The 1,153,433-nt window shown below is 41.0% G+C and overlaps 5 protein-coding genes and 2 long non-coding RNA genes across 10 annotated transcripts in view; 4 read left to right on the top strand and 3 right to left on the bottom strand.

Moving 5' to 3' along the window:
- Window positions 1–28,466: 28,466 nt before the first annotated feature.
- LOC134530125 (uncharacterized) lies at window positions 28,467–54,616 on the bottom strand. Its single transcript, XM_063364737.1, has 5 exons — window positions 54,371–54,616; window positions 39,192–39,312; window positions 33,346–33,531; window positions 30,513–30,629; window positions 28,467–30,016 (listed from the first exon to the last, which is right to left on the bottom strand). The coding sequence occupies exons 2-5, from the start codon at window positions 39,303–39,305 to the stop codon at window positions 29,936–29,938; spliced, it is 498 nt and encodes a 165-aa protein (XP_063220807.1). The 5' UTR covers window positions 39,306–39,312; window positions 54,371–54,616; the 3' UTR covers window positions 28,467–29,935.
- A 15,414-nt stretch (window positions 54,617–70,030) lies between these two features.
- Window positions 70,031–79,773, top strand: LOC134530128 (uncharacterized). Its single transcript, XR_010074777.1, has 2 exons — window positions 70,031–70,171; window positions 78,159–79,773. It is a non-coding gene; the product is annotated as an uncharacterized LOC134530128 (long non-coding RNA).
- Window positions 78,508–352,539, bottom strand: LOC134530127 (regulator of G-protein signaling 7). 3 transcript variants are annotated; one of them, XM_063364739.1, is made up of 16 exons: window positions 352,197–352,539; window positions 250,966–251,120; window positions 155,825–155,921; window positions 129,489–129,539; window positions 123,010–123,119; window positions 119,178–119,294; window positions 117,219–117,290; window positions 115,682–115,864; window positions 113,342–113,517; window positions 111,363–111,436; window positions 109,952–110,081; window positions 108,391–108,612; window positions 101,878–102,114; window positions 97,532–97,582; window positions 90,615–91,028; window positions 78,508–85,395 (listed from the first exon to the last, which is right to left on the bottom strand). In XM_063364739.1, the coding sequence occupies exons 2-16, from the start codon at window positions 251,011–251,013 to the stop codon at window positions 85,335–85,337; spliced, it is 2,043 nt and encodes a 680-aa protein (XP_063220809.1). In that variant the 5' UTR covers window positions 251,014–251,120; window positions 352,197–352,539; the 3' UTR covers window positions 78,508–85,334. The 3 variants fall into 3 exon arrangements, with proteins under 3 accessions (XP_063220809.1, XP_063220810.1, XP_063220811.1); XM_063364741.1 differs by lacking the exon at window positions 352,197–352,539 and having other exon boundaries at window positions 85,305–85,395; window positions 90,568–91,028; window positions 250,966–251,789; XM_063364740.1 differs by lacking the exons at window positions 97,532–97,582; window positions 352,197–352,539 and having other exon boundaries at window positions 250,966–251,786.
- An 83,675-nt stretch (window positions 352,540–436,214) lies between these two features.
- LOC134531386 (uncharacterized) lies at window positions 436,215–921,951 on the top strand. The gene is made up of 6 exons (XM_063367088.1): window positions 436,215–436,456; window positions 729,404–729,609; window positions 893,381–893,516; window positions 893,598–893,731; window positions 919,296–919,536; window positions 920,071–921,951. The coding sequence occupies exons 1-6, from the start codon at window positions 436,396–436,398 to the stop codon at window positions 920,151–920,153; spliced, it is 861 nt and encodes a 286-aa protein (XP_063223158.1). The 5' UTR covers window positions 436,215–436,395; the 3' UTR covers window positions 920,154–921,951.
- On the top strand, window positions 555,695–560,109 carry LOC134530129 (uncharacterized). The gene is made up of 2 exons (XR_010074778.1): window positions 555,695–556,092; window positions 558,335–560,109. It is a non-coding gene; the product is annotated as an uncharacterized LOC134530129 (long non-coding RNA).
- Window positions 921,952–1,103,138: 181,187 nt separating the features above from the next.
- On the bottom strand, window positions 1,103,139–1,108,481 carry LOC134530130 (aspartate and serine-rich protein-like). Its single transcript, XM_063364742.1, has 2 exons — window positions 1,108,434–1,108,481; window positions 1,103,139–1,104,424 (listed from the first exon to the last, which is right to left on the bottom strand). The coding sequence occupies exon 2, from the start codon at window positions 1,103,819–1,103,821 to the stop codon at window positions 1,103,345–1,103,347; it is 477 nt and encodes a 158-aa protein (XP_063220812.1). The 5' UTR covers window positions 1,103,822–1,104,424; window positions 1,108,434–1,108,481; the 3' UTR covers window positions 1,103,139–1,103,344.
- Window positions 1,108,482–1,152,970: 44,489 nt separating this feature from the next.
- Window positions 1,152,971–1,153,433, top strand: part of LOC134530131 (protein HID1) — a 41,482-nt gene continuing 41,019 nt past the window's right edge. The window contains exon 1 of one of the 2 annotated variants that reach the window (XM_063364743.1): window positions 1,152,971–1,153,433. This exon is cut by the window's right edge and continues 376 nt beyond it. The gene's annotated coding sequence lies outside the window, so the exon portion shown is untranslated. The other variant, XM_063364744.1, reaches the window with a different exon arrangement.

Genomic DNA, 1,153,433 nt, shown 5'->3' on the forward strand with positions numbered 1-1,153,433 from the left:
GCGACAAAAATACGAACCCAACAATTATGCTAAAAAGATAATATGCACAACGCAACAAGAGCGACTCGCGGGTGAAACCAAGGCGATGTGACAAAACCGATATTCTGGACACCACAACAACACAAACGAATATAGTAAATAGGTTTCCTAAGATAACAGTTGCGGCTTTTCGGTAACTTATATCTTATCTCGTCCTCAGGCACAAACAGACTGATGGTTGTTAGCCCATTTTTCCCGTCTGTGCTGTTATAAAATTTGGACAAATTCTTTCGATGTAGTTTTTCTGTGCTGTTTATGGGTTTTTTTTGACGTAACGTCTAATAAATTGATGAACGCCGGCTGCATGCACAAAAAAGTGTCCCGTTACGCACATTGTCCCGTTACGCTGTGTCCCGTTACGCTCATTGTACGCTTGCGCCGCATCTATCTCTCTTCCACTCGATTGGCCTATGAATCTACTATTATATTAAATAGGTTAAGGCGGGCTTTTCAAAAGTAGCTTTTAAATTTACTACTTTAACTAAACTATCATTTCATCAATGTTTTTTTATGACGTTGTCACGTTAAACTATCATCCGTAAACCGACTTTACAGACAACCATTATTTACATGCTGATTTTAAATTGTTTTCTGTGTGTTTGCATGTTCATCTTCTTTCGTTTATTCATTTATTTTGTCCGTTATTGAGGTTTCTTGTTACATACAGTGTGACCGGCAATGGCGTGCGTCCAAAATAAAAATCTTGAATCAGCTTTGAGTACTATCATATAAGGTTTAGCAGCAACACATACTAAATAGTATCATGCCCCTGAATGCTCGTTAGAAGTTTTACATCATAATTAATATCTCTGATAACGTTGAAGGCTTCCATGAGCTTCATGGGACAGTGTAAACAGGTGAAGTACATTCACGTGAACCTTCAACTGCGTGTAACACTATCCTAAAAATACTGAATAAATTATGCTGAATAAAAGGTTTTCAAAGAGGTAATCTAACAATTATAGCCAAGGATGGATGCAAAGGTTGAATTAGCAAGAATGAATTTACATACATGTCGTTTAATCCTGGGCAAAAGCCTCACGTAAAACATTCTTTCACATACAAGAGTAATACTGGGTTTTTAATAATACTGATAGCAAGAAAAATTAGCGGTACAAATGCTACGGCAAAATACGTGAACACATATCCATGTTTTCTTTAGGATTAAATGCTTGATTGAATACATAATATTAACTTGATAAATACTTGAAAGAAATTTTACAATTAAGTATTAACGCTTACACACAAGGATAATGAACACTAACATGCCTCATTAGAGAATACAAAAACGTCAAATGAACATGCAGGCGACCGCGGCCTAAGCTACACTAGGCGGTATAAGCTTACTGTAAAGCATGATAAGGCATGATATAAAAGGAAAATTTACAAATTAATACATTAAATTCATTACGAAAAAACAAGTCCTAACGAAGACTGTAGACCAGACGGGGAGAGACGTCAAACAAACTATGCATGGTATTAATACAAAAACGATCAAGGAAAACAATAAATGCCAAATTGAATTTAGACGGTGACGGCCGAAATGGAATTTATAATACAGCTATTACCAAGTACCGTTTACATTACTGTAAGGGTCACCACCTTACAACACTTACGTGCATTCTCCCCGCTGTCACACACTCTCTCTAAAGCAAGTATCAGACTACATGCTTAATTCACGACCAGCACCGACTGACTGCTAACGAACAAGAAGAGCCTTCATGGCATTACACCTAGTTTTAATTAAGCAAGAGGGCGCCACGCGCATGCGCGGACACCTCACGAGGGGAAGACAAAACACAGCACTGGACGCAGAGAGGGGGGGGGAAGGTAGGAAGGGAAGGAGCGCCGAAGTCCGCCGCGCGGCGCGAAGTTCAAGTGACGCGCACCGACCACTTCAACTCCCCCACCCTTGACGAACGCAACCGCGAGCCTCGCCAACCAAGTCACAAGGACACGAGGAACTGCAGGTCCGGTCACAACACTCTTGAAGTAACTCAAATGTCAAGTCAACACAATTCTATGTGTGTACAAATACAAACAATGTTTCTAAATAACAATTTCTTGATATCTAACTGATGATTTCTTGAAGTAAGTTCAACACATTTCTCTGTGTATACGAATACAAACAATGTTTCTAACTAGCAATTTATTGAAGTGAGTTCATGACTGGCATACGCGTAACATAAGTTTATTTACAAACTAGTCAGTTTTTCTTAGATTTTCTTCTTGTAGTCACACAAAACTCGAAGTTGACCTTATTTTTAACACTGCCAATTTTATTTTAAACCTTGCACATTGCAAATGACAATCCGTGGCAAATTTGGGCAACATTTTCCGTCAAGAATTTAATTTTTTTCGCAAAGACAGAATTGTGTAGTCCGTGACTCAGTCTTTCTTATTCCACTCCCCCCCCCCCCCCCCGAGTCCACCCTCTGTGCCAGGCAGGGCCCCCACATGGCCGGTGTACCGTTGCTATAGCAACGGGGCCCATGGGTCTAGGGGGCCTACGAAGGAAAGAAAAAAAACTTGAAACAAAAAAGTAGACAATTTAAAATAAATCATAGAAAACAATTAAACAGTAAGGCCTAAATTTAGTTACCGATGAAATATTACACCAGAGTAATATTATTCGGAATATACTGTGCGTACAGAACGTGTCTGAATCTACAACTGTGAGTTACAAAACCACCACCAATTGACGTGACACCATGTTGACAGTGCAGAACACTTACACTCATTTATTTGCCATTATTCAAAATAAATTTACGTTGACAATCGAAACACTGACTTAAAACTAGTTTTAATGTGTTTTAAAAATAATTGTGAAAAGGTTAAAAAAAAATAACTAAAATAATGTACATAAAGGAGAAAAAACATTTTTTATCTCTGTTAGAAAAAGGGGGTGGGGGGCATCATGACTTCTAGCAACGGGGCCCACAGAATGATGTGCCAGGGACAACTAGCAGACCTCGTGCGAACTTGAGCGAGCTAACTGCAGTTACAGAACGCCCCCTCCTCTTCAACAACCGCACGCAGATCGAAGGTTGCTGGAAAACGAGAGAGAGAGAGAAAAAATAATATAGATACATGTTGTTTTTTAAAGATGTGGAGAGCCAATGTATGGAGAGCACAGAAACCGTCCGCTGACTTGACGAGATATTAAGAGACGCCCAACCTCATCTTCCCCCGTAATTCTCTCTCTCGCTCTCTCGCTCTCTCTTTCTCTCTTGTTATTATCTCTTCCCGGAGCCACAGGCCAGCTCTTTGGCTGCTTGTGGACGCCTGTGGCTCCGATACCTTTCATCAGAGGTCCAATCTCGATCGGTAAATAGAACCCTGTGGATGCTGAGAGGAAAAACGTGTTTTTTGTGGATATTGAAATTCAATCGAGCAGGGGTTGGAATTGTTCTGTTGTTTGTGCCCGCCCTCTCATTTCATCATTACCACTTCATGTGTGTTTATGTGTGTATATATATATATATAATATATATATATATAATTTCTTTCTTTATCATCGCCCACCCAAAACAATTATGTCACTACTAAAAGAATAGTCATATTTGAGTTACACCATAACTAGAGATACGGAAATTTCGCGCATTCATTTAGTTGCAAGTTAGAATGCATACTTTCACACTCTGGCACTGTGTTCAAGATTTAAATGAAGTTATTTGGACACACACCTCTACGACCGTGAGCCAAGCTAGGAGAGAAGTAAGCGAATAAGGCAGTTTGTCAATTAACAAGGACAAGTATGTTTTCGCTAAAAAAAAATCAACCAATGGGGAAGAAAACATGGGTTGAGCACACCTATGACTTAGAATTCTATCCTGAGGCCATTCGAATCCGTGAAATTTCCGGGTCTATAACCATAACACAAAGTGGTTCATTACCACGTGAAAAATAAAATTAGATTATATGTACAGCTACCCAAGCAGCTTCCATTGTTGGCGGGATGCGGTGAGAGGCACGAACAATGTCACAGGCCAAGGAGAGATGTTGTTCAAGCACTCCGTCGCGGCATAGCAAGCCACCTTCAAACCCTGCGTGAAAGGTGTGAGGACATTTTTGAATGATGCTCTAAAGTCAATTGAACTCGGTTGAACATCCAACCTGAATTTGCGTTTCAATCTGGAAATAACTTGATGTAAGCTGTGTTTTCGTACCATGTGCGTCTCTGCCTGAGGACGGGAGCAGATAGCAGTTCCCGAAACGTCGCTTGTTTCTGTTTTGGTAAACTATTGTGTTTGTTTCGTCTTTTCGTTTTGTCGTGTTTTTGTCTCGTTTCAACTGTTGTGCTGAATTTTTTTTGGGTTCAATATTTTTGTGCTGTCATCATTTGTGGTTTTTTTTTCGTTCTGTTAGTCCATTTTTCTTCTTTTTTTTTTTTTGTTTGTTGACCATATTCCTGTTATGGAATATTATGTTGTGTTTATATCCTGTTTACAACAGCAATTTTTTGCTTAATTTGTGTTTTTGTATTTTGTGTTTTTTGTAGTTTGCTTCTACAGACATTCATGTGCTTAGAAATGGCGTATGTCCAAAAGCTTACATCAAGTCATGCACTCCCATTGCACAAATATTTCAAATATGAAATCGTATGGCCACTATCTTCGAGGGCATTGAATATGAATTCACTTACGACAGGTAGAAAGGTAGGATTTTTGAAAACTCGCCATCGAGTTTTGTCTGTCGGCAAGACGGTGTTAGGTGCATAATTTCCCTCGGACTGACGTGTTCCTCTGCGACAGTGGGGTCTGGACCCGGACACTGACCTTCACACGAACTGGCAGCCACGTCCCTGCCTGCTCGCGTCTCGGCGCCTCTGTTCGACGCGCGTGATGAAGGCGACAAAAGGACGCCCGGCCAGTCACGTAATTAGCGCACAATACAGCTCTCTTTTATCTACACTCCCTCTCTCTACCTCTGTTGCGTACCTGCCGCATGAAGCCTCGGCCTTTCCACGTCTGGCCTCGCTGTTTCCCGGTCTCCTGTCTGCTGTTCTACTGATCGCTAACGAGGATATCGCACGCCAGGATGATTCGAGCACTGCTTATTATCTAGCAGTGACTCCAATTCTTTCTTTTCAGCAATAATTAAAAGCTATGAAAGCGAGTTAAATTTGAGAAAAAACGCATGTTTATAGTTTACAGGTCTGTACCTTATATAACGTTGCATTAATTGGCAATTATATGGCACTGTGTATACGCCGCTGTAGTTTAGAAATAACTCAGGAGACCCTTGGAAACTGTTTTGTTCTTGCGTTCGTATTCTTCTCTGCGATGATGAAAGAAAAGGTACAGAGTAGGGACGGACAGGTCTGAGAGTCGCAGAGGCAATGGAAAATGTAGCCCGGGGGCGGGGACCTATTATTTTCCTCACTTTGAGGGCCTTTCTTGTATCGGAATTATTTTTTCCGCCTGAGCGGGTAACGAGGGTAGCGCAGCGACTCGCGAATGTATTATATACATCTTCCTCCCGAAGTCTTCGACTGGCTCCTGGAAGCTGCCTGGAGCCTGCAGATGTGCGAGCAGGCTGGCGAATGACTGGGAAGTCACCGGAGTACAGGCAGAGGGACAGGGCGTGAGTTCCGTGGCCGTCTCTCATTGGTCCTTCCTGACGAGAGCTGGGCTCCGCCCACTCCACTCGGTCCTCGCTGTCCCGTAGAGGCGACCCAGGGCGACCCAGGGCGACCCAGGGCGACCCAGGCCCCCAGCGCCACGCACGTGGCTGACTCAGCTCCCTCACCGCACTGTCGCTTCCTCGGGGCGTGGCTGTTGTCTGCTCACCGGGGAGCATACGTGGCTGTATTATCTTTGAAAGATTTGTGCAATGGAAGCGCATGACTTGATGTAAGCTTTTGGACATACCCCATTGCTAAGCACATGTATGTCTGTAGAGGAAAACTACAAAAAAAACCAAAAGACAAAAGCAGAAATTAAGCAAAAAATTGCTGTTTTCAACAGGATATAAACACCACATAATAATCCATAACAGAAATATGGTCAACAAAGAAAGAAAAACAAAGAAAAATGGACTAACAGAGCGATAAAACCCTCACAAATAATGACATCAAAGAAATATTGAACCCAGAAAAAATTCAGCACAACAGTTGAAACGTTTTGTCATGTTTTTGTTTCATTTAAAATTCGTCAATATATAGAGTTGCCTTGAATTTTAAACGCACCATCGTTTGATGCGTTTGTCATGTCTAATTTTCGTTTGTTTGTGCCGCATGCGTTCCTATACCATTCATCCGATTGCGATGAAATTTTGGTGATTTGTTATGCGCATGCCCATGAAGGTTACTGAGGCGGTATAACTATTTTTCAATAGTTTGAGCACGAATCGTGTCAAAAATGTGTTTATATCATTTTATATAGCGGCACTTCGTCTGTTTTAGTTGTGTAAGTGCGCACGCATGACGCAATTTATTTAAATATAAATGAGAGACAGAGATAGAGTGATATATATTGTTACGATTTCCCTGCGGGTTCGTAAAGGATAGCCCAATTAATAGATTTTATTTCACACACACAGTTTTATTTATTACCACTACTTGTCACTTACAATTAATCTTCTAAGATGGCAGATAATTAATTACACTAAAAAAGGTCAATTCCCCAGTCACTCGTTTCACACACCTCGCTGGGCCGCACTTCCGGCGCAACTCTCGCCGCAGCACCCCTCGTGGGTCTCCGCCGCGGGACTCCGTCGCCGCACTCCGCCGCCGCCGTCGCAGCTCCCTTCGCCGAGATCCCACACGACGACTCGCCCGCAACTTCACTCGGGACTCCGCCGCGCCCGCGACTCTATCGCCCGGAAACTCCCGACTGCCGACTCCACTTACTCACTCACTCCCTGCCCTGGAACCTTCGTCCAAGGACTTCGCCACTCTGCCGCACCCGCGGCACTATCGCCCGGAAACTCCGCCGCGGGAGAACTCCCCACTCAGACTCTCTGCCCTGGAACCTTCGTCCAAGGACTTCGCCACTCTGCCGCACCCGCGGCACTATCGCCCGGAAACTCCGCAGCGGGAGAACTCCCTACTCAGACTCTGACTGACTCGAAGGTCGGCCCAACCACTTTATATAGCCCTTGGGTTCCCGTCCAGAACAATCGGGCATGTCTCCGAGATATCTCGCGACCTTCGCCGTCGAAATGCCCAGAAACGCGTCGTGAGTCCTCGAAGGACGCGGCGGCTGCTCAAAGAACGCCGATAAACTCAACAAGCATCGGGTTCCCACAAAACACACCGATAAACATGTCTGAGTCCCTCCATTCCGCAGTGCGGCCTCCCTTAAGTAACTCGATCTGAGGCAGGTGCGCGCCGCGACAGTCAGGATGTCGCGAGATAGTATGGCACGAGATACCAGGGAGAGGATGCGGGTGGAAGGGGGCGCAGACAGGCCGAACGAGCGCGGCGACGCCAAGCACTGCAGCCAAGCGCGATCGTAACATTGCCCCCTCCTTAAACCTGTTCGTCCCGAACAGGTAATGCATCTTCTCCTGGAGGTCCCCATGCTACTCGAAGTTTAGGCCTCCTGCCTTTTCTCCATCGCGGGCTGTACAGTCTCACCAGGTAACCCTCTCTCGCAGTAGATGTTGCTTCTCTCGTCACCCAGTGACACTTCTGCGTTGCTGATGACCAATGTCGTTCAGTCAGCTGCCCGAGACGGGCCGACCGTTGCCTTGGACGGACCCGATTCTCTTGAGAGCATTGCTCGTTGCCTCCCAATGGTTTGCTTGTTTCTTCCCTTTTTCTCTCTGTTTGTTCTCTCGTAGCTACTTGTTCACAAAGCATTTCTTCCCAGCTCTTCTTCGTCTCTTCTTGGTTCCTCATTCCCTCTTTGTTCTTATGAATATCGTCTGGACTGCTTTCAGTTACTCCTTGCACCATCTTCTTCACTCTTTGTGTTCTCATTTTCTCTTCTCGGTCTTTATTCCCCTGTTCTTGGTCCTTCTTCACCTCTTCTTGGTCTTCCTGTGTTTCTTCTTGGTCTTCCTTCGTTTCTTCTTTGCACTTCTCTATCTCTTCTTGACTCATGTACATCTCTTCTCGGCTTTTCTTCAGCTCTTTTGTGAATTTTTCCCTCTCTCTTTGGTTTATCTTCATTTCTTCTTGTTCAATATTCTTTACTTTGTAACTCATCTTCACTACTTCTATGCTTTTCTTCAGCTCTTCTTTCATCTTCATGTCCTGGCTGTTCTCCTCTCCTTGGCTAATGTCCTCTTCGCAGTGTTCTTCGCTGTTCTCTTCACTGTTCTCTTGGCAGGTCTCCTCTTCGCTGGTCTTCTCTTCGCTAGTCTTCTCTTCGCTAGTCTTCTCTTTGTGGTTCTTCTCTTCACTGTTATTCTCTTCACTGTTCTCTTCTTGGCTGGTCTTCATTTCTCTGTTCTTCTCTTCGCCGTGCTTCTCCTGACCGGTCTTCTGTTCGCCGTTCTTCTCTTCGCTGTTTTTCTCTTGGCTGTTCTTCCCTTCTATGCTTAACTTCACTTCGGTCTTCATTTCATTCCTCATTTCTTCTTGGCCATGCTTCAGTTCTTCCTGACCCTTCTTCATTTCCTCTAGGCTATTATTTGACCCGCTCTTCTTTTCTTCATGGTGGTTCTTACTCTCCTTCCTTCCACTCTTCATTTCTTCCGTAAATTTCTTTATACTGGTTACCATTTCTTCCTTAAAGTTCTTTGTACTAGATACCATTTCTTCCTTAAAGTTCTTCATACTAGCTAACATTTCTTCCTGACCCTTATTTATACTGGCTAACATTTCTTCCTGACCCTTCTTCATACTGGCTAACATTTCTTCCTGACCCTTCTTCATCTCGTCCAGCCTATTCTCCATTTTCTCCTGGCTACTCTTCATCTCGTCCAGCCTATTCTCCATTTTCTCCTGGCCATTCTTCATTTCTTCCCTGTTACTCTTCATTTCATTCTTCATTTCTTCCCTGTTACTCTTCATTTCATTCTTCATTTATTCCTGGCCACTCTTCAGTTCGGCCAAGAATGCCAGGACATTCTTAAGCTCATCGGCAGCCATCTTTCTTGTCTACAAGCCTAAATATTTTTTTTTCTAATACTGTTATTAATTTTAAATGACCTAGCCGAACCTTCTAATTTAACTAACAATAACTCTATTACATTCAAAACTAACACTGACTACAGTATACTCAAACTAACTGTAGAAAATTTCAAATTCACTGAAGTTCTAAACACTAACTATATTCTCGTAAACTAAATTCTATCCTTAACTTTTAATCTAATACTGTAACTGAATCCTAAATCTATTAATTAGGGCTATCCCACTTCTGACACCAAAATGTTACGATTTCCCTGCGGGTTCGTAAAGGATAGCCCAATTAATAGATTTTATTTCACACACACAGTTTTATTTATTACCACTACTTGTCACTTACAATTAATCTTCTAAGATGGCAGATAATTAATTACACTAAAAAAGGTCAATTCCCCAGTCACTCGTTTCACACACTTCGCTGGACCGCACTTCCGGCGCAACTCTCGCCGCAGCACCCCTCGTGGGTCTCCGCCGCGGGACTCCGTCGCCGCACTCCGCCGCCGCCGTCACACCCTTCGCCGAGATCCCACACGACGACTCGCTCGCAACTTCACTCGGGACTCCGCCGCGCCCGCGACTCTATCGCCCGGAAACTCCCGACTGCCGACTCCACTTACTCACTCACTCCCTGCCCTGGAACCTTCGTCCAAGGACTTCGCCACTCTGCCGCACCCGCGGCACTATCGCCCGGAAACTCCGCCGCGGGAGAACTCCCCACTCAGACTCTCTGCCCTGGAACCTTCGTCCAAGGACTTCGCCACTCTGCCGCACCCGCGGCACTATCGCCCGGAAACTCCGCAGCGGGAGAACTCCCTACTCAGACTCTGACTGACTCGAAGGTCGGCCCAACCACTTTATATAGCCCTTGGGTTCCCGTCCAGAACAATCGGGCATGTCTCCGAGATATCTCGCGACCTTCGCCGTCGAAATGCCCAGAAACGCGTCGTGAGTCCTCGAAGGACGCGGCGGCTGCTCAAAGAACGCCGATAAACTCAACAAGCATCGGGTTCCCACAAAACACACCGATAAACATGTCTGAGTCCCTCCATTCCGCAGTGCGGCCTCCCTTAAGTAACTCGATCTGAGGCAGGTGCGCGCCGCGACAGTCAGGATGTCGCGAGATAGTATGACACGAGATACCAGGGAGAGGATGCAGGTGGAAGGGGGCGCAGACAGGCCGAACGAGCGCGGCGACGCCAAGCACTGCAGCCAAGCGCGATCGTAACAATATATATAGTGTATATATAGAGTGAGATAGAGACGGAGAGATAAGTTGAGATAGAACGAGGTAGAGAGAATGAAATGGGTTAGATAAAGAGATATACCTATAGATGTATAGAGCTATATAGAGACTTATATATAGAATATATAGAGATAGTGGGAAGTATATATGTAGATATAAAGAGATGAATAGAGATAGAGAGATACATATATGTAGATAGAGATAAATATATATAGAGAGATGGATATATGATTTGTATATGTGGAACTACTTCAAACATATTACAAAACAAAACTGAATGCATTGCAATGCAGGCCGAGCATTAGTTATATAATGGAATCTTTTCAATATTAGTAATCTCTTATTTTTCAGCTTTTTTCTATATTGCTTTATAAAGTCTAAATTACATACAGACCAGGTAAATAACTATAAACTGGCAGAACAACGTCTGTCGGGATCTGAAAGTGATATAAATTAATTTTCACACTTGACATTCAAATTAAGAAGACAATTACTAACTACACCTGATTTCGAAAAAGGTCCTCTTCACCCTGTGTTCAGCCCGGGCAACGCCGGGTATTGCAGCTAGTACTTTATATTGGTTAGGTAAAGAGTTAAAAAAATTTGCCAGAGACACAAAGGGACCTTTCTGAACAACAGATATTGACACTATTGCAGGCAGTTCTGAGGCGGTTCATTGTCTCGAGCAGGACGTGGCCTGCTTCGTCTCTAATGACCTCGCTGTCGAAGAGACTTAAAAAACAAATTACATTATAAAATGCCATTGTATCAGCTTTTTTTATAGAGATATTCCCTACTGAAAAATATTGTACTACGTGGATATAGCGCTTTTTTACGAAATCAATATCCATCATGATCGTTTGTTAAAATTAAGTTTTTAAAACATTTAAAAATCAGTGATAAAGTGATAATGTATATGTTTGTAAAATATTTCATAAAAGTTGATACTTTGCCAATAAAACCAATTCCAAAGACATATATTTTATATATAGTTCCTCAGAGTCTAACTTTTTTGCAGTGAAATAATGACTATTATTTTTCCAAGTACTTCTTTCTGGGAACTGTGCTACACATTGTGAATATGCGCTAATTATTTTTTTTTTCATCTTTTCATTCATTCAGGTCTTGACAGCTCTTCGAGGCACTAACAATCCTTCCATAAATTAAAAAGTTTGATACTTTCCGTGAATGTAACTGCCGGAGAATTCTAAACCAATCTTCTTTGTGACTGTAATCTACTATTCTCAACTTCATAAAACGACATCAAGACAATGTCTCGCAAAATTAATGATTCCGCTGTAAGGGCTGTCTAATTATAATTAATCTCTTGAGGCAGGTTCATTGAATGAAAGGCTCTATCATTCTAAAGCAATCTTAAGACGTATGCATTGTTCGGTTTTCTTTCTTTTTTTTTCACTTAGTTTAGTATTGATCAATTTCCACAGTATTTTTTCAGCGTTGCTTTTAAGATAAAGTATGAATGATCAATAACGTTTTCTTATTTAAGTTTGAATATATACGTATACAATAAATTTATTTTCAATTGATGAGAAAAAACTGTATAAACTTAAAAACTAAGAAAAGTTTGTGCCATATTACACAGTTTAATCACCAGAATTGTTTCGGTTTGTATATCGCTTCTTAATCTACGATGCCTGCAATAATTGAGAAATATTAAAGAATGTTGTGCTACGTATGTACTTTTAGGAGTTATTTTATTTACAGCTGGTCCACTTAGAATTTAATACAAAATATTTCTGATCTCTAAAGCACACGCAAACAAATAATAGTGCTACGGTATGTTGGAATAATAAATATTAAAATTGTTATTATTGCAAATATATCTCATTATCTGGCTAGACTTCAGAATACAGTAGGCATTCGATGATAGGTCATAAGTAGGGACTGGAAAAATTCGCGGTTTCAATGACCACTAGGATAGATTCCACGATTCTCTATGTACTCGGGCAACTATCACCTGGTCATTTTCTACCGACTCGGGACACCTGTTTACTGCGATTCTTATGATTCGATACTTCTTTTGTTGAGTGTTTGCCATTGGCTCAGAGTCCTTCAGGTAGATTGCGGTCCAATCACTGACGCAGCATTAAGCTAAACGAGTTTGGATTCCAGCCTGTCTCGAGAGGAATCCGCGAATTTTTCCGGTCTCGAGTCATAAGATCATTGTTTTGATGTGACCAAGTAAAAAAGACTAGCTCAAAGACCTAACAAATCTGCAGTCCTTCAAAGAACACGTAATCGCAAAGACAACACGCCTGTGTGGTGGAACGTCTTATGTAGAAAAACTCGGTCACAACGTGTTTTGGATCCTACCAGATTATTGAAAGTCCAGTCTCTTAAGCATGTCTTTATTTCTGGTGACACACACCGAAGTAAATTGTCATTCTACCACCAGATCAAGTTACAGTTTAAATAGAAATTAAGCTAAATTGCGCATAGCCACACAATAAATAGATTTTTTTTAATAATCCTAAAAATATAACTATTTGCCTACATGGTATGATAAATCCGTCAAACGAATATGATAGATTTCTCATTAATGTAATTTTAATTTTAATACAAAAGAATAAATACAGAGGGTTCGTGTGTAATATATGTTTTAACTAGTCATGCCCATACATTAGTAAAGCAAATTATTTCTTTAAGTGCAACCAGTTTCTCTGGTACAACATGTCTGTTTTGATACACCGCTAAACCTACGTACGTCCCTAATTGACCCTTGCTGTATTTACTTAGAGCATTTCGGTATTAATTACCTGGCTAATGAAGCGGATTACTGGTCATTACCACGCGGCCGGAACAGTTGGCAAATGTTTGCTGCAAGCACATGCAGCTGAGCGCTGCGGGCTGCGAAGGACGAGTGACATTGCACCACGCAGTTCAACAAGGCTCTCGTCCAGTAGCCCCACTATCCTGGTGTCGCCAGCACTGATCACAGCTCGTCATGTCGTCCAACACTGGCTCTCGTCCAGTAGCCCCACTATCCTGGTGTCACCACCACTGATAACTGCTCGTCATGTCGTCCAACACTGGCTCTCGTCCAGTAGCCCCACTATCCTGGTGTCACCACCACTGATAACTGCTCGTCATGTCGTCCAACACTGGCTCTCGTCCAGTAGCCCCACTATCCTGGTGTCGCCAGCACTGATCACAGCTCGTCATGTCGTCCAACACTGGCTCTCGTCCAGTAGCCCCACTATCCTGGTGTCACCACCACTGATAACTGCTCGTCATGTCGTCCAACACTGGCTCTCGTCCAGTAGCCCCACTAGCCTGGTGTCACCACCACTGATAACTGCTCGTCATGTCGTCCAACACTGGCTCTCGTCCAGTAGCCCCACTATCCTGGTGTCACCACCACTGATAACTGCTCGTCATGTCGTCCAACACTGGCTCTCGTCCAGTAGCCCCACTATCCTGGTGTCGCCAGCACTGATCACAGCTCGTCATGTCGTCCAACACTGGCTCTCGTCCAGTAGCCCCACTATCCTGGTGTCACCACCACTGATAACTGCTCGTCATGTCGTCCAACACTGGCTCTCGTCCAGTAGCCCCACTATCCTGGTGTCACCACCACTGATAACTGCTCGTCATGTCGTCCAACACTGGCTCTCGTCCAGTAGCCCCACTATCCTGGTGTCACCACCACTGATAACTGCTCGTCATGTCGTTCAACACTGGCTCTCGTCCAGTAGCCCCACTATCCTGGTGTCGCCAGCACTGATCACAGCTCGTCATGTCGTCCAACACTGGCTCTCGTCCAGTAGCCCCACTATCCTGGTGTCACCACCACTGATAACTGCTCGTCATGTCGTCCAACACTGGCTCTCGTCCAGTAGCCCTACTATCCTGGTGTCGACAGCATTGATAACTGCTCGTCATGTGGCCCAACACTGCCTCTCGTCCAGTAGAAACACACAAATTAGAAACATATAACTTAGAAATACACAACTTAGAAATACACAACTTAGAATCACACAACTTAAAAATATGTAATTTAGACACACATAACTTAGAAACACGTAATTTAGAAACACAACCAAGATTTACATAAGTTAGGAATACACGACTTAAAAACACACAAGATAAAATTACATAACTTAGAATCACGTTAACTTAGAAACACGTAATTTAAATACACACAACTTAGAATCACGTTAACTTAGAAACACGTAATTTAAATACACACAACTTAGAATCACATAACTTAGAAATACACAACTTAGAAACACACAATATATAATCACATAAGTTAGAAAAACAAACTAGAATCATATAACTTAGAAACACATAACTTATAAAAACGTAACTTAGAAATACGCAATTTAGAAACACACAACTTAGAAACATATAACTTAAAACACACAACTTAGAATAACATAACTTATATATACACAACTTAGAAACACACAAGATAGAATCACATAACTTAGAAACACACAAGATAGAAACAAATAACTTAGAAACACGTAATTTAGAAACATACAACTTATAAACATATAACTTAGAAACACCAACTTAGAAACTCACAACTTTGAAACACACAACATATAACTGTCTAAGATATGCCTTTTTAAGTTGTGTGTTCTAAGTTATGTGTGTATCCTTGGCTGCTCACACGGCGGGAGCCAGCAAGGGGAAGGGGCCGACCAATGAGCTCGCTCTCCTGTTGCCGTGGAGGGAGGTAGGTATTCCTGTGGCCTGCGCGGCTGCTGCTTCAAAGGCAAGCGGCGCTCCCGTCGACAGAAGCCCGTGTCTGCTGAGATGTGGGGGTGGATTCTTCATGCATCCATGTTCCTACACCTCATCGCCAAACCACCATCAGTCCAGCCAGATAGGGACTACGATGCGCTAACGATTCGCATGTACCAGCATCAGAATGTCATTCACATTCAGAGCTAAATGATAAGTAATTTTTAATCATGTGACTTGTGAACAAACTGTAATTGCACTTTCTTAAAATGATTGTTTTGACTCGGAACAACATTGTAATGTTGACAAAAAAAATTAACAATTTTTTTTAGATAAAGTTGTGAATCATTTAATGTCACGCCGTCAGGTTGGTGCCTTGAATTTTTAAATCGCGCTCGTCTAAAGATCGTCGTGTTTTGTGTATGCCTGTTTCTCGTGTATTTAAAGTAATAATAGGATGCATAACTATATTAATAATGTGTGGCGCCTAAATGTAAAGAAACCGCGAGACCTCGGTATACGTTTGTGTTTAAATATCAACATTTACGTTAACTTTTGTGTGCGCATGCGTGTTTGAATGTGTCAGTTCTTTCGTGAAGGCAGTAGTTAATAGTACATTCTTTTTTTGCGTATTTGCTGTATTTATAGCTACCACTTTCAATAAAACCAATTAGTGTGTCTTGCATTAGATGGGTATTATGTAAATTAATATCGTGATTTTACGAGCCAACAATGGTTAGGTATCGTGAAAAAAACTAGGTTAACCTAACATTATTTTAGGTCCTCAACGATCACACCTTCCGTCTGTAATAAATTCTTATTAGAATTATCAATTTTAATGTTATTAATATCAGGACACGAAAATACAAATTCAACATTATTTTATTAAAGTGGATTAATGTTTTAAAGGGACCTAGATCCCGAACCCGAAGAATTCGGTTACAACCTAGATCCTGACATCGTTTAGGCCAAACATGATTTTTGTTTTGTTTTAAGCTGTATGGTTGGTGGTGTCAGAACCGCTAGTGACTGTTTCAGATGAAAAAAAATTTAAGCAGTCATGAGGACTGCTGACAGAAGAAAAAACATTTTCGCAATTTTGACGAAAAAATATTATCACACAACAAATTTGTTTTATCACGTTATTAAAATAACTCCTAAATTACTATAAAATTCGTATTGCAGTAATTGTAGGTATTTAAAAAAAACGAATAATGATGTTCTTAATTTTTAGGTTATATTGCTACAGAAACTTCGTTTTCTTCGTTATTCAAACTATATATCTATATGAGAATATTAATATTTTTTATACTAACTTTTTACTGCACAGTAATCGTACACTTAAGATTTTAAAAGCCCAATAAGTTATACTAATAGGAACAGATGTAGTGTTATCGATAACACGTGACGTGAACCATGTCGATGACGACTTACATGAATTTACTCCCTATCGAAACCTTCCCAAAGACGTTTTCACTTGAAAAAAAAAATTGGTTGTCTGTAAAGTCGGTTTACGGACGATAGTTTAACGTGACAACGTCATAACAAAACATTGATGAAATGATTGCATACTTTTATGAATAAAATTGAATCATTTTTAATGAATTATCACTATTTTGTATGGATTCAAAGAAGGAGTGAATTGAAATCTACAATTTAATTGATAAATTTACTTTTATTTGCACTCATTAATTCAAATATGTTTATTACTTTAACGAAGAGATTATTTTAACTATAGGCCTAACTTTTATACATGTTTGCTATTTAACTTCTTCCAATCTGTGTTATTCTGTTAAGGATAGGACGATTATAGGGAAAAGTAGGAAACGAATGGGAGTGTTTCAAGTTTAATGTGCCTCGAAAAAGTCAAATCGATGGTTGTTCCAATCGAGTGGAAGAGAGATAGATGCGGCGCAAGCGTACAATGAGCGTAACGGGACACAGCGTAACGGGAAAATGTGCGAAACATGACACTTTTTCGTACGTGCAGCGGGCGTTCATCGATTTATTAGACGTCGTCACGTAAGAAAAGGAATGATGTTCAACCTGGGAGTGAAACCTCTGTTATCGAGTGCTGCTTGGTGCGAGGAGACACAGAGGAGTGAGGAGGCCAGAGACATGTCCCATCTCCCAGCACTCGGCAGCAACGCCGCGTCTGCCGCGCGCTCTCAGCTGATTCCATTACCGGATTAAGTGTCGTCTCGGCGCGTAGTCACGTGACGTCGGATGCAGGGAGTTTCAATACTGCGTCCACGAGTCAGATTCGAGCGCACAGGGTAGGATGATGCACACAATGGCTTCCCGTTGCCTCCCGCGGTTAGTCCCACTGTTCGCAAATCTTGCGATAAATAGGGACCGGAAAAATTCGCTTGTTCAATGACCTCCAGGATGAACTCCACAGTGTGTAAGGGGAGGGTCCAGGTTAGGGAAGGACCTAAATATGTCTCAGGCCGAAGTCTATACACTCTACCATGCGGGTTTTTAACCATGCAGGACAAGGGCGCGTGCATCATGTGCTAATTGGGGTTTATTGGCCAGCCATGGCTGCAATTGGCGCCATGGCTGACGCCCCATTGAAAGTCTAGCCTAAAAGCTAACTAATGTGACCCAGGTAAAACCCTGGGCCGGGTCATGCGGGGATCAAATATCATGCATTAAGCAAGCAGGTAACTACTGGACAAGAGGGAAGAGGGTCCAGGTAAGAAGATTTGGGCGGGGCTGAAAAATCAACCATGCAGAGGTTGGGTACTTGGGCCTTGCGGCCCGCATTGTTATTGTTGGGCACTCCTGTGTTAAACAATTGCGTGAAACATTGTTGTGACGCTAGTAGGTTGCGGACGGTGCAGAGAACTGGTTGCCTTGAGCGGCTCAGGTTGAACCCCGCCATGCTGCAGGGATAGGCGGGACCCGCCTGCGCCTGACGCCACCCGACTTGCTGGCATCCAGCAAGGGAGTGTTTGGGCAGAGGGCAACACAACGGGGTTTGAGCTTATTTTGAAGTCAGTAGTAATTTTCTTAGTTACTGTTTATTTATGAAATGGTGTTAACTCTCTTCCGCTGTCTCCCTCTGACACCACAGGACCGCCTGACAGGTAATTTGCAATAAAACGTGGCGGGCGGCGGAGAAGTCGGAAGTCATAAAACAGCATCGACGCGACCGGGCGCCATATTTCACGTCACCGACGCTCGATAGCACTGCCCTCCCGTCTCGCTGCAGCAGGACATAGCGAGACTGCACTCTGTGCCTCTGTTCCGCTCTGCGCTGCCGCAGGTCGTGTCGAGGTCTCACAGTCGCCAACTGCCAGCAGTTCCCTGCATTCAGTCACTGCGTCGAAATATTTAGTATCGACATTTAACGTCCATAGTTCACTACCAACTAATGCATGTTTTTGTACTGTATTCGTCCGCTAATTTTTGAAGTGATAACGTATTATAAATCGATGAACGCCGGCTGCTCGCACGAAAAAAGCATGACTCATTGTCACGTTCCGCCTGAGCCGAGCGTGCAACAAGAACCGGCCGACCATCGTGCGAGAAAATCTTCTATAATATCAAACAGGTTTAAGGCGGGCTTTTTAACTAATTGTCCGTGATTCTTATCTAAACAAATTATTTAAATTAAATTTGCAAAAACTGTAAATAATATTTGAAAATTAAAAAAAAAAGTATGCAATTTTTCATCAATGTTTTCTTATATTTTCACGTAAAATTATCGTCCGTAAATTGACTTAACAGACAAACCCTCCTTTTTACCATATACTGTCTTACTCGCTCGGTTTTCACTTGTTAAATGGCTAGTTTTGATTGACGCATAATAAGCAATCTTTCCCACAGCCAACAGTTTGCAAATAGCACACCTATAATTATTCCCATCCAGCCGCCGCCTTGCGTCTGTCTCCCTAATGAATGGACATCCGAGTCCAGCTATTCTAGAACACTCCTTTATTTGGCCGTCTGGACGGGAGACGCGGACGCCGGCATCGCTGACGGCGCCAGGAGTTATTTCAGACCCGCCTCCTGCCCGCGAGTCCTGCAGCCGGCGACAGGTCCTCTCTGCAGGACATCCCGAGCTCGACCACTCCGCGTAACGAGATGCCGTTCCGAGCCCCGGGCAACCAATCACAGTCCTTCTTCGGCCCCGGCATTCCCGTCCCACTGCCGAAGGAAAACCCGCCACTCCACTCTTTAACATTCGCCGGGATTCCTTCAAGGGAAGCCTAAGATGTACATCAAGTTCTGTCCATGCCCGAACACGCCCGAATATTCACCTTCGGCCAACCTCGGGTTCATTTATATATATTTATATTTCTCTGTTTATTTCAATGTAGCTATACTAACCTAACTAACCATCCATAGTGTTTTAATGTAGATAACCTAACCGACCACTTTTCATATTTGAATTCATTTTTCCTGCGCAAAAATAAAACAAATCCCGAGGTTGGCCGAAGGTGAATATTCGGGCGTGTTTCGGGCAGGAACAGAACTTGATGTACATCTTAGGCTTCCTCTTCCTTTAACTGCAGACGTCACCCCAGATAAACGAGCGAGGCGGCGAGGCTCCAGACATCCCTGTACATCCGTCCCGCTTCAAGGTTTCCGTGGTTCCCAGGCGAATGCTGGGCCGCATGGCTACCGTGAACCCAGGGCCGGCGCGTCCATACAGGCGAACTAGGCAACCGCCTAGGGCGCCAAGTAGCTGGGGGCGGCGCAGCACGACACACTACAGCTGATATAATATGTTTAACGATTATTGAAACTAGATGAAAATGGATTTTTGTAACAGTTTGAAATGTTTATATTGATATATAAGTAATTATTTAAAGTCCACGGTGATCTGTTTATGATTTGTAATAAGTAAAAAAAACACAAGCCTGCTTACATTTGATTGTAGACAAAATCTTAGGCTTACGTGATGTATTTTGAGACAAGGAAAATTTTGTTTGGGGTTTCCAGCCGGGGGGGGGGGGGGGGAGGGGGCATTACGGTTTTTCGTCTAGGGCGCCAATTCACCTTGCACCGACCCTGCGTGAACCTTACGGTGCCTGATGTGTTGGAGACTCCAAGAGACACCTGGGGCGCTGGGAAAATTTGACGAATACATATATATATATATATATATATATATATATAATGTTCTTTATATTCTTCATTCAATCATAGAACAATGCGACCTTTTCGAACGTATCACATAAAAAATGAGCTATCAAAACGGTGTACTGATAATTGTAATGATATTTTGAAAGATTTAGACCCTTTCAAAAGGGCAAAAATCTCAATGAAAGACATTTTGAATTCTTAATTTTCTTGCAGTTAAGATAATTTCTGATGTAAATAATGTAAGTATTATTGTTATTTCATTGATAATGAATTAATTTAAAATTGACAAATTTAGTTATTATATTTTTTTAAGTGTCTTTTGTCATGTGTTTATGTTTGTGTTGTCCCATTTTATTGTTATTATTGTGTTTTGTGTATGTTATTGTTATTTTTGGTAATATTTGTTAAGTGCCCACCTGTTAAAGGCTGTGACTGTTGGTAGGCACACAAATAATTATAATAAATAAAATAAATAAAACAATGTTTCTAAGCCAAACTGGAACTTAAATTTCAACAACGGTTTTGCTAATTTATCTTAAGTAATATGGATATTTGATATACTTACTAAAATTTGGAATAAATTACGTTAATGTTGTATAGTGAATAGGTGTTTACAATTGAATGACAAAACATTTTGCACACAGGGCCGTCGAGAGAAATATGGGGCTTGGGATCATTGGGATCAAATAATTTTGTCGCGGCCCTCACTATTACTTATTAATACACCATTCTTCAAAAAGCCTCACTATTTAGGACAACACTAAGTGATTTTTAACAGCTTTTTAAGATAAACTTTTTAAGTTTTCTAAATAAAACATAATTTTCATCCGTTTATACCTTTTCAAATAATATGATAAATGTATACATATATATAAATATATTTTTTCAAACTTTAACAATTTATGTAATACTAGCTGCCCGACCCGGCTTCGCACGGCTATACTAATGGAAAAAAATTAAGCCACATCTCCCATTTACAGTAATGGTAAATAAAAAAAAATTAGTGAAAATTTATTACAATGCTGTATAATGTACCGGAGAGAAAATGAATAGCACCGATTGTTTCCCGACTCGTGCACGCAACGTACAACTGATGCACCCGTACTTCGCTACGGCAGTCTACAGGCAGATCACTCTTGCGCCGCTCATTATACATGCCCCTCCTTGTGGGTACGCCACTGCCGCGCGATGCCCGTTGCCATGGAGACGCAGAAGGCATGAACAATGCAAAATCCTGTTCTCATGCAGACAAAGTACCCACTGTTGCCTGGTTTTAACCACCCATGGGATCTAATTTTCGGAAAATGTCATCCTGCGTAACATAAGGTACATTACTGTGAAGTTTCAAGTCTGTAAAATATATATACTTGAAAAAAAGGGCAATTTTTGATATTTAAAGTACCCGCCAAAATTTCAACGGTGATGAGGATTGCACTAACAATGAAATAGTAGTTGCCATAGAGACGAATGAAGCATCAACAAAGCAACAGCCTTTGCCATGGTGATTTCCTACCAAAAACTGGAAATTTTGATATATTACGCCCCCGAAACTCCCCTTGGGATCGGATTTCCGCAGAATCCGTTCTTAGTGAGCATCTACATCACAAAATGAGTAAATATGCTAAATTTCAAGTCAATCGGGTGTATAGTTTTAGAGATCTCGTGATGAGTGAGTCAGTGAGTGGTATTTTATCCCCTTGGGGGTAGAATTAATCAAAATCCTTTCTTAGCGGATGCCTACGTCATAACATCTACCTGCATGCCAAATTTCATCCCGATCCGTCCAGTGGTTTGGGCTGTGCGTTGATAGATCACTATGTCAGTCAGTCACCTTTGAGTTTTATATATTTAGACTGACCACTTGAAATATAACATAGGCCCTACTTAATACAGAATAGATTAAAATCCAATAATTATTTTCAATTAGTTTTTCATGCTTTCATTTTAGCGAATGTTTCAATACATAGTAGAACAAAAATTCAATGTCAGCGCAAGGCTTGACTGAATGTTCCTAGATCAGTAAGAATTCGTCGAACCATCGTTGACATGAAGCAATTATTTTTCCTGTTAAGCACACTGAAATATCTTTCTGCTTGAGTGACATAAACAGGACATACGCAGAATATGTGCATGCATACACACATTTAAATAAATAGATAAATTTTGAAAAGTGCCACATATCGATGATCTTAAGAAATCTACTCTCATACATCTCCAAACAAAATTAGACTAAATGTAATGTCTCACGTAACAAATATTTTTTAAGCTACCCTTTTATTATCTGCATTTTCAGTGATGAACACCCCAATTTATTGTGAGAGATTTTGGATCTTTGTAGTTACAGGTCATTTAATTAATATTCCAAGCAAACTGGAGACAACTCTCTTCTTCGAAACTAAAATACGACCAATCAAAATGCAGATTCAACTTGCAAGCATAATTTATATGTACAAAATTATCAATAAGCTGACACATGGCAATACTTCTTTTTTAAAAAACAATGCTATCCATAGTCATGACACAAGGCTAGCTGGAAATATCCACCTAGATGCTTTTAGCACAGCTAAATATGGATCTGATAGTGTCACAGTCAACATAACCAAACTCTACAATAACTTGCCAAAAAAATATAAAAGACATGAAACCTGAACATTTGTTTGTTAAATGGCTAAAAATATATCTGTGGGAGGGATATTGTAAATGTTAAAAGTGCAGTTATACAGTTACTAATTGATCTCATTTACATACAGACCAAAAGCATCACCAAAATTATGTATGAGAACTATATTAAGTGTTGAATGTGTAATTGATGTTTGTATTAAATAATTATTTTTTTTAAGTATAATGAATAATAAATGTTAAATTAACTATTTTATTTGTGCCAGATCTTATTGTTAAATGTATGATAAATATTGTAACGTTAAATGTACAGCTGTAATGCTATTACCAGTGAAACTTGTATATCTGTATGCATTGTGTTCTGAAAAAATGATGTGTCATATTATGCCAAGGTGACGTGTATAGTTCCAAAACAGAGATATGCTCTCCGGAACATAGAAAAATAATAAACAAAAAAAGTGGTTTAACAAAAAAATACTCACTCGTATATAAATAGATTATGCTTTGCCAACTGCATACGTGCGCTGTGCCCACTGAAATGAAACACACAAAAACTAAATGAACAGGGTAAACAAAATTTAGGAGCGTAAATAAACCTGAGTTACTGGCTGCAACAGAAGCTGCCCTGCTCATTATATAACATCTCCCTCGAACAACCACCTGTCGTGGCCAGCAGATTGTTCATTCAATGCTTGCAGTTGCATTACTGCACTGCTACCAGTTGCATTACTGCACGGCCAGCATTTTAAAGATCGCTCGGATTTTATGTCTTTTTCACCTAGTGTTTCCCATTTTCTAGTCGGTTACATTTCACATCACACATTTGGTATTCCTGTTAAAAGCACATTGACATTCGATAATCTGGCACGGCCCCGAACGTGCTGGATTCAAGAACTTTCACTGTATCAGCCTGTTCAGTAATGAATTCATTTGTGAATGAATCATTAATTTCCATCCATTGTAGTACAGTAAGTCCATAAAAGAATGTTCCAGTTATAAAATTTAAGAGTGTCAACTGTAAGAGTTGTTGTGTGTTGGTTCAAAGTCACAATTACAGAGTAACACAAATAGTTTGATATATGTATACGCATGCGCAAATACTGCTTTGTTGTTTTCTCGCTTGAAGCCTGTAAGAATGGCTCTTTCCCCGATTAATAGAGGGTAAACTTGTAAACTTTATTTGGAAACATTCCATTGGAATATCTTTGTACAAAAGTGGTTGAACGTCGAAGTCCCTGACTGTTGGATTGGTCGTAATGGTTGAGAAAGAGCTCTTTTTCGCTGGCCTACACGTTCACCTGACATAACACCATGCAAATTGATCCCTTGGGCCTTTATAAAAATCGTGAATATGTTCCGCCACTACCTAATGGTTTGACAGAGTTGAAACACAGAATTGAAGAGGCTAGTCCTTCTATTACTCCGGACATGCACATATTGAACATTTGCAAAAAAAAAAAAAAAACTAGGTTAGTTTACCTTCAATTTGATGTATGACTTGTTATAAGTAGTCTAAATTATACTGTTATAATATACCATTAAAACTCGGACATATCTTAATGGAAACCCTGATTTAGAAGCTATCTTAGATATCGAATTTTTCATCCCATATGAATTTTTTACCATTTGAACATTAAAAATTTGATAAAATAATTTATGGAAATTAAATGAAGCCATAGCCAGAGCTGGAAGAGTCCTAAAATATGAGGCTGATTACAAGTACTTAATATTTTTATTAAAATGTAATTAATTATAACTTTTGGAAAAAATATCTTGGTTATAATTCTAATAACATTTTTTTTTAAATCATGCCAGTTACTAAAGGAAATAATATTTTGAAAAACTAATTTGTGTTCGAGTTTTTATATACACAATAAAAAGTTTGTTTACTATTTTACTATTTTATTTTCACTCCATGAAACTGCTGTAAATGTTAAGTTAACTCATTTTTATCATCAATCCTTTTTGAACTAAAAAATAAATAACACTATAAATAAGATGAAATGCATCTTGAGTCACTTAATTTTTTTTTTCATTTATTCTGAATATTAGCTGCATTTAAGAAGCTCTGTTACTGAAGGAATTTCCATTTAGTAAAAATATTTCCTTTCCAGTACTAAGAAGTATTTTCACTTGCGTGCCGATGGAATTCCACAACTGAATTTGATGATTACTTTTTGATAACTGGGAAATTATGTGTTTTGAGATAGCTGCACCAGTCTGTCTAGAATAGTCTCATGTCAAATACCAATCATTAATTTCACCATGATATTTTGGTGAGTGTAGTCCTCCTGAGAATCCTAAGTATTAGTCAGGTACATAAATTTAATTAATAATTCAATATGGCAATACCCCCTTTATCAATACTTTCTTTTCTATGAGCATTCTGTCACCATATTTTGTTCCCAATTTTACGCATGTAAGTTAAAAAAAAATGAAACCGAGAAGAAACATTTTGCTTTTCAAACAAAATATTGTAGAGCTCACATAAAATTATCTTATAGTGAAAGTGAATTCATTTAAAATCATAATAATAAAGATTGTTGCACAACCAAAATATATGTACATATGTTGAAACAACATCAGAAAAAAAGTAACAATTAACAAATGCAATAAATAATTTTTAAAATTTATTTGAAGATTTCAAATAACTAAAATTTTCAAAATTGCAACGATTACTTGTATAATGACAGGAAAGTAATTAGTGCCAGAAAATGCATTTTGTAATTAATTAGCCAATATGATAATAGGTAACGTAATATTTAATATTGTAGTATATATTCTATATTTAGTTTTCTGTTTTATATTTATTAGCATTGTTTAAGTACCCACTTCTTTTTATTTGTTTCTAATGCTAAAGTATTCCCTTAGGACATGTGTCCAGAAATTTCTTTCACTGTTTTTTTTTTTTTTTTTTTTTTTCACATTTCTGCCTTTTAAAAAGTATGGACATAATACAAAATTTTTATTGTTTCTTTTCTCATAGCATTAAAATACTTTCAATATATTAAGGAAATTAAAAACTTTTTTTCAGTGGAAAGCCATTTATTTTTAATCATAAACTTTTAATAACTTAAAGCTGATGTGGAGTAAAGATCACAATCAACATATGCTTTTCAGATTTCAAAAATTCATAGAAATAATTACAAATATAGTATTTTAATATTAAGTTCCTGGATGGTATTGAATCACATGTCAACACATGTCAACACCCTTTAAAAATTCTGTGAACACACTAACCTAGATGATAATGAAAAACATAATAAATTGCACATTACAAAATTAAAAAATGACACTTATCAAAAATTAAAATACTTAGTGAAAACCAAATAAATGTTCAGAGACTAACATTGACAGTCACTAACAAACTACTATACTTCATTGAACCTAATTCTTCCTGCATACGACTATACTATTAATGTTATTTTTGGTATTTATCAACACATATAAACACTATTTTAGGCAAACTTTTTTAAAGCATGAAAATATTATACATTTATATATACAACCTTCATTATAGGTAAATTATGTAATCTATATTATAGTTTATAAAAAAGTTTAAATTAAAAGTGAATAACATGGAACAATCAAAATTTTCAAAGGCACAAGTTATATACTACAAAAGCATGTTAGAGTTATATGGACACATTCCACATTATGGTTATAATAAGTTTCGAGCTTTTAGGCAAGATAATCATTACGTTGTCATAAACATCGAACATGCATCCACTTAAACCAAGTTCCTACATGTACACTTAGGCCAAATATCTACAGTGCGCAAGAAATGCAAGATGCAAAAAGTTCAATGACGACATTTTCAAATACGGTACATAAAGAACACAAGATGCAAAAACTTAACACAAGCATTCGTCAACTTTCAACTTCTAACATTTCCAGCTTGCGTTTCCGCCTTCCATATTTGGAGCCAAATGTTTCGAAAACTTTTAAAGACTCGGAAGTCATGTGCATGGAAGGCTACCATGTTCTTATTATGTACTAGGTAAATATGCCACTTTTTTATTATTATACTATCGCACAGTGAAAGGAAATAAAACTTTTAAATTAAAATGTCAATTTCATGTGTTTCCATGACAAACATGAATAATCAAAAGAAACCCAGGACAGCAATTTTTCTGCTGTTATACAATGTCATGTTGTAGGGTTGGCGTTGTCTTTCAACTTGCGTGCTTTATAAACGATAGTGGTTTTGTCGAGAGTTCCGTTGCTGCATCATTGCATTACTTGAGTAATTTATCCTCCCGGCCTTTGTCTTCTCAACTGATACATTGTTTTACTGAAAATGGCTAGTTACCTTCTACGACAATGTTTTTTAAACTATATGAAATATCCATTAACCATACAGATTGGTTATGATATAAAATAACATCATAAAAATAACTTTTCACGGGTTACACTGTTGATCCGAGTATAAACTAACTGTGGTTATTACGAAAATAGCTGAGACAAAGAAACATTTTTATATAGGTTAGACTATTAATGTTTAAACAGTTTTATAATTTTTTTTTGTAGGCAATAAGATAAGGCAACATTCAACACTAACATATGAGTAGCAAAATTTTAACATAATATATATTTATCTATGTAACATTTAAATATGTAAATTAAATTAAACCCTTTCCTTTGCTTGAGGGATAAAAATATTACCCAACTGCCCACTGATAACAGGAGCCTTACCAGTAGAATACAATACAAAATATTAGCCATCTATTTGTTGCTACCACTTTTTAAATAATAGTTTTGAACTGGCTTTATATATCACGTTATATACATAGCAAGTCTTAATTTTGTAAATATAAAAAATTTCTAACAGCTTCAAGTTAAATTGATTCTCAAACTAAAGCTTTATGGCAGGCAATTAATAGGGATTTCTAAAAAATAATTATTGATTTATGTGTTAAGTACCTTGATTTTCAGTCTTAAAAATATTGTTGAAATGAACTGAAGAAACTGCTTCCATCATAATTTTATGCGTGTGTGTGTGTATACATATACACACACACACAATATATATACAATTCATAAAAATGGCTCAAATATTCAGTGTGACAAAGATGAGAGCAGTGACTTAAACATAGGGTTCTCAATATTAAGGGGGACTGCTACATCCAGGACATTTTGTTTTTACACTAAAACCATTAAACTTGTAGAGTTGTATATTTTTCGAATTGCTCACCTTTCCCAAAATGAAAATATATATTGCATATATTTTTGCAAAATTATCCTGCTAAAGTTACATTTAATATTTTTTTTTTTGGAGTACTAATAAAGAAAATTAAATGCTTACGGAAATGAATTTTTTTTTTTTTTTTTTTTTTAAAGGAAATTCCACAGGCTACTACATGATATCACTTAAATTTCTTTACGAAAAGTTTATTTTATATTAGCTGCCTTTTAAAAACTCGCAAAATGTGACTATTTCGGCAGCTAAGCAAAAAATATATATATATTTCTGAAGGCAATTGAAACCATACCATAAAGTAGCCTGTGCCCTTGCCTTTAAAAATAAAACCTTTCAGCTCTGCAGAATATTTTAAATCTCCTTTTCGGTACTGCACAAATATGTTTTAAAAATGTAACTTTGGCAGTTAATTACACAAATGAATAAAATACCTTTTTCCCTCTTCATTCTGTGAAAGTTAAACCACTCAAACAGTGTAAAATTTTATCCGTGTTTACTGTAAAATAATGACAGACCTCCAACATACACCCGTGAGACAATCACATCTGTGTTACAATAGTCATGATAAAACTGTACAGCGAATAATGATTACAGAGACAAGTGTGTCAGCTAAACCACACAGAAGCTATTTTTTTTTACTTTTGAGGCCCAACATCTAAGATGTCAACACTCATGACTCTTTGCCTTGACCAATCAGCATGCACGAACATGTTACATGCAGAACGTTGAACCTGATATTTTCGTGCAAACACTTAATACGATACAACTTGAATATTTATTATGCATTAGTAACATTTGATAACTGGAAAAGCTTTTGTGTCACTTACGAAATTATGCTGTCTTTGTGCATGATTTTCACATTCATTGCAATTTCAACATGAACATTAAAAAATCTTTAAAAGATACATTTTTATCTTATTTTCATGTTTTGTCTTTGTACGAAATGTCTATGGCACAAAATTTTCAAACCAGCTGTTACAAATCTGGGAAATATCTTTGTTTTGTCATACTTAAGCTTTAATTTTACTAATTGTTAGCAGTATAGGAAAAACCAATGTTTTGCCTACGTACACATATCACTGAAGCATGTATGTATTGATGAGATTCTCATTAGCCAAAGCTAACTTTACTTCTATAATAACTTTTATTTTCTTTCCAAATGGATAAGTTATAATTAATTTCTCTCATACACTCAAATACATTATTTATGCTCTTGTAGTCACTTCATTAATATAAGCATTAAAAATTAGCACACTGGTTCAACTAAAATCAGAAGAGTTCACAAAGCTCTAAATAAAGGTGACAAAAAAATTGAACTGATGAAAAAAGAAAACACTAAATTCTCAAAAGGGATGAACAGACTTTCAACCTGTGAGCTGCTAAATTCAATCATTTGTATCTGCTCAGACTTAACTAAACATCTTACTCAGAATACTTAATTAACCTTAGAGAATTGTTAACAAATTAAAGGTTCTGATTTTTCAGCTTGTGGGGAAAAAAAGTGTTATAAATTTAATTTTTTTTATAAGATCTAAAAGGATATATGTAGCGTACCATCCAAAATGAGATGAAATTTTCTAACATATTTCTTTAGTAGTAAATCTCATCAAAATATTGTGTTAAAAATTTTGTAACCAATCATTATTCCTTGTACCTAACTCTGCAACAGGATTTTTCACACATCCCATAATTTCTAATGACATTAGAAATTTTTAAAAACATGATTTACCTACTGGTAAAAAGGCTGTTATAAAAAATTACAAAAAAATATTCCAATTTCAAAATACATTAATCTGAAATAGTTCCTATGAAATACATATTTTATAAAAATATTGTAAAATCATAAATTCATTTTAGGAAGAAAATGCAAACACACAACAGTAGCTGCGAATTTCCTGGCAGCATCAAAAGGTTTGTTTATTTCAAATGCCACTCTGTCGAGTCTTCAGATACCGATCCCTCTGTAGCTTCGGAAAGCAAGAATTGTACTGAACAGGTACAAACCTGAGTTTACCAGGCCGATAATCTGTGGGAAGGAAAAAACACAATTCAAGGCATTAACAAAGCTTTCATTTTCCCATCACAAACATAAAATGCCTGAAGTACGTTAAACACTACACGATTTTGACACTTATATATGAATTTAAAAGGACAAGAACAATAATAGAAAAATATTTTCCACTGCGTAACATCAAGAACGCTATATACAGTATTAAAAATGCTTATGGCAAAAGTTGTTGAAGTTCAATTTTTTTTAGCTTTCGATAAGCACCTACAAACAACTATAAAAATATCATAAACCTAATACAAATTTATTATTGAATATTAGGTGTAAATTAACTTTAGTAAATAAACAGTGTAGCTTAGAGTAAGTGCTGTATTAACACCAAAAATTAAAAAAAAAATCAAATCTAAAATTTTGACACAAAATTTTAATACAACTAGAAATATAATAAGAACTGTACAGCAATTGTCTAATTTAACTAGGACAAAAAACTGAGTTTATAATACTGTGAACTTACCGATGCAGCTAGTATTGGCTCGTAAATATATGAGCGTTTGTAATCTGCAACTTTGATCAGGAGTGTAAGCGATGCAGCCAGTAGCAATGCAAAGCCCAGAAGGTGGTAGATAACTTCCTGTGAAACATAAAATACCGATAAATATTGCCATACTTCAACTGACTCTATCAACACAACCAAAAGCAATTTTCCATGGCTGTTGAAAATTTTGTTATATGTATATATTAAAAATGAGTTCCATAAATATCTTATTTCACATTATATGAGTGTTTCTGCATTGTGGAAGATTTTCAGCTTTTATGTAATTTGTGCAATATTTTTTGCTAGCTTAATTAGTACTACATGTACAATTTTCAACCTTAAATGCATGTGATTGATACACATTATAAAAATTACCTAGAGTAACTTCTGGGTTCTGCATTTATTACACTAAAGGTGAACTAATCCACCTTTCTAGAAATTTTTTGTACTAAATACATTGCATTATGACAATAACGACACTGTTGATTAAATTTGATTCATTGTATAACTATATTTTAACAAAGTTATCACAGAACATTTCACATAATAAACATAAAAATCATGGAAGGTTAAAATCTTTTTTTTGTATTGTATCAAAGAGAATAATTATAATTAAATCATTAGGAAGTAATATAACCATCAAGAAAAAAAGGATAAAAACGGTTTATTTTACATATCAAGAAAATTGGAATGCAAAACTTTACTTTGAAATTAAATGTTTTTATTTTTTTATTATTAACTACAGCCAGGAGCGCAAATCTGAAGGATCCGCAAAGTGGGCCAGCGGAAATTTCCCGGTAAAGAGGGGGGGGGGGATGAGAGTTTTGGATATGAGGTTAATGACACGTCATCTCTGGTCTGGATACGGTGCTTGTATGTGGTATAATGCCCATATTTTGGCCTAAATGCATGCAATAAGCAGAAAACTTTCAAATATACAGAAAGTTTTCTACACAACAGTTTTGACATCAAACCCGTTTCACAGTCACGCTTTTGCAAGTGCAGGCAGCCCTGGAACGGGCTACTTGATTCCAGTAAGAGTAGAAGGTTAGGGGGACATAGCCGCTCACCAGGTAAATGTAATTGATGTCTTTGGCCATTGTTTTAGTTCAACAGTAATGTTTCTTTTGAAAACAAAAATTTGCAAAAATGTAAGTTTTACTAACTGAATACCCATATTGACAAGTTTTTACATACCTACCTGATTTTTGGACTTTACTGCATAATACTACATTTTCTCACAAATTTTGCATGTAATTATCAAGTCATGTTTGTTGAAACATGACCCAACAGAACATAGAAATCTATTTTTTTTCGTACTGCACAAGTAATCACAATGCGTCCTTATCCATCGCACAACATAGTACGTGCAAAGTTTCTCTGTCGCGCAATGTGTTAAATTGCAACAACCGCAAGTATAGACCGATTTTACTTAGTCAACCTAATACCACCGTGTTCGTGATAAAATTATCTTTATTTTGATATATATTTCATTAAGAAAACAAATGAGTGTAAAAATATATGGTATCAACTCACCTATTTATACCTTACAACCCTATAGTAAAGACCAGACAAAGATAAGACAACCCAACATTTTTCTTGTTCCTTATGCTTCATACTCTACATTGATATTGATTTATTTTGGTTAGTAAATAAGTGAAAAAGATAAGAAACATTAATTACATTAATTTTTATCAAGGGAAGCCTTGATTTAAATTAATTAAAAATAATCAGGCAACCTATTCACAATACGTTTATTCATACATTATGATTACTAAAAAATATTTTTCCTTTTGTAAATTAGATGAGTGAAGGTTGAGATCTTATACTATCCGAATTGTACTAAACCTTTAGAAAAACCTATTTCAAAAGGATTATGTGGAAACCAAAATGGTGATCCCAACTTCATACATTTAAGCTCAGCAGCTTAAAATAAAACTACATTTTATTTTTATAAAAAAAAATCATTAGAGATACAGGTGTACTATTTTACAAACGAGAATGGCAGCATCACTGTGAAGAACTATCAAATGGCAGGCGCTTTAATCAGGGGCACATAGACACTTGGTTTTCCTGAAGAAAGACAAGAAGGCTTTTTATTTAATCTAATATGTTCTTTTTTTTTTTGACGTGACAACGTCTAATAAATCGATGAAAGCCGGCTGCACGCACGCAAAAGTGTCCCGTTACGCACATTGTCCCGTTTTGCTGTGTTCCGTTACTCTCATTTTATATTGCTCTTTGCTAACTTGAACCTCCTAGCATTGCGACCGAGTCTGTGGCGTAATTCTGTTTTCATGCATTTCAATGTAACATTTCCATTGCTCTTTGCTAACCCGTTCCTCCTAGTATTGCTGCAGAGTCCGTGGCGCAAATATATTATTTCTGACTGCATCTTGGTGTTGGGTAAGCCATTTTCCTTCACATCATCCTTGAAACACTCCCATTTGTATCCTACTTTTCTTATCATGGTCCTATCCTTAACAGAATAACACAGATTGGAAGAAGTTAAATAGCAAACATGTATAAAAGTTATAGATAAAATTATCTCTTCTTTAAAGTAATAAACATATTTGAATTATTTAGTGCAAATAAAAGTAAATTTATCAATTAAATTGTAGATTTCATTTCACTCCTTCTTTGTATCCATAGAAAATATTGATAATTCATTAAAAATGATTCAATTTTATTCATAAAAGTATTCAATCATTTCATCAATGTTTTGTTAAGACGTCACGTTAAACTATCGTCCGTAAACCGACTTTACAGACAACCAATTTTTTTCAGTTAGGTATAAGAAAGACACACTTACAAAGAGTGTCTTTGGTAGTATGGATGCCGAGGATATGGACAGTAAGCTGGAGAGCAGGATGCAGAACGTAGTAATGAGGAAAGTCACGGCCATGAGCAGGAAGAAGATCCGTGGGATGAACACGATGCCGTAGGCGTCCCTGTCCACATAGTAGCCCACGAGGCCAGTGCACACTGCACCCAGAACCTGCAACATCGCCACGCCAACAACTTGTCATCATCCAACCAACCACACTCTCAGTTTTAATACAATACACCACGCTTACCAGGTTTCCAGCCTTTGTGTCAGCCAATGGGATAAGATTAAATGGTTTTATTTATAGGCCGAATTTGTTTTTTAAGACAAGAGACTTCTGTTTATATTTTTTTATGAACTCTGTTAATTCATAAAGATAGCACAATTGTAAACAAATACTTCACACACTTGTTTGGTGACACTTACTTCACCAAAACAAAATCTGACTGATACATATCCACATTTACACTATAATAATTTGTAATAAGCATGTCTTACTACCAGGAACAATAAAAATATAATCAGCATGTATATGTGCATTTGAAAAATGTACCAATGGCAAAAAAATATAAAAATTAATTACTAATAACAGTTGCAATATCAAAAAAATACAAATATTATTTACAACCTGTTTACTACATACATTTCGGTAGGTACTAAATCGATGCTAAATAATTAACATTCACTGAATTTAATTCAGTGTGCCGTAAAGTCACGGTGCACTTTTGAACTTTCGACCGGTCAAAGGAAAGCAAAGTAACAAGATCGATAGAAATGTGAAATCTTCGCCAAATAAACGGTAAACTCTCCAAGTTTGCGTGCCTGTTCAGTGCAGTTCGATGTGACCTCCATTTGTTGCCCTACACACATCGAAAAAATATTCTAGTTCTTCCCACACACTGTTAACAACAAGCTTTCATAACTGCGCCTTGACTTTACGGAAATACTGTACATTAAATTGAATACATGAATTTAAATTTTTTCTAAACATAGGAGAGAGACTATAGATTTGTGGAATATTTGTTGCAATTTGTATTTTCTTATAACACACTCAAATTAGTGTGATAAATATACATACAATTTTTTACAAAGTATTCCGGAGAAGATTCACATAATATCCCATGGGGACGCACCACAACGCCGAAATACACTAACACCGAAAAATGTCATTGCAGGACTGCCACAAAGGTTAGGTTAGGTTAGACTAGGTTAGGTTAGACTAGGTTAGGTTAGACTAGGTTAGGTTAGGCTAGGTTAGGTTAGGTTAGGCTAGGTTAGGCTAGGTTAGGTTAGGTTAGGCTAGGTTAGGCTAGGTTAGGTTAGGTTAGGCTAGGTTAGGTTAGGCTAGGTTAGGTTAGGCTAGGATAGGTTAAGTTAGGTTAGGTTATATTACACTAGGTTAGGTTAGGTTAGGTTAAGTTAGGTAAGGTTAGGTTTGATTGTGGTATTTCGGCGTTAAGGTACATTTAAGAAACACACACAAATTCATTCAGTTGTTATTTCTGCGTTGTGGTACACAGCAGTTTTCTAGCTGTTGGCGTTGTGGTCAATTTTGACATTCGGCGTTATGGTATTTCGGCGTTGTGGTAATGACCCATATCCCATAAATACTATAAAAATACACATACAAATCACCTACATGCTCATTTGTGCCACACATTTCTCCCTGGTGATTAGCAACAGGCTAGCACCAAAAGAGGTGGGAGGGTTAGCTGGAGGTCCAGAAACTCCCCAAAACATGGGTTTATCCTATGTGGGGCTAAGGGGGCAACTGTTCCCCCTTCTGAAGTGGAAAAAATAAATAAAACATGGAGCAAGGTCCTGGATTTACAGAAAATTTAAAACCAATCCAAACTAAAGTTCTAAAAAAAATGTTTAGTTAATAATTTTTAGTTAATAATTTTTTTATCGCTTTTTATTGCTTACTAGTTGTATGGCCCCATGAACCCTCCTCCCCTACGAAAGAAGTTTAAGCTTGAAAAATGTTCCCTTCCCCTTTTAGTCGGCTTCTGAAAAAGGTCTTGAAATATGGCATAGTAACGACTATAGAATAGATCACCATAGAGCCTGCATTATTATTATTATTATTTTGTCATGTATTTTTCATTACAAAAGTGCCGAATGGTGGTTTGTGGTGGGCCGTGGTGGGAAACCCTGGCCACGCCGCAGCTGCCAGGCTCGGGTGTGTGTGTCCCACAATGCACACCGCGTGCGAGTGGGTCAGGGGGGATGCCTCGGTGCCTCGGGCTGAGTGACGTCACCGCAAGTAGGACAAGGTCGTCGGCCGGGCGGAGCTGTGACGTCACGCCCAGGGCCCCTCCGACTGGCGAACACTCTCACGACGGCGTCAGTTGCGGTTTCGCAACATAGAACATTAAATACGCATAGGCGTATATCCCCGGGCGGGGGGGGGGGGGGGGCTGTAATTTAGAAGCCCTTCACTACTAAGGGGGGTTTGTCTGCTTGCACATGTAAAACAGGTTGGGTGTCAAAACTATGTCTCGTGGAAAAACTTCCTGTATATTTTAAAGTTTCCTGCGTATTGCATGCATGTAGGCCGACATATGGGGCAGTGTACAACATATATGGGGCCAGTGTACAACATATATGGGCAGTGTACAACATACAGGCACCAGAGATGACGTGTCCGTTAAACAACCCCACGCGGGCCTCCCTGGAAATTTCCGCGAGGTCCCCTTGTGAATCCTACCGATTCGCGCGCCTGCAAATACCAATCGTTTTGTTTGATTGATTGTCATTATAATTATAAATGGCGTGTCTTGTGCGATATCTCTGCGCATTAAGTAGATCCAATGGAAGCCATAATCAAAAAAAAAAACTAAAGACACTGCTAACAATTTTTTTTACAATTATTGTCTCAACCCCGTAACGTGTTTAGCAATGAAAGCGACAGCAAAGCGTTTAAGTAAGCAAGTAGTTTTGTGCTCGTCGGGGGCTGCTTGTGGCTTGGAACCTGAGGTGACGTCTCGCCGACAGGTGACAGGTGACAGGTGACAGAGGGGAGAGAGCGGCCAGGTGTGGCTGGGGCAGAGGAGTCTGCCTTGTTCGTGGCCAGGCAGGCGGGTCGCCAGTCAACGAACTCCATTGGGGAGAAACTGTAATTGCCGAAACTGAGACATAGATTTTTGAAGTATTTTTGGTCCCGTCCGCTGGATAGTAGCATACACTGTATATTGCTGACATGGCTACATTGATTGTGAGAAGTAATGCTCAAGGTATTATCAGACAAAAAAAAAGTTAAAATTAATTCACACTTTTGGTAGCTACATATTTTGTGGTGTGGCAAATAAGAAATGTTTCCAATTCCTAATCATTTATATATAGCCTAACATGGCTTTTTTATTACAAAACAACATTAAGTGTTCTTCGCACAGTTGAAATAACTTTTTTCTCAGAAATTAGTAAAGTAGATAATTTAACATTAATAACATAAAACTATGAACTGGAAACAATATCCCAAGTTTTTTTTTTGCTAGTAGTTTTGGGCCCACCCAACAGATAGCGACACATGTCGCACGTTTCCACTGTAAGAGTCGCACTTCTGTATCTCCTTCCTTGTTCTGTGCTCGACTCGCTCCAGCACCATCCGCGTAACGCCCGCCGGGCAATGTTCTTGCAGGTGTTGCTGGAGGCCTCTGAAGTCACGTGATTCTCTAACCGACAACACGAACTGTGTTCTTCCACGCGGGGCGCGGCATACGCCACCGAGGTTTCCCTTCCAGGATTAAAAGGAAGAGAAACTAACATCTCAGCTACATACGTTCACTGAGGGATGTGGGCAACAAAAATTTATTTCCTCGCCCTTGAAGACCGACATTTATGATAGTGAAAACACCCGGAATATATTTGGTAAACTAAAATATGCATCAAAAATGGATTTACAAAAAAATGCGTCTCAATGCCGTATACCGAGAGCTTAAAAAGTTGTTACAATAAGTTACATTATGGCACACCAATACGTTTGGCATGTCCAGTAACGTTGGCGAAAGTGACTATAAACTGCTACCAAATGCCGTATGCCGAGAGCTAGGATTGTTACAATAAGTTACATTATGGCACACCAATACGTTTGGCATGTCCACTAATGTTGGCGAAAGTGACTATAAACTCCTACCAAATGCTGTCTCGCGAGGCGGCCCTGGGCCCAGGTGACGTCACCACGACTGTCGGCCGCTCCTCCGGGGCCTTGTGTCTCGTGACACACTTCCCCGCGCTGCTTCAGGCCCCCTGCGTCCAGCACAGCTCCGTCCATTACACGGGAAGCCTAAGATGTACATCAAGTTCTGTCCCTGCCCGAACACGCCCGAATATTCACCTTCGGCCAACCTCGGCTTCATTTATATATATATATTTATATATATTTATTTATTTATATTTCTCTGTTTATTTTAATGTAGCTGTACTAACCTAACTAACCGTCCATAGTGTTTTAAAGTGTTTTAATGTAGCTAACATAACAAACCACTTTTAATATGTGAATTCATTTTTCCTGCGCAGAAATAAAACAAATCCCGAGGTTGGCCGAAGGTGAATATTCGGGCGTTTTCGGGCAGGGACAGAACTTGATGTACATCTTAGGCTTCTCTCGATTATGCGGGACTGAGTTCACTTCATCCCGACACGGACTCGCAACAATCATCTTGGCGTATTGGTGCACTGACCAAAACCTTGATTTAAAAAAAGGGGGGGGGGGGGTTGTCTGTAAAGTCGGTTTACGGACGATAATTTTACGTGATTACGTCATATCAAATTTTTTAAATTAACGCTTTTAAAAAGCCCGCCTTTAACCTGTTTGATATTATAGAAGATTTTCTCGCGGTGGTTGGCCCGTTCTTGCACGCTCGGCTCAAGCGGAACGTGACAATGAGTCATACTTTTTCGTGCGTGCTGCCGGCGTTCATCAATTTATAAGACGTTATCACGTCAAAAAAAACTTGAAAATTCTCTTGTATCTCCGACACGAAGGTTTTGTCATGTGTTTAAAACGGAACGAATAACTTGGAATTCCGCAACCAGAGTATGTATTTTCCTAAGAAGATGTAGATACATGTAACTTCGAAGAACTTTACTTTAAAAACTTCCTGCGTTATCTGTGATTTATAACAGTGTAGGTAACCACTTGGGAACGCAACAAGTAATGCGGCGTGTGTAATTCCACGGAAGCACAATCACTTTGCGGGTTAGGTAACCGACTGCAGCTGGGGAGTCATCCCGTATGGCTGTACACTTCTCGTTGTGTTACAGGCTGGCCCGGTCCCCTGAATAAAAAGCGGGTCGTTACCACAACGCCGAAATACCATAACGCCGAGTGCCAAATTGACCGCAACGCCGACAGCTAGAAAGTTGCTGTGTACCACACCGCCGAAATACAGTAACGCCGAAAAATGTTGTTGCGTGGTTGGGTGGGGGGGGGGGGGGGGCACAGGAGCAAAATGAAAAACAACTGAATGAATTTGTGTGTGTTTCTTAAATGTATCTTAACACCGAAATACCAAAACCTAACCTAACCTAGCCTAGGCTAGCCTAACGTAGACTAACCTAACCTTACCTTACCTAACCTAACCTTTGTGGCAGTCTTGCAATGACATTTTTCGGCGTTAATGTATTTCGGCGTTGTGGTAATTCGGCGTTGTGGTAATTCGGCGTTGTGGTACACAACAGTTTTCTAGCTGTCGGCGTTGTAGTCAATTTGGCATTCGGCGTTATTGTACGTTCGGCATTGTGGTATTTCAGCGTTGTGGTGCGAGCCCCAAATAAAAGGCTGGAATGCGCGCAGATCATGGAGCGGCGGAGGCGCGTAGTGAACTCACGGTCTGGAAGAACTTGAGGATTCCGCCCAAGCTGGACATGTAGCCGGTGTTGAGGAAGACGGCCGTGCCGCTCGACGTGGTGGTTGTCCTGGTGATCACGACGGAGTGAGACATGGCGGCTCTGGAACAAGTCACACCCAGGTAACACGACACTACCTGTCACCAGGGCCGGTGCAAGGAAAATTGGCGCCCTAGGCGAAAAAAACTATATGCACCCCCCCCCCCCCCCGGACACCCCAAAAAATTTCCCTCCCTCAAAATACATCACGTAAGCCTAAGATTTTGTCAACAATCAAATGTAAGCAGGCTTGTGTTTTTTTTTTTTTTTACATTTTTACTAATTACAAATCATAAACAGGCCACCGTTGACTAAATAATTACTTATATCAATATAAACATTCCAAACTGTTACAAAAATCCATTTTCATCTACTTTCAATAATCGTTAAACATATTATATGAGCTGTTATGTGTCATGCTGCGCCGCCCCCAGCTACTAGGCGCCCTAGGCGGTTGCCAAGGCACCGTGCGTGCCACTCTGGCGGCAAACGGTGTAACTAACTGCGGGACGGCAGGAATTGAGTAACTGCGCATCGCTAGTGTGTCACTTCTAAACAGTTCAAAACGACTAGCAATATGAATGTATTTAAAAAGCGGAAAGGTAACACAAATTGCTGTGTGGTTGGGTGTAGTAATGCGTACAGAAACACATAATCTGATGATATAGTGTTTTATTCATTTCCAAAGCGGAAAACTGAAGAACAACGACGAAAGTTGTGGGTTCAAGCGGTACGCAGACTAAAGTAAGTAGGTGTACACTGCTTATAAACTATTATATGCCAAAGTTAAACAATATGTAGGCATATAATGCTATAAAAGCAGTTAATTTCTGCACAAAGTATGCTAAAATTATGTTAAATATCACGGTAATCACATGGTTTATTTACATTTTTTTATGCCTAGCATCTGTAGCTGCGACAGTAAATGTAAGCTCTGTGAAACACATTTGAAAATATTATTCCGAGTTTTGCATGAAAGTGGTCAAATTTATGTGCTTTGAACATTTTTTTTTTCTAAATAAATAAACATTTATATAACATAAAACAACAAAATAATGTTTGCTTTTACAGTTTTATATTTTTTGCATACGATTCGTGAACTTGCGGAGGTTTTAAGAAAAATATTCGCCAGCACTACTCTATCATTTTACTTTTATTTTAGTACATTTACTAATTTGTTATTTATATAGAGGCTATTAGTGTATTATTTGGTAAAAGTTACATTTTTATTTCAGTGTTGATAATTCACCTTGGGAACCAACACACCTCAAGAATATGCAGTGTTCACTTTATTGGAAACAAAAGGTCAGGACACCCTAACAATCCTGCATACGTCCCCAGTTTATTTACAAAAAAAAACTATAAAAAGACAACTGCCTCATCACACGCTTCCGAGAGGTATGAAAGATCCGCGAAAAGGTTAAAAAACAGTAGCTATGTATATATTATAGATTATGAATGTTCAACGAGTGCTGCTATTAAGAAACATGAAGTTGCAATACAGACGGATGTAAATGAAACAATTGTCTGCGATTTTGTTTTTTCTTGTACAATTGATTGGGGTGAATCGTCAACTCAAGCTTCTATTCCATTGCAAGTCTGCCTTAATTCGTATAAGACACGTTATGACAAGAGCTCAGGAACTTTCGTATCATATGTCCTTTGATAATGGCCTATGGCTTCAGATTCCATGTCTTTTTCGTATTTCACATTTCTAGCGGCTACACCAACTAGAATTTTGTTAGACTCTACCAAAAAAGTATTGGCTAACGAGTCAAAACTTTCTCTTCTTACTTTTATGCGATGAGCCTTGTTGCTCGCCGAGATGCGGAGTTTTCTTTCAGTGAACCATTCTGAACATTCTGCCTGCTTCCGTGTCGCTACAGAAATATTGAGTGCCTTCTCATTACTAACACTCGCATAGTTTTCGTAGAATGACTGTTCGCCCTCATTCAATGGTCTAAACGCTGACTTTGTTGTCAAACTATTACACTGATTTTGTAGGATTTCTTTAGTTATATTTTTACACTCATCTAGCACTACTGAGCTTTCCACTGATTATAACAAATAATTAATTACACTTTTACAGTCACGTTCCTCTTCTGTTCTGTTTTCTGCTTGTAACATTTGATACTACAGAGGACAAGCGATATTAACAAGAGTATCCAATTCTAAAGAAGCGGCTACAGAATATTTTAGTTCTTTTTTAGGAAATATTTCACTTATTCGCTTTCCCTTTGAATACTTTTCTTTCGCAGCCCTAGTGGAACATGGTTTTCCCCATGTTTGTGGAATGTCAGTCTTCGAAGTAATTTGTTCATTTTTAACATAGTAAATAACTGCAGCAATGTGTTTACAGTCGCATCCAAGTCCTGCCGGGCATGGGCAGTTTCTGTTTATAATATTTCTTCCGCCTTCAACCTACGAAAACAAATGAACGGTTAAATAAACATTAACATTTAAACAATAGGCACTGAAGTATAAACGTAAGGAAATAAAATACTTCAAGAATGACAAGGTACGGTGGCAGATTAACAGACGTTTGCCGAATCACTTCTGCTTTTAATAGAGAAACGTCACCTCTCTTTATTTCCTTTACATTATTCACATGGCCACTGATACAAATATTTTTCCCTTTCGATAATTTATTCTCACCGAGGTTACTATTTTTAATCGGTAGGAAACCACATGTAGTTTCTATATCACACATGATTACCAACTGATTGTCAGCGCGCTGCGTGTCTCGGAGAGAGGCAGGCAGGTCACGCGCGGCAGTCCCTCAAGTTGTTTCGAAAAGAAACACTACGCAGCGCCACCAGTACGATTTTCAGACCCGTGCACGGTGCCTTGGACGCGCCGGCCCTGCCTCTCACATCCTGGTCTGCTCCACAGTAAGGTCTCTGGACAGTGAAACAAGACCCGGGAATACTCGACCGTGGTCTATGGAAGGTAACCAGCCCCAGCATCGCAAGGAGTGATACAGAGAAACAAAAAAGACAAAAGCGAAATCACGTTTGCCATACCGGTATTCTAGCCAAAGTCCTTTTCGGAACGCGAAACCGGCGCCAGGTAAGTTCCACTCGAAATCAACCACCCTCTACGATAACACTGTGCTAAAGGCGACCGAACGCCAGAGATCTAAACTAAGCGAAGCCAAATTTTTAATTTTATGCATCGCACCATAAAGATGCCTTCATTTAAAAGTGTTTTTACTCAGCTCAAAAGTAATATGACACGTTCATCACTTAAACAGTATATGTTACAACAACCCTTCCAAAAGACATCGGCCAAAAACTGCAAGTTGTCTCTAAAATAAATATAATACATTGGGAATTTCCTGTTAGTCTGATTACGTGTATAAAGTTTTTACAATGCGTCAGTTCTCGGGAATCTTTACACGATATTTCTATTCGTCGAGTTAGAGGGGGGAAGGGGGTGGATTCCCGTCCATCCAAGCTCTTCGCAGAAAGGGGGCTAGGCTACCCCATCTGTTCTCAGAAACCACCCCTGCGGAAAAGCTGGCGTTATGCGACACAGAATTCGGAGATGTCCTAGTTCTTGGAAACTACAGATTTACGAGCATGTATTTACTACTGTGTAGATGATATTAGCGTTCCTGCATTGCGCTGGAAGGTTTGGTGTTGGACGGCTTGCAGACCAGCCCAGTTTTAAAACACGCATGGACGAAATGGAACTCGAACCCAAGCCATCTACTCGGAAATAAAAGAGAATGAACCAATAGGGTTAAAGAAATCACGACCATGATGCATCTAGCAGTAAGTATGCAAACCGAACGAATTAACGTCTTGATGCAGTTAAAAGGCTAGCAATCTCCGATTCAAGAGATTCTGTGTTCGAGTCCCGCGTAAAATCGGGTGGCTTTTTTTTAATGCTAGTAAGATCAGCAGCCGAACGAATTAACGTCTTGATGCAGTTAAAAGGCTAGCAATCTCCGATTCAAGAGATTCTGTGTTCGAGTCCCGCGTAAAATCGGGTGGCTTTTTTTTAATGCTAGTAAGATCAGCAGCCGAACGAATTAACGTCTTGATGCAGTTAAAAGGCTAGCAATCTCCGATTCAAGAGATTCTGTGTTCGAGTCCCGCGTAAAATCGGGTGGCTTTTTTTTAAATGCTAGTAAGATCAGCAGCTTGCTAGCACTTGGTAGCTGTGTTTACACGTTCGGTTTGACTACTAGGCTGAACTGAAAACTGATATTTGTGTGCGATTGGACGGTGATTAATTCTGACACGCAGTGGGAACATCTGGTCACAGAGTAGTCAAAATACATCGAGGCCAACCTGACTTCTAGTAGAAAAGAGTAGATCTGCTGACCACTCCTCGAGTAAGTAGACAGCTGTGAAGGCTATCCGAAACAGCAGAGATCTACAGACCAAGCCTTCAGGAGAAAATTTATACGAATACTTAAGTTTTAAAACAGCCTCGAATGTTACCACGCTGTCAAACACTCGTGTCTCTTCGCTACATATGTACCACGGCAAAAAAAAAAAATTCTACACACATGGAGGGACTAGTTGCGTGTCTAAAAACTGTAGAATAGTCTGGGTTTCGTGACTGGTTGAGTTTCTTTCAGGTATGCGTCTACTGTCGGCTTATGAAACACATTAACTCTGTGCGGAAGCAATCACGTCTTTGTCCATTACTTTGCATATTATCGGTCTTTAATAAGGAGTTTTTAATGATTCTTAGTTCAATCTAAAACTTTTATGGCCCTTACTCAAAGATACATTAAGGGCTTTTTGAGGATATTAAGGAGACTTACGAATCCTGTACATGACGGTCTTTAAAATTAATAAAAAACTTTTTTCTTCCCCTGCAAGGGCAATCGCTGGGAAAGGTGGTGCTGTTTTTGCGCGACTGGTGGATGTACGGTGCTGGGTGGTGCTGGATGGTGCTCGCTGTGCTCGCGAGGCGTCGCGCCTCGCTGCTGAAGGAGTGGTCGGACATCCGCTGCAGCGTCGCCACTTCCTGTCCCCACCCCGCACCACCAACACCGACAATCTGCATCGCCTCACCTCCAGGGTGTGCCAGAAGATAACGGCGGAACGCACGAAGTCTTGTTATTCCATTACAAAGCACGAGAACGGAAACGGAAACATAAAAATTAAATTTCTTGGATATCGGATCACGTGATCCCGTTTTCCCCGCCCAATCACATCGCCCCGTCCGCTGACCAAGCGCGGCTCCAGAGGAAGGGCGCAGGGGGCGATAGCCCCTTCCGAGCCCAAGTTTTACTTATTTCTTTGTCGGGAATATTAATGATAACTTAAATACTTTCGTTAGTGTGCTAAACACTTCTTTCAATCAAAATTTGTGCGAAAATACTAAATTTCAGTATTTGAGACCATATATTTGGTGAGTATCCCCTCTGGCAATGTCATGATTACTAACTGCATCCTCCTGTGTGTGAGAGCCCTGCCAGAGAGGTCTTCCTGGAGCCGCCATTGCCGCTGACAGCTGGAGACGTTGGGATGGAGTTGATCCAGTCGTTCCGGCGGTCCTCTTCGGGCCGGGTGCATGTCGGGGTGTCGGGGTGTCGGGGGAGCTGAAATGCTGCCCCTTGGAAGGGCAGCCCATCAGGATATCTTTAACAGTGGTGTTTTTGAAGGGTTGTCTGAATTGTTCCCCTTGGAAGGGCAGCCCATCAGGATTTTTCTGACAGTAGTATTTTTGAAAGGTTGTCTGAATTGTTGCCCCTTGGATGTGCAGCCCTTCAGGATTTTTCTGACAGTGGTTAGGTTAGGACAGGACAGGTCAGGTCAGGTCAGGTCAGGTCAGGTCAGGTTAGGTTATGTTAGGTTAGGATAGGTTAGGTCACTTTACAAACTAACCACTGTCAGAAAAATCCTGATGGGCTGCCCATCCAAGGGGCAGCATTTCAGTCGCCCCGGGATGACGGGGTGTCGCCCGATGTGCTAGCTCGCTCACGCCTCGGTGTCGCCGACCGAGCGGTGGGTCACGTCACGTTACAAGTGAGACTTCTTCGCGCGCAGAGCCGTGCGAGCTAGCAGGGGCGTAGCCAGGGGGGGTTTAGGGGGTTCAACCCCCCCCCCCCCCTTAGCACCAAATCTTTAATTAATTTCTTATTCGTCACTCAAACAAATTTCATATTAAAATTAATAAAAATTTTACCATTACAATATTTAAATTTAAGAACCGAAAACTGCTAAAATAGCACTATTTTACACCTTAAAATCCAAATCTTCCCGGGGGAGGACCCCCGGACCCCCCGCTTTAATACGGGGGGGGGGGGGCCATGCTTCTTAACACCCCCCATACACAAATCCTGGCTACGCCACTGCGAGCGAGCATGTATGCGAATGTGCAACGGTGCACGCACGCCATCGAGCGCCCCACTCCTGAACGCCCTCCTTCCCGAGTATAGAAGTAAACAGAGATTTCACTCCCACATTACACGTGATTTTTTTTCTCTCTTAAATAGGTCACTAATGATTCCGACACTACCAACCACACATCATAAGACAAGAAATTTAGTTATTTTCCAAAAGATATGATCTACGTATTTTAATAATTTCTTGGGTTCAGGATCTAGGTCTCTTCTACACATTTATACGTTTTAATAAAAACACATTTCCATCATATGTTATCTAATTTGTATTTACGTGTCTTGATACTCATAAAATATAGTTAATGATTTTCATAAGATTTTATTAGTGTCTAAAGAGTGTGTTTGTTGATGGTCTTAAAAATGTTAGGTTAATCCAGATGTTTCACAATCATGACCTTCTTTGGCTCATAAAATCGCTGTATTAATTCACACAAATGGCCTTATAATGCAACACACACAAATTGGCTTTACTATTAATTATTTTTAATACATCAGACAGGCACGTGCAATAAAAAAATCACGATCTTTGAAGAGTGCAATATGAAAAAAGCAAGGACTCCAACCTAACGGTGTAAGCTTGTTGTTTCGCACCCTTTATTTAAAAACACATGTAATGATTTCCTCAAAGACTAGGATGTTGTTAAAGAGTCAAAATAATCATATTATGAAGAACAAAAAAAGATTTTTTTTTTAAATTGGTTGTCTGTAAAGTCGGTTTACGGACGATAGTTTAACGTGACAACGTTATAAAAAAACATTGATGAAATGATTGCATAGTTTTATGAATAAAATTGAATCATTTTTATTGAATTATCACTATTTTGTATGGATACAAAGAAGGAGTGAAATGAAATCTACAATTTAATTGATAAATTTACTTGTATTTGAAATAATTAATTCAAATGTGTTTATTACTTAAACGAACAGAATTTTTTAACTTTAACTTTTATAAATTTTGCTATTTAACCTATTCCAATCTGTGTTATTCTGTTAAGGATAGGACGATGATAGGAAAAGCAGGAAACGAATGGGAGTGTTTCAAGTTTAATGTGCCTCGAAAAAAGGTCAAATCGATGGTTGTTCCAATCGAGTGGAAGAGAGATAGATGCGGCGCAAGCGTACAATGAGCGTAACGGGACAATGTGCGTTACGGGACACTTTTTCGTGCGCGCAGCCGGCGTTCATCGATTTATTAGACGTTGTCACGTCAAAAATGATTTGTAACGGAGCTGTGAATGCGGATGACACAGAGACGGTGGTTGGTGCAGACCCGGGAGACTGTCCGGCCGCCCACGACACACGACACAGGGCCGCCGCGGTGAGGAAAGGCGAGAAGTCACCCGGCTATATTTGGCGCGTGTTGTAACGGCGGCTCTGACATCACGGAGCGCGCCTCAGCACTCGGCCTCTGCCACTCTCGTTTACAAGTTTACCAGCAGATGTCACTTTCCCACTGGCTCAACGCTTTAAAAGTGTCTTGGAAACGATTAAGAGTTCCCGGGGCTGTTCACAAACCTTTCCTGGCCCTAGACACTAATCATGGAGGTCACGTGAACATCGACTGACAAATATTTCACTGAGCAGATAAATACTATTCAGATACAAGTACAGTCAGGACCAAAAAACATCTTCCACCCTTGCAATAAAATCAAGTGGGAGACTGAACATGCTACTTTCACTATACACATTTGCGACCCTGAATGAAAATGGTCCTTGCAAAGCATACAACGTACAGTTACGGAAGGGCTTTACGGCGCAGAGGCTGTGCATGCTATTGTCAGATATGACCAACCTGCCAAGACTGATGGCCTATTACAAAAAATATATATATAGCGTTATCTTGCATGATGATTTTACTATAGACAAAAATCATCCAGCCTCGAATTTTACCTGGTTTTACACTATTTTGGTTTGCGATACGGCATACAAGCAACTGATCAGTGCACATTTAAGAGACCAGACTAGCCAGGGTTGTATTCGTGTTAGCGAAGCGGGATCACAAGTTCGACGCTCGCTGGTGCTTCCAGCAAGGTGTCGCCTCTAAGCGCAAGGTTCTTTTAACTAGCACGAAGACTTCTCGACACGCATTGGACAATTTTCATATCTGAGAGGTGACCATAACATTATCTGGCGTGGAAATGAAGATAAAGATGTGATGCAAGTTCTTGAGTGCTCTCAAGAATCTGTAACGGGCGTTTCACGCATAAAAATAATTTTTATAACACGCGTTTTAGCCATTTTCACTCTACTAAAAATAGTTTAAAAACAAATTACGGAAACAGGCCTTGTAATCCACCCTCGACGCATTCTTGATGCTTCTGATAAACATGTATGACTATGTAATGTTGAACAGATTGCGTGGAGAAGAGTCTAGCGACAGCAATGCTACCTTCCTGCAACTGCCGCACCGCTTACGCTCGTTCCGGGGCCGGCTGCCGCACCGCTCAGGCTCGTTCCGGGGCCGGCGGCACGATCATATATCTCATCTGAAACTTCTAATCAGCTAATGTGGCCTCGTGGCTGAGCGCTCAGCGGCGCTATCAACTAAACGTAAGGTTGACGGTTCGAATCCCGGCAGGAACAAACTTTTTTTTTACTTGTAAAAATAAATACGATCACGTAACATTTCAAAAGTAATAAATATATTTGAATAATGAATGCAAATAAAAGTATATTTATTAATTAAATTGTAATTTTTAGGTAAGGACATGATAACTAATGGTCAATTAGGTTAGGTTAGCTACATTATAAATATTTTAAAACTTTGTGGACGGTTGATTTGGTTAGGATAGCTACATTAAAGATACTGTGAAATCATGTAAACTGTTTCCTAGCGCTGGATAGCTACATATTAAAAAGTTATTTGCTAAGCAACCATAAAATGATTTTACAGTAATTTTAATGTAGCTATACTTACCTAATATAACCAACCATCCACTAAACAGTCTATGTGGCATTTTTATACTGGAGAGAAAAAACGCGCGCTTAAAAATAAAAAAACATCCAGGGGGTAGGCGCTCCCGATCGGCTAACTTCGGAAAGGATCGGCATTTGCGGCCAGTTGCAGGAAGGTAGCATTGCTGTCGCTAGACTCTTGTATTGCGTGGTTTCTTCTGCAGGGGCGTAGCCGGGAAGGGGGGGGGGTGGTTTGTAGGGGTTCTAACCCCCCACCCTTAACCCCATTTTTTTTCTTATCTGAAAGCCGGTTAGCTAAAAACCTGGGTGTCTTACTGCTATCACCGGCCACTGCACTGGAGGGGAAGAGTAAGCGAGCCCTACCGATTCTCCTTCCCTTCCCCTACCCCTGTCGCGAGCAGAAGCTATAAGGTTGTGACGCCGTGACGGGTCCCAAGCTTTCAAATATCTTACACCTACTGTATTTAACCAGCGCGGTAATTATAAGCAGGTGGTGACTGGGTAATTCTTCAAGCTAAAGCTAATTGTTTCCGGGAATAGGCCAGTTCTGCCGAAACCCAACCATTTTTATTCCTTTTTTTTATATTGTCGAGCTTCGAGCATGATTTATGATTTTGAGTGGACGTGGACAAGGCACTTGGATTGATTAAAATATCTTTAATTAATTTCTTACTTCATCACTCAAACAATTTTTTATTAAAAATTTAATAATATTTTTACCATCACAATATTTAAAGTTAAGTACCGAAAACTGCTCAAAAAACACTAATTTACATTTAAAAAACCAAATTTTTTCGGGGGAACAACCCCCCCCCCCCCACACACTTTAAATGGGGAGGGGGACCATGCTTCTTAACCCCCACCCCCCAAATAAACAAATCCTGGCTACGCTACTGTTCTTCTGAAGCTATGCACATTGCGTAAGTGGTCGAGTATTGGCGGCCATCTCGTATACACCAAATTAAACGTATCATTTACAATTCTAAACTGCAAGACTGCGGTATCTTGTTTGTGGGGTAGGGAAGTGGGTTGGCCGCAGCTGACCACAGCGCATGCGTTCAAAGTTAGTACGAGGAGAAGTAGTGGTGATGGATCTCACAACGATGTTTAACTCGAATCAATGACGAACCTCTGTGCTAGAGTGAGACGCTCTCTTCGCTACTGAACACTTCCCTCGCTACTGGCCACTGCTTTCGATACTGGCCACTGCCCTAGATACTGGTCACGGCACTCGCTACTGGTCACTGCCCCTCGCTACTGGCCACTGCCCTAGATACTGGGCTCGCCACTGGAAGCGCGGCTAGTCGGGTTTATTTTGGGGTGCCCGCCTCCACGCCGCCTGTATTGCACTGCGGGCTGAGCGAAAGAAGCTCCCACAAGAAACTGCTGAAAGTTACCACAACGCCCGGCCGCGGCGCTTGCCACGTCGTCACGTGACCTACCTGTGACTACCCGTGTTGCTTTATCAGCTTCTGCTGACGGAACCCAACTAGCGACGAACTACTAGGCATGCTGGCATATAGCAATGTGTCTGTCACTGTAAAACTGATTCACATTTCTGTGAAATTTGGCTTCGAATAGAAACTAAGAAACACTATGCTTATCATTTTTGTGTGTCATCGTCTAATTAAAGTTAAAGGTATATTTTAGAAGTGTTTTTTTTTTTTTTAGATTTAAAACAAATCATAGTGGCGGGTAAATTATCATATCCACTATTCAAATAGTGTTAACAACGAGAAGTTTGTACGCCAGATTACTGTATTGTGCATAGTAGTAACCAGGTAGTAGGACCGTACGCTGATATGCTACTCTCTCATGAGCTCCTCAAGATGGTCAGCGCTCCTCTAAAAGTCTCGCCACTGCGGAAGGAACATTCCCGCAAATGATAAATTGACACGGTTGGGAATAGAACCCGAGACAATTTTTCCTACCAACCAATATTTTTGACGGCTTATAAACCGGTGGGACGAAGACGAAATAATATTAATGATCTTTATTGAGAATTCTCCACTGCTAGACCTGCCCAATTTATTTCACTTTCCAGCAACCTGAGCTAACGTGTTCCACCCAGGCTGCTACTAGGGGACGTGGTGCAGCTGTAGTAAGACATTGGACTTTCTTTAGAGGAAACTTGCGTTCGAACCACCGCCTGTCCTCTCCCACGGTTTAGCTATTACTGAAGGCACATTTCCTTAATACCCTATCACACTGTAGAATTATTGTCTCTTATCACATTGCGATATAATTGTATATAACGTTTAGTTATATTTATATGTATATACAATATATTTTGTGATCTAGATGGATATATATACAATACTAGCTGCCCGACCCGGCTTCGCACGGTTGTATTAATGGGGGAAAATGAGACCAAATATCTTATTTACAGTTATAATAAATGAAATAAAATTAATTAATTTTGACAAAAACTTAATACAACAATACACGCAACGTTGTTATGGAGACGAAGTACCCACTGTTTCCCGGGCTTAAACGCCAATCAACATTGATAAACAGTTTACTATTAATTATAAATTATTAAGACCATTAATCGAAATAAAAACTATCCTATCTCTCAAGTTGGAAAAAATTACACATAAATGCCAATTTTCATCGAAATCGGTTGATTTGGTGAAGAGTTCACTGGAAACAAACATCAGGACACTGGATTTATATATATTAAGATATATAATGTGGGGGGGGGGGGGTAATTTTGGACATAAAAATGGCTTCCAATTTTCTCCATTAGATAAAGTTGGACTTCCCCTCGCAAATGTGCTTTAAATAATGTTAACACAATCAAAGTTTATTTTTTTACCTGAGCTACTTCAAACTTTTCAATTTTAATCTAATTCAAAATTAAATAATGATCATATGTGCTGGACGGAATTTTTAAGCTTGTTATGCTTTAATACTCGTTACATAGTAACATAAATATTCAGAGATTTTTAAAAGTTATACACACATATTTTGCTTTTACATATAAAATTATTTCGCATACGAATTTCACGTTAGCCTTATTTAAATTAGTTCACCTTTAGAACCTTTTAAATCAGTGGCTGTTTTCACAGACGTTTGAAGGTACGAAAAATTATAAATATATTGTGTTATAAAGAAGTGCTGGAAACCTTCATCTGTCATATCCCAGCATTAAGATAAAGCAGGCCTGGTGGAACACCAACGTCTCTAAAAAAAAAAGGTCCAGTGGTACGCAGTTTGCTAAAAAGTTGGTAACCCCTGCGTCCAGTGTGTTTGGCTGTGGGCGTGGCCTGGTACAGCGCTGTGTTGGAGGTCAGCGACCCGCGCAGGTCGATGCACGTCTGCCTCTTCGCACCCCCCCCCCCCCCCCCCCCTTTTTCCCATTCACGCCCTCCAGCTTCTTCCGCTTCCTTCCGACTGGCCTTTCTTCTTTCTTTTCCCAGTGTGTGCAACCTACCCACTGAAGCAAGTTACATTATAGTCAACATAACGAACTATCATGTTCCAAAAAATATAGTGTTCACCAACTTTTGATGCTACCCCCTAAGCGCAAGGCAGTCTTCAGATCGTGATTAGGCCAACTATGAAGTTTCAGCGGTCACCATCATGAAGATGAAGGTGCAGTGCAAGTCCCTAAGACTGCTTTCAAGAATCTGCACCGGATGTCTCATGCCTGATAGCTATTCTGAATACACACGTTTTAGCCATTGCCATTCTCCCAAAAAACACAGTTTGAAAATTAAATACGGACGCAGAACTACTCATCCGCACTTAGCGTATTCTTAAAAATGATTTTCGTGAGCAAACACTACTCGGATAACTTGGGCAGTTTCCAAATCATGCGTGGTTACTTCGGAAGCTATCCATGCCGCATGTATGCACTTGAAGAGGGGGTTGTCTGTAAAGTCGGTTTACGGACGATAATTTTACGGGATAACGTCATGATAAAAACATTGATGGAAAAATTGCATACTTTTTAATTTTCAAATATTATTTACAGTTTTTTTTGCAAATTTAATTTAAATAATTTGTTTAAATATAATCACAAACAATTAGTTATAGATAGAAATAAACTGAAATCAAATCAATGTCAATAAATTGTTAATTTTAAATGACGAAATTGGACAAATATATCAAATTTTTTAAATTGCTGCTTTTAAAAAGCTCGCCTTAACCTGTTTGATGTTATAGAAGATTTTCTCGCACGGTGGTTGATAGAAGATTTTCTCGCACGGTGGTTGGCCGGTTCTTGCACGCTCGGCTCAGGCGGAACGTGACAATGAATCGTGCTTTTTCGTGCGTGCAGCCGGCGTTCGTCGACTTATAAGACGTTAATACGTCAAAAGCGAGCAAGGTTGCTCGAGGCTAATAAAAAAACGTGCCAAACATTTTATTAGAAAAATAAAAAAAAATTACAAATTAAATATAAAATCATTAGAAATGTTTAAAAATAGGTTAGGTATAGCTGCTGGCTGTTGAGGCAAATGTGCTTCACCGGGTTAAAGTTTTTTTCACTTGCGGAAATTGTCCTTCCTGGGTTCTGAACCGCCTATGAGTTGTTCTTTCACCACCACGCGACAGAAGGCAGTGGCTAACCGTCGCCTTATCACCCAGATGCGACCGCGGCGTTATCTGGGCCACTGCGCTCGGCAATTAGCATCACGCACTATCGTCGTCATTCAATACGTGGCGTAGGCCTAATTGTGAATTTTAACGTAATACGCCGTTGGTAATATTTTTACGAAGCTACTTTTTGAAATCTGATAGCATTTTAATGTATAACATAATGAAAACTATCCACAATCTACTAGCTACTTAACAATATAATCATAATTTATCAAAGATAAATTTATTTTACTATAGTTAACTGTCAAAATTCTATGGGGGAAAAATTACTATACGACAGTGATAAAATCAGCTATTACATTTTAATTACAATTTAATGGCTGACTTTCAACACCGTACTGATACAAATTTGGTGTTGTAACTTGAACCCACTATTAAAGTAGTACTCAAAACTTGATAGATATTGTTACTGGAAATTATTTTACTAAGAAGCACATATATTACTTTAATAGATAGGAATGTTGTAAATTGTTGTCGCACTCTGGTGATAAGTAATTACTTCTTGACCGTTGACCGCGGGGCCTGAAGCCTGAATACACCATAGAGCCCTTTTGTGATGCACGGATTGTAGACGGTGAGCTTGTGATTAATGAATAGTAATAGTTCCTTATTGCATATCCTGTTGTATTTTATATATGATACTAAAATAAAGGAATATTTTTTGTATTTTTATGCAAATAATAATAACCAAAATATTTTTGATTTTGAAAATATGTATTATAAAACTCTGATATAAACTGAATACGAAATAAGGAACAATTAACCACATAAGAGTATAAAATGAAGCAGGTACCCAGGTGTAACTGTGCTCCCTCCAGGACAAATGTAATTTGCACCAATAAACGTGAAAAAGTAGAGTTGATTTTTTTTTGGCAGAAACCACTAAATTAGATTTTATCCTATATTTACATTGCTTGTGATCTTCCTGCAGCTAAAATAGGCCTTACATCAACACCATTCTTCATAGTTAACAAAAAAAAATTAGTAAGTAAAAGCAACCTGTTCCAGTATTTACTCCTAAAATTATACACCATCTCCACGACGTCATACCCGAAACTAGTCTGACATTCAATACAAAATTCATTATCATTACACTTTAAATGAACTTTCTAAAGTAAAGAATATAAAATACGATTTTTAAAAATACCGCTAAGAATATAATTAACATAACATGTACCTAACATTCATGAAGCTGGAAAAAAATATATATTATTGTTTATTACGCGTACTTACATAGAACAAGAAGGTTTACTTCACGATTTGAAACGTTATTAATAGTAAATCACAATAGTCGTACGCTGGTACAATATAGTACCTACTAACGTTAAGTAACCACAATCGCGATACAACTGCTTTAACTCTCAACAGGCAGCTCTTCTTGTAAGGTGTGCACTGTGTTCCACTTAACTTGACTCACCACGCGTGTTCTATTGTTAAACAAAAGTGTTTGCGTCATACGCCACACCCTCTTTCTATTTACATTAATCTTAGGAAGCCTTCTGTTTAAATAAACATCAACAACAATTGAAATGATATAATAATAACATATAACTCACATAGTCCTTAAAATTACCTGTAATATAAATAACAAGCTTAGTAACAATTACATTGATATAAGCAAATAGTAACATTCTTAAAATTAACAATTAAATTTTCTTAAACGTACAGAAAAGATAAACACAGCAAGCCATAGTTTTTTTAATATTTTATAGAGATAACCAGTATTTCTCTGATTCATGCTTGATAAATTGAATTCAAAATAACAAAAAAAGAATAATTTATTTTGTTTTCCGGGGTATAAAACCAAAACATTAAGATTTAAGTTCTTTAAACTATTGTTTTATATACAAAACAAAAACTGGATCAATGTATTGGAATAAAAATCAACATTTAAAGCTATATTATAAACTTTAGGACTTCATATATTTAATTTAAAACATTAATCATGCTTAACATTATCCTATTTTAATAATAGAATATATATTATTTACGGCAAAACAACTTTTGAATTCAATGTGGCATCTATTAGTTTCATTGTTAACATTTAATTTAAAATAAATTTTACAAAAATTGATTTATTTTTAAATGCAACAAAAATATTAATCACACCAACCACCGGTGCTCCCTCTGGTCATACAGGCCGTTAAGCTTCATCGGTGCCTCAGCCAGTGCGCATGCGATGAACACACCTGTTTTGTAGTTTAGTGTAATATTGTACATCAAGTAGAACGGCACCGGGGCCGTGATATCGATAGCCACCCACGTGGCTAGTGTGACCTAATGATCCCCCCCCCCCCTTCTTTAAACACAGGAGAAGTTAATGACATGTGTATCCTTCAGCTGTCATAGGTTTCAGACGGTAATATGCTTTTTATTAATTTTACTTATTTGTAAACATTTTATAATATAATGTCCTTACTTGATGTAGGCTTTTGGACATATGCCATTGCTTATTGTATTGACGCCGACCGTCAATGCTCCTCTATGTCGCATAGACCGCTATGCCTCATCAACGTCTCGCAAAAGCGTGTGCACCGAACACGCCTGTGCGCGCAGCAAAGTGTAGTGCATGCGACGAGGCGAACGCCATGCAACGAGTGCTGCGCCGGCGGAAGGATCCGGCCAGGTGTGGCATATCCTTCCGCCGCACTACAACAAATTATTTTAATTGTATTTTTCCACAGGGTTTTATTGAACATTATTTTTCATTAATTAATAATTCAGTCCTGTCAAAATTATGTCTCAATGTGCGTTTTGTCCCGAACCTGGCCGGTTCAGTTTCCCGCGAAATTCACACGTTTCCACGGGAGGGCTGGCGGGGGAGGGGGGTCGCGCGCAGCGACACAGGCAGTGTCCTTCGAGAGCTCAACCAGGCCGGCAGCCTGCGCGCAACGCGGAACCTTCAACCTTTGCTTTCACCGACATGTAGTTTTCAATAGTGTAATATCTTTTCAACCTTTTACGTACAGTTCCGCGGTCGGCCTAAATTTACCATGAGGTATTTAACTTAATTAAATCAGTGCTCCAAGATGAGTGTTCTACGTCATATGTAAGTACTGTGGGGAGTTTACGTGAAATTACATCGGCGCTTCACGCCCCAACTTAGCCTACAGGCTACTTAGTTTTGGGCCGCACGGGGCAGCCAGCAAGCGACGTGTGCCTTCGAACATAATAACGATTCAGTCCCTGGGACACATCTAGACATCACGTAGAGTCGCCGGAGACACTGGCCTACGTGTCACTAGCCCAGTTTATTAAGTGTTAGGTAATAGTGAAGTGTATTGTTTGTCAAGATATCGCGCGCCATGTCAAAGTGTATTTTTGTAACTACTGCATTACGTGTACAAGTCCGCCCCTCACGCACATTAAAATCGTCGGCCGCCACTGAGGAAGTGAGCTGCGCGTGTGACTAGTCACGTCGGGCAAACCGTTACGGCCAAAATGGGCAGCACCATGTATTGGGCTGTGCTGTATTAAATTCACCAACTAAACTTTGTGTTATTCTTCAGGCGTCCCGAGTGGCCATAACAGCTCGGGGGGGCCCTACTGCGTTAACCCCTACCTCTAGCCACAAGGCCGAACCTTCCCTGAGATCACAAACCCGAGCAAAAATCATGTCTAAATAGTCAGAGAAAAAATTAACTTTCAAATTTTTTTCCAAATTTTTCAAATTTTTTGTGCTTCAAATTAGTGTACCAGTAAGGGCTCGCGTAGGAATAAAGGAATCGCGCGGAAATGGACGCGATGCGCAGACAGCCAAAGGAGCGGGCACCTGGCGATAGGCGCGCGTCGAGTTATGTGCCAGGCGCGCATCAAGTTACGCGCCAGGCGCGATAACGGCTGTGGGAGCGGAAGTCCGCGCACCTCACACAGGGATCGGGTGGTGCAGCTGCGCAGCTGCTACGTGCCGAACATGAGCATGAACATGAGTCGTGACGAAACGGCGAGCAAGCATAGTGGAGCAACGTCACAAGTCACCATGGGTCACTAGAAATGAACGACTTCCAGGAGGCCTACGAGGCATGGGCAAGCGAGGGCTACCCATGTCCAGGGGACAACTGGGAGTACGAAGACCAGGACGAATGGAAGGAGGACGACACCGCAGCGGACACCGAGGGGCCGGACGTAATCCGGACACCGCTACGACAGCACATAACGAAGCCCGCATCGCCCCTGCCACACGCGGCCAACCACCATGCCACGGTTACAGCCATGATGCCGCCCGCATCACTGACAACCCACACGTCCATACTCAACAGGACGCCGCCTCCGACGCCGCCCCCGGCATATGGGGTGGAGACGACATCACCGCAGATGGAAGAGGTCACTCCCGTCCAGCCACTGTGGTACAATTGGCACGCGGAGACCGGTTGGACACGTCAGGCCGACGCAGACACGCCGCCCCCTCTGCCTCCGACGCCGCCCCTGCCATATGGGGTGGTGACGACATCACCGCAGATGAAGGATGCCACACCCGTCCAGCCACTGTGGTACAATTGGCACGCGGAGACCGGGTGGACACATCAGGCCGACTCAAACACGCCACCTCCGGCACCACCGACGCCGCCCCCAGCCGCTGAGAAAGCGACTGGCGCGGCCTTGCACACCGACACAGCCACAGGGAGATGCAGCCTGGCAGGCAGCCAGGTCGCCGATCACACGCAGCGACACTGCGGATCCACCACGCCACCTCCGGCACCACCGACCCCGCCCCCAGCCGCTGAGAAAGCAACTGGCGCGGCCGTGCACACCGACACAGCCACAGGGAGATGCAGCCTGGCAGGCAGCCAGGTCGCCGATCACACAGAGCGTCACTGCGGATCCACCACGCCACCTCCGGCACCACCGACGCCGCCCCCAGCAGCTGAGAAAGCGACTGGCGCGGCCTTGCACACCGACACAGCCACAGGGAGATGCAGCCTGGCAGGCAGCCAGGTCGCCGATCACACGCAGCGTCACTGCGGATCCACCACACCACCTTCGGCACCACCGACGACGCCGCCTTCAGCCACTGGGAGAGTGAATGGCACGGCCGCACGTCTCAAAGCCGCCACATCGCGACCCAGTCCGGGAGACAACCAGGTTGCCGACAACTTGCCACAATGCACAGAGGGCGTGTCACCTCCGCCCGCCACGCACGTCAAAGTGGGCGTGTCACCTCAGCCCGCCGCGCACGTCACAGAGGTCATGTTACTTCTGCCCGCCGCGAACGTCAAAGTGGGCGTGTAACCTCCGCCCGCCACGCACGTCAAAGTGGGCGTGTCACCTCCGCCCGCCGCGCACGTCACAGGGGGCGTGTCACCTCCGCCCGTCGCGCACGTCAAAGTGGGCGTGTCTCCTCCGCATGCCGCGCACGACACAGGGGGCTTTTCATTTCTGCCTGCTGCGCACATCAAAGTGGGCATGTCACCTCCGCCCGTCGTGCACGTCACAGGGGGCGTGTCACTTCCGCCCGCTGCGCCGTCAAAGTGGGCGTGTCTGCTCCGCCCGCCGCGCACGTCACTGAGGGCGCGCCGCCGCCACGCACGAAACTGTGGGCGCGCCACCTGCGCATTCCATGCACGCCACTGAAGATGCCACGCCGCCTCCGCACGTCAAGCGCGCCGCTGAAGGCGCTGTGCCGCTGTCGCCAGCCACGCGCACCAAGATGGGAGATCTGCCGCCTGCCGCTGAAGGCGCCGTGCCGCCGTCGCCTGCCACGCACGCCACCATGGGAGCGCCACCGCCTGCCGCTGAAGGCGCCGCGACGCCGCCGCCGCCCACCTCGCCCGCCGATGACACTTACCCACAGGTACCCGACGCCGCCCCATGGACAGCCGCCCCGGGTGTATCAGGTCAGTGTGCCGGCATATCTTAAAGTGTGTGTGTGTGTAGTGAGGCGTTGATGCACATAGCGGTCTCAGAGAAGGGGGGGCATTTGACGCCGACTGCCAATGCTCCTCTATGTCGCATAGACCGCTATGCCTCATCAACGTCTCGCAAAAGCGTGTGCACCGAACGCGCCCGTGTGTGTGTAGTGCGTGCGACGAGGCGAACGCCATGCAATGAGTGCTGCGCCGGCGGAAGGATCCGGCCGGGTGTGGCATATCCTTCCGCCGCACTACAACAAATTATTTTAATTGTATTTTTCCACAGGGTTTTATTAAATATTATTTTTCATTAATTAATAATTCAGTCCTGTCAAAATTATGTCTCACTGTGCGTTTTGTCCCGAACCTGGCCGGTTCAGTTTCCCGCGAAATTCACACGTTTCCGCAGGAGGGCTGGCAGGGGAGGGGGGTCGCGCGCGGCGACACAGGCAGTGTCCTTCGAGAGCTCAACCAGGCCGGCAGCCTGCGCGCAACGAGGAACCTTCAACCTTTGCTTTCACCGACATGTAGTTTTCAATAGTGTAATATCTTTTCAACCTTTTACGTACAGTTCCGCGGTCGGCCTAAATTTACCATGAGGTATTTAACTTAATTAAATCAGTGCTCCAAGATGAGTGTTCTATGTCATACGTAAGTACTGTGGGGAGATTATGTGAATTTACGTCGGCGCTTCACGCCCCAACTTAGCCTACAGGCTACTTAGTTTTGGCCTACACGGGGCAGCCAGCAGGTGACGCGTGCCATCGAACATTGACGCCGTCCCCGTTGCCTAAACTGAATTTACGTAAATTTAAGCTGGTAGGTTAATTTTGAATCTCAAGGGGGGGGTTCCTGGCCTCGTGGCAGTAGGCAGGGATGCGGCGACAAAGGACTCCCCGGGCTGTTATGGCCTCCCAGGACGCCTTACTAATGAAACACACGAGTTCTTTTGGTGATTTATTACGTAGCACACTCTACAGGTCACACGTTCACGTGACTGGCCGCTTCACCGTCGACCTAAGCTCCGCGCACCTGAACCTGCTAGGGTCTCTGCGAGAGTACACGGACGTGGCGTGACGTGTGTGGACGATCGGTCCCGCAAATTAATTAAGGCAATACATGACACTAGATTACTGTGGTTAGTCCGCACAGGAGAATGATTTACTTATTAAAACACGTTACACTGAATTACTGCGATTAGTCCCGCACAGGAGGATATGCATGCGCGGATAGTCCGCGGGGTGGCTGGGCCACGTTAAGCTGGGCACGGACACGGTGGAATTTGGAACGATATCACACACGTGGCCGTGGCACGTCCCAGGTGAATACTCGTCCGAAAGTTCTGGTCGCGTTCGGCGCAGTGCCGCCATGCGTGGGCAAAGAACTATGTCCCGTGGTGGGACGTTAAAGCGTGAGGCGCAGGTGCCACGACAGGTCACCTAATTGCTTATGTAAACTATAAAAATCCCTGATGGGATACACATATTATTAAAAGACCGCGCGTGGTTGCTAACGGCCGATTTGGGCCGACCGGGGAGCTGATATAAAACGTTTGGACTATATTTACCTATTGCAGTTATATGGTGTTGGCGCGAAAATTGAAGGCTCCCCGTGCGTGGGCTGCCGGCCCGGGCGAGTGCTGGATGGCGACTGACTAACCTCCCTGGCCGCCGGGGCCAGGGAGGGGGGAAATTCCGCGGGAAAACTGCGGAGCGCGGGAAGGTGACTTCGGCCAGTTTTGTGAATTATACCCTTTTAACATATGATCATTTAATTAACATTAATTATTGAATGGTTTAGATTTCTTAGTTTTTGTTTATATTATAAAATGCCTGAGAAACAATACCCTTGCGCAGTGCCACACCCGGCCGGGCGCTTTGCACACGTAGGAGGCCGTGACTGACGTCACGCCGTTCGGGGCACTGCACTATGTTGCGCGCGCGGGCGCGTTCGGGGCACTGCACTATGTTGCGCGCGCGGGCGCGTTCGGGGCGCGGCACTTATCAGGTGTTGAGGACACATAACGGCCTGTGCTCTCAGAGGGAGCACTGACGGCGGCGTCAAATGCCCCCCCCCCTCGACGAGGCCGTTCTGTGCCTCAACACCTTACACACACACTTAAAGATACGCCGGCACACTGACCTGGTAGACCCGTAGCGGCTGTCCATGGGGCGGCGTCAGGTACCTGTGCGTCAGCGTCAGCTGCGGCCGAGGTGGGCAGCGGCGGCGTGGCGGCGCCTTCGGCGGCAGGCGGCGGCACGTTTGAGGTGGCGCCCTCAGCGGCAGGCGGCGGCGCGCCCAAGGTGGCGCGCGTGGTGGCGCCCTCAGCGGCAGGCGGCGGCGCGCCTAAGGTGGCGCGCGTGGTGGCGCCCTCAGCGGCAGGCCGCGGCGCGCCCAAGGTGGCGCGCGTGGTGGCGCCCTCAGCGGCAGGCGGCGGCGCGCCCAAGGTGGCACGCGTGGTGGCGCCCTCAGCGGCAGCGGCACGTTTGAGGTGGCGCCCTCAGCGGCAGGCGGCGGCGCGTCCAAGGTGGCGCGCGTGGTGGCGCCTTCAGCGGCAGGCGGCGGCGCGCCCAAGGTGGCGCGCATGGTGGCGCCCTCAGCGGCAGGCGGCGGCGCGCCCAAGGTGGCGCGCGTGGTGGCGCCCTCAGCGGCGGCGGCGGCAGGCGGTAGCGCGCCCAAGGTGGCGCGCGTGGTGGCGCCCTCCGCGGCAGGCGGCGGCGCGCCCAAGGTGGCGCCCTCAGCGGCAGGCGGCGGCGCGTCCAAGGTGGCGTGCGTGGTGGCGCCCTCAGCAGCAGGCGGCAGCACGCCCAAGGTGGCGCGCGTGGTGGCGCCCTCCGCGGCAGGCGGCAGCGCGCCCAAGGTGGCGCACATGGTGGCGCCCTCCGCGGCAAGCGACGGTATGGCGCCTTCTGCGGCGCGAGTGGGAGCACGGCCGGTTTGCATCGCGCCCACCCCCCGTGAGCCTTCACGGCAGTTGGGGGCGGCGTCGGCGGCGGCGGCATCGTCGTGGCTGTCAAGTCCGCCTCGGTGCCTGGTGGCACGGCGTCGACAACCCGGTGGTCTGCCAGACTAGGTCGAAATGTGGCGCTTTTGAGACGAGCGGCCGCGCCATGTGCTTTCTCGGTGGCTGGGGGCGGCGTCGTCTGTGGTACCGGAGGTGGTGTTCGGGATCCGCAGTGGCGCTGCGTGTGATCCGCCACCTGGTGATCTGGACTAGGTCGCGATGTGGTGGATTCGCGACGCGCGGCCGCGCCAGCCACGCTCTCGGTGGCTGGGGGCGGCGTCGTCGGTGGTGCCGGAGGTGGTGTTCGGGATCCGCAGTGGTGCTGCGTGTGATCCGCCACCTGGTGATCCGGCCGGCGGTGTCGCAAAGTGGCCATTTTGAGGCTTGCGGCCGCGCCAGCTGCGCTCTCAGTGGCTGGGGGCGGCGTCGTCGGTGGTACCGGAGGTGGTGTTCGGGATCCGCAGTGGCGCTGCGTGTGATCCGCCACCTGGTGATCCGGCCGACGTTGTCGCGAAGTGGCCGTCTTGTGGCTTGCGGCCGCGCCAGCTGCGCTCTCAGTGGCTGGGGGCGGCGTCGTCGGTGGTGCCGGAGGTGGTGTTCGGGATCCGCAGTGGTGCTGCGTGTGATCCGCCACCTGGTGATCCGGCCGACGTTGTCGCGAAGTGACCGTCTTGAGGCTTGAGGCCGCGCCAGCTGCGCTCTCAGTGGCTGGGGGCGGCGTCGTCGGTGGTACCGGAGGTGGTGTTCGGGATCCGCAGTGGCGCTGCGTGTGATCTGCCACCTGGTGATCTGGACTAGGTCGCGATGTGGTGAATTCGCGACGCGCGGCCGCGCCAGCCGCGCTCTCGGTGGCTGGGGGCGGCGTCGTTGGTGGTGCCGGAGGTGGTGTTCGGGATCCGCAGTGGCGCTGCGTGTGATCCGCCACCTGGTGATCCGGCCGACGTTGTCGCGAAGTGGCCGTCTTGAGGCTTGCGGCCGCGCCAGCTGCGCTCTCAGTGGCTGGGGGCGGCGTCGTCGGTGGTGCCGGAGGTGGTGTTCGGGATCCGCAGTGGTGCTGCGTGTGATCCGCCACCTGGTGATCCGGCCGACGTTGTCGCGAAGTTGCCGTCTTGAGGCTTGCGGCCACGCCAGCTGCGCTCTCAGTGGCTGGGGGCGGCGTCGTCGGTGGTGCCGGAGGTGGTGTTCGGGATCCGCAGTGGTGCTGCGTGTGATCCGCTACCTGGTGATCCGGCCGACTGGGTCGCGAAGTGGCCGTTTTGAGGCTTGCGTCCGCGCCAGTTGCTTCTTCAGTGGCTGGGGGCGGCGTCGTCGGTGGTGCCGGAGGTGGTGTTCGGGATCCGCAGTGGCGCTGCGTGTGATCCGCCACCTGGTAATCCGGCCGACTGAGTCGCAAAGTGGCCGTTCTGATTGGCCCAATTGCCACCTGGGCGGCAACAGGGGGCGGCGTCGGAGGCGGCGCGTCCGCGTCGTCCTGACGTGTCCACCCGATCCCCGCGTGCCAATTGTACCACAGGGGCTGGATGGGCGTGCCTTCCTCTACCTGTGGTGATGTCGTCTCCGCCCCATATGGCGGGGGCGGCGTCGGCGTCGGGGGCGGCGACGGCGTCGGGGGCGGCGACGAGGTGCGGACGGGTGTTTCGGTTGTTCTTAAAGTGGGCGGCATCTTGGCCGCGACAGCGGTGTGGTGGCTGGCCGTGTGTGGAAGCGGCGATGCGTGCTGTGTCATGTGGTACAATAGTGGCGGCATCCAGTCTACTTCCGGCCCCTCAGAGTACTCTGCGGTGATGTCATCCTCCAACTCGTACTGTTCCTCGTACTCCCAGTTGTACCCTGGGCATGGGTAGCCCTCGCTTGCCCATGCCTCGTAGGCCTCCTGGAAGTCGTTCATCTTCAGAGACTCGTGGTGACTTATGACCTTGTTGCTCCACTGTGCTTGGCTCGCGGCTGTCCTACGTCACCCCTCACAGCTGACCTAGGGGTGGAGCGTGGTGTGGAGGGGTGGTGAGCGGAGCGATGCGCGGGCTGAGGGGTGGTATCGGGCGTAGGAGGGAAGGGGTGGTGAGTGGAGTGACGTGCGGGCTGAGGGGTGGTCTCAGGCGGAGGAGGGGAGGGGTACTGAGCGGGCAGGAATGCGGGGGCGGGGTTGTCCGGCTGGCACGGCGCCGCTCCGTCGCGCGGTGTTGCCACGCTGCGCGCTGTTGCACTGTCCCTACTCGAGCCCTTTGTCCACTAAATTCTCAGTTTCGTTTTCTTGGCTTGATTGTCGAAAGAGTTTGGTGATGTTCTAGCCACACTAGTTGGGCACCATTTTGACGCCGTCCCCGTTGCCTAAACTGAATTTACGTAAATTTAAGCTGGTAGGTTAATTTTGAATCTCAAGGGGGGGTTCCTGGCCTCGTGGCAGTAGGCAGGGATGCGGCGACAAAGGACTCCCCGGGCTGTTATGGCCTCCCAGGACGCCTTACTAATGAAACACACGAGTTCTTTTGGTGATTTATTACGTAGCACACTCTACAGGTCACACGTTCACGTGACTGGCCGCTTCACCGTCGACCTAAGCTCCGCGCACCTGAACCTGCTAGGGTCTCTGCGAGAGTACACGGACGTGGCGTGACGTGTGTGGACGATCGGTCCCGCAAATTAATTAAGGCAATACATGACACTAGATTACTGTGGTTAGTCCGCACAGGAGAATGATTTACTTATTAAAACACGTTACACTGAATTACTGCGATTAGTCCCGCACAGGAGGATATGCATGCGCGGATAGTCCGCGGGGTGGCTGGGCCACGTTAAGCTGGGCACGGACACGGTGGAATCTGGAGCGATATCACACACGTGGCCGTGGCACGTCCCAGGTGAATACTCGTCCGAAAGTTCTGGTCGCGTTCGGCGCAGTGCCGCCCTGCGTGGGCAAAGAACTATGTCCCGTGGTGGGACGTTAAAGCGTGAGGCGCAGGTGCCAAGACAGGTCACCTAATTGCTTACGTAAACTATAAAAATCCCTGATGGGATACACATATTATTAAAAGACCGCGCGTGGTTGCTAACGGCCGATTTGGGCCGAATGGGAAGCTGATATAAAACGTTTGGACTATATTTACCTATTGCAGTTATATGGTGTTGGCGCGAAAATTGAAGGCTTCCCGTGCGTGGGCTGCCGGCCCGGGCGAGTGCTGGATGGCGACTGACTAACCTCCCTGGCCGCCGGGGCCAGGGAGGGGGGAAATTCCGCGGGAAAACTGCGGAGCGCGGGAAGGTGATTTCGGCCAGTTTTGTGAATTATACCCTTTTAACATATGATCATTTAATTAACATTAATTATTGAATGGTTTAGATTTCTTAGTTTTTGTTTATATTATAAAATGCCTGAGAAACAATACCCTTGCGCAGTGCCACACCCGGCCGGGCGCTTTGCACACGTAGGAGGCCGTGACTGACGTCACGCCGTTCGGGGCACTGCACTACGTTGCGCGCGCGGGCGCGTAGGGGGCGCGGCACTTATCAGGTGTTGAGGACACATAACGGCCTGTGCTCTCAGAGGGAGCACTGTGGGCGGCGTCAACATAATAACGATTCAGTCCCTGGGACACATCTAGACATCACGTAGAGTCGCCGGAGACACGGGCCTACGTGTCGCTAGCCCAGTTTATTAAGGGTTAGGTAATAGTGAAGTGTATTGTTCGTTAAGATATTGTGCGCCATGTCAGAGTGTATTTTTGTAACTATCGCATCACGTGAACATTCCGCCCCTCACGCGCATTAAAATCGTGAGCTGCCACTGAGGAAGTGAGCTGCACGTGTGACTAGTCGCGTCGGGCAAACCGTTACGGCCAGAACGGGCAGCACCATGTATTGGGCTGTGCTGTATTAAATTCACCAACTAAACTTTGTGTTATTCTTCAGGCGTCCCGAGTGGCCATAACAGCTCGGGGGGCCCTACTGCGTTAACCCCTACCTCTATCCTCAAGGCCGAATCTTCCCTGAGATCACGAACCCGAGCAAAAATCATGTCTAAATAGTCAGAAGTAGCGGGGACGGCGTCAGTATGTCCAAAAGCCTACATCAAGTCATGCACTCCCATTGCACAAATCTTTCAAAGATAATATAATTTCCTTAATTTTTAGAACTTTTAAAATTAAAAACACTAGTGTTCAACTTGCGCCTATGTCGCAAATCTCAGCTTGAGTCGTTCCTGCTCTTGATGTGCTCATGCTAGAAACGCGGCCTCGGTGGCCCGGAGCTGTCGAGGCCGCAGGAGTTCATCCAGCGCAAGGACCAGATACCTCCACGCACTAAGGGCTCCTCACCATCTTGTCATCACTGAGCTTAGAGTAAATAGAGTAAGTCACTTGAATCCTTTTCCATCGGTCGCATGGCTGGTCCCCATTCGACGTGGTTTAAAGAATCCGTAACTCAAATAAACTTACTTTCATTCCACATGCCACAATCATGAGTTTTCGCATTTTATCTTTGTTGTCGAAGGGTCATGCTGTGTGAATCTCGGGTAGCCGTGGACTCTTTGCCCACACTGGGCTGTCTTCGGACTAAAGATGCAGCCTTCTAAACTTCAATCACTCACCAACGATTCAGTGTTCATGGGATTGTGCATAGGGTCATGTATTGTCATTGTGGGATATGTACATGGTGTGCCCTCTGCGCCCATGTGCAATCCTGAGAAAGGGTTTTTCTTTCTTTTTCTCCACCTCAAATTGTAACCTCAGTTATCATGTAAATTTGTACCTGTGTGTAATATGTGTAACTTAGTCTGTGTTTCACGTTTCGCGCCTTAGGAAGCTAGAACTGCACAGAGCACGAGATGTGCTGCTTTCCTTGGTATGTGTCGAGTGCCTACTCATGGCAGTTTGCAAGTTGAGGCTCCAGTTCACGTACTGTTTTCTGGTAGCTGATTGAGAACTTTCTGCATGTAAGTTATTCTCAAGCAAATCGGAATGTGTCCAGGCACAGTAACACCACAAGTTGTGTCCTGTAATAGCACCTTGTACAAGGACTGCTTGTGTCGCATTAATACAACATAAAAATCAATACCAATTTCATTCATAATAGTCGTCACTACACCTTTCGTCACAAAGCCTGAATCCAACCTAGAGAGCTCTCCGGGCATCAACTAACATCATCTACAACCACGGGGTATCCGGTCTGGTGTCAAGTATATTAACATTAAATCAACATTTGGCCATTCTTTTTAACAAACAACACACACACACACACACACACACACACACACAAACATATATATATATATATATATATATATATATATATATATATATATATAACATATTATTTGTTTTTCTATCTAAAATGTAAGACAACTTGAAAGTCCTTTATTTCGATGGCCTCGACCAAAATTCATGCAAAGTGGGAGTAGACGCAAGGTTTTTTTTGAGTCCCTAAAGAAATACTCCAACCCCCCCTTTGTAATGACTTTTACTTCCTTTCTGAGGGTGTCTATAAGGTCGAAAATATTGGGGTGCCAATTCGTATTGCGACCCTGTGCTAACTCATTGAGTGACGAGAATCTTGTTGCTCCAAGGGCATTGCCGTCCGCCGCGGTCTCGTGTTCGAGGTCGGGCGCAAGTCCTAGCGGGGTAGCTGGCTTTCTTAGAGATTTCTTTTCCGAGGGGGGGCGCCAGGTTAGCTCGGTGTCTAACCGTGTGATGGTCGTGGGTTCGTTGCCCCAGCGTGGCCCGCTAGAACCGTCGGCGGTGATGGAATTTGTTTCCTGATTAGGTTAGGTTGTTTAGGTTAATTTACATACACTGTAATGGTTGTTCTAGGGGTCGCATGTCGCGCACGGGAGGTGCGGGGTGGACGTTTTATTGCTCACGATTTACACTGGTTCATTACATTGGGCGCGAGTTCTACTCGGTGGTACATGACTGCCAGTGAGGCGTCGGAACACGTAGAAGTTTTGGTTACACTATTATTACAATTACACTTGACAAAACGGCACCCTGTGGTGCTCTTACGTACACGATTACGCAGTAAGTGCTGTTATGGCCACTCGGGACGCCTGAAGAATAACACAAAGTTTAGTTGGTGAATTTAATACAGCACAGCCCAATACATTGTGCTGCCCGTTTTGGCCGTAACGGTTTGCCCGACGCGACTAGTCACACGCGCAGCTCACTTCCTCAGTGGCGGCTCACGATTTTAGTGCGTGTGAGGGGCGGACTTGTACACGTGATACGATAGTTACAAAAATACACTTTGACATGGCGCACGATATCTTGACGAACCATACACTTCACTATTACCTAACACTTAATATACTGGGCTAGCGACACGTAGGCCCGTGTCTCCGGCGACTCTATGTGATGTCTAGATGTGTCCCAGAGACTGAATCGTTTATTTGTTTGGCGGCACAATGCCGTAAAACGGTGATACATAAACCCTAACGTGACAGATAACACATGGACGAGCAACTATTTCACTAATACATTACACTTAATAAACTGGGCTAGCGGCACGTAGTTCAGTGTCTCCGGCGACTCTACGTGATGTCTAGATGTGCCCCAGGGACTGAATCGTTATTATGTTCGAAGGCACGCGTCACCTGCTGGCTGCCCCGTGCGGGCCAAAAGTAAGTAGCCTGTAGGCTAAGTTGGGGCGTGAAGCGCCGACGTAATTTCACGTAAACTCCCCACAGTACTTACATATGACGTAGAACACTCATCTTGGAGCACTGATTTAATTAAGTTAAATACCTCATGGTAAATTTAGGCCGACCGCGGAACTGTACGTAAAAGGTTGAAAAGATATTACACTATTGAAAACTACATGTCGGTGAAAGCAAAGGTTGAAGGTTCCGCGTTGCGCGCAGGCTGCCGGCCTGGTTGAGCTCTCGAAGGACACTGCCTGTGTCGCCGCGCGCGACCCCCCTCCCCCGCCATCCCTCCAGCGGAAATGTGTGAATTTCGCGGGAAACTGAACCGGCCAGGTTCGGGACAAAACGCACAGTGAGACATAATTTTGACAGGACTGAATTATTAATTAATGAAAAATAATGTTTAATAAAAACCTGTGGAAAATACAATTAAAAAAATTTGGTGTAGTGCGGCGGGAGGATATGCCACACCCGGCCGGATCCTTCCGCCGGCGCAGCACTCATTGCATGGCGTTCGCCTCGTCGCACGCACTACCGTTTGCTGCGCGCACGGGCGCGTTCGGTGCACACGCTTTTGCGAGACGTTGATGAGGCATAGCGGTCTATGGTACAGAGGAGCATTGGCGGTCGGAGTCACACCGTTAAATGACCGGGTAAGCACGGGGATTTAACTTAACAATGAAAATAGGTTTGTGCTGTATGACTATATTTACCAGAAGTACCGTTCTGTGTGGACAAAGAATGACGGCTCCCCGTGGAACGCACGTCCGCCCCGGTCCGCGAGTCGCTCGGTACTGCCGTTTGCCCTTGGCACGAGGGAAGGTCTCAGCGTTCTCTCGCGTCTAAGTTGCAAAAGTTCCGTAATTCGGAAATTATTTTAATAATAAGAAGCTAAGAGCAGCTCTAAATTCACATATTAATTATTAATAATTAACCTGATTGGCCGATACTCTTTAATAATTATGGTTAACAAATTCATGTAAATTAATTTTAAATATTAAGAGTCACACCAGAGACTGTTTGTCACTTGCTGACTGCTCCAGTGGCTAGTCACACATGCTATATGATTAAGTTGTACCTAATGAAGAGTTGTGGTTAATGTGATATTTTACTATCCTTGCCAACCTCCCTGGCGTAGTCGGATGCACAACGGCTTAAGGTGCGAGTGGTTTTGGGTTCGAGTTTCGGGTAAGGAATGGGTGTTAAATTACGTACTGTACGCGTAGCAACGAACAGTCTTTCCTCAAAACAATATTTAATTTCTGTAATTATGTGTGTTTTAGATTTTTATTCAAGTATCACATCCATGAACATTTATCTATTATTCTTTGGACTCTGAAGTTTGTTTATTTTTGTTCATGTTGGCTATATGTGAATTTAATTTTCTTTCTGTATGCCTCTATGCTCGTTGCTTTCTGTGTACAATATTTACAAATAGTTTGTTTTTAACGTTAATGTGGTGGCAGGTATTTACATAATTTTTATATTTAAAATTAGTCAGTTTACAACATAATGATTATGTTTTAACGTATTTTTCATCGTTATACTGAGTATCCTTTATTACTATTAATTACTGCCATATTGTAATAAGTTTGTTGATTTAGGCTCAATGAATGTTTAAATTTTGTAACAATTAAATAGATGCATTTTGTATTAGTGCAGACTGCAGGGACGCGACGCCAAAAAAAAGTAAGTCTTCGTGGAGCCATTGATTAAGTATGGCATGATCTAGGCTTGATGCCTACTTAAAAAGTCTTTAACGTCAGGAGATGGCCTAATATCAAGATTTGTACTTGAGGATAATCCGGTGACGTTTGGCTACGAATGGAAAGATAAATCATACTAATCATGTTTGATATTGGCTTGAAATACCTGAATAATTCCGAGCATCGTAGCAAGTTTTGGATCTATTTCGGATATTTATTTGACAAAGCCTTGAAAATTAGTTTTTGGTGACTTAATTTGGTTGTAAGGTGTCCCAAGTTATTAAGCCAATGACTTACGTTACGCGTGGAATTTTTGGTTAATATTTACTTGGGCGGTATTTCCGAAAAAAAATGTTAAAAATCCGAAAATACCTTTATTATATGCTCTTCAACTTCCTCTTTTCATTAAAAGCGGCGGAGATTAGAAATTCCAAATACTTTAGGAGATATCGAATTTTTAAATTTCAGCACAAAACCAGCGCATTCCTGTGGCGTGCGTGCACTATTGTTTCTTGTTTACGTACGAGTATTTTTTTTATTGGATAATGATGTCACGTGATTGTTCGTGATAGGCCAGAATTCAAATTAACTAATACGTGATCATTTAGTTCAATTATTGTTTAAAACGGTGTTTAATTACCGCCTCCAACTTAGGTGAGTTTTTAACGTTTCTAATTTTAAAGTCTTATTTGTTATTTTGATATTGTTGCGCAAGTAATAAGTAACAAAAAAATTTACGTCAGTTGTTACTGTACATCCTTTGTTACGGGTTTGTTAGGTAAGGTCAGTTACATTATAAATAATTTAAAACTAAGGAATAATTAAAATTAATTCACATTATTTTTAATATCACCTTAGTTTGAAAGTATTTATAATGTAACTGACCTGACTTAATCGACCATTTTAGTTTACTGTTCACCCTTTGTCCGGGTTTGTTTGGTCAGGTCAGTTACATTATAAATATTTTAAAACTAAACAGCCATTAAAATTAATTCACAAAATAATTTTTAATGTCGGCTTAGTTTGAAAGTATTAATAATGTAACTGACCTGACCTAATCAACCATTTTATTAATTACGCATTCACGATTCACGTATTCACGTCTCACGAACACACGGCAAAATAACAAAAATGCCGCTCGAATGGTTCCACAGGTCTTGTATTGCAAAATTAAAAAATTCGATATCTCCTAAAGTATTTGGAATTTCTTATCTCCGCCGCTTTTAATGAAAAGAGGAAGTTGAAGAGCATATCATAAAGGTATTTTCGGATTTTTAACATTTTTTTTTGCAAATACCGCTCAACTACATATGATGAAATTTAAAAATTTGATATCTCCTAACGTATTTGGAATTTCTTACCTCCGCCACTTTTAATGAAAAGAGGAAGTTGAAGAGCATAAAATAAAGGTATTTTCGGATTTTTAACATTTTTTTTCGGAAATACCGCCCAAGTAAATATTTACCGAATTTTTTTGTTTGAAGTTCACCATATTATTATTGGCACAGACTAAACTGATATGTTAAAATCTACATAAGTAAGTATACTTTGTCGACAAACCCAGAGGTTAGGGATGAGAATCTCAGTGTGACCGACTGAAGCTAGTTTTAGTAAATATAAACATGTTAGATGGTTTTCGTACAAACTGACGTGTACCATGAAAGTTTTGCAGTCATGATTATATTCAATCATAAAAACATTAATCACAGTCAATTTTAAAACTGACACTCCTATAGCTAGGTTAAAGGTTATTTTTATTACAAGGAACTGTTTGAGTAAGGTTTGTTTCAACATAATTGAGTAATGTGAATTGGTGTATTTTTCACGTATACATCATTTTCAACCATTGTTTTATGTACATGATGGTATTATGAATGATTTAATCTAATGGTTTTGTTTATGTGTTATGTTGATTGAAGTATTTTGTTGCATGTTAATTCAATTTAACGACACTATTAAAATTCTTTTATGTTGAATATTTTGGGTGATTTGCATGTAATAAGTGTTGAAACAATATGACCGTGCAATTACATAGGTACCTGTTTGTATATACTTATATTTGTTCAAATTAATTTTGATTTCATGAATAATATTAGGAACATGGCGCCCGTTTTTTTCTCTCTCAGTTCTGGCTACAAATATTAGAAATGTATCACACTCAGATCACATAAATTCACACTCTACACTTTGTAAGTAAACGTAATTGATTTATCGAGGTGGTAGCAGTTGTGGATCACATTGTGTAGGCGTACAGTACGGATATTTGATTGATATGATAATAATTAACAAAAAAAATGGCTTCGACTAAGAAAAGGCATCTAGTGTTGATTGTGGGCGGAAGCCGAAAACCATTCAACCAATTAAAAAAAAAAATTTCCAAAGTAGATAAATGAACTGTGTGCATTGTTTTGACATACCTATAAAACAATTTTGCAAAAGTGTAGTAATTACTAAATATATTTATTGTTTATGTCATGTAATCATTTTAATTCAAAACTTTACAGTTATGGCTTTAGCAGTAGCTGATCCATTTGGTTTAAAATTTTATAGATTCATATTTTAAAGTAAATGGAGGCATCACTGTAAACATAAGTACTGATGGATGTGTTGGTTGACAGTTTAGCTGAACAGTTTAGTTTCTCAAGAGCCGAAAATTTTTTTTCAAGTATCTTCATCATTCAACAGTAGTTGTCTGTAAGTATAAACATGAAAATCCTTTTTAAATACTTAAAATGTACACCAGGATGGTGCATTCGAAGTATCTAATAATAGCTTTGTAAAAATAATTGTGTTGGGATATTGCAGATAAATGAACATAATCATTGCTTGTATGCAGGCCCGGACTGGCTCCTTCTGGGGCCCTCGGCCAGAAACTGAAAGGGGCCCCCTACCCGGGGGGGGGGGGGGGGGGAGCAGGGGCGTTCCCTCCGGAAAATGTTTAGAAATTATGCGCCTGGAAACAGCATTTCATTCTATTTTAAGGCTTTAAACGTAAATGAATTTTGATAAAAATTTTTGAACAAAATATATATTTTTAAGTAAGTAGGTAATTGTATTGTTTCCACTGATTAATTAAAACAAAACTTCATATGCCTTTATAAAACAGAAATTGGTGAAACTTACAATAAGTTATTAAAATAAAAATATAATAGGATTAGAAAATTATCAACAAGGAAACCAAGCCGAATTTTACTACTGTATACTGTATTATATGCAAGCTAAATTAATAATTATTTATAAACTACATACAGATTTATATAGATCCCAGATTGTGTGAGATCAAAAAGAACAGAAAAAGCACATGACTAACATTGACAACATCGTTTCTTTTCGAAGCAGTTGACACCTATAGGCTTTTCTGGTGATTTTTTTCCCCTGATGCTGACTCAAAATCGTCATCTTGATCTTCACTGTCTGTGTATTTTTCACCCACAATTGTTTTTTTTTTTTTTTTTTTTTTTTTTTTCAATTTTATCTTCCTGTATGAAATTGCTGTACTGAGCTGCAAACTGTTTCAATTCTATCAGTACCCTGCTTATGTCAACTTTACACAGTTTAGAGATGCTTGAAAGGGCTTCTGCAGGAAATTCATCAAGCTTCAAGGTAAATATGTAGTTTAGCGGTATTTGCGAAATTTTTTTTTTAAATATCCGAAAATAATTTTATTATATGCTCTTTAACTTCCTCTTTTCATTAAACCCGGTGGAGATAAGAAATTCCAAATACTTTAGGAGATATCACAGTTCTTATTTTGCAATACAAGACCTGTGCAATAATTTGACCGCCGAAATTTTTTATTTTGCCTTGTGTTCGTGAATGCCTAATTAATTAAAATGGTCGATTAGGTCAGGTAACTTAAGTTACATTATAAATACTTTCAAACTAAGCGGACATTAAAAATAATGTGAATTAATTTTAATGGTTGTTTAGTTTTAAAGTATTTATAATGTAACTGACCTGCCCAAACAAACCGGGACAAAGGATGAACAGTAGGAACTCACGTAATTTATTCTTTATTTATTACTTGCGCAACAATATCCAAATAACAAATAAAACATTAAAATTTGAAAAGTTAAAAACTCACCTAAGTTAGAGACGCGTACAATTCCTTTGCCATTAGTAGAAAATGATGTAGTCATTCACCTATGTCACGAAAAAAAAAAAAATAATACCTGTAAACAAGAAACAAGGCTGAACGCCGCATGAATGCACGTAGGTATTGTAATGAAAATTAAAAAATTCGATATCTCCTAAAGTATTTGGAATTTCTTATCTCCGTCGGGTTTAATGAAAAGAGGAAGTTAAAGAGCATAGAATAAAAGTATTTTCGGAATTTTTTTTTTTTTAACAAATATCGCCCAACTATGAAAATTAAAAAAATCAATATCTCCTAAAGTATTTTGAATTTCTTATCTGCGCCAGGTTTAATGAAAAGAGAAAGTTAAAGAGCATATAATAGAAGTATTTTTGGATTTTTAACATTTTTTTTTCCGCAAATACAGCTAAACTACATATTTACCAGCTTCAAAATACCAAGTATTAAATTTCTTTGGATCCAACCAGGAAAAGTCTTGTAAAATTTCTTTGTTCGGGAAAAATCTCTCTTCGATACTTATCCTAGCACAGTCTAAAACAGTGAAAAAAATCAGTCTGTAGCTTTGAGTAGTTGCGAGTTCAGAAGCTTCGTCTTTAGATTTTTCCCCAGGCATCATATTCTTCTTTGACGTTCTTTTATTGTTAAAGTCTAACTGAATTGCAATGTCAACTTCGTTATGTTTAACTTTACATTGAGAGCACTGGCATATGTTTTTGTTTTTGAGTACAAAGCTTCAAAGTGTACATCATTTCTTTTATTTTTCACTTGCTGGAGTAGTGTTTGAACCAGGTCCCAAGCGATAGAGTAGTCAATATTTTTACTTTGCAAGTACTTGGAAACAGGGGAAGTAACTAAAAATAAATCAAGCAATACAAAATACATGAATGGGTTCTCAAATTTAGACCAATGACTTATCAAATTCCTTGCTGTGAATTTTGATTTACAGTCAAAACTTCCAACTGATATTTTTTGTAAAACCGACATAAAAATAAATAATTTTGCAGTATTGGAATTTTCTTCACAATTCAAACACTCTTCATCAACAATTGATGAAAGAACTTTGTGTTTGCTCCACCATCGCCTCGCTCCTATTTTTTGTAACCTATACATATTGTCATGTTCAGTGTGTTTTTTCTTTGTTTCGTCTTCCCACACTGCCATTCTTTTGTGCGACAAATTTAGAAAAACTGCTCTCTCTTCAACCAAACCAAATAAGTTTTCTGCTTGCAGTATTTTAACAGTCGTATCAGCAACAACTACTAAGTTTAGCACATGTGCCATACAATGTGTACATAAGATCTCCATTGTCCTTGAGATTGGCTTGCAGGCCGTTGGAGCATCCTTTCATGTTACTAGCTCCATCAAAAGAACAAGCAATAATATTTGATGTAGCTATGCCACATTTTGCTGGAGTAGATTTCACAAGTTCATACAAAGTAAGCCCACTTGAATCATCAACTACTGTCATATCTAAAAGTTTTTCATATATTTTTCCTTGCATTACATAGGGAACGCATATAGCCAACTGATCCATTACAGCAACATCATGTGCACTATCTACCATGACGCTGTAATTTATGCTATTTTGAAGCTCGTTCAAAATAATTTTACGACCTATTGAGCTTATTACTTTGATCAACTTGTTGATAAATATTTTCAATAAAAATGTCAGTAAAGAACCTTGTCCAATGGACGTAGGCCTTTGAGTGTTCTTTCCTGTGGCTATTCTCTTCTTTATTATTTTCTTTTGAAGATTTTTGCTTTCTTCAATACACACCATAATTGGCCACCAACATCATAAGTTCCAGAAAATTTCCATGGTTTTCCACAGAGCCAACCGTATACACTCCTGCTTTATCACCTCTATAGGCGATTCTTTGCCTTCCAATAAATAAAACAATGTCAATCAAACGTTGCAAAGCCAGTCTCCTGGTCTGAACTTCTTTTTCTCGCTTTTTTGTTTGGTTTGGTAGCTAAAAGAGTTGAGATGTCAAAACCTTTTTGGCTTTCAAAAGCTGCTGTCACCGCGAGTTCGTGGTAATGAGAGTCTTCATGAATCTCAATAGCATACCTGCCAACCTTTCCGATTTTTCCGGAAGTCTTCCGAATTATAACTGCTCTTTACGATTTTCCGAAATTGTCTGAATTCTTCCTATTTTTGTAATTAAAATAGCTTCGCGGTAAAAAAAAGTCGGTGTCTTCCAAATCGATTCAACATTCATGTCGATCGATGTATCGCATGTTGTGCTCATGACTATTGATTGTTTTTTTCTCTCCATTACACAGTTCTACAGAGAGTACGTCGTCGCTTGTTTGACGGTTATTTAAGATATGTGATTTTGATTTATAATTTACGAGCTGCTATTACGTATTAAAATTTTAATTTCAAATACATTTAAACTGGCAAAATACGTTGTGGTCAACGAGTGCAACGTGAAACAACTGTTTACGAATTTGTTTACTTTGTTACGGGCTATTGCCGTTGCCTCGTTTAGGCGTTTGTGACAGGTTATGAAGCACAAACTTTCTGCATTATGTTTTCAAAGATGAGTACGAAAAAACAATATTATTACCAGACATTCCGTGATACATATAGTGCAGAGTTTCCATGCATTTTAAATTCTGACAAAGGGGAAAGGTTTGGATTTTGTAAGATATGCAGATGCGACATCAACATATCGCATGGTGGTAAAAGTGACATCAGCGTGCACATCAAACGTGCGAAGCATTTATCCAACGTAAAATGCCAAGAAGATAATCACAAACTTTCAAGGTTCTTTGTTAAATCTGGGGGTGCAGATCTAGACATTACGCGATCTGAGTGTTTATTTACTTCGTTTTTGATAGAGCATAACATTCCTCTAGCGGCCGCAGATCATGCAGGTGCGCTTGTCAAAAAAATGTTCCCAGACTCGGAAATTGCCAAGAAATATGGATGTGGGCGTACCAAAACTTCTGCTATTATGAAAGAGATGGCTTCGGATGCAAAATCCGGAGTAGAGCAGTACTTAAAAAGTTGGCTGTTTTCAGTCGCAACTGATGGTAGCAACGATACTAGTTTTCTAGCAAAATTCTTATCGGAAGCCAAGATATATTCTGTGAGTTGTATTCTTGTGTGAAATATTGTGCTGATCTTCAAGTATCACAGTCAAAATGTAACACACAAATATTTTTTAATGTAGCTATAGCTTATTTGATAGTGGGTGATTTGTGTAATTTAGTTGTATTTTAGCAGTACAAGTCTGCATTGTAGCCATATATGTAATTTTTTTTGTCGAAATTGGTAATTTTATTTGTGTTTAATAATCTTCCTAATTCAGATTTTCATAGGTTGGCAGGTATGCAATAGCTTTGTAAACATGTTTGGGAGAAACGTTGTGACCAATAATAAAGGTAGAATCTCTATGATCTTTACCTCCAAACGCCATGCAACAAGAGCAGTACACTTTGTTAAGCTGAACTGAGTATGATAACCATTTTCTGTGAACTTTATCACCATTTGGCAGAAGTCGATAATGCAGCTTTGAAGGCTCAAATGGCAATTTAGTTCCTTTTCCTTCTTTCGCTTGAATTGGGTTTTTCTGAGTTACACTGGTTTTCTCCCAAATAATTGAGTTAATTATTACTTGTGTTACAAGTTTTTATCTACTACCACCTGCCCTTTGTTTATCCTTCATCAAAATGTCATTCTTGCACACCATGTATCTATTTGTTTTTTCTTACAACGTTAACTAGGTACTGAATAGAAATTCCTCATTTCAAGTGGAACCAGTGGACTCAATACTATAATGGACCTGTACATCCAACCATACATCATGTAATTATTACAGTGTTCAAACTGTACCACTAAAAACAAAAAAAAAAGTATTCTATTGCTTGCCTAAACAAAATTCCCACGAATGTATATTGCTACAATTGGCACATGTAAACAAGAACATTGCTAGTCTGACTCTGAAATGAAAATTGACGTGATTAGATGCATCCTCTTAATGACTGAAAAGTGAATGAACACAACTTGTGATATCTAGTAGGAAATGTCTTGTGACAGAAAGGAGCAAAAAATTTTTATACTTCACATTGCATATCAGTTTTGAACATATTTATTTGCTTGAGCATTACAATCTCTACCCTTGACAGTCTGCATTGTAAAAAGTTTAATTTTATTTTCTTTGAAACAATAAATACAGCAAAAGCAACATATAAACTGAATTTAAGAAAACACTAATTGGTGTATCAGTATTTAAAAAAAAAATTTCTAGTTCTTCACATTGAAATAACATTTAAAAATTATTTTATTTCACTGGAGGGATGATATAGCTTGGCTTTTTTTTTAACACGTTGAATAATGCAAGATAACATTTTAATTTTAACATATAGGTATTCATACAACAAAGTCCAACAATTTCAAGTGTTTCATACTGTTAAGATTTTAATTACTTAAAATTTATGAACGTTAAATTTATCGGGAAGTATGTCATAACATCACTCAAAAACATTAAATGCTCGTTCATTTGGCCGCTAACTCTTATTACAATCTAGAATACAAATATTAATTGAATGTAGGACACTTTTTAGTTATCACCTACACATGAAAAACACCAATACTGAAGGAGATATGGAAACTAAACTTAATTAAGACCTGTTAGTATTACTGGATTTCTATTTTTTTTAAAAAGTGAACACAGAAGCACCTGTCATACTATTAAATAGTATGACTTACCGTAAGGTTAAATAGTTGGTTAATACTGATGTAGATCTAAATTGTATTTTTTATTTATTTTATTCTGCTATGCTGTTTCGTGTAACATATCCTCACATGAGTTAATCTCATGTCCCTAAACCCTTTGTTTGAAACACTTAATAAAGGAAAAAAATATTTTGTCTTTAGGAAACACACTTAAACAATATTTAAGTCATGACATTTAAATGCCAGCATTTTTACACATTTAAGGTGAAAACAGAAAAATTATTTCATTTAAATTTTTTATCTCCTAGGCAGCTTGTCTGTTAAGGCTGGAAACATTAGACTAGATTTTTCTGAGTACAATCGTTGAAACAATTTGGTGTTTTTATATATATGCAAGTTGCATGTTTAGGTATATATGGAAGGTCACTTAAAGATGTGCTTAAAAAAACATCAAAAAATCTTAAGTATATAAAATGAGAGTTATTTGAAAGACAAGGTTACTTAACAAGCCCACACACAGTTATTTGATTATTTAAACTTCCACATTGTCACAAGCAATTTTTTTTTCTCCACATTTTAATGATGGCTAGAAGAGTAAGTCAAAATAAGAAATGTACAAAAAAAGTCATGGTAGTTGAAAGTAGAAGCAAAAAATGATAAAAATAAGAGCATTTAGAAAAAAAAAATATGTGTACTCTTCACTTTGTTGGTGTTCCCTTGTTGATAAAACAGATATTGAGTCTGGTCAGAAGCCAACCTACATAGAGAATTATCAAATATGAATTAGTTTTATGCATGAATTTACAAAAATTAAAATACAAATTTTTGATAGTTTCTAAGTACCATAGAGCATCTTGACACCTTTTCAAGTACAACCTCTCTTTAATCTTCAAGTGAATTGATATTATAATTCATGTGTTCTCATGTTGCAAATAAACTTATAATTAGAGACATGCAAAATTCGCGGATTCATTCCGCGATAGGCTAGCATCAAAACAACTATACCTTCGTACCGCTTCTGCGATTGGCCCACATTTTATCCAGGGAACTGTGAGCCAATGGGAAACACTGAACCAAGAAAGTGCCGAATTACGGACAGCCTAGTTGAGACGTCACACGCGTCAGTAGCCAATGAACAGGTGTCATTTCCGCGAGTATATAAAGGACTGTGGAGTCTATCCTAGAGGTCGATGAATCCGCGAATTTTGCAGGTCTCTACTTATAATATGTAACTCGGACACAAAATGTAATGTAGAATTCTTTAAAATAATGCAGAGCGTGATAAAAATACGCAAATTTTGTTTTCACCTACATTTCTGGACACAAAATCACATGTAGTATCTATTCCCGCCATTAGAATTCAACTGTTGAAGCAGTTAACGTTTACTGTTGAATCATTCATGTGCAGACTGAAATTTTAAACCCTATAATGAAACTGTTCTGATAAAAGCCAATAAAACTGGAAAAAAATACTAAACTCCCAGCTTTGGAACTAATTTTCGACAAGGAATGTTGTTGAAATTATACCCATCTTGTTAATATTTGTTAAACAGTTAATACTTTAACATTTCCCGTAGTCGACTTCAGATGGCAGCACCATGGTTGTTACAGATTTACGTTCCTTGACTTGTCGCATTCACGAAATTACTGCCACCAATTGCAGTATACTGAAAGTTAAGATGTTACACTTAAAAAAAAACCTGTAGGTAGAGAGTGACAGCAATATTGATGGTAACACATTTATAAAGTGAACTTCCATGCATATATTTACCAATCACACATCAAATCACTTGAATGGGCTGCCCGAAACAGTGCAAATACAGTGTTTCACAGTTTTGAGATGTATAATTTTAAAATTTTGTAAAGTATATGCTGAATTAAAAAAAAAAACAATCTACTAATAAAAGTATGCTGGTACCTCTGTTTTGTAATTTTAAGTACCTAATATATAATATAAACAATGATTTTACGATTTTATGCAGATTCTTAAAGCAACAAATTAAATTTACAAAAAAAATAATCATTTAGTTTTGAAAAAGCAGTTTGGTATTACTTTTTTCAGTGTTTCCAGGTTTTTGTACCTGTGGTAACTGTATAGTCATACAGTGGCTTTCATTCAACTGCAAAACTGCTTCCTGAATAATTGGTTAAGATAAATTATTACAAACAGATTAGCTCCCTCACTGATCTATTTACCATTAGGCAAATTTTCTTATTTAATAGCTCACTTGAGAGTCAGTCATCTTTTTTTTTCCTTATGCAATAATATAAATTTTTCCTACTTTTTGTTTCGGGTGTTTTATACATGGCATAGCTTTTTCCATTCTCAATAATGTATGGTAATAATAATAAAAATTAATAATAAGACTGCCATTCAAATAACTAGCAGTATGTATGGTAAAGCATATTAAATAAACATTTCTATGCAAAAGATCTGCAAAAATTCACTTACAAAATCACTTAAAAAATAATTTGCTTTGTATGTAGTGAGCTGATAAAAAAAAACAATTCATTGTATATTCGAAACATGTTTTCACAAACTTCAGTTTAAGCACTAGCCACAAAATACTCGCTAGTAATGAAACAACACAGAAAGATTCAAAAATAGGTCCAAGCCATATCTGCACTCATGCAAAGTTCATAAAACACTGGACAAATTTTATTTTAATTTAATATCAATGGTATAGAACCTCTCAACTGTTTTTTTTTTTTTTTTAAATATTTTCAGTGTTAACATTAGGCAACCATGGATTTAACATGATTTCAACAAACACATATATTATTTTATTCTAACTAATCCATACACAATATGGAATTAATCATAGTAATTCTTATGTAGCAGCTAACAATATTTATAATATTAACATGAATGTTAAATACTAGCAAAACAAATATTGTTCTCTTTTTTTTTTTGACAATTTACAACTGTTTTTCAATAGACAGTAAACAATTTTTTCTAAGTATATACACAGAATTACTTTGTCTTACAAATAAAAAGTTTTCATACACACTGTAAGAAATGTTTTTTATTCATCGTGTACCATAATTTCTCTCTCTGAAAGTTCAAAATTTTGTGCCAACCATTTTAAAATTCACAGCACTGGATTTTTGGAAACCATTTTACCTCTTCTTGGTGTGTATGCTTGTACATAATTCTTTTATAACTACAGAGTTGATTGTGCATTGTTCTTGCATAACCTACGTGCATTGTGTCACAGCAACGATTTGGCACTAGTGTTCGTATCACAAGTCTGAACAAAATCACATTTCCCTTGAACGTGCAAGGCCTTACAAACACGCATTTATACATAAAAACATAACATATGTATAATACCAGGACAATGCAAGTTATTAAAGTTATTGTAAAATAATTTATGTAAAATACTTATGCTGGATTTTGTCTTTACTAATAAAAATAAATGCTTCTAATGCTGACTTCAATAACAAACTATTTTTTTCCAGAAATGTAGTACGTACTCTATTAGATATACATGTAATAGTTATTTCATGAAATGAAATGTTAGTGATGCCCGGTCTATGTCTAACAGTGCTCATGGCTGCCAATACACAAACACAACAAGTCTTCCATCTCAAACGGTGGTGCACTTTCTCTCGCTGAAAGCAGCTCACGCCCTACCTAGTAATTACATTAAAAACATTTAAAAACACTCGCATGCAAGAGTATGTAGGTTAAACAGTTAAGTGAATAGCTGGTGACAGCAAAAATACAATATCTATACGTCATATAGTACTAACATTGTGGATTCTTGGAGTTGATGACGAACAGTAAATTACTTCCATTTGTTTAATGTACACACAAATATATATGACACGTACACATTTATATTTTAATATTGACCACATCAAATTACAATAAAGTATGTATGTCATCTTTGCTACCTATTCTTACTAATTTTTTAACTTCCAAATAATTATATTGCATTCTCTTAGCAATAAACTGCCTTTTGTGGATAGACTAAAAATGGTTGATTGGTTCTCTAGTAGATGTGTTTTCTGTTACAGTTAATTTGTCAAATTCTTTTTTTTAGTTGATGATAAATTCATGCAGACTTTTGTAAAATAACAAATGGCAGATGCAGTGACTTGGTAAAAAAAAGTAAACTCTATTTGATTGATTGGGGAAAAAATCTGTTTGTCAATGTTACAATCACATGTATTATTCTTTTTAATTGTTCTCTACCAACTAATTATAAAACTACAATTATTTATACTTTTAGTTATTATATATAATAATGAGTTAATTATTTATCTACATCTATTCTATGCCTATCATTTTTAAGTATTTATTTTAACAGCGTAGTAAAGTATTAAAAATTAAACTAGTAAAATTTATAGGCATACCTCAAATTATCAATGAATGTATTATATATATATGTATCTACTATGTATATGTGTATATATTCATACACATGTGTGTATTTTTGTAACAGATATTAAAGGTGCTGTAAATCAGTATACACAGGTATATATTATGCAGAACGATGTTTACAAGTATTGTTTTATATATACTAAATGAACAGTGTTGTGCAAAAAAATCAGTGAGGACACATACACAGTCGATTATAATAATGTAAGTGAAGTGTGGAAAAGTGGTTAGACTTCTCCGTTGTAAGGGCATGCAAGTTACAGTGTGAGTGAAACGACAAGTATAAGCACTAATGTAAGCACGTGACAAAACGACGCTGCGTGCGCGAAGCAGCGAAACTGCACCACCGCTTGCCCGCGGGGGACGGGACCCGAGTCCTACAGCTGCCTGGGTCGTGCTATCCGTGCGGCGTACGTCACAGGGGCTCAGTTTGTGAACGCTCGCGCAGTGATAGGTGAAGCGGTACGACTCGGGTCTCAGATGGTCCTGTGCTCTTCCCCAACCCCCTCTCTCCCCCCCCCCCCCCTCACTATTATAACTGAACCACTTTATGGCAGCAGCTTGCGAAATATGCTTCACTTCTTTACTGTGGGAACATCAGTTGAAATAAATAACGCAATTGTTGATTCCGGACGAACGTTTTCGGTGACTTCGTGAACGGTATGTAGATGAAAGACATTCGCAGTTTGTTCCAGCTGTGAGTCAACAGTATGAACAGCTCTGCCCCTCTTGAATATTCACGCAACAACTTGACAGACAATTAGCATTCTCACTCAAGCAGTCGTTAAAACTAATTACTTTGGGCTGGTATACTATTCTCAAAAAATTTGTAATTCTGTAGAGCCGAAATAAGTTTTTTTTTATCGGTGTAATTAGGCCACGTGATTGTTAATGTTTTGCTACGTATTTGATTTTTTCCATGAGCTGGTGCTTAGTAGTGCACAGTTTTTGTTTACTGTGTCATCTACGTTTCGTTCGCGTCAAACAGGGACGGCATGGAGCATGGGGAGCATACCGTCTGGACTACATGAAGGACAGGTGAAGATAACTGAGGTGCTGGCAGAACGTAGGTGAATTAGAGTTGGGAAGGAAGGAAAGCAGTTTTAAAGTATTTTCAGCCAGCTACCCACTGTAGAGATCCTATCCCGAGACAAAGTTGATGCAGGAATATCAAAAGACAGAGGTTGTTGGTTGAAGTATGATGAAAACCTCAAGCTGTACGTAAATACTGGTGTCTCACATTCCAGTTTTACACTATTTACTAATTCTTGTTGAAATTTTAATAGTAACAAAAATGTAAATCAGTATAACAAGATTTTCTGCGTGCTTATTTTCTACTGTTAACAATATTTTAATTCAATGTTCCAAGGTGAAACATATTTCAAACTGCAAATTCATATATATCTCCTCCAAACTTATCAGGCTATTTTTAATGAATTTTTCAATCAGGTATGCATTACAAAAATCATTAAAATCATAATTTTACTTTGGCTACTTTAATAGTTGCTTTATGTAAACAAGCAAAAGTAGTAGGCCTATACAAATGCAGACACAATAGTATTTAATGAACAGTCATAAAAATTATATAAACAAAATTAACTATCTCTAACATACATGGCAATGTAGGAACACCATAGGCCCACTTGTAACTCGTACATGACTAGAACCTGATTCACACACTGACAGTTGCAAACTAAGACTCGCACACATTCATATTTCCTAATGCACTTTGTGCATACTTAAACTTTCTTCGTTTTCGTGTTCTCGTCGTCAGTACCGCACTGACTTGAAGATGGCGGCTGTTTCCAAAGATCCAGGGTGTTGCAGCGGGAGCTAGCTATAGGTAGCCCAGGGTCGCGTAAGTTTTAACAAACGGTGCATCCACCTTACAGCTTTCCCTGCCAAGAAACATTTAGCACATGAAAAAATTACTTCATTATTGCACCAAAACATTTTTATAATATTCAATTGCTTATAATTGTAAAAAACAAATCTACTGTTGATAATATATGATTAAGTAATGTACATTATTGGAGTTTAGTATTGGTGATTCTTCTTTAATTAAAAACTTTTGGAATTTTAATACAAAATCATATCAGTATTTGAGCTTAAAAAAATTTATTTTTATAAATTATTAAACTTAAAAGTATCATTATTTTTATGTTTCTAACAGTTTTGGAAGTAATTAGATTTTTGATCAATATGAATATAATGAAAGATGGTCTTCTGTATCTATACGTACTACATATTTGACTCAATTACAATTACAGTAGTAGGGTAGGTGATATTGTGAAAAACATAACATTAATTTTTGATTTTGATAAGAAATTTTGCTAATGAAAGTCATGAAGACGGTAACATTTGACTAGTATGTGCGAGTGCTAAAAGAGAATTCACTTAAGTACATTTATAAAATGATTTTACTTGTTAGAATTAAAAACAATTCTTCTTAGAATGCAAGCTTCCAAATATTTCATTATCACTTCCAATTTTTGAAGTTATACTTTTTTAGGTGTGTTATGAAAAAATGATGTGAGTGAAATTTTTGTGATGTGTGCGCACCATGCAACATTTTCATAGGATGAAAAAAAAAATCTACATACAAATAAAAATTATGTATGTGTTTCAAATCTCATACTTAGTGATAAAAATGGTGTCTATATATAAACTTTTTCATGTGTATTTTCAAGTGTATTTATATACGTGAAGTTATGTTCCCATATGTTTAATTTACTTGTATTATAAGTGAAAACACTATTATTTAATAAATAGTTACAATTAATAAATTAGAATGAATAAACATTCAACATATTTACTGATTTTCATTATTAATTAAAATAAACATTATTTTTTTAAATTAAATTAATTTTATATGCATGTTAAATTAATACTGAATACTGAGTACATATTTATTATTTTTATTTTGATTAAATTTATACTTTACAACTGTATTTATATCACTCCAGTCCTTTTATTTTGTACCTATTAATTATTTACATGCAAAAGTGAATTTTTTCCTATGCTGAGTAGCCTTCTAAAATATGTAGATAAGTATATGCACCCATTATTTTTTTTAATGTTAAATAGAGTAATTATAAATAATATACTTTTATTGCCACACACATGGAAATGGCATTACTTTGAATTTAACTTAACTAAACATGTGTTTTTTTTATATTTCACAGTATAAAGGACTTGTCACAGTTGTGTGAACAATTTCGTAATTAAAAAAAAAAATCATATTTCATACGTTTTTGAATGATTCTTGCAATGAGAAAAATTGATTTATAACATTTTTAAGGACATACCCCATTGCACCAGCAATAGCGTATGTTCATAAAAATGTTTAATATCCTATTTCATTTTCACTAAAATCCAGAAACTATTTTTATTTTCAATGTTTTTAAAGGCTAGTAATATTTGCTCAACGCTAATGGTGAATGATAATAACTACATATGCATGCTTGAAAGATGACATTTTTGATAACTGGAATGAATATGAAAAGTTTATTATAAAATACGATAAATAAGATAGTGATAGATATGTTTAAGGAAACAACTGAGGCATGTGTAATCATCTTAAACCTAATTTATTTTATTTTTTGAAGTTATACTTCTTTAGGTGTGTTATGAAAAAATGTTAGTGAGTTTTTATGATTCACGTGCAACATGCAATGAAATTTTTAAAGGACGAAAAAGTCTACATACAAAAAAGAAGTTACAAGACAAAAAAATGATATATGCGCTTTTAAATCTTCTACTTTAGTGATTAATATTGGATACTTGTCAGTTACATTAAAAACATTTATTTATTGTGAATATTAGTGATATTAATTGTGTTTATTAACTTTTCAGTTTTATTTATACATGTTAAGTTTTGTTCCCAAATGTCTTATTTATTGGCATTATAAATTATTAAATTAGGATAAACATTCAGTGCATATATTTATTACCATTATTAATTAAAATTATTTCATTTATTTTACTAAAATAAATAATTAAATTGATACATTGAGTATTTATTTATTTTTTAATTTGATTGAATTTATACTTAATCACTCCAAGTTGTTTTATTATTGTATTTTTATTAATTTAGTGTATGCAAAATTAAAGTTAGTGCTTTTTTTATACTAAGTACGTATGACTTCTAATGCGCGTACATAAGTACATAAACCCTTTTTTTTTTAAATTTAATTTTATATTTAGATTTAAACCAGCAATTAGGCTTCCACACAGTGGCAAGGAGACTTCCCCCTACTTCACTATTCCACACCTTTAAGCTTTCTCCATATGCCCTTTGCCCCTTTCACTTCCAATACCCTCCCCTCAAGCCCTTTCAACTCACGTCCGGTCATGTCCTGTCCTGTCACGTCCTGTCCTGTCCTGTCCGGTCACGTCCTGTCCTCGCCTTCTCGCTTCCTTTATTGTACCTTGTTTGGCTCCCGCTCCTCCGTCACCAAGTATTGGTCTCGTACCGCAGCCACATTGTGTGCATTGAAACTGACTAGTCTTCGTTGAGTTTGCTGGATACGGGAATAGTGGAAGCTCGGCAAACTCTCGTATTGAACTTTCACTGTTTTCCACACCCTCTGCATCTTCCACTTGTTGCAGTTGTGTTTTGGTTCAACGCAACGTTTTTCTTTCCCTCCCGATTTTTGTCACCCCTGAAGGCAGACGAACCTAAGCCTTGAAGGTTGCCCAACTCCTCGGCAAGCTTGTGCAGTCACGTGACCAAGACGGGAGTGGGTGTGACCACGTGACAGATCACGTCTCTTGAAAATAGTTCAGGCATGTATTCTTCCGCCCGCCTGCGGCATTGCTCTGGAAAGGCGGAGAGGCCCGGGCTGGACAGTATTACACAGCCCGTCTTGGGCGAACTACAGGCAGAGAAACAGACCAGCAGAGAGAGTGAGCGATGCCACTGTGCCACAGCCCTGTTCGTCGTCTGAAGCTACGTCATGCTGCCTGAAGAAAATGGACTAGCCTCTGCACCGGGTAAGAAGTTGAACACTTACAATCTTCACTTCAGACTTAGCCCGATCGAGGAGGACGAAGTAGTGCCAGCCATAAGGAACTTAGTGCAGCGGTGGAGCAAGCTAAACCTGGTAGCCCAGTGGTGAAGCTAACTCGCCCAACGAGTTGGAACTTGCAGAGCGAGCTGAACACAAAACTCGCTCATAGAAAGTGGGTAACATTAGATGCATAAAATAGCACCTGATGTTTGAAAAGTCTCGCCGGCGACATAACAGAATTTTTAGTCACCGGGTGAGTGAAGAAGCGAGCGAGTAAGGTTAGGTGCATGAAGGGCCTACGTAAATGCGTAAACGAGGTTTGTGGCGGAGCGGACACAGGCAGGCAGGCAGGCTGAGGGTGAATTACTCGAACACGAGTACAAACCATTGGCGATGACTTGTGGATGTTACCCTGACATAACGACGTTGGACCAAGACGTGGTTAGGAATGAGTGTAGTTTCGGACATGTCGTCGATGAGTTCAGGGAGATGTTGCTGGGCCTAAGTGTCCCGAGTCATCATTCTGTCTTAATCCAGTGGTTCCTGCTTCCCGTCAGCGCCATCGAAGTCCGAGTCGAGTGCTGCAGCAGTTGGGAGAGTGTCACTCGACGAGCGCAAGGAGGAGGGGGGACGACTCGCCGCGGGGCTCTGGACTGGACGACATCTGCCGGAGTATGAAGCGAGTGTGTTCCTCGATAACGCCCTGCTTTGCAAGAGGATTTTAATCATCTCTAATATAAAAGAGTAGCTGGATGTTGAGATTGTCTTTTCAGTATTAGTATGTTGTTTATAAATTGTAGTTTGTATTACGAGACGTCGCACGTAAGAGTGACGTAAGGCGGTAATTCCTGTCCCATGTTTAATTTTATTGGTTGCATAGTTAAATTGTTTTGCAGAGTTCTTTAACATTTTTTTAATGTGTAATTGTTTTAGTTACTGAAGTTACTGTACGAATATTGTAGTGTTTATTGTTTTGCGTTCAAGTCTTATGAAGAGTATTGATATTCTTAAAGATATTAAAGTCTATTGTAGTGGAGCAATTTGCAGTACAGTGTTTCAAGTCAATACACATTTTCATGCAGCCATAATATTTTCATGTTTTGCATATTGATCTTTGGTGGCACCAATAATATGTCAAAGTTTTATTAGGATTGTCAAAGTTGTTTCCTTTTTGTAAATTGATGTTGATGAGTAATTTGTTATTTTCTATTCTATGTTTATTGTTGTGTTATGAAAACATGTTGTCGATTGATCGTTTCTTGTGAATTTAGGATGTTCCAATTCTTTGTGAATAAACGTGGTTCTCACAACACAGTTTTTGTGTTCACTCATTTTCAATCCCTTGTCATCCTTCCAACACAGTCACAGTCTCTTCTCCTTCTGTGTAACATATTTCCCCACTTTCCCCAGCCCCCTACCCCTTGCCACTTCAAAATGTTTCGCCAGCCTTTCCACTTAAAACTATGTATAAATTTTCCAGAAGTAACTCCTTGGTAACTACTACAATAGGTAGTGTTTATTTGAAATCTATCTGACATGCATGATGGGTGTCCTGGTTGGTCAAGTCGGGTTCGGGGAATTCTGAAAAGTACATTGCATTTAAAAACTTTTCAATATTTTAAAATAAAGTAGTTTTTTTTAAAAAAATAAGTTTGATCGACCCTCAAAAAAAAATTTAAAAATATAGTTAATGAATGCAACAAATGAAAGGATTAAATTTTGATGTCCTAAAAATTATTTTTAGAATTTAAAACATTGTTTTAATGACATGGTACATTACAGCTAATCAAGGTGATATTAGAATAATCCCTGTCAGCAACTGCAGCAGACCTAAACCTTATCTCTTTTACACCTGTTGTCACTCTCAATATTTCTGTGCAACTCCTTGAATGATGAAAACAATTAGCAGGAATTGAAAAGTGATCTAATTAGCTGGAATACACCAAATCAATGTTCGTGGAATCATGCGCATGCACAAAGAGAGTTTTTGTGACAGTAGAAGAAAAGAAAGTAAATAAACATAACGAGTAAATAAACAAACTGTGCATTGACCCTAACCATCCGGGCGGCAAGAGCTGAGGAACACCGATCGACGGTGTACTCACTCGTCCTCCCAGGGACACACGTCGCTGCTCTTGTGGCCCGGGGGGTCGGCCCCCCAGGCGCCGGGGGAGGGCTCCTCCTCCGTCCTGGTCTGGCGCAGGGGCCCCGGGGCGAGCGACCACTTGCGGCCCGCCCCGCGCCCGGGGGCGTCCCCCGCCGGCGGCACGCACGACGCCGTCGAGTACTTCCTGACGGTCTGCATGCGCGCCACCACCCTCTCTTCGGAGGGGGCCTCCACGGACGCCTTGCGCAGCTGGTCGGACACGCCCGCCACCGCGGCGCTCGCGTCGCACTGCGAGCCCCCGGAGTTCCTGCGCGAGGGGCCCGCCCCGGGCTCGCCGCCGGCGTCCCAGGGACACACGTCGTCCTTCCTCTCCGCCGGCGGCTCCTCCTGCGAGACGTTCCTCACCGGCTCCCTGCGACACGGGCACCGACACACACCGTCATCGCGATTCCGGAACTACTTCACGTGATAGTCATCGGTAGAGACCGGAAAAATTTGCGGATCCATTTCACGATATGTCTAGAATCCAAGCAACTGTACGTTTATATTGCTTCTGTGATTGGCTTACAGTTTATCTGAAGGACTTTTAGCCGACGGGAAAACCTTCAACCGAAAATGTACGTATCGGATAGCAAGCGTCCCGGTTGACAAGTGTCACGAGTCAATAGCCGATGAGCAAGTGGCATTTGCCCTGAGTGTGTAGAGGGTTGTGGAGTCCGTCCTAGAGGTCGTCGAAAGCGCGAATTTTTTTCCAGCCTCTAGTAATCAGTAACTTCATATTCACCACAACAGAAGTTTTGCAATGTCTATGCGCACACTTGCTAAACCAGTGAATAATTTAGCAGTAATCAATGAATAATTTCCATTTTTCGAGTATAACAATTTCTATTGCTTCTGGAAACTGGTAAAACACATGCAATGTACCTATTGCAAAACCATCACAAAGTCACTTACAAATGCACACTTCCAACAATTTTTAAAATTGTAGCATGATTATCATTTAAATAGTGCAGTTTTAGGCTACATATTTTACTCATTTAATCATAATGTTTTAAATAAACTAAAAAAAACCAGATGTGTTTCCTTATCAATCATTAAATCACTTCAATACACTGTACACCTCCATTTAATCCCTACTGTTCCTTAGAAAAGTGTGTTGCAAAGGATAGATTCATAATGAGCAAGAATACAGAAAATATACAAAAAAAAAGATAGAAACCTCACATGCAAAGAATTATTAATAATAAAATATGATGCTTCAAAACAATTTTATAAAGATTAATTATTAAAAAATTACTGAGTCAAGGGAGGTTCAAGTAAAGTTCACCTCTCGGCTGAGAGGAAAGTACTTGACATTTTACAGAGCCCAGTAAGATGTAAAGAGAGAAAAGGTTTGCTGCAACTTCACCATTAAAATTTAGGCCATTGAGTGTACATACACCAGTAATGGTTTGCTGCTACGCGGCGTTTAATGGTTATCTGTGCGGTAACCTACTGAAGGCATTTGTGCACTGTCAGTGGTTCTTTCGCAAGATTTCAGCAGAGTTAGGAAGATTTAAATTTGTCGTACTTATTTTTTTTTGCTACTGAGAAAAGGCCTGAATCTTATGGACTTTACTATTCACAGACCCAAATCAGGTTGTTTAGATTTTTTAATGACTTTAGGCAATATTTAAGTTCATTGAGTATTGTGCTTTTTGTAGTGATAGGCGACTGCAGTCGTAAGATATTAGTTTGGGGAATTTCTAGAAATGTCTGATAAAGTTACGAGACGACTGGGAAAATGTGATACCCTGGCAAGCAGTTGTAGTTTTATGGTTTTCGATCTGAATAAGAATTTTGTTGATTTAACTTGTAGATTTTGGTTGCCAGTGGCAATATTTGTTTGGTCTTTTTTAGTAAAAAAAAGTTTATGATGCAAACTGCAAGCTCATGAGAGACGGCTAGGAATTGGCAGTTGATGTGGTTTAGCAACTGCATTACTCCTAGCTGTGGGGGGGGGGGGGGTGAGTTTGTTGCGCCTCCGAGCAAGTAGGGGGAGGGGTTGCATCATGACGAAAGCCATCATTTCAAAGCAATATTCTACTCTTCCACTTCTAGATTTTTTGACATAAGACAATTTAAATTTAAACCTTATTTGTTTGTGGGGGGGGGGGGGGGGTGCCTTTTGCACCCGGGCATGGACACGGTTGGTTCCCAGACCTCTATGTGCTGTCTGGAAGCACACTTATATGGGCCTTCCTAGATGAATACGGCGTTAGACGTAACGAACTGGAATTATCATGATAGTGTGCTGTTCTACAGGTATCCTGCACATGTAAGACTTGACGTCAGCCGGGGCTTCGCCCCACGAGCCTGATCATCCTCCGTTCCCTTTCCCAACACCTTCCCTACCCGGCATTTGTGTCGTAACGTACGTAGCCGTGTGCGATTCAAACTGCGCGCCACAAACTACAGCAAGAGGGCGCTTAGATGCAGTGCGCCGCACCCCTAAGTATGCTAATGAATATTGTAACCCTTTTTCTTTCATTATTTTGCCCCAGTGTCTTGTTGCAGTTTAATCATGTGTTTCTTCAATTTAAATGTTACATTAATTATAAAACTATAGACGTTGCCCGGGCGGACCCGAATAGGCACGGACTTGGACGAGGGTAGAAATGTTTTATAATAATTCTCAATAACTACGTAAACATTAATGTATTTTAAATTGCCAGTAATTTTTATATATTTATTAATGTAATCTATTATTTACTTAACTTTCGCCGGGGCACGGAATCGCAGAATGTTGTAACGGTAATTGTGTTCGGCGCGAAGGGCGCCATGTTGCCACCTGCAAACCATGATCTCATCCCAGTCTCCTTCTACAGCCGGCCGAGAGCGGACGTCTCTGTCGACACCCCGAGGACATCACCGTTGAGTCACTGAGTAATAATTCCATAGTTTAATTTATTCGAATCTCTTTCTTTCATCCTCGGGGCCTCTCTCGGTCGGAGAGACTGTTTAAATATTTAATATTAACTCCTCGGAGTTTTTAGTATCATCATCGTAATACGTAACGACTTGGGGCGGTCACGTGCGTGGTTCGCCTCTTCACCTAAGCCGATTCGTGCCTCGGGCGTTTTCTCAGTTGTACCAGTGAAGGAACGTGTACGGAAATAAATCGTGAGTAAAATAAACCAATTAACTGTGTTACGTGTCTTTGTGTTCGGGGGACCACGTGGGACCCCAACCTGGTCGGCGGCGTGTGGGACGCCCTGAGAACCCACTGCGTATTAGAAGCGTGCCCGACGCTGAGAGCGGGCTTAGGTAGGGTCGAGAGCGGCGCATTTAATATCTAGAGGGCCAAATATCTCGCCGCACACGGGCCACGTAACGCCCTGGGATAGAGTCTCTCGCCGGGTCCACGTGCCCACTCACGTGGTGGCGCCCACTATTTAGTACCGACAATTTCTCCATAACACCGAACGCCCTCAGACTTGAAACGTGCTCACCAAGGAAATGTCGTCGGGAATGTACACTGGAAGTCGGACGACGTCTGTTCCTCAAAGTCTAGCCGCTGATGTTTTATCAAGAACCCACACGAACTCCCTAATTTTGTTATAGTCCCAACAGACCTATGCTAATCGCAGTAGCCCATTATCTTCCGGGCTCCCGCGTGCTGCAATCGGTGTGGAACCTCTCCACATGCACACAGAAGTCACTTCCATGTCCGCCGACAATGGACCAATGGACTATTTTCTCCCAAGCAGGCCTACCTTCGAACCTTCTCACCTTCCAACGCTACGAGGAACAGCATAGAGGACACACCTATACACCTATGTAACTACTATCCTATCTGGAAGGAGGAAATTTTGTGTTAAATACGGTAATGATGCTGGCAATAAAATTCATAAATAATAAAATATCTAACATAAGGAATGAAATTAAAGATCAACAGAAATTAAGCATTTACAGAACCAGATTACATACAATAATAAATAGAGATTAAGTTATTGAAAAATAAAATAAATAATATAATGAAAATACACTTAATACTGTGAATTTTTCCAGAACTCACAGACTTGTTATAATGTGGCTTATACCTCTAAATTAGTTAGAATACATACCTACATGTTATTTTCCAACCCTGAGTCGTGTACATTTATGCCAATAATACTTTTCTAATCAAACTGTAGAAGACACAGCACTTATCACAGCTTCATAGACAGTTCAGACTACATATTTCCCCAAAAAGTGGTTTCATATTAAAGAACCTGTAAAATTTTTATTTAACTATTATTTGAATCATTAAGTATGGATTCCTACAAGAGTTTTTTAAATACTGGTACTGAGTAAATAAATTAAGTTTTTTTTTAGTTTAATTTAATTTTTGAATTACAAGCCATATATTTACACCTTTTGAGTAAACATTTAAAAGTGGCTGGAATACTAAAACCTTACATATTTCTTGAAACCGCTTGCATATCTGTGCGTTGGTTAGTTTTCACATGTATGATTCATTTTGTAAAAGTATATCAGTTCCTAAGCTTCATGTGTTCATGTGTTCATGTGTTCTCCAGTTTATTCACACATGCAGGTTACCATCACTGACATGTACATGATCAAAGGAAAGAGAAGTTTAAAATTCTTCCACCATGCAATGCACAGAAAAGAGTTGCATAAATCTGTTGAAAAGCTAGAGAAACAAAGGAACGGTTTGTCAAAATGCAGAAATACTCTGCTACATCATCCTGCTTACAACACCCGCCACACAGTAGCTGTCAACATGGCAATGGCTGGGGGTACAAACATCACGTTTGGCCGTAACAGACGATGTCTTAGGGCCTTGCAAGTCCTACCTTTACAAGATCATAAATAAAAAAATACTTATTTGAGAAATTTGTTTCTTAAATACTATGTGGTTCATCATACTCATCACCACTGTCAGATGTTTCCCTTTCAGAAACATTACCATTGTTTAAACTATGTTTCTTTCATAGCATTACAATGGACTGCAAAACATATCGTTTAAGTACACAAACAAGCCTTGCAACTCCTACACATGCACGTTGATAACTGTGTGTCTGGGCACCACCAGTGTGGTCACTGGGCACACAGACCCTTTAGAGACTCCATGACGTCGCTTGTGTGGGGCTGAGGCTCCAAATGGCCTACTTTTATCCTCCTCAAACCTTATCGACCTGGGCAGCTGTGAGACATTCTCCAGGCGTCCCACAAGTCTCGACTCCTCTGTAGGCATACACGTGGTCGAGCGAACAGAGTAATCAGAATTCTCGGTGATATAGTTGATTCACGTACGCATATACACGATGACAGCAACTACAATAACTTTACGTAATAATACTGTAAAATATGCCAACGGCAATCCAACCGGCTTAAGTGAGGGCCAGGTCTAGAATTTAAGCCTCATATATTTATTTCTAACGTCCACGAATGAAAAATTAAGTGAAGCAGTCTACCACCCGGAGTAGGCCTCGAAGATAAAATAAAAGGTTTAAATATTAATTTACGACAGCAGATGCTACTGGATCAGATAATGCTAACGTAAATGTCCTCTAGGTGCCATGGCTGTGGTCGAGAGAGATGGAGCAATGGTCAGTGTGTCATGGCGACAGGAAGCCTCGGAACTACCGTCGGATCACGAACCAGTTCTTGAGAGAACTAACAACGATGCAAAAAACCCTTCCAGCTCTTAATATTAAGTCACATGTAAATATTCTGCATTATTTACGTATTTACCATTTTTAGTTCAAATCCGAAAGAGGGTGCGTTCCGAAGGGGTTGCGCATGGCGCTGCTCCGTCCTCACATCTAAAGGGAAATATACACACTTGGGCGGTTGAAATGAAAAATGGTAAAATGGCAATTATTTAATTACGTAGTTAGGCATTAAGGGTACATGGCACAGGTTCTGTTGCTGTGACGTGTAGATAGAGCCGTGGGGTTCGGAGGCGAGGAGAGGGACGTCGCCATGGACAATGTCAGCACAGACCAAACAACTTGTGAGTTCGGCTCCACAGTTGGTGGGAAGGGTGTCGCTCAGATCGGACTGGCATAACCAAACAGTAGGCAGATTCCCGTGGGGCAAAAAATAGTGCAGATTCTGAACTGTCCGGTTTCACATCAACTGTTCTAATATCATTTATCATCATACAGACACCAACATGAGTATATCTATACACATATCGTTCGTTAAGTAGGTACTAAAAGGTCAACATTTTTTCAATAGGTCTAGCACTCAAGGAGTCTTTTTCAAGGCCGTGCCCCACTGATAAGTATTTCCTTCCCCTACTTCCCCTCCCACCCCGCTTACCACTCATGCTCCTCGCTCATGCTGATGGCTCGAAAGGCGTTTGGGCTACACTATAAAACTTTCATACCCCTTCAGAAAAAAAAGTAATTTTGTCAAATGGATACAAACTTAAGTTACACACTATTTAGTTTGCTCACCACTCTTAAATAGTACAAATGGTGGTCATTTACAAAAATTACTGCTTCATATACCATAACTATAACTCTTCATGAAAAATAGTCTTAGTTTTGCTAGTTTCACTGTATGAGATATGTTTACACACTTACTACTTGGTAGCTGGATTTTAAATGCCAATATATTAATTAATTAATGTTAAAAATAAAAGTTAATCAAAACTTATGACTTAACTCGTTCCTACATTCGCAAAAGTTGAGTATCCAACATTTATCGTGACTCAGGCAAACTGTACAGTCTAACAAACACCAACATGACGCAGTTACAAACAGACAGCAAAACACAGAGGAAAAGAGCTCAACAGTTACAAACAACACAGAGGAACCGACAAAGAGAGAACCAGAGGAAAGAGAGAAAAAAAAGGCTGCAAAACAAGTCATGATAAAAATGCAAGAAACGAGCGACACCAATTTTTGAGTACACACTTACTGACTAGGCCATAGCACGGACGCAGGCTCAGAATCGCACGCGAGGTCCCCCCTAAAAAAATGGACGAAAATGCCACACTACATTCCTGGTAACAGCATCACAGACCATGTTACACTCAGCACGGAGACAAGGACATGTCACACACTGCATCATCAACTGGCAGTTGCTGTTGAAAACTTAAGTCTCATTTGAGGTAGCCATGCTAAGCACAAAACAATAACACATGCCGGAAACTAAAAAGTTAGTGAAACTCAGCACACGTTAAACACGCATGACATTGCCAGGGAAAGCTGCTGCCATACGATGATCGCAAACAGAAGCGGAGGGCACTCAATTAGGAATGTACATACAAACCGTAAAAATATACAGTTCCATAAAGTTATTGAGCATTCTGGTTTTCTACTCAGTTGCATTTCTTTCTAAATTAAAATTCCTACACAACCTACTACAAACACTACATTGAAACACACAAATTCCACTGTCTAAACTTCTAATGCACTATATGAATTCAACTACAGTTAATCATCTAGCAACTCTGATTATATATAAAAAAAAAAACAGGCAGTTACTGGTTATGTAACAACCTAAGTACCTAAGGTTACATGTTTCTTTCCTTTGGCAGATATAAAAGAATGCAGGTGGAAACCAAAATTTTATTACTTACATTCATGCGTGTAGGTACTTCATAACAGGAGAAATATTATTTTAAAGTCTAAATGTTCTTATTGAGTAAATTGTTTTGAGTCTATACCTGTACAAATTATTAGACCTTTTGTAAAGAAAATATAATTTTATTCTACAGGTTCCCATGTTCTGAGAAACATGATATCATGCAGATACTGCCATTGTGTACACGGAAGCAGGAGGCAATTACAGGGGGACTTAATATGGGAAGAAAATTTGCCAGGTTGTTTGGCTTCACTGTCGCTAGCATGTCGTTGGTGAGCAAACAATACCACCTGACATTTTTAACAAAATTTACTTTTTGGTCCCAATGGATTCTAGCTGATGTTTTTCATCCACCGATACAATTTTTATGGTAAAAATCATAGAGATAGCACCACCATTGCACAAAACTGGAATCGTCTAAAAACACAAAGCAGACCTGCTAACTGCAGTAAGCCCCTTGCTTTGTAGTAAAAAAAAAGTATAAAAAATGTTTTAAATTAAAAACAGCATTATATTAAATACATACTATACATTCTTGAAAATAAGCAGTTTATTTTCTTAACCACCTGTAAAATTATTGAAATGTTAATTAGGTGGTATTGTTTGCTAAGCGACGATATGCTCCATTTGGACTCTTCCCTTAGCTTTGAAGGTAGTTGTTGGTGCCAGATTGGCCTAACTGGAGGTACTCGCAAACATTCACAGAACCATACACGTAGTGTAATGTATCGCACAACTCTCGAATCACTCGATAAACTGTGCCACAGAGAAATTAGATGTATGTATTGCAGAGTCCCGCAGGCTTGCTTCTCCCAGCCTGTGTTAATACACATGTTATTTTAACATGTAAAATTACCGAGGATTATTTCCCCGGCCGCGGAGGCCTCGGTCGCCGCCAGAATTTTCTGGCTCCCCGCTCAATATATTAGAGTAAACCCAATTCCTAAAGAATTAAAAATTATCGGATTTTAGGTGTTGTATGTACACCACAAACATGCAATTAAATTTATAATTTACAACCAAAAACACTATTAACAGTTAGTAGTGATTGTTATATATGACAAATATACATTTACACACAACGTTTTATTTATTTTTCAGTTATTGAAAGCCCAGATTGCAGTGAATAACTTATGTTCAAATTTTCATTTTGTAAGTAGATATTTTAACAAAAAAATTATGTAGCTCTTTCCAGGATAAAGAAACCAAAATAATTGTTTTTATTGTTAACTTATACAAACATAGGCTTACACAGTATTATTTATTTGTATTTATGTATTTAATAATTTCTTTTTATGTTTCAGAAATATTTTATAGAATTTTTAAAATATTCAAGCATTTTCATTCAATATAATACAAATAAAATGAGATAAATGTTAATCTAGAAAATTTCCCACTGAAAGTTTAGATTATAAATCATTTTATGATCATCAAGTATATATTGCATGAGATATCTTATGCAGTGCATTAAATTATAAAATTTGAATATATTAATATTTTACTTTATGATAATCCTTGACTTACAAAATAGTTATGTTTTCAAATCACTTTCCTTGTACCTAAGTTTGTACAGAACCAAATTATTACATACATACTTGAAACAGTAAACATGAAGAAAATAAAGAAAATATTACTATTAACGAGGCAATTATATGTACGTATATATTTATTCTAAAACAGTAATAGTCGAACATTAAAATGATAGCTCATAACTCATAAGTGTAGATATAAGAAATTATAAAAAAATGAATGCAATCATGACCACAATTTTGCAAAAAAAAATGTTGGTCCTGACAAGAATAAACTCTGTTTAAAAGAATATTTAATATTGTTTGGTAGTGAAAGGTTAATTTTTTAATAGGCACCTGTGTTCTTAATAAAATTATGCACATGACATGCAAATTTGAATAAAGATTATTGTCAAAATAAGCAAAATATTGTGTTACAGCATCACAACTTATGACTAATGGTCTTTATAGAGCAAACAATATAAGACTTTAAGGCGGAATTAGAATAACCTGTCGCCTCTGTTCGTCTGTCACTTTTCCATCCCTCAAAGCCAAGAGTTATTTCCATCATGACTTCATCCATCCGTAAAAATATTTTCCCAAAAAAAATGCTACCAACAATCAGTGTTTTTCTCTCAGAAAATTATTTTGATGTTGTTTACTATGTATGTCATTTTTTTTATAACGTATTGTATTAGCATATCTTCGGAAAAATTGAGAGTCGTGATTGAACTGTTTGGAAATGAGTTTTAAGAACTGCAATGTTTTATAAAAAAACATCTGAACGACCAAATACAAAAACCACAGGCCTGTATTCTTGTTACAATTGACTTTCGCAGCTAATCCATCAAAATTAAAAACATAAGACATGAAATTTTCTGTGCTGACTACGTTTTTAATTTTTTGACATCGCCTGATTTTGGCTTATTTTAACTGTGCTTGTGATTATATTTCTTGCCTTTTATCGAGGTTTATGACATACAATGTAATCAGCAATGGTGATTTCTAAAACTACTATTCCCTATCGTAAGAACCATTAAAAAAACATTGGTTTACATGGAACCGAACGATAAAGACAATTGTGCTTGTTTTCCGTGTGTTTGCATATTTATTTTTCTTGCCTGTTTCTGTGGTTTCTTATGACATACAGTGTAATCAGCAATATTGTATGTCCGAAACTAAATATTTGAACTTAAAGCATGTTATTACTTTATTTATTTGTACTATTTTTATAACAATCTTTGGAGCTCTCTCATGGTTAATGTTTTAAGATAAAATAAAAATTTTGTTTCAGAAAATAATGTTCTGCAAAAATCAAGTACAAAAATTACAGTTGCACTAAAATCTAACTCTTTTTTTAAGAACTAACTACTTGAGGCAGTTTACAGAATTAAGAGTTCAGGCTATTGCAGCCAATTCCTAATGAACTATCTTTGCCTTGAACCCTGAAGATGCCTGCTGCCACTTTGACGCGGTTCCATCTAGAAAGGCAGAACTCCCAGAAGTTTGGGCGAGAGTCAAAAGAAAGGCGACCAGCAGGGTGTACACAAGGAAAAAAAAAAATTTTTCGTACCAACTTAGGCGAGAAAAAAAGTACTAGATTTGAAAAAAAAAAGTACTAAATTATTATTTGTTATGGTTTTTAACAATTTCGGAAGTTGTTATGACATTGCAATGCTCTAACTTAAAATATCACACCACACACAGATACATTCCATAGTTTTTAAAAAATAATCACGCTTAATAATAAAACATATAGGAGTTACTGTAATATCAGGGGCGTAGCCGGGGGGGGGGGGGGGGGTGTTTAGGGCACCAAAATTTTTAATTAATTTCTTATTCATCACTCAAACAAATTTCATATCAAAATTAATAAAATTTTTACCATTACAATATTTAAATTGAAGTACCGAAAACTGCTAAAATACCACTATTTTACACCTTAAAATCCAAATTTTCCCGGGGGAGGACCCCCGGACCCCACGCTTTATTACGGGGGGGGGGGGGGGGGGGCATGCTTCTTAACACCCCCCATACGCAAATCCTGGCTATGCCACTGTGTAGTATAATTACATTAAAGAAAAAAAAATGGTACTATATCCGAGCGTAAGTGTACTAGATCTGGTAGGAAAGTACTAACTGCCCCGAGGACAGCGCCGGGGCCCTCACCTGTAGGGGATGTCGCTGAGGTTGGACTGGCTGTGCGAGTGGGGCACCTTGCCGCCGGGGGCCGGCGCCCCGGACGCCACCAGCTCGTGCACGGAGCCCGACAGGCTGCGGTCGCTGCCACGCCGCCGCCCCATCGTCCCCCCCCCACCGCCCGGGCCCTGCTGCAGCGCCAGGCCGCCCGGGCTGGGCGCGGTCGTCGTCGACTTCTTCTTGGCCGGCCCGCCGAAGTTGAAGAACCTGGCCCGGTCGGAACAACGCGTCTCAACGACACGGACTTCGACTCCGAGCCGCAGGCGGGCCTTTCGGTGTTCATCGATGACGCGCAGGGACACCTGTATTTTGTGTCGAGGTATTTCACAAAACACACTGTAGCTTTTTCTGAGAGTCACGGCTAGAGACCTGAAAAATTCGCGGATTCATTTCGTGAAATGCTAAAATTCAAATAATTGTACCTTGGTGCTGCTTCTGCCATTGGTTCACTGTTAATATGGATGACTGAGGGCCAATAAGAGACCCTCAATTGTAGAAGTGTCGAATCACAGGCCGCCCAGTCGAGACGTCTCACAAGTCAGCAGCCAATGAACAGTTGGCATTTGCCCGAGTGTGTAGAGGATTGTGGAGTCTATCCTGGAGGTCACAGAACCAGCGACTTTTTCCGGTCTCTAGTCATGGCAAATCGTGAGGGTGCAGCAGTACGGTGACCACATTCTCATTGGCCCCGTCAAGAGCGGGACGACACCTCTCCACGACCTCAGCCGATAACCACAGGAGAAAAGCTACAGTGTTTTGTGAAATACCTTGACACGAAATGTATTCGCGAAATACAGGTGTCCCTAGTGATGTGTTAACATCTAACCTTAATAACAAGCGAGTTCATGTGTTCTCATGTCGCAAATAAACGTATACTAATATGCATTTACTTGCATCATTTCGTTCCTTGCTTGGTTCATAAACCCAGCCATAAAAAAAACTACATGACAACGCATCTCCCTGTTCAATGAATATTACCTTTTCAAGTACCTACTTTCTCCACCCGTCATTAGAATTTGCTGCCTGATTAGTAAACTTTGATTGCCACCAACAACGTACGTGTAGATGGAGGCACAAAACAGAAATGGCTCCGATAAAAGCTAAAAAGACTTGAAAATCCAACTATACCCCTGCTTTGGACCTGATTTTCAACATAGAATTTTATTAAAATTCTTTGCATCCTATTAAAATTCTCTAAACAGTTAATACTATAAAGTTTCCATACATTTTAAATGAATATCAACTATAACAAGGTATTAAAGGATAGTTGTTCTATTATAAAATTTAGTTTTTTAATACCTATGTGAATTCATGGTTGTTCATCTTCTAATAAACATTGAAGTGGTCGGTGCGCTGTGATTGAACTTCGCGCCGCGCGGCGGGCTTTGGCACTCCTTCCCTTCCTCCTTTCCCCCCCTCCCTGCATCTAGTGCTGTTCTTGACTTCCCCTCTTGAGGTGTCCGCGCATGCGCGTGGCGCCCTCTGTTTTACTTAAAACTGCGTGTATTGCCTTGAAGGCTCTTCTTGTTCGTTAGCACTCAGGTAGATTGGTCGTGATAACCAGTCGGTGCTGGTATCGCACTGATTTAAGCATGTAGGTCAGATAGTTGATTGTAGAGAGAATGTGACAGCGGGGAGACTGCACGTAAGTGTTTGTAAGGTGGTGACCCTTACAGTCATGTAATTGGTAACTGGCAATAGCCTAACTCTAAATTGTTTATTCGGCCGTCACCTTCTAAATTCCATTTGGCATTTTTACCCTATTCGTATTTTTTGATTAATTGCTCTCTTTGCTACGTGTAGTCTGTCTGACATTTCTCCCCGTCATGTCTTCACTCTTCATTAGGACTTGTCTTTCGCTTTTACGTAATGTATGTAATGTGTTAATTTGTTACATTTGGTGGGTTTTCTTTTGATGTCATGCTTTAAAGTAAGTTTTATACTGCCTAGTGTAGGTTAGGCCACGGTCGCCTGCATGTCCATTTACGGGTTTTGTATTGTCTAATGAGGCATTAGTCTGTGCTAACGACATTCTTGGTCGCTGTGTGTTAACGTTAATTTAACTATAAAGTATTCTTTATTATCCAGTACTATCCAATACTATCTGTCTAAAGTAAATACTAAAGTTTTGTAACATAAAAATACGTTCACGTATTTTGACGTGACATTTGTACTAGCTTTTCTTGCTAATTAATCAGTATTAATTTATATGTGAAAGAATGGTGTAATTGTATGAGGATTTACATGAGGCTTTTGCCCATGATTAAACGAAATGAGTTAATTTAAATACTTGCTAATTTAACCTTTGCATCTATCCTTGGCTTAATTAATTGGAATACCCTTTTGAACACTGTTTACTCAGCTCATATTAATTTATTAAATTTTAAGGATTGTGTTACACGCGGTTGAAGGTTCTCGTGAAAGTACTTCACCTGTTGACACTTTCCTATGAAGCTCATGGAAGCCTTCAACATAAATAATTTAATTTAATTTTAAGTAAAAATAAATTATATAGGCCTACTTAGTATGAAATAATCACTCCAATGGACTGAGCTATGTATTTAATATTATTGTGATAATATAAACAAAGGATAAAATGTATTCATGTATATTTGCTTAAAGCACAATTTGTATAATCCAGTAATCTGTTATTAAATAAATGTTTTTCCAGAGACGAGTTTTTAACCTCATCAAAAATTACACCTTGAGATTTTTAAATGCTCATTTAACCACTGCGCTATCGGGACAATTGGGGTTTGGGACGGAGACTATGTATTGTAATATTATTATATTATAATTTATTGATGTATTATAATTGATAATTATCAACAATGTATTGCCAGTTTTCTTACTTATTTATAACTTGGGGTTACTTTTTTCTATGACTTTTTTTGTTATCAAATATATTCCAGAGTAGTTTCACTATCATTAAGTTTCATTTGGCACACAATACATTTGGTATGAACCCTAATTTTTACGAAAGTGACTATACACGAGTTTATGTTGCGACGCTGATTCATCATATTGCCATCCTGGGCAGTAAGCGTGGGCGAGGCCAGAAACCGAAGTTTCTACAACTCCTAAGTGCATACTAGTTCCGGTGCACCCCACACTGGTGAAGAATCATTTGAAATCGACGGCGGGGGTGCGTGTCTTGTGGGATAGGTTTGGCACACGGGCCTGTGTGTGCGCTGGTAAGGTTGTGTAATGCTATAAAAGTTACGTGTATATGTTGCGACACGTGGGTCCGCCATCTTTATGGCACATATCCGTTCCTCAAATCTGTTCCATTTTCACGAAATTACTCCTGCCAAATGTTGTATACCAAGAGTTAAAATGCTTACACATCAAAAAAATGGTTTAGCCATAACATTGAATGGTTTAACTTGTTTCTTGTCAACAGAAGTGTTAGAAAGTGTGTGTGTGTGTGTGCGCGCGTGTGATTGCAGATACACCTGCACACAATCATGTGTGTCCCTGTTTACATCTGTTGATTTTGACAGCTGTACCTTAAAAATTGTAATTCAAATTTGGGCCAGTGCACAAAAATCCAATAATCTGACTAAGCCATCTTTAGTCTATGGTGAAGTTGCATCACATTATATTAACATGGCACCTAGTTATTGGTCGCACATTATGTGTGTTTCATTCCTGAAATTTTTTTGAAAGTGGGAAACCATGTACAGTAAAACCTCTATCCGGCCCTTGTTGATCCGTATCTCCGGATAATCCGGATCAGAAAGAGTTGTATAGAGAGCACTAAGTTATGTAGGTTGCTGGGCTCATTTTCATCTTCCTCTTTGTGCGATGATTCGTCGCCCGCCCAAAAAATTAGACCCGAGAGAGAAAGAAGAACGAAAGAATAAGACAGAGAGTGTGCATATGCTTGTTTCAGATAATAGATATATGTATCCTATACAGTTAGCTGTGGATGCCTTGAATTTTTATATTTGCTTGCAGCACGCTCGCGTTCCTCCTTGTTCAACCAGCAGCGTAGAAAGCGCTGTTGAGACAGTTCTTTCAGTTCCTGCATAGATAGCGCTAGCTGTTACGAATGTCATATTTCGTTCACAGATTTGGCGTGTTCCAAATGGCAGAATTGTTTGAAGAAAAACTAACACGCACAGTTTTTTTCTTTATGGTGTGAGTATTTCAAAGGTAAGCAATATTAATTGTTAGTTAATCATTATTGAGTGATCAATAATTATTTATATCTATCCTGAGCAGTTATTTTTTAGTGTGTAATATATTTGTTAACCCATGTGTATTTAGAAAATTGTCTTCTTTCTCTCTTTCTATCTGCCATTTTACCACTTACGAAATACTTACGAGTCAAGGCTTGAACTGCCATTGAAGTTTCACCTCTATCACATGTATCAAGTAACATGTGCTTTTTGACGTGACAAAGTCTAATAAATCGATGGACGCCGGCTGCACGCACGAAAAAGTGTCCCGTAACGCACATTGTCCCGTTACGCTGTGTCCCGTTACGCTCATTGTATGCTTGCGCCGCATCTATCTCTCTTCCACTCGATTGGAACAACCATCGATTTGACTTTTTCGAGGCACATTAAACTTGAAACACTCCCATTCGTTTCCTACTTTTCCTATCATCGTCCTATCCTTAACAGAATAACACAGATTGGAAGAAGTTAAATAGCAAACATGTATGAAAGTTATAGTTCAAATAATCTCTTTGTTAAAGGGTAAATATGTAGTTTAGTGGTATTTGCGAAAATAAATGTTAAAAAACCGAAAATACTTTTATTATATGCTCATTCAATTCCTCTTTTCATTAAACCCGGCGGAGATAAGAAATTCCAAATACTTTAGGAGATATCGAATTTTTCAATTCTCATCAGAATACCTGTGCGTTCATGTGGCATTAAACTTTGTTTCTTGTTTAAATGTATGAATTTTTTTTTTTCGCGACGTAGGTGAACGACTACATCATTTTCTATTAATGGCAATGGAATTGTACCCGCCTCTAACTTAAGTGAGTTTTTAATGTTTCAAATTTTAATGTTTTATTTGTTATTTGGATATTGTTACGAAGGTAATAATAAAAAAAATTACGTGAGTTCCTACTGTTCATCCTTTGTCCCCGTTTGTTTGGTCAGGTCAGTTATATTATAAATACTTTAAAACTAAACAACCATTAAAATTAATTCACAATTATTTTTAATGTCCGCTTAGTTTGAAAGTATTTATAATGTAGCTGACCTGACCTAATCAACCATTTTAATTAATTAGGCATTCACAAACACACGGCAAAATAAAAAAAATGGTGGCAGTCGAATGATAAACACAGGTCTTGTATTGCAAAATAAGAAAGGCGATATCTCCTAAAGTATTTGGAATTTCTTATCTCCGCCGGGTTTAATGAAAAGAGGAAGTGAAAGAGCATAGAATAAAAGTATTTTCGTATTTTTAACATTATTTTCCAGAAATACCACTAAACTACATATTTACCTGTTGAAGTAATTTTATCAATTAAATTGTAGATTTCATTTCACTCCTTCTTTGTATCTATACAAAATAGTGATGATTCAATAAAAATGATTCAAATTTTATTCACAAAAGTATGCAATAATTTCATCAATGTTTTGTTAATGACGTCACGTTGAACTATCGTCCAAAAAAAACCGACTTTACGGACAACCAATTTTTTTTTTTTATATTTTAATTTCTAATTTATCCTGTAATGTTTAGAATGCCTTTTGGCCCAATCTCTGTTATCAGTGCAAGTGCTCCAGTGGCGTAGCTTAAGTGACTGGCGCCCCTGGCCAGACTTGGAAACGGCGCCCCCTCGCAGATTAAAACAGAAAGGGGGGGGGGGGGGGGTTCAGTAACCGCGAAACCGTCGTGGTGGCGGCCACTTCCCCTGCTCGGGTGCCCCTGGATATAACCCATATGTTGCGCACAATGCATTTAGTCCAATCGTAGTAATGTGAGCACTTTTTAATTCGATCTTCGTGTAAAATCAAAATCAGGTCCGATACCGAGGAGAGATACTATAATAATAGTGAATATAATCACTATTAGGTACTTATGTTGGTGTACACGTGCGAAATATTCTTAATACTGCTGCGGCATTGAAGTGTAACATTCAGGTTTCTCCTGATGTTTAAATTAATGATTTTGTGTGGATATAGAGCACCAGCAGATATGTTAACTGTGTTTTATTATAATTTTGTTCTCTGAAAATAGTTTTTATAAAATATAAATTATATATTGCAACCAACAATAATTAAACATATTTAGGAAAGGAAAAATGCCTAAAAACCACCTTTTTTTACACCTTCAAACCCCAAATTTTCCCGGATACCCCGCTTTTTTTTTTTTTTTCCAGGGATGGATATTCCTCAACAACTAAATCAATTGCAGTCCACCCCCCCCCCCCCAAAAAAAAATACATATCCTTGCGACACCCGTGCAAGCGGCAACAGGGCTAGGGAGCGACATGGGGCGGGCGGCACGCACCTCTTCTTGGGCAGCGGCTGCACGCCGGCGGCCAGCAGGCACTTGTAGTGCTCGGAGCGCACGAAGCGCGGGTAGCAGTCCTTCTTCAGCAGCAGCGCGTACACGTGCTCGGCCGCCGGGTCGAAGGTGAAGCGCGACGGCGCGCGCAGCTCCTGGTGCACGCGCTCCATGGTCTTGCCGTCAATGTTGATCTCGCACGGCGCGCCCGGCGCCAGGAACTCGCTGCAACACCCCGGACCGGACCCCAGTTTAGTTATGGGCCCTCTCCGCTAGATAGCAGTTTCCATAATATACTGCTGACGTAACTACATCAAATTTATCAGGAGAAGTAATGTATAAGCTATTGTCAGGCAAACAAACCAGTGAAAATTCACTCTATTATAGTTAGCCACTAATTTTGCAGTGTGTAGTACAATGAGTTTTTTGCACCTCCTACTCCTTTATTTATTACATGACGGTTTATTACAAAACAGCATTAAGTATTTTCGCATTGATTAAAATAGTTTTGCGCCGTCAAGGAAATAACTTAATATAACCAAAAAAAAAAAAAAAAAAAAAAACTTTGTATGAGAACATCTATTCCGAATTTTTATTTGCTGGTAGTTATGGGCCCGCCCAACAGATAGCGACACATGTCGCGTGAAACATGGTTTCAGTTTCCACTGTAAGAGTCGCACTTCTATATCTCCCTCCTTGTTCTGTGGGGCAGACACACCTCGCACTGACGCTGACTGCCGCGGATCGCTCGGCCGGGCAATCAGCAAAGGAGGAAGGAGTTTTGCACGGTCCCATGGAGCACACCGTCAGGACACACAATTGTAACGCTACAGGGACATTACTGTTGCATTTCTGAAATGCATATGAAACTCAGTGTGCTGTATAGGGTTACGTGCAGGGAAAGGCCAAAGTTAAAATATTATTGTGGTTTAAAAACAATCTACACAAACTTAATGCTTCCCTTGACTACACACAAAGGAGACGACCCGCCGATAACTCGACTAGAATGCTCTAATCTCTTCTTTGAGCATTTTTTTATGGAAACGGTAGCTGAGAAGTCCTTAAGACCAAGGGATATGTGGTATGCATTGGTTACTGATAGCCGGCTGAATTCCACAAACCTGAATAGCCAAAGAGTTGTACTATATTCAACGAATGCTACCATTGCAAATGGAACTGTAACTAAGATTTTGTTTAAATGAAAATACTGTAAACATAAGAAAATTAATTTGCTTTCAATTTTTATTTTTTTGCTAAAAATCCTTCTGTATAAAAGCTAAATAAACCATTAACCAGTGACACAACAAATAAATATTTTCTTTTTGAAGTACGGTACACACAGTACTGTTTGACCAAACATTAAAGGTAAGATTAAAGTTACACTGATATGCACATTATATTTTCGAAGAAATGAGACTATCCGTCAATATTGAAATAGGGATCCACACCACTGAGGTACTGAATCAGTGCTCAATAAATCGTGATCCACGCCAAAGGCTTTGACACTTGTCTTTCAAGCACGATCTCAAACTGGCTGAGAAGCGCGACCGCTGGGTTTGCTCACTCAAAGATCTCCTTGACTTTGCGCTGTATCTGGGACTGCGCGCTGCGCCGGAGGTCTGTGACGGCGAGCCAGAAGCGGATGTTCTCGTGGCTGTACTCCTTGCGCAGGTACGTCGTGAACTCCTGCAAGCCTGCAAGCACGTCACAACCGTGGTCACAGAGGCGTCTTCCAACCAACCAACATGCAGGGCCGTGGTTGGACTTTGTGAAGAAAGAGGGAAGCCTAAGATGTACATCAAGTTCTGTCCCTGCCCGAACACGCCCGAATATTCACCTTCGGCCAATCTCGGGTTTATTAATATATATATATATTTATATTTCTCTGTTTATTTTAATGTAGCTATACTAACCTAACTAACCGTCCATAGTGTTTTAAAGTGTTTTAATGTAGCTAACCTAACCAACCACATTTAATATTTGAATTCATTTTTCCTGTGCAAAAATAGAACAAATCCCGAGGTTGGCCGAAGGTGAATATTCGGGCGTGTTCGGGCAGGGACAGAACTTGATGCACATCTTAGGCTTCTCGAAGGAAGAGGCCTGTTTTGGCAACCATATCAATTTGTATGAGTAAGTTTTCTTCATAATTGATTTTTTTTAAAGAAAATTGACTGTAACACTGAAATCCTGGGGAATAGTGGACTTTCAGAACTCCAGCGTTTACACACAGAAATTCAAGCAATGATGTTGGTGGCTTGAGAAAAGAAAACTGAACCTTTTATATTTTGGTTTCTATTGATTGTTTTAATACTTGTTCACAGGTTAATGATTTGAAAAATTCATTTAAAATGTCATACATACATATTATAAAAAGACAAGAGACACTCATGTCAAGTTTGTATGAAAGAAATGCTTGTATATCACGTATACAAACCGGAATTAAATATAGACTACTAGGAAAAGCAACCCTTGACGATTTTGTGTGTGTGAGGCATGTTGGGCTGAGATGGAGGATAAACATTATTGTAGCACTCTAAGGATTAAAAAAAAATCCTTCCGAAACAATATCTTTGTAATCTTATGTAGCTAAGTTGCTATATTCGCTTTTCTTTAAATCCTGGAAGGGGAGGGGTCCAGACCCCACGGCCCCCCCCCCCCCCCGCCATAGCTACGTCCTGCAACATGTCAACCCCACTAAGACACTCCACGCCCTAATCTCCATCGAGGCCTTTCTGCAATCTCTCCAGTGGACAATACATGTGGCCATGGGAGTTCACTTAGAGCTGCCACATTATATACACATATGCAGTCTGTTATAAGCAAGTCCCTGATCAGCTTATTCATTATGTGGGCTGGCTGAAGATGTCTATTCCTACTAGGGCAGTCAGCTCCCATGCCAAAAGAAGGAAAAAAAAAAGACAGGTGTGGGCCTTATGGACATTTCCCACTGTCCCATGAACTGGAAAGCTCACCTGTGGGGTCGGATACCAGCTCCTCCATAGACAAGGCCCACCTCCTTACGCGTTTCTCAGTCGGCACTTCAACTCTGGAATAACATACAGAGAAAGGTTCACCATGCATTACGTTCAAACAAATAAACCAAATTCTCGTCATCTGTCTCTTTACTTCTGTATTACAATTGTTTGGACTCACATTTGTAAGTACCTGGCACACTGTAAATTAAACCAGTTGTTACTTTCGCATGGATTAGCTCCATCCTTTGGTACTCAAGGCTTGAATGCCATACATGATAATTATTTCATATTTAATATGTAGTCTTGAGACATGTACACTCAATATATCATATTTATATATATTTCATATTTAAATTTATGTGACTGTCTCTTATTGGGCTAGTTTTGCAGAATCATTTACCTAGTTGTGTAAATTGTAAATTAATGTGCTATTTCAATAATTGTTGTACTAGAGTTGATTCCTGTATAAGATATTCTTTGGGCGTCACTATGCACTTTATGTAAATTATTGTTATCGCTGCAAATGGAAATTTACATAATATTATTCATAATGGTTTTTGCATGAATCTTCATTATTTATGTTTTATAGGATATTTGATATTCGTTTGTGCAATTTATTTTAACAAAATATTGCTAAAGATATTATCCATAGGTACATGCTAGTTATGGTTCCATGTTAAATAGCTGTTTCCCTTTTCTTGTTTAATATAATTAAGCTAATGAGTATTGCACTAAGGTATCTTTATCGTAATACTCGTTATTGCCATTTGTTTTTATCTTTATCAGCACAATAGTCGTGTTGACCATTGTTTAATGTTTGCTCTTGTGGTGTTATTTACATGCATTATTTACAAAGAATAAAATGTAAGAGTACATTTGAGCCACATGGGCACACACTCTTAAAGTTATTCTAGTTGGTTGGTTGTAACATATATTTGGTGAGTGAAGGTTGGCGCACAGATATGGCATGGACAAGAAAGATGGCTGGATATATACATGATAAATAGAGACTGGAAAAATTCGCGCTTTCGATGATCTCTAGGATAGACTCCACAACCCTCTACATACTCAGGCAAATGCCACTTGCTCATTGGCTATTGACTCGTGACACTTGTCAACTGGGACGCTTGCGATTCGATACTTTTTTGGTTGAAGGTTTCCCATTAGCTAAAAGTCCTTCAGAGAAACTGTAAGCCAATCACAGAAGCAATATAAATGTACAGTTGTTTGGATTCTAGTATATCGCGAAATGAATCCGTGAATTTTTCCGGTCTCTAATGATAAACATCAAATGAAGCACTGGTAGTTGTCATTGGCCTTGCCATGTGGGTTGGCACCTTTATACACTTGAGACTTAGGGCGACCTCCGAAAAAGCCCAGCGTAAGTTATCTAGTGAAAAAAAAAAGAGTGTTCTTTTCCCACTTAAAGCAGGATCAAAGTAGAGGGAACTAGGCTGTTACTGCAGGAGTCAGCGACTCCACCAGACGGAGAGTCTCGTGGGGGGGAAAGGAGCTGGAACAGAATGTGTCGGTGGAGCAACAGGACAGTGGCGGATCCAGAGGTTCACCTCGGAGGGGGCACTCTAGGATTTCAGAATAGCCAGAAAAAAAATGTCTTAAAATTACTAAATTGGTATTTAATCTTCTCACACTACACATAACATCCAACCACCAGATTTTATGATTCTACAAGAAATTCATTTATTATATTAAAATATTTTATTGGTTTCAAAAACAATAATTTTTGTCGGCAATATTAATGTAGCAGACAACTGGTTTTTCGGGGGGGGGGGGGGGGAGGGGGGGCACTTGCCCCTGATGCCCCTCCTTGGATCCGCCACTGAAACAGGAGTACCTCGAGAAAACAAACCAGCTAACGGCACCACCCATAAAGATCCTCATATTTCGCGAGAGATCTCGGTTGAACTGAGCCGGGAGCAAAGCCTGAAACCGACGCGCGGGTGTGATGGTCTCACAGGGGGCTGTTGATCTGCCAGTATATGGGGTCCTCGCCGAACCACGGGTTGGTGGGGTGCACCGGCGTGAGGAAGGGGTCGTACTCTGCGTACGTCTCGCAGTGCTGCACCAGGTTGTCGAGCGCCTGCGACACCTTCACCCTGGTCCGCACCAGGCAGCTGCGCAAGAAGTCCACCTGCCGCAACATGCCGAGCACACTCGCAGTCATCTGCAACTGCATCTGCATCTGCTACTTTCCTAGTCTTCAGTTTTGAACCCAACTAAGGAACCCCAAAATATGATTATCACACCACTTTTTTTTAAACATTTTTTTTATGAAATTTTTTTGAGCTTACTACACTCGTAATCTTTTTTTAATATGATACATTTTAGGACAAACCACTATAAAAAACTTCTAACTTCATGCTGGCAGGCTGATTCAGAGGTGGCTTGTACATTAAGCTAAACCTTTAGTTACATTTAAAATGCTTTACGAATTCACGACTCACGTGAGCTTCAAAACCAAAAAACTTTATGCTTAAAAGGTGGCTGGGAACTTTTCAGTGAGATGTTTAAATCTATAGTTAGGTATTTGTTTATTTCTTACTGGCTGAGGTACAAAAAACAACAAATGCAACGGAGGTATCGTGTTGAATTTGTAGGAATAGACCCCAAATAATATTGATATAAGGAACATCACTACCAAGTTTCAAGTCTGTAGGACATACACGTGAAAAATGGGATATTTTGATTTTAAAGTTCCATTGATTGCACAATCACGGTGCGTCAAGGCTACGCATCAGCAGAACCGGGACGCCGATCTTCAGATTCATTTTGTGGGAAGGCAGGTAACCCCTTGGCAAGACGTGACGGACTCACCAAATTATAGTGCGTTACATATTCAAGGCTATCTATTGATGAAATTCTTAACTAAACCATTATTTGCGCCTTTAATTCGCTAGCAGCCATGAGCTTCACTAAGCGGATGGTATTCGCCAAGGAGAAGACCTTACTATATGACCGTGTGGTGGTCATAGAGAAATGATACAACCTGACTGTTTCTATGACCTACTTCCTATGACATCCTATTATAAAACTGAACTGACTCCTTTTTTCCTCACTTAGGAATAGAATTTAATAAATAGAAGTAATACATGTTATTCTCCGGCCCATAAACTATCTAAATGTAAATATCGTGTCGATCCGTTGCTCTGTTGCTGTGTGAAAGACGAACATATGAACACACTTTCGCATTTATAATATTATCATATGACTTGGGAATAAAATTTCTTTCGTTGCGTTGTTGCTGACTGGTGGCGGAGTGAATGATCAGAGTGGCCACTCCCACCAGGGGCGCTTGCGTCCCTGGTCGTGAAATCCAGGCATGGACAAAACATGAAGCGGACCACGAGTCCAAGTTCCCAACCCCCCCCCCCCCTTCCCACCGCGTGGTACATTCTTCGCTACTCTGTCCAACCCTTCACCCAGACCATCCTCTTGTATCCTGTATGCTCCTGCACTTAATGCATGCAAATTTGAACCCTAATGACAGTGCCCAGGGTTTTCCCTTTGTCTAATTAATTTTTATTTACTGGATTCAACTTATCTAGTTGTTATAGTCTAGAGTTAAGAGTGAGGGGAGTTGGTCATGTAATCAATCACTGCCATGGCTGTACAATCCCCTCCTAGTACATGATGCAAGCGATCCTTTCCCTGCATGACCAGGCGTAACTATGTTCCTCCTCTAACCCGGACACTTCCAATTGCACTTAGTTCTAGTTAGGTTACGAAAGGAATATTTGTGGCACTTGTGTAGAGAGTAGGGAAGCCTTCTTTTCACAGACGAGGGAGCCAAACTCCCGATCGTGCATCTTCGGGTTATTTTTTTGTTCATTGTAATAGGTTAGGTTAGCTACATTATAAATACTCCAAACAATGTGGACGATTGATTTGGTTGGGATAGCTACATCAAAGATGCTGTGAAATCATGTAAACGGTTTCCTAGCCCTGGATAGCCACATATTAAAAAAGTTATTTGCTAAGCAACCATAAATTGATTTTACAGTATTTTTTAACGTAGCTATACTTACCTTATATAACCAACCATCCACGATGTTTTAAAGTATTTATAATGTAGCTAACCTCTCCTAATCGACCGCAAAATGTAATGCCACACCGGTTTATACAATGAGATAAAGCGAGCGTGAACTTGGGGTAACTTGGGGTGTGGCTCTCTCGCCTGTGGAATGAAGGATTCCCTAAAGAGTAGAAGGAAGGGGCTGGGTGGAAGTGTGTGAGCGGGAAGGGGCTGGGTGGAAGTGTGTGAGCGGGAAGGGGCTGGGTGGAAGAGTGTGAGGTACCTCGCGCTTCAGGTCCTCGGCGGACCTCTTGCGGCAGCGCGCGGCGCGGGCCCGGCTGGGCACGGGGGCCGGCTCCAGGCAGTTGAGCAGCCCCGGGGGAGGCCGGTACACCCGCCAGTAGGCGCGCTCCTGGCTGTCGCTCACGATCTTGTCGCCCTTCTTGCGCTCCTTCACCAGCCGCACCTGACGTCACGTCAAGAAATGTCCCCCTTACGTCCATGTTGTTACCGGAACACTAGGCACCAGGGGCGTAGGAACCGGGGGGGACAGGGGGGACGTGTCCCCCTGAACTTTTTGGGTGGAGGCGACTGTCCCCCCCCCCCCTCAACTTTCTAGACCGTGATATATTTATTTTATAATATTATTCTGCCCAACTTTATTTGTAATTTCTACACTCTCAAATTTAACTTAAGGAAACAATAATAATTTTAAGATCAATGTATCCAATGGTTAGATACAAAAACTGCTTAAAAAGCGCTGTTTTGCACTTTTAAAATCAAAATTTTCCGGTGGAGGACCCCCGGACCCCCCGTCTTAGTAAGAGGGGAATCGGTTTACATGACATCAAAATCATTATTTGTCCCCCCCCCCCAACTTTATGAACACAGCTACGCCAATGCTAGGCACGCGGCTCGTTCTGCCTCGGAGGAAGTCGTCCCTGGCGGAGACAGTGGATAGCGCATTCATCGTCCCCGTTGTCGAACAATAGCGACGTTAAGGGGCCTCGCCCACCCGGACACACACGCGGTGTGCAGAGCTTCAGAAATAAAACCACGCGATTTGAAAACTGTTCAACATATCCCAGTTGGCTTCTGTTTACGAAAAACATTCAAGAATACGGTGAGGGTGGGTGGGTAGATTCCGTTTCCGTATTTCGCTTTGAAACTGTATTTTTTGTAGCGGTGGAAATGGTTAAAACGCGTAATTTTTTACGTGACAACGTCTAATAAATAGATGAACGCCGACTGCACGCATGAAAAAGTGTCCCGTAACGCAAATTGCGTTTCGCTGTGTCCCGTTACGCTCATTGTACGCTTGCGCCGCATCTATCTCTCTTCCACTCGATTGGAACAACCATCGATTTGACTTTTTCGAGGCACATTAAACTTGAAACACTCCCATTCGTTTTATTTCCTACTTTTCCTATCATCGTCCTATCCTTAACAGAATAACACAGATTGGAAGAAGTTAAATAGCAAACATGTATAAAAGGTATAGTTAAAATAATCTCTTCGTTAAAGTAATAAACATATTTGAATTAATGAGTGCAAATAAAAATAAACTTATCAATTAAATTGTAGATATCATTTCACTCCTTCTTTGTATCCATACAAATGATAAAAATTATTCAATTATATCCATAAAGGTATGCAATCATTTCAGCAATGTTTTATGACGTCACGTTAAACTATCGTCCGTAAACCGACTTCACAGACAACCAATTTTTTTTATCTTCACCCCCCTCTTCAGGAACCGGACCCTATGCTCCAACTGGCCAAGTGCCTGCGTGCAGCGCGACCACGTGACAGAGTCTCACCTGCTCCTCAGCCTGCATGGTGATGAAGTCCCACTTGTTCTGGAGGTTCTTCCTCAGGCTGTTCAGCGACTCCTGCGCAAACAACAACAACAACAACAACAACAACAATCAAAATACTGAAAACATGTTTCAATTCTGCACCTTCCTCCAAAACGAACCGTACAGGGAAATCCTGGGTTTATATTTTTGACGTGATAACGTCTTATAAATCGATGAACGCCGGCTGCACGCACGAAAAAGCACGACTCACTGTTACTTTCCGCCTGAGCCGAGCGTGCAAGAACCGGTCAACCACCGTGCGAAAAAAATCTTCTATACTATCAAACAGGTTAATGCGGGCTTTTTTAAAGCAGCCATTTAAAAAAAAAAGTTGATTTATTTGTCCAATTTCGTCATTTCAAATTAACAATTTATTGACATTGGTTTGATTTCAGTTTATTTCTATAACTAATTGTTCGTGATCATATTTAAACAAATTATTTAAATTAAATCTGCAAAAAAACCTGTAAATAATATTTGAAAATTAAAAATGATTAAATTTTTCATCAATGTTTTCTTATGACGTTATCACGTAAAATTATCGTCCGTAAAACGACTTTACAGACAACCCCCCCTCCCCTTTTTTTCCCCTCAAAGTTGTATGTTCAACACACACACGTTATCATATTTCCCTTCTTTCCATCGAAACAAAGCCGCAGGTTGTTCAAGGGAACTCAGAGAAGCTGACTGGACGTGTGTGCTGCAGAAGGTGCCATCCCCCCCCCCCCCACCAGGGTGTTCACAGTTAGTACTTTCCTACTAGATCTAGTAATTTAGTGGTCTAGTACATTTACGCTCAGATCTAGTACTTTTTTCTTTAATATAATAATAATGTTACAGTAACTCCAATATGTTTTATTATTAAAGGTAATTATTTTAAAAAAAAACTATGGAATGTATGTGTGTGTGGTGTGATATTTAAGTTAGAGCAATGCAATGTCACGATAACTTCCTAAAGTTGTTAAAACCATATCAAATTATAATTTAGCCTACTTTTTTTTTCAAATCTAGTAATTTTTTTCCCGCCTAAATTGGTACGAAATATTTTTTCCTTGTGGACACCCTGCCCCCCTCCATCCCCCCCCCCAGAGGCTGCCCTGGGACAAGCCCGCAGCACTCAGAGCCTCTCTCAGGAAGGGCCAAGGGTGCTCAGAAAATAATACTTAAGTCTGACCCGATTTTAAATCACGCTTTTGAACATTCCCGCAATGAGCTTACATATAAATTCATTTCGACGAAAAAGTGGGGTGGGGGGGGGGATAGAACCACTTAGCTCGTTGTTTGCTTTCCTTTCAGGATATCGGAAAAAGGGGGGGGGGGGGTGATAAATCCCACCTCCATCACCCCCTCCCTCTTTTTTTTTTTTGCGTACGCCATTGATCCCTGATAATAAATCAAACGAGAAGTAGGCCTAAGTCTTCGCTTTTCGAAAGTGTTCCAGGTCATTAAAACTCGTATTCATCACGTTGGCACATGTGGTACAGAAACATGATGCAAGTTTAGGTAACAAGAATTAATGGCTGCAATTTGTATGCTCGAGGAAATGTATTGTGTCTATGTGAAACTAAAACTGACAGACATCATTCCTGAAAAAGTTAAATTTGTGGTACAGAAACATGATGCAAGTTTAGGTAACAAGGATTAATGGCTGCAATTTGTATTCTCGGGGAAATGTATTGTGTCTGAGAAAAACTAAAACTGACAGACATCAATTCTGAAAAAGTTAGCACTTGTATTACACAAACATAATGCAAGTTTAGGTAACAAGAATTAATGGCAGCAATTTGTATTCTCGAGGAAATGTATTGTGTCCATGTGAAACTAAAACTGACAGACAGCATTGCTGGAAAAGTCGCTGCGACTCGCGACTCGCGACTCGCGACAGCGACACAGCCGCGGGGGCGAGACGGCGACACCCACCAGTTCGTAGTCCTCCAGGCCGTGGCGCTGCTTGTTGCGTAGCGTCCTCTTGGACAGGTAGATGGCGTAGTCCACGTTGTCGGGGTGGCGGTTCTGCCAGGGCCAATAGTAGGGCGTCTGCGACACACAAGAGTCACGCAGTCACGCAGTCGCTCAGGCTCGACACAACAGGAGTCCAGAGTAACTGCGTCATGACGGAGGTTAGCAGGACCCCGTACGCGTTGCTTTCCGCTCCACTCGGGCCGGGCTTATGAAGTACGCAAGGAATGCAACTACGACACACGCAACCGACGTAAGTAAACACGCAAGAAGCAACAAGTCACAATCCCTATAACTAGGGACTGGAAAAATTCGCGGGTTCAATGACCTCTAGGATGAACTTTATAGTACTACGTACACTCGGTCAAATGTCACCCTCTCATTGACTGCTGTCTTGTGATGGTGTCCCAACGTAGCGGCCTGTGATGCGATTCAGCTACGGTTGAGTGTTTCTCACTTGCCCAGAGTCATTCAGGTGAGTTGCGAGCCAATAGCAGAGGCAGCACTGAGGTATAACTGTATGAATTTTAGGCTGTCGTGAAATGAATCCGCGAATTTTTCCGGTCTCTACCTATAACATAACTTAAAATCGTAAAAACAGTAGAAAACAAGTTTCTACCCCGTTCATATTTTGATAGTTCATATTAATTATGAAAATTAAATTTTTTTGTCAATAATTCGATTTCTAAAGTGTTATTATCTTGCACTGCGTGAAAGTCAAACAAGTATAAACATAAAATAACATCGTGGGCTTTCATGCGCCTAACTTCTGCGCCTTAAAAAAAGTGTTCGGAACACTTATCTTCGAATATGGCCGTCGTAAGCTCATGTCACAACGCAATAAAGTTGTAAGTTTAACAATACTAGCGTTGCGTTACTAAGCCTTGCGATGATTATAAAACATTATGTATTATGTGGTTTCTGAACATTTTGCGTCTTGTGTTCTTGCATACTTTATAAACGAGGCCTTAAACTAACTTCCGACACGATCACAACCTAAACGTTGTTAAAACTGTTGAAGGTTGAGCCTTAATTTACGGAAACATTGTAGTATTAGGTTTCTGAAACATTCTGTTCTTGTGAAATATAATTGTCAGCCGACAACATTTTTCCAGGTAATGTTTTTTATTCAATAAGAATCTGTCAACGTTAGATTATATTTCATTGCAGAATAGTGAAAAAAAAAAAAAAAACTATATTACTTGCAAATATTTTACATGAAGTGTAAAATATGTACCTATTGGGCTATTACAAAACATTTTTAGTCTATCTAGGCTAAATTATTAATATTTTTATGGAATGAAAATCATTACAAGAAATTAAGTAGTAATAATTTTTACATATATGTGTTGCGCAATTCAGTAGTTAACTAATCAGTGGTATTTTTTTAATTTATCGTGATAATAGGTTTATTTACATCACTATTGTGCCAGATAATCAAATGTTCTAGTTCCTCTAAGTCATTCATCACAATACAATAATTGCAAAGTTAACAGCTAGTCACATTTCGAAACACAAAATGTTTGATCATGTATCAGCGTCCTTCACGCTTAGATTGTAACATTTACTCCTCAAGAGCGTCGAAATAAGGGTCGAAATTAATTTTTTTTAAATTTTAAAAGTAAAGACATTGATCAGGGTTTTAAAACTAAAACGTGTCTAGGGTGTCCGCGACTACAGATATTCTAAGGTCAAAGGTAAAAAAAAAAAAAAAAAAAAAAACATTTATTGCAAATATCTTGTTTCCTATGAGTTTTATGCTATTTGTATTTATCATAAATATTGTAGAAGATTCAATTCTCTAAAACTTTTGTTTAAATATTTTTTTTTTATATCTTGAACCATTTTCGAGATAGGGGGCAGAGCGCGCTCAGTGTTTAACTATGTAGTTTATCGTTCGAGGTCAACCTCCAGTCTCGATTAAAAACACGCCGTATAACCCCTAAAATAGAATCGAATAGCATGTATAAGCAATGTTAAGTGAATAATGATGTTACAAAACGATTGGCAGAGGTTTGTAAACAGACTGAAATAAATGGTGCTGCAGAGAACTACGTCCCACCATCTAGGATTTTTCCAAAAATTGTTCACATAATTCTAATTTATCCCGATTTTTGACATGGCAAAGCATAAATAACATCTCCTAGATCTTCTACCCCAGGTTTGCAAACACATTTATACCTAAAACAAGCTCTTGTCTGTAAGCGCAGCGAGGAAATAACTTATTTTTTAACGAGGGCAACTACAACTGTAATAGTAATCACACCAGTTCAACAAGTGTTGGCTTCAACAAGTAGCCAAAGTTGAGTCCCATGCAATGTCATACCAGAAAAATTAGCTTAAAAATTATAAGTCTTCGATACCGCTTGCAGCGTATTGTAACACACACATTTCGATTACTACTTTAATCATAGAACGATTTTTTTTCTTGTGAGAAAGGTGAATATCTAATTGTGTTTAGATAGTTTTCTCAGACAGTTCTGTAACCCTCCACAACAGATTTTATTGGCAGACCATACATTTACCTGTGTGATGGCTCCAACCTTAAACAAGGGTAAGTTTTACTATTCAACTATATATATATTTGACATGTTAGTGACCAATGTTTACTTTCACTATGGTGCACGTGTTATTGTTGGTAATTTATCCGAGTGTAACTGTTTAATATCCATATAATAAGTATTTTTTGTGCAAAATATGTGAATTACTGCAAGCGGTATCGAAATATATTGAACTGCAAAATGGAGGATCCTAATATCTTTTAATGAAAAACCAAACAGAATCAATAGAGAAGAAAGGGGGGTGGGAACGTGCCGGCCCCAGGGCGGACGAAGAGACTCGCCTGGAAGCGGTAGAGGGGAGGGATAGGGGTGGGATGCACGACGGGGTGGGAACGAGCTGGCCCCAGGGCGGACGAAGAGACTCGCCTGGAAGCGGTAGAGGGGAGGGATAGGGGTGGGATGCACGGCGGGGTGGGAACGTGCCGGCCCCAGGGCGGACGAAGAGACTCGCCTGGAAGCGGTAGAGGGGAGGGATAGGGGTGGGATGCACGGCGGGGTGGGATGCACGGCGGGGTGGGAACGTGCCGGCCCCAGGGCGGACGAAGAGACTCGCCTGGAAGCGGTAGAGGGGAGGGATAGGGGTGGGATGCACGGCGGGGTGGGAACGTGCCGGCCCCAGGGCGGACGAAGAGACTCGCCTGGAAGCGGTAGAGGGGAGGGATAGGGGTGGGATGCACGGCGGGGTGGGAACGAGCTGGCCCCAGGGCGGACGAAGAGACTCGCCTGGAAGCGGTAGAGGGGAGGGATAGGGGTGGGATGCACGGCGGGGTGGGAACGTGCCGGCCCCAGGGCGGACGAAGAGACTCGCCTGGAAGCGGTAGAGGGGAGGGATAGGGGTGGGATGCACGGCGGGGTGGGAACGTGCCGGCCCCAGGGCGGACGAAGAGACTCGCCTGGAAGCGGTAGAGGGGAGGGATAGGGGTGGGATGCACGGCGGGGTGGGAACGTGCCGGCCCCAGGGCGGACGAAGAGACTCGCCTGGAAGCGGCAGAGGGGAGGGATAGGGGTGGGATGCACGGCGGGGTGGGAACGTGCCGGCCCCAGGGCGGACGAAGAGACTCGCCTGGAAGCGGTAGAGGGGAGGAATAGGGGTGGGATGCACGGCGGGGTGGGAACGTGCCGGCCCCAGGGCGGACGAAGAGACTCGCCTGGAAGCGTAGAGGGGAGGGATAGGGGTGGGATGCACGGCGGGGTGGGAACGAGCTGGCCCCAGGGCGGACGGCGAGACTCGCCTGGAAGCGGTAGAGGGAGCCATCGTCCTTGACGACCAGGTTCTTGGAGTCGCTGACGGGGAAGAAGTAGCCGTACTGGCATAGCTGGTTGGCGATGTGGACCGCCTCGACTGCGAAAAAAACAAGACATGTTTTTTTTTTTTTTTAAATTTTCCTTCTAATAAATCATGTTTTTATTGTTTTCTATCCATGTTATATAAACATAATCTAACAAATGTAATTTTTGGCAAAAGAGATTAGAGTGCTGGCATGTAAATATGTATTGTACCATAACCATGTAAAGTGTACTTTATGCAAATAAAAACTATAGAATTGAGCGAGCGCAGAGACCGCTCTGGAAACAGTCATAAAACGGGAGGACAAGTTTCACAAGGTTCGCGCTCCTTGGTATTCATTCAGTCAGGGATCGTCAGCAGACGGCATGCTCTGACGTAATCCCCATAACCATATCGTTCCACCCATGACATGGTAGAAACGGTTCTTGACCACGTTTGATGATGGTTAGTAAGTGTGAATTTTAACCTCCGTCGTTAAAAAACAATCATTTAAAACTGTTTCCACAATGCAAACACTACACTTCACCCGATATTTGGGACGTCTAACCAACATGGCGCGACAATTAACTGAAGGAAAAAAACAGCTTCACACACTTGACACTTACCATGTTATCATGCAGATGTGGCCACTCCTGTTGGCATTCAGAGCAGCACAGTCACACATGGTTATTGAACTCCACTATTTTGAAATCAACATAATGTCAGCAGTTATTTATATCTTAAGTATTCATCCCATTATTGGACTAACATGGCACAAATAAAATATTTTAGTTTATTTTTTTTTTTCCCCAATGGGTGAGTCGGTGAGTTTCCCCAACATTCTCATCCCCACATTCTCATTATCTAATAACAGATGTAGACGAGACGTTAAGCACATTATTCATTTATTCATTCATTCATTCATAATTTTACTAAAGCCTGTTAAATAAAAATTGCTTTTACAGAGTTATAGTGGAATATCACGAACAGTTCAGGAATTGTAAGGGTAAAGGGTGATTTTGACCCTTATCGGCATAGGAATCATTATATACGTGGTGATAGTTTCTTTATGGGTTTTAGCAAACCTCCTATCCTCAATATATGCAATAAACTCTCAAACAACAAATTAGAAATAATTTTAACTTTAAACAATATTTAAGTACTATGGATTTTTTGCACCGACTAATAAACTAATATAGTTTAAAAATTAATTAAAGAGTAATACAACGTACCAAAATATTTTAATGTTTCAAAATATATTAATATTATTATTTGCTAAGACTTTAATTACGTGATAATTCTCGCATTTGGCAAGTGGCTCACCTGGCTAGCACTATATTTGTGTGCGTCACTCGAAGCAATAAGTTCCACCTTACATATCGTACCCTGCACCCAATCGACCTTACGACTTAACGACGCGAGGACAAGAAACTCGTTTATCGTCGGAATTTCAAGCGGCGACTAGGAAATTGTTATAATGATAAAGAATGCGACTGGAAACCATGTCTAAAAAGATTATTTCTTAAATGTAATTTACACTTCTCTGATAGGTTAATAGATGATAGTTTCGCATCGCCTCTCACACACATCCCTTACCATTGGATTGCAGGTGCATTTAAATGGACATCTAATATCTATTTCCAATGCCTGTGTGCTTTGTTGCCAGAAATAAGCCATCCTGCGCAAAAGTTTCGAACACTACTTTGTAATGAAATGAAAGATTTTTTTACACGAATCTGCAACATTGAATTTTTTAAAGTAAAATTTGAAATGATAATTTCGGAAACATTTTCTTTTTGCATTTCATCAAGAGCATCATATGATATCTACTGATTTTTGGTTTCTAAGGAGACTAAATTAAAAACGCTTCAATTTTTTTTGTTAACATTTTTTTTACTACCACTTAGTATTTAAAAGTTTGGCTTTTTTCAGCAAAGCACATAATTTTATAGAAAAAAATGGTTATTAACAGTGAGTGACAACTATAAAGAGTTTATCCTCTCAAGTAATAATTTTTGTTTAGCATTAAATTATTATTTTTCTGTTAGAATGATTACATCTGCAATAATACCTACTGTCAATACATACAAGGGATCTTGCAAAAATGAACAAATAGTAAAACTAAAAATAGGTATATATTTAAACTTATTATAAATAAGGATGGCATACAAAACAAGACATTTAATTTTAACACGCTCGGTTGTATCAATCTGGCAACAGTGCACTGCAATCGAAGCATGAGACCGACTATAGGCATATCCTTCAGGTAGCGTCCACACACAGGGACGTAACTAGGCTAGTTTCCACCCGGGGCAAGAACTTATATTGACGCCCTTTATTTTTCTTCGCAAAACTAACAAACCAACAATACCTCACGTTGCCACCACATATTACTTCCAAAAATTCCACCTATTTCTGATTCAACATTATTGGAAAATTAAATTGATTTATTTATTTTCAGTCACTTCATTTCTGATGCATCAATACAAACAATTCAGTTCTCTGCAGTTCAAACAATTTTTATTTTTGACGTGACAACTTCTAATAAATCGATGAATGCCGGCTGAACGCACGAAAAAGTGTCCCGTTACGCACATTGTTCCGTTACGCTGCATACCGTCACGCTCATTGTTCCGTTACGCTGCATACCGTCACGCTCATTGTTCCGTTACGCTGTGTTCCGTTACGCTGTGTTCCGTTACGCTGTGTTCCGTTACGCTGTCGGTGAGTGCAGTAATAATATGTTACAATTGACTAAAAAGTTATGGTCATTCATATAATTGATGATAGATATTTGATTAGAGTTTATTTATATGAAAACTTGTTCATAATTATATTTATACTTTATAGCTAAACGCCAGTTTTTAAAATTAATTACAAGTCATCTACACGAGAACTGTTTCGTCGACTGTTTATAAAGTGAAGTGTAAAATTAATGTGATTTTCATTGCTTATTACCACAACAATTTCGGCCATAAAGGTTAATTATGCTTGCATTTTAAAAATCTGATTACGAGTATAATTTCAAGTATTTATTCTTTTATTATTAAAATAAAAATGGTTCAATTTTATTCATAAAAGTATGCAATCATTTCATCAATGTTTTGTTATGACGTTGTCACGTTAAACTATCGTCCGTAAACCGACTCTACAGACAACCAAAGTTTTTTAAATTTTTTTTTTTGTGTTCTAGCTCTACGATATTCAAGTGAACACGTACTGTGAAAGTGACTGCCAGGTTAGCGCTAGCTCTGGTTACGTCACGTGCGTGCACCGCGAGGCGCATGCGCAGAGGGACTGCCTTGGCTCGTCGCGTCGGGTCGGCGTGACTCCACAGATTCATGCCAGGGAGGGGGAGGCGGCAAGATAAACGAACCGAGAGAGGGGGGAGCACTTCATTAAAGAGAACGAACACTCTTCGGAATTGGATTTTTAATGCGCTCACGGCAAAAAAAAAAGAGAGAGACAAAAAAAAAACGCTGTAACACTGGAATGTCAAGAGCATCGCCCGATGTTCCCTGATTTAGGAACCCGGACAGCAATGGCGACGCACAAACACACACACACAACACACACACATACAGGGTGAGTCTTAATTCGACCTGAAAACTCGGGCTGCAGGACCATCGCGATAAAAAAAAAAAGTTGGAATCACTCAGTACGACTTTATGGATAGAGACTGGAAAAATTCGCGCTTTCGATGACCTCTAGGATAGACTCCACAACCCTCTACATACTCAGACAAATGCCACTTGCTCATTGGCTATTGACTCGTGACACCTGTCAACTGGGACGCTTGCGATTCGATAATTTTTTGGTTGAAGGTTTCCCATTGGCTCAAAGTCCTTCAAATAAACTGTAAGCCAAATCACAGAAGCATTACAAAGGTACAGTTGTTTGGATTCTAGCATATCGTTAAATGAATCAGCTAATTTTTCGGTCTCTACTTATGGTCCAAAGTGCTTCCCAACGCCTTTGAAATTGGGGCTGAAGAACAATTTTATTGAAAACTATTTGTACCAGGCCACGCGTTACTGTGGCTCGATATCGTTAAATGAAAAAAAAAAGAGAAAGCACACACACACACATATATGTATTTGTAATTTGTATGAAGTAGGTACACATATACAACACATATCTCTCTCTCTCTCTCTCTCTCTCTCTCTCTCTATATATATATATATATATATATATATATATATATATCCCACTCTATTAGTCCCTCTATAAATTTCACTATATTTCGCTATATATAAAAATCTCTTTATGTGTTGCTATCACTCTATATCTCTATTTATATATCTCTATCCATATTGCTCTATCTCTCTCTATTCATCTTTCTGAGTATCTATGCTTCTATCTATATCTCAATCCATCTCCATATTTATATATATCTACATTTCTCTCTATATCAATATATATATACACACACCTCGCTGTCTCTATATCTCTCTATATCTGCATATTTCCCTCTCTCTATCTCTCTACACCTAACTCTTTAATTCTGTCTATCTATGTCTCTATCTTCCTATCTATATCTTTACAAAACAGAAGACGGACACACATTTACATTGAACAAACATATTTTCGCCTATCTTGATTTTCATCTATAAGTATTTTTATCTGTCACAGGCGTGACATAGGTATGAAAAACCACGCGCGTATTCGAATGCAACGTTGTATCAAAATTTTGAAGCAATTGGTGAATGGATTTCGGAGATGAGCTATTTGTGCAAACGAACGTTTACATTTTTTTATTTATACAGGTTTATAATAGGGAAAGTATTAACTACTAAACATTAAGCGTCTGGTCAATATTTGATTGAATGATGTTCCTACAACTACCGCGAATTTTTATTGCTTTAGCAAAATTATTTCATTGACATAATTGCGGGTAACACCTTTATTTTCCACATATTTTTGTGGCGTGTTGCTACCTACAATTAATACAATGGGATTGTTTGGCTACAGCGGCAAATCAAGGTGGTATTTGAACTTCGTTTAGTTAAACATAATGCAGACGCTCAGTGAACCATCTTAAAAAAAATTGGTTGTCTGTTAAAGTCGGTTTACGGACGATAGTTTAACGTGACAACGTCATAAAAAACATTGATGAAATGATTGCATACTTTTATGAATAAAATTGAATCATTTTTATTGAATTATCACTATTTTCTATGTATACAAAGAAGAACTGAAATGAAATCTACAATTTAATTGATAAATTTACTTTTATTTGCACTCATTAATTCAAATATGTTTATTACTTTAACGAAGAGATTATTTTAACTTTAACTTTTATACATGTTTGCTATTTAACTTCTTCCAATCTGTGTTATTATTTTAAGGATAGGACGATGATAGTAAAAGTAGGAAACGAATGGAGTGTTTCAAGTTTAATGTGCCTCGGAAAGAAATCGATGGTTGTTCCAATCGAGTGGAAGAGAGATAGATGCGGCGCAAGCGTACAATGAGCGTAACGGGACACCGCGTAACGGGGAAATGTGCGTTACGGGACACTTTGTCGTGCATGCAGCCGGCGTTCATCGATTTCTTAGACGTTGTCACGTCAAAACTTGTTTTTTATCTACGTTAAAGTTGTTGTGGCCAAACTTAAAAAAATTTATTCCAGCCTTGCGAATCACTTCATACCATTGGTCGTGTAGATGTTCTCAGCATATTTTGTCGTGATAAACCTGCGGATGACGTGTTTCGGTCGAATCCAGACTCACTCTGTATATGATATAAGAGAAGTGTCTAGAGAGTTCACCATCCCTCGTCAAGAGCAGCGTTTTTTACAAACACAAGTGTTGACATTGTTTTACATTTCGTTAATACATTGCAACTTAAATAAACCTATTGTGTACAGGAATATTTAGAATTTCTTTTTCGATTAAGGGAAGGCGTAAATTTATTTTCTGCAACAACCCATACGGGTTTCCCATTTCCCTCGGAAATAGCCAAACCTACTGAGACGAAAATTACCTTGTATGTCATTCTAGGTCATATAAACTGAAAAATTATAAATTCGAGTAAATTACGTTACGTATTCAAAATTTAACTTTGTTCACTTTTTACTACAGTAGAAATAATTATATATATATATCAGTGAGATATATTTAAATAAAAAAACAACTTACTGACAAAATAAATTCATTATTTTTTTTTTTAATTTTTGAAAGATGAATATTTAAAATTTCTTCTAGGTGTAAGCTTACGTTTCAAGGGAATCATATACTAAACTGTTACGTTCTGGTCCTACCGTATTAGACGTGCATTGACAAGTAAATCAGAACTTTGATATTATTGTACCCACAAGGTTCCTATAACTACACAGGATAATTTTAACATTTTCGGCAATTCACACCTGTTTAAGGTGTACATACATGCAAGTTGCAAAAAATATTGTTGCAAAAACGAAGTGTGAAGTTGTTGAAATCTTACCAGATTCTTCAATGTCAAGACGCTCCATAAGCCACTCGATAAGATCACAACCTGAAACAAATAAAATTGACAGTTATATTCGAGTTATATCCAGAAGCCATTCAGCCAAACTTTCGTGAAGGCTGCGTGACATTAGCCTACTTGTTTTAGAGTCATTGAAGAGGAGGGGCACTAAGGGTGACACTGGCTAGAGCATTTATTACCGAATCACCTCTACGTGCTCGGCACTGAATTACCACGCACGCGAAGCGCAACTGTAGGGTTTAAGATGTTATGGCGCAATAACAACATGACTATGCGCTGCAATACCTATACAATTAAAAAAGAAACATACATCCAAATCTCTACACAAAAACATCAAAACAGCGATTTATACAGTTTTACGGTAAAAAATAAATACACTTAAGAAACAAACATTCAAAACTAAAACAATATAGCCACGGAAAATGTAGCGAAAGCTATCCGATGACCTAAGATAAGCCTAGGGATCAAAAAGAGGTAAAACGGAAATAACCCTAAATTCACTTGAACTATGTTGAATTTTATTTTACCAATAATATTTTAAGAAGTTTGTTCAGAAAATTTTATAAAGAATATGTTTGTTAAATATTATTTTTGCTTCGCTGGTTTTTTTCTTGGCACACTATTAATAAGAGAGGAAAAAATAAATATTTTAATATCTCACATTTTAAAACGTTTACTACATAAAAGCTGCAATTGCCATATTATACTGTGTGCACAAGTATTACTGAACAAATAAAGGAGATGTGTAACCAAATACGCCTGTCCGTCACTGTGGATTAATGATTATGTTTGTTCATACAGAACATTCGACCAAGACAGAGGCAGAACGTTACATTAAAATAGCTGAAAAACTGACTGCTGCCAGAAAGTAGATTAAAATGCACGCAAAGAAAATATTATGTGTTGTTTCCATTTCACTGAAATTCTAACTATAAATTAATTTAGAATTCAAAGAATTCAATCATAATGAGAATGATTTTCATAATTAAAACAAGGTTTAAATGCATTTTTAAAACGAAGCTTTAAAAAGTAAAATATATTGTCGTGCACCGCTCAGAACAGGTAAACATATTTTGCAACATAACTGTTTCCACTGAAACTCTGCTCTTTGTCCGTCTGCAATCATATTTGGTTCATTTCAACCAGGGGTGTCCACATCTGCATGCTTACATTGATGGTAAGTGTGTGAAGCTGTCACCCCCCCCCCCCCCCTTCCTAACTTTTTATTTAAGGTTGCGCCATATTGGATAGACGCCCAAAACACTGGCTGAAGTGTAGCGTTTGCACTGAGAGAGCAGTTTCAAATGACTGTTTTTAACGACGGAGAATATAATTCATACTTACTAATCATCTTAATCAGACCGTGGTTAAGCGCCACTTCCGCAATGTTTAGAGCGGAACAAGAGAAGGTTAAAAAGTGAGTTAAACAACGTTAAAGCTTTCCGTCTCCTGATAATTAGAGACCTGCAAAATTCGCGGATTCATTCGGTGATAGGCAAGAATTCAAACACATATACCTCTTAGATAATTTTGCTATTGGCTTACTGTTCATATGGACGAATCTCAACCAGTTATAAACCCTCAACCAAAGAAGGATCGAATCACAGACAAACCAGCTGAGACGACTTACAAGTCGGCAGCCAATGAACTTGCGTTATTTGCCCGAGTGTACAGGGGTATGTGCAGTCTATCCTGAAGGTCATCGAAACCGCGAATTTTGCAGGTCTCTACTGATAATACGCAACTCCATGATTATAAACTCAGTCTGACAACACAGTGTAAATGTAATTGCGCGTGTGATGTATTTTTGTGTTAGGAAATCAGTATTTTAACTTTTTTTTTGGTTGAAGTTATTCCAGAATTATTCTCAAAATTTGCTTGGAGAGACTTATTCCCCAAAATGAAGTGTTTCACCGAAGGCGGCTGCTACAGCCTCTTAGTGCTACTACAGTAGCATGAGGCGCTCAATTGACGATATCTGTGCCAAAGGCTTTGTTGTGGTTCGAGGCAGGTGTTAAAATTGCAACTAGCCTAGGGGCTATTTTCATTCTAACTACAGATACCATAAATTTAGAGACAGGAAAAATTCGCGGATTCATTTCACGATATGCTAGAATCCAAACAACTGTTCATTTATATTGCTTATGTGATTGGCTTACAGTTTATCTGAAGGACTTTTAGCCAATGGGAAACCTTCAACCAAAAAAGTATCGAATCGCAAGCGTCCCAGTTGACAAGTATCACGAGTCAATAGCCAATAATGAGCAAGTGGCATTTACCTGAGTATGTAGAGGGTTGTGGAGTCTATCCTAGAGGTCATCGAAAGCGCGAATTTTTCCAGTCCCTACATATATTCAATATTTGCTCACGAGGTGATGGATACATTAGGTCGACTCGTGTCCCGGGAAAAACGCGGGCACTGGAGTGGACCAAGTTGCACCGCGGGGCAGTTAAGAGTAGAGATAGATAGAGAGAGAGAGAGAGAGAGAGTGAGTGGAAGGGGGTAAGGGGGGGGGGGGGTTAGTTGGGTGATGAAATAGCACGCCATTCACCAAGGTGACCCCAAATTGTTTGCAGATGGGAAACATGCACACGTGGGTTTTATCTGGTTACTCCCGTTTCTCACATTCGTCAATGCTATTTTCGAACGTGCATTTGTTTTTATTTTTTTAACAATCGTTTGCGTGATTCTGCGCGTATGTTTTCCGTGAAAATAGAAAATAAGAGTATCGAGTTGTCATTAAATAATTGTTTTTTCGAAAGGCAACGTACCTACGTGATTTAAAGATTATTTGAACACCGTGTATTGGGATACTGCACCATCATTTACCACAGTGATATTTTGGGCAGATGAATTTAAACGTGGCCGTGCCAGCTTGGGTGACGACGAATATCTGCGACTCCAAAAACAGCAAAGGGCAATGAGCTCCAGAAAAAAGGTAAAGACTGTTACTTTGGCCGGGAAAGTGATTGTGATTGTGTTTTATAGGACAGACATGGAGGTGTCTTAACTATCTTGAATAAGGCAAAACACGACAGAGGCATACTACGCGTCATAACTTGACAAGCTGATGGCAGAAATTGCAGAAAATGGCCATATTTTTCAGAAACAAAATAAATTGTTTCAAGACAATGCACCAGCTCGCACCTCAGCGGTTGCCACGACGAAAATCTACGAATTGCAATTTGAACTGTTTTACCGTCCTCTTGAACAGATCTAGACCCCAATATACTTTTTCCCCTAGGTTAATATTTTTGCGCTCGGAGGACAGAGAAATGAGGAGGACATCACTTTCGTTAACAACTACTTTGCAGAGACTCACGCAAACTATTGTTAAAAACACAACTGCTCGTCCAAAATGGCTGAAATTTCAATGAGTACATTCTAAAGCGTGCGCAAACACATTCCCCAATTTTGGTTGACGAGTGCCGCCATCTTCGGGCTGAGATCGTAAACGTTTCGGACAACCCTCGTGGTCACGGGTCAGGGATGAGGGGGATTTTCGGGATGGGCATGAATAAGAAACTAAGGCACGGTTGCCAGAACTTTTCAGCCAACCGTCAACGAACAACAGATAGTGCGCGTGAATAATGAAGACGAATGACCGGCGCATGAATAAATCCGCGGGGCTCGGTAATGATGAGGGATCACCTGGCTGCCTGGCGGCGCGTTAGCAGCGGCAAGTCAAACAACTCCGACGACAGCGCCACTCGGGGCGGTAAATCACGAGGGTGCTCAGGGTCGGCAGCAGTTGGTTGAGAGCGAGGGGAGAAAGAAGGGGGCGGGAGGTTGCCGTACAGACGGAGAAAGGCGGCTGGAACGAGAAAGGCAAATACTTCCCCCCCAGACAGAATGTTTTTTAAAAGCCCCCGGGATCCCCGGCCAATTTATTCCCGCTGGCCCCGGCCATCCGAGCCCGGAGAGAGACCGAGTGTAAGCGATGCGAGGGGCTTAGATGGAAGACGCTCTCTGATTGGCTGTTACTACAGGCGCGTGACTTTTCGTTCGCTCTAGGTTCTCGGCAGCTCCAACATCTACAGGACGGCAAACATGTTGGAGTAAATGTTAGAAGTATTTCTTTAAAGTAGTATTTATTAGTGAGACATTTTCCCGCAATAAGAGATGATTTCTAGACACGGAATGCAGGTGTATATATTGGTGGGATTTTTAAAGGATGACAGCAGAAATCTTAAACCATAGACAACCAAGTAAAGAGCTAAATGAAGAGCCAGAAACCACTTGACGCATCCAACACTGAAAACCACTTGGCATCTTGCAGCTGTGCTGGTGACTCTTCCACAGACGGCAACTGTAGCCTCTATCTGAGTATAAATCTATTCAACTGACTGAAGTCGACACAAATACTTACCGAACCAAAGGATGACAGAAGAAATCTTAAATCATAGACAACCAAGTCAAGAGCTAAATTTGTTTCCTTCATTAGCCAAAGAATGAATGAGGGCTGAAGCTTGGATATATACAGATCTGCGACATTTCCTCTTTAGGTAATTCAAACTGCGGCGGTAATAACCAATATTGTACAATACACAACGAGACCACACCGCAAATTACAAAAGCATTGCGCGAAGCTTTTGTGTTATTCCTGACCAAAATGGCCAAACTGCCAGCAATATGGCGCAACGCAATATGCCAATGAGTTTCCATGGATATAATAGCCAGGTGGTAAACCAAAATAACGCAGTTGTAAAGTAGCCAGTCAGACGGAAGGGTGTCTCAACAGGAACGCTTAGCTAATTAATGACCTATTATTACATGCCATTTCGCTTATGTCGGGTGATTTATCATGTAACCATACTCTATAGTCCAATACACGTTATAGTATTCGCCAAATGTTCATTGGTGGCCGCTTCTTTTAAAACGATAATCATCCAGTTAGATCTGATTATAATCACACAAAACACTCGCCGTTAAATTCGAGACCTGAAAAACAAGTAGCCTAATGCTAAAATGCTAGTAAAATGCCGATTTCAACATTTATTTCTGATAATCGAACCTTTAAATGACTAAATTTGTGTTTCAAAAACAAACGTATCAGAATTCATTTATCAGTCAGTAAATTGCAACCCACACACTTGTTCTTAGAGTAGGTAATATCCCTATGTAGCATGTTGACAAGACTTTAAGATACATCATTAAAATTCCCAGTTTTTAAAACAGGTTGGCGATTTCTACATTTTCTTAACAAAGAATATGAAAATATTTGTATTATTAACAGTCAAAGATATATTTAACAAAATAATTCGAAGAAAGGAGTGGAAGTTTGTTTGAAGTAAAAAAAATTCAAACTAAATTTTTTGTTAAAATTTTGGTAAATGTATTTGTTCTGAATATAAATGTTGTACTTAGGAAAATATTTATTTTTTATCAGAAAAACCTTCTTAGCCGAAATTTGTTCTCAAAGCAGAACAAAAAAACCTTTCATATTGTAAAAAATAACTATTTTGGAGAGAAGGAACACATACTTTTGACAGAAAAATTAAGAATTTAACACCTTTTGGGCATCGACATGTTTGGTCGGGCATGCCTAGGCGGAGCGCACGAGTGTTCGAATGTCGCCTATTTTGGAGGAAAATTAAATATATTTAAAAATAATTTAATATACCTTTTTTAGGCCTCTATGCATTAACCACAGACTAAATATCGATACATAGCCACTCTTATTATGCGCCTTAATTCAACATCAGCTGATGTAAGCAAAGCCACTAGCGTTTTTTCACAAATAGTACTCAAATAAAAATAAAGTGCTTTTCGTTAGAAATATCAAATTTAAATTAGTAATATGAAGTAGAGCATAGTTCTCAACTAACATAAAAAAAGGATAATCACTTGATGCATTGAAACGTAGACAAAAAAATTGCTATAATAATTTATAACCTGGATAACGCACCAACTGTATCTGTTATGAGCACGGTCATACTAATTAACAATTGTGGAAAAAAATTTAAGGTATTAGTAAATGTTAGTCATTTACCAAGCACCCAAAATATTTTTAAAAATTAGTAATCTGGGAAAAAGATTTAAAAAAATTAGATGAAATGAGGAATAATATTATATTTTATACGACACTCCCATTCAACACAATGTCAACAATGGGCTGAACCACTACTAGCGCTGTTAGTTCGCAGGCCGCCGCGAGCTCCACTAAGTGGACGAGATACTCCAAGGACAGGATAGGAAGCTGCCAGACATTCTCTATGACCGTGGTCATGAAACACGTTTGCTACAGCAGTGTTGGCAAATAAGCCGTCTAGTGTTGTTTGAGCGCGCAGTCTATATCGCTTAATCCATGTCATAAACAAACGTACACGTCTCCAGAAGACGTTATGAAAACATAATTAAATTTAACAATACTGCGGGTTTGAACGAGTGACGTAAGCACATATGTACTTATATTTTATCTTTTGAAGTTATACATCTTTAGGCTCATTATGGAAAACGATGTGTGTGATTTGACGAAGCGCGCGCACAGTGCAACGAAATTTTCACAGGATTGAAAAAAAAAAAAACGCTACTTACAAATAAGAATTATATAGGCTAAGTGCTTTTTAAATCTTATATTTTAGCGATTAATATCAAATACTGGTCGATATAATTTGAAACGTTTAATAAGTGAAGTTATGTTTCCGTACGGATAATTTATTTGCCTTATAAATAAATATATTATTAATAAATAATTTCAATTCAATAATTAATTTTATACACGTGTTTATATAAATATTGAATACTTCGTATTTACTAAAAATAATTTTTATTCGATTAAATTTCTATTTTTCAAACCATATTTAAAAAGTCACTCAAGTCCTTTTATTATTTTATTTCTGTCAATTATTTGCATGCAAAAATAAAGTAATTTTTTTTTAAATGACGCCAAGTAAGTATACTTCTAACGCGCGTCTATAATGTACACGCATCCATGTTTTATTTATTTTTGACGTGACGTCTAATAAATCGAAGAACGACGGCTTCACGCACGAAAAAGTGTCCCATTACGCACATTGTCCCGTTACGCTGTGTCCCGTTACGCTCATTGTACGCTTGCACCGCTTCTATCTCTCTTCCACTCGATTGGAACAACCATCGATTTGACTTTTTCGAGGCACATTAAACTTGAAACACTCCCATTCGTTTCCTACTTTTCCTATCATCGTCCTATCCTTAACAGAATAACACAGATTGGAAGAAGTTAAATAGCAAACATGTATAAAAAGTTATAGTTAAAATAATCTCTTCGTTAAAGTAATAAACATATTTGAATTAATGAGTGCAAATAAAAGTAAATTTATCAATTAAATTGTAGGTTTCATTTCACTCCTTCTTTGTATCCATACAAAATAGTGATAGTAATTCAAAAAAATGATTCAATTTTATTCATAAAAGTATGCAATCATTTCATCAGTGTTTAGTTATGACGTTGCCACGTTAAACTATCGTCCGTAAACCGACTTTACAGACAACCAATTTTTTTATGTTTAATCCTCGCTCTGCGCGATTGTCAGCCCCGTGTCGCCGACGTCTTCGTCACGTCTCGGCCGGAGCCCGACCCACGCAGAAGCGCCAGGAAATGAGTTCTGGATTGACCCCTGGTGGGCCGTGGGAGGAAATTCACTTCCACGAACCTTGTTCCCCCGGCATTTTCACGTCCCCGGCTAGACGGCCGACTGCCAGCCAACCCACACTTGCCACCTCCTGCCAGATGCGACCTTTGACCTCCCACTCCTTCCATTCCCCCTTCCCCCCACCCATCCAACAGCAGCAGCGCCGTTCCACAAGATTGTACGGTCGTTCGCGCGCGCGGTTGAATTCGACGTCGTTTCGTGCTCCAGAACTCCCGCGTTCCTCCTACTCGTGATTTCCGAGCGCACGATCCATCCGCCGAAAGCGCGAAACACGGGTAACTTCTGGAATAAACCTCCCCCCCCCCCCTCCCCTAAAAAAAAGGCTGAGCCAGTAATTCATTACACGCCAGTGATGTGTGAACACCTAATCTCGGTAACGAGCAAATTCGTGGGTTCTCAAGTTGCAAATAAACTTATAATATGACACGAAATCGCCAAAATTAAAATGAACTTGTAACTGCAACAAAACGTTTATACTTGTTGCATTAAATATTTTGGAATATTCTATAAAAATACTTTAGGACGTGTTAAATGTTTTAACTTTCTGTGGTTTTACCATTAAATATTCAAATTATGCAAACACGAAATTTGACGTAGAATTCTTTGTAATACCGAGCGGGATAAATAAACAAAAAGGGTTTTATTTTAGGGGGAAAAAAATTTTCCCCAATTTAAAACCTATCTATAATTCTGTTTGATAAGATGGTACTATTGATTTCTCAGGGCTAGTCGAACAACAGGCGTATCGATCGCGTCGCATGCGAATACCTCAACGTTGAATAGGTGATGTTTTCCCCTAGACCGGAATTATTACCGCCTACGTTTTTGAGATTATACTTGATGGTTGAATTTTAGTTTACACCATAAATGCAATGAAATAAGCGGAAATTTGACAGATTGAAAGTCCATTGCGCATGCGTGCAGAAACTGCTATAGCCATGAGGCGAAGTCGCCAAGATGGCGGACCAACGTGTGGCAAAATGCACCTGTAAATATTAACTTTCGCGAACGTCGGCGGATGTACTAAGCGTATTGAGTAGTATAGGATAGCCGGTCCGGCGCCAGGGTTTAAGGAGTGGAGCCGGCCGCCATCTCGAACTCAAAAATTCCTCAAATTCGTTAAAAATGACTCAAAATTACTCAAAAATTCCCGTTTTGAGGAAAAATTTCTCGTTTTCTTCTTCAAAAATTCGAAAATTAGGATTTTGAAAAACCTCAAAATACTTTAGCCTTAGAAAGAACACACATTCCTAAAAGTGGCTTAAAAGTCCTTAAAGCTAGCCGCTCTAAGCCGCTGACGTCATATCCACTTTTCGTTACGACTGGCATATTGGATTCTATTAATGTTGCATGTTTCGTTACGGCAGCAATCTTTAAAATCTGTAATTTCAATGCTAGAAATTGCGAAAAAATTCCAAAAAATATTTTAAAAACTGCCTACTTCAAATGTTTAGTTATTTAAACGATTTCGGTCGTCGGTTTGATTTCCGGCGAGAGTAAACCAGTAATTTATTAATTTATTTAAAAAATTCTCAATAAAAGTAATAAAAACTTCTTACACCACACCCGACATTTTGAATTGTCACCACTTTAGCAATTATCGTTACGGACGCCATCTTGAAAATATTTATTTATTATCCGATTTTAATGAAAAAAGGTTTAAAATTAATCAAAAAATAACTTATTAGAATACTGATTGATTAGATCGATTCCCATCCTTGGTTCGAAACAGGTAAGAGCAAAAAATAAAAATCATCAGATCCTTCCTCCATGGAGGCCACATACAGACTGACCTCCGTCCACCAGTACCAAGGTATATATCGTCAGCTGGTATGACATCATGTCCGCCATCTTGTCTTCATCCGCTGGAAACCACCATCTTGATTTCAGCTACTAAGAGTGTGCCACCATCATGTTAGTGTAATTTTTACACGCTAGATTACAGTAATCAATTATTATTACTATGGCGCCCGCCATGTTTAAATTTGGACACCATCTTGAAAGTGTGCAATTATTTAGCTAGGGATTCGGGAAAAAATACAAAATTCATCAAATAAATTGGCAATAAATATACTGATTGATTCGATCGATTCCCGTCCTTGGTTCGATCCCTGGGCGATGCAAAACATCTTAATTTTATGTAAAAAAATATCAATTTCAATAAATAAAGTTCAAAGTCCTAAAAGAAGCATAATTTCCAAATCTACCATCAACCTATAAGCCATTACGACCACCATCTTGGATATTTGTATATATTGACCGAGGAATTCGGGAAAGATTCCAAAATTCACCGAAAAAATAATAATTAATTTATTTACATATTGAATCGATGTATTCCTGTAGTCGGGTTGCTTCTTGACCAGTGACAAGTGTAAATAAATATTAAATAAATTTTATATTTTTGTTTCCATTACCTTTCGCGGAGTTTATCAATCATTCACTCTACGAAAAACAAATCAAGACAATATACGACAATGTTCGACGAATTAAATACATTGACGATAAGCCTAACATGATAGTCCAGTTTTTTATACTTAGAATAACCTTTAAAATGTTCATGTACAAAACCATCCATACATATACACCAAGCGTCTTCGAACCGCGAGACCGGGTCATGAACAATGTCAGACATATAGACCACGAACACACAGTACACAAAGGAAACGGAATGAACACACAGTACACACAGGAAACGGAATGAACACCAGCCAGTCAGTGTGGAAGAAAACGCGTCCTGAGTGGCAGACGGCCGCCAATCACAGGGAAGAAACTGCTGGCGCCGGCATAGCATGTTGCAGTCTAGTGGACGTTCAGATTTTATTTACCTATTTATTTATTTTGCGAAAGATGCCTGCCCCTATGTACACACGCTTCAATGTTAGCCTTCACACAGCCAAATGAAACGGTTACGTTTACATTGAAATGTTGTTCATTTCTTGTTGGGAATGGTTCTAGGATATTTTTTTTTTAATTTCAAGGAGTCATAACTTCCTAGAGACTGGAAAAAATTAGCGCTTTCAATGATTTCTAGGATAGTCTCCACACTCCCCTTATTAAGCAGGCAAATGCCACCTGCTCATTGGCTATCGACTGTTGACACCTGTCGACTGGGATGCTTGCGAACCAAGACTATTTTTTTTGGTTGAAGGTTTTTTTTATTGGTGAAGTTCTTCAGACAAACTGTGGGCCAATCACAGAAGCAATCTCAAGGTACATTTATTTGGGGTCTAGCTTACTCGCGAAATGAGTACGCGAGTTTTTCTCGGTCTTTATTACTTGCTGCAAGAGATCGGAAAAATTCACAGATTCATTCCGCGATAGGCTAAATTTCAAATACACGTAACTGTGGGATAGTTCCGCTATTGGCCCGCGGTTTATCTGGAGGACTCTAGGGGCCAATGAGAGACGCCCAGCCAAAGAAGCATCGAATCACGAGGAACCCAGTTGAAACGCCTCACAAGTCAGCAGCCAATGAACAAGTGACAGTATGCATGGAGAGACCTGTAAAATTCGCGATTTCAAATCCCTAAAGGATAGACTCCATGATCCTCTATGCACTCGTGCAAATTACCTCTGCTGATTGGTTACCGACTCGTAACACCTGTTGACTGGAATGATCGTGATTCGCTAATTCTTCTGTTAAAGATTTTTCATTGGCCCAGAGTCCTTCAGATAAACTGTGGCCCAATCACTGAAGCAAAATAATGTCAAAATTATTTGGACTCTATCCTATTTCGAAATGAATCCGCGAATTTTACAGGTCTCTATGCATAGGATAATTGAGTTTGTCTTAGAAAACGCGAATTTTTCAGGTCTCTATTACTTGGTACTGGTTCGTGCAGAAAGTGCGTGCAGAATCGCTGCGTGCGTGACTCTGCTTCGCGCAGCTGTTGAAGCCCACCAGAGTCTCGTCCCAGGACGGAGTGGAAGAACCCATATCCCCTCCTGAGGGACAATCTCCTTCTCCCTTTGCCCTCCCCTCCGCTGTTGCCGGTTCACTAACGTACAACATGGCGTCACGAGTTGCGAGCCGGGGCTGATTCGATTTGAGAAACTGCGGAGACATGGTTATCTCCCCTCGTCCAGGCTCCCAGACCCCCCCCCCCCCCATACACACAACAGACCAGCCCGTCCTCGTCTTCCAAGCCTCCAGTATCTTCCCCTGTTCCTTGCCTGGACGTGGTGGAAGGATAATTCTCCCCTCCTTTAAGGGGCTTCACCACAGCGCGCTTGGATCGCGTTGCAGCGTGTTCTATATCAGTTTCTAAAGATATGCTTCTTTAGGTGCGTTATGGGGGTGCCTCCCATTTCAGGTTATGATTTTATATTTCTTTTAATCACTGATCAACTTTAAGACTTTTTCAATTGTTTAACGTTCACGAATTGAAAAATATATACATCACATACTATTTGCACAATTAGCTGCCAAAGTTACGTTTGTAACGTTTTTGGGTTGTACAAATAAGGAGAATTTAATTTATTGCAGAACTGAAACTGGCTACTTCAAAAAATAGTTTGAATTTCTTTCAGAAAATATTAATTGATTTTACCTGGCATTTCAAAATTCTCTAATTTGTTACGATTTTGACAGCCAAGAAACATGAAATGTTTTTTTGTGATAGTAATGCAAACCATATTATGAAGTAGCAATTAAACCTAAAAAGTTTAAGTTCTGCAACAAATCAAATTCTCCTTATTTGTACAACCCAAAAATGTTAAAAATGTAACTTTGGTAGCTAATTATGCAAAAAGTGTGTGATGTATATATTTTTCAATTCGTGAAAGTTAAAAAATTGAAATAGTCTAAAAGTTGATCAGTGAATAATAGAAATATAAAATCATGACCTGAAATGGGAGGCACCCCCTTAAGAAAGAAAAATGATGAGAGTGAATTTTTACCATGCAACGATATTTTCGCAGGATGAAAAAAAAGTTCTACATACAAATATAATTTATATATGTGTTTTTAAATCTTATACTTTTGTTATTGATACTAAACACTGTTCCATATTATAACAGAAATATTTATTGCGAATAGTTGTGATGGAAATTAGAGTTTTATTAAAGTTTTCCAAAGTGAATTTTAAGTACATTTATATAAGTGAGGTTATGTTCCGGAATGTATTGTTTATTTGCATTATATATTAATAATTAAATATGAAATTAAAATTTATCTCGATTATTTTACTAACCTATAAATATATTTTATACAAAGTTTATATTAATATTGAATACATAGTAATAATTGTATTTTTTTAAATTTTGATTTAATTTATACTAACCAAAGGTATTTATAATATCACTGCAGTTTTTAATTATTTTATTTCTAATAACTACTTGCATGCAAAATTAAAATTAGTTTTTATAACGCCAAGTAAGTATAACTTCTGACGCGCGTGCATAAGTACCCGCACCTAATTTTTATCTTCTTCAGTGTTAGTAATACACGTGTTTGTAAACTGTATATACAATTATTAGAGACCAGAAAAATTCGTTGATTCATTAAACGATATGCTAGAATCCAAACAACTCTACATTTATATTGCTTCTGTGATTGGCTTACAGTTCATCTGAAGGAATTTTAGCCAATGGGAAACCTTCAACCAAAAAGGTATCGAATCGCAAGCGTCCCAGTTGACAAGTGTCACGAGTCATTAGCCAATGAGCAAGTGGCATTTTTCTGAGTATGTAGAGGGTTGTGGAGTCTATCCTAGAGGTCATCGAAAGCGCGAATTTTTCCAGTCTATAGTAATAAGTCTTCAATACTTCGTAACAGCAGCAATACATATGCCTATATAAAGGTTACCAGATCCTTCTGAAATCAGCAGGGACGCCTTCACCAGCACGTGTTTCCCAAAGCCGACCACTCCGGAGACTCCAAGCCAGACAACAAACAGCCTTAACCCCGACCGCCTGCTGCAGTCGTAAACGCGAGAAGACGGCAGGTCGAATACACATGAGCCAGGAACTCCATTCACCCGTGCCGCGCGTTCCAAACCTTCTCGATCTCGTCTTGAGCCCCCCCCCCCCCCCCCCCTGCTACGAGCGAACGGATTCTGTCGCTGCGGAAACCTTTTAGAGATCGTATTTAGGTTCGGACTCGCGCTCCGGATCCGGGTCGGAGCGAAGACTGTCTTCTCCGTGCCGATGCGGGCCACGTCTTCCAGAGAAATCCCGAGAAGAATCCGAGAGAAGTCTCCGCCAATCTTCTCCCGATAATCCAACACTGCACCTATTAGAGACTGGAAAAATTCGCGCTTTCGATGACCTCTAGAATGGACTCCACACCCCTCTACATACTCAGGCAAATGCCACTTGCTCATTGGCTATTGACTCGTGACACTTGTCAACTGGGACGCTTGCGATTCGATACTTTTTTGGTTGAAGGTTTCCCATTGGCTAAAAGTCCTTCAGATAAATTGTAAGCCAATCACAGAAGCAATATAAATGTGCAGTTGTTAGGATTCTAGCATATCGCGAAATGAATCCGCGAATTTTCCTGGTCTCTAGCACTTATGAAATGACGTTCAAACAGCTTTAACTAGGGGCAGGCATTTTTCGCGAAAAAATTTCGAAACTTGTTGAAAATTCAAAACATTGTAGTATCATCCGTGTTTCTTTCAATTACGTATCTACTGTCACCACACCAATAACAGTAGTTCAGTGCGTACGAAAACGCGTCCCGAGTGGCTCGGTGAAATATGGCAACGGCTTCTTTCTCAGACAGCCGCCAATCACAATGAAGAAACCGCTGGTGCGTGTATACCATGATGCAGTCTAATGGGTAGTATGATCTTTTCGCGAAAAATGCCTGCCCCTAGCTTTAACTGTTGAGCTGATGGTCAAGCGGAATTATTCGGGGCCAGGTTAAAATTCAAAGTCTTCCACGTACTCTTTACACATCTGCATTTTGATTTTCTGCTTTTCTTTACGCAATAAACTGTTTTTTTTCTGAGTTCTTTGCAGTGGGGAAGATTGATTCAAGATGTTATTTTGAACATACGCCAACGCTAATTACACTGTATGTTATAATAAACCTCAATAACGAAAAAAAAAAAAATAATACGAACGTACAAAAAATATGAACATGCAAACACACAGAAAACAAACCAAACATCAGACGAAGTAAAAAAAAAAAAAGAGTTGTCTGTAAAGTCGGTTTACGGACGATAATTTTACGTGATAACTTCATAAGAAAACATTGATGAAAAATTGCATACCTCCTTTTTTATTTTCGAATATTATTTACAGTTTTTGCAAATTTAATTTAAATAATTTGTTTTATTATAATCATGAACATTTAGTTAAAAAGCCCCCCTTAACCTGTTTGATATTATAGAAGATTTTCTCGTAAGGTGGTTGGCCGGTTCTTGCACGCTCGGCTCAGGCGGAACGTGACGAGTCATGCTTTTTGTGCGTGCAGCTGGCGTTCATCGATTTATAAGACGTTATCACGTCAAAAAAAATTAAAAAGTACATAAACGGCAAAGAAAATTCCATGGAAGGAATAAATCAAAAAATTATAACAGCACAGACAGACACACAGATCTTACAACGAGGAGAAAGTAGCAACAAGGATAATAAATAAAGACAAAAAATACCTTGGACAAAACAGTTACAAACAGACAAACCCAATGATGATACTAATAAGATAATGTGGACAACAGCACAACAAAAACAGTGACACAGAGATGCACAGGCGAAAACCAGCGATGTGACAAAACAAATATTCTGGACACCAGGACGACGACCGCACACAGACGAACACAGCAGGGCTTTCTAAGACAACAGTTGGGACGATTCGAAAAACTTCGATCTGTTTCCGTCATGATAGAGGACACTGGTAAACAGTTGGTATACATGGTTTTTGTCCGTTATTAAAGTTTCTTGTGACATACAGTGTACCCAGCATAGGGGTATGTTCAAAATAAAATCTTGAATCAAAATGTTTTTTTTTATGTTAGGCTGAGCGGGATCCGTCTACTTCTCACCGGACTGAGCGTAGATAGACCCCACCCCCTGGATCCGTCTACTTCTCACCGGACTGAGCGTAGATATACCCCACACGCTTGATCCGTCTACTTCTCACCGGACTGAGCGTAGATATACCCCTCACGCTTGATCCGTCTACTTCTCATCGGACTGAGCGTAGATAAACCCCACACGCTTGATCCGTCTACTTCTCACCGGACTGAGCGTAGATATACCCCACACGCTTGATCCGTCTACTTCTCATCGGACTGAGCGTAGATATACCCCACACGCTTGATCCGTCTACTTCTCACCGGACTGAGCGTAGATATACCCCTCACGCTTGATCCGTCTACTTCTCATCGGACTGAGCGTAGATATACCCCACACGCTGGATCCGTCTACTTCTCACCGGACTGAGCGTAGATATACCCCACACGCTTGATCCGTCTACTTCTCACCGGACTGAGCGTAGATATACCCCTCACGCTTTATCCGTCTACTTCTCATCGGACTGAGCGTAGATATACCCCACACGCTGGATCCGTCTACTTCTCACCGGACTGAGCGTAGATATACCCCACACACTGGATCCGTCTACTTCTCACCGGACTGAGCGTAGATATACCCCACACGCTTGATCCGTCTACTTCTCATCGGACTGAGCGTAGATATACCCCACACGCTGGATACGTCTACTTCTCACCGGACTGAGCGTAGATATACCCCACACGCTTGATCCGTCTACTTCTCATCGGACTGAGCGTAGATATACCCCACACGCTTGATCCGTCTACTTCTCACCGGACTGAGCGTAGATATACCCCTCACGCTTGATCCGTCTACTTCTCACCGGACTGAGCGTAGATATACCCCACACGCTTGATCCGTCTACTTCTCACCGGACTGAGCGTAGATATACCCCTCACGCTTGATCCGTCTACTTCTCATCGGACTGAGCGTAGATATACCCCACACGCTGGATCCGTCTACTTCTCACCGGACTGAGCGTAGATATACCCCACACGCTTGATCCGTCTACTTCTCACCGGACTGAGCGTAGATATACCCCTCACGCTTTATCCGTCTACTTCTCATCGGACTGAGCGTAGATATACCCCACACGCTGGATCCGTTTACTTCTCACCGTACTGAGCGTAGATATACCCCACACGCTGGATCCGTCTACTTCTCACCGGACTGAGCGTAGATATACCCCACACGCTTGATCCGTCTACTTCTCACCGGACTGAGCGTAGATATACCCCACACGCTTGATCCGTCTACGTCTCATCGGACTGAGCGTAGATATACCCCACACGCTTGATCCGTCTACTTCTCACCGGACTGAGCGTAGATATACCCCTCACGCTTGATCCGTCTACTTCTCATCGGACTGAGCGTAGATATACCCCACACGCTGGATCCGTCTACTTCTCACCGGACTGAGCGTAGATATACCCCACACGCTTGATCCGTCTACTTCTCACCGGACTGAGCGTAGATATACCCCTCACGCTTTATCCGTCTACTTCTCATCGGACTGAGCGTAGATATACCCCACACGCTGGATCCGTCTACTTCTCACCGGACTGAGCGTAGATATACCCCACACGCTGGATCCGTCTACTTCTCATCGGACTGAGCGTAGATATACCCCACACGCTGGATCCGTCTACTTCTCACCGGACTGAGCGTAGATATACCTCACACGCTGGATCCGTCTACTTCTCACCAGACTGAGCGTAGATATACCCCACACGCTTGATCCGTCTACTTCTCATCGGACTGAGCGTAGATATACCCCTCACGCTTGATCCGTCTACTTCTCACCGGACTGAGCGTAGATATACCCCTCACGCTTGATCCGTCTACTTCTCACCGGACTGAGCGTAGATATACCCCACACGCTTGATCCGTCTACTTCTCACCGGACTGAGCGTAGATATACCCCTCACGCTTGATCCGTCTACTTCTCATCGGACTGAGCGTAGATATACCCCACACGCTGGATCCGTCTACTTCTCACCGGACTGAGCGTAGATATACCCCACACGCTTGATCCGTCTACTTCTCACCGGACTGAGCGTAGATATACCCCTCACGCTTTATCCGTCTACTTCTCATCGGACTGAGCGTAGATATACCCCACACGCTGGATCCGTCTACTTCTCACCGGACTGAGCGTAGATATACCCCGCACGCTGGATCCGTCTACTTCTCACCGGACTGAGCGTAGATATACCCCACACGCTTGATCCGTCTACTTCTCATCGGACTGAGCGTAGATATACCCCACACGCTGGATACGTCTACTTCTCACCGGACTGAGCGTAGATATACCCCACACGCTTGATCCGTCTACTTCTCACCGGACTGAGCGTAGATATACCCCACACGCTTGATCCGTCTACTTCTCACTGGACTGAGCGTAGATATACCCCACACGCTTGATCCGTTTACTTCTCACCGGACTGAGCGTAGATATACCCCACACGCTTGATCCGTCTACATCTCATCGGACTGAGCGTAGATATACCCCACACGCTTGATCCGTCTACTTCTCACCGGACTGAGCGTAGATATACCCCACACGCTTTATCCGTCTACTTCTCACCGGACTGAGCGTAGATATACCCACACGCTTGATCCGTCTACTTCTCACCGGACTGAGCGTAGATATACCCCACACGCTTGATCCGTCTACTTCTCACCGGACTGAGCGTAGATATACCCCACACGCTGGATCCGTCTACTTCTCACCGGACTGAGCGTAGATATACCCCACACGCTTGATCCGTCTACTTCTCATCGGACTGAGCGTAGATATACCCCACACGCTGGATCCGTCTACTTCTCACCGGACTGAGCGTAGATATACCCCACACGCTGGATCCGTCTACTTCTCACCGGACTGAGCGTAGATATACCCCACATGCTTGATCCGTCTACTTCTCACCGGACTGAGCGTAGATATACCCCACACGCTGGATCCGTCTACTTCTCACCGGACTGAGCGTACATATACCCCACACGCTGGATCCGTCTACTTCTCACCGGACTGAGCGTAGATATACCCCACACGCTGGATCCGTCTACTTCTCACCGGACTGAGCGTAGATATACCCCACACGCTTGATCCGTCTACTTCTCACCGGACTGAGCGTAGATATACCCCACACGCTGGATCCGTCTACTTCTCACCGGACTGAGCGTAGATATACCCCACACGCTTGATCTATCTACTTCTCACCGGACTGAGCGTAGATATACCCCACACGCTGGATCCGTCTACTTCTCACCGGACTGAGCGTAGATATACCCCACATGCTTGATCCGTCTACTTCTCACCGGACTGAGCGTAGATATATCCCACACGCTTGATCCGTCTACTTCTCACCGGACTGAGCGTAGATATACCCCACACGCTGGATCCGTCTACTTCTCACCGGACTGAGCGTACATATACCCCACACGCTGGATCCGTCTACTTCTCACCGGACTGAGCGTAGATATACCCCACACGCTTGATCCGTCTACTTCTCACCGGACTGAGCGTAGATATACCCCACACGCTGGATCCGTCTACTTCTCACCGGACTGAGCGTAGATATACCCCACACGCTTGATCCGTCTACTTCTCATCGGACTGAGCGTAGATATACCCCACACGCTGGATCCGTCTACTTCTCACCGGACTGAGCGTAGATATACCCTACACGCTTAATCCGTCTACTTCTCACCGGACTGAGCGTAGATATACCCCACATGCTGGATCCGTCTACTTATTACCGGACTGATCATATATATATACACCACACCATATATCCGTTTAATTATCACCGGTATGAGCGTAGATAGACCCCACACTCAGGATCCGTCTACTTATTACCGGACTGAGCGTATATATATATACACCACACCATAGATCCGTCTAATTATCACCGGTATGAGCGTAGATAGACCCCACACTCTGGATCCGTCTACTTATTACCGGACTGAGCGAAGATAGACCCCACATCCTGGATCCGTCTACTTCTCACCGGACTGAACGCAAATAGACCCCACCCCCTGTATCGGCCGTGTACACACACGATCTTCATGCACGATGTATGTACACAAGACAGCATGTAAGCGTTAGTGATGAACGAACTTTAATTCTCATTATATTAAAGCGACAATGCAAATGTTGAACGAGTGCAGAAAGTAAAGTAGAGTCAACTCGATGAGACGGTTCGCCGTTCCGGTAGCAAGCGGCCCGAGATGCTCAATCTTGCTCGGCGACCGGAGACACGCTAATTAACGTCCCCCTCAGACCCTCCCTCCCCCAACCCGTCTTCGCTAGAGCAGAAACTGTATTCTTTGGTCGGCTCTTCACCGCTTCCTGAGCGCGCCATAAAAAAAAAAAACTATCAACTCTTTGGACAAGTCGTCGTCGCCTGTGGCCGTGGGCGTGGAAGGGCAGAGGGGAAGGGGAGACACATCGGAGCCACGCTTTCAGCCACGCTCGCTAGACGTCGCGTCGGCAGCTTCCCAGTCGCCAGATGAACGTCAGCTTTACTTCCACTCGCAGACACAGAGAGCGGGGGGACAAAGTCCACATTTTCCCTCCTTTCACAGCTCGCCTTTCGAATTCTCACTCTTGAGCTGACAAACTCCAACTCTATGTTTGAAATGAACAGAACAGTAAAAAAAAAAAAAAAAAAAAAAAAACCTATTTTTTTTTTTTGCTGGAATATGAAGTTTATTTTTACTGCACTGTAGAAAATATTTGTAATTTTTACAAGGAAGATAATTGGGAAACACCAAACCCACAAAGAGTTCGCCGCCAGATGAGGTTCTGAGGGGCAGGCCAGTGTTCCGACTAACTGAACGCTCACCACCGTCGTTGATTACACTTGGTTGCAGGGTAAATAACTTCTCAAGCACTTTCAATTAAGCACTTTTTTTGATGAAGTAGCTTTGGCTTCTAGGTTATAGCCGTGTCCTTGGCGGATAATTGGCTTTACACAATTGCAATGTTACCTGGGGAATAATATGACTTCACACGACTGCCGTGTAGACACGCAGAAGTGCCAAGGGAGGGGTGAAGGGGCATACAGGAGGGAGTGGAGGGGGGGGGGGGAGGGCATGGGAGGCTCACGTCACGTCGTGGAGGATGAGCGCGGGTCCGCACGCAGATGAGTTTATTTCAGTCTCGCCAGAGAGAGAGAGAGAGAGAGAGAGAGAGAGAGAGAGAAGAGAGGGGGCGGTTATATCCGCGGCAGGTGCTCGGGTGTCGGGCCGTTTAATCACGGCGCGCTCAAAGCGTCCCTCACCATCCGTCAACAACTCCGCTTTGATCCTGCCCCCCCCCCCCTTGCAGGAGGTAATCACGCTCGGACTCGCGGGTGGGAGGAAGGGTGAGTTGGGAGGGGGATAGGCCCGTAAGGCGAGAATCCCTCGTTCTCGCCAGCACGTCTCAGCAGCACCACGCCCTGAGGCTGTACCGTGCTCGAGACAAGGTGCCGCACCCCTACAGATGCTCGGGAAAACATTAGGTCTTTGACTCGTAGATATTGTCACATAATAATAATCATCAAAACGAACACAGTAGAATTCTTGATGTAACATGCATTAGAGAATATATCGTTAATTTTATATATAAAAATTGGTTGTCTGTAAAATCGGTTTACGGACGATAGTTTAACGTGAAAACGTCATAACAAAACATTGATGAAATGATTGCATGCTTTTATGAATAAAATTGAATCATTTTAATTGAATTATCACTATTTTGTACGGATACAAAGATGGAGTGAAATGAAATCTACAATTTAATTGATACATTTTCTTTTATTTGCACTCATTAATTCAAATATGTTTATTACTTTAAGGGGCCCGCCTCGTCAGGGGTGTATGTGTGTTAGTGAGTCAGGATGATAAGCGCGACGCTCGATGGTATTTCTAGCGCGGTATCGCCTCTAAGCTCAAGGCTCTGAACTGGCGCGCAGTCTTCTCATCGTCAATTGATAACTGTGAAATTTGTGCGGTGACCGTATTTTTATATTACAGGGAAATGAAGATAAAGGTGTAATGCAAGTCCATTAAGTGCTTTCAAGAATCTGTACCACTTGTTTTACACCTAAAAAGTACTCTGAAAACATGCGTTTCAGCCATTTTAACTCCTCTAGAAATGCAGTTTAAAAACATGATCCAAATTAAAAGTACTTTTCGGGCCTCAGCGAACTCTTAAATGCTTTTCGTAAACATACCCCACTCGGATATCTTGAGTAGTTTTGAAATCGCGTTGTTTTTCCTGAAGCTCTACGCACCGTGTGTGACCAGGTAGGCGGGCCCCTTAACGAAGAGATTATTTCAACTGTAACTTTTATACATGTTTACTATTTAACTTCTTCCAATATGTGTTATTCTGTTAAGGATAGGACGATGATAGGAAAAGTAGGAAACGAATGGGAGTGATCCAAGTTTAATGTGCCTCGAAAAAGTCAAACCGATGGTTGTTCCAATAGAGTGGAAGAGAGATAGATGCGGCGCAAGCGTACAATGAGCGTAACGGGACACAGCGTAACGGGGCAATGTGTGTTACGGGACACTTTTTTGTGCGTGCAGCCGGCGTTCATCGATTTAATAGACGTCACGTCAAAAAATCCGTATGTCGAAGTCTGAATGTCCCTTGGCAGCACCTGCCAAAATATTGACACGCTGTTTTGAACAAAGCATTTTACTATTCTTTGCGTGCAAAGTTATCCAACAGAAGAGTTGACGTATTGTTCGTGGGCCTGCTCACTGGACGGGGCCAGGCTGGCAGAGAGGTCACATCACTGCCTGCCGCCGGGCAGTGACCTACCTTGTCAAGGGTGTGTCTGCGCTGGTGAGGCGAGACTGGCTGGTGGTTCATGCGCGGTGTCGCCTCTGGACTGGCGCGCAGTCTTCAGCGGTGACCGTAACATTATAAGCCCGAGAAATGAAGATAAAGGTGTAATGCAAGTTCCTAAAGTGCTTTCAATAACCGGCACCGGTTGTTACTCTTAAAACACGCCTTTTAGACATTTTTACAATTTAGAAATACAGTTGTAATGGGGTGAAGTGCATCACCCCTAACTCATTTAACGTGACTGGTTGCCGTAACGGCATTATTCTGCTTAGCGACTTTGAAGCCTCGGAGGTAGACTTACCGGCATAGCAGATGAAGCCTGAGGTATAGGCCACACGTCGCACGGCACTAAAAGAAGTGACGCTACGTAAAAAAAAAAAAAAAAACCATCCGGTACCAAAAAGTGACGTCATAGTAACGTCATAATGACATCATAGGAAGTCGGTCGTCTTTGAGGGTCGATTATCCAAACATTCTAGATTATTTTTGACGTGACAACGTCTAATAAATCGATGAACGCCAGCTGCACGCACGAATATGTGTCCCGTTACGCACACTTTTCCGTTACGCTGTGTCCCGTTACGCGCATTGTCCCGTTACGCGGTGTCCCGTTACTCTGTCGGCGAGTGCAGTAATAATAGGTTATGTTACAATTGACTAAAAATTATGGTGATTCGTATAATTGATGATTTATATTTAATTACATTTTAATTATATGAAAACTTGTTCATAATTATATTTAAACTTTATGGCTAAACGCCAGTTTTTAAAATTAATTACAAGTCATCTACACGTGAACTGTTACGTCGACTGTTTATAAAGTGAAGTGAAAAGTTTATGTGGTTTTTCATTGCTTATTGTAAAAACAATTTCGGCAATAAAGGTTAATTATTCTTGCATTTTAAAAATTTGATTACTAGTATAATTTCAAGTATTTATTCTTTTATTATTAAAATAAATATGATTCAATTTTATTCATAAAAGTATGCAATCATTTCATCAATGTTTTGTTATGACGTTGTCACGTTAAATTATCGTCCGTGAACTGACTTTACAGAACAACCAATTTTTTTTTATGTTTCGCAGAACTCGGGCGAGAAAGAGGCCTCTACTGAGAGTCCTAGTGCACTCCGCCCCGAGGAGAAGTCAGGAGACCCTCTTCGGGAGAACTTCGTCCCGTCCCGGAGCTCCGACTCTTCAAGGACGTCATGCTGTCCGTCGTTGCCGCCACGTAAAATTTGTTATGACAGCCGGAAACTAAGTCAAAATTGAAGTAGCTTGGCTTCTGGGTTGTAGCCGCGTCCTTGGCGAATAATTCTCCGACGTTTCGGTCGACTTTGCAGTCGCCATCATCAGGGAGGAGTTACCTACCAGTAAGTAACTGCTCCCTGATGACGGCGACTGCAATGTCGACCGAAACGTCAGTGAAATATTCACCAAGGTCGCGGCTTCAACCCAGAAGCCAAGCTACTTGAGACAATGGCCGTGAAAGCCTGCGAACATTATTAAGTCAAAATTGGACTTAGAGTTTGTACAAGCAAGTGCAGTTGGTGATAGAATATTTTCAGGTGATAGCCCAGCAGCCCCAGGTGGAAAAATATTTGAAGTCCAGGATGGACTTCAAATTTCAACGAGTCGCAGTTGGACTTGTGAATTTTCGAAAAAGCAACCACGTTGGGAATTCACAAAAATGGGCGGATGGCATGTCTGGTCGTTGAGCTGGTTGGTGGTCGGTGTGTAGACTTTTGAGGCCCGGCACGAGAAGGCTACGTTCAGTTACGTATCTTACGTAAGCGGAGTTACGGTTACGGTTTTAAAAAAAATAATACGCTATGCTGGAATCAATTGGAAATGACATTTTTTTTTGGTGGATTTCTAAAATAAATTTTGTGTTTACAATTGCATACGGAGATACGTATTTACGGGACGAGCGAGAGGAACAAGTGTAACGTACTCCGTGATAACCGGCGTAACCACGTGCCCACCGTTAATGTACGGTAAACCCAAGTGGCATCGTTTCTGGATGAGCTTCACTGCATTCACAATACATGGCAATTTAACTGAAAATAAACGCGCCGGCAGAAGATTTAAAACGCACAACACAGTCTCACTCAAAGCGCGACCATTGTTTCGCTGACATATTAAAGAATGATAAACTTGAAAGTAATTTATTTTCACTTATTGTTATGACGAAAGTTCACTAAGCTCAGAAAAAAAAATGTTTTGAAACAGCATCTCTTTCTCTCTTATATATGGCTCTGCATGAAGAAATCTCGCTATTCTCGGTGTGAGTTTCCAATGGCTTTCTCCCCATCTGTCAGTGTCCTGACCTCGCACGCACTCCACACTTACTACCCGTTACGGCATTGTTCCGTAAAAGGCAATCTCGGCGCTTTCTTTCTCTCTCTCTCTTTCTCTCTTTCTCTGCTGCTGCTTGTTCCGCTGCAGACAAAAGGAGGCCTTCATATCTCAGTGTTTGCCTCACAAGTTCCGCTTCTCTCTGCCCAAAACATTCCGCGGCAAATATCCGCTCACTTGGCAGCTTCGGCGCTCGGCGTCTCATTTTCCAGCTTCATCTCTAAAACTGTACTGCATGAAATTAAATATATTTTGAGCATTTATATAGGCTATATAATCATTATTAGCTTCTACTTTGAAATGTAAGAAGATAAATTAGGCAACCTGGAATATTCGCCAAATTTCTTTCATAACTAAGTATGATTGCAGGCATGGTATGTAATGCATTTGTCTAGAGACTTGAATGCATCTGTCTTACGTTTGAATACACTCGTCCAGAGACTTGAATGTATTCATGCTTTCGTTCAGAAAATTTGGATTTATTCAGCCAGAGATTTAATCTACTCTCCCAGAGACATCAACGCATTCAGCTATATACCCGAAGGTTTTTATCTATGGGATTGAATGCACTTATCCAATACCTGAATGCACTCATCCAAAAACTTAAATGGACTCGTCCAGAGACTTGATTGCCAGGGGGGTGGGGGTACGGAAGCCCACCCCACCTGGAATTAAGAAACCCCTTACTGTGCTTTAAAAATTGTAACTGTGAAACAGGTTTGATAAACATAAATTTTCAAAAATGTGTTTTATGGACAATTTTCAGTATGTTTTAAATGCTTTCTGCATATTGCATGCCATATAGACCAGAATACGGGCAGTGTACAACACACCCAGAGATGAACTGTGTCGGTTAAAACACACGCGCAGAACTGCCAGGGCCTCCTTGAGAATACTAAATCATACGTCGCCATTCCGGTTGTTTTGTTTATTGATCACAGTTGCCAAACCTATGGCGAGTTATCGTACAACGCGATAGTATTAAACGAGATTCACACGTCCACACGTCTGTTAATCAAGCAAAGAGACAAGATTTTTGTTGCTCGTACCAGGTTTCTTGCTACTTTGTACGAGAAATAGATCTGTCACGATTGGCAACGCTTGTATTCCACCATTTTTGTCATCAACTTATTGACCGCTGGCTCTACCAAACATTGTGTCGCCGTAAACAAAGGTGTTTTGTAAATACACAACTAAACAGTGACAATCAGGCCTAGGCATTTTTTACAATTACGTTCGTTATAGTACTATTGGTATAATATGCTTGCGTTATGTAAATGAGAATCCTACAGATTGGCGCTCCTAACTGCAGGTCACGGAAGGAACAATGCAGGATTCCTGGACACGCGGTTCCAACTCAGAGATATGGCGCCGAGCCAGCAGAACTGCAGGAGTACACAGAGGCGAGGTTCCAAGAGCAACGCAAACCGGGCCGCCCTGCTACCGCTGTCCAGGAACAAGCACTCACCCATGAAGGCGGAAGGAATGGAAGTGAGAAACAGCTTCTGGCTTCGAACTGGAACGCCGGTTTCCGGATCCTGCATCTCCCGTACCAGCCCCTCCATCTGCAACACGCCAGACCGCTTCGCTCAGACACATTCCAGGACGCTTCATCACTTTCCTTTGTGATCTCACTAACACAGTACACAAACAGATGCATGATGTCCGTAAAAATAATATCCCAGTTTCAATGGTATGCATTATAACAGTTTTATATAAACTATTACTAGAGACCGGAAAAATTCACGGATTCATTTCAAGATATGCTAGAATCCAAACAACTGTACATTTATATTGCTTCTGTGATTGGCTTACAGTTTATCTGAAGGACTTTTAGCCAACGGGGAACTTTCAACCAAAGAAGTATCGAATCGCAAGCGTCCCAATTGACAAGTGTCACGAGTCAATAGCCAATGAGCAAGTGGCATTTGCCTGAGTATGTAGAGGGTTGTGGAGTCTATCCTAGAGGTCATCGAAAGCGCGAATTTTTCCAGTCTCTAACTATTACCAACAAATCATACAAACAATGAAAGTAAACTAACCTAGTTTTTCTTACAATGGTTCTATATGTGCACCTTTAGTTACACGGCTCATATCCAACCTCAAGTCCAATTCTTCCCACACTTTGGTTAACAAGTCCGTTGTGTCTCAACTATAGCAAATCATTAGGTAGCGATGGAATGTAGACAGGATCTTTTATAAAGCCCCAAAAATCGCATGGTGTTATGTCAGGTGAACGTGGAGGACAGCGAAAAAAAAAACTCTGTCGTATCGACCATTACGACCAATCCAACGGTCAGGGATTCAACCACTGTCGCACAAAGAGATTCCAATGGGGATAAGCTCTATCCTGTTGCCAAATAAAGTTTACAGGTTCACCCTCCACTAATTAGGCTCAGGAGTCGCCATTTTACGTAGGTGGCGCTGAAAGCGAGAAAACAACAAAGCAGTACTCGCGTATGCGCTCACTAATACTATTTGATTTACTCTAATCATCAATTGTGACCTTGAACCAAAACTCTACAACTTTATAATTTGTACATTATTTTATGGACATACTGTAGATGGAGGTTTTATTTAATGGTTTTATACAGCAGACAAGGTAAACGCTGGCCTAGAATACACACTGCAGATTTGTTAATGTGAAGCTCAGTCGATACAGAATTGAAAATCTGTTAGAACCGTACAAATTGAGTTTGAGAAGTCATACAGTGCCTGAATGTAACTGAATTTAACAGATTCTGCATTAAGTCGCACGGCCTCAAAAAAAGCCTACCTGGACACACATACGATGCGCAGAGATTCAGGAAAAAACAACGCGATTTCAAAAGTACTCGAAATATCCGGGTGGGGTCTGCTTACGAAAAGCATTTGAGAGTTCGCTGAGGGCCGAAAAGTACTTTCGATTTAGAATTAAGTTTTAGAACTGTATTTTTAGAAGAATCAAATTGGCTATAACGCGTGTTTTCAGAGTAATTTTTAGACGTAAAAAACCGGTACAGATTCTTGGAAGCACTTAAGGGACTTGCATTACAACTTTATCTTGATTTCTTCACCATATAAAATAACGGACACCGCTCAAATTTCACAGTTGTCATGTGCACTGGGAGAAGACTGCGCGCCAGTCCAGAGACGACACCGCGCTAGAAGCACCAGCCAGTCCCGCCTCGCTGACGCACATACACCCCTGACGAGGCGGGCTCCCAACTTGTGAGTGAAACTGTCAGCTGCTGTCACTCCACCGACTCGCACGACTGACTGTTGTGTGCATGCAGCTACCCACGAGCAGCCGGCCCGAGAGCTGCCACGCAGACAGGGGCGGTGCTGACTCTGGAAGCCTTCTCTTCACAGACGAGAGAGCCAAACGCCCGATCGTGCATCTTCAGGTTTTTTTTTGTTCATTGTAAAAGGTTAGGTTAGCTACGTTATAAATACTTTAAAACATTGTGGACGGTTGATTTGGTTAGGATAGCTACATTAAAGATACTGTGAAATCATGTAAACGGTTTCCTAGCCCTGGATAGCTACATATTAAAAAGTTATTTGCTAAGCAACCATAAAATGATTTTACAGTATTTTTAATGTAGCTATTCCTACCTAATATAACCAACCATGCACAATGTTTTGAAGCATTTATAATGTAGCTAACCTATCCTAATCGACAGCTAAATTTAATGCCACGCCGGTTTATACAATGTGATAGAACAGGGGGGAAAAAAGCGAGCATGAACTTCGGGGACTCTCGTCTGTGAAATGAAGGCTTCCCTGCTGACTCGGCCGTCGCCCATCCCACCTGGTGCGCGAGGGGGGGGGGGGGGTTTAGTGGCCGGCGGTCCAGCTCCCATCAGTCACCGCGCGCTCCGATCACACAAAGGCGTGCCGGTGATGGATTAGCCCGGCCATCTCTCCCTCTCATTCTCTCTCCATCTACTTCGCTTCTCGCGGAGAGGGGGAAAAAAACTTAATATCTGCACACACCCTCCCACCCCCGCCGCTGATCCCATCTCATCTTTCCAGGGCGTAAACAGCCGCGTAAACAGCCGCAAATGGAGCGAAGACCACTCACCGGAGTCTGTGGACACGGGGCAAGTTAAGGCCCCACACAACATTTTTTTTGCACTCGTTCAAAGATCCCAGTCTAAAAGCCAGAGCACCTCTGAAGTAAAAAAAAAAAAGTTATAAACTGTGTAACATGTAAACTCCAAAAAATTTCCGGCCAATATAGGCCGTTTTGGGTAGGCCTACTTTACTTTTTTTTGTGTTAATGAAACTTAAAGAAAAACAAATCCAAATGTATGGTGCCCAACAAATGTTATAGACGTGAATATTAAAACGTTTGTGATGGAACATTAATTTCGTGCGATCTTTACAGTTCGCTGGTACCCATCCCGATTCACACTGACGAATATTGTTCATGAGGTCAGGTGCAGACGGTACAGTCTTGCCTGTCGGACCTCAAAAGTTCAAGTTTTCGTCAGCTCTGGTGAGACACGACGGCTCCACGCGACTGCACATACGCCGAATGTCAAAATTGGCCACAACGCCGATAGCTCCACAACGCCGAAATACCATAACGCCGAATGTCGAAATTGACCACAACGCCGACAGCTAGAAAACTGCTGTGTACCACAACGCCTAAATAACAACTGAATGCATTTGTGTGTGTTTCTTAAATGTACCTTAACGCCGAAATACCACAATCAAACCTAACCTAACCTAACCTAGCGTAATATAACCTAACCTAACTTAACCTAGCCTATCCTAGCCTAGCCTAGCCTAACCTAACCTAGTCTAGCTTAACCTAACCTTTGTGGCAGTCCTGAAATGACATTTTTCGGCGTTAGTGTATTTCGGCGTTGCGGTAATTCGGCGTTGTGGTACACAGCAGTTTTCTAGCTGTCGGCGTTGTGGTCAATTTGGCATTTCGGCGTTGTGGTATTTCTGCATTGTGGTGCGTCCCCGAACCGACCCAAAGCCATATTCGCAACTGCGACATCAGCTCCGATAAATCATGTATAGATAACCGCCGGGGAGATGAGATGAGAATGGAATATATCACGTGAGAGACGGGGGTGGTTGGGAGGGGGGGGGAGGAGATCGCCGCCGGCTAATGGCGACGTCCGCCACGTTCCCCACGTGACAGTAATGTGGGCTTCGACCCCGCCAGGAAATTAACTCGTATCACCTTGACGGGAGATGAGTGAGCTGACCCACCAACTATGGCAGTCCTTCAACTGGGCTGGGGATATACCATACGTCTATTATCTTTGAAATATTTGTGCAATGGGAGGGCATGACTTGGTGTAGGCTTTTGGACATACGCCATTGCTAAGAACGTTTTCTGTAGAAGAAAACTAAAAAATACCCAAAAGACAAAAACACAAATTAAGCAAAAAATTGCTGTTGTCAACAGGATATAAACACCACATAATATTCTATAACATGAATATGGTCAACAAAAAAAGAAAAACAAAGAAAAATGGACTAAGAGAACGAAATAAAAAAAAACCAAAAATTATGACAGCACAAAAATATTGAACCCCAAAATAAAATCAGCACAACAGTTGAAACGAGACAAAAACACGACAAAACGAAAAGACGAAACAAACACAATAGTTTTCCAAAACAGAAGAGAACGGGTAAAAAAAACAAAAAAAAAACGTGTTTATATCCTGTTGACAACAGCAATTTCTCGCTTAATTTGTGTTTTTGTCTTTTGGGTATTTTTTAGTTTTCTTCTACAGAAAAAGTGCTTAGCAATGGCGTATGTCCAAAAGCCTACATGAAGTCATATCATACGTCTGTTGTTTGTGGGGAAATACGCTTGTTTGTTGGATTTGGACATTCTGTATCAGTGTTAATTTCTGGTTTTCAGAACCGGGAAATCCCGGTTCCGAAAGCACAGGGAATTCCCGGTTCTTCTTATATAGTAAAAGAATCGGTATTTTAAAATGGATTCCCGGTTCTTTCGGTACATTCGGGACTCGACATCGACAGTATAAAAAAATTGCTTTTACTGCGCGCTAAGGTTACTTTCAATCTGTACTCTCCTGTGGCGTGGCCCTTAGCGACAGACAGGGCGAGGGAGTGAGTGATGTGCGCTATTTTATCAGGTTGTCGAGTTAATATTTTGAAATAACAATCATTTTTATTTTCAGTTTGCCATGCAACGATGTCATGTTGTCGTAAGTTAATAATTGTGTGTTTGTGCGTGCGTTAAAACTAATATTTGTTAAAAAAATTTTAAAGTTAAAGATCTAGTGTAAGACTGAGAATAAAGTCATTTGTTTTTGTTCACATTAGTAAATACGTTTTGCAATAACAAATCGTAAAGCAATTTATTGCTTATCTTTTTTTTTAAATTTTGGTCACTAAAACTTGTTTAATCGATCAAACCTTAGCTATTACTACTTTTAATGACCGACTGCTGCACCATTAATAAAAAAAAAAACTAAACTAGTGCAGAAAGTACCATGAATTCTCGGGTACGTTGAAGACTGGTACCGAAATTCCCGGTTCTGAAAATCGGTTCCGGTTCCGAATACCTTAATAATTACCGATTGTGGTCGAGGGAAAGTGTTTTTCGCACTCCACCAGGCCACGATAACGGCGGCATGGCGGCAGTACTTACTATTATCTTTGAAATGTTTGTGCAATGCGGGACTGCATGACTTGATGTAAGCTTTTGGACATACACCATTGCTAAGCACATGTATGTCTGTAGAAGAAAACTAAAAAATACCCACAAAACAAAAACACAAATTAAGCAAAAAATTTCTGTTGTCAACAGTATATAAACACCACATAATATTCCATAACAGGAATATGGTCAACAAACAAAGAAAAATGGACTAACAGAACGAAAAACCTCCACAAATGACAGCAGGGTTCGGTATTTTTGTGCTGTCATCATTAGTGTTTTTTTTTTCATTCTGTTAGTCCATTTTTCATTGTTTTTCTTTGTTTGTTGACCATATTCCTGTTGTGGAGTATTGTGTGGTGTTTATATCCTGACATCAATTTTTTGTTTAATTTGTGTTTTTGTCATTTGTGTTTTTTGTTGTTTTCTTCTACAGACATACATGTGCTTAGCAATGGCGTATGTCCAAAAGCTTACATCAAGGCAGTTCTTACAGCTGAACGAGCTGTAGTCGCGAGAGAGCAGCTACGGAATGATGACGTCAAACTGCCATCACTGTAGGATTTCCCGGGGAGGGACAAGTGAGCAGAATCTGCAACCCGGAGGTTTTGCGCGTGGTGTTAGCCTCACTATACAGTCTCTAGGCCTATGTGCAAGCAATAAGCGGATAGTCAACAAGTTTTTTTTTTTCGAAACATAGGTTTGGCGTAGTTATTACGTTCATCATCTCCCTCATACAGCTACGATTGCTTCCACAGTCAAGTGCATCATAATTTCAGACCACTTCTAGACCAGCCTATCCCCTCGTTCTTCATCGTTGTGTTCGTTGTTTGTTGTCTGTCCGCATTTCCCCTTCTTATTGAAACTGCATCTTCATTGTTAGCCCACTGTGTTCGTTTGTGCTGTTATTTCTTCATGTTTAAATTTCTTCCACGGAATTGTTTTGCTGTCTGATATGTGTTCGTCTGTGCTGTCATCGCTGTGTTGTCCATAATACCTGTTTAGGTTCACTTTTGGTCCCATCTGATCAACATCAGCTGATTTAGTCTTGTTCCCTGTGGCTTTATGTTTTCATTTTTGACGTGATAACGTCTTATAAATCGATGAACGCCGGCTGCACGCACGATAAAGCATGACTCATTGTCACGTTGCGCCTGAGCCGAGCGTGCAAGCGAGAGAGCGCGGAACAAGCGATAGAGAGGCACGATCGGCTTGTGACGCATCTATCTCTCTTCCACTCCATCGGCTGATGCGTTTGAGTAGAAGAGAGACAGCGGCAGCACACAACCTACACGTGAACTGTTTTGTCAACTGTTTATAAAGTGAAGTGAAATGTTTTCTTATGACGTTATCACGTAAAATTATCGTCCGTAAACCGACTTTACAGACAACCCCTTTTTTTTGTATTTTTTAATTTTTTCCATGACAAACAGTGCAAAAATGCAATCGCATATGTAAAAAAAAAACATTGACTCAAATTTCTTCATTGAACGAATCATTTAAAGAACAACCCCCTCCCCCAGTACACTATGTCAAAAGAAATAACAAGCGACCATGTTTTGATATATACATAAATGGAAATATTTTTATGAAATACATAAAGGTTTATTACTTTGTAAACCATGTTTTAGAAGTTTTAGTATACTAATAGTAACGTAGGTGGTACCGCAACACTGTAGGGATATTACACGCCTGCTCTGCTGTTCTCAGCTCGCTGTTCACAGCGTGTGGCCTCAGTATAACGGGAGGATGGGCAAGAGATATACTTAAATCGGCTGAAATAACTGCAATAGCATTCAGAACTGGAGATATATCTTAAAGCCCTTGCCAGGCGTTAAAAAAAAGAGAAACATTTTCTTCCCGACGGCTAAAGGATGTAACCTACAAGTGATATTTCCGTTTCGAAATTTTTGACAGAAGTATCTTGGTTTTCAAAAAAATAGTTAAAAAGAGTTGACAGCTTGTCATCTGCTTTAACAGTGTTACGTGTAGCAGATGAAGGTAAAATGACAACCAGCAGTTTATTCAAGAGCAAAAAACAACAACAAAACATGATTTTACTTTTCTTTATTCCACATCGGGTTGAAGGCAACAGTTACACATCAAACAAAACCACGACAAAATATGTTTTTTTTTTTTACCTTTGCTTCAGAGAAAGAAACTTTTGTTGAGTAGAGGGGAAATAGCTGTAGACCTAGGTAAAATATGTTATCCAACCTGTAAATCAACCCATAATTTTTTAATCACTGGATAAAATTAATTGTAGCACCGCTTCACGGTAAAAGAAAGGGAATGGGGAGGAAATATGGACCACTAATTGGCTTGGCTGAGGTAATAATGACGCATAGTTTCAGGATTCGTTGCAATCCCGCTGCCTGTAGATAGTCCGGTCAAATTAGACCAAAAAATATGGGCGAGGTTACAAAAATTCGCACCCAGCTGAAAATTGGTAGTATTGTTGAAAACACTATTATAAATGAAACTAGCTAAACCCGGCCACGCTTTGCTGTGGCACAGTTTAATATTAATTCATTGTTTAATTTAATATTTTACTGTGCATGGCTGTGGAATGTAATAGAAGAAATAAAAATGTGTTTAGCTTAAATATTTTTATTGTAAAGCTAATGGAAGGACTACATTCCTTGTTTTCCCATTTTTTGCATAAACATATAGATCAGATGGTTTACCGACTCTGGAGCACCCGACATATAACTGTCCATGAGAGAAGCATTCATTTTCTAAATTCAAACCGCACACTTGCAAAGATTGTCCTTGTGCTTTATTGATGGTCATAGCGAACGCAAGGCGTATTGGAAATTGAAGTCGTTTGAACTCGAACGCCATATCTGTCGGAATAAGTGGCATTCGTGGAAGTAATACGTCTTCACCTTTATGAAGTCCAATCAAAATTGTTGCTTCAATAAGATTATCCATTAATTTTTTAACTACTAATCGTGTACCATTACATAATTTAGGCTGACAGATATTTCGAAGCAATATAATTGGCACACCAATTTTCAAATTCAAAATATGTGGTGGTAATATGGAACATCGAGTGAATTGAGAAATTCCGTTGGAAAGTTCACTGCTTCATTTTGGTGCACTACTGAATCAATAGATTTGTATGTCATTGTTTCACCTTCGATTCTGTTTATAATACTATTGTTCATATCGTGTACGTCAACATTTTTAGCCGCTAGAATGGCTCTTTCGCTCAACCATGCATGATTTTTGAATTTTGTTTCGATGTTTTGGAATACCTTGTCTACTAATTCCTCTTTTGAATCTACGATGTTGCATAAATCAGATGATAAGCTGATTTTTCCTGTTTCTGGATTTGTAGGTACAGTGCCATTACCAACTTCAATTAATTGTCTTGAAAATATGACTGCTGTTGGATCGTTCTGAAGTTTAACTCGCATATTCGTGGTTAAATGCATTTTTTTACTGTGCTCCAAAAATTTGAATATTTTTTAATTTAAACGTATTTTTATCAATAGAGTCGAAAGAATATACTTTCAAATTAAATAAAGGTTTTTATTCTTTCTTGAAATATATATATATATATATATACATATTTGTGTAAATTATAGTCGAGTAGCCTGATGTGCTTGAACTTCGACAATATGGTACAACATCGTCGAGCGAGGTCACAACTAAGTTGGGTGACCATGATATTTAGTTATAGAAACTTTTTTTTCCGACTTTTCCGGTGGATTTTCCCAAACTTTTATTTCATATAAACACTCTTCTGTTAAGATGCAATGTTCTGTAAAAATTTCAATCCAAACCATCGTATACTTTCCGAGTTTTGCGGCCAAATACATACGGAAGCTAAATTTTTATATATATAGATGTGAAAAGTCCTCATCGATCCGACACCTGGGAAAAAAAATTACTCGCGGTCAAAAGTCACAAGAACGGGGTTTTCGCAATTTTCAGCAAAATGGTAAGTTTTATCATAAAATTAGCCCAGACAAAAATTGTAGATCAAATAATTTTCTATAAAAATTGTCAAAATACTCATTTTTCCTAAGAGCCACCGTTTTTTTTTTTTTTTTAGATATAACGATTAAAAAGTTGAAGAGTTGTAATCGTCATAATATTATTACGATTTACCGGGTTCGTAAAGGATAGCCCAATTAAAGATTGTATTACACTACACAAATTTATTGATGGCCACTACTTATGTCACTTACAATTAATCTTCTAAAATGGCAAATAATTAATTACACTTAAAGAAAGGTTTATTACTCAGTCACTCGTTCCACACACCTCGCTGGGCCGCACCTCCGGCGCAACTCTCGCCGCAGCACCCCTCGTGGTCCTCCGTCGCAGGACTCAGTCGCCGCACTCCGCCACCGCCGTCGCACTTCCCCTTCGCCGAGATCCCACTCGACGCCTCGCTCGGAACTCCGCCGCGCCCGCGACACTATCGCCCGGAACTGAACTATTTGCCCTGGAACCTTCGTCCAGGGACTTCGCCGCTCTATCGCCCGGAAACTCCGCCGCGGGAAAACTCACCGACTCCACTGAACTCCTGCCCTGGAACCTTCGTCCAAGGACTTCGCCACTCTGCCGTACCCGCGGCACTATCGCCCCGGAAACTCCGCCGCGGTAAAGCTCCCGCCTGAACTCTCTCTGAACTCCACCCGGAGGCCGGCGTCCCGGGCATATATATCGGCCCAGGCGCCTTCTCGAATCCACCAGCGCGGCTTAGGCCAGTCGCGTCATTCCGCGCCGACCCGACGGCAGAAATCTCTCGCAACACGTGTCGGCGGCTCGCGTAACTCCGCAGCTGTCAGGTTTCGGATGTAAAACTAACAGCGTCGCGCGGGGAGCTGAGGAATGGAGGAAGGGGAAGCGGCGACCCAGATGCGCGCGGAACGTCTCATGTTGCGGCGACCACATGATGTCAGCCAGCTGTGCACCTGCACGTGTCGCGGCCTTGCTAACGTTCGTAACAATATGTATAAGTACAACACGTATATACATCACTGAAGCTGCAATACAAGTAAAAATATCGTTCTATCGGTCAGTGTAACTTACACATATAAAATATTATAAATTCGAGAATTTGGGGTAAAAAGAAACACAGCCTCTCATTTAATACGCCAGTGTAGCCTTGAGCAACATCTGTCTCCCATTCAATTGTCTGCGTGACTAGGGTCACAGCAGGGAAGTGCGGGCTCGTGTTGTTCGCAGGGTGAGAGGGGGGCCAGCAGGGGAGGGGGGAGGGTAATGGAAGGGAGAAGGGGCAAGCCAGAAAAGTACCGAGGAGAAGGTGGAAATTAAAACGGGGGCGGGCGGAGGCTGGAAAACAGTAGCGATTGGATAGCGGCTGTAGCCCCGCGGGTATTATTTCGCCCACAATCCCGAGGGGCGACCGTATATTTACCCCTCCCCCCCATACTCCCCCTCCAGTTCTCTCAGCCTAGCGATCTCTCCTCTGCCGCACCCATCTTGCTGATTGCCAGAGAGAACTTCTTCGTTTGCCCTCCTCGAAGGATGCAGGGCGGAGGGGGGAGGACCCCAGCTGCAGTGACTGCTAACAGGCTGCAGAGAGAGAGAGAGAGAGAGAGAGAGAGAGAGAGAGAGAGAGAGAGAGAGAGAGAGAGAGAGAGAGAGAGTGTGGATGAGAATGGCTCAAGGCAAAGCCACAGTACAATTAGCGATGCAGCAACATTGTCTGAGGAAACACTTTCACACGGAAAGTAATTTTGCAAATTCCAGCATCACCACTATACACACACACACACACACACACACACACACACATATATATATTTATTTATATATATATATTTCGACTTGCATAGTTCTCGGCTCATTTATACTCAGATAAACATTTTTTTTTCCTTTTCAGGTGCACCCACAACCAGGACTCCAGTGCGACAGCTATCAAGTATAGTGATTAAGAATGTAAAAAGAAAACCTTTCGGCGTGGCTTATGGTTGTAGGTAGACTTCTGTACCTTCTTTAGATACATGTAGAACCTTCTGCAAACTTTATGCACTGGCGAAGCATCCTGGAACATTTTTAAAGCTTCCAGAACATTCCAAAAACATTCTGTAAAATTCTGTAAAATGTTATAAACTTTATGTACAAGGCATCTAATATGTGTTCTCGAATATTCTAAAAGTTTCAATCAAACACTTTCGCAATTTCCATGCAGCCGAAATGTTGTGAATGGTTTCTTTTCAAATCATCCAGAATTTTTGTAGAAATTCTATAATACTCTCAAAGAGAAAAACATTGGCCCGACACAGGTGCTGTGCTACTAGTGAAAACATTCGTGAAAATAATAATATAGCGATCTACTCCCTAAGCTAAGCATTTAGAACACTTACTCGCCCCTTGTGCTAAGTGCTGCAGCAATAAGAAAAGTTTCAAACAAAAGAGTTAAAGATAAAATTGAACATTTACAACATATTTAAACGGGATCAATTTTGTTTCCACTAACGTTTTAGGTAACTTTATAATTTTTGCAATAACGGATTAAATATTTCTCGAATTGTTCAAAAAGAGCGTACAACATTTAAGAAACTTGTTCGGATGATTATTTCACTCAAAATGTTTTACGATAAAGTTTCAGGGAAAAGCGACTCAATTTCTTGTTAGTTACAGCGAAGAACTTATTATCTTTACAACGTTTATAAATTAAGCGAAAGCCAAAAAAAAAATAGTGAAGTTTTTTTTTAAATTAATTATGACTGAGATGTGAACAATGTTCCGCATTTGAAAAATTAACTCACTCAGTTCTGCATTCGAGATTGATAAGGAAATGAGTTTTCAAGACCATCGAGCATGGAGTTAGCACCCCAACATGGAAGAAGGGGTGGGAGTTTATGGTGAGGGGTGGGAAAACTGGGCACCCGAGGCACTGAGAGATCGTTTCCCGTGTTATGCGGAATTTTGTTTTTTACTTGTTCCAGTCAAGGCATTTTATTTATACTTTTATTAAGGTCAGATTGAAATTACTCTTATTCAGAGTCAAATACTAGTTATATTTACTTGATTCACTTTTTTTTAGTTTATCCTGCTATGATATTATATGCTAAACATTGATGTTATAAAAACCAGACGTAGGATACGAAGTATATCTCTAACAAAAAAATACTTCATTACAGCATATACATATGACGGTACTAACCCACCTAAAAAATACTCGGGCATCTACATGCAAAGACAACTGCTTTCTTTCTTGGCTGTTCCTATGTTTTAAAATGAATACACCATGAGTAATTACTATATTTAGTTAAAATAAATAGTAACTGATAGATACCCGGATATTACGCGGATTATTTTAATTCCACGGGAGATTGAAAACATTGATACCGAAAAATTTCTGCAATGAATGTGTCATAATCATTTCGATATTCCCACTCAAAAGAAGGGGATGTTATACCTGTACAATAATAAATCAACCAATAAGTATGCATATGCAGGAGTAGCATAAACACAAAACTGTGAATTGAGGTCTGACACCAGATGAACCCGCGAAATTTCCGTGTCTCTTGTGATTGTTGATTTTCAAATCATCTGACCTCCAACAGAACTATTCGTTTGCACCTGGAATTTTGATCCTGCCTAAACAGTTTTCGGTTTCCACACATCGTCGATGCGGCTAGATAGCGGTTTCGAAACAGAAAGTGTCACTTTTTTGACGTGACGTCTAATAAATAGATGAACGCCGGCTGCACGCACGAAAGTGTCCCGTTACGCATATTGTTCCGTTACGATGTGTCCCGTTACGCTCATTGTTCCGTTACGCTGTGTCCCGTTACGCACATTGTTCCATTACGCTATCGGCGAGTGCAGTACAATTGACTAAAAAATTATGGTGATTCATATAATTGATGATAGATATTTGATTACAGTTTATTTATATGAAAACTTGTTCATAATTACATTTAAACTTTATAGCTAAACGCCAGTTTTTAAAATTAATTACAAGTCATCTACACGTGAACAGTTTCGTCGACTGTTTATAAAGTGAAGTGAAAAGTTAATGTAGTTTTCATTACTTATTACAACAACAATTTCTGCAATAAAGGTCAATTATTCATGCATTTTAAAAATCTGATTACTAGTATAATTTCAAGTATTTATTATTTTATTATTAAAACAAAAATGATTAAATTTTATTCATAAAAGTATGCAATCATTTCATCAATGTTTAGTTATGACGTTGTCACGTTAAACTATCGTCCGTAAACCGACTTTACAGACAACCAATTTTTTCTTTTTACAATTGAAGCTTCAGTGTTGTTGTTATTTTGCTTTGGAAAAAAATACACAAGCTACCTGGTGTATTCCGGTTTCAACCACGAACGCGGAATCTGCATCATTGTCGCTCCCTCGAGGCTGTCAGACTAATTAAGCTCTCCTGTTGTGTCGGCGCCCGTCGTCGCACTGACTACTGACATCCAGGACCCACCCTCCCCCCACCCCCCTCAGCTCCACTGACTACTTGGCTGTCGAGGGCAACCTCTTTCTTTGTTGTTCCGTAGCCACGAGTCACCGGCGTTTCGCGTCTCCTACCCGGACACACATACGGTGCGCAGAGCTTCAGGAAAAACAACCCGATTTCAAAACATCTCAAGATATCTGAGTGAGGTCTGCTTACGAAAAGCATTTAAGATTTCCCTGAGGGTCGAAAAGTACTTTTGATTTTGGATTAAGTTTTTAAACCGTATTTTTAGAAGAGTTAAAATGGCTAAAACGCATGTTTTCAGAGTAATTTTTAGGCGTAAAACAATCGTTACAGATTCTTGAAAGCACTTAAGGGACTTGCAATACACCTTTATCTTCATTTCTCGGCCATATAATGTTACGGTTACCGCTCAAATTCCACAGTTATCATGTGACGACGAGAAGACTGCGCGCCAGTTCACACCCTTGCTCTTAGAGTCCATACCGCGATAGAAGCACCAGCGAGCGTCGCACTTATCATCCTGACTCACTAACACACATACACCCCCGACGAGGCGGGCCGCTTAAGCGCCCCATACACTAGCGGGCATGCTTGGCGCATGGCCGCTACCACACACTGCACGAGCATGCTCGTCTCTTTCTCTATAAAGACAGTCGGTTGTACTTGCACAATGGCTGCAAGCAGTATTGCACTTTTTGGAAGGATTATTTTGTTTGGAGTTTTCCATTTTTCGCAGTTCACGACGAAAGCTTGCTCGTAAATTGTAATTTTTTTTTTCTTCACAAAGTCGACGTCGGCGTCTGGAAACATTTCTCTGGCTTTTTTCACTAGCTGTTCGTAGCACTCTTGTCTGATATGCCTATTGACATGTTCCTTACTCCTTATAACCCACACTGGTCGAAGAGTGCGATATAAATTTATGAACTCCTCCCCAAAAAAAAAACTTTATTGTCATTTAAAAGACATGATGATGCGACAGCAGACAGCACACTCGCTGTGGGCTCGAGGTGAGCATGTTGGGACCTGCCACACACTGGCGGATATGCTCGGTCCGGGGCCCGGCTCGGAGCATGCTCGGTCTGACAAGAGGCCGGACCAGCCAATATGCTCGGCGAGCATATCCGCTCCGCTAGTGTATGGGGCGCTTAGAGGTCGTGTTCCCCGCCGAGCGGCATGACATCAGTAGATACCTGAAAAATTCGCGGATTTATTTCGTGATAGGCTAGAATTCAAAAACGTTTGCCTTTTTACTGCATCAGTGATTGGGCCACAGTTTATCTGAAGTAATCTGGACCAATGAAAAATCTTTAACAAAATAAGTATCGAATCACGAGCATCCCAAACAGGTGTCACGAGCCAGCAGCCAGTGAGCAAATGTAATTTTCCCGCGTGCATAGAGGATCATGGAGTATATTATACAGGTCATTGATATCGCGAATTTTTCCGGTCTCTAGACATCAGTTGCCGTGCCACGTCTTCCCACGTGTCGCTGACACACACACATACACAGCATTTGTAACCCAAGCTGAAGAATTGGGACGTATGACCACGACATTTAGTTCCAAGTACTGCGAGGTACTGAAGAGACGCTCCAGTGTTACCGAGGATAAGTAGCTGGTGCTTCTAGCGTGGTGTCTCCTCTGGACTGGGCCGCAGTCTTCTCGTCGTGCACAGGAGCGGTGACCGTAACATTACACGGCTAAGAAATGAAGATAAAGGTGTAATGCAAGTCCCTTAAGTGCTTTCAAGAATCTGAACCGGTTGTCCTGTGCCTAAAAATTAGTCTGTAAACACGCCTTTTACCCATTTTAGATCTTCTAAAAAATACAATTTTAAAACTCAATCGTGGAACAAAACTACTTAGGACGCCCTCAACAAATTCTTAAATGCTTTTCGTAAACAGAGCCCACTCGGATATCTTGAGTAGTATCCACATCGCGTGGTTTTTTTTATTTTCCTGGAGCTCTGCGCACCGTGTGTGTTCCCGGGTAGGCGGGGCCCTTAAGGGGCCCGCCTCGTCAGGGGTGTACGTGTGTTAGTGAGGCGGGATGATAAGTGCGACGCTCGATGGTGCTTCTAGCGCGGTGTCGCCTCTAAGCGCAAGGCTCTGAACTGGCGCGCATTCGTCTCGTCGTCACAGGATAACTGTGAAATTTGAGTGGTGACCGTAACATTATATTGCGGAGAAATGAAGATAAAAGTGTAATGCAAGTCCCTTAATTGCTTTCAAGAATCTGTACCGGTTGTTTTACATCTAAAATTTACTCCGAAAACATGCGTTTTAGCCATTTTAACTATTATAAAAATACAGTTTAAGAACTTAATCCGAAATCAAAAGTACTTTTCGGCCCTCAGAGAACTCTTAAATGATTTTCATAAGCAGACCGCTACCGGATATCTTGAGTAGTTTTGAAATCGCGTTGTTTTTCCTGAAGCTCTGCGCACCGTGTGTGTGCCCGGGTGGGCAAGACTGTTGTTCATATTTAGGTTTGTTTACGAAGGCTCCATGGTTACGTTTAGTGCATGGTCCGGCTGGCGAGGGGATTTGTTGCCGCCGCAACTTCACCACGACCCTCCCGGCCTCTTGTCAGTCGGCGGAGGGGTGATTAGGTTAGGTTAGCTACATTACAAATACTTTAAGACATTGTGGACGGTTGATTTGGTTAGGATAGCTACATTAAAGATACTGTGAAATCATGTAAACGGTTTCCTAGCCCTGGATAGCTACATATTAAAAAGTTATTTGCTAATCAACCGTAAAATGATTTTACAGTATTTTTTAATGTAGCTATACTTACCTAATATAACCAACCATCCACAATGTTTTAAAGTATTTATAATGTAGCTAACCTATCTTAATCGACCGCAAAATTTAATGCCACACCGGTTCATACAATGAGATAGAACCCCGGGGAGAGGGGGGGGGGAAGCGAGCATGAACTTGGGGGAACTTGTGGTGTGGCTCTCTCGTCTGTGAAATGAAGTCTTCCCGACGAAGTGGCAGTAAAACTGCTCCGGAGGTCCGGTGGAGAAGAGAGGAGGACATGGGCGTCACGTGATGGAGACACGCGTCGCTTCCACTCCTGGTCGCCAGAGCGCGCCTAACGAGATCTCTCTGTTTGCTCTCTCTTCCATCCCCACCACCCACCACCGGGGCCCTCAGAGCGAGGGAGGGGGGTAATGCATTTAGCTTCTTCTTCTTTTTAAAACTGCCTTGGAGATTCCGCGAGACAGACAAGTAACCAACACTGAACTGTTAATCTTTAAAAGCGGTCCTGGAAGCAAAAATTCCACGCTGGTAAAAACACCGCCAGCTATATATAGGGAACGGAAAAATTCGCGGATTCAATAACCTCCAGGATGAACTCCATAGTTCTACGTACGCTCGGTCAAATGTCACCCACTCATTGGCTGCTGTCTTGTGAGACGTCCCAACGTAGCAGCCTGTGATTCGTATAAAGCTTTGGTTGGGTGTTTCTCATTGGCCCAGAGTCATCCAGGTGAGTTGTGAGCCAATAGCAGAGGCAGAACTGAGGTATAACTATTTATATTTTAGCCTATCGCGAAATGAATTCGCGATTTTTTTCGGTCTCTATCTATATATCATTACGATGTTATTCCAGCTTTAATAAATTCCTTAAATTTTCGTGATAATGTTCATCTTTGTTAATGTACTTGTAATTTTTTATATGCTTCTTTAGATGCGCTTCAGGAATTTTTTTTTTTAAGTTTTCCTTTTTAAAAATATTGCCCAATTAATGTGAGTAGAGAAGAAAAATGTTTTTAAAATTTGTAGGCACCATCAAAAGCGTATAAACCAATGAAGCATCTATACGAATAACAGAAATTGAAAACAAAATAGTTTGTTTATTAGATAACCACTTGTATTACTTGTTTATAACTAAAGGTAATCATGTGCGAGTCAAGAGCGTTGTAAAAAAAATAATCGAAGGCCGCACGATTAAGAAGCTAGAGTATTATTGAAATCTCTGTACGAAAAAATACAATTTTTATACTCTGTCACCGATTTTATAATATGATGCGTCATCGTATCGTCTATGGCAATATGGTTGCTAGGTTTTCTGTTGTTCTCTAGGTCAGTGCCAATTTTTTTGGTAAATTTCAAAGAAATACTACCTATTGAAACTGTCACCATTTTGAGACTTTCGGAATATCTTTGTATAGTTTTTCGGTTCATGGTCCATAGACCCCAAAACCACAGTCAACTCAAAAATTTATATACATATATGAATTATTCCATCAGTATCATTTGAGTTATTTTAATGGTTTCAAAAAACAATCCCTATTTTTTTTTTACATTTTAGAATAAATACACAGCACGCATTCTATGCTAAACTGTTTTCAATTAAATGTGTGTGTATGGCCTTTGTAGTTTATTTCTTTATTTTAGGATATCTTTCGTAAATAAGTAAAAAAAAAAAATATTCTTCCCCTTAAATCTATAAACTTGGGATTTTCAGAGTTTTGGAAAAAACGAATTTATTTATCTATTTATTTATGGTATCTTGAAGTAAAGTGTATTTACGTCAAGGTCTATATACAGTTGTTTGTTAACAATTGTACAACACAAGGTTTCGTGCTTTTTATTCATGTTGAGATTGAAATACAAATTGTCCTCCAAGGTTCAGAAAACCATCCAATAAAAACTTATTGAACTGATGAAACCACATACCTAATTCACAGGCCGAAATACAAAATTAAAGACGCAAAATAATTACGGAAACTATATCTGTAAGATGTTTCTGAATTCCATGATAAACTACAATATATATTTTTTTTAAATAATACCTCGCGTGTGAAGTAGGTCATGAAAGAGTACAGACCACCTAATACAGCCATGTGTGCGTAGTTAGGCTCCCCCCCCCTTCACAAATTACGCAAATTATATATTTTATAAATAGGATCGTTTGATTATCATTTGATCATATTATGTTAGCATTCAATCCAATAAATTTAATTGGATACAGCTTGTCCAAAATTAGTGCAAAAGTAGCACAACTAACCCCCCCCCCCCACGTTTTAAGATGAAAAACGTTAATATTGGATAGGATACAGTGTCATTTGATCAAGTTATATCAATCAAAAGTAGGTACAATTTGATCAGTCATGGTTTCATAAATATATACGTAGATTAAAAAAAATATATATACCTAAATGCGAAGATAGCACCCCCTCCCCAACAAAAAAATCTCAATATTACACATGTTAATATGGGGTATGGAAGTGTGTCATTTGATATGGTTTCATAAATATATATCGAATTTTAAAAAAAATGCAAATGCGGAGTTACAGAGCCAGGAGAGGGAGCGTGGGCGGAGAGTTGCGGCTCGGAGTGTACGAGCCAGGCTCGTGGATTTATTGCCCCGGGCGAGCCTGGCTCTGTGACCGCGGCGTACCCGGCGCTCACAAAGCTCCTTTCGGGGACAACAGATGAAATATTCACGACGGCAGCCCGTGGACAAGACCAGCAGCGAACTGATTCCCCCCTCCTCCCTTAACCCCTGCGGGCAACCAGTGATCCCGAGTGCAAACAGCTTGCTGCAACCCCGCGATTATAATATCGCAGCGATGTAGTATCGATTAGCTCGACTCCAGCGCTGCGGAGCGCTGCACACACGAGGCGACGACGACGTAAGCTATGTATCCGAATACACAAGGGTTGAGTCCACATCCCTTAGCAAATACAGCCACAAATGCAACCCCAAACTAATGGATGGATAGTTTCCGAAGGCTTTTACTGCTAACACCACCTGTTGACAGTTTGTCGCACTAATGTTCACGCAGCCATTTTGATTCATGATATATACCTACGAATATTCAGCAAAACGTAAATAACAACACATCTAAAATATTTAATATAGCGTGACTGTTATGAATGTCAGCGATTGAAATAAATTTTTTGTTATGAATCTAAATATACTAAAAATACTTATAATGAGAATTAAATACCTCTGAAAGTTTCAGTTAGCTTCTCGGTAATTCTTATTAATAGAGACTGGAAAAATTCGCTCTTTCAATGGCCTCTAGGATAGACTCCACAACCCTCTACATACTCAGGCAAATGCCACTTGCTCATTGGCTATTGACTCGTGACACTTGCCAACTGGGACGCTTGCGATTCGATACTTTTTTTGGTTGAAGGTTTCCCATTGGCTAAAAGTCCTTCAGATAAACTGTAAGCCAATCACAGAAGCAATATAAATGTACAGTTGTTTGGATTCTAGCATATCGTGAAATGAATCCGCGAATTTTTCCAGTCTCTACTTATTAAGGTTTTTTATTTGTCTCTATTTGAGTTATCACGTTTGCTTGTAACGTTTTAAACAAATATTATGCCAAAAAGCTAAAGTAATAGTACGTATAGACAAACAAAATTAAACACGATTCCGAAGCTAATGGATGCAGGGACGCATCAGTATATGCGAGTGTCGCATCACTAGGAACCTCGGATGCAGGTGCATCCTTAGTGAGGATTCGGAAACAACGCCAAATTCGCCGCTCCACTACGATGCCTTTTTAGTGCTAGTATTCGGATGCAGCTAACTGAGATTACATCTTAGGACATTTTTTGCATTGTGATTGTGATTATGTATAAACAGAAAAGTAATGCAACAAATTAAAAAAATGCTAGCACTTTGTGTTTTTTTGACATTGTTCTACAAACAATTTTATTTTCAAAGTTTACCAACAATGATAGGATATAGATTTTTGAGATAGCACCATCAAAAAGTATAATCATGAAAATGTAGCTCAAGGTGAACGATTAACTTAAGTTAATATTAAACACCAACGAACACAACATAACTACCGATTGGTCTGGAACGTAGTGCGAATGGCTATTGACTAAATTTAATCAACTGATTTTCATGTTAGTCGCGAATAACTATAGGTAGGTACTATCGATTTAGTCGATAATTTTTTATCCGTTGGTGCCCATCACTAGTTTCAACCTTGGACAAGTGTAAGCGTAAACTGAAAGTTGTATTCTGGGCATGAGGTCAAAAGAACAGTCGAATTCTGGCGATTATTAGCCATGAGCGTTTGTTTAGAATAAGTACCACAATAGTCACAATTTCTTGATAAAACTATTAAATTTAAAGTGAGAATTTCAAGCGGAACATTTAGACATAAGCTAATATTGAAACATCGAACTCGAACTGAATTGATTCACGGACGTACTAAGTGTTAAGCCAGAATTACAATAACCCGTCACGTCCGTCCGTCAGCCGTCCGTCCGTCACCCATCCGTCCGTCACTCATCCGTCCGACCGTCAGCCATCCGTCCGTAACCCGTCCGTCCGTTACCCGTCCGTCCGTCAGCCGTCCGTCACTCATCCGTCCGACCGTCAGCCATCCGTCCGTAATCCGTCCGTCCGTCACCCATCCGTCCGACCGTCAGCCATCCGTCCGTAACCCGTCCGTCCGTAACCCGTCCGTCCGTCAGCCGTCCGTCCGTCAGCCATCCGTCCGTAACCCGTCCGAACGTCAACCATCCGATGGTCACCCATCCGTCGAGCAATTATCAACGGTCCGCTAGTCCGTTATAATATTTCTCCATTTCAATGCTGATAACTGTTGAGAAAACTAATAAAATATGTGAAATAATTCTCTTGTGTAATTATATTAGTTAAACATTCATATAAACTTAGCACTTAAATCTAATTAAATTCAATTTTTTTCCACTTTCGTATTAATTTTCACATTTCCAGAGTTATCATGCGTAATTAATAAATACACTCCTGTGACTCAGACCATTTATATTAAAAAAAACTTTTAAAGCCGCCGCCAAACAATTAAACTTTAATATCTTCTAATATAATAATATTTTAAAAGCAAACACCTAGCTGACATCTAGAGGTTATAATTCCACCCGTCCGTCCATCCGTCCGTCGGAAGTATGAAGTTACCAAGCTTTTGACTGTCGGGAGGTTGAACAATTTTTCAGGCCGTCTTATTGGGTGCAGGTCACGTGACAGACGAAGAAGCTGGTGTCCACGACTGGCCAGGCGCGTGCGCTATGACGTCACGTGTCTGCGCAGTCCGGGCCCCCGGAGGCTAGTGTGGAGTCAGGGCGAGGTTACAACTAACAAGGGCAGGGTCCGAGACGGGCATCACCGATGTGTAGAGACCGGAAAAATTCGCAAATTCATTTCACGATATGCTAGAATCCAAACAACTGTACATTTATATTGCTTCTGTGATTGGCTTACAGTTTATCTGAAGGACTTTTAGCCAATGGGAAACCTTCAACCAAAACAGTATCGAATCGCAAGTGTCCCAATTGACAAGTGTCACGAGTCAATAGCCAATGAGCAAGTGGCATTGGCCTTAGTATGTAGAGGGTTGTGGAGTCTATCCTAGAGGTAATCGAAAGCGCGAATCTTTCCAGTCTCTACAGGTAGGTAGGTGCCCCTTTCAACGTCCTGAAATATCTCGCATGAGAGGGCCCTAGAAAGCGAGAAAAATCTCTTTAAGGATTTCAAAGTAAAGTTTGACAGAATTTTTTTAACTTTTTGTAAAGTAAAAAAATTATTAATGACAAAATTTTAAGTAATATCGACAAAAACTAGAGACAGGAAAAATTCGCGGGTTCAATGAACTTCAGGATAAGACTCCAATATCCTCTACACACTCGGGCAAATGTAACTATACATTGGCTGCTGGCTTGTGAGTCGTCTCGACTGAGTGGCCTGTGATTCGACACTTCTATGAGTGAGGGACTGTAATTGGCCCTCAGTCCTCCAGATTAACAGTGAACCAATGGCAAAAGCCGCACTAAGGTATAATTATTTGCATTTTAGCATAACACGAAATGAACCCGGGAATTTTTCAGGTCTCTAACAATAACGCATAAATACTTTTTTTAATTTCCAGGGAGCTCAATACAATTATTTCAGAAAGCTCTTTACATAATTGACTATATCATACCTGCTAATTTCAGTTTCTATAGTTATTGTAGAAGCAATCAAGTGGTTACTCATTACTAGAGACCGGAAAAATTCGCGGATTCATTTCGTGATAGGCTGAAATTCAAACATGTGTATAATTCTGCTGGTTCTGCTATTGGCTCGCGGTTTAACTGGAGCTCTCTGGGCCAATGAGAGACTATCGACCAAAGAAGCGTCGAATCACAAGCTACCCAGTGGAGACGACTCACAATTTAGTACCCAATGAACACGCGTGTTTACTTGAGAAGTGCAGAGGATAATGGAGGCTATCCTAGAGGTCATTGAATCCGCGAATTTTTCCGGTCCCTACTCATTACTAGAGACTGGAAAAATTCGCGCTTTCGATGACCTCTAGGATAGACTCCACGGCCCTCTACATACTCAGGCAAATGCCACTTGCTCATTGGCTATTGACTCGTGACACTTGTCAACTGGGACGCTTGCGATTCGATACTATTTTGGTTGAATGTTTCCGATTGGCTAAAAGTCCTTCAGATAAACTGTAAGACAACCACAGACGCAATATAAATGTAGAGTTGTTTGGATTCTAGCATATCGTGAAATGAATCCGCGAATTTTTCCGGTCTCTACTCATTACCGTACAAAATATTCACGTTTAAAAAACGAATAATATCAAATAATAATTTGTATGTTTATTATACTAATTTATTATTAAATTCAGATGTTTAATTACGTCGAAAACATTTCAACTGTATTTGATGATGAGTATTAACGCTCTCTATGAACTTAATGCAAGCTTTTGGACATACAGCATTGCTAAGCTCATGTATGCCTGTAGAAAAAAACTAAAAAAAAAAAAAACCTAAAAAAGAAAAACACAAATTAAGCAAAAAAATTGTTGCTGTGAACAGGATATAAACACCACATAATATTCCATAACAGGAATATGGTCAACAAACAAAGAAAAACAAAGAAAAATGGACTAACCAAACGAAAAAAAACCTCTACAGACATACATGTGCTTAGCAACGGCGTATGTCCAAAAGCTTACATCAAGTCATGCACTCCCATTGCACAAATCTTTCAAAGAAAGCTCGCTATGAACTCGGAAGGCAGCTAGCACGCCGGGCTGTCGGAGTTGCCGCGCGCGCCGACGGAGCGCCACCGGTTGCACGGCTCGGGGGCTGACGAGGACTCCCCCAGGGCAGAGGGCGGTAATGAAGACGAGACGACGAGGAGATTAATGGAAAAGTTAGCGACGCCGAAGAAACAACCTCGCGAGCGACACCGTGGGCGTCGGCGAGAAGCACCCTCCCTGGAGGAGGGAGGGAGGGAGGGAGGGAGGGAGGGAGGGAGGGAGGGAGGTCGCCAAACAATGCACTCCAGCCCGTTTAATTAATTACCGCCCGTGTCCCGGCGACCACGCCGCCTCGCGTCTGCCCCCTCCCCCCCCAGCGGCGCGGAGTCCTCGCCTGCGTCTTTCCTTCCGGCACGGACTGTACAAGCATGGCCGACAACCAGCCAGCCTCGTCAGGGGTGTATGTGTAGAGACTGGAAAAATTCGCGATTTCGATGACCTCTAGGATAGACTCCACAATCCCCTACACACTCGGGCAAATGCAAACTGCTCATTGGCTATTGACTCGTGACACCCGTCCACTGGGACGCTTGCGATTCGATACTTTTTTGGTTGAAGGTTTTTTATTGGCTCAAAGTCCTTCAGATAAATTGTGAGTCAATCACAGAAGAAACATAAATATACAGTTGTTTGGATTCTAGCATATAATGAAATGAACCCGCGAATTTTTCCGGTCTCTAGCCATTACCGCGGCACCGATCTGAGGTACCGCGTGACACGTTCTGGTGCGTAGAGGCAGCAGGTGGCAACTCGAACAGCTCGACATGCACCTAAGTAGTGTTTCAAATCGACCTGATAGATAGCGCTACTGTAGCTAGCAAGTTACTTGGTAAACTCATAGAGAACGTTAACACTTATAAATAAATAAACTTGACCTGTTCATGATGTAATTAAATGTATGAATTTAATGATAACAATAAATTATTATTTAATATTATTGGTTTTTAAATGTGCTTCTTTTACGGTAATGTTTTATCACTTGATAGCTCCTATAATAACTAAAGAAAATAAAACTTGCAGGTATAATATAGTCCATTATGTAAAGAAGAAAAAAACTGTTTCAGCTTTCTGAAACTGCATCGAGCATCATGACAATAAATAAAAGTATTGAGGTGTTTATTATTACTCTAGTATGGGAGATCGATCATCTCGTATAGTAGAGTACAGACTGATATTTTTTTTTGCTCGAGCCTCCACTCGAATTAAAAAAAAGTCGACAATCGATTTTTTCCATACATTGTATCGTCTCGCACTTTCAATTACGTTACTTCATTTGTAGATTCATAGATGGCAGTGTAGTCGGTGGTTGCATGCGGGCACAGAAAAAGAAATTTGAGTTTCTAGTCTTTCCGATATATGGTCGTAGCGTAGATGTACCATTATGTGCTGCGATAAAAACACACTTTGATGTACATCAGTTATGAGGGAATAGGGACTTAATATTATTTCATGAAGTGTTACCTATAACTCGCCGACAGCGAGGTCATAGAGACATAGGTTCACATAGACACCTGCAGGAGAAGGCGTCTCCTTGGCTTACCGGAGGCAGCGCATGGAAAGTAAATAACACAGCTTTAGATCTTAGCCGTTTATTTGTTTCATTACCTTTCATCCTAGAAAAAAGAGATATTTATTTTGACACGACAACGTCTAATAAATCTATGAACGCCAGCTGCACGCACGAAAAAGTGTCCCGTAACGCTCATTGTCCCGTAACGCTCATTGACCCGTTACGCTCATTGTACGCTTGCGCCGCATCTATCTCTCTTCCACTCGATTGGAACAACCATCGATTTGACTTTTTCGAGGCACATTCAACTTGAAACACTCCCATTCGTTTTCTACTTTTCCTATCATCGTCCTATCCTTAACAGAATAACACAGATTAGAAGAAGTTAAATAGCAAACATGAATAAAAGTTATAGTTAAATAATCTCTTCGTTAAAGTAATAAACATATTTGAATTAATGAGTTAAATAAAAGTAAATTTATCAATTAAATTGTGTATTTCATTTCACTCCTTCTTTGTATCCATACTACAAAATAGTGATAATTCAATAAAAATGATTAAATTTTATTCATAAAAGTATGCAATCATTTCATTAATGTTTTGTTATCACGTTGTCACGTTAAACTATCGTCCGCAAATCGACTTTACAGACAACCAAATTTTTATTTAATAGGCATTAGTGAAATTTAACTTAAAACCTGTTAAAACTGCTGCAATGAGTACTATCAACTATAAAACAATTATACTTTTCCCCCCTGTAAAATACTACTGATTTGCTGTGGTTTAACAGTATTATATTATAGACTGCGATGCGCCTTCATTCTAAACTATCTCCACGTACCTTTTTCCCTAATGCATCAAAATCAGCTAGTGTAACTAGACTAATTACGTTATGGAGAGTCAGTAACTCATGAAATCCAGCGATATTATCTAACGCTAGGCCGGGCAATTTGTAGGAGGCTATCGGGCAAATAGGATCTCCTCCATGGGAACACACGTTGTGACACATATCTCACCGGTTTTACAACAGCGCGCGTATTCAGGCCGTACTCTGTGGATCACATGTTAAAGGATCGGATCAGTCCGGCTAGAAGTATTACCAACACAAGTTGTAAATTACAATGCTCTCTTTGTCTCTCTCTCTCTCCTCTTGTCCCAACTCCTCCCCCCCTTCTTTTTTATTTTATCTCAAACCACGAATTATTCCACTCCTCTGATGAATGCTATAAACGCGTAAGCAAACATGGAAGTTCTAACACGAATTTTTTTAAAATTAAACCTCCCTCCTATCTCTATCAGAAATGCGTCGGTTTTTTCCACCCATGAACCAATACTGGCAATACTGTTTTCAACTCGTACTTAGTTTCATTACCTGGCTGCCTTATGGGAATCACAACGCAGAAGTTCACAAAGTAATAATATTATTTAGTGAAATAAATATGCTAGTTCGCAAATAATAGCTATGAAAAACCAAGGAATTAAATCAGTGTCCGTCATATTAAAAATAGTAACTCAATTTTACAATAATTTTTTTAAATTGGAATTTTACTGGCGAAAAAATGTTAAATTATAACTGCGGAATACAACATTTCTTAGGTTCAATGACTTTTAATATAAAACCCACAATCGTCTACATACTTGGGAAATAGTCACCTTTAAGTTGGCTACCGAGTTATGAGATTTCTTGAATGGTTTGCCTGTGATTTTGTAATCTTTAATTTGACCCAAGGACAAATATTCTCACCATGCCCCGGCCTCATGGACAGACAAAAAGCATTGTTATTGCACATAGCTCGAAGGCAGTGGCTTTTTTTTGCCCGTAGCTGGAAAAAAAGTGTTTTTTTTTTATATTTTGCTTTTGTATGATTTTGTTTTTGATTTTGTATGATGTATTAATTTTCCGACTCATTTCGTTTAATGTGAATTTATTTCATTTCCATTGGTATCGTTTAAGATTATTTCGGTTATTTCACATTAATATGTTCAAGTAGATAACATTTCCACATGTTTCAGTCCTTTCCAATGATTTATTTCCTTACAATTCATGCATTTAATCATTGAAATTCGTTTCTATTAAAGTTCACTTATTTCGTTATAAATGGGTTCTTTTGATGCATTTTGATCCTTTTCTACTGCATTTTACTTATTTAAGTACATTTTGGTACAAATCATTTTATTTCTATTTCTATACCTCCCCCCCCCCCTCTGCACCCCTTGCGTCTTCATGCCTCGGCGCCGTTATCTATCGCTGAGCGGCCTTGGGAATTCCGCGGGCCGCCGCGCGGAGTGGCGTGAGCCAGCGACGCTATTCCCGACGCTTCGAGCGTCGGGTCGGCCCGGGACGAGGCGACTCGTCACAGCTGCTCTCGTCGGTTCGAGAAGGGCGCCACAGACTACATAAGCAGAGACGCCGGCCTTTGCGGCAGTTTGTGGCGCAGGAGTCCCGCGCCGGAGTTCCTTGGCAGACTCTGACTTGAGAATAAACATTTTTAAGTGCGAGCAATAGGCGATTAAGCCGTTTTAAGTAAGATTATTTACTAGCGATGCTAATATTAGTAATAATTAAAACTGTGATAAAACCTAATTGGGCTATCCCCTACGAATCCAGTTCTCCCCACATTATTAAATCGTAACGATATACCTACTTGCAAAATTTCATATCCATACGACAATTAGAAGTAAGTAAAAATATACTTCCAAGATTTGATTACATAGTTACAAATGAAGCTAATGAAAGCGTGTTAAAAACATTTGGAAATATATAATTGAAAAAGGTTTATAAACACAATTTATATCACTATAAATTCACAATAAATAAACGTTTTTAGTTATATGGACAAATTTTCAATATCAACCACTAAATTATATTATTTAAAAGCTCATATGTAATTATTATTCGTGTAACCTTTTTCCAACTTGTCAATTTTATTTGCATGTGCGCGCGCATCGTAAGAATTCATCATCATCATCATCATCATTTTTTTCCCATATCGCGGCTTAAGAGGTACGACTTCAAAAATGTAATTTCCCAAAAAATAATCTTTCATTTAAATATTGATCATAAATTATTTAAGTGATGCATTGCGGGTAATCACAGATTATGATATTTATTTTTAATAGGAATACCTAATGCTCGGTTTGAAAATACGCGAACAAGACTTGGGCGCTAGGCTCGGGCCGGCGGAAGGGAAGGCGTCGCGAAGGCCAGCGAGGGCTGCAGGGCTGAGCGAGACGCGCGCATGCGCGGGAGACCGCCGCGGCTCCGCGCGCAGCACGCCTGGTCCGGCGCCACCAGCTGTATTGATCCCGCGCCGGCTCCTGGCCGGAGAGGGGCGAGAGGGGAGGGGAGCTTGGATCAGGGGAGGGGAGCGCAGAGCAGAGGAGGGGAGCGTGATGATGGGGAGGGGAGCGCTGAGCAGGGGAGGGGAGCGTGTTGATGAGGAGGGGAGCGCAGAGCAGAGGAGGGGAGCGTGTTGATGAGGAGGGGAGCGCAGAGCAGGGGAGGGGAGCGTGATGAAGGGGAGGGGAACGTTGAGCAGGGAAGGGGAACGTTGAGCAGGGGTGGGTATAACTAGGTAGTAAAGGGAAGCGCACACTGAGAAAAAGGTTTGTTTGAATCAAACAAATGTTAGTTCGTATATGGCGAAACAAATATTTACTCGGTGGAACAAAATATTTTGTTAGCTTAACCAAACTCGGTAAGAAACAAAAATTATTTGTTACACCTAACCAAATATACATTTGAGTTGACAACATCTTCTTGTTGGGTCGACAGAATCTTTCCTACTACAAAATATTTGTTTGAATTAACAAAATATATTTATTTCGCCACATACAAACACATATTTTGTTGAGGCAAACAAACATGAGAAGGGGAGCGTGTGACGATGGAGGGGAGGGCATGACTGTGAAGGGGAGCGCGTAGCAGAGGAGGGGAACGCGTAGCAGAAAAAGGGGAGGGGAAGCGCATAGCTGGGGAGGGGAGCGTGTACCAAGGGAGGGGGTAACGGTGGATGGGAAGGAAGGGGCGGGAGGACGCAGCGGGGACAAACAGTTCTTGAAACTCGGTAATCATCGTAGCGGCGTCTCGCTGCAGGTGGTCACTCGGGAGATGGGATCACACCAGGGGCATTGTGGTCGCCCGCTGAGAGTCACAGCGGCACAGACACACACAGACAGACACGGGCAAACAACACAACACCTCCTTGCCTTCGTAGTCCAGGAAACCAACATCGGAAAGAGGCACAAACCTGGAAACAAATTTTATCGAAAGCTGATTTTCTTGTAGAATGTTAGATTCGACTATGCTTACTAACATACCAAAAGTTTACCACTGCACACCGAAAACATTCAGTAAAGTCCTTCATAACAGCCACCCATTAAAATGTTTCCCAAAAACGCAGTTTCTACCGTAGACTCTCGAACAAGGCCGTCAAAATAATACAAAAACGTTATTCCACAAAACTATGAATATATATATATATATATATATATATATATATATATATATATATATATATATTTCAATGTTAAATACTCAAAGATGAATTAAAAACCGACAAAAGTATTGATGATAATTTTAAAAACCATTCCTGAAAATAAAATTATGATTTACATGTAAATGAAGGACCCAACGGGAAAATCGTCTTCGTAAAAGTTTTTGCCTATTCCTTAGGCTTTAAGGTGGTATAGTTATAAAGAGTCCAGTGCAATAATTAGTTGAATCGCTAGAATAGCGTGATGTGCCTTACTCGTAACCTTGATGGCAATGTTCAAAAGTTACTGAATTAATTTTGTTTAGGAAATGCTGTAAATATGTTAAGTTTATTCGATTTAGTATATTTGAGATAAATTAACGCACGTGAGATTGTATTTTAGCCACTTTTCTATTGTGAAGGATTATTAATACGGGTCAACAAAATTTCCATGAACTTATTTTTTTATAACTTGTCAATAGATTCTACTACTGTGAAAAAATTCCGCTTTGGAAACAATTTTTTGGAGGTTGAAACCTTCGGTTTCTGGGCTATCTCTCTTTGCAGAATAGTTACAAAAATATGTTTGACGGAGAAGCCACACAGCAGTATATTCTGAGTCAAGCAACTTGTCTCAAATGTAACAGTTCGAAAATGTATATATTATATTTATGCAATTGGCGTTCTGTCAACAATGTTAGGGAAATTTTATTTTTTAAATTTTATTTTGACTTTTGTTTGGCGCGATTAAGGCGTGTACGCATTCTCTTACACTGAACCACGAGGCATAAACAACGTAGGGGAGGACGGGGCAAGTTGGCGATGTTAAGAGTTCACCATTTTTTATAATTTTAATTTTGGAAATACGATTTCCTTCTTTCCAGACACTATTAGAATAGTCTTTTGTCGTGGTGTAACTACATGAAAAAAATCTATATTTCTATATCATCTCAAAAATTCTGCCCTTTTAAAAATATAATGCAAATGTGCCATCTTGCCCCGTTACCGGGGCAAGATGACTTTGACTACGGGGTAAGATGACATTTTTGACACAAGTTTAAACATATTTATTCTTAGAATGCAAACTACTGTAAACTAACTAATTTAACATTGTTACATGCGTTTTTACATATAAGGCATGTTATTAAAGGCTTGGTTTGTTGAAAATTACAATTAATAGTTAACTTACATAACTAATTCAGAGTTGGTGTTTTATAAACAATAATCGCACACAAATTTTCCTCCTTCAAAGTTCGAGCAGTCCTCGTGCCACCATGTGTGGCATTTGCAACACTCGATCCAGTCTTCTGATGGAGGATTGACATAAATCTCATCACACACTGGACACTGCACTTCGGATATTTGAGCTGAAGTCATGCCTGTCGAAAGTTGGAGCTTCTTGGATTTTTCTCGAGAATCGAGCTTCAGTTTCTTAGTAACAGTTCCTTTTTTGGCTTCTCTAGACTCTTGTCTTTGTTGCTTCAAACGTTCTTGTTCTATCCTCTGAGCTCTCCTCTGAACCAGAATCGCTTTCATGGGTGAGCTTGTGATGACACTTGCATTTTGCTTATGAGATTATAAAGCTCAGAAAATCAAACAAAAGTTATAAAAGAGTTGTATGTGGATACCACAAAAACCGTATAAAGCACTTGGGGCAAGATGACGAGTCGTCATCTTGCCCCAGTCAACTTGCCCCGATCAGCAATGTTATTAGTATTGGATTTTTTCGCTAGGAAAAAAAAATAAAAGGTTAACAATATATAGTGGTTAAGAAAAGTATATAGTCTAAGGTAATAATGTGTGGCATTGAATATCCAAATATCTTACCTGTTTGTCCATGAGATATTACTTCGAAGTTCTTGAAAATTACAATACGTCAGACCAAATGTACGAACATCATCTAACAAACAACTAAATGGTGGCAGCGGCTTCACTGTGCGATTCTTTAGTGCCCACCAGTGTGGAGCGCTAGTAGTGTCTGTTAGGTGGTGCTATCTAGTGCCATGACGTGGAAATAAGTCATTCGTCATCTTGCCCCGCTCGTCAACTTGCCCCGTCCTCCCCTATAATAATTTATATTTAGGAATCAAAAATAAAAATACATATAAAATAATTGCAAATTAAAACAATTACTGAGGAATCATCTACCAATTTTAACATATAAGTTTAGTACTAACATAAATCATTTTTAAATAATTTTGTAAATTTTAAATGTTAAAATATAATAAAAAACTAACCTAAAACATTAAATATGGTTTTAAATAGAAACATATTAAAATATAATTAAATTATTTTTAAGATGCTGTCATTCTCTCACAAACTCACAAAAACGTTAATTCAGTATCCTCTTGGTTACGTGTCTGTGACTTTAGAGAAACAATTTTTTTTAATAAGTGGTTTTATTAAATACCTTGGTAGACCGACGGTATCTAGCATGCTGGTAGATGTTGTTCCCGAGGCTAGATGCAGTGACTGAAGAGTTTCCACATTATATTGGTTTAATGCACGGGTGTTTAAAGTTCACGGTTTGATTTTGATCGGATCTCAACACTGAAACGCTTACTAATTTCGTCTGAGAACTGTAACATTTGAAACAAAATACATAACAAGGATAAATACATTAAATTAATCAGAATATTAGTAACAAAACTTTTAGTATAAATAGAATTTCACATATAACTTCACTGCTTCAATGTAAAGATCGTTTTAAAAACCAGCTATTACAAAAATGTACTAAAAAGTAACAAAATTACCGTAACATATATAAATTCTTGCAATTTTTTTTCTCGAGCGATCGGCTAAATTTTGAGTACTTCGGAATTTTTGGGTGTGGCTGTGATCCCTGTGAAATTAAGGCTTCCGAAACATAAATATGACAAAATTTTAGACAAATTAACTAAGTAATAAACTTGGTTGGAACCCAGGACTACATGTTATTTTTATTTTAAAAATGAAAATATAAATAAGTAATTTTTATAACACATTTTTACAATTTTTTCCGATTGGACATAATTAAAAATGGAGGATTCGGTTTTTTATAAAAGTTCTATTAAAATTAAATTAAGGACATTTTATTATAAAAATTTAAAAAAATGCTTGGTTGTGTTTATAATAATAACGGATCTGTAAGGTGCCGGTCAAAATTCAAAATGGCGGACTCTGTGGGTATCAAATAACTTTATTGTCATCAGAACTGAACAAGTATGTAAAAATTCAGCGCTCTAGTTCAAGCGGAAGTAGTTTGAATTTAACTTGCAAGATTTGAACCAAACAGACATACAAAAAAAAAACACGTGGAATTAAATGAAAGCTTGTAAAAATATACGTAACCACAGCGAAACGGAGTTACGACTTGGTGTGCTGACCCCACCTATTGTTCGTCTGATAACCTGCCATGACAGATCCATCTGGCCGTGAATCTACCAATGACGAACGAGCAGGTGAACGCGGGGTGGACTGGGGGCGTCAGTTCCAACAGAACATCCAATCAACAACCTGAACCCCGGATTCTTCGTCGCTGCAGTAGAACACGAGGATTGTTTATCAAACACAGTGCGTTGGTCCATGTGATAACTGCCAGCTGAGGTCCCCTAAGATGCGAGATTTATTAGCGGTCCTGCGATGCAAATTCTGCTCAACAATCACTAAATGAATTCACTTATAACTACAATTATTGGATTTCGCTAACTTCACAGTGATAACTAGAGACCGGAAAAATTCGCGTATTCATTTCACGATATGCTAGAACCCAAACAACTGCAAATTTGTATTGCTTCTGTGATTGGCTTACAGTTTATCTGAAGGACTTTTAGCCAATGGGAAACCTTCAACCAAAAAAGTATCGAATCGCAAGCGTCCCAATTGAGAAGTGTCACGAGTCAATAGCCAATGAGCAAGTGGCATTTGCCTGAGTATGTAGAGGGTTGTGGAGTCCATCCTAGAGGTCATCGAAAGCGCGAATTTTTCCAGTCTCTAGTGATAACTATTGATTTGCAATGCATTTCAAAACCCTGAGCACTTTGTCTTTCTTGCAGTAGAAAATAGTTTCGCTTATTGATACGACTCCAATTTAACAGTAGATATATTTGAGAACCAAAATGGAGAATTAGAATGTTTGTTGCATTTCGAAGCAACCGAGCTTTTGGATGAAAGGTCACGAACACGGGAGGTAAGACAAATCACAATTCTTCACAAGATTTTCAACATTTAGACGAAGATTGCAATTAGATTAGTTTTACTGTCAGTTTGAATAGCTTGAAAAAAAAAATAGGGCGTAGAAGAAGTGAAACTTCGTAATGTGGAAATGAAAATAGGAAGGGGTGGAAATTGATTTTTAGTTAAATCATATTGTAGAAAATCAAACTAAAAAAAGAAGTAAATGAAAAAATGAATATTATAAATTAAAATAGAACAATAAAATAGAACATAAAGTACGTATTTTAGCTAATTTCACGACGCTCACACTGTTTACTTCACTGCATAGCAAGAATACCACGCGCATGTGCTTGGAATATTGGACGCTACTCGTTGCTAACGCTCGCGCTGGCCTGTAACAAGTATACTACGCGCATGCGTTCGAGTGCCACGCATTCACTCTCGCTCTGTCTCTTTCTATTCCCCCTCCCCAGGAGCGTTAAACGTTTAACGCAACAGTGCTTTCATACCCCCTCCATGGTAGCTTAAACGTTTAACGCAACCTTGTTGGAAGTCGCATTAGAAGTTTCACTTCAAAAATTTATAAGTGAATAAATCGAGTAAGATTCGTGTTCAAGGTTCAAAGAAACCAAACGAAAACATAACACAAGGAATAGTTAAAAGGACTACATGATACACAGATAGGTATGAAGGCTACAGAGTATCAACTTTAGACATTAAATTCATATTTCAAAACTGCAGGCTTTAGAACGCAATATATGTTTTATTTTTTCTCGGAATATGGCTATCACTTGGAGCCAAAAACAATAATGATATGACTCAAACCATCCAGCATTATCTCATTCTACTGAGGTATAGATTTTCACAGATTGCTTGATCATCTCGGCGATAATTAATTTACTAAATCGCCTTTTGGGGATTTAGAGTTTGGTTGCGTAGGAGGTGTGAATTCGGAGTAAAACTTTGACACGCAGTTTAATATTAAATATGTATTATTTATCTTAATTTATAAATAAAATAAAATTTTCACCTTATTCTAAAACGCTTAGAGAAGGGAAATCAAAGGTGATCTTACGAAGCCATGCGGAGATATGTTGTGTCCGTGCACTCTCCAATGAATCCCAGTCGTTAGTTGGTTAGCTGGTTGAATAAGGTCGATGAAGGACGTGTTATAACACGTTTTACGCGCTCGAAGTGCGGATACATAGGTATTAAAAGTGATAAATAGAGACCGGAAAAATTCGCGGATTCATTTCATGATATGCTAGAATCCAAAAAACTGTACATTTATATTGCTTCTGTGATTGGCTTACAGTTTATCTGAAGGACTTATAGCCAATGGGAAACCTTCAACCAAAAAAAGGATCGAATCGGAAGCGTTCCAGTTGACTAGTGTCACGAGTCAATAGCCAATGAGCAAGTGGCATTTGCCTGAGTATGTAGAGGGTTGTGGAGTCTATCCTAGAGGTCATCGAAAGCGCGAATTTTTCCAGTCTCTAGTTATAAATGAAGCGAGGAACCTCTGAACCTGTGGCGCAGACACCCGTCCCTTTGGAGGAATAACGAAGCCGCTAACGAACACAGTCGTCACTTGATAAACGAGTTACGCCACTGCGGTGTTGGGGGGGAGGGTAGAGCAGGGGTGGCAGAGGGGGACAAACAGACTCGCGAGCTGCGAGCTAATGATTCCTCGTCACGTGGAGGAAGTCGTTCGTCACGGGAAATGAAACGGGCGCCCCGGAGAGGCAGGCCACGTGACCCGAGGAGCCGTTAAGGCACGAGGCGCGGCACGTAACACCCAGCCCGGCGTATAGCCCCGTGAAACAGTCTGCTCGGACCCAGCCCGGCGTAGAGCCCCGTGACTCTTGTGTCTGCTAGGACCCAACTCTGTGTAGAGCGCCCGCCACTCAGAGTCTGCTCGTACCCAGCCCAGCGTAGAGCCCCGTGACTCTTGTGTCTGCTCGGACCCAGCCCGGCGTAGAGCCCCGTGACTCTTGTGTCTGCTCGGACCCAGCCCGGCGTAGAGCCCCGTGACTCTTGTGTCTGCTCGGACCCAGCCCGGCGTAGAGCCCCGTGACTCAGGTGTCTGCTCGGACCCAGCCCGGCGTAGAGCCCCGTGACTCTTGTGTCTGCGCTGACCCAGCCCGGCGTAGAGCCCCGTGACTTGTGTCTGCGCTGACCCAGCCCGGCGTAGAGCCCCGTGACTCTTGTGTCTGCTCGTACCCAGCCCGGCGTAGAGCCCCATGACTCTTGTGTCTGCTCGGACCCAGCCCGGCGTAGAGCCCCGTGACTCTTGTGTCTGCTCGGACCCAGCCCGGCGTAGAGCCCCGTGACTCTTGTGTCTGCTCGGACCCAGCCCGGCGTAGAGCCCCGTGACTCTTGTGTCTGCTCGGACCCAGCCCGGCGTAGAGCCCCGTGACTCTTGTGTCTGCTCGTACCCAGCCCGGCGTAGAACCCCGTGACTCAAGAGTCTGTGCTGACCCAGCTCTGTGTAAAGCGCTCGCCACTCAGAGTCTGCTCGTACCCAGCCCGGCGTAGAACCCCGTGACTCAGAGTCTGCGCTGACCCAGCTCTGTGTAGAGCGCTCGCCACTCAGAGTCTGCTCGTACCCAGCCCGGCGTAGAACCCCGTGACTCAGAGTCTGCGCTGACCCAGCTCTGTGTAGAGCGCTCGCCACTCAGAGTGTGCTCGTACCCAGCCCGGCGTAGAACCCCGTGACTCAGAGTCTGCGCTGACCCAGCTCTGCGTAGAGCGCCCGCCACTCAGAGTCTGCTCGTACCCAGCCCGGCGTAGAACCCCGTGACTCAGAGTCTGCGCTGACCCAGCTCTGTGTAGAGCGCTCGCCACTCAGAGTCTGCTCGTACCCAGCCCGGCGTAGAACCCCGTGACTCAGAGTCTGCGCTGACCCAGCTCTGCGTAGAGCGCCCGCCACTCAGAGTCTACTCGTACCCAGCCCGGCGTAGAACCCCGTGACTCAGAGTCTGCGCTGACCCAGCACTGTGTAGAGCACCCGCCACTCAGAGTCTGCTCGTACCCAGCCCGGCGTAGAACCCCGTGACTCAGAGTCTGCGCTGACCCAGCTTTGCGTAGAGCACCCGCCACTCAGAGTTTGCTCGTACCCAGCCCGGCGTAGAACCCCGTGACTCAGAATCTGCGCTGACCCAGCTCTGCGTAGAGCGCCCGCCACTCAGTCTGCTCGTACCCAGCCCGGCGTAGAACCCCGTGACTCAGAGTCTGTGCTGACCCAGCTCTGTGTAGAACGCCCGCCACTCAGAGTCTGCTCGTACCCAGCCCGGCGTAGAACCCCGTGACTCAGAGTCTGCGCTGACTCAGCTCTGCGTAGAGCCCCGTGACTAGTCTGCTCGGACCCAGCCCGGCGTAGAACCCCGTGACTCAGAGTCTGCGCTGACCCAGCTCTGCGTAGAGACCCGTGACTCAGTCTGCTCGGAACCAGCCCGGCGTAGAACTCCGTGACTCAGAGTCTGCGCTGACTCAGCTCTGCGTAGAGCCCCGTGACTAGTCTGCTCGGACCCAGCCCGGCGTAGAACCCCGTGACTCAGAGTCTGCGCTGACCCAGCTCTGCGTAGAGACCCGTGACTCAGTCTGCTCGGAACCAGCCCGGCGTAGAACTCCGTGACTCAGAGTCTGCGCTGACCTAGCTCTGTGTAGAGCGCCCGCCACTCAGTCTGCTCGGAACCAGCCCGGCGTAGAACTCCGTGACTCAGAGTCTGCGCTGACCCAGCTCTGCGTAGAGCCCCGTGACTCAGTCTGCTCGGAACCAGCCCGGCGTAGAACTCCGTGACTCAGAGTCTGCGCTGACCCAGCTCTGTGTAGAGCGCCCGCCACTCAGAGTATGCTCGTACCCAGCCCGGCGTAGAACTCCGTGACTCAGAGTCTGCGCTGACCCAGCTCTGTGTAGAGCGCCCGCCACTCAGAGTCTGCTCGTACCCAGCCCGGCGTAGAACCCCGTGACTCAGAGTCTGCGCTGACCCAGCTCTGTGTAGAGCGCCCGCCACTCAGAGTATGCTCGTACCCAGCCCGGCGTAGAACTCCGTGACTCAGAGTCTGCGCTGACCCAGCTCTGCGTAGAGCCCCGTGACTCAGTCTGCTCGGAACCAGCCCGGCGTAGAACTCCGTGACTCAGAGTCTGCGCTGACCCAGCTCTGTGTAGAGCGCCCGCCACTCAGAGTATGCTCGTACCCAGCCCGGCGTAGAACTCCGTGACTCAGAGTCTGCGCTGACCCAGCTCTGTGTAGAGCGCCCGCCACTCAGAGTCTGCTCGTACCCAGCCCGGCGTAGAACCCCGTGACTCAGAGTCTGCGCTGACCCAGCTCTGTGTAGAGCGCCCGCCACTCAGAGTATGCTCGTACCCAGCCCGGCGTAGAACTCCGTGACTCAGAGTCTGCGCTGACCCAGCTCTGTGTAGAGCGCCCGCCACTCAGAGTCTGCTCGTACCCAGCCTGGCGTAGAACCCCGTGACTCAGTCTGCTCGGACGCAGCCCTGTGTAGAGCAAATGGGACTATGTTTATTAATTTAACGAACAGATTATTTTAACTATAACTTTTATACAAAGAAGGAGTGAAATGAAATCTACGATTTAATTGATAAATTTACATTTAATTGCACTCATTAACTCAAATATGTTTATTATTTTAACTATAACTTTTATACATGTTTGCTATTTAACTTCTTCCAATCTGTGTTATTCTGTTAAGGATAGGACGATGATAGGAAAAGTAAGAAACAAATGGGAGTGTTTCAAGTTTAATGTGCCTCGAAAAAGTCAAATCGATGGTTGTTCCAATCGAGTGGAAGAGAGATAGATGCGGCGCAAGCGTACAATGAGCGTAACGGGTCAATGAGCGTTACGGGACAATGAGCGTTACGGGACACTTTTTCGTGCGTGCAGCCGGCGTTCATAGATTTATTAGACGTTGTCACGTCAAAATTGTATGATTATTATAGTGGACCGCCTCGGTCACCAAATGCTAGCCGGGGCAGCGCGCGACGGGGCAGCGTTGCACGCGCCGCGCGATCTCATTAATATTGATTAGTGGCCTTTAGCGCCGCGCGCCCCGCCGGCCAATGAGCGCCGCCCACGTTAGCGCCGCGTGTGTGTGGGCGCCTGCCACCTCGGGCGTCCACTCCACAGCGCCGCTGCACAGGGCAGCGAGACAAGCGCCGACCCTGACGTCAGTTCCTCACACTACTACCACCAAGGGGGGTGGTAGCGGCGATAGCCCCCCCGAGTAGGGTTACCAGACACTGATAACAAAAAAGGAGGACATTCACCTCGCAAAAGGAGGACATTTCACTAAAAAGGAGGACAATATATATATATTTTTTAAAGCCATGAATTAATTAACATGGAGTACGATATTTTACAATGTTTTGGCATTTAATACAGTTTCAGTATAAAGAATCAAACAAACTACGCATATACAGCATAATTAATAACACGTGCTTCTGCATGTGCTGCTACCTGTCAAGCTGTCATAGAACTACTTACTAGTGGGGTGACTGTGCGGACAGCGCATTAGCGCGCACCGCGCGCTTTACTCAGAGTGTAACTGCAGGAATTATTTCACTTTATAAAAAAGCCGGACATTTTGGAGCATTAAGGAAAATCCGGCCGGACGCAAAAAAAAATACATAAAAAGGAGGACATTTCCTCCTTTTGCCGGACGTCTGGTAACCCTACTCCCGAGACCAATTTTATTGATTATTGTATATTTATGTTTACTTAAATATTTAATTTCACGTGTTAAACATTTATCTCATCAAAAGTTGCATGGAGCTACTAAGGTTCTGTATTTGAAACCTGTAATTTGTAAATAATATTCCAAGGCCAATATCTGACCACATTTAATTTTTTGCAACTACGACCTTTCTTTGTGCGATAGCCCCTCCCGAAAAGTCATCCTGAAGCCGCCGTTGACTACCACACGTGTGCCAACCCGCACTTGCAGGTATGCGGCAAGTTCCCGGTCAACGTCGCTAACGACGGGAAGAGGATTTGCTAGCGGAAAACCAGAAGAAAAATTATTTACAATTTCTTTTTCCCTGAAAGTGATTATCAAGGGAGTTGCACTCTCTTAAAAAACAAAAATTTAAAAAACATTTTATAATCAATATCTGAAAACTCTTGCAACTAACCCATGCATCGATTACTAACATCATTCCCATTTTCCCCACGTGTTTTTATTCAACACAAAGCAATTTTACATGGAATAAACTATTTTAAAAAGCAAAAACTTCGTATTTTTGGAACACTTTTAGGTAACTCCTTTTTTCCAAAATAAATACATTAGTGTTAAAATCCTAATATGTTATTTGCTTGACAAATAGTAAAACATTACATGCAATAATCTAGGTTGGTGGTCCGTGGGGAAAAAACATACATTCACAAAACAAAAAATATTGAAATATGAAATTATATATATGTAAAATGAATTTATTGAATATTACAAACTATTTACATAAGTATATTTCACCCGCTATTTACTTCAACAGTTTAAGGGTCTCGTCTAGTCAGGCGTGTATATGTGTTAGTGAGGAGAGATCATAAGTGCGACGCTCGTTGGTGCTTCTAGCGCGGTATCGCCTCTAAGCGCAACACTCTGGACTGGACCGCAGTCTTCTCGTCATGCGTAAGGAAACCATGATATTTCAGAGGAAGCTATGGCGGAGAAATTAATGTAAGGTGAAAATGGAAGTCCATTGAGCGCTTTCAAGAAATGTATCGTATTTTTCATGCTTAAAAATTCTTCAAAAAATACAGATAAATAGAGACCGGAAAAATTCGCGGATTAATTTTGTAGCGATTTGAAATGCGCGCGTCATCGCGGGCCTCCGGCACTCCGCTCCCCTCAACCTTCTCCCTCCTTTCCCCCCCCCTCATAGTGTTTGTTCAATTTGTACTCGTTTCCCCCACCCTTTCAATATGCGCATGCGCGCGCTGCGGCGCGAGTTTATAAAATATGCGGCAGACATGATGAGGGCCTTCTTCTACTGGTAGCCTTTGTGAGGCCCCCACCTATTACAATTTCACGATATGCTAGAATCCAAACACCTGTACATTTATATTGCTTCTGTGATTGGCTTACAGTTTATCTGAAGGACTTTTAGCCAATGGGAAACCTTCAACCAAAAAAGTATCGAATCGCAAGCGCCCCAGTTGACAAGTGTCACGAGTCAATAGCCAATGAGCAAGTGGCATTTGCTTAAGTATGTAGAGGGTTGTGGAGTCTTTCCTAGAGGTCATCGAAAGCGCGAATCTTTCCAGTCTCTACAGATAAAATACGAAATCGCGTTTACTTTTGTGAACTCGACCACGAGCGTCAGTAAAGGCGTGGCATAGAGACCAACTGACTGAATGAGGCCCAGGTATCGCTCACATGTGTGAAGCGGCTTGTATCTGGTGAGAGAAGTCCTGGGTCCCCGCCCGGACACACACACGGTGTAAGTCTACAGAGCTCCAGAAAAAACCACACAACAACTCAAGATATTCGAGTGGTGTATGTTTATTGAGCGCGGATCAGTCGTTCTGTTCCCGTACCTATGTAGTTTTAAAACTGTATTTAGAGCATGAAAATAGCTAAAACACGTGTTTAATGAGCAACTATTAGACACTTAAAAGCCCAGTACACATCCTTAAAACCACTCAAGGGACTTGCATTACAACTTTATTTTAATTTTCACACCATAAAATGTCATAGTTGTTCTAGGCGCGCCACGTCAGAGTCTTGAACATAGAGGAGATACCGCGCTACGAGTACCAGCGAGCAACGCACTCCTGACAACTGGAAATCACGTAGCCCAAGGCGGGTGAAGTTAGATGATGGAGCAGTCCACGACACAGGACCTCATAGCAGAGGCGCTGCTGCAGACACCACAGTGACGTATAGACGCGAGGACCTCATAGCAGAGGCCATGCTGCAGAAACCACAGTGACGACTTGACGCGAGGACCTCATAGCAGAGGCGCTGCTGCACACACCACAGTGACGACTTGACGCGAGGACCTCATAGCAGAGGCGCTGCTGCTGACACCACAGTGACAACTTGACGCGAGGACCTCATAGCAGAGGCGCTGCTGCAGACACCACAGTGACGACTTGACGCGAGGACCTCATAGCAGAGGCGCTGCTGCAGACACCACAGTGACGACTTGACGCGAGGACCTCATAGCAGAGCCATGCTGCAGACACAACAGTGACAACTTGACGCGAGGACCTCATAGCAGAAAGCGCTGCTGCAGACACCACAGTGACGACGACGCGAGGACCTCATAGCAGAGGCGCTGCTGCAGACACCACAGTGTCGATTAGACGCAAGGACCTCATAGCAGAGGCGCTGCTGCAGACACCACAGTGACGACGACGCGAGGACCTCATAGCAGAGGCGCTGCTGCAGACACCACAGTGACGACTAGACGCAAGGACCTCATAGCAGAGGCTCTGCTGCTGACACCACAGTGACGACTTGACGCGAGGACCTCATAGCAGAGGCGCTGCTGCAGACACCACAGTAACGACTTGACGCGAGGACCTCATAGCAGCGGCGCTGCTGAAGACACCACAGTGACTACTTGACGCGAGGACCTCATAGCAGAGGTGCTGCTGCAGACACCACAGTGACGACTAGACGCGAGGACCTCATAGCAGTGGCGCTGCTGCAGATACCACAGTGACGACTAGATGGGAGGACCTCATAGCAGAGGCGCTGCTGCAGACACCACAGTTACGACTAGATACGAGGACCTCATAGCAGAGGCCATGCTGCAGACACCACAGTGACGACTTGACACGAGGACCTCATAGCAGAGGCGCTGCTGCACACACCACAGTGACGACTCGACGCGAGGACCTCATAGCAGAGGCGCTGCTGCAGACACCACAGTGACGACTAGACGCGAGGACCTCATAGCAGTGGCGCTGCTGCAGATACCACAGTGACGACTAGATGCGAGGACCTCATAGCAGAGGCGCTGCTGCAGACACCACAGTTACGACTAGATACGAGGACCTCATAGCAGAGGCCATGCTGCAGACACCACAGTGACAACTTGACGCGAGGACCTCATAGCAGAGGCGCTGCTGCACACACCACAGTGACGACTCGACGCGAGGACCCCATAGCAGAGGCGCTGCTGCAGACACCACAGTGACGACTCGACGCGAGGACCTCATAGCAGAGGCGCTGCTGCAGACACCACAGTGACGACTAGACGCGAGGACCTCATAGCAGTGGCGCTGCTGCAGATACCACAGTGACGACTAGATGCGAGGACCTCATAGCAGAGGCGCTGCTGCAGACACCACAGTTACGACTAGATACGAGGACCTCATAGCAGAGGCCATGCTGCAGACACCACAGTGACGACTAGATGCGAGGACCTCATAGCAGAGGCGCTGCTGCAGACACCACAGTGACGACTTGACGCGAGGACCTCATGGCAGAGGCGCTGCTGCACACACCACAGTGACGACTTGACGCGAGGACCTCATAGCAGAGGCGCTGCTGCAGACACCACAGTGACGACTAGATGCGAGGTCCTCATAGCAGAGGCGCTGCTGCAGACACCACAGTGACGCCTTGAAGCGAGGACCTCATAGCAGAGGCGCTGCTGTACACACCACAGTGACGACTAGATGCGAGGACCTCATAGCAGAGGCGCTGCTGCTGACACCACAGTGACAACTTGACGCGAGGACCTCATAGCAGAGGCCATGCTGCAGACACCACAGTGACGACTTGACGCGAGGACCTCATAGCAGAGGCCATGCTGTAGACACCACAGTGACGACTTGACGCGAGGACTTCATAGCATAGGCGCTGCTGCAGACACCACAGTGACGACTTGACGCGAGGACCTCATAGCAGAGGCACTGCTGCAGACACCACAGTTACGACTAGATACGAGGACCTCATAGCAGAGGCCATGCTGCAGACACCACAGTGACAACTTGACGCGAGGACCTCATAGCAGAGGCGCTGCTGCAGACACCACAGTTACGACTAGATACGAGGACCTCATAGCAGAGGCCATGCTGCAGACACCACAGTGACGACTAGATGCGAGGACCTCATAGCAGAGGCGCTGCTGCAGACACCACAGTGACGACTTGACGCGAGGACCTCATGGCAGAGGCGCTGCTGCACACACCACAGTGACGACTTGACGCGAGGACCTCATAGCAGAGGCGCTGCTGCAGACACCACAGTGACGACTAGATGGGAGGACCTCATAGCAGAGGCGCTGCTGCAGACACCACAGTTACGACTAGATACGAGGACCTCATAGCAGAGGCCATGCTGCAGACACCACAGTGACGACTTGACGCGAGGACCTCATAGCAGAGGCGCTGCTGCACACACCACAGTGACGACTCGACGCGAGGACCTCATAGCAGAGGCGCTGCTGCAGACACCACAGTGACGACTAGACGCGAGGACCTCATAGCAGTGGCGCTGCTGCAGATACCACAGTGACGACTAGATGCGAGGACCTCATAGCAGAGGCCATGCTGCAGACACCACAGTGACGACTTGACGCGAGGACCTCATAGCAGAGGCCATGCTGCAGACACCACAGTGACAACTTGACGCGAGGACCTCATAGCAGAGGCGCTGCTGCACACACCACAGTGACGACTCGACGCGAGGACCCCATAGCAGAGGCGCTGCTGCAGACACCACAGTGACGACTCGACGCGAGGACCTCATAGCAGAGGCGCTGCTGCAGACACCACAGTGACGACTAGACGCGAGGACCTCATAGCAGTGGCGCTGCTGCAGATACCACAGTGACGACTAGATGCGAGGACCTCATAGCAGAGGCGCTGCTGCAGACACCACAGTTACGACTAGATACGAGGACCTCATAGCAGAGGCCATGCTGCAGACACCACAGTGACGACTAGATGCGAGGACCTCATAGCAGAGGCGCTGCTGCAGACACCACAGTGACGACTTGACGCGAGGACCTCATGGCAGAGGCGCTGCTGCACACACCACAGTGACGACTTGACGCGAGGACCTCATAGCAGAGGCGCTGCTGCAGACACCACAGTGACGACTAGATGCGAGGTCCTCATAGCAGAGGCGCTGCTGCAGACACCACAGTGACGCCTTGAAGCGAGGACCTCATAGCAGAGGCGCTGCTGTACACACCACAGTGACGACTAGATGCGAGGACCTCATAGCAGAGGCGCTGCTGCTGACACCACAGTGACAACTTGACGCGAGGACCTCATAGCAGAGGCCATGCTGCAGACACCACAGTGACGACTTGACGCGAGGACCTCATAGCAGAGGCCATGCTGTAGACACCACAGTGACGACTTGACGCGAGGACTTCATAGCATAGGCGCTGCTGCAGACACCACAGTGACGACTTGACGCGAGGACCTCATAGCAGAGGCACTGCTGCAGACACCACAGTTACGACTAGATACGAGGACCTCATAGCAGAGGCCATGCTGCAGACACCACAGTGACGACTAGACGCGAGGACCTCATAGCAGTGGCGCTGCTGCAGATACCACAGTGACGACTAGATGCGAGGACCTCATAGCAGAGGCGCTGCTGCAGACACCACAGTTACGACTAGATACGAGGACCCCATAGCAGAGGCCATGCTGCAGACACCACAGTGACGACTTGACGCGAGGACCTCATAGCAGAGGCGCTGCTGCACACACCACAGTGACGACTCGACGCGAGGACCTCATAGCAGAGGCGCTGCTGCAGACACCACAGTGACGACTCGACGCGAAGACCTCATAGCAGAGGCGCTGCTGCAGACACCACAGTGACGACTAGACGCGAGGACCTCATAGCAGTGGCGCTGCTGCAGATACCACAGTGACGACTAGATGCGAGGACCTCATAGCAGAGGCGCTGCTGCAGACACCACAGTTACGACTAGATACGAGGACCTCATAGCAGAGGCCATGCTGCAGACACCACAGTGACGACTTGACGCGAGGACCTCATAGCAGAGGCGCTGCTGCAGACACCACAGTGACGAATTGACGCGAGGACCTCATAGCAGAGGCGCTGCTGTACACACCACAGTGACGACTTGACGCGAGGACCTCATAGCAGAGGCGCTGCTGCAGACACCACAGTGACGACTAGATGCGAGGTCCTCATAGCAGAGGCGCTGCTGCAGACACCACAGTGACGCCTTGAAGCGAGGACCTCATAGCAGAGGCGCTGCTGCACACACCACAGTGACGACTAGACGCGAGGACCTCATAGCAGACGCGCTGCTGCAGACACCACAGTGACGACTAGATGCGAGGTCCTCATAGCAGAGGCGCTGCTGCAGACACCACAGTGACGCCTTGAAGCGAGGACCTCATAGCAGAGGCGCTGCTGCACACACCACAGTGACGACTAGACGCGAGGACCTCATAGCAGAGGCGCTGCTGCTGACACCACAGTGACAACTTGACGCGAGGACCTCATAGCAGAGGCCATGCTGCAGACACCACAGTGATGACTTGACGCGAGGACCTCATAGCAGAGGCCATGCTGCAGACACCACAGTGACGACTTGACGCGAGGACTTCATAGCATAGGCGCTGCTGCAGACACCACATTGACGACTTGACGCGAGGACCTCATAGCAGAGGCGCTGCTGCAGACACCACAGTGACGACTAGACGCGAGGTATAGATCTCGTCCTTGCTAATTTTATACTTCTGCCTAATTTTTCTTCGATGTTTCTGATGCACCACCAACCTAAACTATTGTGTGTGGTGCGTGTAGCGTGCTTGTAAGCCTGATTGCAAAATTTGGCTTTTGACATTTATACAAATTCCTTGAAAACCGTTACTAGTGTGTTCCCACGGCATGAGCGTATCCCCGAGGGGGGGAAGGGTGATAGTTGGGGGAGGGGAGGTATTGTGCTGAAATTAAGAAGTCTCTTACTGAGAGGGGCCTGTTTGCACTTGCTAAAACGTGACTGTGTGAAAAACGGGTTTGATGTAATAATGTCTTTTGGAAAACATTCTGTGAATTTTAAAGTTATCTGATCACTTGCACGCATTTAAGCCAACATGTGGGCAGTACACAGCAACGGGCACCGCATTCAGAGACGACTTGCGAACTCTCGGCCCGCCAACAGATTTCCGCTCCTGTCCCGCGGGACCTGTTTTTGTTAATTAATTTTAAACGAACTGAACAAATCAATTTCCTTAAAAACCTATTACAGCGTAGAGTTAAAAGATAAATGCAAGAAAGAGAGAAAAATAAACATGGCGCCAAAACACCGTTTTATGGTGAGGTTGGTCTCTGTATAATGCGACGTTCACGCAGTTTGTTCCCAGAGTGCAAAGACAAGTTCCTTGCAGCCAGAGACAGGGCGAGTGCCGCTTCAACGGCCTGCCCGTCAGCCACAGAGACTGCCTTCCGTCAAGGAACAAGTGCGCACAGTTCAGTGCCCTGCGCATACGGGCGACATGGCGCTCTGGTCAGCGTGCCGACGTCGGCCTTATTGCTACCTTACGCCTCGCCACTAAAGAGAAAATTACCTGCTCCGCATTCACTGGCTAGAAACCGAAGTGTTCCGCCGACTCGTATTTTTTGACGGCCATCATTTTGTTTGCATCTTTCATTATTAAAAAAAATTTCAATTCGTCAAGGCAAACCACATTATTTCATCGAACGCACGGAATTGATATTGTTTAACTAGACAGTGCTAGTATTCCTTATTTCCATGAAATCAACGATTAAAAGTTATAATATTAACCCAAGTCACTTCTAGAAGTGTGTGATTTAAGAATTTAATACCCAAATACCTACGGATTTTTTTTTAAAAAATAAGTTATTGAGAAAAAATAGTTTAAAATGATATTATTCTCTCCCTTAAAAAAATTGTTTGTACCGAACCAGAAGGGCCGTGGCAAACTTATTACAAGGAGGCTTTATGTTTTAAAAGGCTCTACGCTGATAAAAAAAAAAAGTACAGTGGAAATTTTTTTTGGCACGTTTTATCAACGGCGCTCGTCGGCCATAAGGCTGAAGCCACGTGTACACACAAGCAAAGTGCGGCCATCAATGGATTATGTGCTGAAGCTTGGCGTCGTCTTCTTTACGACGTCATTTTGAACATATCGACCAAATCGAAGCTCTTTCGTGACGAGACGTCACAGGTTTATCACAGCCTCCCACCCCTTCCTTACCCCTTCCACATAGTTATCAGCGACACGTTCCCAGCACGCGCACTTTGCTTCACGTGACACCACACGTCTCAGCCTTATCGGCCACGTCCGTGTAAACTCGCTCCGCGGATCGGCGCCCGACAATCTCCGTCAGGCATGCCATTTTTACGGTACGCGTACCTGAAATCAGTCTGGCGTACCATGTGCCGTGGTGCGGTCAGCGTGGAAGGCAGAACACAATTTAAAAATACAAATTTAAAAATAATTGGTTGTCTGTAAAGTCGGTTTACGGACTATAGTTTAACGTGACAACGTCATAACAAAACATTGATGAAATGATAGCATACTTTATGAATAAAATTGAACCATTTTTATTTTAATAATAAAAGAATAAATACTTGAAATTATACTAGTAATCAGATTTTTAAAATGCAAGAATAATTAACCTTTGTTGCCGAAATTGTTGTTGTAATACGCAATGAAAACCACGTTAACTTTTCACTTCACTTTATAAACAGTCGAGTGGAAGAGAGATAGATGCGGCGCAAGCGTACAATGAGCGTAACGGGACACAGCGTAACAGAACAATGTGCGAAACGGGACACAGTGTAACGTAACAATGTGCGTAACGGGACACTTTTTCGTGCGTGCAGCCGGCGTTCATCGATTTATCAGACGTTGTCACGTCAATAAATAACTTATTTATAAATGTTGATATTTCATATCCAATGGTTAAAATTTGTTTTACGCAAAGAAATGTCACGAACAATTTCAAATTTATTGAAATTGTTTCCGAGACAGCTATAAATTTTAAAATAAATTTACCATTATTAAAATTTGTGAATCTTTCGTTAATGTTATTGATTTTGTTCACAAAAAAAAAACTCATGTGATGGTTTTTTAAATGACGTGCAATCCTGTGAACATAACATATTTCAACGTTTCGTATATATTCGCTATGATTTTATCGTCACACAGCATTAAAATGAATACGTATTTCCTTACATGCCATGGAATATTCCCTTACCTTGGTCATGTATTTTCCTTGCCAATTTTTCTTACTGTAAGAGATAACTGCACTTGATATGTGAATTGCATGTGAATTTCTGAGGTTATTTTTTTTACTGTGTTCTTGGTATGCTTTCCTTTGATGTAAGAGTAACTTGACCTGTTTTTTTAAAGCGCTGATAATCCTCAACCGCCCAACAGTTCATGAACATAAATAAATCAAGAAAAGGCTGCACGTCGTCGGAAAAATCCTTATTCGCGCTGAAAGGGTTGTAAAGTCGCGAGCAATCGCAACTGCTGGTTGTGCTCGCTATCAGTATCTGGTATCAGCACACGACAGGTTTACGAACTGTTCGACGCGAAAACCTTATCTCAAAGCCCTTACCCCTCTTGCTTTTGCAAACACGCAATGTTCCGCTAGTCCACCATTATGGCCTTCGGTATAAAGTCCTTTCTGAAAACAATATAATATAGCAATCATTCATGTAAATACATGTCTCGGATATCTTAACTTATACAATCCTAGATAATGTCAAACAGTAATATGGCAAAAATAAATTCTTAACAAAATAAACTTCTTCGCGGAAATAGTTTGAGGTCAGGATGAATTTCAAGCATTGATACGGTTGCGTTGCTTTGGAAAATACCATATTTTTTTAACACCGGGTTGAACTCTAAATAAATAATAGCTGTTTATTTCACAACCTGAGTTGACAGTGTTCTTATGAGTGTAAACCCACTATAAACACAAAGTTACAGCAATCTGGTACCCTTACGTGTAGAGAATGGGTACATGGCCGTCAAAATCCACTATAGTTGTATTCAGATTCCTTATCATGAGAATTTGCAAAGTTCAAACGATGAACATTTTATTAAATAAAAATAATGCCTTCAACTCTCCCAAAATAGTCACAGATAGGTATTAATATTAGCAAATTAAAAACCGAGTAATTTTGCTTATGTTTACGTTAGTGTAAAGGCGGCCTTGTTTCTAAATTTTAATTTTCTATTAATTTTTAAGTGCATACTACCATTAATAAAAAATTGTAACCTTTGTCCTGAATAGTGAAAACAGGTCAGAGGAACAAGAGGGCAAAGGGCCTGGCAGAGTAAGAATGCTGAAACTTTAAGTGCAACTTAACAATTTATTTATTGAACATAAAGGGCTTGATAATACACACACTGTGATGATATGAGATTATAATATTCAAAACATAAATTAAATTATTTTAACATATCTCGTACAAGCCAGCTCGGCCTACAGGAGTCTGAACAAAATAACTAGCATAAATAATAGTCTTAAATTAAGAGCACATTGGCTTTAATACACTGAAGGTGTATGGCTATCACAGTTGAAGTCATTTGCAAAGGTTACACAGATAGCCACTTAATTTGCTTTGCTTATATACACTGTCAAAAATGCGTAGCTACAAATTTGCTTGTGACAAGCAAACAACTCGTTATTGTGAGTTAGTTATAATGTTTACTTTACAATAAAAATATATACCTAGGCGTAGTGTGTTGACTTATAAGAAAGCTCGTGAAACCAAACAAATAAGCCCAATAGGCATAACGTTAAAATAAGAGTACAATAAAATAGTTAAAAAAAACCTACAATTTACAAATCCTCTTTTAGGGTCTTATGTTTACAAGCGTGGCTTATGAAATGCAATACTGAGCGTCATAACGAATAAATCTAAAATTATTCAACAACAAAGGTACCAAACATCACTTAAAAATGGTTAAAGTCAGTTGCACACAATGACAATAATCTTTAAAGACACGTTTCAAAGTTTGATTAATTCATGTATGTGTTAATGCGGAGTGACTGGCACGGAGATCACTGCATGCTTGTGCTGCGTTCTTACTCGCCTTGCGAGTGGGTTGGCTCGCTCGACTCGTGATGCGACGACGGTGTGTCGGACACCAGCCGGCGCGGATGTCTTCCAGTCTGGACTCGTCACGGCAACTCGCCGAGCGGACAGCGAGCAGTCCTTCAGTTGTCCGTCTCGTGGGCTCGCGTTGCCGCTTCGAGGCACGCCTCAACACAGTGCAATTATGGCTGATCAAAATTTTATGGCACACAAGACCCAAGACAATCTTCAAAAATCAACGACTCGTTCAGACGAGACTGCACACGCAATTTATCGACATACGACTGCAGCAGTTGGACGTCGTAACAAACACGTGTCCAGAAGTCGTTAGCAGGCTGAGTCCTTCATTAATGGTGTTGTAAGTATGTCCACATCAACACACTGTCAGCTTCCAAAATCAAAGTCCACATCAAACTTTAACAGTTGCCCTCGCTCAAACACAGCCACACTGTTGCCGCACACCGCACACTATTGTATGCCTTTCAAGTCGCGACGGTTATCAATGACCACTCGTAACGGACGACTCTGGAAATTCTAGTCCCAATCGCTGCTGACAACCACTTCAACATCTGACTGCTCGTCTCTCACTCAGGGCTTAACCGAGACCAAGTCCGTTCAGTGACGACGACTGGCAGACAGCAGCGGGCAGATTGACTGTGTAGCAGTTGGGCAGGTCCCTTTTTTTTCCTAACCTAACTAAAAGTAAGTGTATTTGGGAGGAGTCCGGGTTAGGGGAGGGACCTAGGTGCGTCTCAGGCCGAAGCCTATACGCATAGTCATGCTGGGATTACCATTGCAGGGAGAGGGTGGTATGCATCGCGTGCTAGGAGGGGATTGGCCAGCCGTGGCAGCGATTGATGCCATGACTATCTCCCCTTACTCATAAATAGAGACTGGAAAAATTCGCATTTCGATGACCTCTAGGATAGACTCCACAACCCTCTACATACTCAGGAAAATGCCACTTGCTCATTGGCTATTGACTCGTGACACTTGTCAACTGGGACGCTTGCGATTCGATACTTTTTTGGTTGAAGGTTTCCCATTGGCTAAAAGTCCTTCAGATAAACTGTAAGCCAATTACAGAAGCAATATAAATGTACAGTTGTTTGGATTCTAGCATATCGTGAAATGAATCCGCGAATTTTTCCAGTCTCTACTCATAAATCTAGACTATAACTAGATATAGGTTGGGCCCAAGTAGAACCTGCATAGACACACAAAAAGAAACCCTGGGCACTGTCATGCGGGGTGCAAATTTGCATGCATCAAGTGCAGGAGAATACAAGAGACAGAGGATGGTCTGAATGAAGAGTTGGACGGAGTAGAAAAGAGTCTACCATGCGGGGGGCTGGGCACTTGGGGACAGGTATCCCTCGGGCGTAGCTGAGACGTCACCACATGTTCGGAGCGAAGACTATCTCCAGTCCCCCACATGGGTATACACTTCCAGAGCCTCAGCCGGTAACAGTGGAAAGCTCTAGAGGCACTGCACAGGAAGCCGCGGACCCGAGTCTAGCCGAAGCTGCCCGAGCAGCTACCGACCTGCTCTTGGCGCTACGTCCATGCGGAGCGCTGCGTCCGGAAGGAGTCTTCACTGCGCAGGCGCAAAGTCAAGCTCCGTGTACGCGGACATAGCCTCAGTAACAAAATATTCCACTGGAAGGCTGTAACTCTCTGATTACGTATTCAGAAACATGAGCTGGTTGTTGGCTGACAGTGCATCGTCGCGACGCAGGGAAGACCAGGAACCACAGCATCTTTCATCTCAATAACTAGAGACCGGAAAAATTCGCGGATTCATTCCACGAAATGATAGAAACCAAACAACTGTACATTTATATTGCTTCTGTGATTGGCTTACAGTTCATCTGAAGGACTTTTAGCCAATGGGAAACCTTCAACCAAAAAAGTATCGAATCGCAAGCGTCCCAGTTGACAAGTGTCACAAGTCAATAGCCAATGAGCAAGTGGCATTTGCCTGAGTGGAGTCTATTCTAGAGGTCAACGAAAGCGCGAATTTTTCCAGTCTCTATCAATAACTAGTTGACTCGGCGCGGCTCGTCGCCAAGACAGTCAACTGGAGAGAACAAACAGTTCGAGTGAACTACTGGAAAGGTAAAAGTTTCCTCTGGCTTATTACCGAGGTCTCTCCTCCACAACCCCGGCGGGGGACGTCAAGGAGAGGGAAGTAAGTAATTCGGCCGACCACAAAGTTGGCGCTGGCGCGGGGGGCTCGGAGTTCCGAGAACTGTTTCATCTTCTCTCTCGCGCGCGGCGGGCCACTGCTGCCAACTGCGCGGCTGCCTTCCTCCAGGACCGGCACGAGGCCGGCTTGCGAGGACGGCCTCTCATTGGCCACAGGCGACCTGTCGCTCTGTCCCTCCTGGAGCGGGACCCGATGCCAGTTCGCGATTAATGCGTGCCTCCCATTTCAGGTCATGATTTTATATCTACATTAATCACTGATCAACTTTTGGACTTTTTCAATTGTTTAACTTTCACGAAATTAATATATATATATATATACAGCGCATAGTTTTTGTATAATTAGCTGCTAAAGTTACATTTTTAACGTTTTTGGGTTGTACAAATAAGGAGAATTTAATTAATTGCAGAACTGAAACCTTTTAGGTTTAACTGCAATGCCACTGGATACTTCATGACTTCTATCACAAAAACTCATTTCATGTTTCTTGGCTGTCAAAATCATAACAAATTTGAGAATTTTGAAATGCCAGGTGAAATTAATTAATATTTTCTGAAAGAAATTAAAATAATTTCTTGCAGTAGCCAGTAGCATTGCAGTTAAACCTAAAAAGTTTCAGTTCTGCAATAAATTAAATCCAAAAACGTTAAAAATGTAACTTTGGCAGCTGATTATGCAAAACGTATGTGCTTTATATATTTTTCACTTCGTGAAAGTTAAACAATTGAAAAAGTGTACAAGTTTATCTGTAATTAAAGTAAATATAGAATCTGGACCTGAAATGGGAGGCACGCCCTTAACTAACTTAATTTAATTACAATAAGTGTTGTTAATGTGCGCTCAACGCCGTCTTATTTTCCACAGTTCCAAGCACACGCGCTGACTGGCGACCAAATTAAGTCGCTCCCCGCCAGGGCGCACGCGCCACTGGTACCAACACAGACGCGACAAGGTCCAAGCATGGTTGCAACTTCCTGCCCCGAACCAGATCTTCTTCCTGAACCATTCTTCTGTCCTGTACTGAACCTGCCTGCTCGCATGAATGTGCCCGGGGTTTCCCTGGGCCCAACGTATATAGTTAGAGACTGGAAAAATTCGCGCTTTCGATGACCTCTAGGATAGACTCCACAACCCTCTACATACTCAGGCAAATGCCACTTGCTCATTGGCTATTGACTTGTGACACTTGTCAACTGGGACGCTTGCGATTCGATACTTTTTTGGTTGAAGGTTTCCCATTGGCTAAAGGTTCTTCAGATAAACTGTAAGCCAATCACAGAAGCAATATAAATCTACAGTTGTTTTGATTTTAGCATATCAAGAAATGAATCCGCCTATTTTCCGGTCCCTAGTTATAGTTAGAGACCCGGAAAATTCGCGGGTTGATTTCGTGTTATGCTAAAATTTAAATAATTATACCTTAGTGCTGCTTCTGTCATTGGTTCACTGTTAATCTGGAGGACTGAGGGCCAATTAGAGACCCTCACTCATAGAAGTGTCGAATCACAGGCCACCCAGTCTAGACGACTCACAAGTCATCATCCAATGAACAGTTGGCATTTGCCCGAGTGTGTAGAGGATATTGGAGTTTATCCTGGAGGTCATTGAACCCGCGAATTTTCCGGGTCTCTAGTTATAGTCTATATCTAAGATAGGCGAGTTAGTCATGGCATCGATTGCTGCCATGTCTGGCCAATCCCCGATCAAAGCTCACGATGAATGCTACCCTTTCTGCACGGCTGAAACCCAGCATGATTAGGCTGGAAGGTCTGGGACGCACCTAGAGTCTTCCCTAACCCAGACTCCTCTAAAGAAAATAGTTATGTTAGGGAAATAAAAAAAAGCCCCAGCGCTTCCAGGCCCCGCCAAGGCCCTGACAGGTTGGAGCTGAAGTCTGCCATCGCCCTGCGTGCGTCCCCCAGTCACGAGCCACGAACACCAACCATCGAATATCTGACAGGTGTTTGTTTTAAAAAATAATATTCAATTCATTATGGACAACTTTCTTGTCGGGACCGCCCTTTTCAAATGTAAAAAACGAAACAAAAACTTGGCCACTGTTTAAAAACATACGAAAAACTTACGAGACAATAATTTTTAAAATTTAGTAAGCCATACGAAAAACTAGTTTACCAAGTGACATTCGAAAATAAGGAATAAGGCGTCATAAAGTTTTCAAAACTGATTATTGGTTGAGGAGCTGTAAAGTGTTTAACTTAATGCTTTCTAAAAAAATAATTCAGAAGCAAAAATATTTTTTTTTTAGGTCACCTATTTAAAATTAATATAGTAAAAAGTGGCTTTTCATGAGCTAGCATTAGCAAATTTTGATGTACCTAGGATTTTAATGTCTCAATTTTAGGTTGTCTTGTCACAGTGTATGCCTAAACGAGGCCTGTGTTGACGGGAGAGACCATGCGTGACACATCACAGGTGGCAACTGGAGACCTCAGGTAACTTTGCCCAGCCGTCTGCACTCTGAACCTCCCAGCTGTGACCAATGTGACTCGGTCTTCGGTGCGACACGAGTGTGGAATTTACAGTTGGATCCAGCGTGTACAGGCAAGTAGGGCCACAAGGCCAGGCTGCATCCTTGGACTAAGCGCATACTCCCCTTTCATGCAACTGGCGAGCGTAGACATTTCGTAACAGGTCGTGGGAGATCTGTTACAAAGAGCATTAGATAGAGACCTGAAAAATTCGCGGGTTCATTTCGTGTTATGCTAAAATTCAAATAATTATACTTTAGTGCTGCTTCTGTCATTGGTTCACTGTTAATCTGGAGTAATGAGGGCCAATTAGAGATACTCACCCATAGAAGTGTCGAATCACAGGCCATCCAGTTGAGATGACTCACAAGTCAGCAGCCAATGAACAGTTGGCATTTGCCCGAGTGTGTAGAGGAATTTGGAGTCTATCCAGGAGGTCATAGAACTCGCAAATTTTTCCGGTCTCTAGCAATAGGGGCACAATTGGACATCTGTATAAAAAAAAGACTTTGCGAGACAAGTGATAGTGTTTTTTACCTGTTTTAAATAACAGTCAGTATCAGGATAAATATATATTACATTTATATAATTTTACAAAATTTGTATGTTTGCAGTATATAAATTGGCATAGTGCACAGTTTTTTTTTTAGTCGCAGGATGACGCAGGGCAAACAAAGGACAAAGGACGAAAGGAAAAGGATAAACCCACAGACTTGTCCTGATTGTAGAAGCGAGTGCAAATAAAAAGGAGTTTAAGGGGGAGGGGGGAAACTCTAACTACCCGAAGGGGACTTCTCAAGCTTTATTAAAGTTGGAGCACGGTAAAAGTTTCTTCCCTCCAAGATCAGAAGTGCATGATTAACTTTCTGGCTACCAGCGAGCCGCAGGCCACCAAGTGTCTCAGTGCTGGCAGTCACAGTCACAGTCGCCAGTGAACATGAGGCGGCAACACAAACCTGCTGATTGTCTAGTGTGGTGTGGCTCTGTACCTGTGTTCAACTCTTTTGTATAGAAAGTGTAATTACGTACAGTGAGATTCGATCAAATGCAAAGTATTCACAAAAAAATTCCAGTTTAAATACACTTGATGTATGCTTTTGGACATACGCCATTGCTAAGCACATGTATGTCTGTAGATAGCAGTTCCCGAAACGTCGCTTGTTTCTGTTTTAGAAAACTATTGTGTTTGTTTCTTCTTTTCGTTTCGTCGTGTTTTTGTCTCGTTTCAACTGTTGTGCTGAATTTTTTTTGGGGTTCAATATTTTTGTGCTGTCATTATTTGTGGTTTTTTGTTCGTTCGGTTAGTCCATTTTTCTTTGTTTTTCTTTGTTTGTTGACCATATTCCTGTTATGGAATATTATGTGGTGTTTATATCCTGCTGACAACAGCAATTGTTTCCATAATTTGTGTTTTTGTCTTTTGTGTTTTTGTAGTTTTCTTCTACAGACATACATGTGCTTAGCAATGGCGTATGTCCAAAAGCATACATCAAGTCATGCACTCCCATTGCGATTAATCTTTCAAAGATAATAGTTTAAATACAGTTTAATTTAGACTATTTACAACAAATCATACACCAAATTGAAGGTGAACTAACCTAGTTTTTCCTTTGAAATGTTCCTTGTGTACACCTTTAGTTGTACGCCACACATCCCCAGATACGAGAAATATGGGTACTTGTCTTCCCACTGAAATGAAAAGTTGACTCATTGATGAACACCACACGATAAAGAAAGGTATCGTTCTGTATTGCACTCTCGAACATCCTCTTGTAATGATGTTAATTAACTTGTGTGCAGTTTAATTCGGTGCATTTGTTTCGTGCCACGATGCTATTCAGCATTTTGTATAGTTTGATTTCACGCATGTATTTAACGTTTCTATTGAACATATCTTGTTTGTGATTATTACTTTGTCTATGCTTTGGTTTACCTGTTATGGAATTTTCAAGTGGCATTATTGTGTATACTTCATATATATGTATTACGCACACTGTCACACCCTTTGGCGTTTGAGATCGCACGTCAATTGAACTTTTATGTCAACATTCTTGACATAAAACAAAGCATAGCCATGATCAAGGTTTTATTCTATGGTAACATAGTGTCCCGACTACGCCTTGTAATCGTGTTTCTTAAATAGAAAGGTGTTATACGTTGAAAGTAGTTCATAAACTTTATTGCAAAGTTCGGAAATTTTTAAGGCCAAAGCAGACCTCCCAGTTTCGTGATCTGCGTTTCTTAACTTAAAAAAATCACTAGAGATTCGTTCTGCTCATCTTATACATTCCTTCGACACGCGGCTGAAATACGCTATTTTTAATCGAGCTGCTATTCTAGAGACTGGAAAAATTCGCGCTTTCGATGACCTCTAGGATAGACTCCACAACCCTCTACATACTCAGGCAAATACCACTTGCTCATTGGCTATTGACTCGTGATACCTGTCAACTGGGACGCTTGCGATTCGATACTTTTTTGGTTGAAGGTTTCCCATTGGCTAAAAGTCCTTCAGATAAACTGTAAGCCAATCACAGAAGCAATATAAATGTACAGATGTTTGGATTCTAGCTTATCGTGAAAAGAATCCGCGAAATTTTCCGGTCTCTAAATATAGTTTATGCATTAAAAATAAAAATAAATATAGCGATCTAAATTATTTACTTATATTCCCTACAGTTATTTCGTAGTGTTACAAAAAAGGTGCTTTTTTTCTCTCCAAAGAACTACTTGTAACAAAAAACGCCCTAAACGTGCAAGAAAACTTCAATAACTGCAAACAGTTGTAACACTTTCACCTTGAGAGTCAACGTACGTAACGTTCACGAATTTCACATTTACTCGCCGAAGGCTGCCAAACTTTCGAAATAAAAACAAAGTTTGTAGTGTTCTTCAGGAAGACGAATAAGTTAAGCTTTCTCCTACAGAATCATAAGTTTTGTTCCTAAAACAATGTTAACAGCTAACGAAAAGCAAGCATCAACCATGAAATCTAAAACAACATGACCTCTGTGGGTTTTATGACAATGGAAACTTGGGCTCCCAGATATCGTTATCAAGAGTTAGAAAAAAAAACTTATTTTAAACATTTTTCAGCAGGTTTTGTTTTAAATGCAAGGACGAATCAAATGAATGCTTTTGCTACGACCGAGTCATCGATCTAACTTATCATGTTTATTTGGCTGGCGCTGTTCAATATAAAAGGAGGTGTGGCTGTGTCATGGACACGGCCGTGTGTTGTACGTCAATACGTGTACGTAACAGGTTATATTTATTGTACAAAATATAAAATACGCTAATTTTTATTTTAACACAAAATAAATATTCACTGTAACTAAGCTGACGATTGAAACTCCAATGAATGTCGTAGCGTCTCTGAGTCAAAAGTTATACTAAATGGAAATCTCGAAACGCAGCGAAATGACCTCAAAATGGCGGCGCTTCCCCCTCCGCCGCGCGCGATGCATCACAGTCCTCGCTTAGCGTAACGAATTATTTGATCCTTTAGCTGTGCAGTGGTGTAATTAAATTCTGGATGGAGATGATAGATATGTAGTTCCGACACCAAACTGTATCCCACGATTTTTGACGTCACAACGTCTAATAAAGCGATGAACCTGGCTGCACGCACGAAAAAGAGTCCCGTTACGCACATGTTTCCGTTACGCTGTGTCCCGTTACGCTCATTGTACGCTTGCGCCAAATCTATCTCTCTTCCACTCGACTGTTTATAAAGTGAAGTAAAAAGTTAATGTGGTTTTCATTGCTTATTACAACAACAATTTCGGCAATAAAAGTTAATTATTCTTGCATTTTAAAAATCTGATTACTAGTATAAATTCAAGTATTTATTATTTTATTATTAAAATAAAAATGATTCAATTTTATTCATACAAGTATGCAATCATTTCATCAGTGTTTTGTTATGACGTTGTCACGTTAAACTATCGTCCGTAAACCGACTTTACAGACAACCAATTTTTTTTTATCATTCGGTTTTTTTTAATTGCCTCCCACTGTGGAAGCAATTCTAAAGACGTATTCACGTCAAAAACTGTTCCAGGACCAAAATAAACGTTGGTTCCGTTGCATCTATGGCGTCTTGAAGAAACCAGAGCAGACCGTGGACGGGGCTGGCGTGTTTATTGGCGGAGCGCGCGCCACACAGCCACACAGCCACACTCGTGGCCGGAAGCCGCGCTGTTTCCCTGCGTGCGCGCCACATGTGGCTGCTTCGGGATTAGCTTGGGACGTTCCGTCATCCTCTGCCTCCCCCCTCCCACCACTACACCCCATCACCACACTCGCCCGATATTACTTCCTCGCCTCCCTTCCAGCCGGCGACGACCTTTCAACACATCCACGCATCGCTCGAATTACAACGATACCGATGTTCACCACATATCAACCTATTACGTAATATACAAACTTTTACCTATGCTTTACTTATTATAAAATTATTATTTATGTGTACGTTGTATCGATTTCTTGATAAATCTAAGATAATGTAAAGGAATTGCCTATCACAAGGGGCATGCCGATTTCGCGAAAAGATTTCGAGACTAGATGGAAGTTAAAACACTGTAGCATCGTCTGTGTTTCGTGATCGGGTGAGTTTCTGCCAGGTACATGTGGATTGTAATAACACCAATCACAGTGAATCAGTGCGGAAGCAAACGAGTCCTGAGTGGCCCGGTCAAATAAGGACACGACGGCTCTCACAGACGGACGCCAATCACAAGGAAGAAACCTTGTTGCAGTCTAATAAGCATTCAAATCTTTTCGTGGAAAATGCCTGCCCTTAACTATCACAAATTTATCTCTCTTTAGCAATGGTAAATACAACTAATTTGTCTTTTTTTTTATTTTTCAATAATACTTTCTCTAAATGTTTCAATAGCTTTTTCCCTCCAACATTTATTTTTAATTTTTCAGTAATTTTATAAGGATTGTTACTGTTTTAGACTTCTGAAGATGTTAAGCGAAAAAGAAGCCAAATAATTTTTTTCTGCCAATTTTATTTACAAATTATTTTAATAAAACAGTTTATTTTTACTTAAATAAAATTAATTGATTGAAATTCGATATTATCGGAAAAATATCTACAGCAAAATATATCGGCATGATAACTTCGATATTTCCGATATATCTAGATATCGTTGCCATCGTAGCGTCAACAGACTATCCTCGCTATACAACATACGCCGAGGACAATTGAGCAACGGAACATATACGAAGTAGGTTTACGAGATGCAAGTTAACAACAGGAATTTTGAAAACCATTTTTCACCACAGTTCTGTGACTTCTTGTTGTTTCTGCATTAGCAGTGAACGTGTACAAACTACTGGCTCTTACAGCCCAGATATTTATAGTGTACTTAACATGTTTGTTATCACTAAAAGTAACAATTTTAATAAGGAAGGGGATTTTTTTAAGTGGCGAAAGAATGGTCTGTATGTTTACACATTTTTTAAAGTCAACTGTCGTGATTTTGTATCTGTAGAAACCGGAAAAATTCGCGGATTCCTTTCGAGACAGGCTGGAATCCAAACTCGTTTAGCTTAATGCTGCGACAGTGATTGGACCGCAATTTACCTGAAGGACTCTGAGCCAATGGCAAACACTCAACAAATGAAGTATCGAATCATAAGAATCGCAGTAAACAGGTGTCCCGAGTCGGTAGCCAATGACCAGGTGATAGTTGCCCGAGTACATAGAGAATCGTGGAGTCTATCCTAGTGGTCATTGAAACCGCGAATTTTTCCAGTCCCTATGTATCTGTAAACGCCTTTCGTAAAACGGAATTAGTTATTGCGTGCCAGAAGTTACAGGCATGAACGTGTTTGTTAGTGTTGAACTACCATAACGTAAGCAAGATTGGGAAGCTATTTTTAAGACCGGCTGCGCAAAATTATAAATTACTTGCTGAAGAACCCGTCGTTTCCCGGGCTAAACACATCATAATAAAAAGAAACATCGCTACCGAGTTTAAAGTCTGTAGGACATACACTTGAAAAAACGGGAAATTTTGATTTTAAAGTCCCTTTTGATTGCAGAGTCTCGGTGCATCAAAGACACGCACCAGCAAAATTCGGTACGCCAATCTTCAGCTTCATTTTGTGGGAAGGGCAGTGGTCCTTGCATCAAACAGCTCACCGAAACAACACTCACTACCGCGGTCCTGCTGCTTGTTTACTTTAACAACGCGCGAAACGATCTCGAACACTACAGTCACCAAGCAGTGTTGCCAAATAAATATTGAGAAATTCCTCCAAAAAGTTACAATTCCCAATAAAATTAAACTCCACCATATTCAGTTAAGATATCAAGAAGTGTTGGCAACTTCATAGTGAAATTCCTTGAAAAAGGCACAGGTAAATAAATATATCATTATGTCATTAATGATACGAAACATTTTTCCGGTATATCCTTTGACTGATGAACTAGTGTTGGTATGAATAAACAGAATTCAATTTTTCCTGCAAAATTCAGCTCTTGAATTCGCCCTTGTGACTCATTGTCAGTGCTCATGAAAATGACTCATGCCGGGATGTAGGAGCGAACCAGACCCTCGCTACATGAGCGCGAAGCCTTAGCAATCATGAGCCCAACCATCTCTATTGTTTGAGAGTAAATAAACCAGTTTGGTGCTCCGCAAATTTAGTTTAGTGAATTACAGAAGCTGGATAGTTTTTACCTAAGTACAAATTCTTCACATAATATTCAAAACCTTGTTCTCAGAGCGAAAAATTAGCAAGTTAGCTGCCCTTCGTCTAAACTTCTAAGTACTCTTAGAACCCACATCACATTTCCATGGAATAATAAAATCTCTGGTTTCAATAACAACTTTCAATAATATCATTCGACTGGAATGTAATGTTAGGTTACTGGCCAGTAGCTCGTTGCTTCAAGCTCAGGGCGTAAACAACACGTCAAAACACTTTAGTCCAATCATAACAGCTGCGAAGCGGGCGAACCGATGATTCTGCAGTGGTTTACCAAAGCCTTCCGCAGTACAAAAATGGGAAATCAAGTCGGGCACAAGATTTAAAGAAATGGCCGGATGTAGTTACGTGATCAAAACAGACCACGCGGGGTTAATTTGACACGACACACAATGAGTTGTTGAAGATGCACTTATTTGAAAATATTCACGTGTGTCTTGTAGCAATATTTGCGGTGCCGAAACAAATAACAGCAGTGCGTTTCGTTATACCTTTTTATACGTGCGCTATGGAGATTTTCAGGAATTTTATTTGAAGCTGCTACGCCTATAACCGCGTAAATCTGGGAGTATAATTCAAAACCTTCTGTTCCTCGGACGACCTACATGCGAAACCCATTGTTTTCTGCGTTACGTTCTGCCTCGTTCCCACGTTTCACTTCTTTCAGCCCACGTGGCCATTATATTTGTGTTGTAAATAACGCCGCAGCATCCGTGTTACAGTTGCCTGTTTATTAATGTGTGGGGGGAGGGGGGAAGTAGGAATATTTAAAGCTTTTTTAATCTTTGTTTCCACGTGTCCACATACAGTTTGAATTGACAATCTGTGGTTCGGACCCATACATAGAGACTGGAAAAATTCGTGCTTTCGATGACCTCTAGGATAGACTCCACAACCCTCTACATACTCAGGCAAATGCCACTTGCTCATTGGCTATTGACTCGTGACACTTGTCAACTGGGACGCTTGCGATTCGATACTTTTTTGGTTGAAGGTTTCCCATTGGCTAAAAGTCCTTCAGATAAACTGTAAGCCAATCACAGAAGCAATATAAATGTACAGATGTTTGGATTCTAGCATATCGTGAAATGAATCCGCTAATTTTTCCGCTCTCTACCCATACATGTATACTGACGAAGATAGGGCCGAGTATTGTATTTCTCACACAGCCGCAAGCCACTCATCGGTTTACGGATTAGCCGATGGAACTTCCGGAATTATTTCACGCATGACGCGCGCGTCTGTTTTTCAAACGATACTCCAAAAAATACACGCCTTTATTCACAATCAACTTAGAGACCTGCAAAATTCGCGGTTTCGATGGCCTTCAGGATAGACTGCACATACCCCTGTACAATCGGGCAAATAACGCAAGTTCATTGGCTGCCGACTTGTAAGCCGTCTCAGCTGGTTTGTCTGTGATTCGATCCTTCTTTGGTTGAGGGTTTATAACTGGTTGAGATTTGTCCAGATGAACAGTAAGCTAATAGCAAAAGTATATGTGTTTGAATTATAGCCTATCACCGTATGAATCCGCGAATTTTGCAGGTCTCTACTAATGGTCAACTGCAAAGTTGTGTTTTGACTTTGACGCACTTACGTATTTCAATGCCCTACTGACGGGGTACGAAGCAACTAACTGCGGACGTACAATATGTTGTGATGTTGTATAACCTGGACAGCAACCAACTGCGTTCGCCAGAATACAAGTTTTGGCCAATAAGGTCGGAGTGAGACGAGAATCCTAAGATGTACATCAAGGTCTGTCCTTGCCCGAACACGCCCGAATATTCACCTTCGGCCAACCTCGGGATTTGTTTTATTTTTGCGCAGGAAAAATGAATTCAAATATTAAAAGTGGTCGGTTAGGTTAGCTACATTAAAACACTTTAAAACACTATGGACGGTTAGTTATGTTAGTACAGCTACATTAAAATAAACAGAGAAATATAAATATATATAAATGAACCCGAGGTTGGCCGAAGGTGAATATTCGGGCGTGTTCGGGCAGGGACAGAACTTGATGTACATCTTAGGCTTCCCGGAGTGAGACAGCCATAACGTCTCCTCTCCGCGCGGGAGTCCAGATCAATGCGGGAGATCGCAGAACATGATGTTTGCATCTCATACCTGTGCAAAGAAGGGCTGGAAGTGGCCTGCTTATTAAGAATCGTGTAGGCACTAACGAAAAAGAAGAAAAAAAAAGGGGGGAGAATTATCAGAGGAGCTGCAGGAACGGAATTTTAATGAAAAGCGAACGTAGCAGCACTTTAGACCTGGTGGCAGAAAAGAAGATCGCAGAAAGTCCGAACCTTAATTAGTTTTTTCGGCAAAGAGTTTCTGAAAGGGTTTTGATTAATTATTAAACTTTAAAGTTATATATATTTTTTAAAAAAATGTTTTCAAAGCAAAATGTTTGCCAAAGCGTTTGCGTTTATTGAAAATTTTCGCTCTTGTAACTGAAATGAAATTATCAATATTTTTTGTTATCTCGTGTTTGGCTCTATTACAGTATTTTAGGCAAACAGACAGCCACATGGACAAACGTGCACCTTGCGATCAAGTGGCCTGCATAATATTTCATGTCAGAGCAGCAATATTAATATGCTTTGTACATGCGCCTGAATACTAATTAGTTAAGTCATTAATATTCCTGCTAAGTTCGGGCCCCTGCCCCAGAAAAAAATATGTAAACAGGCTTTCACTCTGCATGCGAAAACTATAAAAAATATTGCAAAATAAGAGAAATTTCACTGAAAAATCGTTTAAAGTGCTTGGAAGTGATGCATAATGGAGCAGTTTTAACCATTTTATGTAAAATATTACCTACTAACAGTTTCATATTAAGAGGTATGTTTTTTTTCTTTCGATTATGTAACTATATCCCAGGGTATCATATGTACAAAAAAATTCAAAGAGACATTTTCGTCAAGACAGAACAGTAAAAAAAAGTACTTTTTTCGAAAGGTTTTTAAAATAATTCCAATATCTGTATAGCCAAAACAATAGGGGGGGGGGGGGAATATGAATTACTACGAGGAAATGACCAGTAAAGTTATTGCCAAATTTGACACAGTCTTATGCGTATCAGTTCGGAACGAGTCACAAAACGTGAGATGAAAAATGACGCGATGTTCCACTACTCCGGACATGAAAAGCAATCACTGTAATGGGGACAATACGGGAAACTGGCAAGAAATACGCGGGGCAAGTGATGCCAGCGAACCTGGCGGCGTGGAGTGTACATACGTTTTTAAGACTAGTTTACAGTCGTGGCACCTAGCGTCGTGGAGTGGAAAATAGCTTGGAAGCAATGCAGTAAATTGCCTCGCGCTTCGTCAATGCTAATTGGCCAGAGCCTCCCATATTGTACAATTACGACGGATGCTTCTAGCTGAATGTCGACACGCGACCAGCAGTTGGTTTCTTCGCTTGGACTGGAGTAGGAGGGGGGGGGGAGAGAACATGTCGCTCTGATGTTTTCATGTTATGTACCGCCCGCCCATCGAGTTAACTGCAAAACCGATAACAACGGACGCGTAACTTCACAATTTCACAAAGGGCACAGGTTGGTTGGTGCAAATTATAATTTCACTCGTGGGTTAACAATGAAAGTTCCGTGGGTCGGTGAAATAAGTAGTTTCCAGGCAAAAGAAACCACACATGGCGTCATCCTGCCTCCACGTGCTCGCTATGGCGTTAAAAGATGAGTAGGAATGAATAAGAAGTTTTCGATGACGATTGAGGAAGGAAATAACAAAATATAACAGCGCGAATTTCCCAGTATTTTGACGTGACAACGACTAATAAATCGATGAATGCCGGCTGCACGCGAAAAAAAAGTCCCGTTACGCACATTTCTCCGTTACGCTGTGTCCCGTTACGCTCATTGTACGCTTGCGCATCGATTTGATTTTTTTCGAGGCACATTAAACTTGAAGCACTCCCATTCGTTTCCTTCTTTTCCTATCATCGTCCTATCCTTAACAGAATAACACAGATTGGAAGAAGTTAAATGGCAAACATGTATAAAAGTTATAGTTAAAATAATCTCTTCGTTAAAGTAATAAACATATTTGAATAAATGAGTGCAAATAAAAGTAAATTTATTAATTAAATTGTAGATTTCATTTCACTCCTTCTTTGTATCCATACAAAATAGTGATAATTCAATAAAAATGATTCAATTTTATTCATAAAAGTATGGAATCATTTCATCAATGTTTTGTTATGACGTTGTCACGTTAAACTATCGTCCGTAAACCGACTTTACAGACAACCATTTTTTTTTATGTTTATCGATCGAGAATGAAAAAAAAAAGATATTCCACGCACGGAACCCGAAGTAGTCCTTACAGCTTTCTCCGCCGAAGAACAGCGTGGGACCATTTTTTTTATTACGCGCAGACACGTGTTTACGAGGCACTGGAGGGCTATGTCCGGGAGGACGCGGGAGTGGAGCGCTAAGCTGGGATCCAATCACAATTTGAAAGCCCGGATTATTTGAACAGACGTGTATAATCACTAGAGACCTGCAAAATTCCCGGATTCATTCGGTGATAGGCTCGAATTCAAACACATATACCTCTGCTATTTTGCCATTGGCTTACTGTTCATCTGGACGAATCTCAACCAGTTATAAACCCTCAACCAAAGAAGGATTGAATCACAGACAAATCACCTGAGACGAATTACAAGTCGGCAACCAAACAACTTGCTTTATTTTCCCGAGTGTACAGGGGTAAGTGCAGTCTATCCTGAAGGCCATCGAAACCGCGAATTTTGCAGGTCTCTAATAATCACATAGGAATCCAAAGCGAATGTGCCATTTTATTTTTGCTGATAGACACTCGGCGACGGTGACTTAAATGCACGGTAGCGTGGACCACGAGCAGTCTGTATATTTGTAGTCCTGCCAGCGAAGAAAACATACTGCAGTTAATGAACGTCCAAGCTGAGTTTCGGTGTTCGTCATTGGAGAACTTGATGGCTATGCGTGTAAGCGGTATGATTGAACTTGGGTTAGATCAAATTAGGCTGGCAATTTTTAAAGTTTAATTAATATGTAAGAAACATTTGTTATAAGTAAAGTTTTAAGAGTTCATCGTAAACGTCAGCACATCACCCTGTGCAAGACATTCCCGTGTAAGGAGTGAAAAGTTTGGAAGAGGGGAATTGAAGAAAAGGGATGGAGGATTAGGTTGGTTACGCAGCTGGAATGCGAAGCTAAGTGAAATCAGGAGCACCCCGGAAAACGCACTCCCAAAAGAGGTAGAAATCCCATTAATAATCCACCGGAACTGGAATCACAGTGTTCCTATCGTGATATTCTATAGCAGGAACACGCTATACGCAGTAACCAGTGTTTTCACATGGTTTGCAAAAAGTGTTCAAATAACCACGAGAAACTTGCAGCCATATAAACTCTAACAATTGCGTGGCATAACCACCTTAAATAACTCTTGTCATCTTGATTTCAGATTGTTCTGTCACCGCGTTTATTACCATGGTATTTCACAAGGGGGGGGGGGGAATTTAGTACCGAGCGTACGCCATCGTTACAAAAACAGACAGCGAGTAGCAAATGAACAGTCTCGGTTGGTGGTCGCTTTGTAAATTCATAGCGTTTTTCGTTCAGGCGGCAGACATCACGCTTGTAAGGGAGCATAATAACTTTTAAAATACAGGCGGTTTAATATATACACATTTGCGTTTCATTTATTCTCACAACAATGCCCAAGTCACGGATTCGAATGAAAAAATGACGAACAAAAACAAGCATGACTTGACGTTTTTGGTTCCGTGGTTATTTACATCCACTGGAAGCTGGTGCGTATCATCCTATTTTTTTTTATTAATTGTTGCGCGCAGCGGAGGCAGAGACAGCGAACTCAACAACGACTAATAAATAACAAGGGTACGGGTTATTAATTTCACTCCACTCATTACGACACCCGCTTTGAAGAATAAATCTCGTCAGAATAACGAGCGAGAACTGGAACGATGGGCAGCGCAAAAAACAGGGCGGCGGTGTGAGCGACGAGAAGGCTCTTTGTTCGCGCCAGTGAAGCGAGGCTTCAGTCATCACACCGGGCGAGCTACTGATAGAGAAAGGCTCTGTGCGATCGCTAGTTAGCTACTGGCAGAAAAAGGCTCTGTGAGATCGCTAGCAAACTACTGTCAGAGCAAGGCACTTTGTGATCGCTAGCGAGCTACTGGCAGAGCAAGGCACTATGCGATCGCTAGCGAGCTACTGGCAGAGTAAGGCACTTTGTGATCGCTAAAGAGCTACTGGTAGGGAAAGACACTATGCGATCGCTAGCGAGCTACTGGTAGAGAAAGGAACTATGCGATCGCTAGCGAGCTACTGGTAGAGAAAGGCACTTTGTGATCGCTAAAGAGCTACTGGTAGGGAAAGACACTATGCGATCGCTAGCGAGCTACTGGCAGAGCAAGGCACTATGCGATCGCTAGCGAGCTACTGGCAGAGCAAGGCACTTTGTGATCGCTAAAGAGCTACTGGTAGGGAAAGACACTATGCGATCGCTAGCGAGCTACTGGCAGAGCAAGGCACTATGCGATCGCTAGCGAGCTACTGGCAGAGCAAGGCACTTTGTGATCGCTAAAGAGCTACTGGTAGGGAAAGACACTATGCGATCGCTAGCGAGCTACTGGTAGAGAAAGGAACTATGCGATCGCTAGCGAGCTACTGGTAGAGAAAGGCACTTTGTGATCGCTAAAGAGCTACTGGTAGGGAAAGACACTATGCGATCGCTAGCGAGCTACTGGTAGAGAAAGGAACTATGCGATCGCTAGCGAGCTACTGGCAGAGCAAGGCACTTTGTGATCGCTAAAGAGCTACTGGTAGGGAAAGACACTATGCGATCGCTAGCGAGCTACTGGCAGAGCAAGGCACTATGCGATCGCTAGCGAGCTACTGGCAGAGCAAGGCACTTTGTGATCGCTAAAGAGCTACTGGTAGGGAAAGACACTATGCGATCGCTAGCGAGCTACTGGTAGAGAAAGGAACTATGCGATCGCTAGCGAGCTACTAGCAGAGCAAGGCTCTATGCGATCGCTAGTGAGCTACTGGCAGAGCAAGGCACTTTGTGATCGCTAGCGAGCTACTGGTAGGGAAAGACACTATGCGATCGCTAGCGAGCTACTGACAGAGCAAGATACTATGCGATCGCTAGCGAGCCACTGGCAGAGAAAGGTAATATGCGATCGCTAGCGAGCTACTGACAGAACAAGGCACTATGCGATCGCTAGCGAGCTACTGGTAGAGAAAGGCACTATGCGATCGCTAGCGAGCTACTGGCACAGCAAGGCACTATGCGAGCGCGCGCGCTGCACTACTCTGCGAGAGCTCATTTCAGTTTTATTTTCCTATACTCACTTCTTCTGACGTACCTAATAAAAGAGCCACAAACACAGATACTACCAAGAAAGACACGGAAAGCACCAGGATGTTATATTTCACTAGCCGGAGCAAACTGAGTGGTGAGATAAAGACAGCGTTATCGTGTTGAGAAAGACTGGTAGATTATAATAAAGTGTATTTAAGGAGGACTAAGACTTAAGCATGGTGGCATCGGTATGTCTTTAAATTGGTTCCTGAACTACTATCCCAACACTCAAACACGCACCCCATCTTGAAACAGAAAGTTGGGGTTACATCTGCATTCACAACGCGAGAATGTGTTGGAGAAACGCTATTTACTCATTTGGTAACCCGCTAAATCCCAATTGGGAGCTGATTTCGGAAAACCTCGTTCTCAGTTCATGGCTATGTAATATGAGGAATATCACTGCCGAGTTTCAAGTCCGTAGGACATATACTTGAAGAATGATAAATTTTGTTAACTCTTTGAAGGGTGCGGGTCACCTCAACTAACCACCAATATGATACTGTTTTATGGGTGGTGGTTACTGTAGCTAACCACAAAAATAAAGTCGTTATGTGGGCGGTGGTTACTTCCTCTAACCACATTATTTTCGTGTGCTCCCTTTTACGGGTCGCGGCGATTCTCTCTAACCACACGTTGTAGTTGTCCTGCGACCCAACAGATGGCAGGAACAGTACCGCGCCACATTTATATGTCCTGTTTATTACTCGAGCCACCACTTTACTCAGACTCGCCATTGTTTCTTGCGTTGCTACGTATTATAGTGCTTTTTACTAGGAATTTTACTATTATATGTGTGGTAAGTGTTTGCTTTTATATTTAATGTGTTTATATAAATGTTTTAATAGTATTTGGGCACTTACAAATGTTCGTTTCTATTCCAGACAGCGTATTTGCATGTGGTTAGTGCTGCTAACCACTGCCCTCCCAGAACTTCAGCATAAATAACAGATCTAATATGCCTCGGCAAAAAGGTTTATCGGAGGATGAAATTTACCGTTTACTGTTTGAAGAAATACCTTCAGAAGAAAATAGTGTCATAGACTCCGATGACAGTTCATCTGATCCTACTTACATAAATAAGAATTTGAACAAAGAAAAAGTTTTCAACACAGTGTCAAGCAGCAGTGAATCTGAACAAAGTGACAGTGATGTGCCAAATGTTTCTAAAGTACTCTCTCGTACAGCTTCATCCAGCTTCGCAGTTACATGGACCCAAGATACTCGTGTTCTTCCAGTGCCTCCCTTCACAAAAGAAAGTGGTGTAGCAGCAAGAATAAAGAACAAAGCAAATATCAAGCCATTGGACCTCTTTTGTGAGTATTTTGATGAAACGCTTATCAACCATATTGTATTTCAGACAAACCTTTATGCTACCCAAACAGGAAAACAATTTGTCCCTACTGATGCATGTGAAATCAGGACATTTATTGGGATAAATTTATACATGGGCATAACCAAAAAACCAAGCTATAGAGACTATTGGAGTTCTGAACCTGACCTCGGTGAGAATTACATTTCTAAACTAATGACTGTGAAAAGATTTAGCTTCCTTTTGAGCCATCTGCATCTAAATGACAACACCGTAGCTCCAGACAGAAATAGTGTAAGCTATGACAAATTATACAAGCTTCGGCCTTTGCTGGATCATCTTTCGAAAAAATTTTTTGAATGTTACCAACCTCACCAGAAACTGGCAGTTGATGAGTCGATGGTAAAGTTCAAGGGGCGGTCGTCCCTCAAGCAGTATATGCGAGATAAGCCTATAAAACGGGGCTATAAGTCATGGATGTTGTGCGATGAGTCATCCTACAATTTGAAGTTTGACATTTACACAGGAAAGACATTAGGGGCAACAGAAGTAGGGTTAGGTGCAAAAGTTGTTCAAAATTTGTTAAGTGGTCTCGAAGGTTGTCATCACATTGTTTTCATGGACAATTATTTTTCTTCTTATGATCTGTTCAGCAACCTGAAGTCAAAAAGTGAAATATATGCGTGTGGAACAATAAACCCTAGAAGAAAACACCTACCTGCACTGAAGGATGAGAAACAACTTGAAAGGGGTGAATTTGATTGTCGTGTTAGTGAAGATGGAGTGGCTGTGTACAGATGGAAGGACAACAAGGCAGTGAACTTGATTTCAACATGCCATGATCCACTGGATGTTTCTTCTGTCAACCGCAAAATGAAAGATGGAACTGTAACAACCATCAAGTGCCCTCAGGTTTTGAAAGACTACAACTCACACATGAATTTTGTCGATAACTTTGATAGACTCAAATCAGATTATGCGATCAACAGGAAAAGTAAGAAGTGGTGGATGAGGTTGTTTTTTCATTTCATCGACTGTTGTGTTACGAACGCATTTATAATGCACAAGGAACTTCCTGTAGAACAATTTACAAACAAAGATTTTCGTCGGGAGGTTTACAAAGGGTTGCTAGCTCCAAGAATAGTTGCTGTGATAGCATCCACTCCATCTGGAAGCAAAGGAATGTCTCCAGTCGCAATCAAGACACATAAACCATTTGTAGACAAGAGTATTCGCCATGAAAGCAGCGGGCACCAACCGGTTCATTCAACATCAAGGAGATGTGCAGTCTGCAGTTCTAGGAAGAAACCAGTTCGTACTGTGTGGATGTGCACTGTATGTAAAGTGCCCCTATGCCTTAGAGCAGGAAAGGAATGTTTTAGAAGTTATCACAGTAAATAGCTTAACTGTTATGGAAGGATAAAGTTACTTGGAAAAGTGTTGGTTATAAACAAAACATTACTGTACTGTTTGTTACATTTGATTGCCTAGTGGGGCTGTGGTTAGTTGTCTAACCACTTTTCATGATCATAGATTATGATTGTTTACAAGTTATTTTAAGAATGTTTCACAGTAGTATACATAAAAAGTAATAAATATTTAAATATAAGTCAGTTGAAATTAATTCGTGAATTTTTTTTTCTCTGCCCCTGTCAGGTATTTTTTTGCTCGCCATTTCCGCCCTTCACAGGTATTTTTTCGATCAAAATTTCTGCCCTTCAAAGAGTTAACGCCCCCGCAACCCCCTTTTGGAGTTGATTTTCGTAAAATACTTTCTTAAAGGATGACTACGTAGCAAAAGTAAATTACGTGCCATAGTTAAGTCTGTAGGTCTTATAGTTCCTGAGAATTCGCGATGAGTGTGTCATTTAGTAATATTACGCTTCATACAAAATTTACTACCCCTTTTTGAGCCTTTCGGGATGGAATTGGTAAAAAAAAAAAAATACCTCCTTAATGAAACCCTTTGGTACACAAGAAATACATCCTCCAAATTTCAAGTCTTTTGGTCCACCGGTTTAAGCTGTTCTTTGTCTGTCATTCAGTGTTAAGAAGTTTATCAGGTAGATATTCTCTGGACGGTCGTAGGACAGACACCACTCCAAAAGAAGAGCAGTCGATCTGTTCGCTCGATCGTTCGTGGGAGGAGGAGGGGCAGTGTTTACCCAGCAGCCTGCCCTTCCACCCGTGATCCAGACATCCTCTCCCCGTGATCCAGACATCCCCCACCTGTGTCCAGCAGCACAATGCTACCTGCCACGCCCCCCACACGGTGCAGATCAGCCGCGAGGTGCGAATACCTCCCGCATGCCTCACGTCTCCAGTGTACACTCCAGTTCCTGACCACCCGGTATTTTTACCTCTGCCCCCGTCGCGCCCCTCCCCGCCCCGCACGTATTTTTACCTCAGAGGCAGACGTGCCGCGCTCCGGAGTATGACCCCCGGGGATGCCAAGGGCGACCCTGGCTGGCGCACCGGGTGCCGCGTCGCCCTTACGCACAGTACAGTGACCGGTCGAGCAGTCCCAGCACCGACGAAGACTTCTCCGGGGGGGGGGGGGGATAAACGGGAAATTCAAATCCAGTAGTCAGCGGTCGATTGAAGTGATTGTAGTGCCACTACGTTGTTTTCTCGACTAGTTTGCAATATACAACCCAAAGATTTTTTCTATTAAAATAAGTTATTATATTTATTTAATTAATTCTTCCATATATCTGTCCGGTTGTTTTATCTAGTGGGTGATGGGTCAAAAGCCATCGCAATGCCTATTCACAAATTATTCATAAAAACATAGCTAAAAAGTAACTAGAGTAATTTTATTTTAAATAAGTTTGTGGTCTTAATTTTTTTTAGGCACTGTATTAAGAGGCAGGCTCATTAATGGATGTATGTATATTAGTGAGGCAGGATGATAAGCACAACGCACGCTGGTGTTTCTAGCGCGATGGCGCTTCTGAACTGGCGCGCAGACTTCTCGTCGCGCATAAGACAACAACTGTGAGATCAAAAACAATAATATTAAATGGCGGAGAAACGAAGTTAATGTTAGGGCTTTCAAGAATGTTAACGGGGTATTCCAAAACTAAATATTATTCTGGAAAATAAAAATAAAAAAGCTATTTTCAATATTATAAAAATGCTACTTAAAAACGATATATAAAAACACAACGACACATCTCCCTCGGCGTATACTAAAATGCGTTTGGTAAACTGCCTTCTCATTGATATCTGGAGCGGTTTTCAAATCGCGTTGTTTTCCCTGAAGCTCTGCACGGTATGTGTGTTTGCTGGTGAGCATGTGTGTGTGTTGGGGAGTGTTGGTGAATGTATGTGCGTGTGTGTGTGTGTGTGTAACCGAGTGGGTTGGGCCCAAGAGAGCGAGTAGCGCGCACGTGTCCGCTCGCTGTTTCCCCTCGCCGACTTGAGAAGCAGCCCTGTTTGCCAAGCAACAATATTTGCCGCACCGCTCTGCAGCAGCTATTTCCGTCGCGGCGCTAACAAGATCACACGACTCCATGGCGGCAGTTCCTCCTGTCGCTACTCCCACAGCTTGAGACGACCTGCTGCGAGGAAGAGGTCGTGAGTACGACACCAGTGACACGTCAGCATGTCTGCGTGTTTGTAGTGTCTCATTCTCTGCGGTGTCTGGGACTCTGCGGTGTCTGGGACTCTGCGGTGTCTGGGACTCTGCGGTGTCTGGGACTCTGCGGTGTCTGGGACTCTGCGGTGTCTGGGACTCTGCGGTGCCTGGGACTATGCGGTGTCTGGGACTCTGCGGTGTCTGGGACTATGCGGTGTCTGGGACTCTGCGGTGTCTGGGACTCTGCGGTGTCTGGGACTCTGCGGTGTCTGGGACTCTGCGGTGTCTGGGACTCTGCGGTGCCTGGGACTATGCGGTGTCTGGGACTCTGCGGTGTCTGGGACTATGCGGTGTCTGGGACTCTGCGGTGTCTGGGACTCTGCGGTGTCTGGGACTCTGCGGTGTCTGGGACTCTGCGGTGTCTGGGACTCTGCGGTGTCTGGGACTCTGCGGTGCCTGGGACTATGCGGTGTCTGGGACTCTGCGGTGTCTGGGACTATGCGGTGTCTGGGACTATGCGGTGTCTGGGACTATGCGGTGTCTGGGACTCTGCGGTGTCTGGGACTCTGCGGTGCCTGGGACTCTGCGGTGTCTGGGACTCTGCGGTGTCTGGGACTCTGCGGTGTCTGGGACTCTGCGGTGTTTGGGACTATGCGGTGTCTGGGTCTCAGCGGTGTCTGGGACTCTGCGGTGTCTGGGACTTTGCTGCGTCTGGGACTTTGCTGCGTCTGGTTATGGCATCCACCTTCTGGAAACACACTTAGCAATATAATAATAAATGTACGCAAATTTTACAATAAACACACCCATAAAGAACTCTATAATTATTGAATTTATCCTGTAGAAGCCTTTTGAAGTGAAAAAGGCGAATAAAAAAGTGTTTCGAAAAAATTTGCAACGCCAAGAGCGTTAGTGTAAGCGTAAAGTACAAAGAGTGTGGCGTAACTCCGCATATATTTTTCGCCCTGTTTGTTCCACTTGCACTTCTATGGCGTCACTAATCAATAGGATGTGACAACGCTTTTTGGTCAGGATGTTGACTGCTGTTTATTTCCTAGCTGGGAATTTCTTCATCTTTCTTACGTCAATCCAGACGTTAATTAGTCAGTTGATGTCTTGAAGAGCCCATTCTCACTTAGCCGAACAGAAAAGTTACACGCACAAAGGACAACTAAACACAAGCGTGGTATATAAGACCATGTTCATTATGCTTTCTCGTTAATAAAGGAACACAATTTTTATAAAGTATTTATTTGATGCAAATACATTTAACCCATAGTCAATTAACATAGCCCAGTAGATAAAGGATTGATTCAATTGATATTTAAGTAATTTTCTTTGAACTATTGTCCTCACTTTTATCATTTCCGTGGCGGGCCAGCAGAATTTTGTCTGCGGGCCGGATTTGTCCCGCGGGTCGCCTATTGATTAAGCCTGCTACATGATTGCACTCACTCACGCTCAAAAACTCAATGGAAATCATATAAATGAGTCTCTAAAGTCCACCCCACTCGATGGCCATTTTCTGCTATACCTTTTATTATACCCATAGGCATACAAGTGGGCACAGAGGTTTGCACAGGAGAAGATAAAAAATAATTCGTAACTCCATACACACGATACCTAGAATACTAACAGAAAATAAGTCAACATGCAATTGTCGACAAAAGAAAGCATATCGGGGTGGGTTAAAAACACGATACTGTCCATTTAACCAATTACAGTAAAAATACGAAAATTGCTGCTGTTCTTGTTTTCAAAAATTATGTAACATGGTGAATGATCTTGTAATAGTTTATATTCCATACTTTACTTAAAAAAATATAACAAAGTAAACCGACTTTACAGACAACCAATTTTTTTTTTAAAGAAAACAGGACAATTTATTGTCATGGATTCAATGGAAAATTTCTTATACAATCTGCAGGATAATGCGGTCCATTTAACGTTAAGGAATGTTACCCCATGTCACGGAGTAACTTCCGTAGCGGTAGTCCGGAGTAGCCACGTCTACGTAGACTCGCGCGGCGCAACTCACGCTCACGGTGCCGTCTCTACTCTCACGAGCTCGTTCGTCGCATGATCCGCCTGGTGACTTCTCACCCGCCAGTGACGGCTGCAGTGACAGTGATCAGGCCGAGGCAGTGAAACATTCCGCTTGCAAGTGACAGCTGTGATGGATTTCGCTACGAAAATTACACCATTTATTTTTTTTCCAGCGGATCTGCGCTGACAATTTATACATTAAAAAAAATTTTTTTTTTTTGGTTCAATAAATAGTAAGCTGAGTATTCAAAATAAATAAAGGCAATCTGTTGTTACATGGCTATTGACGTAATAAATTCTTTAAATCAATGAGAAAACAAGTCTGCAGTCCAAAATAAAAATTTTCAACGTCCCGACATATAAATGTCGAAAACACGTTTTTTTTTTTGGTTGCCAGTTTTATCAGTTGCCAATTTTGTGTTTTCCTTTTACGCGCGCGATCGGTAGTTCTGGCCCCTACCACATCGGCCCCCAGCGAGCCACGGCGTCTCTGGGGAATGGACCAACGACATTCTTCAATCCTGCTTCATCTCCCCCTCCCCCAACCCCCCTCCAACCAGGGAGGTGAAGCTCTCACTCGTTCTCGCGGGGGAGTTTTCCGTTCTCAGGAATGGGCAGAGTCCCTTGCGCGGGGCTACTTGTTTACCCTCTCCAGCTTCCAGCAGCCTAGCGGAGCCCCCCCCCCCCCCAAGGGGGCTGCGGCCCCAGGCCGGGTCGGGCCCGGATCGATGCGCGCCCCACGGGGGCAGGCTAGTGTGTCACCGCGAACAGTTCCTCCATCTTGAGACACCTCCCGCCCGTAACTGCCGAGACTGGAACCCAGTGTTCTGAAGTAGTTTTGGGCCCACCCGCCAGATGGTAGCATTCACAATATAATAACTAACATAGCTATATCGACTGTGAGAAGTAATCCATAAGTAGAGACCTGGAAATTTCGCGGATTCGTCTGGCCTCAGAGAAGAATCCAAAGTCATAGATATGCTCAACACATGTTTTCTTTCCCATTGGCTGATATCTTTGTAAATTGTAACTACCTGATTTATCTTACTTATCTCCTAGTTGGGCATTGTTTGCTCACGGTCGTAGAGGGGCGTGTCCAGATAACTGCGGTTCAATCATGAACACCATGCGAGAGAGTGAGGTTTGAATTCTAACTTGTGGCTAAATCAATACGCGAAATTTCCGTGTCACTATCCATAAGCTATTATCACTCAAAACAAACCAGTAAATAATATATCACTACATTTTGATAGCTACATAATCTTGTGGTGTGGCATACCATAAATTTTGCAACTCCTACTAATTCATACAGAACATGCTTTTTTTTTGTTATTACAAAACAGTATTTAGTGGTTATCGCGCAGCTTAAATCTCTGTTACTGAGCAATTAGTCGTTAAGTAGTTAAATTAACATTATAAACCTAACACTTTCGGGAGGAACCTCCCGTCCGAATTTTTTTTTAGTAGTTTTGGGCCCAACCGATACAAAACGTCACATGTCGCGCAAAACATTGCTTCAGTTTCCACTGTAGGAGTTGCCTTTCTATATCTCCCTCCTTGTTCTGTGCTGGTATCTCTATATGGTTTCCGTCGACCGTGTCGTTAGTTTCGTTTTCAACCACAGAGCCGTTTGAGCGCTAGTTTTGAGACTTTTTTTTAGAGACTCTTTCGAGTAGAAGAAAATGTTTATTTACCATGTGCGAGTGCATGGTCCATAGGTTATATTTTTAATTGTTGCACCTGAACTATTAGTTAAGAATTACAAATATAAAATGTAGCTAACTTAACCTAACTTACATATTGACACTTATTTATTATATTTTAAATTTAGCTAACCAATATTTCACAAATTATAAAGTTTTTCTAATGTAGGTAACCTAACCAACCATTCACACAATTTTAAAGTTCATGTAATGCAGGTAACCTAAACAAACATTTAAAAAAATTTAAGTAGTTTAAATTTGACTAACATAACCAACCGTTTACGGTAGTATACATATTTTTAATGTTGCTAACTAACATAGTCACCAATCTTCATGATTTTTAATGTTTTTAAAGTACTTTACCTAATATAGCCACATTAAAAATGGTCATTTACTTGTAAACTGCTTGATTATCACAGAACCTTCTTGAATAATGATTAGAAAGTATGCGAGGACGTAAAATCAATTATAAGAAATGTTTAATATATTTTTATGAGAAAAAACTTTCCTTCAGAATTATCAATGCTTTAAGGATTTTATGTTTGTTTCGAACACTGAACAGCAATAACTATTTTAGTTTTTTTGGAGCAGCATTCAACTAAACACAGATATTTATATAATAATTATTTTTAAACTTTGCCTGAAACATTTATATTAAATTTGAGCTATCAATATTATTATAACGTTACAAAGCCAGTTTCAAAATGTAAAATCATTATGTTAGTATTTAGTATACTTACTTGTGTTGATACAGATTACGATATGAAATTTACACTTGTTACATTATTTTGGTATTACATGTATCACTAATCAATTATTTCCAGAACATCAAAAATTTTGATTTGGAACATATGCTCATATTGAACTGCATTTTGATAAAATGATTAAATTGGATAAATTGTAGGATTTTTAAGTAACTACCCCGTAAAATCTTATAAAACCTTTAAGATGTCAACATTTCTAAACGTTTAAACTTTCGTAAGTTTTTTTTTTCGGAATAAAGAATTATGTAACGAATTAGGCATTATATTTTTCACCTGAAGAGTTTTTAATCCATTAGTTCTTCTTATAAGCTGCCCTCGAAACGGCTGCTAATGTTATGACTTTAATAGTTGATTATGCAGAAATTCATAACGCATGTAGACCTCATATATTTTAATTTCGTGGAAACAGTGTCATCTCAAAAGTCCAAGATCAAAAAACAATCTTCCCAAAATAAATGTCAGAACGAGCTGATGGTTTCTTCGCTGAAGCACGTGTGCGGAGGGTTTAGGTTCGCGAGGTTGGTCGCCTGGAAGGCGCGGGTCTGCCCTATCGACCACGGCGGGGGTGGCGGGGCATCTCCCAGGACACAGCCCCCCGTCGCACCCGCGTCGAGACACCTGGTGGGTCACAACCTCCCCCCCCCCCCCCCTGCCGCTCCTGGGGTTCACAGTCCCGAAGATCCGCGATTTCCCGGTATTCATGATGCAGTAAAACAACCGGGAATGTAAAAATCAATCCCCGTTCCCCCCCCCCCGGTACTTTAGGGACTCAACATCGACGTAAAACTCTTGAAAAACCATTAACCCCGCTTGGCCGTAGCCTTACCAGAGTATCTAAATAAAATAAATAAATAAATGTTGTGATTAATTTTTTTTTTTTTAACTTTTAACTTTTAACTTCAGGGCTAGGAAATCCCTTTTGTGAGGTCCCTTTGGGAGTGGTAACCTGAAGGGAATACCATCCTCAAGAGGAAGAGATAATTAGCCTGGAATATTTAAAATGGTGATTACCAGAAGGCTACCTACCACCCGGCGACTTAGCCGTCTCAAGCACAAATTCTGTACACTTCTATTATTAGATACGTTATGTGTAGAGACCGGAAAAATTCGCGGGTTCATTTCATTTCATGATATGCTAGAATCCAAACAAATGTATCTTCATATTGCTTCTGTGATTGACTAACAATTTATCTGAAGGACTTTGAGCCAATGAAAAACCTTTAACCAAAAAAAAAAAAGTATGGAATCGCAATCGTCCCAGTTGACAAGTGTCACGAGTCAGTAGCCAATGAGTAGGTGGCATTTGCCTGAGTATATAGGGGATTGTGGAGTCTATCCTAGAGGTCATCGAAATCGCGAATTTTTCCAGTCTCTAGTTATGTGGATGGTACAGAATATATAATACAATAAAAACATTAACCTCATTTAAAATATTGAAAAACCCTTCCGTACGAAAAATTCGTAAGCTTTAAACATTAAGATTTTAAAACATTTAAAAAAAAATAATATCACACCTTGTTTGAAATAGCAAAACAAATAAAATATCGTTCGTATCGCGCGCTAAGGTTACTTCTACTTGGTGTTCTCTGGCGAGGCGATCATGAGGGCGTATCTGTCGCCAGGCGGTGTGCGGACTGCTGTGAACCTGTGGTGGTCCAGGCAATCCTTTAAACAACGATACTGTTTCTTTGAGGTTTGTCATTAACACAATAAATGTTATTTTAAGTTAATAGTTATGTAGAATTTTTCGTGCGTTAAAACTATAATTTGTTCAAATCTTTTTTTTTCAAAGTTAAAGATGAAGATTATGGCTGCGAATAAAGTTCTGTTTTTTTTTCACGTTAATAGATATTTTTTTTTATGCAATAAAAAAATTGTAACTCAAATATTTATATTTTTACTTTCGGTCACTAAAAACTTGTTTAATCGTTCAAAACTATTACTATCTCAATCACCGACTGCTGCACCATTAATTATAATAATAAGAAAAACCTACCTAGTATCGAAAGTACCAGGAATATTAAGGTTCCGTTTAAGACTGGTAGCGAATTTCCCGGTTCCGAATACCCTAGCACGGCCTGTATGACGCAACTGGCACCTGGACAGCCAGACCTGGGTCGGCAGGAGTGCGAGTGCAGCGTGTTACCACTGCGCCGTCTCGCTGCAGGACCTCGCCTCCTCAGGGGCAGCTTCATGGGGCAGGGCGCCATGCGCGAGCGCCGCAAGTTACAACAAGGAAATACAACCAGAACGATAACTTCCTCACTTGTCACAACAACGAAATACAACCAGAACGATAACTTCCTCACTTGTTACAACAACGAAATACAACCAGAACGATAACTTCCTCACTTGTTACAACAACGAAATACAACCAGAACGATAACTTCCTCACTTGTCACAACAACGAAATACAACCAGAACGATAACTTCCTCAATGTCACAACAACAAAATACAACCAGAACGATGACTTCCTCACTTGTCACAACAACGAAATACAACCAGAACGATGACTTCCTCACTTGTCACAACAACGAAATACAACCAGAACGATAACTTCCTCACTTGTCACAACAACGAAATACAACCAGAACGATAACTTCCTCACTTGTTACAACAACGAAATACAACCAGAACGATAACTTCCTCACTTGTTACAACAACGAAATACAACCAGAACGATAACTTCCTCACTTGTCACAACAACGAAATACAACCAGAACGATAACTTCCTCACTTGTTACAACAAGGAAATACAACCAGAACGATAACTTCCTCACTTGTCACAACAACGAAATACAACCAGAACGATAACTTCCTCACTTGATACAACAAGAAAATACAACCAGAACGATAACTTCCTCACTTGTTACAACAAGGAAATACAACCAGAACGATAACTTCCTCACTTGTCACAACAACGAAATACAACCAGAACGATAACTTCCTCACTTGTTACAACAACGAAATACAATCAGAACGATAATTTTCTCACTTGTTACAACAACGAAATACAACCAGAACGATAATTTCCTCACTTGTTACAACAACGAAATACAACCAGAACGATAACTTCCTCACTTGTTACAACAACGAAATACAACCAGAACGATAACTTCCTCACTTGTTACAACAAGGAAATACAACCAGAACGATAACTTCCTCACTTGTCACAACAACGAAATACAACCAGAACGATAACTTCCTCACTTGTTACAACAACGAAATACAACCAGAACGATAACTTCCTCACTTGTTACAACAAGGAAATACAACCAGAACGATAACTTCCTCACTTGTTACAACAACGAAATACAACCAGAACGATAACTTCCTCACTTGTTACAACAAGGAAATACAACCAGAACGATAACTTCCTGAATTAACAAAAAAATGTGTACGTAAAGTCCACGCGCGACAGAAGTGAAACTTATAGCTTATTATATTATTAGGTGTAGGAAACATAATTCTCTTTGGCTGAGGTAGCAGATAAAAAAAATATGCAAGAGCACGTGCACTAAATTATGCTATTTCGCAAGTAGGCGCGTGACAAAGTATGCATGTGCTAAAGTATGCGAGTGTGCAAGTGTGTAAATGTACAAGTGCGCAACAATGCAAGGGTGCAAGTATGCAAGTGAGTAAGTATGCAAGTGTGCAAGTATTCAAGTGTACAAGTGTGTGTTGAGTTATTTCTACCTTTCCACTGCCGTCGCCTCCCCTGCATGTTCCCGCACCACGGTACCTAACTATTCCCCTCGTGTCATTAGAATTTTCGTCACGCTGTAAAATTGTAGCCCCTTCAGCAAAGAAGTTTTCACTTCTAAAGCTTCGTCGCGACTTACACTCCATGCGCACAAAATACATCTTCACCCGTCTGCTACACACGACATTGTGTTTGTTTTTTTTCCGGCAGATAAAGAATCTTCAATATAAAACGGGAAAACACAAAATATTACACACCATGTACCGAAAGACTCAATTTCACCATCTCAGACGATCGGCATACAAATTCCAGCTGCCTTGCACAAGAACAAGGAAGCACTAAGGGCCACACTACCATTCACGGCAGGTGCCCAGTCGACTCTACGTGGGAGACGAGCAGTCTTATAGTTTAACTGCGTGCAACTATCCTCTATATAGTTCTGCTCATCACTCGCCATTGACTCTGTCACGCCAAAGAGATATGTGTACATTGGAGGCAAGCGTATCTTTAAGCACAAAAATTAGCCTACTCCATAGAGATGCGTATAACATTTAAAATGGAAGTGTAACAATAGAGTAACGTTTGAATAAGATCTACATAAGTGGAACACGCCTTAGTTATTAAATTAGAGTATTTGTAATATTCATAATTTTTCTGAAACGGCCCCTTAGGCGCCTTATGAATAACTTTTTTTTTTATAATTACTAGAAAGTTTAGCTCTAAATGAAAACGGTGAAAATTGTTCCCGTTTTGGAAATCCAAGTTTGCGTCTTTGAAAATCTTTGGATGATATTTTTAACTTTGTACTTAAAATTACATTTATAAAATCTTTGTTATATTTTTTAAAATATGCTTATATGTTTAAAGTTTATAATTTTATAAAAAAAAACCGTTGACAGTTTGGTCTCTTATGCATATAATATATGTATGACCGAAATATTTTTTTAAAGATTTGCTTATTTGTAGTTCATTACTTTTGAATTTATATATTATATTTTTCTTTTGGGTCTCTTCATATCTTGCTACTAAAATGATAGGTAAATTGCACAGATGCACTTTATACATACATGTATATATAAATTAATTATTTTTATTACACAATATTAAAAGAAACAGAATTTTAATAAAAAATTGGTGTATATTAAATCAAAGTTTTGTTATATTCATCATTATTCACAAGCCCCTTAGGAGCCTTACAACCTCCTAGTGAGTCTATAAGCGGCGATCTTATAGTTTTGAAAAGTGTGTAACAAATTTCAGTTCGCCCATGGTTGCTTCCAAGATTTATTCAATTGGTACCATTCATAAGTAGTAGCCACATATATATTAAACTGTTTATAGTGAGAAAATTGCGTTTGAATTTCAGAAATTTATTTATCCTTCATTGTTTCACCACACATCCATGTTTAATTATATTATCAACATATTTTCTTCAACAAAATAAAGAAGAAAAGTTCAATAAAGCTTATTTTAATCAGCGTCGTACATACCAGTGTTGATTTTTCATTTAAATAAAAACGACTTAATAAAGCAAAGACCTAATTCATATTTTATTTTTGAACAAAGATAAATTTAAAAAATTGAACCATTTATCTTTTACAGCTACCAAGCAACTGAGATTTATATCCATACCACAAAATTTCTGTCAGGTATAATGACAAATGTAGAGAATAGCACACCGAAATAAATGAAGAAGCATGCGTATTGACGGTTTAAACAACGTACAAAATTTAGTGACGATCAATTTCTCGGTTTCATCTCTATTGTTAGAGACTGGAAAAATTCGCGTTTTCGATTACCTCTAGGATATACTCCACAACCCTCTACATATTCAGGCAAATGCCACTTGCTCATTGGCTATTGACTCGTGACACTTGTCAACTGGGACGCTTGCACTTCGATACTATTTTGGTTGAAGGTTTCCCATTGGCTAAAAGTCCTTCATATAAACTGTAAGCCAACCACAGACGCAATATAAATGTAGAGTTGTTTGGATTCTAGCATATCGTGAAATGAATCCGCGAATTTTTCCGGTATCTATCTATTGTGAATGCAGATGTACCCGGCATGTAGGTGTAAATAATCAGTAACTAGTATCATAAATTAAAAATAATTAGTGCTATGAAACTTTACACAGGCCTAAATAGAAGCAGCAGTTTTCAAGTGGGCACCCACTCATTGATAGAGGCCACTTTACAACATGCAGTCCAAAGTTGAAGATGGTCCAACTTCGTCGACAGCTGGACTATCAACGGTTATTACATTATGGCTAGAGTAAGTATGGGCTTAAACACGAAATGGAAAATATGAAATAAATAAATATCTGTTTCACCAATTGAAATGATAAGGAAGAAAATAAACAGATATTGAGGTACCAATTTTTCCGTTTAAAATAAAGTATATCTTTTGACGTGACATCTAATAAATCGATGAACGCCGGCTGCACGCACGAAAGTGTCCCGTTACACACTCGATAAAAACAACCATCGATTTCACAGATTGGAAGAAGTTAAATAGCAAACATGTATAAAAGTTATAGTTAAAATAATCTCTTCGTTAAAGTAATAAACATATTTGAATTAATGAGTGCAAATAAAAGTAAATTTATCAATTCAATTGTAGATTTCATTTCACTCCTTTGTATCCATACAAAATAGCGATAATTCGATAAAAATTATTAATTTTTATTCATAAAATTATGCAATCATTTCATCAATGTCTTGTTATGACGTTGTCACGTTAAACTATCGTCCATAAACCGACTTTACATACAACCAATTTTTTTTAATTTATGTTACAGACGCATGGTGCAACAACCAATGAAAGAAGAGTAGGAAGCCATTTTGGTGGGACTAGAGAACTGTTTACACTTATCATTCATATTGCGGCAAGAAAATGTCGAGATGTTTCAATGTTCAGGTGTAATTTCTTATTTAAAAATTAATTAATACTATAGCTTATAAGTCACCAGAAAAAAAATTTTAATAAAAAAATGTGTCGTGATAGAATTGTTAACTAAAAGATTTACATATAATCCTGATTTATTTATGTGTTGAAAAATGTGCTCACAAATTGCTGGTTATGTGTAACGTGTTCATGATTTTGTTATTAATTCATATAGTTACTTACTTACACTATTTAAGATACTTCGCGAAATTTCATTGGTTGAAATCAACAGCAAGATTTCAGTTGAGAACCGATTTTTTTTCCTGCTGTGTTGCACGAGCGTGCATTCGGCTAACGCGGTCATGTGAGTTGGCGCGTCTGTAATGCTAAACTCCATTTCTTAAAAGGTTTCCAGGAGTCTATACCTGCGAGGAGTACGGGCGTGCTCCAACTCCGCGGAGCACGCGGGTCGCTGGTGCTCCAGAAGCGCCGCGGCGGAACTAATCTCCCGCAGGAGGTCGTTAAACAGGCAGTCGCTGGCAGACACTGCTTGAACTTGGAACGCGCTCGCCTCCGCCGGTGGAGACGCCATTACCGAGTTTCGCCCTAACGAGTGTTCCGCTGGAGAAGTTGGCGAGTAGATAGGCAGACCTCCACTCGGACCCGCACCGTAAGACTTCCTGGGCGGTGTCATATATATTTTTTTGAATACGGCCCACTAAATGGATAAAATTTGATTTAAAAAAATTGGTTGTCTGTAAAGTCGGTTTACGGACGATAGTTTAACGTGGCAACGGCATAACAAAACATTGATGAAATGATTGCATACTTTTATGAATAAAATTGAATCATTTTTATTGAATTATCACTATTTTATATGGATACAAAGAAGGAGTGAAATGAAATCTACAATATAACTGATAAATTTACTTTTATTTGCACTCATTAATTCAAATATGTTTATTACTTTAACGAACAGATTATTTTAACTATAACTTTTATACATGTTTGCTATTTAACTTCTTCCAATCTGTGTTATTCTGTTAAGGATAGGACGATGATCGGAAAAGTAGGAAACGAGTGGGAGTGTTTCAAGTTTATGGTGTCTCGAAAAAGTCAAATTGATGGTTGTTCCAATCGAGTGGAAGAGAGATAGATGCGGCGCAAGCGTACAATGAGCATAACGGGACACAGCGTAACGGGACACTTTTTCGTGCGTGCAGCTGGCGTTCATCGATTTATTAGACGTTGTCACGTCAAAAAACTGATTTTGTTCCGTCAAACACGAATTAAGTTAAGCCGATCACGAATTTTTTGTTGCGGCAAAATAATTTGCTTTCAAACAAAATGTTAGTTTGTAAAAAAAATTATAATTTTGATGGTACTTAAAAAAAACATTTGTTGAAATTTCAAACATTATATCACTGTTGCATCGCTGAGGATAATTAATAAAAACAATAAAATCAACTCTGAGTTTTCACGACGAGTTATCGTCATTTAGGGATCGTCCTGTCTGCTATTCCTTACATAAATATAATAAAAAATTATACTATCAAACAAAGTTCTTGTTATACAAATAATTTTAAGAAGCATAAAAAAACATACATTTGTATAACAACACAAATTTTTACTCGCAAAAATGTGATGAAATGTTTACCTGTTTTTCGAGCACACGTGGAAGAGGCTCTTCAGGCCAACACGAAAGGCCCCGAATAGCCATCCCCAGTATGTCAGGTCGGCCAACAGAAAACGCCAGACTCCAGTTTTAGAGACATCGTGGCAGCTCGGCGAGACATGCGAAATCAATATTTGACTGTGTTTTTTTTTTACTTTGCTCATAAATAATCACCACCTCTTCAATTTACGACAGTTAACAAATAATAAAAAATAAGTGTTTCTAGAGCGTTGCAGGAATTAAAATCCGAGACAAAAACTCTGAGAAAAAGTGAGTAAAGTGAGATGGAGAAAACTTCCAAAATTTAAAAAACAATTAAAATTATAACTTCACCGTGACTGTTCTACAAAACATATTGATGAAACTTTATTTAATTTGTATATTTACCCACGAATCACTAGAAGGGTCTTACCACAGTAACATGTGTAGCTTGTAAGCAATTATCCGGTTCGAAAATCTCTTCGCATATTTGTATGAAGATTAAAAAAAATTATGGCTGTGCTTATTTTTCTCTTCTCAAGTTTACCCGCAGACTCGGCAGAGTTGCAAGTAAAACTAGTTACGTATAGCGCTTTACTGGTGACGTTAAGTGTGTACATTAGAGCCAACAGACAAAGCGCATATCGAACTTTCATTTGTGATTTACATAACACTATGAACACGTTGATTCTGTGTGTTGCTGTAAATGAGCAACCCTCCCTCCCCCCTCTTCAGGAAAATATAACAAAAGCGATTTCCAGTCTACGTGCAGTTGTGATTGCCTGGTGCTATGCAACTTGCCGTACACGCACGTACAGACGACTGCGTTAGCCGAATGCACGCTCGTGCAACACAGCAGGAGAAAAATCGGTTCACAACTGAAATCTTGCTGTCGATTTCAACCAATGAAATTTCGCGAAGTATCTTAAATAGTGTTAGTAAGTAACTATGTGTATTAATGTTAAAATCATGAACACATTACACATAACCAGCAATTTGTGAGCACAGTTTTCAACACATAAATAAATCAGGATTATATTTAAATATTTTAGCTAACCATTCTATCACGACACATTTATTTTATTTAAATATTTTTCTGGTGACTTATAAGCAATAGTATTATTTAATTTTTAAAAAAGAAATTACACCTGAACATTGTAACATCTCGACATTTTCTTGCCGCAATATGAATAATAAGTGTAAACAGTTCTCTAGTCCCTCTAGGAGTTGCTGCACCATCTCAGGCGAGATTACTTGCCCGGTTATATCGTCACTGGGATTTTACGTTTGTTTGCCCACAAATTATATGGTTTATGGTTTGAGTAAAGCATCGCCATTTTTGTTTCTGTTTGCCTTTGATCATCCCGCAGCCATAGTGTTGACCCCAGAGGTCACGCTATTCAGAGTATCACGTGACGAGTGAAACGAACTGCAATGTCTCCTTCAGTTTCGGGAAATACTTAACGTTTTTGACGTGACAACGTCTAATAAATCGGTGAACGCCGGCTGCACGCACGAAAAAGGGTCCCGTTACGCACAAGGTTCCTTTGCGCTGTGTCCCGTTACGCTCATTGTAAGCTTGCGCCGCATCTATCTCTCTTCCACTCGGTTGGCCTATGCGTCCGAGGAGAAGAAAGACAGCGGCAGCACACAACTTACATCTACACGTGAACTGTTTCGTCGACTGTTTATAAAGTGAAGTGAAAAGTTAATGTGGTTTTCATTGCTTATTACAACAACAATTTCGGCAATAAAGGTTTATTATTCTTGCATTTTAAAAATCTGATTACTATTATAATTTCAAGTATTTATTACTTTATGAATAAAACAAAAATGATTCAATTTTATTCATAAAAGTATGCAATTATTTCATCAATGTTTTGTTATGACGTTGTCACGTTAAACTATCGTCCGTAAACCGACTTTACAGACAACCATTTTCTGATAGAAGATTCATCTCCTAAATGTTTACATCCCACTACTACTTTGGAAGCTCGGACGCTTAACGAATTCTCTGAGCACGGATGACCGACGCAGAAGCCTGAATTGAAATTGATTCCCACACCTTGCTCGGAGGTCGGTCAGAGCGATGAGTAGTGGCGTGGCTAGAGACTCACTGAGGCAAGGCGTAAAAACATATCTACTGACTGCGCTCCATCCTGTCATCTCTGCAGTAATCGGTCAATATCTAGTTCAACCATAGCAGTAGGCCTATATAATAGTTCCACCGGTTACTGGTTCTGGTCCTGGTTCGTGGTGTGTGGTGCCGAACGACCTGTGAAGTCACGGGGGCCATCTTGAACGATGATGTCACCATTGCACACTTTTAGTTAGTCGCCATCCTGATTATGACATCATGGCGGCCATCTTTGATGGCCCTGACCTTTGACCTAAGTCATCCTCTTAATTTCGCCATTTTGAAATCGAGCACCCCACTCCCCGAATGGTGCAATTTTCGTTACAGTCGCCATCTTGCATTCTGATGCCACGTCCGCCATCTTGGATCTGAGATTACAGTCGCTATTTTTCGATTCTGACTGCAAGTCCACCATCTTGATGTCTTCTGGAGGTCGCCATCTTGTATCTGTGTGCGATCGAAGTAATCAATATTTTAATAAGCAATTTTTAAAGATTTTTGGGATACTTCCCTCAATTCTAGTTCAACAATTACAGAATTTCAAAATGGCGGCCAAGACAAGCTACAAGATGGTGGGTTTACTGAAAATAAATAATTCCTTCGCTGTAGCGCGTAAAAATCAAACAAATATGGCGGAGGCACCCTATGGCAGATGGCGTGTGTACTGCGTGGCACTAGCGCTCCTTGTATCTATTTCTGAAAACAAGATTACGGCAGCGCTGTCTAGCAGACGATGTGTGTTAACTGCCGCTCCTTGTATCGAGTATTTAAAATAAAATATGGCGGTTCAGCTCGAACAGCTCGATGCTATTATTCCTTCAAATTAAAAAAGATATAATTCCGAATATGTGTGTAATTTTTTTATACATACCTTATTTATTTCTCGGTCTGATAAATGTTTCGATGGCCGTGCGGACAAAGGAGTATGTTTCCAGCCCAGGATAAATAGCAGATTTAATGTTAGTAATTTGTTTTCACGGAAATTTCAATGTGACTGACAAAACCAGGCATAGGTTATGTACATTAGTCAAAATTACAGTGATATTAATATAAGCAAATGAAAAAATTTCATAGTCACATAAGAGTTACATTAGTAAAACTCTTGTACTTTTTTGCGATTCCTCCATTCTGGCCACAAATTATTAACGCGCCATAAAGTACTCGAATCCAAATTACAAATTAAAGACTAGTAAAATAAAAATAAAAAAACCTTATGTAGTCTAGTTAATATGCCTGCGAAATTTCCGAACCTCTATTCATTCGCGACTCTGTGATTTCTGAGACGGAGTTTGTTTGCTAATTGCTAAGACCGAGAAACAGTTTTAACTCGAGCGTCTGTCCACCACACCAACACAAATTATTCTTTTGAATAGCGCAGAAAATTTTTCAAACACAAAAAAAAAATTAACTCTTACGAACGACTTCAGTCAAAAGCACAAAAAACTGTCACGCCACTGAAGTTCAAAAGCTAAGTTAGATATATACTAACTGAAGTTTGATGCTGAGTTTAATTTATCCCGAGAATGCTGAAGTTTGGGTTTCCGTAATGAAATTCGCGAAATTTTCAGTGGAGTGCAGTACCGTTAAAATTGCTGTGCGCGCCAATTTCTATCCACCCTTCCCCCCTTCTCCATCCACGGCATTTCCGCGGACCGGTGCCCTCGAACAGTGCGCACTAATACTCAAACTTAATTACAGATTCCTGGAGAGAGAGTGAACGGGGGGGGGGGGAGGGGAGGGAGGAAGAGCACGTTCCATAAACTTTGCTCATCTAATTACTACATCCGCCTGGCGGAGGAATCTTGGACCGATGACTGACTTCCGCTACCTTCCCGCGCGATATGAGTGGTGAGTGGCGAGTGGCTGGCAGCCAGTAGTAGCCCGGAGGAGAAACCCTGTAGAAGCTTTCATAATGTAACATTGTCACAGCTGTATTGATCGTGAGAAGTATTGCATCGGCTATTATCAGACGAACAAACCAGAGGAAATTAATTCACTTTATTTTCACTGTGTTTTCGTACAATGTGCGTCTCTGCCTGAGGACGGGAGCAGATAGCAGTTCCCGAAACGTCGCTTGTTTTCTGTTTAAGAAAACTATTGTGTTTGTTTCGTCTTTTCGGTTTGTCGTGTTTTTGTCTCGTTTCAAATGTTGAGCTGAATTTGTTTGGGTTCAATAATTTTGTGTTGTCATCAATTGTGGTTTTTTTTTTTTCGTTCTCTTCTGTTTTTTGGAAAACTATTGTGTTTGTTTCGTCTTTTAGTTTTGCTGTGTTTTTTGTCACGATTAAAATATTGTGCTGAATTTTTAATTTTGGGTTCAATATTTTTGTGCTGGTATCATTTGTGGGTTTTTTTTTTCGTTCTCTTAGTCCATTTTCTTTGTTTTTCTTTGTTTGTTGACGATATTCCTGTTATGGAATATTATGTGGTGTTTATATCCTGTTGACAACAGCAATTTTTTGCTCAATTAGTGTTTTTTCTTTTGTGTTATTGTAGTTTTCTTCTACAGACATACAAGAGCTATAGCAATGGCGTATGTCCAAAAGCTTAAATCAAGTCATTCACTCCCATTGCACAAATCTTTCAAAGATAATATCTTTGGTTGTTGTTACACTCATGTACACACATTACCGCATTCGTAACCATAAACGTACCCACATAATTTATTCTTAATTTTTTTGGTGATAAATATTGTGCGTAGCCAATTTCAGTGCTCTAAGAAAAACATCACATTCTATTTCACGTACTATAGTTGACTTCTTCGCTCAGTGCATTTATTTGTTGGTTCGTGAACTGAATTTTTATTTTATTTTTAATAAGCTACGTTAGCAAAATTTGGCAAATAAATTGGATGGTAAATGGATGGTTTTCATGGAACGATGTCAGCATAGTATCCATAAAAAAAATTCCGTTTCGTATTAAGATTTGGATGTGTAAGAGTTTAAATCATGTTATACCGTTATTTAGGCGTTCGGTTGTTGGTCTGGATTGAGGCTTGCACCCTGGGGGTGGGGTCAGATCAGGGTTGATGAGGGGGGGGGGGTTGTAAGGAGCGAGATAAGTTATTGACGGAACAGTCAGGCTCACAAACCCCCTTCCCATGGTTCCACGTAGGGGGGGGGGGGGGGAACGCCGCATTACAGCACCTCGACCGCTCATTCATCAAAGAAACCCCCCTTCCCATTGGCTGTCGCACGCTCGAGGGCTCATGTTTGCCGGACGCCCCACTGACTCCTAGCCCGGGGGCGGCGGCTGGGGGCGGTCACCCCGCCCCCGACACGGCCCCCAACTCGCAGCGGCGGCTGAGGGCGGCGTCCAGTCATTTCAGCCTGCTGCCTCCACAATTTTATGCGCGGACACATGGAAGGACATGGAGATATTTAACAATTGACTAAGGCTTTATTCTGGCCGCTGGCACGGCGGTACGAACAGAACGGATAAGCTATTTCCGGTAAAGGCCCTCTGAATGATATTTATACTATTTCAGGAAACATGGATCAACAAAGACCAAAATCCCTTCCATGGCTCACCTCAATAGGGGTGTGTTCGGGTGGTATAACAAGCAAAGTAGTGCTCCCTAGTACACCCTAACGGGTTCAGTCCTAGGTGGTGGTGGTGGTAAGGCCAAGCCGGGTTTTGCCCGGAAATAACCTGACTCCACAATCACGTGACGTCAACTCTGAACATAATTATAATGCTACATCCAGCATTTCAACACCGGTCTATAGTAAAAATATCCCTGAATATCCCCTGACTTTGTTCTACGGATGTTGCAGTCTAATATAAGCAGTGATTGCATATTTTCTTGTGTAGCAAATGTTTTGTCATTAAATAAACACTGTTTTTATATGTTATTTGTCAAAATTCAGGCAAAACTCGTTATTAAAAATTTTTCCCTGGCTAATTGCGCCGTGGTCTTTTACTACATGTTCATTTCTTGGGTCCCCCCGGCAGGGTAACACATTCAAAATATATTCTTTGAACTCAGTTTTAAACATTTGTTCGTAGAGATGTGTTAATTAGCGAGTAACCACGAACTCAAAAGGGCGGTTAGAAGTCGGAACTGTGGCGCGCTCAGAGCAAGTAGCTAAGCCCTCTCAAGCCAATAAACCAAGTCCTGCCGCAGTTTGGGATCAAGTCTGCGAGTCTCTCCACACAACACAACCCACACCTCAGTCAGACTACTTGATGTACCTCTGCTAAAAACCATGTTGCAAGGGAAATTTTGTATGTAACCCATCAAACCGTTCAAACATACTTCATAATCCGTTGCTACGATCCAAACCCCAAAATAAAAGTGTTTTTTTTTTATAAAACAAAATTTCTGTAAGGCGGTTTAAATAATCATATATTACAGTCCAATTTAACAGCTTAATTATGGTAAACATATTTACCATAAACAATTTAGGAACCTGATATCGTAAAATTTGTAGGGTATATTTATGTTAGCTGAAATTCAAGTGTAAAACTTTTCTTTCTTGAAACGTCGTGTGAAACTATTTAGGTTCAGTGAGTCGAACACCTAATATAACAAATAAAATCACTTAATAGAATACAAATTAAATTATTTCTACCTATATGTAATAAAATCAATAAAATGAAGTAAAATTACATGAAAAAGCATAAATAAACCATTTATAACGAAATAAATGTATTATATAGAAACGATTTACAAGGATTAAATGCATGAATTGTAACGAAATAAATCAAAGGAAAAGACTGAAACGTGTGGAAATGTTATCTACTTGAACATATTAATGTGAAATAACCGATATAATCTTAAACAATACAAATGGAAATGAAATAAATCCACATATACCGAAATCAGTCGGAAACCTAATATAACAAATAAAACCACTTAATGCAATACAAATTGAATTATTTGTAGGTACTGGAAAAATTCGCGGGTTCAATGACCTCCAGGATGAACTCAATAGTTCTACGTACGCTTGGTCAAATGCCACCCACTCATTGGCTGCTGTCTTGTGAGACGTCCCAAAGTAGCAGCCTGTGATTCGTATAAAGCTTTGGTTGGGTGTTTCTCATTGGCCCGGAGTCCTCCAGGTGAGTTGTGAGCCAATAGCAGAGGCAGCACTAAGGTATAACTATTTGTATTATAGCCTATCACGAAATGAATTCGCGAATTTTTCCGGTCTCTAATTATTTGTATTATTGTTAGAGACCGGAAAAATTCGCGGATTCATTTCACGATATACTAGAATCCAAACAACTGTACATTTATATTGCTTCTGTGATTGGCTTACAGTTTATCTGAAGGACTTTTAGCCAATGGGAAACCTTCAACCAAAAAAGCATCGAAACGCAAGCGTCCCAGTTGACAAGTGTCACGAGACAATAGTCAATGAGCAAGTGGCATTTGCCTGAGTATGAAGAGGGTTGTGGAGTCTATCCTAGATGTCATCGAAAGCGCGAATTTTTCCAGTCTCTAATATTATATTTATTTAAAATTTGTAGGGTATATTTATGTTAGCTTAAATTCAAGTGTAAAACTTTCCTTTGTTGAAACGTCGTGTAAAACTATCTAGGTTCAGTTTTCGAGAGCATGTTCCAGACTTGGGAGAGTGTTGAGAGTGTTGAGTGTGTTGAGTGTGTTGAGTGTGTTGTCTCGGCGAGGGAGTGTCGACTGACCTTGTCAAAGGCGAGAGGCCTGAGGCCGCGCTCCCTGTCGGAGTCCATGGCGGCCGTGGTGGCGCAGGGGGGCTGGCGAGGGGGCGAACCAGCCCTAGCCGAGCTCCATGGGGCTCTGGCCCCGCCCCATCACCGCAGTCAGCCGCACGAGGTCGCTGCAACACACGCCTGCAGTCACGACACGGCGCGAGGCTACCAGCCACCGTGCGAGGCTACACGAGGGGGCTGGCGAGGGGGCGAACCAGCCCTAGCCGAGCTCCATGGGGCTCTGGCCCCGCCCCATCACCGCAGTCAGCCGCACGAGGTCGCTGCAACACACGCCTGCAGTCACGACACGGCGCGAGGCTACCAGCCACCGTGCGAGGCTACACGAGGGGGCTGGCGAGGGGGCGAACCAGCCCTAGCCGAGCTCCATGGGGCTCTGGCCCCGCCCCATCACCGCAGTCAGCCGCACGAGGTCGCTGCAACACACGCCTGCAGTCACGACACGGCGCGAGGCTACCAGCCACCGTGCGAGGCTACACGAGGGGGCTGGCGAGGGGGCGAACCAGCCCTAGCCGAGCTCCATGGGGCTCTGGCCCCGCCCCATCACCGCAGTCAGCCGCACGAGGTCGCTGCAACACACGCCTGCAGTCACGACACGGCGCGAGGCTACCAGCCACCGTGCGAGGCTACACGAGGGGGCTGGCGAGGGGGCGAACCAGCCCTAGCCGAGCTCCATGGGGCTCTGGCCCCGCCCCATCACCGCAGTCAGCCGCACGAGGTCGCTGCAACACACGCCTGCAGTCACGACACGGCGCGAGGCTACCAGCCACCGTGCGAGGCTACACGAGGGGGCTGGCGAGGGGGCGAACCAGCCCTAGCCGAGCTCCATGGGGCTCTGGCCCCGCCCCATCACCGCAGTCAGCCGCACGAGGTCGCTGCAACACACGCCTGCAGTCACGACGTGGCGGGAGGCTACCAGCCACCGTGCGAGGCTACACGGGGGGGGGGGGGGGGGCTGGCGAGGGGGCGAACCAGCCCTAGCCGAGCTCCATGGGGCTCTGGCCCCGCCCCATCACCGCAGTCAGCCGCACGAGGTCGCTGCAACACACGCCTGCAGTCACGACGTGGCGCGAGGCTACCAGCCACCATGCGAGGCTACACGGGGGGGGGGGGGGGCTGGCGAGGGGGCGAACCAGCCCTAGCCGAGCTCCATGGGGCTCTGGCCCCGCCCCATCACCGCAGTCAGCCGCACGAGGTCGCTGCAACACACGCCTGCAGTCACGACACGGCGCGAGGCTACCAGCCACCGTGCGAGGCTACACGAGGGGGCTGGCGAGGGGGCGAACCAGCCCTAGCCGAGCTCCATGGGGCTCTGGCCCCGCCCCATCACCGCAGTCAGCCGCACGAGGTCGCTGCAACACACGCCTGCAGTCACGACACGGCGCGAGGCTACCAGCCACCGTGCGAGGCTACCCTCGTTATAATGCTCCAGCCGCATCGGCTCTTCCACGAGCCACATGAGGAAACAACAAACTGTTTGAAGGGGAAAAAAAAGAACATGTTACAATTCTGAAAATAATCAGGAAAAAAACCTGAAAATTCTAGAACATATTTCTTATCCTCTCCATGGAATGAGGAGAAAGGTTCTTCTTGTTCACTTTATATATATATGGCCTATATATATGTGCGTACATCACATCTGTGACAACTGAGTATATAACAATAATAAACGAATGTTTACTTCTCTATAATAAACATAATACATAAACATGTGGAAAAAATAAGAATTAATCATGTCCTTAAAAAAACATTTTTTATGAAGGTTAATTTAAGTGATATAATTAGTGCAGACATTAAATAAACCACACACTGTTCTGAAACATTGGGAATTATTAAGACCTATGGGGGATAACGTTTTTTTTGTTTTGCAGTATAACACTGTTCGATGTTTTCGGTGTTAAAAACACTTATCTTAGAACAGGTCACAAATTAAAGGATTATTTTGTCTCAAAGCTTTCCAAAAGTTATAATGTTATTAAAAACTATTTGACGACTGAATGCTTGGTAACAGAAATTTAAACACTAAAAGGAACACTTAATATTGTTTGGTAATAAAAAAAAATCTTCTATAGAAATTAGTAGAAGACGCAAAATTTCTGGTATGCCACACCATAAAATATGTAGCTACCAGAATAATGCGAATTAATTTTCTCTGGTATGTTTGCCTGATAATAGTGTTACGTTGTGGCAGTGTAGATAAATAAGATTAAGTTCATCAATACTACCATAAACATTACACACTGCTGTAACAGTGGATCTTTTAGTTTAACGAGGACATGAGAAATGAACAGAAACAAGGTGTGATTCCGTCTGAATATAATTACTCTATATTTATTTAAATGATGAAACTTATAACAGTTGAATGAGAGACAAATATATAAGAGTTATTAAAATGGGAAGAGCTAGCCTAAGCTCGGCTCTGAGAAGTAGTAACAACTCGTCCAGAGCTGTTGTGTGCAAATTTAGTAATGCAGGTAAATAATGTTACAGGCCCCGGATGTGACTGCAAGCGGGAGAAATATCATCCGGGCTGCTAATGTCGTCTTAGACTTGTAAACGATCAGATTGGCCCCTGAGAAAAGGTGCCACGGGCCACTGCCGCAAAGTTTAACTAAGTAGAGTACACCAGCCTAACAAAGTGTAAACCACCCAATTGTAAGCAAATTATATGGAAAATAAAATTTCCAAAAACAACTTACAATTATAATAAAAATTAAAAAAAACGTGCCGAAATACCTAATTTCCGGCACAATAGCTTATGCATTACTTTTCACAATCGATTGTAGCTATGTTAGTAATATGTTATGGAAGCTAACATATAGCCGGTGGGCCATTACTTTTTTTAAAAAAAAAAATAGGTCCTCAGTCTCGGCATTTACTGGGTCTCATAGAGGCTAGAAGATATTACAGGTCCGGGAGATGTTGTTTTCTCCCGTGTTTCAGGACTGGGTTCTGTGATTCTGCTTGTTCTCTACTCTGCGGAAGACCAGGGCACGCCTTTGCGAGATCATCTTCGCGAAGTGGGTTTAGTTCAGCCAGGCCGCTGCCCAACGGCACAAACCAACCCGATGATGCGAATAATTAAAAAAAATATATTACTAAGGTCTCATAAACAGATGTGGTTATATCATGTGACACTGTCACCACAATGTAGGGGAATAGTGTCCACAGTCAGTAGAATACTAAAGATTTTGCATTGTAATTTCGTACCAAAAACCAAATAAACTCACATGCTCAAGAATGTAAGAGCTTATCATAAATTTAATTTAATAGCTAATAAAAAAAGTAATGAGTCTCAGAAACTAGTCAAAACAATTTCTTTCCGTAACTTTTAGCGTCTTCTTGATCTCTAGAAGAGCAGGAAAATGAAGCTAAGATGGTTTCTTGGCAAAGACTTTTAACATCAAAAAAGCTTTTTTTTTCTTTTTCATTTTTGTATTTTCGCACACTTCTCTCGTGAATGTTAAACTTTGAGGTCATAAATACACTAAGTATATTGAAGAAACAACCACTTCTCCCTACAAAAAGCTATTGCGGCATGTTCCATGGTCTAAGATAAAACTTTAAACTCCATTCTTTATTCTAAACATGAACTTTATCTGGAGCCAATTTGCTAGCGTTGCAATTTCTGTGTTTCACCATGTACTACGTAATGAAATATGATCGTCTTGTAGTAAGTAACTTGTTACTTGTAACACGTTCTATCTCTCTCTTTTGTGTAACAAAACTCCAAAAATCTGTTTCAAATAATTTTTTAAATTGTCTGGTAAACATTTCTCAACGTTTTCATAAGGAATTACATTTTATAGGTTCAAAATACGTTTGTAGCTTATAACGAAACTTAGTATGACTGCTCAAATATAATAAATAATTTCTTATTCCAGCAAACATTTAAGTAGCGGACGGGATTGAAATCATAATTGGTAGCGCTGAAATGTAAGTATATGTTATTGCTGACTGCCGTTGAAATTAGTACTTCTCGATGCCAAACGGCGTGTAGTCCGCTAAGAGGTAGTAATTTCTAATGCATTATATTTTACTGCCATGATAAGATTATTACTTCAATTTCTGACATTGCAAATATACGATTATAGTTTATTCGTTTTTCTTTTGGCAACGGGCCCTAATGTTATCTAATCAAATCATATTGTTACTGCAATCATAATTTTTAGTTGCTAACATTATTTAACGTAAAAGCTGCACTAGGGCTGTGTTCCGTCACTTGCACCAAGGCACGAACAGTGCACACTTGCGCAGATCATTCCGTTACTCCGTGCGTGCGGGCGCGTTTTTGTCCAGAAATGAAAACGTTTATTCTAAAAAATTGGTTGTCTGTACAGGCGGTTTACAGACGATAATTTAACGTGACAACGTCGTAACAAAACATTGATGAAATGATTGGATATTTTATGAATAAAATTGAATCATTTTTATTGAATTATCACTATTTTGTATGGATACAAATAAGGAGTGAAATGAAATCTGCAATTTAATTGATAAATTTACTTTTATATGCACTCATTAATTCAAATACGTTTATTACTTTAACGAAGAGATTATTTTAATTATAACTTTTGTATATGTGTGCTATTTAACTTCTTCCAGTCTGTGTTATTCTGTTAAGGATAGGAAGATGATAGGAAAAGTAGGAAACGAATGGGAGTGTTTCAAGTTTAATGTGCCTCGAAAAAGTCAAATCGATGGTTGTTCCAATCGAGTGGAAGAGAGATAGATGCGGCGCAAGCGTACAATGAGCGTAAAGGGACAATGTGCGTAACGGAACAATTTTTCGTGCGTGCAGCCGGCGTTCATCGATTTATTAGACCTTGTCACGTCAAAAATAATTTAGTTGAATGTTAAACATCATCTCAGGAGTCACCTGTAAGTTGACTTGCTCCTCCGTGTTAACACGTCACACACTTAAACTCTTATCAAGTATATATCTCGCTATCTATTAAGGCGTTAACCTTAACCCCACGCTGTTTCCGCACGTCAAAACACGGCTTCGCTCGTGCCTCGAAATGAAGATTGGGAGTCCTTGGGTTGGATTCCCCGCGCGTGCGCAATATCCACATCAACTTTTAAAACCTCCAAGCCAGGTTTCAGTAACCTGAATATTTTTTTTATCGTGTAAGCAAATTCTTACTAAGCCAGGTTAAGAGGTTCACCGATAGACGAAAGAAAAAGTGTGTGCAGAGATTAAGCGGTTAATGTTTTTTTTTCACGAGAAAAAAAAATCTTTTGATTTCCGCCAACGCCTTAAAATGTTTTCATTTATCCCCACATGACGTACTTAAGATAAAAGGTTAAATAAACATTGATTATGGGAAGAAAAAAATGTCTAAAATAGGTAATTCAGGAATTGCGATGCAGGAGCGTGATATGCTTTCCAGAAACTGTAACCGTGCCTAGGTTTAAACAGACAGTTTTGTGAAGCACCGCGGTGTGCCGTGAAGGGGCGGGGAGTCGTGTGGTGGGCTCGAGTCTGCAGGCAGGTCACGTGAGGAGTCAGCCCAGGAGGAGTCAGGCCAGAGCGCGGGTAGCCACGCCGCGGACAATGAGAGGTGCTGCTCGCGAGAGGCCCGCACAGAAAGTCACCCCCCCCCCACCCCCCCGTCGCGGCACTCATGAATAGTGTTGGGACAAGGAGGGGATATATCATTCCCACTAACAAAAGGGAAGAATTTGAAAGCAAACAGTGGGCAAAGAGGTTCAACCCTCCCTCTCACCCCCTTTTTTCCCAAATCCGAAATTAAATTCTACGCTCTTGAGCATACAGAACAAACAAGAAAAACGTGACTTTTTAACATTATTTATATCTATATATTAATGGTATCTTGATTCCCATCTTCGTTTATTACCACGAGTTCAGTTTTTTTCATACATTCCTGAAAGTTTTAGCGATTTTTAACTCTTCTAAAACCACAGTTTATAAAAATAAAATTCCGAAACAAAACTACTCATCCGCCCTCAGACTATATACTTTAATACTTTTCGTAAAAACAAACACCAGTTGGATCTGTTGAGCAGCTTCCAAATAGCGTGGTTATTGCTGAAGCTCTGCACACCCTATGTTCCCCAGGCGGGCTAGGCGTTACTAGTTTCAGCTGGGAATGTCAGCAATGATAGTCAACCTTCCGCACACTTCCTTCGGATCTGTACCTGACACACCACAGATCGGAAAGTCATTTCAACAAGCGAAGTTGTATTAACTGTAGATTCTGCTAAGAAGTTGTCGGTGGGTTCAACGGTTTATCTTACGCCGGAGAAGTAGATCATCTGTGTTCCAAACTATGGTCGGCAAATATGCGCCCTTTTAGGGTAGATTGGGAGTCGGCTTGAAGATGAATTTTTTTAACATTCCAGAACAAGTAATATTGAGACAAAGATGTCAAGGGATTACTCCCTCTTGTTTTATCGGGAAGGTGTTAGAGCTTCAACCATGACCAGAGGCAGGGCAACCCAGCATAGTCATCACCTCACTCAGCCAACCAGACAGTCGGCTGTGTGCTTAGCCCTTTTAGACCTTGTCAGCACTGCCGGCGCTAGGAGAAGTAGATCAGATTATTCCCGACCTTACGGCCGGCATTCTCAAGATCCCCTTCCACACATATGCGCCCCTATAGTGCGTTCTGTTAGTCTTTTGATAGTTCATATTCGGATACCAGCATGAAATTTTGACAGGACTATCTTGGGCATAGTCTTATTTAAAAACAATCGAGACACAACTCGCGTATCCCCCCAGAGGGGAAAGAGGGGTGAAAATGTCAATGAAAAAAGAGTTTTTTTTATTATTGATCAAAAATAGTACTTTTTATCAAAAAATATTTCAAGTAAAAAATATGCATCATAAAATTTTCATTAACAAAGGTCTCTAAGAGTTTTTTCATTTAACGAGTCGTTAGGCAACAAAATTGAACTTTAAAATGCTAAGAACATTAAAATACTACAAAAAGTACGATACTGTAAATACTGTAGCTCATAAATAAAAGGTATGGCATTTGAAAGTGAGGAAAAATGTTTTTAGATCTTTGTTACTAGTTATAACATTAAAAATAAATTAAAATGTATTATTTATTTCCAATAATAACTGTGAATCAACATTAATATGTTCAGAATATGGAGATTAATGATGAACTGAAATATATGTAGCAATTCATTGAAAGCAAATTTACACTAATTAGTTTTCATAAATTTTAAGAGTCAATAAAATATATTTTAATTTCATTCCCTACCTACTTCACTTGTGAAATAGGTACTTACTTGGGGATGAATAAGTTATAAAACTTATGTCATTCATATATGAGGTATTGACACATTGTTCACAGATCAACTGATCCTACTTGCAATTAATTACTCATTTAGCAAATATTTTGTTCACATTTATGTTTGATCAGAGCATGGAGTCAGAGTTATATTTTAAATCGCGGATCTTCCACTTCATAAAAGCTGGTTTAAGTTGCACATTGTCCGTCGCAGGCACATAATGAAGTACAGGGAAGACAGTTTTTCTCACAATTGAAGTTCCTTGAGCACATAGTTTTGCAGTGGCAACAATCAACTGAGAATCTTCTTTTGAAACTTCTGGAATAGTGGTCCAAATTGGTTCATATCCCGAAGAGGATTTCCTTTTCCATCCAAAAAAATGTAATTTCGGGAACTTTCAATTGACGTTAAAGGCATTGATTCCAAATCACCGCCTGCAGCATCGCACGCTTCACATGTAGCCGTAAAGCGTCTTCTGTCGGTGGGATATTCTCGATCGATCGGGTTTTTTTTTTGTGAACAAAATCCTGCGGCATTCATTTACACTTTTTGCGGTGATAGTCGTGTCGTACAGAAGAATTGTGAACCATGCGATCATGTTGAAATCTTGTTCATGAATTTCTATAGAGATTGACAAGCGATTGAAGACTGGTGTAATATTTGGCACTCTTTTCTAAATATTCCAGGCCCTCTGTTTTCCAATCCCATAAAAATCCGAGACCATGTCGCACCCTGAGAGTGCGTGAAAGAATGGTAAAGCTGCTCTGATATCATTTGGAATATTTTCTAAGAACACACTTAATGAGAAATATGTTTTGTTCTTACCAAAGGTTTTGCAAACCCATTGATTTTAACTCCGACAAGGCAGCTGCTGCAATAACTACCACATCCGAATCCACTGTACCACTGTAACAAGAGCAACATTCTTATGGCCAGCCTCAACAATTTTTTCACATGTAATAGAAGTCTACTGTCAGCCTCCTCATGATTGCATGGTGCAACACCTTCACTGTTGAATGTTACGTTGCCAGAGCTCGTAACTTGATATTCGTCACTGCATACTAGAAGTTTTTTTTTACCTATTTCACATGTTGTTATCGCTGTAGCAAGAAGATGAATCAGTTGTTTTTTGTTATCATTAAGAAGAAATTTGTTGAATGTCTTCGGAAAAGGTGTACTGGGCTTCACAATAACTTTTTGTCCACTACCTCGTTTTGATCTTGTCTCGGATTTAAGGCTGCCTTCTATGTATCGATCAAAGATTATGTCAAGTCTTTCTACATGCTGGAGGCGATCACAGCTGGAAGGAAAACCTTATGCGTGAAGTCGACGAAAGTCTTTGATGAAGAAGGATGGAGCCAATGCACAAAGGCGGCACCATCTACAATACTAGCAGTACAATGTGCCAAGCATACAAAATTAGTTCTTTTAGTCTAGTCCTGTTGATATGATAGCCTTCTATTCCAAGCTATGCCATCTCTTCTTCCATAAGTTTTGTGATGGTGGCCAACTTTATCACTGGTGATGCGTTACTGTTTAATTGTAATTCTTCAATGTTTTGGACAATATGAGCTAGGGCAGAACCATATACCAAACCACTCTCGTCTTCCTCTCCCGCTTCCTTTCATCCTTCGTTGCGTTCCTTTGCACGAGCACGATTTCTGAAGCTTGCATAACATTTTTTGTGATATTTTGCCTCTAAAGCAATAAAGTCTGGGGATGTAAATTTCTTCAAAACTTTATTGTCTTCAAGTTCAAGTGCCAAAAACCTTACTGTTGGTCCGATGTCCAGTGTTTGTGCTGATACAAGTGTTTCTTTCTCACTTCCATCACAAAACAAACAGCTGCTACGTATATCCACAGAGTTTGCTTCTGACCTCTTCACACGTTTCGAAATAGACTCACTGGAGCCTTGATTGGATTCTTTTTTTTTGCACTTTACTCGATTAAGCTTTTGTTTATCAAACTTGTTTCTGCAAACCTTTTGAAATTTGGCGCCATGTGAAATAAATGTTTCGGCTATACCACTTCCTTCATCAAATTGGGAGAAAAGAACCCACTTCGGTAGAGCGCCGAGAGTCATGAATCCCTCCAGATCTTCAGCTAACGACATTAATCCATTTTCTGATGCATTCACTAGTTTTTGATCACTGACCTGTTGACACATGATGCATCTATCCCATTCAACAGCAGGAGGTATGGTCGTTAAGTCCTCTACCAAACTATGTTTCCGTTTGGATGTCATCATGTTCCAGTTCAGTTTTCAAACAAACCTGTAGACAAACATCAGGGCCGGTGCAAGGTAAATTGGCGCCCTAGGCGAAAAACCTTAATTCCCCCCCCCCCCCACACACACAGGACACCCCAAAAATGTTTTCCTTGCCTCAAAATACATCACGTAAGCCTAAGATTTTGTCAACAATCAAATGTAAGCAGGCTTGTGTTTTTTTTTTTTACTTATTACAAATCATAAACAGGTCACCGTGGACTTTAAATAATTACTTATATAAATATAAACATTCCAAACCGTTACAAAAATCCATTTTCATCTAGTTTCAATAATCGTTAAACATATTATATCAGCTGTTATGAAGTGCTGCGCCGCCTCCAGCTACTTGGCGCCCTAGGCGGTTGCCTAGTTCGCCTATATGGACGCACCGGCCCTGACAAATATAAGTATACTATTTAATGTTCACATCCTCACACATAATCAATAAAAACACAAAGTAGCACAGTAACGTATATTTCACATATTTATCTCCCTTCTGCACAGGAAAACATTATTTTATTATTTCAACAGCAAAAAAAAATAAGTTACCCAGCAGTAAAAATAAAATTATTTTCTATGCCATAACCCCCCCCCCCAACCCCCAGGCTGCTCTGGGGGCAACTATGAGTTGTGTCTCGATGATTTTTACACAAAGGCATGTTAAAGACAACCTGTGCCAAATTTCATGTTGGTATCCAAATATGAACCATCCTTCACAAATAGAAGACTAACAGAATGCACTACTATCAGGGTATAGGGTGGGAGTGACATTCCAGTTCGTTTTGGATGAATTCCAGAGCTTATTATTTAAAACGGAACTGTTAGCGATCGCTCCCTGTTGTTTGATCGGGAAGGTGTTGGAGCTTCGGCAATGACCAGAGGCAGGGGCAATACCATCCCAGCATAGTCACCGCCTCAGCCCCGTACCTCGCTCAGCTGACCAGAAAGTTGGCTGTGTCCTGAGCCCTGAGACTTTATCAGCACTGCTGGCGCCTACCCTCTAAGACATTATCAGCACTGCTGGCGCCTACCCCCTAAGACTTTATCAGCACTGCTGGCGCCTACCCCCTAAGACTTTATCAGCACTGCTGGCGCCTACCCTCTAAGACATTATCAGCACTGCTGGCGCCTACCCCCTAAGACTTTATCAGCACTGCTGGCGCCTATCCCCTAAGACTTTATCAGCACTGCTGGCGCCTACCCCCTAAGACTTTATCAGCACTGCTGGCGCCTACCCCCTAAGACTTTATCAGCACTGCTGGCGCCTACCCTCTAAGACATTATCAGCACTGCTGGCGCCTACCCCCTAAGACTTTATCAGCACTGCTGGCGCCTATCCCCTAATACTTTATCAGCACTGCTGGCGCCTACCACCTAAGACTTTATCATCACTGCTGGCGCCTACCCCGATCTACCAACTATCACACTGGGACCCCTCAACCCGCGGTGGAGCAGTAGATCAGTGAACGCCCTGAGGGCACGCACTGGTCGGGGGTCGCCCTATACCCGGCCGCGGGCTCGCCAATACCGAGTCGTCGAGACGAGTTAACGGGCGCAGCTGGACGTAAAACCCGGCGGACCGTAAACAAGCGCGCGGCGGAGTGGGCGAGGGAGACTATGTCGCGCGCGCATCAATCACGCGACTTGCCGCGGGCCATCAATAACCCTCCCCCCCTTCCCCCCCCCCAACGGCGGACAGCCGCGCGATGGTAGAACACCCTCCCTCCTGGAGGAACTATCGCTCCGCCCACATTCGCTCCGACTGGACGAGAAGTATATTTCCCAAGTCGCTCCATCGGGTCTGCAACATGCTTCAACTGAGGTGGCATCGTCTCCCGTCACGACAATGCCTATACACAGGTTCCGGTTCATTTCCGTTCTTCTAGAAAAAATTTTCTCCAAATATTTAAAGGTACGGTTGAACTGTAAGCAAAAAATTGGTTGTCTGTAAAGTCGGTTTACGGACGAAAGTTTAACGTGACGTCATAACAAAACATATATGAAGTAATTGCATACTTTAATGAATAAAATTGAATAATTATTATTTTAATAATAAAAGTATAAATACTTGAAATTATACTAGTAATCAGATTTTTAAAATGCAAGAATAATTAACCTTTATTGCCGAAATTGTTGTTGTAATAAGCAATGGCAACCACATTAACTTTTCGTTTAAATATAATTATGAACATGTTTTCATATACATAAACTGTAATCAAATATCTAACATAACATATTATTACTGCACTCGCCGACAGATGCTACTTTTTTAATAATAAAAGAATAAATACAGCGTAACAGGACAATGTGCATAACGGGACATAGTGTAACAGAACCGTGTGCGTAACGGGACACTTTTTCGTGCGTGCAGCCGGCGTTAATCGATTTATTAGACGTTGTCGCGTCAAAAAAAGAACCGTTTTTAGCAAATGATAATATGTCATTAATATTCGAAAATGAAGTCAAACCTGCTGTGGTAACTTAAAAAAAAATGTTTTTAACAAGTCCAAACCCTGTGATATAATTGCTCACGAACTTAAACATCGCTCGGAGGACACTTCGCGTTGATTGTTTCAGAAGAGAGAGAGAGTTTATCAACGTGAAAAAAAAAGTTTTGTATTTAGAATCGTTGCATTGTAGTTTGTGGACTGCAACGCAGAACCAATTTCACATGATTTGCTCTCGCACAAACTGTAGCTAACTGGAAAAATCTCAGTATTTGATTTGAAACGCTTGTATTTCTCAGTCTTCCAAATTCCTACCTATCTCAAACTTGGTCATTTCCTTGTATTTTTCCAAAGTGGAAAGTTACTCTTTATACTTCAGACTAATTAACCCCACTAATAATTCTATATTATAAATGCGAAAGTGTGTTTGTCCGTTTTTCCTTCTTTCACGCAGCAACAGAGCAAGGGATTGGCATGAGTTTTTGTATGTAGATAGTTTATGGGCCGGATAGTGACACGGAATACGTATAATTATGAAAATTCATCCCTAAGGGAGTAAAAAAAGGTAAATTAAGTTTTATAATATAAAGTCATATGACGTAGGTCATAGACACACCAACAGTGAGTTTGCTTATTTTCTATATGTCCACCGCACGGTCATATAGACAGGTCTGGCAACAACATACTTTCATTCTCCATGCTCTTAGTGAAGCTCGCGGCGGCCTGCGGACTAACGGCGCTAGTAGTAGATGTTCCCTTCGTTAACATTGTGTTAAATGGGAATTTTCGTACAAAAGTGGGAATATTTATTAAAACACTCCTTCGTTTTAAACGCCGCGCCGGGTGAAGTTAAGTTTTTTTTTAAAATTTATATAGGAGCTTTGTATAGGTTTAATGCATAGCAATAGCTTGTAACTTTGCGCAATTGCTAGTTAAAAGTTGGTGTGTTGAGTATGCGTGCCTCAAACAAACTGGGATCTCCCGTATATAACGCTGATCGAAGCAGAAAAAAAAGTCTCCTTCTAACAACTGATAGTATGACCTTAAAAAATTATTTAATAACAGCTTTTTTATTTAATTAACAAATAATAACCAATAAAACCATAAAGTCATGCTCATTTAAGAAAAACCCGTTTCGTAAAAATTTTCTTTAAAAAATATTGGTTGTCTGTAAAGTCGGTTTACGGACGATAGTTTAACGTGACGTCATAACAAAACATTGATGAAATGATTGCATACTTTTATGATTAGAATTGAATCATTTTTATTGAATTATCACTATTTTTTATGAGTACAAAGGAGTGAAATGAAATGTACATTTTAATTGATAAATTTACTTTAATTTGCACTCATTAATTCAAATATGTTTATTACTTTAACGAAGAGATTATTTTAACTATAACTTTTATACATGTTTGCTATTTAACTTCTTCCAATATGTGTTATTCTGTTGAGGATATGACGATGATAGGAAAAGTAGGAAACGAATGGGAGTGTTTCAAGTTTAATGTGCCTCGAAAAAGTCAAATCGATGGTTGTTCTAATCGAGTGGAAGAGAGATAGATGCGGCGCAAGCGTACAATGAGCGTAACGAGGCAATGTGCGTCACGGAACACTTTTTCGTGCGTGCAGCCGGCGTTCATTGATTTATTAGACGTTGTCACGTCAAAATACGAATTTTTAAAACATACTTTTTTTCGAGGTTGTGAGGTGGGTAGGGTCAAAGCTCCCCGATTTTCCAGAACATGAAAAATTCTATGTACTTTAATTTTGAGATACTCCTGAGGCATTCGGGCAACGTCAGTCCCTTTCAGGGTTGCTTGAGGGGGGGGGGGGGAGGAAGACAAAGCATCCAATTTTTTTTTGGAACAAGTATAATTTGATAAACTCTCGAGGCACTAGGGCGCCACAAGGGTCTTGGCCGTTGAGGGGCAGACCGTTCTCAAAAGCCTGTACCAGGGGAAAATTACACCTTGGAAAAGGGGGGGGGGTAACCCCCTCCCCGACGCCCTAATTGGAGGGGAGGGTTCCACAGAGATTTAAAACAATCAACCCCCGGGAGGAGATCCAATTACACAAGAAACTTCCGTTCTTCATTAATGAGTATGACGCTTGCTAGTTCACTGTCGTTCGAGATGCTGTGATTTCACTCACCGAGAATATGCTGGCTACAAACTTCCGAGCTGATATCTGTGCGACGCAGCGCGCGTAATGAAACGGCAGACGACGTGGCAACATCGCAGCTCAGGGGGGTTGCCCGCGTAAACACATCCTCGGCCGGGTTACATTATCAACAGACGCGGCGGTAAACTGCGCCTGTTTGTTGCTCCGAGGGGAGCCGGACTCTACAGCGCGTCCCACCCACCCTGAGTTCCCTTGGACTCTTGCTATCAAGAGGCAGGCGCGGCGGTAAACTGCGCCTGTTTGTTGCTCCGAGGGGAGCCGGACTCTACAGCGCGTCCCACCCACCCTGAGCTCCCTTGGACTCTTGCTATCAAGAGGCAGGCGCGGCGGTAAACTGCGCCTGTTTGTTGCTCCGAGGGGAGCCGGACTCTACAGCGCGTCCCACCCACCCTGAGTTCCCTTGGACTCTTGCTATCAAGAGGCAGGCGCGGCGGTAAACTGCGCCTGTTTGTTGCTCCGAGGGGAGCCGGACTCTACAGCGCGTCCCACCCACCCTGAGCTCCCTTGGACTCTTGCTATCAAGAGGCAGGCGCGGCGGTAAACTGCGCCTGTTTGTTGCTCCGAGGGGAGCCGGACTCTACAGCGCGTCCCACCCACCCTGAGCTCCCTTGGACTCTTGCTATCAAGAGGCAGGCGCGGCGGTAAACTGCGCCTGTTTGTTGCTCCGAGGGGAGCCGGACTCTACAGCGCGTCCCACTCACCCTGAGCTCCCTTGGACTCTTGCTATCAAGAGGCAGGCGCGGCGGTAAACTGAGCCTGTTTGTTGCTCCGAGGGGAGCCGGACTCTACAGCGCGTCCCACTCACCCTGAGCTCCCTTGGACTCTTGCTATCAAGAGGCAGGCGCGGCGGTAAACTGCGCCTGTTTGTTGCTCCGAGGGGAGCCGGACTCTACAGCGCGTCCCACCCACCCTGAGCTCCCTTGGACTCTTGCTATCAAGAGGCAGGCGCGGCGGTAAACTGCGCCTGTTTGTTGCTCCGAGGGGAGCCGGACTCTACAGCGCGTCCCACCCACCCTGAGTTCCCTTGGACTCTTGCTATCAAGAGGCAGGCGCGGCGGTAAACTGCGCCTGTTTGTTGCTCCGAGGGGAGCCGGACTCTACAGCGCGTCCCACCCACCCTGAGCTCCCTTGGACTCTTGCTATCAAGAGGCAGGCGCGGCGGTAAACTGCGCCTGTTTGTTGCTCCGAGGGGAGCCGGACTCTACAGCGCGTCCCACCCACCCTGAGTTCCCTTGGACTCTTGCTATCAAGAGGCAGGCGCGGCGGTAAACTGCGCCTGTTTGTTGCTCCGAGGGGAGCCGGACTCTACAGCGCGTCCCACCCACCCTGAGCTCCCTTGGACTCTTGCTATCAAGAGGCAGGCGCGGCGGTAAACTGCGCCTGTTTGTTGCTCCGAGGGGAGCCGGACTCTACAGCGCGTCCCACCCACCCTGAGCTCCCTTGGACTCTTGCTATCAAGAGGCAGGCGCGGCGGTAAACTGCGCCTGTTTGTTGCTCCGAGGGGAGCCGGACTCTACAGCGCGTCCCACTCACCCTGAGCTCCCTTGGACTCTTGCTATCAAGAGGCAGGCGCGGCGGTAAACTGCGCCTGTTTGTTGCTCCGAGGGGAGCCGGACTCTACAGCGCGTCCCACTCACCCTGAGCTCCCTTGGACTCTTGCTATCAAGAGGCAGGCGCGGCGGTAAACTGCGCCTGTTTGTTGCTCCGAGGGGAGCCGGACTCTACAGCGCGTCCCACCCACCCTGAGCTCCCTTGGACTCTTGCTATCAAGAGGCAGGCGCGGCGGTAAACTGCGCCTGTTTGTTGCTCCGAGGGGAGCCGGACTCTACAGCGCGTCCCACTCACCCTGAGCTCCCTTGGACTCTTGCTATCAAGAGGCAGGCGCGGCGGTAAACTGCGCCTGTTTGTTGCTCCGAGGGGAGCCGGACTCTACAGCGCGTCCCACTCACCCTGAGCTCCCTTGGACTCTTGCTATCAAGAGGCAGGCGCGGCGGTAAACTGCGCCTGTTTGTTGCTCCGAGGGGAGCCGGACTCTACAGCGCGTCCCACCCACCCTGAGCTCCCTTGGACTCTTGCTATCAAGAGGCAGGCGCGGCGGTAAACTGCGCCTGTTTGTTGCTCCGAGGGGAGCCGGACTCTACAGCGCGTCCCACTCACCCTGAGCTCCCTTGGACTCTTGCTATCAAGAGGCAGGCGCGGCGGTAAACTGCGCCTGTTTGTTGCTCCGAGGGGAGCCGGACTCTACAGCGCGTCCCACCCACCCTGAGCTCCCTTGGACTCTTGCTATCAAGAGTCAGGGGCGGCGGAACCAGGCCAGAACCCCTCACAAGGAATAATTGACAGGCAGTACGCTAGGAATACGGTTAGGTAGGGGCAGCATATTGAACACCTAAAACCCTTATTTTTGTTTCTTGGAATACAAGTGGGGAGTGAGGGAATAGACGGGTGCGGAGCAAGTGAGCGACTAGGAAGGCTGTGCCTCCGGGAATGTGGGCAAGTGTTCATCTCGCGCTCCGACAACACATCTCTCACCCCTCCCTCCTGTCCCGGAGGCGGAGACAATCGGCACTTGCGTCACGTGGAATCGATCCGGCCACTGGCGGGAAGCTGTTGGCGCTGGTAGAGCGGGGAGAGAGCGCATCGAACACAAAATGGAATCGTCCTTAAAGGGCCCCGCCCTGCTAGGGCTGTGCCCGTGAGGACCAGGTGAAGTGCAAGGACCAACCTCCCACGGAGTACCGTACGTGCCTTATGACGCGTGTATACGTAAAATAAGTTTTATCCTTGGAATTTTAAAATTATACTATTTTATTATATGAAAAAAAAAGATTGTATTGTAATCCTAGTCTATCCTTCATATATTTCTACCCTTCTGCAATGAAAATGGAACTGAAGCATATGTCATTTATTTTGGGTTTATGATCGTATAAAAGTTTCATGCTTTTCGCAGCGGAAGATTGACAAGGCATTTCGCCATAATAGTCAGTTAAGATTGGCCGTAAAAGTAATTTAAATTTGCACGCGAAACCTACCAAAAACCTTAAAATGACTGAACATAAGACAACTGCACAATCAGAACTACGTGTTTTTCAGTTATAAATAAACTAACACGTAAATGGAGATACAAAAAGAATTTTGAACATTGAGGACTTTAATCGTTGATCAACTTAGCAGTCACTTCCTCGCTTGGTTTAGTGAAGTTTAATAATTATGTTCCTAAGAATTAATATCATAATTAAGAACGTTAATGTAAATAATGAGTTAGATTTGTGTGTTTGAAAAGCATAAAACTTGTTTACTATTCGTTCTTTAAGGAACTGCAGATATCCTTATTGTTCTAATATATTTCGTTAATGTGCCTCAATGTTCTGCCTTTAGCATTAAAGTATGGTTTATTGTCGCTTTATGTATTTTGTTGTAAATTCACGTTATTTGAATAGAAAGTGTAACCCGACGCATTGCCGCGGGCTTTCTGTATTAGTTGAGTAGCCCCAAGCGCAGTGTTTTGTTAAGGCGCTTTCACTTAAGTAAGGGCTGTCCTAATCATTTTTGTATTTTCTGTTCACAGAGTCTTTCCAGCTGTGTAACAAGTGAAAGCTATGGAAACAAATGTGATTTGTTTATATCTTGAAGTTAATATTTGTTTGTGATGAAGGGTATGTGTATTTTAAGAATAAAAAAGTTCATATCTAACACTTAGCACACCTCTGTCTACCATATCACCCTTTGTTCATCTTGCGTTTGACACGAGAGGTTACAGTATAAGAACAAGAGAACATTGTTGTTTTAAAACCCTATTGTGAATTTTTTAGTGTTTGATTTAGTAGTAAATAAACACGACTCAATCAGCAAAGTTTTTGTGTTCTTTCAGTTTTTAACCTCTTGTTGTTCTTCTCAGAGGGCAAAAGAGTTATTAAAATTGGCTCAGAAACATACCCAACGCATAAAATGAAGTACGGCTAGGTTTATTTTACGATGTATAATCGCAGTTCTTTAGGATAACTTACACTTACAAGCTTGTTTCAACTGATGTTTTCGAGCCCTCCTTCTAATGAGTAGGGACACCTGGTTTTTGGCGAATACATTTCGTGTCAGGTATTTCACAAAATAATGTAACTTTTCTCCTGTGGTTATTGGCTGAGGTCGGTGAGAGGTGTCGTCCCGCTCTTGACGGGGCCAATGAGAATGTGATCACCGTACTGCTGCACCCTCACAATTTGCCAAGACTATTAGAAAACGCTACAGTGTTTTGTGAAATACCTTGACATGAAATGAAATCGCGAAATACATGTGTCCCTACTAATGAGATGACTTTTGCAACCACGCCAAACCCTCGCCATGTGCAGGGAAGGCAAGCTGTGGTACATTCCGGTGCAATTCTTCAACCTGCGAAGCCAAACTCTCCTTGGGAAGTCGCGGTCGTGTTTCAAAACTACGCCCGAGCGCCATCAAAGCTCCGGGAAAACTGCGCCGGATTGCAGGTGAGACACGTCATATATTTCCGCGCTAGAAGCATCGCGGAACTCGACTGAGGAAGAAGAGTAGAGGTAGGCATTTTTCGCGAATAGATCTGAACGCTTATTAGACTGCAAAGAGGTATACCCGCACCAGCGGTTCCTTATTTGTGATTGGAGGCAGTCTGTGAGAGAGTCGTTGCCTTATTTATTTGGGCCACTCACGACGCATTTCCTTCCGCACCTAATAACTGTTATTAGTAGAAACCGGAAAAATTCGCGGATTAATTTCACGATATGCTAAATTCCGAACAACTGTACATTTATATTGATTCTGTGATTGGCTTACAGTTTACCTGAAGGACTTTTAGCCAATGCGAAACCTTCAAACCAAAAAAGTATCTAATCGCAAGCGTCCCAGTTGACAAGTGTCACAAGTCAATAGCCAATGAGCAAGTGGCATTTTCCTGAGTATGTAGAGGGTTGTGGAGTCTATCATAGAGGTCATCGAAAGCGCGAATTTTTCCAGTCTCTAGTTATTAGTGATGTAAAATCGACATGGACCTGAAAGAAACTCACCCAATCACGAACACAAGACGATGCTACAGTGTTTTAACTTTCAGCTAGTCTCGGAATCTTATCGCGAAATATGCTTGCCCCTGAAGAAGAGTCTTGAGAAAGTAGTCCCCAGTTGAATGTTCGTGTGGAGACAGGGCCGGCGGCACGGCCGTGTGAGAACCACAGCCGCGCACGGGAAACACGCGCGCAGAGCGAAAAAATTACCACCGTCTCCGTTTTGTAACCGCTGCGAGAGAGATGGAAAATAAATTTGCTGCGGAATTTCCGCTTGGTTTCGACGGTCGATGGGTGACGACCGAAGGGGGAAACGGAGTAACTAAAAAAAAAATTGGTTGTCTGTAAAGTCGGTTTACGGACGATAGTTTAACGTGACAACGTCATAACAAAACATTGATGAAATGATTGCATACTTTTATGAATAAAATTGAATCATTTTATTGAATTATCACTATTTTGTATGGATACAAAAAATGAGTGAAATTAAATCTACAATTTAATTGATAAATTTACTTTTATTTGCACTCATTAATTCAAATATGTTTATTCAACGAAATGATTATTTTAATTATAACTTTTATACATGTTTACTATTTAACTTCTTCCAATCTGTGTTATTCTGTCAAGGATAGGCCGATGATAGGAAATGTAGGAAACGAATGGGAGTGTTTCAAGTTTAATGTGCCTCTAAAAAGTCAAATCGATGGTTGTTGCAATCGAGTGGAAGAGAGATAGATGCGGCGCAAGCGTACAATGAGCGTAACGGGACAATGTGCGTAACGGGACAATTAGTCATCCTTTTTCGTGCGTGCAGCCGGCGTTCACCGATTTATTAGATGTTGTCACATCAAAAAGAAAGAAAAAAGGAAATGGAGAAAGGGTGGTTGTTTAAGGAAAGAGGAATCATTCAAATCACTCATCTCCAGGGCACGTACATCCTCCGTGTTCGGTGGACCATTGTTCGGTCCAGAGGCGGGCTCACAGGAGTCTCGGCTGTTCATCAGCCCGCGCGGCGCGATCGGACGGAATGGCAACACTGTTCGGTCGGTTCTTCAACCAGAACCACTTTAACTACACCGTTACAGACTACAGTAGAGTTTTACAGACTTTTCAACTAAGAACTTAGCTCAAATAAACGAAGAGGTTTTCGTAATTTCAAATAACTGATTCTTCATAGATACCACAACGTTTTTCATAACTAGAGACCGGAAAAATTCGCGGATTTATTTCGTGATAGGCTGAAATTCAAACATGTGTACAGTTCTGCTGGTTCTGCTATTGGCTCGCAGTTTAAGTGGATCTCTGTGGGCCAGTGAGAGACCATCGACCAAAGAATCATCGAATCACAAACTACCCAGTGGAGACGCCTCACAAGTTAGCACCCAATGAACACGCGTGTTTGCTTGAGAAATTCAGAGGATAATGGAGGCTATCCTAGAGGTCATTGAATCCGCGAATTTTTCAGGTCTCTATTCATAACTGATTCTTAGGGACCGGAAAAATTCGCGGATTCAATTACCTGTGGGATAGCCTCCATTATCCTCTGCATTACTCAAGTAAACACGCGTGTTCATTGGGTACTAAATTGTGAGGCGTCTCCATTGGGTAGCTTGTGATTCGACGCTTCTTTGGTCGATAGTCTCTCATTGGCCCAGAGAGCTCCAGTTAAACTGCGAGCCAATAGCAGAACCAGCAGAATTGTACACCTGTTTGAATTTCAGCCTATCACGAAATGAATCCGCGAATTTTTCCGGTCTCTACTGTTTCTTCATGGATACCACAACGTATATCGACTTCCGAGTAGAAGGATGTTAACTTGACCAGTTTTTTTAAAATCTTTTGTTAATACACCAAGAATATTCTTTTGGATTCATGCCCAAAATAAGTTAATTCAAAACATTATCTGCCCAGTCATGTGTTCACATGAAAAGACGCAATGTGGCAGAAGCCAATAAACAGTGGCACATTCCTGATTGCTAGGGGCAGGGAATTATCGCGAAAAAAATCTGAACTTCAGTAAGGTTTCTTCCGTGTTATTGTTTGCCGTCTGAGAGAGAAACCGATGTCTTATTTGACCGAGCAACTCATAACGCGTTCACTTCCGCAATGAATTAATGTGATTGTTGATCATAACAGTAGACGTGTACCTGGAAGAAAACTCACCCAATCACGAAATACGGACTATGCTACACTGTTTTAAATTTTCAGCTAGTTTAGAAATCTTTTCCGCGAAAAAATGCATGGCCCTACTAATAATAACATAAAAGAAAGTGGAGTCAACCCTGATGCTGAAAAAAACCACGCGTTAATTTCCAGGCCTTTAAACTGAAAAACAATATTAATCTGTTATGAAAGAAAATGTCTAAGTAATTAAAGACGGATGGTGTGTTTCGGTTCCATCTCTCCTCCGTGACGGCGGGTAGCGACTGGGCCGACTCGCTCTCGTGGGCCGGAGGGGCGAGCTACTGGAAGGCGGTAGCGAACTGCAGTCAAAAGCAGCGGTTCCCCTGACGTCACCCCGCTTTGTTCTCGGAGTAGAGACCGGAAAAACTCGCGGATTCATTTCACGATATGCTAGAATCCAAAAAACTTTACATTTATATTGCTTCTGTGATTGGCTTACAGTTAATCTGAAGGACTTTTAGCCAATGGAAATTCTTCAACCAAAAAAAAGTATCGAATCGCAAGCGTCCCAGTTGACAAGTGTCACGAGTCAATAGCCAATGAGCAAGTGGCATTTGCCTGAGTATGTAGAGGGTTGTGGAGTCTATCCTAGAGGTCATCGAAAGCGCGAATTTTTCCAGTCTCTAATGATGGTAAATCTATTGCTTATATTGAAAATTTAAAAAAAAAATACAGTTTTTTTAATTTTTCGTCAATGTGTCTGTTTGTCTATTTGTTCGAGTATCAATCGAATACTACTTACTGGGCGGATTTTGATGAAAGATTTTTATTAAAAAGTTCTTTAACTTTTTAAAAACTAGGTTATATATACATATATATATAAAAAATTCACCCGCAAGGGTGGTAAAAATAGTTTAATATGGTTTTACGATAATAAATTGTATCACAGACGACGTCGGGTTCATCTGTTTGACATAGCCAAGTTAGGCTTGTTCTCTGTGGGTTTATACGATCTTTTTTATTTCTTAATTAATTTTCTTTTTTTTTCCTTTGACGAACAGTGCAAACTGCAATTTCGTATGTCCAAGAAATTGTATTAAATCGGAATTGCCCATTGCATGAGTCATTTGTAGGGGCATGCAGATTTCGCGAAAAGATTTCGAGACTAGCTGAAAGTTAAAACACTGTAGCATCGTCTGTGTTTCGTGATTGGGTGAGTTTCTCCCAGATACATATCGATTGTAACAACACCAATCACTAGAGACCGGAAAAATTTGCGGAATCATTTCTCGATATGCTAGAATCCAAACTATACATTTATATTGCTTCTATGATTGGCTTACAGTTTATCTGAAGGACTTTTAGCCAATGGGAAACATTCAACCAAAAAACTATCGAATCACAAGCGTCCCAGTTGACAAGTGTCACGAGTTAATAGCCAATGAGCAAGTGGCATTTTACCTGAGTATGTAGAGGGTTGTGGAGTCTATCCTAGAGGAAATCGAAAGCGCGATTTTTTCCAGTCTCTACCAATCACAGTAATTCAGTGCGAAAGTAAACGCGTCCTGAGTGGCTCGGTCAAATAAGGCAATGACTTCTCTCGCAGACGGCCGCCAATCACAAGGAAGAAACCACAGGTTCGGGTGTACCTTGTTTCAGTCTATTAAGCATTCAGATCTTTTTGCGAAAAACGCCTGTCCCTAATCATTTGAAGAACAAATACATTTCCATTGGAGTCACAGTAGCGCTAAGACATGAATCGAGTTACAATGTTTCAACCACGGACTAAAATTTCAGTTCACCTGTAAGCCAAAAACTGAAAAATCATCAAAGGTTACAAGAAAGAAGGTAATTTTAGTTTCACATGTATACCATTAGTGTCTCCTGAAAACGAGAAGGGAATACAATTTTAACTCTTTTCTGAGACACATAAAGTGATAACAAAAACTTTACTAAACTACACTGGTTTTACGTCCTTAGAGCATGACTAGGGGCAGGCATTTTTCGCGAAAATATCTGAACACTTGTTAGACTGCAACAAGGTATACCCGCACCTGTGGTTTCTTCCTTGTGATTGGCGGCCGTCTGCGAGAGAAGTCGCTGCCATGCTTGGCCGAGCCACTCAGGACGCGTTTGCTTCCGCAATGAATCACTGTGATTGGTGTTGTTACAATAGATATGTACCTGGGAGTAACTCACCCAATCACGAAACACAGACGGTGGTACAGTGTTTTAACTTTCATCTAATCTCGAAATCTTTTCGCGAAATCTGCATGCCCCTAAGCATGACTTGTGTTACAGTTTACAATCAGGGAGATACGTAGCATGAAAAGTTACAATAATTTGTAAGCATTAATTCGAAGGCCTTTTTGCAAACGTGACTCAGATCGAATACGCTCCAAAACTAACAACTTTATAAAAGATATTCTTCACGTGGAGTCCAAGACACATGTGAAACTTCTTGATTTTTAGGTATAGATAGAAATAAATTATTTTAATGTTCGATCAAACTATCCACATAAAAATAAATGATAATTATAAACTCAATTGCACAAATCAATAACTCTTTTCCTAGCGAATAAATACAATGTAGATTATTTAAATCAATTAAATAAAATATGGTAGCGTTAATTGTCAGTCGTTACGAAAACTGAGTAGACAAACACAAGCAGCGTTACGAGAATTCAGTAGCAACACTGCTACGTCAATCCTACCTCCCCCCTGCCGTATCCCCTTCCGGCCGTTACAACTAGGATATAGCATGCTACGCTACGTACCTAATCCAACCCCCACCCCCTCCCAAACTCATTTACACTCTTCCCTTTCCACAACTAGCGCACGCGTTGGGGTGGCATCGCCGCTAACACACTCTCCTCCACTACCTGTTCCCCCACCACGCACCTAACTGTTTCCCTCATGCGGTCGGAATTTTCGTAACGCTTGAAAATTGTAGGTCCCTCATAAAAGAAGTTTCACTTAAAAAAATACAATTGGTTACTGTTACATGAAAAATAAAACATAGTTATTTCTAGGTTAAGAATATTCAACTATAAATAACGTACAGTTACACAAAAAATAGTAAGCTAACAGCTGAACGCTCCCCCGTGCGGTAGATTAAAACCTTAATCAAGTACAAGGTCAGTACAAAAAAAAAGCCTACATATAGCTAGGGACCGGAAAAATTCGCCGGTTCAATGACCTCCAGGATGATCTCCATAGTTCTACGTACGCTCGGTCAAATGTCACCCACCCATTGGCTGCTGTCTTGTGAGACGTCCCAACGTAGCAGCCTGTGATTCGTATAAAGCTTTGGTTGGGTGTTTCTCATTGGCCCAAAGTCCTCCATGTGAGTTGTGAGCCAATAGCAGAGGCAGCACTGAGGTATAACTATTTATATTTTAGCCTATCGCGAAATGAATTCGCGAATTTTTCCGGTCTCTACATATAGCTTACAATCTAGAATACTGCAGTCAGTACGCAACACGCAAGCAGTTAAGCTGGGTCAAGCGCGTGTGCTTACATTTGACGTAATGCAGACGTCAATCTTTGAAATCAAGACAATTCTGAAGCTGTACACAATAACTCGAGACCAAAAAATTCGCGGGTTCATTTCATGATATGCTAGAATACAAACTACTGTATCTTTATATTGCTTCTGTGATTGACTCACAATTTATCTGAAGGACTTTGAGCCAATGAAAAACCTTCAACCAAAAAAAAAAATTATCGAATCGCAAGCGTCCCAGTTGACAAGTATCACGAGTCAGTTGCCAATGAGCAGGTGGCATTTGCCCGAGTGTGTAGGGGATTGTGGAGTCTATCCTAGAGGTCATCTAAATCGCGAATTTTTCCAGTCTCTAGAAATAACGTCTCTTATCAAATAACCAGCAGTCAGTTACAAAACTTTACAATACAATGACATATCTCCAGGCGAGCACAGGAATGAGTAGATGGACTTCCAGAGAAGAAAGGCCAAGTTAAGTAAACGACTTTAACCGAAAAGAAGAAGATAAACCAGACGGAAGCTCAAACGAAAGTGAACTAAGCCAGACAACAATGCTGACAATGAAAAGGGCGGGTGAGAAGGCTGCCGAGACATCGCGCGCCTAACAAGGCAAGAAGAGCGAGGCCAGTGTGTCCTCGTGTATTACAGCTAACTGCACGTACACTGCGCATCCTGCCCGGCGACCCGAACACAAAGGGGGAGGGCCATGGGGGAAAACAGCCCGCCGTGACATTGTGTAAAATGTGTTCTGGTTAGACACCGGAAAATTTCGCGGATTCATTTCACAATATGCTAGAATCCAAACAACTGTACATTTATATTGCTTCTGTGATTGGTTTACAGTTTATCTGAAAGACGTTTAGCCAATGGGAAATCTTCAACCAAAAAAGTATCGAATCGCAAGCGTCCCAGTTGACAAGTGTCACGAGTCAATAGCCAATGAGCAAGTGGCATTTGCCAGAGTATGTAGAGGGTTGTGGAGTCTATCCTAGAGGTCATCGAAAGCGTGAATTTTTCCAGTCTCTAGTTCTGGTTTTGACTGCCCCTCTCCTTTTTCCAGGATAGGTCATTCGCCCCAATTTTTTTTGGACAATCAGAAAACTGAAGTATACGTTGATTTTGAGGTGCTCCCGAGGTCTTCGGACACCATCGGGCTGGGTCTCGGGTGGAAAGGGAGAAGTGGGGCATATGCCCCCGAAATTCTCGGGACTCTGAAAATTGATTTTGTAGGTTATTTCGATGAGAATTACGAAGCCAGACGTCGGTGTGTCGACGCCCCTCCCGTGGCGACCAGGCGCAAGTCGCAGCGGTCACTATTTGAAAGGATTCGATACGATTTGCTAATGTCTGCACGATAATTTATCACGTTGCTAGCTCAGTATGAGCATTCAATGGTATGAGGTGCTCTCAAGAGCTGCAGACGCTACCTGGAGACTGTAGTAGTGACTACTGACTACCGAGTACTGAGTCCTTAGTCCTTAGTCCTTAGTCCTTAGACGGCTGAGTCTTAAATGAACCAGTCAGAGAGTGTCTGTTGCATTACAGGAACTCTTTGTGATTTGAACGAAAGTACGAGCGTCCTGAAGACTGCCTCGATCCAAAAAAATATATATATATTCTCGCCGATAAGTCATCGTCTCCGGCCACTGTCTTTAATGTTCCACGATACAGAAACAACGTCGCAGTTTGAAAATCTCTCGGCTCAGTTCGGTGCCTGGTGCGTAGGGGCGAAGATGCGTGTGAAGCGGAAGCCAGTGTCGCCCTTATGTAGATACGAGGAGCAGCTTGTGTACCGCGGCTCACCGAGACCGCAGCGCAGTGACGTAAACATCCCGCCTGCTTCCCCCCCCCCTCTTCCTCACAACACCCGTCAACAACAACACGCTCCTCGACTGTTTCGTTAGCGATCCTAGGGAAGAGACGTGAAGCCATACTGCTTTCTGGGCGACTGAAATGCTGCCTCTTGGAAGGGCAGCCCTTCAGGATTTTTCTGACAGTAGTGTTTTTGAAAGGTTGTCTGAATGGTTGCCCCTTGGATGGACAGCCCTTCAGGATTTTTCTGACAGTGGTTAGTTTGTTAAGTGACCTAACCTAACCTAACCTAAATTAACCTAACCTAAACTAACCACTGTCAGAAAAATCCTGAAGGGCTGCCCATCCAAGGGGCAACAGTTCAGACAACGTTTCAAAAACACTACTGTCAGAAAAATCCTGAAGGGCTGCCCTTCTAAGGGGCAACAATTCAGCTCCCCCCTACTTTCAAATGTTAAAAGGCATAACCATTTTTTATCATACGTCATCTAGAACTAAGGTTAAATTTCATTTCCAAAAAAAGTAAATTTAAATACTAAAATCAAATGACTTCACAGGGTTACAGGGCCAATTTTTTTAAAATAAAATAATAAATAATTTATAAAACTTAATAAAAGTATTAAAAACAAAATGGCAACCTCTGATTATAAATATTACTATATTATACCTTGTCCGGGCGGATTCTCACGACGAACCTACTACTAGTTTTCTGTAAACTGCAAAGTTTAGTGTTTTCTCAATTAATAACAAACAATGCAGCGTCGTTGTAACAAAAAAGAATTACTTGACAGTCAAAATAATGCTGGTTTATTTTACCTGTTTATACCGTACCAACTTCAGAGATTTCACACCACAGGGACTGTAAGAAACTCTTGGCTCGGACTTTTTCCTCTGAAGCAATGCTGCGGATGTAGCCAGCGGTGATGCGGTAAGGTTGGCAACTGGTACTAGTTGCCTTTTAAACAAGGCACATACGAACTTTGAGCCTAGTGTGTGCCTTCGTAGTGAAGCTACACTATAACAAAAAGCTCTAGACATCAGGTAACCTCACCACTTGGTTTCATTTTAAAAAAAAAGGTCTAACAGGTTTGTTGTTTATCATGAACAGAGCCGTGATTATTTCATGAATTATTTTACTGCCCACAAACTTCATGGATACGTCTTGTGTGGTCGACAGAGCAGAACGACAAGCTCAAGAAATCAAGGCAACATTTTAAAACTCAGGTATTTAACTCATTGTAGAGACCTGCAAAATTCGCGGATTCATTTCGTGATATGGTACAATTCAAATAATAAATTATACATTAGCGCTGCTTCTGCTATTGGTTCACTGCTGATCTGGAGTAATGAGGGCCAATTAGAGACCCTCACTCAAATAAGTGTCGAATCACAGGCACTCGGTCGAGACGACTCACAAGTCAGCAGCCAATGAACAGGTGGCATTTGCCCGAGTGTGTAGAGTGTAGTAGAGTCTATCCTGGAGGTCATTGAATCCGCGAATTTTGCAGGTCTCTAAAGTCATTGTATTTCCCACTCGCGAATAGTTGAGGTGCATCGCACGCGTGTGATAAGCGAGAACGGACTTATTAACTTATTTCTTGGACAAGTGGGTACGTCCACCGCGTTTGACGTAAAATAAAGCGCGTAATTACCTAGGTATCTGCTGTGTTCAGCATTAAGGACGAGGACGCATTGGCCACGCCAGCGACGGCCGACCTTATCACACTAAAAAGTCTCGCCGGGCGGAAGTTTCGTCGCGCCGGCCAGCCCAGGCGGGACGAGCTGTCATCATCGATCCCAGGAGTTGATAGTCGCGGAGAACTAGCTCACGCGACATTTCGAGTAGTTCCCAGAGTTCCGTGCGGCTCGCGTAGCGCGACTAGGGAGGTGCTCTCGAGAGTTGCAGGCGCTACCCGGAGGACTGTAGTAGTGACTACTGACTACCGAGCACTGAGTCCTCAGTCCTCAGTCCTCAGTCCTTAGTCCCTAGTCCTTAGGACATTGAAAACCTTTCTGTGACTTGTTCAATAACTATTCAATTTATACATGGAGTGTAAAATAAATTTGTGTCGTCCCATAGCAAGCATAAAACCATAGATATAAGTACTGCGGTAACAGTTACTAAACTCAAAATATTGTTTACGTCAAACTTAGTTGTAAATAGGTTTGGCTGCTAACACACCCAGCTATGTTAAAATGCCACTAAAATTTCACATTATTTTAAATTTATTGTAATTTAATTAAATCGTTAACCTCTTATTCGTTTCATACCACCAACTGACACGCACGTCGTATATAACGTAGTACGGATGCGATAAATATTGTCCGAAGTGTGTGTTTATACTCAAAGATTACGGTACTGAGTCCTCAGTCCTTAGTCCTTAGTCCTTGGGACTGTGGGTTTTATAAACTACCCAAGAAACACCAGACGCAACGCAACGCAAGCAGCAATTAACTTTCAAACTTCTTGCGTTTCGACTTGCGTTTCCGCCTTGTGCATTTATTTATTTTGTTTATTTATACACGAACAAAATTCAGCGCGTGGCCGGTTTGCAAATTTTTTTTTCGTGTTTTTTTTACATTTTACAAAACGTAAAATATCAGGTTAAGACTAAATATTAAACCACGCTTTTGAAAACCATTAAAGAAACTTTATAGCTAACACTATACAAAAAAATATATCTATTTACGTTAGTAAAAAATTGGTTGTCTGTAAAGTCGGTTTACGGACGATAGTTTAACGTGACAACGTCATAACAAAACATTAATGAAATGATTGCATACTTTTATGAATAAAATTGAATAGTTTTTATTTTAATAATAAAAGAATAAATTCTTGAAATTATACTAGTAATCAGATTTTTAAAATGCAAGAATAATTAACCTTTATTGCCGAAATTGTTGTTGTAATAATCAATGAAAACCACATTAACTTTTCTCTTCACTTTATACAGTCGACGAAACAGTTCACGTGTAGATGACGTAATTTTTTTTAAAAACTGGCGTTTAGCTATAAAGTTTAAATATAATTATGAACAAGTTTTCATATAAATAAACTGTAATCAAAATCTATCATCAATTATATGAATCACCATAATTTTTTAGTCAATTATAACATAACCTATTATTACTGCACTCGCCGACAGCAAACGGGACACAGCGTAACGGAACAATAAGCGTAACGGGACACAGTGTAACGGAACAATGTGCGCAACGGGACACTTTTTCGTGCGTGCAGCCGGCGTTCGTCGATTTATTAGACGTTGTCTTGTCAAAAAAAAAATTAGTTTTAAAACAAATATCTGCTACATTTCCTGGGCTCAGGAAAGGAGGAAAGTATCGGCCACCCAACCAATGAAACTCTTCTTCAGAGTTGCATAACCTCAGAGTACGCTCGCGGAAGAAAAAAAAAATGATTTGAATTTCCATGTCGAAATTTGAATAGAATTGATAAACGTGTACGTATATGTGTCCGACCTCAGGCTGCGATGTTCTGCGTTTCCGCCAGGGCTGCTCCGGGAGAACAGGAAAATGATTATCGCGTGGGTTATGGAACACCTGGAGTTTGGAAGCTTTCAATGTAAACACTGCGCACCGGAGCCCAAGAGAGCTAGAACCGCGTGGGGAGGGGGCAGAGCGGACGATTGAGGAATAGGAGGAGGAGGAAGGGGGAAAACTCGATTTAGCGAGGGAGACTTCGCAGGAGCAGGGACTGAGATAAGAGGAGAGGCCTCCAGGCAAAAAAGCAAAGAACATAATTGGGGACGATAGAGGCAAGGGCGGTGGTGTAAAATGCATTACGAATGAAAATTTTCATTCCGGTGGAAAATGTATTCCGTCCCTCAACCATCCCCGCCCCTCCCCCCCACAGGTGGTGTCCGAGGGCTGAGAAGGAGCCGGGTACAAATTGAGTAAGGAAAAAAGGAAAGGGGTTTTTGGGTGAACGTGCCCTGGAAAGTCTTAGCGTTGAGAGAACCACTTTGTCGGATGTGGTTCAAGGGAATTTGTGCAAGACTACTACTTACCGAATGGATTCCGTGCGACGAAGGCATATGGCTTTGAGAAGACGTGTATGCTTAAGTCCAAAGATGTTGAGTTGCTTTGGTAACGAGTTTCTCGCAGAATGCAACACGACGAAGCAAAACCCCAACAAAACTTTCATGCAGGTACATACGATGGACGTGAAAGATTAGGGGGAGGCGGAAACTCTTCCGTATAAATAATCGGCGTGTTCTTGGCAGCTGTTCTGACGTTGGAGACCTGTATAGTACTTTATTATACACATGGTGATGGGGAATTCTCTTTATTTATTTTTTTAACTGGCTGTACGGGACAACTAACCGAGTACAAAATTCTTCTGCTCATGGGATACAAATGATTTTCCTCGACACTCGCAGAAGACATCATGGGCGTGATCGCTGTGGCAAGGGTTGGATTTTCCGAGTCAATCACCATCTTGAAGATGCCGTCGCTACAATTGGGACCACATACTGGGGAATGACTACTTACCTTCAGGCGGGACTTATGATTTTTGCAATGCGGAATATTTGATTTAAAACAATTTCATGGACATATACTGTATGTCACAGAGAAATCTCCGGAACGGACAACGAAGATGAACACAAAAACACACGGAAAAGAAGTCAAAATCAGCTTTGTCACACGTAAAATGCCAAGAAGGCACAGAGAATTCCGTGAAAGGAATTTAGTCAGAAACACGTTACAGCACAGACGATCACAATGGACTGACGAAGAGACCGTAGCAACAAAAACAGTAAACACAGACAAACAACAACTTTAGACAACACAATGATAAACAGACGAACCCAATCATAACATGATACTTAATGAGATGATCTGAACAATACAAGGTTACTTCATTGAAGACCTCCGGAGTGAAAAGTGAGAACCAACATACTTGTGAACTCTGGCCTCAATATTGAGAAATATTGAGAACGAAATTATTTATCCAAGTTTTATTTTGTTAGTTGTATTTTTACACATCCTAAGATAAATTCCTAAAATGGTAGTTTTATTATTTTGTGGGTTCTCACAATTTAAACCCGAGGTCTTCAATTATTTGTTAATTGACTGCAAACTTTAAGATAAGACTTTTTTCGTGAATGACCTGAAAGTGATAAGACATTCTGTGTTGCTGTTGTTTTGTTAGAAATTCCACCACCTCAGCGCGCGTGAAAAAACAAGTGTTGCGCAACTGAAGCAGTCACAAAACAAATAAGTGTTCGGAGAGATTGTCGGCCGGGTCTGTCTGCAGCTGCGGAGTAGGACAAGAAATTGTCACGCTACCTCATTGCACTCCCAGCTCGGCATGTCTTGACGGGGTTATGTCAATCGCCATAATTTTCAAGTGAACAACTTGTATTGCTGTAACACAGTGACGTCAAGCTGTTAAAAAAAATTTTCCTCGCGTAACAAACATCCATATATATCCACTGCAAAAAAACTGCTTATATTTTACGATAATTTGTTATATGATATAAAAAAAATACTGTAGTTTACAAATTTGAGATGAACCTGAAGATAAATAATTAGTTTGTCGTTTTGCATGTGTATGGAACAACTATCTGGCAGTGAAAAAAAAAAATCATGTTTTTGACTGTTCTTCAAAGTTCTTTCTCGGACTGTTGAACAACTTTCACTGAGCAGAAGCTGGGCTAGAGACGGACTGGTCCCTGCGTTAATTGGCGTCCGAGCGGCTTCCTGCCGATAACGACTAGCGCTCTTACACTCGAGCGCCGATCTAATTGGCTGGACGACGCGACGGTTGCCGGTGGAGAGGGGGAGCTGAATTGTTGCCCCTTGGAAGGGCAGCCCTTTAGGATTTTTCTGACAGTGGTTAGTTTAGGTTAGGTTAGGTTAGGTTAGGTCACTTTACAAACTAACCACTGTCAGAAAAATCCTGAAGGGCTGCCCAGCCAAGGGGCAACAATTCAGACAACCTTTCAAAAACACTACTGTCAGAAAAATCCTGAAGGGCTGCCCTTCCAAGGGGCAGCATTTCAGTCGCCCCGGTGGAGAAGTGGGCGGGTCGGACCACGGGACGAGCTTGTGAGCCAATGAGACGCGAACGACCGCCTGCTCTGTTGGCAGAGAAGTTCCGAGACACCGTGACGTCACGAGACACAGCCCGCGTGGGAAATAACAGACCCGCGGGCGGGTCACAGACACTCGCGCAGACGCGCGGTAATTCTCAGCGCTCCACCGAAACGCAGACCGTGTTTGGTGAACAAAAATCAACTTGCGGTTTGTGTTACGTTAAGATCCGCGGATCTTGCGAGCCACGGTCAAATTCAGTGACGTCAGAGGCGAACAACCACTGAATGTTTAATGTGTGCGTTAAATAAACTACATATTTTTTTTTGTTTCACTGATGTATAAATGCTTATTTCAGAATTTAATTTTTGTTTCAAGCATTGAAAACCTTTCTGCCATTTGTTCAATAATTATTCAATTTATACATGGAGTGTAAAATAAATTTGTGTCATCCCATAGCAAGCATAAAACCATAGATATAAGTACTGCGGCAACAGTTACTTAACTCAAATATTGTTTACGTTAAACTTCGTTGTAATTAGGTTTGGCTCCTAACACACCCAGCTATGTTAAAAGAAAATCGTGACACTAGAATTTCACATCATTTTAATAGAGGAAAAGGTGTAAAAACAGGCACAGGTGTAAATATGGACACCCCTCAAGAAGAGAATATGGGAGGTGCTGCAGACTGGCGGCCAGTAATGTAAACAGTGGCCATTGTTGCTATATGATAGCAGCAATCAGTTGGAATCTTTCTTTCAAGAAGTGTGGAAACAGTTTCAGTTAATGTGTGAATTGGTGTTTGTTTCGGCCTGCAAACCTTTGGCAGGTATGTGAAATCGTTTTATTTTCATGTACTTTGTGTTAGTTTAAAATAATTTCACAGTGGTATTCGGTAACCAGAGATCCTAAGCTACCTTTAGAAGCACCCGTCTAGTCGAGCATGCTTTTAGGTTATGTGAGGTACAGGCCATCTTTCTCTGGTGATGATGGTGTAAATATGGGCACCCTTCACTGGTGTAAATACGGGCCTCCATTTAAAAGGGGCCCATATTTACACCATGTTTTCTCTTAAATTTTATCTTAAACAATTATAAGGACATTTAAAGTTCTCCTACCTCAAAGCATATGTAAGTTTTATTTTATAATATATTGAGTAATGTGCAGCATTTAACATTATATACCTACATTATCTTATTCACTTAGTAAGAGCTAAAAAAAATAATAATGTGAGGGCATTGTAGCAGTTTTTCCCCATTGAAATATGCTAGTAATTATTTTCTGGTTATTGCAGAATGCCAAGGACTAAGAAGCGTTATGAATGCCAGAACAAGAGGAATCAGTGGGATAAATCTCAGATGGTACATGCTATCACAGCTGTAAAAGCTAAGGAGGTTTCTGTGAAAAGTGCCGCAAGAAGATTCGGAGTACCACGTAGTACTCTGCAGAGATTTCTTAAACTTGATAAAAGCCCCGAGCAAGTGGTTCAAGAATCAAGGCTTGGAAGGAAACCATTTTTTAATGCAGAGCTCGAAAAACAGTTAGTTTCTTACCTCCTTGTGATGGAGGAAAATTTTTTTGGGTGCACTTTGACAGACCTGAGAAGAATGGCATATTTACTTGCCCAGAGAAATGGCTTGACAACCCCTTTCAAAAATGGAGAGGCAGGACGAGCATGGGCTGACCGTTTTCTTGAGAGACACAAGGATCAGCTATCAATTCGCAAACCCTGTGGAACATCCTATGCTCAAGCTTTGGGTTTCAATAAAGAGGATGTAGCTGCTTTCTTTGATCTCTTGGCAGATACTTTTAACAAACACTCATTCCCAGCAGATCGAGTGTATAACATGGATGAGACGGGACTGTCCATTGTCCAGAGCAGAATTCCTAAAGTTATTGGGATGAAAGGGAAGAAACAAATTGCAGCTCTAACATCCGCAGAAAGAGGGGCTACAATTACAATTATCGCAAGCTTGAGCGCTTTGGGTCATTATGTCCCACCAATGATAATTTTCCCTAGAACAAATATGACCCATGCTCTGATGAGAGGCTGTCCCGATGGTGCAGTTGGTAGAGCCCATCCTTCTGGATGGGTTCAAAACAATTTGTTCACAGAATAGTTCACTCACTTCATTGAAAAAAACATGCCCTACTGAACAAAGGCCTGTTTTACTCATCTTGGATGGTCATTATAGCCATGTTCGTAATCCAGATGTAATTGACTTGGCAAGGCAGAACCATGTGACCATCATCTCGCTTCCTCCTCATTCCACCCACAAATTACAGCCCCTAGATAAAACTTTTATGGGGCCTCTGAAGTTGTACTACAGCGAGGCAGTGAGAGTATGGTTGCAACAGAGTGGGCGTCCTCTCACACCCTATGATGTTATGGAGGTTTTTGGCAAAGCCTATTTTCGTGCCCAAACGGCTGAGATAGCAATAAATGGGTTCAGAGTAACTGGAATATACCCTTTGAATCGCTATATCTTCAATGACGCTGACTTTATAGGTGCTGAGTTGGTAGCAGGAAAAACTTGCTCCATAGTGGCAAATAATGTTTCTGAATCATGTGCTCCTCAACTTGCTTTCTGTGCACCATCAACATCATCTGCCTCTCCTTCAAGCTTTCCTGATATACAAGCACATCAGGCTCCTTCTATGCCAGTTGATGAGGCTCTTGAAACACCAAAATGTTCTACAGGAACTTCAAATGCAGTTTCACCATTTAACATATCTCCTGTCCCCAACATTAAGAGGAGAACCACCACTCGGGGGCGCAAAGCAGCAAGGGCCACCCTCATCACTGGATAACCATACAAGATGCAGTTGACCAAATCGCTTGACGAAAGTGCTCACAAGAAGAGGTCGTTGAGTTTTCCCGGGGCAAGAGACCAGCCAGGAGGTAGGGGTAAAAGACAAAAGGCCTTCAGAAAAAGAAAATTTAACCCACGAAAAGCTACATTTCATCATCGGACTCATCAGACTCTAGCGACCCTCCCCTTGTCGACAGTGATGAATTGAATATAAATGATGGGGATACACCAGACTCGAGCGATGCAACTTGCATCTTTTGAGATATGAAGTTCTCTGAAGACACTCGTGGAGAAGTGTGGGTTAAATGTGTTATGTGCCAGATGTGGGCACACTTAGATTGTGCCGGGGCTGAAAGAGACATTTATGTTTGCGATTTCTGTAAATAATTTTTAGTGTAATTTTCTGTGTACCATTTTGAATTATTTATCCATTTTTAAAAAGGTTTTAAAATAATTTTTTTGGAGAGGGCCCATATTTACACCCCATTTTTCCAGAGGCCTTTTTTAAAGCTTTCTGTATATCTTTGTTTTGGAATTGAAATAATATATATTATTAATAGTTTTGCCACCTATAATGTAGTAAATATGTAATAGTAGTTAATGAAAGTCAATAATCTAGAATATTTTTAAAATAAATTAACTTTAAGACAATAAATAAATTTGGTGCCCATATTTACACCTTTTCCTCTACTTATTGTAGTTTCGTTACATCGTTAACATCTTATTCGTTTCATACCACCAACTGAACGCACGTTGTATATAACGTAGTACCGATGCGATAAATATTGTGCCAAATGTGTGTTCATACTCAAAGATTACGGTACATACCGTCACAACGTCAGCAATAGTACGAGTTTAATGTAAAATGTGTTCGTAATGATGCAGCTGCTTCCTGCAGTAATATCCTCCACATTTGTTGCTTACCGTGACTTGCATCGCAGAAGGTGTGATCGTCATCATGACTACCCCGCAGGTATGTCTGGCGCAGGCGTATCAGAGTTGTATGGAAGTACCTAGAATAATTAGGACTAACTATGTAAATGTCTTGTTATTTACTTAAATAAAACTCGCGTGTTTGCTGTTGCCGCCGGCCTCGGTCGTCAAGTGGCGGGCAAAGCCTCGTAGGACAGTTCAAATAAGTTTGACGATCGTCTTCAGAGCTTGGGTCTCAACGTATAACCGCTAACCGCTGGTGGTTTACTTCGCACAAATCTGACTTTTTATTATATTAAATCATGTTTCCATTCGTTTCGTTACTGGGTGAAAGAAGTTCATTCCGCACTGAGCCAATTAGAAAAAAAAATGTTGCGTTATATAAATTCGATGAATGTTACGAAGAAAAAATACTGTAACAGGAAGAATAATTTATTTTAATTATAACAGTGGAAAACTTTACAGTGTTTGAAAGAACTACATTTGAGAGAAATAATCCCATAGTGGTCAGAGATCTTGGTGGATCCTGTGATGCAGGAGCACTTGAGGGGCAGCGTAACTGTCCTTCAGTCTGATTGGCCTCTCCATGGCCTGGAGGATCTCACACTGACCAGGTTTGCCAACTGGCAAGTTTGTCCCCGGACGCTATGATCGCTCCCACTGTTACCTGCGGCTCGCTCACACCGCTACCCGCGGCTCTCTCACGCAGCTACCCGCGGTTCTCTCGCACAGCTACCCGTGGCTCTCTCACGCAGCTACCCGCGTCTTTCTCACACAACTACCCGCGGCTCTCTCACACAGCTACCCGCGGCTCTCTCACACAGCTACCCGTGGCTCACTCACACAGCTACCCGCGGCTCGCTCACACAGTTACCCGAGGCTCTCTCACGCAGCTACCCGCGGTTCTCTCGCACAGCTACCCGTGGCTCTCTCACGCAGCTACCCGCGTCTTTCTCACACAACTACCCGCGGCTCTCTCACACAGCTACCCGCGGCTCTCTCACACAGCTACCCGCGGCTCTCTCACACAGCTACCCGTGGCTCTCTCACGCAGCTACCCGCGTCTTTCTCACACAACTACCCGCGGCTCTCTCACACAGCTACCCGCGGCTCTCTCACACAGCTACCCGTGGCTCACTCACACAGATACCCGCGGCTCGCTCACACAGCTACCCGAGGAGTAGTATATAATAGCCGGAACTAGATCTGGCGCCGGCGCGTGGTGCCGGTGCCGGTGTCCGCCATCTTGGATTGTGACGTCACGGCGGCCATCTTGGATGGATGTGACCTTTACCTTTGACCTTGACCTTGAATTTGATCCTCAAAATCCGCCAAAATTGGGCAAAATTTGCCCAAAATTCCTCAAAAATCGCCAAAATTTCCATTTCTGTGGAAAAAAGTTCCGCCAAAAAATTTCAAAAAATTCCACAAATTAAAAATTTCTCTTTTCGAGGGAAAAATTTCCCGTTTCGAGGGAAAAATTCCCGTTTTTAGTCCTTAAAAATCCCAGCGGCTGAAAATTCCTAAAACTGGCTTAAGCATCCTTAACTCAAGCCTCAGTTAAGCCATTTCTAGGAATAAGGATACCATGACCGCCATCTTGGATTATGTCGCCACCGTTGCAATTTCCGTTACGCCCGCCATCTTTAAAATCTTCATTTACTATCCGATTTTAATGAATTTTTTTTTTTAAAATTTATAAAAAAATTCAATTAATAAAATTTTAATAAAAAATATTTAAAAAACATACGTTAACGACACGGAGCTCGGAGTCCTCGGTTCGAACCCGGCGAGGGCGAAAAAAAAATAAAAATGACGACAGATCCTTCCACCACGGAAGTCACCTACAGACTAACCTACCACCACCAATAACAAGGTCAACTAGTATGATGTCATGTCCGCCATCTTCTCTTCGTCTGCTGGTAGCCATCATCATCTTGTTATCGTCGGGGAGAGTGCGCTGACGCCATGTTAGTTTAATTCTTATCCGCTAGAGTGCAGTAATCATTTATTATTGCTGTGTCACCCGCCATCTTGTCATTTGGCCGCCATCTTGAAAATCCATAATTATTTAGCTAGAAATTCGGGAAAAATTCCAAAATTCATTAAATAAATCACTCATTAATTTACAGATTGATTCGATCAGTTTCAGTCCTTGGTTCGATACCCGATCGATGCAATAATGTTTAATTTGATGTAAAAAAATAATAATTTCATTATTCCATGTTCAACATTCTTAAAGAGACATTAAAACCTTTACTGTCATCATCATCCTATAAGCCACCAACACCAACATATTGGTAATTCATAATTTTAATGCTAGAGATTCGGGAAAAAGTTCAGATATCATTAAATAAATTTCCAATCAATGTACTGATTAATTAGATCAACTTAGGTCCTTGGTACGATTCTGGACGATGAAAAAAATATCAATTTAACATAATAGTAACAGGTTCGAGGAATTAAACACCACAAGTTCTTTCACAAACATAATATTTATTACATAATTTCTATTCTACTACAGGATCACTTACGAAAGCCAGCAAATTTACAATCATTTAGTTCCGCAGCGGTGTGAAATGACTAATTCTTAGCTCCAATCGGTTTATACTAGACAGAGTCCAGCCAGAACCTTTACAGACATAGTCCACCTCTTCTTGACAGAGTTTCTGGATACCGTTTTTAACAGTTTGCTTCACATCGTTAGAACTGTAAATTACTGCAGCCGATGTCTTGAATGCACACTTCTTCACTTTGTCATCGAACGGATATGGCTTTCCATATATACAGTCCAACCACAAGTTATATTTCAAAGGTCCGTTTGTTGCTACATCATCAGTAAGCTGATTGATTATCTTCTGTCTGATATCGTCAAGAAAATTACAAATGTCCTTCGACTCACCGAACGTATTTAGATAATAGTAGTCTTTCAACGTTCCACGAAATGCAGACTGCGCCAAGTAGAAGCCATTATCGTTCACTTGTAATGCTCCGAACACAGTCTTAGGTTTAGTTCCATGTTCAGACGTCATAACAATCGGTTGCTGGGTATCTGTTCTTTTGGTTGTACGCTTTCGTGTCTCCAATCTAAAGCGAGGAGTCGAAATGTCGGCAGGTAGTTCAACAGTAGGAGCACAGACTCCACCTTTACATTTTTTCGCATGATGTCGCAAACTGTCAATTCGAGTAAACCATTTAAGGCACTCATCACATCGAAACTTCATGCGAGAAGGATTCTTCGTACATTTGCTCCGCTCATGTCTTCGTGCATCATGGGAAAATGCGAACGACGTATCACAGTAGCTGCAAGGATACCGTGGTGATGAAGACGATCCTTTCAGACCCGATCCAGATACAGACGTTGCAACAGTAGTACCATTTCCAGGCATTCTCTTATGCACATCGATGCATCGTTGTTGCGACGAAACCTTTACTTTCTGCCACACAGCAGGACCTTCGCATGCCTTCATGTGCGTTTTCATATTATCTTTTCTGGCAAACTGCTTATGACATTTCTCACAAACAAACATTTTACGATATAGGTTCTTGGCACATTCGCTCCTCTCGTGTCGTCGAGCATTGCTGCTGTTTGAGAAAATCTTGTCACAGTAACAACACCGATGTTCGTTAGTTGTTGTCGATTCGGCATCCATTGAAGCCTCCATCGAGGGCGAAACGAAGTTCGTCGAGTTTTCCTGCACAGCCAGCACTACCGGCATTAAAGTCTCTTCTGCTGGTGGTATCGCGTCTGATGAAGTCTCCTCCAGTGTTGTCGCCGTGGTTGTCAACGGAATCTGCTCCTTCTCCGTCGTAGCTGTCGTCAAGGTTCCCGTAGTCGACGGTACAACCTCCATCGAGTTCGACGTTAAAAACGGTAAAGATGCCATCGAGGTCTCAAGAACAGATAATTGACACGACTTATGCACCAGAAGAAACAAACTAGACGATCCTTACACCGCCGACGTCAGTAACAAACTGAGCGATCTACTGTCTAGGACTCGCTTATATACATGCACCGTATGGAATAATACGCTAGTCAAATCAAGAACCATGTACATTAATACTAGAGTCAAATCTACAAAATTAAAAAAGAGGATCATTTGATCGAAAAAAAAATTCGATCTCTCCAATATACGCCAGGCTCCAAGAGCTACAATTCACGTCATCAGATCCATCTACATTTTGCTCCTATGCTTCAATTGGCCATTAGCTGCAAGTGCTCCAACAGCTCCATCAGCTCCAACACATAATGTACGCAATGTACGCGCAATACATACAATTTACACGCAATAAATGTAATGATTACACAGTACACACAGGAAACGGAACGTACACACAGTACACACACACAGGAAACGGAAACGTACACACAGTACACACACAGGAAACTGAACGTACACACAGTACACACAGGAAACAGAACGTACACACAGTACACACAGGAAACGAAATGTACACACAGTACACACAGGAAACGGAACGTACACACAATTTACGCAAAGTACACGCAATGTACGCAATGTACGCAATGTACACAATATATATGCAATGTACACACAATGACTACGCTTCGTTCGCGCAGGACAAGCATTTAATGAAAACGAAGCACGTTTGGACGGAAATTCTATAAAACGAAAGCTCATTTAACGAAAAGGAGACACATTCTCTCGTTCATTCAACTTGGTAGGATACGATCGTCAATGATAAGGTAGGATATAATCTCTCCAACAGTCTATGAATCCAACAGTTTATATTTCCATTAGCCATCGACTCCAACAGTCATTGGCTCCAACAGTCATTGGCTCCAACAGCCATTGCCTCCAACAGTCATTGGCTCCAACGGCCTTTTGGTTCATCAGCTCCAATGATATTTGGTTAGAATGCTACGACTCTAAGAGACTATGAGACTACAATTCTACGAGTGTACAAGACTCCTCCAACAGATTCTGCTAGCTTGTGAACTTCTCATTGTTGAACAAAGATAGAGTTCTAGTACAAGCCAGAATTTTATGTATTTTTTTATTTTATTTTTTTTAATTTTTTATTACTATTTTTTCCTGAAATTTTATGATATCAAAGAAAACTTGCGGCGGTTTTCTCCGTGTACTCCTGATTATTCTTGTCAATATTTTGTTGGTTTTCTCCGTGTGCTGCTGATTATTCTTGCTAATTTTATGATGGTTTTCTCCGTGTCCTCCTGATTATTCCTGACTAGACATCTGATGGTTTTCTCCGAGTGCTTCTGGTTACTGATGAGGAATTGATCTCTGCATGAAGAATTTTTTACTTAATGAGTCATGTCATTTTTTATTCAAGGTTGCATTTAATTATTGAAATTCTGCCAATAAATCAGCACTTGTAAATTTTTATCAGGTGGAAATTTAAAAAAAATATATCATTATTCAGTCAAATAATCTCTGAGAAATCTAAGAAGCACTAACAGGATGGACGAACTTCCTTCTCCTTGGTGTCTAGCGAAGCCTTCCTTCTTTTGCGATCGTTAGTGAGCATCCCGCATCCCACATAAAATAACTAATTAATATTCACCTGCAAGCAACACGTGGCTACATCTGTTGATGACAGCCAGAACTACTTGCATCAATTTGCTTTGCATTAGATAACCTAACTCTCACCACTGAGTGGTGCTATTGTAATCAGTTAGAGTCATGTAGTCTCGTAGCCATGTAGCCTCGTGTCCTGGAAGCTTCGTAGTCCTGTAGCCTCGCAGTCTCGTAACCCTGTGTTCTGGAAGCTTCGTAAACATGATGCATTGGAACCTCGTAGACCTGTAGCTACGTAACAAAGTATCCATGGAATCATATAACATAATGCTGTTGGAGCAGTGGGAGCAAAAGAGAAAATGCCGACGAAGACAGATGCGATAATTGGAGGCCGTTTGGAGCATTTGGAGCCATTTGGAGCTGTGTTAAGCATTTGGAGACATTTGGAGCTGTCAAGCATTTGGAGGTCGTTTGGAGAATTTGGAGCCATTTGGAGCTGATGAAGCTAAGAAGTAGTCAAGTACTCGTGTACACTTGTAGTCCTGTATTCTCGCAGTCTCGTAAACGTATGTTCTAGAAGCTTCGTATCTCTGTAGCCTCGCAGTCTCGTAAGCTTGAATACCCGTAGTCACGTAGTCTCGTTACCTCATGGCTCGTAGTCGCGTAGTCATGATGGCTTGGAGCCTCGTATACTTGTAGCTACGTAGCCAAGTAGCCTCGTTGACTTGTAGCTATGTAAACAAGCAGTCATGTAATCTTATAACATAATGCTGCTGAAGTAGTTGGAGCTTTGTACACTTGAAGGTAGTTGGAGGAGTCTTGTACACTCGTAGAATTGTAGTCTCATAGTCTCTTAGAGTCGTAGCATTCTAACCAAATATCATTGGAGCTGATGAACCAAAAGGCCGTTGGAGCCAATGACTGTTGGAGGCAATGGCTGTTGGAGCCAATGACTGTTGGAGCCAATGACTGTTGGAGTCGATGGCTAATGGAAATATAAACTGTTGGATTCATAGACTGTTGGAGAGATTATATCCTACCTTATCATTGACGATCGTATCCTACCAAGTTGAATGAACGAGAGAATGTGTCTCCTTTTCGTTAAATGAGCTTTCGTTTTATAGAATTTCCGTCCAAACGTGCTTCGTTTTCATTAAATGCTTGTCCTGCGCGAACGAAGCGTAGTCATTGTGTGTACATTGCATATATATTGTGTACATTGCGTACATTGCGTACATTGCGTGTACTTTGCGTAAATTGTGTGTACGTTCCGTTTCCTGTGTGTACTGTGTGTACATTTCGTTTCCTGTGTGTACTGTGTGTACGTTCTGTTTCCTGTGTGTACTGTGTGTACGTTCAGTTTCCTGTGTGTGTACTGTGTGTACGTTTCCGTTTCCTGTGTGTGTGTACTGTGTGTACGTTCCGTTTCCTGTGTGTACTGTGTAATCATTACATTTATTGCGTGTAAATTGTATGTATTGCGCGTACATTGCGTACATTATGTGTTGGAGCTGATGGAGCTGTTGGAGCACTTGCAGCTAATGGCCAATTGAAGCATAGGAGCAAAATGTAGATGGATCTGATGACGTGAATTGTAGCTCTTGGAGCCTGGCGTATATTGGAGAGATCGAATTTTTTTTTCGATCAAATGATCCTCTTTTTTAATTTTGTAGATTTGACTCTAGTATTAATGTACATGGTTCTTGATTTGACTAGCGTATTATTCCATACGGTGCATGTATATAAGCGAGTCCTAGACAGTAGATCGCTCAGTTTGTTACTGACGTCGGCGGTGTAAGGATCGTCTAGTTTGTTTCTTCTGGTGCATAAGTCGTGTCAATTATCTGTTCTTGAGACCTCGATGGCATCTTTACCGTTTTAACGTCGAACTCGATGGAGGTTGTACCGTCGACTACGGGAACCTTGACGACAGCTACGACGGAGAAGGAGCAGATTCCGTTGACAACCACGGCGACAACACTGGAGGAGACTTCATCAGACGCGATACCACCAGCAGAAGAGACTTTAATGCCGGTAGTGCTGGCTGTGCAGGAAAACTCGACGAACTTCGTTTCGCCCTCGATGGAGGCTTCAATGGATGCCGAATCGACAACAACTAACGAACATCGGTGTTGTTACTGTGACAAGATTTTCTCAAACAGCAGCAATGCTCGACGACACGAGAGGAGCGAATGTGCCAAGAACCTATATCGTAAAATGTTTGTTTGTGAGAAATGTCATAAGCAGTTTGCCAGAAAAGATAATATGAAAACGCACATGAAGGCATGCGAAGGTCCTGCTGTGTGGCAGAAAGTAAAGGTTTCGGCGCAACAACGATGCATCGATGTGCATAAGAGAATGCCTGGAAATGGTACTACTGTTGCAACGTCTGTATCTGGATCGGGTCTGAAAGGATCGTCTTCATCACCACGGTATCCTTGCAGCTACTGTGATACGTCGTTCGCATTTTCCCATGATGCACGAAGACATGAGCGGAGCAAATGTACGAAGAATCCTTCTCGCATGAAGTTTCGATGTGATGAGTGCCTTAAATGGTTTACTCGAATTGACAGTTTGCGACATCATGCGAAAAAATGTAAAGGTGGAGTCTGTGCTCCTACTGTTGAACTACCTGCCGACATTTCGACTCCTCGCTTTAGATTGGAGACACGAAAGCGTACAACCAAAAGAACAGATGCCCAGCAACCGATTGTTATGACGTCTGAACATGGAACTAAACCTAAGACTGTGTTCGGAGCATTACAAGTGAACGATAATGGCTTCTACTTGGCGCAGTCTGCATTTCGTGGAACGTTGAAAGACTACTATTATCTAAATACGTTCGGTGAGTCGAAGGACATTTGTAATTTTCTTGACGATATCAGACAGAAGATAATCAATCAGCTTACTGATGATGTAGCAACAAACGGACCTTTGAAATATAACTTGTGGTTGGACTGTATATATGGAAAGCCATATCCGTTCGATGACAAAGTGAAGAAGTGTGCATTCAAGACATCGGCTGCAGTAATTTACAGTTCTAACGATGTGAAGCAAACTGTTAAAAACGGTATCCAGAAACTCTGTCAAGAAGAGGTGGACTATGTCTGTAAAGGTTCTGGCTGGACTCTGTCTAGTATAAACCGATTGGAGCTAAGAATTAGTCATTTCACACCGCTGCGGAACTAAATGATTGTAAATTTGCTGGCTTTCGTAAGTGATCCTGTAGTAGAATAGAAATTATGTAATAAATATTATGTTTGTGAAAGAACTTGTGGTGTTTAATTCCTCGAACCTGTTACTATTATGTTAAATTGATATTTTTTTCATCGTCCAGAATCGTACCAAGGACCTAAGTTGATCTAATTAATCAGTACATTGATTGGAAATTTATTTAATGATATCTGAACTTTTTCCCGAATCTCTAGCATTAAAATTATGAATTACCAATATGTTGGTGTTGGTGGCTTATAGGATGATGATGACAGTAAAGGTTTTAATGTCTCTTTAAGAATGTTGAACATGGAATAATGAAATTATTATTTTTTTACATCAAATTAAACATTATTGCATCGATCGGGTATCGAACCAAGGACTGAAACTGATCGAATCAATCTGTAAATTAATGAGTGATTTATTTAATGAATTTTGGAATTTTTCCCGAATTTCTAGCTAAATAATTATGGATTTTCAAGATGGCGGCCTAATGACAAGATGGCGGGTGACACAGCAATAATAAATGATTACTGCACTCTAGCGGATAAGAATTAAACTAACATGGCGTCAGCGCACTCTCGCCGACGATAACAAGATGATGATGGCTACCAGCAGACGAAGACAAGATGGCGGACATGACATCATACTAGTTGACCTTGTTATTGGTGGTGGTAGGATAGTCTGTAGGTGACTTCCGTGGTGGAAGGATCTGTCGTCATTTTTATTTTTTTTTCGCCCTCGCCGGGTTCGAACCGAGGACTCCGAGCTCCGTGTCGTTAACGTATGTTTTTTAAATATTTTTTATTAAAATTTTATTAATTGAATTTTTTTTATAAATTTTAAAAATAAATTCATTAAAATCGGATAGTAAATGAAGATTTTAAAGATGGCGGGCGTAACGGAAATTGCAACGGTGGCGACATAATCCAAGATGGCGGTCATGGTATCCTTATTCCTAGAAATGGCTTAACTGAGGCTTGAGTTAAGGATGCTTAAGCCAGTTTTAGGAATTTTCAGCCGCTGGGATTTTTAAGGACTAAAAACGGGAATTTTTCCCTCGAAACGGGAAATTTTTCCCTCGAAAAGAGAAATTTTTAATTTGTGGAATTTTTTGAAATTTTTTGGCGGAACTTTTTTCCACAGAAATGGAAATTTTGGCGATTTTTGAGGAATTTTGGGCAAATTTTGCCCAATTTTGGCGGATTTTGAGGATCAAATTCAAGGTCAAGGTCAAAGGTCAAGGTCACATCCATCCAAGATGGCCGCCGTGACGTCACAATCCAAGATGGCGGACACCGGCACCGGCACCACGCGCCGGCGCCAGATCTAGTTCCGGCTATTATATACTACTCCGAGGCTCTCTCACGCAGCTACCCGTGGTTCTCTCGCACAGCTACCCGTGGCTCTCTCACGCAGCTACCCGCGTCTTTCTCACACAACTACCCGCGGCTTTCTCACACAGCTACCCGCGGCTCTCTCACACAACTACCCGCGGTTCTCTCGCACAGCTACCCGCGGCTCTCTCACACAGCTACCCGTGGCTCGCTCACACAGCTACCCACGGCTCTCTCACTCAGCTACCCGCCGGGCGCTTCTTTGTTCGCCCGCGGACGGTGCTGCGGCGACTTGGACGACTCACGGTCGATGAGTTTACATCAAGTTCTGAACGCGCCGAAGAAGCTGCTTCAGAACACGCAAAAAACTTTCTTCCAAAGCATTTCTGCATGGAAGATTTGTTTGGGAGTTTCTTGTTCAGAGTTAAATGTACTGTGAAATAACATTTCCTTTCCTAGAAGGTATTAGGAGCTCATAATGGCTGTTCACGATGCCACTCTTTGCAGTCCGAACTTCAACTTTCAAATCGTAACCAATGTAATCGAAAGCTTACATCAATGAAGACTCTGCTGCCACATACATTAGGTGTAAAAACATATAATTGTTTTACAGTGTTAGTGTAACCGGATGTTTATGTTCGTTTGTGTTATTTTAACTATGTTGATGTCTGTAGCTTAAATTTTTATTGTGTTGCCCAGTTTCTCGTTATTTTTTTTTGAGCCGTAGAAGGCAACGAAAAACGTCCATTTGAAAATGTGTCATACATTTAGATTGAAAATGCCTAGGGACACCTGCATTACGAGATTTCATTTCATGTCAAGGTATTTCACAAAACACTGTAGCTTTTTCTAAGATTCATGGCAAATTGTGAGGGTGCAGCAGTATGGTGACCAAATTCTCATTGGCCCCGTCAAGAGCGGGACGACACCTCTCACCGACCTCAGCTAATAACCACAGGAGAAAAGCTACAGTATTTTGTGAAATACCTTGACACGAAATGTATTCGCGAAATACAGGTGTCCCTAAAAATGCCATCAAACGCTTTAATACCGAATAATTTTCAATTAAGTCAGGAGGCTACATTTTGAACAGCCACTTAGCAACTGGATCTGTCCGCATTACGTTATGTACATGTAAATGTGTGTATTCCAACCTAGTATCTGAAAATAGGACGACTTCATTTGGTCTATAGGTTGTAGTAATTACGTCTAAGACAAGTAACATTTTTTACACATAGAAAAAGATCCTTTGAATTGTTCTTTCAATGGGAAAGACTGATTTAAATGTTTTTATCAGAAAAACGCTATTGTTGGTTCACACTGAATGCAATAAAGAAAACCTGAAGAACTGACGGAGAAATCTGAAATATATAGACACACAGAATACAAGCCGACGTCAAATGGTAAATGTATAGTTAGCAAAGATAATTCCGTGAAAGGAATAACAATATTATAGCAGAGTGGACTGACAGCAACGAGACATTTGCGACAAAAACTTTAATTAAATAGAAACAAAAATCAACCTTAGACAACACAGCAAACAAAACAGAGGTACCATCGAGGATACTAAACACATATTCTAGCAACAGAACGACTTCAGCACAGACTATCACAAAGTAGGCTTCCTTAAGGGCCCACCTCGTCAGATGTGTACGTGTGTTAGTGAGACGGGATGATAAACGCGACGCTCGCTGGTATTTCTAGCACGGTGTAGCCTCTAAGTGCAAGGCTCTGAACTGGCGCGCAGTCTTCTCGTCGTCACAGGTTAACTCTGAAATTTGAGCGGTGACCGTAACATTATATGGCCAGGAAATGAAGACAAAGGTCTGGTTGTTTTACGCCTAAAAATTACTCTGAAAAACGTGCGTTTTAGGCGTTTTAACTCTTCTAAAAATACAGTTCAAAAACTTAATCCGAAATCAAAAGTATTTTTCGGACCTCAGCGAACTCTTAAATGCTTTTCGTAAGCAGGCCCCATTCGGATATCTTGAGTAGTTTTGAAATCGCATTGTTTTTCCTGAAGCTCTGCACACCGTGTGTGTGTCCGGGTAGGCAGGGGGCCTTAAGGGCTGAAACTACTCAAGATATCCGAGTGGGGTCCGCTTACGAAAAGCATTTAAGAGTTCGCTGAGGGCCGAAAAGTACTTTTGATTTTGGGTAAAGTTTTTAAACAGTATTTTTAGAAGAGTCAAAATGGCTAAACCGCATGTTTTCAGAGTAAATTTTTGGCGTAAAACGACTGGTATAGATTCTTGAAAGCACTTAAGGTACTTGCATTTCACCTGTATCATCATTTATCCGCCATATAATGTTACTGTCACCGCTCAAATTTCACAGTTATCCTGTGACGACGAGAAGACTGCGCGCCAGTTAAAAGCCTTGCGCTTAGAGGCGACACAGCGCTAGAAGCACCGGCGAGTGACGCTCTTATCATCCCGCCTCACTAACACACATACACCCCTGACCTTAAGACGAAACAGTTGCGACGTTTCTGGAACTGAGATCTGTCCTCGTGATCGGGCACAGACAGACACAGCGCAAGTCTACGTTGCGAGCAGAGGACAGGCATTCAAGCACGCGTGTTCAGCAGGAGCAATACACTGCGGACGTAGTTACTGAGAGAAGATCGGAAGTTCTGTGGCGTATGGAAAAGCGGGGGTGAGGGTGGGGCATCAGCCACAGCCACAGCCAGGGAGGCTGTCATGGCGGTAACGAGCCACAATTACATTGCTTCGCCTCCTCGTCCAAGCGTAGGCCTAATCACCTACGCTCAAAAACCGTCCACCCCACTCTGCCCCCCCCCCCCTTTTTTTTTTTTTTCATAAATCCCTAATGAGTGGGGACTGACAGTTAATTTTAATCTGATTTCCATCACACACAAGGATTTCTGAGAAAAAAAAAGAACTAAAACCATTTTTTTTCCTCCCCCCTTCCCCCCGGTTATAATTTTGTGGAAACGAACTGCGTGGATTTCGCTTCGACAGGGGATAACAAGCCATGACGAAAAACCGTACTCGTTCATTTCGGGAAATGTTTGTACCCTTCGGGCAGGGAGTCATTTGTTTATACATGTCCACTGCTTCATCACATAATTTTAAATCTTTATAAGTTTAGCATTAGATAGATTTAAAAAAACTGCCTTTTTATAATAGGCCTATAATATTTTATACTTTAGGTAACTCATGTGTTTCTTATAAGCTTTTTTTTTTGTATTTTCATATTTGTACAATGTTAATTTAGTTTTTATTTAAATGTATTTGTGACACTTTTTGGTATGTCTAGGCTATAATATTTATCAGGTTTACTTTGCATGTACCTAGTTAGTAAATATGTATGTGGTTAAATGTAAGACAAGGCAGTACGCTTTAACTTCGCCACTTAAAATAGGCAAAAAATAAATAATTAATTTTTCCTAATGTCTTTGATGAACACAATGCGATCATCATTGGCACCATTGACCTCTTTATGAAAATGGTTTGTCCGGAAAATTCAATGCTTTAGTAAACTGTCAGCTAGACATGGCAGTACTCTTTGCACATCAAGTGCGGGCTTATGTATATCTGTAGTTTCACCCTAGTGGTACCCTCTTTTATATGCAGAAGCATACACCACGACTCAATCTTTATTTTCTTGAAGTCTGCCATAAAACTGTTACGGGAACATTGCTGCTTCCTATCAGTAAACCACGCAGATTTCGCTGAATCATTAGATTCCAGACTAAACTCCAAGTTTATGTGCTAGTCGAGCATCTTGCGTGTTTGAGAGAAGTCCATCGATAGATAGAGACCGGAAAAATTCGCGGATTCATTTCACGATATGCTAGAATCCAAACAACTGTACATTTATATTGCTTCTGTGATTGGCTTACCGTTTATCTGAAGGACTTTTAGCCAATGGGAAACCTTCAACCAAAAAAGTATAGAATCGCAAGCGTCCCAGTTGACAAGTGTTACGAGTCAATAGCCAATGAGCAAGTGGCATTTGCCTGAGTATGTAGAGGGTTGTTGAGTCTATCCTAGAGGTCATCGAAAGCGCGAATTTTCCCAGTCTCTATATTATATATATATATATATATATATATATATATATAGGCTTGGCATCCTTTTAAAGAATTCTACGTTCAGTTTGGTATCCAAGTTCCGTATTTTAAGTTTATTTGCAAAATGAGAACAAGTGAATTTTTTTTCTCATTACCGAGATTAGATATTTACACATCACTGGAGAGTAGGTACTTAATGACTTTGTTCACTTTCTTTTTTGCTATGATTATTGTCAAAAGTTACATTCAACTGTCATAAATGTACTCCAGTCACTACGCTAGGCTAATGACCGATACCAAGGTCAATACGTACTGGGTCGTACGTGCTCGCGTTACATTAGTCTTCGCAGTTTGTTACTGGCCCAAGGTCAGCGGCCCGTGAGGAATCCTCCAAATTCTGCCCGTGATCAGGAACCTCCATAAATCCAAAACTTGAAGAAAAACTAGACTGAGTACCACCATACATTTGAACTGCGTTCTCGCTGTATCACGAGAATATCACACACGCCCTGGAGAAAGATGAACGAATGACGACATTACGGAATGCCGGACGGAAGGTCAAATGTACCAACAGCCAATGGTCAACAGACAGTGGCCGGGGAAATTCGCAGAATCATTTTGTGATGTGCTAACATTCAAGTACATATATTTTCACGATGCTTCTGCCATTGGTTCACTTTAAATCTTGAAAACTCTGGGCCAACTAAAAACCCTCAAGCAAACAAGCATCGAATCACAAGTTACCCAGCTGAGCTGTTTCACACGACAGCAGGAGGACAGGGGATCTTGGTGGACTGCTCGGAGGACAGGGGATCTTGGTGGACTGCTCGGAGGACAGAGGATGGTGGAGGACTGCTCGGAGGACAGAGGATGGTGAAGGACTGCTCGGAGGACAGGGGATCTTGGTAGACTGCTCGGAGGACAGAGGATGGTGGAGGACTGCTCGGAGGACAGAGGGTGGTGGAGGACTGTTCGGAGGACAGAGGATGGTGAAGGACTGCTCGGAGGACAGAGGATGGTGGAGGACTGCTCGGAGGACAGAGGATGGTGGAGGACTGCTCGGAGTACAGAGGATGGTGGAGGACTGCTCGGAGGACAGAGGATGGTGGAGGACTGCTCGGAGGACAGAGGATGGTGGAGGACTGCTCGGAGGACAGAGGATGGTGAAGGACTGCTCGGAGGACAGAGGATGGTGGAGGACTGCTCGGAGGACAGAGGATGGTGGAGGACTGCTCGGAGTACAGAGGATGGTGAAGGACTGCTCGGAGGACAGAGGATGGTGGAGGACTGCTCGGAGGACAGAGGATGGTGGAGGACTGCTCGGAGGACAGAGGATGGTGAAGGACTGCTCGGAGGACAGAGGATGGTGGAGGACTGCTCGGAGGACAGAGGATAGTGGAGGACTGCTCGGAGGACAGAGGATGGTGGAGGACTGCTGGGAGTACAGAGGATGGTGGAGGACTGCTCGGAGGACAGAGGATGGTGAAGGACTGCTCGGAGGACAGAGGATGGTGAAGGACTGCTCGGAGGACAGAGGATGGTGAAGGACTGCTCGGAGGACAGAGGATGGTGGAGGACTGCTCGGAGGACAGAGGATGGTGGAGGACTGCTCGGAGTACAGAGGATGGTGGAGGACTGCTCGGAGGACAGAGGATGGTGGAGGACTGCTCGGAGGACAGAGGATGGTGAAGGACTGCTCGGAGGACAGAGGATGGTGGAGGACTGCTCGGAGTACAGAGGATAGTGAAGGACTGCTCGGAGTACAGAGGATGGTGGAGGACTGTTCGGAGGACAGAGGATGGTGGAGGACTGCTCGGAGGACAGAGGATGGTGGAGGACTGTTCGGAGGACAGAGGATGGTGAAGGACTGTTCGGAGGACAGAGGATGGTGGAGGACTGCTCGGAGGACAGAGGATGGTGAAGGACTGCTCGGAGGACAGAGGATGGTGAAGGACTGCTCGGAGGACAGAGGATGGTGAAGGACTGCTCGGAGGACAGAGGATGGTGGAGGACTGCTCGGAGGACAGAGGATGGTGGAGGACTGCTCGGAGTACAGAGGATGGTGGAGGACTGCTCGGAGGACAGAGGATGGTGGAGGACTGCTCGGAGGACAGAGGATGGTGAAGGACTGCTCGGAGGACAGAGGATGGTGGAGGACTGCTCGGAGTACAGAGGATAGTGAAGGACTGCTCGGAGTACAGAGGATGGTGGAGGACTGTTCGGAGGACAGAGGATGGTGGAGGACTGCTCGGAGGACAGAGGATGGTGGAGGACTGTTCGGAGGACAGAGGATGGTGAAGGACTGTTCGGAGGACAGAGGATGGTGGAGGACTGCTCGGAGGACAGAGGATGGTGGAGGACTGTTCGGAGGACAGAGGATGGTAAAGGACTGCTCGGTTAACAGAGGATGGTGGAGGACTGCTCGGAGGACAGAGGATGGTGGAGGACTGTTCGGAGGACAGAGGATGGCGAAGGACTGCTCGGAGGATAAAGGATGGTGAAGGACTACTAGGAGGACAGAGGATGGTAAAGGACTGCTCGGAGGACATAGGATGGTGGACGACTGCTCGGAGGACAGAGGATGGTGGAGGACTGCTCGGAGGACAGAGGATGGTGGAGGACTGCTCGGAGGACAGAGGATGGTGAAGGGCTGCTCGGAGGACAGAGGATGGTGAAGGACTGCTCGGAGGACAGAGGATGGTGGAGGACTGCTCGGAGGACAGAGGATGGTGGAGGACTGCTCGGAGTACAGAGGATGGTGGAGGACTGCTCGGAGGACAGAGGATGGTGGAGGACTGCTCGGAGGACAGAGGATGGTGAAGGACTGCTCGGAGGACAGAGGATGGTGGAGGACTGCTCGGAGTACAGAGGATGGTGAAGGACTGCTCGGAGTACAGAGGATGGTGGAGGACTGTTCGGAGGACAGAGGATGGTGGAGGACTGCTCGGAGGACAGAGGATGGTGGAGGACTGTTCGGAGGACAGAGGATGGTGAAGGACTGTTCGGAGGACAGAGGATGGTGGAGGACTGCTCGGAGGACAGAGGATGGTGGAGGACTGCTCGGAGGACAGAGGATGGTGGAGGACTGTTCGGAGGACAGAGGATGGTGGAGGACTGCTCGGAGGACAGAGGATGGTGGAGGACTGTTCGGAGGACAGAGGATGGTGAAGGACTGTTCGGAGGACAGAGGATGGTGGAGGACTGCTCGGAGGACAGAGGATGGTGGAGGACTGCTCGGAGTACAGAGGATGGTGAAGGACTGCTCGGAGTACAGAGGATGGTAGAGGACTGTTCGGAGGACAGAGGATGGTGGAGGACTGCTCGGAGGACAGAGGATGGTGGAGGACTGTTCGGAGGACAGAGGATGGTGAAGGACTGTTCGGAGGACAGAGGATGGTGGAGGACTGCTCGGAGGACAGAGGATGGTGGAGGACTGCTCGGAGTACAGAGGATGGTGAAGGACTGCTCGGAGTACAGAGGATGGTGGAGGACTGTTCGGAGGACAGAGGATGGTGGAGGACTGCTCGGAGGACAGAGGATGGTGGAGGACTGTTCGGAGGACAGAGGATGGTGAAGGACTGTTCGGAGGACAGAGGATGGTGGAGGACTGCTCGGAGGACAGAGGATGGTGAAGGACTGCTCGGAGGACAGAGGATGGTGGAGGACTGCTCGGAGGACAGAGGATGGTGGAGGACTGCTCGGAGGACAGAGGATGGTGGAGGACTGCTCGGAGTACAGAGGATGGTGGAGGACTGCTCGGAGGACAGAGGATGGTGAAGGACTGCTCGGAGGACAGAGGATGGTGAAGGACTGCTCGGAGGACAGAGGATGGTGAAGGACTGCTCGGAGGACAGAGGATGGTGGAGGACTGCTCGGAGGACAGAGGATGGTGGAGGACTGCTCGGAGTACAGAGGATGGTGGAGGACTGCTCGGAGGACAGAGGATGGTGGAGGACTGCTCGGAGGACAGAGGATGGTGAAGGACTGCTCGGAGGACAGAGGATGGTGGAGGACTGCTCGGAGTACAGAGGATGGTGAAGGACTGCTCGGAGTACAGAGGATGGTGGAGGACTGTTCGGAGGACAGAGGATGGTGGAGGACTGCTCGGAGGACAGAGAATGGTGGAGGACTGTTCGGAGGACAGAGGATGGTGAAGGACTGTTCGGAGGACAGAGGATGGTGGAGGACTGCTCGGAGGACAGAGGATGGTGGAGGACTGTTCGGAGGACAGAGGATGGTAAAGGACTGCTCGGTTAACAGAGGATGGTGGAGGACTGCTCGGAGGACAGAGGATGGTGGTGGACTGTTCGGAGGACAGAGGATGGTGAAGGACTGCTCGGAGGATAAAGGATGGTGAAGGACTACTAGGAGGACAGAGGATGGTAAAGGACTGCTCGGAGGACATAGGATGGTGGACGACTGCTCGGAGGACTAAGGATGGTGGAGGACTGCTCGGAGGACAGAGGATGGTGGAGGACTGCTCGGAGGACAGAGGATGGTGAAGGACTGCTCGGAGGACAGAGGATGGTGAAGGACTGCTCGGAGGACAGAGGATGGTGGAGGACTGCTCGGAGGACAGAGGATGGTGGAGGACTGCTCGGAGTACAGAGGATGGTGGAGGACTGCTCGGAGGACAGAGGATGGTGGAGGACTGCTCGGAGGACAGAGGATGGTGAAGGACTGCTCGGAGGACAGAGGATGGTGGAGGACTGCTCGGAGTACAGAGGATGGTGAAGGACTGCTCGGAGTACAGAGGATGGTGGAGGACTGTTCGGAGGACAGAGGATGGTGGAGGACTGCTCGGAGGACAGAGGATGGTGGAGGACTGTTCGGAGGACAGAGGATGGTGAAGGACTGTTCGGAGGACAGAGGATGGTGGAGGACTGCTCGGAGGACAGAGGATGGTGGAGGACTGTTCGGAGGACAGAGGATGGTGAAGGACTGCTCGGAGGATAAAGGATGGTGAAGGACTACTAGGAGGACAGAGGATGGTAAAGGACTGCTCGGAGGACATAGGATGGTGGACGACTGCTCGGAGGACAGAGGATGGCGGAGGACTGCTCGGAGGACAGAGGATGGTGGAGGACTCCTCGGAGAACATAGGATGGTAGGACTGCTCGGACTACAGGGGATGGTGGAGGTCTGCTCGGAGGGTGGATGGCGGAGGACTGCTCGGAGGACAGAGGATGGTGGAGGACTGTTCGGAGGACAGAGGATGGTGGAGGACTGCTCGGAGGACAGAGGATGGTGGAGGACTGTTCGGAGGACAGAGGATGGTGAAGGACTGCTCGGAGGATAAAGGATGGTGAAGGACTACTAGGAGGACAGAGGATGGTAAAGGACTGCTCGGAGGACATAGGATGGTAAAGGACTGCTCGGAGGACATAGGATGGTGGACGACTGCTCGGAGGACAGAGGATGGCGGAGGACTGCTCGGAGGACAGAGGATGGTGGAGGACTCCTCGGAGAACATAGGATGGTAGGACTGCTCGGACTACAGGGGATGGTGGAGGAGTGCTCGGAGGGTGGATGGTGGAGGACTGTTCGGAGCCAGAGAGCGCTCGGCGTAACCTGGGCTGTGTGCGCAGCCGGGCCCGACACGGCGCCACACAAATATTTGTCCGCAAACATACCTTCGAGGCGAGGCGAGGCCCGCTCAGGAGTCGCTCCAAGCTCAGCCTGCCGCGCGCCACAGCCACGCTCCTGTGGAGCTCATGGCTAGACGCTCATTCATTTGGTTGTTAATTTGATTGCAAACCTCGCACCCTTGCATCGTGCTCGCAATTGTACCGCAGTAGGGGCACGTAGATTGCGCGAAAATATTCCGAGACTAGCTGCAAGTTAAAACACTGAACCATATTCTGTGTTTCGTGAATCGGTGAGTTTCCACTAGATACATGTCGATTGTTACAAAACCAATCACAGTGATTCAGTGCGGAAGCAAAACGCGTCCTGAATGGCTCAGTCAAACAAGGCAACGTCTTCTCTCGCAGACGGACGCCAATAACAAGGAAGAAACCACAGGTGCGGGTATACCTTGTTGCAGTCTAATAGGCATTCAGATGTTTTCGCGAAATAAAAATTCGCCTGCCCCTATACCGCAGTTATTCGGACACGCCCCTCTAGGACCGTGAGCGAACAATGCCCAGCTAAGAGAGAATTGAGAGAATTAGGTAGTGCCAGTTAACAAGGATAAAAATGTTATTGTTAATAAATCAATCAATGGGAAAGAAAACATGTGCTGAGCACACCTTGTAAATTTGAATTCTACTCTACGAATCCACAAAATTTCCGTGACTAATCTCAAATCATTACTAGATAATTCGCGGATTCATTTCGCGATACGCTAGAATCCAAACAAATGTACCGTTAGACTGCTTCCGTGATCGGGATCTGAAGAACATTTCAAATACACGCTGTTACTTAATGTGTTTTTTTTTTATTTGGGAGTTTAAAATACTGGTTTGTTCAGATTTCTGTACTATATTTAAGTGTATCATATATAATATAGCGTTAATTTTTGTACATTTACAGAGAATATTTTCGGAATTAATTTCTAAAAAAAATTTTTAAATTGAACTTTTTTTTATTTGTATGTTCTATATTATAATATTCAAGTCTATAACTAAGCCATTGGATTCACGCACATTATAAATGGTTGAAAATGACGGAATGTTTTTATTTTGTGAGGTGGTCCGAAGGTTAAAAGTAAAACTTTTATTTTAAAGAAAATATTCAATAATATAAAGGTAGGCCTAAAAATATACATTTTATACCATTTCTCTGTAAAATAGTATTCATCTAATTTAACAGCGATTACAAAAAAGGCCTACGTACTAGAATACTATTCAGAGTAAAATATAAAAGTTGTCGAGACTTCGTTTTAGTAATAATTGAGAATATCCGTAAAAAATATATAATACCACAAATACAAACTCCCCTAATGCGAAAACCATTTTGCCCAAAGAGTGCAACAGCAACGGAGATACATTAGTGGGAATAGTTTTCTGTTCTGCATAGGTTAAAAAACATTTGTTTGTATGAATCATAAAAAAGTAATAGATATGAAAGGTTTTATATTGACTTTCAATGTTTTACAAGAAGTATGCTTATGTTGTTTCCTTTTCTAAATTATGCAGTAGCTGTGATCAAACGACAAATTTCTATTATGTATGGGCCGTTGCCCAACAATACCCTACTGGACGGTATTTTCGCAATTAGTTTATAAATATTTTCCTGTTAAAATGTACTACTTATCAATAGGGGCAGGCATTATTCGCGAAAAAAAAACCTGAACCCCTATTAGATTACAATAAGGTATACCCGCACCACCGGTTTATTCCTTGTGATTGGCTGCCGTCTGCGAGAGAAGTCGTTCCCTTATTTGAACGAGCCACTCAAGACGCGATTGCTTCTGCGCTTAATGTACTGTGATTGGTGTTGTGACAGTCGACACGTACCTGAAAGAAACTCACCCAATCACGAAACACAGACGACTCTACAGTGTTTTAACTGTCATCTAGTCTGGGAATCTTTTCGCGAAATATGCATGGCCCTACTTATCAATAACTAGAGTCTGAAAAAAAAATTCGCGCTTTCGATGACCTCTAGGATAGAATCCACAACCCTCTACATACTCAGGCAAATGCCACTTGCTCATTGGCTATTGACTCGCGACTCTTGTCAACTGGGACGCTTGCGATTTGATACTTTTTTGGTTGAAGGTTTCCCATTGGCTAAAAGTCCTTCAGATAAACTGTAAGCCAATCACAGAAGCAATATAAATGTACAGTTGTTTGAATTCTAGCATATCGTGAAATCCATCCGCGAATTTTTCCGATCTCTATCAATAAGCAATAACATACACCAAATATCTAAAGTAAAAGAATTGTTCTGGGAATGACATGGAACGTAAAGGTACGCCAAAATTTTACCAGAGAACATTATTTTCTGTCACAACTCCAGAGTGACAGTCGAGACACTCTGGACGTCACGCCAGCTGTCATGTCAGGCAACAGCCGGGTGACGGGAGAAGCAAAGTTCGAACAGTAGGGTCCTGTCTTAATGGCTCTTCAAAGTTTAGATTGACGGGAGGAGGGCCTCTGTCTTCCCCCCTCCCCACCCCTACCCCGGTAAAACAATCTCAACCCCCCCCCCCCTCCTCTTCGGAACTGCGGGGCCTTGACTCGGCAGGAAACTGTAGCAGTAGATAATTTATTCCATTTCTTTTTTTTTAGTGGCACAAAGAAGACGGTTTTTTTTTTTTTTTTTTTTTTTTACCTCAGTTAAGCAACCTGACAACTCCAAGCCTATTTTCGCGTCTGAGGAACAGGGGCAAAGGGAATGATAAAGGCGACTCTCGCACGCGCTCTAGCTGTCTCGTCGTCTCTACGCACAAGACATTCTACCTTGTGGGAAGCCCGCTGGCACGTCGGGAGTGGAATGAGTAAGTGTTTAAACGTCCCGTCGACATAGAGGTCATAATAGACAAATGAAGGATGATACGATGAGATGGAGAAACAGTGTAATGCGTAGAGACCTGCAAAATTCGCGGATTCATTTCGTGATATGCTACAATTCAAATAATTATACCTTAGCGCTGCTTCTGCTATTGGCTCACAACTCACCTGGAGGACTCTGGGCCAATGAGAAACACCCAACCAAAGCTTTATACGAATCACAGGCTCCTACGTTGGGACGTCTCACAAGACAGCAGCCAATGGGTGGGTGACATTTGACCGAGCGTACGTAGAACTATGAAGTTCATCCTGGAGGTCATTGAACCCGCGAATTTTTCCGGTTCCTAGTCATCACTTGTGACTGAGCGGTCTTTAATTTTGGCACGTGATGTTCTGGGGTGTACAATATCCACGTGGCTCGAGTTCGAGAGGTGATGGCTATAGACCGGAAAAAATTCGCGGATACATTTCGCGATATGCTAGGACCCAAACATATGTGCCTTTAGTTGCTTCTGTGTTTGGCTCACAGTTTATCTGAAGGACATTGAGCCAATGAAAAACCTTGAACCAAAAAAAGTCTCGGATCGCAAGCATCCTCGTGGACAGTTCTCACGAGTCGAATACCAATGAGCAGTTGGCAATTTGCCTGCTTATATAGGGGATTGTGGAGTCCATCGGTCGGTGAAAGTGAGAATTTTTTCTGTCTGTAGTGATTTTGATGAGTAGAGGCAGGCATTTTTCGCGAAAAGATCTGAACGCCTATTAGACTGCAACAAGGTATACCCGCACATGTGGTTTCTTCCTTGTGATTGGCGGCCGTCTGCGAGAGAAATCGTAGCCTTATTTGACCGAGCCACTTAGGACGCGTTTGCTTCCGCACTGAATCACTTTAATTGGTGTTGTTACAATCGATATGTACCTGGGAGAAACTCACCCAATCACGAAACACAGACGATGCTACAGTGTTTTAACTATCAGCTAGTCTTGAAATCTTTTCGCGAAATATGCATGCCCCTGCTGATGAGTAGAGACCTGCAAAATTCGCGGATTCATTGACATCTAAGATAGACTCCACAGTTCTTTGATACTCGCGGAAATGACACCTGTTCATTGGCTACTGACGCGTGAGACGTCTCAACTAGGCTGTCCGTAATTCGAACTTTCTTGGTTTAGTGTTTCCCATTGGCTCACAGTTCCCCGGATAAAATGTGGGCCAATCGCAGAAGCGGTACGAAGGTATAGTTGTTTTGATGCTAGCCTATCGCGAAATGAATCTTCGAATTTTGCATGTCTCTACTGATGAGTGATGACTAGAGACCCGGATTCGCGGGTTCATTTCGTGTTATGCTAAAATTCAAATAATTATACCTTAGTGCTGCTTCTGTCATTGGTTCACTGTTAATCTGGAGGACTGAGGGCCAATTAGAGACCCTCACTCATAGAAGTGTCGAATCACACGCCACCCAGTCGAGACGACTCACAAGCCAATGAACAGTTGGCATTTGCCCGAGTGTGTAGAGGGTATTGGAGTCTATCCTAGAGGTCGTTGAACCCGCGAATTTTCCGGGTCTCTAGTGATGACTAGAGACCTGCAAAATTCGCGGTTTCGATGGCCTTCAGGATAGACTGCACATACCCTTGTACACTCGGGCAAATAACGCAAGTTCATTGGCTGCCGACTTGTAAGTCGTCTCAGCTGGTTTGTCTGTGATTCGATCCTTCTTTGGTTGAAGGTTTATAACTGGTTGAGATTCGTCCATATTGTCGCGGTCTGAAAATTTCATTACTTTTTTTTCTTAAATTTATTTTACTTTTGTATCTCGTTAGGTTTACTTGTTGGTGTACGTGCGCGTTTCCAGGCTCGGCCGGTTGATTTCGACACGCGGGTAGTGATATATAGGTTTCTGCGACATTAGTTTACAGGCACCGCGGGCTTTTGCGAGGCTGCGTGGTTAGCTAATTCTCGCGGGTCGCTGGCCAGGGCCCGCTGAGAGGTTGCAACACGCCGTTCCAGAAAAACCCGCTGCGCTACGCTAGTCTCTTGTTTGTCGTTCTGTTTGTTCTGCCACGCGAGGCTTTTGTGTACTCGTTTCGAGGACTCTGTCCTGATTAGTGTTGCCATCTTGCGTCCGAGTTTGGAAACGTAGACTGAAAAAAAAAACAATCGAGCAGCGCAAGAGGGAGAGGGGGAAACTCGCTCGCGCCTGCGCAGAAGGAACAGCCGACTTCGCTTGTTTTCATTTTTCCTTGTGGGAAGGGGGGACAGCCAGTTTCCCCGGTGGCTAAGTTTTCCCGGTGTTCGTTTTTTTTTTTTTTTGTTTGGGGTTGCCTAGTTTTGTAGTTAAAACCCCCTTCCAGGGAGGGGCCGAGGCTTTTTGCCTGGGGACCTCTCTGGAAGCCGGGTCCACGTCGGTTTGAAACAACTTTTCTCCGTCTCCAGTCAGAGGGTAAGTGATTGGCAGTGATGGATAGGGAGACTAAGCTTCGGGCTGGACGATCTTCGTCCTGTACTTAATCTTTTAAGAAATAATGTAGTATTATTCCATCCCTATTATTTATTATTTTTTTGTTTTGGGAAAAATCGACGTCTGGTTATAAGCATGTATGTAGTGGTAACTGGGAAGTATACTGTTCCTCAGCGGAGCTGCGGCGACGAGAGAACGGCCATGTTGTAGTGATAATTGTTTGCCGGCTGACTTCACTTTAATGTGCATTTAATGTATTTATTTATTCCTTAATCTCTTTGTTAAATTATTTATTATTGTTTTGTTAAATTATTTGTCATTAATTTATCTGTTAAATATTTATTTAATTATTTTTTTTATCCTAGTGAATAAAATCTGTGCTTGAATGGATTAATAATGTTTCTTTTCAGTACATAAATTATACCCTACAATTCCTGTATAGGGAGAAGACTTGGTCTCGAGTACCATGCCTACCAACGAGCTACAGTACCACCACCCCCCCCCCCCCCAAATGCTATAGGTTATTTATTGTGTTGAGTATAGGTGTACGCGGGACGTCTGACGGAGTCCCGTCACAATATGAACAGTTAGCCAATAGCAAAATTATCTAAGAGGTATATGTGTTTGAATTCTAGCCTATCACCGAATGAATCCGCATTTTGCAGGTCTCTAGTGATGACGTACAATACAAGCAGACGCCAATTGACTGTTTAGCATCTCTCGTGTGTATACAGGACTTTGGAGTCTAGCGTGACAGTAAAATTACCACGACGCTATCTGTCAAATGTTTTATAGCGGAACGTTTTGCGTTATGATAGTCTGGAAAATAGTACCAATAATTTAATTAATCCTCACTGTAACGGTTCGATGAAGGCAGCACTGAGGTATAACTATTTATATTTTAGTCTATCGCGAAATGAATTCGCGAATTATTCTGGTCTCTAGCGATGACGAAACGTGCGGATGTTTGCACGGTGGGTTTGAGGCGAGCATCGCAGCCCGGACTGCGGCACGAGGATGACACCTGGAGGTCCCCGCGAAGGACGGGTGTCTGGTGACACAGGAAGTACCGCGACGGCACGCGAGGCACTTGTCACTCGGAGCACGTCCAGCCCACCACAGCCAGGGTGTCCACAAGGGAAAAAATATATTTCGTACCAACTTAGGCGAGAAAAAAAGTACTAGATTTGAAAAAAAAAAGTACTAAATTATAATTTTTTTATGGTTTTAACAATTTAGGAAGTTATTATGGCATTCCAATGCTTCAACTTAAATATCACACCACACACACATAAATTCCATTGTTTTTTGACGTGACAACGTTTAATAAATCGATGAACGCTGGCTGCACGCACGAAAAATTGTCCCACTAAGGATGTCCCACTACGGATGTCCCACTACGTCCTGTTTACGCATGCGTGGCATCTCTCTGGTATGTTGCGGACGGTACAGAGAACTCGGCCGGCACGTGGCTTGGGGCAGACGACAACATAGCGGGGTTCGAGGTTATTGTTGTGCACCGCGCCATGGGAGTATATTCGCAAGGAAATGGCTTTCTTACAAGTACGTATTATTTTAATTACTAGTGTAAATCAGTATATTTAAACAGTGTTGTATGAGTATTGTTTTAGCTGTATAACTAAATATTTATTGCTGGTATGATACTTTTCACGCTTTAGTTTGACATTGGTAATTATTTGTCATGAGTTATTATTTGATCAACTAAATCACACACTTTATTATAGTTATGAGCCCACGAGCGTGTAAATATTTCGAGTCCAACAAAGAATATGCTAATTAAAAGAAATTCAAACAAATATCGTGCGTGGAATAATATTAATTTATAACATCTGAAACAATCGTTTCCAATATGGCCTCGTGGCTGTGCGGTGAGCGTCGTTGACTTGTAAAAATAAATACGACGCGCCCGACACTTCAAAAGTAATAAATATATTTGAATTAAAGAATGCAAATAAAAGTAAATTTATTAATTTAATTGTATCCATACAAAATAGTGATAATTCAATAAAAATTATTAAATTTTATTCATAAAAGTATGCAGAGGTAGATTTTATCATAAAAAAGATAGAAAAATTAAAAAAAAATCTTCCTTAAAGAATATAATATTTTTAATGCCTAAATGGTTTGGTTGCAAAAACCTATTACGGCTCAGTCTCAGGCCGAATATGATATTTCCTTTTCTTCTGGATCAATAATTTCATCAATGTTTTGTTATGACGTTTTCAAGTTGAACTATCGTCCGTAAACCGACTTCACAGACAACCAATTTTTTTTCTAAAATAATTACGCTTGATAATAAAACATATTGGAGTTACTGTAGTATTATTATATTAAAGAAAAAAGTAGTAGATCTGAGCGTAAATGTACTATACCACTAAGAAAACTGATGAAAGTACTAGATCTAGTAGGAAAGTACTGACTGTGGACACCCTGACCACAGCCCGAGTGCTGGCCCAGAGTTCTATCTCGCGAGGTACTGTGCGCCTCCCGGCTCCTCCGCCCTCGGAGCTGCAGAGCCGCTGGGCGCACTGTACGTGCGGGCGCACCATCAACACGAACTCTTCGCCACTAAACATAACATCTGTTACCACGAAAGTAAAGTTTGAAGGTATCAACATCCACGAGATGTGACATACAATCGATGAACATATTACAGCTCTACCATTTATGTTGCTGCCTTTTTTGAGTTTTTATTTATACTTTATTTGTAGAGTCCGGAAAAATTCGCAGATTCATTTAACGATATGCTATAATCCAAACAACTGTACATTTATAATGCTTCTGAGATTGGCTTACAGTTTATCTGAATGACTTTTAGCCAATGGGAAACCTTCAACCAAAAAAGTATCGAATCGCAAGCGTCCCAGTTATCCTAGAGGTCATTGAATCGCGAATTTTTCCGGTCTCTATTTATCTGTAGGTCTAGTATTAACATGACTAATAGCGTTGCACGGAAAGACACCAGTGCATTGCTGTAAAAATGTACAACATTCAATGTGCTATGGCAAGATTTTTTTATAGCTATTTGTAAATTAGGTTAATATAATGATAGTATATGCGAAGAATGAACTTCAAATTAAAACAAAAAAAAACGAACTCTTAAATTTCTTTTGACAGACTACGAACTACGCCGAATTACGAATTTCGAGTTTTTTTTGTTTCCCTTGTGAACATGACAAACAGCACGTGGGAGGATGGAGAATGTTATCGATATGGACCTAAACAATTTTTGCGAGTTTTGGATGATACGCCAAGAAAATTCTCGAGCGTTCATGCTCAAAGCGAGTGAAGTCAGAGGTCTACATGTAAAATACAAATACCTCTATCCGGATGACTTCCAGTACTTTTCGAAAAATTTCGGTGAAAAGTTTTAAGTGTGCATATACATTTTTTGTGCAGTTTTCTTTTCTGCGAAAGAATGCACTTTTGGAGGTGAAGTCGCGTCCACACGTCTCAGTGCCGTTCGCCAGAAGCCACGACTTGGAGAAGTGCGCTTCTCCGCTGGGCCGAGCTATCCTGCGAGGGTGCTAAATCTCCCCTGTCCTCGCCAGGCGGAAATATTTATCTTCCACCTCCGACCTCGGTCCTTTTATCTCCTCACTTGACCCACCTACCGCAGGTTCTCTCTTCCCTCTGGTGGGTGGAGCTGGGAGGGGGTGGGGAGGGGGGGGGCCTGCCTGCCACACGATGACCTGGCTACAAGAGGCCCACGGGCTAGCAGGACAGCTGCGCAGAACTCTGTGCGCAGTGCTAGGCCAGGGGTGGCCACGCCTGCATGATCACGTGGTGAGTGTGTGAGGCCTTTTTCCCCCTTCCTGTTGGTTAGACGTCCAAAACATTAGCTGAAGCTTATTGTTCGCATTGTGGAGACAGTTTTAAATAACTTTTTTTTTGTTGATAAAAGTGACCGTTTTAACGACGGAGATAATAATTCGAACTTACTAACCATCATCAGACGTTATCAAGCACCCATTTCTACAATGTTTTGGGCGGATCAAAAATGCGATGGTGATGTTAGAAAATAGACTTCATCCACGTCACAACAAGCCGTCTCCTGACCTTTTCTTAACTCCGTGGTTAAGGCACATCATCCTGAGCTCTTGTTCACACGCTGAAACAAGTCCAGGCAACTGTCTCGATGGTGCCTTACAACCGGCCGCGGTAGGTTCCTGACGTTCTGTCAACGAGAGTTATCAAGGAGGGCGATTTCTCACATGTCGGCTGTATTCACCTTCGCTTACACCACTGCCGAGGTGACATCACTTGAAGCATACTCTGAGGGTTCCCTAGCCCGATGCGGAGTAGACGTGGTGAGCGACGACACAGCTCCGGTACTAGCCTGGACAGCTGGCAGAGGTTGGGTAGGCCTCCACCGGACCACGGGTTCACTGGGTGTTTTGAGGGGTCCCAGTTTGATGTGGGAGATCGGGGAAGGCGCCAGCAGTGCTGATAGTCTTAGGGCACAGGACACAGCCAACTGTCTGGTCAGCTGAGTGAGGTACGGGGCTGAGGCGGTGACTATGCTGGGTTGGTGGTCCCAGCCGCTGGTCATTGCCGAAGCTCTAATACCTAGAGACAGGAAAAATTCGCGGATTCATTTCACGATATGCTAGAATCCAAACAACTGTACATTTATATTGCTTCTGTGATTGGCTTACAGTTAATCTGGACTTTTAGCCAATGGGAAACCTTCACCCAAAAAAGTATCGAATCGCAAGCGTCCCAGATGACAAATGTCACGAGTCAATAGCCAATGAGCAAGTGGCATTTGCCTGAGTATGTAGAGGGTTGTGGAGTCTATCCTAGAGGTCATCGAATGCGCGATTTTTTCCGGTCTCTTCTAATACCCTCCCGATCAACAAAAGGGAGTGATTCCAAACAGCTCTGTTTTAAATAAGCTCTGGAATGTATAAACGAACTGGCAGTTTCTCCCACCCTACCCTTATAGGGCGCATATGTGGGAGAGGAATGTGAGAATGCCGGCCATAGGTCGGAATAATCTGCCAAAGGTAACACACATTGGCTCAGTTTAGGTTTGTGCGCGCATATGTGTGTCAGATGAGCGCAGGTCGGATTATTAGAGCATAAAAAAAATAGACTTGAAGATCATGTGCATCTTCTTAAACCAAAGTGCCCTTGTCGACCCTGACTGAGTTATTAACAAACAGAAGTAAGTAAGTAGTTTATTGACACAGAAAATATACATAAAACTCACTTATTCTGAAAATATTCAGGAAAATTTAATAAAAAAACGCTATTTTCTAGAGAATGATTCTTATTCTATCCATGGGATGAGGAGGAAGGTTCTTGTTCACTTTACATATGTGTGTACATCACATCTGTGACAACTGAGTACATAACAACAATAGACGAATGTTCACATCGTGAACATAAACATAATACATAAACATGATAAAAATAAAAATAATTATGTCCCTTAGAAAAACCTTATTTATGGAAAAAATTAAAAAAAAGAGAAGAAAAAAGTAGACTTGTCCCAGGCCTCTGTCAGGGACTATGAACTGATCACCTTGATTAGGTGGGATGTATGGGTTTGGGGAAGGGGGGGAAGGGGGTTCACTCACGTAAGGTAATTTTCATGTTACATAAACAACCAGGCCGTACCTTAGTCTCTGACCTGCTTTCTACATGTGTATTAACACTATTCAAGCATCATATCTCATTGCACACGATTCGCAACACACAATATAAACACGGTACTTAAGTTCTCGTACCAAATAACACCTTATGATGGTCACAGATAAAATCACGATGTTATTAACCAATGTTGGTAAATGCTATCTATGGGCGCTTGCGGGTACTATTTCTCTCCGTAGATGCAGAGAAGCTATGGTTGGGGCACACTTGGACACGAGAAGTGTGTTTCAAATGCATTGCAGCACTGGCCGAGTTCAACATGGTGGACGTGACGAAGTGGTCATCCAATCACTAGAGACAGGAAAAATTCGCGGGTTCATTTCATGATATAATAGAATCCAAACAACTGTATCCTTATAATGCTTCTGTGATTCACTCACAATTTATCTGAAGGACTTTGAGCAAATGAAAAACCTTCAACCAAAAGAAAATTATCGAATCGCAAGCGTCCCAGTTGACAGGTGTCACGAGTCAGTAGTCAATGAGCAGGTGGCATTTGCCCGAGTGTGTAGGGAATTGTGGAGTCTATCCTAGAGGTCATCGAAATTGGGATTTTTTCCAGTCTCTACCAAATCAATATAGACCTGGAAATTTCGCGGATTCATCTGGCCTCAGGATAGAATCCAAAGTCATAGGTGTGCTCAACACATGTTTTCTTTCCCATTGGTTGATATCTTTGTAAATTGTAACTACCTGATTTATCTTACTTATCTCCTAGCTGGGCATTGTTTGCTCACGGTCGTAGAGGGGCGTCTCCAAATAACTTCGGTCCAATCATGAACACCATGCGAGAGAGTGAGGTTTGAATTATAACTTGTGGCTAAATGAATACGCGAAATTTCCGTGTCTATAACAAATCAGCTAGAGACTTGTAAAATTCGCAGATTCATTTCGCGATAGGATAGAGTCCAAATACTTTTGACATTATTTTGCTTCAGTGATTGGGCCACAGTTTATCTGAAGGACTCTGGGCCAGTGAAAAATCTTTAACAGAAGAATTAGCGAATCACGATCATTACAGTCAACAGGTGTTACGAGTCGGTAACCAATCAGCAGATGTAATTTGCACGAGTGCGTAGAGGATCATGGAGTCTATCCATTAGGGATTTGAAATCGCGAATTTTACAGGTCTCTACAAATCACAAAAGACCGGAAAAATTCGCGGGTTCAATGACCTGTAGGATGAACTCCATAGTTCTACGTACACTCGGTCAAATGTCACCCACTCATTGGCTGCTGTGTTTTGAGACATTACAACGTAGCGGCCGGTGATTCGATAAAGCTATGGTTGGGTGTTTCTCATTGGCCCAGAGTTATCCAGGTGAATTTTGAGCCAATAGCTGAGGCAGCACTGAGGTATAACTATTTGTACTTAAGCCTATCGCAAAATGAATTAGCGAATTTTTCCGGTCTCTACGGAAATCACACGTGAGCCGCCAAAAACGGCGTGACTTCGCTATCGACTAGAGACCGGAAAAATTCGCGGATTCATTCGGCGGTAGGCTAGAAGTCAAATACATATACCTTCTAGCTGATTTTGCTATTGGCTTACTGTTCATCTGTACGAATCTCAACCAATTATAAACCCTCAACGAAAGAAGGATCGAATCACAGACAAACCAGCTGAGACGACTCACAAGTCAGCAGCCAATGAACTGGCGTTATTTTCCCGAGTGTACAGTGGACTGTGCAGTCTATCCTGAAGGCTATTGAAACCGCGAATTTTTCCGGTCCCTACTATCGACCAACCGACTAGCTCTCTGGAACGACGAGAGACGGCGTTCATGCGAGTGGAAGTCCCCGCGTGGAGTTGTAACGGTCGCCGGACGCAGAATGCTGGTTCTGACGGGGGTCGGACGGGGACAGGTGGAAGGGGGCTAGCTACCGTGGCGGCCCACAATGGGGCATCCAGCCGGGATCAAGTGGACCGCGAGGTGGATGGAGGGGGGGAGGTCTTTTGTGCGGCCCGGCGGGATGATAACGACGCGACGGCGCACTCCTTTCACGGCTGGGTCCTCGAGGAGCAACTCTGGGAGGTCAGAGGTCAGCCCCTTGACCCGCGCGGCCCGTCATCGCAGCCCGAGGGCGAGAGAGACACCGTCTCCACTCTCTTCTGAACACACGCGCCTCAACTGCACGAGGAACGTTCGTTAATAGAGACCGGAAAAATTAGCGGATTCCTTTCGAGACAGGCTAGAATCCAAACTCGTTTAGCTTATTGCTGCGTCAGTGATTGGATCGCAATTCGCCTGAAGGACTCTGAGCCAATAGCAGACACTCAACAAAAGAAGTATCGAATCATAAGAATCGCAGTAAACAGGTGTCCCGAGTCGGTAGCCAATGTCCAGGTGATAGTTGCCCGAGTACGTAGAGAATCGTGGAATCTCTACTATGTAGTGGTCATTGAAACCGCGAATTTTTCCAATCCTTATTCGTTACAAATTATCCAGGGATCCTCGTGAATTTTACGGCTGTCTTCTTAAATTCACGAACAATGAGTATTTGTGTGAAACATGAATAAAAAAAAAAAAAATTGGTTGTCTGTAAAGTCGGTTTACGGACGATAGTTATTTTAACGTGACAACTTCATAACAAAACATTGATGAAATGATTGCATATTTTTATGAATAAAATTGAATAATTTTTATTGAATTATCACTATTTTGTACGGATACAAAGAAGGAGTGAAATGAAATCTACAATTTAATTGATAAATTTACTTTTATTTGCACTCATTAATTATTCAAATATGTTTATTACTTTAACGAAGAGATTATTTTAACTATAACTTTTATACACGTATGCTATTTAACTTCTTCCAATCTGTGTTATTCTGTTAAAGATAGGACGATGATAGGAAAAGTAGGAAACGAATGGGAGTGTTTCAAGTTTAGCGTGCCTCGAAAAAGTCAAATCGATGGTTGTTCCAATCGAGTGGAAGAAAGATAGATGCAGCGCAAGCGTACATAGAGTGTAAGGGGACACAGTGTAACGGGAAAATGTGCGTAACGGGACAATGAGTCATCCTTTTTCGTGCGTGCAGCCGGCGTTTATCGATTTATTAGACGTTGTCACGTCAAAAAAATAATAACATTTTCAATAACAATATTCTGATAAAAATAAATGATACTTATAAAGTTTATTGCACAAATTAATAAACTCTTTACACACGAATAAATAAATTTTACATACTTTAAATTAAATAAAAGAAATTTGATATCGTCAATCATTTAACCTTTACGAAAAAACTACGGAGTCGACAAACACAAGCAGCGTTACGAGAATTCAGTAGCATTGCTGCTGCGTCATTTCTACTTCACCTATGCCGTCTCTCCTTCCGGTGTTTACAACTAGTATATAGCTCCGTTATTTACCTAACACCCCCCCCCCCCGCACCATATTCCACGGCTAGTGCATGCGTTAGAGAGGCGTCGCCACTGACGCACTCTCCACCTCTAACAGTTCCCCCACCACGCACCTAACTGTTCCCCTCATGCGGTCGGAATGTTCGTAACGCTCGAAAACTGAAGTCACTTCAGGAAAGAAGTTTCACTTCAAAACCGTTTAAACCATACAAATGGCACAAACACAAATACCCAAAATAACCCTTCAATCATAAATGGTTGAAAGACGACAGAAATATTAATTAAATAAAAAATAAAGACAATAGCAGCGACGCATAATGACAATGACAACCACTAACATAAACACTAGAAAACACACAAAGGACAATATTAAAACAAAATAAATTTATTAAAGCTGGTGTTGCAATAGGCAAAACAAACAGATAAGCTAATAAGTATTTCTAACTAAGTTAAAACATATTTACGTATATGAAAATAGCATTAATAATTTAATACTTATGCATTAACAAGACTTTTTTTTAACCTTCTTACTTGTTAGCGGAAAGAAACTATGCATGCGACCAAGTGCGTGGCAGTAGACGGAAAAACTTTCAAAAAATATTTTGTAAGCTTGTTAAACGCAACTGTGAAGCCAACTGCAAACAAGATGGTCTGATAATACATCACTTCATTTACCACCTCTTAGAGGGTTATAATTGTTTTCGTAATTAATCTAATCTTTCGAAGTACTCGTAAATATTGGAAATAGGACCCACATTTATGTGGCGTATTTGGTCCAAAAACACGTAAGTAATAAGCCCTGCAAGTGGTCGTAACCCCTTGTGACCCATTCTGTAAAACAGAATAACTATATAGCAAATTAAATATAAAAAAAATTGGTACGTGACATTTGTGCGCGCGTTAGAAGTTATATTTATTTGGCGTAATAAAAAGCTAACATTAATTTTGCATGAAAATAATTATTGTAAATAAAATAATACAAGGACTGGAGTGATTTGAATACGGTTGGTAAAGTACAATTTCAGTCAAGTTTAAAGTTTAAATTCATACTCAGTATTCAATATTAATATCAACATTTCGTATAAACTTAATGATTTCATTTAGTAAAATAATCGAGATTAATTTTATTGAATACGTAATGAAAAACCAATTAATACGCTGAATGTTTATTCTAATTTTTTATTTTAATTATTTATTAAATAATAATTTATAATTTAATAATGTGGGAACCTCACTTGTATAAATAAACTTGACACTACACTTAAAATTTTATTAACACATTTTATATCACTAATATTCACAACAAATAATTTTTTTTTAATATATCGATCAGAATTCAATATCAATCACTAAATCAAACGTTTTAAAAGCGCACACACACATATAGATATATAATTTGTATTTGTACGTAGCCTTTATTTCATCCTGTGAAAATTTCGTTGCAAGGTTGCGCGCACATCGTAAAAATTCAATCTCATCATTAATTTTTTCGACAATGATTTGAACGGTACCATCTCGTTAGCCGAAATATGTATTAATTCATCAATATGATCGCCAGGTGGTGTTAAGTAAAAGTATTCGGATTTAGCGCAGTAGTGTTACATGACTTTATGTAAGCATTTGGACATACGCCATTGCTAAGCACATGTATGTCTGTAGAAGAAAATTACAAAAAAACACAAATTAAGCAAAAAATTGCTGTTTTCAACAGGATATAAACACCACATAATATTCCATAACAGGAATATGGCCAACAAACAAAGAAAAACAAAGAAAAATGGACTAACAGAACGGAAAAAAACACCACAAATGATGACTGCACAAAAATATTGAACCCAAAAAAAATTCAGCACAACAGTTGAAACGAGACAAAAACACGACAAAACGAAAAGACGAAACAAACACAATATTTTTCTAAAACAGAAACAAGCGACGTTTCGGGAACTGCTATCTGCTCCCGTCCTCAGGCAGAGACGCAAATGGTACGAAAACACAGGTGCGACTGAGTAGGGGCTGGAAAAAACATGTAACATGGCTACACAAAGGCGAGGGAGGTACGTTAACTTGTTCACATATGTGCACATAATTTGCGTTCTGTCCGTCGTGTTATCTATTGGATGGGAAAGTTGCCACAGGCCAATCAGGGAGCGAGTTAGGCCTGCCACGGGGAAATACCACTTAACTGAAGGGAATCCCTGGTTCCAACATTTCAAAGCAGCGAGACGCGTTCTGGCTCGGGGAATTGGAAGGTAATAATTTTTTTTTTTACAGTTTTCGCAATAACGGACTGCGTGCCGAACGTGATTAAGGCCGGCGCGGGAACGACCAATAAAAATGGCCAATATTCCCGCGAAACAAAGCCACACGAATATGCCTCCTCTCGAGGGAAATGACTATAACTTTTCGTGCAACATTCTTCGACTTTTATTTTCTCCTGAATGCACTTTTTCCCACGCAGTTTTGCGAGTCAGACACGACAGCCAGCAGTTAAAAAAAATTTCTAATAAATATCGGAACCAATTACTAGACACCTGAAAAATTCGCGGATTCATTTTGCGATAGGCTGGAATCAAAATACGTGTGCCTTTTTACTGCATTTGTGATTGGGCCACAGTTTTTCTGAATGACACTCGGTCAATGATAAACCTTCAAGAAAAAAAGTATCGAATCACTAGCGTCCCAGTTAACAGGTATCACGTGAGTAGTATACAATAGCCTGTCCTGAAACAGGCCTCAGGCGGTGGTGCCGGTGCCGGTGTCCGCCATCTTGGATTCTGACGTCACGACGGCCATCTTGGATGGTTGTGACCTTGACCTTTGACCTTGACCTTGAATTTGATCCTCAAAAATCGCCAAAATCCGCCAAAATTGGGCAAAATTTGCCCAAAATTCCTCAAAAATCGCCAAAATTTCCATTTCTGTGGAAAAAAGTTCCGCCAAAAAATCTCAAAAAATTCCACAAATTAAAAATTTCTCATTTCGAGGGAAAAATTTCCCGTTTCGAGGGAAAATTTCCCGATTTAGTCCTTAAAAATCCCAACGGCTAGAAATGTCCTGATAGAGGCTTAAGCATCCTTAACTCAAGCCTCAGTTAAGCCTCTATCAGGATGTGACCTTGACCTTTGACCTTGACCCCGACGGCCATCTTGGATCCACCATCTTGGATGACGTCATTTCGTTTTCTCGAACATTCCGGCATTGTGTTATCGGCCATTTTGAATTATGAAGTCACCGTTGCAATTTCCGTTACGGCCGCCATCTTTAAATTTATTATCCGATTTTAATGAAAAAAATTTAAAAATTATAAAAAAATTAAATAATAAAATTTTAATAAAAAATATTTAAAAAACAAACATTTACAACACGGAGCTCGGAGTCCTCGGTTCAAACCCGACGAGTGCAAAAAAAAATAAAAATGGCGACCGATCCTTCCCCCGCGGTGGCTGCAGGCATACTGGCTCCCACCACTTTTTTTCAAAGCATATATATATCGTCAGGTAGTATGACGTCATGTCCGCCATCTTGTCCTCGTCTGCTGGAAGCCATCATCAGTGTATCGTCGGCTAGAGTGCGCCGATGACATGTTAGTTTAATTCGTATCCGCTAGAGTGCAGTTATAATTTATTATTGCTGTGACACCCGCCATCTTGTCATTTGGCCGCCATCTTGAAAATCCGTAATTATTTAGCTAGAAATTCGGGAAAACTTTCAAAATTCATTAAATAAATCACTTATTAATTTACATATTGATTCGATCGATTCCCGTCCTCGGTTCGATCTTGGATGATGCAAAAAAAATTAAATATAACATCAATTTAACATAATAGTAACAGGTTCGAGGAATTAAACACTGCAAGTTCTTTTACAAACATAATATTTATTACATAATTTCTATTCTACTACAGGATCATTTGAGAAAGCCAGCAATCTTATAATCATTTAGTTCCGCAGCGGTGTGAAATGACTAATTCTTAGCTCCAATCGGTTTATACTAGACAGAGTCCAGCCAGAACCTTTACAGACATAGTCCACCTCTTCTTGACAGAGTTTCTGGATACCGTTTTTAACAGTTTGCTTCACATCGTTAGAACTGTAAATTACTGCAGCCGATGTCTTGAATGCACACTTCTTCACTTTGTCATCGAACGGATATGGCTTTCCATATATACAGTCCAACCACAAGTTATATTTCAAAGGTCCGTTTGTTGCTACATCATCAGTAAGCTGATTGATTATGTCCTCTCTGATATCATCAAGAAAATTACAAATGTCTTTCGACTCACCTAACGTATTTAAATAATAATAGTCCTTCAATGTTCCACGAAATGCAGACTGCGCCAAGTAGAAGCCATTATCGTTCACTTGTAATGCTCCGAACACAGTCTTAGGTTTATTTTCCTGTTCAGACGTCATACCAATCGGTTGCTGCACATCGGTTTTCTTGCTTGTACGCTCACGAGCCTTCAACCTAAACCGAGGAGTCGAAATTTCTGCAGGTAGTTCAGCAGTAGGCACACGGACTTCACCTTTACAGTTTTTCGCATGTCGTCGCAAATTATCAATTCGAGTAAACCATTCATGACACTCATCACATCGAAACTTCATGCGAGATGGATTCTTCGTGCATTTGCTCCGCTCATGTCTTCGTGCATCATGGGAAAATGCGAACGACGTATCACAGTAGCTGCAAGGATACCGTGGTAATGAACACGATCCTTTCAGACCCGATCCAGATACTGACGTTGCCGCAGTAGTACCATTTCCAGGCATTCTCTTATGCACATCGATGCGTCGTTGTTGCGCCGAAACCTTTACTTTCTGCCGCACAGCAGGACCTTTGCATGCCTTCATGTGCGTTTTCATATTATCTTTTCTGGCAAACTGCTTATGACATTTCTCACAAACAAACATTTTACGATATAGGTTCTTGACACATTCGCTCCTCTCGTGTCGCCGAGCATTGCTGCTGTTTGAGAAAATCTTGTCGCAATAACAGCACCGATGTTCGCTAGTTGTCAAATCAGCATCCATTGAAGTCTCCATCGAGGTCGTATCGTCGATCGTCGTGGTTTCCTGCACATCCAGCTCAGTAGTCATTAAGCTATCTTCTGCTGGTGGTATCACATCTGTTGAAATCTCCTCCAGTGTTGACATCGACGTTGTCAACGGAATCTGCTCCTTCTCCGTCGTAGCTGTCGTCAAGGTTCCCGTAGACGATGGTACAACCTCCATCGAGTTCGTCGTTAAAGTCGGTAAAGATGCCATCGAGTTCGCAAGAACAGGTAATTACATGATTAATGCACCAGAAGAAACAAACTAGGTGATCCTTACACCGACGACGTCAGTAACAAACTGAGCGTCCTGTTGTCTAGGACTCGCTTATATACATGCACCGTATGGAATAAAACGCTAGTCAAATCAAGAACCATTTACAATAATACTAGAGTCAAAACAACATTAAAATAGAAGGACCATCAACGAAAAGGCAGCACATTTGGAAGCACCGACAACGAAACGGCAGCACATTTGGAAGCACCGACAACGAAAAGACAGCACATTTGGAAGCACCGACAACGAAAAGGCAGCACATTTGGAAGCACCGAAAACGAAACGGCAGCACATTTGGAAGCACCGACAACGAAAAGGCAGCACATTTGGAAGCACCGACAACGAAAAGGCAGCACATTTGGAAGCACCGACAACGAAAAGGCAGCACATTTGGAAGCACCGACAACGAAATGGCAGCACATTTGGAAGCACCGACAACGAAAAGGCAGCACATTTGGAAGCACCGACAACGAAACGGCAGCACATTTGGAAGCACCGACAACGAAAAGGCAGCACATTTGGAAGCACCGACAACGAAACGGCAGCACATTTGGAAGCACCGACAACGAAACGGCAGCACATTTGGAAGCACCGACAACGAAACGGCAGCACATTTGGAAGCACCGACAACGAAACGGCAGCACATTTGGAAGCACCGACAACGAAACGGCAGCACATTTGGAAGCACCGACAACGAAACGGCAGCACATTTGGAAGCACCGACAACGAAAAGGCAGCACATTTGGAAGCACCGACAACGAAAAGGCAGCACATTTGGAAGCACCGACAACGAAAAGGCAGCACATTTGGAAGCACCGACAACGAAAAGGCAGCACATTTGGAAGCACCGACAACGAAACGGCAGCACATTTGGAAGCACCGGCAACGAAAAGGCAGCACATTTGGAAGCACCGACAACGAAAAGGCAGCGCATTTGGAAGCACCGACAACGAAAAGGCAGCACCATCATCAAAAAGGCCGCACATTTGTCATTGGCTCCAATATTCATTGGCTCCATTATTCATTGATTCCATCAGTCTATTGATTCCATCAGTCTAGTGACTCCATCTGACATTGGCTCCTACAGTCATTGGCTCCTACAGTCATTGGCTCCAACAACTGTCTTTTGTCTCACCAACTCCAAATATATATATATTTGGCTAGAATTCTACGAGTCTAAGAGACTATGAGACCACATGGCTACGAGTCTAAAATGATCTAGCTGGTTACGAGTTATACATGGCTTGCGAGGCTACAGAGCTACGAAGTTTCTAGTACACAGGTTTACATGACTGCGAGGATACAGGACTACAAGTCTGCAAGAGTACTTGACTACGAAGGTACTCGTCTACATGACTCCAGTTACCGCATCTGTCTTCGACGGAATTTTCTCTTTTGCTCCAACTGCTCCATCAGCATTATGTTATAAGATTACAAGGCCTCTTGCTTACGTAGCTTCAAGTCTACAAGCCTCCAATGCATCATGACTGCGAGACTACGATCAATGAGGTTACGAGTCTACGCGATTGCGAGTCTTCTAGGTTACATGATCGCGAGGCTATAGGACTACGAAGCTTCTAGAACGCATGGTTACGAGACTGCGAGGCTACAATTCTACGAGGTCCCAAGACATCCAGGCTACGCGACTACGAGCCATGAGGTTACGAGACTACGTGACTACGAATCTTCAAGTTTACGAGACTGCGAGGCTACAGAGCTACGAAGCCTCTAGTACACAGGTTTACGTGACTGCGAGGATACAGGACTACGCGACTTCGAGCCATAAGGTTACGAGATTACGTGACTACGAATCTTCATGTTTACGAGACTGCGAGGCTACAGAGCTACGAAGCCTCTAGAAAACGAGTTTACGTGACTGCGTGGATACAGGAATACAAGTCTGCATGAGTTCTTGACTACGAAGCTACTCGTCTACAAGGCTCCAATTGACACATCTGTCTTCGATGGAATTTTCTCTTTTGCTACATCTACACCATCAGCATTATGTTATAAGATTACAAAGCTACTTGCTTACGTAGCTTCAAGTCTACGAGGCTCCAATACATCATGACTACGAGACTACGAGCCATGAGGTTACGAGACTATGCGATTGCAAGTCTTCAAGGTTACGTCATCGTGAGGCTATAGGACTACGAAGCTTCCAGAACGCATGGTTACGAGAATGCATGACTAATTGGCCGCATGGCTACGAAACTTTATGTCTCTAACTGACTACAATAGCACTATTCAGTGGTGAGAGTTAATTTATTTCATGCAAAGGTACTTGCTGCAAGCAGTTCCACTTTTCAACATCAGATGACGTCACGTTTTGCTTGCAGGTAAAATAATATTTATTTATTTTATGCGGGATGCGGGTTGTTCACTATCGATCGCATAAGAAGAATGGCATCGATAGTCTTCAAGGAGAAGGAAGTTCGTCCTTCCTGCTAGTGCTTCTCATATTTCTCACGGTCCGCCATCTTGGATTGCGACGTCACGGCTGCCATCTTAGATGGGTGTGACTTTGACCTTTGACCGAAACCGCAGGAATGATCGCAAGCACACGGATTAACCATCAAAATATATATAAGAATTATCAGGAGCACACGGAGAAAACCATCATAATATTGGCAAGAATAATCAGGAGCACACGGAGAAAAACGACACATGTTTTCTTTGATATCATAAAATTACAGAAAAAAAATATTTAGAAATAAAAAAAATTAATAAAAAAATTTAAAATAAAAACAAAAAATACATAAATAGATTCTGCTAGCTTGTAAACTTATCATTGCTGAGCAAAGATAGAGTTCTAGTACAAGCCAGAATTTTATGTATTTTTTGTTTTTATTTTAAATTTTTTTATTAATTTTTTTTATTTCTAAATATTTTTTTTCTGTAATTTTATGATATCAAAGAAAACATGTGTCGTTTTTCTCCGTGTGCTCCTGATTTATCTTGCCAATATTATGATGGTTTTCTCCGTGTGCTCCTGATAATTCTTATATATATTTTGATGGTTAATCCGTGTGCTTGCGATCATTCCTGCGGTTTCGGTCAAAGGTCAAAGTCACACCCATCTAAGATGGCAGCCGTGACGTCGCAATCCAAGATGGCGGACCGTGAGAAATCTGAGAAGCACTAGCAGGAAGGACGAACTTCCTTCTCCTTGAAGACTATCGATGCCATTCTTCTTATGCGATCGATAGTGAACAACCCGCATCCCGCATAAAATAAATATTATTTTACCTGCAAGCAAAACGTGACGTCATCTGATGTTGAAAAGTGGAACTGCTTGCAGCAAGTACCTTTACATGAAATAAATTAACTCTCACCACTGAATAGTGCTATTGTAGTCAGTTAGAGACATAAAGTTTCGTAGCCATGCGGCCAATTAGTCATGCATTCTCGTAACCATGCGTTCTGGAAGCTTCGTAGTCCTATAGCCTCACGATGACGTAACCTTGAAGACTTGCAATCGCATAGTCTCGTAACCTCATGGCTCGTAGTCTCGTAGTCATGATGTATTGGAGCCTCGTAGACTTGAAGCTACGTAAGCAAGTAGCTTTGTAATCTTATAACATAATGCTGATGGTGTAGATGTAGCAAAAGAGAAAATTCCATCGAAGACAGATGTGTCAATTGGAGCCTTGTAGACGAGTAGCTTCGTAGTCAAGAACTCATGCAGACTTGTATTCCTGTATCCACGCAGTCACGTAAACTCGTTTTCTAGAGGCTTCGTAGCTCTGTAGCCTCGCAGTCTCGTAAACATGAAGATTCGTAGTCACATAATCTCGTAACCTTATGGCTCGAAGTCGCGTAGTCCTGTATCCTCGCAGTCACGTAAACCTGTGTACTAGAGGCTTCGTAGCTCTGTAGCCTCGCAGTCTCGTAAACTTGAAGATTCGTAGTCACGTAGTCTCGTAACCTCATGGCTCGTAGTCGCGTAGCCTGGATGTCTTGGGACCTCGTAGAATTGTAGCCTCGCAGTCTCGTAACCATGCGTTCTAGAAGCTTCGTAGTCCTATAGCCTCGCGATCATGTAACCTAGAAGACTCGCAATCGCGTAGACTCGTAACCTCATTGATCGTAGTCTCGCAGTCATGATGCATTGGAGGCTTGTAGACTTGAAGCTACGTAAGCAAGAGGCCTTGTAATCTTATAACATAATGCTGATGGAGCAGTTGGAGCAAAAGAGAAAATTCCGTCGAAGACAGATGCGGTAACTGGAGTCATGTAGACGAGTACCTTCGTAGTCAAGTACTCTTGCAGACTTGTAGTCCTGTATCCTCGCAGTCATGTAAACCTGTGTACTAGAAACTTCGTAGCTCTGTAGCCTCGCAAGCCATGTATAACTCGTAACCAGCTAGATCATTTTAGACTCGTAGCCATGTGGTCTCATAGTCTCTTAGACTCGTAGAATTCTAGCCAAATATATATATATTTGGAGTTGGTGAGACAAAAGACAGTTGTTGGAGCCAATGACTGTAGGAGCCAATGACTGTAGGAGCCAATGTCAGATGGAGTCACTAGACTGATGGAATCAATAGACTGATGGAATCAATGAATAATGGAGCCAATGAATATTGGAGCCAATGACAAATGTGCGGCCTTTTTGATGATGGTGCTGCCTTTTCGTTGTCGGTGCTTCCAAATGCGCTGCCTTTTCGTTGTCGGTGCTTCCAAATGTGCTGCCTTTTCGTTGCCGGTGCTTCCAAATGTGCTGCCGTTTCGTTGTCGGTGCTTCCAAATGTTCTGCCTTTTCGTTGTCGGTGCTTCCAAATGTGCTGCCTTTTCGTTGTCGGTGCTTCCAAATGTGCTGCCTTTTCGTTGTCGGTGCTTCCAAATGTGCTGCCTTTTCGTTGTCGGTGCTTCCAAATGTGCTGCCGTTTCGTTGTCGGTGCTTCCAAATGTGCTGCCGTTTCGTTGTCGGTGCTTCCAAATGTGCTGCCGTTTCGTTGTCGGTGCTTCCAAATGTGCTGCCGTTTCGTTGTCGGTGCTTCCAAATGTGCTGCCGTTTCGTTGTCGGTGCTTCCAAATGTGCTGCCGTTTCGTTGTCGGTGCTTCCAAATGTGCTGCCTTTTCGTTGTCGGTGCTTCCAAATGTGCTGCCGTTTCGTTGTCGGTGCTTCCAAATGTGCTGCCTTTTCGTTGTCGGTGCTTCCAAATGTGCTGCCATTTCGTTGTCGGTGCTTCCAAATGTGCTGCCTTTTCGTTGTCGGTGCTTCCAAATGTGCTGCCTTTTCGTTGTCGGTGCTTCCAAATGTGCTGCCTTTTCGTTGTCGGTGCTTCCAAATGTGCTGCCGTTTCGTTTTCGGTGCTTCCAAATGTGCTGCCTTTTCGTTGTCGGTGCTTCCAAATGTGCTGTCTTTTCGTTGTCGGTGCTTCCAAATGTGCTGCCGTTTCGTTGTCGGTGCTTCCAAATGTGCTGCCTTTTCGTTGATGGTCCTTCTATTTTAATGTTGTTTTGACTCTAGTATTATTGTAAATGGTTCTTGATTTGACTAGCGTTTTATTCCATACGGTGCATGTATATAAGCGAGTCCTAGACAACAGGACGCTCAGTTTGTTACTGACGTCGTCGGTGTAAGGATCACCTAGTTTGTTTCTTCTGGTGCATTAATCATGGAATTACCTGTTCTTGCGAACTCGATGGCATCTTTACCGACTTTAACGACGAACTCGATGGAGGTTGTACCATCGTCTACGGGAACCTTGACGACAGCTACGACGGAGAAGGAGCAGATTCCGTTGACAACGTCGATGTCAACACTGGAGGAGATTTCAACAGATGTGATACCACCAGCAGAAGATAGCTTAATGACTACTGAGCTGGATGTGCAGGAAACCACGACGATCGACGATACGACCTCGATGGAGACTTCAATGGATGCTGATTTGACAACTAGCGAACATCGGTGCTGTTATTGCGACAAGATTTTCTCAAACAGCAGCAATGCTCGGCGACACGAGAGGAGCGAATGTGTCAAGAACCTATATCGTAAAATGTTTGTTTGTGAGAAATGTCATAAGCAGTTTGCCAGAAAAGATAATATGAAAACGCACATGAAGGCATGCAAAGGTCCTGCTGTGCGGCAGAAAGTAAAGGTTTCGGCGCAACAACGACGCATCGATGTGCATAAGAGAATGCCTGGAAATGGTACTACTGCGGCAACGTCAGTATCTGGATCGGGTCTGAAAGGATCGTGTTCATTACCACGGTATCCTTGCAGCTACTGTGATACGTCGTTCGCATTTTCCCATGATGCACGAAGACATGAGCGGAGCAAATGCACGAAGAATCCATCTCGCATGAAGTTTCGATGTGATGAGTGTCATGAATGGTTTACTCGAATTGATAATTTGCGACGACATGCGAAAAACTGTAAAGGTGAAGTCCGTGTGCCTACTGCTGAACTACCTGCAGAAATTTCGACTCCTCGGTTTAGGTTGAAGGCTCGTGAGCGTACAAGCAAGAAAACCGATGTGCAGCAACCGATTGGTATGACGTCTGAACAGGAAAATAAACCTAAGACTGTGTTCGGAGCATTACAAGTGAACGATAATGGCTTCTACTTGGCGCAGTCTGCATTTCGTGGAACATTGAAGGACTATTATTATTTAAATACGTTAGGTGAGTCGAAAGACATTTGTAATTTTCTTGATGATATCAGAGAGGACATAATCAATCAGCTTACTGATGATGTAGCAACAAACGGACCTTTGAAATATAACTTGTGGTTGGACTGTATATATGGAAAGCCATATCCGTTCGATGACAAAGTGAAGAAGTGTGCATTCAAGACATCGGCTGCAGTAATTTACAGTTCTAACGATGTGAAGCAAACTGTTAAAAACGGTATCCAGAAACTCTGTCAAGAAGAGGTGGACTATGTCTGTAAAGGTTCTGGCTGGACTCTGTCTAGTATAAACCGATTGGAGCTAAGAATTAGTCATTTCACACCGCTGCGGAACTAAATGATTATAAGATTGCTGGCTTTCTCAAATGATCCTGTAGTAGAATAGAAATTATGTAATAAATATTATGTTTGTAAAAGAACTTGCAGTGTTTAATTCCTCGAACCTGTTACTATTATGTTAAATTGATGTTATATTTAATTTTTTTTGCATCATCCAAGATCGAACCGAGGACGGGAATCGATCGAATCAATATGTAAATTAATAAGTGATTTATTTAATGAATTTTGAAAGTTTTCCCGAATTTCTAGCTAAATAATTACGGATTTTCAAGATGGCGGCCAAATGACAAGATGGCGGGTGTCACAGCAATAATAAATTATAACTGCACTCTAGCGGATACGAATTAAACTAACATGTCATCGGCGCACTCTAGCCGACGATACACTGATGATGGCTTCCAGCAGACGAGGACAAGATGGCGGACATGACGTCATACTACCTGACGATATATATATGCTTTGAAAAAAAGTGGTGGGAGCCAGTATGCCTGCAGCCACCGCGGGGGAAGGATCGGTCGCCATTTTTATTTTTTTTTGCACTCGTCGGGTTTGAACCGAGGACTCCGAGCTCCGTGTTGTAAATGTTTGTTTTTTAAATATTTTTTATTAAAATTTTATTATTTAATTTTTTTATAATTTTTAAATTTTTTTCATTAAAATCGGATAATAAATTTAAAGATGGCGGCCGTAACGGAAATTGCAACGGTGACTTCATAATTCAAAATGGCCGATAACACAATGCCGGAATGTTCGAGAAAACGAAATGACGTCATCCAAGATGGTGGATCCAAGATGGCCGTCGGGGTCAAGGTCAAAGGTCAAGGTCACATCCTGATAGAGGCTTAACTGAGGCTTGAGTTAAGGATGCTTAAGCCTCTATCAGGACATTTCTAGCCGTTGGGATTTTTAAGGACTAAATCGGGAAATTTTCCCTCGAAACGGGAAATTTTTCCCTCGAAATGAGAAATTTTTAATTTGTGGAATTTTTTGAGATTTTTTGGCGGAACTTTTTTCCACAGAAATGGAAATTTTGGCGATTTTTGAGGAATTTTGGGCAAATTTTGCCCAATTTTGGCGGATTTTGGCGATTTTTGAGGATCAAATTCAAGGTCAAGGTCAAAGGTCAAGGTCACAACCATCCAAGATGGCCGTCGTGACGTCAGAATCCAAGATGGCGGACACCGGCACCGGCACCACCGCCTGAGGCCTGTTTCAGGACCGGCTATTGTATACTACTCACGTGTCAGTAGCCAATGAGCAGATGTAATTTTCCCGAGTGCATAGAGGATCATGGAGTATTTTCTACAGGTAATTGAAATCGCGAAATTTTCCGGTCTCTACCAATTACAACTTACTAATTAGTTGTTAAGGCGCCTAAGGATCCCGTTCAAAAAGAATATGAATATAACTTAACACTTTAATGTAAAAACTCGAAATAATTATTAGAAATTAAATTCATTTTAATATTGAGCAAATGAATTTTTTATATTTATATGAAAATATAAACAAATATTTGATAAAAAAAATGTTTTGTTCCTTTGAAAAACTACATTGCGTGGTAATTGTCCCCGGTCATTCAATAATCATATTTGCTTTGGATTTGATTCAATATACACCAGGATGGCAACCATATTGGCAGTGCGATTCCTATGAAGGTGCTTAATTGAATAGATTTCACAACATTAGCACGCTACGATTCAAATGTTTTAATAAATATTCACGATCAATTTAATCCCATCATTAGCGCTGGAAAATTGACAAAACTGTGATTGATAGATTTATATTTGCAAGGGGAGGCCAATAACTTGAACTATATTAAACATATATACATTGCCACGACTAGCTGCTTTGCCACTGAAGAATTCTTAAACGCTATGCCACCATGACTTGATGTAAGCTTTTGGACATACGCCATTGCTAAGCACATGTATGTCTGTAGAAGAAAACTACAAAAAACACAAATGACAAAAACACAAATAATGCAAAAAATTGCTGTTGTCAGGATATAAACACCACACAATACTCCACAACAGGAATATGGTCAACAAAACAAAGAAAAAACAAATAAAAAATGGACTAACAGAACGAAAAAAAACCAACAAATGATGACAGCACAAAAATATTGAAAAAAAATTAACACAACAGTTGAAACGAGACAAAAACACATCAAAACGAAAAGACGAAACAAATACAATAGTTATCCAAAAAACAGAAGAGAACGAAAAAAAAAACCCACAAATGATGACAGCACAAAAATATTGAGCCCAAAAAAAATTCAGCACAACAGTCAAAACGAGACAAAAACACGAAAAAACTAAAAGACGAAACAAACACAACAGTTTTCTAAAACAGAAACAAGCGACTTTTCGGGAACTGCTATCTGCTCCCGTCCTCAGGCAGAGACGCACATGGTACGAAAACACAGGTGCGACTGAATGCAACTTGCTATGCCGCCATGCATAAATTATCTTTGCGCCACGGACTCGGCAGCAATGCTAGGAGGAACAGGTTAGCAAAGAGAAATAAAAATGTTACACTGTAAGCGCATGAAAACAGAATTTTTTACACTGCTACAGAGTCAGTGGGTGATTGAGTCAGTGAGTCAATGATGAGCGTACTTTTATAGTTATATAATTTTTCACTGCACATTGTAATGCTTTTGCGCCAAGATATCATTCGTGGCCATCAAATACATGTATTTATCATTAAAAAAATTAATCATTACTTTTGGCGCTAACATTTTTAATGTATGGGTAGATAGCCTTGCCCTATCACACCCCTATTTCTATCCCAGAGTAACTTCTCCGGGTGGCGCTAGATGCTAGATGGTAGATGGATAGATGGTAGATAGGGTGAGCTTGCAACCAAGTCGCGGTGTTACAGCTACGGCATGTAGGTAATTATGTACACCACGCGAACCAAGTCACGAGGCAACCCTAATAGTTAAGTCTTTCATGTAATTAATCTGTATAGACCGGAAAAATTCGCGGATTCATTTCGTGATAGGCTGAAATTCAAACCTGTGTACAATTCTGCTGGTTCTGCTATTGGCTCGCAGTTTAACTGGAGCTCTCTGTGCCAATTAGAGACTATCGACCAAAGAAGCGTCGAATCACAAGCTACCCAGTGGAAACGCCTCACAATTTAGTACCCAATGAACACGTGTGTTTACTTAAGAAATGCAGAGGATAATGGAGGCTATCCTAGAGGTCATTGAATCCGCGAATGTTTCCGGTCCCTATTAATCTGGTTACCATTAGGTAGAGACCTGAAAAATTCGCGGGTCCATTTCGTGATATGCTAAAATTCAAATAATTATACAGTTTAGCTGCTTCTGTTAATTGGTTCACTGTTAATATGTAGGACTCTTGGCCAATTAGAGACCATTAATTAAAGAAGTATCCATTCACAATTTACCCACTTGAGACGCCTCAAAATTCATCACCCAATGTAAAGGCACCGTTTGCCCAAATAGGCAGATTATCGTGGAGTCTATCTTGAAGGTAATTGAACTCGCGAATTTTTCAGGTCCCTGCCATTAGGCTGCTAATACTCCATTTAAAACTTCTACCTTAATATATTGCCAACCTTAAAAAAAAATAATTTATATTAATATGATTACATAAAAGTTATGCTTGAAATAGATCCGTTTACTAACACCAAAGATTACTAGAGACTGGAAAAATTCGCGCTTTCGATGACCTCTAGGATAGACACCACAACCCTCTACATACTCAGGAAAATGCCACTTACTCATTGGCTATTGACTCGTGACACTTGTCAACTGGGACGCTTGCGATTCGATACTTTTTTTAGTTGAAGGTTTCCCATTGGCTAAAAGTCCTTCAGATAAACTGTAAGCCACTCACAGAAGCAATATAAATGTACAGTAGTTTGGATTCTAGCATATCGTGGAATGAATCCGCGAATTTTTCCGGTCTCTAAAGATTACACGAAGGAATTAAAAAATATAAAAACGAGTCATACAAACTATTGCAGCTCAAACAGTAATAATATAAAGTGACTCGCTTCTTTTCAATAAAAAAATAATGATGCAGGGCAGGGGTGTGTGACCCCTATCCATCGCTCAGGGGCATTCCTCAGAACTTCGAGCCCTGCCATTTATTTCAAGTTTGTGCTGCCATTTTTGATCCCTCTCAGAACACGAAAGAGGTACAATGTTTGAAAACTATTCCAAATTCGTTGAAAATATATCTTCAAAATTGTACCTACATTTATCTACAGTTAGAGTACTTTAACGGATATAAATATTCTTGAACACTCCTCTTCAAAATATCTATAATATTTTATATTATAAACCAATTTAAATTATTGTTGAAAAAAATAAATATCGATGTACCTAAAATCTTTAAATAACGGATCTTTTAATCCACTATCAGTAAACTATGGTGTAACTTTAGTTCACTGTGAATTATATCAAGGCTTGGAGACGGAAAATAAAAACCCAAACGTAATATACTACATGCTGCTGAAATAGTTTAAGGTATTTTTTAAGGTTTCTCAAGAAAGTAACGCGATTAATGAAAGGTCTCTGCCTATAAATGTTTTTTTTTTTCTTTAAATGTATGTTCAGTGATATTAAATTTCATAAAAATGTTGTACTCTGGAATGAGTTTATCTGGGTTGAAGCTGCGATAAAAAAGCGTTTCATACTTAGAAGATAATGTCTACTTTAAATCGGTACCAGTAGCCACAGAGATTTATTTTTATTACTAATATTAAAAAATTGCATAACTTGTTAATAGTATTTAACATTCAAATTTTCACTTTCGCGCAAAAAATACATTTTTTTTACGTGTAATTTAAGCCACGTGAAAAGTCTATAGTATTAAAAATGTTTGGCGTAAACATTAAATAATAATAATCTAAAAAGTAAAACTTGCCGTTAAATAAAGGTAATTTATAAATCTCATTATTTATCCGGACTGGACATAATTATGAGGTACATATTACCGTTCTCTCATCGTTAAATATATAGCCTATGCAAACAATTGTTTTTTTAAAGTTTTTGTGAAATCTTATTCCTCAAAACATTTTACTAAAAAAAATCTTTTTTCCAGATTGAAATTTCTCCCATTACCTGTCTTTTCTTTTTTCTTTTTTTTCCAATCCACCCATTAACAGTAGGGAAAGGTGTGTATTACTGTGCGTCCTTCCCATTGCTTGCTTATGACCCTTTCCCTTTCCGATCTCATTATTTTCACAGACCGGTGGAATCTGACAAGATGGAAAGGCTGGAATACGGGCAAAAAACCAAGCTAGAAAATGTTAACGACAATCCTTACCCCTGCCTGAGAGTGCCCGTACATTTAAAAGCCTGGTTTTATTTGCTTGTGTGTGTGTATATGTATATATATATATATATATATATATATATATATATATATAGGGGCATGCAGATTTTGCGAAAAGATTTTGAGTAGATGCAAATTAAAACAATATAGCATCATCCGTGTTTCGTGATTAGGTGGGTTTTCCCTATGTACATATCGATTTTACAACACCAATCACAGTAATTCAGTGAGGAAGTAGACGCGTCCTGAGTGGCTCGGTCAAACAAGGCAACGACTTCTCTCGCAGACGGCCACCCATCACAAGGAAGAAACCACAGGTGCGGGTTTACCTTGTTGCATTCTAATAAGTAGAGACCGGAAAAATTCGCGGATTCATTTCACGACAGCCTGAAATTCAAATAGTTATACCTCAGTGCAGCCTCTGCTATTGGCTCACAACTCAACCTGGACGACTCTGGGCCGGTGAGAAACACTCAACCGAAGCTGTATCGAATCACAGGCCGCTACGTTGGGACACCTCCACAAGACAGCAGCCAATGAGAGGGTGACATTTGACCGAGTGTACGTAGAACTATAAAATTCATCCTAGAGGTCATTGAACCCGCGAATTTTTCCTGTCCCTACTAATAAGTGTTCATATCTTTTCACGAAAAATGCCTGTTCCTATATGTATATATATATATATATATATATATATATATTCCATGTGCGATTCCCAGCACTTCTTCAATAAAAAATTTAGATTTTTTATCGGTCAACATTTTAAGATACTTTCAGGTCTAAAACAAAACAATTTTTAAGTGTCGTTGCTATAGAATTTTCAAAGAAACTGTGGTTGGGGGGGGGGGGGGGGGAATCAGAACTGGCTTTTGTAAGAAACCGTCCTAACGTCAGCCGGAGGAAGGTGGATTGAAATCTTGGAAGATTAATACTTGTGGACCGAAATTCAAACCCTGATTGCTTTACCAGTTCTGTTACTTCGTTTCGTCCAAAAATATTTAATAAGACACAACACAAAACTATATATATATATATATATATATATATATATACATACATACATACATACATATAACACTCTCCGCGCTTCGTCTCGGCGATATGCGCATTTAACGGCGCGAGCAGAAAATCGAGTCGAATATTCGATATTTTCCTGCTCGAACGATAACGAAAGGCTCTTCACTGGTAAGAATACAAATTGTATCATACAATCAAACGTAATCGCTTTCGCCGATGGAATACAAGTTTAATTACATTAGATATAAAATTTTTTTATAAATTTGGAATCTTACACCGTGGCGTTCTTAGATTTAATTTAATCATAGAAACAAATTATCTGTTTATTTAAAGGCTTCTTAATGTCTCCGACTTTAATTCCAGCACGTTTACTTCATTAATATAAGCTTGCAATCAGGAAAAAAAACCCGGACACTGACCGCAATCACAGGGACTTAGAAAGAAAGAAAAACAACCGACAAAGCTAAATGGTCAAATTTCTGGAGCATGGTTTCGGTAATCTTTGTGGCATACTGTTTTTTCGCATCCCTCCCGACCGATCTCTATCCGCTCTTTATTCATTAGAGGCGCCACGCATTAACTGGGTCCGCCTTGTCCCGCCATTAGCGACGCATCTACCGTTGAGCGGCCGTCGCCAGCTGTTTCACGTGACTAATTGAAGCAGCGCTAGCAGGCGTCGTAGAGCGCATGCACACATCAAACACCAAGCTTAGCTTATAATTAACTAGTTAATGAGCTGTTGTCCAATTACATCGTACTACGGTTTAAGTAAACAATAACTTTCATTATTATATAATGCTATCATCCATTAAATTAAAACATTATAAAAAATAATGAAAATTTTACCACATTTTTATTTATAAACATAATTCATTAATTTAAATTTAAAGATAGTTTAAGAAAATTATACTTTTAATTAAAAGTAAACAAAAAAAAATTGGTTGTCTGTAAAGTCGGTTTACGGACGATAGTTTAACGTGACGTCATATCAAAACATTGCTGAAATGATTGCATACTTTATGAATAAAATTGAATAATATTTATTTTAATAATGAAAGAATTAATACTTGAAAATATAATAGTAATCAGATTTTTAAAATGCAAGAATAATTAAACTTATTGCTGAAATTATTGTTGTAATAAGCAATGAAAACCACATTAACTTTTCACTTCACTTTATAAACAGTCGAGTGGAAGAGAGATAGATGCGGCGCAAGCGTACAATGAGCGTAACGGGACACAGCGTAACGGAACAATGTGCGAAACGGGACACAGCGTAACAGAACAATGTGCGTAACGGGACTCTTTTTCGTGCGTGCAGCCGGAGTTCATCGATTTATTAGACGTTGTCACGTCAAAAAAAAATTGTTGTGCACACGCTAGAACTAACATATCGAGTGCAGTGGCGCAGTGTTAAACACTGAGCACCCATCCGTACGATGAAGAGAGTTGTTAAAACCCATGTCCAGCCATACCGATGTCAGTTCTCCTCGGTGTTTCCTGAATCTCTCAGAGCAACTGCTGTGACGGTTATTTACGATGTGTGGATTGCTTCCCTCTTTCCTTGCGTTTGGGTTAGTCTTACGTGCCGCCTGTGTGGCTTCTGCGTGGACGATAGGTCAAAACTATGCCCTACACACAGTACCAAAATTGTTATGTAAGCAGTATACAAACTATAGTATTTAATGTAAAACGGCAGTAAGATATTACTCATGAAACTAACATTTCACGTAGTGTAAATAACTAAATTATAAATTAAAAAAAAAACATTTATTCCCTGTTTTACTTAGTATCGCAATAAAAACCACATTTAATCATTTTACAATCTCGATTATCAATAAAAAGGTATCTTCTTTAAAATTAAATATTGTTGACATACGTTAGGTATTGTTGAAAAAATAACAATTTTAAATTATTTATTATATTAGGTGGTAACCCAAATCGCTGCTGTACATCAGTGCTTTAATATTTGTAAACTATTTTTAATGCTTTTTAAGTTTATACTTAACCAAAATCATCTTAAAAATCATGGTGTTATGTTTTTATAAATATTTTATATATACTAGATTCTACTAAGATTAAATAGTATATAAAGGATTATGATATGAACAGCTAAGTTCTTGGTAATGAAAACACTTTCATTCATTTGTTTTGGTTGCTAGTCGCTGCCCAGAACGAGTTTTTTTTCTACTGGTTTGGACTTGATATCCCTGAATGGTTTTACTCCCGTCGAACACCCATGTGCTGCGGGTTGTCAAACCTCCAGGCAAGTTATCGCCTCTGCTGAAGCAGTGGAGTGGTGGGGGTGTCAAGCGACTCTATCTCCCCTCCTTTCATCACCGCACAAGTCTGAAGCTCTATCCACTCCTGAGTGCAGGCCCGATGTACCAGCTTGCGACAAGAGTACTACATTAAAAAAATTGGTTGTCTGTAAAGTCGGTTTACGGACGATAGTTTAACGTGACGTCATAACAAAACATTGATGAAATGATTGCATACTTTCATGAATAAAATTGAATCATTTTTATTGAATTATCACTATTTCGTATGGATACAAAAAAGGAGTGAAATTAAATCTACAAATAATTGATAAATTTACTTTTATTTGCACTCAATTCAAATATGCTTATTAGGTTAACGAAGAGATTATTTTAACTATAACTTTTATACATGTTTTCTATTTAACTTCTTCCAATCTGTGTTATTCTGTTAAGGATAGGACGATTATAGGAAAAATAGGAAACGAATGGGAAAGTTTCAAGTTTAATATGCCTCGAAAAAGTCAAATCGATGGTTGTTCCAATCGAGTGGAAGAGAGATAGATGCGGCGCAAGCGTACAATGAGCGTAACGGGACACCGCGTAACGGGACACTTTTTGTGCGTGCAGTCGGCGTTCATCGATTTATTAGACGGTCACGTCAAAAATTAACTAATATAAACATATTTGAATGTTTATTTTAATGTTTATTTATATATTCTAATTTACAGGCGTACAACTAACTTTCCCCTTCTTAACTCAGTTTAGGCTGGCTGGCAGCCTGGCGGGAAACAACGAACATGGCCCCCAAAACAACCAGTGCCACCAAATGGAAATGCGGACAGCAATGTCCAAGTTCCCGACCACCGCATGTTAGACTCTTTTTTTGCTCTGTCCAACTCTTCTTCCAGATCCGTCCATCTGTTTCCCGTAACCAACCTGCACGCACAATGCGTGACTGTTTTCTATTCGCACGAAAGAGTCCATTGTTTTCCCTGGGTCATATTCAGGTTTTACCTGGGCCCAACTTATCTAGTTTTAGTCAAGGATAGTCAGTGAGGTGAGTTAGTCATGGCGCCGATCGCAGCCATGGCTGGCCAATCCCCCTTCTAGAACATAATGCATGCTACCTCTCCTGCATGGTTAACAACCTGCATGATTAGAGCCTTATATAGGCTTCTGCCTGTGGCGCACTTAGAGTCTATCCCTAACCCAGACCCCTCCCGCACACTGATAGCTTTAAGTTAGGTTAGGAAAACAAAATCAGAACAAAAAGAGTGCGAGAGGAGGGTGAGCTTAATTGCTGTCCCTTGGAAGGGCAGCCCTTAAGGATTTTTCTGACAGTGGTTAGTTTAGGTTAGGTTAGGTTAGGTTAGGTTAGATTAGGTCACTTTACAAAATAACCACTGTCAGAAAAATCCTGAAGGGCTGCCCATCCAAAGGGCAACAATTAAGACAACCTTTCAAAAACACTACTGTCAGAAAAATCCTGATGGGCTTCCCTTCCAAGGGCAAGATTTCAGGATTATTTAAACACTTAAATAAACATGTTTTCATAAATTGGATGGGCTGCCCTTCCAGTCGCTGTACAAACAAACCATTGCCAGGAAAATCCTGAAGGGCTGCCCTTCCAAGGGGCAGCATTTCAGTCGCCCCCGGGAGGAAGGAGCAGGGAGCACAATTCCACGATTATCGTCCTGCCGCCGCCTATCCAGACCGCCAGAAGCGCCACTATGCCCGAGCAAGCATCGAACATCGAGAGTGTACTTAACCTCTGGGACTAATAATCTCAACTTACATGTTCCTTTGGGAATCGGACTTAACTCATTCGTCGAGGAGCTTACCAGAGAGCAGTGCTGCGGAGAGAGACTTAGCGAAGAAGACAATCGTCGTGCGATTTGATGCGTCAACTCGTGGACCGAATTGGGGTCTCGTCGGGCGAGTTTCATGTGAAAAAAGGCGCTCTAACTGTTTTCGGGACCTTGTGGAAGGTAGAAATTAGCACCCGAGGTCTGAAAATACTAGTCGTTGATGTGTCGCATTTTTTTTCTCGCTGAGCGAGAACGAGATAGCGATCAGAAACCCTGAAGGAAATACTCGTGGCTTGTATGTGTGTGAATGCGGTGGTTGGTCTTCACGGCAGTGTAATGATATACCTGACTCTGACTTTCTTCCCAGACAGTGACTTCTAGCCCCGAGGCAACTATTATTGACTTTGTGTACGAGTGTTGAGGGTGTAAAACGGAACGGTTGTTTTCAAGCCCGCTGGTTTAAGTGTGACAGGGGAGGACAGTGAGAACATGGACGAAGAGAATTGTCGCCTGTTCTTTGCGTCGCTGTATCGCAGTCGTCGCGGAAACTTGTTCATGTTTGGAAGCGCTCCATCGAGGTCTGGCTCGACAGCAGGTGAAGCAGGAGTGTGCTGTTGGGGCAGGAGAGTGCTGTTGGGGCAGCAGAGTGCTGTTGGGGCCGGAGACTGCTGTTGGGCCAGAAGAGTGCTGTTGGGGCAGAAGAGTGCTGTTGGGGCAGGAGAGTGCATTTAGGGCAGAGGAGCACTGTTGGGGCAGGAGTGTACTGTTGTGGCAGAAGAGAGCTGTTGGGGCAGGAGAGCACTCTTGCGACAGGAGAGTGCTGTGAGGGGCAGGAGAGTGCTGTTGGGGCAGGAGAGAGCTGTTGGGGCAGGGGAGTGCTGTTGGTGAAGGAGAGTGCTGTGGGGACAGGAGAGAGCTGTGGGGGCAGGAAAGTGCTGTTGGGGCAGGTGAGTGCTGTTGGGGCAGGAAAGCACTGTTGGGACAGGAGAGTACTGTTGGGGCAGGAGAGTACTATTGGGGCAGGAGACAGCTGTTGAGGCAGGAGAGTGCTGTTGGCGCAATAGAGTGCTGTTGGGGCAGGATAGTGCTGTTGGGGTAGGAGAGTGCTGTAGGGTAGGAGAGAGATTTTGGGGCAGGAGAGTGCTATTGTGGCAGGAGAGTGCTGTTGTGGCAGGAGAGTGCTATTTGAGGCAGGAGAGTGCCGTGGGTGCAGGAGAGTGCTGTTGGGGCAGGAGAGTGCTGTTGGGGCAGGAGAGCACTGTTGGGGCAGGAGAGTGCTGTTGGGGCAGGAAAGTGCTGTTGGGGCAGGAGAGTGCTGTTGGGGCAGGAGAGTGCTGTTGGGGCAGGAGAGCAGTTGGGGCAGGAGAGCACTGTTGGGGCAGGAGAGCACTGTTGGGACAGGAGAGGGCTGTTGTGGCAGGAGAGTGCTGTGGGGGCAGGAGAGTGCTGTGGGGGCAGGAGAGTGCTGTGGGGGCAGGAGAGTGCTGTGGGGGCAGGAGAGTGCTGTGGGGGAAGTAAGTGCTGTTTGGGGCAGGAGAGTGCTGTTGGGGCAGGAGAGTGTTGTTGGGGCAGGAGAGTTCTGTGGGAGCAGGAGAGTGTTGTTGGGGCAGCAGAGTGCTGTGGGGGCAGGAAAGTGCTGTTGGGGCAGGAGAGTGCTGTTGGGGCAGGAGAGTGCTGTGGGGGCAGGAGAGTGCGGTGGGGGCAGGATAGGGCTGTTGAAGCAGGAAAGTGCTGTTGGGGCAGGAGAGTGCTGTGGGGGCAGGAGAGTGCTGTGGGGGCAGGAGAGTGCGGTGGGGGCAGGATAGGGCTGTTGAAGCAGGAAAGTGCTGTTGGGGCAGGAGAGTGCTGTGGGGGCAGGAGAGGGCTGTTGTGGCAGGAGAGTGCTGTTTGGGGTAGGAGAGTGCTGTGGGGGCAGGAGAGTGCTGTGGGGGCAGGAGAGTGCTGTGGGGGCAGGAGAGTGCTGTTTGGGGCAGGAGAGTGCTGTGGGGGCAGGAGAGTGCTGTGGGGGCAGGAGAGTGCTGTGGGGGCAGGAGAGTGCTGTGGGGGCAGGAGAGTGCTGTTTGGGGCAGGAGAGTGCTGTGGGGGCAGGATAGGGCTGTTGAAGCAGGAAAGTGCTGTTGGGGCAGGAGAGTGCTGTGGGGGCAGGAGAGTGCTGTTTGGGGTAGGAGAGTGCTGTGGGGGCAGGAGAGTGCTGTGGGGGCAGGAGAGTGCTGTGGGGGCAGGAGAGCACTGTTGGGGCAGGAGAGTGCTGTTGGGGCAGGAAAGTGCTGTTGGAGCAGGAAAGTGCTGTTGGGGCAGGAGAGTGCTGTTGGGGCAGGAGAGCAGTTGGGGCAGGAGAGCACTGTTGGGGCAGGAGAGCACTGTTGGGACAGGAGAGGGCTGTTGTGGCAGGAGAGTGCTGTGGGGGCAGGAGAGTGCTGTGGGGGCAGGAGAGTGCTGTGGGGGCAGGAGAGTGCTGTGGTGGAAGTAAGTGCTGTTTGGGGCAGGAGAGTGCTGTTGGGGCAGGAGAGTGTTGTTGGGGCAGGAGAGTTCTGTGGGAGCAGGAGAGTGTTGTTGGGGCAGCAGAGTGCTGTGGGGGCAGGAAAGTGCTGTTGGGGCAGGAGAGTGCTGTTGGGGCAGGAGAGTGCTGTGGGGGCAGGAGAGTGCGGTGGGGGCAGGATAGGGCTGTTGAAGCAGGAAAGTGCTGTTGGGGCAGGAGAGTGCTGTGGGGGCAGGAGAGTGCTGTGGGGGCAGGAGAGTGCGGTGGGGGCAGGATAGGGCTGTTGAAGCAGGAAAGTGCTGTTGGGGCAGGAGAGTGCTGTGGGGGCAGGAGAGGGCTGTTGTGGCAGGAGAGTGCTGTTTAGGGTAGGAGAGTGCTGTGGGGGCAGGAGAGTGCTGTGGGGGCAGGAGAGTGCTGTGGGGGCAGGAGAGTGCTGTTTGGGGCAGGAGAGTGCTGTGGGGGCAGGAGAGTGCTGTGGGGGCAGGAGAGTGCTGTGGGGGCAGGAGAGTGCTGTGGGGGCAGGAGAGTGCTGTTTGGGGCAGGAGAGTGCTGTGGGGGCAGGATAGGGCTGTTGAAGCAGGAAAGTGCTGTTGGGGCAGGAGAGTGCTGTGGGGGCAGGAGAGTGCTGTTTGGGGTAGGAGAGTGCTGTGGGGGCAGGAGAGTGCTGTGGGGGCAGGAGAGTGCTGTGGGGGCAGGAGAGTGCTGTTTGGGGCAGGAGAGTGCTGTTGGGGCAGGAGACTGCTGTTGGGGCAGGAGAGCACTGTTGGGGCAGGAGAGCACTGTTGGGACAGGAAAGTGCTGTTGGGGCAGGAGAGTGCTGTTGGGGCAGGAAAGTGCTGTTGGGGCAGGAGAGTGCTGTTGGGGCAGGAGAGTGCTGTTGGGGCAGGAGAGTGCTGTTGGGGCAGGAGAGCAGTTGGGGCAGGAGAGCACTGTTGGGGCAGGAGAGCACTGTTGGGGCAGGAGAGGGCTGTTGTGGCAGGAGAGTGCTGTGGGGGCAGGAGAGTGCTGTGGGGGCAGGAGAGTGCTGTGGGGGCAGGAGAGTGCTGTGGGGGCAGGAGAGTGCTGTGGGGGAAGTAAGTGCTGTTTGGGGCAGGAGAGTGCTGTTGGGGCAGGAGAGTGCTGTTGGGGCAGGAGAGTTCTGTGGGAGCAGGAGAGTGTTGTTGGGGCAGCAGAGTGCTGTTGGGGCAGGAGAGTGCTGTTGGGGCAGGAGAGTGCTGTGGGGGCAGGAGAGTGCGGTGGGGGCAGGATAGGGCTGTTGAAGCAGGAAAGTGCTGTTGGGGCAGGAGAGTGCTGTTGGGGCAGGAGAGTGCTGTTGGGGCAGGAGAGTTCTGTGGGAGCAGGAGAGTGTTGTTGGGGCAGCAGAGTGCTGTGGGGGCAGGAAAGTGCTGTTGGGGCAGGAGAGTGCTGTTGGGGCAGGAGAGTGCTGTGGGGGCAGGAGAGTGCGGTGGGGGCAGGATAGGGCTGTTGAAGCAGGAAAGTGCTGTTGGGGCAGGAGAGTGCTGTGGGGGCAGGAGAGTGCTGTTTGGGGTAGGAGAGTGCTGTGGGGGCAGGAGAGTGCTGTGGGGGCAGGAGAGTGCTGTGGGGGCAGGAGAGTGCTGTTTGGGGCAGGAGAGTGCTGTTGGGGCAGGAGACTGCTGTTGGGGCAGGAGAGCACTGTTGGGGCAGGAGAGCACTGTTGGGACAGGAAAGTGCTGTTGGGGCAGGAGAGTGCTGTTGGGGCAGGAAAGTGCTGTTGGGGCAGGAGAGTGCTGTTGGGGCAGGAGAGTGCTGTTGGGGCAGGAGAGTGCTGTTGGGGCAGGAGAGCAGTTGGGGCAGGAGAGCACTGTTGGGGCAGGAGAGCACTGTTGGGGCAGGAGAGGGCTGTTGTGGCAGGAGAGTGCTGTGGGGGCAGGAGAGTGCTGTGGGGGCAGGAGAGTGCTGTGGGGGCAGGAGAGTGCTGTGGGGGCAGGAGAGTGCTGTGGGGGAAGTAAGTGCTGTTTGGGGCAGGAGAGTGCTGTTGGGGCAGGAGAGTGCTGTTGGGGCAGGAGAGTTCTGTGGGAGCAGGAGAGTGTTGTTGGGGCAGCAGAGTGCTGTTGGGGCAGGAGAGTGCTGTTGGGGCAGGAGAGTGCTGTGGGGGCAGGAGAGTGCGGTGGGGGCAGGATAGGGCTGTTGAAGCAGGAAAGTGCTGTTGGGGCAGGAGAGTGCTGTTGGGGCAGGAGAGTGCTGTTGGGGCAGGAGACTGCTGTTGGGGCAGGAGAGCACTGTTGGGGCAGGAGAGCACTGTTGGGACAGGAGAGTGCTGTGGGGGCAGGAGAGTGCTGTTTGGGGCAGGAGAGTGCTGTGGGTGCAGGAGAGTTTTGTTGGGGCAGAATAGTGCTTTTGGGGCAGGAGAGTGCTGTTGGGGCAGGAGAGCGCTGTTGGGGCATGAGAATGTATAAATATAACATCTATAGTAATAATAAAACAAATCGAGTCAAAAAGTCTCTACATTGGATTAAATAATAATAATAACCATTTTAAATTATTAACTACATTATTTAGAACACAATTCTTTTTTTTTAAATTATGTCTGTTTTCATTTGTCTGTTTGTTCGAAAATCAACTGAAAACTACCTGACGGATTATGATGAACTTTTTTATTAGAAATATGTTTGGCTAACTTAAAAACTAGGCTATAGTCTATATATTTACAGAAGTTTGCCCATAAAAAGGTGAAAAATATGTATGTTTGAAGATTAATAATTATATACCTCCATATTTAATTAACCCTTTCATTCCCTTTGATACCATATGGCAACACAAATTTTAAACCTCTCTTGTGAATGCAAATATAAATATAAATATAAAGGAAATTCTGTTTTTCAATGGTTGCCATATGGCCACATCCTCAAAATGTATATAAATTTTATTAAAATTATTTTTTAAATATAATTGTTATTCTAGATAATTATTCAACCGTATTTTACCTAAGAATATTTTTTTATATTCAATAATTTGGGAATGAAAGGGTTAAGGGTATTAAATTATTTTGGGTATAAATAATAACAGTACGAAAACTACCAACCCCAATTATTATATTTTGTGAAATTTAACTCTAAGAGGTGAAAAATAGGTAAGTATGCTTAAAATATTAATAATTATATTTCCAAATTTAACTAAGCATAATAAATAAATTTGAGTACTAGTTATAAAAGTACGAAAACTACCTACAATTTATATTTTTAGCTAAATTCAACCCTTCAGGGCTGAAAAAAAATTAAGGTTTGCTTATAAGCTAAATAATTATATTTTCTATTTTAATTAAGCGTAATATAATAAATTGTATTAGGTAACTATAAATAAAATAAGAAAAATAGCAATAACAATTTTTATATTTTCCCGAATTTAACATATAAGCTGTGAAACAGGGGTAAGTATTTCTTTAAGAATAATTATATCTCTGAACTTAATAAAGATAATAAATTATATTGGGTACCTACAATAATCACACAAAAATTACCAACCACAATTTTTATTTTTTTTCAAATACAACCCTTCATGGGTGAAAAAGATTAATATGGTCCTGAGATTAATAATTTTATATCCGAAGAAAATTAATCATAATACTTTTTTTGGTACCAAAAATAAATATAAGAAAACTTCCAACCACAATGTTACCATTTTGTGAAATTCAACCCCTAAGGAGAAAAATGGGTCAACGGGGATTTAAAGGTAATTAAATATATATCCAAAGCCAATTAAGCATAACAAAATATACAAGCAAAATATACACGCAAAAACTAACAATCACAATTGTACCATTTCGTGAAATTCGAGCCATAAGGGGAGGAAAAAGGATGAATATGGTTTTAAGATTAATCAATTTTACTTCAAATTTCATCAATAATAATAATATGAAAATTAATAAAATTACGAAAACTAAGAACTAAAAATTGTTTCACTTTACGAAATGGAACCCTTCAGAGTTTAAAAAGGGTATGTATGATTTATATATGTAGGTATATATACGAATTAAATTAAGCATAATAAAGTTTTGGGTACCAACAATAATCGTACGATTGGCCAATATTCATCCAGATTAACAATGAATCAATAGAAGAAGAAGCATAAAACTATAATTATTTGAACTTCATATTACAAAAAGAATTAGCGATTTTTTCCGGTCTCTCAAGATAAGTTGTTGCAAAAATGTTTTGGGCCATGACAATCAATTAAACACTTCAACCTCCTCTTCGTACTGTTTTCGATATGAAACAAAAAGTTTAACAGTGCTCAGAGCTTCGTTTTCATTGATTCATCGCCAGCAAAGGTACAAATAGAGACCTGCTAATTTGCCGTTATAGTTGGGCAACAGAATAGACTGTAAACTGGCTTACATTTTTGACTCATAATTAGAGACAGGAAAAATTCGCGGATTCATTTCACGATATGCTAGAATCCAAACAACTGTACATTTATATTGTTTCTGTGATTGGCTTACAGTTTATCTGAAGGACTTTTAGCCAATGGGAAACCTTCAACCAAAAATGAATCGCATCGCAAGCGTCCCAGTTGACCAGTGTCACGAGTCAATAGCCAATGAAATGAGCAAGTGGTATTTGCTTGAGTATGTAGAGGGTTGTAGAGTCTATCCTAGAGGTCATCGAAAACGCGAATTTTTCCAGTCTCTATCCATTTTATAATTATTTATGAGTAAATTTTAAACATAATTTTAAATATAATTAAGAGAAAATATATGTTCACAATTAAATTTCTAGGAATAGTAGACTGTTAGATCTCCAATGTTTACTCATAGAGATTTAATAAACCGTAATGATTTTGCTTGAGGAAAAAAAAATTAAAAATTATAACTTGTTTTTCATTTAATTAATTTTAATACTTTGTTTTAAATAAATTTTTTGATGATTTCGTTGAAACCATTCACAGATACATATTCGTGTGTATTAATGTTGTTAAAAACACGAAACACAACATGTCAAGTTTGCATGAAAGACATGCTTACACATGTGCGAACCGGCGTTAAATATAGACTACTCGGAAACGTAATTCCTGTGGCTTGTGTGTGTGTGTGTGAGGCATGACAGGGCAACAATGGGGGAGGAAATACATTATTGCAGCTAAGTTACTATGATTATATCTTGTTCCGTCTTCCGTCCCCCCCCCTCCTTTATTATTAGGGACCGGAAAAATTCGCGGATTCATTGCACGATATGCTAGAATCCAAACAACTGTACATTTATATTGATTCTGTGATTGACTTACTGTTTATCTGAAGGACTTTTAGTCAATGGGAAATCTTCAACCAAAAAAGTATCGAATCGCAAGCGTCCCAGTTTGACAAGTGTCACGAGTCAACAGCCAATGAGCAAGTGGTATTTGCCTGAGTATGTAGAGGGTTGTGGAGACTATCCTGGAGGTCATCGAAAGCGCGAATATTTCCCGTCTCTAGCTATTATGAAACCCTGGGAGGGAGGGGTTCCGGACAGAGCTACATACGTCGCAGGGATGCTGGAAGCTGGACTCACCGGACATGTCTTGGTGCAGTTTCATCCGAGACGGGCCCGGCTCAGACCATGCACCGCCGATCTTCGCGCGCGCCACGGAACACCAGCGGAGGACTTGGTAGTTCACCCCGCGGGCCTGGGGCAGACTGGGTGCACACGAGCGTCGCTGCCTGGTCGTCGCTCCCCTGTCAGACCTGCGGCGAGACGCGATCCTCTCCAATACGGCGGGTCCGCGAAACGTAAATAAAAATAAACAAAATTTAAAAAAAAAAAATCCCTGCCGTGCGTTTCCTCAACGCACTCTGAACCCACGCCGCGCGTACGTACGTACAGCCGCTCGCCCTGAGACTGGCGCGACTCGACTACCCCGCCGCGCGGCGTTGCCACATCTTCGATCGTCGCTTGTTCTCCCTCCTCCTCCCCTCCCCCTCTCCTAAAGGTGCAGCGCTCCCCTCGCTCGGCTGGCGCACGAAGAGAGGCGGAACCGCCCGACCGCAGGCCGCATCCGCTGCGTGACGTCACCGCAGCCGCTTCCCGACTCCAAGCGGCGTGCTCTCAGGGAGGATGACATTATTGTTTATGCGTATATTCAGTTATCAACGAACTATACGTGGAGGCATGTACGGGTCGTTACCACAACGCCGAAATAACAACTGAACGAATGTGTGTGTGTTTCTTAAATGTACCTAGTCTAACCTAACCTAGTCTAACCTAACCTTTGTCGCAGTCCTGCAATGACATTTTTCGGCGTAGTGTATTTCGGCGTTGTGGTAATTTGGCGTTGTGGTACACAGCAGTTTTCTAGCTGTCGGCGTTGTGGTCAATTTGGCAATTAGGCGTTGTGGTCAATTTGACAATTCGGCGTTGTGGTATTTCGGCGTAGTGGTGCGTCCCCGGCATATGTACTTTACGCAAATAAAAGATTTTGAGACTAGCGAGTTTCGTAACTGGGTGAGTTTCCGTCAGGTTCATGTTCACTGTTGGAACAACAATCACAGTCATTCAGTACGTACGCAAACACGTCCTCACTAGCTCGATCAAACACACGGCGATGGCTTGTCTTGCAGACGGCCGCCTACTGCAAGGAAGAAACCGCTTGCGAAGGCATACATTATTGCAGTCTAATGTGCGTTCAGATATCACTATCGAAAAATGCCTGCCCCTAGCGCATACGTAACAGCCTTCGCCCAGCGGTTTGGCCCAGAGTTGTCTTTAGAGCAATATGTCTGCCTAAAATATGAATTCGCTCATCACTGATTCACCGACGGATTCTGTAACGCAGTATAAATTCTGTTTTCATCCGTTTACAATGTAAAATTGTCATTGCTCTTTGCTAACCGATTCCTAGAGACTGGAAAAATTCGGGCTTTCGATGACCTCTAGGATGGACTCCACAACCCTCTACATACTCAGGCAAATGCCACTTGCTCATTGGCTATTGACTCGTGACACTTGTCAACTGGGACACTTGCGATTCGATACTTTTTTGGTTGAAGGTTTCCCATTGGCTAAAAGTCCTTCAGATAAACTGTAAGCCAATCACAGAAACAAATTAAATGTACAGGCGTTTGGATTCTAGCATATCGTGAAATGAATCCGCGAATTTTTTCAGTCTCTACCGATTCCTCCTAGCATTGCAGCCGAGTCCGTGGAGCAAAAATTATATGCATGGGGGCATAGTCATATTGTGACGAGGCCGATAAGCAGCGAGCGACGGCTTCGTTTGCCGAGTTTTGGCTACGCGTATCTGTTTGGTATAATTCAAGTTGTTGGCCTCAACTTGCAAATATGAATCTACAAGCCAATGTTTTGCCAATTTTCAAGCGCTATTGATAGGATTAAATTGATCGCGAATAGATGTTAAGGCACGTTTGAATTGTAGCATGCTGATGTTGTTGTAAAATCTATTCAATAAAGCACCTTCATGCCAATATGATTGTCATCCTGGTGTTTTTTGAATCGAATTCACAGCAATGAAGATTATTGAATGACCTGAGACAATTAATACGCAACGTAGTTTTTTAAAGTTATTCACTAAAAAAAAACTATTTTTTTTTCAATTTTTATATATAATTTCATATCAATATATCAGGAAAATTTTCATTTGCACATAATCAACAGGAATTGAATTTTTAATAAATATTTCGTGTATAAATTCAAGGTTTGTTATATTTGTCATTTTTCAACAAGCGCCTTAGGTACCTTACTACTAACTAGTACACTATGTTAAAGAACTTTTAATGATCAGTGGAAATGTATGATATTGTTACAATTTAAAGTGCGGGAAAACTGTGTTCCTAAGGGATAGCCCAATTCGGTTTATTACAATTTTATTAATTACTAATGTTTACATTAATAAAAAATAATTGCACTTTAAAAAGTCCGATCACAAATCACTTGCACTTAAAAATGTTTATTCTGAAGTCGCCCAAGGTCTGTCAAGTTCCACAGTTTGGAACCCTCACTGGAGCTAGGTTCGACAGTGGTTCGCCCCTCACCTCGCGCCTGTCCACACACGCAGTCTCTCACCCTCTTCGCCGATGTCACACTTCTCGTCGTTCGCAGAACTCTCGGAACTCCGGGACTGTCGCGGATCTCCCCCAGAGGCCGGCGTCACTTCTTAAGTACCTGTGGTGCCATTCTCGAACCAACGAGAGCAGCTGTGACGAGTCGCGTCATCCCGGGCCGACCCGACGCCCGAACCATCGAGAATAGCATCCCTTGTTCACGCTACTCCGCGCGGCGGCCCGCGGAATTCCCCAAGACCGCTCAGCGATAGGTAACAGCGCCGAGGCAGGACGTTGCGCGGTGAGCGGAAGGGTGAGGGAGGTAGCGACGACCCTTGTAATCCGGCCAGGCATGCGTGGTATGCCTTAAGTCAATGGATGGGGCTTGACGTCAGTGGTCGTGCGGGGCCGCCAGCCAGCTTCCAAACCTGCCATCGCGTTCTGGTCTCTCGCATTCGTAACAAGTATTTTATCTCTAGACACTGCGCTGGAGAGCAGGCAACATAGTTGGCCGTGGGAAAAGCATGATGTGCTCAAGCGAATCCCCACCACTTTCAAAGTTTGCCACGTGACATATTTATAGAGTCACGATTTCTTCGGGGATTCATTAGGTGGCAAAGTAGACTTGAAGCATGTATACAGGTTGCTGATTGGACCACAGAGCTCTGACCACGCCTTGGACGACCCTGAGCCAGTTATAAACGTCGAGTTGAAAGGGCTTATTTACCCAATCAAGGGCACAGCACCTAAGGATGTAAACGTGTCATGGATCAATAATCACTCTTAAAAGACTTCATTATACATAGACAATCCTGGAGCGACCAATACAAGACCGATACAATTTCATTATTTATTTCTCGCTATTTTGAACGCTTTTTATTTTCAGTTCTTTGTTACTGTGTTTCCCGGGTGAGAATGAAGCAGGCGCAAAGGGCTCACCTGTCCACCTGTAGCGTTTGATTATTCAAACACTTGTACACACAAAGGTTTAACCAACTAAATAAAGAAAGATTGATGTTTCCCGCATAAGAAAATGAGGAAGATTTGCGGGAGGGGGGATGAGAGAGAATAAAGGGAAATTAAAAATCCGCGTAAGTGGGGGGGGGGGGAATTAAAACATTACTAACATCCCAATAATTTTTTATGACAAATATTTTGGTTCACAAAATTTCTAAAACTATAAAATTTCTAGGTGTACCTATGTGTTGATTTTGTAGGCATGAAAGTAAAGTTTATGCACAATTTGGGTTTATCTAATATAGTTTGACCACCTGGATGTCTACCCTGCAGAACTATTGATGTACTGACAACACTAGAAACAGTGACAACATTTGTAACACTACCAACACTGGCAACAATGCCATCTCTAGCAAATCTACCATTTAGGTATTGCAATTTGGGCAGCTCTGGAAACAATGAAAATTTTGTTAGCACTGCCAAACTGGCAATACTGCCAACTATTGTAATACTGTCAACACTGGCAACAATGACGTCATTGGTAACACTTCCGACACTGGCAACACTGCTAATTATTGCATTACTGTCAACACAGGCAACAATGGCCACATAATTAACACAGACGTCACTCGTGACAATGCCAATTTATAACACTGTAACATTGGCAACACACCCAAAACTGTTAATAATGCCGACTATTGCAATACTATCAACAATGGCAACAATGACAACATTGGCAACACTGAAAATAAAGCAATAAAATCAACACTGACGACGACATAATTGGTAACAATGTAAACACTGCAAAACAGGTCAAAACTACCCTCAGTGACAACTCTGCCAACTATTGAAATACATACAATACTGGCCTCAATGTCAACATTAGTAAAACTGCCAACACTTTCAACACTGCCTACAATTGTATTACTGACAACTCTGGCTACAATGACAACATTTTTAACAATGCTAATAATGACAACAATGACAAAATTTGTAACACTGTCAACACTGTTGACACTGCCTAAAATTACAATATTGTCAGTACTAGCAACAAATACAACTTTGGTAACACTGCCAACATTCACAACACAAGCAACACTGCTAACTATTACAACAATGTCAGCTATGGTAACACTAACAACACTAGCAAACCTACCAACATTGGCAACACTCCAAACTATTTCAATACTGTCAAAACCGGCAAAACTGATAACAATTATAACAATGGAAACATTGCCAATACTTCAACATGGCCAACTATTGTAATACTGCCTACACTTGCCAAATGACAGCAATTTTAATACATTTAAAATGAACAACACTACCAACTAATTAAATCCTATTGACACTGGCAACAAAGACAACATTGGTAACTTTTCCAACACTGGCAACACTGCCAACAACCAAAATACTGTAAACACTAGCAACATTGACAGTATTGGTACAGTGCCGAAACGATCAAAACTGTCAACACTGGCAACACTGCCAACTATTGCAATACTATAACACTGGCAACAATGACAACATTGGTAACACTGCCAACAATGGAACATTGCCACCAATTGTTTTCTGCTAACACTGGCAACAATAATAATGGTAACACTGCCAACACCAGCAACACCGCCAACTATTGCAATATATAACACTGGCAACCATGACATAATTGGTAACATTACTAACACTGCCAACACTGTCAAGACTGCCAACTTTTTCAATACACTGTCAACACTTGCAACAACCACATCCGTATTACTGCCAACACTGTCAACTCTGTAACACTGCCAACTATGGCAATACTGTCAACACTAGCAACCGGCCGATTTCAGTTTTATTTTCCCTGGTTTTTTATTGCTCTTAAAAATCTCTGCAGTTATAGGAAAAATAATTCCATAAATCGTTTTTAGCACGAATCATTTAAAACGCATATCAATACCTATTTAAAATCATAATATGGTATTACAAAAACTTTCCAATATATATTTTTTTTTGGCTCCTATAACAACATGATATTACTAAAATATGATCGTAAAGATTTATGAATGTAACCAAAGAATAATTTATCAGAAAAAAAAACATCGCTTTTTTAAAATTAAAGTCACGATTTGCTAACAACGATGTTTGACAGAAATCTTTTTCAAAATTTCTAGGAGAGGGCCTGGAGTCTATTTCATCCTCCCAGCCCCATTTCCCCCCCCCCCCCCCTGAGGTTAGGCCCCTCTTCAAATTATTATGTCCCCGTAAAAGTAAAAGTAACAGGGGCCCGCAAAGCACGAAGACGAACACAATAAAACTTAAATATCAGACAGCACAAGTTTTTCGAGGAAAGAACGTAGTCATGCAAAAATATAATAATAATAATAATAATAATAATAATAATAACAACAACAGCACATGCAAGCACAGTTAGCCAACAACAACAAAAAAAATAGCAAATGCAGGCAGACCACAAATCACGGACAGCGCAGCAAATTATACAGTGCACTATGTTCGTCGGTGTTGCCTGTTATATTGTACTTTATAATGCCTGTTTAAGTTCATCGTTGATGTTTAACTGTTCGCTAAACTACGATAACGTACGTCCAAGTAACTGTATTAGATAAAAAAAATTGGTTGTCTGTAAAGTTGGTTTACGGACGATAGTTTAACGTGACGTCATAACAAAACATTGATGAAATGATTGCATACTTTAATGAAAAAAATTGAATCATTTTTATTGAATTATCACTATTTTGTATGAATACAAAGAAGTAGTGAAATGAAATCTACAATTTAACTGATAAATTTACTTTCATTTGCACTCATTAATTAAAATATGTTTATTACTTTAACGAAGAGATTATTTTAACTATAACTTTTATACATGTTTGCTATTTAACTTCTTCCAATCTGTGATATTCTGTTAAGGATAGGACGGTGATAGGAAAATTAGGAAACGAATGGGAGTGTTTGAAGTTTAATATGCCTCGAAAAAGTAAAATCGATGGTTGTTCCAATCGAGTGGAAGAGAGATAAGTAGATGCGGCGCAAGCGTACAATGAGCGTAACAGGACACAGCGTAACGGGACAATGTGCGTAACGGGACACTTTTTCGTACGTTCAGCCGGCGTTCATCGATTTATTAGACGTTGTCACGTCAAAATACCCCACTGAACCATTCGAAGAACTGACGAAGTGACGAGGTCGGTTTAGGTGCCGAGGGTATTTCATAAAATGAACCTGACATTTGACTGAACCTGAACCTAGCAGACCGTCGTCTCTGGAAACAAAGCCCTTATTAAAAACCACCCGCTATGGGGAATCCCCCGTCGTTCATCAACGAAGACGTTAAACCTACACATTGCTTTCAAATATCATTTCTGCAACAGAATGCGAACCTATGAATTAGTTGTATTTAGATACACTGAAATTTTCTCCCCAGAACAGAATAAAATACCATTAACTTGAATTGCACAACTGCAACTTTCTCACCCATCATCTCTTTTTCTCGTATCATTTTTTTTTTGACGTGACAACGTCTAATAAATCGATGAACGCCGGCTGCACGCACGAAAATGTGTCCCGTTACGCACATTTCCCCGTTACGCTGTGTCCAGTTACGCTCATTGTACGCTTGCGCCACATCTATCTCTCTTCCACTCGATTTAAACAACCATTGATTTGACTTTTTCGAGGCACATTAAACTTGAAACACTCGCATTCGTTTCCTACTTTTTCTATCATCGTCCTATCTTTAAAGAATAACACAGATTGGAAGAAGTTAATTAGCAAACATGTATAAAAGTTAAGTTAATATAATCTCTTCGTTAAAGTAATAAACATATTTGAATTAATGAGTGCAATTAAAAGTAAATTTATCAATTAAATTGGTGATTTCATTTTACTCCTTCTTTGTATCCATACAAAATAGTGATAATTCAATAAAAATTATTCAATTTTATTCATAAAAGTATGCAATCATTTGATAAATGTTTTGTTATGACGTTATCACGTTTTACTATCGTCCGTAAACCAACTTTACAGACAACCAATTTTTTTTGTGAAGTGATATTTCCTTGCAGCCAGCAGGGTCAGCTGAGGCGATTCGTTAAGACTCGTGTAACGCTACGAGCATTACGGTTAGAACAGCGATCAGGAAGAGAGTGGTGTAATTGCAGTGCCCTTTGGCGCAATGCTTGTCCCACTAGCAACTCTTTGGCTAGTGTGTGTGTGCTAGTGGCGGATACGTCAATTGCACATTACACACATTATTATGTTATTATAAAATTCCCTTAACCATCCTTCAAATGAAATCTTCATTTTAAATGACGTCACCTTGAATTTGGTCAATAAATAAATATAACTTACTTACTAATAACCGGCATGCTTTGCAATGCATCGTTCAATTATTATTTTATTTTAAATTCGTTTCAAGTAGGCAAACATAGACAAACATCACTATATTCCTCTCTCTCTCTCTAATCATATCTTTATCCATCTCTCTATCTCAATATCTATCTATAAATATCTATATCTGCATATATATATATCAATATCAATATCAATATAAATGTCACTTTCTACCCCTCTCTCTCTTTCTCTCTCTACATTCCCCACTATCTCTGTCCTCTATATACGTTTATCTCTGGCCTTCTATATATTTCTCTGTATATCCATATCTACCTTTCTATATATTTCTCTATGTTTTTCTTTATCTTTATATCTTATATTCAACACCTACTATCTCTATCTCTCCCTCCGAAAAATCAATTCTTCATGTTTTATTACGCCATTAAGTGTTTTTATTGTGTAGATACTTATTTCTTGCTTGAATAATTTAGTCTTTCTTTAAAACACTCTCATGCACCTAATTCATTATTAAATATATTTTTTAAATTCTGTACTGATGTACTAAAGCTAACGAGTAGATACTGTGCCTCGGTGAAGTGAAGCAACTCGCTTGAACCACTTGTGAGATAACTGGAGATATCTGAAGGTCAGGGGAAGCCATCTTTTCACAGACGAGAGATCCAAACGTCCGATCGTGCATCTTCTGTTGTTTTTTTTGTTTTGTTCATGGTAAAAGGTTAGGTTAGCTACATTATAAATACTTTAAAACATTGTGGACGGTTGATTTGGTTATTATAGCTACATTAAAGATACTTTTAAATCATGTAAATGGTTTCCTAGCCCTGGATAGCTACATATTAAAAAGTTATTTGCTAAGCAACCATAAAATTATTTTACAGTATTGTTAATGTAGCTATACTTACCTGATATAACCAACCATCCACAGTGTTTTAAAGTATTTATAATGTAGCTAACCTATCCTAATCGACTGCAAAATGTAATGCCACACCGGTTTATACAATGAGATAGAACGGAAGAAAAAATAGCGAGCATGAACTTGGGGGAACTTCGGGTGTGGCTATCTCGTCTGCGAGATGAAGGCTTCCCGAAGGTCAGCACTGCCACCGGGGCTACTTGCCGAGCTCGACTGTGGTGACGTCACGAAGGGGGTCAGGGGGCAGGAAAGGGGGCGCTCACCCCTCTCTTATTCGGAATTTCACCCCTCTCCCCCTCCTCGTGGAAGACCGTTATTGATCGACCAATGGGGGACCGCGAGGGGCCTAGCGCTTCCCCCGGGGACCCGTGGGAGACGTAACGCCACCGCCCGTTGGTTGGTTGAGCGGACGCTTGGGAAGGGGGGGGGGGGGTTAAATAGGAATAAATTAAATCCTCCAGTGTTTTAATCGTCCTGTTTACGGCGCGCTCTGATTCGCGGATCTCGGAGCCGGGATGCGGATAATTCCAGAGCGAGTGTCTCCCAGAGACACGCGAGACAGGGTTTGGTTGCGTCGAGGTGTAATTGTTTTTCATGACGCAACTCAAAATTGACCCATTTTTGTTGGAGACATTGAGCGCTCTGGTTGTCCTTCCTCAGCAGTTACAATCAGCAATGGCGCCGTGGGCTGGCTGGCAGCCCGGCGGGAAACGACTAAAGTCGCCCCCGAAACAACCAGTACCACCCAAACCAATGTCCGAGCCCCCAACCCCCCCCCCCCCCCCCGTATGGTAGACTCTTTTCCACTCTGTCCAACTCTTCTTCCAGATCCATCCTTCTGTTTTCCCGTAAGCCTCCTGCTTGATATTAATGCATCCCGTATGTCAGAGCCCAGGGTTTTCCCTGTGTCTATGCAGGTTTTACCTGGGCTCAACTTATCTGGTTTTAGTCTAGAATAGTCAGTGAGGGGAGTTAGTCATGGCGCCAATCGCTGCCATGGCTGGCCAATCCCCCTCCTAGCACACGATGCATGCTACCCCTCCTGCATGATTAGAGCGTATGGGCTTCGACCTGAGACGCACTTAGTCTCCCTCCCTAACACGGAACACTCCCCAACACACTTAGTTTTAATTTAGGTTAGGAAAAAATAATTGGCGCCGACTACAGGGCTTGTTCCCACCCGTTGGTCGCATGGTGTTGCAGAAGTCTTCATGAGCAGAGGCAATTCCATTCGATAAATGCGAAAAAAAAAAAAAAAAATTCCAGTGAAATTGAAGTCAATACACCGCCTAGCACGGAAAAGGAAGTCTTACACCACCAAACACCGAAATGGATGTCAATACACTATATATAGAGACCGGAAAAATTCGCGGATTCATTTCACGATATGCTAGAATACAAACAACTGTACATTTATATTGTTTCTGTGATTGGCTTACAGTTTATCTGAAGGACTTTTAGCCAATGGGAAACCTTCAACCAAAAAAAAAGTATCGAATCGCAAGCGTCCCAGTTGACAGGTGTCACGAGTCAGTAGCCAATGAGCAGGTGGCATTTGCCCGAGTATGTAGAGGATTGTGGAGTATATGGTAGAGGTCATCGAAAGCGTGATATTTTCCAGTCTCTATAAATAACATTGGGAAAATAGTGTAGGTAAGAAATAACCATGCAATTATGTAGCACGTAACTGTAAAATTGCGGGGAGAGGGGGAGGTATTACACTATAGTGTAATATCTAGAGATACGGAAATTTCGCACATTCATTTAGTCGCAAGTTAGAATGCAAACCTTCACTCTCTCGTACGGTGTTCGTGATTGGACCGCAGTGATTCGGACACGCCCCTCTACGACCGTGAGCCAACGATGCCCTGCCAGGAGAGAATTGAGAGAATCAGGTAGTGGTAATCAACAAGGCTAAAAAAAAATAAAAAAAAAAAAAGTTTTCGTTAAGAAATAAACGAATGGGAAAGCAAACATGGGTTGGAGGACACGTGTGTTTTTTCAATTCTACCCTGAGGACAGACGTATCCGCGAAATATCCGTGTCTTTAGTAATATCGCAACAAACCAGGCAGCTCGGCTCCCAGAAGCCGCGCACCCAGGGCCGCAACTAGAGTCTCTGGCACCCGGGGCATGAATGGATGCATGCGCCCCCCCCTTTTTTTTTTGCACATACCACACCAATAAAGCGGTTGTCCGGGGGCCCTCCCACGGAAAAATGGTGCTATTTAAGCATTTTCCATACCTACATGTAAAAGTTTCTGTGCTACTGTAACTTCCATGCAAAAATTTTTTACCAGTTATCAGTTGTAGTAGGAATTACAATGCAAGCGATTTCGGCGCCCCCGCAGCTTTGCGCCCGGGGCGTATGCCCCGCTTGCACCCCCCTAGTTTCGGCCCTGCACGCACCCCGAGGTACAATAGCCCAGCGCTCCGCCCCGACCGACATAGTAGCTGTGTCCCGCGGTAGCTACTGTCTTCGAGGAGATGGGGCGTGTTGTACAAGCGGCCCGGTGTTGTGAATAATGCACAACGTGACCCACATCCCCTTCCTTTATTCTCCCGCCCCGGCCGACCAGCCCTGCACTCCACTTGCCTGCTTCCGCGGGGGCAGGTCCGACACGTTCTCAAGGGAAGCCTTCTTTTCACAGTCGAGAGAGCCACGCCCGAAGTTCCCCCAAGTTCATGCTCGCTTTTTTTTTCCGTACCACAACAGGTGTATTTATTTGGGATGTAGCTTACTCATACGTCATACGCCATTCTATCGCATTGTATAAACCGGTGTGGCATTAAATTTTGCGGTCGATTAGGATAGGTTAGCTACATTATAAATAACTACTTTAAAACATTGTGGATGGTTGGTTATATTAGGTAAGTATAACTACATTAAAAATACTATAAAATCATTTTAAGGTTGCCTCGAAAATAACTTTTTAATATGTAGCTATCCAGCGCTATGAAACCGTTTACATGATTTCACAGTACATTTAATGTAGCTATCCTTACCATATCAACCGTCCACAATGTTTATAAGTATTTATAATGTAGCTAACCTAACCTAATTGACCATTAGTTATCAAAAGTTGTCCAAAATAAACATTTTCGGACACACGGCAAACGAAAAATATGGCGGCGTACAAATAAATACCGTTGCCTTGTTTATGGTCATTCCTTTTATAAACACCGCCATATTTATTTACAATGAACAAAAAAAAAACCGAAGATGCACGATCGGATGTTTGTCTCTCTCGTCTGTGAAAAGAAGGCTTCCCGTTATTTACACAATTCCCCCCCCCCCCCCCCCCGTGCCCGAGGTTCCGCCCTCGCTGGCCGCACAGGCGTGAAGGGCCCGTCTAGTGAGGGGCGGCACTGGCTAGTGCTTCTAGCGCGGCTTGACGCTCTCCAGGCGCGCATAGCACAGCCACGGCGTCCGGGACATTAGCAGCGGAGAAATGGAGATGAAGGTGTATCGCAAGGTCCTTGGGAGCTTCCAGAGTTTCACGTCCAAACATTATCCTGAAAACATGCTTTGTAGCCTTTTTCACTCTTCCAAAAATACAGATTGAAAAAAAAAAAAATTTGGTTTTCTGCAAAGTCGGTTTACGGACGATAGTTTAACGTGACAACGCCATAACAAAACATTGATGAAATGATTGCATACTTTTATGAATAAAATTGAATCATTTTTATTTTAATAATATAAGAATAAATACTTGAAATTACACTAGTAATCAGATGTTTAAAATACAAGAATAATTAACCTTTATTGCCGAAATTGTTGTTGTAATAAGTAATGAAAACCACATTAACGTTTCACTTCATTTTATAACCAGTCGACGAAACAGTTCACGTGTAGATGTAAGTTGCGTGCTGCCGCTGTCTTTATTCTCTTAGGACGCCTAGGCCAGGATGCGGCGCAAGCGTACAATGAACGTAACGGAACACAGCGTAACAGAACAATTAACGTAACGGGACACTTTTTCGTGCGTGCAGCCGGCGTTCATCGATTTATAAGACGTTATCACGTCAAAAAAAATCAAAAAATCAACCCTCCCACTATTGCTTCGTTTCATTCGCCCTCTATCTCTCTCGCACACATTGTGGCAATAACTAGCATTTTAAAACATGGTTTAGTGTACGCATAATCTATCTATACTATTATAAAACTGCAATTTGTCTGGAATTTCACAAAATTGAATAATTGTGCTTAATGGTTTTTTTATGTTTATTATTGGTACACAACATAATTTATAACGCTTAATCAAATTTGGAGATATAATCATATTTCTTGAAAAATATTTCCCCTTTTTTTATTCCTTAGGTGTTGAATTCACAAAATATAAAAATTGTGTTTTTTTTTTGTATTCGTATGTTTATAATTGGTATAAATTATCTTTTATTACACTTATTTAATTCGGTGATATAATTATTCATCTTTAAAATATTCTGACCCCTTTACACACCTAAGGGGTTGGTTCATTTTAGTACTTTAATTTTTTATTGGATGGTGTTGTATGTTAATTATTAACACCGAATATATTTTCTTTAGCTTGATTGGTTTCTTAGACATAATTAATTATTTTAAAGTCATTTTACACCTTTAACAGCCTCTTAGTAGTGTATTTCTGTATTGACATATAGCCTAGATTTTAAGATAGCCAAAGGTTTTTCTGATACAAAAAAAGGTTCATGAAATACCGTCAAATAGTTTTCGATAACAAACAGAAAAAAAAAAAGAAAAAAAACTTCATTTTTGGGTTCTCGATGATGTAAATAGCCATTTCCAATAGTTTTCCCATAATTTCATCCAATGTACAGACTTTCAGCCCCGAACAGTTTTATTATAGTATATCTTTGTTTTCCTGTCTGGTTTAAAACAGCCAGTCACCTAAGCTACAGTCACCAGGTTTTTCCGTCACTGGGCGCTCGTTCAGCGCTCGCTCGCCAACACGCAAAGACTGCAACTGAAATTACTCTGTGAAGTTTAATTACTAGCGGAATTGAAACTGTGATGCACTGCAAATGATGTGGTGTGCGGTCGAAGCCTGAAACTAATTGCGGGGTCCTGCCACTGTTGTGGGGGGAGGGGGGGGGGTTAGCCTGAGCTAACCGGCAACAATGAATTAAGGAAAAAGTAGGTGGCAGAGGGGCAGGTGATACTAAGTCACTTTCCAAAAAGCTACATTTATTATGGAAACGGGAGCAGGCACAAACACTTAACTTATTAATAGAGACCTGCAAAATTCGCGAATTCATTCGGTGATAGGCTAGAAGTCAAACACGTATACCTCACTGAAAGAAATTTTTGTATATTTTACAAGGAAAATCCTTGGAAACCCTGTTGCCAAGGATATTACTTGTAAAACTGCAAGGCAAAGCTTTGTAAAATGTGCGATTTTGCAAGGCTCTGCCTTGTAGTTTTGCAAGAAATATCCTTGGCAACAGGGTTTCCAAGAATTTCCCTTGTAAAAGTACAAAAAATTTTTTAGAGTGCTCTTAGATAATTTTGCTATTGGCTTACTGTTCATCTGGTCGAATCTCAACCAGTTATAAACCCTCAACCAAAGAAGGATCGAATCACAGACGAACCAGCTGAGACGACTTACAAGTCGGCAGCCAATGAACTTGCGTTATTTGCCCGAGTGTACAGGGGTATGAGCAGTCTATCCTGAAGGCCATCGAAACCGCGAAATTTGCAGGTCTCTAGTTATTAATTACTGACTCCTACAAGATACTATCGAGTCTCTATTACTTGAACTAGCACGTCACTGTTCATTGTCCTCATGAGGTATCAATACTTTCGCAGTAATTCCCTGTATACGATTTATTAATGTCACTGGTTTTCTTGTTGAAACCTGAACGGGGTTCCATCGAACACCGTCCCAGTTCATTAAGCGCGCGTATATGTAGTTTTAGACGTCAAAACTCAACGGTGGACACGGGCCGATTCTGCCCCTCAGACTTTCCAGTACTTGCCTTTTTTAATCGCAGCCGTCGGAGTCCGTGGTAAAAAGGATACACTGAAAAATTTTTTTGTATATTTTACAAGTAAAATCCTTGGAAACTCTGTTGCCAAGGATATTACTTGTAAAACTACAAGGCAGAGCTTTGTACCATGTGCGATTTTGCAAGGCTCTGCCTTGTAGTTTCGCAAGAAATATCCTTGGCAACAGGGTTTCTAAGAATTTTCCTTGTGAAAGTACAAAATTTTTTTTTAGAGTGTACCACTCGTGTGCTGGCTGTAGAGACCGACGGAAACGGGCTCTACCACCAACTGTAGCGACCGCTGGGCCACTCGACCTGGCAGAAGACTCAGGCGTGTAGTCCGGCTGTAAGCTCGCGAGCCGGCGCGCGCGCGGGCTAATACCCCCGGCAGCCGAGTTACGTCCTCTGACGTACTGCGGCACCACTTACACTAGGCGAGGCCGCACGAGGCGCGGACTTCCCGGTCGTACGGGAAGCCTACGGTTCACGCCGAGTATTCGACACGCCCGAACATTGCCGAATACTTGCCTTCGGGTGTCTTCGGAATTCTTTTGTTTAGGTGAAAAAACGTCTGTTTTAAATGCCGGACATAAACAAATGAAGGTACGAAGTTTCATAACAATAATACAAATTAAGCCATTAAAACCAAGACTAATATTTGAGTAAATATACGAACATTCATATCTTATACATTCGTCTTGCAATGTCATCAAATTAAAATGCGATATAATTAACTTAAGATTTATTTGTTGTTTGGATATTGTTGCGCAAGTAATAAGTAAAAAAAAAAATTACGTGAGTTCCTACTGTTCATCCTTTGTCCCGGTTTGTTAGGTCAGGTCAGTTACATTATAAATACTTTAAAACTAAACAACCATTAAAAATAATTCATATTATTTTTAATGTCCGCTTAGTTTTAAAGTATTTAAAATGTAACTGACCTGACCTAATCGACAATTTTAATTAATTAGGCATTCACGAACACACGGCAAAATAAAAAAGGCGTTTTTTCACCTAAACAAAAGAATTCCGAAGTAACCCGAAGGAACGTATTCGGTAATCGTCGGGCATGTCGATTACTCGGCGTGAATCGTAGGCTTCTCCCGGTGTACACCCCGCAACACACTATTATGAATGGGCTTGTCGCTTTGGGCAGACCTGTGTAACGTGTGGCGTGGTTCTTTAAACAGCCATCATGTTTTCAATGAAGTCTCACTGGCCTTTGGATCTGTGGAAATTTTGGAGACACTAACGAGAACCTATTTAAACACAGCTATAGGGAATTTATAATATCATTACTCACTGACTGAATCTGTAACGCTGTATGAATTCTGTTTTCATGCGCTTACAATGTAACATTTTCGTTGCTCTTTGCTAACCTGTTCCTCCTAGCATTGCAGCACAGTCCGTGGCGCAAAGATAGTATTAATTGGGGCATAGCGTCATATTTTGACGAGGCCGATAGTTTCAGCATTTTTCAGTTGCAAAGTAGCGAGCCGTGGCCGCGTATATATGTTTAATATAATTCTAATTGTTGGCCTCCCCTTGCAAATATAAATCTAACAATCACAGTTTTTTCAATTTTCCAGCGCTAATGATAGGATGAAATTGATCGCAAATAGATGTCAAGGCACGTTTGAATTGTAGCTTGCGAATGTTGTCAACTCTATTCAATTAAATACCTTCATACGAATCGCTCTGCCAATATGGTTGCCATCCTGGTGTATATTGAATCAAATCCACAGCAAAGATGATGATTACACAGGCCAACAATAGTTTTGTTGCCAGGGTATTTGGAAGAGATTTCATATGAATTTGGTGCACTGAATTCAAACATGGCATTAGTTTTTGCCTAGAAGGTCCAATTTCTAAGCTATAATGTTTTAGGGAAATGTATGTTTTACGTATGGTTAATTACATGAATCCATCTAGTAATTAAACATGTAATTCTTATCATAAATTACACAAATATTATTATATTATACAAATGTAATTATATTATAAGAATATTATTAGTTTATAATATTATTATATTTACAAAGATAGTACCAAGTCATCAATGAAACCAATTAGTCACTCAACACTTTGGAAGCTTCTTTTTCGTGAACTTTTTGAATATATCTTGGAACAGGCCCTTTTTAAACTCCATCAATAATCTGCCATCATGTGCACAGTGCGCAGTGGAGGAAAGATGATTTTCTCTCGTACAACTAAGGGTTCGTTAATAACTTTTTTTTCTCTAACGACCATGTCTTCTCTCTTATGACACTCTTGTCTAACACAGTGGTGTGTTCTGTCTCCTCTATCCCAGAGGCACAAGATACAAGGATATTTGGTGTGGCCACTTTGCTGTCCGAGGAGAAAGTTTACCATTTTTATGTTCACTCAAATCACCCATTGATGTTCGCGATACATTATCTTCTCCAAGACCAAAGCTATGGTGCTATTTGTTTCTTTCATTGTCGTTGAGTGAGAAATTGGCATTTAACCATATTTCCCCCCCCCCCCCCATTGTGTAGAAGAACACATTTCAAGCTTCGCTTTAAGCTATCAATAAATAGGAGCCAATAATATGGAAATTATTCAGGAAGACTAATTATTTTCAGGAGTCCTCTAATATCGTGACAAAATACAAGAATTTCTTCTTGAGAGAAGAAAATTTTGTATTTTGTCACGATATTTGTTGCTGTACGGTAAAAAAAATTTTGGTTCCTTGTTCCAGTAATTTTTTTTTCCTTCAACCTGAAAGCCAGTAATACAGAAGCTTCTTGTGACAGGTTAAGATCTCTGACATGGTCATTTAAGTCATCCTGGTTGCAATGTTGAGGAATTGTTGACATCCCCACATAATCACTGTCACCTTCATTATATCAGAAGGGTGGTTATAGGGACAAAACTCGTCCTCAGAAAGCTCTGGAAGCTAGTGAAATGCTGGAATCGGTACTTCCTCTGAGTGAGGGACCAGGCATCTTGCAGAGACTAAATCAGGATAAGTCCACTTTCTACGGTTGTTTCGATTGTTTCCAGTAATATTTACTAGACAGAAATAACAGTCATCGATGTGGTTTTTGGGTGCTCTCCAAACTAACGGTACGCAGAATTTCAAACTTTTTCTTTTCACGCGAGTCCACTGGCGTAAATGTTCTGTACACGTTTTACAAACTTGATGCGGTGCCCAGGATTTATTCTGATCACTGAGCTTAACACCAAAGTATCCACGATAACCTATCTTTACAAGGTCACTAACAGTTTTTCTGTTATCTTTTAATGTGTATTCTCCGCATATGTAGAAAAACACATAAGAATGATGTACACAACTTCTTCTACTGGAACTCATTTTTTATCAACTTCGATATATCCTACACGGTTAAAACTCACAGAATGACCTCAAATTTAGTTGAAGCGTTGCAATTAAGGATGTGATTCCCATCCTAGGGTATCCCAGTGATGAAGTGGGGATTCCCATCCTAGGGTATCCCAGTGATGAAGTGGGGATTCCCATCCTAGGTATCCCAGTGATGAAGTGGGGATTCCCATCCTAGGGTATCCCAGTGATGAAGTGGGGATTCCCATCCTAGGGTATCCCAGTGACGAAGTGGGGATTCCCATCCTAGGGTATCCCAGTGATGAAGTGGGGATTCCCATCCTAGGGTATCCCAGTGATGAAGTGGGGATTCCCATCCTAGGGTATCCCAGTGATGAAGCGGGGATTCCCGTCCTAGGGTATCCCAGTGACGAAGTGGGGATTCCCGTCCTAGGGTATCCCAGTGACGAAGTGGGGATTCCCATCCTAGGGTATCCCAGTGACGAAGTGGGGATTCCCATCCTAGGGTATCCCAGTGACGAAGTGGGGATTCCCATCCTAGGGTATCCCAGTGACGAAGTGGGGATTCCCATCCTAGGGTATCCCAGTGACGAAGTGGGGATTCCCATCCTAGGGTATCCCAGTGACGAAGTGGGGATTCCCATCCTAGGGTATCCCAGTGATGAAGTGGGGATTCCCATCCTAGGGTATCCCAGTGACGAAGTGGGGATTCCCATCCTAGGGTATCCCAGTGATGAAGTGGGGATTCCCATCCTAGGGTATCCCAGTGACGAAGTGGGGATTCCCATCCTAGGGTATCCCAGTGATGAAGTGGGGATTCCCATCCTAGGGTATCCCAGTGATGAAGTGGGGATTCCCATCCTAGGGTATCCCAGTGACGAAGTGGGGATTCCCATCCTAGGGTATCCCAGTGATGAAGTGGGGATTCCCATCCTAGGGTATCCCAGTGACGAAGTGGGGATTCCCATCCTAGGGTATCCCAGTGATGAAGTGGGGATTCCCATCCTAGGGTATCCCAGTGACGAAGTGGGGATTCCCATCCTAGGGTATCCCAGTGACGAAGTGGGGATTCCCATCCTAGGGTATCCCAGTGATGAAGTGGGGATTCCCATCCTAGGGTATCCCAGTGACGAAGTGGGGATTCCCATCCTAGGGTATCCCAGTGATGAAGTGGGGATTCCCATCCTAGGGTATCCCAGTGACGAAGTGGGGATTCCCATCCTAGGGTATCCCAGTGATGAAGTGGGGATTCCCATCCTAGGGTATCCCAGTGATGAAGTGGGGATTCCCATCCTAGGGTATCCCAGTGACGAAGTGGGGATTCCCATCCTAGGGTATCCCAGTGATGAAGTGGGGATTCCCATCCTAGGGTATCCCAGTGACGAAGTGGGGATTCCCATCCTAGGGTATCCCAGTGACGAAGTGGGGATTCCCATCCTAGGGTATCCCAGTGACGAAGTGGGGATTCCCATCCTAGGGTATCCCAGTGACGAAGTGGGGATTCCCATCCTAGGGTATCCCAGTGACGAAGTGGGGATTCCCATCCTAGGGTATCCCAGTGACGAAGTGGGGATTCCCATCCTAGGGTATCCCAGTGACGAAGTGGGGATTCCCATCCTAGGGTATCCCAGTGATGAAGTGGGGTTTCCCATCCTAGGGTACCCCAGTGATGAAGTGGGGATTCCCATCCTAGGGTATCCCAGTGATGAAGTGGGGATTCCCATGCCGGGGTATCCCAGTGACGAAGTGGCTTGAGTCAAGCAAGTGGTTTTACTTCATTTTTCACACGTATATAAAAAAGTAAAGCTGAATATAAAAAAAACTAATTTCATATTTAGATACAGCGCCCCAAATATAGCTCAAATCAGTTCCACAACCCTAGGCACCAAAAATATTTTGTTGCTTGTTGGCCTGTGTTATTGAATGACCAGAGACAATTGACATGCAATACAATTTTTGGAGAAATTCTTCATAAAAAACAATTTTTTATCAATATATATTTTTTATCATTGTATATAGGCTACCTATATATCGGAAATAATTTTTATTTGCACAATATTAAAATAAATCGAAGCTTAAATAATTATTTCGTGTGCAGTAATTAAATTGAAGTGTTTGTTATATTTATCACTTTCCAACGGTTTGCCTTAGGCGCCTTACAACTAACTAGTAAACTTATAATTAGCGCAGAGCTATTACGTTGTGTGCTCAGAAGTTCGGTTCAATGAAACACAGCAGAGCCGTCATCACATGAGTGTAGACGTAGTAAGAAAAAGAAAAGGAGGGGGGGGGGGGGGGAGGTGCTCCTGGAATTAAGCAGCCCCTCACTGAAGGGGGTCTTTCTTGCGCTGGCAAAGCGTGACTATGAAAAGGGGTTCATAGACGTGAACATAAGAATTATGTTTTATGCAAACTTTCTGTATAATATTATAGTTTTATCTTTGAAAGATTTGTGCAATGGGAGTGCATGACTTGATGTAAGTTTTTGGACATACGACAGTCGCACCTGTGTTTTCGTACCATGTGCGTCTCTGCCTGAGGACGGGAGCAGATAGCAGTTCCCGAAACGTCGCTGTTTCTGTTTTGGAATAACTATTGTGTTTGTTTCGTCTTTTCGTTTTGTCGGGTTTTTGTCTCGTTTTAACTGTTGTGCTGAATTTTTTTGGGTTTAATATTTTTGTGCTGTCATCATTTGTGGGGGTTTTTATCTTTCTATTATGTTTTGGAAAACTATTGTGTTTGTTTCGTCTTTTCGTTTTGTCGTGTTTTTGTCTTGTTTCAACCGTTGAGCTGAATTTTTTGGGTTCAATATTTTTTGTGTCATCATTTGTGGTTCTTTTTTCGTTCTGTTAGTACATATTTCTTTGTTTGTTGACCATATTCCTGTTACGGAATATTTTGTGGTGTTTATATCCTGTTGACAATAGAAATTTTTTGCTTAATTTGTGTTTTTTGTCTTTTGGGCAATTTTATTATTTTTATTTTATTTTTTTTTTCTACAGAAAAAGTGCTTAGCAATGACGTATGTCCAAAAACTTACATCAAGTCAATATTATAGTTATTCTGCTGGTTGCATGCATTCAGGCCAAAGCACCCTAACCATAGATGACTTGTGTCGGTTAACCCCGCGCGAGAAACCCCCTGAGAACCGCACAGCTTGCGCCACACCCTATACACTGGGTGGGTAACGCTAGGACCAGACCCACATCTCTCAAGTAAATGAAACGAAGGCATTCGCAATGACAAGTATAAAAAGAAAAAAAATTACAAAGTCCTTTTTACCATTTTATTTGATCCCATAAAATTAGTAAATACGGTTTTATATTTAAAAACAATATGTATGTCCAAAGTTATTGGATTTGAATAATAGATACACATAAGCAAACCAATACTGTTTAACCCTCTGGCGCGGGTGTATGTTCTGTATTTTAAGTCAACTGGTTAGCTATCTGATAGCAAAACAAATTATAGCTATTTTAAGGTTAATATGCTATAAACGTGATTAATATCTACAAAAGAAATTGCTAGGAAAAAACTGTAAAAATACAATAAAGCAGAAAATATTGCTTAAAAAACAAACACGATACCAATACATTTATAAGGAATCAACGTTAAATTTTTAAAAATAAAAGTTGTTTTGGTGTGGTAATTGGGAAAAGAAAATGGTGCCTATGGGGGGGGGGGGGGAGGGGTTAGGGTCCGTTCTTTTGACTTCAAGTATTTACGTGGCTAAGATATCACATCCTATATCTCATTTCTTAACGCCATAGTTTTACCATTTGTCTGACCTGTAGTAGGTTTTTTGATTTTTTTTTAGAGATAATTTCTTATTATTGAATCTACATTAAAACTGAAGGTTCAACACATTCAGAATAAATTACAAGCATAAACAGTGACATAATGATTTTTTAGAGATGGTTTTAAAAAAAAATTTTTTTTTATTCTATATTGTGGTTATGATACTGCGAGTATCAATTGTTTTCATTACGACATCGAGTGCATCAGTTGGTTTGAAACGGAAATCGAAGCCGTCAATTACTGGTATATCAGCTAGTTCTTAAAAAAAAATATGGAAAAATAATATATATATATATATATATATATAATGTTACAAGTGCTTGTATATATATATATATTTAATTTTAGATTTACCAGATTAGGTTAACATTACTACTTTAGTTATTTGATCTTTTTAACATACCTACTAACGTGAAAATATGTCCTAGCTACATTTTTATTTCTTCATATATCACTGTTATAACATATATTTGCGTTTGCCATTGTAATATTTATGGTTTTTAGTTTATAATAATTAAAAATTATTCGGCGTGTTGAAATTATGTACTCATGTATTTTTTTTATTAATTATGTATTTTCATTTTTAACGGTTGCACATATTAATGTCCTGAATGTTTCAGTCTGGTGCGAACTATTAAACAGTTAATTAAAAAAAAAAAAAAAAATATAAGAGATTAACGATTTTCGTAATTTCGAAATTATTCCAGAGTTCACTGGTAGCACAAGCGTCTGTAAATACCTGATAGATGGCAGCACACATCTATCGATTGTCGCTTTATGGTTCTGTTATAACTCAATAGATGGCAGCACAAGTATTAGTGATTAGAAGCACTTCTTTTACATTATATAATTAAATGTTACAGTATTATTTAGTTATTTAAACATGTTTATGAAAGCCAATAATAAAACGGAACTATAAAAATAAAACAAAAGTAGTGAAAATTAGTTATTTATATGAGAGTCTCTTATTTATGTAAATGTTTTCCTCAGAAGACGTACTTGAAATAAATTTGTTAACATTTCTTATGTAAGTTGCAATTTTTTTTTATTGCAGTGAAATTACAATTAAAAACGGTATTTCTGTGAGATTTATAATTTATGAAAGTATTTTTTTTCCAGCCAATTGGCATAACATTTGTTTTTAATAATTTTATAAACTTAAATATATATATATATATATATATATATATATATATATATATATATATATATATATATATAATTTTTTTTTGCGAAATTGGTTTTAAATTTTAATTTCAAAATTCAGTATAACTGCAAACATTTATTATCTTAAGAAATATAAAACAAAATTTTTACAATTTTTATCACATCTAAGGATAGAATAACATTTATTTAAGAAGGACTTAACTTCGGGCACTCTTTGGACTAAATATTTGATATAATTTAATCTTTCGCAACTCTTCACAAGCTATAAGTAATATTGTTAGCCCGTTACTAAAAATAATAATAAAGGAAATTAATTAAAAATTATATCATTCAAAAATATATCTATATTGGTCTTGATGATGTTCCTATTTCTGTAATAAAATCATGTGCAGAACACATTAAAAAGCCCCTTGTCTATATATTTAATAAATGTTTAGAAAATGGCATATTTCCTGATAGGCTCAAAATAGCGAAAATTATTCCACTACATAAAAAGGGTGATACTACCTGCATTAATAATTATAGACCAATTGCTTTATTACCAAATTTTTCAAAAATTCTTGAAAAGATTATATTTAAACGGTTGCTTTCATTCTTAAATTGTTATAATATAATTACCAGTAATCAGTATGGTTTTGTTAAAGGCAAGTCAACGGAACAAGCATTGTTCACTCTACTCAATAGTATTTATTCTCATTTAGATAATAAAGTCTTGACAGCTTGCATACTTGTAGATTTAACCAAAGCATTTGATTGTGTAAGCCATGATATTTTATTAGAAAAATTAAGTAAATATGGTATAAGAGGTGTTGCAAACAATATTATAAAATCTTACTTATCAAATCGTTCACAAATTACTAGTATTAATGTGACTTATAATAATATTACCACTACTTCTAGGTCAAAAATTTTGAAAATTGGTATTGGTGTTCCCCAAGGTTCAATTCTCGGTCCACTTTTGTTTTTGCTTTTTATTAATGATTTACCTTTGTTTCTAGATTATGGCCAGACTATCATGTTTGCAGATGATACCTCCATTATAGTAACATGCCAGACTTTACAGGAACTACAAAAAAGAATTTCCATAACCCTCAACCAAATGCAAACTTGGTTTACTGATAATAGACTGATTCTAAATATTCAAAAATCTTCTATTATATATTTTAACTCTCAAATAAATAGATTAAATAATATTGAAGTGACTATTGGCAATAATATTCTTAATACTGTAAAAACAGCAAAATTACTGGGACTGAATCTTGATGAGAATCTAAATTGGACTAATCATATATCTTTTCTGTGTCGTAGACTTAGTTCTCTTTGTTTTGCCATAAAAACTATTAATACTTTAACTTCACATAAAGCAGTAATGGCTATGTATTATGCAAACATATATTCAATAATGAGATATGGTGTTATTTTTTGGGGAAATTCCTTAAATTGGCTAAAGATATTTAAGCTTCAAAAACGGGTTATTAGAATTATTTATAATCTTAGTAAGACAGATTCTTGTAGGCCTATTTTCCTGAATAACAAACTCTTAACATTTCCAGCCATTTATATATATTCGGTTGTCATTTATGTAATTCAAAATATTAAGTATGTAAAGAATAATGAAATACATAATCACTTTACCAGATCCATTTATAAGAATCATATTCCTTTTCATTCAACAAAAAAATACGAATTGAACCCTTTTTACATGGGCCTTAAACTAATAAATGTTCTACCGATATCCCTGTTAAATACAGCATCCCAATCACATACCATATTTAAACGACATCTCAAAGATTACCTACTACGAATAGCTCCATACTCTGTTAATGAATTCCTCAGTGCATCTACATAAATTGCTGCATTGTTTTTTTATTTTTTTTATTATCATTTTTTATTGTATCATATATTATTGTGTTATAATGTATTTTTTTTATATTGTTTTGTTAGTGTATTATGATGTTGTATTTTATTTATAATGTTATTGACAAAACCTGGACATGTGTACTGTCAAATATAGGACGCTAATAAATGAAATGAAAAAATGAAATTTAATTACATTATTAATAATAGCTGCTTACAAATAAAACATTAAATTATCACTTAACGCTGGTTCAAGAAAAACAAATAATACACTGGTTTGAATTCTTGCAGTGAAGTATTAAGATCATTTTGAATTTTTTTTACTATCCACTATAAAAATTGTATTATACTATTTCCTAGTCAAAGTCTTACAAACCCTTAAAAAGACAAACATGAAAATCCAATTTTGGTACAAAGCGTTTGAATACTTCTATGTTCAATCACGAACGTATTTTTTGTGAAAGAAACGCCGTCCCATTTACTACCTCCCCTAAATCATGTACCTTTACGATTTACTGTTATATATGTTGTCCTTATACAAATTATTTTCGTGTTGATGACATTGGTTTTGGAAAAAGTGAAAAAAAAAAAAAAAAAAAAATCGCTGTTGCGTCTTCGTTCATCGGAAGCCGGCACTGAGGAAAATCCCAAGAAAATATTGAATAGCGGCAATAAATAAACCCTGTGTGTCTACACAAAATACATGGGACTGAACTCTCCCTGAATCAAATGCAGTTTGTAATTTTATACGACCCTTCATGGGCACAATATAACGATGATTGTAGATGCAGAAAATTTTTTAAATTCTTTAATTCGCCTTCTTTCTTAATATCAAATGCTTCAAAGTTCAAACATCCTCCTTTACCAAACACTTGACTTCAATAATCTCTAAAAACCTGATGTGTGCGTGTGGTGCAAATAAGAAATACTTTCATGTGTAACTACATGCACATATTTTTAATATAAATTTGAAGCTATAAAGCGATTCATTATGAGGATTATTATCTACACATTCCAGTTGGCTGTGTATTTCATACATGTCAGTAAAAAAATACAATCCAAAATGGCAAAGGCCCATATAACAAATTTCCTTCTGAAGTAAGCAATTATACAATTTAATAAGGTCAGTTAATATTAAAATATGTAGATAAATTTAGTAGTAATTATTTAATTTTCTCCTAGTTGAAAGATTTATCAAGCAATTTTCTGTAAGTCATAAGGTTATGCTGTTACTCTGTTATATACCAAAGTAGTCTAGTTAGGCATTTTACCTCTGTTATTTGTCGATAAAATCCAAGTCACTATGCTTAACGAGTGAGTATAGCCTTTTCCCTCCTTTTTGCTCAGAATGCCACACACATTAACACAACATTAATTCTTCCTTTAAATGTATTCTATAACGTGCCAGCAGTCAAAAACTCTTTTTTAAGAGATATATTATAATTTCATAACCAAATTTACTGCTACGTGTAATTGAATTAACTTAAATAAATTACCTAACACAAAAGGTATTTACATTTATTCATTGCTCTCATTGAACTAGGGGAACCTGGCCTATAATGACATACTAGGATAAAATGACACAGTGGCTGTTTCATGAAAACAAAATGTATGACAGTTTTTCTAAGGGCGTGTAATTTCTACAGAGCTGGTATAATTTTGGCTACAAAAATGGTGGTTAGCTGTGCTGCATAGTTTTTCAGTGAGATGTGAATCATTTAAAAGTAAGTCCAGAAATATTTGTGTGTCCTTTTTTTCATTCCGAATTAATGTTAAATAATATTTAGTCATAAGAAATAATAATGTTCCATGATGCTGTGTGAAATGTGCACTTTCTTTGTGTGGTTTCAAACTTAGGTTAAAATGGCTGCTTTGTTCCCAAAAAATTAACTTTGTTGCAGTGTAGCAATGTGGGTAAAATGACATATCGGCATGCAGGGCAAAATGACACAGTATGTCATTTTACACACAGTATGTCATTTTATGCTAGGTTGAAATTTTAAAAATAATTCACTCGCTTAAAAAACATTTCCATTAATGGCATAATTAATTTTTCACCAATTAATTATTTAGCCTCTAAAACAAGAAACAAATTTTATTTGTTTATGTCACAGCACAAAAAAAAATTATTACAGAAATACATGCCAAAGCACACTGACAAGAACATTTATAACTCCAAGCATAATTATAGCAACTAGATACACTAGTTTTTGAACGTAGGGCAGTCCAACTTGTGCGCCATTATTGTAAATGCTAGCGATGCTGCCACACCTGCTTGCCTGATAAAGTAATATTTAGTGAGGGTGTCCACATATATATATAATATATATATGCTTTTTCTACTTTGACCTTATGTTTCAGGGCAGTATGGTTGGTAAATACACACGCAAAACAGATCGACAGTCATGGGATGATATTCAAATGCAGCATGCCATTGATGCTGTCAACAAAAATGAAATGGGATGGCTTAAAGCAGCCAAAAACTTCGGTGTTCCACAAGCTACCCTGCGACGAAGAGCAGCAGAAAAGAATAAACAAGTTTCGGGTACTCAGAAGGGATTGGGCCATTACAAGTCAACATTTACATTTGAAATGGAACGAGAACTTTAAGGCGTATTAAGTTGCTAGAGACCAGACTTTTTGGGTTAACCTGCAATGAAGTGAGAAAATTGGCCTTCCAACTAGCAGAGAGGAATGGCATCGCACATAGGTTCAGTTCAAAGGATGAAATGGCCGGATGGGACTGGCTAAGAGGCTTCAGGAAGAGGCATCCAGACATAGCATTAAGACGTCCTGAAGCTACGTCAGCAGCTCGTGCTCAGGACTTCAATAAACCACAGATTGCCAATTTCTCAAAACTTTTGATCATGTCAAAATGAACACAACATTCATCCTACCAGAATATGGAATTTTGATGAGTCTGGACTGTCAACAGTGCAGAAACCTCAAAAAGACTTTGCTACTAAAGGAAGAAAACAAGTTGGAGCAGTCACGCGTGCTGAACGAGGACAGCATGTAACATGTGTAGTTTGTATTTGTTCTTCTGGCAATTACATTCCTCCAGCTTTGATATTTGATCGGAAGAATTGGAAAGAAGAACTGCTTGATGGTGCACCCACTGGCACTCTGGGAATAGCTCAGGAATCAGGTTGGATGACTGGTGAAGTATTTCTTAAGTGGATGCAAGCTTTTACAAATTCCAGCCTTCAAAACAAAATTCTACTTTTGGTAGACGGACATTCAAGCCATAAGAACATTGAAGTTTTACAATTTGCAAAGGATCATGGAATAGTTATGCTTTGCTTTCCTCCTCATTGCACCCACCGTCTTCAACCTCTAGATGTTTCTTTCTATGGTCCTCTGAAAACATATTATGATCAAGCAGTTGCAAAGTGGTTGAAGTGCCATCCAGGAAGGGTGGTTTCCCAATATCAGGTAGCTCGTTTGTTTTCTGAAGCTTATGGAAAAGCTGCAACGAACCACAATGCGCTCTCAGGATTTGCAAACACAGGAATCTGGCCAATTGATCCTGATATATTTCCAGATTTTCTTTTTGGCCCTGCTGAAACTACAGATGAGCCAAAAAGAATAAATGAAACAAATGACAGTGAAAAGTCTTTTAAAAATCCACTTGATCCTGCTTCACAAAGGCCTATAGAAGAACCAGCAATGGACAATGCTTCAAAAACTCATGGAGAAGAACCCTTGGCTATTCCATCAAATTCGTTCGGATCATGCCAAGGAAAACTGCAGACAGGCCTATATATAACGCCAAGTGATATTTCCCCAGTGCCCTCTGGACCACGATCCAAGTCGAAGAAAAGACACCATGAAGGGACTCAAGTGTTAACAAGCACCCCTAACATTGACGAAATGAAGAATAAGTTGGCAGAAAAGAAAGCAGTTGAAATACGATGCTCTGCAATACATGCCAAGAAGAATATTTCTTTTCAAGTCACTCAAGAAGATTCTGACATTGAAATAGATAACGACGATGAAGATACTCCATGCTTATATTGTAACGATTTGTATAGCCGCTCGAAGCCAGGAGAAACATGGTTAAAGCATTCAACGTGTAATATGTGGGCTCATAACGAATGTGCTGGTCTTTCCAAAACTGCAAAGCAATTAATTTGTGATGTGTGTAAGCCTTAAACTAGTGTGTCATTTTAGCCACACATACTAGGGTAAAATGACATATCGTACTTTTTCTTCATGTGACTTTAATTTTATGATGCGAGTTAAATTAAAATAGTTTAATGAGTACAAGTGATGTGTAATATGTTTGTCTGTCATAGAACACAGCCCGCATTATTCTAAGAAATATATATTTTTAATTATTGGGCATTTAAAAAGTAGTATGTCATTTTAGGCCAGGTTCCCCTAATTGAAATTAATACATTGGAATAAACATGGAATCATCAAGAAAAAAATTACGGGCAGTAAAAAAACTGGGCTGATAGGCAAAAAGTACATTCTTATGATGAATCTGAACCACTCTGTTTACCCGACTATAAATATATGCCTGAAGTAAACTTTATCTCTTGTTCTATAACCTGATAAGTATTTCTTTAATTGCCAGATAAATTTAACAAGAATATTTTGGGTTTCAATATAACATTTTTGATCGTTTACTTTAAACAACATCTTTTGTAAGCGCTATTGTTTTTACAAAACTGCATTAAAGAAAATATTACTGCGTGAAAATATTTTAACGTAATATAGACACGTAGTTCGAATTTTCTTAGCTGTGTGTAGATTCTTACGAACACATATTAAGAAAAGGGGTTAGTGCTCGTACAACAGGCATGAGGAAACATAAAACATGCTTTATTAATTCCGGGCGTTGTTCGTGCTGCAAGTTCAAGCTAAGTTCTTTTCGTCAGTTAAGTGTTGAATTAAGTGAAGTAGGCATATCGTGTAAAAATAAATAAGGTTTTTACTTCTGTTTCCAGGTGTAAATCATACAAAATTATAAATAATATTAAAGCCTATAATTATAAACCAAACCTAGCACCACATAATGCAACACAACCAATATTTCTGAATATTTAACCCTGTAACAATGAAATGCATTATTGGTTTTATTTTATGCAATGTGTATATATGTGTCAGTACTTTATTTTAAAAACGTTTGACTCCACAGACATTTTTAACACTCTTATAATAAGAATCTCCTTAGTAGAGTTATATCTACTAAATACGATAAGCAAATATACCACTCAAACTAAAGACTGGATCATCTCCTTGTTTTCACCTGTGCTACAAACCAGAAATGTTTGCACTTTATTTCGTTGAAGAATACATCGCCGAACAATTAACTTTTGAAATGGAAATTTTTGTTGGTTTGGTTTTATTTTTGTGACAAGGAGGGAAATTTAATATTGGAATGTAATAGGAAGCACTTAATTTTACTTATGCAAGGAAATTGTTCGTTACATTTTTTTTTAGGAAATGTGATGGATTCCAGGGTATTTTATCAGCGATTACCGAAAACTTATCCACATTTTGGACCACTTCCGTCTCCGTTCCCATGTTTAATAACATATAATTCTGTGACATATAATTGCTACACAGGCACTAACCTCAAATATATTTATAACATACATTTTCTGTCCAATTAGATCACAATACGAGCGCATAATTTACCATGCACAGAATACAAGGAAAAACCACAATGCTTTTAAACTAACAGAAAAATTCGGATTACAGATACATATTAATTTAAAATACAAATCTTTTTAAGACATGTACACAAACAGAATTCTTCTTTTTTGTTGCACAAATCGATGTAAACAAACTTGTTTTTAACATAGACGCGCATTTAAGTCTTACGTATATTTTTAACTGGATGAATTACATAAATATCATAATAACATAAATTTGGTTATTTTTCTATCTTTTTCTTTCAAAACAATAAATAACTTACCTATTTGACGCCGTAATTAATGGGAAATACTTGCCTGCTGGAAGACATTCAGACCTCAATCACCCAAAGTGGAAAACAGGATTAACCATTTTCCAGAAAACATCTCGTAGGTAATTAAGAAAGTGTAGTTCTGTCGGAGAGAGGCTTGTTGTCTTTAGAATGTCGCTTATAATTGCCACCGTAAGTTTAGAGGTAAGAATGTCTGAGCTAGTCGTGGTGACCAACAGCACCCCCAAAGACATCACACCTCTAGTACTACCTTTCCTGCACGACACAGAAACTCAGGGAGACGCATTCAGGATACTTCTAAACGTGCGAACCTCCCAGAGCAGGCAAAGTTACTGCAGCTGAAGAGACGGCAAGTGAGTGTCGCGGGCGCATCTGCAGCGACCTCCCGTGAACCGGTGCTGGTTCAGAAGGAGTCGCGGTGGGGTGAGTGGAAGTTCGGTCGAGTTGCCGGCGCGAGGAGCTCGATTACACAGGCATTATTCACCATGGGGAGCGGAGTTCGTGCCAGGGCTGTTTAGGCTGCGCAAACACAATTAGGCGTCGGTGGGAGGAGCGAAAAGGGGATGAAGTTTGCCAGGTCGGGGCCGGGAGTTGGGAGCAATATGACTAGTGCTGAGTGCGGGGGCGTCTATCGATCAGCCGGCGCGGAACTGTTGCGATCAGCGGTGAGGGGGTGCGGGGTGCCACGGTGAGACGGCCAGGACTGTCTGTCACTCCTGTGGATAACCACGAACACATTTGCAGATGAATGGTAGTCAAAACAACCAGTGAGTTTAAAATTAAATCCTACCTATTCTTGAACGTATTTAACCAAGTATTTTCTATAAGCGATTTTACGCTAAATTTATCTTCTCTTTCCCTCATGGAACTCAGTTGAAATATTGGTACGAAATTTGGATGCAGACGTTCAAAGTAACTTCAGAAATCCTTGAAACCAGAAGGATTAAGAAAAAATAGCTCAACCAAACATATTCATGGTATTTTGAAGGGAAAAAAAAACAACTAATTGTGTGCATTATATAAAACCTATCTGGTTTGTAGCACAGGTGAGAACAAGGAGATGATCCAGTCTTTAGTTTGAGGGTTATATTTGCTTTTCGTTCTTAGTATAACTCTACTAAGTGTAAGGTAGAGATTTTAAAGGTGTTGAAATGTAGGTTCAGTCAAAAGTTTTTAAAATAAAATAAAAGCAACAAATGAGTGTTAACAAAATAAGTCCAAGGTGACAAGGTGTCTTAATGCCCGCTGCTCTTCGTGGAATGACCCTCTTCTCATCCGTGCATGCTCATATATGGTATTAACTATAATGTAGAGACCGGAAAAATTCGCGGATCATTTCACGATATGCTAGAATCCAAACAACTCTACAGTTATATTGCTTCTGTGATTGGCTTACAGTTTATCTGAAGGACCTTTAGCCAATGGGAAACCTTCAACCAAAAAAGTATCGAATCGCAAGCGTCCCAGTTGACAAGTGTCACGAGTCAATAGCCAATGAGCAAGTGGCATTTGCCTGAGTATGTAGAGGGTTGTGGAGTCTATCCTAGAGATAATCGAAAGCGCGAATTTTTCCAGTCTCTAACTATATGTAATTTTATAGTGATGGAAAATAAAAATATGTTTCAAAAAATTTGCGAATTACTTTCCCAAACAATTGTTAGTAAAAAAGCAAATACAGTAGCGTGTACTTGGATGACATTTGTGCACTGCAGACTCCACACAGCAAGGCAGCTCGTAAACATGAGCGGGTCTCCGGTCGTGATCGCTGTGACGTCATACTCATGAGGCGAGGCCTGAGTCAGGTTCCATGAGCACAGAGTCTGTGTGAAGGTGGTTCGGAACCCAATGGATTCTTCCGTTTTCTCCAGACCCTGTGATTGCATGGGGAGCTTACAAACAAACAAGTGTTCCAAGCTAGTGCTGGTAGCGGTTAAACAAGAGCGAATCCAACTGATGGGGTTATACTTCATTTGCGCACCAGCTCTTTACGCGTTGCTTTCGGCAATGTTCTTTGAATAAAGTTTACGTCACAAACATTTTTCTCTCCACATGACTTTTTTATGACGTGACAACGTCTAATAAATCGATGAACGCCGCCTGGACGCACAAAAATGTGTCCCGTAACGCACATTGTCCCGTTACGATGTGTCCCGTTACGCTCATTGTACGCTTCCGCCGCATCTGTCTCTCTTCCACTCGATTGGAACAACCATCGATTTGACTATTTCGAGGCACATTAAACTTGAAACACTCCCATTCGTTTCCTACTTTTCCTATCATCGTCCTATCCTTAACAGAATAACACAGATGGGAAGAAGTTAAATAGCAAACATGTATAAAAGTTATAGTTAAAAAAGTGCAAATAAAAGTAAATTTATCAGTTAAAGTGTAAATTTCATTTCACTCCTTCTTTGTATCAATACATAATAGTGATAATTCAATAAAAATGATTCAATTTTATCCATAAAAGTATGCAATATTTTCATCAATGTTTTGTTATGACGTTAAACTATCGTCCGTAAACCGACTTTACAGGCAACCAATTATTTTTCTTATTTTTGAATTGAAATTACTTTGCTAAGAGGGGCCAACAATTTTCGAGCGTTACGAAAATTCCGATCGCGCGAGGGGAATAGTTAGTAACGTGGTGGGGGAACCGGAAGAGAAGGAGACGGCAGTGAAGACGTAGAAATGATGCAACATAACTTGCACACTTTCATGCATACTTGTGCAATAGCATGATTTAGCTCACGCACACTTGCATATATATATTTTATTCGCGACCTCAGCCAAAGAAAGTTATGTTTCCTATACGGTTCCCCAAATATATTTTGCTAACATCGTTAACGGGACAGCAAAATGAAATCCTCCTGCGAGTACAATATAACTCCAGTCTCATTTACTTGGAATCATGATCTCGACGGAGTCGCGTTGAGAACAGGGGAGACGGCAGCCAATGCCGGCAAGGTCTGTTATCGCGGGACAAAAGATGTCCGCATCGCACGTAACGGATGCCGTGCCCATTGTCTTGTCACGAGAGCGATCTGCGCCTTCCTGGAAGCCACGACGGGAAGACAAAGGAAAAATGGTGGCCGGCCAGATATTTTTTTAAAAACTAGGAATAAGATCAGAAAGAGGATTAAAAAAAAAAAAAAGAGGCCAGGAAACTGGAATCCAGAACTAAATGAAATTTCCGAAAACAAAAAAAATCAAGGCAGTGAAAAAAACGTATAAGTAGATTAAAACCGTGGGGAGAGCTCGGTGCTAGAACAGAAGGGTTGGTGGAACGGAGAGATAGGCCAGGGAGAGGGGGAGGGAGACGTGAATTATTAAGCGGAGCGAAGCGGCTGGTCGGGCGAGACCTCCGAGCTGAGGCCAGGCGGGCAGAGCATGTGCGTCATCAGCAGCCTCGCGCCGAGTGCGAAGCGTGGCGGACGTTGCTGGCCGGGGACCCGCACTCCACTTAGAAACACGCGGCTTACAACTGTCATGAGATAGAACGATCATAACTTAGAAACAAACTACTTATAACCGCCTAAAAATTAAAAACACGTAACTTAGAAACATCACAACTTATAAACACTTAAACTATCTATATCAAAACTTAGAAACACACAGCTTGTAACAGTCATATCATAAAAACACGTAACTAAGAAACACACAACGCCGAACTACATAACTGAGAGACATTACTACTTATAAACACTTAAACTATCTATATCACAACTTAGAAACACATAACGCCGAACCACACAGCTTGTAACAGTCATATCTTAAAAAAAACGTAACTAAGAAACACACAACGCCGAACTTCATAACTGAGAGACATTACTACTTATAAACACTTAAACTATCTATATCACAACATAGAAACACATAACGCCGAACCGCAGAGCTTGTAACAGTCATATCATAAAAACACGTAACTAAGAAACACACAACGCTGAACTACATAATGAGAGACATTACTACTTATAAAGACTTAAACTATCTATATCACAACTTAGAAACACATAACGCCGAACCACACAGCTTGTAACAGTCATATCTTAAAAAAACGTAACTAAGAAACACACAACGCCGAACTTCATAACTGAGAGACATTACTACTTATAAACACTTAAACTATCTATATCACAACTTAGAAACACATAACGCCGAACCACACAGCTTGTAACAGTCATATCTTAAAAACACGTAACTAAGAAACACACAACGCCGAACTACATAACTGAGAGACATTACTACTTATAAACACTTAAACTATCTATATCACAACATAGAAACACATAACGCCGAACCGCAGAGCTTGTAACAGTCATATCTTAAAAACACGTAACTAAGAAACACACAACGCCGAACTACATAACTGAGAGACATTACTACTTATAAACACTTAAACTATCTATATCACAACTTAGAAACACATAACGCCGAACCACACAGATTGTAACAGTCATATTTTAAAAACACGTAACTAAGAAACACACAACGCCGAACTACATAACTGAGAAACATTACTACATATAAACACTTAAAATAACTTAGAACGACTTAGAAGCACACAAATTAGTATCCTCATAAGTTAGAAACTCACGACTTAGTATCCTCATAACTTAGAAACACACAACTTATAACAGGAATAACTTAGTAATGTCTACCTGGAGTGTTTCTGAGTCTCGACAGCGCCCAGGTGGCCGAGGCGGCTGTGACGTCACCAGTCGAGGGCCAGTAGTCCCCGGCACGTCTCCGCTCCACGCAGAGCCCAGGCTGCTCCACAACAACTGCAGATAAGTAATTAACACATGAATCAAGCCCAGGCTAGCTATTGTTGAAAAAAAGTTGGTTGTCTGTAAAGTCGGTTTACGGACGATAGTTTAACGCGATAACGTCATAGCAAAACATTGATGAAATGATTGCATACTTTTATGAATAAAATTGAATCATTTTTATTGAATTATCACTATTTTGTATGGATACAAAGAAGGAGTGAAATGAAATCTACAATTTAATTGATAAATTTACTTTTATTTGCACTCATTAATTCAAATATGTGTATTACTTTAACTAAGAGATTATTTTAACTATAACTTTTATACATGTTTGCTATTTAACTTCTTCCAATCTGTGAAATCGATGGTTGTTTTTATCGAGTGGAGGAGAGATAGATTCGGCGCAAGCGTACAATGAGCGTAGCGGGACACATCTTAACGGGACAATGTGCGTTACGGGACACTTTTTCCTGCGTGCAGCCGGCGTTCATCGATTTATTAGACGTCACGTCAAAAAAAAATGCTCTTACGTCTCGTGAGCATAACAGAGAAGCTGACTCCAGCTAGTCGTATAGGTTTTGTAATTTTTTTTGCAATGTTACTCTGAGCACTCATATTGAGAGGGTCTTCCAGTAAGTACCGCGAAAGCTCCCGATAAACATCTTCAATATAGTAATCGCTTGAAAATAAATGTATTATTAGTTTGAAATGTGATATTAAAATTTGACCTCTACATTACTATTTGAGTGAACCCACACAAACACCACGGCAGTATCGAAAATCTGTAGATAACTAAACCTTCCTTGGGCAGTAATTAAACCCTTTGTAAGGCATCTTTGCTATTTTTCGTAACTATTATAAATATGGAGGCATTCTAAAAAAAAAGTAACTAATTGAAGAGATAAATTCAGCAAATTCATTAAATGTTTTGATCCGAAATGGTAGAGTTTTTGAATTCATCACGTGCCGTGTCGTCCAGAGTTGTCTGCCTGTTGCCATTTATTTTCTTTGTTGTCGCCTACATTTTGTTACTCGTTCACTTGTTTTTCGTGATCGTGTTTCGTATGATCTTACCGAATTCACTCTTTTTTTGACGTGACAATGTCTAATAAATCGATGAACGCTGGCTGCACGCACGAAAAAGTGTCCCGTTACGCACATTGTCCCGTTACGCTGTGTCCCGTTACGCTCATTGTACGCTTGCACTGCATCTATCTCTCTTCCACTCGATTGGAACAACCATCGATTTTACTTTTTCGAGGCACATTAAATTTGAAACACTCCCATTCGTTTCCTACTTTTATTATCGTCCTATCCTTAACAGAATAACACAGATTGTAAGAAGTTAAATATCAAACATGTACAACAGTTATAGTTAAAATAATCTCTTCGTTAAAGTAATAAACATATTTGAATTAATGAGTGCAAATAAAAGTAAATTTATCAATTAAATTGTATATTTCATTTCACTCCTTCTTTGTATCCATACAAAATAGTGATAATTCAATAAAAATGATTCAATTTTATTCATAAAAGTATGCAATCATTTCATCAATGTTTTGTTATGACTTTGTCACGTTAAAATATCGTCCGTAAACCGACTTTACAGACAACCAATTTTTCGTAAAACTTGCGAAAAAGTCTCTGATTTTTTATGTGAAGGTTCTTTCTTGTAGTTTAAATTGCTGAGAAATCAGTTCGGATCGCGCTGCAATCTCTCACCGCTATTGGTGGCCATCTATTGGGCCTTGCTTCGTTGTTGCACACATTCCTATCGCCAGATACAAAACCAACCACGCGTTTAAGTAAAGCAGAGACAGTCTATCTTAATAATGTTGGAAATAAATAAAAATGTTCAAGAAGAGGAAATTTATGTAAGTTAGAAAGAGTGGTGGGTTTTCCTTCGGCAGTGGGACGGGAATTCTGGGCCCGAGGAAAGACTGTGATTGGATGGCCGCGGCTCGGAACGGCATCTCGTTACGCGGAGTGGTCGAGCTCGGGATGTCCTGCAGAGAGGACCTGTCGCCGGCTGCAGGACTCGCGGGCAGGAGGCGGGTCTGAAATAACTCCTGGCGCCGTCAGCGAGGCCGGCGTCCGCGTCTGCCGTCCAGACGGCCAAATAAAGGAGTGTTAGCGTCAGAGAGCTGGAAGCAGCTAACTATTCATCAAGCGGACGGCAGCCAGGCGGTGGGAACGGAGCAGAGGTGGACTATTTGCGGAATCGGGTGTCAGTAAAGACCTTCCAACCCTGAGGCGTATAGAATAAAACTCTTAACTAGAGACCGGAAAAATTCGTGAATTCATTTCGCGTTAGGCTTAAATATAAATAGTTATACCTCAGTGCTGCCACTGCTATTGGCTCACAACTTACCTGGAGGACTTTGGGCCAATGAGAAACACCCAACCAAAGCTTTATACGAATCACAGGCTGATACGTTGGGACGTCTCACAAGACAGCAGCCAATGGGTGGGTGACATTTGACCGAGTGTACGTAGAACTATGGAGGTCATCCTGGAGGTCATCGAACCCGCGAATTTTTCCGGTCCCTACTCATAACCAAAGTTTTAACCATCGTTTAAGTTTATGTATTAGGTACTTACGTATTAACGCCACCGCAGCAGAAGTTGCGCTAATGCGCCAATAGATGTTTTTGTTTATCTGTAAAATACTTTTAATGGTTTCTTAGGAATCACAACATGGTGTAGCAACTGAGTACTTCCGAAGTTCACCGAAGGTTACCGAACTCAGTAGCACATGTTACTGGATAAGTAGGCCTACGTTCATGAAAGATGTCCATGTTGTCTTTCATCTTTCATAGGCTTATGTGAAGGAGAAATTAAAGAATAACAAAGCTATATTAGAAACCCTTAAAAGTGTGGATGGTTGATTAGGTTAGTATAGCAACCATAGAAATACTCTTAAATTGTGGGAACGGGTGGTTAGGTCAGGATAGCTATATCGGAAATTGGTAATTCCTAAGCAACTATTAAAAATATTTTAAAATATTTTTAATGTAGCTGTACTAACCTAACTGTCCACAAGGTTTAACAGTGTTTAGGTGTAGATTGGCGGCACTTAAAAACCGCTAAATCTGTAGCTGTGGTAGCGTTAATACGTAAGTACCATGTATTATTACCATGTGTTTATTCATATGTTTTACTAATATCTTATAGCATAACACTAAAGGTTTAAAAAATATATCTGAGTTTTTTGTATTCGTGTTTAGCAAACAAAGCCATTTTCGGGCATATACAGCGTTTGCATTATTGAGTACAAAATATTTTCAAGATTATCTTAAATGAAAGTGTAACTATAAACTCAACAAACAACTAATTTATTTTAAACATCATTCACCAATCAGCTTTCACTACACAAACAAGTAATTATTCTATATTTTTTTTAAAACTGGTTTAAATAAATGAGCTTTATTAATCCTGCAAGGATATTTTTCATTTTGTTTGTAAACAAGTTTGTATGAAAACTTACAAACAAAGGTTCTTACGAAATTACATTTTTGAATAGTATAATTTTGAAACTCGACCTTTGTAGTTACAAAAATACATCCAACAATTTCAAAGTATAGTATATGTTTCTTCGAACCAGGTTGATCGTAGTTCTTTTTAATTGCATCTAACACATGACTATCCTGATTAATGTGGATATCATTATTGACTAATTATAACTACACTTGTATTGTTACCACTGGGTTGGTAACGGCGTCACCCATTGGTTGTTCTTGGATAGAGTCATAGCTAGTAACGAAAGAGTTATATTAAATTTATGCAAGAATTTATTTAGTAAAGAAGAGTTTTTGTTAGTCTCGAACCCCATAGCCTCCCATGCCACCTTATTACTTAATTTTGTTTGTTTCTGGATCCTACACCCACACAACAGGGAAGGGCGAAGTTTTGGATTGTGTTTATATTTTTTTGTCTTCCCTGTAACAGTGGAGTGTGGAAGGTTTTTTTGTAGATTCCCGGTAGTTTTGCGTGAGGTCAAGCTGTAGGCCGGGGTTGCAGTATTTCTTCAATTAGATACATATTCAGAAACGTAAATACTCATTAAGGAGAACAATGTTGTTCGGATTGCCATCAAATAAAAGGTAAAGTGTCTATGTGCGATGTTACTCGACGAATGTTAGCGGAAAGCATGGCCAGTTTTGTTGTTGAAGTTATCAGTATCTAGATTAGGTTAACATACCAACCAATCCAGCAAATTTTCTTTTCAATTTTCCCAAAACTGAAACTTACTGTGCGTATTATACTTCACGCGTATTCCATCTATTTGCTTGTTGTAGCGCTTCTTGCCATCTCAATTTTCCTAGAACAACAAGTTAACAAACGTTGCTAACTTAAAAGCAAGTCGAATAAGTGTATCTGTTCTCTTATCAAGATTGTTGCTGGGCCGAAATGGCTCGAGCTGTCAGTTCTGTAGTTATGTAAAAGGTGCTGGGTCGGGAAAATTCTCTTCTCGGGTCCGGGGCTAACGTGTTGTGTAGACCCTTCCCATTCGCACTGCGGAAGGCAGCGGTAAACCACCGCATAACCACCTTTACACGAACTCCCAAGGTGCACCGTGGCTCCCACCTCACCGGGGTGTCACCTGAAGTCACCTTGCTCGCAGACGAGAATCAAGCAATCATCAGCATCATCATCATCATCACGACCGTCAATTGGGGAGAAAACAGCCAAAAGCATAGCCTCAAAGGGAAACCTTCACTCCCATTAGTTCCAGCCAGACCAGAGCAGCAGAGCTGAAACAGTGCCGGACATCTGAATTCAACTCAGAAATGTTCCCTTTTCCCCAGGGGAGACGTCTGGAGTGGTCTGTGCTCGGTAACGCAGAAGAACAGCGACGAGACAGCAGGTGCTTGGCAGAGAGTTCTGCCAGCGAGACAACACGACCCGAGTCTGCCAGCCCACGCCATGCGACATGCACGGGTGCTTTGACATGCCAGTATCATTCCCAGCTCCTCACACCACACGGCAGTAATAGAGCACGATAATAAGACGCTTTGCACCTAATGCTAAAGAGGCAGAAGTGGCAGACTTCTAAAAACAGACCCTGTGTCCTGAGAGGTGACATGCAGTCAGGGCGTACAGAGGAGCCATGGTGGTATGCACAATTAGGGAAAATTAGGAATACCCCGAGAAATCACTAACGACAACTCAACATTTCAGATAAACAATAAATTGCACAGGGAGTTGATCCGGGACACTCTGGAAGGGTAGACAAGCAGGGTGATCACTCCAACGTTTCTCTTGTCTTGACGTCTTGCGTTCGCATAAGCTACGCGATACTGTGACAATTTTAAGTACAGCGATGTCTTTATGCTTGCTCAAGAAGCCCTCAGACGAAGCACGCTGTCCTGGTTGGACATCAGATTAAACCCTGCAGTTTAAATAGCAGATTTTCGTCATTTGATTAATAGTTTCACGTTATAGTAGCAAAAGGCTAGGATCATAACTTAAAGGCAATAATTATGGATTCAGTGGAAAATTCTCGCGTAAATCTTTGCACTTGACTAAACTAAAGAAGTGTCTGCAATTTTCCGAAAAAACTCTTGAGTTCTTTGTATTTTCGAAACCAGGTTCACCAATTAAAATAAGTGATTGAAAAAGTGAATATAAAAGTAGCCCGAATGAAGTGGTGATACCTTCAGGTGGATTTATTTCGCGAGAGAGATACATAGACACAAACATAGTAAAAAAGCAAAATTATTTACCGTAGAGGTTTCAGCTGCTATCCTAAGGAAAGATTGATGATTATGCTTCAATCAAAACTAGCCATTTAACATTAGGTGAAAACTGAGCAAGTAAGACTGCATACGGTAAAAATTAGTGGACGAATACAGTACAAAACATGCATTAGTTGGTAGTAAACTATGGACGTTAAATGTCGATGCTAAATATTTGGCCGCTACGAGTGAGTGAATGCAGGGAACTGCTGGCAGTTGGCTGTGTGTCTGCGTCTGCACGGAGACCTCGACACGACTTGCTGCAGCGCAGAGCGGAACAGAGGCGCAGAGTGCAGTCTCGCTACGTCCTGCTGCAGTGAGACGGGAGGGCAGTGCTATCGAGCGTCGGTGACGTGAAATATGGCGCCCGGTCGCGTCGATGCTGTTTTATGACTTCCGACTTCTCCACCGCGCGCCACGTTTTATTGCAAATTACCTGTCAGGTGGGAGACGTCGGACTGTCTACACGGCGGCGGGAGTGGACCTGACCTATCTGGGAGTGCCGTTGCAGGTCAGGCACCCGGGCCTAAAAAAGGGCTGTAAACTGCTCGACAGGGAGCACCCTTTGTGCAGTAGTCGGGGGAGGTACCAAGGTAGCCCCGAGGTCCCTCCAGCCTGGGCGCTGTGGCTTCCACTTCTAGCTGGGGCTGACGGCGATCGTCGCCCGATGAGTTTAGGCGCATCCGGGCCTTAACCGGCTGTAAATCCGTCGGGCCGAGGTACGGCGGGTCGGAGGGTAATCCGAGGAGACGAGGACACCCTGTTCTCAACTCTGAATGGTGACGGTTTGGTCTAGCTACCGGCGAACAGTCTGCCGAGACGACGCCAAGTTGGTAGTAGTACGGGAAGAATCCATCATGTTTGAATGGAGTCCCGCTGAGGTTTCCTCTAAGCCCCAGGATTCTTGCTGGGTAGGACTCGTACTTGGTAGTGGTGCCCCGTGTGCTTTAGGGGCAAGCACGAGGGTTCCCTAGCCCTGAGACATGCTGGCGCAGTGAGCGACGGAAACAGCTCCGGTTACCGGCCTGGATAGCCGGGAGAGGTTGGGTAGGCCTCAACCGGACCGCGGGTTCGCTGGGTGATTTGAGGGGTCCCAGCGTGAGGCAGGCGCCAGAAGTGATGACAACTCCGGCCTGTGGGGTAGGGGGCCGATGGTGGTACACATGCTGGGATGGGTAGCCTCAGCCCCTGTGTATAGCTAAAGCTCTATCGCCCTTCCTGGTTGCGTATGCGGCGTGATCCGCATCCACGCCCATGGGGGCCCCAGGGCGGTAGGGCCACGGCTAAGAGCGCTGGGTCAGAAAAGAAAAGGGGGGGAAACCCCTTGACCGGCATAATCATAATCATGTCTACACGGGCGTCTGGCTGTCCTGTGGTGTCAGAGAGAGACAGTGGAAGAGAGTTAACACCATTTTATAAATAAACAGTAACTTAGAAAATTATTACTCACTTCAAAATAAGCTCAAACCCCGTTGTGTTGCCCTCTGCCCAAACACTCCCTTGCTGGATGCCAGCAAGTCGGGTGGCGTCAGGCGCAGGCGGGTCCCGCCTATCCCTGCAGCATGGCGGGGTTCAACCTGAGCCGCTCAAGGCAACCAGTTCTCTGCACCGTCCGCAACCTACTAGCGTCACAAAAATGTTTCACGTAATTGTTTAATTAATATTTGGCTTTAAAATTTCACTCCCATCGCGCCCAAAAGAGGTTTCACTTCAAAAATCATAGCGGTGTTAATTAAATGACGAGGTATATTGAGCGTTAAACGAACTGGCGACGGTGCAGGGAAATCCAAACTGCAATAACCGTCGCGCTCCGCCAGGAAGCTCTGCTGCAGCTGCTCGGAGAAACAGTCCGGCACAGGCGGAGATTCGGGTGGGGAGAGAGAGAGAGAGAGAGAGAGAATGGAGAGGCAGCGAGAGAGGGAAAGAAGCGTGGCGCGCGCAGACAGTTATCGGACGATTAATGTCCCCCCGCACTGAGCGCAAAATGAATTCCTGAATAAATTACACCGCTGGAAGACAGAGAGTCTGCTGTGTACACGGCTACCCTCCAGGGACCACGTGCTCTCTCTCTCTCTCTCTCTCTCTCTCTCTCTCTCTCTCTCTCAGCCCGGCCCGTTTAACTGCGGCTCTCGGGCAGCGCAGCTGGGCCGCCTGAATGGCCCTCGACTGCAAAAAGCTGCACAAATGAAATAAAAAGTTCGTCTTGTGGCTGAGATTAAAAAAGTTTGATAAAGTTGAAAAAAATTTGATAAACAAAACATGGATTATTCACGAATTAACTCTCTAGAGTTAAACGCACAGTTGAGAGCAATCCACCCAAATTTGAATGAAATGTCTCAGTAGGTGATATAACTAGAGACCAGAAAAATTCGCGGATTCCTTTCGAGACAGGTTGGAATCCAAACTCGTTTAGCTTAATGCTGCGTCAGTGATTGGACCGCAATTTACCCGAAGGACTCTGAGCCAATGGCAAACACTCAACAAAATAAGTATCGAATCATAAGAATCGCAGTAAACAGGTGTCCCGAGTCGGTAGCCAATGACCAGGTGATAGTTGCCCGAGTACATAGAGAATCGTGGAGTCTATCCTAGTGGTCATTGAAACCGCGAATTTTTCCAGTCCCTAGTTATAACTACTGGCAGTTTTTTTTAACTGTGATGTTGCCCATAGAGAAAATAGCGACATCACGCCTGAAAATCATTTCTTTTGACACGTTTGGTTCTGTTAATTGTGAAACTGGAAGTTGACTATCAGCCAAATATCTGGACAAAGTGGACTTCCAATAATTAAGAATCAGGTACAGTGTTTTATTTTTAGAAGTAATACATATCGTGAAAGTTAAGATAAATCTCCCATGGTGTTGGTCAATTAACTTGGTTAAGTCAAAGTTACGTAACACGTGTCTTAACGTAGGCTATCTGCTGTGTACACTTGTGAGTTGGACGCAGGCGCACAACCATTAGCGGCTGATGAGCTGGTAGCTCTGAAAACACCTGCAGATATGTTCACAGCGGCAAGATAATGGATAAATTAATATCAATTTTTAAAATAGAATATACAATGCAAAAGAAAATTAGTATCTATGCATATTTAACCGATGATGAAGTAAAACCAAATATATTATAAGATTTTTCCCCATCCCCCATATTATTATTAATACTAACAAAATAAAGTTAGTTGAAACCAAAATTATTTCTTTTCCTGTTACACACAATCGTCAATTTATTCTGGTTTTCAGTTTAATTTAGGCCTGAAATAACGTCTTCGCAGCATTTCACGGCCGTTGTCTGAAGTAGCTTGGCATCTGGATTGTAGTCGTGTCCTTGGAAAATATCTTTACCGACGTTTCGGTCGACATTGCAGTCGCTATCATTAGGGAGCAGTTACCTACTGTAGGTAACTGCTCCCTGGGGAAGGTGACTGCAATGTCGACCGAAACGTCGGTGAATTATTCGCCAAGTTCGACATTTCAGTCGCCATCATCAGGGAGGTAAAAACTCCCTGATGAGGGCGACTGCAATGTCGACCGAAACGTCGGTGAAGATATTCGTCAAGGACACGGCTACAATCCAGAAGCCAAGCTGCTACTTCTTCTGGAATAACGTGATCAAGTGATTCTGATTAGCTCATGTATTTTTTGACGTGACAACGCCTAATAAATCGATTAACGCCGACTGCACGCACGAAAAAGTGTCCCGTTACGCACATTGTCCCGTTACGATGTGTCCCGTTACGCTCATTGTACGTTTGTGCCGCATCTATCTCTCTTCCACTCGATTGCAACAACCATCGATTTGATTTTTTCGAGGCACATTAAACTTAAAACACTCCCATTCGTTTCCTACTTTTCCTATCATCGTCCTATCCTTAACAAAATAACACAGACTGGAAGAAGTTAAATAGCAAACATGTATAAAAGTTATAGTTAATAAAATAATATGTTCGTTAAAGTAATAAAGTTATTTGAATTAATGAGTGCAAATAAAAGTAAATTTATCAATTAAATTGTAGATTTCATTTCACTCCTTCTTTGTATCCATACAAAATAGTGATAATTCAAATAAAAATTATTCAATTTTATTCATAAAAGTATTCCATCATTTCATCAATGTTTTGTTATGACGTTGTCACGTTAAACTATCGTCCGCAAACTGACTTTACAGGCAACCAATTTTTTTTAAACGCCTGTTCCTCCCACCGACGACAGCACGACCGAGGGGACTAGGGGTCGGCTTGTCCCGCGCGGAGTCCTGGGTCGCGGCGGCCCCTGCTATCCCCGGGACCTGCCCCCAGCGCCGACGGGGCCTCGGCCAGCTCTCCTGGGGCACCGCCCCCCGCCTCCAGGGATCTTCCACCCCCGCGCCGTCACTGGAGGCGGAGAGATAACTCTTCAAAGGCCCGGGCGCAAGTAGGGTCAGGGTAGAAATTCTGATATTTGGTTTAAAACAAATAAAAAAACTCCACTCCCACTCTGGCCTTTCTGCGGGTTCGCGCGTGGGCGGTCTGGCGCGGTGTCTGCAGACAGACAGGAGCGCCGCTTGCCTTTGAAGCAGCAGCCGCGCAGGCCACAGGAATACCTACCTCCCTCCACGGCAACAGGAGAGCGAGCTCATTGGTCGGCCCCTTCCCCTTGCAGGCAGACAGAAACCAGATGGCTGCTGTGATGTCATAGTTCAAGACGGCGGCCTCCAGCAGACGAAAAACCAGATTGCGGACGTGTCGTCACACCAGCTGCAATAAAACATGCGTTAATATAAGTGTTGTGGAGGTCAGTCTGACAGTAGCCACCGTGAAGGAAGGCTCCATAACCGCTTTTTGCTCTCACCAGGTTCGAACCGAGAACTCTGACCGCCATGACATAAGGGCGTTTTTTTTATTAAAATTTTGTTAAAATTGTATTTAAATAAATTTTTATAAATTTTAATTATTTTTTTCCAATGTTCTAGCTTAATAATACGGATTTTAAATATGGCGGAATGTGTTTATTAAAATGTTTATCAAATAATTTTTTTATTAATTTTAATATTTTTCCCAATTTTTTTCGACAGCAATTACAGATTTTCAAGATGGCGGCCGTAACAAAACTGCAAAGATGACGCCACAATCCAAAATAATGGCCATGGCATCCTAATGGTCGAGGTGAAATGTGCTGAGAGATTTACGGAGGCTTGGAGATGAGAATTTAAGCCTCTTTGAGGAATTTTCGTTCTTTTAAAGGCAAAAATATTTTAATGTTTTTAAATTCCAACTTTTTGTATTTTTTAAAAAATTTTCTTAGAAAATAGAATTTTTCCATTTTCAATTTTTTAGAATGTTTGGCGGAAATTTTCTCCCTAAAATCAGGAAAAATTGGCGATTTTTTTTGGCAAATTTCGAGATATTTAGTAAATTTTGGCCAGGTAAAGGTCAAATGTTAAGGTAAAGGTCATCCAAGATTGCCGCTGTGACGTCACAATCCAAGATGGCGGACACCACCACCGACACCACACACCTACCACTGCCGCAGGACCAGCTATTATATGCTAAAAATAGTAACGGATTGGCTAGTATACCTAGTAAAGGAGTTATGCGTTTTTTTCTCCTTAAACCATGGTTTATTCTTCATATGTATCTAATACAACTTATATATAAAATACATGTGTTAAAATACTTTTATATTTTTATTTTGTTTGTTAATATATTTTTCTTTTTGTACATAAATATCTTACATATTAAGCAGATACAAATATCTAATATATACTAAATAATTTTATTAAATTGCATTCTTATACACTCCTTTAGATGTTTTTTTTTGTCTAGTGCATACAGAAATAGTTTTATTCGTACACGCTTTCTTATGAAAAATTAACTGAAGCATGTGCGTCCCATAAAAAGTGAAATATATATAATTTTTGAGATGATGGTTTTGGGCCATGAAACGAAGAACTATAGTAGAAATTTTCCGGAAGGCCTACCATGGTAACGGCTACAATTGGAAATATATGTACTTAAAATATATTTATATGAAGTTTCTCATAGAAAAACCTGAATAACTGATAAGAATTTGAACTTTTGATATTGGTTTAATTGAATTAAATCTTTCGCTGTTCATACTAGAACACACTCAGCACTTATTGAGTCGGGCTGCTACTTTTTCATTTTGCCTTCTTTTTTAAGGTTACCTACACTAGAAATATCCGAGGTTAGCTTCTCGTAGAATACAATGTTTTCAGTATGTAACGTTATTAACACCAATTTAGGGACAATGACCAAAATTATTAGTCTGTGATGCGTACGTATGCTCTTGAGTAAGCAACATCTACATAAAGGTGCTTCTACATACGAAAAATTCTATTAAAAAAATTGGTTTTGTACGCTACATATTTTAGTAAGTCTCGAAATGTTTTATACTTCAAAAATGTATATGTCACATGAATAAAAACTAGTTTTTTTCACCTCTTAAGTAGGTCACAAGCAGCCAGTTAAAAATCCTAAAACAGTAATGAAAAATTGTTTAATCAAATTTGTTTTGTTTAGTTAATCTATTACAATAACGTAGTATATCCTTGTCACTTTTTGTTTACTGTGACGGAAGAGTACTCTGAAATTGCGTAAGTTAAAAATCCCTCTACAAATCCCTTATGCTTTTGCTTAATTTAGTACCATCATAAGAAACAATTAAATTATTGAGTTACATCCGATAAAAAAGATCAAAATGATATTCAAACAAGTTGAACTGTTTGCCACCACGCAGTACCAAAAAAACTTCTCGGGAGTTGGAACAGTTGAATTGAGGTCTGGCCGGGCACAATGTGAGAGGAATGTTGTTACATGCAGGAGAAATATTAACCCAAAGGGCGCCACTGCTACGCCAGGCAAATTGTGGTGCAATGCTTGATAAACATTCATCACAATAAAATCATTAATTCGTAATTTTCCATTTTGAAACTTTTCAGTGCGCGAAAACACCAATGAAATAAACGTAATTAACTGGACACTTAGGGGCTGTTTCCCTCTCGAGTAGATTCGCAGTCACGACAAGAGAAACAACTGAACCATTCCTCTCGTTCTGTTTTTTTCAACCCTCCTGAGTTGACCGCCGAATGTTCACCCGTGTTTTATACGTGCATACAAATGTTAGCGCAGCGATGGTGCTGACCCCCCCCCCCCCCCCACCGCCCATGCGGTGTTCGGTCGCTACAACGGTCAACAAATGCAAATTTTCGCGAAACAAACATGAAAAGAGGAGAAATAGATTCAGTGAGGTTCGATGCGACGTGGTTAATAATATGGCGTGTACTAAATGCATTTATGTAAATGTGGCTGATTAACCTAATTGTCCTCTCGGCGCAACAAAGAAAATAACACACAGTTTGGAGTTATTAAATTTTAATTGCCTTAACCACCCGCCTTTACATCCTGTAGCTTCGGTAAAAAAGCTTCATTGCCGCGTTCTGAATGTTTTATCACAAAAAAACAAAACACAGCTAACCTTTTGAATATTAAACTTCAGAGAAACTCTCATGTTTTCGCAGCTATTGCAACAAAAAAAAATTAAAGGTTTTGTTGTAATGGCGATACGCTTTATAAGTTTGTATCTGACAATATATTTCCCTACAAGCTGAAAAACACGTTTTAAGTAGACACTGTGATATATTGTTGTTGTGTTTACAACTAGTACAAGAAAACAATTATAATTTTTACCTATAAGAAATGAAGATGATGCTAACATTAGCAATTTTTAACACTAAGTACTTTTAGATTTTAACTTTTACTTTAATTAAATTAGTAAAGGCTTAAAACGATGAACTAAGAAAATCTGTGAATAAGGGACAAGAACTTCACTCATATTTCATGTTCTTGCTATAGAAATAAACATAAATAAAAAAAATTATATTTTGAAAGTTTTTATGTGATAAATATTTTACACTAATTCTATACAGGACTAATTTTAAAAACAAGGTTTTTGGTCCATATGTCTTATCTACAACAAAAGTTTTGAAAACTTGTTTCATACCAAATTGTTTTCTAACCGATTAAGTATAATTCAAGAAAATAAGAACAATATTTAAAAATAAATAAAATTAATTACTTTTATTAACCCTTTAAATCACACTTTGTCATTTCATAAGATACCATTTTTATTTTACTGAAATTTTTTTTAATAAGTTTAGTAAAAATTTTAGTTAATATATAACACATATTAATATATAGTTTTTTGTATTCAATATTACATATAAATCAACAAAAAAATTTTTAATGGCCATAAACAATAATTTTGACTAAAATTTAGGCTACACCATGATCCACACATTCAAAGTTTAATTAACCAGTGTGTCATTAAGGAATAAATTGTCCGATTCAGTTGACGAATATACTGAAAGGGTTAAATACGTGAGAGTCACATATACATACTATTTTCAGAAGTTTTCTTAATATTGTGATATAATCCGGTGTTAATATTTCCACTTTATCTAAGGAGCCACGTTCAAGGGAAGGATTCAAAAAGAAGGCCAGGATTTGTCGGATTGTGTGAAGTTGAACAGCCATGCTGGTTCACCGAGCCTCGCTGGGCGGGGTTGTTGGCAGAGCGGCGGTCTGCTCCGGAGGGACTCCTGTCAGGGGGCGGATCAGCCGTCCAGAGACCCCCGTCCGACGGCCGAGACACGCACGGCGCCGTGCGACTCCCGTGTGTTGCGACACCGCAACAACACTTCCGCACCCAGGCTGCAACGTGTCCGACTGGTTCACTTTACTTTTATGACAGGCACCGGCTCGGTACGGTCTACGAACTTCCAATCTTTAAACATTTCCTCTTTCAATCTTATTTATAACATAAGATAATAACATAAGATTAATTAGTATATTACACAACTTATTATTAATATATAAAATGGATGCAGAAAAATAAATCAAAGAGATAAGAAAGTCTCCAGTGCATCTTCGAAAGTAAACTATTTGCAAACCTTTTCAACGGTTTGACTCCACGAATGGCTGCAGAAAAATAAATCAAAGAGATAAGCAAATCTCCAGTGCATCTTCAAAAGTAAACTATTTGTAAAACCTTTTCAACGGTTTGACTCCACGATCCAGCTCTGCAAGCTTGTAAAAGAACACTGGACCGCATGCGGCCAACAAGTGTGTCTCTGCCTCGTGGCTGCGTCATCGCCGCTGATATCTGCGAGCGGACACGGCCCGCCGGCGATTGCCAGACACACGGGTGCGTTTTTCCAAACCCTAGGTTGACTCGCGCGCTGGAATTGGTCGCGGCACTGACCTACTGCTGCTAACTGCTCCCTGATGATGGCGACTGCAATTTCGACCGAAACGTCGGTGAATTATTCGCCAAGGACACGGCTATAACCCAGAAGCCAAGCTACTTCAGACAATGGCCGTGAAAGCCTGCGAACGTTATACAGTGAATTTATTTTCATTAGTTTGTTTGCTTGATAAAAGCTTATGTATTAGTTCTCACAATCAATGTAGCTATATTAGCAATATATTATGAAAGCTGCTATATAGCGGGCGGGCCAAAACTAGGTCTCAGTCTCGGTAATTAGAGTTTCTCCCCCGTGGTCTGGATCCTTAACTTCCTCTTTAATATATGGGCCCACGTCGCTCCATCGATCACAGAATATTAGCAAACCTCTTCAATCATGCTGGCTCCAAGACATTAATTAATTAATATGACTCATGCTGGAGGTAGGAATCTAAAAACAGATATTTCTGTCGATACAATTTATCGAGATTTCTTGGCCGTCATTACCTTCAAAGAATGTTCTGGCATTTAAGGGGGGGGGGGGACCTTTTGAAGAATCGTGAAAGAAAAAAAAATCAACAGTAATCCTACAGGAAAAATCAATAGTAGCTTATGAAAAAGTTGGTTGTCTGTAAAGTCGGTTTACGGACGATAGTTTAACGTATTAACGTCATAAAAAAACATTGATGAAATGATTGCATACTTTTATGAATAAAATTGAATCATTTTTATTGAATAATCACTATTTTTTTATGGATACAAAGAAGGAGTGCAATGAAGTCTACAATTTAATTCCGAAATTTACTTTTATTTGCACTCATTAATTCAAATATGTTTATTACTTTAACGAACAGATTATTATAACTATAACTTTTATACATGTTTGCTATTTAACTTCTTCCAATCTGTGTTCTTCTGTTAAGGATAGGACGATGATAGGAAAAGTAGGAAACGAATGGGAGTGTTTCAAGTTTAATGTGCCTCTAAAAAGTCAAATCGATGGTTGTTCCAATCGAGTGGAAGAGAGATAGAAGCGGTGCAAGCGTACAATGAGCGTAACGGGAAAATGTGCGGAACGGGACACTTCTTAGTGCGTGCAGCCGGCGTTCATCGATGTATTAGACGTTGTCACGTCAAAAAAAAAAAAACATTTTCATTACTTTACTTAATATATTTGATAATAATCTATGTATAATTGTGTATTTGCCGAATGAATGAGTGTCAGCAAGCGAGGTCACCAAGCAGGATGACTCGGTTAGAATAACGGCGTGGCCGCCTCGATGTCATCAGCACGGCTCGAGTAATCGATAGTCACGTCCAAGGTCACGCGGTCAGACTTCCATAGTGTCTGCTTTGGGTTAGTTGTTTGTTGGATTTAGTCTGCCACCATCATGCTGAGAAAGGCCGAGAGGTGATCTGTAACACAAACAAACGGTCCAAGCACACTCGGGCTCACATGTAGTTTATAGTGTTCGTGGTGAAAAGTGTTTAATGACTTGGTATAGAGTATAAGTAGCCACGCCACTCCTCAGAATCCTACACGATGACATTGCGGCTCAATTACAAAAATGGATGCAAACGCATGGGAGATTTGAGAAAACTCAAAAGGCTAAATTAAAGTACGAAACTTATTGGTCGCCAACAATCATTGCCAAGAAGATACCTTGCAAGTGGACGGTAAGAACTGCAGTGGACCACGTGTCACTTTTCTGGAGAATGTACAAAAAAAAAAGCGTTATTTCGTGCATCAGAGCTAAGCTCAGAGTGGAATCTGCAGTAGTAAATCGTCAAGAGTATTTTAAACTTGGTGGTACGGAATTTTTATTTCGTCCCACTCCAGGCCATTCGTTGGACCGTTTACTTTTGACGTGAATACGTCTTTAAAATTGCTTCCATAGTGGGAGGCAATTCAAAAAACGAATGATAACCTAATCGGCGCATATCGTTTGGTGTTGCAGCTACATATCTATCATCTCCATCCAAAAATTAATTACACCACTGGATAGCTAAAGAATCAAAGAATTTGTTACGCTAAGTGAGAACTGTGACGGATCGCGCGCGGTGGAGCGGAAATCGCCGCCATTTTGAGGTCATTTTGTTGCGTTTCGAGATTTCCATTTAGTATAACTTTTGATTTGGAGAAGCTACGACGTTAATTTGAGTTTCAATCGTCATCTCTCGTCAAAATATATCAGTTGCATATATATATATAAAACATTAGTGTAAAATAGTTACAGTGAATATATATGGTGTAAAAAAAATCAAAAATATATAAAATCAGCCTATATACGTCAAAATAGGCATATCCAAACACAGAGATCGTATACGGTTGAAATGAGCTTCCTAAAAGCAATCGAATGATACCAATAAAACACCATATGACCGAGTGAAGCAGTGCCGGGAACGTAAAAGAATGATCGCGTCCGAGCGGGTCAACGAGTGTGCCAGTACATCTGCAGCTGGGGCGGTTGAAATCATGCAAGTGGATGATGAAATCGCTTTTATATATCGACGCCGGACTGTGTAGGCATCGATTGTGTACGACATTAGATTATAAAGACACACTGGGCAGCAGCTAGTGTATGTTTCACTACGACGTTTGTCAACAATCCATTCGGACATAAGTGTGATGTGTGTAATCGTTAGAGACCGGAAAAATTCGCGGATTCATTTCACGAAATGCTAGAATCCAAACAACTGTATATTTATATTGCTTCTGTTATTGGCTTACAGTTTATCTGAAGGACTTTTAGCCAATGGGAAACCTTTAACCAAAAAAGTATCGAATCGCAAGCGTCCCAGTTGACAGGTGTCACGAGTCAATAGCCAATGAGCAAGTGGCATTTGCCTGAGTGTGTAGAGGGTTGTGGAGTCTATCCTAGAGGTCATCGAAAGCGCGAATTTTTCCAGTCTCTAGAATCGTCTATGGTGTCTGCGCTCCTTGAAGCGAACAAAAGAAAAACACTGACCTGTTACGTACACGTATTCACGTACAACACACGGCTACACCCCATTATTTTTCTTGTAGTTGTAGGATACGGAGGCCGGAAGGTGCGGGTTCGAGTCCCGCCATCGTCTTCGTAGGTGAAGGCAACCTCCTTGAGCGTGAATCAGATTTGGATCTGGAAAACTTGAAGGTTGCAGTACATCTTGACGCTAGGAATGATCGGTCGTAACTACATAAATTAAACCCACAAACGATAGCGCAAGTGTTTGGTGGAATATTTCCGCTCGTAGATATCTGGATCCTACAGTGGATGACGTTTGTATTTATTCGATCGTCCTGTTTGGAAACATCAAGCACCATTAACAGAACCTTGTTCTTGAAACTGTCGGGACTCAGTATTAGCCACTTTCCTCAACCATGGCAAGCTTGCTGAAACTTTGCATACATTTTATATGCGATAAGAAATATTCTTTTTAAAAATTCCATGTTCATGTTGACAAACGGGTAGCTATCGAATTTTAATTTTTTTTTTACATTATATATTTGGCAGTTATAGAACACCGAGTGGTTCATTCCTACATTGAGCTGTCTTCCAGTCTGAAGCCCAACAATGATGTAACTTGGTTTTATTTTCGCAGCGAAACTGGACTTGACTATCCAGATAACACGTTGGCTTTAAGGCGGTAAAACCAGAATACGTTTCCAGGCTCAAATGATTGGAATGGTATATTTTGATTTGTTCGACCGCGCTCACTTAGACGTGGGGCAGTATTCACTCTATCGACTGTTGCGTTGGAGAGACATCCTGTGGATTTTTTGCAGCAGCGCTTGTTGGCTGGAAACAGTACGAGCTCTTGATGCAAATTGATAATTATATACTTGTAGTTTTCAGCATGGACAGAGAAACACAAACTTCGCAATTTTACTTTTGCATAAACAGGTAGCGTGTATTTATCCTCGAGGCCCCAGTCTCTTTGCAGAAAACAGTTCGTTCGACGTGAGAGGTAATTTTCCTTAGCGGATGCTCTCGCCTGGTCTACCTCGACGCCATTGAGTACATATATGTAACGCGCATGAGTAGGTTAAGAATACCGTTGCAGGATAATTCCGTCGTAGTCGGGTGGCCTTAATCTGCCTGTCAGATGTGTTTTCATGCTCTGTCTATCTTTAACATTTGGACAGAACTCGTATCGCAAGATGAGGACAAACTTGTGAAAAACTTGACAATGGTGACTATGGTGAGCTGGAATCCAAACAGTCGCCGGGCCGACGAGACCTCGGGCTCTCGAAGTAGCAGCGCGAGTTGCCGTCCTGGGGCGACGCAGGTCGCAAGGCAGCGAGGAGTGAGTGATGTGGACATCGATGGACCGAGGGTGGGCTTTTGTCGGCAGGAGAGCAAACATGGCATTCACCGAAGACGTCGACGGAGCTCGTAACTAACCCCTTCCTGCCTGCCTACATTGTAGAGACGAACGTTGGGAAACGGGCGATGACACAACGTCGACGGCATTCGGGAGGAAATACATAAATATAATACAACCCCAGGTCCTTGCACTGCCTTGTTATCCACCGAGGCGGAAACAATTATTAAGATCCAAAAGAAATTCTCGATGTAAGGAGACAAAAGGAATATGCCACTTGCTACAATTCAACTATCGCTCGCTCTTCCAAGAACACAGCTCTGTCTCGTCCGTAAAAAAAAAATAGACGCGAAGATGACAACAAAAAGATTTTCATGGAGTGACTTCCGAAAACTTACGGCGTGTGCACTTATTGTCATAATTGCCAATTAATGTGATGTTATACGATATATATATATATAAGGATGAAAACGTAACTGTTCCGACATTTTCTTTTTCCCCGGTCCTTTTTGCCGACGACACGAATGAATTGGAGACACTGCTAGATAATAAGCAGTGCTCGAATCAGCCTGGCGTGCGATATCCTTGTTAGCGAGCAGTCGAACAGACAGGAGACCGGGAAACAGCGAGGGCAGACGTGGAAAGGCCAAGAGCTTCATGCGGCAGGTACGCAACAGAGGTAGAGAGAGGGAGTGTAGATAAAAGAGAGCTGTATTGTGCGCCAATTACGTGACTGGCCGGGCGTCCTTTTGTCGCCTTCATCACGCGCGTGGAACAGAGGCGCCGAGACGCGAGCAGGCAGGGACGTGGCTGCCAGTTTGTGTGAAGGTCAGTGTCCGGGTCCAGACCTCACTGTCGCAGAGGAACACGTCAGTCCGAGGGAAATGATGCACCGACACCGTCTTGCCGACAGACAAACTCGGCGGTGAGTATCAAGAATTCTACCTTCTACCTGTCTTATTCAATGCCTTCGAAGATACTTGTCATCCTGTTTCGGTCGCTGAACAATAAAAAAAAATTGGTTGTCTGTAAAGTCGGTTTACGGACGATAGTTTAACGTGACAACGTCATAACAAAAATTTATGAAATGATTGCATACTTTTATGAATGAAATCGAATCATTTTTATTGAATTATCACTATTTTGTATGGATACAAAGAAGGAGTGAAATTAAATCTACAATTTAATTGATAAATTTACTTTTATTTGCACTCATTAATTCAAATATGTTTATACTTTAACGAAGAGATTATTTTAACTATAACTTTTATACATGTTTGCTATTTAACTTCTTCCAATCTGTGTTATTCTGTTAAGGATAGGACGATGATAGGAAAAGTAGGAAACGAATGGGAGTGTTTCAAGTTTAATGTGCCTCGAAAAAGTCAAATCGATGGTTGTTCCAATCGAGTGGAAGAGAGATAGATGCGGCGCAAGCGTACAATGAGCGTAACGGGACACTTTTTCGTGCGTGCAGCCGGCGTTCATCGATTTATTAGACGTTGTCACGTCAAAAATATTTCTAGAATAAAACGTAAATTCTGGTTTAATGTTCAACCGAGTTTAATTGACTTTAGAGCATCATTCAAAGATGTCCTCACACCTTTGACACAGGGTTTGAAGGTGTCTTAGGTATGCTGCGATGGAGTGCTGAACCATAGTTCTCCTTGGCCTGTGACATGGTCCGCCCCACTGTCGCTGAGGAACACATTATTTCAAGTATTTAATACGGTCGCTTGTTCATGCGGTTACAAAGGTTCTCGCTTCAGTGATGAGATTTCTGGATTTGATTCCAAACACCCCTGCCTGATTTAAATATAAGAGATCGAGTTGTTGAGAAACTGGTCTGAGACCGCTGTCATACTGAAAGTCCTGCCGTCTTCAGCTCTGGAAAAACCATGCGAAGTGAGTTATTACCCTTTGCATTTACAGAAAATCGCACGAGTTAAGGCATCTGTTAAACATTGGCATCGCATTAAAAACAGGACAATCTTTGCGAGGGGTAGGACAGTCTGTGCCATGGGTAGAACAGTCTGTGCGAGGTAGAGTATAGTCTATGCCAGAGGTAGGACGGTCTGAGCGAGAAGAAGGCTAGTCTGTGCGAGAAGTAGGCTAGTCTGTACAAGGTGTAGGACAGTCTGTGCGAGAAGTAGACTAGTCTGTACAAGATGAAGGACAGTCTGGGCGAGAAGTAGGCTAGTCTGTACAAGGTGTAGGACAGTCTGTGCGAGAAGTAGGCTAGTCTGTACAAAGTGAGGGGCAGTCTGTGCGAGAAGTAGGCTAGTCTGTACAAGGGGTAGGACAGTCTGTGCGAGAAGTAGGCTAGTCTGTACAAGGGGTAGGACAGTCTGTGCGAGAAGTAGGCTAGTCTGTACAAGATGTAGACAGTATGTGCGAGAAGTAGGATAGTCTGTACAAGGTGTAGGACAGTCTGTGCGAGAAGTAGGCTAGTCTGTACAAGGTGTAGAACAGTCTGTGCGAGATGTAGGCTTGTCTGTACAAGTTGTAGGGCAGTCTGTGCGAGAAGTAGGCTAGTCTGTACAAGGTGTAGGGCAGTCTGTGTGAAGGTTAGAACATTCTGTGCGATATTTATGATGATCTTGTCAGGAGTGGGAAGAGAGTATCTACACTTCAGCCGCGAGGCTATTGCATCGGGCTGGATGTCACCCTGGCAGAGAGTTGTGTAATACAGAACAAGGGAACCTCTGGCTGGACACGGAGAAAGTTTCGGCGAAAATTTTGTCTATAATTTTTTTTAGCAATTCAGAGAAAAATATTTAGGCCAATTTGCGCAGTGATTTCTAGTTCTACATACCCACAAAAAATGATAGCTTTAATAATACAACTATTCAGAGTAAACGTCTGCATATTGGATGCAATTATAAAAAGATTCTACAAGCTACGATTATTTTACGCCGAACTTGTGTTCGCCACATTGAGCCTTCGGCTGTCTTCGCCCATCGTCGACGTTAGTGTCGTGTTCCCACCCCCTCCCCTCTCCACATCCCGCTTACCCCTCCTATCCACTCCAGTTTCTGGTGACCCTCCCTCCTTCCCCTTCTTAGGAACTATTTTCTTTGCATGCGGACTTATATCCCGCTCAAGTTATATAGTAAGCTCGTGACCACATACCTCTCCCATGACTAAATGCATTTAGGACTCAAATGTATTGTTTTAATGTTTTTCTGATGTATGTTTGTCTGTTTGTTCCTATACCACTAATAAAATACCGAAAGGATTAATTTGATAACATTTTTATAAGTAATCATTAGGCATTCTCATACACTAAACTATTGCGTCCGTTCGTAAGGTCACGATAGTGTTATGGACTTTGAATGAAGTAACAGGGATTGATTTTAGATGTTAGAACTGCTGCTCGCTACGAGATGATGACACTAATGTCGAACACAGTGGTGTTTCCGCCGGGGAGAACATACCACTGCACCGGTGCCAGACTACCAAGCCCCAGCCTACAACTAGCTGGATTATACACCATCGACCACGATACTACACCTGCGATAGCTAGAGACTGGAAAAATTCGCGGATTCATTTTATGATATGCTAGAATACAAACAACTGTATCTTTATATTGCTTCTGTGATTTGATTGACTCACAATTTATCTGAAGGACTTTGAGCCAATGAAAAACCTTCAACCAAAAAAGTATCGAATCGCAAGCGTCCCAGTTGACAGGTGTCACGAGTCAGTAGCCAATGAGCAGGTGGCACTTGCCCGAGTGTGTAGGGGATTGTGGAGTCTATCCTAGAGGTCATCGAAATCGCGAATTTTTCCAGTCTCTAGCGATAGCATAAATGATGTTATTAGACGATTTCAATCAATTTCAAGCACATGTTTCGCATGTTAACATCGTGGCGTGTACAACGACCCTCGCAAGAAATATGTTTTAATTTTTGGCTGCAGGACACCATTCAAGGCAAAAAATTTTTTTTGAAATGGAGGGACAAGAATAGAATTTGGGACCGATGTTTGAGATATAAATTCGACTTCCGGTAAAATGTTTTCCCTCTCAGCATCCGCAGGGTTCTATTTACCGATCGAGATTGGACCTCTGATGAAAGGTATCGGAGCCACAGGCGTCCACAAGCAGCCAAAGAGCTGGCCTGTGGCTCCGGGAAGAGATAATAAGAGAGAGAGAGAGAGAGAGAGAGAGAGTTGCGGGGAAAGAAGAGGATGGAAGTCTCTTAATATCTCGTTAAGTCAGCGGGTGGCTTCTGTGCTGTTCGTCATCCGGGAAAACCCACACGAACAAAAAAAAAAAATATTTTTTTTTTTCCGGCAGCCTTCGATCTGTTGATGCTGGGAGAAATAGTGGGTGGCGGGAAAGCAATTAGCGGGGTGTTTTCTGCTCGTTCCTTTGTTTACAAGGATCCCTCGTGAAGCACATAGGGGCGAAGAAGTTTACGAGCGAAGGCAGAAAATCAAGCATGCTATTTTCTCTGTTGCGGTGTTCGTAATTAGCTGTTGATTCGGCCAGCGTTCCGCACATACTTTCACGTGCTTCAGGAGAAACTGGTGGGGTAAGATATAAAAATAAATAACAAAGAAATTAAATATTTTGAACTAATAACTAGTTAAAACATTTGAAAAAAAATTGGTTGTCCGTAAAGTCGGTTTGCGGACGATAGTTTAACGTGACAACGTCATAAAAAAACATTGATGAAATGATTGCATACTTTTATAAATAAAATTGAATAATTTTATTGAATTGTCGCTATTTTGTATGGATATAAAGAAGGAGAGAAATGAAATCTACAATTTAATTGATAAATTTACTTTTATTTGCACTCATTTATTCAAATATGTTTATTACTTTAACGAAGAGATTATTTAAATATAACTTTTATACATGTTTGCTTTTTAACTTCTTCCAATCTGTGTTATTCTGTTAAGGATAGGACGATGTTAGGAAAAGTAGGAAACGAATGGGAGTGTTTCAAGTTTAATGTGCCTCGAAAAAGTTAAATCGATGGTTGTTCCAATCGAGTGGAAGAGACATAGATGCGGCGCAAGCGTACAATGAGCGTAACGGGACACAGCGTTACGGGCCAATGTGCGCAACGGGACACTTTTTCGTGCGTGCATCCGGCGTTCATCGATTTATTAGACGTTGTCAAGTCAAAAAAATGCTGTTTTGAAGAAAAAAAATGTGCGTGGAGTGAATACGCAACAGATGTGAAACTTATTGCTTATTATATTATTTCCTACAGGAAATATTATTCTCTTTGGCTGAGATAGCAGAACAAAACAATATATCCAACTATGCGAGCGTTAAATATTATGCTATTGTGAAATCATGCAATTGTGTATGTATGCAAGTGTGCAAGTGTAAAGTATGTAAGTGTGCAAGTATGCAAGTGTGCAAGAATACAAGCGTGCTAGTAGTATATGTAATTGTGCAAGTATTCAGGTATCAAGTGTGGAAGTATGCAAGTGTGCAAAGTATGCTGCGTCATTTTTACCTCTTCCCTGCCATTTCATCTACTGTTTCCCTCACCACGTACCTAACTAATACCCTAAGAAACCACGTATTTTTCAAGAAATTTAATTTAGTTATAACATCTTACGAGTAGTAAGATAAATATTTTTTAATCCGTTTTGTTACAGTAAGCTTTCAATGCCTAATTAATTAACTTTCCTCTTTATTGAAAGATATAATTTTTTTACAAAAATAATTGATTTATTATTTTATTAACAAATACTCATTTATTATTTCATCAAAATTAAAACAATGATTAATATCGATAACAACGTAATAATATTTTTAAAAAGAATGTCAGAATATTCTTTGTTTATTTTTTATGTAAAATAATGTTTTAAGAAATAAATTAAGAATGTTTTTTTAAACTAAAAACCTTTTTAAATATATAAATCTACATTAATTTTGATTTGTAAACTGGCAAAACAATTTGTTCTCATGTGTGTAAAACTGATGTAAACAAAATAAAAAAAAGTGAGAGAGAGAGAGACAGAGAGAGGGAGGGACGCCCACGTGTATCGCCCACACAAATAACGAGATAAAAAGTCCGCCTCCATCCAAATAATTGCACTGATTAACAATAGTTAGAAACCTGATAATACAATTATGGAAACGAGAAAAACACCATGGCAGTAAATTTTTTTTCGCGTGCTGGTGATTAAAACCGCGCTTAACTTTTGTCTGAAAAAAGCTGCAGTATATTTCAGCACCACAGAACGGTAGAAGAAAACGCAGATTAACAACGAAAATGTGCAAATAATGCTGGCTTGGGCAACCGTTCTACACAAGCGAAAAACTAGAAAAAAAAAATTTTTTTTTTGGTGGTAACATAAACCAGGAGGAGCATTATATAAAGTCGAATTTTTATGCTTGAGGTTTTAAAGACTTCTAAACTAATTTACCTCCATCTTAGTCAATACTTTACTCGCCGATCACTGAAGTAGTCGTGGACGGAGCGATGCAGGCTCCTGACAGGTCCTGCAGCCACATCCTGGAGGACTCCTCGTCTGTCCTCCTAGGCTCGCGGCAGTCAGAGATAAGACCCCGAGCCAGAGCCTTGATTGGTCGAGCCGCGCCGCTCCAGAGATAGCAGGACGTGACGTCACCGGGTCGCGGGGGTTGCCGGGAAGAAATCACCCCCAACTGGAGCGAGAGAGATCTCATTGGCGGAGCTGTTGTTCTGTCTCGGGGGGCGGGTCATGGCCGCGGGGAAGTCCGGGTGTGTTCCGACACTCTCGTCCTCCCCCTTCACCACCCCCTCCCTCGCTATCCCCTCCCCTCCCTCGAGACGGTTACAGCGACACCAGCCCGCTCTAGCAGAGAGGGGTTGATCCTGAAATATTCAAATAACATGGAGGTGATCATCCTGCCGAGAGATATCTGGCCACCCACCCTTCTCCTGGTCGCTCCAGTCCGCTTCCTTCTCTGCTCTCACCCTCCCGCCTTATTAACATATCTCCTCATTATACACCCGCAATTTCCAGGAATACATTTTACAAAAAAAATTCTCCGTTTCTTGGCGACCCTTTTACTGCCGAAAACAGAGCAAAAACGTTATGTTTTTTTTAATGTTTTTCTGAGAACCTTTGCTGTCATTTGTGTTGAAAGAATAAAATCTTTACCTAATTTTTAAACAATCATAATTAAATATGTAAGTAGATTTCCTTAATTATATATAAGTAATATGAATCAAATAAAAAAAATAATACGTACCCTACTTCACAAATGTGTTAAAGATGACAAAGAAAAAAATATATATATTTACAGGAATAATACTTAGCACAGTTCTCAAAATATTCACAGAATAGAGGAAAAAAAGAGGCAACTGTATCTTCCAAAAAATAATTTAAAGCTGAAAATTAGGTTTTACATGGGAAAGTTTTGCTCGTACTATCTCTCCCTGGCGTGATTATTAGAGGAGTTCTGCAAGTCTGGTACCCGGCGGTGTTTGGAGAGGAGACATGGCCGACCAATATCGGCTGTTGTTCATTTGGCCGCGGTGAAGTGTCGTTTTGAGAGTGAATTAACTTTAGTAAAGTAAAAATAATCCTCAGCACATCACAAAATAATAATAAAATAATTTCTAGGAAAATAAATTAAAAGTGTTATTTAAAAAAGAACTGTTTTACTGTAAAGTCGGTTTACGGACGATAGTTTAACGTGACGTCATAACAAAACATTGATGAAATGATTGCATACTTTATGAATAAAATTGAATCATTTTTATTTCAATAATAAAAGAATATATACTTGAAATTATACTAGCAATCAGATTTTTAAAATGCAAGATTAATTAACCTTTATTGCCGAAATTGATGTTGTATAAGCAATGAAAAGCACATTAACTTTTCACTTCACTTTATAAACAGTCGAGTGGAAGAGAGATAGATGCGGCGCAAGCGTAGGCCTATAAAGAGCGTAACGGGACATAGCGTAACGGGACACAGCGTAACGGAACAATGTGCGTAACGGGACACATCGTAACGGAACAATGTCCGTAACGGGACACTTTTTCGTGCGTGCAGCCGGCGTTCATCATTTATTAGACGTTGTCACGTCAAAAACTCTATTTGTATTATTAACTTTTGTGATATACATATATACGTGTTACACAAATTAACACACATCCAAATTCTCGCCCAACGATACAGACGTCATATTGTTTGCCTACGTCCCAGGCGTTGACTAATGCCACTCAAAATTTTCACGTGGGTTAAGCCGAAACGGCGGGTCTTAATAGTTCCAAGAATAGCAATTTTATTTTGAAAAGGATAATAAATTTTAAATTAATTTAATAACCCTTTATTTTAAAAGAGAGCTAGAATTATCATTTAAAGTTTGTTAGACGGGTGACATTACCAAAATATATTACTCTTATTCCTGTAATTTTATTTGGATTTGAATTTTTTTAAATATTTTGTGAGAATACCATCACTAAAACTTAGAGGGTGAATGACATTGTATAAATTATTATATTCACATTGTGAATCGAAATAATTGTAAATATTTTGGACGATTTAAAAACAGTCCACGTGTGGTATATATCTATACGTCACTGTATTTTTAACAAAATCACAGACATGAGATCCTTACTTCCTTACTAATATTATAAATGCGAAAGTAACTCTGTCTGTCTGTCTGTTTGTTACCTTTTCCCGGCTGAACGGCTGAACGGATCGTAATGAAATTTGGCAAGGAGATAGATTATATCCTGGGGATGGACATAGGCTATCTTTTGTCTAAAAAAAAATAAATTTTAAACGGGTTAAAAAATATATATTAATTTTATGTAACGTGTGTCATAGATATACAAACTGTTAGTGTCATTCCTCTATGTCTGCCGAGAAATAGCTTTCAAGCCATTACGTTACGTTTTGCTATTGTAAGGAACTAAGTAGAGAGTAAGAAAAAAATAAATATCTTGACATTTTGTAGTGTCGCCATATTTGTTTCAATTTCCAATACCGTTTTTGTATATAAAATTTAAATTGCAGAAAAAAATTATGTTTCATAGACACATAAATAGTGAGTGTGTGTGATTTCTCTATGTCCACGAGGTCTCGCCGCGTCAATTTTCTCCTTGGGGCGAACCCGTCGCAGGACTCCACGCAATATTTTTGCATGCAATTAAAAACTATTTTTTAATGATGCCAAAGAAGTATAACTTCTCATGCGCGTACCTAAGTACACGCAACCATTTTTTAAATGTAATTTCTTCTCATATTTTTTCTCCCTACCTAGGGCACTCATAATTCTTTTAAATTTCACGTGTATGTTTTCAATGTCATTCGAGTTTTACAAATTTTTTTTGTCAAATTGGTCATTATTTATACTTTGTTTCATTTTGGAAACATGCGTCTTTTAGGTATTATGACCAAAAAAAAAATTAGTTTCACTAACATACTTAGGTTTTTATTGTGTGGATAGTTTCAAGTTTAATATTATGTAGGTAGGCCTACATAAATTCTTCAACTTATAAATTTCTTCGAAATTTATTCATAGGTAGGTAGGGCCTACTAATATTTTCTATTTGTCAATATTGTTATTTTTTTTACATTACCTACTTATTTGCAAGGAGTTTGGTTTAGTGTTTATAATTTATCCGCTGAGCATCAAGAGTCTTAGGGCTGCTGAGACGGAAGACCAGAATAATTTATCAATTATGTAATATATTTTTGAAAAATTTGAATTTTACTATTTCAGGAAAGTTGATTTTTTTTATTAATTAGTTTAGTTACGTGTAATTGCCATCTTCCTTTATTTCATATTAAACATTATGTTTGGTTAAATGTGAGATAATTTTATTTATGTATGTTTTAATTTCATTTAATTTCTTATGTATATTCTTACCTACCTACTTCTATTAAATTTCAGGCGGATGTTAATATTGTCATTCCAGTTGTATAATTTTTTTTTAAATTAGTTGTTATTTATACTTTTTGTTTCATTTTGGACTATGTTTCTTTACTTAATTCAAAGATTTGTGGTGTGTACAGGGAGTGATATCTCTATTAATTTCTATACTCCTTTAGATAAGCGGAATATTGCCACCACAGTTTTACAAATAAACAAATCCTACAAAAATGTTTTAAACATTATGACAAATTAAAAATAGTTTCACAAAATTCCTTAGTTTTTTTTGGTGTATATAGTTTGAAGTTTAATATTATGTATGTACGTAAATTCTTAAACATATAGTTATTTATTAATTCATTTAGATAATTATTCATAGGTAGGTAATAAGCTTTCTATTTGTCAATATTGTTATTATTGTAGATAGGAGTACAGTAAATGCCTACATTCTTATATTCCTTTATATCTCTTTCGATTTGGAGTGTTTTCGAGCCATTCGGGGTCCTCAACGTCAACCCCCCCCCAGGTGGTTAAAGCCCCAAAATTTCGAAAGTTTAAAAAATTTGAAAAATCTATCTCTTTCGATTTTAAATGTTTTCGAGCCATTCAGGGTCCTCGAAACCCCGCCCCTCTCTGGGAACAAAGCCCCAAAATTTCGACAATTTCAGGAATTTCAAATATCTATTCTTTCGAGATGGAGTGTTCCAAACCATTCGAGGTCCTGAACATCCACTTTCCGCAAAAGTCAAAGTGAAAGCCCCAAAATTTCGAAATATAAGAATATATATAAATTGGATGTTGGCATGTATGTCGTCGATAAACTCTTACACCGTTTGACCGATCGCCATGAAAGTTGGCACATCGAAGTGTTTTTATCATGGAGAAGGTTTTTATGCTATCCATTTTTTTGTAACTCGCCGATAGATGGCGCTGTAGCGCATCAACTTCTAAACCTTTCAACCGATCGCCATGGGTAAACAGATAACCATAGGTCACAGATAAACAAACAGTAATTATGTGTCATTTCTTAATGTCAACCACACTGGACATATCGCTATCCATTTTGCTGTAACTCGCGGACAATATATCACCCGGTGTTCAGCCCGGGCAAAGACGGGTACTGCAGCTAGTAACAAATAAAATAATGAAATGGTATTTTCCAATTTAAGTTTGAATTTTTTTGATGGTAACAGTATCAACCAAGTATATAAAAACAGCAGATACAATTTTTTTTTTTTTTCAAGTTCATCATCTTACACAACAAATATTTTGTAAAATTAAGAGAGTTTTATTTAATATGATTTTTGATTGAAAACGAATAATTATACATACCAAAGACCAGTTTAAGGATAACATTTCAGAATTTTTTCTTAGAGTAATCATTACAAGCAGGCACTAAATAAACCGAAACACAGCGGAAAATTGTATGTTATCTAAAATAAAACAAAAATTGATGCAATTTCTACTTGATTCAAAACAGCAAAACAAGATCCTGTCATGTTTCCAACTTTGTTGAAACACGTTAAAAATTATCACATTAGTAACATGAAAAAATTAATTTTTGCCCTTTTTTTTGGACTAGGCCCGGTAATGTATCCCAAAGTTAGCAGCTTTTCTGCTTATTAAATGCGTGCCACTCGCTCAACTTTATACCCGCTTCACGGAGGGGGAAAAAATAAGGTAATTATGGCAAACTTTCTAAATTAGGGCTGTAACTTGCTCCGTATTAACGCAAGGAGAGGGTTTGCTTTGGGAGAGCCTCCGAACCCTCCGCTCCCACTTCACCCCTCACCCGGGCCCTGCGGGGTGTCGTCAGGACAGCCACAGCGGACAGCCGACTGCTTGTCCTTGCCGCGAGCTGGCAACACTGTAACCTCTCGTGTCTAGCGCGAGGGGAACAAGGGATGAAGTGGCAACCAGAGGTGTGCAGTGTGTCAGACATTCATTCATCCAGAAACACATACCCTTAATCACTAGAGACTGGAAAAATTCGCGCTTTCGATGACCTCTAGGATAGACTCCACAACCCTCTACATACTCGGGCAAATGCCACTTGCTCATTGGCTATTGACTCGTGACACTTGTCAACTTGGACGCTTGCGATTCGATACTTTTTTTGGTTGAAGGCTTCCCATTGGCTAAAAGTCCTTCAGATAAACTGTAAGTCAATCACAGAAGCAATATAAAGATACAGTTGTTTGGATTCTAGCATATCGTGAAATTAATCCGCGAAATTTTCCGATCTCTATTAATGACATACAAAGATGAAATACAGAATTTGATAACGAAGTACATTTGATTTCAGAGCCTTGGCTCGTAACAGATGTCGAAAGTAACTGCGAACAAACAAACCAAACAAATGATTAGCAGAGCCCTTATTCCAGTGAAACCGCCTTAACAAAAAATCGGGCTTGCGGCTCGTCAACTGCCATGCGACCCTGGCGGGAAAGCGCCGGCTGACACTGTCAAAACAAATTACGTGACAGCAAAAATAAACCATCCTTTACTGCTCCAGCCACAACATTTACACACATTAATGAAATATACTACAAGGTAATCTGCTGTTTCTCTATTTAAGAAAAGAATAGTAAATAGGTTTTCTGACTTGCAAATTCGATAAAGACACAACTATAAAAATTCTAATTGTTTACGCTAAACCACTTAGGACTGCTACTATTCTCAATAACATAGTTATTACACATTACTGAACAGGTAAAATACTGAAAGATAAGTTAAACAGCAATTAATATACTTAATTTTCTAATCTTTTCTTACGTTTCAATTTACGCGTTACTTTATTTATTAGTTCAAAAGGCCGGAGAACCAACCTAATCATTCTCTTCTCGCTGGTGATGACAGTGATTGGTGCTGGCGTGCGGGATCTCTCTGTTCTGTTCACATGAAGAAGCCGCGCCTGCAATCTGCTGTCGCGGACGTCGAAGAGATTAACCACGTCGTGGCATGTGTCACGGAAAAAAAAATATTGTTCATCTTCCCTACCATTCGGCATGCACTTACCTATTACTAGAGACCCGGAAAATTCGCGGGTTCATTTCGTGTTATGCTAAAATTCAAATAATTATACCTTAGTGCTGCTTTTGTCATTGGTTCACTGTTAATCTGGAGGACTGAGGGCCAATTACAGACCCTCACACATAGAAGTGTCGAATCACAGGCCACCCAGTCGAGACGACTCACAAGTCAGCAGCCAATAACACAGTTGGCATTTGCCCGAGTGTGTAGAGGATAATGGAGTCTATCCTGGAGGTCATTGAACCCGCGAATTTTCCGGGTCTCTACCTATTACATACACGTTGTTCATATGTACGGTGAGAACTTTTTTAAGTTTCTAGCGGGTAATTGAAAAACACGTTGTTTGAACAGTTACAGAACAAACAATTAGAGCTCATGAACGCTCTTCGAACACTCTCAGCTGAAAAAATATTCTAGATCTACGAAGATTTTTTTTTTAAATTCTGACCCCGGAATGTGTTTCTATGCGAAATTCTGCATGAATTTTTTTTATATATATTTAAGTTAACTTATTTTTTTATTATTGAATCATTCAATATATTTTGCAAGGAATACAGAAGCATGTAAAGACGTGATATTGACCTACAGACACGCCTGCCATGCTCTGTTCTACCGGGGCCAGTGAGGGGGGGGGGGGGCAGTGCCAGATCCAAGGGGGGGCACCAGGGGCAAGTGCGCCCCCCCCCCCGAAAAACCAGTTGTCTGCTACATTAATACTGCCGACAAAAATAATTGTTTCTGGAACCAATAAAATATTTTAATATAATTAATGAATTTCTTGTAGAATCATAAAATCTGTTGGCTGGATGTAATGTGTGGTGTGAGTAGATTAAATACAAATTTAGTAATTATAAGACATTTATTCTCTGGCTGTTCTGAGATCCTAGAGTGCCCCCTGCGAGGTGAACCTCTGGATCCGCCACAGGGGGAGGGGGGGGGGATGCTGGTCACCAGGGAGCTACCACTGCTGGCCAAGCACCTGGCTGACCTCCGTGAAGCAGGCAACGACTGCTCGCTACCTCAGCGCGGCGGGAACTCCCACCGAACCTTCAGAGTGCGCGACATGCGCAGTCGCGTCCACCGGCAGGTTGGTCGACGCATGTTTCGTCCGCCTGCTGCTGCGCCCCTTTTAACGCGTCGATTAATTGAGACGGAAAAAAAATAAAAGCATTTTCCGCCAGGCGGGCGGAAACTCTCTCCGAAAACCCTTATTTGCATGGCGTGAACTGGTGTGGGTACTGAAGTCGCCCCTGGTTTTGCATATCCCCAGAGGCGGACCACACCTCCCCCCCCTCCTTCACTACTCTCCGGCGCCGACAATCTTCACGAGACACCCGACTGGCGCTTCCTGCCGCACTTCCCTTTCCTGTGGCTCGGCCGCAGCCCTTCATTTTCATATCTGCGGCCGCGAACAACAGGCTGGCAGCAGGGGCTCGGTGCGAGAGCGGCCCAACTGCCCGCTGTCCGCCTGGACATGTGCCGCTCTCAAGCTGTGGTCTCAGCCTCAGATACCTACCAACAAAGTGGGGGTTGTCTGTAAAGTCGGTTTACGAACGATAATTTTAAGTATTAACGTCATAAGAAAACATTGTTGAAAAAATGCATACTTTTTTAATTTTAAAATATTATTTACAGTTTTTGCAAAATTTAATTAAAAATTATTTGTTTAAATACAATCACGAATAATTAGTTATAGAAATAAACTGAAATCAAATCAATGTCAATAAATTGTTAATTTGAAAATACGAAATTGGACAAATAATTTAAAAAAAATTTAAATTTTTGCTTTTAAAAAGCCCACCTTAACCTGTTTTATATTATAGATTTTTCTCGCACGGCGGTTGGCCGTTTCTTGCACGCTTGGCTCAGGCGGAACGTGACAATGAGTCATGCTTTTTCGTGCGTGTAGCCGGCGTTCATTTATTTATAAGACGTTATCACGTCAAAAATAATGTTACCCTATCTTATTCAATAATGAAAAATGACAATGGTATTTGCCTTCAGATTTCTTCGCAGATATTTTCACAATGTGTTCCAAGTTGGTAAGCACCAAAACAACAAATTTTAACCAGAATTATAATCAAACTAAAGAACAACAGTATCCAAAATGCACGCCAATCCCTCTCGAAGACAAAGAATATTCAGCTCAAGTAAATATACATACTGTACAGATGCATTCACGAAGTTTGTGCGACACAGTGAACGCAACAAAAACGTGCCAAGTTTCCTACTAAGGCACAGAAACGATGTTTTGGGAAATGAGAACTTTTCCCGTCTTCAAGCACACGTGCGAACTAATTTTTTGACGTGAAAACGTCTAATAAATCAATGAACGCCGCCTGCACGCACGAAAAAGGATGACTCATTAGTAGTATGTGAATGACGGTCCGGAAACAGGCCTCAGGCGGTGGTGGTGGTGTCGGTGTCCGCCATCTTGGATTGTGACGTCACGGCGGCCATCTTGGATGGTTGTGACCTAGACCTTTGACCTTGACCTTGAATTTGATCCTCAAAATCCGCCAAAATTGGGCAAAATTTGCCCAAAATTCCTCAAAAATCGCCAAAATTTCCATTTCTGTGGAAAAAAGTTCCGCCAAAAAATCTCAAAAAATTCCACAAATTAAAAATTTCTCATTTCGAGGGAAAAATTTCCCGTTTCGAGGGAAAAATTCCCGTTTTTAGTCCTTAAAAATCCCAACGGCTAGAAATGTCCTGATAGAGGCTTAAGCATCCTTAACTCAAGCCTCAGTTAAGCCTCTATCAGGATGTGACCTTGACCTTTGACCTTGACCCCGACGGCCATCTTGGATCCACCATCTTGGATGACATCATTTCGTTTTCTCGAACATTCCGGCATTGTGTTATCCGCCATTTTGAATTATGACGTCACCGTTGCAATTTCCGTTACGGCCGCCATCTTTAACTTTTTTATTCATTATCCGATTTTAACGAATTTTTTTTTTAAATTATAAAAAAATTTAAATAATATAAATTTAATAAAATATTTATAAAAAACAAACATTAACGACACTGAGCTCGGAGTCCTCGGTTAGAACCCGACAGAGGCAAAAAAATTAAAAAATGACGACCGATCCTTCCCCTACGGTGGACGCAGGCATACTGACTCCCTCCACTTTTTTTTCAAAGCATAAATATATCGTCAGGTAGTATGACGTCATGTCCGCCATCTTGTCCTCGTCTGCTGGAAGCCATCATCAGTGTATCGTCGGCGAGAGTGCGCTGACGCCATGTTAGTTTAATTCTTACCCGCTAGAGTGCAGTAATCATTTATTATTGCTGTGACACCCGACATCTTGTCATTTGGCTGCCATCTTGAAAATCCATAATTATTTAGCTAGAAATTCGGGAAAAATTCCAAAATTCATTAAATAAATTTGTAATCTATATACTGATCGATTAGGTCGACTAACGTCCTTGGTACGATCTAGGACGATGCAAAAAAATTAAATATAACATCAATTTAACATAATAGTAACAGGTTCGAGGAATTAAACACCACAAGTTCTTTTACAAACATAATATTTATTACATAATTTCTATTCTACTACAGGATCATTTGCGAAAGCCAGCAATCTTATAATCATTTAGTTCCGCAGCGGTGTGAAATGACTAATTCTTAGCTCCAATCGGTTTATACTAGACAGAGTCCAGCCAGAACCTTTACAGACATAGTCCACCTCTTCTTGACAGAGTTTCTGGATACCGTTTTTAACAGTTTGCTTCACATCGTTAGAACTGTAAATTACTGCAGCCGATGTCTTGAATGCACACTTCTTCACTTTGTCATCGAACGGATATGGCTTTCCATATATACAGTCCAACCACAAGTTATATTTCAAAGGTCCGTTTGTTGCTATATCATCAGTAAGCTGATTGATTATCTTCTGTCTGATATCGTCAAGAAAATTACAAATGTCTTTCGACTCACCTAACGTATTTAAATAATAGTAGTCCTTCAATGTTCCACGAAATGCAGACTGCGCCAAGTAGAAACCATTATCGTTCACTTGTAATGCGCCGAACACAGTCTTAGGTTTATTTTCCTGTTCAGACGTCATACCAATCGGTTGCTGCACATCGGTTTTCTTGCTTGTACGCTCACGAGCCTTCAACCTAAACCGAGGAGTCGAAATTTCTGCAGGTAGTTCAGCAGTAGGCACACGGACTTCACCTTTACAGTTTTTCGCATGTCGACCAAAATTATCAATTCTAGTAAACCATTCATGACACTCATCACATCGAAACTTCATGCGAGATGGATTCTTCGTGCATTTGCTCCGCTCATGTCTTCGTGCATCATGAGCAAATGCGAACGACGTATCACAGTAGCTGCAAGGATACCGTGGTGATGAAGACGAACCTTTCAGACCCGATCCAGATACTGACGTTGCCGCAGTAGTACCATTTCCAGGCATTCTCTTATGCACATCGATGCATCGTTGTTGCGACGAAACCTTTACTTTCTGCCGCACAGCAGGACCTTTGCATGCCTTCATGTGCGTTTTCATATTATCTTTTCTGGCAAACTGCTTATGACATTTCTTACAAACAAACATTTTACGATATAGGTTCTTGACACATTCGCTCCTCTCGTGTCGCCGAGCATTGCTATTGTTTGAGAAAATCTTGTCGCAGTAACAGCACCGATGTTCGTTAGTTGTTGTCGATTCGGCATCCATTGAAGTCTCCATTGATGGCGAACCAGCGTTCGTCGAGTTTCCCTGTGCAGCCAGCACTAGCGGCATTAAAGTCTCTTCTGCTGGCGGTACCACGTCTGTTGATGTCTCCTCCAGTGTTGACATCGACGTTGCCAACGGGATCTGCTCCACCATCGTCGACGCTGACGTCAAGGTTCCCGCAGTCGATGGTACAATCTCCATCGAGTTCGTCGTTAAAGTCGGTAAGCGCAAACGAAAAGGCAGCGCATTTGGAAGCACCGACAACGAAAAGGCAGCACCATCATCAAAAAGGCCGCACATTTGTCATTGACTCCAATATTCATTGGCTCCAATATTCATTGGCTCCATTATTCATTGATTCCATCAGTCTATTGATTCCATCAGTCTAGTGACTCCATCTGTCATTGGCTCCTACAGTCATTGGCTCCTACAGTCATTGGCTCCAACAACTGTCTTTTGTCTCACCAACTCCAAATATATATATTTGGCTAGAATTCTACGAGTCTAAGAGACTATGAGACCACATGGCTACGAGTCTAAAATGATCTAGCTGGTTACGAGTTATACATGGCTTGCGAGGCTACAGAGCTACGAAGTTTCTAGTACACAGGTTTACATGACTGCGAGGATACAGGACTACAAGTCTGCAAGAGTACTTGACTACGAAGGTACTCGTCTACATGACTCCAGTTACCGCATCTGTCTTCGACGGAATTTTCTCTTTTGCTCCAACTGCTCTATCAGCATTATGTTATAAGATTACAAGGCCTCTTGCTTACGTAGCTTCAAGTCTACAAGCCTCCAATGCATCATGACTGCGAGACTACGATCAATGAGGTTACGAGTCTACGCGATTGCGAGTCTTCTAGGTTACGTGATCGCGAGGCTATAGGACTACGAAGCTTCTAGAACGCATGGTTACGAGACTGCGAGGCTACAATTCTACGAGGTCCCAAGACATCCAGGCTACGCGACTACGAGCCATGAGGTTACGAGACTACGTGACTACGAATCTTCAAGTTTACGAGACTGCGAGGCTACAGAGCTACGAAGCCTCTAGTACACAGGTTTACGTGACTGCGAGGATACAGGACTACCAGTCTGCATGAGTACTTGACTACGAAGCTACTCGTCTACAAGGCTACAATTACAGCATCTGTTTTCGTCAGAATTTTCTCTTTTGCTCCAACTGCACCACCAGCATTATGTTATAAGATTACAAGGCCGCTTGCTTACGTAGCTTCAAGTCTACGAGGATACTTGGATACGTAGCTTCAATTCTACGAGGTCCTAAGACTTCATGACTACGCGACTTCGAGCCATAAGGTTACGAGATTACGTGACTACGAATCTTCATGTTTACGAGACTGCGAGGCTACAGAGCTACGAAGCCTCTAGAAAACGAGTTTACGTGACTGCGTGGATACAGGAATACAAGTCTGCATGAGTTCTTGACTACGAAGCTACTCGTCTACAAGGCTCCAATTGACACATCTGTCTTCGATGGAATTTTCTCTTTTGCTACATCTACACCATCAGCATTATGTTATAAGATTACAAAGCTACTTGCTTACGTAGCTTCAAGTCTACGAGGCTCCAATACATCATGACTACGAGACTACGAGCCATGAGGTTACGAGACTATGCGATTGCAAGTCTTCAAGGTTACGTCATCGTGAGGCTATAGGACTACGAAGCTTCCAGAACGCATGGTTACGAGAATGCATGACTAATTGGCCGCATGGCTACGAAACTTTATGTCTCTAACTGACTACAATAGCACTATTCAGTGGTGAGAGTTAATTTATTTCATGCAAAGGTACTTGCTGCAAGCAGTTCCACTTTTCAACATCAGATGACGTCACGTTTTGCTTGCAGGTAAAATAATATTTATTTTATGCGGGATGCGGGTTGTTCACTATCGATCGCATAAGAAGAATGGCATCGATAGTCTTCAAGGAGAAGGAAGTTCGTCCTTCCTGCTAGTGCTTCTCAGATTTCTCACGGTCCGCCATCTTGGATTGCGACGTCACGGCTGCCATCTTAGATGGGTGTGACTTTGACCTTTGACCGAAACCGCAGGAATGATCGCAAGCACACGGATTAACCATCAAAATATATATAAGAATTATCAGGAGCACACGGAGAAAACCATCATAATATTGGCAAGAATAATCAGGAGCACACGGAGAAAAACGACACATGTTTTCTTTGATATCATAAAATTACAGAAAAAAAATATTTAGAAATAAAAAAAATTAATAAAAAAATTTAAAATAAAAACAAAAAATACATAAATAGATTCTGCTAGCTTGTAAACTTATCATTGCTGAGCAAAGATAGAGTTCTAGTACAAGCCAGAATTTTATGTATTTTTTGTTTTTATTTTTAATTTTTTTATTAATTTTTTTTATTTTTAAATTTTTTTTTCTGTAATTTTATGATATCAAAGAAAACATGTGTCGTTTTTCTCCGTTGGTGAGACAAAAGACAGTTGTTGGAGCCAATGACTGTAGGAGCCAATGACTGTAGGAGCCAATGACAGATGGAGTCACTAGACTGATGGAATCAATAGACTGATGGAATCAATGAATAATGGAGCCAATGAATATTGGAGCCAATGAATATTGGAGCCAATGACAAATGTGCGGCCTTTTTGATGATGGTGCTGCCTTTTCGTTGTCGGTGCTTCCAAATGCGCTGCCTTTTCGTTGTCGGTGCTTCCAAATGTGCTGCCTTTTCGTTGCCGGTGCTTCCAAATGTGCTGACGTTTCGTTGTCGGTGCTTCCAAATGTGCTGCCTTTTCGTTGTCGGTGCTTCCAAATGTGCTGCCTTTTCGTTGTCGGTGCTTCCAAATGTGCTGCCTTTTCGTTGTCGGTGCTTCCAAATGTGCTGCCTTTTAGTTGTCGGTGCTTCCAAATGTGCTGCCGTTTCGTTGTCGGTGCTTCCAAATGTGCTGCCTTTTCGTTGTCGGTGCTTCCAAATGTGCTGCCGTTTCGTTGTCGGTGCTTCCAAATGTGCTGCCGTTTCGTTGTCGGTGCTTCCAAATGTGCTGCCGTTTCGTTGTCGGTGCTTCCAAATGTGCTGCCGTTTCGTTGTCGGTGCTTCCAAATGTGCTGCCTTTTCGTTGTCGGTGCTTCCAAATGTGCTGCCGTTTCGTTGTCGGTGCTTCCAAATGTGCTGCCTTTTCGTTGTCGGTGCTTCCAAATGTGCTGCCATTTCGTTGTCGGTGCTTCCAAATGTGCTGCCTTTTCGTTGTCGGTGCTTCCAAATGTGCTGCCTTTTCGTTGTCGGTGCTTCCAAATGTGCTGCCTTTTCGTTGTCGGTGCTTCCAAATGTGCTGTCGTTTTGTTTTCGGTGCTTCCAAATGTGCTGCCTTTTCGTTGTCGGTGCTTCCAAATGTGCTGCCGTTTCGTTGTCGGTGCTTCCAAATGCGCTGCCTTTTCGTTGATGGTCCTTCTATTTTTAATGTTGTTTTGACTCTAGTATTATTGTAAATGGTTCTTGATTTGACTAGCGTATTATTCCATACGGTGCATGTATATAAGCGAGTCCTAGACAGCAGGTCGCTCAGTTTGTTACTGACGTCGTCGGTGTAAGGATCACCTAGTTTGTTTCTTCTGGTGCATTAATCACGTAATTACCTGTTCTTGCGAACTCGATGGCATCTTTACCGACTTTAACGACGAACTCGATGGAGATTGTACCATCGACTGCGGGAACCTTGACGTCAGCGTCGACGATGGTGGAGCAGATCCCGTTGGCAACGTCGATGTCAACACTGGAGGAGACTTCAACAGACGTGGTACCGCCAGCAGAAGAGACTTTAATGCCGCTAGTGCTGGCTGCACAGGGAAACTCGGCGAACGCTGGTTCGCCATCAATGGAGACTTCAATGGATGCCGAATCGACAACAACTAACGAACATCGGTGCTGTTACTGCGACAAGATTTTCTCAAACAATAGCAATGCTCGGCGACACGAGAGGAGCGAATGTGTCAAGAACCTATATCGTAAAATGTTTGTTTGTAAGAAATGTCATAAGCAGTTTGCCAGAAAAGATAATATGAAAACGCACATGAAGGCATGCAAAGGTCCTGCTGTGCGGCAGAAAGTAAAGGTTTCGTCGCAACAACGATGCATCGATGTGCATAAGAGAATGCCTGGAAATGGTACTACTGCGGCAACGTCAGTATCTGGATCGGGTCTGAAAGGTTCGTCTTCATCACCACGGTATCCTTGCAGCTACTGTGATACGTCGTTCGCATTTGCTCATGATGCACGAAGACATGAGCGGAGCAAATGCACGAAGAATCCATCTCGCATGAAGTTTCGATGTGATGAGTGTCATGAATGGTTTACTAGAATTGATAATTTGCGTCGACATGCGAAAAACTGTAAAGGTGAAGTCCGTGTGCCTACTTCTGAACTACCTGCAGAAATTTCGACTCCTCGGTTTAGGTTGAAGGCTCGTGAGCGTACAAGCAAGAAAACCGATGTGCAGCAACCGATTGGTATGACGTCTGAACAGGAAAATAAACCTAAGACTGTGTTCGGCGCATTACAAGTGAACGATAATGGTTTCTACTTGGCGCAGTCTGCATTTCGTGGAACATTGAAGGACTACTATTATTTAAATACGTTAGGTGAGTCGAAAGACATTTGTAATTTTCTTGACGATATCAGACAGAAGATAATCAATCAGCTTACTGATGATGTAGCAACAAACGGACCTTTGAAATATAACTTGTGGTTGGACTGTATATATGGAAAGCCATATCCGTTCGATGACAAAGTGAAGAAGTGTGCATTCAAGACATCGGCTGCAGTAATTTACAGTTCTAACGATGTGAAGCAAACTGTTAAAAACGGTATCCAGAAACTCTGTCAAGAAGAGGTGGACTATGTCTGTAAAGGTTCTGGCTGGACTCTGTCTAGTATAAACCGATTGGAGCTAAGAATTAGTCATTTCACACCGCTGCGGAACTAAATGATTATAAGATTGCTGGCTTTCGCAAATGATCCTGTAGTAGAATAGAAATTATGTAATAAATATTTTGTTTGTAAAAGAACTTGTGGTGTTTAATTCCTCGAACCTGTTACTATTATGTTAAATTGATGTTATATTTAATTTTTTTGCATCGTCCTAGATCGTACCAAGGACGTTAGTCGACCTAATCGATCAGTATATAGATTACAAATTTATTTAATGAATTTTGGAATTTTTCCCGAATTTCTAGCTAAATAATTATGGATTTTCAAGATGGCAGCCAAATGACAAGATGTCGGGTGTCACAGCAATAATAAATGATTACTGCACTCTAGCGGGTAAGAATTAAACTAACATGGCGTCAGCGCACTCTCGCCGACGATACACTGATGATGGCTTCCAGCAGACGAGGACAAGATGGCGGACATGACGTCATACTACCTGACGATATATTTATGCTTTGAAAAAAAAGTGGAGGGAGTCAGTATGCCTGCGTCCACCGTAGGGGAAGGATCGGTCGTCATTTTTTAATTTTTTTGCCTCTGTCGGGTTCTAACCGAGGACTCCGAGCTCAGTGTCGTTAATGTTTGTTTTTTATAAATATTTTATTAAATTTATATTATTTAAATTTTTTTATAATTTAAAAAAAAAATTCGTTAAAATCGGATAATGAATAAAAAAGTTAAAGATGGCGGCCGTAACGGAAATTGCAACGGTGACGTCATAATTCAAAATGGCGGATAACACAATGCCGGAATGTTCGAGAAAACGAAATGATGTCATCCAAGATGGTGGATCCAAGATGGCCGTCGGGGTCAAGGTCAAAGGTCAAGGTCACATCCTGATAGAGGCTTAACTGAGGCTTGAGTTAAGGATGCTTAAGCCTCTATCAGGACATTTCTAGCCGTTGGGATGTTTAAGGACTAAAAACGGGAATTTTTCCCTCGAAACGGGAAATTTTTCCCTTGAAATGAGAAATTTTTAATTTGTGGAATTTTTTGAGATTTTTTGGCGGAACTTTTTTCCACAGAAATGGAAATTTTGGCGATTTTTGAGGAATTTTGGGCAAATTTTGCCCAATTTTGGCGGATTTTGAGGATCAAATTCAAGGTCAAGGTCAAAGGTCAAGGTCACAACCATCCAAGATGGCCGCCGTGACGTCACAATCCAAGATGGCGGACACCGACACCACCACCACCGCCTGAGGCCTGTTTCCGGACCGTCATTCACATACTTCTCTCATTGTCCTGTTACGCACATTGTCCCGTTACGCTCATTGTACTCTTGCGCCGCATTTATATCTCTTCCAATCGATTGGAACAACCATCGATTTGAATTTTTCGAGGCACATTAAACTTGAAACACTCCCATTCGTTTCCTACTTTTCCTATCATCGTCCTATCCTTAACAGAATAACACAGATTGAAAGAAGTTAAATAGCAAACATGTATAAAAGTTATAGTTAAAATAATCTCTTCGTTAAAGTAATAAACATATTTGAATTAATGAGTGGAAATAAAAGTAAAATTATCAATCAAATTGTAGATTTCATTTCACTCCTTCTTTGTATCCATATAAAATAGTGATAATTCGATAAAAATGATTCAATATTATTCATAAAAGTATGCAATCATTTCATCAATGTTTTGTTATGACGTTGCCACGTTAAACTATCGTCCGTAAACCGACTTTACAGACAACCAATTTTTTCTTGTAACTGTGTTTTCTTACGCCACTTCCAGAGTGAGAGTACTTTATTGGTGTTCTCATACAGTTTAGAGTCCGGAACACCAGTACAGGACATTGGCGTGTCTCACTCTGGAAGTGACTCAAGAATACATACTCGGTTACGGAGAGAAAATATTCATACCTGGACTCACCCTGGGAAACGTTCAACTCAATCACCGTAAACATCGTGTTAGTTATTAATACAAGTGTCATTTTAACAACTAAATTTGCATTATTTGTTAATTTATTAAAACTCTTTAATATAGTTAGTGTCATGGTCGTCATTTTAGCAGACCAGAGTGAAGTCCTCCCAATGAATTAATTACTTAAATATTATAGTTAACTCTTTGTTGTTAGAAATTGCACTAGTTAAAATTAAGTACTAATAAACTTGAAATTATGCTAGATATTTAAATACTTAAAAACTTTAGAGAAACAAGGGATGTTATGTTCAAAAAGAAAATTTAATTGAAGAATTTGCTCCAAACCCAATAAAATACCAAATAATGTTAATTAAAAAAAATTCTTACATATGTCGTTATATACAAATGCTAAATTTCATGGACTGTAGCGCCAGCAACCGGCGCTAAAGCGACTCTAGGTTATGGATCATACGTCTTCAAGATCACCTGAGCAAAGGCGAAAGTGCACTGTAGTGCAGGATATTAAAGATGATGATGTACCCAGAACCACCTGGCAAATGCGACCGTGTTCATTAGTGAGTACCGATCATATTGTCGATGGAAGAGAGAGAGAGAGAGAGAGAGAGAGAGAGAGAGAGAGAGAGTGAACTGAATGACAGGAATGGAGGTATATGGGGGTGCTGGTGGAAGGACTCATATTGACGGCTCATAAAGCCTGGCGCATGATGAGTCCCTCGCAGTTTGTCTGCTGGCGACTGATAACTGCGCCTCGCTTGTCGCCAGGACACCCCGGCCCCATTCAACCATTCATTCATTTATACTCGCCGCTTTCTCGCTTCAGTGAACCTCCAACTTCATGGCATCTGACTGAAGACGTAAGGAGGGATTTAAATGTAGTGAAAAAAAAACCCTGGGGGATCAAGGCAAAATTAATATCACTCTCAAAACTTAGCTCATTTCAGTCCAAATCTCAATATAAAATTTTTTTTGGAGCGGTCTTTCAGTGATCTACTGAAGCACAATCACTCTTAACTAATTAATCTGCAGCAATTTCTGCATTTCTTAAGTGGTCGGGCGCGCACCATGCCTGTACAACGAGCTGTGAAGTGGTGTCCATAAGTATCGCTAGCTTACTCTACAACGTTTACATTTAATTATAAACCTGCAAATACATTTCATTGTTTTTTCTCCATATTTATCAAAATCTTAAGAGAAATAATTTCTTGTGTAAACAATTTTTTTGAACGTTTTTATTTTTTAAATTATTTTACACATCTTAAAATACTGGAAAATAATAATACCGAAATAAACCCAATTGGTTTAATATTCACAACCTCTTTTAAATTTAAAAATGTAGGATTTTATAATATGATTGGAAAATTAAAAAAAAAATGTATTTTGAAAACTAAATGTCGTTTCACCATTTTTTTGTGGAAATATTGATGTATCCTCGTTTGCACTATTCACAAAATATTCATGAAATGATAACTAAAAAATAAAAAAAATCCAGGGTAATTTTATATTAGATAAGCGTGGGATATAAACTTTTGTTAGGCACTGTATGCATATAGACTGGGTTTTTTGACACATCGAGTGGTATATAGGGCTCCAGAAGATTACATGGCATAATTGTTTGTCTTACTTTTGAATTGATGTGTATTAAAAACATTTAACTGACAATTGTTACAGAATGCTTTAAAATCAGTAAAATATATTTAGTGTGAACAAGAATATAACAATTGCATCTCAGTTTTAGTTGCTGGAAACAAGTTCACAGTCCAAAAAAGAAAAGTTATGAGAAGTACTATCATGATTTAACCGTAATTATGTATACATGCATCTTAATGAAAATTTGTTTTTCGCTACATAATAATAACATTATCTTATTGTAGGTTTTCCTTGAAATAACCCTGGATGTAAATTTGTAACTTTTGGAACTGAACGTTTTTTTTGTTTTATTTTAAAATGTACTAGCAATTTTTTGGCTGGTCGTGCCTCTATAAATAGAGGCAGAAATGTTGGCATCGCTGGCCTTAAAGGGGAAATTAGGTCCACCACGGAAAATTCTAACAGGTTTTTAACGAGATTATACCCCCGGGGCACAGAGAAGGGAAGTTTCCGAACTCGTGGGCTAATTCGCACGGTTTCCAGCGAGGAGAGAGAACATTCAGACCTCTTTGGAACAGTGCTCTGTTCGTAATACACCGCCTACTCGCTTTATTATGAAATACCTATCAGCCGCTTTTAAAGATATATTTACGCGTTCAACGAATGGTTGGCTTGTAAATATTCCAATAAAACAATTTTATGTGATAAAGTTTAAATTATATGACTAAAATTTTAGTAGTGTGGAATGTATATTGCTTAATATTTGTTGGCCACAGCATAGAATTGAAGCCGAAACACTTAGCTTTCACAGGCGTGTAAATTTGTACGGATAGTTTAAAAATATTTTATTTAAATGCACTAAAAGTTTTCAAAAATGGACTAAAAATAAAATAAGTAATAACAGGCTTAATCGTATCACAAAATTCTTCAAAATAATACTTAGTGGTGAGTACAAAAAATAAAACTCCAACTTTAGGTTTTAGAAAATTATAATAATTATAATTTTAATACAATTCGTCCCGGCGCTCAAAAAAGCAAAATATATACACAAATGGACAAAAATTAGTTCATGATACTATTCATGTAGTAAAATTTGGTGTACCGTATTTCACCTGCACACACAAATAGTGACGAATACTATAAAAATTCAAATTATATAATATAAACGAATCATATTGTAAGCATTAAGCATGCGTACAATATGTTTTCATTATTAATTTGAAAATATTTTTAGTAAAGATTTAATTATAAACATTTAAATTATTATTAATTAAAAAAAGGTAAATGTAGAGAGCAAGCGACCCGTCACTAACAGTAATATTTCATCATAGTTTACAAGTTACATCACTATGAAATTGTCCATACTTTGATGGTATTCCTTTTTATATAAATCTTCATTAACCACACATTCATGAATAAATTGCGCCTTACAAAAGCTTTCTAGGTAGCAGTAGTGACATTATGACTTTCTCTCAGCACAGTTATCTCTCGGTGGGCTAGCCTAATTGAAATAGCATTTTTATAATAATTAAAAGAGGAGTTGAGTTCGAAGCACAGGACAATAAGGGATGATAAAGATCATAGAACAAGGGAGATATGTATAGAAGTAATTTCTAACAGTGGAAACTGAAACCACGTTTTTCTCGACATGTGACGCTACCTGTTAGGTGGGCCTGTAACAACTTGCAAAAAAAAAAAAATATCTTGGACGTGAGGTTTAAATCCAAAGTGTTAGCTTCATAATGATAATTTAACTACTTGACGACTAATTGCTTAGAAGAAGAGATTTAATATGTACATAAATACACTTAATACAGTTTTATATAAAAAATTATTTTCCATATAAATGAATAGACGATCACAATTGAAGAGTAACTCAAACAGTTTTAGATAAGCGTATGCGTGAGGAACGTTTTTGTTGTTTTCTCACTTGCAGCGCTACCTACGCAAAATGGCGACTCCTGAGCTTAAAGCGTTTTTTGTTCTTCAATTTGCCAAGAGTAAATCTGTAAAGTTTGTTAGGCAGCAGGATGGAGTACATCCCCACTGGAATATCTTTGTACGACAGTGGTTGAACATCGAAGTCCTTGACCGTTTTATTGGTCGTATTGGTCGAGAATACAGAATTTTTTTTTCACTGGCCTCCACGTTCACCTGACATAACACCATTCGATTTTTTTTCCTTTGGGGCTTTATAAAAGATCTTATCTAAGGTTTGTTGTGCTTTAAGTTCGTATTTGGATATTTGTACGTATTTGGCAAATCCTCCTATTGGACCGCGTGGATATCGCTTGCTCAGGTACATTTTGCACTGGCGGTAACAAAGTACAACTCGACTTCAATACACATGTAAAATAATATTGATAAAAACCAATTTTTATCATCCTAAATAAATTGGCGATTGCTAGACTGTTAGATAAAAATAGGCCTTAAATGATCAAAATGAGGATACCTAATAATTTTAATTTTATGAAAACATCTACTGCATTTTAAAATAATACCGTTCTTCCTTTACGAATAATCTTTTAAGACTCAATACAAAATCTTTTTTACACCAGTTGAAAGGCCAGTTCAGTTCGTTGTAATATTCTGGACTACAGCAGCGCAGGGAAGTAGCTTTTCCAGGATTCACCGCACATTAAACTTGCATATTCAAAGGGCGACTACTTATAAAAAAAGCTGTTAGTAGCCTGAAGATGGTGCCTACAATGTTCCCGAAACGTAAGTCGTCAGTGACAAACTACGCAAAGAAATAACTGAAGACAATCAGGCTGTGGTGTTTAAATGATTTATATGTATTCAACGCTATAACAATGCTAATCTAGTATGGTGGTGATTTAGTAATTTTGATTTTGTAATTTGTAAGCTTCGAGTAGAAAAAACACAAGTAATAGAAATACAAAAAAAATAATATTGTCAACAAAATCAGGTAAAGTGAGAAAGCGTTAAGTGGAGCAAGGTGTGCGCCCTGCAGTTAAAGGAACAGATTGCGAGTGCTGGTCTGGCGATTGTGTAAGTGTATCTCCGGCGCAACTCCGCCACCCGGCACACTCTCGCGCCGCGCGTGTTGCGTGGCGCGCAGGCGCCAGGGGGCGGAGCAGGAGGAGAGGGGAGGCAGCGGTCCGAGCCAGCCTCCAGTAGCGCCCCGGCCGGTGCAGGCGTCAGTAGCGCCAGTAGTGAGCTGTGCGCGCCGCGAGTAGTGCGCCTCCCAGGAGTAATGGAGAACTGAGACCAGTTGTGAAGTAGTGCCACAGCAGGACTGGCGGTGCTAGTGCCCATGTAGCCGCGCCTGGGCCAGGAAGAGCTCCAGAGGCGCCATGCGGGGTCTGGCCGCGCTGCTGCTCGCTCTGGGCGCGCTGCGTCCCGCCGCCGGCTCCGGTGAGTCCCCGCGCTCCGCCCCCTTGACTTGTCCCCATGTCGCTCCTCGTCCCCATGTCGCTCCTTGTCCCCATGTCGCTCCTTGTCCCCATGTTGCTCCTTGTCCCCATGTCTCTCCTTGTCACCATGTCGCTCCTTGTCCCTGGTCGCTCCTTGTCCCCATGTCACTCCTTGTCCCCATGTCACTCCTTGTCCCCATGTCACTCCTTGTCCCTGGTCGCTCCTTGTCCCCATGTCGCTCCTTGTCCCTGGTCACTCCTTGTCCCCGGTCACTCCTTGTCCCCATGTCGCTCCTTGTCCCCATGTCGCTCCTTGTCCCTGGTCACTCCTTGTCCCCGGTCACTCCTTGTCCCCATGTCGCTCCTTGTCCCCATACCGCTCCTTGTCCCCATGTAGCTCCTTGTCCCCATGTAGCTCCTTGTCCCCATGTCGCTCCTTGTCGCCAGTCGCTTCTTGTCCCCATGTCACTCCTTGTACCCATGTAGCTCCTTGTACCCATGTAGCTCCTTGTACCCATGTCGCTCCTTGTCCCAGTCGCTCCTTGTACCATGTCGCTCCTTGGCCCCATGTCACTCCTTGTCCCCATGTCGCTCCTTGGCCCCATGTATCTCCTTGTCACCGGTTTCTCCTTGTTCCCGGTCTCTCCTTGTCACCGGTCTCTCCTTGTCACCGGTCTCTCCTTGTCCCCATGTCGCTCCTTGTCCCCATACCGCTCCTTGTCCCCATGTAGCTCCTTGTCCCCATGTCGTTCCTTGTCCCCATGTCGCTCCTGGTCACCGGTCACTCCTTGCCCGTCTGCCAACTGTTCCGCCGGGAACAGACACGCATGACCTTGGCGCGTTGTTCTACCGCATCTCCTTAAACCCTGTCCGCAAGATGGTTGTCGATGAGCATGCTTGTAGTTTAGAATTCGTTGTTTCTTCAATTTTGATAGTTGATACTGGATCACTGTATACAATATTTTATTGGATTAGAATACTTAATTGCTAATATAATATATTTTGTCATCATTTGCTTGACATAATTTCGTGATGTGTGTAGAGAACTTTATATGTGTACGTTCACCTGGTTGTGTTATTGAAGCAGTGCTGGCTATCCACGTTATGGAGAGATCTGAGTCGGTGTTAAACTTCTGTCTGGTACACTCCCCGGGGTCCGAAACAAGTTAGCAAGAGAGTGAGCCAGTTACTAGTTGACTAACCACGAGCTGAGCTCGGGGAAGTTAGACGCGGACTGACACGTCATTAAGCTTGCAGGTTTGTGCGCGGGTATCTGGTCACGCCATACCAGAGTTAAAACTGGCACAGCCTCCCGTCAGAGATACCTGCAATCGAGGAAACCTCGTAATGGTGTGTTCGCGAGGCGTGAAGCTAATCACACAGTTAGTTCTCTCTTCATGGAAGCCACACGAGTTCAATCATTGGTCGCTTTTGCTACTAGAAGATTAACAATTATTTTCTTCTTCGCAGTTTACGCGAAATTCTGCCTCCTTTAAGTTCTAAAATTATTGCTGTCCGTGGGAACTTCAGGGATTGCTATAAAATGTAACTGGTTCGAAATGTCGAGCCGCGCATTGTACGTAGTAATTGGCTCTAAAGCCAAGGGAGCTTATCCGACAATAGCCACGACAACTTGTAATCTCAAATGCCCAATAAACTGGAATTTGGCTTTGAATGCAACATTTATCTAAATAAATATTCAAAATTTTAACAAAGCATCGAACAATAGGAGAAGCAACACTTTTTTTTTTTTAAATTCTTTGAAATCATTTTTTTCTATAAAAGTTCGGAACTCACCTGAAATATTTTAAGAACTGATACCTAAATAAAACTGAGTTAAAGTATACTAAATCAGCTTACAGACTTGCTAAATTACTAAAGGTAATATTCGCTCTGAAAAATCAGTTTGAATATATAGTGCTAGCGCAAAATATAAAAATCTATTTGAAATGTAACTTTTTATCAGGGCATAGTGTTACGATACCTAAAAGTAATTTTCATGCTAGGCGTGTGGATGTTTATTTTATAAAAACTGCCTCATTTTACACTTGTAATTATTAATTATTAATGTTAATAATATTAACAACCAGCATAATGCTTTATGAAACATAATTAATATGGCTAAAAATTGTGCTAAAGTACGTACCATGTAGTTAAATTCCACATAACTTATTTCGCAAATGTTTCGAGTGCCCTATAAGTTTGATTAATTTTTCCATCATTCTGGTATACTGCCTGTTCGTATGCATATCTATAAATCATTATAAAACAAATATATTTTGTTCAGGCATGTATAACAACTTATTGGCGAAAAAATATGCACCATCGGAATGAGTTTATAAACGTTTTGTAATTGATTGGGTGAATTTAGAATAAACTAAGCTGTGAATCTTAAACTTGTTGGTAACTAACACATGAATATTTTATAAAGATTAAGAAAACTGACAAAATCGTCACAAAAATTACTAGTTTTAAATAACTTACTAGAAAATAAAGAGGTACTATATGATTGATTACAATTAAAATTTTCCTAAAATTATATTTTTTTTACAGAGACAATACAAAAAATATAATATTTATTTTCGTAGTAGCCGTTACTGAAAATATTGAATAGTGACTCCGTGGTAGTTTATAATCTTGTCATTTAGGAAATATGTTTACAAAAATTATAAAACCAATTTGATTTTCGTATGTGAATATGTTGATTACTAAAATAATACATATAGTTATCGCATGTAATTTTATTTAAAAAGAAAAGTAACACGAAATTTTTATTTTATATAGCTGTTTTAGATTGCTTAAGCATTAAAAAGGATTCATTTCCGTGACGTTAGAAAACCACTCACGGGGCGTTTTCTAAACGAAGCTATGAAAATCTAAGCATATACGATGAAAACTGACAACTTGATTTATGGGCTTTATGTCATGTCAAACAGAATTCAATAGACACGGACTCTTCAAAAAATACAAATCAGGGATGTTAAAGGAAAAAATTGACACTGGTCTTAGGTAATAACTCATCCAAACATGTGCTTGAAGTAGTTTCAGCAAACACTTGAAAACAAAAATTACGATGATTTTACCAGGGTTTTATTGTGAGTTTAATAGCGCTACCTACCTCGGTCATTTGGTTAAACCGTAAGAATTATTTATAAATATCCCTCAATATTTTCCTCTTAGCAAGAGTCAATTCGAATATTGAGAATTGGTGAATCTATATTTTCATTTTCTTTAACGTATAACAACGAAAATGGCAAAGGAAATAAACGAAGAACTTATTTCACTTGTGTGCAAATGAAAATACTACCTTGGCAGAAATGGCTAAGAGAGCTTAAAACGTATTGACAGCCAACCTTTTCTGAGATTTACAGTAAGTATGTGTGATTGCGAGTGTGATTGTGGGTTTTCTTGGTAGCTCATATCTATTATTAATACTTATAAAAAAACCTAAATTTTATTGCGAATAATTTGCAATAAAATTTTGTGACATTCCGTAGCTACGAACATCACCGCCAGCTTTCATCGTAGATTGAAGGTGAATATTTTAACATGGGGATAAGTTATGTTTCAGAATCTAATTTTTAAACGGAGAGCGAATATGGGTAAAAAGTGTATTTTTCAGAAAATTATTTTTGAATGAAACCTCCGCTAATGTTTATTAAAAGTACTCAAGGGACTTGCAATAAACATTTATTATTATTTCTCTGCTATATAATATTATGGTCATCTCTCAAATCTGGCAGTGGCCCTATGCACGATGAAAAGACTGCGTTACGGTCCACAGCCATGCGCTTAGAGGCGATACCACGCTATATGCACCAGCGAGCACCGCCCTTATCATCCCGCATCACTGAAACAAACCAGACATGTCAATTCAAGGTAACACAGATTCTTTAACTACACACATAACAAGATGTCAAGACAAAGGAACCTGTAATTTTGGCTCGCTGACAATTCATCTGGTTTTGCAACATACAGCGATCACCATGACTGATTCGCAGTAGCGCATAGAGACGTTTATTCAATGGCTGACAGCGAAACTTACATAATCGACGAGAATGTAGTCCGCAGAATCGACGCTTATGCAAACACTTTTAAAAGCCATCTCCAATTACATTTATGGTTGAAATTGCTTTAATGTTAACTTAAGATATTACATTGTCAATTTGGATGTTAATTAGAAGAATTGGTTTTATGTCTAAACGTATAATTAAAAAAAATCGTTTTTAAACTATCTGATAAGTTTAATGATTTACAAGTACTTGGTCAGTTACACAGTGGTACCGAACTAGTAACAATTTGCATTCAGTCAAACTAAATCTTTCTATGGTCTGGTTTACCCTTACCACATGCGCATTTATTCCTTATACAATATTTTTTTAATTTTCATTGGAAAATATCATTAAGGTTTGCAGCGAATTTTTAAAATTATAATAATAATTAACATTTTACAGAAAAAAAATATATTTACTCCTGACGTTACACAATACCAAGTTTAAAAAAATTAAATCATAATAAATTTTTGAAATTAATTTAAAATAATTTTAATATTAAAAGAAAACTATTATTAATTTTGTGTTATTTACTTAGACAATAGTTTTGCAAAGAAATATAATTATGTAAGAAACTAGTGTGTTTTGCACATTATAAAAGTTGAGACAGGTTAAGATATTAAAAAGTGTAATCAGGTGGTTGGTTTCATGACTAAACAATTTCCTTAGTGACAAAATTGAATATTAAAATTATTAAAATAAAGTGAAAAAATAAAATACTCAATGATGTATTTCAAAACTGTGTGTATTTAAAACGATAAAAAGAAACCTTGTTTTATAAATTGAAGAAATTAGCTTCTGTATTGGACTTCTTTAAAGCCAAATGTATTTGTGAAGTATATTTTTGAGAGATAATTAAATTTTTAGTGTATTATTTTCAGAATTATAAATAATGAAACATTCATTTCAAAGCTCACATACATTAATAACTAAAACGAAAAAAAATGTCTTCCCTATTGCCAAATAAAATATGTAAGTTTTCATTTATAAAATATTTACCTGTATTTAAAATTATGTAATAGAAGTTTAAAAATGATTCTACCAAATACAATTGTTAAAAAGAAGAGCCAAAATTAAAAATAATTGGGTTCATTCGACAGGATTTTTGTGAATTAGCATGAGCGCTCCTTAAAGTATTAGTATTTAAGTAAGTTTATATATTGTTATAACTTTGTACCTGTACTTTGCTTAAATACTGATTTTTATTTAATTATCTTTTCAATTATTCATGTAACATTGATATAATTTATACTTTTTTTGTTTATACATAATATTGAATTTTAATAAATTGCTCATTGTAACTTTAATCTTTATATAACTAATGTAAAGTTTCTTAGGTTATATTTTATATATTTCTTTCTCAGTTATTATACATTTACAAATGTTTATAATCGTCAAAATACCGCATGTAATTTAAAGTGACTGGATTCACTCACATACAAGCTTTCTTTCGTGAGTGCTAAATTTCCTGGTTAATTAAGTGAATGTAGGTATTGTTAACAAAGTGTAAAAAAATGGGAAATAAATAAATTATTATTATAGTTTTAATTTTAAAAAAGTAACATTCACGTGTAATATTACCTGCACGCTCGCAGGCGCGCTGGAGTGTCGTCCCGTGGTGCGAACTAGTGGTTCTTCCCTGCGGACGAAGCGCGCCGAACATTTCCTTCCCCATGTCACGTGACACACGTCACGGGACATCCGGGGTCGAAACAGCGATCCCTCGCCTCGTGCGACGGGAGCCGCCATTGGTTCATTAGCCGACGTCACAGGGGGGACGGGGTTTATGGCATCGAGGGAGCATTTCGCGAGCGCCGATACAGCCAATTGAATCCGCAGTGTCCCCTAACTCCCGGCCCGGGGCACAGCAGGGGGGGGGGGAAGCACTGGAAGTGGCGTGAAAATGAGCTATGCATGCAAATCCTGTTGTCGCCCGTTGCGTGGAAATTTTTTTTAATTTACCAGCCCCCAGCGGCGTTGCTGTGGCAGACACGGTCATCGCACTAATATTTCACATCGCCTTCGAGTTCACAAGGCCCGGACTCTCTCTCTCACTCACGCCAATTTTATCATCAAACCTTCTTGAAATTACTGACATGTCAGGCGTAAATCTGTATTGCATTGCTTTAAGTTTTTGCCACAAATTTAGTTAACAAGTGTTAATTATTTTTTAACTAATTGCATGTAATTTTTTTTTTAAGTCGCAGATAACTTGTAGTAAATATACGGTCGAAACATTAATTAAGAAACATTTGATGCAAGAGAGTTAACGTGAGTAAATTAACAGTTATAGCCATTAAATAAAAAAAATGACATGAAAATGAAATAACCGACCTGATGTGTGCTTAAGGCCCCTGCTTACCCGGGCACACACGGTGCGCAGAGCTTCAGGAAGAACAACGCCATTTCGAAACTACTCATGAAATCCTAGCGGGCTCTGTTCAAGAAAAAAGCATTTAAGAATTCACTGAGAACCGATTAGTATTTTTAGAAGAGTTAAAATGTTTGAAACAGTATTTTTCAGAGTAATGTTTAAGCACAAAACAACTGATCCAAATTCTCAAAATCATTTTAAGGGCTTGCATCATGCCTTTATCTTCATTTCTCCCCCATTATAGTGTTACTGTCGCCGCTCAAATCTCATAGTTAGCCTGTGCACGACGAGAAGACAGCGCTCCAGTTCAGAGCCTTGCTCTTAGAGGCGACATCACACTAGAAACACCAGCGTGTGTCGCGCTTATCATCTCGCATCACCTACACAGACACTCCTGTTACTAGGCGGGCACCTTAAATCGAGTGAAACTTACAACGATGTCGTCTGCGAATCAGTCGCTGTGAAGAACTGTAGCTTAGCGTAGTCACTTTTACCCTTAACTAGCCACTCGCTTTCCTCCAGAGAGTAAAGTGAACTATGCGTCTACTTGAATCGCTACTGGCATGCTGTCATAAAGTGTTTGTTTTAATGTAGACTACATAGAATTACCCATGTTTCGTTCCAGCTGGTCTTCACGTTAATGTTTGCTTCTGGCGTAGCTGCAGATGATATACTGCTGCGTTTGCGTCGTTGGGAAGGGGGGGGGGGTTAAAGGGGGGGGGGCAGCACTGCTTCCTTTTAAACATTCAGGAGTTGTTCATGTTCCATTTTAAATCTCATTACCTCACTACGGGAAACCGCAATGAAACCGACTTAGAATTCGCGCGGAATGAGATCCACCGCTTAAGACGACGGAAAATTTAATTAACGGGTGTTACACCTAAACAACGTGCAAGATGCTCTGGAAAGAATTTGTCTTCCTTTGAAGCAGTCGCAGTGGGGCATCATGAGAAACAACCGTAAAAGTTTCACTAATTACATTGCAAGCCAACATGTTATAAGTTGGCACAAAGTTTTCTTGTGACTATTGCGCGAAAGTTTGTGATACTTGCTTTTCTATGTTGCACTAATTTATGAGCCTCCCACGCCATGCAGTAACGTAATAAATGCTAAACGCAATAGTGCGTAATAAAAATTATAAATAACAGTTTTAATAACTATGCAGAAGACGCAAGAAAGTGTTGACATTTTGCGTTCCGTTTTGCGTTCGTTATCCAAACTTTTAATCATGTACTCCAAAATCATTTTATATGCCATTCATTTAAGTATTTATAAAGGTTAGTTTAATTAGTTTTTATAACTTTTCCAAACTTTAAGTTACTGAATATATATATTTTTATAAAAAATAAAGAGTTTTTATGAATGATACGTAAATAAAACGAAGTATGTTTGTCCAACAGATCTTGTTAATATATTGTGACCTTCATATAATGTAAAAAAAATGCGGTTTCTATTTGCAGTTGTAAGTACAAACTCTGCCTAAGTTTATTATAAGTATTGTTCTGCGGTATTAAAACAGTTTAAAACTGAAATTGGTTATGCATATTTATAGTTATGTTGTTAAAAACTAAGAATGTTAGTTATTCATATAACTTTAAGTTTGAATAGAACAACAGGCTCTAGCAACCTTTATTTGAAACCAATATCCATCCGGGTGGTGGTTAAGTCCAAATTGCCGCATTCACATATTTCCCCGCCAGATATTGCAGTAGTCACTCTAGAATACATATGGTGTGATTGTCTTGCACAGCATACCAGGTTTATTAGGAAATAATTGAGTTTAGTATTACACTTATAACTCATGAGTATATTATTTTATAGAGTCCTGATTAGCTCGTCATGTAAACTACACACAGTATCAAACATATTTGGCCAAGATTAGAGTGAAATAATTATTGATGAAAGTTTAAAACTCGTCTGTGAAAATATATTTTGTCATTCACATTGAAATTATTTTGTCGTAAATAACATTATAATGTAATTTATCGTGGATATAAAAAACACTGCACTACGTTTCGCATTCTACGATTCTCCTCGCATCTCTCACAGAGCTGTCGATGCCAAGGGAAATTTTAAACGTGAATTTCTTTCGCCTTCTCGGAGTAGCGCGCGTGGCGACAGAGCCAGTCATGCGGTGGCGATCAATGGCGCGCGGAACTGCCGCTATTATGACGAATTAGCGACGTTTTGGCTCGGAACTACCTCCCGTCACGGCATGATGGCGCACAGCAAGCTCGCGTGGCTAGAAGTCGCGTTGCTAGAGTCGCGTGGCTAGAAGTTAGGGCCCAACGTGAAGTAGCTTTGCACAAAGGGCAAAGTGTTCTTGAATATCTATTAAAAATCACCAGTTAAACCCGGTACGGTACCCATTTATTAGATACTAATTAGTTGTAAGTCACCTAAAGATCTCATTGAAAAATAAGGAATATAACAAACACTTTAATATTCACGAAAATTTTATTATAAAATCTAATTTATTTTAGTACTGTACAAATGAAAATTATGTCAGATAATTATGATACGATAAAAATATGTGAGAAAAATATTTTAAATGAAGAACCTGTTTTCAAAGTACATTGCGTGTTAATTGTCAGTGGTCATTCAATAATCTTCCTTGCTGTGGATTCGATTCAATAGTTATACACCAGCATGGCAACCATATTGGCAATGCGATTCCTATGAAGGTGCTCAATTGAATAGAGTTCACGACATTAGCATGCTACAATTCAAATGTGCGCTAACATATATTCGCGATCAATTTAATCCCATCATTAGCGCTGGATAATTGACACAACAGAGGTTGGAATATTCATATTTGCAAGTAGAGGCCAATAACTTGAATTATACTGAACAGATTTACGCGGCGACGGATCGCTACTTTATCACTGAAAAATGCTGAAACTATTGGCCTCGTCAAAACATGACGCTATGCCGCCATACGCCGCGTACTCGGCAGAAATGCTAGGAGGAACAGGTTAGCATAGAGCAATGACAATGTTATACTAGCGCATGAAAACAGAATTCATTCTGCGTTGCCTATTTTTGACGTGACAACGTCTAATAAATCGATGAACGCCGGCTGCACGCACGAAAAAGTGTTCCACTGCGGATGTCCCACTACGGATGTGTCCTGTTTGCTCATTGTACGCATGCGTGGCATCTCTCTTCCACTCGATTTGAGCAACCATCGATTTGACTTTTCAAACATATTTTCATCGTTTTAATTATTATTATTATGTAATTTAACGATCGTCCACCGATTTTCAGCACAATCGGTACGGTTATTTAAAAGTAATGTTAAATATTCAAATACGTTTTGAACCAACAATGGTGTTTTACAGTTACACATAATAATTCAAATTACACCCGGGATCTTCTGCACAATGTTTTAAAAAATATTGTAACACATTATAAATAAGTTTGGTGTATTTGGGATGCGTATTTGTTATCAAATCATGTTATAAAAACGAAATAATATTATTCTCCTACCCTGAAAAAAAGTTTATAAATATTTATATATCATTTGAAACTACTAATTTTAGTATGGCCTCGTGGCAGTGCGGTCAGCGTCTATTCGAATCCTGGCAGGTGCTAAATTTTTTTTGTACTTGAAAAATAAATACGGCGCACGCAACATTTCAATAGTAATAAATATATTTGAATTAATGAATGCAAAAAAGGTAAATTTATTACTTGAATTGTACATTTCATTTCACTCCTTTGTATCCATACAATATAGTGATAATTAAATAAAAATGATTCATATTAAAAAAAAAATTCTTTCTCAAAGAATATAATATTTTTAATGCCTAAATGGTTTGGTTGCAAAAGCCTATTACGGCTCAGTCTCAGGCCGAATATGATATTTCCTTTTCTTCTGGATCAATCATTTCATCAATGTTTTGTTATGACGTAGTCACGTTAAGCTATCATCCGTAAACCGACTTTACAGACAACCAATTTTTTATATTATGATGAATGATTTTATTTAGATCTTATAACTAGGTTTTCCTTTAAATTTATAAAAAATCACAGTAAATATTGATGCAATAGTGAAGTAATATGTCTCTCTAGATAAACACTTGCCCAGATCGGGTTATCTACAGAGAACACAAGGTATGAAACGAAGACCTTTAGAAAATCTGACGCACGAGAATTGAGTTACAGAAGGTTGAAAGTACAAACTTTACTAACAAATACTCACTTAAGGTTTTAAACGATATTTTTCTACAGAAAAATTATATTCTTTAAGCAGTGCAAAAAAATAATTTTCTCGTCATTCCACTTTCAGAAATCCTTGTAAAATTTAGAATTCTTTAAAATAAATATTTAATATTTGTAAAAAATCTAATATATAATCAAAAGTTTGTGAAACCATTTGTATATAAATTTAAAAAAAACAGGCGGGTTTTGATTATATGTAGTGAAAGGTGAAGATATTACTTAATCACTATATAACTTACACAGTAAATGGCCAATCTAAAGAAGTCATTGACATATTATATATTGACGAATATCATAACAACAAAACAATGATTCTGTTTATAAATAATTGTTTATAAGATTCAGATCAATAACAGTAAATAATTTACAAATACTAAATATAAAATTAATAATTTTTGACGTGACAACGTCTAATAAATCTATGAACACCGGCTGCACACACGAAAAAGTGTCCCGTTACGCATATTGTCCCGTTTAGCTGGTCCCGTTACGCTCATTTTATATTGCTCTCTGCTAACCTGAACCTCCTAGCATTGCGACCGAGTCCGTGGCGTAATACTGTTTTCATGAATTTCAATGTAACATTTACATTGTTCTTTGCTAACTCGTTCCTCCTAGCATTGCTGCAGAGTCCGTGGCGCAAATATATTATTTTTGACTGCATCTTGGTGTTGGGTAAGCCATTATCCTTCACATCATCCTTGAAACACTCCCATTAGTTTCCTACTTTTCCTATCATCGTCCTATCCTTAACAGAATAACACAGATTGGAAGAAGTTAAATAGCAAACATGTATAAAAGTTATAGTTAAAATAATCTTTTCGTTAATTTAATAAACATATTTGAATTAATGAGTGCAAATAAAAGTAAATTTATCAATTAAATTGTAGATTTCATTTCACTCCTTCTTTGTATCCATACAAAATAGTGATAATTCAATAAAAATTATTCAATTTTATTCATAAAAGTTGGCAATCATTTCATCAATGTTTTGTTATGACGTTGTCACGTTAAACTATCCCGTAAACCGACTTTACAGACAACCAATTTTATTTAACTGAAACTTAATCTGCTTCTTGAAGCTTTCCGATAATAATCTATGCATAGTTTGCATCATCGAAATATATTTTAATATATTATTAAAACAAAATTATTTGTCCACATTTACATCTCGAAAACTGATGGACACTTTGGTGAAACATGTTTTCATTGTTTTGATGTTATTTAAAACTTGACTCATTATTATCACAAACCTAATAAAAAAAAACATTACCAAGAAATAAATCTACAGGAATAGTGTGTTAAAAAACAACAGAGAAATCAAGTATAAAACTATAACATTTGTTTTAATTTGGATAGAGGAAGAAATGTGATTATGCTTAAAGTTTATAGAGACTTTTGATTTGAATATTTTTAGTGAACTTGCAAAATTAATTTTTTTCGCTTAAATTGTAGATTAATATTACTACGAGTATTGTTTTTATAGTGCTATTGCTACAGAGAAATACTTAACTGATTTTACTCAAACAAATTTATTTTTATTTTTTTACCTACCAACACTTGTAGCTACTACAGCTAGAGTAAAATGTCTTGCTACAGCACTTTGGTTCAATATAGCAAACGTAATTTCTATATAAGGTTACATTTTGAATAAGAAAGTTGACTATGCCAAATCTATACCAAAGTGATTATTAGTAGCTAATGACAATCGCATGATTTAAAACTGCTATGTTTCACATAGAGACATATGAGGTGCTTGAACGGTACACGGTTCTCGTTAGCACTCGGCTTCACCGTCCATGTTGTATTTATTTACTGATTCCAGACTTTTATAAACATAATTATATTTTAAAAAATGTTACCTTAATAGTAAAGTTTTGATTTAGTACAATTTATTGGACATACGCCATTGCAGTTTTGCATTGTTTATCATAAAAAAAAAACATAAATGCAAAATAAGAAACAACAAACAAGCCTAAATCAGCTGATGTCACACAGATAAACCCAACGTTGAACAGAAACAGGTATAATGAACAATACAAGGACGACAGCACAGATGAACACAATCAAACATTCGTCGTTTTGTTTGTTGTCCATAACACCTGTTTAGGTTTACCGTTGGGGTTCATCTGTCCGACATCAGCTGATTTGAGCTTGTTTCCTGTGGGTTTATGTTTTCATTTCATGCCTTATTTTTGAATTTATGATTTTTTTTCTCACAAAAAACAATGGAAAACTGAAATGGCGTATGCCCAAGAAAATTGTCTGAGAATCAAAATTCCCCATCGCATGTATCATGTAGTAGTAAAGTTACATTCATTTCCCATAGATCGAAACACAGAAAATGTATTGCAAGTATTAAGTGATAGCTAGAGACCTGAAAAGTTCGCGGATTCATTTCGTGATAGTCTAGAATCCAAAAACGTTTGCCCTTTTACTGCATCACTGATTGGGCCACAGTTTATCTGAATGATACTCGGCCAATGAAAAACCTTTAACAAAAGAAGTATCGAATCACTAGCGTCCCAGTTAACAGGCGACACGAGTCAGTAGCCAATGAGCGGATGTAATTTTCCCGCGTGCGTAGAGGATCATGGAGTATATCCTACAGGTCATTGAATTCGCGAATTTTTCCGGTCTCTAGTGATAGCAAAAGATAGTAGAAGGAGATGTTCTTATTGCTTATTCGTACCTGAGTGTTTCCGAGCACACGGAGGGATGCTCTGACGAGACAATAACGACATGAGCAGGAGACTGGGAGGGCGAGGCCCCCTGGAGGGGCGTGGGAGGGGGTGGAAGCCCCCTGGGGGTGGGGGAGACGCCCATAGACGCCGCGGGACGCCGCCCCAGGCGTCGGCGCCTACCCCCTCTCCGCAGAGGGGGGCAGGGGGAGCTAATAAGTCTCGCGGAATCGCACCAAGGGCCACGCAAACCCATTGCGATGATTAATGGCGATGTTTTCACTTCCTGCGGTCTCTTCGACGCCGGATTTATACGCCTCCCTTCACGCCTCCCCGACTCCCAACAGGCAAACCCCCACCTCCCTTCTGCTCAACCACCTCGCACCGATAACTAATCATGTTTCAGAGATCCGCGGAGACGCTTCCATGAATGTGGAATGTGATTTACTCTCGGTCGCGCGGGGTGGGGGGAGAAAAAAAACAGTTATTCAAGGAAGGGTTGCAGTTTCAAACAAGGTTTTATTAAAAACCCGTTTTATTATTCAGTGAAAAATGGGGGAGGTTTGCAGGATCAGATATTGGGTGAGTAACTGGCTGTCGTTTCCACCTTTGACGGCTTGGATTTCATTTTGTTTCAAAAAGTGTTCTAATGCACTAAACTGTGTAAGAATAAGACTTTAATTATTTATCATCTGTTTCCTGATTCGTCTGAAATAAATTATCAGTATCAATGGCCCAAACTAAACTGTAGTAAACCTTATATCCGAAATGCTGCAAAACCAATAAATATATATGTAATGGGTGCATATATTTATGTACGCGCATTAGAAGTAATACTTATTTGGTATGATAAAAAACTAACTTAAATTTTGCATGCAAATAATTAATAGAAATAAAATAATAAATGGACTGGAGTGATATTATAAATACGGTCGGTAAAGTATAAATTCAATCAAATTAAAAAAATAGGTAGATACTCAGTACCTATTCAATATGAATATAAACAAGTAAAAAAATTAATTATTTAATTAAATAAAATAATCGAGTCCTATATATGCTGAATGTTTGTTATAGTTTAAATGTTATAATTCACTAAATAATAATGCAATACATTTTTTATTTATTAATGAAAACAAATTATACATATGGAAATACAACCTCACTTATATAAATACTTTTCAAAATAAACTTGAAAAAGTTTATAAACAAAATTTATTTCACTTATATTCACAATAGATATTTAAAAAAATTATGGACCAGTATTCAATATCAATCACTAAAGTATATGATTTAAAAGCACAATACAAACTAATTTTTATTTATGTGTAGTAGCTTTTTTTTTCACCCTGTGAACATTTCTATGCATGGTGCGTATAGGGAAGTATAATCGTCGAACTCCAAGTCGCATATGATCTCGTAGGTGAGGTAACGTGCACTGCAAATTATATTTTGAGGCAAAGACTGAGTAAATAATTTAAAAAAAAATTCATCAAAATTACTGCAGTTTTTCTAGGTATGATTACATATAAACATTTAGTTCATACAGACCAATGATTTTAAAATGAATTAAATGAACAATTTAAATAAACAGAACAAAAATACTAACGGCTTTGCGACGAGTGTGGATAGTTTCTGCCCAACCCCGGTCACGGTGTTCTCGCTAACGGCTCAAGAGAAACGAGAGGCCATACGTCCCATGATTTGCTTCTCACAGAATACTGCATCCACTGGGTGGATGTAGCAGACCGTAAATCAGGGATAGTGCTTTTTTTTAAAAAAAAATCGGAACAGGAGGTGCCGTTGTTGTAATAAACACAAAGGAAAGTTTTTTTTTGTTTGTTTCAGATATGATTTATTTTCGCTGTGTATCATAGAAGCACCCTGACTCTGAAACAGTGAAAAATTGCTCTGGAACGTTGGAATTTCGCTTTAATCCAGTGGGGACCGTTCCTCTCTAACCACCAGACGACTCTTTATTGCGCCATTTCCAGGAAAGTTGCAGTGCATTGGGGAACTTAATGGTGGCGCGCCGCTACTCAAATACACTTCATTAAACACTGCACCTGCAGTCGTGGTCTAGCAGTACCTAGCGTATAGCTGTGATTGTACGATGGGATGAAAAGCTTAGACGTGAGGTTGAGTTTCGGACTGACAAAGCTTACATCATCTTCACATAAGGAAGAACATGCGAGTTTAAGCTTGCTCTGAACCTATAAGCCCATCTAATAAATTTGTGAAACACTGTATTTGTTTTTCTTGCAGACTTTTAAAAATTAGCAATTAAAGCTTAATTATAATACAATTTAATAAAAAATATGCATTTTGTATAGTATTTTTGAAACATTTGTGATGTCGAACTATTTACGATGAGAACTGCGTGGATTGCAAGATTAAAATTTTTCTAATTAAAAGTCTATATGTAACTACTTTATCACATAATTATTGTTTCTTTTTAAAAAATTAATTTTTTCTTTATTTTCAAATCAAAATAATTAACATTTTTTATAATTTTTTTTTTAAATTTAGAAACAGAAGGAAATTTTCATCTTCACCGAATTAAATGTCTGCTGCGCGCCCATAACTTGTACACTTGCATACGGCAACTTTGCCCTGATAGCTTTACGCCCTAGTGGGACGCGTGGTTCAATACAAGACGTGAAGTGTACAAAAGGTTTTAACGAAATGGAAATTCACCTAAGCTTAACTAAAAAAGACCCTGAAGAAAAATTTCCGGAAAGTTACCAGATCAACGCCCCAAGTAATGCATGGAAATTCCATGGGTATAGGCATGTTTACAGTTCGTGTGTGTGCAGCAGACGACCACACATCGGAAAGTCTCCCTCAAGAGCGCTGGTGGTAGAATTTGTCCCGTAGAACAGGCACGTCGACTACCACCTCACTAGAGTAGAAGTAGAGCAGCAGAACAGCGGACACTGGTAGACGACGAACTCAGAGGAACGCTGGACTGCACAAAGCGAAGCCACAAACGCTGGGCCTGATGCATAGCGATTAGCACTTGCAGCTACAGCACACTGCGAGACCCCAGGAGAAGATACCTCCCACGGTGACTGCATACTATGAAGGCAAACACCGCAGAGAGCTTGTAGTGAAATGAACAAGAGACATGCGTGTGATTTTTATAACTTTAGCATTAGATAGATAAAAGAAATTCCTTTTTATAGTATGCCTATAATTAGAGACCGGAAAAATTCGCTGATTCATTTCACGATATGCTAGAATCCAAACAACTGTACATTTATATTGCTTCTGTGATTGGCTTACAGTTTACCTGAAGGACTTTTAGCCAATGGGAAACCTTCAAACCAAAAAAGTATCGAATCGCAGGCGTCCCAGTTGACAAGTGTCACGATTCAATAGTCAATGAGCAAGTGGCATTTGCCTGAGTATGTAGAGGGTTGTGGAGTCTATCCTAGAGGTCATCGAAAGCGCGAATTTTTCCAGTCTCTACCTATAATACGTTATACTTCAAGTAGCTCAGGTGTATCGTATATGCTAATTTTTATTATTATTTTCGTATTCGTATTTATATGTTAATTCAGTCTTTATTTAAATGCATTTGTGACAATTTTTGGTATGTGTCCCTGGTTAGTAAAGATGTATGTGGTTAAGTGCAAGACAAGGCCTTAACTTCGCCACTTAAAATAAGGCAATAAATAAATAAATAAATAAATGACACGCGTGCAGGCGCCTCGAACACTGGCTCGTCCTTGTTACACGGGAACAGACACACACCCCACCCCTGTGCTGCGGCAGGCTGCAGGCTGCAGCAGGCTGCGATGCTCGCCTGCCGAAGTCCATCCGGCTGTGCACACACGGCCTAACCCACCCGCCTTAAAACCGTCGCACAGCCTGAATTCAACATCAATCCAGCAATGGTAGATGATCTTTCCGGCCATTTTGTCTCGTCAGGTCCTAGATTTTTTTTTGACGTGATAACGTCTAATAAATCGATGAACGCCGGCTGCACGCACGAACAAGTGTCCCGTTACGCACATTGTCCCATTACGCACATTGTTACGTTACGCTGTGTCCCGTTACGCTCATTGTACGCTTGCGCTGCATCCATCTCTCTTCCACTCGACTGTTTATAAAGTGAAGTGAAAATTTAATGTGGTTTTCATTGCTTATTACAACAACAATTTCGGCAATAAAGGTTAATTATTCTTGCATTTTAAAAATCTGATTACTAGTATAATTTCAAGTATTTATTCTTTTATTATTAAAATAAAAATGATTCAATTTTATTCATAAAAGTATGCAATCATTTCATCAATGTTTTATTATGACGTTGTCACGTTAAACTATCGTCTGTCAACCGACTTTACATACAACAAATTTTTTTTCACCACAGTGAAGTTTGTGAATACAGTTTCTGTGCGGAAATTCAAACAAGCAGTATGCGTGTGAATATTAAAAATTACATTATTATAAAAATTCGCAACTATTTTGACATTCGAGAAATAAAGATAACTTTTTCCCCCCATTAATTTCCACTTGAAAAAATACAATATTTAAAAACTCATTTTTTTTATTTGCACGTTGGTATGGTTAAAATTCTTTTACATGACAGCGAATGAGTCTCAAGAATAATTTCTAGGATAATGTTTTATAAAATTAAACAACCTAGTATTATTTCATTATCATAAATAGGTTTCAATGCAGGTTCTTTTTCGACGTATAAAGATTAAGAAAACGTTTTATGTAGAGAACTAAACGAATTTTTACAATGACTGCGCGAATGCACTTTAAATCTAAGGTCATTAAGTATATTATTTTATGTAAATTGAAGTGTTATCTGAATGATGTAGTTGGAACACAAGTCTAAAAATGCATTTAATTACCTTAAGAGACCCTTAAGACGAAAATGCAGTTTGAATGCTGTTGTTCGTGGTTTTGGGTGAGTACCCACGGGAACTGAGGGGTGGGGGGAGGGGTAGACACGGAACTTGCGACCATTGTTCACGAACAAGCGCCCGAGCACAGACAAGCTCCAACACAGACACAAGAGAGACAAACAGCTCGCTAGGGACTTGAGTCGCGCCACACGAAGTACCATACTTACAGCCGGGCTGCGCTCTGGTCAGTACAATACCCTGCCATCTTTCACTATTGGAAAGTTTTTATAAATGCACATGTTTTGAAAATTTACGTACTAAAGTACCTATTAATAGAGACTGGAAAAATTCCCGCTTTCGATGACCTCTAGGATAGACTCCACAACCCTCTACACACTCGGGCGAATGCCACTTGCTCATTGGCTATTGACTCGTGACACCTGTCAACTGGGACGCTTGCGATTCGATACTTTTATTGGTCGAAGGTTTTTTTTTTTGGCTAAAGGTCCTTCAGATAAACTGTAAGCCAATCACAGAAGCAATATAAATGTACAGTTGTTTGGATTCTGGCATATCGTGAAATGAATTCGCGAATTTTTCCGGTCTCTAACTATAGGTCATGCACTGACTTCCCACCTCTAAGGAAAGCATACAAATTCAAATATATAGTACAGCAGACTTCCGATAATCCGGCACATTCGGGACTTTGCAGGTGCCGGATTATCGGACGGCATCTCTTGAGTTTGCTGAACGCTAATTTTTTTTAGAGCAAATGAATCTGTAAGATGGTGGTGATTGGCTGCAAATATTGTTTTACAAGAACACAGGGATAAAATTGGTAAATATGTAGAGTCGCGGTATATGCGAAAAAAAATGCTAAAAATCCAAAAATACTTTTATTCTATGCTCTACATGTTCAAAATTAAAAAAATTCCATATCTCCTAAAGTATTTGTAATTTCTTATCTCCGCCGGGTTTATTGAAAAGAGGAAGTGAAAGAGCATAGAATGAAAGTATTTTCGGATTTTTAGCATTTTTTTTTTCGCATATACCGTTACCCCTACATATTTACCATAAAATTTTCAACAAACACAGGCCAAAACAAAATTTTCCTGCCACCGACTACATAGTATGTTGAAGAAGTGAGAAGTGCGCTGGTCATTTCCGAGCGATCCCGAATAGCGCCGAACGCTTCCGACATATCCCGGGCCGCAGTCAGTACATTACTTGCCATTACTTGACGATCGGCCATTCCGCACCGTTGGATGCCGGACTATCGGTAGTCTAACTGTACCGTTTTCAGAATGTTTCTTCACAAGAATTTGGTATCAGCCAAAATAATAACTACTACATTTCAGCTGAAAAAAAAAAAAAACCTGAGCCTGCCTTTCAAACAAAGTTTTAGCTCATGTGGGCGTGCAAACAGCAAGATAGGCAGATAACGGTACTAAATCACACATTCTGGAAATGTTATGAAAAAGTAGTTTTAAATGACTGTCCACAAAAGGAGGTTAAAATTTACATCGGTAGGGTGTTACGTCACACATGACTTCCAATATCATAGTGTACTCCGAACACCTGGTGTCTACCTGGTCCTCATTTATTTATATCTGTGGGTTCTTACGTCATACAGGACTTACAAGATCATAGTGTACTCCAAACACATGGTGTCCACCTCGGTCGTCATTTATTAGAGTCGTGACGAGGCGCTGGCATCTAAGCTGTTGGTCTTCACCTTACGAGTGCGGTACCTGAGCGAACACGGTCAGATGTAGCTCACCTCATGGGTGTACATGTAATGTGCACATGTCACGGCGTGAACTGGCGGTTCGGAAATACACGTGAGCTAGTTTCTCTGAGACACGGAGTATCACACAGACCCACCTGATCAATGCGAGTGGGGAAAAAAAATTGGTTGTCTGTAAAGTCGGTTTACGGACGATAGTTTAACGTGACGTCATAACAAAACATTGATGAAATGATCGCATACTTTTATGAATAAAATTGAATCATTTTTATTGAATTGTCACTATTTTGTATGGATACAAAGAAGGAGTAAAATGAAATATACAATTTAATTGATAAATTTACTTTTATTTGCACTCATTAATTCAAATATGTTTATTACTTTGACGAAGAGATTATATTATCTATAACAATTATACATGTTTGCTATTTAACTTCTTCCAATCTGTGTTATTCTGTTAAGGATAGGACGATGATAGGAAAAGTAGGAAACGAATGGGAGTGTTTCAAGTTTAATGTGCCTCGAAAAAGTCAAATCGATGGTTGTTCCAATCGAGTGGAAGAGAGATAGATGCGGTGCAAGCGTACAATGATCTTAACGAGACACAGCGTAACGGGACAATGTGCGTAACGGGAAAATTTTTCGTGCGTGCCGGCGTTCATCGATTTATTAGACGTTGTCACGTCAAAAAAAAAAAAAAAAACTCCACACACACACACTTGCCTGGAAATTTAAATGTTTTTTGTTTCAGCTCCGTTTATCTCGACAATTCAATTGTGGTCTTGTATACGGTCGTACATTACAATGTTACAAAGCAATTGTGTTTCACCTACACAAGAGTTCGTACAACGGGCAGACCTATTTTCTTCTTATAGTTTTAAATTTTCATCTGATATTTCAAAATAAATATTAAAGCAATGTTTAAGTCTTAAAGAGAGTCAGTAAAATTTCTAAATTTTAACTGACGTTTATGTTTTTAGCAAAGATTAAAAGATGCTTATGTTTTCTAAATGCTAATCTAGATTTAATTAATTTATGTATTTAGGTGCTGGTGGTAAAAAGCTGGACGAATATTTGTTACTATCCTTCTTTTGTCGCAGCCAATTCTGTTTCCACGCAATCCAGAAATAATGGGGGATGTCTTCTTTCGAGTGAAAGACGCGGGTTTATCTTATTTCCTTAGATCTCGCAGAAACCAGAGATTCAAGGAGCTGTACTATAACCCCCCCTCCCTTTGTACCCAAAACCCTCGCGCTGCAAGATGTCTCCTAAATCTTTCAGTGTGTTTCCGTGTCACTCTTTCGTTTCAGGTCCAATCCCGTGATTAAGGTGGCGAAAAAAAAAAATGCGAAACCCTTCTCGGTAAAATGTTTATTCAACAGCTTCATTAATATAAATTCAAATCGTCTCCAGTCAAGAAACGGGAAAAGGACGTTTCGTACCGAATTGTTTTTCCCATTTCCTAGAAGAAGAAGCGGAGGAATAAATTGGAAGGGAAGTGAGAAGGGAAATATCTGAGGGAAGAGAGGAGAGAGAGTAAACAGCCACTATTCCAAATGCATCCATTCCTATTTCATGAGGAATCCCGCGGAGAGAGGAGAGGAAGCAGTTTCTGGCCCGGGAGTGTCTTGGAAATATTATGCGCCAGCCCATATTAGGGCACAGCTTAAATTTAAGGTTTCATCGCCTCGTTCAGGAATTTTCAATGGACCGAGATAACAAACTGGAAAAAAAAAAAAATTGAGCCAAGCGCATTAGTACATAGCATTTAACTTTCAAACTCTGAGGCCAAATATAGACTTCAAATATATTTACAAAAAGAGCGAGTGTAACTCAGTACACGTGCTAGGGAGTGAAACTTCTTTGGCATTTCAAACCTCTACCCGTAAGTGCCCTGTTTATATCCCTTTGGCTTCAGACTCGTTTCAAAACAATGTCTCACGAAAATGTTTCACTGAAGTTCGCCCTTGAATTTGTAATTTAAATTTTACTCTCATCGCGCCCAAAGAAGTTTACCTTCAAAAATAATTAGTTACGCAGCTAAAAAAAAATATCTACTCATATAACACTGTAGACCAATACTGATTTTACACAAGTAATAAAAAATACGTACTTGAAATTCTTGCGAATATGGCCAGTGGCGCGGTGCACAACAATAAGCTCAAACCCCGTTGTGTTGCCCTCTGCCCAAACACTCCCTTGCTGGATGCCAGCAAGTCGGGTGGCGTCAGGCACAGGCGACACGCCTATCCCTGCAGCATGGCGGGGTTCAACCTGAGCCGCTCAAGGGAACGAGTTCTCTGCACCGTCCGCAATATACTAGCGTCAGACATCGTTTCACAACAATGTTAGGGACCTTGAGTCCAAGTGCTCAACACCCGCATGGCAGACTCTTTCTACTCAGACCAACTCTTCATCCAGACCATCCTCTGTCTCCTGTACTTTCCTACATTAAATGCATGCAAACTTGCATCCCGCATGAAAGTGCCCAGGGTTTTCCATTTGTCTATGCAGGTTTTACCTGAGCCCAACTTAACTAGTAGTTTAGACTTGAGATAAGAGTGAGGGGAGTTAGTCATGGCAACAATCGCTGCCATGGCTGGCCAATCCCCTCCTAGCACATGATGCATGCGACCCTCTCCCTGCATGGCTGAGACGCACCTAGGTCCCTCCCTAACCCGGACCCCTCCCTAACACACTTAGTTATTAGTTAGGTTAGGAAAAAAAAACAATTTTTCACGAAATGTTGCATTGAAATTCGAACTTGAAATTTTATTTCCAATCGCACCCGAAGATGTTGCACTGGGGCAACAAGATGGTGAAACACACTACATGCACTAACATGTTGTCAGTTAGTTAGCAATGTTGTTTCATGTCAAACCTCGTCGCAGCTGTGGACAGGAAGGTCTGTCTCTGCCGCTCATAACTGCTCCTAATCCACACGGTGGCAATGTCGGCAGGAAGTACACGGCGATTGTTGAGGGTCCATTATCTCGGCGTGCGAGCAGCCGACGAAGAGAATTATTTAACGAGGTGCTCTCGTCGTCACCGGAGATAGCGTCGCTCACCGTCGCTTACTTTACGGTCGTCGTAACTGGTTGGAGCGGGGTGGGGGTTGTCGTTAACATTAACACCTTCCAGGGTGCGGGTAGAGAGGCCGACACACGGCTCAAAGTAAGCTTGAGACTGCCGACAGGTGTGAGGGTTCAACCTGAGTACATGGTCATCATCTGAGGTCGCTGTACTCTGGCTCTGAGGTCGCTGTACTCTGGCCTGGGGTAGCTGTACCTTGGTTCGGGGTCACTGTACACTGACTTTGGGGTCGCTGTACCCTGGCTTTGGTGTCTCCGTACCTAGCTTCTGATAATTATTTAATGTCAGTTACAAATTGAATTTGTTGCTTATGGATTTCATCACAAAATAACAATCGTATATAAAACAATTCGCTGTAACGAAAGCAAAACACAATTGCAAAACAAAACCAAGTCATAAAACCATAAATCGCAAGATCTGTTACAAAGTACCTTACACGTCTGTCACATATTTATCAGAAACTGGCGTATTTTTATTTTAATGATACACAGCGTATAATTTTGCGCAACCGCATGATCTTACTGTATTCCAAATTTCAGGACGATCGGTCAAGCAATTTTTGAGTTATAAGCGCACATATAGACAGACAAACAAAATATTTAAATATTGTGGAATTGGGATCAGTGAGTCATAAAATGACTATCCCACGCACAATTGGTAAAATAACTCAAATGTACAGACAGAGGCTACTGATTTGTATAAGATTGTAGATGAAAAACCTTAAATAGCAATTAAATACATTAGTTAATTCTAACACAAATTTGCATTTTCAACCGTTTAAGAACGTTAATAATATGAGATTGGTTCACAAATGTTAATTAACTTTAACTTTAGTGATTATTCAGTAACTGGGCCCTTGGTCATCCACAGCGACTTTATAAACGTAATTTATTGCTTTACTTAAATTCAAACTGGTGACTACAAAATCATTCTCCTTGAATTTTTTTTTCAATTATAATGATAACAGTTTGAATAATTACTTTATTTAACAAGATTCACCATGTCAATTTTTTCGACGAATGCGTGGACGTTATATACGTCAAAATTATTGATTTTGTTTTGCACACCACCTAGACTACCTAGACTTTAATTTTAATGTCATCACTGCCACAGTTTATTTTCAGAGCGTTGCTCTCAAAAGTGCTGGTTTCACCGAGGACCATTCCACCCCCCCCCCCCCCAAATCAACGACCCTGTCTGTGGAGAAGCCTAAGATGTCCATCAAGTTCTGTACCTGCCCGAACACGCCCGAATATTCACCTTCGGCCAACCTCGGGATTTGTTTAATTTTTGCGCAGGAAAAATGAATTCAAATATTAAAAGTGGTCAGTTAGGTTAGCTACATTAAAACACTTTAAAACACTATGGACGGTTAGTTAGGGTAGTATAGCTACATTAGAATAAACAGAGAAATATAAATATGTATATAAATAAATCCGAGGTTGGCCGAAGGTGAATATTCGGGCGTGTTCGGGCAGGGACAGAACTTGATGGACATCTTAGGCTTCCCCTGCCTGTGGGCGGGGCCTGAAGGAACACAAGGACTAGAGACGCGAGGGGTGGTACACACTGGAGCGCGGACCCACAACCCCCACTCCCTCCTCACACTCGGACAATGTCCCTCTCCACCTCCTGGGTGCCGGGTGGTGGGGATCAGCCGCGGCAACTCCGCTTCACGCCGCCAGAGTCATTGTCAGTGCTGTCGGCGGCAGCGGAGTATATCTTCCTCCCCACCCCCCCTCTTCCACCCGCGCGACGATAGCACGTAGGGCGCAGTTCATGCGTGTTTCGTTGAACGACTGAAAATCGTCATTCCACGCAAGAGTGCTTTAGGAAGCTTTGCTCTCGAGTGTTTTTCATTACTGACCGGCGTGACAGCTAGTTAACAAATGCTATGCTCATTCGTGAAGTTGTACGATGCAACCAAATATTATTTCATCCATAAACGAAGCTTTTCTTTTTTTGCGTCAAAATCGAGACAAGGAGACGGGAATATTACAAACTATTTTGAATAATTCTGTTCTGTCGTGCTTGCAGCAACAGCGTTGCCGCTGACGTAGATTTGAATAATGCATGAGATCGATGATTAGACGAGCGAGTGAAAGCCATTACGTGGAAGAAAATATTTAGGTTTTCTGATAAGATCGCACGCCACTCTTTGTGGGAAATAGAACCTGCTACGCAGATATGCATAGTGATAACAGTCTGGAATTTTAATTTTGTTTTAAAGACTGTATACAAAGGTATGATTATGATTTCGAACCACGTCCATGCACATGCCGAACTACGAGACACTAAACTAAAATGTACAGTGAATAATGTTGTCGAATTCCCAGGAATCCAAAATTGCAAGAATCACATACGTGCATACTGACAGAATGGTATTTTTGTATTTTTACAGAATGCTTTTTATAGGTGAAGATCATGATAATTTTCATGATAAGTCATCCAGAACCCTCAACCAATGAGCACTTTATATTTACTTCTACCACATTGTTAACTGTCATACTGTTAAACTATAAACTCAGATCTAATATTTGTTCTCACTACCTTCCCCTTGAAGACATTCACCTAGTACAGATGGTTAGGTTAGCTTAGCTTGATAACTCTATTTTCTTTAAGCTGTCAATTCCTCGGGAAGAAAGAAGGGACAAATATCTGGACTCTGGAATATGAGAGTCTGCTGAGGTGGAACGTTAGCCAAAGTTGAATATAATTTGATATAAGAAGTTCAGGGAAAAGAAACGTTGGACAGGATGTAAAAAAAAACGTGCTAAGTAAAAAAGTGGATATAGAGAAAGATTTAGTATTATATCTAGTTCTCTATTTGTTCAATAAAAATAGAAAAGGTGGAACCTTTTGACCACATTCGTAGTGAGGATTTATTTTTCCCTCAAAAAGAGCATTGCACAAATTAAACAGAGATTCTAGCATAAAAAATCATATTAAAAGTTGCAGATAGAACATAAAAATCTCAAAAATCTAGTACTTTCTTAATAAATAAACTTAAGTATAATGATACAACGCTTAGTAAAAAGCAACAAGGGAATAAATCAACCCAAAATTTGATAACCGTTTCAAAAAACAGTAAGAAACGAACCAAAAAAATTAAACAGCCCAAATTAAACTCAAACAAAAAGTAGAGATTTTGCTTTTGGGCAAACTGTAACTACTTTATTTTCCTCAGAACGCTGCCAAGAGTTGTCAGTATTAACATTCTGTTAAGTTAGAAGGAAAAAAAAAACGAACGATAATTGTATGGCTTTGCACAAGAGTTTTCAGTTTTATCAGCTCGTCTTATGAACTGCCTTCAGTGAAAGTAACGAACCAATAGAGGCAAAGTCAGTTTTATCCATGGAAAGGTGCCTTGAACCATCATATTTCGGAAGAAAGGGAACAAAATGTTTTGCTTCAGATCATTCCGTCGGGCTACCGGTTGTCGTGGTCGATAAGCAATCACGAACACACATGGCGAGTGTTCGCGCTACAGCCACAGCGTTTCTTTAAACACTTGCACACAAATCTAAGGCAATTGATTATCTTCGGATTCGTAAATGCAAGAAAGTTTTGTTTCCTCAGGTTGGTGTGTTCAATAAATTGTGTTTCGTGATTCCTCACGTTTAACATGTATTTTCGTCTCCGTTTCCATTTTCTTAGTTTGAATTTTCTAATTTTCCACTTTATAACATTGGTAGGCATTGTAAGCGATAAGTACATTACAACTTTTATAAACACATCAAATATTATTTATTAACTTTAAACGCAAACAAAAAAATTAATAATTTTTCAAGTGCAACGATATTCAGTTACTCTGAGAAGCAGCTACCAATGAAAATACCGTATGAGCTTGCTTCAACTTGCTGGGATCGAAAGGGAATATATAATATACTAAATATTTGAATATTGTAATTTATTATCAGATTCTTGAAGTAAATTTGAAAATAAACTAAACATATATATTTAATATACCATAATTGTTTTTCAAACAATTGTTTTATAAATTATTATAATATACTTTTAAGTCATAAAAATTCTACCAAGAAAATAAGCCCAAATAAAATTAATTAAAGTAATGTTAAATTATTTATTTTGTGCGTCTTCGACTTTGTATCCTTTGCAGGGTTTCCAACCTTCGCAGAAAGTGCCCGGTTTCCCAGGACTGAGACCGGAGCGCCTCGCCCCAGTCATTACAGGCTCCAGCTCACACGACTCTCTAAATATTTGAGGACAAGAAAATGTAGCCTCGGTGGCTCGAGAGGAAGCGAGACGGCAGCTCCCGGACAACAAGGGCGGTCCCCCGGCAAGGCAGGAGCACTTCCTTCCTCTGGCCTCCTCTGCCTCTCCTGTTATCCCGAGATGTTCTCCCGATCGATTCCTGTACACATGTCTTCATCCTTTTGCCCGCGGATCACGACTCATGTACACTACAGAATGTAATGTCTTCTTTCCTCATAAATGTAATTCCCAATTCAGTACACTACGGAGTGTAATGTTCATCCTCTACAGTTGATTCCCGATTTTTTTACACTATGGAATGTTATGTCTTCATCCTTTTGTATTAAGTTCCAGATTCCTGTACACTACATAATGTAATGTCATACACTCATCATAAATGTGGCTCCCGATTCAGTACACTACAGAGTGTAATGTCATCCTCTACAGTTCATTACCGTTTTTGTGTACACTATGGAATGTTTTGTCTCCATCCTTTTGCCCATGGATCACGATTCATGTACACTACAGTGTGGTTCCCGATTCAGTACACTACGGATTGTGATATCATCCTCTACGTTTTATTACCGATTTTTGTACGCTATGGAATTTTATGTCTTCATCCTTTTGCCCATGGATCACGATTCATGTACACTACAGAATGTAATGTCTTCATTTATCATAAATGTGGTTCCCGATTCAGTACACTACGGATTGTGATGTCATCCTATACATTTGATTACCGATTTTTGTACGCTATGGAATTTTATGTCTTCATCCTTTTGCCCATGCATCACGATTCATGTACACTACAGAATGTAATGTCTTCATTTATCATAAATGTGGTTCCCGATTCAGTACACTAAAGAGTGTGATGTCATCCTTTACAGTTAATTCCAATTTTTTACACTATGAAATGTTATGTTTTCATCTTTGTGTATTAAGTTCCTGATTCCAGTACATTACAGAATATTTTTTTCATCCACTTACATGTGGCTCTCAATTCTTGTACACTGCAACGTGGTTCAAGATTTCTGTATACTACGAAATGTGATGTTTTCATTCCTCTAACATGTATGTATTGATTCCTGTACACTCCGAAATGTTACGTATATTTTATTAAGGCTCCACTTGGGAGGCCAATTTTCTTTTTCTCTCTACCACAAAAGACACCCAGATGTGCCAAGGATTTTTTTAATCATAAAATAGGATTTTTAGTTTATAAATCATTGGTTCAAATTTTTTTTAAAGAAATTTATTACATATACTAGCTGCCCGACCTGGCTTCGCACGGCTGTACTAATGGAAAATTTTTTTAGCCACATCTCCCATTTACAGTAATGGTAAATAAAAAAAATTCTGTGGAAATTTATTACAATGCTGTATAATGTACCGGAGAGAAAATGAATAGCACCGATGGTTTCCCGACTCGTGCACGCAACATACAACTGATGTACCCTTACTTCTCTACGGCAGTCTACAGGCAGATCACTCTTTAGCCGCTCATTATACATGCACCTCCTTGTGGGTACGCCACTGCCGCGCGATGCCCGTTGCCATGGAGACGCAGAAGGCATGAACAATGCAAAATCCTGTTCTCATGCAGACAAAGTACCCACTGTTGCCTGGTTTTAACCACCCATGGGATCTAATTTTCGGAAAATGTCATCCTGCGTAACATAAGGAACATTACTGTGAAGTTTCAAGTCTGTAAAATATATATACTTGAAAAAAAGGGCAAATTTTGATATTTAAAGTACCCGCAAAATTTCAACGGTGATGAGGACTGCACTAACAATGAAATAGTCGTTGCCATAGAGACGAATGAAGCATCAACAAAGCAACAGCCGTTGCCATGGTGATTTCCTACCAAAAACTGGAAATTTTGATATATTACGCCCACGAAAGTCCCCTTGGGATCGGATTTCCGCAGAATCCGTTCTTAGTGAGCGTCTACATCACAAAATGAGTAAATATGCTAAATTTCAAGTCAATCGGGTGTAAAGTTTTAGAGATATCGTGATGAGTGAGTCAGTGAGTGGTATTTCGCTTAATAAACTTCTAGCGCCTGCGGCATTGTCAACACACACTTCGTACGTGTACTGCATGTTGTATCTAACCCCCTCCAACGCATTTGATTCTAAATTTGACTTTTAGTATGGATCCCTAATGTTATTGATAATATAATATAGCCTATAGCCTTCCTCGATAAATGTACTATCCAACACTGAAAGAATTTTTCAAATCGGACCAGTGGTTCCTGAGATTAGCACGTTCAAACAAACAAATAAACAAACTCTTCAGCTTTATAATATTAGTATAGATTATGTTGGTGTAACAACAAAACAACAAAACACTGTGATTATTTTGATGAATAAAATTAATATAAAAATAAATATTTTTCATGCATCAAGAAAAGTTTCATTTGAATTATTACCAAGTATTTTTATCATCTACATAAAAGCAATAGCATAAATAACAATTAGAAATATTAACCACCATAATATCTTAGTTATAAAATGACATAATTCCAATATCGCGTGGATGCAATATTCAGAACATTCCCCAAATATAATAGGAACAATCGTAGAAATGGGTTCGTTTGGCACAGACTGAATATACATAATTGATGTAGTGTGTTATTCAAGTGGGTTTCACAGCAAACAATAACCATTATGTCTTTATGAATGTATTTTAAAATAAAGGATGCTTTCGGTTACAGTCGCTGAGTCGGTGATATGAAAGCCTTTATACTACATTTAAATCCTCTGAGTTTATAATGTTCACTTCCACCAATCGTCACAATAAATATATAAAAGTACACCACTCTCGATCATCATATATATTTAATATTTTGAAGTATTTAAACAACAATTCCTGATATTGGCATAATTGAATTGTAACTTAATTGACTCACCAGGTTTTTAGAGCAACTAACCAATAATAAAAATTTTACCAAGAAAAGCTGAAAATTCGGCCCAGCTTAAGATGAAGTGTGCTCCTGCTATGGACTAAGTAAAAGTCATTTTTTTCTAAAATAACTAATACTTTCAATAATAAAAATTTAATATCGACCAATCCAATGCATAAAATATTTTTAATCAAGAAAACACGGAATAGTATGTATCACTCCAGTTCAAATTGTAGGTTGTGTTGCTAAATTAAATTCCAAAACATAGAATTGATAATATTTACTGTAAAATAAATGTATTTAATTGTAAAATCATTTGAAAAATAACCCTTTAAATTACACATTAGCAATAGTGCGAGCATAATATATCAGAAAGAAAGAAGTTCAAAGATGTACGTGTTTCTTACACTAAGTGAAATAAACTGAACAAAACATATTAAAAGTATAAGGTTTTCAGGCGCCAAAGGCGAACGAAATGATTAATATAACAAACACTTTAATATGTGCTATTTACCGATAATTTCAGCAGCAAGAAATTAAGTGACAACATAAGAATATTGTACAAATTCAAATAGGCGTAGATACAAAAAAAAGCTAAAAAAAAAAATAACTTTTTGAGCATACAATCATATACATATATACATACATAGAAGACAATAATCCCAACGGTTTATTTAATGAAATTATAAAATTTTAAAACATAATCATATACAAAAAAAGATTTTCAAAATGTCGAGTTTCTGACTCCTTTTTATTATTATAGTCCGTTGTTACCTGTTAATATTAAACTGGTAAATATGTTTCTCCACTACTTTAGCTTTTACTGGTGTATTGTCATCATTTATTGTGCTGAATATTATTACTATTTGTGGGCGCCAGGATTCTTCCCTTATTAAGCTTGAGTGTGTGATACTACCATAGGAAATGGGTATTTCTATTATTATAAAAACAAATTACTCTCGAACATTAAGATTTAGCTCACACATATTTATTTTATTCTAGGGAACAAAAGGAATCCAAAATCATAAATTGAATTAATTAAAATACATAGCTCTATCTCAGTCAGCACAAGAATTACTGTTAATGTTATTATAATCAAATCTACAAAGATGTTGGCACTCCAGAACACATGTAGTTAAAAAAAAAGTCTGGATTTAGGTTGCGCACATTTACTCCAAATTAACAAATGTCTCTCAAAGTCTAGGATTTATTATTTTTACACAGTTTTGTATCTTTACCTCGGCTAGTTCTCAGTTTTCTTATTGATTGGTCGGTAGATACACAGAGAAACGTCTCCCTGGACCTCTAGATCACCAAGTCGTATGTTAATGGGTATTTAACAAAAATAATAATTTTTATAGATTTTGTGTGTTCAAAAATTCTTTACAGTCTTTTCAAAGTCTCAAACCACAACAATAGATCCAATTTAATGTTAGGTAGTGTATTTTACAATTATTCCATACCAAAGATGAATGGTGGAAAATAGGGCATATGTTACTCACATAAAAATATGCACTCCTAATTACTTTATCGTTTTGATAAAGCCCTACCAATAATTTTACCCTTTAATTCAATCAATCCTTATCGTCCATTTGTGCGGATGCCTATTTCCAGCTTACATTCTTGTTGATATTTATCTCTTTGATATACTGCATGCAAGTCCCATCGAAGCCATCCTAAAAAAACTATCATTTTTAAAATTATTTAAAACTTATGCCTTTGTTGGCAAGGCGGCTCCTCATTGGCCGGAATCTAGTGACAGTTACACTTAATTTACATTTAACTTTTGAATCAGGTGCTCAACAATAACACCAAAACATAATATTCACATTAAATTAAAAATAACAATTACTGACCATAAAATGTTACATAATTAAAACATCCATCAAAACATTACTTTACCGTTGTAAAACTCAATTGTCTCTAGAGGTGTCTCTCATATTGTTGGATTTTAATGTTCATATTATACCATAGAGTTTGTATTTCATAGATACGCATTAATTAAACCAAAGAGCATGTAATTAACATAATTAAACAATTAGGTGACACAACTATAATTAAAATAAACAATAAATATAAAATCTGAACCAGACTATTGTTTTGCAGTACAAAAAGGTACAAAATTAAAAATATTACCAAAATGTTCCATGGACGTAAACTTGGATTTACAAAAAGTGAATAATTTTTACCGATTTTTCTGAGATATAAGCTTTTTTAGTAATAATAACCATAGTTATTCGCAAGGCGACTAAGGCGCGCATTGAAAAAAAAATTAAGAATATAACAAACACTTCAATTTAATAACTAAGGCGTGTTACCTTAATTAGCCGTATTTCAAACGATACTCTATTATTTTACTTTAATTTTCTATTTTATACACATCTCTATGAAGTAGCCTATTATTTGAGCTCCATAATACGCTTGTTTCCAAGGTAAACATATATCTTTGGTGTGACATAGTCAAGTGGGGAAGTATTCATATCACAGACGAGAGAGCCACACCCGAAGTTTCCCGAAGTTCATGCTCGGTTTTTTTCCGTTCTATCTCATTGTATAAACCGGTGTGGCATTAAATTTTGCGGTCGATTAGGTTAGGTTAGCTACATTATAAATACTTTAAACCATTGTGGATGGTTGGTTATATTAGGTAAGTGATAACTACATTAAAATTACTGTAAAATCATTTTATGTTTGCTTAGCAAAAAACTTTTTAATATGTAGCTATCCAGGGCTAGGAAACCGTTGACATGATTTCACAGTATCTTTAATGTAGCTATCCTAACCAAATCAACCGTCCAACAATGTTTTAAAGTATTTATAATGTAGCTAACCTAACCTTTTACAATTAACAAGAAAAAAAAAACCGAAGATGGACGATAGGGCGTTTGGCTCTCTCGTCTGTGAAAAGAAGGCTCCCCCAATGATGAACGTCACTATACACAGGATGTAGAAAATGAAACTGCGCGCACATGTGACACGGCCCCGAATCACCAGCTGGGCACAGTCGGTCGCTCGCCAGGGCAGCACGGTGTGAGGGCGTGGTCGACGGGAGACCTCGCCGCACAGTCGTGACGTCACCCGGGGTCGTGCGAGAGAGGTCCGCTCGTTAGCTGCGCGTCCCGCCATCGACACTCGCACCTCCGCCCTCCCCTGCCAACCCTTCTTGTTGACGAGCAGCCAGGGCGTTAAGGGTCCCGCCCGGTGCTAGTGAGGCCGGACTGGCTGGTGCTTCTGGCGCAGTCTCCGTGCCTCGGACAGATGTGCGACCGTAACACGTCATTTGAGTTGACAGTGTAAACCGACAGATTGCCGCGGGCGTCATTTACTAGTTGAGTAGCCCCAAGCGCAGTGTTTTTGGTTAAGGGTGTATGTCCCGTTCCAGGTCATGATTTTAGATTTATATTAATCACTGATCAACTTTTAGACATTTTCAATATTTTAACTTTCACGAAATGAAAAATATATATATAGTTGCATACCTTTTTGCATAATTAGCTGCCAAAGTTACATTTTTAACCTTTTTGGGTTGTACAAATAAGGAGAATTTAATTTATTGCAGAACTGAAACTTTTTAGGATTAACTGCAATGCCACTGGCTACTTCAAGAAATGGTTTGCATTTCTTTCAGAAAATATTAATTAATTTTACCTGAAATTTCAAAATTCTCAAAATTTTTATGATTTTGACAGCCAAGAAACATGAAATGAGTTTTTGTGATAGAAATGCAAACCATTTCTTGAAGTAGCCAGTGGCATTGCAGTTAATCCTAAAAAGTTTCAGTTCTGCAATAAATTAAATTCTCCTTATTTGTACAACCCAAAAAGGTTAGAAATGTAACTTTAGCAGCTAATTATGCAAAAAGTATGCAACTATATATATATTCCTTTTGTGAAAGTTAAAAGATTGAAAATGTCTAAAAGTTGATCAGTGATTAATATAAATCTAAAATCATGACCTGGAACGGGACTACGCCCTTAAGGCGCTTTCACTTAAGTAAGGGCTGTCCTAATCATTTTTTTGTATTTCCTGTTCACGGAGACTTTCCGGCTGTGTAACAAGTGAAAGCTCTGGAAACAAATGCGATTTGTTTATATCTTGAAGTTATATATTTGTTTGTGATGAAGGGTATGTGTATTTGAAGAACAAAAAAGTTGATATCTAACACTTAGCTCACTTCAGTCTACCAAATCAACCCACGTTCCTCTTGCGTTTGACACGAGAGGTTACAGAATGAAGGTAAAGGTATGATGCAAGTCTCTTAAGTGCTTTCAATAATCTGTACCGGTTTTTCTAAGCCTGAAAATTACTTTGAAAACGCGCCTTTAAATAATTTTGACTCTTTTAAAAATACACTTTAATAACTAAGCCGTATTCAAATCTACTTAAGCGAATTCTTAAATGCTTTTCGTAATCAGGCCCCACTCGGATATCTTGAGTAGCCAATCGAAGGGCCAAAAAAATTTTATCCGTCGGCCCGTAAAAAGTTTAGCAAGCTCATACGTTCGCCGGACGGATGTATTATATATATGGTTTTCGCTGCGGCAGTCAAATATTACTATAATACAACCTTGTAATGTTTTGTATTAGGTCCTTCAGATGTTTTTTTATTATAATATTGCAGCTCTTAAAACCCATGTACTAAAATTAAATCACGACATATTTGCGTATCCGAGGATATGCAAATACAATACATACACAAACACGACATAAAGAGTAAACAACATCGAAATGAGTCTCTGAGAGAAAATCGGTGAATTTTGACAGTACTTACACGGGAAAATATTTTGACGGACTGATGAAGGCGTGTTGTAAATCGTCTGGCGAGATGCGTGACGTTGACGGATGACAAAGCAATGGGTGGACGGATGACGAACGGGGTCGACGGGCTACTGTGATTCGGCCTTTACTTCTGCGATGCAACAGACAGTGAGTTGTTACTGAAAAAAAAATTGGTTGTCTGTAAAGTCGGTTTACGGACGATAGTTTAACTTGACAACGTCATAACAAAACATTGATGAAATGATTGCATACTTTTATGAATAAAATTGAATCATTTTTATTGAATTATCACTATTTTGTATGGATATAAAGAAGGAGTGAAATGAAATCTACAATTTAATATATAAATTAATTTTATTTGTACTATTAATTCAAATATGTTTATTATTTTAACGAAGAGATTATTTTTACTATAAATTTTATAAATTTTTGCTATTTAACTTCTTCCAATCTGTGTTATTCTGTTAAGGATAGGACGATGATAGGAAAAGTAGGAAACGAATGGGAGTGTTTCAAGTTTAATGTGCCCTGAAAAAGTCAAATCGATGGTTGTTCCAATCGAGTGGAAGAGAGATAGATGCGGCGCAAGCGTACAATGAGCGTAACGGGACACAGCGTAACGGGACAATGTGCATTACGGGACACTTTTTCGCGCGTGCAGTCGGCGTTCATCGATTTATCAGACTTTGTCACTTCAAAAAATTTCCGTTTTCTGTACATTTCGCTATAACATGTGCATATGTCATGTATTTATCTCATTTTTGATTATATTAATTTGTAATCAACTTTAAAATTCGATCCACTGCAGTAACATACAAGCGAATGGACTTTCCCAGAAATCTCCAAGTTTAGTCGCACGAAAGTGTTTTCATCGAGCTGGCGGAAGAATTACACATAATATATATAATATATTATATATATAGCTGGGGGATACCTATTTGAAAGTGAGAATAAGTAATAACGTTGAAATTCTCCACTGTAACTAATACACAGTAGAACTAATTTCTCAGGGACATGCAGGAAATAAACTTTCATTTCGACTTTAAAATGTATAAATCATACAAAGAGAATAATTTAACATATCTATATAGTTAAGCTACGGTATTAATTGGCGAATGCTTGTAGGCAGTACACATATTTCACGTATAATAAAAATAAAAATCTTGCCTTTATTATTATTTATTCAACGATCTTTTAACGTTGTGTTTGGATGTATGTAAAGCGCTGATATTATCGAATGTTTCTTAGGTTCTGTAAATATGAAAGCATATGCTGTGCATTATTATACAATTGTTTTGGTTAAGCCAGCACATGGCTAGTGAAACGCTACCTAAAATAAATATTTATCCTGAAAAATCTCACGAGTGCAATATTTCATCGAAAAATTACAAATGTAAACTCTCCAACGCACCAAAAAGTTAGAGTTCTGCGCCTAAACGATATTTTATTATGAAAAATTTACGGCAAAATGTAACAATAGCGAAATATTCATTCTTTTAAGTGTTGACCACATCTCCTAAATTGAGTAATAACTTCATAAATATGCGCCACGAGACTCATTATAAAACCGAGTCTATACTTCAGTTGCCAAAAACAGAGTGATAATTTCATAAATATGCGCCACGAGACTCATTATGAAACCGAGTCTATACTTCATTTGCCAAAAACCGGCTAATAACTTCATAAATATGCGCCACGAGACTCATTATGAAACCGAGTCTATACTTCAGTTGCCAAAAACCGAGTGATAACTTCATAAATATGCGCCACAAGACTCATTATGAAACCGAGTCTATTTTCAGTTGCCAAAAACAGAGTGATAACTTCATAAATATGCGCCACGAGACTCATTATGAAACCGAGTCTATACTTCAGTTGCCAAAACAGAGTTATAACTTCATAAATATGCTCCACGAAACTCATTATGGAACCGAGACTACACTTCAGTGTCCAAAAACAGGGTAATAACTTCATAAATATGCGTCACGGGACTCATTATGAAACCGGGTCTATATTTCATTCGCCAGAAACATGTCCGATTTGTAATAATTGTCTTCCCTGATGCAGAGTGTCGCCGGCGGCTGGGGTCGAGCCCGGACGCCTGGTCGGAGTCTGGGTGTCTCCGGGGGCGGATAACACGGCCCCCGGGGGCGGCGCTCCGCCCCCCGGCTCCGGTAATCCCCTTATCACCACCCGCCGCGCAGTCTTCACCACGGCCGCACATGTTTCACCGCGAGACCCCAGCTCTCTCTCTCTCTGTAGCAGCACGATACCGCGGGAACTTTATCCGTCCGCAGTCACGGACCAGTGACACACATTCGCTAACGCCAACTCGTTAAACATTAAGAAAAATAAACTTATTTACGACTTATGTTTCCTGATCATGTGTGCCGTAAACCAGACGTCTTTAAAACCCACCCCGTGGAAACAGTACTGCGATAAGAAGTTTCATGCACTTAGGGTTTAACTGTTAAGTTTTATACGATTCTCTTGATAATAAAATCCACGTCAGCTTATATTTTGCAAAAAAAAAAAAAAAAGGCAAGTTACTGAATTCTTGCGTAGTCTTTAAGTGTCAGATCAATAATGGCTATCGGGTGGCAGATCGTAGTGATGGGTGTCTTAACATAGTGATTGTGCAGCTGGTTGTATGACGTATTTTCCACTGAAATGAGTGATTTTCTTGAATGTTCCAGCAAATGCTTAAATAAGTATTAGGATTTAAACAAAAACACACGAACATGAAAACATTTATTTTTTCATTAAGCTCATATCTAAAATTGGGAAAATTATAGATTTTATTCCAGATATTTATGAAGATAGTGTAATAATATTATTGAACTCAAACAACTTTATAAATTGAAACTTTTTAAAAGTTTAACTGGCTATACGAGAGGTAGTCAAATAACTGTTGGTGAAAATGAATTTGTAGAACATGAGGAAGAAGGGTGAGGAAAGAAGACTAGAAATGAAAGGAGAACATCATGGTAAATTCTGATCGCAAAGTTAAGGTTAACGATAGTCTAAGATCAAATAAATTTGCTACAGCGTTGAGGTGTGACATGTATAAGCCTAAGCCCAGCATTTTTTCTACTGCTCCACCTCGCTGAATCACTCACTTGAACAAACACAACGAGACATTGTAACGTTTTAACATTCTATGTGCTCCGAACACCCAGTGATTACTAAATTTTCGACAGTTTGTAGGTCTTTTCGTTACTATTTCTCACTGCGACTATATTAAAGAGGATTCTATGAATTATTTTTATGATTTAAAATTGAGATTGGTAAGCAATTTCTTATTCCACCGTACGGTATGATTAGAGAAATGTGTAATACCTGTATGTGCAAGTTTAGTTTTCTGTCGAGTAGGGTCATTTTGATATTGCAATAACCCTTACAAAAGTTAATGATTAAATGCAGGGTTGCAATGGAAAATCAACAGAAATACTCCCCAGAATCATCGCACTTACTCGCCCGTTGTAATAAAACTGAAAAAGCATTCTTTGCACAGAAAATGTTCAATAATAAATGTAAATTAATGACATGTGGCTTAAATTAATTCCCCATTTCCCTGTCTACAGGCGCAGGTAGATTTAAAGTCCATATTCTATAGGTTGAAACAAAAAGTGTAAGAGCCCACTGCCACCAAATGTCACCCCTTATAGTAAGGGTTGGTTGTAAATAAAAAATTGATTTTTCCAAAAGTTTTAGATGATAATTTGCATTTAAAAAAAAATTTGAATGAGTTTTATTCTGTGCGCACAGAGGGAGTTAGTAATTTTTTGTTTCTCAGCCCATATTTTCCCAACCCTTCAGTTAATAGTTGGTGTTATAAAGATCCTTTTAAATCAATTTTTTTGGAACTACTGAAAGTAAGTAATATAAATATAAATAGATGAAAAATATTATCATATTAAGAGAGCCAAAAAAAAAAAAAGCCATCCCCTTTTTTACAATCTTGATGAGATTTTGTCCAACAACGAACTCAACCAATATTATACATCACTTTATTTTTGGCAACAGTTTGTGAAAAATTACTAAACCAATATAAAATTTTGAGTTTCTATGACTTTAAGAGTCTAGATACCATTTATCAAAAACGAAGGTGGAAATTTACCGGATGTCGCACCACGAAAATGTCTGCCAAACTTAGAAACCTTCCTAAAACATGTTTGCATGTTTGGTAAAAAATCATACGCGGCACCCAACACAGAGCTGCCCAAGTTTACTGCAGAGCGGGTTGCAGCACGGTCAGGCGCTGGTCTCACGTAACGGCCGCTGTTTTGTGAGCGAGCCTCTACCACTGCTCTACAGGCTTGGAGTGTGCCTCTACCACTGCTCTACAGACTTTGAACGAGCCTCTACCACTGCTATACAGCCCAGGGGCAAGCCTCTAACACTGCTCTACAGACTTTGAACGATCCTCTACCACACTGCTCTACAGACTTTGAACGAGCCTCTACCACACTGCTCTACAGACTTTGAACGAGCCTCTACCACTGCTATACAGCCCAGGGGCAAGCCTCTAACACTGCTCTACAGACTTTGAACGATCCTCTACCACACTGCTCTACAGACTTTGAACGATCCTCTACCACACTGCTCTACAGACTTTGAACGAGCCTCTACCACACTGCTCTACAGACTTTGAACGAGCCTCTACCACTGCTATACAGCCCAGGGGCAAGCCTCTAACACTGCTCTACAGGCTTGGGGCGAGCCTCTACCACACTGCTCTACAGACTTTGAACGAGCCTCTACCACACTGCTCTACAGACTTTGAACGAGCCTCTACCACACTGCTCTACAGACTTTGAATGAGCCTCTACCACTGCTCTACAGCCCAGGGGCAAGCCTCTAACACTGCTCTACAGGCTTGGGGCGAGCCTCTACCACACTGCTCTACAGACTTTGAACGAGCCTCTACCACACTGCTCTAAAGACTTTGAACGAGCTTCTACCACTGCTCTACAGTCCAGGGGCAAGCCTCTAACACTACTCCACAGGCTTGGAAGGAGCCTCTACATCTGCTCTACAGGCTTGAAACTGCTGTGAACGCGGTAGGCGGTCGAGGCAGCGAACTGCGCGGCGCGGAAACAAACAAGACTCGCAGTCGAGTGCGAGCTGGCTGGGCATTGCCGCCACATCCTTGTTTCCTTTCCCAGGAGGCACTGGCGAGTTCCTGTACATCCTTCCAGCCAGCGAGGCGAGAATACCTTCATTGCAAGTGCAGTCCCGTGTTCTCTCAGAGCAGGACAAGGAAGAGTGTGTGGCCACGAACATTTCGCGAAGAACATGCCTTTAGTCATTCAAGATTGTCTTGACGCTGTTTCTCCATCTTTTACATTGTAAGAACATCTAGAAGGGGGAATATAAGAAAAAAATAAACAACAATATTTTTACAATGTTTCTAGATTAAATGAGGTGAATATTGACTATGTACATATTGTGGGAAACTAAAGTCTTAGAGACTCTACGTTGGCAATACTGAAGCTGCGTGGTGCGTGAAAGTACGTGCATAAGTCCTGATTGATCCTGGTGGGTGGTTGCGTTTTGTTCTTCTCAGATTTAGTTTCGTTAGGTAATATTGATATGCATATAAACACGAAGGAAGTATGTGTCCTCTCTGGTAGACTGCAACTACGTGAGCACTGAAGGGATTAGGCTTTTAAATTAAGATACTGTATGATTGATGTACCAATAATATCCGAGTAAGTAATACAAAATAGCCACAGGTACTTCTTCTATTACACACTTTCATGTTCTAAAAGACCGGGCTTTGTTATCATATTTTTATATCCAATTGTTTTCTAAAATCGTTTAAGGCAAACAAATACCTGGATAGTTACTTACAAAATGGTCACTGACCAAATTTATTTGTAACTAGCTAATGCCTCGCATGCGTTTCAATGCCGTAAAGTTTTGTTTTTGTAATTTGTTGAAGTAGATACATATATACAAAGCATTTCTCTATATATCTCTCTCTCATTCACTATCTCTGTAAGTAAATATATATATATATACCTACTAATATATAAATATACCTCTCTCTATCTCTCTCTAACTCTCTTTATCTATATCTTCTTCTATATCTCTCTGTATCTCTCCTCTATGTACCTTTATGTATATATCTCTATTTGTCTATATATGTCACTCTATAGAAATGAAGATATTAAAATATTTGTTCTTACAAATACATATATTTTTATCTATCTTTATACCTGTCACAGGGGTGCCATAGGTGTATACAAACACGCGCGTATTCGAATGAAACGTTGTTTAAAAATTTCAAAGCAATCGGTGAAGAACTTTCGGAGGTTTAAGATTGTGAACGAACGAACATTTACATTTTTATTCATACAAATGTTTTCCTTCGTTTTTAATGACCTTATCAAAGACACATAAAAAAAAAATTCTTGTAAACAGGGTTAGAAAATTGATTGGCATAAATTTAATCTATTCACGGAATACCAAAACAATATTTTTTTTTTTGTTCCAGGGTATGTGTGTCCCGAATGTATGTGTTCCAGCGCAATTTAATTTCGCGCGCCTCATGGCACCACTTCACTGGCTGAGAAAACGCGCGATTGCAGAGTAGTGAAGTTTAAATACTCCGTGGAAAGTAGGGGACGAATCAGATGCAGGCGTTTAAAGTTAGCCACACGCTCTAGCAATTAGCTTCCTGGTGTACATCACCCGTTTTAGGCAGTCGCTGGTTTCAGCCTTAGAAGGTATCCTGTTCGGTACACGTCTGTTGTGAAGAGCCCTCGTTAGATGCGCACGACTCCTGTTGCAATTACTCTCACCTCCTCTCACACCACAAATACATCGGTCATCTCTGTGACTGTCTGCCGTGCTATTGCCGTCTGTCGAATCTGTAATCGCAGCAGCGTACTCGCTAAGGCCGGTATTCACACGACACAAAAATAAGTGTTCCCGAACGTTATTCCTAGTGCACGATAGGACACGGCCAGTCCCTTATTTTTAGGGAACGGATTTTGGTGTTCTATCCGTTGCCATTCTGTTGTCAAAATTAGGCCCATGCGCAGAGCTCACTTTTTCGTTGATTTCCTCCAAAAAGCTGAATCGCATCTGGCGCCATTAAGTTATTTGTATGATCATCGGGGAACGTAACAAGCGTGTTGGAGTGCAAAATGAAAGCTTTTGATAGTGAAACTATTCTGGAATACATTTATTTCACTTTAATGTCAATAACGAGGAATAATCGCAATTTTGAAAGTTCTTGAGAAAATTAAGATTACACAATTTAAATCTCGCGATAGTGCTGCACTACCGAGTGGTCCGTGTGCAAGGAGCCTTAATCGTCGCCTGCTTCCCATGGTGCGCCTTAATGCCACTGCGCCGCCATTGTGCGTCATCTTAGCCAGCGGAGTGCTGCCTGGATGCGCGCGGGTTTCAAAGTTGCGCGCCACTCCTCGCGCCTGCAGCTTGGCAGGCTTGCATTTCGAGACATAAGTTCTCCTCGTTGCTCCCTAAAACTATTGGATTTATTACAACTTCCAAAAAAAAAAATTGTTGTCTGTAAAGTCGGTTTACGGACGATAGTTTAACGTCATAGCAAAACATTGATGCAATGATTGCATACTTTTATGAATAAAGTTGAATCATTTTTATTGAATTATCACTATTTTATATTGATACAAAGAAGGAGTGAAATGAAATCTACAATTTAATTGCACTCATTAATTCAAATATGTTTATTACTTTAACGAAGTGGTTATTTTAACTATAAATTTTATACATGTTTGCTATTTAACTTCTTCCAGTCTGTGTTATTCTGTTAAGGATAGGACGATGATAGGAAAAGTAGGAAACGAATAGGAGTGTTTCAAGTTTTATGTGCCTCGAAAAAGTAAAATCGATGGTTGTTCCAATAAAGTGGAAGAGAGATAGATGCGGTGCAAGCGTACAATGAGCGTAACGGGACAGTGTGCGTAACGGGACACTTTTTCGTGCGTACAGTAGGCGTTCAACGATTTATTAGACGTTGTCACGTCAAAAATATATACTTGTATTTGTTTTTGAAGTGAAAACTTCTTAAGCCACGTTGAGCGATTTTTGGTAGGGACAAAACTTATGGGTTCGCGTCACCGACATGCTAGTGACTGTTGCGCTGGACTGGCGACGCGCACCGGCCTGTGTACATGTATACGCATATATACACTAATGCATTGTATATACTCGACTGTATCATGTGCGTGTTGGATGGGTGAAATCTTGTGAGTTCGCATCACCAACAGGCTGTAAGAGCAGTAAGTGAAATTAATTTCACCACGTGAATTCATGACTTAGCTCATACATCACTGGTAAGTAGAGACCGGAAAAATTCGCGTATTAATTTCTTGATAGGCTGAAATTCAAACATGTGTACAATTCTTCTGGTTCTGCTATTGGCTCGCAGTTTAACTGGAGCTCTATGGGCCAATGAGAGACTATCGACCAGAGAAGCGTCGAATCACAAGCTACCCAGTGGAAACGCCTCACAATTTAGTACCCAATGAACACGGGTGTTTACTTGAGAAATGCAGAGGATAATGGAGGCTATCCTAGAAGTCATTGAATTCGCGAATTTTTCCGGTCCCTACTGGTAAGTCATAGCTAGGTGATGGATTTTTACGTAATTTTGACATACCACTGACATCTGTTGTGACTAAAAAATGATGTAAGGATAAATTATATCATGCTGACATCGTACCGATATAATACCAAACTCATTTTCTTACGTACATTTGACGTAGAAAAGATGTCATATTACTAGAGACCGGAAAAATTCGCGGATTCATTTCACGATATGCTAGAATCCAAACAACTGTACATTTATATTACTTCTGTGATTGGCTTACAGTTTATCTGAGGGACTTTTAGCCAATGGGAAACCTTCAACCAAAAAAATATCGCATCGCAAGCGTCCCAGTTGACAAGTGTCACGAGTCAATAGCCAATGAGCAAGTGGCATTTGCCTGAGTATGTAGAGGGTTGTGGAGTCCATCCCAGAGGTAATCGAAAGCGCGAATTTTTCCAGTCTCTACATATTACACATTTAAAATCAAAGTTTTAAGTTTTCACTTCTGTTGACAGTCCCCATGACTGGCTATTTTTTTATTGTAGCTACCTACGCTTTGTACTCATTTACAGAGACAAGTGGTAGGTCGTGTGAACATGTTCACCGCCGAAGAAAGAACGGGTGGTAAGTCTTGAGCAAACGGCGCCCTGGTTCCACAGTGAAGGCCAGCAGCCAGTGCCGCTAGGGCAGGGGGTGGGGGAAGGGGGCTGGTGTTGATAGAGAAAGAAGGGCGCAAGAAGTGGACCTCGGGCTGTAGGGGAGGAGAGGGGGATACACTTAATGGTCACTTTCCGCCGGTTCCTTCCAATCACAAATTGGCCCTTGTTTGGAGAAGAGCTCGACCTTTGTTCCCGACTGGCGGCGCTGCCGTATCTCCTGCCGACTTGGCAGAGGCGTGGCAACACTGCCTAGCGAGCCACGCCCTTGCTTCTTGCAGGCAACCGCGTTGCATTGTGGGCCTGCAGCCAAGCTGTGCAGTTCTGCGTGACCACGCACACGACTCTTCTATGTTCCAGGATTGCACTAGTACCAGGACCGTGCACATAATTGTGCCTTTATTACAAAATGATAAATGATTAACTCATATATTTTTATGTTGTACGGTACACAACCAACCTAAAGTCCAATTCTTCCCAACCTATGGTTAACACGTCTGGAATAATGGAAGCAAAAGCCTCTTCAATCATGTGTCTCAACTCTGATCTGGCAAATCATTACGTAGCCGCAGAACGTAGACACAATTTTTGTAAAGAAAAAAAAATATATACATATATCTCATGGCCTTATGTCAAGTGAACGTTGAAGCCAGCGGAAAAGAGCTCTGACGTCTCGACCATTACGAGACCAATACAACGGTCAGGGACTTCGAAGTTCAAGCACTCTTGTACAAAAGGATTCCAATGGGGAGGGGCTACATCCTGTTGTAAAATAAAGATTACAGGTTCACCCTCCACTAATTGGGACAAGAGCCATTCTTCACGCGCTGCAAGCTAGGAAACAACAAAGTTGTACTCGCGCAAAAAAACTGAGATACTCTTCAGTTGTGACCTCGAACCAACAGCTTACAGGTGGTACTAATACATAGGGCCATGCATTTTTCGCGAAAAGATTCATAGAGTAGCTGGAAGTTAAAACAGTGTAGCATCGTCGTCCGTGTTACGTGATTGGGTTAGGTTTTTCAGATACATGTCTACTGTTATCTTTAAAAGATTTGTGCAATGGGGGTGCATGACTTGATGTAAGTTGTTGGACATACTCCATTACTAAGAACTTTTTCTGTTGAAGAAAAACTAAAAACTAAAATAAAGAATAAATAAATAAAAATACCCAAAATGGACAAAAAACACTCATAATTAAGCAAACAATTGCTGTTGTCAACAAGGATATAAACACCATAAAATATTCCGTAACATGAATATGGTCAACAAACAAAGAAAAACAAAGAAAATGTACTAAGAGAACGAAAAAAAAAAAACCCCACAAATGATGACAACACAATAATATTGAACCCTAAATAATTCAACACAACAGTTGAAACGAGACAAAAACACGACAAAACGAAAAGACAAACGAACACAATGGTTTTACCAAAACAGAAACAAGCGACGTTTCGGGAACTGCTATCTGCTCCCGTCCTCAGGCAGAGACGCACATGGTACGGAAACACATATTCATGTTACGGAATATTTTGTGGTGTTCATATCCTTGTTGACAACAGCAATTGTTTGCTTAATTTTGTGTGTTTTTTTGTATTTTTTGGGTAATTTTTTTTATTTATTCTTTATTTTATTTTTTAGTTTTTCTTCAACAGAAAAAGTTCTTAGCAATGGCGTATGTCCAAAAACTTACATCAACTTACATGTCTACTATTACAACACCAATCACAGTAATTCAGTGCGGAAGCAAACACGTCCTGAGTGGCTCGGTCAAAACAGGCAACGACTTCTCTCGCAGACGGTCGCCAATCACAAGCAAGAAATCTCTGGTGCGGGTATCGCTAGTTGCATTCTCATAGACGTACAGATTTTTTTCGCGAAAAATGTCTGCCCCTACTAATACATAGAGACCGGAAAAATTCGCGGATTCATTTCACGATATGCTAGAATCCAAACAACTGTACATTTATATTGCTTCTGTGATTGGCTTACAGTTTATCTGAAGGACTTTTAGCCAATGGGAAACCTTCAACCAAAAAAGTATCGATTTCGCAAGCGTCCCAATTGACAAGTGTCACGAGTCAATAGCCAATGAGCAAGTGGTATTTGCCTGAGTATGTAGAGGGTTGTGGAGTCTATCCTACAGGTCATCGAAAGCGCGAATTTTTCCAGTCTCTACTAATACATGTTGTAACTGGGGCATTCTTTTACGGACGTAACCTCAGACAACAGCCCTGAGGATCTGAGGACGACTGCCACGGACTCTGTGTCTCCCGACTGGAAGCCACGGGGCGAGCCAGCTCGGGCAATGGGCCTCGTGAGACCGCCAGATCGCCGGAGAGCGAGGCTATGGCGGAGAAACTCTAATTACTGGGACTGAGACCTAGTTTTTTGAAGTAGTTATGGGTAGAGACCTGCAAAATTCGCGGTTTCGATGGCCTTCAGGATAGACTGCACACAACCCTGAACACTTGGACAAATAACGCAAGTTCATTGGCTGCCGTCTTGTAAGTCGTCTCAGCTGGTTTGTCTGTGATTCGATCCTTCTTTGGTTGAGGGTTTGTAACTGGTTGAGATTCGTCCAGATGAACAGTAAGCCAATTGCAAAATTATCTAAGAAGTATATGTGTTTGAATTCTAGCCTATCACCGAATGAATCCGCGAATTTTGCAGGTCTCTATTTATTAGGAGAAGTAATGTATAAGCTTTTATAAGGCAAACAAACCAGTGAAAATTCACTCTATTTAGGTAGCCACTAATTTTGGGGTGTGTAATACAATGAGTTTTTGCACCTCCTACTCCTTTATTTATTACATGACGGTTTATTACAAAACAGCATTAAGTATTTTCGCATCGATTAAATTAGTTTTTGCGCCGCCAAGGAGATAACTCAATATAACCAAAAAAAAAAAAAAACGTATTAACTAAAAAAAAAAATTTCGAATGAGAACCTCTATTCCGATTTTTTACTTGCTGGTAGTTACGGGCCCACCCAACAGATAGCGACACATGTCGCGTGAAACATGGATTCAGTTTCCACTGTAAGGGTCGCACTTGTTTATTTCCCTCCTTGCTCTGTGAGTGAGGCCCGTCGCTCGTCAATTATGCAGCGGCCGAGACGCCGCGCTTCTCCGAGGCAACATCTCTGGCCGACCGCAGCGCTCTGCGGGCCGCGGCGGAAACAACCGCCCGAAGAACCCAATAGAATTTGCATAGTTAACGTGTGCCGTCTCGCGCGGACTCAGGCGGGGTTGTAAATAAAACAGAATCGTGGAGGGCGTGTCGTGTGCGCACAGATGACTCTGCCGACACAGTCACACGAAAAAAAAAAAAAAAAAAACAAGGCCGGAAATAATAATCGCGTTGATTTAATTCCATACAATGTTCCTGGAAGAGGTTCTTTGTGTTTTTTTTTCAATCGGGTATCGATTTAATTGACACTAGCGGTCACCCTTGTTAATATGTTTTAAACTTGTTTAGGAGTAGGCCTAAGCTTCTTTGTTTTGACGGAGTTTCTCGAAGCACGACTATGCACAAGGGCCTAAGGCAACGGGACTTCCTGTATCATGGTGGGCTCCTAACCAAAAGGGCTCAGAATAAAATAAATCTAACTAAATATCATATAATCTAATTGTGTGATCAATAAATCTAATTTTATCATAAAACCATATTTTCCTCTTTTTCACTACCTTAAGTGTGGAATCTCATTATGATATCATAGCCTAGTGCAAGTTCGCAAAATTCCTACCGACAAAAAATATTTTATTTAAATTCGGTCAATAGTTTCCGCATTATGCAGGAAAAATCAAAGTAAGAAAGAGATAGTTAAGGAATAAGGATTGGTGGCATTTGGCTGACAACTTCAGTAATGCTGATACCTCCTCTCTAATCTAATTAATAGTCTAGTATTTATTGCAATTACAAACTTGTTTAAAAATATCCTCCAAATGTCTAAATAATAACCTGATTCATTGCAAATATAATTTCAGTTTGATATCAGGAGTTCATAAGTTACAGGTTGGTGGTATTGTGGTCGGTCCATAATCAGTGTAAACCTCCTCTCTGGTCCTGATAGCCTGACACTCTCGTGATACGGCTCACTCAAAAAACGTATTAAACTGGATAATAATAAAATCACGATAAAACAACTTAGGCTACATGAATATAAAAAAATTATTTCCTTTCTACGCAGTAAAACGGTACCATGTGTTTTTCGTGTTACTTGTCTTAAACACCTAGCGTTTTTATAACTTAAAAATAGATAAATTTTGAAACTATTTAACATTCAAATTTAGTTTTTATGATGCATCCGCTCCTGTAGTGTTGATCTGAAACCGTTCCAGGCAAGACCAGATAGTGTACGTCGATGATTTTCTCTTCGAGGAAATTACCGCGTTTGTCTGTGTTAAACCACTTCACTAAACTGGCTTAGCTTTAACTGACGAACTGCTGCAATGTGATACGTGCTGCCTGTTTAACGAGACAGAACGATAAGAAGCTAATTGATTGCAAAACAAATCGAATGGTTAGCAGAGCGCTGTGAAATAGTCGCGCTGTTGGTAAGCGGAACAGCAGGTTGACTACGAACACTCACGCAGACACGATGTGTCGGCAACGCCCCGCCGAAACACAGACTGTTTGGAGATAACGAAACAAACATGCGGCGTGTGTTTCGCTTGCGAGCTACGGTAGATTTCTGTGCCTAATGTAACCCGCCTTCCGAACAACATGGAAGGGTGATTGCGTACCCGACACACTCTGGGTAAATACTATTAAAAATATGGAATACCCAAAAAAATTTAAGATCTGAAAAAAATCAACCCCGCTATTTACCCAAGGTGTCGAGCCAAAAATGGAAATCTTATCAAACAAATTATAGGATAGTCTTTGGCTAATAGTAATAAAAATGCAGAGTATAAATATGCAGATTTTTACTGAATTATACTTCATCACGATACTTCAGATGGTAATAATGACAGTTACTGGATTTTAGTATGAGCTTAACCATAAATTACAAATATAATAAAATTTATACCCTTTTAAACGCCCGTATAAACAACCACACTGAACGTCACACGTCAGCGCTGATTAATATAAAAATACAATAATAAAACCTAATGATATAAAAAGATAAATTATATAAAATCCCTCAATTATATGCACATTAAATAAATTGGTCTGTCAGTAAAAATCGAAAAATTATGTTTCAGTAATATATAAATATTTATTTTTATATTCTATTTTATTTTTTCATGCATTTAAAACTTTCCCTGATTTGTCCAGAAATTATTTCATTTAACCACGGAGTAAAGTAAAAAAAATTTTGTGTTCGTCATTGTTGCAATACTTGTATTTAGCAAACATAAAACCATAGATGTAGGTACTCCGGTAATAGTTCCTAACCTCAAATATGGTTCCTAACACACCCAGCATTGTTGAAAGAAAAACGTGGTATTAAAATTTCACATTATTTATTACTTATATTTAAATTATATCTCTAGCCTCATACGTTTCACACCACCAACTCATACAGTTGTGATACATAACGTAGCACCGGTGCGATAAATAAATGTCTGAAATGTGTGTTCACCATCAAAACTATTGGAAAACTATTGTGTTTGTTCTGTCTTTTCGTTTTGTAGTGTTTTTGTCTCGTTTTAACTGTTGTGCTGGATTTTTTTGGGTTCAATATTTTTGTGCTATCATCATTTGTGGGGGTTTTGTCGTTCTGTTTGTCCATTTTTCTTTGTTTTTTTCTTTGTTTGTTGACCATATTCCTGTTATGGAATATTATGTGGTGTTTATATCCTGTTGACAACAGCAATTTTTTGCTTATTTTGTGTTTTTGTCTTTTGGGTTTTTGTAGTTTTCTTCTACAGACATACATGTGCTTAGCAATGGCGTATGTCCAAAAGCTTACATCAAGTGATGCACTCCCATTGCACAAATCATTCAAAGATAATATCAAGTATTATGGTAAATACCAGTGTACATTAAAAAAATCATGACGTTTAAAGCTAGGACTTAAGGGCGTCCATGAACTTGTAACATTCTTAGAATATTTCGAAGAGAGCGCGCAGAATTTCATTTCGTGAGAAGGGGATAGGAAGCACTTTGCCCGCTTTTTGCTTTCAAATTCTTTCCATTGGTTGGTGGGGATGATAGATTTGTTATGATTTCGGGGAAGGGAAGGGGGTTTACATAGCCTCCCCTGCGGGCACCCCTGAACATTCTACATGCTCATGATCGTTTTAAAGAGTACTGGAAAAACCCAATTCATAGAGGGAGTAAAACATAATAATTAACTAAAATGCACTAATAATAATACCACAGATATAAAAATAACTTGCTGTTTTTTACTTGCGACAGTTTTCCCCGGATTATTTTCTATATGTCATGTATTTTCGGTTTTGTTTTGCTTTTCTATGGCTCTATTATATCTTCCCTGTTTTCGTCTACAATAATATATAGTTATATTGTTAAATGTAGTTTTTCCAGTGCTGTTTTACTGACAAGTATTTAACGTCATAATATATTGTTTTGTGAACATACCTGAAGAATGTTTTAATACTATATTTTACTCCTTTTTTGACTCTGAAAACTGGAATTTCTGTTACTAAAATTGTGATGTCTTGTTATATCGCATAGGGTTATAGTACTTGGTTACGTCGTTTTTTGTATGCAAATGTTAGGCAAAATTTTAGTTTAATTTAGATTTTAATATATGATAATATTGATTTTAATTTTAAAAAACAAATGGTATATACTAGTAGTTATAATGATTACATTTTCCTGATTTATGTTTAAAGCTTATCTCCAACGAGTGATAACACATGAAAATAAAATAATTCTGGTATTTAATTAATAATTTCCAATATGATACATTTGCAAATTCATTTAAATAAACGTAAGAATTTTCAGTTAACATAATACTTTCTTTAGGCGTAATTAATAATTGTAACTTGAAAATAAGGTAAGCTTTCTGCGGGAGACTTTGTAGGAATAATAAAAAAACTACACACTGTAAAGAACGGAGACAAGATTTTTGGTTTCCCCGTAAGTTATTGTGTTTAAATGGCCTTTAATTGCGTTTTTAATATCTTCTTTCTTTTTTCCCCCCTGCAGACGGTGAAAGTACAATATTTACCTTCTCTTCCCCCACCGACTACGAAAGGAGCACTCACTCTCCTCGGAAGATGATTAATTTTTGTCTCGGGGAAAGTGCGGCTGAGGCTTATATAGGTCCACCTGAAATGATAATTTCGGCCGTCTCACTTCACTCACCATCTTCTTCTTCTTCTTCTTCACCAACTACCCCCACTTGGGGGGAGGGGGGAAGGAAAAGAAGAAGAGGGAGAAAATAAAATTTAAGTAAAAGGATTGCCGTTTGAAGAGCACATTTATCATCGCCCCCTTTACCGCTCTTGCCCCGATCTTCGCCATTCTTAAATCAATTTAATGCCCCTGGCCGCTCATATCTGACGCCCGCCCGTGGGTGTGTGAGTCTATCTCGCTCCTCCACGTCAGAGCCGGCAGAGGGACTGCATTAGCCTCGGCATGGAGAGTGCTGGAGGCTCCAGAGCTAGGCGGAGAGGCGAACTGCAAGCTCGCACAGCCGCGGTTCCCACGCCGGGTGAACAGCTGTGCACTCCAGCCGAGGTCTGGCCTCCAGTTTACTTTCGAGTCGGGCGGAGTTCATTCAACGCGACTTCCTTGGAAAAACAACCTCTTTCTTATTATATGAGAAGCCTATGATGTACATTCTGTATTGCACAGACCCGAACAAGCCCGAATATCTACCTTCGGCCAACTACGGGATAATTTTTGATTACTTTACAAAATTGTGGATGGCTGGTTATGTTAGGTTAGTATAGCTACATTAAAAATACTGTCAAATCATTTTAATGGTTGTTTAGGAATTGGCCGAAGGTAGATATTCGGGCTTGTTCGGGTTTGTGCAATACAGAATGTACATCATAGGCTTCCCTTATTATATATATATAGAATAATTCTCGGGAAGCCTTCATTTCACAGACGAGAGAGCCACACCCGTAGTTCCCCGAGTTCATGCTCGCTTTGTTATTTTTTTTCCGTACCACAGCAGGTGTATTTATTTGGGATGTAGCTTACTCATAAGTCATACGCCGTTCTATCTCATTGTATGAACCGGCGTGGCATTAAATTTTGCGGTCGATTAGGATAGGTTAGCTACATTATAAATACTTTAAAACATTGTGGATGGTTGGTTATATTAGGTAAGTATAGCTACATTAGAAATACTGTAAAATCATTTTATGGTAGCTTAGCAAATAACTTTTTAATATGTAGCTATCCAGGGCTAGGAAACTGTTTACATGATTTCACAGTATCTTTAATGTAGCTATCCTAACCAAATCAACCGTCCACAATGTTTTGTCTTTCCTTTTATCAACACCGCCATATTTATTTACAATGAACAAAAAAAAAAAAAAAAAACGAAGATGCACGATCGGGCGTTTGGCTCTCTCGTCTATGAAAAGAAGGCTTCCCATAATTCTCTTTGGCCAAAGTCACAGATAAAAAATGTATGTACTCAATTATGTGAGAGATAAATTATGCTATTGCGCAATTATGAAATTGTGAATGTGTACAAGTATGCAAGATTAAAGTAAGCAAGTTATACAAGTGTGTAAGTATGCTTGTATGCAAGTATACAATTATTGAAATGTTAAATATGCTAGTGTGCAAGTGTGCTGATGTGCAATTATGTGATTGTGCAAGTATGCGAATATGCTAATGTGCAAGTATGCGAGTGCAAAGTATACAAGTGTCAAGCATGCGAGTATGCTGATGTGCAAGTATGCAAATGTGCAAGTATACTAGTATGCAAGTGTGAAAGCATGAATGTGTGCAAGTATGCAAATATACAAGTATGCAAGTGTGCAAGTATGCGAGCGTGCTAGTATATTGAGTTGTGCAAGTATTCAGGTATCAAGTGTGGAAGTATACAAGTGTGCAAGTATGCCAGCATGCAAGTATGCAGGCATGCAAGTGTATATGTATACTGCGTCATTTCTACCTCTCCCCTGCCATCTCTTATACCGGTTTCTCCACCACGTATCTAACTATTCCCCTCATACGGTCGGAATTTTCGTAACGCCCGAAAATTTCAGCCCCTCAGCAAAGAAGTTTCCCTTCAAAAATATGTTATTAGAAAAAACGCTTCACCTGACTAATGAAATATATATTTAATTATATCAAACCAAACTATCGAAATCGTTAGACATGTTGGTTGCCATAACTAGAGTCCCAGAAATTTCGCGAATTCCTCTGGCCTCAGGATAGAATTCAAAGTTATAGGTGTGCTCGACCCATGTTTACTTTCCCATTGGTTGATTTCTTAGCGAGAACATTTTTATCCTTGTTATTTGGCACTACCTGATTCGCTTACTTCTCTCCTAGCTGGACATCGTTGGCTCACGGTCGTAGAGGGGCGTGTCCAGATAACTGCGGTCCAATCATGAACACAGTGAGACAGTGTGGAGGTTTGCATTCTAGCTTGCGACTAAATAAATCCGCGAAATTTCCGTGGCTCTAGCCATAACTGAAAGTGGCAGGGCTGCATCTGGCTGAAAATGAAAGGTGAATGTTAGCAAAAATATGTTGTTAGAAACGTTCACCTGACTAATAAAAGATTGATTAAATTATATCAACCAAACTATCGAAATCGTTAGACATGTTGGTTGTCATAACTGAAAGTGGCAGGGCTGCATCTGGCTGAAAATGAAAGGCGAATGTTAGCACCCTGTGCTGAGTTGCCAACAAAACCCTACCCCAGCCAAGCTGTATGAAAGGACGGTTGAGTGGTTTTTGCCGGCGGAAACGTTTCGCGGCTGAAGGATTTTTTAATTATAAGACCCGCGCCAGAAGTCGCGAGTCTCGCAGATGGAGCATTAATCTCGCGTCACTCTTCGGCACATATGGCCCGCCGGAAAAAAAAAATGGGGCAAATTAGCTTTCCAGTCTTCCGGTCCTCTATTTTTCCCACTCCGAATTTTAATTCCCCCGTCAGAAGGGTCGAATTTCGCAACACATAGCGTTCAGTCAGTGGCATGAAGGGAATATAAAACGAGGGTGTGGTGTGGATGTGGTGGTTGCTGAAAAAAAAGAGAAGATCTGTAAAGTGGAACGTCAAATGAAAGTCCTGGAAAAAATAACGACCTTTAGTTCTTGCTCATTTATTTTTGAAAAAAAAAACCGGCAGTAAAGTGCTATAAATACGATTATTAAATAAAAAAAAAACTGCAATCTTGTTTTCAACTGAAAGTTTTTTTGTTGTTTTAGAAATCATTGTTTTAGACAAATACAAATTCTGCTTAAGAGAATAAAACTATTGTGACCATTTTAACCATTATAGTTTTTTTTAATATCGGAAATTTAAAACACGTAGTACATTTGAATTGTATTCATGTACATAATATACAAATTTATTCAAAAAGGTAAAAAAAAAAAACAAATAGTGAAAAAAGATTCACATTATGAATTTGATACATATTCCTTAAGTTAGTGCTAACACACAACCTCTTTAATTTTACTGTTCTAAATTATACAATGTGTTATAAAACTGACTTTCTAAATTTTTAATTACCTTTTTGGTTCAAGCAAACTGTGCACATATTAACTTATATAGTTAATGAAATTAACTAAAGGATTGTAATTTAAAAATTATGAATATTGTGTAGACGATTAAAAATATATATGTATCAAAACTTTCGGCAATTAGTAATGATTACAAATATAACAATGTTTTACATAATAATATTTAATAAAATCAGAACTATGGAATAATGTATTGTAGTGTAAATTATATATTAATTGCTTCTTGTTTCTAAAATACGTTTGGAAATATTTACTATTTTCGTTATGCATCACCGAGAGGCAATGTAAAAGTCTGTAAATCCAATACGTAGGTGGCGGTGTCATTCGACGATATAACTATAGCACAAAAGTTTATTTAGCACATTTTAAAGGCGGTGTATTGGAAAACTGAACTAAAACCGGGATCGTCTCACTAACCCTGCTACACTGAGAGAAAATATGTAGTTGTAGGAACATAAATTCAGTGCCCACTATTCTCACTGTAGTTTAGAGACAACTATCAGTTGGGTGGGTTATAGCTGCGAGTCAAAGAACAGACGCAAAGGGTAGCAGAATCTAGATCGTAACGCAAGTGGCCGGGATCCCTGACTGGGTAGAGTTTACGTCCCGTAAACTGATGAAATACTAGACGTTTCGGCATGCTATTTTTTCAGTCATCTTCAAGTCATCCTTCATCATTCCGTGCCTGGTGCTAAAACTCAGTTTCTACTGCCTTGCAAATCTAACACAGAAATGTTATTAATGTACTTTATCTGCTCCCTTGTCTCAAAGCAAGAAAATAAAACACCGCGATTTTCCCACCAGTGCTCTAAGGACGGTATTACAAGACGTTCGGGTAAGGTAGCGAAAAAGCACAAACTTGTTGGGATAAAACCGTACCGTAACTCACTCGAGGCAAGCACGCCGCAGTAATTGAAGTCCGCGCACTCGAGGCAAGCACGCCGCAGTAATTGAAGTCCGCGCACTCGAGGCAAGCACGCCGCAGTAATTGAAGTCCGCGCACTCGAGGCAAGTGCGCCGCAGTAATTGAAGTCCTCGCTCTCGAGGCAAGTGCGCCGCAGTAATTGAAGTCCGCGCACTCGAGGCAAGCACGCCGCAGTAATTGAAGTCCGCGCACTCGAGGCAAGCACGCCGCAGTAATTGAAGTCCGCGCACTCGAGGCAAGCACGCCGCAGTAATTGAAGTCCGCGCACTCGAGGCAAGTGCGCCGCAGTAATTGAAGTCCTCGCTCTCGAGGCAAGTGCGCCGCAGTAATTGAAGTCCGCGCACTCGAGGCAAGTGCGCCGCAGTAATTGAAGTCCTCGCTCTCGAGGCAAGCGCGCCGCAGTAATTGAAGTCCGCGCACTCGAGGCAAGCGCGCCGCAGTAATTGAAGTCCGCGCACTCGAGGCAAGCGCGCCGCAGTAATTGAAGTCCGCGCACTCGAGGCAAGCGCGCCACAGTAATTGAAGTCCGCGCACTCGAGGCAAGCGCACCGCAGTAATTGAAGTCCGCGCACTCGAGGCAAGCGCGCCGCAGTAATTGAAGTCCGCGCACTCGAGGCAAGCGCGCCGCAGTAATTGAAGTCCGCGCACTCGAGGCAAGCGCGCCACAGTAATTGAAGTCCGCGCACTCGAGGCAAGCGCGCCGCAGTAATTGAAGTCCGCGCACTCGAGGCAAGCGCGCCGCAGTAATTGAAGTCCGCGCACTCGAGGCAAGCGCGCCGCAGTAATTGAAGTCCGCGCACTCGAGGCAAGCGCGCCGCAGTAATTGAAGTCCGCGCACTCGAGGCAAGCGCGCCGCAGTAATTGAAGTCCGCGCACTCGAGGCAAGCGCGCCGCAGTAATTGAAGTCCGCGCACTCGAGGCAAGCGCGCCGCAGTAATTGAAGTCCGCGCACTCGAGGCAAGCGCGCCGCAGTAATTGAAGTCCGCGCACTCGAGGCAAGCGCGCCGCAGTAATTGAAGTCCGCGCACTCGAGGCAAGCGCGCCGCAGTAATTGAAGTCCGCGCACTCGAGGCAAGCGCGCCACAGTAATTGAAGTCCGCGCACTCGAGGCAAGCGCGCCGCAGTAATTGAAGTCCGCGCACTCGAGGCAAGCGCGCCGCAGTAATTGAAGTCCGCGCACTCGAGGCAAACGCGGCGCAGTAATTGAAGTCCGCGCACTCGAGGCAAGCGCGCCGCAGTAATTGAAGTCCGCGCACTCGAGGCAAGCGCGCCGCAGTAATTGAAGTCCGCGCACTCGAGGCAAGCGTGCCGCAGTAATTGAAGTCCGCGCACTCGAGGCAAGCGCGCCGCAGTAATTGAAGTCCGCGCACTCGAGGCAAGCGCGCCGCAGTAATTGAAGTCCGCGCACTCGAGGCAAGCGCGCCGCAGTAATTGAAGTCCGCGCACTCGAGGCAAGCGCGCCCCAGTAATTGAAGTCCGCGCATTTGAGGCAAGCACGCCGCAGTAATTGAAGTCCGCGCACTCGAGGCAAGCGCGCCGCAGTAATTGAAGTCCGCGCATTTGAGGCAAGCACGCCGCAGTAATTGAAGTCCGCGCACTCGAGGCAAGCGCGCCGCAGTAATTGAAGTCCGCGCATTTGAGGCAAGCACGCCGCAGTAATTGAAGTCCGCGCACTCGAGGCAAGCGCGCCGCAGTAATTGAAGTCCGCGCACTCGAGGCAAGCGCGCCGCAGTAATTGAAGTCCGCGCACTCGAGGCAAGCACGCCGCAGTAATTGAAGTCCGCGCACTCGAGGCAAGCGCGCCGCAGTAATTGAAGTCCGCGCATTTGAGGCAAGCACGCCGCAGTAATTGAAGTCCGCGCACTCGAGGCAAGCGCACCGCAGTAATTGAAGTCCGCGCACTCGAGGCAAGCACGCCGCAGTAATTGAAGTCCGCGCACTCGAGTCAAGCGCGCCGTTGTAAAGTTGGAACGTAAGCCAAGGTTCTCTCGGCACACGTAATTGACGAGCGGGGAAAATACAGTAACGGGACTCTTGGAAATTTATTCGCAACAGAAGTTAACTTCGAGCAGCCCTTTGGGAGGAGAGAAGGGGGTAAGAAAAAGCGCGCTATTGTAGTGGAAAGAAAAGCAGAGAACTGGTGTTTGGGTAAGGGAAGAAAGAGCAGGAGTAAGGGAGGAGAAATAAAAATATGCTACGGTGAACAGTGAAGTGTGGGGAGCGGCTCTGAGAAGCCTGGAAGTTGGCGGGGAAAAGATCGAGTGTCAGCAGGCTCGCAAGGTTCTCCTTCAGCAATCTCTCTTTTCCATGGCTTCGTTTACTTAATTCACTTTCATCACATCTCTCTGACCCTCTCACGAGCGGGCCGCACTGCCCCATAATGCCCTGCGTGGTCGCCAGATGGAGCTTACTTAACACATGCCTGCAGTATAATATTTACTATTCACGCATTTGTATATATATATATATTTTTTAAGAATCCCCTTACCTGAGACATGAATTTCACAACACCTTTTTAAAGTAATAAAAATGTATCCGGAATTGTACGTAATGCTAACAATCATATCAACTTTTGATTTAAATCAATGAATTAATAACTAGTATAATTTGGCTCAGTTGAAGTAATATAAACATTTATTACTTTTTGGTTTATGTTTGCTGGGTTTCAATGTTTTGAACATAACTAATGAAATAAAATAAATTTAAAAAAAGGTTTTTAATTTTTGAGACAAACTAAATCTGTCTTCCAGTGCAATTTAAAAGCAATGCCTTATATTATTCGATATGATAAAGGAAATGTGTTTTGTAAATTGTTTGCGCATACCATACGGGTGGGTGGGTGTTTTTTTTTGTTTGTCCTGCTGTGACGCGTGCAGTCCTATGTGTGTTCCGTGAAGTGCAGTCCCATGTGTATTGTAGGTAACTGCTCCCTGATGATGGCGACTGCAATGTCGACCGAAACGTCGGTGAATTATTCGCCAAGGACGCGGCTACAACCCAGAAGCCAAGCTACTTCTGCGTATAAGAAAATTAAAATTACAAAATGATAATGATTAAAAAAAAATCACGGAACACCATGCAGTGGAGCCGGACAGATGACGAAGCAGAGAAAGTAATGAGCAGGGTATGCTAATTTTATCTATCTAAATTTATTGAAATCCATTTTGTCACGTGGCTTGGCTAGCCCTCGAGCGGTTGTGCGCGAGGGGAGGGCGGGTTAAGGAGGAGTCCGTGGTGGTTATAGTTCCGCACGCCCGCCGACAGATGGCAGCAGCGCCGACAGCCGGCCAGGGAGGGGGCGGAACTGGGAGGGGAGGTGAAAGGTGAGATCCGTCAACCCTTCAACTCCCTTCCTTCCTTCTCGGTGGGAACAATTCTCACCAGCTGCCGCCGCCTTGGAAAGGTGGACCACTGTTTAAGTAGCCACTCGGGAAAGAAAGTAGAGAGAACGAGAGAGAGAGAGAGAGAGAGAGAGAGAGAGAGAGAGAGAAAAGGGAAGTAGTTCCTCTCTGCGGCCTCCTCCCTGCCCTTCAGCAGAAAACTTGCAAGGTTTCAAACAGCCGTCACAAGTGTAGGAATGGTAACAGCTTCCCTTCTTTTGAAGATGTTTGGCCTAGGGTTTAGCGCCACGTGTTTTGTCTCAGGATGGCTGCGAGAGAATGAAAACATCAGAAGTTTTTTAGAGTTTCCAACATCTTCATACGGCACAGCTGTAGCAACACGAGACGTCAAACTCTAACTTGTTTGTCGATTCATTTATCATTAATAGAGACTGGAAAAATTCTCTCTTTCGATGACCTCTACGATAGACTCCACAACCCTCTACATACTCAGGCAAATGCCACTTTCTCATTGGTTATTGACTCATGACACTTGTTAACTGGGATGCTTGTGATTCGATACTTTTTTGGTTGAAGGTTTCCCATTGGCTAAAAGTCCTTCAGATAAACTGTAAGCCAATCACAGAAGCAATATAAATGTACAGTTGTTTGGATTCTAGCATATCGTGAAATGAATCCGCGAATTTTTTCGGTCTCTAATCATTCATCGAGCTGGATGGCTTTTAGACTTCCAAGTATGGAAACAATTTTTTTTAAATATAGATTTAATCTCAAACAGCTAGCTTCATGTTTTTAAATAATACAACTTATCCCGGTGACTTTTATTTCAAGAGTAATATAGCCGTACATTATTTACTTGATACTTTTTCAGCAATCGTATATTATTGCGTAAATTATATTAGCTTCAATCATGTATTTAATTCAAAAATGAGAGTAAATAACAGATAAATATGTTCATAATGATGTTATATATTTTGTAAACTACTGAATATACTCCATAATATATATATCAGCGATATTTGTGTATTTAATAAAATTGTACTCATGCATTATTCTTTCAAGGCAATATAATATGTATATTTCCTAGCAAGCGTGTTTGTTTCAAACATCTTTAAATTATATGTCTGTAATGAATGACCTCACAAGTTTGTAGGCCTATGATATTTTTGTGTACATTTATGCATATAAAACACTGTGTGAGTGTATGTACAAGAAAAATGGGATGTGTATAATATTTCATTCTAACAAAAAACATGAATCACTATCATAAATTTTACTAATTCTTTTTGTAAAACTTGTTGGATAAAAGTTGACCTTTTTTGTTGTTTCATAGTAAAAACCGAACTGTTGTAAGCAGTGGTTACCACAGTTACACTCTATTCAAAAATTAATAAATGTAATAATTTTGCAACAAAATTTATTTTCCTGCTTTGTAAAAATAAACTCTTAAATATTTATTACGTTTTCGATACACGAATAAACTTTTTGACTAACCTTATTTTTCAAAAACTATTTTATAATTATTTTATTTGAATTATAAATGGAAAATAATTTAACTTACGCCACTCATTTAATTAGGAAGTGTTATTTTATTTTTGTGATTATTGGTTACAGAAAATAGCAATCTGCTTAGAGCTTCCACATAATAGCCTGCGATAAATTTAAATATTTGCATCGTTCATTTACATTATTTAATTTTTTCTGTGCAAATTTTAAGAAGGTTATTTAGTTAATTAAATATATTTCTTAAAATTTAAAACTGTGTATAATATTTAAATACAAAATCTAACAATAATACCTTAATACCGTCGTTTGTAATAACTTTATGAAATTGAATCACAAAAAATATTGTAAGTTCAGAATGTAATTTACAATACCATAAAACAGTTTTTGGTAAGTTGGATGATTCAGCTCAATTTTGTGAGATAAACAATTAAATCAGATTATATGAATGATATGGATATGAATAATAATGAAAACATTTTTTTAAAATAACAATGTCAACATTGTTTATTTTAAATCAGAAAGAATAATAGCTACAAGAACACATTTTTTGGATAAATAATTTATTTAAAAAAAATACAAGTTTCCAATCCACTAAAGAGTTTCACCAAAATTTGTCATTTGTGAAATAGAAAACCTACCTAGATGGAATATAATATTTTATAGAATACTAGTCAATATTATCAAAAACATTTATTTGTTGTGAATAAAAATCGTCTTCTTAAACCTTTTCAAGTATATTTTAAAGGTTATTTGTATATGTAATGTTTTGTTCCTGTATGTATATATTTTTTGCATTATTGATCATAAAATTTTTCTTTGATATATAAAAAAAATTATAACATTGGAATAAACATTCAACATATTTTTGATCGTCATTATTAAATAATTTATCTCAATCATTTTACTAAATTAAAAATTAAATGTATACACGTATTTATGTTAGTATTAAAAAGTGAGAATTTATTAAATTTGTTAAAATTAATGAATATATAATGTACCAATTATATTAATAATATCAATCCAGTAATTTTATATTTTAATTACTATAAATATTATTATGCAAATTTAAAGTTAGTCTTTTTATACGGAAGTAAGTATGACTTCTAACGTATGTACATAACAAAATACAACTACTTTTATTTCTCCCTACAAATGCGTTTGATTTGTTTATTTTCACAAAACATTTTGTGACGGACTAGTTCAAAAAAAATATTTCGCGAGTTTAGTCTGGAAGCATCTGTCTCTCTTTGTTCTGCAAATGACTACGGATAGACAAGGAACGCTTCGCAACAAAAAACAAAGTAATCTCTCGGGCCTACGGGAAATTTCCCGCCGAATAATGAAGCTCGCACAATGCGAGTGGAAGAGGTGTCTGCAGAGGATGTGCGGCTCTGGCGCAACTAATGAAAAAAAAGGGCACTCAGGAAGATATTTCGACAGGGATTTTTCATGAAAAAGTCATGAGACATAGGAATTTAACCCCCCCCCCCCTAATTATGGCGCGTTTTTATCCTCTCGCACCGTAAGGGATTACAATTACCAGCTTGTTCAGAAAGACACTATCAGCTGTGGTGTCTCCTAGAGTATGGGATGACACCTGTCAGCTCGCTGTTGAAGACACTGACAGCTGTGGTGTCTCCTGGAGGATGGGATGACACCTGTCGGCTCGCTGTTGACACTGACAGCTGTGGTGTCTCCTAGAGTATGGGATGACACCTGTCAGCTCACTGTTGAAGACACTGACAGCTGTGGTGTCTCCTTGAGGATGAGATGACACCTGTCAGCTCGCTGTTGACACTGACAGCTGTGGTGTCTCCTGGAGGATGGGATGACACCTCTCAGCTCGCTGTTGACACTGACAGCTGTGGTGTCTCCTGGAGGATGGGATGACACCTGTCAGCTCGCTGTTGACACTGACAGCTGTGGTTTCTCCTAGAGTATGGGATGACACCTGTCAGCTCGCTGTTGAAGACACTGACAGCTGTGGTGTCTCCTGGAGGATGGGATGACACCTGTCAGCTCGCTGTTGACACTGACAGCTGTGGTGTCTCCTGGAGGATGGGATGACACCTGTCAGCTCGCTGTTGAAGACTCTGACAGCTGTGGTGTCTCCTGGAGGATGCGATGACACCTGTCAGCTCGCTGTTGAAGTCACTGACATCTGTGGTGTCTCCTAGAGTATGGGATGACACCTGTCAGCTCGCTGTTGAAGACACTGACAGCTGTGGTGTCTCCTAGAGTATGGGATGACACCTGTCAGCTCACTGTTGAAGACACTGATAGCTGTGGTGTCTCCTGGAGGATGAGATGACACCTGTCAGCTCGCTGTTGACACTGGCAGCTGTGGTGTCTCCTGGAAGATGGGATGACACCTCTCAGCTCGCTGTTGACACTGACAGCTGTGGTGTCTCCTGGAGGATGGGATGACACCTGTCAGCTCGCTGTTGACACTGACAGCTGTGGTGTCTCCTAGAGTATGGGATGACACCTGTCAGCTCACTGTTGAAGACACTGATAGCTGTGGTGTCTCCTGGAAAATGGGATCACACCTGTCAGCTCGCTGTTGACACTGACAGCTGTGGTGTCTCCTGGAGGATAAGATGACACCTGTCAGCTCGCTGTTGAAGTCACTGAGAGCTGTGGTGTCTCCTAGAGTATGGGATGACACCTGTCAGCTCGCTGTTGAAGTCACTGACAGCTGTGGTGTCTCCTGGAGGATGGGGTGACACCTCTCAGCTCGCTGTTGACACTGACAGCTGTGGTGTCTCCTAGAGTATGGGATGACACCTCTCAGCTCGCTGTTCACACTGACAGCTCTGGTGTCTCCTGGAGGATGGGATGACACCTGTCAGCTCGCTGTTGACACTGACAGCTGTGGTGTCTCCTAGAGTATGGGATGACACCTGTCAGCTCGCTGTTGAAGACACTGACAGCTGTGGTGTCTCCTGGAGGATGGGATAACACCTGTCAGCTCGCTGTTGAAGTCACTGACAGCTGTGGTGTCTCTTAGAGTATGGGATGACACCTGTCAGCTCTCTGTTGAAGACACTATCTGCTGTTGTGTCTCCTAGAGTATGGGATGACACCTGTCAGCTCGCTGTTGAAGTCACTGACAGCTGTGGTGTCTCTTGGAGGATGGGGTGACACCTGTCAGCTCGCTGTTGAAGACACTATCATCTGTGGTGTCTCCTAGAGTATAGGATGACACCTGTCAGCTCACTGTTGAAGACACTGACAGCTGTGGTGTCTCCTGGAGGATGGGATGACACCTGTCAGCTCGCTGTTGACACTGACAGCTTTGGTGTCTCCTGGAGGATGGGATGACACCTGTCAGCTCACTGTTGAAGACACTGACAGCTGTGGTGTCTCCTGGAGGATGGGATGACACCTGTCAGCTCACTGTTGAAGACACTGACAGCTGTGGTGTCTCCTGGAGGATGGGATAACACCTGTCAGCTCGCTGTTGACACTGACAGCTGTGGTGTCTCCTAGAGTATGGGATGACACCTGTCAGCTCACTGTTGAAGACACTGACAGCTGTGGTGTCTCCTGGAGGATGGGATAACACCTGTCAGCTCGCTGTTGACACTGACAGCTGTGGTGTCTCCTAGAGTATGGGATGACACCTGTCAGCTCACTGTTGAAGCCACTGACAGCTGTGGTGTCTCCTGGAGGATGGGATAACACCTGTCAGCTCGCTGTTGACACTGACAGCTGTGGTGTCTCCTAGAGTATGGGATGACACCTGTCAGCTCACTGTTGAAGACACTGACAGCTGTGGTTTCTCCTGGAGGATGGGATAACACCTGTCAGCTCGCTGTTGAAGTCACTGACAGCTGTGGTGTCTCCTGGAGGATGGGATAACACCTGTCAGCTCGCTGTTGACACTGACAGCTGTGGTGTCTCCTGGAGGATGGGATGACACCTGTCAGCTCGCTGTTGACACTGACAGCTGTGGTGTCTCCTAGAGTATGGGATGACACCTGTCAGCTCGCTGTTGAGTTTGACAGCTGTGGTGTCTCCTGGAGGATGGGATGACACCTGTCAGCTCGCTGTTGACACTGACAGCTGTGGTGTCTCCTAGAGTATGGGATGACACCTGTCAGCTCGCTGTTGAATACACTGACAGCTGTGGTGTCTCCTGGAGGATGGGATAACACCTGTCAGCTCGCTGTTGAAGTTACTGACAGCTGTGGTGTCTCCTGGAGGATGGGTTGACACCTGTCAGCTCGCTGTTGAAGCCACTGACAGCTTTGGTGTCTCCTGGAGGATGAGATGACACCTGTCAGCTCGCTGTTGAAGCCACTGGCAGCTGTGGTGTCTCCTGGAGGATGAAAGGCACCTGTCAGCTCGCTGTTGAAGCCACTGAGAGCTGTGGTGTCTCCTGGAGGATGGGATGACACCTGTCAGCTCGCTGTTGAAGACACTGGCAGCTGTGGTGTCTCCTGGAGGATGGGTTGACACTTGTCAGCTCGCTGTTGAAGCCACTGACAGCTGTGGTGTCTCCTAGAGTATGGGATGACACCTGTCAGCTCGCTGTTGAAGACACTGACAGCTGTGGTGTCTCCTGGAGGATGGGATAACACCTGTCAGCTCGCTGTTGAAGTTACTGACAGCTGTGGTGTCTCCTGGAGGATGGGTTGACACCTGTCAGCTCGCTGTTGGAGCCACTGACAGCTTTGGTGTCTCCTGGAGGATGAGATGACACCTGTCAGCTCGCTGTTGAAGCCACTGGCAGCTGTGGTGTCTCCTGGAGGATGGGATGAAACCTGTCAGCTCGCTGTTGAAGCCACTGAGAGCTGTGGTGTTTCCTGGAGGATGGGATGACACCTGATAGCTCGCTGTTGAAGACACTTCCAGCTTTGTTGTCATTTAGCGGACATTTTTCATACTTACGCGGAGTCTAAATTCCTCTGCGATCAATATAAGCCTTCTTAAATAAGTACATATTTAAGAACAGTTCCTGCCCAAATATGAAATAAATTATCGCGTGCTGAGTAATGTTTATTTTTAAGGCAACATAGACCATTCTTGCCAAATCTTGTTTTATTTATTAATGCGTGTTGCTGAAAATGATGAAATACATATATTTTTATTCCTTGCCAGCGTAAATATGTGTCACAATTGACTTATAAATGCTTAACCTTAACTACTGGACAAAAAAAATAAAATTGAGGGATGTTATTTCCTTTATTGGAAACATGCTGACGAAGATTGTTCACAATATTCACTCCCCATTAGAATTAAAATGGGGGAAATTTTTTTTTTTCAATATTGTGTAGTTACGGTTATACACCCATTAGTTTTTGCTCTTATCTACAAATAACACTTCTGTCTTAATGCTAAAAGTTAGAATTTTAATGTTAAATTGCTGGCATAATAATGTTTGAATAAATATTATTATATTATTGCTTTGCTTTATAATATTACATATACTTTAAATTGTATCGTTGTCCTACTACCATTTCTGAAATAAACCAAAATTCTAATTCGATTTCAATATCAACTACAGAAGTATTATTGTTAAATAATGGGCGTATCAAATCCTCAAATACCATTAAGTACTTAGTACTTGAAGAATTCGATATTAGAGGAAAAATGTTTCGGAAAAATATTTTAGAGGAAATAAAGTAAATTAAAAAAGTTTTCAACACTGATAACCTTGTAAGTCTGTATTTTCGTCATTACTAATCATGATATCCATCCAAAAAATATTGAAATGTTACATGTAATCCATGCAAATAATATTACAATATGTTTTAATTCTAAAATCTTATCTTGTGAAACAAACATTTGAAGAGATGAATGATTGAACACTATAGCTAATATTTTTGTTTCTTATGCATTGTTTATTTTTGACCCATGAGACCAAGATTTGGATTAGAGTGTTATGTTCGAAGTACTCTTTGAAGTTCAAATTCGAGATTCGGATTGTAAAAAAATTAGGACTTTGTTTATTTAAAACTATTATTAAAAATAATGTAGTACTAAACAATAAATTTACTCTTTTGCTTTCCATTAAAAATATTTAATTTATAGTGTATTTAAATGAGATATATTTATATTATATTTTTTTTAATTTTGGGATAAATAGGACATATTAATATCTAAAAAAAATATTTTTAGATTGTTTGAGCTTTCAGGTTATTTTTCATGTAAGACAAACTTTACATAAAAAAAAACCCATTACGAAGCCTATTTATAAAATTGTGCAATAATATTACATTAAGAAGTAAAGTTGTGTGCCCATAATGCCTACATATTAACCTCTACTATTCAACTTCACAACTGACTCGTCTGTATACTTGCCCTAAACTGGTCTGTAGGACGTTTCACAGCTGATCTCGAAGCATCCTTCTTTTCAATTCCCCCCTTCCCTTTCCCTAACATGGCGACGGAGTAAAAAGAAACGCAAGTGTGTGAGTATTTACGATCAAAACCCGAAGCCCATCTTCCTTGAGATCTAGTTCCAGATGTTTTTACGACGTTCACCGATATCTCGGGATTTATATCCCGTAAATAATTCAGGCGCGCTTTATGGATGAGCGTTTCGCGGGAGTTAGCGGCTAGCGCTTCCCCCTTTTTTTTTTTGCCTGCACGGCCCCAAAACCACCATTTTTTTTAGCTCTCCCACGCTAATATTTTACGCCCAAGTTTTTGAAGACCCTGTGACGGAGAAGCCTTATTTATGACGGTAAATGAGGGCAGAAGGGCGGCGTGTTTTTAAAACTCGCTCTCGGCTCGCCTGCGCCTGCGCCCTGAAGGATGTGGACCAATCAGCATCGAGGCTTATCCGGCCGACTCTCACGTTACCGAGGCCTTTGCGATGCGAACAAATCACTCATGTATGCGACCCGTGAAATAACTTACCCGCTCCAACTTTTCCCATTTTCTCCGCTCGTGCCTTTGTATATATATATATGTGTGTGTGTGTGTGTGTGTGTGTGTATACACCTCTCGTGCCCCTCAGTACTTATACAAATATATATATGCACGTTATTCCGTCATTCTATATTTTAGCTTTGTTGAATTAAAAGCAATCATGTTTGCTCGGAACTGAAATCCCACGCAGAAGATCGTTTTTGAAAACGCAAACATATCGGGGCAGAAAACATTCGTGCGAAATTGACTTAAAAGTATATGACTCCACAGTCGATGCAGTGTCTACTTGCGTTCGTCTGTTCATGGGAGTTTTAAAATTGAGAACTGGGTTGAAAAAATATTTGCTTATTGTCTGTTGATGCAATCGCTGAAGACCTAGGGCGCTGAAGAGCGTAACGCCAGAGTTATGTAACTGCTGAAGTCTTTGAATCTCTTAAGCCCAACCACGGCTCTGGTACCAAACCAGTCTAACCTTCTGCACGCAGAGGACAGATTTTGCGATAGTACAACTTTGTCTTTTTTACATCACATTACAATTCTGTAGATAAAATCTACCAATGTATTTTCTGCATGTTTGTTAATTTAATAGCATATAATCAACAAAATTTTCGGTGGAAGTGACATTTAATCTGAATCTTTAATGATATTTAAGCAAACAAGGACGATATCCCCGTCAAAGGAAACTCCAGCCAGCGACGGAAATATAATCAAAAGAATAAACAAACTATTATAAAGAAAATCCTTTCTGGTAGGAATACTTGAAACAGGATACCTATAGTAAGGTGTTTTAAAAAAATGATTCAAATAACGAGATTTATTCAACAAGATCAATATAACGGTTGACATGGGAGATTGTCTCCACGAATATATGAAACATGATTTATTAAAATCTATTTCAATGCATACGTGATGTGAGGATTATACATGACGTAGGTATGGTAAAGCACCCGAAAGATATCATACACTAGAAAATATTTAGGCAGCTTTATAATAGCCCAAATCAAGCTCAATATATGCTGATACAATAAGTACAAAAATTAGTGAATACCTATAAATACCAAAACTATTACTATAGGTATAACGCATAACAAACCACTGGTTAACAAGAATAAATATCAATATGAATAAATATGCTCCTAGCGAGCCAGGGAAGTAAAATGCACTATACAATGGGTACATCAGTTCGAACTTATTACGTTAGCAATTTTGATATGGTAAAAGCGCTGATGAGATATTAAACAAGTTTCATATCGTATACAAAACGCATAAAAAGTCTGGGTATAAAGAAACAGCGACACGTACTAAACAGGGCTTCGATCATGGGTGTAACGAAATGCGATATGTTACTATCAGTAGCACAAGAAAAAAAAACGTTAAAAATAAACTTCATTTAAAACGAGGTTATTGGAAAGGAATTTAACCAAGGAGACGGCAAAACAATTACAAGAATCTAAATAGCCACTTGATTACCTACTCAAAACGTAGTCTTCAAACATAAATGCTATACTTACACTCATGATCGTTCCGTAGCACTGTCGAATTAAGGTACTAACTCAAGGCAGAGGTGAGCAAAACATAAGCTTGTGTAGGCATGGAGGGGTAAGCCTACGTAATAAAATAAGTAGTTCCTTTGAAAAAGCAAAGGAGGGGTGGCCAAAAAAAAAAGATAGGGGGGGGGATGAAGGGTAGGAGGAGAAGAGGTCAGTGGAGAACATGATCCACATTGCCGAAGATGTCCGAAGAAAGCCGACAGGCAAGACGGCGACGAACAGAACTCCGTTGCAAGATGACTGTCCCCACCATATTCCAAAACCACCCACGCTCAAGGAGCGGTTGAAACCCGTGATCCCTGGTCTAGGTGTCACGCGTGAAGTGTGCATTCCTGTCAGATGGCTTGTGAGGGTGATCCAATGGTGTCGACTCTGAACGGACTTAAGGGGGTGCCTCCGATTTCAGGTCATGATTTTATATTTATTTTAATCACTGATCAACTTTTAGAATTTTTAAATTGTTTAAATTTCACGAAATGAAAAATATATACAACGCATTATTTTTGCATAGTTAGCTGCCAAAGTTACATTTTTAACGTTTTTGGGTTGTACAAATAAGGAGAATTTAATTTATTGCAGAACTGAAACATTTTAGGTTTAACTGCAATGCCACTGTCTACTTCATGATATGGTTTGCATTTCTATCAAAAAAACTCATTTCATGTTACTTGGCTGTCAAAATCATAACAAATTTGAGAATTTTGAAATTCCAGGTAAAATTAATTAATATTTTCTGAAAGAAATTCAAACCATTTTTTGAAGTAGCCAGTTTCAGTTCTGCAATAAATAAAAATCTCCTTATTTGTACAACCCAACAACGTTAAAAATGTAACTTTGGCAGCTAATTTTGCAAAAAGTATGCGCTATATATATTTTTCATATCGTGAAAGTTAAACAATTGAAAAAGTCTACAAGCTTATCTCTAATTACTGTTAATATAAAATCTTGACCTGAAATGGGAGGCACCCCCTTAAAGTGAGTCCCTAGATGAAGCATATAAGCCAAGTACAAGGTCGAAACCACCAAGAATCGTATCCAGGTAATATTATTTGGAAATGATTACTCTGAAAATACAATACCTTGGCCTGATATTTTACCATCGTCCAAAAATTATTAAAAAAATGTTCAAATGTGCTTTCACGGATAGTTTCATATACGGAACCGCATGATTTAAGTACTATCATCAGAGCAACTTGATTCATCCATATAAAATACGGGACCAACGCTTAGTAGGTATTGCGAACATGGCGTGTTGAAAGCGATTAATAAAACATGCTCCTCACTTCGTAGCTAACTGGTGGCACGTTAGTGTTGTAACCCCGTTCTTCAGCAATCCCAAAGACCTGATCGCTACCGGGGTCTACAAAAAACCTTCCACACACACCGCCACAGGGAAGCAAAAGGAAAAAAGGCAAAATTACTTATATGTACCCTTTACCCGTCATGTGTGTATGGGATTAAAAAAATAATTCTATAAGCAACAAATTGAAGGGGGTCGATGGGGCTCGACACGTAAAGTAAGGCGCACACAGCACTGACATGAAAAATTAATAATTCATACAGGGTATATATTAGCAACAGCACCATGCGCATGGATTTACTAAAAAAAACAGGCATTAAGAAAGTTCTAACATAAAGTCTACATGGCCATTTTTACCGAACGGTATTTTCCATATTGTTTTTGCACTAATATATCGAGCTATATGGAGCACGTTTATTCAGGAGTAATTATAAGATGTTGATATTGTCGCGGGTTGAAATTTTGCAGGGTTGTTGAAATCAAATTTAGGGACTTTACTGACGGGACTCTGGGCTGGCTGCTCTGTTCACTCGTCAGCGCAAGTGGCGTGACCATGTAATTGGGGCACGGGGCCGGCGCGGCGCGCTGCGGGCTTGCAGAATTTTGTTTGTTTGTTTGGCCGCGCGCTGGCGCAGCCACGGGCCGCAGTTACTGGGGCGCGCTGTCGTAACAAGCCGCGCGGTGTGGCCTGCACATCGGGGTAGAGGGGGGGGGGGTAGTCTTCCCAGATGTTCTAGTTAGTTGTTTAGTAAATTTGACTTCAATAACGAGCTTTTGTTATGCTAGGCGCGGCAGAGCGCGCATTTAAGCGCAAGTGATTGGTGACTCGGGGCTCACTCAGGCGGAGGCTATGCGTCTCACCTGTGGTCACGAGTTGTTAGTTCGTTCGTGATGTAGGAATTCAGGCTCACTCAGGCGGAGGCTATGCGTCTCACCTGTGGTCACGAGTTGTTAGTTCGTTCGTGATGTAGGAATTCAAGCTTTCGGGCGGAGGCTATGGCCGACGCCAGAGGCCACGAGTCGTTTAATTTAAGTTAGGTCATAATGTAGTCATCTTCAAGCTTTCGGGCGGAGGCAATGGCCTTCGTCACTAGTCGTTTAGTTATAATTTTTAAAATGTAATGTTCGTTCGGATTTTAAGGGCAGGAGAGGCCCCTACGTTAGTTTTAAGTAATCGATCAAGAAAGGCTTTTCGGAAAATGTGAGTATGGACTTATCTTTGTTTTAATTTTAAGTATTAATTATGATTTGAGGTATTCGGAAGGACTAGGGAAGTGTTTAGTGAAGTTCTCTCATTCTCTCTCTTGTAAGGTCGTTCAATCGTTAAGGAAGTAAAGAAGAGTATTGTTTTAAATTTTAATCCCGATGTGTAAATGTTCGTCAAGAATGATGTTGATTATTTGACTTTAAGAATAAAATAATTTTAATTAAGTATTATGTTATTTTGCAAAATCTCCTTAGTTCAGCTCTCACCAGACATCCTGTACGGGATGACGAACCTATGATCCTAGGTACAGTAAAGTATTTTATGAAGTTAAGACTAGTTGATGCCAAGCGAGTTGTTTCTATGTAAAGAGCTACGATTCTCGCCCCCCCTCTGAAGGTGGATCGTGACAATATTATTAATCACTTTAGCACACGACGTTAGAAGCAGTCACGATAGTTTCACGTAGCAATAAGTCAAATTGTGAAATTACTTAAATATAAAAAAGAAATTAAATAAATATAAAACAATTAGATATAGTGACCAGCATGTTATAACGCACGGTTGAGGCAGTTACCAACATGGTAACAATGTCTGGACACAACTGCTGCAAGTATCGAAGGAAAGAAAATGATTTGAAAGTGCAAGAGAGAGTGAAGTTTGAAATGCTCGGTAGGTGCCTCGCGATGAATAACGAGGCCAGCCAGCAAAGGAGCAGCTAAAACGACAGAAAACTTCCTGCGTTACATTTTAATATCTCTCATTATAACGAAAGAGACCGCAGTGAATTTCCAAACAGTTTTACAACAGCTCCTGAATATATATGAACTTAAGATCCTGGAAAAATTTTCTCCTCAAAACTCTTTCGATGATTTTAGCTTTTCCAGCTGGCATAACGCGCACGGTACTAGGTTTAATGAAACATTAAGTTTCACGCATATAAATTTTTCTTTAACGTATTGTTTATAACTAGGGTAAGGCATTTTTCGCGAAAAGATCTGAACGCTTAATAGACTGCAACAAAGTATACCCAAACCTGTGGTTTCTTCCTTGTAATTAGCGGCCGTCTGCGAGAGAAGTCGTTGCCTTATTCAGGACGCGTTTGCTTTCGCACTGAATTACTGTGATTGGTGTTGTTACAATCGATATGTATCCGGGAGGAACTCACCCAATCACTAGAGTCCCGGAAATTTCGCGGATTTCTCTGGCCTCAGGATAGTATTCAAAGTTGTAGGTGTGCTCGACCCATGTTTACTTTCCCATTGGTTGATTTCTTAGCGAGAACATTTTTATCCTTGTTATTTGGCACTACCTGATTCGCTTACTTCTCTCCTAGCTGGGCATCGTTGGCTCATGGTCGTAGAGGGGCGTGTCCAGATAACTGCGATCCAATCACGAGCACAGTGTGACAGTGTGGAGGTTTGCATTCTAGCTTGCGACTAAATGAATCCGCGAAATTTCCGGGACTCTACCAATCACGAAACACAGACGATGCTACAGTGTTTTAACTTTCAACTAGTCTCGAAATCTTTTCGCGAAATTCTGCATGCCCCTATTTATAACTCATCCATAAAGTGATATGTGAAGTAGCCTACATTGCTTGTTTCCAATGAAAATAAGGCGTTTGGATGAATGTTTATTTAAGTATTTTTAAAATTAATATGGCTGCCTTTTTCTGTAACTCTATGGACTTAATAACGTTTAGCAGTTAAGGCACGTTCAAGTCGTAAAATATATTCCAAGGTAGTTTCACAATCATGTAGTTTTATTTGGCACACCAATACGTTTGGTGTGTCCCCTATTTTTTTTAATGAAAGTTACTATATGAGTTTGTGTTCATACATGTGGGTCTGCCATCTTACTGTGATAATTTCTTTGCATGGTGCTTGCGCATAGTAAAAATTCACTATATTAATTTTTTCCATGACGCGCCTAAAGTAGTATAACTTCAAAAATATGGGAAAAAAAATAAGTGTTATTGTAGGATGAAATTGAGCCGGCAGCCCGACGTAATGACTTGGATTTTGAAGTGCCCGCCGCGGGACTGCTGATTTCCCCTCCTCCAGGTCCGATTTTCCTTCCTTACCCCTCCTGAGTTGGACCTGTCCACGCTGCGCATGCGCCGACGTCATGTCGAGGCTATATAAAGACGTCAATTTGGTTAACTCCGTCTTCTTCGGCGTACTTTTGAATTGATATGTCGTAGACCAACCCTGGTCGCTAGTGCAGGCGGGTGCGTGGGCAGCTCTCAGCGTGAGTAACGATCGTTAGGAATACTTCTACTTTTTCCATCTTGTCACTTTTTTTTTCGTCTTGCCCTTAGAAATTGTCTTAATGATGTGTTTAGTAGAGTTAATATTATATGATAGAATTTGCGATTAGATTGTAGGGCAATATTTCTGCCGTAATCTGAGTGAGCGAGTTTGTGGACGGTGCAGATTTGGCAAACTGCACAAGCATGTTCACGACTGAATACCGTCGCGCATTTCAAGCACGTGTCTTCTTCTTCTCCCAAGCCTCAACAAATACACTCGCGAGTCCTGTCCCTCCGCAGGACGTATTTCGTGTCGCTCCTGAGCGAGATGTCCTGACAGCGGCCAGCTGACGAGCTCACTCACGGCCGGAGTCCCGCCGACTAGGGACTCTTCAGTCATTTTCTTCCTAAGGGACTGAAAAGTATAAAATATGCAAGACTTCTAGATGTTGAAACAGTTGGTATCGAACGCCTGGCGTTTAAACACAGCAACGCGGTATACGAATAAGCTATGCGGGCTGGCCTACCTTATATTTTAAGGGGTTAAGCAGAGGTTCGTAAGTCGATGTTACTGTACTGCTATCGAACATTCTGCTGTAAAGTCTAGTTTTAAATAGCGCTAAACACAATATCTGCCCATTTATACAGGAGAGTTAGATTATTTGATGGACGCTTGAGACTAAAATTCTTGCGCCGAGTTGGATAATTATTTACTTGTCATTACATGTAATTAAGGGACTTTTCAGTAATTTTCTTCCTGTAGCTCACTTGCATATGGGTTTATTTTAAGATATTTTTAAACTTAAATTTAATAATAAATGAACTAAAACATCCCTTGCGTCAAAGACAATATCAAATAAAAACTTACTATTCCTTAAATATGACCAGAAGTGTTATACGTATTGTTAAAGTGGCATGTAAAAGAATGTATTACAAAAAAAAAAGATACCAAGTTTCGTTGAACTTGCTCAAGTTATATGAATTTTTTACTTTTACTAAACTTAATATGTTGGAGTTATACAGTTTTATATTTTGTTCTGAATAGACTTCGACGCTACTTTACCCTTCAGTGCACCTACAGATGGTTAATTAGCGGAGTTTTATAGAAAGAAGTTTTGTAAATCAGGTTTCTTCTCTCACAATGACGAAGACGAGGAATGTTGATGCCAATAACTTGGTTCGCAGTTCATTGGCTGCTAGAAGTAAGCTTGTCGTGTGAAGATAAACTTTGGGCCTGCAGGTTCAATCTGAATAATTTGCGTATTTGCAACATCTGCGACCTTAAAACAGTGAGAGTCTGATCGGATAATTTACGAAATAAGTTACCCAAATTTTTCATCCCAGCATTTACTTGTAAGTCCTGCTTTTTTTCACTGTTGTGAATTAAGTTTCGCAAAAGAATACTCTTCAGATCTCCGTAAATATACAACGTTTGCCACTTATTGAAAAAAAATATATATATCGCAAAAACGTTTTTCCTTATCATAAAAAAGGAAGCTGAAAGGAATAATTTGAAATATTTTATAAGACAGTTTAAGTTTTTAATTTATTGGCAACCATACGAGCAGTTCATTAGAGAACACTATTATTATTACAATTGTTTTGTGTGAGGTACTTGTTATAATTTATTTGAATGCTTGCCGTGAAAAATATTTTGCTTCCTCAAATTTACGTATGTTTTCTTTTAATGTAATTTTTTTTAAGTAATTTTGGTTTTTTAAAAATATTCATTGCAGCCATAAACTCCAAAATGATTAAATATTTGTAGGCTTTGTGCAAATGAAACGGAAAAAAATCCCGCACGAAGACTGTAAAAATTCGGTCCAAGTCATTAATTAAAATTTGATGATATAAATCTTTGTTAACATTATTAAATAAAATTATGGTTTTTAAATCCCCCTGTAGTATATTAATAAAATAATATAACTGTACACAGATATAAGGCTAATATTTCTACGTATTCATAAAATGCTCAGATTCAATGTAAGTTTATATTAAAACTTTCTGCAAAACAGTTTATGATGTAATAAGTTTCATAGTACATTCATTCAGTTGGTCGCAAAGAAAATTTGTTTAATTTTATACTGACTATAAACTTTAGTATCAGTTTTGGATATTCGTAAGAATATTATATAGACGGGAAATTGAATTAAATTTAGTCATACACAATTTAAATAACTTATTCACGAGTCACATTGTAGTATAAAGAAAATTAACTGAAGACAGTGGGAGTAGTGTCAAAATTTTCAAGTTTTATAATGTTAAAAGCTTATGGCTTTCCTTTTGAAGAAGTATTTTAAGTTTGTAGCAAGACAAACGTCAACCAAGTTAATGAAATTTCTCTGTCATGTTTTAAAAATCAAAACATAGAGAATTGCGTGTTAATGAAGTTACAGAAAGTTATAATGATGTGCAAAATGTTTTCATTTTAATTTGTTAAAAAATTTGTTGCAAAATTTACCTGAAAGTAAAATAATTAAAATATACAACGAAACTGACTAACGCAAAACAATACTTATAAATTAATTTTCTGCACTAGAAATGTTCCGTTACAAAATTAAAAGAAAATATTTAACCAGTATTACGTTTTCTTAAAGTCTATTTAAGTTTCATTTCATATTGTACAACGGGCAAGAAGTTATTTCAGACATTTCGTTTTTATTCTAAATTACTCATTTTCCATTTTCTTTCCAAGAGATGTAAAGCATTTCTGTGCATGGAGATGTTGGTGATGAATTGTGAAAACAGCCGGTTGCGTTTTTCAGTTGCGCATAAGAAGCCTGACGGAGATGGATGCTGTGAGATCGCGATGGACTGGACACTACTATACCAACTTAACGGTTACTCAAGCTGCAGGTAGTCCCACCACATGCGCAGACGGCACAATTGCTCTCAAAGCCATTTTGGAAATATAATTGCAATGTCTTAATTATGTTGACGGGGAAGCGCTTACAGTAATTTTTATATTTATCATAATTTATTACTCGAGAAACAGCAAGGCTTATCCCACTACGTTGACTACCTTTGGGAAGTACCAAATTTAAGCCTACGAATAAACGACTTTGAAAGTTCAGATACAGATACATAAAATACATTCCAAGGACAGTAAAATTATGGTAATATAATTTTTGTTAAAGAACTCGTTGGTTGGAAAAGTTTTATATCAAAAACGAAAAACCAACCATCGGAATCATTCTAAATATTCTATAGTGCACATAAAATAAAATATATTTTTTATATAAAAAGGAATACAATTAAAATATGAAAACTAAAGATGAGCAAAATTTTAAGTATCCACCCTACCCTCTCGCAGTAAGTGTTTCAGGAAATTCAATCCACATTCGTGCACCATATTACTGCACATGTTTGTGCACGTGGTTATTACACGTACATCATTGGTAAATACAAACCACTTGTTTCTATAGCTATAAAAATGCTTCCTCTGATTCTTTTTAATACTGTAGGAAATGAAATTGAATTTCATAGCCATCGAAGCAATCAAAAACGACAAATTATCAACTGGAAATATTTTAACAGGGTATTATTAAATAAACTAAATATCTATTGAGCTCTCATTGAAATTTGGAGCGTTAGTTTCATTAAGCAATATACTGAACTGTTTTTTTGATTTTCGATAGTTATGATAAAACTCCCTTCCTTCCGTTTTTGATGTACTGACTTATCAATGTGTTAGTTGAATTACAAAATGTAACATTAATTATAGTTAATCAATTATTTCTGACAATACACGAGCACAAGTGTATTTTTATGTTTTTATGCAACTCTTGCATAATATTTATATTCGTTATTCATTCAAAACCATGGCCGAAACACCATTAAAATATAATATAATTTTTGTTAGTATTCATAGAGATTCAATTGAAATTAAAAACCTATAGGTATATTGTGTAAATATATTTTCCAAGAATCCATTTTAACTCCCTTATATTTGTTATCAAACAGTTAAATGATAAATAATATTTTAACATATTATATTCATGTTTGCAAGTTTTTAAATTTTTACGTTTACAAATTTTGTCCATTGGGTAACTACAGGAAATATATGAATGTTATCGTCAATCGGGTGAAAATTACCTATACACAATCTAGAAATAACTTTTTCATAAACAGCTTTTAGGTAGATTTCGGAGAAATACTACATATTGTAGCCATTACCATGGCGCGACATCAAAGAAAAAATTTATTTAGTTTTCATTTCATGGTCCATAGACCACAAAACCATTGTCAACTCAAAAGTTTATATATATATATATATATATATAAAGTTTTTATGGAGATGACAACTGCCGTAACTTTTCACAAATCACTTATAATACATAAAATATAGCAATGGACCATCTCAGTAGTGTTCGTTAATGAGGAAAATCCGACAAAAGGGGTGTAAATAGGTAGGTTTTTTTAAAACAGAAAAATCAGTATAACTCTAATAATATAACGAAAATCGCTTCCGTTTTAGCGTTTTATAACTTGTTGGTATAATACCCAAATTCTGGTATAAATACAGTATATTTTTTATTCCACCACCATCACTGCACGTGATGAAGAAACAAAAGAGCTGAAGAACAAAAAAAAAGTAACTCCCTTAGAAGATACCCTATCAAATCCATTCATTGTCTGTAAATCTTACTATATTTTTATCGAAAACTTGTATCTGAAACAATTTTTGACAAGACTAACCATTCCTGCAAGGAGGGGGGGGGTGAACAAAACAATAGTTAAAAATAACAGAAAATCATAACTTCCGTATAATTTACGCTATTATATACATTCTAATTTATTGTGAAAACATAAACATATTGTTTACAACTTTGGCTTGAATAATCTTTTAAACCACAAAACATCACAGCAATGAGTCAAAATTAACAAGGGTTGATGTCAAAAAAATTAATAACTCCCTTAGTAAAAACACTATCAAATCCGTTCAAACCATATGAAAACCTTATAAATATGATCTAAAACAATCATCTGAAACAATTTATGATACAAAAAACCATTGCTGCTAGGAGTGAATTAAATAGGGTTTGAAACACAAAAAAAAAAAAAAATTATATCTCCCTATAAGGTAACCTATAAAATATATAATAATTAGGAGTATATCTCCTAAAAATTATCTACAACAAAGATAGCAATTTTTTTATCAAATAAAGACTACAAGACGTGATGAGCAGGGAGTGAAGGTGGTTAAAGAAGTCCAGACTGCAGAGGAAGCCCTCCAAGTCCAGGCAGTGTTGACTGAAGGCGCCGGCTTCCAGCAGCAAGAAGTGAGTGTGGGTGGAAGGCAGGACAAGACGTGATGAGCAGGGAGTGAAGGTGGTTAAAGAAGTCCAGACTGCAGAGGAAGCCCTCCAAGTCCAGGCAGTGTTGACTGAAGGTGCCGGCTTCCAGCAGCGAGAAGTGAGTGTGGGTGGAAGGCAGGACAAGACGTGATGAGCAGGGAGTGAAGGTGGTTAAAGAAGTCCAGACTACAGAGGAAGCCCTCCAAGTCCAGGCAGTGTTGACTGAAGGCGCCGGCTTCCAGCAGCAAGAAGTGCGTGGGTGGAAGGCAGGACAATACGTGATGAGCAGGGAGTGAAGGTGGTTAAAGAAGTCCAGACTGCAGAGAAAGCCCTACAATTCCAGGCAGTGTTGACTGAAGGCGCCGGCTTCCAGCAGCAAGAAGTGAGTGTGGGTGGAAGGCAGGACAAGACGTGATGAGCAGGGAGTGAAGGTGGTTAAAGAAGTCCAGACTGCAGAGGAAGGCCTCCAAGTCCAGGCAATGTTGACTGAAGGCGCCGGCTTCCAGCAGCAAGAAGTGAGTGTGGGTGGAAGGCAGGACAAGACGTGATGAGCAGAGAGGGAAGGTGGTTAAAGAAGTCCAGACTGCAGAGGAAGCCCTCCAAGTCCAGGCATTGTTGACTGAAGGCGCCGTCTTCCAGCAGCAAGAAGTGAGTGTGGGTGGAAGGCAGGACAAGATGTGATGAGCAGGGAGTGAAGGTGGTTAAAGAAGTCCAGACTGCAGAGGAAGCCCTCCAAGTCCAGGCAGTGTTGACTGAAGGTGCTGGCCTCCAGCAGCAAGAAGTGAGTGTGGGTGGAAGGCAGGACAAGACGTGATGAGCAGGGAGTGAAGGTGGTTAAAGAAGTCCAGACTGCAGAGGAAGGCCTCCAAGTCCAGGAAATGTTGACTGAAGGCGCCGGCTTCCAGCAGCAAGAAGTGAGTGTGGGTGGAAGGCAGGACAAGACGTGATGAGCAGAGAGGGAAGGTGGTTAAATAAGTCCAGACTGCAGAGGAAGCCCTCCAAGTCCAGGCATTGTTGACTGAAGGCGCCGTCTTCCAGCAGCAAGAAGTGAGTGTGGGTGGAAGGCAGGACAAGATGTGATGAGCAGGGAGTGAAGGTGGTTAAAGAAGTCCATACTGCAGAGGAAGCCCTCCAAGTCCAGGCAGTGTTGACTGAAGGTGCTGGCCTCCAGCAGCAAGAAGTGAGTGTGGGTGGAAGGCAGGACAAGACGTGATGAGCAGGGAGTAAAGGTGGTTAAAGAAGTCCAGACTGCAGAGGAAGCCCTCCAAGTCCAGGCAGTGTTGACTGAAGGCGCCGTCTTCCAGCAGCAAGAAGTGAGTGTGGGTGGAAGGCAGGCCAAGACGTGATGAGCAGAGAGGGAAGGTGGTTAAAGAAGTCCAGACTGCAGAGGAAGCCCTCCAAGTCCAGGCATTGTTGACTGAAGGCGCCGTCTTCCAGCAGCAAGAAGTGAGTGTGGGTGGAAGGCAGGACAAGATGTGATGAGCAGGGAGTGAAGGTGGTTAAAGAAGTCCAGACTGCAGAGGAAGCCCTCCAAGTCCAGGCAGTGTTGACTGAAGGTGCTGGCCTCCAGCAGCAAGAAGTGAGTGTGGGTGGAAGGCAGGACAAGACGTGATGAGCAGGGAGTGAAGGTGGTTAAAGAAGTCCAGACTGCAGAGGAAGCCCTCCAAGTCCAGGCAGTGTTGACTGAAGGCGCCGGCCTCCAGCAGCAAGAAGTGAGTGTGGGTGGAAGGCAGGACAAGACGTGATGAGCAGGGAGTGAAGGTGGTTAAAGAAGTCCAGACTACAGAGGAAGCCCTCCAAGTCCAGGCAGTGTTGACTGAAGGCGCCGGCTTCCAGCAGCAAGAAGTGAGTGTGGGTGGAAGGCAGGACAAGACGTGATGAGCAGGGAGTGAAGGTGGTTAAAGAAGTCCAGACTACAGAGGAAGCCCTCCAAGTTCAGGCAGTGTTGACTGAAGGCGCCGGCTTCCAGCAGCAAGAAGTGAGTGTGGGTGGAAGGCAGGACAAGACGTGATGAGCAGGGAGTGAAGGTGGTTAAAGAAGTCCAGACTACAGAGGAAGCCCTCCAAGTTCAGGCAGTGTTGACTGAAGGCGCCGGCTTCCAGCAGCAAGAAGTGAGTGTGGGTGGAAGGCAGGACAAGACGTGATGAGCAGGGAGTGAAGGTGGTTAAAGAAGTCCAGACTACAGAGGAAGCCCTCCAAGTCCAGGCAGTGTTGACTGAAGGCGCCGGCTTCCAGCAGCAAGAAGTGAGTGTGGGTGGAAGGCAAGACAAGACGTGATGAGCAGGGAGTGAAGGTGGTTAAAGAAGTCCAGACTACAGAGGAAGCCCTCCAAGTCCAGGCAGTGTTGACTGAAGGCGCCGGCTTCCAGCAGCAAGAAGTGAGTGTGGGTGGAAGGCAGGACAAGACGTGATGAGCAGGGAGTGAAGGTGGTTAAAGAAGTCCAGACTACAGAGGAAGCCCTCCAAGTCCAGGCAGTGTTGACTGAAGGCGCCGGCTTCCAGCAGCAAGAAGTGAGTGTGGGTGGAAGGCAGGACAAGACGTGATGAGCAGGGAGTGAAGGTGGTTAAAGAAGTCCAGACTACAGAGGAAGCCCTCCAAGTCCAGGCAGTGTTGACTGAAGGCGCCGGCTTCCAGCAGCAAGAAGTGAGTGTGGGTGGAAGGCAGGACAAGATGTGATGAGTAGAGACCGGAAAAATTCGCGGATTCATTTCGTGATAGGCTGAAATTCAAACATGTGTACAATTATGCTGGTTCTACTATTGGCTCGCGGTTTAACTGGAGCTCTCTGGGCCATTGAGAGACTATCGACCAAAGAAGCGTCGAATCACAAGCTACCCAGTGGAGACGACTCACAATTTAGTAACCAATAAACACGCGTGTTTACTTGAGAAGTGCAGAGGATAATGGAGGCTATCCTAGAGGTCATTGAATCCGCGAATTTTTCCGTCCCTAGTGATGAGCAGGGAGTGAAGGTGGTTAAAGAAGTCCAGACTACAGAGGAAGCCCTCCAAGTCCAGGCAGTGTTGACTGAAGGCGCCGGCTTCCAGCAGCAAGAAATGAGTGTGGGTGGAAGGCAGGACAAGACGTGATGAGCAGGGAGGGAAGGTGATTAAAGAAGTCCAGACTGCAGAGGAAGACCTCCAAGTCCAGGCAGTGTTGACTGAAGGCGCCGGCTTCCAGCAGCAAGAAGTGAGTGTGGGTGGAAGGCAGGCCAAGACGTGATGAGCAGAGAGTGAAGGTGGTTAAAGAAGTCCAGACTGCAGAGGAAGCCCTCCAAGTCCAGGCAATGTTGACTGAAGGCGCCGGCTTCCAGCAGCAAGAAGTGAGTGTGGGTGGAAGGCAGGACCAGACGTGATGAGCAGGGAGTGAAGGTGGTTAAAAAAGTCCAGACTGCAGAGGAAGGCCTCCAAGTCCAGGCAGTGTTGTCTGAAGGCGCCGGCTTCCAGCAGCAAGAAGTGAGTGTGGGTGGAAGGCAGGACAAGACGTGATGAGCAGGGAGTGAAGGTGGTTAAAGAAGTCCAGACTGCAGAGGAAGGCCTCCAAGTCCAGGCAGTGTTGACTGAAGGCGCCGGCTTCCAGCAGCAAGAAGTGAGTGTGGGTGGAAGGCTGGGTCGGCGCGCCAAGACTACACATGCATCAGCATGACAAAAGGGCCGTGGCGCAGGCGACTGAGGGCGGGCCCACAAGACTGCAGTCTGCAACAATGGCCGGGCGGCGCGGGTAATGAAGTGCCCGCGGGGTGAGGGGCGTGTATAATGAGGAGAGAAAGTTGCCAGGGGACAGAGGGCGTGACCTAGGAGACCTCCCCCCTCCCCCCTCCAGGGAGTGAAGTCCCCGCGGTGGCACTGAGACAATGCTGCCTCCGAGGTTTATGGCGCCGGCGTAGTTGCGACCGAAACCCACAAGAAGGCGCTGAAAGAAAGATGATTAATGCTCTTTTTTACCGACCAAAATTTTCTCGCCGGTAACAGTTCATAATTTCAGCGCATGAATAAAATCAAATGAAAAACTTTCGGTATCTATAAAAGCAAAAAAAAACACTTACTAGTAGGGACCGGAAAAATTCGCGGATTCAATGACCTCTAGGATAGCCTCCATTATCCTCTGCACTTTTCAAGTAAACACGCGTGTTTATTGGTTACTAAATTGTGAGTCGTCTCCACTGGGTAGCTTGTGATTCGACGCTTCTTTGGTCGATAGTCTCTCAATGGCCCAGAGAGCTCCAGTTAAACCGCGAGCCAATAGTAGAACCAGCAGAATTGTACACATGTTTGAATTTCAGCCTATCACGAAATGAATCCGCGAATTTTTCCGGTCTCTACTTACTAGATATTAAATAATTCCTATAAAACAGTGGGTCATACTATTTTTTAAAATAATAAACGTTATGAATAGTTTGACTAAACGTACGACATATATAAATATTTTTTCTTCCATATTACAAGCACATCATTAGTCCCAGTGAATGCTTCAGCCTTAAAGTTAACATGTAGTTGTCAAATTTGGAACATAGTGTGCGTGTCTCGTTATTGAATGACAGTTTATCCTAATGAATCATTGAAAAGTTAATATAAATTGTTATCAGCCATTTTTTTGTCCTTTAAATATTACATCCTTTTGTAATGTTTTATGGCAAATGATCAACTTTAACGTGAGAAGAATTTGTAGACGCTCTAAATTTACTGTTGAAAAATGTTTAAATCGGTTAGAGACTAAGATGCATGTATGAGCCTGCAAAGTATTTTTTTTAATATGATCTGGAAGTAAGTTACATTTTGTTTGTATCCTTCAGTGTCGGGCGTGGGTTTATATATATATATATATATATATATATATATATATATATAAATTATTAGTTACGTTTTGTCATCATGCGTTCTTCAGGATGTCCATAAAAGAATATCACAGTTTCAATAGTATATTATAAAAGATTAATTTAAACTATTTACAACATTTCATTTATAAAATTTAAGGACTAACCTAGTTTTTGTTTTTACAAAATTTCAATATGTGTACTTTTAGTTATACGGCACACATCAAATTTAAAGTCCAATTATTCCCACACTTTGGTTAACACAACGGAGTAATGGAAGAAATATCCACTTCAATTCTGTGTCGCAACTCTGGCAAATCATTAAGTGATGGATGAACGTAGACACGATATTTTATAAAGCTCCGAAGGAAATAATCGCATGACGTTATGTCAGGTGGACGTGGAGGCCATTGAAAAAGAGCTCTGTCGTCTCCATCGTTACGACCAATACAGAGGTCAGTGTCTTCGACATTCAACACCTCTCGTATCAGGAGATCCCAATGGGTAGAGACCAGAATAATTCGCGGATTCTTTTCCCGATATGCTAGAATCCAAACAACTGTACATTTATATTGCTTCTGTGATTGGCTTACAGTTTATCTGAAGGACTTTTAGCCAATGGGAAATCTTCAACCAAAAAAGTATCGAATCGCAAGCGTCCCAGTTGACAAGTGTCACGAGTCAATAGCCAATGAGCAAGTGGCATTTGCCTGAGTATGTAGAGAGTTGTGGAGTCTATCCTAGAGGTCATCGAAAGCGCGAATTTTTCCAGTCTCTACCATTGGGGTTGGGCTCCATCCTGTTGCCAAATATTTCTACAGATTTACCCTTTAATAATTGTGTAAAGAGCCATTATTTCGCACTGCAGGCGAGAAAACAACAGAGCAGTACTCGCGGATGCGCGTATCTAAAACTGTTTCAGTTGCTATTTAATTGTGACCTTCAAACAACAGTCTACAACACTTACAGTTGATACTATTAAATTTTATAACTGGAATATTCTTTGATTGGCATACTGTATTACTAGAGACCGGAAAAATTCACGGGTTCAATGACCTTCAGGATGGACTCCAATATCCTCTACACACTCGGGCAAATGCCAACTGTACATTGGCTGCTGACTTGAGATTCGTCTGGACTGGGTGACCTGTGATTCGACACTTCTATGAGTGAGGGTCTCTAATTGGCCCTTAGTCCTCCAGATTAACAGTGGACCAATGGCAGAAGCAGCACTAAGGTATAATAATTTGAATTTTAGCATAACACGAAATGAATACGCAAATTTTTTAGGTCTCTATGTATTACAGACCTATTTGTAACAAAACCTATGTGCAAGGTCATAAAAATAAATTAAAATAATTGATTCATACAAAGTTTCAGGGGAAAAAGAAGGTACTCCCACTCCTACGTCACTATTCTGTAAACGCCACTGATATTCAAACCCATCGTTAAAGTATGTTTTTCACATGTTTTAATTAAAACCAGCAGCGTCATATGCAGCGAGTGTCGTTAGTTAATTTACAAGTCAAAGTTAAATAAAACTATGAAGTTTTGTGTATGGTTTGATGAATTAAGTGGAATGTAATCTTAGAAAATATTTTGAAAAGAAGTAATTTTTGGAGATGTTTTATTGACATGGGTCGCAAGAGCATAAAACTAACTGCACACATATGTGGGGTGATGTTGCTCAATGACAAATGACGATGGCATTTAGTAATGACAAGTGAGTGCATGGAACTGTCTAGTGGCAACTGGTACCCAAGTCTATCGAAATGAGGTCTAGAAAACTCGCTGCCAATTTTTACGAAGTATCTCTTCAGTTATTTTCCGAAGAACATCATATAAATTTGTACGACATCTCTAACACCTTGAAAAAATACTCATTTTTACCCCAGCCTTTACAAAAAACCTTTGTGACGTCACACTGGAATTAACTTTGTTCAGGACGTACAGAAGCATAATAGATTGGACTTTATTGGAATGGAGGAGGGATGTATGGAAACAGAAATTAAATTCTCCAGGAAGATGCTGGGAGAGGATATAATGCTAGAGAAGTATGGACGCGAGTGCTTGAAGGAATCCAGGACGTATTGCGCGTCTCATACGTAAAAATAGTCCACTTCCTCACAGTCGAATACGACAATAGTGCTCAAAGAACAGTCTTTGAAATCATTCTCTGGCAGAGTCGGTATTTCTCTTTATTAACACCTATGTCCTGCGCGGTCCTTTGAAACGGAACAGACAGTCTATTTACTAAAAAATAAAAATAAAAATTAAAAAAAATTGGTTGTCTGTAAAGTCGGTTTACAGACGATAGTTTAAAGTGACAAAGTCATAACAAAACATTGATGAAATGATTGCATACTTTTATGAATAAAATTGAATGATTTTGATTTTAATAGTAAAATAATAAATACTTTAAATTATACTAGTAATCAGATTTCTAAAATGCAATAATAATTAACCTTTATTTGCGAAATTGTTGTTGTAATAAGCAATGAAAACCACATTAACTTTTCACTTCACTTTATAAACAGTCGACGAAACAGTTCACGTGTAGATGACTTGTAATTAATTTTAAAAACTGGCGTTTAGCTATAAAGTTTAAATATAATTATGAACAAGTTTTCATATAAATAAACTGTAATCAAATATATAACATAAATATATGAATCACCATATTTTTTTAGTTAATTGTAACATAACCTATTATTACTGCACTAGCCGACAGATGCTACTTTTTTTAACAATAAAATAATAAATACTTGAAATTAAACTAGTAATCAGATTCATTTTCTTACGTACATTTGACGTAGAAACACATTTATAAACAAAGTTTCAAGTTTTCACTTCTGTCGGTGCGGCGCAAGCGTACAATGAGCGTAACGGGACACAGCGTTACGGGAAAATGTGCGTAACGGGACACTTTTTCGTACGTGCAGCCGGCGTTCATCGATTCATTAGACGTTTCCATGTCAAAAAAGCTTATAAAGCAAATAATTATGTTTTACAACATTTGTGAAGCTTAACCCTAAGACCAAATTAAAAATGATCATTCAGCTAATAAAAATATTCTAGGAATCAAACGGAATAAAAGTCACTTATGCATGAAAGTACAAGATAGGAGTTTGTTTTTAAGTAGTGATAATAAAATCTGAATTTAAATCAAAAATAAGGAGTGTGGCTGTGTCATGGACACGGCCGTGTGTTTTACGTGAATACGTGTACGTAACAGGTAATATTTTCTATACAAAATATAAAATACGCTTTTTTATGTATGTTATAATCGTGTTTTTGTTTTAACTTGAACACCATATATATTCACTGTACCTATTTTACACTAAGTTTTTATACATGCAGTAGATAGATTTTCTCGAGAGCTGAAGATTGAAGCCAAAAAGAACGTCGTAGCTTCTCTGAGTCAAAATTTATACTAAATGGAAATCTCGAAACGCAGCAAAATGACCTCAAAATGGCGACGCTTCCCCTTCCACCGCGCGCGATGCGTCACAGTCCTCACTTAGCGTAACGAATTCTTTGATCCTTTAGTTATACAGTGGTGTATTCAAATTTTGCATGGAGATGATAGATATGTAGCTTCAACACCAAACTGTGTCCCCCGATGATGTTATCATTCGTTTTTTGAATAATTGCCTCCCACTATGGGAGCATTTTGAAGTGACAACGTCTAATAAATCGATGAACGCCGGCTGAACGCACGAAAAAGTGTCCCGTAACGCACATTGTCCCGTTACGCGGTGTCCCGTTACGCTCATTGTACGCTTGCGCCGCATCTATCTCTCTTCCACTCGATTGGTACAACTTTTTCGAGGCACATTAAACTTGAAACACTCCCATTCGTTTCCTACTTTTCCTATCATCGTCCTATCCTTAACAGAATAACACAGATTGGAAGAAGTTAAATAGCAAACATGTATAAAAGTTAAAGTTATAACAATCTGTTTGTTAAAGTAATAAGCATATTTGAATTAATGAGTGCAAATAAAAGTAAATTTATCAATAAAATTGTAGATTTCATTTCACTCCATCTTTGTATCCATATAAAATAGTGGTAATTTAATAAAAATGATTCAATTTTATTCATAAAAGTATGCAATCATTTAATCAATGATTTGTTATGACGATGTCACGTTAAACTATCGTCCGTAAACCGACTTTTTAGACAACCAATTTTTAAAAGACGTATTCACGTCAAAAACATATTTTATGTAACCTGATATTTAAAAAAATTTGCACTTCGCTGTTGTTGTAAAAGAGCTGCTGTTGATTGAACTCGCGAGACTGCGATGCTACCTGTGAGTCTCACCTCCCGGTTTGTTTGTATTCCCGAGGCGGGCCTAACTCTCGCCGCGACCGGCCAAACGACTCCTCAAAACTCCTCAGTATCCCGTGTGTTCCGTCTCCGCTCGCCGCTGCACTCCGCACGACAAAGCACCGACGGAAAGTTTCACCGCAGAGTTGGTGGACGGGAGCGCTCAGGGCTCGCAATATTTCAGTGAAATATTTCCCGTGCTCCCCCGCGTCGCGTGGGAGCCGTTTGAGGATTGGGGGGGGGGGGGGTTGGTGCGGACGGGACTTCAAGAGCGTGGTTGAAAAATAGTCCGCCGCAGAGCGCGCGCTGGTTCGCTTGCCACACGAGTTGGCACACCTACACATCAGTGCCTTGTTTTACAAATGGAGTCTCTACGACCTGCGAATAATGTATCAACAACCTGAAACCATTATTTTAGTTCCTTCATTTTTACGGCCACGTTACTTGATGTAAGCTTTCGGACATACGCCATTGCTAACCGCATGTATGTCTGTAGAAGAAAACTACAAAAAAAAAAAACACAAATGAAAAAAACACAAATTAAGAAAACAATTGCTGTTGTCAGGATATAAATACCACACAATACTCCACAACAGGAATATGGTAAAAAAACAAAGAAAAATGGACTAACAGAACGAAAAAAAAAAAAAACCAAATGATGACAGCACAAAATGTCCAAATGCTTACATCAAGTCATGCACTCCCATTGCGCAAATCTTTCAAAGATAATAAGGCCATGTTGTTTCAAAAATACGTGAAACGCTTATATCTTAATTTAAAATGATTTTGTCAACACCACCTAAGCTAGTGATAAGCGATTCACCATTTTTAAAGCAACAGGTTTTGTGTTGTGCCTAGTAAAACATTTAATTTTTTTAAAAATTACTAGACAAGACATATTTGTACTCTTTAAATGCTTTGAAAACAACGTAGTATTGCAAGTCACTTAACAGGTGATATTAATTACTAAGCACATTCTAATTTGGATCAAAAAGAAGACAAATCATATGGACACTATTTACAAGTTTTTTGTTGATTGTAATGCAAAGAAATGTAGTAAATAATTTGGTTCAAAGGGTAATTATTACTGGATTTTTAGATCATCTAAGATATTCAGATGCTTTTCATCAGCTTTGGCTAAAAAAAAAAAGAATGCATGCTAAAGAATCCACGCTTTTATTACAATTTGTTCATAAAAATACAGTAAATATCATTAGAAACGCAAACACAGATCAAGAGAAATAAAAACTGATAAATTAATAAATTCTGCATGGCAAAATTATGAAGACTAAGAAAGCAATTGTAATTGTATTAATTTTGTCAATTTATGATATAGATGTTGTCGCAACAGATTTATAGAAGTTAGTTATTTTTTAAAATTTATATATATATATATTTGATGTGTTGCTGTACGCTTCAGTTATTTGAATTATGATCTCTAGTTTCAGTACTACTCACCAGTCGGCAGTATCTTATGAAAAAAATTCGCTGCGAACAGATTGCCAAACATTAACATCGCGGATTAAGGTATAAAGTGAGTGGCCCATTCGTTCTAAACCACCGATAACAGTAGCACGATCTTCATTTCAATTTTTAAGTGAAAGCAGGAACGAGAGAGGTAGGGAAATTTTCATTGCTTTCGTTTTCGAATTAAATTTTCCAATTACAATCCTGCCTGACAGATTCACGACCTGAATTTCGGTCCACAACGAAAAACAAATATTAACATAAAATACTTTCCAGGCTAAAGAAATCATGGGAAAAACCTAGTGTTGACACAACTAATTAAAACTTCTCTCTTTCATATAGTTTATACTCGCAAAAATCAGATTTGCTAGTGGAAGCTTTTTAAACCTTCTATATAACATGTAAAGTTATTTAATAGCATAATCCGTCGGTCTGCACTAAGTGACAACGTTTAAGTACTTACGCCAACTTATTTTAAATGGCGAAGATCGAAGATAAGATCCGCCGTCTTTTTTTACATTTGACCAATTAAAACTTTACAAATTAGGTACATACAAGATAAGCTTAATATAAACTATAGCTTACAAGAAATAAAAAGTTCTTACAAATATGATAAAATAAAAACTAAATCAATAAATCACTAACAAAAATATAATAACAGCAAAAAATAAGCAATTAAAATAAACATGATTTTCTTAAAGTACAACATATTAAAGAGATATTTAAAATTAAAAAATCTATCTAAATGCTGTTGTATTAATGAATTGTTATGTTAAAAAATTCAAGAAAGCAAATTAAGAAATAAAAATGAAAATGTAAACCAACAGAGAACATGATTTTCTTAAAGTTTAAGATATTAAAGAGATATTTTAATTTTTTAAATAATCTGTATTAATGCTATAGTATTAATGGTTTTAACACGTTCATGATAAAAAATATTGAAATAAATACTAACCAAGATATAAACAATTTAATAAATACAAGTAAATTTTTCTAGCAATAATTCAACAGACATTCGTGCGTATACAGTAACACAATGCTGATAAAGATAGATTAAAAATGGCATTATTCTTATATCTTATTATGTTTTAGCCAATATCTTGACACCAGCACGTGAGAATGAATGAATGAAAAATGCATGAAATAATGAATATGTGTAAATTGCCGCTGACATCAAAGTCTTTATAGAGATGATAAAAAGGGAATTAGTCGAGATGGAAAAGATCACTTCAGTTTATTCAGTGATGAAGAACATAAAACAAACTTTAATTTAAATTTAAACTGACAGGCCTGCCTTTTCAAACCAGCAGACACACAGAGTGAGGTATCACAGTGGTGAGACGCTTGTCTCGCATTCCAGAGCAAACTTCTTCGAATCATTGTTCGACTATTCTGTTTCCAGGGTTTCATATTCTCCCGAAATACTTCATTACTTCAGGAAAATGCTGGGACAGCCGTAGCTGAATTTTTACCCTGTTTCTCGGAATTGCGTTGTTGGGTCTGAAAGTCTCTTTAATTCTGGCTGTCAACTATTAGATAAGTACAAACAATTATAAAAAAATTGTATTAATTTTTTATCGTATCCATGGAGAATTAATTTATTTTTCATTCTAAGCTATAATAATGAATACATAAAACTTCAATTGAATAGAAAATCATTTTTTAAAAAAAGGAGCTCCAATTCGAGATTAATAATGGTAGGAATCCAAATATGCCTTCTTTATCTCGGGTTTTCATGAAACAAATAAATAAAAAAAATGGGCGCGTGTACTTATGCACGCTCGTTAGATGTTAAAATTATTTAAAATAATAAAACACCAACTTAAATTTTGCAAGCAAATGATTAATAAATAAAATAATATAAGAACAGAAGTTATTATCTTTGAAAGATTTTTGCAATGGGAGTGCATGACTTGATGTAAGCTTTTGGACATGCGCTATTGCTAAGTACATGTATGTCTGTAGAAGAAAACTACAAAAAACCCAAAAGTCAAAAACACAAATTAAGCAAAAAATTTCTGTTGTCAACAGGATATAAACACCACATAATATTCCATAACAGGAATATGGTCAAAAAACAAAGAAAAACAAAGAAAAATGGACTAACAGAACGAAAAAAACCCGCAAATGATGACAGCACAAAAATATTGAAACCAAAAAAAATTGAACACAACAGTTGAAACGAGTCAAAAACACGCACAGACAGAAACAAGCTTGTTACTGTTTTGGAAGCAATGGCGTATGTCCAAAAGCTTACATCAAGTCAAGGACTGAAGTATTAATATAAATAAGGACGCTAAAGTATAAATCAAATCACTTTAAAAAATCGAAATAGGTACTCAGCAATCTATATTAATATAAACACATGTATAAAATAATCACCCATATAAATATTAATAAATAATTAAAAACAATAAATAAACTGAATGTGTATTATAATTATGATTAAAAATTATTTATTAAAATTTATGTAGTAATTTATTATTTGTAGGCAAATAAATTATGCATACGGGACTCAAACACACTTATATAAATAAACTTAAATACACTTGAAAATTTTTATAAACACCATTAATATATTTTAGTTATATGAACCAGTATTCAATATTAAGCACTAAATTATAAAATTTCAAAGCACTTATATGATATTTATTTGTATATAGACTTTTTTACTCTGTGAATATTTTGTTGCATGATGCGTGCGCATCATAAAAATACTCTGTCTAAATTTATTATCATAACATGCCTAAAAATAAAATAATTAAAAAAATTAACGCAGTTATTTTTTTTGGTGTAACCTTTTTTCAATCAGCACTTAATCACTTTATAAAATTTTGATATATTCCGGTTATGAGTATTAAATTGTCACGGCTGGAAAAAAACACTACAGTGAACCGTTTATTTTACTTACTGATGAAATAATCTGGCAAAAAATTATTTTTTCAGTACCGTGATGGCTGAGAGGAAATACACGGCGTGTCCGCGAGCCGCCAGTCAATTATTTGATCGCGATCACGTCGCCGGTGGAGATTAGGCGATGGAGGGAATTAATTATTGGCGGCTCGGCGAGATCTCTGCGGGTCGTTACCATAACGCCGAAATACCACAACGCCGAACGTACAATAACGCCGAATACTATAACGCCGAACGTACAATAACGCCTAATACCATAACGCCGAATGCCAAATTGACCGCAACGCCGACCGCTAGAAAACTACTGTGTACCACAAAGCCGAAATACTGTAACGCCGAAAAATGTTGCTGCGGCGGGGGGGGGGGGGGGGGGGCGCACAGCAGCAAAATGAAAAACAACTGAATGAATCTGTGTGTGTTTCTTAAATGTATCTTAACGCCGAAATACCACAACCTAACCTAACCTAGGAGAGCCTAACCTAGCCTAACCTAGCCTAACCTAACCTAACCAAACCTAACCTAACCTTTGTGGCAGTCCTGCAATGACATTTTTCGGCGTTCATGTATTTCGGCGTTGTGGTAATTCGGAGTTGTGGTACACAGCAGTTTTCTAGCCGTCGGCGTTGTAGTAAATTTGGCATTCAGCGTTATGGTTTTCGGCGTTATTGTACGTTCGGCGTTGTGGTATTTCGGCGTTGTGGTGCGTCTCCACTCTCTGCTGGTCGCCGTGAGGGGTGGTGACGAGGATAGCTGATTGGGTAATGTCTAGCTGCAGCTATGGTTACTGCAAATGGAACGAAAAAAGCTACCTGCACAGTAACGATGCCTTTGAAGATTGTTCTCGCTACAGGCTCAAGAGCTGTCCTGACCAGCTTGATGGTGGATATCTAGGGGAATTTTTATGATTTACAAAAAAGGAGGGGTGTCTGTAAAGTCGGTTTACAGACGATAAATTTTTACGTGATAACCTCATGAGAAAACATTGATGAAAAATTGCATACTTTTTAATTTTCAAATATTATTTACAGTTTTTGAAAAATTTAATTTAAATAATTTGTTTAAATATAATCATGAAAAATTAGTTAAAAAGCCTGCCTTAACGAATTTGATGTTATAGAAGATTTTCTCGCACGGTGGTTGATCGGTTATTGCACACTCGGCTCAGGCGGAACGTGACAATTTTTCGTGCGTTCAGCCAGCGTTCATTGATTTATAAGACGTTACCACGTCAAAAAAATAATATTAGTATGCAATAAGTTATGCAAGTTCTCGCGATTGTTTCCTTGTAGTTGGTGGCCGTTGCAAGAGTAATCATTGTATTATTTGGCCGTACCATTCAGTACGCGTTTGTATCCATACTGGATGGCGTGATTGGTGTGCTGATAGCCAACATGCAACTTAAATAAACACAACCAAACACAACGAAACACAAGACAAAGCTACAATGATATAACACATAGTCGTTGTGGAAAATGTTTGCGAAATATACATTGCCCTATCGACTCCAATGCCAGCTTCTGGGTTTCCAGAAAGAGCAAACTTCGTAGTGTCGTCTCTACGCAAGTGCAGGCTGAGTGGTCACACACTCGCCTCTGGCCAAGCGGTGGAAGGACTGCTCACGTAGCCTCACGTGTCATGCACAGAGCGGTGTAAAGATTGCGCTAGAGGTACAGAAATTTTTGCAGAGGAACCTTTTCCGCGTTCCGGAATCGGCAAAACACACTCTGTCTCATCACTACTCTGCGCCCTTTCCCGAGCCTCGTTCTCCCGTGTGTGAAGACGTGGCAACAACATCTCTGTTCCTGTTCCAATCATGAGTGTTGTTCTCCTCTCCTCGTATACTACCCTTTCCATCCGCTCCTCAACACCCCTACGTCACTCGCCGGATATGAAAACATGAGCCTCACACATAATCCGAGTATCTTCACCACCCCTATGCGAGCTGCTTCCCTCGTCCAAGATCTGTCCCACCCCCGGAACTGCACTGCCGCATGCGGACAGAGAGGGTTTACAATTAGGAGCTATTGGGTGCGTATATTCCTATTGAATTAGAATCATTCTCAAGATATCTCTCGTTAGCCGTTTGTACACCCACATGAATACGCATAGTCTATATGTCACGCGGCATGTTGGGTGTTTTATTTTATCATCATTTCTTTTGTATCACAGCTTTTTACTCAAATGTATTTCCATAATACTTTTTCAGTGTACGTTTCCTCTCACATTTTCTTAACTCATATTTACTTAAACATTATCTTGAAGCGGTAAAAAGGCCCGTAAGTGTTCTTATTTATGAATAATTACACAGTATTAATAACACGGAAATAATTCTTATTAAATATTAAGTTTAAAAAAATCTTAAAATAAACCCATATGAAAGTGAGCTACAGGAATAAAATTACTGGAAAGTCCCTTAATTAAATGAAATGACAAGTAAATAATTATCCAACTCTGCGCGAGAGTTTGAGTCTCAAGCGTCCATCAAATACTCTAACTTTCCTGTATAAATGGGCAGATTTAGTTTAGCGCTATATGAAACTAGACTTTACAGCAGAATGTTCAATAGGAGTACACAGTAATATCGAGTTATGAAGCTCTGCTTAACCCCTTAAATCCTAAGGTAGGCCAGCCCGCATAGCTGGTACGTATACCGCGTTGCTGTGTTCAAACGCTAGGCGTTCAATACCAACTGTTACAACATCTAGAAGTCTTACATATTTTACTTTTCAGTCCCATAATACAGATAATGAAAGTTATAATAGCTTAAAAAATTTACCAACAAAGAGTTAAGAATGTCGCCCCTGTAAAGCAAGCCTTCGACTGGAATATCGCAAGTTCGATCGTACTGCTTGCTAGTAGAGGTGCTACAGCATCAGATGCTTCAGTAATTGTCACCTTTAATGTCGTTTTACACAGTTTCAAAGAAACACATATTTTCTTGTGCCGGCAGTAAGAAGACATTTATGAGTGTGACGTCATCGCTAAACAAGAATCTTCCCTCCTTCCTACTCTCCATCTTATTGCCCCCTCCCTGGTGGTCTGTCCTGCCCTCCCTCCTTTTCCCCTACTCCAGTCTTCTCCCTGCGCATGCGCTCTAGCGGCCGGTAGCCCTGGTGGTTGCAACGGCTGCCTGACGTTCTTATTATTTAAGGTTCGAACGAGGCATTCTTAAAGTTCATCCAATTTATAGTCACCGAAGATCCAGAGAATTAGCGCGTTATAAGGTCACAAGGTAGACTTCAAACATTGGTAGTTATGCGTGTCTGTGAGAGTTGTGCCGCTATGCGCCTCACTGGATCCAACTGCAGGTGGAGATATCCTAGCGTGAGGTGTGCGTATGCCAGCGATGCGATGTTGCAAGTGGAGCGGGAACATTTGAACCTTTTTTTCAGCAATACCTTAACATATCAAGGCATGAATGTAGTATAAAGTTGCATTGCGTGCCTATGGTTACTTAAAAATAATATTCATTATATTTTAATAACTTAAAAATTACTTTCAACAATTTTTTTTTTGTATTTTCCACCTTAAAACTAATTGAGACAAAACACAAGGTAAAAACCACTCCGACCTGGACTATTTCTGAAACTTTCTTCTTAAGTAGGAGTCTCTAATATATTTTTAAACAGTTGAAAATCATGCTATATTCCGATCTCTGCGCGACCTTTGGAGGGAGAGAGAGAGAGAGAGTGAGAGAGAGAGAGAGAGCAACTCCCCTTAAGGGAAGGAAACCCCCGCCATCTTGGAAATGTTTAACACCAAGCCACAAATTTTACGCAATTCTGTATTAGTTTTTAAGACTCGGCTGTACATAGGATCTTAATTTGGTCAGTATTAGTTTACTGTTGTACAAAATCAACACGAGAAGCAAAAAGCTATGTAAGATATAATTTAGGTACTGCCATGTTAAAAACTTGTAAATTAACTTAAAACTATATTTATTGCAAAAATAAAACATTAACCAAGGTGGCGTAGCTAATTTACTTTAAATTTATTCAGAAGTTTTATTCCACTTTTGCCCCGACACCAAAATGAAATGGGCAGCGGAGGAATCCGGGTATGAAAAGTAGTGTGTTGAACAAACATCGTAATAGATGAATCTTCCAAGTGTCTGGGCGGGAAGCCTACGATTCACGCCGAGTATTCGACATGCCCGAAGTTTACCGAATACCTGCCTTCGGGTGACTTCGGAATTCTTTTGTTTAGGTGAAAAAACGCATTTTTTACTTTGCCGTGTGTTCGTTAATGTCTAATTAATTACTTTAAATGGTCGATTAGGTCTGGTCAGTTACATTATAAATACTTTAAAACTAAACAACCATTAAAAATAATTCATATCATTTTTAATGTCCGGGACAAAGGATGAACAGTAGGAACTCATGTTTTTTTTTTTACTTAAAACTTGCGCAACAATATACAAACAACAAATAAATCTTAAGTTAATTACATGATATTTTAATTTGATGACATTGCAAGACGGATGTAAAAGAAAAGAATGTTCGTATATTTACTCAAATATTATTCTTGGTTTTAATGGCTTAATTTGTATTATTGTTATGAAACTTCCTACCTTTATTTGTTTATGACCAGCATTTAAAACATACGTTTTTTCACCTAAACAAAAGAATTCCGAAGACACCCGAAGGCAAGTATTCGTTAATGTTCGGGCGTTTCGAATACTCGGCGAGAATCGTAGGCTTCCCGTCTGGGCCTCTTGCCGCCTTAAAGAAAGACTCTGGACCAGGCGCCATGTGTATGTCTCGTCCCATGTCAGGCGCCCACGTGAGGGCACGAAGACGAAGACCAAGAGAAGAGGAGGTTAAGGGGCCCGCCTTGTCAGAGGTGTGTCTGTGTTAGTGAGGCGGGACTGGCTGGTGCTTCTAGCGCGGTGTCGCCTCTGGACTGGCGCGCAGTCTTCTCGTCGTCACAGGATAACTGTGATATCTCAGCGGTGACCGTAACATTATATTGCAGAGAAACGAAGATAAAGTTGTAATGCAAGTCCCTTAAGTGCTTTCAAGCATCTATACCGTTTGTTTTACGCCTAAAATTTACTCTGAAATCATGCGTTTTAGCCATTTTGACTCTTCTGAAAATACAGTTTAAAAACTTAATCCGAAATCAAAAGTACTTTTCGGCCCTCAGCGAACTCTTAAACGATTTTCGTAAGCAGACCCCACCCGGATATCTTGATTAGTTTTGAAATCGCGTTGTTTTACCTGAAGCTCTACGCACCGTGTGTGTGCCCGGGTGGGCTGGGGCCTTAAGGCCACGCCTACCCGGGCAGCTTCTGGTAAAACAACGCTGTTTGAAAACTGCTCGAGACATACGAGTGGGGTTAGTTTACCAACAGCATTTAAGAATTCGCTGAAATTTCCCTGAAGAGTACTTTTGATTTCGGATTAAGTTTTAAAACTGTATTTCTAAAAGAGGAAAAATGGCTAAAGGGCGCGGGTTTCAGACTAGTTTTTTTTAGACATGTAACAACTGGTGCAGATTCATGAAAGCACTTAGGGGACTTGCATCACACCTTTTATATTCATTTCTCCGCCGTATAATGTTAACGGTCACCGCTCAAATTCCACAGTTGAGTTGTGTGTGGACGATGAGGAGCGCCAGTTCAGAATCATAGGGATGACATAGAGACGACACCTCGCTAGAAGCAGCAGTGAGCGTCGACCTTATCATCCCGTCTCACTTAACACACACGGGGGCCCCTCAAAGGCAGCTGTAGCGACGGGCTTCTGGAATGACGTCACCCCTGCTGTGGGCCGACTGTCGCGTCGCTAGGGGTGAGCAGGGCTGTCCGGGGGGGGGGGGGGGAGGGTGATGGCGAGCAAATATGAGACCACGCAATCACGGCAGACTGCGAGCATGTTGGGCAGGGGAGGGGAAGCCTCACTCTCCCGCCAATTGCAGTGTCTCTCTCTCTCTCTCTCTCTCTCTCTCTCTCTCTCTCTCTCAGCTGAGCGAGGGGAAGGGAGGGACCGGCAGTGGTGTGCGGAAGGGAAGACGAGCGTGTAAACAAGCCGACGGCTTGCGTGTAGGTACGTCACTGCGATGTCCACGCTGCCGACGCTACAGTGGATCTCCTTGGACGTCTGCGACTGGCGGTAAAACAGTCTGCTACGTATTACATATTGTTTATTAGAGCTGCAATAATTAATATGTTTCAAAGGGATAATCAGTTAAATTATACAGATCATAACTATCCTACACGGCATGGACAGAATATAAACTTACAAATCCCTCAATTTCATAAAACAATATCTCAGAGATCTTTAGAATTTTTTCTTCCAAAAATTGTTGTTATTCTTCCTGCAAAACTAAAAACTAAAAATTATTTTCAAAAGAAAAAAAAATGTTAATATTTGGCTACATAATTTAACTGATGAAGAGATGGCTTTATATTTAAGTAAGTTTTATATATTGTTATAACTTTGTACTCGTACTTTACTTAAATACTAATTTTTATTTAATTATATTTTTATTTATTCATTTAACAATGTTATAATTTATTCGTTTTTTGTTTATAAATAATATTGAAATTTAATAAATTGCTCTTTTTAACTTTCATCTTTATATAACTAATGTAAAGTTTCTTAGGGTATATTTTATATTTTTATTTCTCAGTTATTATTCATTTACAAATGTTTACAATCGTCAAAATACCGCATGTAATTTTAAGTGACTAGATGCACTCACATAGAAGCTTGCTTTCGTGAGTGCTACATTTCCTGGTTAATTAAGTGAATATTGTTAACAAAGTGAAAAAAATGGGAAATAAATTATTATTATTACTATAACAACTACAATATCGTAAAAAAATGGTCCATGTACGTTAGAAGTTATAGTAAATTGTGGTAATAAAAAAACAACTTTAATATTTGCATGCAAATAATTCATAAATATAAAATAATAAAATGACTGGAGTGATATTATAAATACAATTTTTTAATCATAAATTGTGTCAAATTAAAAAAAAATATTAATACTTAGTATTCAATGTTAATATAAACATGTGTATAAATTTAATTATTTTATTTAGTTAAACAATCGAGGTAAATTTTAATTCATATTGAAAAGCATAAAACTTTTAACTGGTTTTTTTTCCAATTTATTATTAATAATAATTTTTAAATAATAATTTAATAATTTATAATGCAAATAAAATATACATACGGGAAAAAAACCTCATTAATATAAATACACATAAAAAGGGTTATAAACATGGTTTATATCACTAATAGTCACAATAAACAAATGTTTTTAATAATATGGACCACTTTTGAATATCAACCATTTAGGTATAAGATTTAAAACACATATATAATTTATATTTGTATGTAGCATTTTTATGTATGTAGGCTTCTTTTTATCCTGTGATAATTTCTTTGGAAGTTGCGCGTGAATCATAAATCACACTTTCAACTTTTTTTCATAACGCACCTAAATAAGTATAAATTTAAAAAAATTAATTTAATTTTTAAACATATAAAAATTTTGAATTTATGGTAGCAACAAAAATAGTTTACGCCATACTATTATTTGAAAATTTGACAAAGAAGGTAGTGAGTTTTATAAGATTTTACATGAATACCAAGCGATTTCGACTGATTTAGTTGCGGGGTTAATCTTGTATGAAATTATAAACTTAATATGTGGTTGTATGTAAACATAATGTATAATGGAAATAAGTTTTATCTTAGAATTGTCTTATGGATGGTGGTGTGGTTTAAACCGTCCTGGTGTATAGCATCTCAGGTGACAATTCCTTTTTGTCTACACGGGGTCGATGAGGGGGAAGTTGGTTGTTTTTAATGGAGTTGCGAGCTCGTTACGTGAGAGATAAATTAATTGGAGTTGCCAAGAAGCAGTTAGTTCCGGTCGTGTGAGCGCGGCGTTGGGGAAACTAGTTAATAACTGTAATCCCCTGAGTGGATCCGAGTGGCGGTCTGCTAGTGGACTTTGTCCAGCCTCCTTGCAGTCCGCACGCGTCCAGACGCTGTCCGTGAGGGCTGGTCTCGTCCACACCAGCCCCAAGTCTGGACAAGTCATCGAGTCCCAGCACTCTGCACTAGTCATCATCATCTGGTGTAACAGCCATTCCCCATATTTGTAGCCAGGGAAAGTACCTTTGGAGCCTAAGTAAGTAGTCAACACCATACATTAGGTGACTTAAAATGCCTATACAGTTGTTCACAGAAACGTGGCTCTTCTCATGGTGTTATTCCTCAAAGTAATGTCTCCGGAGTTTAATGTCGAGCTTATTTCATTGGTGTATTGAAGGGTCATGTTTACTGTGGAAACCTTTGTTAACAATAAACAATTATTTCACGTACTTTTGCACCACAGCTCTGTGATTGAAAATATTGCCCCTCCCGTCCCTCTTCACCGGACAGGAGGTAACACAGTTATAAGCTGCTTCGGTGAACTTAACATTGGAGTAGTCCGATGCATGTTTTTTTTTAAGAAATACCGTTTTGAAATTTTAAAAACAAATTCACTTTCGGCACAGCCTACAGGCGTAGGTATATTACGAAGTACCTATTTATTTTCGAAACATTTGGGAAACTTCTATAAACTTCTGTAACACTTTAAGAACTTAATGTACATAACATATTTATGTTCTTTAATATTACAAAATGATCGATTAAATTTTGGCCAATTTTCCATTACGAAATTTTTTAACTCAATGTAGCCAGCATTCAGTAGTTTACAACGCAGCATTGAAAACCCTACAACGAATTACATATTATTTGCCAACTAAGATAATTGTTTAATTTTTTGACCTTCGAACAATGTTTAAATAACTTGCACTAATAAGGTGGTCATATAAAACTTTTCTTTGCACCAAGATTTAAGATAATACTAAGATCAATCAATCAATATTTCAGTCCCTACTTATAGGTCTCGAACTGTTTGGTCGGTGGCCGGTTATTGGCCGGCTCAGTCATCCTTCAACGGGAACTGTTGATCCCACTCGGGATAACGTGGCACAGAATATTTTACGTAAATGACTACCAGGGGCGCACACCTGTTGGATTCCAAGGGGGGCGGGGGGCGTGGTCCGTAGAGTTATTGGCGTGGGTTTTAACCAACACAAGTCATCTCTGAATGGGCTGCTTGCATGTTGTATACTGTCCATGTGTTTTGTCTATATGTAGGGACTGGAAAAAATCGTGGTTTCGATTACCACAACCCTCTTCATACTCAGGCAAATGCCAATTGCTCATTGGCTATTGACTCGTGACACTTGTCAACTGGGACGTTTGCGATTCGATACTTTTCTGGTTGAAGGTTTCCCATTGGCTAAAAGTCATTCATATAAACTGTAAGCCAATCACAGAAACAATATAAATGTACAGTTGTTTGGTTTCTAGCATATCGGGAAATTAACCCGGGAAGTTTTCCGGTCTCTATCAATAAATCAACATGTCATTACAATGTATCGAAAATGCTGGTATGATAAGTTTAGCATTATCTAAAAAGAAAACCAACACAGGACGAAAAAAAGTTCATAATTTAATAATGTATCAACATTTTCAATATTTTAGACCAAAAAGAAAATGTTCGTAAGAAAAACAGCTTAAAACTTTTGATAGTCACTCAAAAACAACATAAAAATTTAACTAAGAGGGAATCTGATATTTAAATATTTAAAACATTTTAAATAAATAATATTGGAAAATTTCACAGAAGGGAAATATTCCAGAAGCTTGATAAAAGAATTAATTAGCGAATAGTAAAGTTTAATCTAAAAGCATTTAGTTATCTGTGGATTCAAGGATACGATCACATACATGAAAAGTATACGTAAATGCATACGTGGCATAGAACTATTATCCTCTTATAAATAAACCAAACAATGTATTGCTAAACTCCGTGTCGCATTTAACTGAAACGCCAATCATCTTAAAGTGTGCGGGATTATGGTCTATAATAAATGATAATTTTGTACTAGGTAATTGGTTCAAATTTTAAGTTTATTTATTAAACTTACATTCCTATTGAACATACTATAGAAATTACGTCTTCCTTTGTTATAAGTAGCATCTTAATGAAGCTCAAGCAATATTGAGTTGTCGTTTGATCTTTTCAGGGAGCAAATCGAATTTATTACGTAACACTCATCAATTATAACTAGAGACCGGAAAAATTCGCGAATTCATTTCGCGATAGGCTAAAATATAAATAGTTATACCTAGGGACCGGAAAAATTCGCGGGTTCAATGACCTCCAGGATGAACTCCATAGTTCTGCGTACACTCGGTCAAATGTCACCCATTCATTGGCTGCTGTCTTGTGAGACGTCTCAACGTAGCAGCCTGTGATTCGATAAAGCTTTGGTTGGGTGTTCCTCATTGGCCCAGCGTCGTCCAGGTGAGTTGTGAGCCAATAGCAGAGGCAGCACTGAGGCATAAATAATTGTATTTTAGCCTATCGCGAAATGAATTCGCGAATTTTTCCGGTCTCTAGTTATACCTCATTGACGCATCTGCTATTGGCTCACAACTCACCTGGATGACTCTGGGCCAATGAGAAACACCCAACCAAAGCTTTATACGAATCACAGGCTGCTACGTTGGGACGTCTCACAAGACAGCAGCCAATGGGTGGGTGACATTTGACCGAGCGTACGTAGAACTATGGAGCTCATCCTGGAGGTCATTGAACCCGCGAATTTTCTCCGGTCCCTAATTATAACAGTAAGTTAACTAATATAAATCGTAGCATTAAATGTATTTTTTAAACATTAATAATTTTCCAGAATAAAATAAAAATAAAAGAATGAATAATTTTAAATACGCAAGCTTTTTAAAGTTCGAAAATTGAATGTTGTTTTTGTTTATAAATGAGCCCTGTTCCAAGAAGTCGCTGCGGAAGCTGAACTACGCGGGTCCATGCAGGGGATAACGGGGCTTGTGCGGTCCCAAGAGCCGGCACGCACTTGTCTTCCATTAGCCGCCGTCATGCGAGCCGGGTAACGGTCGCGGGTAAGTGGATCCGGGAAGCCTTCGCCCAGGGTATTACCCATGCGTTCCCCAGCGCGCGGGCCGCACGACAACAGCGAAGAATGAAAATAAAGGCGCAGCCCAGATTGAATCCGTTTCCGATATCCTCGCAGCGCTAGTAAAAGTTTTCTAGTGGAGGGATTGTGGGAAGATGAGGCGGTGCGAGTGGGGGGATTCAGTGGGAGAAGCGGAAACCCGCGTGAAGGGTGTAGGGTGTGGGAGGCGGTGGGGGGGGGTGAGTAAATGGGAAGTTGTGGAAAAGCTTTCCTGGCAATTTCGAGGTCCTCTGATTTCAAACTCTCGCCGATGGAAAGAGGGACGGTTTTCGAGGGAAAATTATCCTCTGAGTTTTTGTGGGTGGGGGGGGGGGGGGGTGGTGAAGTTGGGGGGGGAGGGGGAAGAGTCTGCTTTTAAAGCCGCTCGGAAAATCCCCTAACCGCGGGCGACAGGCAGCGATCTGCTCTCCCCCCCCCCCCCCAATTCAAGAGGTGAGTCGCTCTCCGCTCTCTCTCGCTCGCACCCGCACCTAGGCCGGACTCCTGTTGTCGGCGCCGACTTTAATCCCTCCAGCCCCCCCCCCCCCGCGAAACATCAACTCGCGACGACATCGAGGGACGAGGCCTAGCCCGAGCAGTCATAGACGACTTCCTTCAGCCCCCCCTCCCCCCCAACCATCAGTCTCCTCCCGACGATAACGGATGGTCTCCCTTTAAGGACCAGCGCTGCCGGCCACATCCACCATGCAGAGTCCTTCTCACTTCCTTACTCCCGAGAGAGACAAAGATCACAGCTTGCTCTCGCCCGTTTAGGGACAGAGAGAGAAGGCGGTTTATCGAGGGAGGAAGACGGAAAGGGATAAAGAGGGAGATGCGTGTTCGTTCATTGGCTAGACGCCCAGTCGCCCGTTTAATTGTCCACCCCTCCTCCCTCCCAGCTTCACACCCCCTCCCCTCCTTTTCGGCAACCTCCCTCCACAACCCATGCGATGGCAGTCCACGGGGAAACCCCCCGTTTCCATCCTATCTCTCCACTACGACCCTTTTTCTCGCGTCGTAACCGATTCAAAACCAACCACTCTGCCAGGCCCGGGGAGATTAAGTCTGCAGGGACGGTCGTAGTTGGTCCCAGGGACATATTTGCTGCGATTCTGGGCGTATTTGCGTTGGGGGGGAGCGTCCTGGGAAATAAACCTGAGGGAGTCCCACAATCCATTTCCCACCCCCTTCTGAGCGCGGCGACCTCTCTTCATCATGGTTCAGCCAGGGTGTGAGCTAGGGAGGAGGGGTGGAAGGCCACAGGCCCGGGACAGGCTGAGGGGTGGGTTCGGGACTGCGGGAAGGGGTAGTTTCCGGCCCTCTTGCTCCGAAGTGGTGGGGTTCCGAGACTCCGGTTCTGCACTTCATTAACACTCGACGACTGCCCGTCCCGCCGTCACTGGGTTGTTTACTGCCCCTGGTCGAGACAATAGCCTCTTCCTCCTTGCCCCGCATAAACTCGCATCCCTCCGCAGCTTCCTTCCTCCTTGGTGAATGCGCTTCCTGGGCAACACTTTCCCACGGAGCAGTCACGCAAAATGCAAGGATTTATCCAACTGTAAGGGTCTTGTTTCGCTGAGTTTCTGCTCTCCTTTGTACAGTTCCCATTGAATTTGCATTTACTTCTGAGAATGCGACGCCTGATCTAAGCTACATGAATACAGATTCTAGTCTATGGTTAATCATTTACTTTAGTAATCTCTACTAAAATTACTTATACTTTTGTTTCATGCCATTTGCCCAGGTCCAAGTACCAATATCACACTGTTTTGTTATTGACATCTGCACCTATTTTTTTATTTCTTAGGGGTGATAATACAATTGTTGAAAAATCTAATTCTTTAGAAATTGAAGCATATGATAAACACAACTCGGGAAAGTAAAATGCAGGAAAAACGGGAAAAAGTCGTCCCTGAACTGGCGTAAAGTGGTTTTAACATAACGGAACACATTCATCAGGATAACTGCTCTGCAATTCGAACCCTGCGGGGTGATTATGAAAACTGTTTGCGATACAAGACAAGGTTAACAACGAAGGTAGTGGATATAACTAGGGACCGGAAAAATTCGCGGGTTCAATGACCTCTAGGATGAACTCCATAGTTCTACGTACACTCGGTCAAATGTCACACACCCATTGGCTGCTGTCTTGTGAGACGTCCCATCGTAGCAGCCTGCGATTCCATAAAGCTTTGGTCAGGTGTTTCTCATTGGCCCAGAGTCATCCAGGTGAGTTGTGAGCCAATAGCACAGGCAGCACTGCGATATAACTATTTGTATTTTAGCCTATCGCGAAATGAATTCGCGAATTTTTTCGGTATCTAGATATAACTACAAGAAGAAGTTGCGTGATTATGAACACAACATTTGTCGTTAAACTCCAACTATTGATGGCGTTGTGACGGTATATACCATAATATTTTAGTATGAGCACACATTTCGGACGGTATTTATCGCACCGGTGCTACGTTATATACCACGTTTGTATCAGGTGGGGGTGTGAAACTAATAAGAGGTTAGCGATCTAATTTAATTACAATTAGTATAAAATAATGTGAATTTTTAGTGCCACGATTTTCTTTCAACATAGCTGGGTGTGTTAGAAGCCAAACCTATTTTCAACGAAGTTTAACGTAAACAATATCTCAGGTCAGTTACAGCAGAACTTACATCTATCGTTTAATGTTTGCTATGGCAAAACACAGGTTGTGCAACATTGGCGACAGAAATTTATTTTACTCGAAAAATGTATTTCGTATATGCAAAAATAACCATAACCATGTGTTGTACGAAGTTACGATATCTTTATTGTAGTATCACTAACTATTGATTGGCAACTTTTTTCCAAAGGAATCTTTTGTAAAATGTACAGAATTTTTTTTTCTGTGCGGACAGGGTCATTGCGAGAAACAGAATGCTTTAAAGAAGTAATTTACTGGTTTAAATGGAGTAATTATTGAACAAATTACAGACAGTTTTTAAATGATTGACACCAAAATAAAATCTAAAATTAAAATTAAAAAAATTTGCATTATTTATTTTAATAATTAACCGACAAAATGGTTATTCAAAACATTCATTAAATATTTATTGGTTACCTTTGGCGTCATTGAATTCGACCGTGGCTCACCAGTCCCGCGGATCATAAGTAGGGGCAGGCATTTTTCGCGAATAAATCTGAGAGCCTATTAGACTGCAACAAGGTATACCCGTACCAGTGGATTCTTCCTTGTGATTGGCGGCCGTCTGCGTGAGAAGTTATTGTCTTATTTGACCGGGCCAATCAGGACTTGTTTGCTTCCACACTGACTCACGGTGATTGGTGTTGTGAAAATCTACATTGACCTGAAAGAAACTCACCCAATTAAGAAACACAGATGATGCTACAGTGTTTTAACTTTCAGCTGGTCTCGGAATATTTTCGCGAAATTTGCATGCCCCCAATCATAAGGAAACACACACCGTTATATTCAAAACGGTCCGTGTTCCAATGGAGCATGGAGAATACCGCGTGTCTGCGCGAGTGTTCGCAAAGCATTATCTTCGCGTCGGCGCTTCGCTCACTTGATCAAAGAATAGACACGTGACCGGTGACAGGTCCGACAGTCACTACTGAACCTGGCCTGGGGATTCACCTCTGCTGATTGGCCCTACTGCAGACAGATATAACATGGAATGTTGTTTACGCTGGTTTTCACGGGAAACCCCTTAGGAATGGACAACAAAGATAAATAATTCTTGAACTGGAAATAATCCAATGTCAGCTGATGTCAAAACACTCGTGCTATGAAAACAAAGACCGTAAAACCGTAAAAGTATGTCAAATAAAAAAATGACAGTAATAACGAAACAGTAGAAATAAGGACTCATCCATGCAAATTCACGAGTCCTGCTCTGTGCTGATCACGGTGTCGAACGTTGTCTAAACAGGAACCAACCCAGAGCTAGTATGATTTTTTCCAACCTTCTTCTGTTTGAAATATTTCATTGTTAATATACACATGCATTCCCTGATAATCACATAGCAAGACGTGTGAAGAGGAATAAATAAAATACAAAATCAGCATACTATTTAAACTGTAGAAATCACATCAAACATTTTCATTTACAGTCACGAACTTCAAGGCTTTTGACTTCTGAAAGAGTAAACAGAAGGAAACAAATGCTCCCGGAAAAAAAAGGAAATCTCTCTTGGAAAATAAACCTGCAGGGAAACGTTATTTTCTTCCTCCCCACGGAAATCGAAATCTTTCTCAAGTATTGTGTGTCCTGGGCTATCTCGTGAGAAGCTTATACGTCCCGGAGAGAGAAAAGGGGAAGTAAATCATCTTTCCCATACGATTTCTTTAGAATCTACGACAGGGCAAGATCCGCGGAAAAAGACACGGCATTCACTGCAGAGGTCAGAGCGTATCTTGTGACCAATACAAACGATGGGAATCATGAATATATACTAGTTCCTTCTTTCCTGGAAATGACGGCAGGTAAATAGCGTCTGCCTGGCCCACGCGTCCAGCCGGGAAACGCATTGTTTTCGTAGCGAAACTTCTCTGCAGCCGGAGGGGTAAGTTCAGGATATGACGTCATGACAACGTAACGAAAAAAAAAATGTTCGCGGAAAAGGTTTAATGAGTAGGGCCATGCAGATTTCGCGCAAATATTCCGAGATTAGTTATAAGTTGAAACACTGTAGCATCGCCTGTGTTTCGTGATTGGGTGACTTTCTTTCAGGCGCATGTCGATTGTTACAACACCAATCACAGTAATTAAGTGCGGAAGCAAACGCATCCTGAGTGGCTCGGTCAAAAAAAGAAACGACTTCTCTAGCAGACGGCCGCCAATCACAAGGAAGAAACCTCTGGTGCGGGTATACCTTGTTGCAATCTAATAGGCGTTCAGATTTATTCGCGAAAATTGACTGCCCCTATTAATGAGAAGAGAGTTACGTAAAGCACAACGATCAAGAATAGAGTTGTTCAACTGCATATATATTTGGAGCCATGTTTGTTAAACTTCTGGTTCCATAAAGACACTGAGCAATTTTGTGTGGACAGGGTATTTTTTGCTACGTATACGTCCGTTGAAAATTACCCTCATTGCCATGAAGCCTTTTAAAACCACCATCAACTAAATTTCCTCCTTTGTATAACTTTATGAACGTATAACTTACACATAACCTGTAAATGTACCGTACTAGCAATTACGCCAAAGCCCGTCAAGTATTTAATTCAGGTATATTTCAGCTATTATGTTACTTGCAGGCACACACCTGGAAACAGCAGCAGTAGCAGCGCTGTTAGTGAGCTGACGTATAAATGCAACCAGTCTGAGAAGTTTCGCCTGTAACGCGCGGGGCGACCACCCACCGATGAGGGTGTTCAGACGCGCGGGGTTTCTTTGCCTTTGAGCAGCACGCAGATAAATGCACTACCCTTTCAAATACACATGAGGTAGCACTGCGGCTTGGTGATGCATTGTTCACAAAATAAGTAGACTTTTGACGTGACAACGTCTAACAAATCGATCAACGCCGGCTGCACGCACGAAAAAGTGTCCCGTTACAAACATTATTCCGTTACGCGGTGTCCCGTTACGCTCATTGTTCCGTTACGCTGTCGACGAGTGCAGAAATAATAGGTTATGTTACGATTGACTAAAAAAAATTATGGTGATTCATATAATTGATGATAGATATTTGATTACTGTTTATTTATATGAAAACGTGTTCATAATTTTATTTAAACTTTATAGCTAAACGCCAGTTTTTTAAATTAATTACAAGTCATCTACACGTGAACTGTATCGTCGACTGTTTATAAAGGTAAGTGAAAAGTTAATGTGGTTTTCATTGCTTTTTACAACAACAATTTCGGCAATAAAGGTTAATTATTCTTGCATTTTAAAAATCTGATTACAAGTATAATTTCAAGTATTTATTCTTTTATTATTAAAATAAAAATGATTCAATTTTATTCATAAAAGTATGCAATCATTTCATTAATGTTTTGTTATGACGTTGTCACGTTAAACTATCGTCCGTAAACCGGCTTTACAGACAACCAATTTTTAAGATGATTACTAAGACTTTTCCATAATTGTACACTAATATAGCATTTACAGTTTCAATAACTTTTATTTGAATCATTAAAATGTGAATTTTATAGGATATGTTGAATTCTTTTAAATGTAATCCTACATTTTATCAATGTAGTAAAATTTAAAACTTTTAAATTTTAATTGTTTTGTTACTGTTTACCGTCTGAACCTTCATGAAAGCATTTGCCATATGCTAATACAATTTTTTCAAGGAAACGTTTTTCTTATTAATTGAAGCACACATTTCATGATGGAGATAATGGTTGATGTTACCCGTAATCTAATCATTAACTAAAAAAATAAACTATTTAATTAGGCAACCAATTAAAAATATTTATTTTTGTAACTGGAGAGTTTTAAAAATATTGAAGTTTCCTACTAACTTTCTTGCTCCAGATAAAGTCAAAACAGTGATTAATAAATATTTTAAAGTTACTTTAGAAATAAATTTAATTATTTGATATTTTCTGCAAACTCTGTGGAATGCAGCGTTATGAACAGCAGATAAATGGAGGACACGTTTATTTTAAGTAAATTAATTTAAAAATAATATCACTACTGGTTATAAAGAAGTATAGGCAATGCTGGATTTTGTTTATTCATAAATACGAGTAGTATTTTAGTTTGGGGTAGCTTCAAAATACACCATATTTTAGAAAAAAAATTCTAGTGTAGCTTTTAGAACATAAAGCTTCCATTATGCGTTTTGTGTATTACGATGACATGTACTGTTTGCGAAGTATTTGTACTCATAGGTCAGTAACCCGAGAGTGTAAATCGTGATTTATAGTACGAATTTACTGATATATATGAAGACTACTATTTCCTAACGTTTGGAAGGTATGCAAGATTATCAACTTTTACATTTTCATTTATTTTACTTTTGGAAATAGGTAGTTATACAGTTAGGGGAAACACTATCATCTGCCTGAAATAATCGTGTAAAAGGGATTTTTTTAATAACAAGAAACCTCTACAGGCTGTCGGAATCAAACCCCATTATCGCCAAAATAAGTCTTAAATGCAAACTTCATAGCACTTGTTTCCGTGGTCTATCGTTTGACAGGCTCCTAGACATTGGCTAATATTTGGCTTGATTATTCGTCCTCAAGTCTATAAGAAAATTTCTTCCAAGCAGCCAATTGAAACTCATTTTCTTTTGAAAATAAGCATGAACAGCTCACTATACTAGCAGGATTAAAAAATTATAAATATTTACGAGTTCAGAGTTGTCTAATGCAGTTCAAAACCCTCTGTTTGTTCACTTGTTACTACCAAAAATATTTTGGGCTGTATTACCCGGCCATTATTATTATTATTATTATTTGAGCCCAGGGTATGCAAGGTTTATGAAATAAAAATGTGTTCTGCTTTTCTTTCCAAACGGGTTGCTAACACGTCTGAACCAATCCGGTCTTTCAGGTGCCTTTCGCAAGCCGTGTTCTCTCTCCTCTGTCTCCATATTGTATTCGCTCACGCATCTCTTCACAGCCAACGTCTCCTGCTATCGCACTTGGTTCCTCTCTCTTCTTTCTCGCTTTCTCGGTGTGAAGTTGCCTTAAGCCGACTGATTGGGCGAATTTCGCTGATCTCTCTTGCTCGTCCAAATATAAATAGAATACGTCTCTGGCTCATAGAAGATACAGGCCACTCAAACACTACGACATCCTGTAAACTCACGCTATTTCAGAATTATGAGATAATTTCTGCTGTTATAAAAACTTTTCTTCCTGCTCATTTGTGTAGCACATGATTAGAGACCTGTAAAATTTGCGGATTCATTTCGCGATAGGATAGAGTCCAAATACTTTTTACATTATTTTGCTTCAGTGATTGGGCCACAGTTAATCTGAAGGACTCTGGGCCAATGAAAAATCTTTAACAGAAGAATTAGCGAATCACGATGATTCCAGTCAACAGGTGTTACGAGTCGGTAACCAATCAGAAGATGTGATTTGCACTAGTGCGTAGATGTTCATGGAGTCTATCCTTTAGGGATTTGAAATCGCGAATTTTACAGGTCTCTACACATGATTGTTTTCTGCTTTTGCCGTAGATTTATTTAACTTTGTCTCATATATAGTTATAAAGGGCATATTAAATTTTCTGTGACCCAATTGAAATAGTGGCGCATAGGTGAAGGGGTCAGAAATTCCCACTGAGAATAAAGTGTGGTTGTTGTAACCAATTATTTTTCTGATGGGCTGTTCATACAATAAAATTATTCCCTACAAGTCATTTATTTGTAATAAAATAAGTAATTTTCAATCTACGTAAAGAGATTATGTTTTTTTTGTAATGCATTTTGATTTCTGCTAGCTTATAAACTATTGCATAAGTGTGATGTTGTTCTTTCATCTCATTTATTTTTACAGGTTATGTGTAAGTTATGTGTTTATAAATTTATACAAACCAGAAAACTCAGTTGGTGGTAGTTTTAAATGGCTTCATAGTAATGTGGAAGATGTGTGATTGACACACCGTTGCAATAAAGCCTAGCCACACAAAATTACTCGGTGTCTATAAAAACTAAAGTTGAACAAACACGGTGCCAAATATAAATGCAGTTAAACCACTCTCTTCTTGATCGTTTCACTTTACGTAATTATTTTCTCATCAAACCTTTTCCGCAACGCTATTTTTTGTTACGCTCTCATGACGTCATTTCCTAAACTTACCCTCCCTGCTGTACAGAAGTTCCGCTACGAAAACAGTGCTTTTCCCGTCTGCATTCATGGGCCAGGCAGACAGTTATTTACCTGCCGTCAATTCCAAGAAGGTAGGGACTAGTATGCATGCATACAACAAATCCTGATTTAATACAATTCCTTGGACTTACGCGACTTCAGTTTTGCACGGTTTGTTGAAGGAAAAATCAGTCTGTTTGTGCCTGATGATGGGATCAGATGCCAGTTCCCGAAACGTCGCAACTATTTTGTCATAGGGAACCTTCTTCGTTCGTCAGTTTTGACGTCGTTCTGTTGTCCATAATACCTGATTACATGCATCATTGCTCATTGGGCTTATCTTTTTGACATAGCTAAACTTGGCTTGTTTTTCATGGGTTTATATTATCATACATATAATTTTTTTGACGTGATAACGTCTAATAAATCGATTAACGCCAGCTACACGCAAGAAAAAGTGTCCCGTTACGCACATTGTTCCGTTACGCTGTAGCCCGTTACGCCCATTGTTCCGTTACGCTGTGTCCCGTTACGCCCATTGTTCCGTTACGCTGTGTTCCGTTACGCTGTCGGCGAGTGCAGTTATAATGGGTTATGTTATAATTGACTAAAAAATAATGGTGATTCCTATCATAGATGATAGATAATTGATTACAGCTTATTGATATGAAAACTTGTTCATTATATTATTTAAACTTTATAGCTAAACGCCAGTTTTTGAAATTAATTACAAGTCACCTACACGTGAACTGTTTCGTCGACTGTTTATAAAGTGAATTGAAAAGTTAATGTGGTTTTAATTGCTTACTACAACTATTTCGGCAATAAAGGTTAATTACTCTTGCATTTTAAAAATCTGATTACTGGTATAATTTCAAGTATTTATTCTTTTATTATTAAAATGAAAATTATTCAATTTTATTCATAAAAGTATGCAATCATTTCATCAATTTTTTTGCTATGGCGTTATCACGTTAAACAATCGTCAGTAAACCGACTTTACAGACAACCAATTTTTTTTTATTTGTGTTCTTAAAATAACAAACTGCGCAAAATTACAATGGCGTATGACCAAGAAATTGGACACAACAAATGTGCCAAATGTTGAAACCTCCACTGGTACTTCGGTTCAAACACCGCCTTGTGTCCGATAGAACACTCTTGCGCTAGGTCGGAGCGATCATTCAATTGGCCGGTCGTGCGAGCGAAGGAGCTTCGCGGATCACACGCCACGCGGCGCTGCAAAGGCGGCTTCAAACGCGCGGCAGACCGCCGGCTGGAGTCCCGTGAGGAAGGGTAACCCATTTGCCGATAACAGCTTCCCTCCGAGGACGGGCGCTGCAGGAGGAAGCGTCCGTGCGTCGCGTGGACTGTGCCAGCACCGGGCGAAGGAAACTACTTCAGCCCTGCGATCAGTTTAGGCCACGAGGTAGAGACCGGAAAAATTCGCGGATTCATTTCACGACATGCTAGAATCCGAACAACTGTACATTTATATTGCTTCTGTGATTGGCTTACAGTTTATCTGAAGGACTTTTGGCCAAAAGGAAACCTTCAAACAAAAAAGTATCGAATTCGCAAGCGTCCCAGTTCACAAGTGTCACGAGTCAATAGCCAATGAGCAAGTGGCATTTGCCTGAGTATGTAGAGTGTTGTGGAGTCTATCCTAGAGGTCATAAAAACCGCGAATTTTTCTAGTCTCTACTACGAGGCCATTAAAATATATAATATACTAAAATTAATTTGCTATTAAGTCATTAAAAAAATATAAATTAAAAAGTAATATGTAAGTGATATTTTTTGGTCGTCAAAAAACGTTTTATTCGCCCCTAAAAATCATTAACGAAACTGTTTACAAAAAAATCATATTTAATCATTTTTACTACAAAATAGTTTGATTTTATGCTAGCCAGATTTATTGAAAAAAATATATTTTTTTTTAAGTATTTAAACCGATAACAGTTTATCATAACATCAGATATTATATTATTTTTTAATTAATACATAGTTTGAGTAATAATTTATTTGTTTTCCGTTTTATTAAATATAAGTTTAGTGTGAAACTGGGTTGGCGTATAAACAGAATTTAATTTTAACATAAATTACATAAAAAATATCTAAAAAAATACGCTTAATGAAAAATCATAGTAACATAAGTCTTATTTTTGGGTATAAAACTAATTTAAAACATGGACTAAGTACTTGCACCATTGATGTTTTCGGTTCATATACAACGTTTCATGTCTTTTATGTAACGTATTTTAATAGAATTAGGTAAAAATACAATCTAATATTTCCCAAAATAAAACATAAGTGTTGCTTTCAAGCAATTACACGTTACTTATTGTCTAAACTATATAATCGTACGGATACAAACAACTAAACTGTTAATTCAACTGTTTTGTAGCTGACTTAAAATATTTTCCCCAATTAAAGAACAGTTTATAACAATTTATAACAAATTTATAACAATTTCATGCAAAATATTTTCATATCATTTGAAATAGTTTTGTGTGAGACATAAAATTTTTTCTTTAATTTTTAATTACGGAGTTTAAAATACTTCGGACATATCAATTTAATTAGAACTGAATTTTTACGGCAGCACAGATTTCTGTTCAGTTTATAATTTACATTAATTGTTATAATTCTAAAAAAATTTAATTTATATAGTCTTAAAACACTCCTGATTAACATTGTTTTAATCCGTTCATTTTAACCCTAAATTCTTCAAAATAGTGTTGATATTTAAATCCTTAACTAAAAACTAATAATTGTAAAGTTTGTATTAGAAAATAATATTGTATTAAATTCGATTCAAAAAAAAATTAATATGAAATTTAAACTTAAAATTTTCACTTCGGCTGAACAATATAATTATAGGTAAAAATAGCATATTTTACCATCACTTATAAAACCATCCACATAGTAAAAATTACAAAGTTCTATTCCTAGCAGAAGAAAAATATTTATACTTAATAATGTGAAAGCTTTGGCTTATTGTTTGATTTGATTAATGCAACAAATAAAAAGTTTTAAAAATAAACGACTATGTGAAAACTTTTCTTTTAATTACAACGATTTATTAGAATCTAGTCAAATTAAAGTTCGTTTAGTGTGTGATGGTACTATATAGATAATTCCACCAAACTGTGAACTACTTAAATTTGGACACTTTCTACGTTAAATGCATCGAACCATCCGACCCGTTCCTCAGAAATTTATCGCCAAACCACGTTCATTGTTTCGGTCGCGAGAAACCTGTAACGACATTTTTGAAAACTTGAGTTAATTTACGAGTGTGTTCACGCGATTCACTGAAACACAGTCTGTCATCGCGAAATACGGAATTGTTCTACGCGTTCGAGAATGAAAGGGTAGCTCCGAGATTTATCACAGATAGTCTTTTCGAGCTGCAAACCTACCCGGCCCTTGGGTTGGGGGGAGGGTGTTTTGTTGAGGAGGGGGGGGGGGGCGGACGCACAGTGCTCTGTGCCAACGGAATTGAAATAATTTTTGCCCTGAAAATAATGGTGAAACAAATGCAGCTCAGCAATTTTTCAAATAGAGATTTTTTTCTCTGCTGGCTATTTTAATACATTACTTCAGAAACCGAACTCATAATTAAACTTGTGTTGTAATTTACACTTGATGAGCTTGCATTAATTGGTCATAATGTTGTTCGCAGTCAATAGCAGGGTTGTGTGGAAAATAGTCTCTATGACCTCGCATGGTCATGGTGGTTGATAAGGAATCTACCAATCAATCTATATTATTATATTATGAGAGTTTTACTTAGTAATTTGTATTGTTAGCCGTTGAGAGCTCTCCGTGTATATTGTATTCTTCATGGTGAGAGCTCTACCTAGCAATATATTGTTGGATGGTAATGTCTCTACCTAGCTATCTGTATTGTTGATGGTGAGAGCTCTACCTAGCAATATATTGTTGGATGGTAATGTCTCTATCTAGCTATCTGTATTGTTGATGGTGAGAGCTCTACCTAGCAATATATTGTTGGATGGTAATGTCTCTACCTAGATCTCTGTATTGTTAATGGTGAGAGCTCTACCTAGCAATATATTGTTGGATGGTAATGTCTCTACCTAGCTATCTGTATTGTTGATGGTGAGAGCTCTACCTAGCAATATATTGTTGGATGGTAATGTCTTTATCTAGCTATCTGTATTGTTGATGGTGATAGCTCTACCTAGCAATATATTGTTGGATGGTAATGTCTCTACCTAGATCTCTGTATTGTTAATGGTGAGAGCTCTACCTAGCAATATATTGTTGGATGGTAATGTCTCTACCTAGCTATCTGTATTGTTGATGGTGAGAGCTCTACCTAGCTATATATTGTTGGATGGTAATGTCTCTACCTAGCTATCTGTATTGTTGATGGTGAGAGCTCTACCTAGCAATATATTGTTGGATGGTAATGTCTCTACCTAGCTATCTGTATTGTTGATGGTTGAGAGCTCTACCTAGCAATCTGTATTGTTAGATGGTGACAGCATAAACTACAGACCTAACTGCACAACAGATTACTGTTTTTTTTTACATATTAATCGGCCTCCCTAAACATTATTTTAAATGCCTGGCTTCAACGCGAACTTGACTCTGTTTTGCAGAGAGTTTAAGACAAGTTAACCCTTTGTTACCGTAACAACAGACACACTGAACCAGTCAGTCCCAAGTCCGATCTGTGGATTGTTCCAGGGCCCTAGTGGTGTGGCGCTCGAGAACTCACTTTACCACGACACATCGAAAAGCGTAACTGCATTAAATGTTAATCATAAATATTTAATTAATTTGGTGTATTACAGAGGATATTAAAAATTTATTATTGTGAATGACGATGAAAATATTTTTTGTTCTACTCCTTACGAAATATTATTATGAACACTTAAAGTTGGTTTGTAAAATAGTTAAGAAACCGAATTATTTTATAAAAAAAACAGGTTTAGTAAATTAGAGTCACACCTATTTAAAACACTTTGTCCTATGACTTAAGGTACATGATGTCATCAAAGTGAATTAGTTTCTAACATTGCAATATGTTTGAAGAGTTAAAAATCGATAAGGGACGTATGGAACCATCTAGTTTACTTACAATCATTATGATTCATAATTAAAACTTTGACGAAGATAAATCAGTACAGAATCAAAGGGAGTCAAAAGTCTTATCATTTTATCAAGGGAAATCACATCATTTTTTACGACCATTGCCAACTGTTTCAAAATAAACTGCAATCAATATCATTGCACACTGGAAAAATAAAAATAAAAATATTGTTTTATATTGTCGCGGGTTGAAATTTTGCAGGGGTGTTGAAATCAAATTTAGGGACTTTACTGACGGGACTCTGGGCTGGCTGCTCTGTTCACTCGTCAGCGCAAGTGGCGTGACCATGTAATTGTGGCACGGGGCCGGCGCGGCGCGCTGCGGGCTTGCAGAATTTTGTTTGTTTGTTTGGCCGCGCGCTGGCGCAGCCACGGGCCGCAGTTACTGGGGCGCGCTGTCGTAACAAGCCGCGCGGTGTGGCCTGCACATTGGGGTAGAGGGGGGGTAGTCTTCCCAGATGTTCTAGTTAGTTGTTTAGTAAATTTGACTTCAATAACGAGCTTTTGTTATGCTAGGCGCGGCAGGGCGCGCGAATTTAAGCGCAAGTGAGTGGTGACTCGGGGCTCACTCAGGCGGAGGCTATGCGTCTCACCTGTGGTCACGAGTTGTTAGTTCGTTCGTGATGTAGGAATTCAAGCTTTCGGGCGGAGGCTATGGCCCTCGTCCGGGGTCACGCGTCATAGTTTTTAAAATGTAATGTTCGTTCGGGATTTCAAGGGCAGGAGAGGCCCCTACGTTATTTTTTTAAAGTAATCGATCAAGAAAGGCTTTTCGGAAAATGTGAGTATGGACTTATCTTTGTTTTAATTTTAAGTATTAATTATGATTTGAGGTATTCGGAAGGACTAGGGAAGTGTTTAGTGAAGTTCTCTCATTCTCTCTCTTGTAAGGTCGTTCAATCGTTAAGGAAGTAAAGAGATTATTGTTTTAAATTGTAATCCCGCTATTTAAATGTTCTTTAAAATGATGTTGAGTATTTGACTTTAAGAATAAAATAATTTTAATTAAGTATTATGTTATTTTGCAAAATCTCCTTAGTTCAGCTCTCACCAGACATCCTGTACGGGATGACGAACCTATGATCCTAGGTACAGTAAAGTATTTTATGAAGTTAAGACTAGTTGATGCCAAGCGAGTTGTTTCTATGTAAAGAGCTACGATTCTCTCCCCCCTCTGAAGGTGGATCGTGACAGAAATGGCGGTGGCACCGGCTAGGTGCACGTGACAGAAATGGTAGAGTTCGCCGGATAGGTTCTATTTCTGGAGAGAGAGAGAGGTAGATTTTTATGTTTATTATTAAGTTAGTTTCAGCTTCTGATAGCAGGTTATTAAGAGTTTACTTGAGGAGAGGATTACGGAATTTTAGTCTATAGTGGAGGAAGTCTTTGAGATTTTTTTTTTGACGTAACAGATGTTTATTTGAGGATACTTGTAAGGATAAAGTTTATAGTGATAAGTTGTTTTAAGTCGTTGAATTTATTGTAGATTTATATCGGGGATTATTACGTGAGGAGAATACGTTATAAGTTAAATGCTTATTAGAGATAATGCAAGTGGTTTAATTTAATTGAAGTTCATTTTAAGATTGTAGGTTAAGAGAATTATAATTTAAAATAAAGTTTTTTGTCGTAAATAGGAATTATTTTCAAGAGAAGTTTGTTTTGTTTTCGTGCGCGTAGGAGACGAGACGTACGAATTAAATCAGTCGAGGGAAGGATAAACGTTAGAAAGGAATTAAAGAGAAAACGAGAGTTTATGTAAAAGAGAGTTATAGAATTTATAGTGATGTTTTGTTTTAATTAGAAAAATGTTGAGAGTTGTTTCAGAACGACACGTCAGTGGACGTGGCAGAATGAACACGTGACGGGGAGGTGCTGAGACCTAGCGGAGAACGGAGGAACCGCAAGCGAGGGTTGGCGCACCTGATGGAATTCGGTGACGTCACGGGCTCATACGGAGACGTGGACAGGCCGTGACCTTGTTTTGATCAGCTGTACGGTAACTTAGCGATAAGAAAATAGACTATTGGTTAAATACATTTAAATTTAAGTGTGTTTTAGGAGAAGAGGAACTTTCAGTATGTAAGTAATTTAATTTAAGAAGTGTATGATGTATAGGCTAGAAGTGTTTCGTTGTAAGTTGTTTATGTTTTTGTTAGTTAAATTCTACCTCGGTTTTAAAAATATTTTTTTGGGATTTGTAAACATTATTAAGGAGGTACACTATAAAATCGATAAGCATTGAGAAAACTGGGAAGGCTAGATTTTGTGTGTAGAGGGAATTTACTCCAAAAGAACAGAGAGACAAAATTAATGTTTTCATTAGGGCGAGGGACCCTAAGGTGAGGCGTTGTGTCCCTGGGAAGAAAGGGAATTGTAGCGCAGACCATAGGAGATGGGCTGACTACGGAATTAAGGGTCAGGAGAATCCTGAGAGTTGTGAGTAGTTTGGGGCAGGAGTTCCCCATGGTAGTACCGAAGTGGCTATCCTGTATGGGATAGGGTACCATTTCAATGAAGTTTGTTGGTGGGGTTAGAGCCCCCTGTGTAGTGGGCCTATAGCAGATAGGCACTACAGTGAAATTTTTGGTTATTTTGTGAGGTAAATTCCCTGGAGGTTAAGTAAGATTGGATTCAGTTAGGAAGGAGGGAAATGAGAAACATTGCTGTAGAGAGTTAGTGTACTTGCCTAATGTGAAATTGAATGTTACTAAATTAATTTAGGAGAAAGTTTTGTTCGGTAAATAAATAATAATGGAAGATAGCTAGATAATTAATTAATTTTTTTTGAGTAAGGTGTTTTAAGTAATGAAATAAAATAAGGTGAAGTAATTTGAATAATTGGGGAGGAGTTTCTTTAAGAGTTTAGATAATTGTTTTTGAATTTATTGAGATATTCAGCCAGTGGAGTTTGAGTATGAGAGATACAGTGAGATTTCAAGGAAATTGGTTGTTTATTAATTAGGACGAATGAGATTTTATGATTTAGAGTCAGTAAGCATAGTTAAATTTACGACATAATATTTGTTGACAGTTTACAGTTATTAAGGAGAAAACAGAGTAATCTATTTATTTTTATTTTAAGGGTTTGAAGATAAGATTATGAATTTTTTTTTTGAAAGTTTCTTGGGCATGTTTGAATAATTTTTATTTGGATTTTAAGAAATTACAGAGAAAATTTAATTGATTTACATTAGTTTGGAAGTATGGAGGTTTAGTGTTCGATTAGCCCTAACTTGATGGTCGGATCCCAAAAGAATGCCGTAAAACCGATAGCCAATTGAGAGGAATGCGGTAGGCGCTTGTGTAGAGAGGGGTTGTGGGAAAACTCCTTGGGACTGATGGCAGATCAGGGGCCCTAAATAGTGTGTGATGCTGTAAAACCAGTGCAGGGAAAGCCTGGTATGCTTAAATTTTTGGGCACAGGTTATGTAAACCTGGGGTTCCATGGGATTTAGTCATGTTAGCTGCTGTGAGACATTAAGATTTCCAGGCTCCATAGTAAATTCAATGTAAATTTTTGTTTTCTTAAAATAATAAATTTGTTTTTAATTTATTTGAGATATTTGATTTGGAACAGTGAATACAGACCCCGAGGAATAAGAGTTGTCATGCTGTGAGAGGAGAAGGTGGTAGGCCTAAAAGGGTACAGGCACCACAGAGGTTATGTGCATTGCATAATTTAAATATAAGGAAACTTGAGAATTTGAAATTTTGTTGTTGGTTTGTACACCCATAAGAAGAGTATAGGCAGAATTTTTATTGTTATGAGATGTCTAATTTAATTGAAAAGAAGAAAGTTTAAAGATGCAAGGTAACATTATTATTGTAATAATTGAAAGAGATTAAGAGGTAGAGAGAAATAGGCAGTTTTTGTTTGTAAGTACTAAAGTTTACATATAGAAATTTAGTAACTAAGAATGAATAATAAGTTAAGTCTAGTGTAAAAGTTTTTTTTAAGTTTGTTAAGTTAAGAGTCACAAGTAAATTTTTTTTTAGAGAGAATGTCTTTGATAGGAAGTATTAGAAACTTATGGGAATTTTAGGGTAACATAAATAATGTAGGTAATGAATAATAAATATATGGTAGGTCTTAAGTTAAGATTAACATTTGAAGCAGAATTTAATTAAGAAGAAGGAAAATAAATAGGCCTAATGAAAAGAACAAAAAAAGGATTTTATGGTAAAGCATTTTTTTTAAGTAATAAACAATGAATAATAATGTTGTTTCAGGGTAATGTGTACTAATAATACAATTTTTTTTAGGACCAAAGAACAGGAATTATGTAATTTAAATTAACATGTATTTTTGAAACTGTTACAGATTCCTTAAGATGAGCTGAGCAGCAGTCCAGTTTACAAGATGACAAGAGTTCGAGAGACAAGATACAAGATCACTGAAACAAGAGCCAAGACTGAAGATTCAAGAGAAGAGAAAGCTGGCAGCCATGGACTTACAAGTGGAGATTAATAAGGTCATGTAAAGTTTTATTTTTTTATGGAAGACAGTAACTGGAGTTTTTTTTTGTTATAAACATTATTTACAGAACTTTTTAGGTTATAGTAATGTAATGGAACTAGTGAGTTGTGGTAGCTGTCAAAAAGAACTAATACCTTAAGTTTAATTTTTAAAGTTAATTTTCTTAATTTACAGAGGGATTAGTAGTTTTTTTTAAAACCTTATTTAGGTTGGAATTTAAATACAATAGCTTATTATAAATGTGTACGAACAGTTCAAGTTCACAGTACTGATAGGTAGGTCAGATGATCTTATTGATTTTGATGATTTGTTGTTTTGAGTTGATTTTTAAGTGTTGTGAATTAGACAATGAAATAGTTCTGAAAACTTAAATTATTTCAAGCTAAGAAATAGTAAAGTTAATTGTAACTCAAAGGACACCAGAATTTAATTTTTTTTTGAATTAGTAATGTTTGAAAATTTTATACTTTACAAGAAAGGTTATAAACAAACAGATCGGATGGAACAAGGATGCAGTAAATCACAATTTCATTTAGAATTATTGATTAGCTTTTGAGGTTATGAAGTAAAAGTAATTATAGTTTAAAAGTTTGAATAAAAAAAAATGTTTTTTTTTATTTGTTTGAAATAGAAAGTTTAAAAGTTAATTAGTCATGATCTAGGTGGGTGATGGGGTGGGAATTGGCCACTCTTTTTCCCTATAACCTCCCTAACATGGCCTTCTATTACATCTAACAGAAAAAAAAAAAGAAAAAGAAGACTTATTAAGTATTAGTTAGAATGTTTTTTTATGAAGATACCTGATGAACTTTTTTTTTATTGTTGGGAAGAATAGTAGCAAGATTAATCAGATGTTTTACTCAGAAGAAGAAGAAGATAAAGCAGTTTTATGACTCGACAAGCCAGAGATTGGTGTTTCCCCTCTGCGCTTCTATTGACTACGTTGTTTACTCTCATGGGATAGCTGGTTCGGCACCATGGAGAGAGATTGGTGGGCATTGTGGTTGCCCCCAGAAGAAAAGAAGAGTAGAAGAGGTTATGGGTGGGTCATGTGAACTGACCTTCAACCCAGTTACTTCGTGGGGACTATTTGCTGTATCGAGAAGATCAAGACTCAAGAGTTAGGGAAAATCATTGGAGGTCATGTTTCCCTTCCTTAAGTTTTTCCTATCAAATTATTTGCCTGATTAGATTATGCTAAGGGTGGGATACTTTATGTTAGCAGTTGAATTAATTAATTTTATTTTTTTTGTGTGTTTACATCCTTGCCCATCGATTGCAGTTTAGTAGTTAGTTTTGTATTTGTCAGGCGTGATGGTAATGCCTGTTGATGATGTTTCAGAATTGTAATCTGTTCGTGATGAGGATGGCACAACTCCGAAGCAGATGTGGGGAGAAGTTGTGAGCTGCCCTGGAAGCCAGTCCAGTAGCTGTTGGAGTTGAGTGGTGTTTGCTGATGGCCAGCCCAGGGAGCTACTCTTCTCGACAACACTGACTTCGAGGAGTTGCACCAACCTTCACGAGATAAGAGTTTAATTAATTGAAACACTGTAAGGACACTTAATTTTTTTTGAAGAACGAAAGAAGTATGGTAATAAACGGAAACCGAAAAAAAAAAATAATAATAATTATCAAGAATTTGCACATTGTTTAACGAATACTGAGAAACTAAGAACAGTAATTTAATTTGTAAAGAGAGCTTCACTAACAGAACAATTTATTTTAGAATTGAGAACTCGAGCCTCTGAAGGTTCCTGTGAGAACAAACCAGATAAAAGTTTTACATTTAATTTTATGAATACTTGTTGTTTTAAAATAAATCTTATGCAGAATCTAGATGTATGTTCAGACAGCAAGGAACTAAGAAAATTATTATTTTTGTGAAATGAGGAATTTATAGTTATGGTTTAATGGAAAAAGACAATTTGTAATTTTGAGGTAGCTCGATGGGGCTCGAGCTCTGTGAGGGGAGGGTTATGTCGCGGGTTGAAATTTTGCAGGGGTGTTGAAATCAAATTTAGGGACTTTACTGACGGGACTCTGGGCTGGCTGCTCTGTTCACTCGTCAGCGCAAGTGGCGTGACCATGTAATTGTGGCACGGGGCCGGCGCGGCGCGCTGCGGGCTTGCAGAATTTTGTTTGTTTGTTTGGCCGCGCGCTGGCGCAGCCACGGGCCGCAGTTACTGGGGCGCGCTGTCGTAACAAGCCGCGCGGTGTGGCCTGCACATTGGGGTAGAGGGGGGGTAGTCTTCCCAGATGTTCTAGTTAGTTGTTTAGTAAATTTGACTTCAATAACGAGCTTTTGTTATGCTAGGCGCGGCAGGGCGCGCGAATTTAAGCGCAAGTGAGTGGTGACTCGGGGCTCACTCAGGCGGAGGCTATGCGTCTCACCTGTGGTCACGAGTTGTTAGTTCGTTCGTGATGTAGGAATTCAGGCTCACTCAGGCGGAGGCTATGCGTCTCACCTGTGGTCACGAGTTGTTAGTTCGTTCGTGATGTAGGAATTCAGGCTCACTCAGGCGGAGGCTATGCGTCTCACCTGTGGTCACGAGTTGTTAGTTCGTTCGTGATGTAGGAATTCAGGCTCACTCAGGCGGAGGCTATGCGTCTCACCTGTGGTCACGAGTTGTTAGTTCGTTCGTGATGTAGGAATTCAGGCTCACTCAGGCGGAGGCTATGCGTCTCACCTGTGGTCACGAGTTGTTAGTTCGTTCGTGATGTAGGAATTCAGGCTCACTCAGGCGGAGGCTATGCGTCTCACCTGTGGTCACGAGTTGTTAGTTCGTTCGTGATGTAGGAATTCAGGCTCACTCAGGCGGAGGCTATGCGTCTCACCTGTGGTCACGAGTTGTTAGTTCGTTCGTGATGTAGGAATTCAGGCTCACTCAGGCGGAGGCTATGCGTCTCACCTGTGGTCACGAGTTGTTAGTTCGTTCGTGATGTAGGAATTCAGGCTCACTCAGGCGGAGGCTATGCGTCTCACCTGTGGTCACGAGTTGTTAGTTCGTTCGTGATGTAGGAATTCAGGCTCACTCAGGCGGAGGCTATGCGTCTCACCTGTGGTCACGAGTTGTTAGTTCGTTCGTGATGTAGGAATTCAGGCTCACTCAGGCGGAGGCTATGCGTCTCACCTGTGGTCACGAGTTGTTAGTTCGTTCGTGATGTAGGAATTCAGGCTCACTCAGGCGGAGGCTATGCGTCTCACCTGTGGTCACGAGTTGTTAGTTCGTTCGTGATGTAGGAATTCAGGCTCACTCAGGCGGAGGCTATGCGTCTCACCTGTGGTCACGAGTTGTTAGTTCGTTCGTGATGTAGGAATTCAGGCTCACTCAGGCGGAGGCTATGCGTCTCACCTGTGGTCACGAGTTGTTAGTTCGTTCGTGATGTAGGAATTCAAGCTTTCGGGCGGAAGCTATGGTCGACGCCAGAGGCCACGAGTCGTTTAATTTAAGTTAGGTCATAATGTAGTCGTCAAGCTTTCGGGCGGAGGCTATGGCCCTCGTCAGGGGTCACGCGTCATAGTTTTTAAAATGTAATGTTCGTTCGGGATTTCAAGGGCAGGAGAGGCCCCTACGTTATTTTTTTAAAGTAATCGATCAAGAAAGGCTTTTCGGAAAATGTGAGTATGGACTTATCTTTGTTTTAATTTTAAGTATTAATTATGATTTGAGGTATTCGGAAGGACTAGGGAAGTGTTTAGTGAAGTTCTCTCATTCTCTCTCTTGTAAGGTCGTTCAATCGTTAAGGAAGTAAAGAGATTATTGTTTTAAATTGTAATCCCGCTATTTAAATGTTCTTTAAAATGATGTTGAGTATTTGACTTTAAGAATAAAATAATTTTAATTAAGTATTATGTTATTTTGCAAAATCTCCTTAGTTCAGCTCTCACCAGACATCCTGTACGGGATGACGAACCTATGATCCTAGGTACAGTAAAGTATTTTATGAAGTTAAGACTAGTTGATGCCAAGCGAGTTGTTTCTATGTAAAGAGCTACGATTCTCTCCCCCCTCTGAAGGTGGATCGTGACAGAAATGGCGGTGGCACCGGCTAGGTGCACGTGACAATATCCTACAAAGTCTCGCGAAAAACTAAACATACTCATTATATTATCTTTGAAAGATTTGTGCAATGGGAGTGCATGACTTGATATAAGCTTTTGGACATACACCATTGCTAAACACATGTATGTCTGTAGAAGAACACTACAAAAAACACAAAAGACAAAAACACAAACCAAGCAAAACATTTTTTTCCTTCTTTTAGTCCATTTTTCTTTGTTTTTCTTTGTTTGTTGACCATATCCCTGTTATGGAATATTATGTGGTGTTTATATCCTGTTGAAAACAGCAATTTTTCGCTTGATTTGTGTTTTTTGTCTTTTGTGTTTTTTGTAGTTTTCATCTACAGACATACGTGTGCTTAGCAGTGGCGTATGACCAAAAGCTTACATAAAGTCATAATCATTATAGGCAAAGAAAAACGTTATTTTTATCACATTAGCAAGATGAGTAGTAAATTTTGCTCAAATTTAATCAGATTTAAATTTTTGCGGACATGCGACAACTGCGGATTTTAAGACTGTTTTAAATGAAACTTCAGACTGGGTTTTAGAGGTGTTATCGGCTTGTCACGCTATCACATCACACGCTGGCTTATCGAGGCCGCCAGGGGTCGAACCAGGGTCAGCGCGCCTGGTTGTCTGAGAGGGCGGCCGTGTTTACACGATTGCTCGGCGTGTTTACCGACAACCCGCGCCGCACTCCGGGCTCTGTAGCGACAGAGAAGACGAGCGAAGCGCGTGAACACAACCTGCTTGAGCACGAGACATCGACGCTACAACTGTTCCTCGGAGTTCGCTGCTTCTTCTGAGTAAATAACCACTTTTATTGAAGTAGCTCGGCTTCCGGGTTGCAGCCGCGTCCTCGGCGAATAACTCAACAACGTTTCGGTCGACATTGCAGTCGCCATCAGCAGGGAGCAGTTAACTAAGTTTCGGTTGACATTGCCGTCGCCATCATCAGGGAGCAGTTACCTAAGTTTCGGTAGACAATGCAGTCGCCATCATCAGGGAGCAGTTACCTACGTTTCGGTAGACATTGCAGTTGCTATCATCAGGGAGCAGTTACCTACGTTTCGGTAGACATTGCAGTTGCCATCATCAGGGAGCAGTTACCTACGTTTCGGTAGACATTGCAGTCGCCATCAGCAGGGAGCAGTTACCTACGTTTCGGTAGACATTGCAGTTCACCATCATCAGGGAGCAGTTACTTAGATAACTGCTCCCTGATAATGGCGACTGAAATGTCAACCGAAACGTCGTTGAATTATTCGCCAAAGACGCGGCTACAACCCAGAAGCCAAGCTACTTCAGACAATGGCCGCGAAAGCCTACGAACATTATTTACCACTTTTATTACCTCATATAAAATATATATTTGCAAATTATTAGACATAAATTAAAAATTTTGAAGTATCGAAGTGAAATTTTTTTATATTTTAAAATATTATTGACATTATAACCAAGTATTTTTTTCTTCAATTCGAATAAAATAGGTTTACAGCAGGTCCTTCTTAAAAAGCCAAAAATTAATTTGATGAGTAATTAGAGTCGGCAATTTCTTCTGACGCCTTGACTTTCACGATTTTTTAATTATTTTTTTTTCTGTTAGAAAATAATTCTTTAGGTAATATACAAAATTAAACGTATGCTTGCTTACTTTATTTTTTAACACGTGCTTAGTAATTTGACAGTTTATTTCTTTCCCAGTCCAGCAACGAATACACAATTAATGTACATATTTGGTTGTATGCACTCAGCTTCACGTAGGATGAAATATTAGATGATGAGCCACATCACAAAAAATGATAATTATTTAAATAAACTAAAATATAACATTTTTAATTTAAACTTTTGCACAAAAAACCAAACTGGTATTTTTTAACACAAATAAAATAATGTTTTCGAATTTGTCTGTATTTATTTCTGACGTTGCACAATTGCCGGTTTACATTTTACAGGAGTAAATACCCGAAAGGGATAAATTTCAGAAACAAAAACAAATAGTTATCTAAAATTCAATGTTCTTGGCATGTCTCGTTTCAAATCAACTTTAATTTATTCCGATAGGCACTAAAAAACATATGGCTGACAGAAATAAAACATGTAGGCTACCAATGGCTACGAAACCCGATGGCTGTCCCTGAAGCCTGATACATGTCCCTGAAGTCTGACACCTGTCCCTGAAACCTTATAGCTGGCCTTGAAGTCTTATACCTAGATACTGGAAAAATTCGCGCTTTCGATGACCTCTAGGATAGACTCCACAACCCTCTACATACTCAGGCAATTGCCACTTGCTCATTGGTAGAGACCTGCAAAATTCGAGGTTTAGATGGCCTTCAGGATAGACTGCACATACTTACCCCTGTACACTCCGGCAAATAACGCAAGTTCACTGGCTGCCGACTTGTAAGTCGTCTCAGCTGGTTTGTCTGTGATTCGATCCTTCTTTGGTTGAGGGTTTATAACTGGTTGAGATTCGTCCAGATGACCAGTAAGCCAATAGCAAAATTATCTAAGGGTGTGTTTGAAATCTAGCCTATCACCGAGTGAATCCGAGAATTTTGGGGTCTCTACTCATTGGCTATTGACTCGTGACACTTGTCAACTGGGACGCTTGCGATTCGATACTTTTTTGGTTGAAGGTTTCCCATTGGCTAAAAGTCCTTCAGAGAAACTGTAAGCCTATCACAAAAGCAATATACAATGTACAGTTATTTGGATTCTAGCATATCGTGAAATGAATCCGCGAATTTTTCCGGTCTCTACTTTTACCTGTACCTGAAGCCTGACACCTGTCCAAAACTGCTGGTTTCGCCAGAAAGAAAGTATATCTTTAGGAGACAAGGCGACATTAGTAAATATTCAATTTTTAGAGTGTGTTTCACAACGTTTGTTTTAAGTACACGGGTTTGTTATTCGTGTAGCAATTTGCACAAGTCTTAACACCAAAGTTAAATATTTCATAAATATAAATTGTATGTTTTGTTTAAAAGAATAATTGTAATCACATTCACCAACACTAATGAACATGTTATTGATGACGTTTAGGTTAGGAGAGAACGTCCACTCAGACACCGGATTTATATTAACCTTCTTTGTAACAATTTTTGAATGTAAAACGAGAGGTTCCGAATAAAAGCCAAATTGTATTTGGAAGACTTTGTGAAGATATAGGTCATCAAATTTAGATGCTAATGAGCATTACACATTAGAAAATACCTAATCAACAAGCTACAGATTAAAACAAATGCGTTACTTATCAGAACCAAATCTATATGCCCACTTTATCCCTCTCAGATTTGCAAAAGTATCCATTTAGTTTTTTAGGTGAAGAGTCCTAAAGGCAGTAACAAACTGTAAATTTCAGACAATGAATTCATTTTGTCTTTTCTTGTCAATTTTTCTGAAACGGAAAAAATAATATTTGCTCTTTAATTTTTGAAGGACAGGCAGAATTTTTTTTTTAATGAATTTCCGGGTTCTTCAAGCTTTTATTTAAATTCTTACATAAAATTTGCTCTCTTTATATTAATTGACCTCCATACATAAACAAAATTCTAGCTTATTTGTAGACTTGTAGCTCAGATTTATTAGTGTGTCAACTTTGTCATGTCAAACCATTTTTCTCGACGAAACAATCCAGTTCTACAGTTGTGAAACTCGCGCTTGTAGCTTGTGGTTTGTAGACTCGGTAGTTTTATGAAAGAGGGTCCCGGTGTCTGGGCTCGATATGAGTGACGCAGTCAGGAGACAACTCCGCGTTGGGAAGTACAACGGTCTAGTTCTGCGCTCTTGGCAAGCCGCCAGCATCGCTCGCGGAGGGATATAGTACATTCCTTATCATCCCTTCCTATCTGATCCAGTCACAAGTAATGTACTATTTTATGGTCAACGGGAAAACCCAGAAAATGCGACAGTCTGCAATTTTGACATTCACTGCTGTTCACGGATATTGTATCATCCCCGGTTTAGAGTACGATATTTTTAATGCCAATTAAATAATTAACAACAATAAATTGAAACAATAAATTGAAGCCAAGAATTTGTAAGCATTCTTTATTTCCGTGGTAAACATCTCTAAAATAGGACATTTTGCATTCAGGTACATACTTTTTCACGACCATTCAACCGTTAATTCGCTGCTACTTCAATCAGGCGAGGTTATAAATTATTTTTACCTTCAAATATTTCGTTGAAGACAAGTGAGTGTATGGAATGACAGCGAATATAGCTGATTAAAAGATTGCAACGAACAAACAGTATTTCGGATAAATTTTATAATCTTAAATAATGTTAAAATTTTGGATAAGATTTATAGTACGTTACACCTCTGCGCTATTATTAAGCACCCGAAAAAGTTAAACAAATATGACAGTGAAATTTAGAGGTGTTTATTTCGTAACCTAATAAGACAAGGAGGATAAAATGGAGTTTTAGCTTTTCAGAAAAGTAAGATAGGCATCAGCAATAAAATATGTGAAAAATCTTCTTTTTAAAAAAAAAGAAGCACATGAAGTTCATACAGACGCTCATTTTCAAATTACATCAAAGAGTTATTTTCCTGCTCGTAATTTCAATGCATTTATTCACACGGTGTTTTTTTTCCCCTCCCTTTTCCAGGCAACCCCCTCGAACACGGCTCTCCTATTTCTCACGACCCAAACATTTTACGGCCGCCATTTTGTCCGCGATAGAGGTAATCTCCATGGAAATAGCGGTGGGACGGCGCGGCGTCCAAACGCCTCCTTGTGAACGGCGCTCGCTTCTCATGCGGGCGTGTGTTGCTGGTCCGCAGATAAAAATACATTTTTACGTGGCAGGAATAAAAAGGGGCCAGTGTTTTGTGTTCGCGGCCGTTGTGGGGGATTGAGGGGTGGGGGTGGTAGTGGACGCGAGTGCCCCGTGGCCTAACAGGGGGTGTGGGGGGGGGGGGGGTTACGACCCGGGCCTCCGCTCCTACTCGCGAGCCAGGCGCGCTCCACGCGCCGCTAGCACGAGCCATGCTCGGCTGCGCGCGGCTTTGAGCACCAGTCATGCCAATCGCCGAAAAAAAATAGAAATAAATATATTCACCGCTGCTCCGCGAACCATAAATTTCAGTTCGGAAGTTGTCAAGAGTTTTCATTAGTCGTGCGAGCAAAGCTTTACGGCATCCAATTTTTATCCTTCCCATTTTATTTATCCTGCAAGCGCAAACTATTGGTTTTAAAACCTGAGTTGATTTAGAACGGCCATTGAAATTTTTATACTGCACAAAACGCTTTTATTTTTACAGAATTTCATACGCGAACTGTGGAGAACACATATGGATCATTAAATGAAATTTAGAAGTTTTCCGTTGTATAAACATAATTAATAAATGTTAAATATATCATTTTATGTGTTACATCGAAGCTAAATTGCAGCGAACTACTTGAATTTCATCATATAAAATTAATTATTTGCTTTTGTTTATTATATAACATCTTTAAAAAAACTTAATGTACCGTTAAGAAATTATATAAGAAACATTAATATGAAAGGATTGTGTAGGTACATAATAAAAATATTAAACTTGTAAAATATTAAAAATTTGTTTCCACAAATCTTTTACAGTAATTCATATTTTTGTACATAGAACTTGCTGAATTTGAGTATATTGAGACATTCGTAATCAATTTTTTATTTGATTTGATGTTTAATTAGAGTTTATTTCAATAAAAGTACGCCAAAATGTATAAATTTATGTTAAAAACGTCTAGAATAGTCTTAATAACGATTAAACATAAATTATAATATTAAAATACTTTTGTTGTACATGCAACATTGCAAAAGTTTTTTTGTGGAAGCATGGTATTGGGTGAGTGAAGACGGTGTAATCATAAAGAAGAGAGCTTTGTGAACACCGCAATGCAATTGAATGTGAATCCACTACACGACTGATCAAACAAAATCAATCAAACAGCTGCCACTCACTGCGGGAAAATGAAGAAGGAACTCTGCATTCAGGTCGACGACGCGGCAGGCAATGACGTGGAAGAGGCTGTTTCAGCAGAACACAGCCCAGAGGACTACAAACCAATAATGATACGCTCTTTACAAGTCATTGACCAGGATTCCAGACGGGACTCAGTGGAAGGGTGGAAGAGAGGGGAAGGGGAGGAAATTGCATTTGCAACAAGATAGAAACCAGTGAACCAGAACGAAATAGGCGTGTTTGTACGAAAACAATTGTAAAAATGAAATGTAGTGGCAATAATTAGAATTTGGCAAAACAATTTTTTTTTTCAAACTTGGGAAAAAGCTTACGCAAGCTTTGTTCAAAAAAAATTGTAACAGTGTTTGCGGGACTTAACACAGTGTTATGCTTTTTTATTAATAGCTGTGTATTCATTTAACTCATTTTATAACGTGTGAATAAAGGTCAATTGAAGTAAGACATCGGCTTTAGTTCTTCTATACGAGGAATTAGAATTACTCGTTTACAGAGAGGAGGTAGATCTGCGGGGTTGAAAGAGTGAACCTCGCCAAGTCTCGCCTCACACGCATTGAAGCGGTTATCTGCGTCAGGATGAGCGGAAAACGGAGCGTCGCCGTCTAGCAATCGATGCATGACGCCGCTCCAAGGGCGATAGCGGCTGTCGGACGACGCAGGCCGGAAGCATTAGTCCGGACATGGTTCTTCACGACAAGAGCGCGCCGTCGACAGTGTTTCTCATTTCCGTGGTGCGCTGCCCTGGTCTGCTCTCGTGACGCAGTCTGCTGAGTTGCACTTGTAGTTGTGACACAGTCTGCTTATTTGCACTTGTAGCTGTGACACAGTTTGCTGAGTTGCACTTGGATCTGCGACACAGTCTGCAGAGTTGCACTTTTAGTTGCGACACAGTCTGCTGAGTTGCACTTGCAGTTGCGACACAGTCTGCTGAGTTGCACTTGTAGTTGCGACACAGTCTGCTGAGTTGCACTTTTAGCTGCGACAGTTTTCTGAGTTGCACTTGTAGCAACCACACAGTATGCTGAGTTGTATTTGTAGTTGTGACACAGTCTGCTTATTTGCACTTGTAGCTGTGACACAGTTTGCTGAGTTGCACTTGTAGCTGCGACACAGTCTGCTGAGTTGCACTTGTAGCTGTGACACAGTCTGCTGAGTTGCACTTGTAGTTGCGACACAGTCTGCTGAGTTGCACTTGTAGTTGCGACACAGTCTGCTGAGTTGCACTTGTAGTTGCGACACAGTCTGCTGAGTTGCACTTGTAGTTGCGACACAGTCTGCTGAGTGGCACTTGTAGTTGCGACACAGTCTGCTGAGTTGCACTTGTAGTTGCGACACAGTCTGCTGAGTTGCACTTGTAGTTGCGACACAGTCTGCTGAGTTGCACTTGTAGCAGCGACACAGTCTGCTGAGTTGCACTTGTAGTTGCGACACAGTCTGCTGAGTTGCACTTGTAGTTGCAACACAGTCTGCTGAGTTGTACTTGTAATTGCGACACAGTCTGTTGAGTTGCACTTGTAGCTGCGTCACAGTCTGCTGAGTTGCACTTGTAGTTGCGACACAGTCTGCTGAGTTGCACTTGTAGTTGCGACACAGTCTGCTGAGTTGCACTTGTAGTTGCGACACAGTCTGCTGAGTTGCACTTGTAGTTGCGAAACAGTCTGCTGAGTTGCACTTGTAGCTGCGTCACAGTCTGCTGAGTTGCACTTGTAGTTGCGACACAGTCTGCTGAGTTGCACTTGTAGTTGCGACACAGTCTGCTGAGTTGCACTTGTAGTTGCGACACAGTCTGCTGAGTTGCACTTGTAGTTGCGACACAGTCTGCTGAGTTGCACTTGTAGCTGCGTCACAGTCTGCTGAGTTGCACTTGTAGTTGCGACACAGTCTGCTGAGTTGCACTTGTAGCTGCGTCACAGTCTGCTGAGTTGCACTTGTAGTTGCGACACAGTCTGCTGAGTTGCACTTGTAGCAGCGACACAGTCTGCTGAGTTGCACTTGTAGTTGCGACACAGTCTGCTGAGTTGCACTTGTAGTTGCGACACAGTCTGCTGAGTTGCACTTGTAGCTGCGTCACAGTCTGCTGAGTTGCACTTGTAGTTGCGACACAGTCTGCTGAGTTGCACTTGTAGTTGCGACACAGTCTGCTGAGTTGCACTTGTAGTTGCGACACAGTCTGCTGAGTTGCACTTGTAGCTGCGTCACAGTCTGCTGAGTTGCACTTGTAGTTGCGACACAGTCTGCTGAGTTGCACTTGTAGTTGCGACACAGTCTGCTGAGTTGCACTTGTAGTTGCGACACAGTCTGCTGAGTTGCACTTGTAGCAGCGACACAGTCTGCTGAGTTGCACTTGTAGTTGCGACACAGTCTGCTGAGTTGCACTTGTAGTTGCAACACAGTCTGCTGAGTTGTACTTGTAATTGCGACACAGTCTGTTGAGTTGCACTTGTAGCTGCGTCACAGTCTGCTGAGTTGCACTTGTAGTTGCGACACAGTCTGCTGAGTTGCACTTATAGTTGCGACACAGTCTGCTGAGTTGCACTTGTAGCTGCGTCACAGTCTGCTGAGTTGCACTTGTAGTTACGACACAGTCTGCTGAGTTGCACTTGTAGCTGCGTCACAGTCTGCTGAGTTGCACTTGTAGTTGCGACACAGTCTGCTGAGTTGCACTTGTAGCAGCGACACAGTCTGCTGAGTTGCACTTGTAGTTGCGACACAGTCTGCTGAGTTGCACTTGTAGTTGCAACACAGTCTGCTGAGTTGTACTTGTAATTGCGACACAGTCTGTTGAGTTGCACTTGTAGCTGCGTCACATTCTGCTGAGTTGCACTTGTAGCTGCGACTCTCTCCCTCGGAAGTGACTTGTCCGTGGTGTAAAACTTTCGTAACAATCGACTGCAAACACTAATCAGTGATAACCAACATCTTGTTCGAAGCTAGACTTACAGTATTTTTTAATGCAAACTTCGGGAAGTGTGACTCGCTTGCCTGCGGTCAAATTTTTAAGGACTCAATCCCATTTCATTTACTTGGCACATTTTAAGGAATCAATCTCATTTCGTTAACTTGGCACATTTTTACATTTTATATGACAAACATTGTTAGTAAAAGTTGAATCTGACGTGTTAGTAACTATATGTTGCCGTGTTAAAGCGAATTTTTTTTTTTTTAAATTCCTGGAGTAGGAAACTTAATGGGAATAAGCAAAGTCTTGCATTATATGACGTTCTGTCAATTTAAGCTAATCCACTTATAACAACGGACGTATAAGATTTTATTTTTACATTTATTTTAATGGAAAACAACTGTACAAAATATATTGCAGAAGTACAATAGGTTCTTGTCTACGAAATTCACGGGGATGAAAAAACAACTTGCCAAATTCATCTAAAATTTAGGTCAGTTTTGTCCTAAAGGTCATCAACTAGAATCCCAAACATTTAATAGTGAAAAAAGATTTTTAAAATACCTTTGTACAGATAAATAAGAAAAAAAGAAACATGTATCTCAGACATTGCAGCGAAGATAGAAAGTTGCTAAACGTTTAAATTACATTAAGAAAACACACTTAGAAATTAATCCGCCAGAATTATCTGAGGAGAACGTTCCGAAAAAAAGCAAATATGATTTTCAGCTGATCTGTGGTGTATTAAAAAGATTTGATTTTACAAATCATGTGTGTCCATTGTACTGTGCAGGGAATACGCAGGAATTTATATTTTGAAGTGCCCAGTATTTATGAGAGAGCTGTGAGGAGCCGGTAGTGATGAGCGAGTAGTGAAGAGCTAGCATGCGTGGACGAATAATGATGAGCTGATAGCGATGAGAGAACAGTAATGAACCAGTAATGATGAGCGAGTAACGGTGAGCGAAAAGTAATGTGCTATAATACATATATGTTCGAATAGTGATGAACTGATAGTGGTTAATAGAGATGTGATAAGCCAGTAGTGATGATGAGCGAGTAGGAATGCAGCTGATAGCGATGTGAGGACAGAGACGGACCCTCTGCCGGCCGCACTGTCCCCCTGGGAGGTAGGCCACTTGCTAGGCTAGCCTCAGCCCAAGCACGCCTCGAAGAGAGGGGGTGGATCCAGCCAGTGTGACGTCACATAGCGAGCAGGTGGCCAACTCTCCAGAAATATCGTTGAGCGCCGGATAACGTGAAACTACTTATTTTTTTTTAATCTCAGGAGTTAACAAATCTTACCTTATTAGGAATAGCGATTTCATACCACTAATAAATCCTTTTTTTTAACCAAACCTTATTGATCTGATTATAAGTTAAATAAATTTTTCTTTTTTCGATGACATTTTAAAACCATGGACCCAACACTTACAAAGAGCACACCTTACCACCATGCTACAAGACCGTTGGACAAGAACGAGGAGAGTATGTATTAAAATCATTGTAAAGCCAGTTATTTTTAGTTCATTTAAAACTTTCGAATACTTTTTCTTTTAACATTATTTCAGTTTACCAAATATATTCCAGGGAAGTAATATTTTCATAAAGTTTCATTTGGCACACCAGTACCAAGTGACATATACCAAGATCTAAGATGTCTACAGATCAAAAAAAGAAAGAATGAAATACGTATTTGTAAGAGAAAAATAATTCTCAAACTGATATTCTGATACTTCTATTAGAAATATGATGCAGCTCTTAAATACGTTTTCCTCTATCGAAGCTCTGCATACTGTTTGGCGGTCAGACGGGAGGAGAAAGTAAACGAGTCTAGTCACTTGCAAATTTTATTCCAGACGTGAACCGGTGAACCAGGAAACGAAATCTGCCTCCAGCAGTTTTTGCCTTCACGTGGTCCATGCGTTGGGAAGAAATGTCTGTGGGTTGAGCGAAAACGCAAACAAAATAGAAGAGAAACAAATAAAGAAGGTTCCGTGCAGGATAAAGAAGAAGGGGATTTGTAATAGGAAGTTGCGGCACAAAAGAGACGGCGTATTATCCGACGGAAGTGCTATCAGTACAACAATGCGGATGCTGAAGAATGGGGTCTCAGTGACAGCACGACGGAAGATAAACGGGGCCGCTATAATGGAACGAACAAGCGACCTCATATGACGAGTATTTAGCTGGGAATGTCCTCTGCTATCGACAAGACGACAACGTATACGCTTGGAGTATTAGTACGAGGAACAAAACGTTGGTTTTAAATACGGCAACAGGTATTGTGCGTTTTGGTTATTGTAAAAATGTCTCGAATACAATATTTTTGCGTGTATTTCGAACTAATAAATTCTCTCTTATTTAAAAAAAAATTATAATGAAAACCAACGATCCCTGAAAATATATAACGTTCCGACAATTAGTAGGTACTAAATATAAATCTCTCACAACACTGATGCATCGTGTTTACCAGCTACGAAGTTTTCACAGTCTCTTATCATTGTGAATTACACTCACATTAAATAGGGACTTCATTTTATCCTGCCTGGAGTAACATGATTACACGTCGTACCGTCACGTCAAAAAGAATTAAACTCCCGACAGCCCTGAATAACATAACCTCAGAACAAGGAAGGTAGAAATACACGTAACATAACAAAGGACTTCCATCGCTTCTAAAAAAAGATCAAATATGTACGCACGCACAACTAAACGCAATAGTCACCCTCGTCCGTCACATTTCCACGCTAAAACTCACGCGTTCCTGGTTGAACACGGAACGAAACAAAGAGAAGAGAGAAGTGGTCTCGTAGGTGGGCACGGGACGCCTAATGGCGCGAAGATAAAAGAAAGAAGGGGGAGGGCCGTAAAAGACACCGCTTGGCAATTCCGCGCCACCCCTTTCTCTCCCCCCGGGAGGGTGTTTACGGGTTGTTTTTAAGTACCCGCGGCCGCTTGCCGCCTGTTCTCCACGCCGCCGTAATGGGGCGGGGTAAGCCTCAGCCCGGAGCGGTGTGAGTAGAGAAGTAGCGCAGGTTCTGGTACACTCCCCCCTCCCTCGCGCCCGGCCGGGAATGGCTGTTTGCGAGCGTCGTTAGCGAGTGGCCAGCGGGCCTTGAACACGTGATCGCAGCCCCTGGGAGGCTCCGGAGCCCACTCCCCACCCCCTGCAGCCGTGGTCACGACTGCACGACATGAATAACACATCGCCTCCTCGAGACCGACCCAGCGGACGACCAACGAAAAAACTAAATATTTCTTTATCTCAGCATTCAAGACGCGTCCCTTCTGATGTGTCTTCAAGTTAGTACGCGCCTACGAATGTCGCTCGCAGCTGCGACTCGAAAGTGAAGAATGAAAAAAAATGAAAGAATATCTTCACCGAGAGTTCCAGAGGAATTTTCGTTTAATATTAGAGCCTTGCGCGACCTGACGGAATGACTGATGACTCCTTGTCCTTTTCTTTCTTTAAATTAAGTTAACGTAGAGTAAAGTTTCTCGCTGAATGTGACAAGAATAAGTTAAACATATTAACATTATTTCTCAAAACAATGGAACCTACAGTCTAAACATCTCCAAGTTGTTGTGAAGCAAGAAACTTTTACACTTAGCCTGTGTCTTTGTCATAGACATATTTTTATCATGTCATAACAAAATAGGTTCGAAATCTGTTGATAATGCATACTTGGTTTACATTTACAAACATGAAAAGTAGCTTCACAATTAATTGAGGACCAAATCTGAAATAATTCAGATCAGTGATCTTGAAAAAATAAAACAATTATAGTATAAAATAAGTGAGTTTGGATGAAACATTTCTGTAATTTTTTTTACTCTGCAATTTCTAAATGTATCTATGAAGTAATAAAATGTGTATAAACGCAGTCATCAGGGTTCCCTTAATTGCCTTTCCAGATGGGGGGAAAACAGTTTTTTTCTAAGCACTTAACAGTGGCGTAATTCCTGTTTCAACCTCGTTACTGCTCAGATTTTCCATGTGCTAATTACTTCCTTCCCCATTTTAAAGTCATTTTGTGTAAAAAGGCAGCAAAATACCATACCCTCGCAGGCTAGCTTACATACATACAAGCAGAAGCTTAAAAAACGATCATGAAACAATTGTTGCTGTGTTAATGTAATGTTAGAAATATTTAAATATGAAGGTTACTAAACAAAACTACATACGTGACATTTTTAAAAATATTGCTAGGTTTTTATTTACGCTTGAAACAATTGAAAACGGAGCTACAGAAAACATATTTTTAACTTCTCATAGAATACACTAGTACTTGTACGCAATAGAGTTAAATAACAGGCACATAAAATTCGTGGTAAAAGTACAAATATCTAAAAATATAATATATCTTTGAATAGTTATTTATATGGCATAAAATTAAATTAAATGCAGTTACTGGTGCTTTGGAGATGCATAACCAAAGGATTTATAAAGGCGATAGTGGTATTTACATTAACTGCGTTATCAACATTACAATCAAATAAATGAAATGACGTGCAGTTTTTCGTTAACGCTGTTAATAAGTTTATTTGTTGAAAGTTTTTACATATATCTCAGCTGTAAGCTGCATGGCCTTGAAACATATAATAAGCATCGATATTGCACATTTCAAATCAAAGGTAACGGAAACATTGTGTTTGGATATGTAAAGTGGCTTCAAATTAATTCTTAATATACGTAAAAAGTATTGAAAATTGTTTCAAGGAATATTTTTAAGCTTTTTTTAAGACATTAAATTATTTTTAATGTTCGTTTATAAAATATGTTAAAAACAATACGTATTATTGTTTAAATAAATATTTCAGAAGGCTTAAAAATTTCCCTCATAAACTTTAAGCATTAAAAAAAATTGCAACTTAAATTATTTGGATTAACATCCCGTTTCACAAAAAAAACAGTTGTTTGTTTTAATTAACATTCTTTTTCGGATAGAAAAGATTAAAACAATATTTTACAATTTTTTTTGTATTTAGAAAAAGTAAATCTATAGGATTATTTCCGTTCATGAAACGTACTTAATTAAAATTTTTACTGAAATAAATAAGAGTTATCTACGGATTTTTCAGAGAGAGCCGGATGGAGAGATTGAACTGGAGTGTTGGGATGAGAAATGGATTTAAACTCTCACTTCAGAAAAAAAGGAAACTCGTTGCGACCGTATGAGGCAGCGGGCAGCTACTGTTAACTCATCTGCATATTTGTGCAAAGTAATTAAAACTTCAGCTGTCCTGTTTTTTTTTCTGTAGCTCACGATCTGAAGGGGAGGGGGGGTGCACTCTGAACAACTTCCACTCGGAGCTCACGTTGCAGTGTTGCCAACGACAAAATGTTTTGGAGTTTTCGTGTTTGTATGTATTTTTATTTTATCTTCAAACAACGGCACTGCATTTCTGGCTACGTTTCAGTTTATATATATTTTTTTATTTTAAGAATGAGATCTGCTAATGGAGGCCCAAGATGACTAAGAAATCCGACTGAACAATATTCAAATAGTCTATGTCAAATGAAAAAATGAGATGTAATCTTAATTTAAAATTAGAATAACTATAATCCACCGGAAAAAATCCTTATTATGTTTACTTATTTTTCCTTTCAATTCAAGCATTTTTTTTTGTCTTGACCTGCTAGCCTGATGATGGCAACTGCAATGTTGACCGAAAATAAAACCCAGAAGCCAAGCAACTCCATATTCGTAAGGTTTTATTTTGTAACTATACTTGCCCAGTTTTGACAATTTTTTTATCAGAAATAACATAATACAAAATTGGTAACGACACAATTGGTTTTTTTCACAACGAAATAAATAATCCTGTCTTCCGTTAATGTATTTAGGTTTCAGTTTTGCAATCGTACCTACGCCTGTTTCTTGGAGGCTAGCTGACATAGTTTATTTTTAAGATTGGACACAAATTTTACTTTTTTGACGTGATAACGTCTTATAAATCGATGAACGCCGGCTGCACGCACGAAAAAGCATGACTTATTGTCACGTTCCGCCTGAGCCTAGCGTGCAAGCGAGAGCGCGGAACAAGCGATAGAGGCACGATCGGCTAGTGACGCATCTATCTCTCTTCCACTCCGTCGGCCGATGCGTCCGAGTAGAAGAGAGACAGCGGCAGCACACAACTTAAGGCTAGCCTACAAATGATTTAGCACAGAAAATAGCACACGCACTCGCACAGGGCACACGAACAGCACAGAACTTCAACCTACAATTAAATAACACACGCACAGAGAAATCGGAAGTTTATACAAAATATTTACGAAAATTAAAGGAAGTGCAGCGAAGGAAAAATTGTGTACATTTATTGGTAGCCTTGTCAGAGGAAAACAGCTGAAATGTGTTTATTTGTGTTGCGCGCGCTGTGAGGATGGATGAGAAGGAAAAGAATTTGGTTTAAGGTAGCAAAAATCACAATTTCCCTCCAGGTCTCTGAACAATCGTACACTTCTAACCTTAAACAGAATATCCTTAGAAAGGGTACAATGTTACAGACCTTTACATTGTATGGCATGTTTACGTATTTAACACTTTTTTCTGCACAGGAACTTTCAATCCGTAGTTCTAAAATGCTATAAAAATCGTAACTCTATAACTAAGAAATGTAAACAACACTAAATGAAAATATGTCGTTTTGGCGCCATTAAGGTAAACTGGCATAATAATAATGTGAAACACAGAATTAAAATATATGACGCCTTGCAAGGTAATTCTTTTCATTTACAGAATACTTACAGTGATATGAAATCCTTGTTTGCGCAAGGCATCAACGATCGATTTTCATCTGCAAAGGGTTGATAAGAAAAAAAACTTTACAGTCAGTTAAAAATGTTGGTATTAGATTATTTAATAAATTACCATCAGCTCTAAAAAATATGGAGCAATATAATTTATTTAAAAAATAATTATTTCTTTATTTATCACATAAGACTTTTTATAATATAGATGATTATGAACAGGAGGTAGCTTCGTAAAATGTTTACTGTAATTATGTATTAGTTTTCTTTTATATATAATATTATCTAAATAGGTGCTTATTCATGGAAGTGCAGCTGTTATATTATTTTAATTGTATGCTTTTAATACTGTTCTTGTACCTGTTTATGTGTTTGTATTTATGTTTATTTGTATTTTTTATGACATATTCTATACCATTATGTATGGTCTATTGAATGCAATAAAAAATCAAATCAATCAAATAATAACGCCTGCCACGCATTTTTCTTGGCTTCATTTTTGAACGCTGCCAGGGTTTTATCAAATAAAATTGGTTTGCTTTCAACCAGGCAAACTAAACTAATGTCGAAATTAGTCTTTTCATTCATGTTGAAATTGAAGGAAAATATTTAACTTCCCGCGCCTAATATCAAAACAATAATGTACAAATCTAGTCAAATTACGTACGCATTTAACATTTACAATTGCGCATGACCTCGGTGGTAAGCCAGTTTTCATTGGTCAGCGAGCAGCGCACACGCACAGAGAATATTAAAAATTGATCAACTTTCTGTGCGTCGATCCTGTGCTATTTTCCCGTGCGTATGCTGTGCTCGACTGTAGGTGGCGCAATTCAAAAACCTCGTTTCTATTTTCTGTGCGTGTGCTATTTTCTGTGCTAAATCATTTGTAGGCTAGCCTTTACACGTGAACTGTTTTGTCAACTGTTTATAAAGTGAAATGAAAAGTTAATGTGGTTTCCATTGTTTATTACATCAAAAATATCTGCAGAAAAGGTAATTAATTCTTGCATTTTAAGAATACGATTAGCGATTTAATCTCATATATTATTTCTTTGATTATTAAAAAAAAAGTACCATCGGTCAGCGAATACAGTAATATTAGGTTATGTTACAATTTTGACTAAAATATTAGTATCTCATTTAAACGATCGTATAAAAAGCCAACTGCTTTTAATTAGTATTCAATGAAAAAAATTGTAATTTTCAATTAACTCCTTCAATGTATTATACAAATTAATAATAATTCAATTCAATTCATAAAAGTATGCAATTTTTCATCAATGTTTTCTTATGAAGTTATCACGTAAAATTATCGTCCGTAAACCGACTTTACAGACAACCCCCTTTTTTATTTAGGCCCAAAATGTACACTTTACTTTAATTTAAATAAAATGATTATTTGAAGGCTAGATCAAAAGCGGTCGATTGATCTCACACTTCTTTGTACAGTTCGCGTGGGTGTGCCAGTTCCACCATTAGAGTTAGAGCGTGGTCTACGGTCAGAAACCGGTTTGATCGTGGTTCGACCTCATTTTCTGTTGCACTTCTGTGTTTCTAAAGCTGAACGAAGTTCACTGGGAACTTGGATACGAACCGACTCTCGTGGCGGCTCAGGGAAGATGTTCTCTGATCGACTCTGCATGAGCGGACATGTCCGGAATTTCAACTGACTTTCTGCAGGTTTATTTAATCGCACGTAATTGTAAAAGCATTTTATTTACAGAATTTTAGATGATTCATAAGACAGTTATCAAAACCGCTCTTTGTTCTAACGTTACAACCACTTCTCACGTAAAAAACCCTATTTTATGTGTTTGAATGCTTGCTATTTGGTTTAATGTTTTAATAAGGCTTTTAATTTCGTCATAATTACTTTCTATATTAAATAGAGGCCGTTTTATTCAAAGAAAATTAGTATTTCAGACTGTTTTGATTTATATTAACTTTTAAACAACAGCTTGTGTCTTCAAACGTTATTAAACTTGAGTCAGCGACCGCCATGTGCTGCTATCATCGGTTAGCCGTGTCACAATCGATTGTAGCGACTGGCATAGTTACAGACCACCAATAGAAATGCACCTAACATTTCTTCGACACTGCTGCTACCTGTTGTCGAAGATCGGAAATGTATGAACTTCAGTTCACGTGAGGTACTTTGGTGTTGTCTGAGTATGCGTCGGAGCAAAGTTTAGATGACAGGATCCAAAGATCATTTTGATCATTTTTTCTGGCCGAGATCATTTGGATCGCCGGTCGAAGGGCAGAATGGTGCAGCTGGCCACAAGACGAAGCCAGTTGTAGGCAGAGATGGAAGGAGTGGAAGGGGTGCAAGGAGGTGGAAGGGGTTTGGAGGGGGTTGGGGGAGGGAAACAGGACATGTCGATGCGAGGAAGGGGTAGGTATCCCAGGATTGCTCCGCGCTGCGGGAAAGAGATCTGGCACCCTCGTCCCGCCAAGAGGGCTCGCCGTTCCACGCCCGCGCACTTATACACTCGTTCCCTCCACGTGCCCTCGAAGTCAAACACACGCGGCCGGTACGGTTACTTTATCACCTCGCCGAAATTTCTGTGGCTAAGTATTCATATGGATATTTGTATGTTGTGTTGTGTTGTTTGTATTTATGTCCTACTATTTGTTTTGTTCTTGTAATTGTTTTGATCTAGTATTTGTTCTGTTCTAGTATTAGTACTGTTACTGTATTTGTTTTGTACTTGTCCTAAATGTTGTGCCCACCATTGGAGCCTTGTGCTGTTGGTGTGGCATGTTACAAATCAAATAAATAAATAATTAATTAAATAAATAAATAAATAAACATAGATTGTTTGAAAATCACCAAATGATTTAAAATTATTAAACTAATTTTATGGAATAAGAAAGGACGCATGCTCCAAAGTGAGAATTCATGACGAAATTCAATAAAAAGATGGTTAAATCTAACAGATCATTAAAGAGGTGAATCCCGAACTCTTAGCATGAGTGAACATTTGGCAATCTAAATTTAGAGGAAAAAGTTTTTCGTTAATTTTTTTTTTTTAGCAATTACAAAAAATAAATTTTATATGCCAATTAGTATCAACACATTTGGTTTTAGAAACTGTGTCCCAGCAAGTGACATTCGAAAAACTGTCGGACGTTTTGCTTCGCTTTACAACAGTTAATTTATCAATGAAATTAATTCTCGAAAGAGATGAGTAGTAGTTACTCTGGTGGTGCAGTGTGTAATCACGGTAGAAATATCTTACTTGGAAGGTATTTTTATAGATTAATTCTAAGCAGAAACAAAACAGATTAAAAAATTATAAATGAAATGACATATTTGGTGCGGGAGGTTACGGAACCCACCTTTTTTTCTTCACTATTTACTTTGTCGATTGTCACAGGATCTAGTATTCCCGATGTTCAGAGTCTAGCAAAATGACGGTCTCAGGCGATATTGCCCTTCCTCTCTGCCAACAGGCGCTATCAGGGCAAGGAAGTAGAAGCTATCAGGGCAAGGCAGTAGAAGCTATCAGGGCAAGGCAGTAGAAACTATCAGGGCAAGGCAGTAGAAGCTATCAGGATAAGACAGTATAAGCTATCAGGACAAGACAGTAGAAGCTATCAGGACAAGACAGTATTGGCTATCAGGGCAAGGCAGTAGAAGCTATCAGGGCAAGGCAGTAGAAGCTATCAGTGCAAGGCATTAGAAGCTATCAGGATAAGACAGTATAAGCTATCAGGACAAGACAGTAGAAGCTATCAGGACAAGACAGTATTGGCTATCAGGGCAAGGCAATAGAAGCTATCAGTGCAAGGCAGTAGAAGCTATCAGGATAATACAATATAAGCTATCAGGACAAGACAGTAGAAGCTATCAGGACAAGACAGTATTGGCTATCAGGGCAAGGCAGTAGAAGCTATCAGAACAAGACAGTAAAAGCTATCAGGACAATGCAGTATAATATATCAGGGTAAGTCAGTAGAAGATATCAGGGCCAGACAGTAGAAGCTATCATGGCAAGGCAGTAGAAGCTATCAGGACAAGGCAGTAGAAGCTATCAGTGCAAGGCATTAGAAGCTATCAGGATAAGACAGTATAAGCTATCAGGACAAGACAGTAGAAGCTATCAGGACAAGACAGTATTGGCTATCAGGGCAAGGCAATAGAAGCTATCAGTGCAAGGCAGTAGAAGCTATCAGGATAATACAATATAAGCTATCAGGACAAGACAGTAGAAGCTATCAGGACAATACAGTATTGGCTATCAGGGCAAGGCAGTAGAAGCTATCAGAACAAGACAGTAGAAGCTATCAGGACAATGCAGTAGAATATATCAGGGTAAGTCAGTAGAATATATCAGGGCCAGACAGTAGAAGCTATCAGGGCAAGACAGTAGAAGCTATCAGGGCAAGGCAGTAGAAGCTATCAGTGCAAGGCATTAGAAGCTATCAGGATAAGACAGTATAAGCTATCAGGACAAGAAAGTAGAAGCTATCAGGACAAGACAGTATTGGCTATCAGGGCAAGGCAATAGAAGCTATCAGTGCAAGACAGTAGAAGCTATCAGGATAATACAATATAAGCTATCAGGACAAGACAGTAGAAGCTATCAGGACAAGACAGTATTGGCTATCAGGGCAAGGCAGTAGAAGCTATCAGAACAAGACAGTAGAAGCTATCAGGACAATGCAGTATAATATATCAGGGTAAGTCAGTAGAAGATATCAGGGCCAGACAGTAGAAGCTATCATGGCAAGGCAGTAGAAGCTATCAGGGCAAGGCAGTAGAAGCTATCAGTGCAAGGCATTAGAAGCTATCAGGATAAGACAGTATAAGCTATCAGGACAAGACAGTAGAAGCTATCAGGACAAGACAGTATTGGCTATCAGGGCAAGGCAATAGAAGCTATCAGTGCAAGGCAGTAGAAGCTATCAGGATAATACAATATAAGCTATCAGGACAAGACAGTAGAAGCTATCAGGACAAGACAGTATTGGCTATCAGGGCAAGGCAGTAGAAGCTATCAGAACAAGACAGTAGAAGCTATCAGGACAATGCAGTAGAATATATCAGGGTAAGTCAGTAGAATATACCAGGGCCAGTTTAGAAGCTATCAGGGCAAGACAGTAGAAGCTATCAGGGTAAGACACGGGGACACACCCGGCGCTCTGGACCTGTGTCTACTCGTCGCAACACCCTGTGCCGAATCAATGCTACTTTAGGCACGAATTGTTTTTATTTTCTTAGTTTTACAAAATTTTAAATTTTTTTATAACTTTAATTTTCCTCTTTCGCCCGCTGCTTTCGCCCCATCCAAACTTGTTCGGTCGAGTGTACCGGCAGGTTTCCCACCAAATTTGCTGGGTATAGCCGACTACAGGGCTATCATCAGCAACGGTATCCACTGGCCGTCGCGTTTCGTCACGAGTTTAGCGCTATGCGTGACGAAAGTAGCCGCTCTAAGCTTCCCATGGTCGCCTCCACCCCTTCTCGGAGGTGTGCTGAAGTTTGCGGTCTCTAACACGTTTTGGTGTCCTTTTTCAAGCTCCGCCACACGTCCCAACGTCTGGACGGCGATCTCTCCCAGGTCAGGTCATTCACCAGGTGTTCCCCCCCTCCCCCTTGCAAAATTGTGGCCACCAAGTGCCGCAATGGTCTCTGCGAGACTCCGATCCGCATGCCCACACCATCTATCGGCGAAAGGACGAACCAGCTGAGAGCGAGAGCGCACTACTGACCACCCTATCCCCACCAGGAGAAACAGTCGACCTCACACTCAGTCGATAGGTCGCAGGAGCCCTTTTTTTCTTTCGGAGCCCTTCGGAGCACTTCGGGTTTCCCGATCCCCTCCTCCAGAGGAACAGACGACCGGGCTTAATTTTAAGTTAGCGTCCCGGCGCCATTTCAGGGATTTTTAGGGCAGCTCTCATCCAGCGTGCATCTTCACAACAGGTCGCAGTAACGACCAGCAGCTATCGTGATCCGCTTTCGGTAATAATGTAGTTGGTTTCTGAGCCAGGCCATGTCGCCTAGATTTTTTTTAGTTTTTCTTCGTAGCTGCCCAAATAGTTAAGCTTAACTTTAATTGTTTTTGGTTTTCGGCATAATTATTTCTTCTATGGCTACCGCGAGCTCCCGCGCCGCGCGTCCCCGGATCACCCCCAGGGACAGCCACTATCTACTTCACCCTGCCAGCTAAGGTAAGCTGCACTTCGTCCCACACAAACCTGTTAGGTTGCCTTTTTTTGGGCTTAACTTCGCCCGGCATAAACTGCCTGCTAACCAAGCTACCGTCAGTTGGGGTAACATTGGCCCTTTGAGGGTAACTTTAGCCCAAGACAAAAAATTTTTTTAACCATGTTACAACTCTTCAAAATATTTATTAGATGTGATGATACATATGTAACATATGTTACATATGTATTATCACATATAATAAATATTTTGAAGAGTTGTAACATGGTTTGAATTTTTTTTTTGTTTTGGGCCAAAGTTACCCTCAAAGGGCCAATGTTACCTCAACTGACGGTAATCCATGTGGATTATTGGTTATAGGCAGGGTTCCAGAATCCCAGAGGGTTCCAGAATCCCAGAGTACTCAAGAATTCCAGAGTGCTTCAAGGACCCCAGACCAGTTCAAGATGGCGGCCCAGTTCCGGCGCCACATTTTGCACCTCAAAATGTAACTCGTGAGCCTCTATAACGGAGCCTCCCTCCATCTTTCGGCACTTCTCAAAAAGAAGTGAAGAACAGCTTGATAACTCCGCCATTTTTAGGACGTTTTCCTTATTATTATTTATTATTATTGTATTTTAAACACATATATTTGTTTTATGAGCCTGCGAGCTCAATGTTCCCAAACAGTTGAACTTAGTATAGCATGAAATGGTGTTCCTCCCCCCCCCAGCCCCCCCTCCTTTTTTCTATTTTATTCGTTAGTGTACTCAATGTATTGTATCAAAAATAAGAATCTAACATTGTTACCTGTTTTGTTTGTAATGGCTGTAATGCCGTAAGATATTTTCAAATGTAAGAAACCGGCAATGAAAAAGATACTAAACTACTAATCAACAGTAAAAGCCTCTAATGAAACCAAACCATACGATTGTTTTCATTTGCTGCTACTTGAAACCACAATCCACGTAACCTTTCCTACTGTCAGGGAGGTTAATTTTAAATTGTGTTTTGTAAGTGGGCTGTGCCCCTCTGGCAAGTCCTTTTAGATAATTAGCCTGACCCTTCCACCGGACATTTATTATTAATAATTATGGTTTTATCCTGAGCACAGCACCACGATTATAACCCATTTCGGAATATATAGGGGGTAGTGTTGTCTCGGGATTGAAAAAATACATGTTAGATATTATAGCCAGGGACGAGAGAAAGCAAGTGAGCGAGTGAGCAGTGTAAACTGCGCTAATATCACGCCGCAAAGGATGGGTTCATTGATTCGTAAATCAGAGACGTCAAACTTAATTAAGATTCGAGGAAGAGGAGGACTGGAGACGAAAGGCGAGTCAAAACTTCCACTGATCAAAGAGGGAAGCGCAAACGACGGAGAGAGAGAGAGAGGGACATACACACTTATTCATTCTAAGTGTAAGGTGTCGCGCTTTGCTTTTTGATATCATAAGTATAAAACAGCTAGAGAAAAAAAAAGAATGACATCTCCGTTGAAGAGAGCGTCGAGCAGTCTCAAGGTGTTTAAACAAAATTAGAAGCTCCTTCGAAGAGGAATAAATTTTTTGGAGAAGCGCAAGAAAAGCAAAGAGCGGAATAACAGACGGTGCAAAAATACACTGAATATTGAAGCAAAAATAAAAACTGTATCTCCACTGGCTCGTAAAAAGATGCATGTTTCTGAAAGAAACATTTCTCTTGCATTTCTTGTTAGATTTTCCTGGCACAAGACGAAGACGTTACAAACGTCTGAAAATTAAATAAAGATATTTATTGAAAATTCTAAGAACTTTTTTGTAATGTTGTTTCAATATTATTTCCATTTCTTCCATCTTGCTGTGAAAGTACGTTTGACTATGAAAGGCTTCTGAAATATAACCAGCAGACAGCACACTATTTTGTATTCATTATAATGAAACTTTTTTATTTTTGTTCTGGATATTGTATTTTCCATAATTTGGAAATAAATAAACTAAAGTTTAAAAAAAAATACATAACATTTGAGCAACGTGAGTTTTAGACTATCAAGAAAACTAAAGCATTCTTGTTCGACGATGTTAGTGCACTTTGCTCTTGGATGCCATTATTAATAATAATTATATATATATATAATAATTTTGCCTATTGTGTATCGCTTCACCACAACCATAAATTGGCACAAAAAATTTTATATTCAATTATTCTAGCCTCAGATGAATAATTTTATTAGTAAAATGGTAGTTCTCGTTCAATTTAAATTTATCTGCGTAAACATGTTTTTGTTAAAGGTACTTCTATTTTGTAGCACTTCGCAGAAATTTTGTAATTCAAGCTCGCAAGACGACATTGAAGTTACGTCGAGCAAAGCTTGTAACACGTTGTCTCTCGCCATCCAAGTTTCCCGATATTGGGGCGGGACAAAATTTAATTAAAACGCTGTTGACGCCCGGTGTTTTGATAAAGTTTGACTCTTTAGAAACAGACTGAAAGGGCGCGCGACAGGGAGAGAAAGAGAGAGAGAGAGAGAGAGAGAGAGAGGAAAGCTGCGGGGAACGCAAAAAGACCGCTGACATTAGCAACGTCGTGGTTGGTCCGCTGGAAGCAGAGAGAGCCGGCGCCGGGCCGTCTCGTCAGCAGCAGGAGGCGTCTGGGGGCATTCAGCGCTGGGTCCAACAAGTCACATCAAACCACGTGTCAAGTTTTCAATTACCAAGCGGGAACCGGAGTCATTATTCCGAACCTCATAAACCCCCCCCCCCCCCTGCCATTCTTCCATTTTTTTTTTTTTAATTTCTCCCTCGGTGGTGTAGACTAACTCTTACCATAGTATCCCTTTTCTGCACAAGAAAATCAGACCTTTAAACCCCTGTCCCCCCCCCCCCAAAAAAAACCCCTTCAAGCTCGCCTGCGCACAAACACACCGCCCCAAAACAGCTTTTGTAACTTTTAATCGGGTTGGGATTAGTCTTCGCTTCCAAACCCCAACCTCACCACCATTAGGAAATATTCCTGCGACACTTTTATTTCTCATCCACACCACCGAGAGCTCCAGCTGTTCAGAGCGCCCGTTATTCTCAGTTTACTGCAGAGCGAAGTGTGTTTCCGTTCCCCCGCAAGACTACACCTGGCCGATTACTACTTTTACTTTTGTGACTGGCAGTACAAACGATATTCAAACCTTTTTTTCCCCAATAAACTTGGGCATATTTCAGCAGCATCTTGTAAAATAATTTTAAATTGGGATGAGCATGAGTTATCAAAAAAATAATAAAGTCTTAATTTTTATTGAGTGGTTTGACTATGTTTTTGACGTGGCAACGTCTAATAAATCGGTGAACGCCGGCTGCACGCAAGAAAAAGTGTCCCGTTACGCACATTGTTCCGTTACGCTGTGTCCCGTTACGCTCATTGTACGCTTGCGCCGCATTCATCTCTCTTCCACTCGACTGTTTATAAAGTGAAGTGAAAAGTTAATGAGGTTTTCATTGCTTATTACAACAACAATTTCGGCAATAAAAGTTAGTTATACTTGCATTTTAAAAATCTGATTACTAGTATAATTTCAAGTATTTATTATTTTATTATTAAAATAAAAATGATTCAATTTTATTTATAAAAGTATGCAATCATTTCATCAATGTTTTGTTATGACGTTGCAACGTTAAACTATCGTTCGTAAACCGACTTTACAGACAATCAAATTTTTTTATTTTGCAAATCATCATTCAAGACTTGCCTTTGTATTTTCATTTAGCTGAATATCTGACTTAGGCAGTAATTATTATTATTATTATTTTATTATTTACCTTGTAAGATAGTTTTAATAGAGGGTGTTTGACTTGGATGAAGCTTTAAGTTAGTAAAACCTAGCTTAGTGTTGCCTTTCAAGATTTACTTTCTTTCTAATACAAGTTAAGTCATGGTAGCGTAGCATAGCATCCCTGGCAGCTGTAAAAGTCGTGGGTACCTCCGTCGTCGTGGGTGGTGGTGGCGCGTGGATGTATTTAGTTGGTGGAGCGATTTGTCTGCTCAATTAGTCGTTCCTCGGTGTCTGGTGTCACGATGGGGCATATTTACAAAACGTTGCGTTTTGTAAACTGGGACTCTGTTAGTCACGAATCACAGCGTTTCCTAAAAGCCCTTTGTGTTGCATGGTGCCTTTCATTCATAGCGCTGCGATCTGCCTTGCGTACGCAGGGTTGCCAACTCTGTCACTTCCCTCCCAGGCCACTGTCAAGAGTTTCATTCTGCTAGTCCAGGCAAGCGGCTCGCTGAGGCACTCCTAGTCTCGAGGCGAGGTTCGGGGCTGTGGGGTACCTGGGCTCCCCGGGTGTCGGTACCGCGTGGTACCTGCGCGGCCCGCGAGGGGAGATAAGGCCCCGTGGAGGGCCACCCTAATGGCGAGGGAGACCCGGGTGATAACGTCCCCCGCGCTTGGCGTGGTCGCCTGACATTACCTCCCAGGGTCGACCCGCCACACGCCATCGCCACTGCTTCTTCTCCCGCCGGCAACCACCAACCCCCACCCCCCTCACCGACAACTGACACTTGCTCTTATCTCGTTACCCGAGTTCTTCCAGAGGCTGGCCAGGTTCCTCGCTCTACCATTCATCTGTGTCATTGTCGTCGACAACACCTAAAATATCAGTTAAACAATTGTTACGGTGTAATATTATTTATTTGTAATAAATACGTGCTTCACACAAGACTTTTTTTTTAGTTTTCCTCGAAAATCTTAAACCTTCTCTTATTGCATCCTTAACCAGGTGCCACACACTCTTACATAAATAAAAAAAATGAGCCCCCAGGAGCTTATCAGAGCAACATGTTTATGGGCGGGACCATGCCATTCGACATATACGTTACGCTCTCGCGGGCCTATTGCTCTACAGAGCACGAACATTTAGAGATGTTACATTATCTGCATCGTAAATATAGATATTTTATAACATTTTTTTGTACAAGTTTGCTGAACCTTTTGCTGGGTGCAGCACAGCCGATTACGACCTTCAGATGACCTTGTGTTTGCTGCTTGGATCACTAAACTATGTTAAGGCCTCTCGCTATTATTTTTTTTTTTTAGATATTTTGATTACTTCAGTAAACACTACAAAAAGAAACACGATTTTAAACCGATGTTATTCGCTTCCTCACCAATTCTGTGCAAACACTGTATTTCAGTTCAAGAGAAGGTAAGTGAGTTCAAGAAACAAAATATATAATTGCACTAAAATAACTCATTTGTTACTGCCCTTGTGTACTTAAAGAGAGCTTTATTTTAATTTGGTCATAAACGCCCTGGAAGCTTCTGTGGGTGGGCGAAAGACACTACAGTATACTCAGAGGTACACAAGGGAGAAACATCAATAAAAGGAAACTTAGTTCTCACAAGAGGAAGTAGTAAAAACATGGATCGTATTTGAAGAAATAAAAAAAGAGGTTTTCCTCAACCTTACAATTTTTATTGTTAATTATTGCATTCATTATATCTTTTTGATAGTTTCAAGAATTACAAAATTACACAGAACAAAGATACTGGGGCCCCGACCCTCAAAACATATCGATAACAAATAGATGATTAATTGTACCTGGAATATAAATTTAACATTTTCTTTTGACCAAATAAGACGTCATAATCAAGCTTTCACAAGAAAAAACTAATATAAATAATTTAACTAGGAAAATTTATGAAATCCTGCCTTAAAACATTTGTTAGCCCAACCAGAGCGGGACTGTATAATTTAGGTAACTATTTTTGATTTAACAATATCTTCTATGAAAGATTTGTGCAATGGGAGTGCATGACTTGATGTAAGCTTTTGGACATACGCCATTGCTAAAGCACATGTATGTCTGTAGAAGAAAAGTACAACAAACACAAAAGACGAAAACACAAACTAAGCAAAAACATTGCTGTTGTTGACGTTTATATCCTGTTGACACAGCAATTTTTTGCTTAATATGTGTTTTTGTCTTTTGTGTTTGTTGTACTTTTCTTCTACAGACATACATGTGCTTTAGCAATGGCGTATGTCCTAAAGCTTACATCAAGTTAACAATATCTGATGTCGTTGACTGTTCACTGGCGGTTGACTGTTCACTGGCGGTGACTAGGAGCGAGGTGAAGAGGTGTCGGCTCTGTCGTCGTGTTTGCGAACTGGAGAACTGAGGTGCGACGGCGCCTGTGGAGGCGACGAAGGCGTCGCGACGCGCTGGAGTGTGGACGTGGCCTTGAAGGCCGGGGAGGGGGGTGATGTACGTGGCGGTGTTGCCGCTACATGCCTGCGGCGTCGACCTCAGGCCTGCGTTGTTATTCTTTATCGCTCACTGCCCGGTTGAGAGTTAGCGGTGAGTTACAACCTCCTCGGAACGTACATTTTTTACCCCCCGCAAACGTGTCTCGGGCATTTACAACGTATGACGGTTTTTGTTTTTTTACACCGCAGCCATTTCGTTCAGAGATCCACGCAACCCGAGACCGATAGAGCAGAGTGGTAATTTATACTTTATTAGATAAGGACCCACCTACATAAATTATAACGCGTTTTTTTGTTGTTTTAATTGACACCAGTACACGGATACCTACGTATGATTCAATATAGAACTGTAGATCAGTCTTTGCGGTGAGGATTCCCTGTGTGAATGTTCGTTAAAAATCATAAAGTAAAAAAAAGTGATAATTCAGTTTTTTGTACTTGTATCAATGTTTTATTGTTAAATAACTCTGAGCAAACTTCTGAACAAAATTACCCCCGTGGACTCATTAAACTAAATTTAATTTCAAGCGAATTAAATAATAACAAAAATCATTTACGCTTCCGTGGTCGAATTCTCATTAAAAATATTATATACATTATAATTTTACCTTAAAATGAAAAAAAAGTACTCTCATCAGTAATTAAAATTTTAAATGTTTACTTAACGGCAAAACTAAACAAAATTAAAATATAATTAGCTATGAAAAAAATAGGCGCGTGTACTTATATGTACGTGCGTTAGAAGTTATACCTACTTACTTGGAGTAATAATAAACACTAACTCAAAATTTGCATGCAAATAATTATTGGAATAAAATAATGAAAAGATGGGACTGATTTTATAAATATGGTCGGTAAAGTATATTAGTTCAATCAAATTAAGAAAATGAAATAAATACTCAGTACTAGATATTAATAAAAACACATGTATAAAATTTGCTATTTTATTTAGTAAAATAATTTAGATAAATATTGCTTAGTAATGGAAATCATTAAAATATTCTGAATGTTTATTTCTATTTATGAATTAATATTTATTATTTGATAAATAATAAATTATAATACAAATAAAATACGGTAACATAACCTCACTTATAAAAATATGTATGAAAATTCACTGAAAATATTTATTTATAAAATATTTATCACTAAAATTCACATCAAATAACTGTTTTAATGATGTGGACCAGTATTAAATATAAATTATTAAAGCATACGATTTAAAAGCACATATTTAATTTTTATTTGTATTTACCCTTTTTATTACCACGTGAAAATTTCGTTGCAATGTGCGCTTCATCGTAAAAAAAATTCACTTTCATAATTTATTTTTGTATCGCCCCTAAATAATGTATAACTTGAAATATCATAATCTAATAATTGAAATAAAACATTTGAATAATTATAAGCTTTTTTCGTAATGACAATAATATAAATCGATGGCGACGTCACTTAGAGTGTAGAAGATGATGATAAAGAACGCAGTGAACTTGGTTTCAACCAGTTATGAAAGACGGACAGGGGCGAGCGACTGCAGCGCCGAGCAGTGGCGCGGGCGAGAAGCTGGGCTGCAGACACGCCAAGCGGGAAGCCTTTTTTTCACAGACGAGAGAGCCAAACACAAGATTGTGCATCTTCGTTTTTTTTTTGTTCATTAGAACTCATGATAACTAATGGTCAATTAGGTTAGGTTAGCTACATTATAAATACTTTATAACATTGTGGACTGTTGATTTTGTTAGGATAGCTACATTAAAGATACTGTGAAATCATGTAAACGGTTTCCTAGCCCTGGATAGCTACATATTAAAAAGTTATTTGCTAAGCAACCATAAAATGATTTTACAGTATTTTTAATGTAGCTATACTTACCTAATATAACCAACCATACACAATGTTTTAAAGTATTTATAATGTAGCTAACCTATCTTAATCGACCGCAAAAATTTAATGCCTCACCGGTTTATAAAATGAGATAAAGCGAGCATGAACTTCGGGGATCTTCGGGTGTGTCTCTCTCGTCTGTGAAGTGAAGGCTTCCCCACGGGACAGAGACCACTGGTCACTCTACTCTCGGCTCCCCGAGAACACCAGTACAATTAACTATCCTTGTTCACGGGCCTGAGCTGCGGCGTGTTGTCGCAGCGAACACTATTCGACCGCTAAAAGCATTCCATGCACTCCATATATCTCCCAGGGGCGCAAGTCTGTAGGATTCGCGTAGGCGGCCCGCGGTGATTTCGCCCGCGCGCGGACAGAGTTTTGCGCGTGAGTTCAACGGGTGTTGATATCTTGTAAACTTCCCAGGTGTTGGGTTATATGCATGCAGTACGTAGGAAACTTTAAAATATACATGCCGGTGTTCATAAAACGTAGTTTTGACATCAATTCCGTTTCACGGTCAGAGTCAAAATTTTGAAGAAGCAAGGGGGGCGCCCCCATCAACGAGGGGCTTTTTAATTCCAGGGGGGCTTGAGCCCCCTATGCCCTCCAGGCCCCTTGCCCCTCTGTCCCCCAGCCACCCAGGGATCTACGCCCATGCTATCTCCATTTAACTGGATCAGTCACGTGCTTGTTCCCAGTTTTAGCTTGGTAGTGTCTGGTGTTATCGTTGCAATAAAAAAAAGTGACAGTCTCATTTAATATTCCTCCTTCCATATGAACATTAATATTTAGTTATATGTATACTTTACATGACCAAAAGTCAACTCTCTAGTAATCGTAACATAACATTTTCACCCAATGCAAACTATATTTTTTAAAGTTCCACTTATGACAGTTGTAAAATAAAACGTTTTGTTAAAATACTACGCAAGTTTAATTTTTTGTATTTAATAAAACATATGTGAAAAAAAGTAATTATAGTTAGTCAGCAAATGCTAGACTTTAAATTATTATTAATTTTAATAATTTTTTATTTCTTTCAGAAAGAATTTTATTGCATATCCCAAGTAATACTTCTATTTCAGACATAAACTGGACAGTTATGTGGTCTATGAAAATTTATTTTGTTGCAACTGCTAAACAATCACCTGGTTCGGTTTCACACACAAAAAAAAGATTTTTTTTTGCAGTGTAGTGTTGGTTGTTTAAGCGGGTCTTGAAGTTCTAGTCGCACCACCGCAGACAGACATACCTGCGCGGGGTAACTTCCCCGACGAGCCACCCGCTGCCTGTTGCGGTCTAGGGGCAGGGGAGGGGGGGTGTAGCTCGGTGGTCGCGAGCTGAGCGATGCCAGAGCCGGCCGTGCAGACACTGTCTGCTCCATCTCCCCTGGCGGCCCATCCGTCAGCCCTCTAACCCCCCACTCCCCCGGGCGGCGGGGACATCCATCACCCCCCCCCCTCCGGCGGCACGCGGCGGTAACGAGAGGCTGCCCCGAGGATGGGCAAAACATGGGGGAGTGGGGGGCTGTAAACTCCACGTCGTTATTAATTTGCAAAACACCTCCTCCCCCCCCCCTCAAATTCAAGGGCTCGATCCAGCGAACTTGGAAACGCCTCCTTAAAACCCCAACCCGAGGCGGACGTGACGTCACCAGGCGGAAGCTGCCGTGAACGTCCGAGTTCTGTCGCACAGCTGACGAACTGAATTCCACTAAATTCTGGCATAATGAAGAAGGAGACAAGGGTCGCCAGAGCTTAAATGCTAGTCACGAGGGCGTGCCGCGCATGCGCCGAAACGCAGGAAGGGGACTAGAGCAAGCGAAGGGAAGGGATGAATGCACTAAAAGGGAAGGAGGGGAAATGGAGAATGAGTGGGGGGGAAGGGGTCAGCCACGCCGCGCCGATTCACGCCGATGACGATGAAACTCCTTTCAGAATGTTTAACGGGAAAGAGCTAGTGAGTTATAGAAATAACAATGTTTCGTAATACCTGTAACCTCTACTTGCGTCGTTTGAAGATCGATCCCTGGAGTAACACAGTCAGTGTTTAAACAACTGAGGGAATTGGCGCAGTGTTTGTCGAGACCCGTTGGGCCACTGGCTTTCAAAAAGAGAGCTAGCGGAAAACACATAATATAAAATCAATATATTCTTTCCTTTATAAAAAAATTCCAGCACTTACTTTTTTTAATATTTGTTACATGAGAAACGTCCGTACTTCAAAAAAATAATGAATATGACAATAAGTTATTAAATACTAATTAATATGTAAATTAGAATTTAAAATCACACTTACATCACAAAAAACAATACACAGTTATTAACATTATTAAATAATCAATGGCAAAAAATAAGTGGCTCACTCTTGGTTTTAACTCGTGGGACACCATCCGGGCAAAGTATGGAGACCCAGCTGCTACGTGGCTACGACACAGGGGTCTCTCGACCAATCAGGACCACCGCGGATGACGTCACGCGAATGCGCCGCGGCTTCTGGCGGGTGGGGTGAGCTCTGGTCTGGAGCAGGCTTGCCCAGAGGACTGGCAAAGGTAGGCATTCCGCAGCTCCGGACTGTCTTGCGGGTTGCATAGGCCATTCCCCTGCCGGCGCATCTCATGTGAAACCAAACCTCGGATTTCGCGAATGCAATTTTGAGAGTAGCCTTTGCGACTCCTTGTATGAAGTAAGATAATGTTGCATTGAATAACTGAGAACTATAATACCATCCTAAAAAGAATGTAGACACGTTGCAAGTGGGCGGATAGTACAATCTATTTTTCTCATAGTTTCAGCTATTTTAGAACTACCTAGTCCACTTGATTATGATTCGTGAAATCCATACAGAACTTTAGAAAGTACTACAAAAAATTACAAATATTAGTAACATTTAAATTATTTTATTTAGTTTACAATTGCTGGAATACTTTCAAAGTCAAATTAAAAATTATGTCATGTAAATGTAACTTTTCCTTGTGTAAAGTTAGTAAAGCTGAACGAGGTAGTAGAAATAGTTACTGTTATTTAAAGAGTATTTGTTTACAAATATGTGACCAACGAAATTTTGTTCCTGTAATTTCTGTTTATTGTGTTCGTGGAGGTCAGTCCCCAGTTATCAGTAACGTTAGCTATTAAGGGATGAATTCATAAGGAGAGAAAAAATAAATAAACTGAATAAATACGGTTCTCATTAGTACTCACACAAACAAACTGAAATAAAAAAATATTAAAACAATTGTAATATCCATACATTTTTACAATATTAAACTATTTTATTTCCATTATAATAGCTGTATATGTTTAGCTTATACACGAGCACATAGCAATCATAGGCAGGTTTTAAACCACACCGACAATACTTGTTATGCTTGTTAACTCATTTGATAGAGAAACGCGTATGGCCCTGGAACGTTATGGAGAAAATTTCCTTTGGTTTTGTACAAGAGTAAAGTAAATGTTTTGTTTTTTTACATTATTCATGGTCGGGATACTCGGTGATAGTAAGCTCCAAGATATCACGTTCATGCAACGAAGGAAAAATCCGTAAAATCTATACCAACCACCAGCATTACTCATTTTAATTTATAAGCAACGATTTGATAGCTAATTGATATAGGCCCACTATAATTTGGGATGTTCAATCCTTTTAAAAAATCTTTTTTATGCGTAGACTTGAAACGGCAAAATAAATTTTTACTTCAACTTCAATGAGTATTCTACAATGTATCAAAAAAAAGACATTACTCTCCCTCACAACAAGCTACAAATGTTAACCGCCAAAATTGTATTTTTTTGGTTACAACTCCCAAGCGCTGTACAACGGCGGTAATCCGAACTAGCGCACAGAATTTCTTGCGTCTTTCTTAACACATCGGCGCCTCTAATTGCATTGTGATCGACGAAGTCGTATTTCTTTCTTATCACATTGGGTGTTAGTTTTTGTTTTTAATTTTGCTTAAATATATCATTGACACATGTCAACTATTTTTCGGAAAGAAATTTCCCTGAGCATACTTCAAAAATCAATCCCAGAGTTATTTCGATAAAATATGGGGAAAAAAAGTTCTGGATGATCAGACCAGGAACACATATCCTCCAGAAGGAAGATTTTACTGTGTTACCAGGGCAACACCTTGCTCTATGCTATGTGAAATAGGAAAGAATGAAGGTTATCATTGCATGCCTCTCGTTTCACATTCTCTCTTCTACTTGGTTCGTTTTTTCAACACTACCATATTTTTGTCATTGAAGTAATTTTTTTTTCGTTCTCAGTGGTCCACTGAGGAAACAAGGGGGTGGGAAATGGCGCGTGGGGGTGTCAGCCGTGCCCTCAGGAGCGGGCACGGCCGCGGACACTTAGGGGTGGGAAAACCCGCCCAGCGCAGAGTGGCGCAGCAACCACCCCCACGCACCCAACCAACCCCATCCGGCGACAACTCTTCCAGTCCCGCATAAATTCCGCGGCTTGCGCGCCTCAACCCCCCCCCCCCCCTGCCCAGCAGATCCACCGGCCACAGGACCCTCGTCGGTCCTGGCGACCCCCTCCCCCCCTCGGGGTCCAGCCGCACCCCCCCCCCTCCAACCACACCCCACCAGGAGGGCTGCAGCCGCCGGAATGTGTGCCGTGCCGTCGGCGCGACTTCATCTGCCGCGTCCCTCCCTCAGCCCAGGAGCGGTGCGTGATCAAACACCAACTTCAATGTTGCAAGCTAATAATTAATTAATATAAACAAAATATTAAAACGACTTCTAAAGTTTGGTAAAGTATTAATTCAATCCAATTTTTAAAAAATTTAAATTAATACTCAGTATCCAATGTGATATAAAACACATGTATAAAATTTAATTATTCAATGTAATTGAGACTAATTTTAATTAATAATTAAAATAAACAATATATTAATTTTAGTGTTTTATAAATGATTTAACAAGATTATGGTACAAATAAATTATACACACGGGAACATAAAATCGCTTATTTAAATACATTTTAAAACACACACGAAAAAGTTCATGAACACAATAACAGCTACTCACAAAAAAGAAATGAGTTTTAATGATATGGACCAGTATTAAATATATATCACTAAAGTATTGGATTTAAAAGTACATATATAATTTTAATTTGTATGTAGTCTTTTATTCGTCCTGTGGAAATTCGTTGCATGGTGCTCGCACGTCGTACAAATTCACTCTTGTAATTTTTTTTCATTACGCACCTAAATAAATAAAACTTCAAAAACCCCAATCAAACACGTGTTGCTAAAAATTTAAGAAAATGCCTGTATTAACGTCTTCCATGTTTACAAAATAAGGGAATGCCCCTAGCACAGCTGTAGCAGCTCCACAAAGATCTATAAAAAGTCCGCTCCGACACTGCCCTGGGTGTGAGCGTTCCTTCGAGATATCTCCCTTATCAGCTCCCTTATCAGATCGCTTATCAGCTCTCCAGAAGGTACGCCGCAATTTTAAAAGGGTTAACCAAACACATCAAAGAATTGTCTGAAGTGTCTACGATAGCATTTCAATAACCAAAGCTCATAAATAAAAATTAAAAAAAAAAATTGGCTGTCTGTAAAGTCGGTTTGCGGACAATAGTTTAACGTGACAACGTCATAACAAAGTATTGATGAAATAATTTCATACTTTTATGAATAAAATTGATTCATTTTTATTGAATTATCACTATTTTGCATGGATACAAAGAAGGAGTGAAATGAAATCTACAATTAAATTGATAAATTTACTTTTATTTGCACTTATTAATTCAAATATGTTTATTACTTTAACGAAGAGATTATCTTAACTATAAATTTTATACATGTTTGCTATTTAACTTCTTCCAATCTGTGTTATTCTGTTAAGGATAGGACGATGATAGGAAAAGTAGGAAACGAATGGGAGTGTTTCAAGTTTAATATGCCTCGAAAAAGTCAAATCGATGGTTGTTCCAATCGAGTGGGAGAGAGATAGTAGCGGCGCAAGCGTACAATGAGCGTAACGGGACACAGCGTAACGGGACAATGTGCGTTACGGGACACTTTTTCGTGCATGCAGTTGGCGTTCATCGAATTATTAGACGTTGTCACGTCAAAAATAAATATGTTTTTCCCCTATAGATTGGTCATAGCGCAAACTGTGCGCCGTTACTACTTCTTCCAAGTTGAGGCGATAGTCACACGTCCAGAAGCTTCCGTCGTCACCTCCTGAGCACTGCCGGATCTTGGCAAGCACGTCTCGACAACATGACTGAGAACATGTTTGTGCCAAACTAACCAGAGCAGAACGTATAAGCTCCACTCATTATTTAAAGCTTTTAAATATTTAGAGTGACTTATCGCTTAAACGTTTTTGTACCCAGGTTGGTATGTAATCGACCGTAACTTCTGAATACATTGTACGGAGAAGGAATCTTCAATGGTCTAGTTGTTTTGTAACCAAAGATGGATGTTCTTTAATACTTCGTGCTTTTCTTCATTTGCTGAGTAAAGTACGGAACAAGCTTTATCCGCCTACCAGATTAATATAGAAAATAAACTCTGCAAATACGGACCAAATTTTCCGCGATAAATCCTGAAAAATTTCGCCTGAAATCGCAGTTTCAAGCCAGTGATTGCAAAAGTAATAATGTTTTTTCATTATCGCTATTTGAATATTTTATATTTTAATATAAAATTTGCAACATACCAGAGGTGAGATACTGTAAGAATTCACTAATTTTCTGCGCAAAAATCAGGATAATGGGCAAGATAAAAGGCATTTTCCTCAGAGAAAGACGTGGTTGATTGGTCAAAGCACTTGCTTCCTGCCACGGCGATTCGGGTTTGAACCCCAGTGGAGAATTTTTGCAAGTGGAAAACGTGGCGGACGTTGACACAAGACTAATTTTTTCTTAGAAATTCATTCTATCAATACTCCATTCTCGTCTCATCTTCCCTCATCGTCTGTGTTACCTCTATGTCGATGAAAGGTTAAGCTCTTTTTCATTCGTGCAAAACTGTCTGTTACTAACATAATGAAGCAGCAAGCTGGAGCATTCCTGCGTCGACCATACCCCCAGATGCATCGCTCCAAACTCGTAGGAAGATTCACGAAAGATTAAAAAAAATAATTTTAAGTGCTCTACAGTATATTGTGTAAATAAGGAGTTAAGTTTCAGGGGGTGTTTGATCGCAAATTGAGAAACGGGAGAAAAAAATATCCTGAACTACTTTGTTTTGTTGGCAGTCCTGTATCGTGATTAAGTCAGAGTGTTACAAGTGAGCTGGATTATATAAATATTTTAAATTTTATTTGAGCCTATTAATACCTGTCGTCTTAATGCCAATTAGAGGGTTGGATATTGAGATACAGATTAAGATGAAAACTTTTGTTATTGTTTTCAACACAAGTCATTATTGTTTTTATCTGGATTCACACCCAGAAATTTTCACGCCTTTATTGAATGGCCTTCTAGACAATCACGGAGATCGGCTCATTAAAACTCTAAAAGTTTTTCTTCACACGTTCTGAACCTTTATACATGTCGTGGGTTAAAATAAATATACATTTTAACGTAATTCGCCTCTGTCTCACATAACTGTATTATTAATTAGTTAAGTGTTCCTTATTTTTTATATTTATCATGGTTGAACACACCAACTCTTAATTTTATTATAACCACTTAACTTTATTATTTTCTTGCATTTACATAATATTTTAATAATTAATTCTACTGAGTAATGTATTTAGTTTAACATTAACACAGGCCAAAATAAATGCGTTTTTTCGTGCCTAGGACTTTTGAACTGAATTTAGTAATATTTAAGGCGCTGAATATAAATATGATTTTTTTCTATCAGCTCTGCCTTTTTTAGATAAGTGTGAAAAAAGAAGTTAAACCGCCTGTTTGCTTCGTCACAGGGATAGTCCAGGCTGGGAATCCCCACTTCATCCCTGGGATACCCCGGAATGGGAATACCATCCTTTATTCAACGCTTCAACTAAATTTTAGGTCAGTTTGTGAGTTTTAGCAGTGCAGGATAGATCGAAGTTGATAAAAAATGAGTTTCAGTAGAATAAGTTGTGTAAATCATCCTGATGTGTTTTGCTACATGTTGGAGAAGATAAAGTATCGGGAACATCGATGAGTGATTTGTGTGGACTTAAAAATGGTAAACTTTCTCCTCGGACAGCAAAGTGGCCACACCAAATATCCTTGTTTCTTGCGCCCCTGGGATAGCAGAGACAAAACATACCACTGGGTTAGACAAGAGTGGCCTAAGAGAGATGACATGGTCGTTGGAGGAAACAAAAACGCTATTAACGAACCATTAGTTGAACGAGAGAAACTCATCTTTCCTCCACTGCATATCAAGCTGGGCTTTATGAAGCAATTTGTAAAGGCTATTGATAAGGACGGAACATGCTTTGCATTTATAGAGGGGAAAATGCTTCACTTGAGTAAGGAAAAAATTAAAGCAGGAATATTTAACGGCCCAGAATTAAGAAAATCCATTAAGGACCAAGCCTTCGTAAATTACATGAATGAGGCTGAGCGAAAATCCAGGACTTCATTTGTTGCAGTTATCGGAAATTTTGTGGGTCAAAGAAAAGCAGAAAACCATGTTGAACTGGTAAACGATATGCTTAAAATTTTTAAATCCATTGGGTGCAAAATGAGTATTAAGGTGTAATATTTACACAGCCACCTGGACCGTTTTCATGAATATTTAGTAGACAGCAGTGAGGAACAAGGCGAAAGATTTTATCAAGATATTACAATTTTGAAGTACCAACTGCTATCAAGGAAGATAGAATTGGCACATGATAGTCGATTATTGCTGGAGTTTAAAAAGAGAATGTGCCAAGATATATTATAGAAATTCACGATAAAGAAGCTTCCGAAGTGTTAAGTAGTTCCATCGATGACTTGGTACTATATTTTTATACATAATAATATTATTATATATACTAATAATATTAGCATATACTAATAATATTGGTATAATATTATTATATTTATATAGTATAATAATATTAGTGTAATTTAATAACTAGAACTTCAGGTTTAATTTTCAGAGTTGATTCTTGGATTTAACCTAAAATAACGTAAAACGTACATTTCACTAAAAGTTAAATATCATAAATTTGACCTTCTAGGCGAAAACCGATGTCATATTTTGATTCAAGGCACAAAATTTATTCGAAAACTGCTCCAAATACCCCAGGACCAAACTTAATTTTGGCCTGTGATTATTTAATAAGAATTAATAAAACGTGTTTGAAGCTTTTTCAAAACATTTAAATTCCTTTTTATCTTTTTCAATTGAATTCTTATTCTTTTTAAATTTAATTTGAAGCCGATAATATTTTTACTGTGTATATTTAAATGCGTGCTATTAATAACCCTGAACTATAACAATGGTATGGACTTCGCAAATTGTTTAATATATTTTATATCAAGTGAAGGACTTTGGGGTTGTCACCATGCCTCAGCTAGTGTTTTTATTAATTGTATGTGAGCTCATCAAACATAGATATTTTTTTTTTGCAGAAGAGCGCAATATTTATTTTTTTTAAATTTAGGATATTTGATGAATCAGTTTATTTGCAAGACTTTACCTGCTATAGTTCATCGGCAACACATTTCCCTCTGCGAGAGATATGAAAGGACAAATTGGCTGGGTTGATTGCAAAATAAATGTCAAAAAATCGTTACACACAAAATATATGTTGAATGATAAAATTAAAAAATAAATGTAACTTAAACTGTCATATTAATGAGTGTAAGCTAGTTTATATTTTCATTACAATTAACATACGTGCTGAAAATGACCATAACGTTAACGTGTTGGCCTGTAAAATAATCAAATTTAAATTAGTTAAAATTGTTGGTAATGATCTATTGTTTTACTTAAATATTTTAAGCCAAAAATATAGAGTAATATAAAATTTAAACTATTTCATAAGATTTCATTATGCAATTTGTATCTATAAAAATAGTTAACTAGTTTATAACACGCTTAACATATCTACTTTCTGAATGTAGTATGAAGGCAAGAAACGTCAGGAATGAGACGCTGTGAGCGCCTGGCAATGTATACTGCTCCGCATCGACAAGTAGCTGTGCGGGTTGCCCGCCCAGAAGGCGCAATGTCACCGGCATCTTAATTCCAAAATCGATAGTCACAGTGACTACATCTGCATGTTGGCTGACTGTAGGCGAGAGAGACGAAAACAGAGAGCGAAAGCTCTGGGAATGGAGAGTTTACGTGATTAAAAGAGAGCAGTAAAATGCAAAAGTAGCGATAGAAAATTGACATTTAATATGCATATGCATAATATGTGTGTGTGTGTAATGGCAAAACTGGTAATGACGCATTAAATATACTGGCACTTTTGATACTGACGAAAAAATTAGGTTAACGCTAGCTGACGTGAAAAACGTATGGTGCTGGACTAATGCTTTAATTTTAATAGTTTGTTAAAGCAATTTATTTAGAAAATGTGTATTAGTGGCATTTCTTAAATTAAATTTCCGGTCAAGAAATGATATTAAATTTAAAGTTATATCTTACATGTACAGATAATTAATTATAATGTCAGTTCCTTCAAACATTTGGTTCGCGTTTTAGAAAATACCTTGAAATGAAGTAAACGAGAATTTAAAAACTAAAGCTTTGTTACACGAAACCATTTATAAGCTTCGCTTCATTAGAACTGAACAATTATTGCAAATTTTGTTTCGTTTGTCGTTCCAGACATATCAGCCCTTTTTGAGAGAAAAGCTTATATTCTTTCAGGCGAAACGAGTTTTCAAATTTTCCTGCTCATATTTTTGGACACAGAAGAAGGCTGAAAACAAGCATTTCCCCATTACACTGAGGTACACTCATTTCCAACCAAGCATGTCCTAGCAGTTGCATGATTACTAGAGACCTGCAAAATTCGCGGATTCATTCGGTGATAGGCTAGAATTCAAACACATATACCTCTTAGATGATTTTGCTATTGGATCACTGTTCATCTGGACGAATCTCAACCTATTATAAACCCTCAACCAAAGAAGGATCGAATCACGGACAAACCAGCTGAGACGACTTACAAGTCGGCAGCCAATGAACTTGCGTTATTTGCCCGAGTGTACAGGGGTGTGTGCAGTCTATCCTGAAGGCCATCGAAACCGCGAATTTTGCAGAGCTCTAATGATTACACTTTGTTCATAATCATATGTGGTACTCTTCCTTCGTGTGTTGGCCATGTGTTGTTCTTACCTGCTGTGGCACTGCCGGGGAGGATGTCCATGTGTTTGCAGTGATAACCTTATGTTTGTCCATGTATAATGATCGTGCCCACCACCCAAGTCTTACGACTGTCGGTGGGCATGTCACAATTTTAAATTAGTTAATTAATAAAATGAAATAACATGGCAACGAAATTTTTTTAAAATTATTTACAATCAGTTTTGTTGAGAAAGTCACAAGCTACTAGGCATTATCAGTTAAGTGCTAAAACGAAATTAGAATGCGTGTTTTTGAAAATCATTTGGTGCACCGCACACAGGTTTATTTTCGCAGGTAGTAAGTTAGGCTGATCCGTCACGCTCTGAGGGGAAAGGCTCGATCGGGTGAACTCGGAACCGCCGAGTGTAGCCGAGCGAGAAAGATACAGTCAGCTGCTCTTCGCTGTTGTGTCGCTGTGTGTAATATTCAATTAATACGTAATAATAGTAATTATTTTTTATATTTTAAGGATAAAATTTAATTTATTCTATTTTTAAAGTTATAGATATTTTATTTTCCAAGGAAATTTTAATGTTAATGTGTGGTATATATTGCGAGTATTAGCTATTTTTTAGTAGGTGAGGTGAGGTTATGTTTTTCTTTTGTTTATATATTTACGTAGTGAATTTCTTCAAATGTCAGGTTATTGATTTATGAGACGTAATGTTGATTATTTGTGGATTTAAGTTCTTTCTGAAGTGAAAACTTCTTTAGCCGCGTTCAGCGATTTTATGGCAAGGGCAAAACTAATGGGTTCGCGTCACCCACAAAGTTTTAAGTTTTCACTTCTGTTGACAGTACCCATGACTGGCAGGCTTTATTTTTTATTGCAGATATCGTGCGGCTAGCGATAGTGCAGTTCACAAACCGCGCAGTGATGAATGGTTTACTTGAAAGGTGTGCGAAACAACGAGGTATAAATTATTCTCGGTTAACGTAACTCCTGCTGCCGTGACACGGCGTAACAAATGACTCGAGCCTGCAGCTCACTCGAGGTAGAGGACGTAAACCTTGCAAGCCACACGCAGACTTAAAGGAAGGCCGCACGTCACAGCTAGAGCGCATGCGCAGAGATATGGCCTTCTAGGACTGGTTGTCAGGAAACCACGCACGATGACTGGCAGATATGCTGACGCAGAGAAGAAATACAATCCGTTTTAACGCCACGACAAGAAGGAACCAACGTTAACAGTCCGGCTGAAAATTGCCCTTGCGCCAGAACATGACTCACGGATTAATTTCACTGCAATGAAAGCCGTTTGAAAAACTCAAAACGTAAGACTTGTGACGTTTTCGCCATAATAATCTGGCTTTCTTCATTGGGAAACCAGCCGTTCGCAAACTGTGTTTGCCTCTGCTTACAATTAGGTGGCATTACGCCAATACGTTTTACGCTTCATAACTTGCAAAAAAATGTTATCTTCAACCGTTAGTTAAACTTATGACTTGGTTTCATCCATAGTATAATTAATTACACCCGTTTACGATACATAATTCTAAAAATGACAATTTCGCTGAACATCATGTTACCAAGCGAAACAGGAGTAATTATGATGAATTAATATTATAAATTAGGAAATGTCTTGAATTTTATAATTATACTTTACAAGCTAACCTAAAAATAGTTTTCATTAACGTATTGTAATTAATAAAACTAATTAAGTGGTCAGCAAAAATTTGTGAAACTTTACCAAAACAAAAGAGCGAACAGAATGTAACTAAACGAGACAGAAATCTTAAATATAACCTTTATTAACGCACCCCAGACATAAATTATTTCTCCAAAATATCCTGAAAAGCATAAGAATTTTAAATAAGTTTATAAAGTTAATGGGTTGAGCTAAATGTAATTGGCAAAATATTTTGTTGCTTCAATAATTATTACTAATTTTTATTTAATCATTTTAACAGCAACGAAATGCTGTGTGTTACTATTGGATGAGAACTAAAAAAAATTAAATTCATACTCTACCAGAATGTGTTTTAGAAAATAAAATACATACAGCCGTATGTAAACTAAACATATTTTCTACTACTACTACTACTACTACTACTACACACTCTCACACACACACACACATATATATATAAAACCTTACATAATTTTTTTTTTTCATTTTCCTAAAATTTTAAGTGTTCAATGAATCACAAAATAAGCAAATGAACCTTTGTATTGGCCGCGCGGAAGCGAGTGTGTTTCCGAGGCGAACAAACTTGCCACTCGGCGGGATGAGCGACGTGTGCTCGGCCCGCAACTCGCACCACGTGACCCAACTTGCCACTCCGGGTCTCGGCGCCGGCTCCGAGTTGGGGCGGCGGGACGTCTCTGTCCGCACGTCTGCACGTCAGGGGGAGACACGTGTCGTGTTGCCTGTCTCCCGGCAACACCGCAGTGTCTCTTGCCGCGTCCTCACAGACCTCGCGGCCCTGTCGTTTGTCGGTAGAATTAACTATAATGGCATTACAGGCAGCAACTAGCAACTAGCTACCTCCTCCCATTGGATTCGTAATACCTGTTCTTCAGTGTCGAGAAAAAAATCTTTATTTAGTAATGACACACATACCTAAAATTACCTTATCAGCGAAAACAAAAATACCATGTAAATTTCCATGTTCCGATTCTTGACTTCAGGCTGAGTAGACCATGGACATGTGATGTTCCCAGTTGATTTCATTATTTGTATGATATTTGTGTTTTTATTATATGTTAGCTTTGTGTGATCTATTGATGCTGAGGTCTCAGTATCAATAGTAAGTAGACACTGCATGTCATTGATACATTGATACATCCATTAAGTAATAGACGTTCGTATTCCTGCGGATAAGATAAACAAAAAAATCATCGGACCTACATAAGTTATCAACCAGTATGTTAGATTCGATGTTGAAATTAGCTGAATAATATTAAAAGTAAATCCAGATTGTGAAATAGTAAAGAAAAAAAAAGACTACATGCAATCGTACAAAATTGAGCCTTGAGTTTTCTCTAATGATTTGATTAAATTGATTAATAACGATCGTATTAAAGAATCTATGACATTTTGGACATGCGCATGAATGTAGGTGAAGATAATTTTTATGATGCCAGAAACGAGCTTATAACCTGGGTATATTCAAGATGTTATTGCTCGCGACGGAATTTAGACTTTCTTTTGTTACTTTTTTTTGTGCATAAATTTGTTCGCAAGATATTTAAGTATTATCTATTAAATAAATATTATTTTGTTTCTGCTTTCTATCTACGAAAATAACTATTAAAACTATGCGTTAAAAAACTTTTAAAGGACTCTGAATATATGTGACAGGTAAATAATTTTGTTTTTGCAGCAACCATCGTTCTACGGCGCAGAACATTTAATTTTGACATCTGCAGGGACACTCAAAACGTTATTCATACCCCCCTCCCCCTTCCAGGTCGTGGCATGTTTACCAGAGCTGGACAGAGGAAGTGGAAGCAGGTTTTATGTACGAACCCTCCTAGTAATGGAATTTCCCCGAGCAATCAATCTGGGCGAATTCTTATCGCGGGGAGGGAAACAGGGCCGGCAACCGTCGCAAACGAAAATCCCACGTTTTACGTCGCGCGGAATCGGGGCGCAAGACAGATGGTCGGAGGATCGTGAGGATCCGGGTAGGCGAAGAGAGGAGAGAAGGAAGGAGGGAGAACCGAGCGGCGGACGAAACACGACGGAAGACAAAAGAGGGAGCACGCGATAGTGGAGGTTTACAGCGACGGGAGAGCAGGGAAGAGGCGGCGGACAGAGGTAGGAAATGTCAAGAAGGGGATCTCGGCGAGTGATATGCCTTCTCAGGGCGAGGGGAACAGGGGGACAGTCTGCTCTCTCGGTCCTCAGCAGGTCCATGCAAGTTCTCCGTGGACATGTCCCCCTGTGCCGGCATCGAGTCCCCCACTCCTCCCACACACACACACACACTGGACAGACGGCTGGCAGTAACAGAAAGTAACACTATTTCGGCAAAAATGGTCCTTACTCCTGCAACAATACAATATTAAAATTTTTGTCATAATTCTTCATTGAAGTGTAATTGAATTATTATATTTTATAGATTTATCAAAAGTTATCATGAAGAATATTGTAGTTGATGAACTCATATATATCACACAGACATGCAGTGTGGTATTAGTCAGGTCATTGATAAAAACCGTATAATACTCATATCTCAAGATCGTGTATCATGAGATTCATGCACCTTATATTTTATCTTTACGTGCGATTTACAACAAAGGTTAATTTCAAACCAAAGAGAAAAGTCTGAAGAATTATATATTTTTTTATAATACGGAAACAAGTGGTACTTATTTACTATTTAAGTCCATGTAATATTTTCTTGAGATTCTGTCACAGCGAGATACAATTTCATTAAGTTTTAAATCAGTTGCTCCTAAAATAGTCGTTTTTCTAATTAAATTCAATTAAAACATCCACAGACTGCGTGTCTTAACCAAAATAATTACATAAATTTTACAAGGCCGTAATTTTTAATACTCATGCAAGTGTGCCAACTGTAAAGTAAACTGGTAAATTTGGAGATGGCCTCCTAACTCATATTGGACGAAGGAGAAACGACACAAGCACAGTCGAGTCAGTAGATATTAACACCAGACGTTGGACACTCTTATCATAGTCCAAAATCACAAAGCAGAATAAGACATTAGTCAGAAACTATTCCTGTTTGGATTCGGCTTAATAAGTTTACTTAAAACCCCTGAACTCTTGCAATAGTTACTATTTTAAACCAGGTGTCATTCCACGAGAACTTTATCGATTACGAGTAAACATTAAACCTACTGACATCAGTGATAAAAGCAATGAGATGACCGTTTTGGGACAATCAGAGAAAAAATGCTTTGGCCCGACCGAAAAAAAAATCTGAAAACTAATTTAGATTTTTGACGTGACAACGTCTAAAAAATCGATGAACGCCGGCTGCACGCACGAAAAAGTGTCCGGTTACGCACATTTTTCCGTTACGCTGTGTCCAGTTACGCTCATTGTTCCGTTACGCTGTCGGCAAGTGCAGTAATAATAGTTTATGTTTCATAGTTCATATAATTGATTATATATATTTGATTACAGTTTATTTATATGAAAACTTGTTTATAATTATATTTAAACATTATAGCTAAAAGCCAGTTTTTAAAATTAATTACAAGTCATCTACACGTGAACTGTTTCGTCGACTGTTTATAAAGTGAAGTGAAAAGTTAATGTGGTTTTCATTGCTTATTACAACAACAATATCGGCAATCAAGGTTAATTATTCTTGCATTTTAAAAATCTTATTGCTAGTATAATTTCAAGTTACTATGCTTTTGTTATTAAAATAAATATGATTATATTAAATTCATAAAAATATGCAATCATTTCACCAATGTTTTGTTATGACGTTGTCACGTTAAATTATTGTCCGTAAACCGACTTTACCGACAACAAATTTTTTTTTTAAATTACAGATTACTGGAATATATAAATTTTAAATTGTGCAAATATATACGTGAAATAAATTATGTATATCGTATTGCTATACTATCATTTTATACACTTAATTATAGTAAAGTTAAATACTGAGAAGTGATTTTATTAATATTTGTCACAGTTCATTTGAAAATAATTTGAGTGCCACAAACACGTGTCGGAGCTGACGTGGAGTAGAAGCTTGCCGGCTGTGATGTCTTCGGAGAGAACGCAATATCGGGGGCGATCCCGGGAAAAGGCTCTGGGAAGTGCTCGACCCACAAAGAGGTCGGGTCAACGGAGCGAGACGGACCCGGGGGAAGGAAGACGCGTGCAAGTCTGACCTCCCTCGCCGCCGGCGACGTAACACAAGTTGTCGCCTGCTCGCGGTCACCGGGTTTTTCAATATACCGGGTCCCGCCCCTGGGGAAGGTCGCAACAAGAGCCGGGGTTCTGTGGGAGACCCCGACTCTATGGCGCCTCACCTCCTCCGAGTCCCGCCCCTGGGGCTGGTCGCAACAAGAGCCGGGGTTCTGTGGGAGACCCCGACTCTATGGCGCCTCGCCTCCTCCGAGTCCCGCCCCTGGGGCAGGTCGCAACAAGAGCCGGGGTTCTGTGGGAGACCCCGACTCTATGGCGCCCTGCCTCCTCCGAGTCCCGCCCCTGGGGCAGGTCGCAACATCAGACGGGGATCTGCGGGAGACCCCGACTCTATGGCGCCTCGCTTCCTCCGAGTCCCGCCCCTGGGTCAGGTCGCCACAAGAGCCGGGGTTCTGCGGGAGACCCCGACTCTATGGCGCCTCGCCTCCTCCGAGTCCCGCCCCTGGGGCTGGTCGCCACAAGAGCCGGGGTTCTGCGGGAGACCCCGACTCTATGGCGCCTCGCCTCCTCCGAGTCCCGCCCCTGGGGCTGGTCGCAACAAGAGCCGGGGTTCTGTGGGAGACTCCGACTCTATGGCGCCTCGCCTCCTTCGAGTCCCGCCCCTGGGGCTGGTCGCAACAAGAGCCGGGGTTCTGTGGGAGACCCCGACTCTATGGCGCCTTGCCTCCTCCGAGTCCCGCCCCTGGGGCTGGTCGCAACAAGAGCCGGGGTTCTGTGGGAGACTCCGACTCTATGGCGCCTCGCCTCCTCCGAGTCCCGCCCCTGGGTCAGGTCGCCACAAGAGCCGGGGTTCTGCGGGAGACCCCGACTCTATGGCGCCTCGCCTCCTCCGAGTCCCGCCCCTGGGGCTGGTCGCAACAAGAGCCGGGGTTCTGTGGGAGACCCCGACTCTATGGCGCCTTGCCTCCTCCGAGTCCCGCCCCTGGGGCTGGTCGCAACAAGAGCCGGGGTTCTGTGGGAGACTCCGACTCTATGGCGCCTCGCCTCCTCCGAGTCCCGCCCCTGGGTCAGGTCGCCACAAGAGCCGGGGTTCTGCGGGAGACCCCGACTCTATGGCGCCTCGCCTCCTCCGAGTCCCGCCCCTGGGGCTGGTCGCAACAAGAGCCGGGGTTCTGTGGGAGACCCCGACTCTATGGCGCCTTGCCTCCTCCGAGTCCCGCCCCTGGGGCTGGTCGCAACAAGAGCCGGGGTTCTGTGGGAGACTCCGACTCTATGGCGCCTCGCCTCCTCCGAGTCCCGCCCCTGGGTCAGGTCGCCACAAGAGCCGGGGTTCTGCGGGAGACCCCGACTCTATGGCGCCTCGCCTCCTCCGAGTCCCGCCCCTGGGGCTGGTCGCAACAAGAGCCGGGGTTCTGTGGGAGACTCCGACTCTATGGCGCCTCGCCTCCTCCGAGTCCCGCCCCTGGGTCAGGTCGCCACAAGAGCCGGGGTTCTGCGGGAGACCCCGACTCTATGGCGCCTCGCCTCCTCCGAGTCCCGCCCCTGGGGCTGGTCGCAACAAGAGCCGGGGTTCTGTGGGAGACCCCGACTCTATGGCGCCCTGCCTCCTCCGAGTCCCGCCCCTGGGGCAGGTCGCAACAAGAGCCGGGGTTCTGCGGGAGACCCCAACTCTATTGCTACTCGCCTCCTCCGAGTCCCGCCCCTGGGTCAGGTCGCAACAAGAGCCGGGGTTCTGTGGGAGACCCCGACTCTATGGCGCCTCGTCTCCTCCGGATCTCCGAGTGCCGGGATTCCTTACAAGAGTCCGGCGGCTGCGTTCAAGCGGACTACGAGACAGCGCACAAACCATCTCGGAGTTCTTAATTCGAAAGTGTGATTGTAATTTTTTCCTTCTTTCACGCATAAACGGAGCAACGGATTATGATCTTTTTTTGCAATTAGCTAGTTTATGGGCCGGATATTGATGTAGACTACATAGGCACTCCCAAGGGAAAATTTAGTTTTGTATTAGAAAATCCTAGGAGGTAGATCCAAGACACACAAACATTGAGTTTGTGTACTTTCTTTATGACCGCCTCACGGTCATATAGTAAGGTATGGCAACTTCCTATCCTTCTCCTTGGCGAAACCAATCCACTTAGTGAAGCTCGTGGCTGCTAGCGAACTAAAAGGCGCTAATAACAGTTTAGTTTAGAATTCAATAGATGGCGATGCCTTGAATTTGTAACGCTCTATCGTTTGGTGCGTACGTCAGGTCTTGCTCAGGGGTTGCCTGTCTTCCCACAAAATGTTTAATTATTTAAGTAAAATGATTTGTACAAATTGTTTATAATTTTTTATAATATAAATATAAATTAGTTACAGTATCATTAATACAAAAGTTGCTTGGTTTTTCATGCTCCAAGCAAATTAAAAATAATCGTTATGCAGAAAACAGTTTGTTAACATTTAGTAAAATACTTTTGGAAACCATGCAATAAAAATGGTTTCTAAAAGCTTCGTTCTTTTCTTCCGTGTTTTATAATATAAATTTTATTGGCCTAGTGACTTGTGACGTTTATATTTTGATATTCCACAAATCATTTGCAAATGGTTCCATAAAATAATCCGAAGCGTTCACAAAGATCTATGGTTTATCGCCTGAAACAAGCAGACAGCGTGTCATGAATGCAGTGGGATATTCAGTTCGTCCACACCCGTGTTGAAGCGCATCTCACGAAGTGTGGGCACTCGCTGATTGGACTATCGGCTTCCTCTCCGCCGGGATTCCGGCCTGCTTCCATCGCATTCCGGGGTCAACACAGGTCATCACGTTCCAGGATTCCGGGCATGCCAATAACATCGAGGCCGCTAATAGGGTTTCTCTGTAGTAACTGAACAACCTATAATCTCAGCTTGGCTATCACACGATATAATTTATCAATAATTACAAATACTGAACATACATTACTTGTTAAGACCCAACTTCAGGCGAAAGGAAAACTCAAGACAAAATTTATTTATAACTTTGTGAAAATAATATAAATTTAATATTACATATAGATAACAGTGCATCAATGATAAATAATATATACTTTCTGGCTTTTACAATAGGGCGATATCCTTAAGATGTATTGTTACTTAATTTTAATTATAAATAAATTTTGAGATTGGCACTGTAATGAGCTGTACAATGAAGTTCGGTAACATTCTTTGCCTTTACTTGCGTGATCGTGTCTCTTCTTACAGGAATTATCTTCCCCTCCTCCATTCCTTTACCAGTTTAGAAACAGTCTCTGACAGACCCCAGACAATATAAGCCACAGGTACACGTTAGCATCCCGCGGAGAGAAACATTTACATTCTACTCTCACTTCTTGCACGAAGCTCAGCTCCTCTGATCGTTTTCTGATCTAAGAGTATCGAGTCACAACCAAAGTCGCTAGTATGTGTGGAAAGCTTTTCCCTTCGTTACCTCTAGCGGGGAAGTTCAATTTTGTAGCATGTCTGCTGCCCCTAGATTATTTATTTTTATTTTAGTTTTGTACGTCCGGAACTTTTTATTAAATCATTGGTATTTTTTATGTTAAATTTAATTTTTTTTCTAATTTTCAAATATTTTAATTGGCCATTAGAGGCGGGCCGAAAGCCAGCGTGTCAGCCAGCTTTAGAAAGTTTTGTATTAATTAATTCAGATTTTTTAATTTGTTTTACTATTATTAGTTTTATTTATTCCCTAGTTTATTTAAGATTTACGTCGAGTATTTTGAATTGGCATTTTAGACATTATAAACGGACTTTAGTTCCTTGAGTCGCCGCTAGAAATGCAACAGCGCTCGTGCGAACAGCGAGGCGAGTAGTCGGTTTTCCGCTGCCGTGAAGGCCGGTCGGCCTGGCACCGGTTGTGACGAGCAAAGGTTGCAATTTCATAAACCGCTCACTTCTTGTACTTGGTCCTGTTCGCATTCCTTGTCTTGTAGTCGAGTGGCTTCGAAAGAAGCAAGGCGCAGGACAACGGACGCCACCAGTACGCGAAAAAAAAAAAGAGTGGTGTACTTATCTACTTCAGAGTGGGTCAAATTTATAGTTCAATTACGTCTAGCTTTCAAGCCTCTAAATCTCGATATCTCTCTCGGCCGAACAGTAGTCGAGTGGCTTCGAAAGAAGCGAGGCGCAGGACAACGGACGCCGCCAGTACGCGCGGGAGGAACCTATTTCCCGAGCGCCGGTGGAGAGGGGCCAATTCCACTCCCCGCCCCTCCCGGCTCTACGTCACCCGGGAATCTCTCCCGCCCTCGTGTTTACCGCTGTTTACCGCCGCCATCTTGCCCTGGAGCACGCCGCCTCGTGTGTTTCCATCGCGCGGGCGTCCGGGTCGCACGTGCAGACGACTCGACTCCGGCCGTCGAAGGGAACACGATCTCTCCGCCCTTCCTTCCTCCACCTGGTGTGCGATTTAGGGCCCGACTTCAATCGAACACCTTATAAGTGGTGTAATAATATTTTCAATTTATACGACTTTCTGTGCATTTTGAACAAAATGAAATTGAGTTGTTACGAACCGCACGCAGCATGCTACACAAACTGACCGGATGTAAAAAAGGCTACACAAAAAAATAATTGGTTGTCTGTAAAGTCGGTTTACGGACGATAGTTTAACGTGACAACGTCATAACAAAACACTGATGAAATGATTGCATACTTTTATGAATAAAAATGAATAATTGTTATTGAATTGTCACTATTTTGTATGGATACAAAGAAGGAGTGAAATGAAATCTGCAATTTAATTGATAAATTTAGTTTTATTTGCACTCATTAATTCAAATATGTTTATTACTTTAACGAAGAGATTATTTTAGCTATAACTTTTATACATGTTTGCTATTTAACTTCTTCCAATCTGTGTTATTCTGTTAAGGATAGGCCGATGATAGGAAAAGTAGGAAACGAATGGGAGTGTTTCAAGTTTAATGTGCCTCGAAAAGGTCAAATTAATGGTTGTTCCAATCGAGTGGATGAGAGATAGATGCGGCGTAAGCGTACAATGAGCGTAACGGGACAGAGCGTAACGGGACAATGTGCATTATGGGACACTTTTTCGTGCGTGCAGCCGGCGTTCATCGATTTATTAGACGTTGTCACGTCAAAAAACATATTGAGAAGATATTATAATCATTGAAAGGTACATAATACGATATGTATGGCTGTATTAACATATATTCACAACACTTTCTTTGCGAAAGGGGTAGGCGCTAGACTAACTCGGAGTTAAAAATAGAATAAATAAGTTTGTTTATATTAATATTGTTCTCCACGTATTTGGACATGTAAAACTTTAGACGTTTAAATGTTTAGTAAAATTAGTCGTTCAATGATGGCACGAATAAGTTAGGCTGTATCTCCACAGCGAGCGGTGACCAGGAAACTGGGAACTCCGGCAGAACTGTCCACGGAGACGGAGGTCTGCAGTAGTTGGCGAGGCCCTCGCTAGGGGCGCTGCGGGCGGTCACGTGTCCAGGGCTGCCAACTGCGGGAACACGGAGGGAAGTTGAGCGGCCGGCTCCTCGCTGTCATTAGTTACAGTCTCCCAGCAGCGCCGAGGGCCGTCTCATTTCCCTGGAGGACTCCTGGCCGGACAATTACTGCCCCTCCTGCCGGCCGTGTCCTCCCTCTGCAGCTGCAGCTGCGAGCTGGCACACCGCCCCTCCCCCCCCCCCCTCCTGGTCCCACGGACGAGTCGCTAACCAACCCCCGCGAGAGACTCCAGATCATATTATCTTTGACTTGATGTAAGCTTTTGGACATACGCCATTGCTAACCACATGTATGTATGTAGAAGAAAACTACAAAAAGACCAAAAGACAAAAAACATAAATTAAGCAAAAAATGCTGTTGTCAACAGGATATATACACCACATAATATTTCATAACATAGTATCACAAATGATAATCATAAAAAAAATTAAAGCAGTCACGAGGACTGCCGACAGAAGTGACAACTTAAGACTATAAACAAACTGTTGTTATTTTTCGGATATCCAAATTAATTGTATGATATTAAATTAAAACTTGTAAATAATTTTACGAAAAAATATTATCACGAAACAAATTTGATTGATCAAGTTAGTATCAAATATTTTAGAGCAGCTAATATAACTGGGAATATATGGTGTCACCAGTGTCTAGAGCAATTAAAAATATTTTTTTAGGATCGTTAAAAAGAAAAATAACATGTATTAGGATTTAATTTTTTTTAATACGTGCAAATGTAATTTCAAAGTTTAATATTTAAATGTTGAAAAAGCCTGCGAATCGAACTGAAACTACTAAAAAGAAGACCATTGAAGTTGTGTGGTCGACTGAAAGCTCTGAACGAAGCAAGGAAGCACTTGTTGCAGCGTAGCTGCGCTCTCCGGACTACGACCAGGCGCGCACGGCTACGAGCGGGTTGGCTACGCCTGGGAAGGGGGGGGGGGGTGGACGTCAAGCCTCAAATACCTGGAGTCGCGCGCGGAAGGATGAAAAGAGCATCGCAGCATCGCGTGAGTTATGTCAGCCACCCCCCTACCCCTACACCCGCCACCCCAACTCCACGGCCACGGGTGATCATTAATTATCGCGCGTTCTGATACCGCCACATTATCGCCGGCGTATTTACGACCCGGGGAGAGCGACGCGCGGAAGGGTTTGTACGGACAACCGGCGGCCTAAAGGTGTCCATCAAAAACACCCGCAACCCCCTCTCTTCGGCCAGATAGCCTTAATGAGACCGGAAAAGCTACCCGGGTGGTGGTTAGGGGAAGGTTGGGACCTCTCCGATAACCGAAAGGGTATTAGCGCCGTTGTGATGATTTAAGTCGGGGGAACGTGGGGCGGCTGTCCTGGAAGATAAAACAATTGACAAGCGAGCGGAGCTGCATCGCCGGATCACTGTGACCGCGCGCGGCCTGGGTCGGGGGGTGGAGGGGAAGGGGGTGTTGCCCTTATCCGTGATTAATGACGCGGCGGTTGCATCGAGGTTTATTGAGTGCGTCCTGACGCGGCTCGTCGTATGATAGGCATCGCCGCGGCCCGGCGACAAATTGATGCCTTCCGTCGCCCGATCAGCCCGGCACCTGGCTGCTTTCAGTCGGTTTACGGACGATAATTTTACGTGAAAACGTCATAAGAAACATTGAAAAATTGCATACTTTTTAATTTTAAAATATTATTTACAGTATTTTGCAAATTTAATTTAAATAATTTGTTTAAATATAATCACGAACAATTAGTCATAGAAATAAACGGAAATCAAATCAATGTCAATAAATTGTTAATTTGAAATGACGTAATTGGACAAATATATCAATTTTTTTAATTTGCTGCTTTTAAAAATCCCGCCCTAACCTGTTTGATATTATAGAAGATTTTCTCGCACGGTGGTTGGCTGGTTCTGGCACGCTCGGCTCAGGCGGAACGTGACAATGAGTCATGCTTTGTCGTGCGTGCAGCCGGCGTTCATCGATTTATAAGACGTTATCACGTCAAAATATGGGTGTGTGTACTTATGTACGCGCGTTCCAAGTTATAAATTTCTTGAAGTGATAAAAAAAAACTAACTTAAATTTTAATAATGTTCGCAGGCTTTCATGGCCACTGTTTGAAGTAGCTTGGCTTCTGGATTGTAGCCGTGTCCTTGGCGAATAATTCACCGACGTTTCAGTCGACATTGCAGTCGCCATCACCTACACCAGTACGCAAAGGACGCGGCTACATCCAAGCTAACTTTAATTTTGTCAATATTGTGAGATTAATGAATGATGGGTTTTAGTTGCTTTAATTTTTTGAATTTAAACTGTAGAGTCATTGTTTTACTTTCAGTCTAAAGCCTAAATCTTTGTTTGCAGTACATTTTTGAAATGTGATAATAAACATTTTTATGAGCTGCAATAACACCAGTTTTTTGGTATGCTACTTTGTGAATAATATTTTGGAACAGCGAGTAACCTGAATATTTCTATGCTCAAAGTTCTTCGTCGTTATTTGTTCGCTGTGGACATTGCAAGAATCGTAGAATCTCAATATCGCATGAGTGCACATTTATTCGAATTTGTACAAAGTTTAATAAACATGTTTACCGTTGCTCACACAATAGTGTTTAACTGTCTCGTTCTAGCATTTACCAGCACTCACTTCCACTGCAATAAGATATTATTAATCCAAAACTTATAAAACATAATAATTAAATAAAATGATGGCCTGAGCCCCGCGTACTATAAAAGTCCCATCTGCGCTTATCAGCTCTTTATAATATACAAGGATATTCGTAATGTAAGCTCCGTTTGATCATACAAAATTAAACTTGTGAGAAGAAAAAAATTTTGGCAGTCATAGTTTACAACAGATATACTTTTAATTTTCAAACAATCGCCATTCAGTTCATTGCTTTTTTCTTCATTACGCTGCAGGAGTTTCTTTAACCCCTCTGCATATAAATTCACTGCCTGGAAAATAAAACAATTGACAATTTTAGTTGTTATTTTCTGCTGTAATTTTTGACCCACGTTTGTCTCATTAAAAGGACCAAAATGACTCCCATTTCGTACCAAAAAAAAACGGTAGTCTTCATTTGTCGACTCAGGGACGGAGATTGCCTAAACGTTTTCCGGAGATGTTTACTAAGCTCCTGTACTTAGGCTACACGCATTGCGTGTTAGTAGTTCGTGATGCCTGTCGCCAAGGCGTCCGATCCATTCCCAGACGGCGAACCTTTGTGCAGAGGGGTTAGAGAAACTGGTAGAGCGCTACTAAAAGTGCTTAGAGATGAATGGCGATTATTTAAAAATGTGAAGTAGATACGTAGTAAACTAAAACTGTTAGTAAACACGTTTTCAAACGCACTTTCTTTAATGACCAAACAAAGCTGACTTTACGAATAGCCCTCTTATTTTCGTGGTTGGAAATCGGCTGATTTTTAAGAATAATATTTTTGATGGATTTAATTTGACATCCGTCTCATTGCAGTATACATCTATCTGTTCATTTCCTATATTTAAAATTTCAGGAACCTATCCTTAAGGACCACTAAATGAACTACATAATAAAACTTTACAGGTTTTAACCCTGCCTCTCGCTATTTACCTTCGACAAATAATTATAACCCCTAATTTAATGACAGTGCTACATGAGGCCCTACTCTAGCATTCTAATTGGAGCAAAAAGATCAATAAAGGGTATGTCGCAGTTCCATTAGACGTCAGATCACACGTGTGATGTCGCAGTTCCATTAGGTGTCATGTCACACGTCTGATGTCATAGTTCCAATAGTGCTCGAGGATTATCTTCTTCAGATTAAATCTTAATATTTTGATGTCACCGATGGTAACGTTCTTCGGCAAACCTTATACGATTTTGAGTTGCGTTTATTACTTTTGTAAATTTTTAATTAAGTTTATACAGACTTTTTTTTTAATCATAAGTGATCCTTACGGGGAAAACACGGATCATAATTCAAGATGAAACAGTTCGTTGGAGATCGTGTTCATTCGAATCGAACGCGCTGTACGGAATTTTTTTAAATTCTTTCGGGGCTTAGTTTCCTTCTTCCAGAAACCCTTCCTCTCACAATTCTCTTCGATTTCCAGGGGCGTCTTCCCTCTGTCTGTGCGCTGTGTCGGAGGCAGTTTCCGCCGGCCATTGTCGCAGTCCCGGTGTGCTGCGCTGGAACCGAGTTAGTCGCATTGTGCGGGTGTTGAGCCTGGATGGGAGGGGGGAGGTGGGAGGGCAGGTCTCGACTGGAAGACGAAGCTGCCTGGGACCCGTGGCGGGGGGGGGGGGGTGGGAGTGGTGTTTAGCGGGGGACAGGAGGAAGCACGTGTGTGTGTGTGTATAAAATGTCGGAGAAGGAGGTAGAAGGTTGTGTTGACTGTTTACACTGCAGAAGGGAGTGTAGAAGGTTGTGTTGACTGTTTACACTGCAGAAGGGAGTAAGTCTTAGGGCACAGGACACAGCCAACTGTCTGGTCAGCTGAGTGCGGTAGAGGGTCTGAGGCGGTGACTATGCTGGGTTGGTGACCCTGGCCGCTGGTCGTCTTCAAAATCTCTAAAACCCTCCCAATCATCAATAGGGAGCGATCTATCACAGTTATGTTTATTTGAAAAGCTCTGGAATGTTTAAATCAAGGAGAACTGGAATGTTACTTCCACCCACCCTATAAGGGCGCATATGTGGGAGGGGAACGTGAGAACGCCGGCCGTAAGGTCGGAATAATCTGCAGAAGGGAGTTAGTTGTGCCTTGAGCTCGCCGCTAGAGGCGCTCTGGAAGTTTGACAATAACAAAGAGCACTGGGTACGTCTCAGTGTTATTTTACATTTCTTAAAAAAAAAACCTGTTCGTTGGATTTTTATAAAAATTTTACTTCTTTTGAATTTTTTTTTTCCTTTTTAAAATGTAACAAAGGTGTAATTGTTTATATTTCAGTTTTAAGTGAATTCAGCCAACCAAACCACCAAATTGAGAACTTAAAACGGAAAATGTTTAAAAATTTTACAAATTACGGGTTCACGAAATTTAACATTTAATTCTCTACACAAAATGTTTCCCTTTTTTTAAATTGTTTTGATTCAAGATTATATTTTATTAAATTTTATTAAAATTTCAAGTATCTTGCCCTCCAGTTAAAAAAAAAAGATAGTATCATTAGTTTTATCACTTAAGCATCACAAAATCCACGAACTATTGTTTTCATATTTATTGTGCGGGATTGAAAAAATCTGAGTTCCATTGAGAGCCCAAAAATTATTCATTTTTACTAAAAGGAATATTTCATAAATTACTATTACACATTTATTTTTCTTTGGTGTGCGGTTTTGATGAATATGTTTAATTTTTTTTCTAATTGCATTATTATTCATACAACCTAAAAAATTACTAAAATAATTTATGTGTTACACTAACAAATTAAACTATATCTGACACCAAAATATAATGGTATCTAAACAAACAAGTGCTTTAAAATATTTCTAGCATTATGAAAATAATTTTTGAGCCATAAAACGTGGAATGTGTCACTTAAAAGGCTAAGAAAAAATGATTTGAAAATTATTTGTTTCTTTTAATACTAAGATTTTTAAAACATTAAAGCAATACTAATATATTTTTATCCTGAATTCAAAATAAATGTAATGAAGAAAACTATGGGTGCGTGTACTTACGTACTCGAATTTTAAGTTAATTTTTGGAATAAAAAAACCTTACTTTAATTTTGCATTAAATAATTAATATAAATAATATAATAAATTTGCTTGAATGATAGAAATACGGTTGGTAAATAAATAATCAGTATTCAATATTTATATAAGCACGGGTATAAAATTAAATATTTAAATTAGTAAAAAAATGAGATAATGTTTTTTTATTTAATCACACAAATCAATAAACATGCTGAATGTATATTATTAATTTTAATTAATTTTAAATAATTATGTAATATTTACACTTTATAATGCAAATTAATTTTACATACGGGAACATAACCTCACTTACAAAAATGAACTTGAAAATACACTTGAAAAATATTATAAACACAACTTCCATCACTGACATTCGTAGAATATAATTTTTTTTAATGACATTGACCAGTATTAAATATCAATCACTTAAGTTTTATTTTTAAAAGCACATATAAATATTTTTTTATTTGTATGCAGCCTTTTTTTTTCATTCCGTGATAATTTCGTTGCATGGTGCGCGCGCATAGTTACAATTCACTCTTATCATTTATTTATTTTTTACAACGCGCCTAAAGAAGTTTATGCATGCCGAACTGATCCTGACAAGTGTTTTGTCGTCAGCCCCCACTGAACACTTGTAGTCGTGGAGGCCTAGCTGCTATGGCCACAGGGGTTGTGGCATGGCTACCCCTCAGCGCGCCGGGGTGAGACGACACCCCGTGGAACAGTCCCTGGAGGCCCGGGGTGGTGAGGGAGGGGGGCCGATCGATCCCTGCACGTTCAGGGTCCCGCCGGGGGACCCTTGTTCCGTTACATGCACCAGGGGCACCGGCGCGCCCGTGCAGTCTGTGTGACGACTGCTGACAGTCACGTGGGCAGCACGTCGGGACACGGCGGACAGGCGGGCGTTACTCAGGCTAGCACAGGACATCCGGCGAAGAATTGGAAGGCTTTGACTGAAGCCAAACGAAAACTAGAATTGTGTCCTTAATGGAATATAATACAAAATTTAAAGTAAATGTCATTAATAAAATTAAATAAGAAAAAAAAACTAACATTATGTTTAAAATGTCATCAAACACAAGCAAACATTATAAGGCTCAAAATAAAATTATTATTAGCTACAGAAAACAAAAAATATTTTTGCTATTTTACAAGTGCCGAAACATGAAACGACACATCTGCTGTGCGCCGGCCCTGGCGTGTTCGCAAACACTCGGCGATGCGTGAGAACGACTATATGTATTTAAAATCTACGATGTTCTGCCGGCAGCTGCGAGACTCGATACCTATGTACAGGGGCGCAAATATGTACGTTACGCAAGGGTGGGAGGGGGCAGAGAAAATTTCCATGGGGGGGGGGGGGGGACGTGGCCCGTGAGTTTTGCACGTGGGATAAACCAACAACGTCATCTCTGGATTCGGCGCCTGTATGCCAACTTTGTGGACTACATGCATGCGATAAGCAGAAAACATCAAAATATATAGAAAATTATCTATTTCACAGTCACAGTCACGGGAAATGTGAGAGTAAGGGAACGGAAGCTGGACCGAGTGACTCGAGAGCGAGTTCCACTTCTCGTGCAGTCTGTGCGGCGCGCGCTCAGGTTACGGAACTGGCCGTGCGCCCGAGCCGGATGACGGACACCCCTCTTCCGCCCCCCTTCCTTTTCAGGAGCACCCCAGGAAGGGAACCACACATAACTTAGAAACACACAACTTAGAACAGGCATAACTTAGAAGATTCTATCTTGTGTGTTACTAAGTTGTGTGTTACTAAGTTGCGTGTTTCTAAGCTACGTGTTTCTAAGTTGTGTGTTTCTAAGCTACGTGTTTCTAAGCTACGTGTTTATGAATTGTGCGTTTCTAAGCTACGTGTTTCTAAGTTGTGTGTTCCTAAGATACGTGTTTCTAAGTTGTGTGTTTCTAAGCTACGTGTTTCTAAGTCGTGTGTTTCTAAGTTGTGACAGCAGGACGGGCGAACGCGGTGGAGGCAGAGAAGCATCAGCGCAGGGACGTAGCGACGAGGGAACACGCGGGAGGGGAAACACAGCTTACGGGAAGAAGGGTTTCGAGGCTATCATCCCGCCGCGCCGGGAAGACGGGAGAGGCTGATCGAAGGACAATCCCTGGCTGGGGAGGGTTCTTCCTACAGCACGAACTGCCGCGCGATGGCGCAATAAAGCCGGACTTGAAAAAATCCGTCTCCACCGTCCGTCACTCTTCCGTCCGTGAAGAAACCTTGCCAAGCTTAAACTTTCGACTGACAGATGGAATTATAACCTGCAAAATGTCTTAATGGCATTGTCTTTATTTAAAAAAGTATTTTTTCTTTTAGTTTGTTTAATTATTATGTTTTTTACTTTCCTGTGAACACGTTTTTAATTCAATATTTAGAAACAAAAAATATAGTTTGAACACGAAAGTAATTAATAAAACACGGTAACTTGAAAACATATTTAAATAAATATTTCAAAGTTTGTTTAGTCATTTATAAGTTGTTAGCTTACCTGATCGCAAAACTGGTAAAAACGTTACTAGAGAAATTCCCTTGGAAACATGTGCCTTAATTGGTTGTCGGCAGCACCCATACAGAGAAATAATATGACGGTCGTATGGATCTTTGTAAATCGTTAGGATTGTTGACGGAAGAACAGATGGCGGACGGACGGGTGACGGATGGACGAGTGACGGATGGACGGGTGACGGATGGACGGGTGACGGATGGACGTATGACGGATGGACGGGTGATGGATGGACGGGTGACGGATGGACGGGTGATGGATAGACGTGTGACGGATGGACGTGTGACGGATGGACGGGTTATGGATGGACGGGTGGCGGATGGACGGGTGACGGATGGGCGTGTGACGGATGGACGGGTGATGGATGGACGGGTGACGGATGGACGGGCGACGGATGGACATGTGACGGATGGTGGACGTGTGATGGATGGACGGGTGATGGATGGACGGGTGATGGATGGACAGGTTACGGATGGACGGGTGACGGATGGACATGTGACGGATGGTGGACGTGTGACGGATGGACGGGTGACGGATGGACGGGTGACGGATGGACGGGTGACGGATGGACGGGTGATGGATGGATGGGTGATGGATGGACGGGTGACGGATGGGTGTGTGACAGATGGACGGGTAACGGATGGACGGGTGACGGATGGACGGGTGACGCATGGACGGGTGATGGATGGACGGGTGACGGATGGATGGCGGACGGATGGATGACGGATGGTGGACGTGTGACGGATAGACGGGTGACGGATAGACGGGTGATGGATGGACGGGTGACGGATGGACGGGTGACAGATGGGCGTGTGACGGATGGACGTGTGATGGATGGACGGGTGACGGATGGACGGGTGACGGATGGATGGCGGACGGACGGATGACGGAAGGAAGCGACGGGAATATTTCAGCGAGATGTGTCATTGGTTAGCTGTAATAAGTACCGGCAGGTTTCAAACCCCCCGAGAACTTGGTCTACATACACATTTCAGTAAAGGTCTTGTTCACGGTCAAACTCCTTGAATCTACATTGATATTTCGAGCTTTAAATTACAAATGCAAGTTAGCCTAGGTCGCGGTATCAAATGAACTTATAAACATGCTTACGTGAATATTCTATTTTTTTTTTTTTAGATTTCTGGTCATTATTTATTGTTTTAGTATTATGCTTAAGTATAATTATTGAAATTAAAACGAGATACAATTACATGCATTTAATTCATTTTTACTAAATTAGAAAAATAAATTAAATTTTATTTGAAATAACTGTTTTCCCACAGAAAACCAAAAGATTTAAACCATACAGCATACATTAAAATCAAGAAAATAATGAAATGCTTAGTCCCAAGAAATATTTTACCACCTTCATTCCCATCGGTGGAAGATTTTAAGGTAGGCCTTGTAAATATATATATATTTTTTGACAAATTCATTGACGTATTTCTTATATTTCATGTAAATTAAATCCACAAACACGGACGATTTTGGATACAGGATATTAACATTGTTTATTTTTTAAAAAAACACGATATAGTTCTGAGAGTTAAAAAAAAACCGAAATAACCGTTATAAATGTAATAAGTGTGTTAGTAGCAGTACCCATTAGAATTGATTGCTAGAGACTGGAAAAAACTCGCGCTTTCAATGACCACTTGCTCATTGGCTATTGACTCGTGACACTTGTCAACTGGGACGCATTGCGATTCGATACTTTTTTTGGTTGAAGGTTTCCCATTGGCTAAAAGTCCTTCAGATAAACTGTAAGCCAATCACAGAAGCAATATAAATGTACAGTTGTTCGGATTCTAGCATATCGTGAAATGGATCCGCGAATTTTTGTCCGGTCTCTATTGATTGCCCGAGGGCAGCTCATTAGGAGAGAGCGGGGGCGACCACGGAGGAGGCCCGGTCAAAGGCCCCTCGCGGCGGCCAGGGCAAGCTTCCCGGGACCTCGCCCCCAGCGACCACCTGGCCTCGCCAGAGCAGACGAGGCAGACCGCCTCCCGGCAGAGCTGCGCCGCAGACAGGATCAAAGCGGGGTTACAGCAGCGAACCGAGCACATCTCTGCCACTACAAGCCCGCGGCCCCGGATCCCGTGAAGGCGGGGGACCACCAGAGACATCAATACCTAGAGACCGGAAAAAATTCGCGGGTTCCATGACCTTTAGCATAGACTACAATATCCTTTTCAACACACTCGGGCAGATGCCGACTGTTCATTGGCTGCTGACTCGTGAGTCGTCACGACTGGGTGGCCTGTGATTCGACACTTCTAAGAGTCAGGATCTCTAATTGGCCCTCAGTCCTCCAGATTAACAGTGGACCGATGGCAGAAGCAGCACTAAGGTATAATTATTTGAATTTTAGCATAGCGCGTAATGAACCCGCGAATTTTTCAGGTCTTTAATTATATCATGTTTATAGTTGAATTTTAATATATATATATATATATATATTGTCACGCTAAAATCCTAGGGAATAGTATAATTATAGAACTCCAATGCTCACGCATATAACTTGTTTTTCTATATTAAAAGAAAACTGAACTGGTTTTTTTAAAATTAAATTGTCTTTCATACATTTTTCTTATGTCAATTATTCGATGATTTCGATTAAAACTAGTCAAAAGTATATTTATGGAAAGCAGCATAAAATATGGATTGCTTGGAAATACGGCACCTGCCACTTCTGTGGACGAAGCATATCGGGCTGTGACTATGTATTGCAGTCCAATAAGGATTGCCGCAATTCTTCTAAAATAATCTCTCTGTAAACTTAAGTTGTTTTAATTTTCTCCTTCTGTCTTTGCTTGTGCTTTTTTTCTTTGAAAACCTGGAAGGGAGCGGTCCGCACACCACGGAACACCCCCCCCCCCCTGTAATTAGGAAGTCCCTCACAAGGAGGGGGGGCTATCTTTACTTGCAGAAGCGAGACTGTGGAACAGGCTTGACGTGAAACTATGTCTTATAGTTAGGGACCGGAAAAATTCACGGATTCAATGACTTCTAGGATAGCCTCAATTATCCTCTGCACTTTTCAAGTAAACACGCGTGTTCATTGGTTACTAAATTGTGAGTCGTCTCCACTGGGTAGCTTGTGATACGACGCTTCTTTGGTCGATAGTCTCTCATTGGCCCAGAGAGCTCCAGTTAAACCGCGAGCCAATAGCAGAACCAGCAGAATTATATACATGTTTGAATTTCAGCCTATCATGAATGAATCTGGTCTCTACTTATAGGACACTATCTGTATATTTAAAGTTCTCTGCTTATTGCATGCATGCAAGTATGGGCAGTACACAACACACATACAGGCGCCGTATCCATAGATGACTTGTGTCAGTTAAGCCTTCGTGCAGAACTGTTGGGCTCCCCCCCCCCTTGATATTTCAGCGGGACCCTCTTGCGATTCCTACACATTTTCCCCCCTGACTCCAGGTGAAACTTTTGCCAACATATCCTAATTTCCGTTATTGATGTAAATATATTCATTAAGGTCCTAAAAAAAAATCCTTACCGCTTCCAAAAAAAGTTTTTTTTACACTTACATACATACAGTGTTAAGTATTAATTTTTTTAATAAGTCATCAGTGAAACTCATCAGAGCTGAATGACCCCCGCAACTCCCGGCCTAACATGTGCCAGTTGCCCGCAGCCCATCTCTGCAATTTTCAATTAGAAATATCTTTTCTTAAATGCCGTTACAGCTACCAATCAGCTGTGCGACATATAAACACTACGAACGATAAAGCGGGCACCGCGTCCGAAAGACGGGCCAATAAAAACGTCGTTCGGACATGCACGACGTGTTCTGGACAACGCATGTCATTCAGCCAGCTTATAGGTATCTTCTCATGTTGATCTTATTACAAGAGAACAGAAAAATTCGCTGATTCATTTCGCGGTAGGCTAGACTCCAAACTCGTTCACCTTCATTCTGAGTCAGTGATTGGACCACAGTTTACCTGAAGGACTATAAGCAAGTGAAAAACCTTCAACAAAAGAAGAAACAAATCGCAAGCATCCCAGGTGCAATTATTTGTCGTAGTACATAGAGGATCGTGGAGTATATTCTAGAGGTCATTGAAAACGCGAAATTTTCCAGTCTCTAATTATTACTAGGGACCGGAAAAATTCGCGGGTTCAATGACCTGTAGGATTAACTCCATAGTTCTACGTGCACTCGGTGAAATGTCACCCACTCATTGGCTGCTGTCTTGTGAGACGTCCCAACGTAGCAGCCTGTGATTCGATAAAGCTTTGGTTGGTTGTTTCTCATTGGCCCAGAGTCATCCAGGTGAGTTGTGAGCCCATAGCAGAGGGAACACTGAGGTATAACTATTTGTATTTTAGCCTATCGCGAAATGAATTCGCGAATTTTTCCGGTCTCTACTTATTACATTTCCCCGTACATTGTCATTCGTCGTCAGTATGATCTCCGTTCCCCCAATCAGAACTCTTCTATAGGTCCTTCTTTCGCAGTTGCCCGGCGACCTGCGAACAGACCACACGCGCGCCAGCGAGTGACGCAGTCACCTTTTCTTTCCTTTCGGAATGACTTCACCGTTAATGATATTTAGAGACCGGAAAAATTCGCGGATCCGTTTCACGATATGCTAGAAGGCGAACAACTGTACATATATATTGCTTCTGTGATTGGCTTACAGTTTATCTCAAGGACTTTTAACCAATGGGAAACCTTCAACCAAAAAAAGTATCGAATCCCAAGCGTCCCAGTTGACAGGTGTCACGAGTCAATAGCCAATGAGCAAGTGGCATTTGCCTGAGTATGTAGAGGGTTGTGGAGTCTATCCTAGAGGTCATCGAAAGCGCGAATTTTTCCATTCTCTAATAATATTGTCAACATTGACTATTACGTGGTCCTAGAAGAGCATCGCCTGGCAGCACTGGGCGCTGCGAATCCAGCCCTAGATCCTCTGCGACGTGGTGCAGTCAGGCGAGCCACCTCAGTCACGGCAGTGTCACCCGGTGACGGGGCATTTCAGCCGGGGGGGGGGGGGGTTACAGGGGGCAAGGGTGGGCGCTGATGTATGCACGCCGCAGATTCAAATGCCGCGCGCTGACATTCAGCTGTTTCCCGCCGGCCGGCGACTCGGCGACTCGCAGCGCCGGCAGGCGGCCGCCGCCGGAACCACGGGCCGCGGTCATTGCGTCACGCAGGAAGCAACATGGCCGCCCTCCGTTGTCCGGCCCCGCTGATCCGGGCGGGAAGCCTTCGTTTCACAGGCGAGAGAGCCACACCCGAAGTCCCCCGAAGTTCATGCTCGCTTTATTTCCCCCCCGTTCTATCTCATTGTATAAACAGGTGTGACATTAAATTTTGCGGTCGATTAGGATAGGTTAGCTACATTATCAATACTTTAAAACATTGTGGATGGTTGGTTATATTAGGTAAGTATAGCTACTTTAAAAATACTGTAAAATCGTTTTATGGTTCCTTAGCAAATAACTTTTTAATATGTAGCTATCCAGGGCTAGGAAACCGTTTACATGATTCCACAGTATCTTCAATGTAGCTATCTTAACCAAATCAACCGTCCACAATGTTTTAAAGTATTTATAATGTAGCTAACCTGATATAATTGACCATTAGTTATCATGAGTTGCAATGAACAAAAAAAAACCGAAGATGCACGATAGGGCGTTTGGCTCTCTCGTCTGTGAAAATGAGGCTTCGCGATCCGGACAAGCTCTTGGGTGTGACGGACACTTGAAAATTAAATCACCTACAAAAATTTAAAAAAAATTATGCCTGCACCGTGTGGTTGTATTTTAGTTTATACTTCTTTAGGCGCGTAGTAAAAAATATTAATGAGAGTGTATTTAAACGATGTGTGGTTACCATGCAACGACATTTTTACAGTATGAAAAACTGGCTACACACAAATCAAAAATTATATATCGGCTTTTAAATATAATACATAAGTGATTGATATTGAATACTGGTCTATATCATTAAAACTATTTATTTATTGCGAATAAAAGTGATTGAAATCATATTTATTAACATTTTCAAGTGTATTTTGATATTGTATTAATGTCAGTGAAGTTATGGAACCGTATGTAAAACGATGTCAGGTTGCTTGTAAGTTTCCATTGTCGCTATCAGGGAGTGTGTGGAGGGTTTAGTGGTCTCCTGGCCGTTTTCATGGGAGTATTTGTGAGTATATGTTCCCGTATGTATAATTTAATTGCATTATAAATGATTATATTATTATTTATTAAATATTGAAAAAATATATTAGATAACACATTCAAGATATTTATTGATTTTCATTAATGATTAAAATTTATTTTGATTATTTAACTAAATAAAATAATTAATTTTATAAAAGTGTTTATATAAATATTAAATACTAAGTATTTATTTTATTATTTTAATTTTGTTGAATTTACACTTTACGAACCGTATTTATAATATCACTCCAGGACTATTATTGATTTATTTTCTTAATGCATTTGTACGCAAATTTAAAGTTATTTTTTATAAGATCAAGTAATTATAACTTCTAACGCGCTTACATAAGTACATCAACCCATTTTTACAAAATATTTTTTAACAGTTGTCATTGCTTTAACATGTCTCCCTTATCTAGTTAAATTGGTAGGAAACTGGCAGCCCGTGGTCCCCTTTGAGAATATCCAAACCAATAAATGTTATCAATGTAACGTCGTGTTCTAGCGGTCTGTGTTTGCATATACGAATACTTTATAGAAAATTTTTTTAACAGACAACGTTCAAAAGCAAAAATACTCTCATAGGAAATTTTTAAAATATAATTTTTTTTCATGTAACCTATAAATTGTTTCATGGTACATCTTGTTCTTGGATATTGCTTTATTTTAAATTATTCTAAAAACATTTTGATGTGAACAGCTACCTTTACAAAAGCGGTTACCCTGCAGTTTTCTTCGTAAGAAGCGATTTGTAAACTTAATACAAAACTTTTAATGCAGTTTCATAGATATTGAGTTAAATTCCGTTGGTACTCTGGCCTTGTAAAACATATGTTTTATGTGATTCCTTGAAAATTTTACCTAGCAACCAAACACTCTAAATATACAATTTCGTTTATTTTTCTGTAGGCCTACAAAATCAAACAACCGACTTACATGAAAAATTCAACCCGCTATAGGTAAAAATACTCTTTGTGAAGATAGCCTAAATGACAGAACACGTACTGGTCAACAGCTGTCTTCAGAGCGAGGCTGGACCGCCGATCTGGTGTAGTCCTCCCGAAGTGACAGGCCATGGCGGCCCCACTTGTAGCCAGCACATGCGTGAGCGCCAACAGAGCCGTGATGTATTCCACTTCCCTCTCCCCTCCTCATGAAGTGACAGGCCATGGTGGCCCCACTTGTAGCCAGCACATGCGTGAGCGCCAACCAGAGCCGTGATGTAGGCCACTTCCCCCTCCCCTCCTCGTGAAGTGACAGGCCATGGCGGCCCCACTTGTAGCCAGCACATGCGTGAGCGCCAACAGAGCCGTGATGTATTCCACTTCCCTCTCCCCTCCTCATGAAGTGACAGGCCATGGTGGCCCCACTTGTAGCCAGCACATGCGTGAGCGCCAACCAGAGCCGTGATGTATTCCACTTCCCTCTCCCCTCGCTACACAGTCCTCTCGCTTTAATACCGACATTCTTCTTCCCGTCTCCCGCGACCAGGGACCTCCACCGCGCCTTACATTTTAATGAGTGAAGATGCTGGTGGGAAGACCCCGGCGAATGAAATCTCTCCTGGGGGTGTAATCTGCGCTTAGCCACCCCTTCCTCCTGGGACACCCCCTCCCTGGCTCCCACCCCCGCAATCACTCGCTACCCTCAGCGAGCCACGCGGGAAACTTTACGGGCGATTTAACCTATTAGGCCCTTCCTGCACTTCCGCCGGGCCTCTCAAGGGTCGAGTAGGGGCGGGTAGAGATAGGGTGGCACTAGGGTTTTAGAACTTGAATCCTATTAAAGCCTATCTGTTTAGAAGTTTGAATTTGCTTTAGTCACCAAACATTATGTAGTTATACCTAAAGTAATGTTAAACCTCATGAGGTAGAAAATGTCGTGTATTTGGAATAAATTACAATAGCGTTGAGGATTAAAATTTTTCGTGGGTATTATAGGAGGGTTTTTTTATCTTTTGAAAACGTGAAAAAAAATTTCATGGGACGCCATAGTCGATAGAAGTGAAACTTCACATCCTGTTTGTAGTTCGTCAGCTCGCTGACGTAGCTGCAAGCATCGCAGCCGCTGCCATCTCTTTTCACGGCTAGTAACTTGATAGCTGAAAAAATGTATATGTTACGTATAAGTTATGTGTTTTTGACGTGACAACTTCTAATAAATCGATTACCGCCAGCTGCACGCACGAAAAAATGTCCCGTTACGCACATCGTTCCGTTACGCCGTGTCCCGTTACGCTCCTTGTACGCTTGCGCCGCATCTATCTCTCTTCCACTCGATTGGAACAACCATCGATTTGAATTTTTTAAGGCACATTAAACTTGAAACACTCCCATTAGTTTTCTTTTTTTCCTATCATCGTCCTAAACTTAACAGAATAACACAGATTGGAAGAAGTTAAATAGAAACATGTATAAAAGTTATAGTTAAAATAATCTGTTAGTTAAAGTAATAAACATATTTGAATTAATGAGTGCAATTAAATTGTAGATTTCATTTTACTCCTCCTTTGTATCCATACAAAATAGTGATAATTCAATAAAAATGATTCAATTTTATTCATAAAAGAATGAAATCATTTCATTTATGTTTTGTTATGACGTTGTCACGTTAAGCTATCGTCCGTAAGCCGACTTTACAGACAACCAATTTTTTTTATAATTTATATATAAATCTTAAAATTTAATTTCTAGATGTGTTCAAAATCTTCAGAATAATGTTTTACAGTGTGCAATCGACGTATCCGCAGCCACAAGGCCTCGTCACTTCCAGCTACTCGGTGTTGTCAGAGAAGAGCAAGTGGAACATCTCGCACGCAGCGCTAAATAGCAGCGTTGTTTCTCCGCACTTTTCCAACACGACACCCGGTGAGTGTTGGATCCCTGACTCGACCGGGTGTCTAACCCTGCCCCCCGACCACCGCCCAGGAACTCCGTCCACTTAGCTGTCGCGGCGGATATTTGAAGTTTCACGAGGTGCATGGTTATGTGTACACCGAAGTTGCTTGGCTACAAATAGTTTCCGGCTGCGTAGAAGGCGAATATTTCACTGACCTTTTTGGTCGTCCTCACAGTTACTTCTGCCAACTGCTACCCTGAACTAGGCAACTACAAGGTTGACCGAAACGTCGGTAAAATCTTTGCCTTCGACCCGGGTAGAGACCATGAGCCAAGCAACTCCAGACAGCGGCCGCGAAGGCCTAAGATCCTTATTGTTTTTACAACTGCACTGTAAACCTTCTTCGGTTTGAATTATGAAGTATTTCCACGTATACGTAATATACATCGTGTAAACAAATTCTGGGAAATAATATTTTTAATATTCAAGAATGCTACAGTTAAAAAAAATTCTATACGAAAAATTATGTTAGGTAGTTTACGATATTTACTTTCAGTAATATCCATGTCAATCCAATAAAATAATTAAATATGAATCGCTCAATTAAGAGTTTATCACCAATCTCAATAGTTTGTTTTTACTCACTAATATATATGTAGACTTTTTCCAACGTGAGAGTGAACTGCTGTAATTTTTAGATCAGTCTAAATATTGTTTAATTATTCCTAGTTATTTGTATGATCTCTTAAATAAACAAAATTATCTCTAAAATAAACAAAATAGTATTAAACCCCAGCTTAATATAACTATTCGCGTTTGTAAAACAATCAATAAATAACTTCCTACGAAAGCAGAAAATTATTTGTAACCACCAAATTATTTTTATGAAAAGTGGTTTGTTTCCTATACTCACGCAGTTGAAATTTGGACAGGAAGTCCCCAAAATATGCTAGGTTCAATGCCAAAATAAAGTGCATTCTAAAATAGAATTTCATTATTTATGTTGGGCCTATCCGTGTGTCCGGTCGGACTTCCCATCCTTATTTTAGATGAGTTACCAAAAACTGTGATACAATTTACTTTTATTTATAAACGGAAGCCTAAACACCAATTTCAATACATCTAACTTCAAAACTGATAAACTTTACTACTGAAGCTTTATCTTTGGACTTTACTAAGAACTTTACTAAGCTGATAAGACTCCTAAAACTTTAAATTACGAGCCGATTCTGATTAAATAAAGCTAATATGTTGTGAAAACCCTATGAAAATTTGTTTTGTAGTTCAAGGTAGGTAGAGTGAAATAAATTCATTGAAATATATGAAAATAAATTACTTTTTTTATTAAATTTTGGCCTGAAATTTCTCATAATTCCTATAATTTTTTTCATTAAATATGTATCAACATTCAAAAAACCTTAATTATAAATATATATCGCCAGTCCTTAGATCACAAATTATTACCTTGAGGCAAAGCAACACATAAAAATACAAATTAATGGGTAAAATATAAAAGGGGGAAATTTGCAAAGAAATACTTGCACGCTTAAGACAGTTTGATAAAACGTCTGTCTAATTAAATGCAGAAAAAAAAATTATCTGATTACATGGGCAACCATTGAATTACTTTGAGAGTTAATCACGATTGGTTAATATAAATTGTTAGTATCTTGTATGGTGGACAAATAAAATTTAACTGATTCTTTTTTGTGTTTTGAAAAGTTGAAGGTGCGTGTGTCAACTATATAACAATCCACTGTCGGCGCTGCTGGAAGTATCGAGCACTCGAGCAGGTTGTGTGTCGTTGTCGGCCGCTCCGCGTCGGGGGATTAATTAGCGCCTGCCTCCGCTCTCGGAGACTCGACACGGGCCGTACGAACCGAACTAATGAATACATCTGGAGCCCAAGTTCCTGCCGCGACGCGAAGTTGGACCGGGCGCCTTTTGGGTGAGGGGGGGGGGGGGTTCAGGGACTCGCTCTGCAGACTGGAGGAACTTCTCCCGGAGGAAGAGGAGGGGAAGAAGTCCGCGGACAGCTCGTCGCGTCGAGCGAGAGAAACTCCGGGGCGGCAACAAAGGTGGCAATCGTTAAAAAAATAAACTTCAACTCCCAAACTCTTCAACTCTCGCCCCTGTGATAGGCCGGCCTCCGAGCCCCCTGCCGCCGTCGAGCACGGATTAGTGATGAAGAGAAAATCAGGCTGAATGCCCCCCTTCCCCCCCCCCAGTCGCTTCGGCGATGATGCGCCGAGGCAGAGTTTCCTTTAAACATGCCAGGAGCAACCAATAGCCTTCCGGCGTCTTCCGTTCCATCGCGTGCGACGGCTTTACGTTGGAAACTCCGGAGTGGCGTTAGTGAGTTCATCGTGTCACTGCGGTACTCAAGGGCGTTTATCAACACATTATAGCTACCCATCAATAAGTTTATTTTACTTTAATACTACTTTGTCTATGTTTATGATTAGAGACCTGCAAAATTCGCGGTTTCGATGGCCTTCAGGATGGACTGCACATACCCCTGTACACTCGGGCAAATAACGCAAGTTCATTGGCTGCCGACTTGTAAGTCGTCTCAGCTGGTTTGTCTGTGATTCGAGCCTTCTTTGGTTGAGGGTTTATAACTGGTTGAGGGTTTATAACTGGTTGAGATTCGTCCAGATGAACAGTAAGGCAATGGCAAAATTATCTAAGAGGTATATGTGTTTGAATTCATGCCTATCACCGAATGAATCCACGCATTTTGCAGGTCTCTAGTTATGATTATAAACCTATTTTTAATACGTGTAATATGCAAACTGCTATACGCATAACGGATCTTAAACATAATGATAAAGTTTGTATCTACAGAACAGAATGATTATTGACACCGTATAAAAATGAAAGAAGAATATCGAAATGTAATCTCCTCTTTCAGATTCGGAAGAGTTTCTGTATCCGGCCAATAAAAATACTAGGATAAGTGGTTCCTGATAAGGAACCGATGTTTATAAATTACAGATGTTCAACTGCTCCTTTCTACAAACATACATAAATGTTAGATAAGGATGCAAATGAAAACTAGTCATTGCCATTAAAATATTAATTATTTTGATAACACAATCTGCGTGATTCATGTTTTTAATATGTCCCAATTAAAACATATACACAATAAAATATACGAAATAACCTTAATAACACATAAAAGCAACACTTGTATTACAACTGTGTAATAAAAATCTTTGAGTTTCTGATTGTAGAAAATATACTCAGTGAAGTAATAGATGGGAACAATAAACATGTGTTTAACATAAGCTTATTTACCATGAAAAATTCTGAACCTAAAATCCAAGAATAATAAAGTCATGAAACAACCTGTTTTGTATGTGCAACACCTTTTCTCAAAAAATCCTAGATATTATGGTGTGATTTGTTGTTCTGTGAATTTTCTGGTAGTTATTTTTCAATTAAATATTGTGTAATAAATTTCAATATGTATTTACGTTCGAAGTATAATAACATTTGTGACAAAACGCATAATTAAGTAATGCATCAAACTGCGAGTGTACATAAATAAGCTGTTTTTTTAAATCTTTAAATAACAAGACATACGTGAATTTTTTTTAACTTTCACTTGTAAAGTATTATACATATCAAATGTTGCTTCTAGGTGCTACTTTTTTAAATTACTCCACAACATTTTATGTGAATATATACGTTTCCTTAAAATTATATTTCATGCTTTCAATACTTTATAATATAGATAATTTAATTTCTGAACGAGTGAAATCTGTCGTACGATGGATGCTGTCCACATTGAGATATAATCGCAGCTCTTAATTTTTTCGCGCGATATGGAACTGACAAAATATTATTGAAAAATTAGAGAATTTAAGAAGATAAAAAAAGTTATTCTAGTAGAATATCAGAATAGAACATTGATGAGTTAACGTAATAGGTGTGTGTATCAAATTGTTGTACATTAATCCGAAATTGTAATCATTCAGGACAACAAAATACTAATAAAGAGTTATAATAAAAACAATTGAAATATATTTTCCTATTCTGGTACATTTATTTTGGTTGAGATGAAAAAGGGGAGCTAATTCTCTAAAACGTCTCCATTTGGTTTGTTTTTTTTACCCTATGAAATAATATAATGCTTTCGAAATCTTTAGAGAAAACGTCCAGAAGTTTTCCACTGTTCAGATTTTGCGATAATTTCGAAACTAGCTGTTATTCATAGATAAGAGAAGAAGTAAATGTGGACTCTATAAACTGGACTGGAAACTGCATGACCACCCAAATTCTTTCCTTCATCTCTTTTAAACCATTTTTTGCTTGCCACGCTCCTTTTATAGGGAATGAATAGAGGCATCAATTTTTTGTTGAACTCAACTTTTGCTGCAGATATTACCCATCTCCACGGTGTCGTATGGAGAAGGGATGTAGTTTACTGCCGTACACGGCCAACCGGCAGACAGTTACTGAGAGCATAAAGTCAGCTCTATGGTCGGTCCGCAGTGCAAATAAAAGCAAGAGCGGCGAAGAAGCCGCCGAAAGGAACGGGATCAGTTGTCTCTTTGTGCTCAGCCTATCCCGTGTTCTTGTTGGGCTGCCTTTGCCCCGGTTTCCTTGTCTTCTTACTCTTAGCATGCTCCGTCAATACATGTTAGGCTGTTTGACATGTCATCGATATTATAAATGATATACATTTATAGTCCAACTTTGTAGTCTACACTCATACACCTTATACAATTTTTTTTAAATATGTCACACATGCACTTTTATTAAAAACTTTATTTAAACTTCGGGTTTATTATAGCTTAAAAACTAATGGACCGTAAGGATTAGGGTTAGAAATACTTAAACACAAATAAGGAATATTCGGAACGTAATCAACCTAAGAGACACTTAGTAATTTATTTATATATAACTCAATCAGTCGTCATGTAAATTATGCTATTTTTTCAGCGTAGATGTTGTCCATTGTGCTGAAACGTCCGCACAAAAATTATTATTAGTATTTAAACTGTTATTTACTAAGTTTTGAACTCTTTATTTAATTTGCACCTCTACTGAACATTGTGTCTTTGAACTTAAGACGTCTATGCAGCGTACACTATATGCCTATGAGTGTTTCATTCAAAATTCAATAGCAAGACCCCTATAAGGACTAATGAACCTTAAACGAACGTATTAGTTAATGTTTTACTATAAACAAAAACTTTAGCAGTTTAATTCTATTTTAAAATATTGACATTTCCACGCTTGTTTTTTTTATTTTTGACGTTTGTTTTTCGTGTCTGCTGCGTCTGGCGATGTGACGTCACCAAAAGGCGATCTCCATTCAAACTTAAGTGACTTTTAAACTGTTTAAACTGTTAAACAGTCTTCCATTACAGCAAGATACACTGCACAAATTAGTTTGTGTTAGCTGGTATTTAGAAGATTCCAGTATGTACCGGATAAATTTATAAAGTGTACTTAATCAGTAGGACAGGGCAACACTTACATACTGTTTTACACAGGAATGATATTTGCGAACGTAAATCGCCGAAGAAAGTCCTTATGTTACCATCTACATTGCCAGTACAGTAATTTTCGTTAATATACACCAAGGACTTAGCGAAGATAGAAAAAAGATTACGCAAGTTTGACGATAAAAATTAATTCTCCAACCCCCCATACGTACGTCAATGTCTCATTAAAACATATATTCAGTGAGTCTTGTAGGTGTTTGCAATACATATTAACATAAAAGAATGTTCCCTACACATATTTTTATAGTATCAAATGCAAGCGTTGAAGAGTTTTAGTTCAAACTCACAATTAAAGATTCATTAAAATAGTTTCAGATAAGCGCAGGCGCGAGTAATGTTCCGCACTAGCAGGGAAGCCTTCTTTTCACAGACGAGAGAGCCAAACGCCCGATCGTGCATCTTCGGTTGTTTTTTTGTTCATTGTAAATACTATTAAAAATTCGGGAATACTTTTATTTTGTGCTACAAAAATTCTTTTATTTAATACAACTTGCGGAGATACGAAATTCCAACACGTTTGCGAGAAATCGCCGTTTATTCATTAACATACATCTGTACATTGGTGCGGCCGTCGCCATATTTTCCGTTTGCCGTGTGTCCGTGAATGTTTATTTTGGACAACTCATGATTACTAATGGTCAATTAGGTTAGGTTAGCTACATTATAAATACTTTAAAACATTGTGGACGGTTGATTTGGTTAGGATAGCTACATTAAAGATACTGTGAAATCATGTAAACGGTTTCCTAGCGCTGGATAGCTACATATTAAAAAGTTATTTTCTAAGCAACCATCAAATGATTTTACAGTATTTTTAATGTAGCTATACTTACCTTATATAACCAACCATCCACAATGTTTTAAAGTATTTATAATGTAGCTAACCTACTGAATAATTCTTTAAATTACTTCTTACTAATTTTAAGAATGACATCTTATAAGTTAAACCCGCGCATTTGGAGAATAAATGCCCGCGATTTTTTCCCACCCAAATGAATACACCTGTTGTGGTACGGGAAAAAGAAGCGAGCATGAACTTCGGGGAACTTCGGGTGTGGCTCTCTCGTCTGTGAAATGAAGGCTTCCCTCGCTTGCAGTGCCACCTACGCAAAATGGCGACTCCTGAGCGTAAAGCGTTTTGTGTTCTGCAATTTATTCAATTCTGTAATTTCAGGTAAACGTGCCTTTCGTTTAAAGTTTTAATTGCTATCCCCCATGTGACAAAAACATCCACCAATGGTACAGTCAGTTCGAAACGACTGGATGTGCTTGTAACGAGAAAAACACGGGACGACTAAAAGTGACTGTACATGATGTTGACCGTGTCAGAGCGTCTTACCTGCGTGGTCCTAAGAAATCTGTTCGGACAGCAAATCTTCTGTATTTGTAAATATCTTGAAAAGACAAAATAAAGAGACTTTGAAATTGAATTGAACTTCAGTTGCCAAAGACGACCGTGTGGAAGATAATTAAGAACACGTTTACAAAATGCGTCCATACCGGTTACAGATTATTTCGATTGTTTCACATTTATATGTAGAGTTAGGTAGTATTTCAATACATTTCTGTTCGTTTATTTGTTTGATTTCGTTGCAATTCAAACAAATCCATCATTAAATTAGTTTCTATTAAAATCGTTTTTATTCATTACTATTAGTTTCTTTTAACTCTGTTTAATGAAATATCACTTATTTTTATTTATTTCATTACATTCGGGTACATTTCATTTATATATTACCCATTTTTTGTTTGGTACATTAGGTTTCAATTCATTTAGTTTCATTTGGTTGTATTTCATATCCATTTGTTTCGTTTCTTGTACGTTGTACAAGTGTTTGAGAGGGAATATGACTTTCTTGTTCCTGTGGTGTTCAGCGATGAGTCAACTTTCCATCTAAGCGGGAAGGTAAAATACACATGACGTTCGCATTTGGGGATGCGTACCGTATAAATAATGGTGCACAATTCCAACATTTGTAAGTAACTTCAATTTTTATGCCTGGATTTTTTTTGCGAATAGTCTAAATTAATCTGTTATAGTTAGAGACCTGTAAAATTCGCGATTTCAAATCCCTAAAGGATAGACTCCATGATCCTCTACGCACTCGTGCAAATTACATTTTCTGATTGGTTACCGATTCGTAACACCTGTTGACTGGAAGGATCGTGATTCGCTAATTCTTCCGTTAAAGATTTTTCATTTGCCGAGAGTCCTTCAGGTAAACTGTGGCCCAATCACTGAAGCAAAATAATGTCAAAAGTATTTGGACTCTATGCTATCGCGAAATGAATCCGCGAAATTTACAGGTCTCTAGTCATAGTGTACTATTAAAAGTCTAATATGAACGTTCTGTATATCAAACATTTTTGTCTTTAAAATTTTGCGTGTAAACGTGCAGACTTATTAACTAGACAACGTTTAATGTGATTTACACTTTTGTTTAAATTAATAAATTTGGTTGTAAGGATGGAAGAAGGTGCGTCCCGGAGCCAACATGCCCGGCGCTGGTATACCGCCCTCCCACACAGCTCGGGCTAGAGGGGAGGGGAGAGATAAGAGGCGCTGGTTGGCCGGGCCTGGCATGGGTCTGCGGTCAGACAGCCAGCCTCTGTCCACCACTCGGGGCGGACTGCAGCCTGCATCCACCTGGACTCAGTCCACGCGGGCTCAAAGGGCCTCGGGAAACTGTGGCTAGGGCAGAGCGGGGAGACACACACAGCGGCGGACACAAACTTCTGCTCCGTTGTCGCGAGCAGTTCGCGAACACAACTTCCTCGCTCCGCCGAGCAGTGGCAGCGGGGCGGGAGGAGGCATGCTAATGTGTAAGACGCTGGAAAAAGAAATAAAAGTTGCAGTATTAGCAGTCGACTTGTAAGTTGGCGCTGAAGAAAAAAGGTTCAAAGAAAATAAACGAAGGCTAACCACGATGGAGATGTTCCCCCGCGAGGAAGAATTCACGCCTTGCATTGGCTCTTTCCAGAGTCATCAGACCCGTTACAACGTAAATAAGGCTTTTACAAACTAAAATGGTTTGCGCTGTCTCCTACGTTATCTGTTCCTGAGTTACCACAGTTCGAGTTCCCTATAAAACTATTAATATATCTAACAGTTAATTATGGGATTATTACAGACAAATTTTCTTTGTTGTTTGAGGGGTTTCCTTAAAATATTATTATTTTTTTTTGTTTTAGGACTACATTAACCCAATTTATAAATATAATATTGAATTAAGCCCTCAAAATTTTCGTGGTAGTATGTGAGTTTGTTATAAGATGGACTTTGCTTTACACATTATTTAATTATTATTTCTATAATAATAAATCTATTAGAAGTAATACCTTACTAAATACATTTAACATGCCTGGATCAGTTAACCAAAGCTTCCGTAACAAAATCATCTGCTCAATGCCATAGTTATCAACGCCACGCGAGACCTACCAAAGAAAACATTTTTTTTAAAAAGAAATACTGACTAGCCAATTGTGTATTTTCAAAATTGTGTGCGACACACGTGTAGGATACTCGTTGGCTATTTACAAAATTGAGCTTAAATATTCTTCAATACGTCCTATTGGTGAAGCGTCAGAAACACACTTAAACTTTTAAATAGTTGTAACAAGAAAGTATTAAACATATTTATGTACAATATTGTGTTTCCCAATAGTATATAAATGTACAAATAATACAATAAAGTGGTTTAGCAACATAGCTTGCTAAAAATTAACATAGTTAAAACGCTTAATTACATTAAATTCTCGTACATTTTCGTGGCCATGATTGGAAGAGGGTTTCACCAGTGACTATGAGTTTACGTGGTTGGTGTAGCACCTATACGGATGAACAAGGCCTTTAGTTGTTAACTGCCTTCGAAGTTTGCTGCAACAAGGCATGCCCATTTGTGAAAACACTTTTTTATTAAGGAACATGGTAACAACACTAAATCCAAGAAGCGGAGCCTTCACATATAAACTTCTTGAGCGACTGCTTGAAAACTTTTAGTGATAGGCCTACGAAGAAAAGGTGGTAATTAATTATGCAGCTTGTGAAATTGTTTCAGCCGTATCTTTATTCGTTATAATTCAGATTGTTCTTTAAAACACGAATGACGCAGTAAAAACTTGTTAAAAACTTATAAGTAATACCAATGGTGAATACTCGTGTCTCTTATCACTAAACAAACATAACCCAAAGCGAGGTATAAGCGTAAATTTCAAAAACAAAATGGTATTTAACCCCTATGAACTTGGTAATCATTCGCATTTAATTTACGATTATTATATGGACAGAACAGTTTTATTTCCGACATGTTGTGGAAGAGATAGTCGATGCGAGATACTCGATCATGAAGTACCACAGCAGGCACAACTCACGGAATCCAGCCAATCTGACATAATTCCGTCTGTGTTTGAGCATTATTGTTTAGACAAAAATTTCGGTTTGTATGAATGTTCACAATACGTGTCATTAAGAACCAAATAAAATAATTTCCAAAGTAATTGTGCTTGTAAAATACAGTTCTAAAATTTCGTGTATATAAAATCTGGGCATAAAAAGTGATGACCAAAGTGTCGAGTAAATTATTCGTATCCCTCAAGCAATATTATTGTTTATTATATCTGTATTTGCCAAAAAAAGGTGCAGTAATTGGCCAAATATCAAATACGGATATCCAGGGTCAGATTTATAGAGAAAACTGCCGCTTGGCCTGGACAAATGGCGCGGAAAACTTTGATCTACAGCTTTGGCATGCAGCTGCCTTCCCCAATCCTGTCAGCGGTTAAGTCCGATCGCAGAAGGCCAAGCCGTTTGTCTGCCTTTGCTCGTTCGTGTGCGAAGGGAGGCTGAAAGGAATGGGAAGCAAAGAGGAAGGAAGAGGGAGTCGAAAGGAAACCGGAATCCAGACGTGTCGCCCTCCAAATAAAGTTTATGGCCGCGCTTTGGAAAGGTTATTTCTAGGGCAGGCGGGTGTTTCTGACAGCCACGGAGCTCAGGTGATGAAAAGGCAAAAACCCCTGTAGCTTACTTCTGTGGAAAAAAGCGAAAATAAACTATGACATATAATAGGAAAAGAAAAGTACGAAGTGAAAACTTAGTTTCGTGACGGTGCTTGGGTTGAAATTAGAGATTATACACAATGTCCTAAAATAATGTAACAGTTTCAATGGTTTATTTTAACAGTTTAATTTAGACTATTTACAACTTATCAAATATCAAACTGAAAGTTAACTAATCTTCTTTTTCTTACAAATGTTCAACAAGTGCAACTTTCGTTATACGGCACACATCCAACCTAAAGTCCAATTCTTACCAACCTTTGGTTAACACATCCGTAGCAATGGCCTATTAAATTATGTGCCTCAAATCTGGCAAATTATTAAGTGGTGGCTTTTTTATAACGTGGAGGCCAGCGAAAAAGAGCTCTGTTTTTTTCCGACCATTACGGCCAATATAATGGTCAGGGACTTTGACGTTCAACCACTCTCGTACAAAGAGATTCCAATGAAAAGGTACTCCATTTTTTTTGCCAAATAAAGTTTACAGGTTCGCCCTCTACTAATTGGGGAAAGAGCCATTCTTTAAGCGCTGCAACTAGAAAACAACACATCATTACTCGTGCATGCGCTTATTTAAAACTGGGTTACTCTTTAATTGTGAACTTGAACCCAAACTCTACAATACTTACAGATCATAATAATAAATTTTATAACTGGTACTTTCATTTATGGAAATAATGTTTTATATTGTTAAGTTTTCTGGTGGTAATGTTTATACATGAAAGCGTAATATGTGATTTGTTTTCAGTTTTATTGTGCTGTTGGGTGGAGTAGAATAATTTTAGGACATCTTTACGCTGTTTCTATGCAGAAGCCAGCCATTTTAAACTATAGCCTTACACCCATTCGTCACTTCCCCGAGATCAGCAGAAACTTTAGTTCAACACGTACTCCACCCTTGCGGAACTTGGATTTTAAATATCGTATGTGAGTATTCTGTAGTGCTACAGTTTACTTCCACTACCATTGCACCCAAAAAAGTAAAGTGACTCAATTACCATTTACGTAGGTTCAGGTAAGTTTCGTACCTAAAATTACTTGACGTTTTAGGTCGGGTAAGCTGTTAATATTTACTGAATCTGACGTATTTTTCAGCATCCTGTTTTTTTGGGAGGCAAAGTCACTCAAGAACGCTGTAAATATTTCAGATCTTGTTTGTTTGATGTCTGCCGCATGGTGGGCGTGTTAGACCTAACTTCTGGGAGGGTGCCAACGTTGTCGGTTGTCGCTCTTGTTAAGGGGAGTGCCGATAATCTGAAGGATTTACAGACATATTTTCCAAATATTTTAAGCATGCAACTAGTTACTCATAAATTAATACAGTTGTTTTGTAGCTTTTTTGAGACAATAACTCTGCCACATGGTCTTCTTACAAATCTGTAAAAGAAAAATGCCCCTTATCTAATGTAACGACCGTGTCCTACTTGTCAGTATTAAATAGAAATTTGATAAAAAAAACTTCAAGAAAGTAAACCAAGGAACACAACAGTGAATTAGTAGAGACCTGCAAAATTCGCGGTTTCTATGGCCTTCAGGATAGACTGCACATACCCCTGTACACTCGGGCAAATAACGCAAGTTCATTGGCTGCCGACTTGTAAGTCGTTTCAGCTGGTATGTCTGTGATTCAATCCTTCATCGGTTGAGGGTTTATAACTGTTTGAGATTCGTCCAGATTAACAGTAAGCCAATAGCAAAATTATCTAAAAGATATATGTGTTTGAATTCTAGCCTATCACCGAATGAATCCGCGAATTTTGCAGGTCTCTACGTATTAGAGTTCCAACCATGACCCACAAACGAATCACGATGCATTCCAGTTAAAATAAGGACTTTTATATCCCCTCTAAGCCCATTCTTTATTTCATTTAATAATACACTTAAATACGAGGGGTCTTGTCTTGATTAGTTGACAGCAGTAATGGGAGGAGAACATTGCTGTTTAAGAGGTTCAAGACGTGGTATACTACAAGTATAATTTTGCATGATCAGATTTGAATGTAAATATGTTTCGAGTAGGCACTTAACGGAAATCCCCTCAATAGACTCTATTGTGTGTGAATATATGAATTTTTAAAATATCGGACAAATTTAAGTTAACATCAGATCAAAGAATACGATTTCTCTTTAGAATTATGCGAAATCAATGAAAACAGCTCAAACCCTTAAACGCACACGGCTCTAAGTGTTTCGTCCTTATAAAACATAATTATTTTAAGGGAGGCAAAAATATCGCATGATAATTTTTAGTTAAAGACATTATATCCAGGCTTTTTAATGGTTTCTATAATTGTGTATATAAACGTTTTTGGGAGTTTTGTTTAGGTTGTTTGTAGTGTCCAGTACTACGATGGTCTTAAATGATCAAAGAAATTTATGTCTTTATGGTATACAATTGCCTGTTAATATTTCTCGAGAAATAACCTCTGCATAATTCACATAGTTGGCAGTAGACACACACACACACACACACACACAAGCATAAATTATCAAACCATCGTAACAGCGTGGTTCAAAATAATTTGGAACGAGATTAGTTTTTGTAGTTTAATACTCACGCGCTGTCGGATCACATAAAAAGTTTTCAACAAAATTTTATTTTCATATTTCCTTAAAGGAAACATTACACTTTAATCAGGCATGCAATATTTGGAACTGGAGTTGATTTTTATCAGTTTTTAGTTATGAATTAACTAAAGTAAAGTGAGAGTCTGTTTTACACCATTTTGACTCGTAGATGAGAATTCTGCCCGTAAGATCGCCATGGGTTGGTTCAGAGTTACATTTTTTTGTATACCAATATAATTTTTAAGTATTTATAAATGCAATATTGTTTTAAGTTAATATTTGCTTTTACGTTTTTAATTAATTAGCATTAATTTTAACACAAAATTATTCAAATGAATCGTATATATATTTAAAATGTTTGAATAATAATGCTTAATAAAACGTTTTTTAGTCTAAAAACCACTAATATACTTTATTTATTTTTGATCCCTTACATTCTGCAGAAAATAAATATGTATTTTTTTAACTCTCTAAAATAAAACCTAATAAAACTTTCAATAGATATATATATGGTGGATCTACTACGATATATATATGTTTAACTGGAGAAAACTATTTTCCGATTATTTAAAGCGTTTAAGTTGGTTAATGGCTAACGGAACCCGGTTAAATAACTTTTTTTACAAAAGGGTGCACCCAACTCTTATTGTAACTAGTTTAATTACCAGCTTCTTGGCTCTCAACTGAAATTTGGTTGTTAAACCAACCGTACAACACTTATAATCATGTTTAAGAGGTTTTTAAATGACTTTTAAGTCTTCAATTAATACGCAGTTCATGATTCTTTATTAATTTAGATATGCTTCGAAAATTTCACATAACTTTTTCAAATATTTAAATAGTAGATACAAATATATTAGTTTTAAATTTAGTTTAAAATTCGTAATCCTTAAATTAAACACGATTTCTTTAATTTGTAAAGTAAAAATTATAAATAGTACGTAAAAAAATATGACTAAAATAAAAATTTGAAACATTTGGTGTCAAAAATATTTTTTTTTTCCTTCAGTTAAACAGTCTTCGCAATAACATGGATAATTATAGGACACAACAAGAGTTATAGCAATTGTATTTTTAATAAACATTCCATGATGTTGATGAAAATGCAACCTTAAAATAATACTAAATGTCTGTCTAGTTTCTGGTTGTAGAGTGCTGGTCATGCCCAGGTGCGCTCGGACGAAGGAAGTGTTACGGAAGACGCATGTAAGCAGATGTGTGGAACCCATGGCCCCCATAAGGGCGTGGCTGAATGGACCCATGGCTCCCAATGGTGTGGCTGGGTGGAACCCATGGTCCCCACAAGGGTGTGGCTACCCATGGTCCCCACAAGTGCGTGGCTGAATGGGCCCATGGCCCCCCAAAATGTGGCTGGGTGGAACCCATGGTCCCCACAAGGGTGTGGCTGGGTGGAACCCATGGTCCCCACAAGGGCGTGGCTGTATGGACTCATGGCCCCCCAAGGGTGTGGCTAGATGGAACCCAAGGTCCCCACAAGGGTGAGGCTGGGTGGAACCCATTGTCCCTACAAGGGCGTGGCTGAATGGACCCAAGGCCCCCCAAGGGTGTGGCTGGGTGGAACACATGGTCCCCACAAGGGAGTGGCTGAATGGACCAATGGCCCCCCCAAGGGTGTGGCTGTGTGAAACCCATGGTCCCCACAAGGGTGTGGCTGGGTGACACCCATGGTCCCCACAAGGGCGTGCTGTACTGACACAAGGCCCCCAAGGGTGTGGCTGGGTGGAACCCATGGTCCCCACAAGGGCGTGGCTAAATGGACACATGGCCCCCCAAGGGTGTGGCTGGGTGGAACCCATTGTCCCCACAAGGGTGTGGCTGGTTGGAACCCATGGTCCCCACAAGGGCGTGGCTGGGTGACACCCATGGTCCCCACAAGGGTGAGGCTAGGTGGAACCCATGGTCCCTACAAGGGCGTGGCTGAATAGACCCAAGGCCCCCCAACGGTGTGGCTGGGTGGAACACATGGTCCCCACAAGGAGTGGCTGAATGGACCAATGGCCCCCCCAAGGGTGTGGCTGTGTGGAACCCATGGTCCCCACAAGGGTGTGGCTGGGTGAAACCCATGGTCCCCACAAGGGCGTGGCTGATTGGACCCATGGCCCCCCAAGGGTGTGGCTGGGTGGAACCCATGGTCCCCACAAGGGCGTGGCTAAATAGTCCCATTGCCCCCCAAGGGTGTGGCTGGGTGGTACACATGGTGCTTACAAGGGTGTGGCTGGATGGAACCCATGGTCCCCGCAAGGACGTGGCTGTATGGACCCATGGCCCCCCAAGGGTGTAGCTGGGTGGACCCATGGACCCCCAAGGGTGTGGCTGGGTGGAACTCATGGTCCCCACAAGGGTGTGGCTGGGTAAAACCCATGGTCCCCACAAGGGCGTGGCTGATTGGACCCAATGTCCCCCAAGGGTGTGGCTGGGTGAAACCTTTTTTCCCCACAAGGGCGTGGCTGAATGGAACCATGGCATCCCCAAGGGTGTGGCTGGATCGAACCCATGGTCCCCACAAGGGCGTGGCTGAATGGTCCCATGGTCCCCCAAGGGTGTGGCTGGGTGGAACACATTGTCCCCCGAAGGGTGTGGCTGGGTGGAACCCATGGTCCCCACAAGGGCGTGGCTGAATTGACCCATGGCTCCCTAAGGTTGTGGCTGGGTGGAACCCATGGTCCCCACAAGGGTGTGGTTGGGTGGAACCCATGGTCCCCACAAGGGAGTGGCTGAATGGACCCAAGGCCCCCCAAGGGTGTGGCTGGGTGGAACTCATGGTCCCCACAAGGGCGTGGGTGAATGGACCCATGGCCCCACAAGGGTGTGGCTGGGTTTAACCCATGGTCCCCACAAGGGCGTGGCTGAATGGACCTATGGCCCCCCAAGGTTTTGGCTGGGTGGAACTTATGGTCCCCACAAGGGTGTGGCTGGGTGGAACCCATGGTCCCCACAAGGGTGTGGCTAAATGGACCCAAGGCCCCCCAAGGGTGTGGCTGGGTGGAACCCATGGTCCCCAAAAGGGCGTTGCTGAATTTACCCATGGCCCCAGAAGGGTGTTTCTGGGTGAAACCCATGGTCCCCACAAGGGCGTGGCTGAATGGACCCATGGCCCCCCAAGGGTGTGGCTGGGTGGAAACCATGGTCCCCACAAGGGTGTGGCTGAATGGACCCATGGTCCCCACAAGGGTGTGGCTCGGTGGAACTTATGGTCCCCACAAGGGCGTGGCTGAATGGTCCCATGGCCCCCCAAGGGTGTGGCTGGGTGGAACCCATGGGTCCAGGGCCCAGGCCCCAGCCCTACGCAACTTTTTTTTTTAAATTATGAAGAGATACTTCTTTGCTGAGGGGGCTACGATTTTTTAAAGCGTAAAAATAATTCGGATCTCACGAGGGGAACAGTAAGGTGCGTGGTGGGGGAACCGGTAGAGGAGGAGAGTGTGTCAGCGGCGATGCCACTCCAACGCATGCACCCTGTGGTCATTGTTAAGTAAAATCATTTTATAAATAAATTTTAGTTTCAAATTACAAAATAGTTACCATCATAACTGCATTTTCAGGTTAAATAAAAAATTCTAAAAAGAGTACGAATGAGAAATAACCACGCAGTTATAATGTAGCACGCGATTGTAAAATATGGGGGGGGGGGGGGTCTGATCCAAGGTCCAGGGCCCGTAATAGAATGTGGGGGGGCTATGGCGGAACATCGCCTGCCGCTACCCCCTGCTCCAAAAAAAAACTCCCCTGACCCTCAGCGCTGACCGCTCCAGCGAGCGGTGAGTTTCGCTGCAGCAGCGACCAGAGGGCACCCCTGAACGGGACCTGGAATACTTACCGGGGGGGGGGAAGAGGGGAGGTTGTGTTTTGGGACAGGGGTGGGAAAGAAAAAAAATCAACATAGAAACGAATTAGGGGCGGCTACTTTATTTTTCATTTCGACCGGTCTGTGTGTGCGTGTGTTTATTTTTTATTGCATGGCGTTTTTTCATTCGTTACCCTGCCCATTTCCCTCTCCCGGTTTTTCTACCCTCACTTTCCTCTTCATACCCTTCCGGCAGTATCGTCAAAACCCCTCCCTCCCCCGCCCCCCCAGCCGACCACCACGGTGCGAGGCAGTTTATAGGCAATTCCGGCGATGATAATGGCGCGGGGCTATCACTGACAGGTTTGTCAGGCCCGGCGCAGTCGCAGTCTGGCGGGCATGGAGGGAGAGGGGAGGGGGGGATTTCGTTTCGTGTACGTGGCAGAGAGAACCACTCGGGGAAAACAAGGCAGGCGCCGGACGAGAAAACGGGCAAGCAGCGCGTACAACGGCAATACGTTTTCAAATTATATCTTCTCCTCTCTTTCAGCCCTTAAACTTTTTTCACAGAGCAGTATTATTATTTTTTTTGACGTGACAACGTCTTATTAATCGATGAACGCCGGCTGTACGCACGAAAAAGTGTCCCGTTACGCACATTGTTCCTATACGCTGTGTCCCGTTACGCTCATTGTTTCCTTTACGCTGTGTCCCATTACGCTCATTGTTCCGTTACGCTGTGTCCCGTTACGCTCATTGTTCCGTTACGCTGTGTCCCGTTACGCTTATTGTACGCTTGCGCCGCATCTATCTCTCTTCCACTCGACTGTTTATAACGTGAAGTGAAAAGTGAATGTGGTTTTCATTGCTTATTATAACAACAATTTCGGCAATAAAGGTTCATTATTCTTGCGTTTTAAAAATCTGATTACTAGTATAACTTCAAGTATTTATTCTTTTATTATTAAAATAAAAATGATTCAATTTTATTCATAAAAGAATGCAATCATTTCATCAATGTTTTGTTATGATGTTGTCACGTTAAACTATCGTCCATAAACCGACTTTACAGACAACCAATTTTTTTAACGTAACTATCGAATGTAGCTCGTACAAAGAAGTTTTAGTGGGGGGGGGGAATAATTAAGCTGTCCTGTCCTGTGACAGAGAAGACTATATTTGCATACAATCTTTAATAAATATTACAGTTTCTATAGTCAGACTTTTGGGATTTTTAGACGAAAAAAATTTCAAACAATTTATAAATTTTCAAGGTATTTGAAACAAACTCCCCTATCAAAAAAAAATCTCGTAGATACCAGTCTGAAGAATGAAGCTCAATGAGGTCAAGCAATTACACAAGGAATTCATTAAACACTATTAATAACATATATAATAAATTTATAATATATACTATTCACCCACTTGGTCGAGTGGCCAGCGTGTATGGCTAATGTCGGGGACAGGATTTTTGAAACCTTCTCCCTGTGCTCAGGACAGGGTGGTCGCGATGTCTCTCTCACCTCCATACAGCGGAAGGCAATGGTGAACCACCGCAGAATCATCGTGCCTTGGAAAGCATGGGAACGTCATGTCTGTCCTCATCGTGACGTCACCTGTGCCCAAGGCACACAGTCATGGGCAACACGACTCATGATATTCCATGTATAGCCCATCACTAGGGACTGGAAAAAATCCGCGGTATAGATGACCTTCAGGATGGAATACACGGACCTCCGCTTACTCTGTCAAATAACGCCAGTTCATTGGCTGCTGACTTGTGAGTCGTCTCACCTGGTTTTACTGTGATTCGATACTTCCTTGGTTGAGTGTTTCTCATTGGCATAGAGTCCTCCAGATAAACAGCCAGTCAATTGCAAAGCAGCTTGAAGGTACATGTGTTTGAATTTTAGCCTATTGCGAAATTAATCTGCGAATTTTACCGGTCTCTACTCATCACTGACTACTGGCTCTGTAACGCCTTCGAGGCAAGCGTATCACGAAGCACAAACATTAGCACACTCCATAGAGATGTGTATAAAATAGAAAATGGAAGTGTAACAAAAGAGTAATATTTGAAATACAGCTACATAATTGTAATGCGCCTTAATTAATAAATTAAAGGTTTTGTTACATACAGAATTTTTCAATGAGCGCCTTATTACTAAACAGGCTTATACCTAAGAAAGTTTAGCTCCAAGAGAGAAACGTTGAAAAATTTTCCCCTTTGGAAATCTAAGTTTGCGTCACTGGAATCTTTGGATGATATTTTGGAGTTTGTAATTTTGAAGTTTCGAAAATATTTGTTTTAATTTGAAATTAGCGTATAATTTTGAAGTTTATAATTTTATTAAAAAACCGTTGGTATTTTTGTCATTTATGTTTATAATATATGTTAGTATGCCCGAAAGTTATTTTTGGCTGATTTGCTTCTTTATTTTTGTTACGCACTTTAAATTTTTATATTATATTCTTTAGTGGTCACCTAATTTCTTACTGCTAAAATCATCGGTAAATAGAGAAGATGCATTTAATAAATAAATATATGTTAATATCATGCTTGTCAAATATTATTTTAATGTTTCATATATTTACATATAAATGCCCAATATTAAAATAAATTGAATTTTTAATAAAACTTTTGTGTATATTAAATTAAAGCGTTTTTTGTATTCATTTTTCAACGGATGTCTTTGGCGACTTACATTTTCTTAGTATACTAATGTATAAGCAGATAAATTCCTTGTGAATATTTTTGACAGCATAGAGCTTTATTGGTCATTACGATGTGGGATTCACTGACTCACCTTTAAAAATTCTAACACACTTTCAGACGAGTTACGAAATACGAAATTTTCACAGGATGTATGTCTAGATTCATATCTCCTTAAAGTTGAAAATTTTAATTTTTACTCCAAAAAAATTATTGAAAACTATCAAAAATGTAAAAAGCCGGTGCATCGTAGCATTGTTGTAGAAGAATCGTCATGGCAAAAAGATCGAACGAACGTTTGTTTGTTTATTGTAAGCCATGACCATGCGATACAAAAACACAGAAAAAAACAGAAAAAACTTTGTCCTCTTTTGTTAGCGGAATATTGTTTGGTGTGAAAAGGTATCCAAAAACATAGTGTCCTAAACTATTCAAGCACTATGTTTAATGTGTGTGTGCAATTTATAGAGACCGGAAAAATTCGCGGATTCATTTCACGATATGCTAGAATCCAAACAACTGTACATTTATATTGCTTCTGTGATTGGCTTACAGTTTATCTGAAGGACTTTTAGACAATGGGAAACCTTCAACCAGAAAGTTTCGAATCACAAGCGTCCCATTTGACAAGTGTCACGAGTCAATGGCCAATGAGCAAGTGGCATTTGCCTGAGAATGTAGAGGGTTGTGGAGTATATCCTAGAGGTCATCGAAAGCGCGAATTTTTCCAGTCTCTAGCATTTTATTACTAATCCATCATAGGTTTTTCTATTTTGTTTACGTTGCTGCTGAAAGCTTGCATATATTCAGGTTTAATTAATTTTAAAACTTAGGAATGAATAATATTAGGAAGTTAAGCACACTAAAATGGTAAAAAATTAACATTCCGCTGCATATTTTACGTACATGTGAAGTTTAAGACAGTGTTCAAAAAAATATATCCTTAATGAATTACTTTTTGATTGTTAAAAAGATGATGGATCAGTGCTCATGTATCAAGGCTAAAAGAAAACTTCGTAATTCACACTGATCGCGATAATGTGAGTCAGAGTCACGAATTGTGCGGGAAAATAATAATAATAAAAATTGTTTCCTATTTCAATAAAATTCTGTGATTATTCTGTAAAAGCAGCATTATGATATTCAGACAATTATACTAATTATGCATTATTATACTAATAATCCAAACATTTTCATCAGTACGTTGGGTTAGGTTAACTACTTTTAAAAAATTTTAAACTTTATTTTAACTATTTGTTAAGTTTTTTTGGGATACCTAGTCAAACAATTATATTTATAAAACATGCAATTTCAGAGGTTTTTCATAATATAGACTATACTATAGGAAATTACCTTCACACCAGAATTCTGAAAAATGTTTAGGGCCTTAGCCCTTACGCTGTCATGCATTTGGTCCATTTTGGTGCTAAAACTGTTATTCCAAGCACGCTTGTTTGCTTTTCAAGGATAGAGACCATGAAAATATATTGTTAATTGATTTGTTCTTAAAATACTTAAAGTATAAAACACAAAAAAATAATGACAGCATAACTACCTTCATTCAATAATATAAATTGAACTTTAACGATGTCCGACATATACGTAGAACAATCGTGCATCTTGAGATTAAAATGTGCTCTTTGCTGAACTTTCCAATGAAAAAAAAATTAATTTCCGTCCTGAAGTCGAATTAAACATTAATTCATGATATATATTTTTTTAATCTACATACAACATAAATGCTTAGTAAAATTACCCGGGCTGAACACACGGTGAAGAATTTTTTTTTTTAATCGGATGTAGACAGTAATTGACTTCTTAATAAAATCGTATCTAGAGTTGCCCAAATTCTGATTTAAGGGATAGAAAATTTTGAAGTGGTAGGGTGAAGGGAGGGGGGAGATGGAGAAAACTAGTGTTTCAAAATCTCTTGTATTCCATTAACTGTTTGTTAAAATCAAAGAAAATGCCAAATGCAAACAAATTTCCCTAAGAGGTGATAAAGTGGAACGGGGCAGTGATTTCCTAACTTCATGTAGCTAAGAAAAAAATTAGTTTAATAGTTAGTATATATTTTTTCACCAAGTAGAAAAAATTACACCCAGGAGTGAAAGGGGGCGTCAGACGTCTCATCTAGGCTATCCGTAATTCGGCACTTTCTTGGTTTAGTGTTTCCCATTGGCTCACATTTCCCCGGATAAAATGTGGGTCAATCGCAGAAGCGGTACGAAGGTATAGTTGTTTTGATGCTAGCCTATCGCGAAATGGATCTGCGAATTTTGCATGTGTCTAATAATGAATAATGATATATATCAATAAAAATGTTTTTATTCATTGTGTTTAATTATTTGTGATAGAAATTATGTAAATAAACTTTTTCAAGCGCTTTTTCAATTGTATTCATGTACGCGTTATGATAAAATAATGAGAGTGTGCGCGCGTAGCATGCAACAAAAATGGACATAATGAAAAAAGGTCTACATAAAATCCAAAAATTTGATTTGTTTTTTTCAACATATGCTATAGTTATTGATATTGAATAGAGGTCTATGTAATTAAAAACATTTATATGTATATAATGTAGAACTACAGTTGGTGATGCTTGCTGGTGCACTGGCGAAAGCATTCACCACAACGTCAAGTGTTAAAGGGGGCAGCGATGGAGAAGCAAGGCAGTGAGGGTCTCGTGGTGGGCGAGCAATTAGCGGCGAGTCGATCCGGGGATTGGCCATCTAACAACTCGGTCCCTGGCACTGCCAATCACAAGAGCGGGCACGGCTGTAGCGGTAGGAGGGGGGGGGGAGCGCACTCCTGCGAGCAATCCACGTGCAGTGGCGTTGCTAATCCCAGACCGCTCGCTTTCCCACCCACAAGCGCGCCCCCAGCCCTGTCCGCATCGGAGCCGGCCGGCTGTAATCAGGGTGATTGGCCGCGCCTGTGAGCCAGAGGACCGCGCATGACACGCGTGCGGAGCGGGTTGCCTCGCCGCATTCGGGCAGGCGTGACACAGGCGTCGCGACGCTCGTTAGGAACACTGGCGCCGCAGCGGGCAACCAGTGAGCCTTCTTGCTTCAAACAGCACTGGCGAGGCACGTACACTGCAGCCAGGACTTAGAAAGGTGAAACGTTAAGTTGGAGGACCGAGCACAAGTGACCAAAGTTCGCGACCTCAAATCAGGCACTGAATGAACCCGTGGGGTAGGCAACCTTCAACACATATATATTCGTATGGAGTGTAACTTTATTATAATTATTTTATTGCTTGGTTTTTATAATATAATAATGTTTTATTAGTTTATTTATTTTACAATTCATGTCACGCAAAAGAAATTCATTTCACGAAGGACCGTGTTTAAAATCATTTTTTACAATCCTTCATGTCGAATGGCTATAAAATGATTGCTATTTGTGGCAAATTAGGTTTTGATTTTTTGCATGTAAGTTATGGCCGTAAGAAAATAATTCACATACGATGTTTTCTTTCATGCTAACTCAATTTTCTGCATATTCAATTTATCAATAGTTTAAAAAAAAAGGATAAGGCCACCACGAATTTATTTCAGAGACATTCAAATAAACGTCAATCATAATTTTCATACAGTAGTGTTTTATTGCGTCTGAAATAAGACGCGAGTTCGTGCTGGGAAAGTGGGTAAAAGAAACTCATCTCGCAAATATTCCTTCTCACGAGCGTGGGTTGGCTGTCACCCACACGGGGAATTCGTCTAGAAAGTTGGTGAATGCAAATAAAATAAGGATCTTTGATAATAAAAAAGATGCTCTGCGACAGATGCGAAGTTGATTAGCGTCCAAGAAATGGGAAAGCGAGAGAGAACTGTAAGAGAGATGCGGTGCGTGCCATTGTACATGACAAGTCGCCTGGCAACTTCTCAACCTTTCAAACTCGTTTTGTAATAAGTGACGTTGATAAATAAGTTATAGAATTAACGCTGTCATCTTGAGTTTACGTAATTTTTTTATTATGAAAAGTTTTGTGTGCAGAATTTGAGTTACACTTCATGAACCTGTGATATTTTTATTTAATGGGCAACTAGGTGTATAGGCCCTACATATGGTACATGATTGACGTCAGTAATTTTTTTCAAAATTAATAATAGTATTTTAGTAGAAATTATTAATAAAAACTATTATATAAGACAATTTTAAAACAAAATGCGCACGTGTACTTATGTACGAGAATAAGAAGTTATATTTAATTGGCTTAGTAAAAACTAACTTTGAATTTGTGTGCAAATAATTAATAGAAATAAGATAACAAAAATATCGGAGAGATATTATAAACACGGTTGTTACAGTAAAATATTCTATAAAAAAAAAAAATTCAATTAATACTCATTATTCAGTAGTAATATTTACGTGTATTAAAATAATTATATAATTTATTAAAATAGTACAAATAAATTATAATTAATAATCAAAATATATAAATATGTTAATTTTTATTCTAATTTAAGAATTATAATTTCTGTTTAGAAATATAATAATGTATTATACAAATAAATTTTTAATTTTAATTTATTAATTATAATTTAAAGAATACGGCCCTTGAGTAACAACTGGTCATGAAACCATTTGTTACTCAAGGGCTAGATTCTTTAAGCAAAAAATACTTTTTAGAAGTTTTACTTCGTTTGGTGTGTTATGAAAAAAAATATGAACGAAAATAATATTTAAGATACGCGCGCATCATGTAAAGAAATTTTCACAGGAAGGAAAAACAGTAAAACAACAGTCAACAATTAAAATTATACATATATTTTTAAATATGATGCTTTAGTGATTAATAATGAATAATGATATTTATCAATAAAAATGTTTTTATTCATTGTGTATAATTATTTATGATAGAAATGATGTAAATAAACTTTTTCAAGCGTGTTTTCAATTGTATTCATATACGCGTTATGATAAAATGATGAGAGTGAACTTTAACGATGCGCGCGTACCATGCAACAAAAATGGACCTAATGAAAAAAGTGTACATAAAATTCAAAACTATGATTTGTTCTTTTCATCATATACAATAGTTAGTGATATTGAATATAGGTCTATGTAATTAAAAACATTTATTTATTGTGATAATTAGTGTTAGAAATTGTGTTTATAAACTTATTAAAGCGAGACAGAGCGATTATTGCTTGGCCGGTAGTCTCACACCTGCATTGCGAGGGTCCGAAAACCCTCAGTTACGAAATGTTCATATTGGTCATGAAAGTAGAAGTTCTAAAAGTGTAATATTTAAGAGAATTTTGAATTCATAGCCGTCCTACGGAAGAATTGCCAGCAGTAGTACCACGAAGCTGCAGGCCGTAAATTGACTTTTCGAAGTTTGCGAACGTGAATCAGAGCAAAAGCGCAGAAGCGCGGAAGAGATTCGGGACTCATCTTGTGCAGATTCTCGTGATGCCGACAAAGCCTTCCTTCACGCGGCTGTTGCGTAAGTGATATTGCTTATTACCTACTTCAGTTTCACACCACCACTGTTGACGTTCGTAAAACTAGTTTAAGCCGTAACTGAATACTATAAATTTGTCATTCAGTCAGAAGTATAGATTTATCATTCTTTGCCATCACAAAGAATAATAAAAAAAAATTGTATTTTTTTATATTTAAATAAAATTTTCTGAAAATTTAAATGTTAAAGAAACGGACTTAATCATATTGCTAAGTACGTGAATATAAATTTGTCTATCATTATCACTCTTTTTGTTATTTTTAAAAGTACGTTTATCAAAAAAAAATATATACGTGGTATTTGCGCCTGGAAAATTTGAGATATAGTATATAAATAGGTAAATACAATTTAAAGCAATGGGTTTTAATTATAAATTGCCTATTTGCCTACACATTGTCTAAATCGAGATGCATAATGATAGATGTACACTATCGTCCAAAAACAATTCTGCTGAATTATAACAGACAACTAAAAAAACATATTTCAAGAAATTTACGCGCTGTAAGTAGTAAATATAATATTTAATAAAATGAACACCAAACAAATCATTATTTCAAAACTGACCGCTGAAAACACCAATACTTGCGTGGAACCGTGCATTGTACTTTTATATACAGCATTTTTACCAGTAGACTTGTGCGGTCGATAATAATGCTGCGCGTAGCACAGTCCAGCTAATCTAAACATTGTGTACTCGAATTCTGACAGTCGTTCCATCACAACTGCCACTATAGCCTGTCACACACCTGCTCCAACTGACAACTCTCTACGACAAGTAATTAATCATTTAAACACTAACTCGTCTTAAAAATATATTCAGGAAGAAATCTAATGCGTTCGGCTTTTCTGGAATTGCTTGTTTCTGCACGCTGAACAGCGATGCTATGTCATTCCTTTGGGGTCGACGGGAAAAACGATGTTTGATTATGTTGCGTGTCTGAATTGCACCAGCAACGACATGAGCAAACGCGACTACGTGTTAGAAAACTGCAAACTGTTTCGGGCAGGAAGTTAGTCAGGAAGGGCAGGACAGTTGTTTTAATAATAATAATAATAATAATAAATTATTTCCCATTTTTTTTTCACTTTGTTAACAATATTCACTTAATTAACCAGGAAATTTAGCACTCACGAATGCAAGCTTGTATGTGAGTGCATATAGTCACTTCAAATTACATGCGGTATTTTGACGATTGTAAACATTTGTCAATGTATAATAACTAAGAAATAAATATATAAAATATAACTTAAGAAACATTACATTAGTTATATAAAGATGAAAGTTAAAAAGAGCAATTTATTAAAATTCAAAAATTATGTATAAACAAAAAACGTATAAATTATAACATTTTTACATGAATAAATGAAAATATAATTAAATTAATTTTTTTTTTAAATTTAAGTACAGGTACAAAGTTATAAACATATAAAACTTACTTAAATACTAAAGCTATCTATTCATCTGTTAATTTATGTAGCCAAATATGAACATTTTTTTTTCACTTTTAAAATAATTTTAGTTTTTAGTTTTGCCCTTAGATAAACCGCCCCCCCCCCCTTTTCTAAGGCAGGATAAGTATTTTACCGCGTTAGTGGCTCTTGTCTTAGTGCTCCGTTCAGGAAGCCTGTGGAGTAGGCAACCCGCGACGCGACCGAGAAAGAAGTGTCCCGCCGTGTCAGCACCGGCTGTGACGCCACTGTAGCGAGGCTGTTGGAGATTTCTAAAGAACCTTCTAGGTTGCCTTAACGGCCGTCCAGACGAGAATATGAACCCCTATTTGGGGCTGGAGTGAAGTCCCCCACCGAGCAAGCACGTCTATATGCTGCCCGATCCAGCACTGCTACGACGCCGAGTCCCTACGTTATGTTTGGTGATGGAATTATTTTCAGCGTGGTGCAGCTGATGGGAAAAAAAAATTGGTTGTCTGTAAAGTCGGTTTCCGGACGATAGTTTAACGTGACAACGTCATAACAAAACATTGATGAAATGATTGCATATTTTTATGAAGAAAATTGAATCTTTTTTATTGAAATATCACTATTTTGTATGGATACAAAGAAGGAGTGAAATGAAATCTACAATTTAATTGATAAATTTACTTTTATTTGCACTCATTAATTCATATGTAATTATTACTTTAGCGAAGATATTATTTTAACAATAACTTTTATACATGTTTGCTATTTAACTTCTCCCAATCTGTGTTATTCTGTTAAGGATAGGACGATGATAGGAAAAGTAGGAAACGAATGGGAGTGTTTCAAGATTAATGTGCCTCGAAAAAGACAAATCGATGGTTGTTCCAATTGAGTGGAAGAGAGCTAGATGTGGTTCAAGCGTACAATGATCGTAACGGGACACAGTGTAACGGGACAATGTGCGTTACGGGACACTTTTTCGTGTGTGGTGCCGGCGTTCATCGATTTATTAGACGTTGTCACGTCAAAAAGAGATGTAAATGAATCACTGCATCAGGTATAGTGTGAGTGGGACTTAGACATTCTGTCGCCGCAGAGTATACGACATGACGACTTAACGGATACGGTTGGACGCAAGGGCATACAGGGCATAACTGACGTTTGGTAGCGGCTGACGTCGTCTGAGCTTGTCGGTAGTAGGCGGTAGTTGTTGGCGGCAGCCTTAGACACGATTTTAAGTAAGTTCTATAAACTGGAGTGGCTTACGCAGTGTCGCATAAGTTACGTAAGTACGCTTACGTTTCGTGTTGTGGTAGCTACGCGTCCCACAACGAACAGGACTTGCACCTGAAGTGACAGCCACCCGCACTACGCGCCTGTGTAGAAGGTGTCCAACCCCAAAGAAGCTCCACTTGAACAGATTGTTTCCCCTGTCCGGGGGAAACTATTGTGAAAATGACTATGCTGATTTGGACCTAACACATAAGGGCGTTTATGAAAATAACAACTTTTTTGACGCGATAACGTCTTATAAATCGATGAACGCCAGCTGCACGCACGTAAAAGCATGACTCATTGTCACGTCCCGCCTGAGCCGAGCGTGCAAGAACCGGCCAACCACCGTGCGAGAAAATCTAAAATATCAAAAAGGTTTAGGTGGGCTTTTAAACAAATTTTTCGTGATTATATTGAAACAAATTATTTAAATTAAATTTGCAAAAACTGTAAATACTATTTGAAAATAAAAAGTATGCAATTTTTCATCAACGTTTTCTTATGACGTTTTTACGTAAAATTATCGTCCGTAAACCGACTTTACAGACAACCACCCCTTTTTTTTTCTTCTCGTGATTTGTGAATTAACGAAACTCGTTTCTACGTTTGTTTACGTCGGTATGTGAAGTTGTCGTCCGTTTAGAACGAATGGATGCGAGTGGAAAACCCTGGTATTTCTGTACCGTATTAAGGGTACACGCAGAGTAAAGTTTGGGGCAGAAGCAGCGAGTTGAAGTGGCTGTCCTTGTGTAGAGACTGGTTGTTGCGGACTTGTGTTCGCTGACTTGTGTTCGCGGACTTGGCCGGGATACGAGAAGCGGGAGGTGTTAAGTCCCGGACATCTGATAACCACCATGGACTCGCTGGACGGGTCTTCACCTGCGAGGGGAGCTGGACACAGAGAACTCCACCGCCCAATCACTGCGAGGGATCGTGGTTACTGAAACGAAAGACAAGTTACGACGAGTTTTAAGGCCACTACAACCGAGAGGTGCCAACGCGGAGAATGCAACATTCGATTTGGTGATATCACTTGCTACTTGTGCCTGATTGAATACACTTTGATTAATCCAAAACATGAACTTAGAGTGCTAATTTACAAGTGCCTGGTTCTTTGATAACCGTGTTAATATTTTCCTAAAACGTTGTTCATGTAATTTGCCAAAGACACAATTTATTGTTAACGTAATGTTTTTAGCTAGCAAGTTTTTTTTGGTAATATTGACACCAAATTCATCATGCACGGTTTTCAATATTTTTGTCACTTATTGGTAGAGTTTACATATATATATATTGTGTGCTTTAACATTGTGACATTAAAAATTTAACATGTTGCAATATTCATCATCCTCATCATCGAGCTATATTTACCGACACCATTACCAAGGTGAAGCTAGAATGACCACTGTGTTTGTTATTTGCATAACGTTACTGTTGGCATCAATGAATAAATATGTGTCGATGGCTCTATGCACCTGCTCTTTGCTTTAGAGTTCGCCCAGTTGTCGGGACAGGCAACTCCGTGTCTGCCAGTCACGCGGTCGGAAGGCCAGCCGAGAGGTCGAATGGGGCAGAGGGACCCGCGAGGAGTCCAGCAGGGGAGGGGGAGGAGGAGGCGAGTTCCCGATTAGCGGGCCTCGCCTCTTCTTTCCCGATCCGCCTCTTACCTTTTCTCTTCGACCTCTTAGAGCCGGCTGCCACCCCCTCCCCACACTCTACAGTCTGAACTGCGAGAAAATGGGCACTTTTCTTGAAAGTATTCGCGAGCCATAGTTAAAAAAAATCTACATTAGCAACAGGTGTAGCTAGGGTTTCAAAGAATTTGCATTTAACACATTCAAAATCAGCATTAATGATTTGATAATTTAGCATCTAGTACTGTAAAATTAGGTTTTGACGTGACAACGTCCAATAAATCGATGAACGCCGGCTGCACGCACGAAAAACTGTCCCGTTACGCACATTGTCCCGTTACGCTGTGTCCCGTTACGCTCATTGTACGCTTGCGTCGCATCTCTCTCTCTTCCTTTCGATTGGAACAATCATCGATTTTACTTTTTCGAGGCACATTAAACTGGAATCACTCCCATTAGATTCCTACTTTTCCTATAATCGTCCTATCCTTAACAGAATAACACAGATTGGAAGAAGTTAAATAGCAAACATGTATAAAAGTTATAGTTAAAATAATCTCTTCGTTAAAGTAATAAACATATTTGAATTAATGAGTGCAAATAAAAGTACATTTATCAATTAAATTGTAGATTTCATTTCACTTCTTCTTTGTATCCATACAAAATAGTGATAATTCAATAAAAATGATTCAATTTTATTCATAAAAGTATGCAATCATTTCATCAATGTTTTGTTATGACGTTGTCACGTTTAACTATCGTCCGTAAACCAACTTTGCAGTCAACCAATTTTTTTCCGTGAAACTTAGTTTAAACTTGATATGAACATCCTGATTGTTTAAAAACTAATTATTAACACAAGCACAGATGGCCAGCGCGATCTTGCCACCTCTGCCGCTATCTGTGCCGGATCTGAGACAGCGACTCAGAGTGGCAGTTGAGTCCATCACCGCCGACACATTGCACGAAGTGTGGGACGAGTTTGAATACCGCCTCGATGTTTGCCGTGCAACTCGAGGAGCGCATATTCAGTCACTGTAACTCTTCAAATAAACTTTCAGAGACTTTCTATTGACTGCAAAAGGTGTCAGGTAAATTCACCCCACCGTAATTTTTAATGATTTTTTGAATGTGTTCTTATCATTTGTGCTCACCGTGTATTTTGTTACACAGTTTTGATAACAAAAATAACATAAACTTTTTGTGGCGTTTCATAAAGGATATTTTACAAAAAAAAATTACAAACTAAAAAAAATTAATTTAAAACGTCCAATTAAGTTGAAAAATAATTAGAAAAATAGAATAAGTGCCATGTACAAAACAATCTTTTCTTAAGCAAGGTAATTATTTTACTGACCCCTAGATTTCACTAATGTCACTGAATTATATTGATTTTTAATGTGAAAATTATAATTTTTGGGCAGCCTACACTACCAAATTGTTTTTTAATGCATCCGGTAGAATTTTCCCCCGCATTTCTGTGCAGGGTTCTAGTTCTAAAGAGTTAAATTTACATTATTGTAAAAAAAAACATTTTGCTTTATGAAATATATATTTTACACAAATATACATTCGATGACAATTTTCTTTCACTATCAACGCAAACTAAAGAACTTGAAACAAAATTGAGGCAAATGACTGGCACAACATAAACTTTAAACTGTCTCATTTTTGACAACGATGTATCTCAGCAGCATAGAATAACTCAGCATAATATATTTATTCTGCACGTGTCTTATTTGTATAGTATTTTATTTATTATTATTTTAAAAATTTTGTGTCTATGACTGAATATGTTCATATTTCTTGACATTCGTTATCTTGATCATATTTAAATAAAAATGTGTGTGGTTGGCATGGTGGCTTGTTCAGGCGAAGTCTGACTTGCTCGGGATCATTCTCTGGCCTATAATTAAGTGTTTCAACCATTAACAGGTTGATATTAAAGCCAAAAATCTAAAGTTTAAACAGTAATGCTCTCACGTTTTGATAACCTGAGAATAGTTGAAGTAAACATAAATTTACATAGTAAAAATAATTTTAAAACAATACAATATATTTTGCATGAATGAAAATTATTTTTGACTAATTTGACTAGGAGTTCATATTGGTCAAAGATTTTTTTCAGAATGATGGAAAGGAGGTGTGATTGCAAACTGTAGAAATTAGTTGACTAGTAACTAAAAGAATTAATCAGTACGTAACCACGACTTAATGGAAATCATGAAACCCGTCAGTAGTATCATAGTAAATTTTTGAATATAAATATGCATTGAAGTATGAATTCATAACATAGTCAATAAAACATAAAAAAAATTTGCGTGTTTCTACGTAGCTGGGTAAAACGGCAAATCAGGTAAAATGAGGCCCAAGCTACACATAAAAAGTACTACTCAAAGAAATAAATATGTATTATTTCATTTTTTAAATAGTTATTCTGTTACTGAGCACGCATGGGTCGAACGCCCAGGTGGTAATGATGCCAAACAGGGGAAAGATCAAACCCAAGTTCAGTCCTGCCTCATATTTACTAGGTCCAGGTTAAGTTCTGTGGGTTAAAAGTCAATTATTACCTTCAAAATTACGCCATTTCATCATTTTATGTACCTAACTTAGCGAGTTTCAAATTATATATTTTTACAATATTATAAATATTTCGATTAAGGAAAAGTTCACTGTTCTCTTTAAACCACGCAGCGAAGGGAGATATTTCTCTGAACGCAAAAAACACCACGCTTGATGAATACTTGATGTGTTGTTTGAGGTAGCAGAACGTATGTCGACTAGAACACTATTTGACATGATGATACCATTATTCGTGTGTAACCCTTCTTCCTACTTAATTGGAAGAGGGGTTGCGTCCCCGACTCACTCTGGGCGCGAAGGGAAAAAATAAATATTAAAACCAGGCATAAAAAGCTAAACAATATAAATTCCCCACACCACTGCCCAGGGGTCAGGCCAAAAAATTCAAAGGATATAATAGCAGAGTAACCATTAAACAAACAAGAGGCAAGACTTTGGACGTATGTTATTAAAAAATAGAAATTTGCAAAAATAATTTTTACTATACATAACCATACAAGCTTAGTTACAAAAGCTGACGTTAATAATGACAGCATCTTATCCCCATTTGCGATACTAACAATAACCTTTAAAAAATCGTAAAAATATAAATACTGATAACAACAAGTATAAAAATATATAAGGGCGTGAGGCGTGGCCACTATAAAATATCAAAATATACTGACTGCCCTAATACCAAAAATCAAACAAGACAATCAATATAAATATATAAAAAATTCTACAATAATAAAACTGAAGTACAAAAAATTTATTTAAATAAAGTTCTTAAACTCTCAATCAACGGTTTAGTCTTTCTTCAGATGTTCGTTGCTAAAGACTTGCCAAAAAAACAAAGTTAATATCCTAGGCGTGCGCTGGCTTCCTGACCTTCCTCACCAACTCCAGAGTCTAATGCCACGCCGGGCCATAGGTACGAATTCACAAAGGCGTGAACGATGACCAAAAAAAAATTATCTTATTTTTTTTTTAAGGGAAATGTAGCAAAAACTCTTCACGTAACATAACTATGTTACCACCGAAGTTTTTATCATATACTTCAAACAAAGTCTTACTTCTTTATTAACTTGCCAATGATTTCATAAAAACGTAGAATGGCCGCACCAACCAACATCAGGCTGCGCATGTAGTCCAATACCGATCGCATACATTTAATAATACTGCACAAGCTGATATATTAGCTAAATGCAACTTTAAGTATGCAAATTCCGAAGAGAAAGTCTCAAAAACAAATTGCAAAATGTTCGTTTCTTCCAAACTTATACATTTATTACAACTACAGGCAAACGGGCGACCTTTTTAAAAAATCCCACACTGGAACCACGTGTGAAACAAATGGGCCTCTTCACCAAACTGGCTAATAAAAGTTCCGTCCAAATAAAATTTAGTATGGGAAAATACACAGTTCACTAGGTTTGCCAAAAACCAGTGCCGCACCACGAGGGTAAAAATCAAAATTGCGGCCTCTCTTTACCTTGATAAGTTCAGTATCACCGGGCAAACCATTGCCCTGTCACCCAGCGTGGAGCCTCCACCCCCATACTCTGCGCCGCCCGTTGCCGTCCGGCACACCAGTCCGCGCCGTCACATGGCTCTGTCCTCGACGGTCGCTCGCCACAAACTCTCTCGCCCCAGCTGATTTTTTTCTTCCCGGCAAGCCGAATGTCTGACGTCATCAGCCAACCGCCGGGCGCTCACCAAGTGGTATTTACGTGAAACACAATCGATATTCTTAAACTCATAATCGATAGCTACCAAACGGCGTATAACTAATTAACAGAAACAAATATAATTAAAAAAATTTACAGATAAATTAACATTAATTAAAAAAGGCGTAAAAATACGTGAAATAAAAAACCATATAAAACTAGAGACCAGCAACAAAAATAAATTACAAGTAAAAATGTGGCCCTGCCGGCCACACGTGGATGAAGGAAACGAACAGAATTTTTTTTCCCCTCATCCAATTCAAATTCAGAAAGGGTAAGTTCGTTATCTAGTTTTGCAGTTTCCTTTGTCGGGCGGAATACCAAATTCGATGAATTCGAGGCAATTTCCGGTCTGGGAAAAAATTATTCTCTTTTAGAACTGGAAAACGTAGACAAGAGTTTAATGTACATGCGAGTTCTTATGGTTGGTAAAATATTTACCTGAAATTCTATGTTGGTTATATAGTTTTGCAGTTAACTAATTGTATTTATATTTCTCTGACGTCACTGTACAAATTATTTTTTAAATTTTAATCAGAAAAATAAATGGAAAATAAATGTAATATGTATACAGATTTTGGCGATATTTAAAGTGGTTAAAATGTAAAAAAAGGATAAATTAAACTATCATAATCACTACATGAGTATAAGATAAATATTCTAAATTTCTCGAAATGAAACATATATACAAACTACGATAATATTACTTTTTTAAGTTTATATAATAAAACTTATATAATAAATACCTTTAAAATTTATCAATAATGACTATTCCGAAGATGTATTAAATATTTTATAATTTCAGTTTATTGCTGATATTCACAAGCTATTAAATATAACCTTGTTTTCATGTATAACAATACGACCTTGATTTCCAGGTAATTGGTTTATCTAAATGTAAGCAGGGATTGTATTTTCACCTGATTGGCAACATCAGGTTTACATTATGCAAGCACACTGGAGCTACCACTAGCCACAGCTGTCACCCAAGCGATATAATCGACCCATGTTTGGCCGAGTAATTAACTGTACGCGTGTAATATGTACACATCAAGTATAACAACATTCGGTCTCGGGATGCAGTGGGCAGCGTACCTTCCTTACGAACCCAGAACCTTGGGTTCGAATCCCGCCTCGACATAGGTTACCATAAGAACGTAACAAGAAAATAGTAGATACAAGTAGTTTGTGGAAGCATATTCAAGTTTAGCGTAGGTTGGGTATTTATACGGGTCAAGAATTGTTCCTTTTTTTCATTTCATAAAAAATAAAAAATTCAAAGTGAAAAGATTCTCAGTATCCAGCACAATGTAAGAAAAAAAGTTGCATTAGTATTAGTATTTAGCAATCGTTTGTCAGAGCGAGTCAGGAATATTACAACTATTAATTGATTTTTTTTTCCTTTCTAACGGTATTTATTTTATGTTCATTGCGTATCCTTCCACGCCTATACACAAGCGTGTGATGAGGTTGATTTTTGTTAAAATTGTTAGAGGGAAAGATAGAGTTAAGTACAAAGTCTGTAGATGATTATCATAAATTAATTCGTTACTACAAAAGGTATTAAAACCTTTTAATTTTAACATTATTCTTTATCATACATTTAATCATGTTGGGTACTTAAATAATTAAACCCTATCTATTACAGTACACGTACTACAAATACCGAGAAATATCAACTACAATTTTTCTCTCCCCTTCCCATAAAACAATGTTATTAGAACTATAAAACATTAAAGAAAAAAATTATAAATACATAACAACTAATGTGTATTTTTTATTGCTAGTTTTACGGATGCGCACACAAAATATGGTCTGAAATAGTCATGCGCCTGGAGAAGAGACACTTGTAAAAAAAACTATCTGAAATGGTATTGAAAAATATTCCTTTCATTTAAAAATCACAGTGGTTAGTCTTATAAAAATAACTAAAAATTGAGCCTAACAGAAAAATAAGACACAGTTATTTCAATAATATTTACATGTATCACACAGTTTTGGTTTTATAAAATTTCTTACTTGGGTTGGCTTGCAAAGTCACTAAATGATATTAAAATTTATGAAGAAAATACTCGTCATGGTTTTGAAATTTTTCTAAAAAAAATGGGTGGTCTGTAAAGTCGGTTTACGGACGATAGTTTCACGTGACGTCATAACAAAACATTGATGAAATGATTGCATACTTTTATGAATAAAATTGAATAATTTTTATTTAATTATCACTATTTTTTATGAATACAAAGGAGTCAAATGAAATTTACAATTTAATTGATAAATTTACTTTAATTTGCACTCATTAATTCAAATATGTTTATTACTTTAACGAAGATATTATTTTAACTATAACTTTTATACATGTTTGCTATTTAACGTTTTCCAATCTGTGTTATTCTGTTAAGGATAGGAAGATGATAGGAAAAATAGGAAACGAATGGGAGTGTTTCAATGATGATGTGAAGAAAAATGGCTTACCCAACACCAAGATGCAGTCAAAAATAATATATTTGCGCCACGGACTCTGCAGCAATGCTAGGAGGAACGGGTTTGCAGAGAGCAATATAAAATGAGCGTAACGGGACAATGTGCGTAACGGGACACTTTTTCGTGCGTGCAGCCGGCGTTCATCGATTTATTAGACGTTATCACGTAAAAAAAAAAACGATGATGCACGATCGGACGTTTGGCTCTCTCGTCTGTGAAAAGAAGGTTTCCCGTGACCCGGGGGATGTTGGTCCGACATAGAGATCACACTGACAGGCGCAGAGGGCGACACGGGGCACAACTGGTCCAACACGGACGGATGGACGGACCGGGGGTGTCAGGGTCCCCCCCCCCATACCCGGAACCGGAACAAAAACCCGGAGAGTGTTCGCGTTTTCAATTAGCGGGGATGGTTGCCCGCCCCATGTCCGCAATTGTTCCTTCGCCCGCGCGGGGCAGGTTCGCAAGGAGGGGGAGAACACACGGTCTTTCTCATCGGCGCGCGGCTGTTTTCGTGTCGTCCAACCGGACCTCCCCCCCTCCCCTGAACCGCAGGTCACAGCTCATCCCACAGGCGGACCTGTCGCATTGTGCTCGCGAATTAGCGTTTATCTCCGCCCGGCTATCACCTGCTGGCCTCGCGCCTTTGTGCGCCGCAGTGGCGCGCCTGGCGGACTGATAAGGCACTGCTTGTTCGCCCGATCGTCCTTTGTCCCGCTAGCCACGAGCAATAGATAAAGCGTTAATTTTTTTTTTTTAATTCTTCAGTGCTGAATTTTTGACGTGATAACGTCTTATAAATAGAGACTGGAAAATTCCGCGTTTTCGATGACCTCTAGGATAGACTCCACAACCCTCTACATACTCAGGTTAAATGCCACTTGCTCATTGGTTATTGACTCGTGACACTTGTCAACTGGGACGCTTGCGATTTGATACTTTTTTGGTTGAAGGTTTCCCATTTGCTAAAAGTCCTTCAGATAAACTGTAAGCCAATCACAGAAGCAATATAAATGTACAGTTTTTTGGATTCTAGCATATCGTGAAATGAATTGACGAATTTTTCCGGTCTCTACTTATATATCGATGAACGCCGTCTGCACGCACGAAAAAGAATGACTCATTGTCACGTTCCACCTGAGCCGAGCGTGCAAACGAGAGCGCGGAACAAGCGATAGAGAGGCATGATCGGCCTAAGCGTTCGGCTTGTGACGCATCTATCTCTCTTCCACTCAAGTTATCACGTAAAATTATCGTCCGTAAACCGACATTATAGGTAACCCCCCTTTTTTTACACTTTAAGTTTGTTTAAAAAAAAAAAAGGAATGGGTAGTGCGTAGGAAGGCATGGGATTTTTTTTATTTACCACGAGTCAAGACCATTGGCTCGTTGTCTGCATTCTTTTCTATTGAGACATGTATTCATCGTTGTGAGGTATTTTTAATGTAAGTGATCTCTTTTTGCTTAAAGTTCTTTCCTTTTACGTTTGTGATGGGTGTTTGATTATCTAGGATATAAAATGTGTTGATTTATAGATCTTTTTATTTTATCGCTCCAGTGTTATGCCACTTTTTTTTTTAGATTTATGTTACAAACGTTAAAATTAATTTCAAATTATCGTTTAAAGTCAATGTTATGACTATATTTTTATTTGTTCTTTTACTCCTAATTGCGATTGTTATAGTTGCGGTTTCATTGCAAAGTTTCCCAGTTGCTGTGACTAACGAAAATACGACATGCGTAGCACTCGTTATTCTAGAGTTGTACGTTGGTACAGTGTTACTGATGATACTGTGCATTTAAAATATTTCTATTTTTTTTTAATTTCTAGGTGCTTGCACTTATAACAAAAAAGAAAATGTCTCGTTTTTGTGGCGAACGATTGGCGTGACTGTGGCGGGAAAGAGAAGGGATTGGTTGATCGCCTCAACGCGGCACTTCCCTCGCGACGAAGCTGGGAGCGTCTATCCAATCATCCAGGTGTAGTGGCGCGGGGGGGTAGGGGGAGGGGGGGGAAGCCGCCCAATTCCTTTCCCGCGCGTCCAGCCCCCTCTTCCGACGGCGCGCCTGATGGGGTTAGTCACTTTGCCCCGCGCTAGAAAGAGCGGGCAGAGCCGTAAAACCCGGAAGCGGGAAAAGGGCATTATTGTTTTCACTTCCCGCCGATCGACGCCAGCTCTTCACTCAGCGGTCCCGCTGGAAGACCTTGGAGACTGCCGCGTGGACCGAGGTCCCGGGGTGAGAGCAGGACCCGCTATCTGACCCCCGGGACTCGACGCCGGCGGGGCAAGGGGTCCCCTCCAGCAGGGGGGGGGGGGGGGGGTGTAAGCTGGTTACATCCGGGCGGAAGTCGGCGCAGTCGGGATTACCAGCGCCCGAGGACCTTAAACCCGGCCCGGAATATAAGAAACTCCCGGGAAGAAAAATGAACACAGTTTTTTTTGGAGGTTTTTACTCCCGCGTCTGCTTCGCGAGCGCGACATCTTTCTTCCTTCACCCTCTCCCCCCACCCACCGCCAATCCGTCTCACGTGCCGAGCCACTAATTTTTTTCTCTCAGACACCCTCTGCTGGCTGCTTCTTTTTGTCCAAGTTAATTCGCCTGAAAGCTTTTCTCGTTTAAAACAAAAGCTGGCTCGTCTTGCGACGAGCGTCAACCCTCGGTCAGAACAGAGCTGGTGGTGGGTTCTACTCCTTATAGCTAGAGACCGAAAAAATTCGCGGATTAATTTCACGATATGCTAGAATCCAAAAAGCTGTACATTTAAATTGCTTCTGTGATTGGCTTACAGTTTATCTGAAGGAACTTTAGCCAATGGGAAACCTTCAACCAAAAAAGTATCGAATCGCAAGCGTCCCAGTTGACAGGTGTCACGAGTCAATAGCCAATGAGCAAGCGGCATTTGCCTGAGTATGTAGAGGGTTGTGGAGTATATTCTAGAGGTCATCGAAAACGCGAATTTTTTCCAGTCTCTACTTATAGCTCGTTCCTCCGCGAACTCAGTTCACCGACCGCTGTCCTGAAGGCGCTCTCACGTTGACCTCCGTGGATTCACAGGACCACAGTCGGGTTCAGCTGAACGAGATGATCGACGGACCAATCCGCACGGCTACTTCTGTCGCATCTCGTCTGCTTCTCTCTTCCTGATTGAGAGAACTATTGGACCCGTCAGCTTACTTTGAGTGGCGTTGTCAACTTGGAAGGTGCTCAAGATATCCCGGCACGCATGTTTCTGTGACCTGTGTAGCAACTGGAACTGCATCTGTAGACGGGGAAAAAAAGGGGTTGTCTGTAAAGTCGGTTTTACGGAAGATAATTTTACGTGGTAACATTATACGAAAACATTCATGAAAAATTTCATACTTTTTAATTTTCAAATATTATTTACATTTTTTTGCAAATTTAATTTAAATAATTTTTTAAAATATATTTACAAACAATTAGTTAAAGAAAAAAACTGAAATCAAATCAATATCAATAAATTGTTAATTTTAAATGGCGAAATTGGACAAATAAATCAAATTTTTTAAATTTCTGCTTTTAAAAAGCCCACCTTAACCTGTTTGATATTATAGAAGATTTTCTCGCACGGTAGTTGGCCGGTTCTTGCACAATGAGTCATGCTTTTCGTGCGTGCAGCCAGCGTTCATCGATTTATAATACGTTATCACGTCAAAAATCAAATCACACACAAACGAAGAAAATAAAGTTTTTAGAAAAACTCAAAAATTATTAGTCACATAGATACAGTGCGTGTACTTAGATACGCACGTTATAAGTTATACTTTGTTGGCTTGATAAAAAAAACGAACTTAAATTTTGCATGCAAATAAATAATGTAAATAAAATAATAAAGCAAATTTAAATATATTATGAATCCGGTAGATAAACAATAAATTTAATAAATTTAAAAAGTTAAAAATTATACTAAGTATTCAATTTTAATATAAACACATGTTTAGAACAAATTATTTTACTTAGTAAAATAATTTAAATACATTTAATTTAATAATTAAAATCACAAATTATGCAAAATGATCATTCTTATATATTAATTTAATTATTCATTTCATTAAAATGAAATAATTTATACTGCAAATAAATTATACATACAGGAACATAACCTCACAAACACTCCATGAAAACGGCCAGGAGACCACTAAACCCTCCACACACTCCCTGATAGCGACAATGGAAGCTTACAAGCAACCTGACATTGTTATACATACGGGAACATAACCCGAATTATATAAATACACTTGAAAAAGATTATAAACACAATTTATATTACTAATATTAACAAAAAATTAATTTTAACTTTATGGACCAGAATTCAATATCAATCACTAAATTAGTTTATTTAAAAGAACCTATATAATTATTTGTATGTAGTTTTTTTTTCTCATCCTGTGAAAATTTTGTTGCATGGTGCCCGCGCATCGTAAAAACTCACTTTCGTTTTTTTTTTTTTGTAATGTACCTAAAGAAGTATATTTTCAAAAACTAGCGTGAGAAAATGGCTAGAATTGATCTTTAAAATAAATTATAAACTCGAAAATAACACGGTTACAATTTCACGTAAAGAAACCTTGGCCAATAAAAAAAAGTGTAATTTGTTAACGATTGCTTGGGAAAAATCTGATCATAAACAACACACGTGTTAGTTACCACACAGCCAATAACTGGGACAATGGCAAAAACGAATAAAAGAAGGAACGCATAAAAAAAAGCCAGTAAAATAAAACTACCTATATTTTTGCTTCACATTTTTTTGTCTTTTTTTTTTTATGTGGCTGAGTTCGCCTGCGGTAACATGCTTTAAATAAATTTTTTTCTAATGCTCAACTACTTGAGTTTCCCATACCACTGCATTAGACCTGTCAAAACTGCTAAATACGAGTTGTAATTTGTACTTCAATATGCCGGTTAGCTATCAGAATTCCCCTACCCAAAAAGGCAAATTTGCTTTGAAGGCTGGATATAAAAATAAGTGTATTAGTTATTGAAAACGGGCACTGGCATGTAGTTTGCCGTAAAACCACCCCTAGAGCAGCTCGCGCGAAGGAACTGAAAGCTGTTTGAAGCCAAACACAACGCCGCGGGAGTTACCCTGCCCCGGGGGTTGGCGCAGGGCTCTCTATCTCGTTTTCGATTAACCGCTGCTTTCAGGTGCAAAGAACACGGCAGGGCGCGCTCAAAGGAAGCGAGCGTGTGTGCCGGAGTGGGCGGAGCCTCGTGTCGATCATTCTGTTCCTTTATGTTCACAAACACAGGTCTGTGCGGTGGACTCCTCGGGCACTCAATACCACTTAGCAACGTGGCGTTCTGGCTCGGTAAAGTGACCGGGGTAATAAGGAACTTTTATCCAGTCATTTTGCAAACTGTCTGACCATTTTCAGAAAAAAAAGTCAGTTGCTGTAGTTGATAGTGCTTCGTGTATCACTTGGGTATACCTAACTTATTATATTTTATACCAAAAAGATATAACAAATATTTTTTAGACAAAATTCTGATGTTTTCTTGTGCTCCATTGTATTTAATTCAAACCAAATTATAACTTGAAAATGCCAAGTAAAGTTAGCAACAAGTAAGGAAAACTATTCCCACATCTTAACTATCTAAATTAATATTGAATTTCTTTCAATTGAAAGCCTTAACATTTTTATTATTTTTGTTCTGTTGCAGTAATTACGCGCTTTAAAAAGTATAACTTCAAAAAGCATACAAAAATGAACGAACAACTATGACAGTATATAACAAGCTCGGCTATAGAACCTCTCTGCTCGTACTTTAGAATTTTGAACTCTAGGTTTACATTACGATTAACGGAATGGAATACACCAGTCCAACATTATCAACGAGTCAGTTACTCTCTCGTCTACAACCGATCGGGCCATTAACTTATTATTCTCGTGTTTCAATAATGTCGGATGTTAGGTCGTGCAAGAGAGGAGCCAGTTTAATACAAACAAAAAAAATGGGCGTGTCGTCAAGTGAGGAAGCAGGTTTTAGTTACAAGAAGCAGGAGACATGCTCCTTCCGGGGCCGCCGGCATTATGCAGCTCGCGAGCGGAGTTTCCCGGGGGTCCCGACGGCGCCACGCGCCGCCAACTCCCGGCTCCTTAACGTCAGTTGACGTAATGTAATTAATTAACAAGCGACTTCGAACTTGGCGACGAGGCGAAGTCATGTGCTCCTTCGCTCCCTCTCCTCGCCCCTCCTCCCACCAACCATGCCTCGCCCTCATTCGACCTGGAGACCACGTGCTTGCACACACCCCGTCCCCTCCCGGCATCCTGGTGGTAAGACACTCCCTCGAGGACCGCATTTCGCGACTTCATCAGCAGCTCCTGGTACACAGTCGCCCAGAGGCCCGCAGACCCTACATATGGTAGCAGAGCGTGGCTTGTCTCGGTTGTCCCTATTGGTGATAAGCAGCGAGATGTTTGATGAACTAGTGCTTTATCGGCTTTGAGTTTACTGCATCAATGGTCTCACCTTATTGAGCAATGTGAAGTCTGTCAACATGTAATAACGAGTTTTTTTTCTGTTCACTATAAAAATACATTCTTATCTACTCCAGTCATGTTACTTGGACTTTCGGTGGGAGGAATTCACTCTGCATCATCCCGGAAAGATGAATATGCAGCTCAGGGATGATACGATCTTCCCGGTTTCCCAACGACCTCCGGCTGTCAGCTGTTGTTGAATGACTATCGGATTTTCTTGACAGCGACCAGCTGCTGCCGTCTGCTTCAACCGCAAGGCGAAGAGTTCGGGGAAATGCCTCACGATGAAGAGCACATCATGTATATGAGAGTAGACTTTTGTGTACCCATAATTTTTAAAATATTGTTTCTTTTGAAGAAGCGTAAATTTACTGTTTGCATGCCCAAACTAGTCAGAATTTTGCTGCCCAGTAAAATAGAAAGCTAATTTTCTTTTCTCTTAAGTGAAGCTACTTAATGTTGCTGCAAGGATGGCATTGAAAATATTGTTAGTATAACTTATATACTATTCCCTTGTGAAGTTTGTCAATCAATGCTAATAACCTATAAATTAAATTACTTATTTAAAACAACCAGTTACGATTTAATGTATTATGTTTTTATGTATATTTTGCATACATCCTGATTTTGTATCAAATGTGAAAACCTCTATTTGTCGCATTTGATACAAAATCGTTAAGCTGTGATTTAAAACGGGATTTTTTCATTTAAGTAAATGGTTTTAAAGTAATTTAGGGAAATTACGAAGTAACTGTTTTGGTAACTTCTATAAACTCCTGAAAAGTTTTAAGAAATTATTGTAATTGACCTACCATATGTTGTCCAAGATTCCAAAATGACTGATAAACTTTTTCTTTTATTCCATGCACAGAAAAAATTTCGAATATTTTTAACTCAATGTTTCAGCATTGAATAGCTTAAAACGAATTTCATATTATGGTTGCAAAGATATTAATGGATTTTTTTTGACCTACAGTCACAATTTTTCCTCCCTTGCACTAATAAATAGCTGATTAAAATTTGCTTTCGACCAAAATTTAAATAATATTAAGATGGTAAAATATATATGAACAAATTTGATAGAAATGTAGTATTGATTTTTTTTTATTTCACCCCCTGTTTTTCGGTAGCAGTTCGTTTCATTAAAAATTGTTTCAGCCAAATGTTTTCGATAATGATTAGAATATTTTACAAATTTGCGGATTTGATATTATACCTACGAAACAAGTTACGATAATTTGTTGTATTTCATCCCTTGTTATTTCCACCCCTTGATGTAATAATTCGTTACATAAAAATTTGCTTAAGACAAACATTTTATACATTAAATTAAAAGTTTAAAATAAATAAGAAACTAACAGATAATGTACAAGGTATGGAGGGAGTTTTTATTTATTTATTATTACAACTCATGTTTTGTTTAAAAATCGTAGTAATGGTTTGTCTAATTGAAAATGGTTTCAAACGAAATGTTAAGATAATTTTTAGAATATTAATGACTATTTATTTTAGATTTTACAAGTTATCTAATGAGGGAGATGGGAAATTTTTTTGACATTTAACCTCTGTTTATTTCACCATTAGCAGCTATGGTTGGTTGTATCAAAAAATAGGTTTTAGACAAAAGTTTCAGATAATATTTTTAAGGTGTACAAACAGTTTGAACGGATTTGATTGTGTACTTACTAAGGGACTTTTTATTTTTTGTCTTTCTACCCCTCTTATTTTCCACCCCTTGCAGTAATGGTTGGTCGTATAAAAACTTATTACGGACAAAAGTGTTAAATAATATTTTAAGGTTTAAAAATAAATAAGAACGGATTTAATAACGTTCATGGTGCGGAAATCGTGATTTTGTTTTTTATTCCTCTTTTTAATCCCTTGCACGAATAGTTTGCCTTTTAAAAAGCGTCCGAGAAAAATGTTTTACATAAAAATTATAAGATTTACAAACAATTTGAACTGATACTAAGGGCGTTATGAATTTTTTCATCCAGCCATATAATATACAATATAGAAAATATTTCTGGAAGTCGCAACTTGGTAGTCTTTCTTCGAAATTTACCTAAAATTAAAATTATTGTAAATTAGAAAAGACCAATTCTGCTTATGGTTTTGTTATAATATCGATCATTTATGCTGGTATAAATCTGGTATGAATCTGGAATGATGCTCGAGGTCTAAATCAAATTTAACTTAAAACTTAATACGTATTTGCATACACGTTAGCTATATGAGATACCAAATACTCCAAACCGGAAGAAATTGCGCTAGGAGTTTGGTCGATGTTCCAACATGTGTGCCTAACACGTCAACCAAAGAGTTTTGAAGAAAAAAATATATATTTAGCCAATATGGTCATTTACTGAACAGATTTTTCTGCTTGTAAATAACGGTTATTTCTATTGATGTGCAATACGTAGTTTAAATCTTAAGATATATGAATAATGAATGCCCGGTCTTCAGAAGGAAGCACGTTACTGCATCAAGTAACCACTGTCAAAGTGCAAGGAGCTCACACAAGTTGGCTCGCATCCTTCGAGGAGACACGCTGATACCGAGTACTGCACCGCTGCAACTTGGAAAGAGGTTTCATATAAACATAAGACTTATTCCTTTAGGCGTTTGCTGCTGTCTAAGAGAATTTTTTTAATAAAAATTAATAAAAATTGAAATAAAATCCGCAAGCCATCTTGGATTATGACATCACTGCCGCCATATTGAAAATCCGTAATTATTATTAGATTTTAATAAGAAAATAATTAATCAAATTTTAATAAATTATTACCGTATTTAAAAAACGCACTTACATCGTGGTGCTCGGAGACCTCGGTTCGAACTCGGTGAGGGCAAAGCTATACTACTACTACTAACATGTTTATTTAGGCCGAAGTCGACAGTCGACGCGAGCATGAAAAAAGGCGAACACATCGAGTAAAAATGCGGTTGTACAGCTGGTACCTACATCTGTTATTTTTAAGCATAAAAACGTAACATCCTATTGTCTGCTGATGCCAAAAAGAATGACATGAATGTTGAGCAATTATAAATGTTTCCTTCCCTATTGACTACATTAATAACTATATCGTCCCGATTCGTTATTTTTTGTGGAAGATAATAAACAACTTGAAACTTTGAAAAACTCCCTCGATTCGTTCGCAATGGAAAGTGACACAAATGACACGTTTTCAAGCCTGTTTCGACCTGTGACACGCAGTTCGCTTGAACAGTGGTGTGATTAGAATATAAACAGATTACCCTCTCCCCCCCCAAAAAAAAAACCCGGCCCGGCTCTTTGTCGTTTGCGGCAGTGCGGATGTAAAAATTGGCTTCCGTAATCGAGTTGGCAGTCGTCATTTCCATCATAAAACCACGCTTTACGCGCGCATACAGTGCTCATTATTCTAAAGCAGTAATTTGTTGATTTAATTCAAACGAAAACGGGAATTTAATTGAATGTGTCGCGTGCAGTTGTTATACATAAATAGTCGCCGCTTAATAGGCTTTATGATACAGACTCATAAAGACTAGTTACGGGATGAAAGCATTTGCGTATTAATGAATTGGACTAAGAGGAAAATATGGAATGGAAAATCGTAAGTTTATTTCTCATCTGTGTTAATTTTAATTATTATAAGGAAATTAACGTATTTGCCAATAACTTAAGAAATTCACTTAAACTTTAACAACTTAAAACTACGTAAAATGTAAATAGAAGTTTCTTATATGTATGCCAGTTTGTGTAAAGCTTTGGCAGTGGTCGCGACACATAATAAGCTATATACCAAGCATGGAATATACCACAAAGAGACGCAGAATTCGCGCTAATTTATGTTTAAGCATCTAAATTAAGAGCTTATTTATCAATACAACTTTCAAAAACACGTGTCAAGGAGTACGTAGTTGGCACTTTGTGTCATAAAATATATACACCGTTTGAGCTCAAAAAGCAGAAGATTTGAGGTTACATGTTGATTAAATTGATCTGTTCCTTAAATGTACTATTTAATAATGTAAAGCAATAGTTCAAATTAAAAAAAACCTACGTTTGAACCCGAAAAATTTGGACTACCATCCAAATGTCATGCAGACTAGACAAAAAAAGTGGACTGCAATTGTGTAAATAGTTTAAATTTTAAGTGACATAAAAACAAACAATTTTACTATATTGTACGAAAGAGAGTAATGAAAGTATTCGGGTACTTTTTTTTTTCCTAAATGCATTTGTGGTGTTCGGTTGTGATGAGAACACGCCTTTAAATTCACATACTTCGAGTTGAAACCAGCGATGAAGCTCTCATACAAGGCAAGCAAATGTATAACCCTGCATGTTGCTGAGTGCTGCCCATGTACCCGCCTGCACTATCGACCAGGGTTGGTCTACGACAGATAAATTCAAAAGTACGCCGAAGAAGACCGAGTTAACCAAATTGACGTCTTTATATAGCCTCGACATGACGGGGGCGCATGCGCAGCGTGGACAGGTCCAACTCGGGAGGGGTAAGGAAGGAACACCGGACCTGGAGGAGGGGAAATCAGCAGCCCCGCGGCGGGCACTTCAAAATCCAAGTCATTACGTCGGGCTGCCGGCTCCACGTGAATTTCGTGTCCAGCGGGCTTGAAGGTTCTAATACTTTTTTTGGTATCTGGAAATAGCCATAGATAAAAAAAAATGGTTCTCCGGTAGAACAAATGGAGGTGATATCTCAGGTCGTCACCTCAGGACGGAAGTCCAAATGCTTCCCCCCCCCCTCCCTGGCACGGTCTGGACCCGTCCCCAGAAGGACAAATGGATCCGGGACTCTCGACACAGGTTGACGTTTCATCATCTCGGGAAGAGACGCATGTCTTCCTGAAGCTGCGCAGTGACAAATGAACCAGCGGCGCGGGTGGTGCGTGGCTCCAGCCACACTTCTGTGGCTCCAGCCACTCTTCCGTGGCTGCCTGCGAGCCGTGCGCTTTCCTCCCGGTGCTTCAGGAGCTGCCTTGGATTCCCATGCAACAGCTCATACACTTCGCGCGAGGGAACTAAATTTAACAACACGAGTTACTAAATTATATAAAAAAAAAAAAATTGATTTCATTTGTGATGCATTTCAAGTTGTCTCCTATTCAGCCTTAAAACAACGTTTTGCGATCCACCATAGGTTTCATTTGTAATTTCTACACTTTCCATCCATAGGTAACCCTTATAAGTAAACTGCAATGTCACTGATGTAAAAAATAATAATCAAAACCTTTTTTTTAAACGTGAAATAAACGTATACCTGCCTGAGACCCGAAATGCATATATATCAGTGACAAGCTATGAAAATCAGCTTTATACGGTACAATGTAGTTTTTTTCTTTTCATTGAAAACTGTTAAATATTTCCATTCAGATGTTTGTACAAACGGGAAAATAAATACAGCTGACGTTTCTAAAACGCCACAGCGCTAAGTACCAACGCACATATTCAAGTCGCCTGACGAACTCGGTATCACGTTTGTCGACCAGAGAGAGATAAGTCATCTGAAAGTCGACTTAACGCAAACCTCCAGAAATAATTCGTATTCACGTGAAAGAAGTACATATGAATGACTTTCTTCACGCAGTTAGAGTATTTATAAATATATTTAACGGAATGTGGGCTTTTTTGTGCGTAACTGCATAAATGACATTTTGATTGTTCTTCATCGAAATAACATAAGTTTATTATTAATCCGGCATAAACATGGTTCAATTTTTTCTTCAATACGTTCTGGTAGCTTGTTGCAAACTTCTAGATCACTGGTAACAGAAAGACTAAGACACTAAATAGGAATTTTGACGTGATAACGTAATATAAATCGATGAACGCCGGCTGCACGCACGAAAAATTGTCACTTTCTGCCTGAGCCGAGCGTGCAAGAACCGGCCAACCACCGTGCGAGAAAATCTTATATAAGATAAAACAGGTTAAGGCGAGCTTTTTAACTTTTTGTTCGTGATTATATATAAACAAATTATTTAAATTAAATTTATAAAAAAACTGTAAATAATATTTTTGAAAATTAAAAAGTACGCAATTATTCATCAGTGTTTTCTTATGACCTAATCACGTAAAATTATCGTCCGTAAACCGAATTTACAGACAACCCTCTCCCCCCTTTTTTTTCATGCCGATTGCTAGGGACTGGAAAAATTCGGGGTTTCAATGACTACTAGGATAGACTCCACGATTCTCTTATGTACTCGGGCAACTATCACCTGGTCATCGGCTACCGACTCAAGACACCTGTTTACTGTGATTCTTATGATTCGATACTTCTTTTGTTGAGTGTTTGCCGTTGGCTCAGAGTCCTTCAGGTAGATTGCGGTCCAATCACTGACGCAGCATTAAGCTGAACGAGTTTTGGATTCCAGCCTGTCTCGAAAGTAATCCGCGAATTGTTTCCGGTCTCTACCCATTGCAAAGCTGTGTGGCAACGAGCCACGCATGCGGCGGGCGAAAGGCAGGAACACCGGTGGTCCGCATAAAACAGGATTCGTGTAGAACTCGGCGAGGGAGAACTAAGCACTGGGGTGGTCGGGGCTCGACCGAAATTTCATTATGAGTTGCTCTTGCTCTGCGCGGGACCCACGTGGTTCGTTGGGGGGAAGGGGGTTGAAAATGGTGGGAGGGGGGGGGGATAAAAGTTACCGGGCGAATTCCCGCGCGACGTTAATTACGTGGCCGAGGGCGGTCGGGCTGCAATTTGTCCCGCCGGGAAATTTTCTGCTCATTAACCTGGACGTTGTGTGACGCAACTGGAACTTATCCCCGGGCAGGTGCGCGAACAGCGAGGCTTCTTGCATCTCCCTCGCAGCTCCTCGTGCGACGCCTCGTAACTGCGGCAGTCACGTCAATTGTTGAACCGCCTCGGACAAAAAAAAATATCTGGAAAATTCTGTATTGTCTAGAAACTGGAAAAATTCGCGCTTTAGATGACCTCTAGGATAGACTCCACAACCCTCTACATACTCAGGCAAATGCCACTTGCTCATTGGCTGTTGACTCGTGACACTTGTCAACTGGGACGCTTGCGATTCGATACTTTTTTTTTTGGTTGAAGGTTTCCCATTGGCTAAAAGTCCTTCAGATAAACTGTAAGCCAAACACAGAAGCAATATAAATGTACAGTTGTTTGGATTCTAGCATATCGTGAAATGAATCCGCGAATTTTTCCGGTCTCTATGTATTGATACTTGTAAAATGTTATTTAACGTCAGTAAAATTTTGAAAACCGGTCTTTGACTGCAAATACACTGAATTTTTAGTAAACATACATTCAGCTTCCAAAAACTATTACATGAATTTTTTTCCTGGTTTCTGCACGATTTATATCATTTTAAAATGGTTAACGTTGATAATCAACCTTAAAATTGAGCCCAAAAAGTTTAAATTTCCTTTAATCTGATAGACAAATTAATGTTTTTTTAAATAAAAATTAGTTAAAGCACACGACTAATTAGTAGAGACCTGTAAAATTCGCGGATTCATTTCGCGATAGGATAGAGTCCAAATACTTTTGACATTGTTTTGCTTCAGTGATTGGGCCACAGTTTATCTGAAGGACTCTGGGCCAATGAAAAATCTTTAACAGAAGAATTAGCGAATCACGATAATTCCAGTCAACAGGTGTTACGAGTCGGTAACCAATCAGCAGATGTAATTTGCACGAGTGCATAGAGGATCATGGAGTCTATCCTTTAGGGATTTAAAATCGTGAATTTTACAGGTCTCTACTAATTAGCTGTATTTGTCATGCAAGCCAATATGAAATCTAAACTTCTTTTTTAGAATTAGTACAAATAATTTGTTGGCAAAAATCAACCCCACAGCCCGGCATGTGAAATTCCTGACACATGCGGACGAAAGGATGTCTTAAAGTGTTATTTATAGAAATTTTTTAAACAGTTGTTTCCCGCCTGCCGGATAGTGGTTTGTATTCCGTGATACACGCAGTAGCGATGAAGGTGGAAAGCGTGGTCGGAACCAGTGAGACGCCGACTTGGTGCTCATAGTTCGACATGAGCTCTGGAGCATCTCCCCGCCACATGAGCGCCAGACGGAGTGCTATGAGTCCTGTGTTCGAGCACCAGGCTGGGCATGGTCTAAACGCGAGAGTTGATCTTGTGAACCGCCCCGGCAGTTAGTCTACCGGCCTGAAACAATGGCTTCACGAGTTCCAAGTGCAACCCACACATCTACTCGCACATCTACTAGCAAATCTACTTGCACATCTACTCGCGAGCTGGCGACAGAAATGAAAACATTCTCCAACTCTTCGTCAGCAGCTTTCGATACGAGGAGAAACAGAACGAAATATGCGTCAGAGTAAAATTGCAAGTTAAATATATTTGACTTCTGTGTGGAACCTTATTGTGTCCATGGTGGTAAATAAAAAAAAAAGGACGTCTTTCGAAACTGTGTTGTTAATTTTTTCAGGAGTGACTCATGTGCAAGCGACTGAGTTATACTAATTAAAAACCATCCACTTGTACTCAGTTACACGCACGATTTTTTGTAAATTTGATAGAAATTGTGAAGATATAAACATAATTTTGGGGCAGATATAATTATTATTTACAAAAAAAAAATACTATTGTATTTTCATTTAAATTCCATTTTAAATTATGTCTTTTTTGCGAGACACAAATATCCAATTCACACAACTTTCAAATTCCATATTCTCAGACAAGTTCTCTTGCTGAATGAGCAGAACTCCCCTCGAGAGCTAAGTGGCTCCTGGACGTGGGGACGAGGTTCAAGGTCGTAGTTAGCGACCCGTGCTCGTACAGGGTCCGCGATGCTGATACTTAGTCGGCCCGCCAGGAATGTCGCTCTATCGAGCCCAGCTGGGAGTGTGTCCGCGTGAAGGGTTCTGGTGCGATGCCGATGACTAGAGACCGGAAAAATTCGCGGATTCATTTCGTGATAGGTTGAAATTCAAACATGTGTACAATTCTGCTGGTTCTGCTATTGGCTCGCAGTTTAACTGGAGCTCTTTGAGCCAATAAGAGACTATCGACCAAATAAGCGTCGAATCACAAGCTACCCAGTGGAGACGCCTCACAATTTAGTACCCAATGAACACGCGTGTTTACTTGAGATGTGCAGAGGATAATGGAGGCTATCCTAGAGGTCACTGAATCCGCGAATTTTTCCGGTCCCTACCGATGGCAGATGGGTAAAACAAAATTTCCACCTGAATATAAATTCATTCGTTTATGAAACGTAAGAAAAAAAAATGGTAAGTAACCGAGGGTCACCTTCCATCAGAAGCCATGAAGGACTCCAAATCGATTTCTGAATCGTACACAACTTTAGGCGTGCGTTAGAATTCTGGGGCGTTTTTGTTGGCTCGTTTTCCCCCTTCCCCAGCTCCATTCTTCTCGACGAATGTTTGCACTGTTGCCACCACCTCTCCCAGGGGGGGGGGGAGGGTGGGATGATGCGAGGGGAGGGGTGTGGAAATTGGGAACATCCTTCGCGCCGCGGGCTTTCGGAGTGAAGTGAATCCCCGAAATAGCGCCTCTTTTTTTCCCCCAGCCTTTCGCGTACTTCAGAAGACAACATAATTTTCGCCCCGAAATCTCTCTCTCTCTCTCTCTCTCTTTCTCTCTCTCTGTCTGCGCTTGGTTTGAAATGCTCGTCGTTCTACGCGAAGAGGGAACCAAACATTTGTGGGATTCTGTTTACTTGGTTACGTGGCGAGCAAAGAAGAGCGCGCTTCGTCCTGTGATGACTGGTCCGGCTCTGCAACTGAGCGTCGCTTCTGCCGGTGCTTGGTGCGATCACATCGTGAGCAGGACACCATGACGTCCCGCTACGGCAATGCTTAGCTCACCTTCAGCAGGAAGTTTAGAAAACCCTGTTGCCATTAGTCCCGCCGGAAAACATACAGTAAACCTTTATGAGTGTGTTTGTCGTAAACTTGCGTTCTTCATTTCATGTTTGTCTTAATTTATGCCTGTGGTAATCCTGAATGGTTCGTGTGACGATAAAACATTGAGGGGTATTTCAGGCTAAACCAGCCTGACCAACTTCCAAAATCCTGGTCCATCTCTCGAGAGATCTCAGTAAGTTCCAAGTAAAACATCGTTTCCCAAAGGTAACGCTAAAACTACTTTGGCTACGATAGCCTGCCAAGTGTCTGCTTCCAAGAATTTTCGAAGGTAATGAAATTATCCTATTATGTTAATAAAGTCAGTTTTTTTAATAACTAGCAAAGCATACGTTTAAGTATTTTTAAGAATAATATTTGGATTATTTGGATAACATTTGTATTAAAAAATTAAGTAATTTTAGTTAAAGGGGCAAATAAATACATTAAAACTATATCCTTCAATATCTAATTATAGTTTTAATCACAGCTAATGCCATTTTAAAAAAATTCTCAATTTAAAACACTGAAAATATTAAGTCGTGTTTTATCAAGGCTAGTGACATCTCGTAATATCGCTCGTATTCAACTCATCGGTAATTTCAGTTGAAATGTCTTATTCATTTATTCATATAATGTTGATTCACTCTTTTAATATAGTTTTGAATAAATAGCATTATTACAGTGTGCCGTTATGTGGTACGTGGGGAGCTGCCTTTAAATTTTTAAGCCCCAACAGACCGCTCCATTTTTTGGACTTGTGTGTACTTGTTGATACTAGGGGGCCTAGCTACTCGTGCATAGAGCACTGCCTGGCGCTTCACGGATTTACCGCGGGGGAAGACTGCAAGCGTCTACCCACTGACTGACGTCTAATACGTATAAAAATACTGTTTTTTTAATACGACTGTAAAACTCTTGAATTTTCAGAACAGATTTGTTTATTATCATTGAAGTTTATTGAGGCGCATTTAAAGTATATATATATATTTTTTAGCAATATACATGTTGCCTTCGCTCGCTCCGTGGTAAGCGGATACAAACGAGTTTTTTTTTCCCCGGGCCTAATCTGTGATGTATACAATATTCACTGCGCAGAAGTAAACACATTTCATACGGCGCGCGTGCGTCGGAAGGGGCGGGGAGGATTAGCGCGGGCGTGGCATCACGCGTGAGAGCCTTTCCAAACACTCGTAAACCAGCCGGCCGAGGGCGTATTGAGCTGTGCGTCCGCGGCGACCGTTATACGTCCGCCCTGCGCGCGGCTGGGTGGCTGAGTGGCTGAGTGGCTGGGCAGCTGGGTGACTGGGCGGCTGGGTGGCTGAGCGGCTGAGTGGCTGGGCGACTGGGTGGCTGGGTGGCTGAGCGGCTGGCCGGCTGAGTAGCTGGCATGCTGAGCGGATGAGTGGCTGGGCGGCTGGGTGGCTGGGCGGCTAGCGGCTGGGTGGCTGGGCGGCTGGGTGGCTGAGTGGCTGGGTGGCTGAGCGGCTGGGCGGCTGAGTGGCTGGGCGGCTGAGCGGCTGAGCGTCTGGGTAGCTGAGCGGCTGGGCGGCTGAGTGGCTGGGCGGCTGAGCGGCTGAGCGGCTGGGTAGCTGAGCGGCTGGGCGGCTGAGTGGCTGGGTGGCTGAGCGGCTGAGCGGCTGGGTAGCTGAGCGGCTGGGCGGCTGAGTGGCTGGGCGGCTAGCGGCTGGGTGGCTGGGCGGCTGGGTGGCTGAGCGGCTGGGTGGCTGAGCGGCTGGGCGGCTGAGTGGCTGGGCGGCTGAGCGGCTGAGCGGCTGGGTAGCTGAGCGACTGGGCGGCTGAGTGGCTGGGCGGCTGAGCGGCTGGGTAGCTGAGCGGCTGGGCGGCTGAGTGGCTGGGTGGCTGAGCGGCTGAGCGGCTGGGTAGCTGAGCGGCTGGGCGGCTGAGTGGCTGGGCGGCTGAGCGGCTGAGCGGCTGTTCGGCTGGGCGGCTGAGTGGCTGGGTGGCTGAGCGGCTGAGTGGCTGGGCGACTGGATTGCTGGGCGGCTGAGAGGCTAACCGCACAGCCACGAGGCCATATTGGATACAATTGTTTCAGATGTTACAAGTTAATAACATTCGACGCACCTTATAGGTTTGAATTACTTTTAACTAGCATATTCTCTGTTGGACTCGAAATATTTACATACTCGTGGGCTCATAACTATAATACAGTGTGTGATTTAGTTTATCAAATAATAACTCAAGACAAATAATTACCAATGTCAAACTAAAGCGTGAAAAGTATCATACCAGCAATAAATATTTAGTTACACAGCTAAAACAATACTCATACAACACTGTTTAAATATATTGATTTACACTAGTAATTAAAATAATGCGTACTTATAAGAACGCCATTTCCTTGCGAATATACTCCCGTGGCGCGGTGCACAACAATAACCTCGAACCCCGCTATGTTGTCGTCTGCCCCAAGCCGTGTGTGGCGACATGCGCAGGCGTGATCCAACCGGCGCGACCCTCCTATCCCTGCAGCATGGCGGGGTGAAACCTGAGCAGTACGCCGCCACGTGCCGGCCGAGTTCTCTGTACCGTCCGCAACATACCAGAGAGTTGCCACGCATGCGTAAACAGGACACAACATGTTGCCCCTAAAGACCAGTACCAACCAAACCAAATGCGGACAAAAGGTCCAAGCTCCCAAATTGCTTAGTAGAATTTTTCTATTTGCCCAACTCTTCTTCCAGAACCATCCTTCTTTTCCTGTACTCAACCTGCCTGCTAATAATGCATGATATTTTTGCATCCCGCATGAAAGTGCCCAGGGTTTTCCCTCTGTCTATGGAGGTTTTACCTGGTCCCAACTTATCTAGTAATTAGTCTAGAATTAAGACAGGGGAGTTAGTCATGGCGCCAATTGCGGCCATGGCTGGCCAATCCCCGAGCAAAGCACACGATGCATGCTTCCCTTTCTGCATGGCTTAAACCCAGCATGAATAGGCGTAAGGGCTTCGGCCTGGGACGCACCTAGAGTCTTCCCTAACCCAGACCCCTCCCAAACAAAATACACTTAGTTTTAGTTAGGTTAGGAAAAAAAACAGGACACGTAGTGGAACATCCGTAGTGGGACATCCGTAGTGGGACAATTTTTCGTGCGTGCAGCCAGCGTTTATTGGTTTATTAGACGTTGTCACGTCAAAAATTGGTTGTCTGTAAAGTCGGTTTACGGACGATAGTTTAACGTGACGTAATAACCAAACATTTATGAAATGATTGCATACTTTTATGGATAAAATTTAATCATTTTTATTGAATTATCACTACTTTGTATGGATACAAAGAAGGAGTGAAATTATATTTACAATTTAGTTGATAAATTTGATTTTATTTGTACTCATTAATTCAAATATGTTTATTACTTTAACGAAGAGATTATTTTAACTATAACTTTTATACATGTTTGCTATTTAACTTCTGCCAATCTGTGTTATTCTGTTAAGGATAGGACGATGATAGGAAAAGTAGGAAACGAATGGGAGTGTTTCAAGTTTGATGTGCCTCGAAAAAGTCAAATCGATGAATGTTCCAATCGAGTGGAAGAGAGATAGATGCGGCGCAAGCGTACAATGAGCGTAACGGGACACAGCGTAACGGGACAATGTGCATTACGGGACACTTTTGCGTGCGTGCAGCCGTCGTTCACATCGATTTATTAGACGTTGTCACGTCAAAAACGAATTCATTGTGAGGTGAAGATTGTGTGGTGGAACGCTCCCAAAGACGCGGCAGGATGAGCCGGAGCGGCGGCGCGGATAGGAGCGGACAGGCGCGCTCCGCCCGGCTGCGCGCCGAGCCCTTGAGGCGACGTGGGAACGCGCCCACTAGATTCCCCCCCCCCCCTCCCCGGCTACATTCTCCACAACACTCCGTCCCAAAGGGACGATAGCGAGCGACGAGGCAGCGCAAATCCCTATGCGCGAGCGAGCGAGACAGGGCGCGGACTCTTGCTGAATACACGCTCTACATAGATCCGTCATTGTCGCGTGTCGCTCCAGAAAGTAGAGGCGTAGCAACAAACAAACTACGACTGTTGAACATCTTCCCATCTTTCCGTCGTATCACTGCTTCTTTGTGTGTTTGGGAAAACAGTTAATTCATATAAAAAAATAATTTACATTTGTCAACATTTAATTTTGTACCTTCCTTTACAATTTTTTTGTAGAAATTTAGCCAAATTCAAAAATCATTTTAATCTGCATTCGAAACAAAACAAAAATATTCAATTATTGTTTACAGTATAAAAAATTACTATGGGACATTTTATACCGAAAAATGTTTCTTTAGAATCTATAAAACTGAAGAAAGTACATTTTACTTTCACAGTACTATAATTTTAAGACTTTTTTTATTCATAGTCATGTGTCGTAAAACCTAATACACAATTAATTCATAAATTATAATTTTTTGAACAGAATGGTCTGTCACTTAGCATGATACGCGGTGTACAGAAGGACATCGTTAAAGTGTTTGTTGCGCAAGTAACTTTGTCCTCGTGAGCGGACAGCTTCTCGAGGGAATAAGCGGAGAGACATCTGCGAGTGGCTTCGACTGAGTTTGCGCTCAACGACACAAGTGGGGAGTTATTTCCACGTCTTCGGGGCCATGCAGACGACAGAACTAAGTTTCGCTAACCAAGTTGTTGGACAAATTGGTTTTGTATCCGAGGTGCAGGCCTTCCCTCCTCCCCCACCCCCCCCCCCCAACTCACCAGCTGGAGCTCTCTGCTTTGCAAACTCCTCTTCGCGCCCCAGGACAGCTCTGTCGCCCCGCCGCGGAGAGACGCCTGGTACTTACGCAACCCGCCGAGCGGCGCTGCTCGGCGGGTCACCGCCCGTCAGGGGCGGCTCGCTCGCCGGGAAACAACTTCTCAAACAGCAGGCAGGCGGTTCTGGGCCGAGCTCCCCTTGGAACACACACAGCCCCCAGCGACACAGACACGCAGTCACGGGGACGTTAAGCTCTAGGCATTAAAACGTCACTTATTTCGCCTTGTCTGCGCTATCCGTAAAGTTCATGTCAAAACTATAAGGCCCGGGAACAATAAACATAGTATTAACGCATCGAAATTTACAGCAATAAACATACATAGCATAAAACTAGCACAGCGGTCTGGCTACAAAGAAGATAAACTTTACCCCCTTCCTTTGTTTATTTGATTGTTTATGCTTAAACATACCATCGCATAATTATTTAGTGCAAGGAAATATGTAATTATATCTTGGATAAAACTTAATTATTCAAAGCATAAAATTTTTATATAAAACTTATATTCAAATATACCAAACTGTTTGAGTTTCAACAGAGACTTTAAGGTATCTTCGTTTAGTTTTCAATTTTATTTTGACCACATATCTTTAAGACTAACACGAAAAGCACTTCATGTATACCATTTTTTTTCCTGCAAACTTACGGCGGGATCAGATGTTCTAAACCAGGTGACCACTAAAGGTCTGTTTGTTTTAGATGAGGCACATAAAAATGGTTTGTGTTTAAAGGTATATCTACATACTTTTCCTAAAAATTATCTTTTTTATTATGTATGATAGTCATTAAAATTTTCTTCATTAAAAGTTGTACCTCTAGTGACATCTTTTAAACTGTAGTTTCTTTGATTGGTGACTGAAAATCAGAAACTTAATTATATTCAATAATAAAGATTACGTTTTGGGATAGAATACCCCTTAATTGAGGGACTGTGTAAAGAATGCAATGAGATAAACCGTATGTATAATCGTGCGGCAGGTATAACTGTGCCCAGTTGTGTTAAATTTGTCAATTATGGAATCCATTGAATGCCATAATGAATCGACTCCTTTGAAATCATTGTTAGTATGTTGGTCCTTTGATAAATGGAATTTCAAGCGATTACATTATTTGTGATTCGCTGCTAACTTGAATGGACTTTCACCAGAGAGAAAAATCCATCAACGTGTGTGAATGAATGCACGGGGTGAGATGTTAGATTTCAAAAGCGTTTTAATCAGTGCTCTATGCAGGTTAGTTCTTCGCACGAAGACTCGCCTGTGCTCCACGCTGCTACTCCTCCGAGACGGCGTGCTCCTTCGTGCTCCACCGGATCCAGGGAGGGGAGTCGGTTCTGCTCCGAGGGAGCCGAATAATGGGGCTGCCGGCTGTTAGGGGAGAGGGGAGGGAGGCTGCAGCTGCAATCATCGCGGGTAATGCACGGTGAGGGTTGTTGGTAAATTACCACCCCTCCCTGCCCCCTCAACTTCCCTCCCCCCTGCCAACACAGCAGGATCGATGAGCATATTTACAGTCTTCGGGAAAGGGCTTTGGAAGAAAGAACAAAACCTTTTTTTTCACCCGCCACTTCATCCGCACTTCTCGCCGGACGATTAAGTCTAGAGGTAGGGTCACGTGATTGGTAGGTCCGAGTTCCTGGTTCCACTTCTCAGCTGGGACTTCGGATCACTGGAGTATGCAGGGAATCACTGCCTGGGGCAGTGCGACGAATCAAAATTTGTTCCAAAGTTAAATCAATACAACCCAACGTTTAAAAAAAAAAACGGAATTCAGTCTCCCGCAAATAATTTTTTAAGGTTAAATAGCAAGTTAATTGTAACTTATGTGTGTGTAGTGAAGAAAAATGTAAAGAGCGTCTATTGGACTTTAACTTTCTCGTTCTAATCCACGAAATTTGCCGTTAGTTTTGTTACTGCTCGGACATGTGCTTTCGCGATGTGAACTAAAACTATGAAATTTGAAAATTTAAATGTAATAAACGTAAGAAAAAACGCCGGATGATATCAGTTACACAACTCAGTGAATTTTTTTTCAATAGATAAAAACTTTTAACATAGGTAAATAAAAGGTTTGAACGCACCTGTGTTTTCGTACCATGTGCGTCTTTGCCTGAGGACGGGAGCAGATTGTCGCCTGTTTCTGTTTAAGAAAACTATTGTGTTTGTTTCGTCTTTTCGTTTTGTCGTGTTTTTGTCTCGTTTCAACTGTTGTGCTGATTTTTTTTGGGTTCAATATTTTAGTGCTGTCATCATTGTTTTTTTTTTTTTTTTTTTTTTCGTTCTCTTCTGTTTTGGAAAACTATTGTGTTTGTTTCGTCTTTTCGTTTTGTCGTGTTTTTGTCTCGTTTCAACTGTTTTTTGGGGTTAAATATTTTTGTGCTGACATCATTTGTGGGTTTTTTTTCGTTCTCTTAGTCCATTTTTCTTTGTTTTTCTTTGTTTGTTGACAATATTCCTGTTATGGAATATTATGTGGTGTTTATATCCTGTTGACAACAGCAATTTTTTGATTAATTAGTGTTTTTGTCTTTTGGGTATTTTGTAGATTTCTTCTACAGACATACATGTGCTTAGCAATGGCGTATGTCCAAAAGCTTACATCAAGTCTTGAACGTTGTTATTATCTATTGTCACGTCCGAGCGCTTGGTACAGCAGTCACGAGTCCTGGACGAGTGGAAGGTCACAGGCCGGTCTGGTATTCCTCACGAGTCCCGGGCACAGGACTGCGTGATGTTGTTCCCCTCGCACCGCGGAAGGCAACAGTAACCCATCGCAGGATCACCCACCGGAACCACCTCTGGTATGTCGGGGTCCTCGCCGGTAGTGATCGCTGAGGCTCACATGACGAGACTCAGCTTCACGACCTCTGAGTTGGTACCCGAGTGGGTGACCCCACAGAGTCCCCCAGGCATGTCACGGGGGACGCACCACAACGCCGAAAACCACAACGCCGAATGCCAAATTGACGACAACGCCGACAGCTAGAAAACTGCTGTGTACCACAACGCCGAAATACATTAATGACGAAAAATGTCATTGCAGTACTGCCACAAAGGTTAGGTTAGGTTAGGTTAGGCTAGGTTAGGCTAGCCTAGGTTAGGTACGGTGGTGGTGGTATTTCGGCGTTAAGATACATTTAAGAAACACACACAAATTCATTCCGTTGTTTTTCATTTTGCACCTGTAGTGCGACCCCCCCCCCCCTTACCCTCCCCGCAGCAAGATTTTTCGGCGTTACAGTATTTCGGCGTTGTGGTACACAGCAGTTTTCTAGCTAGGCGTTGCGGACAATTTGGCATTCAGTGTTATGGTATTCGACGTTCTTGTACGTTCGGCGTTGTGGTATTTCGGCGTTGTGGGATTTCGGCGTTGTGGTAACGACCCCATGACACGGACTCCATCTCCCGCCACCTTGTGGTCTCTACGAGCAAGGAGGACCTATCGCAGTCAAGGTCAGCTCCCTGGGATAAGTGTATTACATCCCGGGATCCCAGCTGTTTCCAGTCCCGACATCTTCGGGATATAAATTTTCTAAACCTGAGATTTTCGGGACTGACAAAAAAAATAGGTATGATTATAGGGGCAGGAATTTTTCGCGAATAAATCAGAACACCTGTTAGACTTCAACAAGGTATACCCGCACCAACGGTTTCCTCAATGTGATTGGCGGCCGTCGGCGATAGAAGTCGTTGCGTCATTTGGCCGAGCCACTCAGGACGCGTTTGCTTCCGCACTGAACAGCTGTTATTGGTTGTTTAACAATCGACATGTACCTGAAAGAAACTCACTTAATCTTGAAACACAAACGATGTTACATTGTTTTAACTTTCAGCTAGTCTCCGAATCTTTTCACGAAATGTGCATGACCCTAGGTATGAAACGTGCATTACAAAACAAAAAATTTACAAACGGAACGCCCTCGTTTTATCTGGCACTGTCATTATGAGTTTCTTGTCCACCATCTTGTACTAACAGTTGGCTAAAGTCGCGTTTGTGCCAGAAAACAGAGAAGTTGTGAGTTGTAAGAGATGTAACGTGAGTGAAAAAGTGTCTAAAAAAGCTACGCTTTGCATCGTGTAAGTAGAATTATTTATTTGTTTTTGTTAGCATATATTTTTTTTTAAATAATGGTTATTTACTAAATTTGGAATTAATTTGATTGTTGTTTATAAGTGTGAATATTAAACATGCAATATTTTGTTGCAGATCAGTGTTTCTTTTCTTTTTTAACGTTCGATTACAAAAAATTGAAACATTTTTTTCTCTCTCGTTTTCCCTGATTATACCTCTGTTTCTCTTTTTCTAAAAAATTCAAACTGGATTAGTTTACTAATTATACATGATATTTTTATTTTATTTGAAGTAAATTAGATCTCGTTAATTTTTCTGGAAAAAAATATTGTAAATGTGTGAATTCATGTATGATTACTCATAAATGACTATTGTGTAAAGATATATAACGACTTTGTTAGTAATGAAAAAAATGTTTTTTTACATGCTTTCTGTATATTTTTATTTGCTATCTCAAATTCCGGGATTGAGGGCCGGGATCTAGTTTCTAAACTTGGTATATTTAACACAATTCCTCAGGCAAAAATCGAAATGTTGAATCATCATTCAGATTCAATCTATGTTGTGGCTAGTGTTGAAGTAATTCAAACATATTCGGTTACTAGTGTGCCAAAGTTTAAAATCATTTTCTTCAAAAATCCCAAGTTTTATTTATTTACGAATTAACGCATGAAAGGTGATGAATACGTGAGACACTGGGTATGACATTAAATCAGGTTTAAAGTATTCTCCAGTGAATTGAATTGACTATCTGCAACAGCCATCAAAACCCCTGATATATTGATACGAGCGCGATACGCAGACTAAACAATAATGCAATCTTTCCCTTCGAGCCACTGTCTTAACAGAAGTTTACCTATTAATATTTCTTAAAGGACAGTTATAAACTTGAAGAGAATTAATACAAGTAATCCACCTACAACAACACGCTATTCTTTAGTTCATTCCAAACATATTTCTATCCCAAGCACAGGTTGATATGTATTAGACTCGTGGATTATGAACGAATTATATCTCAATGCATATAAACGGGAATAACCTGGTTGTAAACCAAATTAATCGTTATTATTATTTATTTACTTCCAATTATTCAACGCAAATGTTTGTTACGATGAAGTGAACCATGGAAACGTGTAGAATCAACAGCAGACAATTTAAAGGCTGTTACGGAAGGACATAAAGTAGATTTAAACGTCTGAAAAAAAAGTGAGCATAGCTATGATATTATGTAGAACAAGTATTTTTATCTTTATATATAATTTCTCAAATGCATTTTTTGCAGTACGCCATATCTTCCTTAATATTTCATCATAATTTATGACTGAGACATCATTTTTAAGATAAAGTTCATCGCTAATGAGGAAAACGAAACAAATAGTCGAAAATTAAAGTTTTCGTTAAAAATATATATTTTAAAACATTTTTATAAATATCCTGTTTTTTCATAATGGTAGCGCTATTTAAAGAGGAAACCATCTATTGAAAATCTGTTTAACTAACATGCACAGCAGCTTTTGAATTAGTTTTTATATTTTTTACGCAAGCTAAGTCTATCACGTGAATAAACCGAATTAAATTAACGTTTAGTACCACAAGTAAGTAACATATATTTAATAAGTTAGTCAGTCTTAATTTATTTAACAATTATTCATTATTTACAGCGTTTGCAACTTTATAATTTTCCTAACATCAGTAACATTTATCTGCTATTATATAATTTTCCCCAAAATTTATGAGATCTGAGTCACAAAGAAGTTGTTTAAAGAAAAAATATGATTATGTTAGTTAGAAATGCTAATCAGGTATTAATTAATGGCGCAAGATTAGTGGTAACTCACTTAGGCCAGTACATCATCACTGATATATTCATTCCTCAAATAAAACTGTGCTCATAACTTGCATTAACCTCACACCTTCTGATCCAACCATGCCTTTCCAAATGATGAGAAAACAGTTCCTAGTAATAGTAGCCTTCGCTGTGACCATTAATAAAGAACAAGGCCAGATGTTTCAAAGGGCAGGATTATATTTACCAGAACCTGTTTATTTTACAAGAACAGTTAATACGCGACTTTTTCGCGAGTTCGTAAATTCAGTGATATTTATGTTTGTGTTAAAGACACACACAGCCAAAACTTGAACGATGACAACATTACAACTTCTAATATTGTTTTCAAAGATGTTTTGTCATGTTATCTAAAAAAAAAAGCCAATATATTTTCTTTGATTTACAATACCCTTCAATAAAAATTACTTTAATTTACTTATTTCCCCATTATTATATTACCATTTGGAGACTGATCAAGATAAAATGCGAATTATTCGCACGGATTAGCTAGTAAAAATTAATTTTTAAAACTTCAGAGATAAATTTAAACATCATGGTTTGAGGTATAAAACGCATCCTCGTTCAAAAACAAATATACACGTGAGATTGCACTGCTAATTTGTCTTCGTGACTTTCTGTCGGATACAGATGCTACTAACTAGAATTGACAATATATGTAGTCAATCACAGAAATAATATTTTCATTTTAAAGTTCCTTCACAAAATCAGAGGGAATATTACTGTATATATCAGACCAGGTCATGAAAATATTTACGAATAAAAGCCTTTCCCATGTTGTTCAGTTACGACCAAACTAACTATATTACATGCAAGTAAAAGTACTAAATCACGTTATGTTGTTAGCAGACGCACTGTTTGAAATAAAGACAGGTTTTCTTTTGAAACAATATTTTATGAGTAGAGACCTGCAAAATTTGCGGATTCAGTGACCTCCAGGATAGACTCTACTACACTCTACACACTGGGGCAAATGGCACCTGTTCATTGGCTGCTGACTTGTGAGTCGTTTCGACTGGGTGGCCTGTGATTCGGCACTTCTATGAGTGAGGGTCTCTAATTGGCTCCCAGTCCTCCAGATTAACAGTGAACCAATGGCAGAAGCAGCACTAAGGTATAATTATTTGAATTGTAGCATATCACGAATTTAATCCGCGAATTTTGCAGGTCTCTATTTATGAGCGAAACATTCAGAAAATAAAAACAGGAATGTTTAAGTATATTTATATGTATAAATTCGAATATGAAGAAATTATTAAGACAACGTTGACCTTCGTTAGATTAATAAATAAACTTGGAACCACTTGGTACACACAGACTACGGGCTCATTTACTTGAGAGATCTGGTGTGGGGTTTTCGTACAGAGCCAATCCGTTATCTGCGCCTCTCTGTTTAAGCACCAAGGAGGGCCTAACCAATTTTCCTAATGGGGTCATCTAACTAATTACGCGACCATTTTCGTACTCTCTGTGGGGAGGCTTGGAAGGTAAACATGTTTTGAGAACTAACTGCACTATTAAAATCTCTTTAGTGTGAATACATTTTATTAGCAATTACTTAAATAAATTACAATTTTTTTTACAGTTCCGCAAAGTGGATTACAAACTTGCAGTGTTGTCAATTATAAAACTGGTGCACTGACTTGAGTGATTAAAAACTTTCGGTACGCATTAGGTTGTTTTCACATTTTACTATCTGTAGTACCCATCGTTGACGGGATAGATTTCTGATTTCTTGCAAAACGTTCCAATGCACTAAACTTTGTATATATTTATATCGCTATGATAATTACTGATACCCGCACTAATAATATAATAAATAAAATATTTGGAAATTGTTTCTCCTGTTTTAAAATTTTTACAGAAATATAATGCTAATAAAATGTTTGTCTGACATAATATTTACGCAGTAGACTACATTTTTAATATATATAAGTACTCGCCCCCTCCCAAGTTTAATATTGTTGCCCGCGACACCCAAGTTTATCCCTGTAAAAGTATGGAATTTTGCTTCATTATTGTGCAATAAGTTACAAATGATTTAATACAATATATGTAATATCTCTCTTCCATAAATTCACTCAAATGTTAAATCGGTTCAATAGTATGACATAACTGATTAAAATATCTCTTGACATCCAGACTTTCACATAATACTTGGATGTGTTAATCCAGTTAATCCAAAATATTGCCACTAGATTAGTTTCGGATTTTTTTTCTATTACAAGACACAACTTACCCCCATTTCATTACCTTAACTGTCAAATTTCTAAAAATAATTGCAAAAAAAAAAAGAACACTATAACTATTTTTTGTCTAATTCGTACTGTTTTTTTTTTACCGTCAACGGTAATTGTTCGATGGTATGATTTTTTCCTTATAAAAACACACCCTCTTTCAACCCCTTAGAAGTATTATTATGGAGAATGGTAAAAAAAATATGATTGTATATTTAGTGAGTTTATTATTGATACTAGATGTTTTAACATAATCTTGATTAGATTTGAAATAACGATTTTCTTTATAAACGAAACTTTACCCTATTTTAACAAACTAAAGTGTATGATTTCAGAAAGTAGTTATAAGGCAGTTTGTAGTAGTTGTGTGATTTTATATGCCCTTTATTTACTCTGAGGAATAATAGTGTTTCGGGATATTATGTTACAACTTAACCAAACTTACACTCTTTTCACCCACTTTTCGGTCGACTTTAAAAAATATGGGGGGGAAAAGTGTGAAGTAATTATATTTGTACGTGAGTTTTCAATAACTTCCACTTTAAATATTCAATGATATAACATGATTATTATAGAACCAAATTTACCCTATTATGACCCCGTAGGGGTGGAATTTCTTAATGAGTCTGGTGACAAATACCGAAGATTTAAGGAAATGCAGGTGCAAACTATGTCACTTCTGATCATAACATTTTTTACTGTTTGACCATACCATGATTGATCACTTCAATTCTAGTCGTCACACTCTTGCTGACGACTTGCTAGAGTGGGTTAACTATGAAGAAAACCCAATAACGGTTATTAGCACACAATAGATTATACTACAGACGTTATAACGAACGCAATAGAGTTGCATTGAATATGAAAATAAACTTCTAAACTCTATTCACTTAAACGATATGTTACTATTCTCATTTCTCTTTAATAAAACAAATCATTTGCTGTGTTCTTGCTGTGAAACATTATCTAGTTTATACTCTTATTAGACCAAGAGAGATATTTAAAAACTCGTATATATTATGAGTATAATTAAACAATAAGCAGATGAACACTAGTTCTGGGGCCTTGAAAACGCATTGATCTGGTGATGGTTCTCTAGATGGCCCCTAGGTGAGCCGCATGCTCACCTGGTCGCTGTTCCTGGACTGTAGCTCCTGGACGAACACCTCAGCGCACTCGCTCGTCTGGTCCAGAGGTCGCCCCACCCGACTCCAGTGGTAGCTGTCTCCCTGACGCTACTCCCTCAGCGGATAAGCTGCTCCTGGTAGCCCCTGTCACTACCTGCACGCTGCTCGGTGCTCGGTAATGTGCCCCGTAGCGGGTGTATACCATTTGTCCGAATATCCACTTCTCCGAACGACCACTGGCCGCTCCTCGGACAAGTGGTCCTTCGAACAAGTGGTCCTTCGAACAAAAGGAGCTCGGACAAGTGGTCGTTCGGAGAAGTGGACACTCGGACAAATGGTAGCCCCCCCCCCCCCCCCCCCCCGCTCGGTGACGGCAGGCGGAGGGAGCGGCCTCCTCCCGAAGCTGCCCGCTCTGGTGACTCGTTCACCCACCGGCGACGAGTTTGACACGTTACTGGGAACTCGCTCTGGTGACTCGTTCACCCACGGGGAAGTCGCTCACTCTTCTGGTTGCTATTCGTGGTCCCCACCAGGTCTCGTGGACGGCAGTGAAGCTACCTCTGGTCGGGACAGCAGTTCTCACTGGCGCGCTGCAGCTCATCGAGCCGGGCTCATGTTCGGGTCAGGACATCCATTGCCGACTCCCCTGGTCCTACCACGTCGACCTCTTTAACACCAACCCCGGCCTCCAGCGGGGAAGCCTTCTTTTCACAGATGAGAGAGCCAAGACCCGAAGTTCCCCGAAGTTCATGTTTTTTTTCCGTATCTTTAATGTAGCTATCCTAACCAAATCAACCGTCCACAATCTTTTAAGTATTTATAATGTAGCTAACGTAACCTAATTGACCATTAGTATCCTTTTATCAACACCGCTATATTTATTTACAATGAACAAAAAAAAACCGAAGATGCACGATCGGGCGTTTGGTTCTCTCGTCTGTGAAAAGAAGGCTTCCCCCTCCAGCCAGTAACCGTACCCCCTGCATCGCGTGGCCCTCCTCCAAACACCTTCAGACTCCCTGTGTGACGTCACGGTCTGCAATACGTGTTTCGTGTTGTGGGGCACCGCGTCGACACTGACACCGGGTGTTTCCGATTCTCTTCTCCCTAGTGACTGACCTTTTACCGTGACGGGAAAATAACGGACTTTCACACCAGTACAAGCCTATTAGTATGGGCATGCAGATTTCGCGAAAAGATTTCGAGAATAGCTGAAAGTTAAAACACTGTAGCATCGTCTGTGTTTCGTGATTTGGGTGAGTTTCTCCCATATACATATCGATTGTAACATCACCAATCACAGTAATTCAGTGTGGAACCAAACGCGTCCTGAGTGCCTCGGTCAAACAAGGCAACGACTTCTCTCGCAGACGGCCGCCAATCACAAGGAAGAAACCACATGTACGGGTATACCTTGTTGCAGTCTAATAGGCGATCAGTTCTTTTCGCGAAAAATGCCTGCCGCTACCTATGAGTTAATCCATAATATGGGCCGCCTCTCATTCAAAGCTTATCTAAATCGGTTGAGGAAGTAAAGACGTGAGTTACAAACATACAAACGTTCAAGCACCCTAACATTTAAACATTCGCGTTTAACAATCGGTAGGACTGTGAGAGTATTGAGGAAGGCGGAGGGTGAACAATCACTGCACCGGCCTTGTCACCACGTAACTCCCCGGAACCATGACTGTCATGGTGACAACACTCTCTCAGCCACAGGAGTGACAACATTGGGACAACCAGTTTGGAGTGGCCAGTGGAATATTACATGGTAGACATCAGCACATTGTTTTTGATATCTTGTCAATAGAAATTAGTACACTAGTGACCAATGTTAACAAATTTTATTGATTGAATATTTATCGTAACATTTGTTGACTAAATAAGTTACTTTTAGTTTCAGTTTTTTTTAACATATGCACGGTAATACGGAAAGTGATAGTTTTATTTCCTGGTGGTCTCTTACTTCCCGGTTATGAAGTTCGCTCAGTACTGTGATGCGCCCACGCCACAATAACTACTACGCCAAATAACGCGCGATAGGTTTTACCTGTCGGAGTGAAATATGCGTGTGCAGAAACTATTCTGGCGGATCTGGTCGACTTTACTTCTTTCCAGGAGAGGAGACATTTATTAAAAGACTCCGTCCCTTTTTCCCTCTGCGTTTATCAACAGGTCTCAAATAAGGGAAAAACGATTACTTTGCATTTAAAATTTCAACCAATTCATAATCTCATCCATCTCTCCGCAAACACATTGAATTAATTATTCCAGGAACTTTTTTTTTCTTCCTTTCGTATGGGGAGAGGAATCCTGGCAGGTTTCCCTGCCTTAAATCGATGATTCCCTTTTTTTCACTTTATTAATTGTCACCGATTTCCCCCCTACCCCCTCCCCCCTTTGCGAACATTTCTTGCCGCCACGTCTTCTTCTTGCCGCGACGGAACATCGCAGCCCCCGACTTGATAATCATGTTCCCCCTCCCCACACCCCTCCTTCCCCTGAGGTCCACCCCTGCGCCTCATCTATTATTCGCGAAGGGGTCGTGTTCGAAGACTCCACCAGTTGGAGGGGGGGGAGCATTGTCGAGTGTTTTCAGCGGAGGAACAGCCCAAGTGGCGGGCCGGACGACTTCATCACACCGTCGAAGCAACTCCATGCCAATGCGGCGCGAACAATAAGGAACTCGCAGAATGAACGAAGTAACGTTCCATTTAAAATTTTTGACGTGACACGTCTAATAAATCGATGAACGCCAGCTACACGCACGAAAAAGTGTCCCGTTACGCACATTGTCCCATTACGATGTGTCCCGTTACGCTCAATGTACGCTTGCGCCGCATCTATCTCTCTTCCACTCGATTGGAACAACCATCGATTTGACTTTTTCGAGTCACATTAAACTTGAAACACTCCCATTATTTTCCTACTTTTCCTATCATCTTCCTATCCTTAATAGAATAACACAGATTGGAAGAAGTTAAATAGCAAACATGTACAAAAGTTATAGTTAAAATAATATCTTCGTCAAAGTAATAAATATATTTGAATTAATGAGTGCAAATAAAAGTAAATTTATCAATTAAATTGTAGATTTCATTTCACGTCTTCTTTTTATTCGTACAAAATAGTGATAATTCAATAAAAATGATTCAATTTTATACATAAAAGTATGCAATCATTTCATCAATGTTTTGTTATGACGTTGTCACGTTAAACTATTGTCCGTAAACGGACTTTACAACCAATTTGTTTAAAGAAACTGAACGTGAAGCAATACTTTCAACTAGGTACAGGAAAAGTTCGTGGATTGATTTGTCAACAGGTTGAACCACTAACGCTAACTTTTTATCGGGTCTGCTGTTTTACCAGCTTCCTCGAGGGCAGTTCAACGAGAAACCTCTTACGAAAGTGACCTATTCACATGATAAACATTTCAAATTTGACACTAAGTTAGTAGCCAAAAAATTAAAATAAACGTATCAAATCGACTCGACTTTGAATCGAATGATTTGATAGTCGAAGTATCGAATTCTAGCGGTGGGTGCAGGACTTTATTTCGGAAATTAAATGATTGATAAAATCATAACTATTTATTTATTGAAAATATTAGTAATATAAACTGTGTTTATAATTTTTTCAAGTGTATTTTTTATTTTTTTATATAGATGATTTTTGTTCCCGTATGCATAAATTATTTGCATTTTAAATTATAAAATATTATGTAATAAATAACTGCAATTATTAAATTAGCATAAATATTTAGCATATTTATTGATTTTCATTGTTAAATAGAATTTATCTAGAATAATATACTAAATTGTATAATTAATTTTATACGCATGTTTATATTAATTTATAATCCAAGGTATTTATTTAATTAATTTGAATTTCGATAAATTTCAAAATATTTCATTGTCTTGAATCAAAATGAAGCATAGCTTCTAACACACGTACATAAGTACACACGCCTTTTTAAAAATAATTTTTGGTCAGTTGTGTTAATAAATGAATAGTTCTGCTGTAATGTTTTCACAGGGGAAAATAATAAAATATGCCATTCATTGTCAATCTCTGGCAATCCGTGCAGACCTGTGGCATAACTTGAAAGAGTAAAAACTTCAATTATATTTTATAAAATTGGATGTCCCTCAAAAATAACTTTCCTAAAATTGGATATAGCTTCCTGTCATAAAATCGCCTTCTATATTCGGTTGAATGTCATGTGTCAGTCTAGAAGCGTGTATGCACTAGGAATGCAACTGCTCCGTATGTCAGACACTGTAGGAAATATTTTGGAACTATGAGTAGCTCTAACAAATAGTTAAGAACCGAATTGTGATCAGAGAGTTCAAACCAAACGGCATAAAACAAAACCCTTCCTTAATTACATGCGTTAGAATATAGTCCCGGAGTAGCGTATTTCTTGCCTGTTGGTCCCATTTATCAAAGCTACATAACGTCCAGACCCACAGTGCAGAAAATATTTTCCTCTCGGTGTTATTATTATTATTTTATTTGAAAGTATTGAAACCGACAACATCCTTTAAAAAATAATAATACTCTTAGATGAATGTGCAAGAAGACAAAGAAAATTTTTAAATAATCTCCTTTTGTTCTGAAAAAAAACAGCCCCTTTCCTTTTTTTCCAAATGTAAAACACAAAGACAAGCTTTGAAAGTACAATTCATTTTAAGCTCCTTTATTGATAAAAGTTTGTAAAATTTCTCTTGTTATTACATTAATTAAGTAACAAGCTATGTTTTCAGATTTTTTATATTTAAAAAATAATAATATTTATGTTTAGAAAAAAAAGTCTTGTAACGAAGAAAAATGTTTAATATAAAATACCGTCTGTTATTTCTTTAACGGTTAACTAAAAAAAAGTAATGACTGTTGATGTCCGCTACAGCGGCTCTGAGGGTCTGGAGCTCGTACTTCGCGCTCCACTTCTTAGCAGACGACAGGCGCCACCTGTCAGCTCGACTAGTAACTACCATCGACACTTGCGGCGAGGGAGCAGGGAATATTACCGCCTCTCGTGGTCTGACGTCATCAAGAGTTTCTTAGCCGAGAGTGGGGAACCGTGTACGTTAACTTTTTTTCCCGAACGATTTTACGTCCGGAGAAGAAAATACAATTTTTTCAAGCGCCTTCTTGCGTAAGGTAAATAAAATTAGTTTTTTTTTTGGAGGCATTTCTAGTTTAATCTAAACAGATGAAATGTTATTATCTGGGCCCTCTAGCAACAAGTAGTTTTAAACTTTTAAATGCTATCTTTCACATTATTAAAATTTACAGTTAAGTTATAAACTATATCAGCATGTAGAATATCTTGTTGTTGTTCTTTCATTATTCGTTTGGATATTACGGCAAAGTTTTCCATTATCACCTGAAACAGTTAATTAAAATATGTGTAAATTAAAAAATTTATTACAAACACAAAACAGCCCTTCAGCTACATTCGGGTACAAAATATTTCATTCTTAACTAGTTAACAGTTTTAATCACCCGGCGAATAATGGATAGTAGACTTGCAGCATGACTGTAACGTTGGAAAAAATGTATACGTATTTATAAGATCTTATTATATCCACAAACATTGTTTTTGTCTTTTAATGCCGTAGCGTACTGACTTACTAGAAAATATATTTTTTTTTAGTGTCAGATCTTGTTTTTGTGGCACTCCGAGAGCATTTTTAAAAATAGCGAATAAATACACAAACCAGCTAATGCAAACACACGTGTATTAAAACAAAGTTGAAAAGTGAAAAACAACTCAGTTGCAAGATGTGCCACTACAATAATATCTGAGAAGACATTATTTAGTTACAAAGTTATTATCTTATAAAATAAATGTTATATTTTTATCAGTCGGAACATAGTGATTGTTATTATTTATTTTGGATTTTATGGTTTATAAAATACAAGGGTTTTAGTTTTCATGACCTTAATGTGTAGATATCGACCATTTTTAAAGAAATGTAAATTTATAAGTGGACTTAGATTCTGTCATGTATTAGCCGGACACAATGCCAGTTTTATCGCTAAGTTTATTTTTGTTCTGACATGTCCGCTATTGGTCTACAAACACATTTGCTAACACAAACAGCACATGGGGGACACTTCTTCCCCATCATGTGCAAGAGATTGAGCTAGCATGTAGTCATGACGAAGATTCAGACACGACATGACCATATAGTTTCATGGCGTGGAGATGTTGACAGCATCTGCCAGCTGAGTAACAGTTAAAAACACACATTGTTTGCTGGTCTGTATTGGCAGTCCATTTTGACGAGCAATAACATATTGTTAAAAGGGAAAGATGAAGCAATGCTGAGGTTGCTACCGAATATTGAATTCAAATCACATTTTCAATTCATAAATTTCGCCGTTTCCGCTGACTACCACGACTCCACAAAAAATCGCAAGAATAGAACAATAGATCTAACCACAGGAAGAAACAATAACGACTCAGGCATAGGTTGGTGAAATGCAGACAATTTCTCGTGCTTTTTGCAGCTTATCAGTCATTTCATGAGGAACAATATCCCTTATCTGGACATGTTTGATTCCCATTGTAACGGTCTTTTTTTTCGACAAACCCATAACATTTAACTGAAACAATTCCTTTATTACGCTTGTTCTGACTGACAACACGTCAGGACTAGTAGTTCCACATTTGAAACACATCTTGACTGAAGGATACGAAAGTGTCAGTATTACTTCAAATGTGTTCTGTCACGGCTGACAATACGTTCATGTTTATTTTTATAGTAAAACCTAATTTTGATATTTTATAAATATTGATAACACCACCAATATCTCTAGTTGCTTCTGTGCGATGAATGCAGCCAGATGGTAACTCACATGGACGCTGGGACATCACCATCAGCCCAATGGTTCACCGGGACTGGAAACAGTTCTAGCTGTATTATTGGACATCTTCAGTATCGTAAAGTTTTTACGTTAAATTGAAAGGTTCTTGGACATTTCCAGTAGCTTACTTGTTCACATGGTCTTAACACAGGGATGTTGTACCTGTTTAATCGTATATAAAGAGCTCCTAAAGTAGTAGACACGGAATTCAAATATGGATTATGTATCTTTAGTATTAAACATCAATAGTAGCTTACAGAGACGTTATAGCTGTATTATTAGACACCTAGAAGTAGCTTACAGGTTCATAAAGAATGGACAAGGATACTTTGTAGCTGTACTCTTGGACATAATAAGTTGCTTGCAGTTTCATAGGAAATGGACACAGAGACGTCACCAATACATTCTGGGATACAACCAGTAACCTCCGAGTTGACAGCCACATGCTAGCTGCGTTACTGTGAGGGCCCGGAGTGACGCGAGGTGTTGTCCGCAGTCGTGGAGGTGCTGAAAGGAGTGAGGATCCGGGTGCCAGAGGCCACGCACGAGGGAGTGACGCGAGCTGTTGTTGCAGGCGTGGAGGTGCTGAAAGGAGTGAGGATCCGGGTGCCGGAGGCCACGCACGAGGGAGTGACGGGAGGTGTTGTTGCAGGCGTGGAGGTGCTAAAGGGAGTGAGGATCAGGGTGCCGGAGGCCACGCACGAGGGAGTGACGCGAGGTGTTGTTGCAGGCGTGGAGGTGCTGAAGGGAGTGAGGATCCAGGTGCCAGAGGCCACGCACGAGGGAGTGACGGGAGGTGTTGTTGCAGGCGTGGAGGTGCTGAAGGGAGTGAGGATCCAGGTGCCAGAGGCCACGCACGAGGGAGTGACGGGAGGTGTTGTTGCAGGCGTGGAGGTGCTGAAGGGAGTGAGGATCCGGGTGCCGGAGGCCACGCACGAGGGAGTGACGCGAGGTGTTGTCCGCAGTCGTGGAGGTGCTGAAGGGAGTGAGGATCCGGGTGCCGGAGGCCACGCACGAGGGAGTGACGGGAGGTGTTGTTGCAGGCGTGGAGGTGCTGAAGGGAGTGAGGATCCGGGTGCCAGAGGCCACGCACGAGGGAGTGACGCGAGGTGTTGTTGCAGGCGTGGAGGTGCTGAAGGGAGTGAGGATCCGGGTGCCGGAGGCCACGCACGAGGGAGTGACGCGAGGTGTTGTTGCAGGCGTGGAGGTGCTGAAGGGAGTGAGGATCCAGGTGCCAGAGGCCACGCACGAGGGAGTGACGCGAGGTGTTGTCCGCAGGCGTGGAGGTGCTGAAGGGAGTGAGGATCCGGGTGCCGAAGGCCACGCACGAGGGAGTGACGCGAGGTGTTGTCCGCAGGCGTGGAGGTGCTGAAGGAAGTGAGGATCCGGGTGCCAGAGGCCACGCACGAGGGAGTGACGCGAGCTGTTGTTGCAGGCGTGGAGGTGCTGAAGGGAGTGAGGATCCAGGTGCCAGAGGCCTCGCACGAGGGAGTGACGCGAGCTGTTGTTGCAGGCGTGGAGGTGCTGAAGGGAGTGAGGATCCGGGTGCCAGAGGCCACGCACGAGGGAGTGACGCGAGGTGTTGTCCGCAGGCGTGGAGGTGCTGAAGGGAGTGAGGATCCAGGTGCCAGAAGCCACGCACGAGGGAGTGACGCGAGCTGTTGTTGCAGGCGTGGAGGTGCTGAAGGGAGTGAGGATCCGGGTGCCAGAGGCCACGCACCAGGGAGTGACGCGAGGTGTTGTCCGTAGGCGTGGAGGTGCTGAAGGGAGTGAGGATCCGGGTGCCAGAGGCCACGCACGAGGGAGTGACGCGAGGTGTTGTCCGCAGGCGTGGAGGTGCTGAAAGGAGTGAGGATCCGGGTGCCAGAGGCCACGCACGAGGGAGTGACGGGAGGTGTTGTCCGCAGGCGTAGAGGTGCTGAAGGGAGTGAGGATCCGGGTGCCAGAGGCCACGCACGAGGGAGTGACGCGAGGTGTTGTCCGCAGGCGTGGAGGTGCTGAAGGGAGTGAGGATCCGGGTGCCAGAGGCCACGCACGAGGGAGTGACGCGAAGTGTTGTCCGCAGGCGTAGAGGTGCTGAAGGGAGTGAGGATCAGGGTGCCAGAGGCCAGGCAGGAGGGAGTGACGCGAGGTGTTGTTGCAGGCGTGGAGGTGCTGAAGGGAGTGAGGATCCGGGTGCCAGAGGCCAGGCAGGAGGGAGTGACGCGAGGTGTTGTTGCAGGCGTGGAGGTGCTGAAGGGAGTGAGGATCCGGGTGCCAGAGGCCACGCACGAGGAAGTGACGCGAGGTGTTGTCCGCAGGCGTGGAGGTGCTGAAGGGAGTGAGGATCCGGGTGCCAGAGTCCAGGCACGAGGGAGTGACGCGAGGTGTTGTTGCAGGCGTGGAGGTGCTGAAGGGAGTGAGGATCCGGGTGCCGGAGGCCACGCACGAGGGAGTGACGCGAGATGTTGTCCGCAGGCGTGGAGGTGCTGAAGGGAGTAAGGATCCGGGTGCCGGAGGCCACGCACGAGGGAGTGACGCGAGGTGTTGTCCGCAGGCGTGGAGGTGCTGAAGGGAGTGAGGATCCGGGTGCCGGAGGCCACGCACGAGGGAGTGACGTGAGGTGTTGTCCGCAGGCGTGGAGGTGCTGAAGGGAGTGAGGATCCGGGTGCCAGAGGCCACGCACGAGGGAGTGACGCGTGGTGTTGTCCGCAGGCGTGGAGGTGCTGAAGGGAGTGAGGATCCGGGTGCCGGAGGCCACGCACGAGGGAGTGACGCGAGGTGTTGTCCGCAGGCGTGGAGGTGCTGAAGGGAGTATGGATCCGGGTGCCGGAGGCCACGCACGAGAAAGTGACGCGAGGTGTTGTCCGCAGGCGTGGAGGTGCTGAAGGGAGTGAGGATCCGGGTGCCAGAGGCCACGCACGAGGGAGTGACGAGAGGTGATGTCCGCAGGCGTGGAGGTGCTGAAGGGAGTGAGGATCCAGGTGCCAGAGGCCACGCACGAGGGAGTGACTAGAGCTGTTGTTGCAGGCGTGGAGGTGCTGAAGGGTGTGAGGATCCGGGTGCCGGAGGCCACGCACGAGGGAGTGACGCGAGCTGTTGTTGCAGGCGTGGAGGTGCTGAAGGGAGTGAGGATCCGGGTGCCAGAGGCCACGCACGAGGGAGTGACGCGAGGTGTTGTCCGTAGGCGTGGAGGTGCTGAAGGGAGTGAGGATCCGGGTGCCAGAGGCCACGCACGAGGGAGTGACGCGAGGTGTTGTCCGCAGGCGTGGAGGTGCTGAAAGGAGTGAGGATCCGGGTGCCAGAGGCCACGCACGAGGGAGTGACGCAAGGTGTTGTCCGCAGGCGTGGAGGTGCTGAAGGGAGTGAGGATCCAGGTGCCAGAGGCCACGCACGAGGGAGTGACGCGAGGTGTTGTCCGCAGGCGTGGAGGTGCTGAAGGGAGTGAGGATCCAGGTGCCAGAGGCCACGCACGAGGGAGTGACGCGAGGTGTTGTCCGTAGGCGTGGAGGTGCTGAAGGCAGTGAGGATCCGGGTGCCAGAGGCCACGCACGAGTGAGTGACGCGAGGTGTTGTCCGTAGGCTTGGAGGTGCTGAAGGGAGTGAGGATCCGGGTGCCAGAGGCCACGCACGAGGGAGTGACGCGAGGTGTTGTCCGCAGGCGTGGAGGTGCTGAAGGGAGTGAGGATCCGGGTGCCAGAGGCCACGCACGAGGGAGTGACGCGAGGTGTTGTCCGCAGGCGTGGAGGTGCTGAAGGGAGTGAGGATCCGGGTGCAGAGGCCACGCACGAGGGAGTGACGCGAGGTGTTATACGCAGGCGTGGAGGTGCTGAAGGGAGTGAGGATCCGGGTGCCGGAGGCCACGCACTAAGGAATGACGCGAGGTGTTGTCCGCAGGCGTGGAGGTGCTGAAGGGAGTGAGGATCCGGGTGCCGGAGGCCACGCACGAGGGAGTGACGCGAGGTGTTGTCCGCAGGCGTGGAGGTGCTGAAGGGAGTGAGGATCCGGGTGCCGGAGGCCACGCACGAGGGAGTGACGCGAGGTGTTGTCCGCAGGCGTAAAGGTGCTGAAGGGAGTGAGGATCCGGGTGCCGGAGGCCACGCACGAGGGAGTGACGCGAGGTGTTGTCCGCAGGCTTGGAGGTGCTGAAGGGAGTGAGGATCCGGGTGCCAGAGGCCACGCACGAGGGAGTGACGCGAGGTGTTGTCCGCAGGCGTGGAGGTGCTGAAGGGAGTGAGGATCCGGGTGCCGGAGGCCACGCACGAGGGAGTGACGCGAGGTGTTGTCCGCAGGCGTGGAGGTGCTGAAGGGAGTGAGGATCCAGGTGCCAGAGGCCACGCACGAGGGAGTGACGCGAGCTGTTGTTTCAGGCGTGGAGGTGCTGAAGGGAGTGAGGATCCGGGTGCCAGAGGCCACGCCCGAGGGAGTGACGCGAGGTGTTGTCCGCAGGCGTGGAGGTGCTGAAGGGAGTGAGGATCCGGGTGCCGGATGCCACGCACGAGGGAGTGACGCGAGGTGTTGTCCGCAGCGTGGAGGTGCTGAAGGGAGTGAGGATCCAGGTGCCAGAGGCCACGCACGAGGGAGTGACGCGAGCTGTTGTTGCAGGCGTGGAGGTGCTGAAGGGAGTGAGGATCCGGGTGCCAGAGGCCACGCACGAGGGAGTGACGCGAGGTGTTGTCCGCAGGCGTGGAGGTGCTGAAGGGAGTGAGGATCCGGGTGCCGGAGGCCACGCACGAGGGAGTGACGCGAGGTGTTGTCCGCAGGCGTGGAGGTGCTGAAGGGAGTGAGGATCCGGGTGCCGGAGGCCACGCACGAGGGAGTGACGCGAGGTGTTGTCCGCAGGCGTGGAGGTGCTGAAAAGAGTGAGAATCCGGGTGCCAGAGGCCACGCACGAGGGAGTGACGAGAGGTGATGTCCGCAGGCGTGGAGGTGCTGAAGGGAGTGAGGATCAAGGTGCCAGAGGCCTCGCACGAGGGAGTACCGCGAGCTGTTGTTGCAGGCGTGGAGGTGCTGAAGGGAGTGAGGATCCGGGTGCCAGAGGCCACGCACGAGGGAGTGACGCGAGGTGTTGTCCGCAGGCGTGGAGGTGCTGAAGGGAGTGAGGATCCAGGTGCCAGAAGCCACGCACGAGGGAGTGACGCGAGCTGTTGTTGCAGGCGTGGAGGTGCTGAAGGGAGTGAGGATCCGGGTGCCAGAGGCCACGCACGAGGGAGTGACGCGAGGTGTTGTCCGTAGGCGTGGAGGTGCTGAAGGGAGTGAGGATCCGGGTGCCAGAGGCCACGCACGAGGGAGTGACGCGAGGTGTTGTCCGCAGGCGTGGAGGTGCTAAAAGGAGTGAGGATCCGGGTACCAGAGGCCACGCACGAGGGAGTGACGCGAGGTGTTGTCCGCAGGCGTAGAGGTGCTGAAGGGAGTGAGGATCCGGGTGCCAGAGGCCACGCACGAGGGAGTGACGCGAGGTGTTGTCCGCAGGCGTGGAGGTGCTGAAGGGAGTGAGGATCCGGGTGCCAGAGGCCACGCACGAGGGAGTGACGCGAAGTGTTGTCCGCAGGCGTGGAGGTGCTGAAGGGAGTGAGGATCCGGGTGCCAGAGGCCAGGCAGGAGGGAGTGACGCGAGGTGTTGTTGCAGGCGTGGAGGTGCTGAAGGGAGTGAGGATCCGGGTGCCAGAGGCCACGCACGAGGGAGTGACGCGAGGTGTTGTCCGCAGGCGTGGAGGTGCTGAAGGGAGTGAGGATCCGGGTGCCAGAGGCCACGCACGAGGGAGTGACGCGAGGTGTTGTCCGCAGGCGTGGAGGTGCTGAAGGTAGTGAGGATCCGGGTGCCAGAGGCCAGGCACGAGGGAGTGACGCGAGGTGTTGTTGCAGGCGTGGAGGTGCTGAAGGGAGTGAGGATCCGGGTGCCGGAGGCCACGCACGAGGGAGTGACGCGAGATGTTGTCCGCAGGCGTGGAGGTGCTGAAAGGAGTAAGGATCAGGGTGCCGGAGGCCACGCACGAGGGAGTGACGCGAGGTGTTGTCCGCAGGCGTGGAGGTGCTGAAGGGAGTGAGGATCCGGGTGCCGGAGGCCACGCACGAGGGAGTGACGCGAGGTGTTGTCCGCAGGCGTGGAGGTGCTGAAGGGAGTATGGATCCGGGTGCCGGAGGCCACGCACGAGAAAGTGACGCGAGGTGTTGTCCGCAGGCGTGGAGGTGCTGAAGGGAGTGAGGATCCGGGTGCCAGAGGCCACGCACGAGGGAGTGACGAGAGGTGATGTCCGCAGGCGTGGAGGTGCTGAAGGGAGTGAGGATCCAGGTGCCGGAGGCCACGCACGAGGGAGTGACGCGAGCTGTTGTTGCAGGCGTGGAGGTGCTGAAGGGAGTAAGGATCCGGGTGCCGGAGGCCACGCACGAGGGAGTGACGCGAGCTGTTGTTGCAGGCGTGGAGGTGCTGAAGGGAGTGAGGATCCGGGTGCCAGAGGCCACGCACGAGGGAGTGACGCGAGGTGTTGTCCGTAGGCGTGGAGGTGCTGAAGGGAGTGAGGATCCGGGTGCCAGAGGCCACGCACGAGGGAGTGACGCGAGGTGTTGTCCGCAGGCGTGGAGGTGCTGAAAGGAGTGAGGATCCGGGTGCCAGAGGCCACGCACGAGGGAGTGACGCGAGGTGTTGTCCGCAGGCGTGGAGGTGCTGAAGGGAGTAAGGATCCAGGTGCCAGAGGCCACGCACGAGGGAGTGACGCGAGGTGTTGTCCGCAGGCGTGGAGGTGCTGAAGGGAGTGAGGATCCAGGTGCCAGAGGCCACGCACGAGGGAGTGACGCGAGGTGTTGTCCGTAGGCGTGGAGGTGCTGAAGGCAGTGAGGATCCGGGTGCCAGAGGCCACGCACGAGGGAGTGACGCGAGGTGTTGTCCGCAGGCGTGGAGGTGCTGAAGGGAGTGAGGATCCAGGTGCCAGAGGCCACGCACGAGGGAGTGACGCGAGGTGTTGTCCGTAGGCGTGGAGGTACTGAAGGGAGTGAGGATCCGGGTGCCAGAGGCCACGCACGAGGGAGTGACGCGAGGTGTTTTCCGCAGGCGTGGAGGTGCTGAAGGGAGTGAGGATCCAGGTGCCAGAGGCCACGCACGAGGGAGTGACGCGAGGTGTTGTCCGTAGGCGTGGAGGTGCTGAAGGGAGTGAGGATCCGGGTGCCAGAGGCCACGCACGAGGGAGTGACGCGAGGTGTTGTCCGCAGGCGTGGAGGTGCTGAAGGGAGTGAGGGTCCGGGTGCCAGAGGCCACGCACGAGGGAGTGACGCGAGGTGTTGTCCGCAGGCGTGGAGGTGCTGAAGGGAGTGAGGATCCGGGTGCCAGAGGCCACGCACGAGGGAGTGACGCGAGGTGTTGTCCGTAGGCGTGGAGGTGCTGAAGGGAGTGAGGATCCGGGTGCCAGAAACCACGCACGAGGGAGTGACGCGAGCTGTTGTTGCAGGCGTGGAGGTGCTGAAGGGAGTGAGGATCCGGGTGCCAGAGGCCACGCACGAGGGAGTGACGCGAGGTGTTGTCTGTAGGCGTGGAGGTGCTGAAGGGAGTGAGGATCCGGTTGCCAAAGGCCACGCACGAGGGAGTGACGCGAGCTGTTGTTGCAGGCGTGGAGGTGCTGAAGGGAGTGAGGATCCGGGTGCCAGAGGCCACGCACGAGGGAGTGACGCGAGGTGTTGTCCGCAGGCGTGGAGGTGCTGAAGGGAGTGAGGATCCGGGTGCCAAAGGCCACGCACGAGGGAGTGACGCGAGTTGTTGTCCGCAGGCGTGGAGGTGCTGAAGGGAGTGAGGATCCGGGTGCCAGAGGCCAGGCAGGAGGGAGTGACGCGAGGTGTTGTTGCAAGCGTGGAGGTGCTGAAGGGAGTGAGGATCCGGGTGCCAGAGGCCACGCACGAGGGAGTGACGCGAGGTGTTGTCCGCAGGCGTGGAGGTGCTGAAGGGAGTGAGGATCCGGGTGCCAGAGGCCACGCACGAGGGAGTGACGCGAGGTGTTGTCCGCAGGCGTGGAGTTGCTGAAGGGAGTGAGGATCCGGGTGCCAGAGGCCAGGCACGAGGGAGTGACGCGAGGTGTTGTTGCAGGCGTGGAGGTGCTGAAGGGAGTGAGGATCCGGGTGCCGGAGGCCACGCACGAGGGAGTGACGCGAGATGTTGTCCGCAGGCGTGGAGGTGCTGAAGGGAGTGAGGATCCGGGTGCCAGAGGCTACGCACGAGGGAGTGACGCGAGGTGTTGTCCGCAGGCGTGGAGATGCTGAACGGAGTGAGGATCCGGGTGCCGGAGGCCAGGCACGAGGGAGTGACGCGAGGTGTTGTTGCAGGCGTGGAGGTGCTGAAGGGAGTGAGGATCCGGGTGCCAGAGGCCACGCACGAGGGAGTGACGCGAGGTGTTGTTGCAGGCGTGGAGGTGCTGAAGGGAGTGAGGATCCGGGTGCCGGAGGCCACGCACGAGGGAGTGACGCGAGGTGTTGTCCGCAGGCGTGGAGGTGCTGAAGGGAGTGAGGATCCGGGTGCCAGAGGCCACGCACGAGGGAGTGACGCGAGGTGTTGTCCGCAGGCGTGGAGGTGCTGAAGGGAGTGAGGATCCGGGTGCCAGAGGCCACGCACGAGGGAGTGACGCGAGGTGTTGTCCGCAGGCGTGGAGGTGCTGAAGGGAGTGAGGATCCGGGTGCCGGAGGCCACGCACGAGGGAGTGACGCGAGATGTTGTCCGCAGGCGTGGAGGTGCTGAAGGGAGTGAGGATCCGGGTACCAAAGGCCACGCACGAGGGAGTGACGCGAGGTGTTGTCCGCAGGCGTGGAGGTGCTGAAGGGAGTGCGGATCCGGGTGCCAGAGGCCAGGCACGAGGGAGTGACGCGAGGTGTTGTCCGCAGGCGTGGAGGAGCTGAAGGGAGTGAGGATCCGGGTGCCAGAGGCCACGCACGAGGGAGTGACGCGAGGTGTTGTCCGCAGGCGTGGAGGTGCTGAAGGGAGTGAGGATACGGGTGCCAGAGGCCACGCACGAGGGAGTGACGCGAGGTGTTGTCCGCAGGCGTGGAGGTGCTGAAGGGAGTGAGGATCCGGGTGCCGGAGGCCAGGCACGAGGGAGTGACGCGAGGTGTTGTTGCAGGCGTGGAGGTGCTGAAGGGAGTCAGAATCCGGGTGCCAGAGGCCACGCACGAGGGAGTGACGCGAGGTGTTGTTGCAGGCGTGGGGGTGCTGAAGGGAGTGAGGATCCGGGTGCCGGAGGCCACGCACGAGGGAGTGACGCGAGATGTTATCCGCAGGCGTGGAGGTGCTGAAAGGAGTGAGGATCCGGGTGCCGGAGGCCAGGCACGAGGGAGTGACGCGAGGTGTTGTCCGCAGGCGTGGAGGTGCTGAAGGGAGTGAGGATCCGGGTGCCAGAGGCCACAAATGAGGGAGTGCCGCGAGGTGTTGTTGCAGGCGTGGAGGTGCTGAAGGGAGTGAGGATCCGGGTGCCGGAGTCCACGCACGAGGGATTGACGCGAGGTGTTGTTGCAGGCGTGGAGGTGTTGAAGGGAGTGAGGATCCGGGTGCCGGAGGCCACGCATGAGGGAGTGACGCGAGGTGTTGTTGCAGGCGTGGAGGTGCTGAAGGGAGTGAGGATCCGGGTGTCGGAGGCCAGGCACGAGGGAGTGACGCCAGGTGTTGTCTGCAGGCGTGGAGGTGCTGAAGGGAGTGAGGATCCGGGTGCCAGAGGCCACGCACCAGGGCCCGGAGTGACGCGAGGTGTTGTCCGCAGGCGTGGAGGTGCTGAAGGGAGTGAGGATCCGGGTGCCGGAGGCCACGCCCGAGGGAGTGACGCGAGGTGTTTTCCGCAGGCGTGGAGGTGAAGAAGGGAGTGAGGATCCGGGTGCCAGAGGCCAGGCACGAGGGAGTGACGCGAGGTGTTGTTGCAGGCGTGGAGATGCTGAAGGGAGTGAGGATCCGGGTGCCGGAGGCCACGCACGAGGGAGTGACGCGAAATGTTGTCCGCAGGCGTGGAGGTGCTGAACGGAGTGAGGATCCGGGTGCCAGAGGCCACGCACCAGGGCCCGGAGTGACGCGAGGTGTTGTCCGCAGGCGTGGAGGTGCTGAAGGGAGTGAGGATCCTGGTGCCAGAGGCCACGCACGAGGGAGTGACGCGAGGTGTTGTCCGCAGGCGTGGAGGTGCTGAAGGGAGTGAGGATCCGGGTGCCAGAGGCCACGCACCTGGGCCCGGAGTGACGTGAGGTGTTGTCCGCAGGCGTGGAGGTTCTGAAGGGAGTGAGGATCCGGGTGCCAGAGGCCAGGCACGAGGGAGTGACGCGAGGTGTTGTTGCAGGCGTGGAGGTGCTGAAGAGAGTGAGGATCCGGGTGCCGGAGGCCAGGCACGAGGGAGTGACGCGAGGTGTTGTTGCAGGCGTGGAGGTGCTGAAGGGAGTGAGGATCCGGTTGCCGGAGGCCACGCACGAGGGAGTGACGCGAGGTGTTGTCCGCAGGCGTGGAGGTGCTGAAGGGAGTGAGGATCCGGGTGCCAGAGGCCACGCACCAGGGCCCGGAGTGACGCGACGTGTTGTCCGCAGGCGTGGAGGTGCTGAAGAGAGTGAGGATCCGGGTGCCAGAGGCCAGGCACGAGGGAGTGACGCGAGGTGTTGTTGCAGGCGTGGAGGTGCTGAAGGGAGTGAGGATCTGGGTGCCAGAGGCCACGCACCAGGGCCCGGAGTGACGCGAGGTGTTGTCCGCAGGCGTGGAGGTGCTGAAGGGAGTGAGGATCCGGGTGCCAGAGGCCAGGCACGAGGGAGTGACGCGAGGTGTTGTTGCAGGCGTGGAGGTGCTGAAGGGAGTGAGGATCCGGGTGCCAGAGGCCACGCACCAGGGCCCGGAGTGACGCGAGGTGTTGTCCGCAGGCGTGGAGGTGCTGAAGGGAGTGAGGATCCGGGTGCCAAAGGCCAGGCACGAGGGAGTGACGCGAGGTGTTGTCCGCAGGCGTGAGGTGCTGAAAGCAGTGAGGATCCGGGTGCCGGAGGCCACGCACGAGGGAGTGACGCAAGGTGTTGTCCGCAGGCGTGGAGGTGCTGAAGGGAGTGAGGATCCGGGTGCCAGAGGCCACGCACCAGGGCCCGGAGTGACGCGAGGTGTTGTCCGCAGGCGTGGAGGTGCTGAAGGAAGTGAGGATCCGGGTGCCAGAGGCCAGGCACGAGGGAGTGACGCGAGGTGTTGTTGCAGGCGTGGAGGTGCTGAAGAGAATGAAGATCCGGGTGCCGGAGGCCAGGCACGAGGGAGTGACGCGAGGTGTTGTTGCAGGCGTGGAGGTGCTGAAGGGAGTGAGGATCCGGGTGCCGGAGGCCACGCACGAGGGAGTGACGCAAGGTGTTGTCCGCAGGCGTGGAGGTGCTGAAGGGAGTGAGGATCCGGGTGCCAGAGGCCACGCACGAGGGAGTGACGCGAGGTGTTGTCCGCAGGCGTGGAGGTGCTGAAGGGAGTGAGGATCCAGGTGCCAGAGGCCACGCACGAGGGAGTGACGCGAGGTGTTGTCCGCAGGCGTGGAGGTGCTGAAGGGAGTGAGGATCCAGGTGCCAGAGGCCACGCACGAGGGAGTGACGCGAGGTGTTGTCCGTAGGCGTGGAGGTGCTGAAGGCAGTGAGGATCCGGGTGCCAGAGGCCACGCACGAGGGAGTGACGCGAGGTGTTGTCCGTAGGCGTGGAGGTGCTGAAGGGAGTGAGGATCCGGGTGCCGGAGGCCACGCACGAGGGAGTGACGCGAGGTGTTGTCCGCAGGCGTGGAGGTGCTGAAGGGAGTGAGGATCCGGGTGCCGGAGGCCACGCACGAGGGAGTGACGCGAGGTGTTGTCCGCAGGCGTGGAGGTGCTGAAGGGAGTGAGGATCCGGGTGCCGGAGGCCACGCACGAGGGAGTGACGCGAGGTGTTGTCCGCAGGCGTGGAGGTGCTGAAGGGAGTGAGGATCCGGGTGCCGGAGGCCACGCACGAGGGAGTGACGCGGAGTGTTGTCCGCAGGCGTAAAGGTGCTGAAGGGAGTGAGGATCCGGGTGCCGGAGGCCACGCACGAGGGAGTGACGCGAGGTGTTGTCCGCAGGCGTGGAGGTGCTGAAGGGAGTGAGGATCCGGGTGCCAGAGGCCACGCACGAGGGAGTGACGCGAGGTGTTGTCCGCAGGCGTGGAGGTGCTGAAGGGAGTGAGGATCCGGGTGCCGGAGGCCACGCACGAGGGAGTGACGCGAGGTGTTGTCCGCAGGCGTGGAGGTGCTGAAGGGAGTGAGGATCCAGGTGCCAGAGGCCACGCACGAGGGAGTGACGCGAGCTGTTGTTGCAGGCGTGGAGGTGCTGAAGGGAGTGAGGATCCGGGTGCCAGAGGCCACGCCCGAGGGAGTGACGCGAGGTGTTGTCCGCAGGCGTGGAGGTGCTGAAGGGAGTGAGGATCCGGGTGCCGGATGCCACGCACGAGGGAGTGACGCGAGGTGTTGTCCGCAGCGTGGAGGTGCTGAAGGGAGTGAGGATCCAGGTGCCTGAGGCCACGCACGAGGGAGTGACGCGAGCTGTTGTTGCAGGCGTGGAGGTGCTGAAGGGAGTGAGGATCCGGGTGCCAGAGGCCACGCACGAGGGAGTGACGCGAGGTGTTGTCCGCAGGCGTGGAGGTGCTGAAGGGAGTGAGGATCCGGGTGCCGGAGGCCACGCACGAGGGAGTGACGCGAGGTGTTGTCCGCAGGCGTGGAGGTGCTGAAGGGAGTGAGGATCCGGGTGCCGGAGGCCACGCACGAGGGAGTGACGCGAGGTGTTGTCCGCAGGCGTGGAGGTGCTGAAAAGAGTGAGAATCCGGGTGCCAGAGGCCACGCACGAGGGAGTGACGAGAGGTGATGTCCGCAGGCGTGGAGGTGCTGAAGGGAGTGAGGATCCAGGTGCCAGAGGCCTCGCACGAGGGAGTGACGCGAGCTGTTGTTGCAGGCGTGGAGGTGCTGAAGGGAGTGAGGATCCGGGTGCCAGAGGCCACGCACGAGGGAGTGACGCGATGTGTTGTCCGCAGGCGTGGAGGTGCTGAAGGGAGTGAGGATCCAGGTGCCAGAAGCCACGCACGAGGGAGTGACGCGAGGTGTTGTCCGCAGGCGTAGAGGTGCTGAAGGGAGTGAGGATCCGGGTGCCAGAGGCCACGCACGAGGGAGTGACGCGAGGTGTTGTCCGCAGGCGTGGAGGTGCTGAAGGGAGTGAGGATCCGGGTGCCAGAGGCCACGCACGAGGGAGTGACGCGAAGTGTTGTCCGCAGGCGTGGAGGTGCTGAAGGGAGTGAGGATCCGGGTGGCAGAGGCCAGGCAGGAGGGAGTGACGCGAGGTGTTGTTGCAGGCGTGGAGGTGCTGAAGGGAGTGAGGATCCGGGTGCCAGAGGCCACGCACGAGGGAGTGACGCGAGGTGTTGTCCGCAGGCGTGGAGGTGCTGAAGGGAGTGAGGATCCGGGTGCCAGAGGCCACGCACGAGGGAGTGACGCGAGGTGTTGTCCGCAGGCGTGGAGGTGCTGAAGGTAGTGAGGATCCGGGTGCCAGAGGCCAGGCACGAGGGAGTGACGCGAGGTGTTGTTGCAGGCGTGGAGGTGCTGAAGGGAGTGAGGATCCGGGTGCCGGAGGCCACGCACGAGGGAGTGACGCGAGATGTTGTCCGCAGGCGTGGAGGTGCTGAAGGGAGTAAGGATCCGGGTGCCGGAGGCCACGCACGAGGGAGTGACGCGAGGTGTTGTCCGCAGGCGTGGAGGTGCTGAAGGGAGTGAGGATCCGGGTGCCGGAGGCCACGCACGAGGGAGTGACGCGAGGTGTTGTCCGCAGGCGTGGAGGTGCTGAAGGGAGTATGGATCCGGGTGCCGGAGGCCACGCACGAGAAAGTGACGCGAGGTGTTGTCCGCAGGCGTGGAGGTGCTGAAGGGAGTGAGGATCCGGGTGCCAGAGGCCACGCACGAGGGAGTGACGAGAGGTGATGTCCGCAGGCGTGGAGGTGCTGAAGGGAGTGAGGATCCAGGTGCCAGAGGCCACGCATGAGGGAGTGACGCGAGCTGTTGTTGCAGGCGTGGAGGTGCTGAAGGGAGTGAGGATCCGGGTGCCGGAGGCCACGCACGAGGGAGTGACGCGAGCTGTTGTTGCAGGCGTGGAGGTGCTGAAGGGAGTGAGGATCCGGGTGCCAGAGGCCACGCACGAGGGAGTGACGCGAGGTGTTGTCCGTAGGCGTGGAGGTGCTGAAGGGAGTGAGGATCCGGGTGCCAGAGGCCACGCACGAGGGAGTGACGCAAGGTGTTGTCCGCAGGCGTGGAGGTGCTGAAAGGAGTGAGGATCCGGGTGCCAGAGGCCACGCACGAGGGAGTGACGCGAGGTGTTGTCCGCAGGCGTGGAGGTGCTGAAGGGAGTGAGGATCCAGGTGCCAGAGGCCACGCACGAGGGAGTGACGCGAGGTGTTGTCCGCAGGCGTGGAGGTGCTGAAGGGAGTGAGGATCCAGGTGCCAGAGGCCACGCACGAGGGAGTGACGCGAGGTGTTGTCCGTAGGCGTGGAGGTGCTGAAGGCAGTGAGGATCCGGGTGCCAGAGGCCACGCACGAGGGAGTGACGCGAGGTGTTGTCCGTAGGCTTGGAGGTGCTGAAGGGAGTGAGGATCCGGGTGCCAGAGGCCACGCACGAGGGAGTGACGCGAGGTGTTGTCCGCAGGCGTGGAGGTGCTGAAGGGAGTGAGGATCCGGGTGCCAGAGGCCACGCACGAGGGAGTGACGCGAGGTGTTGTCCGCAGGCGTGGAGGTGCTGAAGGGAGTGAGGATCCAGGTGCCAGAGGCCACGCACGAGGGAGTGACGCGAGGTGTTGTCCGTAGGCGTGGAGGTAATGAAGGGAGTGAGGATCCGGGTGCCAGAGGCCACGCACGAGGGAGTGACGCGAGGTGTTTTCCGCAGGCGTGGAGGTGCTGAAGGGAGTGAGGATCCAGGTGCCAGAGGCCACGCACGAGGGAGTGACGCGAGGTGTTGTCCGTAGGCGTGGAGGTGCTGAAGGGAGTGAGGATCCGGGTGCCAGAGGCCACGCACGAGGGAGTGACGCGAGGTGTTGTCCGCAGGCGTGGAGGTGCTGAAGGGAGTGAGGGTCCGGGTGCCAGAGGCCACGCACGAGGGAGTGACGCGAGGTGTTGTCCGCAGGCGTGGAGGTGCTGAAGGGAGTGAGGATCCGGGTGCCAGAGGCCACGCACGAGGGAGTGACGCGAGGTGTTGTCCGTAGGCGTGGAGGTGCTGAAGGGAGTGAGGATCCGGGTGCCAAAGGCCACGCACGAGGGAGTGACGCGAGCTGTTGTTGCAGGCGTGGAGGTGCTGAAGGGAGTGAGGATCCGGGTGCCAGAGGCCACGCACGAGGGAGTGACGCGAGGTGTTGTCCGCAGGCGTGGAGGTGCTGAAGGGAGTGAGGATCCGGGTGCCAAAGGCCACGCACGAGGGAGTGACGCGAGTTGTTGTCCGCAGGCGTGGAGGTGCTGAAGGGAGTGAGGATCCGGGTGCCAGAGGCCAGGCAGGAGGGAGTGACGCGAGGTGTTGTTGCAAGCGTGGAGGTGCTGAAGGGAGTGAGGATCCGGGTGCCAGAGGCCACGCACGAGGGAGTGACGCGAGGTGTTGTCCGCAGGCGTGGAGGTGCTGAAGGGAGTGAGGATCCGGGTGCCAGAGGCCACGCACGAGGGAGTAACGCGAGGTGTTGTCCGCAGGCGTGGAGTTGCTGAAGGGAGTGAGGATCCGGGTGCCAGAGGCCAGGCACGAGGGAGTTACGCGAGGTGTTGTTGCAGGCGTGGAGGTGCTGAAGGGAGTGAGGATCCGGGTGCCGGAGGCCACGCACGAGGGAGTGACGCGAGATGTTGTCCGCAGGCGTGGAGGTGCTGAAGGGAGTGAGGATCCGGGTGCCAGAGGCTACGCACGAGGGAGTGACGCGAGGTGTTGTCCGCAGGCGTGGAGATGCTGAAGGGAGTGAGGATCCGGGTGCCGGAGGCCAGGCACGAGGGAGTGACGCGAGGTGTTGTTGCAGGCGTGGAGGTGCTGAAGGGAGTGAGGATCCGGGTGCCAGAGGCCACGCACGAGGGAGTGACGCGAGGTGTTGTTGCAGGCGTGGAGGTGCTGAAGGGAGTGAGGATCCGGGTGCCGGAGGCCACGCACGAGGGAGTGACGCGAGGTGTTGTCCGCAGGCGTGGAGGTGCTGAAGGGAGTGAGGATCCGGGTGCCAGAGGCCACGCACGAGGGAGTGACGCGAGGTGTTGTCCGCAGGCGTGGAGGTGCTGAAGGGAGTGAGGATCCGGGTGCCAGAGGCCACGCACGAAGGAGTGACGCGAGGTGTTGTCCGCAGGCGTGGAGGTGCTGAAGGGAGTGAGGATCCGGGTGCCGGAGGCCACGCACGAGGGAGTGACGCGAGATGTTGTCCGCAGGCGTGGAGGTGCTGAAGGGAGTGAGGATCCGGGTGCCAAAGGCCACGCACGAGGGAGTGACGCGAGGTGTTGTCCGCAGGCGTGGAGGTGCTGAAGGGAGTGCGGATCCGGGTGCCAGAGGCCAGGCACGAGGGAGTGACGCGAGGTGTTGTCCGCAGGCGTGGAGGAGCTGTAGGGAGTGAGGATCCGGGTGCCAGAGGCCACGCACGAGGGAGTGACGCGAGGTGTTGTCCGCAGGCGTGGAGGTGCTGAAGGGAGTGAGGATACGGGTGCCAGAGGCCACGCACGAGGGAGTGACGCGAGGTGTTGTCCGCAGGCGTGGAGGTGCTGAAGGGAGTGAGGATCCGGGTGCCGGAGGCCAGGCACGAGGGAGTGACGCGAGGTGTTGTTGCAGGCGTGGAGGTGCTGAAGGGAGTCAGAATCCGGGTGCCAAAGGCCACGCACGAGGGAGTGACGCGAGGTGTTGTTGCAGGCGTGGGGGTGCTGAAGGGAGTGAGGATCCGGGTGCCGGAGGCCACGCACGAGGGAGTGACGCGAGATGTTATCCGCAGGCGTGGAGGTGCTGAAAGGAGTGAGGATCCGGGTGCCGGAGGCCAGGCACGAGGGAGTGACGCGAGGTGTTGTCCGCAGGCGTGGAGGTGCTGAAGGGAGTGAGGATCCGGGTGCCAGAGGCCACAAATGAGGGAGTGCCGCGAGGTGTTGTTGCAGGCGTGGAGGTGCTGAAGGGAGTGAGGATCCGGGTGCCAGAGGCCACGCACGAGGGATTGACGCGAGGTGTTGTTGCAGGCGTGGAGGTGTTGAAGGGAGTGCGGATCCGGGTGCCAGAGGCCAGGCACGAGGGAGTGACGCGAGGTGTTGTCCGCAGGCGTGGAGGAGCTGTAGGGAGTGAGGATCCGGGTGCCAGAGGCCACGCACGAGGGAGTGACGCGAGGTGTTGTCCGCAGGCGTGGAGGTGCTGAAGGGAGTGAGGATACGGGTGCCAGAGGCCACGCACGAGGGAGTGACGCGAGGTGTTGTCCGCAGGCGTGGAGGTGCTGAAGGGAGTGAGGATCCGGGTGCCGGAGGCCAGGCACGAGGGAGTGACGCGAGGTGTTGTTGCAGGCGTGGAGGTGCTGAAGGGAGTCAGAATCCGGGTGCCAAAGGCCACGCACGAGGGAGTGACGCGAGGTGTTGTTGCAGGCGTGGGGGTGCTGAAGGGAGTGAGGATCCGGGTGCCGGAGGCCACGCACGAGGGAGTGACGCGAGATGTTATCCGCAGGCGTGGAGGTGCTGAAAGGAGTGAGGATCCGGGTGCCGGAGGCCAGGCACGAGGGAGTGACGCGAGGTGTTGTCCGCAGGCGTGGAGGTGCTGAAGGGAGTGAGGATCCGGGTGCCAGAGGCCACAAATGAGGGAGTGCCGCGAGGTGTTGTTGCAGGCGTGGAGGTGCTGAAGGGAGTGAGGATCCGGGTGCCAGAGGCCACGCACGAGGGATTGACGCGAGGTGTTGTTGCAGGCGTGGAGGTGTTGAAGGGAGTGAGGATCCGGGTGCCGGAGGCCACGCATGAGGGAGTGACGCGAGGTGTTGTTGCAGGCGTGGAGGTGCTGAAGGGAGTGAGGATCCGGGTGTCGGAGGCCAGGCACGAGGGAGTGACGCCAGGTGTTGTCTGCAGGCGTGGAGGTGCTGAAGGGAGTGAGGATCCGGGTGCCAGAGGCCACGCACCAGGGCCCGGAGTGACGCGAGGTGTTGTCCGCAGGCGTGGAGGTGCTGAAGGGAGTGAGGATCCGGGTGCCGGAGGCCACGCCCGAGGGAGTGACGCGAGGTGTTTTCCGCAGGCGTGGAGGTGAAGAAGGGAGTGAGGATCCGGGTGCCAGAGGCCAGGCACGAGGGAGTGACGCGAGGTGTTGTTGCAGGCGTGGAGATGCTGAAGGGAGTGAGGATCCGGGTGCCGGAGGCCACGCACGAGGGAGTGACGCGAAATGTTGTCCGCAGGCGTGGAGGTGCTGAACGGAGTGAGGATCCGGGTGCCAGAGGCCACGCACCAGGGCCCGGAGTGACGCGAGGTGTTGTCCGCAGGCGTGGAGGTGCTGAAGGGAGTGAGGATCCTGGTGCCAGAGGCCACGCACGAGGGAGTGACGCGAGGTGTTGTCCGCAGGCGTGGAGGTGCTGAAGGGAGTGAGGATCCGGGTGCCAGAGGCCACGCACCTGGGCCCGGAGTGACGTGAGGTGTTGTCCGCAGGCTTGGAGGTTCTGAAGGGAGTGAGGATCCGGGTGCCAGAGGCCAGGCACGAGGGAGTGACGCGAGGTGTTGTTGCAGGCGTGGAGGTGCTGAAGAGAGTGAGGATCCGGGTGCCGGAGGCCAGGCACGAGGGAGTGACGCGAGGTGTTGTTGCAGGCGTGGAGGTGCTGAAGGGAGTGAGGATCCGGTTGCCGGAGGCCACGCACGAGGGAGTGACGCGAGGTGTTGTCCGCAGGCGTGGAGGTGCTGAAGGGAGTGAGGATCCGGGTGCCAGAGGCCACGCACCAGGGCCCGGAGTGACGCGAGGTGTTGTCCGCAGGCGTGGAGGTGCTGAAGAGAGTGAGGATCCGGGTGCCAGAGGCCAGGCACGAGGGAGTGACGCGAGGTGTTGTTGCAGGCGTGGAGGTGCTGAAGGGAGTGAGGATCTGGGTGCCAGAGGCCACGCACCAGGGCCCGGAGTGACGCGAGGTGTTGTCCGCAGGCGTGGAGGTGCTGAAGGGAGTGAGGATCCGGGTGCCAGAGGCCAGGCACGAGGGAGTGACGCGAGGTGTTGTTGCAGGCGTGGAGGTGCTGAAGGGTGTGAGGATCCGGGTGCCAGAGGCCACGCACCAGGGCCCGGAGTGACGCGAGGTGTTGTCCGCAGGCGTGGAGGTGCTGAAGGGAGTGAGGATCCGGGTGCCAAAGGCCAGGCACGAGGGAGTGACGCGAGGTGTTGTCCGCAGGCGTGGAGGTGCTGAAAGCAGTGAGGATCCGGGTGCCGGAGGCCACGCACGAGGGAGTGACGCAAGGTGTTGTCCGCAGGCGTGGAGGTGCTGAAGGGAGTGAGGATCCGGGTGCCAGAGGCCACGCACCAGGGCCCGGAGTGACGCGAGGTGTTGTCCGCAGGCGTGGAGGTGCTGAAGGGAGTGAGGATCCGGGTGCCAGAGGCCAGGCACGAGGGAGTGACGCGAGGTGTTGTTGCAGGCGTGGAGGTGCTGAAGAGAATGAAGATCCGGGTGCCGGAGGCCAGGCACGAGGGAGTGACGCGAGGTGTTGTTGCAGGCGTGGAGGTGCTGAAGGGAGTGAGGATCCGGGTGCCGGAGGCCACGCACGAGGGAGTGACGCGAGGTGTTGTCCGCAGGCGTGGAGGTGCTGAAGGGAGTGAGGATCCGGGTGCCAGAGGCCACGCACCAGGGCCCGGAGTGACGCGAGGTGTTGTCCGCAGGCGTGGAGGTGCTGAAGGGAGTGAGGATCCAGGTGCCAGAGGCCACGCACGAGGGAGTGACGAGAGGTGTTGTCCGCAGGCGTGGAGGTGCTGAAGGGAGTGAGGATCCGGGTGCCGGAGGCCACGCACGAGGGAGTGACGCGAGATGTTGTCCGCAAGCGTGGAGGTGCTGAAAGGAGTGAGGATCCGGGTGCCGGAGGCCAGGCACGAGGGAGTGACGCAATGTGTTGTTGCAGGCGTGGAGGTGCTGAAGGGAGTGAGGATCCGGGTGCCAGAGGCCACGCACGAGGGAGTGACGAGAGGTGTTGTTGCAGGCGTGGAGGTGCTGAAGGGAGTGAGGATCCGGGTGCCGAAGGCCACGCACGAGGGATTGACGCGAGATGTTGTCCGCAGGCGTGGAGGTGCTGAAAGGAGTGAGGATCCGGGTGCCGGAGGCCAGGCACGAGGGAGTGACGCGAGGTGTTGTTGCAGGCGTGGAGGTGCTGAAGGGAGTGAGGATCCGGGTGCCAGAGGCCACGCACGAGGGAGTAACGCGAGGTGTTGTTGCAGGCGTGGAGGTGCTGAAGGGAGTGAGGATCCGGGTGCCGGAGGCCACGCACGAGGGAGTGACGCGAGGTGTTGTTGCAGGCGTGGAGGTGCTGAAGGGAGTGAGGATCCGGTTGTCGGAGGCCAGGCACCAGGGAGTGACGCCAGGTGTTGTCCGCAGGCGTGGAGGTGCTGAAGATAGTGAGGATCCGGTTGCCGGAGGCCAGGCACGAGGGAGTGACGCGAGGTGTTGTTGTAGGCGTGGAGGTGCTGAAGGGAGTGAGGATCCGGGTGCCGTAGGCCACGCACGAGGGAGTGACGCGAGGTGTTGTCCGCAGGCGTGGAGGTGCTGAAGGGAGTGAGGATCCGGGTGCCAGAGGCCACGCACGAGGGAGTGACGAGAGGTTTTGTCCGAAGGTGTGGAGGTGCTGAAGGGAGTGAGGATCCGGGTGCCGGAGGCCACGCACGAGGGAGTGACGCGAGGTGTTGTTGCAGGCGTGGAGGTGTTGAAGGGAGTGAGGATCCGGGTGCCAGAGGCCACGCACGAGGGAGTGACGCGAGGTGTTGTTGCAGGCGTGGAGGTGCTGAAGGGAGTGAGGATCCGGGTGCCAGAGGACAGGCACGAGGGAGTGACGCGAGGTGTTGTTGCAGGCGTGGAGGTGCTGAAGAGAGTGAGGATCCGGGTGCCGGAGGCCAGGCACGAGGGAGTGACGCGAGGTGTTGTTGCAGGCGTGGAGGTGCTGAAGGGAGTGAGGATCCGGGTGCCGGAGGCCACGCACGAGGGAGTGACGCGAGGTGTTGTCCGCAGGCGTGGAGGTGCTGAAGGGATTGAGGATCCGGGTGCCAGAGGCCACGCACAAGGGCCCGGAGTGACGCGAGGTGTTGTCCGCAGGCGTGGAGATGCTGAAGGGAGTGAGGATCCAGGTGCCAGAGGCCACGCACGAGGGAGTGACGAGAGGTGTTGTCCGCAGGCGTGGAGGTGCTGAAGGGAGTGAGGATCCGGGTGCCGGAGGCCACGCACGAGGGAGTGACGCGAGGTGTTGTTGCAGGCGTGGAGGTGCTGAAGGGAGTGAGGATCCGGGTGCCGGAGGCCACGCACGAGGGAGTGACGCGAGATGTTGTCCGCAGGCGTGGAGGTGCTGAAAGGAGTGAGGATCCGGGTGCCGGAGGCCAGGCACGAGGGAGTGACGCGAGGTGTTGTTGCAGGCGTGGAGGTGCTGAAAGGAGTGAGGATCCGGGTGCCAGAGGCCACGCACGAGGGAGTGACGCTAGGTGTTGTTGCAGGCGTGTAGGTGCTGAAGGGAGTGAGGATCCGGGTGCCGGAGGCCACGCACGAGGGAGTGACGCGAGATGTTGTCCGCAGGCGTGGAGGTGCTGAAAGGAGTGAGGATCCGGGTGCCGGAGGCCAGGCACGAGGGAGTGACGCGAGGTGTTGTTGCAGGCGTGGAGGTGCTGAAGGGAGTGAGGATCCGGGTGCCAGAGGCCACGCACGAGGGAGTGACGCGAGGTGTTGTTGCAGGCGTGGAGGTGCTGAAGGGAGTGAGGATCCGGGTGCCGGAGGCCACGCACGAGGGAGTGACGCGAGATGTTGTCCGCAGGCGTGGAGGTGCTGAAAGGAGTGAGGATCCGGGTGCCGGAGGCCACGCACGAGGGAGTGACGCGAGGTGTTGTTGCAGGCGTGGAGGTTTTGAAGGGAGTGAGGATCCGGGTGCCAGAGGCCACGCAGGAGGGACTGACGCGAGGTGTTGTTGCAGGCGTGGAGGTGCTGAAGGGAGTGAGGATACGGGTGCCGGAGGCCACGCACGAGGGAGTGACGCGAGGTGTTGTTGCAGGCGTGGAGGTGCTGAAGGGAGTGAGGATCCGGGTGTCGGAGGCCAGGCACGACGGAGTGACGCCAGGTGTTGTCCGCAGGCGTGGAGGTGCTGAAGAGAGTAAGGATCCGGGTGCCGGAGGCCAGGCACGAGGGAGTGACGCGAGGTGTTGTTGCAGGCGTGGAGGTGCTAAAGGGAGTGAGGATCCGGGTGCCGGAGGCCAGGCACGAGGGAGTGACGCGAGGTGTTGTTGCAGGCGTGGAGGTGCTGAAGGGAGTGAGGATCCGGGTGCCATAGGCCACGCACGAGGGAGTGACGCGAGGTGTTGTCCGCAGGCGTGGAGGTGCTGAAGGGAGTGAGGATCCGGGTGCCAGAGGCCACGCAGGAGGGACTGACGCGAGGTGTTGTTGCAGGCGTGGAGGTGCTGAAGGGAGTGAGGATACGGGTGCCGGAGGCCACGCACGAGGGAGTGACGCGAGGTGTTGTTGCAGGCGTGGAGGTTCTGAAGGGAGTGAGGATCCGGGTGTCGGAGGCCAGGCACGACGGAGTGACGCCAGGTGTTGTCCGCAGGCGTGGAGGTGCTGAAGAGAGTGAGGATCCGGGTGCCGGAGGCCAGGCACGAGGGAGTGACGCGAGGTGTTGTTGCAGGCGTGGAGGTGCTGAAGGGAGTGAGGATCCGGGTGCCGGAGGCCAGGCACGAGGGAGTGACGCGAGGTGTTGTTGCAGGCGTGGAGGTGCTGAAGGGAGTGAGGATCCGGGTGCCATAGGCCACGCACGAGGGAGTGACGCGAGGTGTTGTCCGCAGGCGTGGAGGTGCTGAAGGGAGTGAGGATCCGGGTGCCAGAGGCCACGCACGAGGGAGTGACGCGAGGTGTTGTTGCAGGCTGGAGGTGCTGAAGGGAGTGAGGATCCGGGTGCCAGAGGCCACGCACGAGGGAGTGACGCGAGGTGTTGTCAGGCGTGGAGGTGCTGAAGGGAGTGAGGATCCGGGTGCCAGAGGCCACGCACGAGGGAGTGACGCGAGGTGTTGTTGTAGGCGTGGAGGTGCTGAAGGGAGTGAGGATCCGGGTGCCAGAGGCCACGCACGAGGGAGTGACGCGAGGTGTTGTTGCTGGCGTGGAGGTGCTGAAGGGAGTGAGGATCCGGGTGCCAGAGGCCACGCACGAGGGAGTGACGCGAGGTGTTGTTGTAGGCGTGGAGGTGCTGAAGGGAGTGAGGATCCGGGTGCCGGAGGCCAGGCACGAGGGAGTGACGCGAGGTGTTGTTGCAGGCGTGGAGGTGCTGAAGGGAGTGAGGATCCGGGTGCCGGAGGCCACGCACGAGGGAGTGACGCGAGGTGTTGTCCGCAGGCGTGGAGGTGCTGAAGGGAGTGAGGATCCGGGTGCCGGAGGCCACGCACGAGGGAGTGACGCGAGGTGTTGTCCGCAGGCGTGGAGGTGCTGAAGGGAGTGAGGATCCGGGTGCCGGAGGCCGTGCGGGCGGGAGACACGGCCAAGCTGGCCTGCGACTACGACCTGGAGGACTCGCCGCTCTACACCATCAAGTGGTACCGCAGCGACGAGGAGTTCTACCGCTACGTGCCCAAGGAGTCGCCGGCCACCAAGGTGTTCCCCAAGCCGGGCATCAACGTCGACGTGAGTTCCTCCTCCTATATGTTACAATGACGCATGCATGTTAGGAATTTAGAATTAGAGTGGGGTCTGGTTTTGAATATTTATAGCATATAAAATTACTCCCATCATTTAATAATTTCACATTTTATGATGTGTCAGAAATAACAATTAAAGAACGTTAACGTCATTAGTATTAAGATTTTTAATTTTGATGTACACTTGTTTGGAAGTAAAATAATTACTTGAAAGCAACTGCGTACAATATGGCAAACACAACACACAAATACACGCATCATATGTAGATCCAACTAAGACTAATGCACACAAATATATTATCCAACGATCAGAGACGAACAACAATTATTATCATAATTTTTAATGCATTATTTGTAGCAATACATACACTATATATAGTTTGTGCCAAATTTTGACCTGGTTGTACAACTAGTCTGGATCAGTAGGTTCGCCACTACATTAAATATCTTATACGATGTGCCAAAACCGTATGCAATTACTGTGTGTTTGCACTGGGAAACAAGTCATTGATGTTCGTCTCTGATCGTTTGCTAATATATTTGTGTGCATTAGTCTTAGTTGGATCTACATTTAATGCATGTATTTGTATGTTGTGTTTGCCATATTATACGCAGTTGCTTTCAAGTAATTATTATACTTCCAAATAAGTGTACATCAAAATTAAAAATCTTAATACTTTTGACGTTAACGCCCTTTAATTGTTATTACTGACACATCATAAGAGCGCGTAATCGTTGTAGCATCCCCAATGCAAGTTCGGTTTTTATGAACATATTCGTTGATCGTAAATACAAAAGTTTGTTATATCTATACTCTTTAGGTAAATTTTCATTTTTTTGTTATATTATTTTATTCTTGAAATTATCTGTAAACTTCAACTTAAAACTTACGTACATATTATTAAAAACATTTTCCCATGCTGAAAAGTACAAACGTGTTTGATAACACACATGATAAAGTAAATTTTCGTAGATTTTTTTGACGTGACAACGTCTAATAAATCGATGAACGCCGGCTGCACGCACGAAAAAGGATGACTCATTGTCCCGTTACGCTCATTGTACGCTTGCGCCGCATCTATCTCTCGTCCACTCGATTGGAACAACCATCGATTTGACTTTTTCGCGGCACATTAAACTTGAAACACTCCCATTCGTTTCCTACTTTTCCTATCATCGTCCTATCCTTAACAGAATAACACAGATTGGAAGAAGTTAAATAGCAAACACGTATAAAAGTTATAGTTAAAATAATCTGTTCGTTAAAGTAATAAACATATTTGAATTAATAAGTGCAAATAAAAGTAAAATTATCAATTAAATTGTAGCTTTCATTTCACTCCTTCTTTGTATCCATGCAAAATAGTGATAATTCAATAAAAACGATTCAATTTTATTCAAAAAAGTATTCAATCATTTCATCAATGTTTTGTTATGACGTTGTTACGTTAAACTATCATCCGTAAACCGACTTTACAGACGACAATTTTTTTTTTATCTTCGACTTGAGCTTGCAGAAGATTTATGAGCCGGCAAGTTTCTCAGGACCAATTCTTAAACGCCGAATTTCTTCCCTTCACGTCCAGCCGCTTCCCACACAGTCTAACAGCCGGATGTGCGCGGATCCCCGGCCAACACCGCCCACTCGGAGACTGTTCCAGGAAAACGTAAATTGTCGGATTTCCTGTTCCTGAAAGAATCTCAGCCCCCTTGCAACACATTCCTCTTTCTGTGTTTTACAGCGTTCCCTCTCCGCGTTCAGGTCTTTCTTTACATTCGGCGAGCAGCGCTCAGCGGTGGGTTTAAGAACTACCAGCCGGGTGACCATACATCACCCCTCGAGGCTCGCAGACGTCTGCTTCCCCCGGGGGCAAGTTCCCCGCACGGCCGCCTCGGCGCTGCTGTCGCTGGCCTGGGCCAACAGCTGGGTCCCTCGCTCGGGAACTAGCGGGCACAACTTCCCGGCTCCCAGGGGGCCGGGGGCGAAGACCTGCGAGAGTCAACTAACACCCGGGGCTCACAACTTACCTCATCGCCTCTGCACTAGGACGGGCCTCCGTAGCTCCCTATGAGGGCCAGACACTACTCACTGCATCTCTCATTACATAACTTGCAAATATTTTTGCCTCGCTTACACTTTGTTCAACAAACTCTCTCTCTCTTACTTTATATAACTAAATATTAACTAAAGTAATTTTCCTGTCAATTTATTTTACATTATGTTAATATAAGTCCTCAGAATATTCTCTATACTATTTTGTTTTATTGTTCTTTGACAGTATTTTTCTATTTTAATTTTTCGTATTATTGTCATGAGATGTACGGTGTCTTAGCGTTTAATTGTGAGATTTTATTAGTTTGTCGTTTTATCTCCGTTTATTTTGCTTGGATTCCTTTCGTATTTCGATTGTCTTCAAGCTTAAAATTATTAAATAAATGTGAAAACAATATAAAAAAGAGTTTAACTGAAAATATGTATCTCGTTACATTTTTCTTCGTGTATTATATTCTGAATTACTTGCCTTAGAAAATAACCAAGCATTAACGAATTTTTTGGTTTGGTAAATATTTCAAATCTTGAGAGTAGTCACTTTCACGTTCAAATTTATTTCAATGTCGTAAAGAAAAGTTAAAATTCAAAATAAATGAAGATCTTCAATGATGTAAGAATGTACATTTACCGCACAATATATTTGTTTTTTATATTTACTTCTCTTGACCAATAAATTGTAATAAACAGAATCTCTGATTAAACAACTTAATTTTTTGAATAGTTTTTACGAAGAGCTTCAAAACTGTTTTTTTTTTTTAATCAGTTGGTTTTAATTTATCTTATAATGTCTTTCGGTATGTATTGTTTAGCCTATTTTAAAACTTCATAATGAAGCGTTAGGATTGCCGCTTCGTTCAAGCACCGCGCGTCTGCGCGGGCGGCGGCTCATCGTCCCCTCCTTCCTTCCCCCTCCTAGTGTGTGCCTGCTTGCTTCTCCCCTCCTTCCTTCCCCCTCCTAGTGTGTGCCTGCTTGCTTCTCCCCTCCTTCCTTCCCCCTCCTAGTGTGTGCCTGCTTGCTTCTCGCCTCCCCTCCTCCGTTCGGCGCATGCGCACTGCGCGGCACATATGTTATAAAAACAGGAGTTTTCGAATTATTCGGTCTTGTTCAGCTTGTATCTACTAGCTCGTCTGATCTCGTTTTAGTCTCTTTCGAGAGCTCGAGTAGTTGTTAGCCAGCATGTAGTCAGTCAGTCAGACTTTAACTTTGTACGACGTGCGCGACCTCGGGGCAAAGAAAATGTAAGTTGGAGTGAGGCGGTGGCCCTTGCCATAATGTAAATGTTTGTTAAATTTTGTGTATTTTGTCTAAATTCCCTTTCGATCGCCACCTGGAAAATTTACGTTTGGTTTTCATGTAACTTAATTTAATTTAACTTCACTTCACTTTGTTGATAACTGTTCTCCCCTGAGCCGTCGACGTACGTAAACCGTAACGTAAATAACTCATTTTAAGAAAATGTAACTTGCTTTTGTAACGCACGTAATGCGCATAATGTAGTGGGTTTTCCCTCTGTATTGACAATGTTATAATTTAGCAGTTTCAATGCGTCTTCATTCTGACGCCCCTTTTTATGGCCCTTAATGGGACCGCGCATGTTTTGTACCACGTTGCGCCGGCGTAAACTATCACCTTTTTTGTAGCCTTGATAATGGCTCGTTCACTTTTGCTGTGTGTGATAAGCACTTTAACAAACCATTTTGGTTTGTTTGTTACGTAAACTCTCACCTTTTTTGTGGCCTTGATAATGGCTCGTTCACTTTTGCTGTATGTGTTAAGCACTTTAAAAAACCATATTGGTTTTTTTTTGTTACGTAAATAATCACCTTGTTATTTATTTTTGTTTGGATTAAAACTTTATTACTGTTTAATGTTGTTGTAGTGTTACAAATACCCCTTCTCAATCCTTGCCATGCTATGGCGTTCCACGCCGTCCTTATGCCTGTAGGCATTACAATATATTTTCTCTATGAGATTCGTAATTGAATAAAGGGAAGCCTAAGATGTACATCGTGTTCTGTCCCTGCCCGAACACGCCCGAATATTCACCTTCGGCCAACCTCGGGTTTATTTAGATATATTAATATTTCTCTGTTTATTTTAATGTAGCTGTACTAACCTAACTAACCGTCCGTAGCGTTTTAAAGTGTTTTAATGTAGCTAACCTAACCGACCACGTTTAATATTTGAATTCATTTTTCCTGCGCAAAAATAAAACAAATCCCGAGGTTGGCCGAAGGTGAATATTCGGGCGTGTTCAGGCAGGGACAGAACTTGATGTACATCTTAGGCTTCTCTTGAATAAACAGAGGTTCGAACTGGAGTGAAACCGCGCGGCAAGTTTGTCCTGCCAGCAGCGATGGCGGCCGGAGCACCCTCGTATATCCCGCCCCCTCCCCGCCCCTGGCCCTGAGGCAGCCCGGTGCGAGGTTATCAGAGTCTGCGCCCGGCTATTGGCTCGCGCTCCCAGCGATATCCGACCTGCAGGCGAGGGTGATGCTTGCTCCTGGCGCGCCTAGGCGCAGCCTGGATATCGTCCACCTCCGGACAAGTTTCTCTTTCCCGCGAGGTTACAACTGACTTGATGTAAGCTTTCGTATATACGCCATTGCTAAGCACATGCATGTCTGTAGAAGAAAACTACAAAAAACACAAAATACAAAAACACAAATTAAGCAAAAAATTGCTGTTGTCAACAGGATATAAACACCACATAATATTCCATAACAGGAATATGGTCAACAAACAAAGAAAATACAAAGAAAATTGGACTAACATAACGAAAAACCCCCACAAATGATGACAGCACAAAAATATTGAACTCAAAAAAATTCAGCACAACAGTTGAAACGAAACAAAAACATGACAAAACGAAAAGACGAAACAAACACAATAGTATTCCAAAAACAGAAGAGAACGAAAGACAACTATCTCCAACATCAGAATTATTTTGTGAAACGTGCATGTGTTTGTACGTTTCGCAAATCGATGCTTCCAAAACTAGCGGTAAAACGGAGTAAAACAAAATTTTACAACAGGTTGTCATGATGGATCCAAAATTGTAGGTTGTTACTTACATTTTTACCACAAGTTTAGAATCTGCAAATATATGTATGCATATATATATATTTAATATAACTTGTTGTATACCATACACTTTATTTTTGCTGACGGTTCGAGAGAAAAGCAATCTTAAAAAATGTATATAATTTATATATTTATATTGCGAATCTGTGACATTAAAAAAAAATTAAGAAATATTTATCCAAAAATACTAAACTATAATCCTAGCAAGTTTAATTAATTTTGCTAATAACTTTGACAGTTGTGTTTCAAGAAACAAGTAAAATATTATAAATATGTATGTATACTTGATGTATCTAACTAAAATACACGTCACAGCTGTAGGTTACATTTGCAGGCCATTCAGAAATGGCAGACATATCGATGTATACGGCCATGTATTTTTCGTAAAAAAAAATTCTTACCGCTCTTTAGACTGCAATAAGGTCCGCCGAACCAGTAGTTTCTTAATAATAATAATAATTTATTTCCCATTTTTTTACACTTTGTTAACAATATTCACTTAATTAACCAGGAAATTTAGCACTCACGAAAGCAAGCTTGTATGTGAGTGCATCTAGTCACTTCAAATTACATGCGGTATTTTGACGATTGTAAACATTTGTAAATGTATAATAACTGAGAAATAAATATATAAAATATAACCTAAGAAACTTTACATTAGTTATATAAAGATGAAAGTTAAAAAGAGCAATATATTAAAATTCTATATTATGTATAACAAATAACGTAAAAATTATAACATTGTAACATGAATAAATGAATATATAATTAATTAAATAAAAATTAGTATTTAAGTAAAGTACAGGTACAAAGTTATATCAATATATAAAACTTACTTAAATACTAAAGTGATCTCTTCATCAGTTAAATTATGTAGCCAAATATTAACATATTTTCTTCATTTGAAAATAATTTTCAGTTTTTAGTTTTGCAGGAAGAATATCAATTTTTGGAAGCAAAAATTCTTAAGTTCTCTGAGCTAATTGTTTTATGAAATTGAGGGATTTGTAATTTTATATTCTGTCTATGCCGTGTAGGATAGTTATGATCTATATAATTTAACTGAATATCCCTTTGATACATATTAATTATTGCAGCTCTAATAAACAATCTTTTAATATCAAATACATTTAATAGTTTCTTCCTCGTGACTGGCGACCGTCTGCAAGGGAAGCGTTGCCTTATTTGGCCCAGCCATTCAGGACGCGGTTGCTCCTGCGCTGAATGGCTGTGATTCGTGTGCCAGCAGTAAACACGTTCCTGAAAGAAAACTCAACCAATCACGGAAACACCGAGCATGCCACAGTGCTGTAACTCTCAGCCAGACTGGAAATATTTTCGCGGAAAATACATGCCCCCATCAATGAACATAGTTCCAAAAATATTTCTGTTTATCGCTAGAGCCAGTACCGTGTACAGGAAGATACGCTAAATATATATTATGTGGAACGTAATATCTGTAGTATACACGACTAATCTTTAGAGACTGGAAAAATTCGCGCTTTCGATGACCTCTAGGATAGACTCCACAACCCTCTACATACTCAGGAAAATGCCACTTGCTCATTGGCTATTGACTCGTGACACTTCTCAATTGGGACGCTTGCGATTCGATACTTTTTTGGTTGAAGGTTTCCCATTGGCTAAAAGTCCTTCAGATAAACTGTAAGCCAATCACAGAAGCAATATAAATGTACAGTTGTTTGGATTCTAGCATATCGTGAAATGAATACGCGAATTTTTCCGGTCTCTACTAATCATATATGAAGGCAGGCGAACGACACAGATCATCTGCCGGCAAATACTTTCCTGATGATGGCGAATGCAATGTCAACCGAAACGCCTAAGAAAAACATACTAACGTAATACGGCAACAAAAAAAAATTAAAAGTGTACGAACAAGGTATTTCAAGGTCTTCGCTCAAAATATTTTTGAGCATAAAAGGAAACTCTTATTTTTAGACAACCCAGTTCTTCGGAACTCTCTCTCTCAAAATGTACTCTCCTGTTTTATTATTGTTATTATTCTCTCGGCGCACTCCATCCGCAGGCAAAAAAATGGAGAGAGGAAAAGAAGATACGGTCTATCTGAATCCGTGTCTGGTTCCCTGGAGCGAGTGTGTGGAGAGAGAGAGAGAGAGAGAGAGAGAGAGAGAGAGAGGAAAAAACCCTCGGAGGAAGATAAAGGGGCGCATGATTGCGAAGGGCGCACAAAGGTGGAAGTATGGGGCGGCGGCGGAAGGGAACAGCTGAAGAAGGGGAAAAGCATAAAAGATTAATATGAAATCAGCAATTCTACCGATTTCGGATGCGTGTGAGGGAAAAAAAAAAATCTTGTTCCCGCGCTCTCGGGACGTGATATTCGCTGGCTTCGCGCTGACGCAGCTCCCAGGAAGAAAGGAACCGGATAAAAAGGGCGCGGGCGAAGGTTAGCCCTGCAATAATGTGGGTCGGAGTTCGGCAATAATCAACACTCCAAGCGGAAAAGGCCCTTTTCCCCTGGGGCTCTTTACAGTTCGGTTGCAGTGGCCTTGCGAATCGCCTCGGTCGGCCGCATGCCTCGTTCCGGCCGGCGTGAATGTAGACCCAGCACGTGACTGAAGAATTTTTTAAAAATTTTTTTTAACCCTCGAAACCGCGTGAGGGCGAATTCCTCATCGGCGTCGTTTCCGATAACCACAGCGGCCAGCGCGATGGATTTGGATCCCGTGGTATTTATTCCCACGTTATTCTGTTTGCGTTTGGCCCTTGCGATCCTTTCACGGATGTATTCACCAGCTTTGCAGTTTCTTAGACCAGTTTCTTTTGTCACGAAGGACGCGCAACAATATGGCTAGGGAATGTTTGGGAAGAGGTGTGGTTCGAAGTTCACAATTATTTCATTTTGTCTTTGTCTTATTGTCTATACGTAGTCGTGTGACTTTAAACCTTACCTTAATCCTTTATTTACAGTTGGTTACTGTTAGACACTTGTTTCCCGTACGTCACACCGAGAAATGAACGTATAAAAACAATTATTATACGTTGTAATGTATATTTGAATTTTTATACAACAAATTTGTGATGAGATAGTTGAAACGTGATGATTTATGCCAGTACGGACGTACGGCAAGATTACTTATTTACAATGAAACTAATAATTTGAATATTTTGGATGGAAATTATGTGTAGATTTTCAGATGAAAACTGTTTTCATAAAATAAATGACTATTGTAACATTTTGTTTGTACAGGGCCATTCTTAAGTCCAATGAAGAATTTTGCACCATGCCTCTGTTAAATTTGACACACCCAAATTATTATTTTTTTTTTTGCCAAGCAGCAGGTCCCAAACATATGGCACGGGCTAGAGGGGTTGATTTGGGAAACTTTACCCGTTCATTTAAGAGGCATATCAAGTAATTTCGACTGTTTTTCCCTGACAATGGTATGGGTTTGTGTGTCCCTGAAGGGGTCAGGCTGAATGAAAAGAAGCTGCTGACTCATGGCCAAATTAAATCTGTAGGACTCTTTCTACAAATTTCAGAAAATTCAGTTACATCTTTGACAGCTTGGCCTGCAAAGCCAGTAACAATCTTCGCCTGATTTTTCCTGACTGAAAATAATAAGTGTGACTTTTAAAGAAACATTCGGCTACAGGAATAAACTGTAACAGAAAATGAAGTAGCTTGGCTTCTGGGTTGTAGCCGCGTCCTTGACGAATAATTCACCAACGTTTCGGTCGACATTGAAGTCGCCATCATCAGTAGCCTGATGATGGCGACTGCAAAGTCAACCGATACATCGGTGAATCGTAGCCTGATGATGGCGACTGCAATGTCGACCGAAACGTCGGTGAATTATTCGCCAAGGACGCGGCTACAACCCAGGAGCCAAACTACTTCAGACAATGGCCGTGAAAGCCTGCGAACATTATGTAACAGAAAATGTTGGCCCTCCACTTTCATTGACAATACGCTGTTGTGAAACATACCATAATTTTCAACACCTCCATGTCTCCATTCTCCATTTAATTGTTTTTGAAGTTATACTTCTAATGCGACTTCCAACAAGGTTGCGTTAAACGTTTAACGCTACCATGGAGGGGGTATGAAAGCACTGTCTGTTTGTACGCGGTGTTATACAAAACTACTAAACGAATTTTAATGGGGTTTTCAAGTTAACTTGAGCGTAGCAGAGAAATAAATATAAGCTTTATTTCATTAAAATCGGCTCAAGGAAAGAAAAGAAATCTTAATTTTATGATATACAATATAATAATTATAAGAAGCCATTAAGTTTTGCTATTGTAAGGAACTAAGTAGAGAGTAAGAAAAAAAATAAAGATCCTGACAGTTTGTAGTGTCGCCATATTTGTTTCAATTTTCAATACCCTTTTTGTATATTACAATATAAATTACAGAAAAAAATCATGTTTCATAGACACATAAATAGTGAGTGTGTGTCATTTCTCTATGTCCAAGAGGTCTCGCCGCGTCAATTTTCTCCTTGGGGCGAACCCGTCCGCTTAGTTAAATAAACAGATTTTAGCGTTGAATGATTTCATAATTTATTTCAGGAATATATGCTGTCATAAAAAAGTTAGTTTTATAGATATTCAATAGGCCTCTCTCTCTATCTATCTATCTATCTATCTATCTATCTCTCTGAAAATCAATCTATGAATCGTTACAAATTTATTTCCTTTATTTGTTTTAGTTTGATTTGATACAATATGATTTCACTAAAAATCAATTTCTACCCCTTCCTATTTTCATTTCCACATTACGAAGTTTCACTTCTTCCGCGTGGAGGGACTCCACGCGCTATTTTTGCATGCAATTAAAAAAAAATTTAATGATGCCAAATAAGTATAACTTCTCACGCGCGTACCTAAGTACACACACGCATTTTTTTTTCTATTAATCGCACTGACGTGTCCTCGGTGGCTGTGCTTGCTAACGAACCGCGCTCATGTAGGAGGGTCGTGGGTTTCATCCCAGAGTCCCGGAATGGCTCATATCTATGAGCAATCAGTCGGTTCCCAATCACCTTGAAGTTGCGAAAGCTTAAGCTACTGCTATTTTTCCCGTGAAATGTTAAACACTTTCGAACTAAACCACCCTACTGTAATTTCTGTATTAAAATTTATTTGGTCCGAGTTTAGTAAATGCACATCATATGCCCACGAACATAAAATATCCCTCAGGCATGATTTTCAATATTGTTTCATTAATACTACTGCCAGCTTGGGTTAAATTCACTTTATTACAAACAATACTTTAGAAATTACATTTTTTTGGATTGGTGTGACGTATAAAACTTGCCAGAGAATGTTTAATATTGAATTTCGGGTGTGTGTATTTTTTTTCGCATCAGACGTTTTTAGGAATTTGGCTTTAAGCCTTATTGGTCCCTTGTGCACAGCTGGTAAAGCTACAAATCCGATTCAAACGCCAATAAAAAGGCATTCACGCTTGTATGTGTACTCTCGATTACATTTTTACAAAGTTAAAACAATTAACACCAAGCCCAACATATGAAACTAAATATCCGTTAATTATTTCAAACTTTTAATTACTCGTATTGGTGTGTCGATAATAATTGAAATCGATACGCATTGAAATCTCACATTAAAAAATAAAGGAAAACAAATGATAGCGTAGGAGCTGTTTCAATAACGAAACAGAGTATCAAGTTGTTTATACGCTTGTGGGAAAAGCAGCATGCAGGTGAGGTGACATTCAGTGAAGCGCGGAATCATAAAATAACTCCACTGTGGAATTCACTCAGAGTAAGTTAACTTTCGTGCATTAAGAGGTGCGAAGAGCCTAAATAAATAGTCCGTTAAATTAAAATAAAAAAAGTGTGTGTGCCAGTTCCATTACAACTTGTAATAGTATCGGTTGTGTTAAAATGCCTAAAAATGGGCGTTTTCGTAGTGGTAATGAGTAGAGACCGGAAAAATTCGCGAATTCATTTAGCGACAGGCTAAAATACAAATAGTTATACCTCAGTGATGTCTCTGCTATTGGCTCACAACTCACCTGGATGACTCTGGGCCAATGAGAAACACCCAACCAAAGATTAATACGAATCACAGGCTGCTACGTTGGGGCGTCTCACAAGACAGCAGCCAATGAGTGGGTGGCATTTGACCGAGCGTACGTAGAACTATGGAGTTCATCCTAAAAGTCATTGAATCTGCGAATTTTTCCGGTCCCTAGTAATGAGTTAAGAAAATTAAGATATTACAACACTTAACACTAAAGGTGTGTGGAAGGAACCTTTGAAGCATGTTGCAGGAAAGCAGCTTGTATTATTACCACCTGTAGTGCCATAGCTTGACGCAGCCTGACAGACTGCCCACCTGTTGGGAGACTGTCACGTAGAGGCGGCGAGGTACTGAATGTGCGCTCTGCAGTCGCCCTTATCGCTACCGGCTCCAGTCCTCGCAAGAGACAAGCATGCCTGGCTGAGCGGGCCACGCACGCCTTACTCTCCTCGTTAAGCGCATTTGTTGGACTGGTCCAGACTCGAACCAAACACGTATGCTGGCAAGAACGAGGAATTTAACCATGCGATTTACGTAAATAATTTTTGACGTGACAACGTCTAATAAATCGTTGAACGCCGGTTGCACGCACGAAAAACTGTCCCGTTACGCACATTGTTCCGTTACGCTGTGTCCCGTTACGCTCATTGTACGCTTGCGCCGCATCTCTCTCCCTTCCACTCGATTGGCCTATGCGTTCGAGGAGAAGAAAGACAGCGGTAGCACACAACTTACATCTACACGTGAACTGTTTCGTTGACTGTTTATAAAGTGAAGTGAAAAGTTAATGTGGTTTTCATTGCTTATTACAACAACAATTTCGGTAATAAAGGTTAATTATTCTTGCATTTTAAATATCTGATTACTAGTATAATTTAAGTATTTATTATTTTATTATTAAAATAAAAATGATTCAATTTTATTCATAAAAGTATGCAATCATTTCATTAATGTTTTTTTATGACGTTATCACGTTAAACTATCGTCCGTAAACCGACTTTACAGACAACCAATTTTTTTTAACATCACGTTTTGAAATGTTTGGCAACTTTTTGAGCTATTTTAATGAGTTTAAATGTGACAGAAGTCCTACTTACGTTCTTAAGTTCATATTTTTTTTTGTATAAAAAGTTTAATTTTTTTGTCTGGACATCTGCCGTAATTCAACCAAAAGCAATTCGTGAAGACCCATGAATACGTGTTAGCGTTTCCGTACGCTCGTTCAAGCCGTAAAATAAATTGATTATCGTTGCTGCACACAGAAATCACGTGGACGTTAATAAAAAAATTGGTTCGAGTAACAGCATCGTTAGTAGCTTAGCAGAAGTGTTTACTCAGGCATGTAAAGAGAGGAACTGAAAGCACTTTTTATCGCTATCCAGTGAGCCGTCAGTAGTTCTACAGATGCTCTTTGGAGCACTGTAGACCGCTCCCAAAATGTTAAGGTGTGTCAAATTTAACTTAGGTATAATGCAAAATATATCATTGGACTGGAAATGGTCCCTGTGCAATGACATTTTACAATATTCATTTATTGCACGAAAGTAATTTTCGTCACAAAATCTCCACTTATTTTCCATCTAACAAAATCATATTATTAGTTCCATTCTATGTAAGTAATCTTACCATATGTCCATACTGTTTCAATTATCTCAAAACAAAATTTTAAAAATAAAAAATGAAATATACATAGGTCCTAACTAAGTTAAAGAATTGTTATGACACATTCAATTTTTGGGGTTACGTACGGACAAAAAGTGTCAACGAGTAACCAATTCTAAATAAAGTGTTAAGGTAGGGTTAAAAGTCACACGACTGCGTAGAGACAATAATACCTCCAAAATAAAATTAGGAAAGACGCGTACAACTAATTTGTATGTGTGGATTCTTACGTCACGTGGTTAGGCATACTTTCAGGTGGAACGTACGATATTATAGCGGGCAATGAACCACTCTGGTGCTCATGAATGAATCATGTCATGAATGAGTAATTCCAAGTATTTGAATCGAACTCACGACCCTGGCCAAGCGAGCGCGACGCCTTAGCGATCACGGTCACCAAAGATTCATACATAAAAAATAAAAAAGAATAATCGAAAGACAAAAGCAAACGAAGTTTCTTCCTAAATGAGTGAAATCTCTGTCACTGAGCGGCTCCATTATCTCGAACAACCGGATGGCAGGCGATGTTATCTCCAGAAATCGCAAGAAAGTCCTAAAAACCTATTTGTTCGCTGAAGTCAGCGTTTTGCACGGCGAGGAATAAAGGAGGTGGAACACAACGGGAATGAAAATAATAAAGAAAACTTTCTAATGGAAAAGAGGAAAATGTTTTTTTTTAGGGCATGGTTAAAGTTGCTATGCGATAATGATCTTAACTAGTTCAAGCGTCGCCAAATCAGAAGTTCAGCAGCTCCTCGCATTGTGGACCGGCTGACGGGTGGAAGAAGGGGTGGGGTGGTGAACTTCCCGAAGCGGAGAGATAAGGCGAATGAAATCTTCTTCCAGTTAAACGCGGCCCTACACGGAATAATTCTCCTGGAGCACAGTTGAGCTGTATATTTTTTGAAATTATACTTCTTTGGGTGTGTTATGGATAGAGACCGGAAAAATTTGCGGATACATTTCACGATATGCTAGAATCCAAACAACTGTACATTTATATTGCTTCTGTGATTGGATTACAGTTTATCTGAAGGACTTTTAGCCAATGGGAAATCTTCAACCAAAAAAAGTGTCGAATCGCAAGCGTCCCAGTTGACAAGTGTCACGAGTCAATAGCCAAAGAGCAAGTGGCATTTGCCTGAGTATGTAGAGGGTTGTGGAGTCTATCCTAGAGGTCATCGAAAGCGCGAATTTTTCCAGTCTATAGTTATGTAAAAAATGAGTAGAGTTAATATTTACGATGCACAAGCAACGAAATTTTCGCAGGGAGATGGCGGACCCACGTGTATGAACATAAACATATATAGACACTTTCGTAAAAATTAGGAACATACCTAACGTATTGGTAAACAAAATGAAACTTTATGAAAGTGCAACTACCGTGGAATATATTTGGTAAAATAAAAAAATTGGTTGTCTGTAAAGTCGGTTTACGGACGATAGTTTAACGTGACAACGTCATTACAAAACATTTATGAAATGATTGCATAGTTTTATGAATAAAATTTAATCATTTTTATTGAGTTATCACTATTTTGTATGGATACAAAGAAGGAGTGAAATGAAATCTACAATTTAATTGATAAATATACTTTTATTTGCACTCATTAATTCAAATATGTTTATTACTTTAACGAACAGATTATATTTACTATAACCGTTATACATGTTTGCTTTTTAACTTCTTCCAATCTGTGTTATTCTGTTACGAATAGGACGATGATAGGAAAAATAGGAAACGAATGGGAGTGTTTCATGTTCAATGTGCCTCGAAAAAGTCAAATCGATGGTTGTTCTAATCGAGTGGAAGAGAGATAGATGCGGCGCAAGCGTACAATGAACGTAACGGGACACAGCGTAACGGGAAAATGTGCGTAACGGGACAATGATTAATCCTTTTTCGTGCGTGCAGCTGGCGCTCATCGATTTATTAGACATTGTCACGTCAAAAATCATAGTGAACAGTATTTTCAAGTTTTAAATACCCTAAGGATAATAGTATTACAAGAATATTCCTATTTATGCTTACGCTCATCACTGACTTAACGATTGCGTAACGCTGTATGCTATTTTTTTATTGCTCTTTGCTAACCTGTACCTCCTGACATTGCTGCCGAGTCCGTGGCGCAAAGATAATATTGTGACTAAATCTTGGGTAAGCCATTTTCATGCACATTTAATATAGGTGATCTTAAATGTGGGATTCTGTGTGTTAGTTTATTTTTATCCCTACTAATTTTATAAATGTGAATGTAAGTTTGTTTGTTACGCTTTCACGCGAAAATTACTTAACCGATCATCCTGAAACTTTGTACACATTTTCTTGGATGTATTAGAAGTAAAATAGGATACTTTTTATTGAAAAAATTATATTTTTTTACGAAAGATTAAAAAAATGTTAAAATCTCAAAATCTAGCTACTTTAACGCCATCTAGCATTCCAGTTATGAAGTTCCAACCCTGAGTACTGTAATACCGTTGTACTGTATTATCGACAGTCAAAATTCAAAATTATTTATTTTTGTTACAGAGAAATATATTTTATTGATTAATTTATATTGTAATTATCTCTGATACTTTTTTAATAGCTTCAATGCGAGGGAAGCCGCGGGTAAAAGCTAGTAATTCTATATGTAAATGATAGGGATAGGAAAAATTCGCGGGTTCATTTCGCGACAGGCTAAAATACAAATAGTTACACCTCAGTGCTGCCTCTGCTATTGGCTCACAACTCACCTGGATGACTCTGGGCCAATTAGAAACGCCCGAACAAAGCTTTATCGAATCACAGGCTGCTACGTTGGGACGTCTCACAAGACGGCAGCCAATGGGTGGGTGGCATTTGACCGAGTGTACGTAGAACTATGGAGTTCATCCTGCAGGTCATTGAAGCCGCGAATTTTTCCTATCCCTAGTAAATGATGATGTGTTTGACCATTATCTTTCCATAAACATGACCATTATATTTCCATATATGTGCCCATTATCTTCCCTTATGTCGTTATGTGTTTGAAAGAAATATAATAAGGTCGATGAACGGTATTTCTTTTTTTTGTTATAATGACCTTTATATGTTATGAAATATTAAATATATTTTTTTATTGTTCAATATATCGTCACACTACCAACTTTATGTGACTTTGTCACGTTAAAGAGTTGCAACTCAAGTGAAAATTTATATTGAATTAATCAATAGCATGGAAATTTATTGAAACACCAGAGACAATTAATGCGTTTGCAATATTGTTACGATCTATGTGGGAAGAACTGGTTTCGTAAAGGAGAGCCCTATTAAGTTTTACAATAAGGTTTTATTACAGTTCTATTAATTACTAATATTTACATTACTAATAAATAATTGTACTTGAAACTATACGATCACCAATCACTGGCACTTAAACATGTTTATTCACGTCACTCATTGTATGTCAATTTCTACAGTTGGAAATCCCTCAACAGTGGTTCACCCATTACCTCGTGCTTGTCCGCATACACTGTCTCGCGCCACACTCTCATAGCGCTTTCTATTAGCAGGTTCGTGAACTATGCCACCGGTCCATCTCACCCGGTGGTCCATCTCTCCTGGATTTATCCTATATATCACTATATCTCTGTATATCTTTTATTTTAAAATAAATTGTGTCATGCGTGCGCACTTATACAACAAAAACAGACGAAGTGCCGCTATATAAAATGAAATAAACACATTTTTTGACACGATTCATGTTCCAACTATTGAAAAATAGTTATACAGTCTCAGTAACCTTCATGGACATGCGCATAACAAATCACCAAAATTTCATCGCAATCGGATGAATGGTATAGGAACGCATACGGCACAAACAAACAAAAATTAAAGATATGACAAACGCATCAAACGATGGTGCGTTTAAAATTCAAGGCAACTCTATCTATTGACGATGTTAAGAACAAACTGTTATTAGCGCCTTTATTTTGCTAGCCGCTGCGAGCTCCACTAAGCGGACTGGTTTCACCAAGGAGAAAAATATTAATTTGCCAGACCTTACAATGTGTATGATCGTGTGTCAGACATAGAGAAATGACACTCACTCACTATTTGTATGTCTATGACCTATGATTTTTCTGTTATAAAATTAAATTATCACTTAACACTCCCTTAGGGACGGAATTTCATATTATTATGGGGTCTATGTGTTAATACAGGTTATAAGCTAGCTGTAGGCCAAATTTCATTCAAATCCATTCAGTAGTTTTTACGTGAAAGAGTAAGAAACATCCATCCATCCATACTTACAAACTTGCGCTTTTATAATATTAGTAGGATACATCAAGAAGTAATTTATTGAATCAGGATAATTTTGGAAATAATAAAACATATATTTTAATGTTGAACTATTCGAACATTGCTGAAAATGCATCATATAGGACTAAAATTTACATTTCATATGTGTGAAGATTTTAATGTTAGTATTCAAAACAGTTTAAGTTGTTTCCCGTAAAAGATGTTATTTGAGGTTGGCAAAAAGTTTTTAACACATATTCCATTCGCTTTCATATTTTACAGATCTTTATTTTTATTTCATGCTAAAACGACTCAGTAATAATATAAGTCTTACTCGTGTCTTGCGAATGGTTCGAACAAGAACATACGCATACTTTCATTTTTTGGGGTGAAATGATGAAGGATTGGGGGAGGGGGAAGAAGAACATATTTGCCCACTGTTTGCTTTCAAATTTGATAGATTTATTGGTGGGAATTTTAAATTTTTTTTAGCGTATGTCCCTGTGTAAGAACTATTGCCATTATGCTTCTTTACCACTTCACTACTGATCACTGACAGACTTAATTAGAAATGTTACTTATGACGAAATTAAGACTTAAAAATTTGTTTAATAAATTAAACATTATGCACCAAAAAGTTAGAAAAATATTAATTATAGTTTTTTGCAAACTCACCCAAAATTGTTTAGAGAACCAAATATTTTAATAATAATTTTTCTTAGTGGCTGAACGAATTTGTGCAGAAGGTTTACTTTGAAAGTCATAAGCCATTAAAAGCTTTCGAAAATTCTAGACCTTCTTTCAATGCACCCCCTTTTTTTTCCACTCGCGGGCTCCGCGAACCAAAATAAAGTCGAAAGTGGGATAAGAAGGCACCAAGAGAAACTCGGATTTTGTCGTTGTGACTCGGTTTATTTTCCCCTGCACTTCGCTTTCCAGTTGTTGGCAGCACTTTCAGTAATGACTAACAACTTCCCCCCACGCGGGGAGTGCGTAGTGGGAGGGAAATTTAATTTCACAGCCGCAGTCTGGACAAAAATTTTTCCCATTAAAGTAAAAGAGGAATGGATGAAGAGGGAAATTTGTAGCCGTTGTAGTAGAAGGTGAGTTGCGTGCAGGTTCCTTTTGTCAAGATTCATGTTAGAGGATTTATTCCGTTGCCAACGTTCCAAAAGCACAAAGGGAAAGTATTGTAGCCAACAATTTTTTAAGTCCAACAAGCAGTTAAATTTTATTGTTTTTAGAATAACGTGTAGCTAATAGTACTTTCTAGGTTTATTTGGTGTTGTGTATCGTTATTGGTTTGAAAATTAAATTAAAAAAAAAACACATATTGTCAAATTTTAAATATTACTTTTTATAACCCTATTTGTAGATCAAGGCTGAATATGTTTCGGCAATGACATAAAGTTACCACGAACATAAACATAAGCTAGAGAACATGACAAACTAATGAACTGCTTTACTAATTTGAGTTCATCGATGATTGCCACTCGATTTTAGACGGCAAAGAGGTGATCTCCAGAGAATAAATATATTTCTGTGAAATTTAGTCCGTTAAGTGTGTTTTTAAGTACTTGAGGCATGGTTAAGCCTTGCTTAAGGGGCCACTGTTAACATAAATCTTATAAGGATTCATTGTGTTTACATGTTTACTAAATTTTGCTTCTCTGTCTGTGTGTAGGAACTAAAAATGACATCGTTGGCTTCGGGATGCACATGGGATGCGAATAAACTAATTATTATTTTAATTATTGTTTAATAGTTAGTATAAATTCACATAATGAGTGATGGATATATAGTATAATGGTTTTTGAGCACTTTAAGTATTAAACCAATAAATGGTTTGCGTTTACATATGTTAATTATGTTTATACCCATAAATAAATACTTTACACTAAACAAATTGAAAATAATATAAGTAACTTAACGTTAATGCATTTAACTTGAATTTCGTATTGTATCCAAGGAATTGATTTTTATCAACTCTTGTGAGGTGTAAAAATAAATTGTTTTTACAAACTAAATATGTAGTTGCAGGAAGAACTTTAATTTAAACTTGTAGAAATAAACTTGTTCACGTAAGCTTAATTGAATTTTGATGAGATGTTTTTTTAAAATATATTCTTTAAACTTTATTTATTATAAAAGTTGCTAGAATAAATTCTTAGTTTTTGTTATACATAGTTTCAAGCTGGCCCCATGTCACAGAATTAACATCCTTCAAATTTGTAAGAATATTTATTACAATCTGAAAATGTAACCGAACTAAGGCAAATTCTCAGCATGGAAAATTACTTAGAAAATTTTTCCCTAATGTTTGGGAGAAGATTTATCGTCTTGGAGCTCTGTTGAAAAAAAAAATATATGGGTAGAAGATCAGAAGAAGGCCATGGAAACATAACTCAAGAGTTCACACAGTAGCCAACACTAGTCACAAATAAACATGTTATGGTCGAATCAAAATTAATGATGATGCATAATCATGTGGCCCAGGTGTAGTTCTCAAGCAACAAAAGTAAAATCAGTGGAAGCCGAAATGTATGCATGTAGGAGCTTAAGCTAAACAGAATTTAAATATGCCCAAATAGCAAAGAAAGCATTGGCCATCACATGAGCTTATGAAATTTCTAAGAATACAATCTGGTTATCAAAGTTATCTTTCTCACGCATCATAAACCTCTGATAGTCTAGTGTAATCTAAACTTCTGAACGTTGAGGCCGGGCCCCATTAGAGTCCCAACTCCCACTGCAAGCACAAAATCCCTGTTACTTCCCACAAGGTAAATACTTGCCCATATGGGGTATAACCTGCATATTAAAATTTCAAAATCAACGTGAACATCAAAAAACCTATGCTGAAAAATGTAAGGTGGCAAAAACATTGACCGAACACATCAAATATATTTTCAAAGTTTATTGTTAATCTTAATATCTCACAAATAGTACAAAAATAGTTAGATCTCATAAATAACAAATATTTTATAATTTATAAACAATAAATATTCCTGACTTTAATACTTTCTTTGGTTTCAATACTCTAGGCTAGAAGAGCCAAAAATTTATTACAAGGTACAATTAAATGCTTAATGACTTTAAACCAAAAAAAATAAACAAACCATTAATCAACTCGCAAGGAAAAGGTCTTTGGAGAGCTAAAAATCAATTAATTATTGAAAGCAATATGGCCGCCAACAACAGGAGGTGCAACAAAAATTTACCAAGTGCCAATCCACATTATGAACACCTAAAGCAACACTAAGCTTAAACAGGTGCATCATATTCGCACAAAACACAAATCCAATGGTTACTACTCACAGTTATTTTCATCATTATCAAAACATTAAACTCTACTGGCCATATCATAACAAATAATTACAACACCCATACTTAGCTCTCCAAAACACCTTGCCTTCTATCAATCTCTCTCTCTCTCTAATGCCTCATGATGATGTTGGTGATCGTCCTGCTGCTTCATGCCTAACTGATCAAAATCCCGGGCTTATATACCCATTTCTCACCCCCCCCTTCCCTCCTATTGACCCTCTTATTTCTCGGGATTAATAGAGATAATTTTCGAATGTTCAAGAAAGATCTTCATACCAGTTCACATAATCGATAAACAACCAATTTCCGGGATTTATTCTTCTTCTTGCTAAATTCGGAGTTGGTAACACTGAATTCGATGTTGTGTAGGAATGAAGTCTGCACTTTGTCTATGGTATTTTGTTGAAAGTGCACTGTCTTCTGCCGCACACAGCCGTAGCTTATCTATGAGTCGTGACGTCACAAGAGGTCAGTTTATTCCCACATGTCAACATAGAAGGTAAGCTTCTTCATGTCCTTAAATGGTTTGTAGTGGAAATTTAATTTGAACGTCTTGTGACCAGACACGGTCACAACGTATTACAGTGAGGCTGCAAGGATTATGGTTACAGTTAATGTATTCCCCATATGCACCAGGAAATCTTCATACATAGATAGAAGATGCACTCTCTCGGCCCCTATATATAAAATAACATTTAGAAGGGTAAGAAGATCCTAGAAAAAGAACTTTTCATCCAAAATGTAATTGCAGGATTACCATTTTCAGACATTCACTTGATTGATATTGAAGAAGCACAAAGCAGATCCAGAATGACAGAAACTGAAGTAAAATATCCTTTATGGGTTCAGTCACAAAAACTCCCTGCACTAGCATGTGAGAATAAAACTGACGGTGGGGAAAAGGATCATTATGGAAGGAATTTCAATACGACCAGAGATGTTGCGGCGAATACATGAAGGTCACACAGGGATAGTAATGCCTGCGCCGCACCAACTAGTCAATATGGAGACCTAACATGTGAGATGATGTAAATAAGATGGTATACATCTGTCATCAATACCCAGGAATAAGAATGCAAAGAGCCGAATCATTGCGCGGAACTCAGAGACGAGATCTGTAAATTAAAGATTCTTTTTCTAGGTTTCTTGAAGAAGTGAGTTTAAGTGAAATAATGACTGAGGCAGTTAAGGCCAGTATAAAAAAATATTTTTGCCTGATTCGGCAGCCCTGATGTAATTGTCGTAGATATGGGGGACCTTATTTTTCATCAAATTGATTTAAAAATTTTACTATGAAAAATAGCTTCAGCATTAGAATGTCAATTCCAGATTCACAAAGTCAAATAGTGAAGAAAATAATGAAAACATTGATTTTTTTGTCAAAGTCAGCAAACTCAAATATTAGACTCCTCACATACGTATGCACACCACTCGGACTTATCCGAAGAAATTTGCTTTTTGTAGGAAGTCACAATTTTATCTCAAATGGGATATTGAGAAAGCCCTAACCCGATTCGGGAGTAAAGATCTAGTATTCAAAGAGAAAAACAGAAGATTACACTATAGGAAAGGTGGAGTTAAAGACCTACAGCTAAATGTAAAGTACAGAGCACTGAAATTAAATGTAATGGCCATATCCAATGCTGTCCGAAATAACCAAGGTCATACATTTTGGCCACATGCAAGGTGTGGTCTGCATAAATAGACGGCAACTGGTAGAATTCTGCGAGGAAATAAGTAACAAGGTTACAGACAGTAGACACTCGTCTTGCACGAGAATCTGCATGTTTAATGGAACATAATACACATAAAATATTCCCAGGAGAGCATTCCAAGAATAACCACGAGAGAAACCAAACATCAAGAAAGGCCAGGACGCGGTCTGATGAACAAGTCATCATAACTCATAGTGTTAGAGTCGTGGAAAGTCCACAGCAATCAGAACTATAGAGACTTAACTGATATGTAGGCCAGATAAATGTAATGATGTATGATGTCACACAGTTGTTCAGGGTTAAATCATATATTTGTTAATAAATAAATTAAAGTAATGTGTTAAAGATTCATAAAGAAATTCCTGTTACTAGACCAAAAATTAAATAAAATTTTAACTAATCAAAAACTTGTTCTCCTGAACAATTACATACAATTTTGTGACATTGATGTACTTCCGGAATACAAATGTAACTATATACTATATATGTATATATACAAAAATTGAGAAAGGGAGATGTAGAGGGATATTGACAGGCCAGTGAAAATTTCTTTTATGTGCTACATTGTTTATGGAGTAAACAAAAATTAGCAAGTGTGAAAAGACTGTATATTAAAATACTACAGTTTCAATTGTCTTGAGCTAGCACCATTGCTTGCAATGAGCATACTTCAACATTATAAAAATGTTTTATCATAATTTGGAGGACTGCAATTCTTCCTTGTTTAGATAAACCATTTTATAATAGAATTTTAAGGGAATATTACAAATAAAGCTGTTTTATATTTAGACGATCAAGAAATTTTTTTAAAAATATTCCTTAAAATTACAATAGGTACATTTTTACAGTGTAACCAGACACTCCCTGTAGACTCTGTAATGTCCTCCATCGTTCCTACCTCATCATCTTCACATTGTAATTCTCATGCCACTCGCCTCTCGAGCCTTTGAGAAAGGGAACAAAATATTACTTAAAAGCATCCGGGCGTCCCACCAAGTATTTTGCATCTCAACAAGGTAGTTAGCGAAGAGAAGATGGCGTGCCGAATAAGATAACAGCGGGAAAGGGAGGGGGTAATAAGAGGTGTGGAAGGATGAACGGCGAGGAAAAGAGTCTGAATAAAATCTCCTTAATGTGATTATTTCGACCTTTCAGTCGTGCGAAGGAGAAGGATTTCTGTTATGGGCAGGAGGCGTCGGGCAAAAAAAAAAATAGCAAAAGGTGTGGCGATTTTTTCCCCTTTCCTCCCTTACGATTCCTTATTTCTTCTTTCCGCTCAACGAGTAGAGTTTTTTTTTTCTCCACACTCCACCCCATCCCACCTCGTACTTGCAGAAGTAATTAAGGCACGGGCTGACAAACAACTTTCTCCGACTTTCTTCCCCCTCCGGCCCTCCCTACTTTTCCTGTTTCGGTTTCACTTTGTTGCCTCGGCGTCGTTCGCACGCGAGCCACGTCCGACAGGGCATAGCTGCGGTAACTAGCCCCGACGTCGGCCGCGGCCGAGGTACGCTCCCCTCCGGAGGAAACAGCCGCGAATCACAGCATCCATCAGCGTTAGGAGGCGAGCCCTCCGCCCTCACGGCGGACAACCCAGCTGACCAATAGTCTCTCTCGAGCTGAGCTGGCTATCTGCGCCCTTCTGCTTGGTGTTGACATCAGTGGAACAACTTCACTGTCTTGGCCGAGCAGTGGTGTGTCTGAAGTCACTCTGCCAACATAACTGTGCACGACAGCGAATACACTGGTAACAACTGGTGCACTCGTAGAACCAAACACATTAAATTTACAAAAATTATTGAAATAATTGTGTCACCATCAGCTCAATACCATTAAATGCCAAGTTGTCTCTAAATAACGAAGAGAGCCATGAAACTTTTGATAATGGGACATGAGACATTTGCGTGTAAAAACAAACTCACATGCTAAATAACATAACCTTTATGCTAGCCAAATGAAGAATACAATTAATAAATATTACACCACATTTCAAAGCTAATTATTTCAATTGAGCCCCATAAATTAAATTACTTTATAGAGTAACTGCTTACATGTAAAATTATTTGCTTTCATTTAATAATTTTATACTCTATTAAATACAGAAAATGTTCATCGACATATAGACAGTTCAAAGTTCCAATATTTAGCTATGAACACGCACAACACTAGTTGCTGATATAACGAGTACGTTAACCTCATTCCAACACCACTGACTGTGCTGTCTCGCAATGCAACGACCTAATGGTGGGAAAACATTAAACAAGAAAGTTAGAATGTTAATTAGTTTTAAATCGCGGAGGTTGAAATAAACGTTTGTTGTTTTATACGACCAACCATATCTGCAACCTTGGAAAAAACAAGGGTTGGAAGATAAAAAAAAAATCAAAACTCCCTTAGTAAGGACACAATAGAATTCGTTCGGATTGTATGTTAAGCTTATAAATTTTATCTATAACTTTTGCCTGAAAAAAGTTTTTATAATATGAGCCATTGCTGCAAAGGGTTAAAATAGAGGGTATAGTTTTAAAAAAATAATATTTTCCGAACCATGTACACTATTAATTTTTTTCTAACTCATTGTAAATCCTTTAACTATTATCTACAACTTTTGTCTAAAATATTTTTTTATTCGACCAACAATGACTGCAAGGGTATGGAATAAACAGGAGTTAAATGACAAAAAATGCATAACTCCCTTATTAGGCACACTATAAAATCCGTTCAAATTGTTTATATATCTTATAATTTTTTAATAAAACCTTTGACTGTTACAATTTTTGATAAAACAAACCATTTTTGCAAGGGGTTGAAACAACCTGGGGTTGGAATAAGTAAATAAATAAAACTTCCCAACCATGAACACTACCGTACCCATTATTATTTTTGTTTAACATTCTAAATATTGACTAAAACTACTGTTAAAATAAACTTTTATCGAACGAATCATTACTGCAAGGGGTGGAAATAAGTAAAAAAAAATGAGCATTACTTTGGTTTAATATATTTACTATCAAATCCGTTATAATTTATTATAGAAATCCTAAACTTCATCTAAAATTTTGGCTGAAAAATTTTTAAATGAAACTAATTATTACCATAAAATATGGTTTGAAATATAAAAAAATTTCTTAAAATCAAATTCCTTGGAATTTATTTTAAACCATCTTAATATTATCTTAAACCTTGGCGCAAAATAAAATTTCATACGTTTACGTTATTAGTGCAAGATATGAAAAATAGTGTTTGAAGGTTAAAACAATTATATAACAATTATATTTGGCATATAATATGAAATTCATTCTAAATTATTCCGTATTGCATCGCTGGCCGTTTTAGTGTATGCTTATTGTCGAGCGAAAGCTGATTCCCCCACAGTTTCTTACTGGGCCCAGGGGGGAATTGGGAAGCCTAAGATGTCCATAAAGTTCTGTCCCTGCCCGATTACACCCGAACAATTCACCTTCGGCCAACCTCGGGTATATTTGTATATATTTATATTTCTCTGTTTATTTTAATGTAGCTATACTAACCTAACTAACCGTCCGTAGTGTTTTAAAAAGTGTTTTAATGTAGCTAACATAACCGACCACTTTTTAATGTTTGAAATCGTTTTTTCCTGCGCAAAAATTAAAACAATTCCCGAAGTTTGGCCGAAGGTGAATTAATGAGGTGTATTCCGTAGGGGCATGCCGATTTCGCGAAAAAGATTTCGTGACTAGATGAAAGTTAAAACACTGTAGCGTCGTCAGTGTTTCGTGATTGGGTGAGTTTCTTCCAGGTAAATATCGATTGTAACAACACCAATCACAGTGATTCAGTGCGGAAGTAAAAGCGTCCTGAGTTGGCTCCGTCAAATAAGGCAACGACTTCTCTCTGCAGACGGCCGCCAATCACAAGGAAGAAACCACAGGCGCGGGTATACCTTGTTGCAGTCTAATAAGTAGAGACCGGAAAAATTCGCGAATTAATTTCGCGATAGGCTAAAATACAAATAGTTATACCTCAGTGCTGCAATCTGCTATTGGCTCACAAAAAAACCTGAATGACTCTGGGCCAATGAGAAACACCCAACCAAAGCTGTATCGAATCACAGGCTGCTACGTTGGGACGTCTCACAAGACAGCAGCCAATGGGTGGGTGGCATTTGACCGAGTGTACGTAGAACTATGGAGTTCATCCTACAGGTCATTGAACCCGCGAATTTTTCCGGTCCCTACTAATAAGTGTTCAGATCTTTTCGCGAAATCTGCATGCCTCTAGTAATCGGGAATGGCAGAACTTGATGTGCATCTCAGGTCTCCCGGGGGAATTCAGTTCCGCGCGGCCCCGGGTGGGGGAGCCACGAGGCGCTGCGAAGAGCGCGGTTATTATTTTCCCGGGCGGCGAGCAGAAGCGGCGCGGCGGGGCGGTGTTTTCGCCGGAAACAAAAGAGCGAAGAAAGGAGTTTGTTTGAGAGGCACAAAGTGGCTGCCGAACCCTCGACTCGTCTCTGGGCGAGGGGTGAAGGGGGGGGGGGGTGTCCGGGAGGTCGAGGAGAACATACCCGGGGAAGGGAGGGCCGACGAACAACGGAGGAGAGATTAAAACTAGAACAAGCACCAGCGTGCTCGCGGCCCATGCAATATTAAACAACATCCTACTTTATTAGAGTGCGGCCGCGACTTCCACCGGGGCGGGGGGGTGGCGGGGGTTTTAACCCTGGGTAGGGAGGGGGGGTGGGGGGCGTTGTTTGATAACAGAAGGGGCAGCGCCGTTGCGGGGCAAAGTCTGGCTTGCGAGGGGAGAAACCTTTTTTCAAACCCGAGAACACTTTCTGCAACCCACAACGTGGGCCTTTTTCATCCCCTCGCGCGTCCCACTGGAGTGTTAATATACCGGGCGTTCGCTTGTCTCAAGGCTACAATACGGTCTCCTCGGTTAAGGAACTCATTCATCTGAGCGTCACCTCATACCGTTAACTCCCCAAACCTCCCCTTCGCACTGTTCCTACCCACCGGGACCTTTGGAACAGCTCCCTTTCTTCGTCGACCGGGGCGCTTGTTTGCCCGGGACACACGGGCTGGACTCTTATATTACCTCCTCTGGGAGTCTGAGGGGTGCCTGCCCCCCTCTGCCGACGGGAGGCTGTATCGGTCCCGATGTTGATTCTCGGCCGACCCCAATCTCGTCCAGTTTCCCTCCCCCGCCTGGTGTGTTCTTATTTATTACGCCACTGCTGCGTGGTGCGGTGGGGGGAGGGAGTTTGGAGCGAGACTGCGTCTAGCCTCGCTGCTCCGAGGACCATTCGTCTCGGACGTGACGCAATACAGGGCGCGTCGCTGTCGGCGCGTGAAGGAACCAATCACGCGCGCGTCCGCCCTGGACGGACCTTTCCCCCCCCCCCCCTTTCCCCTCCTGCTCATTGTCACGTCCGGGGATGAAATACACCTCCCAGGAATATACTTGCTTCGCCGCGCTCCGAACACGAACGGGAAATGAAATGAAACACGATCGCAATCGACAGTTGCCATATACGCTCTCCACACGCACTGTGTATTTCAATAGCTCAGCCCCGAGTTGAAAACAATTCACAGAATTGTTCCGTTCAATGAAAACCGTCGGCTACCTTTCAAGGCGAATTTTTAATAACTTTCGATTAAATGCCTTAAAACTTTGTTGGACCTGTAAACTTGTAGTTTTGTCACTTGTATTGTTATCTTAGAGTTCATCACTTTTTAAAAAAATTCTACATAAAGATAAAAATATCCATAGTTTGAACAAGAAAATTCATATTTTATTAAATAGAAACCTTTAAATAATAATTAAAATTATAATCGCATTACGTGTTAAAAATTTACATATTTGTGTTAATAAACATACCATGTTCAATCTAATAATGTTGGCACTTATATTTTTGAGCACATAATTATTGTTTTACTAAAAGATAATATATTTCCATGCTGAAAACATGTTTATTTTCTAGCAATAACTATTTAATTTAATTTATAAATAATTTACTTACAAGCTGTATTTAACTGATGCACGAAGCAATAATAAAACAATGTGAACTCATAAACTATCTAAATTTACAAACAATCCAAAGAAAACTAGAATTCGTCAAAACAATTAATAAAAATTATCATATTTGAGATTACACGAAGTATACTTTAAGTTTTGAGTTGGGAGTAAAATGTTCCATTAAATGAAGAAGCACGCAAAATAAAATAATTTTATGAAGAAGGTTTTTAAAATGTTTAAAGAAATTCATTTTATGAACATTTTGTTACCACACAAAAAAAAACGTATTTCGTTAGATAATTTGTAATTAGATCTAAAGAAACATATATTAGAATCATCAATATTTATGGATGTATTATAACCAATTTGGTTTTACGAATACACAATTCCCATTTATATATATACATATATATAAATTTAAAGACACTTTCTTAAATATACAATCAAAACAAAACACAAAATTCAATGATTTTTTTAGTAAATAAATATATTTTTTTATTTTAATTTTTTTTTCACATTCTGCGAATAGATTTGAGAAAAGAAGTCAACCTGAGTAATGGCCTTTAACAGTGTATCAAGGAGAAATATTAAGCTTCACATGATGCGGGTGACATAATTCCGAAAGACGATGGAACGTTTCATATCATCGTAGACACCAAGGAACTTTGGTTTTGATCGTGACCCACATATTAACGAGAATTTCGGATCTAGGTGGAGCAGTTACATGTCCAGTTGCCTGTCTCACCTGACACTGTTATTTCTTCGCAGCAGTTGTGCCCTGTCGTATAAGACACAGCCGGTTCAAGTGTGTCTGTCTTCCTGATCGCGCGGACCGTCTCGGTCCTGGCGGGCTCTGATTGGACGAGCCGCAGAGCCGGGTGTGCTGGGGACGAGGGGACGGCGACAGGGGAGCAGGCGCGGTAGTTTTGGGGAAGCCTTCATGTCACAGACGAGAGAGCCACACCCGAAGTTCCCCAAAGTTCATGCTCGCTTCCCCCCCCCCCCCCCCCCCCGTACCACAACAGGTGTATTTATTAGGGATGTAGCTTACTCATACGTCATACGCCGTTCTATCCTATTGTATAAATCGGTGTGGCATTAAATTTTGCGGTCGATTAGGATAGGTTAGCTACATTATAAATACTTTAAAACCTTGTGGATGGTTGGTTATATTAGGTAAGTATAGCTACATTAAAAATACTGTTAAATCATTTTATGGTTTACTTAGCAAATAACTTTTTAATGTGTAGCTATCCAGCGCTAGGAAACTGTTTACATGATTTCATAGTATCTTTAAGGTAGCTATCCTATTAAATCAACCGTCCACAATGTGTTAAAGTATGTATCTACAATGTAGCTAACCTAACCTAATTGACCATTAGTTATCATGAGGTGTCCAAAATAAACATTCGCGGACACACGGCAAACGAAAAATATATGGCGGCGTACAAATAAATACCGTTGCCTTGTTTATGGTCTTTCCTTTCATCAACACCACCATATTTATTTACAATGAACCAAAAAAAAAAAACCCGAAGATGCACGATCGGGCGTTTGGCTCTCTCGTCTGTGAAAAAGAAGGCTTCCCGTGTTTTTGCTGTGAATCGATCCCGGTATCAACGAGTAGAAAAGAAAGAGAAAGTGAAGACAAAGCGAACGACGGCGCCGCCGCTGAAAGAAGCAGGTCGCCGGTAGGACGGAGGAGGAGGGCCATTGTCGCAGGAGCAGCTAGATCCTGGTGTTTATCCGCCCCTCCCCCAGTCCCGCCGTCTCTTCACGAAGATAGATCCCCGCGCGGTCTTCACGCCGCTAGCGAGGATCGCGCCTGACGGGACTCCAGATGGATGTCATCGGGGGGGCGCCTGTCACCGGGATCGCAGACTTCGCCCCTCATAAAACCCTTGCGACAATAAAGACTAGGGGGTCGTTACCCAAACAGCACCCTTTCCCCTCCCCCGGACCAACCCACAACCCCGCCATCGAGAAATTCCTCAATATCCCGGCTGCAGCCGGGTGGGTGTTGTCACGTCACGGCAGGAGAGGGGGCGGACTCGTGTGATGAAAATCCTTTTATCGGTAGGAAGGCCCCCTGCTACACGCGTCCAAGGTCTTTGGGGCCGGCGAGGAGGAAAATCGCTGCGGGGATGGGACGGTATTTCGCGCGAGAAATATGGAGACGTCACTCAGCTAGGCGAATCATCAGCATCCTTCGCGCCACCCCTACCCCCCCCCCCCCCGCTGAACCCCTTGCCACTCCATTCTCCGTGCAAGCGAGGGCGTTCAGTGGGCCAACTGAGGTGCCGGCTCGCCTCACACCTGAAACAAAACACTTACAAATACCTAGCCCTAAATGATTAATTATAATAATAAAATATCTTCTCCGGAGACAAAAGCCAGCCTTAAAAAATGTTTGAAGTGAAACTTCTTTGCATCTAGTAGAGTAAGTCGAAGCGATAATAATGCTGAAGTTAATACAATGATTTTTATTGTATTATTTATTCTGATCTAATCAGTATTCTTAATTGGAAGTTAAATATACTATATATTAAGTAATTACATAATAAATAGATTGAAATGTAAAGAAATAGTTAGTGATATTAAATCTACAAAGGTTCAATATCAAGCTGCTGCTTCAAATACTGAATGACAATATATAGTTTTTTTTGAAAACTGAGGAAACTGGGGAGAACCAGCAACTCCTAAATACTATAACTTTGTACACCCTTGCCTGCCAGAGGTCAGATCAATAAAAGGTTTGAATGGATTACCCTAACACTAAAATATGTTTGTAATATGAAGTGTTAAAATACAAGGAGAAAAGTACTAATACTTGAAAATAAAAATTTTGGTTGGCTTGCTTGAATATGCACGGAAATGAAACCTCAAATTACGTAACTCAGTGCCTAACCTCGAATTTGGCGATTTTTGTTACATTCGAAACAATGTCTTAAAAATAACTTTTAATAAGACCATAAAATTTTACTTTATTAAAAAAAAATTAAACTATTAGCGAGAGTTACAAGAGCTTAAATCCAAAGGTTTATATGAGCCAGAAAATATTAATTCCAGTTATGCACAATAATTTTTATCTGCGGCTGTTGGAAAAGTCCTTTGTTATGGAGATATTTATCATACGTTACTTCTTGTCAGCATACGGAGGTTTGTTTAGAAAGCATTTATTTTGTCTCCTGTAAAGTTTCCGAATTTCTGCTAAGGCTCGTTTAGTTCTGAGGTACAGAACTTATAAAAAGATCTAAAATACAGAGTTTCCATAAAAAAAATATAGCTGCTTCAAAGGTATATTATAACAGTTTCTTTTAAACTATTAACAACAAAACACACTTTACATTTAAGGTAAACTAATCTAGTTTTTATTACAAATGCTAAATATTTTTACCTTAAGTTATACGGCACACATTCAACCTAAAGTCCAATTCTTCCCACACTTTGGATTATACGTTCGGAGTAATGGAAGAAATAGCCTCTTCAATTCTGTGTTTCAACTCTGGCAAATATTACGTAGCGGTGGTGCGCAAACACGATTTTTTATAAAGCCCCAAAGAAAAAAAATCGCATCGCGTGATTTCAAGTGAAAGTACAGGCCAGCGAAAAAGAGCTTTGTTGTCTCAGCCATTACGACCAATCCAACATTCAGGAACTTCGATGGTCAAACATTTTCGCACAAAGAGATTCCAATGGGGAGGGGCTCCATCCTGTTGCCAAATAAAGTTTACAGTTTCACTCTCTACTAATAGGGGAAAGAGCCATTCTTTCGCCCTGCAAACGAGAAAACAACAAAGCAATATTTGCCAATGTGCTTATCTAAAACTGAGTTACTCTTTAATTGTGACTTTGAACTAACACTGTACAATGCTTACAGTATATACTATTAAATATTATAACAAGGCAATTTTTTTGGACATACCTACTGTAATGATATTTAATGTGTCACATTATTCTTCTCCATTAAAAACTAGGGCTAAAGTATTTTGCTATCCAAAAAACACGTTGAAAGAAGCTAAGAGCGTGTGTGAACATGTCATCCTGAAGTTTCATTGTTATTTAAATACACTAAAATATACGTAGTTCTGTATTACAAAACAAGATATGTTTTGATAGTGTCCAAGCTCAATTTTAACTTGCGTGGATTTGTACAGAAAGGGGACAATCTACTGGACATTTATGCGTACAACAATTTCTAGGAAAAAATTATGTGTTTAACCTGATATGGGCTATATAGTTATATATTACTGTAAATTTGGCTGCATCAAAATAATAAGTAGCCTGTTCGTTAAAAACAATACTGCACCTCGTACTTACTCAGAATCCTTCAAAGTTGCATTGATGTTCTAAATATTTTTAAGACGTCCGTGAAATCATTCCTAAAACACACGCTAATTGCCTGCATTGTTTATTTTGTCGTATTTCTACTGCCTGAACAACATGTCCTCCTCCTTCTTACCTGCTCTGTTGAAGTCAGATGTTATGTTAACAGTGTCCGTTTACTTGCAATTAGGAGGATCAAAAGAGAACATTGAAAGCGAATCCCATTTTACATTTTGATGTCTTGTTTCTTCAACAAGAAAGAGAAACGCCGAAATAACCTATTTTCACGGCTCTCAGATTACCAATGGTAGCAAATCATCATTTGAAGGATTTATAAAAGTTTAGGCAAAATAAGTCATGTTTGCTGATATGTTATTAAATCCGCTTTAACTTATTACCTGTTTTCTATACCTATCTTTTCATGTTTAAAAATATATTTAGGCTAACTTGTTTATGTGTTTCAAGATGAAGTGTTTATGATAATTATTGCTATGACTACTGCTTGAATAATTGTATTTTTTAAATGGTTATTTCAATGCATTCCACTTTTATTAGAATATACGATATTTAAAGTAAAAAACTAACTTAACTTTTTGCCTCATTTATTTTACTATTCCGTCTTTATACACATTATTTTTGTAACCAAGCCCAATTTATTATTTTTTGATAACATATTGGATGTATGTAACAAATATTTTAATTTTATATGCGAAATTATATTGATCAATGATGGATCCAGATTATACCAACATAACAATTTTTCTACGCCTTCCTTTTTTTTCTTTGCCATCCTTTTACAAGACAACATAAAAATTATCAAAAATTCTTGAACTTGGAAAAACATACGTTCTTTAAATGATTCATGCAATGTAGTATTTTGGTTTAATGCAATTTTTTTTGGACATACGCCATTGAAAAACCATAGTTTTTATAGCAGGAAAAAGTACACATGTTTTAAAAGTTAATTGCTATTTTTATATGGAGGTGGGTAGTACTGGAAAAAGAGAGGCTTTGAATCGCAGCTTACCCCTGTCCATCGAAGGGAAGCCCATGCGTTGGTGGGAGCGCACACCATTCTCATTATTCACACAGCAACTAAGGTATCTCAAAGTTGTTCTTTACGCTGTGACAATGGACTGTCTTATTATATTAACTATGTATCAATTTTTCTGCAGCATGTTTTGTTGTAAATAGTTTAAATGAAACTGTTATAATATACCTTTGAAGCAGCGATATTTTTTAAATGTTATAAATTTTTATTTTAGTTATATTCAACCGACTTCGGTTATGCAACAGTACAGACATACCTCGAAAACAGCTATCGCCCAGGTGTGACGGCCACAGAACAAGGCCAGTGTCGTCGGTTCGATCCAAAACCAACGCATGCCTCACATCAATCCATGAGTTTTATTTGTTTATGTCCAAGAATTCGCTCGTGCCACCGTAGGAATTTCTGCGTGGCATAAAGTCCTGCCCGCACCTTTAATATTCCCAATTATCCGCGTGGGAAGACACGGCGGGCTTGTATGTTGTTCCCAGGACAGCAGAGCACGGAGGAGCTAATAAACAAGCACAAAGGAGAATTTCCCCGTGTCCGAGCTCGCGCTATCGCAGTCCCTTTGTTGTGGCGCGCGAGCAGCATTCCTCGCGGGCCGGGACTAAGGCGCTTCGTCCCCTGTGGCCGGGCGCAGCATCCGTGGTCCATCGTCATGGCAGCGAGCCATCCTCGCCCCCCCCCCCCCCCCCCATCCCTTCCCCGCAACATCGCCAGTTTTAATACAGGCGTGGCTTTGTCCCCCACTCCTCGAGAACTCAGCATGCATTTTGTAGTTCTTTCCACACGTCCAGTATTACAAACTGCGCAGCACGGCACGCAGAAAAGCCTAACAGATGTTTTTTTTTTGTTCTGGTACAGACTGAGAGGCGTAAGTGGTTTCTCGTGCTTCATGAAATAAAAAGGTTTTTTTTTTTAGTGACAAAGTTAGCTGTGGCTGAATGTGAAAAATGATTAATATTTTTCTTTATTTTTTTGTCTCTTTATGAAACAAAATCTTTAAAAACGTGATCATAATTTAAGTAAATAAATTAATAAATTAACATTTTTTTCTTCATCCAAGGGTTTAATTTAAAAAATAATAATTTATTATGCTCACCCACTGGGAAATAAGTTCAACGAAAAATAAACTTGTAGCTAAAACAACTGAAGTGTGTAGTTTGGAAACGTCACATTTATTAATTATCGTCTTGAATACTCTTATGCAGTGTAGAATTTTTCAATCTTGCCAGTCTGGCGTCAGCGAAAGCAGGTACTGGGTTACGGACTATATAACTAAACTACAGTGCATTGCATTGCAATCTGAAAGCTTGAAAGTCATTCCTAAGAATATGTATTTATGTACGTCGGATGGACATTAAAATAAAATAAAAATTGGTTGTCTGTAAAGTCGGTTTACGGACGATAGTTTAACGTGACAACGTCATAACAAAACAGTGATGAAATGATTGCATACTTTTACGAATAAAATTGAATCATTTTTATTGAATTAGCACTATTTTGTATGGATACAAAGAAGGAGTGAAATGAAATCTACATATTAATTGATAAATTTGCATTTATTTGCACTCATTAATTCAAAATGTTTATTACTTTAACGAACAGATTATTTTAACTATAACTTTTATACATGTTTGCTATTTAACTTCTTCCAATCTGTGTTATTCTGTTAAGGATAGGACGAAAAGTAGGAAACTAATGGGAGTGTTTGAAGTTTAATGTGCCTCGAAAAAGTCAAATCGATGGTTGTTCCAATCGAGTGGAAGAGAGATAGATCGGCACAAGCGTAAAATGAGCGTAACGGGACACAGCGTAACGGGACAATGGGCGTTACAAGACACTATTTCGTGCATGCAGCCGGCGTTCATCTATTTATTAGACTTGTCACGTCAAAAAAAAACTTCTGGACCTGTAGTTTTGTGTCACGGAATAGGCGTGAGCCAGGCTGTGTCGCAGTTCCTCTCCGCACCCGAACACAGCTGAGCTAGGCTTCTATGCGTGCGTTAATGTCTCTCACGCACGGGATGTGGAGAGCGCGCGTTCAAGAACTGCGCAGTAGATGTTAAGGGGGTGCCTCCCATTTTGATTCATGATTTCATATTTATATTAATCACTGATCAACTTTTAGACTTTTCAAAATGTTTAACTTTCACGAAATGAAAAATATATAATTACAGTGCACACGTTTTGCATAATCAGCTGCCAACGTTCTTTTTTTAACGTTTTTGGGTTGTACAAATAAGGAGAATTTAATTTGTTGCATAACTGAAACTTTTTTAGGTTTAACTGCAATACCACTGGCCACTTCATGATATGTTTTGCATTTCTATCACAAAAACTCATTTCGTGTTTCTTGGCTGTCAAAATCGTAACAAATTTGAGAATTTTTAAATGCCAGGTAAAATTAATTAATATTTTCTGAAATAAATTCAAACAATTTCTTTAAGTATCCGTTTGCATTTCAGTTAAAACTAAAAAGTTTCAGTTCTGCAATAAATTAAATTCTTCTTATTTTTACAAACCAAAAAATTCAAAATGTAACTTTGGCAGATAATTATGCAAAAAGTATGGGCTGTATATATTTTTCCTTTCGTGATAGTTAAACTATTGAGTAATTCTAAACGTTTATCTGTAATTACTAGAGACCGGAAAAATTCGCGGGTTCAATGATCTTCAGGATAGTCTCCAATATCCTCTACACACTCGGGCAAATGCCAAATATACATTGGCTGCTGACTTGTGAGTCGTTCAACTGGGTGGTCTGTGATTCGACACTTCTATGAGTGAGACTCTATAATTGGCCCTCAGTCCTCCAGATTAACAGCGAACCAATGGCAGAAGCAGCACTAAGGTATAATTATTTGAATTTTAGCTTAACACGAAATGATCCCGCGAATTTTTCAGGTCTCTAGTAATTACTGTAAAAATAATATCTTGAGCTAAAATGGGAAGCACCCCCTTGAGGTACAGTTTCGCTGGAACCGCTCGCCGCGACTGCCAATGCGTGGTGTCTACCTCTAGCAGGACGGGGTTGCCCATTAGTTGTTCAATTAAAATATTATTTATATTTACATCATAAACTTTGTCAGTCGGTAAAACAGTATGAACTGCCACACAGCAAAAAAGAAATGGCACCAAACGCCCGCTCAAGAAAACTTCGCAATCCGTCACCACTGTCCCGCACTGTTCAACAACACGAGCCTGTAAATAAAACATTGGTTTTGTGCGTTTTCGCGCGCTCATCAAATCCTTGTAAATTTTTGTTATTTCCGTTACGTTGCGTTCCCGTTTACTATTCGCAGCACATTTTTATAATATTATCATTTTTTTTCAAAACGTTTTCCTATTAAGTCTTCCAATATAATAAAATAAGAAGTAGTGAACAGTTAAGTGAAAGAAACCGCGTGTTTATGTTCACAAATATCTTTTTAGCCAATGATAGTTTGTGAGTGAGCTTGTTTCAACCAAACAATATATATTTTATTTTGTTGGAAATAGCTTCAGTGTGAGTAAATTGTGTTTATTGTGCATCGTTGAGCAACAAACAATCACGTGTGCCTAACCAATCTGGTGGCCCCAAAAAAACAAGAGTTGGCAAACGCGACCGTAGCGTCACAGCGGGCCGGAATGCCGTCTCGTCCAATCAGCTTTCAGACCTGAAAGCAGAACGCAGCGTCACGTCCAAACCTTACTACTGTGGCTGAGCCTTTAGAGGCTGGGACCCTTGGCCGACACCTCTCTCAGCATCCCTGATTAGTGTTGTTAGCGTAAACGTCTCAGATGACAACCTTCCTTGTGACGACAAGCCTAAGAAAATCATTCTACCTCATAATTTAGAATATGTTGTAATTTTTGACGTATTGTATATCAATCACATCCCTGAGTGTGAGGATCATAGATCCGTCGAAAACATTTCCCAGATTCTGACACCATGACTCCCTCAAACATTTTTATTCATCCCATTTTCTGTACGTTTTAATTCATACCATTATCTGAAACATATTTACTCATCCCATTCTCTGAAACATTTTTACTCATCCAATTCTCTGAAACATTTTTATTCATTCCAATCTCTGAAACATTTTTTTTATCCTATTTACTAAAACTTTTTATTCATCCCATTTTCTGAAAATTTTTATTCATTCTCATTCTCTGAAACATTTTTATTCATCCCATTCTCTGAAACATTTTTACTCATCCCATTCTCTGAAACATTTTTTTTCATCCCATTCTCAAAACATTTTTATTCATCCCATTTTCTGAAAATTTCTATTCATTCCCATTCTCTGAAACATTTTTATTTATCCCATTCTTTGAAACATTTTTTCTCATCCCATTCTCTAAATCATTTTTATTCATCCCATTATCTGCAAAAATTTCATTTATACCATTCTCTGAAACAATTTTATTCATCCCATTCTCTGAAAAAAATTATTCCTCCCATTTTCTGAAAATTTTAATTCATACCATTCTCTGAAACAATTTTATTCATCCGATTCTTTGAAACATTTATAACCATTCCATTCTCTGAAACATTTTTTACTCGCCCCATTCTCTGAAACATTTTTATTCATTCCATTCTCTGAAACATTTTTACTCATCCCATTATCTAAATCAATTTTATTCATCCCATTTTCTGAAAAATTTCATTTATACCGTTCTCTGAAACAATTTTATTCATCCCATTCTCTGAAAAAATATTATTCCTCCCATTTTCTGAAAATTTTAATTCATACAATTCTATAAAACAATTTTATTCATCCGATTCATTGAAAATTTTTAACCATCCCATTCTCTGAAACATTTTTACTCATCCCATTCTCTGAAACATTTTTCGCTCTCGCCTTTTCCCGAGAGAGAGGGGGGGGAGAGAGGTTTCACCCCATTTCCTGTGTTCTGCTTGGCACCCCTTCCCCTTCCCCCTCGTCCAGTGCCGGCCACGTCCGCTGTGAGTGAAATATCGCCACGTGGTCGCTGTCTGCGTGGCCTGACTGCCGCAGCGCGCATTCCTGAGCGCGACCACGTGGCAGGGGCGACTCTTCACGCCCGCTCGGAAACTGCAAGCGAACAAAACCTACATTTTCTCCAACTGGATTTTTCGCAGTGAACTTCGCTAACGCTTTGAACTTGACATTTTTTTTTAATCGGATGAAAAGAGAAGATCGTTGAAATAAAGCTCTTTGCACGCTCTACCTTGTATTGCATTTTCTGTTTTATTGCTTTGGAAGAAAATGCACTTTTTTTTTTATAGCACAGATGTATGTGTACTCGTGTGACGCATAGTATGTCTTTTGTACTCTTTCAGAGTAATTTAGTGTCTAAAAACTATTACCTCTTTTTAACACTAAGAGTAAAAAATAGTATGAATATATAACATAATATTGTGAAATATATCGTTACTACGGATGAAAAACGTTGTATGAAAATGTTCTATGCATTTTTCAATCTCTGAATACAAAATCTTACGGATTATATTCTTCGGAAGTTCGCATACTGAAAATGGAAATTTAATTTATGATTACCATCTAAAGCAAAAATAAAATCCAACGAAAGTGTTCGTTTAATATACATGTTTTTTTTCTACCTCCTGAACACCTACTGCCTGATTGCATCTGCAGCGATGAATATTTGGAATGTTGTACTTGATAAAACAATTTTTTAAACTTATTTTGCTATGGTAATTACTGCAGATAATAGAACCTAGGAAAATTAAATTGATGAAAATTTTAACTAATGACATAAAAATTATTTAAAAGTAATAATTGACTTCAGTTACGAATAATTTTAAACTAAAGGCAATATCATGAGTGGTTCAGGATATACCGTTTCCGGTTCACATTCCCTCTTTGTTGTGTAAATAATAATAATAATAAAATGTTCATTAGCGGCTTACAAAATGCCAAGTTCTTTTACCAGATACAAATTTTCACAGATATCAATGAATATTTATTAAGCCTAAACGTTTCACTCTAGCCAATAACTGCGTATTTTAAGCAGATAACGAACAAAAATTTAAACTGCAAGTGTCATGATGCATACGTGAATTGTATAAATATTTTCCTGTGGAATGAAATAGACCCACATGAAGCTTCAGAAAGGTATAAATTAAGTGCAACTGTAGACGGTTAACGAGTAGTTCGTTATAGAAGAATGCGTGTCGAGGATCTGCTAGTAGCGACTCTTCGTCTGTGAAGCACCGTCAGAAAGGGCGAGGATTGGTCCGGGAGCTGCCTTCTCCTTTCACGCCGGCTCAGGTGTCAGGAGCTAACACCTGGAATCCAGGGCTTGCAGACAGCTGGGCGGGGCAGTGTCGGACTACAACACCTCCTTGGTGTAACAGTGGCCACGACACTCACTGCTGTTGTCTGTGTGACTATGCAGCACCGCAGGGTGTGTCCGCAGCGTCAACACAGCGAAGAGATATGCTTATTGGTTTATGCTGTAAATTAGGCAAAAAAAATTGGTTGTCTGTAAATTCGGTTTACGGAAGATTGTTTAACGTGACAACGTATTAACAAAACATTGATGAAAGTATTGCATACTTTTATGAATAAAATAGAATCATTTTTATTGAATTATCACTATTTTGCATGGATACAAAGAAGGAGTGAAATGAAATCTACAATTTAATTGATAAATTTACTTTTATTTGCACTCATTAATTCAAATATGTTTATTACTTTAACGAAGAGATTATTTTATCTATAACTTTTGTACATGTTTGCTATTTAACTTCTTCCAATCTGTATTATTCTGTTAAGGATAGGACGATAGGAAAAGTAGGAAACGAATGGGAGTGTTTCAAGTTTAATGTGCCTCGAAAAAGTCAAATAGATGGTTGTTCCAATCGAGTGGAAGAGAGATAGATGTGGCGCAAGCGTACAATGAGCGTAACGAGACAATGTGCGTAACGGGACAATGAATCATCCTTTTTCGTGCGTGCAGCCGGCGTTCATCGATTTATTAGACGTTGTCACGTCAAAAAAATCTGTTGCTTCAAAGCTGAGGTGTTGTGGCATGCACAACTTTATCATTATTCCCTACCGTTTGTAATGAGTCCAGCAAGTTGCGACGCGTCAGGGCTTAAAGCCTCCAGGTACGCCTTGCTGGTAGACGAATGTTCTGGACTCACACACACACACATCTTAGAATGTCACAGCTTAGTGCAGTTACAACTGAGAGTTATCGAGAAAACACACAAGTATGTGAGAACCATCGTAAGCTACAACGACGCGTGGTCCGCTGATGGGAGGAGGGAACATATTTAAATGTGTGATTTGGTTCAGGCAATTTTTTGGTTGCCGGCACTTGAGGCGAACAAGCGACCAAGCAGCGGCAGTTATGGAATCCAGCGCGCATTGTACCCTCTGCTGCACAATAATGTATTAAATAAGTAACATTCCTTTAATTTGGAAGTCCGGTTGACAAGTTTCTGTTTAACAGCCCCTGAAAGATTCTATCACAAATACGATTGAATTAATTGTAAAATCAGCGAAATTAGTTTGAATTATACTTAAAAACACAAGCTAGAACAATCATGAATTATAACATCATATGTTATAAAGTTAATGAAACACGAATAAATTGACTATTGAAGTGAAACTTCTAATGGGACTTCCAACAAGGTTGCGTTAAACGTTTAACGCTACCATGGAGGGGGTATGAAAGCACTGTTGCGTTAAACGTTCAACGCTCCTGGGGAGGGGGAATAGAAAGAGACAGAGCGAGAGTGAATGCGTGGCACTCGAACGCATGCGCATAGTATACCTGTTACAGGCCAACGCAAGAGAGAGAATGAAAGATACACAAAGGTAGAAAGTAGGAGAGAGAAAGAGAGTGAGTCGGTAGATCCCAAGCACATGCGCGTGGTATTCTTGCTATGCAGCGAAGTAAACAGTGTGAGCGTCGTGAAAACCAAAGGGGGAACTACCATTGATGCAGATTTTTCAAGAAATTTTGAAAAAATAGAACTCAAACATTTCTTATCTTACTTTGGTTATCATAATCCCATTGTAAATGTTATATATTTGGATATTTCTCCACTCGAAAATGATAATTAAATGATGCGATCAATTGTGAATTGTAAAGAATGTTAATAAAGTTTGTCTTAAAGAAACAATATGATTTCACTAAAAATCAATTTCTACCCCTTCCTATTTTCATTTCCACATTACGAAGATTCACTTCTTCCGCGCGGAGGGACTCCACGCACTATTTTCTTTTTTTCGTTGATCGTGGTAGAATACCCGGTAAGATTCCTGTCACTGACATGACGCGCACAGGCAGAATCCGGGCTCGGGGTTTCACTGTCGAACAAGCGCGCAGGGAAGGTCTGCCTGGAGCGGTTCTGACTGGTTCTTGCTGCGAGGAGACAGTAAACCGCCCCTCCACGCCGCCGCATCTATTAATCACGATCTGTAATGCAAGTCGCGGCGAAGAGCGGACGAAAGCCGATAAAAAAAAAAAAAAAAAGGCATTTCGCTCGCTAAACCGACGCGTGGTCTGCTGGCGGGAGGAGGGACCATAATTAATATATGATGTGGATCAGGCAATATTGGTGGCCGGCACTTGGGGAGAAAAAGCAACCAAGCGCCTGCACTTATGGAATCCATCAAACATCGTAATCTTTACAGCACAATAAATTATATTAAATAAGTAAAATCCCTTTAGACGGATTTTCTGTCGATAAGTTTCTGTTGAACAGCACCTCAAAGATGATATGACAATTTTGTTTCTAGAATTAATTGTAAAATCAGTGAAAATCACTGCAAATTTAGTTGAAATTATACTAAAATCAGAGAGGATGAGTCACTAAAATACGTATTTTGCTTTTTTCACTCATTTATTTGGATAAGTTTTAACTATAGTCCATAAATTAAAAAAACTTTGTTAATTTCAGATTATATGTTTTGTGTCCTTAACTATGCTACTTTTTTTTGTTTTGTTACACAGATAAATGTTTTAGGTTAGTAACTGCATACTTGTTTGCGTTTTACAAACAGCATGTTACAAAATGGAAATATTTGAGTGGCAAAAATCTGGTCATCAATGTTGTCCGAGGCGTGTGCCTAAGGGTGGCACAAGGAAGCGACTAGCTCCAGATGGACATACCTTGTCTCTCCCCAATGGTGTGGACGTCTTTGGGAGGTTGTCGTCAGCGTTATTGACCTTCGTCTAGAGTTTAACAGGATCTATCCATTCCTCGTGCTAAATCGCATGTCCTATTTCTCTTAAAGAGAGACATTTCAGAATGACAAATTTGCAAATCAAAATTTTTTTTTAATTATAATCAGCAGAGAAAGCATTGTTTCCTAATTATTTAAAAACCACGTTAGCAAAACAAACCATACCCACGGAACAGCATAAAACATTTCAAAAAACTCTTCACTTGCAACGTGTTGAGTTTATTATTATGGTAATATAAACCTCCTCATACATTTCATACAATTTCTGGGACATACGCCAGTGCAGTTTTGCACTGTTTTCGTGGAAAAAATTCAAGAAGGAAAATTAAGGATTATAAATGAAAATATAAACTTACAGTGAACAAGCCAAAACCAAGTTATGCCATTAAGATAAACTCAAACATGAACCTAAACAGGTATTATGGACAACACAACCTCGAAAGCACAGACTTAAATATCAGAGAGCACATGAATTCCGGGGAGGAATTTAGTCATGAAAAAATTGGTTGTCTGTAAAGTGGGTTAACGGACGATAGTTTAACGTGACAAAGTCATAACAAAACATTAATGAAATGAATGCATACTTTTATGAATAAAATTGAATCATTTTTTATTGAATTATCACTATTTTGTATGGATACAAAGAAGGAGTGAAATGAAATATACAGTTTAGTTGATAAATTTACTTTTATTTGCACTCATTAATTCCAATATGTTTATTACTTTAACGAACAGATTATTTTTACTATAACTTTTATACATGTTTGCTATTTAACTTCTACCAATCTGTTTTATTCTGTTAACGATAGGACGATGATACGGAAATTAGGAAACGAATGGGAGTGTTTCAAGTTAAATGTGCCTCGAAAAAGTCAAATCGATGGTTGTTCCAATCGAGTGGAAGAGAGATAGATGCTGCGCAAGCGTACAATGAGCGAAACGGGACACAGCGTAACGGGACAGTGAGCGTAACGAGACACTTTTTCATGCGTGCAGCCGGCGTTCATCGATTTATTGGACGTTGTCACGTCAATAAGTAATAACAGAACGGACGAACATAGCAAATAAACGAACACAACGATGAAGATAATCAGATATTATGGACAACACTTCGACGACCATAACGACGAACGCAGGAGGTTCCAAATGACAAAACAGTTGGGAAGTCCTTATAGATGCTCGCGTCGTTTGTTTGATACACTTTAAATCAAATTGTTCTTGAAGTTGCCTTTTCTGATAAAAATTACTATTTCTATTGCTACAGTAGAAAATTTTACACGGCATTTTCCCCAGTTTTCCCCTGCGATACTGCGTGACCAATAAGGCGGTATTGGGTGATACAAATTACTGCTTAAAAAATATTCTCGGTTTCTTAATTTAAGAGGTTATTCAATATAAAATTAAGCTATTACTGTTGTTACACTATTAAAAGATTAACTCACAAAATAAAATCCTGCCAAATGTCGTTCAAGAAATGAATTTTGTAACATTTTATACATAGCACAATTTAATATCTTCCAACTCTGAACAAACAGATAAACAGATAAAATTTATTGCATGTCTTTTATTTTTCATTTGACTTAAAATATACTAATTAATTCAAATACCTTTATGGTACGTGGAACTATTTTACATTAATACCTAAAATAAGTTATCGAAATCCTTCCTCGTGCTTTGTGTATAGAACTTATTTGCTTATCACTATTGAGACTGTGAATTTCTCCCTCAGATTGTAATTTATTTTGCGAGATTGTTCGTTCATGCGCTTTATTAGCGAATGCGGAAAGCTGAATAAGAGGATTTTGTTTTTAAAAGGAATGAGAGAATTTTTTTACATTGATCGTGTTTGCGACTCAAAACAATATTTTTTTTAATGAAATTTTCAATTTAATATTTTTTTCTCTTATATTTCGTTTGCTTACCTCTTTCAGAGACGCTAAAGACAAAAAAAACAAATGGTTTGTACTTTTTCTCGGACTAATAAGAGCGAGAGATAAAAAAAATAAAACCTTTCTCTAGAAAAAAATTCTCTCGTTTAATTTTATTTATTTTTAAATCACCTATATGGTAAATAAATATAAATTCTGATATTACAAAACTGATTAGAGTAAAATGTCTCTTTATGCGATTGGTTTTAAGATAAATCGTTAACAAATGAAACGATTAAACTATTCATAAATAAACTATTGCTGATTTGCCAGATTTGCCCAAAAACATTGTCTGCGTAGTTAGTTTTTTTTTTCATCTGGTGATATTACATTAATTTTTTTCTTTGTTGTTATAATTAATAGGACTCGATATTTAACAACGGTTACTAGAATATTCTGATTGCGCAGTCTTAGGCATTTCACTATATGTTATCGTCTTAAAGAGTACAAGTAGGAATATTTTGTTCTTTTAAGGACACTGACAGTTGGCTGGTAATCCGAGGATCCACGGAGGCCATTTTGGATTACGTCATTTCCGGTGGTCATCTTGGTTTAACTTGACCTTAACCTTTGTTCCTCGGCAGCCATCTGGCATCCCGCCATTTTTCTAGAATATTACGCCATTTTAAATTATGACGTTACATACGTCATTTTACCACCATTCTCAAATCGTTTAGATCCTCATCCATTTTGTTAATGATGATATTTGTGCCCACCATATTTTTCTTAAAGACATAATAATATATATTTATTTGAAAAGTTCTGCGTATATGATATCATATATAAAATTAGCCATCTCGTCGTTGCGGATTCAATGTTTACATTTATTTGAAAGTAATAATAACTTCCGAATTTAATAAAAATAACAAAATGATAACTTTACTTCCAACAAGTTTAATTTATGTATTTTATGCAACCATCCTAGACATCACACCAGTTTATACAGTGAAGTCAGAATTTTTTCAGAGTCCTCACTCACAAGAAATATTTTACTAACGTATCTTCTAAGCATATATATGTTTTCGTATGCGTCTTTAAAATCTGCATGGAAATGAATATTTTAATATTTGCGTATATCTACATTTCTCTCTTCTAAGCAGGTACACGTGTTTTTTGATGATGACATAGTAACGAAAACTTCAAGCACAGGGGTGGGGGTTTTGATGATGCCACCGTAGTGTAAATCGAAACGCTCAGAAGTGGGGCTTTCGATTCCAAAATGGTGGAAAGTTCTAGACAAAATGGCGGTGATGACGTTGTAATTTAATATTGGCGGAAAGTTCTGGAAAACAAAATTGCGAAAGAGACTTCGTAATTCAGATTGGTGGAGTGTTTTAGAGAAACAATATTTGCGGAATCCAAGATGGCTGTTGTGACCAAAGGTCAAGGTCAAGTTCATCCGAGATGGCCTCCGGAAATGACGTAATCCAAGATGGCCTTCCCGGATCCCCGGATCTCCAGCTAACTGCTAAAAAAACAAGATATACCTTCAACACAAACATTAGTTCTTTTGGTTGGCTGCAAAGACGAGCTTCAGCTTATTTCAGAGACAAAGATTCCAATACTTAAATAAAAACTTTATTCAGGATGTGGTAACATTGACTTGATGTAAGCTTTTGGACATACGCCATTGCTAAGCACATGTGCGTCTGAAAACTACAAAAAACTAAAAGACAAAATTTTGTGTTTTTTGTCTTTTGGTTTTGTGTAGTTTTCTTCTCCAGAAATACATGTGTGCTTAGCAATGGTGTAGGTTTGTCCAAAGCTTACATCAAGTCATGCACTCCCATTGCACATATCTTTCAAAGATGATATGTGGTAACATTTGTGGGCCTTCCCTCTCTCTTCGCTGATGTGCCGACCAACCGCCCCCTCCCCTCCTCTGAGCCAGTGTTCCGTCACGTGCGCCGATGTGTCGGCGCATCTGCGCAGCGACGGGACCCCCGCGCTGGTAGGCAACCATCCGGACACGGCGAAGCACTTGGGAAGGGGGAGGGTGTGGAGGGGACCGCTTAGCTCGGAGATCCTCGGGTATCACCGGGAGTCCCCGCCACCGCTCTGAGGAGCCTCTGCAAGATGGCGCCGGAACAAACAAGCTGCTTGGTTTGAGTTTACTAAACCAAGACTGGCGCGATTATTTAAATTCCATCAATTGTGTCTTGAAACACTTCTTTACCTGGATGGTGTTATGCAAAAAGGAGTTAACCCACAAAAGTGAAAAAAATGAGTTACTGACATAGCTGGGTTGAGGAAATGCCATTATTTAAAAAGCAAAAATGATTTAAGCAACATTCTCTATTGATGTGCCATCTAGTAGAGCAAGTGTCAACCCACTGCCACGATAACGGTCATTGTGTATTAAGCAAAAACCAGTTAACCCAATTTTTTTATGCCCTCTGTTTGTGACATATTGACATTCACATTGAAACCACGTTTAAGGTGTTGTACTATGTCCATACTTTGAGATAATGTAGTTAAAAATGTCTAGCCATGTGTTCATGATTTGAGAGATAGGGTTCAACTTTGAACACAATTTACTCAAATCTACGTGTTGGTAGGTTGACCTGTTTTTTCATAACACCATTCATACTTATTTGAGGTTTAGCAGCGTGGTGTGTTCGACGCAACGTCAACGCTCCTGAGGAAATAACATACAGTAATTAACAAGTTATGCTTTTCTATGATAAACTGAGAAAAAATATGTATAACTTTCTTAACCATTAAACTAGTTGATTGTGAAACAAACTTAAATTATATATTTAATCGACCTCCTTCAAACATGTAACCTTCCAAAAATAGAAGCCACCTCAAATTATGAAATATTAAAAACCTACAACAATACGTGTTATATGATTTAGGATATCATTAAGATTTTTAATTTACTAATCACATTTATTTGTGATGTTCTGTAAATACCGCTTTAGTCGAAACTGGAATTTTTATTGTTTTCACTTGCAGTTAGTATTTGACAGTGTTAAGTCGAGGGTTCGAGTCTCTTCCCCCCTTGTAGTCCTGTTGTACCGGCAACCACGCTTCCTGCGAGAGGGGACACGATGCAACCGCGCAGGCAGCGGTGTCCGGATGGTTGCCTGCATGCGTGGCGTTCCTGTCGCTGCGCGCATACCCCACTCGGCACGCAGCGGGAATGTCCGGTAATGGAACGCTGTCATTGAGAAGGGACAGTGGGGGGGGGGGGGGGAGAGGAGGGGCCACAATGTTCCCACATCCTGCTTAAACCATACATGTTACCTGCAGGAAGTTACATGTATACTGCCATGTAAAGCATGTTATTCGTAAAAAGAATTAAAATTAAAAATATAACCATTAACATTGACTTAATACTTCTTACAGTTCAAGAAAAACGTAAAGCAAATTTAATTATAAAAATCATCGCTTCTTCCTTAAATAAATAAACTAGTTTCCATAAAATCAACATAAACATATAATGTTGTGAACCAAAATGTTTATAAAATATTATTAGCAACTATAAGGAATACCTCTTTTTTTTTCAACAATTTTCAAACTAACGCAAATATATTATTTTTATGAATACTCCAGCACCACCATCGCAGTATGTAAGAAATACAGTATTTTCAGGGCTAATTGGAATGAAACATGTTTCTTAATCGAAATTTTTGTCTGGTACACAGAAGCGTAGATGGATTCATTTTCACGGCCTTGGAATGTTTTATTGGCAAGTGCAATGTTCAAACTTGTGGTCTTGTGAAAGTGCTTATTTATTTTAAAAAGTACGTTCGAGTGAAAATGATCGAGCTGTTCATCCTCCTAGCCGCTGAGACGCTTGTCTCAGGAGAGGCTGGTGATTGGTTTGGTCATCAGTAGCTCAGAAGCACTGGCGCTCAGTGTCATCAGTGCTGGGTGGAGGCGGAGCAGCGGAGGGAAAGGAAAAATAAATTTATATCTTTTTTTTTAAACTATTGAGGTCCCTGCCCGCGCGCCTCAGCTCGGAGACACTCGGGTATCTTCGGGAGTCCCAGCCGCCGCTCCGAGGAGCTACAGCAAGATGGCGCCGGAACAAACAAGCTGCTTGGTTGAGTCCACTGAAGTAAATTACGGTAGCGAGAGTTCCGGTCGTTGAACTGACAAGCAATAAGCACGCAAAATATAGATGCACCTAGAAATTGCCGGTATTCCAACCCCCCCCCCCCCTTCCCCCACAAGTTTGAATACTTCCGAGTTCTCTAGATGTTCCAATATTTTACCAGCTGCACAAAATGTGAAATAATTATTTACTCTAAAATTACCACAAAGCAGTGACGTATGCCTTGCAAACTATGATTCAAAAAGCCAACTGTTGTTTAAATAGTTTGTAAATCAAAACTACTCTAACATATTCGTCTTTAACTTCTGTGGCTAGAGATTTCTTCATCATATATCCTAATCAAAATTTACTTCATTATCTTCATATATATTCTTCTAGCTGCTTTTCTAAAAATGACTTTTTATTTTTTTTCTAGTAAATTGAATACAGAAGGTCCATAGAAGAATGTCCAAGTTTTAATAGTATAACACTTTATTTTAGACTATTTACAACAAATGATACATCAAATTGAAGGTAAACTATCTTAGCTTTTCTTACAAATGTTCAGTATGTGCACATTTAGTTACACGGCACGCAATCAACCTACAGTCCAATATTATCCCCACGCTTTAGTTAACACATCCGGAGTAATGGAAGCAATTGCCTCTTAAATTCTGTGTTTCAACTCTGTAAAATCATAAGGTAAAGACGTAACGATGACACAATCTTTTAAAAAAACCTTAACGGAAAAAAAATCGCATGTTGTTGTTTCAGGTGAACGAGGTGACCTGCGAAAAAGAGCTCTGTCGTCTCGACCATTACGACTAATCCAATGGTCAGGGAGTTCAATATTTGAAGTTTAAACGAAACGTACGTTGAACTGAAATTATAGATTCACTCTTAGCAAATAGCAGAACACAAAATATTTTACGTTTAGGGAGTCACCATTTTGCTCAGGCGGCGCTGCAAGCGGGAAAACAACAAACCAGTGCGTGCGCTTATCTGATCATGTTGGAGTTACTCCTAAATTATTGGACCAAACGCTTACAAATGATTCTATTAAAATTAATAACTGGGAGATTCTTTTACGGACATACTGTACATAAAATATGTTGGTGACGATTTAAAAATTTATAACTAAACAAAAGTTAAAAGTATTTAATAAAAATAGACTCTGGAAACATTGTTTGACGTGACAACGTCTAATAAATCGATGAACACCGGCTGCACGCACGAAAAAGGATGACTCATTGTCTCGTTACGCACATTTACACGTTACGATTTGTCCCGTTACGCTCATTCTACGCTTGCGCCGCATCTATCTCTCTTCCACTCGATTGGAACAACCATCGATTTAACTTTTTCGAGGCACATTAAACTTGAAACACTCCCATTCGTTCCCTACTTTTCCTATCATCGTACTTCCTTAACAGAATAACACAGATTGGAAAAAGTTAAATAGCAAACATTTATAAACGTTTTAGTTATAATAATCTGTTCGTTAAAGTAATAAACATATTTGAATTAATGAGTTCAAATAAAAGTAAATTTATCAATTAAATAACAGATTTAATTTCACTCCTTTGTATCCATAAAAAAGTAATTCAATTTTATTCATAAAAGTATGCAATCATTTCATCAATGTTTTGTTAAGACGTTGTCACGTTAAACTATCGTCCGAAAACCGACTTTACAGACAACCAATTTTTTAAAGTAATCGCTAAATGTGAAAACAACGCGCTCTCCTAACGTCACGACTCAAGCGAGCAGCCTAGCGCCTGCCTGCCAGCGAACAGCAATCGAAATCAGCTCTCACTCTTGAAGCGGACGGCCCTGCTCTAATGGGGGCACGTACAGCCTTCGACGTCTGGACGCCTTATCGGGCGTCCCCTCGGGGGCCGTAAGGGCGCCAGAGAGAGAAAGAGAGAGCGAACAAAGAACTCGGTCCACTACGTGACTACTTCTCTCACTCTCGTTGCTTCTCCTTGTCCTTGGGATGAAAATAGGCCCTCACTGTTCTGCGTCTTTAAAACTATTGGTCACTCACTACCGTTCAACCGCATAACCTCTCTCTCTCTCTACCCGATAATCTCCCTATCTACCCAATAACATCCCTCTGTACCCCATAACCCCCCTCTCTACCTCACTATTCACATACTCGCCGGTGATAGTGAGCCAAGACAGTTGTGGAGCACCGCCTTGTTGAAGGTGTCTCAGACACTGGCCCGTGATAGTGAATAAAGACAGTGGTGGAGCACCGCCTTGTTCAAGAAGTCTCAGACACTCGCCCGTGATAGTGAATCAAGACAGTGGTGGAGCACCGCCTTGTTGAAAGAGTTTCACACATTCGCCTTTGATAGTGAGCCAAGACAGTGGTGGAGCACCGCCTTGTAAAAGAAGTCTCAGACACTCGTCCGTGATAGTGAATCAAGACAGTAGAGGAGCACCACCTTGTTGAAGGAGTTTCACACACTCGCCGGTGATAGTGACCAAGACAGTTGTGGAGCACCGCCTTGTTGAAGGAGTCTCAGACACTCGCCCGTGATAGTGAATCAAGACAGTGGTGGAGCACCGCCTTGTTAAAGAAGTCTCAGACACTCGCCCGTGATAGTGAATCAAGACAGTGGTGGAGCACCGCCTTGTTGAAGGAGTTTCACACATTCGCCGGTGATAGTGAGCCAAGACAGTCGTGGAGCACCGCCTTGTTGAAGGAGTCTCAGACACTCGCCCGTGATAGTGAATCAAGACAGACGTGGAGCACCGACTTGTTGAAGGAGTTTCACACACTCGCCGGTGATAGTGAGCCAAGACAGTTGTGGAGCACCGCCTTGTTGAAGGAGTCTCAGACACTCGCCCGTGATAGTGAATCAAGACAGTGGTGGAGCACCACCTTGTTGAAGGAGTTTCACACACTCGCCGGTGATAGTGAGCCAAGACAGTTGTGGAGCACCGCCTTTTTGAAGGAGTCTCAGACACTCGCCCGTGATAGTGAATCAAGACAGTGGTGGAGCACCGCCTTGTTAAAGGAGTCTCAGACACTCGCCGGTGATAGTGAGCCAAGACAGTTGTGGAGCACCGCCTTGTTGAAGGAGTCTCAGACACTGGCCTGTGACAGTGAATCAAGACAGTGGTGGAGCACCGCCTTGTTAAAGAAGTCTTAGACACTCGCCCGTGATAGTGAATCAAGACAGTGGTGGAGCACCGCCTTGTTAAAGGAGTCTCAGACACTCGCCGGTGATAGTGAGCCAAGACAGTTGTGGAGCACCGCCTTGTTGAAGGAGTCTCAGACACTGGCCTGTGACAGTGAATCAAGACAGTGGTGGAGCACCGCCTTGTTAAAGAAGTCTTAGACACTCGCCCGTGATAGTGAATCAAGACAGTGGTGGAGCACCGCCTTGTTGAAGGAGTTTCACACACTCGCCGGTGATAGTGACCAAGACAGTTGTGGAGCACCGCCTTGTTGAAGGAGTCTCAGACACTCGCCCGTGATAGTGAATCAAGACAGTCGTGGAGCACCGCCTTGTTAAAGAAGTCTCAGACACTCGCCCGTGATAGTGAATCAAGACAGTGGTGGAGCACCGCCTTGATGAAGGAGTTTCACACACTCGCCGGTGATAGTGACCAAGACAGTTGTGGAGCACCGCCTTGTTGAAGGAGTCTCAGACACTGGCCCGTGATAGTGAATCAAGACAGTGGTAGAGCACCGCCTTGTTAAAGAAGTCTCAGACACTCGCCCGTGATAGTGAATCAAGACAGTGGTGGAGCACCGCCTTGTTGAAGGAGTTTCACACACTCGCCGGTGATAGTGACCAAGACAGTTGTGGAGCACCGCCTTGTTGAAGGAGTCTCAGACACTGGCCCGTGATAGTGAATCAAGACAGTCGTGGAGCACCGCATTGTTAAAGAAGTCTCAGACACTCGCCCGTGATAGTGAATCAAGACAGTGGTGGAGCACCACCTTGTTGAAGGAGTTTCACACACTCGCCGGTGATAGTGACCAAGACAGTTGTGGAGCACCACCTTGTTTAAGGAGTCTCAGACACTCGCCCGTGATAGTGAATCAAGACAGTGGTGGAGCACCACCTTGTTGAAGGAGTTTAACACTCGCCCGTGATAGTGAATCAAGGCAGTGGTGGAGCACCACCTTGTTGAAGGAGTTTCACACACTCGCCGGTGATAGTGAGCCAAGACAGTTGTGGAGCACCGCCTTGTTGAAGGAGTCTTAGACACTGGCCCGTGATAGTGAATCAAGACAGTGGTGGAGCACCGCCTTGTTAAAGAAGTCTCAGACACTCGCCCGTGATAGTGAATCAAGACAGTGGTGGAGCACCGCCTTGTTGAAGGAGTTTCACACATTCGCCGGTGATAGTGAGCCAAGACAGTCGTGGAGCACCGCCTTGTTGAAGGAGTCTCAGACACTCGCCCGTGATAGTGAATCAAGACAGACGTAGAGCACCGACTTGTTGAAGGAGTTTCACACACTCGCCGGTGATAGTGAGCCAAGACAGTTGTGGAGCACCGCCTTGTTGAAGGAGTCTCAGACACTCGCCCGTGAAAGTGAATCAAGACAGTGGTGGAGCACCACCTTGTTGATGGAGTTTCACACACTCGCCGGTGATAGTGAGCCAAGACAGTTGTGGAGCACCGCCTTGTTGAAGGAGTCTCAGACACTGGCCCGTGATAGTGAATCAAGACAGTGGTGGAGCACCGCCTTGTTAAAGGAGTCTTAGACACTCGTAGGGGTGCTGACGCTCTCTGGGTGTGTCATAGCAGATTGTTTCACCACCTTTACGCTGATCGAACTACTATGTCCCAGCGTTCACTACCCGACTTTAATCGTTTTAAAGGTGTAAACCTTTGTCGTCATATTATCAGTGGTCACTCTGTTAGAGTCTCAAAAATATTTAGTAATATAAATGTTCTGTGTCTTAACATTCATCAACCTATACAAATAAGAAATATTTTTTTTCCTTTGTTAATAGAGTTTCTTTTTAAAGGCAAATGGTTTTCATTATCTGCGACAAATAGCATTCTTGGTTTTGGAAACTTCTCCAAGTGTCTGTGGCTGTATACAATCGGTATTAGTGCATTAACTATCAAACTAAATGTTTTTAAACGTCAGTAAACTTCGTTATCTGTAAAAATAAATTGTAATCAATTTTCTCCCAAAATCGCCTAATTATTTGTCGTTAATTGAAAATTTATCGCTCTGTTTTGAGTTATGCGAATACTATTAAACAATTCATAAATTATTAATAGAAAAAAATTTGGAAAACATTTACTCTTTATAATATTTGTTTGCGGAGTTTAAAAACAGAAAAAAAATTATTTTTTTCATATTTAAAAAAACTGAGAGAACATTGTCACTACACATTAAAAAGTGTGTGCTTGGAGTCCATAAGTGAAACTTGTTGCTTACTATGTACAGATTGAGATAAATTATTTTAAAGTTCAATCATACTATCTACATTAAAAAAAATGATACTTATAAAGTTAACAGCACACATCAATAACTCTTTTCCACACGGTTAATTGATTTGTAGATACTTTAGATTAAAAAAACACCGCTGCGTCCATTCTACCTCTCCCCAGACGCATTCACATTCGACCGCTACTGCATGCGTTGAGACATGCTCTCCTCCTTTACCGGTTCCCCCCTAACTATTCCCCTCATGCAATCGGAATTTTTGTAACGATCGAAGATTGTAGCCCCCCCCCCCCCCACCCTTATCAGCCTAGAGGTTCCATTTCATATATTCACAGATATTTTCCATCACTCCTCGCATAAAGGGCATTTTGACGTGACAACGTCTAATAAATCGATGAACACCGGCTGCACGCACAAAAAAGGATGACTCATTGTCACGTTACGCACATTGTCCCGTTATGCTTTGTCCCGTTACGGTCATTGTACGCTTGTGCCGCATAAATCTCTCTTCCACTCGATTGGAACAACCATCGATTTAACTTTTTCGAGGCACATTAAACTTGAAACACTCCCATTAGTTTCCTACTTTTCTTATCATCGTCCTATCCTTAACAGAATAACACAGATTGGAAGAAGTTAAATAGCAAACATGTATAAAAGTTATAGTTAAAATAATCTCTTCGTTAAAGTAATAAACATATTTGAATTAATGAGTGCAAATAAAAGTATATTTATCAATTAAATTGTAGATTTCATTTCACTCCTTCTTTGTATCCATACAAAATAGTGACAATTCAATAAAAACGATTCAATTTTATTCATAAAAGTATGCAATCATTTCATCAATGTTTTGTTATGACGTTGTCACGTTAAACTATCGTCCGTAAACCGACTTTACAGACAACCAATTTTTAAGTTAGATGCAGGCAGATGTTGTCAACTCGGACATCGCGCGTGCACTTCGGTTGACGTCCCCAATCACGTGGCCGGCCGGGCTGTGGCGTCGCGACGCGAGGGGGAAGCGAGGCGTCTCCGCTGGCTCAGTATTCAGGCCGCCGGCCCGGGTAATGTGATCCGAGCCATCTTTTCTGCGACTGCCTCCCTCTCCTGCAGCCAGCAGGGGTCGGCGCTGCTGCCAACTCAATTTATTTACCCTCCCCGTGCGTGGCGAGGTTTGCCAACTTCAACACGTGGCTCCCAGGGAACATCTACGTACATCTGCGCTCTCGCGCTGGCCCAACACCAACCAAACAAAAAAAAATAGGTTGTTTGTAAAGTCGGTTTACGGAGGATAGTTTAACGTGACAACGTCATAACAAAACATTGATGGAATGATAGATGCGGCGCAAGCATACGAGCGTAACGGGACACAGCGTAACGGGACAATTTGCGTAACGGGACAATAATTTCGAGCGTGCAGCTGGCGTTCATCGATTTATTAGACGTTTTCACATCAAAAAAAATTAAATACAGAGCTTTTAGACGGTCAATAGAAATATTTACCATTAAACTAAATAACTCGTTCCTTAAATTATATTTTTAGCATGAAACTATCCATAGCATACATCTTGTGTGTATTATAAATATACAGTTTTCTTCTAGCACTCACTACACTGTTAACAAGGTAATTAATAAATAGATGTTTGGACTGCCACTGTGATTGGCTCAAATATATCATGGATGTATCGTGTAGAAAAATACTCCGATAATCTACGAGTATTAGTGATTTCAGACTCCAATACGGTTAAGAGCGTACAAAATACATGATGTAAATGAAGAATGAAGTGGCTGGTAGCTCAAGTTGCAGTAATTATCAAAGCATTACACATTATGTGTGTGACTTACACGACGTTTAGCCCTGATCTTCCTAACATATGTGACTTCTCAGAAAGTCGTAACTAATTTTTTTTATGCAATGTGTACTTTATGATAGTACAAAAACCATATTCCACATGCCTAGTTTTATAAGCATTTTGGCATTCATTTTTGCAAATTTTTGAAGTACATCTGGCTTATTAGCTTAAATGCCTGTATGCGAGTCTGTGAGTAGTATTGTATGTGTGCAATGCGTAGCTGCGTGTTTTTTGTCGTTAATAGTAACATTTTACTTTATGCTTAGTTAATATTATGTTCAGCAATACATTTCGAAATAGACCTAGCATCGATCATAACAGTCACTTTCGTCACAGCCAACAGGCGTAGGTAAAATTAAAAGTGCCTATTTATTCTTGAACATTCTTTAAACTTCTAGAAACGTCTGGAACTTTATTTTCTTCAATATTAATATATTATTGATTAAAAATTTACTCATATTAAAACGTGCGAAGATGTTTTGTATGTTTTTATTCAAAGCAACCAGCATTGAACAATTTAGAACTAATATTCTACACACCATGCCTGCTAAGGCAATTATAGTTTTTTTTTAACCTTTAAACACTAGTATTCATTCCTCGCACTAATAAGTAGCCGTATAAATATTAGTTATAAACTAGAAGGTATTAAATAATTTGAATGAAATTGAAAGGGTACGTATTAAGTATGTTTTTATTTTTTCATTTAAACTTTTTTTCAACCCCTTGTAGTAATAGTTTATCATATTAAAACTGTTTCAGCCAAAACAATTAATCAATGTTTAGGATTTTTACAGTAAATTAAATCTGGTTTGATATAATACTAACTAAAGGACATGGGCTTTTTTGTTCTTGAATAATCATTATTTCCAGCCCTTCAATTTTTGGTTTCTTAAATAACAATTTAATTTAGCTATAAATTTGTTAAAATATTTAAAAGGTTTACAATAAATAAGAAGTGGTTCTATACTGTATATTGTATGGAAGTTACGATTTTTTTATTTAAACCGCTGTTTTTTATCCTCTTGTGGAAATGGTTCGTCTTAGCAAAAATTGTTTCAGACAAAAGTTTTATATAATACCTTGAATACTTACAATAATTTATTTTTAAATGTTTGTTAGTGTTTAATAACAATAGAGTTATGTTTTTTCCCTTTAAACTCGATTTTTTCACCCTTGCATAAATGGATGGTTTCATCAAAAAATTGTTTCACACTTTTTTTTTTTAGATATTTGAAATGTTCGGAAACAATTCAAACGAATATGACAGCGTGCCTACTTAGGTAGTTAAGTTGTTTTTTTCCTTGGAACTTTTTTAACCCCTTTTAGTAATGGTTTGTCGTAAAAAAATATTATTTCAGACGAAAGTTGCAGTTAATATTTATAAGTCTTCAAATAACAAGAACGAATTTGTTGGTGTTCACGGTACGAAAATTATGACTCTTTTTGGATTTCGACCCCTGTTTTTCAACCCCTTGTAGCCATAGTTCATCGTAAGAAAAATTGTGTCAGACAAAAGTTTTAGGTAATATTTATAAGTCTTACAGAAATTATGAACCGATTCGATGGTGATCCAACTAAGGGATTTATGAATTTTTTGTCCCCCAACTCCTGTTTTTTTTCACTCTTTGCAGTTACATTTGGTCGTATCACAATTATTAAAATAAAAGGTGTTAGTATTACTCTAACTAGATACGAGTATGTTATCTTCATACAAATGCGATATATGTCATATCAACGTAGTTATAGGATTTTGTTTTGTTTTTAGAACAACCTTCCCAATTTTTACCCTTTGGGTCGGATATTGTCCATTAACTATATTTTATGTATTAACTATATTTTTGTTTATTCCCATTATTTTATTTTATGTGTCGGTTTGTAAGTGGTTTAAAAAATACTGCAATTATAGTGTCCATTAATTTATAATATAGATATATATAGTCATACAAATAGATATAAACTTTGGAGTTAACGATGGTTTTGTGGTTTATAGACCATGAAAAATCTATTTTAATATTCTCTGGAAGTATCACAATCGTAACGTTACCTTTTTAAATAGTAACGTTACTGTTTTGTTGATTTGTAACTATTTTCATCGAGATAATGTTTTCTCGGTTTGTATTCTGGAAATCTTTATTTCAAATTAGGTTTGTGAATAGAATTTTAAAAAATTTAAAACTAATTCAAATATAATGTTATACTACACATTTAGAGCTAAAAAAAAATTTACCTGTCGAATGGACACTGTGAAATTGTAGCTCGTTCGGAACATAATTCGACACACATCATTGAGTCCACTCGTACGGGCGTTACAGCCATGTGTGAATTATCGGACTGCATGGCTGTGAATTTATTTCAACAAATAAAAACTTACAGTACTTTTTTATGAAGTCCTGGTTTTTAAATTATTTCGCGGGGCTGGGTTGACGTGAAAGCCATTCCCGTCGCCCGCTGGGCTGCCTAGCGCGTGTTGACAGTAGAGTCGATCACGCGGACCATCCAATAAACACGGCTTGTTACTGACGCTCTGTCCGGTTTCCTACTCAGCGCACAGCCGAGCTGGACTCTTTGTTGAAGAAGAAATGCTGGCAGCCTTGCACAGCTTTACCCATTAAGGAATGTCACAGTTTCAGTGCTACGATATAAACGTTTAATTTAGACTACATACAAACAATTTAATATATAATAACTAGAGACCTGCAAAATTCGCGGGTTCATTCGGTGATGGGCTAGAATGCAAACACATATACCTCTTATATAATTTTGCTATTGGCTTACTGTTCATCTGGACGAATCTCAACCAGTTATAAACCCTCAACCAAAGAAGGATCGAATCACAGACAAACCAGCTGAGACTACTTACAAGTCGGCAGCCAATGAACTTGTGTTATTTGCTCGAGTGTACAGGGGTATGTGCAGTCTATCCTGAAGGCCATCGAAACCGCGAATTTTGCAGGTCTCTAATAATAATCTATTTTTTTCTTTAAAATGCCCAATATGTGCACTTTATGTTCTAAGGCACGCATCCAACCTAAAGTCCAGTTCTTCCCGCACTTTGGTTAACACGTCCGGAGTAATGGAAGCACTTGCTTCTTCAATTGTGTGTCCACTCTAGCAAATAATTAATTAGCGGTGGAACGTAGACACGAACTTTTATAAAGCCCCAAAGGAAAAAAATCGCATGGAATTATAACAGGCCAGAGATAAAGAGTCCTGTCGTCTCGACCATCACGACCAATCCAACAGTCAGGTTCGTTCAAAAGAAACGCACGTTGAACTTAAATTACAGATTCACTCTTAGCGAATTGCAGAACAAAAGCCGGTTTAAGCTCATAAGTCGGCATTTTGCGTAGGTGGCGCTGCAAGCGAGAACACTGCAAAGTAGTTTCTCACGCATAAGTTTATCTAAAACTCTTTGAGTTACTCTTTAACCGTGACCTTGAACTAAAACTCTACAACTATTACAGTTATAGGTACTATTAAAATTTATTACGGGGACATTATTTTATGGACATACTGTACTTTTGCTCCAAGAAAACTATCTGTGAGTGTTAAACAAAGTATATGTTTGTGGATGGTGTAAACAGCATATACTTCTTTTGGCGATCTATTTATCTGGCTACTTTAATCTGTAGGTATTTGAAATTAATTTAGTTCAGAGATAAAAATGAACTTTTGAATTAACAGATCAATAATACTTTTTTTAAAAGTGTATACAATTTCCAAGTTTGATGATGTACTAGCAACGTCAGAAATTGTAATTTTGCACAATTCATTAATTATTGTTACATTTAAATTGTTAGCGATGTGCAAATGACAGTTCAAAATTAAACTCTGATTTAGGTTTTAGGCCCTGTGACTTTTTTTTCAATTATTTAGTCCCAACTTCGGGGGAGCTGAATTGTTGCCCGTTGGATGGGCAGCCCTTCAGGATTTTTCTGGCAATGGTTTGATTGTACAGAGACTGGAAGGACAACCCATCCAATTTCTGAAAACGTGTTTCTTTAAGTGTTTAAATAATCCTGAAAACTTGCCCCTTGGAAGGGCAGCCCATCAGGATGTTTCTTACAGTAGTGTTTTTGAAAGGTTGTCTGAATTGTTGCCCATTGGATGGGCAGCCCATCAGGATTTTTCTCGCAGTGGTGTTTTTGAAAGGTTGTCTGAATTGTTGCCCATTGGATGGGCAGCCCATCAAGATTTTTCTGACAGTGGTGTTTTAAAAAGTTTGTCTGAATTGTTGCCCCTTGGATGGGCAGCCCTTCAGAATTTTTCTGACAGTGGTTAGTTTAGGTTAGTTTAGGTTAGGTTAGGTTAGGTTAGGTTAGGTCACTTTACAAACTAACCACTGTCAGAAAAATCCTGAAGGGCTGCCCATCCAAGGGGCAACAATTCAGACAAGCTTTCAGAAACACCACTGTCAGAGAAATCCTGATGGGCTGCCCATCCAACGGGCAACAATTCAAACAACCTTTCAAAAACACTACTGCTAGAAAAAACCTGATGGGCTGCCCATCTAAGGGGCAAGTTTCCAGGATTATTTAAACTCTTAAAGGAGCGTGTTTTCAGAAATTGGATGGGCTGCCCTTCCAGTCTCTGTACAAATAAACCACTGTCAGAAAAATCCTGAAGGGCTGCCCTTCCAATGGGCAACAATTCAGTCGACCCCCAACTTCTATACAGCTTGCGTATCAAATGCTTGACTCGATGTAGTTTTAGGCACGTGTTGCAGTCAACATTCTTGGACTGGGTAGTTGCTACGGTATTTGCAGTCACTCGCCTGAAGAGGTCCATTATTTCTTCCTGGTGATTGCACAACGAAGCCTAGCGGCAGATATCAGCTTGTGACAAGGGGGAAAAGCTTGGAAAGTTATGGCTTTTTTGTTGAGTGCCTAAATCTTAATATATATATATATTATTATATTATATATATATATATATATATATATATATAAATCCAGTGTCCTGATGTTTGTTTTCAGTGAACTCTTCACCAAGTCAACAGATTTCGATGAAAATTGGCATTTATGTGTAATTTTTTCCAACTTGAGAGATAGGATAGTTTTTATTTCGATTAATGGTCTTAATAATTTATAATTAATAATAAACTGATTATCAATGTTGATTGGTGTTTAAGCCCGGGAAACAGTGGGTACTTCGTCTCCATGACAACGTTGCATGCTCGAGAGTCAAGAAACCATCGTTGCTATTTGTTTTTTCTTCGGTACATTACAAAGCATTGTATTAAGTTTTTGTCAAAATTAATTAATTTTCATTTTATTTCATTTATTATAACTGAAAATAAGAGATTTGGTCTCATTCCCCCCCCCCCCCCAATTATTAATACAACCGTGCGAAGCCGGGTCACAATTCACAATTTTTCACAATTCATAAGTCTCTTTATTTGCAAAGTAACATACATTGAGAATACATCAAGAGTGGCACTCCAGCACAAATTTGCGCTCTTTTGCCAATGGATTATGTAATACAAACATGCGTATAGGACATAGCATACAGAAAAATCACACACAATGGAATAATTACATATACAGCTGTAAACATCGAGGAAAAAATTTAAAAAACCTCTAGGATTGTTTGGGGCCTAGGCCCAAGATGTAGCACGGCACTGTCCGACGCACAAAAATCATAAAAATGAAATTAACACCTCATAAGCGGACACATCAGCCCGCACGACAAAAAAGAATATAAAAACTACCGATGAAGCACAAGGAAAGAAAGTAAACAGGTAAGCACACAGGTCCGAACATTTGGTGACACTGGTAGCACCACAGAATCAGCACGACACTGTGGCGGGCGTCCGTGCAGAATCGCTGCTGCTACGCACAGTATGGTGCAGCCAGCATGCCCAGTCACGGCGGCCTGCCGGGGTGGTAATCAGTGATGAGTTTGTGAGGGTGAGGGTGTTGAATGTCATGTTGTCCGATGGACTGTACAAGTGTGGACGGGTGTTGTGCAGCCTTTCTGAAAAATTTGTCTGCGTACTGTACGACCAAAGAGCGGGGCGGTGGGGTGTCCGCGAGTGCATGTAGCTGTATGGATGTGACATGTCTGTATTTACCGAGTGTTGCACGGAGTAGTTTATTGAAACATGTGTTAAGTTGGCGGAAACGGATATCGGGGACGTGGGCAAAGATTACAGAGGAATAAAGCAAAACCGGGACTATGAACGGGTCGGGCAGCTAGTTTTTTTTTAATAAATAACTCAAATTTCTCGTTAAATTGTTAAAATTTGTGGAAAAAAATCTACGATAAATGGCAGGTGCATTATTTATACAGACAGTTGAACGAACCTCGGGAGTCGCTTTACAAACTCGACAAGACTTGGACCATCTCGGTTTGAGAGGAAAACTTTGGTAATGAGCTAACTACTTACGGCGTCAGGACTCCTATAACAACCTTGCGCAAATAATATCGATCTCGTTTTACAGAACACACAGAAGTTAATTATTGCAAGAGACCACGCCATTAAATTAATTTTTTAACTTGAACTAATGATTTGTAGTTGTACTATTTTCTTTTCACAACAAGAGTTTACTGAATCTATCGGAATAACATACATGTCTTTACCATTCAGTAAGCAGACCCCCAAGCCAACAGAATGAAGCTAGTATAAGCGCCACTGTGACGTATACCTAGCTGCACCTTAGGAGGGTGTAACTACACAACAGTAACTGACCACAGCAATAAGCTGATAGTGACTGCGTAATAATAACAGGAAACGTATTTTAATTTGAAGAAATGGAACAGTGAACAGGTAGTGAGTTGTTAAAATAAAATTTTAAAAAAATTTCAAGACATATGGGAGATGAAGTGTACTGAATTTAGTGGTATGTTCTACATTAAACTGTTACTCTTTGCCACATAAACAAAACAGTAAACTAACATAAAACAAGTAGTATATACAAGTACACTATGTATACCCACAGCAATGAACATTAATACAAAATATTGAATGAAATATTATTCCGGTTTCACTCTCTGTACCATGGCACGAGTTTTACTGATAAGATGGAAATGATGAGTGGGGAGGGGTTGTGTTGTGTTGAAATGCAGTCGTAACAAGGCGTCGGCCGCCAGAGTTCGCGCTCTCTGGGCAAATTACCCGCTACGCCAGGAACTTGAAAGGGAATGCGGAATGCTTTTCGATCAGGAAGTTTTTACATCTCATTGATGGGAGTAGCTGGAACTGTAGGGGACGTTACGAAACATCGCTGCGTGAGCACACACACACACTAACATTCAACTCGTACAAGCATAGTTCTTCCGTTGGAGAGTGAGCGGTAATCGCGTTTTCCCTTTGTTTGTTATCTAATTACTCGCTGGAATCGAACTGCAGGAAACAGTATTTTCTGGGTCCGCAGCGTTGCCTTTTGATCCGATGCGAATGTACAAATACCGGGAACCAATTTTCATACTCTCAATTCTGGATTAAAATTCGCTGAACGCGACCAGACGTTCTAAGGCTACGTATATGAAAAGCAGAGACACGCAATACATCGAGTTGATTACAAAATTGGCTTTATCTGAAAACATATTTTTTTCAGCTGTTATAAAAGGTTTTTAATGGCTGAAAGGTATAAAGAAAAATATTCATTCGAATGAGTTTCTTTTGTAACGTTCTCACAAATCATCACAAAGAAAGGAAATTCGGTTCAATTTCTAGTTTTAGGCAATTTTTTACAACAAAATTTTTACTTGTTCCATGCCATTGAGATATTTATGATTTCTCGAATAAAATATTAAATATTTTACAAATATTTCAAATCCATGAAAGCCATGCAAAGTACCACAGAGAATCTTCACTTATGAGCAATAATTTTCCCCCCTCAAAGCATAAGAGCATTGAACAAGAAAAATATTGAATTTCGATAGTATTATTGTCCATGCAATTCACAAATGTGCATTTGTGTTTGTGCAATCCATGGCATCGTTTCCCGGCGCTTTAGTGTCACTCCGCTATCAATATAAATTCCTTAAAACTGTGGAACACTACATTCGTATAAAATTTTCCTGACGTATCATTATCTTTCTATACTACGTTTTGAGCTTTTAATTTTAACAACTCTTACAATAAAAACTGTTTTTTGCAGTTCTCAATAAGGTTTATGTTAAAAATGTTTGATGAAATACGTGTATTTAGTTGACTAAATCATATTTTCTTTGCTTATTCAATTCTTTGTATGCGCGTATTCACTTGAACGTAAAACGTTATTAATTTTAAAATTTTATTCAGTTTAAATAGATTTATTTACAAAAATCCTACAGCACGCCTGCAGATTAGCAATTTTATACATTGACGAAGAACTTATCTGTTAACTATAGGCTACAATATAATTTTTACAAAACAAATGTACATCACGGTTATAAATTTTTTTATTTTCATACTATAAATATCAGAAATCCGGTATGTTAGTAGGTATATAAAGTATGTCCTGGGACACCGGCTCACGGCTGGGGATTCAGGGATTCGAGGCGGCCATCTTGGATTACGTCACTTCCGGCGGCCATCTTGGATTACGTCACCTCCGGTGGCCATCTTGGATTACGTCACTTCCGGCCGCCATCTTGGATTACGTCACTTCCGGTGGCCATCTTGGATTACGTCACTTCCGGCCGCCATCTTGGATTTGACTTTAACCTTTGACCCCGACGACCATTTTGTTTTCTAGAACATTCCACCTTATTATGACGTCATGTCCGCCATCTTGAAAATCCTTATTTATTATCCGATTTTAATTTAAAAAAATAAAAATTAATAATTTAATTTTAATTAAATGTTACAATTATCTAGCACCACACTCCTATACATTACGTTTACATCATCGAGCGCCCCACTCTTCTACATTATGATTACATCATCGAACACCCCACTCATCCCTGTCGCAATTTTTCGTAACACCACCATCTTTAAAATAAATTTATTATAAAAACAATAATCTAAACCATTATCGTCTGCTGGAGGCAGCCATCCTGGATTCCGCCATATTGATTTCATCCGATGATGTCATCACCATCCTAAAGCACCTTAGTGTATGTAAGGCCGACTTTCTATCCCGTACCAATGTTGTTATGATCCTTATAGACCATATAATCCTCAGTCATTTTGTTGTTGTGACAACCATTTATTCTTAAAGGCATAATCATTTACAGGTTTTAACTAACATATATGTTATTATTTCATTGCTGCGGATGCGATAGTTAAAGTAATTATAATTTTAAAAAATATAAATTTATTACTCCATCTTAGCGGACCAGAAATTTTTCAGAGTCCGTGTTTTGCGTACTCGTGTTTAAAAGCTGCATGGAAGCAGATATTTTTATGTTTATGTATAATTACATGATCATTTTACGCTATCAAATTAAGTTTAAGTACCTTGAGGAATATAGGGTATGAATTAAAAAAGCGGTATGTAGGTAAAATTATATTTATTGAAATACAGCTAGACCTTCCTCCACACTCGAACAGGCATGCTCGACATAGCTTTCGTGTAAAGACATGTGTCTTTTTTAGTATATCTCCCGTATCTGATACAACTGAAGCCTGCTCCTAGCCGTCTACAGTTTTATGACACCCCTTCCCCCCACGCCCCTCCTTGACAGACCTGTCCGAGAACGTGCTCCCCCGTGACGTACACCCTCTGACGTACCTACTCCTGCCCTGTCACAGCCCTTCAACGTCCCTAATAGCCCGAGCCTGTCACCACACGATCCTAGCCTCCTAAGTACCACCCGCAAGTGCTCCGACGCTAAAGAAAAAGGTTTATACAGTACGGAAATAAATAAAACAATTATTTAAAACATGTATTTATTAAACGTAAATATTACAATACATAAAAATGTACAATATTATAATTTACAAAACATCAGTAGTTTTTATCCAGCTGTTTTCAGATTTATCAAAACCTAACCACTTCACAAACAAACTATCATCTTTACGTCTTATTACTTTTTCTACTAAATAATCATTCGGGTACTTGGTAGGTTGAATTTCTTCCTCGTAGAATCCACCACGTATCGGTGAACCTCGTAAATCTTCCAAGTAGTAACATCTCGGACGGTAATTACGTATTTTAAAAATACGAAAGATCTCAGTCGACCAATTAGGAGTGTAACCTTTCTCAAATGTACGTTTATATTTAGAAATGCGTACAAATTCCCCAACTTGGGCTTTTGGCTTTTTAAACTCTAGTTTATTTATGTTAGAATAAATCGTTTTCAGGAGCGAGTTGTCTTTTACATCAGTCGGAGCCATACCAATTGTTCGATGTTTTCTGCTGTTATATTCATTTAATAATGACGGTAACATATCAATCCACTTATAACTGCCTTTTGCTGTGAACTCCCTCCACATAGCTTCTTTTAAAGTACGATTAAAACGTTCGACCACTCCACCTTTTATCTCGGTGAACGTAGAATAATGGTTGATTCCGTGTTTTTTCATAAGAGCGCGAAATTTACTATTATAAAATTCCTTTCCTGCATCAGTCTGTAAGTTCTTAGGTACGGAACTTAATTTTAAAACGCGCTCCATAGCTAAAGTCACATCATTGGCGTTTTTACTTTTTACAGGCTCTGCCCACGCTCGTTTAGAATAAACATCTATAACAGTAAGAAGATACTTATACCCACCATTCACTTTAGAATAAGGAATCATTTCAACCAAATCGGCCTGAAATAAGTCTAAAAGCCCTAATGTCAGAATACTTCGTCTAGGAAAAGTACGTCGCGCAGGCCTATGTAACTCCTTTGCAATGGCTCGACGGCTCATTTCGAGATGTATCCGTCTTCCTGTAGTTCTTCAAGTATAGATATTATTTCGTTTTGATGAGAAGTATTCCCTGCTTCTTTAGAAGCTAGCAGCAAGCGGAGACGATTTACCAGCTCATTCGGGTCATTCCAAAATATGTAAGACAGTTTTTTATTATCAAATAATTTACTAACTAATCCCGATCCTGTTACAGTACCTACTTCAGGGAACATTTTAGATATGACATCGTATTTTATATGATTCTCATCTTTAAACGAATTAGTTTTCGAACAGTTATTTTTGTAATGAGCACTTGTAGTTTTCAACATTTGCTTATATCGATCTAAATCTTCATTAGTATATCGCTGAGGATCTTTAAGAAATAGCAAATCATAAAGTCCAGGTGTCCCGGTCGTAGTAAATCCTCCTACTTTAATATTATCACCTGGTAAAAAATGCACTTCTAATTTTCCCATATACCACTTCTTATTACGTTTAAAAACACCATAAGTAGGATCACCTTTGCGTGAAGTACATGACAAGTATGTAGAAGCATTTTCTGACGAACGTATTTTTTTATGCTGTACTAAATATGAAATAGGAACATCTTCTTCGTTTACGTGTACGATCTTCCGCTTTCGACGTAAGATTTTAACAGGTGGTTTTTCTTTAGCTTCAGTTAAAACTTTCTCAGTTTTAACAAGGGTAGGAGATATGTTTTCATGTTTTATATTATCTAAGCGCGAAGTAATTGGCTCGAATATTCTTTCATTAATAATATCACAACCTAATTTTTCCTTCTTAGCAAGTAAATATTTTTCACGAATACTCTTGATTATATCATGCAGCTCTTTCGTAGATTCAGACATGGTAATACAGTGCGGCTTAAACTAATCATCGTCCATTTATATACCTTTTATGAGACTTACTTTCTTCCCTTTTGAGGTAAAAGTTTAGAATCTTGTAAAGGCTTATTAGCCACATATTTTTCCAACTTATCCATGCGAACACTCATTTCGGACAGAAACTTTTCATGTAAATTCATAAAACCTTTTTCAATTACAGGTTTCATTTCATCATTTTGTTTAAGTATCGTTTCACGCATGTGTTCGCAGTGTCTAAATAATTCGTCATCATGACTCAGAGCCAATATTTTCTCATTTAAGTCATCCATTACAATTTCAAGTTTTTTGGTTAGAATTTCATCAAACACATTTCTTATGTTAGTAAACAAACGTTCAAAATTTTCATTTTGTTTTTCATTCGTAGAGTCCACAACTAGTTTCAGCCCTTGTAGTGTTTGTGAGTTTATTTCCTGCACGTACTGTTTAGTGCTAGCATCGTTAGAATGTACAGGCTGCCCTAGATTGCGTAATAATTTACCATTTGCCGACAAGTTCCCATCTCGCATTTCTGTAATACTAATGTTTTCACGCACGCGTTTCATGGCACTATGTCCGAACTTACTTATGGAGTCAGTCATCTCTAACAATATACTGATCCAATTGCCTTCTGAAACGTCCTTTATATAGTGGAAAATCCTTGAAAATCGAGAGGAAACCGTACTTATCACTCCAACACACGGAACACATTTGTTTAAACTCGTTAAATGACATATCGCTCGAAATGTGGTCTTCGTATGCATGTTTAAGGTTTAGATCATCCATTTTGAATAGAATAATAATGTTCGCATTATCTCTTAGAAGATGTTTCGGTATTCTGGAGTATGTTTGACACAAGTATATGCAATCTACGTGCGAGTGTCGACCCCTTGAAAAGTATCTTTGAATATTTCCCTGCTTTTCGCTAGCCACATCGTCAAAAATAAAAACAGAGTTATGTTTAGCTTCTTCGGGGGGAATGATTGCATCGTTATCGCTATAAGGATAGTACCCCATACCATCAATAGATTTTAGTATGTAACCGAGCCGTACATATTTAGGCTGTTGTAAGGATTTCGAGTAAATGTAAATGTTTTGAAAACGTAAACCATTCGGATGTTCTAGCAAGCTCATGAGCACACACGTTTTCCCGCACCCAGAGGGCCCTGCAATGATACATCTTACAGTATTTGGAAGTAAGCTGCCATGTCTACAATGTAGAGCACTACTATATCTTTTGTCGACTTCTGATATTTTCACAGGTAAAGTTAAATTAGGTTTTATAATTTTCATACCGCACCCTAAACTTTCAGTTATTACTTCATCAATGTTTGAAATATGATGATTAGTATTTGAGACATGAGTGTCAGAAATACTACACTGCTTTTGCTTATCCGTACAAGTAATACTATGTTTTCGCAAGTTACTAACTCTCTTGAATTCGCGGTAACATTTAGGACATCGAAACACGCGGTACGAATAATTTTTTAAACACACGTGTTTTTCATGATGGGAAGCATTCTGTTTTAAACCAAAACATTTCTTACAGTATTTACACAAGTAAAACATTCTGACTCAGGTGATGTAACTACTTCAACAATTAGTTTGCAACTGATCGACACAGGTATATAAGGACCTGTATTTATATGTTTTCCTTCAGTAAGTTTCAATGACTTGTGAGAGTAAGTCTAAACTTGGTGGCGGATTAGTTAATAGTTTGATAAACAAACTACCATTCGAATTACACATTCCAGGTTATAACTACTGTGGCCGGGGCACGAAATTAGCTAAGAGACTTAGGCGAGGAGATAAAGGTGTAAACAGACTCGATAATTTTTGTAAAAACCACGACGTTGCATATAGTAAAAGCGTTGATTTAAAAGACCGGCACGAGGCTGACAAAATCCTATCGCAGGCAGCGGAGAATTTGTACAAGGCAGGCGATACTAAACTAGGCGAAAGGCTAGCTTCATTTGCTGTTTCGAAAATCATGAATTCAAAAGTGAAACTTGGTATGGGACTCAAGAGAAAACGAAAAGTCAAAAAAAATATTAAGAAACGAGTCAAGAAGGGCGGATTCTTACCATTTCTTCCCGCTATTGCCGCACTGGCCGGGTTGGTCGGTGCAGGAAGCGGAGTAGTTAGGGCAATTAATTCGGCAAAGACCAATAAAAAAAACTTGGAAGAAGCCAGACGCCACAACGAGAAGATGGAGGCACTGGCTGTAGGTTCAAAAAACGGACAGGGAATGTTTCTACGTCCATATACAAAAGGAGGCGGGAAAATAAAGAAAAAACCGCGAAAAAACAAGAAGTAATAAATTCAATATCGACTCGCGCATTATCAAACGCGGAATTAATAAAATACGCCCATAAACTAAAAATCAAGAACTTTAGAGGTGTGTTTATGAGAGATGGACTTCCATTAAAACCTAATGTTAACGAATCCTCGATTGTTAATTTAGATAGTAAAAGTAACGAAGGTACTCACTGGACGGCATATGTGAAACGAGGTAAAAAAGTAATTTACTTTGATAGTTTCGGGGATTTAAAGCCTCCAAGAGAACTCGTAATTTATTTAAAAGGCGTAAAAATATCATACAATTACAATAGGGAACAAAATTTTAACTCTGAAATTTGCGGAAAACTATGCTTAATATTTCTGTCGAAATATTCGTGAAATATTTCATGTAGCAGCCGCAGACAGTCACCAGTGTGTCGTCACCAAACCTTACGTGAAACATCTGCGCGACTAATGATAGTCTCCACAAACTGGGGTGCGCATTCCGCAACTCTGACGTACACGAAATACGCACACGTTCCCCAACGAGCTGTGACACGCCAGGAGGTTATTTAACGACCTCTCTAACAACTTTATGCAACCACAGCTTGCTACTTTATTTCCTAGAGTGCTGTGATACTTTGAAAACTCTACAGGTAAAACTTTTCACGTGTAAAAAAGTATATAAACAGCTGCATGTAAATTTATTAGTCAGTTAGTTACAAACATGAGTATTACGGCGATATTGTCTGGCACGAGCAGCGAATTAAGTTCTATATTCTTTCCACCAATACAACTGTACGGAAACTGGTCAGTTACGCTGACGGATTTACAAACTTTTAATTCTATAGCTAATGTCGACGAAACGAATAATGTTTTCAGATACAGACAGTCTGATGAAAACAATTTTAAAGAAATAAAAATACCCGTTGGATGTTACGAAATTAGCGATATTGAAGATTACTTAAAAAATATTTTACAACCGAATGAAACAATAATTCTTACCGGGAATATAAATACCATGAAAAGTATTTTAGTTAGCAGTTGCGATATAGATTTTGAAGGTCACAGTAGCATAGGATCGCTTTTTGGCTTCGAGCCTAGAATATACGAGTCGGGGAAAGTTCACGAATCTATTAATTCAGTAAATATTTTACCAGTAAATGTTGTTCGAGTAAATTGCAATTTGGTGGGGTCTTCCTTTTTAAACGGTAAACCAACTACAACGATACACGAGTTTGGAATAAATGTTCCTCCAGGCTACCGTTTGATTGAAATACCAAAAACTGCAATCTATATTCCGGTGATAGTTAAGTCAGTCAGTGAAATAACAGTTCAGCTCGTAGATCAAAACGGAAAACCAATACATGTTAGAGGAGAACAGATTACTTTGAGACTGCACTTGAAGAAAGATGGGAATTAATTTTAACAGAAAGTATAAAAGCGCGAACATAACTAAGAAAATAGTTAGTTTGCGAAAGAAGGTCAGAGGGTTAACAACTACTAATCAGACCTTTCTACGCGGTCTAGGATATAAAGTAAGCAAGTATGGAGTCAGAAATCCTCAATCTTAATGAGGGGGTTAGCTTTGATGATTCAATCACAAAGTCGGAGATACATAGCTACTCTCCTTATATTTCAGGACCGTATTTACAATCTTCCGAAGTTATAATAACTATTCAGAACGAAGATGTGTATACTCTTCCGAGTCAGTCTTTCATTCGAATAAGAGGTGTGCTTTTAAAGAGTAATGGTCAACACCCGACAACTACACAAATCATTCGAAATGGTGTTCTACACTTATTTTCTAAAATATCATATAATTTAAATGGGATCGAACTTGATTCTGTCAGGGATCCCGGAATTACAAGTACTATAAAGAATTATTTAAATCTTACGAGGAATGAATTGTCTGTAGCAAAGATGTCGGGTTGGGGTATCGAAGAAAATTTCAAAGTAGCTGTGTACGAAGGTGGTAGATTTGAAATTTGCATACCGCTAGCCACAATCCTAGGATTCGCAGACGACTACAAACACATCATAATAAACTCGAAGCAAGAACTAGTATTTTCTCTTGCAAATACATGGAATAATGCCGTACTAGCAGCTGAAGAAAATCCAGAAAATATGATTTTATCATTATTAACAATCGAGTGGATGATGCCACATTTGGAGGTTAAAACTCAAGAACGAATAAGACTGCTAAAGTTTGTAGAAAAGGGGAAAGATATTGAAATTGCTTTTAGATCGTGGTCGCTGGAAAGCTATCCGAGTTTACCTCAGTCACATAGCATAAACTGGAACGTGAAATCTACGTTTGGATCAGAGAGACCGCGATTCATTATATTAGGTTTTCAGAAAGAGAGGGAAAACACGATAACAGCCGATAAGTCTATTTTCGACCACGTTAATATAAAAAATGTTAAAGTGTTTCTCAATTCTCAGGCATATCCCTACTTGGATTTAAATGCTAATTTTAATAATGGTTTGTTCCTAATGGCGTATCAAATGTATTCAAGATTTCAACAAGCATATTTTGGTAGACAAGCATCTGCTACACTTGACCCGGAAAAATATAAGAACATGGCACCCCTTCTAGTTTTTGATGTTTCCGCACAAGACGATCGTATTAACTCAAATATAATTGACTGTAGGATCGAAATTACAGCCTCTGAAAATATTCCTAGAGACACGAAAGCTTATGCTCTCATAATCCACGATCGTTTAGCCACAAATAACTCGAGGGATAAAATGGTTAAAATATTAGTGTGATTACATCAGTCGTGTCTAAACACCCGAGCGAGCATGTACTGTAACATACAAGCCTTCCAGTCCCAGTTTGGTATTGTAGTGAAAGAACTTAGTATAACTTACAGCAACGGAAATTCAATTACCTATGTATTCAAATCTCCATTTGAATGGAACGACTTGGACAAAAAATCAAAGTCTACAAACCAATGGCTTACGAAAAATTTTCATGGCCTCAGATGGGACGATGGCGATATTCCACATGAATAAATTAAAAACTATTTCAATAAGATTTTATTTGGTGATGTACATGTGGCGGGGATCGAACAAAAACGCCTGTTAAATAAGTACTGTAAACCGGAAATTAACATAATAGATATTCAGAAGGAGTATGACTGTCCCTCGCTTGCACAACTTCGAAAAGAATACTGTGGGCAGGTTGAAACAAGCTTGCGGATGAATACATGGGTTCTGTGGAAATGGTGCCAAAAAAAAAATAGTTCCGAGGTTATATATGGAAGCGAATTCAAAACGGATGAGTCAGTATCAGAATGACGTGTAACGTGCAAGGACTGAACTCACAGAACGGGTTCGTTCTTAAAGAACTTGCATTTACGGGTAAAGATGGTGTGACTACAGTAAAAACATTTAAGCCACCATACGACTGGAACTACCTTCATCAGCGATGCAAGAAAACCAACATTCGACTATCCTGCACTCAACATGGGCTTCGCTGGTGTCAAGGTGGACTTCCATTCCGCAAGATCGGTAACACTGTAAGAAATCTACTAAGTGGTACGATCTATGTGGCTGACCGTCAACAGAAGTTCTGGCTGCAGAAAATTTGTCGAGGTACTGTAAATAGTGTTAATATTGTCGACCTACAAAGCGAGTTTTGCTGCCCGCCACTTGCATACCTTGTTGTGAAATATACCGATAAATTACATGAATGTCAACGGCGTAAAAAGAGGTTGCAGTGTGCAGAGTGTAACTCGAAAGCTTTGGACGAATGGCTGGCCGATAAGCCGACTTGGGCTGTTTCTGACAACGAGGACGATTCCAGTTCCGACAATTCCATGGATGTGTCAGACTAACCTGATTGTGCAACGACAAAAAATGTGCTACGAAAAAACAATGTCTGCCATTCTAGCATTTGGGAAGTGCGGTATGCTTACTGAACTCGACAAGACAGAAGAACTACCCTACTTACCTAAAGAATTTTTGCTGGTGTATGCAGCCAATCAAATAAAGTGGGTATTCGACTACTTGTCTACAAATTTGAAAAATGATCCGAACATAGTGGATTGCCTGCCATGCACCGAGTGTTTCGACAATGACAGGCCTGAACAAGACACACCTTCAACACCGCACAGTCGTGGATGGTGCAAGAAAATACATGAAATTATTTAAAATAGTGTGTATTACATAATAATGTCTCAGTACGTAAAATGTTGCGCTACAGTGAGGACATGGATTATGTGATTTTATTAAAGGGTCATAAAACCATTACTTATAGTGTGGATGGATATGTTGTGTTCTCTGAACAATGTAATGATGGTTGTCATGTCGGCTACTTGCATGGAGAGAAATCAACAATAAAAATATTTGAAACTAAAACTTGCGATTCTTCTATATGTCCTGTGTTCAATATTAATTCCTCAAATAATGAACCTAATGCCGAAACAAGTTCTACAGATATTAATTGTGATTGTAACTGTCATCACCACTATCATGGTTTCTGTGAATGTATTCGACGACTACTTAACTATTTTTTCAAGCGATGAGTCATACAGACAGGTTCTAACCGGTTATATGTAAAAGCCGATCGGTATATGTAAAAAGCCGGTCAGTACGAGTTTGGAAGCCTCAGAATGCAGACGTTTCATCCTGCTAATCCGTACGTTAGTGTGAAACATGCTTTATCCCAGGTAAGCTATTCATACTGGAATGGCGGGGACATAAAAAGCTATACGGAGACATGTGACAGTTTATTTCATACTTTGGTTTCCGATGACTTGACTTCATACGAACATTGTCAAAATATTGTTAGCTGCCAAATTTACGGACAGTGCCCTGTGTTTTACATGAGGGAACAAACAGTGCTACCGAGTTCTATCGATCAAGTAATTGAGTTTGCAAAAAATCAAGAAAGACTGCCTCTTCATTCTCCCGAATGTGCTACTATACAGTTCTACAATCCTGCAACAAACTGTATTACTACGAGCGAAGTGGGTATTCAAACCATGAAAGATCAAACTTCCAACATGCGAAAAGTGTACCAGAAAGAAAAGAATCCTCGCAAGCCTGCTAAAAACAATTTGAAAAATACAAGTACTTTCTTCGAACCAGCAGCCCTGCATACTGCGGATGTTCAACTGATTGTACGCAATGAAATGCAAAATATATTTAAAAGAATGTCGGAGTTAATAAATGTGGAATAAGTTTATTGTTTGTAAAATGTCTGTAATGTGTTCTTACTTTAAAATAAATGTATTGAACTTACCCGATTTATTTTATTTCCTTGCATTACCTGTATTATCATTTAGCTGCTCGAGTGTCGGCTGGCGCCACAAAGTCGCAGACCTTTTGTAGCATGTGCGTCATGACTGCAGCTCGAGTGCTTGGACTGTTGACGAGCTGTTTGTGGCAGGCTCAGACATTCCTGAGCACCTCATGGCGCCACAAAGTCGCGGACTAATGGACCTGCTACGACATGCACGGTCACGTATATTGTTCGGGCCCCCCTCAGCACTGCGAGACGACATTCCTGAGTGATGAGTCACGATGCATGCAGTGCCTCGCCGCCTTATCACCTAGGTCATTAGTGGTTTTACCCGACTCACCAGTGGTAGGGTATCTGCTCCACACCTCTCATAGACCTGCCACGACCTGCGCATGAGTCATGCCGGGTTTTTCCGAAGACAAAGGTACTTCCCCTCCACATACTACATTCCTATTGGTAGGTTCGGTAAAAATACTCTGTTCCTATTGGCTGTATTGGGAGGTCCGCGACTATAAAAGGACAGGATTAGAGGGTCGGAGCTTCATTGTGAGTTTGGAGTTTGAGTGAGTTCGTGTGTGAGTTTCGCTGCTACCACGATTCCTACCGCCAACACTACATCTCCTTCTACAGCTCCACTGCACCATTTTCTGAGGTATGCTACATGTTTCATTAGTTTCTCAGCTTAAACTTTTTTGTAGGTTATCAGCTTAAACTTCTTTTAGGTTATCAGCTAATTTTTTCTGTATACTTTAACTTTTATGTATGCTAGCAGGAATATTTTTTTCAGCTTTGGATTTTCGACTAACTGTTTCTCTGTACTTAAACTTTTGTATAAGCTAGCAGGAATATTTTTCAGCTAACTACTTCTCTGTACTTGAACTTTTTGTATAAGCTATCAGTAATATTTTTCAGCTAACTACTTCTCTGTACTTGAACTTTAGTGTATGTCAGCAGGACTTGGACTTAAACTTATGCGTGGGTAAGCAGGAATTGTTTAGCTTAAACTTTTAACAGTACTTTAAATATTCTAGCATTGTTAGGTTGTGCATTAGACTAGTTTTGAACATGTTTAGTTAACATTGAATAATTTTTCAGCTTTAACTTTAATCAGTACTTTAAATATTCTACCATTTTTTAGGATTGTACATGAAGGAGTAGCTTTGAGGTTATGTTTGTAACTTTTTATTTAGTAAAATTGCTAACAGTTTAGGCTAGTAAGCTTGAGGACTAGAGTTTTGAGGGCATGTTTGCAACTTTTTTTATTTAGTTAAGTACATTGCTATCAGTTTAGGTTAGTAAGCTTGATGGCTAGAGTTTTGAGGTTATGTTTGCAACTTTTTTTTATTTAGTAACATCGCTATCAGTTTAGGTTAGTAAGCTTGAGGACTAGGGTTTTTGAGGTTATGTTTGTTTTCGTGTTAACAGCTAGCTACATTGTTTATGTATTTTGTTATAGTTCTCCGTACGTCGAGCTTCCTTCGCGTGTTCCGTACGTTGAGACCGGACTACAGATAGCTGTGATGGCATCTACCACGCATAAATGTCGTTTCTGCCCTGCTGTGTTTTCACTGGGACACAACCGCTACCGTCACGAGCGTCAGTGTGCTGACAACCAGCTTCGTGACTTCCAGCAGTGCCACCTGTGTGGAAAGATGGTCACACGCACCGACAAGATGCAGCAGCATCTGGCTACATGTACCGGTGCTGTACCTACGACATCGGGCACCCGGTGTAGCTTCTGCTACAAGACCTTCACCTATGCTAATGATGCCAGACGTCATGAGAAGTCGGCTTGCGGACTAAACCCTAACCGCAAAGCACATTCATGTGAAAACTGTGCTAAGGAGTTCTCCAGAGCAGATACTTTAAAAGCACATACCAAAGTGTGCAAGGGTCCTGCTCCACCTCCAACCAAAAAGCAGAGGATGGCAGCACTCAAGCCTGCAGTTACGCCCAAGCCTTCGACCAGCCGTACAAAGCTGGTTACCGGGGCTGGTTTAGCCAACACCCACGGCTTCATCATTGCCGAAGTGGGTTTCAAGGGTAACTTGAAGACGTACGTGGCAATAAATACAACAAGTTCTACTAAGGACATTTGTGCATACCTGGACTCCATCAAGGCTAAAATAATAAGCCAACTTGTGGAGGAGATTGAGGAGAATGGTCCACTGAAGTTCAATATAGTGCTTGAGTGCGACTACGAAAAACCTATGGATGCCAGCGAAGACAAGAGGGCATTCAAAACCATGAATGCCCCCCTCTACGCAGTTCATGAGGTGGAGGAAGCAGTTACTGAATCCATCTCTAAGATCTGCAAGGAGGAGGAAGACTACATGGGAAAGGGATCCGGATGGACTTTGTCAGCAGTCAAGCGACTACAGCTTCGCATAAATAAGCTTGATCCACTCCGTGCCAGCTCCTACATCGAACTGCCTACCACCATCGAGTCAAAACATGCAGTGATAAATCCGCAGAACCTCGAAGATCACATGTGCTTTAAGTGGTCGATTCTTGTGAAGTACGTTGAAGGCGAGCACCCAGAACGTGTCAACCAGCGCTACCGTGACCTGGAAGATAAATTCAATTTCAACAACATTGACTTCCCTACTCCAATCAAGCAAATACCGCTGTTTGAAAAACAGAACCCCGGAGTCTCCATCAACATCTACAGTATCGACGAGAATCTGAATGTTGTTCCTGCACGAGTCGCTCCTGAAGAAAAAGGACATCATTTCGATCTGCTGCTCTTGGTCAATGACGATTCGTCCCATTTCACCTACATCAAAAAATTTTCTGCCCTGGTTCGCTCCCAACTCACTACACACACTGAGGCTATTCATGTTTGCAAAAGATGCTTTAAGCATTATGATGATAAGGATAGGGTTAGTGGACTCACGGGTCTTCAGTGTTTGGCAAAACACAGTGAGCTCTGCAAACAGCATGCCGCTGTTAGGATGGAAATGCCACAGCTTGATGAAAATGGTCAGCCTCCTGTTCTGAAGTTCAAAAACTTCCACCATGCCGATAAGATGCCTATCGTGGTATATTGCGACTTTGAGGCTATTCTAGAGAAAATCCATACATGTCACCCGAATCCTGATGCGCCATACACGCTGCAGTATCAAAAGCATAAGGCATATAGCTACTGCATTTACATGAAAGTGGATAACACCATCATCCCTGCACACCTCACTTCTTCACTTCCTTCACAGCCTGAAGTGTATAGGGGTTGTGACGCAGAAGATAAGTTCATTTCTCGCATTGTGGAAATTGGACATGATGTCCAGAAAATCTTTTCCACATCTGTTCCAATGACTCCGCTCACGCATGCTCAAAACACCGCTTTTCTGCAAGCAAGATGTTGTTGCTACTGTGGAGGAAAGTTCGGAGGAAATTCAAAGAAAGTCCATGATCATAATCACTTCACCGGCGAATTTATTGGGCCTGCATGTAACGACTGCAACCTTCTCAGGCGCAGACCAAAAAAGTTGATTGTGTTCTTCCACAACCTGGCCTACGACCAGAACTTCATTATCAGGAAGTTAGGGTACGACACTAAAGAAATTTTCATAATTCCGAATTCAGAGGAGAAGCTGATAACTTTTTCTAAGAAGTTACATGATAAGTTCAGCATTCAGTTTGTAGATACGTTCCGCTTCATGAGTCGTGGTCTCGCTTCGCTCGCTGAGTTCTTGCCTGCAGACAAATTTGTCAGTACTGCTGAGTTTTTCGCTCCTGATGAGCTGGAATTGGTTACCCGCAAAGGAGTATTCCCATACGATTTTGTAGATTCTTTTGTTCGACTAGACGATACTTGTCTTCCACCTATCGATGATTTCTACAATAGTCTGACTGATTCAGGGATTTCAGAGATGGAGTATGCTCATGCAGGGAAAGTCTGGGACACGTTTCAGTGTGCTACTTTGGGGGAGTACGCTGACTTGTACCTAAAGACAGATGTCCTGATCCTGACGGATGTGTTCGAGAATTTTCGCAGTCTTTGCTTGGACACGTACAGTCCTCGCACTACATTTCTTGTCCAGGATTCGCTTTCGACGCGATGCTTCGTACCACAGGTGTAAAACTCGAGCTTCTGACAGATTATGACATGTACATGTTTGTGGAAGCAGGTATTCGCGGTGGTGTAGCGCAAAGCATCAAGAGGCATTGTGTGGCTAATAACACCTACGTGCCTGAGACATATGATGCATCCAAGCCATCCACCTATCTGGAGTACATTGATGCCAATAATTTGTATGGGTGGGCAATGTCTCTGCCGCTCCCCATTCGTCATTTCAAATGGTCAGACACATCCATTGATGTTATGTCTGTACCGGATGATTCTCCTATCGGGTACATTATCGAGTGTGATGTGGAGTACCCTCCCGAGCTCCATGAAAGTCACAAAGACCTGCCGTTTCTTCCCGTGAATCAATGTCCGCCTGGCTCAAAGCAATCGAAACTCATGACAACGCTGGAAAATAAGGAACATTACATTGTACACTACAGAAACCTCCAGCAAGCAGTATCATATGGGTTGATGGTTACTAAGATACACAGAGTCCTTCAGTTTGAGCAGTCGGCATGGTTGGAGCCGTATATTCAGCTCAACACCAACAAACGCAAAGCAGCAGCCAACGAGTTCGAGAAGGAGTTCTTTAAGTTGGCTGTGAACTCCACGTTCGGGAAACTTATGGAGAACAAGAGGCGGAGGCTCAAAATGGAGCTGGTGTGCTCCGAGAAGAGATTTAAGAAACTGGTGTGTCGCCCATCCTTCAAGGACCGCACGATGTATGAACCGAATTTAACGCTTGTCCACCTGAACCATGAGACCATCATTTTTGACAAACCGATCTATGCCGGACTAGCAGTACTCGACCTTTCCAAAACACTTATGTACGACTTCCACTACAATACTATGAAACCCCGATACAATGATAATATTCATCTAGCATACATGGACACCGACAGTTTTGTCTACGAGATCCATACACAGGACTTCTACCATGACCTCAAAGCCGACTTCACATTAATGGCGAAGTTCGACACAAGCTGCTACCCTTCCGACCACCCTTGCTTCTCCCCAGTCAACAAAAAGGTTGTTGGCAAATTCAAGGACGAGTGTGGAGGAGAAGTAATGAGCGAGTTTGTCAGTCTACGGGCCAAACTCTATGCCTACAAGTGCGGTGGCAAGGTCGAGAAAAAGGCCAAGGGCATCCAGCGTTGTGTGGTCAAAAACCGCATCACATTCGGTGACTACCTGGATGCCCTGCAAGACCACCGCACAAGGAGGGCAGGCGTTAGAGCCATACGGTCGAGGCAGCATGTGCTGTATAGTGAGTATAGTAATAAGCTGGCCATCACGTGGGAGGATGATAAGCGACGTATCTGCGAGGATGGTATCCGCACAATCCCCCACGGCTATATAGGAGACGACGAATAATTTTTTTCTGCAAATAGTTTGGGTGTTGCTGTTTCAATTTGTTGTATAGTTTCAGTTTTTTTTGTTGTATAGTTTCAATCTTTTGTATAGTCTCAATTTTTGTTGTATTGTTTCCATTTCTGTTGTATAGTTTCCGTTTTTTTGTTTTATAGTTTCCGTTTTTTGTTTTATAGTTTCCATTTTTTGTTTTATAGTTTCCATTTTCGTTGTATAGTTTCCATTTTTGCTATATGGTTTCATTTTTTGTTGTATAGATTCGTTTGATGTGTATGTATTTTTCTTTAATCCAGAATTTGTTTTTGTAGTGTTCGAGGTTATTTAAATAAATATGATAATACATACATACTGCTTATTATTTAAAATAAAGAACCTTTATTCCTCAAGGTACTTATACTTAATTTGATATTGTAAAATGGTCATGTAATTATACATAAACACCTAAATATCTGCTTCCATGCAGCTTTTTAAACACGAGTACGCAAACACGGACTTGTTTAGAAATGATATTATGCGCAAACACCTAAATATCTGCTTCCATGCAGCTTTTAAACACGAGTACGCAAACACGGACTATGAAAAATTTCTGGTCCGCTAAGATGGAGTAATAAATTTATATTTTTTAAAATTATAATTACTTTAACTATCGCATCCGCAGCAATGAAATAATAACATATATGTTAGTTAAAACCTGTAAATGATTATGCCTTTAAGAATAAATGGTTGTCACAACAACAAAATGACTGAGGATTATATGGTCTATAAGGATCATAACAACATTGGTACGGGATAGAAAGTCGGCCTTACATACACTAAGGTGCTTTAGGATGGTGATGACATCATCGGATGAAATCAATATGGCGGAATCCAGGATGGCTGCCTCCAGCAGACGATAATGGTTTAGATTATTGTTTTTATAATAAATTTATTTTAAACATGGTGGTGTTACGAAAAATTGCGACAGGGATGAGTGGGGTGTTCGATGATGTAATCATAATGTAGAAGAGTGGGGCGCTCGATGATGTAAACGTAATGTATAGGAGTGTGGTGCTAGATAATTGTAACATTTAATTAAAATTAAATTATTAATTTTTATTTTTTTAAATTAAAATCGGATAATAAATAAGGATTTTCAAGATGGCGGACATGACGTCATAATAAGGTGGAATGTTCTAGAAAACAAAATGGTCGTCGGGGTCAAAGGTTAAAGTCAAATCCAAGATGGCGGCCGGAAGTGACGTAATCCAAGATGGCCACCGGAAGTGACGTAATCCAAGATGGCGGCCGGAAGTGACGTAATCCAAGATGGCCACCGGAGGTGACGTAATCCAAGATGGCCGCCGGAAGTGACGTAATCCAAGATGGCCGCCTCGAATCCCTGAATCCCCAGCCGTGAGCCGGTGTCCCAGGACATACTTTATATACCTACTTATGTTATTTTAGACAAAAACAACCAACATAAAGTTCTGTAGTAGAAGTAATTGAAACACAGAATAAAAATTATGTATTTTTTAATAAAAATATTCACGCTCAATGGAAGACATTTTATGAATCATTAGTGACTGAAAAATTTTTGAAATAAATTTTGATATTTTCCAAAGGGCCTATCTCAATGTAAGAATAATTTCAGGTTTTTTTCATATCCACGGAGCTCGATAACAGACCCACGAGCCGGCTCTTCAGTTGGCGCCTGACCTGACGAAGAAACCAGGGGAAAGGGTTTCGTCAGGGCGGGGAAGCACTTCCGACGAAATCTGATGCTGCGCCGGCAGATATTTAAACTGCGGGCTAAAAGGAACCATTCCTAGTGGAGCCAGAAGAAGGTGGCCATTACGTCGGCCTGGCCACTCCGTCCTGGGCTCGGGGGGCTTGTCACGTCACAGACCCGGGACTTCGCCCCCTCGCCCACTCCTCGGCCCGGCAACTGGCATACAAGGGAGAAACAAAGAGAACAGCGCGGGGAAGAGGAAAGGTAAAAAAAAAAAAAAAGGCAGTGAAGGGCTGAGGTGGAAAGGAAACAGATTAGCGCTACAGCGTGACCTGAATTTCCAAGCGTTTTCTCTCAAATTTTATTATTTGTCGCTTCGGGAGAAAAAGTTTTTTCTTTCCCCTTCTTCCTTTGGTACACCTGACTCTCCCCTCCTTCGTGCCTCTACGTGTATTTCGCTTCTCTTATTTTTTTTTTTTTACAAAGAGTGACACGTACGTAAAACTGGCTCCTTTCTCCATTTCCTCCCACCTCTTCTTCCTCACCGACTGCAGGGCGAGAAAAAAAAACGGAAGGAAGAAGAAGATGGTGAAAATCAAAAGAAAAGCAGGCGGGGTTCGAATTGAGAATGAAGAGAGGGGGGAAAAAAAGGGGAGCACACACACTCAAGTTTGCCAACGTGACTTTGTTTAACGTTCCTTTGAAGATACTTGCTTCTCTTACTGTTTTTTTTTTATATATATACTTCTCTTTCCTCTGCATGATGTGCCTGTGCGCATACAAATTGTCGGGGCGATTCAAGTTTGTCTGCTCAGCCGGCAGGGAAATGTTTGTTTGCCGCCGCGAGCGCTTTTGCTATTCCCCGCAGGTGACGTTTCATCAGGGTCACAAGCGAAGCATTGGTGCTCATGTTTCCGAATGGAAACATTCACATTCGATTCTTAGCGAAAATCGATATTATTGCTAAATATTATGTGTTGTTTAGGGATTGAAATAATCATCCTTCTCATGCTTTAACTCACGCCTAAAAAAAAAAAACTTCATAAAAATACCATTGACGTGTATCATCGCACATACAGGGATTAAGGTGTTGCAGGGGTAGAACACTGGACTCTCAATCCAGAAGAACCGGGTCCTATACATGATTTCGGTTTTCCATGGTTCCTGGAATATCTCAAAGCGACATCCTCTTTCAGTGCATTTGTGCTATAGCTTCTTGAAGTCCCCTCGCTGTGAATTACATAGACATTAATTCCAAAACAAAACAAAAAAATTGGTTGTCTGTAAAGTCGGTTTACGGACGATAGTTTAACGTGACGTCATAACCAAACATTGATGAAATGATTGCATACTTTTAAGAATAAAATTGAATCATTTTTATTGAATTATCACTATTTTGTATGGATACAATGAAGGAGTGAAATGAAATCTACAATTTGATTGATAAATTTACTTTTATTTGCACTCATTAATTCAAATATGTTTATTACTTTAACGAATATATTATTTTAACTATAACTTTTATACATGTTTGCTATTTAACTTCTTCCAATATGTGTTATTCTGTTAAGGATAGGTCGATGATAGGAAAAGTAGGAAACGAATGGGAGTGTTTCAAGTTTTATGTGCCTCGTAAAAGTCAAACCGATGGTTGTTCCAATCGAGTGGAAGAGAGATAGATGCGACGCAAGCGTACAACGAGCGTAACGGGACACAGCGTAACGGGACAATGTGCGCAACAGGAACATTTTTCGTGCGTGCAGCCGGCGTTCATAGATTTATTAAACGTTGTCACGTCAAAACATAATTCAATATAATTCATGCGCTAAAATATTGAAAGTGCTGCTAATAAAGTTGACTATGTTGGTTTCTACTAAAGTTCAATAATTATTCCAAAGAAAATATAAGTATCGAGAGAATAGATCAACAAACTTTTAAATAATTGCAGTAAATTTCCGGACTTTACAAAGAGGAATTCAACTCAAATAAACAAATAGTTCTTCGTATTTCAAATAAATTTTGACTACTAAGTTGTATGTGTCGTCCTAAGCAAAGGACGACAAAATAATAGTGTTATTGCAATAGATCTAACCAGTTTTTGAATATATATACACATATATTTTTTGTTTAATATACCAAAAATATTCTTTTGGATTCATGTTCATAGTGAGTGAACTGGGTTTTCGGAAAGTTACGAAGATAGCCGTACATTCACGAAGACCCCTGGACAGTTGACTTGATGTAAGGTTTTGGACATACGCCATTGCTAAAGCACATGTATGTTTCTGTAGAAGAAAACTACAAAAAACACAAAAGACAAAAACACAAATTAAGCAAAAAATTGCTGTTGTCAACAGGGTATAAACACCACATAATATTCCATAACAGGAATATGGTCACAAAGAAAGAAAAACAAAGAAAAGGGACTAACAGAACGAAAAAAAAAACCACAAATGATGACAGCACAAAAATATTGAACACAAAAAATTCAGAACAACAGTTGAAACGAGACAAAAAACAGCAAAACGAAAAGACGAAACAAACACAATAGTTTTCCAAAAAAAACAGAGGAGAACGAAAAAAAAAACCCACAAATGATGACAGCACAAAAATATTGAACCAAAAAAAAATTCAGCAAAACAGTTGAAACACGACAAAACGAAAAGACGAAACAAACACAATAGTTATCTAACACAGAAACAAGCAACGTTTCGGGAACAGTTGTTGACCAGCGTTCTTGTTGGTGAACTGAAGGTGAAATGTTGTTGTGAGGTGCAGGTGGCAGGTGCGAGCGACTGACAGATGTCGCGGCGCAGGCTGGTAATCAGGCCTGTGTCCCCGCTCCCCCCTTGTTGACCGCCCTTGTCACTTCAACAAGGGGGGAGCACTGGGTCCTTCGCGCCGACACGGCCACTATTAGGGGCTGCACTCTGATTGCCTCGTACGTCAATAGCACCAGCCTCCCCCTCCCGCCGGCCATCCCCCCTGATTGGCCGTGTAGCGACACCCTTTGTGTTCAGGGACAAGCCCTACAAACCAAGTACTCTTCATAGACTACATTTCCAAAGAATAGATTCCGTGTAAATAATACAAATTAAAGTGGAAATTATTAGCTCGGGGGGGGGGGGTGGGTATGGCTGCAATTTTCGAGCGTTACAAAAATTCCTATCGCATGAGGGGAATAGTTAAAGTACGTAACCGGTAAAGGAGGAGACGGCAGCAGAGTGGTAGAAACGACACTGCGTACTTCCACACTTGCATACTTGACACATTTGCATACTTGCAAACTTTCAACCTTTCGCATAATCGCATATTTTTACCCTCACATACGTGTACACTTGCATACTTGCGCAAAAGCATAATTGAACGCTCGCATACTCGCATGTATTATATATGATATATCTAATAGTGGACTTCAAATGTTTAAGAGTGTCACTTATACACATGATTACACAGCCTCATTATAATTTTTCTGCGGAATATGTACCCAAGTTGCAAACAATCTCAGTTTTTCCCACTTTAAAAATTAAATTTTTACTATCAAAATATAATCCTGGACAGTTATATTTTCTTTTCAGGTGGAAATGGAGTTTCAAGGCTCTCAAGATAATTTATGAAGCTTCGCCAAAAAAAAAATTATTTTTGCAAGTAGTGATTCGTGGTATTTGTATAAAAAAATGTACATGCTCGTTATTTCAAAACCTTGAATTTTCTTCACTGATTGCTTTGAAATTTTGACAAAACATTGTATTCCAATACGCTAGTGTTTTTATATACCTATGTCACACCTGTGACAGGTAAAAAGTTAGATGAAAAAATATATACGTGAATGTGTGCTCTCTACTGCTTTGTAAAGATAAAGATATATTTAGGAAAATATAGTCATACATAGAGACAAAAAGAATGATATAGAGAGGTGTAGAGAGACGGAGAGAGGGAGATATACAAATATATAAAGAGATAGAGCTAGGTATGTTTATAGATATATAGAAAGATGTTGAGATTGTTATGGAGACATATCGAGAAATAGATAGAAACATAGAGAAATATAGAGAGAGACAAGGTGATATGAAGGGATATTTACAGAGATATATAGATATACATAGATGGAGAGAGAAATTTTTTTATATATAGAAATATAGTGAGATTAATAAAGGAAGATAGATAGATGGAGAGAAATAGTTTGTGTATATGTGTATCTACTTCAAACAAATTAAAAAAAAATGTAAAGATCCATAGGAACGCGATAAGGCATTAGCTGGTCCACTGGTAAGCCTCTTGCAGCTACTGATGAGCAGAGACCGTGTGTCCGGGGAGAGATGTGTTCCTAACGAGAAGAGGAGCTGAATTGTTGCCCCTTGGAAGGGCAGCCTTTCAGGATGTTTCTGACAGTGGTGTTTTTGAAAGTTTGTCTGAATTGTTGCCCCTTGGATGGGCAGCCCATCAGGATTTTTCTGACAGTGGTTAGTTTAGGTAAGGTTAGGTTCGGTTCGGTTAGGTTATGTTAGGTCACTTTAAAAACTAACCACTGTCAGAAAAATCCTGAAGGACTGCCCATCCAAGGGGCAACAATTCAGAAAACCTTTCAGAAACACCACTGTTAAAGATATCCTGAAGGGCTGCCCTTCCAAGGGGCAGCATTTCAGACAACCTTTCAGAAACACCACTGTTAAAGATATCCTGAAGGGCTGCCCTTCCAAGGGGCAGCATTTCAGACAACCTTTCAGAAACACCACTGTTAAAGATATCCTGAAGGGCTGCCCTTCCAAGGGGCAGCATTTCAGACAACCTTTCAGAAACACCACTGTTAAAGATATCCTGAAGGGCTGCCCTTCCAAGGGGCAGCATTTCAGACAACCTTTCAGAAACACCACTGTTAAAGATATCCTGAAGGGCTGCCCTTCCAAGGGGCAGCATTTCAGACAACCTTTCAGAAACACCACTGTTAAAGATATCCTGAAGGGCTGCCCTTCCAAGGGGCAGCATTTCAGACAACCTTTCAGAAACACCACTGTTAAAGATATCCTGAAGGGCTGCCCTTCCAAGGGGCAGCATTTCAGACAACCTTTCAGAAACACCACTGTTAAAGATATCCTGAAGGGCTGCCCTTCCAAGGGGCAGCTATTCAGTCGCCCCTGACGAGAGCCAGCGAGCCGCGAGGCGAACAAAGGCCCGGGCAGACGGGCAGCTCGGAGCCCGGGACTCGATATCGGCCGCGGGAGCTGGAAGCCGCAGGGACTCACCTGGGACAACCACGGCTTGCTCCTCGCATAGTTGGGGGAGTTCCTGGCCGAGTTTCTCGAGTCCCCCCACCCTCCCCAACCCAACTCGCAAATTCACGCTTCGCGAGCAGATTACGTCTCATAACTCGCTGGCGCAGATTCCTGCGGCGGTCCCGGGAGGTCCAGGGGGAGGGGGAGGGGGGTGTCACGTGCCCGCGAGGCCCCGACACGGATGTTCTAATTGGTCGGCCGGCCTGGCCCCCCGCGCGCGGGAGCCAATCCGCGGGTAGGACGCGGGAGAGAGGCGAGCTGTAAATCACGCTCGCTCCAGGGCCGGCACAATGGCGGGGAGATTGGAAAGAGAGCCGGGGGCCGAGGAAATACTGTCGAAGGTCCGCTCACGAGGCTCGAGTCGATGCGTCTGTCACCATCCATCTTCCGCTGCTCTGCCGCCGCGGCTTGCTTTCACTTTGCGCTTTCACTTTTTGGGGAGCGGATAGGGGGTCGCGGGTAAACAGCGCTGCCATTTCACATCGCAAATAGTGTTTAAAGTTGTTGCGGATGGAAAATAAATAGAGTTTTTGGTGCCATTTTAAGTTCGGTGAGTTTATTTTAAAATTCCGAACGTGACAGGTAGTCTTGCACGCAAGATGTAGTGAAATGCATTACAAGGTGTTATCAAACAGTAGCACAAGAAAAATAAGTTTAAAAAATTGGTTGTCCGTAAAGTCGGTTTACGGACGATAGTTAAACGTGAGGTCATAACAAAACATTGATGAAATGATCGCATACTTTTATGAATAAATTGTATCATTTTATTGAATTATCACTATTTTGTAAGCATACGAAGGAGTGAAATGAAATCGACAATTTAATTGATAAATTTACTTTTAATTGCACTGATTAATTCAAATATGTTTATTACTTTAACGAAGAGATTATTTTAACTATAACTTTTATACATGTTTGCTATTTAACTTCTTCCAATCTGTGTTATTCTGTAAAAGATAGGACGATGATAGGAAAAGTAGGAAACGAATGGGAGTGTTTCAAGTTTAATGTGCCTCGGAAAAGTCAAATCGATGGTTGTTCCAATCGAGTGGAAGAGAGATAGATGCGGCGCTAGCGTACAATGAGCGTAACGAGACACAGCGTAACAGTACAATGTGCGTAACGGGTCACTTTTTCGTTCGTGCAGCCGGCGTTCATCGATTTATTAGACGTTGTCACGTCAAAAATTGACTGGGGCTTTGCAAAGCATGCAGGGGATTAGCTAGTATTGAGATATTTCCCGCGAGAGCAAGAGTCCGAGGCGTGTGATGCCACGTGGAGTGAACAGAGACGATGCGGACAACAGAGGTCTCCTTGACTTCTCGTCGGCCGCATCCAGCCGAGCAGCACTGGGGGGTCGGGAATGCCACGACCTGGGTTGCACAAGGCAGGGCGAGGAGGGGGCGGACTGCACACCTGACCAGGTCTCGGTGTACAGGGGCGGAGGTGTCGCTCAGGGCAACTCACACCGGCCCGCTCGCCCTAGGCTGAGAGTGTGATAACACCAGACACTCGCGCGTCATTAATAGAGACTGGAAAATTCTCACTTTCGATGACCTCTAGGATAGACTCCACAACCCTCTACATACTCAGTCAAATGCCTCTTGCTCATTGGCTATTCACTCGTGACACTTGTCAACTGGGACGCTTACGATTTCGATTCCTCTTTTTTGGTTGAAGGTTTCCCATTGGTTACAAGTCCTTCAGATAAACTGTAAGCTAATCACAGAAGCAATATAAATGTACAGTTGTTTGGATTCTAGCATATCGTGAAATGAATCCGCGAATTTTTCCGGTCTCAAGTCATTAACAGTCCTCGGAGGAACACCACCCCTCTCTACCTCTCTCTCTCTCCCGCGTCACGGCAGGATGCCCCATGCTCGTGGACAGGGGTCGCCGGAGGGAGGGAGGTTCCTCCCATCCTTCAACACCACAACTCCCCCCCCCCCTAGGGGCGAGGAGACACGCCTCGAAGCGCGCGCCCTAAATGATTTACAAAGCCGGGCCGGCGAGGAGAACAGAACAATATCGCACCCGCCTCGGTCCAGCCTCGCGCTATGCTCCGTGGAGAAGGGCGGAAAGAACGAGAAGAAAAAAACTCGCAAAAGGATGGGGTGTGTGAGAAAGGAGGGGGGGTTTCCTTCCCGCTGAAACTTTGGCCGAGATGCAAGTACACGATTAATAATTCTCAGAAACTGGGTTTGCAAGGACATTTATCTGCTCTTTTTTTTTTTTTTTTCATATTCCCCATCCCTCGCCAACATTTCTCCAGAACAGAGACGCCTGGACGTCACACAGTTCTGGTCTCCTTGGGGAATGTGCGTCGCGTCTGGAGGCCGGCGGGAGGTCGCGAACCGCTGTGCGTGAAATCTGCAGCGCCTTCCGAGTCGGAGCCCGGGGGGTGTTGCGGGTGGAAGTGAGGGTGGGTGGGGGGGGATTCAGCCATAAATCCAGTCCCCAGCCAAGCGCGGTGTCGCGAAGACTCTGGATCCCGATCCAGATCCACGCTCTGCCTCGGCGGGGCGCCGCGGCCCGGACAAAAACAGTATTCTCTCTCGCCCAACGGGAAGGAGAGGTTGTTAGCGGGGATCTCGGCTCTGACGCCGCCAGTGTGGTTGGTAAATGAGCCTTCCTCATTAGCGAGCCAGATCCTGCACACAAGTTGTCACGGGCTGGAGCCAAATAATTTTCCCCGAAACTGCCATCTTTTTCCTGTACAAAAGACTCGCTTGTCCAACTGTAAAAAAAAAGGGCTATGTCTGTAAAGACAGTTTACGGACGATAATTTCACGTGATAACGTCATAAGAAAACATTGATGCAAAATTGCATACTTTTTTTTAATTTTCAAATTTATATTTTTAGTTTTTGCAAAGTTAATTTAAATAATTTGTTTAGATAAGAATCACGAACAATTAGTTAAAAAGACCGCCTAACCTGTTCGATATCATAGAAGATTTTCTCGCACGGTGGTTGGCCGATTTTTGCACGCTCGGCTCAGGCGGAACGTGACACATTTTCGTGCGTGCAGCCGGCTTTCATCGATTTATAAGACGTTATCACGTCAAAACAAAACTCAAGTTGTCAAGTTATGGACTAGGGTTAGATATATAAAAATAAGCCCTTGTCATTTACTGTCCTGGGCTATTTATTCAACCTCTGGCTTGTTTGGCTCCTATTTATCTACTCGTGTGTTTCATCTCCTTGTTTTCGTAGTCCTATATCTGTTGCAAATTCGAATTTCTAACAAAATTGTTCCTAAAGTTTTTTTGAATTACTGTACATTTTACGCGGAGTGTAATTAGAAACACATGTTTAAACCGATTGCATTTTAGATTTTATCCACCCATAACTAATGAACGAACTTAATTTTTGCGGAAAAGGGTAGTAAATGCAAATCATATTACAGGTGATCACCCAATGTATGTCGATCGGGCGTTAATTTTTGGTTACAAAGTTATTGATATATAACAATGTACAGGAGAATAACCGCTCACGTTTTTGGCGTCGCGTTCAAATAAAGTGTACCTATCTAATGTGGTTTTGATATTTCGAAGTTTTTTTTTTTAAATGAAAGCAGTAAACAAAGTAAAACTTTACCGCAGTGTTTGTAAATCTTGCCAAAAAATAAATAAATACATTGTCCTTTCACTTAATATAACGCTTTATTTATTAGGGTGCATTTCATCGCTGTTCGAAAAAATCAATTGCAAAATGGTTTTAAAGCTCTACGCTATTACCGATGTGTGTGAAAACTAGTCGTGGAGGTTAAACTTTGGAGAAACCATACAGCCCCAGTCACTAGTTGCATTACGCAGGTGCTTTCAGTTTTATGAAAATATTTATGATGTTATGAGATAAAAGTATTTATTTAGAATGTGTAATAGGTTTTGAAACATGTTTATCAATACTTATACATCTTAATACTGTGCACATTGTGACAGTGCGTATAAATATGTGTTCTTACGTATGAAATATATTTAACCATTTTTTTGGAAAAGAAAATCAATTTTTTACCTGCTATGGTTTTTCTGGGTCCCATTCACCAAAGCCAATTTTAAAAGGTTTCGATACAGAGAGTTAAATTTCGTGAGTATTAAATATATTTAATCGTTTTTTTTTTTTTTAAAGAAAACCAGTTTTCTTCGAACTGGCCTTGGTTTTTCTGTGTCCCGTGTCCCGGGGCGACTGAAATGCTGCCCCCTTGGAAGGGCAGCCCTTCAGGATTTTTCTGGCAATGGTTTGTTTGTACAGCGACTGGAAGCGCAGCCCATCCAATTTCAGAAAACATGTTTCTTTAAGTGTTTAAATAATCCTCAAAACTTGCCCCTTGGAAGGGCAGCCCCTCAGGATTTTTCTGGCGATGGTTTGTTTGTACAGCGACTGGAAGGGCAGCCCATCCAATTTCAGAAAACATGTTTCTTTAAGTGTTTAAATAATCCTCAAAACTTGCTCCTTGGAAGGGCAGCCCATCAGGATTTTTCTTACAGTAGTGTTTTTGAAAGGTTGTCTGAGTTGTTGCCCTTTGGATGGGCAGCCTTTCAGGATTTTTCTGACAGTGGTTAGTTTGTAAAGTGACCTAACCTAACCTAACCTAAACTAATTAAGATAACGTTTATTGGAGTATGATTTTTTCTTCTTTGCATGTGTCCTGCGCATGACTGAATGTTTCCCGCCCGAGCTTATCATCCGATGGTTCTCTTGCGGGCGGACAGAGGGAGCGACCAGGCTCGCGGCAGTTGGCGCTGGCTGCACTGTAGCGCTCCGACCGCCGCGTAATGCGCTACCCATTGTCTCCTCAGCGCCTTGTGAACGGGGGTCGCACATTTTTTCTCGCACGAATGTCGCCCCCTTGCGCGAGAGCTGATGGGGTTGCCGGCTAATGCCATCCCCTCGGTAATTGTCTCGCAGCTGCTACGTGTGCTGGATGTTTGCCCCCCCCCTCCCTCGCCCTTGGATGCTAACCCCACCCCCCCCCCTTCCCAACTCTCGCTGGAGGCAGGGAAAGTGCAGGGTAATGTGGCGCCCGTGTTAAACGCGGCGACCCCTGGAGTATAGGCAAACACGCGGAGTGACCGTGAACTGCAGACTTAACAGGAGCGGCAACAGCGCGCCGCCATTTTGTGCAGACACTCCCTTCCCCCGAGTGGCAACAGCGCGCCGCCATTTTGAGAAGACACTTCCCCCCCCCCCCCCAGCGACAAACAGCGCGACGCTATTTTGAGTAGACACTTCCCCCCCCCCCGAGCGGAAACAGCTTGCCGCCATTTTGTGCAGACACTCCCTTCCCCCGAGTGGAAACAGCGCGCCGCCATTTTGAGCAGACACTTCCCCCCCCCAGCGACAAACAGCGCGCCGCCATTTTGAGCAGACACTTCCCACCCCTGCGACAAACAGCGCGACGCTATTTTGAGTAGACACTTTCCCCCCCCCCCCGAGCGGAAACAGCGCGCCGCCATTTTGTGCAGACACTCCCTTCCCCCGAGTGGCAACAGCGCGCCGCCATTTTGTGCAGACACGCTCCCCCTCGCGAGACTGTCGTTTGTCTGCGTCGCTGGAGAGGAGGGCTGGGGTGAGAGGCCTGGTGTAAGCTCGGTGGGAAGAATGCCCTTGCGACGTGAAGCAGCGGTGAGATCGCGCAGTAAATATGTCCCAGGCCTGCCAGCCCGCAGCTGAGGTTCCCCCGGGGCGTAACACCTTATCTCACCCCTTTCCCTGTTCTTAGGGTCGTATAACCTTTATCGCGCCGTCCTGGTCGTAAAGCTGCGTGTTCTTGAGAGACGCAGCCTTCTTGCGTGGTTTTGAATATGACTCGGTCGCGCTTACGGTAAACCCACCCACCTTTTAGGCTTGTAATTTACGCTACTGGCTTTTCAAAGAACATGTGCATTTTAGATTAAACTTCAAAGGTATTCACAATGTATTTCCCAATGAAAAATTATCGTGTCTGAGAAACTCAGGAAACAACTTTAAATAATTGTACATCTTGAATAGACAACACTCAAGCCCTTCCACATAGTCAACGATATTTTGCTGACGGGAATTACATATTATAATCAAATCACTATATACGTACATAACCTAAGCATGAATTTGTAAAAAAAAACATAAATGTAAAATCAAATGACTTATTCACATGTAGCGAAAGAAAAAAATTTTTTCACCCAGCTTTGTGCAGTCTGTATAGAAGCAATGAGTTTCATGAGAAACTCTCCAATGATAGCTCATCTCTGATGACAACATTGTGGAGACCCAAAATCAAAGAAAACAAAGATTCAACATCTGGTTTACGTCTTTTATACCAGACTGAACAAATAAAGGAGTGTTTATGAGAAACGGTGTAGACTATTCCAGCGCATACTCCAGAAAACATAGCTTGTAATAAGCGTTTGCTGCGAATGGGGCACCGGAAAATCGCGAATGTTCTCAGGACTTGTAGTAGCTACATCTCCCACGACCAAGCTTGCGAGCAAATGTTCTCAGGGCCGGTAGTAGCAGCTACATCCCCACGACCCAGCTTGAGCGCGAATGTTCTCAGGACTGGTAGTAGCTACATCTCCCACGACCAAGCTTGCGCGCGAATGTTCTCAGGGCCGGTAGTAGCTACATCTCCCACGACCAAGCTTGCGCGCGAATGTTCTCAGGGCCGGTAGTAGCTACATCTCCCACGACCAAGCTTGCGCGCGAATGTTCTCAGGGCCGGTAGTAGCTACAACTCCCACGACCAAGCTTACGAGCGAATGTTCTCAGGGCCGGTAGTAGCAGCTACATCTCCCACGACCCAGCTTGAGCGCGAATGTTCTCAGGACTGGTAGTAGCTACATCTACCACGACCCAGCTTGCGAGCGAATGTTCTCAGGGCCGGTAGTAGCAGCCACGTCTCCCACGACCAAGCTTGCGCGCGAATGTTCTCAGGACTGGTAGTAGCTACATCTCCCACGACCCAGATTGCGAGCGAATGTTCTCAGGGTCGGTAGTAGCAGCTACATCTCCCACGACCAAGCTTACGAGCGAATGTTCTCAGGGCTGGTAGTAGCAGCTACATCTCCCACGACCCAGCTTGAGCGCGAATGTTCTCAGGACTGGTAGTAGCTACATCTCCCACGACCAAGCTTGTGAGCGAATGTTCTCAGGGCCGGTAGTAGCAGCTACATCTCCCACGACCAAGCTTGTGAGCGAATGTTCTCAGGGCCGGTAGTAGCAGCCACGTCTCCCACGACCAAGCTTGCGCGCGTTTACCGGGTCTGGCTGCCGCAGATTCATGGGAGTGTTAATTAAATCACGAGGGTCGGTGAGTGAAGAAGGGATGTGTCTTTGGAGGGGGGGAGGGGTGGTCGTGCCCGCGCATGCATATTACACGAGACCGCAAGGCAGAGTTTAACACCACCTCACTGCGAGTGTGCCCGGACTCCCGCAGAAACCTTTCAGAGCCCGCTTGGAGCGACTAGCTGGCAGTTCCACAGGGCTCCTGGCCTTCTAGCTTGCGAAGTTACTCAAAGAATCCTACAGTACGCTAGTACGTGCAATATTACATTGTGTTATAGTTGACCCGTAACGAGTGTTCAACCCCACCACGCAGGGTACAGCTTCATAACGATCAATGTCAGTTCGAGAATGATATGAGATATTAGTTTGTGAGAATATTCCTGTTAATAAATTGTTTTATTTACGAATTCTACTGGGCACCTAATTTTCTGACACACTCGTATACGTTCATTCCTGCCTTGTTAGGGTTTCCTGTTCGTTTAGTGATGCCCGTGACAAATAGTCTCCAAGAAACTTGACTGAATGATCGTTGTTCCTATCTCAGGGAAGTTTTTTCATGTCATGGTGCTTATTTTAACTCTGCATTAATTTCAAAGTATTCTATAATATATTTTTTTGTGAATTTTAACTACTTGGCCATATAATACTATCCCTAATTCCCATTTTTTGGAAAATAAAGCACATATAAATTTGATCAAATATAAGTCAATTGCTGTCTCAAAACATGGATACGCTCATAACATTGAACATGGCAGAGAACAATCCAGTAATGCTGAAATTGGATGCCAGCCATGCCACTATTTCAAGTGCAAACTAAGAACCAACATACTGAGAAAACATTATACTCTACGAAACACTTTTAGCTTCCATTAATAAGGTTTTTGACGTGACAACGTCTAATCAATCGATGAACGCCGGCTGCACTAACGAAAAACTGTCCCGTTACGCACATTGTCCCTTAACGCTGTGTCCCGTTACGCTCATTGTACGCTTGCGCCGCATCTATCTCTCTTCCACTCTATTGGAACAATCACCGATTTGACTTTTTCGAGGCACATTAAAATTGAAACACTCCCATTCGTTTCCTACTTTTCCTATCATCGTCCTATCCTTAACAGAATATCACAGATTGGAAGAAGTTAAATAGCAAACATGTATAAAAGTTATAGTTAAAATAATCTGTTCGTTAAAGTTATAAACATATTTGAATTAATGAGTGCAAATAAAAGTAGATTTATCAATTAAATTGTACATTTAATTTCACTCCTTCTTGTATCCATACAAAATATTGATAATTCAATAAAAATTATTCAATTTTATTCATAAAAGTATGCAATCATTTCATCAATGTTTTGTTATGACGTTGTCACGTTAAACTATCGTCCATAAACCGACTTTACAGACAACCAATTTTTTTATTTACTTGAAAGTATAATTCTGGAAGACGATTGTCGTGAATAATGCAGCTATCCTACACACATACTTGAGAACGGCTGAGAGATTAGGTGACCATAAGGCTCGGTCCTAAACGCCATATTGATTTTTATCATTTCATTATTACCTTTATTGAGGGGCTTTTTATAAAATTTGACATGTTACCTCCCTTGCAAATGTTGTTCTGCAACAAATGTTTCCCACAGATATTCACTGAGTGTAATATCATGTGTGTAAAAAGTCACAGAAGTCTTTGTAAGTCAATGGAAATGTACATTAATTTCCTGTTAAACCATAGATTAAATGCTTGTTGAACATAACCATCACAATTTTTCGACACAAAGCAACTTTGAATTTTTTTTGGAAACTATCAAGCCTACAGCCAACACTATTTATTAATTTTTCATTGGAACTTAAACAAACATAGTTTTAAAGAATTATTTATTTGCCATAGCTTATTTTTGATTACAGATTTCAAACAACAAATGAAATTGACAGGGTGTGAAAAATCTAATGGGCAGACTGTTTTATAGACCTGTATATTTTTAAGCGATATGACAGTTCTTGTATGACTGTTTCCGGAGTGATTGTTTTCCTTCGGTTTTTTGTAGGTTTATGAGAGGCTCGATATTCAATAGGGAGTTTTTCAAAACTTTTTTTATTATTACTAATATAAAGAGTGCTGAAAGAATCTGGCAGTCTATGTAGCAAATGAATAAATTTTCGTTTAATTTTTATTTCTAATCCAATGCAGGACTCAAATACGATGATGATGTACAGTTTTATCTTTTATGAATGTCTGTGGCATTCCAATAGCTGTACTCTTTAAGGTCGTAAGTCATTTCAAACATGTCTCTTCTCCCACACATTATCTCTCATAAACGTCCTTCAAAACTCTTTTTTTTTTCCTACAGAAAATGTCCAATTAAGTTATTTCTTACTTTCCAATGACGCACAGAAAGGTGATATTGTCCCCCCACTGTGACAGCACGAGTGTCTGGGCACTGAGTGCGACTGCGCATGACCGACCCTCTGGAGGGTGCTCCAGGCTCCAGGCACGGCCTAGAGGAGAGGGGGAGCACATAATGCCCGGTGCTGAATGCAAATAGCGCCACTCCACCCGGCGCCATTCAGCGACTGCGCGCCAGTCCCCTCACACCGCGACACGCAACTGCCGCGCACACTCGGAGCGCTGCACTACCGCGGCTACAGCGACTACAGCGACTAATGTAACTACAGCGACTACAGTAGCTCTAGTACATTAGCGACTACAGGGACTACAGCGACTACAGGGACTACAGCGACTACAGGGACTACAGTGACTTCAGCGGCTACAGTGACTACAAGGACTACAATGACTACAGGAACTACAGTGACTTCAGCGGCTACAGTGACTACAAGGACTACAATGACTACAGGAACTACAGTGACTACAGTAACTACAGCGACTAAAGGGACTACAGTGACTACAGCAGCTACAGCGAATACAGGGACTACAGTGACTACAGGGACTACAGCGACTGCAGGGACTACAGTGACTACAGGGACTACAGTGACTACAGCAACTACAGCGACTACAGGGACTACAGTGACTTCAGCAGCTACAGCGGCTACAGGGACTACAGTGACTACAGCAGCTACAGCGAATACAGGGACTACAGTGACTACAGGGACTACAGTGACTACAGGGACTACAGTGACTACAGGGACTACAGTGACTACAGCAACTACAGTGACTGCAGGGACTACAGCGGATACAGCGACCAAAGCAGCTACAGTGTATACAGGGACTACAACGACTACAGCATATACAGCGGTGATAGGTACTACAGGGACTACAGAAGATACAGTGACTACACCGACTACACAGACATAAGCGACTATGGTGACTATAGTGGCCATAATAACTACACCGACTAAAGTGGCTACGATGACTACGCCTGCTTACACGGACTGATCTATAATGCGTTAATAATAATTTTTTTCTAGAAAATTTTAAAAATATGGGAACCTTTTAGTTTCTAATATTTTTACATGTTTTAATAGTACCTGACTATAATTATGAGAACTGAAGCTAGATGGAGCAGTGGTAATAAGGTTTGCTCCTATAACAGAGTGTTTTAATTGTCTTATATTATTTTTACACCTTCCATTTATAAATAATCCTTAGAGTCCCGGAAATTTCGCGGATTCATCTGGCCTCAGGATATAATTAAAAGTTATAGGTAGGGACCGGAAAAATTCGCGGGTTCAATGACCTGTAGGATGAACTCCATAGTTCTACGTACACTCGGTCAAATGCCACCCACTCATTGGCTGCTGTCTGGTGAGACGTTCCAGCGTAGCAGCCTGTGATTCGATAAAGCTTTGGTTGGGTGTTTTTCATTGGCCCAGAGTCATCCAGGTGAGTTGTCAACCAATAGCAGAGGCAGCACTGAGGTATAACGATTTGTATTTTAGCCTATCGCGAAATGAATTCGCGAATTTTTCCGGTCTCTAGTTATAGGTGTGCTCGACCCATGTTTACTTTCCCATTGGTTGATTTCTTAGCGAGAACATTTTTATCCTTGTTATTTGGCACTACCTGATTCGCTTACTTCTCCCCTAGCTGGACTTCGTTGGCTCACGGTCGTAGAGGGGCGTGTCCAGATAACTGCGGTCCAATCATGAACACATTGCGACAGTGTGGAGGTTTGCATTCTAGCTTGCGACTAAATGAATGCGCGAAAATTTCGTGGCTCTAATAATCCTGCTTGCCATTGAGACAAATCTTTCATATCTTGGAAACACATTACTGACAGTCTGCAGCAGAACTTCAGTACCATATGATAATAGGAGGATCGATGGTATATGGTTAGAGTCCCGGAAATTTCACTGATTCCTCTGGCCTCAGGATAGAATTCAAAGTTATAGGTGTGCTCGACCCATGTTTACTTTCCCATTGGTTGATTTCTTAGCGAGAACATTTTTATCCTTGTTATTTGGCACACTACCTGATTCGCTTACTTCTCCCCTAGCTGGACTTCGTTGGCTCACGGTCGTAGAGGGGCGTGTCCAGATAACTGCGGTCCAATCATGAACACATTGCGACAGTGTGGAGGTTTGCATTCTAGCTTGCGACTAAATGAATGCGCGAAATTTCCGTGGCTCTAGATATGGTGATACGAAAAATACGTCAATCTATTAATGAATACAGTCATTAAAAATGCACATCAAAAATGTTTTACATTCGAAAATTCAAAATTAGCTGAAGTCATTGATAGTAAGAATATATTTTATTACACTAGTATAATATCGACACCAGAACAGAAAAACTGGTGCTGGCCGAGAAAATATATTGGCGGTGAATGAATTCTAATATCTTTTCTGCTTTTTTTAAGATAAACATTAGAAAATATCTCCTTAATTTTGTGAAATGGCATAAAATACGTTTCTGTAGCACAAACAATGCATTATCAAGAAGTAGTGATTTGACGTCTCATAGCTAGAGACTAGAAAAATTCGCGCTTTCGATGACCTCTAGGATAGACTCCACAACCCTCTACATACTCAGGCAAATACCACTTGCTCATTGGCTATTGACTCGTGACACTTGTCAACTGGGACGCTTGCGATTCGATACTTTTTTGGTTGAAGGTTTCCCATTGGCTAAATGTCCTTCAGATAAACTGTAAGCCAATCACATAAGCAATATAAATGTACAGTTGTTTGGATTCTAGCATATCGTGACATGAATCCGCGAATTTTTCTGGTTTCTAGGCATTAAATCTTGCAATTACAGAGCCTAAAACCAATGCAGTTTGTTAATAAATAGTTTAAATAAATTACAGGGTTTGTTTTCACAAGTTTTATTATTTCATAGATTATTAATTGTTTTCAAATTATTTTGCAAATATCTGAAAACGGCGCTTTCTCGAAAAAAAATTTCTAACTCACTGCAAAAAGCACATAAGCCGTTTTGATGACAATACAACCCTGAAGTTCAGAGGGTATATCGGTCGTGGCAGATTAAAGTATGGCGAACCACGGATTTAAATCATTCTCCATTTCTATGCCATTTACGTCATTATTTCACCCCGTTTATTTTCCTCCGAACATTTGTTCATTCTTAACACCGCTCATTTAAGTCGTAGATTACTTTAATGCTCGAGCTTACCCTGATAGGACAAGACTTTACAAGTAATGCGATAAACACAGATCACGTTTGAAGTTGTAGCCACGGTTTATGTTTGTAGAGTCTTTGTTTGGATTTTTTTTTTTCATTGTGGGGTTCGGAAAGGTAGGTGATAGTTAGAGACCGGAAAAATTCGCGAATTAATTTCGCTATAGGCTAAAATACTAATAGTTATACCTCAGCGATGCCTCTGATATTGGCTCACAACTCACCTGGATGACCCTGGGCCAATGAGAAACACTCAATCAAAGCTTTATAAGTAGAGACCTGTAAAATTCGCGATTTAAAATCCCTAAAGGATAGACTCCATGATCCTCGATGCACTGGTGCAAATTACATCTGCTGATTGGTTACCGACTCGTAACACCTGTTGACTTGAATGATCGTGATTCGCTAATTCTTCTGTTAAAGATTTTTCATTGTCCCAGAGTCCTTCAGATAAACTGTGACCCAATCACTGAAGCAAAATAATGTCAAAAGAATTTGGACTCTATCCTATCGGGAAATGAATCCGCGAATTTTACAGGTCTCTATTTATACTAATCACAGGCTGCTACGTTGGGATGTCTCACAAGACAGCAGCCAATGAGTGGGTGGCATTTGACCGAGTGTACGTAGAACTATGGAGTTCATCCTAGAAGTCATTGAAACCATGAATTTTTCCGGTTCCTAATGATGATTAAATAATTGTGACGGGGGCCCGACGAAGTTATTTTGTCCTCGGGCAAATCTGGTTCTATGTCGGCCCTGCACAGCTGCGTCGCGCTGTCCCGAGGTGTTCGCGCGAGACTTGCGCGGCTGGTTGGGTTCGCACGTGAGTTCTCGTCCACTCGGGTTATCCCGCGAGGCTGTATCCGTCCGCGGGGCCTGCGTGATAGATGGCAGCCCTGCCGACTAGGAAATGAAGTGTCAAGTGATCCCCGAGCCCTTCGCTTCCCCCTGCACCCCACCCTTCATCCTCCTGCGGCAGTTTTCCTGAACAGTCCCTCTCCCGCCATCGCTCCGCGCGGCGCCATGCATAACAAACATGCCTCCGGTCCCTCTCTCTCTCTCTCCCTCTCCCGGATCCCCAGTGGCCGCGTAAATCTCCCTGTCACACCGTCAAATATTTGTCTGCAGCATATCTGACAGCAGGGCTGAAAGGGTACGTTCTTTAAAACGATTCGTGCAACAGGGGAACTTCTGTTGCTAGAGACCGGAAAAATTCGCGGATTCATTTCACGATTTGCTAGAATCCAAAAAACTGTACATTTATATTGCTTCTGTGATTGGCTTACTGTTTATCTGAAGGACTTTTAGCCCATGGGAAACCTTCAACCAAAAGAGTATCAAATCGCAAGCGTCCCAGTTGACAAGTATCACGAGTCAATAGCCAATGAGCAAGTGGCGTTTGCCTGAGTATGTAGAGGGTTGTGGAATCTATCCTAGAGGTCATCGAAAGCGCGAATTTTTCCAGTTTCTATCTATTTAGAATACAGTTTCTTGGACTTGACCCCATTGCAGTTTCGCACTGTTTTATCACGGGGAAAAAAATTCATAAATGCAAAATTCCTTCCGCGGAATTTTTGGTGCTGTCTGATATTTAAATTTTAAATGTTTCTGTCTATGCTGTCGACGTTGTGTTGTTCATAATACATGTTACTGTACATCGTTAGGTTTATCCGTTTAACATCAGCTGATTTAGGCTTTTATTCTGTGAGTTTATGTTTTTTTTTTGCATTTATGAATTTTTCCAATGGAAAACAGTGCAAAACCGCAATGGCGTATGTCCAAGAAACTGTATTTAGTGGAAGGGTAGCATTCGAAGGAAATTGTTTTCCAATTGTCTGCATTAGATATATTTGGACAGATAACCTCAAATAAGTTTTAAATAACTTTGGTCTAAGCTATCTCAAACCTTACGATTTTGATCTACATTTTAAAATCAAATGATTTATCATAGTATTTCGGATTGAATTTTTAAACTATTTGTACATTTAAAAATTTTTTTTGTATATGTATACATTTAATTTACTATAATATTCATTACATAATTAACTAACCGTTCGGTGATTTTTTTAAATGTTATATAGATTTTTCTTTGCACAGAAGATTCTTTCGCACACGACATTTATCGTAAAATTATTTTTTATTTCATTATAAGCAAAGTTTTTGTACTCGAAGCACATCGGTACACATGCTCAAGAATACACAATGACTGGTGTTGATACAATTATGTGAGAGCATATATAAATATATTACACACAACAGAGAGAGGTAGCGATAAAAATGTACATCGAACTAAAGGCACTGGCACGAGGCGACAGTGACCAACAAGGCCGTGGAAGCGGGCATTGATCCTTGTGCAACTCAGGCCCCTGTATTGCCGCCTCACGCGTCTCGCTTCCCCGAGAGATGAATAAATAATTCAGCGCGGAACATCGCGCCAGCCCTGCGGGAATCGGCGCTGTGACGGGAACAAACGTCCTTTTTTAACGTCCCTGTTTCCCTGAACAGGCAAGGACCGACCGGAGGCGTTTATTATTATTTTTTGTAGCTCTACAAAATGTGTTTAATCTGGAGCCTACAACGTCACTTCCTGCGAAACATTTTATTCATTCCCTCTGAATTCAGCCGTTTCCGAACATGATTTACTTTTTTATAGCATACACGTTACCCTGTCCCCCTCCCCTATTTGTTCTCACTCTCGCTTACTTTTGATCCCATTTCATCCACAGCGCCTAGAGGGCGACCATGTTGGTGTTGGAAACTTGTTGTCACCAGCCATGTTTGTGTTGGAAACTTGTTGTCACCAGCCATGTTGGTGGTGGAAAATTGTTGTCGAGCGGCACGGGACATCGAAAGATTTATATTTGCCTGGAAGGAAAGGGGAACAGATTTTTTTCGTTTTAGTGTTGTTTGGAAAATAATAAATCCAAGTTCTTCAGAAACACTTAAAAGTATTTTCACTTATATTTTTCTCCGGAAAAATAAATTATCGAGGCACGAAATCTATTTCCCAGCACTATATTTGAAGCTTCTGATCTACTCATAGTCAATTATCTTACTTTTATGAATTACGTTTTTATGATAAACGTGTAAGGCATGTATAAAGTCACTCAATCGTAATTTCGTAGAGGGACAAACGTTCCCCGAATTAAATTTGTTTTAAAAAAGGATTTCTGGTTGGGCTTTATTCTGGACTACAGAAACCAGGGGTTTGTTTCATGAACTTCCATCGCGCTGAACGGGGATGTTATGTATTAAATAAATTTATTAATTTAACAAAATTTATGTTGATTTAATTTTTGAGGTGAATTCGATGGACGGACGTCTCTTGGCGGTCGGGCTGCCACGGCAGAATAATTGCGACACCAAAAAATTTGCGGCACTAAAACCGCGACAGACTCGGCCCATCGTTCAGAGCCTCTGGCTCAGTTGACTTCGTATCAACATCAGAATTGTCCACGGACGTCGGAACAGGGGGACAGCAGGGGCGAGTCGCCCCCGTGCTGTTATGCATGGGGGGGAGGGGCGGGGCGAGAGTAGCATTTCGCCCCCCTCCTTTTCCCAGAATAAATGTTTGGTCCTAGTAGTATTTTTCTCAACCAGTAGTTACAAACGTTGCATTGGTGATCACATTGATTAGAAAATCAAATTTATGATTGTCAATATACTTTAAAATGATTGCAAATTCCTAGATGGTATTTTATTTAAATTGTACTACATCTACTGTCAGAGTAGTATTTAATACATACAACGTCATAAAGTTCTTGGAATGGTATATTTAATATTTTGGTTCGGAAACTCATTAAATAGCACTATTTTGCATCTAATATTATAATTTTTTCCGGGGGACGGCCCGGACCCCCCGCTCTAGGACTGAGGTAAGCGTGATACATCTTTTCGCCTCCCCCCGCCCCCCACTCATGAAAACGTTCCGACGTCCCTGGAATCGTCAGAGACAGCACATCCACGTCCATCACCAAAACAACGTTCTGCAACCACCTTCGCTTCTCGCGAGGCGGACACGGCTGAGGCTCGCTCGAGCGGTCTCCTGGGCTCTGTGCAGTCCGGGCGATGAGTCCTCGACAGCGGCGTGGACGGGGGCTCCTGGACTTCTGTCCGTCAGGCGCCGCGCTGATGTCCGGACTCCCGGCAGCTCCTGAAGACCGCGAGCCGTCGGACACCCCGTGGGGACACGACCTCTGACCTCCGAGCGCGCCATAAAGGCCGGTCCACGCAACGTTTTCAGCAGCGATTTACTTGCGCAGGTCACATCGTTGCAGACAAGACGTAGCTTGTAAACAGGAAAACTTCGCAGTTTTGTGAACTGCGCGGAGACGGAAAACTGTGGCCAAGAGCATTTATGTCCGCGCAGTTTAGTCGACCTGCACAGACTTGTCGTAGCTTGTGGACACTTCCTCCGTCTTCTCCGTACACGGGGCTCAGTTCTCCCTCGGTATTTGTGCCGGAACAGAGTAATATGTTCAACGATGACCGATCTGCGACAGTGTTCACGTGAATTTCTAACAGAGTTCATTTCTCTGTAAAAGTCCTTTCCGTGTTTGTGGCGGGTCAAATCGAAAGAATATAGCGATAGGGATAAAAAAAAGTCAAGCGTATGAAGCACTTGTGCAAAAATACAAAGAGGTTGACATCGCGGCTAACAAAGATAAAATCACAAAAAAAAAAATCACTTCTTTGAGGTCGGTATACCGGAAAGAATTGGCAAAAGTAAGGAATTCTCGAAACTGATAGGATAAAACTTGGCTGCAAACTGTGTTGTGGGGACACGGCTAAACTGCAACCTTTTGTTTTCACAGTTTTGCCTGCGCAGTCAAAACTGTGTACAAAACGTTGCGTGTGGACCGGCCTTAACCCGGGTAGGCTGCCAGGTTACCGTTCCCGCTGGGGAAACAATGCCAGCCTCGCACTCCAACTGGTATTTCCCCGCCACGTTCAATCTTTGCATTTTCCGTGACGTTACATTCGTCCTGGGAGAAACGCCCAATGGATTAACCAACTAAATAAGCGTTGCAAATACTGTCTTCAGAGATTTATGTATGTTAATAATGTTCGCAGGATTTCACGGCCATTGTATGAAGTAGCTTGGCTTCCGGGTTGTAGCAGTGTCCTTTGCAAATAATTCACTTGACGTTTCGGTTGAAATTGCAGTTTCCATCATCAGGGAGCAGTTACCTTCTTGTAGCCGTGTCCTTGGCAAATAATTCACCGACGTTTCAGGTCGACATTGCAGTTGCCATCATCAGGGAGCAGTTACCAGTAGGTAATGATGGCGACTGCAATGTCGACCGAAACGTCGGTGAATTATTTGCCAAGAACGCGGCTACAACCCAGAAGCCAAGCTACTTGATGTATGTTATAAGTCACACAAGTTTTAATGATTTAAAACTATTTGGTTCACAAACTTTGTCATGAGGTCGCACTACAAGTAAGTTTTCTGTGTTCCCGCTGCAGAGTTATGTGCACAACTTTATTTCTACAGACCCGTTTAGGAAAAAAATAGATACGTGTTCTAATGCACGCATGTTAGAAGTAATACTTATTTAGCGTAATAAGAAAACTAACTTCAATTTTGCATGCAAATAATTAATAGAAATAAAAAATAAAAGGATTGGAGTGTCTTTTTAAAAACTTTCGGTAAAGTAAAAATTCAATAAAATTAAAACATTTCAACATTAATCAAATTCCAGCATTAGTATGAACACGTGTGTAAAAAAATTATTTATTTTAGTAAATTAAAGATAATAAATTTTAAATAATAATGAAAATCAATAAATATGCGAATGTTTATTCTATTTTTAATTAATTAATGAATAATAATAGAATAATTTATAATGCAAATAAATAATACATACGGGGACATGAACTCGCTTTTAATAATACACTTAAAAATACACATGAAAAAGTTTATAAACACAATTTCTATCACTAATATTCACATTCAATAAATACATGTTTTTGATGATCTAGGCCAGTATGCAGTATCAATCACTAAAGTGAAAGTTTTAAAAGAACATATATGTATAATTTTTGATTGTGTGTAGCGTTTTTAACGTCCTTTGAAAATTTCATTGCATGGTGCGCGCGCATCGTACAAATTCACTCTCACCATTTTTTTTCATAACGTGCCTAAAGAGAAATATAAATTCAAAAATGTATATTCATATAATCTGGAATTAACATTAAAAAAATCCGGCATTTGTTGTTAGTCCGAAGCTTAATCGCTGGTGTGGAGCGCCGTGCCTTGAAAAGCCCGACGCGGCGCAAGGTCCAGTCTGGCTCAGCGCCGGGGACAAGGTGTGTTGCGCGGGGAAGCCTTTTTTTCACAGACGAGAGAGCCCAACAGCCAATCGTGCATCTTCGGTTTTTTTTGTTCATTGTAAATAATATTTAAAATGTTTATTTTGGACAACTCGTGATAACAAATGGTCAATAAGGTTAGGTTAGCTAAATTATAAATACATACTTTAAAACATTGTGGACTGTTGATTTGGTTAGGATAGCTACATTAAAGATACTGTGAAATCATGTAAACTGTTTCCTAGCGCTGGATAGCTACATATTAAAAAGTAATTTGCTAAGCAACCATAAAATGATTTTACAGTTTTTTTAATGTTGCCATACTTACCTGATATAACCAACCATTCACAATGTTTTTAAAGTATTTATAATGTAGCTAACCTACTGAATAATTCTTTAATATACTTCTTGCTAGTTTTAAGAATGACATCTTATAAGTTAAACCCGCGCTTTTGGCGAATAAATGCCCGTGAATTATTTTTTTCCACCCAAATAAATACACCTGTTGTGGTACGAGAAACAAACAGCGAGCATGAACTTCGGGGAACTTCGGGTGTGGCTCTCTCGTCTGTGCAATGAAGGCTTCCCTGCTGCGCGCTGGCGGAGGGCCGGCAGAGGGCTCGAGTGGCGACACACTCAGAGGTGAGTGCTGCGCTGTCCGCTGCAACCCGCGGACAACAGACCCCGGGGGACGGACAGCCCCGTCAGCAGCACCTGAGGCCCCTGCTGTCCGCCGTCAAGAGTCCCGCGTTCCCTCGGACGTGCTAGCGTGGGATAGCCAGGACTGGATACACCTTGAGAGTTTGCGATACATTCCTCACTCATTATAACTTCACACACTCTTGTTTTCTGATGTGACGTCTAATAAATCTATGAACGCGGGCTGCACGCACGAAAAAGGATGACTCATTGTCCCGTTACGCACATTGTCCCGTTACGCTTGCACCGCATCTATCTCTCTTCCAATCGATTGGAACAACCATCGGTTTGACTTTTTCGAGGCACATTAAACTTCAAAAACTCCCATTCGTTTCCTACTTTTCCTATCACCGTCCTATCCTTAACAGAATAAAACAGATTGGAAGAAGTTAAATAGCAAACATGCATACAAGTTATTGTTAAAATAATCTGTTCGTTAAAGTAATAAACATATTTGAATTAGTGAGTGCAAATAAAAGTAAATTTATCAATTAAATTGTAGATTTAATTTCACGCCTTCTTTGTATCCATACAAAATAGTGATAATTCAATAAAAATGATTCAATTTTATTCATAAAATTATGCAATAATTTCAACAATGTTTTGTTATGACGTTGTCACGTTAAACTATCGTCCGTAAACCGACTTTACAGACAACCAATTTGTTTTTTGTTCTTTCATTTTATTCAGCAGGAGATCGTGATTTATAATCATTATTAAAAATAATGAAAAGTCAGAAGCAGCTATAATCAAAAGGCAACGTGGAAATAAACCGCTAAAATATGCTCCGGTGAATGGCTGCGAGAGTTCAGTTCGCACGTGGGACTGTATTCGCGCAATTTTTTTTTTTTTTTTTTCCTCCGCGGTGCGTGTATTGTTGCGAGAGGGCGCCGGTGACCAGGGCCGAAGGCAGGGAGAGGGGGGTGGCGGCAGGTTGGCGGCACTGCGGCATTCCTGGCGCGCCTGCGGACCGCTATGCGCGCGTTATGGCGCGGCCGCCTGTCCCCTGGGGGCGAGGGGGCTGGCTTTGTGCGGGTTGCCGCCGGCCAGGGGCTGTCTCCTCATTGTCCCCGCCGTCTGCCCTTCGAGTCACAGCCACAATGGCGACAGTGACGCGTCACGGCCGCTCGTGTTCCCAGGCACACACCTGCACAAGGTTTTCTGTCAAGTCGGTTTACGGACGATAGTTAAACGTGACAACATCATAACAAAACATTGATGAAATGATTGCATACTTTTATGAATAAGATTGAATCATTTTTATTTTAATAATAAAAGAATATAAACTAGAAATTATACTAGTAATAACATTTTTAAAATGCAAGAATAATTAACCTTTAATGCCGAAATTGTTGTTGTAATAAGAAATGAAAACAACATTAACTATTCACTTCACTTTATAAACAGTCGACAAAACAGTTCACGTGTAGATGACTTGTAATTAATATTAAAAACTGGCGTTTAGCTATAAAGTTTAAATATAATTATTAACACGTTTTCATATAAATAAACGGTAATCAAATATCTGTCATCAATTATATGAATCACCATAATTTTTTAGTAAATTGTAACATAACCTATAATTACTGCACTCGCCGACAGCGTAACGGAACAATGAGCGTAACGGAACAATGAGCGTAACAGGACACAGCGTAACGGAACAATGTGTGTAACGGGACACTTTTTCGTGCGTGCAGCCGGCGTTCATCGATTTATTAGACGTTGTCACGTAAAAAAAAAATTGTTTTTTTTTGTAAAGTTGGTTAACGGACTATTATTTTACGTGATAACGTCATAAGAAAACATTGATGAAAAATTGCATAATTTTTTATTTTCAAATATTATTTTCAGTTTATGCAAATTTATTTTAAATAATTTGCTTAAATATAATCACGAACAATTAGTTAAAAAGCACGCCTTAACCCGTTTAATATTATAGAATATTTTCTCGCACGGTGGTTGGCCGGTTCTTGCACGCTCGGCTCAGGCGGAACGTGACAATGTGTCATGTTTTTACCGTCCGTGCAGCCGGCGTTCATAGATTTATAAGACGTTATCGCGTCAAAAATCAATCTGCGCTCAGTAGTATGGTCAAACATGCTCCATATCACATCGAACGTTTACCGCTGTCATCTTATGAGTAGAGACTGGAAAAATTCGCGATTTCGATGACCTCTAGGATAGACTCCACAACCCTCTACATACTCAGGCAAATGCCACTTGCTCATTGGCTATTGACTCGTGATACTTGTCAACTGGGACGCTTCTGATTCGATACTTTTTTGGTTGAAGGTTTCCCATTGGCTAAAAGTCCTTCAGATAAACTGTAATCTAATCACAGAAGCAATATAAATGTAGAGTTGTTTAGATTCTAGCATATCTTGAAATTAATCCGCGAATTTTTCCGGTCTCTACTTATGAGTCGCACCGAAAACGTGCTGTTATAAACTATACGACAGCGTCTTTGGTCCGCCATCTTCCTGTGAAAATTTCGTTGCATGCAGTGCGCACGCGCGCGCGTCGTAAAAATTCACTCTCATCATTTCTCAGCAAGGAGCCGAGACAAGTGTGGATGCGGTGATAAAGTAATGATCGCAGGGGGTTTGTCCTGGCTGCAGAAGGGACGGTGTGGGGTGGGTGGGGAAGTGGGGTTGTCCACCCTGGAAGTTGTCAGGTGGCTCCTGCTGATGACCACGGCGGCAACTGCAGGGCGCCGGGGCATGGCCGCTGGCTCCCCCCCCCCCCTCCAACCCCAACCCCGCCACACGGGGTCGTAAAGCACTTGGGTGTTGCAGTCGTAACTTCGGCGGGCACGGCGAGGGGTGCGGGGTGGCGCGCGGGGGGAAAGTTTATCGCCCGATAAACCCGGGGGGATGGTCGCAGCTAGAGAAGCCGGCTTCTGGCCGTGGTCGCACGTGTTGCGAGGAGGTCGCTGGTTCGATCGCCGCATGCAGATAACAAGCGGTCAGATCGTCCCGGGGCCGGCGGTGGTTTTCCGCCATTGCGGGGAGGTGTAGGGAATGAGGGGAGGAGGGGTTTATTTTGCCCCCAGGGGCAGAACTGGCGGTAGGTTAAGGGCCGGACGCGGCGCCAAAACAAACAGAGGGATAATTGGAAGGCGGGACGCGGCTGAAAAAACAGCCGAGCGTAAATAACATCCCGAACGAGTTTTTTTTTTTTTTTTTTTTTTTTTTTTTTTTTTGCGTGAACGTCGACGATTGTGTGACGGATGCCTGCGCGTTGCGGTTTCAATTGTCTGCTCGCTAACGCTTTCGGTCGCTTTTATTCGTGTCGTACTGCTTGACTGGTCGGTGCATTACAATTATTGATATGACATATTTTGACTTGCAAACAACATGTGATTAAAATCTTTATGAGGTAGATATATTTTTCAACACGTTTGTATGAGATAGTAGTAGAAGTATAAAAGCAAATTCAAGCTTTTATAATTTTTACTGTTATTAAAATTTAACATAATAACTGAAAATTTAACTTATATACAATGCTTTTGCTGATGTATCCTTTAAAAAATTGTAGTTAAAAATAACTTCTATAAAAAAAAAGATATTTTAAAGGGTATGCTTTGAAGTAATTTTTAATTAAGGTAATAAATTGTTGTTACAGATATCGTTCTTAGTATAGTAAAGAAAAAACTAGGACTATGTCTTTTCCTATGATCCGAATTTTGTGAGTGACGTACAGATTATTTCATTTTAAATCTTATTTTCAAATTTGTGAAAGCTTAGTTAATTGTCCATCTCAAAAATATCACGTTTAATTTAAAACTATTTTAATGTATAATTAATATAGTAAAATAAATTCAAATACGATTAAATTCGTTAATCATTGTGGTGAATCAACTGACTAAAATATAATTTAGAAAAGGGTGTAAGGCCATTCTGTCTACATGATATTTTGAATAACCACCCTCTATCTCCAGTTCACACCCCCTTAAAAGAGAACTTTGACACTACTTCATGAAATTTTGTTCACTTTGTATTAAAAATAAGGGTGAAATTACTATCTATAGCTGATTTATAAAACAGAGGCCTATCACTGCCTGCATAAAAAAAAATACCCCAACCCCCCTTTTCACCCCTAAAAATTATTTTTTGTACTTTCTGAAGAAATTTGGCACACTTGACGTTAATATTAAGAGAAAGATTCATTTAAAAAAAAAACTTTTATTGAATTCACGAAATTTTAAAAAAATTTCCCGTCTCCGTTTACCTTTCCTACTCCTTAAAGTACTATTTTGGTCTATCTAGATGTAATTTGCATAATCAGCGTTAAAAATAAGAACATCACTTTCTACATCTGACTTTAACAAAAGTTATTAGAATACTTGAGTTTATGGTATACCAATTTCCTTTGACTCTTCCCCCCCCCCTCCCCCAAGTCTAAAAATCACCATATTGTACCCCTTGGATCAGAATTTGTTCAACTATTGATGTAATTTTGCACACTCAACGTTAAAACTAAGAATACAATTACTGTCTACATACGAATTTAACGTTCCCCTTCACCTAGTGTTCGACCCGGGCAACGCCGGGTACTTAAGCTAGTTATTTATATCGCCGACCTGTGCCCCTTCCTCTTTGTTATCCGAAATCATGCGGCTGATTCCCGTACCTGCGGTGTTCGCGACGGGAAAAAAATACATCTGTATCGTAAAACTATGGAGTGTCTTGAAGATCAGAAGCAAACTGCGTTCTCTTGGTGGATAGTTCAACATGCTGCTGTGTAATAATTTTCGCAGGCTTTCACGGCCATCGTCTGAAGTAGCTTGGCATTCGGGTTTTAGCCGTGTCCTTAGCGAAAAATTCGCCGACGTTTCGGTTGACATTGCAGTCACCGTCATCAGGAAGCGGTTACCTACTGAGGTACTCAAATACTTGTTATAGTTTTATTATATCGCAAACCTCTTATTCGTTTCACACATTCAACTGATACCCACGTGTTATAAAATGTAGCACCTCCGAAATGTGTGTTCATACTAAAAAAAAAAATCACGGTAAATACCGTCACAAAGTCATAAACAATCGGATTTTAACGTAAATTGTTTTGTTAGCAATGACGCAGCTTCTTCCTGCAGTGATATGCACGACCTCGGTTGCTCACCCCGTCTTGTGTCGCGGAACGTGTGTCCCCTGGAGAGCATGCAGCCCGCACGCCGACTAGCCGCGCGGGTTGCATGCGCGGCCCCTGCGGTGCGACCAAGGCGAGCCTGGTTCAGCCGAGCTGTCGTGCCGACCCCGCGAGGCAGACCGGAGCCGAGTCACGTCGGGGAGACGGGTGCTGGTGTGAAACAGGTCTGCGCGCTTCCTCTTCGCTGTGCGCGACCCTCGCTGCACCCTGCCCGAGCCGCGGAGTCCTGATTGCCTTTGCGCCATCGCCCTTTATAATAACAAATAATAAGCTTATTTATTTGCTCTTTTTCTTACACTTGACTCCAAGCCACTAAACTAAACCGGAAAATTAGCACTCACAAAATCAACCTTGTACGTGAGTGCATCTAGTCAATTTCATCTAAGTGCGGTATTTTGACTAATGTAAACATTTTAAAAATTGTAACAGTTGACAAATAAATAAAATTATCAATAAAAATTACTTCAGTTATTATAAAGTTAAAAGGTTAATAGTGCAATTAATTTAATACATTATAAATATAACAGTCAAAAATTAATATTTAAAGGAGAAGGACAAGCCTACAAGATTATTTAATATTTCAACACACGGGAGATTGGACAGGTATCCTGTAGAAGAAATGGACCCAGGCTTATTGCAGAGAACGGGTCCTTAGTTAGATTTCCTGGAAACCATGGTTAGTTTAAATCATGATGCTCGGTTATGATCCATCCCAAGTACTCTGGAATGCGAGCCCTATATATTAACCTAGCGCTACATCTCTCAATCACTGAAATGTGCACAGAGTTACTCCTAATTTCTTTTGGATTTTTCATTTGGAGTAAAAGTCAACACTGTCTCGACGTCTGAATTTAAGTACTTTTTTTCTGTGATTTAGCGTAAAAATTGTATTTTCTGAAGAACACAAATCGTCTTAAACATAAAAGTTCACTAAAGATTTAAGGTACGACACTTCCGGTAGAGAAATTTTGAATCAGTAGCTTGTACGGTTTTTCATATAAACGCCTTCCCTTGGTAACATACACACACGAATCCATGACAAAATGTCTGACTCCTGTTCACTGTCTGTCCTTGAGATCTCTATTGGTTGAATCGATGTTACAGTTAGCGCTCTACTGCTCATGGTTCCCGGTCACAGAACACAGGGCATCTCTCAAATACGCATCAAAACTCTGGCTGCGTATGCAGGACATGAATAGGAGGCAGACATTTCAATGAACATAGGTCCGCCGGAAGCCTTTTTGTATAATGCTAGAGCTATTGCTGTGTAAAATGAGATGAACTGGACCACTGTTCCTGGATGTAAAGTGAAATGTTGGTGATTGTGTGCATGGTACACAACACACCATACATATGGTTAGTAACGAATCTTGTCATTCAAGAAAACAGAGGCACCGTGGATCTCACTGTACACGGAAAGGACTCTAGTGATGAACAAAATAATTTGTATTGGAATTTTTACCTACATTACATGCCTAGCCTACGTACCAAATTTTTGACATGTATGTTAGATATATACTGTATGTCGCCAGCCAGAAAGCACTTGTCAGATGGATGCCTGGATATAGCAAATGTACGTTGTCAAGAGGACTGTCGCATCGAGTGAAGTATAGCACATTCAGGCAAGACGTAACTGGCTTGCGGTCCTTCTGTCGTGAAGCAATAAACAATTCGTAATTGTTCCGTATCATGTACCCAAGTTCATCTATTGATGCTGATTGCATAATCCTGTATACATTAATACTGTGGTACATGATGCTTGGTTTTTTTAAAATATTACATAGAAAGATACTGGACATTACAAAATTATTATCATACAATGTTAGGAAGTAAAAAAAAATCATTTTCTGATTTCTATTTGATCTGTTAGTACGATCGTAATTCATTGCTACATCAAAAATATTTTTTATCCATGATGTTTTGATTTAATATCTAAAAACAGCAGGCATCGTGAACCGCAGGATCAATGTATTCAGGATCATGCCATTAGGACATAGGGATAGGCTTGGATACGCAGTACGAAAATTGTACCACAATTTGAATTCTAGCTTGAATCCTGTGATCCAACTAGAGAATATTATTGATACAATACCGTTTCACATATATTAACTGACCAAATGTTTATAATTTACTTGACTTTTTTTTTTGCCTTTTTTAAAAAAAAATACTTAAAATATTTACGTGTTGTAAAATAACTATGAAGATTTATTATGGAGCTGTGAGAGTTTTATATATTTTTGAAAGGTATAGATAAGAGAGTTTTGTCACACATTTCAAGGCAAGCGACTAAGAATACTTCATAAGTTGGCCATCTCGAGAACAACCACACGGGTTATCTGATGAGCCGTTATCACGTCGCCCTCGGCTCTCGGCACGAGAGGTATTAGTCTCCTCTCTCGCTCGGCGAATCGTGGAAGAAGATGGCGCGGGGTGTCAGACCGCTGCGGTGGAAGAGTGGGGGGGGGGGGGGGAGGAGATACCGCCTCACTATCGGGCAACAAACGGCGCTGATGAAGCGTGAAATGTCGCGGGGCCAGGTTGGCCCGCCTGCTGCCTCGCCCAGGGCTGCCACCCTCGCGGCGACACACCCCATCGCTCACCCTCCCCCCTACCACCACACCAGCGGGGGGCGACCAGCGCGTCTTACATCATCCCAACGACGCGATGATGAGGCTCGTTCAGCGAAACAGTGTGTTCTGAGGCGGGAGTACGCGACCCATCATTCATATGGCGACTCGCTCAGTTCACCAGTGAACCATCACGGCTGAAACTACCATTCCTTACGAACCACACTGGAGTGGATTGTGCTATTCGGGCGACGAACGTTCAGCACTTCTGTGCCGATGTAAAAACTTTAAAATGTACGTGACATCACAATGTTGTACCTAGATGGTCTGTACCCGCTCACATTGAAAACAGACGTTTAGTGTTTAATAGACATATTATCTCTTGAAGTGGTTGTGATAAACAGGGCAACAGGTTAGCATTTGAAATAATCGGGAAAGTTTTGCAGAAGTATATTTAGACAAAGTTTTTTTTTCAAAAATACTTATTTGTTGTAAACTAATAAAAAATTGCAATTATACACATTTATGAACATTTCACTAAAACTGGAAACCTAATTATTTTTATAAATGCATAAAATTTAATGTTTTGGAAATAAATATTTTTGACAGTCCCCTTGTAAAGTCTGATTGCAAGCAAATTATTTTCAATAGTAGAGTATTTTTATCTCCCCCACCCCCGGGCCCTATTTAAACAACAAAGCTTCCATATTGTCCATAACTACCAGCAAAAAATCCAAAATTATTTTTTCTGAACACAGAAAAAACATTAACTATTCCTCTTATAGACGGTATTTTATTTAACATGCACGCCCTGAATACAAATATCGAATAGCCAACCCGATCCATTTGTATTTAATTCATGAAAAAGTTCAAGGTCTAGTGTAAATATTCTAAAAATTTAAAGTAGAATGAAGGCCTTCGCTGTCATTGTTTAATCTAATTATTTATATTTTACATTTTCAGTAGAATCTAAGTAGTAGACTATACCGACCTTTCGTTATACACTGCACTGCACTGCATCGCATCAACTGCATCAACTATCAGATGAACCTCAAAAGCCAAGATAGTTTCTTTGGAAATTTGTTTCCTTTTCCGTCACAAGGATTTTAGAAAGCTCGTCAGATTAAATTTTATTTATTTTTGCCATTACCACCTGCAACAAATTTACGTATTGATTTTAAATAGTAAAACTCGCAATACGAAAATTTTAATACGAAAATTTACGTATTGATTTTAAATAGGCATCGTTTATATTTTTTGTATGATTTAATACCTTATTTTAGAAATAAAAGTTAAAATTCTAGCAAAAGAGTTGTTGTCTCGCGGCCTCTTGGTTCTCGATGTTTCGCTTCCCGGCACACGCCTGCGCGCCACTCACTCCCGGCACACCTGCGCGCCACTCACTCCCGACACGCCTGCGCGCCACTCACTCCCGGCACACGCCTGCGCGCCACTCACTCCCGACACGCCTGCGCGCCACTCACTCCCGACACGCCTGCGCGCCACTCACTCCCGGCACACCTGCGCGCCACTCACTCCCGACACTCCTGCTCGCTTGCTCTGAGCTCGAAGGCAGAGTGGTGCAGGTTGCAGCCTCCCTCCCCCCCCCCCTCGCCCTGATGGTACAGACGGTTAAGCCTTTGCCCTTTCGGCGTGATCGCCGCTTGAAGCCCCCGCGCTTGCAAGCTCAAACCCAGGTTTATTATTTAAAAAACATTTACTGACGAGACTTTTACCGGGCCTCGCTGCGCTAATCCTGGATCGCTAGCCGGACTCGTGGTAATCCCACAAGTCTGATGTTTGAGAAATAATTATAATAACATTGTTTCATATTGTTGCAATTAAATCATGATCTGATAAGTTTTTTTTGTCAATATTAATCAGGTAGATGAAAATAATTATCTTAAATGGGATTATTTTAGATCATCTACCTCATAACCCACACAAATGACCCCCTCAATACATAACTTTCTCCATGTGGAATCATCATATTTTAAGAACATGAAATATAGATTCGGTGGCTCTTAGTTTGATGACCTACCCTACTCGACCGTGATGGTACATATAGAAATTTGCAGTTAGATTTTGAACGAACGTTTGCATTTTTATTTATATAAATAATTTATTTTGTAAGCCATATTCAATTTAACCCACCAAATATAAACCTAATATTTTTACGACATTTTAAACTTCCCTGTCCGAAGGAAACACCTTATTCAGTAAATGTGTTTTTCAGTGGTGAAAATTTAAAATACACACGTGGCCTTAAAACAAATGTGTCTATTGCTGACTAGTCGAAAGCCTTTTTATGTTTTCATTTTTTTAAACGATGATTTTCCTAGAATAGTAGGCTGTACATGGTAAAATCATTTTGACTGTATTCAACCGACAACCTATGGCTGCAGGTTTATCACAAAAATTTAACAACGTAATGACGACTTGCGGTCTAAACTGACTCTCCAGACCGGTGCAAGTATTTTAAACTGGAGCAGAACAAACGCATTTACTGAACTACTTCATTACTACTTGGCTTCTGTACGGCTGTGTAGTTGGTATCACTTACACATACACGTATTCTCTGTTTATATTATTAGGTGGTTTTTTGATGTGTAACATTTTATCTCTCGGTATACTGCATTTGGTGGGAGTAATTCCGTTAAAATGGAACGGAAGTCGATGACCGGAAATGGGACACAAGTATGGCGGACTCACGTGTAGAAACATAAACCCGTGTATAGTCACTTTCGAAAATATTAGAGGACATTCCAAAAGTATTGGTGTGCCAAATGAAACTTCAAGATAGTAAAACTACTCCAAAATATATATATATTTAAATAGAATAGTCATAGTAAAAATAAATTAAAAGTTTTAAAATACCTATGAAAAATGGCAATATAACAACATAATACATATTATTCCCGCAATATCTCCCTCCCTCTCTTTTCTATGCGCAATATATATGTGGGCTCGGTAGCGTAGCGGCACACCAAGCGAAAGTTGACGAAATGTGCAAGGGTTAAAATCTCGTCACCGGGAATCCTTCGTTTTCAAAAAAACTATATACCGTAATATTATGAAATAATAATTTTAAATTAGTGCAATAAGGTTAATTTTTGTTTCTAGTAATTATTTCCAAGATAATTGCAGTCGTTTAAGCAAAATAAAATATACAAACATATACTTATGGTTATTGAATGTATTTTAAAATGTTTCAGGTTAATATTTTAGTAATTCCATAGAAGAATTACATATTACGTGTGCGTAAAATTTATATTATGGACAGTTTAGTGAATTTAACAAGATGGACAGTATCAAAATAGTATTCCTTGTCGGAAATCAGGTATAATGCTGGGTTTTAGGATTTTTTTTCAAGACGTTTTGACTTTTACTGGAATCCGTTTCTAATAGTTTAAAATTTTTGTTTCTTTAGTGTTGCCATCTGCGGGTTATAAGCAACGTTTAAGATTCATGCAGCGAAATCTAGTGGTGGGCGAAAAATTTAAGTGTGTGATTCGTGTCTAGACATTTTTAGTATGTACTTGAAAAGCAAATATTTTATTTATTAATGCATTTATCACGATCAGCATTATTTTAAAGATTTTTTAATTTAAATTTTGTGTCTGAGTTTTGTATTATTGGCAACCTGATCAACATGAGAACACATGAATTTTCCGAGCTTAGACGTAAACACAACACTGGAGAGTACTGGACACTTTATATTTTTGGCTTCTCTAATGAGTATGATTAACCATTTTAAATAAAGTTTTAGCATTTCAAATGTAACAGAAATTACTTCGCCTTAGCAAAGCACTACAATGAAACAGGGCATTAAACCCACTTTTACCAATTCCTAACACATTGTAAATATTTACAGCCACATATTAATCAGAGAAGTCATGTAAATAAAAAATCTTATAATATTTCACTAGAGAAGTTAGAAAGGTATGAAATGATATTGGGTGTCTTTTTCCTTCGCCTTAATTCTAAACTGTCGTCATCCAAGTACAAGCCGCAGCTAAGGCTGCTGCACCTAATAAGCAGATAGACTCTTATTTGCCAGGCATCCTCCTTTTTTTTATAAAAGATAGGTGGCACACAGGCAAGTCTTGACAGTCAAAAGTGTGCGAATCATCTCCCCCCAACCTTAACGTTGTATTGTTATGTCATCCCGAGTCATTGTGAAACTGTAGTTGTGATTGTTGGTGTATTAAGACAACACAAATTACATCCATGTCTTACCCGGGATTCGAACCCAGAGCCCCCGCACCGTAGCCCAGTGTAATGCCTACTGCGCCACGGAGGCCGACTCCTCCAACCATACACTGAGAATTAGTCATAGCTCGGCTGTGAATGGTCCTGTGTAACTTCTCTGCCAGAACTCCCGACTTTCAGTTGTCAAGCACACCTCAAAATGACGGCAACAAAGCATTTCGAAACGTTAAGCTCGCCATAAATTTTACCGGCGAGGTTTCAACCCAGAAACCAAGATGTATCTTGTGAATCTGGCCACGAAAAGCCTCGATCTTGACTAAGCATTCGGATAATGTGCAATCAAAAAAAAAAGTCCTGAAACCTCTGTAAAACTTGCCGCTGCCCGTAAAAAAATATTTCATTTAAATAGTTTGATGTAAAAACACGACACATGATTGTAAGTGGAATAACGGTGTTAACCGTAGTAATTTAAATAAAATCATTTCCACGTCAGTGACGAGATTTTTGGCTTCTGTGGAAATTTTATCAATCAAACTTTAACAGAACAGAAAGTGTTTATCTTAGTATTCACCAAAATAAAACTAATCACTTCATTCTAAACAAGATATCAGACTAAAGCTCTGTCCCAACAATAAAAATGATTTTTTTATGTCTAATTCATAACTTTCGAACATTTCTTTAGGGTTCCTTACACTAAAAGAACGAAAACTGATTATTACAGATTCCCTTAGTTTTCTCTAGGTCGCTTGGGAAGCACTTAAGACCAAAAGCGGCATGTATATGTTTTCGACTAATTTTCAGCCAAAGTATGTTGATCGACTTCAAAACCGATCTTGTAGTTTTTGGCATTGAAGTTGCGCCAAACCTGTCGGAATCTGGCGATGTGAATAACAGCAAGGAATATTCTATTTAGATAACTACTGTAGATTCAGTTCTCAATATCCTTTCCATTTAATTAAAATACGAAAAAAAAAATACTCTCCGCGGATCTGCTTCTTTCAATCGAGAAGCCTAAGATGTACATCAAGTTCTTTCCCTGCCCGAACACGCCCGAATATTCACCTAAGGCCAACTTCGGGATTTGTTTTATTTTTGCGCAGGAAAAATGAATTCAAATATTAAAAGAGGTCGGTTAGGTTAGCTACATTAAAATACTTTAAAACACTATGGACGGTTAGTTAGGTAAGTATAGCTACATTAAAATAAACAGAGAAATATAAATATATATAAATAAACCCGAGGTTGGCCGAAGGTGAATATTCGGGCGTGTTCGGGCAGGGACAGAACTTGATGTACATCTTAGGCTTCCCCTTTCAATTGATGCTGGGTGGTATCTGGTCGGTGTAATAGAGAATTTCATTGCACACATACGCTCGCTAGTTGATGGCCGGGCATTAGGAAAGGCTTCTGTGGGGGGAGTGGAATAAATCACTTAAACAACCCCCATGCCTCTTATAGCTACTGCCTTTCCACCCCCTCCCCTCTTTCCCAGGCTCGACTCGGTATTGGTTATCTGCTCGGCCGTGTGAGGCCCCAGGGGGTTGAGAAATATTCGCTAGAAGAGCGTATCTCTCCTCCCCACCGACTTTCCACTGTCTGTTACGTGCGTTTGACAGTGATAAAGTTCCCTTTTTCCGCATTAAAATCTCAAATATACCACGGTATTTTTTTCCCATTAATTTTATGTTGAAAGATAGTGTTAAGGCATTTAAAAAAATCAAAATATTATGGTAGAATCACGAAAGCTAAAGTTGACATAACAACCTAAAATCAATGATAATATGGAAGTCAAATTTAAACATATTAAAAAAATATTATTTTATATATAATTACGATCATCAATGACTCACTGACTGACTCTGTAACGCTGTGTTGTACCAACGCGTACGATAATTTTTCTACTTACTCTGCTTCGGGTAACATATTTTTTTTAAAGTAAGTAAATATTAAATTTATCGCTAAAAATCAATTTAAATATCTAAATTTATCTTTTTAACTTAAAAATAATTCTCTATCATCAAATAAAAGAGCGATTTTCATTGCTGTTCTATTACATCAAATAATAAATATACGTAAGAAAATTTTCATCTTAAATTTTAAAATCAAATTCTTGTTTATCACTTTACACACGCGCGTGCGCACCTACACACATACATACACATATATATGTTTAAAAATAATTTTTATTTGTACAGTATTAAAATAAATTGAATATTTGAGAAATATATTGTTAATAATAGATTAAAGTTTTTTTCATATTAATTATTTTTCAACGGGCGCCGTAGATGCTTACAAGTAACTAGTATTATTATAGTGAAGGTTTTACAGCAGTAAAAGCCTTGTTCAAATTGGGACATTGATACTTTTCTTGAATGAAAGAAAACGTTTCTTAAAGCTAGTCCATATTCGGAGTAAATGCCGGAAATATAATCACCTTCAATAGTGTTTATGGTTTTTCTGCATTGTTCGAATGCGAATATTCCCCAATGAAAATATTATTTTATGAATAAACATTTTAATCTGGTAATTTTTTGTTGACGTATAATATTTAAAGTTTGTTTTTTAGTTTGTAACTGCATACAACACTTTAGTGTTGTAATGATAGTTTATTTGAAGACTTATTAATTTTCTATAATTAAAAATGTACATACCGAGCTCTATGTATATTGAAGTTGTTTTGATCCTTTGAAAGAAAAAAATTATATATGTAAAAGCAATCATTGGATTGGTTATAGTTAAATAAATTATTGTACGAGTGGTCCATTAGAATTTTATTGAAGATTTAATAACAGCTGAATTTCTTAAATTATTTTGAATGCAATTCAGATATAGTTTATTTGATCCAGATGTAAGCTTTTTTCTGGTTTCCAAACTTTCTTATTTACGTACAAAAATGTATATATTGATATATTATAAAGTAAATTTATATTAAATTTCATTAATAATCATATTAGTTTTTTGGAAGTAAATTTATAGGTGGTGAAATAAAAATACATTATCGAACTTGCTCAGTTAAGATTTAACCAAAAGCTTATAAATATCATAAAAAGTGTTTATCTTAGTATTCACCAAAATAAAACTGTTCACTTCATTCTAAACAAGGTATCAGAGTAAAGCTCTGTCCCAACAACAAAAATGATTTTCTTATATCTAATTCATAACTTTCGATCATTTCTTTAGGGTTCCTTACACTAAAGGAACGAAAACCGATTATTACAGATTCCCCTAGTTTTCTCTATTCGCGGCTCTGTCACATAATTATAGGACGCACACACGATTATATCAACGTGTAAAATATTGCAGACTATTTCTTAGGACTTCTTACAAAAGGAGGGTGTCAAAATGATTTTTTTAAATAATGTTTATTTCATTTTTTAATGTGCTTAATCAAACATTTACGTTAGTTAAATTCGTTACGCGTTTTGTGTTTGCGCAACCCCATGTTTATTTAGTCATGTGTTCACTACCAACCATGTTCTACCTGGGTAATTTAACAACTTCAGGATAAAAGAGCTTTGAAAATTATTTATCAGATTAAAATTAAAGTTCGTCACAAAATCTTGTGGTTTGTATCTAATCATCGGAATCCTCTCTTTGTAAAGCGCCTTTCAAGAAAGATTAGGTTGGGAGGAACAAATTTCGTAATGGAAAATATGCATAACATAGTTAACAACTTCATATATTTATCTGAATCTATACGAATTAAAGGGATACATATAAATCTCCAGCTAAAAAATAATTTTTTTTCGGTATGCCATTTTGAAGTGAAATTTGTTTTTGCAGAAATTTTAATTAACTTCAAGCATTGCATTATGAGACATATATATATTTTTTTAAAATAAGGAAACACTTGGTGTGAATACGTTCAGATGTTCACTCTGGTTACAGTTTTCTAAATTTGAAATGTTATTTTTTTGATTTCTCGTGTGAATATATTTATGTGACCAGTTTTCGAAATGTTCGTGTGGCCGAAGCCAAACAGGGCCGGGAGAGAAAAATGCCCGGGTGTCCGGAAGAGGTTCGAGGACTCGGGAAACCAGATCGGGTTCCGTTGGTTTCACACGTAACGCTCAGTTACAGCACCTTCGTGGCGGATGCAGTGATCGGTAAGGAGGGGGGGCAAGTGGGAAAAGTAATCGTAAGAAGATGAACGCGGGGGGAGAGGGGAGAGGACGCGCAGAGACCTGCTCACATCCTAATTTATGGCAGGCGAATGGTAATCATCGGAGCGCGCCCGCCCAGCTAGGAGAGGCGACCAGTGGCAAGAAGGGAGGGAAGTCGTTACATATTCAGCAGTGGCTCGTCACCGGCAGAGAGCGGCCCTCTCCGAGAGGGTGGGACCTACCCTCTCAGCACAACACCTGTGCCAAACTGGTTAACCATTCAAATATTACCAAATGGAATATTTGCCCAATGAAATTTCGCGATGTATTCATCATACGTTTGTAAATAACTACATTAACTATCAAATGATTATCCTGTGACACATGACAGCAATTTTAAAACACAGTTTTTTTTTTTCTAAATATTAATTAATAAGGGTTATGTAAAAAAATTTTCAGTAACAATGATTCTAGCCACGAAAATTTTCATGGTATTTATATTTATCACTAGTGACTTTTACTAAGTAGTAGAAATAATTTATTTTTAAATCAGGAATTACCTGGGCATTGTAATATCTTAAAAAAAAAAATTCTCGCCACAATATGACTGATGGATATAACCACACTTGAAGTCCCGCCGATATAGAACCTCGCTAATTTCCCATTGTCTGCTGCGTCATGCGTCCGTGGCAGAATATAAATAATTGTATATTAATTTCTCTCAGATGCGCACGGCCTACAGTGAACCAGCAGGTTGGACAACATGCCGGACAGTTCTTGTGCGCACGACCTACTGTGAACTAGCAGGTTGGAGAACATGTCGGACAGTTCTTGTGCGCACGACCTACAGTGAACCATCAGGTTGGACAACATGTCGGACAGTTCTTGTGCGCACGATCTACTGTTGGCGTGAACCCAGCCGTAGGACCGGCGACAGGTATGAGCGAGGCTCCTGTGACGAGCCGCTGACCTCACGGTGTAGCTGCGCATGCGCAGTGCCGGTTCCTCGCCTGCACCCAGCACGCACTGAGAGGACCGACTTGAACCCCTAGCTGTCGGGCGTCTAGACCCGAAACTCCCTGCTGACCAGTTCACTCCCCGAGATCATTTACTTGTGTTTTCAGGATTGCTTAGGAAAAATAATCTTTCATAGAAAAACAACTAACTGCCTTTTGCGCACGATGTGGTCTTTTGGAAGTTTCTTACTTCAGATGGGAGATGGGTGAATAAATTAATATGCTGGTATTACTCCCTACGTGTTCGTCGGTGCATTGTGTTGTCATCGTCATGTTTTCCACAGTTGTAGTCGTCTGTTGCAGTGTATCGCTGTGTCTTGAATAGCGGTTTTTTTTTTTCGTACTTGCTATATTTTCTTTTTCTTTTTTTATTCGTCAATTGGCTTGGTTTTTCGTTTTTGTGACGGTTTTTTCTTACTTTAAAAGCCCCTTCCACGTAGTGCCGATTGTACTTAATCATATTTCTTGAAAAAAAAAAAAGGTTTGATTATTTCTTGTGATTTAGCAAAAATTCATCCACACAAGCACACATACCAGTTTATATTTAGGAAGGTGAGCAAATGAGCGAATTATTTTCCTTGGAAGACAGGCAAGTAAATTGTAAGGGGATATAAGTTAAGACCATGTTTCTACTTAGAAGCATGAAATAGGTAGAGACCTGTAAAATTCGCGATTTCAAATCCTTAAAGGATAGACTCCATGACCCTCTATGCACTCGTGCAAATTATATCTGCTGATTGGTTACCAACTCGTAACACCTGTTGACTGGAATGATTGTGATTCGCTAATTCTTCTGTTAAAGATTTTTCATTAGCCCAGACTCCTTCAGATAAACTGTGGCCCAATCACTGAAGCAAAATAATGTCAAAAGTATTTGGCCTCTATCCTATCGCGAAATGAATCTGCGAATTTTACAGGTCTCTAGAAATAGCTAGAGACCTGAAAAATTCGCGGGTTTCTTTTCGTGTTATGCTAAAATTCAAATAATTATACCTAAGTGCTGCTTCTGCATTGGTTCACTGTTAATCTGGAGGACTGAGGGCCATTTACAGACCCTCACTCATAGAAGTGTCGAATCACAGGCCACCCAGTCGAGACGACTCACAAGTCAACAGCCAATGAACAGTTGGCATTTACCAGAGTGTTTAGAGGATACTGGAGTCCATCCTGGAGGTCATTGAATCCGCGAATTTTTCCGGTCTCTAGAAATAGGTATTGCTACGTTGGACAAGCCAGCTTTCTGCGGGCAGCTGAGCGCGCTAGAGCTGTGAGATGGCGTCCTGAGGTCCCGTAGCTGCCCGCAGCGCCAAGCAGAGACAGGTAGGGCGAAGGGGCGCTCGACACACATGCCACTGTAGCCCTTGTCGCTCCCTCGCTCCTGGGCTCGCGCGCGCCAATCAGCTCAGGGCACGGCGCGCTCAAGAGTGGCACCTGCGGGCCAATAAGGGACGCCCTGACTTTCAGCGAGGCTCCTGGTTGGTGGACAACCTCCGCTATGCCACTCCCCGAGAAAAGAGGCGCCCGCAATTACAGTCGCGACTGTTAATATATTTTTTTTTTATCTCTGCCGCAGCCGTGATTTGCAGCCGCTATTATGCCGCGCGCACAGGACATAGCTACACCCCCACCACTCATTATTTTTTTCTGGTAGACAAATTTTTTTTCGCGGGCCACTCTTCCGCGCGTCTGAAGCCCGCGGCCTGCATTGTGGGGACGAGAAACGAGGGTAGTTTCGGTGATGAAACCGCGGGGTTAATGACTCGAGTATGAGTTTTATTGCAAACCACTGTTACTGTTATTGCCATTTTGGCGCGGGCGGAAGTGCCCTTGTTTGGGTGGTGGGGAGGGGGAGTCTCCCCAGAGGCTTTTGTGAACATGCCGCGTTTTATATTTTTACACGAGTGTCTTTCTCACCCCCTTCTCCAACCGCTTCGTCAAACAGCGAGCCCTCGCAGATTACGCCATTATTCCTGCCGCTAACAAAAGGGAAGGGCAAGATGAATTATTTAATTATTCACTTCAGCCATACAATGAGACGTAACAAATGTTGAAGTGTTTATGGACGGAGAAGCCAAGGCCTGGGTTTCTGGGAGGGTGGGGGGGAGGGTGATATATATAAATGAAATCCCTTCTACGATGTTATTAACATTTTTGTTGGCTCTAAAAACTGAAGGAATAAGTATTCTAACCTGAAACGTAGCCGACTAACATTCGGTGTTAGTATCAAGGAGGAGTGAACTTTAATTTCTAAATAACGAGTTGCCGTAATATCTACTGTTATAGCTCCAAATTATTTTTAAAATACTTTGAAAAGGTTTTTTTTTGTAGAACATACGAAAAATAAATCAAATGCGCCTGTTTGACATTTACGATTTTAACAACTAAATTTGAAACCATACTAATGGCTAACGCTTTTCTACACGAAGCGTATTACTATAATTTTATCCCATCTTCTCAAGGAAAAGAAAACATCAATTTTACGTTCTTCTAGAAAAATTGTCATATATAGTGAAACGAGTAAGTTCAATATTGTTAAAACTAGGTACGTAAAAATCGCATGCATTATGGGAGTATTGGCACTTGACGCACGCTTCGTGAAATCCATTTCAATTTTACTTTATTTCTTATTGAAATTATTTCACTAGACTCAATAAATGAAGGGGATTAATTTACGTTTGCCTCTGGCATTCATATAGTCCCACTTCTCAGGAAAGAACACAGATAAATTAAAACTAAATAATTCACATATAACTTAGCTGTTACCAAGCGATTCTTTCATTGAAATCAGCTGTCTGAAAGGACGTAGTCGATTGAAGCTCTGGCTTTGCTCTTTAACGAAGGTTTCTTTATTCGAGAAATGGATTCAGTAGAATGGACGTAACGAAGAATAGCTGATATAATCAGCATTAAGCTTAAAAGTATATTCTTAGAAGTATAAAGCAGAGAAAATCCCACCTGATAAGAGCCAATACTCTCTTGATAAGAGTGGAAAGCGAATGGAATAACTAAAAAAAACACTTTCTGAAATCATTAAGAATAATGTTGGAAGGGAAGGAAAAATAAATCAGTTGTAAGCCTGGTCAAAGTAGACCTAAAGGGTTTGAATATCAGCCAGCATTAGTTATACGCAGTTATGACATTTTTAATTATAGCTACAATTTGCTAACTTTTAATTTCAATATTATACGGGCTGAAAAAACATCATACTTCAAGAAACCACCTGGCTTTAAATACATTTACGTAAAAGTGTGCAGTTTTCACAAACGTACGAATACAGCTTCGTCTGGAAAACTTTCGTACACTTTTTTTTTTGTAAATTACATAAAATTGATTATAATTTCTGAGAGCCACAAACAAGACTGTGAGAAGCACTGCAACCACAGAGTCAGACTGTATTTGTGAATGACTTTACTGAGCCAATAATGATTTTAAATATATTAAATATCAACACAAAGAGTCAAATCATTTTTTTTTGTTATTTGTGGAAACAACTAAATTTTTTTAAGAAAAAATTTCAAGTTGTAAATGATACACAAAGTAACGTGAGCGAATAATTCAAATGATGTAAATAACATTTAACCTCGGTAAAGAGCAAATTCATCTTCTTTTATGTTGCAAATAAACTTATAATATAAAACTCGGACACACAATTTAACGTATAATTCTTTGAAATAAGGCAGCGCGCACGAAAAAGTGTCCAGTTACGCACATTGTCCCGTTACGCTGTGTCCCGTTACGTTCATTGTACACTTGCGCCGCATCTTTCTCTCTTCCACTCGATTGGAACTACCATCGATTTGACTTTTTTGAGGCACATTAAACTTCAAACAATCCCATTCGTTTCCTACTTTTCCTATCATCGTCCTATCCTTAACAGAATAACACAGATTGGAAGAAGTTAAATAGCAAACGTATATAAAAGTTATAGTTAAAATAATCTGTTCCTTAAAGTAATAAATATGTTTGAATTAATGAGTGCAAATAAAAGTAAATTTATCAATTAAATTCTAGATTTCATTTCACTCCTTCTTTGTATCCATACAAAATAGTGATAATTCAATAAAAATGATTCAATTTTATTCATAAAAGTATGCAATCATTTCGTCAATGTTTTGTTATGACATTGTCACGTTAAACTATCGTCCGTAAACTAACTTTACAGACAACCAATTTTTTTCCTGTATTTTTTTATGTAAAACTCTTTTTTTTTTAATAAACCGTTGTAATTTTTTTTTCCTCCGGGCACAGTGAGCTGAACACGTTACACAGTCTTTCCGTAGTTCCATTTGCTGGCGAAGTGGAATACAGCACATGTTTCAAACGAAATCGCCGGTGCGTCCCGCTCGTAATCCCCTCGCTGGCCACAAATTCCCGAACTCAATAGACGGAGTTTCGGGGAGCGAGAAGACTCGGTGGAATGGAAAGTGGGATTGTAGGGGGGAGGGGTGGTCAGGGGGAGGGGGAACAACGAAAGTTACGCGCCCTGCTGGACGCATGATACAGGGTGCGAGACAATGAGGGCGGCAGTGGAGTGGGGTTATCACTTTACGAGGAAAACAGGTTGGTACAAAACCCAATTTTCAGCTTCAGAAATCCCCGCGGGTTTATTTTGAGGTCGTTTATATTCCAAAAAAAAACTGTTCAGTTAGTAAATCTGCGTGGAGTAACTGCACATTATCATTAGAGACTGGAAAAATTCGCGCTTTCGATGACCTCCACAACCCTCTACATACTCAGGCAAATGCCACTTGCTCATTGGCTATTGACTCGTGACACTTGTCAACTGGGACGCTTGCGATTCGATACTTTTTTGGTTGAAGGTTTCCCATTGGCTAAAAGTCCTTCAGATAAACTGTAAGCTAATCACAGAAGCAATATAAATGTACAGTTGTTTGGATTCTAGCAAATCGTGAAATGAATCCGCGAATTTTTCCTGTCTCTTATTATCATTAATTGCTTTTGACCGGAAACTTTCACACATATAAAGCAAATGTGTTCACTCAAAACGAAAACTTTGTCACTTTGTCAACGATTGTAGGTACATCAATCACCCTTAAAAAAATCGTTGCTTATAGGTTTTGCCTGAATATTTGAATATTTCAAGAAATCTTGTTTAAATGTTAAGAGGTAATAAAAAATTCTAAACTGTGACTTACTTGGTTTACCTATGTAAATATCTTTATTTAAATATACATTTGAAGATGTCTAAGCTGTTTGGATGAAACAACATAAGATATTTTATATTCTAGGAAAAGCAATGGCAGTCCGCAGAGCTAAGGTGCGTCGCGGCTTCAGCTAAGGTCAAGTTTAGTGCGTTGTTTTCTTTTTGTTGGAAACAATGATGGATATCTTTTCCACGCTGTGTTTAAATGTGTCCAGCCTGAAGACAGGTTTGATCACAGTCATCGCTGTTGCCAATATTTGGGAGTAACAAACTTACCTCAGCTCGGTGGCGTACAGTAAACATCTGCACACTTATTCTCTTGGGAAACAAACTGAACAGAAGTTTGCTCTCCGTCTTTTACCACCAATAATGCCCGTGCCACTTCTGTGGTGCAGGCGCACTCTGACGAGTGGCACATAATGTCGTTCGTGCAGCGAGATCGTTGAAACAAATAATCGTTAGTAAAATATTTTCATTAACTATAATACAATTTTCAATGAAAAATAGTTTTCTCAAAAAATTTATGTCAACTGAAAATTTAAAAGAAAATTTATAGGAATATGTAAAGGGAAGTTGCGATGTAGGAAGAAAAATCTTCATTGTCATGTTAGTTCTTAAAACACTATTTACGAAGGCCATACGTAAATTAAGATTCGTTTGGTCATTTAAAAAAAATTAACTCGTGAGAAAAAGTCATATTGACAGTTTTAGTTTAATACATACTTACTTCAAATTTTCACATAATCGCCATACTGTTCCAAGCACTTCGCAATGCCGCGCCAGTTTCTTTAACCCCATCTGCTTAGACGTTCACCGCCTGGAGATTAAACCAGTTGACAATCGTAATTTTTTGACCCACGTTTTTTAATCAACACGATGGCACCCTTTTCGTCCCAAAATGTAATAGCTATTTTTCGACTCGAGTACGGAGATTGCTTAAACGTTTTCCAGATATGTTTACTAAGCGCCTGCAGGCTGCAGGCATTTTCCTCAATGCATATGGCCAAGGCGTCCGGTCCATTCCCAGGCGGCCAACTTCTACGCAGAGATGTTAGAGGAACTGGTGCAGCTTTACGAAAAGTGCTTGCAACTGAATGACAATAATGAGATATTTAGTAAACCAAAAAATGTCAATAAAAAATTGGTTGTCAGTAAAGTCGGTTTACGGACGATAGTTTAACGTGACGTCATAAAAAAAACATTGATGAAATGATTGCATACTTTTATGAATAAAATTGAATCATTTTATTGAATTATCACTATTTTGTATTGATACAAAGAAAGAGTGAAATGAAATCTACAATTTAATTGATAAATTTACTTTTATTTGCACTCATTAATTCAAATATGTTTATTACTTTAACGAAGAGATTATTTTAACTATAACTTTTATACATGTTTGCTATTTAACTTCTTCCAATCTGTGTTGTTCTGTTAAGGATAGGACGATGATAGGAAAAGTAGGAAACGAATGGGAGTGTTTCAAGTTTAATTTGCCTCGAAAAAGTCAAATAGATGGTTGTTCCAATCGAGTGGAAGAGAGATAGATGCGGCGCAAGCGTACAATGAGCGTAACGGGACAATGTGCGTAACGGGAAACTTTTTCGTGCGTGCATCCGGCGTTCATCGATTTATTAGACGTTGTCACGTCAAAACTTTTTCTCGTGAGTTCATTAATTTTTTTATGACCAAACGGAGCTTACTAGCTCTCATATTTAAAAACCTTTTCTTGCATTTAATATACCGCATGCATCCTCGCAAGTACCTACTATGAGGTTCTTGGATTCAGCAAAAATGTTCAGCTATTTTAGCTCACGAAAGCTTTTGCTTTATTTATTCAAAAAATTCACACGAAATCCAGGACAGACCAACTGAACCATTCACTTGTGAAAGTAACATTTGAAAGTAATACAAGCAAGATCTTACAAAAATTGGTGTCAACCGTTGCTATTAAGTTTAATAAATGGCAAAGGGTCATCTAGATTACAGTACTGTATGGAAAATTCTAGCAACACCGCTGACCTGTTCAAATAACAGGATACGACCCCAACTTGCAAGGGTATAAGGCAGTATTTTTAACGATGCGAAGTTTCGGAAAGAAACGTGAGCATTTCAGAACGATTCGCAGCGGTCTGTGGGCAGACGGGGAGAGACGAATGGGGGAATGAAAAGTGAGGCCATCTATAATTCATGAATCTGATATTTCTCTCTGCTTCCCGCTGGACTCTAAGCGGTGTGGGGTCGAAATCTGCCCCGCCAAACTCGCCCGGCAAAACTTCTTTATTCAGATCAAATCTGACGGAGCAAGGCAGGTTGACTCGAAGCAGGAAGCAAAGAAAGCAATTCTCCAGAGTTTCTAGATCCAACAAAGCAAGCGCAGACTTCAAAGCTTGCGTAGTGCCAATACGTCCCAGTACCAAGTCACTCGCCGGTTGTAGACTAACGCAGTGTTTGATGTACGCAAGTTTACAACAAATGTTATGATTTCAAACAAAAAAGAACCCAAGCTTCAAAATCGCCTTATTGCTAACTAGGGTTTATGGTCAAATCCATTACAACCACAACAACAAAAACAACAATCTTTAGTTGTTTTTTTTTTGTACTGTTGCACTTTAAAACGTTCCAATTTATTTGTTTGATAGCACCAAAATACCCGATATGGAACAATATTACACACTGTTAAAAATTAAAACGAAATGATTGCTACGGAAAGACACAATTCTTTAGTTAAGTTAAGATGAAAATTAATAGTTTCTTGTAGACGTCGTCTTAAGGGATGCGCTTCACGGTGTCTTTTGGTAAATTTGGCGTGTAACTGTAATGCTTTAACGAGTTTTAGGCCCCACCATCTTGGATTTTTCCGTATTTTAGATATAATTATAATTTTAAAGTATTCATCCTAATTGTTGGCTTGTCAAGGCATAAAACACATATCCTAGACCTTGTATACCTGGTTGCAGATTCATATTTACTAATATACTCTAGATTAGATTATTCGCGCCGCGAGGAAATAACTTATTATCGCATGCGGTGACTACAACTATCATGAAAATCACACCAGTTCACAAGTGTTGAATTCAACATTAGTCAAAACTAAGTCCTATGCCATGTCAATCCATAAATCATTAGTACGGAAGATATATTGCAAGCGGTATCAATATAATTGAAATTGCAAGTTCGCAAAGCCTAGTCCCGTTAAGCGGAAACCCTTTATTGTACTATTGGAAAGTGCAAAAAAATAATGGTCAGAGCCAGGACCATGAGATGGCATCGTAAGTGTTAAATTAAAATGTTTTAAGATGCAACTGTGTAAAATTTCCTTTAGAGATTTGTTAGTTAACTAAGGCTTTTAATAAAAAGTAGGGTAATTTGTACCATAGAAGTAAAACAGAGCACAGTTGGTACAAAATGATATACTTTAGTTATTGATATTGAACACTAGTCCATATAATTAAAATCATTTATTTTTTGTGAATATTATTGATATAAATTGTGTATAAAATCTTTTTCAAGTGTATTTATTTACAAGTGAGGTTTTTATTACGTATTCATAATTATTTTCATTATAAACTATAATGTATTACATTATTTTGAAATAAATAAATAAAATTAATTAGTATAAACATCAATCATATTTATTGATTTTCATCATTATTAATTTTTATCTCAGATTAAAATATTAATTTTATACGCGTTTTCATATAAATATTTAAAAAAATATATTTTTTGAAGATATACTTTACTACCAGTTATTATAATATCACTCCAGGCATTTTATTATTTTATTTATTTAATTATTTGTATAAAAATTAAAAATTAGTTTTTTTTACTAGGCCAAGTAAGTATAATTTCTAAATCACGTAAAATTTTTTTTACATATTCGTAGAGTATTGTGTTGGCTAGAACATACACCATGACCTCGCGAACATTCGGGATTTGATGACCTCGATGTGTCATAGAGATGTATGTTGTCCACGTCAGTGGACAAGTAGAGTGAGAGAGTTGATCATAGCAAACCAGAGATTAGAGAAAGTTACAGATGGAGCATTAACACAGTTTGTAGGTATATCTCTGCTGAAGCCAGGGGACGTAAGGGGGAAGCAGGTCGCCGCCATATTGTGACATGAAGAAAATAGCATTTTCGCGTAAGTGATGTATGCATGGTGGTGGAAAAATGCATGAATATTAAACAAATAAAGACTGTTGACTAGAGAGAAATGATTGTGTACAAGAGTATGTCGTAAACTACATTTCTATATACTATATAAACAAATGGCCGCCATCTTCTTACGTGAACAAACTGGCCACAGTTCTCAGAGCTTATGCTTCATCTGTAAGTTTCTCTAATCTCTGTATCAAACGAGCCTGCCACGTGTGGTAGTGGAGAGAAGCTCTCTGAGTAGTCGTCTCGCGCGGTCTCGACCAGTCTCTGTCGGGTAGCCTTCTTTTCACAGACGAGAGAGCCAAACGCCCGAACATGCATCTTCGGTTTTTTTTGTTCATTGTAAAAGGTAAAGTTAACTACATTATAAATACTTTAAAACATTGTGGACGGTTGATTTGGTTAGGATAGCTACATTAAAGATACTGTGAAATCAAGTAAACGGTTCCCTAGCCCTGGATAGCTACATATTAAAAAGTTATTTGCTAAGCAACCATAAAATGATTTTACAGTGTTTTTTAATGTAGCTATACTTATCAAATATAAACAACCGTCCACAATGTTTTAAAGTATTTATAATGTAGTTAACCTATCCTAATCGACCGCAAAATTTAATACCTAGAGACCTGAAAAATTCGCGGATTTATTTAGCTCTAGGGTAGACTCCACAGTCCTTTAAATACTCGCGGAAATGACATCTGTTCATTGGCTACTGACGCGTGAGACGTCTCAACTAGGCTGTCCGTAATTCGGCACTTTCTTGGTTTAGTGTTTCCCATTGGCTCGCAGTTCCCCGGATAAAATGTGGGGCAATCGCAGAAGCGGTACGAAGGTATAGCTGTTTTGATGCTAGCCTATTGCGAAATGAATACGCGAATTTTGCATTTCTCTATTAATACCACACCGGTTTATACAATGAGATAGAACGGGGGAAAAAAGCTAGCATGAACTTCGGGGAACTTCGGGTGTGGCTCTCTCGTCTGTGAGTTGAAGGCTTCCCGTCTCTGGCCGCGCCGGGAGACGGGAGGTGGACCATTCTCTCGGTGGTTCTGATGACCGCGATTATCGCGGGAGGGCACTAAGTGATAAGAGCTTTGACGCTCCGCCGCAGGGACAATTACGTGCCCCCGCGCCCCGTTTAACATTTCCCTTTGTCCTCCGGCCGGACGCTCAAAGGACAGGAACGCCACGGCGCCTCCTCGGCGCAATATTCATGTCGGCCGGCGGCGGTGGGGCGGGCGAAGATCTCGCGGCCGCCGCTCTGATTGGTCGGTGACCCCGACAGTTTCCGCGCCACGTATGCGCAAGAAGCCACCTCTCAGACACGTGTCATCAGTAGCGACAGGAAAAATTCACGGTTTCGATGGTCTTCAGGATAGACTGCACATACCCCTGTACACTCGTTCAAATAACGCAAGTTCATTGGCTGCCGACTTGTAAGTCGTCTCAGCTGGTTTGTCTGTGATTCGATCCTTCCTTGGTTGAAGGTTTATGACTGGGTGAGATTTGTCCAGATGAACATTAAGCCAATAGAAAAATTATCTAAGAGGTATATGTGTTTGAATTCTAGTCTATCACCGAATGAATCCGCGAATTTTGCAGGTCTCTATTCATCAGTATAGACTGGAAAAATTCGCGAATTCATTTCGCGATAGGCTAAAATACAAATAGTTATACCTCAGTGCTGCCTCTGCCATTGGCTCACAACTCACCTGGATGACTCTGGGCCAATGAGAAGCACCCGACCAAAGCTTTATACGAATCACAGGCTGCTACGCTGGGACGTCTCACAAGACAGCAGCCAATGAGTGGGTTACTTTTGACCGAGCGTACGTAGAACTATGGAGTTCATCCTACAGATCAGTGAACCCGCGAATTTTTCCGGTCTCTAGTAATATGACATCATTTCTACGTCAAATGTACGTAAGAAATTGATTTTGGTATTATATCAGTACGATGTCACCATGATATCATTTATCCTTAGATCATTTTTTAGTCACAACAGATGTCAGTGGTATGTAAAAATTACGTAAAAATTCATTACCTAGCTATGACTTACCAGTGATGTCAGACCTAGGTCATGTGTTCACGTGGTCAAATTAACTTCACTTACTGCTACTACAGCATGTCGGTGATGCGAACTCACAAGTTTTGCCCCCACCGAAAATCGCTCAACGCGGCTAAAGAAGTTTTCACTTCAAAAATTACATCCCATAACCGAGCTGGGCATGAACCGTAAAACGACACAGCATCTGTCAAGTGCTGTATTCTCAATGTGGCTCCTTTAGGCTCGCTTCTCTTAAAGCGACGGCTTCTAACATGGAGGTGACAGACGAAAATGCTACTTTAAAACCCACCCTGCAGTTGGATAACATACTGTGTCACGTTTATGGGATTGCCATTCCACTAAGTATTAAAATATTTGACTGGTCCTTATAAACATGTTTTTTTTTCAAATGTTCACCCTCCCGAATACTTTGTGGAGTCAAAAAAGAAATTTTTAATTGTCCGGAATCTATTTGGTATTTAGAAATGTTTGTATTCAATTAACCAACACGACGGACAAGCCTTCAGGCTTATTTTAGGTTGATTTTGACTTGTATTTCATTAAAGTATAAAAAGTATTCACTAAACATCCTCACATGCAGAAAATATATGTATGTGTGGTAACGAAATAGGATTTTTTATTTTTAAAGCTAACCGCAAAGGCCATAAATTCGGGGCGTTTCAATAACAAAAAAGTTGTGAATTTTTACTTGAGTAATGAGAACCTGAAAAATCTATTGCGGTTGAACACAATCATATAAAAAAAGAACTCATAGCCAATGGTTACCCTGTCAACACCATCAAACAGCATTTGAAATCCAACAAAACACTCAAATCCACAGAAACTGAGAAACCTGCAGGAACCCTAGTTATTCCATATGTTCAAGGGCTTTCAGAAAAAATAAGACGCCTAGGAAATAAATATGGACTTCAAACAGCATTCCGTTCTAAATCTACTATTAAAAGTATTGTTACCAAGGTGAAACCAGCCACAGAAAAATTACAAACTCACAACTGTGTGTATCAAATCCCCTGTGAATGTGGCCACATGTACATAGGTGAAACTGGCAGAGCTCTATCCACCCGAATCAAAGAACACAAAAACAACTGCAAGAAGGGTGAAACCCTAAAATCCAGACTTGCTGAACATACATGGGAAAATAGCCACAAAATTCTCTGGGAAGACTCCACACCACTCATACAGGAATCCGATAAAATAAAAAGGAAAATCAAAGAATCAGCCTTCATTATTAGCAATAAAAATATTTTCAGCCAGCAGAGCATTGAATTAAAAAATATGTGGATCCCTTTGATAAAGAGAGAAACATCCCTGCAGCACAAAACAATAGCCAATACTCAACCCACCATAACCAATCCGCTTTAACTACATGGTGCACAGCCAATGGGGAGACAGCTCGTCTGTCATTGGCTGAGCAAGATGTAGCCCTTTCTCTGATAAATACCCTCATTTTCCAGCCCCTTCTCAGTCGCACCTGTGTTTCCATACCATGTGCGTCTCTGCCTGAGGACGGGAGCAGATAGCAGTTCCCGAAACGTCGCTTGTTTCTGTTTAGGTAAAACTATTGTATTTGTTTGTTTTTTCGTTTTGTCATGTTTTTTGTCTCGCTTCAACTGTTGTGCTGAATTATTTTGGGTTTCAATATTTTTGTGTTGTCATCATTTGTGGGGATTTTTTCGTTCTCTTAGTACATTTTTCTTTGTTTTTTCTTTGTTTGCTGACCATATTCCTGTTTCGGAATATTTTGTGGTGTTCATATCCTTGTTGACAACAGCAATTGTTTGCTTAATTTTGTGCGTTTTTTGTATCTTTTTTTGAGTATTTTTATTTTTATTTTTATTTATTTATTTTATTTATTAGTTTTTCTTCAACAGAAAAAGTTCTTAGCAATGGCGTATGTCCAAAAACTTACATCAAGTCATGCACTCCCATTGCACAAATCTTTTAAAGATAACGAGAACCTGAAAAAAAAACATTTTTTAAATGTCCTCAAATTAAGCGGTGGCAACGCTTTCATGTGCCGGATAAAGCGACAGCTTTGAACATTAGTCCATATTCTTCAGTCGGTAGTCGAATTAAGCATGCATTAACAGGATTTTTACCATGGTTAGTTATTTTTTTTTACTTTCCTGTTATACATCGTCATGAAATGTGCTGACACACAGCACTTTGGCCAGTCGAACGACAAAACATTATCAAAAGACTTTATCACAAACAGAAAACAAGCTGGTTTTTCCCTTTGAGCAAGTCATATTTGGGGAGACACTAAACTACAATCTGGATCCGGGGCGCATGCAATCTTCCGCCGTGGGCATAGTTATACATGAAGGTGTTAACAAGTTATTTTCTCTTCTTTTTTAAATTATAAACATACATTGTCTTACATATAAAATAAGGTCAGTAGCAGAAACCAAGTATTTAATTTACGTAATATTCCAGTCATAATCTTTTTTGTGACATTCTTACTATCCAAGGAAATTTTAAGGAAAAAAAATCAATTTTACATTACATTATTTGTTTACAATTTCGATTATTTGACTAAGCACATAATATTAGAATAATTAAATTACTTTTGGCGCTAACCAACCCATCTATAAATGGCCAGTAAGGTGTGAAGGCAGGAAAAAGCTTTGCCTAGAATTAAAATGTGTGTTTGAATGCAAAGCTAAAACGACTGTTGAGCATAAAGCTGTAGAAATGTGCCTGCCTCTTGAGTGGAGTCGGCATAGCGGCGGGAAGAGGACTTAAATGCCAGTCACTGGCGGCGCAGCGCGCTGCGTTAAGCATGGCTCGGACTCCAAGTCCCAGGCACAATTAAATTACCCGGGGAGGAGAGATGTCCTACCGTAAATTGATAAAGCATGGGGGAGGGGTTTGTCGTGTAGGGGGGCGGGGGAGGGAGGAGCGATGGAGAGCGGTCAGAGATTTGATAGCGATCCGCAGTTCCGGTACACGCTGCTGGCTCGCAGCCAGCTTTCCCCTGCCGCCGCGAGGCGCGCTGCTGAGCGGCTCTCCTTCGGCTGTTGTCGGTCTTCTCCGCCTCCACCCGCCTTTCCCTTTCTCCGCTCCACACCACTCCACCCCATCCCCCTTACGTCGCGAGGGGCGCTGCTGAGCGGGCGTTTCCCCTCTTGGGGGGGGGGGGGGTAGAAGCGGCGCTCCTTCGGCTGTTGTCGGTCTTTTCCGCCTTCACCCGCCTTTCCCCTTCTCCGCTCTTCCCCCCTCCAAGCCTTCTCCCGCCCGGAGAGGCTTCGAGAGAGTTCTAGATAGTGGAACAATGAGGAACACATATCCCATCACTCGCCCGGTAGAACTCCTCTAACGGACAATCCTCTTGTCTCTTGTCTTTGGGTGCAGGCTTGCTTAACGAGTGCCATATCTGCACCCCGCTTGTCCGAACACGGGTTTCCCCTGGGCGGGAGTTGAGACAAGGGCATTGTTAATAGCGTAAGTTTCCATGCAAAACACACAATGCATGCCACATTTTTTTCCTTTCTGAATGGTAAACACAGTGACTGATTTGGCGCAGGTACTTACGCTAAAGACTAAACTATGTCCTCTCCCAAATAATATTACACTACAGTTTGGTTAGGAAAAATGACAGGAAAGCATTTGAACGCGTGACATTTGCCGTAGTTGCCGTGACACGAACAGGGCAGGATCTGAGGTTCTTTTTTGTTCTGCAGACGTCCTACTGCCCGACGTGCAAGGCAAGGCCATGTAGAGTTCGTAGGGGAGATCCAGAAAGTAAGAAACGCCATTTTGGTTTCAACATTTTGTATGACATTTATAATTTTTTATCGTTTATCTTTCATAATTTGGCTACGTTAAAACATACTGTGCATTGTATTGAATGCCCCAGGTCCATAGTAACTGACTGGTATAAATAGATTCACCTACGATGAAATCTGGGATTAGTATTGAATTCATTTTTTTCGGATGTCTATGACTGCAATAATATCTTTTAAAACTATCAACAGACACTATGTTGCGGTCTATGTAAATATCTCAATGTGCATTCTTTCCATTAAAGAATGGAAATTTTCTTTATTGAACGATAAAAATTCGTCATGGCTTAAAAACTGTAATCGTTCTGTTCCTATTTTTCCAAAGCAGCTAGAGAACTAAACCATTCTCGTTATTGCAGTGTTGCAACCACCACTGCAGCTATTCGGACACAAATAACAGTCGCTGTCTTAAGACCACCCACACAAGATCAGTCCAGCTCTCGGAATGCTCAGCCCGAACTGACAGTTTGGACTGAACTGATCAGTCTTACGGTCTTACGGTCGCTATTGCTGTTGGACGTATCGTTTCATCGTAGAATATGGAAGAAACTTTGGATGTTGAATTGCAGTTGCACTTTCAGTTAGAACGGGTTGGGGGGGGGGGGGGAACAAAGCAATAAAAGAGTATAAACAAAGAGGTCTGCAACGACACTCAGCCGATGGACTGATTGTTTGGACGTGGGCAGTTAGGAGTTAGGGCTCTAGAGCCCACAGTCCGATGTGATGGGAGGCCATCAGTTCGACAGTACATCGGGTTCCGACTGATCAGTCCACCATCTTTGCACACACACACGCACGACAGCTCCCACTGTTCACTTCCGACTTACAAGTCCGCACTGACGCAGTGAGCGACGGAGACAGCTCCGGTTCACCGGCCTGGATAGCCGGGAGAGGTTGTGTAGGCCTCCACCGGACCGCGGGTTCGCTGGGTGGTTTGAGGAGTCCCAGTGTGAGGCAGGCGCCAGAAGTGATGACAACTCCGGAGGGCTAAGGGAGCATCCAACTTTCTGGTTAGCCGAGTAGGGTAGAAGGCCGAGGTGTTACCCTCACCGCCAAGGGCGCCTCCGTCCCTGGCCAGCGAATTCCAGTCCTGGAAAAAAACAAACATCAAGGCGGACCTCGAGTCCAAGTACCCAACCCCCGCATGGTAGACTCTTTCTACTCTGGACAACTCTTCATCCAGACCATCCTCTGTCTCCTGTACTTTCCTACACTAATGCATGCAAACTTGCACCCCGCATGAAAGTGCCCAGGGTTTTCCCTGTGTCTATGCAGGTTTTACCTGGGCCCAACTTAACTAGTAGTTTAGACTAGAGATAAGAGTGAGGGGAGTTAGTCATGGCAACAATCGCTGCCACGGCTGGCCAATCCCCTCCTAGCACACGATGCATGTGACCCTGTCCCTGCATGGCTAATCCCAGCATGACTAAGGCGTGATAGGCTTCCGCCTGAGACGCACTATAACCCTCCCTAACCCGGACCCTGTGTATAGCTAAAGCTCTATCGCCCTTCCTGGTTGCGTATCCGCATCCAAGCCCGTGGGGACCCCGGGGTGGCAGGGCCTTTAGGCTAAGAGCGCCGGGTTAGCAAAGAAAAGGGGGGGGGTAACCCCTGTGATATATATATATATGACAAGTCCGCACTGACAGTTCCGACTGATCGTGTGCGGGGCCTTGCTCTGATCTCGGGAGCAGGAGGCGGTTGGTGAGATCACGTGTCATGGCAGACACGTGAGGTTCTTAGGTAGTGAGTCGATACGGCTTCCTCGCGTGTAACGCCGTATATTATAGTTCTGGAATTTATTTACGGCCGCATCATCTTGGTCGAAGAGCATGTTTATCACTTTCTTGACGATAAAAAAAGAACACATAGTATGGTTTGAATGCACTTTGGAGCCACACAGAGAAACCGACATCAATGTATATTCTGGAAAGCAGCTACCCAGAGATATATGGTTGTAGTTTCTTATTTCAGAGGAATTTATATGTACTGCATGGAAGTGTAAATATTAGTAATCATTGCCAGAGGTTTCTTGCATTCATTTTATACATTTTAAACTAATTATTTTTTGTCATTGTAAAAAATTCATTTTACATACCCTTAACCGATTGTTCTTCTCAATTTAAGGCAGTTTTTTGGACATACACCATTGCAGTGGCGTATGTCCAAAAAGCTGCTATTAACAAAACATTTTCCATTGCATGAATCATTTAATGAACGTATGCTTCTCCATAATTTTGCATTCTTACGCCACAAGCTGAAATTGACATTCTCGTGTTTTCTTGACGTGTTATTGCTGTCAAAATACTTGGATTTCGATCGTTTTTGTTTACTATTTTCATTCTTTGTGAATGTGACCGCAGCTAAGTTTTGAATATTTAGTTAACTTGTGAAAATTTTGGGAGTTCAGTAATATTTATTTATATTCTTGTGACCGTGTGTATTGGTCACGAGACGTTTCGTGTTAATTTTCTACAAAAATTAAAAACATTTAAGGACAAGAGAGAAACATAACCTTACCTGTTTACTATGTGAAATCATTATCTTGTAACATCACAAGCCATAGATAGGCTACTGCGGTGTGCTTTTTGAGACAGCACCCTTCAAGAGAAATCAAGAAGGTTCCTTACAAAACTGACTAAAACTCAGGGGTACCAAACAAGTTATTAGCAAGAATCGTCTGTGTATTGATAGTTTGGACTACACTGAATAACCTTCTAGAACTTTCTGTACCCGTCCCAAACTTTCTATTTCATCCTAGAGAGTTTGAAAGGCAATAGGAGATAGAGAGAGAGGAAATAATTAAGGCTATAAATACTCGGGGTTTTAGGTAGTTTAGGATGGAGCAGAAAGGACCATCAAGACGATGCCACCATGAATCACTGACATCAGAAAGAGAGAGAGAGATAAAAAGGAGGGCACGAGAGTATGGAGGTTATTGGAGAGCTATGTGTAATGTTTGTGTTTGTAATTTTTCCTAAGTTTGAAATGTTTGCTGTTGTACAAGGTTAGGCCTACTTGTAGATTTCACTAATGTTTTCTGCCACCTTTTTTCTTGGTCTTTTATGTGTGATGCACCTGGTAATGTAAAGTAAATGTTAGTTTTTTTGTGCTCATAATACTCTGCACTTGTTTGCACTTTTTGCACCTTTCGTGCTGTTTACTTGGTGGCCATATTTGTTTCACGGTAGTAAAAGTAAAATAACTCTCAAAAGCTTTAAAATTATTTGTAATTATATATTGTTTTATTTTTCAGATATTTAAAAATTATAGTGTAATAATATTTGTTATAAACTGTGCTACCAAAGTACACTGATCGGGTCAAAAAAGTTCAAGTTGACCCACGTGTTCTGACCATCGCCTACAGCACGCATGACGTCGTAAGGGTCGCGTGGGCCAATCATTGATCAGTGTCGGGACATGCAAATTTCGCAAAAAGATTCCGAGGCAAGCTGAAATTTAAAACACTGTAGCATCGTCTGTGTTTTGTGATTGGGCGAGTTTCTTTCAGGTTGTACATGACGATTGTTAAAACACCAATCATAGTAATTAATTGCGGAAGCAAATGTGTCCTGAGTGGCTCAGCCGAACAAGGCAGCCACTTCTCTCCCAGACGGCCGCCAATCACAAGGAAGAAACCGCTGGTGCGCGTATACCTCGTTGCCGTCTAACAGGCGTTCAGCTTTATTCGCGAAAAATGCCTGCCCCTACGCATTTGCTTCCGCAATGAATTACTGTGATTGGTGTTTTAACAATCGTCATGTACCTGGAAGAAACTCGCCCAATCACGAAACACGGACGATGCTACAGTGTTTTAACTTTCAGCTAGCCTCAGAATCTTTTCGCGAAATTTGCATGTCCCTAGTGATCAGTGTCGGGACATTGCGACTGTAGACGGGCCCCGGTTGGTCGAGGGACTGCAGCTGAGCGCGCCCTGAGGAGCTCCGCAGAGCCACCCCCGCCCCTTGGAGCAGCTTGCGGCGGGGGTGCGTGGAGCACGCACCGCCCCTCCCGCCCCCACGCCGCTCCCCGCCGCCGCAACTGCACTCGGCGGTCGCCGCGAGGTGTAATTGCATCTCCCGGCGCAGGTGTGTCATTACCTGGCCGCGCAGTCAAACAGCATTAGCCTACCCCTCCCCCCCCCTCCATCGCTCGGTAGTGCGACACACCCGTCCATAGTCGCTCTCCGCTCGACGCCTGTCGTACACGACACACTCTATAGCATTTTGCACAAAGTTACAGAGAAATGGTGTTGAAAATCACCAGTAATCGACAGCGAGTGCTGTTGAATCATCACTCTCCCCTGTACGTGTGTGTGCGCACACGCCATTAACTCCTGGCGGTCGTCATTCATTTTTTAAACGATACGAGTTGTTATTCCGCGTATACGTAACGTCCTTAAGAGGTCACTCCAGTGTTTTAGGGGCACTACGCAACCCGCGTTAACTTAATAAGATTCAATGCTATTTTCATTTTGCTTATAACTAATTATCTAATATAGATTTCGAAATGATACTTGCTTGATATGTAAGACAACGATGCTTTTATCAAAGCCCCTTTCTTCAAAGACATGCATAAATTATGGTTCAAACCTAGACAATACACTTATTCATATTAGTGAAGATTAGTATAAAACCATAATTTATGCATGTCTTTGAAGAAAGGTGCTTTGATAAGAGCATCGTTGTCTTACATATCAAGCAAGCATCATTTCGAAAACTTTATTAGTTAATTAGTTATAAGCAAAATGAAAATAGCATTGAATCTTATGATGTTAACGCGGGTTGCGTAGTGCCCTTGAAACACTGGAATGGTCTCTTAAGAGATTTGACCTTGTGGGAAATTTAACATTTTGCACGTAGATGATTTCTCCACGATTTAATCAATAAGTTTGTAAATATTGTTATAGAGGATTTTGCCTTGCTGTAAGTTTCGGAAATATGTTAACTGTTTCGTGCGTTGGACTTTCTGGTTACGGGCCTAGTAAAATTTGTTGAGCCCAGTTAATATTTTCAAAAATTAAAAAAAGAAAACTGAACGGACCAAACTGCGGCGCGGTATGGTTAGAGTTGCTGTGTGTATGTCATTATTTGCTGATGGTTTCTTGACTGTTAAAGAGTTGTGTTTAGTTAATTCGAGGGGCTTTGCCAATTATTAGCTACGCGCGGAAATACCAGTCTAACAAGTGAAATAGCTACTTGTTTCGTCACGCTCACACACACACACACACACACACACACAAGGCATGACAAGTTTAAGGGTAATCAATTGCTGTTAATCCTGCTAATATCTGCCTGTCTTGTGTTCGCAGAGCGGTTACGCCTTGCACAGAGCAACACATCTGTATGAAGCCATTGTCAGTTATAATAGCTACTGAGAGTTCGCTATTTGTATGACCAAACTGCATTGACATTTTACTGTCAATAAAACTATATATTGCTCCGCACCTCTTGATCACACTCTTTGTGTTCTTAACTAAGTCCTAGTTGGGTATTCCTATTAATAATTATAACAGGTGTCATATTTCATTACAAAAAAATTTTAAAATATTAGAATACTGCAGGCAATAAAACTTATCTCTTATGACCAGGAGTATAGAGTCTTAGTCCACAAGGCGAGCTTCAGAATTGTCAGCCGAACAAACTACTACCCGCTATTGCCCATCTCGAGATGAAGCTATCGATCTCTCCGCCCGAGGGTGGCAAAGACACGCAATCCTTCAAATAAGGGCGAACTGCCCTTGCAGCCAATCAAGTGCAGGCATCTTTCTAACGAGCGCCCGGATGGAGTTCACGGGGTGGAGGACAGATTGGAGCAGGCATCGCAGGGGATGAACAGGAAGAGAGAGAGAGAGAGAGAGAGAGGAACTGCAGAAACCCGATAAACGCGAACCCGGGCGAGTGGGGAAAAGAAAAGATGGATTGCCTGCGCACGTTAGTCGAGAAGATCACCTGAGCCCACAGCCCACAGGGCGAATATGTGGTTTCTGTTTGAGAAAGGGAGATTATTTTTTTTCATCCAGGAGAGAAGGGAAGAGATTCCTCACATTCCATTGCACCGGGAAGGGACATTAACGACCCCACTCCCGCGCGACTCCGTCTCTGCCGCGGAAAGCCCTTCATTCATTCGCGCGCCTGATTGGCCACGCGCTCCCAGAGTCGCGGGGAAGCCCCTGTTGTTAATGAGAGCCACCGGTTGAAGTTGAAATTGAAGGATCGCCGCGGTGTGTTTCGCCCTGGTCTCGACTGTCCGACGCACTGAACTCCGCACATATCAGGCTTCGCTGGCGGGTGTTCCAACCAGACAGCCGCCATGCAAGGAACATTTGCATGCCGAAATTGGCGAGTACAGAGGCTTCATGGATTCAACATCTGTTATTCCGTTTCAAATACGTATCACTGATCACTGAGGAATCAAGTGCGTATTTTAAATATATGAATAATGCAAAAAAGAATTCAACACTATATATTAACATTTACTATGGAATTTACTCGAACATTTGTTACTTAATTTTTGTCCACACGTGTGCATGTCTTCAGTGGTTAGTCTTATCAACGCATTAGTATTTTTATCAACAATCAATTGCAGGACATTCCACAGATACTAAAAATGTGAAACAACTTTATTGTTATATTTTTTTCATTTTGTCCATATATATGTAAATCAGTTCTTAAATGAAGTCAATTTTAGATACTAAACGATTTTGGTCACTAGAAAGATTAAAATGCTAAATTGTATGAAATTTTGATTTTGATTTAGTAGAAAAAGTTAGTTTCAGACCATTAATATGGTTGTGATGATTTTTTTTGTTTCTATATTATTCTTGTTGAGCCATTTACATATTTTGTTTTATTTCTTTTTAATTAGGTGAGTAGCTAAAAACTGTAAAATTCTTTGTAAAGTAGAATTTCATGTTTATGATTTCAGAAGTGAAGTACTTCTTTTTTCGAACACACGCGCTGTGAACAGTACTACCACTCACAGATCACCGTTTCTTTGCTCGGGTTCACATCCCAGCTGGGCCAGCTGCGAAGCATTTTCCTGGTCCAAGCTTAAAACTTTCTTGACGTTATAAAGCCTTGGGTCCAACTGAAACCCACACGTTACGATTTGGCAGAGATGTTCATTTTGGAAAGACAAATGCTTCTGCGAATATGATCACTTTAATAACAAATAATGGGGTTATATTTTTATCAAGTGATGTCCAGGGTGTCTGGTAGTTCTGTGAATGAAGCTGGTAAGCACTTTGAACTGAGTCTGTAGCGATGAACACTCAGCAGTGTTTACTGTCGTCGGTGGAAAGAAGCGCTACCTGATCTCGCGTGACCTTTCGACGTAATCCGCTCGCCTCGGCGCGTCCTTTGGTAGATGTTTCCATATTTTCCCCGCGTCACACCAATTCCCCCCCCCCACCCCCTCAGCACCGCGCCAGCGCCCCGGTACGAGGGTTAACAAGGCGCCCTGGCCCTGGCTTCCAGAGAAACAACCCCTACCCTACCTCCCTCCTTCTTTCCAGGCCCACGTCAATCCGGCAAGCCTTCTCCCCCCTTCCTTCACCCCGCGTTTACATCTTCCGGCAGTCGGTAATTGGATGTGTCTCCACAGACGCCTGCTCCCTCCCCCTCCCCCCTCCCACGACAAGGGGTGACGTAGTTGCGAGGGGAGACCGGCAGGTGGAGGGGGTTCGGCAATCTTCACCGCAGCCTCGATCACCCCTCTCTCCTCCCCGCGATGTCCCAGCCATTAATAACTTAGCGCTGCAGGGACGTCTTCGGGGTGAGAGAGCAGCGCTCGTGTTTACCTGCTCGCATCTCCGACCCCAGCCCTCCGCTTGTTTACCGCTGTTTACTGCCAGGAAGCGCTTCCGAGAACTGCGCGGCTCGTGGGCCGTCTTCCAGGTCATGAACTACTGAAGCACGGGTGCTCGTGCGTTTTCAGCTTCGCCAAGCGAAATACACGTCATTCAGTTGAAATTTGTGCAAAAAGGAAAAGAAATGAATGACCTTCTTATTTTGATTTTTAAAAAAAAAATTCGGATCACACCCCGAATTATCAATGAACTTTTTTTTGAGTGATGTAAATCTCTGTATGAATTTTACTGTTCTGTTTTAAACGCCCGCGTTCTTCTGAAAGCAGACGGAAGAAAGAACACAAAACGCGTCTCTATCACGTATATGCCGAAATACCATGTCATTACTTCGATGGACTGCTTAAAACTATGCATATGCATGTTTACGTTTTGCTGCTATGAAAACCTGGTTCAGTTTTAAACGCAAGATCCTTTATGAAAACCTAATATTTAGTTTTATTAAATTTTTGGCTATATTACCGTCAAAGTATCGTTTTTGATTATGACGATGATAATTATAACGCTGAGTTGCTTTATTGGGTTTGGTTTAATGAAAATTCCTTCAATGTTGGATTACAATATTATCTTGAGGGATTTATACGTAGGAGAATGCGATTCACAATTTTCTTGTGACGGGTTTCGTTAGGAAACCCAGTAAGGAACCAGAAGCAAGTACATATTAATGATGAACTTATAGTTAGGCACCATACCACAGCAACTAACTTCCCCGTGCTTTTTTTTTCTCTTTTACCGATCAGCAAAATTCCACGAATGAATTATATGAATGTAATAAATTCATCCAATTGAAATTTTGCTTTCGTGATACACGCGAGCGTGACACGAAACGAGGCTGCAGCTCGGAGCAACAATGGTTGCCTTTTGTAGTGATGGTAATGATGAATGGATTACCGTGAGATCTCGTATATACACTGGTCATTTATGTGAAAACATGAATGTCTTAGGATGTATACAATTATTTTAGTTTTATTATTTTGTTGCGCTTAATATTTAAAAAAAAATAGGGTGTGGCTGTGTCATGGACACGGCCGTGTGTTGTACGTGAATACGTGTACGTAACAGCTAATATTTCCTATACAAAATATAAAATACGCTATTTTATGTATGCCCTTTCCAACCGCATACGATCTCTATATTTGGATTTGGCTTTTTGGTGCGTATAGGCCGACATTATGTTCATTTTTTTATTACAATTTTTTTAATTTTAACATAATATATATTCACGGTAATTATTATACACTAATGTTTTATATATGAAATACAGTGATTATTATCTTTGATAGATTTGTGCAATGGGAGTCGCTTGTTTCTGTTTTGGAAAACTATTGTGTTTGTTTCGTCTTTTGGTTTTGTCGTGTTTTTGTCTCGTTACAACTGTTGTCCTGAATTTTTTTGGGTTCAATATTTTTGTGCTGTCATCATTTGTGGGGGTTTTTTCGTTCTGTTAGTCCATTTTTCTTTGTTTTTCTTTGTTTTTTGACCATATTCCTGTTATGGAATATTATGTGGTGTTTATATCCTATTGACAACAGCAATTTTTTGGTTTATTTAGTGTTTTTGTTTTTTTCTTTTGGGTTTTTGTAGTTTTCTTCTACAGACATACATGAGCTTAGCAATGGCGCATGTCCAAAAGCTTACATCAAGTCAGTACAGTGATTAATTATCTCGTTGGGTACGCGAGTAGATGAGACACAGAACCGGAAAGGCTTGGATAAGGTGTGGTCGAGAGACCGTAAGACGCCTCCACTGAGGTCCGACAAGCTCCTTCGGGTTCTACTCACGGAGCGACTAAGACAGGGGCGGTTTAATTACCGGGGCGAGAAGGGGTGGTATTCCCAGCAGTGGGGGAGGGACCGCGCTAGCCACTGACATGCAGGTAGGCACGTCACCCCCTCCCCCCTCCACCCGCCGCAGTCACATCCGGCTGTCTGCTCCGGTTAGCGTCGCTCCGCGCCGGGCGGGGAGCCCCTGCCGGAATTCTAGCTGCAACCCGCAACTCTCTCCGGTAACGCGTTCAGCCTACACGCCCCCCGGTCCCCGGTGAAACACACTAACAAAAGCGGATAATTACTTACTGCTTTTTTCATTCCCGTAATTAACAACCGTGCCTGCCTCCTCTGTTCTACCTCGTTCCGTCCGACGCACGTGCGATTGTGGACGAGGGGAAACGAGAAGGAAAGGAACTAAGAAAGAAGAGTCGCTAAGTGGTTATAACTGTTTGCACGCGGCCTGCAGAAAGTCGAGCTGCCGTGAAATTTAATCCCACAAACTCCGGAGGTAAAAAGGCTGGGATATAAATGAAATCACTTTGTTTGCGTTCTGGCTCGTGAAGCGTGTACTGTGTTTGACGGCGTTCTCCGCTGCTCTCAAGCTCCGTAGCTGAGTTGAATCCTCAAGGTGGTCGAAATTGTCCCCTAGTGAACCAAGATACCGTTAAACCTTAACCTTAAAACTTAACTTTTTAAATTTTTTAACTTTTCAATATGCAAATGTTTCATGTCTTTCATTCAGGCTTATTAAACCGTGCATTGAAAATTTCTCGAATTTTTATTTATAACGGCAGTGCATCATTTCAGCTACAATTTTCTGTGAGACAAAGTACAGTGTCTACATTCTAACACTTTTTGCAGACGAAATTCGTGTTCTTGATTTACCGTATGTTGTTTGTAGTCAGCTGCGAAAGATAACTTATTATTACATCTCAGTGACTGCGGTATGTCACCGGTTAGTCAGTATTAGAGTGTCAAAACCGTACAAAGGCCGCTCATAAAGTAAACAAATTTTTAAAATTTAGTTTTAAGATGATACATTTGAATTAGTAGTTGTAATATCCTATGAATAAATCGTTTATGTTAACCATTTTTACGCACTTTAGTAAACTTAGCATTTTAACAGATGTCTTAAAGACAAGGTATTACAAATCTATGTTCATAAAACATCAACTGTACCACAGACAAGTCATCAAAGTACTTATGTCTACTACCATTTAGACACATGAGCTTTACGCCTCAAAGCTTGAGTCCTTTGAGTATGAGCTCGGTGATAAAAAGAAATTAAAATTTTAATGAACTGTGGCTTAAAATATTAGACTGTGAAAACCTTTACCAGTTGCTATTTTTTTCTTTAAGGGGTTTTGATTGCTAAAAGTTAGGCTACAAACTCTAAACCCTCATACATAATGTAGACATGTGCACTTTTCTCAATATATTGAAAAATTTTGGCAGCCAACAATATAGTATAGGCCTACATATGCGGCAACTGTAATGAACCAATAAGTGTTTTAATGCATCCATATTCCTTTATTCTTCATTAAAAATTAACCTGTGGCATAAACATTATTTTATTGAAGAGAATTAATGAAATTGCTAAGATATTAAATAAAGAACATATATGTTAGCAGTACAGTAGGAATACATTTCATCTTACTTTCCATGTGGCTTAGTGCAATAATGCATGATGATGAAAATATTTTGATTCAAATTATCTGCAATAGTCATTTATTAACAATGATAAGTCAACACAGACATAATTTTTCTTTAAAATACTGTTATGTTAAGAAACTCATTCTTTAATGTTTATTTTTAAAAACTAAAAAAAATATTGATTTGATTGTGTGCTTATGGTTCGCAGAAATTATAAGAATATATAAGTTTATAGTTTTTTTGCAAAAATGATAAATATTTACATTCGATAAAATTTATATTCAAATTGTTACAAAGTAGGTGGCACATTAAATCGTTCTGAAAATACAATCGCAACACAAACAATAATTTAGTTTGACTTTTTCTTACGTCATCAAAAAACTGAAATTTATGTTTCACTCCAACTATTGAAAACAAAATGGAATTCATTTTATTTACTAGTTTAGCTACGAATGATAACTTTATTTGCAAACAGGTTCGAACCGTAGTGGCGTCTACAAAGTAAAGTATTCGTGTTTACATGTTTCCAATGTGTAGAGGAAATAATGATAGCTACAGGAAATAATGGAAAAAATATATATTTTGTATGCAGGGTGATCTAATCAAACAGAATGAAAAGGAATAAACATCGCTAATGAGTATTCGTGTTTGTAAATGTGTTCCTTTAGTACATTCGTCGCATGCATTTTGCATGAAAGCGTGAATCAATAGCTGCATAATTTCTTTGGATCAACTGTCGGCGCTGCGGTGTGTTCGCTCGACAACACGCGTGCAGCAGAACATCGGGCGCCGCAGCCATCTGCAATATTCATGAACAACAGGTAATCATAGGATCGGTATTATTAACACTAATAGTATCTTGGTTGAATTTGGTGAAACCAATAATTCATTTCGTTTGTAGCGCAAAATCAATTACCAACTTACATTGAGGATACAATTTTTTTTTGTAATCTTCATTATTTACTTCTGGAAAGTGAAAGCAAAACAGTTTTCTTCAGCGATATATGAAACATTATGTTTAAAGTAGTCCAACTATAATAATTGTACAATAATAGCAATCCCATGAGTATAATTTTTCAGATTTCCTAAGGACATAATAAATGTCACGGGTTTATGCGTTTATAGTGTTCTTAGCATCACGACATCCACGTAAATTAATGTAAAATTAGTGCTGTTTCACAAGAGTTTCCCCGTTAAGCAAAATTTAACCTTGGAGGAAATAATTTGGTTTGCTCTCAGTTTTGGTATTGGCTGAGAATAATTTTCGGCGTGTATAAAAAATGTGATTTAGTTTCTTAAAAAGCCTATAGAAACAGCTTTGTAAGTGTAACATATCCAATAGTAATTCCACTAAAATCCACCGCTTCCTAGCCATTACTGCTTGTGCATGATGTGTATTTTCTTTCGAAGTGGTGGCAAAGATAATACCAAAACTTAATTATGTAGTGTCAGTTCGATTACTTAAAGGGTCTTTAACTCCTAACGATGAGTCTTTTCTCCATTTTTGTGAGTAACTCAGATTATGTAGACAATTAATTTATATAAGTAATTTAATCTCTTTCCCTACGGCTCTGTTACAAGTAGCATTATATTAACTGAAGACATTATACTGTCTGAAAAAAAATATAATATAGGTATACGAATATTTATGAATAAAAAAATAAAATTGTTTAAAATTAATAAGCTGATTTTCTTGAAGCCAATTCCGTTTTTGAAGTGAAACTTCTAATGCGACTTCCATCAAGGTTGCGTTAAACATTTAACGCTACCATGGAGGGGGTATGAAAGCACTGTTGCGTTAAACGTTCAACGCTCCTGGGGAGGGGGAATAGAAAGAGACAGAGCGAGAGTGAATGCGTGGCACTCGAACGCATGCGCGAGCGTTAGCAACGAGTAGCGTCCAATATTCCAACGCAAGAGGGAGAGGGAAAGAAATATACACAAAGGTAGAAAGTAGGAGAGAGAAAGAGAGTGAGTCGGTAGATCCCAAGCACATGCGCGTGGTATTCTTGCTATGCAGCGAAGTAAACAGTGTGAGCGTCGTGAAAACCAAAGGGGGAACTACCACTGATGCAGTTTTGGCAAGAAATATTGAACAAAATAGAACTCAAACATTTCGTATCTTACTTTAGTTATCATAATCCCATTTTAAATGTTATAGGTTTGGATATTTCTCCACTCGAAAATGATAATTAAAAGATGCGATCAATATTGTGAATTGTAAGCAATGTTAATAAAGTTTGTCTTAAAGAAACAATATGATTTCACTAAAAATCAATTTCTACCCCTTCCTATTTTCATTTCCACATTAAGAAGTTTCACTTCTTCCGCGCGGAGGGACTCCACGCACTATTTTTATTACGTTTACATCTGTTAAGACAAGTTTGCATTTTTTACTCAATATATGTGATTTTAAAAGTTTCAGTTAGTTGAGATACTATTATTTAAATTAGTTGTAGTATTTACAGATAAATATTTGGTACTAACAAATAGCATTGAAGTAAATTTTTAATTTTGAGCGATGGGTTCAATGTCAATATCAAATTTAATAAAAATTGCAAGATTCGTTGGTTTAAATTACACAGCTGTCAAAAGTGCGAAAAAAAATTTAAACTCTTAATGAATAAATATGTTATTCTTATCAGGAATTAAAATATAAATAGCTTCGTTTTATGAATAATTTGATGCTACGCATATTTATAGGCATATTGCGAATTTAGTATTCGCGTCCTAAATTAAGCGCTAGCAGTATTCAGATAAAAAGTTTTATGTGCAGAACATATTTTACAAAAGCCTACAAATTAAATTTTAATGAAATAATAAAATTAAAAGACAATAATTACTTCATTTTATTAAGAATTATGAACATGGTCATTATACTTGATCTATAAATAATTTATAGATCAAGCATAAAGACCATGTTACTATGTTACTATAATATTAAAGTAGAAATAACATATTTTCTATTATACATTTTTAATACGATACGTATTTTGCAAGTTTTTTTGCAATATATCATCTAGGACTTAAGTAATGCACTATATTTTGCTAATAATTTTGAAATATTTAACAAATATCAAATCTGTAAGCAGAAAATTCTCTTAATATAAATTTTCATCAGAATCTTTTAACTGGGAGAAAATGTGATAGGGAGGCTCACAAAATCCATACACATCTACACAAACCAAGATAGACATAAACCAACACACACAAAAAAAAAGCTAAAAAATATTGTTTAAAATTTCATCATAATCCTGTACAGGTTAAAGGCTTAGGACGATGGGACCTCCAAAATAATAATTTTTTTCTGAATAATTTAATTTTAACTCGGTGCCCAATAACTGTCAATAACTCCTGAGCAAAGACTGTTACCGAGTTGGGTTGGCTTTCTCGCTAAATGAGATAGGCGTATAAGCGCGCGCGGTTATTAAATACCGCGTGTATTACAAGGGTCACGTGCCAATATAATATCGTTCAACCGATATAGTATGCAAAAAAATGATATTTATATGAAACTATTTCATTTTTGTCCGACTCAACTGCTTAACATTAAAATATAGATAAAATTATCTAATTAAAAAATAACTTTAAAATAAAAATAAATAACAACATTCAATCAGCAATGTAGTGAAAAAACAAGTTTTGTAATAAAGCTGATTTATAAATGATTGCCTGAATACAAGAGTTAAACATAAACATTAGTAAAACAAATAAGTTCTTAGTTTTAAAAAAATGTAAATAAATTGAATAAACTATTAGGGAGATAAGTGATATACGAGTTACCACTAATTAAAATAGGATCTAGTAGTAATATCATTTTAGAACCAACTTTGTAAACAATCTTACAGATTATGGGCTCGTACCTATTCCTGATGTAGCCATCAAACTCGTTGCTCACTTACAAACCCCATAGCCTAGATTGTCATGATAGATTTCGCTTGGAAAGAGACAGACTCGTAAGGCATTTTAAATTTATCGAATGTACAAGGATATACAGTATCGAGTCACATTATTTCTCTAAGCGTCCATACATTTTGAATCATCCTTTTTGCAACTCTTTAAAAAAAAATTTTCAAATGCATGAGTTCTTTTAGCCACATAGAAAGTCTGGCATGTCGGAGAACGCTGATGTTTCATATCAACGTCCCGACGCCCGCGAGGTTACCTTGTGGGACCTGAAGAGGAACCAGGACTCCTACATGAGCTCAGTTGTTTCAGCCACGTGCTGGGTGTAACGAGGCGATGGTGCTGGTGTTGCAGATCAACCTGTCCAACGCCCGCGAGGTGACCTTGTGGTGTCTGAAGAGAAACCAGGACTCCTACATGAGCTCAGTTGTTTCAGCCACGTGCTGGGTGTGACGAGGCAACGGTGCTGGTGTTGCGGATCAAAATGTCCAACGCCCGCGAGGTGACCTTGTGGTGTCTGAAGAGGAACCAGGACTCCTACATGAGCTCAGTTGTTTCAGCCACGTGCTGGGTGTGACGAGGCGATGGTGCTGGTGTTGCAGATCAAACTGTCCAACGCCCGCGAGGTGACCTTGTGGGGCCTGAAGAGGAACCAGGACTCCTACATGAGCTCAGTTGTTTCAGCCACGTGCTGGGTGTGACGAGGCGATCGTGCTGGTGTTGCAGATCAACCTGTGCAATGCCCGCGAGGTGACCTTGTGGGGCCTGAAGAGGAACCAGGACTCCTACATGAGTTCAGTTGTTTCAGCCACGTGCTGGGTGTGACGAGGCGATGGTGCTGGTGTTGCAGATCAACCTGTCCAACGCCCGCGAGGTGACCTTGTGGGGCCTGAAAAGGAACCAGGACTCCTACATGAGCTCAGTTGTTTCAGCCACGTGCTGGGTGTGACGAGGCGATGGTGCTGGTGTTGCAGATCAACCTGTCCAATGCCCGCAAGGTGACCCAGTGGGGTCTGAAGAGGAACCAGGACTCCTACATGAGCTCAGTTGTTTCAGCCACGTGCTGGCTGTGACGAGGCAACGGTGCTGGTGTTGCAGATCAAGCTGTCCAACGCCCGCGAGGTGACCTTGTGGTGTCTGAAGAGGAACCAGGACTCCTACATGAGCTCAGTTGTTTCAGCCACGTGCTGGGTGTGACGAGGCAACGGTGCTGGTGTTGCAGATCAACCTGTCCAACGCCCGCGAGGTGACCTTGTGGTGTCTGAAGAGGAACCAGGACTCCTACATGAGCTCAGTTGTTTCAGCCACGTGCTGGGTGTGACGAGGCAACGGTGCTGGTGTTGCAGATCAACCTGTCCAATGCCCGCGAGGTGACCTTGTGGTGTCTGAAGAGGAACCAGGACTCATACATGAGCTCAGTTGTTTCAGCCACGTGCTGGTTGTGATGAGGCAACGGTGCTGGTGTTGCAGATCAACCTGTCCAACGCCCGCGAGGTGACCTTGTGGTGTCTGAAGAGGAACCAGGACTCCTACATGAGCTCAGTTGTTTCAGCCACGTGCTGGGTGTGACGAGGCAACGGTGCTGGTGTTGCAGATCAACCTGTCCAACGCCCGCGAGGTGAACTTGTGGTGTCTGAAGAGGAACCAGGACTCCTACATGAGCTCAGTTGTTTCAGCCACGTGATGGGTGTGACGAGGCGATGGTTTTGGTGTTGCAGATCAACCTGTCCAACGCCCGCGAGGTGACCCAGTGGGGTCTGAAGAGGAACCAGGACTCCTACATGAGCTCAGTTGTTTCAGCCACGTGCTGGGTGTGACGAGGCAACGGTGCTGGTGTTGCAGATCAACCTGTCCAACGCCCGCGAGGTGACCTTGTGGTGTCTGAAGAGGAACCAGGACTCCTATATGAGCTCAGTTGTTTCAGCCACGTGCTGGGTGTGACGAGGCAACGGTGCTGGTGTTGCAGATCAAACTATCCAACGCCCGCGAGGTGACCTTGTGGGGCCTGAAGAGGAACCATAACTCCTACATGAATTCAGTTGTTTCAGCCACGTGCTGGGTGTGACGAGGCGATCGTGCTGGTGTTGCAGATCAACCTGTCCAACGCCCGCGAGGTGACCTTGAGGGGCCTGAAGAGGAACCAGGACTCCTACATGAGCTCAGTTGTTTCAGCCACGTGCTGGGTGTGACGAGGCGATGGTGCTGGTGTTGCAGATCAACCTGTCCAACGCCCGCGAGGTGACCTTGTGGGGCCTGAAGAGGAACCAGGACTCCTACATGAGCTCAGTTGTTTCAGCCACGTGCTGGGTGTGACGAGGCGATGGTGCTGGTGTTGCAGATCAACCTGTCCAACGCCCGCGAGGTGACCTTGTGGGGCCTGAAGAGGAACCAGGACTCCTACATGAGCTCAGTTGTTTCAGCCACGTGCTGGCTGTGACGAGGCGATGGTGCTGGTGTTGCAGATCAAGCTGTCCAACGCCCGCGAGGTGACCTTGTGGTGTCTGAAGAGGAACCAGGACTCCTACATGAGCTCAGTTGTTTCAGCCACGTGCTGGGCGTGACGAGGCAACGGTGCTGGGGTTGCAGATCAACCTGTCCAACGCCCGCGAGGTGACCTTCTGGGGCCTGAAGAGGAACCAGGACTCCTACATGAGATCAGTTGTTTCAGCCACGTGCTGGGTGTGACGAGGCAACGGTGCTGGTGTTGCAGATCAACCTGTCCAACGCCCGCGAGGTGAACTTGTGGTGTCTGAAGAGGAACCAGGACTCCTACATGAGCTCAGTTGTTTCAGCCACGTGCTGGGTGTAACGAGGCAAGGGTGCTGGTGTTGCAGATCAACCTGTCCAACGCCCGCGAGGTGACCTTGTGGTGTCTGAAGAGGAACCAGGACTCCTATATGAGCTCAGTTGTTTCAGCCATGTGCTGGGTGTGACGAGGCAACGGTGCTGGTGTTGCAGATCAACCTGTCCAACGCCCGCGAGGTGACCTTGTGGTGTCTGAAGAGGAACCAGGACTCCTACATGAGCTCAGTTGTTTTAGCCACGTGCTGGGTGTGACGAGGCAACGGTGCTGGTGTTGCAGATCAACCTGTCCAACGCCCGCGAGGTGACCTTGTGGTGTCTGAAGAGGAACCAGGACTCCTACATGAGCTCAGTTGTTTCAACCACGTGCTGGGTGTGAAGAGGCGATGGTGCTGGTGTTGCAGATCAAACTGTCCAACGCCCGCGAGGTGACCTTGTGGGGCCTGAAGAGGAACCAGGACTCCTACATGAGCTCAGTTGTTTCAGCCACGTGCTGGGTGTTACGAGGCGATGGTGCTGGTGTTGCAGATCAACCTGTCCAACGCCCGCGAGGTGACCTTGTGGGGCCTGAAGAGGAACCAGGACTCCTACATGAGCTCAGTTGTTTCAGCCACGTGCTGGGTGTGACGAGGCGATCGTGCTGGTGTTGCAGATCAACCTGTGCAATGCCCGCGAGGTGACCTTGTGGGGCCTGAAGAGGAACCAGGACTCCTACATGAGTTCAGTTGTTTCAGCCACGTGCTGGGTGTGACGAGGCGATGGTGCTGGTGTTGCAGATCAACCTGTCCAACGCCCGCGAGGTGACCTTGTGGGGCCTGAAAAGGAACCAGGACTCCTACATGAGCTCAGTTGTTTCAGCCACGTGCTGGGTGTGACGAGGCGATGGTGCTGGTGTTGCAGATCAACCTGTCCAACGCCCGCAAGGTGACCCAGTGGGGTCTGAAGAGGAACCAGGACTCCTACATGAGCTCAGTTGTTTCAGCCACGTGCTGGCTGTGACGAGGCAACGGTGCTGGTGTTGCAGATCAAGCTGTCCAACGCCCGCGAGGTGACCTTGTGGTGTCTGAAGAGGAACCAGGACTCCTACATGAGCTCAGTTGTTTCAGCCACGTGCTGGGTGTGACGAGGCAACGGTGCTGGTGTTGCAGATCAACCTGTCCAACGCCCGCGAGGTGACCTTGTGGTGTCTGAAGAGGAACCAGGACTCCTACATGAGCTCAGTTGTTTCAGCCACGTGCTGGGTGTGACGAGGCAACGGTGCTGGTGTTGCAGATCAACCTGTCCAATGCCCGCGAGGTGACCTTGTGGTGTCTGAAGAGGAACCAGGACTCATACATGAGCTCAGTTGTTTCAGCCACGTGCTGGGTGTGACGAGGCAACGGTGCTGGTGTTGCAGATCAACCTGTCCAATGCCCGCGAGGCGACTTTGTGGGGTCTCAAGAGGAACCAGGACTCCTACATGAGCTCAGTTGTTTCAGCCACGTGCTGTGTGTGACGAGGCAACGGTGCTGGTGTTGCAGATCAACCTGTCCAACGCCCGCGAGGTGAACTTGTGGTGTCTGAAGAGGAACCAGGACTCCTACATGAGCTCAGTTGTTTCAGCCACGTGATGGGTGTGACGAGGCGATGGTGCTGGTGTTGCAGATCAACCTGTCCAACGCCCGCGAGGTGACCCAGTGGGGTCTGAAGAGGAACCAGGACTCCTACATGAGCTCAGTTGTTTCAGCCACGTGCTGGGTGTGACGAGGCAACGGTGCTGGTGTTGCAGATCAACCTGTCCAACGCCCGCGAGGTGACCTTGTGGTGTCTGAAGAGGAACCAGGACTCCTATATGAGCTCAGTTGTTTCAGCCACGTGCTGGGTGTGACGAGGCAACGGTGCTGGTGTTGCAGATCAACCTGTCCAACGCCCGCGAGGTGACCTTGTGGTGTCTGAAGAGGAACCAGGACTCCTACATGAGCTCAGTTGTTTTAGCCACGTGCTGGGTGTGACGAGGCAACGGTGCTGGTGTTGCAGATCAACCTGTCCAACGCCCGCGAGGTGACCTTGTGGTGTCTGAAGAGGAACCAGGACTCCTACATGAGCTCAGTTGTTTCAGCCACGTGCTGGGTGTGACGAGGCGATGGTGCTGGTGTTGCAGATCAAACTGTCCAACGCCCGCGAGGTGACCTTGTGGGGCCTGAAGAGGAACCAGGACTCCTACATGAGCTCAGTTGTGTCAGCCACGTGCTGGGTGTGACGAGGCGATGGTGCTGGTGTTGCAGATCAACCTGTCCAACGCCCGCGAGGTGACCTTGTGGGGCCTGAAGAGGAACCAGGACTCCTACATAAGCTCAGTTGTTTCAGCCACGTGCTGGGTGTGACGAGGCGATGGTGCTGGTGTTGCAGATCAACCTGTCCAACGCCCGCGATGTGACCTTGTGGGGCCTGAAGAGGAACCAGGACTCCTACATGAGCTCAGTTGTTTCAGCCACGTGCTGGGCGTGACGAGGCGATGGTGCTGGTTTTGCAGATCAACCTGTCCAATGCCCGCGAGGCGACTTTGTGGGGTCTCAAGAGGAACCAGGACTCCTACATGAGCTCAGTTGTTTCAGCCACGTGCTGTGTGTGACGAGGCAACGGTGCTGGTGTTGCAGATCAACCTGTCCAACGCCCGCGAGGTGACCTTGTGGTGTCTGAAGAGGAACCAGGACTCCTACATGAGCTCAGTTGTTTCAGCCACGTGCTGGGTGTGACGAGGCAATGGTGCTGGTGTTGCAGATCAAACTGTCCAACGCCCGCGAGGTGACATTGTGGGGCCTGAAGAGGAACCAGGACTCCTACATGAGCTCAGTTGTTTCAGCCACGTGCTGGGTGTGACGAGGCGATGGTGCTGGTGTTGCAGATCAACCTGTCCAACGCCCGCGAGGTGACCTTGTGGGGCCTGAAGAGGAACCAGGACTCCTACATGAGCTCAGTTGTTTCAGCCACGTGCTGGGTGTGACGAGGCGATGGTGCTGGTGTTGCAAATTAAACTGTCCAACGCCCGCGAGGTGACCTTGTGGGGCCTGAAGAGGAACCAGGACTCCTACATGAGCTCAGTTGTTTCAGCCACGTGCTGGGTGTGACGAGGCGATGGTGCTGGTGTTGCAGATCAACCTGTCCAATGCCCGCGAGGCGACTTTGTGGGGTCTCAAGAGGAACCAGGACTCCTACATGAGCTCAGTTGTTTCAGCCACGTGCTGTGTGTGACGAGGCAACGGTGCTGGTGTTGCAGATCAACCTGTCCAACGCCCGCGAGGTGAACTTGTGGTGTCTGAAGAGGAACCAGGACTCCTACATGAGCTCAGTTGTTTCAGCCACGTGATGGGTGTGACGAGGCGATGGTGCTGGTGTTGCAGATCAACCTGTCCAACGCCCGCGAGGTGACCCAGTGGGGTCTGAAGAGGAACCAGGACTCCTACATGAGCTCAGTTGTTTCAGCCACGTGCTGGGTGTGACGAGGCAACGGTGCTGGTGTTGCAGATCAACCTGTCCAACGCCCGCGAGGTGACCTTGTGGTGTCTGAAGAGGAACCAGGACTCCTATATGAGCTCAGTTGTTTCAGCCACGTGCTGGGTGTGACGAGGCAACGGTGCTGGTGTTGCAGATCAACCTGTCCAACGCCCGCGAGGTGACCTTGTGGTGTCTGAAGAGGAACCAGGACTCCTACATGAGCTCAGTTGTTTTAGCCACGTGCTGGGTGTGACGAGGCAACGGTGCTGGTGTTGCAGATCAACCTGTCCAACGCCCGCGAGGTGACCTTGTGGTGTCTGAAGAGGAACCAGGACTCCTACATGAGCTCAGTTGTTTCAGCCACGTGCTGGGTGTGACGAGGCGATGGTGCTGGTGTTGCAGATCAAACTGTCCAACGCCCGCGAGGTGACCTTGTGGGGCCTGAAGAGGAACCAGGACTCCTACATGAGCTCAGTTGTGTCAGCCACGTGCTGGGTGTGACGAGGCGATGGTGCTGGTGTTGCAGATCAACCTGTCCAACGCCCGCGAGGTGACCTTGTGGGGCCTGAAGAGGAACCAGGACTCCTACATAAGCTCAGTTGTTTCAGCCACGTGCTGGGTGTGACGAGGCGATGGTGCTGGTGTTGCAGATCAACCTGTCCAACGCCCGCGATGTGACCTTGTGGGGCCTGAAGAGGAACCAGGACTCCTACATGAGCTCAGTTGTTTCAGCCACGTGCTGGGCGTGACGAGGCGATGGTGCTGGTTTTGCAGATCAACCTGTCCAATGCCCGCGAGGCGACTTTGTGGGGTCTCAAGAGGAACCAGGACTCCTACATGAGCTCAGTTGTTTCAGCCACGTGCTGTGTGTGACGAGGCAACGGTGCTGGTGTTGCAGATCAACCTGTCCAACGCCCGCGAGGTGACCTTGTGGTGTCTGAAGAGGAACCAGGACTCCTACATGAGCTCAGTTGTTTCAGCCACGTGCTGGGTGTGACGAGGCAATGGTGCTGGTGTTGCAGATCAAACTGTCCAACGCCCGCGAGGTGACATTGTGGGGCCTGAAGAGGAACCAGGACTCCTACATGAGCTCAGTTGTTTCAGCCACGTGCTGGGTGTGACGAGGCGATGGTGCTGGTGTTGCAGATCAACCTGTCCAACGCCCGCGAGGTGACCTTGTGGGGCCTGAAGAGGAACCAGGACTCCTACATGAGCTCAGTTGTTTCAGCCACGTGCTGGGTGTGACGAGGCGATGGTGCTGGTGTTGCAAATTAAACTGTCCAACGCCCGCGAGGTGACCTTGTGGGGCCTGAAGAGGAACCAGGACTCCTACATGAGCTCAGTTGTTTCAGCCACGTGCTGGGTGTGACGAGGCGATGGTGCTGGTGTTGCAGATCAACCTGTCCAACGCCCGCGAGGTGACCTTGTGGGGCCTGAAGAGGAACCAGGACTCCTACATGAGCTCAGTTGTTTCAGCCACGTGCTGGGTGTGACGAGGCGATGGTGCTGGTGTTGCAGATCAACCTGTCCAATGCCCGCGAGGCGACTTTGTGGGGTCTGAAGAGGAACCAGGACTCCTACATGAGCTCAGTTGTTTCAGCCACGTGCTGGGTGTGACGAGGCAACGGTGCTGGTGTTGCAGATCAACCTGTCCAACGCCCGCGAGGTGACCTTGTGGTGTCTGAAGAGGAACCAGGACTCCTACATGAGTTCAGTTGTTTCAGCCACGTGCTGGGTGTGACGAGGCGATGGTGCTGGTGTTGCAGATCAAACTGTCCAACGCCCGCGAGGTGACCTTGTGGGGCCTAAAGAGGAACCAGGACTCCTTCATGAGCTCAGTTGTTTAAGCCACGTGCTGGGTGTGACGAGGCGATGGTGCTGGTGTTGCAGATAAACCTGTCCAATGCCCGCGAGGCGACTTTGTGGGGTCTGAAAAGGAACCAGGACTCCTACATGAGCTCAGTTGTTTCAGCCAAGTGCGGGGTGTGACGAGGCGATGGTGCTGGTGTTGCAGATCAACCTGTCCAACGCCCGCGAGGTGACCTTGTGGGGCCTGAAGTGGAACCAACACTTCTACATGAGCTCAGTTGTTTCAGCCACGTGCTGGGTGTGACGATGCGATGGTGCTGGTGTTGCAGATCAACCTGTCCAACGCCCGCGAGGTGACCTTGTGGGGCCTGAAGAGGAACCAGGACTCCTACATGAGCTCAGTTGTTTCAGCTACGTGCTAGGTGTGACGAGGCGATGGTGCTGGTGTTGCAGATCAAACTGTCCAACGCCCGCGAGGTGACCTTGTGGGGCCTGAAGAGGAACCAGGACTCCTACATGAGCTCAGTTGTTTCAGCCACGTGCTGGGTGTGACGAGGCGATGGTGCTGGTGTTGCAGATCAACCTGTCCAACGCCCGCGAGGTGACCTTGTGGGGCCTGAAGAGGAACCAAGACTCCTACATGAGCTCAGTTGTTTCAGCCACGTGCTGGGTGTGACGAGGCGATGGTGCTGGTGTTGCAGATCAACCTGTCCAATGCCCGCGAGGCGACTTTGTGGGGTCTGAAGAGGAACCAGGACTCCTACATGAGCTCAGTTGTTTCAGCCACGTGCTGGGTGTGACGAGGCAACGGTGCTGGTGTTGCAGATCAACCTGTCCAACGCACGCGAGGTGACCTTGTGGGGCCTGAAGAGGAACCAGACGGGCTTCTACAAGTGCGAGGTGACTGCCGACGCGCCTTCCTTCCACACGGAGATCCGCTCCGCCCTCATGATAGTCACAGGTAGGCCGGGAGTGGGCGGCTGGCGGGCGGGTGTGGGTGTGGCCGTGTGTGACCTGCCACGTGGCGGTGTGTCGTGTGCAGAGTTTCCCGACGAGAACCCGGTGCTGGAGGTGGGCAAGCTCAAGTACTCGCTGGGGGAGAGGCTGCGAGCCAACTGCAGCTCTCGGCCCTCCTACCCGGCCGCCAACCTCACCTGGTTCATCAACGGCCAGCAGGTCAGCTCCCGTCTCTTTCTTCGCCCGCTGCACTCGCCTCGAGTAGGGTGTGCACGAGAGCTCTGACAAATGTTCGGTCTCAGAACTCATGAGCATGATTCTTATATAATCAAAAGCAAGTCTTAATGACCTGGTACATAGTTGAGTTGATAAAAATATACTTTCATATCCAATAAAGTACTTTTTTACAATTATTTATTTTATTACATTAAATTCACTAAGTCATATTCACAAATTCACTATAATTTGTTCTTACAAAGCAGCTGTAGTTCGTAACTTGATATTTATTCACTGTGAGGTGAGTTCACGCCCCGTCCATCGACTTCGCCTGTTGTAACACCTTTTTTGTCCCTTACGATGAAATCGGTGAATGTAAGCAATTCAATTTTCTCTTTTGTTTTGCAAATGATACTACAACCAACCCTTATATTTGTGAACATTATCTTGTTGCCCTCCCTGGAGGAAAACAAAAAGGGTACTTTTTGAACTTGAGGAGGAGCATTAACGAAGCTAGCAATTTTATTCTCGATAATGTCAAACACAACCGATATAATAAACAGGTGAAAAATATACCACACGTTATCTTATACACATTTACAACTTGAATAACTCTTCAACAGAAACACTGCACTCTGCGGCAGATAGTGAATTTTAACAAATAAATATAAATAACAAGCATAATTATATAATTTTTCATACCACCTATGATTGTTGCAAGGGGTGTAACAAACAGGGGTTGAATGACAAAAAAAATTCATAACTGCCTTAGTAGGCACATTATCATATCCCTTTGAATTGTTTGTAAACCTAAATATTTTGTCTGAAACAATTTCTGATACAACCAACCATTGCAAAGGGTGGATCGTGGATACAAAGGGGTTAAATTAAAAATAAATAAATTCATAACTCCCTTGGTAGCCACACCATCAAATACGTTCAAATTGGTTGTAAATATTATAATTTTAATCTAACAATTTTTCTGAAACAATTTTAGATAATACAAGCCATTATTGCAAGGTGTTGGAAAAAATGGGGTTGGAATAAGAAAATAAATAAAACGTTCCTACCATGTACACTATCGAATCCAAACTTATTTTTGTTTAACTTTATAAATATTGTCTAAAACTTTTGATAAAATATATTTTTTATATAAGCAACCATTACTGAAAGGGGTGGAAATAATGTTTAAAAGTTTAAAAAAATCATTACTTTTTAATATCTATATATTATCAAATCCATTATAATTTATTGTATTAATCCTAAACTAATGGCTGAAAACATTTGTATGAAACGAATTATTACTGTAAAACCAGGAGAGAAATTTAAAAAATATTCAAAGTTGTCTTGGTATCAAATTTGTTGTTGTTTTTTTTAACCGTCTTAATTTTATCTTAAACCTTGGTGCAAAGCAAATGTTTATACAACTACGTTATTAGTGCAAGGGATGAAAAATATTTTTGAAGGTCCAAAAAAATTGTATAATTATCTTAGTTGGCATGATATTAATATTTTTCTAAGCTATTCAATGCTGAATGCACTGAATTAAAAATATTTATATAATTTTCGCTGCATGGAAAATGAGGGAATGTTCAATAGATCATTTGTAATATTGTAAAACATCAATATTTTGTGTACATTAAGTTCTTAAAATGTTACAGAAGTTTATAGAAGATTCCAAAATATTTACAGAATAAATAGGTACTTCAAAATCTACATATGCCTGTAGGCTGTGCTGAGAGGGAATTTTTTTACGTCGTCTAATGATTTGGACAATTAGTAATGAAATTTTCTTAATTTTTACACAATTATCAAATTTTCTGTTAAAATGTTATCCAGAGTTAAATAAACAGTAGAGTGGCATGTCATAATTCTAAAAGGTACTAATTTTTTTGTTCTCATTAGAACGTTGAAAAAAGTATGTTCTCTCTGCAATATACACTGTTTCAATGCCTCGGCGAAAAAGTAAAAAATTGTATTATGAACAATTTGAGTTTAAATTTGATCCTTCCCAAGGCGGAAAACTTCAATTCACCAGAGATAAAGCTTGCCAATATTTCGGGCAGTCCTTTCAACTTCCGGAATTTCCTTTTTCACTGGCGATCTGTTGGAATCCTCCTTTCATGCTCCTCACGAAACGCGAACATATACGCCAGAAGATTAGGTTTTAGTTGCCAGGATTCTCTTTTATTCTTTTTTTTCAGCCTGTGTATTCGCTTAAAAGAAGAAAATAAACTTTATATTCCTTTCCTGTGTATTCAGCACCCCGCGAGAAGCGATCAGAAAAGGAAACGAGATATGTGGGAAACTTCTGAATTTTTCTTTCTGTGTTTTCTTTTTACCTGTTAACATCCAAGCGAGGGTCTGTTGAACTTTTTTTTCCGTGTGTACCTTTTCTTACTCGCTGTATTTTTGTTAAAAAAAAAAAAAAAAATAGAAGTGGGGAAGTCTATAAGCTGAGAATCCAGTTTCGTGGACACAGTCAGTCAATCAATCTTAATACGTACAAGCCCTCGCGTCTTCTCTCAGGGAGATGCAAATACAAGAGCCACCCCCCCCCCCTTTCCCCTCTGGAACACCCACACCACAGCCAATGCCTTCTCTCCCCGCGGCTGTGCCTCGTCTAGATAAGGTGCTTAACATCCCTCATGCAACAGGGGTGGTGGGTTCGGGAGTGCGGTGGCCTATAATCGATATATCGAGCCATCTCCACACACTTGTCTCCTCCTCTTCGACAAGAGGTGGTGGCCACACACGCACGCACACACACACACACACACACACACACACACACACACGAGCGATCCTCGAGTGGAGCCGTGCGAAGTGGGTCAGGGGGGAGGGAAAAATAAAAAAATAAAAACATGCCGGGGTGAAAAACACGGGATGAAAATTGCCTCTCCACGCTTTTTTATTGGTTTTTCCACGGCGGGGGTGCGCTGGCATCGATATAGTCGAGAGTGGGACTCTCGAAGCCCTATCGACACACAGACACGGACGAAAGTTAACTTCCGCTGTACTTGTGTGCTCATCGACGAAGACTTGAAAATCCAATGCATTCGTTCAGGCACATGTTCGGCCTTTATTTGGTTTCATACCGAGTTCAGGGCAGCGCGTGGCACGCACGACTCGTAACTACAAGTGTTGGTGAGATGAACTGGCCGAATGAATATTTCAATCAAAAATTGGTGGTTGTCTGCAAAGTCGGTTCACGGACGATAGTTTAACGTGACGTCATAACAAAACATTGATGAAATGATTGCATACTTTTATGAATAAAATTGAATCATTTTTATTTTAATAATAAAAGAATAAATACTTGAAATTATACTAGTAATCAGATTTTTAAAATACAAGAATAATAAATTAACCTTTATTTCCAAAATTGTTGTAATAAGCAATGAAAACCACATTAACTTTTCACTTCACTTTATAAACAGTCGACGAAACAGTTCACGTGTAGATGACTTGTAATTAATTTTAAAAACTGGCGTTTAGCTATAAAGTTTAAATATAATTATAAACAAGTTTTCATATAAATAAACTGTAATCAAATATCTATCATAAATTATATGAATCACCATAATTTTTTAGTCAATTGTAACATAACCTATTATTACTGCACTCGCCGACAGCGTAACGGAACACAGTGTAACGGAACAATGAGCGTCACGGGACACAGCGTAACGGAACAATGAGCGTAACGGGACACAGCGTAACGGAACATTGAACGTAACGGGACACAGCGTAACGGAACAATGTGCGAACGAGGCACTTTTTCGTGCGTGCAGCCGGCGTTCATCGATTTATTAGACGTTGTCACGTCAAAAGTTTTTCATAAGTTAGCTGCCACCACAAAATCTTTCGGCTAGTACAAATTTAGACTTTTCTACAATGTTTAAAATGTCTTTAAATTTATTATCACCTAGTTAGTATCTCGAGTGGTTCGTAGACCAATTTTGGAGGTCACATTCAGTTTTTTTTATAACAATCCACCATAAACCCCCACATTTACCTTTACAAAAAAAATTCTGTAAACTGTGAAAGCAAAATTGTCAAACGCAGAAAATAATAAACCAATAGTTCACCAAAGAGTCTGCAGAAAATGTCACTTCACCTGCTGGGTGCTTCCTATGCATAATTCAAATCTATTTAGTTTCTGAGTTCAGGCACAGCCATACGCACTGTACATTGAGAGAAACTGCTGATTGTCGTAAAGAAACGTTAATAATTCCTTTAAACTGTGTCAACTGATCATTTTGACCAGTGGTTTTGATAAATCAGAAGCTTCACTGCCCAAATAAAATACGTACAATTTTAATTCGGTACGTTCTTTCAAAAATTCTTGCATTGGAAAAGACTGATGCCGTATGTTAAATAAGTGGTTTTATATATAATTATGTCTTTTGGGGTTTTTTGTAGATTTCTTCTACAGACATACGCGTGCTTAGTAATGGCGTATGTCCAAAATCTAACATCAAGTCATAATTATGTTGCTGTCCGACCCAGCATAGGCCTAATCTAAGTGGTTGTTTGTGATGGTTAGTTCTTTCAAGAACAAGGACTGATTGAGTCATCGCGCTACTGATGTTTAGAGTTGATAGTTGCTATCATGTCTGATAACTTTCCCACGGCAGACAGTGTGTTTGTAAGTACAATGGTTGAACGACTCGCCAGTCTGACATCGCCTGCCCATCCCGTCTTTTCCGTCGACTGTCGGTGATGACATCAGTGTCGACGACCTCAGTGTCAGACCTGGTTCGTGTCTCCCTGTCTCCCTGTCATCCGCGGCTGTGCAACAGTGAAGTTCTAGTCAGGGCAGCCCAGTGGAGATAGATAAAAAAAAATTGGTTGTCTGTAAAGTTGGTTTACGGATGATAGTTTAACGTGACGTCATAACAAAACATTGATGAAATTATTGCATACTTTTATGAATAAAATTGAATCATTTTTATTGAATTATCACTATTTTGTATGGATACAAAGAAGGAGTGAAATGAAATCCACAATTTAATAGATAAATTTACTTTTATTTGCACTCATTAATTCAAATATGTTTATTACTTTAACGAACAGTTTATTTTAAACTATAACTTTTATACATGTTTGCTATTTAACTTCTTCCTATCTGTGTTATTCTGTTAAAGATAGGACTATGATAGGAAAAGTAGGAAAAGAATGGTAGTGTTTCAAGTTTAATGTGACTCGAAAAAATCAAATCGATGGTTGTTCCAACCGAGTGGAAGAGAGATAGCTGCGGTGCAAGCGTACAATGAGCGTAACGGGACACAGCGTAACGGGAAAATGTGCGTAACTGGACACTTTTTCGTGCGTGCAGCCGGCGTTCATCGATTTATTAGACGTTGTCACGTCAAAATGTAGTTGGGTTGCAAAAGGTGGAGTATTTTGGAAATGTTCTGGTATTTAATGCATTGACCCCCTCGTGAAAAATCCAAGTTTTCAACCCACTACCACTTGTGCGTTTTCCACGATCTTGAAAAGAAAAGGCTTTTTTTGTTTTGTTTTTCGTCAGTAAATCGCTTCCAGTGCATTTCAGGCAAAAATGCATTATTAACAGTTTTAAATAACATCATTTTTCCTGCAAGTTACATGCTTAATATGTTGAAATATTGGACAATTATTCATACACGTACCGGTAGTTACTCGCAGTAGATGCCGATTTAAATAATATATACATATAAAGTTGGCGATCTTACACGTTACATGTCCGCGAGCTGAACTGCTGAGGAGGTGAATTGTGTTAAGGCAAGGAGGGGGGGGGGCAGTGGCCGGCGAACAGACGAGTTCAATCGCATGTTAATTAAAATGAATCTTCTTTCAGTTTTTTTTTACGTTAAATTAAATCTCATATATCATAGCGTATATTGACTCGTACGCATGCGTCTAACTTGGTAAATGGTTGCTGTGTTTGCTACATACATAATAACATATTAATTTTTGCGCCAAAGCTTGCCAAACTGAACATCACTGATGCTGCCAGTTTGAAAATAAGATGTATTAAAAACGTTCCGCTCCAAGTAAATTAATAATTAATACGTGTTTGTTTAAGTTTGAAAACAATGCATTAATTTTTTACTATGAATTCTTTAAATTCATTTTCGTAAATCTGAAGTCAAAATATTTGCAGCCACGTTTGGCGGGGAAAAAACAACTGTAAATCATATTTTTATCCAAACAAAAAATGAACCGAAAATAATTATTTTTAATAAACACAATTTTTTTTTCAAGCGCTTATTTTTTTCACGCTTGGGTGTTATGATGTAACCACATAATGGTTGATTTCTTGTTAGCCGCTGAGATGTTACATTCCGAAGAAACATCTGCACAACTTCACCACCCTCTAGTTTCTTCGCCCTCTGTAGTTCTCCTTGGGGAGGGGTGGGAGAAGGGAGGGGGGTTTCTTTCATCTGCACGCCGGAAGGAGCAGTTGTTTTTCTCGTTGCCGCTGCATGTTTAGTAATAACTCGCTGCGGGCCGGCGCCCCGGGCAGATTCAGGGAGCGGATTGTTTCCCGGCTCCTCGACTGCTCACTTCGCACGTAAATCCCCTTTCTTTCTGCCCCCGCAAATTGTCTCGAGAAAATATGTTCTCCCCGTGTTCGGTTTTTCCCCTCCAAAGGAATGCACAACTGAGGAACTAAGTTTATTGCTGTTTCGTACGCCAAACGAGATGCATAACTTAACGGGGTTTTTTTTTTCGGTTTTGAAACTTTTCACGATATTGTTTTATTTTTTATTTTTTATTCTAAATTTTAAAAAAATTACATTGTTATTGTATTTTCGTTAACTATTGATGATTGGTTTGTTGCTTTATATAATAAATAAGATATACGAAATTCTCTAGGGGAAAACCTACATCAATTTGTTATTAAAGACGTTAATATATCAAGTGTCTATATAGGACCTACTACACAACTCTCAAAAGATATTTTTTAGTGTGAAATTGCGACTTTGTTTTTAAAGTCACGTTACAAGTTTTAGCAAGAAAACATCCAAGTTTTGTACAGGTAAAAAATATTAAGTAGTTGTAAATTCAAGAGCACTGTGTTTACATAGAAAACCAGCGCGGCTCTTGAAGGGGGGCGGTGGGGGCGATAGCCCCTCCCGAGACCAATTTAATTGATTAGTTAGTGTATATTTATGTTTACTTAAATATTAAATTTCATATTTTAAACTTTTATCTCATCAAAAGTTGCATGGAGATACTAAGGTTCTGTATTTGAAACCTGTCATTTGTAAATAATATTCCAAGGCCAATATCTGACCACTTTCATTTTTTGCAACTACGACCTTTCTATGTGCGATAGCCCCTCCCGAAAAGTCATCCTGAAGCCGCCATTGATAGAAAAAAGTCCAATTTATAAAAATCAAATTTGTAAAGTTTTGTGTTTTTTTTTTTTCCGAACTGTATTCCAGCCGCAGCCCGTCAGAGAGCCCGTGAGTGGCGACGACGTTCTACTCTGACTAAACCCCGCGCATATATCAGATACCGTCACGTCTGCACCTAAACCACGTCGTCTCGGCCACGACTCAGCCCGCTCCAGTATTCAGAGCTTCTTTCAGCACAATTATTATTATTATTATATGATAGATGGCTAGAGACCGGAAAAATTCGCGGATACATTTCACAATATGATAGAATCCAAACAACTGTACATTTATATTGCTTCTGTGATAGGCTTACAGTTTATCTGAAGGACTTTTAGCAAATGGGAAAACCTTCAACCAAAAACGTATCAAATCGCAAGCGTCCCAGTTGACAAGTGTCACGAGTCAATAGCCAATGAGCAAGTGCCATTTGCCTGGGTATGTAGAGGGTGTTGGTGTCTATACTAGAGGTCATCGAAAGCGCGAATTTTTCCAGTCTCTATAGATGGCATTATCTTTGAAATTGAATTTTTTTGGGTTCAATATGTTTGTGCTGTCATCATTTTTGGGGGTTTTGTCGTTCTGTTAGTCCATTTTTCTTTATTTTTTCATTGTTTGTTGACCATATTCCTGTTACGGAATATTATGTGGTGTTTATATCCTGTTGACAACAGCAATTTTTTTGCTTAATTTGTGTTTTTGTCTTTTGGTTTTTTTTGTAGTTTTCTTCTACAGACATACATGTGCTTAGCAATGGCGTATGTCCAAAAGCTTACATCAAGTCATGATAGATGGCATTTTTTATGGAAAGTTTCAAAAACTTAAAATTAACACATGTTAGAGTTTAAATTTTCTACATTAACTTCAGAGTATGGTTTATGACATGTACGGTATCTCTTCTTTGGAATATTGTTTATTTACTAAATAGGTTTCACAAGCCCAACAACGATTTACTTTCATGGACATTAAATAAAGATGATCACCCATTATACTAAATATCATATTGAAATTCTCACGAGTACACATTGTAATGTACAACTTTGAGTTGGGAGCAAGCATACTCTAACTATTTATATAATTTCAAACGTGTTTTGAGTCATTACGAACGTACTTCACAGGTGAGTTATGTGAGTCGCAGTGGAAATGGCAGAGACCAACACAGCAGTCATTCAAAAATAATGCTCATTGCGGAGGCTGCTGATTGCGTGTGTCATTTAAATTCCTATTCTGCGGGGAAAAGAGTGCGTTTAAAAAAAAAACACAAACCCAGCATCGTTGACGGCATACACGGAAAATGTCGACTGTGAACCCCAACTTTCTCTCCGTCGGTGGGAAATTCTGTCACCAACTGCCAAATTTTTCACCACCTCTCTCTCACCTCCCCCCCCCCCCCAACTGTTCTTACCCTTCTGTCCCTTCCTTCCATTGCTCCCATTTCATTGATTTACATTTTCAATATTTCATTTCCATTATCGCTACCAGCGAATAAATTGGAAATATTACGGAATCAAATTGAATTGCAAATTCCTGAAAATAATTCCAGTTGCCATTCCCCTCCCCAAAAGGTTTCCCCTGCGTGCTTCTCATGCGATCATTTAGCCCAGGGTGCGTGTGTTCGGTGAGAGGGGGGAGAGAATGGGAAGGGGTGCATGGGTTGGTCAACGCAAAGGGATAGCTTACGTCATAGTTTACAATAATTATTTTTTTAAATCACTAAACGCATCTGGAATGTACACGGGATAATGCGTTCGGCATTATTATTTCTTTTACTCGCGCAGCACCAATTAAAAAACCTGTCAACGTGAATATCGCAAAATTTTTCGATACGAGCGGGTGAACTCAATTAAGAGGGTTAGTTTTCCAGATAGGGTGATTTCTGGTCGGGATTATTAACTCACCCGCGTTTGTAATGAACGTTTTCTCGACCGTGTTTTGTCGTCACTCGTTTTGACAGGCTTTTATCACGAGAGTGTGCGCATGGACCCAGCAAACTGAACCACCCTAGATCATGTGCGGGAATATTTTTCTTTTCACTTGTGGAAGAACAAAAATTGAAGAAATAAACAAAGAGCAGCCACTGAAAAAATTCCATTTATGTCTACCAAAAAATATTTTTTTGTAAAAATGTACATGTGTTAAAGAAGCAGCTTAAACTTATACTAAATAAATTTCTCTCTTGTAAAATAACGAATGCTTATTTAATATATAAGAATAAAACGTAGCTTTTTATCTTCAAATTTTCTTAAAATTATGTTCCTGCTCTAGTGTCTTTGCATTTGTTATGACATCTATCGTGAAACTAAGAATAGTGATTTATGAAACGATAAAGAAGCCTAATTATACTTGTTATTGTATTATCTTTGAAAGATTTGTGCAATGGGAGTGCATGACTTGATGTAAGCTTTTAGACATACGCCATTGCTAAGCACATGTGTGTCTGTAGAAGAAAACTACAAAAAACACAAAAGACAAAAACATAAATTAAGCAAAAAATGCTGTTGTCAACAGGATATAAACACCACATAATATTCCATAACAGGAATATGGTCAAAAAAAAGAAAAACAAATAAAAATGGACTAACAGAACGAAAAAAACAAACCACAAATAATGAATTGAACCCCAAAAAAATTCAGCACAACAGTTGAAACGAGACAAAACCAAATCAAAACGAAAATATGAAAACAAACACAATAGTTTTCCAAAACAGAAACAAGCCAGCAAAACAGTTGAAACGAGACAAAAACACAACAAAACGAAAAGACGAAACAAACACAATAGTTTTCTAAAACAGAAACAAGCGACGTTTCTGGAACTGCTATCTGCTCCCGTCCTCAGGCAGAGACGCACATGGTACGAAAACACAGGTGCGACTTGTACTTATACTTGTTATGGTCTCGAAGTTTTCTATGATGGACGCATGAACGCCGTGTCCGAGCGAGTCGACTCAACTACATCTACTTGGTCTCGCACCCTGGACTGTCCGGGATAGAATCCGGATAATAATTACTGATTTCTCATCTCCACAGCTTCCCGAAGTCGCTCCGTGCAAACACCGTGTTTATTCCTTACTGAGGCCATGACTGATTACTTCCCCAAGTTCCCCTGTCTCCGCACCTCACCCTCGTTCACGATGTGTGGGTACCCCGAAACGCCTTCCTATCGCAGGCCGATAGGGCTCAGAATGTATGCAGCCTATCCCTGATATGTCTTACACATAACCTGCTCTCTTGTATGTGTTAAGTTATTCAACCAAATTTATAATTTTAATGTATATTCATTTTCGGCATTCTCAGACATTAAAAGTATCTTCCCGAACATTTTTGAGTGCTTACCGCCGTTTTCGGCAGGAAAACGATTGCAGTTGATTGTAATAGTTACACTAGCCCACTAATGTTAAGTTCAACAAGAGTCCAAAGCTAGTTTCTGCAGTTGACTTCGCAAAAAAAAAAAAAAGCTAGTTCCTGTGGTTCGCTATGCTAGAATCAAAAGCTAGTGTATGTAATTGACTTCACAAAAGATTCCGAAACAAGATTCTGTAGTTGACTTCTTAGGAGTCTAAATCTAGTTCCTATGGTTGACTAAGGCTAGTTGCACTGGTTTTTCGAGCCATGAAATTGAATAATACATGTGTACGAGCTGTTGCCAGATATTTTGGGATTGTTTATGACGGGTGTTAAATTGACCTAATGCCGCTGTACACTTCACTGTGTGATGTCAACACCCATGCCATCACGAGGCTTGGAGCAGCCTCCTCGGCGACTGGTTGAGACCACAGAACAAGGAGGTAAATAAAGAAGTGCGACTCTTACAGTGGAAACTGAAACCATGTTTCACGCGACATGTGTCGCTATCTGTTGGGCGGGCCCATAACTACCAGCAAATAAAAAATCGGAATAGAGGTTCTCATAAAAAGTTTTTTTTAGTTAATAAGTTTTTTTTTTGTTGTATCAAGTTATTTCCTTGACGGCGCAAAACTAATTTAATCGATGCGAAAATACTTAATGCTGTTTTGTAATAAACCGTCATGTAATAAATAAAGGAGCAGGAGGTGCAAAAACTTATTTTATTACACAACACAAAATTAGTGGCTACCTAAATAGAGTGAATTTTCACTGGTTTGTTTGCCTGATAATAGCTTATACATTACTTCTCCTAATAAATTATTAATGTGGTTATGTCAGCAATATATTATGAAAACTACTATCTATCGTACGGGCCCATAACTACTTCTAAAAACTAGGCCTCAGTCTCGGTAATTAGAGTTTCTCCCCCGTGGTTGAGACTCCGGGCTATGCGAGGCGCGCACAGCTCGCTCTGCCGTCGAAGGGCAGAACTAGACTACTGCTGGGCCTTACCAGCTGGGAAGGACGGTGCTGAGTCTGCTGTAGCTAGCGACGCTAGTGTATTCCCAAATATACCTTCTTTTGGCGAACTTTACGTTTTAGAATGGTTATTATTGTTTATATTATACAGAAAGTCCATAACATAATGTTCCAGATTCAGTGGTCTATTATAAAAGTTTAATTTAGACTATTTACAACAAATCATACATCAAATTAAAGTTAAACTAACATATTTTTTTTAATTTTCATTATGTGCACCTTTAGTTGGACGGCATATATCCAACCTAAAGTCAAATTATTATCACATTTTGGTCAACGGAGCAATGGAAGAAATAGCCTCTTCAACTCCGTGTCTCAACTCTGGCAAATCATTAGGTAGAGGCGGAAAGTAGACACATTCTTTTATAAAGAACCAAAGGTAAAATATCACATGACGTTATGTCAGGTGAACGAGGAGGCCAGCGAAAAAGAGCTCTGTCGTCTCGACCGTTACGACCAGTCCAACGGTCAGGGACTTCGATACTGAACCACTCTCGTACAAAGAGATTCCAATGGAGGACGCACATTATTGAACTGAAAGTACAGATTAAATCTTAGCAAATTACAGAACACCACACAATTTATTCTCAGGAATTGCAATTTTACGTAGGTGGCGCTGCAAGCGAGAAGTCAACAAAGCAGTACCCGCGCATGCGCTTATCTAAAACTGATTGAGCTGATCTTTAATTGTGACCTTGAACAAAAACTCTACAACGCTTACAGTTCATACTATTATTAAATTTATAACTGAGACATACTTATATGGACATGCTGTATAATTGCAATACAGATAATTCTTCACCACTGCTTGGAATTATTACGCTTTGTTAAACTTATTTACAAAACAATTTAATATAATTGCAATGACATAAGGAACATTTAACTATTGAATGTTTTTCATACATAAATGTACTATTGGTAGAGACCTGCAAAATTCGCGGTTTCGATGGCCTTCAAGATAGATTGCACATACCCCTGTACACTCGGGAAAATAACGCAAGTTCATTGGCTGCCGACTTGTAAGTCGTCTCAGCTGGTTTGTCTGTGATTCGATCCTTCTTTGGTTGAGATTCGTCCAGATGAACAGTAAGCCAATAGAAAAATTATCTACGAGGTATATGTGTTTGAATTCTAGCCTATCGCCGAATGAATCCGCGAATTTTGCTGGTCTCTTAACTATTCGTTTTAACCAATAACATTTTGATTGTTGGCTCGTATAGCCATCTTGGTGAGAAGATGTCCTGTGATCGCAAGGTAAAGCAGCAATCACTGGGTTATTTCTCACACTTTACTTTGTGTCCATCATTGGTCGCGCTGAGCTGACTCGCTCTGCTGTTCCGCGCGGCGAGAGGCCTTGTTCGTGTCCCGGCGGTGTCACTGTGTCACTGTGTCACTGTGTCACTGTCACTGTGCCTCGCGGTAAGCCTGCACACTGTACTTCCATACATATGAGGAGTCTGTTGTCTCGGCTGACGCCAGCATTAGTTTCACACGTGGCGGGGGCATGCAACGTGAGACGAAACTATTTTAGTCAAGCTTCTTAGTCTAACTTTCTGAATCTAACTTTCTCCCATGTCTTGTAGAGTAAACAAATAACTTTGTCTGGATCCAAAAAAAGACTATTTTGTTATCAAACCCATTAATAACTTTTTTAAAGTTCTATGTTATTACATTCACAGTTTCATGATTCAAAATTAAATAATACGATGGTCAAAAATTTTTGCGAGTTCCTACGATATATATTTGACGGACTTAAAGTTAACATTTTTTATGATTGTTCTGGTGAATTTTTTCTAATTATAGCTTTCCTCGCAAGCTGAATAAAATAAATGGAAAGAGTGGCAATTGTCAAATCGCCATTATCTGACACGCAGACGCAAAATGAAATTAAATATTTTTTTTTTTTAGTCGCGTGGCTAGGTTTTAAATAGCACACACCGCTGATTGCTGTAAAAGAAGTAAAGAATGAACTGCTGCTAAATTAGACAAGGGTGGGGGGCAGTTTTGTAATTCAATCCTTGGCTGTCATGTTGTAGTAATGAGTTTTGTCACTTCGTGGCCGACATACGTGTTTATTCTGCTTGCGTGGCACGTACAGATCACGTCATGACACAACTCGTGTTTGAGCTGATGAGTGACAATGTGGCATCTGCAAAGTGAATGGAGCTAGGAGCGGCAATATTATCGCTAACTATAATTTAAACATTAAAATATATATTTTACATGATCAACATACGCAACAGTTATGTTGTAATGATTATTTTTATTTCTGCATTACCATTTGTGTCCGACATTCGCAAAGAAATCGCAAGCACATGAGCTGACTGTTTTAAGTAGAATTAAAGTATCGTAATTAGAAAGGCTTCGACTTAGCATAAAATAAAGACCAAAATGTTTCTTTGACTTAAAGGCTGGGTGTAGTTTAATAGAAGGACAAGTACCGGCACCTTGAAACGCGTTACGTATGGAGGATTATGTTCATGTGTTCTTGAAACTATTCTAAATAAATCTAGCACAAAAACTCTGCATCGTAAATAACACAAGACTTTCTAAAATTAAAATATATATCATATGGTTAAAAATCTGTGAAAATAAGAAATTTAAAAATTTACTTAAGACAATTATACGCAGAGCTCACAGTTAAACGTCAGTTAAATTCCTACACAATATCACCGTTTTTCATGAAGTCATTTTAATACAGTTAAAAAAAACAGTGGACTTTGTCATTCATTTATCTTAAGTAAAATTCCAAAAGATTAGTTTAATAAACCTGAAGTGGTAGCTAATGAAGAGTTCCACTTCCACCTCCCAGCTTCATCATCAAACACTCGTCACCAAGTGTGATGTATGTGACTCGTCAAAACAAACCAAATATCCCAAAACTCGAGGGGGTTAATAGTAGCCATTGAAACGTTCCTTTATCCACCTCTTGACCCAACTGTACTATATTATAATCATCCCGATGACATATATATGAAAAGTTTAAAATCGATACGACAATATTAGAAGTAGGTCAAAATCTACTTTCAGGATTGTTAAAATAGAAGCTAATATAAGCGTGTTAAAATCAAGCTCATACTGAGAGGAGTGACGCAGCTTATGGTCTTTCGACTCGCACTAGCGATCACCTGGACAGAAAACCGGGTTGTTCCATCAGCCTGGTTCTGGTTTTATGTGGTTTCTTGAATTCACTCCAGGCAGATTCTGGGATGGTTTCTTGCAGTATGACTCAATTTTCCTGCCTTCTTTCATTTACGTGCATCTCTATTTCCCGTGATCTCAATGAGACGTGAAACAAAATTGAACCAAATGAATAGTGTCCAGAATCAACACACCCCTCCCTCTTCTTCGCCGTTTCATTGTGATGCCACCATTAGCCTGTCTCCTCTTGGGAATGTGTTTGCTGCAACTCCGTGTGCGCCCTGATGTTAGTGTTGGACACCGTGTTTGAAGTTCCAACCCAGCAGGCTTGTGGCTTCTTGGGACCACGCGCAGGTCAACAGCGGCGATGGGCAAGCGTCACCAGTCGAGGGTTGCTGGTCCCGGCGACGGCTCAGGGGAAAACCCGGGCACTCGTGGTGAGGTGGACGGATTGGCTCCGTCTACCTCATCACTCAGGCGAGATCCGTCTACCTCATCACTCAGGCGAGATCCGTCTACCTCATCACTCAGGCGAGATCCGTCTACCTCATCACTCAGGCGAGATCCGTCCACCTCATCACGTAGGCGAGATCCGTCCACCTCATCACGTAGGCGAGATCCGTATACATAAACATGTAGGCTTGTTCGCAAACAAAACTGCCTGAACCATGTGAACGAACACTTGGCACATTGTTGTGATCTCACTGTTCTTTAAGTGTCCAACTAATAATATGTGATTGATAACATGTCATTATAGAATTAAAATATTTTCTCCATAAAATAACAACTAAAATAATGTAATAGTCTAACAAAACCGAGTGTCTTTTGAAGTACACTTTGCAAACAAACGCACTTGTGTCATTGCTTTCATCATGTGATTTCGGCATGTATATTACCCATTTATAGAAAAAAAATATGCATTAAAAGTTTACGAGGCAAACAGACCATCGCAAGGGCAGGACAATACAACCGTTGGCCCTTTGTCAGTTTAACGTATAATTAGTTTTCTTCTTGCCCTCATATTTGCTCTTGAGGCGCTTATTGAATCGCGATATATTAAAAACATTTAAGCATAAATATTGTGTCATTATTTCCGTATGATTATCCGTAGTTATATAATCCATTGCAGTGACATTTTCGATTATTTTAATTTTAAGGTTTTAGTGTTCCAACATAAACCATAGAGATGACCAAAATTCCGGGTCGGAATTTCCGGTCAGTACTGGAAACACTTATGTCTGAGAAGAACTTTTGAAGCTATTAGTCTGTGACTACAAGCCAGTGAAGCCGACCCAATCCTTCTATCCAGATATTGGTCTCCGATGTCTTCCGCTATCACGCCAGGAGATTTCTCTGCATTCTGTTAGCTGCTGTGGCCCAGTTTGTGATGGATCTGCTGTCGACAACCGAGCGATTACCATCGGACAGACACTCGTGTTGTTTCTATTGGTTGACACTAACGAGTGTTTTCTAAGGAGTGTTGACGCTGGCAGAAGCGTCACTGTCTTGTGAGGGCGAGGCACAACCCCTGCAGTGGCTCAGACATGCGAGCACCGCCAGGTTCGTGCCCGCTGTGATCTGGAGGTCCTACGACTTCAGGACTACGAGCAAAACCCCCTTTGTTTTCAATGGCATCATCCCCAATATTATAAACAAAGTATTTGCTGTTAATTTCAACTTATAATACACAAAATTAACGTTCAAGTAATATCACACACGCGCTGGAGAACAAAACTATTAGGCTGTTTAAGTTTTTGTTGAGTTTTTTTGGGATGATGACAACCTCACAAATCCAATTGCGTCAGTTACACCTTCAAGTAGAGTGCTCTCTCCTTACGTGGCAGACCACGGTAGTCCTACACGTACAGTACTAATATTAGGATTCGCACCCTGGTAATTCAACACGAATTAAACTTGAGGTTAATATTAACACAAATATATGTAATACTGAGCTGCAAGTATGTGGAACTCGCTCCGCTTCAGTTGAGAACACGAATTGAACTGCCTTTAAAAGCATAGTCATCAATTATACTTGACAAATTATCAATTAATCAACATATTCTGCGGTCCCTTCAAAACACTGAACTATAAAAATACTAACTGTAGTACCCAGTGTTGCTCGGGCTAAACACAGGATGGAGGGAATTTTTTTTTCGAAATCGAATGAGGACCGTAATTATTTTCTTAATATGATTGTCAAGTGTGCAAAATTTAATCAAGAATTTCTCAAGTTCTGATTTTAAGGGATATAAAGGACTCTTTTCGAAGGGGGTTGAGGGGTGAAACGGTAGAACAGTAGTGTTTATAAATCTCACGTATTCAATTAAATTTTTGTTAAAATCAACTGTAGATTAGTGTTTTTCTGATTTTTAATGTCAATTTTCCAAATATCTTCTAGAAGAACCAAAATTCTACATTAAGTGTTAGATAAGGGAATTAGGGGTTGTTTTTTTCATAATTTCATGTTTTCAGTGAACCTCTTCACTTCTGAGGAAACACAGCACAGGGATAGGGTGCACGCCATACAAGTCCATAGCTTTAACGAGTCACTTGTCGGTCCTGGCGGTAAGAGCATGCTCTAGCCATAATGCGTCGAGCCGAAGGGCGCTGGAGGACGTGGGTGAGGGGAGAGAGGGGACGGGAAGTCGCTCACCCCCGATCACTCAGCTCCGTGATGGACACACACGAGCGACACCCTGTTAATGTATCACCGTGTCCACACGCGGTCTCGCTTGTCGCCACAAGCACCTCCCCCCACACCCCGGGCAGTGTCCGCTGATGGCCCGCTGAATGCAAACGTCAATAGCCCGGCGACGGCGTGGCCGGGGGCAGTGCGGGGGTGGATTCATCACTGCCGGGCCCGGCGTCCATCACCCTCCAGGGCGGGAACCCGGCATTACACCGAGAGTCACTACACCAAAAGTCACTATGCATAAAGTCACTAGACCGAAAAACATTAGACCGAAAGTCACTATTCTGCAAGGTACTAGACCGAAAGTCACTATTCTGAAAGTCACTACACCGAAGTCACTATGCATAAAGTCACTACACCGAAAGTCACTGTATCTAAAAGCACTATACCGAAAGCCACTGTACATAAAGTCACTAGACTGAAAGTCACTAGACCGAAAGTCACTAGACCGAAAGGCACTAGACCGAAAGGCACTAGACCGAAAAACATTAGACCGAAAGTCACTATTCTAAAAGTCACTACACCGAAAGTCACTATACATAGTCACTAGACCGAAAGGCACTAGACTGAAAGTTAGTAGACCGAAAGGCACTAGACCGAAAGGCATTATACCAAGAGGCACTAGACCAAAAGTCGTTCCTCCGAAATTTCGGTCAAATGACTTTCAGTTTAGTGCCTCCTACCCCCTCCGACTGCTGCGACCTCGCGGCCTCGCTGGAGACGTGCTGCCTATCGACTAAATTTTCGGAGTCTTTAGCGTTTTGAGTTCAGGTTCTTGTCGTTCTAATGAGTGACTGAAGACATAATCACAGAATTTAGCTTTCGGTATACGGCATTTGGTAGTAGGAGTCTCGTGAAAATGGAATGTAAATGCAGGACAATGGCGCTGCGTCTGCGCAGAAGTCTCGGGAAACTCGAAAAGATGGCGGACGGACGTGTAGTGACATAAACCCGTACATCGTCACTATTATAAATATTATGGTACATACCAAACGTATTGGTGAGCCTAAATAAACGTTATGATAGTGACACTACCCTGGAATATATTTGGTAAACTAAAATATTAATAGAAATAGTAATCCTAAGATTTAAATTACCTAAAAAAAATCCTCCTCTACGAGAATAATGGTACACTTACTTAGTTCCCAGAGGTCTTGGTATCATGACGGTAAGGTATACGCTTCGTACAAGGTTCAAATCACGTAATAGATTAAAAAAAATATGTTTTTATTATTTTTGCCCTGAGACAGAAACAGAATACTAGTCAGGTTTTAAAAAAGGGGAATAATTTTGCTGCTTTTCCCTCAAATGAATCCTTTTCATATATTTACTAAGTTCGGCATTGTTTAAAAGAATTCTAAGTTAAATTTGGTGTCCTAGTTTTTTGACGTGACAACGTCTAATAAATCGATGAACGCCGGCTGCACGCACGAAAAATTGTCCCGTTACGCACATTGTTCCGTTACGCTCATTGTACGCTTGCTCCGCATCTATCTCTCTTCCAATCGATTGGCCTATGCGTCAGAGGAGAAGAAAGACAGCGGCAGCACACAACTTACATCTACACGTGAACTGTTTCGTCGACTGTTTATAAAGTGAAGTGAAAAGTTAATGTGGTTTTCATTGCTTAATACAACAATAATTTCGGCAATAAAGGTTAATTATTCTTGCATTTTAAAAATCTGATTACTAGTATAATTTCAAATATTTATTATTTTATTATTAAAATTAAAATGATTCAATTTTATTCATTAAAGTATGCAATCATTTCATGAATGTTTTGTTATGACGTTGTCACGTTAAACTATCGTCCGTAAACCGACTTTACAGACAACCAATTTTTTTTTTATTATAAGTTTATTTGCAACATCAGAACACACGAATTTGCTCATTACCGAGGTTAGTTCCTTACACATCAATGGCCAGTACTGCAAGACTCGCTCAAATTTTTTTTTTCTGTTGAGTGTTATAATTTGCACTTGTAATTTAAAACTTATTTTGCGGGTCTTAAAGCTGGGGATCAATTATGTTAACTTCGCTTACTGCAAAAAATAAATGAATTGAAAACTTTTTTAAGGGTAGGGTGGTGGAGCGGTGAATTTCAGAGAGGACTCTAGCATCACGTTAATTAATAAATATACATTTCCCGTCCTCGTCCCGAACTGTGCAGGCGCCGATAAACAGCCCTGAGCGTGGTAATCCCGCCTCCACGCCTGAACCCCCGTCACCGACGCCCGCAAAGTAGTTTATTAAGGGCGGCTGTCTGGCGGTTAGGCCCTCGTGGGGGTGGCTGAGGGGAGGGGGGGATAGCTTGCGAACTGCTTCATTACCTCCCGCGACGCGCTGATTAAAGCCAGCTCGGGTCTGCGGCTTGCGAGGGGGGGGGTGGAATGGGGGGGGGGGGGAACACACGCGCTCAAACTTGCGCTTCGTCGGAGGTGAGATGAGTGAGTTACTCTGCGAACAGAGCGAGGGTTAAGCCCCGCCAGTTGTGTGAGTGTGTGTGTGTGTGTGGGGGGGGGGGGGGGGTGAGAGAGAGAGACGGCATACACCGACCTCTGTTCCCGAGACGGTCTGTGCTGACTGTGGCTCACTTTAATACCAGGTCGTCCCACTCGCAGATTAATTTCTTTTCACGTTCTTGAAATGGTCAATGCAAGAGGAATTTCGATTCAATACAATTTATTTGGACGTACGCCATTGCTTTTTTTTGGCGCAGTTTTGTCAGTCTGTTTGTTTGTGTCTGATGACGGGTACAGAATGCCGGTTTTCCCGAGACGTCGCAACTGTGTTCGTCTGTGTTTCGTCCGTAATTTCTGTTCATCTTCATCGTTAAGTTCGTATATTTACTCCATTGTCCAGGTTTTGTTGTCTGACTGTATTGAGTGTTACTGTTGTTTATCCCACTGTGTTCGTCCGTGCTGCCATCGTTGTGTTGTCCGTAATACCTGTCTGGGTTCGTCCTTGTGTCTATATGATTGGCATCAGCTGATTTAGGCATGTTTTCTATGGGTTTATGTTTTCATTTTTTTAACGTGACAACGTCTAATAAATCGATGAACGCCGGCTGCACGCACGAAAAAGGATGTCTCATTGTCCCGTTACGCTTTGTCCCGTTACCTCATTGCACGCTTGCACCGCATCTATCTCTCTTCCAATCGATTGGAACAACCATCGATTTGACTTTTTCGAGGCACATTAAACTTGAAACACTCCAATTCGTTTCCTACTTTTCCTATCATCGTCCTATCCTTAACAGAATAACACAGATTGGAAGAAGTTAAATAGCAAACATATATAAAAGTTATAGTTAAAATAATCTCTTCGTTAAAGTAATAAACATATTTGAATTAAGGAGTGCAAATAAAAGTAAATTTATCAATTAAATTGTAGATTTCATTTCACTCCTTCTTTGTATCCATACAAAATAGTTATAATTCAATAAAAATGATTCAATTTTATTCATAAAAGTATGCAATCATTTCATCAATGTTTTGTTATGACGTCACTTTAAAATATCGTCCGCAAACCGACTTTACAGACAACCAATTTTTTATTTATGTTTCTCGCATTTATGAATTTTTCCCATGACAAACGTTGTAAAACTGCAATGGCGTATGACGAATAAACTGTATTAAATTATTTTTTTGTACTTTCCTTAGAAGAAAAGTGACCGTGCACTTACGCACTTCCTATAAGATAAAATAATAATAATAAACGATTTATTATGTCGTGGATCAAGAGCAAACAATTTTTTTTATAATAAGACTAGCTTTTATCCATGGCTTAGCTCACAAGTTTCTGGCAATATTATTGTAAGAAAAGTATCGAATCAATTAAAAAGAGCATTAAGTAGAACGAAATATGTACTGAAAATCAGGTTTGTATAACGGTTCGTTCACTTTAAAACGATAAATGGTTAGCATTTCTAAAGATGAATATGTTCTAGTATTTATTATTTTATTTAGACTACATTCGCCAACCTAAAACCTCGTGTTATATTTGATTAACAATAAGATCTAAAATTTGTACTGGTGAAACACGCGCTTCTTTAATTTGAATGAAAAACTGTGAAAAACTGCATGTGTATCGTTTCATGGATTCAAAGATATGTAGGCCTTCAGCGCAAACAAAATCCAAACCACCCATAGCGGAGTAGCGGACGAACATTTTAGAAAATATTGCTATTCGAGATCGTCATTTTTTCGTAAATAAACGTTTCCTATAGTTTTATTTTAAAAAAAAAAAATTTGCAGTTAACATATTTTTTACCTGGGCCGATTAAATTATAAGTATAAATGGACAATATCTTTCATTTTTCATCCCTCACCTTCCATTTAATTTATTTCTTTGTTAAATTTTTGTGAAGAAATAGTTAGTAAGTTCAATTATTTAAGCTAAGTTGTTTGCATACACTGCCTGTAAAAGCACAGCAAATTCTTAAATTCTTCTAATGAGTAAATATAGAGAAATTAGTCAGACAAAACTTTATTATTATGAACATTTGCATGACTTTAAATTACTAGCAGATAACACGTCGAATATATCTGGTTTGAACAAATTAAAAAAAAACATAATTTTCGATTTTTATATGCTTAACAGTTGTCGCGAAACCAAATGTTGCGTTTAACGCAATAACCCAACAAGGTGGGTGAAAAGTTTTCATCAAATTTGAGTGAAGAAAATATTTGCCCAAATTATATCTGTCCATCGATATAATCATGTTTTTTGTATTTCAATTATTTATATTGCAATTTTAACAGAACCTAATTCAAACCCATCTCAATTTATTTGAAATCTAAAAACAGATGTAATGTTTTAACGGTAGTGATTCACAATAAAAGTTCAGGTCTTCTTGAAAACTCGTCGCCGAACGAGTTAGCAATGAACAGCGAGCACAACAGAATGTCAATATTACGTAGTTTTTTCACGTGTAACAGACCGCTACAAAAAAAGGCGTAGCGACTTGTAAATACGCTCGTTCGTAGAGAATGGACAGCTATTATCCGGGACAAAGGCGTCGGGTGATTTCAACCATAGAGAGAGGGAAAGCGACGAAGGAAAGGATCATCTGTCGGAGAGTGACATTCAGAGCGTGGGTCTCTCTCTCTCTCTCTCTCTCTCTCTCTCTCTCTCTCTCTCTCTCTGCGAGGGAGCAGGTAATGAAGGCAATTCCACGGAGTGCTGTCGGAACATGGCCGAGGACTGCAACGCCAATATTGATTTCAGTTCCAGCAGTTTGAGTCTAGGAACAGAGGGGCAGAGGACGATTGTAACCGCTGCCGTGACCCAGCGTTGAGGGTTGCATCGAGGTGGACACAAGGGGCAGCCAGCACCGTACATACTCCGAGGTGCTGGTACTCGAAGTAGTGCTTAGTGTAAGTGCAGGCTTCAGAGCGGGAACACTGCGCGTACCGAAGGAGATCAGTTTGGAGTGGCAGAACTATTTCCTATACAAGTTGACGAAGAGCCACAATTGCGATTTTAAGTTGTGCGTTTATGAAGGGAGCGGTCTAAAGCGTCAGTCAACTAAACACACTGAAAACATTATCTAGAAGTCGTAAAATAATTAAATTTGGATGTTTGAATATAATAACTGATCATCCTCACAAATTCAGTCCTCCTCGGGCCATCTTAAGCCCAGCATTAAAAAAGTTCCTTAGAGATCTATTCCTAAGAGAGAAAATGTCACAATTTATATATTATTTCGTAGGTAGATACTTTTTTTTTTTTTTAATTAATTCCATGTTGTCATTTCAAATTATTTCTGAAATTAAAAAAAAACTGAAAATTGCATGTATTGCTTTGTATTAAAAATTTTAAATATAGATTCATCATTTAATGGTCACAGATATTTTAGATTAAAGAAACCAATTTTTGTAAAATATAATACCTTTACTTATTATGTATAATTCGTCAGAAATTACATGGAATTTTAAAAGTACATTAATCCTCTCGGTTATTCTTTAACTTCTCAATTTGAAGCTTTATTTAATACTGTTGCTGATAACCTTTACCACTTTAAAAAAATTATATTAAATAAACATAAGCTTTAATTAACAGTGACTTTTTTAATGTGATTTAAAAATTTTTATAATAATAGATTTTATTTTTGCCAAAATATTTTTGCCAGGCAGAATTGTCTTGATATACCCAAAAATTAAACATTATTATTTCTCAAAATTATGTATAAAATATTTTCCAAGATGATTTTGTAATAAAATTAATAACAAAAATAAATAAATAATCAAGTTGCTTAACCACAATTATGTATGGTATCAAATGTATAACTTGCAAAAACAAAACAAAAATATATTTAAGGTAAAAAAATATTATTTTTTCGGTATAAAAATTTATTTTATTCATTACCTAGCAAACTGTTACCCAGGATAATAACTTTCAGTTATTTAATAACTTAGCATAACAATTTACTTAATGAAAACTAATATAAACCATTAAACATGTAATTTGTTGTAATAAGGGCCCTTGCAAAAAATATAGATGTAAAAAGAGACATATTGATCAACTAGCGTGCTGTTATAGAGTTTGTAGTGACGCCTGTTTATGGCAGTATGCACAGGTATTCGGCAGCTAGAAACTGTTGCAGCAGGAGAGAATGTAACTACATCTGGCTGTGGTGTTCGGCTCGAAGCAGGAGCAGCAGGAGAGAGTGTGGCGGTGTGCGCAGGTGTTTGGCTCGAAGCAGGAGCAGCAGGAGAGAGTGTGGCGGTGTGCGCAGGTGTTCGGCTCGAAGCAGGAGCAGCAGGAGAGAGTGTGGCGGTGTGCGCAGGTGTTCGGCTCGAAGCAGGAGCAGCAGGAGAGAGTGTGGTGGTGTGCGCAGGTGTTCGGCTCGAAGCAGGAGCAGCAGGAGAGAGTGTGGCGGTGTGCGCAGGTGTTCGGCTCGAAGCAGGAGCAGCAGGAGAGAGTGTCGCGGTGTGCGCAGGTGTTCGGCTCGAAGCAGGAGCAGCAGGAGAGAGTGTGGCGGTGTGCGCAGGTGTTCGGCTCGAAGCAGGAGCAGCAGGAGAGAGTGTGGCGGTGTGCGCAGGTGTTCGGCTCGAAGCAGGAGCAGCAGGAGAGAGTGTGGCGGTGTGCGCAGGTGTTTGGCTCGAAGCAGGAGCAGCAGGAGAGAGTGTGGCGGTGTGCGCAGGTGTTCGGCTCGAAGCAGGAGCAGCAGGAGAGAGTGTGGCGGTGTGCGCAGGTGTTGGGCTCGAAGCAGGAGCAGCAGGAGAGAGTGTGGCGGTGTGCGCAGGTGTTCGGCTCGAAGCAGGAGCGGCAGGAGAGAGTGTCGCGGTGTGCGCAGGTGTTCGGCTCGAAGCAGGAGCAGAAGGAGAGAGTGTGGCGATGTGCGCAGGTGTTCGGCTCGAAGCAGGAGCAGCAGGAGAGAGTGTGGCGGTGTGCGCAGGTGTTTGGCTCGAAGCAGGAGCAGCAGGAGAGAGTGTGGCGGTGTGCGCAGGTGTTCGGCTCGAAGCAGGAGCAGCAGGAGAGAGTGTGGTGGTGTGCGCAGGTGTTCGGCTCGAAGCAGGAGCAGCAGGAGAGAGTGTGGTGGTGTGCGCAGGTGTTCGGCTCGAAGCAGGAGCAGCAGGAGAGAGTGTGGTGGTGTGCGCAGGTGTTGGGCTCGAAGCAGGAGCAGCAGGAGAGAGTGTGGCGGTGTGCGTAGGTGTTCGGCTCGAAGCAGGAGCAGCAGGAGTGAGTGTGGCGGTGTGCGCAGGTGTTTGGCTCGAAGCAGGAGCAGCAGGAGAGAGTGTGGCGGTGTGCGCAGGTGTTGGAATCGAAGCAGGGGCAGCAGGAGAGAGTGTGGCGGTGTGCGCAGGTGCTCGGCTCGAAGCAGGAGCATCAGGAGAGAGTGTGGTGGTGTGCGCAGGTGTTGGGCTCGAAGCAGGAGCAGCAGGAGAGAGTGTGGCGGTGTGCGCAGGTGCTCGGCTCAAAGCAGGAGCAGCAGGAGAGAGTGTGGCGGTGTGCGCAGGTGTTCGGCTCGAAGCAGGTGGTGATCCGCAAGGTGGTGCACCAGCACGCGGACGAGCTGGAGTGGACGAGCGCCAGCCTGGAGCTGGAGGCCTCGAGCGGGGTGTTCCGCGAGGGTCGGCTGAAGCTGCGCTGCCTGGCCACGCTGTTCACGCTGTACCGCCGCACGGAGGAGGTTGAGCTGTGCGAGGACTCGCCCCAGCTGGCGCCCGTCATGGGGCCCACGGCGCCGGCCGGCCTCAGTGAGTGCGCGCCCGTTCCTTCGTCTCCCACTGCCTTTGCACGGGTTATTTCTGTTTTTACAATAATCACTTGAACCTTATTCTTATTAATAAAATTTAGATTAATTTAAATTCATTAAAAAATAACACAGGCCGACAATAGTTTTGGTTTCGGGGTATTTTGAGCTGATTACATATAAAATTGATGGCATTGCCGCAGGTATCACTAGAGGAATAGGAAAACCTAACAAGGCGTGAGAGAACGGATGTGAGTGTGTCAGAAAATTAGGTGCCCAGTGTAATTCGTAAAAACAACATTTTTATTGACAGCAATATTCTAACAAACAAATAGCTCATATTTTTCTCGAACTGGTATTGATCGTTATGAAGCGGCAGCCCTGAGTGGTGGGGTTGAATTTTGAAGCAAAAGCGGCTGAATTCCTTTTTGAAGACAGTGACTTCAAAGAGAATCAAAAGCGGCTGAATGTACCTCCACGTCTTGACGAGGAGGTGACTGTGGTGACCGTGGTAAGTGTGGCTGGTGTGTGGTTCCAGGTCTCGGCGCCAGGGTGCAGCAGTCTCTGCTGGTCTGCTGCGCCGCCTGCTTCTGCGCCGTCGTCTCAGCGAGCGCCAGATAGCGTGCCGCAGGGCTGCCAACCTCCCGAGCCGGCAGGTCCTAGCGTTCTGCTCCCCGGCAGGCAAATACTGTAATAGGGTCAGTACGGGGAAACTCTTTAGGAACACGCCAGACGAGTGAAGTCAGCGAACCTGGCGGCTTTTCGCACGACGTGTTTAAAATAGAGTGAGAATATAACAGCGACGTGTTAGTGTCAAACTGCTAGAAAGAAATGCGGTTAATAATTGTCTCCGCGCTCGCTTCGTCAGCGCTGATTGGCCAGAGTTTCCCGTAGTGTCCTATTGCGATATTTGGTTTTCAGAGACTGCGTGCAAATGAAGCCGTCAAGCGTGTTTTTGGTGTCGCCGCTGTGGACATGCGAGCAAACCGCCGAGCCCAGGTCGAATCCGCCGTAATTGTTTACAAAGTATCCTGTGGGAAAATGCAATTTATATTCCGCGAGCATTGTTGTCTCTATTTGTAGAGACCGGAAAAATTCGCGAATTCATTTCGCGACAGGCTAAAATACAAATAGTTATACCTCAGTGCTGCCTCTGCTATTGGCTCACAACTCACCTGGATGACTCCGGGCCAGCGAGAAACACTCAACCAAAGCTTTATATGAATTACAGGCTGCTACGTTGTGACGTCTCGCAAGACAGCAGCCAATGAGTGGGTTATATCTAACCGAGTGTATGTAGAACTATGGAGTTCATCCTAGAAGTCATTGAACCCACGAATTTTTCCGGTCCCTATCTGTTTGTAAGGAACTCGCGATGAATGTTTACTTGCTGTAATGTAGGGAAGGAAGCAAATCATTACCTTGTGTGCTTCCAAAGCTCGACTGTCGACTCCACCCTTCTGCAGGTGACACTCTTGCAATGAAGTGTATAGGCATATAAAATAGAATGTGTTTTGCAAGATTATCTTTCTGAGCAAAACAGAAAAAAACTAATAGTGTTACTACAATCAAAAGAACTATTTAATTTTTAAGTTATTATGAAAACGTTATCCCATAATTTGTGATGATGTTATTATTGGTAAATCATATGTATGTGATACTATTTGGTAGTGAACAAATATGATGTTTAACTTTGAAAATGTCCTATTTAAAATATAACTGTGCAAACAGCAAGTTATTTTGATGACTTTTAGTTAGAGGTGTGCATAACTTGTGTTTTTTATTTATTTAAGTGCGTTTATAACTAAATGGACAATTTGTGTACCCACTTATTATTACAACTATACAGGAATATCAAGGTAGTGATTCAGTGGTTATATTTGTACATTCATGTTATTTTTCGCATGCAGTGAAATTTGTAATTACAAACATGTGATAAGTTGTAGTTGGTAGGGTAATTTTGTAAATATGTACGTACCTATTGTATAGATAATACTGTTGTTTGGTATGTATGCAAAAGTTTAAATATTTATTTTTCATTTCAAATTATATTATTTCTCCCAAAATAAGATGGAAAATATGATATAATACCTTTAAAAAGTAATGATAAAATTTTGTTGAAGAAACTTTTTAATCTAAAATCCATATAATGCGTATACATGTCTTCGTTTTTTTGTTTTAGGTATGTTGAAATATTAGTTTCATTAGTAAAATATCGTGCTTTTTTTTGTGCGCATGGTTACCTTTATACTATCATAAAAAAACTGAAACGAATTAATTCCCTTGATGTATCCAAAGAGTTAATATGTAAGGTTCAATGTATGCTGTGTTACACGACGTATGATATATATATGTGTAACCTGTAAATGTTATGTACTTGGTACAGAGACGCAAAAATACAAGAGCGTAAATACGCGAACCACGCCTTTGTGACTCAATTTACACTTCCCCACCTTTCCAGTGGCTGGTGTGACATTTCCTGCCGTGCGTCGCCCAAGATGCTGCCAGTGGCGACAACTTGCTGGCACGTATTTTCCCCTCGGCTCGTTTGCAGCCAGGCGAGCAGGCTACACCCTTTGAAGAGGGGGGGGGGGGGGACTTGTTCTCGGAAGGCGGCAGGTCTTGTTATGTCGATGCTCGGGTTCGGCTGGCGCAGGTAACAGCGCTCCCCTGCAGTAAACACGGCAGAGTCGCGTCAAAGGTGGATGTTCCCATGATTCCAGTTGGCCGCACTCTACGGCGACAAACACTCGTGACCTTTAATTAGGACACAATTTCACAGTTCATTCTCGGCTTGAATTATAAACAGTGCGTCGCCCTTTTTCACGGGCAAGAATGTTACATCAACCCATCCATTTTGTTACTAAAACATTAGTACAGAGTACTTTTTTCAATCAATTTAAATTATTGCCCAAGAGTTTGTTTTATGTATGATTGTCAAGTGATCATGGTTTACAAATGTACTGTTATTTCAAATAATCTTGATTTCTCACTCTTTCTTGAATGCCAGTATATTTCATTTTAGTTTACCGATAGATTTAAATTCAAAATATTTAATTCGATTTTTGTTTTCCTTGTCCAATGCCCAAAGGATTTTTTTTTTCAATTTAAGTGAAATGTACGGTAAAAATAAAAGTAAAGCATAAGATTCATATGATAAAAGCATAAAAATAAAGAAAACAGAGAAAAATTATGAATGTTGTTAGAATTCAATTTTACGTGTCTCCCTACAGAGGGTGCCAACGCCTTAAGAATTTATGAAGTGTAACTTATTTGGGTACGATGAGAGTAAAATATCAAGGCCGAATTTTAATGCAACGTTTTCATGAAACATTGCTGTGAAACTTTTGTGACGCAAAAATGACATAAAATAGGTACTTGGCCAAAGAGATATAAAAAGAGCACTATGCTACATAAGTTGCGGAGCTCGTTTTGGTTCTCCTCTTTGTGTAATGATTCTTCCATCACCGTAACAAAAATATAACTGAGAGAGATAGATGAACAAAAGAGTAATACAGGGTGTGCACATGCGCTTTTTTTTAGAAAATATATATAGGTATCCTATACAGTCAGCTGTGGATGCCTTGAATATTATCTTTGCTACCAGTGTGCTCACGTTCCTCCTTGTTCAACCAGCAGCGTAGAGAGCGGCGTTGAGACAGTTCCTGCATTTCCCGCATAGATAGCGCTACCTGCTATGAATTTTATATTTCGGTCAGAGATTTGGTGTGTTCCAAATGGCAGAGTTGTTGAAGAAACAGTAAAACGCACGGTTTTTTTTAAGGGGTTGAGTATCTCAACAGTGAGTAATATTTATTTTTAATTAAATATTATTGGTAGAGCAATTATTGTTGATAACCTAAGCAGATATTTTAATATGAGTAATAATTGTGTTAGTTCATGTTTAATAATTTATTTGTATTTTAATCAAATTTCTAATCAATACCAAAACGTTTAAGATTTTTAAATACTTTAAAAATAAATTAAAACAAAAAAAAACCGTGTGGTGTTATTTTTAGAAAATTTTCTTGTTTCTCTCTTTCTGCTGTTGTACCCCTTTTGATATATTTATGAGTCAAGGTTTGAATTGCCAAGAAATTTCACTTATATCAAGTGTAGGTACTGAGATCACGCGCTTTTTTTTTTCAGCTATACCAAGATTCTGTGTTTTTCAACAGTTGGTTCAGAACAGTTAAGACAGGGTAAATTGAGGGTTTAAACACATACTATTTTGTAGTCTTCTTCTAGAAAATAGTTCCAAATTTCTTGCTCGTGATTTTCGAAATATTATAATGCTATCACCCAACATTTCACTAACTAGACGGTAATTATCTACCTAACATAATCTGGAAATATGCACAAGACTTTTCACATTAAAAGAGTTGAAGTTTCAATAGCGAAATATTATCAAAAAGGTTTTGCGGCCTACTGAACTGTATATATCAAAAAGGAAAAGATTTAATCAAAACGAATTTGTGAGCATTATTTCGTCTGCAGTTATTTTTAACACAATATTGATTACATTATAGAAAAACAATTTTCAATTTTTGGAAGTCCAAGATATATTAAAAAAGAAAGTTTCCTTGGACTCATAATAATAAAATATTGAAAGTTGTAAACCACAAGTTTCGCACCCAAAATTTTATTTTGACGTGAATACGTCTTTAAAATTGCTTCCATAGTGGGAAGCGATTCAAAAAACAAATGATAACAAAATCGGTGGATACAGTTTGGTTTTACAGCTACATACGAGTATCTATCATCTCCATGCAAAATTTAATTACACCACTGGACAGCTAAAGGATCAAAGAATTCGTTACGCTAAGTGAGGACGGTGACATTTCGCGCGCGGTGGAGGGGGAAGCGCTGCCATTATGATGTCATTTTGCTGCGTTTAGAGATTTACATTTAGTATAACTTTTGACTCTGAGAAGCTACAACGTTCGTTTGGGTTTCAATCGTCAGCTCTCGTCAAAATCAATCAATTGAATACATAAAGTATTAGTGTAAAATAGTTACAGTTAATATATATTGTGTTAAAATAAAGAATATGGAAACCCGAAAGACTTCTAAGTGTTCAAACATGTTTATAACATACATAAGATAGCTTATTTTATATTTTGTATCGACTATATCACCTGTTACGTACACGTATTCACGTACAACACACGGCCGTGTCCATGACACAGCCACATCCCTTATTTTTTTATCTTGTCTTCCTGGGCGTACCGTTTTGTATATTGACACGAATTTCTAACCACAAAGCATTCAAAATGACAACTCTATAATGTCAAGTTTTAGGAAATGTTCGCAGGCTATTACTGAGGACGAATGTACTTATTTACGTTCTGGAATCCACTCAGTTGACTGGACGTCCAGTCTAGGTGTCAGACTCTTAGCTCATGAGCCCAATGTTCCAGGCTGGATAGAGGGACACTGCTCACGTGTTTTCTTCCACCTGCAAACTGCGAGAGGCACTGGCAAACCACTGCAGATTCAGCTGGCCAAGATGACGTCAAGATCTCGCCGCCGTGCCTCTGGTCAGGGCTACAGCGCTCGAGACTGACTCACCAATGAGTAGAGACCGGAAAAATTCGCGGATTCATTTCACGATATGCTAGAATCCAAACAACTGTACATTTATATTGCTTAAGGTTTGCACTGTTACCTTAGATAACTTTTAGTAACTTCTGGGATGTTTACATGTGACAGTCATGGCCGAATCCTACCTCAATGTCTTGAACATTCATTCTTGAACCTTTAGACACGTCGCATATTTTTACCATTTTGTAAGATTTCCTGGTTTTGAATGAAACCACACTGTGTTTGCTAAACTGATTTTCTCAGCAGTTAATTTTCGCATGTCACATTTTCACACTGCATTCGATTGACCGGAAAGAAGTCAAGTATAGTTCTTCGTAATAAGCACAAGCACAAACATTCTTTCAATATGCGTATAATATTATGTACGACTCGAAACATTTTACGATATTTAGAAAGAGACATTAACCGCCTGGGCACATTCGGTTAAAGCTTGAGATAAGGAGTTGAAGTGTTTTTTTTTTTGTGCAATCTGCATCACCGTCTATTTTACACCATAAAAAAATATAAAACAACGTCATCGCTACTTAGAAAGAAATTACAATTCCCAACTGTCGTCTTGGCGTTTTATGAGGCAGTATAAGCATGACGGCTTACTTTCTCCGCGGAGAGGAAAGTTGCGAGTCGTGGGGGGGGGGGGGGGAGAGAGACGCCAGAGACAAGAACCCCTCGCAGCAGGTATTTATGGCCGCGGTGAAAGGGAGGGGGGGGGTGGGGAGGGGGTTCCCGGAAGTCGTAAAAAAAAGGCGGGGGAAACTCCTGCGGAATGGTAAACGCCATTAATTTTATATCGCGGGGGAGTCGAAGTGATTCCATAGTTCTCTTCACCCGCCCCAACTCCCGGCATACTCTCCATCTTCTTCTTCTTCTTCTTCTTCTTTTACCCTTCGCGCGGAGTGTCAACCGCACAGCAGTTTTGTCAATACTCAAAAATATAGCTTTACTCTTTCTTTCTTTTTTCCATCCAGGGGGGAAAAAAAACCAACCGCAATTTTCTACCTCTATTTCCATTTTTCAACCCCTCCTGCTCCCACTTCCCCGAGCGGCTTCCGCCATTGATTCCCGATGCGCCCCTCCGCCCGCGGGCGTGAAGTGGGGTTGATGTGGCTAGGGAGCAACTCCCACCCCCGTCTTGCCAACCCCCGGTGGGAAGGTGTCAGCCCCCGCGCGCGCCGGGCGGGGAAGCCTGCGATTCACACCGAGTATTCCACATGCCCGAGCATTGCCGAACACTTGCCTTCGGGTGTCTTCGGAATTATTTTTTTTTTTAGGTGAAAAAATGACACCGCTTCGAGCCTTGGCCGAGGACGGACGCGTCAAGCGGAGCTGCGAGATTCCAGGAACAGCCTGTTTGCTCGCACACAGGCCAGGTGGTATTCCCAGGTTTTTTCTAAGAAGTGTAAGCGTGCAAAACAACCCGGGTTGTAGCTAACCCTACAGCCTAGCCACAACCCGGCTTAATACCGGGTGCGTGGTCAGTGGGTGTTAGTGCGTTGTAGGGTGTAACTAGCGACATGACTGACCAGTTAAGTGACGAGCAGGTGATGCAGGAGTGCATCGATGTGCCCCTGCCGAGCGACGACGAACAAGAAATGTCTAGCGACGACGGCTTTACAACAGTCGTCTCAAAAAAACAAAAAACGGGAGGAAAGGACGAAAGACTGCGCCCCCCACTGACGAACCCCGCGATCGCCAGGCAGCAGGCCGAGCGACTTCGCAAGCAGCCCGTCAGAAGGGCAAACAACTCGGCCAATCAAACGGCCGCCAACACGTCCGCAGGTTCGAGCCCTGCCCCGCCAAACCCTGCCCCTCAGGCAAAGAAAATGCAGGTGAAACCCCTGTATGTATTTGTTGATTCTGGCCACAGCTACCCGGCCATTAAAACAGTGCTGGATGCAGCACTGCAGGAGCGCTGGTCGTGCGTCAGTCGCGGCCATGACCAGCTCATGATTCACACTGCCACTGTGGAGGAGTACCACAGGGCAGTGCGTGCACTGGAGCAGGCCGGAGTGCAACACTCTGTGCTGCTGCAACGGGACGAGATCCCGAACAAGTTTGTGTTTTGTCGAGTGCATAGCAGCACCGACAAACAATTCATTCAGGCCGAGTTCGCCGCAATGGGTCTTCCAGTGCAGAACTTCTGGTTTCTGTACAACAGGCAGACAAGGCAGCCTATAAATAAGTTAGTCGTAGAGCTCCCGAAGGCCGTAAATCCAGAAAGGATTTACGATCTGAAGTCATTCGGAGGCCTCAGCATTCGTGTTGAGGACTATCGACACCCCAAAGGCCCCCTCCAGTGTGGCAACTGTCAGAGGTTTGGCCACCCCGCAAAAGGCTGCAGAGCCTCCCCTGTGTGCCGATGGTGCAGCCAAGGGCACAAAACCGAGGTTTGCCCCCAGGGAGGTGACAGGACGAAGGCAAAGTGCGCGTGATGTGAAGGCTCGCATTGCGCCAATTACAGAGGCTGCATGGCCTACAAGAGGGAGAACTGGCGTCACCTCCCGCAACAGGAGCGGAAAGACAGAGAGCTGCAGTCCAAACGCGCATTGCGCGAAAACAAGCGAGCAACAGCCGCGGCTCAAGTCCGCCCGCCCCCACAACAAGCCGGCCCCTCAGGCTACTGCCCCCAGCCCCCAAGGCAGCCGTGGCGAGCCCCGAGCTACCCCGCCCCCCCCCGCAATGGCAGAGCCCTAACCAATATTCAGTGCTGAGCGATAGGCATGAACTGGAGTATCCTGTCTTGGCAAACCCACCCAGGCCTAGAGGCCAGTCCCTGCCCCAGAGGCCCCCGAAGAAACACCATTCGGGGCACAAAAACGGTAAAGGCCGGGCGCAAGGTCAAGTGATGGATCAGCCAGGTACTAAGGCGCCACCCAACTCCACCCCTCCCCCCAGTGATTCCAAGAAAGTCGCGCCTGGGCAACAACAAGCCAGCCCGTTGCAGGCTGACTCACCAACAGTAATGCCAACTGCTTCACCGCAGCTAAATCCCGCGGAGAAGCCAGCGATGGACGCGAGCGACTTTCTGAAGCTCGTAGGCCAATCGGATGCCATTGCACAGAACCCTAACCTGGCACACGTCCTTGAACCAATGTGCATTTTAATGGCTATTTGGTGTAATCCGTCCAAGTCAATAGAGGACAAAATAAAAGCCACCACGGGCTTCGTGACAGCATTAGCGGCCAGCTTTAATGCTGCACACCCTTAATTTAGGTTCTGCCATTAATACTACCCCCGTAGACAGTAGATTAAGTACCATCCTTTACTGGAATGCGCGAGGAATTAGAAATAAAATAATCGAATTTACCGATCATTTAATTAAACATAATATTAGAATCGCGGCGATAAACGAAACACACTTAATTCCAACAGATCGTCTAACTATCTTAAATTACACTATTTATAGGCGCGACCGCGATACCAGAAGTGGAGGGGTTGCCCTACTAATCCACAGAAGTATACAACATAGTGAATTTCATTTACCTGAATTTAATAAATTAGAAGCTGTGGCAATTACTTTTAAAGTCAATAAACAACAAATTGTGCTTATTTCTATGTATGCACCACCGGGCAGGTCACTAACTGAAAACGAGCTGGACATCTTATATGGCTCAGCTCCCACATTCCTAGCAGTCGGCGACATTAATGCCAAACATAAAGACTGGAACTGTCGGAGCAATACAGCCAATGGTCTACTGCAGCAAAGACACGAGTCTAACAAAAATTATCAAGTACATGCTCCCTCAGAGCCCACTCACGATAGCGGAGTACTAAGGTACAACCCCGATATTTTAGATATTGCATTAAATAAGAGAGTTCAAACGGGATTCGAACTCAGAGTCTTTCACGAAATGTCGTCTGACCACTTTCCAGTACATCTACTATTCGATGACGTGGACACTGACATCAGTCCTCCGAGAAAAATTAAAGACTACAAGAAAGCCGACTGGAGAGGCTTTCAGACGTATTTAGTCGATAATTTGCCTGCAGCCGATGCTGCCAACTTCAAAACAAAAGATAACATCGAATCAGCAGTCACTGAACTTACAGTTAAAATTCAAACTGCAATTAACTCGTGCATCCCAGAAAAGGTGGTTAGATTTAAGCAAGATGAACTGCCGGTGTATATTAGGGATTTAATTTCTCAGAAAAATAGATTAAGGCGCGAATATACTCGACGTAGGCAGCGCGACATTAAAGCGAGAATTAATGAATTACAGAAAATAATTTCCGATGAAATAACTCTATGGAGGAGCAGCCAATGGGAGACGAAAGTCTCTCAGCTACAGGTGCAAGATGGTAGCACCTGGAGTATGACAAAGCGATTCCTTCATAAGATAGATAAAATACCTCCGCTACAAACACGCACTGGGTTCGCTTTTACACCGACAGACAAAGCACAAGCCTTCGCGAATACCCTTGAATTAGCCTTTCAACCTAATATCGAACCCTGTGACCCGCAATTTAATGCCAGAATATACAGAGACCTTACAATTAAACTTAATCAGCCTTTAACCTCAAAACCTTACTTAACTCAATCTCAGGAAGTTAAACAGGCTATCAGGCGTATGAAACCACGTAAGGCACCGGGAAACGATGGCATTCAGGCAGTAGTCCTTAAGAAACTGCCCGATGAAATTTTGGAATACCTAGCTCAATTAATAAATGGAATACTTAAACTACAGTATTTTCCATCGCAGTGGAAAGAAGCGAATGTGATAGTTTTTCATAAATCCGGAAAAGATAAGACACTGCCCCAAAATTATAGGCCCATTAGTCTGCTGAGTACATTGTCAAAAGTAGCTGAATGCATAATTCTACAGCGACTAAATACTCACATTAAAGAAAATGACGTACTGCCGGACGAACAATTTGGTTTTCGCAGCGCGCATTCAACAACGCATCAACTGGTCCGTATGACAGAACAAATAATAACTGCGTTCAATCAGAATAGCTATAATCTCGCAGCGTTTTTGGACATAGAAAAAGCCTTTGATAGAGTACTTCATGAAGGCTTAATTTATAAATTATATAAAACTGGCTTCCCCGATTGTTATATTAAATTACTGGCCTCGTATTTAGAAAATAGATCGTTTAGAGTCACGACAGAAGGAGCACAGTCCGATTTAAAAATAATTAAAGCAGGAGTCCCACAAGGCAGCATCTTGGGGCCGGTTTTATTCAATATTTATATCCATTATATGCCTAAGCCCGCACACCGATCAGTTCAGTTTGGCTGCTACGCGGACGATACGGTATTGTTTAGCAGATCTAGTATTCTAGAACTCGCAGCAGACAGATTACAAACCGCGTTAAATTCAATAGAACAGTGGTGCACAAAATGGCGAATTAAGGTAAACCCTACTAAATCAGAAGCTATAGTTTTTACGCGTAAACATCTCCCGCCACTTGAATATAGACCACGACTAACACTTTTCAATGAGCAAATTCCTCACAAAAATGTGGTTAAATATTTAGGCGTACACATGGATAGGAAACTACTATGGCGCGATCACATAGAGGCGAAAAGAAAAACAGCTTTCACTAGGCTCATGACCCTCTACCCCGTCATGAGCAGACGTTTAGGTAGCTCTGTTAAAAACGGAATAATAATTTATAACGCACTAATAAAACCAATAATCACGTATGCAGCGCCGGTGTGGGCAACAGCAGCGGAATCTCACTTAATCAAGCTACAGAGAATTCAGAATAAGAGTATTCGTATTGCGACAGATGCGCCTGTGTATTGCCCCGTAAGGGCTATGCACATAGAGCTCAAACTCGAACTTTTAAAACATTATTATTTCCGAACTGCGCAAAAATTCTATGATAAATGTGCCATAAGCAGAAACCCATATATTTCATCACTGGGCGAACAAGATCCAGAGTTGCATGGAAAATATAAAATGCCAAATTCAATCTTGGCTCACAGACCTCCGTAGTGTGCTGTGGCTGGCTAAGCGATCGGCCAATCAGTCTCCGCGAGTTGAAACTTAAATTATAGACATTAACGAATAATTTGCTTATTCAAAATGGTCCGAAGCACGCAGGTGTAGGTTCGGCTCCCGGGAGTTCACTGCCTGTTGTGTTAGGGCTGACTCCCTATGTACGATGGGCATGGCCCGCCTGGCAGGCTTCACCTCCAGTGCCGGTTGTGTTTCTGAAAGACATGGGATTTTGAATTACAAGCTTGCAACAATGCCAGAATGCGAATAGGTCTTGACTTAATTCACCTGTAACTTTATACACCGACAGTTCCTCTATATTTAACTAGTAGTATAGTAGTAGATATTAGAGATTTGTAAATTAGTAATAAGTCCTAGATACTAAGTAATAGTCATCAAAAATATATATTTCTAAAATAATAATAAAAAATCTAAAAAAATAAATAAATAAATAAATAAAAAATAAAAAAAAATATATATATATTTTTAGTTCTTATTTTAGTTTTATCTTAAGCACTGAACGTCCATCCCTGAGTTGGGTGTTTGCATATTTCGTAACGAAATGCCTAGTTTGTAAGTCATTTATCTTTTTTCTGTTTTAGTTTCTTAGTTTTTTAGGTGCTGACTGGCGGCGGAGTGAGTGGTCAGTGCAACCACTCACCACCAGGGGCGCTTGCGTCCCTGGTCACTAAATCCAGTCCTGGATAAAAAGCAAAGCGGACTACGAGTCCAAGTTCCCAACCCCGCATGGTAGACTCTTTTCTACTCTGTCCAACACTTCATCCAGACCATCCTCTGTCTCCTGCAAACTCCTACACGTAATGCATGCCAATTTGCATCCCGCATGAATGTGCCCAGGGTTTTCCCTGTGTCTATGCAGGTTTTACCTGGGCCCAACCTATCTCTAGTTATAGTCTAGATTTAAGAGTGAGGGGAGTTAGTCATGGCGCCAATCGCTGCCATGGCTGGCCAATCCCCCTCCTAGCACATGATGCATGCGACCCTCTCCTTGCATGGCTAATCCCAGCATGACTAGGCGTATAGGCTTCGGCCTGAGACGCACCTAGGTCCCTCCCTAACCCGGACCCCTCCAAAATACACTTAGTTTTAGTTAGGTTAGGAAAAAAAAAAAAAAAAAAAAAGGTGAAAAAATTGTTTGTCTGTAAAGTCGGTTTACGGACGATAGTTTGTCTGTAAAGTCGGTTTACGGACGATAGTTTAACGTGACAACGTCATAACAAAACATTGATGAAATGATTGCATACTTTTATGAATAAAATTTAATCATTTTGATTTTAATAATTAAAGAATAAATACTTGAAATTATACTAGTAATCAGATTTTTAATGCATGAATAATTAACTTTTATTGCCGAAATTGTTGTTGTAATAAGAAATGAAAACCACATTAACTTTTCACTTCACTTTATAAACAGTCGATGAAACAGTTCACGTGTAGATGTAAGTTGTGTGCTGCCGCTGTCTTTATTCTCCTCGGATGCATAGGCCAATCGAGTGGAAGAGAGATAGATGCGGCGCAAGAGTACAATGAGCGTAACGGGACACAGCGTAACGGAACAATGAGCGTAACAGGACACAGCGTAACGGAACAATGTGCGTAACGGGACAATTTTTCGTGCGTGCAGCCGGCGTTCATCTATTTATTAGACGTTGTCACGTTAAAAAACGTCTGTTTTAAATGCCGGAATTGTCAATGTTAACTTCTCCAATGCTACCAATGAGAAAATCTAGTCGATGTGAGTGTTACATATACTGGAAAGTTATGTTTGAATGAAAAAAAAGAAATAAAACACCATTTATGTTTGATCTTCTGAAATAATAAATTTGTAATTATTAAGGTGAGTAAATTTTATAAAAGGTAAAATAATAATAATAAAAACAACTACTTTTTGACAAGGTTTTTCTGACATTGTGATCTAATAGTTCACAATTTTAACAAAGGATTAGTTTAGGTTTATGTATTACCTACAAATCTGTGATATAGAGAATGAAAATGGTCAGTTGGGTTAGGTTGTGTGGACAGTGGGTCATGATAGGTTAGGTCCGTTTAATATTCTTTAAATTTAGGATTATTGGTTAGGATAGGTTAGCTACATAGCTAAACAAAAGAATCCCGAAGTCACCCGACGGCAGGTATTCGGTAATGTTCGGGAAGCCTACGATTCACTCGTCCTTCTGGACATACCCGAATACTTACGTTGGGAAGCCTTCTATTCATAGACGAGAGAATCGTGCATCTTCGGGTTTTGTATTTTTTTTTTTTTTTCATTTTAAATAAATATACAACTCATGATAACTAATGGTCAATTAGGTTAGGTTAGATACATTATAAATACTTTAAAACACTGTGGACAGTTGATTTGGTTAGGATAGCTACATTAAAGATACTGTGAAAGCATGTAAACGGTTTCCCCCAAATAAATACACCAGTTGTGGTACGGAAAAAAAAAAAGCGAGCATGAACTTCGGGGAACATCGGGTTTGGCTCTCTCGTCTGTGAAATGAAGGCTTCCCGAGGTGAGTATTCGGGTATGTCCAGAAGGACGAGTGAATCGCAGGCTTCCCGTAATGTTCGGGCATGTCGGATACTCGGCGTGAATCGTAGGCTTCCCTGGCGGGCGTGAACGGCGCCTCTCGCCCGAGGGGGTGAAGGGTGGCGAACGAGAGAGGGGAAGAAAGAAAAAAATTTAAGGACAGCGCGCTCGGCGGGATGTGTGTGAACTAATGGGATTAGGGTGAGCGGTGAAGGGAGCGTGGGTTGGTAGTCCTTGTTCGAACCCCGTGGGGGTGAATATTCATGAGCCGCAGAGCCGCGCGCCGGTCTGAGTGCCTCCCGCGCACGCGCGCAAATGTTTGGGAAGCCTTCATTTCACAGACGAGAGAGCCACACCCGAAGTTCATGCTCGCTATTTTTTCCCTGTTCTATCTCATTGTGTAAACCGGTGTGGCATTGAGTTTTGCGGTCGATTAGGATAGGTTACTACATTAAAAATACTTTAAAACATTGTGGATGGTTGGTTATATTTAGGTAAGTATAGCTACATTAAAAATACTGTAAAATCATTTTATGGTTGCTTAGCAAATAACTTTTTAATATGTAGCTATCCGGGGATAGCAAACCGTTTACATGATTTCACGGTATCTTTAATGTAGCTATCCTAACCAAATCAACCGTCCACAATGTTTTAAAGTATTTATAATGTAGCTAACCTAACCTTTTACAATGAACCAAAAAAAACCGAAGATGCACAATCGGACGTTTGGCTCTCTCGTCTGTGAAAAAAGGCTTCCCCAAATGTTTGAAGGCTGCTTTTTTTTTTTTACACCAGTACACATTTTCTGAGGAGAGGGAAAAAAAATGCCTGAAATGTAATTACTGTTCTCCGCATCTGGCAGAGTAAACTAAGCCTTTCCCTGGACATAAATTGTGTTCGCGTGTTCTGTAAAGAAAAATTGCTATTTTATTTTATGCTCGATAGAAATTAATCCAAACCAATTAAATGTTCACATTGGATGGAGAGATGCTTACTTTATTTTAAGAAATATACATTTTCTTGAGGAAGAATTAATTTCCCACTGATTAGGAAGTGAGGAAAAATAATTACATTTTGGTAAGTTACATTTAAATTGCAGACCTTATTTTGTTATGAATTTAAACATGCAAATGTATTATTCAAGCCAGTTTTTTCTTCAACTAATATCCTACGCCTGCACACACAACCAAGCTATATCCTGTGTTTAAAGTTTGGTTTATTAAAAAAAATTAATTTTACGGTTAAAACTTTTTCTGGGAAAATAAATTAAATTCAACACAGCAATTTCAAAAAAAATATTCAAATTTAAAACCGATTAAATACGAACGATTCCTTATCATCCTTATCATCCTTCACTGACATTAAATACTTCCAAAATTAAATTTAAAGATTTTTTTTGTTTTAAATGGTTTATTTAACTGGATGCAGCACTATTTTATTGCAATCATTCATTTCGAAGACAGACTTGCTTGATGCTAAGCCAGTCACATTTATGCACATCTATTCAACGTATTAGGTAATTTTAACCCATTAATAATTCACAGTGACAGTATATCACTGTCAGCTATGTCTATAAAGTAACTGGTATAAATATGAACTGCACACATGCCTGAAGTGATACTTGATCTGCGACCCCGGAGTCACAAGCCAGGCAAGCCAACTCTTTATCACCGAGCCACTTACGAACATACCTAACATATTCTTATACATTTATACACTAAGAAAAAATATTTTTGTACACCTAAGATTTGTCACTAGTAATAATGATGATCAATCATAGCTTACATATTTGAGGAAAGAAATTCCCAATTTGTTTTTTTTTTTTTTTATATAGTCAAGATGTTGTAAACATGTTTTGTAACTTTCAGAAATATAAATTATATATATTAAATATGATTATGGCAATGTTTTAGTTTCTCAAGCAAAACCGATATCTTGTACACCATTAAGCCTTTATAAATTATTTATTGAATTTCATTTGAGGAATTAACTAAGTTTTCTTTGGCAGTGGCCTAGTGATAATTTGAATCCGCCTATTATTTTTACTAATAGTTAATATTTTATTGAAAATTATGTAATATAAAATAGCCATGAAACTATACTTAAATAAATTGTGACATAAAACTCTACTTTACCTTACATGTGTACCTGTTATAAAATTGAAATAACATAACTTTATGATACAAATAAAATTATGAAATATTTTTAAAATAGGATTGTATATTATGTACCTTTAAAGTACGTTGCTTTTCTGCAGTTACGCCCTTTTGAATATATTAATACTTTCTGTCAAAAAAATTATATTATTTTATATAATTATATATCATAAATAATTTTTGCACAATATCGAAAGAAATTGACTTTCTAATAAAAATAATTTCCTATATATTAAATTAAATTGTTTCTTAGATTCATTATTTTTCAACGGGCATCTTTGGTTCCTTGCAACCTCCTAGTCAAAATATATGTCACCTGGCTGTGCCAAAACACAAAATTGTTCAAACAAAATTTTCTATCGTAAACACTTGTCTAACTTTTACGAAGTTCAGATTACTTGTAGTAGGCTACATAATTAGCAAAGATATTTGCAACACGATATTATCCGCCCAGCTTATGAAGTAAAACAAAAATTATGACATGAGTCTTAACATGTCAGGTAAATGTGGTTAAAATGTTTCATGGTTTTTTTTCTCTCTTATGGAATCACTTTATTATATTAAACACTGCGCAGCTGCGACCTTCAAATCTCGGAACGCGACCAGAGGTTTGTTTACTCGTGCTAAACTTTCAATCATTTCTCCAGAGACAAAGACAAAAAAATATGTTCATTATCTGCGACGTAAAGTGGTTTGAAATTTAATGGAAGGCAAACGAGAAAAGTCCCGAAGACGGTCTATTTTAAAAGGGGGGGGGGAAAAATCCTTTGAAAGCAGGGAAGAAAGGGACCAGTAGGGAAGCGGTGACGGGAGAAATGATCAAAGTAGCTGGTGTCATTTCCAGGCGAAGCGACGCATCTGCATTCCTTTTTTGGGTTGGCTTTCAGGGAAACTAGAGCTTTGTGATTTTCTCCTCAGCTGTTACACCGGACATCGCAAAAAAAATAATTAAAAGTGATAGCATCTCTTCTGTGATGTTTAAGGTTGGATTTCCTTCGTTTTGGTCTAGGTTAGACTTATTTTATATTTTTGTAATTAACTGCAGTGACGGTGCATTCCAAACACAAACAACCATTATTTTATGTATTTGTAACAAAAGAAACATTCATTTGGCTAACAGATAAACAAACAAAATGTGATTTCTCATAGCTACAAGACAACACTTTGTCACCATGGCCAATGTGTCACATAATTCATGTTAGTATGACTTAGCTTGGTCACACCATATCTCCAGCCTCTAAAAAGAACAGCCCAAAAACCAACGTAGAAAATTTTTTTCATGACATAAAGTGTTAAAAAGAAAAAAAAATTTGATTTTGGTTGAATAACCACGGGGTTGTTGTCCATTGTGTTACATATTTTTGTATAGATGTTTATGACTTTTGTGTGCTCTTGCTGTGCAATCGTTTGTTGCTTTAAATAAAACATAATAAAGTATATTTTCTCAGTTTTATTCACTAAGAAACCCTAACTTTAATATAAACCATAGTGTTGAACGGATGAAAATAAAATAAATTGGTATTTTGTGACTCAAGATGGACCATAGAGCAATCTTCAACGAAGGTCTTGATCCATGACCCGGGGAATGTTCAGTTCGACATCGGGCCGTGCTCAAAGTACCACGTGTGGTACAAGGCGGCGCACAGCAGCAGAGAACAGAACAAAATTGGCACAGAACTTCACAGCACTGCAAAGCAGTAACACATGGCGGCGCAAATTGGCACGTAATATCCATCACTGTGGAAGGTGGCACACAGTGGCACATAAACGCTAAAAAAAAATTTCTTAGAATAAAGTAGGACTATTCCCAGAGCGACACAGGGCAAACACTTGACTTCACAGCACTGTGGAAGGTGGCACACCGTGGCACACCGTGGCACATAACCATAAAGGATTGAATATTAAGTATGTCTTGTTCCATTTGTAAATCAAACACAAGGTTTATTCATAAACCCACCAAAATATTCTTGGAGATTATTCATTATGGAAACTTAGGTATAGTTTGATACCACCCACTTACAAACTAGCATAATTACGGAGGGAGATAATTGTCCTTTAAATATTGGTTTAAAAAAAATTCTCAAAAATAAAAATATATATATTGAAACTATAAAATTCAAGGATAGTGTAATGTTTGGCTACCATTTCGTAGTGCAAAGCTCTCGAGTGTTCCAGTGACAGAGGTTGACTGCCTGGGACACACTACTTCTTACACACTGATGATATCACATGGTAACCAACCAATGATTGGCTGGCTGCTCAGGTGAAACACTCCGCTCCAGTTGGTGTTCGTAGACATGATGCGTGTGTATTTTGGAAGCTGTGGACCAAGGACTTCTAGGTTCACTGGGGACCAACTGGCCGACTGCAGGAGACTGCAGGGGACTGCAGGGGACTGCAGTGGACAGAGAACTCGCCACACAGGACAGCAAAGATGCAGAGACCGTGTCGTTCATCATGCACATCAAAGACACTAGCTACAAGAATAGAGAGCACATGCTCTCTTTATTGCATCAGCGGCTGGAGAAACTGTCATCAATTGTTAGCTCTCAATTCATTTACTAACCAAATCATCAAAGTACACTCACACTTTGGTCTTGATTTTAACACATTTTATGATGTAAATACACAGTAAGTCATTCCTGCCACTGAAACTAGTATAATTCTGTCACTGAAACTATTTTAAGTGAAATTGTTTTGGACGAAAACAGCAAAATTTCAAAGCCGAATTTTAAATATATAGAGAGCACTATGCTTTATACGTCGCGGGGCTTGTTTTTGTTATCCTCTTTGTGATATAATTCGTACCCCGCCCAAAAAAATTAGAACCGAGAGAGATAGACGAACGAAAGAATAAGACAGAGAGTGTGAATGCACTTGCTTCAGTATACACACACCTATATATATATATATATATATATATATATATATATATATATAGTCCAAAGCCGGTGTGTAGTATTTTTTTAAGTCTTTTTCGCTTTTATCGGAGCTGTTTCACCATATAGTTTAAAATTTCGCTCTGCAAATCGAATGAATCGATAGTCTACGCAGCTGCTCCAGCAGCAAGTTCCAGCGGCGACAAGGTGTGATTCACGTTTGTCCATCAAAGATTCCAAGGACAAGGGGAAACTTTATAGTATTGTTACGATTTGCCGCGGGTTCGTAAAGAATAGCCCAATTAAAGATTTTATTACACTACACAGTTTTATTTATTGCCACTACTTATGTCACTTACAAAAATCTTCTAAAATGGCAAATAATTAATTACACTTAAAGAAAGGTCTATTCCACAGTCACTTGTTCCACACACCTCGCTGGGCCGCACCTCTGGTGCAACTCTCGCCGCAGCACCCCTCGTGGGTCTCCACCGCGGGACTCCGTCGCCGCACTCCGCCGCCGCCGACGCACTTCCCCATCGCCGAGGATCCGCTTGACTCCACGCTCGCAACTTCGCTCGGGACTCCGCCGCGCCCGCGACTCTATCGCCCGGAAACTCCGCCGCGGTAAAACTCCCGACTCCACTGTACTCACTCACTCCCTGCCCTGGAACCTTCGTCCAAGGACTTCGCCACTCTGCCGCACCTGCGACACTATCGCCTGGAAACTCCGCCGCGGGAGAACTCCCGACTGAACACTCCGAACTGACTCTCTCCACTGACTCTGGCGTCCTCGGGCATATATATAGGCCCCGGCGCAATTCCAGAACTCACGAGAGCGGCCGAGGCCAATCGCGTCATTCCGCGCCGACCCGACGGCAGAAATCTCTCGAAACACGTGTCGGCGACTCGCGTAACTCCCAGCTGTCCGGTGTCAGTTACGTGGCAAAGGCAGGGCACCGCGCAGGGAGTGGTGGGAAGGAGGGGGGAAAGCGACAATCTTGTTATCTTCCAGGCGCGGGCTAAGCATATCATATTGCGGCAGCCGCCAGCCAGCTCTGCACCTGCGCGTGTCCCGGCCAATGTCACGTTCGTAACAGTATTAACGTTTTAATGAATTTTAACCACATGAGCAGTATTTTAATAAAATTTCTTTTCGAAAATCAGGTTTCAAGCTGGGGTTTAGAATTGTTTCAAGTCTTTTTCGCTTATATTGGAGCCGATTCATCAAATAGATTAAAATTGCTGTCTGCTAATCAAATGATTCGATAGTCGACGTAACTGCTCCGGTAGCGTATTAAAGCGACGGAGAGTGCGGAAACTACGTGTTGATTGGAAACTACGTGTTGATTCGCAACCAGATATTAAGTTTAAAACACTATTTGCATATATTTATTACACTCGGCATTATTTTAAATAATTCTAAGTTAAATTACGTCTCCAAGTTTCTATTATAAGTAGGGGCAGGCATTTTTCGCGAAAAAAAATCTGAAAACTTATTAGACTGCAACAAGGTATACCCGCACCTGTGGTTTCTTCCTTGTGATTGGCGGCCGTCTGCGGGAGAAGTCGTTGCCTTGTTTGACCGAGCCACTCAGGACGCGTTTATTTCCGCACTGAATCACTGTGATTGGTGTTGTTACAATCGATATGTACCTGGGAGAAACTCACCCAATCACGAATCACAGACGTTGCTATAGTGTTTTAACTTTCATCTAGTATTGAAATCTTTTCGCGAAATCTGCATGCCCCTAATTATAATTGTATTTGCAACATGAGAACACACTAATTTTCTCGTTATGGAGGTTAGATGTTACATATATCTTGCGAGTACTGAGAGACTAATCCTATTTTGGGATATTGCTTTCATCATGTGTAATGCACATGTTTTCGATGAGATGTTACACTCATTTAAATGAAAGATACAATTTACTGCAGCATTAAATTACTGCATGTCTGACACCAGTAAGTACATTCACAACTCTGTACTTTTCTTGCGATGATAGTAAACTTTAATGTTAATTTTGTACAATTTTTATTATTAGTTATTTAGACAACGTAATAGATTCCACATACATTAGTCTGATTTTGTCGTTGTTTGGCTAGTGACAAATTGTAATTCGCCTGGAACGACATGAATCCGTGAATCTTCATGGATATTTTGCATTACAGTGCTGGCTGAAATAAAATGAACTGTATGCTTTGTGTAATTATTTTCATAAACCGTCCAAATTAAGAGAAGTTCTTCAAAATGGTGTTTTATCTAATGTTAGCAACGAGAGTTTCTTCGCAAATTTTTAATCTAATAGAACTTATAAAATGCATTTTTGTAACAAATTTACTTATAAGTAGTTAAAAAAAGTTTATATGACTAATTCAGCTGTGTTCGGCTGCTTAACAACAGTCATTTTTAGTCGAAGGCTGGTGGGGGTGAAAAACGAGTTTAAAAAAAACTACATACAGCCGATTTTATAAAACTCTTTGTTGTCTATAAAACTACCTAGTTGTAAAATTCTTAAAAGTGTTCTTCCTGTGCTTAGTATGTGATATAATCATATTATGTTGTTACAGACAACTCTGTGTGCCAATTCCTTGCCGCTAAAATTATCGGTGAATAACAGATGAACTTATTTAATATATTAATACAATTATTGTCAATTCTTTTTTGTAATTATATACTGTAATTTTTATATCCACAATATTAAAATAAATTAAATGAAAAATTATTTATATTCGTCAATTTTTCAACCTGGGCCTCACGTAGGCACTAACAACCACCTTGTACTTAAAAAATTGGTTGTCTGTAAAGTCGGTTTACGGACGATAGTTTAACGTGACAACGTCATAACAAAACTTTGATGAAATGATTGCATACTTTTATGAATAAAATTGAATCATTTTTATTGAATATACTATTTTGTATGGATACAAAGAAGGAGTGAAATGAAATCTACAATATAATTGATAAATTTAATTTTATTTGCACTCATTAATTCAAATATTTTTATTACTTTAACGAAATGATTATTTTAACTATAACTTTTATACATGTTTGCTATTTAACTTCTTCCAATCTGTGTTATTCTGTTAAGGATAGGACGATGATAGGAAAAGTAGGAAACGAATGGGAGTGTTTCAAGTTTAATGTGCCTCGAAAAAGTCAAATCGAATGTTGTTCCAATCGAGTGGGAGAGAGATAGATGCGGCGCAAGCGTAGAATTAGCGTAACGGGACACAGCGTAACGGGACACTTTTTCGTGCGTGCAGCCGGCGTTGATCGATTTATTAGACATTGTCACGTCAAAAAAAAAAAACCTTCAATGATACAAAACCAAAGCCCAGGTATGAATGCGAACAGCACGTGGGAAATGTTCAGTTGTTCAGTTGGACTGGTGAAGGTGGAAGCTGATAGCTGGCGGCGCTGCGGTCGCGGGTTGAACGTCCAAGAGACGGGTCCTTGCAACTCGCGACCTGCTCAATGGATCGCGCGTTTTTAACAAGGACGGCCCGAGAACACGACAACACACCCTCCCCTCCCTCCGGCTCGTGATTAGGGACCCGGAACGAAATGAAGGAATTTTTTTTTTCCCCGCGACGAAGCCTCGACGGACCGACTCCTTCTTCTTCTTCCCTTCTCGGGAGAAACGTGCGAGAAGGAATAAAAAAAAAAAGAATTGGGGGAAAAAAAAAATTATTGAGAAAGCACTTGAAGGGGAAGAAGAGGAAAGGGGTGAGAAAATCAGGAGCGGGAACCCCCACCCCGCAATCCTCCCCTCCCCAAAAACTCTGCCCTAGCTGGGCCCGCGCACTTTCCGGAGGTATTGAGATGTTCGATCAGCGGAGAGACCTCGCCCCTCTATTAAGGGGGTGCCTCCCATTTCAGGTCATGATTTTATATCTACATCAATCACTGATCAACTTTTAGACTTTTTCCATTGTTTAACTTTCACGAAATGAAAAATATATACAGCGCATATTTTTTCCATAATTAGCTGCCAAAGTTACATTTTTAACGTTTTTGCGTTGTGCAAATAGGGAGAATTTAATTTATTCCAGAACTGAAACTTTTTAGGTTTAACTGCAACGCCACTGGCTACTTCATGATATGGTTTGCATTTCTATCACAAAAATTCATTTCATGTTTCTTCGCTGTCAAAATCGTAACAAATTTGAGAGTTTTGAAATGTCAGGTAAAATTAATTAATTATTTTTTTGAAAGAAATCAAACCATTTCTTTAAGTAGCCAGTGACATTGCAGTTAATCCTTAAAAGTTTCAGTTCTGCAATAAATTAAATTCTCCTCATTTGTAAAACCCAAAAAAAAACGTTAAAAACGTAACTTTGGCAGCTAATTATGCAAAAAAAAAAAGTATGCACTGTATATATTTTTTTCATTTCGTGAAAGTTAAACAATTGGAAGAGTCTACAAGTTTATCTGTATTTAGTGTAAATATAAAATGTTGACCTGAAATGGGAGGCAGCCCCTTAAAGTCGAAGGGTGACGGTAGTTCAGTGTCGCGCGCGTCACTCCGGGTGACCGCGGGTGAATGCGACAGCGATTCACCGGGTGCTGGCCACGTCGAGGTGTTCCGAGGATGTGCCCGGTATTGGACATGAAATGATACAAACCAACCTGAGAAAAACAAGCATCTAATTCAGCATATAAAAAAAAATTGGTAAGAAATGTTTTCAATCCACATTCCAATTAAATTTTTCCATAGTTTCTCGCGTTAGTACGGCAATGCTATAGAAGTTTGAAACTATTTTTTTTAAGTAATACTTCTTTAGGCTCTTTATGAAAACAAAAATTATGTGAGTGAATTTTTAACAAAAATTGGCATGGTGAAAAAAAGGGTGCATAGTAATAAAAATCATACACGTGCTTTCAAATCACACTTGATATTTAATACTGGTCTATATAATCAAAAATCATTTACTTTTTGTGAATGTTACCAATATAAATTGGGTTTATAAACTGTTCCAAGTATATTTTCTAGTTAGTTATATAAATGAGGTTATGTTCCCATATGTAGGCTATGATTTATTTTCATTATAAGTTATTTTATTATTATTTAACAAATAATTAAAATGAATAAATTAGAATAAACATACAGCATAATATGTACCGATTTTCATTATTTTAAATTTATCTCGATTATTTTACTAAAATAAACAATTAATTTTATGCACATATTCATATTAATACCGAATACATAGTAAGTAGTATATTTTAGCCGGTCCGCGAATTGAAGTCAGAGTGTGAAGGCGGATACTTCGTCCACCATCTTGGATTCTGACGTCACGGTGGCCATATTGGGTGACCTTGACCCTTTACCTTAAACGTGACCTTCAAAGTTGGCCAAAATTGACTAAATAATGACTCAAATTGGTCAAAACTTCGCCTAAATCCGCCAAAATTTCCAGTTTTTATGGGGGGAAATCCGCCAAACAATCTATAAAAATCTGAAGGAAAAAAAATCATTTCCATATTTTGATGGATAAAACCCCGCAAAAAATTCCAAATTTGGAATTCGAAAAACCTCAAAAGAAAAAATAATTATGTCCCCAAAGCGGCTTAAATTCCCCATGAACAAGCCGCGCTAATCCTCCTGGGTCATGATAACTCGATCATTAGGATATCATGGACGCCATTTTGAATTATTACGTCAACGTTGCCATTTTTCTCCCTGGGTCCACTCTGTCATAAGCGGTCCCCTCTGAGCCCGCACTTTAAAGCGCGACCAACTTAGGACCATATTTCACATATCTGTAGTTGTTTGTAGTTAAAGAAGCATAGTTTTCAAAAAAAGAATGTTCCAATTTCAATGGTATATTTGCAAAGTGTAATTTAGACTATTTACGACTAATCATACATAATATTGAAGGTAAACTATACTAGTTTTTTTTACAAATTTTTAATATTTTCCCCTTAGTTATACAGCTTACATCAAACCTAAAGTTCAACACTATATATAGGTATTTGTGATAAGATGTAATTTTATAACTTCAATATCTTGCCACTGAATAAATTAATTTTATATGATTTCCTTGTGTAAAATAACTTATTATGAATTATAATTTCCATCAATTTAGTTTTGAGTCCAGTAATATTGTATTGGACTACCATGCAATTTGATATTGACATGATATTAAAATGTTGGGATTTTATGTTATTAAATAATTGTTCTGGTATTAAAAAAAGTAATTTTAATGTTATTTATTTGCGCATGCTATAATTTAACCTTCATAACGCCTAACGGAGTACAACTTAAAATTTCCAAAAGTAAAATAAATAAAATAATTTTATACAACTCCACGTGCGACGCACTCACTGACTAATACACACAGATTCAAAAGTGTGTTTTAAATATTTTTCGTACAAAAGCAAATTTAAATATTTAATGCACAAAATATGATTGTGAGAATAATAATGCTACATAAAATTAACAAATACTTTTACAAAACTCCGCAACCCCGGAGAAACCCCCGGATGGCCTCCGCATGGGGAGCCATATAAAAGAAACGGGCTCCCCATCTGGAAGCCACCCTGCAAGGTTTTTTTGTTTCCACCCACCGTCTCTTTGGCAGCCTGGCTTGTTGCAAGGGATTGTATTCCTATCAGACAAATGCCACCATCTGCCTGAGACAATCCGCCTTGGAGGAGCCGGGGCGCGAACCCGGGTCCTACAAGTCACCAGGCAGGCGCTCTGCCCCAGATCCAGAGTGGTAGAGCGGATACTTGCAGCCTTCTTAACACTGACATGATGTTATTTACTCTATTACTTCTGGCATATTAAAAAAAAAATCATGTATCATGTATGGTACAGTAACGAGCTAATTCATGTGTTCTCGTGTTTTGATGTAAGCTTTTGGACATACGACATTGCTAAGTACATGTATGTATGTAGAAGAAAACTACAAAATACCCAAAAGACAAAAAAAACACAAATTAAGCAAAACTTTCTGTTGTCAACAGAATATATACACCACATAATATTCCATAACAGGAATATGGTCAACAAACAAAGGAAAAACAAATAAAAATTGACTAAGAGAACGAAAAAAAAACACAAATAATGAATTGAACCCCAAAAAAATTCAGCACAACAGTTGAAACGAGACAAACCCAAATCAAAACGAAAATATGAAAACAAACACAATAGTTTTCCAAAACAGAAACAAGCCAGCACAACAGTTGAAACGAGACAAAAACACAACAAAACGAAAAGACGAAACAAACACAATAGTTTTCCAATGCAGAAACAAGCGACATTTCGGGAACTGCTATCTGCTCCCGTCCTCAGGCAGAGACGCACATGGTACAAAAACTATTGTGTTTGTTTTCGTATTTTCGTTTTGTTTTGTTTTATGTCTCGTTTCAACTGTTGTGATGATTTTTTTGGGGGTTCAATTCATCATTTGTGGGGGGGGGGGGGTTCGTTATTTTAGTCCATTTTTCTTTGTTTTTCCTTTGTTTGTTTACCATATTCCTGTTATGGAATATTATGTGGTGTATATATCCTGTTGACAACAGAAATTTATGCTTGATTTGTGTTTTTTTTTTGTCTTTTGGTTTTTTGCAGTTTTCTTCTACAGACATAAGTATATGTGCTTAGCAATGGCGTATGTCCAAATGCTTGCATCAAGTCATGCAATCCCATTGCACAAATCTTTCAAAGATATGTTCTCATGTTGCAAATACACAAACGCAACTCATGCACGAAATTTAACGCAGAATTATTTAAAATAATCCCGAATGTAATAAATACACACGCAGAGTGTTTTCAAATAGGTTATTGGACGCTAGTATTCGATCGTGGGTCGAGCATGGTTCTTTTCCTCGCCACTGTCATAGCGATGACGCGTCGCCGGTATGACGGCGGAGTTATGACGGCCGCGTGAAAATGCGAGCACGGATCCCATCGTCATATCTCTCCCGTCATCGCTAAGGCGCCTTACCTACGACGGCTTGGCAATCGATAATATGCAGAGGTTGGCAGTGAATTTACAGAAAGGATGTGTTTTATTTGGCAGTTGGTGTATCTGCTAGCAATTTACAGCCAATAGAAAACTACCTACACGAAAACAAGATTGTGGACATTCGTAAAACTTAGACATGATGTGACTATCGAATTATATATTTTCCACAACTATATTCAATATTTATATCATTTTTCATTGTACGCCTGTTGGCGTTCCGTAAAGATAAGTTTTACAAACTATTTTTTGCTCAGTAAAACACCCGTCACGTCTCAGTCTCAAAATATAATGAAATCATTTTACATAGCAAAGTCGGTTATAATTATTAAATAGTATATAAGAAGGTTAAGGAGTACATTAGAAACTGTGAAAAGTTGTAGTTTTTAATATCAAAATATTATTTAGCGATCTTGTGAAATGTGTTGCCCGTTATTAATTTTGTTTTCAATGGTCAGTTATTATTACTTAAAATCATATGATGAAAAAAGAATTTCAAAACACTTTTGTGATTCGACGTGAAACATTACAATACTAGACCTGATTTAATCATTATTTGGTAATTTTCGTCACCGTTAAAGTTAATTTGCCGATTTGAAGTTACCGAAACAACTCGGTGTGCTATACGTCCCACTGTTAAAAAAATACTACTGTTATATTTAATTACATTATCCTTAGACTTGTTTATAGCATATTTTCTAGTGCACTACAAGTTTTATTCACACTATTTTGTACCGTAGCATATGTATTGGGTGAATACGCTGATAATATTTATTTAGCATCTTGCAAGCTTGAAACAATATAACACGAAGTCGGTGTTGTTAATTAAATGCCTGAATATAATTTATTACGTAAACTGTAGTTGACAACATTGTGTCTGCATTTTATAACTACCAGAAGAGTATAGGAACTAAAAATACCCTTTAACGGAATTCATTACTTTCTTTTCACATAAGCCGCTCCTCTCACAAATTACAATTTTCGTATGAACTATAAACACGAAACCTCTCAACTCTACGTGAAACACTATTATTCCTACATTGTTACCATTTTATCATACTGAAAGTATTTGAGCGAATCTTAGGTTAATAAAATACGTTTCAATATGCGATACAGCAGGAGCAAACCTAGCCACCAACGAGGGTGGGGAGTAGGCCTAACCTAAAAGTCACTAAATCTTGGGAGGAAATGCTTTGTGTTTAAAATGCGATAAAACGAAGGTTTAAAATAACCATCAGACTACTGTGTATTTATCAGCGGCATTCTTGTGTATTTTCAACTTTATTAATGCATGTATTTTATTTATACAAGTGATTTTTTTTATTACACGTATGGAAGCTGAAGGGGAAATGAGTTGTTTTTAGAAGTTTAATAAGCCACACCCGTATAGGTGTTTTACACTTAACTTTTATACAGAATAATTAACTAATGTGATGTTATCTTCTATCTAGCCTAGTTGAAATATTACGTTATTTTTTCCTGACCTTTATTTTTTTATTAAGTGATATGATAAAAGTAGGCAGATTGGCAGTTTTCTTAGTATGATATATTTTGGTTAACTGAGTATTGTGCAATTAAAAATAACGAGAAAAAAGAATCAATGTGTCTTATTCACACGAAACATAGAAACTAAGTATTTATTTATGCGGCGTGATTATTATCGGAAACAAGTTGTTTCGAAGTTTGTTCAGACAGAGAAAAACATAACCCTTTTTTAGATACATCGTATAACTCACATACGTAATTTCTCAGTAAATATAATTAAGGCAAAACCTTAAATTTCACGAAAATATATTATTTAACTCATTTAAAAGAATTATTTCCCAGTATTAAATGAAAGTTACACGCGTAGTCGGCTGTATGACGGGGTTATGACTGATAAGCCATTGCGCCTTACGTATGACGGGCATGTCGTAGCTAAGGCGTCTTCCAGAAGGCGAAAAAAGATCCATGCTCGCTTTCAGTAGCGAAGCGTCATACCGATGACGCGTCATCCCTATGACGGGCGAAAAAGAGAACCATGCTCGACCGGCGGGGCAGCTAAGCGTCGACTATCAAACAATTCCATTTACTAAGCGGCATTTTAAACTACGTAATGAAACTGCATAATACTAAATCCCTGCTATGGACCTGAATTTTAAAAGGAATTCTATTAAAATTTTGCTCTTATTAATAAAATTCATTAAACAGTTAATTCTATAGAGTTTCCCTTGCCACACGCCACGGATGGAAGCAGTGTGGAAGAGACCGATTTTAGTGGGGAAAAGTAAATAAATAATAGTAAAGTAAATATAAATCGGTCTCTTCTTCCTATGTCTCATCCAAAGACACCAATCAGAGATTAGGAAAGAATCCAGTTGGAGATTTAGCATCATATGTGAGCCATGTTTCCCCTGATTTTCGCATATCAATATGGCGGAAGTTTGTTATATATATATTTTTATTTATTATTATTATTATTTGACTGCCTACCAAGAGTCAAAGCCTTGAACAGGTGGGCACTTAACAGATATTACATAAAAAATAACAATAACATACACAAAACACAATGATAAACACAACAATAAAAATGGGACAGCGAAAACATAAACAATGACAAATGACACTTAAAAAATAATAACTAAATTTGTCAATTTTAAATTAATTCTTTTCAATGAAATAACAATAATACATTATTTACATCAGAAGTTATTTTAAATGCAAGAAAATTAAGAATTCAAAATGTCTTTCATTGAGATTTTTGCCGTTTGGAAAGGGTCTAAAACTTTCAAAATATCATTACAATTATCAGTACACCGTTTTGATAGCTCATTTTTTTTATGTGATACGTTGTATAGTTCAGAATGCTTGATGATGTTTATTTTTTTTCCTTGATTTGAGAGTTTTGTTGACGTTGACGGAGAAGTGTCCCTCGTCGCGGACGGTTGCCGGGGGGGTGGGGGGGTGTCGCACCTGGTGCCGGCTGCAACCAGCCCCAGTCAGAGGGTGCAGGTTGCCCGAACAGAGTTGCCCTCCTCCTGCCCTCTTCTCTGATCGGGGCAACATCTGGAGCCGAGACTTGCGGGAACTACACGACCCGGAAGCTGGGTGGCTCCGTCTGCCCCCCACCCGCTCCCCCATCACCCCCGCGAACCAATCCGCGCCCAGTTCGTCGGGAACATCCGCGGCAGAAGTTACCTGCCGCTGCCCTCCCCACTGTCGACTCCTCAGAACACGCCTGACAGCTGAGCGGCAGATCTGGGAGGTCCGCGCGCATCTGCTTCTGTGCGCAGCTGCTTCGCGGCTGTCTGGATAACACAGACAGGGAGCCTGCTTCAACCACTAGCTGTCTGTTGGCGTATGGACAGCCGCGGCTTATTCATCCCAATTAGTTTTCGTGCCCATCCGACAGGATTTCTCACTCAGGAACAGAATCTTTTTTTATTTCGCTCACCTAGTGAAAAAATTAATTAAATATGAAAACACTAGACTATTAAAAGTTAATTTTTATTTAAATTTTAAATAAAAATAAATCACGCTAATTCAAATAACTTCATATTTTAAAATATATATTAGCTCTGTTCATAAATTGCACTTTTAATGTTACTATTAGACCTATGTAATTTAGAACGATTTATTTTGCGTGGTTTTTTTTTCGACTTACGTTAAGTTTTCTTTGCAATAAATGGGCGATAAAAAAAGAATAAACAATTATTTTAAGATATAAACAATTTCTTGCGTGAAGCAAACGATTTACTGGTGATAATGTATACATAACTATCAGAAGTAAAAACAATGCTTTGAAGTTGGAGAAACTCGAAAAGAATCTACACAATAGAAATCCGCAGTATGTAAATCAAGACGTCCATAACTCTTAATACTGTGCGCTAGCCACGTTAACTGGAGCAGCGCCATATTATGTTTCCTGCAAAGCAGTGCAAACAATGTTGGAAAATTTACTAAGGGTGTTAAAATGAAAACTTGCCAAAGAGAGATTTTTGCTATGAATAAATATTATTTTATGTCAGAAACTTTGATATTTGTGGGTAAACTTTTGCCTACCAGTGTATAAGAAGAAACTTGATGTAGAAGTGAGAGAGAATTAAAAAAGAAAAATTATGTATACCATGAAAGTAATGTATAAATTGTGAAAATTAAAAAGTTATATACGTCATGAAAGAAAAAATATCTACCACACAAGATGACGAAAATATACTATTGTATGCATTCCATGAAATGTAAGTTCGTACACCTTAAATAGCAAAAATAAAAACCATGGCATTACATAAATCTACCAAAAAATTCGTTTGGATCAATACTTGTAAACGAATACACAAGAAACTATTGTCAGCCTAATGACAGAGATACAGACATTTGTAACCTGTCAGTGACGCGATTTTTTATGTCCCTTTTCAGTTGCGTGGGTTATTTGACATAGGCATACTGCAAATTTTTTAAAGTTAAAAAACCAAGGCACAAGTGAACACAGTTTATTTTGTTAGGCGACTGTTCGTTTTCGTAATTCTAGCACAGCGTTTTCCACGCAGGTACTGTCTAATTTCTGGTGGAGATTTCAAATCACCGAAACTATCGCAGTATTCTGCTTTTCTTCCCCCAGACTTTATGTATGCTATCCAGTGCGTTCCATGGCATGTCGATACTTCTAAATTAATAATGGAACACTCGTGAGTCTTGGGCTTTGAAGGTAAATTGTCTCGCGTAAACATGCTCCGGAAATGAGGTTCTTTTTTTTTTCTTTTTTTTTCGAGCGTACTTAATTCAAATCTATATTTATGAGCAGACATTTCGGTAGAGAATCTGAGATGTTTTCACTCGTTTCTATCTCATGCCTCGGCGTAATTTGTGAGGTCGTAAGTAGAAGCTTGCTACGTTTTATTTACTGATGGCAATGGCTTCCATGCTTGAATTGTGTCTTCGGGTTTCCTCCGACTGCTTGCGGTCGTTCCTGAAGTGTTGACTGCCCGCACTACACCGCTCGTAGCACCGATGAGGCCGCCTGGACGCCCAACGCAGATAAAACTAGCGGTACACATCTGCCACTGATCTTTTGGTCTAGTGTCTGATTTATTTACGTGACAACGTCTAATAAATCGATTTACGCCGGCTGCACGCACGAAAAAGTGTCACGTTACGCACATTGTTCCGTTACTCTGTGTCCCGTTACGCTCAATGTTCCGTTACGCTGTGTCCCGTTACGCTCAAAGTACAGTTGCGCCGCACCGACAGAAGTGAAAACTTAAAACTTTGTTTATAAAAGTGTAATATGAAATAATTTCTACGTCAAATGTACGTAAGAAAATGAATCTGATTACTAGTACAGTATAATTTCAAGTATTTATTCTTTTATTATTAAAAAAAGTAGCATCTGTCGGCGAGTGCAGTAATAATAGGTTATGTTACAATTGACTAAAAAATTATGGTGATTCATATAATTGATGATAGATATTTGATTACAGTTATTTATATTAAAACATGTCCTTATAAATATTTTTAACTTTATAGCTAAACGCCAATTTTTAAAATTAATTACAAGTCATCTACACGGTAACTGTTTCGTCGACTGTTTATAAAGTGAAGTGAAATGTTAATGTGGTTTTCATTGCTTATTACAACAACAATTTCGGCAATAAAGGTTCATTATTCTTACATTTTAAAAATCTGATTACTAGTAATTTCAAGTATTTATTCTTTTCTTATTAAAATAAAAATGATTCAATTTTATACATAAAGTATGCAATAATTTCATCAATGTTTTGTTATGACGTTGTCACGTTAAACTATCGTCCGTAAACCGACTTTACAGACAACCATTTTTTTTATTTTTGCAGGCCTGCACCAGTGTTGCGTGAATTAACGTTGGTCTTGCGAGTCCTGGCTTGACCATTTACCCATTCCTAATTGTTGTAATGGTTGTAGAAGAGATTGATTACTCATCATGGAAAGATCCAAACATATTTATGTGGACTAACCGGCTAAGACTTCTACATGGCTCGCTTTGTGCAGGAAATTATTCGTGCATCAAAGAAATATCCTTCATACTCAAAGAACTGAGGAAAACTGGCTACATACAATAATGGCTTTTTTTACTTGTATTTGTATAATGTTGGGATGTAAATTAAATATTTAAAGTAAAAATTTAATGTTTTTAATTCTTGTATTCTGTTTCCAACTAAGCCTGTGTTTCCGCTACTGTATGTGTGATCATTCCGTTTCCTGTGTGTGTACTATGTGTGCGTTCCGTTTCCTGTGTGTACTGTGTGTACATTCAGTTTTTTCCTGTGTGTACTATTTCTTCATTTCGTTTTTTGTGTGTACTGTGTAATCATTACATTTATTGCGGGTACATTGTGTACATTGCGTGTTGGAGCTGTTGGAGCTTTTGGAGCCGAGTAGACTTGTATCCTTGTAGCATCATAGACATGTAGTTTCGTAGCCATGCGGTCTTTTAGTCATGCAGTCTCTCAGCCATGTATAACTCGTAACCAGCTAGATCCTTTTAGACTCGTAGCCTTGTAGCCTCATAGTCACTTAGACTCGTAGCATTCTAGCCAAATATCATTGGAGCTGTTGAAAGAAAAGGCAGTTGGAGCCAATGACTGTATGAGCAAATGACGTTTGGAGCCAATGACTATTGGAGCCAATGAATATTGAAGCCAATGACTGATGGAGGCAATGACTATTGGAGCCAATGAATATTGTAGCCAATGAATTATGGAACTACAAACTGATAGATTCATAGACTGATGGAGACATTATTTCCTAACTTAACATTAACGATCGTATCCTACCAAGTTGAATGTACGTGAGAATGTACCTCCTTTTATATGGTGCTTCCAAATGTGCTGCCTTTTTTATTGTGCTTCCAAATGAGCTGCCTTTTTGATAGTGCTTCCAAATGTGCTGTTTTTTCGTTGATGGTGCTTCCAAATGAGCTGTCTTTTTGATAGTGCTTCAAAAAATGTGCTGCATTTTTGTTGATGGTGCTTCAAAAATGTGCTTCTTTGTTGTTGATTGCGCGTAGTAAAATTTTTAAGAGACTGAATATATACTAGTTCAAAACCTCTTGGTGTTACTAAATTATTTTTCAAGGTCACTTGGTTCTTTAATATGTATAAAAAAATTGCCACGATGGTCTAGTTGAATATAATTAGCTAACGACGAAGAAGGTCCTGCGGTCCGGAAATGACTAGTATATATGCCTTATATTGTTTATGAGCCGTTCTCATGGTCCGGAGGCACTTGGTTTATATGTGTGAATGGCTTTGTACATGAACGGCTTATAGGTTATTCAGATTATCGAAAAAATTAGACTTATATGTTAGGCTGATCGGTATTTAATTTGATGGTTAGGTATTATGACTTGAGTTGTTTTTCGTAGAGTGAATGATTAATAAACTCCGCGAAAGGTAATGGAAAACAGAATCTAAAATTTATTTAATTTTTAGTTACACTTGTCACTGTCCAAGTATCGAATCGAGGTCAGGAATCCAGCGATTCAATATGTAAATTATTGAGTGATTTTTTTGATGAATTTTGGATTTTTTTTTCCCCGAATTTCTAGCTAAATAATTACACGATTTCAAGATGGCGCCCAAATTTCTAGATGGTGGGGGCACCTCGGTAATAAATGATTACTGCACTGTAGCGGGTTAGAATAAAATTATCCAGATGGAAATGTACTCTATAAGACGAGTACACACACAAGATGGTGTACTCCAGCAGGTGGTAGGTCCTGGTAGCATGTAGGCCTACTGAACATAAAATGTTGGATCCATGATGGTCGACAAGGATAAGGTCAAATTTCAAGGTCAAGGTCAAAGTTCAAGGTCAAGGTAAAAGTTCAAGGTCAAGGTCAAAGTTCAAGGACACGGTCAAAGTTCAAGGTCAAGGTTAAATTTCAAGGTCAAGGTCTAAGTTCAAGGTCAAGGTCAAAGTTCAATGCCAACCGTTGAGGACAATGGTATGGTGCCCAGAAAATTATACTAACATGGTATTTGCACACTCTAGCGGACGAAAACAAGATGGTGGTCTCAAGCGGATGAAGACAAGATGGCGGACATGACGTCATATCAGCTGACGATATATGTACCTTGGTATTGGTGGTGGTAGATCAGTCTGTAGGTGGCTTCTGTGAAGGATCTGTTGTTTTTTATTTTTTGCTATTACTGGTTTCGAACCAAGGACCTTGGTCGATCTAATCAATCATTATATTTATTGCCAATATTTAATGAATTTTGAACTTTTTCCCGCATTTCTAGCATTAAAATTACGGATTTTCAAGATGGCGTCCAAATGACAAGATGGCGGGTGTCACAGTAATAATAAATGATTACTGCACTCTAGCGGATAAGAATTAAACTAACATGGCGTCAGCGCACTCTAGCAGACGATACAATGATGATGGCTTCCAGCAGACAAGGACAAGATGGCGGACATGACGTAATGCTAACTGGCGATATATATGCTATGATATAAGTGTTGGGGGTCAGTCTGCCAGCACCCACCACGGGGAAGGATCGGTCCCCATTTAAAAATTTTTTTGCCCTCTCCGGGTTCGAACCGAGGACTCTGTGCTCTGTTTCGTAAATGTATGTTTTTTTAAATTATTTATTAAAAATTTTTTATTTATTTTTTTTTCTAAATTTTATTTTTATTTTTCTTTTTCTTTAAAATCCGATAATAAATAAAAAGTTAAAGATGGCGACCTTAACGGAAATTGCAACGGTGACGTCATAATTCAAAATGGCGGAAACCAAATGCCGGAATGTTCGAGAAATCAAAATGACGTCTTCCAAAATGGCGGATCCAATATGGCCGCCAGTGTCAAGGCCAAGGTCACGGTACTACTTGTCCCGTTACGCTGTGTCCCGTTACGCTAATCAAATATGGCTGCCGTGACGTCACAATCCAAGATGATCGCCGTGACGTCACAATCCCCGCAATCCACACCCAGAAGCCAGTTTCCGGAGCTCCCAAACTATACTACTGTTTTTAAACAGGGGAAAAATTCTTACCGTCTTTCCCTAAAATTAAAACTTTTCGTATACGTATTACACTCTGCATTTTTTAAAAAGAATTTTCCGTTAAATTCGTGTCCAAATTTTGCATGTACTACATATTAGGTGCAATATTAGAGCACATGAATTTTGCTAGTTACTGAGGGTAAATGCTTACCCATCACTGAAAAGTACTGAAACACTCACTCACATTTTTTAAAAATGTATTTTGATATTGACGCATCATAAATAATTAACGCGTTGTCTAGGTCCTTTATTCATTTATTGTGTGGCTATCTTTTTTTTTTTTTTCAATTGGCTCAACGCCGACTAATGCTGTTTGATAGAGCTTGCTATTCAATTGTAAAAGTCATTTAGATATTTGGGATTTTAAAATTTTTCCAGCTCAATACATAAACTTTTCACGTCCCTATAGGCCTACATTACTAGAAACAACAACAGAAGTAATTGTTTATTTATTTTTGACGTGACGTCTAATAAATCGATGAATGCCGGCTGAACGCACGAAAAAGGGTCCCGTTACACTATTTGTCCCGTTACGCTGTGTCCCGTTACGCTCATTGTACGCTTGCGCCGCATCTATCTCTCTTCCACTCGATTGGAACAACAATCCATTTGCCTTTTATGAGGCACATTAAACTTGAAACACTCCCATTCGTTTCCAACTTATCCTATCATCGTCCTATCCTTAACAGAATAACACAGATTGGAAGAAGTTAAATAGCAAACATGTATAAAAGTTATAGTTAAAATAATCTCTTCATTAAAAAAATAAACATATTTGAATTAATGAGTGCAAATAAAAGTAAATTTATCAATTAAATTTTAGATTTAATTTAACTCCTTCTTTGTATCCAAACAAAATAGTGATGATTCAATAAAAATGATTCAATTTTATTCATAAAAGTATGCAATCACTTCATCAATGTTTCGTTTTGACGTGGTCACGTTAAACTATCGTCCGTAAACCGACTTTACAGACAACCAATTTTTATTTTATTTTAAAATGACATCCGTATATTTTCGAAAAGTCTCTATCCTGGACAGTATGTTATTACGTCGTGTGACACATACGGACGCAGACAGACTCGGTGCAAGTGGCCGGGGCACACATCACTCCGGAGCACGCTGGAGCACTCTGGAGCACTCCGGAGCACGCTGGAGCACGCTGGAGCACGGGCCGGGAGCAGCGCACACGTACACGCCGCGGGCAGCGACGCAAGGACGTATCGGTGTCCGGAGTCCGGCACGCGAGTCACGCCGGACACAATCACGCAGCTCTGTGATGGTCTGGCCAGGAGGCAGCGGCTCTATGGAGGCCGGGTAGTTAGGAGGGCAATAGCGCTGCATTGTACCACACCCTCCCCCTCCTGCCAGTACCCCGTCTTACCGCGCTGCTCGGAGGAGGGGAAACATGGAGATGATGTAAAAAAATATGGCCGCACATACGGTGCGCAGAGAGCTTCAAGAGAAACAACGCGAGTTTAATACTACTGTAGACATCCAAGAGACATTTAAAAAACTCGATAGGTACTTTTGTTCCCTGATTAAGTTTTTAAATGGTATTTTTATAACAGCTGAATTACTTCAAAAACATGTTTTCGGAGTAATTTTTAGTCATAATAAAACCGGTACAGATTCTTGAAAGAACTCAAGGGACTTGCATTACCTACACTTTTACCTTCATTTCTCCGTCACATAATGTTACGGTCATCACTCAAGTTTTATTCTTGTCCTATGCACGACAGAGAAGACTGAGCGCCAGTTCAGAGGAGACACCGCGCTAGAAGCACCAGCGAGCGTCGCGCTTATCATCCCGCCTCGCAGACACAGGTACACCCCCTACTAGGCGGACTGATCCTTAGAGAACAAAGGCTCCACTGTAAACAGTCGTTAGGTTTCTTACGGAAACAAAGCTACGAAGCTGTAGTTACCTTAGGTACAAAGAAAGGGTCATAATCACGGACGCCAAAAAGACAAGGGTCCATATCACGGACACTAAATGGACCTGCCCTCGCTTTTAGCGAGTCCTTAACCACACGGCTGTTAGTTACTAATGGAATCAAACCCACAATATTGCCACGTTAGCGTTACGTGTTAGTGTAATGCGTTTGCGACATGGCCACCTAGGTCCCTTTTCCTTTAAGATTTCACGGAAAACTGCTAAAAGTATTATTAAGGAATCTTTTTAAATCTTAATCGTTTAACCAACGTTTGCCTTATTCAATAACGGAAGGTTAATCAAGGAGAAGGGGCGTACAAACAAGAACTAATATAATCAAACAAATTAGAAAAGCCGCACACACAAACACGCGCCTTAACCGGGAAACGAACCAAGAAACAACTGAAGTGAAGATAGTGATTCAATCTACTACCCCCCAGAGGTCAGCATGGCAGGCCATGAGAGGAGTAACATGCTGTAAGCGCACCTCACTCTGCCAACGAGAGACTTGATTCAATACAAAATATAATAAATTATTAGACACATTTTCTTTTGTCGTTTTCATCCTAAGTAGATTTATACTTTATCCATATAATCTTCTTGAAATGCATGTAAACATCACACCACTAAGAAATTTAGCGACAGTTAAAGTTTTTGAATTCAAATTATTTTAATATCTTAGAAGATTTCATCACAAACTTGCAACACAAATCTTCACATCTCGTAAATTCATTGGAAACCTCATTTAAAATAAAAACCCATGCTTTTCGTTTATCACTAAAAAGCAAACAAAGTAAATCCTCCAGAAATCGTACACGTGCCTTCTTGTTTCTGTCTCTCTCAAAGAAATAACTTGCGGCCTCTTGCAACCACCTGAACTCGGTAGTACTTCCCTGAAGACTCGCCTGGCCTGCGCATTCCATCCACTTGGGAATTTCATCCTTAATCTCTTTCCGCGGCGGGCAATGCGTGAAATACGTCCCGGGGGGAAAGTATTCGTCTTTTCACTACCCCCGTCGCCAGTCTCAGCCTTCGCCAAGGTCCCACCCCCCTCCCACCCCTTCCAAGAGAGCGCTGACGGGAGATGCCCCGTGGCAGTCTTTCCTCTCCGATGGGGTGTCTTTAGTTTAATCTTGCGGAATTCCTTCAGACCACCCCTGCCGGCACCTCCCCCGCCCCTTTACCACCGTCACAAACTGTAATAAAACATGGCTGCATGCCCATAAATATCACTAAAGAAAGGGCCGGCCTCCCCCCCACCCCCGCGCAGGAGGAATTCGATATTCCCGGCGGGGGAAGAGGGGCAGCAAATTTTTCCCCGGGATTCCCTCGGGGAATCTTCCCGTGGGAGAATTAGGGCGCAGCGATGGGAGATAAACCCCTCCCCCCTCCCAGGGGAAGACGGGTGGGTTGAACCGCCTGCGCCTGGGGGTTGGGGAGGGGGAGATGTTTTGGAAATTAAATTCTGACAGCGATATGTTCCGGTTAGTTTCATGTTGTTAAAAGGTTCATCTGTTGTTCTTGGACCACGGATTTTCTTTTTCTTTTCCTACTGGAAGTTGCTGTCCTCTTTCTTCCCTTTTCCTTCCTTCCTTCCGGGACGCGAGACGAGGAGTTAGGACAGGAAACTGATACAGCCGAAACAATCCAATGAAGGAAATGTTTTTTTTAGATCTATTGTTTCTTTTTTCTTTCCTTCTTTCACTGGCTACAGTTTGAATCGACCGCGTCCAACGTTAGCCCGAGCGATGTGAGGATGAAGATATATCTCCTAAAACGTTATATATAATGTACCACGGCTGCACTCTGCGAAGATTCGTTTTCCTGAGCGAAGGCGCTTAGCCAGATCTCTCTGCGGCAGAAAAAAAACCCGCAAACTGTTTCCACTCCCATCTGTAGCTGAGTCCAGAGGTCTGTCTACCACGGAGTGGTTTCATTGCGTGAATGTGCTATTGCCGTTACATTTTAGACATTTCACTACAATTTTTAATGTTTCATCTGTCATCGATAGGATATTTTCTTCTGTTTCATTCTCATATATATATATATATATAATTTTAATCATTGGAAACAGTGGTAGGTGCAAATATTCTTTACATCCATACCATATATATTTTTACTCATATTTTGTTCAATTGTAAAATGTCTTCAATTCATTTTACACAACATAAATGTTCGGAATGTTGGTTTGTATAGTCAATGCAATTCATTGTATGACCATCCATCAATTTAAGCTAACAAGGCAAGGATTTCAACTATTGTTCCTACGAAAACGCCATGATATATTTATGTATTGTTCAAAAGATAATGTAATTATTAATTTTAACGTCTGGTTAGTGTAATGGAGTTAAAGCATAAAACGTGGTCTACCACTTGAACAAAATATTATAATAAAATTTAAAAGCACAAAGCAGCAAACAACCTATTCTGAGGTGAGTAAAATAATAACAAAATCTAGAAAACTAAATTTAAAACATAGTCTTACTTAAAGATAAACTATCACCAAGAATATGACAGCATTTCCTGATCAAATAATTAACTATATTCAGTAATATAATGATATTAGCCACAATAATACTATGCACAATAGGAGACAGTAATGAATCTTTATGCAGTATAAATTAAAATGTCACTCAAATTCATCATTAGAATATCGCTCTTTTCTGCTGGTTTACGTGAAATTTAAATAGTATGAAGCACTTTTAGACTTAATTTTTCAGAGATTGCTTTATATTTCAAACATTGGGTTCAAAGTATTTGCAGTATTTGTAAATTTAATTAATAAAGTAATAAATGTATAGACTGCAACCTTTCGAACACCATACCGTACCTGATACCACTCAGGCCATGGAGCGGGTAAGTGGTTGTCCAACCACAGTCTAGGCTGTGGCCAACAGAGGGCGTAAAGTATCTGGTCAGAATCTAAAACCAAATTTTAATTCATAAAAATAAATTAAATGTAATGTTGGCTATGGAAAATAACCCCGTAATGTTTCCGTTGTGAAGATAATTATGGATTAAGTGTCATTAAACAACTTGCTTTTTATAGTTCTAAAATGTAGTCTGGTATTATGTAAATAAATATATCTTACCTTAAATTAAAGAAATTCTGCGGGAGATTTGGTATTTCTCACCGCCATCGTCGTTGAATCGTTTCGATTAAGGAGTAATCGAGTTTCGACCTCCACGTCTTGCAAGAAACCGACACTATTTCAATCAAGGCAGTTAAAACCAACCCTCGCCCCTCCCCTTGAGCACTCCCCCCCCTCCCCCCCGACAACCCGCCCCTTCAACGCCTCCTGGAAGGTAATTTACCCCGCGAGGCGCGGAACAAAGCCCATTGTAGCGCAATCTTGTTCTCGGCGCCCCTACCGGCTCCGCCCCTTCCTTTCAAACTCGTTCATTTACATCCGAACAACTTTATTAAATCGCTTTACTTGGGGCGTCTCTCCGCCGGGCGAGTCCTCTGTCTCCTGTCCCCTCCCGCCGCTTGTCATTACATCTCCTCCTCGCGTCGGCCGCGAAATACAATTTTAATTGCGGATATAATCGCTTTAATTTCCCTCCTCCCTTCTCCCTCCCCCTTATTCCCCTTCTCCATCAAGCGCCCTGCTCCCGACACGTTCACCTCCTCCCTCCCCCCCCCCCAGTCTTCACCCACCTCGTACAGGTCCGGCCAGGAAACACTGCACCACTCTGCCAGAACAGCAGGTCACACCACTGAGCCCGAAGACATCTCCATACGTAATTAAATACGTGTGCAAAAATAAAAACCGTACTTACGTTCGGTGACATACTTTCCTGTTTCGAGACCTTGTTAGCTTATTTTTAAATATTAATTTAACAAAGCCATTTTAACAGTGCTTGATCTTCCTAACACTATTTTTTTTTATGAATCTTTAAAACTGTTAATCAATTTGGGAAATTATACTTATTTAGACGCGTTATGAAAAAAATAATGAGAGTGAATTTTTATGATGCGCACGCACCATGCAACGAAATATTCACAGGATAAAAAAAAAGCCTGCATACAAATATAAATATTATACTTTAGTGATTATTAGTGAATACTGGTTCATTTATTTAAAAACATTTATTAATTGTTAGTATTATTGATATGAATTGTGTTTATTAACTTTTTCAAATGTATTCTCAAATTTATTTATGTAAGTGAGGTTATGTTCCCGAATGTAGGTATAACGATGTCAGGTTGCTTGTAAGCATCCATTGTCGCTGGCAGGGAGTGTCTGTGGAGGGTTTAGTGGTCTCCTGGCCGTTTTCATGGAGTGTTTGTGAGGTTATGTATAATTAATTTGCATTACATTGTTAAAAATAATTTAAATTAAGAAATCAGAATAAAAATTCAGCATGTTTATTGATTTTAAATGTTAATTAAATATCATATCGATGATTTTACTAAATTAAATAATTAGCTTTATATATGTATTTAAATTAAAATTCCAGAATGAGTATTTATTTAAAAAATAAATTTTATTGAATTCATACCTAATTAACCATATTTGTAATATCACTCCAGACATTTTATTTTTTTTATTTATGTTCATTATTTTTAAGCAGAATTTAAGTTAGTTCTTATTATGCCAAGTACACCCACCCGTTTAATTTTTTAAGCCGAATTTAATGAATGCAAAGAACTAATTTGTAAAATACTCTTTTGCTTAGCTGAAATCAGCAATGAATAGATGAAGGAAATTTATATAATGTTCTATCAAAAAAAAAAGAGAACAGAGGTATATATTGAAAAAGGGTTGATAGCTGTTCGCAAACAAAGCGCGTGCGGGGGCAATGAGTATAATTATTTTAATCTTCACGGCAAAATATTTTAGCACGATTTAAATAACTTTATTTGAACTTCTCCAGTGTTACAGTCCTTGTGGTTTATTATCGCCACCAAATACGTAGGCTAAACTGTTTTAACCTGTTACAGAGTAGATTACTGAACTTCGCTGTCCTGCGACGGAATGAGGCAGTACACGTCCGTGCAACTGGGAGCAAGTCAGGCTTGGAACAAGACGGGGCAAAAACGGGAAGCCTAAGATGTACATCAAGTTCTGTCCCTGCCCGAACACTCCCGAATTTTCACCTTCGGCCAACCTCGGGTTTATATATATATCTGTTTATTTTAATGTAGCGATACTAACCTAACTAACCGTCCAAAGTGTTTTAATGTAGCTAACCTAACCGACCACTTATAATATTTGAATTCATTTTTCCTGCGCAAAAATAAAACAAATCCCGAAGTTGGCCGAAGGTGAATATTCGGGCGTGTTCGGGCAGGTACAGAACTTGATGTACATATTAGGCTTCCCGACAAAAACACGCCCCCTCGTCCATCTCGCGAGCCGCTGCCTCAGAGGCCGGACGATGGGCGAGCCAAGTGGTCGCCAGGGGTCCGAGCAGTCGATATTCTGGAGCGAGCGAAAGCAGATGAAAATGGAATATTTTTTTCAATTACGAGAGAAGGCGGGCAGGAAGAAACTTTTGTTTACACAACGTTTCAAATTTACCTTTACGTTTTTTTGGTTGAATTCATACTCATAATTTACCAAATTAACTTGGTTTGTTATTTCAAAATGAAACATTCGACTAGAAATGTTTCTCATTTTGCAAAGAGTTTTTGCTTATACGCTTCCAATAATAACAGCTTCGACAAGGCTATTCCCTGAAGGTAGTTAATTATCAACCGTCCTAAATTTATATTAAAACCAATAAATAAAATATGTAATTTCTTGCTTAAAATATTTAGCATAATATTTTCTGTCTCGTCACAGTTTAATTTAAAATTCAACATTTTGGACTTCTTTTTATTTAAATGTGTAGCTGTCTTCAAGAATAATTATTATTTGTACAATCTAAGTGTACAATTGGTAATCAATTTGTAACAAAATACACCATTATATAAAATTTATTATGGCTTGTCATGCAAAAAAGTTACTTTAATTACACACTAGCTGCCCGACCCGGCTTCGCACGGCTATACTAATGGAAAAAGAATTATGCCACATCTCCCATTTACAGTAATGGTAAATAATAAAAAATTCCGTGAAAATTTATTACAATGCTGTATAATGTACCGATGGTTTCCCGACTTGTGCACGCAACGTACAACTGATGTACCCGTACTTCGCTACGGCAGTCTACAGGCAGATCACTCTTGCACCGCTCATTATACATGCCCCTCGTTGTGGGTACGCCACTGCCGCGCGATGCCCGTTGCCATGGAGACGCAGAAGGCATGAACAATGCAAAATACTGTTCTCATGCAGACAAAGTACCCACTGTTGCCTGGTTTTAACCACCCATTAGATCTAATTTTCGGAAAATGTCATCCTGCGTAACATAAGGAACATTAGGGGCAGGCATATTTCGCGAAAAAATCTGCTCGGCGTCGGCGGTCCCTCTCCCACCCTCCCCCTACCCCTGCCCACTACCGCCACACCTCCCCCTCCCACTCCCGCCACACCTCCCCTTCCCAATACCACCACACCTCCCCCTCCACCCCCCACTACCACCACACCTCCCCCTCCCACTCCCGCCACACCTCCCCTTCCCACTACCACCACACCTCCCCCTCCACCCCCCCCACTACCACCACACCTCCCCCTCCCACTACCACTTGCAAAATTTCAACGGTGATGAGGACTGCACTAACAATGAAATAGCCGTTGCCATAGAGACGAATGAAGCATCAACAAAGCAACAGCCGTTGCCATGGTGATTTCCTACCAAAAACTGGAAATAAAAAAAAAATTTAGGGGTGGACTACCCCTAACATTTAGGGGGATGAAAAATAGATGTTGGCCGATTCTCATAGATACCGGATAAGCACAAAAAATTTCATCAAAATCGGTCAAGCCGTTTCGGAGGAGTATGGCAACGAAAACTGTGACAGTCCTCATCACCGTTGAAATTTTGCAAGTACTTTAAATATCAAAAATTGCCCTTTTTTTTTCAAGTATATATTTTACAGACTTGAAACTTCACAGTAATGTTCCTTATGTTACGCAGGATGACATTTTCCGAAAATTAGATCCCATAGCATAGGTGGTTAAAACCAGGCAACAGTGTTTTAATGTAGCTAACCTAACCGACCACTTTTAATATTTGAATTCATTTTTCCTGCGCAAAAATAAAACAAATCCCGAAGTTGGCCGAAGGTGAATATTCGGGCGTGTTCGGGCAGGTACAGAACTTGATGTACATATTAGGCTTCCCGACAAAAACACGCCCCCTCGTCCATCTCGCGAGCCGCTGCCTCAGAGGCCGGACGATGGGCGAGCCAAGTGGTCGCCAGGGGTCCGAGCAGTCGATATTCTGGAGCGAGCGAAAGCAGATGAAAATGGAATATTTTTTTCAATTACGAGAGAAGGCGGGCAGGAAGAAACTTTTGTTTACACAACGTTTCAAATTTACCTTTACGTTTTTTTGGTTGAATTCATGCTCATAATTTACCAAATTAACTTGGTTTGTTATTTCAAAATGAAACATTCGACTAGAAATGTTTCTCATTTTGCAAAGAGTTTTTGCTTATACGCTTCCAATAAAAACAGCTTCGACAAGGCTATTCCCTGAAGGTAGTTAATTATCAACCGTCCTAAATTTATATTAAAACCAATTAATAAAATATGTAATTTCTTGCTTAAAATATTTAGCATAATATTTTCTGGCTCGTCACAGTTTAATTTAAATTTAACATTTTGTACTTCTTTTTATTTAAATGTGTAGCTGTCTTCAAGAATAATTATTATTTGTACAATCTAAGTGTACAATTGGTAATCAATTTGTAACAAAATACACCATTATATAAAATTTATTATGGCTTGTCATGCAAAAAAGTTACTTTAATTACACACCAGCTTATTAAGTTGATCAATCTACAAGGAAAAGTAAAAGTATGCATTAATTGAGATATGTTTTTCGTTTCAACGTTTATAGACATTTTCAGAAATGTCAATTTTTTTTTTCTGTCTTTGCGGAATTACCTCTCTAGCAGTAAGAGGGTTTTACTGACTTACATTAGCAGCAATAAGGAAGAAGCTAGATACTAGAAGTAAATTGTCTCCATATGTACACATCAGTAATATGCTTCCCACTTTAAATAGTGTATAACATAGTTTAAAGAAAGAGTGTTTATTATTCATTGGTAAATGGGAGACATGGCTTCGCAGTTGGTAAAAGTTGTGTGTAACGAATAATTTACAGAGACACACAAGACAATAAAAAAAACCTTGCTTGGAAATGACAACAGTTTTTAATTTGAATTAAATTTCTGAGGCTACGAGGATGCCACACATATAAACTTCGCAGCAACAGCACTCAGGATAATTACATATCAGTGTGTTTGAAAGTCCCCTCGGGAGCATATTTCTGATTTATTTTCGCTCGATGCAAGCGCTAAAGTGTTTACAGTTCCCCGTTTGGGGAGCGCAGCCCCCATTCATTTACCACCAACACGCACACCACCCCTCTGTGCTTTTCGGAATTAGTTTCGCGTGCGGGACGGTGCCGGTTCTGGCAGTTGCCCTCTGGTTTCGACGTCGATATCGGTTAAGTCCATCGCAAATACTGGTTCCATTGCCCAGCCGCATGAGGGGGTACGTTCAGGAGAAAGGGTGGACTGAAACGGGGGAAGGGAGCAGTTTTCGACCGCTAATTTGGCGGAGTCCATTGTAATCCAGTGTACACGCGAGACTTTCCCACCGACAAACATGGCCGGCTTGTAAACGTTTGGGACGTTGCAGCATGGACCGAGACGCGAGGGAGAGTGGTAGCAGAGCGTGGTTGGACCAAATCACGTGGCAAATAAATATAAAAAAATTACCCCCGCAGGCGGTTTGGTATCGGATTAAACTGGTTGGCTCCTACCTCTCTTTCCTGCCTCGCCCTTCATCGCACTTTGCCACCAGTCCCTATCTCCTTGTCCCCCCCTTCGGCGAACTAATTTATTTCCTCCCAATGTATCGGCAAGTGGGTTGCGTGCGGTCAACATTTTCAATTTGGAGAGGGATAATTTCGATTCGCCTCTCTTTCTCTCTCATCGCTTGCATGCTGTTATTCTAGTCGCTTTTGCTTCTCCCGATCTTTCTCCCTACCAATGTTGTTCCATCCTAGCTCTGCCTCTGCAATACAGTCTCCTACACTGTTAAAATCTGGAATGTAATTTTGCCATGGTTATATTTAACAACAATTTCTGTATGTTCGGTTGCTGATAGTCAATAATGGAAAACATAATTTTTCCTATGTTCTTTTTATTTTCCAAAACACAGTACCACATGTATATAGTTTGATAAAATCTACTATCCAAAATAACAAATAATTACAAATCCAAAGTAGCTATGTTTTGCCTAGCATTGTAGTGATAGTAAAAGTGCACGAGAATCATCTGGAGATAATTTTTTGTAGTTATGGAAAGCAAAGCAACAAATTTTCTCATAAAAACTTCACTTTTTTTGTATGAAGATAAGATTAAAATTCGTTAGCATAATCAAAAATGAACTCTTCGTTTACATTATTTCTAAAAGTTTAACATTTAAGATGTTTATTTACTTCATTGTATGCAAATTCGAAAGGTTAATGTTCTGACTTATCGATCAATAAAGCTCAGCAGTAGAGTTGCCTGGTACCTGGAGTATGCTCTCTGTATCGAAATGTGGCCTATGGGAGCAAAAGGATAAAGAAGAAACTTATGAAGGCTTCTTTATAAATCTGTGTTTGATGGCATGGTCATAATGAGGAAGCTCTAGGGTTTGCGGAAGATGTTGGTCCAACCGGTGGGCGCAGGTGAATGACTGCGCCACTCCCTTCATCACTCCTTCCAACGTAGAGGCCACGAGGCCTTACGGAGCCTACTGAAAGCTACAGGTGAAGACCTGGTGTCGTGGGCGGCCTGGAGCAGATCGTGGCAACATCCGCCACGTTTCTCATCTTGCGAGCACTACAGGGATAATATCTGCCGTCATCATACTCTGCGCTCTAAGTATGAAATCGTTAACCACAGCAAATCAGTACAATTTCATTGTTTGACGTGATAACGTCTTATAAATCGATGAACGCCGGCTGCACGCACGAAAAAGCGTGACTCATTGTCACGTTCCGCCTGAGCCGAACGTGCAAGAACCGGCCAACCACCGTGCGAGAAAATCTTCTATAATATCAAGCAGGTTAAGGCAGGCTTTTTAAATGCAGCAATTTAAAAAATTTGATTTATTTGTCTAATTTCTTCATTTCAAATTAACAATTTACTGACATTGATTTGATTTCATTTTATTTCTATAACTAATTGTCCGTGATTATATTTTAAAAAATTATTTAAATTAAATTTGCAAAAACTGTAAATAATATTTGAAAATTAAAAAGTATGCAATTTTTCATCAATGTTTTTAGCTTATGATGCTGTCACATAAAATTATCGTCCGTAAACCGACTTTACAGACAACCCCCTTTTTATTACTTTTTTAAAACTACTCCAAGCAGATTGAATTAGAGCAGCAAAATCAGTATATATTTTTTAACTGTAAAAACTGCTCCAAGCAGATTTAATTGGAGCAGCAAAATGGAACAGATTTCTGGTGAATATATATTTATTTGCAGTAGTTATAATGGTTTATTATTTAGAGAGAGGATGAGTTTTATCGGGCTGCTAAAAATTAGTGAGCATTTTACAAATTACTTATCTTTAGTCACACTAATCTGAACATGTTTGAAATAAATTACTAATTTGATAAAAGTGTTTCTCCAGTGTTTGGTACACATTACAGTTAGGTTGGCAGCTTCCGGAGTATTGTCATCCGCTGATTTGACATCTTACAAAATGTACTGTCATTTAAATAATGACTACTCAAATCTGTTATTCTGGATGATCCTCATTTGTTTAACATTTGCATGCGAGTCACTATGTGCATAGCAACAGTTTTAAGCGCGTAGCAGAATGGTATTTAAAGAATATCTTAAGTAGGTTTCCCACAAATGTGGCTTGAATGTGCATCAACTATAAATTTCACATCCATTGGCATTCAAAAGTGCAGGTTACATAATCCGCATCGAGCCGTCTTTCAGTACCAAAAGATAAATCAGTGAAATACATATAATTTGAAATTATAAAATTAAATAGTTATTTAGAGCCTAGTGCCACGTCGAAATTGAGGTTATTAAAGACGATGAGAATGGAGAACTGATGAATGGGTGGTAGAACTCTAGAAACTCCACAAGCTCACGGTGACGTCTTACCGTCACACGGGAATCGAACCCGAATCGTATTGGTGTGAGCTGCGGCCCCTGTGAAACCACCAAAGAGGTGATAACGAGTGGTACGCCCCGACGCGACGAGTGTCGCCGGACGAGGGCGCGACGGTGGCGCGCGAGGCGGCCCCGCAGGGAACCAGCGGCTGGAGTCCATGACGGCGGGCGTCTGAGCCACGAGGCAGGGGGTTGCGAGCTGAGGAGGCCGCGTTTTTGATTTCCCGCGGGAGCCCGTGCGAAGTCATTACAGGGAGAGATGCTAATCCAGGCACTCCCACTCCCTCCTCTCGCCGCTAACCTCAACACTCGCGCATAACTCACGAGGGCGCCTCGGGCGGAACAGATGTGTGAGCCTCCCACCCCCCCCCCCCCCTTTCCACTCCGCAGAATATCATTTTTTTTTTTTTTTCGGAGAAAAATTCCAGGAAAGGGAATCCTTGGCAAAGGTTGAATGCGTGGGGAGAAATGTGGACCGAAATTAACAGCATAAACCTTTCTCTCTTGCGCGAACCTCGCTCCTTTGGAGGAAAAAAAAGAATGGAAATATATGTATGGAATTAAAAATAAAAGTCGTTGAGCCAAAGACCCCCCCACTAGCACGGGTTGGAAGCGAGGAGGAAGGGTCGGCTGAGTGGCAATGAAGTAGGCATACTCTCACCAGCTGTGATCATGTGGCTTAGAGCATTTCCAACTGCGGCACTCGGAGGAGAGGTTCGCTCAGCGAGAGAGATGAGACATTTGTAGCGAAATGGGGGGTTTGGTTGGCGGGGGAGAAGGGCTTTTCGGATTACAGCCCTCGCGCCCGACAAACGTTGACTGGGGAGAAATTAGGGGCGCGGACGGGGGGATGTCGGGAGAAAGGGTTGGGCCGTTGGTGAGGGCCACGTAATCAGCCCTCGCGGTCGTGAGGGTTACTTTCGTATCCAATTTATCTGAAGGTTGCACACCCATCACCATCCCTCCCAAAAAAGGTGGATGGTGACGTTCCCCACCCTCTCTCTCTCTCTCTCTCTCTCTCTCTCTCTCTTTGAATTACAGCACCTCTCTCCAAGCCGGCAACGGAATAATTGTTCGTCGTCGACCTGTAGGAGAGAACGGGGTTCCCTTGATCGCCATTTAACTGTTTCTCCTCGCCGACGCTACCGCAGGCATTACCTGCGCCTTTGAGCGCAGATCACATTACCCGCTAGAGGGGCAGGAGCGGAGGAGGTCCGATAGACCGTGTGCCTCGGAACTCACCTCCGAGCGGAGGTCTTTGGCGCGGCAGCAGAATGTGTTCTTCAGCAGAGCGCCAGTGGTCAACATTGAAAAATAGAACATTACTTTTACAAGTGTTGTACTGAAATAAAATGCCAAGAAACATCAGACCACCGCCATTTTCGTCAAGGCTTACCCAAAACTAACAATCATACAAAGTCTATTATCTTTGGAAGATTTGTGCAATGGGAGTGCATGATTTGATGTAATCTTTTGGACATACGCCATTGCTAAGCACTTTTTCTGTAGAAGAAAACTAAAAAATATCCAAAAGACAAAAAACACAAATTAAGCAAAAAAATTGCTGTTGTCAACAGGATATAAACACCTTAAAATATTCCATAACAGAAATATGGTCAACAAAGAAAGAAAAACAAAGAAAAATGGACTAAGAGAACGATAAAAACCCACAAATGATGACAGTACAAAAATATTGAACCCAAAAAAAGTCTAGTCTGCGGGTTTGTTATGTATTCTGATTATCTTATCCTTACGGTGGATTTTTAGTAGTCAGTGACCTTCAATGCTGACCCCCTTGTTCCGACAACCCTGACATTCCTGACACCCCTGATTGAGCGGATAATGTATGTACAGTGCGTTGCAGCTATCCTGCGCGTCCTGGGGTTGATATCTGGCAGTTATTTCTGACCAACTTGAGCATACACCTGCTCCAACTGATAACATAATACAAGTGGTTTCACATTTTAACGTCTTCCTGGATAAAAGAAAGCACTTGTCATGAACACAAAAACGTTAAAGTTATACATAATGTACTTTAACTGGACTGCATTTAAAACTTTAAACCCGGCAGTACTCACAGGTAAGTTAGGTGCCGCTCATTCTCGAGTATAGAGTTATTTCTCTCGGAAGTAGCGAACGATGAATGAACTACAACAAATATGAGGGTGAGACACTGAACTTGCATGCCAGATGTATGTGTCCGATTACCTTTGTTGCCAAACTCATTTCGCTTTCAAAAAAACACTCCGGGGCACATCTGATTATTCCTTAAACAATATCCTGCTTTGTTTCGTGGCGTGCTACCACCTTAAATGGCTTCGCTCAGTGAAGAAAGTAAGAGACTGCTTAGTGAATAGACTATTGCAGATTCTAACCTAAGATTAACCACTGGTTTTAGTAGGCGTGGCGAGTATGCGGGTCTTAGAAAAGTAATAAATATGTTAGTAAACGTGATTACTATGTACATGCCCACAGCAGATACGATTCGTATAAAAGTTATTTGTTTGAGAGAATAATTTGTCATCATTATGTCTTAGGAATACAATAAACAAAGGATTTCAGAGTCATAATAAGCTAATATCATTAGTTTTAAATTGAATTAAAGAACAGTAGCTTAAAGATATTTATGTTTAATTAATAATATAGGCTTTTACAAATCATTACCTCATCTCAAAGAGCTTTATGGGTGAATGCTTGGAAACTTTAATTGTTTCGCTTTTTAAATCTACTTTCAATATTCCCTTACCGGATAGAGATTTCAACATTGCCACGGGCCAAGTGATTCGTAATCCTGCATCATTCATGTGAGAATGTCAAACTGTCACAAAACATAATTATGTCATTTTTAAAATACATCGTTGTATCATCCCTTGTTCTTTAAGAAAATACATTTCTGTAGCAATGAAACTTTAAACTAGCATTTTCAATGAAAAGTTAGTTAGTGAATCTTGTGTTGCATTATTTACTACCAACTTGACAATATATAAAACAGGCTATGTTAATTATAATTACATAAGTGTAATTACAGGCAGATGCATTTTTCAAATACTTTTTTAAAGTCTTCAGCCTGAATTTACTGTTAGCAAAATGAATCCATGGCTTTAGTGACATAATTCAAGTACCTTTACCATTTGATTTAAAGTTTTAATTTGAAATACGTGACGGTGTTATTAAAATAAGAAGAGAGGTTAAGCCTTAATTATTAACAAAGCAGATGATGAATTACGAGTATGCTTGTTTAGGCATAGTATTCCAAATTATAGGCATATCTTCATACACTACACTAATATAACCCAGTTTACGGTATACTAGGGTTAATTTGTTCTAATCTTCAAATGATCTGATTCTCTTCTTTTATATATATACATATATATATACATATATATATATATTCTTAGTGCCTCTGCTACTTCGGTTCTCATCAGACAATCATCCTCCATCTTCTTTAATCGTTTTTTATTTTCTCTCTTAGTCTTACTTCTTTCGCTTAAGTATTCTAGTCTTCAAGTTCTCAGGATTCCCATAAACTTCTTCTTTCTTCTATAATTTTCATCTCTCTTCTACTTCTGTCTCCATCCTCGATTATTCTCTTCTTTATCTCTTCCATATAATCTTTGTTCATTCTCCATCCATATCTCAAATTACCTTCTTCAAGTTCTAAATTTCTCATAAACTTTTTCTTTATTTTATAATTTCTTCTCTCTTTAACTTACATTTCCATACTCAATTATCAATATTTTTCATATAATTGTTCTGCATCTTAGCTTTCTTCAATATACCAACGATTAAACTCTCCCAGTCTCTTTCCCACATCTTCTGTCGGATAAAATATTTTCGATGTCGTAATAATCATCATTTTTCCTCCTGAAACCTTAAAAAATATCGGTTCTCGATATCTTCTGTCTTCAAACATTCGAATAATTTATGCAAATCATTTTCTTCTGTATCACAAGTTTCACAAAGTGTTGTCTTTACTAGTTTTTTGACATGTAACTTAGCTATAAAGTTCACATGGGCTGTAAGATATTGGGAGCAAGTTTTAGCCACTTATCTTTTAATCTGTCCCTAAAAATCTTAAATTAACGCATAAGTTTATCTAATTTCCCGTCGATTCTTTTTCTTGTGCTTTCCACTGTCCATCCTTCTTCTTTATAATAGCAGTGATCATTTAAAAAAATGTTGTATCTTGATCATATTGCATTGGATATACAGCAGTAATCATATTATTTTACCTGATGGTAACTGTAGTCCAATTTGTCCTCTTACCGAAGATTCTTTCTGAGGAATAAAGAGTTTTCTTCAATTCCATGTTCTTTTTTGCAGTCACATCCCAAAATAAGATCTGCTGCCCAGGCCAGTTTACCTAATAGGGTGTTTTGCGATCGTCTAAGATCTCGCCACACTAATTAATTTTTCAGTTGACATTTCTTAGAGGCGACGTGAACAAAGGTACTGTACCCTGTAATATCACGACTGTAGCCCGTGGGGTCTCCACTCACTAGCAGATGGCCATAACCCACAATCCGTGCCCCTTTACACATCTCAGGGAGTGTTATAGCAGCAGGGTGCACACTCCCAGCTTCTACTGTACAGTACAAGCTGGCTGAATGATAACCTTTCATTAGAGACTGGAAAAATTCGCGCTTTCGATGACCTCTAGGATAGACTCCACGACCCTCTACATACTCAGGCAAATACCACTTGCTCATTGGCTATTGACTCGTGACACTTGTCAACTGGGACGCTGGCGATTCGATACTTTTTTGGTTGAAGGTTTCCCATTGGCTAAAAGTCCTCCAGATAAACTGTAAGCCAATCACAGAAGCAATATAAATGTACAGTTGTTTGGATTCTAGCATATCGTGAAATGAATCCACCAATTTTTCCGGTTTCTACGTTTCATCGACCCACGGTGAGGGCAATGCCCAACGTCTTCCACCAAAAATTTCAGTTCAGTATATTTTCGATCTCGATCCACCAAACTGACGCGAGTCAGAGTGCCTCCGAACAAATCAGCGAGTGAAGGGTTTGGCAGCCGGAGCCGAGCATACCGGTGTGAGGGAAGCCTTCATTTCACAGACGAGAGAGCCACGCCCGAAGTTCCCCGAAGTTCATGCTCGCTTTTTTTTCTTCCGTTCTATCTCATTGTATAAACCGGCATGGCATTAAATTTTGCGGTCGATTAGGATAGGTTAGCTACATTATAAATACTTTAAAAAATTGTTGATGGTTGGTTATATTAGGTAAGTATATAGCTACATTAAAAATACTTTAAAATCATTTTATGGTTGCTTAGCAAATAACTTTTTTAATATGTAGCTATTCCAGGGTTAGGAAACCGTTTACATGATTTCACAGTATCTCTAACGTAGCTATCCTAACCAAATCAACCGTCCACAATGTTTTGAAGTATTTATAATGTAGCTAACCTAACCTAATTGACCATTAGTTATCGTGATTTGTCCAAAATAAACATTCACGGAATATGGGGCGTCCCGAGAATATTTGTGGAAGACAAAGACTTCCCAGATTTTATACGGTATGAAAAATATACAAATCCACGAAGTACGTTTCTTCAATTAGGTATGTTCCTCTAAAAACAATTACAAATAAATACCGTTGCCTTGTTTATGGTCTTTCCTTTTATCTACACCGCCATATTTATTTACAATGAACCAAAAAAAACCGGAATGCACGATCGGCCGTTTGGCTCTCTCGTCTGTGAAAAGAAGGCTTCCCCCGGTGTGAGGGGTCAGCACGCCGAGGACCACTCGGAGCCGAGGACAGGTGACCCCGTGGCGCGCCTGCCACTCGGGGGAGCCGCGGTCTTCACGCGTCCAGCGCCTCGCCTCAGGAACAACCTCTGCCGCCGTCGTCCGCTGCATTGTTCACTTTGTTGTGTCCGTCTATCTCAATATTTGTTTTACACATTTGTAACAGGCAGTACTTGTTATTGATTGTATAAATATACTTTATATCTCTTTTAGGTAAATTCTATATGTACTGGGCGGCAAATATTTCATTGAGAATTTGTTGAATTGTTTATATGTAGGGGCAGGCAATTTTCGCGAATAAAGCTGAACGCCTGTTAGACTGCAACGAGGTATACGCGCACCAGCGGTTTCTTCCTTGTGATTGGCGGCCGTCTGGGAGAGAAGTTGGCTGCCTTGTTCGGCTGAGCCACTCAGGACGCATTTGCTACCGCAATGGATTACCGTGATTGGTGTTTTAACAATCGTCATGTACTTGAAAGAAACTCGCCCCATCACGAAACACAGAAGATGCTACAGTGTTTTAAATTTCAGCTTGCCTCGGAAACTTTTCGCGAAATTTGCATGGCCATATTTATATGTTTTTGTAAATGTCACACAGTAAATATATGGCCAACCACCGTTGTGATTGACAGTGTATACGTAGTAGGTTGAGCCGAGGCTGGCTCAAAGTTGATTAAGGGTGCTGCATTGATATTTTTATTAGATTGTTAATTTTCTGTGTTTTTGTTATAGCCGTCCTGTATCGAGTGTTCAACCCCACCACGCAGGGGTACAGCTTCATAACGATCAATGTCAGTCCGAGAATGATATGAGATATTCGTGTGTATGAAATTTCCTGTTAATAAATTGTTGTATTTACGAATTCTTCTGGGCACCTAATTTTCTGACACACTAGCATCCGTTCTTTCTTACCTTGTTAGGGTTTCCTGTTCCTTTAGTGATACCCGTGACACAATTTTTATTGGTTCTTTCAAATATTATTTTCAAAACCACAAATTTGTTTTCAATTAAAATGATCTTCGTTTCTGATTCTTTGATAACTAATGTTAAGTGTTTTTATGTGGCTCAGCTTTGTTTCCCTTTGTTTGTCTCTGCCAGTCATTCGCTGCTTGTGTTTGTGTCTTTCTGGTCTTTCGGTCCTTGTGTGATGCCTCGACACCATTCAGGCTCTGCGCACGTAAACCTTCACAAAGTAAAACTCTTTATTTGCTGTTTTCTAAAAAGCACAGGAGAAAAAAATAACGCACACGTTATGTTACCACGGAAGCTTTGCAACATGTGCGGAGAACGTTTGCGAACGAGCTTTGCCGCCTCCGACAAACAACAAACCCCATGTGGGTGGTGGGGAGAGTGGAGGGAGAGGGAGGATGACGACTGCCGCCCCAGCAGCCGGGCTGTGCTCAGGACAGCTCCAGCGCCTCTTCGCGGGAGCACCAGTCAGCGCGCGCTGCTGGTCTGCTGGTCTGCTGGTCTGCTGCTCTGCTGGTCTGCTGGACTGCTGCTCCCCCTGTGGAGCACTGCGCCCTTTGAGGCGGCCACTCTGCCCCCGCGAGCAGTCCCCGCGGACAGAGCTCGGCCCCCGGAAGAGACCGCCACACGTCGTCGCCCCGGCGCGGCGGGAGGAAGGACAGCGCCACGCGTGGAGGATGATGCGTCCTGCGGTGCGCGTCATTTGACCTCAAATTCGTATCTACTAAACGTCACTTGACCTAAAATTTAAAATAATCCTTCAGTCATTTGACCTAAAAGTCGTATCTACTAAACGTCACTTGACCTAAAATTTAAAATAATCCTTCATTCATTTGACCTAAAAGTCGTATCTCCTAAACGTCACTTGACCTAAAATTTAAAATAATCCTTCAGTCATTTGACCTAAAATTCATATCTCCTAAACGTCACTTGACTTAAAATTTAAAATAATCCTTCAGTCATTTGAACTAAAAGTCATATCTCCTAAACGTCACTTAGCCTAAAAGTCACTTGGCCTAAAAGTCATTTTCCCTAGAAGTCATATCTACTAAACGTCACTTACCCTGAAATTCAATTCGCCTAAAAGTCATTTGCCCTACTAGTCACATTCGACCTAACAGGCATTCAGCCGAAATTCATTTTAGGTCGAATGACTTTTAGGGCAAGTGGAGTGTACTCAATGACTTTAGGGCAAGTGGAGTGTACTCAATGACTTTAGGGCAAGTGGAGTGCACTCGCGTCCTGGCCATCAAGGACACGTATCTCTGGGTGGCGACAGATGGGCTGCGACGACGGGAATCCCATGCCGAAAAAAAAAATTAAACCCGGAGGTCGCTTCTCCGGCCCGTCAGACTCAGGGGCTTCCACGCGCTCTGCAACAACTTGAACTTTCCCGTGGAGAACGATGCGTCGCGTTAAAAATGTTATGTTTATTTATTACCTACGATACGCCCCGTATTTACTCTGACTGATGATGTCAGAACAATTTTTAACCTGTACATATATTTTCTAATATTGAAAATAATATTTTTTTTCTATTAATTTTTTTTTTTATGTACAAACATCTTAACACTCGGTGTACGGCATTTTGGTGGGAGAAATTTCGTGAAAGTGGAACGGAAGATGATGAACGTAAAATTGGGACAAAGATGGCGGACCCACGTGTAGCAACATAATTCCGTATATAGTCACTTTTTTTTTCATTGTGGTACAAACCAAAAGTATTGGTGTGCAAAATGAAACTTTATGATAGTGAAACTGTTTGGTTAAGTAAAATTGCCATGATAAAAAGTTATTCCAAATTTAAAAAATGTGTCTCTTTTTATAGCCAATCGGAGGGCACAAAAATCCTTGTATTATATAACAATGTTGAATCAGCTCAATAATGTTATATTTTGTTTGTAGGAAGTATTCACAGACTGATTTTTAATCTTTTAAGCAAAAATAAGTGTACAAACTTATGCTTAGTATTATAGGCCTAACATGTGTTTAAAAATGTTACAGGTTAATGTTGTTGTTTTTTTAATTCCGTAGAAGTTTAACTTATAACATGAGCGGAAACTTTAAAATATAAACTTTTTGGTTTAAATATACCAAGATGGGAAATTTTAATAATATTCCTTGTTGAAAATCAAGTCTAATTCTGGGATCTATTAGACTGAAAATATTAGTTTGTAAAATACATAAATTAACGTTAGCGCCACATAACTTATACTTTAGGTAACCAAACAAATGTTAAGTATATTTGACGCCATGTCTATTAGAACAAAACTTTTGTGGTCAATAAATTATAGGTATTTTTAAGTTACGATTATATCTTCTTATGACCATTCAAGTTGACAAAATGTATTCCAGGATCGTTTCGCTACTATAAAGTTTACTTTGGCACACCAATACGCTTAGTACATCCCCCAATGTCTGAGAAACATGCACTGGTGCATTTTTTCGCAAGTGAGTCCGCCATCTTGACGACTTAGGCCCGTGGCCGTAGCAGTTTCCGCGTGCATGCGTACTTTCGACCTGTTCCATTGTGTAATGCGCGCTTATTTCATTTCACTTCTCGTGCACACTAACATTACACCCTCAACATGCTTAAATAATTATAACCTTAAAAACGCAGACGATGATAACTCTCTGTCTAGAGGAAAATGTCACTTGTTCGGCGTTAAGGCATTTACATATGACCTGTTCGGTACTCGTGTTTTCGGATAGCCCTGAGAAATCAGTAGTACCATCATGTTAAACATAATTGCAAGTAGGTTTTAAGAAAGGAGAAAACGTTTTTACGTTTTGCCTTAAAATGAATATTTTTCGTATATTTGTCACGCTTGGCATTATTAAAAAAAATTCTCCTTTTAATTTTCTGTCCGGATTTTGTATTATAATTTTATTTGAAAAAATGAAAAACATGGGAACACATAAATTAGCCTGTTACCAAGAATAGATGTTTATACACCACTGGCAAGTATTTAAAGACTAGCTCACAATTTTTTTGTAACTTTTAACATCAAGGATTTAAATTATTTAAATATTAAAATTCTTATGTAAATGGGATTAAATTGTATTTAATTAAGCTTGATTTCCGTTAACGAGTTCATTACAAATGTAAAAACCCCGCTCAGATCAATGTTATAGGTTTAAAGAGTACGTTATAGGTGGGCAAGTTTTCTAAGATATAAGATTTCAAGTCTAGATGCCTTGATAAAAGCGAAATTTTGGATTCACTGGCCAGTTATCAGTTTATTTATTTCATCATAAAAACGTAAATGCATTAATCTTACGTAACCTTATACATAGTTTATCATTTCAATCCAGAGCAGTCATACAAAGGCATTGACACAACTCGCTTTCCATTTAAACCCCTCTCTGATAACTAACAATGCACTGACAATGTGTATTACCTGAAAAGAATAAATTGGGTAGAATGTCAAATTTATTTCCAACTCCGGAGCCCATACTACCGGTCCAGACACATTGCATTAAAGAGTACTCCAGCATTAATAAATGTTTAGTATTGACATGTTTATATAATACTTGGCTGAAAGCACCATAATGAAGTTTAAACACGTGAAAATATTTTCCCAGATTAGCTTTCAACGTGGTTGAATAAATCAGAGGAAACGTTCAGGTTAATCACGAGCAGCTGCGGGCAGGTGATATTTTATTTTTTCCCCTCCAGAGTTTTAATATCAGAAGTGTTGGTATTATCGGGCGCGTCGCGGCGATAAAAAGCGTGTGTTAAATCCCGCGACTCGGCGGCGGAAGGGCTTAACGAGGCAGCTTCTGGCGTGGAACGAGCGGTGCGGGCTTTAATTACTGCGCGCGATAAACACCTGCGGCCCTCAGGACGCGCCTCTCTCTCGGGCACACCCTGTACACGGCATTTTAGCTGCGTCCGTCCGCCGCGCAGTGAAACACTTGTCAGCGCTCGCACACTAGCCATCGAGCAAGCGCGACCTGCTAGCTGCGGGCGGGAGTCCGTCCGCCGCGCTGTGAAACACTTGTCAGCTCTCGCACACTAGCCGTCGAGCAAGCGCAACCTGCTAGCTGCAGGCGGGAGTCCGTCCGCCGCGCTGTGAAACACTTGTAAGCGCTCGCACACTAGCCGTCGAGCAAGCGCGACCTGCTAGCTGCGGGCGGGAGTCCGTCCGCCGCGCTGTGAAACACTTGTCAGCGCTCGCACACTAGCCGTCGAGCAAGCGCGACCTGCTAGCTGCAGGCGGGAGTCCGTCCGCCGCGCTGTGAAACACTTGTCAGCTCTCGCACACTAGCCGTCGAGCAAGCGCAACCTGCTAGCTGCAGGCGGGAGTCCGTCCGCCGCGCTGTGAAACACTTGTCAGCGCTCGCACACTAGCCGTCGAGCAAGCGCGACCTGCTAGCTGCAGGCGGGAGTCCGTCCGCCGCGCTGTGAAACAATTGTCAGCTCTCGCACACTAGCCGTCGAGCAAGCGCGACCTGCTAGCTGCAGGCGGGAGTCCGTCCGCCGCGCTGTGAAACACTTGTCAGCTCTCGCACACTAGCCGTCGAGCAAGCGCGACCTGCTAGCTGCAGGCGGGAGTCCGTCCGCCGCGCTGTGAAACACTTGTCAGCGCTCGCACACTAGCCGTCGAGCAAGCGCGACCTGCTAGCTGCAGGCGGGAGTCCTACCGCCGCGCTGTGAAACACTTGTCAGCGCTCGCACACTAGCCGTCGAGCAAGCGCGACCTGCTAGCTGCAGGCGGGAGTCCGTCCGCCGCGCTGTGAAACACTTGTCAGCTCTCGCACACTAGCCGTCGAGCAAGCGCGACCTGCTAGCTGCAGGCGGGAGTCCGTCCGCCGCGCTGTGAAACACTTGTCAGCTCAAGCACACTAGCCGTCGAGCAAGCGCGACCTGCTAGCTGAGGGCGGGAGTCCGTCCGCCGCGCTGTGAAACACTTGTAAGCGCTCGCACACTAGCCGTCGAGCAAGCGCGACCTGCTAGCTGCGGGCGGGAGTCCGTCCGCCGCGCTGTGAAACACTTGTCAGCGCTCGCACACTAGCCGTCGAGCAAGCGCGACCTGCTAGCTGCAGGCGGGAGTCCGTCCGCCGCGCTGTAAAACACTTGTCAGCTCTCGCACACTAGCCGTCGAGCAAGCGCGACCTGCTAGCTGAGGGCGGGAGTCCGTCCGCCGCGCTGTGAAACACTTGTAAGCGCTCGCACACTAGCCGTCGAGCAAGCGCGACCTGCTAGCTGAGGGCGGGAGTCCGTCCGCCGCGCTGTGAAACACTTGTAAGCGCTCGCACACTAGCCGTCGAGCAAGCGCGACCTGCTAGCTGAGGGCGGGAGTCCGTCCGCCGCGCTGTGAAACACTTGTCAGCTCTCGCACACTAGCCGTCGAGCAAGCGCGACCTGCTAGCTGAGGGCGGGAGTCCGTCCGCCGCGCTGTGAAACACTTGTCAGCTCTCGCACACTAGCCGTCGAGCAAGCGCGACCTGCTAGCTGCGGGCGGGAGTCCGTCCGCCGCGCTGTGAAACACTTGTAAGCGCTCGCACACTAGCCGTCGAGCAAGCGCGACCTGGTAGCTGCAGGCGGGAGTCCGTCCGCCGCGCTGTGAAACACTTGTCAGCTCTCGCACACTAGCCGTCGAGCAAGCGCGACCTGCTAGCTGAGGGCGGGAGTCCGTCCGCCGCGCTGTGAAACACTTGTAAGCGCTCGCACACTAGCCGTCGAGCAAGCGCGACCGGCTAGCTGCCGGCGAGAGTCCGTCCGCCGCGCTGTGAAACACTTGTCAGCTCTCGCACACTAGCAGTCGAGCAAGCACGACCGGCTAGCTGCCGGCGGGAGTCCGTCCGCCGCGCTGTGAAACACTTGTCAGCTCTCGCACACTAGCCATCGAGCAAGCGCGACCTGCTAGCTGCAGGCGGGCGTCCGTCCGCCGCGCTATAAAACACTTGTCAGCGCTCGCACACTAGCCGTCGAGCAAGCGCGACCTGCTAGCTGCGGGTGGGAGTCCGTCCGCCGCGCTGTGAAACAATTGTCAGCGCTCGCACACTAGCCGTCGAGCAAGCGCGACCTGCTAGCTGCAGGCGGGAGTCCGTCCGCCGCGCTGTGAAACACTTTTCAGCTCTCGCACACTAGCCGTCGAGCAAGCGCGACCGGCTAGCTGCCGGCGGGAGTCCGTCCGCCGCGCTGTGAAACACTTGTCAGCTCTCGCACACTAGCCGTCTAGCAAGCGCGACCTGCTAGCTGCAGGCGGGCGTCCGTCCGCCGCGCTGTGAAACACTTGTCAGCTCTCGCACACTAGCCGTCCAGCAAGCGCGACCTGCTAGCTGCAGGCGGGAGTCCGTCCGCCGCGCTGTGAAACACTTCTCAGCTCTCGCACACTAGCCGTCGAGCAAGCGCGACCTGCTAGCTGCAGGCGGGAGTCCGTCCGCCGCGCTGTGAAACACTTGTCAGCTCTCGCACACTAGCCGTCGAGCAAGCGCGACCTGCTAGCTGCAGGCGGGAGTCCGTCCGCCGCGCTGTGAAACACTTGTCAGCTCTCGCACACTAGCCGTCGAGCAAGCGCGACCGGCTAGCTGCCGGCGGGAGTCCGTCCGCCGCGCTGTGAAACACTTGTCAGCTCTCGCACACTAGCCGTCTAGCAAGCGCGACCTGCTAGCTGCAGGCGGGCGTCCGTCCGCCGCGCTGTGAAACACTTGTCAGCTCTCGCACACTAGCCGTCAAGCAAGCGCGACCTGCTAGCTGCAGGCGGGAGTCCGTCCGCCGCGCTGTGAAACACTTGTCAGCTCTCGCACACTAGCCGTCGAGCAAGCGCGACCTGCTAGCTGCCGGCGGGAGTCCGTCCGCCGCGCTGTGAAACACTTGTCAGCTCTCGCACACTAGCCGTCGAGCAAGCGCGACCTGCTAGCTGCAGGCGGGCGTCCGTCCGCCGCGCTGTGAAACACTTGTCAGCGCTCGCACACTAGCCATCGAGCAAGCGCGACCTGCTAGCTGCAGGCGGGAGTCCGTCCGCCGCGCTGTGAAACACTTGTCAGCTCTCGCACACTAGCCGTCGAGCAAGCGCGACCTGCTAGCTGCAGGCGGGAGTCCGTCCGCCGCGCTATAAAACACTTGTCAGCGCTCACACACTAGCCGTCGAGCAAGCGCGACCTGCTAGCTGCAGGCAGGAGTCCGTACGCCGCGCGGTGACACTTGTCCGCGCCTTGTCCGTCTCATGCCTGCGGTCCACTGTTATTTACAGCCTCGTGGAGCTAGTTCCTGGAGACACGCCATTGAAAATGTTTACAAACATTTCATTGTGCTCGAACTGTTTCTCAATCATGCAACACCGTGACACAGTGTGTCGCAAACTGCATTGCGGGCCTCGTGGTCAGTATGCCAGAGCTTAGCATCGAACCAAGTGTCGTCGAGGAGTCCCAGGCTGCGGAGTGCCGCCCACTGCCTCTTGTCTTGAAATACAGTTGGTGTGTGGATGTCTGTGAAAAGGATGATTCTGGGTTACTTATAAAATTTTAACATTTTGTTTCTTTGGCGGGATCGTGGGACGGACTGGAACCAACGTGCTGGTGAATGAATAAAGATGGAAAAAACACTTATTTTCCTAGAGCCATCTGCAACCGATGTAAGTGAATACGTGTGGAGATGAGCGGGATGACACACGGCTCAGGAATACTTCCAGAAGCCGTCACTTTAACCCTCCGCTCGCACCAGGAGACTGCATCAAGGATGGTTGGTAGCACTTGCTTCAGAAGAAGAAGATGCACTGGACACTCTCTCATCTCTACGAACTATTTTTCCACGTCTATTTTAATATGAATAATATTTATTACTACAATAATACAGGTATTTTACAAATGATATATTCAAAATTAAATTAAAGGCTAAAATGTTTGGAGTTTTAAACTTGGTACACTGCACCGAGCGTGTGCCCGCCAAAAAGTAAACTTAACCAGTCCTTTATTATTCATTTTAAAACCTTAAAATATTATCTTCAACTTGTGTCCAAAATAAATGTCCACAAGACCAACCATTACTGCAAAGGATGGAAAATAAACAAGAGTTGAAGAACCAAAAAATGTTATAACCCCCTGAGTAGGCACACTATGCGTTCGTTCGAATTGTTTGTAAGCCTTATAAATATTATGTAAAACTTTTGCCTAAAACATTTTTTTTATAAAAGGGTTAAATAAACAGGGGTTAAAGATCCAAAGAATTCATAACTCATATATTAGGTCAACTATAAAATCTATAACAATAAATTTGTAAATTGTCTCAAAATTATCTAAAATTTTGGTCTGTAACTATTTTTGATAAGAGGAACCATTACTGCAAGTTGTTTATAAGACCAGAGGTTGGAATAAAACATATAAATGATAATTCCAGACCATTTACAGAAAGGCAAAAAACAATTTTCTAAGTGTAAATTCAAATCCATTATTAATTATTTAAATATTACAACATTATCTAAAAAGAACTGGAAGAAAATTTTTTGACGAAATGAACTATTACCATAAAAACATAAAATCATTTTTAAAAATCAAAACTTCTTTCCTATCAAATTCATCCGATTTTTTTTAACCATGAAATGTTATCTTAAACGTCGGTCCAAAGCAAAATTGTATACGACCATGTACGTATTAGTGCAAGGGATGAAAAATATTTGAAGATCAATAAAAAGTAATAACTACTTTATTAGTCATAATATGAAATTCTTTGTAAGCGATTCGATGCTGAACGCATTTAGTTAAAAATATTCGAAACATTTTCGCTGCATGGGACATGAGGAAAATGAGGAACCACCACTAAAATGTGGCCAACAGTTCAACAGTCTTAACAGTTTATACCGAGCCACAAACGTCCATGTGTGTCTCCGCCTTGACCCTGTCACACGACACGGTGCAGCCATGTTGGAGTTCCCACCACGTCATCCGTCTGTCAAGGCGTATCCGTACCAAAAACAAGTGTTACGTCCTGCAGAAGCACCAGAAGGGCAGTTCATCAGGAGCAGGTCGACTTCTATCGGTCGCCTTCATTTTTACTCACCTCACGCTTGAACTAAGAAAGAAGAGATAGTCACCTCGTTGGTGCATGTCAAAAGTATTTACAAGTAGGGAGATGTACGGTGGTTTGAGTTTGTTGGTTGGTTTGAAGTTCCAGGCAGTGACTGGACTGTACAAGAACTTTACAAGAATGCATCCTACGAAACGCGAATATTTTTGACGTGATAACGTCTTATAAATCGATGAATGCCGGCTGCTCTGAGGCAGGGTGTGAAGGTTGTGGCTTTGCTGGGATGGTTAGCCTCAGCCTCTGGACATAGCTTGATCGCTATCACCTCTCCTGTTACGCGCATACGGCGTATCCCGTATCCACGCCCGTGGGGGCCCCAGGCCGGCAGGGCCACATGGCTAAGAGGGCTGGGTTAACAAATAAAAGGGGGAGCAATCCCTTTGACATTCGTGTCGATGTCGAGTCCCGAAAGTACCGAAAGAGCCGGGGATCGATTCTAAATATACGGTTGTTTCACTTCATCGTGAGCACCGGCTGTTTCGGGCCCGGGACGGCCTGCAGTATGACCGCGGCCCCGGGGTAGCGGCTCTGACAGGCGCGCTCTGCGCCGAGGTAGTAATCCCGCCGGCAGAACTACAAGCCGGAGAACAGTTCTGTTTATCTTCGCCAGAACTTCCACCTCCCACCCCGCTCCGCATCACGCAAGTTGTTGGGCTAAGTCGATTTCATTGGCCGCCATCGTGGAGGATGGCTCGGGAGGGGGGGTAGAGGATCGGGGGCGATGAACAGAGAGTCGCTAAGCCCCAGTAATGACGGCGATGGGCGACAGTAATACGTCCTCGCGAGGGGTGAGGGGGGTTTTAGGGAGGGATAGGTGGAGGGAGACTCGCAGGATGTAATAATTGTGTTTGCTCTAGAAGCCCAACCCCTGTAGTCCGATCCTCCCAATTCCTCGCGGCCATTAACTCTCGAAGCCTTCCTCGACGGAGCGACCGAGCAAGTACTCAGGCAAACACGCCTCCTCTCGGCGGGCCGCATCCTGCCTAATGATCTGGGACCCCTCTGCTCCCCCTACTACTAGACTCACGTGCCAACCCCTCCCTCCTGCTCAGCTTATTGCGAGCTTGTCTTCGTCGGGACTCAACATGAACACTGCATTCCAGGCTGGTGCGTTCGAACTTTGATCAGTTCGATCGTGGACGTGTTCAGTTCTGCAGAGTTCCGGAGTTGGTAACACTGAATTCGATGTTGCGTCGGAATGAAGTCTCCGCTTTGTCTATGGTTTTTGTGTGAATGTGCACTCACTGTCTTTGCCGCACACAGCCGTAGCCTATCTATGAGTCGTGATGTCACAAGATGTCAGTTTATTCCTACCCGCTAACATGAAAGGTAAGCTTCTTCATGTCCTTAAATGTTTGTGCGTAGAATCTTAAATTAACATCTCGTGACCATACACGGTCTCAAGAGCACTGCGTGAAGAAAAACACGTTGTTGGCGATTCATGCCAAACTCTTGTGTTTTTGGTGAATGTGATGTTTGACGAGAGCTTGAAATGTTTATCAATCAGAAGGGTATTCTACTGAAACGATTCAAGTAAAAGTTCGGGTAGATAATAAGGGGTGCAAATTTCCAAGACCCGCGCTAGGTTTCAAGCCAGTTGTGCCATGAAGGTAATGTTTTGCAGATGCACTATGTCAAGATAGTCTGCCAGCCGGCGGTGACCCAGTGGTCTTGAGACATCCTAGGATTATCCGTGATGCTTCAATCCTTAGTTAAAAATTACTGATAATAAAAATTAATTCATTATCACAATATATTTACATTGGAACGAATGTTTGGTAGCCTACTTACAGGTGGCTTGTAAAGGTTAAAATCCTAGTTGACGCAACAGCCAATGGAACGTAGTTTCTCACTGCACTACGCACCCCGAGAAGAACTGTTCCCTCTCTGCTTGTTCGTTGTTTGGTCGCTGTGAGTCCAGTACTTCCCGATCCTGCGGAGGCAGCAGGATCCACTTATGCATGCTGAAGTAGTATCCTGGACCATCCTTCACCAGTCGCTACCGCCAACGAACCTACCTTCTGTTCTTTGTCCATCGCTTGAGCACCGTCTGTGTTGCAGGCGATGCAGTGACACCCAGCCCCCGTCTAAAAATTTTCAGCACCAAGATGGCGTATTCCTATACATGAATTGAGATTTTGCAAAGTATTTTTGTAAAAATATATATATTTGATAGTTTTTTCACGACACATGGTCACTGTTCATTATACCATCATTATTGATCCAAGGATACTTGAAGAACTTGTCAAGAACTAAACGGTATACGACATATGGAAGGACATGTTCAAGATCATTGGAACATATTTGGAACAGTTTGACGAGTGGTTGCAAGAATAAAACAAATCAACAGCAAGTACCTGATTAGATTAAATAACTCCAGCATATTCGTTAATTAGAAATAGAGTAACACCCCCGATGTGAGTATATTATACAGTGTCCTCGTGAGCTTCTTTGCCAATTCTTCTCATGCAGGAGTAGTTGAACTGTCGGAATCTTATATGAAATCTGTTAATCAAAAATCTGATTAATGACGAATAGCAACCTTGAAGACAAGTTCAAGAATATGAAGACTCAATGGGTGATTAAGAACTTAACACTAAATATTGCAAGACCCTCAAGAGTAGAACTAGCAAGGACTGCATCAGTAGAACTACTGCATAGTTGATATAATAGAAGATAACGGCATTCTGCTATAAGACCCAGTTCACTACAGTAAAGTAATAAGGAACAAAACCTATAAAGAATCAGGATGCTTATATCATAATGTCAATGAAGGAAGTCTAAGACGGTCCAATGAACTTGAAGATTGGTTTAAAGCATGTATCGCATATGGTGCGACAGTTCGCAAAATAAGCTTATATTTATATGTGTGTGCTTGTGTTGTCTGATATAATCGTATTTTATATATATGCATGCACGAATGAAACAAAGTATAAAAAGGGGGGGGGGGGGTTGTCTGTAAAGTCGGTTTACGGACGATAATATTACGTGATAACGTCATAAGAAAACATTAATGGAATATTGCATACTTTTTAATTTTCAAATGTTATTTACAGTTTTTCCAAAATTAATTTAAATAATTTGTTTAAATATAATCACGAACAATTAGTTATAGAAATAAACTTAAATCAAATCAATGTCAATTATTTGTTAATTTGAAATGACGAAATTGGACAAATAAATCAAAATTTTTAAATCGCTGCTTTTAAAAAGCGCGCCTTAACCTGTTTGATATTATAGAAGGTTTTTCTCGCACGGTGGTTGGCCGGTTCTTGCACGCTAGGCTCAGGCGGAAACGTGACGAGTCATGCCTTTTTCGTGCGTGCAGCCGGCGTTCATCGATTTACAAGAAGTTATCACGTCAATAAACTATCTAAGTGTGTAACAATAACTTACGGCGGTTGAAAAACCAAAGACTTCAGAAAAGTCTGTTTTAGGCCGGTGACGACTCAGAATCTGGGACCATAGAGTAGATAGTTTTCCTAGAACACCCTAATGGGATGGCCTCAAGGAGAGAAGAAAGGAGTCCAAGCCTCATGATGGCGAGGTCCTGTTTCTGGGACTCGTCTCCGACACAGAACAAGGAGGGAAACAAAGAAGTGCGACTCTTACAGTGGAAACTGAAACCATGTTTCACGCGACATGTGTCGCTATCTGTTGGGGGGTCACATAACTACCAGCAAGTAAAAAAATCGGAATAGAGGTTCTCATACAAAGTTTTTTTTTAGTTCTTTTTTTAATGGGGGACACACACCCCCCCCCCCTTCCAGGGGGTCCGTCCCGCCAAAAATTCGCTCAACTTTATTTGAGTCTGCAAGTGTTACAATCAATCAGTGGAGGAAAACAGATGATACATATTTACAAGAAACTTACATGATACATTTACACTTCACTGGGCCCCTTCCAGCAATGGAGTCCTGGGGCCGGTTATTTACGGATGGTGATGGATTAATTATTTACAAGATTGGTGAAGGTGGTGATGCGGTGGTGGTGTGGCCAGGCCCGTTTGGCTCGCGTCCGGTCTGTACGGTCGGCTTCTGGGATGATGTATCGGTGGGGTGGTCAAGGTAGAGATGGCGCAATACCGTTTTTTGGTTGTATTAAGTTATCTCCTTGGCGGCGCAAAACTAATTTAATCGATGCGAAAATACTTAATGCTGTTTTGTAATAAAACCGTCATGTAATAAATAAAGGAGTAGGAGGTGCAAAAACTCATTTTACTACACACCACAAAATAAGTGGCTACCTAAATAAAGTGAATTTTCACTGGTTTGTTTGCCTGATAGTAGCTTATAAATTACTTCTCCTAATAAATTATTAATGTAGTTACGTCAGAAATATATATTATGAAAACTGCTATCTAGCAGACGGGCCCATAACTACTTCAAAAAACAAAGGTCTCAGTCTCGGTAATTAGAGTTTCTCCCCCGTGGTGTGTCCGAGGAGCAGGCGCCGGAACAGTCTTGGCACAACAGCCAACACAAGTTAGTTACCCGCGAGGGGGGGGGGACAGAAAGGGAGAGGGAAGGGCCCCGGAGCGAGCGTGCCCTACAAGCGTAATCACGGAAATTTCGAAGCGAAGACAAACACGCGCCGGGCCGGGAGTATCGATGGAGGGAGACTTGTAAAGGGGGCTGGAGGAGGAGCAGGACCAAGTCCCGCCTGAGTGGATGGCGCGGCAGGGCGTCTGGACGCAGCTGGCTCGACAAGACACGCTCCAGAGACTAGCGACGGCTCTCGTCCGGGTCGTTACCACAACGCCGAAATACCACAACGCCGAACGTACAATAACGCCGAATACCATAACGCCTAAAGCCAAATTGACCGCAACGCCGACAGCTAGAAAACTGCTGTGTACCACAACGCCGAAATACAGTAACGCCGAAAAATGTTGCTGCGGGGAGGGGGGGCGGCACAGGAGCAAAATGAAAAACAACTGAATGGATTTGTGTTTGTTTCTTAAATGTATCTTAACGCCGAAATACCACAACCTAACCTAACCCAGCCTAGCCTAACCTAACCTAACCTAACCAAACCTAACCTAACCAAACCTAACCTAACCTAACCTAGCCTAACCTAGCCTAACCTTACCTAACCTAACCTTTGTGGCAGTCCTGCAATGACATTTTTCGGCGTTAATGTATTTCGGCGTTGTGGTTATTCGGCGTTATGGCACACAGCAGTTTTCTAGCTGTCGGAGTTGTAGTCAGTTTGGCATTCGGCGTTATGGTTTTCGGCGTTATTGTACGTTCGGCGTTGTGGTGCGTCCCCGTCTTGTCCGAGTCCCCCCCCCCTAAAAAAACCACACACACACTCGTCCCTCTTCAGCTGCGTGGCTGCGAGACAGTCAGTTGACGGCCAGTCCTCTCCGAACAACACCCGCGCGCTACTGAGCTCCTGCCAGCAAACACCTACCAAAAAAAATTATTATAATTTATAACATTCATGTGAATTTTGCTCAATCACCACTTTCCAACACGGCGTATTGATACGAATATATTTACAATTGTAAAAAAACAAACACACATTTACGTTACCTGCTTATAAAAATATTAATATGAACATAAATGCACACCGACGTTTAGGTTTACTTCTATCCTATGACAGGGAAATCAATTTTAAATTTATAACACTTTAAACTTTCTATTAGCAAGACGTTGAAGTTTGTATTACATTATTTTTTTTATGTTTCCTGGATGGTTGATATAAAGACTGTAACTATAAATGCACCGCAGAAGTGCTATGACTTGAAGACTAGAAACATGCATTCCCTGGCTCAGTTATCGCATCGTGGACTGCACTCGAGCGCCCCTGGCAGCCTGGCCTGGTATCACGTGACCCACCACCTCTATGACAACAAACATCCGTGCATAACCTTTACTTTTCAAAAATAACTGTCAGAACTCGGGAAGCCTTCCTTTCACAGACGAGAGAGCCACACCCGAAGTTCCCCGAATATCATGCTCGCTTTTTTTTCCGTACCACGACAGGTGTATTTATTTGGGATGTAGCTTACTCATACGTCATACCATACGCCGTTTAATCTAATTGTATAAACCGGTGTGGCATTAAATTTTGCGGTCGATTAGGATAGGTTAGCTCCATTATAAATACTTTAAAACATTGCGGATGGTTGGTTATATTAGGTAAGTATAGCTACATTAAAAATACTGTAAAATCATTTTATGGTTGCTTAGCAAATAACTTTTTAATATGTAGCTATCCAGGGCTAGGAAACCGTTTACATGATTTCACAGTATCTTTAACGTAGCTATCCTAACCAAATCAACCGTCCACAATGTTTTGTCTTTCCTTTTATCAACACCGCCATATTTATTCACAATGAACAAAAAAAATACCGAAGATGCACGATCCGGCGTTTGGTTCTCTCGTCTGTGAAAATAAGGCTTCCCGTCAGAACTCTAGAGCCGCTGCTTCTTGTCCATCGACTGTCGCCTCTGAAGGAAAACTTGTGTTATTTTTAATTGCTTCACGCAGTTCAGCTCTGCTAAGTTGTGAACTGACTGCAGAGCCAATTTAAACTTAGTACTGCGTAACCTAGCAAACAAGTTGAATAATACGCAAAAAAAAAAAGTTTCGAAATTTTCTGAAATCTGAATTCTAATACCTTTTTTTTTTTTTAAATTGTGAGCAAGTTTCTTACGTTTATAAGTTTGTTACTTTGTTTGCATTTAAAATAAAATGTGTATTTATACGAAGATGTGACAGACCGCTGGTTCCTTCTCTTCGCCCAGCTCGTCTCTGCGGGGACACTCCACTCTGCCCAAGGCGAAGAAGGCATGAAGAGGGCCAGAGGAAGAGGAAGAGGGAGCTGAGGTCGAGAGACGCGAATCAAACAGTCGTGCCGGGTGTTCGGGAAGAGAGGGTTGCCGGGACGTCAGAGGACTGCCTCCTGGGTTACCGGAAAGCTGGGAGATGTTTGGATAGTCCTCCCCCGGACCACAGGTTCACTGGCTGATCGAGAGGTCCCGATAGTGGTAGAACAGCAATGCTGACAAACGTCACAGAGCTCAGGACGCAGCCACTTGTCTGGTTAGCCGAGTGAGGCGGGGGTGAAGGTGGTGGCTATGCTGGGATGGGTAGCCTCAGCCTCTGGGGGTCGTTACCACAACGCCGAAATACCACAACGCCGAAATACCACCACGCCGAATGCCAAATTGACCGAAACGCCGACAGCTAGAAAACTGCTGTGTACCACAACGCCGAAATACAGTAACGCCGGAAAATGTTGCTGCGGGGAAGGGGGGGGGGGGGCACAGGAAAAAAATGAAAAACAACGAATGAATTTGTGTGTGTTTCTTAAATGTATCTTAACGCCGAAATATCACAACCTAACCTAACCTAGGCTATCCTAACCTAGCCTAACCTAACCTAACCTCACCTAACCTAACCTTTGTGGCAGTCCTGCAATTATATTTTTCGGCGTTAATTTATTTCGGCGTTGTGGTGCGTCCCCGCCTCTGGGCATGGCTGGATCTCTAACACCTCTGCTGTTTCTCGTATACGGCGTATTACGCATCCACGCCCATGGGGGCCCCAGGACGGAAAGGGCTTACGCCAAAGAGAGCCGGGTTACCAAGGAAAACCCAGGGGAAACCCTATGGAACACTGTGTTTCGAGACCCCCTGCCTCGCCGACTCAGCGACAAGACGCGCCGCAGCGCAGGTCAGGGGTCACTGCGTGCTGACTGCACTCGTGAGCGCAACTGCACACACGGTAGTTCCTCACTGCAAGGCCTGCCCGGGCACACACGCGGTGCGCAGAGCTTCAGGAGAAACAACGCGATTCCTAAACTACTCAAGATATCCCAGCGGGGTCTGCTTACGAAGAGCATTTAAGAGTTCGCTGAGGACAGAAAAATACTTTTGATTTCGGATTAAGTTTTTAAACTGTATCTTTATAAGTGGTAAAATGGCTAAAACGCATGTTTTCAGAGTAATTTTTAGGCCTAAAACAACTGGTATAGATTCTTGAAAGCACTTAAGGGACTTGCATTTCACCTGTATCTTCATTTCTCCGCCATATAATGTTACGGTCACCGCTCAAATCACACAGTTATCCTGTGACGACGAGACGACTGCGCGCCAGTTCAGAGCCTTGCGCTTAGAGGCTATACCGCGCTGGAAGCACCAGCGAGCGTCGCGCCTATCATCCCGCCTCACCGACACACACACACACCCCTGACGAGGCGGGCACCTTATTGTTCGCGGTATAGCAACCGTTCAGTGAGGCGTCTGGTTCCTGTTTTCAACTGGAAAAGAGAAAAAGGATTCCACTAAGGTTGCGTGGCGTCAAAATTTTTTCTTAGTTGATGTTGGAAAAAGTTTTTTTTTTTTTTAACTTGCTCCAAAATAATTAATTGTTTAAAGTTTTCAAAGAAAATCGTGTAGAAAAATTATTTTTTAAATCCGAAACGATGCAAACATCCTGGTGCTATGTGCAACTAGAAGGTGCGTTTTAAAACTCAGTCCCAACCACCTTTTTTTCCGTTTTTTTTTTCATCATTACTTTAATTTAATTGTTATTTCTAAGATCAACCCGATACCTACCTTACATTTGTTTTCCTGCCACAGATATTTACAACACATATTCAGTTAGCATAATATCATGGGTGTGTGAAGGCGCGGAAGTCATCGCAATCGTCGTCACTTGCGTGACTTTTTACACTGATGATATTACACTATAAATGCAAGGGAACTACCGGTTTAGAATATTAATAAACAGCACTTAAAAAATTATCAAAATGAAAGAAACGAAAAAAGTGAAATATCGCCCCTTAAGAGAGAAAGTACACTTAACAGCCACAGAGATTAAGATGCACTTATCGAAGATGGGCTTCTCGACCTTATTGCCACCCTCACAAGTACATACAAGGCCACGTGAGACTCCCGCATGTGTGGGTGGAAAGGATTGATCCCAACGTCTCGTCGACATGTGGTCGTTGGAGACAATGAAGTGTTTGGAGACATAGGGTCGTTGAAAAAAATTAGGTGTTTTGAGACAATGAGGTAATTTGTGACAATGAGATCGTTGGAGACAATGAGGTAATTGGTAATAATGAGGTCGTTGGATACGATGTGGTTGATGAAGACAATGAGGTGTTTGGAGACATGGGGTCGTTGTAGACAATGGGTGTTTGGAGATAATGGGGTCGTTGGAAACAGTGGGGTCGTTGGAGACATGGAGGTGTTTGGAGACAATGAGGTAATTGGTAATAATGAGGTCGTTGGATACGATGTGGTTGATGAAGACAATGAGGTGTTTGGAGACATGGGGTCGTTGGAGACAATGAGTGTTTGGAGTCAATGGGGTCGTTGGAGACATGGAGGTGTTTGGAGACAATGAAGTAATTGGTAATAATGAGGTCGTTGGATACGATGTGGTTGATGAAGACAATGAGGTGTTTGGAGACATGGGGTCGTTGTAGACAATGGGTGTTTGGAGATAATGGGGTCGTTGGAAACAGTGGGGTCGTTGGAGACATGGAGGTGTTTGGAGACAATGAGGTAATTGGTAATAATGAGGTCGTTGGAGACAATGTGGTTGCTGAAGACAATGAGGTGTTTGGAGACATGGGGTCGTTGGAGACAATGAGGTGTTTGGAGACAATGAGGTGTTTGGAGACAATTGGGTCGTTGTAGTCAAATGGGGTGGTTAGATGGGTGATGGAGGGGTGACTGAACAAGTGAGAGGGGGGAAAACCCACGCACGGCAACGTCCGCCACGTCTTCCACTCGTCAGAGACCCGGGTCTGACCCGCTGGGGACTGGACCCAGCCCGTCCAGGTGGGGGAGAGGAACCTGACCTATGGGTCCCCGTAGTCTCACTCTTACTGTACATCTTCACAGTCTCGTGTCCATGCGTCAATCACAAGCGACTGTTAGATTTTTCGGAGCACATCTGCGCAGCTGGTACATCTGTACTTGATTCACTTCCCGCAAGGCGTCATCCCACGAGACTGACTTCGCCAGCTAGTTGCGCATGCCACAAGTTGTACTCCGTGACGTATTTAAACTAGTAAATATTATATTGGGCGAAGTGTCCGAAATTAATGTACGTAGTGGCGTTACTTACTGAGAATTTAGCATTGGAATCAACCTCATCTCCGAATAAATTCAACGTGCCTGCATGCTTTGAATTTTGAGTCGTCTAAGACTGATATGAATTAAAGGAAGAAGACACAAAATAATTATGAAAAGATTTAAATAATGTTAGTAAAAATTTGGTTTAAAAAATAACCAAGAAACCTCAGAAATTTCTGTAAGAAAAATAGCAATATAAAAAACTCAGGCGTGAGTTGGTGCGCCTACAAACAAGATAATTCGGGGACCTTACAACGCAGCCCTGTAATGCGGATAGCCGATGCCTAACTCTGTCAGGAGTAAGCGTTCTACCCGCTTTAATTAAGAACAAACAAAATGGTTCTCTGTAATGTCGGTTTACGGACGATAGTTTAACGTGACGTCATAACACAACATTGATGAAATGATTGCATACTTTTATGAATAAAATTGAATCTTTTTTATTGAATTATCACTATTTTGTATTGATACAAGGAAGGAGTGAAATGAAATCTACAATTTAATTGATATATTTACTTTTATTTGCACTCATTAATTCAAATATGTTTATAGCTTTAACGAAGAGATTATTTTAACTATAACTTTTATACATGTTTGCTATTTAACTTCTACCAATCAGTGTTATTCTGTTAAGGATAGGACGATGATAGGAAAAATAGGAAAGGAATTGGAGTGTTTCAAGTTTAATGTGCCTCGAAAAAGTCAAATCGATGTTTGTTCAAATCGAGTGGAAGAGAGATAGATGCGGTGCAAGCGTACAATGAGCGTAACGGGACACAGCGTAACGGGAAAATGTGCGTAACGGGACACTTTTTCTTGCGTGCAACCGGCGTTCATCGATTTAATAGACGTTGTCACGTCAAAATGAAAAGTTATAAAATATTGATGTTATAGTCAGTATTGCCAATTCAAGTTGGTGATTGTCTCCAATGGATTAATGGTTTCGCTTCACTGAGTGGTCCCAAGGCATCTTCCACCGCCTCGACTCGTGGCATCGTCAGCGACGAGAGCTGGCGATGGCCTCCGACGAAAGACACTTTTATAAAACATATGAAACCGAGCTGTAGTACCTACTGGTTATATCAAATTTTTACTCGAACGCTAACATGTTTACCCGAACTCTCTCTTTTTTTTTAAGTTTTTATTTTTTTTATCGTGCATTCAGCTCTCCGCTCCATCTCCCCTGTCGGGCGCTGCAGAAATTATTCAAATGTGGCGGCATTTTAATGCCCTATTCCAGCACACGCCGGGGGCGAGGCGAGGATTAAAGTATGCGCGGAGCAGCCACGGGGGGGGGGGGGGGGGGGGGGAGGAAAGGTGCGAGGGGTGGAAGAAAGGATTTTCTCTCGTCCTTCTGTTTCCACTCCGGCCCTGTTTCCCCCTCCCCCCGCCAAGCCCCTAGCCCTCCGAGGCGGTTGTAGCCGTTCCCTACCCGACTAAGGGTCCCCCCCCCTCCCCCTCCCCACGGGCATCCTGGGAGGCTTATTTTTTGACTAGTGGAGGGGGGGGGGTTTGGTTTGTTGGGTGTTCATTTGCATTGCAAATTGAGTGCCGGGGTCCACCGGCGACTAGAAATTTCAATGCCTTCAAAATCCTGGACTCTCATCCCTTTCGGGGTCCCAGACCCGCAGAACACGGTCCTCTTGCTTACCCTCCCCTCCCCTACTTCCAGAACCCCCTCGCTACCCCTATGCCTCATCGCTTTCTCTTTCCCTCGTATGAAAATTAGCATCCCCCACCAGAAAAAAATACTCACTCTCCCACCGCCACTTTCGTTTACCACCGAAACGTTTCTTTTTTTTTTCCGCCTCCCTTCTTGGCGACAGTCTTTGCCGGAATTCCCACGGCAAGGTTTCTCTCCCTCCACCCCACCCCCCTCCCTTCTCGAGCGCCGGTCTACCAATCACTCGTCCACTTACAACCCCTGTCTCCTCGTCTACCCGCTCTGCATGTCACTTCTCTTCGTTCCTCCTCGGGGGTGACTGACCCAGCCCCCGTCAGCCAGTCACGGGTGTGTCGGCTCTGTCCTGGCTACTGGCTGGCGAGGATCTCCCGCCAGCAGGGGCCAATCCCTAGTGTTTGAGGGGCATTTTCGGAAGAGTTCATTTCGATTATCCCTGCCGTTAACCCTTCCACCATACAACGGCGGCTTCAGGATGACTTTTCGGGAGGGGATATCGACCAAAGAAAGGTTGTAGTTGCAAAAATTGAAAGTGGTCAGATATTGGCCTTGGAATATTATTTACAGATTACCCACAGGTTTCAAATACAGAACCTCCATGCAACATTTGATGAGATGAAAGTTTAGCATTTGAAATTAAATATTTAAGTAAACATAAATATACACTGATCAATGAAATTGGTCTCGGGAGGGGCTATCGCCCCCCACCGCCCCCCTTCTGGAGCCGCGCTTGCCACCATATTTAAATAACATTCAAGTTGTCGGCATAAGCGTGCGCGGGAATTCAGTAGTTGAGGTGCCCATATTGCAACCCCTACAACAACCAGCGCCTTAACGGTTTACGTGTAATGAAAATAAATTATTTAACAACTAGCTCATGCCCGTCATGTTTTGCAGTGATTCTTTTTAATTTTTTTTTGTAAATAGGTACACATATATAAAGCATCTATCTATCCCTCGCTCTAATTCTCTTTCTCTCTATCCATCTCTTTGTCTATATCTCTAAATCTCTCTATCTCTATATATGTCTATAGGTATATTATTTCCTTATATATCTCTATATTTTTCATATATCTCTCTTTATCTCTCTGTATCTTTATCTCTAGCTGTTTCTCTATATTTATATCACTATCTCTCTCTATCTCTTTATGTCTCTCCATCACTCTATCCTGTCATGCGTGCGCGCTCATACACATAAAACAGACGAACTGCCGCTAAATTATATGAAATACACACATTTGTTAAAACGGTTCGAGCGCCAAATATTGTTTAATGGTTGTACTAATTAAGAAACCTTTGTGGGCATGCGCATAACTCACCCAAGTTTCATCGCAATTGGATGAATGGTATAGGAACGCATATATTTAAATTTTATATGTATATTTTAGCCTTTATACAGCCATGATTTGTTTTGCTAGCCAATTGCTAACCAGTTGTGTGCCATTGCACATTTTTAGTAATGCGCATGCTCACTTTATCTATTTTATAGTTATTGTTTTTATTTTATTTTGTATAGCAAACTGGGAGCCATAATTTTTTTTATTCTCGAATTTGTAAATCATTTTGTAACCAACAATTTCAGCATTATTTATATTTATAAAAGGACAAGTTTCTGTGTTAAAATTCTTATATTAGTTTTACAACAAAATAATTTTACTTTTGTCCATAATGAATGTTGATTTGGGAAACCGCACTATAGTGTAACTCCATTTGTTTTACATGTGCAGTCTTTCATGTCTCAACTCTATGGTCTTCTTCAGTTGCACAAAATAATACGTCTTTTTTTAAGCATGTAGGCCATGATGTAACTGTTCCTAGCTTCGGCTGTTTCTTAATCTGTTGACATCAATGTCATAATTAATTCTCCGTACACCGCAAGTGGTGAGTAAAATCGCATATTCCTTCAAGAATATGTGGAAATTATATTTTGTTCAGTTATCTTATTGTGTAATACATTTATGTACAGTGTGTGTGCGGAAGGCGTGGGTGGCCATGGGCGCGATTACTTCGTGACACACAACTTCTTCGTCACCTGAGTCATGGTGCTCCTCAGTGCCTGATGCAGCTCGCCTAATCAGGAAAGATCTTCTTTGTTACTTTCTGCATGCAGAAGAGCAACCATGAGCCACCACATATCCAAAGAGAAAATTTTAACCTAGCATTTTCGGCATTGTTTTGGACTAATAATTAATTATTTTTTTTTACTTAACCTATGTAATTCTTAACATCAAAATCAATGTGTTTAACTTAAGTATCTAAAGGGGCCCCTTATCTTAACATTTACCTTTACTATAAGTATGACTGTATACTCATCATTTGATATTAACCATGTTATTATTATTTAAAGTAAAAGAATTTAAAGAAAAGAAAATATAAGGAACAGAGAAACGATATTGTTGTATTCATTTAACTAAAACCACTGTCTGTATTAATTTTGACTAGTTAATATTTAACTATTTTATCCTGTAATATGGCCTCCCCAGTCGGCTCAAGGTTCTCATGATTTTACTACACGCCTAACAAAGCACAATTGAGCCCGTTCCCCATGCTTTCACTGTTAACCTCTGTGCATCCTTGGTATTTGGCCAGGTTGAGGTAGAGAGGGCGGCAGAGTTGACTTCGACCTCAGAACAGACACCCACTCCACAGACTAATGGACACCTCGCCTCTATGCCCGAGAAAATTCTTCCATCGTGTGGCGAGCAGCTAAGGCATTTAAGCCATGACCCTAAGATGATATTATAAGTTTTTTTGTTCCTATGGTTTTCATTAAAAGCCTAGCAACCGGCCGGTCAGGGTTCGCTTCCTGCTCATGGAAATGTTTTTTTATTATTATTTCATAATTTTATAATAATTCTTATTTTAACGCTAAAATAAATAGTCAAAAAATATTTTATTTTTGCGTGATGTATTCTTTTCAATCATACTTGGGCAACGATTGCTACCTGATTTTGCCGTTCCTCACCTTTCTTTTAATAATCGCTCTTATGCTGTAGTTACGGTAGGCGAGTCCTAATGAGATTCCAATCTTTTAAAGGGGAAATAAATGGTCAGGAAGTAATGAACTATAACAAATCATTCACTCATTGTTATATTTAATGCTATTCAATGTGATTGGGAAGAGCCTTACCAACTAGGCTAGGCTGGCTCGCCTGGCGCGACGAAAAATGTACCGGTCCAAAACGTTAGTATAAAATTTTAACCGCCATTTTCGCGAAAACTAAGGCGCATTGGAAAAAAAACCTTCTAGCTTAGTACCCTGGGGGCCTCCCTCCACAACACATATAAGACCTATTAAAATCCGTTTGTGCCATACTTGGCGGTCACCTTGTTGGATCTGTCACATCTTAGAAAACTGTCATAACTTGTAACTGTCGTAACTTAGAAACACACAGCATAGAACCGTCATAACTTAGAAACACACAGCATAGAACCATCATAACTTAGAAACACACAACATAGAACTGTCATAACTTAGAAATACGCAACATAGAACTGTCATAACTTAGAAACACCCAACATAGAACTGTCATAACTTAGAAATACGCAACATAGAACTGTCATAACTTAGAAACACCCAACATAGAACTGTCATAACTTAGAAACACACACCTTAGATCTGTCACATCTTAGAACTGTCATAGCGTGGAAACACACAACTGAGAACAGGCACGAGTTAGTTATGCCGGCCGACTCGCAGCTGGTGGAGTGGAGTGGAGCGCCCGCCGCCAACTGGCCGTGATTAGAGCGCTGTGCGGCGCCACAAAGGAGCGCCTGTCTCTGGGTCCCCCCCCCCCCTCCCCCGGCATGGACCCAGCTCCCGGTCCCACCGGCCACAATGGGCGGCCTTGTCAGATATACGTAATTACTACCTTTCTTCTGCTTCCAGCGAGGGAAAACCCTTCATTGTGAATAATTAATTATGTCTTTCATACTCGCGTAACTTCAAGCCTTAACACTGAATAATAATAGTAAAGGTAAATGGGTTGGATTTCTTTTGCCTGCGATTCTCTCACAGAAATGTCAGTCGAACTGTAAAAAAAAATATATTTCGGTTAACTTTCGTATAAGATCATTTTTATTCTAGCAAAGTATTTTTGTAATAATACCTAATTATATTCATATCAAATCTTTGACATGTTGTTACTGTAAACAGGCAAATCCGAATTCAGGGAATATTTTCACATATTATTTCTATAGAGAAAGTTACATTTAAAAATATGTATCTTTGCTAATATTGATTTTATGTCATTTTTCCAAAGAGGTGTCACCATACCGTCATCGGGAAGCAACAACTATCACCAACACGGATATCGCAGCGCGGACCCGGTGCTGGCGACGTGTCACCATGTCAGCAGCTTCTGATGGTGATGGTGGTGGTGGTGATGATTGTGGTGATGGTAATGGTGTTGGTGGTGTTGGTGGTGATGATTGTGGGGATAGTGGGGTGGTGATGGTAATGGTGATGGTGGTGATGGTGATGATTATGGTGATTATTGTTGTGATGCTGGTGGTAATGGTGGTGATTGTGGGGATGGTGGTGATTGTGGGGATGGTGGTGATTGTGGGTATGGTGGTTGTGATGGTGATGATGGGGGCGACCAGCCAAGATATCATAAAGAAAGTGGAGGGAGAGGGTATGCCAACACGGAGAACACCTCCAGCAGGGGAGACGTCGCTGGGCAACAGTGTGGGGGGGGGGGCAAATAGTGGCCAGCCTTGCCCTGTTGTCGCCGCCATTAGCATATACATTGCTTTCGGTAATGGGCTGCAGCGGCTTATGAAGCAGGGGGGAGGAGGGGGAGGGAGTGGCCCACAGGCGACCCCGCGCCTGCCGCCAGCACCGCGCCTCTCGTTTACTCGCGTGACCTCGAGGTCGTGAAGCCTGGGCAGTCGAGCGACCACTCCCGCATTTACCTGGAGGCATCTCGAAAGGAAAAAAAGGAAGGTTGTCTGTAAAGTCGGTTTACAGGCGATAATTTTACGTGATAACGTCATAAAATACATTGATGAAAAATTGCATACTTTTTTTTAATTCTCAAATATTATTTACAGTTTTCGCATATTTAATTTAAATAATTTGTTTAAATTTAATCACGAACAATTAGTTAAAAAGCCCGCCTTAACCTGTTTGTTATTATAGGGTTTTTTTCGCACGGTGGTTGGCCGGTTCTTGCACGCTCGGCTCAGGTGGAACGTGACAATTTTTCGTGCTTGCAGCCGGCGTTCAATCGATTTACAAGACGTTATCACGTCAAAAAAAAAGTGACGTTTGTCGAACACCATTTCCCTTTATACTCGTCACATGCTGCGCCTCCGGAGACTTGCTGGGGTCCTGGAGGTAGTAGCTACTCGAGGGGTATGTCCTTGGAGGGGTGGCTACCCCTCTGCGCCTCTTGAACACACACTGAGGCCTCGAGACAGGCCCCATCCTGCTCAGCCCCTGTGCTGGGGGGGGGGGGGGGTCAGGCGTGGGACAGTCGGCTCCAAGAAGTTGCCCGAACATAGCACCTTTTTTTTAATTAAAATATAGGGGCAGATAAAAACCTTTCCTGGCTCCTAAGGGCTTCTTTTTTTCTCTCAGAAGGGTTAACTTTGCAGGTATCTCCGTCGCTTGCCTCTCCTTGCCCGGCTGTCGTGTGCGGGAGATAGCGCAAGAAGGCGGGAAGTGGGTGTGAAGAAAAGGAACCGCGGGAAGTGGGTGTGAAGAAGAGGAACCGCGAGTAGCGGGGGTGGAGGGGTGGAGACGCGGAAGACGTCATGAAGCGAGCGGGAGGCTGCAGACGGCTGTCCAACTCGGCGACCGAGAAGTGGAGACGTCGAGAGGGGGGGAAAGAAAAGAAGTTATCAGAATTTACAGTGAAACACTTTGCAGTCTCCCGGTCGGCAGATAAAACTTTAAAGTGTGATTCTTTCCGCCGGCCGTCCTGCCTCGCCGCGGAGAAGGGTGCTGGGGGGTGAGGAAGAGGGGGGGAGGAAGTACATTCGCACGGAAGTTGGCTTTCCCTCCGGCCGGGCGGAGTTTATCTCATTAAAGTCAGAAGTCGTGCGTGATTATTATCATAATCGGGGCAGGTTTCTTTCCCGCGGGGCGAATTTCTGCTGGTATTTGGGGCGGAAAATCGTTCAAAGAACTCATCAAGCGTCCAGTGAAGAATTTAAGTTCATTTAACGTCTTCAGCCGGAGCTGCGATAACACTCGCTCGCTGCAGACGTTCTGAACGAAACTCACCACTCTCAAAAGAATCATATTCGAGGAATTAAAAACTGAACTTCATTATGATGCTTTAGTATCCATTGATAATTTTTTTTTAAATCATCGGTTTGAACATTAATTTATCTTCAAATCGTTTCTCCCAATTTAAAAAAAAAATACATAAATCATGATGGGCTTGAAATAAATGTTTTCTAAAATATAGTTTTCAAATAATCTTCCCCATACAAGAATCAGTTAGAGAAAGCCATTGCATGTATTGGTCATTTATTTAAATCTCCGTTTATAGAAACATACTAGCTTTCTTTCTATGAAACTTAATAGCATTAAAGTAGTTATTTTATTTGTTACGAAAATACCAGGCTGATTTTGAAGAAATATCAAGCATGAAAGTAGTGATATTCAGTCTTAATTACATAGAGATCTGAGAGCCACGTAAATGAATGTTGTGTCTTCAGCAAAAGTCTTAAGTGAAAGGCTTATATCAAAAATGTATACCTGAGGAAGATGCCACAAGAAGTAAATGAAATTAGGGCAACAATTTCAATTTTAAAATTCGGTTTTAACATTGAATTAGTCAGAGCAAAGACAAGTGTAACTTCACACCTCCTTTAATACTTGTCAGTTTTTGCTAAATGTTGTCGAACCCGTTATTTTATAGCTATTGTGTGCAAGAACGTGAAACTTTAAAAAAAATATACCTTCATTTTTATCTTGTGTTTATCGCCTATTACTTATAATTTACGTGATAGAAAACAAGTATGAATCGTTTCATTGTGAATTTTGCGTGGTTGTATGTAGTAAACAGTTTTACAAAAGATAAGAGGATCAGTTCGAGAACTAATAATTAATTATTTTTTTTAACGTTCCTTTCAGATTACACCTGAAATTTAGAGATAAATTAGTGTTGAGTGCTTCTCAAAGCAGGAAGCGAGCTGGAAATATTTTTAATTAGTAAACCAGAAGAAGCAGTTTTTGGATTTTTTTTTTTTAATGAAAATGTGTAGCTGGTATGCTTTGTACTTCCACCCCACTGAGGATTAAAATTAAAATTCTTTTGGCTCACTTTCCCCCCAGCAGAGCCACTTGTGATGCCGGCAACCGGGAAACGAAACCGCACCATTACGTGATCTCACCCTGCCCCCTTCCCCCGGCATGCAGAGCGCCTCATTGATTACCGCCGCACTCCGCAGGACCTTGCACAAGGCAGGATCCGCCCGCCTCCTGTTTCCCAGGACTCCTTGCACTGAGCCGCGCCCTGCAACGACTAGACTAGACCCCCAGCGACTGGAGCGCTTTCCACTTCTGCCCGCAACTTCCTGGGCTCCATCTCAGTAGCTCGTCCTACGTGCAAGCCACTCCTTTTCGTGAAGAGATAGGGAAGGGAGTTCTTAAAAAAAAAAAATTGGTTGTCTGTAAAGTCGGTTTCTGGACGATAGTTTAACGTTACAACGTCATAACAAAACACTGATGAAATCATTGCATACCTTTATGAATAAAATCGAATCATTTTTATTGAATTATCACTATTTTGTATGGATACAAAGAAGGAGTGAAATGAAATCTACAATTTCCTTTGATAAATTTACTTTTATTTGCACTAATTAATTCAAATATGTTTATTACTTTAACGAAGAGATTAATTTAACTATAACTTTTATACATGTTTGCTATTTAACTTCTTCCAATCTGTGTTATTATGTTAAGGATAGGACGATGATAGGAAAAGTAGGAAACGAATGGGAGTGTTTTATGTTTAATGTGCCCCGAGAAAGTCAATCGATTGTAGTTCCAATCGAGTGGAAGAGAGATAGATGCGGCGCAAGCGTACAACGAGCGTAACGGGACAATGTGCGTAACGGGGCACTTTTTCGTGCGTGCATCCGGCGTTCATCGATTTATTAGACGTCATGTCAAATAAAAAAAAAGAATTTACTTCATATTTCAAAAATTTTCAACAAAACTTAATTTCCGCGTTTGCTTCAAGGAACACGTTTTGTTAGCGTCGAAGCAAACTCTCATCTAAGGAGTATGTCCAGCGAGAGTGAGACCACGTGATAAGCCGTACTTCGATAGCGTATTGCATGCATACTCGAACTTATGGACGTATATTATGTGTGCCGCCCCTATTTTTATGCGGTTGTATGAGTTATGTAAATAATGCACGTAATGTATTGCAAACTTGCTTCGACTGTGTTTGAAGCTTGTTTTTACATTACTTGAGAAACCATGTTGCAAAACAAGTTTTGAGGTTTCTTGTAGAAACGTGTGTTGTAAACATTTTACAGGAGATTCCACGCCAGTTTTATTTCTGACTTGATATTTTAGGTAACCCTGGTTTTCTCCAAACATTCGTCATTTTGCTTCATTATATTTCTGGTTTAACTTTAATGAATTCAACAGTTTTTTTTTTTTTTTTTTACGTGATAACGTCTTAGAAATCGATGAACGCCGGCTGCACGCACGAAAAAACATGACTCATTGTCACGTTCCGCCTGAGCATAGCGTGCAAGAACCAGCCAAACCACCGTGCGAAAAAATCTTCTATAATATTATAATATCAAACATGTTAAGGCGGGCTTTTTAAACTAACTGTTCTTGATCGTATTTAAACAAATTATTTAAATTAAATTTGCAAAAACTGTAAATAATATTTTAAAATTAGCCAGTATGCAATTTTTCACCAATGTTTTCTTATGAGGTTATCACTTAAAATTATCTTCTGTAAACCAACTTTACAGACAAACCCCCTTTTTTTCTTCTTTTTTGTGACTAGCCTTGGCAGGAAATTTATGCTGCGGTCTTGTTCTCACGGGAGTTGAAGCGACGCCAAGAGAGTACAGCAATGACCAGTTGCTACTCACCACTCGCCACCAAAGACGTCGGTGGTTGATGAGTGGATGTCTGACGTAAGCCGCAGACGGAGAGTTCAAAATCAAAAGACGTGTGAAGACAGGCGAGGTACTCCTCCTCCCAGCCAATCCTGTGTAATTGCATTAGCATTGGTGCGCCTTCCGCTACAACACGCGCTGCTTTGATCCTGGCGCAGCGCGGGGAATTTCAGGGCAGCTTCGTTATCGCAGTAACACTTGAGGTTTTTTTCCTAACGTAACTAAAACTAAGCGTATTTGTTTGCGAGTAGTGTGGGCTAAGGAAAGAATCATTTAATCAGTCCAGTGAAAAAGTGATACAAGTACATATTGACGTGACAACGTCTAATAAATCGATTAATGCCGGCTGCACGCACGAAAAAGTGTCCCGTTACGCACATTGTTCCGTTACGCTGTGTCCCATTACGCTCATTGTTCCGTTACGCTGTCGGCGAGTGCAGTAATAATAGGTTATGTTACAATTGATTAAAAAATTATGGTGATTCATATAATTGATGATCGATATTTGATTACAGCTTATTTATATGAAAACTTGTTCATAATTATATTTAAACTTTATAGCTAAACGCCAGTTTTTAAAATTAATTACAAGTCATCTACACGTGAACTGTTTCGTCGACTGTTTTTAAAGTGAAGTGAAAAGTTAATGTGGTTTTCATTGCTTACTACAACAACAATTTCGGCAATAAAGGATAATTAGTCTTGCATTTTTAAAATCTGATTACTAGTATAGTTTCAAGTATTTATTATTTTATTATTAAAATAAAAATGATTCAATTTAATTCATAAAAGTATGCAATCATTTCATCAATGTTTTGTTATGACGTTGTCACGTTAAACTATCGTCCGTAAGCCGACTTTACAGACACCAATTTTTTTAAAAAAAACCAAATAGTGCCATCCTGTTAAAATATTTTATAGTTGGGATTTTAAAAGTTACTAGTTTTTTCCTTAAAACATTAATATATGAACACTTAGTTTTTGGTGGTGTTTGGGGAATGCTCGAGTTATATATAGGAACAGTAATAGTATGATATAGTTATTAATTGTTTCATATAGAACAAATAAGTTGATAGAATGTATATTTTCATCTACTTAAGGATTTAAAACCCCATAGTAAGACCATGTATATAGCCTGTGGCCAAGAAAGAAGCAAGACTTGCACGTTTAGAATGTTAAACCGTTCTTGGTGTTTTATAGTATGTAGTGTTAGATTTTTTTTATTTTGTGTAACAGCTTATCTCTATGTATACGGGATTTGGAGGAGTGATTATGTGAACGAGACGGAAACGTGTAACAGGAAGCAGGGAGAAGCGGTGCGGCCAGCAGAGGACCCTCGTGCTGCAGCGTGTCAGCGAGCACAAAGCGAGAGAGAGAGAGAGAGAGAAAGAGAAAGAGAGAGATAGAGAGAAAGAGAAAGAGAGAGAAAGAGAGTAAGAGAGACGAAGAGAAAGAGAGAGAGAGAAGACACGGCTGTTTACCGTTCGTTGAGCTAACAGTAGTCTTGAACATAGACAAGGAGGGAGATGTTGAAGTGCGACTCTCACAATGGAAACAAAAACCATGTTTTGCGCGACATCTGACGTTATCTGTTGGGTGGACCCATAACTACTAGCAAAAATAAAACTCTGACGAGGAGTTCAATTCCAATTTCTTAGGTTTGTAATGTTAATTTAGTTACTTGTCGATTTATTGCTTGGTAATATAAATTCAAACTGTGTGGGAAACACTTAACGCTGTTTTGTAATAAAAAAAAATCATGTTCTATATAAATAAGTAGGAGATGCAACATTTCTAGTCTGCCCCACCACAAAATATGTGGGTACAAAAAAATTAATTATATTCAATGATATGTAAATAGCTTATGCATTACTTCTTACAATAAATATATCCATATTAGTACTTCATTATTAAAACTATTATCTAGCGGCTGGGCCCAAAACTACTTCCAAAACTAGGTCTCAGTCTCAGCAATTAGAGTTTCTCCCCCATGGTCTTTAACAGCGCTACGCATTACCATGCGGCTTTTCTAAAACGTTTAAAATAAGTTGAGAAATGATTGCAAACAATATAAAATATACATAATTCAATAATTTTGTAAGTGTAGTGTAAATACATGGTTTGTGGTGCGATTGGTTGGATGGTACACGTTCACTGGCGAGCAATGAAAGAATCGCTTACTTTTTTACGTGACAACGTCTAATAAATCGATGAACGACGGCTGCACGCACGAAAAAGTGTCCCGTTACGCACATTGTCCCGTTACTCTGTGTCCCGTTTCGCTCATTGTACGCTTGCGCCGCATCTATCTCTCTTCCGCTCAATTGGAACAACCATCGATTTGACTTTTTCGAGGCACATTAAACTTGAAACACTCCCATTCGTTTCCTACTTTTCCTATCATCGTCCTATCCTTAACAGAATATCACAGTTTGGAAGAAGTCAAATAGCAAACATCTATAAATGTTATAGTTAAAATAATCTCTTCGTTAAAATAATAAACATATTTGAATTAATTAGTGCAAATAAAAGTAAATTTATCAATTAAATTGTAGATTTAAGTTCGCTCCTTCTTTGTATCCATACAAAATAGTGATAATTCAATAAAAATGATTCAATTTTATTCATAAAAGTATGCAATGATTTCATCAATGTTTTGTTATGACGTTGTCACGTTAAACTATCGTCCGTAAACCGACTTTACAGACGATCAATTTTTTTCCAAGGGGTGTCTACCAGTCGCTCGCTGACGAGTAAACCCTGGCGATGTCACTAAAGGAAGCGTGCCTTCCTGGCGAGCTGCGGCTGTGTCTCCTCTCGGAGACGTCTCACCCTGGTCCGCTCGGCTGACGACTTGGCCCCCGCCCTCGCTGCTGGCCGCTGCGACCCAGTTAGCCGCGTGGAGGGGCATCACCACCGCCCAGGAGTCCCCGCCCGTGTGCTCGATGAAGCGCCACGTGTGTGCACTTCCCATCAGGCGCCGCCGGCAAACACAACCATCCTGCTCGAATCGGGAAGCCTGCTTTTCACAGACGAGAGAGCCAAACGCCCGATCGTGCATCTTCGGGGTTTTTTTTTTTTTTTTTTGTTCATTCATTGTAAATAAATATGGCGGTGTTGATAAAAGGAAAGACCATAAACAAGGTTACGGTATTTATTTGTACGCCACCATATTTTTCGTTTGCCGTGTGTCCGTGAATGTTTGTTTTGGACAACTAATGATAACTAATGGTCAATCAGGTTAGGTTAGCTACATTATTAATACTTTAAAACATTGTGGACGGTTGATTTGGTTAGGATAGCTACTTTAAAGATACTGTGAAATCATGTAAACGGCTTTCCTAGCGCTGGATGGCTACATATTAAAAAGTTTTTTGCTAAGCAACCAAAAAATTATTTTACAGTATTTTTAATGTAGCTATACTTACCTAATGTAACCAACCATCCACGATGTTTTAAAGTATTTATAATGTAGCTAACCTATCCTAATTTAATGCCACGCCGGTTTATACAATGAGATAGAACGGCGTATGACGTATGAGTAAGCTACATCCCAAATAAATACACCTGTTGTGGTACGGAAAAAAAAAAAAGCTAGCATGAACTTCGGGGAACTTCGGGTGTGGCTCTCTCGTCTGTGAAATGAAGGCTTCCCGCTCGAATCACGCCTAACAAACTCACCTACTATATATTTGTAATACGGTGATATTTTAGCTGCTGGCCATCCCGAAACATGAAACTCGATACTTGTTTTATTTACTTCGGCGTTAATTAAAGTGTAATAAGTCTGACATACAATTCACTGACATGCGAGAATTTTGCTAAGTCCCAAACGTCCGCAAAGCCTACGCATTTTTTTTTTTACTTTGGAAAGTAGCCATTCTTCAAAAGAAACATTATATGTTATGTTACTCTTTGTTATTAATTTAACAACTTTTATTTGGTAAATTATACAGTGATTCATTCATAAAAGTATGAGGAATGTTTAATTAGGCAAATGCTGAATGCTCAACTGCAGCCCTAGCCGAAAAATGAAAAATTAATATTAACCAAAATCTGAGCAGTTCTGAGAAAAGAAAATTTTTTCATTACATAAAACTGTGCGTAATATTTCTCGCCAGCAAGGATATTGGCGCGGCTGTGCGGGCGTCAGGCGACAGGACCTGGAGACAGTCTGGCGGCAGGTGTCGAGGATGGCTCCTGGAAGTCCTGGCCCCCGGGAGCTCCGTGATGGAGGACCCCGTGCGCCGTCACACACCAGACATGGGCTGTGCTCCTCTCTGCGGGTCGCAGCCCGACACAGCGTGGTTGCTCCATCGCCTCACCCTGCTCGCGGCAGCTTCCCTTCTTGGCTGCACCGTCCAAACCTATCAATTCCAATACGCCCATTAAAAAAATTGGTTGTCTGTAAAGTCGGTTTACGGACGATAGTTTAACGTGACGTCATAACAAAACATTGATGAAATGATTCCATACTTTTATGAATAAAATTGAATCATTTTTATTGAATTATCACTATTTTGTACGGATACAAAGAAGGAGTGAAATGAAATCTACAATTTAATTGATAAATTTACTTTTATTTGCACTCATTAATTCAAATATGTTTATTACTTTAACGAACAGATTATTTTAACTATAACTTTTATACATGTTTGCTATTTAACTTCTTCCAATCTGTGTTATTCTGTTAAGGATAGGACGATGATAGGAAAAGTAGGAAACGAATGGGAGTGTTTCAAGTTTAATGTGCCTCGAAAAAGTCAAATCGATGGTTGTTCCAATCGAGTGGAAGAGAGATAGATGCGGCGGAAGCGTACAATGAGCGTAACGGGACACCGCGTAACAGGACAATGTGCGTAACGGGACACTTTTGTGCGTGCAGCCGGCGTTAGTCGATTTATTAGACGTTGTCACGTCAAAAAGGGGGTTGTCTGTAAAGTCGGTTTACAGACGATAATATTACGTGATAACGTAATAAGAAAACATTGATGAAAAATTGCATACTTTTTTAATTTTCAAATATAATTTACAGTTTTTTTGGAAATTTAATTTAAATTTTTTTTAAATATAATCACGAATAATTAGTTATAGAAATAAATTGAAATCAAATCAATGTCAATAAATTGTTAATTTGAAAATACGAAATTGGAAAAATAAATCAAAATGTTTTAAATTGCTGCTTTTAAAAAGCCCGCCTTAACCTGTTTTGATATTATAGAAGGGTTTTTTTTCTTACGGTGGTTGGCCGGTTCTTACACGCTTGGCTCAGGCGGAACGTGACAATGAGTCATTTATTTTTTCGTGCGTGCAGCCGGCGTTCATCGATTTATAAGACGTTATCACGTCAAAAATTGAAAGAATTTCACTATTGGTATGTGTGTTATTTGACGTTGAATGACAAGTCGACAGCTAGAGACCGGAAAAATTCGCGGATTCATTTCACGATATGCTAGAATCCAAACAACTGCACATTTATATTGCTTCTGTGATTGGCTTACAGTTTGTCTGAAGGACTTTTATCCGATGGGAAACCTTCAACCAAAAAAAGTATCGAATCGCAAGCGTCCCAGTTGACAAGTGTCGCGAGTCAATAGCCAATGAGCAAGTGGCATTTGCCTGAGTATGTAGAGTGTTGTGGAGTCTATCCTAGAGGTCATCGAAAGCGCGAATTTTTTCCAGTCTCTATCGATAGCGATACACAACTGCCCTGAAACGTTGTGGACGGCGGTCGAGGAGTTCGCATTTCAAATTGACGTAAGTAACGCGTGTTTTTGAAGGAAGAGCACGGGTCGAGCAATAAGGCTGGTTTCCTGCCGGCCTTGTTCAGCTTCAAGTGACGTCCCACACGCAGTATGCGTGGAGTGGAGAAGTGGAGGAAGCAGCAGAAGGAAGAAGGGCGGAGGTGGCGGAGACAGGGGAGGAAGACGGGGGGACATCGAGACGGTAAAGAGAAGCAGCCTCTATGGGGCTGGGGGAGACGGCGGCAGGGAGGCCCTGTCGCAATTCTTCGCAGATCCGCGCCAGCGCCGGCCGGAATTCATTTCCTCCGGGCGGGCAGGGCGATACAAACCCTCCGTCGGCGGAGGAGAGAGAGAGAGAGAGAGAGAGAGAGAAAGAGAGCACAAGAAAGCGGTGAACCTACGACGCGGTTCGCTCTGTTCTCCGGAGGAGTGGTAGGTAATGTGAAGCGCTGTCAGCTTCAGGACGGAGTCTTCACCGCGGCGTGGGATTACCACGCGTGGAGGTTCCCCGCAGTCAGACACATGCGCCGGTGCGAATTTATTATTTTGGCTTTTTTTTTTTGACGTGATAACGTCTTATAAATCGATGAAAGCCGGCTGCACGCACGAAAATGTGTGACTTTCCGCCTGAGCCGAGCGTGCAAGAACCGGCCAAACCACCGTGCGAGAAAATCTTCTATAATATCAAACAGGTTTAGGCGGGCTTTTTAACTACCTAATTGTTCGTGATTATATTTAAACAAATTATTTATTACCTATAGTATATTTAAACAAATTATTAAATTCGCAAAAACAGTAAATAATATTTGAAAATTAAAAAAGTATTTCAAAATTCTCAAATTTGTTACGATTTTGACAGCCAAGAAACATGAAATGAGTTTTTGTGATAGAAATGTAAACCATATCATGAAGTAACCAGTAGCATTGCAGTTAAACATAAAAATTTTCAGTTCTGTAATAAATTAAAATCTCTTTATTTATGCAACCCAAAAACCTTAAAAATTTAACTTTAGCAGCTAATTATGCGAAAAGTATGCGCTGTATATATTTTAAATTTCGTGAAAGTTAAACAATTCAAAAAGTCTAGAAGTTGATCAGTGATTAATATAAATATAAAATCATGACCTGAATGGGAGGCATCCCCTTTATGTTGGAGATACTATCATGTCGCACCGAACATCGTAACTGAAAGACTATACAAAGAATAATTCCAGGAATGATATTGTTTGTAGAACTTCAAACAACTGTAATTTATTATCACGTCCGTCATTTCCCGGATATTGTAATCCATTCAGCACATGTCAGCAAAAAGAAAATATATCAGTTTGAAAGTGTTATGTGAAAGTGAAGTGTAACGCACACAAGTTTTTCCTAACTCTGCTGATGGCTAAGTGGTGGTTGTACCATTTTTTTTTATCAAACACTGGTTGAAAGAGTTTCTTATAGCCGAGTGCAGCTATTTCCAAGCGAACCACGGAAGTTGGTGGTACAGCAGCCGCGACTTCATTGACCTAGTATTCGGTAGCCAATCAGGAAAGAAACATTGCGAACATGATGTCAATGTGTTGACGTCCATCAATCAGTAAGTTTGTCCGCGAGGTAAACCTTGCCACTGCAGACGGGTGACGGGTGGGGAGTGACCTTCACAAGAGGTGATAAGGATGTACATTTTGGCCGGGAAAGGAGTGTACTGTTCACTCTGGGAGGTGACAGTTGTAAGAGGAGATAGGGTGCACATTTCGGCCATGAAGGTAACTTACCGGTGACGCTGGCGTTTGAAATCTGCGAAAGGTGGTAAGGATTATATTTTTGCCTGGAAGGGAGCATACTGATCACGCTGGGAGGTGGTAGGGTTGCAAGAGGTGTTGAGTTGCACATTTTCGCTAGGAAGTGAGAATCCTGGCCACGCTGGGAGGTGGTAGGGTTGCAAGAGGTGTTGAGTTGCACATTTTAGCCAGGAAGTGAGAATCCTGGCCATTCTGGGAGGTGGTAGGGTTTCAAGAGGTGTTGAGTTTCACATTTTAGCCAGGAAGTGAGAATCCTGGCCACGCTGGGAGGTGGTAGGGTTGCAAGAGGTGGTGGGGTGCACATGTTGGCCGGGAAAGGAGAGTACCAGTCATGCTGGGAGGTGGCAGGGTTGCAAGAGGTGGTGGGGTGCACATGTTGGCCGGGAAAGGAGTGTACCAGTCATGCTGGGAGGTGGCACGGTTGCAAGAGGTGGTGGGGTGCACATGTTGGCCGGGAAGGGAGCGTACCGGTAACGCTGGGAGGTGATAGGGTTGCAAGAGGTGGTGGGGTGCACATGTTGGCCGGGAAGGGAGCGTACCGGTAACGCTGGGAGGTGATAGGGTTGCAAGAGGTGGTGGGGTGCACATGTTGGCCGGGAAGGGAGCATACCGATCACGCTGGGAGGTGATAGGGTTGCAAGAGGTGGTGGGGTGCACATGTTGGCCGGGAAGGGAGCATACCGGTCACGCTGGGAGGTGATTGGGTTGCAAGAGGTGGTGGGGTGCACATGTTGGCCGGGAAGGGAGCATACCGGTCATGCTGGGAGGTGATAGGGTTGCAAGAGGTGGTGGGGTGCACATGTTGGCCGGGAAGGGAGCATACCGGTCACGCTGGGAGGTGATAGGGTTGCAAGAGGTGGTGGGGTGCACATGTTGGCCGGGAAATGAGCATACCGGTCACGCTGGGAGGTGATAGGGTTGCAAGAGGTGGTGGTGTGCACATGTTGGCCGGGAAGGGAGCATACCGGTCACGCTGGGAGGTGATAGGGTTGCAAGAGGTGGTGGGGTGCAAATGTTGGCCGGGAAGGGAGCGTACCGGTCACGCTGGGAGGTGATAGGGTTGCAAGAGGTGGTGGGGTGCACATGTTGGCCGGGAAGGGAGCGTACCGGTCACGCTGGGAGGTGATAGGGTTGCAAGAGGTGGTGGGGTGCAAATGTTGGCCGGGAAGGGAGCGTACCGGTCACGCTGGGAGGTGATAGGGTTGCAAGAGGTGGTGGGGTGCACATGTTGGCCGGGAAGGGAGCGTACCGGTCACGCTGGGAGGTGATAGGGTTGCAAGAGGTGGTGGTGTGCACATGTTGGCCGGGAAGGGAGCATACCGGTCACGCTGGGAGGTGATAGGGTTGCAAGAGGTGGTGGGGTGCAAATGTTGGCCGGGAAGGGAGCGTACCGGTCACGCTGGGAGGTGATAGGGTTGCAAGAGGTGGTGGGGTGCACATGTTGGCCGGGAAGGGAGCGTACCGGTCACGCTGGGAGGTGATAGGGTTGCAAGAGGTGGTGGGGTGCAAATGTTGGCCGGGAAGGGAGCGTACCGGTCACGCTGGGAGGTGATAGGGTTGCAAGAGGTGGTGGGGTGCACATGTTGGCCGGGAAGGGAGCGTACCGGTCACGCTGGGAGGTGATAGGGTTGCAAGAGGTGGTGGGGTGCAAATGTTGGCCGGGAAGGGAGCATACCGGTCACGCTGGGAGGTGATAGGGTTGCAAGAGGTGGTGGGGTGCAAATGTTGGCCGGGAAGGGAGCATACCGGTCACGCTGGGAGGTGATAGGGTTGCAAGAGGTGGTGGGGTGCACATGTTGGCCGGGAAGGGAGCGTACCGGTCACGCTGGGAGGTGGCAGGGTTGCAAGAGGTGGTGGGGTGCACATGATGGCCGGGAAGGGAGCGTACCGGTCACGCTGGTGGGTGATAGGGTTGCAAGAGGTGGTGGGGTGCACATGTTGGCCGGGAAGGGAGCGTACCGGTCACGCTGGGAGGTGATAGGGTTGCAAGAGGTGGTGGGGTGCACATGTTGGCCGGGAAGGGAGCGTACCGATCACGCTGGGAGGTGATAGGGTTGCAAGAGGTGGTGGGGTGCACATGTTGGCCGGGAAGGGAGCATACCGGTCACGCTGGGAGGTGATAGGGTTGCAAGAGGTGGTGGGGTGCACATGTTGGCCGGGAAGGGAGCATACCGGTCACGCTGGGAGGTGATAGGGTTGCAAGAGGTGGTGGGGTGCACATGTTTGCCGGGAAGGGAGCTTACCGCCCTTGCCACGCAGCCATATTTACACAACACGGCGGGCCGAGGCGGGATTACAGGCCGCACCAACTCGGCCCCGCCGCCGATGGCAACTCCTAATTCCCGCCCACGATAGGAAGCGGTCCTCCTCCCTGCTCCTAACACCCGCCAGTAATCCCCATTGCTCGCCGGGGCTTAGATAATTACCGGCGCGGCGCTGGGCGTCGACTCGCGTCCACAGTTTCAATTAGCTCGCGCGTCGAGGTGCTTCGACTAGCGTTCCTGCGCGCTCCGAGTTCGGCGTCTTCCAGTCACCGTGCAGCTCCTCAGGCGGTTCAAATACACGCTGTTCTGAGTTTCATATATGATTTCACCTGTACCTAGTGGATAGAACCAAGTACACGCTGTTTTGAATTTTATACATAATATGAACCTAATAAAATTAAGTACAAATAAAATTGCTTGTATTGTAATTAAGACCATACTGCTCTTAAAGAAATGCCAAAATATAATTCACAAGCCCACAAATTAAATTTTAATTTTTTAAATAAAACATTAATTAATTACAACAATAAGGTTTATACAATCACATATTTATTTAATTAAAATGACTGGTTGGAATTTTTTTAAAAATTGTAATATATTAGTCTAACTTAATTTCATCTTGTACCTAGTGGATAGAACCGAATACACGCTGTTTTGAATTTTATATATAACTAGCGACCCGCCCCGGCTTCGCACGGGTGCAATGCTGATACTAAATATACTAGATATACTACAGAATGTCTTTATATACCGGCCCCCCGGCCGGTACCGCTATGTCCCTGCATTTCAAATACGTAATATCTTCGAAAATATTCATTTAAATTACACGCTGTACAGGGCCATATTGATCTATATTAAATGCACAATGCATTTAAGGTACTTAATTGGATAAGGATTAATGCTGTATTGCTTAAAATCGCTTCGTTAATAAGCAATTATTTCTCGTAAAAAGCAAAGGATAAAAAAAGGTTATTGTGGGATATCCCTAAGAGATAGACATACCTATACCATCGCCGACTTTTTTGTAGACCTTTTTAAGGTGCACAATACTGTAGTACATTATTTTTATCTATCAGGATTTCAAAATCAGTTGTTAAAATTGAGTATTTATATTACTTTTACACTTTTGTGGTTCATTGGTTCAATTATATTATTAATGTTTGCAATGTAAGCGCAAAAGAATGTGTTTATTTATGACATCACAAAATTATCAGTGTTTCTCTGCTATATTATGCATGTATTATACATATAAACCTTCCTCTTAAATCACTCTATCTATTAAAAAAATTGGTTGTCTTTAACGTCGGTTTACGAACGATAGTTTAACGTGACAAAGTCATAACAAAACATTGATGAAATAATTGCATACTTTTATGAATAAAATTGAATTTTTTATTTTAATAATAAAAGAATAAATACTTGAAATTATACTAGTAATCAGATATTTAAAATGCAAGAATAATTAACCATTTTTACCGAAATTGTTGTTGTAATAAGCAATGAAAATCACATTAACTTTTCACTTCACTTTATAAACAGTCAACGAAATAGTTCACGTGTAGATGACTTGTAATTAATTTTGAAAACTGGCTTTTAGCTATAAGGTTTAAATATAATTATGAACCAGTTTTCATATAAATAAACTGTAATCAAATATCTATCATCAATTATATGATTCACCATAATTTTTTAGTCAATTGTAACATAACCTATTATTAATGCACTCGCCGACAGCGTAACGGAACAATGAGCGTAACGGGACACAGCGTCTCGGAACATTGTGCGTAACGGCGTTCGTCGATTTATTAGACGTTGTCACGTCAAAAACCGCATCAAAATCCGTTGCGTAGTTTTAAAGATCTAAGCATACATAGGTACAGACAGACAGCGGGAAGCGACTTTGTTTTATACTATTTAACTATTTCACCTTGTACCTAGTGGATAGAATCATTTTATTTTTCCCAGCCCGAACAGGTCGCTGGTCACAGTAATAAATTGGGCTCTAATTGAAGTAAAAGATTGCTGGAAACGCTGCCACATTTACTACACTTGTAATTTCCCCCTTTTCTCCGCCATTTTCTTCCCCTTCCCCCATTTTCTGCCTTCCGCGCCCCCGTGCCCTTCATAACACTGCAAGCTCGAAAGTGTTTGTTACTATGAATCTATGTCTACTTGAGATAATAGGTAGCCTATTATTTAGGCCAAACATTTAAATTACAAATTCAAAATAACAATCTAAAAATTATTAAAATAATTTAAACGTAATAAACTCCTTTTCACATGATTCCTTTCACTAACGAATCAACGTAATGCAATCCAAAATTATCTAGTATCTACTTCATATCGATATAAATCACTGTCAAGTACAGTATTTATCAGGACAGGGGCGGTTTAAATAAGGTGCAGAACAATATAGTTACATTTTGTGCTCCCAGCTATTAGGTTCGTGGGTTCCCAGCTACCGATATTTTATTTTAGAGTTAAATTTGAAGCTAAAGGTACAGCCTTGAGAGTGCGTCTAAAGTTTTGGGAATTTTGTAAAAATACAGACTCATCATAATAGCCCAGGCAAACGGTGTCAAAAACATGCCTCTCGTTGTAAAAAAAAATTCATAAGTCGGTTTTATTATCATTCCCTATGTATTTTGGGGTGCTGAATCGAATCTGGAGTTACCCAACAAAATTTTCTGGTGAGTTTTGAGATATTCGCAAAAAATAAAAACAACGAAATGTTCACAATTATTTGGCTCTTTGCTTATAATGTCAACAGTATATTTGGAAGCGAATAACTCACTCGCATTATTTTTAAAGTAGACTAAATGTTCCACAATTTGAGCTTAACCACATTACTAATTTTCAAAGTGCTGTATCTCGGAATCTATGGGACCTAAGGAGATGTGGTTGATCTAAAACTTTGATAAATTTAGTCTACTTTAAAAACTGTAAGCTTTTCGCTACCACATGTGGAAAAAAAAATGTTCAAACATTAGGCTGTTTTTGACGTGACAGCGTCTAATAAATCGATGAACGCCGGCTGCACGCACGAAAAAGTGTCCCACTACGGATGTCCCACTACGGATGTCTCCTGTTTGCTCATTGTACGCATGCGTGGCATCTCTCTTCGTGCTCATTGTACGCATGCGCGGCATCTCTCTTCCACTCGATTGGAACAACCATCGATTTGACTTTTCAATCATATTTTCGTCGTTTGAATTATTAATATTATGTAATTTAACGATCGTCCACCGATTTTCAGCACAATTGGTACGGTTATTTAAAAGTAATGTTGGTAAATAGGGGAGGACGGGGCAAGTTGGCGATGTTAAGAGTTCACCATTTTTTATAATTTTAATTTTGGAAATACGATTTCCTTCTTTCCAGACACTATTAGAATAGTCTTTTGTCGTGGTGTAACTACATGAAAAAAATCTATATTTCTATATTATCTCAAAAATTCTGCCCTTTTAAAAATATAATGCAAATGTGCCATCTTGCCCCGTTACCGGGGCAAGATGACTTTGACTACGGGGTAAGATGACATTTTTGACACAAGTTTAAACATATTTATTCTTAGAATGCAAACTACTGTAAACTAACTAATTTAACATTGTTACGTGCGTTTTTACATATAAGGCATGTTATTAAAGGCTTGGTTTGTTGAAAATTACAATTAATAGTTAACTTACATAACTAATTCAGAGTTGGTGTTTTATAAACAATAATCGCACACAAATTTTCCTCCTTCAAAGTTCGAGCAGTCCTCGTGCCACCATGTGTGGCATTTGCAACACTCGATCCAGTCTTCTGATGGAGGATTGACATAAATCTCATCACACACTGGACACTGCACTTCGGATATTTGAGCTGAAGTCATGCCTGTCGAAAGTTGGAGCTTCTTGGATTTTTCTCGAGAATCGAGCTTCAGTTTCTTAGTAACAGTTCCTTTTTTGGCTTCTCTAGACTCTTGTCTTTGTTGCTTTAAACGTTCTTGTTCTATCCTCTGAGCTCTCCTCTGAACCAGAATCGCTTTCATGGGTGAGCTTGTGATGACACTTGCATTTTGCTTATGAGATTATAAAGCTCAGAAAATCAAACAAAAGTTATAAAAGAGTTGTATGTGGATACCACAAAAACCGTATAAAGCACTTGGGGCAAGATGACGAGTCGTCATCTTGCCCCAGTCAACTTGCCCCGATCAGCAATGTTATTAGTATTGGATTTTTTCGCTAGGAAAAAAAATAAAAGGTTAACAATATATAGTGGTTAAGAAAAGTATATAGTCTAAGGTAATAATGTGTGGCATTGAATATCCAAATATCTTACCTGTTTGTCCATGAGATATTACTTCGAAGTTCTTGAAAATTACAATACGTCAGACCAAATGTACGAACATCATCTAACAAACAACTAAATGGTGGCAGCGGCTTCACTGTGCGATTCTTTAGTGCCCACCAGTGTGGAGCGCTAGTAGTGTCTGTTAGGTGGTGCTATCTAGTGCCATGACGTGGAAATAAGTCATTCGTCATCTTGCCCCGCTCGTCAACTTGCCCCGTCCTCCCCTATGTATTGTACGGATTAGCGCCAAAAAAAATCGTAAAAATATGAAATAACTTTCATCATATGCTCTTTTACGTCCTCTTTTCAAAACCGCCTGCGGAGATTAAAAATTCCAATTACTTTTGGAGATATCGCCGTTCTTATTTTGCAATACAAGCCCTATGTAATCATTCAACAGACACCATTTCATATTTTGCCGTGTGTGCGTGAATGCCTAAATAACAGAAATTTTCCATTAGGTAAGGTTAGTTACATGATAAATACTTCAAAATAAACGGAAATTAAAAATAATATCAATTAATTTTACTTGTATAGTTTTAAGTATTTATAATGTAACTGACCTGACCTAACAAAACGGGACAAAGGTAGATTAGGTCAGGTCAGCTACAGTATAAATACTTTGAAACTGAACGGACATTAAAAATAATAAAAATTAATTTTAATGGTAGTTTAGTTTTAAAGTATTTATAATGTAGCTGACCTGACCTAACAAACCGGGAAAAAGGATGAACAGTATGAACTCACGTAATTTTCTTTTTACGTGATGTAGTCGTTCAACTACGTCGCGAAAAAAAAAATCATACTTGTAAACAAGCAACAATGGTGAACGCGGGAAGCCTACGATTCACTCATCCTTCTGGACATACCCGAATACTCACGTTGGCAAGCCTTCTTTCAACAGACGAGAGGGAAACGCCCGATCGTGCATCTTCGGTTTTTTTTTTTTTTGTTTATTGTATATAAATATGCAATTCATGAAAACTAATGGTCAATTAGGTTATGTTAGCTACATTATAAATACTTCAAAACATTGTGGATGGTTGATTTTATTAGGATAGCTACATTAAAAATACTGTGAAATCATGTAAACGGTTTCCTAGCGCTGGATAGCTACATATTAAAAAGTTATTTGCTAAGCAACCATAAAATGATTTTACAGTTTTTTTAATGTAGCTATACTTACCTAATATAACCAACCATCCACAGTGTTTTAAAGTATTTTTAATTACTTCTTGCTAATTTTAAGAAAAGAAGGCTTGCCAACGTGAGTATTCATGTATGTCCAGAAGGATGTGTGAATCGTAGGCTTCCCGCTGAGGGACGCATCAGTGCACATCATGAAAATTAAAAAATTCCATATCTCCTAAAGTATTTGGAATTTCTGATCTCCGCCGGGTTTAATAAAAAGAGGAAGTTAAAGAGCACAGAATAAAGGTATTTTCGGATTTTAAAAAAAAAATTTTAAAAAAATCGCCAAAAAATGAATATTAAAAAATTCGATATCTCCAAAAGTAATTGGAATTTTTTATCTCCGCAGGCAGTTCTGAAAAGAGGACGTAAAAGAGCATATAATGAAAGTTATTTCATATTTGTACGATTTTCTTTGGCGCTAATCCGTACAATACATATTTACCGTAATGTTGAATATTCAAATACGTTTTGAACCAAAAATGGAGTTTTACAGTTAAACATAATAATTCAAATTACACCCGGGATCTTTTGCACAATGTTTTAAAAAATATTGTAACACATAAATAAGTTTGGTGTATTTGGGATGCGTATTTGTTATCAAATCGTGTTATAAAAACGAAATAATATTATTCCCCTACCCTGAAAAAAAGTTTATAAATATATATATCATTTGAAACAACTAATTTTCGTGTATGGCCTCGTGGTCTTGCGGTCAGCGTCGCAAGCTTTCAATTCAAAGGATGTCAGTTCGAATTCTGGCAGGTGTAATTATTTGTTTTGTACTTCTAGAAATAAATACTGCGCACGCAACATTTTAATAGTAATAAATATATTTGAATTAATGAATGAATGCAACTAAAAGTAAATTTATTAATTAAATTGTACATTTTATTTCACTCCTTTGTATCCATACAAAATAGTGATAATTCACCAAAAATGATTCAAATTAAAAAAAAATTTCTTCCTCAAAGAATATAATATTTTTAAAGCCTAAATGGTTTGGTTGCAGAAGCCTATTACGGCTCAGTCTCAGGCCGAATATGATATTTCCTTTTCTTCTGGATCAATCATTTCATCAATGTTTTATTATGACGTTGTCACGTTAAACTATCGTCCGTAAACCGACTTTACAGACAACCAATTTTTATTTTCCTTCAAATATCTCAAAACGCACTAGGAAATTTTACTGAATAACTCCAGAATCTGATTCAGCGCCTCAAAAAACATGGGGAATGATAATAAAACCGACTACTGGATTTTTGCAACGTTTTACTACCTGAATTATAAACGATTTTATCGTTCTTTGGTTAAAATGCAAATTTTCTTAGTCTGAACTACTACAAAGCTCCTATAACTATATAAAAGTTTCGCATTTATAATTTTTCACCGTTCCTGGCATTACACCCAAAACTTCGTTTGATGAATTTACGATGTTGAATTTCATTTTTTAAAATAATAATTTAAAAGTAAAACCCCGACCTTTTATGGTTTCAAGAAAATGATCCCAATTCAAGGTCATTTTATCCCCGCAATAATAATTAATAAAGAAAATTTTAAAAGGTTTTTTATAACGTTGTCTTCGATCTTTCAAAATAAGTACATTTTATGCTTATTTTGGATCACATACGTACCTATGTTGGTATAAATGTGTATTGAATGTTTTAATAATAAGTTCATAGGTGAAAATGATGAGACGTTTTCCAGCAAGTAATAGATTGCGATAGCTAAAGATACGTACTGTTGTTTTCGCTATTTTTGGCAGGCACATGGCGTTAACTGTTCTGCGGCGGGTTGCAAAAAAAATTTATTTTTTAGTGAAAGAATTTTATTCTAACAATTATACCTCCGTCGACGGCATCATCAATTCAAAACGACCGGATGTTCAGAATGTTGACCTTGTTTGAAAATCTTACCTGCGTAGGTAGTTCTAAGAAATCTGTTCGGAAAGCAAGTCTTGAACTTCAATATTGCAAATGAGGACCGTGTGGAAGATATTTGTCAGTTACAGTTTCTGCATTCTTTAAAGCCAGATAAAGCGATTTTTTTTCCTTTCAATCTTTACAAAAAATCGTGTCTACGTTCCGCCGCTACCTAATGATTTTCCAGAATTGAGACACAGAATCGAAGAGGCTATTGCTTCCGTTACTCGGGACTTGTTAACCAAAGTGTGGGGACAATTGGACTTTAGGTTGGATGAGTGCCGTATATTTAAAAGTAAACATATTGGACATTTGTAAGGAAAAAAAATTGTTTAGTTTACATTCAATTTCATGAATGATTTGTTGTAAATAGTCTACATTTAACTGTTATAATTAGAGACTGGAAAAATTCGCGCTTTCGATGACCTCTAGGATAGACTCCACAACCCTCCAGATACTCAGGCAAATGCCACTTGCTCATTGGCTATTGACTCGTGACACTTGTCAACTGGGACGCTTGCGATTCGATACTTTTTTGGTTGAAGGTTTCCCATTGGCTGAAAGTCCTTCAGATAAACTGTAAGGCAACCACAGAAGCAATATAAATGTACAGTTGCTTGGATTCTAGCATATCGTGAAATGAATACGCGAATTTTTTCCGGTCTCTAGTTATAATATACCAAGGGAAATGGGACAACATTTTTTTGGACAGACTGTGTGTTGGTAGCTACCTTGTTAATGCAGCGCCGGGCTCAGCCACGCACACAGAGTGACGTCACGTGGGTGTCGTGTGGGTCAGGGGGGAGACAGGGGGGTGCGAACTGCCGACTGCCCTCCTCGCCCACGCACGAGCCACGCTCTCCCCGCGGCGACTAAGTGGCGTAACGAGAGAGCGTGTTTCCCGGGCCGGGAGGCGCGCGCTGTTTGCCCGCAGATTATGGCCGCACGGCGAAACCGAGGCCGTCGGCGCGGGAACACACAAATGGGCGGGAAGGAAAGAAGCAGAGGGGCTCGGAGCGCAAACAGCTTTCAGACTTTTCGGCAATATTTGTCTGCGGCGGGAGTCCCGGGGGAGGTACAGTCGGTGTGTGGTCGCTCTGGGCCCTGGAGCCGGAGTGGCTTCAACACTCGCATCTTACTGCTAACGCTATCTAGGTTCGATTACTAGTGTGAACAAGCCCGATTTTTTTAAGGGGAAACATAACGGACGTTTCCTCCATCAGTGCATCCACACTCTTCTCTATCGCACACCTGTATGGAGTTCAGATTTACTGGGAAAGAGCTACGCCTAACTTGATTGCTTTGGCGCGAATCTGAAATCAACTTTACTGGAAAAATCTTTGTAAACTAGTCTAAAGATACTACTCAAATAATTATACAAATACTTTTTCAAGTGTAAACGTTTATTTTGTAATGTTGTAGAATGTATCTTTTAAAAAAAATTATTTATGCTTAGATAATATATTTTCATAAAGTAAAATATTGGTAATAATTTTGCTGTAAATATATTTTAAAAATTTAGCGCAAAGATTTTTAAAAATATTACCTTGTTCAGATTATCAGAATATTTCTGTTCATTTGCTGTAAGAATAAGTAGTAAGGAAATATTTTTCAATTTTTACTGAATAGTAACTTTAATTTAACTGTTATTTTAAAATGTTACCTTTTAATTGTATGGATCGACTCAAACATAAATTTAATTTCAATTTAATTGGTTTATATATGACCATATATATATATAATTTTATACTATGCATTTTCTTATGAGAATGGTTTTAAAACATCATAAATACACACTTAGTAATTCATTATAGTATTTATATAAAGTATTTTCATCTATTAGAATAAAAAATGCTAATTCTAAATAAAAGTAAATTTTATGGTAGGAAAAATATTTCTAATTTATTATCTTTAGTTTTCTCTTATACACGCCTTAAATATATTTTTTTGGGGTTTGAAAACAACTGCAGTGCTTTTGAATATTTTCTGCGATTTTTTTTTCAGTTATAAAGTAATGGTAAATACTCTCGCTTCTAATTCAACCCCTTCCTGAAAAAGAAAAGAAAAAAAATTTAGCAAAGTTTGGAAACAAGTTGTAAAAGTTCCGAATGTTAAAAGTCTTTCGAGTGAAATTATTTACGACAACCTCTAGCTGAAGCTGCAGATGTTAAAGCCTTCTAAAAATTTATAGGATCAGGATTTTCTTTGCCAGCCGCTCGCCGCACTGGGGGAGTCAGGCCTGCATTCGCGGGCTCGCGACTGTACGGTCGTTGCTAATTGCTGAGGGGGTCGGACCGCAGGCTGCGCTGAGGCGAAGCAGGCTCGCGCGGGCGCCGTAAAACTTGTGAGCCGCGGACAAAGAGCGCTGAGCCCTCGGGTGCGGACGGCTGCAGGTCGGAGCGCCCTCAGAGTCTGCTCGGCGAGACGGGCCAAGAGCGAACAAGGGGAAGTCGGCACCACGGCAAACACTTCAACTGCCGGGCAAAGTCTCGGTCGACTGTGCCGAGATCTCTAAACTGCCGGGTCGCAGTTCCAAAGAATTACTTCGCCTCAAAAACATTTATCTCTTCGCTTGCAGTCAGAACTTTTCACCAAGACGTAATCATCGTGTTTTATTATTTCAGCCGAACTTTGTCGCTTTACGTAAAGGCCATACTCATAACTTCCTCGCTGACGCATCATGCCCATGTGACAAGGTTTGGGGGTGCGGTCCCAACATCCTATGCATGAGCCAAGTTTATGAGCGCTGAGTCGGTACCCAAGTGGTACGGAGCCCGTAAACTTGGGCGTCCCATCGTCCCAAGGTTCTGTGAATAACCACAGTAAGTAAACCCTAAACCCCTATAAAAAAAAATTAACTTTAAGGTGTCGCAACTTAAGTTCTCGAAGTGATTTTGACGTGACAACGTCTAATAAATCGATGAACGCCGGCTGCACGCACGAAAAAGGATGACTCATTGTCCCGTTACGCTTTGTCCCGTTACGCTCATTGTAGCTTGCGCCGCATCTATCTCTCTTCCACTCGATTGGAACAACCATCGATTTGACTTTTTCGAGGCACATTCAACTTGGAACACTCCCGTTCGTTTCCTACTTCAACCACTTTTTTTTTATATTAATTTAAGAGCCAACTACCGTGACGCATATCTAAGATGCACGAAGGAAGTTGGGGATCCAACCAACATCCAGGAAGGCCTCCTTGCTTAATGTGCGAGTACTTCAGCGCCCACGACTCCAGCCAGAGAGTGTCACCTCAACCTACGTCCCTGGTCTGGATAGAATCTTCGCGACACAATTGGCCACAAAAACTTTCTCACCAGAAGAGAGCACAGGAAAAAAATAAAAAATGCAGCTTCAACAGCAAGCAGCCCAACAAATGCCTGGCATAGTGTGAACAGAGAGTGGTGGGTCTCGCCTTCCGTCCAGAAAATCTTGTGGTGGTGCAGATTCGGAGGCTGGAGATGACAAGACACTTCTTCCAGGAGACCATAACAATTCAAGGAGACCAGAAGAACAAGAGCAAGAAGAGGTATGAAGCTTCACTGGCCGCGGGGTGGCAAGGGAGAGTTTAGGTTCTCATCCTCTGTACACTAACCAGCAGGTCACGCCGATCTAAGACGGGTCGGGGGGGGGGGGGGGGGGGGTTGGCAGGTCGACTAGAAACAAGTGACTTCCACCAGGAGTACAGGAGCAAGAAGAGGTATGAAGCTTCTCTGGCCGCGGGGTGGCAAGGGAGAGTTTAGGTTCTCATCCTCTGTACACTAACCAGCAGGTCACGCCGATCTAAGACGGGTCGGAGGGGGGGGGGGGGGCTGGGCAGGTCGACTAGAAACAAGTGACTTCCACCAGGAGTACAGGAGCAAGAAGAGGTGTGTAGCTTCGCCGGCTAGCAGCCTAACGAGTACCTACCTCTCACGAGTGGCAAGGGAGAGCAGTGGGTATCAATCACCCTCTCTCTGCACGCGTATCATCAACCCAGATACTAAGGGGCATATTTCCTACTCTGCAGCCCCATTTATGTATAGGTATCTGTGCATGCATGCTTGCTGCTCTGCAGTCCGTGATGATTGAGAAATATATCAAAAGATTATAGCTTCTAAGTACCGGATATGTACCCTATGTTACAGAGATTCAAATTAAGGGTTGATGTAATTTAAAAAAATAAAATATATTGTTCAACTTAAAAAAAAAAATTAATTTTCAGACGTTTTCAAAAAATTTAAATAATTCGTAAAAATTTCTAATTCCGGGAACAAAACAATGTTAGGAATACAGAGGATATGTATAAAAAAAACTTCCAATCAGACCTTTGCAATACATCATAAATCTAAATAATATATTTTTTTAGCTTAATAATTTTTAAAAAATTGTAAAAAAAATGATCAACCACTAACACAATAATGTATATTTACTTGTTAGAAAATGCCTAGCCCTCTAACCATTTACAGCTGTAATTAAATAAGAATCAGTTACTATGAATAATTGTAAAAATTGACAATAAACAAAGAGTTGAATTTAATATTTTTTTTCTTTGGTTGCTCGGCAATTCGACCATTCTTTTTTTTTGTCAGGAATCAAGAAACTTTCAAAATGTATAAGTTATTCACACACTTCACTGGAAAAGATGGAAGGGAGGGAATGGGGCTCAACTCGGTACCCAGTGGCACTCTTTGATATTAAATTACTATTTTTTATTCCTCGAAGTATGTAGCTATTAACTATAGAAATTAAATATATTTAAACAGTTAAATATATATTTAAAATTAATATATTAAATTTAGTAAAGGTTACAGTAAATTAGTTAATTTGTATATTTAAACAGGAATTGTTTTAAATGATACTATTTTTAATTGTACCTACTTTAGAGCGTGGTTTGTAATTTTATTCAAAACCTCACACAATTATGTAATTTAACTGTTTTAACATATTTAATTACTGTATTATTAGTTTAATATTGTGAGAAATAAAAAAGTGAAAATAAAAAGGTAGCAGTGTTTTCAAAACCGAGCCGGCAGATTGTCAGCTATGCGCTTGACCAATGCGCCACGCGCCTGACTTAACAGTACTTTAAAACATGTTCCTGAAATATTACTTAACCAAGAAATTCGAAAGAGAAAAAGTTAAGGCATTTGGTACGGATCAGGCACTTATCAAGCACCCAAACGAATGAAAAAAATAGAAATCTGGGAAAAATATTTAAAAATTGAGACGGAATTTGGAATACTCTCATATTTTATACACAACTCCCATTTACCACAACGTTAATGATGGGTTCAACTACTACTAGCGCCGTTAGTTCGCAGGCCAACGCGAGCTTCACTAAGTGGACGGAGAATGGAGGTATGTTGTTGCCAGACCTGTCTATATAACCGTGGCAGCGACGGCAAAGACGTGCTGAGGTGCGTGGCGAAGTACAGGGTGTGTATCGGTTTTTAAAGGCTATTGAAAAAAAACCAAGAACTTACCGAAATGAGGTTTATTTGATTGGAATCAGTATACATCACAATATTTTTTTTTTGTTTCAAGTTCTAAACATCACATCAGGAATATGGTGGCCATTGCAAATCATTAATGTCGGCGATTTCGGAACTCTTCGTCCGTTTTTCGGCACATTTCGAGGGGTATGGCGGTGATTTCCTCCCGAATTCGCAATTTCAGTTCTTTCAAAGTGTGAGGACGATGTTTGAAAACATTTTCCCTTGAGGTAACCACACAGGAAGAACTCACAGACGCTAAAATACTGTGAGCTCGTAGACTACCCTCACGTCGCCTCAGAGAGAGACAAGGGGCGCAGGGAAAAGCTTTCCAAAGTTTCGCCATTGAAAAGAGAACCGCGTGGGCTGTTAAAAAGGTGTGAAAAAATTGTGCCGAAATCGCCTTCATCAATGCTTCGCTGCTGATGGCCAACAACTTCCTGATGTGGTCTTGAGAACTTGATGAAATCATGGGGCTGCATACTGATTTCAGTAAAATAAACCTCATTTATGTTGAACCAGCGAAGGGAATAATGGCAAAAACAAGAACGAAAGTACGATCTTACGCCCTTCCTGATTCACATGCAATCAAGCCTCAAAGGACTCAAGCTAGTTCACAGTTGCTTGTAAGGAAACAAAGAGAGTTCCATGCAAGTAGCATTATATTTTCTGACAACAGGTCATAACTCATGCTGCTGTACATAGAGCACATCTGCACAGCAGACACAAAGTAAATCGTATGAACAATTCAAATCTTAGCTCTGCATATAACGAACGTGATTAATATACGCGGAGGGGATGCGTTGCCACGCAAGCGAGACACTACACAAGGGGAAGGGGGAACCAGGAGGGGAAACGAGGTAAGGAAACAAGGAGGGGAGACATCTCAGTCGAGGCGGATCTCTAAAGCATTTTCGGCACGCCGTCGATGTCTTACCTGGGAGACCCCGGCGCCGGCTCAACGTAAGTTGCTCAGCAAGTACTTACTTCAAACCCGATACGCACCTTCTCCCCACACGGTATAGTGTCGGACTGGCGGAGCTGGTCCAAGATAACTGCGAGGGTCGCGAGCTCCAGAGGTGGACCAGCGAGTGGGTGGACATGCTGAGTGCCTCAGGCCTCGGGGTGCCGGTGATAGCGTCCATCCAGCCCGTCACCCCAGCTGCTGAGGTCCAGCTGCGACGGCCCTGCCTTGGCCACGATCGTCTGTGCGAGGAGGCACTTTGGGAGTCCCTTCGGCCAGTTTCCACCTCCGCAAAGCCGTGTTCACTGAGATTGTTTAAAAATGGGTCGTTACTTGCACTTACTATGATTTACTGTCTTAAATACCAAGCACAGAATTTCGATAGTCTTACAATAGTGGCTTCAGGATGACTTTTCGGGAGGGGCTATCGCACAAAGAGAGGTCGTAGTTGCAAAAAATAAAAGTGGTCAGATATTGGCCTTGGAATATTATTTACAAATTACAGGTTTCAAATACAGAACCTAAGTAGCTCCATGCAACTTTTGATGAGATAAAAGTTTAACATATGAAATTAAATATTTAAGTAAACATAAATATACACTAATCAATAAAATTGGTCTCGGGAGGGGCTGTCGCCCCCACCGCCCCCCTTCTGGAGTCGCGCTTGTAGTCTTATGAGTTAAATTTATAAATAAACACACACAAATAGCCTAAGGTTGTGCAAAAAAACACTGCACCGTAATAATGTTGAAGTTTTACTTCTTTAGGCGCGTTAAGAACAAAATATGAGAGTGAAATTTTACGATCCGCGCGCATCGTGCTACAAAAATTGGCAGAATGAAAAAATGATACATACAAATAAAATTTATACATGTGCTTTTAATCTTATAGTTTAGTGATTAAAATACTGCTCACTATAATTATTAAAAAAAATTCATTTACTGTGAATGTAAGTGAAATAAACTGTATTTATAAACTTTTTTCAAATGTATTCATATAAGTGAAATTGTGATACCGTATGTATAATTTATTTTCATTATAAATTACATATTATTACATTGTAATTTAATAAATAATAATTCTAAAATTATAATAAGCATTCATCAAATATATTTTCATTGTTAATTTAAATTATCTCGATTAATTTACTAAATTAAATAATTAATTTTATACACGTGTTTATTTTAATAATGAATTCTGAGTACATTTTTATTCCAATATTTTTTTTCCACTGAATTTTAATTTAACAATCTTATTTAAGTCACCTCCAGACCTTTTATTATTTTATTTCTATTAATTATTTGCGTGCAAAATTTGTAGTTTTTATTTACTTACGCCAAGAATGTATAACTTCTAACTAGCATGCATAAGTACACGTACCCTTCTTTTTATATGTGTTTTAAAAATATTTTTGACGTGATAACGCCGGCTGCACGCACGAAAAAGCATGACTCATTGTCACGTTCCGCCTGAGCCGAGCGTGCAAGAACCGGCCAACCACCGTGCGAAAAAAAAAAACCTTCTAAAATATAAAAACAGGTTAAGGCGGGCTTTTTAAAATCAGCAATTATAAAAGTTTCTATTTATTTGTCCGATTTCGTCATTTCAAATTAACAATATTTATTGACATTGATATGATTTCAGTTTATTTCTATAACTAATTGTTCGTGAATATATTTTTAAAAAATATTTAAATTAAATTTTGGCAAAAACTGTAAATAATATTTGAAAATTATAATTATGCTATTTTTCATTAATGTTTTCTTATGGCGTTGTCACGTAAATTTATCGTCCGTAAACCGACTTTACAGACAAACCCCCCCCCCCCCCCCCCCCATTTTTTTTTACTCGAGAAATGCCGGCCACAAGTTTGCGAAACGAAACGAGCCGCTTCCAGGGCATAAAGTCCCGTCGCCACTCTGCTCCGGTCCCCCGGAGGCCGACATATTGTCGCGAGGAGCTGGCTGCTCGCGGCTCGCATTGTTTTCGCCCGGCGACGGGGGACGAGTCACTTGGGCCGGGGGGTTCAAGGGGGGGGGGGCAGGAGGAGCTACACCCCCTGAAGACAACAGCCGAGGCGAGTTTTACTGCTCGCTCCGCTCCGCTTCGCTTCTTCTCGGCTCCTCGATGCTTCAAAACAAGAATAATGAAAACAGGGCGGGCCGCAGAGACGCTGCAGACAATAACTCGCTCGCGAGCCCGCTCCCTTTCCTCACCCCCTTCCCATCCCCCCAGCCTAGCTGCGCCGCTCTCGATAAACACTTCTTTAAGGTCGGGAAGAAAGCATTCAATTAGTCTTTTCCCCGACGTCATTGCGGTGCTCTGAAACACTCTTGAAACACATCACGGTCTCTCTCCGCATATTATCGTCAGGTTACCTAAATATCTGTTCCGCAATAAAGAGTCAATGAAAAAAAGTACTCTTGTCAAAGGTAACCATTTAATATTATTCAATGCCGAAATGTTCCAAATAAAACAAAATAAATATGTTTTATAATAACGTTATAAAACTATTATTACAGATAAATATATTTGTTTTAATTAACAGATAGTTCTGTAAAAATACTATGTAATTAACAACATTGCTTTCGCAAGGTGAATTTTCATCCAATGATTTGTGGTGGCAAGATAATTTTATTTATTGAGGGAAATAATTTAAATAATTTCCCCAGTCTTTCTAAAACTATCAACAAAATAAATTTTTTTGCTTTATTTTTATTTAGGATATATGCGTTTTGGTAATAATGAATACTTAATTTTAAATTTTCTGATTACTTCATATTACTCTATAAACCAAAATTTAAAATGATTTAGTTACATGTGAATTTTAATTTTCAAACAACGAATATTTTGTTTTACATTAGGCAGTGTAGCTACACCTGATACTAAGCTAGAGTAATGGCCAAAGAATCAGCCTAACTCCTTTCAGAATCTATGAATCAAGTGGTAAAACAATTTCGTTGCAATGTGGTTGAAATTACCTACGGGTGGTAAGGTTTGTTTGTCAGTTTAATTAAGCTCTCGCGGCGTCGCGCGGGAAATGTCCGCGCAGTTATTTTCGCGAGCGTGGAGCTGAATATCGGTCGCGCATTCAGAGCCCAGCTCAGCCGAGGCGGCGGGCAGATAGCGGCGCCGCGATAGATCGCATCAGGGAATCAATACGCCCGCATTAGAGTCCAATATGCCGGGGCAGGGACAATAGAGGCGGCATTAGCGCGCCGTGTTTGCCGAGCGGCGGCGGTTTCGTGCTGAGGAAGGGCGGGCGCGGAGGAAATATTCATGAAGTTGAAAGAGTCATCCCTCTTGCTGGGGGTGAGTTATTCCTGGCGGAGTCCGCCACACACGGGCGTTTATCAAGCCCTGGCCCTCCGCTGCTGTTACGTCTCTCTCTTTCTCTCTCCGCGCTATCTCTGCCACTCTCTCCTTTGCGAACACTCCGTCGCGCTCTCCCCGTTCTGTTTACTTCCCTCGACGAAAGATGAAAAAGTCAAGCTTTTTCCAACTCCCCAACAAACCGCTTTGTATTTTCTTTGTAGGAGTGGACGAAACTTTTCCCCCCTCAGTACAAGTTACTTATCTGATTCCTGGCTAGTTGTTGACAGAATCGGAAGAAGAAGAAAAAAAAAGCTTGTGCATTACGAAATACCGTCGCATCTTTCTGTTTTGTCGCGAAAATCGTTCATGCCTGAAATCGCAAACACCGCAGTTCTTTTAGCTGTGTTCGTGGTGGGAAAGCCACTCAGCTGCAAACCTTTCCATGCAGAGCATGGCCGCTACGACCACGACAGGCAAGAGAGAAACAGGCGCGTCAATCGTCCCACCGCCGATTTCAAATAGTTTTATTTGCTAAAAAAAAAAAATATATATATATTAGACTTTGTATGGCAGACCAAAAAAAATTATATTTAACTAAACTTTTTTATGTGAATGAAAAAAAACTATTACTGTTTAAATTATTAGCATGGGAATTTTTTTTTAACAAACAGTAACCTCGATTTGGCTTCACCATCACTGTTTGTAAGTAGGTATATAAAGTATGTATGAGGACAGGGGCTGGGGGCTGGGGATTAGGGATTATGTCACTTCCTTCGACCATGCACACACGAAAAAGTGTCCCGTTACGTTCATCAGCCATGTACGCACGAAAAAATGTCCCGTTACAGTAGTTGGAAAAGGGGGGTTCAAGCACAGGCGGAGGACCAGGAGCCCGCCATCTTGGATGACGTCATCGGCGGCCATCTTGGATGACGTCATCGGCGGCCATCTTGGATGACGTCATCATGACCTTTGACCTTGACCTTTGACCTTGCCAATCTATGCTAATCTATGCTAATCCATGCCAATCTACGCTAATCTGTATGCTAATCCATGCTAATCTGTATGCCAATCCATCCGCCATTTTGTATTTCTAGAAATTTCCACCAACTTCGAATCGTGACGTCACCGTTGCACTTTGTGTCACGGACGCCATCTTGGATTTGAATTTTTTTTTTCGAACTTTGAAATTCGATGTAAACATCAACCGCCATCTTGTTTTCGTCTGCTGGTGGCCGCCATCTTGTTTTCGTCTGCTGGTGGCCGCCATCTTGTTTCGTCTGCTGCAGGCCGCCATCTTGTTTCCGTCTGCTGGAGGCAGCCATCTTGCGACGTCATATAGTTCTGTTGGTCGCCACCAGATAGCAGCAGGGATTATTTTTTTTTTTCTTTAACTAAAATAATTTCATTGCCGAGGCTGGGATTCGATCCATGGGACGTGAAAACGTCCAGGATGTCGTGGTTACGAGGCGGACACCTTGACCACTAGACCACGAGACCAATTGGGATATGGTGGAATAAATAATCTATATATGCCACGTACTGACGTCAAGTTTTATGATAAAAGGGGGGAGGGTGTCTTTGCCTTCCCAAATGCATGAAATTCAAATTATTATTATACCATCGCCATCTTTAATTCCAGCACAGACTACCAGATGGCGCCAAATTCAAAATATTAGTTAGGGAGTCGGCAGGCAGGTGTCGCATGCCGCCATCTTGGTTCTCAAGTTGGCTGGTAGATGTCGCTAGTATCGCGCGCCAAATTCAAAAATTAGTTGCCAGAGGCGCCGCCATCTTGGTTCTCAAGTTGGCTGGTAGATGTCGCTAGTATCGCGCGCCAAATTCAAAAATTAGTTGCCAGAGGCGCCGCCATCTTGGTTCTCAAGTTGGCTGGTAGATGGCGCCACCGTCGCCATATTTTAGTTCATATAATCGATACCAGATGATGCCACCGTCGCCATCTTTAGTTCCCAGTGTTGCTACCAGAGAGTGCCACCGTCGCCATCTTTAATTCTTAAAGTTACCGCCGGAGCGCGCCACCGTCGCCATCTTTAATTCTTAAATTTACTGCCGGATGGCGCCAAGTGTTATGTAGTCAGTCGAGACAGGTCGGGAACGAGTCGAGACAAGTCTAGACAGTCGAGACAAGTCGGGGGACAAGACGAGACAAGTCGGTAGCCTGTATTCACCAAGTTCTCCGTTGCCGTCACTGCCACCAGGGTATCTGACAAGTCCTAATTAATATACTCATACACATCCTACCTCTATGACTTCTACAAACAGACTGATTGTCTGCGTATAATTACATTTTACCATTCTCTAAGACATTTTATATGTATCAGTACCTTGGGGGGATATAGGTTATAAGAATTAAAAAATAATAAGTAATGTGTAGGTAAAATCTTATATATTAAATTAAGAACATAAACTGAAACAGAAACTATACAACCAAAACAGAAACTATACAACAAAAAAAGAAACTATACGACAAAAACGGAAACTATTAAAACAAAAAAAAACAGAAACTATACACCAAAAATGGAAACTATACACCAAAAATGGAAACTATACAACAAAATGAAAACTATAAAAAAATTGAAACTATACGACGAATGGAAACAACAACCAAACTGCCAAACTATTTACAACAAAAACTATTTACAGAAAAAAAATTATTCATCGCCTCCGATATAGCCGTGGGGGACCGTGCGGATACCGTCTTCACAGATTAAACGTTTGTCGTCCTCCCACGTTATGGCTAGCTTATTGCTGTATTCGCTGTACAGCACATGCTCTCTCGACCGTATGGCTCTAACACCTGTCCTCCTTGTGTGGTGGTCTTGCAGGGCATCCAGGTAATCACCGAATGTGATGCGGTTTTTGACCACACAACGCTGGATGCCCTTAGCCTTCTTCTCGACCTTACCACCGCACCTGTATGCATAGAGTTTGGCCCGCAGACTGACAAACTCGCTCATTACTTCTCCCCCACATTCATCTTTGAATTTGCCAACAACTTTCTTGTTGATGGGGGAGAAGCATGGGTGGTCAGGAGGGTAGCAGCTGGTGTCGAATTCAGACATGAACTTAGGGTCCGCTCTTAGATCATGGTAGAAGTCCTGTGTCTGAATCTCATACACAAAGCTGTCTGTATCCATATATGCCAGATGAATATTTTCCTGATATTTCGGTTTCATAGTATTATAGTGGAAGTCGTACATGAGTGTTTTTGATAGATCAAGTACTGCGAGTCCGGCATAGATCGGCTTGTCGAAAATGATGGTCTCATGGTTCAGGTGGACAAGACTCAAGTTTGGCTCATACATTGTGCGGTCCTTGAAGGACGGACGACACACCAACTTCTTAAAACGCTTCTCGGAGCACACCAACTCCATTTTGAGCCTCCGTCTCTTGTTCTCCATTAGTTTGCCAAATGTCGAGTTCACAGCGAGCTTGAAGAACTCCTTCTCGAATTCGTTGGCTGCTGCTTTGCGCTTGTTGGTGTTCAGCCGAATATAGGGCTCCAACCATGCCGACTGCTCAAACTGAAGAACTTTATGTATACTTATGATTTTTAGACCATGCGATACTGCTTGCTGTAGGTTTTTGTAGTGAACGATGTAGTGCTCTTTATTTTCCAGCGTTGTCATCAGCTTTGATTGCTTTGAGCCGGGCGGACACTGATTTACGGGAAGAAATGGCAGGTCTTTGTGACTTTCGTGGAGTTCGAGAGGGTACTCCACATCACACTCGATAATGTAGCCTGTGGGTGAATTTTCCGGAATAGACATGACATCAATTGATGTGTCTGTCCATTGGAAATGACGAATGGGGAGCGGCAGAGACATCGCCCACCCGTACAAGTTGTTTGCATCAATGTACTCCAGGAATGTGGATGGCTTGGAAGTATCATGTGTTTCTGGTATGTATGCGTTATTGGCTACGCAATGACGTTTAATGCTTTGCGCTACACCACCACGAATACCAGCCTCCACAAACATATACATGTCATAATCTGTGAGTAGCTCTAGCTGTACACCTGTGGTTCGAAGCATCGCGTCGAAAGCGAACCCAGGACAAGAAATGTAGTGAGACGGATCTAAACTATATGTTTCCAAGCAAAGACTGCGGAAATTCTCGAATACGTCCGCCAAAATCAGAACATCCGTCTTTAGGTACAAGTCAGCGTACTCCCCTAAGGTAGCACACTGAAACTTGTCCCAGACATTTTGTGCGTGAGCGTAATCCGCCTCGGAAATACCAGAATCAGTCAGAATATTAAAGAACTCATCGATGGATGGAAGACTAGTATCGTCTAGTCGAGCAAAAGAATCAACGAAGTCGTAGGGGAAGACTCCCTTGCGGGTAACCAACTCCAACTCATCAGGAGCGAAAAACTCAGCAGTACTTATAAACTTGTCTGCAGGCAAGAACTCGGCGAGCGAAGCAAGACCCCGACTCATAAAACGGAACGTATCGACAAACTGAATGCTGAACTTATCATGTAACTTTTTGGAAAAAGTTATCAGCTTCTCCTCTGAATTTTGAATGATGAAGATGTCTTTACTATCATACCCCAACTTCCTGATAATGAAGTTCTGGTCGTATGCCAGGTTGTGGAAGAACACAATCAACTTTTTTGGTCTGCGCCTGAGAAGGTTGCAGTCATTACATGCAGACCCAATAAATTCGCCGGTGAAGTGATTGTGGTCACGAACTTTCTTTACAGCCCCTCCAAACTTTCCCCCACAGTAGCAACAACACCTTGCTTGCAGAAAAGCAGTGTTTTGTGCATGTGTGAGCGGAGTCATAGGAACATATGTAGAAAATATTTTCTGTACATCATGTCCAATCTCCACAATGCGGGATATGAATTTATCTTCTGCGTCACACCCCCTGTATATTTCAGGCTGTGAAGGAAGTGCAGAAGTGAGGTGTGCTGGAATGACTGTATTATCTGCTTTCACATAAATGCAGTAGCTGTATGCTTTATGATTTTGGTACTGCAGTGTGTATGGCTCATCAGGATTCAGGTGACAGGTATGGATTTTCTCCAGAATAGCTTCAAAGTCACAATATACCACGATGGACATCTTATCACTGTGATGGAAGTTTTTGAACTTCAGAACAGGTGGCTGGTCGTTTTCATCAAGCTGTGGCATCTGCATCCTAACAGCAGCATGTTGTTTGCAGAGCTCACTGTGTTTTACCAAACACTGAAGACCAGTGAGCCCGCTAACCCTATCCTGATCATCATAATGCTTGAAGCATCTTTTACAAACATGAATAGCCTCAGTGTGTGTAGTGAGTTGGGACCGAACCAGAGCAGAAAAATTTTTAATGAATGTGAAATGGGACGAATTGTCATTGACCAAGAGCAGCAGATCGAAATGATGTTCTTTCTCTTCAGGAGCGACTCGTGCAGGAACAACATTCAGATTTTCGTCGATACTGTAAATGTTGATGGAGACTCCGGGGTTCTGTTTTTCAAACAGAGGTATTTGCTTGATTGGAGTAGGGAAGTCAATGTTGTTGAAGTTGAATTTATCTTCCAAGTCGTGGTAGCGCTGGTTCACACATTCAGGATGCTCACCTTCCACATACTTGACAAGAATTGACCACTTAAAGCACATGTGGTCTTCAAGATTTTGCGGATTGATCACTGCGTATTTGTCTTTGATGCATGTAGGTAATTCGATGTAGGAGCTGGCACGGAGTGGATCGAGCTTGTTTATTCGTAGTTGAAGTCGCTTAACGGCCGACAAAGTCCATCCGGACCCCTTCCCCATGTAGTCTTCCTCCTCCCTGCAGATCTTAGAGATGGACTCGGTAACTGCCTCCTCCACCTCATGAACTGCGTAGAGGGGAACATTCATGGTTTTGAAGGCCGTCTTGTCTTCGCTGGCATCCGTAGGTTTTTCGTAGTCGCACTCGAGCACGATATTGAATTTGAGAGGTCCGTTCTCTTCAATCTCCTCCACAAGTTGGTTTATTATTTTGTTCTTGATGGAGTCCATTTACGTACAAATGTCCTTGGCAGAACTTGACGTATTAACAACAATGTAAGTCTTCAAATTACCCTTGAATCCTACTTCAGCGGTGATGAAGCCATGGGTATTGACCAAACCCGCGCCGGTCACCACCTTTGTTCGGCTGGTCGATGGTTTAGGCAGTACTGCAGGCTTAACTGCTGCCATCCTCTGCTTCTTTGTCGGAGGCGGAGCAGACCCCTTGCACACCTTGATGTGGGCTTTCAATTTGTCAGCCCTGACGAACTCCTTGGCACAGTTGTCGCAGGTATGTGCTATGCGGTTAGGGTTGAGACCACAAGCAGACTTCTCATGACGTCTGGCATCATTAGCATAGGTGAAGGTCTTGTAGCAGAAGCTACACCGGGTGCCTGATGTCGTGGCGACAGCTCCAGTGCATGATACAAGGTGCTGCTGCATCTTGTCGCTGCGTGCGACCATCTTGCCACACAGATGACACTGCTGGAAGTCACGCTGCATGTTGTCAGCACACTGACGTTCGTGACGGTAGCGGTTGTGGGCCAGCGAAAACATGGCAGGACAGAAACGGCATTTCTGCACGGTAGATGCCATCACAGCAATCGGTAGTCCGGTCTCAACGTACAAAACACGTGAAGGAAGCTCGATGTACGGAGAACTATAACAAACGAATAAAGAAAACAATGTAGCTAGATGTTACACGAAAACAAACATAACCTCAAAACTCTAGCCCTCAAGCTTACTAACCTAAACTCTTAGCAATGTTACTAAATATAAAAGTTGCAAAAATAACCTCAAAACTCTAGCCCTCAAGCTTACTAACCTAAACTGTTATCAATGTAACTAAATAAAAAAGTTGCAAACATAACCTCATAGCTGCTCCTTCATGTACAATCCAAAAAATGGTATAATATTTAAGGTACTGGTAAAAGTTAAAGCTGAAAAAGTATTCAATGTTAACTAAAAATGATTTATTACATAACCTCAAAACTACTCTAATGCACAACCCAAAAATGCTAGAATATTTAAAGTACTGTTAAAAGTTTAAGCTAAACAATTCCTGTTTACCCACACATAAGTGTACAGAGAAAAAACTAGATATCTTATAACCTACAAAAAAAGCTGAGAAACATAAAAATATTAACGAAACATGTAGCATACCTCAAAAAACGATGAAGTGGAGCTGCAGAAGATGATGTAGCGTTGGCGGTAGGAATCGTGGTAGCAGCGAAACTCACACACGAACTAACTCACTCAAACTCTAAGAACACACTGAAGCTCCGACAGCTAATCCCGGCCTTTTATAAGCAGTTCTGCTTTTCAACAACAGATGACACCAGGTGTTGTGTTGAGTCATAATTTATTTAGTTCTTTTATGTGGTATGCGGGATGCTCACTAACGTTCGCAAAACAAGGATGGCTTCGCTAGACATCAAGGAGAAGGAAGTTTGTCTTTCATGTTAATGCTTCTCAGCTGTCTCAAAGCATATTATTTGTCTGAGTAAAGTTATTATTTTTTAAATCCACCTGATAAAAATATTGTATGTTCTGATTTATTGACAGAATTTCACTGATTAAATGTAACTCTGAATAAAAATGACATGACTCAGTAAGTAAATAATTCTTCATGCAGAGATAGATCTCTAACAAATAATCAGGAGCACTCGGTGAAAACCATCAGATGTCTAGCCAGGAATAATCAGAAACACTTGGAGAAAGCCATCAATTTAATATCAAGATTAATCAGAAGCACTCGGAGAAATCCATCAGATGTCTAGTTAGGTATAATCAGAAGCACACGGAGTAAACCGCCATAATATTGTCAAGAATAATCGCAAGCTCACGGAGTAAACCGCCATAATATTGTCAAGAATAATCAGGAGCACACGGAGAAAACCACCATAATATTAACAATAATAATCGGAAGCACACGGAGAAAACCACCATAATATCGACAAGAATAATCGGAAGCACACGGAGAAAACCACCACAAGTTTTCTTTGATATCATAAAAATACAGAAAAAAATATTTAATAAATAACTAAAAAAATTAATAAAAAATTTTAAATGACAAAATAAAATACAAAAATACATAAACAGATTCTGCTAGCTTGTGAACTTCTCATTGTTAAGCAAAGATATAGTTCTAGTACAAGCCAGAATCTGTTTATGTATTTTTGTATTTTATTTTGTCATTTAAAATTTTTTATTAATTTTTTTAGTTATTTATTAAATATATTTTTCTGTATTTTTATGATATCAAAGAAAACTTGTGGTGGTTTTCTCCGTGTGCTTCCGATTATTCTTGTCGATATTATGGTGGTTTTCTCCGTGTGCTTCCGATTATTATTGTTAATATTATGGTGGTTTTCTCCGTGTGCTCCTGATTATTCTTGACAATATTATGGCGGTTTACTCCGTGAGCTTGCGATTATTCTTGACAATATTATGGCGGTTTACTCCGTGTGCTTCTGATTATACCTAACTAGACATCTGATGGATTTCTCCGAGTGCTTCTGATTAATCTTGATATTAAATTGATGGCTTTCTCCAAGTGTTTCTGATTATTCCTGGCTAGACATCTGATGGTTTTCACCGAGTGCTCCTGATTATTTGTTAGAGATCTATCTCTGCATGAAGAATTATTTACTTACTGAGTCATGTCATTTTTATTCAGAGTTACATTTAATCAGTGAAATTCTGTCAATAAATCAGAACATACAATATTTTTATCAGGTGGATTTAAAAAATAATAACTTTACTCAGACAAATAATATGCTTTGAGACAGCTGAGAAGCATTAACATGAAAGACAAACTTCCTTCTCCTTGATGTCTAGCGAAGCCATCCTTGTTTTGCGAACGTTAGTGAGCATCCCGCATACCACATAAAAGAACTAAATAAATTATGACTCAACACAACACCTGGTGTCATCTGTTGTTGAAAAGCAGAACTGCTTATAAAAGGCCGGGATTAGCTGTCGGAGCTTCAGTGTGTTCTTAGAGTTTGAGTGAGTTAGTTCGTGTGTGAGTTTCGCTGCTACCACGATTCCTACCGCCAACGCTACATCATCTTCTGCAGCTCCACTTCATCGTTTTTTGAGGTATGCTACATGTTTCGTTAATATTTTTATGTTTCTCAGCTTTTTTTGTAGGTTATAAGATAGCTAGTTTTTTCTCTGTACACTTATGTGTGGGTAAACAGGAATTGTTTAGCTTAAACTTTTAACAGTACTTTAAATATTCTAGCATTTTTGGGTTGTGCATTAGAGTAGTTTTGAGGTTATGTAATAAATCATTTTTAGTTAACATTGAATACTTTTTCAGCTTTAACTTTTACCAGTACCTTAAATATTATACCATTTTTTGGATTGTACATGAAGGAGCAGCTATGAGGTTATGTTTGCAACTTTTTTATTTAGTTACATTGCTAACAGTTTAGGTTAGTAAGCTTGAGGGCTAGAGTTTTGAGGTTATTTTTGCAACTTTTATATTTAGTAACATTGCTAAGAGTTTAGGTTAGTAAGCTTGAGGGCTAGAGTTTTGAGGTTATGTTTGTTTTCGTGTAACATCTAGCTACATTGTTTTCTTTATTCGTTTGTTATAGTTCTCCGTACATCGAGCTTCCTTCACGTGTTTTGTACGTTGAGACCGGACTACCGATTGCTGTGATGGCATCTACCGTGCAGAAATGCCGTTTCTGTCCTGCCATGTTTTCGCTGGCCCACAACCGCTACCGTCACGAACGTCAGTGTGCTGACAACATGCAGCGTGACTTCCAGCAGTGTCATCTGTGTGGCAAGATGGTCGCACGCAGCGACAAGATGCAGCAGCACCTTGTATCATGCACTGGAGCTGTCGCCACGACATCAGGCACCCGGTGTAGCTTCTGCTACAAGACCTTCACCTATGCTAATGATGCCAGACGTCATGAGAAGTCTGCTTGTGGTCTCAACCCTAACCGCATAGCACATACCTGCGACAACTGTGCCAAGGAGTTCGTCAGGGCTGACAAATTGAAAGCCCACATCAAGGTGTGCAAGGGGTCTGCTCCGCCTCCGACAAAGAAGCAGAGGATGGCAGCAGTTAAGCCTGCAGTACTGCCTAAACCATCGACCAGCCGAACAAAGGTGGTGACCGGCGCGGGTTTGGTCAATACCCATGGCTTCATCACCGCTGAAGTAGGATTCAAGGGTAATTTGAAGACTTACATTGTTGTTAATACGTCAAGTTCTGCCAAGGACATTTGTACGTACATGGACTCCATCAAGAACAAAATAATAAACCAACTTGTGGAGGAGATTGAAGAGAACGGACCTCTCAAATTCAATATCGTGCTCGAGTGCGACTACGAAAAACCTACGGATGCCAGCGAAGACAAGAGGGCCTTCAAAACCATGAATGTTCCCCTCTACGCAGTTCATGAGGTGGAGGAGGCAGTTACCGAGTCCATCTCTAAGATCTGCAGGGAGGAGGAAGACTACATGGGGAAGGGGTCCGGATGGACTTTGTCGGCCGTTAAGCGACTTCAACTACGAATAAACAAGCTCGATCCACTCCGTGCCAGCTCCTACATCGAATTACCTACATGCATCAAAGACAAATACGCAGTGATCAATCCGCAAAATCTTGAAGACCACATGTGCTTTAAGTGGTCAATTCTTGTCAAGTATGTGGAAGGTGAGCATCCTGAACGTGTGAACCAGCGCTACCACGACTTGGAAGATAAATTCAACTTCAACAACATTGACTTCCCTACTCCAATCAAGCAAATACCTCTGTTTGAAAAACAGAACCCCGGAGTCTCCATCAACATTTACAGTATCGACGAAAATCTGAATGTTGTTCCTGCACGAGTCGCTCCTGAAGAGAAAGAACATCATTTCGATCTGCTGCTCTTGGTCAATGACAATTCGTCCCATTTCACATTCATTAAAAATTTTTCTGCTCTGGTTCGGTCCCAACTCACTACACACACTGAGGCTATTCATGTTTGTAAAAGATGCTGCAAGCATTATGATGATCAGGATAGGGTTAGCGGGCTCACTGGTCTTCAGTGTTTGGTAAAACACAGTGAGCTCTGCAAACAACATGCTGCTGTTAGGATGCAGATGCCACAGCTTGATGAAAACGACCAGCCACCTGTTCTGAAGTTCAAAAACTTCCATCACAGTGATAAGATGTCCATCGTGGTATATTGTGACTTTGAAGCTATTCTGGAGAAAATCCATACCTGTCACCTGAATCCTGATGAGCCATACACACTGCAGTACCAAAATCATAAAGCATACAGCTACTGCATTTATGTGAAAGCAGATAATACAGTCATTCCAGCACACCTCACTTCTGCACTTCCTTCACAGCCTGAAATATACAGGGGGTGTGACGCAGAAGATAAATTCATATCCCGCATTGTGGAGATTGGACATGATGTACAGAAAATATTTTCTACATATGTTCCTATGACTCCGCTCACACATGCACAAAACACTGCTTTTCTGCAAGCAAGGTGTTGTTGCTACTGTGGGGGAAAGTTTGGAGGGGCTGTAAAGAAAGTTCGTGACCACAATCACTTCACCGGCGAATTTATTGGGTCTGCATGTAATGACTGCAACCTTCTCAGGCGCAGACCAAAAAAGTTGATTGTGTTCTTCCACAACCTGGCATACGACCAGAACTTCATTATCAGGAAGTTGGGGTATGATAGTAAAGACATCTTCATCATTCAAAATTCAGAGGAGAAGCTGATAACTTTTTCCAAAAAGTTACATGATAAGTTCAGCATTCAGTTTGTCGATACGTTCCGTTTTATGAGTCGGGGTCTTGCTTCGCTCGCCGAGTTCTTGCCTGCAGACAAGTTTATAAGTACTGCTGAGTTTTTCGCTCCTGATGAGTTGGAGTTGGTTACCCGCAAGGGAGTCTTCCCCTACGACTTCGTTGATTCTTTTGCTCGACTAGACGATACTAGTCTTCCATCCATCGATGAGTTCTTTAATATTCTGACTGATTCTGGTATTTCCGAGGCGGATTACGCTCACGCACAAAATGTCTGGGACAAGTTTCAGTGTGCTACCTTAGGGGAGTACGCTGACTTGTACCTAAAGACGGATGTTCTGATTTTGGCGGACGTATTCGAGAATTTCCGCAGTCTTTGCTTGGAAACATATAGTTTAGATCCGTCTCACTACATTTCTTGTCCTGGGTTCGCTTTCGACGCGATGCTTCGAACCACAGGTGTACAGCTAGAGCTACTCACAGATTATGACATGTATATGTTTGTGGAGGCTGGTATTCGTGGTGGTGTAGCGCAAAGCATTAAACGTCATTGCGTAGCCAATAACGCATACATACCAGAAACACATGATACTTCCAAGCCATCCACATTCCTGGAGTACATTGATGCAAACAACTTGTACGGGTGGGCGATGTCTCTGCCGCTCCCCATTCGTCATTTCCAATGGACAGACACATCAATTGATGTCATGTCTATTCCGGAAAATTCACCCACAGGCTACATTATCGAGTGTGATGTGGAGTACCCTCTCGAACTCCACGAAAGTCACAAAGACCTGCCATTTCTTCCCGTAAATCAGTGTCCGCCCGGCTCAAAGCAATCAAAGCTGATGACAACGCTGGAAAATAAAGAGCACTACATCGTTCACTACAAAAACCTACAGCAAGCAGTATCGCATGGTCTAAAAATCATAAGTATACATAAAGTTCTTCAGTTTGAGCAGTCGGCATGGTTGGAGCCCTATATTCGGCTGAACACCAACAAGCGCAAAGCAGCAGCCAACGAATTCGAGAAGGAGTTCTTCAAGCTCGCTGTGAACTCGACATTTGGCAAACTAATGGAGAACAAGAGACGGAGGCTCAAAATGGAGTTGGTGTGCTCCGAGAAGCGTTTTAAGAAGTTGGTGTGTCGTCCGTCCTTCAAGGACCGCACAATGTATGAGCCAAACTTGAGTCTTGTCCACCTGAACCATGAGACCATCATTTTCGACAAGCCGATCTATGCCGGACTCGCAGTACTTGATCTATCAAAAACACTCATGTACGACTTCCACTATAATACTATGAAACCGAAATATCAGGAAAATATTCATCTGGCATATATGGATACAGACAGCTTTGTGTATGAGATTCAGACACAGGACTTCTACCATGATCTAAGAGCGGACCCTAAGTTCATGTCTGAATTCGACACCAGCTGCTACCCTCCTGACCACCCATGCTTCTCCCCCATCAACAAGAAAGTTGTTGGCAAATTCAAAGATGAATGTGGGGGAGAAGTAATGAGCGAGTTTGTCAGTCTGCGGGCCAAACTCTATGCATACAGGTGCGGTGGTAAGGTCGAGAAGAAGGCTAAGGGCATCCAGCGTTGTGTGGTCAAAAACCGCATCACATTCGGTGATTACCTGGATGCCCTGCAAGACCACCACACAAGGAGGACAGGTGTTAGAGCCATACGGTCGAGAGAGCATGTGCTGTACAGCGAATACAGCAATAAGCTAGCCATAACGTGGGAGGACGACAAACGTTTAATCTGTGAAGACGGTATCCGCACGGTCCCCCACGGCTATATCGGAGGCGATGAATAATTTTTTTTCTGTAAATAGTTTTTGTTGTAAATAGTTTGGCAGTTTGGTTGTTGTTTCCATTCGTCGTATAGTTTCAATTTTTTTATAGTTTTCATTTTGTTGTATAGTTTCCATTTTTGGTGTATAGTTTCCATTTTTGGTGTATAGTTTCTGTTTTTTTGTTTTAATAGTTTCCGTTTTTGTCGTATAGTTTCTTTTTTTGTTGTATAGTTTCTGTTTTGGTTGTATAGTTTCTGTTTCAGTTTATGTTCTTAATTTAATATATAAGATTTTACCTACACATTACTTATTATTTTTTAATTCTTATAACCTATATCCCCCCAAGGTACTGATACATATAAAATGTCTTAGAGAATGGTAAAATGTAATTATACGCAGACAATCAGTCTGTTTGTAGAAGTCATAGAGGTAGGATGTGTATGAGTATATTAATTAGGACTTGTCAGATACCCTGGTGGCAGTGACGGCAACGGAGAACTTGGTGAATACAGGCTACCGACTTGTCTCGTCTTGTCCCCCGACTTGTCTCGACTGTCTAGACTTGTCTCGACTCGTTCCCGACCTGTCTCGACTGACTACATAACACTTGGCGCCATCCGGCAGTAAATTTAAGAATTAAAGATGGCGACGGTGGCGCGCTCCGGCGGTAACTTTAAGAATTAAAGATGGCGACGGTGGCACTCTCTGGTAGCAACACTGGGAACTAAAGATGGCGACGGTGGCATCATCTGGTATCGATTATATGAACTAAAATATGGCGACGGTGGCGCCATCTACCAGCCAACTTGAGAACCAAGATGGCGGCGCCTCTGGCAACTAATTTTTGAATTTGGCGCGCGATACTAGCGACATCTACCAGCCAACTTGAGAACCAAGATGGCGGCGCCTCTGGCAACTAATTTTTGAATTTGGCGCGCGATACTAGCGACATCTACCAGCCAACTTGAGAACCAAGATGGCGGCATGCGACACCTGCCTGCCGACTCCCTAACTAATATTTTGAATTTGGCGCCATCTGGTAGTCTGTGCTGGAATTAAAGATGGCGATGGTATAATAATAATTTGAATTTCATGCATTTGGGAAGGCAAAGACACCCTCCCCCCTTTTATCATAAAACTTGATGTCAGTACGTGGCATATATAGATTATTTATTCCACCATATCCCAATTGGTCTCGTGGTCTAGTGGTCAAGGTGTCCGCCTCGTAACCACGACATCCTGGACGTTTTCACGTCCCATGGATCGAATCCCAGCCTCGGCAATGAAATTATTTTAGTTAAAGAAAAAAAAATAATCCCTGCTGCTATCTGGTGGCGACCAACAGAACTATATGACGTCGCAAGATGGCTGCCTCCAGCAGACGGAAACAAGATGGCGGCCTGCAGCAGACGAAACAAGATGGCGGCCACCAGCAGACGAAAACAAGATGGCGGCCACCAGCAGACGAAAACAAGATGGCGGTTGATGTTTACATCGAATTTCAAAGTTCGAAAAAAAAAAATTCAAATCCTAGATGGCGTCCGTGACACAAAGTGCAATGGTGACGTCACGATTCGAAGTTGGTGGAAATTTCTAGAAATACAAAATGGCGGATGGATTGGCATACAGATTAGCATGGATTAGCATACAGATTAGCGTAGATTGGCATGGATTAGCATAGATTAGCATAGATTGGCAAGGTCAAAGGTCAAGGTCAAAGGTCATGATGACGTCATCCAAGATGGCCGCCGATGACGTCATCCAAGATGGCCGCCGATGACGTCATCCAAGATGGCGGGCTCCTGGTCCTCCGCCTGTGCTTGAACCCCCCTTTTCCAACTACTGTAACGGGACATTTTTTCGTGCGTACATGGCTGATGAACGTAACGGGACACTTTTTCGTGTGTGCATGGTCGAAGGAAGTGACATAATCCCTAATCCCCAGCCCCCAGCCCCTGTCCTCATACATACTTTATATACCTACTTTTGTACATTCAAACCAATCAAATCAAATATCCCTTTCTATGGTGGTTTACGTTTTCTCATATCCTAGATGGTTCACAAGATAACTAACCTTAAACACTTGTACGAGTCTGAGTGGTTATTCAGCAGGTTTGCGCCAGTTACTGCAGTCGCGGGCGGGGAACTGCGAGAGAAGTTCACCGCCTTGTCCCTGAAGCAGACACCACAGGCGCGCAGTCTCCCAGTCGACACAACCACGGCAGGTTCTGTGCCAGCGCAATGGTGGCTCCAGGAAGACCTCTCGGGCAGGGCTAATCATGACAGTTAGTAATCATGACATTGCCCTTGGGATATTCACAAAATATATGGTCTCAAATACTGAAATTTAATATTTTCATACAAATTTTGATTGAAAGAAGAGTTTAGCACATTAACGAAAGTATTTAAGTTAACATAAATATTCCCTACAAAGAAATAAGAAGTGAAATTTGGGCTCGGAAGGGGCTATCGCCCCCTGCGCCCTTCCTCTGGAGCCGCGCTTGGTGCCGGGTTACCAAGAGTCCGCTCGACCAGACTTGGAGGTTCAGTCTGCAGACTCCGGCCAGCAGACATCTCCGAGACCTGTGTACCCTCGTCTCCACCCTTGCGCTCGCTGGCTCGACAGAGGCGGCAGGTGGTTCGAGGACCGCTTGTAGTCTCTGACGGCCCGTGGCCTTGGGCCTCCAAGCTCCAGCTCAGCCTCAGCTCCGCGCCGACCTCCGAAGTGGAGGGCTTCATCGGGCCGCCTTTAAATTATAACCCTAGTATACTGTTTAGTTCGTAAACCTTCCACCATTCAACCTACTGGCATGGAAGTGGGGGGCGATGATAGGCATAAGCCCAGTGTGTAAAAAGAAAATACAAATATATTTTCCAGAACATTTTGATCGTCCACGCAGAAAGCGTCGCCTAAAGACGCCTTATTGCAGTCGCCCAGTGGCAATATGCATAATTCATTCTGCTGACTTTATGAACCGATCCGTCCACTTATCACTCCGAGTGAAGTTCCCTCACCACCGTCTTTTTTTTTTTTTTTTTTTTCATTTTTGCAACTATTAGGAAGTTGGGGAGGACCTTATTTCACCATGCTGGCAACGCCGGTGACGTCACGAGGAGAGGGGGTGGTGCAATATGGGCGGAAGGGGAGGGAGGAAAGGGTGAGATATCGCTCCATAAAGCGAACGATTTCGCATTCCCCCGCTCCCCTCCATGCCTGCTCCACGGAAGGCAGCAGCAGCAATACCTATTAGTTTAAATCGCGAGATAAATATCCCGTGAACCAGAAGTGTCGCGCGCGGAGGAAGAATGGTCGTCCGACGGTCCGAGTTGTTTCTCCCGACCCTCCCCCCTCCCAATTCTTTACCCTTCCAATGCCCTCCCACGTCCATAATTTCCGAAAAGGAAAAGGGGTAGGAGGGATAAAAGGTCAAACCCCGTCGTCGATAGCCGCGGGGGGGGAGACCATTTCAAAATTGGTATCGCCGACTTGTAAGGGTTGAGTTTCTCTTTGGGAGCTCCTCCATTCTCTCTCCTCGGACCGCCCAAACAAACTCCTGCATGGGGGGGGGATGACGCCCGACGGAAGCGCCTAGGGGCCGTCTGCTTGTCCGTCCTTCCATCCGTCCGTCCTGTCCGGGACTTCTTCCCGTCTCCATTTAGACTCCTGCGTGGCGCCGGGGCGGCCTCCCTCCCCTGGTCCTTTATTAACTCTGGCGCTCGTTGTTCGCCCGAGGGCCAGAGGAGGGGGGGAGTTCACCCCGGGGAGGTCTTCCTTCTCTGACGACCTTCCTCCGTCGTCGCTCTGCCAGGCAACATTCTTCTTTCCTAGCTGGCAGTTCTGTCGCCCGCCGCCAGAGGCGCATGTGCCACTGGTACCAACACCAGCAGCTCCCGACCCCAGCCTGGTTGGAGCTTCCTGCCCCGGACCAACTATTCCTTTGAGCACACGCGCTGACTGGCAGTTCTGGCGCATGCGCCACTGGTACCAACACCAGCAGCTCCCGACCCCAGCCTGGTTGGAGCTTCCTGCCCCGGACCAACTATTCCTTTGAGCACACGCGCTGACTGGCAGTTCTGGTGCATGCGCCACTGGTACCAACACCAGCAGCTCCCGACCCCAGCCTGGTTGGAGCTTCCTGCCCCGGACCAACTATTCCTTTGAGCACACGCGCTGACTGGCAGTTCTGGTGCATGCGCCACTGGTACCAACACCAGCAGCTCCCGACCCCAGCCTGGTTGGAGCTTCCTGCCCCGGACCAACTATTCCTTTGAGCACACGCGCTGACTGGCAGTTCTGGCGCATGCGCTACTGGTACCAACACCAGTAGCTCCCCACCCCAGCTTGGTTGGAGCTTCCTGCCCCGGACCAACTATTCCTTTGAGCACACGCGCTGACTGGCAGTTCTGGTGCATGCGCCACTGGTACCAACACCAGCAGCTCCCGACCCCAGCCTGGTTGGAGCTTCCTGCCCCGGACCAACTATTCCTTTGAGCACACGCGCTGACTGGCAGTTCTGGCGCATGCGCCACTGGTACCAACACCAGCAGCTCCCGACCCCAGCCTGGTTGGAGCTTCCTGCCCCGGACCAACTATTCCTTTGAGCACACGCGCTGACTGGCAGTTCTGGTGCATGCGCCACTGGTACCAACACCAGCAGCTCCCGACCCCAGCCTGGTTGGAGCTTCCTGCCCCGGACCAACTATTCCTTTGAGCACACGCGCTGACTGGCAGTTCTGGCGCATGCGCCACTGGTACCAACACCAGCAGCTCCCGACCCCAGCCTGGTTGGAGCTTCCTGCCCCGGACCAACTATTCCTTTGAGCACACGCGCTGACTGGCAGTTCTGGCGCATGCACCACTGGTACCAACACCAGCAGCTCCCGACCCCAGCCTGGTTGGAGCTTCCTGCCCCGGACCAACTATTCCTTTGAGCACACGCGCTGACTGGCAGTTCTGGTGCATGCGCCACTGGTACCAACACCAGCAGCTCCCGACCCCAGCCTGGTTGGAGCTTCCTGCCCCGGACCAACTATTCCTTTGAGCACACGCGCTGACTGGCAGTTCTGGTGCATGCGCCACTGGTACCAACAGCAGCAGCTCCCGACCCCAGCCTGGTTGGAGCTTCCTGCCCCGGACCAACTATTCCTTTGAGCACACGCGCTGACTGGCAGTTCTGGCGCATGCGCCACTGGTACCAACACCAGCAGCTCCCGACCCCAGCCTGGTTGGAGCTTCCTGCCCCGGACCAACTATTCCTTTGAGCACACGCGCTGACTGGCAGTTCTGGCGCATGCGCCACTGGTACCAACACCAGCAGCTCCTGACCCCAGCCTGGTTGGAGCTTCCTGCCCCGGACCAACTATTCCTTTGAGCACACGCGCTGACTGGCAGTTCTGGCGCATGCGCCACTGGTACCAACACCAGCAGCTCCCGACCCCAGCCTGGTTGGAGCTTCCTGCCCCGGACCAACTATTCCTTTGAGCACACGCGCTGACTGGCAGTTCTGGTGCATGCGCCACTGGTACCAACACCAGCAGCTCCCGACCCCAGCCTGGTTGGAGCTTCCTGCCCCGGACCAACTATTCCTTTGAGCACACGCGCTGAATGGCAGTTCTGGCGCATGCGCCACTGGTACCAACACCAGCAGCTCCCGACCCCAGCCTGGTTGGAGCTTCCTGCCCCGGACCAACTATTCCTTTGAGCACACGCGCTGACTGGCAGTTCTGGCGCATGCGCCACTGGTACCAACACCAGCAGCTCCCGACCCCAGCCTGGTTGGAAGTTCCTGCCCCGGACCAACTATTCCTTTGAGCACACGCGCTGACTGGCAGTTCTGGTGCATGCGCCACTGGTACCAACACCAGCAGCTCCCGACCCCAGCCTGGTTGGAGCTTCCTGCCCCAGACCAACTATTCCTTTGAGCACACGCGCTGACTGGCAGTTCTGGCGCATGCGCCACTGGTACCAACACCAGCAGCTCCCGACCCCAGCCTGGTTGGAGCTTCCTGCCCCGGACCAACTATTCCTTTGAGCACACGCGCTGACTGGCAGTTCTGGCGCATGCGCCACTGGTACCAACACCAGCAGCTCCCGACCCCAGCCTGGTTGGAGCTTCCTGCCCCGGACCAACTATTCCTTTGAGCACACGCGCTGACTGGCAGTTCTGGCGCATGCGCCACTGGTACCAACACCAGCAGCTCCCGACCCCAGCCTGGTTGGAGCTTCCTGCCCCGGACCAACTATTCCTTTGAGCACACGCGCTGACTGGCAGTTCTGGCGCATGCGCCACTGGTACCAACACCAGCAGCTCCCGACCCCAGCCTGGTTGGAGCTTCCTGCCCCGGACCAACTATTCCTTTGAGCACACGCGCTGACTGGCAGTTCTGGTGCATGCGCCACTGGTACCAACACCAGCAGCTCCCGACCCCAGCCTGGTTAGAGCTTCCTGCCCCGGACCAACTATTCCTTTGAGCACACGCGCTGACTGGCAGTTCTGGTGCATGCGCCACTGGTACCAACAGCAGCAGCTCCCGACCCCAGCCTGGTTGGAGCTTCCTGCCCCGGACCAACTATTCCTTTGAGCACACGCGCTGACTGGCAGTTCTGGCGCATGCGCCACTGGTACCAACACCAGCAGCTCCCGACCCCAGCCTGGTTGGAGCTTCCTGCCCCGGACCAACTATTCCTTTGAGCACACGCGCTGACTGGCAGTTCTGGTGCATGCGCCACTGGTACCAACACCAGCAGCTCCCGACCCCAGCCTGGTTGGAGCTTCCTGCCCCGGACCAACTATTCCTTTGAGCACACGCGCTGACTGGCAGTTCTGGCGCATGCGCCACTGGTACCAACACCAGCAGCTCCCGACCCCAGCCTGGTTGGAGCTTCCTGCCCCGGACCAACTATTCCTTTGAGCACACGCGCTGACTGGCAGTTCTGGTGCATGCGCCACTGGTACCAACACCAGCAGCTCCCGACCCCAATCTGGTTGGAGCTTCCTGCCCCGGACCAACTATTCCTTTGAGCACACGCGCTGACTGGCAGTTCTGGCGCATGCGCCACTGGTACCAACACCAGCAGCTCCCGACCCCAGCCTGGTTGGAGCTTCCTGCCCCAAACCAACTATTCCTTTGAGCACACGCGCTGACTGGCAGTTCTGGCGCATGCGCCACTGGTACCAACACCAGCAGCTCCCGACCCCAGCCTGGTTGGAGCTTCCTGCCCCGGACCAACTATTCCTTTGAGCACACGCGCTGACTGGCAGTTCTGGTGCATGCGCCACTGGTACCAACACCAGCAGCTCCCGACCCCAGCCTGGTTGGAGCTTCCTGCCCCGGACCAACTATTCCTTTGAGCACACGCGCTGACTGGCAGTTCTGGCGCATGCGCCACTGGTACCAACACCAGCAGCTCCCGACCCCAGCCTGGTTGGAGCTTCCTGCCCCGGACCAACTATTCCTTTGAGCACACGCGCTGACTGGCAGTTCTGGCGCATGCACCACTGGTACCAACACCAGCAGCTCCCGACCCCAGCCTGGTTGGAGCTTCCTGCCCCGGACCAACTATTCCTTTGAGCACACGCGCTGACTGGCAGTTCTGGCGCATGCGCCACTGGTACCAACACCAGCAGCTCCCGACCCCAGCCTGGTTGGAGTTTCCTGCCCCGGACCAACTATTCCTTTGAGCACACGCGCTGACTGGCAGTTCTGGTGCATGCGCCACTGGTACCAACACCAGCAGCTCCCGACCCCAGCCTGGTTGGAGCTTCCTGCCCCGGACCAACTATTCCTTTGAGCACACGCGCTGACTGGCAGTTCGGGCGCATGCGCCACTGGTACCAACACCAGCAGCTCCCGACCCCAGCCTGGTTGGAGCTTCCTGCCCCGGACCAACTATTCCTTTGAGCACACGCGCTGACTGGCAGTTCTGGCGCATGCGCCACTGGTACCAACACCAGCAGCTCCCGACCCCAGTCTGGTTGGAGCTTCCTGCCCCGGACCAACTATTCCTTTGAGCACACGCGCTGACTGGCAGTTCTGGTGCATGCGCCACTGGTACCAACACCAGCAGCTCCCGACCCCAGCCTGGTTGGAGCTTCCTGCCCCGGACCAACTATTCCTTTGAGCACACGCGCTGACTGGCAGTTCTGGTGCATGCGCCACTGGTACCAACAGCAGCAGCTCCCGACCCCAGCCTGGTTGGAGCTTCCTGCCCCGGACCAACTATTCCTTTGAGCACACGCGCTGACTGGCAGTTCTGGCGCATGCGCCACTGGTACCAACACCAGCAGCTCCCGACCCCAGCCTGGTTGGAGCTTCCTGCCCCGGACCAACTATTCCTTTGAGCACACGCGCTGACTGGCAGTTCTGGCGCATGCGCCACTGGTACCGACACCAGCAGCTCCCGACCCCAGCCTGGTTGGAGCTTCCTGCCCCGGACCAACTATTCCTTTGAGCACACGCGCTGACTGGCAGTTCTGGCGCATGCGCCACTGGTACCAACACCAGCAGCTCCCGACCCCAGCCTGGTTGGAGCTTCCTGCCCCGGACCAACTATTCCTTTGAGCACACGCGCTGACTGGCAGTTCTGGCGCATGCGCCACTGGTACCAACACCAGCAGCTCCCGACCCCAGCCTGGTTGGAGCTTCCTGCCCCGGACCAACTATTCCTTTGAGCACACGCGCTGACTGGCAGTTCTGGTGCATGCGCCACTGGTACCAACACCAGCAGCTCCCGACCCCAGCCTGGTTGGAGCTTCCTGCCCCGGACCAACTATTCCTTTGAGCACACGCGCTGACTGGCAGTTCTGGTGCATGCGCCACTGGTACCAACACCAGCAGCTCCCGACCCCAGCCTGGTTGGAGCTTCCTGCCCCGGACCAACTATTCCTTTGAGCACATGCGCTGACTGGCAGTTCTGGCGCATGCGCCACTGGTACCAACAGCAGCAGTTCCCGACCCCAGCCTGGTTGGAGCTTCCTGCCCCGGACCAACTATTCCTTTGAGCACACGCGCTGACTGGCAGTTCTGGCGCATGCGCCACTGGTACCAACACCAGCAGCTCCCGACCCCAGCCTGGTTGGAGCTTCCTGCCCCGGACCAACTATTCCTTTGAGCACACGCGCTGACTGGCAGTTCTGGTGCATGCGCCACTGGTACCAACAGCAGCAGCTACCGACCCCAGCCTGGTTGGAGCTTCCTGCCCCGGACCAACTATTCCTTTGAGCACACGCGCTGACTGGCAGTTCTGGCGCATGCGCCACTGGTACCAACACCAGCAGCTCCCGACCCCAGCCTGGTTGGAGCTTCCTGCCCCGGACCAACTATTCCTTTGAGCACACGCGCTGACTGGCAGTTCTGGCGCATGCGCCACTGGTACCAACACCAGCAGCTCCCGACCCCAGCCTGGTTGGAGCTTCCTGCCCCGGACCAACTATTCCTTTGAGCACACGCGCTGACTGGCAGTTCTGGCGCATGCGCCACTGGTACCAACACCAGCAGCTCCCGACCCCAGCCAGGTTGGAGCTTCCTGCCCCGGACCAACTATTCCTTTGAGCACACGCGCTGACTGGCAGTTCTGGTGCATGCGCCACTGGTACCAACACCAGCAGCTCCCGACCCCAGCCTGGTTGGAGCTTCCTGCCCCGGACCAACTATTCCTTTGAGCTCACGCGCTGACTGGCAGTTCTGGCGCATGCGCCACTGGTACCAACACCAGCAGCTCCCGACCCCAGCCTGGTTGGAGCTTCCTGCCCCGGACCAACTATTCCTTTGAGCACACGCGCTGACTGGCAGTTCTGGCGCATGCGCCACTGGTACCAACACCAGCAGCTCCCGACCCCAGCCTGGTTGGAGCTTCCTGCCCCGGACCAACTATTCCTTTGAGCACACGCGCTGACTGGCAGTTCTGGCGCATGCGCCACTGGTACCAACACCAGCAGCTCCCGACCCCAGCCTGGTTGGAGCTTCCTGCCCCGGACCAACTATTCCTTTGAGCACACGCGCTGACTGGCAGTTCTGGCGCATGCGCCACTGGTACCAACACCAGCAGCTCCCGACCCCAGCCTGGTTGGAGCTTCCTGCCCCGGACCAACTATTCCTTTGAGCACACGCGCTGACTGGCAGTTCTGGCGCATGCGCCACTGGTACCAACACCAGCAGCTCCCGACCCCAGCCTGGTTGGAGCTTCCTGCCCCGGACCAACTATTCCTTTGAGCACACGCGCTGACTGGCAGTTCTCGCGCATGCGCCACTGGTACCAACACCAGCAGCTCCCGACCCCAGCCTGGTTGGAGCTTCCTGCCCCGGACCAACTATTCCTTTGAGCACACGCGCTGACTGGCAGTTCTGGCGCATGCGCCACTGGTACCAACACCAGCAGCTCCCGACCCCAGCCTGGTTGGAGCTTCCTGCCCCGGACCAACTATTCCTTTGAGCACACGCGCTGACTGGCAGTTCTGGCGCATGCGCCATTGGTACCAACACCAGCAGCTCCCGACCCCAGCCTGGTTGGAGCTTCCTGCCCCGGACCAACTATTCCTTTGAGCACACGCGCTGACTGGCAGTTCTGGTGCATGCGCCACTGGTACCAACACCAGCAGCTCCCGACCCCAGCCTGGTTGGAGCATCCTGCCCCGGACCAACTATTCCTTTGAGCACACGCGCTGACTGGCAGTTCTGGCGCATGCGCCACTGGTACCAACACCAGCAGCTACCGACCCCAGCCTGGTTGGAGCTTCCTGCCCCGGACCAACTATTCCTTTGAGCACACGCGCTGACTGGCAGTTCTGGCGCATGCGCCATTGGTACCAACACCAGCAGCTCCCGACCCCAGCCTGGTTGGAGCTTCCTGCCCCGGACCAACTATTCCTTTGAGCACACGCGCTGACTGGCAGTTCTGGTGCATGCGCCACTGGTACCAACACCAGCAGCTCCCGACCCCAGCCTGGTTGGAGCTTCCTGCCCCGGACCAACTATTCCTTTGAGCACACGCGCTGACTGGCAGTTCTGGCGCATGCGCCATTGGTACCAACACCAGCAGCTCCCGACCCCAGCCTGGTTGGAGCTTCCTGCCCCGGACCAACTATTCCTTTGAGCACACGCGCTGACTGGCAGTTCTGGTGCATGCGCCACTGGTACCAACACCAGCAGCTCCCGACCCCAGCCTGGTTGGAGCTTCCTGCCCCGGACCAACTATTCCTTTGAGCACACGCGCTGACTGGCAGTTCTGGCGCATGCGCCATTGGTACCAACACCAGCAGCTCCCGACTCCAGCCTGGTTGGAGCTTCCTGCCCCGGACCAACTATTCCTTTGAGCACACGCGCTGACTGGCAGTTCTGGCGCATGCGCCATTGGTACCAACACCAGCAGCTCCCGACCCCAGCCTGGTTGGAGCTTCCTGCCCCGGACCAACTATTCCTTTGAGCACACGCGCTGACTGGCAGTTCTGGTGCATGCGCCACTGGTACCAACACCAGCAGCTCCCGACCCCAGCCTGGTTGGAGCTTCCTGCCCCGGACCAACTATTCCTTTGAGCACACGCGCTGACTGGCAGTTCTGGCGCATGCGCCATTGGTACCAACACCAGCAGCTCCCGACCCCAGCCTGGTTGGAGCTTCCTGCCCCGGACCAACTATTCCTTTGAGCACACGCGCTGACTGGCAGTTCTGGTGCATGCGCCACTGGTACCAACACCAGCAGCTCCCGACCCCAGCCTGGTTGGAGCTTCCTGCCCCGGACCAACTATTCCTTTGAGCACACGCGCTGACTGGCAGTTCTGGCGCATGCGCCATTGGTACCAACACCAGCAGCTCCCGACCCCAGCCTGGTTGGAGCTTCCTGCCCCGGACCAACTATTCCTTTGAGCACACGCGCTGACTGGCAGTTCTGGTGCATGCGCCACTGGTACCAACACCAGCAGCTCCCGACCCCAGCCTGGTTGGAGCTTCCTGCCCCGGACCAACTATTCCTTTGAGCACACGCGCTGACTGGCAGTTCTGGCGCATGCGCCATTGGTACCAACACCAGCAGCTCCCGACCCCAGCCTGGTTGGAGCTTCCTGCCCCGGACCAACTATTCCTTTGAGCACACGCGCTGACTGGCAGTTCTGGTGCATGCGCCACTGGTACCAACACCAGCAGCTCCCGACCCCAGCCTGGTTGGAGCTTCCTGCCCCGGACCAACTATTCCTTTGAGCACACGCGCTGACTGGCAGTTCTGGCGCATGCGCCACTGGTACCAACACCAGCAGCTCCCGACCCCAGCCTGGTTGGAGCTTCCTGCCCCGGACCAACTATTCCTTTGAGCACACGCGCTGACTGGCAGTTCTGGCGAATGCGCCACTGGTACCAACACCAGCAGCTCCCGACCCCAGCCTGGTTGGAGCTTCCTGCCCCGGACCAACTATTCCTTTGAGCACACGCGCTGACTGGCAGTTCTGGCGCATGCGCCACTGGTACCAACACCAGCAGCTCCCGACCCCAGCCTGGTTGGAGCTTCCTGCCCCGGACCAACTATTCCTTTGAGCACACGCGCTGACTGGCAGTTCTGGCGCATGCGCCACTGGTACCAACACCAGCAGCTCCCGACCCCAGCCTGGTTGGAGCTTCCTGCCCCGGACCAACTATTCCTTTGAGCACACGCGCTGACTGGCAGTTCTGGCGCATGCGCCATTGGTACCAACACCAGCAGCTCCCGACCCCAGCCTGGTTGGAGCTTCCAGCCCCGGACTAACTATTCCTTTGAGCACACGCGCTGACTGGCAGTTCTGGTGCATGCGCCACTGGTACCAACACCAGCAGCTCCCGACCCCAGCCTGGTTGGAGCTTCCTGCCCCGGACCAACTATTCCTTTGAGCACACGCGCTGACTGGCAGTTCTGGCGCATGCGCCACTGGTACCAACACCAGCAGCTACCGACCCCAGCCTGGTTGGAGCTTCCTGCCCCGGACCAACTATTCCTTTGAGCACACGCGCTGACTGGCAGTTCTGGCGCATGCGCCATTGGTACCAACACCAGCAGCTCCCGACCCCAGCCTGGTTGGAGCTTCCTGCCCCGGACCAACTATTCCTTTGAGCACACGCGCTGACTGGCAGTTCTGGTGCATGCGCCACTGGTACCAACACCAGCAGCTCCCGACCCCAGCCTGGTTGGAGCTTCCTGCCCCGGACCAACTATTCCTTTGAGCACACGCGCTGACTGGCAGTTCTGGCGCATGCGCCATTGGTACCAACACCAGCAGCTCCCGACCCCAGCCTGGTTGGAGCTTCCTGCCCCGGACCAACTATTCCTTTGAGCACACGCGCTGACTGGCAGTTCTGGTGCATGCGCCACTGGTACCAACACCAGCAGCTCCCGACCCCAGCCTGGTTGGAGCTTCCTGCCCCGGACCAACTATTCCTTTGAGCACACGCGCTGACTGGCAGTTCTGGCGCATGCGCCATTGGTACCAACACCAGCAGCTCCCGACTCCAGCCTGGTTGGAGCTTCCTGCCCCGGACCAACTATTCCTTTGAGCACACGCGCTGACTGGCAGTTCTGGCGCATGCGCCATTGGTACCAACACCAGCAGCTCCCGACCCCAGCCTGGTTGGAGCTTCCTGCCCCGGACCAACTATTCCTTTGAGCACACGCGCTGACTGGCAGTTCTGGTGCATGCGCCACTGGTACCAACACCAGCAGCTCCCGACCCCAGCCTGGTTGGAGCTTCCTGCCCCGGACCAACTATTCCTTTGAGCAAACGCGCTGACTGGCAGTTCTGGCGCATGCGCCATTGGTACCAACACCAGCAGCTCCCGACCCCAGCCTGGTTGGAGCTTCCTGCCCCGGACCAACTATTCCTTTGAGCACACGCGCTGACTGGCAGTTCTGGTGCATGCGCCACTGGTACCAACACCAGCAGCTCCCGACCCCAGCCTGGTTGGAGCTTCCTGCCCCGGACCAACTATTCCTTTGAGCACACGCGCTGACTGGCAGTTCTGGCGCATGCGCCATTGGTACCAACACCAGCAGCTCCCGACCCCAGCCTGGTTGGAGCTTCCTGCCCCGGACCAACTATTCCTTTGAGCACACGCGCTGACTGGCAGTTCTGGCGCATGCGCCATTGGTACCAACACCAGCAGCTCCCGACCCCAGCCTGGTTGGAGCTTCCTGCCCCGGACCAACTATTCCTTTGAGCACACGCGCTGACTGGCAGTTCTGGTGCATGCGCCACTGGTACCAACACCAGCAGCTCCCGACCCCAGCCTGGTTGGAGCTTCCTGCCCCGGACCAACTATTCCTTTGAGCACACGCGCTGACTGGCAGTTCTGGCGCATGCGCCACTGGTACCAACACCAGCAGCTCCCGACCCCAGCCTGGTTGGAGCTTCCTGCCCCGGACCAACTATTCCTTTGAGCACACGCGCTGACTGGCAGTTCTGGCGCATGCGCCACTGGTACCAACACCAGCAGCTCCCGACCCCAGCCTGGTTGGAGCTTCCTGCCCCGGACCAACTATTCCTTTGAGCACACGCGCTGACTGGCAGTTCTGGCGCATGCGCCACTGGTACCAACACCAGCAGCTCCCGACCCCAGCCTGGTTGGAGCTTCCTGCCCCGGACCAACTACATATTCTTTCCGGACCATCCTCCTTGTCCTGCACTGAACCAGCCCGCTTGATTCTTGCACTTTATTCAACCCCGCACGAATGAGCCCCAAGGTTCTACTTGTGTCCATGCAGGCTTGTACCTGGAACGTCACAACAACGCAACAAGCCACCAACGCAAGAAAATTACGGTCGTTTGTAAAGCACGGAAGTCGCAATACGTCACCAACTCTCAACGTGACATTGTACAACATTAGAAAACCAATTTCTTCCTCAGGATTCTTTTGTTAAAATATATATATAGATCATGAAAACATGTGAAAATTGTCAATAACTTGATATGAAAATGATATTTTACTAAGAAATAAAATAATATTGGTGTTCTCAAAGCAACTAGTTATAGTCTAGATCTAAGATAGGGGAGTTAGTCATGGCATCAATTGCTGCCATGGCTGGCCAATCCCCGAGCAAAGCACACCATGCATGTTGCTACCCTTTCCGCATGGCTGAAACACAGCATTTTTAGGCGTAAAGGCTTCGGCCTAGGACGCACCTAGAGTCTTCCCAAACCCAGACCCCTCCATACAAATACACCTACATAGGTTGAGTTAGTTCAGGAAGAAAAAGTGCTTCATTCTTAGTCGCTGCCGATGTGTTCTTTGTGCCCTCACTATTTGGCGAGGGAATCTATCATCTAAAAAATTAAAAAGAACATTTATAAGGTAACTTACAATACGTTTTTGCGGTTGTCAATGTTGATTCCGAGTTTGATTACACAATCTGTACTATCTTTGAATGATTTGTGCAATGTGAGTGCATGACTTGATGTTAGCTTTTGGACATACGCCATTGCTAAGCACATGTATGTCTGTAGAAGAAAACTACAAAAAAACAAAAAAAAGACAAAAACACAAATTAAGCAAAAAATTGCTGTTGTCAACAGGATATAAACACAACAACAAAGAAAAATGGACTACAGAACGAAAAAAAACCACAAATGATGACAGCACAAAAATATTGAACCCCAAAAAAAAATCAGCACAACAGTTGAAACCAGACAAAGACACGACAAGACGAAACAAACACAATAGTTTTCTAAAACAGAAACAAGTGACGTTTCGGGAACTGCTATCTGCTCCCGTCCTCAGGCAGAGACGCATATGGTACGAAAACACAGGTGCCTATAAATATATTTTCCGTCAAGAACGTCTAAAATACTACATAACAGAGGTATTGGTCAATAGTTTGTGACTAAAATTTAACCTAAAATAATACTTCAAGAAAATATATAGCGATAAATGGTTGAACACACAACATCGGTTTACAACAACTCACTGACTGATACACACTTAATTTATATATTTTATGTACAAAAGCAAAAAAAAAATTAATGTTTTAAATGTTTCTTTCAGCTTTATTTATAACATGTTTGAATGATAATGCTACAGTTACTAAAAACTAAAACGCTACAAAACTACAAAAAATATTTTTTGCAAAACTCCGTTCCCCCGGAGAAACCCCCGGAATGGCCACCGCATGGGGAGCCCAAGAAAAGAAACGGGCTCCCCATTTGGAAGCCACCTGGTAGGTTTTTTTCTGTTCCACCCACCGTTTCTTTGGTAGCCTGACTTGTTACAAGGGATTGTATTCCTACCAGAGAATATGCCACCATTTTGTCTGGGCAATCCGCCTTGGAGGAGCCGGGGCGCGAACCCGGGTCCTACAAGTCACAAGGCAGGCGCTCTACCCCAGAACCAGAGTGGTAGAGCGGATACTTGCAGTCTTCTTAACACTGACATGATGTTATTCCACGAGTTTACTGTAGTTTCGTGTGTCATTAACATTATCCAGTACGTGTAGTCACATCTAACCTCGGTAACGAACAAATTTGTGTATTCTTATGTTCTTCGTTCAGCATGAATTATGTAATTTCATAACAGTGAAATATAATTTGTATAACTAGTCTAGCAATTTTTAGTTGATTTTCTGCAAAGAAACTTACAGTCGCGCTGTACAATAATTATATGTATAGAACTATAGACTAGTAAAAAAATATATGTAAAGATGTCGATGGTAAAATTATTTTGAAATAAATGTTAGATATTAAGAGAGTGTGTTTAGATAAAATATGTGTTTTCTTACAAGTATGTAGTTATTGTATAACATTTTATTTATTTGGTTTTAAAGCCACAGAAAAGTTAACCTTGTTATTTCACTTTTGGCTTTTTTTTTTACCGTGCTTAATATGCGCGGCTAATACTGAAAAGCTATTAAAACACCTTTTGCAAATAGGCATTTTAAAAATCTTAAATGAGTACAGAATTCTTGGTAATAGCTTACATCAGTGTTAAATCATCGAGATTTTTAAACATGAACTTCTTTGAGTACACAAATACAGAAAGTTTTTATTTAATATTTGTGCACATCGCAGTGACATCGGTATTTAATTACTTGTAATTTTAACTGTAACAAAAATTGGAAATCGGTGTTTATATTTTGGATGTGTAATATTTCTACGTGTAATAGTATAAAACTTGTCTTATGTTTTAACTGTTATAGTATCAAAAGTTCATTTAATGGTTGTGTATGTTTATTTTCGTCCAAAAAAAATACTTTGTACAAAAATGTATCCTACAACATGTGATTTCACTTTTCTTATAATTTTGTTGTTTTAAATTATGTTCGAACCTTTCCTTCAGTTCAACAATTTAAGTAGATATAATAATTTCGTTGTGAAATTAAATTCTCCATACATACTACACTTGATATTTTGAGATTATTACGAAATATATAATTTTTTAAATACATTTTGTTTGCAAACGTACGGGTTTCAAATACCAAAAAATACTTTAAGTTTCTTGTTTTAATGGTTCTTTCAATTGGGGAGATTAATTATATATATAATTTAGGACATACACCATTGCTGATTATACCTAATATATGCCATAAGAAACCTCAATAACAGACCAGAAAGATAAATGTGTAAACATACAGAAAACAAGCGAAACTCAGGGAACATAAAAACATTTAAAACATAGACAGAAAATTACGCAGAAAGAATTGGTAAAAAAAAAATTATTTTGCACAGACGGACACAGGGGGCTAACAATAACAGTAAATAAGGCGAAAAATACTTTGGACAACTAACAGAATTTATTTTTCAGTACTTTTACAAAAGATTGTATTGGAAAACAGTTGACAAGGAATATTTTGCAATACTAAAAGAAAAATATTATAGCTTTGTACACCACGTAGATTTGGTTATTTTTGCAACATCCCGAGATATATTACAATTTTTGGCAGCAAAAACATAGGTGTTCCATCGCTAACTCTGGCACGTCCTAAGTAAGAGCACCTTTTATAAGAATGTTTTTTCCCGTTGAAATGAGATGCACAACTGGGGGCCCTGGAGCCGGCCCTGCTTCATCAGCCGTGACCACGTCCCTCGCCTGGCTAGCAGCTACCTGCAGCACGGTGACACCTGTCAGCTGGCGACGCCTGTCCGTCATCCACCCACTCCACCTGCTGATCGCCCATGCGTGTGCGCCGTGTAGCACACGCGTCGATAGTATAATATTAGTTCTGGAGATGTGGAGGCAGCACACCCGGTGATTATGAATAAGAAACTGATGCCGTGCTCTGTTCGCCGGAATACAAATAAAGGATGAAGGTAAAAAGGGAATTAGATAGCTGCTCATCTCCTTTTTCTACCGCCGGAAAAATCAATTCCCCTCTCGGCCTCTTCCTGTTCGTCGTCTTTGTCGCCATCCCGTGAACGATGTGCGGTAGCGGCCAGAGATAAGCCGAAAGAAGGCGGAGGAGAAGAAAGAATCAATTCAAATGTCTCTTCCTCTGCTCTCGACAATCGGGCCCACCAATATCTACGTGAAATGTTTGGCTTCCACCACGCTCCAGAAGCGTTTACTTTCGCGGCCTGCAAAACTGAACCAACTCCCCTGACCGCCTTCCCAGATACACTCCGGTCGATCAGTCAACGACTAGTCTTTCCTGCGTCGAACACGCAGTCTCGTGAACTGCACTTGCAGCAGGAGCTTGCAGTCTCGTGAATTACACCTGCAGTAGGAGCTTTCAGTCTCGTGGTTTACACCTGCAGTAGGAGCTTGCAGTCTCGTGGTTTACACCTGCAGCAGGAGCTTGCAGTCTCGTGAACTACACCTGCAGAAGGAGATTTCAGTTTCGTGAACTACACTTACAGCAGGATCTTGCAGTCTCGTGAACTACACTTGCAGCAGGAGCTTGCAGTCTCGTGAACTACAGTCTCGTGAACAAACTTACAGCAGGATCTTGCTAGTCTAGTGAACTACACTTGCAGCAGGAGCTAGCAGTCTCGTGAACTACAGTCTCGTGAACAAACTTACAACAGGATCTTGCTAGTCTAGTGAACTAAACTTGCAGAAGGAGCTTGCAGTCTCGTGAACTACACTTGCAGCAGGAGCTTACAGTCTCGTGAACTACACTTGCAGCAGGAGCTTGCAGTCTCGTGAACTACACTTGCAGTAGGAGCTTGCAGTCTCGTTAACTACACTTCCAGAAGGATCTTGCAGTCTCATGAACTACAGTCTCGTGAACAAACTTACAGCAGGATCTTGCTAGTCTAGTTAACTACACATGCAGAAGGAGCTTGCAGTCTCGTAAACTACACTTGCAGCAGGATCTTGCTAGTCTAGTGAACTACACTTTAAGAAGGAGCTTGCAGTCTCGTGAACTACACTTGCAGCAGGAGCTTACAGTCTCGTGAACTACACTTGCAGCAGGATCTTGCTAGTCTAGTGAACTACACTTTAAGAAGGAGCTTGCAGTCTCGTGAACTACACTTGCAGCAGGAGCTTGCAGTCTCGTGAACTACACTTGCAGCAGGATCTTGCTAGTCTAGTGAACTAACCTGCAGAAGGAGCTCGCAGTCTAGTGAACTACACTTGCAGAAGGAGCTTGCAGTCTCTTTGAACTACACCTGCAGCAGTAGCTTGCAGTTTCGTAAACTACATTGTCAGCACCAGCTTTTCGCAGGAACTTTAAAACCTATGTTTTAAAAATAATTTATGTGATCTTAAACGTTTTCTTGCAATTTTCATTAAGGTTTGAATCACATCTATATATTACCTTTAGTTTCAATATAACTGGTTCAAAGCATACCATAATCGTGTTTCCAACAACCTTATACATTAAAGATACTTTTACTGAAACAGTTTACTGTTTTCAGTTTCACTTAAAGTCTATTAACTTCGCTCATGCGGTCTTATCCTATCTAAATACAAAGAGTTATTGTATCACTTTTTGCATCAAAAAAATACCCTGGGAACACACTGTCTATAAAATGATTAGATTAAAAGTAAATCTTCTGAACTTTGTATCTAGTTAAGCACTAAGATAACCAAACTATGCATACGTCTTTTCTCAACTAAAATTATAGGTCAAATTATGAAAAAAAAAAAATGTTAATAGAAACAATAATTAATTTTCTAATATTTTTTTATTAATGTAACTAGAGCTGTTATCCTCATACCTCTGATGTTTAATGTTTTGCATTTGCTATCTTCATACTTGTAGGTGCTTACAATTTAAAAGTATTTCGTGCAGTCGCGTGTGTAAAGAGTTGCTTGCATAGCAGGCTTTAGACTTTTAGGATTAATTTTACACTCTGATTTATAGTATAAATTAATTTGCTAAATAAATTCAAACAATATCATGATATAGTCTAGCATAGCCTTTAAACCTTAAAATTTTTAGTCGTGTTATTAATTAAGTTTTAGTTATTGGTACAGCACAAAAATGTTATAAATATAATTTTGGAAATAAAAAGTTTGTAATATATTTTTTTTAAATATTTTTTGAAGTTAGGTTTTTCTCAGACTGCCTACGCCTTTCATAAAGATTAACGTAAATGTAAAATATTAGTTATATTTTACTTTAAAAGGCAAGAATTTCAATATATTAATTATATATTGATTAATAAAATGTCTTAGACAACAATTCCCCAAAGTAATAATTTATTTTATTTTAAATTAATAGCCACTTATAAACTAAACTTTGTAAAAAATTTGATCATTTTTAAAAAAATTGTAAAACCATAGGGCTTGTTTCTATTTTTTACCTGTACAGACCTAATTAGAATACTTCATTTATAGTAGTTTAGTTTAGAAAATTCGAAACGGCAGAATCGAGCAGCTGCAAATTAGACCTTTATAGAACTCCCAAGTAATCGAAAAACTTTCCTCAGTTATTTCCAGGCTGACAATATATTTGTTTATTTGCAATAATGTGAAATACAGTTTGTTTATAAAATAATGTCTCAGTTTTAATGGTATATTATAAGAGTTTATTTTATACTATTTACAACAAATAATATATTAAATTTAAGGTAAATAAACCTAGTATATCTTACAAATGTCCAATTTGTGCACCTTTAGTTATACGGCACACATCCAAACCAACGTCCAATTCTTCCCACACTTTGGTTAACACGTAATGGAAGTAATAGCCTCTTCAATTCTGTGTCTCAACTCTGGCAAATTATTAGGTAACGGTGAAACGTAGACATGATCTTTTATAAAGCCCCAAAGGAAAAAACACATCGTATGGAATGATGTCAGGTGAACGTGGAGGCCAACTTAAAAGAGCTCTGTCAACTCGACCATCACGACCAATCCAACGGTCAGGGACTTCGATACTGAACCACTCTCGTACAAAGAGATTCCATTTGAGAATGCACACTGGACTAAAATTACAGATTTAATCTTAGCTAATTGCAGAACACGAAACGCTTTAATCTCAGGGGTCAACAGTTTCTATAAGTGGCCCACCTGTATGCGAGAAAACAACATGTGCTTATCTAAAACTGTTTGAGTTACTCTTCAATTGTGACCTTGAACCAACACTTTACAAAGCTTACAGTTGATACTATTAAGATTTATATCTGGCACATTTTTTTATGAACGCACTGTATTATTTTTTTCTTTTGGTTTCGTATTCAGAGAAATTATTTTTTGACATAATAACGTCTTATAAATCGATGAACGCCGGCTGCACGCACGAAAAATTGTCACATTACGCCTGAGCCGAGCGTGCAAGAACCGGCCAACCACCGAGCGAGAAAATCTTCTGTAATATCAAACAGGTTAAGGCGGGCTTTTTAACTAATTATTCGTTATTATATTTAAACAAATTATTTTAATTTAATTTGCAAAAATCTATAAATAATATATTAAAATTAAAAAATATGCTATTTTTCATCAATTTTTTCTTATGACGTTATCACGTAAAATTATCGTCCGTAAACCGACTTTACAGACAATCCCCTTTTTATTTTAATAAAGATGTGGTGCGACCCCTCTTCTGTTCCTGGCACATGTAGTCTCGTGCTCTGCCGGTCTTGACCGCGCCCCTCTGCTGGTGAGGTACGTGCCCGTGCCGACCTGATGGAGCCTGTAGGGACAGGTCGCGACAGGTCGAGACAGGTAGCGACAGGTCGAGACAGGTAGCGACAGGTCGAGACAGGTCGAGACAGGTCGCGACAGGTCGAGACAGGTTGAGACAGGTCGAGACAGGTCGAAACAGGTCGAGACAGGTCGCAGCGCGTCGTGTGGATAGCGGCATCTCCTCTCGTCGTGTCCGCAGTGATACTCTACACCTCGGGAACCTGCATGTTTATTTTTTCATTTAAATCATATGCTTTTACATGTCTATTGTGTTGCAAAAACCTATATAAAAATGTAATTGCTATTTTTTTAAAACTTAAGCTTCTCTAGTGAATCCAGTGTACCCGATTTAGCTAGACAAGTTGTCAGTTCCCATTTATAGTTTGCTTACTGGATATTGTAGACACATTTTGTTTCACAAATGATAAATTATAATTCTAAAATTTTATTATTAAAGTGAGCAATTGATTTTGTTGTTGTAATGAAGCAAACATAATTAGGTTTAACACATATGTATCTCTTTGCCTTTGACATCATATCAAAACTTGGTTGCTTGTGCTTACTTACGTGTGGTAGAAGTTACAATACTTTGGCATTATTAAACATTTTGAAACTTCTACTTACAAAAAATTGACCTTTAAAATTTTAAATACTTATTACTTTGAAACTTGGTATATTTATTTCTCCTACAAATTACTTAAATCAGTCAGCAATTTTCCTACAAACATATCTCAGCTTTATTGAGCTAATTCAGCATTGAAGTTTCATCAGTTAAGATTTTCGTGATGAAATGAATTCATTCAACTTAATGTTGTGTTTAAGGATTTTCACTTTTAAAGAAGTGTATGCTAATTAAATTACAAATATTCTGAAATAATTTGGGTAATTTCCTTTATTTACAAGATACTGGAACAGGATTCTCACTGAATCATATAATAATTAATAACACATCACGAAATTATAGTTTAAGCTGCACGAGCATACTTTGTGTTTCACTTACTTGTTTCTCTTTCCTGGAAATAATGATAAAACAAATGTTCCATTGACTTTTTCTCTTTCCTGACAATAAATTATAATCGAAATACATAACTCAGGCATTAAATATTTCGAATTACGGGCCAGAGGTAGTAACATAAATGGGACCTTTAGGATGCAACCTTTAGTTTGAGAAATAAAATTAAAAATTTAGTTAAAATAAACAAATAGCATAGTGTTCGTCATATTAAAGAGAACGGAAATGTGGTAAAAATTATACAAGCCATTTATGATACAAAACAATTTTCTCAGCTAGTAAATTATGAATAAACCTGAAACAAACCATATTGCAGAAAATGTGTTCGCTGGTTTCAGCATTTAAAAATTTAAAAAAAAAAAACTCGTTATTGTTACTTTTAGTACAATATTAAGAACACAGCTGTATGTAACGTTCATGTTCATTAAATTTATGTTACATCGTGCATCCTTAAGAAGTATAATTTCAAAAATCACAACTTTTAAATGTCCACTTTCTTAAGACAGGGCTTGCGCCGGAAAGTGGAGTGGAACGTGGTACTTCAGTTCTAATGTATATGAACAATTCTGATCACAACTCTTCTGCGAATGTTCACGTGGAATACATATTTTTATTTTTCAATACGTCCAGCTGAGAACTGGAGCGATGCAGAATAAAGCGACAAGGGCTGGGAATATCGAGGGTCCGAGAGAGGGGAGATTGCTCCAGCAGTGCTTTCATATTCCTGGACTTCCATCGGTTCCCGACGGTGCAGCGAGCAACTTCATTACTCCGTGCTATTTCTCATTACTCCATGCACTGTGCTAATACTCATTACTCCGTGCTATTTCTCATTACTCCGTGCTCCGTGCTAATACTCATTACTCCGTGCTATTACTCATTACTACATGCTATTACTCATTACTCATTGCTCCGTGCTATTACTCATTACTCCGTGCTCCGTGCTAAATCTCATTACTCCGTGCTATTACTCATTACTACATGCTATTACTCATTACTCATTGCTCCGTGCTATTACTCATTACTCCGTGCTCCGTGATAATACTCATTACTCCGTGCTATTGCTCATTACTACATGCTAATACTCATTACTCCGTGCTATTACTCATTACTCCGTGCACTGTGCTAATACTCATTACTCCGTGCTATTACTCATTACTCCGTGCTATTACTTATTACTACGTGCTCCGTGCTAATACTCATTACTCCGTGCTATTACTTATTACTACATGCTATTACTCATTACTCATTGCTCCGTGTTAATACTCATTACTCCGTGCTATTACTCATTACTCCGTACTATTACTCATTACTCCGTGCTCCGTGATAATACTCATTAGTCCGTGCTATTACTTATTATTACATGCTATTACTCATTACTCCGTGCTATTACTAATTACTCCGTGCTATTACTCATTACTCCGTGTACTGTGCTAATACTCATTACTACACGCTATTACTCATTACTCCGTGCACTGTGCTAATACTCTTTACTACATGCTATTACTCATTACTCCGTGCTATTACTCATTACTCCGTGCTATTACTTATTACTACATGCTATTGCTTGGGATTTAAATTTCCTAAACCCAGGATTTTCGGGATTGAAAAAAAAATCGGTATGTAACATACGTCATAAACCGAAAAATTTCCGAACGAAACTAACTCATTGTATCTTTCACTGTCAATTTGAACTTTTTGACCGCCATATTGTTTCAACAGCTGATTTTAGTCGCGTTAACGCTGACGAACAGAAAGTTGCTAGTTGTGACGTTGTGAGTGAAAAGGTGTCTAAAAAGCTGTGACTTCCATCGCGTGTCATAATTTATTGGTTTTTTGGTTAATTAGCATAATTTACCTAAAAATAAGTGTTATGTACTAAATTTGGAATTCATTATATTATTTTTTACAAGTGTGACTAGTAAACAGACAATAGTTTCTTGCAGTTAAAGGTTTTTTTGTTTGAGTGTTACGTTCGATAAAAAATTTCAAAACTTTCTCTCACGTTTTTCAAGATTATACCTCTGTTTCTCTTTTTCTTTAAAATTGCCATTAAAATAAGTCCAATCCTAATAACTCATTTGGAAATAAATAACTCTTGCCTAGATAATATGATAAGCCAATTTCACTTCCCCGAGCCGCTGTTACTACTTGATAAATATTAATTGATATATATATATATATATATATTAAGATTTATATTCCTTGCTAAAATTTAGAGAGAATTTAATTTTTGTTCTAATGAAATATTATTTAGTTTACATTTAATATTGTTAGTTTATTTAAATGTAAGATCTATTTGATTTTTGTGGAAAAACCATTGTGATAGTTTGAATGAAAATATGATTACTCACAAATGACTAATTTGTAAGGACCTATGATTACTTTGTAAGTAAAATTACTATAAAAAATTATTTTTACATACTTTTTTTGTAATTCTTTTTTATTTGTCATTTCAAATGCGGGGATTATCTCGGGATCCCGGGTTTGTCTGCACAATCCCGAAAACCCGAGATTAGAAATAAGGCCCAAGATCGAGTTCTCTACTCCGAGTTCACTGTCCGAGTTCACTGTCCGAGTTCACTGTCCGAGTTCACTCTCCGAGTTCCCTGTCCGAGTTCCCTGTCCGAGTTCCCTGTCCGAGTTCCCTGTCCGAGTTCACTGTCTGAGTTCACTGTCCGAGTTCACTGTCCAAGTTCCCTGTCCGATTTCCCTGCCCGAGTTCCCTGTCCGAGTTCACTGTCCGAGTTCACTGTCCGAGTTCACTGTCCGAGTTCACTGTCCGAGTTCCCTGTCCAAGTTCCCTGTCCGAGTTCCCTGCCCGAGTTCACTGTCCGAGTTCACTGTCCGAGTTCCCTGTCCGAGTTCACTGTCCAAGGCTTCTGTGCTGAACCGGCACAGTAAACATACGCGCGGTCTTTCCTGCGCCTTCCGCGGTTCTTGCACGCATACTTGCCCCATCGTCAAACAGAGAACGTTCCCATAGCGATAGCCAATCAAGAGCCATGTTTGTAAACAGCGCCATTTCTAGTGATTGCAAAGAAAAAGTAAAAAATAAATAAAGAAATAAAGAAATGTGAAGCGAACTTCCGTTCGTTAAGATTATTCCCTTCCGTGATTTTTTTTTTTTTTTTTTCCACGAGATGATGCAAGGAACCCACGTATTCCACCTGTTCGTTTACAGATATGTAAATATTTGTTTCAGTTTATTTTTCAAATAAATTGCATGTCATGCCACATCTCGTTAACGGCGCAAAAATACTGCAACGAATCAGCAAGACAACTATGATTGAATATCTTGACACACCAAGCCACTGCAACTGATATTTAAGTATTAATTGTTTGTATAAAATACTAGCTGTGCCCGCGACTTCGTCCGCGTGGATAAGTGTCTTTGGGTAGCATTTTTAATTATTTAAGCTAATTTTTTTACAAATAAGACACATACGTATAAATACTTTAATGACCTATCTGAGTACCAAATTTCATTTAAATCGGTTCAGTAGTTTTGACGTGAAAGCGCGGCAAACAGACAGACAGACAGACAGCCAGAGTTACTTTCGCATTTATAATGTTAGTAAGGATGATGTTGGTATGTGTGACATTGATAAACTCCGACACCGTTTGACCGATCGCCATGAAAATTTGCACATCGAAGTGTTTTTTCATGGAGAAGGTTTCTATGCTACTCTATTTATTTATTTTTTTTGTATTTCACCGCTAGATTGCACTGCAGCGCATCAACTTATAAAACCTTTCGACCGATCGCCACGGGTAAACAGAAAACCATAGGTCAAAGACATACAAATAGTAACTGTGTGTCATTTCCCTATGCCCACCACACTCTCATGTAGCGCCATCCATTTTGCTTTAAACTCGTGGACAAACTATCACCCTGTGTTCAGCCCGGCCAACTGCAGCTAGTATATTAATATAACAAACATGTTCAAAAAACCAATAATTTTTAGTTTTACCAATATAGCTCTTGCAGGGACTGGACTCTACGTATTAACGTAAATCGTTTTTGGTGTGTGTGTGTGTGCATTTATAAATTCTGGAGTTTCGTAAGCTGATTCGTAGCCATCCACCGTTATGTTTGTACCTTTAGTGCCATTATTTCAGAAGACACGTACTCGCGAGCCCATGTAGGAACAGGGTGTCCGCAGTTAGTACTTTCCTACTAGATCTAGTACTTTTATAAGTTTTTTAGTGGTCTAATACATTTACGCTCAGATCTAGTACTTTTTTCTTTAATATAATAATACTACAGTAGCTACAATATGTTTTATTATTAAGCGTGATTATTTTTAAAACTATGGAATGTATGTGTGTGTGCGGTGTGATATTTAAGTTAGAGCGTTGCAATGTCATGATAAATTCCTAAATTGTTAAAACCATAACAAATTATAATTCAGTACTCTTTTTTTTTTCAAATCTAGTACTTTTTTCTCGCCTAAATTGGTAAGAAATATTTTTTTCCTTGTGGACACCCTGTGTAGGAAGTATTGTACCAAAGTTACCACCCACAGCTACAAGCCGGTAAGGGGAGGACGGGACAATTTGCCACGGGCCTTCCTGCGGCTAGTCGGAGGAGACCCCGCCCATAAACAACCCGCACAGGTTGGGAGAGGAGGGGGCAGGTCGCTTCCAGCGCCGCAGGGACCACTTCGCAACTGGAGGGAACTCCGCTTGTTCCTCCCTCGTGGCGAGGGAGGGTGTCATGGATCCCCCTCCCCTTCTATCCAGCGGAGCGGCCCACTGACGGGGCGATGACTTGGTCACATCCACCCGCACGAACAGCCATCAGAGGAACGTTTACACGTCCGTCTTCCTTTGAGGTTCACTCGCGACTGCACTCGTCGCTAAGGGGAAGTTCTCCAGTGCTACCGAGTGACGTGTGCTGTGTACCGTGTAACAGGGGCGGATCCAGGGGGGAGGGAGCCACCAGGGGCAAGTAACCCCCCCCCCCTGAAAAACCAGTTATCTGCTACATAAAATTTTCCGACAAAAATGATTGTTTCTAAAACCAATAAAATATTTTTTTTATATAATTAATGAATTTCTTGTAGAATCATAAAATCTGGTGGTTGGATGTTACGTGTAGTGTGAGTAGATTAAATGCAAATTTAGTAATTTTAAGACTTTTTTTCTCTAGCTATTCTGAAATCCTAGAGGTGAACCTCTGGATCTGCCACTGCCGTGTAAACTATGCATTATTACTTTGCAGGAGCACCATTCGTGTGAAAGGAGTGTCCAAAAATGTATAAATTTAGGTGTCATCTAGAATTTGTTAAGTAAAACATGACTGTATTCTAGAGATTTTTGTATGGGATTCTATGCTTGTGGCTCAAACTGTAAAATGATGATGACTCATTTGATTTTTTCTTATCCTCTACAAGGTTTAATAACCAGCAGCATGTAATTGGGCTATGATTTATCTGTTGAAGTATTCCTCCGCCTTTATTTCCCCGACAAAACATGAATAATGCTTTCCCAAGATATTATACGTTAATATATAATGGTAATAATTTTCCGGCTTACCGCCGGAAGAGAATTAAGGATTATTCCAGATGACTAGTTACCAAAGTTTAGGTTTTACGTATTGTCACGCATGAAATAATTGCATTATCACACTACCTGAAATAATTATGTACTGTTAACTTTAGCTAGACATCGGAAACAAATACGATGTGTAAGAACTGACTACAGCTATTCGTGGTTTGTTTCATGATTCCGGAGTTTCTTGCGATCGCCTGCCGTGCTCTCTTACGTTGATGGAAACTAAAGTTTTCATTTATTTCCATTTCATTTGGGCTACTGAGAAAAAATGTAATAACACAATTAAGAAATCGTTGATTGTTAAAAAATTTCAAAAAATATGATTCAATTTTATTCATAAAAGTATGCAATCATTTCATCAATGTTTTGTTATGACGTTATCACGTTAAACTATCGTCCGTAAACCGACTTTACAGACAACCAATTTATTTTTTTCAAAATTTTAATTTTAACCGTAAAGATAGAAGAACGGCTGCGTTAGCCGCATGACTAATCGACAATTGATTCTTTTTTTTATTTAGTACTAAACGATCCAAATGAAATGCGATATATATATATTTTTTAGTTGCTGCACTGTTGGAAGAAATACCGTCACTTGCCGCGTCAAGGAAACGGTTTGGTCATAAATCGCGAGGAATGGGACCAGCGCTGTTTAGTCGCGGGGATAAAAACAGGCTCACACACACACACAGGCAGACACGTTCTTATTTTATATGAGGGCGGGGCAAAAGAGAGAGAAACACAACAACAAAAGAGAGATTTGCAGCCAAGTACGGAGCGCATGCGGAAGAAGAAGTGGGACCTCTAGATGTATCGGGGGTGTTTGGGTTGAAGGGTTGGTTGGAGTGGGGGAGGGGGGGGATATATAGTGGAGGACAAACCGTAGTGTCCTCGGTTATGACGGGCATTTTTCTTCCCCTCGCGACACCACCGAGTCCTGCCGGCTCCGACTCGCAACTGTTTTATGCACGCTACATTGAATGTATATATTTATTTCTTCTTCTCCTTTTTTTTCAGAGCTGGCGCAGACCGCATCAGCCATCAGCGGGAAATCTTTTCCCCGGGCGATGAGAGGAATATTTTTTTTCCCCCTCGTTTCTTTCGGATTTCGAAGAGGGAAGTTTTCTTTCCCCCCCCCCCCCTCCTCACCCCAACGTGCTCCAGGGCTGCCAACAAGAGCCGCGGCCGGCGTGCCGGCAACCGAAGCGTTGGCGCGAAATGGCGCGGAACCGTTCCCACTTCCCGCCCAGGCCCTCGCCGCTACCAACTTTGGCACGGGAAACTTCCCCGCCGCCGACACTACTTCCTCGGAACTTTTCTACACGGCTCCCCCTTCCTTCTTCAACCGACCACGGTTCTCTCTCTCTCTCTCTCTCTCTCTCTCTCTCTCTCTCTCTCTCTCTCTCTCTCTCTCTCCCGCCACCTCGTATCTACCGTCTCACCTCCTCTTGCACCGGCGTCAACTTTTTTTGCACCCGACGTCCTACTTCGTTTTGTCTCATTGGAAAGCCACTTAAAGATTATCGTCATCCACTACATTTCCCCCTGAACAGCGAAAAACGAAAATGTTATCAGATATTGAGTTTTTGTGTCGACTCCAGCGGGAGAAAAAATTACTTGTAAAAACTTTTTTTTTTTTTAGGTTTTACTTCTCTGCTTGAAAACTAACCCTAAATATCATCTCAGAATAAAAATTTTACAAGAATTTCTTATTTTGAAAAAAAATATGGTGATATAAAATACATTGCTTATTTATTGAATGGAAACCAATTAGAAGAACACTTAATGTTTCGTTGCTCGTTCACATTTCTCTAACAAGAAGGATTCCCCCAGATCATATATTTCTATGAGGGTTTTTTTTTTTGTAACTTTCTGGAAGGATATTTTAGAACAGAATATTATTTCATTCACGTATACCCAAGTTGTTTCATTTTTTAGGTGTAACAATTTTGTAAGAACATGGATAGTAACTTGGTGTAAGCTTTTGGACATACGCCATTGCTAAGCACAACTTAGCAATGGCGAATGTCCAAAAGCTTACATCAAGTCATGCACTCCCATTGCACAAATCTTTCAAAGATAACGTGGATAGTAAAATGTGCGGCAGTAAAACGGGCGATTTAGCAACCCTGGAAACAGCAAGTTACTTTAGGAATCAGAAAACGCGAGTGGTGCCATCTGGGCAACAACTGTTTGCCATTGTCAGTCGAGACGGCGTCGTGGGCCGGTGAACAACGCGCTTTTGCAATGAAGGCAACGATTGCTTACGTGGCAGCATTACCATCTCGATAGTTATGCCCCAGTTCCGTCGGCGCACGGGTGCAGAACTTTGAGGAAACGGGTAACGTGGCGAGAGAGAGGGGTGGAAGTGCAAAGCGCGAGTGCACACCTGAGAATGTGGCGAGAGCAGGAAGAAGTCTTCAGCCGAAGTCCCGGCTGTTCTGCGCGCAAGCCTGCCCTGCAACTTCGCTTATCGGGTCGCAGCGCACGGCGAATATTGCACAAGGAACTGCAATGCCAATCCATAAAAAAAATTGGTTGTCTGTAAAGTCGGTTTACGGACGATAGTTTAACAAGACAGCGTCATAACAAAACATTGATGAAATTATTGCATACTTTTATGAATAAAATTGAATCATTTTTATTCAATTATCACTATTTTGTATGGATACAAAGAAGGAGTGAAATGAAATACACAATTTAATTGATAAATTTACTTTTATTTGCACTCATTAATTCAAATGTGTTTATTACTTTATCGCAGAGATTATTTTAACTATAAATTTTATACATGTTTGCTATTTAACTTCATCCAATCTGTGTTATTCTGTTAAGGATAGGACGATGATAGGAAAAGTAGGAAACGAATGGGAGTGTTTCAAGTTTAATGTGCCTCGAAAAAGTCAAATCGATGGTTGTTCCAATCGAGTGGAAGAAAGATAGATGCGGCGAAAGCGTACAGTGAGCGTAACGGGACATAGCGTAAAGGGACAATGTGCGTTACGAGACATTTTTTCGTGCGTGCAGCCGGCGTTCATCGATTTATTAGACGTTGTCACGTCAAAAAAGCAACGCATCTTAAGTTGCATTACACTAGCATCTCGTCAAGGAGACCGGTTCGAGGTTCCCCCACGATGCTCGGTGGTGTGCGGTATCGTTAGTTCAGGTCTCTGGTTCTAGCTCAGCCTCGACCTGTCTCGCAGTTCACCAACCAGCATTTTTCGAAGGAGCGGGTCGAGTATATCCACTAGGTTATCTTATAAATAAGTTTAAAAACAATTTAATTTTTAAAAGATAATTTTTTGCCACACTAAAATATTAAGAATTGATAAACTCTCAGAACATTGAAATTTCAGTACCTAATGATAAATTCTTAAGAAAATTAAACGGAATCTTTTATATTTTAGTTTCAAATATGATTATGTTTTCTTTAAAAACAATTAATAAAAACATGAATTTCATTAAAACATTCTTACATTAAACACACATGGCAAGATTGTATGAAAGACACGCTATTAACACGTGTACAAACTGGCATTAAACATAGACTACTTGAAAACACAACTCCTGAAGCTTATACTCATGAGGCATGTCGGGCTGTAATTATTGCAGTCCACAAATAATTACACTAATCCTTCTAAACTAATGTGCCTGTAACCTCATGCAGCCAAGTTGGTACATATTTCTTAATCTGTATTCGCTTGTTTTTTTTTTTGACGTGACAACGTCTAATAAATCGATGAACACCGGCTGCACGCATGAAAAAGTGTCCCGTTACGCATTTTGTCCCGTTACCCATATTATCCCGTTACCCACATTGTCCCGTTACGCACATTGTCCTGTTACGCTGTGTCCCGTTACGCTCATTGTACGCTTGCGCCGCATCTATCTCTCTTCCACTCGATTGGAACAACCATCGATTTGACTTTTTCGAAGCACATTAAACTTGAAACGCTCCCATTCGTTTCCTACTTTTCCTATCATCGTCCTATCCTTAACAGAATAACACAGATTGGAAGAAGTTTAATAGCAAACATGTATAAAAGTTATAGTTAAAATAATCTCTTCGTATAAATTAATAAACATATTTTAATTAATAAGTGCAAATAAAAGTAAATTTATCAATTAAATTGTAGATTTCATTTCACTCCTTCTTTGTATCCATACAAAATAGTGATAATTCAATAAAAATGATTCAATTTTATTCATAAAAGTATGCAATCATTTCATCAATATTTTGTTATGGCTTTGTCACGTTAAACTATCGTCCGTAAACCGACTTTACAGACAACCAATTTTTTTTTAATGGTTGAAGGGAGTATCCGGACCCCTGGGTGCGTCCCGGCACAGCCGCGGGACGAGGATGTGGCCTCGACACCCGGCCACTGCTCCTCTTTGAGCCCGGATCGTGCGAGGTGCTCGCCATGGAAGAAGCTGCGCTTCTTTGTCGCCTTCTCCCGGCGCCACGACGCTTCTGGCGCAGCTCCGTGACCTGCCTGCGCTCAGACACAGACTGTGCTGCTGCCATCACGTGCCGGTTTATTCAGTACATTTCAACGGTGTTTTGCGTTTATTTTTCACATAAAATATTACCTTATAAAAATTATTTAACTATGATAATTAATTTCATTTTTAAACTAGTGGTTATGTAATAGTTTCGCTTTGCAAATATGAAACGGTGTGTCTAGGTCATATTTTTTTCTTTAGGATTATTTTGAGTCATCATAAAATGACATGAAAATGACATGAATAAAAACTTCCGGATTACTAACATTGTGTAAATGGATTCTCTGTGTTACCAAATTGTTTATTTATAAATGAGCGTCTTGAAATTCGCACCATGCCACGAACACTGATTTAAAAAACTGATCGTAACAATGTTCTACGGCTGGCTGATCCTTATAATAGTGCCGTCTACCGTGACTGCTAGACAGTTACGTTGTATCTGTACTGCTATAGATCGTTCCACGCTTAGATTGCAGTGTGGAAGTAAATGGGCGCTTTCCGTCTCACGCTGTCCTTGTTTCTGCGAGCGCTGTTGCCAAATGTAAGAAGTATTTCAAATGGATATTGATATGGTTTATTTATCAAATGAACATTACAATGCTCGTTTCTTGTGTTAAGTTTTAAAAAAAGAGGCGATTTATTACAGATTTATGAGCCTGATAGTCTTTATAGGCCTAAAACATTGTGAGTTACTAAAATGGATACTTAAAATGCTTCTCGTGCACACAGAATTCCAAAAGAACTGGAAACAGCGCGTGCTATAAGTAGAGACCGGAAAAATTCGCGGATTCATTTCACGATACGCTAGAATCCAAACAACTGTACATTTATATTGCTTCTGTGATTGGCTTACAGTTTATCTGAAAGACTTTTAGCCAATGGGAAACCTTCAACCAAAAAAGTATCGAATCGCAAGCGTCCCAGTTGACAAGTGTCACGAGTCAATAGCCAATGAGCAAGTGGAATTTGCCTGAGTATGTAGAGGGTTGTGGAGTCTATCCTAGAGGTCATCGAAAGCGCGAATTTTTCCAGTCTCTAGCTATAAGCCCTGTACTGCAAGCTAAGCGTGAGACGCTCTATATTTGGCTAGTTATTTAACTGACGAAGAGATGGCTTTAGTATTTAAGTAGGTTTAATTTATTGTTTTAACTTTGTACCTGTACTTTACTTAAAATACTAATTTTTATTTAATTATATTTTCATTTATTCATGTAACAATCTTATAATTTATACGTTTCTTGTTTATACATTATATAGAATTTTAAAAAATTGCTCTTTTTTAACTTTCATCTTTATACAACCAATTTAAGGTTTATTAGGTTATATTTCAAATATTTATTTCTCAGTTATTATACATTGACAAATGTTTACAAACGTCAGAATACCCCATGTAATTTGAAGTGACTAGATGCTCTCACATACAAGCTTGCATTCGTGAGTGCTAAATTTCCTGGTTAATTAAGTGAATATTGTTAATAAAGTGTAAAAAAAATGGGAAATAAATTATTATATTATTATTATATGTGTATGAAAAGGGACCGGAAAAATTCGCGGGTTCAATGACCTGTAGGATGAACTATATAGTTCTACGTGCACTCGGTCAAATGTCACCCACTCATTGGCTGCTGTCTTGTGAAAAGTCCCAACGTAGCAGCCTGTGATTCGTATAAAGCTTTGGTTGGGTGTTTCTCATTGGCCCAGAGTCATCCAGGTGAATTTGTGAGCCGATAGCAGAGGCAACACTGAGGTATAACTATTTGTATTTTAGCCCATCGCGAAATGAATTCGCGAATTTTTTCCGGTCTCTATGTACGAATGCCCAGACCTGGAGCGGATGCGCGACCTTCAGCTCTATCTATTACCAAGCGACGGGCGCCTCGCGCATTGTCGGCGCGACGTCGCTCGCAGCTCGTCGATGCTCGATTGTTCCCGCCGCGTGGGGTTTTGTGTGTTTCCGGGGGCTCGCAGCCGAGTCGGGCCCCTTTTATTTTTTTTATCCTTCCCTCAGTCCACTTTTTCCTCTCGCCGGGCCTTACAGCGCGGCGCTGAAAGGCTCCGACTCGTGTTCAATTAAAAACCCGGCGCTGCGAGCACACAGGGACGCAGGCGTGTCTATTGACACGGGCCGCGCCGCCAATCAGGCCCCATTGTGGCGCTTGTCTCCGCCAGCGGCGCGCGCACAAAGGCCGGCGCGGCGGTTCTTCACGCCTTATTGTTCCGGCGCGCCGCGGGTCAGCCCGTTCTCCCGTCCGCAGTGGACACGCCGGGCCTTCCACCGACTTCTCGTCTTCCGCGCATTTCCAGCCCCGCCCAACTCTTCTCACCTGGACCTTCTTCCCCGCTAGTCCAGTAGGCACCTGCGGGGACGCACCACAACGCCGAACGTACAATAACGCCGAAAAATGTCATTGCAGGACTGCCACAAAGGCTAGCCTAGGTTAGGTTAGGTACACAAATTCATTCAGTGGTTTTTCATTTTGCTCCTATGCCCCCCCTCCCTTCCCAGAGAGCAACGTTTTTCGACGTTACTGTATTTAGGCGTTGTGGTACACAGCAGTTTTATAGATGTCCACGTTGCGGTCAATTTGGCATTCGGCGTTATGGTATTCGGCGTTGTGGTATTTCGGCGTTGTGATAATGACCCTTTACCTACTTGCTTAATGCATGTTATTTGATCCCCGCATGACCCGGCCCAGGGTTTTCCCTGTGTCTATGCAGGTTTTAACCTTGGTCACATTAGTCAGCTTTCAAGCTAGACTTTCATTTGGGGGTACAGCCATGGCGCCATTCGCAGCCATGGCTGGCAAAAAAACTTCAATTAGCACATGATGCACGCGCCCTTGTCCTGCATGGTTAATACCCCGCATGGTAGAGTGTATAGGCTTCGGCCTGAGACACATTTAGGTCATACCCTAACCTGGACCCTCCCCTTACACACTTAGAATAACTTAGGCTAGGAAAAAAAATTGGTTGTCTGTAAAGTCGGTTTACGGACGATAGTTTAACGTGACAACGTCATAACAAAAAACAAAACATTGATGAAATGATTGCATACTTTTATGAATAAAACTGAATCATTATTATTTTAATAATAAAAGAATAAATACTTGAAATTATACTAGTAATCAGATATTTAAAATGCAAGAATAATTAACCTTTATTGCCGAAATTGTTGTTGTAATAAGCAATGAAAACCACAATAACTTTTTACTTCACTTTATAAACAGTCGAGTGGAAGAGAGATAGATTGCGGCGCAAGCGTACAATGAGCGTAACGGGACACAGCGTAACCGAACATTGTGAGTAACGGGACATAGCGTATCGGAACAATGTGCGTAACGGGACACAGCGTAAAGGAACAATGTGCGTAACGGGACACTTTTTCGTGCTTGCAGCCGGCGTTCATCGATTTATTAGACGTTGTCACGTCAAAAACTGCTGATGGTCTAGACGACAGAGTTATTTTTCGCTGGCCTCCGCGTTTACCTGAATAACGCAATGCGATTATTTTTTCCTATGGGTCTTTATAAAATATCGTGTCTACATTCAGCCGCTACCTAATGATTTGCCAGAGTTGAGACTCGGAATTGAAGAGGCTATTGCTTCCATGACTCCGAACGTGTTAACCAAAGTGTGGGAAGAATTATTGAACTTTAGGTTGGATGTGTGCCGAATTACTAAAGGTGTACACACTGAACATTCGTAAGAAAAACTAGGTTAGTTAATATTTTTTTTATGTATCATTTGTTGTAAATAATCCAAATTAAACTGTTATAATATACAATTTAAACTGGGGCATTCTTTTGTGAAGTCCTGTACTAAGATAACATCTAAAATAAAATTAGAACATTAATCTTGCTTTTCAAGTGTATACGTAAGATAAGGGTAGTAACCCACTTTATGAAGGTATACGTGTTTATGTACACGTTGTCAGTAATTTTGTCTTTCTCAAGACTTACTCTTTCTTTGCCAGTGTAGATTGTTTGTTATAACACCGCCAGACTTCGAGCCTATGAGAAAATATGTAATTAAAAGTATTTAGCTTACGGTTGTCTGAAAGTCGAAGATAGCACATTTATCAAGAGATAACGAATCCCACTTGGTAACAGGTCAAATAATTCGCCCGATTTGTGAGCAGTGAAAATATCTGTCCACTAATAATATGCATACGTCAGGTTTCGTATTTCTCTCTCTCTCTCTCTCTCTCTCTCTCTCTTTTCTGTCTGTGTTCAACATGTTCCCTCGCGTTATGTGGATTTATAATTGACTGACCCATCCAGAATAATGTCAAAATACCTGTGTTAATTTTGTAAATATGCTTATCAGTGACGTTTGAAATGCCACTTTTTAAGACTCCTTAACAAGTGTTTAAATACATTTTTCTTAGCAAAACATGTATTAAAATAATTTGCTTCTTGTTTACCAAACTAATTTTTATTGTAGTTGAGCACCCTCAGAAATTGGATTAAAATAAGCTCTTATATGAAAATATCAGCAGAAACTGTTATATGCAAATAAAAATATATGGACAGTTTATTTATTAGGCAGACAATTATCTTGTGAGATAAATTATCTATTAATCACCCTTCTCTAAGATAAACCTGCATTGTCATTGAAACTAACGCGTTAAAATTTTAAGTGGGTAAGTTGTTATTTCCCAGATTAAATTATTAGAATGTTTGTCTTCTTGCAACACTTGTAAATGCGTGGTTTGTCAGAAACAAGCCTTTTCACATTAAGGTGACAATTAAATGGCTTGAAAGTAGGCAAGACGTGTCTGTGAACACATATTGAACGTATCGGTTATGGTGTATAAATCGATGAACGCCGGTTGCACGCACGAAAAAGCATGACTCATTGTTACGTTTCACCTGAGCCGAGCGTGCAAGAACCGGCCAACCACCGTGCGAGAAAATCTTCTATAATACCAAAAAGGTTAAGGCGGGCTTTTTAAAAGCAGCAAATTAAAAAATTTCATTTATTTGTCCAATTTCTTAATTTCAAATTAACTATTTATTGACATTGATTTGATTTCAGTTTATTTCTATAACTAATTGTTCCTGATTATATTAAAACAATTTATTTAGATTAAATTTTGCAAAAACTGTAAATAATATTTGAAAATTAAAAAATATTCAATTTTTCATCAATGTTTTCTTATGACGTTATCACGTAAAATTATCGTCCGTAAACCGACTTGACAGACAACCCCTCTTTTATCGAAACTATTTGACATGAGATTACCGATTTCGGATATAAAAGAGATTAAGGTACCGGGCATGTTCCTAAAGTTGCTGAAGATGTCTCAGACATGTAGTTTATTAGTAAATTCATGCCGAATAAGGCTAATCAGCTTAAAACCGTGTTGCTCACGTGACGAGGCGTGGTAGCTCTCGTCAACAAACGAGCGCTGATGCGGGACGTGTAGTCCTCCGACGTGTGTGGTCTTGAAGTGTGCCGGTGTTGCCGGTTTTCTTCAGCGCGTACGTGGCAACACCGCGCGAAGCCTTGCCTTAACATTCCGCCTCGCCAGGATACATGGAAGCCTAAGATGTCCATCAAGTTCTGTCCCTGCCCGAACACGCCCGAATATTCACCTTCGGCCAACTTCGGGATTTGTTTTATTTTTACGCAGGAAAAATTATTTCATATATTAAAAGTGGTCGGTTAGGTTAGCTACGTTAAAACACTTTAAAACACTATGGACGGTTAGTTAGGTTAGTATAGCTACATTAAAATAAACAGAGAAATATAAATATGTATAAATAAACCCGAAGTTGGCCGAAGGTGAATATTCGGGCGTGTTCGGGCAGGGACAGAACCTGATGTACATCTTAGGCTTCCCCCAGGATACACGGCATCGTTCTTCTCTCTACACCAGCAGCAACTCACTGCTCGGCCAGTTAGCTTCTTCCTCGAGGATTCCAGGGTCCCGCCGAGAGTCTCCTAGTTTGCATAATGATGTCATTAGCCTCTTTCCAACTCCTTACCCCCACCCCCACCCCCTTCCAACCGACGGGAATACAGATCTGTAATCGAGTCCCAGAGGCCTCGACATTCATTAGGCCGTCGGGAGATCCCCACGACCGATAAAAACCCCCAGATACACAATTAAAACTACAGTGCTCCAGTTGTGTAGCGGGGAGAGGGGCGGAGGGAAAAATGGAGGAAGGGCGACAGGAATTACTAGACTTGCATTTGAGTTTGAACAGGCGCCACAGAAACTGTCTACCGCAGAACTTTAAAGGCCCTTTCGCGAAGAAAGAAAACAATTATTTTTTTAGGAAAATTGTTCGTCCGAGTAGACGAATTTCAGGCTACCGAAAGCAAAAAAAAAATAAAAAAAATAGTTTGAAAACTTATTTGAATTCAGCCTCAAAATATTCCTCGAATTTTGGACGGGGTTCAAATTTTTGTACAACTGTGTACACGTGAGGTTCCGGCGCATCTCCAAATGGCAGGTCGTAAAACTCTGCCCCGGACAACGAGTGTTCTGGACCGGGGACGCACCACAACGCCGAAATACTACAATGCCGAACGTACAATAACGCCTAAAACCATAACGCCGAATGCCAAATTGACTACAACGCCGACAGCTAGAAAACTGCTGTGTACCACAACGCCGAATTACCACAACGCCGAAATACATTAACGCCGAAAAATGTCATTGCAGGACTGCCAAAAATGTTAGGTTAGGTAAGGTTAGGTTAGGTTAGGCTATGTTAGGTTAGGTTTAGTTAGGTAAGGCTAGGTTAGGTTGTGGTATTACGGCGTTAGGATACATTTAAGAAACACACACAATTTCATTCAGTTTTTTTTTATTTTGCTCCCGTGGTCTCCCCTCCCCGCAGCAACATTTTTCGGCGTTACTGTATTTCGGCGTTACTGTATTTCGGCGTTGTGGTAATTCGGCGTTGTGGTACACAGCAGTTTTCTAGCTGTCGGCGTTGCGGTCAATTTGACATTCGGCGTTATGGTATTTGGCGTTATTGTACGTTCGGCGTTGTGGTAACGACCCGTCTGGACCCACCATTAACGAGTGCAAACAATAGCTCAAGATAAGCGAGGACTCGAATCATAAAAGGTGTTTGTACTACGTACGCGCAGTTAGAAGTTATATTTCTTGTTGATTTAAGACAATGAACGCTTTTGAAAATTACTGTGGCAAAATTTTTTAAATAAATACCTAGTGTTCAGTATTGATTTAAACACATGTAAATTATTATTTAATTTAATAAAAGAATAGTCATGAATTTTAGTAATAAAGAAAATCAATAAATATGCTGAATGTTTATTATTTTTTTATTTAATTCTTTTTAGATGATATTGTAATCATTTAAAAATTATAATGAAAATAATTTATGCATACGGGAACATAACCTGACTCATATAAATACTCATTCAAATACACTTTATAAAGTTTATAAACACATATTTCTATCACTAATATTCACAATGTGGTTAACCTGCTGTGTGGCCAACTGTAACTTAATATGGTGTGTTCACCAATTGTAAATAATTATTGTTGTGTTCACCACTCTCTAATTACTGGTGTGTTCTTGCGGGGTTTTGGGCGCCTACCCTCTTCGCAGTAGATACCAGGAACGCTGCTACTGGATTGACTATCAGACTGATAATCCAGCTAGCACGTCACTGCACTGTGTTACTGTCCAGAGAGTAATTATTAAAAGGAAAAATTGGTAGTGTTGTGTGAATAGTGGAAATTTGCATTACTTAACTGACGTTTGTTATAAATGAAATAGTAATAACTGAAAAACATATGATTTTAATGGGTCCTTGAATATGGGCGTGAAGTTACTGTTAACATGTGATTAAGCGAGAACAACCAAAATAATATATTTTGTATGTTAACTTCTGTTCAAACCTAGGTGTCGGTAATTAGATGCAAATGACGTCACTGGAACACGTTGAATACCATGCCGGGTCTAGCTATAATCTGTCGGAGGCTTGAGGCTCTCTTCCCAGGACCTCCAGGTGGTCTGCTGCTACGCTGGAACACTGGACGCTGTAAGCTGTAATTGGCGAACTACAGAAGATCTGAGGTAGCTGGGTGTCTGGCTGAAGAATCGACTTCCCTCTCGTCCTAGAAAGTCTGGTTTAATTTGGATCGGTCTCACCAATCGTCGTGGCCGATCGCAGCTGGCGCTGACATCAGTCGTCCGGAACCACTACGGGACGAAACGGGACCGACGCGGAAGTTGGCATTCGATGTCGCCGATACTCCCTATCTAAGACTTATTCAGTCTAGATACAATTCTCCCAACTCGTAGAATGGAGAATTCTAGATAGTACACGACCGCGGATGACGCGAATCTTCAATTCCTCGGGCGGCAACCAAGGCTTTGGTTCGCCCCAGCCCGAGAAACGTCTTCCCGCTGCAAGATGGCGATGGCGTCTCCTTCCTTCCTCCTTATAACTATTTACTTTCAGTCCCTAGCAACCAAGGAGCTATAGCTATCAGCAAACCAAATTAACTGCATAGTGAAATGAAACTTGGATGTTAGTGTGTAAGAGTGCTGAACTATGACCAAATGAATAAAGTTTCCAAAGAATAATGCTTAGAAGACCCTGAAGTTAAAAGTGTGTTGTCTCTGGCAATCAGATGTGTAATATCTGTTATACTTTGGTTGTCCTCTTTACAATAAAACAATTAAATACATAATATTGGTTCATGAAATATACAATTAATGTTACAATAATAATAAAAATAATAATATAACTGTAAACAGTTGTACTGGTTACAACAATAAATAACTTTTTTTTTAATTATATGGACCAGTATTCAATATCAGTCACTAAAGAAAAGATTGAAGCACATATATAATTTTTATTTGTATGTAGCTTTTTTCATCCTGTCAATTTATGTTGCACGGAGCGTGCGTATCGTAAAAATTCACTCTCATCATTTTTTTTATAACGCACTTAAAGAAGTATAAACAAATATTGTAAAAAGGATAAGAAATACGCGAGACAAGCGATGTCAGCGAACCTAGTGGCGTTGAGAGTACCTACGTTTTGGTAAAAGTATGTGTTTTGCGTAAGACTAGTTACTGTAGTGGTATATAGAGAAGTGGCGTGTATACTAGTTATTAGGATATATGGTATAACTTCAAAAACATTGAGGATGAAGCCGAAGCTTTACTTTAAGATAAATGCGTGATTTATAATTGATTACTTATAATGGTGTCGTTAAGTGTTATTAAACGTTTGGTATGCAACATATACTATATACAAACACACTTGACGCACGAGTGGAGCTCGTTATAGCAATCTACTTCGGCAAAGTAGGTATATATTAGGGCGTTTAAACCATAAATATAATTTTTAGACGTTTTCATTAAATATTTAAATAGCTTGCTAACATTTAGTCCACAGTTGAGTACATTTCTCATGATCAGTTATAAATTTTACATATTCCGAGACAAAAACTAATTTCATCTGGAATATATTTTCGACGCTGACGCCGATTGGGTAGCTGCATTGATGCGAAATGTTTCAATTGATTTACTTTCGAAATGGTCACTCTTCAGCATTGGATGTGCGTGAATACATTTCCTCCGGCGTATTCGTGAGTGATATATGCCGAACTGAGACCACAAGAGGGATCGGAGGAAGAAGAAATACGCGCCCGCTGCTAGGTTCGCGGGTGACGGAGGCGGGGGGGGGGGGGGTTGGGGGGGGGGGGGAGGAAAACGATCCGTTCCTAAATGAGACAAGTAATGTCGGGGATGTATCTTCCTTTGGATACGTATATTCTTCCGCCTGAGCCCTGGCGCGACGCGACGCAATTAAGTCCGCGACAAGTCTGGGGATATGCAGAGCATGTCGGGATAATGCTCGTGCCGTATGTCAGCCTTCCCGGTCCTATCCGGCTTAGCGCGGAAGAGTCACATAAATCATGTTCCCCGCACGAGATGAAAGGCACAGGGGGGGAAAAAATTATCATTTCCAGAAGGTTATCTCAGAACTCGTTATGGCTACGAGCGGGAAAATTTTTATGCCGGAAGCACACGTGAAAACGAACGAAACTGTCGTCATTTTAAACACTTTCTTCGTTAGAAAAGTCTCGTTTTGATTATTGAATGTACATAATTTGCAAGAAGCGCGATATTTATTATTTAAATGAATAAACAGAGATGAATATTTATTTGCAATGATACGCTTTTATTATGTGCTTATAAAGATAATTATTGCATGACAGAGCAGCAGGTACTCCAAAATACCTACGTACATATGCCAGTAATTATTGATTAAGGTGATGTGATGTATGCCAATATAACATAATAAATGGTATCAAATCTACAAAGAATCCAGAATACATTTCTTTGGACAATCTTTCACTTACAGTCTCGCGATCATTTGTCGGCTTATTATGAGCAGCTTGGTTTGGCTACGATTTCATGAAAGTCGGTTTTTAAAAAGTTTTACTCTTGCTTATGAAATTTTGAAAAATTCTATCCCAGACTTTAAATGTATTCCCGCTTACGAAATGACTTACTATGCCAAATTTTTCACCGTATCTGCGGTATCGAATGGACTTCCCGCAGAGTTGCAAAGTTCAGAAATTCACCCAAAGCTTAAACGTGTGCTTGTGAAGTGCATTATTCAGTGTCACCGATGATTCCAAAACCAAGCCGAGTTAGTTTATGGGCCGGTGTTCATTTAAATATTTATGTAATGTGTACATCTACTTTTCTGTTCTATTTTGTATCACATTATTATTATTTCCTACTTTTATTTTATGTTTGTTCTTTAGACGTTTATAATATTGGGACTTTAGTTTTTAAGTTATTATTTTAGATTAAGGTTGGTATTATAATAAGATTAATTATTATGTTTTATGTAATTGTTGGTTGACTACAAGAAAGCTAATAGCCTTAACTTCGCCATGAAGTCAGTAATAAATAATAAATAAATTCTCAGTTATATAACAGAGAACGCTGAAAAACATAGTGAGGATAACAAATACCTAAACGTATAAACTCTGTTCCTCTTGTCAACCAAACGTACAGTTACATATGTGTAACGGATATCATCTCTGTGTCCGTTGCCTTCACTGTGATTTCATTATCGTCGTCAATGTTCGCCCTTTTGAAATCGTTTGTGCTATTGTAGGGTCGCTTCTTTATACTTACCGCGTAAAATACTTTACATCCTTTCCTGTATTTTCCTTTGCCGGAATTCTCGGTGTTTCTACATACGGGCCTGTATCTCATCAAACACTAAATTGTGTTTGTGTGCGCATTTTGACGTGACAACGCCAAATAAATCGATGAACGCCGGCTACACGCACGAAAAAATTTCCCGTTATGCTCCTTGTCCTGTTACGCTCATTGTACGCTTGCGCCGCATCTATCTCTCTTCCACTCGATTGTAACAACCATCGATTTAACTTGTTCGAGGCACATTAAACTTGAAACACTCCCATTCGTTTCCTACTTTTCCTATCATCGTCCTATCCTTAACAGAATAACACAGATTGGAAGAAGTCAAATAGCAAACATCTATAAAAGTTATAGTTAAAATAATCTCTTCGTTAAATTAATAAACATATTTAAATTAATGAGTGCAAATAAAAGTAAATTTATCAATTAAATTGTATATTTCATTTCACTCCTTCTTTGTATCCATACAAAATAGTGATAGTTCAATAAAAATTATTCATAAAAGTATGAAATCATTACATCAATGTTTTGTTATGACGTCACGTTAAACTATCGTCCGTAAACCGACTTTAGAGGAAGGGGGGGCGATAGTTTTGCGAGTGGGAGTAACCAACAAACGTCATCTCTGAATACGGTGAATTTACGTTGTACACTCCCCATGTGTTGGCCTACATTAGAGACCGGAAAAATTCGCGATTTCAATGACCTGTAGGATAGACTCAATGATCCTCTATGCATGCGGGAAAATGACATCTGCTCATTGGCTACTGACTCGTGATACCTGTTAACTGGGACGCTAGTGATTCGATACTTCTTTTGTTAAAGGTTTTTCATTGGCCGAGTGTCATTCAGATAAACTGTTGCGGTGAAAAGGCAAACGTTTTTGGATTCTAACCTATCGCGAAAGGAATCCGCAAATTTTCCGGTCTCTATCTACATACATGTAATAAGCAGAATACTTTAAAATTGTGACACTCTTATGAGTGCCACGTTTAGGTTTGCTTAGGTTTTGTGTGTGATCGAGGCGCATTCTCAAATACTCAGTAACACTCTATCTCTTTGGTGCTGAAAATATATTTATTAATGTTGAAATTCCAGTGAGTCAACGTTTGTACTATGTGCTTAATAGTACCTGAACAGAGTAATTTAAATATGTTTATATAGACTTTTTGTATTATGGACCTTTATATGATTTTAAGATGGTGGTCGCCTGTGAGAGAATTAATCAATTTTTCTGATGTGGAATAGTTACTTTTTTATATTTTTCGTGTTTAACTGAATGTTATGGTGGTATATTTTGGATATATTTTTTAAATATTATAAACTAATATGCCTACCATCAGCCTGGGTTTTACTATTGTAATCCAGCCTTCTGCTTGGTCCCTGTTAGTGTTTGCTCTTCAGGCCAGGCAAAAGAGGGGGTTACAAAATATACATAAAGTTTTCCATAAGACATAGTTTTGACAACAAACCCGTTTCACAGTCACGCTTTCGCAAGTGCAGGCAGCTCCCCTCCCCTTTCAATGAAGGGCTTCTTAATTACAAACTCCCCCCCCCCCGTGATATCTACGCCCATGACCATAGCTGGGTCGTTACCACAACGCCGAAATACCACAACGCCTAACGTACAATAAAGCCGAATACCATAACGCCGAATGTCAAATTGACCGCAACGCCGACAGCTAGAAAACTGCTGTGTACCACAACGCCGAATTACCACAACGCCGAAATACAGTAACGCCGAAAAATGTTGCTGCGGGTAGGGGAGACCACGGGAGCAAAATGAAAAACAACTGAATGAATTTGTGTGTGTTTCTTAAATGTATACTAACGCCGAAATACCACAACCTAACCTAACCTAGGCTAGCCTAACCTAGCCTAACCTAACCTAACCTAAAATAACCTAACCTAAAATAACCTAACCTAGCCTAACCTAACCTTACCTAAACTAACCTTTGTGGCAGTCCTGCAATGACATTTTTCGGCGTTAATGTATTTCGTCATTGTGGTAATTCGGCGTTGTGGTACACAGCAGTTTTCTAGCTGTCGGCGTTGTAGTCAATTTGGTATTCGGCGTTACGGTTTTCGGCGTTATTGTACGTTCGGCGTTGTGATATTTCGGCGTAGTGTTGCGTCCCCACCATAGCTGACGGCAGCTACAGCGCGGGAGAGAGGGCAGGTCTACAGTCGCCTGTCAGTCGTCTGCTACCGCAACTCAACAGTCCTGTCCTCGCAACAGGAACTACATTCCACTTCCAGATGAGAATAGTGATGGAAGTGAGTTCGTGTGTGTGCCTCCATCATTAAGTTGCCTTTTTTGACGTGACAACGCCTAATAAATCGATGAACGCCGGTTGCACGCACGAAAAAGTGTCCCGTTACGCAAATTGTTCCGTTACGTTGTGTCCCGTTACGCTCATTGTTCCGTTACGCTTTGATCCGTTACGCTGTCGGCGAGTGCAGTAATAATAGGTTATGTTACAGTTGACTAAAAAATTATGGTGATTCATATAATTGATGATAGATATTTGATTACAGTTTATTTATATGAAAACTTGTTCATAATTATATTTAAACTTTATAGCTAAACGCCAGTTTTTAAAATTAATTAGAAGTCATCTACACGTGAACTGTTTCGTCGACTGTTTATAAAGTGAAGTGAAAAGTTAATGTGGTTTTCATTGCTTATTACAACAACAATTTCGGCAATAAACATTAATTATTATTGAATTTTTAAAATCTGATTACTAGTATAATTTCAAATATTTATTCTTTTATTATTAAAATAAAAATGATTCAATTTTATTCATAAAAGTATGCAATCATTTCATCAATGTTTTGTTATGACGTCACGTTAAACTATCGTTCGTAAACCGACTATACAGACAACCAATATTTTTCACTATGTACAAGACGTTCGTTTCACCTCATTCATACAGTAGATACTATTATGACCTAGACTGTTTAAGTAATGTGCTCATGTGGTTAAGGTGGGCATACCGATCACAACCACAATCTGCATAATATTATTTCTGTAGTAAAATGAGTTAAAGTTCTGACTGCATCACAGACGTCTGGAACAATGTGGAATATTGACTGTTTCGACACACAAAAAAAAAATACTGCGAACTTTTAAACGAGTAAACGAGCACGACTTGCATGAGCACCAAGTCGGCTCAACAAGAGGTTTATAGCCCGCTTCTTCAGTATTTCGAGTTCCTTATTTCTGCCCATGCGTAGCCCCGCAAAATGGAACTCCCATCTTCTGTATGTGCATAGCCCCGCTATTAGGAACACTTAATTTAGCTACTGACACAACCTTGAATTAACACTAGAGATACGTTTGTGTTTTATATTTAACAGCTGGTTAAATTGTTTGCCAAAATTTGAGCCATTGTAGGAAAAAAATGTAATATTTTCAATTTATCGCCTATCTCACAAGCATACTCTCAGGACAACAGAATTAGGTCGCTCTATCGGCAGAACAAGGAAGCAAGAAACGTTTGGAAAACATGTTTACAATTTCAGGAAATTTCGTCCCTGGCAGTAAAGATGTATACAAGCCCTCGCACGCAATCCCTCCTTCTCTTCCCGCCCCTTCACCGCCGCAGCCACCACAGCGAACGCTTTCTTTTTGCAGGCTTTATGGCTGGAAGCTGGTGCCCGCCCCGACACAGAAATGGCCCCTCCCTTTGACATAATTTAATGTTATTTTTGTCTTCTTTACGTCTAATCTGTTCTCCTCCAGTCGCTCCTTCCATCCTTTTTTCCCAATTCTCGCTGTCTCTCTCTCTATCTTTCTCTCTCACCCTGTGTCCCCTTCTTTGTTTCTCTGCCGAATATTCTAGAGGCGGTGGAGCTGAACCTGTAAACCCGGAAATAAAAGAAAACAAAAGAGCGTAAATGGTAAGGGGGAGAAGAATGGAATAAGAACCCGTACTTTTTTGACTATGCAAGAAGAAACAGGAAGAAAAAATAGATATATATAAAGGGGAAACCAAGTGAGAGGATGGATGTGAGGAGCGCTCGAAAAAGAAGATGGCCAAAAAAAATAATAATAATTTAATGTCTAAGAAGCTTAACGTAACTTTATCTCGGTATTTCTGTATGAATGGGATAACTTTGCGACGGGGTTGCCAGGGACTGGGGGAAAGGGGGGGGGGGGGGGCAGACGTTAATAAAGCAGCGGGAATGTGTGCGAGACGCGAGGGCAACGAAGTGGCGTGTTCCACGGCCCGTGAGGCAGGCGGGAGGATCCGTGGCGACCCGAGACGGCTGTCGCCGGCAGTTCCCTGTCTCGCCGGCAGTCCCTGTCTCGCCGGCAGTTCCCTGTCTCGCCGGCAGTTCCCTGTCTCGCCGGCAGTTCCCTGTCTCGCCGGCAGTTCCCTGTCTCGCCGGCAGTTCCCTGTCTCGCCGGCAGTTCCCTGTCTCGCCGGCAGTTCCCTGTCTCACCGGCAGTTCCCTGTCTCACCGGCAGTTCCCTGTCTCGCCGGCAGTTCCCTGTCTCACCGGCAGTTCCCTGTCTCGCCGGCAGTTCCCTGTCTCGCCGGCAGTTCCCTGTCTCACCGGCAGTTCCCTGTCTCACCGGCAGTTCCCTGTCTCACCGGCAGTTCCCTGTCTCGCCGGCAGTTCCCTGTCTCGCCGGCAGTTCCCTGTCTCACCGGCAGTTCCCTGTCTCACCGGCAGTTCCCTGTCTCGCAGGCAGTTCCCTGTCTCACCGGCAGTTCCCTGTCTCGCCGGCAGTTCCCTGTCTCGCCGGCAGTTCCCTGTCTCACCGGCAGTTCCCTGTCTCGCAGGCAGTTCCCTGTCTCACCGGCAGTTCCCTGTCTCGCAGGCAGTTCCCTGTCTCACCGGCAGTTCCCTGTCTCACCGGCAGTTCCCTGTCTCGCCGGCAGTTCCCTGTCTCGCCGGCAGTTCCCTGTCTCGCCGGCAGTTCCCTGTCTCGCCGGCAGTTCCCTGTCTCGCCGGCAGTTCCCTGTCTCGCCGGCAGTTCCCTGTCTCGCCGGCAGTTCCCTGTCTCGCCGGCAGTTCCCTGTCTCGCCGGCAGTTCCCTGTCTCACCGGCAGTTCCCTGTCTCGCCGGCAGTTCCCTGTCTCGCCGGCAGTTCCCAGTCTCGCCGGCAGTTCCCAGTCTCGCCGGCAGTTCCCTGTCTCGCCGGCAGTTCCCTGTCTCGCCGGCAGTTCCCTGTCTCGCCGGCAGTTCCCAGTCTCGCCGGCAGTTCCCTGTCTCGCCGGCAGTTCCCTGTCTCGCCGGCAGTTCCCTGTCTCGCAGGCAGTTCCCTGTCTCACCGGCAGTTCCCTGTCTCACCGGCAGTTCCCTGGCTCACCGGCAGTTCCCTGTCTCGCAGGCAGTTTCCTGTCTCGCAGGCAGTTCCCTGTCTCGCAGGCAGTTCCCTGTCTCGCAGGCAGTTCCCTGTCTCACCGGCAGTTCCCTGTCTCACCGGCAGTTCCCTGTCTCACCGGCAGTTCCCTGTCTCACCGGCAGTTCCCTGTCTCGCAGGCAGTTCCCTGTCTCACCGGCAGTTCCCTGTCTCGCAGGCAGTTCCCTGTCTCACCGGCAGTTCCCTGTCTCACCGGCAGTTCCCTGTCTCGCCGGCAGTTCCCTGTCTCGCCGGCAGTTCCCTGTCTCACCGGCAGTTCCCTGTCTCGCCGGCAGTTCCCTGTCTCGCCGGCAGTTCCCTGTCTCGCCGGCAGTTCCCTGTCTCGCAGGCAGTTCCCTGTCTCACCGGCAGTTCCCTGTCTCACCGGCAGTTCCCTGGCTCACCGGCAGTTCCCTGTCTCGCAGGATGTTCCCTGTCTCACCGGCAGTTTCCTGTCTCGCAGGCAGTTCCCTGTCTCGCAGGCAGTTCCCTGTCTCGCAGGCAGTTCCCTGTCTCACCGGCAGTTCCCTGTCTCACCGGCAGTTCCCTGTCTCACCGGCAGTTCCCTGTCTCACCGGCAGTTCCCTGTCTCGCAGGCAGTTCCCTGTCTCACCGGCAGTTCCCTGTCTCGCAGGCAGTTCCCTGTCTCACCGGCAGTTCCCTGTCTCACCGGCAGTTCCCTGTCTCGCAGGCAGTTCCCTGTCTCACCGGCAGTTCCCTGTCTCACCGGCAGTTCCCTGTCTCACCGGCAGTTCCCTGTCTCGCAGGCAGTTCCCTGTCTCACCGGCAGTTCTCTGTCTCGCAGGCAGTTCCCTGTCTCACCGGCAGTTCCCTGTCTCACCGGCAGTTCCCTGTCTCGCAGGCAGTTCCCTGTCTCGCCGACCGCGGCGCGGCGAGCGGAGAAGGTGGCCCTGGGTAGACAAGAGTTTTCAAAAGAAAAAAAAAATTTTTTTTTTAATTTTAATTACAAACGTTTTTTTTGTACACTTAAAAAAAAAAGTTTTTTTTGACGTGACAACTTCTAATAAATCGATGAACGCCGGCTGGCTGCACGCACGAAAAAGTGTCCCGTTACGCTCGTTGTACGCTTGCGCCGCATCTATCTTTCTTCCACTCGATTGGCCTATGAATCTACTATTATATTAAATAGGTTTAGGCGGGCTTTACAAAAGTAGCTTTCAAATTTAGTACTTTAACTAAACTATCATTTCATCAATGTTTTGTTATGACATTATCACGTTAAACTATCGTCCGTAAACCGAATTAACAGACAGCCATTTTTTTAAATGTATAATATTATTAGAATGAAATAATAAAATATCTCCCCATTCTTTTAGCTCTTACTAGCCCCGCAAGACTTATTGATACACTACACCTTCGGTTATACGCAAATAATTTTGTAAAATCTGGTATTTTTTTAACGAGAAACTATTTTAAAATATGTGTATTTACGCAACTGAATATAACTTGTACATGTATATGCAAGTATTAAAATGTAAATAATTTTGCTATACAAAGAACCGAACATATTTTTCCCCCACGAAACCTTCTCGAAAACTTATTTAATGATAAAAGAACTACGCACGAAAAAAATTACATATTAATTCTCGACTCGGCAAAACATTTTTAAAAATTTTTAAGTCAGCTCTGATTTCAATGCCTAGACACTAATTATTGGCTACATACATCCATTACAGATTCAATACAGGATAAAATAAACAGGAGTTACGTCCCTCCGAAAACATGCAAAGCGAAATAAACTTATTCTTACCTAAATAAATGTTCTGCCCTCGTACTTCAACACGATGATTTGCACCGAAAACGAGCGCGGTAGAATATATGCCCGAAGGAAAAACACAGTAGAAACATGCATACAGTACTTTTTTTTCATATTAACAGACTCGCAACATGAAAATTAACACGGAAAAAATTCATAAAACAGTTGAAAACAATCCAAATAATTTTAAAATAGTGACAAAGGTTTCGGAAAAATTAAAATCCACGATCTACCTAATCTCAATTCTATAAAATTTCACGGAACACCGGGTATCCCGATACTAATTCGGAGATAGCAGAAAAAATACACGATCTTTTCCAACCGAAACCATGCTTCCCACTGACATGGCTTCCACCGATGCAGGGGCAGGTTTCCCCATCCCGATACGAGACATACATCAATGACTTTATGTAAGCTTTTAGACATACGCCATTGCTAAGCACATGTATGTCTGTCTGTAGAAGTGGGGGTTTTTTCGTTCTGTTAGTCCATTTTTCTTTGTTTTTTCTTTGTTTGTTCACCATGTTCCTGTTATGGAATATTATGTGGTGTTTATATCCTGTTGACAACATCAATATTTTTGCTTAATTTGTGTTTTTTGTCTTTTGTGTTTTTTGTTGTTTTCGTCTACAGACATACATGTGCTTAGCAATGGCGTATGTCCAAAAGCTTACATCAAGTCATGCACTCCCATTGCACAAATCTTTCAAAGACAACATATATCAATGTTCAGCTTCTTTTTTCAAACGCCCTCGGAATCTGGCCCGTGGACCACCGCTGAGACGAGACGACCCCCTGTGCCAACTTCACGCAAACCTCGCCCAGGAGCCACCGTTTACATTCGCACCGACAAAACAACATCGTTAAGGGCTCCGCCCTACCCGGGCACACACACGGTGCGCAGAGCTTCAGGAAAAACAACGCGATTCCAACACTACTCAAGATATCCGAGTGGTGACTATTTAAAAAAAAAAGCATTTAAGAGTTCTCTGAGTGCCGAAAGGTACTTCTGATTTTGGATTAAGTTTTTAAATTGTATTTTTAGAAGAGTTTAAATGGCTAAAACGCATGTTTTCAGAGTAATTTCGAGGCTTAAATCAACCGGCACATATTCTTGAAAGCACTTAAGTGACTTGCATTACACCTTTATCTTCATTTCTCCGCCATATAACGATTTCGGTCACCGCTCGAATTTCACAGTTGTCCTGTGCACTGGGAGAAGACTGCGCGCCAGTCCAGAGGAGACACCGCGCTAGAAGCACCAGCGAGAGTCGCGCTTATCATCCCGCCTCACTAACACGCGTACACCCCTGACGATGCGGGCCCCTTAAGCCTCTCCAGTCCCGATGGCCCTTAAAGAAAAGAAACTGAGGGGGACAATGCGCCATCATTACCTGTCATGTCCCCCCCCCCCCCCCGGGGCCACGAACACATCACATCTGCCCTCTTCTTGCATGCCTCTCATGTCTTCAGCTCCCCTCGTCAACACACAGTCTGCTAGCTTTCAAGATGCCAACCACTGCTTCCTTATTTACTACATTTTTGGGAAGAAGCTCAAGTGCGTATGCCCAAACTTTTCACAGTTTACATTCGCAAGGCCATTAACAATTCGTGGGCTTAGTGGAAAACGTCGGTAAGTCCAATTTCTGGAAAAAGGCTGTTAGTTGACTTACCAAGTTTAGCTTGCCTAGAATAGCGTTATAATGGACTTGCCGAAATAAAGCTAGAAGAAAACGTCTACGATCATTCATTATTTGGACTTCTAAACGTTTTCTTGGCGAAGATATTGCCCTTACAGCTTCATCTGTGAAGTTAACTCATTTTCACAACAAAAAAAAAAAGTGGACTTACCAACTTCTTCCATTAAGCCCACGAATTATATTGTATTTACAGATTAAAAAAAGAGATAAGGACCAAACTTTTGTTGAAGAGTTTTTTTTTTACCATAGTCCACCGGGCCCTACGTAGGTTTTATATGAAGTCAAGCACTAAATAAGGTGTTTGGGTGTGCAAGGTAAAGTAAATCAAGTTCATTATGAGCCACGCCAAAGTTCGCCTTGTTACGGTGGGAATCGCTGAAAAATCAAGAAAACATGTTTTCTCCATATTAACGTCCATGGATCGGGACAGCGAGTTGTCTTGTAACACGACTTCCACACCAAACTCAAAAAAAGAGTTCGGAATGTACACAGTTGGTGACTCGTTGAAGTTATGTTATAACAACGTCCACAGATTTCACAACGATCATCATTATCCAGGGAAATTTTATGTCAATTCGATTTTGTAGGAGTGAGATTATTGATTAATGCATATGCCGACGCTCGGAGATTTGTTGAAAAAATCGACGTCCGCTATGTTCTTCCACATACGTGTCAAGTTAAGGTATCTCAATTTTATTTGTTCTCTTGGAGTAATGTTTACTGTTCGGCAATATTTGTTTCTCGACTTTCCCAATAAAATGTGATAATAATTACGGATTTTCAATATGGCATTTGTGATGACATAATCCAAGAGGGCGGGATGTTTTTTACTTAAATTTTTCTCAATTCATTTTTTATAAATTTAATTTTTTTTTCAATTTTCTAACTCAAAATTTACAAATTTTCAAGATGGCAATTGTATCGATAATGGCAATTGTTACATCATTATTTATGATGGCAGCCACAACTAAACTTGCAACGTTGACGTCATACACAACCAATATGGCGGGCGTAACTAAACATGAAACGTTTCTAGAATCCTTGATGGTGACCGTAACGAAAAGTGCAACGGTGATGTCTTAATTCAAGATTGCGTAATTTTTTGTTTGAATTTTTAAAAAAAAATTATTAATTTTAACGATTTTCCTGGTTTTCTAGCATAGACATTGCGGATTTTTAAGATGGCCGTCGTAACGATAATCGCAACAGTTACATCATAATTCAAAATGGCAACCATGTCATCCTAACTGTCAAGTTCATGACTTCGGCGGCTTATGGTGGCTTGCATTTAGGACTCTAAAGTCACTTTTAGGAATTTTTAAGCCTTTGGCATATTTGAGTACTAAAGCGGGAAATTTTTTCCTCAAAAAGTGATTTTTTCCCTAGAAAAATAGAAAAAAAAATATTTTTTCTAATGTTTTGAGTGTTTTGGCGTAATTTTGTTTTCCTATAAACTAGACATTTTGGTAGGTTTGGCGAATTTTGGGCAAATGGCACATTTTGAGTCATTTTTGGCAAATTTTGAAGGTCAAGGTCATTAAAGATGGCCGCCGTCACGTCACAATCCAAAATGGTGGTCGGTACCTGGCACCTGAGCCTGTCTGCCGCCGGAGGAACCAATATAATATACCAATTATGTTTACTTTTATGTTAGCTGTATATTTTGTATATTTGTGTTTTTCATATTAGTGTTGTATAAAATATTTTTATGTCTACGGTTTCGTAATTTGTGTACTCTACTGCTCAGACATATTCGAAAATAAACGTTTTTATTACAAATATATATATGTATTCGTTTGAAAGAATTGTTGTGTTTTATTTTATATAACCTTTTCCTTTCTATATAACTGTATTCTATAAAATAATATCCTATAAGAGACATGTTAGCTAGACCTAAAATGTAGTGATATATTGGTAGGAATTTTGGCACATAGACAAGTATAAACTTACATAATATTAGTATAAAGAATCAACTCCTCATATATAGATTTATCTGTCCTGTTAAATAGTCTAGTTAAGTAAAATTAATAAAAATAAATATTAATATCACGAAAAAAATTTATCAGGTGGAATTTTTACTCTGGCTGCATAATCTGGACTACGAGTGCCAAACGAATATTTATCGTTTGTTAAAGAATATAAGAACTAGTATACATATATTTAAAAAACAAACCTTCCCCAATTTTGATTGCGGTAGTAGAGCGGTTATAGATACTGCACAGATAATCTAGTTGTCATGGCTTGGAATCCGCCCACCTGAAAATATTTTTTCACATGTTTAAAAAAATTTCAAGTACCATCATAAGCATTTATATAAAGAGATTTTTTTTATAATAGTAGTAAATAATACCGAAAAAAATGGCGAAAGGCGACTGTAATGCACCTTACAGGCAACAATTGCTAGGGGCAGGAAATTTTCGCGAAAAAATCTTAACGTATACTAGACTGCAACAAGGTATACCCACACCAGCGGTTTCTTCCTTGTGATTGGCGGCCGTCTGCGAGAGAAGTCGTTGCGTTGTTTGCACGAGCCACTAAGGATGAGTTTGCTTCCACACTGAATTAGTGTGATTGATTGTTGTAACAATCGACATGCACCTCAAAGTAACTCACCCAATCACGAAACACAGACGATGCTACAGTGTTTTAACTTTCAGCTACTCTCGGGATCTTTTCGCGAAATTTTCATGGCCCTAACAATTGCACAACTAGTAGACCATTGGGCAGGATTTTCTACAATTCCCTCAATCACTATGTTAGTAAATGTAAGCTTAACCAAGGCAGAAATATTTTCACTAAACAAAGTCTTTAAGACGCATGGTTTACTGGCTGAGATTTTTCTTGCTTACTTCTGCGGTCATTAGTACATTGCTACAAATATATATATATATATATATATATATATATATATATATATATACATGCATGTATGTATATATATTCTCGATTTATTACAAGCAAGTCTATTTTAACCTGAACAAATTTATTTGTGACACTTATGTTAATTTATACAGGCAAAATATTTTTAAGTTGTGCGTAATCATATGAAATTCAACTTAATTTTGACAGGTAATTTATTTTAGGATATGATCAAAACAAATTATTTACCTGATTCTCCTTTCAGCATGACCAGTTAAACTACATTAATTAATACTTTATGGGATAAAGTTTCCTTACACAAGAAAATAATTTGATGGATTGGTTCAAATGTTATGTTACCACTTGAAGTCATGTCATTTAATACAAAAAGGTGGAAGATCAGTCCAAACTATTGTCTTGCTTCCTGTGACTTTTATACCACGGCTAAAATCAAGTTAAGCATATGGTTTGGTTTAGCAAGAGTTAAAATTCGGTGCTGTAACGTTAAATGAATACTTGTATGGTTACAGAAAATAATTATATTAAATCATTTCATAGACATATGGCAATGGTTTACAGTAGTTGTTGTAGAAAAGACTCAAGAATGGACCACAAAATTGATCACATAAACACACGGAGAGCAAGCCAAAATCATCTCATGAAAATGTTAAATACCCAGAGAGCACAGAGAATTCAGTGGAAATAATTTAATTATAATAAATTACAGTACGGGAGAACAAAGGCGGTTGATAACAAAGAGAGAGTAGAAAATATGGCAGTAAAAAGACAGCCTTAGACAACACGATTAGAACAGACAAATCCAACAATTAATTTAACAGAAAATCAAGCCAAACAAAGACGACAGCGCGGATGAACACAGTAGATGTCTACAAGAACCTGTGTAACGAAGCAATGGCGTATGCCCATGAAATTATTTTTATTCAACATTCTCCATTGCAAGAATTGTGTAAAGAACGAACAACAAATAATAACAAAAACTGAGCACACATTTAAAGAAACTAAAAATAAAATAAAAGTAAAAAATAAAATACACAACTGTAACATTAGTAAGTATAAATTTATTTCATCTAATTAATCAACATCAAAAAATTGATAAATATATCGAATTACATAAATAAGAAAAGAGGCAGAAATAGTAGTGGTCATAATAAAATATTTAGAAATCAGTTTTACAATGTGCTACATAAAATTATTAAAATCACAAAAGGCAAGGTACATAACAGCATCTAGTATTTTCTTCTAACTTATTTACATGGATGATTTCTTCGTGGTAGATGGAGGAGTTCCAGAGGGTGAGGTTCCTGATGGCCGGGAGCCACCATTTCCAGGTCCTTGTGGTCCATTTCCAGGTCCTTGCTGTCCAGGTCCTTGCTGTCCAGGTCCTTGCTGTCCATTTCCAGGTCCTTGCTGTCCATTTCCAGGTCCTTGTTGTCCATTTCCAGGTCCTTGCTGTCCATTTCCAGGTCCTTGCTGTCCATTTCCAGGTCCTTGCTGTCCATTTCCAGGTCCTTGCTGTCCATTTCCAGGTCCTTGCTGTCCATTTCCAGGTCCTTGCTGTCCTTGACCTTGTTGTCCTTGTCCTTGTTGTCCTTGACCTGGTTGTCCTTGTTGTCCTTGGCCTTGTTGTCCTTGACCCTGTTGACCTTGTCCTTGTTGTCCTTGACCCTGTTGACCTTGTCCTTGTTGTCCTTGACCTGGTTGTCCTTGTTGGCCTTGACCATGTTGCCCTTGTCCTTGTTGGCCTTGACCTGGTTGTCCTTGTTGTCCTTGTTGCCCTTGTCCTTGTTGTCCTTGTCCTTGTTGTCCTTGTCCTTGTTGTCCTTGTCCCTGTTGACCTTGTCCTTGTCCTGGTTGCCCACCTTGTTTACTTTCCATCAGAGATGATTTCTTCGTTGTAGATGGAGGAGTTCCAGAAGGTGGAGTTCCTGAAGGCGGGGTTCCTGATGGCCGGGAGCCACCATTTCCAGGTCCTTGCGGTCCATTTCCAGGTCCTTGTTGTCCATTTCCAGGTCCTTGCTGTCCAGGTCCTTGCTGTCCAGGTCCTTGCTGTCCATTTCCAGGTCCTTGCTGTCCATTTCCAGGTCCTTGTTGTCCATTTCCAGGTCCTTGCTGTCCATTTCCAGGTCCTTGCTGTCCTTGACCTTGTTGTCCTTGTCCTTGTTGGCCTTGACCCTGTTGACCTGGTCCTTGTTGTCTAGCTTGTACACTTGGAAGTGCTTTATCACTATTCCAGAAGTCGAACAGACCGAAGAAAGATCTTGATTCAACGCCATTCAGCGCTACGAGCGCTACGAAAGTCAAGACTAGGAGCTTCATGTTGCCTGCTGTAACATAAAAATAATATAGCTTTATGTTTTTATACATTATTTATTTGGATAATATTTTTTTTACTTTAAAATCATTATTTTTAACATACTTCATTGCTAATTAGCACTGTACGTTATAAAGATAACCCGAAGAACAAACAAAAAAAAAATTTATAAATACACCAACACACATAAAACCAGTCAAAACTAGCCAATGTCATAACCAAGCCAGATCATAGGTGGGGTGTTGGTTATGTTCAACGCTTCTCGCTCAAAGACTTCCATGAAAATATTGGCCATGAAAAGAGAAAGTGACGAACCCATTGCTATTTTATCTGTTTGCTTGTAGAATTTGCCTTTTAACTGAAAATAGGTTGTGTTGACACAGACAATGAGAATCTCCATTAGTGATAGGATAGGAATTTTTGTTCTTTCCTTCAAATTGCAGTTATATTTCAATTTAGTATTTATCACCAAAAAAAAGGGGGGGGGGGGGTTTCTGGTACAGGACAGACACATTGGTGAAGAAGCTTTGAACATCAGAGCTTGCAATTGTGTCAGTTGGTGTTATTTATAATGTTTTGACTATGGAAATTAGGTGAGCAGAATCTTCAATGAAGGTGAGTGCGTGTCTGGTATATGAGTGGTTCAAGAAATTTTAGCAGAAAATTTGGAAGTTTTTTGGCGTAAATAATTGCAAGAGCTGGTGATAAGGAATGCCTGGTTTGTCGGTTTTTGGGGCGCCATTAATGTGAGGTGGCTTACTGATGTGTAGCGTTATGGCGCTTCTGGTTTGGTATGGTGTGTGGCTCGGGTGATTTTTTTCATGGTCTGGTTGGTACGCTTTGCGTTCAATGCTGTAAATTGGAACTTTGTTCAATTTTATGTATTTGTGCGAGGTTATGAGGTTGGTGGTTTTGTCGTCATAGATTGTTCGGTATTGTATTACTGTTGCACGGTCCTTGCAAGCAGGAATAATGGCTACGTCAGAATCGGCTTTAAGGGTTTTTATGGCTTTAAGCTCGTCAGCAGAGATGATTTGTTTTGATGACCAAGCTGATTTGATGGTAGGTAGTTAAAACAGTCCACATAAACTCATCATGCTCGACTATTGGCAGTTTCTACAGAATAAACCATGTCTAAAACCGGGATCCCATTATGAGCACAGCTGAAACAATACCTTTTTCTAAAACTTATTTTTCGCTTTCTGACAGAGTTTTACTAGGTGTATTTATGACTGTAATTTCAAAATTCGGAGTCAAATGTGCTTTCGGTTTGTTGATCTTAAAAGTTTAGCTAGTTTTTGTTTTGGTATACTTTTCATTTTAGTGATTTCTTAATAACTAGATTTTAAATGTATTGGTAAATACTTTTGAAGTATTTGATTCTGAGTAGCCTACTGACTGGATTTCTATTAAAATTTCTGAAAATTTCGTTGTTAATTCGTGTTTTCTGATGATTGTGAAAACCTTTTCTCTCACTCAGAAGGTTCAGACTGGCTTTTGCTGTTATTTTTCGAGACTTTTATTCCGCTTACTGGGCACTTCACAGTGAGACCATCAAGAATGACACCGTTGTTCGGACATTTGCAAACGAAGTTCAAGTTATTTGAACACCGAGAATAAAGGATCGTTTTCTTTTTCCAGACGAGCCAGTAAAATAAGCTCTTGGGTGCTCGGCCAATCAGGTGAGTGTTCGTCTGTCAGTCAAAGGGTGTAAGCACATATTTGTATCCCCTGTTTTCCAGTGTCCGCTGTCAGTCCGTCTGTGCCTGACGACGGCCCCATATCTCAGTTCCCAAAACGTCGCATCTGTTTTGTCTTAGGATGCTTACTGTGTTCTCCTGTTCTGTCCTCGTTGTGTTGTCAGAATACGTGCTCGTTTGTATAGTCGGTTTGTTGACCAAATTATCTGTTTAGTATCACCGTTGGGTTCCTCTGTCTGTCGCTGTGTTTTCCAAAGTTGCTGTTTGTCTGTATTTACTTTTTTCGCTACAACTGCCTCGCCATTGTCAGCCCTCCGGGACATACAGTGCAAAATTGCGATGGCGTATGTCCGAAATAATTATTTAAATCAATATTCCCCATTGCAAGTAACATTCAGGGCTTACGCAACTAAATACTAACACACTTTCATAATTATTTGATTACTCTCTAATCTACGTGAGTTTAAAACATTGTGTGATACGTTTCAAAGAGTGATTCATCATTTATTTACATAATGTTTACACGTAATGTGTAAAAAAACACCGCTGTTTACATTACAATAAAAATAGTTTTTTTAAGAGATATTCTTCACTGTTACGTTCAGGTATTCCTTATGTGTGTGCGTTATATATTTAAGTTAGAAACATTTTTTGTAATACTTAAATTCAATTAAATATTCACTCATAACATGACTGCCATTTGTTGCAGACACAGACACAGAAAAATGTATTTTTTCTCACGACCAGTTATATATGTCTAGTTTTTAAATCGGGTTATGCAAAACTAAAGTCATTTTTGGCAGCCAGGTATATAAACCTCCCAAGTGAATGTGTGTCATTCTGAACTATAATTGCAACTGTAGATAAAGACTGTAACAATATTCTGTATTTGCTATGAAACGTCGCGCACGTTTGTTGTGAATGAAATTTTCTATGGTTGTTGGGATTGAAAGCGACCGAAGTATAAATAAAATTTTGGAGAAATATTTTTGTTGTCAGCCATTTTTCGCATTGAGAAATAAATGTTTTACGTGGTTGAGTGATTAATTTATGCATGTTATTTATTTGTTTATTAGTTGTGTTAAAGTTGTACTGTTTATACTGCAGTTTGAAGACGTGATGATATTGTGGACACAAAAAGAAAGAAAAAAACTATAATATAAATAAATAAGGATTAAAAGTCATAAGTATCGTGACAACTTCTGCTTCATTACTTTAGAAATGCTGGTTTAAACTACGTAGTTTTACTAAATACAAAAATGTAATAGCCTATTAACATTTATGTCTGGAACAAATAAATAGCTTTATAATATGGCAATGTAAAAACATAATTAAATTTCCAAAAAAAATAGCTAACAGTGTCTTTGGACTGATTAGGATATGTAGTTTAAACTTAAAGCTTTCAAACAGTAATTTCTTCTAATCACCACAGCTCCCACGGATTTAGTTTGAGTCTAATGTTTGCATGTTCAGAGACACCTCAGCCACTTGCCACGTGATAATGTCGTTCTTATGTGGTCGGTCATCGTACGTAATAGCAGTCATTTAAATACCCGGAATTAAATAATAATCACTCGCGTTTTTATATCGAGTTTCAGCCCTGTTTTGCGATCATGTTTCTCCTTTGAGCATAGTGGGGTTTTTTTTATTTAAGGGAGCCACTACTCAGGTAGGTGTAAAGAAGGTCGGCGCTTGCTGGCGAGTCTGGTGCAGCATCGCCTCTAAAGGCAAGTCTCTGAACTGGCGCGCAGTCCTTCCATCGTGCAGTAACTATGACGTTCTGAATGGTCGCCCAACATCTTTACAAACTTTAAATGAAATAAAGATTAAGTGTCAGACAAGTTCTGTGGTAAGTTTTTAACACTTGGTACCGCAGTTTTCATACATACACATTAATCTGATAAAAAACTTTTTTTTAAAGTCACTTTGACGCTACAAATAAACGAAGTGGACATGAATATGAGAAAAGAACAACCATCGGGACCGAAGTAGCTTGGCTTCTGGGCTGTAGCCGTGTCCTTGGCGAATAATTCAACGACGTTTTGTGCAAGAAATTTCTAACCATGCTGCATCAAAATTTTGGTCGCACTGCTTAGCTAAAATAGTATTTGTCTGACTTAACCTACACATTATTGCAACTTTTTAGTCTTATTTTGCTCGTCTTCAACCAATTGAAATAGATTTTTTAAAGTTTAAATAAAGTCCAGAGTATGAATTTGTTTCTGGCTTTAATATATTTTTTTTTTTCGTTAGATTAAAATTTTCAGTTTATGAATAAATTATGAATTCTAACTGATGTTCTGAAGAGACGCCTTGTCTTACCTTTTCTGATGGCACAAGCGAGGAACAGAAGAGCTATACGCCCAACCCAGAGAACACGGGCCTTATATAGTCGAGTCCGGAGGCACTCGACGACGACCTCGATAAGCAGAGGACAAACTCCGAGTACCCTCGCAGATACCGGCCTGAATCCGTGTCACCTGGACTGCGGTCTTCAGCCCAACCGCGCGCGCACAAATCTGTGCTGTTATGGAAGAGAGGGTGAAGTCAAAAACATCAAATTTTAAGAGAGGTGGAAGAAAGTCTAATATTATTTTCACGATCAAATATTAGTCGTTATATTATTAATTATTAATATTTTATACAGGCAACACAAAACTACAAACCATATAAAGTGTCAAAAGGCATATCCTTCAAATAATCCTTGACTTTCTTCCACCTCTCTTAAAATTTAATGATTTTGACTTAACCCTCGCTTCCATAACACCACAGAAATGTTTCCCAGCGCCCTTTTCAATTGAGGCGCGAGTTCTGATTTACCAAGGCGGCGCATTTACATGAGTTTCTCATTTAACTTTGATATTTATCTTAATTCTTTTCTGTAAAAGAAAAGACGGAATGTAGGTATGAGTTTGGATTGACATGTAAATCATTCCAACAAAGCGAGCAGGTCAGTTCCTCATAGGTAGAGACCGGAAAAATTCGCGAATTCATTTCACGATATGCTAGAATCCAAACAACTGTACACTTATATTGCTTCTGTGATTGGCTTACAGTTTATCTGAAGGACTTTTAGCCAATGGGAAACCTTCAACCAAAAAAGAATCGAATCGCAAGCGTCCCAGTTGACAAGTGTCACGAGTCAATAGCCAATGAGCAAGTGGCATTTGCCTGAGTATGTAGAGGGTTGTGGAGTCTATCCTAGAGGTCTTCGAAAGAGCGAATTTTTCCAGTCTCTACTCATAGGTTTCTCAGAAGACATCCGTGTGAAGTTCCCTCAGGCGAGACGCAGAATTTCCTTTCGCACCAAGCTCAACCTAAATGTTTATATTTCGACTGCAATTTTCCAAAGACGCGTTTGGGATATTTCATCCACCACAAACTTCGACGTCACTGCGGTGCTCGTGTTTATTATTGCAAGTAATGAAAATGGTTGGTTTCGTGGAGGTATTAAGCGCCAAGACAGTTTGTTTGCTCAACAAGGTAACATGAATTTCTTGCATTCAGTATCCAGTATGACTCGTTAAAATTATATGAAAAAACAGACTTTTTCCAATTGATGACTTGAATGTCTAGTCGGTTTCAGCCTGTTTTTTTTTATATTATATTTCTTTAGGTGCGTGATGAAATATTATGGGAATGAATTTTTACGATACGCGTGCACCTTGCAACGATATTTTCACAAGATGAAGGAAAAGGCTAAATACAAATAAAAATTATATTTATGCTTTTAAATCTTATACTTTAGTGATTGATATTGAATACTGGTCCTTGCGTTTCAAAACATTTATTTATTGTGAATATTAGTGATAGACATTGTGTTTGTAAACTGTTTCAAGTTATTTTCAATCGTATTTGGATAAGTGAGGTTAGGTTATAGTACTTCTTTAGGCGCGTTATGAAAAATTGATGAGAGTGAATTTTTCCAATGCGCGCGCACATTGCAACAAAAATTGACAGGTGCAAAAATTGACATTATGCAAAAAAAGGTTACATACAAGTAATAATTATATACGTGTTTTTAAGTAATATACTTTAATGATGGATATTAAATACTGGTCCGTGTAATTAAAAACAATTATTTTTTATTTAGTGTGAATATTAGTGATAGAAATTGTATTTATAAACTTCTTCAAGTGTAATTATCTAAGTGAGGTTATGCTCCCGAACGTATAATTTATTTTCATTATAAATTTATATTATTGCAGAATAATTTATAAATAATTAAAAATAATAAATTAGAATAAAAGTTTGTAACATTTGATTATCATTATTAATTAAAATATATACATTGATCATTTTACTAATTTAAACAATTAATTTTATACGTGAGTTTGAACTAATATTGAATATTGAGTATTTATTTTATTTTTTATATACTTTACCACTATAGTCCTTTTATTATTTAATAATTTCTCTTAATTATTTGCATGCAATATTAAAGTTTGATTTTTATTACGTCAATTAAATATAAATTTTAAAGCGCGTAATAATAAAACCCTACACGCACCCTTTTTTTTTTTTTGCATGAACGTAATACACAAAGTAAGAATGGGCAGTTAAAAAAAGTAGCAAAGGATATTAAAGCACAACTATTTAAGAAGTTGAATATACAAGCTGTTAAAATATATGTTAATAAGTGTAGAACAAGACAATTAGTTTTGATATTGCATTATTACAAAAAATTCACAATACTCATTTAAAATTTTCAATGACTCAAATCAAGATTGATTTCGTGCTATTGAATTTTTGTCTATTATCCATTATTTTTGTAGGCCTATTTTTGTTGTATTTAATTCGTTGTTTTACTAACAAAGATTAATGTTTATGAAGAGTGCTTGTTTACCAAGATTGGTATGTGAGTTCCGGTAGTAACTTTTCCCATCGTGTCATTTGCTAACATTACCTTTGATTGTTTTATTTGTGCTTAGCTTCTCGCCTACAGCGAGGTCGTTAGCATAAATCAGCTGATGGAAAACACATAAACCCAACAATAAACCTAAACTGGCATTATGGATAACTTATCGACAATGGCAATGACGAACATATTCAAATTTAACAATCATACAGTACAAGAATTCCGTGGTAGGAATTTAGTCATGCCAGTTCCCGAAACGCAAATGTTTTGTCATAGGAAACCTACTGTGTTTTTCGGTGTTGTCGTTTTTTTGTTGTCCATAATATCTTTTTTATCTTCGTCGTTGTGTTCATATGTTGGCTGCGTTCTCCATGATTTGTTGTCTGTATGCATTTACTGTTCTTGTTAGAACTGTCTCGTCGTTTTAGACCACTGTGTTCGTCTGTGCTGTTATTATTATTATTATTATTATTATCATGACTTAATTCCTTACATAGAATTCTTGTGCTGTCTGATATTTAAGTTTGAATGTGTTCGTCTCTGCTGCGTCGTTGTGTTTTCAAAAATACCTGTTAAGATTCATCGTTGGGTTTATCTGTTTGACATCAGCTGATTTATGCTTGCTTGTTTTCTGTGGTTTTATGTTTTTCATTTTTATTTCTTAATTGGCATTTTATGAAATTTTTCCCATAAAAAAACCCGTGCAAAACTGCAATGGCGTTTGTCCAATATCTAAATTGTAATAAGTCAAAATTCTCCATCGGATGAATGATTTAAAGAACGTTAACTTGAAGTGATCGTGGTGTACAGACTCGAGGGAAACCAGACAGACATCCGAGTTCCAGTGTCTCGCCACTTCGCCACCTCGCGAGATGCGGTCTGTGTTTCTCTTCTTGTCACGGTCACTTGGCTCGTGTTGGCTACCAGTGACACTGTCACGTCCAACTATGCCTCAACACGACCGCCACCCAGCTCTTAGGACGAGTGAGTCCTCGGTTGCCTCGATCACAGATTGGTTTTAGCCTAACCCCGAACTGGGAAAGGTTTGGGTTACGGAATACTAGATGCGTTCCAGGCCGAAGCCTTTACGCGTAATCATGTCGCGTTACAACCACGCAGAAAGGTTGTGTTTTTTTTTTTGACGTGACAACGTCTAATAAATCGATGAACGCCGGCTGCACACACGAAAAGTGTCCCGTTACTCACATTATCCCGTTACGTTGTGTCCCGTTACGTACATTGTCCCGTTACGCTGTGTCCCGTTACGCACATTGTACGCTTGCGCCGCATCTATCTCTCTTCCACTCGATTGGAACAACCATCGATTTGACTTTTTCGAGGCACATTAAACTTGAAACACTCCCATTCGTTTCCTACGTTTCCTATCATCGTCCTATCCTTAACAGAATACCACAAATTTGAAGAAGTTAAATAGCAAACATGTATAAAAGTTATAGTTCGTTAAAGTAATAAACATATATGAATTAATGAGGACAAATAAAAGTAAATTTATCAATTAAATTGTAGATTTCATTTCACTCCTTCTTTGTATTCATACAAAATAGTGATAATTCAATAAAAATGATTCAATTTTATTTATAAAAGTATGCAATCATTTCATCAATGTTTTGTTATGACGTTGTCACGTTAAACTATCGTCCGTAAACTGACTTTACAGACAACCAATGTTTATTTATTTTTTCGGGGATTGGCTATCCATTGCAGCAATTGATGTCATGAATATCATTCCTAAGTTTGTTCCAAGTAAAGCCTGCGTGGACACAGGTAGAACCCTGGGCTCATTCGTGCGAGGTTAAACAGAGCAGTCACGTTTAGTGCAGGACAATAAGGATCGTCCAGAAAGAAGAGTTTGTCAGGAGCCATGCTGGAGCACCTTAATCGTCTTGGCCCTATTCGCACCAAGCACCATCCTTCTCGGCCACCGAAAATTCCCTCAGTCTACTGTCGCGGGTCACTGGGTGACAAGCCCATGTCTTTCCTTCACTCTTTGAAGCAACAGTCGGGAACTTATCAAGTGCACCAAGCAGGGCACAAGATCCGATTCGACCCCTCTACACATGCAATTCACACATCACTTCTTCAGCTTCTTATTGATAAGGGGATGGAACCCTTTACCTATCCAATGATGTCCTCTGGCAGAACGGACCACACTCACCTGTACTAATGGAAGAACAGCTGATGGGGTAAAACTATTGCAAGGTGATGCAGTAAAGATTAAGGTGGTGGGAACTCTAACATTATAGTGGGTTCCGAATCCCTTGTGCCACGTCACGGTACTGATGAATCATTGGGAGGAAGGGGGGAGAGAGAGAGAGAGAGAAAAAGAGAGTCTAGGACAGAGGCAACCAACTAACCGACACCGCTTTCGGACCACTTTTTGCCCAACGAAGTTTGAGTAGTTGCACTATACTAACAGGAAATGAATACCCGACTGTTTAATAACTGAAATACAACAAAATTTCAATTAATTTATACTGATTAATTTTATAGCTGTGACTAATAATATAATGGTAATTTAATTATAATGATATAATCCTGAGCTGCATTTAGTTAGCTATGGTCTATATTGCCACAAATAAAAATGTATAAAAATAAGGAATTGGAGGACAGGGGATTTTTTTTGCAGTTAAAATTTTTTTTAAAAATGCATAATAGCTTTCTACAATTTTTTTTTAATTTTTGTAGTTCTCCCTCACTATTTAAATGTGGGTCATCACTGGTGCAGGAGAAATACCAACTTAAATATTACTAGGAATGTAAGAAAAAATAAAAACATTTGACTCTCGCTAAAGTTTCAAAAGAAACCATTATCTCTTTAACGAGAAGGAATATAAATATTTTGCGGCACTAGTGAATACTTTCTTATTAATCGAAAACTGTATTTTCGTATTTAAAAAATTAATTTTAAGAAATTGATAAAGGAGGAGTTAAAAAATTAGTTCTCTAATTAGTAGATTGAGTATATTGCAAAAAAATGTAATACAAGCAATGTTTGTAAAATAAGGCACTCAGATACCATAACAGGTAGCCTACTATACTATGCATAATTTTGCTACCCCTGTTACAATCAGTTAGTTTCCAAGCTACTGCATTATCTGTCACACGCGCTGTTATCGTGACAAAAACCGAGAGCTTGTCGTAGCAAACCTCTGTCTGACAATCATACTATTTTTTTCATTATCTAAGTGCATTATCTTTCCTCGCGTCTCACGTGACACCTCGTTAGGTACTTGTGACACTTATACAGTTCCCTAAAAAAAATGGTTGTCTGTAAAGTCGGTTTATGGACGATAGTTTAACGTGACAAAGTCATAACAAAACATTGATGAAATGATTGCATACTTTTATGAATAAAATTGAATCATTTTTATTGAAATATCACTATTTTGTATGGATACAAAGAAGGAGTGAAATGAAATCTACAATTTAATTGATAAATTTACTTTTATTTACACTCATTAATTCAAATATGTTTATTACTTTAACGAAGAGATTATTTTAACTATAACTTTTATACATGTTTGCTATTTAACTTCTTCCAATCTGTGTTATTCTGTTAAGGATAGGACGATGATAGAAAAAGTAGGAAACGATTTGGGAGTGTTTCAAGTTTAATGTGCTTCGAAAAAGTCAAATCGATGGTTGTTCCAATCGAGTGGAAGACAGATAGATGCGGCGCAAGCGTACAATGTGCGTAACGTGACACTTTTTCGTGCGTGCAGCCGGCGTTCATCGATTTATTAGACGTTGTCACGTCAAAAATAATCGAAGAAATATCCATATGACTGTCCGTAAATACAATAATTGTTGGAGAGTTTTCAAAATAATAAAAACTTTTGAAAAAATTATAATTTAAAATGTTTTTCGGGCTAACGCCATTGCCATTGCTGCTTGCACTATGTGCCATAAGAAAACTCAAGCTATTTTCAAGATATTAATGATATACCTACTACAGTACTATTTAGTTGTAAGGCGCCTAAGGCGCTCGAAAATTATGAATACAAAAAACAAAATATTTAATAAATTTTGAATTTATTTTAATATTTTGCAAATGAAAATTGTTTCTGATAAATATATAATGATAAAAAAGTATTTGATAAAAAATTGTTTTTAAAGAAGAACCTCTTGAAAAACTACATTGCACGTGAATCGTCTCATTCAATAATCTTTAATGAATTGTAACGACTTACTCACGTAATAAAAATTGATTTTCAGCGATGAATTGAATATTTACTTCATTTTTGAAGTTAATTATTCAAATTAGTTACGTAAAAGAAAAATTAAAACCTCACAAATTAAATAAAATTAAAAGTTCTTATTTAAATTCTAACGCCATCTATTGGTGACAAAATCAAATGCACTGCTTAAAAGATAAAAAAAATTGGTTGTCTGTAAAGTTGGTTTACGGACGTTAGTTTAACGTGACAACGTCATAACAAAACATTGATGAAATTATTGCATACTTTAATGAATAAAATTGAATCATTTTTATTGAATTATCACTAATTGTATGGATACAAAGAAGGAGTGAAATTAAATATACAATTTAATTGATAAATTTACTTTTATTTGCACTCATTAATTCAAATATGTTTATTACTTTAACGAAGAGATTATTTTAACTATAACTTTTATACATGTTTTCTATTTAACTTCTTCCAATCTGTGTTATTCTGTTAAGAATAGGATGATGATAGGAAAAGTAGGAAATGAATGGGAGTGTTTAAAGTTTAATGTGCCTCGAAAAAGTAAAATCGATGGTTGTTCCAATCGAGTGGAAGAGAGATAGATGTGGCGCAAGCGTACAATGAGCGTAACGGGTCAAAGCGTAACGGTACAAAGCGTAACGGGACAAAGCGTAACGGGACAAAGCGTAACGGGAAAATGAGTCATCCTTTTTCGTGCATGCAGTCGGCGTTCATCGATTTATTAGACGTTGTCACGTCAAAATTTGAAAGTGTTGCCGTGTGTGAAACAGCAAGTGCTGCTACCTGCAGAGTGCCGGCCTCAGACGCCTGGTAGGCGACTTCCCGCCGTACGCTGGTATTCTGCAGGCAGGCGCTGTCTCGGCGTTACGCGATCATTAAGTCAGTGATGAGCCAAAATATACATAGAATAACCAGAAATTGCTGAAAAGACTCTCTGAACTATAAGTGTAGTGTATAGTTCACGAACTATCTGAATTATTATCTGAACTAAACTATTGTCAGATTTAATGTTATTATAAATAATACATACAAATACGGATAGTTCTCTCTGGATATTAATTACTTTGACTATTAATACTCTGTCAAGTATAGACTCTTTGGTTATTTTAATTTGTATCTGGGCGCCACTCTTATGCACAGCTTAACTTAATTACAAGGATAGGCCTAGTGTAGTGTGGTGCATAATAGAAAAAGAAAATAATTTCACACTTCAAATCTAGAATTGGCATGAGATTGGCAACATGTAATCTAAAGTCATTAAGAAAACAAACTTATACACAAAAAAATAATAACAGGGTAACATAGGATTAAACAAATACTCTTTAATCAGATAAAATATAGATAATTAATGGTTGTACCAGTGGTATACTAATATGTTTTCTTAAATAACAGGAAGTATGTTGCACACATGATAAAACACAACAAAAGTTCATAAGTTCAAATTAATTGTGTCTGTTACTCTCAATCCAGAATCGAATTTAGTGTGAAAAAAATACTGTTTATTATCTTCGTAATTTAATTTAATTTTAATGTACCTCAGCTGAATTCAGTGTGTAATTGTGGTAGAGCATCATGAGAGCTCCGTCTCATTTCACCTCTGGGTTAGAACTAATTAAAGTGTAGATCAGAATTTGTAATTGGCTTTAACAAACGTTTATCTCAATAGGTCTTTACTGTGTTCAGCACAAAACTCAATGTTTATATGTCCGTCGGCAAAGTTAAAATACGTTAATGCAGAAATACGTTTCTTTCAAAATAGCATCATGTGTCAGTATTTTACTCACGGTAATTCACTCCTAATTACACGTCATATAGGACGTGCCCTATTTAAATAACATGTAGTTTATATTCAAACGACGATTGAAAACATCCTAGTAATAGGATGATCTAATTAGCACGTAGATAATTCAGATTTTTAAGGGGATTTAAACCCAGGCTATCTAGCCAATGCCGTCGTTATTCCAAGACGTTTCTCTTAATTTTAGTAATGACGCTTATCTTAAGTAACATGGCCTCTCATTGGCCGAGACACAAAGATCGTTGACTTAATTACCACATCAAAACAAAATACAGACACTTAACAATACAACTTAATATGCTAAAATGTCTTAAATTTAAAACTTGATTTTTCAACAATGACAGTTCTGTTATGCAAATTACGTATCAAAAATTCAATTTGCCGTTTAAGTCAATTGCTCCCTAGAGGGGTCTTGCTAATTGAGGTTCAAAGTCACTTGGGCTACGCCATAGAGTATGGTGGTCGTAGATATGTCCAAATGCACAACAATAGAGCAAATCATAAAAATGTAAACAAATAATAATAATTAAAAAGTATTATTTATAATAAAAACAATTCACTTTCTGTGCGTGAGACAGTCGTGTAACAGCACATTGCGTACGTCAAAAACCATTTTTGACGTGACAACGTCTAATAAATCGATGAACGCCGGCTGCACGCACGAAAAAGAGATCGTTACACACATTGTCCCGTTACGCTGTGTCCCGTTACGCTCATTGTACGCTTGCGCCGCATCTATCTATCTTCCACTCGATTGGAACAACCATCGATTAAAATTTTTCGAGGCAGATTAAACTTGAAACACTCCCATTCGTTTCCTACTTTTCGTATCATCGTCCTATCCTTACCAGAATAACACAGATTGGAAGAAGTTAAATAGCAAACATGTATAAAAGTTATAGTTAAAATAATCTGTTCGTTAAAGTAATAAACATATTTGAATTAATGAGTGCAAATAAAAGTAAATTTATCAATTAAATTGTAGATTTCATTTCTCTCCTTCTTTGTATCCATACAAAATAGTGATAATTCAATAAAAATTATTCAATTTTATTCATAAAAGTATGCAATCATTTCATCAATGTTTTGTTATGACGTTGTCACGTTAAACTATCGTCCGTAAATCGACTTTACAGACAACCAATTTTTTTATGTTTAGAACTCTTTTAAAATCTTTCAAGTAGAAGAATACGAGTACATATTGTTCTATCATTACTTTGGAGTTTATTGTTCATTTAGATCTCGGTATACAGAATTTGGTAGGAGCAATTTCGTGAATAAAACGGAAGTCGATTGAAACGGAAATGTGTAAACACGGTGCTGCCATCTGTGGAAATCCCAGAAATCTTTTTAAAAAAGTGGTGGACTCGCCTAATTCTTACGAAGATATTAACTTTCGCAACATCGGGGGAGTACTAAGCGTATTGTGTGCCAAAATAAACTTTATAATAGTACAAATTCTTTAATACTTTATGTTATTATTTATAGTCATTTAAAAGAAATGAAAGCTTAAAAAAGACGCATTACAAATTGGACAATCCTTAAGTAACACTGAAATGTAGTGTTAGCGTAGTGTTCATCATACTGTAAAGTCACAATTAATTGTTAGCCTACTTATATTCTACGCCATGTTCAATAAATAATTTCGTTATGAAATGTTTAGTATTAAATTTTAAATGTTGAATCAGCTCTATAAGGTTAAGGTTAGTTTGTAGGTAGTATTTAGAGACTTATTTCTGATGTTTAGTCAAAACACAAATATATATTATATGTATTTTAAAAGGTTTCAGGTTAATTTAGTTTTAACATATATAATGTACTGCAACTTATAGCTTGAAAAATACTTCAAAGATAGCACCGCGTTCGTAATACTTTAGAGAACGAACAAAATGTAAGTTATCTTTGACGCCATGTTTGTTCCAACACAATATTTTAAGCTAATAAATTATAGGTATTTTATAAGTTGTGATCATATCTGATTATGACTATTCAAGTTTACAAAATTAATTCCATGATAGCTTCTCTACCATAAAGTTTACTTTGGCACACCAATATGCTTTAGTACAACCCCTTATGTTCGCGAAAGTTAATATATACGGGTGCATGTTGCCACACTAAGTCCGCCATCTTGATGACCTCAGCTCGGGGCTATAGCAGTTTCTGCATGCATGCGCATTGGACTTTCAACCTGTTGAATATCCGTTGTGTACGCGCGCTTATTTCATTTTATTTCTCGTACATACTAAAATTTCACCCTAAACACAACCACAAAAACGCAGGTGATGCTAACTCCGGTCTAAGGGGAAATGTCACAGGTTCAGTGTTGAGGCATTAAATGCGATGCGCTCGGTACTTATGTTGTTCGGCTAGCCCTGAAAAAGCAATAGTACCATCTTGTTAAGATCCACTCCGTGCTGCCGGCTACATTGATTTACCTGCTCCAGTCAAAGCCAAAGTATTAAGATCAGAAAATGTTTCAAGTGGGTTGTGTTGGCCATATTTTGCGGAAGGCAAAAGCATCCAGGAGACATGAACCAGTGGTATAATGACTTGGAAAACAAGTTTAATTTTAGTGGGCTACAATTCCCCAAACCTCTTCGTCAGATCAGCTTATTCTAGAGAAACCATCCTGGGGTGACTGTCAATGTTTATGGGCTGAACAAGGTTGTGAAAATAATACCTTTTTGAAAGGTAAGAGAAGAAAAGAGTCCGCACTTTGCTCTGCTCTACCCATCTCCTGAGGTCCCCCTAGCCGTCTCCTGAGTTCCCCCTAGCCGTCTCCTGAAGTCCCCTAGCCGTCTCCTGAGGTCCCCCTAGCCGTCTCCTGAGGTCCCCCTAGCCGTCTCCTGAGGTCCCCCCTAGCCGTCTCCTGAGTTCCCCCCTAGCCGTCTCCTGAGTTCCCCCCTAGCCGTCTCCTAAGGTCCCCCTAGCCGTCTCCTGAGTTCCCCCCTAGCCGTCTCCTGAGTTCCCCCTAGCCGTCTCCTGAGGTCCCCCTAGCCGTCTCCTGAGGTCCCCCTAGCCGTCTCCTGAGGTCCCCCCTAGCCGTCTCCTGAGTTCCCCCCTAGCCGTCTCCTGAGTTCCCCCCTAGCCGTCTCCTAAGGTCCCCCTAGCCGTCTCCTGAGTTCCCCCTAGCCGTCTCCTGAGGTCCCCCTAGCCGTCTCCTGAGTTCCCCCTAGCCGTCTCCTAAGGTCCCCCTAGCCGTCTCCTGAGTTCCCCCCTAGCCGTCTCCTGAGTTCCCCCTAGCCGTCTCCTGAGGTCCCCCTAGCCGTCTCCTGAGGTCCCCCTAGCCGTCTCCTGAGGTCCCCCTAGCCGTCTCCTGAGGTCCCCCTAGCCGTCTCCTGAGGTCCCCCCTAGCCGTCTCCTGAGTTCCCCCCTAGCCGTCTCCTGAGTTCCCCCCTAGCCGTCTCCTAAGGTCCCCCTAGCCGTCTCCTGAGTTCCCCCCTAGCCGTCTCCTGAGTTCCCCCTAGCCGTCTCCTGAGGTCCCCCTAGCCGTCTCCTGAGTTCCCCCTAGCCGTCTCCTGAGGTCCCCCTAGCCGTCTCCTGAGGTCCCCCTAGCCGTCTCCTGAGGTCCCCCTAGCCGTCTCCTGAGGTCCCCCTAGCCGTCTCCTGAGGTTCCCCTAGCCGTCTCCTGAGGTCCCCCTAGCCGTCTCCTGAGGTCCCCCTAGCCGTCTCCTGAGGTCCCCCTAGCCGTCTCCTGAGGTCCCCCTAGCCGTCTCCTGAGGTCCCCCCTAGCCGTCTCCTGAGTTCCCCCCTAGCCGTCTCCTAAGGTCCCCATAGCCGTCTCCTGAGTTCCCCCTAGCCGTCTCCTGAGGTCCCCCTAGCCGTCTCCTGAGGTCCCCCCTAGCCGTCTCCTGAGGTCCCCCTAGCCGTCTCCTAAGGTCCCCCTAGCCGTCTCCTGAGTTCCCCCCTAGCCGTCTCCTGAGTTCCCCCTAGCCGTCTCCTGAGGTCCCCCTAGCCGTCTCCTGAGTTCCCCCTAGCCGTCTCCTGAGGTCCCCCTAGCCGTCTCCTGAGTTCCCCCTAGCCGTCTCCTGAGTTCCCCCTAGCCGTCTCCTGAGTTCCCCCCAGCGCATGTTGTGGCCCGCCTACGAGATCCCTGTGGGACATCGTGTACCTAGTGCTGCAGGACGTCAGTGCGCATCTGGGCACTCGGTCAAGATTCCCATAGCGTCGCCCATCTGTGTTTACGACCTTGGCCGAAATGAAAAGCAATTGAAGGTTCAGTATATTTGTTCTAGGCTACAAATACGGGTTCGTTTCAGTCATACGGAACTTTTATACCCATTATGCTACCTGCTTCAAAGCGAGGTGTTGTTTTCACCTCCCGCGCTTAACCCTCAAATGATGCATAACATCGAATTATTATATTCAGGATGATGAGGATACTGGTGAGAAACAATCCCCGTGGAAACTTCACTCATGTTTAGCTACCCCTGTTACTAGCGGTCAGCTACTATGAAATCCCAGTCAGCTGTTGCATCATCCTTCACGTGCTCTGTTATCAGAGAGATACAGCTAACTTCCCATCGTAGCGAAGCACTGTAAAAACCGTGTCAGGCCTCTAGTTATCTATCTACTTCGTATTCCCACTTGTCATTTTAACCAGCATCGTGCTAAACAAAAGTCATTAATAAGTCTTACTAATATGTTATATAATTATATCTACCTCCCTTACTTTAATTAATAAAGGTTGAATTATTACACCGTAAAACAATATAAAAACTAGAAGTTTATTTTTTTTTAGAAACTCTAGACTCAAATAAACTTTTGTATTTGGTAAACTGCTGGGTACCATTTTTCAATCACTCTTTAAATTTTTCGCGAGTGATATATGTCCTTTTGATAGCTTTACAAAACCCACAAGCCGTACGTTAAGTGGCTAACTGCTTTAATCTGTATTTTTATTTTCCTTTCCTCCTTCAAATCAACGTTTGAGCAAAAAATATTTGAGGAAAAACTTTTTCCCTCTTTTTAAACGAGAAACAACTCTCTGAATGATAATTCAATATGAATAATTATTCGTTTGGTAAGAGAATTGTCACATTAATTTAATGTGAGTGTGGAAATATTATTATAGTCCTGTAAATTTTAGGTTTTTTTTGTTTTCCCAAGTTGTTTAACCTATTTGCACTTTAAACTATCGTCCGTAAACCGACTTTACAGACAACCAATTTTATGATGAGTTTATTCGTGTACCTGAATGTGTTTTCTACTAAACTTCACAGGCTACAGTTTTTTTCTATAAGAAATTATTTTACTGCATTTTTCAGTGTCAAGAATTTTCATTTGAAGAAGTATTTTTTTTTAATTTATCGGTAAACATTAACCACAACTTTCGGTACCAAGAAAATATTTTAAACAGAAAAGTTGATTGTGATTGTTCCTAAGCATGACACACCTGCTGTGCTGAGTCGTCTCACAATAATGAGGCCAAGTGACACTCTTGTCTCCCCGACAGGTGATATGTCCCTATCAGATTCTCGTTGCCGTATTAACCCGAAGTTAAAGAAACCACTTATTCCACATTATATTAATCTAGTTTTATCAGTTTTTTAATACGAAAATGGTCTTTTTGGCCTTTCAATTAGCTCTCTTCTGTGATACAAGTGAAGTGTTGAGTTCTGCAACATTAACAAAGTACTAGTTTGTGCCTCAATGAATATGGATGACACAATAAGACTGCTTCGTGTATTTCTTTAAATAATAAAAAAATATATGATGAATTAGACTTATATGCTAAATTAATATACACATTATGTATCTAAAATAATTTTCAAACTACCATTCATCGGTAGTGATTGGAAAAATTCACGGATTTATTTCGCAAGAAGCTAAAATTCAAATTTGTCTATATTTATGTTGCTTCTGCTATTGTCTCGCAGATTCCCTGAAGGGCTCTGGTCCAATGATAAACCGTCAGCCAAAGAAGTGTCCAATCACAGGCTACCCATGTGAGACGCAACACCATTCAGCAGCCAATGAACAGGCGTCATTTTCTCGAGTATTCGGAGAGGATTTCTGAGTCTATCACAGAGTTCATTGAACTCGCGTCAATTTTTAGTCAGAACACAAATAAATTTATTTTGACTATGAATAAATTTTGTGTTACATAGCTTTCAGCTTTTCTAAAGTTCAGACGATCTATCAGCATCTCAGGAATACCCGACTACATGCTGTGAGAATACTATGTATGCCTACTTCCTCTTCCCTGAAAACTAAAATATTTTAACTATTCACATCATTATTTTTTAAATTTTAAAGTAGCAAAATAATCGTAGAAAATACAAATATTATTATTTTAAAAATTTCAAAAAAGAGACGTTTCACTTGTTCTGACACGAGAGGGAATCCAGTTTCTCAGAGTCATATGTTTACAGTCATACTAAATCGTCTTTTTGAATGTGTGATTTTAAAAACCCTACCATATATTAGGACAACAAATCCTCAGCATTCTAATCCAATTTTCAGCTTTTTAATGCAAACTTACAATAAAGTAAAATTTTAACTCAGCTGCATTTGTTTTAAATGAATCAATGTGTGGTTTTTATTCAAACATATAGGATAATTAAGAAGTAGATAGAGAAGAAAGAAATGAGATTTTTAAATCCAAAAAAACAAGTTGCCTGTAAAGTCGGTTTACGGACGATAGTTTATCTTGACAACGTCATAACAAAACTGATGAAATGATTGCATACATTTATAAATAAAATTGAATCATTTTTATTGAATTATCACTATTTTGTATGGATACAAAGAAGGAGTGAAATTAAATCTACAATTTAATTGATAAATTTACTTTTATTTGCACTCATTAATTCAAATATGTTTATTACTTTAACAAAGAGATTATTTTAACTATAACTTTTATACATGTTTGTTATTTAACTTCTTTCAATCTGTGTTAGTCTGTTAAGGATAGGACGATGATAGGAAAAGTATGAAACGAATGGGAGTGTTTCAAGTTTAATGTGCCTCGAAAAAGTCAAATCGATGTTTGTTCCAATCGAGTGGAAGAGAGATAGATGCGGCGCAAGCGTACAATGAGCGTAACGGGACACAGCGTAATGGGATAATGTGCGTAACGGGACACTCTTTCGTGCGTGCAGCCGGCGTTCATCGATTTATTAGACGTTGTCACGTCAAAAGGTCTCTGCAAAGAAGGGACACAAAATACGACACATAAAACGAATTCACGTGTTTTTACGGTGAAGAACTTATCAGTCAGGCTTAAGGGGGCCGTCTGGTCGGGGAGTACCCGTGTTAATGAGGCAGGATGATAAGCGCGACGTTCACTGGTATTTCTAGTGCGGTATCGCCTCTAAGTGCAAGGCTCTGAACTGGCGCGCAGTCTTCTCGAAGTCACAAGATAACTGCGAAATTTGAGCGGTAGCTGTAACATTATGTGACATGTAAATGAAGGTAAAGGTGTATTGCAAGGCCCTTAGTGTTTTCAAATATCTGTACTAGTTATTTTACACCTAAATATTACCTCGAATACACGCGTTTTAGCCATTTTAACTCTTCTAAAAATACAGTTTAAAAACTTAATCCGAAATCAGAAGTTATTTTCTGTCCTCACCGAATTCTTTAGTGCTTTTCGTAAGCAGACCCCGCTCGGATATCTTGAGTGGTTTGGAAATCGCGTTGTTTTTGGCGTGACAAAGTCTAATAAATCGATGAACGCCGGCTGCACGCACGAAAAAATGTCCCGTTTCACACATTGTCCATTTACGCTGTGTCCCATTATGCTCATTTTATATTGCTCTTTGCTAACCTGAACCTCCTAGCATTGCAACCGAGTCCGTGGCGTAATTCTGTTTTCATGCATTTCAATGTAACATTTTCATTGCTTTTTGCTAACCCGTTCCTCCTAGCATTGCTGCAGAGTCCGTGGCACAATATATTATTTTTGACTGCATCTTGGTGTTGGGTAAGCCATTTACCTTCACATCATCCTTGAAACAATCCCATTCGTTTCCTACTTTTCCTATCATCGTCTTATCCTTAACAGAATAACACAGATTGGAAGAAGTTAAATAGCAAACATGTATAAAAGTTAAAGTTAAAATAATCTCTTCATTAAAGTAATAAACATATTTGAATTAATGAGTGCAATTAAAAGTTAATTTATCAATTAAATTGTAAATTTGATTTAACTCTTTCTTTGTATCCATACAAAATAGTGATAATTCAATAAAAATGATTCAATTTTATTCATAAAAGTATACAATCATTTCATCAATGTTTTGTTATGACGTTGTCACGTTAAACTATCGTCCGTAAACCGACTTTACAGACAAGCAATTTTTTTTTCCTGAAGCTCTGCGCACCGTGTGTGTGCCCGGGCAGACGGCGCCCCTAACAGTCGATGTCGGTACATCACCGCCGGCGCTGCCTCGCCAACACGACGCGAGGTCGCTTCAGACGTGGACACTGCACGCGCTACTGGCTCCCGCGTCAAGACTTATCGCAAGATTTGCGAATAGTGCGGCACAATGCGCCGCGCGATTAGTCCACCCGCCTCACAGCGGTGTCGTGAGGGAGAGGGAGTCCAGGCGCTGGCCCTGTACCTCTATTCACTGGCGGCTGACTTCGAAGAAGGCATCGAGAAGCTTGTGTCACGATATGACAACTGCCTCGATCGTTTCGGTGATTATGTAGAAAAATAATTAAGACCCTGTTGAACTTTTGGTAGTCAAATTATTAAGTTATGTAAATTTTTCTTTTTTTATAGCCCATCGGAGGTTGAAGCAAAAAACGGCCCCTATGCATTAGCAAAGCTTAACTGTGATTGGCTACTGAAGGGAAGGAGGAAGAGAGAACCTGAGGGGGTTGAGAGTTATTCGCCGCAGTGGCGTGTTCACAGGTTTTAGGGGAATATAGAGCTTGTTGAATGGATTCAACTCTAATATCAAAGGTCTTCTTGAATAATTTTCTCTGATTCAGAGTTTTACTTTTTCTTCAGTTAATTTTATTCAATTCACTTAAGAAACTCGTCTCGTTGTGAAACGGCAAAACTCTTACGTCGCGGTTTTCTGTAAATTAATAATAAAATTCCAAAAATACTTTTTTTAATACTGAAGGCGTTCCCTTATTTACTCTGTAAACGGCATTTCTATAATTCCTACTTACTGGTTTCTGAGAAATCACCGTTTGTATGTCACATTAGATGGACCATGCAATGAAGCGGCCGTTACCACGTTGTGCTTTTATTGCATTGCCGAGCCTGTGGTTTTCCATAAATGTAAGAAAGTTTATATTTTGGATTTGGATATTGTGACGCAATGGAACATAAATCATAATTTTAAAAACAAATACGTGATTCCATACTGTGCATCCTAACCCAACCGTCAACCATTTACAGGGAATTGTTTAGCAGTGCGATTGCACGGAACCTGACATATAAAAGGAATTGTCATTATGTGTAGCAAAAGTAAAAAAAAAAATATATTTTTTTGTAATTTCTCAGAAACCAGTAAGAATTTAAGAAACGCTGTTATCATGGTAAATAGAGTCACGCTTTTAGTATTAAAAAAATATTTTCGAAAATTTATTATTTTACTACGGGAAAGACGCGTAAGAATTGTTTCATATATAATTTCAGTGAAGGTTGAAACTCTCTGAATGGGAACCCTCTAAATTCTTGCTAGATCCATGACAAGCAAGTCTAGCAGATCTGGGACTTGCTGGATCACAGCATCTTACTTCTGGTCCTGTGGTCGAGGATCCGAGACCCAGCCCAGATGTAGGTGTGCGTGCAACTAGTTGGTTCCTAGGCTGGTATTCTCTACGTCCAAGTTGGTTCTAGGCTGGTGTTTTCTACGTCCAAGTCTGTTCATAGGTTGTCTCTTCTACGTCCAAGTTCGTTCTAGGCTGGTGTTTTCTACGTCTAAGTCTGTTCATAGGTTGTCTCTTCTACGTCCAAGTCTGTTCCTAGGCTGTCTCTTCTACATACAAGTTGGTTCCTAGGCTGGTCTCTTCTACGTCCAAGTCTGTTCCTAGGCTGGTCTCTTCTACGTCCAAGTCTGTTCCTAGGCTGGTCTCCTCTATGTCCAAGTTGGTTCCTAGGCTGGTCTCTTCTGCGTCCAAGTCTGATCCTAGGCTGGTCTCTTCTACGTCCAAGTCGGTTCCTAGGCTGTCTCTTCTACATACAAGTTGGTTCCTAGGCTGTCTCTTATACGTCCAAGTTGGTTCCTAGGCTGGTCTCTTCTACGTCCAAGTCTGTTCCTAGGCTGGTCTCTTCTACGTCCAAGTCTGTTCCTAGGCTGGTCTCCTCTACGTCCAAGTCTGTTCCTAGGCTGGTCTCTTCTACGTCCAGGTCTGTTCCTAGGCTGGTCTCCTCTACGTCCAAGTCTGTTCCTAGGCTGGTCTCTTCTACGTCCAAGTCGGTTCCTAGGCTGGTCTCTTCTACGTCCAAGTCTGTTCCTAGGCTGGTCTCCTCTACGTCCAAGTCTGTTCCTAGGCTGGTCTCTTCTACGTCCAAGTCTGCTCCTAGGCTGGTCTCCTCTATGTCCAAGTTGGTTCCTAGGCTGGTCTCTTCTACGTCCAAGTCGGTTCCTAGGCTGTCTCTTCTACATACAAGTTGGTTCCTAGGCTGTCTCTTCTACGTCCAAGTCTGTTCCTAGGCTGTCTCTTCTACGTCCAAGTTGGTTCCTAGGCTGGTCTCTTCTACGTCCAAGTCTGTTCCTAGGCTGGTCTCTTCTACGTCCAAGTCTGTTCCTAGGCTGGTCTCTTCTGCGTCCAAGTCTGTTCCTAGGCTGGTCTCTTCTACGTCCAAGTCTGTTCCTAGGCTGGTCTCTTCTACGTCCAAGTCTGTTCCTAGGCTGGTCTCCTCTATGTCCAAGTTGGTTCCTAGGCTGGTCTCTTCTGCGTCCAAGTCTGATCCTAGGCTGTCTCCTCTATGTCCAAGTTGGTTCCTAGGCGGTCTCTTCTACGTCCAAGTCGGTTCCTAGGCTGTCTCTTCTACGTCCAAGTTGGTTCCTAGGTTGGTCTCCTCTATTTCCAAGTCGGTTCCTAGGCAGTCTCTTCTATGTGAGCTAAATGCAACATTTTGTTGAAAGATAAGTCGTTTGAAACTTCTCCCAATTGGGGCAGAAGCCTAAGGTAAGCATGGTGAGGTAGGAATGACCTGTGAAATATTTTTGCCGACGAAAAAGAATAACCCGTAAATTTCCTCCCTCGTCATGGCAAAAAACACGTTCACTTTCGGGGAATCTCTCTCATGCTCGATGGTGACGTGAGGATTTTTCCGTTCTCCAAAATCGCACATTGTGGCTATTCGAATTGCCATTCTTGTGTAATGTGGCCTTGTCACTGAAAAATTAACCTCATGGGTAGGAAGTTGTCGTAGTCAATCCTCGCCAGCACCTACATAGGAGCAGAATGCGGTGACGTGTTCCGTGTTCATTTTGTTTGAGCGCTTGGACCAACTGGAGTCCGTACGGTTCCATGCGCAGAAGCCTACGCAAGATATTCGATACCCTGGTTTGGGGCATCTGCAGTTCAAGAATCGCTCGCACAGTTGATCTCCGTGGGCCACGCAAACATGATGCTAATTCGCGGGGTCCACACCACATGTTCCTCGGGCACAGAGGCCCGACTACGAGTCTTGCCTTCGCAGACGAGCCCTTCCTCTTCAGACGTCTACATGGATGCCCGGCTTGGTGGTTTAGCGTTTAAACGGCTGAGAAATTCACGTTGCACGTTACTGACTCGTTTTTTTCGCTAATTGGAGCACGCACCAACTCTTCTGCTGGTGCATAGGCTCCATTATAAACACTATCTGCTTATAGCGGAGGAAAACTTCAACAAACGAACCCGAAATATTTGCAAATAAAAAAACTTCATGTTTTCTCTAAATTTTCTGAAAGAAGTTTCAGGTAAATCGTCCACGCCGTTCAGGTTTTATGAATTTTTTGCATGTGTTCTGATCATTTGTGCTCATACTTTATATGTCGGCGTAAGCGATGTAAGCTATCTAAAAGCGTCTTTTTACAACTTTATTACAAAATATCGAGATATTTTTTTCTGCTGTCTTTAAACTTTATGAATAAATTCTCTAAACGATGTTGAAAACCACATCAAAATCTATTGTGCAGTTCAGATGAAGTAAGCGAACGTACAGAGAAACACGGATAGCGACTTTGTTTTTTTTTTTTTTACTATTTAATTGGTGGGTTCCACACCGATTAATTTTTTTTATATTTTTTTTTATAATTAGTACACCTGAGGAAGGAGGTTCTGACCAGCTTTTTCTATGAGCAGAGTCATGAACTACAAAGGAATTCGGCAAGGGTAGGGTGAGGCAGCATATGTTATCCAACCTTATGTTGGCGATATTTAATTCAGCACTTATTGCCTCTTCAAGATAGAAGCCCCCTTGGCGGTATACTTGAAGAATTAATTTCTGTAATTTATTTCTTTATACAGATATACAATTCTTTCCTGGGTTCTAAAATGATTTTCCAGGGTTATTGCTAGGTCTTCTTAATTCATTCGTTTCAACTCTTGTGCTGAATTTTTTTTTTTTTTTTGTTCAATATTTTTGTGCTGTCATCATTTGTGGGTTTTTTTTTCGATCTGTTAGTACATTTTTCTTTGTTTTTCTTTGTCTGTTGACCATATTCCTGTTATGGAATATTATGTGGTGTTTATATCCTGTTGACAACAGCAATTGTTTGCTTAATTTGTGTTTTTGTATTTTGTGTTTTTTGTAGTTTTATTCTACAGATATAAATGTGCTTAGCAATGGTGTATGTCCAAAAGCATAAATCAAGTCTTCTTAGTTCCCATTTTTTTTTATAATAATGATATTTTATATAATAAATATATATAATTAAATTATATATATATTTCAATAAATCTTCTAGTGAGTGGAATATATAGCTCCCCAGGATTAATACATGTTATATAGGGAGAGGCAGCGACCGGTGAGCGAGCCTCGAGCCGGGGTCCCGCTGGGGGGAAGCCTTCATATCACAGACGAGAGAGCCACACCCGAAGTTCCCCGAAGTTCATGCTCGCTTTTTGTTCCCCCGTTCTATCTCATTGTATAAACCGGTGTGGCATTAAATTTTCCGGTAGATTAGGATAGGTTAGCTACATTATAAATACTTTAAAACATTGTGGAAGGTTGGTTATATTAGGTACGTATAGCTACATTAAAAATACTGTAAAATCATTTTATTGTTGCTCGGCAGATAACTTTTTAATATGTAGCTATCCAGCGCTAGGAAACCGTTTACATGATTTCACAGTATCTTTAATGTAGCTATCCTAACCAAATCAACCGTCCAACAATGTTTTAAAGTATTTATAATGTAGCTAACCTAACCTTTTACAATGAACAAAAAAAACCGAAGGTGCACGATCGGGCGTTTGGCTCTCTCGTCTGTGAACAGAAGGCTGCCTCCCGCTGGGGCGTCGCGACGCCACGGCAGCGCCCCTGTCGCCAGGGTGTTCAAAATGAAAAAAAATATTTCTTACCAACTTAGGCGAGAAAAAAATTACTAGATTTGAAGAAAAAAAAGTACTAAATTATAAATTGTTATGGTTTTAACAATTTAGGAAGTTATCATGACATTGCAACGCTCTAGCTTAAATATCTCACCACACACACACACATACATTCCATAGTTTTTTAAAAATAATCACGCTTAATAATAACACATTTTGGAGTTACTGTATTATTATTATATTAAAGAAAAAAAGTACTAGATATGAGCGTAAGTGTACTAGACCACTAAAAAAAACTTATAAAAGTACTAGATCTAGTAGGAAAGTACTAACTGTGGACATCCTGTTGCAGGCTGGCTGATTTCTCTCCGAACATATCCGCACCATCTCTACTGCCCAGTATTCTTTTTTTTTTAAACGAAAACTTATTTAGCCGCGTTGAGCGATTTTTGGTAGGGGCAAAACTTATGGGATCGCGTCACCGACATGTTAGTGACGTGTTGCGCCAGACTGGCGACGCGCAGCGGCCTGTGTACATGTATACGCATATATACACTAATACATTGTATATACTCGACTGTATCATTTGTGTGTTGGACTCTTTTTTTGGATGGGTAAAATCTTGTGTAGTAGCAGTAAGTAAAGTTAAATTGACTACGTTGAATGATTTTCTTTTGTTTATTTATTTACGTGGTGAATGTTGATTAATTGTATATTTAATTTAATTTTTTTTTTCAAGGATAAAACTTCATTTATTTCAATTTTAAAGTTATTACTCGTAGGAATAAAACTTACTGGTTTTCGTAACCGAAATTCTAGTGAACATAATACCAAAATCATTTTTTTACGTACATTTAACGTAGAAATTATGTCATATTACATATTCAAAAACAAAGTTTTAAGTTTTCACTACTGTCGACAGTCCCCATAACTACCATCTTTTTTTTTTTGTAAATGGGACTGAAACATCATGTTAAATTACAGATCTTTGTACAGTCGTACATTTACACGAAATCAAATGTATCACCAAAAATATTAAAAAATAAAAAAGCACGTGTAACTGAGTACACGTGATACAAGTGAAACTTCTTCGGCAACTCAAATAATGTTGACTCGTAAGTATATTGTAAGGGATAAAAGGCAAAAAGAAAAAGAGAGAAATAACAATTTTTTTTTAACACAGCGCGAGGTTTTCTGGCTTTTATTTCTTTTCCAAGTATTTAAGATACCTAAACTTTTCGTTTTTATTAGAAATTTTATTAAAATAATAAAAAACAATAATGTTAACTTGAATTTAAAAATATATATATTACTCACTTCAAAATAACTGATCAGGATATCAATAATCATATATCAATAAACAACGCTTAGTTAACAATCAATATTAGGTACTCACTGTTGAAATACACCATAAAGAAAAAAAATGTATGAGTTACTGTTTCTTCGAACAATTCTGCCATTTAGAACATGCCAGATCTCTGAATGAAATATGACATTCATAACAGGTAGCGGGAATTGGAGGGTCTGTCTCAACGCCGCTCTCTACGCTGCTGGTTGAACAAGGAGGACGTGAGCGTGCTGGTAGCAAATACAAAAATTCAAGGCTTTCACAGCTGACTGTACAGGATACCTATATCTATTTTCTGAAACAAGCGCATGCACATTATTCTTTCGTTCATCTATCTCTCTCGGTTTTTTTTTTTTTTTTAGATATCATCGTGTTCGTTTTATGTCTAATTGACCAAGTACCTATTCTCTGTCCTTTTCGCGTCAGAAATTTTTCACAACATTGTATCACGAAAACGATGCATAAAAATTCGGCCTTGAAATTTCACCCTCATCGTGCCGAAAGACGTTTTATTTTTAAAATATGTTCGCATTCTTGCCCAGGAAATTACGCTTCTTGTTGTCTCAGTACCTACATTAGTTAAAGTTATTTGTAAATCGTACCCTTAATAGCTTCTCAGTATTAACTGCGCAAATTAATAAGCACAATAAAACAATTATCTTTTCCATGGTCTAAAGGAGTAGGTAAGTTTTCACTAAACGTCAATAAAAATGTAAATGATGTGCTAATTTTCGTGAGCGTGACAAGAAAAATTCTGTATTCTTTTCAAAAACGTATTATGCAAAATAATTATAGTAATGTGTTGTACAAATTTACAATTTTATTTTTCCTTGCGGTATTACAAACTATTTCCTGGCAACTGGTTTCCAAAGCAATCTTTTGTAAAAGTGTAAAATAGTATTTTCTGTGTGAAAAATAAATATTGTTCTTTGATGTGCATTTCACAAAAAAAAAACGTGACCTTAGAGGACAACTCAAGTATTTAAAGAACCGACCTTCAGTCCCCAAATTGATATATTTTTGCTCTTTAATTCGAGGTCACACATTTCCGCTTAAAAGATAAGATTTAAAACCGAAATGTTTTGTGTAACAATGATTGTGTCTTTATCTAGTTTTCCACGGGTAAATGACGTAATGGAAATTCTCGAACGTCAAGGAAAGCTTCAGCGCCCATACAAGCTGTACAGGGCAGGTCGAATACATTTCCTGTATCTGACAGCATCCACACGGAGAAATCTAAAACTGCAATACGTAGCTCACTCAGATTGCTCAAATAGTTTATTATAACTAGGATGCTCTCGCGCCACTTGTTTATGACAGTCAAGCCATCTGATTAGAATATTACAGTAGCTATAAACAAGGAACTAATTTTTAGATTACCTTTGACCATTCACTTAACATAACATATGAAATTCTATTAACTGTTATTAAGAAAACTGGATAGTACATTATTAAAATTTCTTACGTGAATTTCAGAACGCGTCTGCTTTATCGTTTTTTACACAAATGGCATCGACATAGATAATTAATGCATAAATAAACATTTTTTTCATATTGTTTACATTAGTTGATTAATATTTTTATATGCTTCCAAAATCCATTTAGTAAATTAAATAACTCGCTTGTAGCCTTACGCCGCTCTGCCTGAAGTGTGTGTGTGTGTGTGTTGGTGTGTGTGTGTAATATTTCCCCGAACCACCCAAAGTTTTCTCAGTATAAAATATAAACTGTATGAAAGAAATAGTCTTTTCAAAGCTAAAAAAATTCTTAAAATCGGTTCAGTAGTTACTTAGGATTCTCGTTCTTTAAAACACATGTATGCTTTGTGATTTTTTTATGACAAGAACACAATGATTAAATGCATTCATTTTCTCCAAAATATTCCAGCATACATTGTATTATCTTTTAAACTTCAGTTTTGCATAAATAATATAGATAATAATATAATGTTCAGTAACCTGTAACAATAATAGCGTGTAAAGGAAAACGAAAGGAAAATCACAATGTAACAATCCCTGTAATAATTAGGTTTAAGCGATTTAACCTTTAACCCAGACGCACAAAACGTTTTCATTGTCAGCGTGCTTCCTGACAGTTGATATTGTCTATCCAGCATTAACTTCGCACGAAACCAGTTGCATCCAAAGAATAGTCCCAATATCGGCTTTGAAGAGAGAGTTGCTTCTATGGCCTGTTGACGTAAGTGAAAGCAAACACAGTTGTGCTAATACAACTTAGAAATGTGAACTATAAATTACTGAATAAAATCGCGTGAAAATTCTTGCCACAGCATTCAATTTCGTTCATCTTGTTTGAAACTACATGAAAATATGTCCCGTTTCAGATCCTACACGAGATTTCCCATTTAGAATTCAAAAAACTGTCAATGCATTTTACAGACTTTTCTTTTCTTTTCGTAATAATATTCATTCTTTAATTTTAATAAGATGATCAATTTTTTATACTTTATGAAAATTCAATTTTTCTTTGTTATATATGTTTATGTATGTTTTACTTAAACCTTTAAATAAAGCGATAATTTAAAATAATTTCAAGGTTTCACATTATCTTCGCATGGATATAAGTCAATTAGTTCTTGTCAGAAGGTTACACGCCATACGAACACTTACTCTAGTGGTGAAAAATCCCGGAGATATGAACAAAAAAATAATTGTTGGGCCGTGTAAAAACGATACCTTTAGCATCTTATGTTCAACCTCTGGGCAGTTGTACCATTTAGGTTAACAAAATCTTAAAATAAGTTTTAAACCAATTCCTAAAAGTTAACTTAAACTATTGTGAACTCTGTATTTTTTATGAGAAGGTAATGTTCTATAAAAGGTCGCCCTTTACGGTATCACATTCCATAGTTAAATAAAATCGTCATTGTCAAAAGACCTACTGGTAAATTCACACCAACACTTCAGGTTCACTGTATTAATCGCTGAGTTTTTCTTTAATTTTTTGGGGGTGTTAAGGGAAATTTTTTGACGTGACAACGTTTAATAAATCGATGAACGCCGGCTGCACGCACGTAAAATTGTCCCGTTACGCACATTGTTTCGTTACGCTGTGTCCCGTTACGCTCATTGTTCCGTTACGCTGAGTTCCGTTACGCTGTCGGCGAGTGCAGTAATAATAGGTTTTGTTATAAGTGACTAAAAAATTATGGTGATTCATATAATTTATGATAGATATTTGATTACAGTTTATTTATATGAATACTTGTTCATAATTTTATTTAAACTTTATAGCTAAACGCCAGTTTTTAAAATTAATTACAAGTCATCTACACGTGAACTGTTTCGTCGACTGTTCATAAAGTGAAGTGAAAAGTTAATGTGGTTTTCATTGCTTATTACAAAAATAATTTGGCAATAAAGGTTAATTATTCTTGCATTTTAAAAATCTTATTACTAGTATAATTTCAAGGATTTATTATTTTATTATTAAAATAAAAATGATTCAATTTTATTAATAAAAGTATACAATCATTTCATCAATGTTTTGTTATGACGTCACGTTAAACTATCGTCCGTAAACCGACTTTACAGACAACCAATTATATATATTAAATTATCAACTTTAAAACTGTATCTAATAAACAATAACATTCGGGCGGTTTGGCGCTACTCACATACACACACACACACACAACGACTTTCATAGCTGTTGCCTTCAAAAGTTTTATAAATTCATTAAAATCTTCGGTAACATATCACCGTCGACTCTTTGTAAAATTTGACGTTACTCTTAAATGTAAATACACTTTCGCTCAAAATGTACCAGTTTACACGCGTTCTTTTTTTTTCCTTGCAAGGAATGATCTCGCTTGAATACAAACAGTTTATTTCCTTGAGGCTATAAACATTAAGGATCCGAGGCTAGGTTATGTTTGGTTCGCCGCAGGCCGGGATGTCGGCGGGGGGAAGCCTTCTTTTCACAGTCGAGAGAGCCAAAACCCGAAGTTCCCCGAAGTTCGTGCTTTTTTTTCCGTATATTTAATGTAGCTATCCTAACCAAATCAAACCTCCACAATGTTTTAAAGTATTTATAATGTAGCTAACCTAACCTAATTGAGCATTAGTATCCTTTTATCAACACCGCCATATTTATTTACAATGAACAAAAAAAAAAACGAAGATGCACGATCGGGCGTTTGGCTCTCTCGTCTGTGAAAGGAAGGTTTCCCTGGTGTCGGCAGGTAGCCACGTCCGCAGTTACGGCCGAGACAACGAACACGCTCCCACGCGCTGCGAACGGGCGAACCAAGGAGAGAGACAGCAGACAAAGTGTGGCGGGCGTCCCCTGAGTGGTAAAACCCAGAAGTGATTTGGAGCTTTCATTATCAGACAAAGGTTCGATAAAGTGCACAAAAACACATAAAAAAAATTTTCATACCAAAAAAAAAATACATTTTTTCTGTGTAATCACTCACATGCATATACAATAGCCAGTTCACATGCTGATAATATTTATCTCTCCAATTGCCATAGCAAATGACGGCCACCTCTTCTAAAAACAGCGGTTGTTTTTTTTAAGATTTTGTGTCTGAAATAAACCAACCGTCACCTTTGATAATGTGCGCTACATTGTATTTCTGTCATTTTAAAATCTACTGTATAAATATTCTCACGCTGTTTCAACCCGAGGCAGATATTCTTGGATGTGACCACAGTCATAAAACCTGACTACCCTCGCTGAGGATCACGCTTGTAGCTCCTGTCCTGCTGGGAGTATGAACTTCTTGCGTGAGTGGGAAGGGGGGTGGGAGAGATAAAACGGAGGCAGGAAAAGAGAAAAACCCACACACCCTGTACTAAATTTTTATTTCCATTACTCTTTGGGCCTGCTGTGGAAACTTGGACTCCAGCAGGAGGAAAAAACACGAACCCTTGAGAAAACTGATATACTTGGATTGAAGATGATAATTATTATCAAACCGAATACAATCCAGTTTCTCTGGTAGACTCAGTAACACACATGTTTTTTTCTGTAGTTTGGCGAACCAATTTAGTTCACAAAACGCTTAAATTGTCCAAATTTGTGTTCACTACTTTTTATACGCTGATAATTTTGTTGTCAAATATCTTATCCAAGACACCAAATAAATCATACCACACCACTCTCAATTCAATGTACATTTTAAAACAATGAAAGTTAGTTTTTTTTTTTAAGTTTGTGGACATTTTCCATTTCATACCCTGGAGTAAGGTTTCCCAGCACCCGGCTTTCCTGGAAGTCACAACATCAAGTCAAGTTATTTCTTCTCGGCAAACGCCAGCTCGTGAGCTGGAAATGAATGATTCCTTTGGGAGCATTTCTTTATCGGACTCAGCTGTCAACGATATATATTAAGCCTACGCCTAGCCTGTGTGGACGGTTTCCAGGTGAAGTAGGCTTTATGAGTATTCCAGTCATACCTGAAAATTAATTTTTGATCATACCAAGCTCTCGTTTATTTAAATTTCACATGTATCTGCTTGGAGGTGTACTTACACTACTACTGAATATTCTCAGTGTGCCAGAATTTGCATCTGATGTGATGTTGCAGTTAATGGCATCAAAATTAAAACTGCTTACTGACTTCAATATGAATGTATTTTATGTTAATAGTCTTGGAATCCGAGGAAAATTTTGGCGTCAAAACCATTTGTGTTAAGGTATTAGATAATTTATAATTTATTGTTATTGGCATCGGTAGCATGATGAAAGCAGACGACGTAACCATGGACTTCATCCTTTAATATAATTTTGTGAACGATGACATCGCCCACTATCGCGTCTTGAAGCAAACAATCCAGCACGAATTCAAAATCGCAAGAATCCATGCAGCACTCACTACGATTGCAAGTCAGCATTGCTCAATCTGTTGTTAATCTGAGCACAGCCAAGCACTGAGCGAATGTTCGAAGAACAGTCTGTAAAGTATGGAGTGACTCAATTAGAGAAAGTTTATTGAAAATAAGTTGAAGATCCCGCTCATGTAAATGGTTTACGGTGGGAAATGTTGAGAAGTGCCTTAAGTGATATGCCGATTTTATATGACAGTTTTTTCCTCATACAGTTGGCACTAGAAACGCATTAATTTTATAAAACGCCTAAAAATATTGTCGCGTGTGGGAATGTACAGGTCCAACAAGGATAGCAAAATTAGTTTATTGCAGGTTTTTATAAGCTAATATTTACACTATGAATTCATTTGTAATATGCGTATGTACCATGTGCGTCACTGTCTGAGGACGGGAGCAGATAGCAGTTCCCGAAACATCGCTTGTTTCTGTTTTGAAAAACTATTGTGTTTGTTTCGTCTTTTCATTTTGTCGTTTTTTTGTCTCGTTTGAACTGTTGTGCTGATTTTTTTTTTTGGGTTCACTATTTTTGGGCTGTCATCTTTTGTGGGGGGTTTTTTCGTTCGGTTAATCCATTTTTCTTTGTTTTTCTTTGCTTGTTGACCATATTCCTGTTATGGAATATCATTTGGTGTTTATATCCTGTTGACAACAGCAATTTTTTGCATAATTTGTGTTTTTGTCTTTTGTGTTTTTGTAGTTTTCTTCTACAGACATACATGTGCTTAGCAATGGCGTATGTCCAAAAGCTTACATCAAGTAATGCACTCCCATTGCCAAAATCTTTCAAAGATAATACAATATTTTATATGTCTTTTTCCAAATTAATCGCACCTTCGTAAGTCCAAAACTTGCTCTCCCCACTTCTCGGCTCGACGGTGGCTCGCCTGTTACCAAGAACCTCGGTCACAGCACACTGCCTCGCACTGCTGGTTCGACCGCGCCGCGATACCTCCATGTTCTGATCCTCGCAAACCAAGTCCGTCTCTCGTCGCCCGCTATCACTCGCCAAGGGGTCACCTCACGGGGACGCACCACAACGCTGAAATGCCAAATTGACCACAACGACGACAGCTAGAAAACTGCTGTGTACCACAACGCCGACAGCTAGAAAACTGCTGTGTACCACAACGCCGAATTACCACAACGCCGAAATACACTAACGCCGAAAAATGCCATTGCAGGACTGCCACAACGGTTAGGTTAGGTTAGACTAGGTTAGGTTCGACTAGGTTAGGTTATACTAGGTTAGGTTAGGCTAGGTTAGGTTAGGCTAGGTTAGGTTAGGCTAGGTTAAGTTAGGTTAGGTTATATTACGCTAGGTTAGGTTAGGTAAAGTAATGTTAGGTTTGATTGTGGTATTTCGGCGTTAAGGTACATTTAAGAAACACACACAAATTCATTCAGTTGTTATTTCGACGTTGTGGTACACAGCAGTTTTCTAGCTTTCGGCGTTGTGGTCAATTTTGACATTCGGTGTTATGGTATTTCGGCGTTGTGGTAACGACCCGTCACTCACTCTCTCGTCACTTCACTGCCCGAGGATTCGCCAGTATCGCCACACACGCGCTATTCTGCCGAAAAGTTGGTGTCCGTCTCCTGTATGCCTGCCAAGTCTCGCCCTGAAGAGATTTCGAAACCACCAAAAGTGTCGCGTCGTCGAAATCCCCGACTTAAGGGGCCCGCCTCGTCAGGGAGGGGGGGGTGTGTATGTCAGTGAGGCGGGATGATAAGCGCGACGTTCGCTGGTTCTTCTAGCGCGGTGTCTCCTCTGGACTGGCGCGCAGTCTTCTCGTCGTCACAGGACAACTGTGAAATTTGAGCGGTGACCTTAACATTATATTGCGTAGAAATTAAGATAAAGGTGTAATAATGCAAGTCCCTTTCTGAAAAAAAATGCGTTCTAGCCATTTTTAACTCTTCTAAAAAATACAGTTTAAAATTCATCCGAAATCAGACGTACTTTTCGGCCTTTAGCAAACTTTTAAATGCTTTTCGTAAACAGGCCCCACTCAGATATCTTGAGTAGTTTTGAAATCGCGTTGTTTTTCCTGAAGCTCTGCGCACCGTGTGTGTGCCCGGGAGGGCGGGGGGCCCTTAACACTAGAAGCTGACAGAACAGTGGCGTACTAGCTACGCCACTTCTCGCGACGGCGCTCTGGGAGCCTGAAGAATCCTCCAGAGGGAAGGAGGGGCGCGTGGACTCTTCAGGAAGGCCACTAATTGGATAAACGCGCGGGCGTGACAAGCGCAACTGCGGGGGGAGGGGTGATCCCTGTGGATCTGCCTGCCTGCTGACCGCACCTCACCCGTAGCAGTGTCGTAACAATATTAACGTAACAAAATATTTCAATTATTTCGATCTAGTGTAACTGACAACTTCATATAACCTTTTAACTTTAAACCTTTAAACTTTTCGTTTTGTTGTGTTTTTGTCTCGTTTCAACTGTTGTGCTGAATTATTTTGGGATTCAATTCATCTTTTGTGTGTTTTTTTTTTTTTTGTTCTCTTAGTCCATTTTCCTTTATTTTTCTTTGTTTGTTGACCATATTCCTGTTATGGAATATTATGTTGTGTATCCTGTATATCCTCTTAACAACAGCAATTTTTGCTTGCTTTGTGTTTTTTTGTCTTTTGCTTTTTTGTAGTTTTCTTCTACAGACATGCATATGCATAGCAATGGCGTATATCCAAAAGCTTACATCAATTCATATAAGCGATCTATGGTCAAGAAGTTCATAATTATTTAACTTCCAGTACAGAGTGTCCAAAAAAGAATTTTTCCCGTTTCAACGGTATTTTAAGACAGTTTCATTTAGACTATTTACAACAAATCATACATCAAATTGAAGGTAAACTAACCTAGTTTTTTTTTATTTACAAGTGTTCAATATGTACATATTTAGTTATACGGCACACGTCCAACCGAAAGTCCAATTCTCCCCACACTTTGGTTAATGTAAGGGAAGCAATAGTCTCTTCAGTTCTGTGTTTCAATTCCAGCAAATAATCAAGTAGCGGCGGAAATTTAGACACTAACTTTTATAAAGCCCCAAAGGAAAAAAAATTCGCATAGCGTTATGTCAGGTGATGTCAGGTGAAAGTGGAGGCCAGCGAAAAATATCTCTGTCGTTCTCGCATCACCTATACCATCGGCGGATTTTTTTTACCACGTGGGAAATCACAATTAAGCTTTAAACGAAACGCACGATGAACTGAAATTACAGATTTATACTTAGCAAAGTGCAGAACACAAACCGGTCTACGCTCAGGAATCGCCATTTTGCGTGGGTGTCGCTGAAAGCGAGAAAACAACAAAGCAGTTCTCACTCATGCTCTTATCTAAAACTGTTTGAGTTAATCTTAATTGTTATCTTGAAAAAACACTCTACAAAACTCTTAAAGTTGACACTTTTAAAATGTATAACGGAGATTTTTTTTTATGGACATACTTTATAATATCTCCAGTTTAGTTTGTCTCGTGAAACCTTCTCCCCCGATCAGCCGTGCTGGCCGCATTTCAGGACGAGTGTCAGCTAGCATTTGGGAAGCTAGGACAAGTTAGGACGTCTTCGTTCACTATTACTTGGTAGAATCATTGTAAAACAAAAAGGGGGGTTGTCTGTAAAGTCGGTTTACGGACGATAATTTTACGTGATAACGTCATAAGAAAACATTGATGAAAAATTGCATAGTTTTTTAATTTTCAAATATTGTTTACGGTTTTTTGCACATTTAATTTAAATAATTTGTTTAAATATAATCACGAACAATTCCTTAAAAAGCCAGCCTTAACCCTGTTTGATATTATAGAAGATTTTCTCGCACGCTGGTTGGACGGTTCTTGCACGCTCGGCTCAGGCGGAACGTGACAATTTTTCGTGCGTGCAGCCGGTGTTCATCGATTTATAAGACGTTATCACGTCAAAAAATATAACTGTGGAAGAGTGAAATCCATAATAATATTTTAAGTACCTGTTTAGCTCGGAACCAACATGGGACAGTTGCGAATAAATATGGACTGCATAAATTATCACTAGGGCCATGCAGATTTCGCGAAAATATTTTGAGACGAGCTGAAAGTTAAAACACTGTAGCATCATCTGTGTTTCGTGATTGGGTGAGTTTCTTCCAGGTACATGTCGATTGTAACAACACCAATCACAGTAATTCAGTGCGGAAGCAAACGCGTCTTGAATGGCTCGGCCAAATAAGGCAACGACTTCTCTCGCAGACGGACGCCAATCACAAGGAAAAAACCGCTGGTGCGGGTATACCTTGTTGCAGTATAACAAGTGTGCAGATCTTTTCGCGAAAAATGCCTGCCCCTAATTATCACTGATGGACTGAAGACGATGCATGGAATAATATGCTAGTGCCTCTAGTCTTCTGATGGTAAGGCTCCCCCCCCCCTCCTTTCTTAGTGGCTGTTGGCGCTAGCACGTCCTGGTCATAGGCGATGGTCGTAGGTATGATTATAGCACCGGGTCATGAGACCAATTGTATTTATGAGGATTTAGTTGACAGCCAAGTGTTCCAGGGCTCTCTATAACCATTCAATATATTCATTGCTATAACATTGTAATATTATGGTCGTTCTGAAGCTCAGCCGTGTAGCGAGAGAGCTTTTTTTCCAACCGAGGCTTGAAGTCTCCCTTGAAAGAAAAGCCCATGCGGGGATTTATTGAGATGACTATGGTAGATATTTCAGATAAGCCACTGATGTGTGGGTAACTGCATGAACCCTCTACAACCTTCCGAATCTGTCTACAGTTCTATAGCTGCTGCCAACAAAGTATTGCATTTTGTTTCACGACTAGGAAGTAATACATGATTTTTTTGACGTGATAACGTCTTATAAATCGTTTAACGCCGGCTGCCCTCACGGAAAAAGCATGACTCACTGTCACGTTCCACCTGAGCCGAGCGTGCAAGAACCGGCCAACCACCGTGCTAGAAAATCTTCTATAATATCACAAACAGGTTAAGGCGGGCTTTTTAAAAGCAGCAATTTAAAAAAATTGATTTATTCGTCCAATTTCTACATTTCAAAATTAACAATTGATTTACATTGATTTGATTTCAGTTTATTTATATAACTAATTTTTCGTGATTATATTTAAACAAATTTTGCAAATTTAAATTAAATTTGCAACAACTGTAAAATAATATTTGAAAATTAAAAAAGTATGCAATTTTTCAATATTTTCTTATGACGTTATCACGTAAAATTGTCGTCCGTAAACCGACTTAACTGACAACCCCCCTTTTTTATTAATGTTGTTAGAAACTTGTCAAAAACTGACGGAAATCCCAAAGCACGCGTATCCCAACAATCCAGCCACTCGGGGCGAGAGCAAGATATGTAACACCTAGCAGCCTCTCACGGCACAGAGCCTCGTGTCGACGGAGGAATCTGCCCGCGCCGACTCAGGTGCGGGCGTGCGAGTTGTCTGCGATGAATGCTGTAGAACTGCTTCGAAGATACCCACAGTACGTCCGAGAAAAAGTTACATGTTTACACTAGCTGGTGCATGGAAAACCGTACAGAAAAAAAAAATTGGTTGTCTGTAAAGTCGGTTTACGGACGATAGTTTAACGTGACAACGTCATAACAAAACATTGATGAAATGATTGCATACTTTTATGAACAAAATTGAATCAATTTTTTTGTTGAATTATCACTATTTTGTATGGATACAAAGAAGGAGTGAAATGAAATCTAAAATTTAATTGATAAATTTACTGTTATTTGCACTCATTATTTCAAATATGTTTATTACTTTAACGAAGAGATTATTTTAACTATAAGTTTTATACATGTTTGCTATTAAACTTCTTCCAATCTGTGTTATTCTGTTAAGGATAGGACGATGATAGGAAAAGTAGGAAACGAATGTGAGTGTTTCAAGTTTAATGTGCCTCGAAAAAGTCAAATCGATGGTTGTTCCCATCGAGTGGAAGAGAGATAGATGCGGCGCAAGCTTACAATGAGCGCAACAGGACACAGCGTAACGGGACAATGTGCATAACGGGACACTTTTTCGTGCGAGCAGCCGGCGTTCATCGATTTATCAGACGTTGTCACGTCAAAAATAGACGCACAGAACTAAGCATTACTCGGAGTTTTCTGTAATTATTTCCTTTTTACACACCTGCATACATATGTGAGAAATTTTCGGGATCATGATAATGATAAAATTTATTTAACTAGCCACATTAGTTTTCGACTATATATTTTTTAAATATTTAAATATGCTCATAAACGGAATACCTTTATTTTCAATCACCACGTGACTAATATTTATTACTTTCTAAAACCGTATTTTAAAACCATATATTGCAGTGATATCGATAAACAAATATATAAATCTGTAAACTCTCTTTAAAAATAATGTATTTACAAGACGAACTTATCATTGTATTTAATTGGAAGGGAATTAATTCCAAAATGTATATGTTTCGAGCCCTCAATTGTATTTTAACACCAATATGTTTATGATCTGTTCGTTGTAAAATAATTTCAATTTGAGACATAATGGCCTCATAAACCTTTCATGTTTCATTTATATAATTTTTTTTATAAAAGGCCTTTTATTACATAACTATTTACAGTATAATTGTATTACATTTATTTTAATGTTTAACCGTTTTATAAAAGGTGTTTAATTTAATATCAAATGAAATGTCATAATACTAAATTGTGCTTCTAACAATTTTAATATTCTACGTTATTTGTAAAGGCAGGTCTAAATATTGATCTGTAAATGTACCAGCGGTACATAGCCGTTAAAAAAAATCAGAGCAAGCTTCAATAAGCGCCCTATGTCGCACTTGGTTTCTGAAACGTATACAATCCAATAGGCTGCTCTGCGCGGTGGACTGCCCGACTGATACTGTTCAAGAAGATTTTTTTAAAATAAAACAGTCGCAATCTCGATTTTAAACGTAAAAAATCGAACATTTGCTTTCGTTAAGACACACGATACACTTATAAAGGTTTATTCGTAAAGTAAGTTCCATTTGGTCATTTAAAAAATAAAATAATAGGAAAAAGTTTTTATTGACAGTTTTATTTTACTACAGATCTGCTTTAAATTTTCGCATAATCGCTATTCAGGGACATTCCGTTCCTAACACTTTTCGTAACGCTGCACCAGCTTCTTGAAGCCTCTGTATAGATGTTCGCCATCTGGAAATTAAAACAGTTGACAATCATTATTTTTAGTGTACCACGTTTCATTAAATCAATCAAAAAAATGGTAGCCAAAATTTTTCGAATCGAGTACGAAGTCCAGAGATGTTTACTAAGCGCCTGTACTTAGGCTACACGCATAGCGTATTCGAAGTCCATAATGCCTATGGCCAAGGCGTTCGTTCCATTCCCAGGTGGCCAATGAAAATTATTAATAATTATGTATTTATCAATAATTAATCAACTTTATACGGCGTGTTTTGATCGGGACTACCGGTTGACCAATTATGCTCTAACCGCACGCTCTCCGCCCTATATCTCGAAAACGATTCAACAAATAAAATATTTTTTTGGAACAAAAGTTGTAGGGAATTCAATCCTCAACAATATTGATAATAAAAACAATAGCGAAAAACCCATAGGCAAAGAGATATTTGCAAAAAATGTGCAAAAAATCGATTTTTGTGACCTTTGACCTTAGATTTTAATAGTTACGTATACCCTACCGTATGTAGGTTTTGAGACAACTTTTGGGATGTCAAAACACAAGTTTATACGAGTTTATAGCTGGGTATCTCAAATTCCGAGGTGAAATTACTAAGATGACTGGACTATTGCAACAAGTCAGGCTACCAAAGAAACGGTGGGAGAAACAAAAACCATTCAGGTGGTTTCCAAATGGGGAGCCGTTTCTTTTCTAGGGCTCCCCATGCGGGGGTCATCCGGGGGTTTCTCCGGGGTCGCGGAGTTTTGCAAAAACATTATTCGTGTTGTATAGCTCAATCAAACAAAAATAAATTACGTAAAAAATGTTTACTTCTGAACATAATATTTATTAAAAATCAGTCAGTGAGTGGGTTGCACGGGGAGAACTATATTTTATTTGATTCGTTTTACGTTTTTGAAATTTAAAGCTTTGAGGGTGAAGTATGTCTGCGCTCGTCGGCATTGGGGGGACCTACTAGGCGTATTGGTGAGCCAAATAAATATTCTTCATAGCAAAGCTATCCTGTATATTTATAGTCACGAAAAGAATTTTAAATTTACTTTTGAGGCTTTATAAAAGATCCTGTCTACGTTACACCGCTACCTAATGATTTGCTAGAGTTGAGACACAGAATTGAAGAGGCTATTGCTTCCATTACTCAGGATATGTTAGCCAAAGTGTGGGAATAATTGAACATTTGTAAGTTTACACAATTAAATAATAATTTATAGCACAAAATTCTCAATAACTTTATACCGTGTCAAATGCGTGTCATTCCAGTACAAGGTCACTGCGCTCGATTTCCACAACTGGAAATTTTAAACAATAAATTAATGAAAAAATAAAACAATTGATGTGATTACTTTTAATCCCTATCTCAGCACATTATTGTAGTAAGCATAGAACCTTTTTTTTCAGGGGCAAAGATATTCAACTTATAAAATCATCTTATGATCACAAACATATTGTATACAAATGTACAGTTTTATTTCGAGCTTGAAATTTTGCACACTTGAATTACAAAACGTGAGAATTGCCACTTGTGACTTGTATGACTCGGGTTCGTGGCTTGGCTCTTGTATAGATTAGATTTCGAAAATCCATCCCCATTAAAGTTGAATTTGACTACTTCTTGATGAAATTTTGCACAACTGACTTTCAGAATAAGAGGGACATTACCGTCTACAAAAAAAAATTAATCTCCCATCCCCCACAGTTGGTTCTCTAAAAAAAATAACTCGGAAACTACGTGTATTCATGACAAGAAGATTTATCACGCTCAGCATTGTTTTTTTTTTTTTTTTAAGAATTATACGTTGAATTCCGTATCAGAGTTTATTTGTATTTGCAACATGAGAACACGTGAATTTGTTCATTACTGAGGTTAGATATTTACTCATCACTGGCGAGTACTTAAAGTCTCGCTTTTTTTTTCAATACTTCAAACTTCAAATTTATTTGTTTATATATATATGTACATATGTATATTATGGGTTTTTTTTCGAGTAGCCTGCCAATGTTCTTCACCAGATTATGGCAAAAAGTATGATGTAATCTTCGAATTACAGATTTAAAAAAGACTGCTGTAAAGAGATTCAGATGTGTTGTCATCCACAGTACGTTGTCGAACTGACTTTTCTGAAGCAAGCTTCTTAACATGAGTACAGCCGTTTGTTTAATAATTTGTACAGTAATTTAAGTTTGCTTATATCTATGCTGGACATGTCTTCATCGTGGTAATATCCATACAAGTGCATTATTAAAGTCATTATATTTTTCACTGGGAGAGGAAGATATTGTGTAGTATTTCTCATAGTAATACCTTAGTTTAAAAGCAAAAACGTCCTAGTGTGCAAACGTTTGGGTGCTCGTATATTACTCTCATTTCTACGATTAGGTTTCCTGCTAGTGTAAGAACACACTAAGGAACGTTTTGTAACAAACAAATCCGGACTTTCTTCATCAGATATGACGTCGTATAGCGACTTTCCGAGAAAAAAACGTGTTGATTGTTGATAGCCGTTGAATTCCAGATTCCACAATTTCACATCTGCACGCTTCAAATGCTGTTGCGTTGGTCGCCGGCTGGCGCGGAGTCCAGGAGGCAGCGACCCCTTACCCCCTCCCCAGCATCCCGCGAAGAGAGGCGGGTGTTGCCTGGCCATTAGTGGTCTGTCAATCACAGCCTTCCCTTGCTCCCCACCCCCCCCCCCCCTCGGTAGAACCACGGAGCGCGGGTCCGGGCATGACCTGGTATTTACCAACTGCCCGCCGCCGAGATGTCTGGAGAGTTCTGGAGCCGCCGGCACTTGTGACGTCAGACGCGGCTTCTGGGCGCTTCCACGCCTGGCCTCCGGGTATAAAAAGGGCGACGCCTCCGAGACACCCGAGCGACGAGCGACCAGAGAGACTGGCCCCCGGCTAGTGGTGCCAGCAACATCGGGGCGACTGTCGGCGACCGAAATATAAATTGGCAGTGTAACAGTAGAATAATAATTGAAATACAGGTACATAATTGGAACACTCCTTCTTTATTAAATTTTGAGTTTTTTATATTCATAATTTTTTAATGGGCTCCTTAGGTGCCTTACGAATAACTATGCTTATAATTACTAAAAAGTCTTATATCTCATAAAGTTTATCTCTAAGCGAAAAAAAGTGAAAAATTTTTACTTTTTTAGAATCTAAGTTCTTATTTCACTAAGTATCTTCTGATAATATTTGAATGCCTTTTCGAAAATCTTTGTTTTTTTTTAATATGCGTATATCCTTAAAGTTTATAATTTTATTTTAAACCCGTTCATATTTTGTATGTATATAATATAAATTTTCATTCCCGAAAGTTCTTGCTGCTAAGATTATCGGTCGATCTCACAAATGCACTAAATATGTATATTAATTTTTGTATTTTTTATAATTTTATTATTTTTATTTGCACATTATTGAATGTTTGATAAAAATGTCCTGTATATTGAATTAAAGTGTTTGTTATTGTCATAATTTTTCAACGGGAGCCTTAGCGCCTCCTGTGTCATAAACAGTAAAATGAATAAATGTTAAAAAGTGAAATTTAAAATGTATTACGCCAGAGGCTCTCTTAAATGTCAAAATTACTTTAAAAATTCAAAACTTGAGGATTTAATTTAATATTTACTAATTCACATTTACAGCTATCGAAAAGACGACTGATAAATGCTTGTTTGCAACTCTCTGCGAGAAAAAATTATTTCGTTAAGATCGGCATGTCAAAGAGTTCGAAGCGGCAACGTCATCAAAATAACGCTACAGTAACAGATGGTGGTGACATAATTTGTGTCAACAGTTTTGAAAACACTTTAGCGACCCGCTGCTTTTTTTTCCGATTGGATTGGACAATTAGTTACTTATGACACCGATTAGATATTTGTGGACTAATCACAACCACCCACTGTAAGCATAGGTATAGTTAAGCTAAGATATAAAAGCGGGCAAAATTTATATTTAGGAACATGACAACAGAAAAAAAGGGGACGGCGGAGACACATGTATTTTGGCTCCGACACCAACATAGCGAATTTCGTTTACATGCCTCAGCAAAAGTTGTAGTTTCCAGAGTCAATATAAAGTTTTGATAACGACATTTAGTTAAAAAATACTTCAATTCAGGATTAAAACACACATTCGGCAATTGATTTTTCGCTTTCATAATTTTTTTTGTAGATGGTACATATCACGTCAAATAAAGTTATTAGGGAGAAAACGTAAAAATTATTAATTTAAAACCTGTTACACAAAAACCAGAAGTTATCATATTTAAAGTGTAATATTTTGAAAACTATGTTTCTTTAACCACAAATAACTACAATTTTAAAACGTCCATTTCAATTATTTTACATAGAAAAATTAAAATAATTTGTGAAATATTGCCTTAAGAGCCATTGCTTTTGTCTATAAAAGTTTCGTCTCATTGTTTCGTCCATACCGTGTATTTGTTGGATAGTGAAAAAGGCTCAAACGGGGGGGTTTCACGGATATTTTTAGGTAAGAAAATTTCTACACGCAGTATTGTAAATGCTTTAAGGAAGTGCAGGGCGCATTTGCCTTGATATCCCACCATTCAATTACGGGGTTACCGCTTCTTCTTCGACGCAAAGACTGCGTGCTATTCCGGTGCTTGATGCGTAGATGCATGTGATGTGCGAGCCAATGTCGCCCTTAGAGCCCTCGCGCTGTTAGAGCTCGTGCATGAGAAGTCTAAGATATACATCAAGTTCTGTCCCTGCCTGAACACGCCCGAATATTCACTTTTGGCCAACCTCGGGATTTGTTTTATTTTTGCGCAGGAAAAATGAATTCAAATATTAAAAGTGGTCGGTTAGGTTAGCTACATTAAAACACTTTTAAACACTATGGACGGTTAGTAAGGTTAGTATAGCTACATTAAAATAAACAGAGAAATATAAATATATATATAAATAAACCCGAGGTTGGCCGAAGGTGAATATTCGGGCGTGTTCGGGCAGGGACAGAACTTGATGTGCATCTTAGGCTTCCCCTCGTGCATCCAGCCAGGCAGCCACATTAAAGTTGAAGTGGTGAGGACGCAGAACCCAAACAAATTTATTTCTCCCGCGAGAAAGCATATATAAAGTGTCTCGAGTGTGTATTTAAACATTTTTGCTAGTCATAATCTCAAGATTGTTACAACTTTACCACTTTTTAATGCCTTATCTGATCATGATGGCCAAATAATAATAATTTTATCTAATCAAATTAGGCATACATTTATGAAGAATAAATATTTAAAAAAGAGGGTTAGGCTTTATAAGAAAGTAAATTTTGAGTCCTTCATCAAGGAAATCTCCAACCAAGATTGGAGGTTAGTTTATGAATGTAGTAATACTATAAATAAATTTAATGTATTCCATTCTGTTTTTATTCAATTATTTGAAAAACAATTTCCTTTTAAATATATTCCTATCTGTAATACTTCAAATGGTAACAAGGCATGGATTACAACAGGGATAAGAAACTCTTGTATAACTAAAAAACTGCTTTATTTGGAATGTAGGAAAAGTAATGATCCTAATTTAAAAAAGCATTACAATGTTTATTGTAAAATCTTACATAGAGTCGTATGCCAGGCCAAACGGATATATTTTGATAATATACTTACAGTCTCAAAAAATAAGGCCAAAACCAGTTGGACCATAATTAAAAACCAGTTAAATAAATCAACTGACAAGAAAGACATATCACTTAATGTGAATAATATTATTTTGAATGACTCTGATAAAATTGCTGAAACATTTAATCATTATTTTGTTACAGCTGTAGATAAACTGGTGGATCATGATACTGATTTGACGGCATCCCTACAATACCTATCCAGCAATTATATAAACTCATTTCCAAAAATTACTATAAATTATACATCAGCTGAGATAGTATATATTATAAAATCATAAAAAATATCTAATTCTTCGGGTTTCGATCAAATTAGTAGTACATTATTAAAGCAATGTAAATATTCTATTTCGAACCCTTTGAGTCATATATGTAATAGTATGTTAGAACAGGGTGACTTTCCGCATACATTAAAGGTTGCAATTGTTAAACCTTTATTTAAAAAGGGCAATAGAGAAAAAATTGAAAATTACAGGCCTATTTCTCTATTATCAACATTTTCCAAAATATTGGAAAAGGTAATACATATAAGATTAAATAAACACTTACAGTTATATGATATTTTAACTGATTCTCAGTATGGTTTCCGAAGTAAATTATCCACTAATGATGCAACATTTAAACTTACTTCTACAATATTGAATGCCTGGGACAATAAAGATTATGTAGTAGGGCTGTTTTGTGATTTGTCAAAGGCATTTGACTGTATTAACCATGAGATTCTTTTAAATAAGTTGTATTTCTATGGCATAACAGGTACTATGAATAAATTAATTAATTCTTACTTATCAAAACGTAAACAACAGGTTTCTATATATAATAATAAGTCACATAACCATATTTTTTCTAATGCAGAATATATCAAGCATGGTGTTCCACAAGGCTCTATTCTGGGACCTTTGTTGTTCCTTGTATTTATTAATGATCTTCCTTATAGTCTTGGACCTGGAACTACCCCTATCCTTTTTGCTGATGATACTAGTATCTTAATTAAAATGGATTCTTATCATCGGTTATTTCTAAATAGAGACAGAACACTCTTACAACTTAAAGAGTGATTTACTATAAATAAATTGACTTTGAATTATAATAAAACAAATTATTTGGAGTTTTCATTAGGTAATAATAATAATCATCAGATAAATGAACATATTGCAGTAAATGATGGTAGTTATGCGAATGTTAATAATGCAAGACTAACTAAATTTCTTGGCTGATCTTTAGATACAAGGTTAAACTGGAAAGCGCATATTTCTATCATTTCTAAAAAACTAAGTTCAGCAATTTTTACATTGAGATACTTGTCTTCATTAGTATCACAGGCTACTTTAAGGAAGGTCTATTTTTCTTATTTTCATTCCTTAATGAAGTTTGGTCTTATGTATTGGGGAAATTCTGTTGATAGCCGTAAGGTTTTTATATTACAGAAAAAAGCAATAAGGATCATGTGTTATAAAAAGAAATTATAATCTTGTAGACCTCTATTTACATATCTAAAAATTCTTCCTTTACAATCTCAGTATATTTTAGATGTTTTGGTTTACGTATCAAATCATAAGGATAAGTTTGTATTAAATTGTCAAATTCGTGAGTATAGCACAAGATAAAAAAAATAATATTCATGTTAAATTTTCGTCACTGTCGGCTTCTCAAAAAGGCATAGTGTATAGCTGTTAAATTATTTAATAAATTGCCCAAAGATCTTCAAATTTTCTGTTTTCAGAACAGTATGTTATTTAAAAAAAATTAAAGGAATTTCTTCATAAACATAACTTTAATACTATTATTGAATATTTGGATCACCAATATTAGTATGTATAAATTTAATTCTGATTTCTGCATAATTATAGCTTGGTGTTGATTGTATTATAGCCCTACCGTGTGTGTGTATTTTATTATTTATTTATTTTATAACTGATATAGGTTTATATACCGTCAATTTTTCTTATTTTAACCATTTGTAATATGATTGTATGATTTGTATTGATTTATATTTAACTTCTATTGTATTAAATTGTACTTAACTTGCTCCATGTCCCTAATTTGGGACTAAACTTAGTGCATAAATAAATAAATAAATAAATAAATAACAGGAATATTCGTGCGTTATGCATTATAAACTACAATCCAGGTTAATTATTTTAAAATTTGATTTTTGTGATCTATAAATGTTATTTAATTATATGTAAATCAAGCCTTTTAATGAAAACTTTAAAATTCTAGGTCTTCCCATTGGCCGTTGGTATTTGCGGTAAAGAAAACGAAATTCGCTTACTTGCATTAAATAATAACATAACTAAACTTTCTGAAGCTCAAAATGTGTAACACGCGAATATTCCTGTTTTAAATATGTCTTAATACATGTTTTCTTAAGGGAGAAATACATTCCATTTGATTCCACATTCTTCCACTTCAATCTATGCTGACAAATGACAAGTCATTGTTATGAATTAAATACATAAGTACGAAGCTCATAATCTGTAAATCGACGTTTTAAAAATGTGAGAGAATTTCGAATAATGTTCAGTCCATAGAAAAGAGAGGGAGGGAGGTTCAGTCATTAACGAAACTTAAATTAAGCTTAATGTTAAGACTGGGTACGTATATTACTAGCGCCTTAAAATACAATGATTTTGATTTGATTTGTTACACGCGCATTTGGGCTTTCACTCGGTGGCAAGGAGTCGTCCACTTTCTCACTCTTTCCCTCCCCCCTTACAATCCCACTTTCTTTTTAGTTGTCTCCTCAGGCCCCTTGCATCTCTAACCCCCAGCAAAGGCTGTTATCGGTAATCTAGGATATTAAATTGTTGTTTAAATTAAAACAGGGCAGCTTGTAGTATTTGAATTATGCGGCTTTCACGTATCACCAACTTGACAATACTTGTGCCACCATTCCATGACCTGCGCTATGAAATTTCTCTTGTAGAGAAGAT

The sequence above is a fragment of the Bacillus rossius genome, chromosome 3 (genome assembly GCF_032445375.1).
Source record: "Bacillus rossius redtenbacheri isolate Brsri chromosome 3, Brsri_v3, whole genome shotgun sequence".
NCBI classification, from domain to species: domain Eukaryota; kingdom Metazoa; phylum Arthropoda; class Insecta; order Phasmatodea; family Bacillidae; genus Bacillus; species Bacillus rossius.

Bases quoted from the DNA above. Each gene is read 5' to 3' on its own strand.
- LOC134530127 (XM_063364739.1), bottom strand. From the start codon at position 251,013: ATGGACTCCGACAGGGAGCGCGGCCTCAGGCCTCTCGCCTTTGACAAG. The intron at 123,120-129,488 runs GTAAGATTTCAA...TTTTTTTCGCAG, and splicing joins TCTTGACATTGAAGAATCTG to TCGAGGCGGTCCACATCGCC. The intron at 113,518-115,681 runs GTACCTCACACT...ATGTTGCGGCAG, and splicing joins CCGAGGACCTGAAGCGCGAG to GTGGACTTCTTGCGCAGCTG.
- LOC134530130 (XM_063364742.1), bottom strand. From the start codon at position 1,103,821: ATGGTCAAGGCCAACAAGGACAACCAGGTCAAGGACAACAAGGACAAG.
- LOC134531386 (XM_063367088.1), top strand. From the start codon at position 436,396: ATGCGGGGTCTGGCCGCGCTGCTGCTCGCTCTGGGCGCGCTGCGTCCC. The intron at 893,732-919,295 runs GTCAGCTCCCGT...CGGTGTGCGCAG, and splicing joins GGTTCATCAACGGCCAGCAG to GTGTTCGGCTCGAAGCAGGT. The intron at 919,537-920,070 runs GTGAGTGCGCGC...GTGTGGTTCCAG, and splicing joins CACGGCGCCGGCCGGCCTCA to GTCTCGGCGCCAGGGTGCAG.
- LOC134530125 (XM_063364737.1), bottom strand. From the start codon at position 39,305: ATGTCTCACTCCGTCGTGATCACCAGGACAACCACCACGTCGAGCGGC. The intron at 33,532-39,191 runs GTGAGTTCACTA...GCGATGTTGCAG, and splicing joins TCCTCAAGTTCTTCCAGACC to GTTCTGGGTGCAGTGTGCAC. The intron at 30,630-33,345 runs GTAAGTGTGTCT...TATGTTTCACAG, and splicing joins TACTACCAAAGACACTCTTT to GAAGTTATCTACCACCTTCT.